This window comes from Panthera tigris, chromosome A2 (genome assembly GCF_018350195.1).
Source record: "Panthera tigris isolate Pti1 chromosome A2, P.tigris_Pti1_mat1.1, whole genome shotgun sequence".
NCBI classification, from domain to species: Eukaryota; Metazoa; Chordata; class Mammalia; order Carnivora; family Felidae; genus Panthera; species Panthera tigris.
Genome location: NC_056661.1, coordinates 136,186,409 through 137,338,164, shown reverse-complemented (window position 1 = coordinate 137,338,164; position 1,151,756 = coordinate 136,186,409). Strand labels below are relative to the sequence as shown.

Genomic DNA, 1,151,756 nt, shown 5'->3' with positions numbered 1-1,151,756 from the left:
CGGGGCCACCGTGGCGCGCCGTCAGCCCCGCGGCAGAGACAGTGGGCTTCCCCCCGTTGGGACGCGCGTCTCCCGCTGCCCTGGAAATGTGGCTGCCTACCCGCAGCCTGCAGAATTTTAAATGCTCATTTGGTGTTTGACCCCCCTGTGTCATCTCTTTTCCTTAATATAGAATTGGAAAAACAAATAGCCCTTCATTGACTGACGACCAAGGTCGAGGGTGAGGCGAAAAGCGACCTCCGTGCATGAATTGTTAGGATCTTCACTCGAGGGAATGGTGGTCACTCTTATGGGGGCTAGGAGGGTCCAGAGTACCATCTGGACCTCAGAACTGGAAAGCCTGTGAATGCACCAGAAAAACTTGGAAGTCATCTTTCTGCTTTGGTACCTAACTCCTATCACTTGTTATTGCTCCTTTCCTGGACTAATGACTAAGTCTTTCAAAGGCTAATTGCCTGATAATTTCGCCCCTATAATAAGTGGATAGTAGCAGGTAATTTTGCCCTGCGGAAAGAGATACACGGCAGGCTTTGTCCAAATTCAACTCAATATAATACTATACACACCGCCACAAGGACGCTCCTAGTAGGGCAGTTCTGCAAACACCAACTACTTTTGCAGAGTCAGCTGAAGGGAAGCCAAGGAGAAACGCAATCTGTCCAGTGCTCGTTGCTCAGCCCTTCCAGCTCTAGCCCTGGATACTCAGGGCTAGCTCAAGTCATTCTTCAAAGGCTCTGAACCTAAGTAGGTTTTGTAACTTGTTTCTAACCCAAACTCTTTCTTAAGGGCTGAGGTTCTTCTGTGAGGCCACACTTTTGAAATGATCCCTTCTGTCAAGCTCCAGTCACTTATATTTTGTGAGGCGGAGCGCCCCCTAGGGGTGCCCTGCTATTATAGACCCAGAGAAAGGGGCATCCATGGTTCCTCGCTGAGAAGAAACTGCTTTAAAACCTTTATGAAACAGATTAAAGCGTTATAGAATTCAGTATTCACACTAAGCTAGATTTAACCCAATGATTTAGAGTTCTTAATCCCATGACAAATGAAGAAGTAGAGAAACATGAAGTGGCACTTGACTTTTAGAAGCCAAGAGTATTTTAAGAGAAACGGCTAAATAATCATGTTGGAAGGTATAGTTTTAGTGGATTCAATGTGATTTGAGAGATACTAGGAATTATGAGATCTTTACATTGCAAGTGTTCCTGTGCTGATGAGATCAAATGAGATAAAGTTCTTTACTAGGAGAAAAGGAAGGGGATATACATTTCTATCAAGACAAAAAGTCGGAAAAACTGAGTTTGAGGAATCTGGAGGGTCATTTTTATGCATCATTAAATTGTTGAGTACAAGAGAAAGCATAAATCGAGATGCTAAAATCATAGTGCCTTTGGGCTGGGAAAAGTGAAAGACAACAGCACAGATCATTTTATAGCTAGACTTTAAATAACAAGAATCAGAAAGAAAGTGGAAAATTAATGTTCTGGAAGTGATACCGTAGGTGGCTTGAAAGACCCCAGTTCCCTGTTTGAACCACTGAGTCTGAGAAGCAGGAGAAGATGGCAAAAAAAAAAAAAAAAAAAAAAAGTCCATCTGCAGAAGTGAGAAAAAGGATAGGGTGGAAAGGTGGAAGGACAAGGTGGAAAAGAAGGTACAGCAGGAGTAACCACCAAACAGACTGAGGGGGTCCATAGACGACATCGGATATTAGAGTTAACCCAGTCTGGATAGTATCATGCTGCTGCCTCTTAACTGTCTTTAAACAAGTGATTTGTGAAATGGGAGTACTAATGCCTCTTTTGAAGTGTATGACAGATGACACAATGTATGGAAAGCACCGAAGCATTCTGTGTACCCATGTTGAAAGAACGCAGGCTGAATGCATGTCTGTTATGTTCTGGATGCTGAGGCCGAGCTCAGTCTGGAGTGGAGTCAGGCATGCGAACAGATAAATTATCAAATAACGGACCCCTTGGAACACAGCAGCCCCAAAAGCAAATATGAGCACTTAGTATGTTCTTTTTCCTTTATTCTGTGAGATGGAGGCTGGTGGCAGATGCTGGTTTGGGAGAATGAGATCAAGAGTGGGCTGGGCGTGAGCAGTAGGTGGAGACAACAAGCAGCGGGTATTCATGCCCCAGTTTTGATGGAAGGCTAAGTAGGAGCCTGTGTTGGAGTCTGAAGGCGTCAGAACAGGAACAATGAAGACAGAGTAAGCTGCTTCGGTGAGCAGAGTAGGCGGGTGACACGCTGCCTGACTGCGTGCCTGTGGGTTCTGGCAGTGTTTCAGACTGAATGCTTTTGTGCATATAATTTCATAAAGTATCCCTTCCACCAAATTATTTCAGTCTTCAAGGGCCTGTATCTAAGCAGCATCAACCTGGGACAAGGGGGCAACAGTCCTTTTAGAATTCTAGAATTTCAAGGGTGGGCAGAACAGAACAATCTTCTGCCTCACACCTCTCTAACACAAAATATACTCCTCCGTCATACATACGTTTCGTTTTGGGTTTTTGGTAATGAGTAGGGGGTGAAGGGAGGTGGTGAATTTATTAACCGTTTGAAGAAGGTATTTTAAAAATTATTTTATTGTTCAAACTAGACTCAAGTTCTAGATGAATCAACAGTCCAGACAGACCAAATCCTCCAAACTAAAAGCTTTATTTACATTTTATTTTATTTTTTTAAGTTTATTTATTTTGAGAGAGAGAGGGCAAGTGGGGCAGGAGCAGAGAGAGAGAGAGAGAGAGACAATCCCAAGCAGGCTCCGTGCTGTCAGCACAGAGCCTGATACAGGGCTTGATCTCCTGAACTATGAAATCATGACCTGAGCCAGTCAAATCGGACGCTTAACCGACTGACCCACCCAGGCACCCCAACGCTTTTCATTTTAAATTGTCCACTAGACTAGCATTTCTGAGCATGCAAATCACCTAGAGATTCCATATAATAACGCTTGGTGCTGCCTTTTTATTTTTATTTTTTTTTCCAATATATGAAATTTATTGTCAAATTGGTTTCCTTACAACACCCAGTGCTCATCCCAAAAGGTGCCCTCCTCAATACCCATCCCCCACCCTCCTCTCCCTCCCACCCCCCATCAACCCTTAGTTTGTTCTCAGTTTTGGTGCTGCCTTTTTAAAATGGGACATACGTTCTCCAACTCTCCATAGTTCTCAACTAGTTGCTTTACTTCTTTTTCACAACTTTCCTCCTATATAAGCACTTTGGACTTGCTTGCACCAGAACCAAAATTACTTTTGTCATAGTCTGTGCTGTATTTTAGTGATTAGTGTAATTTTATCCTTTTGCAATATAAATTGCTTTGTAACAGAAACTCTTAAATATTCTGTACTGTATTTTAGGGACTAGTATACTTGTATCTTTTTACAGTATGAACTGCTTTGTAACAGAAACTATTTTACTCACCACCATATCCTTGCAGCATCTACTACTGTCTTCTGGCAAGTGATTTAAAAATTCCTATTCGTGGAGGTCTATACATCATTGATTTAAATATTTTCCATATGATTTCCATTTTTCCCATAGGAAATATTTCACGTCTTGGTAACATGCAGCCCAGCAGGGGAAATTTTGCTCCCCAGGAGACATGTGCCAATGTCTAAAGACATTTTTAGTTGTCACAACTTCTGGGCACAAGGGGATGCTACTGACGTCGAGTGTGTGGATGCCAGTGATGCTGCTAAACATCCCACAATGCACAGAGCAGCCCTCTACAACAAAGCAACATAGGGTACAAAATGTCAGTAGTAGCTGAGGTTGGAAAATGGAAGCTTAATCAAATAGTTATAGCATAATTTTTACAGGTGGCTGCCTGATCGTTACTTAAGTCAGAATAGTGTATACCTGAGCAGCTTGTGGCAATGACATTGGGATTTTAACCACTTCCTAAATGTGTAATTATACCACTTCCCCAAATAAATGCAACTTTGCCCATATAATTTCTTTTAAGCCTCTCTAATTTGTTTTGAAGATTTGCATCCTCTAAAAGACCATATATTCATGTATGTAGATATATGTGCACACACACACACACACACACACACACACACACATACATATTTATGCACACAGTCTAGAAAAAAGAAAAAAGAACGAACGCATGATAGGAAGGGAGGGAGGGGGAGAGGGAGGAAGGAAGAGAGGATCATTTCAATCAGTGAGTACACAGGTAGACTGGCAAACATTTAATCCAATGAATTACACTATTTGTTTTACTTTCTTTAGGGCACAAATTTACACCGTGGCATGCAGCCAGTATTCCTAAGTTTTTATCTATCATTCTATAAAACAACAATTTTAGCTTTTGTTTTTTGTAACATAGTATCAAATTATGTTCTTTAACTCAGTTAGAAATCTCATCTGTATTCTCTGTAAACCTGCAATATAATATTACCTGGAAACCATAATACATTCAAAAAATTGTCTCAAGATAGTGACATAGTGTTTCTTTTTTAAAATGCAATTACAATTTAATCATTCATTCTTATTTTCAGAAAATAAAAGGTATTTTGAAATTTTTTAGAGCATCAAACTTACTACCTAAAAAACTGATGTGTGATAGGGGATGGACACGAGGTAGGTTTTATCTTATCACTCCAGTGAAGAATGGCAAGCATTTAGCTACTCTGAGCGGGTAAGGACACATTCTTTGATAGAGCATGGTTCTTGGGTCACATGTATACCACATAAATTCAAAAGATTACTCCTATATGTAAACCATATGATCACTAATATATAAGCTTATTTTTTTGTTTTCAACAGATAACTGGATTCTTTCAAACATTTATAAATGATAAGCACTGGTGAAGTGAAGACATCTTTTGGCACACTTGTGAAACCCATTCAAAAAAATAGTCACTTCTCATACTAAAGATAAATATAAAAGGTGCTGCAAGGATATATGAACATAAATTTTGAAAAGTTCTAATGAGAACTACTGGGGAGGTCAGACTAAAACTTTCTACTAATTAGTCATAATATTGGTAAAATCAGTTACACTAAAACTTTCTATTGACTAGTCATAGCATTAGTTATAATATTAGTAAAATTTGAATGAACTCATATTTATGTTCAGGATTATTCAGAAATATTTCTGGCTGGCCTCTTATATACTACATGTAACCTGAGCAGCTTTGTAAAGTAACTTAGTACCTATTACAACTGTTCTTGTTTTAATGTATTAGCATGAAGGGTCCCTCTACTGGATTAGATTAAACAACGCAAGAAGAATTCAAATATGACCACTGTTGTTCCCTACCACTGATGTTACACTTGTGAATGTTTCAAAGTACTTCACCATTAAAGACTAGCAGTTATAACTTTCCTAAGGAACACTATTCTTATTCATTAACACAGGTAAGTAGAAATGGAGGCCGGGAATAAGCAACACACACATAAGCATAATACATTCCGGACCCTCATTTCCCAAATTGGCTTCTGAGTTCTTAATAAGCAGCGGAAAAGTGAAGGATTATAATAGTCTCCTTTGCCAGAAACAAAGAAAGTAAAAGGTGGTTCTGGATTTACCAAAAACTGAATTACGTTGTTCTGAAGAATTTATTAAGAAATTATTATTAAAAAAAAAAAAAAAGAAATTATTAAATTTTTTCCAAATAAACATTTTAATATGCCTAATAATTTATTAGTTAAATACTGACTTGTAAAGTATATATACTTACTACTTTAAAATGGAAAGGGCCAAGAAGGGGTATACCTCTTTTTTTATATCAAGCTGAAATCAAAAAAGAAAACAATTCTGAAGTCAGTTCATCTTTAAGTCACTTTAAACTTTATTTCTCTGGAGCAGATTCAAATCATGAATATTAAGATCCTGGGTTGGAAATTACAGTCTTGAGTAATGTAGATTTTATCATCTGAGGAAAACAAAAATCTTCACTAGCAATTCTCATTTGTAGTTTCAAAAACTAGGGGAAAAGATTCTTTAGAATTTTTTTTTTTTTTAGCAATTTCCAAGTCATAGGCTACTTGTGTCATCCCTACATTAAAATAAGAAAAGTGCTATAATTTCATTAAATTGCTAAAATAAGAATGTATTTAGACAACAATATGTAAATGCCACCACTACCCTCATTAAACAAACAATTCTAGGACATTGTGTAAAATGCTTGTTTCAACTGTTGCTCAGTTTTCTGGCTTTATTCTCTGACCCTCCACCTCCCTTCCCGACGTCCACTCTGCCCAGACTATTTTTAAGTTTCGGGAGTGTAGTGGCCCTTGAACGGTTCCTTTTGCCATGAAAACCTTCGCTTACGTCATCTGTCTTTAGCAATCAGTTCAAATGAAACCTCCTGTGTTTAAGTCCCCCGGTTTCCCACAATGCTTTGTGCGTCCATCGCAGCACCCATCAAAGTGCAGCAGTTGTTCCCTGTTAACACACTCGTCCTTCCCACACCCACACCCGGATACCTTCATCTGTGTGTTCTCAATATCTAAGTGCTCGATGTGTGTAAAATTATAAAAATAAACGTTTTTGAGGCTATTCGTTTCCTCTTAAACCCATCTGCTAAAGATTTCTTTTAAAAATGTGAGTTGAAGGAAAACACTGCAATGTCTACACAGAGTATCTCACCTCTCACAACCCACGTGTATTAGACATTTGTTTTTCTAACATTAGTATAATTAATTAGATCAAGAAGCCCATTTCTGAGATCTAAGGACAAAGGGCTCTAACACTGCTCAAACCAAATACGGTTAAAAATCTGAAATATGTGGAATTTGCTTTAAAGTAGAAAAGAGCAAAGAAAAAAAAAACATGAACTGCCTTTGAAAGAATGATGGTATATGTATGTTTATCAAACACTCAGCTTCATTTAGGCATTTAATTAAGCCGTTTATTGCTTCAAATGTGTCACCATGAACATTTTAATGTACACTTCATAGCAGTAAGGCCTCAATTTTCACCACCTATAAAATGTGAACCCACATTTGGATTCTTTGTGTCACCAATTATTACATGAGTTTTGTACAACAAAGATTCTGAATGTGTATTTTGTAATAGCAAAAATGCTTATCACACCTCTTGGCCTAAGCGTCTCAAAGTATATTAATAGTTGGCCACATTTTTTTTTTTTTTTTTTTTTTTTTGGAGGAGGTAGTTCCACGTTTGGCCCATTTATTCATATACATATATAAAATATCTTAGATACTAACTGGTTCCACCAATTGCTAAATAACCGAACAAAATTTTCATTTGCTTCTTTATAGATGCTTCATAAAATATTCAATGTTTGAGGTTAAGTTTTGTCAAAATGTTTTCTAAATGATTTGGTAACTAGTGGAATTCACACACTGAAAGGGGTTGCAGCAGCTGGAAATGGGGGATGTTCCTGACTCCGACAAGGAACCTTCTCTTAAAATAAGGCTGTACATAAGGCTTTTTCCTTTGACCAATTCCCGGAAAATGAGTAACTTGGAAAAATCATTATATAGAATTAGGAGATTGAACAATACCACAGAGCATCTCCAGGCAACATGCTAATAAGCTAACTGAATGCTACGTTAATATATTATTTCTTAAAGGTTTATAATATCTCCATGAAAATACTGAGTGTTACGAAATCATGATACTTATGATATCGTGAAATCATGAATACCCACAAATGAACCTACTTTGTTTTAGGGGCTTTCCAGCTATAAAATCACTCTGCAACAGCTCAGAGTTGCTCAGAGTTGAGGATTCGTGAAGCTAAAAGAGACCTTTGAAATCCCCTATCTAATCCATACCCTTTGGGTAGCATTGCATAGATTTTAGAGACTTCTGAAAAAGTTCTAAGAGGCTCATAAGTGGTTTTGATTAAAGCAGAAATCTAATGGACCCATAAGTTTCAACATAAAAGAAATACGATGTAATAAGTACTTTTAAAGTTTTAAGGATTTTTCTACCAACCAGACTTGATATTATACCTGAAATAAAACCTCCACTATGCAAAATTTATAATTTAAATAGCACCTATAGAATAAAACCTTAGGAGTGCTTTACAGACATCCTGCAGCCAGCATCACCCTGGTTTAATAAGGCCCAGAGTGATTCAAAATTTGAATGAACTGTCATACCAATATGTGGTAGTATCCGAAATAGAACTGAATTTTAAGCTCTAATCCAGGAGGTCTCTTTATTTAAATTGGCCACACTGCCTAAAGTCAAAACATCTATAACCATTATTTCTATTTTATCTACTATAATTAGACTGTTTTCATGTCCCTTAGACTGAAGGAAAAGCCAGAGAGATGTTCTAGAAAAATACATTTGCATTTCAAATTTACATTAAAAATGTCTTTCCCTTATTTTTACGTCCCGAATTCCAAGCATTGTTTAAGAAATCACAGATTACATAGCATTCTGTGTCCTGGGCCTCTGTCCTTTTTAGATTAGGAAAACTGGAAGTTAACTGGAATTAAGAAATTTTCCTTATTGAGTGTGTAAAGTATAAATACAAGTAATTTTTTAAAAACTTTATTTTAACACCTAATACAATTCCAATTTTAAGGATTACTTGCACAAAAAAATAAACACATTTGGTATAAAAATGTATCACTTTAACACCCTTTGCCCTTCAGCCCCTCCCCCGCCCCCCCCCCCCCCCCCCATGAACTGCACTCTATCTGGATGCAGAAACATATAAAGACTAATGGCACAGATTCGTTTTTACCTACAGGAGTTTCTGTTTATGTACCCAGGTACTCTAGAGGACACCAGCCCACTTTATCACATGAACCATTTCCTTCAGCCTGCTGAATTTAGTTTCACAAAGAAACAAAGCTTATTATAAAGGCGTTTTAAAAACCATTATCTTAAATTCTTTTTAGAAGCACTGACTTTTTTTTTTTTTTTTTTTTTTGCAACCATTATATACAGTGTTACATAACAGCTCTGGAGTACAGTACATGCAGCAGAACATACCTGTTGAATATAAAATGCTTTTCTTAAAATCTTCATCGTTGGAATTCTCTGAAGTCTAAATTATAGAATGCCCATTACTTTGAGAAACTGGTTGAGGAGTACAAATGTCTGCATATGTTGGCCACTGAAAGAATCCAAGGCTAACTGGAATAATATTCGTAGCACACCAGGAGTGCATAAATAATTTACTTACATTATTAAAATACAACCCATAAAATTCAAGTTCAAGATCTTACAGGATTGTCTATGTAAATCCTTGAAGTGGTTGCCTGGAAATGCATTGTTTCTCTTTTCTCTTTTCTTCTGTTTTAAAGTCCCATATAAAACATTTAGTTGAAGTTTTTCCTTGCTCACATGAAATGACCACCTTTATTTGTGCCGACTGCCTCTCCTCTTCATAGCGGCGGTGCACTGCGGACAGTACCACTTTCCTTTTGGAGCTTCTGTCAACCCAACGCACCCATAATGGAACCACTCTATAGGGCACTGGAAGGCAAAATTGCAGAGAAATGGTTCAGACCTCTAAAGATTACAGAATACGCTGACATATGCCCACTAGACTGCGTATTATTAGATTCATGGAAACGGAACTTTTAGATCAAGGAGCCGATTTACAGATCATTGAATCCAACTGGTTAAGTTTCAGAGATGAGGAAATGGAGGCACAGAAAAAGCACGCATCTTTGTTAACTCGGAGGTTCATATAATCCCTTTTCATAATCCCAAGTAACGAACAAAAATTCACTAATTCTCGTTAAACTGGAGGATACCAACTTTCAAGGACAAGAAGTGAGATGGGTCCCAAAAAAGGCAAATATATTTTACGGATTTTATTTAATATTCAGCATTATTCACTGCCTTATAAAGTAGAATAAGCTGGTTGCAATGCAAAACATGAAGGGATACCCTGGATTTCCTCTCTGGGTAGATCTATGCCTAGACATGCAGAGGAGAAGTATTCTACTCTGCAGCACATTAAGCACTTGCACACGGGCACAGGAGATCTGAGCACTCGAAGGGCACGCCTGGGAGTGAGGGATCAGAGAGTACAACGGGGCGGTCATGGAAATGCATCATCTTCACTAAGTGCCCCAGGACTTCACAACGCTGTTCTTGAAATGATCGGGCAATACTGTTCTACAATAATCACAAACAGCCCACAAGTGATTCTACAGAGGGAAGGAGGACAGTCTGTCTCCATCTATGTGAACATGCTGTTGGACCCTATCATGTCAGGAAAGTACAAACTTTAATGCACACCAAGCCAACCCTGTTCAATCTTCAGATTGTGTAAACTGTTGATTAACCTCAGGATTCTGACATTATGCATTAGTACTTCTTTAGAATTCAGAGTTCTGTTACCCCTCTGCAGGAAAAGATAAATGGAGGGGGACTGGAAGTTTGAGACAGTAAGGAGGGAATAAAATTACTAGAAGAAATATTCTCAGCATCCAATAAAAACAGATCTCTAACCAGAATTAAGCTTCCTAAAAAAGAAATAGGAATTCTTTTCTTTCAAACCTGCTTTACTTTTTATACCAGAAGTGGCTCTTATCAGCTGACAGCTGCAGAGTACAACAGGAAGTACTCTACTGACAGGAGGAAAATATCTTCACATCACAGCCTCAACATTTGCACCCCAACCCCTGGCCGCGGGCTTCCCGACAGAATGCACTGTTTTAAAATTCTAGTTCTTCACCGCAATAGGTGAACTGGATTCTAGTAAACACTGTATTATTTAGCAAAGGGGGTGGAGAGTGTTTCTAATTTTCATACAATATAATACTTTTTTAGAATTATAATCTGCACATGAAACCATAAAACTAGCTTTAAAAAAACTTAAATTGGGAACACATTAAGGGACATTACCTGTTTTGCAGAGAAATATTCTAGCATTAATATGTAATTAACATAACTGCAAACCTGTGTTCTTAAACTCAGTGACACAGTAAATAAGAAAAATAGTCAAGTAATAATAATTTATTTTTTTCATTCCCAAACAGAAAAAATTTAATACTTACATCTTGGTTATCACAGCCCACCATCTCACCATAGGATACCTAGTTCAAATAAAAGTAAATATTTTTTATTATGACTTATGACAAGCGTCTAAATCCAAATTAATGGTTTGTGATACTGTTAGGAAATAGACGGAAATATACCACATACTCAATTGCACTAAAAAATAGGGTATATAACTTTTTTAATAAAGATTTTATACAATTTAGAGCCTTTTACTAAAAGATTTTGGGGGGCAGGGGGACAGAGAGAAATACACAGAAATTACGTGCTCTTGGAAAGTATGAAAGAATCTTGACAGACTATCTTTGTGAGTGCTTTCTTTTATAAAGAGTTTACATTACTTTCTTGGTTACTTAAGGTTTTTACTTTTCCTTGGGTCACTAGGTCATTTATATTTTTGCAGTCAATAGCTGAAACTTCTAAACTTAGTATAAATTTACTATCTGCCCTTTCTCATTTTTCTTTTTGCTGCTCATCACCAGCACTTTATAATTTCCTAATTCTTGAATTAACTTATGTTCTCAATGGACCAAAACATTTTTTCAGACAGGGTTATAACTAGAGGGTATACTATCTGATTCTCTGCACTAGTGAGAGTATCTGTATATGGTTGTATGCACATGAATGACTTCTCTGGGTAACAATTTTGGGGGGGCACCCAGATTTTTCCCTTAGAGCTCTACAGATATATTGCATCAACTTAACTAGTTTCCAGTGTTACAGATAGGCAATCTAGGGTGAATCTGATTTTGTTCTTTTGTAGGTAAGCTACTTTAACTGACAGGATTTTTACACAATTTTCTTTTTTTAATCACTGATATTAAAAAACATTCGGGGTGCCTGGGTGACTCAGTCAGTTAAGAGTCTGACTCTTGATTTTGGCTCAGGTCATGATCTCACGGTTTCGTGAGTTCAAGCCCCACATCAGGCTCTGCACTGACAGTGTGGAGCCTGCTTGGGATTCTGTCTCCCTCTCTCTCTACCCCTCCCCTACTTGTGCTGTCTCTGTCTCTCTCAAAATTAATAAATAAACTTAAAAAAAAAGTTTGTCAGGTGACAGTACAAAAACTAACAGACTAATGGCAAATTCTCAAAAATTAGATTGCCACTCACACCATTAAACACAATAAATTGTACATAGATTAAAGATTTTAAATGTGAAGAAACTAAAGTATATCAAGAGCTAGACAAAGCCATTTGCAAATAAGAAAAAATGAAAGACACGTTTATAAGGGGAAAAAAAGCAAAAAGGCCTCCTAAGCATATAACCCATGGCTGACTTCATAAAGACTGAGTCATTACTACATAAAATTGGAATTTCAAAACTAAAAAAATAAATACATAAAAATAAAAAAAATAAACCGCAAAGCATTCTTAATGTACAAGACAAAACTGATAGAAAAATCGGCCAACACCTTTAAGAGTCAATTCATAAAAGAAGAAATAAAAATGGCCAAAAAGGGTCCAATTTTACTACTAACGTAAATTGAAATGATTGTGTGATATAAAACTATCAAATTGGTACATGGTTTTCAAGACAGAATAATATCCAGTGTTGGACAGGGTTAAGGAGACAGGCACGCTCACCAATTTTTGGTAATGAATTCCAAAAGATAATTTGGTAGTCTATAACAAATATATTAACTTAACTTTATTTCTAAAAGATTATCTTAGAAATACCTGTATAAAATGGATAACATTTAAAAAATGTCTACCATAACGTTATTTGTAACTTCAAAAGAATTAAAGCCACTAAAAGACGTATAGCTAACTATTGGTTTAAAAAGTTACACACAGCCTAACAGATAACTGTGAGAAAATTAAAAAAATTACTTAAAAACGATGCTCAGTACATATGACTTAGTGAAACAGTGTTACATAAAGAATATACTGTGACTCCAACTGTCAAATTCACACACATATATACACATACACACAAACATATACATGCACATGCGTATCTGCACATCTGTGTGTACATATGTGTATGAGACTGAATGTTTGTGCCTCTCCCCTAAATTCTTGTGTTGTATCCCTTCCCCTCAACTGTATTTGGAGATAGGGTCTGTGAGGCAATGAAGGTAAAAATGAGGCCATATGCGTGGAATCTTAATCCAGTAGGGCTGGTGCCCTTATAGAAGAGGAAGAGACACCAGCGCTGTCTTCACCATGTGAGGCTACAACACGAAGGTGGCCCTTGGCAAGCGAGGAAAAGAGCCCTCACCAGGAATGGAATCGGTCAGCACTTTGACACTGGCCCAGCCCCCAGCACTGTGAGAAGATAGGGTTCTGCTGTTTAAACCGCCCCATCTGTGGTATTTTGTCACGGCAGCCTGAGCAGACTAAGACAACATGCATGTGGGGTGTATGGCAGTGATAAATCAAAATGTCTAATTACAGGCTGTATCCGGGGGCTGAGATTATGGGTGACTTACACATTCTATTACATTCCTTATACAAGAAAGCAAAAGTGTTTTAACTGGAGGAAAAAAAGAGCACTTAAAAAATTGAAATAGCTCCCTTTCTTCTATTTGATTCAGATTATGCTTTTACCTGATTACAAATGCAGTATCGTGGTTCATTTGGGTCGTAAGTCCAATCAACCTGACTGTTTGAATCGGATTCTGGTACCACTGTTGTCTGTTGAGACATCTCTTGGACGACGGCTGATGAAGAAGAACACGATGACAGAGAGGAGGAGGAGGAGGAGGAGGAGGACTGCTGATTTGAAGACTTGTTGTTGTTTCTGAAAGAACAGTATCAGATCTATTTGCTCAGCATCCAAAAGAAGTTACGTGAGAGTAACTCCTAAGTGAGTGGTATGACATGAAATAACATCAAATGTATAAATTAACATTTAACGCAAAGTTAAACTAACCTGATAAACATATTTGAAAGCATAATTGTTGAGAGCAACAAAGAGCAATTATCTTTCATAACCGTTTTCTTTTTTTATATATTTTTTTTGTTTTCTGGAGAATAAAGATATTAAAAAAACTCAGCATATCTTGGTTTTTAAAATAATTTTTTAATCAGTTACTACGTAGCATTGACTTAAATTATAGGTAATAGTTTTAAGAATTAATATTAGTTATGGCTACCTTAGAGACATTCTTTGTATTTTTTTAAAATTTTTTTTTTAACGTTTATTTATTTTTGAGACAGAGAGAGATAGAGCATGAACGGGGGAGGGGCAGAGAGAGAGGGAGACACAGAATCTGAAACAGGCTCCAGGCTCTGAGCTGTCAGCACAGAGCCCGACGCAGGGCTCAAACTCATGGACCGTGAGATCATGACCTGAGCCGAAGCCGGTCGCTTAACCAACTGAGCCACCCAGGCGCCCCATTCTTTGTATTTTTAAGCCAAGTGAATACTGTTCATCAAAATCTAAAATACAAATACACATCCCAAAAAGTGTCCTTCTTAATGCCCATCACCTGTCTAACTGCCCCCCCTCCTCCCCTCCAGCAATCTCGTTTGCTCTCACTTTTTGGGATGAGCACTGGGTGGCATATGTAAGAGATGAATCACTGGGTTCCACTCCTGAAGCCAGACTGCACTGTATGTTAACTAACTTGAATTTAAATAAAAAAATATATATACAAATACACAAAAGCATTTGATGAAAATGATCATGACCATCTGTCAATATGTGAATACTTACCTGTGTTAGATAGGAAACAGAGTGTTAAAATTCACAAGCAATTTACTATTATTTATATGCTAAAATTAAATTTTAAAAATAGGGAAATTTATCATCGGCAGTTATTAAGATGAATTATTTTTTAGGATATCTAGCACTTTTGTGTTGATTCTACATTGATCATTCTTTTAGAGATTTACCCACAGAAGATAGAATACATTTTAAAATAAATTATAATGCAATTACTAGGTAACCTATTCTTCTGGCCTACCATTCAGAACTTCCATGATGGCGGAACACCTACCAAACGCAGACACCTGGGACAGGTGGCGCCGAATGCTGTGAAGTTGTCATATTTAAAATTCAGACAATCTTCCTTAGAGTCTCATACACTCAATCTAGAGATATTTTCATAATTTCAGTTTTGGGGGCATAAGACCAAGAATGAAGGAAGATAATTTACTTTTAATAAAAGTGAATAATTTTATTCAAAAAAATTCCCAGGATAAAATTTGTGTCTTATGCATTAATTTACATTGAAACAATGATAAAATAAGGGATGATAGCTGAAAAAAGTTCCATAAAATGGTTTATCCTAGGGAACGAAAGAAAGTAAACAGAAGTCATTTATACCCAATGTAAGACTTTAGAAAGATTAAAGACACTTAATGTCTTCTAAAGACTTTACTCCTCCAAAGTAGGGCAGTGTGAATGAAAATGTCATGTCTCCCTGCTTCCCTAAAGGTCACCCTGATCCTTTATATGCTACCTGTGTTTAATATACGGAAGCCCAGCTGGGTACCAAGTAGCCTGCATACTTAGTAAAGGCATGGGGCTACTGTAATGATCAAACTTACTTGCTCTTTCTCCCGCTCCGTGAGTCGGCTGCTGATGAACCGGCGTTCTGTGTTAATGTAGTCATGAGTGCTGAAGATGATGAATAGCCAGCTGTTTCTCTGGGCATTGAAAATTCTTTTCCCAGCTGAAAGTCATTATTCTTAAACGCTTCATAACTGGCTTTTAGACTTGATGTTCTTCGTCCCTCTTTCATCTTAAATAGACATTCATGGAGAATATTAATAAACATAAGTATGCAGACTTTCTTTTTCAGTCCTACTAGTTATAATACTATGTTGGTTATCCAGTATTATTTTGTTTAAGCCATTATTTTCATCACTGTAATTTAAGCTACTTTATGTAAAGATTTAAAATCAGTTTTTACACAGTTAGGAGGTGACTATAGAGTGGGCAACTTAATTTGGAATATATTAATTTGGCAATCTAAGTCCTGAGGCTATTGAAGAATCCCCGAAACCAGCAGAGAGAACAGAGTGCTCTCCTAGCAGGTGCTGTGGCTCACTGTCAAGACTATGCACATCATGAGCAATTACTGGGTGAAGGGCTCTGCATGAGATTGCACAAAACTATTTTTCACTTTTCATTATCAATCAGGTAAATTAATGCATATTCATTTCATTAAATATTCATATCAGATACCATAAAACCATGATTTAAAAATGGAACTACACAACGTAAAAAAACTCTTTGTGTTCACATCTAGTTGTTTCTATTCAAGTTTGTCAATGATTCAGACAAAATGTACCCATTTCCAAACCCCTTCCTTTTTACCTGAGCTGTGGCTTGAACGGCTTGAGCTGCGGCCATGGTAATTGCCCCTGCACCAGTTCCTGAAGATAATGAGCCAATGTTATAGGATGCCAGAGGTTGGGAGGAATTCACGTTGTAAGCATTGTTGGAAGAGGCTGTAGAATTGTTATTTCGACACCCTATGTAGAATTAAAGAAGAAATAAGAATGGTTGGAGAGAACATAATGTTAGTGAGCTTAAAATACATTATTTCCCAGTACAGATATAATCGTTAAATTTAACATTTTCACGCCACTATAAAATTTTCATGTTCCATTTTCCCTTTTTCTTCTTTTCCCACATGTGGACTTTAACCAAGTAAAAAATCTGTAAGCTTCGTTAATCCCGAACACTTTAATTTCCCCTTATTTTAACAGAAACAAAAAGCAAAATTCATATTTAAGATAATAAACTTACCTAATGTATTTTCCTTAGATGCATCTGATGTAAGGGTAGATAGAAGAGCTTCAGATTTAAACTTCTTTTCAGGAATATGATCTGTTGTTGTATGGTGAGAAGTCAGATTATATTTCCTTTCTGAATATAAAGAAAGAATCTGTGTGTTTTTAAACTTTAAAGAACTATGGACAAGGCATAATACTTCCATCCAGTTATAAACAAGTACAGCTATGTTCTGAGTTCTTCACAGAATACAGAACAGTCTGTTTTCTTAGAGGACAGGATAAGAAGAACTCTCTGTGTCACCTATTTCATTAAGAGTAGACTTCTCACAAAAAAAAAAAAAAAAAAAGAGGAGACCTCTCACACAAATCACAAAAAAAACCCACAAAACTTCAGTAGCAAAGTACTGCAGATAACCCACGATTCACCATGGTTTCACATATAACATGAGAGGAACTTTGTTTTCAAAACTCTACAATTTTTGAACAGTTTTCAGTCAACCCTTCTTTCATTCAAATTGATCTGTCACAAAATGCACCGATACAGTCTTCTAGCAAGCTAACATCCAACCAAGCATTCATTTACTCACTAGCCCACCAATCATTTGAGACCTTCTTATATGCCAAAGTAGGCTAAGCACTGGACAAGCAAGGATGAAAAACAAAACAAAACACCAAAAACAAAGAGCCTACCATCAAGTAGTTATCATTTGCCTTGGGTTTTAACACTCTCTAGAGAGAGTCAGGTGTCTGCATATGGAAGTGTATACTGCTATTAATACCATACATTTGTCCTCCAAGTATTCCAGGAAAAGCAAACTCTCTACTCCCAAATCAAATACACTTTTTTCCCAAATGAAGAAGGTAAGTCCACCAGGAACTATAATGAAAAAGTAGATCTCACAAAAGAAAAGGAAGGGAATTTTTTCCCCCCTCAATTGATGGCATCGAGCCAGTTAAAAAGAATATACAGGTAATATAATGAGTTTTTAGTTTTAGCTGCCCTAAACCAAACTTACTTTCCACTGGAGTATGTGAATGAGCATGGTGATTGTTCACTGGCTGTGAGGGAGTATCTAATTCCAAAGATCCTAAAAAAAAGGCACAGAGATACAACTCCATTAAATGTCAACACAAAAATTTACAGGTCAATCAACTAAAGGCACTATGTACCCTTACCCAGCAAAGGACTGGCAAGTTCTATGCATACGCCTGTATCATTTTAGTTAAGCACATTAGAGAATCACCACTTCCAGTTGCACCCTGAGCCAATTTCATCCTCCCTCTAAACAATACATAATCCACTTCTTAATATTCACCTTAAGTACAAAACAGCTCAAGGCATGCTAATGTCTAATTGGGGAATTCAGGACAGTGGGTACCACATAAGTGGATGAATGGATATCATAAGTCCATTACCGATAAGATCTGAAAAACTCAAACTAATTATACTGGATTGAAGAAGACCTTTCAATGGGAGATCCTACAGTATTAGGTGATGGGGCATTAGTACATGAAAGAAAATTCTTTGATCATTAAAATGACACATGATAGTAAAGACTTCCTGAAAGAAGTTAGGCACAGAATCTCTACTGCCAAGCATTAACATGCTTTTAAAGAAATATTCTGGGTTTATCTTGATCCCTTGAGATGAAATTATGGCAGGGCACAGGGTGGAGCAGATTTTAGAACTTGATCTGGTTTAGTTCCATATGTCTGTGTCCTTACAGAGGATGCATAATTAACCTTCCTGCAGTACTGAATAGGCATGAATTACTGTTATTCACAGCTACTGTCAGCATTTCAAAAAAAAAATTAGAGCAGTTATATTTTATTTTGTCTCAAAATACTATTCTCAAATAGGATTTCCTTGGAATAAAAGTATCACAAATAAATCAGACGATCATCTAAAGTGATAGATCTACTTTTGAATACAAAAATGCACTACGGATACCAAGTTGGATTCATGACTGGTTGTTTCCCTATTCTAGGGAGCATGTGTATGAAAGAGAGAGTGAGAGTGTGTGTGTGTGTGTGTGTGTGTGTGTAATATATATACATACATACATGTATACATACATACATATATAAACACATCACCTAATACCATAAATAAATTTTTCATCAGTGTGTAGAAACAGGTACTTGTTCTTGCTGTTGAAATGAACCAAGAAAAAAAAAAGTAATCAACAGGTAAATTATAGCAGGAGATCAAGTCGAACCTTGCAAAGAAATATTAAAATGACTTCTCATGAATAAGAAAAAGTTTAAGAAGGACTTACTTGAGAAAGAGAGGAAGTGTTTTGGAACTAATTAAAATCTTTCTTACTGAGGGAAAAAACCTTAAGGCAGTTCTTAGGAAGAAAAAAGAAAAACTTTCCTCAAAGTTAAAGTGTATCCAATAGGCAGGGCAAAGTCAATACATTTAAAGACAGATGGTTAACCTGTTTCTAGATGGCTCTATTTCTTTAAATCTTTGTTCTTACCACTCAATTTACTAATATATATATGCATATTAAAAAATGGAATGACTTAATATGTGATTTTAATAAAGAGAGAGTGTATGATATCCTGTATCCTCTCTCTCAGCATCCATAACCCAAATGTTCTAACTGCTAGAGTCCACGCTTGTCCGACCCAGGTGCCACCATCCACAGAAGCGCGGGATCTGAGAAGTCCCCATGGGATAAGTGTCTCCCTAGTGATTCGCACATGGACTGTCCGACATTGATGGAAAACTGTAAATTTTACTTACGCCTCTCTAATATTTCTGTAATTCCAGCATTATCAGCTTCCAGCTCCATCTTAAACTTAGCCAGTTCCTGATCCAGCTTTCTCAAGTGTCGATCTACCTGTTTCAAAGAAGATCAAAGATAACCACCAAAATTTGGGACACTATTAAAGTGTCACTTTAATGAGGAAAACTAAACCTTTCTTCTTTTAGTGAATCCGCTTAATATCCTTGAGCAAGTCAATTAACCTACACCTCAGCTTTTTAATCTATGAAATGAGGGTGTTAGACAAAATAATCTCTCAAGTCTCCCTTAATAATTTGAAGTTTTAAGAAACTAAAATCACAATTTGTTAGAAAACATTCAGAAGAGGTGGGATATGAAACTAAAGCAAAACTGGTATTTGGGACTTGAGGGGAGAGGAAGTGCAGGAGGGTTGGTAACTTTTTATAGTATCCCCTGGGATTACTTTCAACCTAATCCCCTACTTATAATAAGGTCATCCACACTGCCATCCTATAATAACTGTTATTTACAATGAAGAATGAAAGATCCTTGTCTATAAACAAAGAGGCTCCTATATTCTATACATACATTTCTCGAAGGCAGAAAATTAAACCATTATACTTGTAAACATTGATGTAAAGGGTTGAAACAAAGGGAGTTTTTAGCCAGAAAACTCTATTCCCCAAAGAGCCTGGTTAAAATGGTTTTATTGTAATACTACTGTCCTTGTTAAGGTAGCAAATTTTTTCATTCACCTAGAGATCTTTTGACTGATTTCAGAAAACTATATGATACCTCCAACTAGCAGCAAGTCTTAATTTCTTAAGGTTAATATTAAAAATTTTTTCAATGCTGTTTCAAATTCACTACTTTGAAGTGAAACAAAGAAAACACAAATTTTTTGAAAAATGCTGTTATATTCTTGACAACACCTTTTTTCAAACTCCAGATTCCCAATGGATCATTGTTAAATAATTTAAGAGTGACTTTCTGACAAGTATCAAGAGGTCTATGATACATCATGAGGGCAAAAAAAAATGAAATAAGAACGAAATAACGTGTACCTAAAATGAAGGAGATGGGGAGAAAAGTAGCAAAAGATAATTTGTTTGTGTCAGATGCCACATAACGTGCTTGGTGCATCAGATGCTCTTCTGTCTTTTCTAGCCCTTGCTCTGATCTTCTGACATAGGTTTTTACTGTCTCCATTTCATAAGGGAAGAAACTAATAAGGCTTAGAGGGTTTAAGTAAGATAGCCAAAGGCAACAGTTAATGCCTTATGGAAAAGGAACTTAACTCTGATCTATTTGTAATAAATTGTACTTCACCATCTATACCTAACATTGCCCTCTGAACTTCTGTATGCAGCACCCAACTGTTTATTAACTCAGAATAAGAGAATTCAAATAGAAAAATAAGAATATCTCATTATTTATATTTTGTATATTAGCAGCACCCATTGGGGTATTGGTTAGTGACTTTTCAATATTTTAAAACCCAATTTTTCCCTCCATCTTCACACGCAAGTCATTTTTCAGAGCCTGGTAGAGACTGTCCTCGCAATATTTAAAATCCTATAGAGTCACATATTACAGACAGTTGCTCCTATTCAAAGAACATGCAGGTAATTGAGCATTCTTTAATGGAACCTCCCATCCAATAATAATGTGTGAACACAGACCTCAGTTATTCAAGAATACATCTTACACTGTCAAAATGTAATCTCAAGGGAAGTCAGAAAAAATACTCATATTTAAATTCCAAGAACACTCAATGCAATGAAAATACTCCACCAACTTTATTACCTACAATCATACTACTAATAAATACTGCATTCCTATTATGTGCTTAGTTAGCACTGGGTTAAATGGCAGACACATGAAAAATGAGAGAGAATCCCTGCCTTCATAGGAATTACAATTTAGCTGACAAATCAAGATTTCTGTAAGATGTTTAACCTAATGTTTTAAAATATATATCTCCTAGATGTAGCAAATAAGCAAAAGCTGGAAAAGGATCAGAAGAAATACATTAAAAAAAATATATATATATATATATATAAAACACTGGGCTGTGGTAGACATAAAGGAGGTATAAATGAGTTAGAGGGTGAAGAATGTATCATCTTTGAAGGGATGGAAAGAATGAATAGACACAGAAAGACAAAGGATTCTAAGAAAAAAAATAAAAAGTAAAGAACATTGTGGCCTGTAACAGGTGTGTACAGTACAGACAGGTAGAATATTAGAATCTTGGCTGGGAAGATGGCGCCAGAGTGAGATGGCGACGCCATGGACCCTCCCCTAACTCCTTCCACCCCTGCATCTAATAACTGTTTCGATGCATTAAAGATAGTACTGATAAGGGTTATCATACATGAGAACATGGAAAATGATGGAATTTTCCAGTACTAGCAGCTCAGAAAAAGCAGCAGAATCCCACGATTTCATAATTCTAAAAACCAAATACATAATTAAAATAAACAAACACAGAAAAGCCTAAACCACATTGTAGTAGGCAGGCAGCTTTGGAAAATAACTTCCAATCATTCCTACCACCTGAAAGGTAAGAAAAAGATTATGAACAGATGAGTATTATAAGCAATCAGTAGGCAATGAGAATTAATTTGTCTCAGATTCACCGCTGATGTACTAAATCGAATTAAAGTTAGAAAGTTGACCACAGATTTAACTTAAGCTATAAAGCACCAGAGTACTTAAATGGTATTAAACAGCCACAGAAAGAACACTGAACTTGACTGAAAGCTGTGGACTGCATGTCCTCTACCCTCACGATTCTGCATGGGTAGAGCACCTGTTCTGGCAGATCACCATAATGGCCCCATACGTATCAGGCAAAGCAAGAACCTAAATTACCCCACTCCTCCACACACATCTGACCTCATAAGATTGATTTATAGTAGTAAAGAGGGTCCTACGCCAACTGAGAGACATTTTCCATTAACCACAGCTTTCTAACACAAGGCTGACCATGGAGTCTAATTATTTGATTTGCTCCCCATTTAATGTCAATAAATAACAGCAGCAAAATCTTCCTTACTCTATAGCCCCAAATCATATCTGATAACCCCAAATGTAATTCCTTTAATTTTAAATCAATTTCTGACTTCTTGAGAGCCAAAGGAAATTCTGTCAACATTATTTGTTAACATATTGATGATCACAAAGATATTTAAGTCACACTTGGCCCCTCTGCATGAAACAAAAAAAATCCTCATACTTGAACATTTTTGCATAGAACTGTAATTATTTATTCTTTCTCTTTTGACTCCCAGTTTTCCAATATTCAAATTTTAAGATGTGTCACTGGTGGACCCAAACTGAACGAAATACAGCATTTTAAAAAGTTTCTGCGTGATTTATGGCTTCTAATACCATGCCATTCTAAAATTTAAATGTCTAGCTTGCCCTTTTAGAAAGAGCACAAGTTAGTATATAAAGTTCTAAGTTGAAATTCATGACAATGAGAGATAAATTTCTAACTGTGAAAAGATCTGGTAACAGTGAATAAAGAGGGTAAATTGGAGAAGAAAAAGGAGTCGTGATGGCAAATTATTTCTCTGACAAGTCATGAAAATGATTCTCCACATCTCTGAATTTTATTTAAAATAGGTGAAAATTTGACCCATCTTTAGGCTGAATCAAATATTTGAGGCCTAAGCACATAAACTACATCTAATCTTCCTTAAAGACAATGAGGATAGGAGACAAATCAAAAGGTCAAACTTACACAATATATTTCCTTAATTAGAGTATCAGATGAAGAATTCTCAAATTTATAGGTAAAATGTAGACCTGAAATATAATCATCTCAGGAACAGGCCAGGATATAAAAAAGAAGCAAGTTCAAGGGTACTGAGCAATGTAAGAGACTGCTAAAATCATTCAAGCATTAACTAAAAGCTCAAATTCTATCAGAGTGTACACAAATCAACTTTATTAGGTATTGTAATGTAATACAGCCTTATGACAGTGACATCTGACTGAGAAACACAAATAAGTGTTTAATGACTATGAGCATCAGGATTCTAGAAGGAAATTATTTTAATAGGACAGCTTTTTGTTGTTGTTCATTTCACTAAGACAACTACTGAAATAAATTTTCAGTTTGTTCTACAGAACCTCTAATTCCACCAATCTCTTCATTTGTGGATATTTATGCAGTCTCGTTTCTTTTCTTCATAAATGAAAGTAACAGTATAAGGCTACTTCTAGGTATTAAAAGTTTACTACTGACGTTAGAAGTAAATAAAGTATCTCAAAAATTAATAATACAATCAAATACCATGCTATATAAAACACTGAGGGGCAAATCAAATACAATTATATACTAAATTATTGTACATTAAAATCTGTAAATATACGCTTACTTGAAATTACCACAATAACACAATGTTTAAGCAAAGGCATGCAGACAATCTCCTCTAAGGTATACTTCACTCCTGTTTAAGGTGGCCTCCTGCTGCTTTCAGAAGAAAAAACACACAGCTTGCATTGGCTTACAGGAGGACCTTGCCTGTGGTGGCTCCTGCCTGCCTCCTCTGAATACCTTTCTTACATACACCAACTACACTGGCCTCTTTCTCATTGGACCGGCCAAGCCCTTTTCCCCCTCAGACTTGACGCGTGGTACATCATCTACATCATCTGCCCGACATGTGCTTTCTGAAGCCCTTCCCATGGCTGGCTCCTTCTCGTTTTCCAAGTACTACCTCAAATGTCACCTACTAAGACTACACTCATCCTGGCGACATTCTTAACAGCCTCCCCTAGTAATTCATTCTTCATCCCTCTTTCCACAATGTTTATTTCCTTCACAGCACTTACCAAAATCTAATCTTTATTTGATACTATGCCTATATTCATTGCTTGTCTGTCATTACTGCCCACTATACCAATGACTGCTCATAGCTGGAGCTCTACAAATATTTGCTGAATGAATGAAAGTTACTCTCTCCCACTATGCAGAAGTGTATAGAGGTACCTCTGTTTATTGGATAAATGATCTATGAATGAAAACTGCTGTAAGTTTACATTTATACTATGCCCTATCCACTCACCTTTGAAGTATTTAGCTCCCTAAGCTCTCAAGTGGTAATAGTTATAGGAATTTAATTCCTCTTTCCTTTTTTTTTTTTTTTCCCTCTTTCCTATTTATAAAGACTTTCACCTGGATACTTACTGTTGCTATTTTGGGGAATATAACCAATTTAAGATAGTAAATTCATTTAATAACTTCCCTATGAACAAGGCAATAATTCCCTTACGTTCAACTGCAATTACCTGCAAAAGTACACTTACCCTCAAGTGTAAAGTGCTCAAATTCCACACGCCACTCTGGCAAAGTGGTGCAGCAACACGGAGCACAAGTATTCCAAGGAGGCTATTGTTTTTTAACATTTTATAATGACTTATTTGTGATAAGTGATACTCATTTTTTCACTTACATTAATAATATCAGATTACCAAATAAATTTTCCTCTTACATAAATTTCATTTTAAAATTTACTTAGTAAATGGATGTACAGATGATATGAACACTCTAAAAGCCTGGAGGGTAGGATGCGAATATTAAGGTCTGGGAAACACTGGATTAGATCACCTCCAAAGTCTTTGTCCTTGTGCTCACCATTCAACGAATCTGTTGTGCCAGGCTCTGAGGGTAGAGAATGACTACAAACCTATGTACCCTCAAGGGCCCTGGCTAGGAGATCTACTATTTTTTATTTTACGAAAATAATATTGTCATAATTTTGAACTGTCAAGGCCTAATAGTGTTTAATAAACGTTTTCATACTTTAAAAGGAATCTCTTTAAAAGCAAAGGTACTGAAAATAGTCAAAAATTATTAATGTACAACTATAAAGTGAAAGGTATTTAAATAAAACATGTACCTCATAATAAGTTTTTTATATTTTTAAAAAAATGCCCCTTTTGCTGAAGGCGTACCTATAAATCCTGTTTTAGAACTTTCAAAATGAGCTTATGTATCAGAGATAGAAATCTATCTAAACTGAAGACACTAAAAAAATTGAGAGCAATTTAAAGAGAGGGATGCCAAAAAGATGTGAGCAAAGACATAGATCATGAGATTGAATGTGTGGTCTCCTAAAGCGATTCTATAAAGGAAACTAAACTCACTTGAATTATATTACTTTCATTTCTCTTGGTTTAAAGCCATACTTTGACAAGAGGTGGCTATTTGCCTACCCGTGTTTGGCACAGCAGCCTGTGTTTGTCCGTCAAAACCAAGCCAAACTTAGCATACTAAAATGTGACTCTGTTACCTTCTGAGAAAATGTCACTCAACTGCCATATCTGATGCAACAAACGGAACACCACTAAACTCTAGCCACTAAACTCATAATGTGGGAGTCCCGTTAGTGCCTTTTCGTCTCCATTAAATAATTTAGGCGATCTTGTTCAACAAATGTTTACTGAGAAATAACTACGCTAGAGTCTGAAAACACTAAAAGATTTTTTAAAGACATAGTTCTTGACATTTATAGTAGGGAAGACACACATACAAGTAAAAGGTAAATAAATAATTATCATTTAATTCAAGTAATAATAAAATCATGGGAATAACAATATTTAGAGGTCAGTATGATTCTGTTGAGGGTAAGGTAAGGCCCAAACTGCTAATTACCTACTCAATAGCCTCCTTCCTTACTGATAGAACCCCAACTGTACTCCAAGGGTCGCAATGTACCCTGTTAAGCAACATTTCTCAGCCTCTCTTGCAGCTAGAAGGAGTCAAGAAGATAAGCAGGAATCAGTAGGTAAGATTTCCAGGCTCCTTTAAAGGAGCTGACTGAATTGCAAAATACGCCCTTTTGAGTAACCCCCACAGCAATTCTTCTACCTGTCCAGAAAAGAGGAGGAACAGATCAGAAGCAGCCTGGGACAACAAAGATGTCGGGGTTGCCACACAGCCCCTGGCCTGCCTCCTCCAACAGTTATTTTACATGAGAGGAAAATAAATCTTTTGTTTAAATCACTCTTGTTGTGGGGTGCCTGGGTGGCTCAGTCAGTTGAGCGTCCGACTTCGGCTCAGGTCATGATCTCACGGTTCATGAGTTTGGGCCCTGCATCAGGCTCTGTGCTGCCCTCTCCGAGCCTGGAGCCTGCTTCGGATTCTGTGTCTCCCTCTCTCTCTGCTCCTCCCTCACACGCACTCTGTCTCTCTCTGCCTCTCAAAAATAAAGAAAACTGATTAAAAAAAAATTTTTTTTAATCACTCTTGTTGACTTTCCTAAGTGGTCAAATCTCGTCTCCTAGATATAAATGACACAAATATCAATATTAAGGCGATTTTAATAAAGAGACTGCATGTGGAGGATTATGAAAGATGGAGAAAGTTTCCTAAGCAAAGATGAAAGGAAAAGCATGCCAGTCATTTGTTGTTGTTAAAGTTCTTGAATGACGGCAGGCTGTAGAATTGGAGAGGAAGGGGTAATGAGAGATGCTTAGAAAATAAAAACGAACACGACATAGTGATCCACTAAATGTGGGGAGGCCAGGGACGAGGAGGAGGCTGGGATAACTTTCGGTATTCCAATGTGAATAACTGGAAGATCAGTGGTTCTTCTGAGAGAAGCTGAAGGGGAGACTAAGAGTTAAGACTGAATACACTGAGCTCCAGGGCCTGGAATTCTCAGGTAAGATGAATAGGCTCAGAAGACAAGTCTGAGTTTGGGGAATCATTCATGTATAATTGCTAAAACTAAGAGAACACACAGAAAATTAATGGAGAGATTTCTCAACTTGGGTTGTGTGTGGCACAGGGGATAAAACTGGCATTTGAGAGATCAGTTCTTCACCATGTGTCATTTGGTCTTTCTGGCCTCTGGAGTTGGGCAGAAGAAGGGAAGAGAGTTACCTCTACGTGAGAACTACTTGAACACAGTAAGAAAGAATGCAGGTCAAGGACAGAGTCCTGAGGAACAGTAACCATTATGAGTGACACCCATGGAGACTGAGGAAGGTCAGAAAGATGGAAGGATGATAATAGACAATTAAGTCTCAAAGAAGAATGGATTTTTATTTTAGAGATGTCACAATAGCCTGAAACAGCAATTTAATATGGAGTGCTAAAATAGGAAGGAAGCAAAAGGGGGAGAGGAAAAGAAAAGTCACAAAAAGGAAAGGCATAAGGAGGACAGAGAAAGGAAGGGGAGAGGAAGGAAAGAAAGAAGAAAAGACAAGACAAAAGGCAGTTCTGGAAATATTGGGAGACTGGAGAAAAACCAGGTGCAACTTGGCAGAGCTGAAAGGGAAACAGTGGCTCCAAGAAAGTGCACAATTCCAGTTTGAGGAATAAGATGGAGTGAATCTTTAAAGAAGTGAGCGCCTACTATCTGCCCAGCTAACAGCATTTATATACATATGTGCAAATCTATCTGTAAGGCACAAATTAAGACTGCTATTTTACAGATCAGGAAACCAAGGTTCTGGGATTAAATACTTTTTCCAAAGTCCCACTGTCAGTGAAGTGGCTGAACTCACGTCTGTATGGATCCATTATGGGCACTTGCTTTTTATTACATTTTGTTCAGTTTATCACATCACCTTCAATTACCTCACTCCCTACCCTAAATAATCTATCCCCCTCAAAGAATTTACTAGGTTTTATTTTCATTCTTTGTTTATCCATTATCTCTGAGTGAAATGCTTTCCCCTCAATGCCACACCTAATCCAGGCCCCTCAGCCTCTGAATAAATTCTGTTCAACACTCATCTCATAACCTCTAAGAAATTAACAATAACTCTACTGTGAGTTAGTTCAGTCCTTTATCAGATATTTATCTTTAACTGCATTAATCTTTATTTGTTACACTGTTTCTATACAGGCTCTTCACTTTAGTTTGTGGGCACATCTTCCCAACTAGTTTACCAACACCTTGAGGACACAAGCCATTTATAGTATTTACTTTTTACTCCTTCGTTATAACTCCAGGTAAAACTCCATTATACGAAGCACAAGAGTACATAAACAGCGTGGTTCATAAATAATATATAAATACATACACAGAAAAACACACATATTTAAAAAGAACATATTTATATTATACATATTTTTCTAAGTGTATGAAGTATTTTTTAAACATACAGAAAGTACTAAAATAACAAAATATAAACCAAGAATACAGCCAAAGATCTATATGATTTAAAAAGAAGGTAGTCTCTAAATAAAGACTGACACATATAATCATTAAATATGAGGACGATGTTACTAAACAACTTCCTCTTGGATTCAAATATACATGTCTTTTTCTATGTCTATATATATAATTCAAGACCGAAACAATTAAGAACTTTTTTTTTTTCAATTCCACAGTAAATCAAGCTACCATTTGTTCTACCTTCCTTTAGGCAGTACATCTTTCATGAAATTATTTTCAGAATTATTTTCAGAACTGTATGAACAAAAGAGCCTAGGTTATTTACACCAGTAAAACTTTCTACTATATGAGAACAACAAAACATTTTCTATAGCTTCACAGGACAAATGTTTGCTAGTTTTGCATAAACATTTACAATGTGCACCATGTGTGGTATGTACCTTTTATCTCGTGTCTTGCTCACCAACAACATTGATGTTTACATATACTTGTTCAGTAATAAGATGGCATCCAGGTAAGATGACAAAAATACGATGTGAAATCTATACGCTAAAGTAGACCATAAGTGACCACTTATTTCTTTTTAGCTTTAATTTGCTTGGAGGCAGAAGCAGAAATGAGTATTTCCTAAAGGATGTATTTTAGAAGCTGCTTAACATAAAAGAGAGCACCATAATTATACCAGTTTGAGAAATACTGCTTCTGTCTTCTTAGTGATTTCAATCTTTCACAAGTGCTGCTACTGCAAAAAAGAACCTTTTTTTAAAGTTTAATTGAGTGTTTCCCATTTCTGCCACCTGAGCCAGTCGTTGAGTGCTATCTATTGACATCACTTAATAGATAGTTGAGTACTATCTGTTAACACTGACTTCAAATGATTCTCTTCTTCATTTAATCAGGCTACCAAAAAGTCTTGTCAGCACAGTAGTCTGACATGTATTTTACCACAGAAACAATCTCAAGAGGATGTACAGGGAAGTAAATACACTACCTTAAAATAAGGATTAGTAAAATAAATTTAAACATCAATTCTTGTTGAAAAAAAAAAAAAAACAAGTTTAACATCGGATAAAACCTTATAGCAAAGTAAATTCGGCTAAAATGTAAGGTTCTAGACCTGTTAACTAAAACTGCAGACTCTCTTTTCTGCATAGAAACCAAAAATGGACACTAAAATCTCAAATTAAATGGGATCAAGAAAACAATACCTCAAATTTAGTCTGCTCTTCCTATTAACATTCAAGCTGATGAAACTTAAAACATAATCCATAATGTAAATACTATAGCACAGCATTCACATTAATTTTACTTACCAAGTCATATATCTGGTTTGCCAACTGTACCTTCTCATCTGCATCTTCCAAAGCTTTATAGTAATCCTGAATAAAAACATTTTCATTTTAAGAACAAATTAATAACTTAAAAATATGTGCAGTTAGGACATAAAACTGCATTTTCATTATCATACCCTGTATTCAATGTCAGTCAACCTACATCAGCAATAAAAACCCAGTTAAGGATAGGATGGGGATGGGGTAGGATTAGAAATTTTATACAATGGTCAAGAATCAAAGGAAGATGTGAAGCATTCCTAAAAAAGATATAAGTAAAATTAAATACTATTCCAAGTCTAGCCTCTAAACTAGTAAAAAGTTATGTGAACTAATGAATACTCTTTTTCTTTCAAAGAAAACGTTACAATTTATCTAATTTATACTCTCCATTTTTAATTTTTTTAAATAAAAGTATAAATATTGAAAATATTCTGACCTGCATGTCTCTATTTTCCAATTGTTCTGGAACTCTCAGGGTTTTTTTTTGTTTGTTTTTAATTTGAGAGAGACAGTGAGAGCGCAAGAGTGGGGGAGAAGGGCAGAGGAAGAAAGAGAGACAATCTTAAGCAGCTCAGTGAGGAGCCTGACAAGGGGCTTGATCCCACGACCCTGGGATAATGACCTGAGCAGAAATAGAGAATAGGACACTTAACCAACTGAGCCACCCAGGTGTCTCAGAACTCTCTTAAGCTAAGTATTAATTCCTATAATTCATACAATGCCAATCTATACTTTAGATTTCTCCTCATATAAAGCAAATCATTTAAAAACATAGAAACCATGGACTTTTAGACTTTTAAGGGTATATCCAAGCTGCAGTGCACCAAAAACTTAATAGGTTAAAGGAATAATAACTGACTTGGTGTTGCCCATTTGACCCTTGAACATGGCGGGGGTTGGGATGCCAACCCCCCTGCAGTTGAGAATCCACATAGAACTTCTGACTCCCCAAAAGCTTACCTACTAACAGTCAACTGTTGACTGGAAGCATTTACTGATAACATAAACAGGAGATTAATGCATGTTTTGCACAAGCATTATATTCTGTATTCCTATAATAAAGTAAACTAGAGGAAAAAATGTTATTCAGAATATACTTTTACGGTACTGTTCTGTATTTGTCAAAAAAAAAAAAAAATCCAGGTATAAAGTGGACCCATCGATACAAACCCATGTTGTTCAAGGGTCAACTGTATATGTGATGTCTATACTCATACACACCTGGGTCTCCAGGTATCCTCCCAGTCAGGACCAATTCTGTTACAGATTCTAATTTTTTTTCTCCTAACAGAAATAATCTTCCTCCCATGTGGCAAAATAAATAACACAATACACGAAATTTGTAGCTTTCAGATTTCTTTCTCAGTTGATCTTTGATCAATTCTCTGAAGGATGGGGATGAAGGAGCCATTATTATCAGAGATATTAAAGAACCTGTCCAATGTCACACAGCTAAACGGAGGTCACGACAAAACGTGGGTCTTTTATGTAGTTCTTCCAATGTATCCCAAATACACTAGGTCATACATTTAAAGCAAACCTTGGGAGGAGATCTGATACTCATTCTAATCTGGAAGAGACCTGAGAGTACTATAAAATTAACAAAAACTCAAGGAATTCTGTATTTCTAGGCCCAATTCATATAGAGTTTTAAATAAAAGATTTTTAAAGGATCTTCTCAACTCTTAAAATTCTGTTCTTCTGTGATTCCACCAAGTCAGGTACCTAGCAATATGTAAAATATGCTTCAAGGTGTGCTATTTTTCATACCAGTTTGGGGCCAAAATTAGAAGACAGTATTTTCATCTCTAAAGACAAAGTAACTTTAACTACCTGTAACCAGAATAAAACAAATTAAAAGAAAAAAACTGTACTTTTTATGATTCTGTAACTCTCTAAAAAAAGTTGCTAATTTTTATTGCCAAAAAGTTATTAAAAATTCTTACACCTAGGGGTGCCTGGGTGGCTCAGTCGGTTAAAGCATCTGACTTCGGCTCAGGTCATAATCTCACAGTCCATGAGTTGGAGCCCCGTGTCGGGCTCTGTGCTGACAGCTCAGAGCCTGGAGCCTGCTTCGGATTCTGTGTCTCCCGCTCTCTCTGCCCCTCCCCTGCTCATGCTCTGTCTCTCTCTGTCTCAAAAATAAATTAAAAAATTAAAAAAAAAATTCATACACCTAAAGCTCTAAACCACAACAAAATATTTAAATTTTAAAGAGCCACTGGTAACTTTCCCTCATTCTGAGATCCAGAAAACTATTTCATTTTAAAATATCTTTCTCAGAGAGTCCCAATATTTACTGATAAATCATCCAGAGTGTTGAACATACTTTTTTGATGGATGCCATTTGTTCTTCTCTCCACTCCGGTTTATTTTTCTTTGCATTCATAAAGAATTCACTGACTCTTTGTTCTAGTTGATCCATTGCATCTATGACATAATAAAAACATTTCATATTTAGATGACCAAATTCATATACTGAATATACATGCTTTGATTTGGGGAAAGAAAAAAATATCTGACAACATACACTCTTTCACTTGGCCAATAACTTAAATATGTCATGCTTTGATTATGTAAATGCTTTACTTTAGAAAAAAATAACAATTTTCTCTACTGACAATTTATTTTTGTTATTTCAAAAATTTTCCAGTCATCAAAGGAGTCGACTACATAGATAAGTTCTGTACGACAGTATTTCAATAGTACAGCCTTTGGATCAAAAGCTAATGGCATTAAATCAGCCAAATGTGCCAAAACACAATTTCTCATCGAAAGTACCACTAGAGGGGTGCTGGGTGGGTCAGTCGGTTAACCGTCTGCCTTTGCCTCAGGTCACAACCTCACAGGTTTTTGGGTTGGAGCCTTGAGTCAGGCTCAGTGAGACAGCTCAGAGCCTGGAGCCTGTTTCAGGTTCTGTGTCTCCCTCTCTCTGCCCCTCTCCTGCCAGCACTCTCTCTCTCTCAAAAATAAATAAACATTAAAAAGTTTTTTTAAAAAGCACCAGCAGATAATCCTCCCGTTTCCTTCTTTCTTTTTAAGTTTATTTATTTTGAGAGAGAGCAAGTGTGTTGGGGGGGGGGGGGAAGGGCAGAGAAAGAAAGAAAGAAAAAGAGAGAGAGAGAGAGAGAGAGAGAGAGAGAGAGTGTCTCAAGCAGGCCCCACACTGTCAGTGTGGAGCCCGACCAAAGTGGGGCTCGAACTCACAAACTGTGAGATCATAACCTGAGCCGAAACCAAGAGTTGGAGGCTTAACCAACTGAGCTCCCCAGGCACCCCTACATTTCTTTTCATAAGAAAAAGTAATAAAAAGATTTTAAATTCTCACTATATGCATTAAGCACCCGATTGTCTCACATCATGACTGAAATAGAGGGTACAATCATTTATTCACTTCATACACTATATTATTTATTCTAGATGTTTTTCTCTAAGCGTATGCCAAGAATGGTCATCTCATTCCATGTCTGCTAAAAAAGGAAAAGTTAAAAAAAAAAAAAAAAAAGGGAGGGGTGGAATCTGTTGCTATGTAAGTTGAGGAAAACCTTTTGGAGATTTTCAGGGCATAATAGGTTTTTAAAGATTCTAAGAAGTCTTGCAGTTAATTTTTTAAAAGAATTTTCCTTTGTCTAAGTAAGCATTTTCTAACTTCAAGTTAAAATGAATTTTGTGAGCAAGCCAAAGAAAGACACAATTCAGACTTCTACACTACAATCCACCAAATAAAAGAAAGCTTCCATATCTTATCACCTTGTATTAAGTGCAGCCACATGAAACTGACAAGAGGCTGAGAAAAGTATATTCATGAACAATGGTGCGGAAGGTGGAGAGGGGCAGAGAAACAAGTGAGGAAAAGTACAGGTCCTTAGCTACCTCAAGGAATGGTTGGTTCTCTGATCTCTTTCCACAATACCCCTTTTCTCCCAATCATATCCCAAAACCCAGGTCTTCCTTCACCTCTACTTTTAAAAAAACAAAAAACATGGGCAGCATGAGAAACATTTCATGTGTATAGCCTAAACATCACTGGAATAAATGGGATCAAGAAACCTATTTTTTGAGGATACACCCCATGAAGGCCAGCCGGCCATTATTATCACTTATACAATTTAATTAAGGAATAGCTGAATTTCTCCAAAGCGGGAGTAACATCCAGCTATAAAGGTACACCGAACTATATACTTTAATTAAGTAACATATAATTCATTTCGCATTCTTAATTTGTAACATAGTATGTCTACAAGATAGTTAGAACAGCTATATTATACGCATTTCATAAAAGGGGAAAGTTCATGAGGTTCATTCAGAGCATGGTGGACATAAATTTGTACTTAAGTGTAATGTTGCTCTAAGTATTTACCTTATCTCCAAAGACACTGATTCTTTACTTGGTTTGAATTGTAAACCCTTTTTTAGAAACTCCACAGAAAAAAAAAATGATCATATAAACCACATACTGCTCTGTGAAAGAACAAGGTTAATTTTGGGAAAAAGTAACCAGACTACCAAGCTACCACTGATAGAAAAAAAGTCAATATTTTTATTACAGCAGATAAGAAGCTTTACAGTAAAATCTTATTTCCTTCACTTTGAGAAAATATCATCCTGTTGACAATTGAGAATGTATCCTATAATGTGTAACTTTCCAAAATTTGACATTCCAAGTTCACCAGGGTCACTAAAGAACCACATATCACCTATGCTTCTGTTTTCCGCTCTTGAAAATTTTTGAATAGAACGAACTTTAACAAAAGTATAAATGCTGAAATCTATGTTCCATACATAAGGGCTCAAGTCAAAATCTTCTCAACATTTACACCGATGTGCATTAAAACAGGTATCTACGTCCTCACTGAAGGTACAGAAGCTTTTATTGCAGAGTCTCGAATTCGAGAAGAAACAGATACACGTGCCCTAATGCCTCCTTCTCTTGTAAAAGCAAGGAGAAAAGTAGCGTGGAAAGCAAGAGGCAAGATTAGGCACTGCCTTTTCTTTTTCACAACTCCTTATCCACTAGCCAGTGAGCCGGAGGAGAGTCAAATAGCGGAGGCGATGAAGTCGATGGCAGGGAAGTCTGGACTGAACGCGCGCGGCGAAGAAGGGCAAACGCGCCGACTTACTCTGCACCTGCAGGTCCATCTCGCGCATCTCAGTGAAGCGGTCCCGCAGGTCCATTGGAAGCTGTTCAATCACTGTCAAAGGGAGAGTCCGTCAGAGGGGCGGGGCCAACGGCGAAAGTACGCGCTTACGTCGCTGCGTGCGTGCGTGCGTGCGGGGGGGGGTCGAAGGAGCCGGCAGCCCACAGCGAGGCTGCCAGTTACCGTGAGAAAGAAACATCCCCCGCCTCCCCCTCCCTCCCGCCATCCCGCCTGCCCGTCCACTCGCGCTCTTGCCCGCCCGCAGGTCCCACAGACGGCCCCTGCCAGCGCCGCCCACTCACTTTCCAGATAGTCCTCTAGGTACAACATCGCGGCCCTTAGAGCTGGGGGAACGAGGGGGTCCAGGGGTTTATTTGTGTCACTCGCTGTCGCCGGAGTTTTGTCCCTTCCAATATGGCGCCTCCGCTAGCAGCACCCGCTCAGCTTCGGCGGAAAAAAAAAAAAAAAAAAAAAAAAAAAAAACCACTTTGGCGCCTGACGGCGCTTGCCTCACTGCCGCCCGGAGCTGTCATTGGTTGGCTGAAGCAATGACGTAAGCCGACCGGAGCCCGCCCCCGTGCCATTGTGGGAAGTGTAGTTTCATTCCCTCCCAGCAGTTATTAACGTGCTGGCAGTTCCTCATGTAGAAACTACAAAAACCAGGCGTCCTTGCGAATGGAGCGCAACAGAATCTGAAATGCGGTGCCTATGTTTATTTGTTGATTTTTTGCACAGGGGATGACGGGAGTTGTATGCGCCTGCAGAACACAACTAGGAACAACTTTTCACCTGTTCTTTACTGCTATGATTCCATACCCTAGCGTTTGTGAGTCATAGATTTCAGATAGTGCTAGGCAAATAGAAAATGTTCCAACGCTAGAATAATCAGCAAAGTTCGGGCGACTTGGATTGTTTAAAACAGAACTCTCTGTTGGAATTTATCCTTAATATCCACTGCTAAAAATATAAATGGGACTTCTGGTTGGCTTCCATGTAACTAAAATAGTGTACACTAAGAATATGGGGTGAATATGAATTTCCCATATTAAAAGATGCAAAAATAGCCCTTTATAGTCTCCTACACATTTTATTTTGCGGTCTGTCTCACTGTCATGGTAATGTAATTGAACTATACATAGAACCTGCACCCACAAAAAAGAAGAAATAGTGAACAGGTAGAAATAACGGATGAAAACAATATCTAAGGGGCTGTTCTAATAATCACTTTAGATTACGTTGAGTAAACAGCCTGTATTAGATGTCTATAGTCCTGGGCGGTGTCTATTTCTACCTTTTGACTCCTCCCCGCACATGCTCCACCGTGATGTATTTAGTCTTTCACTGCTCAGTTTTCTTTTTCTTAAAAACGTTCGCACTCAATAAAGGTTGGATTTTGTTCTTTTCCACCTGTCTTAGCTCTATCTGTTTTTGAGGGAAATTTGTCTTTAGTTCATAATTTAATGTTCTATTTAAATATTTTTCAGATTGGAGTTGAAACATTTTATGCATTTAAGTTTCCTGCTTTCCCCCTCCTTTACATTTTCTTATACTCAAGATTTTCACCGCTCTTAATCAGGATACTTACCTGTCATTTTGATGAATGTCAAAGGAAACTTACCTCAGTTCTAATAATTAACTAGTTTACTTTCTGTACTTTTATCTAAAATCTGGTGCTTTCAGTCTTCCTCCCTCCCACATTCCTTCCCTTCCTTCCTTCCTTCCTTCCTTCCTTCCTTCCTTCCTTCCTTCCTTCCTTCCTTCCGACTGCTTTTAAGATCTCTTAGATATTTTTGCAGATATTTTTGCAGTTTCTCAGGGGTGAATCTAGGTTTGTAGCTTCTTTCTTTCTTTCTTTCTTTCTTTCTTTCTTTCTTTCTTTCTTTCTTTTCTTCTTACCGTTCAAAAAAATTTTAAGCCATGCTTGGATTTGAAAGGATTGCTGAATCTCAAGATTAATGTCCTGTAATGATTGTAGAAAATTGTCAACCATTTTCTCTTATGTGTTGCTTGTTTTCCATGTTCTCCATTATCTTTTAGAACATCTATGAGACACCTCTAAGACTTTCTCACTTTATCCTCCATTTTTTGGTCTTTATTTTATATGGTCCATCTCAATATTTTCAGATAACTTTTAATTTTTACAAATTCTATTTGATTCTTTTTGAGCCATTTTCTAATTTCTTATACATATTAAACATCACATGAACATCAAACAATCTATATTCTGTATCTGTTACATCCCAAACTGGACGTTTTATGGATCTTTTGTGCTGTTTCTTCTAGCTTTTGCTCATGGTGCCTATTTCTTTGTGGATTGTGATTTTGGATTCTGCACTCATGTTTCTGGGGTTGTAACTGTCAGAATTATCAGAGGCCAGAGTTAAAATTGAGTTTTCCTAGACAATATTGGAATTTGCTTCTGCAAAAACCTAGGACCAGATTAAACTTTTCACTTAAAGTGTATTGGACTGCACAGATAGATTTCATTTGGCCTCAGATCCAAATGGCTTGGATTTGATTCTCAGAGGACATTCCCAGAAGAGATTTTGTTTTTCTTTCCTAGATTCCAAGGTCAAGTCAGCCATCAGATTTCTGACAAGTCAGAAATCTGACTTATGCATCAGATTTCTTCCTCATTCACCCTTACACTGGGAATGTAGTCCTTTAGGGCTTCAGATATTTGCCCCTGTTAGATTCCTTCTTTTAGATGGGTTCTTGGCTTTATTTCCTGACATTGGCATGCTGCACAGCTATAAAAGCAGGAGCTAAGGGCGCCTGGGTGGCGCAGTCGGTTGAGCGTCCGACTTCAGCCAGGTCACGATCTCGCGGTCCGTGAGTTCGAGCCCCGCGTCAGGCTCTGGGCTGATGGCTCGGAGCCTGGAGCCTGTTTCCGATTCTGTGTCTCCCTCTCTCTCTGCCCCTCCCCCGTTCATGCTCTGTCTCTCTCTGTCCCAAAAATAAATTAAAAACGTTGAAAAAAAAAAAATTTAAAAGCAGGAGCTGTAGGTGTCCAGAATTTGACAGATAATCTCTTGACAAAATCCCACTTTGGCCCTCACTTATTTTTCAGGATACTCTCATTTTTCTTCTTTTTTTTCTTTTGTTCCTTTCTGAGTATTCCTTCATTTCCTACCCGTTCATCGATGTATTTGATATTTTTTTTTAACCTAGCAGTTTTCAGCAGGTGTTTTTTCAGAATAGCTAAAATAGCATGCTATGAAAAACAAGAGAAATAGAAACTGAAGTCTTTCATTTTAGTGAAAACTGAGCTTCTTCAGGGAGTTTTCCATTTTAGGGAAAAATGAAATAATAGGAGGATCCCAGTTCATTCAATATACATATATACTTCAGAAAAACCAAAACATAATAAAACTTACATGCTATGTATTTTAGTTAACGAATGTAATCCTCATTTATGGACCATGTATCACATGCAGAAAATTATACATGTACACACATATGATAGTTTCTTACATCATTAGACTGTATAGTAGGTGCTACTTGGGGTGCCTGCCCACTCACAACCACTACCGTGTTTTTTGGCAGTGCTCCTTATATACAGGGGTGATGGTATCAGGACTACATTATTGTGCTCTCTGATCCTTGCTCATTAATTTACCAGGGATGGACCAAAGCTGGGCCTATTAGATGCACTCTCTTGGGATCTGAAATTGGGAATGAAGAGACTTGGAGACTGAAGGCATCGTGGCAGATCTGCAGCACAATAAATACATGGTCCACAAGCTTCTGCTGCTTCTCCTTGCTTTCACCCCCCCCCCCTTTCTCTGTCACTTTCTCACTAGTCACTAGTTGTATGACCTTGGGAAAGTTATTTTAACACTCTGTCTCCAATTCCTCATTTGTAAATGGAAATAGCAATAGTAGCTAGTGTTAGAGAGAAATAATACTGTCTATGCAAAGCACTTAGGTTGATGCCCAGTGAATGGTATGATGCAATAAATTTCAGCTTCCATTACCGTCCTCAATGAGTCCCCACCTAAGTTTCTCAGGTTGTAGATGCTCCTTTGTGCTTCTCTGAACTTTGCCTCGTGCCCCTGTTTATTTTGTGGCTGGGCACCACCTAGAACTCCAGGATTGTCCCACCTCCAACTGTTGTAATGTCACTGTCATGTGAAATTCAAAGAAGTGATGTGGGGAGGGTTATATCAGAGTACTACTTAAAAATGGATGCAAAATACGACTGTTACCGAGTCTATGAGAAAGGAAAGTTTAAAGCCTTCATATAGCATGTTTTCAGGCAGACCTTTGCCTTACGTCTTAAGATTCTGCTGCTTCTGTATCTTATAAAGAAAACTCGATCCTCAAATCTTCATAGTAAAACTTTGAAATAAAATATTTTCTTAGCTTTGGGCCAAGTAGTGTATCCTCTCTGACAGACTTCTGTAATATGGGAGGAAAGCAACTAAAATTCTGTCTTTACATGAATGACTCTAATTTTACATCTTTTAAAATCCATTGAGTCACTCACTGGATCAGTTATAAGCAGCAGGATAATAGCCTTCACTTTGAGTATCTCTGGATGTTTCCAGCCTTTCCTACTCAAAATACCCACTAAAAAAACTTCTAGGGAAGGTTCTAGTTTCCTGACCTTGTTTGTGGGTGTTTGCAATAGAGAATCTGGAGAAGAAGGGAGAAGGGAAGAAGACAACAGGGGATTAATGGGAGAGTGGGGGTTCAATGGATGGGAGAAGGAAGATATCGAACAGGGTGATGGAGAGATAGATATGAAGCTGTTATAAAACCATTCCCTCCAAACAAAGGGAAATTTGAGATAAAAAATAAGAAAAAGCTTGAAACTAAGAGAATGAAATCCTCAGGTGCCAGAAGTGAAAAGTAAACTCAAAGTCGCAGTAGTGAACAGGAGTTGGAGCTGAAGGAGTAGAGGGTTTATAGGCCTTAACTGTTGGGTCTTGGGTTCTGACTATAGCAGAATGAAGACACTGCAAATTTTGAAATGAACTTCTAGACCCAGGGTGGAGCTGGGGTGCCGTGTTAGCAAACTGAAACTCAGATGATAATTGTCACATCCCTGTAAATGTTGCTCTTGATCAGAAATGCATTATCTTCCAATCAGCCAATCCCCAGATGCCAAGTTAATTCTAGGCTTTATACTTACTTTCTTATTCTTTCTCATGTGAAGGAAGGTTGACTCCTTCCTTCCTGAAGGAAGGTGTGGCTCCAGCTACTCAGATATTTTTATTGTTTTCTTCTTTATTCTTTATTCTTTATCCTATAAAATCTTCCTGCTTTCTACCCCATTTTGCAGTTCTCTGAAAGGAGACTGTCGACTTTGTTGAAGTGTTACAGTTTTTTTGCTTTTTGATTTTTGTTTTGTATCATCTAAATTACCTTCTTTAATCTTTTTGTAAACACAAGCCTGGGGTCATATACTTGTAGGGAAACTAAAGATAACCATCTTGCAAAAAGCCAGCAATCTCAACAGACTGCTTCAGCGAAACTGACTGGGGAAACATCAAAGAAGCCACCCACCCATCTAAAATCAAGGGAGAGAAGGCAGCCCAGAGAAATTTAGACCTCAGACCTGCACCGTGCCTGAATGTCGAGTCCGAATTCATACTCCTCACAAGGTACAGAGACCCTTTACCAAGATAGTAAACATCGGTCTGGCCCATTTGAACCATGAAGGGGCCCATATAGGAGACAAATACAATACCCATTAGGATTGTGCCTCAAGCTAGGACACAAAGAACAACAACTTGTGTTGGAAATAAGCACACGTTCAAATATTACAAACCACTTAGGAAACAAAGACTCTGAGAGACTTCAGCAGCTAGAATAAACAGGGAATTCTAAATGAAAGTATCAGAAGTTATCATTGATGAAATCAATCCGGAAAGTAGAACAAACGAGCAAAGAGAAAATCAAAAAGATATAAAAATTGGAGGGTCAATCTTGAAGTTCCAATATCTGATTAATAGGAATTCCTGAAAGAGAGAACAGAAAAAAAAAATGGAGACACTAAAGACTATATGCTCTATCATGATATTGAGATGAAGTTTCTGATTAGATAAAACTAATCCATGGTGATAGAGGAGAGTGGCCACCTCTGGGGAAATCGGGTGCTTGACTAATCTCAGAACCCTTAACTGACAAGAACTGTTTCTTATGCACTGCTCTATTGATAGCTTGCAGAAGGCCCTCAATTCGTACTTGTTGCATGAATAAATAGAAGCAGGACTGGCTGGATGAAGCCTTTCAAATCAGACAAACCTGAGTTTGAACACAGTCTCTGTTGTTTGTTCATGTGACCTGAACCAAGTTACTTAATGTCCCTAACATAGTTTCCTCATCCGTGAAATGAGAGTAAGGAAGGGTAACTGGCACTGTCAGAATATGGGGAGGCTCAAAGAAAATAATGAATAAGAGTATCTAGCACCGTGACCTGTGCAGAAATGTAATCATGAAACAATGTTATTTGTAGAAGTGACAGCACCATTAGGTAAATGGTCTAGTAAGTACTGGTCCAAGGGCATCGCGATGGGAATGTTTGCCCCAGAGCAGACAAATAAGGGAAATCGTTGTCTTTGGGATTTAAAAACAATAATAAAACTGACTTTTACAGTCTGCTTTTATTTTTACTATGTGCCAGCAATTCTAAATAATGTCAGTGATAAAATATTTCTCCCTGAAAAAAAATATTTTGTTGGTTTAAGTTCTAAACTATCTCTGAAGTTATGGTTGAAGTTAATAAGTGGCACTACATATTCCTGTTAAATAATGGCTTGGACAGAAACGTTGAAAGCACAGTGATTATAAAGACAAAGACATGGAACTTGAGTTATTTCAATTATAGAATACTATATGATCACTTGTTGGAGTTTTTCTTTGTATTTAAATTTTAAAACAGTAAAACGGACTATAAACTACCAAGTATGATATTTTTGCTCATCACATGCAAATTTTAGTTCATACATGAAACATATTACTGAATTTAATATCTTGAAAATACAAAATGTATTATTTTCAAATTGTTATTCTTGTTTAACTGGTACTTAATTGCTATTATATTTTAATGTTATTAGTGCAACAAGCCCGTATGTTTTTCCTTTTTCAAAAAAATGCTTGAATATAATTAAAAGGAATTAATCTATTACTTTTTTCCTTTTCACTGTAAAATTAATTAATTAATTATTCATTGTAAGCATGATTATGTAATGAAGTTTAACAAAAGAAATTTTATACTGTCTGAGTTTCTTTTCTGGCCATTATCATCATTTATTTCATGTAATGATTATTTTTGAAAATAACTTTCTTGTTAAGGAAAGGGGTATATTGGGGCACCTGGGTGAGTCAGTCGGTCGATTAACCCACTCGACTTCAGCTCAGGTCATGATCTTACGGGTTCGTGAGTTCGAGCCCCATGTCATGTTCTGGGCTGACAGCTAGGAGCCTGGAGCCTGCTTCAGATTCTCTGTCTCACCCTCTCTATGCCCCTCCCCCACTCGCATTCTGTCTCTTTCTCTCTCTCAAATAAACATCAAAAAAATTTTTTTAGAAGAGAAAAATTTAGAAAGAAGAAAAGGGGTATATTAGGGAAATGATTTGCTTCATGTGTCAGATATGTTAGGTATGCTTATTAAAGGCTTCTCACAGAAAGCAAGTGTAAGTTTATTTGTACACAATGGTATCATTGTAACTATTTCCTGTGTTTGATATTGAAAGCCTTAGGCTCACTAACATTCATTTTCATGAGATTAGTAATTAAAGATAAATTATCTTTAAATAAAAAGATGAAAAACTTAAAGATATCTTCGTTTTATGACACGGTATGAAAATATTTCAGTGAGTGGGAGGAATTTTAACATTGCTGGAAAACATTTAAAGATTCTTCTTTTCTTTTTCTTTTGTCCTTTAATCAGTCAGGTGCTTGATGATATTGACAAGAAGTGGTATTTGGAAAATTCAAGCTTTTAAAAATTTTTATTTAAAACTTCATTTTTAATAAATCCAAATCATTAAGGGCCGAGGAAGCTTTATTTTGCTAGTAGAGGTACAGTGCTTTTCTAAACTTAGTTGAGGACATAAGAGTGTGAGAATATGACAATACAAGGCATTTTTACACTCTGTGTATAAATATCTTATGAGACTTACTACACTGTAGAATAGAACCTGCCTCCCCCATTAATTTGGAATTCTTCAAAGGTAGAGACTATGTTTTATTTATCTGTTGATCCACAGATCTGGCAGGTAATATGAGTTCAATAAAGATATAATGAATTATTGAATGAACGAATGCATGAACATCAAGCACAAGTTCCTAAGTTTCCAAGTTCAGATCAGAGGGGGCAAGATGAAGTTATCCTGATTGTTAACTACTGAGCTCTGTGAATAAAATAGGTTTCCAGTGGTCATTCAAACAACTGGACTGGAATGCTGAGAAGAATTTTCTAAACAGAAGCCTTTGAAAAACTCTAAAATTCAGGAGTAGATTGACTTCCAAAGTGGTTTTTAATTAGGCTTGCCTAGAGGAGGAAGCAGAGGGAAAATGAAAGTAATATGATAATTCATGGTAGTTTATATTTTAAAAAACCCTTTGAAAGCTAGATGTTAATCGAGGCCAATACATAGGCTCCTAGGGGACATGAGTAAGAATATTACTACAGTTCATTTCAGTAAACATTTATTGAACAGGACCTACCACCATTTCAAACATGAGCAAGACACAGTCCCTGTTCTTGCAGGATGCACAGCTTGGTAAGAGAAGCAGACGTTAGGGATATTATTCAAATACAATGTAGTACGTGCTATATAAGATGATCAAATCTTATATAGGAAGATTATATCTTATATAAGATCAAATCTTATATAGGAAGATTATATCTTATATAAGATCAAATTATATCTTATATAAGATCAAATCTTATATAGGAAGGGACTAAGAGGAATTTACATAAACTTAATGAAGAAATGATGATTTCTTGGGGTGCCTGGGTGGGTCAATCAGCGGAGTGTCCAACTTCGCTCAGGTCATGATCTCACAGCTCATGAGTCTGACCCCACGTAGGGCTCTGTGCTGACAGCTCAGACCCTGGAGCCTGCTTCAGATTCTGTGTCTCCTTCTCTCTCTGCCCCTCCCCTGCTGGCACTCTTTCTTTCTCTCAAAAATAAATAAACATTAAAAAAAAAAAAAAAGAAATGATGATTTCTTTGATGAAGAGCTAACTACAGATTAAACAAATATATAAAGTGCTGGAGACCAATATAAAGATGCAGTGGATAAAATATCCACATATGTAAGTACTTTGAAGCCATTAAATATTAGATTTTTGATGACTATCTGAGTAGATATTAAAGTACAACATATTCAGGAATTCTAAGCAGCTGACTTTCACTGATACAACCCTAATTGGTTATTTAAAAATTTAGATAATGTAGATAAAAATTTAGATATTTAAAAATTCGGATAAAATTTAGACACCTTATGTCATCAGGAAGCATGGAAATTGAAAGGAGATACCACTACCTACCTAACAGAATGGCCACAATCTGGAACACTGAGAACACCAAATGCTGGCTGGGACGTGGAACAAGAACTCTCACTCGTTGTTGGTAATGCAGAACAATACAACCACTGTGGACAATGGAATATTACTCGGTGCTAAAAAGAAATGAACTATGAAGGCATAAAAAGACATGGAGGAACTTTAAATGCATATTACTAAGTGAAAGAAGCCGATCTGAAAAGACCGCATAGTTAACTCCAACTACATGTCGTTCTGGAAAAGCCAAAACTGTGGAGGCGATAACAAGACCAGTGGTTGCCAGGGGTGGGGAGGGGGATTGGAGGTATTTTAGAGCAGTGAGACTACTCTGTATGATGTTATAATGGTGGGTTCATGTCATTGTATATTAGTCCAAACCCACAGAGTGTACAACACCAAACACGAACCATATTTTAACTATGGAGTTAGGGTGATTATGGTGTATCAACGTAAGTTCATCAACTGTGACAAAAGTACCTATCGGTGGAGGGTACTGATAGTGGGAGAGGCTGTGCATGTGTGGAGGCAGGGATTATGGGGAATCTCTGATCTTCCCCCTCAATTTTACTTAACTGCTCTAAAAAATAAAGTCTTAATAAAAAAAATAAATAAAACAAAAACTGAGATATGTCCACTCGTTGGTATATAGAAGCTTCTCTGAGTAACCAGAGCGTCTCATACCACCCTGGCTTCCTTGGTCCTTTCTATGGGATTATCTGGGGCTCTTCCATTATGTAACTACTATGGAGTTGAGACATAGCACCAGGACCCTGCTCCAGTCATGTCAGCCTCTGGGTTATTAGTTATTTTAAATATCGCTCCTGTATCCATTATAAAGTAAAAGAAAAAAAAAAAAGATTACAAATACTGTGTGGAACATGATAGCACTTTGTAAAAAAAATGTGTATGTGGATAGATACTTATTTACATACAGATACATTTCTACTTAGACTGGAATCTATGTAGAAAGTTAACCATAGTTACTTCTGAACGATCACAGAATTATAGGTGACTATTTTTTCTTTACAAATTTCTATCTTTTCCAAGCTTCAAAATTATTTTATAATCAGAAATATATATGTGGAAACACAGAGAGAGAAAGAGAGACAGAGAATGAGAAATGAAAGCAATGATATTGGTAACCTATGTAGTGAGTTATGTCAGTTCCCCCAAACTGTACCAAGTTCTATAAAACTGGGCAAATATGTCGTAACTCTTCTTAGAATAATCAATTTTGTTCTCAAAAGTGTTTCATGCTGAGCTAATATTGCTGTCAGGATCAAAGTGGTGTCCAACTTTCAAAATACCAAGCCAAGTCATTAAGCAAAATAAGCATTCAGGATTCTAAGTCTCATTATCTAGTCCCATTACCGGCTGTGGGTCAGACACATAAAGGTCAGGATCTGGGGGAAGCAGATACACAAATAGGAAATGAGGTTAAGAACACAAGGAGGAAAGGATTATTTGCCAAGTTAAATCTCAGAACACAGGACAACATACAAAATGCTAAGTTGAGGTCAGCTGAGGTAGTAGAAATGACATGATTTGCATTTTTGGAGCTAAGTAATAAAAAGAGTCTGTTCTGAATGGCAACTTAAGTCCTGCTTCTGCACCTATTTTCACTGTGCTGATGGCTGGAGGGGAAGATACCAAGAGGAAAAGTACCATCAGCGTCATTGGGTTGCTTTCTCATCTAGCTCAACATGTGAGTGTGTTTTTAGGACGGAAATGATGGAGTAAACAAGTACGTCTATATGCCATCCAGACACAGGTTATAAGTGGATCCTTGAGAACAGGTAACATTCATCGTTCTGTACCTCGGGCCTTCATTCCTAATCAGACCACATTACAGACATGATTGCTAACCTATGCACCAGTGGTTCTCAACCAGGAGCGATTTTTGCCCCCTTGGGGATATTTGGAAATAACTGGAGACATTTTTAGTAGTCACGACTTGAATACGTACTACTGGCATCTAGTGGATAGAAGCCAGGGCTGCCTTTAAACATCCTGAGATACTCAGGACAGCCCCCTGCAGCAAATAGTTATTGGGTCCAAAATGTCAATAATGCCAAGGTTGAGAACACCTGCTGCAGACCGACGTTGTGGTTGAAGATACCCCAACATTCTTGGGTCAGTGTTCCATGCCTGCTGGTGACATTATCCCCCCTTAACGAAGTAGTGTTGGCCTAAGAAAATTGTACAGCAGAGGGCAGTGATAGACACATTTTTAGGTTATATTATCATTTGTCCTCCAATGGTTTTCTTTCTTTTTCTACTTCTCTAATCCTGAAAACAAAAATAATAATAGAAGCAGAATGAAACCAAAGAAAATAAGTGTATTTTTTGAGAAAAAAAATCACCACATTTTATGCAAAGATGTACTAGAAATTTCAAAATAGAAGTTCCACAGATACAAGAACCATGACTTTTAAATTTTCTTAGTGTATATCCTGAGCACTGAATCTGCAACTTTTACTCATTTAAAAAAATTACAGAGGCACCTGGGTGGCTCAGCCTGCTGAACATCTGACTCTTGATTTCTGCTCAGGTCACGACCCGCTCATGTCACAGTCCTGAGAGCGAGCTCCGCCCAGCATGGATTGTCTCCCCCCACCCCCTCCCCTTCCCCAATCACGTTTGTGCTCTCTTTCTCTCAGTCTGAAAAATAATTAGCGAACGCATCTAAATATTAGTAAATAAAACATATCACCGAATACCATCGTATAATTGATTGTACTTTTTTTTGGTAGACTATTCTATTATTTAATAACTCTTATTTTGTTGAACTACTAAACCAGTGCTCTTTACTATAAATATATGTTCTCTTACAGTTAATTTAATGAAACTCAGAGACATTTACTGTCCTTACATCAAACTCTACCTGCTCAAGAAACTTTCAAAATATATGCTTAGCTTTTTTCCAAACTAAATAAATAATCATGGGGATATAATGTACAGCATGTTGGCCATAGTTAATACTGCATTGCATATTTGAAAGTTGCTAAGAGTAGATCTCAAAAGTTCTCATCACAAGAAAAAAAAATCTGTAACTATGTGTGGTGACAAATGTTCACTACATTTATCATGATGACCATTTAGTAATACAAATATTGAATCATTATGTTGTACACCTGAAACTAATATAAGGCTATATGTCAATTATACTTCAGTAAGGAAAAAAGAAAAAGAAAACTACAGACCAATAAAACTCATGAACATAGACACTAAGAGCCCTTAAAATATTAGTAAATCAAATCTACCAATATATAAAAATTATTACTATAGTATAACCAGGTGAGGTTTATATCAGGAATGTAAAATTACTTTAATCTTCAAAAATTAATCAGTGGAATTCACCATTTATCAGAATACAGGAAAAAAATCATACCTAATACCACAGGTTTAAATAAAACCTGCATAATAAATAAAATAAAATAAATATAAATAAATAAATAAAATAATATAAAATCTGCAAAATTCAACACCAATTCAGGATTTTGAAAAACAACCTTCAACAAACTTGAATAAATAAAAGGGATCTTTCTCAATTGGATAAATGCTATTTTCAACAGTCTTATAGCTGTCATCATATTTAATGATGAACTATTGAACACTTTCTCCCTAGGGCTAGGAATAAAACTGGAAAAATTTCCTTACTACCACTTTTCAACATTATTTTAGAGGTTCTACCCAGTGTAATTGGATACAAAATAGAAAAGAAGCGGTAAAATTGTCCATTTCAGTTTGCTAGGGCTTCTGTAACATAGCTCCACAGCAGAGAGGCTTAAACAATAGCTCTAGCCTTTTTTTTCTTTTAATGTTTATTTATTTTTGAGAGAGAGAAAAAGACAGAGACAGAGCCCAAGCTGGGGAGGGGCAGAGACGGAGGGAGGCACAGAATGGAAAGCAGGCTCCAGGCTCTGAGCTGTTAGCACAGAGCCCAATGTGGGGTTCAAACTCAGGGACCTGAGCTTAAGTCAGACGCTTAACTGAATGAGCCACGAGGGCTCCCTGCTTTAGCTTTTGATTTAGCATTTTGGATGTTTTTCTGCTGACATATCAAATATAAGACATAATGTTTCCTATGAGTACTCCCAGCTAAATTTTCTGCATGGAAGAAACTGCTTTCTAGGTTGTCATGAGGATTTTCTCTCTCCCATTCACAACGCCTTCTACTTTAAAGCCATGTAGTGTCATCTGGTAGAAAGAGTTCATGATGATCTATGTGTGTCCACAATGTTTAGAGCTATCTTTTCCTAGTTTATCTGTCATGACTTTGTTATTATTGTCAATATAATAAGTATTAGTATTATTACCAAGGGGAAGAATAATAGCACTGAATCTTGAAAAATGGCTCATCTCAAACTCTCTGACTTTTTTTATGTTGTTTTGGATTTTTGTTGACTTCTTACTTGACTGCCTTGTGGTCACATAATGTGTTCTGTGTTGTTTCTGTATTTTAGAATTTATTGAATTTTTGTGGCTTACTAGGTGATAAATTTTTGTAAGTGCTTACAGGGATTTTTAAAAAGTTGTTTTTGTTTTCGAGGATATTGAATTCAATATCTGTCTATAGGTTCTGAGGTATTGTTATTTAGGGCCTTATAGTCTTACTTGTTTTTCTATCTACTTGATCTATCATGTGCTGACTTAGGTATTGTTGTTTTTCTATGTCTACTTGTATTTTCTGCAGCTTTGGTTTTTTGAATTTAGAGCTGTTATTTGGTGCATAAAAATCCTCGAGAGATATGATGAATTGCATTCTTAATTGTTTGAAAGTGTTCATTTTTTAACACCTTTTGCTTTGCCTTAATAGTTTTCTAGTTCTAATATTGCAAATCCTACTTTTTCCAACATGATTTGTATTTGTTTGCTCTTTTGCTTTCAACCTTCCTGTCTTTTTATTTCAAATAAGTTTTTCACATCTGGTTGGTTGTTATTTTACAGCCAATCTAATAGATTAATGTACTCTATTACACTTAGAATTTGTTAGAAAAAGAGTTCATGATGATCTATATGTGTCCCTAATTTTTAGAGCTATCTCTTCCTAGTTGTCTGTTTTTTTTAAGAGTCACTTGCTTAAATGAATCTTCCCTCCCATTCTTTTATTTATTTAAAATTTTTAAAATTGTTTATTTGTTTTTAAGAGAGAGAGAGAGAGGTGAGGAAAGGCAGAGAGAGAGAGAGAAACACAGAATCTGAAGCGGGCCCCAGGCTCTGAGCTGTTGATGTGGGGCTTGAACTCATGAACCGTGACTTTATGACCTCAGCCATAGTCAGCTGCTTAACCAACTGAGCCACCCAGGCTCCCACCTCCCACTCTTGTAAAGCTCCGAGCTTAAAGTCAAGGTTTATTGAATTATTTAGGAAAATCTTCACTTCTCTTAAGTCTTACCGCTTACATAAACTTACCTCTAATGGGGACTGTGACTCTTTTTTTCTCTCCCCACATTCCCTTTCCAGTCTATGGTATAAACACACACTCATACACAACTTGGTTTTTAGGATTATGCAATCATACCTTCTTCCCTCAACAGTAAGCGTGAGTGTTATCCATCTTCATTATAAACTCTTAGAGATAGCGATGATAATAAATACTGAATACATAGTGCTGTACCACAAACATGTCATTCTTGTGAAAAAGTATTTTCTTTAAATTATTTGTATATTTTCAACTGAAGGAATAAATTTGGGGTGGGAACTTATCTATTTTAAGATCAAGATGATTAATTACTTGACTTATCAACAGGAAAATGGAATTTCCGTATATCTTCAAACTTGACTTTTAGCCCAGATTTGGACAAATACATACCTTCTCTTTTTAGTTCATTTCATTTACAGCTGAATTAGTCACAGCTTCCTCACAGTCTGCAAAAACATCAGCAGCTATTAACCATTTTATTTCCATTTTGTCAAAAATTTGTTTGAATTAATTTATGTCCTCATTACCTATTCCTCTGTCAGCACGAAGATCTCACATCTTTCAAAGTGATTAATCCTTAGACAAATGAAAGTTAAAAAATCTACTTTAACTTAACATTTTATTTGTGTGTGAAGTAAAAACTACAAGTTCTGAAGACCCATCTTTGTAATTGTTTTATATAAATTAAGACATACTAGAATTTCGAAAGGTTGCTTTTTGATCATTAAAACGGTGAAATATCTCTAAGACTGACTCTTATTCAAAGTGGTAGATTAGAGATGGTTTATTGCTTTTAATGCTACAGCAATATTAGAACATTTGTCAACATTAGTCAAAAATACATTTTGACTTTAATTTTTCTTAAACTTTTTATATTGCATTGTCTTAAAAATATACTGTGCTTTTCAAAAATTAATTGTTAATGTATTGATTAGTAGCATGCGTTTAAGAGTTGGACAGAATGGAATTAAATGCCTTCTTTATAACTCACTGCCTGTTACTTAAACTTTCCTTACCTTAGTTTACTTTATAAAATGAGGATAATAACACTTCCTACTTCATAAGGTTGTTGTAAAGATTAAAAGAGTAAATACATGTAAAGTTCTTAAACGAAGGCCTGACATTTATAAGCACTACAATAATGTTAGCTATATTTTTTCCCAACATATAGTTTAGTAATTAAAATCATGGGCACCGGAGCTGGGAAAACCTGGGGACCAATCCCAGTTTTACCACATGTCAGCATGACACTTATTTGTCTCTCTTTCAAGCTTGCATCTTGAGGGTAATAACTTACCCTCAAGTAAGGGTTACCTTGCTACAGTAGAAGAAAGTGTAAGCATAATGCCTACCATGAGTTCAGCACTCAATTAATGGCCCAGAAATTCCCAATATGTGTTAGAAAGTCTTTTACATTTTTTTTTTTTTCTGACAGAAACCAAAGAGCATCTTTTAATGTTAAGGTAAAGAGAGGCCAAAAGAACAAAAAGAAAAAGATCAGGGAGGAAGAGAGAAAAGAAAAGAAAAAAGACAGGAAAGGAAAAGAATGGAAAGGAAAGGAAAGAGAAAAGAAAATAATAGAAACTTATATTCCATGCTATTTTTAGGTGTATAGAGAATATTATTCCCTTAGCTGCCAGTCTGTGGAAGCAGACAGAATGACAATCCCTTTGACTCTAGTGAACATAACTCTGTGTTCCTCTTTCCTTATTCCAAAGCCCATTTAGCCTATGTCCTCGTTTATCCACATACAAATTCCGTGCTGATCCTGAGTTTTTGCAGGATTAACAAATGTCTATGTGGGGATGTGCAACATCCCCAAGGTAGTTTTTCAACAGACAAGCCACCATTGAAAGTATTGTTCTTTATAAAAATGCCTATTCTTTGGGAATTGTCCTAAAGGATTCTATTTTGTGAAATGGCTTACTTACTATCTTTTACAGCTAAGTGAGGAGTAGGGCACTATAGAATAAAGTTTGAATGAGGTACATGATGAAGACTATTTTAAAAATCCAGTTGATTTTCTGGAGGGTATGATCTGTTTAGCAGACCCTTAGAAGTTCAGAAAGTAACCACCTTTGAAGAATATTAGATGTAATTTTCTTTAAGTCTAAAATACAAAATAAAAATTATTGTTTTTGTAAATGCCTCTGTTTTGTAAGCACAGAAGAAACTCAATTAAACACTCCTTTAGAATTTTTGTAAATTTTTGTTAATTTATTGATCAAGAAATCATAACTTTAAAATAGTTCTCATTTTACAATGGCTAAAAATAAACTCTTGGGGAAAAAAGCCCAAATTCAGGACTAGAGGTCAGTACAAATAGGACCATGACTCACAGAAATCACATTAATGTTCCATCTGAAAAACAGGAGGAATAATTTGTATTTATATTTATACTATGCACATATTAGATATAGTAAGACTAATTCAGAGCATTAGATTTCTTCTCTCTCCAAAATTGGGCCACTTGTTTTTCAATCGTAGAGTCCCTTTGCTGTAGTGCCTTAGTTGGAGTGCAGTCTATGTGGGATGTATTTAGGCATTTCTTTCTCAAAGGACTCGCTGTTAATCAAACTCTGACACTACTAAGCCACGGATCTGAGTCACTGTCATGGCAACCCTTGTGCTTTGAATATTGAATGTTCCTGATTTATTGTTATTGTTCTGCCTGCCTCTTTACTGTCTTAATAATGATTGCAGTATGAATTATATATCTGTTGTGTCACAACAAATTAAAACTTAGTGACTTAAAACACCAATAAACTTTTATCATCTCTCATAGTTTCCATGTTGGAATTTGGGAGCTGCATGGCTGGGCAGCAATCCTGACTCAAGGTCTCACAAAAGGATGTAGTCAAAATGCCTGCCAGGACTACAGTCATCTGAAGGATTGACTGGGACCAGAATATCTGCTTCCCAGGTGGCTCTTTCATGAGGATGGTAAATCGGCACCAGCTTTTAGCAGCAAGCCTCCACTCCTCTCCACATAGATCTTTCCATAAACCTGCTTGAGTGTCCACACTGCACAGTGGCTAGCTTCCCTCAGCACAAGTAATCCAAGAGCAAAACAGAAGCCACAGGGCCTTTTATGACCCAACATCAGTCTTCACAATTCAGCTGATCTAGGACCCAAGAAATCCAAGTCCTACTAGATACACACTTCTCAAAATTAAATTATCCAGGCATTAGTAACCATTTTCACTCCCATTGAACCAGTAGCCAATAAACCCTGGGTATCTTTTCCCTTCTCGGGCTTAATAGCATTATACTAAGCAGGCTAAACCTTTTTTTCTTTTGTCAGCTGGAGTTTTACACAATTTCCTTCTCTTGAATAAAGTATGTATGGAAATAGTAGAAAGAATATTAACTTCATTGAAGCATGCATTGTCTGGCTAACCGTAAATATGGAACTTTTTGTTTTTCCTAACTGTACCACTGCACTTGTTTTCCTGAAAATTATTATTTGTTTGGATCATAGGTTGTGACTCTCTATCCCAAGTTTACTCTAGAGAATAAGAATTTCATGGAGGAAGTTATTGCTTGCTTTTATTAAATTTAAGTTTTCTAGTACCCATTGATTCAAATATAAGTTTTCTTGATAAGAAACAATTTTACCTAACACTAGAATGATTAATGACATATAGCTCTGCAAATCAAGGCCCTTATACAAGAATGTAGCAAAATGATAATCCTATAGCTGATTTAATCAGAGTGCCGTTATTACTGACAGAATTCTATAAGCCTAGAATTCTATAAAAGCAAAGATATTTATACAGAGAATTTGATAACTCATACACTACCATTAGAACAAAACATTGCTTTATTTTGTTTAATTCTCTAAAATAAGAATTACAATGCAATGCAAGTTATGTAAACTAATTATATTGGATTTAGATTTACAGATTTATTGAGCAGATATTAAATTTTCAAACCTGATGAAAGAGTAATCAATGGCCTAAATTTTTTCTAAATGTATATTTTGGAATAAATGTGTGATAGCTAGTATAAGTTAATTGATTCTTATTATTAATTTTATTTACTGTAATTTCAACTAAAATTTATTACTACACATTATAATGTAGCAAAACAAATTTCTTTAGGAAGTAGTTCCTTGCTTTCAAGTTGGAATCCTTAGAAGATATTATTAAACTATATATCAGTGACACAGTGAAATTCACAGGAGACAGCATTTCCCATTAAAAATTCCTGAAACAGCTCATTGAGCAAGCTATAGGAGTTAACTTCTGGTAATTTTTAGAAAGTATTCTTGAAGCTCATAGAATTAAAAATTGAAAATACTGGGGGAAAGGAACTGAAATACTTTCCCCTTCACTTCCACTAGTCCTAAGCTTTCAGTTTGCATCCTGCTGATCTTTTACCCATTTACCCTTTACAGTTAGGAAGGGATAAACAACAACAACAACAAAATCATATGAAAAGGTGAACAATAAAAGGAAGTGAAGAAGGAGAAGGCAAGAGGCTCTCTTAGAGTAATTAGGACTTGCTTAGAAGCTGTGCTATGGATTGAATGTTTGTGCCCCTCAAAATTCATATGTTGACACTTTATTCCCCAATGTGATATTTGGAGGTGAGGCTTTGGGGTGGTACTCAGGTTTAGATGAGGTAATGAGAGTGGGACCCCATGATAGGATTAATACCTGTATAAGAAGAGGAGACCAGAGGCTCCTAGATGGCTCAGTTGGTTGAGCATCTAATTTTGGCTCAGGTCATGATCTCACGGTTTGTGGGTTGGAGCCCTGGGTCGGGGCTCTCTGCTGTCAGCACAGAGACTGCTTCAGATCCTCTGTCTTCCTCTCTCTCTTCCCCTCCCCAACTCATGCTTGCTCTCTCTCTCTCTCTCTCTCTCTCTCTCTCAAAAATAAACATTAAAAAAAATACTTATATATATAAAAAAAGAAGAGACAAGAGCCTTGTTTCTCCACCATATGTGGACACAGTGAGAAAGTAACCATCTGCATATTAATAACAAAACTCTCACCAGACGCAGAATCTGTAGACACTGACCTCAGACCTCCTAGGCTCCAGAACTGTGAGAAAAAAATGTTTGTTGTTTAAGATTTCCAGTCTATGGTATTTTTGATATAGTAGCCTAAACTGACTGATATAGGCAGATATCTCGAGGAAGAATGTTCTAGGCAGAGGGAACAAATAGTAAAAATCCCTGAGGGAAGAGCATGCCTGTTGTGTTACAGAAACAGAAAGGAGCCTGGTATGAATATAACAGGGTAGAAAAAAGGAGGATACATCAACCAATAAGATATCCTTAAACTTAATCAACCAAAGCGGCATCATTTAATCTATTAAGCCTATTGGCTTAGCATAAACCTATAACCAAGCAAGGATGTGGCTGTCACTCTGGCAGTAGGAGATTTGGGGATTATCAGGAAAACTCTATCCACACCATTCCAAGACACTTTCCCTAGAGGACATTATATCTTAATAACAACCGCAGTAATTTTAACCTTAGAAGTTACTCTGTTTGTGTCATGTCCTACTCATTCTGAGACTCAACCTCCCCTCTTTTCTCTAGAAGAAGAAATCAATCTCCATAATAGTCCAAACAACATACCATGTATGTAGTTATGAGCTCAACAAACTAATAATATCCGTGTGCTTTACTTTCCCTGGACACACATACTGCGGCCACTTTAAAATACACTATCAGCACTCATTGGTATTCCTTTAAATAACTCCAAGTTGGCCAACCCATCACAAGTTAGCATAAATGCCATGATCGGTTTGCTTTGTGACTTGATGCACCTAAAGTAAATCTCTTGATTGCTTCTTGAACATAACCTGCACATCTAGCAAGTCCCATTAGGGAAGTGAGGTTTGTAGAGAGTCTAGTTGAACTTGTGCGTGTCTCTCTCATTCTTGCATCCTTGTCAGTGACAAAGTCCAACTGTAAAATTTGAGTCTGTCATCTTATTTTCCCTGATAATTTGGTGAAGACTTGGGAGGATCATCAGATCCTGAGAGGAGCAGAGGAAACCTTAGGTCGAGGATCAGTGTGAAAAGTAAAACTCCCTGCTTTTTCACTTCCATTTCTACCTCCTAGCTTCCCCTTTACTACCCTGGGCTGTTGAAGCTATTTCCATCCAAGATCTGTTTCTTATTCGATTTAAAGTTTCTGAGCCAAAGCAGGTAAAGAAAAATGACAGAGAAGGAAACGCTCTTTTTTTAAATTATCAGATTTTTAAATATAATTTTATTTAAATCCAAGTTAGTTAACATACAGTGTAATAATAGTTTCAGGAGTAGAATTTCGTGATTCATCACTTACATATAACACCCAGAACTCATCCCAACAAATGGCCTCCTTAATGCCCATCACCCATTTTAGCCCATTGCCTCACCCAACACCCCTCCAGCAACACTCTAGATTTTGTTAAAAGTTTACTTATTTATTTTGAGAGAGAGAGAGAGAGAGTATGCACATGCACATGCAAGTGGGGGAGGGGCAGAGACAGAAGGAGAGAGAATCCTGAGCTGTCTTTGTGCTGCCAGCAGGGCTCAATCTTAAGAACTGTGAGATCATGACCTGAGCCAAAATCAAGAGTTGGAGGCTTAACCGACTGGGGTTAACCCAGGCACCCCTAGATTTTATTTTTTTAATGTTTATTTATTTATTTGAGGGGGAGAGGCAGAGGGACAGGGAGAGAGAGAATCCCAAGCAGGCTCCATGTTGTCAGCATGAGATCATGACCTTAGCCAAAATCAAGAGCTGACACTTAACTGACTGAGCCACCCAAGCATCCAAGGAGGAAAAACTCTTTTGTTTTGTTTTGTTTGTTTGTTTATTAAATTTACACCCATGTTAGTTAGCATATAGTGCAATAATGATTTCAGGAGTAGAATCCAGTGATTCATCCCCTATGTTTGGATTTCTACTCTAATCTTTATTATTTCTCATCTTATGCTGGTTTTAGGTTTTATTTCCTGTTCTTTTTCCAGCTCTTTTAGGCTTAAGATTAGGTTGTATAACTGAGACCTTTCTTCCTTCTTTAGGAAGGCCTGGATTGCTATATACTTCCCTCTTATGACCACCTTAGCTGCGTCCCAGATTTTGGGCTGTGGCGTTATTATTTTCATTGGCTTCCATGTACTTTCTAATTTCCTCTTTAACTTCTTGGTTAACCCATTCATTCTTTAGTAGGATGTTCTTGTTGTCTTTCCAAATTTTTTCTTGTGGTTGATTTTGAGTTTCATAGTGTTGTGGTCTGAAAGTATGCACAGTATGATCTTGATTTTTTTGTAGCTGTTGAGGGCTGATATGTGTCCCAGTATGTGGCCCCTTACATTCAAACTGAAAGTGTCTTTAGATCTAAAATGGGTCTCTTGTAAACAGTATATGGATGGATCTTGTTTTTTTATCCATTCTGTTACCCTATGTCTTTTGATTGGTGCTTTTAGTCCACTGACATTTAGAGTGAGTACTGAAAGATATGAACTTACTGCCATTGTGTTGCCTGTAGAGTTGGAGTTTCTGGTGGTGTTCTCTGGTCCTTCCTAGTATTTGCTGCTTTTGGGTTTTTTTTGTTTTGTTTTGTCTTTTCTCCCCTCAGAGAGACCGCTTAAAATTTTTTGCAGGACTGGTTTGGTGGTTATAAACTCCTTTAGTTTTTGTTTGCCTGGGAAATTCTTTATCTCTCCTTCTCTTTTGAATGACAGCCTTGCTGGATAAAGAATTCTTGGCTGCATATTCTTCCAGTTCAGCACATTGAATATATGCTGCCACTCCTTTCTGGCCTGCCAGGTTTCTGTGGATAGGTCTGCTGTGAACCTGAACTGTCCTCCCTTGTAGGTTAAGGACTCTTTTTCCCTTGCTGGTTTTGTAATTCTTTCCTTGTCTGTGTATTTTGTGAATTTGACTTTGATATGCCTGTTGATGGTCATTTTTTGTTGACTCTAATGGGAGTTTTCTGTTCTTCCTGGATTTTGATGTCTGTGTCTTTCTCCGGGTTAGGAAAGTTTTCTACTATGATTTGCTCATATAAACATTCTACTCCTTTTTCTCTCTTTTCTTCTGGGTCCCTTATGATTCAGATATTATTCTTTTTTAATGAGTCCCTGAGTTCTCTAATTCTTATATTGTGATCTTTTGCCTTAGTTTCCCTCTTTTGTCTACTTTGTTATTCTCCATAAGTTTGTCTCTATACTGCTGAATCGCTGCTCTGCTTCACCCACCCTTGCCACCATGGCATCATTTGAGATTGCATCTCGGTTATAGCATTTTTAATTTTGTCCCGACTAGATTTTACTTCTTTTATCTATGTAGAAAGGGATTCTATGCTTTTTCCAACCCCAGATAGTATTCTTATTATCATGATCCTAAATTCTGGTTCAGACATCTTGCTTGTATCTGTGTTGATTAAGTCCCTGGCTGTTATTACTTTCTGTTCTTTCTTTTGGGGTGAATTCCTTCATTTCATCATTTTGGAGGAAGAAAAACAATTAATAAAAAAATAAAATTAAAAAAATAATCAAATAAAGGAAGCTAGACTCTAGGTGTGTTTTGGTCTGGTTGTTTGAAGAAGCTTGATAGAATACAGAAAAAAGGAAAAGAAAAGAAAACTTAAAAAAGGAAACAAAAGTAGGAAAATGTTAAAAATTTTAAAAGATGTATACAATAAAACAGAATAAAACAAAATGAAGAAACTAAAATAGACCTAAAATTTACAAAAAATAAATAGTAGAAAAAATTAAAGAAAATTTTTTTTATAAAAAGGGAAGATAAAAATAAATTTTTTCTTTGGGTACCTGGGTGGCTCAGTTGATTAAGTGTCCAACATTGGCTCAGGTCATGATCTCATGGTTTGTGAGTTCAAGCCCCGTGTTGGGCTCTGTGCTGACAGCTCAGAGCCTGGAGCCTGCTTCAGAATCTGTGTCTCCCCCTCTCTCTGTCCCTCCAATGCTCATGCTCTGTTTCTCTCTCTCAATAATAAATAAACGTTAAAAAAATAAAAAATAATATATTTTTTTCTCTTTTTGTATCCAAGAATAAGAAAAGGAAAAAAAAAATGAATAGATGGACCAGTGAGCAGAATGAAATCTGAACATTACATCCAGTTTCCCCTAGAAGTCAAACTAGGAAGCACTTTATAGTACAAAAACTAAGCACTTTATAGTCTGTAAACTAAGAGACTTGTCATGGTCCTCCAGGACTTGATTAGTGTAGTTGGATGGGGCTTGGTGTAATGGCTCTGTTATTTACTAGGTGGTGCTGCTTAGCTTACTGGGGTGGATTGTTGTGGTTCGTGAACACATGTATGTGCATGTGTGGGAGAGGTGAAAATGGTGTCACCCAGCTTCCCAGTCTCTAGCATCAGAGCTCTGCACTCTCGCCCAGCGCAATCAAGCGCCTCTCCTTTGTCTCTGGCTCTGTCCACTCCCTGCTTCTATACTGTCAGTGATCCAGGCTGTCAGCCTGCCGAGCGGCACCTCTCTCCTGAATTTTATCTCAGATGGGCCTGTGTTTCCAAATCCCTCACATCTTATTTTTTTTAAGTGCACTTTTTTTTTTTTGAGACAGAGAGAGAGAGAGACAGAGCTCAAGTGGGGGGAGGGCAGAGAGAGGGAGACACAGAATCCAGAGTAGGCTCCAGGCTCTGAACTGTCCGCACAGAGCCCAACACGGAGCTTGAACTCATGAACTGCGAGATCATGACCTGAGCTGAAGTTGGATGTCTAACCAAATGAGCCACCCAGGCTCCCCGAAATCCCTCACTTCTGAGGGCCTTGTGGCTTGGACCTGCTCCAATCCTCTGGGGGAAAGTTTTGCAGAGCAACGGCAGGGTGCTGCCCGCCCCAGGGGATGCCCATGCTACCACACTACTGCAGAGGCCCAGAGACTGTGGCCAGGTGCCAGTTTGCCCCAGAAAAATTTTGAGTGATCGTGTAGCAGCAGTGGTTCAAGGACTATGATAAATTACAACATGCATCTGGTGCCTTAGCGTCCTTATTCCAACACTAGCAAACGTAGCTGTAATCTGGGGTCCACTGGGACCTCTGCCTTTGGGGAGGTTTCACAGCCTCTACCCAATGTCCTCCCAGAAAGGGAACTACTTTTCCCTGTGTGGCCCGAGGACCCCTCAGATCCTGCTGTCTGCTCCTGGGGATTCAGCCTTCCCACCAGAGCACTGCCAGGTTTCAACTCTGCAGAGTTTCCGACTCTGCATTCCCCTGTTTATAGAGTCTTAATGGTACTGAAACCCTCTCCTTTCTCCTTTCTCTTTTCTCCCTTTCTTGTTCAGTTCCATGTGGGTGTTTCCACTATTTCTCTTTCTCTTCAGCTGATTCTGGGGTGGACTGGTTTTCCCTCCTGTCTCCATCCTCTCTCCACAAAAAAATACAGCTTCCTACCCTCTGTGGCTTCTCTTTCCCTCAGGTAACCTCTCTGCGGTGTGTACCTGCTGAGTTCTGTGGCTCAAGTTATGCAGATTATTGTGTTAGTCCTCAGATAAATTTTCTAGGTGTTGAAAATGGTTTGGTGCTGATCTAGCTGCAATTCAAGAATGAGAGAAGCAGTGAACTTCCATGCCGCTCTGCCATCTTGGCCCCACCTCAGGAGGAAAAACTCTTAAGTAGACTAGCAACTATTAAATGTTGAAATAATGATGGAGTTTTAATGTAACTATTTGGCCACAATCAGTTCAGGCAAGAATCATCAAGTGGGTACAAGTGTAATGAGAACTAAGATACAGTATTTACATAGTCTCAAAATATCTCCCCCATAGTACTTATTAGTTAAAAGGGAAATATATAATTTTACAATGGAAAAATCTTGCAGATATTACCTAAACACAAGTGATTAATGCTAATATCAACAGAAATGAGGCAAACCAATATCACGTGTCTCCTGACCTGATGCTTTGTAAGAACTCAACATTAATTTTGTAGTATTCTTGCAAAAAATGTAGAACCTGAATCTAATCATGGAGGAATATCAGACAAGTCCAAATTAAGAATATTCTACAAAATAACTGGCCTGTAGTCTTCAAAAATTGTCTAGATCATGCCAGACAGAAGAAAAATAGCACAGACATTGTTCCATATTAAAAAAGACTAATACATAACAGCTACACAAAACATATGATCCTTGATTACGTTTTTGACTGGAATTTTTTCCTTACAGATGTTATTAGGACAACTGGGAAAAATGAAAAGGATCTTTTGATAATGTTATTGAATCATTGTTAATTTTCTGATTTTCATAATTGTACTGTAGACATGTAAGAGTGATGTTTTTTTTTCCGGAAAATAAAGATATCCTGAAGTATTTGGGGCAGAGGGATTCATATCTGTAACTACTTTTAAATTGTTCAAAAAGTATATATATGTATGGTAAGATGTTATCAAATATTAACAATTAGGAAGTCTGAGTGAAGGATAAACTTGAAATATTTCAAAACATAAAGTTATACACAAAAAGTTTGGCTGTCCTATTTTTATTCAAGGCAGAGGAAATTTATTGTCTTGTGGGACCTCTTCGAAGGCCCCAGAAAAGGCTCTTGTGCTGAAATGGTGTGCCATAACAAATTACCAAAATCTTGGTGACTTAAAACCAGAGAAATTTATTGTCTCACCGTCCTGGAGGCCAGAAGTCTGAAATCGAGGTGTTGGCAGGGCCACACTCCCTCTGGAGCCTCTCGGGGAGAATGCTTCCTGCCTCTCTGGCTGCCGGTGGATGTCAGCGTCCTCTGCGGCTGCATCCTTCCAGTCTCTGCCTCTCTCTTCACATCGTTTTCTTCTCTGTGTCTGGGTCTTCTCTACTCTTAGAAAGATGCTTGTCAGTTGTTTTAGGGCCCACCAGAGTAATCCAGGATGATCTCATCTCGAGATCCTTAATTACATCTGCAAAGACTCTTTTCCCCAGATGAGGTCATATTCACAAGTTTGGGGTTTAGGACACAGCTATATTTTTGGGGAGCCACTAGATGTGGTTACACATTATTTAATAAAATTTGCAAAAAAAAAAAGTTGTTTCAAATGCACTTGGTTAAGACTTATGTCTCTTCCATTTCAGTGTTTGTCATATTTTTTCACGTGTTAGGTGGCTTTGGAGTTGTAAGCAATTCAAGGATCTGATGGGAATTTGAGCTGGACATATATTTAATGTGAATCTAGGAGGATATATTTATGTATTTTGTCACTTTTTAAAAGTTTTTTTATAATTTTTTTAATGTTTTAGTTTATTTTTGAGAGTGAGAGAGACAAAGGGCAAGTGGGGGAGGGGCAGAGAGGAGAGACACAGGACCCGAAGCAGGCTCCAGGCCCCAGAGCTGTCAGCACAGAGCCAGAAGCGCAGTTTGAACTCACAGACCCTGAGATCATGACCCGAGCTAAAGTCAGATGCTTAACCCGCTGAGCCACCCAGGAGCCCCCTTTTGTCACTTGTAAGTACAGTTAAGTTATTGCAAGCATCCAGGTGTAGGGATGGCTTGTGGGAATTCTTTTGTGCCCACTATAGTGACTCACATAGCGTCATGGTACCAAGGTGCAGGGCCATAAGTATGTCACATATGAATGTGTCCGAGAGCAACCAGCACTGGAAGTATGTAAGTCAAGTAAAAGAGGTGGAGTCTTAAATTTGCGAAACAAGAAGTTAATATGTGGAAACTCCTTCCAATCATTGTAGGCAAAAGATTAAGCTCTCATCAAGGCCTTGTCAAAAAAATTTTTTTATTATCAGGAATATACTTAATAATGCAAAGTTCAGAATTATAAATGCACAATGTATATTTTTCAACATGGATATTAAGCTTTTACTTATCAGAATGCCTCTGTATTTAGAGCACCCAATTTTAGTAGCACTATATGTGAAGTTACCCATTTTATACTTTCCAACATATTAGATTGTGTTAAGTCACATTAAGTAAATGTGTGCAGTATTAGAGTAATTTGATTACATATTATATAGCTCTGTACGTGGCAAGTTTAAAATATGCATTTCATTTAATTTCAGGTTAATTTTTTTTCCAGATTTATTGATTCCAGCAAAATTCAAATATGATTGTCAGGAAGTATTCTAGTTGAAGCAAAAAATATAAATAAATAAATGTAAATTTAAACAAAGAAGAATACAAGTTTCAAAATGCTAAAAACTCTTTTATTGTCTTACAGTAAGAATCCTGATGGTAAATAAAGGGGATTAAGATTAAGAGCACACTTATCTTGATGAGCACTGAGAAATTAACAGAATTGTTGAATCATTATCCGGTATACCTGAAATTAATACAACACTGTACATTAATTAACTGAAATTAAAAAAATCCTAATGTTTGAAATCACAAAGATAAGGAAAAGAATCAGAAAAATCTTAGAAAATATGGAAAATGAATAACATTGAAAAGACAAATGATGAGAAACAGTAAATGTTTAAATAGGAACTTAAAACATTGATTTGAGGAATAATGAAAAAGCAATTTGTATAAACATTAGTGACAAACTGGTTAATGAGTATTGTCAATATAAATAGCATTTAAGATTAGGAACTACACAGGAAAACATGAACTTCCCTAAAATCATCAGCTCATTTATGAAATTATAAGCTTGACAGAGGTTTTCTCAAATTTTACAAAAATCCTAAACATTTATATGACATTAGAAATAAAGTGAAGCTATAAGATGTCTATCCATATTAATATTTAAAAAAATAAATTTTGATCAACTTTTGAGAAGAGAAGAAATTATCTTCCTCTTCTTTCTATGGAAACAATATTATAAAATTATCATCGTATAAAAAGTCAATTAGAACCATATGCAGCCAAAGATATAGAGAATAAAGAATAATTCAAAGACAGGTCAGACTAATCAATAGAACACATTAGCCCATCTTTTTGGATTTTGTAATATTTGTGATATTTGTCACTTTTTTAAGAATGTAAACTTAAGACTCTTTATTATGAATAAATACTGATTTTTGTATTGAATTTTTATATTTCTATTATTTTTCTTAATGAAGGCCTCCAAACTGTATATACCAGCCCAACTGCTCTCAGGGGTATTGAATAGCCACTGACATTTGAAGACGTATAAATGTTAGCGATTCCGGTTTAACACATAAAGTTATCTTTATTTTATAGATGCAGGACTTAATCTCTCAAAAGAGCACTCATACAGTATGATTCTTTTTTTTTTAATTTATTTTTTAATGTTTATTTTTGAGAGAGAGAGAGAGAGAGAGAAACATGAGCAACGGAGGTGCAGAGAGAGAGAGGGAGACACAGTATCCAAAGCAGACTCCAGGCTCTGAGTTGTCAGCACAGACCGCTCGATCATGACATGGCTCGAATTCACAGACCGCAAGATCATGACATGGGCCAAAGTCAGCTGCTTAACTGACTGAACAACCCAGGAGCCCCCTGCACAGTATGATTCTTAAACCATATTTTTAACATTAAAATGTTGTTCAGAAATTTCGATTTCTCTAATTGTAATTAATTGAAAATGTGCCCTCCAATCAAGCAATTAAAAAGTACTTGATGTTTGGGATGCACGGGAGACTTAGTCAGTTAAGCGCCCAACTCTTCATTTCAGCTGCGGTCATGATCTCACTGTGGTGGGATTAAGCCCTGTGTCCAATCTGTGCTGGGCTTGGGGCCTGCTTGACATTCTCTCTCTCTCTCTCTCCCTCTCCCACTGCCCCTTCCCCAAGCATGTGCACAGGCACAGGCATGTGCTCTCTCTCTCTCAAAAAAAAAAAAAAGTACTTGATTTTTTATTTATTTTTTATTTTTTATTTTTTTTAAAAAAAATTTTTTTTTCCAACGTTTTTTATTTATTTTTGGGACAGAGAGAGACAGAGCATGAACGGGGGAGGGGCAGAGAGAGAGAGGGAGACACAGAATCGGAAACAGGCTCCGAGCCATCAGCCCAGAGCCTGACGCGGGGCTCGAACTCACGGACCGCGAGATCGTGACCTGGCTGAAGTCGGACGCTTAACCGACTGCGCCACCCAGGCGCCCCAAGTACTTGATTTTTTAAAATGAAACACCTACTAGTAAAAATATAAAAAACTTGACTTTGAATTATTTTTCCTAAATGAGCACATGTATACATTTATATGTAGTTAAAATATATATGAATTAAACAGTTTTGATTAAGAACCATATTTTCCAGCATAGTCTTAGCCTCAAAAATAAGATTTAATTTTTGGTTTGATTAAGAACAGGCCACAGGCTAAAGAATAAATGAGTAGCTTAATTATCACAAGTTTTTTTAATCCAAGTATTTTTTTAAAGATGGCAGTTTTAAATCTTGCCTAATAGCAAAAGCTTTGTATATAAAACAGTAAAAATTACGGGCAGGAGGTTATTCAAACCAACCTTACACCCTTCTTTCCGGCTCCTCTTTATTTTACATAACATTTTGGATGCACCTAATGCTCCTAAATTGTACCCTTAAAAATGGTTAAAACAGTAAATTTCGGGTTATGGATATTTACCATAAAAATGCATGGTTAGTATGTAAATACTTCATTTTAAAAAGCTTAAGAGGTTTCTCCAAGTTTTTTATATGTTTGGAAAAATCTTTTCATAAGTCAGTATCAAAGATGGTGCCATGATCAACATGCTTTATGACATAAAATCCATCATCTTTTTGGTGGATATAAATCATAATCCCTAGGAAAGCCAGTCAAAGAACCTCACTTTATGGCTGCCTCCTTATTCCTTCCTACTTGTAGCTGTAGTAAATGGCAAGGTCTTTTTTGAAATCTTACTGTGTGTGATTTCATTCTCCCTAATGTTTTGTTCCCATTACTTCTGTTACATGGATGTCTGCTTGTATTTTTTTTTTTTTTTTTTTTTTTTTACTAACTGCAGCCTCTTTGTTGCATTCACATTCTCAAAAAGGGAGTCATATGATCACAGTTAGTCTCTTTCCAAATCACAGCTTCTCTAATTAGTACCGTTCTTAGAATTTGCTGGGCCACATGTCTCCTTTGGGTCAGGAAATGATCTATTCACCATCCAAAATGCTTTGAGCAGGTTTCCAGGCACATTTGACACATGCTATATGACTGAGCATTAAACAACAATTTTGGAAGGTTAGTGTAGTAGTATACATTGGATACACAGATACATTGCATGTACTGAACATTTGTATCAGCCACATTAAAATTAAGGCTATCACTAGACACATGCTTAGGCACACATTGTGAAATAATGCACTAACTGAAATAGTCAATCAAAATCCGGTGGGTTGGAAGACAGAGCAGTCTATGATATTGGCTAATATCATATGGCTATGATATTAGATTAGATTCCTAATCCAACTAAAGGCTTGAAGAACGGTGGCAAATTGTGGCCTATCGCATATTTGTGGGATCTCATCTGTCATAATGACTATATCTTATTCTTAATATATTTCATCACCATCAGTTGGAGTCATACTTTATCTAAAATGACCAGATAATATCACCACTACCAAGACCCTGGACCATAGCCAGTCTTCTGGCGTTTCAGTGATCCTTGATGCAACCCAACACCACTGTGAACGGGATGTTGAAGCAGCTGTTACAGTAAAGCTGAAAGGGGGTATTTGCAATCATTGAGCAGAAAAAACACACAGCAAATTGTACAAAGCAAGTTCAAGTAATGCAATAATGCCTTGAACAAAACATAATCTTCTTGGTTAAGAGTTAGCTTGTATAAGCTAAAGCAGAGTTGGAAATATAGTAGTCATTCCCCAATAAAAGTTCCTCCCTTGGTAAAATTAGAGAATTTGTTAATTTATGTATGTATACGTTTGTGTCAAAAAGTACCCAACTCAGGATTTTAGCGCATGTGCTTTCTCAAAACACTCCTGTCGATTAAAGAAGAAAGAACTAAGTTTAGGAGTAGAAAAGGAAAGTAAATCAAGCAAGAGGGAGACTACTTTTCTTTCTCGGTTAAGGCTTGGAAAGATAAAGAATGTTAAAAGTAGGAAAACCTCATCCTTAGAAGAGGACTGAGTGAGCTGGGTCATGTACAAAATAAAGCTGATGGAGATGAACTGGGAAGATGAGGCATGAAAGCAGGGGGAGGGGTTGGCATGCAGATGTCAGCATCTATAAGTCATTAAATCAGAAAGGCGTTAAGCAAAAAATGTCTTCTGGATGTGAGATGGCAAATTTATTAAACACTGAATGGTGCTGGCCTTTCTCCTCCCCCTGATATACTAAAATAAATTCTGGCTTCATCTCGTCAGTTCCTCGCACCCCCACCCCCTATCCCCACTGATCTCCAAAAAAGGTCCTGTCTTGTTCCACTTGTCTTGGGGCTTTTGTGATGAACTATTAGATGAAGGAATGTGGACTGAATTTGAGTATAAAATGGTTTGAGGATTAAAACTTTCATGGAAGTTTTTCAGAGGAATTTTGAAGAGAGTAGCCCAGAATATGAGAGGAGCTGATGAGTGAGGAAAGAGTTCTAAATATTACATTAGAAATACGCCTCCCTCATGGACTTTAAGAAATACATGTGAAGGACTTAAATTTTTAAAAATTATCTCTTTGGTTGCATTCTGACGATATCGTGGATCTGAGCCTGGACCTCATGGTCTATGACTCTAGAAACGTCCAACAGCTGTGTATATGTCTTGTTAAGTCTGCAGCGAAGAGAAGGAGCCTCTATAGTGACTTAGGTGGTAAATCAAAAATAATAGTAGAGAACAAATTATTAATTGCTTTCATGAGTCAATATTGATCTTATCTTTAACGATAAGAGTTTATTTTCTGCTTTGTGTAGTGAACATAAAGGTGTAACAACTTTAATTGGTTAATTCCTGACTTCAGTTATTTTATTTTTCTCAACTAAATTCTCCCCCACAGGAGTTTTCAAAGACATGACCTCTACAGTTAGAGAGCTACTCTTATAGTTTCAAACCTTTCATTTTTTATACGTTTTATTGCTTACCCAACCATATAGCTTTGTCTCTCCTTCCACGCATAAATTTCAGATATACCATCAACATACAAATAGGTATGTATATAGATGTGCCTTCATGCCCCAGTCTCTCCCTTTCCCCCCACCACCATCTCTGTTTTTCTCTCTCTCTTACACACACACACTTCACTTATTTGTTGGCACAGTTAAAAAGGTGGAAATAAGAAAGGATTAATAATGCATGTCCCTTGGCCAAAGTCAAATAATTGATGACAGTCTGTAAGCCTCATAATTTTAGCCATTATAAAAAGCCTCCTGTGGTTTAAAATATAGTTAGTGAAGGCCTAGATGTCCTGGCAAGATGTGACTTGAATATTGCTGTAATCTGAGTTAAGTAAGTTTGACGAGACACCTAGCTATAGCTAAAGAGCCTAGCTTCCAATGCTCTATTTATGGCTACATGGATCTCAAATATATAAAGACGATGAATGCCATAAAATGCTGCCAGGGAACCACAGCATTGAGTTAGCATTGGCTGAGCCCTGCCAGAGAAGCAACCTTTTGGAGGAGCCTGATCAGGTTCGACCCAGAGTTATTTACAAATTCTGTTCTACAATATCAACGTCTAGTGTAAAACAGCCTTCTCATTAACTAGGTGGTCTTTCCAGAGGTAGGATTGTCAAGGAAAAACCAGACTTGGACAATACTTACAGCAGTGAAAGCAGATTTTATTCAGAAAAATTGTTGCAATAGGGGAAAGACCTCAGTATAGAACTAGGCTCTATTCTGAGTGTAACAAGAGAAAGCGAGAATTTTTACCCAAGGAGCCAGGCTGAGGGTTGATGCATGGATAATTACCAAAGGAAAGTATCAGGAGTAAGAGAGAATTCGGGCTAAACTGACCTAGTAGGGCTGTTGGTGAAGGCAGACCAGGGTGATCAGATGTCACTTGTGGAGTGGGTATCAGAGAATAAGGAAACTGATTAGATATTGAAGTCACATGATCAGATATCAAGGATGGGGGGTTCTGGCTAAAACAACTTAACAGAAATCTTGCTAAAATTGGACAATGCAGAGATGAACACAAAAACCCAAAAGTCAAGGATGTGTTGAAAAAGGACTCAGAAGAGCCTGACTGAGGTTTAGACAAGGGCAGAATCTTTCATCGGGATGAACTGGTTGGGTCGTCTGTATCTGCACCCGTGTTCTGTGACTCAAGGGTTCAGAAAGGGTCAATATCAAGGGCAGCTTCAGAGCTTGCCCTTTCCATGGTCCCAGACATAATGTCAACCTCTATGAAGTTTTTTTTTTTTTTTTAGCTTTTGATAATAGATATAAAATTTTACTCGTATTCTACCTCTAATATATTTATGAACATATAATTTGCTATTTTGAATTGTTGTTTCTTCAATCCTCTAATGAAACAGAACCTAACTGAAGATGGTGAGTCTAATTGATTTTCACTATGAGAAGTACCAGGAAAACCTATTCCCCTCAAGTTTTTGTTTTTCTACAAGTGTAAACTAGTCAACTAAGATGAACTCTTTACTCTCCCTGACTATAGTCTTTCTTTACACTCAAATTCCTGCTTCTCCCTGGGAAGTCCTGCAGTAGCCTCCATCAGTGAGCCTCCCCGAGGAAACGCTACAAGTTCAGTTCAATTTTACTCTTCACACACCTTCAAAAATACAATCTTTCGCCTCAGCCTTATTTGTAATGAAAAATCACTTCCAGTAAGGGACATCTGGGTGGCTCAGTCAGTTGAGCGTCTGACCCTTGGTTTCAGCTCAGGTCATGATCTCACAGGTTCATGGGTTCCAGCTCCCCATGGGGCTCTGTCCTGACAGCATGGAACCTGCCTGGGATTCCCTCTCTCTGGCCCTCTCGCACTGGTGCTCTCTCCTCTCTCAAAATAAATGAATAAATACATTAAAAAATCACTTTGAGGAGGATGATATTCTATCTTGAGAATTAAGGACTAGTGGAATCACTTTAGACAGAGGTCTAGTTTTCCAGCCTCGGGCGGAGACACAGGACTGACCCCTGTAATGTGCTTGAAGCACCACTCCAGCACTGCCACAGCTTTGAAACCTTTGATGAGGAAGTGATATAGTATCACCAAGGCTCCTTTCCTTCCCTCCTAAGAGTACACAGTTCAAACCCTAGAGGCTTTCGTTTCTCCCAAAAAACCACTTGTTGCATTGTGTGCACCTTTGTCTAGCTAAACTAGAAGCATAATCTCTGATTCTTTGGTCATTTCTCTAAGAATGTGCGTGTGTCTGGCTTCCCTTCTGAAGGCCACTCCAGCTTTCCATCAGCCTTCTCATTTCCTTCTGTATGTGATATTTCTAGGAAGAAAAAGTAAATGCCACCGTGACATTTAACTGTGATTCCCATACCTCCATCCATTAGGGAGCCATGCCACTCAGAGGTTCATAGTGTTATCTTACACTGAATTTTGCTGGCCCGCATCGGTATTCTCCAACTCTTGCAAGGATGCAAGGCCATGATATTCTACTTAAGTGGAGTGGGGCTGAAGTATGAGGGCTAAATCTGATGCATGTGTGTATCTTCCCTGCACCTCTTGCGTTGAGGCAAAGGCCTTCAGACTTTCTCTGCTGTATTAGGACTCCCAAACACTGAGAGACTGAGACATTCCATAGATCTTATCTCCTCAAGTGAGCCAGGAATTACTCAGGCCTAAATTTCAGTCACCACTGAGTAAGAGACTGTCTTTTCTGTGATTAACATGGCGTTGATGAGTCACTTACATATATCCTGTTTTCACTACCGTTGTTAAAACAGTTGCGCAGAAAAGAATATCTGGATCAGCACATTCTCCACAGTCTCCTTAAGAATCATTTCTTAATATTTGACATACCATCCTGTCTTCTCTGCAAAGATTGTTACTAAACAAAGATAACTGAATGTAGGCTCAAAAAGTCCAAAAATGAGAATTAACATTCTTTACAAATTTTTTTAGAGAAAATGAAAATCTCATGAAGTAACTCAATTTATATAAGACATTTTGTTTTATCACATAGGCTAGGGTTTGGTGCAGTTCCCTTGCAATCAACGTGCTAATGGACAAACATTCATAATAATTTAACTTGATCTATATTTATTTGAAATGGAATGTAAAATTTTTGAAAAATCACAATCAGAAAAAATAAATAAATAAATAAATAAATAAATAAAACTGCATGCCAGCAATATTTTATTTCATTTACCAAGTTAACTCATTGGTAAATTTTTTAAGAACATACACAGAAAAAAAAAAGATAAATGCATGCCTACGTGAATATCACTATGAGAAGTCATTAAAGTATTTTTAAGGGTTCTTTGCTAGAAAAAAACTATGCAGGATAGAATTTGTTATTAACTGCTCTATATTTGTAAGGATCGAGGCCCTGGCTAGCAAGGGATCACACAATCAGTTTAAGAAGGAGAGTAACTAGTCAAAAATTCCAGAAATCTAATGAATGTCTATTCTTGATAGCCTCCTTCTATGTTATCTCTTTTTTCTACAGTAATCCTTATATTTTCTTAACAGATTCATCGAACTGGTGCCTTTTATGTATATATCTTTTGCATTGTGTAGCAATTATTTGTATTTTATAATAATTTCTCCTGAAAGATTTATTTTTATGTCACTAAAATTGACATATATACTTATTTTGAAAACAATTTTTAATTAATTCCCTTATTTTAAAAACCATGACACAACTTATCTTGGTCTTTCTAGTTTCAAAAATATCACTTAAACTAATTATTTAATGGGGTGCCTGGGTGGCTCAATTGGTTAAGCAGCCAACTTTGGTTCAGGTCATGATCTCATAGTTCGTGAGTTTGAACCCCGTGTCAGGCTCTGTGCTGACAGCTCGGAGCCTGGAGCCTGCTTCGGATTCTCTGTCTCTCTCTGCCCCTCCCCACTCATGCTCTGTCTGTCTCTCTCTCTCTGAAAAATAAACATTAAAAAAATAATAATTATTTAATAAAACTGAAAACTTTTTGCTTCTTCTGACAAAAGAATAGATTTATTTCCCATGTACATCAAATAATGAAAACGGCACAAATGCTAACAGCTGCAAAGCCATTAACTTTCTGCTTATGCCACACAAAACATACATTTTTAAAGAGGCAGACATGTGTATATATAGGCATTTGTGAATTAAATGCCAAAGGAAGTTCTGTGCCAAACTATAGTCATCTCTTTCACCTCAGGGAAATCCATAGAAGTTAATGCATCAGGTTTTGTCAGCTATATATTTCTTTTAACCATAGTATGTTTGTAGTTACTAGAAAATATGTTCCTTTTTGTTAGCGGTGGTGTTTTTAAATTGATGTATAGTTTACATAGAATGCAAGTCATTCTTTCTGTATTTTGAAAAATGCACCACAATCAAGGTATAGTACAATTTCATTGATTCTCCCAAATTTACTTATGTCTCTTTTGTCATTATCCTTACTCCTACTCATTATCATACTCAGTCCCTGACATACAAAACCCCTGACTGCATTGTTTCCCATCCTTATAGTTTGCCACTTTCACAAAGTCACACAAACAGAACTGGACACAATGTAACTCTTTGAGTTGGCTGAGCAAATTCTTTTTACTCAGCATAATGCATTTGAGATTCACCAGTGTTGCTGTGTGTTATCAGCAGTGTATTCCTTTGAATGGTTAAGTAGTATTCCACTGATGGATGTACAACTGAAGGTCATGTAACTTGTTCCAATTTTTGGCAATTAGATAAAACTGCTAAAAATAAAATTTTTATTTTATTCTTACTGTATTCTTAAATCCCATTTAAAGTGAGGATAAATTCATGGCAATGAATTGCTTATGGAATGGTGTAACAATTCATTCCTATCAAAGCATTAAATATATTTTGGGGGAGATATTTTCCAGACAAAGCAATATATTACCTTGGATCAAGGTATAGGTAAGCATTTCTTTGTCATCTAGGAATTTTTTACCACTGAGGTTTAGGCCTAGAGTGTAATCCTCATCCATTTCGGACTCTGTTGTCCTCAGATTACGTGTATATAAATTACTAAAACGTGAAGTAGTGTATCTTCCTTTATCTTTGTGTAATTTTTGCTTCAGTCAGTTGCTATCATTAGCATGTGTTAGTGTTCTAATTTATAGACATTTATCAAAATTAAGATCTTAAATTGTTCTCTGGGGAAATATCAGCTTACTTATCCCTGCATCTATAGCTCTTCTCCCTGCAGCAAATTCATGATTAATCAGGCAAATGTTCTTAATAACTGTCTGCCTTTGATAACTTAAGGATCCCCCCTACCTAAAGACATGGAATGAACTAGATGTCCTCTCATGTTCTTTTTGACTCTGTGCATATACTTATGTTCATATATTTATTCATCCATATTAAATTATATAAAACTGTGTGACACATTTTAGCCCCCAAAGTTGTTCTCCCATATAACTCTTTCTTTGTAGCAATAGAGAATATTTTACAATGGAATCAAGTGAATGACAGATTTTCAAGATGTTTCAATTAGAAAAGTCTTATGAACTCATTTATGCACAAATTGAGAATCCTTCATATGTATATGTATGCATATATGTTCAAATATCAGAAATATATATATACAATTGATGTAGAGATAAAGATGATGTAAGAAAATCACATTTTACCATCTTAAAATGCAGTTACCATTTTAAAGCAATATTGTTTGCTAATCTAGCAAACCATATTTATAACTATTCAATTGCTCTTTGATCTTATCCTTCTGTTCTTTCGGTTATTACATGTAATATTTCCTTTCTACCTCAGAACTTCTAAAGGATTCTAAGCAGCCTCTTTACACTAAAAAATTAATGCTGAGGAAATTAATGGGTTGAGTAATGAATGTCTTCTCTTTCTTTCCTCCTCAGAATGGAATGAGAACAGAAGGCACTAGAGATAATTTTCCATAGCAGTTTTAATTAACTTAAATATGGAATGAAATTAAAATATACAAAGAAAACTAGAGTTGTGTTCTTCTCTTCTCCATTGTACCAGGTGACCATAGCTATACAACAACAACAAAAATCTAGCATATCTTTCAACCATTTTCCCTTCCAAAACTGAGTTTGGAGAGGCAAGGATCAAATCTCTGTATTTCATAAATATTCCTAGTATACTGTCTTCTATACAACCATATTCAATAATCCAATAAATATGAGTTAAAATACCTCCTTGTAAATGTTTTCTGTAAATAATCCAAGAGTTTAATAAACGAATAATTGCTACTTGAGCCCCGAATGACAAAGAGAAAACAAAAGCACCCCCCTCTTCTTCCATTCTTTGATTTCCAGGAAATTTACTGAAACACATATTCTCTATATGTGATATTTTTATATGTACATGTGGGCAATCCATTCATTATGGAGGAATGTGGGATGTGGTCAGTTATTTAGTAGGGATTGAAGGATGGAGCTTGGCATATAAGAAATCAACATAGAACAATCCTGCTAATATACCTCTATAACCACACGACTTAGTAAATTACAGAATGACTTTATGGGCAACACCAATATTGTGATATGGGTACTAGGAATTGGTTAAGGGTATGGACTTTGCAGTCAAACTTCTTGGGCACCTGTCCTGCTCCACTCATTAGTAGCTAGGGATGTTGATGAGTTAGTTCCTCTAAACTCAGCTTTATCATTCTTGATTGCAGTGTCTACTTCATAGGATCATGAAGATTACATAAAGCTTTGCTTGCCAAATGCTTGGCAAAGTGCCTGGCACATAGTCAGTAGTCTATATATGTTAATAATATTATTTTCTGGGCCATTTCTTGCATTCACGGAACCAGAAAAAGTATTTTCTTTGTATATTTCTGTTATGCTTTCATTTTCCAGGTACTGCAGTAAATTAAAAAACAAACAAATAAACAAAAACATTCAATATAGACCAAGATAAGATAAACAGAAATGTAGCTATTCACAGACCAAGTAAGCCAAGGGAAATTGTGACACTGAAGTAAATGTAATGGAAAATACTCTTTGGAACTGCCATGGATCCTGGAAAGTACTTAAAAGTAACAGCATCAGAGGAAGACAATCCAGAGAAGACTACCTTTGCAGCTTCTGGAGGACAAAAATAGCAATTTCAGGTGATCTAACCAATCTTTAAATTCTTTCTTGAGGGGTGCCAGGGTGGCTCAGTAAGTTGAGTGTCTGACTCTTGATTTCGGCTCAGCTCATGACCCCAGGGTCAAGGGATCAAGCCCTGCGTGGGGCTCCATGCTGAGCCTGGAGCCTGCTTGAGACTCTCTCTCTCTCTCTCTCTCTCTCTCTCTCTCTCTCTCTTTCTCTCTCTATCTCTCTCTTTCTCTCTGTCTCTCTGCCCCTCTCCCCTGTGCATGTGCTCTCTTTGTCTAAAATAAGAAAAAAAGTTCTCTTTCTTGATATTACCACTATGAGGAGTGTGGAAATTTTTATAAAATATATGTATATATTTTTACTTCTGCCTGTAATAGCTGGTTGCTGTGACCCAGGGAAAGAGGCAGGAGAGGTGAAAAGATAATAGGAAAGGATGGAAGGGATGAGGAGAAAACTATTACCTTTATATTATTGTAAGCTTATGATAGCATGTTCACTTTTTAAAAAGTGGACAAGATTAGAGCAAAAGATAAGGAAAAGAACTAGCATTTATGAATCAACTGATATGTGCTAAGCACTCAGCTAGGTGTCTTATTTATATGATTTTACTTAATCCTTTCATTAATTTCGCAGGGATATTCCATCAGAACAGGCAACAACTGTGGTAACAACTCTCAGTGCTTAAAACAGCAAGATTTTATTTCTTTATTTTTTTAATGCTTATTTATTTTTGAGAGAGAGACAGAACATGAGTGGGGGAAGGCAGAGAGAAAGAGAGAGACACAGAATCTGAAGCAGGCTCCAGGCTCTGAGCTGTCAGCACAGATATGGGGCCCGAACTTACCAACCATGAGATCATGACCTGAGCTGAAGCCAGATGCTTAACTGACTGAGCCACCCAGGTGCCCCCCCTCCCCCAAACAGCAAGATTTTAGATTTAACTAATTCTCAAAGGCAGCTCTTCTCCATGTGGTGGCTCAGACTTGCAACTCCATATCATATCCATACATATTTCTAAAATTGTCCCAGAAAAGAAATATACTTCTGTAAAGTCTCAGAATGTCAAACAATACTTTTTCCCAGAAATGACATATTACTTCCCCTCATATTTCTTTGGCCAAAGCAAGTTACAGCACCATGCATAATAACCTCAATGGGCGAGAGAATACAACTCCCTCTTGTGCCCCACAAAATTAGAGCCAGAAATTCTGGTGAGGAGCATTGATGTCTATCAAAAAAGAAGTCTTCTTATTTTGAAGATGAGGAATTTGAGGTTCAGAGAGATTAACAACTTTGGCAAAATCACTCTGTTCTTCTAATGGAGTATTAGAATGTAAGACTCTTAAATCTATATTCTTTCAACTGCATGATGTTGCTTCACATATATTCACATTCATATTTACATTAATATGACACACAGAACATATTTTCCACTTAAATCAATGTAGAAGTGAGCATTGTAAGTTATTAGATAGCCAGCTACATGCTAATTACTGCATCTATTATTATAAACTACTAATACCATAATCATGTACTTCGGAGTGAGTTATTTTTACCCACTGATAATGAAATAAAATAGTTTCAATTTTGCAGCGTTGGTATATTTTTTAGTTGTTTTGTTTTTTTGTTTTCTAAAGTATTTTAGCACTCATGTGTCCTGAGGAAACCTCTGTTGTGCACTTACAGCATAATAAAATCCATGGCACGCAGTTCAAAGAAAGTGCACCAATTAGACTAAGAACATTTTCCAGATTCAAGGAAGCCTTCTCCACATTTGAGCATGGTCTATGGATCAGTGAAGATATTAGTTCAAAGGCGCTAGTCAGTTTAGTAAAATAAGTACCTTGGTTACCCATTAAATTTGCCTTTGTAAATAAAGTACAGCGAGTTTCCCTTTGATCTAATGAAGATAGTTCAGCGAGCTATACATAGCACAGACATGAAAGTAGACAAACCTGCTTTAAATGAAATATGCCACTGAGTGATATAAAGCTTTCAAACTCTTTTGAGCAGAAGCAGAAGTAACCCTGTAAGTAATGTCCTTTCTTTGCAATATTTTCTGAGGGCATTTGGCACTAATTTCAGGTTATTTTTGATAAATATGAATCAACAATAGGCACTGCATGGAAAATGTTACAAAACATTAGGCATAACTATGATCAATGATTTATGATAGACTCTAGGTATCTGTTTCCATTTCTTGAAAATTACATCTACCTCTCATATTATTTCATCAAGAATCCCTTGTCACTGTCCTCTCTGGCCAGAACATCAAATGTTTTAAATTTAATAAAAATGCCTCTATAACCTTATATTTTATTTTCCCCTGGCTGGTTGGTATGACTTGTCATTATTGATACAGGATGATGCATTTAAAAAATAGACAATCGGAAAAGTTAGATTGTTGTATTTTCCATTTCAATGAGCCATTCCTAGTTTCTAGTGGAGTTCTGATGCACTTCCTCTTCAAATGTCAAGTTTTACCCTAGTTTTTAACAAGCTGAGGCCAAGATTTTCACCAATATTTAGCTTATATTCTGAGAGCTGGCATTATAATAGAGGACTTGAACCCAAAGGAATAAATCCTTCCTGGAAGAATTTTCAGTAAAGGTCATACATGAGGTGCAAAAAGAGGCCTGAATAGCGTGCAGTAAATGGCTCCCACTGGGATTCTTTTTTAATTTAATTTAATTTTTTATTTTTTTAAGAGATCTCTACACCTAATGTGGGGCTTGCACTCACAGCTCAGAGATCAAGAGTCATGAGCTCTACAGACTGAGCCAGCCAGGTTCCCCTCCCACTGACATTCTTGACACCTGTTTGGGAAGCTGACCCTGGTTGATATATATATATATATATATATATATATATATATATATATATATGAGATGATTCCTACTCCTGCTTTGTGGCAGTCTGATTTTATAATCTTTTTAAAAACTTGTTGAAGATACCTTATGTTTTGAAACCCTAAATTATTTATAAGGTTTGGGCTTTCAGTATTTACACGACTGCATTTTTATTTGACAATTTATAAATGTACCTATTTTTCAACTGAATCATTATCATAAACAATGTTTTCCAGTTTTTGTTCAGAAGTTATTTTCAATAAATTAAAATTACATTCATATTTGACAATGTGTTTTTTGAAGATTGAAATGAATTTTCCTCTGTATTTTTTAGAGAAAAATTACATATAGACAAACACAGATTTGTATTTTTGTATCTTTAAGCCAGACATAGTAGGCGGAATAATAGCCACCCCAAGATGTTTCTGTCCTAATTCTTAGAACCTCTGAACATATTATCTTACATGAATAAAGAGACTTTGAAGATATGGTTAATCTTAAAGACTTTGAAATGGGGAAATTAACCTAATCATATGAGTCCTTAAAAGAACCTTCCCAGCGGAGGAGAGAATCAGAAGGAAGAATGGATAGAGAGATAGAAGAAGGGGGCCTTAAGCCTACAAGTATGGATGGCCTCTAGAAGCTGTGAAAGACAAACACACCATCCCCTAGAGGCTCTGGAAAGGAAGCAGTCCTGCAAGCCTCTTGATTTGAACCTAGGGAGACCCATGCTGGACTTATGAGCTTCAGAACTGTGACAAATGTGTGCCGTTTTAAGTTGCTTCATTTGTGGCAATTTGTTACAGCAGCAATAGAAAAATAATGCTGATTTTGGTACCAGCAGTAAGGTTTGAACCCATGTGGCGCACAGTATACTAGTACCACCTTTCCATTAATTAGAGAAAAATAAGTGCGTAGAAATGCAATTGAATAACGAGTTCAAAACACAAAGCTACATATACAATTTCATTTAATAACTTCTTGTGTGCAGCAGTTCTGTTTCTTTTTGGTTTTCAATGAAAATAGCTTTATTGATTTTTCTAATTACATTCATAGCATAAGAACATTAATGCCGAAAAAAAAAAAAACCCTCAAACACAAACTAACCAAAATAATCTGAAATCTCATTATCTTGAGAAATCTTCCATTAACATTTTTATGATTGTCATTTCACACGTCTCTATTTTTATACCATACATACACACGCATAAAATTTTACATAAATAGAATCATTACACTTGCCATTTTTTATCATGGATGAATTATTTTTTTCTTTGAAATGTATCACTTGTATACAAACATATGAAGACACATAATTAATGTATATGTGGTAATAATAAACACCTGTGTCCTCACTACTCAGATTAAGGAATAGAATATTCATAGTACTTAGAAAGGCCCTGTGCTCCTTCCCAATTGCATTTCCCTTCCTCTCTTCCCAGTAGGAACTTCACTTTTTACTTTTATACTAAGCTTCCCTTGCTGAAAAAATAGATTCAGCATCTATGTATTCATTCTTAAGCAATTATTTGTTAGTTTTGAAAAACTGAGCAGCAAACCAGACGTATCCGTAAAAAGAAATCAATTACTGCCATTAAGTGAAGGTTCCCGGGAGGATGTAAACAGAAGAACATCTCTCCATCTCACAGAGTAGTGTTAGCTCCACAGAATCTATTATGACTTTCCTGGGGACTGGGTCATCTTTCACGAATTTGGAACAGAGAGAATTAAGATTGAGGAATAATGGATCATGGCACAGACATGCAAAGAGTGTTTAGAAAGGCAGAATAGCTTCCAGGCCCATGGAACTTGACATCAACCTGATTTAATACGTTAACAGAATTTTTAAAAAACCACACACACACACACACACACACACGCACGCGCATACCACACCTACCCGCAAATGAGAAAAAGGATTGATCTGCAATGGAACCAGAGGGAGATGAGCATTCCAGGAGCAGATCCTGGCAGTGCCTTTCTTGTCTCCAACAGGGGCTGAAGCGGTCCTGGTCCACGTACGCAAACAACCCTTTCCTGGCACTGTGGCACATCAGATCTCTCCTTCCTGCAGAGATGGTTATCACCAAGGCTCAGGGAGCATTCATTCCCCGGTCTTTATGTGGAAGGATTCCCTAAGGGAAACACTCCTGGCCTCTCTTTCCCCAGTTTACCCCTTTTGGCAGAAGAGATGTCTTATCTAATAAGTGAAATGTGGAAGAGAGAGATGGCACTCTCTCAATCTCTCCCCTCTTTGGAAACCAGTCTTCCCACAGGATGCATGCATTTTGGTCTCTCTCCTTCCCTGTAGTCAGGGGTCTGTCTGTAAGGGTAACTGGGATTGAGCAGTTGTACTTGTGACAAAGTCAGTTGGTCTAATTCAGTGAAGAAATAGCGCCAAGCGCACTTAGTTGTGTAGCTAAAGCTGTGTCTCTAGCCTTCATTAGTAATAAAGCTGACATTTTGAGCTGTATCTGTTTGACTCCATATTTGCTTTTTAGTTAGTACCAAACTTCTGGGGCAGGAAAGGATGCTATCTATTACGCTCCTTCAAACCCTGGTAGGTAGAGATTATGTCATGCTGATGTTGTTAATTATCCAAGTCATATTTTTAATTTCTCTTATTCTGATTCATATTCACCAGGCAATCTTCAGGTAATAACTCACCTCTTTATGAGCCTTGATTAAAGGAAGATAATGTGTGCACCAGAAGATATTAAGGGCCTGGCTTCCTTACCAATCCTACTTCTCCTTGTAATTAACACATTGGCATTTTGTTTTGATAATTTACTTTTGTGAGCCTGGTTAGTGTGCATCTGCCCTTAAAAGATGGGTCTGTCAACAGAGTGATGTTAGAAGTTGTGAGCAAAATTGTCAGACAAAGCTCCAAGACATTTCAGAATTCAATCCAATACGGTTTTAATACCAGGAAGAGTTGGGTAGTTTGATTAGTGTGAGAAAATTCAGGACCTCCTTACATTCAAATGTCTTTATACCTAGATGTGAATATATTTACTTGTCTTAAGAACTAAGGAAAGCAAAATCCAATTAAGAGGCATGGCCACCTGGGTAGGACTCTAACCTGACTTGAAAATTAGATAATGATGTGATTCATTTCTAATGGTTATGAGCCCCATGAAGTTTTCTTCTTTCACTTAAAGTCCTTATTATTGTCAGCTATATTCTAAAGGGTTCAGTATGTTCCATCCCTGTCAAAGACAGGATCCAGTCTTATCAGGGGACTGGTCTCAATTCATTGAGAAGCTAAGAAGGCAGTTTCAAAAGTTGTATAGTGATATAACCCCTAAAATTTTGTGAGATGGTATATGTTTCCTTCGTGGAAAAGAATGTTACACATCTAGGAAGATTTAGAATTAATCGTAGAAATGTTTTAGAGATCCAGAAGCTATTATTAATCTTTTTACATTAATTAATGTATGCATACTTGCTTTATTAAATATTTTTAAAGTAGGGGCACCAGGTTGGCTCAGGTGGTTAAGTGGTAGACTCTTGATTTTGGCTCAGGTCATGATCTCATGGGTTCATGAGTTCCAGCTCTGCATTGGGTTCCTTGCACTGACAGTGTGGAGACTTCTTGGGATTCTCTCTCTCTCTCTCTTTCTCGAATTCTTTCTGCCCCTCCCATGCAATACTGTCTCAAAACAAATAAACTTTAAAAAAAATCTGTAATGGGGGCACCTGGGTGGCTCAGTCGGTTAAGCATCCCACTTCGGCTCGGGTCACGATCTCGCGGTTTGTGAGTTCGAGCCCCGCGTCGGGCTCTGTGCTGACAGCTCAGAGCCTGGAGCCTGCTTCTGATTCTGTGTCTCCCTCTCTCTGACCCTCCCCTGTTCATGCTCTGTCTCTCCCTGTCTCAAAAATAAATAAAACATTAAAAAAAATCTGTAATGTATAGGACACTTTTACACCATTTTAAAATGGCTAATTAAAAACTGATTTGTATATGTGCATCTAGACTGAATATAATTAATTTCATATACAGTATTTGAGCATTTAAGAAAACTTAAAGGAAACCATTTTCAAAGTTTTATTTGTTAATTTTCTAAGTATTGCTTAAATACTTGAAAAGTGTGTTAGATAATTTATGTATGTGTTGAAAGAATTTGAGTGTGCTAAACGTATTAATGCAGTTTACAATGTTAAAAGTAGTTTAATTAACAAGGTTTATAACCCCTTTTAGATAGTAATTAAAGGCCTCTTTTAAAGTGTGAAAATTTGCTAGCCCTGTACATGGGATAATAAGGTTTATAAAGTGAACTGACAACTGTAAAGATGAACTAATCTTTTTTTTCCTTATAATGATAATAAATTGAATATTTAAAAAACTAACAACCTATTAATAATTTTTTTCCCCGTGTAAAAACCAGTCTGGAGGAATAAAAACTCTCATTTAACAGAAATAACTTCTAGTATCAGACACAAATCAACCTCCTGATATCAAAAAGTTAAAGCCAGTGCCTCAGTTAGGCCATGGTAAATTCACTAGAGAAGGCCAACCTCAGATGTCCCTTTGGGAGATGGGCAACTGACCTCTCCCATATGGCATTCTGACCACATTATTGGTAATTCCTTTCCTTTTTTGAAACTTCAACTTTTGTAGTGCTTTATTAAAGTGAGTTATTTCTTTAGAATAACGAATATCTTTTTATATATTTTTAATTTTTTAAATGTTTTATTGATTTTTGAGAGAGGGAGCACAAGCAGGGGAAGGGCAGAGAGACAGGGGGACAAAGGATCCAAAGTGGGCTCCACGTTGACAGCAGTGGCCCAATGTGGGGCTCAAGCCCACAAACTGTGAAATCATGACCTGAGCCAAAGTCAGATGCTCAACCAACTGAGCCACCCAGATGCCCCTAGAATATGAATATTTAAAATACAATGTATCATTGAGATTAAAGCACACACTTTAAAGTAATCACAGGTTCTTGTGGTTCTCAAGCAAGTCAGCTCTTATAATAAGGAGGATAGGCTTGTAATTTTAATAATAGAATTTACCTAACTTCTTAATGGTTTTTCATGACTTTTCACCTCAAAAGAGCTTTTGTTCTCTCTCCAGGTCCTCTCGTGATGCATGAATAGATCACTAGTTTTTAATGGAAAGAGGGTTTGGGAACCAGACAAATCTTGGTTTGAAATCAGTTAAGCCTTCCACTAGTTCTGAAAAATTGAGCAGATATTCAACCTCTAAGTTCTCATCTGTCCATTGGGAATAGTAATACCTACCTTAGAGGATTGTCGTGAAGCTTAGAGACATTACATGGGAAGAGTTGGCACACAACTGGCCCTCAATGAGTAAGACATGATTCTTATGGGTAGTGTGAAGTCAGGGTATGAATGTATTATTAGGTGAGAAAGGGTTAATTTCTGCAGTGGGTTGAGTGTGTGTGTGTGTGTGTGTGTGTGTGTGTGTGTGTGTCTACACAGAGGACCAGCTGCCTCAAAAACATGCTGCTGCAGTGAATCATGGCTGGCTGCCAGAGGCTCCAAAGACCCTTGTACAATGTTAGGCAATGATCTTCTTAGTGTAAATGATACCCTGCAGGAACTCTAACTTCAGACTTCATGGGGTTGAAACTCTGGCCTCATACAATCTCCCAGAGATCACATATCCTATATCCATTGGAGTGAGAAGAATCCCTAGGCCCAACAATTACCATACACTAGATTTGGGGCTGCCTACTTAAGTCCTTAAGGTCTCCTTCATTCACCAGCCAAATACCCTGGTGTTAGTTTTGTTCATCTAACCAATGGATGCTTGAGTTCTTCTTCTTCTTTTTTTAACCATGATTATTTGCTGCAAAATATGAGACTTTGAAACTCTTGTGGAAACTGTAAAAAATGGTTGTTGTCAACATACTGTTGTGGTTGATGAAATTCTGAAAGTGTCATTTTATATCAGGCACCAACGCTAAACAACATTAAAAGAATCAAATACAATAATCTAGGATTCAGAGAGAGAGAGCTTGCAATGATGTTGACAATACTTGGATAACAAAAAGTGAGACTTTTTTAGAGAGCTGTATGAAAGGGAAACAATCCCCTCTATTTTAGCCTTTGCTGAAATTCATTATTCTTCAATGAAGTCTTTGTACATCTAAAGACACCTTCTAAATGGAATAACAGAGATGAGATCTAGTGAATTACAGAAGAAAACTGAGGACCAACTCCGTGAACTAAAGAACATTGAAATTAAATACTTTGCCATCATCTGAATACACTTTGTTGACATTTTCTCTTTGGTGTGCCAAGAGCCAAAATTTTCCAACTGATAAACTGTATCCTTAAACCCTTCCCAGTCTGGTCCAGAGGAAACTGAATCTTTTAGGCATTGAAATATATGTTGATTGACTAACTTTAAATTGCCTTCAAGAGTTAATTATCATGTAGATTTTGATTGGGTGAAACTATTTTTATTATACTATTTTAAAGATGTTCATTAATTTAATTTGAAAAAAAATGTTGACAAAATCCCTACAGACAATTTTTAGACACTGAGGAGATGAACGAGAGAGACTGCCTTTAAGGAGGTTACAATCTAGTGGAGAACATAGACTAACAGGTAATTACGACACACAAGTTATGTGTTAAAAGAAGTTTCACAGGGTGTTATGGAAGCGTCAATGAGGGGCACTTAATTCAGCCTGGAGCTGTCAACAAGTTCAGTTTTAGGTGTATGTTGTTGAAAATGCCAGAGTTGTCAATAGAAGATGGACGTGCGATGTTGCAATTTTGGAGCAAGTAAAGGTTATAGGTGGAACTCTTGGGACCATTCACAATTATAAAAACAATCAAAGGACTCTAAGAAGCACTTGTATGTAAACGCTATGCTATTCCTTATGATTACTTCCAAGTGTACGTGAATATGCCTTTCAGCTGTAAGTATTTAGAATGGCTTAAGAATTAAAAGAGAAAGACATTTGATGATAGATTTGGTCAGGAAAATACAGGAAGGAAGCAAAGTCTTAAAAAATTATAATTTCTCATTTCAACTGCAAAGAATCTTTTGACCAATCTGTACAATACAATTTATAAAATTAATAAAAATTAATGAAGTCATAAAATTATGAAAGTAATGAAAATTTGGTCACAAAGTTAATATAAACAGGTCAGATGTTTCAGTTTAATTTAGTTTACTTAAAATCTATATTTTAGTTATATCCAGACCTATTTAAAGCTTTATGATGATTTTCTGATTATAACAGGTATATGTTATTAGCAGGAAATTTGGGACAATGTAGAAATAGAAAATTATGAAGAAAATTAAGTAATCACAATTTCACCTCTCTGTTACTCCCTTCTTAACATCTCTTAACGTTTTGATATTTTCTACAATATATGTATACACACACACACACACACACACACACACACACACACGTGACTTTCCTGGTCCATTTTAATTTGGGAGCCATAAAAAGGAGTCACTACTCCTTTAAATACAGAGTAACAGTATAACTTAGTAAAAAGAACCCAAATTTGAACTAGCTAGATCCAATTTGTAGTTATATGAAATTGAATAAATTGTTGAACCTTGAGCTGGTTCACCTGGCTTAAAATTCTAATGCTATCCTTCACTGCCATGTAAACTTGGGCAAATTTATTTACCATCAGAGACTTCAGTTTTCTTATTTGTAACAATAGGACAAGAATTCCTACTGTTTATGGAGAATGAATTGAGAGCAAATATTAATGTGACAAAGGCTGACAAAGTAGTTCAGTTGAGAGCTTGCCATTTTCTTGACTAGTCTGTTGGCGATGGAGACAGAGAATAAGATGGATTTGAGGTATATTTTGCAATAGAATTAATAGAACTTTCCATCAGAGTGAATTCAATATACGGATAAGAGAGAAATTTGAATCAAGGATAAAATTTAGGTCTCTGGTTGAAAAATGAATGAATGGTGATTCCACTAATACTTATTGAGAAGTGGTATGGTGTTCCATCACTGGGAGCTCCATTTTGCACACATGAAGCTTGAGATATTCTGCAGCTGGTTGAATACTGGCATCTGGAGTTCCCAGTAGAGACAGTCTGGGCTAGGGAGGTACTTTTAGGTGTCATCAAGGTATAAATGTAATTTAAAGCTTGAGAACTAATTGAGATTGTATATGGGAAGGGAGAGACTGTGGAGGGCAAGAAAAGGCAGAAAAATAACTAGAAGGGACAGAATGGCTCAGGAAATGCAGCTGCTTCTCATTCCATCATCTCCCAGTGCCCTGCAGGGAGAAAGAGCTCTTGAAATGAATCCCACTGTCTCTTTCTCGGGTTAATTTGGCTGGGTAGGGAGGGGACAGTAAAGACATATATGAAAGTCTTAACTAGAAGCAGCTGTTGACTTTTCTGGGTAGTAATTTGATGACTATTTATTTAGCTTCAGTGAAATAATTTTGTTGGGTAGATAAAACAGTTTAAAATATTCTTATGCTGATTGTATATACCTATATGTCTTACCAATTTTTTAATTGCACCAGTAGATTTACAGCAGGACATTCAGATGTTTTTAAGGTGCAAAAAACTTAGATATGCCGTATGTTAAGTTTGAGTTGGCTGAATGAACAACATTTTTGCTAAAACTCTAAAGTACTACTTATCTGTTAATGAATGCTCATTTTTAGTTTTGCCTTCCACATTGTAATTACATAAAATGAAAATATATTGGCAATTTACAAATACTGTGTTGGTGATAGTAAGTGATTTTGGGTTCATATTTAATGAAAACTAGTAATTTAATAAGCCAAAGAGAGTTTAAAATTATTATTTTATGAACTAAGAAACTTTTCTTCATTGAACTTGTAAAACTGGGGACTTTTTCCTCCCCCTTTCTTTTTTTTTCCCCCTGAGGAATGAAAGAGATGAAAATCTAAAGCATCCCTGTTATGGTTCACACCGAAGTTATTCAGGTAAAAAACAAGTTCAGCAAGTTTTAAAGAAAAGACCTGTTAGTTAAGTAGAAGGCAAATATTTTCATTAGTGCTGAGCGGAAAAGAGAAAGTTTCATGTGACACGTCCAATGTTCGATCACTTCTCACCTGAAGCCCTTTTAACTCTGAGAAAAGGCAGAAAACAAAATAATGAAGTTGAAACGAGGAGAGTTTACGTCAGCAAAATATTTTCTTCTCACAAAATGCAGAAAGAAGAGATGGTGCTCTTTTATTTAGCAATTCTGTAGTTTTTCACGTGAAATAGAAACACCCAATTATTTTGGATATGTCTTTGACTAGCATGGAACAATTAAAGATAATAACTAAAAAGAAGATGTTAAATGTAGTAAGGAAGATTGGGAAAGGAAGGACATTCTTATAGCCCACTGTGTGTGTGTGTGTGTGTGTGTGTGTGTGGTGAAGATGGAGACAACATTTTATCTCACGAACCTCATCTCACACCAATGTGGCGCCCAGAAGGTTTCATTTACCTCCTGGAAGAGATGTGAAGTCTGGACATGCCAGGGCTGAAATAAGACTTTTGGGATGAGCCTCTAGAGCAGAGAAGGATTTCTCTCAACAGTGGTCCTAGTCCTGGGGAGCTCAATTTGAAAAAGAGAAAAGTAAAGGTGTTTCATTTTAGACCTGCGAATGTAATTATTAGTGAGAAGAGTTGATTTCTTTTGGTTGTGGTACCCACAACCCAGCTCCAAAGGAAGCTTGCCCCACAAAGATAAATCAAGAACTCGCATAAAAAATTTGTACAGGAAAAGCCTGGGGTCCCAAACAACTGTGATCATGAACCTATTAAAAGATCTGTTATGCTGGCTGGAGAAAGACTAGCTCACTCCTCCACATACATATCCTTTTCCTCCTTCACCCAAGAGGGGAGTGGAAAAGACTGTGGGAAGAAAGGAGACACAATGGCAATGCAGTCATGCCATGATTTGCCTACATCTCTAGGGTAGAAATGGGTACTGAAATGGAGATCAACATTGGCAATGGAAGTTGAGCCACTGTATTGGCACCTGTGTCTGTAGAATAAAGTTCTAATGATATCCACAGACTGGGTGAAATAGGCTGGACCATTTCAAAGGAGAGAAGCGTATACAAGCTTACAGTTTAAAAACACAGTAAAAAAAAAACAAAACAAAACCCTATGGTAATTATATTACTCCTTCCCCCTGAAAACTTAATTCTCTCATTAGACAAAAACTGGCAACACACATTCCATTCAGAGGTTATATATAAAATATCGAATACCATTATGGTTCAGATACAAACAAAGTAGCATGGATGTTGTATAGCCTTGAGACAGAACCTAGAGAGCACATGCTTCCCCAACCTTAATGCTGTATTTTCTAGACAGTGCAAAGATAATGAGAGAGTGGACAGGGTGGTTGGGGAGTCAAAGGCTCAGAGCTGCAGCTATTTACCAAGTAGTTCAGAGCTTTTAATATGTTAATGACCAGTATGGCCATATCAATGCTTTCCAGATGAATATAAGCTGATGAAATTAAATAACGGTTCTCAAAAGCTTCTCTCCTCTTAAAAACTTGAATCAATGGTATACAGCATATTTTTTTGTTTTATTTCAGTGAATGAATCTGAGCATGCTTTCTTAATTATTCATCAAGTATTTATTCTAGTAAACATCAATTTTGATGATAGAAAAGATTTTAGAGCCACTTATTCTGAAACTTTCCTTATACATCAGATCTATAATCAAAGCTGAGTATTACCAGATGGCTTTTATAGGCCCAAATCAAGATTTCACTCATGTATTGAAACGTTTTAATGTATACATGCATTTGAAATATCTCAGGACCATTACACATAAAGATTTGGGAAGAACTCATTTAGCACAGTCTTTCCAAGCATGGTTTTTAAAAATTTAATCAGCATAGTAAACAAGCTTTACTGATCATAAATTATAAAAGAAATTACTAGTAGGAAAGATGATTTTTTTTCTTCCACTGATACAAATAGGGGAAGAAACTGACTTGGATACAACTCAATCCTGCCAGCATGTCTAGGTGGAGTGCTGCCTTGCCTATCCACAAAGAGGCATGCACATTAGGTTGCTTTCCATCACTGAACTGAAGTTTGTTCCTATTGTCTTAGGAGCTCTCTGTTGATTAAGGGGGCAGCAAGAACTTGTGATCCTAAGAATCAAGACTGACTTGGTCCATTTAAGTGGCTGAAAGTTTTTTGGTTATGGAAGAAATGGAAAAATGTTATTAGGGAACTTGGAGAATTTTCTTTTTTGGAGAATCATAGGCAGAATGTAGTCTTCTCTTCATATGCTTTTTCCCAGAGAAAGAAGGATTTTTTTTTTAAACCATTGCCAAGTAGAGATAGATAGATAGATAGATAGATAGATAGATAGATGATAGATAGATAGATGATAGATGATAGGTAGGTAGATAGATAGATAGATAGATAGACAGACAGGTAATTTTTAAAAATCACAATGTGATCACCAATGAGTGATGAGTTCAGTCTTTGTCTTCTTGCTTCTATTTCAGCCACCTCGTTAACTCTCCCTTTTCTGGATCATCCTTCCTTCTTTATTTCTAACTTCTCCTTCCCTCCCCTTTCCTGGTCTTCCTTCCTTTGTCAAAATCTCTCCTCCATCTTATCCCTTCCCTTTCCTGCTTTCTCCCCCACTTCATTCTTTCTGCTCCAACTCTAGCCACACAATGCTTCCTTAATCCTTCCCCTCCTCCTGTAGCCCTTCAGCACAAATAACCAAGCACAATGTTGGAAATTTGTCTGAGGAAGTTTTGTGGAGTGTACAAGAAACATTTTATGATGTGCATATTGTAAAAAGTTTAAAGTGGTAGGGTATTCAGCTTTTCTGTAGTTAAGATCCTTGGAACAAAGTATATAAAAAGGATACAGATTAAACTAAATGTGCCTTAGTGCTGCTAACTAATTAAACTAAGTGAATACTCATGATTTGTTTTATCATTTTTGCATTAAGAAAATTTCTCAAATGGAGGATAATTACAGCAAGAGCCTAATTAGATGCTAACAGACCATACTCTTCTGTTCTGATGCATTAATGATTTCTTTTGTGTTATAATTGTTGCATTCATCAGGGCGAGTGAAGTGTTTCTTTTTCAGTATTCATGTAGAGGATGCCTGGTGCAAAGTGGGGAGTCTGACTTCAGAACAAGCCAGTTATATGAAATGAGTTTGATATTTCTAGTCCAATTCACTGCAGTTTTATTATCTGCATTGCAAAAATTTCTAAAACACTTGGCACTACTGTTAGTTTTAGCAGAAAACATGTCTTTTGAAAACCACCTTTCCCCCCATTCTATTCAATTGAGAATCTCAACTGTACTTGTACTGAGCTATCACTGATTACTAATGTACTAATTATTTTGTGATGACTGTCAAGTCATAAAAATTATATCACATTGTCATTTTTATCCTATAAATGAAAGAATGGTAGGTTAAATGCATCATGATTTAAGGTCTTGAATCTGAATTAACAGAGGAAATTAGTAGCTACCAATTAACACAGATTTATAAAGTACAATTATGTCTACTATGAATGTCCAATGAACAAAACATTACAGGACTAAGTATGAATGTGGATACATAATACAACTGTATGGTTCAATCACAGCCATCTTCCAAGTTGAAAGACAAAAGAAGAATAAGAAAGAAAGCAAATTTAACATCCTTAAAGCCTAAATACACCTAGAGGAGACGTGAGTATTTGGTTTATATAACACAAAGACTGTTTCTAAAGATCTCTTACAAACAGGAGATTATTTCTGTTTTTTTTTTAATTAAAAATAGTATGTAAACTAATATCGTAAACCTAACTTTGAACCTTAACAACTAGGATGCGATTTGTCATAATAATATCAAATTGCTCAACAATTGTTATCAATAGAATTGAGGGACATCCACCCATATCAGCACTTAGTGTTTAGATTTAAGAAAGGGATGTAAGGTCATGAATGTTTTGCCTCTAAAAAATTTACTATTTTTAGAGGGTAGTAACTTTTGTAAGAAGTAGGAAGGACAGAAATGTGGTTGAATTGTTCAAAGTTGGAACTATGACATTAAAATTAACTAGGTTAAATTTTTTTTTTATCTCTCTAGATGGAGAACCATTAAACAACTCTAGGTTTCCTGGCTCAGGAAGAATCTGGATTTGAACCTCAGTCTTCTACTTCCCAGTTCAGTGGTCATTTCACTCACTACATAAGTGTGTAGTAAGCTCAGATACAAAATTAGACTCAGAAATATTGTAATCTGCTAAAAGTAAAATTCCCTTCACATATTTTCCCAGAGTCTTTTTTTTCCCAAAAAGTTAATGTAGTAGTAATCTCATGACCAGAAGCCACTGATCTTAGAACCTTAACTGTACAGAACACAGATGAGTAAAAACATGAAAATACACAACCATACATACAATGCTTGCATTAAATCCTCATGCAAACACAGACATCACAAAATCCTTACACTTAAGCTCTCAGGGACTTTTCTAGAGTCTCATTGGAGTATATTTCCTCTGATTCTGAGTTCGGTTGCATCATTTTGGTTCTTCTGATTTTCTGCCCAGAGTAAATTAGAAAATTTGTTCCTTTGCTTTTGGTAAGAAAGAGAGCAGGGGATGGGCGGGAGGGAGGGAGGGCTATGCAGCTTGTTGCAGGCACACATTGACTAGCAAAAAATAACAAAGGAACCAGCAAAAACCAGTCTGACAGTGAGGCGACAGGAAGTTATGTTATAAACTCACCTAGCAGAGAAGCTAATAACCTGCTTATTTACATAAGCTGTGACATCAGCGCTGAGGACACTTTAGTGCATTCACTGTTAAAAGTCAAAGGTGTTTAGGCAAAACAAATACAGACACAAAAACCATAGCAATCCCTACAGGCCAGTATAGGAAAGGGCTGAGACAGTGCCCCAGCTCTTGGACTTGAGGTACATGTCTGAAGGGTCAGGCAGGAAACTTGCTTCCTGCTGGTTTTTGTAACTAAGAAGCTCCAACATCTTGTGTGTGTGTGTGTGTGTGTGTGTGTGTATGTGTATAAGTATGGAGGGGGGGGGCTGATGGTGCACAACATCAAGAAAACCCCAAGTTAAGCAGGATGTAACACTGTGATGGTTTAAGGGTCCGATCCCAACAGGTCCCAGAAAAGTAAGAAAGCAAATGAAACATAGGGAGCAAGATCTAGCCTCTGGAAGGAGAGGTTAAGAAAAGTACTGAGGCCTAACCAAGAAGATGGGGTTTGGGGAAGGATTTCTGATTCTAAATATAATTCTAAATTGCAATGTCAGGTAGGAAACGCAGAAACCGGAACCCGTAGTTAGTACTGGAGCAATAGAGCCAATAAGGATAGGCTGCAACTGGGGGACAGAGGGACTCTTGGAAGCCCTGGCAGCAAATAGGCTCTCCTGTCTTGTTACGGCATCTGGATCGCAATATCGGGGTTGTCTCTGCACCGGACTGGGGTTGAGCCTGCAGAAGAGGGGCATCAGGCATATAGCGAGCATCTGCTAAAGAAGATAGGAGTTGGCATCATTATCTTTGATGAGGCAGATGGGGAATTCTCTTCTCCCTCTCTCCTTCCCCCCCTTCCCTCCCTCCCTCCTTCCTTCCTTCCTTCCTTCCTTCCTTCCTTCCTTCCTTCCTTCTTTCCTTCCCTCCTCCCTTTCTTTCTTTCTCTTCCTTTTTCTATTTTATATAATTATTACTTTATCACCTATAGTCATTTTCTGTAGCCCATTATAACTTTGCTCCTACCCACCTCCTTTGTGCTGTCATTGACCAGTATATTACAATTATATGACATTTCTGTGTGTTCTAGGCCCAACAATACACTTTACACACATATAATTATACATACTGAATGATTTTATATATATACATACATACATATAACTGTTTATATAAAATGCTCTTATAAATATAAATTGTGTTATTAGGTCTAGCACATACAGCAACATTGGGTTATTTTTTATAATTTGGATCTTTTTACTCATATTATCTATGTGATGTGATACTGCCATCATGCCTTCCTTTTCTTTTTCGGTCATCTTTCTTTGGTGCTGTGAACATATTTATAAGGTCTACTTTGAACTCTTTTTCTGTGAGATCCGGCATCAGGTCACTGTCACAGGCTGCTGCTGTTGTCTGCTTTTTTTTTCTGGTATGTGAGTCATACCTTCCGGTTTCTTCCGGTTTCTTTTCAGGCCTCAATTTTTTTGGTCGGAAACCAGACATTTTAGATAATATATTGGAGCAACTCTAGGTACCGGCTGCTCCCTCCCACTTTGGGGCATGTTATTGTTATTCGGTTGTTTATTTGTTTAGTGATCGGCTGGATTATTTTGGTGAAATCCCATTTCCCCCACTTGGTGTTAAGCCTCCGATATTATTCCTCAAGGAGGCACAGTGTGGGGTGTGCCACAGCCACCCTGGGGTGACTGTGGCACTGGTAGAGTTGTCTTCTACCCTCCCTGACCGCAGCCAGCTGGTAAATTCCACTAAGTGCCTGCCAGTTCTGGTATTGTTTTCAACAATGTCCCTGGGCATATATTCCTCTACAAAGTCATCCAATCAAAATGTGATTTCTTGAAAGGAATAGTTTCTGAGGTCAGTGTTTGATATTTGTTCCGATCCCAAAATGACTCCCCAAAACTGTCATCATCCCAGGTTCTCTTCTGAAAACTAGCTGTCCACAGTCCACTGTATCTTCATTAGATCCATGAATCTCTTCACACTTGCCTCACACCAGAATGTCGCTCAGGGAGAGAATTGTGTGAAAGCTGAGACATCTGGGGCATAGTTTCAAAGTCGACTGTAAAACAAAATAGATAGCTTTGTCGTCTGCATGAGAAGTTACCAGGAATTTGAGGCTGGAGTATAAGCAGTGAGAGAGAAGAACAGGTAAGAGGAGTATCAGTCAACGTGAAAACTTCAGAGAAAGGCAACAAGGAACAAATAAGTGGTTCTAGAGTAACCAGACAATTGCTAATATTTGTTTTTGAGTTGTACGTGGTGCTCCTACAGAAATCCCTTCCCACTCTCTGAGATTTCAGTCAAAGGCAACTACGAGTGTAGACTTATGCTGGCCATACTTTGAGAGGGAAGCAATCTTTTCTTGAAGGCTGCCGTCCTTCAGAGAAAAGAATAGCATGCATGGGATGACGAGATGATCCATAAATTGATCCAGAACTCTAGAAGAAGTGTGTCCCCTTCTTTTTCATCCAAATAATCCTCAGAGGGATTGCACGAGGAGAACAAGTTTATCCACTGCATGTGGGAAGGAGGCTCAACCTATTCTATGTAAACATCAAAGGACAGTGTGACCCCCGCTAAATTTAGGTCACTCACACCTTACATAATGCTCATGACCATTTTAAGAGGAAGGTACACAGATAAGGAAACTGAGACTTATGGAGGTAAGGACATCTGCTCATTATCACATTACCAGCATACGGTGAAGGGAGCATTCAAATCCAGGGCTGACTTCAAAACCCCTGAGGTAGGTTCCTTCTGTTCTTCTGCCCATATCAAAATCCTTTTGTGGCTGTCATTGCTTCCGAATTAAGTGCAAACTCCTCTGCCCAGCATTTAGGATCTTCCTTAATCTGGAAACCACAAACTTTTCTAATCTTAACATGATGACTCTTCAAACTAGGGACTAGAGGCATTTCTCTGGGACTGTGGTTCTTGCTCTCGAATCTTGCATTTCTAAGAACTGCATTCATCGGCCTGGACCAGCCTCCCTGCCGGGGCCTTGGCAGAGAAGGATTAAATCACCTTGACAGGGAGGGCAGCTTTCCTTGATTTTGTGAAGCTTTCCATGCTGTTTTGCTGCCCAACTCCTGTGCCCCTGACTTCCGTTTGTCTGCCAGGGCACCTGCCTCTTCCCATTTGCTGGGCTTCTCCGATGCTGCCATCTGTATTCCTGCTAGATTTCCACCTCGAGCTTGCCAGCACATTCCCCTCATACTTAGTTCCGCTCGGCTGCCTGAATTTACATTGCCTTTTGATGGGTCTTCACTCCAGTTCCAGTCACACCCTAATTGATTGCTCTAGTTTTTAGGTTCTGGCCATCCCTGCCCACTCCCATAACTGAATGAGGCACGTTTGTAAGACTGTGGATGTGTAACAAACATGATCAGTTCATGGGATAGCTGGCAACACTAGCCTGAATAGGGAGGTTGTGGAAGGGAGGGAAGAGGGGACGTGATTTATGATGCTGCTGGTATATGTGCAAGTTGGGAACAGTAAAAGAAAGTAAAGATCAAGAAACAGAGCACACCTAAGTAATGTAAGGTTTTGGCTGCTATGGGCTCAGCTTTTACGTCTGATCCAAGGAATGGCTGTTGGGACCTAGTTAATTAAGTTAACATATGGTCACCCTTGCAGCCTACGTTGGCTGCTGCTATGTTTTAGGCCACCTTCCCTGGAGAGGGAACCAACTTGTCTCCACGTTGGCAGGCCTAGAAAGAGTCTTCCCCATGACCCAGTGTTAATGTGATGGTGGATCATAAAACACCATCAATGTAAAACTTACACCAAAAAACCCCATATAATTTCCTGCAAGTCATTTGGGAAAATACATCTAAGTTTGCTAAATCAAACATATTATCTTCCGAATCTTTTTTTTTAAGTCAGTTGTGATGATAGACTAAGAAAGGCATTAAAATGATAGAGATGCTTGTATGTTTAAAAAACTAACTGTATATGTTATACATGGATGTTTTATGTCTCTGACATGGTATCTCTTCCTTTATTATTACCATGAATAGAAATCACTTAATACTGCTTCTTAAGAAAGAATACTGACAATGCAAATATAATAAAACATAATGGCAATTGTCAGTTCTTTGCAATGAACAAAATGGATCATCATCGAAGCAGAGACATTAGTTTGTTTTTATTATTCATTGGTCAATCCTCTATGCGTTCATGCTATTAAATATGAAATGAAAAATTACTACATCTCTAGTGTGCCATATACAGTTATACCCAATACACATACATACAAATAATAACATAGGAATAGAAAGTCCTAGTTGCAATGTAAACCTTTTGTAAAAGCTGAATTCTAACCACAAAATCACATTTTTTTTTTTTTTTTTGGTTACATAAAATGGTTGGTCTATACATGGTAGGATGAGGTCATTAGTGAGTTTGGATTAGCTCATTATTTTAGAAAATAATTTCTAAAATTAAACATTTTTACCTAGTGTAAATAAATAAAGGTTTTATTAATGCACTTTTGGGCAAACCTGAAAGTTTTAAAGCACTGCCAGTGGATTAGAAGGGGCAGCAGATGAAGACAAATGTCTAATATTCATGGTAACTATCTTCCTCCTAGTCGTTACATTGTGGGCATTGCCAGGAGCTAATGTGGAATAATAGAATATTTCTTGGGGGATCTTTGTAAGAAAGGTAGGCTTTAGCAGCTGTTTGTAAATGGAACCTGTACAGCGTGTTTCAAAGAACTGTGAATTAAGACTTTTTGCAAAGGGAAAGAGTTCTTAAATTGTATAAATTCTGCTTTCTGAACAGGAAGTATGCTAATGAAGTTGTAAATTCTTTGAGAGTCAAAATTACATTAGAACTCCCATCAGAGTTCTGAGTTTGCAGTAACAATTCAATAAATATTTATCGAATAGGAATGGATTCTTTGCACCAATGCTGGCTGGTGAAATGTATCCAAATCTCTGAACTTTGTACAGAGGCTGGGTTTGGATAAACTTTCAGAGGAAAGTCTTCTAGGGGTTTTTATGAGGGTTCTGACTGAGGCAATCCTTTAATCAATAGTGTGGTGTACGAAGGCAAGTATGGGTGCAGGATGTAAGATTTCGTCATGAGATGGAAATGATGCGATGGAGTTTTCTTAAGATCCTTTGCCGTTGCCGATATGTTCCTGCTTCGGTGGTTCTCTCAGTAACCAAGGGCTTTGCCGAGTAGTGCCAAGAAACAGTTGGCTGACAGCTGGGTTGTTTTAGTACTGAACAGGAAAGAAGATGGTAGCATCCATTCTTTTCTCCACTCAAAGTTCAGGCAGAAATCTGCCTCTGTTCAGTTATCTGTCCTCTGTTTGGCCATGTGCTTCCGAGAAGAGTTGCCCCAGACACAGGGAGTGCATTGCGACTGCTTTAAATCAGCCACAGCAGATTCATAGACCTTGCCAATAATTGATGCATACATGAGTATGACACGGGGTTCTAGGCAATGAATCACCAGGGATGACCTCCTACAAAATTTTTGGGAGAGGATTTCTTGATCCTAAGGGAGACCCATGGAAGGGAATAGTTTCTTCCTCCTCTAGAAGAAGTAGTAACTGAATACAATGCCTGGATTTGCACAGCCATCTTGCAATCATGAGAAAAGGAAGCCAAAGGACAGGAGCTCACACCTTGCGTGGATCAGAAGAGCAAGGTGGAAAAAGAATTTATTCTTTGATATCATTGTCGAGTGGACAATGCTACTTTTGGTCTTATTGTTACGTGAAATAATGAATTTACTTATATCCTTACTCTTGTGGCACTTTTGGTTGAATTTTCTAGCTTGCAGAGGGTTGCCAGTTAGCAAATAAAAATGTACCTTGCAGAGTTAAGTTTGAATTTCAGATAAATGATGAATAATTTTTCAGTATATATATGCTTAATGTGGTATTTGTCCCATGCAATATTTGGGACATCCTTTGTCATGATTTGTTGTTTATCTGAAATTCTGATCTAACTGGACACCTTGTATTTTATTTGTCAACATTAAACTTGTTGCTGAGAGCAGTTTACCTGGTTCGGTGATGAAAGGCTTTCCTCGGGTCCTATTGGCTATGCTCTATCAGAGGTAAAAATGTGAAATAGAGTGACGAGTTATACTTTGAGTATACATATTTGGAATTCAGGCTCATATTCTCTAGAACTGGTAAAAATGTCTAAAATACTTTTTTCTTGAGTCTTGTCAATGAAACCTTACCATGATTTGAAATATTATTTTAATGCAGATTAACTGTAGAAAGAGATCCTAAAGTCTCCATTTCTTTACTTACCACCTATTTGGGGCGATAGAAATCTACCACCTGAGTCTCAGTATTTCAGTATGTAGTTATGAAGAATTAATATACATTTTGAGAAGCACCATTCATGTCAGGTACATATTACTTCAAACATATTAACTCTCTTTCTTGTATTGATTGCTAAGAACTCTCTTAGGTGCACTTGTAAGAATATTATACTAAGAAGCAATAGAAACTCATTCATCCAAACAAGTACGGATGCTGCTTCTTCCCTCTGCACAAACCTGAGCAGAGTGAGTGCAGTAAGATGTGGACAAATGAGATGCTTTGTGGTGTGAGAACCTTGTACTGCATTACTGTATAGGTGAGTGGTTTTCTTCAATATACTTTTTAAAAATTTTAATGTTTATTTTTGAGACAGAGAGAGACAGACAGACAGACAGAATGTGAGCAGGGGAGGGACAGAGGGAGAAGGAGACACAGAATCCGAAGCAGACTGCAAGCTCTGAGCTGTCAGCATAGAGCCCAATGCGGGGCTTGAACCCACACATCCTGATATCATGACCTGAGCCAAAGTCGGACGCTTAACTGACTGAGCTACCCAGGCGCTGTTAAAATTCTTTTTAAATACTTGTTTTTTTGAGAGAGAGAGAGAGAGAGAGAGCGCGAGCACACGCGCGCGCGCACACACACACACACACACACACACACACACGCAGGGATGCGCACAACTGGGAGAGGGGCAAAGAAAGAGGGAAACAGAGGATCTGAAGCAGGCTTTGTGCTGACAGCAGAGAGCCCAATGTGAGGCTCTAACTAACGCACCGTGAAATCATAACCTGGGCCGAAGTTGAAAGTCAGATGCTTAACAGACTGAGCCACCCAGCTGCCCCTAGCTGAGTTTTACTCCTGACTCTGAAACTGGCACATATTAGATTGTTCATAAATTATAGCTGTTGTTAGTACCTAAACTAAGAAGAATAATTTTGCCTTTCCTTGGAGGATAGAGACCCATCTCTTTTTTAGTATCTTCAGCATGTGGCACAGTGCATTCCACACACCCACAAGGTATACAATGAGCATAAATGGCCACGGAATTGGGTTCCTACCTCATGGGCAATGCATAGACCATACAATCTTTCTAATGGGTTATTCTGTATTCAAGTCGTCATGCCATTTTGATACTTTTTCTATCTTCCTTTTCGTGTGCAAAAGAAGTTATTCTCACAGAGAAAAATATAGAGCCCACAGAATGGCAGCTGTGATGTCAAGTCTTACCGTGCTCCTATAATCCTGATGAAGAAAATATTTGGAGAAGGAGGGAAGAGCCGCTGCCCTTAAGAAGCTGACGGCTGCCAGATGGGAGGACTGCTCATGCTGTGGACACTACAAAGCAGAACTAAAGTTGAGGGATATAAGATAAAGGGAGGTGGGGTCAGGTTTAAACAGTCAGATCTGCCTAGTACCGCAATGCCTCAAAGGTATTGAGGACTCCTCTCCTGAAGTATTGACTCCCAGACTGATGGCCATTTACCAGGAATATTATAGCAGCTCTGTTTTCTACCTAACATGAAAAATGGGGATATTAACCCCAATTTATCAGCTCACAGATGAGGGATTTGGTCCAACGAAACCTGAAGAGACTCCTTTGCTGGTTTTCAGGCATCTGTAAATCACTAGTCGCAATGGTTTTCAAACTTGACTGCAGAGTAAAATTAACTTGGGAACTTTGAAAAGTCTAGATGCTTAGGCCACATCTGCAGAGATTCTGATTTAATTGGTATGGGGTAAGGCTTAAGCATTAAGGATTTTTTCAAAGCTCTCCAACTGATTCAAAGGTACAGCACTTTTGAGAATCACTGAACTAGCGTGCTCAAAAATTATGATTGTGGATTGTAGTTTGGAATTTGATTTAGCCTGAGGTGTAACACTAAGCAGCTTCCTTAACTTCTCTTGGTTCCATATTCCTTATTTATCAAAAGGAGGTGGGGTGTATATACTTCTAAGGCACTGTCCTCCAAAATTTTATTATTCTAGGGCCCTTAAAAGTTTATGAATTATGAAAAGGCAACCTTACTGCTTTCTCAAAATAGAGGGGGAGCTGTGCTCAGTGACATGGGAATTCTTTGCACTCCTTTTTGTTAGTTATAATGGCACTCATAGACGCCCTCAACATGGGGATGGTTCTGCCTCTCACAGCAACGTGTGACACCAACAGTGTTCGGATGGCAAGATTCTCAGTAGTCCCCTGCTGAGGACTGGGGTCCATCCTAATTTGCACAGAAACTGCTAGAGGATAAAAAAATAGGTTTCTTTCCTCTTATCCACGATTCCAGGAGATACTTTATTGCCAGAGTAGAGTCATCTGATGGACTACTGCATGTTTTTCTTGGTCTTTTGTGTGGATGGCTATTTTGTGCTCTTTTGGGCTTGCTACCTTACATTTGGCTTAGTGACTTGCTTACCAAGAATTTTCCTGACCCTAACCTGGAACTCTCAGCTTCTCTTTTAGTCTTGGTTTTACTTCTACCCAAATGAGAGCGTGTGTCTCGTCACTCTGGTCATGCGGCTACTGACTCCAGACAGGAGATGATAGACACAGCACTGCAAACTTCTTCTTTTTCCCCTAAAGAAATTTAAGAGGACTTCCATTATGAGGTTTTCCCCAAAGATGTTGCTTATGTTTCATGGAGTTTGTATTTGTTAGTCTAGTTTTATTTGCCACACAATGTGCACAAAAGTAATCATAGAAATGTGAACTATCATGGGGCACAAAACATCAACGTTTTATATGGAACTATGATTGAGTGATTTTTTTTTTTAAGTGTGAAACTTCTTACTTCCCAAAGGAAAGGTACTTTGGAAAGACAGTCTCCTATTATTACTTTAATACTTCCTGAATTTCTAGTTTAAAAACAAATTTAAAGACCCGTTACTCTGCACACAATTCAAGATAAATCACCCAGGGGCTCCTGGGTGGCTCCGTGGGTTAAGCATCCCACTTCAGCTCAGGTCATGATCTCACAGTCCATGGGTTCAAGCCCTGCATCCGGCTCTGTGCTGACAGCTCTGAGCCTGGATCCTGCTTCAGATTCTGTGTTTCCCTCTCTCTCTGCCCCTCCCCTGCTCATGCTCTGTTTCTCTCTGTCTCAAAAATAAATAAAAACATTAAAAAAGTAAATAAAAAGATAAAACACCCAGTTAAAACTCAGACAATCTTATTGGGAGAAAATTTTGGAACCTTTGGGTTACTTGTGAAAGAGTTAAAAATGTTCTTTCTTTCTATTCTGGATATCAGATCCGGACACGTTTACTCTGGTGTTTACATAAATGCTGTCAGTGCACCATGGAAGTTGGAAAGAACTCTTTTTATTTTTGTCAATTTTATTTTTATTTTTATTTTTTAAATTTTAAATCAGGAGGGCAACAAAGCAATAAAAAGGATCATAGGGCACCATGCTAGTGACAAATCACAGGAGGTGGTTCCAGAAAGGTTGTGAAAACTAGTTTCTCATTGCAGGAATTGGGTTGGGCCACTCCTTCGCCCCCCCTTCTCAAACACAAATATTTTCATATAATAAAAGCCTGTTTCCCTATGGTTATAACCCAGCCTCCCCTCCTCGGACACCACCATTTTAAAGGGGGTTACTGCGCGGACTTCCCCGCAGTGCATAGGTTTTCTCTCTTTCTGGGCCGCGTCTCATAGAGGTGAGGCGTCCCTTCGAGGGGCTCACGCCGGTGAAGGGACAAGAAACACCCACTCGGATCCAACCCGGGCAGCCAGCGGCCGGAGCATGCGCTGAGAGTTTGTGCAGCTGGCCCTGGCTGCCGCCGCTGCCTCGTCCGGACTTGGCGAGGACTTGGGAGGGACAGAGGCGCTGGGAGGTGGCTTAACAGAGACTTTCCAGCAACTGCTGCCCAGGACTCTTTTTTTTTTTTTTTTTCTTTTTCCCAGGAGGCGGCGACGGCGGCGGCGGGGGAGAGGAAGAGAAGGAAGCGTCTCCTCCTTGAGCCAATGCAGCCCTCTGGCTCTCCGGGAGGAGCGTCCCTGCCCCGATGAGCCCCCGCAGTGCGTCCGCGACCGTACCCCGGCGGGAGTGGGGCGCGGAGCCCAGCGCCGACGGTGAGTGGCCGCACGTCTCCCGTCTCCCCAGCCGGCCGTCCCGCCAGCCCGCCGGCGGCTGTCCCCGGCGCTGTGTGCTAAACTACTTAGAGGCTGGCGGTGGGGCTCCCCCGCCGCCGGCGCTCCCCCCCCCCCCCCCACTCACCGCGCCCTGCCGGGGGCGCGCGGACGCGGTGGCGGGGCGGGGGACCGCTCTCTGCTTTGTGCTGCTCCGGCGGCGCGGGGTCGCGGCCGCGGCCGGGGAGGGGGCCGTGAGTGACTAACCCGGCGTCTGCACAGCTGCACCGGCCCTAATTCCCCCGCGCCCCTCCCCGCCCCCGCCCCCGGCTAATCCATCATTCCGGGCCGGAGCACCATTTCTCACGTTCTCCCCGAGAAACCCTAGTCGCGGGGCGGAATCCCAGCTCAGCGCCTCGCCCCCCCCCCCCCCAGTGCCCCCTGTTCACACTCGCGCGGCGGGGTGGGGTGGGGGGTGCGGAGAGCTGGGGGGCCCGGGAGCTGTCCTAATGCGGGGGACGCTCGCACCCGCGGACTCGCCGGCGGCGCCGGTGACGTCTCCCAGGGGTAGTGCGGTTTCCAACCTTCGGGACGGTTCCGAGCTGAGCTGTCCCCCCCGGGGGGGGGGGGCGTGGACTGAGGGACGTTTTCCAGAGCGTCTCATCAGAATGCAGAGGACACCGCCGCGCGTCCCCCGAGAACGGGAGTTTACTGTGTGCCTTCATTCATCCGGGAGTCAATCTTTTCTCTTCTCAGCAGGTGTTATCTGAAGCCGGTTTGGAACTTTAGGGGAGTTGAGGTTACAGTTACAACTTTAACAAATGATTTTCGATGAAGCGATGTCTCAAATGACCTAGGCTTCGGGCCGGACTCGGGACCCAGCTGAGAGCTGCAGAGGAGGGGTGGGCTGCGGGGCGGGGGGGGGGGGCGGGGGCGAGGAGCGCGGTGATGAGAAGTGCCCTGTTCTCCCCGCCCCCTGCAGACCGCAGCTACTTTGCCGGTGAGAGTAGGATGTGGTGAAAGGATGGGGCTTCTCCCATACGGGGCTCACAATGGCCAGAGAAGATTCCGTGAAGTGCCTGCGCTGCCTTCTCTATGCCCTCAATCTGCTCTTTTGGGTAAGTCGAACAGTTCCACTGCACCAACAGGTGGGGACGGCTGGACTCGGTCTCCTCCAGCCACACTTAATGCGCCAAAGGGCATGGCTAAACATTAATTAATTACAGAGGATCACACCCTCTATTTTTCAGAGAAGTCCATTTTGACCTTAAAATGCCTTTGATCTAGCTGAAGTGCCATTTGTAATTAGAAAAAAGAAATCGACGCCTGGATACTGGTGGCAGTAAAATTAGACTTGAAGTTAAGCTGGGGATATAAATAAATGCACGTGCTTGTGCTTGTAGATAAGAAAATTATGGCACACTACTTAGGGAACTGCTTGTTTTCAGGAATTTCAGATAACTGTCCAAGCCATAAATTGTTTCCTTACGTCATCCTAGCCTATAAAATCTGGTTGGCGTAAAGCAGTCTATGTTTTCGTGAGAATTCATACATAGATAGCCTATCGAAAGACTGGGTAGATTTTTCTACCGGTAGAGATTCCATCCAGGCTGCAAAGGTGGTTTTCATGTAACTATTTCTAAGTTGGCAAAGTTTTAAGGAATTTTGTGTATGCTTTTGGAAAATCCCATAACCATTTAAGGAAATAAAATACATAAAATTTAACAAGCTCATGGAAATCTTTATGCTGTATGAGCTAGTGACTTTCTATGGTTTGCGCCCAGGCATAAATTTTCATTAAGTGTTATTAATAAATCACATTATTATTTATAAAATTTATGAGGAAAATATAAAAATTAAAACTTTTAATGTTGCTTCAAGAAGTTGTCATCCTTAAGCAAGTAAATTTTTGCCAATTTTGTATTCTATTAATAACTTATATTCAAAATTTTCTGTTAAAATTTTAATGTGTGGTTTATTTATCTGGCCAACTGGCTGGCATTGACCAGCCTCCTTTCATAAGGCTGGTGCAAGTGGTCTCTAGAGGATGACATTTTGGTTTCAACTAGTCCCTATGGGTGGCTCCATTTTGAAGTGACAAATTAAGCCTTCCTTCCGTGAGTAATCTGAAAAGATATCTAAATTGGCAACTTTTTTTTTTCTACATGAGAATTAGAAATCATTGCATAGTTAAATTCACCACTTGGAAATGTAAAATCACTAATTGATCTCATTGCAGATGTTAATTCTAAATATGTACGTTTTTTCAATGGATCATTAAATCACCTACTTAGCTATAAAGTTACTAAGGTTTTGAACTTTGTGGTTTTTTTTTTTTTTAATGTGTGGTAATTATCACTTCAATTTACTGGTTTTTCACTTTTCTACTTTATGCTTTTTAATTATAGAATCATCATACTTTTATAACTAAAAAGGAATTTAAAGATGACTTGGTTGAACTTCCTTACTTTGTGAATGAGAAAACTAAGGGTAGGTTAGTGACTGGTCAGAGGTCAGATGGCCTGATGGTGACAGTTCCTGTAGCAGAACTCAGCTTTCTCGCTCCCAGAGAGTGCCTTTACGTGAATGATTACTGTGTTCTCAGTCTTGAAATTACTAGGACTTTTGTTGTTGTCCAAAGAACAATGATTTGGAAATTTTCTTAATAATCTGTATTATGTGGGAGGAAAGAAACCTCAATCATTGAACAAAAATATTGCTCTTCCGACTACTGAATTTGCTTCAAAAAACCTATTTCTTAAATTCCTCCAGGGCTCTTTCTAGCGCCCCAAAATGTAAAATGTCATGTCTTTGCTGTTATCCTGTACCTCAGCCTTCTCATTTTCTGTGGGTGTATTTTATTTATTTATTGAGATCCCTTCCCCCTTTCTCCAGCCCTCTTCGTCTGCCAACTTCCCCTCCAACAAAATAATCCGTGTTAACCTCTGTATCTTTTAAAATTGTGTACAAAGATGTATTTACTCATACCTGTCCGCATATACCCATTCGTGTACATTTATATGTATATTCACAATATATTTTTGTTAAAATGGTTTTTTTCTCATGTGGGTTCAAGTGGCAGGAGTGGGATTGCTTTGTGGGAGGATATGTGATACAGACGACAACAAAAGAGCTAGTCTTTATACAGTTCTTCTTCCGTTTGCCAGTCACATTTAGTGCTTCAGTCTCCTAGCCTGTGAAATAGGAATGATAGTTCCTCTTTTCTAGCGTTGTCCTGAGGATTAGAGTTAATGTACACAAGGGGTTTGAACAGTGGTGCCTAAATGTGCTATGTGGTGGCAGTAACAGTAGGTAGTAGTACTTGTGTTTGTTACCGCTGTTGCTACAGTAATGACGCTCAAGTAGATTATCAGGAGGTGGAGTGCTCACTCAAAGGAACCCCCGTGGTGGTAATAGCAGCAATTGTTATTCCTGGGATTAATACTGCTACCACTGCTACATTTCCTTGACCCAGAAATCCCGCCCGGGGAATTTGTTCCCTAGAAAGAAGAACACCGATACACCCCATTATATGCACACAAATATTTCTTGCCATCTTGTTGGTGTTAGGGCACTTTGAAATTTTTGTCAGTTTGAAAGGTTTAAAGTGTTATTTTACTGTTGCTTTGTTTTTTATTTCCTCTCTTCTCCAATGAACATGAGCATCATTTTCTTTAGACACGTATATATTTCATATATGTTATTTCATTTTATAATTCATATTCAGTAAGTATGTCATATTTACCATTTACATTTGTCTTATTGTTTGTCCATTGATTTCATTTATGCTGTTACTATACAACAGTTCAACAAATTTTTATAGGCTGTTTTAAATAAGAGTTTATATACTCTTTCTTCTGTTCTTTCTGTTCTTATGTACTCTTTCTTCTGTTCTTCTGTTCTTTCAAAGCACCTGCCTTTCTTGTTTTAGTCACGGTTCTTTTTCCCAGTGGACTTTAAGCTTATTTGATATAATTAAAATTATCTGTTGGGATTTTTGTTGGAATTGTATGCGGTGTATATCAACTTTGGGAGAATCGGCATTATTCTTTCAGTGCTAAAACAATGTTTGCAGACCTTGTGTTTTCTTACTGAGTCAGATGTAGTTTTCAGCCTTGTGCTGGGCACATTCCTGGGCATTCTTGCACTACTGTCTCATCTAATTCTCACAACGGCCTTGGAAAATTGTTTGTTTCTTTTTTTTGGGTAGAGAGAGGTTGTTCAGAGAAGTTCAATAACTTGCTAGTGAGTGGCAGAACAGGGACTCAAAGTTCAAACTTCTTCTCCAAGTGTGATAGAAGTTGTAGGACTGGAAATGGGGGTGAATGTATTTGCAGTGGAGAGGTAAACACCCTCAGTAGGAAGGGATAAGCTACCCAACTCCTAACAAGTCCTCCAGAGCAGCATTTCTCACCTGCGTGTGCCTACGAATCCCCCCCCCCCCCCCACCACCGGCGTCTTGTTAGAATACAGAGTCTGATTGAGTGTGGCAGGGCTTCACGTATTGAGGAGCAAGGCTTTAGTCCTTGTGTTCAGCTCTCATTGAGATTAGAAGCAGAACAAACCAGTGTAGCGTATGAGCCCAACTTCTTACATCACACTTCACATCCTGAGTATGGAGAGGGGATTATTCTTGCCTCTAGTTTTGCAGGATTGAGAAACCTGCCCTCTTTACCTCTGGGCTCAAAGCTGAAGCCTTTTACTCCTCATTTTGCATTTTAAATAGTCCCCCCACGCCCCACCTTCCCTATTTCTACTATGTTGCTACCATCTTTCCTTCTGTATCCAGAAGGATTTTAGGGAAAAGAAAACTAAAATCTTAACTGAGGACGTATCGAATTTTGCTTTGCTGTTCTGAGAGTTGGAAATCAGAGTGCTTTGTGTGTGTGTGTTTTAAAGTACATCCTGAGTATTTTTCTAAATGTGAGGCAGAGATATGTCTAAGAGGAAACAATTCAAGATCACAAATGCACTGCTTCTCTCCCTTGCCATGGATCCAGTCACTTTGATGTGTCATCTGTTGAGTGGCCCTTCCACATTCTGAAGAAGCGCAATCCAGGTATAGCTGTAGGGGAGCTGGCACACAGATATTGGACCTTCTAGGTTTGTCATGAGTGTTGTGGGTTTGTAATGGGAGAGGTCACATGGGACACGGTGCACGTGGGTGAACTGCCCCAAGAGCTCTTTTGTAACCATGATTCACATTCTGGCCACAAAGGAGCAAGGAAATGAGCTATTTTCACTTCAGTTTTATCCCACTTTTACTATTTAAATGGCATATTATTTGAGTAAATGAAAGCTTTCCTCCATTTTAAAGACAACTTCTGTGGCTTTATGATATGAATGCTTGCCATTCATAGATGATAATTTTCTGCTATTACAACTATGGATAAATATGGTTGTCTTTGGAAGTTCTTGAAGTTGGAGAGCACTTAACATTTATCAAATTTGTTTGCTTATTATTTTCTAAAAATATAATTTCCCATCTGTAGTTTTTAAGCCCCATTCTCACTGGCAGATAAGAGCCATTGTTTTTCACCTACCATTACTAAAGATAGTAGCAACAGAGAGGAACTACTCTAGTGAACTAAGAAAAGAAACTTATAAAAGAAAACCTTAAAAGTGGACAGGGAATCCAGTTCATACTTTTGGGATATATGCAGGGCAAATGAAATAACAGAAGGTTAATGTCCTGTTTCTTTTTCCTTGGCCATATGTAGTGAACCTTAGGTGTTTGACCCGTGGCAGACCCTACAGAGATTCTTGGCAAGTAGACATTTGTATTCACATGGCATTTATGTAGTCATATAAAAATACAACTTTTTAAATTGTTACCCCTAACTTTATACTCTGAAAGTCCTTGAAGTTTTCTTTAATTCTAGTGACTAGGGGAGAGCTTTCCGACAAACGTTAGTTCTTTTTAAAAATAAATATTAAATAAGCTTTGGTCTCAGGGGCAAAGCTGGTACATGTTTTTCATACAGTGTGGCCCCAACTGAGCAAAAATGAGCCATCGCATGGTTCATAAGGACCACACTTTGGAGAGGGGTGTGGGGGATTTTTCGGGACATGTCCTTGTGGCAGAGCAGAATAGTACTGACCTTGGCCTGCCAGCCTCCAAATAATCAAGACTTGATTTAACTTCATGTTTCAGTAAATAACTATTTCAAACCTTTTTTTAAGACTAAGGCAATTAAAAAAAAATTTAGTGTTTATTTATGTTTGAGAGAGAGAGAGAGAGAGACAGAGTGCAAGCAGGTGAGGGGCAGAGGGAAAGGAGACACAGAATCCGAAGCAGGCCCCAGGCTCCGAGCTGTCAGCACAGAGCCCAACGCGGAACTTGAACCCACAAACTGTGAGATCATGACCTGAGCTGAAGTTGGACACTTAACCCACCGGCTGAGCCACCCAGATGCCCCAAGACAAAGGGAATTTTAAAAGCACCTAGTTCAATTCTCCATTTTCAGGATAAACAAAGGTTCCAGAAGTTTGAATTACTTGTCCAAGTTCTCTGCAGAGATAGAACTGTAACTAAATTCCCCATCTCTCTCCTGCATTCTGCTCTTTGCTACCAGATTTGACATAAAAAGTAAAGTTAAGGTAGATGGTTTTAAACATCTGTCAGCCTTAAACTTCTGCAAGAGAGCCTTGAACCGCTCTCTTGTATGAGACTATAGATTATGGATGGCAGACAGTTGAAGGAATTAGTCTGTCTTATGACTAGGCCCTTATTATTTGGTGGAAACCAAAGGCACACATTTCATAATAAGTTTAGGGACTCTGCATACATGTAAAATTCTGATTGAGAAAACAACTTGATTCAATACTTATTTTTACATAATTAGATTTGAACAAACCCAGAATATATCTCCAGCAATAGCAAATTTCATATGTACAAGTATTTGTTGAGAGCTAGCATTTTCTAAATGTTTTTCAAGACAGAATGTGGCAAATGTCCTGCTAAGTAGTAGATCAAGCATATTTCTCTAGAGTAATATTTGGGTTATTTTCTAAGCATTTTCTTCAACTACAAATGATATTTTGCAATATTGGAGAAAATGTAAGGAGCTATATGCCTAGTTACATATGATAATTATAGTGCTCCTAGGAATTTAATCATAATGAATGACAGTTGAAGAATTATTTTATTTTTATTTGGAAACCTAGTGGAAAATGCTGTTTTTAGGAAGGGGTCCTGAATTGCTCGCACTATTTGTGCTTGTAGATTTAATAGCACGATTTGTATTGAGGTGACCTCATCTCCTTTTAGCTTTGTTCCTTGCTACAGCATGCACTCTATGTTGTTCACTGCTATGATTTTCTCAACCCCAGTGAGTAAAATCACTCTTTGAGAATGAAACTGTTTCCAGACATTTAATGCAGCTAGAAATAATGTCATAATAAAAAGCAGTTTTATTCTCAGAGTTGCTTGTTCGCCATAAGATAGGGCTTTGTATTGATATTATTTATTTTGACTAATGTTCTGGGCACAGCTGCAATGCTTGGGTAACTACTGTGCAAAAGAACAGTAGAGTCAAGTAGAAGCTTGTAGTTTAAAGGACGCTTGAGAACACTTAAACCAGCTTCTGACCTGATATATAAATCTTTGATCTTGTAATTCAGCAGGCATCTCTCTACTGGAAAACTTCCAGTGGTAGAAAGCTTAGTTCTTCTTGAAGCATCTCCTAATTTTGCTTAGCTCATCTAGCAAGTTGAAATTGCCTCCCTTTAGTTTAATCATTGTCGCATTCATTTCATCTAATATCTGTTGGGCCTCACTGTTGGGCCTGGTACTCTGCTGTGTGGTTGGGCTGTAGTCAGTGGTCTGTGGAATGAGATGGGTGGGTGAAAATAGGAAACAATAGATAATTGCTCTGTGAAGTCTGTCCCAGAGGGTAAGGAGGGAGTTGGGAGAACATCTTTATATGCTAGCTGTTTGAGCTGGTCTCAAAGGGTAAGGTTGAGTTGCTCTGCTGGGGAGGTTGGGAAGACTGGGGCAGGGTGCATTGAGAGGGAACTTCATGGGCAAAGACATAGAGGCTTGGGGGGATCTGCATGGTGCATTGCTGGAGAAGTACAGGCAGCTTTTTGTATCTGAGTACAGAATGTGTGTGGGAAGGAGCAGGCAGAGAACGGATTGAAGAGATCCTTTAAAGGTGACTGAAGAGGGCCTCTGTGCCCTGCTGAAGCGTTTAAACTTGACTCTCCAGGAAAGAGTTGGGGGTAGTGGAAGCCAGAGCTGGGAAGGCCCCCCTCAGGGCAGCTGTGGGAGCTGTATAAGCAGAAGAACTCAATCTGTGTTTCCTAAAGCTAACTGAAGGATGAGTATGAGGTGGACTCTGTGAGCTGGAAAGTTCATTAGAAGGCGATTGTAATTACCTGGCAAGAGAATGAGGCCCTGAGCTAGCCAGAAGTGGCAGGAAGGGGGGAGGAATTCACCAGCCGTGGTGCAGGAACTATCTGTAGGACTTGAAAATAATTAGATGGAGAACTGAGGAGGAGGGAGAGGTTCAGGCTGTCTGCCCAGTTGCCAGTTTATGTGATTGAAGCGTTGATTATACCATTTACTGAGATAGGAAACACAGTGGGAGGGACACGCAGGTTTCGAGAGGAATGGAAATGAGTACCTTCTCAGAGGTGTCAAAACTGGGAATGGCCATGCAATGCAATAGATAGCTATATCACAGAGCTTTCTTCCTTATCCGTGTGCCAGACCTTCAAATATCTGAAGATTCCATTTCTGAACTAATCTAGGCAGTTGCCTTTTCTCTTAAGCTGACTGAGAAAGATTAAGAGAAAGCCCTGAGGTCAAAAGTGACTTGAGATAGTAGTAGGTAATATATATAAGAATCCTAGTCTGTCTTTTCATTGCATAAATCCTCTGTGAAGTCGGTCTTATTTTCCTAACAGTTTGTGTGTGAGGAAATAGGCTTAGGAAAGATTCAGGAACACCCAAAGTCTTATAACTGAAAAGGAGCACAGGTGGAATTCAAACCAAAGCTTTTTGATTCAATGGCTTCTTATAGCCATTATGGCCAAGACTATATGCCTTAAATGGCCTCTGAGACCATGTGTTCTGGTCCCTGCTTGGCTTTCCATTCTTACCACATGCCAGTTTCCCTTCCTTGAACATGTCATGCAGCCTTCCATCCTGGGATCTTCGCTGTTCCTTCTGGCTGGAATGTACTTTCCAACTGCTCTTTCTGTAATGAACTTGTGTAATTCTCCTTCAGATCTCAGCTTTCTTAGACAAGTCCCTTTGACTCCACGGGATAGGTCAGGCACTACAAATAGGATTCTTATAGGAACCAGTATTATTCCTTCCCAGAATTTATTACAGTTTGCAGCTACACATTTATGTCTTTGATGGGTTGATTAAGGTGTGTTCTCTTAGTAAATTTCACCACAGAATAGAGATGATGGCTTTTCCTGCCCATCCATGTGTCTCTACCACATCACAAAGGACCTGGCCAAGAGCAGTTGATCAATATGTATTTTTGAATGGAAGAATTACTTCAAAACCCATGCATTTAACCAAATCTACCCTGTTAGAAATGTTTTGGAATATGCCACTTAAAAGATATACACATTTTTTGTTATAAATGGAAGAATGTGTATGATGACAACCACTGATGATACACTATACCAAAATGAAGAATCTGATAATTTATTGACACCTGTCTCAGAGCTTAGATACTGAAAATTGGCTAAACAAGCCAGTAAGAAATTCGAAGATGGGGAAACCAAGATCAGTTATTACTTTAAAGAATGATAAAGAGAGGAGAGAATTATTTGTAATTGCACAAGAATTTGATGTAAATAAACTATCACATTAATAGAATTTTCTGGCTCCCGTGAAACTTACAAGGTATTTAAAAGGCCACATACAAGTCAAGTAGAGGAAGAGCATGCAGCCTTAGATATAATCAAGTAGTCCATGGTGCCCTGCTAGCCCTGTGTGTTTTAATAGGTTCTATTATTATTTAGCTATGGAGAAGTCAAAAGATCAGATGACTAGCACTGAAAAGATAGTTTATTATACTTACAGATCCTGAGAGAGAGAGTACATGCCTCATCACGAGGGCCAAGGGGGAAGTACTGGGGTCCATCACAAGGCAGAGAGAAAGGGACTGGGCAAGTACTTTCATTGTGGCTACATCAAGAAGAAATGGACAAGACAAAGTAAGTAGGGTCTGGATTGGCTACTTTAATTTCAGCAGCCTCTGGAGTATAGGGGCTGTCTCTGGTTGTCTGGCACCTGGACCTTGGCATGTTTATGGCAGGTGTAGAGTGGCCCAGAGTGAGAGAGAGAGCAATAAAAGAGGTGTTTGGGGTGTGGGGTCTGGAATGGTTGGTTTTTATTTGAAAATGACAAGTGTGAACCTGGGAGAAGACCTCTTCTCAAGGGTGGTGGAGGGCAGGAGGCCGAGGCAAGGTGGCTCAGGCACATTATCAGTTTGTTCCGACCAAGGTGTGTCTGGCTTGAACACGTAGAACAGATGTTAAAGCATCAAATTCACAGAAGCTAGAAGCATGATTAATAAACTGTGGCTGACCCATGGGGTAACTTTTATTAGTTTTTACTTTTACAGTCTTTTTATTCCTAACAGAAAAGAGGATAGTAATAACTAGCCTCATTCTTTGCTGAGCTGTGGTCCCAGGGTTCATAATCTGTTTTAGGCCATGACTCCTGAGACTCTATTCCCCAAAGGATATAGTTAAGACATTCAGACTTAGCCTGGCAAGTACAGACTGACCCCCATGTTATCCCTCCCTTTAAAAAAAAAGATCCCTGCATGCTGTGCAGGCTAGTCTCCTCACTGTGGAAATAGATACATTCATTTTTAAATGTTTATTTATTTTTGAGAGAGAGAGAGAGAGAGAGAGACAGAGAGAGTGAGCGCACACATGTGCACACACACCAGTAAGGAAGGGGCAGAGAGAGAGAAGGAGACAGAGAATCTGAAGCAGCCTCGGGCTGGAACTCAAGAACCGTGAGATCATGACCCGAGCCTGTTGGACGCTGAACCCACTGAGCCACCCGGGTGCCCTGATATGGTCATTTCTAAATTTGGAAGGCAGTTGGTGACTAAGCCTTAAGTTCCAAAGACCAATGGCCTGAATTTGAATCTTGGTTCTGCCACTGAGAACCTGTAAGACCTTGAACGGATTACTTCATTTTTCTGTGCTTCATGGTACTCTTTATAGTCTGTAATTATCTGCTTTATCTGTTTATTCCTTGTGTCCCACAAGAAGCTTCACAAAGGCTGGGATCTCGCATCTCTTATTTATTGTGGGGTCTCTAAATCTAGCACAAATAGTATGAGGCAGATAGTAGGTGTTGAGTCAGTGTTCAGTCACTGAATGTATTCAGTCACTGAATGAAGAATGAGCAAATTCATTACCTGATTTTCTGAGCAGGCAGCCATACTTCCCTGTACCAGAGGTCATAGAGCTCTACATGTTCTGTTTGCCTTTGAGCCTTTATCCAGAAAGCATTTTTCATGACCACTGCTTGACTCAGTCAGTACAGACTCATTCCTGTCTTGTATATTCATTATTTAATGAATTTAAAGCTAAATCTATGATGTATAATGGTAATCGATGTTCACTAAGATGACAGAAATTATTAAAAATCAAATTAAGTTAATTTTCACTATATGGTGCTTAAGAACATAAGTAGAAGGCACACTTTAGAAAAAGAAATCCATCTAAATAGGAGAGGGTTAGGGGTTAACCTTCAACTTTTTGAAAAGTTGAAGACTTTTCCTAGGAAGACTCGTTTTGAACATGTTTTATATAGTTGCTTTAAAAAAAAAACCTGTGGGCAATTTAAAATATAGACAAAAGTCGAAAACACAATATAAGTAATCCTTAATTACCTATTACCCAATTGTCAACATAATCTCCACTTCCCAACTAAATCCTATGCATTATGATTATTTATTTAACCATTCAGCATATATCTCTAAAAGATAAGGATCCTTTAAAAAATCTTCATACCACTGTCATATCTAAAACAATAATTTCTTAACATTTTCAAATATCCAGTCAGTGAAAATATCCCCAGCCATCTCATGAATGTCTCTCTGTGATTGTTTTGTTTGAATCAGGATCAGGTCAACATATTGCATTGGGTAATCCCTTAAATTTCTTTCAATTTATAATAGTTTCTCCTTCCTTCTTTTTTTCCACTTGGCCGGTTTTTTTTAATTGAAGAAATTGGATCATTTGTCCTGTGAAATTTCTCATATTCTCAATTTTGCTGATTGCATCCCCATGGTGGTGTTTAACAAATTTAAATCTAGTCCCTGTATTTCCTATAAACTGATAATTAGAGCTGGAGGCTGGGTTAGATTCAGGTTGACTTTTCGGTAAAAATACTTCAAAGTCATCTCTGTGTGCTTCCGATCGTATCACATTGGGGGACACATTGTCTTTTCTTTATGACACTAAAACTAAGCAGTGGGGTATGGCATTTTTTTCTTCCACTTGATTTCTCCTTTCTAGAAGCTAGCCTTTCACGTGTCACAGTTTGCACTCCTAACTACATATTAGAACGTTTGTGGAACCTTAACACATTTCTCGTGCCTCCGCCCCACTTTCAAGAATTTTTCCAGGGTGGTTCTGGGCTCAGTACTTTTTTTTTTTTTTTTAAGAGTCTTAAGTGATTTTGATGTACAGACAGGACTGAGAACTACTAACCTGATAATTTGGGCAGTTGCTGAGGATCTTTGCCTGGAGATCCATTATTTCAGTGAGGTTGTTAAATAGTGATACTCTATTATGCTTTCTGCATGTATTAGCAGAAATTCTTCTATAAGAACTTTCATGAAGTCTTCAGTTCTTTCCTTTGTACAGGAAAGGTAGGATAAATGTTTAATTCTTACCAGTTTTCTGAATAATGAGTATCCACCATCTTTACAAAGGTGACAGGTGAGTTTTAAGTATTATATGAATTCATAGATTTTAGCATGTGATATTTCAAAGCATTGCATTTATCATTATTATTATTATTATATTATTATTATTATTATTATTATTATTTTGGTGCTCAAATTGTTCGACTTTAGCTAATGGAAGCCCTTTCAAGTTAGCTCCTGTGACTTTCTTGGCAATATCGGTCATATGGATTTCATTGCTTCCTTGCTATTGCATATGACGTGTTTTAGGCTCATCTTGTACATCTGATAGTTTAGTCATTCAGTGGCCTCTTCATCCTGTGCAAATCCTGTCTTGAACCCAGAAATCAGCCATGTAGGGAAAAAAGCATAATGGTTATGTAACAAAAAATCCTTAATTTTTAAAATTGTTAATCTTGCAGAGAATGTTGCATAAATCCTTGGTAACCAATTTGGTTTTTTTTTCTTTCCAGTTAATGTCCATCAGTGTGTTGGCAGTTTCTGCTTGGATGAGGGACTACCTAAATAATGTTCTGACGTTAACTGCAGAAACAAGGTAAGCTTTATAATTAATGATTGATTTCTTTCATCAGGTTTTCTTAGACCCTAGTTTCTAAGTAACTTTGCCCCTGTTTAGACGGTAGTACTCTTCCACAATCAATAACCTTTGTTACATCTTCTAGCATTCTCATTAAGGTATGCCACTTGTCCCAGAGAAAACTTCTGGGTATGCTAATATCAGTTTGCTGTCCTCTGGAGAGTGGGTCAGCTGTGTCGCATTTGCATGAAAAGGACAGCATAGCTATTTTTCTGTAGGAAAATCACTGCCAACATCTTCCTACCTTCATATCCCTCAGCTAAGGAAAACCAAACTCAGCATTGCCATTGTCTTCTCAAATTTCAAAAGGTTGATCCAGTAACATCACAAAAAGCAAGTTACTTAACCTCTCCCAGTCTCCATTTCTTCATCTCTGAATGGGGACTGTCGCGTATACCACTCTGAAATGTCAGAAGGATTAACTGAGATAGATTTTGTGAAGTCCTAAACAAAGTGGAGCTTAGTATACAGTAATGTCTAATTTTTTGTTATTATTACTCTTACTAGTATGGTTCTAGTTAATGATTTTTTTCATAGCAATAAAGTTTTCTACCAAAATCATCTTCCTTCCTCTTTCTTTTAATATAGATTAATTTCCTTTTACGTAGCAGTGTTTCACATTGGGGGGAAAGATTAGTTGCCGAGCAGAGAAAGTGCTGCATGTGGATTTCCAGATCAGAGAAGAGGAGGGAGATCCTTCTCAGTGGGGCCTGTGTGTTTTGCTCAGGCTAAAGCTTCAGAGCAAATAATAGATTGACTTCTTATTGGGGACCTCTTTTTTTTTTTTTTTTTTTTTTTTTTTTTTTTTTTTTTAAGTAGGCTTCATGCCCACTATAGAACCCAGTGCAAGACTTGAACTCATTACCCTGAGATCAAGACCTGAGCTGAGATTAAGAGTCAGATGCTTAACTGGCTGAGCCAACCAAGTGCCCCTGGGGACCCCTATCTTATATTTTAAATGAGTGGAGGTAGAAGTGCTACCACTTGTATAAAAAACTAAACAAAACATAACAAAAATAAGACAAGCAAGCAAGTCAGTGGTAGTGCAGTGATTTTGAAAATAGCGATACAGTCATCAGCTTTGAGACATGATGATTTAAAGGATTATTAACACGAATCTCAGTTGTGTCTTGTACTATGTCTTGGGTGCATTTTGGTTCTATTTTATGTATAACGTGACATTATCGTTCTTCTTTCAGGGTAGAGGAGGCTGTCATCTTGACTTATTTTCCTGTGGTTCATCCAGTCATGATTGCTGTTTGCTGTTTCCTTATCATTGTGGGGATGTTAGGATACTGTGGAACAGTGAAAAGAAATCTGTTGCTTCTTGCATGGGTATGGTGTTTATATCTTCTCTTTATTATGGGTAAAAAGACCAACCAGGACTGCATTATTTTTTCATCAGTGTACAAGATTACGTGCTTAGGGAACCGTGATAGCAGTACTCTAATCTGTGGTAATTGTTCAACATCCTGTGAGAAAGGAAGCGTTCTTTCCATGGGGGATGACTTCAGCACAAGTATTTGTTGTCCTCAAATGATGAGGTATGGAAATTTGGATGCTATTTAATTATTTCTCTCAGGCTAGGTGTTGACATTTTCATTTGAAAGTACGAGCTTTTTTTCTTGTGTCATGAGCCTTATTACCACCCAAACAGGCTCCTTGGGACTAGAATGAAGAAGACATGACAAAACTTTGTTTCTCTCTCTCTTCCTTTTTTAAAAACAAACCTGTCAAAAAACCTATGTGGAAATGCAGGTGATGAAGTAGCAGACAGATATTAAAATCCCAGCACCGCCTTTACAGAGGTTAGTGGATAAAAATGAGTCTTCATTTCCATAATCTTAGTGGCTTTTGTTTTGTTTTGTTTTGATTCTGAAAGAGTTGGACTAGGCGACTTCTCAAATTCCCTTCAGCACGCAAAATCTATGATTCTAAAATCTATGATTAGACTTTTAATTCAAAAAGTTAGTCAACTCTCTTTTAACATTAAAAATTTGAGTCAGTTTAAACTATAGCACACACACACACACACACACACACACACAGCTTTTTTTTGAAGCACGTTGCATGTATAAAATATTGCTTGTTAGTGGCACTAGGTAGTGAGGCTGCTAACATGTAATTGCAGACATCTCAGATTTTGGAAGAATTAATTCATTGGATATATGCCCTTCTTTGCAGTAGGATTCAGTATTAGCTGTGCATTGATTTCTTGTAGGGAACTTAAAAAAAAAAGTTTTAATGGTGTGTTGATACGCCAGATATCTGAGGAGAAAAAAGTCCTGATTTGTAGCATTTGAAGATCTCCATGGGTTGAATACTTGCAGCATCGTGGATTTCAGGCCACCAGAGTGGTGTCCCTGAATGCAGAGAGGGGAGAGATGAGCACAAGTGGCTGTCAGGAGCCACTCCCGCACGCCAGGGCTCGACCGGATCCCATCCCAAGCCAATTAAAACAGAATCTTAGTGCAAAACTGAACTAAAGCTTTGAATTTCACAGGAACAACCTGTGTTGATGTATTAGATAACTCTTGGCTTCATGGATTCTTCAGGTCCATGATTGGAAAAGAGAAAACGCTGCAGAAAATAAATTACACTCAGAGAAGGGAAACATGCCCATTACCTTACTTTTCTCCCCTTTCGTATATAGTGAGGAGAATGGTAGAAGGGTTTGGAATCTAACTTTGTCACTTAAGACATTTGGACAATAGTTTAAACATAAATTCAAGGACTTACTTTATATGAAACTCATAGCTTAAAGGACGGAGGAGGTATTTTGAACTTAAAAAAAAATCTCAGAATCCTTTTTTAAAACCACAATCTTAGAATGATGTCCCATTACACAACAATTTAAGAATGACTAGTCTTCCCCCTGTCTCCAACTTGTGTGACTCTGGGTGGTCCCTGGACTGTGTGTTTGGGGAGGGTGGGATAGCATATTTCATGGAACCTCAAAGACTTTTAGGAACCCATTTTGAAAACCATTTATGCATTCCATTAGGCTGTTTGAGTGCTCATAAAGCAAGTTGACAAAGAACCAAGTAATTTGGTCGCTACTTGAGGCAGGATGAGTCACAGAGAATTGTGATGAGAGGCTGGAAAGAACCTTATGATGCAAAGGTGACACGGAGGACTGGAATCATAATAATGACAAAGATGCTGATGTTAAAGTAGTTAACATTTCTCAGGTGCTTACAGATGTTGTAGAGGTTTACGTGAATTTTTTTTACATGAAGAGTTTTACATGAATTAATCAATGTCGTCCTCTCCACAATTCTAATGAAATGGATACTGTTATTTCTATAATATGGATGAGGAAATGAGGCACAGATTGGCTGATTTGTCTAGGTTTGCTAGTAAATGGAGAATCTGCTGTATTCAGACCATAGCTGTCCAGTACGACATATATGTGACAACTTCACTATATTACTCTGCTGCCTTTTCCTAAGTGCTTATAAATGTTTCTCACATTCTATAAAATACTTTCTCTATGATCTTTCACTTCTTCAACTTGACAACAATCGTCTAAGGTAGAGAATTATAAATGAGGTTCAGAGTCCAAAGTCACTCAACAATAATGGGTGTTGCTTTGATTCAAACCTCAATATTTCTGGCTGCCAAGCCCATTCTCATTGGGTCTTTACTGATGTCTCTAGTAGATGTGTCTCAACCTTTGAAGCCCGGCACATTTACCTTATTATAAATTTCCTTGTTTTATAACCAGCCCAAACTACCAGACTACAAACAGCTTGATAATATGAACTGTTCACTTTGCCTATAGCTTCAGTAAATGTTTATCAAATTGAATAATGGACAGGACATTAGAACAGCGCAAGTAGGAGTGGTCAGCACCTCAGAAGGAAGATGGAACCAGGAAGGCAATGAGGAGAGTGAGATTTTAAAGGAGGAGTCTGACCCACTAAACTGTAATGATGCTGGAATTGAATCAAAGCAGATCTTCATTTGGGGGCAGCAAATAAACTGCCATCCTCGCCACCTTATCTTTGGATGTTATTTGAACATTGGGGTTGATTCCAAGCAGGTTTATTGCTTAAACTTATATTGTGAAATTGTTAAAGCGCCGTATAAAATGATCATCTTTAAAAAACAATAATAAAATAAGATAAAATAAAGAAGGAGCCTATTAGATAGGATTCTACTACAAGGGGAATGGCTTCTTAAAGGAGGGGAGGGGTACTAATGCAAAATAGGACAGGATGTTAGGTCTTTGGCAAATATTTGCAAGGCAACTCTCATGTTTTCTTCCTTTGTGCCCTTTAGCTTTTTATCCTAATTAGTATTTAAAGAAGTGGAACACATTCAACCCAACTCATTCATTTCCCTGTATTCAAAATCTTGTTTCACTTTTAAGAACTGTAAATGAGATTAGTAGGAAGAGGCTTTTTGTTTTTATTTATTTATTATTTATTTATTTTAAGACAACCAGTATCTCTGAGAGCTGCCATATCTTTTGAATGATTATCAAAAGAGAAACAAAAAAACAAAAACCAAAAAGAGCTGGCAACTGGGCTACGGTGCTGTTAAGCAAAAGTCAGAATGCCATTACTTATCAGACTGATCAAGAAAAAACGGGAGACTCTCAAAACAGGTCTTTATAACCAACCTGCCCTCTCCTTACACCACCCCCCTAAAATACCAACAACTGGGCAGGCTAAGAGGCCACCCATAGGAAAACATTTCTGGTGAACTTTGGTCATGAATTTCACCCTTCTATTGAGTTATAGATACGAGTTGTTAAAATACCCTAATTTAGGGTTCCTGTATAAAGTGTAGGATAGCTAAGTAAATTTGGATTTCAGATAAGCAACAAATAATATTTTAGTATAAGTATGTCCCATGCAATATTTGGGATATACATCCACAAAGCATTATTCATTGTTTATTTGGAACTCAGATTTAAATGGGCATCCTGTAATTTCATTTGCTAAATCTGGCAACCCTACTCTAACTAGATTTGTTCTTAATACATGTGAGATTGTCATAGAACAGAAACTTTTATATCTTTGTAAGAATATATTTTGTATATTTATAAAAATAAATTCTAATTATGTTAGGAAAACAAACCAAAAACGACTAGGAAAATAAACTTGCATATGCCATGACTTTCAAAGTGATTTTAGTAACAGAAATTCCTTCTCGTTTTTAAAGAGATATTGCAGCTACATGGAAATCGGTTTTAAGCCTTAGATGGGTACTCCCAAGGCTTTTAGTTGTAGACTAAATGAAATTCATTTGTTATTGCAATTCTACCTTGCTATTAACACAGGCATTAGGAAAGCTGTGCCCGCTCAGGGGAATGTAAACAGATTGAGCGGACATGTTTACAGTATCGACAACAGCTGAATGTCACCATCAGGAGATGGTCACTTGTCAGAGCATGATGCTAATATACATCCAACCACCAGCAAATCACAAGCAGTCAGGCACTGGTCAGAACTGAAGTTGGATGCACCTAACAAGTTCAAGACCAAGTACCTTGTGTTTCAAATGGAAGGTTTTCTTTTTTTTTTTTTTTTTCCATTTTTATTACTCCAGAGAATTTGCATAAAGCTAGTGATTATATGGAAGCGCTTGTAAAGCTTTCTTAAAATATACAGTGATTGAACCGGATTTTTAATGATGCTCTTAATGGAAATCAAGTAAATTTCAATGGCCACAAGGACATTAACCATCCTTGAGTATTTTGTTGGTTGAAATCATAATGCAAAACCAGAATATCTTAAATGGTAATTTTCTACAGACTCTCTGTTTAAGGCCTGCTTTCAAGCAGTTATAAATTTTATAATTATATAGCTAGTCATAAGCCATTAAGTTAAAATTAAACTATTGAGTTAAATATCTTTATTATTTTCTGTTTATGATTTTGGTTGGTAGCCTAGCATCTATGTTTCTCAATTAAGGTCCATCATATTATTGACCACGTATTCAGCATCTGCCCAGTGTTTTACTTTGTTTCCTCAGAAAATACAGCAAATTTTTGTGGTTTGATTTATTGTACAGATGAGGGAAGGAAGGGTGCCCAAAGATTCAGGGCTGCTAGTTGCCATCATTAGCCTTCAAATAGAGTCCTTGCTCAAGCCCATGCCGGGTTCACTAACTACACCACACTACTGTTAAAATACATTAATAAATTATTGGCATTATTTCTCTAAGACTTAAATGTGCTTCATTTATAATTCCAAGGCATTCAGTGGTCATTTAGCCTTTAAAAATATACTCTTTTAATATCCTTATCATAAAAGTTCTACCATAGTTCCCTCTTCTTTTATCACAGAATCCAGCCATTTATCCTTTCCTCTTTCCTCCTTTCCTTCCCACTCCCTGTTTCTTTCCTTTTTCCCTCTTTAGACAGATGTCCTTTGGCCAGCGTGTGGTAGACACTTGAGATACAAAGATGAAAGGGGGGAATAGAAAGAAAATAACAAAATTTAATACAATATTAAAGTTAGAAGTAAATAAGTGTGGGAACACAGAATAAGGAGCGACTGGAGACTTATGACAGGTTTCGAAGGAGGGTCTTTATTTGAGCTATTGAAAAGATATTGAATGCATCAGAGTTTTCTGGTGGAGAAGGGGAGGGAGGGGCTCTAGAACAACATGAAAAGTGTGCAAAGACACAGAGGAGTAACTTAGAAATTTTGTGTGGCTGTAGTGTCACTGCACTGAGAAAAACACCTGAAGTAGCCCAGTTGTGAAGGTCTTTGTAGGAGAGAGTCTGATGTTGTCCCTTGGGCTATGAAGAGCCAGTGGATTTTTCTAGTACTTAGGGTTGGAGGCATTGGGAAGCCCCATTAGTGATCACACAGTAGTCTTCAAAGCCATGGCTGGGGTCAGAACTAAGACTTTGGGGATGGGAGGTAGATGAATTCAGTAGACCTTGCTGAAGTGGAATTATGAATAAAGAATTGTACATGACCGTACAATTTGTATTACTTGACATCAGGAAGTAGGTATTATTCTACACTGATGCACTTTTCATATGATCAAAACACATCTCTGCAATACAGGCATATTATTGTGACCTTTCAACTAGAACTCTTTAAAAGCTATAGTTTTCAAACTTAGTTGTTAAACTCACAAAGGGTCTCAGGTCTTTGGAGGAAACTGAAGATGATGTAGGCATTTCTGGATTCAGAGGCTCTCAGTTTGCACAACTTGCTTTTGTATGCACAAAAGCCCAGCACAGAGTTCCGTGACCTCTTCTGTTTCTTAAGTCATGTTGGTTTGACTACCTCTGATTATGCCCCAGAAAAGCACATAAGCAGATGTCTTTAAAAGTAAATGTGTCCAAGACAGGGGCTTGGGACAATTGTGTAATATTCATGCCCTTAGTGTTGGGTCTTTGTGACGGGATTTTGAGTGCTCATTGGACTTTCTGCTTACTTTGGGGTTTGAAGTGCGAATAGTTTTTATATTTCTGACCTTTGCATAATTTAGGTGTACTCTATCATAGTAAACATTTTAAGCTTTATTGTGTGTTGTTTCTTAATATATACGATGAGATAGCTTTGACTAAATATAAGCCATGTAAATCTATATCCATTAATTTGGTGAACGTCTTTAGTCTGCGTAGCATTTAAAGCCAGGTATTTCTCTGCCAGCATGTTCCATTGAAAGGTTCGTTCCAGCTGTGAATGCTGGTTACCGGTTCAGCAAATGCTCCCTTGAGGTCAGTTCAGCAATTGTGCTGTGGTTTTGCTTTGTCCTCTGCTTCCACATTGCCAGTCTGTTGGCTTCCTTTGGCAAATGTAAAACAGTAGGCATTTATGTAAAATCATATAGCTGTAAGACTGACTCAGGAATCAGTGTCCCTAGAGTACAGAGTTCAAGCAAGAGGGCAAATGACACACGTAAAAGGTGAGAGAATTAAGTCATTTCAACCATTGAGGAAATAGCTTTCAGATAAACTTTTTAGAAAATGATGTTTAATATTTACTCTCTATGCAGTGTCTCATGAAGTTAATGATGAAATAATAGCTTATTAATTAAATTTAAGTTTTTTCCCTTGAAATTTCATAAATTCAAAACCCTTTGTGATCCATAGAATTTTCCCTTTTTTCAGATAAAGGGTGATAACGGGTCCTGGTTATGTGCTCAGATTAAGATGAATCTTCTCAGTTCACATGACAAACACTGCTTTAAATTTTGTTTGAAATGTATAAGCATTGTTATATCACTATTTCTGTTGAGCAATATATTTGGGTTATTCTAAAATAAGTGGTTATCCCTGAATTTTCTTTAGATTACCATTCTTTTAGTTTTAGAACTTTAAAATTTTGAAACTACACATTTCATCAAAGTGATCACAGCTATAAAGACATTGTAGAAATATTGTCCTTAAGAAGATAGCATTTATGAAATGATATTTGCCAGTGTAACAGTTACTTCTCATTAAGTACAAAGATGATTTTTTTCAGCGTCTCTTCGAGGAAACTAGCATTGAAAATATTTTTGGATTTCATGTTCTGTGCAGGCTTTACAAACTGAGTTGAAGGCATGGGCTGACGTTTGTCTTTTATAATTAGAATATTTTATTTCTGTACGTTTTCTCTTTGTGTTATTAAAGTACTTTTCTAAAAGAGCTCTAAGGAACAATAACCTTGTTCTGTTGAGACTGTTTAATACACGTTTAATACATGGACAGGAAAAGGTGATGATGGGAGAATCGGGGGCAGAGGTAGGGGGTGGCTTACAGAAAGGTCCTTGCTGAGGGGGAAGGTACTCTGGAGGAACTGAAAGGCTGGTGGATAGAGCAATTGTAGTAAAACATTTGGAAGCTCCTGGTGTGTGTGGAGAAAGGCATGTGTCAGTCATATGGGAAATGTGGGCCAGATATGCAGGGTAGAGAGGTGGCTCTGTGAGCTTTCAAGCCACATTATGGAGAGTCTTGATGTGTGCTTACTCTGCAGTTGGAAGTTCTGTGAGCCTAAGAGTCATGTGATCTATCTTTTGCAGTGTCCTTTCCTGCTTGCCCTGGGCTTTCTGCTCATTTACCCGGGAGAAAATAGTACCTGGTTTTGCCACTCTGGGATAAGGGGGCTTCACATTTTTAAATGATGAGCCTTCTTTAATGATACAAGAGAGAATGGAAGACAAACTTTATTCTAACAATGTGCCTTTACTGATGAAGAAATGAAGGTACTGAGGTGGGGAAGTCTAATGTCTTAGAATTTTCTTTTCAGATGTACATTATAAAAAAATTATGTGAATCTGGGTGTGTTTAGTTCAGGTGTCACAGCAAAAATATGGTTATCAGGTTAAAGTAGTAACCAGGAAACTGGGTGCAGGGCTAAGGTGTTCTTAGGGAGACAAGCCAGGTTCAAGGACTCTTGTGGAAGGGTCAGAACAGTAGTTCTTTGAAGTGCTGCAGCAATTTTCCAGCTTCAGGGGGAAAAAAAAGCAGTTCCATAAATAACTAACTGGTGTCAGAGGATTATTGTAGAACTGCTTAACTTGTTGGAGAATAAACTTTCCAAGCGTGTTAGAAGCATTTACCCATAGATAATGGATATACTCCATTCAAATGATTGTTGGTCTGTTGATAAAAGCAGGTCTTGGAGGATTTCTACTTTTCAACGTTGGTGTAGCTCAAATATTTGTTGTGACAAGGGTGCATTTCTTTAAAATAGTTCTGTAATTCATGCTGTTTAAATTTTTTTTTTAACGTTTATTTTTGAGACAGAGAGAGACAGAGCATGAATGGGGGGAGGGTCAGAGAGAGAGGGAGACACAGAATCTGAAACAGGCTCCAGGATCTGAGCCATCAGCACAGGGCCTGATGTGGGGCTCGAACTCACGGACCTCGAGATCACGACCTCAGCCGAAGTCGGACGCTTAACCAACTGAGCCACCCAGGCGCCCCTCATGCTGTTTAATTTACACGATTCCTTCTATCACTTAGGCTGAAATATTGATGTTTGAACAACTTTGGTGAGAATTTGATGATTTTTCTCTCCCTGAACATTAAGCATGACTTTCTTCTTTTAAGGAAGAAAGTATATTTTTGGCTTAGGAAGAATGTTTTTTTGCTTGAATAGATTTATCAAAACAAGAAAGAAAGAAAGAAAAAGAAAGAAAGAAAGAAAGAAAACAACCCTCTGTACTTATTATAAATATTTGTAGGTGTAGATGTGTACAATTGAAGGAAACATTTTATTATAATACTCTTTTTAACAAATAGGGTTTGTGGTGTTCTGGAGAATATACAAAAATAAGTTAAAGTGCATATATCTTGTCTCAAAATAAGCGTCAAATAATTAAAATAATGTGATTTAGAAGAAGATAACTTTCGCAGACATAGAGATACAAATAGGTTCAAAAGTTACTGACTGAGGTTAGAGTGTAAGTTCTCTTCCTGCCCAATAAAACATCTTTTAAAATTTCCAGTTTCTTAACCTGTTGTCTCATAAAAGATGCTGTCATAAAAGTGCCTGTGATAATGAACTCCTGCCCCTCGTATGTTCGGGAGGGATCTGACCACCTTTGGATGGGTCTATGTGAGAGGAGCAGTCTGGATACGAAGCAGGTCTGGCTTCGTATTTTGGCTATTGTTGCTTAGAATATTTCTAAAGCTCCTTCCTGTTTGCACTTTTCTGCCCGGGGTCTGGTAATGGGAACCCCTGTCTCAAATTCTGAGAAACGGCCCAATTATATGTAAAGATAGCCTCTTCAGAGACCAGTAACACCCTGTAAATCTTTGGAGATAGGGCTGAGCAGGCAGACTTTAGCTGACCTAGCTTACAAAGCAACAGAAGCTATATATGTGGTAACCTGTCTAGCATGTCCAGCTGCTTTATTGCCTCACCCTTAATGGTTTACTTCTCATGATATAGATCATTGACCCTGAGAACTCGTAGCCCTTGGCTAAGTCCCTCAGATTCTGGTGTAACACATTTCTCAAATAGTTTGAACAGCACATGAAGCAAACACGTACTAATTTGAACTTCACCAACATCCTTGATAAAGAAATCAGCCCAGCAGTTACTGGAGAAGATAAAATTGAAAGGGAACATGAATTTAGATGTGCTATTAGAAATATTCCTCTATATTTATTTGAACATTAGCATGAACAAAGGACCGTATCATGCCCATATTTTCTTACCTTACCCTGAACTTTTGTACGGGCTCAGGAGTTACAAGATTATGTTTCTTCAAAAATTGGTTTATAGTTCTGGTTTTTTCCTAAATTAGACTGATCTCACTCCATTTGTGATTCTTAAAGGATATTTAACGTTGCCTTTTCTTTGAAGAATTTGTAGAGAGACATAGAATGTGGTGAATAATTAGCCATCAGAAAGTACCAAGCCTATGACATCGTTTTGAGACTAGGCTAACACAGAGGCTTTGTCTGGGTGTATATTTTAAGCAGCAAGTACTCTTGGACTGTTAGTAGTTTAGTCCCAGTGGATTCTTAACAAAATGTCGGCTGTTCCATTATCTTGTACAAATATTTGGCACTGGAATTCTCTTATTTACTAACTATAAGTAATATAATATTTTTAAACCTCCAATCACCAGGAAAGGAAAAATAAACAACTGACATAGAGATACTTAGCACTGAAAGCTTGCAGAGTTTAGTATTTGACAGGGTAGAGACTGGAGTTTATCATTTATCATTTCATGAATGTAGGCTTTTAATCAAACTTTTTGTTTGTTATAAGTGCTGGATATGTAGTGTGTAGATAGGAGTCAGAAGGCACCGTGTTTTAAAAATATTAAGATGTCCAGTAAAGTATGTTATATTTTGAAATTGTTTTCATTTGCAGGGAGGTGAATCTCAGGTTGTACTAATTTTCCAAGATAAGCGAAGCTGACTTTTCTGGTTTTCAATATTTTGAATGTTTCTTAAGATAAAACGGCCTGAGTTTTTAGTTATAATTTTTTTTAGCTATAAATTAAGAGCGTAGCAGGTTAAAATAATTTTTACAGTGTCTATAATTTTTACTTTTCTCTCAGTGAAATATATTCTTACTGAAAGTGTTCTGTGATACTTGGCTGATTATCCTCTTGCTTGCACAGAGAAACTTATATGACAGTGTTCAAGGAAAACATTAGAATTTTGTTTTAATGTAAAAGTTATTTTCTAGTTGGTATTTATGTAGAAAAACAGTTTGGAAAATAAGTGCCTGGTTTATTTGTGGTAGGTTGGATCTAGGGCTTTTGGTTTCCTTTAGATACTGTATATCTCAGAGTCTTCTCTCTAAAGGTGGAAGGAATGAAGATAGAAGTTTTGCAGTAATAGAATATATTTTCTATAAGATGCTCTTAGTAATCAAAAATATTTTTTCCTCTATTTCTCACTGCTTATAAAACTTAAAACTCCCCAGGGGTGCCTGGGTGGCTCAGTTGGTTGAGCGCCGACTTTGTCTCAGGTCATGATCTCGAGGTCTGTGAGTTGGAGACCCGCGTCGGGCTCTGTGCTGACAGCTCAGAGCCTGGATGGAGGCTGCTTCGGATTTTGTGTCTCCCTCTCTCTCTGCCCCTCCCCCACTCATGCTCTGTCTCTCTCTGTCTCTCAAAAATAAATAAACGTTAGAATAAAATAAAATAAAATAAAATGTAATACTCTTCACATTTAAACACTCAATACATTGATTGCTTTTATGTTTTCATTAGACTGATCAAAGCTGGAAATGAAAATTTAAACATTACTCTCTTTTCCCAAAAGTGAAAATTATTTGGTATTTTATACAAAAATAAATACTACTTTCTTAGAAATTTTATTATTATTGATTGTTAACAGTAAAGAATTAAAGGTACAAAAATCACTTTCATTTATTAGTGCTTTCATAAAAGTTCCATTTAATGAACAGTTAAGCACTCATTGCCTACATGACTCGAGACTTCATTATAAAATTGTAAAATGTGAATAAGAATAAAAATTAATTTTACTATTGGAAAGAAGCTGATCTGACTGACTTAATAGAAGTTCAAAACATAAAAATAAGAGATGGAATTTCTGATATAACTTGTCAAGGATTTTACATAGCCAGTAAAACAGCATTTGTACCTTTAACTAGCCATTATAGATGGACAAAAAAAGGACATTTTTTTTTTTTTGCCATCTTTAAAATTTTGAAATTATTGGCAGTCTTTTTTTTTTCCAGCTGGGAAAGGTCAAAGATGGGAACATAAGGTTTTTAGGTCATTCCCCATCAGTTCAAAGGTAAGAAAAGTTTTATATAAACATATGTGAACATGTCCCTGTGTGCATGTATGTTCATAAGTTGGGGGTCTATTAAATGGTAGATTGTGAGATATCGCTAACACCACCACCAATATCCCTAATATAATAACATGCTATGTGCCAGCCAGTATTGTATGTAAATTCTCCTAACCATACCATGAGGCTTCACTATTGTTATCTGCATTTTACAGATGAGGACATTGAGATCTAGAAAAGTGATTTGCCCAACTATTAAGTAGTAAAGCTGGGATCTGAATCTAGGATGTTTGACTTCAGAACCTGGGCTCTGAAAAACTTAGTGTTCTATTGCCTCTCACTTATGTGAGAATGTGCCTAGCTCCATTTTCTCTTTTTAAAAATAGCGTAATGATGCTCTTGCAATATTTTTTGAGAAGTAAATTATATAGTATAGCATTATATAATTGTATATTACATATTATATAATTATATAAATTATATAGCATGTAAATCTCTGGCACAGTAAATTATTTATGCATGCATATGTGTGTGTGTATGCACTCACATACACATATTTGCATAGCTATATTAGTATACTTGATTTTTTTACACACATTTAATATACTTTTGTGCACTTACAATGTTATATACTCATGTGACTTGAGTATACAAATATATCTCTCTCTCCAGCAAGTTAACTAAAACCAGGCCCCTCTCATTGAATGAAATTGCCCACAAAATAGAATTCTAAGCTTCATAATTTTTTGACTGAAATGAAATATCATGGAAAATAATCCAACTCACACTAATCTGAGAAGACTGTATGTGTGGTTTTAGTGAGCAATGTTCCAGGAGAGATCCGAATTGCCAAACAGGATCTAGTAATACAGAGAGACCCCTGGGTTGGGTCTATAAATCACATTTAAGTATACACTTTTGTATTTTGTTGTAGCACTCCTATTTTAAGCTACTGAAGGTTCATTTAGCAAAAAGATGACAGCACCTGAGCATGAAGTTTCCATTTGCCACCCACCGCCTTTAGTTCCAGTAACCGTGAAGTATAATTGGGCCACTTAAAATTCGCCGCCTGTTTGAAAAACGTTTTCTATGTAGAACATAGAAAATCCTGTCTCCAAGCTTCTTCTCTTTGGTGTCAGGGCTTCAGGGGGACTATTGTTTGTTTTAATTTTGCTTTTATTTGTATCAGAGTGCTTCATGCACATAACTTACAGTTAATTTCATTCTCAAGGCCTTATTACAAGAAATAGTAGTCTTACGCCATCTTCCACTAAGTGGCAGCTGCTCTCAATTTTGTTTTCACAGATTCCCTTGGAATTTACTTCCCCATCTCTAAATCTCATATTTATGTAAATTCTCATTTTTAAAAATTTTTAGCTGTAAGCACTACCCACTGACTTCTTATGCTCAAGAACTTATTAAGATGGAGAACTGGTGCCCTTTCCTGCCCTCATGCCCCAACCTTTCATGCATACTTCCTATCATATCTCAACACGGACGTGTCATAACTCTGGATAGATCAGTGCTTAGGATTAGGACTATGTAAATACTATTCACAGCTGGGCCAGGAAAGTACTGGGCTTAATTTTTCTTTCTGGAATAATACTTTGTTTTTCTTGGAATTAATAACTCTATTTTCTATGTATTTCTGTGTAATTCAACTCTAAACTCCCTCTGGTATAACTGTTCTCTTTATATGTCCAAATATTTGGGGCATTCTATCAATTTTTTTTTTTTTTAAGAAATCTCTCTCAGAACATTCTAGACATGCTCCAGTCTAGGCCCACTGAAGCTTTTGCATCATGGGCTATCCCTTTACTACCATTCTGGGATTTACTTTGTCTCTCTCTTATTTTAGATCCCTGTTTTTTGGATTCCAAGTCATTGCCATTTTCTGTTCAGTCTCTCATTTTAGGAAGCACATCTTTCAGTTGTTTGCTGAAGAGGAGACAATTTTTTGAAGCCTATACGGCTAAAAATGGCTTTATTTGCCTTTTCATGATAATTTTGATTGCTATGGAATTATAGGTTAGAAATCATTTTTTCCCTAGAATGTTGAGGACATTCCTCCACTGCCCTTTTGCTTCCGGTATTCTACTGAGAAAGCCAATGCTTATTTTGGTTCGACTGGAGTTTTGAACCTTTGTGGAAAAGGTGTGTAAATTTGAACTTCAATTCTTTTTTTTAGTACGGTACTTTATCCTCTACTGTATCCAGTGTCCCTAGTCCTGACACTCTGTTTTACTGTCTCCAGACATGAATGAATATCCCCAACTTCCGTATGGGTGGGGTTGGGTAGTCACCCAGCTACCTGGTGTGGGGAAAGGGACCTGAGGGGTCTCACTTCTTCCTAAACAGGTTTGCAACAAGTCATTCTTTAGCTCTACCTTCATCCACTTTCAGTGGTATCCCAGCTGCCAATATCTGAGCATTTGGGGGACCCTGTTGTTTTCAAATTTCTCCACTAGGTTACGACTCAGCTTTTGGGGGACTGTTGATAAATTTGTACATTTCCAAACTATGCTTGTTGCTATCTCCTTTTCCTTTACCTCTGGGAATATACCTTTTTTAAAAAAAATGCCCCTCCCCCTTTTTTTTAGTGAAATTTCAGGAGGGAGAAGGGATAGGGACATGTATTTATTAATCTGCTTTCTTTAGGGGGAAATCCTGGGGTGGATGGTATCAGGGAACCAAATCATTTTTATAAATAAATGTTTTTTTAGGAAAGGACTTCCTTGAGATTTTACTATTTTGTCTGTATACATATAATGAGATGAAATAACCTTTAATAGGGAGGAATAACTCTCCTTTGTTTCTCTTGGGGGATGCATTTACCCACAAGTCACCAAGGGCTTAAATAGGAAGGTGGGATTTGATGTCCTTCTCTTCCTCCTCAAATATTTCCAGTGGACAAAGGGAGTGGTTAACCCTATGCCATTCTTCCCATATTGTGGATATTGTGGCCAATCTTAGTTTAAAATAACAACTTGATTTCAGTCCTTTTTAAAGAGAAGTTGGGTTCCCCACCCACTACTTCCTCCTTGGCTTCCTAATAGAGATGTTTGGAAAAATACCAGCTATATTCGCATTAGATAGGGATTTCAGTAAAGATTTTGTCAAATAGCTTGTAGGATTAGACATCCTTTAGTGGGAGTGCCGCTGATAAAAGGAAATGAATCATGTTATTCACCATCCTCCTCTGATCCTAGCACATCTACTCAAGAAATAGGCCTTGAGTACGTGCACTATCCCAGTCAGTATGTTAAGTATTTAAGCCAGAATGATACGTCTTGTCCTCATTGAGTTTATACTCTACTAGGTGCTATGGTACGGTTACTAATAGCTGCTATTTAGGGAGTGTTTACAACCCAAGAACACTTTACCTGATTGAATCCTTAGCACAACACCGCAAGGTTATTTTTAACATTCTCATTTTACAAATGAGGAAACTGAGGCTTAGTGGTTTGCCCACATTCATCCAATTGATACGTACATGAGCCAGAATCTGGAGGCCAAGTCTATTTTATTTCAGATCCCATGTTCTTCTCATTTGTCTCGTTTAGAAAGAGTCAACAAAGCAACTTCACATACAGTGTTTTATTTGATCTTCTTTTATCTAACCTAGGGAGGGCTCTCAGTTCTTAGCTGACAGTAATTACCCTCAGCCTGAGAGATTTGGTTAAAAAAAGTCACTAATTAATTGCATATTTTGGGGTGTGTGTCCTATTGCCCGCTTGCCTTATTTGATGCAGTTTTCTTTTTTTCATGAACATATGCTGAGAGATAAAGCTTATCCATAGAACACAAATTTTGGTTGAGTTACAGTAGATGAACTTAGCTATTTTAAGGAACTCTGTATTGGATCAGGTTTAAAGCAAATAAAATAGTTTGTCATGCAAATGATCGCATTCTGAATTTTTTTTTTTTTTTTGTATAAACACACAGCTTCACATTCTTCATTTGTCGAAAATGTTCAGTTGTTGGTAGCTGAGGAAAGCTCCTCTCATTTAGCTTCATTAAATCGTCCCAATTGTTTAAAGGCACACCGGATTATCATATAGTAACCCACAAAAAAAGACCATAGTAAAACAGAAAGGCAACATTTAAAATTTCTTTAAATGTGTAAGCAGAAGTCAAGGGGAGTCAAACGTCAACAGGAAACAGTTCGAATTAGAGAATCTCAAGGAAATCTGAAATTGGTCTTTTTCATTGGTAAACTATTATTCCCACCAAACATTTATTGACTAGTTGCTGTGTGACAGGTACTGCTCAGGTACGGGGCATAAGATAATGTTTAAGAACAAGATCCCTGCCAGGGGCACTTGGCTGACTCTGTCCATTAAGCGTCCAACGCTTGGTTTCTGCTCAGGTAATGATCTGAGGGTTCGTGGGTTCGAGCCCCATGTTGGGCTCCTTGCTGACAGTGCGGGGCCTGCTTGAGATTCTCTCTTTCCCTCTCTCTCTGTCCCTCACCTGCTTGTGCTCTATCTCTCTCTCTCAAAATAAACTTAAAAAAAAAAAAAAAAGAACTAGATCCCTGCCAGGCAGAACCAATAATCAAATAGTTAATGAACACTGTGTCTTACGTGTGAAGCACCTCACTGGTTTAAAAGCCAAAGCCTCTGAGGCCTGATGTACCACAGTGGGAACCCTGCCATACATGGAGGGAAGGAGAAAAGCAAAGTGGTAAAGAATGAGAGAGGAAATGCTGGAGAACCATAATGAGGAAAAAAACGGGTCACGTTGTAGGTAATGCACTTCCTCTACGGCAAGGAAGGACAAGTCAATATTGGATTGCATTTCACACACTGGTTCAGAATAACATTTGTATAATGTTTTGCAAATTTAAAATTAAAACATTTTTCAAACCACCCTCCCATCAACCTTGATGATAATAGCAAAGAAGGCTTTATTTCATCTTGACCATACAGATGAGCAAACTGAAGTCAGGCCAGTTTAATGATTTGCCAGAGGTCACAGAGTGTGTTCAGATCTGGGTTTGAACTTCAGTCTTCCGACTCCAAATTCTGAGCTCTTCTCAAGTTTCAGGAAGGAGATGAGAGTAGCTGGTTGGTCTGCAAACTAGATTGGCGCAGACCACCTCACCCAGGCGTGTGCAGGGGGATGGTAGATGTAGACGTTCAGGAGAGACACAGGCTAACGCCGTCAGGGGAGATATGCACATGTTCCCAATACTGTCGAGGACAATGGAGGGCTTTTTAGTGAAATGTGACACGTATGTGCACTTCATACCATAGCAAAGGTCAGCAGGAGCCATTGCTTTATTCTTTGCTACCTTTGTTCTGTTGAAATTATGGATTAGCAGATGCCTCACTCAGGTCCAGCCCTTAAACAAAATACTGGCAGAGGGATTCTCTGGTCAATAGTCAATCTGAGGATGACCATCTAAGACTCAGAGCTCACCGAAAAAGAAAAAGTAGGAGTAAATGGGGTTGATCTCTCTTTGTTGTGTTCACAATGGATTTGGCATTTAACATTTTCCTTGGAATTAGAAGACTAGATGTGTGAGGCCAATACAATGACAACAAAGCAAAGGCATCTGACCATGAGGCTGCAACGTTGTTTGTAAAAAAAAACAACAACAACATATATATGTATAATTTGAATTAAATTTTAGATTTAATTTAGTTCAAGGAGGTTTTACAATGTTGATGAAATGTGCGTTTTCAATCTGAAGCTGAAATAAATCTTTGCTCCCGAGTATAAGTAGAATAAAGACAGAAGTATTGTTTTATATGAAAGAACTTGCATCCAGTGACATCATCGGAAATCTGAAAAGATAAAATAATTTTAGAGTTTTCCCAGAGTTAAAGCAGTGTCCAACTTATGTGGACTTCTTCTTTCTCATGATAGATAATCTCAGTTTTGAGTTTTTAATAAGCGATTGTTTTAGTTATATAGGCTTTATTTATGTATTCCTGGAGATGCTTAGGTCATCATGTTGCTAGCCCATTGTAATGCTCACCATAAGAAATCAGAGGTGCTGGCGTGTGAGTAGTTACTACACTGTTTGGATCCGTAGGCTTGGCACAGTTACCCAGGTATTACAAGTATTGCTTACATCTGGGCACTTTGCCCTGGGTTCTGTGCTTGGGGCCCTTCTGCTGGCCCTTCACTGGCCAGTGACTCCAGGAGGCAAGAAACAAGAGAAGCGACTCAAGTGGAATTTAAAAGGATATAAAATCAATCCAGAAATCTGCCTGGTGATCTGCAAGGCAAAGTAAGGTTATCTCCTGACAAGCAACAGTGTCCATGTCTATGTTTTATTTTAGAGATGTCTTGCTTTTCAGGGCTGCTTTGGTCTTCATTGTAACCTAACATCAATTTTGAAAAGAGTTTAGATTACGGATTTGAGAAAACAAGAATATCCCATGGTATAATTTTTCTCTAGAGTCTTACTCTCTTGCAGGGTCTTCTAAAAAGTAGAAAAAATTGATCTAGTATACAATTATTGAATATTTGCTCTTTGTAACATAAGGGGAAAATGTAGTATTGTTTGTGTCTAGAAATCTCTTAAGTAAGCCATGAAAGAGAGTTTACAGAAAAACTGACTTAGAGTACTGTGTTCACAAACTTTCTTCTGATCATCATTGTAAGGCTAAAATCTTTAAAGTAAGGCAATGAGATTTGAGTAGATTGATGCTGACCAGGAGTACTGCATATATTGAAAACAAAAGTGCTAAAATGGAATACCTGAACAAATATCACTTTATCTTTTGAACCAATTTTTATTTTCAAACCATGTTATGATCTACGAGATTATGCAGCTACATATTCTTTATTTTTTTATATGAAAGAAGCAAATTAAAACTAGTAGCAGTGACTGATGTCTTTAAATAACAGGGATATATCCTGGAAGTAGTAGAAAATCAGCTCAGTTTTCGAGATTTCTTATTTCCTCCTCCCCTTTCTTGGCAAAAGTGATGAGCAAAGAAGCTCAGTGCTCAAGTGTTGATGGCTCACAATCCTGTATCAGCCCATCCCTGCTACCATGCTAGCTCAGCAATTGTTTTATTTAGCAATTTTTTTTGTTATCACACCTTTGCTTTCCTGCAGGTCGTTTTTTACAAAACAGCCAGAATTATGTTTTTATAATGTACGTCAGATCTTGTCACATGCCGCTGGATTTTGATTACACTTTGAATAAAAGCCAAAATCCTTTTTACTGCCCATGAAGATCTGGCTCTTTATGCTCCTCATCGTGGTCTACTTACACTCCCTGCACCCACCCTGCCTCCTTCTGTACTCCAGTTACCAGGGAATTTTTAACGAAGTAGCGTGCTCAGATAGGTGACCTTGCACTTAATAGTTCCCCTTCCTGGATTGCTTTTCCACGAATCTTATCAGCATTGCCTTCTTGTCATTACTGACTCTTCCTAAAAATCACCTTCCTAGAGATCACCCAGTCCAAGGCAGCTCCCAGTCTCTTACAGTGATATCACTCTGCTTTGTTTTCATTTCTTCTATTATATAACAAATCTTTATTGAGCACCTGCTTTGTAACAAGGGACACAGTAAAGTTCCTGCCCGTAAGGGAAATGTCATTCCAGTAACGGGGGTTAATCACTAATCATCACTACCGGGGACCCCCCACCCTGACCCAGTGACGTAAGATGCAGAAAGCGCTGGTATTGTTTTATTTCTGCTGGAATTTAGTGAAGGGAGCTTTTAGACAGCCCTTTCTTTCTCACACTTTTACCTCCTATTTCTGCAACGGTACCTCCACAATGGGAGAGGTGTCAAGGTATGGCTTAAGGGACACAACTGCGAGGGTCTTAGCCCTCCAGAATTCGCTGTACACATTCTTGAGCAAATCGCACTGCCTACTTTCTGCATTATTTTCTCACTTACAAAATGAGGTAGTCCTATCCATTTCACAAGGTGTTTGAGTGAATTCATCATGAAAGTACTTGATAAAATAGAGCACCAGCCAAACGGCCCATGTACGTGAGTTGTTGGACGTTGTCTGCAGATTTCTCTAAATTTGCTGACACGTCTCCCATCTACTCCCAAGGGAGCTTCTTGACTATATGCCTCTGTTTTCTTGTCCACTGGATAAACAATGCTGAATAATATTTAGCTTGTGTCTAATGACTGCATCTCGTTTTGATTCTATCCTAACAGCATTAACTGTTTGTTCTCCTACAGTACTTTGGAAGTTTGCTCGTCATTTTCTGTGTGGAACTGGCTTGCGGTGTTTGGACGTATGAACAGGAGATTATGGTGAGTTCAAAGTGGGATACAGTTACAATCTGGACAATCTCTAGTGCAGACTTCTAAATCACATACTTTGGAGTTATTTAGGCACATGATTATTAATTTGAATGTTTATACTATATGATAACAATGATGGTCCCAATACCTCTGAAAATTAACATTTTCTTGTCTGTGTCTAAAGCATAGTTCCAAATCATAATTTGTAATGTTTTATTTGCTGTACTATATGTCTTTAATTCCACAGGTTGCTTAAACATGGATACAACAGACTACAAATAATAGGTGTCCTAAAATAATTGTGCCAACTTCTGAGTGTGTAATAGGAAAGATTTGTGTTTGCAACAGGATCTGGGAGAGCTTGGAAATCTACATGTAAGCCTCAGAAAATGCCCACTGCAGCTGTATGCTGATGAATAGGAAGCATGCAGCTTCTATTCGCAACAAGCTGAGCCATCTTCTACTTTAAGAATTATATTTGAAGAGTTGCTGTGTGTTTACTTCAGCCTAGAAACACTCTGCTAGTTTGAGACTTGGCTACCTGAAAACCGCTCTGAAGCATTTTTTTTCTTTCATTTTATCAACTGAAAAACTTTTATAGCTATGAATGAGAGAAGGAACAAGGGTCAGAGTCTCTGTCTTCAGATTTTACCAGTCTTGCTTGGTTAATCACTTGCTCCTCACCCTTGCACAACACTAGGCATTATTACTTTTTTAACGTTTGCCCACGTCATTGATGAAAATTGGTGCGTTTATCGCCAATGAGGTTGAACATCTCTGCATATTTGATTGCTGGCTGTTTTCATGGTGGCAGGCCAGATTTTTCCACTGCGAGCATCTTGGAGTAATTCTGTTTCAGGAAGATGATGTTTTTCAACAAGTAGTCCTTGGACTGTCTACAGCAGGAGTCACCCAGGGCAGTCTTTAAAATGCACATTATAGGGCACTAGGCCAGAATAGAGGGGAAAGCAGAGGAAGAAACGGCAGCACCAGGCATCCACATTTGTGACAAGTTCCCCAGGTGAATCCTCAACATTTTAACATTTAAGAGCTTTTAAAAAGAGAGAGGTTATTTTGTATTTATTTCAGAGAGGCATTTCAGCAGTTGTGTAATAAAATAGACGTGTTTTGGTACCGATACAGTTGTTGAAGATTCTGTGGTGAATCTGTTACTGTCCTGTGAGACTGTTTTGAATCCTAAGCGGTAATTAGAGACTAATGGGTCCTTTGCATATGCTAATTTGCATGTAAACGATGCTTTGGCACAACCGCCTCTCTGAACCCCTCCGAAAACAGTAGTGCTTCCCCTGTCTGACAGCTCTTAGTAAGAAGAGAGAATTTACGATGATTTTTTTTTTTCTGTTAAAAATTGAAAAGTCAGGGCAGGTTCTAACTAATTTTAAGAAAGTTAAAAACTTTCTTTAAAACGAAATCTCCTATTAAAATAGGAATGTTCTTGCTGTCTTTGAGAATCACGTTTTCACTCCATCCCTAGAAACATTGTATATTTAGGGGAGTGAAAGAGTAGTTCTTCCAGACTCAGTTTCTATGCTTTATTGATAAAGAGATGTTCTCTTCCAATTTTTTTCTTTCTTCCCAAGATACATATATCTTCTTGACATTCAAGCAATAGATAGTAGTTGTATAATTAACCTTTGATCCCGTCAGCTCAGCTTTTGATCATGTTCTTTTTGATAATTAAAGGTTTTTAGAAATAAGTTTGCTCTCTATGGATTTTAAAATGGTTTGTATAGTTCTTATGTCATACTAATATTTGATAAATCTCCCAAGTTATAACAAATATGAAATGAATTAATTTAAGGTATGTGAAAGTAACTGTTTTGATTCTAATATAATCTAATTCTAGAAGATACTTTCTTCTGTTGTGTTAAGGGACAATCGCCACATACCTTCTTGGTGTCATAGTGGTACTATATGGATGCACACCGCCATTTCAGTTGAGTGCGTACATCACTGTTTGCTTATTCAAATCTTCCCCACTAAGTCATCAGGATAGAGCAGGGGTTGTTTGGGCTGTTTAAAAGAGAAACGTGGAAAATGGTTCTTTGGAAAAAAAGTTTGTCAGAATTTTTTTTATTGCTTTTGCTCTAATAGCAGTGTGAAAGAAAAGTGCCATTAAAGTTTATTAGCTGCCAAATTTTGCAGAACCCAGCCTTTGCATAGAATGGGCTTTGTGCTCTTAGCTGTTCCATGCAAGGAGCCAATAACTGTGTGTTTTCCTTTATGGCCAAATCACAGTATGTTGTGCCAGAACCTCAGTGATCTCTGTTTCTTGCCATATTTGGTCTCAGATTGATTGTGGTCACAAGAGGGAAACAACTTATATTTATTTTGTAAAATAAAATTTAAAATAAGACTATCCTGATAACCAAATCAAGAGATTTGACGTCAGTCTGTTTCCCTGTTATTTCTGTTGCTTATACATAGTTACCTCCTATTCGTTCTTTCTCTAGAAAAATCAATAATATTAACTGTTTCAGATTACAAATTTCTAGAGAATTTATTTCCTTTCTATGTATATTATGTTCAAAAGCATATGAAATAATAACTTATAGTGAGTAGCCTGAGTTTTGGTTTAGTTACCTGAAATATGTCGAAACCGTGCGAACATGGAGTATACCTGGTCAGACCATTTTTCGGGGGGAACAGAGTTGTGTGCCCCAGTGTTGGCATGTTTCCTTTTATATGCACATTTCCAAGTATGAAAAAAGAAAAGTAACAAAGGAAAACAATGAAGAATTTCTGTGGTCAGGAATTTTGAAACTACTTCTATTGGTATTACTGTCTTTTAAAAATAAGATTTCAAAACAGTCCTAATCTTGAGTTAGCGTCAAGCTCGTTTGGCTAAATTTGGCCTGTATTACCCGATAGATCGGATATGGATATCTGTCCAGTTTCCCAGTTACGTATTGTAAACCTAATACCACATGTGTGGTGAGGCTATGATGTGTATGCATCAGTTTCTCCCCTGGCATTGTAGATAAAGCACTGCATGATATGCTGACTAGGTTTCTGGCCAACTGTTGGGTTGTGTACCTGAAGCTGTCATGATTAAACACTCTGTTAAGGGAGACTGTGCTAGGTGACTGGGGGCAAGAAGCACAAAAAGCGCTTTAATCTGAGAGGTTTTCTTTCTAAAATTCTAGCATGCACCCGAAACCCAATGTTTGGAAAGATAGTTACACACTTAATCCATAGTGAAGCTTGACTTGAGCTGAATTCTTTTCCTTCTTAATTCTTATCCCATTATTTTAGTGCTATAACCTGCAGTCACTTCAAAGACCAACTCCATAGCATTCTGAAATCAAATCAGAGGACTTTTCTGGGCAAAGATCATTTGTTATGAGGAGCTCTTTAGCTGGATCTGTAGGATCTACAGTAAACTGCTTGTTTTGTGACTTTCTAATGCTTGATATTAGCATTAAATGATTTTGCTTTTCTTTCCCTTGCTTGATGTAAAGAACTTCCTCATTTACTGCAAACATCTACACATAGAGATTGTTTAATACGTAGCTAATAACCTTGAGCTTAATTTAGGCCACAAATATAAGTTTAAAATAGCATCTGTTAATTGCAGTACATTCCAAGTATGTGTATGAGTCTGTGAGTGATTGTATTTATGAATATGTGAACGTTTGTGTTCCTGTATGTGTGTGTTTGTGTGTTCCAGCTGTTGATATTTTGTTTGTTATCTCCAGGTTCCAGTACAGTGGTCAGACATGGTCACTTTGAAAGCCAGAATGACAAATTATGGCTTACCTAGATACCGGTGGCTTACCCACGCTTGGAATTTTTTCCAGAGAGAGGTAAGTGCTACAGTGTCTGAGGCAGAGGGTATGGAATAAATGGCACACTTTCAAAACAAATGTTCAAAGCTTTGGCTTTGGTCATTTTCTCTGTGCTGAAAAGTGAAGCCTATGATTCAGTTACCCTGGGTGGAATTCTTTACTGAGAAATACCTTAAGTAACTCCATGCCCTTCTTTTCTTCCTGTGTGTACCATTTTTCCCTTCATTTCACATGCTTCACATATATTTTAAGAATTTCTTAAGAGCCATGTTGCTAACCTACTGTGAAGTTTTATGAGAGTTTCTTGATATATATCCAAGTTTTATTTGAATACATAATTTTTCACGACCTTTAGGGCTGTCTTTATTTTTAAACAGTTAATTTTTTAAAAAATAATGGTTCTTATTGGGGAATTAAGCATCAGTATATCATTGAGAACATAAGCTTTGGGGCACCTGGGTGGCTCAGCCGGTTAATCGAACGTCTCTTGATTTCAGCTCAGGTCATGATGTTGCAGTTCATGGGAAGGAGCCCTGTGTCAGGCTGTGTGCTGACAGCATGGAGTCTGCTTGGGATTCTCTCTCTCTCTCTCTCTCTCTCTCTCTCTTTCCCCCTGCCTCATGCTCTCTCTCTCTCAAAATAAAGAAATAAACAATTTTTTTAAGAAGCATGAGCTTTCTAGTCAGATCTTGGTTCAGATTCTGGCTCTGCTCCTTAATATTACATGAGCTTCTCTCATTTACTTAACTTCTTTAGCCTCAGTCTCCTCACCTGTAAAATAGGGATAATAAAATGACCTGCCTCCTTGGATTGTTGAGAAGAATAAATGGGATCTTAAGCTTGATCTCATTTAGCTCAAGGTTATTAACTATAGCATTACAAAGCACAGACACTTTCAGCTTTTCTTACCTAACTTCCATAAAGCCCCATAGATATCATCTTCTCAAACACAGACTATATTTAGATGCTTAAAATTCGGTGACTTGAAGTTAACCGCTGATCTTGCTTCAAACCAAGCTCTCTGCCCACGCAGTTTTCTTGTGATTGGAGATGCTGGGGTGACCAAGTATACCTGTTTCCTTTCATTTCCTTTAGAGCTGGGCCACAACTCATGTGAGAGGCAGCGTCTTCCATGATAGATATCCAGCTTTCTGCTCAGTTCCTCTGTCTGGAATATGGGCAGAGGTTCAAGTACAGGATAATCTCCAAATTTGGCTCCTTGTGTCACAGTTGTCGAGATGGTGAAAATTATCATAGTGACACAGATTTCCTATTTATTTAAATGCTTCCTGACTTTGTTTGTTTACTGTTCATTTGTACTAAAGGCAACGTGAAGGGAAAAAAGGTGAGGCCTTAGGGAATTTATGTTAAGATGTGTTCAGCTACTGCCCTGGGTGGAAGCTGTCCAGAGCTCCTTATGTTCTGGGATTTCTGATGTAGACCAAGATAAAACAGGCTAGAAAGCAAGGTGAGTTTTTTCCCAGTGGCACAAAGAGGGGCTTTACTTAGGTAGACGAAGTAATGATAGTACATGTTTTTAGCTTTGTTGCCTGGTAAGTTCCCTCCTCTGTATCATAGGCCCAGTTCACCCGAAAGGAGATGGCAAAGATCTCTGGGCACCCCGAAAGAGTCTTTTAAAGCCCCTATGTGTTAGTTTGCTAGGGCTATGGCCATAATAAGTTACCACTGGGGGCTTGAATAACAGAAATGCGTCATCTCACCGTTTGGAAGGCTGGAAGTCTGAGATCGAGGGGTGCAGGGGTGACTTCTTCTGAGGCCTCTCTCCCAGGCTTGTAGACAGCAGTCTTTTCCCTGTGTCTTCACGTCGTCTTCCTTTTGTATGTATCTGTGTTCAGATTTCCCCTTCTTATATGGATGTAAGTCATATGGGAGTAGATCCCACCTTTATGACCTTCTTTTAATTTAATTACACCTGTAAAGGTCCTATCTCCAAATGTGGTCACATTTTGGGGTGAATTTTGGGAAGGGAGAACACATTTCAGCCCATAACACCCCTCTCCCAAAATAAATTGTAGAGCTAAAAGTGACCTGGTGGGGCCCCAGTTTTTCTGACCCTCATTCAGTGCAGTTCTATGCATGTACCTCATTTTAGTGGACTCTCACTCAAGCCTTAGTGATCTTTATTTCATATATTTTTTAAAAACTCATTTTTAAAGGTGTATTTACTTATTTATTTTAACTTAATGGTTGGAGTACAGGCTTTGGAATAAATAGGCTCCTGCCACATACTGGTCTCTGCAAGTTACTTGGCCCGTCGGAACCTTTCTTTATATGTAAAGTGGTGGTGGTATTTTCCAGTTTCACAGGATGCTAGCAAGAGTGGCCCTCTCTCAATGATGCGGTTTTAAAGGTGGTGAGAAAACCGTGAGAAGAGGTAGACCAGTCGTGCCTAGTGTCGTGGAGGGACCACTTAGGGGAGTTCTCAGGGAAAATTTCATTACCGATTTAGTATCTCCTGTTGACAAAGAAAAACAACTATGTAAAAAGAAAAAAAAATGACTCAGTGACTTATTAATATTAAAAAATATATCTGGCACTGAACATGGTATGCTTCAGTTATTTGGAAAAGTCATTTCTGTGGAGCACCTCATTTCCTGACCAGGCCAGATAAATGGGCTGTTCTATTGTGGACGGAGCTTGAGTTCCAAGAACTGTACTTGTGTCGTCAACATAGAAAAACACATGTCCTTAGGAAACGAGAGAAGTGGGTTTTCTCTGAGTGCAAGAATTGAAAAAGCCTGCCTTGGAAATATAGTAGTTTATGATTTTTAGAAAGTGAAGTCTTTTTACTACGTATGTTTTTTATGGATACTCAAGGCCTTTTGTAAAATATATGATGTCAAATTATGTTTGACTTAATTTATGATGTTTATGGTATATCTGTAGCTTTTAGAACAAGTTTATAAAAGGAAAGTACTAAAAATATAAAAAATGTTTCTCAGAAAATTTTAGTATTACTCGTGGCATCAGTAATTCATCATTTACAATAGTCTGAAGATTTTTTTTTAATTAGTTACTTAGGCAAAAGGAAAAGTGTAAAATGGTTTTTAGTATTTTCCTTGTTTCATTTTACATGAGAAGTTCAGAATTCCTCATAGATGATTTTAGTTGGATTTTGAATGCTGGATTGTGCTAGTTTATGATACGGTGTTAATCCTGCACACAGATTGGTCTGTTGGGCTACATAATTTGCAGAGCCAGTCACTCTTGGCAAAGTTCTTTTCAGTGATTGTCAGGAGTCCTTGTTTTTGACCGTAGGGAAGAGTAACTCCCTCTATCCAAGGGCAGAAAATTATCATAGTTAATTATTCTGAATCTAATCTACATATATCCTTAAGCAGTGTTTCTAAACTTTCACCAGAAAAAGTTTTTGCTAATCCTTGGTGAAATCAGATAAAAAGAAACAAAAGATAACAGTAATTTTCCTTCAATCCAATTTTATTCAAGCTAAAGGCATATCATTTCTTCTGAGATCATGGTGCTAGAATATGATACTTTATTTCAAGATTCTCATTCAGTTAAATAAAAATTTGTTGTCCAAACCTGTGTTTATGTTTTGAAAAATTTTTGAAAATTTAGTGGTTAATCAGTCCAAGTTGGGTAATCTTTGTGATGTGGACTTTTGGTCAACAACTCTTTCTACAGAGATAATGGAAACTTGTAATTTAATGTCTGAAAATATTAAGCAGTTATATTAGTTAAACCAGGTGATATGCAAATAGATGGATCAACTGTTCTTTAGTAGCTAAAGTTTTAATGGTAAACATAGGATTCTTGCTAATGATTTTGTTACTGTGAATGTTCAGTCTGCTGCTGAATGATCACTTATGGAGGGCCATACAGTTGTGGAGAGATTCAGCCATGCCTGATCTGTCTGCATGTGTTATGAGCATTATTGTTCGAAGCGTTCCATTATAGGGTCCTTGGCCGCATTTTTGTCGTCAACATAGAATGTACACACATCGTTAGGTAATGAGAGAGGTGAGTTTGGCTCTGGGTACAAAAATTTAAGAAATCTAACGTTTAATCTTCTGTAAGTTAAGAAAATATTTTTGCAGTTGCTGAGCCTGACCAGTCATTCTTTTGCAGTTTAAATGCTGTGGGGTGGTGTACTTCACCGACTGGCTGGAAATGACAGAGATGGACTGGCCCCCAGATTCCTGTTGTGTTAGGGAATTCCCAGGATGTTCCAAACAGGCCCACCAGGAAGATCTCAGTGACCTTTATCAAGAGGTAAGGCCATATGTTGTGAACTTATCATGCATACAAGATTTCTTATAATGACTTTTAGGTAAAGAATCAACAATTTGCCAATGAAATTTTCCTCTTCTATCTAAATATAAAGGCCCTTAAAATTATTCTCTAATTTGTGGAGAAACAGGATAGCACTAAAAATCAGTATAAAATCATCATGTGTTAACAAAGGAAATCGGTGGGGGGTAGGGGGTGCCTGGGTGGCTCAATCAGTTAAGCGTCCAACTTCGGCTTAGATCATGATCTCGTGGTTTGTGAATTCAAGCCCTGCACCAGGCTCTGCGTTGACAGCTCAGAGCCTGGACCCAGCTTCAGATTCTGTGTCTTCCTCTCTCTCTGCCCCTCCCCTGCTCACACTCTGTCTCTCTCAAAAATAAATAAACATTAAAAAAGAAGTTAAACAAAAAAGGAATTGGGGAAGACTAGATTTAGAATCAATTGGATTTTAAACCGTATTGTCTAGAACCAAGTTCTCTTGCCTCCTAGGGATCCTTTGGAAACAGGTGCATGCGGAGTGTATAAAGAACTCTGAATATTTCAGAAGACAAAGTTCGGAGTTCTTGAACAGACTATGTATTTTAGGTCCTCCACAGAGATGAAAACATATGTAGGGAAAAAAAATCCCACTCTCCAGGGAAAACGTTGTCCTCTACTCTTCAGTTCCCCCTACTGGCTAATGATCAGCGATATTAGTTTTAGTTAGCTGATTTAAAGAAATTAGATGCTCACTGGGTTTAAAATCAATCCTCACATGCCCAAGAAAGTTGCCTATCTGCGTTTTCTGGGAAAAATTTTCAGAATAACCAGTTATTCCTTTGTTAGCAGAAGCTTTCCTATTCCTTCCTTTGTAGTGGTGATTTTCAAACTTTGTTAGCAGTAGAATCTTAATTCAAATTAAAATCTAGAACTATACCATCCAGTACAGTCACCAATAGCTACATGTGGCTATTAAAATTAAAATTAAATTAAATTAAAATTTCATTTCGTTAGTTCAAATAGCTACATTTCAAATGCTTAAAAGCCACTTGAGACTTGCAGCTTCAGTATTAGACAATGCAGATATAAGACATTTCCACATTATGGAAAATTTTATTGCAGCCTTGATCTAGAGTGGAAACTCAAAATGTAAATCAGATGGCAGGGAGGGTGCTCAGGCTGAGGGGCTGGGATTATTTCCCAATAACATCTCCAGTCAAGCATCTGGGTATCCAAAAGCACCATTGAAAACCTCCGGCTTACCATAAAGCATGGTGATAAAGAGCAAAACTTTTTTTAAAACAGAACATCCAGATTTATATATATATTTATGTATTTCAAAACAGTAATCTTAAGAGGCTATATGTCTTTCCCTAAAAATCCTATTGTTCAAAACATCTTTTAGGCTGCCAAAGTCAATTGTAGAGATGCACAAAAATCAGTTTCATTAGTTTATGGTGTAAATTAACTTATTTGAGAAAAATGGCGGATTACCTCCACAAATGATCCATTGTATTTATAGCTTACGTATAAGTAGCTTTTGGCTGTTAAACAATTCATCTCAGAGGACAAAACTATGCCACATTAAGCATATCCAAAATAAAGTGCTTTGGGCCCTAAAGTGCCACAAAGAAGTGTGCCAAGGATTTTTTAAGGGATTTAGAATTGTATTTGTTTCCTAGGGCTGCTGTAATAAAGTACCTCAAAGTGAGTGGCTTAAACAGGAGATACTTATTGTTTCATGGTTCTGAAAGCTAGAAAGCTTGAGATCAAAGTGTCAGGAAGGTTGGTTCCTTCTGAGGGGTGTGAGGAAGAATCTGTTCTATGTCCTTCCCTCAGCTTCCGGCAGTTGGATGACAATCTTTCGTGTTCCTTGGTTGTAGAAGCATCACCCCAATCCCTGCCTTCATATTCACATGGAACTTTCCCTGTTTGTGTAGGTTTCCAGATTTCACCTTGTTCATAAAGACACAAGTCATGTTGGAGTAGGGGCCCATCCTCTTTCAGTATGACTTCATCTTAACTAATTACATCGGCAATGACTCTATTTCAAAATAACACCACATTTGAGGTTCTGGGGATTAGGACCTCAACATATGCTTTTGTGGGGAACACAACTCAACTCATAACAAGAATTGTTGAAACCACTGAATTACCTAGGTTGCCTGTTTTAAAAGATAATCAAAGAATCATTTGCTCAGTGTCTCTGAGTTCTTTAGTGATTATGCTACATCTTTTTTTTCCAGGTGAAAGTCTGAAATAAGGATGGCCAGCTAACAAGTTCAATAGTTAAGGTCCTGTTCGTGCCATAGAACAAAAACAATGCTTAATATTTCTAAGATATTATTAAATGCAAACATAACTGTGGATATTCAGATACATTATAACTTACCACTAGGTTTTAAAAACACAGATGATTACAGTATAGGTATTAAGTGTATATGTGAGTTGAAACCTATCAACTTTCCTAGTGTGAACTTAATCCATTTGTTAGCTTTTAGGAGTGGCAAGTCAGTATGGGAAAATATTGGGCTACAACACTATATATAATCTCTACCCTTTTTAGTGATTAATACTGATAATATGATTATAACCAATGTTGATCATAAGAATGACAAAACACAAATCAATTTGCCAGATCTTCCCATAAAGTCTGAATATGGACAGATTCACTTCACTTGTGCTTTGTTTAGTTGAAAAGCTTTCAATTAAACATTTGATAAGTTTTGTTGGGTTTTTTCTTCTGCTGTAAGAATGCCATTCATTTTTACTAGTTTATCTTAGATTATTTCCGCTGGTAGTATTTATAATGGAATACCTTACATTCAGGCTGTCTATAATTACTTATTCTATGGATTTTGAGATTGATAGAAGCCATATTATTGTGCATGTGCAAGTTGAGAAGCCAGATTATTTTAAAAGCTTTTTCATATTTTCATCAAAAGATTTTCAGTAGCAAGCCGACATTGCCAGTGACAAGATATTCTTTAGATAGACTTCCAGCAGAGATGGAGGTTCATTATATCAGAGTAGCTCTGCTTTTCCACTTTATAATTAATAACAGATGCTGGTATTGGTAATGATACAGTGCATAATTATATGCATAGTTGACTTACAAAAGTGGATCACTTAGTAGCTTTATGGTACAAGTACAATTAAACCCATCATTAAAAATAAGACTCAATTCCACTTTGCCCTGGAGAACATGTTTCCTAATTGAAGAGTGCCCAGAGACCATCCACCTGGAAGACGGAGGGGTCTAACAGGGAGGAACAAGTGAGGGACAGCTGGAGGTATTTATGTTACTTATTCTGAAGTAGCAGATACTAAGGGGGAGATATTTTAGATGTCTTCAAATATTTCAAAGTTCATCATTCAGAACAGGAACTAGACTTGCTCATTGTTGCTCCAAGGGCCAGACATTACAGGAAGGAAATTTTGAATCAATAGAAGGAAGACCTTGCTCATCAAAATCCGTCCAGTTGTGACACAGGTTCTCTTATAAAATAATGAGTGGCTCATCACTAAAAATATTAAAGTCAAGGTCAGATAACCATGTCATTGGCAGATAGAATGGGTTTTTAAATTAAGAGTGGATCTGGACTAGATGAACTTCAAGGTCCCTTTTATCTTTCATATTCTGTAAGCTCAGAGATAAGAACTGGCTTTCTTCCTGCAATCTTTCTTCAGGAGTCTGAAATCAAGGAAATAAATCATTCTCAACCATCTGGTGGCCTGCATGGTCCCTGACCCAATAATGTTTTATGACACGTTTGAAACCTGTGAAAAATGACAGAGAAGAAATAAAGCAACAATTGCACATTTTAGAAACATTCCCATCAGAAGTATTGTTGGATTTGGCACACAGCTCCTCCAATACCTGTAATGAGCTACGCACTTGTATACAAGTACAGATGCAAAAATCACAGATGAAAATGTTTCTGACCATCAACCTGGTTCCATCACATTCATCAACTCACAATGTTTCGTGAGTGCCAGGTGCTATTGGAAATGCTGAGGATATAACAGAGAAAGTTGCAGACAAAATCTCTCCTCCTGTGTAACTTACATTCTAGTTAGGTGTATAGACATTTAGCAAGAAAAAAGCAACAATAAAAATCATCTCAGGTAACGGTAGCATTTTGAAGACTCTTAAGTAGGGTTGTGTGCTGGAGAATGGCTTTATTGGTGAGGGAGCTACTTAGGATGGTTAGGAACCCACTCTTTTAGGAAGTGACATTTGAATGATGAGCAGTCGGTGAGAAGGCTGCAGCCACGCAAAGATCCACCGAAGGGGCACCTGGGTGGCTCAGTCACTTAAGCATCCGACTCCTGATTTAGGCTCAAGTCATGATCTCGCAATTCATGAGTTCGAGCCCCACATCAGGCTCCATGCTGACAGTGTGCACCTCGGGCTCTGTGTTGACAGTGCAGTGCCTGCTTGGGATTCTCTCTCTCTGCCCCTACCCCATGCATGGAACACCCGTTCCCCGCCCCAAATAAATAAATAAACTTAGAAAAAACAAAAAGATCCACTGGGACACCTGGATGGCTCAGTCGGTTGAGTGTCTGACTTCAGCTCCGGTCATTATCTCATGGTTCGTGGGTTGAAGCCCCGCGTCGGGCTCTGTGCTGACAGCTCAGAACCTGGAGCCTGTTGCAGATTCCGTCTCCCTCTCTCTCTGCCCCGACCCCACTTGTGCTCTGTATCTCTGTCTCTAAAATAAATAAACATTAAGAAAAAAAAAAAAAAGATCCACTGAAGAATTTTTTTTAGCCTGTGAAACTGTGAGTGCAAAAACTCACCCAGAGGTAGACTAGTCAGTGATTACTGACTGCTTACTACCCTGTTCTTTGGGATTATTTGTGTAACCACACTCTCTAAATACCAGGTGTTAGACTTGGCCTCAGCAGAACATCAGACTCAGGGTGTATGTCGGTAGAATACAGGACTGAAATGTCTCTTCCTTCTCTCATCTGCTGAGTTTTCCACCATGTCGTTACTAAAGTTCTCTGTCTAGACTTGATCTGGAGAAGAAAAACAGAAAGACTGAGAAAGAAAGCTAGCAGAGAAAAGTGGGGACTGTCAACCTCTTGCCCATGGACCTGTGCTCTTCTTGGATGGGCTTCAAGGGAAAGGTGATAGTGCTGAAATTTTTTTCAATATTTTATATGCATTTTTTTCAATGACTAGTATTCTTAGCTTTCATCAGCTTTTCTTGGGGTTTCATACCAAAAAGTGTGAAGAACCACAGTTGTAGAGATAGTTGCAGTGTTTGCTACCCCTGTTAGGAAATGAAGAATAAACATCTTTTCAGAGGGATTGGAATGCAATTTTCTTCCTCCGTATGCCGCCTCAAGAAAAATGAATGCAAGTAAACAAGTTCACAACAGGCCCTCCTTCAAATGGACCAACTCAAAATGTAAAACAAAGAGGAACAGAGAGTAAAGTAAAATGTACCTCCAAAGATACATGCCTTCGTTTTGTGGTTGGGAGAAAGACCACTGTTAAAAGATATTGTTGGCTTCTTCGGAAAAGTAGTATTCACAGCAGTTTATGTGAGGGCTGGATAGAGAGATGGTTTCCGCACAGCTGGGTGCCTTTGAAACACTTTCCCTCTATTTTACTTATCTTATTTATTTTTAATTTTTTTATGTTTATTTATTTTTGAGAGAGAGAGACAGAGTGAGAGCAGGTGAAGGGCAGAGAGAGAGAGGGAGACACAGAATCCTAAGCAAGCTCCAGGCTCTGAGCTGACAGTACAGAGCCTGATGCGAGCCTGACCCACAAGCCATGAGATCATGACCTGAGCTGAATTCAGATGCTTAACCAACTGAGCTACTCAGGCACCCTTATTTTATTTTATTTTTTTAAGTTTATTTATTTATTTTGAAAGAGAGAGAGCAAGTAGGGGAGGGGCAGAGAGAGAGAGAGAGAGAGAGAGAGAGAGAATCCCAGGTAGGCCCCACACTGTTGGTGTAGAATCTGATGTGGGGCTCGAACTCACAAACCATGAGATCATGAGCTGAGCCAAAGTCAGATGCTTAACCGACTGAGCCACCCAGGTGCCCCTGGAATACTTTCCCTTTAGACCCTTAGTCTTTATATGTTCCATGTGATGTTGGGTTTGAATAGCAAATATTCTTTATAATTCCCCAAGGAATTTTGCCCCAAACCACTTCTGCCTCTGAGTAACAGAAAACTTGTACGGATAGGGTGATAGGGAAGGCCAGGAAGCATGGAAGTGAAGGGATGTGATCTCTCTGAGCCTCCATTTACAGCACGAAGAACCCAGATGGTGACAAGCATCTAGAGGTCCATGGTACTCCCAGAAGGTACATGGACATATTAGGGATGCTCCCCCAGGTTAAAGGTGGGCCAGCTCATGATGAACCCATGTGGGATGGTTCGTTCTAAGTTTTTGTTCTCTCTGTTGTGTGTTCTCTTCCGTGTGAGCTGAGTCATGAACTCATGCTGTCGTCCCTCACAGATTGGAGGTCCTGTTCCTCCTTATCTCCTTTGTACCCTGTCGTGGTCAGCAAATGGTATTTGCTTCATAATCTGTGCATATGTACTTTTCTGGGCAGCATCTTAGCCTTCAACACCTTTGACGCACACTCTTCTATTAACAGTTAGAAAAGTGAGTCAACTCTGTATATAGTCTGCTTTGACTAATAGAAACAACTTTGATTTTATAATTTTCAGACACAACATCCTAAACACAGAAATATTTCCTTAGCAATTCTTTGTGGTGGAGACACGACATACATTGTAGATCCAAGAGGAGATGGTAGGGAATAGGGGTATGGCTTTCTGGCAAGTTCTACATAGTTATGAGATTGATTATTTTTCTCCCAGGTAACCCTGCTCTTAAATTACTAGTAGTAGGATTCTACTTAGGACCAAGTACATCACCACACACAAAAAACAACATGAGGGGCTAATGTTGAAAGATAAGTGTAAGACCAGAAGCCCGAGGTAACAGTTTAGACCCCTGGCTAGGGACTGGCCAGTTGCATTAACATGAAGTTAACCAAGTCTGCATAGTAATGATCCTCATACCAGTGGTTATAATAAGAGATAGGAATTAGTGACTTTAAACTGGAGCATAAGAAGGATCCAGACATGGGTAGGTAATCTTTAATTACCATTTTGTTTATATTTGTGAGATATGCATCGGGAACACAGAGGGGCTAGTCTTTCCCTGAGATAAGCAGGTGTTAGCCACGTGGAGAAAATATTTGGGTGGCACAGCCGGAAAGGGGCAAGCAAAGAGGCAATCGTGCCAAGTTAGAGCTGGAGCCTGGGGCGAGAGGGCCTTCCTGGCTTGCTGGCCAGGGCAGGCGCTGGATTACACTGGATTACGAAGAGCCCCATAAATCCTGCTACCGCATGAATTTTATGCTAAAGTCTGTGAGTAGTTGCCAAGCAGAAAGGCAAGCACATTCACAAATTTGAGGCATTATTATGACAGGAAAGCTTAACGCTGAGTAGTCATGGGATTCTGATTTATTAATAATGAAGCTCCATTCTCAGATAAACACACACAGAACCTCCTGCACAGATAGTAATCGGTAGGCAGCTTTCAGGCTCAGTGGTTATTTAGATGGAATATCCCCAAGAAGTTCCATTCACAGCGTTCTTTTATATGAAGTCAAAGACACTCCCTCCTGCCTCTCTGCTGACTTCATTATCTCCTCAGCAACTGCCCGCAGGGGTCAGGTTTACTCTGACTTGGGTGATACCTGTTTTATCATTCAGAGCCCTGCAGGACCAGTTTGTGCTTGGTGGGGGGAACATCCCTTTTATCTTCAGGCTTTGCTTTATCTAATGGGGCCTTGAACTGTTCTGCTGATTTTGCCTAAGGTATACAAATGCGTTCTTCTTTTCTTTCCCTCTCTTTCTGGCACAGTTCACTTGTAGGTTTCCCGTTACCTAGTCACCGTTCAAATGACTTTTCTTCTTTTGCTTTGTTAATGAAGACTTGCAAGGTTTACCTTTACAATTTACTCATAAGAAAGCCATTTTAATATTTTGACCTGAAAGAAGTACTTCACAAAGTAACAATTTTAGATTTGTGCCTTGAAATTATTGTGTCGCCCTTGTGAAGAGGAGTGGAGCTAAGGACTAGGCCTTGAGGCCTGGAAGAGAGGTAGGAAACTGTTGCAGGTGATTCATGTGAGTGATGATAAGGGCTGGGATTCGGGTTGTGCCATTGAGGACAGAGGGAAGGGATGAATGTGAGTGATTTGAGGGGGAATAAACAAAATGATGAATTGGTTGTGCAGAGCGAATGACAGGGAAGCTGTAAGGACACTAGCCTTGGACTCGGATCCTGGTTGGATAAAGAAGCCATTTACTGAGGAGATAGGTTGGATTTGATTGGGTCCTTCTTGGAAATGCTGGGTTTAAGGTTCCTGTCAGGTACTTGGTGTGCAGAAACCAGTAGAAAATATAAAGCTCAGTAGACCTAATTCAGTCAGAGATGTGGATTTTGTGCGGACCGATCAGGGAAAGAGCTAATTCCATATGCAATGAGTTGAATAAGGTGGGAGTCTATTTTTCTCCCATTGGGCCAGACTGCCAGACAGCTCTGCTGCCTTCATCCAGGGACCCAGGATAGTGAGACAATTCCACCTTTTTTTAATACCTGCCTTCCAAACTTGCTCCTGTTTTTCTCCAATTCCGGTCAGAGGGAAGGAAGACATGGGAAGGAGAACATCCAGTGTGTGCAGCTCTACACTCATCACCTCTGCTCACATTCCATTGGCAAGGGCTCACTTGGCCCTGCTTAGTTGCAAGGGAGGCTGGGAAATGTGGCCTCTGGCTAGGAGACTGCATTCCCATAGACAACACTGATTACTATGAAGAAGTAGAAAACAGCCTGGAGCAGGTGGGGGGGACTAACAGTTTACAGGTGTTATCAGTGTAGATGAGGCAATGAATGCATGGGGAGGAGATCAGGTCCCACAAAGAGATGGTGTGACATATGCGACAGAGGACAAAATTTAGGGAGTGGCACCACTTGGGCAGAGGAGGAGCCCCACCTATTGTAGGCAGAGGAGAAATGGAAAGCGGTGTCCTGGAAGTCAAGGAAGGAGAGGGTTTTAGGAATGAGTTTTCTTGAGTCAGGAAGCATGGCTCAGAGGTGAAGATCAGGCTCTGAAGTCAGACTCTTGAGGTTAAGTCTTCACTCTGCGCCTTAACTAGCTGTGTGATCGCGAGCAAGGTGTTCCTGTCTCTGTGTTTCATTCTTTTCGCCTGCAAAATGAGGATAACCAAAGTACCCATCTCAGGGTTGTCTGGAGAGTGAATGAACATATTAAAGCCATTAGAACAGTGCCTGTTTGTAGTAAATCCTACCAGTCATAGCTGAGAGTTAAGGTAAATTAGGGATTGGAAAGTCCACCTAGGAATTTTTAAATAAGACACACATTTATATAGCTCTGTAAACATGCATTACCTCATTAAAGCCCTAAAATAGTTCCATTAAGGTGCGGTATTATTACCTCCATTTTACAGATGAGAAAAGTGAGACACAAAGAGGCTAAGTGACGTAGTCCTGTGTCATAGCTAGTCAGTGACTGAGCTTAGATCTATTTGATTCCAAAGCCCAGATTTTAGACACTAAAATTTTGAGATATGGAATACATGGTGAGGAATAAGCTGAATGTTTGTAGATTTTTTTTCACTTGTAAACCTCAATGACTTAATTTTTATAATGAGATAATAATACTACCTACCTCACTCTTGTATTACAAAGATAAATCAAGCTTTGTAATGAGAAACCCTTAGCAAACCACTTGGCGTATAATAAACACAAATCTCCAATGCATGGCGGTAGCAAATGACAGTAATGACAATAATAGCTGTTAATTATTAACATTTATTAAAGTAAATAGAATAATTAACGATCTATAATTAGATCTTTAGCTAGCCAAATTGCACCCGGTTTTGCTAGTTAAAGACAGGAAGGGTAAGCATTTTCTGGTTCTATATATCTGTGCTGGCTGAAGGTAGATTTTGAGGTCAAGATTTTGGGGCCTTCATGTGGTTTCTGACTTCACTGGTTTTAACACCTCCCCTCTTCTTATAGATGAAATTTAGGCGGCCAAAGGGCCCAATGAGAGATAACGTTTGAATGAGCAGCTCGTAAATGTGCTTCTGCTCAGTCAATCAGGGAGTGCCTGCTGCAGGAGCCGGCCTCACAAGGGAGAACAGCACTGTCTGGGTTTTCTGACTCTATCGTCTCTTTACAACCACATCTTTCTGTAAAAATTGAAAAATATTCAGTAGATGCAGTCTTTTAAATTTGGGGATTCTGTCTGTCCAATGGGGATATTGTGAGAATTAATAGAGATACCAGGGACCGTCATTAAGAAATAGGAAGACTTTTTCTACTGCATTTCCGATGCACGGGTTTGGTTAGCCTTACCCTTAACGAGAACAGAAAGTCCTATGGTGAATTTTATTACTTGCTATTTAATTTTTTTAAAGGAAGGATTCATTTCCCTGCAGCACTTATGATTATCAGTGGAGAACATTTGGTCCAACCTGTGTAAAGTTCACAGACTCACGAAGCACGTTCACTTTTTTAATTTTAGAAGAAATAAGGCTGAAGATTATATATTTGTACGTGATAATTAACACAGTCATTTCAAACTTGAGAGCCACGTTTATTACCAAACATCAATTAGAAAAATATCAATACTGGCATGTATTGGCACCTAGACTTAATTCATACTTTATCTTCATAAGCTGATTAGAAGTCTGCCTAATTTTTTTCTCTGTTGCTTGTGAATATTGAATAACAAAAAGCCATGGGGTGCTTCCAGTTTTAGAAAATCATTTTGGAGATAGATCAGAGCATAATTTCAAGTGTATCATTTCCTCAAGTAAAATGAGGCATCCTGACATGCCTTCCAATAGATTCTAGGAAACGTAGGGATTAGTGATTTTTTTCTCTACTAAAAAGTTAGTGTTATTATTTATAGTTAATAGTTGACCAGGATTTTAATACTGCAGCAAGTAAAGTAGGTTAGACCACATGCGTATTCATACCTTTGAGTTTTCTGAAGTTATTAATGTAGGACTAACATAGCTTTATGTAGGAAGAAAACACATTCAAGGTGAATCAACTTAGAGTATTTTATTTTGAGAAAAGCAAATAAGTGTAATTGAGTTCTTTCCAATTCTGAATAAAACACCCTTTGTGAAATGGAATGCGGTTTTGAACTCTAACATTTCTGTTTCCTCTTTGACTCACTCAACAGAAATGTTTGTTTATGCAACTAAATCTCTGTGAATAGTACAATAGAGTGTATAGAGACACATCTGTATTTTTTTTTCTTCTCTAGACTTGGTGTCTTGGTTTTCAGCAAAAGTGTCCAAGTTTGCACTGAAAAGTGTAAACCTTATGCATGATTATCTGACTGAAAATAAGCTCACAACTTGTGTTCAGACTGATTTTATTCAATGGCACGGAATGGAAGAGAGTGGCTAAGGAGGACAATGCTTATATAGAAATCCAGAAAAATATTGTCCTCAAGAAGAGGACTATTCTTTTGGAAAATTAATCCTTAACTTTAAGTAATTGTGTAAATGATTCACAAATATTCAGCACGATGCCTGATATACTGCAAATTTCTACCATGCCCTCTGAATCATCAAAAAAATATCAAATTGTGTGCAGTATGGAGAGATTTGTATTTAATGAATTCTAATGACAAACTTAAGTATTAAAATTCTGTCTTGTTTGAGGGGTTATCTGTATGCCTTATAAACTAAATGAGGTAGTGATAAGGCTGACCTATTGTTACATAAATTGAGGAATCTAAGACCTTTGCCTTGAATAAACAGCTGTTGCCCACCTTGACGTGGAAATAATCTTTAGCGTCCCCAAGATCCAGAAGGAGGCCAGGTCCTTACTGTGTGTCATATGATACGATCCCATGTCCACACTTCTGGGGAACCTGACAAAGCTTTTTGCCCAGGATCCAAACTCATTCAAACAGTCTTGGTTGTCCTAATGTAGTAGTGAGTCACAGAGTCGGGACACCAAGGTTTTTCTTTCCAGGAAGCTGCTTTGTTCGTGTCAGCACGGGCTCAGAGGGCTAAGACCCAAAAGGCTGAGCCCTGGGCGCAGTAGGGGGTTGCCTCTTGTACAATTTTTGCTCCTTTGTCTCCCATATATGGTGACATACAGTCTGAATGTGCAGTCTGTGTTACAGAGCCATGAGGAATGTCATGCATGCACACATAGCCAGGTTGCCTTCCCATGTCTTGAGATGTTCACCACATTCCTTAGGGAGGTGTTCTGGCACACTAATATTTTACTGCATTTTCTAGTTTTTAAAGTTAAAAATCAGTGTTATTTTCAAAGAAACATGGACCAAATCAGCACAATCCAAAAAGAGCTCAGTAGGCTGACGACATGTATATATCTGGAAAACTTGAGGGAATTGGGAATATTTAGTTTGGAGAAGAGAATAGTTCAAGGGAAAGTGATGGCTCTTCAAATATGACTCTCTACCTTATAGAAGAGTTTGAGAGCAGACCCAGGACCAATGCATCTTATTAAGAAGATAGGTTCCAATAAGGAAAAGCTTAAGTATTAATGTTGCTCAAGCGTGGACAAAACTGTCTAGTGGGGCAATGAATTCCTCTCATTCGAAGTGCATTTTCGTTGAAGACTTTTTTTTGTTTGTATGGGAGTCATTCTTTCCTGTATCTTTGCGCACCTTGTAATTTTTGTTATTGTTGTTGAGAACTGGACATTGTAAATAATATAATGGGCAACTCTGGAAATCAGATTCTCCTCCCTCCCCAGAGTTTGTTGTTGCTTGTTTATTCATTAGTGACCTTCCTGAATCAATTCTGTAAAATCTGTATTCTTTGTCATGTGTGGCCACTAAAGTCTGCCCTGTTAACTTAGGGACAGTTAATGAATGATCAGAGATTTCCTTAAGATGCCTGGAACCAATAAGCCTCCCGGTCTTTGTCAAGGGTGCGCAGAGCCTCAAAGTTAGCCAGAGGTAAGATTGCAGGGCCTTCTTAGGTCTTCCCTTAGCATGCACATGGCCCTGAACATAAGCACTGCCCTGTTCTTGTGTGTAACTTTGGAAAGTTCCACAAGTATCCCAGAGCTTTGCCAAGGCCCCTGTGGACTTCTCATTCCCCCAGATTTTCTTTTTAAGCTTTTTGACCAGCTCATTGTGTGCAGTTATTATGCACTGCCTCAGGCAGCCTCAGTGTTCCTCTGGGTGCTTTTGACAAATACCCCCAGGGAAAAGGCTGTTGCCCGGTTGAGCTCCAACTCAGGTTCAAATAAAAACAACCTTGCAAATGAGGTCTTCCAGGGTACCGCAAGATAGGACAAATAATGACAGTTATCTGAGACTGGGGCTTTGAAGGAGCTCCAGTCATATTCTGTTGCCTCTGGCTTCCAGGCCACTGGTTTTCACCATAATTATGGGCTGTTGATTTTCAAGGCTGCTGCAGAGCTGGGGAGAGGGGATGGGAGAGCGCTAATTACAATGTGACAGAGCTTGCTGTTCTTACTGAGACTCAGGTACTTCTGAATAATGCTCCTCAGGTGGCTACAAGCTTTGGTTAATTTTCAGAGTTCTAAAAAAGTTGATTGTGACAATTTTTGCTAATGCTTTCATTACTTATGTGGAAGAGAAACTATATAGAGGTCCTTTCTCTGCCAGTTTTGTTGATGTTGTTCTGGAAGTGGTTTTTAGCCATATTTTTAAAGGTTAAAACTTGAACTTATTAACTTACAAGGTCTCCTCCCACTCTAGAACATTCAGTGTTAGCTAGTATATCACATCCCCCAAGCCATCCCAGAGGATATAGTTTACTATACCTTTTTTTACAAATGTGGTTGTTTAAAATATAATTAGGACAGACTTTCCCCAAAGCCAAAATATGAAACACAATAGACTGTAGTTTGGTTATCAGTCTCTGCTTGATTTTACTCACTGATTTAAACAAGAAACGTTACCTTTCCTGCACAGTTTTTCAAGTTAGAATGAGTTAGTCAAAAGGGGTGGGAGATCTTATGACAATAAGAACTATATATCATGATAATGCTACCCCATTCATAACATGGTGCCACAAAAGAAGAAGAAGAAGAAGAAGAAGAACTACACAGGTAAAATTTAAGTACCAGTGACAACTGAAAAAGTAAAACTCAAATGATAATTGACTTATGGTATTTCACAGGATTGAATCATTAGCATATGTATTTCTTGAATGGTTTACATTTAATTCTGAAGTTTATTTTAATTATTATTACCAAATTATTGATTTATCTATTCTAACTGATCCTTTATTTACTTATTAAACATCCATTTTTATTCTAAGTACTGATGAATATAGGTAAGGAATTAACTAAACATAATCCGCTGCCATTTTATATCCATTTCCTTTTTCTAAAGATGGATGTGGTGATCTGGTACTGCCTTACTTAGCAATGATGTTAAATAATGTAGCTATATAAATTAATTTCCGGTTGTTTGAAGCTAAAGTTTTTAAATTTAACTATCTTTAATGTGACCCTTTCCAAACTATATAAAATGGCTTTTGGGGCGCCTGGGTGGCTCAGTTGGTTAAGCTTCCGACTCTCGATTTCAGCTCAGGTCATGATCTCATGGTTCGCGGTTCGTGGGTTTGCGCCCCACGTCGGGCTGTGCTGATGGTGCAGATCCTGCTTGGGATTCTCTCTGTTCCTTCTCCACTTGTGCATGCTCTCTCTCTCTCAAAAGAAATAAATAAACCAAAAAGAAATTAATACTTCTCTGCTCCATGAGAAGGCTAGTGATCTAATGTATCAGTGGCAAATAATCATTTTAGATAGTTACTTCACTGCCCTGAAAAACAGCATCAGCCACTTTGGCTCCTGTGAGCAAGGGCTGTTGCATCAATACTCAGAGATGGCACAATGGTGTGATTTGGTATTTTCATTCTCTTTTAAAAAATGTACCTTCCTTGTACCTGTTTATTCATACTTGCTTTTTATAGATTTTCTATCATTTTATTTTTTGATTTTTAATTAAATTTTAATTAAATTAAATTTATTTTTATTTTTACTTATTTATTTATTTATTTATTTATTTTTTTGAGAAAGAGAGAGTGCCATTGGGGGAGTGCACAGAGAGAGGGAGACACAGAATTCTAAGCAGGCTCCAGGATCAAAGCTGTAAGCACAGAGCCCAACATGGGACTCCAACTCCCCAAACCAAGATCACGACCTGAGAAATGCTTAACTGACTGAGCCACCCAGGTGCCCTAATTTTTTATCTATTTTAATTTGAGCTTTCTAATCCTTAGTGGGCCTGGTGTGGGAAACAAAGACAGAAGGAAATGGCAGATAGAATTTAATTTCCTTATAACCTGCAGCCCATTGACAAATACTTGAGGCTGGCAGAGTAAAGTGTTTCTCCAGGAACTCCCTGCTGTCTTAATGTTAATGCTTTGCTAGAGGGAAAAACAACCTTAGCTTGACAATAGCTAGGCCTCCAGTATCCTGGGAGTCTTCTTTAGCATAGGAAAATCTCACTGGAAACTTCCTCTGGACTTTACTTCCCCCAACCCCATAGTATAAACCAGTCTCTCCTCATGGTCCCGGGTAGCTTTTTCTGCCCACCAGTCCTGTCCCCGTGCTTTAATAAAATCACCCTTTTGCACTGAAGACATCTTCAAGAATTCTTTCTTGGCCATTGGCTCCAGACCCCCCACAATCACCCCAAAAAACCTCATCAGGTTAGATGAGAAAACTGAAGCACAGAGAGATTAAGTAACTTGTCTAAAGTCACATAGCTTGTAAGTGGAGCAGGGATATGAAACTCAGAATTCTGGCTCTGCGGTTCATGGTCTTAACTATTATTCTATACTGTGTCATGCAAGGATACTTGTTAGAATTACACATAAACATAAGGGTGAGAGGGCTCTGATGAACTAGCTCAATGAAATTCTTTGAAAAGTATTTGAACTTCGGTGAATTTTCTCTGTGACAGCTATTTTGGTTTCCCACAGACTGTGTGTGCATGTGTGTGCATACATGCATTTTGTGTGTGTATTAAAAAGGTAAGATGGCCAAAGAAGTGATTTTATTAAACCCATGTTAAGTAGTATTAAATTATAAATATTTTAAGTTCATTTTTGGTGAAATTGATGAAGTTTAGCTAATCTTTGGCTGTTAATTTGCATTACATGATTTACCAGAAAAAGTTCTTGAAGCATGTCTAGGACTCGTTTTACATGATTTTGTATTCCTTTGAACATAATGACTTATTGAAGTAAAGTTACTAATCAATGCCTTTGGAAATCTAAGAATTATGTATTGTTCATTCTTCTTCTCCAACATAATGCACAGATTCACAACTGATTCAGTAGTCTTGCTTCCCTTGATTTAGTTGAGTTCTTTGTGAAATCTAGAGAAGAAAACAAGGAGGCAATTTTTTAAAAAGTTTTTGTTTTGTTTATTTTTGAGAGAGAGAAACAACACGAGCAGGGGAGGGACAGAGAGAGAGAGAGGGAGACACAGAATCCGAAGCAGGCTCCAGGTTCTGAGCTGTCAGCACAGAGCCCGATGTGGGGCTCAAACTCATGAACCATGAGATCATGACCCGAGCTGAAGTTGGACGCTTATCCAACTTATCCCCAAGGAGGAAATTTTCAATGTAATTATCAATTTCTTTTTATTCAAGTAGCTGCCTCAATAGGGTAAGCAGAATGAATCACTGCACAAACTCAGAACAAAAGTTTTGAAAAGTCAAGTTCTTCTTGTTGGGAGATAATTTCACATGGGTCTCTTGCATTTCTTCATGTCTTGTATGCAGAAGCAATGGATGCCTTTGTTCTGGACTATCTTTTCAAGGGCTTTTGCACAGAAACAGCCTTGAAGATAGAGATGGTGTCTCCCTTCAAAGGAAAGGGCAGGTTTATTTACTGTCCAGTATAATAAAGATGATATCTTTCTCCGATGCAAAGGACATTTATACTTACTGCCCATTATGAAAGATTAGGGTTCCCTAAACTTCAGGTTTCTCTTTCATAATGCAGTCCACTGTGTGCAGGCATTATCTGGTTGTCTCCATGTTGCACTTGGATCTCGAGGAACTGGCACATACTCTGGCTGTTGCTATTGCTATGAGTAATAAAGTCCTTGGCCTCTGTCTTCTGCCAAAGTCCATGAAACTGTGGCAGGCAAATTTGTTCTCTTCCAAGTAGAGCAAAGACTCAGAATCTTCCAAGTCCTTGAAATTTATTATTATAAAATTCTTTCCTAGATTTTCACCTTCATTTAGAATCAGCTTCCCTTTGGAAGAGGGAATTATCATTTCTTTGTCGTGGATTCAATAGAGACTTGGCAGGTTCGCTCTGCTTTGTTCACTGGAGAAGTGACTCGGACAATTGTTAGTTGCATTCTCCCTCCTTTCCTTTGCGCCTCCTGCCCCCGCCATTATCTTTAGTCATAGTTTTTCTTTCCCTTTTTTCCCTCTTCTCTTTTTCTTTCGGAATTCTCTTCTGTCTACCACAAGCACTCCTTAGCCTTTTATACTTTAAATACAAAAGAAACTTTGCTAATCCTTTTAAGTCAGGTGTCTTTAGCGTGTAGGGAAACTAAAGATACTTTTCAAACCCTTCCTTGGGGCACCTGGGTGGGTCAGTTAGTTAAGCGTCCAACTCTTGATTTTGGGTCAGATCAAGATCTCAAAATTGTGAGATTGAGGCCTGTGTCCGGCTCCATGCTGGGTGTGGAGCCTGCTTAAGATTCCTTCTCTCCCTCTCCATCTTCCCCTCCCTGGTTTGCTCACATATGCACTCTCTCTGTCTATATACAAATAAATAAATAAATCCAACTAAGACTCGATGCCATGCCAGGAACACCCCCCCCCCTCCATTTTGTATTTCTTCTCAGACAGTGGACAAAAGTGTGTGATGGTAGGTGAAAGGGAATAGATTAATTTCCACCTATCAGCAAGTTTCAGCAGCAGATTGGGCAAACGTTCCTGATCCTTGGGAAAAGTCTCTGACCAAATGAGCTGCCGGAGTCCAGCTCCAGCAGGTCCACGGGTTCCCGAAGGATGAACGGCGTCGGCGAAAAAGTGAAAATAAAACAAAACAAAAATAAAAATGGACACAGACAACAGCAGTGTGCTGAACTGGCCGATTTATTGCAGTAAACGTGTCATTATATATGCTAGTGATTTCCTTGTAACATACGTCATCTATGTTTTTCTAACATTATCTAATTTTGAAAACGTTCCTTTGTATAATTACCCCATAAGGAATAACATGATTGTTTTGTCATAACGTTCCCTCCTGCCCTTTGCTTATTGATTAATTTCTTTTATTGTTTTTATTATGTATCTATGTTTATAATCTATAAAGTGCTTTGCTGTTTTCACGAAAGGTCATTTATCTCTCACCTCAAGTGGAACAGTTACAGGGACATGACCTATTAGTTGTTTCCCTGAACCATTCGTGGTTTTGAAGAACAAAAGTGTTCGCCTGTGTCCGAGGTGCCAGGAAGGGGGCCAAGAGGGCCTTAGAAACCCACGCCTTATACATTCTCAGACAATGCACCTAGGAACCAATGAACCATTCTGTACTTTAACCGACTAGGTTCAATCATCATCTGGAATGCCTCCGGGGGGCCAGGTGGGCCTAGGGGTCAGAGTGACCTGTGTCCATAGATACACTCCTTAGTTACCGGAGTGGGGCTTTCGGATCCATATGTCTCTCCTTCGTTGGCCGCCTTTGCTGGCAACTGCACGAGGCTATCCTTCCTGCAAGTAGGGGAGTCTCCATAGGGAATGGCAAGGGCTAAACGTAAGGCCGCACAATTTCTTGCGGAACCTTATCTTCTTCCCTAATGGTTCTTTTCCCAGGGGGCCTGCCGAGGGCAATTCCCCAACAGACAATACCCCAGGTACTTTCAAGGCCGAATTACCTAAAAGCGGGAGGACAAGAAGCTTCACTGTCGGCGGGCCACCCTGCAGTCACCAGTCCGTCCACAGCCGGGGCTCTGCCACTCAGGCTGGGTAGCTGGGCTTCCAGCAATGAGCTATAATCTAACAGTGAATACCAACAATAATAAGGAAACATTTTTGCAAAATCTGGATCAGTCTATATCAGCGGTCAGCAATCTATGGCCTGTGCCCCAAATGTGGCCTACTGCTTTTTTGGTTCATGAGGTTTCACTGGAAGGCAGCCAGCCATATGCATTCATTTCCATATTGTCTATGGTGGCTTGCTTGTTACAGTGGCAGAGATGAGTGATTGCAATAGAGACCATATGGCCGGCAAAGATTTGCTTCAAGATTTACTATCTGACCCTTTACAAACAAAGACACAAACAAAAGGTTACCAACCCTGCTCTAGTTGTGTTTTGTGCTGGTGATTCTCAATGTCAGGTGGTGAGGAAGACAGAAAAAGGAGTAAGCTCATCAGAATCACCTGGGCAGGCTTTTCAAAAAGTGCTCCTCTCCATCTCCCCTCCAGTTTCTCATAGGCGTTCCCTGCTGAGAGTCACTGTGTTCAACTGTTAAGATTCAAGTTGTTTGGTTCCATTAACTGGCACAGATTGTTTGTTTTCACTATTTGACCCTCCGTGACATACCCAAAGTAATACTGACTGTGTTATTTCTTTTACAGGGTTGTGGGAAGAAAATGTATTCCTTTTTGAGGGGAACCAAACAACTGCAGGTGCTAAGGTTTCTGGGGATCTCCATTGGAGTGACACAGATCCTGGCCATGATTCTCACCATTACTCTGCTCTGGGCTCTCTATTATGATCGAAGGGAGCCTGGGACAGACCAAATGATGTCCCTGAAGAATGACACGACTCAGCACCTGTCATGTCACTCAGTAGAACTGTTGAAACCAAGCCTGTCGAGGATCTTTGAACACACATCTATGGCAAACAGCTTTACTACACACTTCGAGATGGAGGAATTATAGAGGATGTCAAAGAAGGAAACTACAAATTTATTTTATTGGACTCGTGCATTCTTGAGCACACACTTATCTGTTTCAGAAATGGGTAGAAATAAAAATGTTGCCATAAGGAATGCCGGAGCATGTAATTTTCTACCCTTTAAAGTGAAGAGGGAAAAATTCCATTTTGTCAGTCACCACCTGGACAACGGTTGATGCCCTTTATAATGCTGAGGACAGATCCAATACCCACTTTATAGCCTGTGTAAGATTTTTACTGAACACAGTTATTCTTTGAGGCTCATGCTTTGGCCTAGTTTGACCAGCATTTCCGCATCCATGTAAACAAGCCATGCTCTGGTGGCATTGGAGCCACAGTAAAGTTTGATTTACTTTCATAAGCTTGCTCGTATATCAAGTACCAATGAACTGCTAACACAGGAAGTTAGGCAGTATTAATGAATTGTATTACTTGGTGACATAGTTTTTGGAGAGTGGGTTGATTATACATCAGAAAACTCTGAAGATTGGTGACTATCTAAATGTGATTTTTTTTCTGGTTACTAAAATATTCTTGTTACTTAACAAGAGCAAATTAACACATTGTCTTAAACTGATCAGGGATCTATGTGTATATAAGAGTCTGTGGTAAGTCTGTATAATTCAGTAGATTTCAGTTCTTACAATGTTAAGAATAACAATTGTGAGTGGAAAGGATAAATTTGTCCTGTATAGCACCATTATTGTTAACCTTTTCTGTAATAGAGCTTTAAAAATCCGTCTTGGGCTTATATTACGTACGTAACTGTTAATTTAAATACTTAACCACTAATTTTGAAAGATTGCCAGTGTGATGCATAGGAATCATTTTAAGTCAGAATGTCGTCTGGTCTCTAGGAAATATTCCAAGGAAGTTTGCACATAACGGTAGTTCATTTAGCAAAATCTTGGATGCTGCCTTTCTCCCAAACTAAGGCTCTTTTTGACACTCAACACTTTTTAAAGCCTTTGTCTTCTCCCAACAATAGGCAATAGTCCACAAGTTTGAATACAGCTCCACAGAGAATACTGTTCCTTCTCTCCAGCAAAATGCCAAGAGAATCGTTAAAATAAGTGACAATTTAGAGATTTTCTTCGCTTTGTTTCACTGATTGAGATACTGTGGTGAATTACACAGATTATTAAATTTTTTACAAGAGTAAAATATATTTATTTGAAATGGGGAGAGTGCATTTTACTGTATTTTGTGTATAATGTTTATTTCTCAGAAAATGAAAAGAAAATTAAAATGTGTCAATAAATATTTTCTAGAGAGTAATAATTTGTGTCTAATTTTTATACACGATGAACACTTTTACCTCTCACGATGATTGGCAAGGGGAGAGAAATATAAGAAGAAATGATTCAGTAAAGTAACAATAATGATTGCCAAACTCTGGAACTAATCTATAAGAGGATGTATCCTCAGTGAGAAAAGACAAAAAGAGGCCCACTTACTTTTCGGGTTCGTTTTTGAGCTAAATGATAAATAATGTAGTTGTTTGCTAGAACCTAAAAATATGCACATTCACGCTGATTCATCTTCTCAATGTTTTCACATCCCAGTTTCTTCAAGTAACTTTTAGAAGCAAATGAGTCTAAGAAATGCAACATTTGAAATTAACTGCCAGATTTTATCTCTCCCATAGATCCAAATAAAAACTGAGTAAATTCCTTGCTCAGTCAGAACCAAAAGTGTCCTTTTTTATAATTTCCTCAACATCCAGCTCCCCATAACTTCACCTAAAATGCCCATGGAATTGAGACAGCTATGACTATTATTTGAATTATTTGGATAATGGTCAAATTATCTAAATGGCTGCTTTTTGGTTGATGTGTCTCAGTCACAGGAAGAACAAGTACATATTGTGTTGACCTCAGTTGAAAATCTGCAAATTTTAAATAAAAGCCAATTTCCACATTTTTAGACTTTAGATTTTTTGATATATTACCTGACTTAGTAGTCCAGAAGACTCAACATAAATTTAGACAGACATCTTATATATACTACACTTGCTTAATGGGAACAAATGACATTTATAGCCGTGGCCTCCACGGGCCTCTTACGGTGGCAGTGCACCTGGAAAAATAAACTGCAAGAGACTTTAAAAAGAGTACTTATGGTAGAGCTGAGGGAGTTCACTGTTTGGGTGTACTGCAAAAAAAAAAAAAAAAAAAAAAAAAAATTGCTATTTCTTTGGAAGTTTTTAAAAGGTTTTCTTTTATAAAAAAATCGCCACTTTTGGTGAAAATTTAAGATTATTTTCAGCCTAGTTAATAGTCCATTCGAAGTGCCCTGGAGATTCAGAAATGACAGTAGGAGATAGAGTCTGTCCTCAAGCACTGTAAAATGTGGTGGAGAGACCCTTGTGCTAGCCACAGATAAAACTCTTAGGAGAACATGCAGTGAGTGGGTTCATGCCGAGGAATGAGAGACTAAGGAGAGTGGAATTGAGGCAGCTACGCCAAAAAAAAAGGCCTTCAAGCTGAGTCAGGAAGGAAAGTAGAGTTCAGCTAACTCATGGAGAACATTCCGTGACTCTGAAGTTAATAAGTATGTATTATTTTGGGGGCAGAGCATGTCCTTTGATGTGGTTAGAGCACAGGATGCTTGAAGAGATACCATGAGAAAGGAAATGAGTGAAATTTAGGTTTTGAAATTCATTTTGTAAGCTAAATGGGAAGTCATTGAAGTACTCTCAGAAAGGATTTGCCTCTCAGAAACTTAACTGGATTAGCCAGTGAGCAGTGAGACAGGTATAGTTACTACACATCCCTGTGGGGCGGCCATTCTTTACCTCGTGTAGCTACCAGGTGTCCAGAGTTCTAGAACACCGGAGACTCTGACTCTGGAGGGGGGCTGGGTAGATTGCTGTTGCTGTGGTCCTGGAGAGGGAAGGAGCCTCACTAGGGCAATGGAAGTAAATAATAATAATAATAACAAATAAGGAAAGCATCAAACAGATTACAACAGGGTGAATCCACAAAAATGGGCAGCAAATTGAGTGTGGGTTGAGAAGCAAAAGACCTGAAATGTCTAGAGTTTGTAGCTAGTAAATTGGCAATGGCATTAGCCTAAAGACTGGAGGGGGAGCCGGTGTGTGGGAGGGTAATCAATTTGGTTTGGGACATACCAAGTGGGCCAGGCCTGAAGGACGTGCAGACGGAGATGTCTACAGGCAGCTGTAAACTCCAGTCTGGAGCTCAGAGAGTTCACTGGGAGCCTGAGAATTTTTATGCATTGCTTTCCCATCTCAGGAGGCCTGACAGAAAATGGGCTGAGAACCAAATCTAATATGAGGAGAATCTTAAGTAGGATGCTACAAGAGCTTCCTTTTGTCTGAACTCCCACTCCTGTGGATGAGTCAAGCGAGGTAAAGAAAGGAGAAACGAATAAACCACTGAATCTTCTGTGGCAAAAGGAGCCACCCCTTTTAAAACAATACTGCCAAGAGCTATGTTGCTCATCCAACCCCACTTCCTGTTATCATCCTGTGATTTACAAGCAGATTCCTCTTTCCTATTAACCGAATTATTTCCTCGCCTCCACGCACCTCCTAGAAACATGTTGGGGAGAGTCTCTCGTGCCATTTGATAGTCATTTATTTTCTCTTAGAATGTTACTGCAATCACTCATCTCGTGCATTCGTGGGTGCCCATGAGGTGCCAGGCCACAGGGTGCGAGGTATATTACACATATTTTCTCTGCTTTCTACAACCGTTTTGCAATCCATAGGCATCATGATCCCTGTGATACAAATGAAGGAGAGAGACCCGGAGATATTGAAGAAATACATCTAACTAGGTAAAGTGGCAGTGCTCTACCCTCCCTGCCTCACCACTTTGTGACACGGTGTCTTCATCAGCCTGTGGTGAAGTGCAGCTGTTGCCTTACACAGAAAAGTCAAGTCCTCCTCCATGGCCATCAGTATCTCTAGGCCCAATTTGCCTCCAAATTCTGTTACTTCTTCCTTCAAAATGAGCCTCTTTTCTGATTTCATTCGTCCTACAATTTCCCAGAACAAGTTCAAATTATCTAAAACTTCGATTGAAGTGCTACATTTCTCTCTTCTCTCTTCTCCCATCTCTGGTCTCCTTCCACTGATCTATCTTGCACATATACACAGCCAAATTAATTTCTTTAATCAACTTTATTGAGGTGGTAAACTATATATATTTGTATTAGTTTTGACAAATCTATAGACTCATGTAACTACAACCACAATCAAGATACGGAACGTTTCATCATCTCAAAAAGTTCCGCTACATGCCTTTGGTGTAAATCCCTTACAATCCCCACTCCTAGCCCCAGGTGACACTGTTTACGTCACTCAATTTTTATAAAACACAATTCCTGTCATGTCATTTCTTCATTCAAACCCTCCCAGGAGTTCTTGGCTTTGATTAAGACAGAGGTGGGGGCACCTGGGTGGCTCAGTGGGTTAAGCGTCCGACTTCGGCTCAGGTCATGATCTCGCGGTCCGTGAGTTCGAGCCCCGCATCGGGCTCTGTGCTGACAGCTCAGAGCCTGGAGCCTGTTTCAGATTCTGTGTCTCCCTCTCTCTGACCCTCCCCCGTTCATGCTCTGTCTCTCTCTGTCTCAAAAATAAATAAACGTTAAAAAAAAAAATTAAAAAAAGACAGAGGTGTCCAGCTCATCTGTGTATATGGCAATTATGTGGCGCGTTGGGATAAATGAAGCCAGAGGGGACTGGCCATCCTAGGTTTGCCCTAATAAGTGAGGGCTACAGGAAAGTGATAGCTCAGCACGTAGGTCTGGCTGCAGTCCAGTGCTTTAAACAAAATGGAAGTGATTTTATATTTCATAAAATGTACCTGTGTGAGTAGCCCAAGGTACAGTTGCCTGAAGGAGTCAGGGACTCAAGCCCTTTTCTCCTGCCGCTCTGCTGCGTTAAGGCATTTCCCACGCTCACATGGCCCCAAATGGCACACTCTACTCTCACATATATGGCAGCAGGAGGGAGAAAGTGGAAAGTGGATGGGAGGAGACGTGCTTCTTCCCTTTCAGGGCGTACCCAGAAACACACATAGCTTCCATTCACGTCTCACAACTATAAGGAGGCTGGGGGAACTGTCTTTATTCCAGGCACCCATGTATCCAGTTGAACCAGGAAGTTCTATGACCATAGAAAGAGGGGAAACTGGTATAGGCGTCACTTAGCAATCTCTGCCACATTCCTCAGTACTTGCAGACTAAGATCTTCCGCATGAATTTATTTTTCCAAACCCGTCCACTTGCACTTTCCCACAGGTCAATACACACGAGCCACACAGGCCAACCAGGGTCTACTAGTTGCCGCTAACATTGTGGGATATATCTGAGGCCTCCTTGATTTTGCTCACATCAGGGTGTTCCTCTAACATGCCTTCATGTCCACCAGCTCACCCTGCGCTCAGCCTTTAGGTCCCAGCTCAGCAGCTACTTCCTATGTGCAGCTTCCTCTGACAACTCCAGCCCACAGAAAAGCTTCCCTCTGTGAGCTCAGCATTTGTTGCCATGATATCTAGTTTGATCCTTGTGTTTTCTGTTTTATAACACTATTTTTCTTTTTTTTTTTTTTTTTAATTTTTTTAACGTTTATTTTTATTTTTGAGACAGAGAGAGACAGAGCATGAACGGGGGAGGGTCAGAGAGAGAATGAGACACAGAATCTGAAACAGGCTCCAGGCTCTGAGCTGTCAGCACACAGCCCGACGCAGGGCTCGAACCCACGGACCATGAGATCATGACCTGAGCCAAAGTCGGACGCTTAACCAACTGAGCCACCCAGGCTCCCCAACACTATTTTTCATTTATATTATTATTTTCTCTTTGTATGTCTGGTGTCTCTTGAGAACAAATATGCTCTTTTCTATCCCACTCAACACTGCCTAGGACTGGGTAGTGTTTCTTAGGTATCAGTGCATATCTCTTCACTATGTGTATGAATTAATACATTCATGAATTATGAGTTAGTTTAATGAATCAAAAGCTATTATCCAAAATGATTTCAATAAGGAGAAAGTACTCTAAAGGAGGCCATCTGTTCTTGACTGGGGTTTACACTGGGTTCTCATGGGCTAAGTACTCATTTAGCTGTAAGTGGATGTAGATTAGATCTGTAGAATGCGGTTAGAGCTCAGTCAAAGTCTTATGAATGTCTGAGTGAACTATCAAGTTGTATTTGTGGTCTAATACAATAATAGAGTCTCACATTTATAAAATGCTTTTATGCCTACCTGCAAACCCTTTAACTTTTGAATCTACACTTGTTAAACTAGAAGTGTACACAGTAAAATCTGAGTTCACATACAGCACTGAGAAAAATCTCTGGAGAATTAATGATTATAGTAGATCACCACTAATTTTGCAATTTTCATGCAATTCTAGAAAGCAACTTAAAAAAAATGTGTGGTGGGGGCATCTGGGCAGCTCAAATGGTTAAGCGTCTGACTCTTGATTTTGGCTCAGATCATGATCTCACAGTTCCTAAGATTGAGCCCAGAGTCGGGCTCTACACTAACAGTGCCTGCTTGAGATTCTATCTTTCTCTTTTTCTTTCTCTTTCTCTTTTTCTCTCTCTCTCTCTCTGCCCCTCCCTTGCTTGTGCATGAGTGCACCCTCTCTACCTCTCTCTCAAAGTAAATAAACAAACATTTAAATAATACATGGCATCCAAAAGTTCTGTGCTGAGTGCCTCAAATACAGTTTTCTATTTACTCTTCTCATAATACCAATGATGTAGGTTTTATAATAAAGAAAAAGGTACCTATGGATCAGAGATCTTAAGGAACATACCCCAAATTACACAGTAAGTGTGATTTTAACCAGGTTTGTCTAAATTCAAAGTCTTTGCTCTTAACTACTTTACAAGAGAGCTAGTATATTAACAGATTTCCTAGATTATTCTTAATTTCTTGGTCATGACATATTATTTTAATATATTGCTGAATTTTGCTAATTAATGTTTCTTTAGGAATTTTTTTATATATTCACAAGTTATATTCATTTATTTTGTTGTTAACTCATTTATCTTTGATAGATATTATATCAAGGACAAGCTAGAGCCTTATAAATGTATTTATTTTAAATTTCATTTTAGTCTAAGAATTTGGAAGGTATAAGTACTGTATTTAATTTGTGAGATAAAATTTTGTTTAATATATCTATTATCAACATTAAGAATGCAAAATGAGACTTCCACTTCCAGCCAAGATGGAATAATGGGGATCAAATGTATCTTTATGCCTGAAATATAACAATAAGAAAAAAATGTTTGAAACAATGATTTTTGTTTAAGATACTGGATATTAGGCAGTAAAGACCATGATGTGTAAGAGGCTGGTAACAAATGAGGTGAGTCCAGTGGTTTCTCCAACTTCCTTAAGAGAGCTTCCAGTATGTGGTGAAGGAGGGAGAATCTAAGTAGAGCCTGGATTTCATATTTAGAGGAGATTAAGCTCAGAATACAGGGAGACCAAGGCAGTTGAGTTTGAGAGTGATGGAGAAAAGAAATGCATGGATCAAGAGCTCAGCAGATATGTAGAATGGGTATTCAGAAGAGTATCGATCAGCACATTCAAAAGGACTAGAGAAAATGGTACCTAGTGTCCCTAGAGGGCTGGCAATAGTGCTATTCTCTCCAGCCAGACCAGAAAACCCATAATTCATAGGGCGGTGAGTGGAGTACAGAAAGTCCCACCTCAGTAGTGAGAAATAATTAATCTTTGAATAAATAGGGCTCTACTGGCACCAAACAAATCATAAAAGCAAGACCATAGATTATTATACTTCTTCCATGTAATATAACTGAATCCAGTACAAAACTGAAGAATATTTAATGATATAAAGAAATAACCAACCCTCAACAAGGGAAAATTTACAATGTTTGACAACCAATCAAAGATTATCAGTTATGCTAAAAAGCAAGAAAACATGACCCATAACGAGGAAAACATCAGTTGAAATAGATCCAGAACTGGCACAGATACATTAGCAGGCAAAGAATTAAAAGAGCAATTACCTTGGTATTCATGTGTTAGAAAAATTAAATGGAGATAGGGAAGAAATTTTGAAAACAATCAAATTGAAATTTGAGAGATAAAAACTTCAAAGCTTGACATGAAAAATATGCTGCTTGTAACTAACAGCAAGTAAGCCATTGTGGAAGAAAAGATTAACAAGTTTCAAGACATAGCAATATCAATTATACAAAAGAAACCTGAAACAGAAAAATAAATTAGAACCAGTGAAAAATACATCACTGAACTGTGACAATGTCAAGTGGTCTAATACACATGTAATTAGAGTCCTCAAGCAAGAGCAGCAAAAGAAAGATTTGAATAAGTAATGCTAGAAAATTTTCCAAGCTTGATTTTCAAACGTCCAGGAATATAAAAGGACCCCAACCACAAAAAACTTGAAGAAAATGACACCAAGTCACAGTATAATCACTTTAGTTAAAACCAGCAATATATAGGAAATCTTTAAAGCAGCCAGAGCGGGGTAGGGGGGAAAGTCATGTTATACAAACAAGCATCAAGATAACCACTGGAAATGGTTACTGGAAAAAGTAATGCATGCAAGATGACAGTGGGATAATATCTTGAACTGAAAGAAAAAAATTGTCAAATTAGGATTTTCTACCCAGTGAAAATATCTTTTCAATGAAGGTAACATGAAGACTTTTCAAACATACAAAAGCTGAAAAGCACTCCTTGCCAGCAGACTACACTACAGGAAATGTTAAAGGAAAATGGAGGGTCTGCTATGTGGTTAAATATATAAGGCTTTTTTTCCCCCTCATCATATAAGGCAGGGAAAAGAAATAAAAGGCATCCAGTCTGTCTGCCTGTCTTTTTTGCAGAAAGTCCAGTAGAATTTACAAAAGTACTACTAGAACTAGTAAGTGATTTTAGTAAAAATGAAAAATACAAAGTCAGTATGAAAAAACAAATTGTTTTCTAGCAAAGAACAATCAGAAATTGAAATTACACAGCACCATTTACAATTACATTAAAAATACTAAATACTGAAGGATGTATCCAAGGGGAAAAAAGATGTGCAAGACCTATACATTGAAAATTATAAAATATGGCTGAGAGAGATTAAAGAATACATAAGTAAATGAAGACTTACAGCGTGTTCATGGATCAGAATGCTTAATATTGTTAAGATGATAATTCACCCCAAACTGACTTTTGGGTTCAAATTCCAATCAAAATCCCAGCAGAAGTTTTTGTTGAAATTGGCAAGCTAATTCTAAAATTCATATGAAAATGCAAAAAACCTCTGGTAGTTTTAAAAAGCTGAAAAATAAGAACAAAGTCAGAGGGCTAACAATACTACTGGGTTTTAAGACCGTGTGGTACTGATTCAATAGAATAGAGAGTCCAGAAATAAACCAACATATATGGACAACTGATTTCTGACAAAGATGCAAAGACAATGCAGTGGTAAAAGGATAGTCTTTTCATCAAATAGTACTGGAACAATAAGATATCTATATGCAAAACCAAAAAAACAAAACAAAATAAAACCCCAAAACTTGTTCTATATTTTGCACCATTAAGTAAATGGTACAAGACAATTACATGAAGATAAAATGGTGTAATCCAAAGTGAATCACAGGCCTAAAGGTGGAACTAAAATAAACTTCTAGAAAAAAAAAAAAAAGAAAATCTTGGGTTGCCTGGGTGGCTCAGTTGGTTAAGCATCTGACTTCAGCTCAGGTCATGATCTCATGGTTGGTGAGTTTGAGCCTCGTGTAGGGCTCTGTGCTGACAGCTCAGAGCCTGAAACCTGCTTCGGATTCTGTGTCTTCCTCACTCTATGTCCCTCCCCTGCTCGTGCTCTGTCTCTCTCTGTCTCTCAAAAATAAATAAACGGTGAAAAAAAAACCCCCAGAAAATCTTTACGACCTCAGATTAAACAAAGATTTCTTAGATATGATAGCAAAACATAATCTTCAAAATAATAAATTAATAAATTGGAATGGTCAAAATTAAAAACACAGCTCATTGAAAGACACCATTAGCAGAATAAAAAGACAAAGAACTGACTGGGAGAAAATATTTACAAAACATATATATGATAAAGATCTTGTATCCTGAATATATAAAAACTCTGAAAACTTAGTAATATGAAAACAAACTCCATTTAAAATGGGTAAAATATTCGAACATTAACTTCACAAAGAACATTTGCAGATGGAGAATAAGCATATGAAAAAAATACTAAATCACATTATTCATTAGGAAACTGTTAGTTAAAACCACAATGTATCACTTGCGAGAAAGGCTAAAATGAAAAGTTTGACAATACTAAGTGTTGTTGAAGATGTGGAGGAACTAGATCTCTCATACATTGAAGGTACAAATGTAAAATGGCAGAATCACAATAGAAAACAGTTTGACATGGGGCACCTGAGTGGCTCAGTCAGTTGAGCTCCTGACTCTTGCTTTTGACTCAGGTCATGATTCCAGGGTCATGGAATCAAGACTCCTGTTGGACTCTGCGTTGAGCATGGAGCCTACTTAATATTCTTTCTCTTTCCCTCTGCCTCTCTCCCCTGTTTGCTTGCTCTCTCTGTCTCTCTCTTAAAAAACAAAAACAAAAACAAAAACAAAAAAACACACATTAGTAAACAGTTTGACAGTTTCTTAAATTGCTAAACATACACTTAGTATATGACTTAGCTGTTCCTTTCCTAGGTACTTATTTATTGAAGAGAGAACAAAGCATATTTCTATACAAAGACTCACACATGAATGTTTATGGCAGCTTTATCAGCAATAGCCCCAAACTGGAAACAAGCCGAATGTCCATGAGCAGGTGAATGGACAAATTGCATTAAACCCATATAATGGAATATCACTCAATAATAATATAAAAAGAATGGTCTATTGATACCTGCAACAACATAGGTAAATCACAAAGTAATTATGCTTAGAGAAGGGAGCTTAGCAAAAAAAAAAAAAAAAAAAAAAAAAAGGAATGACCTATTGATATATACAACAACATGGGTAAAAATCAAAAGAAATGTGCTGAGTGAGAGAAGCCAAACAATAAATAATGCATATTACATGATTCCATTTATATAAAACTCTAGAAAATTCAAATTAATTGACAATGACGAAAGCAGATCGGTGGTTGCCTCAAGAAAGAAAGGGAGGGAGAAAAAATTAAAATAGTCATGGAGATGATAAGTAATTGAAGATGTGTCCCAACCTCTGAGCATGTAGAGGATTGGTTAGGTCCCTACTTGCCTATTGGGGCTTTCGTCACCTCTGACCTTTCTCTTGCTTGAACTGGAGTTCTCAGGCCTGGCCTGAGCTTTGCTGATATCCATTCTTCACTAACCATTTGGGCAATTTATAAATTTAGTGTTTAGTAGCTGATACTTTATGAGGATGTGGCTAAATTTCTCCTGTTTAGTGTAAGAAAATTTCACCTGGACAGAGATGAACACATTGAGTATTGAGCCTGCTCTTAAAAATGATCCTTTAGAGCCTTGTAACGATTCAGCAAGATAGGCAGTCAGATACAGCATCTCTTCCATTTCTCAGGGACTTCATTCTACTCCAACGCAGGGTATCGCTACTCTGCTTCCAGGACATATTTTTTTCCTATTCTTAAAAGAAGTTTTAACAAAATAGGCCTATAAATAATGACCTTTGATTGATCTAGCAACAAAGATGGAAGGCATCTGTAACTGAGGCAGGAGAGACTTCCCTTTGTTTTATAATTTGTAGTTCAAATGCTTGTCAAAGGGCAGGTTCCTGAAGCTAGAACAGTTAAACAGGGAAAAAAGTTGCATTTTCCAGAATTAAAAACCACACCTCAGACTATTACCTCTTATGGAGAAAGCGTGTGAGAATTTAACTGCCCTTGTGTTGTTAAGTTCTTCACACATGCAAAACTTAAAAATCTATTCCCCTCTGGAAAGCTGTGCTCTGGCAAAATTGGAGAAGAAAATTGCTGTGACGAAGGTATAAAGTGCTATATGATTCTGCTTATGGTTCAATATGAACCAATCTGACAATCGGATTTCTAATGATGGCTCCTAATTCCCTTCTATTCTCTCTTAGTTTTCCTTGGAATTCATCTTATTTTCTCTTGCCAAGTTTGAGACCAATTCAATTCAACTTAGTAAGATTCATTGAACATCTGCTATGTAGAATAGGTTGGGCTGGACACTGTGAAGAGCAGCAAATAAATAAATAAGTAAATAAACTAAACTATAATCCCGGCCTCAAGAAACTCATAGTGTAATTGGAGAGATCAGGCAAGTGGACATGGAACAGTTAACCAGTGCCTGGTACAGTTTCTGGCAACTGAAGGTACTCATTAATGTGTGAATTGAATCAACAATACTGAGAATTTGTACAAGGCTGAATGCAAAAGTATGTGGTACAGATATGGATTTCAGAGAAAGCAAGACATCAAAGCGGGCTGGAGTTTTGGCACATCATGGGAAAATTATACTTGTGGTGGGGCAGATTTTAATGAGAAAAAAATGAGAAGCGTATTTCAGGTTAGGGTCATTATAAATAAGCCAAAGAGACAGGCGTTAGCCGGGTGTGTGTTCACAGCAGGAAGGAGCCCGTTATGGTTGGAGAAGGTAGGACAGGGTCAGATAGAGGAGGGCTTTCTATGAATTTTGGACTTTATTCTGAGGCTATGGAGAGCCCCACGTGGGTTTTTATCAGCAGGGCCTATTTCTGAAGTCTACATTTGCATAGCATGGAGAAGAGGCTGAACAATGAAAATACTTGAAGACAGAACTGAACATAGCAATATGAAGAACCGGATCACGACAACTTGAAGTACTATGTTTGCAGCATTGTTGGGAAGAAAGAAACCAAGCATGGAAGGTAAAAAAAACAATGAGGTTCACAGATTACAAAGAGGAAATAAAATCTGACTCCCTGATTTCTAAGTCAGAAAGACCATTAAGAATACAGTGCCAGAGACAGAAGAGAAAACTAGAAAGGAGAACTGTTGTAAAGAAGATTTTGTTTTGGATTCAAGTTTGACATTATCATGGCAAATTCAGGATGCTATAAGTTTTTAAAGGAAAAGCTCAGGTTCAAGACAGTTGTTTGAAAACAGTTGGATTGTTTTCAGTCAACTCAGCAGTATTTTGTATCCTCACTGTCCTATGTTACTTAGGAAAAGAGTCCTCAGAATTTCCTTCTTATATGGTTTCAGGGTAGGTCATTCCATTGAGAGCCACTTTCATATGTTCAGAAGGCTCAGTCCTCACTTCTTCCTGTAGCAGCTGTCATCTGGCTTCTCATTGGTGGCCTCACAACTGGGAGAAATCACTTGTAGATTTCTGGCCATCTCCCAGACTTCCTTCTGATTCTTCCAGCTCTACGGATGTGTATGCTTGTAATTACCTATATTTCAAAATTTCTACACTGGAGACCTCTTTCCTCATGAATCATAACACAAAAGCGTATTCTGGGTACAGAGATTATGGGCAATGACTTGACTGAGCTTTATTTGTGTGTGTGTTGAAGAAATAGAGTCAGTGAAAGACACAGAGAAGGAATGGTCAGAAAACTAAGAAAAAAAATGAGCACACCTTGTAAGAGAGGCTACATAAGGGAAAATTGAGACATGATTTTTTTTATCAGGTAAAGGGGCAAAACAAAGACAGTGAGATTGCACAAAGAGAAAAAGGTGTAACGTTTGTCAAGGTGAGGGGTGACATGCAGAAATTCAGCTTCAGTGTAATAGTATTCCCACACATTTCATTCCAGGGTCAGCTGGAACTGTGCTACCAAAATAGTGGGCCAGCGTGATGTTTGGTGGGTTGGTAAGATGATGAAGATCCCTAGAACTTGGTTACCACAAGAGCCAGAGTCTTCAAAGCACAGGGTTAATACAGGGCATCTATAGTACTGCCCCTGCAACAGAAAAGTAAATTGTTTGCTAGTTGGTCCAGAGGAGAAAGTTTTGCCAGATTTAATGATGGCATACTATTAACCACAGCTTGAACAACCATGCAAGTGGCAATGCTACCTGATTACATTTATGATAATCCACATAAATCTACAAACCCATCTGTCCTTGGCATAGACTACATAGGTGAATTAATTGGGAGAGGTGACAGAAACACCCACCCCCCATCTTTGAAATTTGATAGCGGCACAAATTTCTGAAGTATTATTGGTGATTTTCTATTTTTGAAGGGAGGGAGTATTCCAGCCATTTTCATTTGATCCTTCCTGCCTTATTGTCTTTACTACATAGATAAAAGAGCCGAAGTAGGTAAACTTCCTGTTGTTGAATGTATGATTTGTATTCAGAAACTATGTGTTAAGCACAAGTGAGTTGATAGACCCACTCAGTCCACTGTGAGATGGACTCTGATTTTCATTCCTTCCTCTGCATTATAAGAAAGAATTTCTGGCTTCTCAACTCCATTTAATGTAGGTCACTGACTTCTTGTGTCCTTATTCTGACTACCGGGCCACTGACTTAGAGAATTTCCCTGAATTTGTGTTAGCTCCTAGTCAGTCCAATAGTCTCTGAAAAGTCTAAATATTTCACTATCTCCACTACACAGCCACACTAGTAAATGATTGCTGGTGCCTTTGGGCAACTCAAGAAGATTTACACAACCTCTAATGGTACTGTGGCAGAAACATGCTAGCTAAACTGGAAGGAATCTGGTCCTTTCATTTAAGGAGCTCGTGTTTACAAACTGGCTCAAGAATGGGGGTTATGTGACACATTGTGGCTCCATTGAGTTAATTAAAGTCAAGACTGTTCATAAGAATTAAAGATTAATGTGTTTTCCTTAGAGTGTAGCCCGTGCAAATATATTTCTTTGAGGAGTACCATAATCAATTAGCTACTACCGAAGATCTCCTTAGTTTAAACTCTTTTGATTACAGCTCTAATCCTGCCGTCCATGTTGACAATCACCTCCAGCTGTGCCAAAGGACCCCAGCATCAGGGAGCTCATTTCAGAGGGAGCATCTCTCAACATCATTACGGGCTTGAAGTACCTTGAGCTTTTTAGGACGTAGGTCCTAAATGTAGGTCCATTCTTTACAAGTGTATTTTTCAATGTAAAAGTGAAGGTAGTGTATTCTGGGTAATTCTTTAAGACAGAGTTCGTGGGTGGGTGAGTGGTTCACACATGATAAAACCATTCCAAATTCCTGTCTCCCAGCCTTTGAATCCATTCATCTATAATAAACCAAAGACATTCTGGTATCTGAACTTTATTGACTTATTCTGCATACTCACATATATAGAACAATGATTAAAACACAAATGAACACTGTAAGGTTTAAATAAATCTCAGGGTAAGGTTTGTGTATGGAAAAGCAAGGGTGGAATTGGAATCTGGAAAGTTTTACCTGTTATTTTAATTCTTCATTTTCAAAAATAGTAGAAATATCTGAAACAAACAAGTCAAAATATGAACATTTGTTGGATCTTAGTGGTGAGAATGTAGTGTTTGTTTATTTTTCCTACTTTTCAGTATTTTCAAAATATTTCATATTAAAAATATTTTAACATCTGAAACACTTGAGATGAAGCCAAAAGTGGCAAGCAAACATGTTGTAGTATAGATTGCATTGCAAAACATTTGCTAAAGTTCAGAAAAGTGATTCTTAAAATAAAGGCCCTTAAAAAGAATTGATCACAAAAAAATTAACTTCTAAGAAGACAAAGACAAAAATAGATGAAATTTACGTTCTAATCTGAAATTTTTTTATGAAGAGATGCTAATTCTGCATGTTTCTTTGACTGGTTAGGTAGATCAAACTTGTCATTAGGATGGTTTTCTTCATTCACTCCTAGAGACCAGAAGTTTTCCCTAGGAATGCCTTCTCCTTTATATTAAAGGCTAGGAAAGGCTAAAGCTAAAATAATAGTAATAACAATAAGTCTGATGCCACAGTTCCCTGAAGAACCAACTAGGAGCACATATATTTTGTTTATACACATTTCATCTGTGATGATTTTTCAGAGTGTAGGTTTTATTTATAAATGAACTTTCATATGATTATCTGCTTACATTCAACTGCCATGATTAGTGTGATTCTCTTTAATGATTTCAACTCAGAGAAATAAGTGTAGAAAATTGATGCTAAAAACGCCAGCTAATCCACAGCTATTCCCTGAGATTTTCTGTCTTTAATCTAGATAAAATAGCTCGTAAAGAATAATCAAAAAGGAGAAGGAATAAGCTCCTAATGATCACTTACAGAGGTAAAACAGGAGAATAGCTGAATAGAGTGTATAGGGTTATCTAGGGATACTCAGGTAGAATTGTGTGCTTTGGAGTAAAATGTGCTGAGCTCATACAACATATGAACAATTTGAGAGGAACATTCAGGGTCACCTGAATGTATTCTATCCTCAAACAAACCATTGTCCTCTATCCAGCTATTCCTATCCACATACCAATAGCAGAGGGAGTAGACAGGGATGGCCTGTGTGATCAACCTAAAACCTTGTCATTTAAAAAGTCTTTTCACACATATTATTTTATTTAACTCTTCATCCGTCTGTGAAGTGGGCAGAACTTCGTTTCAGAGATGCAGACATGAGGCTCAAAAGGCTGGATACATTTCCAAAGCCCACAGCCAGGTGTGGGGAGAGCCTGGCCTTCTGTTCTTTCCTTTAGATCTCACTGACTCTTCATTCTCCTTACTCTCTGTATGTGGTCTTGACCTTTCAATTTCAGGGTGATTGGGGAGGGTTTAAAGTAATTCCTGTTGGGAATACTTTACAAAACCCATAGCATGTTGACACCAACCTCTAGAGATTGTGTTTCATTACCAGGAATACTATTGGAGGTAGACAATTCTTTGACCCAAATAGATGAATATGGAAGATGTTAACCAGATGGGAGTCCATGCCACATGTTCTCACTTCTTTGTGGAGAAAAGATGATATCGACTCTGGTCTCTCCAAACACATTTAACATGTTTGATTTCTTTTTTTTCCCCCTTAGGAGTAAAGTAACAAAACTATTGTAGGGGAAGCTTATTATTCATAGCTATATAGCATTTGTTGTCTCCATTATGCTGATGAATTAATTATCTATTGCTTCTTAACATTTTACCCCAAAACTTGGTGGTTTAAAACAACAGACAATTATTATCTCATAGTTTTCGAGAGCTGCTCTTCCGGGTGGTTCTGGCTCAGGGTCTCTCGTGAAGGCATGAGATGAGGCTTCGGTCATCTGAAGCCTCAGATGTGGAGGCTACATCCAGATGTGGAGGTGTGACTGGCAACACAGGATCTGCTTCCCAGTTGGTTCTCTCACATGCCTGGCAAGTTGATACTAGCTTTTGACTGGAGTCTCAGTTCTTCTCTGGGCCACTTCGCAATGTGGTAGCCAGCTTGCCTCAGCAGCCGGTGATCCAAGAGAAAGTGAGAAAAAGCAAGAGAGAGCACCCAAGATTAAAGCTGCAATCTTTTTATAATCTCATCTTGAAGTGATAGCCCATCACCATCACGAATTCAATTAATTAGAAGTGAGTCATTAAATGCAGCCCACACACAAGGGGAGGGAAAGTCAGCCCCACTTTTTAGAGAGAGAAGTATCAAAGAACTCATGGACACATCTTCAAACACCACTGCAATGCCTCACTCTAATTCTTAGCTTTGCAGAAGAAAGCACATAAAATAGATTTATTTTTTTCAGCTGGTTCACATGCTGGTAAAACTGATATAAAACTCTCTTGCTATTTCTGACCCTTCAATGATAGTCTCTTCTATTTTCTTTGCTGCCCCTCATCCTCTGCCTGAAAATGTTGGCGAGTCTCAGCTGTTCACGTCTTCTTCATGTATGTGCTTACCTGCTAAGTACCATGGTGTATGAAGCACATTTGTCTGCAGCCTTGACCTCTCTCTGCAATTCCAGGGATGCTCCTCGACATCTCCACATGGCTCACAGGCATTCAATATACCGTGGCTAAGAGAATTTTGATTCCCTGCTTTACTCCTGGGCTTCTCTTTCTTAGTAAGTCCACCCAGTTGTCCCAGCTCTTCCTTGTCTTATGTCTAGTCCACCAGCCGGTCCTGTTGCACTTTCTTCATGATCTTTCCTGCACCTACGAAATTTTCTTCATCCCCTTGGTTAATCATCTAGGTCAGGCTATGTGTCTTCCCATCTGGACTGCTCCAATAGCTATTAATGGGTTTTCTTACCTTTTCTCTGCCCTTGAGAGTATTCTCTGCAGTACAGAGAATATATGGTGGCACTGTGAAAATGAAATCAGTTCCTGTCACTCCTCTGTTTAAAACTCACTGTGGCTTTCTATTTCATTTAGAATAATAAACCCAAACTCTTTGCTCTAATTTTTTACAGATTTCTGCCCCTGCCCACTAGCCAGGCACACTGATTACACACACACACTCACACACACTCACACACACACACATACACTCAAACACACTCACTCACATGTAATATATGATTTGGTTAAAAAAGCATGTAACTGGAAATTCTACCTTATTTCAATTGTAACTAAAAATAACACATGGTTTGAGTAGTAATTATGGGAAAGAATTGAACGAAATAACACAAAGTCAGGAGTATCACTATAAAAGTGAAAGAGATTTTCTATTTGTGCATGTTATATCAAAAAACCCAAAACCAAACAGAAACAAAAGAACCCTCCCCTCCCCAAGAAAAAAACCATGAGGAGGAAGATTGGGATCAGTAAGCTGGGCATACCAGTAGGAAGCTCTAATTCAGTGAACGATAAGCTGATCAAGATGGTAATATAAGGGTTATTAATAAAGGTATATTCCATGTTAAAAATACACAGTACTTAGGTATATTAACACACATTGTATGCACATGTGTAGATACATTTTGAACGTGTGTGTGTATGTGCATGCTGTGTGGGTGTGTATAATGTACATGTGTCTCAATGTGTTACTGTATTTGACTATATGCACATGTGTGTCTGTGTGTGCAGGCTTGTATGTGTATCTTGGTATATCTCTGTGTAAGCAGGGACACCCTGATTGATAGGTAGATTGGGTAAAAGAGCGTTTTTGAGAATACTCAGGGGCCACAGATATTGTCTCTCTCAATATGGATGTTTCTCCAGAGATTCATTAAGTTGAAGTGAGCTCTTTGCAATTGCAAATATCCTGGGAGTTGCATCTGTCATCTGTATCTTCCTACAAGTTATTGCAATTAGACTGTGTTCCTCCTAGCATAGACTGACAATAATCAGAGGTAGGAAGGAGTGCAAGGGGCTCCAAAAAGGAAACCCAGGGGGCACTTTGCTGTGTACACAGAGTTGTGTACAGCCGTATCTAACTGTATGCTTAAAGACCAACGTGAGAGGTCCCTGGATGTTGAGGTATCAGGCTTTGGAGTCAATACCTGGAGATCAATCCCAATTTTGCAACTTGTTGAGTGACCCTATGTACGTTATGTAACATTTCTGTGCCTCTGCTTCTTTATAAACTGGAGAAGCTGAGTATATATTTTATAGGGTTTTCCTGATGATAAATGAAGTAATACATTTAAAGCACTTAAAAGCTATGTCTGGCATATAGTCGGCATTTAATCAATATTTGCTAATTCTTCATATTGTTGTTATTTTCCCTCTCCTCTGGGATGATTCATGGACATGTTCAAGCAGAACATCTGATCTCCTTGGCAAATGACACTTTCCTCCACTCACCTTGTATCAGAAATTGACAGCTTTCCTAGAATTTTCTCATGCTGCTATCAATCATTATCGAGTCTCCTAGACTTTAACTCTATGTTCTTTAGGTCATCCAGTCCTTTCAGGTGCCTCTCTCACTCAGCCATACCTTGTTGCTCACTTGAGTTACTGAAAAGGTTCCCTACTTGTTCTCCCAGCTTCCTTTTGTGCTTTTTTTCCAACTCATTCTTCAGCCTAAAGCAACTAGAGTGATTTTTTTAAAAGTTTATTTACTTATTTTGAGAGAGAGAGAGAGAGAGAGAGAGAGAGAGAATCCCAAGCAGGCTCTGTGCTTTCCACGCACAGCCCGACATGGAGCTCAATCACAAATTGTGAGATCATGACCTGAGCTGAACTCAAGAGTCAGGTGCTTAACTGACTGAGCCACACAGGCGTCCCTTAAGTAGGGTGATCTTTAAAAAAAATTTTAATGTTTATTATTGAGAGACAGAGAGAGACAGACTGTGAGCAGGGGAGGGGCAGAGAGAGAGGGAGACACAGAATCCGAAGCAGGCTCCAGGCTCTGAGCTGTCAGCACAGAGCCCGAGGCAGGGCTCAAACCCACAAACTGAGAGATCATGACCTGAGCCAAAGTCGGACGCTTAACCGACTTAGCCACATAGGCGCCCCAAGTAGGGTGATCTTTAAAAAGTGTAAATTTCAGGGCACCTGGGTGGCTCAGTTGGTTGGGCGGCCGACTTCGGCTCAGGTCATGATCTCACGGTCTGTGAGTTCGAGCCCCGCGTCAGGCTCTGTGCTGACAGCTCAGAACCTGGAGCCTGTTTCAGATTCTGTGTCTCCCTCTCTCTGACCCTCCCCTGTTCATGCTCTGTCTCTCCCTGTCTTAAAAATAAAATGTTAAAAAAAATTTTTTTAAAAACTTGTAAATTTGATCATGTCACTCCTCTGCTCAAAATTCCTCATGGTTTCTCGTACTGAGGACAAAATCCAAAGCCCTTAAGTAGAAGGGTCTCTGAATTCATCCATATCTGCCACATCCACCTTCCCTCTGCAGTCACCCCACCACTCACTCACCAGGGCTCAACCACTCAGGCCTCACAGGTTTCCAAAAGCTGCAAGAGCTGTTTTATATTGTGGGATGCAATTTTGCTTCTAGGAATGTTTTTCTCCCCTTTGTAGATAATTCCCACTTCTCTGTTGGGCCCCCATAAATGTCACTTCCTCAAAGAGAACTTTGCTGAATTTTGAATCTTGACTGAGGACCTCTCTGTTAGCCCGTTTTTAGTGCCCCATTATTTCCCGTTGCGGCACTAATTTCAATGATACCTTATCTGTGTGTTTATTTGCTTAATGGTAGTCTTATCAACTAGATGCAAACACTGTAATGACAGGGATCATATTTGTCATCTCAGTGATGAAAACACAATAACACAAATGTAAGCAAGTCACAAGATGTTCCTAGACTTCTTACCTCGAAATCCAGAGTTGCATGCTATGCTCAGATTTAGTACTATTCAATATTATTGTTAACAAATGGGAGATTCTGTTGGGCTAAATGCCCAGGCTTTGCAGTCAAACGTGGGTCTGAATTCCATCTTAATCGTTTACCAGTCCTGTGGCCTTGGGCAAGTTGCTTAACTTCCCTTGACCTACGTTTCCTCACTTGGAAAGTGGTTATCTTAACAACTCTAAAGTTGTTACAGAGAAATTGAAAGGAAGTGAATGGCTCAGCTTGTGTTGATTGCTTAATGAGTAAACGTTAGCGGTCATTTTCACAACAAGATGTTTATTCTGGCACTCAATTATGAAAGGGAAAGGAATAGGAATTAATAGTGATAAACTGTTAATTTCTTTAAAATATCCAGAAAAATGTGGCCCCAAATCATATAGAGACCTGAGATAACAGACACTAGAAGGGAAAAATTAAAACCCATGAAGTTTCCTGAAATCCAACTGATTGGCTCTTTACATTCCCAGGGCAAATGTACATGTGCTTCCCAGCCTGGAATGCTCTTCAAATTACTCTTCCTTCTACAGGGTCACACATGTCTTTTCCTACAGACTCTTCCTTTACCATCATATTGAGCATTTCCCCTGCTCACCTCCTCTATCATCACCGTGTCTTTGCTGATCTGAACCCTGTATATTTTTTCCTAGAATACATGTCACTATGAACTTCATATGCTTAATTATATTTCTACCTGTTTTGGAGTCCAAGTCAACAAGTAGACTATGAACACTGAAGGGTAGCAGAGCCCATCTCCCCAAAATACAGCGGTAGGAGTTCAGGACCCCCCAAATATGCCACTTTGGTATTTTGATTACTTTGAGCTGTAGGTATGTGAACAATAGCAAATGCAGAGAGCCTTCCTCTGATTTCCCCTTATGTGCCTAGAACATCCAGGCAAACTTTGTCACAAATGATACTTTCTATCTATTCTTCTTTCCTCAATATCATTTACTGTCTGCTAAGAGACCTATATCACCTTTCTTTTTTCCTATAAGGTGGTTGTTTAGTCCTGAATTCTAGGCCACCTCGGATGGTTATTCACTTTCCCTGGTATCTCTCGCGTATATTTGAGGTATACATGTGAACGAACATGTTTGCTTTTCTCTTCGTAATCTGTTTTTGTTACAGGGGGTCTCAGACAAGAACTCAGAAGAATAGAAAATGTTTCTTTCCTCCCTTACAGGACCACCAAGGGCAGGATTTTGTTTTCAGTTTGTCCCCAGCACCCAGCATTATATGCCTAGAGCATATAATGTGCTCACAAAGAAAATGAATGAGAAGAACGGCCATCTCCACAGCCCGAGTTTCATTATGCCCCTTTGCAGTCCTGTTTTCATCATAGGCGAGGTATAATGCAAAATCATTCCTTAAAAATGTCTCTTATTAGAAGCTTTTTTGAAATTTGTGTAATCTTAAACTCTGGGCAGGTTGCCTGGGTGGCTCAGTCGGTTGAGCGTCCGACTTTGGCTCAGGTCATGATCTTGCAGATTGTGAGTTCAAGCCCCACGTCGGGCTCTGTGCTGACAGCTCAGAGCCTGGAGCCTGCTTTGGATTCTGTGTCTCCCTCTCTCTCTGCCCCTCTCCTGCTTGTGTTCTGTCTCTCTCTCAAAAATATATAAACATCAAAACCTAACAAACTGTGGACATTATTATACAGTCCATTAAGGGAGCTTCAAACAACTTTCTGGAATTGCAACACACTGTTTAATATTCAGGATGCATTAACATCCCCCTTGAATGAGAGAACTTGCTTCCTTCCTCTTGGTGTCCCCAGTTCTCCACAGAGCGTCACATACAATGATTAACGTGACCCAGAGAACATGGGCATATGTATACTCTGTGATCCTTACAATTTACGGAATCCAGAGAAAGTGGTTTAGCCGCTTAAAATGTAGGAGGAGACAGAGTAGAAGTTCACAGATACATCTTGAAAGCAAGAATTTCAAACTCTTGGTGTCCTTTCTAATGTCATGGCAATAAAATATGGTAGTTTTCCATAATTCCACTATTGGATATAATGACCTTCAAATTTAAAACAACTTTAGCCAAGAAATGGGTTAAATTTTAAGGAAACCTGTGTATTGTTTACTTAAAAGTCACCTAAAAGGCACAGATCCTTCCTCCATACATTTGCAAATTTCACGGGTGCTCTCCAGCTCACCCCTAACTTATTTCTTCCCTGTGCTAACTAACGCAGGTTCAGGCAATCACATTAAACTTTAAACAAAAGGTAATGCTGTTTGGTAATCCTAAGAATGCTGGTTTTTTTTGTTTTTTTTTTTTTTAAAGCTTATTTATTGACGTTGAGAGACAGAGAATGTGTGAGCACATGTGAGGAAGGGGCAGAGAGAGAGATTGAGAGAGAGAGAGAGAATCTCAAGCTGACTTTGTGCCCGGTGCAGAGCCTGATGAGGGCCCCAAGCAAACAAATTGTGAGATCACGTCCTGAGCCAAATCAAGAGTTGGAGGCTTAACCAACTGAGCCACCTGGACACCCCCTAAAAATGCTATTTTTGATCCATCTTTTCAGAAAAATTTATTTAAAAAACTAGATGGCTACATTATAATTTTCTACAGAGGAAGAAAAACAGGCCCCAGAAGATACAATGTTACTGGCAAGAAAGTGTCCTTTAAGAAGTTCCTCTGTTTCATTAGGTAGTGACATAAATGGGACTCCACATTCCGCCTGTTTCCCTGGGTGTGTACCCCACCCTCCAACATTTTTCTTCTGAGTTTTATCTGAGACATAAAAGACATTTCATAATAGAACCATTACATAAATTATAGAGTAATCTATGATTAAACACAGAAATGTACATACAAGACATTTTTAAGAAATATTTCTATTTTATAGTAACATTTTATATTACTTACATGTTTCTATTATGAAGAATGCATTGGACGCTTACATTCACTTATTTCTTTGGCTTTCTCTCTCTCTTTTAAATGTATTTATTTTTATTTTTTAGAGAGACAGAGAAAGAGAGAGACAGCATGAACAGGGGAGGAGAGTAGAGGGTGGGAGAGGGAGAGAACCTTAAGCAGGCTCCACATTTGGCACAGAGCCAAAACAGGCTCGCCCATGCCCCTGGGGTCATGACTTGAGCCCAAGTCAAGAGTTTGATGCTCAACGGGCAACTGACTGAGTCACCCAGGAGCCCATTGTTTGACTCTCTCTGATATTGTAAAAGCCATTTGTTGAGGCTATGCTATAACACATTTTGGACATCAAGTATTTTTTTCTGCTATAGGAAGGGAAATGCAACTATTTAAAAACAAACAATAGTACTTTTAAAGATCATCTGTATTTAAATTTTGACTAGAGTAAGGAATTGTTATAGAAATATATTTAATTAGAATCAGAGATACTCGGACACATAAACTGAGGCATTTATACCCTCACTTTTTGACTGATGGCCTTAACCTTATTCTCCTAAATTGAGTTTATTATAATCATTTTAGCATTCAGTCTAAACGTATGTTGAGATACTTATAATTGGAGGCTCTAAGTGATGGGGGAAATGACTTGAATTAATTTCAGATAATCCTAGAAAATTCATAATCTATGTCTTATTAGACAGTAAATAACTGCGGTGTAATCGAACTAAATTCTCAGGATCTTTGCCAGGGAACCGAAGAGTAGGTATGATAGCCAGAGAAACAGAGATGCTGTTAAATTTGGTTTTCAAACTCTGTATCTTCCAAACTCTGTATCAGGTTTCTCTGGTCACAAATGGATCCATTTCTTTTAGTCTCTCATTAATGGGCCCATATATCCTTGGATGAATAAAATATTTTGTTTTGGACACTAGTTGAGCCATCTGATATTATATATATGTCTCTTTTTCAAAATATACTGTGATTTTTTTTTTTTTTTATATTAGGGTTTACCTGATGTATATTCCTACTTTGGAAAAAAAACAGACATGCGAATTTTTACCCTTCATTATCATCTTCAGTAGGATTTGACCATGATTAACCATATGTAATATTAATTTTTCATTACATTTCTTTTTAATCTTAATTTTGACCTAAGTTTTCATGGAAAAGAATGGGCACAATGTTAATACTTATGATGACTAACACATTTACCTATGGAGAAGTAGGAAAGGAAAGAGTGAGATGGACGGTAAAGAGATATTATTAATAGCCCAATGTTATTTTGGAACATAAAACAAGCAAACGATGAAGCCCAAAGAAGAAGTTTTATGACAAGTAGTTATATCCCAAGTACCATTTTAAAAGGTACATTAAATTTTCTACAGTTCTATATAAATCAAATGTCTGTGTTTACACCTTTATTGAAGCTCTGTATTTTATTAGGAGCAAATAAAAACTATCAACGACCTGCAGAAAAATTTTGGAATTCTTTGTGAAGATGTGAAACTCCAAGGATATTTTAAGTTATATCATCTTAATTTGGGATACTGAATTATACAGTTATGTTGCCAATCCAAATCTCTCTGCACCTTATTTCACATGCCAATGGGCACTTCATAGCCATCCTCTGGGATTTTTGCCTACAAGAATCTGAGGAAAATATAAAAGATAATGAAAGATGGGAACTGTGGTTATTGACCTGAATTCCAAAACATTTCTGTTCCATTATTATATGCCTCCAGGAGATGAGTTATGAGCCAATGAGATGCCACAGTCATCACCCCAGCCCTGATCAACAACTTTGAATATTTTGGCAGGCCTTGTTCAAAAAGGGAAGCAAGTGAGAGATAATGGATGTCCTAACACATCATTATTTTTGTTACTGGAAAATTATCTCAGTGTGTATGACACGCTATGGGGTTGTTGGAAAAATCTTTGTCAACTAGGACACTGGTATATTTCCCAGCTAGGTTTCATTTTTATTTTAATTCACCAATAGTCAATCAGGAATAGCTATTAGTAGCATGCTTTTCAAGATAAGAGAAATTTAGAACAATGAAAATGGGAAGAAACAGTGATTGTCTTTGATAATGACATTGCAACCAACACAGCATGGTTATAACCAGGCTTCTTCCTGCCCCCATTTTCTTTAAGTTCTATTTTACACTAGAAAAACAAATGTCATCTATATTTCTACAAAAGGGAACTTTATCCAGAAATACATCATTTAATTCAAAAATTTATATTATCTGAATAGGAATTTTCAGAGCCATCATTTTTCAGTGTTAAAGTTTTCTCAACAGAAATTCGGATAATATAATTACTTAATGGACTGATACATATAAAGTCATGAGCATAGTGCCTGGTATATATTTAGAACACAGTAGAAGTTCACAGTCATTATTACTGTTGTTATCTTTTCATGGTGGCTATAATCATAATTGTTTACTGTTCACTGTGAACTTACAGAAGAAAGAAACTGTGTATTAGAAAGGGCAGCTTCAGGTTTAACTTCTGTGGCTTGTCCATTGGTTCCTTACCAGGTGGCTGGGAATAAAAATAATGCTCATGAAGTCCAGATAAGTCGTATGGAAACATGTGATGAGCATGACATTTTTACTTTTTAAAATTTTATATCCAGTGCCTCTGATTCGGAAATTTAACAGATTCATCTTGCCAAGGTCAAGGTTCATGCTTTGGCTCTTTCAAATCTCTTTCCCATTTCTCAGTACCAGTTCTATATTCTGCTCTTTTAGGGTTTTGTTCTCTGTTGTACAGGGAGCCCAGGAGATCTCTGAGCAATTTGTCTATGCCTGAATAGTAAAAACTGATAATAGATTAAGATAATACCTTTTGGTGTTACGATTTGTAGCTCTAACAAAGCTCTAACTTGATTAAAGTCAAAAAGGCTTTGAATTTAGAATCAAAGCCCAAAGATGCCTCTCTACCACCTTGTAGCCCATGTCAACACCCACATCTTTGTTCTAGGGTTCCTCTAAATCTCTTTCCACATCTTTGATACTCTTCCTTCAATACCCTTCTTCAGCCCGGCTCATTCCTTGGAACTGACACAGACCACCTGGGCCCACCTTTTTGGTGAGTGCTGCTAATTACAAACTCACCTTCCTTTCTAGACCTGCTGCTCTTATTGTCAGAGTGTCTCTCAGATATTTCAAGGGGATTAAGCAGATGAATGAATTTGGGGAGGGGCAGTAGGATTCACAGCAGTGTTATGTGAGACTCTTCCTGCAAAGCTATTGCAATAGTTTTCTTTATAATCTGGGGCGCTGGTAGGAAGGGCAGAGTACAAACTTACGGAAGTCTGGTTTTTTACCATGCTCACATCATAAATGTGAAGTTGGGCCTCTTTTCTTGTTTTGTTTTGCCTTGCCTTGCCTTGTTTTCTAATCTCTCTCCAAGCAGGCAGGTGGGGATTCATGTGCCCTTTCCTGCATCCCCATAGAAAGAGGACCATGGCCCACACAAAGATTTTAATCATATGATGGGAGGGTTTTAGAAAGTATTTTCAAGAACATTATCTCAATGTAGCCTCCTTCGAAGACATGTTTTCAGCAGATTGAAGCAGAAAAAATTATTATGGCAGAAAGAAAAATACTTGCAGTATAAGACTATGCCTAGCAGCGTAAAGCAGAGAGCATGTTAAGCTGTTTTCCAGTATATAACTCCTTGAGGAGAGGATTTGGTTTGGATTTTTAATCTCTATTTCCCCAACACCTATCACAATGTCTGACCCATGTGATGCACTCAAGAATTTGAATTATATATAGAATGGGCAGTAGTTACCTAGTGGATTTCCATAGAAAAAAAACAGGGGAAAATGATTAGGGGAAGGGAGAGAATAATCTAGTAAAAGAATGGCTTGAAGAGAAAGGAGGGAAAAGGTAAAGTGGACAGTAAAGAACAAAGAATTAGAAGATAGTGATGTAATATTTCCACTGAAAACTTTTGCAATAAATACATTTTATAATTCTCTTAAGCAAATACGCTGTTGTTGAAAAGTAATAATTCCTCACATGTAAAATATCTTATTCTTTTGAGAATGTTTTGCTATCTAAACACAACCAGCTGATGTATATCCAACTTAAGCTCTTATTTTTTTTAGAGTACAGTGTGCCTATGCAATTGTGCTGAAAATTCTGATGAAATTTACACAGTGCAGAGCAATCATTTTTGTACCTGTGAGTTAATAAAACAAACACCTAATAACACTCCAGGGAAGAGGAGATGCCTTTCTTATGAAACTCTGAGGAGTCATGTATTTGATATGAAGAACCCTTTTTATTCTTTTGAGTAATGGTGCCGGCAGCCACTGATATAACTCCCTGGAGGCTATTTCCAAGCCAACACTGTAACTCAGTTGAAGGAATAGGGAGGTGTGTTAAACCTTTTTAACGCAGGATTGGGATCTCAATAAATCAAAGACTATAAAAGAAAAGAATTAACAGGAACAAAAAGAGACTATCCACCAAGAGCATCACTAGTTATCACTATTCAGAATCACTGTCTGTGATTTACTCTGAATTTTCCCCTCTTCTGATAATCTCTTAAAATTTCCTTGTTTTTTGTTTCCTCCTGAAGAGAAACCGTCAGATGTGCATTAAAAAAAAAGGAATAAAAATCTATGTGTAGGTATATGAATAAATACATATAAATATACATATACACACACATATAGCTAGACAAATATAACACTTTCCTAAATTGAAAAGAGTCTTTGGCTGGGAATCTGATTGAGTTCTCACCAATGTCATCAACTCAGAGCTTCACTTTGTTTAAGTAGTGGTAGTCAAGAAGTATGTAAGGTTCAGGCACCAGCCTTACTTCTCTGTGGACCACGCTGTCCAAGAGGCATGTGGGATGTAGGGTACTGGCTAATAAACTGGGTCATACATTGCAGAAAGCATTCTAAAAATATCACATATACAAAAACAACTGATTTTAAACATACTACCCTTTTTTGGTAATGACCAACAAAACCTTGTAATATACTTAAATTAGTAGCTATGGAGTTGTACTTGCCAACATATTTCCAAAAACTATCATCTAAAGCAGTGACACTCTTTAGGTGATATTAACTTTTTTGTTTCTTAAAGTCTCTTCCTCAATTCCCATTGTTGGCAGAAATCTACTATCTCCACTGTTCAGATTTAAGTGTTACTCACAATTGACGGGTTCTTTGAGTTTGTACATGTTACAAGGTTCCCCCAAATATGAGTATGATGTAGCCTAGATTTTGGAAAGGGAGGGAGTGTAAGAAAAAAGAGCAACAGTCAACCATGTTGTCCTGTTCAAGCATGCACATGTTTTATTTAAGTATTCTCCAAAGGTCTATTTTTTTCCAGCATAATGCAGGTATTATGCTATCCTTTGAAATAAGATATATGAATTTCAAACAAAATTGCCAAAAACAATGACCTTGGTTACTCCATATGGTACACAGAAATAATTACATTTCACTTACGATACAGATGCACTTAACACAGTCATCAATAGTCATTCACCACCAACACAGTAGATTTTTAAATCACCTAAAACACCAAAAAATTTTTTTTCTTTTCCAAAAATCTAAAGAAATTAATAGTTTGGGATAAACGATAAGTTGAAAAGGAGGCAGAATTGTCAACTGAAATCATCTAACTTCGTTTTTTTTAAATGTAGTATTAAGAACATGAAAATAGAACTTTTCATTGGGAATCAAAAGACCTAAGTATTCCTGATTGTGGTTTCCTTAGTCTACTTTTTAGGAAGTTTTTCAACCACTGCCATCAAAGAAGTTTCACTATATATTTTCTCTAGAAGCATAAAGTGACATGAGGCAGGTGTTAATATAATTGTTAATATTCACGCTCCAGGAAGATTAGTAACTTTTTTAAAAGACATACTAGGTATAAAGCCAGTTCTTCCCGAGAGATAGTAGAGTTTGCCTTACTTTTATGAAGCAAATGTTTATTAATATCTACTGTGTGCACAGCACTGTTCTAGAAGCTATTCTAGAAATGGGAAGCAAGAATTTCTGGCTTTACTCGAAAATGGTTGGATTAAGTCTTTTTTATGATAAATTATGATAAGCATTTTAAAATCTCTATAGTAGAGGGATAATTATTAATTCTTTCCATGTACAGAAGCTAAACTTTATTTCTTAGAGTGGTGGTTTGGAATGAACGAAACTTTTTATTTGACATACAACTTTTTTACACTGTCACGTGCAGACATGTCTGCTGATATAGTTTAAAGGTGAAAAGGTATAAAGACTTTTCACTTCAATGTACATAGAGATCAACTTTGCATCGTCAAACTCCTATCCTCCTGATTTAGTGGAGAAAATTGCTCCTTGCAGTCTACAGGAGCCTTTCTCAGATAAATTTGTGCTGCCTTCTCCAACGGCATAGAAAGCGTGCTTTCAACAAATATTGCTACATAAAGCACTCTAGTTTATCTCTGCATTTCAATTCACATTAGTTATTCTCAAAATGTATTCGAGATCTAAAGTAAAATAAATAATACATCAAGTGAGACTCTGGGATCACCGATTTTGTGATATTCATCCCAGCCTACTCTTTGCCTGAAACACAGAACGATATATCCAGTGTCTGGGCTTTTCCCTAACAGCAAAGAAGTTAGAGATCATTCATAGATGTCAACTCCTTTTTCCTAATTTTTGACAAGGGGATTGATGATGGTAATCTACTTACAAGCTAATATGTGGGGGAATACAAAAGTAGGAAAGTCATTTGAGCTACAAAACGTTAGTCCAGTTGATGACGATAAACCCACGAAAAGGTGCTATAGAAATACAAGAACAGATAATGCACTGTCACACGAATACAGAGGACCAAAGAATATTACTGAAAAACATTTATGGCACAATAGTTTTGGATTAAAAAGTTATCTAAAATCTGGCCACACCAGAAGTTTCTCTATGTATGTGGCTCTTACTGTATCTATGAGGATCTGGAAAGTACAACAACAACAAAAATCCTGATTCCTGATACAACAGGTGTACAATGAATTATTGCAGTTGTAACAGTATCTAGGTGCAAGGTAAAATGATAATTAATACTGAACTATCCGAACGCTTTAGATTTACTAATGAGCATCCCCATGAGAAATACCGCAGCTCTGAAAGGAGTTAATTTGCACAGCCCACCATGGAACATGAGCAATCAGCTTGCTGTAAGTGCACAGAAAGTCCCCCTTTCTACAATTATAATTTATCATGCCTATTCTGAAGACAACATAAGGACACTGAGATCACTGCTCCAAAGAATTCTAGCATGCATTATGATGGTTTCCTTCAGTCAATACAAATGTGTTGTATGAGTTTTTTTTTTTTTAATATGTAATAATCTTCATCATAGCCAATGTTCATGGTTTTAACAGGAAAAATTTTTATCAAAATGTTTTCCATATTTTTTTGTTTTGCATTCAACTGGAACATTATGTTCAAAGATTTATTTTATTTATTTTATTAAAAAAGAGTTCAGATCATAAGAAGCATCGCTAGGCGGCATTTCATTGTGCTCAATCACAAAGTCAAAGGGTCACAGACTACTTCTCTGTAGAACAGGTCAGACTCTGTCTAGAAATGCCATTTGGTGGTTTTATTTCCATCCTCAAGTTTGGAAGCTTTGTTTTTATTTCACTGCCAACCTTCTTGCCTTGCTGTTTTCATCTGCAAAAGGTTTATTGTTTCTTCTTTCTTCCACATTGGAATTCTTTCCACAGCCAGAGCTCAAATTCTCTTAGACCTGGTTCCAATTGTCTTACAAAGCAGATACTCTGACAATATTTCCTCCTGAGTACTCAGGAGATTCTGGCCTGTCATCTCCTTCGGGGGTGGTTACTGGAGGTGTTGGGATGCTTATTATTGCTGTAGTCACATAAGGTTGTTCACAGTTTAGTTTAACACACTCTTCCATTTTGGCATTTAAACTGGATCGGCTGATGAGGAGAAAATAGATTTAAAAAAGTAAGTTGTTTACTTAAAAAAATTTCCCTGCAACTGAGGAATGTATTTTGTCAGTAACATTTCAAATATCTAATTACAGTCACCATGATTTTTAAAACATGAAGCCCTAAACCTTAATATATGTTGAAATGAACATTGGTCAGGTCATTAATATTAAATGAGTGTCTAACACCCAGCTCAATTTGGCTCAGGCAGTGTTTATCAAAGTGTTTCCTATGAAAATGCAAGAAAGAGACTCAGGCCAGTTTTGGAAAGCCAGGGTCAGGCAAAGTAAAATCGTTTTCTTTAAGACAGGACCTCTGAGAGCTTTGAGATGCTCCAATGAAAGGGATGTACCTCAATTACCTGTGAATGTGTCTCAATTCTTTTGACCACAGAATCATTTTACTATCTTGTCTCTTTGGGAAAGACGATGCCCTTTAAGCTCTCAAGTTACTGACAGCCAATGTTAAGAACCCTAAAATGTTAGCCATTGCCAATAATTCAAGATTTTCCTAAGTAGTATTCTTGCATGACTTTTATACTCTACGTGGATAGAGGGAAAAGGAGAAAGGAACAAGAAGGGTATACATGATATACTTAAATCTAATTATTTTCATGGAAATCTTACTTAAAATGTTTATGTCCTAAAATTTTCTTTCTAAGTACTTCTCTGCTTGCTACTTAATTTTGCAACGCAGAGGTGGAACATTTAGAGACAGAAATCTTTCATTGTTCTAAAATTTAATATTCTGGTCCCAGAGACATCTGATTTATGTAAATCAACACAGCCTGAATTCAGAATCTCATCCAGGTTTTTCACAAAGATTGTTGAATGAGAACAAAGAAGCAGTGCTGAATTAATGGATTGTTAATATAAAAACATAGCTATTTAATCTGAAGAACAAAGCAAAATTATTTTGGCAGGAATTGATCATTTTAATGAGTTGTAGAGTTTAAATGGATTACTTTGTGTTGCACTTACATGTTTGTGGGAAAAACAGAAAGCAAATAAAGACAAGCAAAGGAAAATACCATCAGAAAAATTTCACTGAAGTTGTCCATTAACTAACCACAGGTGAACAATTGTAGCATATCACTTATCTTTTTTTGTGTGTTGGATTGATTTTTGTGCTTCTGGCAACTCAAAATATCTTTATGATCAAAATTATATATTGGTTCAAGAGACTTGTATAGGCATAGTTTTATTTTTCACTGTTACGTTGAAGGTGTTGATTTATTTTAGGTGCTGCTGAGTACTTTCCAATGATACCAGTGTCAATCTAATTGGTCTCCTTTAGTAAGTGTTGAACATCTATCATTTAAGGCTATTTGCATTCACATAAGGGGCTCTTGAGTATAAAGGTGTCTGCCGAAATAAGAAAAAGTTGTGGAGGTAAGGAGGGAGAAGTACACTTGTTTGTGCCTGACCATCTTGTCTTCTTTCTACTTTTCACACTGTACAACTGCTACTTTTGACTCAAATGAATATTACAGCATACTTATTACGGCATTAGTTTGTCTCATACTAAACCCTAGGAACTAGGATTTAGATGCCACAGGACTTCTAAGGTGTATTTATTAAAAATAAGTAAATAAAAATTATTTGCTCCCCCACCGCGCCCGCCCCAATACCAAAAAATGCCAAATACACCAAGATAGCGACATGCCTGCAGGTGGAGATACGCTCTGGGAACAGGCACAGGTGTGTGCACCCACACAGATTAACCTCGGGTACCTGTTAGACAGCGGGGTTCTCTCCACACATCTGATCTGGATCGTACTGAGTTCCTGCACACTGCCTCGGTGGCTTCCTGATACATTGGCATTAGGGATGCGGAAGGTTTTTTTGTGTCGTCGTGAACAGCAAGTGCTGGTGACTCCTTGTTGTGACGAGAGAGAAGGGCTGTGACTTGAAGGACGGTTTCCAGTCGCAACTTCCATGCAGCTTTCTTCAAAGACTTGCTCATCCACAAACTCGTGATTCTGTTCCGTAGTCATGAGAACATGCGAAAAAGGCAACAAACACATTGTGATTTTAAGAAAGGAAATGAATGGCTTTATTTTTAAAACCCAAATAGGCCCATACACTTAGACTATCCAATGGGCAACTAGCCGCTTTCATAAATACTGGAATATCAAAGCCAACTCACGCTGGCATTTGTGTGAAAATAAAATCTCCCTGTTAGACTTTGAGATGGACAACTGCAGGCTGATTTAGTGTCTCTTTATGGACTAACCTTATCCTGAAATATCATTTATTAATTTAAGCATCATTTCTGGAAGTTCAGAGGCAAAGAAAAAAATGGTTGAAAATGCATGTAAAATAGTACCCACAGTGAATGTGTAAATTCACACTGACTTTTACTTTTTAAACAGTTTGGAATTAAGAGGCTATTAAGAGGCTATTTTAATAGAATGTCCCAAATTATATTGTCTGTTTTCCATTAGCAAATATTTTCACATGAGATTGAAAACATTTTTTAATTAGAAAATGAGATACTTAAAACATTTTCTATTTCTTTTTTCTCTTTTCTTTTCCTTTCTTTCTTTTTTCTTTTTCTTTTTCTTTCTTTCCTTCTTTCTTTGTCTTTCTTTCTTTCTTTCTTTCTTTCTTTCTTTCTTTCTTTCTTTCTTTCTTTCTTTCTTTCTTTCTTTCTTTCTTTCTTTCTTTTTCTTTCTTTCTTTAAGAGAGAGAGTGCCAGCAGAGGAGAGGGGCAGAGGGAGAGGGAGGCAGAGAATCTTAAACAGGCTCCACATTCAGTGCAGAGCCTGATGTGGCGCTCAACTCGGGGCTTCACCTTATGACCCTGAGATCATGACCTGAACCAAAATCAAGAGTTAGACTCTTAACCAACTGAGCCACCCAGGTGCCTCTATACTTTCTATTTCTTCAGATGTTCCTCTAAAATTTCCAAGTATAGAAAATGACCCATTAGTTAAATAAATAAAATACTGCAAAATGTGCCACTTTATGTTTGATTCAGAAGAGGTTAGCACTGAACTCTGAGGTCTCCTTTCTTACTTTTGTGATGCATCACTGGCTGTACTCCTCTTAGCTCTGCTTGTATTCATGGTTCTTCTGGCCAAGAGGCAAACAGTGATGGGCATCATTTTGTATGCCGCATTTTAGACAAAACACAGTGCAAATTTTGTGTTTATAGTATTTAATAAAGAATCGCTTCCTAAAATGCCTATGTAAGATTTTACCTCATAAATGTAAGAGAAAAAATTTTGGTCCGAACTGCTGGAGAATGACTTCAATTACTATTTTTTTTCATTGTGTAGGTGGGAATAATCTTATAATGGAAGGCTTTGCACATGCCAAGTTCCACATAACCATCTCTCATCCTAAAATATTAGTGAAACGATTGAAGCAATTCACTGGCCAATAGCAAATAGATTGTTTTAGTTACTCATTTTGTTATTTCTTTGCTGAGACAAGCATTTTGAGGTAACTGAAATTTAAGAATCTACTGTTTAAAGTCCAGAGAATAATATGACCAGATAAGATGGAATTTCATTAAGAAGTGAATTTCGATGTCAAATTTTATAGAAAAAATATAGCTCACGAAGGATTCACAATCTGTTTTTTTCTTTTACCATGCACAATTCTCACACAAAATACAAGTATATAATGCATGAGATTCTAATTTTTCACATCAGTGATTGGAAGTGAAGAAGTCATTCTGTTGCTGGTTATTTTTGTAGGTAGCTCGATTTAAACTATGTTAATTGGCGCTAGACAATTTTTATTTGAAAGGTAAAATAGTAAAAATAAAAGGTAAGATAGTAAAAAATGAAAATAAAAGAGAAGAGCATGGGGATAAATAGATTTGATTATTAATGTTACCATTTACCTTTGAAAGAGTATCCTAACAGTTATAGACCTTATCCTGTAAGTTATGGATCTTCAGTTAAAAACGCAAATATAGGGGTGCCTAGGTGGCTCAGTAGGTTGAGCAGCTGACTTCAGCTCAGGTCATGATTTCATGCTTCTTTGGATTCTCTATCTTCCTCTGTCTCTGTCCCTTCCCCTCTCGCTTACTCTCTTGCATATATATATGCAAATATAATCATGTAACTACCCTGTTTAAAGTCCTCAAGCAATTTTTCATTTATTATGAGATAAAGATCAAAATTACTCACATGCCTCCAAAGCCTCCATTATCTAGACTTTCTCTGTCTCTGCTTGAGTCTCTGTATGCTCTATCTTCTGATCACCCTCAAGTTCTTTCAGTTCCTCTTAGGCCAACTTCCAGCCGCCACCCCCCACCCTGCCCCCGGGTGCTCACATCACCCCTTAGCTCCTTCATTTCTTTGCCTAACTAGCTCCTAGGCATCCTGTGGGTCTCAATGCAAGTTCTTCCAGGAAAGCCCCTAGCGACTCCGCCCTCTGTGGCACTGCACTGTGGCCTCGTTTTTCCTCTGCAACTCATGACCCTTCTTCCGGTAACATCTGTGTTTTATCCCATATGTGGAAGCTTGATGGAGGCAGAAGCCACACCTGACTTCATGGTGTATCCAGGGTCTGGCTCACTGTCTGCCACATGATAGCCAAGTAATACAAATTTGTTGAATGACTGCATAAGGAAGTGAATAAATGCATGGGGAATATGTTGGAAATGAGAATACAAGTATGTACCTCTGGGGAGTGAGGGAGTAGACTTGATTCAAATATGGTGAAAGTTTTGTTTTGCCTTGTGGTCAAAGACTGTGACCCCTTTTGACAAGCCAGCTAGGGAAAGGGTACATTTGCTAAAGTGGAGATCCGAATGAAAGCTTCTAAGCGAAGAAGTGCTGGCTCAATCGTCAGTTCCAACGGGCTTCAGCGATTAAATGTGTCATTTTTCTTATGGGAACACATAGTTTTTATTACCCATCTTGTTTATTACAACTTGTTTTTGGAAAGATGCTTATATTCAGTTACTCTCTTTTTTTGTTGTTGTTATTGCTATTGTTTTTCCCTTTACCTAGATGTCAGTAATACATGAACTACATTGTTTTTTGTTTAATTAACATTTTAATGATCCGAGGAAAAATAATATTTTACAGGACCTGCAGTCAGCTGTTGGGAAACGACTTTCCATTGGCATTAAACTGATATTTTAGACTAGAGTTAAGATAATCCCTGAAGATAAAAACATTTTAAATAATTCTCTAAAATAGTTTTCAAGTTGAAATGTCACTAGAGTCTTTCAAAGCAATTTCAAATATTGTGGGTTTCTTTCTTTCTTTTTTCATTTTTAGTATATTTTCCAGCAATGTAGACAGTGAAATCATACTTGGAAACGCTCAGTATCCACAAAAGCAAATGGTATTACTGTCTCCGTACAGGGGCGGACAGTCATGCCTTTTCCTTACCGTGGTTTTTTCCAGACAGTGAAGCAGGTGGTGGTGCTGGGTTTCAAAGCTGGAGCCGGATTTGCTCATGAAGGTCTGCTCATCCTCTGAGGACTGTTAACACACAGAAGACAGAAGTACTTTCTATTTCATTTGCAAACAATGAGAACCTCAGCTACACATTTCCAGAGAGAGAGCTAGCCTATTTCCCGAGATTAAATGGCAGCATTTTAATTTTCTTTTAACCAAAAAGGGACAAATGTGCAGTTGCTTTTAATTTTGGTAATCAGCATTTATATTTCTGTCAAATTAGCGGTCTGAGCTTTTAGACTTGCCTCCCTGAATTGAAAATTTAAATCGGTTTTACTCATTCAACTACCAGCTACCTTTGAAAGCCTGGGAGCTATTCTTTTTGGATAATAAATTTTAATCTAGTACTTAGATAATCCTGAAATCATGATCGTGCTCACCTACATAAAAGCTATTTTGATTGCAAGATGATTGGAATCCTAAATATTAAAGGAAAGTTTTGAGGTAAAAGTGAAGTTTCTCTTGTATTTGCTACTAGTGAGCTTTAGAACACTGAATGGTGTTCCCCTCCATTAAGAAGTAAAACAAGACATCATAACCCCACACAAATGAATGTTAAGGAACATAAATAATTTTGAAATAAAAATAGGTACTTGAGTCGTTGAGAATTTTTTACCTTTCCCATGTTTCAATAAGGCAGTGAAGAAATATTGCCCAATCGTGAATGGGAGTCATGATTCACTGGCAATATTTCATAGCCCAGGTTCTAATCTGCTACATACAGCCAATGAGACTGTCCAGGGCAAGGTTATTTAAAAATGACACTTTTGTTGTTTCAGTAGCCATTTTCATAATTGCCCACAATAAAATTATATGGTTAAATAGAACTAAATCAATATTACACTAATAAATCGAACATTAAAAAAAGTGAAATGCTTGACTGTACCTGTAGTTGATTACTGAGTAAGCCATTCCGTTTGCTCTGCATGTAAGCATTGGCACTTCCGCTTTTGGCTGCCCGGATCCTGGCGAGTCTGGCTTTCTATAAGCCAGAAGAGAAATAAATGTTAATACTCATGAGTTGTTTTCTTAAAACAGCGAAGGCACTCTGGTGTAATGCTAATGTCAGCATATATATTTTTTTCGTGAACTTTTCCAGTAAGATCAATTAACTACTTTGGAGTCGGTGCATTTAAGATTTGTAATTAAGTCGTTTTAGTAAGATCAAGTTATTTCATTGTTGTTTCTGTCAACTGTGTTAAGAGAAAAATGACAGTATTCCTTTATTTATATTTTCACTGATCTCAATCTGAGTAACTTAATGAAATCAAGACTTAACATACGACCTTCCAAGTCATTTTCATTTAAACTAATGTCTTTATAAATATTAGTAAATATATTCCAGGAATCAATTGCCTGCTTGCCTCTCTTCCTTTGTTTTTTCTCCTTCTCTCCTTCTTTCCTTCCTTACTTTTTAAAGTTTTTTTTTTAAAGGTTTTTATAAAAATGTATTTTAAAAATACATTTATGCTTTGAATTAAACAATGGAGGGTAAATAATAATGCAGTGTATCTGCATTCTCAAATATCAAAAAGCATTTTTTGGAATTATTTTGTTAATTGGGCAATGTAGACCCCATGCCGAATAACATGTAGTCTCAAAAAAAATCCCTAATTCATCCACTTTTTCTATTGACACTGGCCCCTACTGCAGCATGCTTACCTGATTTCTATTTCTCTCTGGAATTTGTTGAGATGAGAACATAATGAGTCCCTCCAAGGAGCTTTATAAAATTATTTTTTAATTTTAAAACATTTATGTGTAGAGAATGTTCTCCAGTTTAGAGACTGAGGGTGGTTACTTCAATTGTTCACAGTTACAGTGAGATCACCAAAGTACATTACTAAGCAAACTATTTAGCCGGATATCTGGTATTCCATTCTACTTTAGAACTGATGCTTGTGTATGGAATGAGTCATGGAATGAGTCTGGTTTTCACTTCCTGGAGGGCACTTTTTGATGAACATTCTGTTTGTAAGATGTGTATCTAGCAAGTGTATATAAGAAAGCAACTGGGATGGCTTCCTCAAGTTCTTATAAAATTACCCCATAAAGACTCCTTCTTTTCCCTTTCTAAACAACCCAGATGAATACTATCTGTAGTCTTGAACCCTGAGATTTTTTTAAAATAAAAATTTAAAAATTATCTAGCTTTTTAAAAATGAAAAATGATGGGGCGCCTGGGTGGCTCAGTCGGTTAAGCGGCCGACTTTGGCTCAGGTCATGATCTCACGGTCCGTGAGTTTGAGCCCCGCGTCAGGCTCTGTGCTGACAGCTCAGAGCCTGGAGCCCGTTTCAGATTCTGTGTCTCCCTCTCTCTCTGACCCTCCCCTGCTCATGCTCTGTCTCTCTCTGTCTCAAAAATAAATAAATGTTAAAAAAAATTTTTAAAAAAAATGAAAAATGAGTACATACATATGACAAAGATTTTATTAATACAAAAGTACATCAAAAACAAGTTAAGTCTCTCTGGACCCTGGAGCTACCCTACTGCTATGCTTCAGAGGCAACCACTGGCAATATTTCTAGTGAGTCTTGCCAGAAATTTTCTAGGGAGATAAAAGCGTGTATGTGTGTGTGTGTGTGTGTGTGTGTATTCATACATTTATACACACATATTTTTACTCATTTGGGACAATACGCCTCACACTCCTTTGCACTCAGCTGTTTCCATTTATTACATACTGGAACTCCTTCCATATCTACATGTATAGATCCACCTCATTCATTATAAATATATAATATACCAGTGAATAAAGCACCATTTATTTAACCAGCCAACTACTATTAATTTTTTAAAGCATCTTTTGCTACTACAAGCAATGGGTCCTGCCTTGAACATCATGATGTGCTTTTCGGCAAGACAGTTTCTAGAAGCAGAAGTATTCCTAGATCAAAGGGTGTCTGTGTGTGTGTGTGTTTTACCAAACTTCCCTCCAAAGTTGTACCAAGATGCCCTTTCACTCACAGCATTTAAGAGTAGCACTGAGACATCTGAAGCTCTCAAAATAGCATTAAGATATCATCTGGCTTCAACTCTACCCCTTCTCTCTTCCTCTCTGAATTTATTCTTCCTGTTTGTTGATTCCAACTTAAAATAATACTTTGTACAAAGATCATATTTATAAATGATGGGAAAAATAGACACATTTCACTCTTTGTTGGCAGCATACTGTTTAGATCACTCAAAGCACTAGAGAATGAAGTGGGAAGGTAGGAAATTTTTAACTTCAAAAGCTGTGCTGCCCAGACAGGATTTCAGGCCAGAGTTGATAAAACAATGGGAAATGACAAGCATATTTGGAAATGACTTTGAATAGATGTAATAATTCAGAAATAACTAATTTAAATATACATTTGGTTTCCAGAAAGGGATTATTGTGGAAATTTAAGTCCTAAAGTCTTCTTGGTCTCCTGAAACAGTCAATGCCTTTTTTTGGGGGGGGGGGTCTCCCTCTCCCCCCACCTTTTCTCTCTCCCTCCTCCTTCCCTCCCTCCTCCTTCCCCCCTCCCTTCTTTCTTACACCTCTCCTTCCTTCCCTCCTTCCTTCTGCAATTAATGCATGCAATTACATTGCTTGTATCTTAGTTCCTAGTCTCACATATGTTATTCTCCAAGCATTCAGCAGCAGTATTAGAAAACATTTTTTTTTCACAAATGAGACATTTATTTACATTAGCCAAAAATACTGTCCAGCAAAGGAAAATGACACATATTTTCCACATTGGGAAAGCCTACATACGGTGGCATCCACTACTACAGAAGTAGTTCTAAGCTTAGGGGAAAAGAAGCAGTTGTTGCAGGGACAGAATGGCCATTTTGCTAGGCCGCGTACTATGTTAGAAAAAGCCTCCCGTCTCAAATTTCAATCACGACTTGTCTTTCATTTTACAACAATAGTATATGAGTTAATTGGTTTAATCGGTCTTGTGGAGCACCACACCAAATGCCTGTTGAATAATGCCAGCTTTTATGATCTGTGATTACATCTTTGCTTTCAGTAGGTAATTGAGGAAATTTCTTTTATGAAGATATTTTAGAAAATCACTTTACTTCTGACCCACTCAGTATGACGATCTTGGCAACTGTGGCTTTGTAGATGAGAGGTTAAAAGAAAATCACCGGCTAGTAAGAGGAAATGTATTCCTTGCAGCCCCCACCCCTATTTTGTAGGAAATACAACTTCTTGGCACAGTCAAGTACCAGCAAATACTATGGCGTGAAAGTAAAGTCTCACTAAATACTGTAGCCTATTTGGAAAATAGGAGGAGGCTTTCAGATTTTTAATTAAACAAAAAGCTTATATTGTCTATGTAAAAACAAACAAACATAGCTTTGAAGTTATTTTCAAATTCTTGAGAAACACCGATGGTGTCGGTAAAAATAAATTGTCTCATAAACACATTTCCCCCCAAGCATCTCAATTCTTCATAAATTCAGTTTTCATCTAAATTCTCTAAATTCAGCAGGATTTCTCAAAGTTGGGGTCCAAGGAACTAGTAAGTGTTATGGGTAAAATCCAAACCAACCAAATGAACAAACAACAGGTTCTGTGGTCAAGAGAAGTTTGGAAATGCCCAGAAGTCAAATAGGTTTCTTTGCTGTTGGATTCCTTACAACATATTGTGGATGTTCACTGTGAAGTCAAAAGGGGGATATGGTATATAATTTTTCTCAAACTAATTTGACATGGAACCCTTTTATTGTAGAGTTTTCAGAGGCTAGAATGCAGTGGTTTTTAGCAAGTGGATTGTTTTTTAATTGTACCAAATGACATTATATAAACTTTACAATGTATTCCCTGAAACAGCAGGGGACCCAATCAGAGATGGTATAAGCCAAAAACCACTGAGATAGCAATTTTCTTACATGCGATCTATCTTCTAAATGAAGTGGGAGGTAGATTGTGAGGAGTTATTGGACCATGTTGTTGTCAAATCACAAAATGTTTTCAATACCTTTGAAAAATAAAGGTATCCTAGGTAGCTTTACAAGTCAGGTAGAGAAGACCTTTCTCCTTTGTAATGTGAGGCAATTCCTTACTCTTCAAATACCAGCCCGCATGCTGCATGTACCTTTTATTCTGGAAATTTTACTTAGACTTGTTTCTTTCATTTAAGATTTAGTAAAATGCCTCATGTGGAGGTAGCAGAGTAAGCGTTAACACCTTTTACAGATTTAAGGATTTATTGGAACCTTTCCATTTGTTAAGGTAAATAGCTCCCCTAGAAATGAGACAAGTTAGTGCCAAATACTAATAAAAATAGAGAGAGAAGAAATCAGTTGAAGATAGTGCAAAACTGTCAGCTCTAGAGCTTGGTTAATCCTAGTAATTGCAGGACTGGGCAGAAACAATGCCGGCAATTGGGTCAGTAGAAGGGACCCTGAAAGAAAGGGTCAGTGAAAGAGAGGGCCACGAGAGTTCTCTAGGTGGGAAGAGATAAGAACTGAAAGAAGATGTGGGAGGGTACCAAAGACAAAACTCATGCTTCCCAATATTGTTTTCAACTGGTCCTAGGACTGTCCACCCAACCTTAGGAATGGAGGACACTGTCAAGGTGAACAAGAGTTCACTGTTCATTCTTTCACTCATTTCACTAATTGTTAAGTGCCTATTTTACGCTGGGCACCACACTCAGACAAATGGAGGAGAGGGAGAATATGTATAATACATGATTGTAGAGTCCGCGTAATGTTGTAGAAGGGAAGGTGGAGCAATTAATGGTGTCCACATCATTTAGAGAAATCTTCATAAAATGGGTAATATTTGAGCTGAGTATTGCACCCCAAGTAGGGGTTTGCCAGGTGGTATGAAGATGGAATGGAGACTTAAGAGCAGAACTCAGTAATTCAATAAGACTGAAACATAGAGTGGATATCAAGAAGTATATAACCTCCAGACTCTTACATGTGTTGATAATGGGGGTTCTTAAACTATAGATAAACATCTAGTTATCCACAGAGATGTGGGGTAGGGCCTGAGTGATACTTTTTAATATTGGATAATCTAAGAGAGATCATACTCAGGCTGTATTTAGTGTTATTTATTGTATTTATTCTAGAATTGTATAAAAATTATTTGATTTGGACATTAATTAATGTACTAGACAATCGTTCTCAAAGTATGGTTTCCAGACCAACAGTATCGCCATCACTTAGGAAATTTTCAGACTGTAATCCCACACTATTGAATCAAATGCTACAGGGGTGGGTCTAACAATCTATATTTTATATTCTATTTCAGATGATTCCAATGAATCTAAAGTTTGGCAACCACCAGAGTAAAGTATGATAAAAGACTGAGTATTGGTAACTTCTTTCTGTATCAGTGCCAACATTTTTATGTGACAAGTAAAAAATTGTACTTACATTGTCCATTGGCTGTACATGGGCTCATTGATTCAAAACTTCTCATTGTATTTAGAATTATCTATAGGAAAATCCCTAAAATACATAACTCTAATGATGCCAGAATTTCTTTGTCTTAGACTTTAATCAGTAGGTGTGCATGCATAAGACAGTCATCTGTAAAATGGAAATAATAACACTTCTGTGTGAGTTGATTGTGAAAATAAAAATAACAGTTATAAAGAACCTGGGATATACTAGAAACTCTGGAGAGGGTTGTTGTTTTTGCTATTAGTACTATTAAATTATAATTATAATTATGATTACTATTATACATGAAAATTACTTACAATTAGCCTTGTAATCACACCTTGATTGACTGGTGTGATTTGTATCTTAAAGCAAGGTAGGCTCCCTACTTCAAAATATCAACCCTACCATCTGTCATTGTATCAATTTAGCTTTATTTTGGCAACTACTTTCTTTTTAAACAATTTTTATGTGTATTTATTATTTTGAGGGGGAGAGAGAGAGAGAAAGAGCTCATGCAGGAGAACAGGGGAGGGGCAGACAGAGAGGGAGAGAGAGAGAATCTCAAGCAGGCTCCATGTTGTCAGTGCAGAGCCCAACAGAGGGCTCAAACTCAGTAACCTCACGAACCATGAGATCATGACCTGAGCGGCAATCAAGAGACTGATGCTAACCGACTGAGCCACCCAGATGCCCTGGCAAATATTTTCTAATCAATAAATACCACTGGATAACTGAAATACTATTGAATAAATACATCTATTAAAATACAATTACTAGTGGTGGGGGTGAAAGGAGACATGCTCCAGTTTAAGTCTATATTGACCCACAGGTCGGTGTTTAGTTAAGAAATGATCAAGGATGGAGTGCCTGGGTGGCTCAGTCGGTTAAGTGACCAACTTTTCATTTTGGCTTAGGTCATGATCTCATTGTTCATGAGTTCAAGCCCTGAGTTGGGCTCCTCGCTGACAGTACAGAGCCTGCTTGGGATTCTTCTGTCCCCCTCTCTCTTTACCCCTCGTCCGTACTCTCTCTCTCTCAAAATAAATAAACTTAAAAAAAATGATCAAGGGTGGCTAGAAATGTGCATTTCTTTTAAGAGTGGAGATAGGTAGTGAAAGCAGGAAGAGTACTTGCTGGGGGGAAGAGCCTAGAAGAAGGAAAGTATCCTTATGTGCCAAGGAGAGTGTTCTTAAATGTATATTAAAAATTTTTTTAATGTTTATTTATTTCTAAGAGAGAGAGAGAGAGACAGTGTGAGCAAGGAGGGGCGGAGAGAGAAGGAGACAGAGAATCTGAAGCAGGCTCCAAGATCTGAGTTCTCAGCACAGAGCCTGATGTGGGGCCTGAACTCATGAATTGTGAGATCATGACCTGAGCTGAAGTCGGATGCTTAACTGATGGAGCCACCCAGGCACCCCTCAGATGCATATTGGATATATTTCACACTTTTGCTTGAGCTTAGAGTTGAGAAAAGGACCAAACGCCGAAAAACAGGGACTAAAAAAGTGTTTTGTAATATTTCTTATTATTCAGCTTGACTGACGTTTTTACTAAATGGACTGTTTGCTTGACTGAATTAGTGGCTAATTTTTCACAACTTCGATACTTGTCAAATCACCTCATTCCAGATAAACCTAAACTTTCTTTAACTAAGGAATAAATTCTATATTTATTTATGCAAAAAGGCTTCTAAATTATTCTAAGACTTTCTTTACTGATCTGATTGTTGCAGATGACAAAGTTTGAAGAAAATACAGATATTTTGGTGTTCAATTTATCTGAAAATCAGATTTGTACTTCCTACGTTTTCCATATAGGTAGTCCCCCCCCACCCCAACCTCCTCCACTGGGAAAATGAATTATAGGTAGCTCTTATGCTCTTATATCAAGGAAGGGATTTCTAGAATGAAGATGGATGGGTCCTGGGCATCTAAGATTTTTGTAGGATTTTTGTCCTTTTAAACAATGTACATGTGTGCCCAGTTAGAAGGATTGTAACGTGTGGGCAGAGCCACAGTTGTGAGCATGAAAGTCCTGGGGAAGGGGCCAACGGTGGTCACAATTTCTCCATCTCCAAAGATATACCTTACGTGAGACTACAAAACTGCTCAGAAGGTGCCTTTTGCTAGCCTCTGTTTATTGAATTATCAGTTCCAAAGTTCATATTAATTGGACTACTCTATTCTTTACAATAATTAAAGGCTAGGTACCTGTCCAAACTTGGGGGAGTCTATAAAGCAAGAAAGGACAAGGCTGAAAAAGTGACTCTTTGCAAAAGGCAGAGGATCTGTGATGTTAGACTTGAACATGTTCTTTGGACAGTATGCTCTGTGACCACACTGATTACCCTGAACTTTCCCGAGAGTTACTTTTTGAGATTTTATACTCGACTAAAAGACCAACATTGTTCAAAAGCATACTTAAAATCCTGTTCTGGAATTAGCTACAAAGCCAGTAGCTTTGAACTGCACCCAAATGTCTCATGATAGTTTAGAGTTATACTACCTTACCGGCATTGTGGATCCATTTTAGTCATGGTTGTGGATATTAAAAACTGTCTATCCATAAAGGACAATGATGGAGTATCCATGAGGAATACTGGAAATCTAGTGCCATGGTCTTAAAGAAACTACACAAGAGATTTCCAAAATTCTTTCTTTTTTTTTTTTAATGTTTTTATTTATTTTTGAGACAGAGAGAGACAGAGCATGAGCAGGGGAGGGGCCAGAGAGAGAGAGGGAGACACAGAATCTGAAGCAGGCTCCAGGCTCTGAGCTGTCAGCACAGAGCCCGACGTGGGGCTCGAACCCATGGACTGTGAGATCATGACCTGAGCTGAAGTCGGACGCTCAACTGACTGAGCCACCCAGGCGCCCCTCCAAAATTGTTTCTAAGCAGCAAGGGCCCTGACTCTAAAGGTGACTATTTTGACAAAAATTGGAGAAGGGAAGTGTGTTAACATTTAGTCGGGTTTTCTGAGAGGCAGTCTACCATAATGTTTATGTGTATGAACCTGGGTGTCAGGTTGGCTTAGATTGAATTTCTCAATTTCTGCGTACTTTAGGATCCTTATCTAAAAAATAGGAATAATAATGTTGACTCACTCCTAGACTCATGAAAACAATATGAATTATTTAAAAAAAACACCAAACCAGTACCCGGCACATAGTAAAGCCAGAAATAAATGTTAAATATTGTTACTATTATGATATACTCATATAGATTTATATAAATTTTTGAGGTAGGTACATTTTCCCCATCTTACAGTTGTGTATACACCCTTACTCTTAGAGGGATTAATAACTGGCACGAAGTTCAGAGAAACAGTAAACTGGGCCAGGAATAAAACTCAGCTATTAATGATCAGATTTCTCCTACTTCCTGGGTCAACTATTTAAAATATCTGAGACATATCTTAGTTCCTTTTAATAGTCCTTGCTTACTGGAACCAGCTTGATCCCTGATGGGCAAAGACGAAATGAATTAGATCTAGAAATCTGATTCTGATAAAATTTGCCAAGAATCTATCTTTGATTTTACTACTATCATTAGTGCTGTTTACTAGATAATTCTTTCTCTCTGCCTCTGATTGCACAGTAGGATTATATTCCCCTGCCCACTTTGAAGTTACACACGGCTATGTGACTTACTTTGGCTAGTGCAATAGAAATGGAAGTGACCTGGCCCACTTCCAGGAGGAGGTTTTAGGAGTCAGTGTGATTCATCATGTCCTGTTACCCCGGCTTGAATGATTGCAGAATACCTTGTCAAGATGGAGTTTCTATCACTGGACCAGTAATGGACCCGCAGCATGACTGAGAAATATTCCTTGTTGTTTTAAGCCACTGAGATATTAAGGTTCCTTTTTTACTGTAGTATAACCTAGCCTGTGCTGACTTATGCAACTATTGACCAAAACTGGAACACTGAATAGCCAGTAAGGGATTTTTAAAGCTCACTATAAAAAGGGGGAGATGTTAAATCATGATTGCACAGAGCTGAATACACACCTTCTGTGCTCTCCGTTTGTCTGCTCGTTGATTTTGGTGGTAGATCCGACTGAAGTTAGATACGATCACTGGAACAGGTAGAGCAATGACCAAGACCCCACTCAGTGAACAGATGGAACCAAATATCTTCCCTGCTATGGTTTTTGGTACCATGTCACCATACCTGGGTTAGAGAAAAAAACATGGTTTTAAGTCACAGAAATTTATTTTCACCTGCTACAAATAGCTTTTTACCCGAAGTCAAATGATTTTTTAGACCAATCTATCTCTACTTCATGACTACCATACACATGGGTTAAGACCTTAATAAACCAGAAATTATGAATATCTGAATATGAAAAAATTATCTTTCAATATTGCAGGAACTGATTCCAATATTTAGATATCTCTTTGATTGGAAAATGTTCTAAGCCAGATGATGTAATGATAGCTCTTCAGTTTGTCCTTTATATAATATGGCAAAATTCTTCACATTTATTTAAAAAAAATTTTTTTAACATTTATTTATTTTTGAAACAGAGAGAGACAGAGCATGAATGTGGGAGGGTCAGAGAGAGAGAGAGGTAGACACAGAATCCAAAGCAGGCTCCAGGCTCTGAGCTGTCAGCACAGAGCCCAAAGTGGGGCTCGAACTCAGGGACCGTGAGATCATGAACTGAACCAAAGTCAGATGCTTAACGGACTGAGTCACCCAGGCGCCCCTCTTTACATTTATTTATAGTTAGTATTTCCATGCTGAATTTCATAGTCTAGATAACATCTCTTTCCACTTAATTTTTTCAGCATTAGATTGGTTATGAAATTTAAGTAGAAAAAGTGTTATATCACATTCTTTTTATCAGATATAATCACTTAAAAAAAGCTTTCCAAGGTCTCATTAACTTCCACTTGTTAAATACAATGGTTATTTCTTCATGGTCATCTTATTCAATCTCTCATTTGTACTTGATTAGTTTTCTCTCTTCTTGGAACACTTTCCATTGGCTTCAGTATTAGAAAATTCCCTTCGCGGTCCTCCTAACTCAATGGCTGTTCCTCTATCTTCTTTTCTGGCTCCCCGCTGCCCCTTATCTGATTTTTAAATCTTGGAGTAATTTAGCTCTCAGACTCTTACTGTCTCCATATAAACCCTTTCCTATGTGATATCATCCAATCTCATAGCTTGCAGTTGTTGCTGATACCCTAATTTATGTTGACAACCCTGATGTCTACCTAGAAAATCAGACTCATGTCTTCAGTGGTCTCGTCTGATTTTTCCTACCCCTGGATTTTTAAGAACCAATTAAGAGCCAATTAAAACAAATTAGGCAATAAGGAACTTTTATTTCCCTAGCTTCCTCTGCCACCCTCAAATCTGTTCCTCCCAGTCTATCACCTCCAATTCCATGGAACTGCAAACCACTCAATTGCTCGCATCAAAATTGAAAGAGTTACCTCAATTCTCAGTCACGCATCTCATTTTTGAGCTAGTCTTGTTATCTCTGACCAAACTGAATTATGTCCTATTATGGTCTCTTTCCTCAACCTCCATTTTATCACAACAACCCAAGCAATCATCATTTCTTGCCAGAGTGATGGATAGATATAGCTTCTTACCCTAACTCTCTCCTCCATATTTACCACTTTACAATTCATGCCAACATAGCAGTTGGAGTTATGGTTTTAGAATGGAGAGTGCACTGGTGCCACTTCGCTTAAACCTTCTAATAGACTTGGAACTAAAATAGATCCAAACTCTTCAGTTTTATCTCCAAGGGCCTATATCATTTAATTACCACCTGTATCTCATACCACCTTGCACCAAGTCCACTGTCTTCCAGCTATGCTGGCCATCTGGCTTTTTGTCCACAATGTGCAGCCCCCAGATCATCATTATTCAGGTTGAGACTTAAATGTCTCCATTCCAGAAGTTATTTTCTGGCCACCTTATCCATAGTGGTCTTATTCTCTCCCCTAGTCATTCTCTTTAACATTTTCCCATTTAATGACCTTCACAGTACTATTAACACATGATATTTTATAACTTATTAACATATTTATGTTTTGACCACCCACCTACCCTGCTGACATTAGAATATAACCTTGACAAAGCAAGATCTGCTCTATTTAGTCCGACTAGCACAAAGCTGCCTCAATAAATATTAGTCAAAGAATCCATTTTCTCTACCTTATTCTAAGAATTCATTTCTGGAGAGGGGGCAAGAAGGATGTCTTTTGATCGTATTACTGCAGAGGCTGCCCGGCTGTGCCTGTAGAGCCCCAACCTCTCCATGTTCACTTGAGGGGTCTGGGGTGCTCAGCACTCTGAGAGGAGCTCAGGTTTTGGAATCCAGACTCAAGGAGGTTTAGGAGGACATGGGGATGCATTACATCTTGAAGGGTGGCCCAGGAAACGATCACTCTGATTTTGTTTTGTGGGAAAACATTTGTGTGTCAATGTGGGAGAGGGAAGTTGCAGGGTAATTGGCCCAGGAAAGGCTGGTGGTGACAGCCTATTCGATAACCCATTCCAGGCTCTGGTCCCAGTTACTCATTCTTGTCAGTGTTTGTGGGTGATCAGCTGTTGAGCTAATTCACTGTAACTAAAATTCCCACAGGTTTTGGCATCAGAATGGCGGTATTAATTAATAGTGAGACAAACAGACAGACAAAAGAATAGAATAAATCCAGGAACTGGAATGCTGTGTCCATATGAAACAGGGTATTTTTCTGTAGTCCATCAGGGAAGTTAAGTTATAATCTGAAGTTTATGTTAGTAAGGAAACAGTCACACATAGAAGAATTTATAAGGTGAACGATCAAGTCTTGAGGACTTTTGTCCTATAGGGATCTGTCAGTGGAATTGGAAGATCAATGTTTTATACAATGCTGTGTACACATGAGCCGATTTCTATGTTTGCCACAGTTTACATTGAGTGCCCAGCCATATTTTAAAGACATCTTTTTTCTCTTTGCACTGATTGTACAGTAGGTCCTGGATAAGTCTGAAACACACAAGCAGCTTTTCAAAAAAAAAAAAAAAAAAAAACGGTGAGGGGTTGATTTTAATGTCTACCAATCAGGATCTAGAAAGATTTTCTAAAAGGGGAAAATAAATAAAGCTCAACTATGTTTGTTGTGGCCAGAATAGATAAGCATTGAGTCCATGCAAATAAAATAAACCTTGTAAGATATAAATACATAAAATAAAATAAGTAAAATAGCTAAATGAACACAAAATAAAGTTTTTCCTGTCTTTCTCTAAGAGATTTTTAAAAATTAGTATTTATCAGCTATTTTTGTATCCTAGGCTCACTATATAATAGAGTAGGCAAGGCTAGCACTCTTGTAATTATTAGAGGAACTTAAGGGCTAAACTGTGTGGTATGGACCCAAAGCTCAGTAAGACTTTAAGAAGACAGAAGGTTTGTAAGTTCAAGTAGCAGGCTGTGGTGGTGGTAGGGATGGAGGCTAATCATATGTTCAGAAAGACCTTACCTCAGAGAAGAGGAGAGAAAATAGACTCTGAGGGACTCAGTCAAAGGAATTCTGAGCCAATTGATAAAGCACGTTTTCCTGGGAAAGCGATTTTTGACAAAGTGCCCAGGATTCAACTAGAGAAATAATCACTGCAAATCCTTTTTGAATATAAACAGAGATTATAATATAAATAAATACATAAAGCAGAAAGTGAACTTGGTACTCAGAGGGGAAAAAATGGGCAAAGTGAAATTTCTTGTACAGTTTGTAACAAAAGGGTAGAAAGTAAAGATATGAGCCAGCTTGCTGAAAGGCAGAAAATTCATAGTCTAGAAGGATCCATAAGAAAAAAGAGATAACAGATAGAATAGGGGTACTTTAATGTCATGAAACTGTGCTAATCTGCATCAAATGCAATTACATTTATTATTTACCTCCACCGTATTTTTTTTACAATCCAAATTTTCTTCTCAATCAAAAGCAAAGGTGACCCTTGAGGTGACTGGCCAGGACTGCAGTGATCACGACGGGAAGCAGAAGGGACAACAAAGTGTTTGTTGGAGGGGGCATCTTCTCCATCTTTTACTCTTGAGTCAAAGGACAGATCTTTCTCAAGATACAGAAAATGAGGATGGGCCCCAAGTCTCCGCTGTTGTGAAACTAGGGTAGAGGGAGATGGGAGGAGGGCACAGGGAGCAGAGAGGGCAGGGTGCTGCCGTTGGGGCCTGGGGGAGGTGCAGGCTGCCCCTGATTGCTTGCTAGGACACCCTCAGGCTGATTTGCCAAGAAGCACCTGCCATCTCCTTCCACAATCCCCTTGGAACTGTATCGATTGCCCTTTCTGCTCTTCTTCCTGTTCCCCACTTCTTTTCAAGATTGGACTGCTGTTGATATTTGCAATATTTTAAGCATATTTCACTTGTTTGAATATGCTGGAGAATCACCACAAATACACAGTGTGATTTGTATCTATTCTTACATTGTCCGTTGTGTCTCTCTTCTTACTTAGGATAACCTTGAGAATGGAAGTTTTATCTGCAAACTTATAATTGGGCACAGAATCTACTGGGGATAGGAAATAGCTCGCTGGCAAAACCATCTGCTTTCCTTTGTTTAACAAAAGATCTTTTAACTAGTATTCATACTTGTAGTAAGAAGCAAAATAGCATTATACACCTCAGGAATCATACCTCAAACTCGGTGGAGGAAAGGCTTAGAATAGAAAGCTTCATAATGAGAGGTGACACTCTAGCTAACTGATCATGTAGTTTAAGTATTGCCTACAATACTGCCATCTTTTAATGATTATTTCTATCCAAGGCAAGTTGTTTACTGGTTGGTATTTTATTCTTTTTGTTCCATATAAAAGCACGCCTCATTTTTCCTGACTCCCTACTCTTAAATTTATGCTAAGCCCAGCAATATTATATATTCTAGTCTTTCTGTTTTTCTTCAGAATTTAATATTATTTCTCCAGTCTTCAAAAATCCATTTCCCAAGAAGATTTACACTAAAACTTTATGTAGATGTGGTTTTGTTTTCATAGAGACATTTTTTCCTATATTTAAATAAAATTTATTAAAAGATTATAAGGGGCTTCTAAGGTCTGCTAAGATAAATATTGAATTCCTAAAAGATAGAAGAAAACAGGGGAGAAGATAGCATGATATAAAAGGAATCACTCTCCAAAAGTTTTGCATAATAAAAATAAGTAGACTTGACCTCTGTTCATTGAAAGGAAGCTTTCCCCATCTTTCTACTTTCTTCCATTTCTCACTTCCTTCCACTTTTTCCTACATTTACCATGTAGAGCCAGTCCTGTTTCATTCTGCTTTTTTTTTTTTTTTACCCTGGACATCTGCCAAACCTGATATTTACTGCTCCTTTCCCTCCTCATATCAGTTAAAAAGGTACAACATGGAATTGTTATTCACGTAAAAATATTAATTCTAAATTTTCACATACTGCCCCAAATACTTGTTTAAAATTATATCATTTGTCATGTGTTAAAGACCATATTGAATGGAAGACCAATTCCCCAGAAAAGATTCAGTTATTGGTTCTTGAACATTTTACTCTTAAATATCATTGAAAAGTTTCTGCAAAGTACTTAAATTGTGCCATGCACTCAATGATAGAGAAGGGGCTAAATTAGGTTAATTCAGACAAACAGGTAGAATGCATATATCTTCCATCCATCCATCCATCCATCCATCCATCCATCCATCCATCCATCCACCCATCCATCCATCTATGTATATTTAAACATAATATATTGCAAAGCAAATTTTATTAATTTCCACACAATTTTTCCCTTTTTGGCATTTGTCCAGAAATCCTATGACTAAAGTATGCTTGTCTTTAGATCTCAAATGGAGAAATAGTTTCTGGAATTTTCTTATGCAGTGTTCAAACACAATACTGTTAGCTTCCTAGTCCTATTCATATAGTTTCTATTTTTTCTTCTCTTTTTATTTGAAGAGTATAAATGTAGGCTCATTTTATAAAAGAGAAATGTTATATAAGCAAACCTCCCCAGCTAAGGAATGACTTTTCATCTGTTAAGCTATTTCCCATGGATACTAAGAAAGAAAACAAAAGCTGTGTGTTTTATAAACACTCATGAAGGTAGGAAAGATCTTCAAATAACAGGAAGGAAATACTTATTTAAATATAAACCTCAATGCTTACTGTAACTCAATCTCTCACTCTCCCTCTTTCTTTTTCACAATGAAAAGGTCTTAAATTGCTAGGTATAAGGACTCGAGTGAATGGATCCTATGCAGCTGCACAGAACTCTGGGAGCACCCTGTACATTGTGTAGGACAGGTGCTGGTTCAATGAAGCTGTGCTTCAACTACTACATTAGGGGGAAAAAAATCCCACAGCTTCATAGGGGACATGAATCTGTATTTGGAAATGTAAGTATTCGAAAAATAGGTATCTGCTATTATATGTCTGAATGTGTCTCCCCCAGATTCATACCTTGACATCCTAATGCTTAATATGATGGTATTAGGAGGTGGGGGTTTGGGGAGGTGATTAGATCATGAAAGCAGAGCCCAAACAAATGGCATTCTTATAAAAAGAGGCCCTGCAGAGCTATCTATCCCCTTTTACTGTGAGTTCACAGCAAGAAGGGCAGTCTATGAACCAGGAAACAACACCTCACCACCACACTGAATCTGTTGGTGACATAATCTTGAACTTCTCAGCCTCCAGAGCTGTGAGAAATACATGTCTGCTCTTTATAAAGTACCAAGTCTGTGGTATTTTGTTACAGCAGCCTGAATGGACTAAGACAGTATCCTTAAGAAATTAGATGAAAGTGATATGTATAATAATAACCTGGTAAAAGCTATGAACTGTCCGTGTGTGTGTGTGTGTGTGTGTGTGCGTGTGTGTGAGTGAGTGTGTGTGTGTGTGTGTGTGTGTGTGTGTATTTTACCTACTGATTTTGTGTTTGAATTTTCTCCTAGACATGACCACTGGTCAGAGAAGTCTGTGAACTCTTTTCTTCTGACCTGAAATCTGGATCACTTCTCAACTAATCATTCTATCCTTTAGGGTCTTAGTGGCTAGTTATTTATGGATTTTCTGATATCAGTTTGGCATCCTAGAAGGATCATAGTTTGATGGCTAATTTTTTTATAGTAGCTGCAATGTTTGCAAATAGCAAATGACTTTTCTTTAAGTGTTGCTGTATAACACCTGCTTGTGGTATGCAAACTGTTTGCCAGAGAGGCCCTCATATTACTTTAACAATAGACAGATTTCTCTTTGACATTTAAAAAATCAATATTTGCCTGAAAAGCTGCTTTGATTTTGTTTCCACCTCCCTTGCCTGTAGGATTAATCCTACACTATCCTAGCTGCGTTGAAAACTTGAGAAGCTTTTGGATTATCTCAGGTATCTAGTTATTTAAGATACTCTGTGTTCTCTCCTATTTCTTTAAGTCTAAGCCAAATTTTTAGCTACTGTTCTTTTAAAAATGTATGTTTCCTTTTCCTGTTGTTCAAAACGTTAACAATTTTAGCATCTACTAAAAAAAGGGGGCAGCTAGAGGACACCTCAGCTTCATTAGAGGTTCTTAACCAGGAATCAATGGACTCTTAAGGAATTCATGGATAAAATTCAAGTGGTTAGAGAACTCCATGACAGTGTGTCTTCATAGGCATTTTCCTAAAAGTTTTCAGAGCTTTTATTAAATTATCAAAAGTTTATGGCTCAAATAATGTTAGTCAATGTCCTTATCAGTCAATGTCCTATATTGTTGAGATAAATGTTTGAACACATATGGCACAAAGGAAATGCTGTAAAAATATTATTTTACAACTGCATAAATCCCAAATACCCACTAGAGGGCATAAAAACCTAAATGAAAGTTGGGAAGCCAACCAGGATCTTTTTTGGTTTTCCTAAGCTGAGAGAAAAGTATTTCCAGTAAATTGCCTGTACCAATTCCTTATCTTTGCCTACACACATCCAATATTTAGGATATATTTTGGGCATCTTATACCTCTGGAAATAGTTTAACAGGACAAAACCTCACCAATTTCATAGATTATCTATTTTCATGGTGTTTCCAAAAAGATGCAAAATAATTCTGACAGCTTTTTCTACTTCTTTCAGAGAGACAGGGACATTTCTGTAATGTGAGATATCACTAAAGCGTAATTTTAAACACGGAGCCCTTTAACCAAGACCCTCAGTGTGAAAATTAGGGTAAATTAAAGGATTGAGTTTGCATGTAGAAAAGGGGAAAATTGAGGAAAGGGCCAAAATGCTTTTAGCACATCTATGCACATTTATACTCTGAGCTCTCTCAACGTTAGATTTCAGTCGGGCTTGCTAACTGTGTGCCTCTGGCTTGTGCCTTTTTCTAAAGCAAATTCTTTTCTGACTCCTGATTTTTGTCTTTGCTTTTAGCCTACTATATGATCACATGAGGCTTTAAAGGTTATAAATGAAACATATGATTATGACCGAATATCCTAATAAAGTGCTTTTTACCAAATGAATTATCATCAGTAAAAGTCTTTATAGCCTCCTTTAAAGAGTGTTTTCTTATTTTCAAAGCATGCTAATCAGAGCCTAGATTTGTAACATTTACTTTATTCTTCATTTTTAACAAAGCTATAAAAATGCATGTACGACTGATTACTGTGAGGCACACATTATAGAAACACTGGGGGTTGGCTTCCCCAGCTGTAGGACCACCGGAAATGTATTCTCCCGCTTTGGGTTTCGAGTCTTTGTTGCCTGGAGCTATCCTGTCACCCTCACAGAGCTCAGAGTCTGATCCTGTCATTCTCTCTCATGAAAGCCTTCATTGTTGCTCTATCACCTGCAGGAAAAAGCTCCAGCTTTTTAGCATGACACACACAGCTCCTCATGACTTGCCCATCCCATCCTCCACTGCTCACCCACACACACCCTATGTTCCAGTTGGAACAAATCACTTCCAATTACTGGCATGACTTTCCATTCCTGTGTCTTTGTATATGTTGTTCTTTCTAGAATATTCCCCCCTCTCATAAATCCTTTGGGTAAACTCCTAACTTACAGTGATAAAACTCAAGGATCAGTTCTTATTTGGAGAACTTCTTGACTACGTTACCTCTGTCCAACCAGAGTAATGTTTTCCCTCTCCAGTGCCTCCAATGCTGCCTGCAACTAATGGAGTACAATTAGTTTCGTACAAGTCTGTTTGCTCCTGCTAAACTAGGAGGTCCAGGAGGTCAAGGATCATGTCATCATTATAAACCCAAGTCTAGCACAGACCTTGTCCAGAGCTGAGCAAACAGTTGAAGCACAATAAATGTTTATTGCTTAAATAAATCCTCCAGGGAGAGGTCTGATGGTAAACAATAAATATGGGAAGGAGTGAAGGGGAATACACATCCACTGCTCTTTTTCTTTTAACCAGAGTTCCTTTCTTTCTCCAAGCCTGGCACCATCTCATTTCCTCAATATGTCTAAATTCCTCTTTGGATATTTAGATGATATGCCCAGAATAACCTAGTTCTACACTGTCAATTAATCTCACTTTTTATACCCAGAGAAATCATTTTTAACCTACATGATTTTAAATGAACAGAAAAGCCGAGAGAACTGACAGTTTTCTAATGCCTACTTGTTTTTCATTGTCACATGCTTAGCCAACACGTACCCTGCTAGAATTTCAAACTACAAATTCTCCCAAATTTGACAGATTTTGCAATCCTCAGATGCCCAGCAACTTGAAGGAACAGGACTTGTGGTTCTCTGAATCTCACATATCATTCTGGGAAATGGCTGGGTCTTCCCATTTCTCTCTAATCTGCTCGAAGATGATGCTAATCTTAGATAGTGAACACTAGCAATTCTCTGAAAATTCCATTGTTTGGTTTCCATTTTCTTAACAAGATCCTTTCTGGTTATGCCTTGGGAGTGTATTGGAGGAGGTATGCTTGTCTTCCCTCAAATGAAAGTTAATTCATCAAGCATATCAAGGTCCCAGCAAATGTCTGGCCATGTTGGCTTTGGGCTGATTGCACCAGCTTCCAGAGGATGCCTATCTTGGTTTCACATCCCAGGGGTTTCCTCTTCATCACTATCAGAGCTGCTCTCACACCGGGGGCTTTCTTTAGTTAGCTGCTGCTGTTGCTTCCTCTCTTCCTGTCCTTTGAAAAGTAACTGTTGGAGGAAGCTCCCCACCGTGTGTGAGTCCGGGTCACTGCTTCTGCACTACAGGCGGTCACACAAGGAGCCAAATCCCAGTGCCATTTAGACAGTTCTGTTTATAAGTTTGTTTTTTTATAACCAGCCACCCAGCTCACTTGCTGATACCACCAAAATTATTCATTGCCTACGACCCATTCAAAGACTCTTAAGTGCCTTTGCCATGGGAAGAAGGGGGAGCTGGTCCCAAGGGTTACGCTTGCAGGGCCAGTCTTATGGGAGAATTCAGCTTGCAGCCGACAAGCATGAAGTGGAGATGTTTATCCTGAAAGTTTTCATTTCTTTCCACCTGAGTTTACACAGTCTCAAACCTATTAGCTATTATAGGCCTCATGACACCCTTAAGATGTCTTTAAGTATTTACCTATTTTATTTTGGACTGCACTTTTAAAGTTACTTATAGATTATCTAGTAATGACCTAAGATATCTCTTGTTTCTAATTCTGCTCAGGAAGGCCTGATAATTTTGCCACCTCTTGTCTACTTGAGCTTTACTGAAAAGAATGCACAAAATTCTAACTGTACTGGAGGTTAACACTTGACTCTCTATTAGGGCAGGGAATATGGCTCTGTTTTGATAGTGGCAGTGTCTGACTGAGACTCAAAAGCAGGTTGTGTCCCTCCTGCAGATCTGGAGATTGGGAAGTCCAAGGTTAAGGCATTGATAGAGTTAGCGTCTGATGAGAAGTTACTTCCTAGTTCATACAGGGTTGTCTTTTCACTGCATTCGCACATGGTGGCAAGGGGAGGAAGCTCTCCAGACATTAATCCCACTCATGAGGCCTCCACCTCATGACCTGATCTCCCCCAAAGGCCCCATTTCCAAATATGATCACATTGAGTGTTAGGATTTAACGTAAGAATTTAGGGGAGATACAAACATTCAGTCTGTAGCATGATCTAATGGCATGAATGTCCCATGAATGTCCTAACACCCTTCACTCAACTGACCACCCTGGGCAGAACCTGGACTTTTCCTGTCTTGTGGTGGAGGTGAGGATCTGGTCTGTAACTCATCATCAAGGGCAGTTTCTCACAAGTCATACAGCCAGGTGGTAGACCTACCTTGTTCCTTCCTCATCTATGCATGGTTCTGCCCAGTCACTGACTAGGGACTTCTTTCCTGCTGAAAGTTCCAAAATTCTTTAGGCATAAATAATTTAATATGATTATCTTCATGTAAAGAATCACAGCTGTTTAAATACAAAAGGAAGGGAGAGCAGAGAAGCTGTGATTTAACTTCCCAAAGACAGCCAGGTATTTCTACTAAAATTCAAGTCTTCAATTTAACCTAGGAAGTTTCTATATCCTTAAACAAACTTTGTTTTTGATGAGAATTCAAGGGACTGTATTTACAGTAGAGATGCTTTTGGAGAACAATTCTATTTTGTTCAATGTGAGACAAAGTTATTTCCTAAAATTAAATGAAGGTATTATATGCATTTTATATTTAGATTCTTTTGCCTTTTCTTAGGCAATTAAAACATTGATTGAATGGTCATTCTTTCTATGAACTATGTAAATTAGGGTATATCCCAAATAAGCATAAATGAAGAGGGTCTTAAATGAATTCATATCTCTACCTCTATAGCTCTAACTGGCCAGATTTCTATATGAAAATGCTCCTGTGGTTGCATTCTGATTGTATCTAATTAAAATATAGTAATAATAAAATAAAATAAATTAAATGAAATAAAAAAGTCCACCTGGTTAAACATAAATGAACTGGGGCACCTGGGTGACTCAGTCAGTTAAGCGTCCAACTTTGGCGCAGGTCACGATCTCATGGTTCGTGAGTTCGAGCCCTGCATTAGGCTCTGTGCTAACAGCTCAGAGCCTGGGGCCTGCTTCAGATTCTGTCGCCTCTCTCTCTGCCCATCTCCAGTTTGTGCTGTGTCTCTCTCTCTCAAATATAACTAAACATTAAAAAAAATAAACATAAATGAATTAAAAAGAACCTGCTATAAAAAATTATTTTGGGGGTGTCTGGCTGGCTCAGCCAGTAGACCATATGATTCTCGATCTCCAGGTTGTAAGTTTGAGCCTCACGTTGAGTGTAGAGATTATTTAAAAATTAAATTTTTTAAAAAACATTATTTTCCTGATGTATCATTTTAAGGAAAAAGAGGAAACATAGTACTTGAAAACAAGTTGAAAATTAGAAATTAAATTTAGAAAATTGCAGAATATATCCCACACTCCAAGCACATAAAATACATAATTTCTTACCTCTCTCTCTATGTTCCTATCTACCTGTAATTTTTCTGGAAGTGAGATTAGATTATAGAAACAATACCTCACTTTTAAAATAGTATTGTCTGAATTCAGGGTCTAAGCAGGAAAACAGAAAGCACCCCAATTATTTACAGCAGCATGAATTTAATGAAAGGAATGAAGGGGGCTTGGTGTGGTAATGGAGTTGCTGAGAAACCATCACAAGGCTAGAGATGAAGCAGGAGACAGTAGCCCCCACAACCACTGTGGGGCTGGAGAGGCAAAGGAGGAGACAGCTTTCTGAGCCCAAGGCAGAGTTCCAGGTAGAATCTGGATCTTTACCAGATCTTTAGGGAAGGAACTAGAGCCATCGAAGAGGGTCAGCTGCTGCCTTAGAAGATGCAAAGAAGGACAAATACCCTGGCTACTCCTTCCCACCCCTATCCTCCAATTTCCTGCCAATGATTCCATTGTCCAAACTGGCAGAAAATCAGATGACAGGCCAGCCTGGGAAACGCAGCCCATAACCAAACTGGGACCCAGGGATTTCCCCCCAAAGCTGGGCTCTAACTACCTCACTGTAGTTCATTGCTAAGATACGTTCTGGCCTAGGATGTTATGACCTAGATTCAGAGCTGTTATTTTGTTGACTGACTCCAGTCCTCCCCCTAAAAGCAGAAAATTACATTTGATCAGAATTAGAATCCCAGTAGTGAGACTGATGGGTCCTCTCTGGGTGGTTGCACCGTGTGTCACGTCACCCTGTATTTTGAAACATCACAAGCATATCAACCTTCCTACCTTAAGGATGGAAGGAAAGTTGGATCTTCTTCTAGGGCAGGCTCAAGGCTTTTCAGTTTCTGTGCATTTCAATCCATTGTTCATTGAAAATAAGTTAAAGAACTAAAATATCGGTTTTGTCAGAGTGAGGGAAAAATGCTAAATATGAAGCTACATTATAAAGATGTCCAATTAGATTCGATGATTGTAAAATGTTCCACTTGTATGAAATGGGCACAGAGTGTAATAAAAGCTGGTCCCTGGGGCTTCTAAGCCTCGTGGTAACTAAGTGCTAGCGAGAGGCTCTTAATTAGAATAAATCATTTCAGAGTTGTATCCTTCAACAGATCATTGAGAATACCATTAGTAATAAATTAAAGCATATTTTAAGGGCAGGTGAGTATATGTAAAACCAAGTTGCCTTTAAAAATGAACATGGCTCCACAATCAGTGCAGTTGCTCATGACCCTCTAGTTGCAGGAGTTTTTCTTTGTTTCTGTTTTTTGTTGTTGTTTTGTTCTTTGTTTTTTTATTACAGTAATGAAAGTCTATAGCTAAACATGTCGGAGCCTGGCTGCTAGTTATAAATTTAAATAGAGAAAAAAATTCTTATGTTTAAAGGGGAATATAAGATGGCAGATGAGGATTTGGCAATAAAATGAAAATATACAATGTGTGCTTTGAATTAAACACAAGAAAGAACATAGTCGTACCATTATGGATGTCATTAACATGGATAGTTAGACTACTCTTTTAAAATTTGTTTGACAACTTGATGTCCCTAGCACTAACGAGAGCTTATGATAATGGTGTATTTACAGTTGTAGGGTAAAGCCTTCACAACACAGTGTCTTACCCTCTGAGAGCAGTCACTATGGGATCAATGGGGGTTGGTTTTCATTATGAGAAACAAGGCTTAGACGTGAAAGAGCTGAAGAAACGTTCCTTGAAATATCCCTCAAAACATTTGCTGGTTTCATAAATACAAATAAAATTGTCTGCAGGAATAAAGGTAAAGTCAATGACAAAAGCTGAAAGCAAAAATTAGTCTTAAATATATTTTCCTTTCTTCTCGTCTCCATTCCTTCTTTCTTTCCTCAAAATTTTATCTAGTTCTTCTATTGAGTGAGGTGGTTTCACACTGGGAATAGATTTAATACTTGGTTCTTTTTTCCTCCAAAAAGATCTCACAGTTAAGGAAGGAAGTTAGAGTAATAAAGAAATAACTGAACTCTCAGGATCTCAGGTTTCTATATATTTATGTATTTTTCCCCCTATTTTCAAGATGCCTAAGGTTATCGCTTGTATTGTGCTTTATCTGATCTAACTGCTAGTATAAATAAGTGTTAATTCTCTTGGTCACACCTGTGCTATTCACACTAAGGAGGAACACACCAATGGCTTACTCTCTTCAACCATAAGTGAATATCCTTTCCTCAGGCCTAATTCTTTCTGAACTATGTCCTAAATTATTTTAAATTTATATACTTTTGAGAGAGAAAGAGAGAGTGTGTGCGTGACAGAGAGCAAGCAGGGAAAGGGGCAGAGAGAGGGAGAGAGAGAATCCCAAGCAGGGTTTGTATTGTCAGCATGGAGGCAGAAGCAAGACCTAAACCCATGAACTGAGAGATCACGGCCCGAGATGAAACCAAGAATCTAATGCTCAACTGTCTGAGCCACCCACACGCCCCTCTGAACTATTTTTTTAAGGAGATATAAACAATGTCATTGGGTTACTTTGTTCCTAAAATGCTCATTTAGAGCACTCTTTTTTTTAAATTTTTAAATCTTTATTTATTTTTGAGAGACTGAGAGAGACCGAGCATGGACAGGGAGGAGGCAGAGAGAGAGGGAGTCAGAATCCAAAGCAGACTACAGGCTCTGAGCTGTCAGCACAGAGCACCTACACAAGGCTCCAACTCAAAAACCTCGAGATCATGACTCAAGCCCAAGTCGGATGCTTAACCAACTGAGCCACCCAGATGCCCCCCCCCTTTTAACATTTATTTATTTTGAGAGAGAGAGAACATGAGCAAGGGAGGGGCAGAGAGAGAGGGAGAGAGAGAATCCCAGGCACTGACAGCACAGAGCTGGATGCAGGGCTCAATCCCAGGAACTGTGAGATCATGACCTGAGCTGAAATCAGAAGTTGGATGATTAACTGAGTGAGCCACCCAGGCGCCCCTAGAGCATTCTTTTTATAAAAGGCAAGATGGTAATATTTTAGGCTTTGCAGGACATATGGCTTCTGGTACAACCACTCGACTTCGTTGTTGTAGTGAAAAAACAGCCCTAGATAATCCAAAATGAATAAAATGACTATAATCCCACAAAAATTCAGTGTTCATAAATAAATAAAAATTATTTATGGACACTGAAATTTGAATTTCATAGAATGTTATTTGTTGAGAAACATTCTTATTTTTTTTTCCTAACCATTTGAACATGTAAATATTCTTTTAAGATCTCAAAAAATATACAAACAGGAGATGCTGTATTTGACCTGTGGGTAATAGTGTGCCAGAGACCATTCAGAGGGACCATTCTTTGTGTAATCAACTCACAGTGTTAACCATTGTTTCCCTGTGGAAGAGTTTGAAGCCATTACCAACACTTTAAAAACAAAACATTACCTCAATACCGTTAAACGTATTTCATCACACATTTTGTACTTCTTGACTGTGGGAAATGTACATCCTGGGAAAAAGAGAAGAGGGGAACCTCTGTATCCCAGCTCATCTACCTCTATTTCACTACTGTCCTCTCCACCATTACCAGTTGCCTGGTGTCAGTGGGCATCTAATAGATGGAAGGGGGAGTGAGCTGATTGCCCTGGTTATTGTCTACTATTTACATAATTTTGGAACAGGGGGTGGGGGAAGGATGTATAACATGCCAAACACTGTGCTAAATGTGGGAAGGCAGAGATTAAAGGCAGCGGTCCTTGCTCTTAGTGACTTCTAGGAGGGAGAGAGAAAACACAGGACATAACAATGAAGTGTTATAACTACCATGATAGATACGATTGTGGGATTCCTCGAGAGTTGAGTGTACTTGAGAAATAGTTCCAAAAGGAGGCAAGATTTGAACTGAATCTAGGAGATTAAAAAGGAGTTCGCCAAACAATAAAGAGAAAGAATGTGTTGTGAGGAAGCTTTCAGGCAACTCCCAGCACAGGAGTGTTCTTACGAGTAGGTGGGGCCAAGTCCCTGTCTATGATGATATTGGAATAACATTCTGATAAATGTCTCTCATGCTCTTTGAATGACTTAAATCCCACAATTAGAGGCTAATTCCGCCTAAGAATTCTTGTCTTTGCTAAAATACAACTATTCTTGAGAGTGATAACACATTAAGCCTTTGAACTCATGAGTATCTCTTTGGGATTGAATTTATACATCAAATTATTTTCTTGAAGGCAGGTTTTAATGGGGAGAGGTTGGCAAAGTCACATTCAAAGCAGGGAAGAGGGCCCAGAAATGAAGCCTGCAGCACTGAAATGCAAACTTGGACCGTTTAAAAGTTTTACTCAGGGCTAGGTTGTGCCTAGAAAAAGCTTTCCTCGTGAACTGACTTTTAAAAGGGCATTTGTTTGTCTAGCAAGAGTGAATGGAGCCAGCCATTATGCCTTAGAGACCCTGTATTGATCTTCACAGACAAGCCACTAAATAGGACTTGACTGCTACACCATGGAGGATTAATTCTCTTTTCCACATAAGCCTACAGTGGGCATGTCAATGCGCATTTATGAAACCTTCCTCTGTGTGGAGAAGGGAGCACAGAATCTAATAAGCAAATTAATGTAGGGAAGTCAAAAGGGGAATGTGACCAACAGGTTTTGTTTTTCTTACATTAAACTCTATTAAATGAAGTCAGAAGAAAAACAAGTTTTTATACAACTTTCTAACTTTATTCATGTTTTTATTTACTGTGTATGCATAGTATGTTGCTAATTATTTTATATTTTAGAAAGAATAAAACGTAAAAAAAAAACACTTTTTTTTTGCCTGCGTGAACTTTCTTGTTGAAACAACTCAAAAGATTCTAGATTTGAAATGAGTGAATCATTTCAAATGTGAGCTCTCTCTATCCTAGAAACATGTTAATTTTGAGTGGAAATTTGCTTAGTCTTACTAAAGTGAGAAAGTAAGAAATTTCTCTTAGCTAATTATTTTTCTGAATGAACACAAACAAATTTCACATTTAAAAAAAAGTAGAGCTTTTTTTTTTTTTAAAACTAGACTGAACTGATTAGGTATGAATACAAGTTTAGCTCCCTAATTATTAATTAATGACAAAAGTCAAATGAATCTACAAGTGGTTTTTAGGAAAGATAGCAAGTAGAGAACATAGAAAGTTACTTGTTGAGGGTGCCTGGGTGGCTCAGTTGGTTAAGCGTCTGACTTCAGCTCAGGTCATGATCCACGGTTCCTGAGTTCGAGCCTTGCGTGGGGTTCTGTGCTGACCCCTCAGAGCCTGGAGCCTGCTTCGGATTCTGTGTCTCCCTCTCTCTCTACCCCTCCCCCACTTGCACTCTCTCTCTCAAAAATAAATAAACATTAAAAAAAGAAAGTTACATGTTGAATTTAATATAAAGTCAGAATATTTTGGTTGCTATGAAGCACTGTCACTCTACACCTACTGAAATATGGTGCCATTAATGAAAGAGGATTTTAAGTCCTATCATCAGGGCACCTGGGTGGCTCAGTTGGTTAAGCGTTGACTTCGGCTCAGGTCATGATCTTGCGGTCCGTGAGTTTGAGCCCCGCGTCAGGCTCTGTGCAGACAGCTCAGAGCCTGGAGCTTGTTTCAGATTCTGTGTCTCCCTCTCTCTCTGCCCCTCCCCTGCTCATGCTCTGTCTCTCTCTCTGTCTCAGAAATAAATAAACGCTAAAAAATTAAAAAAAAAAGTCCTATGATAATTATCATGATGTGTGCTGTGCTGTTTTAATTTGTTTTCCTTCTCAAAAGCAAAAGTAATCTTGCACTGTAATTATAAATCTAGGGTACTAACATTGTAAGTAAGTGACTTTGAGGATAATTTAAGAAAGTTTGTTTTCGCTGTTTTGCACCTTTGTATATAGAACATCCATCCTTCACCTGGCAATGTCTTCTACTGATAGCAGGAACATCTCACTCTCACAGAGTAAGGGATTCAGATAAGAAATGCAGCCAGCAGTTAAGGTTATTAACTGGAAGCAAAGACAGAAGTATAGAAATATTTTCTATGCTTTCATAACTTAGGTATGTAAAGTCTGAGTAGTTTTAAAGAAGCAAAATCACTCTTCAACAAGTTTGCCCGTTATACAATTATCAGTTTTCTTTTTTTTTTTTTTTCAAAACTAATCTTAACATCTCTAAAACAGAATAAAACAAAACAAACCTTGGGGACATCAGAGATGATCTTATTTTAGGCACCCTGCCAAATCCCTGCCATGTGCAAGCCAAGAGATGTGTGTCACCCACAGCAACCCCTCTACCAACAAAGATCCTTTTTAATAAGTCAAGTTTGATCACCAATGATAGTGTCCTATCTCCAATGCCTCAGAGGATGAATGCCAAGGAAAGGCAGGGAAATGTATGGAAGTATATTGGGTATATTTGGTCTGCACTATCTTCAGGCTCTAAACTCTTGGTTCACAATGATCAATTGCTAGTATCTCAATAAGTCTCTGATTATCTTAAGGGCTATTTACTATTTCCAAAAAGCTTTTTCATGATCTAATTTATATTTAATTCACTTGAAAAGTATGTATGTGTGTGTGTGTGTATATATATATATATATATATATATATATATATATATGGAATTCTCCTCTCTAATTAAAAATGTGTGCATGTTATAAAATCAAAACATGAAGAGAAGGACGTCTCAATTCCCAAAGGCTAGGGATGGCTACTGTAATGAGATTTTCCATTCTTATGCTCTATTTCATTATGCCGTATTGCCCCCCATGGGAAGGTAAATGTCATAAATATTAAATATGAGGAAACAGGATGATACAGAAAGAACAGACAAAATGTATCTGAACATTGCTAAATTCTTATGATACCAGATTAATATACAATTCTGGGAACAAGAGTTCAAAGATCAGAAATAACAACTTGTAAACGACACCCACGTGATCAGTTGTATCTACGGATAGTTATTTGCAAGCACAATGTTGGCTCATCCTGTGTTGTAGTACAAACAAATCTATGAATTCTAGGCGAACACTTTTTATATGTTAATTACACTGCGTTCTATAACCAACATGTTTTTACTTACATAATCAGATAAAAACAGTAATTTATTTTCTTTGTCAGAACTTCCTTATCACCTAAAGAAAGCTTTATCTTATCAACTTAAATGGTAAATTAAAATTCTCAATGATTGAACATGTTAGTACCATTCTCAATGGGAGCATGTATGGGAGGAAATGACTTTTTTTAAGGATGAGAACAAGTGAGCTTGTTTAGGGAAACTGAAGGACCATAGGGCTCAGAATTACATATTAAATGTTTCATTTTCTTGTGTTAATTACATATCTATTACCATTAGAGATTAAATAATAATTGATGTGCTCAAGAGAACAGTATAACAGATGTACCACCCCCCCCCCCCAAATATGAGCAAAAACCTCTTTTTATTCTATAGCTTTCCCGGAATAAGCTACTGCACAGACAGAAATGCTTGCCATCGAGCCACTATTATTACTGGTATGTCAGAATTTGCTTCTGATTTTCCCAAAACACTAAACCAAACCCAAACAAGAATAGTATGTAACACAATCCAGACCTTCCGAAGTCCTTATCCTCACATTTAAAACTGTGCAGTTCAGATAATTAATAGCATGACAGCAAAACCTCCCAATGACAATGAGGTCTGCAAATCCCCGTGGCACATTAGTGGGTTTCAGAAAAAAAAATTGATGCAACTAAATTTCCGATTAGCAAGAGATGACAGGATCATTTGAATGAGGGCTTTATGTGGAGGCACTTGTCACGACTCACGTCCATCTTTGATGGCACATTTGCCCAGATTTGTGACCTGCTTAAATAAAAAAAGGCTACTGTTAGTGATTGTCAAATGCTAATGTATTATACCCCTTGTTACTGTTTGCTGGTTGATGGCATAATATCTGCATCAACATGATTGTGAGTTATTTCATTTTAATCTTGGCAAGACATGAAGTCAGAACACCTGCCGTCAAGTTCAGCTCTATGTCCTACCAGCCTTGTGATGTTGAGTAAAGAATCTAACCTGAGACTGTTTACTTATGTATCAAATATGGGATGAGCATAGCCATTCTTTCTACTTCCCAGTTTACCAGGGAGGTTTTTACTCCTAATTGTCTTATTCAGGTGGACTCCTTGCTGTTGAGATGAGTTGGTGCCTGGAGTCCCCATAGACTCCCAAGGAACTTCCCTTACAAGGGTCTGAGTGTCCATGAGCCTGGTCATTTCTAGTCTACCTTGGCTAAAATAGTAAATTCATTTACTAGACACTATTGTAAGAAACTCATATGGAAAAACACACTTATAGTGAGCTCATAACCCCACAATGAGGTAGATACCGTGACCCCATCTATTTTACAAATAGGAGAAAGGAGTCTTCATGGGACTAAGTGCCTGGAAGGACAATCACAGGAGAGGCAAGAAGGGCTAGGTGGGCCGAACCTCACATTCTTCAAAGGGTTCACACGTAGTCAAAAGATTTACAAATGATACTGTACAGACAGATGCTGTGCATGATTAACGTCAGAGCCAAAATCTGAGCCCAGGCATTCAGGGCCTTGCAGATGAAATACAAGTCTTCCAAAGAACAAACAGGGATCAATCCTCAATCTTTTCAGGAAATTTAGGTTCAGCCCTCACTTCAGGGACCTGTAGCTGGTTTTTGAACTTCCAATTTAAGATGACTATTTCTTTTAGTTTTCTTCTGTTTTAAAATCAAATTAAATTTATTTTCTTAGATGGAAATGCTTTCCTCTTTTCATTATGGACTTCTGTTAGCTATCCTTACCTAATACTTCTTTTATTCATTTATATTCTTCTTAGACTATAAAGCTAGGTTAAAAAATTCAGAAATCAAAAATTCAAAAGGAAACCACAAAACTGAAGCGTTAAAAAAAATAAAAAGGCTCCATGGATACAAGTACAAATTAGCCCTACCAGACCAAAAAGATACAGTTTTCTTATCTCATTTGTTTTAAGGTCCATGTTGACAAGGAGGAGAGCCAAGAAGCATCAGCTGAGCCTGTTCACATCAACTTTTAATCTTTTAAATTGGAAGTATCTGAGACATCAACTATCACTCAGAGCATAGATACTCAGTCTTCTTAATTTTCCTTAACATTATTTAGAGTCTCTGTTACACAATAAGGTCTTTTACTGTCCACTTGTGTATTTTGATTTGTTCATTTATTGAGTTGCCTCATTATAACCTGGAACTTAAAGAGAATTATGATCCTAACCATAAATACAGACTTTGATGTACCCTCATATTAACATGAACCCAAATAAAAAATAATCTCACTCCTACAAATCTGTACCAAGCTGCTTTTGCTGAGAAACCAAAGCCTCAAGGAATAAAACTAGCATATTCTCTGCGCTAACTTTGAACAGAATTTGTACAAAACATAAACACCATTTGAAATCTTTTACTTATTCCAGAAATACAAAGAATTCATGTCAAATCCTCAGTGACAAGAACGGCTATTTCCTTGGGGCACCTGGGTGGCTCCGTCAGTTAAGTGTCTGACTTTGGCTCAGGTTATGATTTCACAGGTCATGAGTTTGAGCCCCATATTGGACTCTGCTGTCAGCACAGAGCTCACTTCATTTTGGATCCTCTGTCCCCCTCTCGCTGGCCTCCCCTTTCTCTTTCAAAATAAATAAATAAACTTAAAAAAAAAAGGATGGCTATTTCCTTAATGTGGTCTAACTTAGGGAACCCTACTGGGCTCCTTTTCACGGCATGACCCTCTCTCCACAGCCTATCTGGCTCTGGTTGTTTTCATAAGAGAACATGATTTCCTTCAGTGCAGGTGTTTGATGCCTTTCAAGTTATGTTTGACAAAGAACATCTTCATAACCATCAGACATTGAACTGTTTTACACATCCCAGTAAAGCGAATGTAAGTCCTTCAAATACAATGTTGAATTCACTGCTTTGCGTATACTAACCTTTGATTATATCGAGTAAGTAGTAAATGTTATACAGAATGTGGAACATAAACTTAGAGATCTAAATGTACCTTTGGCAATATAATGATGAGATCATTGTCTTTGAGTCTTTAATCAAATGCCAAAATCAGTATTTTCTTTTCTTTTTTTTGTTTTTTTAAAAAAAGTTTATTTATTTTGAGAGAGAGAGACAACACGCATGAGCTAGCAGGGGAGGGGCAGAGAGAGAAGGAGAAAATCCCAAGCAGGGTGGGCACTGTTAGCATGCAGCCTGACGTGGGGCTCGATCTCACAAACCCTTGAGATCATGACCTGAGCTGAAATCAAGAGTCAGATGTTATAAGACTGAGCCACCCAGAAGTCCCTAAAATCAGTATTTTCGGTGAGAGGGTATGATATCTCTCACACAATTAAGGACTCTACTTTGTCATTTACATTGAATCATTTGTAAATCATATGTAATATATATTAATGCATATAAAATGTGATATATATTCTACATTTTAATATATTTTTGTATCACATATATGAATGACTAAGGAAAAAGTTTAGTACAAAATTTTCGAATTGTAGTGAGATTTAAGGAGATATGCTGTGTATTTATATCTTCAGATAAATAGTGGCAGAAATGTTTAAAAAATGTGCGAGAAACAGTGTAGACAGACAAAAATGTGTACCTCAGGGCATAAGAACGTAACAAAGCTAAGTGATGAATGTAAATGTAAACAGTCAGACAGAGTGGGGGAAAAGGATACAATAGCTCTAGTTCAGGAGAAGCACACAGGTATTATCATCCCGGTATCTCTGATTTTAGTGAGCTTTCTGAGAATGAATGGGCTAAGAACGCATGCTCTGCTAGCCCTGGGTACAGATTCTAATGCTGCCATTTACTAGCTGTGTCAATTACTCGACTTTTCTGAGACTACATTTTCTCATCTGCTGAACAGATCAGATAACCTCAGTTTGTTAATTTTCTTGATACAGTCTGAGTAATGGCTCCTTAATCCAGGGCAGTCTCAAGTCATGATGGCAAATATGAAAAACTGTCTTTGGTAGGGTTGCTAGAGCACATGGGCTCAGAGCTAGGGTTCATGGCAGGGAAAACTGGGGAAAAATGCAAAATCAGCCCAGACACAAAGAACTGTGAGGATGGTTGACCTTGTCTGTAATTGGCTCTCTCTTCAACAAGTGCTAAAGAGTACCATGTCCTCCTGGCTCAAATACTTGCAATTGCATTATTGTATCATTTAACTTTTATTCAATTTTAATAATGAAACAGAGGAGAAAATATTGCTGCACTAAATTACCTGCTCCCTGCTCAGATTTGAATATTTAATAGCTCAGTCAATGGCAAGGCAATTATAAATGTCTGCAAATAAAAATAATTCCTTATTCCTGGTGTGCAAGCATATGTATCTGCCTCCTTTACTAGTTACAACAGAAGTCTGAAAAAAGACTTGGGAGCTATTTGTCATCCTTCGTTGTCCTCACAGTGTACTGAAATCAGGTATCTTTATCTTATTATTATATGTTTCATTGCTGTGAATTTGGAGTTTGTACATGGCACCATCAGGTACAGAGCGGTGACACACAGTACATTAAGACAGTATACAGGGCAGCCTCATCGGAGTGTGACCTGTGCAGCAGCACAAGGCCAAGTGCTCACCGGGGCCCCTTGCCTGTTTTAACGCTCTGCTACTTAAGTTCTTAATAATTCTGTCTTCGATTTTTGTTTTGCAAGTGGAATCCTGTGGGACAATGGTGCACGTGTGTGAGCGGAGGAGACGCACACAACATTTGGGTCAGCTGTTCCTTGCTGCTGCATTTGCATATGGCGCTCCACATGTCATCCGCACACAGAATTCTGGGGGCTTCTCCATACGCGAGAATTCTGTATACAAGGTGAATGTTCATATTTGAATATAAGGCTGTTACTACACCATATAAAGATAACAGTAAAATTCATGGTAATAATTTAAAGTTTCAAGTTTTCTTTACTTAGAATCACATTCGGTAGCAAATAAAAATTATGTCAAGTGAAAGGGAGCTGTGGAAGAAAGGCTAAAGCTTTACAGTTTAATACCATTAATGACACTTCTCTACTGCTTTTTTAATAAGGGATTGCATTAAAAAATTGTTTGAGAAAGAGAGAGAGACCGAGTGAGAGGGGTAGAGGGAGAGGGAGGATCTCAAGCAGGCTCCCAGCTCAGCACAGAGCCCCATGTGGGGCTTGATCTCACTATGTTGAGATCAGTACCTGAGCCGAAATCAAGAGTCGGATGCTTAACTGACTGAGCCACCTACACCTAGGTGTCCCAGGGCTTGCATTTTAATTTTGCATTGAGCCCTGAAAATAATGCAGCCTGGCTGGCTGGATAGGGTAACGCATTGGTTCATTCCGAAGGCTTTGAAGGTCCTGAGAGCTTGATTGGAATCATATTCTGCTTCTTAGCCATGGCTCCACTTTTCTCATCATTTGGTTATGTAGTCAACTTACATTCACTGAGCCCACTGAGTATACTCTGAGGAACACAACAGACTCTCTGCACCATCATGGACCTTACATGGTAAAGTGGAAGATGGAAAGTAAACCAATAAACAAAAAATAATTGCACGATTCCACATTATGATAAGTGCTGTGAAGAAAGTCCAGGATATTTGGGGAAAAAAAAGTTGGGGAGGGTGTTGAGACAATGTATTTTGGGTGGTGAAATATTTAAGTTGAGACACAGAAGATGAGTAGGAGATAACTGGGAAGAGAATCGGGAACGGGAAGAAGTGAAAATACCTACCTCACAAGAAGTCTGTGAAGCCTACGTGATCCATATGGAAAACAGCACAGTCCTGGCTAATAATGAATGCGTGAGCAGCTTATGTCATTACTAGAAGGCTGATATTAGTCAGTCGTAAAGTGAATTTTAGCCTTATCCTCACCATTGTTTCATATTAGGCAATGTGTGTGTAAATATTTTTCTAGAAGTTTCATTAGCAACATAATCACTCATTTAATGGTATTAGCAACAAAATCACTCATTTAATGATATTTAGCTGACCTTTAAGTACCTAATACAACTGCATTCTGTTAGTTCTCTTTCCTTGGAAGAGGTCCTTCGTGGACACATACATCAGTTTCTAATAAATTTACCTAGGAAGCCTGTAGTTCATGGTGTGAATGTATATGTTGTCAGACTCAGTCTTATTTCAGTGTATTGTGATTGCACACTTCCCCTTCCTTGGGCATAATAGCATTTCACTTAAAAAAGCTAATGAAGGTCTTTGCTTCTCATCTTTAGTTTTTTCTTACTTGTCATTGATTTTTAACAACTGTTATGAAAATGAAAAAAAAATGTCTTTCTTCTCTATGAGTTGTCACTTTCGTCTCTCCCTTTCTGCCAGTCATGGAATTGGTGTCTCCCATAGGCCTCTTTTCTCTGAAAACAGCCTCTTTTGTCATCTTAACTGATGGAATCCCAGGCCTCAGGTCAAGTTAACTAGTTTCTTGCTAGAGCAGAGGCATGTGGGAGATGCTAGCAAATGTAAATCGACCCCTGGGGAAAGTACTGTAATCAGTGAAGTTGGTCTTTGCTGTAACTTCATCTACCTCGTCACGAGCTTTCTTACAGCCTTCTTTCCTTGAACACCCAGACCCCTTAAGGTGACTGAATAGTGTCCTTCTACATCAGCCTGGCTTGTTTTCTCCCAGTAGCATCCAAATGCTTGATAATCCCTTGTTTATCCTAACAAAGCATCAACTTCAGGCGCTGAGAGGATGTCTGCTAATGTGTTCACAGAGTCATGCATATATATGTTTAATTCTCCAAAGTAAGGTATTGTAACCAGCCCAGATTAATGCTGCTGTCTCTTTCCATTTCAACTTTCTCTCTTTCATACACACACACACACACACACACACACACACACACACACACAATTCCATTCATCAGTGGACACTTGTGCCGCTTCTTTATCTTGGCTATTGTAAATATTGCTGCTATAAACATCAGGGTGCATGTATCTTTTTGAATTAGTGTTTTTGTATTTTTGAGTAAATACCCAGTAGTGTGATTACTGGATCATAGGGTATTCTGGATTTAGTTCTATTTTTAACTTAAAATTTTTTTAATGTTTATTTATTTTTGAGACAGAGAGAGAGAGAGCACAAGTGAGGGAGGGGCAGAGTGATAGGGAGACAGAAGCCGAAACAGGCTCCAGGCTCTGAGCTGTCAGCACAGAGCCTGACATGGGGCTCGAACCCACAAGCTGTGAGATCATGACTTGAGCTGAAGTCAGATGCTTAACCGACTGAGCCCCCCAGGCGCCACTATTTTTAACTTTTTGAGGAACCACCATACTGTTTTTCACAGTGGCTGCACAAAGTTTGCATTCCCACCAACAGTGCAAGAGGGTTCCTTTTTCTCCACATCCTTGCCAATACTTGTTGTTTCTTGTAAATAATTATTATTGTTATAGCTTTCCTGGTGTAGGGACTATTTCCAAGAATACACCTATCACCCTCTGTGCCTGTCTCCCTGTACCTGACACAAAGGCACAAGGTTAGAATCTGTATCGATATATAAATGTGTTGGAAATCACCTGGCACTGGAGGTAGGTAGGTTTCTCCCAGACTAGTCAGAAGCTCGTCTGAGGAAAATTCTTGCAATCCTTATCTGTGTAAACTAGTAAGCAAAAAACTTCAGTTCTAATTAATGCCAGGTCAAAAGACAAATTCTCTCCTATCAGGGATAGAATTGATAATTCAGGGTTCACTGCATCATTCACTTTTAATAGAAAATTTAAAGTAGAATTAAACTTAAATACATTCTAGAAAGACAGAATACTTTGTCTTTTAGGAAACAAACCTGTAATTGCACAACAAAAAAATATGTCTGTTATATGCATCTCAACTATCAATGAGATAAAACCAAATTTCGGTCAACCTTGCAATAGGAAAACTGTTTACATTGTCTCTGAAGAAATGTTCCAAATGTTATTACACAAAGAAGTGATATAAGTAAGTATGCAACCTAAATATGTAGGGAAAAAGTACTAGATATGTGTGATAAGAAATGAATTCATAGAAATATCTTCTGAACTTTGTGACATCTTTGTTACTGTTCAACTTCCTTAAAGTGTATAATTTGTTGTACTTTCTTTTCTAATTCTAAAAAAATTACTTTTCGATACAATTTTGCATTCATAGCTTTGCTTTTTTGTCTTAAAGACAGGCCTCATAATGATATTGGCTTCAGGATCCATAAAAGCTATACCCATCCCCAGCTCTAGCTCCGTACATCTTATCAGCAGAAAACAAATGTTAGGGTGGCAATAAGCATTTATGTTGTCCTTTGTGCTAGTGCTACATTGGGGTACTAGCCTCTGCTATGTACCCATTCCAAAGGGTCTTCCTACAACCTAACTCTGTGAAGTGGACAGGGGACTACATGTCTCCACCCTCTGGTTGTAGCACCTCTCCCAGAGCTGAAAGCGAAGTAGAAGTTAGTAAATCAGGGACCCCGTGTGGGGATGAGAGACATGGGGATGAGAGACAGGGACCCCGTGTGGGGAAGTTCCAGGCAGCTGTGAGCATTAAAGCTGGAAAGAGAAAAATGATCTCCCAGAAGAATATACATCACATGAGCAGAGGGAACTTTATTTCTGTTTGATTCCCACTTCCACACCTTCTGTCTTGAGATCCATGGAACGATCTATAACCTTGTAACCCCATGATTTACATCTTCCATTTATTGGGATTTGAGTGACTCTCTATTCATGGCAATCAAAAATGTCCTGAAAAGTCAACATTCCCAATGATGTTGCATTTTACTGGAGGATTCTGGAAAATAGCTATGATTAATTGAATGCTGGCCAAATTACCTGAATAGCTACACCATCTCTAATCTTTACAACATTGCCAGCAGGTAGCTAACATCAACATTTTGTAAGTGAGAAGACAGCCTCAGTGAAGGTGAGTGGCTTACTAAAGGTCATATAACTGGAAAACCAACCTGGATTGGAATTCAGTTTTGTCTGATTCCAAAATGTGCATTGTTTCTATTATACCATACTGCCTGCCAATGTCTAAAACCAAAGGAATTAATTTCTGCTGATGGAACTTTATACATGATTTTGAACACATGGTTGTTGGATGTTAGAAGCCGTACAGATAATCTAATCTAATCCCTCAGTTTTGCCTTAAAGTCACTAAGGTTTTATATGCGATGTCGTCCAAGGTTCCAGAGTTAAGTGTCCAAGCTGAACCAAGAACAGGAATCTTGTGGATTCCTTCCATTAAAATTGACCTATTCCAAAAATGAATGAGAATAGTCTAATACTATTTCTGCTTGAATAAAACTATTTGCCTTTGGTAGATTCACACCTAATAATTTACATTTTTTTATTTCAAAAAAGAACCCTAATAGGCAATATTAAAGGAACTGAAATACTAATTCCTTTAAAAAGGGTTTAAGTTTTATTCCACATGTTTATTCATATTGAAGGCTTTACTCTATATGTCATCTAGTTTATTTAAAAACTAGAACAATGGCAATAATATTTGCTATCTATAGCACCTGCTGTATCAATACCTCATAGTGTAGTATTGTAATAAACTTAGATAAATTAACTAATACAGGGCCACCCAAATGGTAAGAGGCAAAAGAGGATTTAACCCAGGTCTTAGTTGACTACAAATAACAAATATTTTACCGATTTGTTAAAGTTTAACATATATAAAATTAAAAATATGGGCATTTGGACATGGCTTATAGTATGCCCTTATTATTTTGTGTTTCTTTTCTTACTATCTGTGAAATGATTATGGCTTGGCATTGAAATCAACGATCTGGTCAATGGCTTTTAAATATTCCTACCACAGAAACCTTGGTGCATAAATATTCAGGGCTGTGAATTTTCTCATTGAGCAGGAATAGCCTTTGCAAAAAAAGATACTTTATAAGAAAAATAACTCACCTGACCAGGGTTTTAAGATTTAAGAATCATTTCTATATTTTAAACTGAAGTTCAAGGATTTAGAAGATTTACTTAAGCCCCTTGAAAAAAATGTGTTGGGAATTCTACTGTCCTGCATAATGCAGCCTCCCAAAATAAATCAGAATTTATTATGAAATTCTGATATTTTAGAAATGCCTCTTCTAAAATTTGCTTCTTGGGTATGTTATGGGTGATTACACTGATATTGATTTTTGTTTTTCTTGAATAAACAAATAGAGGTTATGAAAGGTAATATTCCTTATGTAGACATTTTCACTCAGGATTCTATTAGAAGGAAAGGAGATAGAACTGGATAGTATTCGGCCAATAGCCATTATAATGTGAGATGAAATGAAAATAAATTTAGCATAGTGCCTGGCATACAGTAAAAGCTCAATAAGTGCTAGCTATTGCTATTTTTATTATTGGCTATAGAAAGATGCCAGGGAAACCATCAGAGATGTGGATGACTTCCTAAAACGAACATAGCATTTTGTCAAATGTTTCATGAGACATCTGAGTGTGCTAGGCTAGTGGTGAAATAAAGGGCTTTATGTAGCTACAAGATGGGATTTGGTTTGTACCTGGCTTTGTGCCAGCCACGTCAGAGCCCTTGTTGATTACTGTGGAAGTTTGACCTGACCTGCTGATGTGACATTGCTGACACCACAGTGCGGCCAGTGCCACCTGCAATGTATCAGCAATTTTCCTCCAGAAAGTGCCACAGACCTCTAATAAATATCCAATTTCCCAATTGGATATATTTCCCAAAAATTCCAATCTGCCTCTTCTTGAACTGAGGGCCCCCATTTCGGTTCTAACATGACAACTGTTCTGAATGTTACAGCAGATGAGCAGGCTCGTGTCATTTTCCACATGTAGTTATATCAAAGGAGAAACTGGCAGCCAAATACACTCTGTCAACATAGCTCACAATTGCTCTCAACTGCTTTAACTGTGAAGGGTGAAAAAATCAGTTCAACATCCAGGTAATTACTCACTACTAGGATTCACAACCTTTGACAAGCAGTTTGCCAAAGGTCTTGAGTATCACCATCTGGAGGGTGATGGCTAAATGCTGACTCCTGTCATGAGAAGTAAGAATGGATGAGCACTGACCTTGGATAATTCCTGAAGGAAGTTGCTAATGAAGGGTAGGGGAAGCTGTGATTTTGTTGTTAATTTAATAGGCAGTTAGTTGCAGCGACGTATCCAGTTGTAGTTGGATCCAGTTAACATGCCAGTGAAAATTGGCATGAGTGAAAATTTGACTCATGTTCGGATACCTTCTGTCTTTTGACAGCAGCCATTTAAGTGTTCCTCAATAATGCCAATTTAGCCCCCCATATCACTAGACAGATTAGGACATCTAGAGTATATATTCCACATTTGAGGCTAAGTTTTCTACTCTTTTCATGGACATATTGGAATTGTATAAATGGAGCGAAGACATTGAACAATCACGAAGTGAACTAATGCAACTTCCTAGGCAGCTGATTTAGGAAGATGAACAGTCCTTTCAGTCCCTTAGGACATGACCAATAAGTCATCCTAGTTTCCATCCTAAATTCATCTAGAACCTATTTCACTTCTTTTTCCATTCCCTACCAGGCAGAAAGGGAGCTTGGGAAACTTTAAATCTTCATGGTGAATGGAACCCTGTGGCGGAAATTGCTACCATATCTCATAAATTGCTATATACTTGATATAGCGAATATATGTTTTCCTTAGGCTAGAACTAGAACCCTAATTTTTAGCTAAACATTGCAGTCATCCATCTAGGTATTAATTCAGCTAGGTATTACCATGTGACTAAGATCTGGCCAGTGAAATATACACAGAAATGTTGGAAAGAACTTTGGGAACTTTCCTTAAAAAGGAAAGGTAACATCTTTATTTCCCCCCTTTCTACCATCCATTGCCTGGAACATAAATGTAGTAGGTGGGAGGAACTCTGTCAGCCTTCTTTGTCATGAGGAGAAGGGCCACATTCTAAGGATAGGAGAGCAATGATCTGGAAGGAGTCTAGGTCCCTCAACACTTTGTGAAATGTTCATATTTTAGAGAGAGAGCACGAGCAGGGGAGAAGGGCAGAGGGAGAGAGAGACAGAATCTTAAGCAAGGTCCACGTTCAGTGCAGAGCCTGACGCAGGGCTGGATCCCATGACTCTGGGATCATAACCTGATCTGAAATCAAGAGTTGGACACTCAACTGACTAAACCACCCAGGAACCCCTGTTGTCTTAACTTTTAAAACAAAAATTTTTCTATTTTAAGTGCTCAAAAGTTTGCATGTTGACAGGGATCATAATGTGTTAATTATGATTTATATCATGGTAGTAAGATCACATCTAAATGGAATAGTGACTTGATGTGAAGAAAAAAAACAAGAAACAGCTTATTTATCATGTCATAGTTTCATCTGATGGCCACAAATAAAAATGTGGCTTTGTAAATTGAATAGGCTATCACTCATTTTGAGATAATGTCTCATATAGCTTCAGTAAGGCACAGTGATACTAGGTGGAAACTTAATATGGATACAGGTAACATTGCAGGTGTTCTTTTCTAAAGTGTAATTTGCCTTATATGAATTAGCCATTTATTTTATTTTTTTAAATTTACTTATTTAGGGCCACATGGGTGGCTCAATCGGTTAAGCGTCCAACTTTGGCTCAGGTCATGACCTCACGGTTGGTGGGGTTGGTGGGTTTGAGCCCTGCGTCCGTGCTGTCCGGACAGCTCAGAGCCTGGAGCCTGATTGGGATTCTGAGTCTCCCTCTCTCTCTGCACCTCCTCCTCCCCCGCCGTGTCTCTCTGTCTCTCTCTTTCAAGAATAAATAACATTAAAAAATTAAAAGAGAAGTGTACTTATTTATTTTAAAAGAGAGAGGAAATGTGAGTGTGGGAGAGGAAAAGAGAGGGGAGAGAGAGGGAATCTCTGCACTGTCATTGCAGAGCCCAAATGTCACGCTCAAACTCACCAACCACAAGATCATGACCTGAGCTGAAATCAAGAGTCGGATGCTTCTATCCGGGTGCCCCAAAGTTTCTCCCTATCTACTGGCTCATTATCTGCAGGAAATATACATGATTAAATTATTTTCATTAAAAAATGACCCTCTTGTTATTAGTCAATATCTATCTATTTTACTGTCCTATTTATCTCCTTTTCTTTAGAGATAAACTTCAGCAAAGATTAGTCTAAACTCACTCTATATTCTCACTTTCATGAAGCTTTTCTGATCTGTTTTTTCTTGACCAACCTTTGGCATTTGCCACTGTTTCACACATCATCACTGAAACTGTCTTGATTCTCAGCTTCCATGGGATTTCTTGTCCTGAATCTCCCAGTTTAGTAGCCACCCCTCATTCTCATTCACTTGTGTCTTTTCTTCCACGATGCCTAAAATATTGGTTTTTTGTTTTCTGTTTTTTTTAGGATTCTATCTTGAGTTTCTTTCTTTCTCACTTCAAATACCACCTATTTTCTGATGACTCATGAGTGTACGTTTTATTTCCTGAAATTTAGAGTTGTATTTCTGTAATTGTTAAAAAGAAATCCACAAATCCAAGACTGAATTCACCCACCTTAAATGTCAAGCTGTTGCCTCCACCTTCTCATCCAACAGTATTTTCTTTTGGGTGATGGCATCATCGTTTTCCTTGTCTATCTCTCTTTGCCTTGGAAAGGCTCATTCATCTTTTAAGATTAATTTCAAGTCTCATCTCTGCTTGGAAATGTCCCCGACCTTAATGAGAGTTTTTCCTCTTTTGTGCTCCTGCTCTTTGTCCCTGTAACACCAAGGTCTTGCTTCTGTTTAATATTTTCACCCTGAGTTGTCATTTTTTTAAAAAATAATTTAATGTTTATTTATTTTTGAGAGAGAGACAGAGCGTGAGCAGGGGAGGGGCAGAGAGAGAAGAAGACACAGCATCCAAAGCAGGCTCCAGGCTCTGAGCTGTCCACACAGAGACCGATGTGGAGCTTGAACTCATGAGCCATGAGATCATAATGTGAGCAAAGTCGGATGCTTAACCGACTGAGCCACCCAGGTGCCCCTGAGTTGTCATTTTTAAATTACTTATAAATCAACCTCACTTCACTGTTAGCTCCTTTTGAGCTGAGCTTTGAGTTGTTTATCTCTGTGTCTTTAGGATCTACTATAGTGATTCATAAACGAGCTCAAAAAATCCTTTTAAATAAATAAATGAATGTTTCCTCAACCTTTGCAAGTAGAGCCATAATTTGGATCTGTTATTCACTGATTTCATCCCATTTTTCATTTGTGAGACTTTAACCATCTCTCATCCCAACTAGTCTTCTTTTTATTTTTTATAAATTAAGTCCTATTAATTTACAGACATTTTTACATAAAAAAAAAACCTACGTGTGTAGGAAAGAACTGCAAAAGGATGGTAGTTGATTTTTTTTTTGCTTCCTCATCTTTTGAACCCAGAGAACACGGCCATTTTCTTGGTCGTAAGGGAGAAATACATGTCAGATTCCAATCCCAAATTCCTTCTACAGGGTAATAATTGTGATTAGAAACCTGGCCTACTGGTGGGGTCTGACATTGGGATTTACTCTAAACTCTTGTCAATCTATAGCTTGGTACTCACTAATATTTGTTGAATGATTTTATGCACAAATAACTTTATCCACTTTTCAAGTTGAGATATGATATGCACATGGGCTCATACCTCATGTTGATCACGAAAATTTGACGTTTATTGAGAACACAATATGTGCCAGGCACTCTTTCTTACGTTTTTTTTTAATGTACTATCTCATTTAATCCTCATAACTGCCTTATTAGATAGATTTATTATTATTTTATCCTTTAATAAATTGGGAGAGTGAGCTACAGAAAGGTTTAGTAAATTGTTTAGAATATTACCAACAACAAATGGTGGAATTGAAACTAAGCCCAGCAGTGTGGTTGGTTCCAGCTTGCATGCTCTTAAGTATTCTGTAATAGCTGTTCTGCAATAGACAAAGGGGCTCCAAATATATATTTAAAGTAAATTTATATAGCCAGATATGCTTCCCTAAAATATGAGGATTATGGATAATCTGCATAATTATTCCTTGACATTTTTTCAGGGTATAAATATAACGATATTTAAAAATCCACAACCACAATTGGGTGAACAATAAATAAAGGCTCCTTATTATTTTCTAAAATGTCCAGTAATTTTATTTGAGAGCAGCTGATGTAGGATGTTAAAAATATTTCTTCCATCTGAGGCCCTGCTGAGTGTATTTCATTGTTTAGTGGCAGGCTACTTTCACTTTAACTGTATTTCACAGCTTTGTTGATTGTTCTTGCCATTATCCTGTCATTAGCCTCTCAGCTTCTAGTTTTCACTCTCTTACAGTTGGTCCACTGGGGTAAATCTACTGCTTCCTCACTCTTTTGAATTTTACATGCTCTCACGTTTTTATGAAACCTCTCTGAAGGATAATCTGTATATCCCTGCATGCATGACTTACATATTAGAATATACAGAAAAATTTATACTCTGCAAAAGCTCTTAAAACCTGTTTAGCATATCAGACTGGGGACTCTTTATTATGAGGTATCTTGGTGTTCTTTTCAAATATCCTCAAGCTCTTCTTTAGCTTCAAAAACAAATAATTATAATAAAAAATTCCTCTCACATCCAGATAAATCTAAAAGGGAATTATTTTACCCATCTAAGCAGAAAAAATATTAACTTTTTAGGGGTTGGCATTCTAAAAATCAACACTAGAAAGATGCTTGGTTAAGTAATGCGAAAATTATCAGCTGCAGTATAAAAAGTTATCCACTGATTACTTTACCTCTTACTAATCTCATTTGAAAGGAGAAAACACATAAACCATATCTGTAATTAGAATGCTAACTCACTCATTTATCAGTGTTTAGGGAAGACTGATCCCCACAATACACTCTCTTCTTATGTGAAAATGGTAACACTTTCACTGACTTAGCAGTTCAAAGCTGTATAAAATAGAATGTATTCAAGATTTTAAAAAGGATAATGTTATTATTTTCAAATGTATGTAACTCTTAGTTTTTCAAACATTTAAGTAATTACATTTGCTTGATAATCTGTAAGGATTTTACTTATTTGGTCAAACAAGGTAATTTAGGGTTTAGGTTCAATTCACACAGTGTTGTAATATGACCACTTAAATACGGAAAGATGACCCAAGAGGTCACAATATACTTCCATCGAAGTAATACATTTTGGGTGGGGTCCTAGCAGGCCACTCCTAATTAGTGATGGGAATGGCTAAATTAAACTTGGCTCTGGCATTCTTACAAAATGCCAACGTGGCCTTCAGTTCAGCAAAAATGTTTCTCAGTTAAGAAAAAAATATATATAGTGAAATGATTTCCTTTTACCCATTCAGTACCAACAAAGAATATCTGTAACCTATATGTAAAATAACTTCATATTGGATTGTCCAGGAAAATAAAACCAGATTTTTCTCAAAGTAAATTACAATTGGAGTTAGGTAGCTTTACGCAACAGAAATGTTGCTTGGGATAATGACATTTCTGGCTGGTTGCCTTGTGTGATGCTCCCAGAAGTGGTTTCCATTGAGACTATTAAATAAAAGGATTGATGTGATATGGAACTCCAGTCAGTGGTGCCCCTTGTATGAGGATTAGTTGACTCTTTGATTTATTTTGGCATTTCATTTTACACCTCTTTTTGAAATCAACTCATGGCAGTGTGGCCAATCAATCAACTTCCATCTGCAAACTACTCAGTGTACTTCTACTTTGAGATACTTTATATGTATTCTGATTAGTCTTATATCATCTCAAACTTTACTAAAAATAAATGAATCAAGGGTTCTAAATGCAGAGGGGAAAAAGTGGAGGGCTGTGTGGGTAAGTAGAGGAAAATGAAATTTCCATTTCTACTGTTGTCATCATCATCATCATCAATAAATATATTTATTAAGTTCACACATGCACTTGCCATTTTCTGTTTTTTCTTCATTATAGTTTCACTTGAAGGCATACACATTTGAGAATTATTAAAACATGTTAACTTAGAGAGTGTCATCAATAAATGGCACTGGGAAAATTGGATATTCACATGCAGAAGAATGAAACAAGACCTCTATCTTTTACCACTCAACAAAAATTAACTCAAAAATTAACTCAAATGTAAAATTTAACTCAAATGTAGAAAAAAACCTTAACAAGCATCTTGGCAGTGATCTTTTTGGATACGACACCTAAAGCATAAGTCACAAAATTAAAAAAAAAAAAGAAACCAAAACAAGTGGGAGTACATAACATTGAAAGCTTCTGCACAGAAAAATAAATAATGGGCAAAATAAAGAGGCAACCTATGGAATGAGAGAAAATATTTGCAAACTACACATCTGATAAGGGATTAATATCCAGAATATATAAGGAACTTACAACTCAATAGCTCAAAAACAAATAATGCAATTAAAAATGGGCAAAGGACCCGAATAGACATTTTTTTCCAAAAATGACAGTCAAATGGCTACCAGGTATATAAAAAGATGCTCAACATCACTAATCACTAAGGACATATAAATCAAAGCCACAAGCTATCACTTCATAACTGTTAGAATGGTTATCATCAAAAAGACAAGATAACAAGTGTTGGTGAAGATGGAGAAGAGGAAACTCCTGTGCTGTGTTGGTTAGAAGGTAGATTGGTACAGCCATGATGGAAAATGGTATAGACGTTCCTCAAAGAACTCAAAATAGAACTATCATATGATCCATCAATTCCACTTCCGAGTGTATGGCCAAAGAAAAGTGAACTCACTATGTCCAAGAGATATCTGCACCCTCATGTTCACTATAGCATTATTTACAATAGCCAGGGTATGGAAATAACTTAAGTGTCCATTTATGGATAAATGGATAAAGAAAATTATATATATATATATATATATATATATATATATATAGGGTTTAGGGTTTAGGTTCAATTCACGCAGTGTTGTAATATGACCACTTAAATACAGAAAGATGACCCAAGAGGTCACAATATACTTCCATCGAAGTAATACATTTTGGGTGGGGTCCTAGCAGGCCACTCCTAATTATATATACACACATATATACATATGTGTATATATATATATATACACACACACACATATGTATATATATATATACACACACACACACATATACACATATATATAACAAATATTATATTTATTTTATATAATATTATAATATACAATGTTACTCATATCTATAGTTGAGTACTGTTCAGCCATAATAAAGAAGGAAATCCTGCCATTTGTGACAACATGGATGAAACGTGAGGGAATTATGCAAAATTAAACAAGTCAGAGAAAGACAAATATTGTATGATCTCATTACATGTGGAATCTAAAAAAACCCAAAACTCTTAGAAGCAGAGATCATATTGGTGGTTGCAAGAATCAGGGTATGTGGGTTGGGGATTTGGTTCCAGTTATAAGATAATTTCAGGGATATATTGTACTGCATGATGATTATAGTTAACAATACTGTATTATATCTTTGAAAGTTACTAAGAGTAGATCTTAAAAGCTCTTATCACAAGGGAAACTTTTGGTAACTATGTGAGATGATGGATGTTAACTAAACATCGTGGTAATCATTTCACAATATATACCTATTATCAAATCATTATATTGTACACCTTAAATGTACACAAGTTCATATGTCAATTATACATCAAGAACTCTAGAAAAAGAATTGTTCTTTTTATTACAAATAACTTTAAATGTAAGTATTCAAGAGTATTGTATTTTACCCCTTCCCAGTTATTTCTACCTATAAATGAATATGTACTATCTTCACCACTTTTTATCACTCTGATATCACCAACTTTGAGAGATTTGGATTTCTAGGCAACAAATTTTAATTAAACAATCTTCACCAGAAAAGAATGTGCTAATTTAAATCTAGCCTGATTTCTCTCCTAGTTAAGAAGTAGCAGATAGTGTGGTAGACGACACTGTCACTCTCTCATAAAAGATGTGACATAAAGTGGGAAATCTCATTGTCTCATCAACAAAGAAAATAAAAAAAAACATTAAATTTAGCATGTTTTCTATTGTCAAATGTTCTTGTCTTTATAATTAGAGTGGAACATACTTTTTCTGCATATGCTTGCTGTTTCTTGAAATCAAAGTAAACCAATAAGGCAGAAAACTTCTAGGATATGTATGGTTTGAACTGATCTTTTTTTTTCCTGTTTTTATTGCTATAAAACAAAATTATGCTTTATCATGTGTTCAGCATCATGGCACTCAATAATAGGTTAGGACTAAATCCCTGAGGAATTTGTAAACACTGTTGAGAAGCAAGAATCTGGTCATCAACCCAGTTTACAATAAATGCTAAGATGTGTTGGGGAGACCAAAAGTGTTATAGAAAATTAGTGGAAAGAAATCAGATTTAGAGTAGGCCTTGAAGGTTAAGTAGGGTTTGAGAATGATGACAGAGATCCTAAATGGTATTCTATCCTGGAGGAAAATCTTGAACAAAGGTAGAGAAACACAGTGGAACACAGGCCAGTTGGTATAATTGCAGAAACAGGTGGTTTCGGAGCATTGGTAATCTAGGTCATATATTAAAGCTGTATTTTGTAGAGACTTTCTTACTTGGAACAGTAAGTTATGTGACTTCAGAGCATGCCCAATACTGAGGATTAACTATATGTCATCAATTAACCAGCACAGGGCAAGGGCAAACATCTCAGAGCATTGTAGCCATCACAGTGGATAGTAATACCAACATGAAATAGAATTGCAGTGGTACATTTAACTCAGTTTAGATTTAATACTTTTTATAATTGGAGGCTGCACAACATGGTTAAGGAAAAATTACCCATAGTTCCATGGGAGCAGAGGGCAGCTGAATTTGAACTTGTCATTGTTTGAAAGAATTTGTCATTCTTGAGATAGTTGTCCTTGAGATAGTTGTCCTCCAACTTAAGTATGTATCTGGCCATTTCCAGTAGAAGAAAGGATTTCAAAGTCATACTTAGTTACTTCTAGATTGTGCCTGACTTAACTAACCACAAACACCAGACTGTGTAGCCCATATGAACATGACAATGCTTTGTAAAGGTCACTTGTGAGTAATAGATGTTCAACGTGAAGGGCTGTTCCCGAAAATAACAAGCTGGGATGGGCCTGCCCCACAAATGTGTAGAGATGGGAAATGGAGACGTTTTTAAAGAAATGTAGACAATAACTGCATCAAGCTGGAGGCACTAGCACAAATGGGCTTGGGAAAGGAAGCGTCAACATGGGTGGCAAGAGTTGGTTCTGAGTCTACATCCTAGAAAGAAAAATATTTTTCTTCTATTTTAAAATGTTTATATTTTTCATCTTCTTTCAGGCCTTTCTCCACCATAATTGCTACTCCTATTGTCCCAGCATAGTAGGAGGGAAAGGTACAGATACACTGGATATTCAGACGGGATGATGTTCTAGCTGCCATTTGCCAGTTGTATGACCTTAACCTCTCTGAGTGTCATTTGTTTCTTCTGTAAAATAGGAATGATAATACTTAGTTTTTTGGTGAGGATTAATTGAAACAGCAAATATGAAATAGCTAACACAGAGATAGACAGGACATAATCACATACTGGAAGTTATTTTAGTTCCCTACTTCTCTCCTTCATTCCCTCTTCCATTTTCTCTCCTTCTCCCCATCCCTCCTTTTTTGCCTCCTTCCTCTCATTCTTTAGTGAATATTTATTGAAAATATTTTAACCACTTTCCATTTGCTAAATATTATGTATGACACTGAGGATAAGTTGGAAAACAATCCCTGTTCTCATCAGCTTACAATCTAATAAGAGAGACAAACATTAATCAAAGTAGGACATAGTGAATATAAAAAAATATAACTGTATAAAACAGAAGTATATGGCGCTATGAGAGTGAATAATTGTAATGTTAATATCTTTTCCTTTTCCCTTTCTACTAGGGGAGATTGGAACACAGAAAATGAATAGCTAATATAAACATCTAGATGTTGATGGATTGATTTTGAAAATGTATGACTGTTGGTACTTCTGTATTTTGATATTCTGGAATAAGGAAGGTAAATAAGAGAGAGCACAACCTAAAATATTTCTATTTCATGTTTGCATCTTATGCTTCTTTTGTTCTTTTTATTTTTGGATGAGTAGTTGTTTTAGTGAACTTCCATAGGTTTATTCTTCCTTTGATTAAATGAGTAGGAATTCCTTTGTTCTTAGGGAGAAAAATGAACTTTGGAATTCAAAACAGTGGGTTTCTCCAAAACTCTATGTTCAATCACATTACAACCACTCAATAGAAAAAAAAGCTTCTTTCCTCATAGGAGTTTGATCATAATGAATAGAGCTGAGACAGCTTCACAGTATGGAATGCCCTGTAGGGCTAAAGCCTCTCCCAAGCCCTGTGGCTTGGACAGAATAGAGAACTCAAAGTCCCCATCTACGTAAGAACTCTTGCCATGAAGAGACAAAAGTCAGCAGTCACAAACAGCAAGATACTCTCTTATTGGATAATAATTCTTTTTCTTGTTAATCCTAGAAGGGATGGGTTCTTTGCAGGGGGCCTTGGAGTCTGGGATAAAATTAACTTTTTATTAAAGGACTTTGCCTGGGAAATCTCCTTTCTTCTCTTGTCCTGCCTGTCAAGGCGGCAGGATTTGGGCCCTGTCAGTGTGTTTATGTCATATAAATATAATCTAGTGTAACATTTCCTGTCATTATAGTAAGTGACTATTTTATGGACAAAACTAGAAGAGAAAAATAGAAGATAGTTACCAACAGTCTGTAATAGAGAATTTGGAGTTAAATGATCCATGAAGTACCATAGTCAAGGACTGTCATTTCAGAAGTGCCAATCAGCGATGGTGATTGTTGCACTTGGAGATGGCCTTCATGTAATGTACTACACCACCTGCATGCGCATGCACATGCATGTGCACACACACACACACACACACACACACACACACACTTGTTATTTCTCCTCCCACTACGCATCACCAAATAAATAAAAACTTTTGATTCCACTTCCTTCTCCAGCTACCTCCTCATTTCTTTCCTCTTCACAGCAACATTCCTCAAAAGAATTGCCATCTTGATCACCTTTCATTGTGTCTCTATCATGTTCCAATTGGAAACTTCACCAAAACTGCTCCTTTGAAGGGCCTCTAAATTGCTATATCTGAAGGTCAATTCACGGTGTTTATGTTACTTGGCCCATTTGACATATCCGACAACAAGCTCCTCTTTTACACATTTTCTTCACTTGGCTTTAGGATCCTGCCTTCCTTGGTGTTCCTCCTACCTAATTGGCCTCTGCTTCTTACTCTCCAGGCTACATCATCCCCTTTGCACTGGAGCCACCCAGTTCTCACTCCCTTGGTGATCATATTCAGTGACTGGCTTTCTAACATTTATACTCAGGTCACACCCAGATGTGTCGCTCCAGGCTAGATCTTTGCCTTGGATTTCAAATTCACATATCCAACTTCCCATGGGTCATGTCCATTCAATGTCTAGTAAGCATCTCAGCATTAACATCACCCAAACTCCACTCCTAATCCTCCCCTCCAGCTCTGTTGCCCCCTACCTCCCTGCAGTTTATTTAAGGGTTCATCATTCCTCAAGTTGTTCAGGCCAAAAACCTCTGAGCCATTGTAGACTTCTTTCTCTTACATTCTCTGCCCAATCTGTCAGAAAACTGTGTCAGCTCAACATCTGAGATATACTGTCTGTCCAATCTCTTGTCTACATTTCCTCTGCCAACACCATGGGTCCAGCCACAATCTTCTCCTCCTGGATTACTGTAATGGCTTTCTGATTCATCTCTCTGCTTGTCTTTGTCCCTCACAGACCCATTTAGTCTAGTAAGAGATCCTAATAAAGCAGACATTAGAAATGTGGTATAGTTGTTACTTCTTTGCTTAATATCCTGCGTTGGCTTCTAATATGACTGTGGATAAAACCATAGTCACTGAAGTGGTCCACAAGGTCATGCACTATCTGATACCCAGCTAACTCCCTCACCTCATTCCATACTAGCACCAATCACAGGCCTCCTTGGTGCCCCTCACAGACCCCAGACATGCTCCTGCCTCTGTGCTTTTGTACTTGCCTGGAGTTCTCTTTCCCAAGAAATTTCCCAAGACCTGTAGGTCTTCATTTAAATGTCATCTTCTCAGTGTGGAATTTCCTGATGCCACTACTTAACATTTCAACATCCACACTTCCTTCCAACACTCTTCATATTCATTCGTTTTCTTTTTCTCTATAGCCTGCATCATCCTTTAACATGCCTCATATTTTACTTATTTATTTTGCCTAGATCTGCCTTCACCACCCCCTCCTCCTACTAAAATGTAAGTTCCATGAAGGCAAAGGATTTTGTTTCTTTTATTCACTGCTGTATTCTCATTGCTCATAACAGTGCTTGACCAATACAAGTAGTCAACAAATATTTCTTAATTGGACAAATGTGATTGTCAGAAATAGGATTTATTATTTATGACTCTAACATTCATCATCACCCTGTTTAATGTATTTGTACTTTCCTATACTTATCTACTTCTCATGCACTGTTTCAATGACCGCACCCTCACTGGCTAGATGGGTAGGCAAAAGTGATGGTGTGAATGATGCAAACAGGATTATGTCACTGTATGGGGTAGTAGATCTGGTGTCTCTGCATGTCTGTGCAAGCACATGGTTCTCTCTACTACCCTGAGGCCACCTTTTCAATGATACCTGGAAACAATAAATGTTATGTGTCACAAATTCGAAAAGATACATGCATCCTTAGATTATTGGATCATTATTTACAACAGCCAAGATATGAAAGCAATCTGTGTCCATCAATAGATGAATGATAAGGAAAGTGTGAGACGCACACACACACACACACACACACACACACACACACACACTAGAATATTATACAGCATTAAAAAGATGAGACCATGTCGTTTGAGACAACATGGATGGACCTAGAGGGTATTATGCTAAGTGAAATAAGTCAGATTGAGAAACACAAATACCATCTGATTTCACTTATATGTGGAGCTAAAAAAAAGAACATGAATAAACAAACAAAAAGCAGAATCAGACCTATACAGGCCGAGAACAAATTCCTGGTTGCCAGAGGGGAGGGGGTTGAGGAGATGGGAAAAATAGGTGAAGGGGAGAGAGAGATACAGACTTTTAGTTATGGAGTGAATAAATTAGGGCAGTAAAAGGCACAGCATAAGGAATACAGTCAATGATACCTTAATAGTGATGTAATGGGATAGATGGTAGCTGTATTGTGGTGAACATAACATAGTGTATAAACTTGTCAAATCACTAAGCTATACACCTGAAACTAATGTGACATTGTGTGTCAACTATACTCAAATAGAAACAAACAAATAAATAAATGCTGAGTGTCAAGATCTCTCAAAGTTATTTGTGGATTTTTTTCCATTACAATAAGTACTACATGCAAAGGTAATAGAACTATCTTTGTGAGTCTACATGATTTATTTTTACTTTTTATTATTCATTTTTTGAAAGAGAGAGAGAGAGAGAGAGAGAGAGTGCTAGTGGAGGAGGGGCAGAGAGAGAGGGAGACACAGAATCCAAAGCAGTCTCCAGGCTCTGAGCTTTCAGCACAGAGCCCGATGTGGGACTAAACCCATGAACCATGAGATCATGACCGGAATTGAAGTCAGATGCTTAACCAAGTAAAAAAAGAATAAAAGGAATTTATTCTTTTTAACAAATTTTTTTTAACGTTTATTTATTTTTGGGACAGAGAGAGACAGAGCATGAACGGGGGAGGGGCAGAGAGAGAGGGAGACACAGAATTGGAAGCAGGCTCCAGGCTCTGAGCCATCAGCCCAGAGCCCGACGCGGGGCTGGAACTCACGAACCGCGAGATCGTGACCTGAGCCGAAGTTGGTCGCTCAACCGACTGAGCCACCCAGGCGCCCCAAATTTATTCTTTTTAAAAAAGAATAAATCATCTTTCAAAGTCATTTTATTTAAAAAAGAATAAAAAATCTTTCAAAGTCATTTTAAAGAAGGTCCATGCCTTATACCTGCATAATATATTAGCTCTTCATGGGCAAGTTCCAAGGCACATATTTGTTTATTGAATATCTATCACTGACATCATATTTCCATTTTTTACTGAAAAATTATCATTGGAAAAAGAAACCTTTTCTAATGCCAGAATCACATAGAAAGATTTGTGGTATAATTTATAAGGTGCCAAAGAGAAGATGAGGAAGTATCGAGCAGTATTGTTGGTTTGATTAGAACTACACACCCCATGGCAGATGGTTAAAAGGGTTTAAGAGATGAGTACTCATAAATACCCTCTCAGCTCTCCCACTTTCCTCCACTGCTGCAGAGGCCCAATAACCCTGCTGGTAACCAGAGGATGCTCTGGGGTGTTATGTAATGGAGAATATTCCCAAGACACAAAGTTTTTTAGTCTCCTACCCTCATTTTATTTATTTGTCTCTGAGGAGAAAAAAATAGAATTGCAAAATGAAGTCGACCTACACAAACTCCATGCTACAAAGAAGGACATTATTGCAATTTTCAAGTGTATTATGCAAGTAGTTTTTGAAAGAAGCCTAGGGATGATTTATGACCAAGTTTTTATATAAATCATAATTACTAAAACAGAATATTGATCCAAAAATAAAATGAGGGACAATGTGCATCATAAATTTTATGATTTTGGATTTATTATATATATTTCAAGTAAATATTAGGTCCAAATGATACAGATGGTGACTTTAACTCACTTTTTTTTTTAAACTTACTCTTTATAAACAAAAATCTAGCAAACTACGAAATTGGATTACTGAGCTGGAAACATTTCAGTTCAAAGAAAAAATTAAACCCCTATTTCAATGTATGTATCTGAAGCATAAACATTTAAAAAATTATTTGCAGTATTATTCACTGTGACTCAAAATTGGTGACAAGAAAAAAGCAAAGAATGCCAATGTTTCCTGGTATTCTGAATGGTGCTTGTTCAGTATTTTACTTTTGTGTCCTGTGTTGTATTTTTCTCTCCCAGAAAGTGAAAATTCAGTGTGATATTGCAAGTTAGGCCATGAGTTAGGCCCACTACTGTGCATTTTTCAACCCATGGTATTATTTTTCATAAAACTGCAATATAGTGACACTATGTATGTATTGTAAGTATGTTAAGGTTCTCTAAAACATCTCGAGGGATGGTGAAACAGAGGGGGGCACCAGTTGGAAGAGAGGATTGATTACGTGGAGTCTGCTTTTGGATACATTACTGAGTTATCCCATCTGCAAAAAAAAAAAAAAACAAAAAAAACTTCTTTTCCCCTTCATATTCAGAAGCTAGCTATTGGCATACAGGAGGCAAGACTTCCCTTCCTTGTGTTCAGTCATATATAAAAGATCTTTTTTGAGAGCAGTAACACTGGGAAATAGGGACAAAAGTATTTTCAGAGCAGTGCAGGTAGCTTTATTTTTAAAACCATAACAGGCCTGAGTCTTAGTCTTTAATTTTTTTTTCTTCAAGGATTATGTTCCAGAATCAAGATGGAGTCTTGAAACAAAGAATGAGGAAGAAAAACATGGTTTTCAGAAGCTCAAAGATGAGGACAATGAATTATTCATTGCTGTGTGTAGCATCTTCAGGATCTAGGAAGACCTCCATCTATACAGCAAGGTTGGGCAAATTGCAGCCCATGGGCAAATTTGGTCTGCCTCATGTTCTTGCCTAGCTTGGAAGCTAAGAATAACTCTTAAAATTTTAAATGGCTGAAAAAATCAAAAGGATATTTTATGACACATAAAAATGGTATGAAATTCAAATTTCAGTACCTATAAAGAAAGTTTTATTGGAACTCACACATGTTCGTTTGTTTGTATATTTTCTGTGATTGCTTTCACATTACAACAGCAGAGCTGAATAGACAGACAGCCCGTGGACTGCAAAGCTGGAAATATTTACCCTCTGGTGCTTTACAGAAAAAGGCTTGTGGACTTCTGGTACAAGTTATACAACTCTTCCCTAAACTGACATGTAGATCATTTGCAATTTTTTACATTAGATATAAACTCAGGGATAAATATATCTGTTACATAGTATATAGCTTTAGTTTTTGCAGTCCTAACTGTTAAGAAAGCCACATTCATCCACATACTTGATTGAATCTGAGATCCAGGAACGTGTTCTCCAGATTACAGTAGGGCTTCAGACGCATAGTCCAGACTAGATGCCGAATGTGTTCCATACTTGCAATATTGCCTTGTCTACCCTTGTCTTCCTATTAAAAGTACAATGAAATAGCTGAACCTCAATAACAAAAGAGATACTTTTGAAAGAAATGAGCTTTTTAAAAGGTAGAATGTTTTAAAAGGCAAATTTCAATCCCTATTTCACTAACTGTAAGGATTATGTATTTATGCACCCTTAATCTCATAGGAAACCTTGATTAGAATATGGCTAATTGTGATTCACTATTTAATCTTAATTTAGAATCAAGATATTCCTAAGTGGGGCTCCAGAAATGCAAGCAAGTTTGATGTAAAGATCCTCCATATATCCCTCAGGGACCAATGTCCTGACATCTTCTAGAGTTTTCTAATTGCTTTCTGCTTAATGTACAGAAGAGCATGTGGAGAGAAGGGGAATGATTAATCTTTTCAGTCTCTTGAATATGCTCCCTGAGACCTAGGAATTCTTGCTTCTTTTCCCTATAAAAGATTCAGTGGAGAAGCAGAAACAGATTCTAGTAAAACAACTCCTGATCACCAGGGGAGTGGGGGGAAGCACGAGGTTTTCGTCTCATCGGAATGCTATCAGTTTTTACTTTTTCTTAGTGAGAGAGACTTCTTTAAAAACTGCCTTGACCAGAATGTTCCTTCGAAACTGCTTTTTCAAAGAGCTTTCTCTCTTATGCAGAACAAAACCTACTTTATCAGGATTCAAATAAAGCTGTAGCATAGAAATTTAACTGCTTTTGTGACAGCAGATATGGAGTTGACACTGAAATGCTGAATGGAAACTAGATTCTGCAATGACAAACGGCTCATAGAACAGGTGTTGGCTATGCTTGAATTCGGGTATTTCTGTCTTCAGCTGTGTGATCCTGCATTTATCTCAGAATTCCAAATTCTGCCAACCGACACCGTGGCATCTGATATCATCCTATCAACTTGCTAGTAGCACCGTGTTCCTCACACATTGTCAGATGGTTGTCCCTATACAGGTATTCTGATGGGAAAGAAGTATTTGTGAGAACCTGGGCGGATTCCTGGGCCACGACAGGTCTAACAACTCTGTAGAATCCTTGGAGTTTATATGACCTGGGTGCTTAGATAACTACCAAGTCTGTAGGGGGAATCCTCTTTCTCCTAGTCTTGGTGGAGACACACACGGAGACACTACCTTTATGCACTCATCGACGTCGCCACCTCTGGGCCTTGCTGTAAACTTCTTCTGACTCTGAAGGTCTGCCATGTTGTCTATAGGAGTCTACCCAGGGTAATTGCCCTGGGGCACTTGGTCTAACCAGGGTGTGTAACTTCCTTTGTATCTGAAAAAATAGTCTTGGAGTGCAGACTGACTTAAAATACAAGCTGGGGAGAATAAGATGAACAATATTAACCAATCTGCCATAGTCCTTATTATCTAAGAAGAAATTCACATACCCTATTATCATATTCCAGGAGTGCTTCTTGTAATTTTTTTTATTATTAGTCTTGCCTCCTTGAAAATAACTTCTACTTACATGGAGTTGCTTAAGCCATGAGGCCCGAGGCATTGAAATGCACTGTGCTAACTTGAACTTCATGAAATGTATTTTAGCAAAGAATGAACTTGCTATTTTTGAAGGCCCCAGGTGTAAGGCTACTCCACGCTAGCATGCACACAGAGTTCAATCCTTTGTACAAAATTAGGCCTTGTCTTGGGAGAGGCTTTCTAGTTGATGAGCAGCATCCCTTTTGCTTTTAGGTGATGATGAAGTACTCCATTTTCTTATTACAACTATTTTACTACATAAAGGCTCTATTTGGAGATGGCCCCTATTATCCCAATGGCTCATGTAGGAAGCCAGAAAAACATTAAAAAGAGAGAGAGAGAGCGAGAGAGAGCGAGAGAGAACAAGATGATTTTATACAAGCTTCAGTGGAATCATCTGTGTTTACTCCACCATACCTACCATTACTCTATCCGTATTTAGGCTCTCAGACCTCAAGTCTTCTGAGTCTCTGAAGCACTATTTCCACTTCTGATTTATTTTTCTTCTTAAGGAAACATGAAAGGGATTTAACTTTTTGATTATTTAGAATTCTCTTCCTCTATTTTACTTAAGTTTCTGAGCTAGAACTTGCTTTTGTCATAACTATGCCAATCTGATCTGGTCATTGATTCTAGTGCTGTTTTCATTCTCCCTGATTTTCTTTTCTTCCTGAGCATGAAATGTCCTAATTGTGTTACAATATTCAAGTTGTACATATATTAAATGCTAGTGTAATATTATTTTAATAATTATTCCTTTTGCTAAATATCTTAGAGAATAGAACTTTCACATTTGTTTTGGGTGTTTGCTTCTTGCACTGACTATAAAGATGTGACCAATATCTTTCCAATTAGTTCTTTTGATGTTATCCTTTTTCACAGAGGATAAAGCATTTCTGAGTTTCACTGACAACTTCCAACACTGTACCCTACAGAGTCTCCAGGAAACTCATTATTAGTGTGTCCTCTTTCTGACTTGTTTAAGAAATGTCAACCAGTACGTCACTGTGGACTAAAGTTCCTCCTCCATCTCTCCTCACAGTGTCACCATCAGAGAAAGCAAATCAATAATTGTAGGACTTCTTCATTTATTCATCAAACATGCACTGAATGACAGGCACCATGCTTGGTGCTTGGCATAGAGGTTGGCTCCGATGGCTAGGAGGAAGAAATAATTAACTCTGGATGGCTTCTCTACTATCAGGATTGGTAAAAAGTCAGGATTTAACCAGATTGTTTTGGTGAAAAATTGCACTCCTATTAAATTTTGGGCGTAGTTATTGGTGTTTTCTTTTCCCACAGTCATACTCCTTTCTTCTTTCCTAAAAGAAGTCCAATTTTGCTCAGGTGTGGGCTAGTGTTTTCCTCTGAAAAAAATAAGATCCACCCAGTGTTTTGTGAGATAAACCATATGTTGTCCAAGTCCATCATGGCAATCCCATTTGTCTTTGCCAAGGGTTGGTTTGACAACAACTGGACATAATGAAGCAGTTTTTGCCAACAGGCCAGTTGCGTAGTCTGCAGGAAGTCCCTGACACAAGGGAAAGCTGACACTCCTTTATTCATTTGGAAGTCGTTCTGTGAAGATATGATACAGCTGCCGTAGTCATCCTAAAGCCCAAAGTGGGGATACTACCAACACACCAAATGAAGACAGAGCAGAAAAAATGGAACAAACATTATTAAGCTACTGAATCAACCATGAAACTGCCTAACTCCAGATTTCTTGTTAAGAGAGATAATAAATGACTATTTCTTAAAGTACTTTTAGCTGAGCATTGTGTTATATATAGCTAAAGAATCTTAACTGATATATGTTACCACCATGTTTAGCATTCAAATAATCCCGAGTCATTGCTTCCTTTCTGAAGCCTTCCCTCAGCTTTAGCTGTGTAATGCTGTTATAATAGAGACAGTGCTGTCTTTCAACAATAATTAGAATGGCTGATCAGTAGGATGGGTTTTTAATACTGTTAGTGAAGCCCTGGGGTAATTTTTGGCCTGTTCCATGGAGTCTTTGTGCTTTTTGGATATATTGGTGTCTTATGGAAAGAATAGCGCACCATATGAATCTTAACTCATTTTACATTCTATTTTAATTCACAGTCCTAGACTTTAATTTACTCTGTATTCTATCAATTAGGAAAAGTGACCATTACTGAAAATGTATTGAAAAGATTGTTGATTTTAATTTTTAAATATTCCAATAATATAATTTATTGTGTGCATCAACAGATGTATTATTGCTCTAATATTTGTTAATATTATCTTTTATTCCTCCACATATCTCTGAGGGAAATAACTGATATAATGAAAACAACCTTCACTTAGAGAAAACATACAGAAATTTTGTGAAATTGTGTTTATGTCCTTAATGTGGAAAAAGGAAAACCAGGAAAGGTTACTATTGCATTGATGAAATGAATTGCTTGAAGTTATGATAACTTATGTTCTAGCAGAGTTTGAGGTTGTGTTTTTGAAAATGAGACGATAAACTACAATTAAAGTTAATTTATATTCATTACATTATGTTGGATTTTATCATTTGCTTTTAAGCAGAGTCTTTTCTATTGCACTATTATCTACTTAAAGTTTAACTGTGCCTTTTTGGGAGTTTCATTTAATTATCTCTAAGTCAGTATTAGCTGCTTAGTTATTCTAATTATGTTATTATGTGATAAATAAAATGCTTGTATATGGACATTCAGCATAGGATATTTCTATGTATGCTATTAAAAATAACTCTCAATCTTTGATATGAAACCAGCATTCACATACTCTGTTTTTTCTTAGAAATATTGCTGACAAGTAGGCTTCTTGATATTCAACAATGAAAATATGAATAATTATGACCAAAAGATAGAGGGAAATTATGAAGCCCAAAACTCATTTACGTAGGCACTCTAGTTTGAATGCAAGTAAATGGAAAGAAGGTTTGTAGCTTTCTACCAAAATCATAATGCTTACTCCTTCATTTTATAGAGATGGATATAGAAATTATTTGTTACTGATGCATTTTAAATATTTCTAACAGAAATGTCACCAGATGTCAGCGCAGGTGAAGAATGATGCTTGCAGAATGAATGTGTTTAGTTAGAACATGTTCGTCTTATTTTTTCCTTCATCTTCCCCATTCCTCTCACTACCAAAACCTTCCTCACTGACGATCATAGAATCTGGAAGCATTACAGCTGGAAGGGATTTTATAATCCATGTACACCACCTCTATACCCCCCATACCTCTATCCAGGGAGGAAGAAACTGAGACACATAAATCCAAGGCTCCTAAATTATTTGGTAGCAGCAGAGGTCCTGAACTCCTAATTTCAGTCCAGTTCTCTGAAATAAATATTCTTGGGCAGTCCTAACTCCTTAGGGGCCACGTATCCCATCCAAATGCCAGTGTGAAATGTCTTCTTTGGATAATTGCTTGTTTATACAGCTTGAGACGCACTACGTATGAATAACTTGTTCAAAATAACTCAGTGCTTGGATATGAACTATGGGATATCACCTGAAAACACTAGTTAGCATGGTATTACTGACAGTCCAATAGCTACACCAACATGTAGGACCACATTAGCCTGTCAGTCAGGGCCCTCAGGACCATAGGAGACTTGCCCCTTTTGATCTGGTGTTGGGTGTTTATTAACTCTACCTGGATGACTTGTCAGTGCCTAAATCCTTTTTATCTAAAATTAAAGTCGTTACCATTTCCTACAACTGTGTTTCTTCATTTCTTTATTCAACAAGTATTTATTGAGTACTTCTTTGTGTTAGGTAGTGCTCTAAAATGAAGGATTTTCACAGCACTGAATAAAATAAACAAATTCCCTTTTCCTTCTTCTAGGGAGCTTACCTAATATTGGATTAGACTAAAAATAAATCAATATTTAATATAATAAAAGGTAGCAATAAAAACTTTGCCCATGAAGAAGTGTGAGTGGTCAGACAGGTGGTGGGCTAGGGAAAAATATGCACTGGGTGGCCAGAGAAGGCCTCTCTAGTATGACAGTTAATTGAAGATCCTATGTATGTGGCACTTGGCATGTGTTGTTTTGCCTTGTAATTTGTTTTATCCCTTCATTATTAGGTACCTTTTTGTTGTGAGGCGAGCTGCCTGGTATTACACTGGATGAAACAGTCACAGGTTGTTGAACTCACAGGGATCACACTCTAGAATCAGAGATATCACATGTGTACACAGGAATAGCTAAAACAGGGAAGATAATGGTAACCGAAGGAGATAAATATTGGTAAAGTGCCAGGGGGTTCAGAAGATGGAAAGAAAATGGAGAGAGTGCTTATTTGTATTAATCTTGTCTTCCCAAACACACATTAAGGAGGTGGGCATGATACATTTTTCTTCTTTTTACTTCACCTTCCTAGCACAGTACCTTCCCCGTTTGTGCTTTGTTTGGACTATAGAAGTTTGTTGTAGGTGATGAGTATTGTTTTAGTGGCTGCTCTCATTTAAATTGTCCTATAGGAGGCAAGTATTCACATGTAAATGAATCATGTCTAAAACGAAAGGCAGCTTTTTCTTCTAACTCTCTTATCTGAGTCTACTCAAATTTAAACCATCTCCTGACTTCTTCCTCTGTCTTAACCTATCAGTAGGTGCAGTGTGAAGAGACTTCTCTGTGTCCTGTCAATCTACGCAGGTATTAGGGGCACATGCGCAACACATGCATAAGTGAATAAATGAAAGGACTTCTTTTTGGGAATTGAGTTCGGCATTATTCAAATAACTTATAAAATGGACTTTTTATGACTGAAGGGAACAGAGAAATGGAGAAAATTTTAAGTCTAAAAAGAAGCTCTTAAAGGCGATACACAACTTGGACTCCATGGTTATTTTTATTGGAGCAATAGACATCCGCTTCTAGTGTTTGATTAGGTCACCATTTTTTAAGCAGGTAAAATCATAATAATAATTAAAAGAACATAAGTAAGTATATGCATAAAATATGCTGCCTGTGCATTTAAAGACAGCAGGACTGTCTCTTTTGTGATCTCTTTCGAATCCCAAGTGTCTCATTTTAAGAAGAATCATTTTAGTTCCTTTTTCAGTCAAAAAATTAAACCGTTTTAATTTTCTGAGGGAAGAAGCCCCCAAAGCCACATAGAAGTTTTTAATCCTGCCCTAATATAAGCTGAATTCTCCAAAATGCCTGCCTGTGAGGTAAACAGAATCCATTAAAAAGTAGTTATTAAGCCCTGTGAACAGAAAACAATATTAGAAGCCTAAAAATGATAGCTTTGGGGCAATGAAACTCATTGGAAGCAGAGTACAAAGGCAGGAACAGGAAAGGGAGAGGGATCCTTCAGTATAAAAAAAGATTATGATGAAAAATATAACTAATTTGCATTTTCATTGTTTCTTTCAATAAAAATCTCAAGAAACTTTACAGGACAAGTAGGGTGATAAAATGAAGCCTCAGGGTAGGCTACCAGATGGAATAATATAGACAGGAGGGAAATGTATACAAATCTGGAAACTTCACTGCTTATGTAAGCTATGTAACTGCTTAAGCATGTTTTCTGTCTATATTCCCTAGCACATTTAGTGCTTTTAAAGGGCTACTGTTTAACAACAATATACATATTTTAGAAAGAACTGTTACCTTAGAAGTGTAACTCAAAAGTCAAGTACAATTGGGTCAAGTTTCTATGTTGTGAACTAAAACTTACACACATACCAAAAGCTGGACTTTTGTTTCAGAGTATGTCCTTGTTGAGAGAAAATATAAATATATATAAAATATATAAAATAAGTATGAGAAAATGAAATATATGTATTATACAAACACATACACATGTGTGTGTGTCTTAAGAGTTCTAGGAAATAATATATATATGTACACACATATATATATACACACACATATATATACACACACACATATATATATACACACATATATATACACACATATATACACATATATATACACACATATATATATACACACACACACATATATATATATATACACACACACACATATATATATACACACACATATATACACTTTTTTGTGTGTGTGTGTGTGGTACTAAGTCCTATGCAATTGAATACAATACAGAATCAGAAATTCACAATTCTTATTTAGCTTCTGGTATAAATGTAGGTGATGTTCTTGCTAAGGTTAGATTCCCCTAACTGTCTTACAGTTAATATTCAGAAATCATAATGAAGTTAAATGTAACCCATGCTAACACAGTGCATGTGTTCTGTTCAGATAAGGCTTATTTTCAATAAATGGCATAAAGGATCAGCCTCAGTCTCAATTCATTAAAGCCCTCTATTGCACTGACAATTCAACAAAAATGGCTCATAAATTAATGATTATATTTCCAATAAAATATATAGATGGAACACAGATTAAGCTATATGGACTACTGATTAGTTTCATGAACCCTAAAATAACACTTGCTATACATATTCTTACTGACCCAGAAAATAAGCTTTAATCTCCTTTTAAAACATAAGCCAAACTTAGTCAACTTAGAAATTAAAGAACTCATTCATATTGCAATCTTTTTCTACTGAAACTAGTCTTTGGAGTATCTTAGCATTTAGAAAGCAAAAATGAAAGTACTAACATCACATCTAACAATAGGAGATGATGTTCCAAGGACTAAAGAACCTCATCTAATTTATGCTCTTAATGTCTCTGAAAGTAAGTGTTCCAACATCCTATCTTCTAGATATTAAAATTTTTGTTACATTTAGATCAGCATTGGATCTTTTATATATACTTGGTGTTCTCACCACCAATGATAGATGGTCATGGAAGTTCAACTCAATAGCAGACCCACCTCTGTCCTTAACTATTTCACAAAAATTAGCTGAATAGGGAGTTTGGGGGGACTGGCAAATGGTCTCTCTCATCTTATTTTCATCAGTCTTTCCTAGATCTTACGAGTTTCTTGGCTTATTGGCTTACTCTTCCCTGGAACTAATTCATTCCAAGGTGACTGACTACCCACAGGCACTCTGATGTCACTCATGTAAATGTTGTATATTCCCATTTACTCATAGTATCTTTATGGTAGCTCTGTCTCTATTGCCATCAATTCTTTAAAAAGGAATAGGCCCATTACCTATAATTTCTGCCTTTAGTCAGTTTCAAGGGCTTTGTTATAGTCATCCTCTGATCCTGACAGTCTGATCGCTGCCAGGGTCTCCAAGATATGAATAACAGTTTTCACCTTACTATGATCATGCACTTGTTTGATTTTTCCATAGTGATTGGCCACTGAATCAACAGAATGCTTATTTAATCAGAACCGAACTGCACTATTTATGATATTATGATCTCAGGTTTCTGTCTTTCAACAACAGAGCAAATTTGATTGCTTCACGTAAGTCTTTTTAAAAAGATACTATTCTTAGTTCTTATGTAGACTGTAGTCACCCAGATTTCTTTTCTCCTTTCTATCCTGAATCATCAAACAATTGGATTTGTATGCATTTTAGTCATTGAATTTTGAAACAGCCAGAGACACAGGGGAAGAAATATTGTAAGAAAACTGGAAAATAAGTCTGGTACCATGGTAAATATATGTACAGTATTTCTCAAGAGAGATGTAAATCATTGATCAGGATTTTTGCTCACTTCTTAACTCATCTTTGTTATCTTGAAGTATATCTATCTTCAAATGAATCAGATTATAGTATTCAATGCATTATTAAAGAAATATGAGTTTGTGACCAATATAGAATTCCTGTATTCTAAAATACATGAATGTAGTGGTAAACCAGAGACGGAAAATATTCCAGGTAATGCTACAACCCATACAATTTAAAGTCATCCAGAAACTAAAATTAGTGCAGTTAAATTCAATGATGCAGAGCTGATCATAGTAGGACTACATGATGCCTAAACTGCAATTCAACAAAGTGAAATTCATTAAAAATGCATTTTCAGTTAATGATAAAATTCTCTTTAACTGCAAAAAAGAAAGGGAAGCATTTTTAAAAAGACCACACACACACACACACACACACACACACACACACACACACACACAATCGTAGAAAATCCTTTCAACATTGGCAATTGAAATCTATCTAGCCAAAACAATTCAATACAACAACCATTTATTGAGCATCTCTAAGAGCTAGTGCTTTGGTGCTGGGAATAAAAAAAAATGAGTCAGTGGATACAAAGTAGCCAAGGGGTCCACAGCCATATAGCTCATTATTATACTATGATAAGTGAGATCATTGAGGAATAAGCAAAGTGTCATGAGAGCATAATAACATTTGGGGTCATTCTCATTCCTGACATCCACGTTCTAGCTGAATGCATATAGGCCTGAGATGGAAATAGGTATGTGGCAGATGGGTAGTCTCTCTACGATTCATTCTTATACATATTCCAGAAACTCAGACATATGCTGCACATAAGCATGCATTCACCATATAAAAACAGGGGAAACTCAATAAAGAATCATAAAGTTAAAAACCCACAGAGTTACTAAACTTCAGTCGTGTGAACAGAGTTCAACAATTTGTATTGATTCTAAATAACTAGATAGATGAATAAGTTGTCATTTGATGAAAGGCTTATAGGAAGAACAGGTAAATAAAGCCATATTTCCGAAAAAAAAGCTTCAGATAAGAAAAGTTTGTTTTGTTGTTTTTTTTAACTTTTTTTAAAACAAATTTTATTTTTTTAAGTATTTTTAAAATATTTATTTATTTTTGAGAGAGACACAGAGTGCGAGCAGGGGAGAGGCAGAGAGAGAGGGAGACACAGAATCTGAAGCAGGCTCTAGGCTCTGAGCTGTCAGCACAGAACCCAACATGGGGCTTGAACCCACAAATAGTGAGATCGTGACCTGAGCCAAAGTCAGATGCTTAACCGACTGAGCCACCCAGGCACCCTGTTTTTTTTAACTTTTAATCAAGGCTGGGATAAGATGAAGTTTCAGTAAACGGTCATCATAAAAATTCTGTAAAAATCAAGGAATTACTTTATAAAGCAATGTACACTGAAGGTATATTTATTTTGAAATCAGTTTTGTTTTAAAGGCATACTTTACTATTTAACTTTTTTTGAGAAAAGAACACTCCCCCAACACATATACTCTGGGTGAAATACAAGTAGAATGCAGCAATATTAATTTGAGGGCCTTGGGCCTTATGGGCATATGTGGTTGACCATGAAGCCAGAAGGTTTAGGAAACTGTAGAACTGGGAAGACATACCAATAAATTACTTTTAGAATGTGGCTCTAATTTTTTAATTGGAGAAGGGAAAATTTAATAACTGGAAGGATTAGGGTATTTATCTGAAAATATTTATCTACAAAAATTCTCAGACACATAGAATATAACCGGGTCTACTAATGGCTTTCCCTCAGGAAATTCTAGATACAATTTAACATGTCTAAACCTACACTCATTCCTCAATTTATTCTTCCATCAATTTACATTTATTGAACTCATATAAGACCCTTAGGATGCAAAGACAAGGCTTTTCAAAGACGTTAAATCTAATGCCTTAGATCCATAGGTAAAGCATCTATTATTGGACTAATGTATATAAAATGCTGTTGGGACTCATTAGAGGTGCACGTAGATTAGGCTGGCCTGCAGTAGGCCATTTAAGTAAGGCTTTTTACAAGGGTCATCTGTGCTGACTTTTGAAAAAAAAATAGAGTTAGGTAGGTGAAGAAGGGACAAAGGCATGGAAGGAGGAGCAGTTAACATGCAAACACTCCATGTTGTTTAGGAAGTCTGGAGTGCAGACTAGGGAGGCCAGTGACACTGATGTGTCCCTAGGTCATGGAGGGCATTTTACGCCATAATGAGAACTTGGATTTTATTTTGTAGGCTATGAGGAAGCATCAGAAGATTTATAGCAAGGTCACGACGTAATAAGATTTGCATATTGGTAAGCTCATTCTGGCTGCAGTGCAAAGGATTGATTAGAGCAGGGCAAGACCAGACAGGAGACCAGTTAAGAGTCTGCTGAAGCATTTAAGTGAAAAATAACGGCATGGATAAGGAGGATGGGCTTGACATCTGTAGGATTAACATGATCTGGTAACTGAATAGGAATGGTGGTGAAGAAACTGAATGTACCAAAGAAGACTCCCAGATTTCTGGTTCAGCAACTGGTTAGATGTAGATGCCTACCATCAGTGTGGGACTAAAAGAAGAGAAGCAGATTTTGAGAGAGATAAAGTGAATTTAATTTTAAACATGTTAGGTTTGGGGAAGTTATGAAGCATACAGTTTGAGATAACTAGAATGCTGTTATATTTATGGATCTGGAGCTGAAGAGAAGAATCTTGTACTAGTTTGCTAGGGTTACCATAACAAAATGCCACAGAGTGGATAATTTAAAGAACACAAATTTGTTTCTCGTAGTTCTGGAGGCTAGAAGTCCAAGATCAAGGGGTTGACAGATTTGGTTTCTTCTGAGGCCAATTCAGCCCATAACAGATCTGATCTACAGATAGATTTGAGACTCACTGACAATTGCTGCTAATTTAAGAACCATAACAATAGATGGATCACCCAGGGAGAATGTAAAAATTATATTTGGCTCTCAGGATTGACCTGGAAGATGAAGTCCAGGGAACTCTATATACAGATCATGAAAAATGATACAATAGTCTGTATGGAAGAGCAAATTGGAAATTTTTACGTCAAAATGCAATTTTATCTATGACTTTCAAAGCTCCAGAGGCCTATGGCTCTACAGAAATCCTTATATACCATTAACCTATCTTCATTTTTATAGACAGTAGAGTCATCTTTTGAAACAAATTTCATTGAGAGTGTATGTGAACTTTTTCCTTCATATTTCATTATCGTTGCTGTTATTACATGTGTTAGTGTATATGAGACTGGTTACTATGGAAAAACAGATGATTAAAAGGAGACTTAGTATGGGATAAGTATGGGATAAGATCTGAAAGGTTTCTCTTAGCTTCTTATCAGTGCTGTAGACTTCTTAACTCATGCAAGCCACTGGTGAAAAGACTTAGCTTCTGGCAGTTGCCATTTCTATATTCTAGTTAAGAGAGGCTCAGGGTTTGGGAAATTGTGGAATTTTTTTTGTCCTTTTCAAGTTGGAGACAGCAGTCCTAGACAGCGTTCCAGTGGGGTGTCTCATGGTATCTCTTTACCTATGCAGAAGCCTAGTAACCAAGATGGGGTCAAATTGCTTGTTTTCCTTTAGCAGGAGTTCTAAGTTAGCAAACTGTAGAAACAGTGTTTCATCATATCCATTATTTTCTCTTCTAGTTCTCTGAATTTATCTAAAGTCCATTGGCAATGACATTCTAGGAGGTTAGGAAAAAAATCACAGAGTTACTTCAGAAGCCAAATAAATGTAAGTTCTATACTCCTGTTTGTATGATACTTTGGGTGACCTTGGAAAAGGACATGGTTGAAACTCAAGAGATTTGTTTGTACCCTATATAGAATACTACTCTTGGATAATTTGTTGCTATTTGGACCTCAGTTTTACACATGGGAGATAATGAGGCTAGACCATCATTATTTTTTTCCTCATGGAAATAAAACTCTGTTTATTAAATCCTGTTCACTTGGTTCTGCTAAGATCCATTTTCAACGTCTTAATATTTTACAATTATTATGGCTTCCCTAAAAGGAAAGAGATTTACCAATCCATTTATGCACTGAATTAGGAAGAATGGACTGTTAAAGTTCCCTGAGAACAGCTGTTTAGAAACAAGATCATCATAAAATACTTTTAGAAGAAACCAATCAAATTTGCAACTGGCCCTGGATAACAAAGAAAAACGTCAATGTAGTGAAAGATAAAAATGAAATGATTTGGTACCTCTATCATCATAAATATCAATGAGCACTGTAATTTTATGTTGCTGAAATTGGCACTAGGGCATTATTGATTTTCTGTATCATCTAATGGTTTCCTGCAAATATCTTTTATAAAAGTGCATTATATGTCTTCTTAATAATCTTTTCTTGAGTCATATACTATCAAATCTTGCAGAATACTATTCATTCAGCAGTAAGTTAAAGCCATCAAACACATTTCTATTAACATTTTATTAGACTTGAACTAATACCCTGAAACTGATACAATGTAATTTTACTATTCATCCAGCCATCTTGATTATTTTATGTAAGAAACATTTTAAAAATCAGAAACACTTTTTAAAAGGACTATTCAAATTTATTATAATTTTACTTTTTGGCATTTTTAGTGCAGGGATAATTATTTTAAAGGCCTATTATGACACCTTTCCTTTCTCAGGAAAGCCCTCTTCTCTTCCCCCACCGCCCCCAGGGCTTTCACTTGGGCAAAAAAGATATTCTCAGATCATGACCAAAGTGAAATGTATGTGTTAATTTTGTTCAATCCCCTGCTTTATATCTTGACATAGAAGAATCACTGCATCACACAATGTTAGAAATATAGAAGATAGAAGATAATTACTGAACTTTATGTTACCATTGATGTGTGAAATTTTTCAAGGAAGAAAATCCATTCATTTGGATAACAGGCACACTGGTTAAATGCACAACTTTCTCCCATGAAAAATTTATTCTTAACACTTTTTTTTTTCTCTAGTAAGCCATTGTTTGAGAGTGCTTCAGTGAATTTTGATTTCATTTGGAGGATATGAGACACTCATATTTTAATACGTATATTTTTTCGGTCTCTCAGAAATGGTAATAAACTTTTTAGTTGCCGAAGTATTTAAAGGTGCCTTGTGCTTCTATTTGGGGCAGTCAGTGTGCAATCAGTTTACTCTGGTCTTACATGTCGTCTTTACCTTCTTACTCTTGGGAAGAGGATTTGTGTTACTTGTGAGGGAAAGAAGCTGAGGTCAAGTGGAGGGATGTGTCTGGCCCAGTTGTCTCTTTCTTCACTTTTTCTTTCTTTCTCCTTTTTCTGAAGTTCAAGAAAGAGACAAGTTTGGGTATATTCACGTCTGCTGAGTGGAGACAGAAATTGGATTACTAAGAGGAGGTTAGATATATTTAGTTGAAGAACTCTAATATTTTTAGATAAAATGAGAATCATGAGGTATTTCTCATGCTCTCCAGTTTTTCTTAAGACCACTCAGAAACTGAATTTGGGGCTGCAGTCCCATTAATCTCATCCATTGTGTAGTTTCTTCCATTCTTATTACATACATGAGTTACTCTGGCCCAGAATATGTTGCTTCTTAGTTTTTGATCTACATACAGCATACAGTTCATATTTTTCTTCGTCATTACTATAATTAACTAGCAATGCAACTAAGACAATGTGTTAACCCAAACTTGGATTTATGGATGGCTGCATGGATTCTGGGACCACCTCGAAGTTGTATGCAAACGATTTTGTATGCATGCACATCCACACTTTTCTGGGGGGAGGTACAGAGCCTTTACTAGAATTTTAAATGTCTCCCAAAATTAAGAATCTTTGTAAATGGATCACACTGCTCTAACTAAAAGCCATGCCAGGTTTCCCTTATCAAATTTAAAATGAGAAATCATAGCCTATTCTCTTTGCTATAGTAAGTCTTGCTCTACTAGGGAGAAAAGAGTCTAAGTTTATAGTCTGCTGCTTTCTGCCTAAACCATAGATTGTAGATTGATGTCCAGTTTGCGATATATTTTCTTTTATACAGTCTTTTGTAGGACTTACATAGTCTTCTCTCTTTTTCTCTATTTCTTTCTGTTTTTTCCTCCCTCTCCTCCCACTCTTCCCTCACTTGTCCTTTGTCTCTTCTTCTGTGTAGCAGAAAAGGACAAATTAGAGAACTGAGACCTAGTGTGTAAAAATTTGGCCCTAAAATTTCTTTACTGCTAATGTCTTAAGTGTTGAGGGATTCCCCTCACCCCCTTGAATTGCCTAGAGAACTACCTGTCAGTGGTAGGTAAAAAGGGACAGGTTGAAGCATTATCCTTTGCTGCAGTTTGGTTTTGGGTGTAGTGGAGGAACCTAGTGGTTAAGGCTAGGCTATCTGTGGTGACTTAGCTTAGCAAACTCTGGGGTGGGTCCAGATGGTATGCATTGGAGATGCTTCTACAAGAACTTACACATATCTCACAATTGGACAAAAAACAAGAAAATGGGGACATTCTCACTTGCACATATGTTAATTTATCCTTGAATAAATACGGATGCAAAACTCCAATCTGAATTTCCTAAGAGTAACCTACGATAACACGTACATTTCATGGCCTGGTTTTATCAGAATTGCACTATTCTAGTGTGTACTAGATTGTACATTCTTTAAGTCAAATAACTTCATCTTTTACAGTAGTATTTTTAGAAACTAGTTGGCGTGGGCACCTGGGTGGCTCAGTTTTTTAAGCATCCAACTCCTGATTTGTGCTCAGGTCATGATCTCGTGGTTCCTGAGTTTGAACCCCGCTGATCTCCCAGTTCATGACTTTGAGCCCCACATTGGGTTCTGCACTGACAGTGCAGAGCCTGCTTGGGATTCTCTTTCTTCTTTTCTCTCTGCCCCTCCCCCGCTTGCATGCATGTGTTCCCTCTCTCTCTATCTCTCTCTTTCTCAAAAATAAATAAATAAACTTAAAAAAGAAAAAAAACAAAAAGAAACTATTTGCATACCTGGCACATATTAGGTATTAAAACCTGACTACTTTCTTTTTTGTTTTTATTTTTTTATTAACATTTATTTATTTTTTTGAGAGTCAGAGAGAGACAGAGCACAAGCAGGGGAGGTGCAGAGAGAGGGAGACAGAATCGGAAGCAGGCTCCAGGCTCTGAGCTGTCAGCACAGAGCCCGATGCGGGGCTTGAACCCACAAGCCATGAGATCATGACCCAAGCCGAAGTCGGTCACCCAACGGACTGAGCCACCCAGGTGCCCCTACATTTCTTAATCCTATGTGGTAGGAATTCACTTTTTCTCCTTGCTGATTATGGTTTTTCTGTTCATTCCTGATTTTCAAGGTCATGAATCACAACGTTCTTTAAATCTCATTTGTCCCTCCCCTTTCCCCAAAACTGTTATACTTAGAACAATGGCTGACAATTTATCAGATTGTTCCAATTAGAAATATTTTACAATATAATGTGGGATGGCATGATGAACTCACGTGTGAATACTTATCAAACCTGCTTGAGTTTTTATTTTTATTTTTTTAATGTTTATCTTTGAGAGAGAGAGAGAGAGAGAGAGAGAGAGAGCACGAATAGGGGAGGGGCAGAGAGAGAGGGAGACACGGAATCTGAAGCAGGCTCCAGGCTCTGAACTGTCAGCACAGAGCCCCTACATGGGGCTCCAACTCATAAACTGAGATCATGACTTAAGCTGAAGTTGGATGCTTAACTGACTGAGCCACCCAGGCACCCCAAACCTGCTTGAATTTTTAAAATAAAATCCTTTCAAATTTCTGGAAGACTTGTACTCAATCATAGTTTTCTTAATAATTCTGTTCTCCCCTCCGATATTATCTTCTGATTGATTTGAAATTCTGTCCAATCAAGAGCTTAACATTTAGTATGTTCAGGTATTCACAAAAATATGGACCATAATTGAAATACTACCTGTAATTACTAATGGAGCAATTGTAGATTTATCCTTGATTGGGTGTGCATGCTTATGGATAACTTTCCCATTTGTTATCTGAATAACTGTACTTGTAAAAGAAAAGATACAACCACAGAAAGATCCAATCTAGTTTGATCATTGCAAAACTATTTGAAGAAAAAGAGATGGGTTGTGTGAGTCAATTATCGTAAAGAGAATGGAAAGTAAATGACTCCAGCGATTTCTTTTAGATTAGTAAAAGCAGTACAGAAAGCCTCCCAATTCCCCGTCTTCCTCCTTAACTAATTTTATGTTGGCTTTATTGCTAGCTAGTCCACAGGCATACACAACACCTCTCCTCCATACCCTGAAGGAATTAAAGCTGTTGACAATATTTGGAAGAAAACAGAGAACTTGAATCTCTTTTGGTGCTATACAGGCATGCGACTCAGTAAAATAAAACTAGCTAATGAGGAATTAACTCAATTTAAGATAATGAAAAGTGCACTGATCTATCAAGGAAAGGTGTGCATGTAAAACACATTGAGCTTGGGATTGCCTAAGAGAGAAGTAGATGTGTCTTATTCAACTTAAATATCCGGTGTGGTTTTTAAATGTAGAGCTACAAAAAGACATGAATGATTATCAACTCGTCAACCAACTAACTCATAAAATCAGATTATTTCAGCAATTTCTCAATAGTTTGTTTTATAATGATGTTACACAACGATTATTTCCCTCCACCTATCATCCCCTTACATATCTACTTGTTTGCATTATAACCAAGTGGCAATAAGTAATTAAGTTTATAAACTGGAGTGCCACTGCCATCCACACAAAACTCAACTTTTCTGGAAATATTATCAGTATTTGAGTCCCTGGGTTTTAAAATATGGATAATTAAAACAAACATGGCTTCATGGATCTTGTAAAATAAAAAGTAATAATCCAGAACAAATTACATGAAATAGTATATTCAGTTTCTCTGTAGACAGATACCCTTTTATTTTTCTGGGTATGAGGCCTGGGACTGTAAGACGAAAATTTGGTAAATATTCTGATACTATTTGGTTTGAAAGTTATGGCAGAGTTTACCTATTTCCAAATACCCTTTATGGATATCAGATTCTAGTGTTGCTACTTATCTTTGAGGTTTTGTTTTCTATGTGTAAATCAACTTGATTCTGAATTCTAGTTTCCTTGGGTACAAATCTCCAAACTTCCAATTTTTTATGACTTTTGACTCGGAATAACTAAGAAAAAAAATTGTCCTTTTCCCGAAGTCCTGCAAACTTACTGTGAATGACTTGATATAAACATCAGAGAAATTGCCACAATAACTCATGTTTAGACAATCTTCATGCCTGTTGCTATGTGGGCTACTCAGAGAATTTGCCTGAATCTTGATGATATTATCAGAGACATTCAAACCACAAAAGATGCTTCAACCCTGATATATAGAAATCTTCACTGGCTGCTCCCTGGGCTCAAAAACTAATTTATGATTTGTTCCAATAATTAACCATCCTTTCCTTCTGTTTTTGTAGAAATGCTTTATTAAATACTTGACTTCTTGTACAATAGAAGCCTAACTTGAAAGGCCAGGTTCATCACCACCTCCTAAAATAAGACACAACTCTTAACTGAACTGACCTATTTTCAAGACTAGCGACTAATCAGTGAAATAATGGAGCAATCTACCAGCTCAGGTTTTACTATATGAAACTTCCAGGGAAGTTTCAAAGAAGGGAACTGATGGGGTTCAGAGAAGGCTGCCCCATTGCCTGACACTTTGGCATGTGGATTATTTTGAGCTGAAGATAATCAAGGCCAGAAAGACCCAGGAAGAGCTTTTCAGCTCCCCTTTAAGTGCCTAAAAGAATTTAGGTAAAGGGCCTGATCTTGGAAGAGAGCTATCACCAGAGACAGCTACAAACAGTAGGGGCTAGGTGTGGTAAGCTGGGGGAGTTCAGCCTATTTATTCAAATTCCTCTCTGTGTCCAGTTGTCTCTGCATGGCATGCCAAACATTTGCTTACCAAACATTTGGTCTTCCCATCTTCCTGTGATTTATCCTCCTTCCTTTTGATGTCCCAGATTCCTACCTTCTTCTTAGCTCAAGATGGCATACACACTTCAATTGCCTGACTCAAATTTGCTTTTCTTTGGTTAATCCGTCCTATGTCAGTTTAATTAATAGACTAGCCAAAAGAACCTAAAAAGGTAGAGAAAACTTTTTTTCTCCCCTAATATGTAAACATATTTTTGTGAGCATAGAAAAAAGTGAGGAAATATAAATAATACATAGATTAGTATCAGTTACATCAGGGAAATGAAACTGGAGAATGTTAGGGGTAAATGATTACACTGTTTTCTTTATTCTTTATTGTAATTTTATTGTTATAGCTAGCTGTTTTGCTCTTAGAATAAAAAAACTGAATAAGAAAGTAAAAGTTTATAAAAATTTGCAGTCATTCTTAAAGTTTCATTCATCATAAATTAGCAAAATCATTATGAAATTGGAAGACTATCATGGAGTTGTCATCTTTTAAACTGTCCCATTATTTCATAAAATAAAAACATTTAAATATCAAGCATGTAGGGAAGGCATAAAATCACTTAATCAAAAATCACATTTTTATTTTGCATTTCTTATTGCTGATTGATGAAATCTGATCAAAAACTGACCTCGTTTGTATCCTCTCCTTTTTGTTAAAATGGTCAATGTGGACTGAAAGTGGATTCCAATATTAAGAAAAGTGATGTTATTATTTCCCTAAGACAAGTAGTTAGAAAGTTCTCTAAGAAATTAGAAGAGGAAATTAAATTACTTTCAACATACCGTGTACCATCATATGTACAAATTTATCTTCCCCAGTCATTTTACATATTAGGTATCCTCTAGAGGAACCTGCTCTTTCACAAACTGAGGTTCGGCCCAGATTGGAGCACTCCAAAGGATTTCTGATTACACTAAAATAGTTCTAGTTATATACCTGGGTAGTCATCCTTATAAACAAACAAAGCTGGGCCACATGTTAAAAGTTCTTCCTAGCCTAAAAGCATTCGGATAAATCAGTCAAGGTGTTGGCAGTCACTGCAAGCTAAAAGTCTTTGGAATCCATTGATGAAAATGAATAGGTGTCAGAAATCAGGATCAGGTTCAGATCTTTATTGTACCCTTATCTTCTGGTCTCATATCTTTTCTTGTGGGTCTTTTGTTTTAGTGGGTCATCTGGTGCATAGGTGCATTTTATTTAGATGGTTGAGTTATTTGGAGCAGGAAGGTTAAGAGAATTTGAAGGATAATTTCGTCTTCATTTAAGAACAAAATAAAAGAACACAGGGTGTCTGGGTGGCTCAGTTGGTTAAGCGTCCAACTCTTCATTTCAGCTCAGGTCATGATCTCATGGTTCATAAGATAGAGCTCTGTGCTAACACCATCTCTGAATTTTAGATTTTCCTAGAGCTCTCTCTCTGCCCTTTCCCTGCTTGTGCTCTCTCTCTCTCTCTCTCTTTGTCTCTCTACCTCAAATTTCTCAAAATAAGAAATAAACATTTTTTAAAAAAGAGAACAAAAGAACAAATATTTCTATTTTATATGTCAGCTCAGTTTGCCTCCACTGACATGTTATAAATAGCATCCTTTTTTTGTAAAGCAATAGAAAAAGCCAACAACAGTAAGAGAGAGAGAGAGAGAGAGAGAGAGAGAGAAAGAGAGAGAGAGAGAGAGAGAGAGAGAGAGAGAGAGAAAGCCATTACAAATTGTATTGTAAGGAAAGCAATATAATCAGATCACTGAATCATTCTTTGGGAGGTATGCTGGCATATAGATATAGCTTAGTTATACAGAATTTTCTGATACCCCAAATAATAATTGTTATAACAAGACTTTTACATGACTAAAAGCAACACTCTTTAAAATGCTTAAAGATATTTAGAAGATTATAATGCTTATTCGATTAAATTTAATGAAAACAATGTATGAAGTACCCACCAATTCTGTCTAGAGCAAACACTGTAGTAACACAGAATGAACACTCTATAGAAAGTGTCCAAACAACAGGCAAAAGCTTAAAGCCCAGTCATGGGATAGGTTGGCATTAAGAAGCCTTTCATCACATTATTTTACTTTCTCAGGTATCATTCATTATAATAATTGGAAGCGCCATCCACCAACAGCTTGTGTAGATCCATAGACCCTGCTTCCCTCTTTTCTTTTACTTTTACTGCTTTGTGTTCTTCACTCCAAGCCTCAGCCCCCTGTGCCCATGAGTATCACTACTAATGGCACCTTAGAATATTGTGTGTTTAAAAGAATAACAAACTGCTTCTTGACAGCAAATGTTTAGACACAAGAGAGGTTTATGCCTCGGCTTCTAGAAACAGCACAGATGACTCATTTTGGGGTTTAGGAGAGTCAGTCCCTCCCCAGTCTTACCATTCAGGTTCAGGTATTTTGAGCCCACTTGTGTTTATAAACTATATTAAGGTTAAAAAGCCTTATCTAAATATCATTTGAGAAAGTTTCCATATAAAATAGGATTTACAGAAAATGATACTCAACCCTCTCAGTTTCTAGGAAAAAGGCTTGTGGGATGGTTCCTTTTTAAATGCTGGGTGGAAAAAAGCTATATGATATGAATACATTTTTTTTTATAAATACATCATTAAATCAAACTCAAGAGCACTCTAAGTTCTTCATTGGAACTACAAGCCTGTTACAACATACTCTTCCTAAAAATCTTTAATGACTATACTAATACCATTGACACTTTGGTATGCAAGCAAGCCTTAGTTCATATTATAACGATCTGTGTTTGCACATTTGCATATAATGGTTTTCCAAGGCCATGCTGGCAGTCTTATTCTAATCAATAATAATGGCACAGTTTGTGTTTTCATAGCAAATTAAGGTTAAACAAACTTAACATAACAGTTATTTCCATTGAAATCCAACCAACTGGAAAGAAATAGGAGGTCATGATGTATAGGGAAAATAAATGATCCGTTCTTAATTGAAGATTCCTTTTTACATTTACTTTTGTTTTATTTCAGGAAAAGACATTTTTCTTGATTAGGAGCTTTCTTCACATGACCAGTGATTGTTTCCCCTTTGAAAATTAAAAAAAGAAAGGATGTATACATTTTACTCAGAAGACTGAATGTACAATGGTCAGTGCTTTTAATTGGAAGAAAGACTTCGGAACTGATATCAAAACTTGCTTTCCTCTTGCATACCAGTTACCAAGTTTTTAAAAAGTTAATTGAATCTGAATAATATAAGTAAAGTTATGACATACTCATATGTTGCAGTAGGGGTAAGTATCTATAACAACAGGTTATATTCCTTATAACAGACCAAGAATGACCACCCATAATATCTCACTCACATGTAAACCTACAGAATTCTGAAGGGTGGTAATTTTTCCTTGTGATCTCTGAAGGAACTAGAAAATCTCAAAGTAATCTTTCTTGCTATATTTGCCTTGTGGAAATTAGTTTTCTGTTTAAATATAAATGACTCATTGGATTGACGTGTAAGGACAGTTGCAAATTTACTTACTATTTTCTCCTCATGGTATGCAATCAAAACTACAACATCTTAATCAAAGAAAAGTTTCACAATTGCAATTTAAATATATGAGGCAACCATGCATTTGCCAGTCATTTTCCACCATTGTATATATAGAATTTGAATATGTCACATAATCCCGCACACAAATACTTCTTTGCAGGTGGTGTCTTTGATATTATTGCCATGTGCGTTGGACTAAGGTCTCTGATCAAGGAAACCACGTGGTTATGTCATCTATATCAGTAGTTGTGACTCAGATTCAAGGTAGTATAGAGTTTTTAAGAGGGAGTTGGCTCGTATCAGCTCTAGTGTAGGATATATGGTAGTTCAGATCCACTCATGCTAGAGCTATAGTCCAATGATATACCGTCTACATACCTTTGCACAGATGAAGACATGACAAATTCAGAGTGAAACTGTGAAATCTCTAAAATTTGAATGATCATTTTTCTGTGCTCCCCTTTCCTCCAGGTGGCATATTTTTTTCTCCCTTTCCACAATCTAAATTCACCATCTCTGAATTTTAGGTCTTCCTAGGGTTTTCCTGTTTTATAAAAATCCAATCCTGGTAAGAACTATTGCAAGAGAATGAATGTTTATGTCCGCCCAAAATTCATATGTGGAAACCTAATACCCCATGTGATGGATGGTATTTGGAAGTGGGGCCTGGATGGGGTGATTAGGTTATAAGGGTAAAATCCTCATGAATGGGATTAGTGTTATGACAGAAGACACCCCAGAGAGCTCCCCAGTCTCTTCTGCCATATATGGCAACAGGAAAAGATGGCCATCTATGAAAGAGGAAGGAGCTCTCAGCAGACACCAAATCTGCTGGTGCCTTGATCTTGGACTTCTCAGCCTCCAGAACTGCAAGAAATAAATTTCTATTGTTTAGAAGCCATCCAATTTACTGTATTTTTATTATAGCAGCCTAAATGGACTAAGACACTACTCATTCTGTTAGTCACGCATGTAGGATTTTTTCATACAAAGTCAGGAAGGTTTCAATCCATGCATATATTTTAACTCTCTTACTGGTATTTAGTTTGAAGGAAGGGTTCAGTTGTATTCATCTTTGTATTTTTCTAATACTCGACACATTCTTGCTGGGTCTTATAGACCCATCCCACAATGCCTATCAAGTGCTCTACGACTGTGGAAGGAATGTGTATAAGAAGCATACCTTAAGTTAAAGCATTTTAGTGAGTAGTTGGACAGGATTTTAATGTGAAGCAGTAAAAAGATTATAATAATGATGAAAAAGAGTGAATACCAGAGCAAAGTCCCTGGGGCTAGGACCCTGTCAAGTAACCACTCTCTGTTTGGAGGTAAGAAATCAGGACTTTTTCTTTTAAAATTTGAATATTGGGATGCATGATGGTGCTACTGATATGGATAAGGGCATCTTTTTTATACCATATTAGGAAATAAAGCCAAAGTTGAAAAACTCCCCAAAACAGGTCAAAATGAGGGGAAGAATAACACCAAGAAAAAAAACCTGAGATGCTTGTTGAAAATAATGCTAATTTCAATCACATACGTGATGAACTGTTTATTACTTATGCCTATCAGCCTGCAGACATTATGCATATGGTAAGTATTGGACAGATTAAATTTGTTTGAATAAAATAATAACATCACTTTTACGATGAGCACTGGGTGTTATATGTAAGTGATGAATCATTAAATTCTACTCCTGAAACCAATATTATACTACATGTTAACTAACTAGAATCTAAATAATAATTTGAAACAAACAAACGCACAAAATAATGAAGTCACTCATATGGCTTCATGTTTTGGGGACCATTCTGCATAGTGGTTGCATCTAAACCATGAAAGAGTACAAATACAGGAAATATTCTAGATGTTGGGAATATAGCAGGAACAGAACAGACTCAATTTCTGGCCTGTTTGGAGCTTACACATATCACTACTGATAACTCTTCCTCTTGAAAAAAATTTGTCCCTGTCTAAAATATCAAGAACACATGTGCAATTTCTTTGAGGTTGATTAGGGAGATTGATCCCATTCTGATGGAAATATGGATTAGGTATGAGGTTAACCAGTGTCCAGGCCAGTTATCTTTCTTAGTTCTATAACAAGCTTAAGCATGAATATTAGTAAAATCCTTCAGAATGTGTTTTACTGCTTAGGAGTAAACCCAAGTAACATAAGCCTACATAAATCTGTCCACTACTGAAAATCAGCCACAAGGCAAACACATGCCTGAAGAACATAAATTAAGAATAAAATCTTCCTACCTACCAAGTCAGCTATAGACTCAAATGAGGGACACTATCATAATAGCAGAGAAAATTTGATATATGTGTTTATCAACACCTGTTTGGTATCTGTTATGGGTAGAAACAATCTAATAACATAAGCTCAAATTATTTACTCTTTTTGATGGCAGCTTACTCAATTTTTTCAATGGCGTTTGTATATCAGAATTGGACAATCTTCCCAGAATTAGCACTAAGAATACATGGAATTGAACTCCATCCCTAAGCATATTTGGTCCAGAAAAAATAACTCTCTTGTCACATGGCTATAGCTGCTTATTTCTCTGACATGACAAACTCCCGGAAAACACAATGTTATTTCCCTCTGTGCAAGCTCTGTTAAAGAGCTATTTCCCTCTGCCTTTTTGGCAGAAAGTTTTCTCGGGATGTGAGTTTGCTGCATTTGCATGTGTGGCCCAGAGGTCCCATACAGTCTCAGCTGGATAGGTCCCTTGGAAAGGGAAATAGCTAACATATCACATTTTATGATGAGGCTGCCAGATTGTTGTTCCTCTGTATACACCTCCTAGTTGTTCTGCACGAGAGACTCCCTAGGGTGGATGGGAGAGATAAATGAGGTGTTGAGGGGAATAATAATTTTGCACAAGGTGAAAGGATAAAGGAAAAGTGAAAAACATTCCTGCTTAGCCACAGGATAAGTCATATTAATTAGTCTGCATAGGACACAACTCTACAAGTGGAAATGAAATTTATGAAAAGAGAACTATTAAATGGATACACCTCATAGATAAATATCACTTGAATGTTACACTTCACAGCTTTTCCACATTGTGTAAAATTACTTCATTATTCATGACCTTATTAAAACACATTATAGATACACTTGGATATGAATTCTAAATACTTAATCTCAGTATGCTCTGTGTATTTAAAAATATAATAAACGATCCATTTCTACCATTTCAGATTTAGACATTCGCTTTACAGTGACAAATTATGAAAGGAAATAGTTTTCTATGGTTCATTTGGTTAAATACCTATGAGTCAAGTCTAGTCCACAGTAATGTAAAGAGTCAGTGATGTGCATAATCTAAAAAGCACGAACACACATTTGCCTCTAGAATATACCCTTAAGTACTTTCTGCATGTTCACCTTCTGAATTTTGTTTGGCTTAGAATATTACTAAAATCTGTGTTTATAAATGTACCTCAACTGATGACCAGGAGAGCCAGACCATGAAAAGAGATACAGGTGAGTATGGAATGCCATTTAGTATTAAATACATGATACAGATAATCCATAAGAATATTAAAAGTTCTCTTTCTTTATTAGCAAAAGCATGAACTAAATATAATTTTAAACAGAAAACCAAGAAAGTTTCTGGTTTTTAAAAATTTTTTTAATGTTCTTATTTATTTTTTTGGGGGGGAGAGTGAACATGAGGGGGCAGAGAGAGACGGAGACACAGAATCTGAAGCAGGCTCCAGCCTCTGAGCTTCAGCACAGAGCCTGACTCGGGGTTTGATCCCAAGGACCTGTAAGATCATGACCTGAGCTGAAGTCCAACACGTAACTGAAGGAGTCACCAGGCAACCAGGAAAGTTTCAGATTTTAAGTATATGCATCAAGACATAGCCTTGCTTCGTTAATATTGTTTTGTATAATAATATTGATTAGATTAGATTGACATACCTTTATAGATAACCCCAATTGTAATTGTAGGCAAATAATAATGCTTATGTTTTCAACTTTTTGTAAGTAGAATGTAGATAATTATTCACATTAAAGAGGCAGATTTTTCCTTGCCTTTTTCTTTCTCCTAACCCTCCATTAGTTATTTTTTTAATATTGTGGTTAAAAAACTAACACAAAATTTACTATCTTAATCATTTTTAAGTGTATAGTTCAGTAGTGTCTTCTCCACCAGTTTGTAAGGAATGTTTGTAAGAAAGCTGATAGGTCATTAACAACCTAGAATTTATTATTAAATTGACTTTATTTATCCACATTTTTCTAGAAATACTTGAGGACAAGTTTACTGGAGATCTGAACGCTCCTTTAAGAGATGTGTTTGGCTATTAATATATTCCCCTTAAAATATTGTATATAAATAAATTTTTCAACAGACTAAAGTTATATTTCTTTAAGATGTGCCTATATCAGCATTGTTTCTCTTGTATGATGAAAGGAGTAATCACTATCGTATAATAATTATCTTTTTTTTCCAAGCAGTAATTAGGAATGCAACCCTGAATAAGTAATGGTGTGTAAATTACTGCTGGTGTCCCAAGGATACAGTAGCTCACACATTCTTCTTTTCAGAAGTTTTTTCTTTGATTATTATGCCTCATTTATGCTATTAAATATAGGATTCATCCCTTTTTTTATAGCTGACGCTGCTTGTTTTGGAGTAAAGTAATTGAAGTTTATTGACTTCCTGGGGGGGAAAAGTAATTTAAAGATTTTAAAAAATATTCTCCCTCCAGAAAAAATTCAAACTTTCCTCTACATAAATATAAAAGTGGATTAACAAGTATAACTCTTGTGAATTTACAGCAAAAATTTCCAACATGACAGTTATTACAAACATGGTTTGAAGACCTTCTGTGTTTGAGGCATTTTTGTTAACTCATTTAATGCATTTTTAAAAATTGAGGGACAGCTGATGTACAATGTTCTCTTAATTTTCAGGTGTACAACATAGTGACTCAACAATTCTATACACTACACTATGCTCACCACAATTAAGTGTAGCTACCATCTGTCACCACATAACATCATCACAATACAATTAACTATGTTCCCTATGTTGTACTTCTCATCCCTGCGATCTATTTATTTTACAAATGGAAGTTTGTACTTCTTAATCCCCTTCACTTATTTTGCCCAGCCCTGCAACCCCCTCCCCTCTAGCAAGAACCGGTTTATTTTCTGTATTTATGAATGTTTCTGTTCGTTTGTTCATTGGCTTGTTTTATTTTTTAGATTTCACATATAAGTGAAATCAAAGGATATTTGTCTTTCTCTAACTTGTTTTACTTAGCATAATACTGTTGGGTACTTTGGTTGCTTCCATATCTTAGATATTGTAAATAATGCTGCAATAACATAGGGTTGCATGTATCTTTCCAAATTAGAGTTTTTATTTTCTTTGAGTAAATACTCAAAAATGGAATTATTGGGTTGTATGGTACTTATATTTTTAATGTTTTGAGGAAACTCCATACTGTTTTCCACAATGGTTGCACCAATCTACGTTCTCACCAACAGTGCATGAGGGTTCGCTTTTCTCTACATCCTCACCAACACTTGTTGTTTCTTGCCTTTTTGATACTAGCCATTATGACAAGTGTAAGGTGATATCTCATTGGGGTTTTGATTTACTTTTCCCTGATGGTTAGTGATGTTGAGCATCTTTTCATGTGTCTTTGGCTTGTTTAGTATATTTTTAATAGGAATCCCACATAATATCATGTTCAAAAAGGACAAAGGTGTATGTAATAATAAGTGGATATTTCTATTTCACCTCTTTCCCCTGTAACCATTGTGACTATTTCTTGTATATCCTCTTAGGGATATTCATACACAAGATTATATAAATGTATGTGTGTGTATCCATATCCACATCCGAAGCTACATTTATATTTACAACCATAAGCCTACCTCTTTTTATACTAATGACTTTATACTACACTTGCAATAGGGAACGTGGCAGTTTTGCTTATTATATTAGTATATATTGTGCTGTCTCTTTCTTTTTAACCATTGCATAGTATTCCTTTGTATAAAACTGTTTGAATATATATTACATACAATACCTGAAATTATCTAATAATTCATTAACCCAGTCCCTACTTTGTTGAACATTTATGTGGTTTCTGATCTTTTGCTATTATAGCCACTACAGTAAATATCCCTTTACATATGTCACTTCATAAATGGTCAATATGTCTGCAGAAAACATTCCTAGAATTAGTGTTGTTGAAATATAAACCATGATTGCTATTTTTAAATCACTCTCCATATTAATTGTACCATTTAACATACCAACCAGCAAAGAATAGGAGTGTCTAATACTCCTCACATTCACTAACAGAGTGTTTTATGCTGGAAGTACAACAAATACCTTCTTAATTCGACATGAATATGATGTTTTGCATTCTGTAAAAAAACTTCTTTCTTATTAAAAATATCAAATATCTTGAATTCTTGGGGTGATCCCAGGATATGGAAGAAACAATCAAGCACAACTTACTATTGAACCCAACTAAAGAGTCATGTGACAGATTTCAACCACCCCTGCCTTCTCTGTAATACAACAATATAATTCAATGTAATGGAAAAGGAAATTAAAATAATTTTTAATAATAAACATCTGTTGAGCACTAACCATACAAGAAGTACTGTAAACAGAACGCAGACTTGGACATGATCTACATACACTTAAGCCACAATTTAAAGATGGTAGAGAGAATGTATACAAAAACACGTCTTTTGTTTGTTTGCTTGCTTCAAGCTTTTATGTAAATTCCAGTTAGTTAACATGCAGTGTAAGATTAGTTTCAGGTGTAGAATTTAGTTTTTGAACACTTACATGTGATACTCGGTGCTCATCACAACAAGTGCTCCCCTTAATCTTCCTCATCTATTTCCCCCATGTCCTACCCACCTCCCCTCTGGGAACCATCAATTTGTTCTCTATAGCTAAGAGTCTGTTTCTTGGTTCTCCTCTCTCTCTTTTTTTTTTACCCCCTACAAAAACATGTCTTTTTAAAGTCTATTGCTGGGGCGCCTGGGTGGCTCAGTCGGTTAAGCGTCCGACTTCAGCTCAGGTCACGATCTCACGGTCCGTGAATTCGAGCCCAGCGTCGGGCTCTGGGCTGATGGCTCGGAGCCTGGAGCCTGCTTCCAATTCTGTGTCTCCCTCTCTCTCTGCCTCTCTCCCGTTCATGCTCTGTCTCTCTCTGTTTCAAAAATAAATAAAAACGTTAAAAAAAAAATTTAAAGTCTATTGCTTGTTAACTTTCCTCAAGCAAAGTTAATGGCTTCTTCATCTATATTCTGATTGTGTTGTATTTATATGGCTCCTCTTCTCACTGTGTATTGATTGTATTTGTCCATTGACTTCTCAGCACCCTTTCTGGACTCTGAGACATTAAGGTCAGGAATGTGAGTTTTTGTGTATCCTCAATATTTTGCGTAACAGTTGGTACATAGCAGGCCTCTAACTATGGTTTGTTTTATGACTACATAGACACTGAGCAACATCTTTTTATTCTCACAATAAATCTATGATATAAATAATATTCTTGTTTTAGACGAGCTATTTGACATCTATAAAGAATAGCTTGTTCTATGTTACATATTAGGTAGTTGCAAAGGCAGAACCCATGTCTTAAGACTTTCCGATACTAAATTCAGACTTTGGATGAAAGGTGAGATACAGCCTGCTCGGGAACAAATGAATTAATGAAGGCATCTCTTGGGCCAAATTTAGATCACTAAGTGGCCTGTTATTTAGGTTTTACAAAGTCACTGAGATTTGGTCTCAAATCTTTCCTCTAATGAGCTTTGGCTATTCCACTGTCCCTGGGGGTTCTTTTCTATGAAGGAGGATTGTAGAGAAAGTGAGTTTCTCCAGCCATCTCTGTTCTTGCTATCATCAAAAATATATCCTCTATATACTAAAAGTTTTCCTGCTTATCACCAAGAGATAAAAGATGGGGTAAACAACATAATAACAAAATGAAGAAATTATGAAAGATCTGAAAACTTTAAAAGTTACTTTTCTTTTATGGTATCTAGATATCTCAGGTTCTTTTTTTCTCCAAACTCAACCCATGGCAGATTTCCTCTCTCCAACAGAAAGAACCAAAGTTAGAGCTATGATGGACAAAGGTTTTAAAGAGGTGAGCCTTCCAAGCATCAACTTAAGAGGTAGCTCATGGAACAACAGAGAGAAAGTTCATCTCCATTTACTGCCACCGTAATCCATTTAAGATCATTTTTCAGAAGTCTTCATAGTTTTCAAGGGCCATACTCCCAGACTACACAAGGAAACCTGAGCTTCTGATCAGTCATGTCCACTCTCACAGTCTCCGCGTTAAAGTTAATTATGGGTCCCTCCATTATTTTTTAGTTTTTATTTTTTTTAATCACTGAAACATACAGACAGCTGAAGTCAAGAAGCATGAAGACATCTAAAGCAGAATCACATTCTTTCTTTTTTCATATTTTTTAAAATGTTTATTTGTTTTTGAGAGAGAGAGAAAGAGGGTGCGAGTGGGGGAGGGGCAGAGTGAGATGGAGACACAGACTCTGAAGCAGGCTCCAGGCTCTGAGCTGTCAGCACAGAGCTAGATGTGGGGCTCGAACCCACAGCAGTGAGATCATGACTTGAACTGAAGTCGGATGCTTAACTGACTGAAACACCTAGGTGCCCCACATTGTCTTTCTACTCTTTTAGTTCTTCTTTTTTCTACTCTGACCCATGTCCCATTACATTTATTGTACTATCTGCGATAGAGGGCTTTTGGATAATTTGGGTGCAGCCAGGCAATTCCCCTTACACTAAAATGAACAGATTTCCATTAGCTTTGACAAGCTGGATTGAAACATATTATTCACCAAAAATAGGTAGAATTGTTAGTATATTGATAAAGTCAGAAATGTGTAAGGTGTTCGTGGGGGACTAAATGCTTTCCTTTTGGGAAGACAAACAAAGATATGCTTGTTTATTTTAAGGTGGAGGATAATGTGCTTTGAATAATTATCTTAAAATGATTTATGAACTCAAATTTAAAATTTAGAAAAAGGAAATGGGATAACAATGAGAAGAAGAATGATGTAAATTTATCACTCATTAATTCAACAAGAACTTTTTAAATACCTATAATGTGCCCAGCAGTTTGGTGGAGATATAGAAGTAATCAAATCAGACAAAAATTCCTGTCATCTTGGGATATATTTTCTTGAGGATGAAAGAAGATCTAAGCTAGGAATTAGGTTAACTGGATTCTAATCATAACTTCAAGACAGACTCACTATATGAATTTAAGCAAATCACTTCACCTATGTCTAACCTAATTTTAAAACCTGAGATTTATTCTACTTGTCTCACACATTATTGTATAAAAATAGATAGTGAATGTGAAAGCACCATATAAAGCCTATCAAGCTATACCAAAGTAACTGAATGATACTTATTTTGTATTATTCATTATAGGCCTGTACATCACAACACTATGAGATATTTGAATCAACTACTGATTTGGAATTCTTACCCACATTGGTAATCCATTTTGATCAAAATGTCTAGTTGAGTGACCATCAAAATAATCAAGAAGCCAGATCCACTATGAAATGGTGGTTTTCATCACTCTTTGTAAAATTCATACTCAATGTATGAAACCTTAGGTGTAGTTCTGGTGATCTATTTCTATTTGATTTTTACGAACTCATAAACATGAGACTTAATTCAATCTAAGTCCAGTGTTAATTAATTTCCTTTATTTCTCAATAAAATATTCTTGCCCTGTGGAGAAAAGATAGTTTATTAGGTCTCTCTCTCTCTTTCTCTCCCTGTCTCATTGTCTCTGTCTCTCTCCTCCTGCCACTTCTTTCTAACTATTTACTTAAAGCAGACATTCTTTAAATATGCTAGTTTTCATCCATGGAACATTATTGTTTTACTTATCTTAGACGATTCTTTTTTCTTCTCTGTAATGAATTTCAATTTTTCACTATCTCCATATTATAAAAATATGCCGTAGGATTAAAAAAATTCTATCAGTGCTAATGTGCAAGTAATGATGCATTTCTTAGATAATAATATAGACCTACATGAAAAAAAAAAACCCACAAGACTACAGATCTGGATTATAACTGGGAAAAGAACTGTTATTTTGAATTCTTGTCCATAATTCTGCCACTAATTACTTATATGTCCTTGGGAGAGTCCCTTAACAATTGTAGGCTCACATTCCTCAACATTTAGATGAGAGATTAGGATTAGTCTATCTTTAAGATCTTTACTTCCAGTGTCAACCAGTCTATGAAATGACTTGTTTTTATAATAGGTGCATTTCAATTTGCTAAGCAAAACCTTCATTAATGTGATTAGATGGCTTATGAGTTTTTAATTACATTAATGTCATATAATAAAAATTGACTTCTGAGAAATCAGAATATAATTTGCAGTGACTTTGTAGTATTACTAAGAGTTATAAGTTATAAGAACCACAGTAACCATTTACAAGAAATGCTATTCCATTTGGAATACACGGAGTGAGTTATGTTTTGGGGGTTCCATAGTAGACTGTATATACAGTCTGCATGGAAGTCTAATTCTTCAGGGTTTTCAAGTGTCTTGTTTTGTTTGTTTGTTTGTTTTTGAGGGGGGGGGTGGGGAGCGCTAGTGGAGGAGAGGCAGAAGGAGAGGGAGAGAGAGAATCTTGAGGCTCCACACTCAGCACTGAGCCTGATTCAGGGCTCAATTCCACACCAGTGAGATCACAACCTGAGCAGAAATCAAGAATCGGACACTCAAGTGACTGAGCCATCCAGGGGCCCCAGGGTTATCAAGTCTTCTAATCTACATGGATTATTATTTTAAAAAGCTTAAGGAAAATTTAAATTTGAAATTCAAAATCAACCAAAATTCATTAATGCATATGGAGGCACAGAGCTAATACAGTGGTCCAGCTCACCTCCTCTTGCATTGAGATGTTCCTTCCATTTTCCCACTGTTCAGATCCCTCCCTGCCTATGTCTGCTAACCTGTGCTGCTGGGCCTTACCTGCTCTTTTCAGGATCCCTCTTCTTTCTCTCACATCTCGCTACAACTGTGCTCTTCCTTTTTACCTCCTTGTCTATCTTCTCATACTGTTCTTCTCTAGTTTGATGTCTTTATATTAACATATATTCCTTCATTTTATTCTCTTTTTCTTCCATTTGCTTACTCTGCATTTACTTTTCACTTCCATTTCTATGACACCCCAGAGTTGGGCCCCTATTTTCCTATTACTATCTTTTAAAAAAATTTTTTTTTTAAGATTTATTTATTTTGAGAGAGAGACAGAGTGTGAGCAGGGGAAGAGCTGAGGGGAGAGAGACACAGAATCCGAAGCAGGCTCCATGCCCTGAGCTGTCAGCACAGAGCCCGACATGGGGCTCGAACCCACAAACTGTGAGATCATGACCTGAGCTGAAGTCAGACGCTTAACCAACTGAGCCACCCAGGCGCCCCCATTACTATCTTTTTTTTAATTCTTCTTCTGTCTTCTACTTTTTTTTAATTTGCACTATATAAAACTCATTCATCCCAATCTGTGATTATCATTACCTTTACTTATTCATTCGTTTACAAAATTTTTTTAATTTTAATTTTTTTTTTAATTTTGTGAGACAGAGAGCGCAAGAGCAGAGAAAGAGTCTCAAGCAGGCTCCACACTGTGGAGCCCAGAGCAGAGCTTCATCTCATGACTGAGATCATGACCTGAGCGGAAACCAAGAGTCGGACACTTAACTGAGGCACCACCGAGATGCTACCCAGGCACCCCTACTTACTCATTCTTTTAATCAAATACTTACTGGGTCTCTGCTATGTGCCGTTAGGCTTTTATGTCTCTCTCCATAGGACTAAATATTAGAGAATAAGACAAGTATTTGTGAGGAAAAAAAAGAGATTAAAAAAATCATATCCTTTGTTATAAGTATGAAACCATTCATCCACTAACTCATTCAATAAAAAATAAAAAGCAATTTCCATTGCTAATATTAAAGCTGAATATTCAAACAAGCGTGGATGTGACTTCATAAGCAAGGCAATACTTTTGTAAGCACCTATATATAAACACACACAAAAGAACCATATCCATATCTATGTGCATAGCTAAGTCTATAAATATGCCATATATGCAACAATAAAATCTATATTTTCTGATCAATGTTATCACTAAATTTATTAAAAGTTGTGAGTATATTTCCACATTAAGTGAGCATACAACTATGAATACCATATAGTGTACATGCATACACATACACAAATAAACAAACATGAATGTCAAAACTAATGAAAACTTACAACAAAGTTAATCTGACAGATATTTAATGAAGTACATTAATGTATTATACTAAACAACAATTAGACGTAAATGGTAAGCTATTCACGTAAACGAAATGGTTATCTTTCTGGGGCGCCTGAGTGGCTCAGTCGGTTAAGCAGCCGACTCTGGCTTATGTCATGATCTCACAGTTCATGAGTTGGAGCCTGCATTGGGTTCTGTGCTGCCAGTTCAGAGCCTGGAACCTACTTTGGATTCTGTGTCTCCAGCTTTCTCTGCCCATCTCCTTCTCATGTTATGTCTGTCTCTCTCTCAAAAATAAACATTAAAAAAATTAAAAAGAAATAAAATGATTATCTTTTTTCCCATACCCAAATCTGTCAACAGTTCTTGCCTTCTTAACTTGACTAGAAACAAAAAAAGTATATTTTCAAAGTGGCAATAAAATAATTACTTTCCTAAAACAATTAATGTGTTTATACAGGAAGAGAGGAAGATGAGAAGAATCTCAGAGTGTAGGATACACAGAAGACAAACGGTTTTATCAGCCATGAAATAAAAATAATGGCATGTGGTCACTGAGTTGCTGCAGAATAGTAGCATAGACAGGGGATGTCCATGGTGATGTATCCTCTACCTCTGCTAAAAGCCATGGCAGCTGTGACTTAACTCTTTGAAGGTACTATCCCCTTACCTCACCAGCCACAGACAGCTGTGTTTAAGGGCAGTCAGGCAGCCTGGGGCTGATCCAGTGAAAGTAAAGTCTATGCTCTGAAGGTTGATATGATGTTTAATGTAAGGCAAATGATGATCACAAGTCTTTGATTCTGGAAATATTTGATCACTGGGGAGAGTCACTGTACACAAGGGTAGAGCTGAAAACAGAAGAAACTTAAATCACACTGGAAGCCAAGTTCAAGTTGCAGTAGTATAGAGACTATTACTTCATAATGTTTCAGATGAAATAAATACTCTTAACCTAACATCTTTTTCAGTGAACACTTTATCATTTAGGCTGTCTCTTAAAACTTCGTGTATCTGAGAAAAGGAACTGAAACTTTAAGAAAAATATGGCCTTTTGAGTCGTTTTTCCGTAAGATCAAACACACGAGTAAATGCAATCACAAGGAAATGCTCAAAACCCAAAGTGAGGCTTGTATTTTGGTTAACAGAAAGTGTATATTTCTTATCGCTGCCTTTTTAAAGGAATGCGAGTAGCCCTAATTCAGTATTGAATCTCTTTGCTAAGATGAAAACAAAATTACTTAATTCTTTTCCCACTGGTAAGATATCTGTAAATTCCCCTGCATTTTGCTTAAAATAGCTTCTTTGTTTAGAAACTGAGCTCTAGGGTTTTTTTCCCTTTTTGCCCTCCCACCTCCCATAAAATGAAAGCTCTGTGGCTCTTTATATAATCTCGGAACGGGAAAGGTCTTTCACTGCATGTTGGTTTGGGCAGAAATCAGAAAGAAGGCATCTGAGACATCTGACTACCTACAAAACAAAGGTAAAGATGAGAGTTGAGACAGAAAACAAATCACAAATAACAAGACTGCAAGACAGATATCTAATTTTAGATAAATAACTATCAACAAAATCACTAACAGAATTTCTGTTTTTCAATGTCTTTGGGCATGATTATATCTAAGAGTAGAACAAGTCCAAGCTGTGGGAAAGGGAATAGAGGGAGCCATCATCACTGGAAGGAGAGGAATAGACAGGAAACAGGCCCAGGGGAGATCAAGAATGCCAAGGCTGTAGCATGGCTTTCGGGAATGCTTTTCAAGTTTTTTCTCATTGCTCATTCAGAAGGAGTGAGCCACTTCCTGGCCTGTGTTAAATGCATCACATATGGTTGGAGGAAGAAAACCTTGGGTCAGATCATCAGAGGGAAATGTCTGAATTGCAAAATAATTCCAGCAGATCTCAGTTTTTAATTTCCTAGTGTCACATTGTCATCCTTCTTAAGTGATCTCATGGTCCAGATCTGCACAAAACATAACAGAGCTACATCCTGGTGGTGGATGCTTACACGATGGTATCTATTTTCTCACCTCACTAAATGTGAAGGCTTCCAATTCTCCCTAAAAGAGAGGGAAAATGGAACTTCATGGCTTTATACAAATGAATCTTAAGATGTCTGGCCATTGGACACATAATCCTAGATTAGCATGCCATTTATCATGTGGCCATCCACTGGAAAGGTAACCCTCTGTAACGTGCCATTTATCTCGTGGCCAGCTGATAGGCAGACTTTTATAGCAATGGAGCCCAAGGCTACAGTTCTGTACAATCTCTTCATTTAGTTGTGAGGACTAGAACTATTTCTAAACTTGTATCTGTTTTACTAAACCAATTTCCTGAGTCATTTAACAACGTATAACAAATGCCCTACTGAATGGGGATCATTGCAGTAGGCACAAAGAAAGATTAAAGGCAGATAAAAGGAAACATACAAAGTTTGCAGAAAGGCAGAACTTCACAGGAAAAAACCCCAGCAACACATTAAAAATAGAATATTTATTCATTGTCTATTACAGTTCAGATACTGTTAGCAACCATCAGTAAAACATGGCCAAAATACAGTCTGATTCTAGCCTATACACTTAGACAGGATCAAATCCCAACCAGAAAACACAACTATGAGAGTTTAGAAGAATTACTAAGAAAGATTATTTTGAGTTCAGAAGATATTAGGAGAAGGGATAAATATTATACACATACATAATTTCTGTAGAAGGCCTTGCTCTTAAGTAAAAGTGTTCTTAATTAACTTCCAAAGAGAGGACCCGGCTTCTGATAGTGTTGAGCATTCACCAATAAACAGAACTTAAAGTTATCATGAAATTATTAAGTGAATTTTTGTGATGTGCACTTCCTTATCTTTGTGGAAAAGACAGACATTTTCTACCCACGAGGAACATTTAATCTAGTTGAGATGAAACTGGATGCTGTCATCTTGACCAGAAATGAAATCTTTGCTAATGATTTCTTTGCTTTGATATATTTTATGCTAACATTATTTAGTATTATAGAAATTAAATATGGCCATTTCCTGGTACTCATTCTTTTCTAGAGGTTTGGAAATTGATTTTTAAATCATTTATCCTAGCAGTTTCCTTGGTGGAGTTAACAGGTCTATCATTTATAGTGTTTACCTCTCTAGAATCATCAGATTTTATTTGGTAATATTGTCTGGCTGGAATCTCTAGGCCTCAGAAATGGAACTAGGTTCAAGTATGTGGCTAATATATTTTCCAGTAGACTTGAAAATAGGAATGTCCCTGAAATGGATGGCTCTCCCAAATATAATGATTATTATTTGACACTCTTCTATTTTCTTTCTCTTTATGGAATATTCTGAAATTCCTGTCCTAGTCTTTCTTTAAATATTACCCTAAATTCTCAACTGTGGGAGGTTGCATCCCAATAGAGATTTCATTCAGTTTCTTAAGAACTAGGATGTTAACCTTTAAGCATATTTCACTTTAAAAACATATATACTTTCACCAAAGTTCATTTTGAGAAGGTTTTTTAGTGAGATAGCATGAGGAAATAAGTCTAGATTACTTGTAGTTTTTGGATGATCTGCCTTAAAATAGCTAATAATGAAATAACATATAAAGCTAATAACATTATATTAAAAACCATACAATTATTTTATTATAAATATCAAAATAAATTTTTTAAAAAAGATTATTATGATCCTTATTTGCCAGTCTCCAAGCAAAATTGGTCTTTAAAAGGACACTGGCTTCCAAAGTATTGAAATGATTTCCCCAAAGTCTGAAATAGCGTTGAGTCATTTATTTTCCTAGAACCCCCCATGAAAATTAAAAATGAAACACTATATAGTTTGAGATATAAATATCTATAATTGTGATCAAATCATATGCACTTGGGGCACAGAATATGCTTTTACAATTGAGTATTATATATTTCTAAGTGAATGGTTTTGAGAAATATATGGAAGTTTCAATAGTGAGTGATTAAGTTAACTTCACAAATTAGAGTATTTCTTATTCTATGTTGACCCTCAACAACTGCAGCCTATCACAGGAAGTCTGCTTTTACATTTTATTCTTATTATGCTAATGTGACTCAAAAGATTAAAACTGCATTTCCCTCGGCTAATACTCTTATTTCTTGACTTAAGCCAAAAAAAATATTTATATGTGGAATAAAGAATGGCTTTAGAAGATAGAACCTTACTCCATCAGAGATTTCATTATATGCTGCTCTGAATTTGTCATTCATTTAATTAGTGAACACTTTTTCATGTGTACTATGTGCAAAGCTAGGTGTAGTTGCATCTGGAAGAATTTTTGCGATCGATTTTATAGAATAACATGCTTTGGAAGTTGGAGAGTGCCGTGTAATGGAAAGTATTATCATTGCAGAGTTGAAACTTTTTTTAGAGAAATTCTGATCCATACTGTAGAAAAAAGCATGGGACTTTGGTATGACAACATGATTAAAATCCTAGTTATTTTGTTTTCTAGACCTGTAATCTTAGCAAATAGCGTGAAGTACTACTTTTTAAATCTACAATGACTAGTTCAGAGACAATGTTAGATTTAAATAGACAAAGTATGTGAAAATGTTTTGTAATCTCTGATGTAGTTTATAAATGTTCATTAATATGATAAAACATAGTTCTTGCCATAAAGAAGTGGACTTTCTACCGAAAGAGAAAAAAAGTCTGTTAAACTACACTGAAGCATCCTTATTTTTCTTTAAAGTATTTCATTATAGCTATGAGGTATATTTTATATAATAAGAAATGTATATAAAAGACACTTTATATATCGAGTAGATAGTAAAAATTTGTGTAACATTATATTTTTTATTATATAAAAAGGCAGATCTGGATATGGATTTCTCTTTGAGGGCAAGGTCAATATCTTTGATCCTGCGATGTATTTGTGATATAAATAGGGAAAAGATAAAAAAAAAATGTGGCGATAGCTCTCATAAGGACATAGAGAAAATGAAGCACCTTACAAAGAGAATCTCAATAGCAAACATCCAGAAATATTTTAATTATATTCTGATTCAATAATATTTTTATTGTCTAAACTTAAACTAGGTATCAAAATCCCAGCAACCGTGAGGTCAAAGGTGCTTATCTCATCAGGAAATGACAATGGCTGGTTTTTCAGGCTACTTGTTAGTAGGTGGGTATGAGAGTGCTGTGCTTTTCTTTCTTTTTCATTATCTTTTATCTTTATGCTCCATAACACAGAATACTGGTTACTATTCCCAGGAACTTTTTATGATTGGATTTTTAAGTATCAAATATGAAAAAAAGGAAACTGCTCAGAAAAGTTTTAATAAGATTCTCACTTTAAAAGGAATATCCAATTGAGTGATGTAATAATGACATTAATAATGTCTTATTTCATTTCATGTCATTGCATGGATATTAAGCAGAGACACTTTGAAGTTTTATCCATCAGCCCATTGCATCTGGGGGGCATTTCTCCTGGGGTGCCCACGTAGAAGTCCAATTAAAGCCAGTGGGAGTCAGGTACCCAGAGGAAAAGAGAGGCAGGCACTTGGAGAAAATGTCCATTATCAGTGTGATTTACACAAGGTCATGGATTATTTTGGTCTCTAAAAGCATGGCAGTGGGGGGAAAGCTTGGCTGGAAATCTTCTTGCCTGCCTGTCTCCAGGGAATCTGGAGGGCACAGGGTGTTTTTGAGTAGCCATTCCAGAAAGACTATCTCGTTTCATTTTCCCCATGTGTTCTTCTTAGGTTCAACATTACAGGATTAGCTGGGGGCTGCCCAAATGACAGCCCCTGAATGAGCTGATGCCCCATCTACACGGAGTCTAGGTAATTGGAACTGCTGGGTTAACTAAGTAGCTAGCCTAGATGAAGCCCCGAGGACTTCAATCAGATTCCATTTTAATTCTCTGGATAATTAGACAGCCCACACTGGTTTTGGAAATAGCATTCCTCAGCTATCTCTCTTTCCCTTGTCTTCCTTCGGTAATCCTCCTATGAGAAATGTATCCCATGTAGCAAAAAATGCAAATCGTATCACCAACTTGGTCCTCAGCTAGATTTCTCCAACAGTTGAACAATAACTTTTGGGGCAAAAAACCAAATGAAGGATTTACACCACGAGCTATTGGTAATAACCAAATTCACAGAACAACTAACATAAAAATTTTCCTCTTATAAGACATTTTTGAAGAATTTGCATTATGATATTAGGCTGTTCTCAATGGAAATATACATTTATACAAATATAGATCATTTAAATATATGGAACTACATAATGCTGATAAACGAGATTTACAATGCCTCTTATGTTTAGGATGTATTTTTATGCAACACAACCATTTAATGGAAGGGTTCAAAAAGCCTATTGACATTTACTTTTCTTCTTACCATATATTTATTAAGCCTGAATATAACATTCACATTAACATCAAACACACGTAAAATATGAAATTGCTGGAGAGGAATGATGACATATTTTAGCACTTTGATGGTGGTGCCAACATTTCATTTAGGATATTTATATGTGTCATCTAAAAAGGACAATAAATTTCAGTGAAGGCTCAATATATTACAAGACTTTTCATCAACACACGCCACAGGGTAGGCTAAAACCACAGAGGGAAAGAAGAAATACTGCTGAATAATCAATCTTTGAAAGCATTCAATGTTATTAAAAAAGCTACATTTAAACTATCCATAAGTCTAAAAAATGGATGTGTCGGAAGTAGTGTGATGCATGTGTGTGGATGTGAGGGTTGTAGGGAGCACCTACCTTCCTTTCTATTTTTCAGTATTAAGATTATTGGGTAAACGAAAATATTTTTTTTTAATAAATGGGATATTGGTGATGCTAAGGCTTTGACACAAACCCCACCCTTGGGGGGTAGAAGAAATCTCTTTGTGTGAAGTGTTTGTCAGTTTCCAGCACCACCTGCGCTTCCTAGCTGGCACAGAACGATTCCCCACATGACCCAAACGCGTAACAAAACAAGGCCGACAAACTTCTCACTTTTAAGAACGGATGAGTTGGATCAGATACATTCATTACTTATATGTGCTGCCTACATTTTCTGTATCCTAAATTTGCACTGACTTTGTGGCTAATATCCCAGTATGATAGGCAAGTACTGACAGGAATCCATAAAAATCCACTATGCCCATGCTGCGGTATGTGACCAACAGCAATGGGAAGAATGGGAGAAATACAGCTTTTCTCCCCAGGGGTGGAGTTACACTGTTCCCTGCTGGAACTGGGAGTATCATATTTTAAAGTGAAGAAGAGGCCCGTGGGTGTGCCCCTCGTATCCTTTGGAAGGAATCATTTTACTCACTATAAAAAGACCAGCTTTACTGTTTCCTAGGCTTTATTCTCTGGTGCTTACAAATCTATCATATTGAAAGGAGAAATTCCCTAAAATCCCACAGCAAAGAAGACCTGATTTCTGTTCTCTTCTGGAGTTATTCTTTTTCACTTGTATTTGCTCTGTGAATAAAGTCTCAAAAGTTGATAAGATTTTCCCTCTTCTAATGCCAAGAAGATCTCTTCCCCATGATCTCTCCAATACTATCAAAGCCGTTGTGGTATGTCCTTCTCCAGGCTTTAGTCAGTAACACCAAAGTGTGTGTGCCTGCTAGCATCTGAAGCTCTCTCGGGCATATGTGAAGCACCAAAGGAAGACCATCCCAAAAGTCACTGAAGAGGAACCTGGCAAAGGGACAACCTACAAATTTTTGTTTTTCACTTTTATAAGCCTCTCCCCCTCCACACGCACCCGTGCACATACAGACACACACACACACACGCACACACACACACACACACGCCCTCTCTCTCAATGATAGTATGATTTTAAATAATTTATGCATCTTCAACACTTTTAATGGTCTCTTTCATGTCTATACAAGCCCAAAGCATGTATGAAGCACCTGCTGGGTACAAACACACTTTTGTGATTTCCAGAGAGAACTTTCCATTTTGAAGTAGAGGGAGGTATGTAAGCTTTCTCAGTATGACAGCACTATTTACAAATAGGACTTTTTATTCTCAAAATCTTAAAAAGGAAATTATTTGTCATCAAACTGAGAACCATACATATATCATTTCTACTCCTCTCCTACAGGGTAATATCATATTCTATTCAGAGGACTCTTTTAGGATGAAATTTAATACTCAAGAAAATAAACTTAAGAGTTGGTAAATATCTAGTTATTAATTAGGTAGGGTATCTAAATCCCTCCCCAAAATCATCTCTTTTGCAACTTAGTTTTCTATGACATCTATTATGGTACTGGCTACATCCCTAGAGGTGCCCTTAGGGGTTCTCTTAAATTTATGATACTGAATATGTCTGTCCTTCAGTCAGATTGTGGTTCAATGTGTCTTACAGATGCCAAATCTCTTGAAGAGTGCTAGTCATGGAAAGCCCACACCGAAGATGTTTTACAACTCTCCATTACTTTGTATTGGGCTTCACACTGGGAAAGATAAAAACAGCTCATGAGCATGAAGGAAATAGCTTCTTTAGCAGCACACAGCTAAGAAATTCTGAGGGAAGACCCTAATCCAAATTTACCTGCTAAACTTTTTGCTCTGACCTTGAATTGACTGCAGCCACTTTCTTTCTCTTCTACTGTGTGAGCCAACACAATCTACCATCTCAATTTTAATGCATTTCTTTGGTTTATCTTTAATGTTTCCCATATCAGTTGTGTTTGTGTCTTTGAAGAATGATTATCTTCCAGTGTCTGCTTTTTATACTTTATTTTAGCTCTGAAGCAGACATTCCGCTGGGTCTTCATTTTCAAACTCTCAGCAAAAGCTACCCAGGAGCTAATCTCTTCGAACTGGGTCCGAGAACTCTGTGATGGCTATCGGACTCTTCAGACTATTGATAGGGATAAAACACTTCAAGCACTGCAATCATCTTAAGAAATTTGGAGAATATATTTCCCAACTCTGACTTCATAAAAATTCACCATAGATAGATTTCTTTTGCACCTAAACAGTGATTAAATCAAGTTAAGCTCCTTATCCACATACAAAATAAGCACTGGAATGGTGAGAGAAATTGTGGCCTTAGGTTAATGCTTATATCAGAAACGGAGAGAAATCGGATCTTCTCTGTGCTTATAGACTATTGTTGATGCTCAATTAAAGTATTACACTACTGTTGTTTCTTATTCCTTAAGTGGACAATTACCCTGAATACACGAGAGATGCAAAACTTTTGAAGAAAAAATTAAGAAAGAATAGTACTTTCTCAAGCCATTACCTATTTTGAGTCTAAGCACAACCTTTTGCCCTGGCAGGACAGGTATTATTATAATCCACGTAATCGGGACTCAAAGTTTTGGATTTATCCGGCAAGTAAGAAGCAGAGGATAAACGTGGTCTTCAGACTTAATGCTGGGATTCTTTTTCTTATGTTCACCAATTTATTTAATACTACTTTTCTTTAGAAGTCTATGAAAAAAAGCTAGATTCCAAGTTCTAGAGATCCAATTAGAGAACTCCTGAGACTCAAAATTTGGCAAACATTTATTGGCATTTATTACGTATTTTGAAATGTGATGTAACTATGACTCAAAATTAGTTACTCACTTAGTCTAGACTGTATGTTCCTCAAGGGCAGACACCACTTCTTACTCATCTTTGGCTCAGAGAGTAAAGTGCTGGCACAGAATGATACACAATGAATGGCTATTGAATGAAATTACACAGTGGACCTTGTGTTCGGATGAACTGCCTTCTCTCTCGGGTTGGTTTCCATGATGGAGCCACAAAGATGGACTTTGTAAGTGCCAGTTTTCCTGCTTAGAGTTCTGCAAGTCCCTAACTGTAGAGTATTTGCTTGTCGATTTGTCAGAGGGGAGATAGGCATAGGGTAGAAGGACTGAGCTACGATAGATTTGGTGGGTGGTGGAAAAAGAAGTTGCCAATTTAGGGATCCTGCAAAATGCTTATTCTTCTGCGTGTGTTTTTAAACCTAAACGACAGTCTTAATAGTTTACTTCACAAGTCTTCATAGCCAGCTCCTCAGCACGTGCTTTCATGTCACCAAGACATTTTGTTAAGACTCATCTCATTATATTATTATATGCGCGAAACTTCAGATATGAAGGGAGCTCCATTTCTTCATGGTGAAAAGAATGCAACTTCATTTAGTAAGGAGAATATTGGCAAACACAGAAAAAATCCTAGTTAATCACAAATTTTAACCACTATCTAGTTGACATGTGCCTGCTGTGCTAATTGCTTCATTACTTAATTATGCAAAAAATAATAACATCCACAGCAAATACAGTCCATGAAGCATTATTAAAATACAAAGAAACATGCTCTAGACTCTTTAGTGCAAACATAAATATTTTATAATAAGGAAGAGTGCTTATATAACAGTAATAGGAAATTTGAAGCTAATTTGAGTTCTTCCTTTCAGTAAACCTGAAATACTCTTATGCATTATGACTTCTGCTGTTTGTGGTTATAATTTTGGATCTTGCTTTGACTCCAACCTCACAAGGTAAAATTTTTTTTGACACTGTTAAATATTCCTTCTCTAACACATAATTTCTGATCACTGTGTATTTGTTAAATAAAAGAATAAATGAATACACAAGTGCATCAGTCAGCGAACAAATAAACCAATCAATCAAGAGAATAGCTGTGGAATTAGAGCTGAAGCCCAGGAAGCACTTAACTCAGACACAAGGTAGTAGTTTCTAGAGTAGGAAGGCCTCAGCTGTGTTTTAGAGTTTAGCAATAGTGTTCTTGGTCTAGGGATTGTTTAAAAAAAAAAAAAAAGCTAATTAATGTTGTCATTTAAGATCTCCCTAATCCATTGCTTTAAATGTTTTGGAAATTCTGGGGCTTCTGGGTGGCTCAGTCAGTTGAGTGTCTGACTTCAGCTCAGGTCATGATTTCGTGGTTTGTGAGTTTGAGCCCCATGTCGGGCTCTGTGCTGACAGCTCAGAGCCTGGAGCCTGCTTCGGATTCTGTGTCTCCCCCTTTCTCTGCCCCTCCCATGTTCATGTTCTGTCTCTCTCTGTCTCTCAATAATAAATAAAAAAAGTTAACAAAAATGTAAATGTTTTGGAAATTCTTTAAGAATTTTTTCCTAGAGAGCTTAAAACTCACCCAAGAAATTTGGTTTCATTATTTTTCTACTTTCTCCCCTCAAACTCTACAACAATATTTTTTCCCTGAAATGATCCTTACCATATGTAGCTTTTAAATTTGGATGGCTTAAGAATTCAAAATTCAAAGGTACACTTGAAAGTCAAACATTTGCAATTGGTGAAGGCATTCCAAATAAGTTTTATGACCCTGAATATAATTTTTAGGAAAGGATTATCACATATCATAAAGCACAGAGCACCCCCAGAATAAATATATGTGCTGCAAGGAGTCTGTTCTGAAGGAAGTAACAAACATTCATCTGATGACCTCTGTTGTATTTTCAATCTTCTACATTTTAGTAAACAAATTTCAGTCCTTCCCTTATAACTACTAACATTTGTGTAGTTCTTACCATGTTTTCATCATTTTTACTAGGTCTCCAGGTGGAAAAAAGGTAGTAAGGTATTGTCCCTGCTCTCAAACTTTATACGAAACACTAAAATATTTGACAAGTTACAGTAGCAACCACAGCCAATGCTTAGTTCTACCAAGAGGTCTCAAGATGAAATAGATTCCTATCCTAGTCAACTGAATGGTCAGTACTGTTATTTTATTCATTCACTCACCAGTCACATCAGACAATTTTTGAACATCCATATATGTATGATGACCTGTTATAGATTCTAGGACTACAGCTGTGAAAAGGACAGACAAACTTCTAATATAAGAAACTGAAGTGTCATGACTGTTTTCAGAAGGAAAGTGAAAGGCATTAGATTCTCAGCAACAGGGCGATGGAACTTGGTGAGAAGAACTGGGAAAGACCTTTTTAAGGAAGTGGTGTCGACAAGTAGATTTTGAGGATCAACAGGAATCACCCAAGGGAAGAAGGGCTAAAAATACTTCAGAAAAAAGGGAGCAGCATGTGATTGTGATATGAAGAAGAGATGGTATGAGATAGTTCCTCAGCAATTTCAAAATTGCTGATGTCTAGTCCTGTAAAGTAGGAGATAGGAGAGTAGCCTGAGACGAGGATGGAGTAGAGGGAGGCAGAGTCACGCAGCACTTGGGCATTACCTTAAGGCTAATGAGAAGAAATTACGGGATCTTGGGTAGGGAGGTAACACAGCCACGTCTATAATTCTACAACTTTGGCCCCAGAGTGGAGAATAAAGAAGTGGTGGGCAAGAGAAAGTGGGATGGGTCCTTCAGAAGTTACTGCAAGTGCCAGGTGAGAGATGACAGTGGCAGTAGTCATGGCAAGAAATGGGTGGCTTTGAGAGCTAACTGGGGTATAATTAACAGACCCGGTGATGGCCAGGATATGGCAGGTGAGTTGAGGGAGGTCACAAGTCTAACACCCAGGATTCTGGATTGAATATTGAGTGCATAGTAGCACCAATTCTTTTGCTAGGCAACACGGTGAATGGACCTAGCATTGGTCTTATTAAATATGAGACATATGCATGGAGACCACAGGGAGCAGGATCTGGAGTTGTCAAATGATACTATCCGATCCTTGGATAGAATTTTAATGTGCTCACAGCACGTTTTCTCACTTAAAACTATAAACCAAATGTTGATGTCAGAAGGTATTATATTAATTATCATTATTAAATTAATATTTGTTGCCTGTTGAATATCCCCGTTTTATGAATAAAGCGATTGAAGCTCAGAGAATTGCAAAGTATTTCTTGGCCAAGTTTGGGATACAAGCTTAGACTTTGTAGCTTCAAATTTTATAGACTATTAGATCAATATTACACTGTCTAAAATGAAAAGATTTTACAAATGCAAGGATCAGGGTGATATTAGATAGTACTCAGCTGACTTTACTTTTATAACCATAGTTTTCATACATTTAACACAATTTGTTTTCTTGAACTCAAATAGCTTCAAAATACCTCCAAGATGTTCATATTTGAAATCCTTGCTATTTTATTGAATTTAAAACCTGATGTATTCGCTAAATGACATAAGGTCAGGCTTATGTATTTAGTTAAGTATAATGCAAAGGTTGCCATTTTGTGATAAGAAACTACTAATCTTTCTCATTTTATACCACGTGATGAATTCAGAGTGGCAAAATAGTTGAGAACATGGCTATGAAAATGAATTCTCTGAGTTCTCATGTTTGGTCCACAATTTGCAAATAATTTTGATAAAGCTCCTAAACTTTCTTAACTCTAGCTTTCTCATCTGTAATATGGGAAATAAGAACACTCATGAGCCTTTTTTTTTTAAGGAGAATTAAATGAAATAATCTTGATAAACATGTGTTTACTTAAGTTTGGCTCTCATTACAATCGGGATGGGTCAGCATTGCCATAGGAAATGTTCTCTTTCTTCCAAATGTATTGTTCTTTCTTAACCATCCATCAAATTCCAGCATTAGGCTTGATTTCTCTCTCTGCAATTCTATTGTAGATTCAGTTCATGCCTCAATATTGTGATCCACATTTGAAAAGTGATTTTCTCTGTATTGATAAATAGCTACCCCAAATGGACTAATCTCTTTGGACTCACCTGCTAAGCTTGCCCTAATGGAAACTTTATAACCAGTAGCACTGTTCTTCTTTAAACAGTTCTAGTGAAACGTAACCAGTTGTAAAAGCAACATTGAACAAATAGACAATTAATTTAAAATGAAAGGCAGACATTGTTAACCCTACCTCCTCTCAATTCCTCTTTCCTCTGAGAAGGAAAAGAGACCTTTCTCTCAAGGTTCTATTTGTGTGTTTTACAATGGTTAATAAAACCTAGAACTGCGCTGTTACCAATGGAATTATTTTAGTTTGACTACCAGTGTGAGAATTGTTGCAGGGTTTAAAGTCTCTACTTATGCTAAGATTGGAGATTCCACCCTAATCTAGGTTCTTGCTGTCTCTTTGCAAATAGGCTATAGACAGTCAGGTAGATGTTGGCCTAGATAACAGTGAGTCCTAAGTTCAAAGCTATCTCTAATGGTAGCAGAGCAGGGTATTAACCCCAGCTCTTCGCTCTTCACTCTGGGGGCAGGCTGCTTCACCTCTCCAGGCCCATTTTCTCACCTGTGAAATGGTAAAGAACACCTCGTGATGTTTTAAGGATGTTGGGTTAATAATCTATGTAGTGTGTACAGCATTTAGTAAAACTCATGGTTATTATTTAGTAAAATCACATGAATAAAATAAAACAAATATAGTATGAGAAATTGTGGTCAAGTATGTTTTTTCTCATTTTGTAATGAAAAGGAAAGACCTCCATATATCAGTAGCAAAAGATATATTCCGAATGCTCTTCTCACAAGTCAAATAATTCCAGAGAGAGCCCTTCTCTTTTTCTGTATGCTGTGTACTACTCTTCTCCAAAGAAAGTAAACTGTCATTTACAGGTTGTAGTCTCTGGCTTTAAAAATTCTTTTCTTTTAACTACTTCCAATTTCTTAGATGTAAGGTGTATACAAATGTAAGACAGAATTACTTATTTTTTGGAAGCATGCCCTTGTTTTCCACTGTTCAGCATGTGTGCATATATACTGCTGAAATTACATCCTAATGATAGCAAATTGCAGAATTATGAGATATTCTGTACCATCTTTTTTTTAGAAATAGAAAATTGAGAGACTTTAATAGAAGATGCTGTATTATGAATACAATTTACTGGAATTGCTCTTCTCTAATCATATAGAAACCATGTTATGTCCCAGAGAGGTTATAAAAATATACAGATATCCATTTATCCTCCAAGAAATTGGGGTCTTAGTTAGAGTAATGACAAGAACCTGAAATCGAGTTGGGAGCCCTGACATCATGAATTGAGACAGTGTCCTAATGATTTTATTCTGTGAAGCTACAACATACTGAATACATAAATAAAATAAGGACAATTCTTGCTACATAGGATATCGATCATTTTAATCTTTGTCTGTTGTTCTTTAGTAAGAATTTCTCCAACTAGAGTTTGTGCATTTGTACAATGAAGAGCTTATAATCCCCATTTCTAGGCTAAATTGAGAATAATGAAGTACTTGATGCTCTTATGGGCTGATAAAATAAATTATGCATACATAAAATTACTTTCCCATATTTTCTATTTATAGAAATAAAATCCAATCTATGCAATGTAATATGTGGCCCAAACAATACTCATTCCTTTCCTATATTGTACAACATTCTAACTCCATAAACTAGTTAAATATGCTGTTTTAGAAAGCATTGCATCAAGTAAACTATGCAATTTTATTCCCTATCAGAGGAAAACTCTAACACTGATTTCTGTTTATCCTCCTAAAGAGTAAAAAATACCCATATAAAGCTTGATTTTTAATGTTGTCTTTTACATTATTTAATGTTGTCTTTTACATTATTTTAAGTCTTTATTTTAAGCAAAGTAGTAACTTTTAATAACTTTGGACATGTTTTGATTTTAAAAATCACTGAGTCTCAAATAGAAACGCTGTTACTATCTGAATACTGGGATGCTTCATATGGCATATTCACTTTTTTTTAAATTTCTAGACAAATACAGAAGCATCTCAGAAAAAAAGAGTTGTATAGGTAATGCCTTAATAGGTAAAGACTGTAAGAATATCATCTATACTTGCAAAACCTGTATTTCATGAAACCCTATGTTTCATTTAATGCTATATAAATTAAAAACGGATCAAAATATTACCTTGATAAAATTTTCAGACATTTCTCAAGATAATAGGCATTCATTTCCTTTTCTATCAACAGCTTTGGAAGCAGTTGTTAGAAATACATCTAAGCTCTTAAACTGCACTTCCTTAAGGCTGATGTGATCACTAAACCAATGATTTTCTAATTTACAGATTTACTTAGCAGATGTAGTTAGCACTATTCTCATAACATTAGCAAGCATATATACCTAATTTCAATTTCTTCCTTAAAATATTGTTGTAGTCTGCTTCTGGCAAAAATAATTTTCATATTAGCACAACAACAAATGAAAATGCAAAACTTTAACTAGGATGTTTTAAAACTGAAGTGATTTATCCTAGAAAACCATACTGTGAAAAGTACATATGACTTAATAGCCTTTAAGTGAGATGCCACAGTTATTCTTCTAGTAGCTCGGGAATTCCCTAAATGACATAAACAATAAAAAGAGATTTTGTTAGTATTGGATGAGTATTTTTATTTGCCATGTTTTCCTAACAGTTCATTTATAAAAATATTTATAAGTTGCTATGAACTAAAAAGATCTGAGCTTTTGTTATAACAGTTCCTACCATTCATGTCTGAAAGAATGGACTTGATGAGATCATGGCTAGATATTTCTATAAGTAGAATAATGGAAATTGACACCTAAAATTTTGGGTAGTTTGGAAAAAAAACCTTTCTGCACATTACAGAAATGCAATGGCAACTGTGACAATTTGGATCACTGTCTATGCACTAACATTTTGTCTCACATGTCTTTTTTTTTTTAAGATATCAGAGTGCCTTGATCATTTCCAAAATGTTAATGAATTTGTACTGGTCAGAGAGTAACTGTCTCAGTGTATTGAGGTCAATAATGCATGGGTTTGCCACATCCTAATGAAAGCGACTTGCTAATTGCCTATCTATGAATGGTTCAATGCTGAGCGCTGCAAGAAAACTAGTTTACTGTCTCTTGAGTTCTTCCCCCTAATGAGAGAAATGCCAAGACTGTCTGCTCATCTTCTTTATTTTCCTTAAATGTCAGTGCTGGGACTTCTTTCCTTTGGCATATTCACTCTTAGGTCTTTAATTATGATATCTATACTAATGACTCCCAAATTTATAATGCCGGCCTCAACTTCTCCCCTAAACTCCAGTCTTGTATATATATCTGCCTACTTAATATTTCCATTTAGATACTCCACTGGCATCTCAAACTTTGACCTCATTTGCTTCATGTCTTCTCCTTTAACTCAATTCATCCTGTTTTCCTTGCTTTCCCTCCACCAACCACCTGAAACTTCTTTCTGATACTTCTTGCCTCAGAGATCCTTAAACTTATTTTTCTGCCTTGACAATTCTTTTCACAGATATGCACATGGTTCTTTCTTTAGTTTATTTAAACTATTTCTGAAATGACACCTTATCAGGCAACTCTTCCATAAGCTCCTGTATAACTCACTTCCTTACCCTGCCCATTTTTCTTAATAGCTTCATCAAATTATTCATCACATACTTGTTGTCTTCATCCTCTGATTAGAATATAAGCCCCTGAGTTCTGGATCTTTCTGTTTTCATAGTGGTTTCATCAGCACATAATAACGGCACAAAGCACAAAAGTAGGAATGCAATAAAAATTTATTGAATTAATTCAGAAAAGCTGCATGAAGTGATGCTGAGAAGAATGTGGTAAATATGGATTTAATTATAGAAGTTTCCTGGAGTGCTATCCATTTATGTAGTGGTTGGAACTGGGCACTTGGGCTTAAAGGATATACTCTTTCTATAGCCTTTAGAATTCCTAGGCACATAAGAGAAAAAAATGTTTTCCCCCTAGAGGCACGGTTAGTGCTGTTTCATTAATGTATTTTTATTCATGACAGATCTCTGCCAAGGGAAATGGCATTCTTAGCCCGTTCAGTTTACAGACCTGCAGGTGTACTTTGTCTCCAAATTTGACTTATTCACCTGAAGAAACTATCATTAAAATCTCCTCAGAGGAGATTTCCTGTGGGACAGTCACAGTCATTGGCAGCATCATAGTTAGCATTGCCTCAGTGTCTGGTAATGTACACATTCCTTTGATATTCGGACTGTGGAAAATTTACACTGCTTTGCTCACTCTGTGCTTGATGCGGTAACTCTAAGAGTACCTGGGCTCCACCTCTCAGGTGACCTTATTGCTGAGAAAATAGCGTAGATTTTGATTGGCAGATTTGTTTGGTTTGACACCTTTAGTTTTTTTTCATCATAGTTTATCATGGTTCCTTATGAAAGGAAACAATCCAGTCATCTTAATTATTTGGGGTCTTTATTTATTTCTTTATAATGAATCAATACCTTATAATCTGGCTTTTCTCCTTCCAATTATCTTGGTGCATTTGCTGCCTTCAGTTCTTCTTAGATTAAAAAAAAAATATGCTCCCGTATTTCCTCAGTGCCAAAGATTCCTGGAACCACCTTGTGCATTTTTTATGTCAAACTTCCTGTGCTAGCTTACTTTTTTAATTTCTTAAATTACTAATTATTACAGATTAATTGAAATCTTAACTTTGGATTCTTTAAGGACTCCCTAGCAAAGGCAATAAAAACAGCATTTATTATGTGTTTGCAAATAATTAGATGCTTGCCCTACCTGTTTATAATAAATTAATATATAGTTTTTAATATCATATGTAATCTATTATAAATGTATCTGCACAGCGACTATGTACAATTCTATAAGCATGAAAATCTTTGATTAAACTATATCAGCAAGGCTGTAATCTTCCCACTTTAAATGGTGAAATAGTCCAAAACATCACTTAAATTCAATAGAAGGGGTTAGCTCACCAAGAATATTATAAATTTCACTACTAGTAGGACATTGACAAGAAAGTCAAATTATAGAACAATCCCTTTAGAACTGAAACAAACTATAGTGGGTAACATTTAGGATGAACTTTACTTTTCAAAATAGGTATTTATTTGAAAAATTGACATAAATCAACATTATGAATTGTATTGTAACTTCTTAAGTCAAATAACCTCATTCCTAAAGTAAATAAAAATGTCTCAGTTATCCATTTTTAAACAATCATATTGAAAGTAGGATGGCTATTATATGTTCATTTGTCTTTCTCTTCAACTAGATGAAACTCCCTGGAAGGTTAGGAACTGTCTTCTCTCTGTTCCAGTGATGAGCACTATGCTGGACACATTGAAGATGCTTAATAAGGGTTTGTGGAAAAGTAAATTCATTTCCAGTTCCATCTAGGTTGCTGCTGTACTGGATACTTGAAGTTATATTGGAATATAATGGCCTTGTCGTGTGTGATGAAAATCGTACTGTGCACAAATGGGAGTCAATGTTGACCAACTCTAGATAAAATATTACACAAACTCAATGAGACTGAGACTTTGGTGCGTGTCACAGCGCTGGAAGGGAACATGGGGATCATGAAAAAACAAGCATGATTTTCTTCAGGAGTTTCTTTGTAGCAATATTTCTTTAGTGTACTATGCTTTTCAGAGCATATTTTCTGTGAGCTTTATTTGAACTTCCAAATAACATTATGAGTTGCACTGGGCAGAACCAAAATCTCCTTTTTAGAAAATAGGAAGAAAATCTTGCAAACAGAAAGGCGGTGATTTGCCCACCTGAATCAGCTTTCAAATCTTGAATACAATTGCGTCTTAATGTATAGTGCAGGCTACTGTAACATTTATTTTCAGATAAGTTCCAGTATTCCAGAAAAGATTGGTACCATTAATTATGGACTGACTTAAGCATGTGCTATATATTTTTTTGTTACTACTGGTGGAATCAAATAGCATTGATCGATGATGGACTTAAACTACAACCACCCATCATGTATTCTATGCAAAACATTAACCTCAGGAATCACCTTGGTCAGCACCACCAATGATTACTCTTTTAACTCACATTTCATTAGAAATATATACACTAATTTACACAATGATAATTGGCATCTACTTTTATAAATCCTTGCTATATCTCAAATTGATTATATGATACTTGAAAAAAGAGGCCATGCCCTTTCCTTTACATATCCTCCACTATAATGCTTAATAGCAAAATGTGTTTTCAATAAATTTTTATTACATGTCTAGAACATTAACTTACTCTTCTTAGAGTCCAGTTTTCTATGTAGAAACAAAAATGAATCAGGCAAATTTATAAACTATTTATTTATGAAGCAATAAAACAGAAAATGCAAGAAAAGTAAGTGATTAAATATTAATGCAGATGACACATTCTTAGTACTGATATTAAATTTAAAATAAAAACTATAAGGAGTATAAACAGTGTTAAAACAACTGAAAATAGGTTCTCGTTTTGGATTGTAAGATGTCACAAATTTTAGAGCACCTTATCTATATATGAAGAATTATATTCTCCCAGAGCTATATTATACAGGCAATTTAAAACTTCTCTTTTTCAACTTGCAAAGTTAGGACAAAATATTGATGATTTTATCATAATCAGTGATAGTAAACTGTAAAACTGGAATCACTAATGAATCCAAAAAGTTTTGTCTGAGACCATAATTCCCTCAACTTTTCCATAAGAAAGTTATTCTCGTGAATTTCTCATTCAGATTTCACAATTTGAAAAACTGACGTATGCTTCTGAATATGCTTTATTACAATAATCTTTGGAGTTCTTCATGATTCCTATTGAGTCTCCCACAAGTAAAATAGGTTCTTCTACCTTATATATAGTATGAATTAATGGACCCTTACCTGAGGACTTTTCTTTCTGAATTAAATAAATTACTTTACCTCAGTTTAGAAGAGAGAGGGGAAACAAGAAATCAATCAAAATACTGATATTGGACATGGAATAAGACAACCTAAGTATGAAACCTATAGTAAAGTTCTAAAACATATTTCTATTTTACATTTGAATTACAGTTACAATTATGTGATAGTAGATAATATTTTTGCAAAGCCAAGAGAAAAATTCAGAGATGTGAAAACTGAAATGGAGACTGCACGCAATGTCTTTAATGAGATCATTACATTTTTCTCTTAATGGCAGTTGCCTTGCTTTGCTATTTTACTATGGTTTTTCTTTTTTCCTGCCAATTACTTACTCTGCTTCATTGGTTCTAAGTGATACAACACACTAAATCACTTGATCTTAGACATCACTTATGAGGGCCACTCCTCAGTTAATTTTATGGCAGCCGTATACTATAGTTAGATGTTAATACCATCCAAGATGGGCCAAGTCTCATTCTATTCCCCACCCCTCCCACCCCCCCGGAAATGAATCACATAATAGGCAAAATTACAATTAGATGCTTTCAGATATACATTAGTGAGTGATTTTCTCAGCTGTGAACTTCAGAGATTTGATCAAAACTTGTGTTGATTCTTTTACAATATAATCAAAATTGCTTTCCAAAAACATGACTGTTGGCTCCTTCAATCATTAAATGTATTATTAGATAATTGCATATTCTATTTTTGTATTTTAATTTTTAGGAAGGATAAATGATTGGCCTACTTCTTCCCTCATGGGTTATTAATAATTTCATGCATTAACTGTTTAATAGCAATATTACTAAATATGGGGAAATAATGACAATACACACTAAATGCGAGTCTCCCAATAGAATGCAATAAGTTATTTTTGTGGTTTTTTTCTTTCTGGTGGTAAAGTTGCTAGAGATCTCAAAAGTCTGGAGATGCTCAAATTCAGGAAAGCTGCACCATAATTAATGTGTTGTATTGGTAGAAGAATCCACGAAGCAAATTTATCTTGAGACCAAAATATACTCCTGTCTAACTGCTTTCAGGCTTAGTTAGAATATGATTTGACATAGCCACAGGAATAATATGTATGTTTGTTTTATATTTGATGTCAAATTAAAATCTTGGAAGCTTAACTGAATACACGGCCAGAAGCTAAAGTTAAGAGCTTATTGCGCCTCCCACCTTCTCTTCACCATCAACCACTTTACACGCCACCACCCAGGATAACTTTCCTAAAACCAGAGTGACCACTTTGCAGATTGCTCAGAAATTCTATGTTTGTTCGTTGCTTGTTAGACACACATATGCATCAACCAACATTTTCTAACTTACTTAAGTCTTATGCTTTGGACACACCAGTTGTACTAATCCCTGAATATTCCTTATGTTTTGCTCTTTCCACAATTTGCCTCATGTTCTTCTACAAGTCTAGAATTGTTTGTCATCCACTCTGACCATTCACATCTTTGTAATTCTTCAGGACCTGAGTAAATTCTCACTTGTTCCCTAAAGTTTTCTGTAATTCCTTCCTCTGAACGCCTTAAAAAATGTTTGCTTTTGTATTTAATTTGACACTCTATGTGTTTCATGTTACCTTTTAAGCTCAAAAGATATTATTGAATGTATAAATGCTGTAGGGCCTTGATCAGAGGAACCAAAAGCATTGTTGAAAATGCAGAATCTGAGAACCCTGCCTAGACCTTCTAAGGCAGGACTGAAACACTATGTAACGAGATCTCCAGGCAATTAAAGGTGGAAAAGCACTGCTGGGGAGGATACACACAGGAGCAAATCATAATACTTGCCCTCGTACAGTTTACTAATAGCACAACATTAAATAATCAGGGCAGAGTGAAAGTAAGGGTCAGGGGAGAAGCATAAACAAGGTTTCCAGAGCAGGGCAATACTGTAGGGAGAAAAGATCACAACCAAATACAATTATAACTATTAATGCCATGAAGTACTATTAATAATAATTAATACTTATTTGCTGACTCTAGGGTCCAATGCTAGGCTTTTAACATCCTCTGCTTCTCATCATAGTGATGATGTTACAGATGTTCTCATTTCACATCTAAACAAAGCGTTCAAGAGGTGTTATGCTAGCCAACTACTGTCTTGGTCAGTATTCCGATCCACCTCTATTTTCTCCATTCTTTTGGGTGTTTTTTTTTGACATTTCCCTGCTTACACTTATTTATATCATTACACATATTTTGCCTTTCAACTGAATATGTGTTATTTCCCACAGAATTGATTGCAAAGACTTTTAAGTCTTTGTTTATTTATTTATTTTGAGAGAGAGCACAAGCAGGTGAGGTCCAGAGAGAGAGGGACAGAGGATCTGAAGCCAGCTCCATGCTGACAGCAGAGAGCCCAATGAGGGGCTCGAATTCATGAACTGTGAGATCATGACCTGAGCCAAAGTGGACACTTAAATGACTGAGACACCCTGACACCCTTGAGTCTTCCTTATGCTTCTTTGCTTCTATATAGTGATTAAAGGTACTGAATAAATATTTCATTGATATCTGAAAATAATTCTCGTAAGGAAAATTTTTTTCAGTTTTGGTAATATAGGGTATATACTGGAATGGTTTGCCCAAACGTGTCTAGATGTAAAGGAAGGAGGTCTACAGTGTGTGTGTGTGTGTGTGTGTTAGGAAAAGGACGAGTTATTTTAAAGCCTGAGGGAATAAAATGGCAGTTGTGTGAGTGTCCCAACATTCTGTAAGTCCCAGAATATGGTGGGAATTTAGGATATGTTTTATATATTTACTTACTTAAGTAAGTTAATATATTTACTTACTTAAGTAAGTAATGTATTTACTTACTTAAGTAAGTATCATTGCTTACTTACTTAAGTAAGCAATGATAAGACTGTATATGTAATAATTTTGTGTGGATTATTTTATTATTAATTAATTTTTTAAGTTACCTAACAACCTTGGTAAATAATCTTTGGGTAAAAGCTCCCCTTCCCTGACTCATAGAGAACCTGACATACCTATTTTGAAGTAGCATCAGGCTCGCTTTCTTAAAAAAGAATCCTATAAACACAAATATATTGGTCTTCATGCATCTCTAAACTTTGACGTTGATGTCTTAATAATTAAACCATTCTTCTAAGAAAGCTTAACATATGTTGAGCTTTCTTAAAACAAACTCAGACACATCAGTTCTAGGTTATTTAAAATCCAATATAACATGACAATAAGCCATTTGTGTAACTGGAGGATTATTTATTTTTGAGTGAGTGACATTTTTCTTTTGCTTATAATCCAGTATAACATATATAGTGTGTTGTAAGACTTTTAGCGATCATTTCATTGGTTAAGTCATAATAAGTTAATGAAAAAAAAAAAAGAACCTTGGAGAAAAGATTCATTGTTTCATTCCACACCCCAAAAAAGATATCCCTTCATTTTTAATATACTTGAATGCCATTCTTCACAGAAGTATCAAGAGTAGCTGAACTCTTTCAGAAATGATGCACAAAAGAGGAAAAACCCTATTCATACCACTCCTAGACTTTGTGCCTTCATCAGTCAATAGTGGTTGAAAATAAAGATACTGAAATCTACTCTTTTAATCTTGTTTTCTTCTTGCATTAGGCCATGCAGTGTTTTCCATTTTCTTCTTTTCATTCAGTCACAGAATGTGTTTTTCTATTACCAACTGTCTACCTGTTTTGAATTATTTGTACTTGGTGGCAGCAAAGTTTAGCAACTTCATTTTGTTATTAGGAAAAACAGCCTCACATTTAATATCACCAATATTTTATAAAAGAGATAACATTTTGTAATAAGGAGATCTTAAAATTAAAAAAAACCATCTTAATGAAAAGCTCACTTCACCGTCTGTATCGTTTAATTTTGTCCCTGTGATAATTAAAGCAGTTACCATAGACTTCAGAATATATTGACCTGTATTTGGGAGTCTCTGAGTTAAATGATACAGGCAGGTGCATTGTCCCCAGAGTCACTGCAAAAATCAGCACCTCATCCTACAATGTGTTTAACAGAAACACAAATGAAAGGTTAAGGGATAACTTGGAAGAACGGGAGAAAGGCCCAAGGTGACAAGATACCTTCAAGGTATGTTAAAAATCATTTTTTAAAAAATTTTACCCAGGATGAGTCTGGGTTTTCCCAGGATCCAGACCTTTACACATTATGGTTTTTACTTGCCCAGTATCATCTAACTTATTTGGATCAAGACCTTACAACTTAGCAAATCAATTCTTGGTCTTCCTATCAGCAGGAAGAAGTAGATTAATTCTTAAAATTATGAGTTTTTACAAACTCCTGAACAATAAGTTGATAAAAATTCACTTAGTTTCCCCAAGAAATCCAAAGTCCTTTGTATTAGGACATTACAGGAAAAAAAAATGCCTGGTAGAACTGTTCCCATGCATTAAAAAGACAAATGACTTTATCATGTTTAGTTTTCCTGAATTTAGTTTTGTTCCTTCATTTATTCAAAATATAGGAACAAAACATATTAACTCCACTCCCCCTACTAGTCCTATCACTAGGTATTGTGCTACAGATACAACAGTGAATAAGATTAACATGTTCCCTGCCCTCCACATTTACTCTGACTCCAAAGTCTACTCTTTCATGGACCACACGTTATGGATGTAAATGAATAAATGACGGAGGGCCCCTTAAGAGTAAGAGAGTTTTTCTGCAGTTAGAATTCTGTCAGTTTTCATATGAGAGAGTGAATGACAGCATTTAAATGAAAATCTCATGATATTAATTTTTAAGTACTGCTTAATTGAGATTATTTATATTTTATAATTAACAAACCTATTCTGTATTTATGAAATCATTCTTAAGAACCTCATCATTTGAGTCAATGTAAATAGTTTTTCATAAGTAATTTTTCATGTAATAAGATAGAAAATGTTCATTTCTGAGACATTAGAAGGGTACTCATATTGCCTGAATATTACCTATATGAATCAAGCTCCCACTTGATTAAATTTATTCACAAAACAAATCCTTTTCAGCTTCCTCTTTACCACATACTATCTTGAATAGGGCAGATATAAATCCTGCCTTTGTCCTTCTGTTTCACAAATTCATAACTTGATGTTCAGTTTTCAAAAGATCAATAATAGGCCAAGAATAGTCATGACAATAAGAAAAATAAAATTAAGGCTTCCTGACTGGTGGGCTAATGCTTTTCAAGGAACCATATCATAAGACTATCTTCTGATTGTTTACTTTCAGTTGCCATTGTTACAAATTCTATTTCATGATTGTAAATTATATTTTCTAAGTTTGCATGCATAAAATACTATTTATTACACCAGTGGTTGTTTTTCTGGTTTCTTAAATTCATGCATAAACTGCTAGCTGTTTCATCTCAACTATTCACATTATATATATGAAGTTATGCATCTTAAACATTTATATTTTGAAGCTTGTTAAAGATGTTTACCTTCATGAAAGATCCATATATATCTAGTCAACAGGCCAGGTAAATTAGAGTAAAAAGCCAACTTATGTTTTTGTTTCGTAATATGATAATTATTTCATTCCTCAGTAATTCAACAAATATTTAAGATAAGAGAAAGTAAATAATGACTTTCAACTTCTGCAATTCCCTTGGCAAATCTTCCTAAAGTCTCTAATGTGAGAACAGAGGACATCATAAAGACATACTTTGTTTATGTGTTTTTTTTAACTGATATGTCTAGCCATATGTCCATATGTCTAACTATATTAATTATTGATAAACTTCTATAATAAATAAGACATTTATAATTAGAGACCATAAAGTTAATGCAATTGTAATTCAGTTTAGAGACTCACTTAGAAACTCTCCATTTTAAAGAGACACTATTTGAGGAAGAAGACAATTAGATCAAATATCATTGAGCAGAGAATTTTGATAATTGTCTACATCATCTACAGATTTTGAGGCTTATGTGAATATAATCTTTGGTTTTTAAAATTCAAATAGAAAATGTTTTAAAGGCAGGATGAAATTATCTTTTATACAAGAGTCACTTGACTCATGCAGGACCTATATTCTGATTCTGGTTTTAAGGTAAGAAAATGGATACGTTGGCTTAAAGCAGTTTCATTATGGAAATCTGGAACACACATTTATTATAATTTCAGTATAAGACATCATGTGATAGCACAAAGTCTGGCATGGAATTGGTACTTTGGATATTTTCCAGAAGAATGTAATTACTAGAAGCACTTGGCTCTACCTGTTTCATGTATAACATGCTCCAGGTCATAGCCAAAGGGCAGTATGACAACGAAACTCTGGGATATAAGTCATCCACATGGCACATCTGGAATTCAGATGCATACATCTTGTCTTCTGAACGTGACATTTATGTTGCTGGTGGGGTTAATATGCAATGATTAATGTGATCATCAGAGTTACTTAGTTCATTTTTTTAATGATTAACCCTGTGGTCTGTTGCATGTGCAAACATTGCTGTTGTGCCCAAATGTTTGGGAAACCAAGCAGACAAGGTAGAATTAAAACCAGAAAGGGCTGAGAATCAAAGACACTGGGTAGAACTAAAAACGGGAAGGGCTAAGGAGACAACGAGGCATTAGGTTCTGAAGGATGCTCAAGTGTGACCCATCTTGAGAAAGGTAAGTTACAGTATAACCTAACACACATGTATGCACGAAATAAAGTTTCACAAAACTTCTACCTTTAATAACCCTAATTAAATGAGATGCAAGGTGTATTCAATTTTCTATTTTGTTCTATTCTTTTTCATTAAAAAATATTACCATTCCCTACAAAACTAAGTAGATTTCACTTCACTAATAATGAGTTGTGATGTGTAGCTGGAGGGAAAAGTGACTAATTTTAGTGAATGGTTCTTAATATGCTGTACATGGATAGGTTTCAAGAGCTTACTTATTAAAGACATAAAATTATTTGAGGCGAGAGTCCATTTCCATCAAATTCTCAAATGGATTCATGATATCCTCTCAAGATAATAAATAAAAGCTAAAATATATAGAGCTATTTATAGTTCAAATAGTACATAATACACAAATATTATACTAACACCTTTGTATGTGTTATTTGGTCCTTACAAACAGCCTTTTAAACATTTTTGTTTTGTTCTGTATTTTGTTTTTGTTTTTGTTTTTGTTTTTGTTTTTTTTTGAGAGAGAGAGAGAGAGAGAGAGAGAGAGAGAGCATGGGCATGGGAGAGGCAGAGAGAGAGGGAGAGAGAGAATCTTAGGCAGGCTCCACACTCAGTGTGGAGCCCAATGTGGGGCTCCATCCCATGACCATAGGATCCTGACCTGAGCCGAAATCAAGAGCCAGATGCTTAACCAACTGAGCCACCCAGGCACCCCAAAAACAGCCTTTTTATATTGGTACAAATTTGTATCCAGATTTTCTAGTTGAGGAAATTAATGCTTAATGGGAGAAAATAATTTTCCTTACATTATTAGTAAATGTCAAAGAGGACTTTAATACCATTACCATCAATTTGACTCCAGATCGTATTTTTAAGCCTGTGAAATCCAGTAAATTTTCCTTCCTTCCTCCTACCCTTCTTTCCCTCCTCCCTCCCTTCTTCTCTCCTCTCCTCTTCTCTTCTCTTCTCTTCTCTTCTCTTCTCTTCTCTTCTCTTCTCTTCTCCTCTCCTCTCCTCTCCTCTTCTCTTCTTTCTCTCCTCTCCTCTCCTCTCCTCTCCTCTCCTCTCCTCTCCTCTCCTCTCCTCTCCCCTCCCCTCCTCTTCCTTCTTTCCTTCCTTCCTTCCTTCCTTCCTTCCTTCCTTCCTTCCTTCCAACAAAAAGATTTATTTATGACTTGCTCTGTACCATACACCGAGAACATATAAGTAGTTGACTTCCCTGATACCCCTTATAGTCAAGTGAAAGATAAACAGAAGTCAAGTCTGAGGGACATTTTACACCTACAGTAAGAGACAGAAAAGCAGAAATAGACACAGGTTGACCATGAGATGAAGGCAATTTTTTCTTTAGACAAGAAGTTTTTTGTAAACTTCATGATAGAGCAGGAAATAAGGCTAGATTTGTCAGTTTCAAAATATGCAATCTATGAACCTGCCACATTTTTCTTATCTCAAAATTTTTGGTATTAGGCTGTACATGGCATACTGGGTCACTCTGGACTGTCCTTGGTTGGGACTAAGGTTCATTCCTTGAGCATTCACATGTTCATTCTAGAGTTACTGTTTGCAGTTGTTGCAACCCATGCTGAAAACTGAACGAACAGTCACTGGTAGTTATCTTAGTTGTGGGGAAAGGGCTCAGGTGGTGAACTGCTGCAATTCTTTACGATGGAACTAGTTCTAACAAAGGTCAAGTTCTCCAGGTCTGAATGTAGCTTGTGAAATTCATAATGTGCCTGCTGACTTCTCTGACAATATGTTTAATATAGTTTCATAATTATGGAAAAACAGAACTCTACACAGAGTCATTCAAGGCTAAATTGCTTATTACAATGGACAAGAAAACTCAACCTATTAGCTAAAGACTTATCTTCCATTATCCATTTCCCATAAATTTAAATGGAAACATTTTTGCAGTAGACGGTGGTTAACACTGGTGGTAACTGTTAGGAACACATGGAATGTAGGTAAAGAATCTCACAGTAATTGATTCAAATTGGTGTTATCTGTTGAACATTTGGTGTGATTTTAAAGTTTTAAGATGGTAAGAAAATGTCCAACGTGAAAAATGTCCAATGTAGAAATCAAGAGTCAATTTGGGAAGCTACAACTAGTTTCAATCATTCTGTAATTATTCTTTAAGGATTATTTTTTTAGCCAGTGATGAGTCATATGGGAAAATACATCTACTTGGTTTATAGTCCCTCTGTAACCTTTGTCTAATTTTGATCCTCAATAAAATCACTATAGTTTGCTTACTGAAAATTTGGTTAGTTATGAAAAATAATTAATCTTCAGGGAAGAAAACTTTTCATCATTTAAAAATATCCTATAAACTCTGGAAGGTAATTCCAAGAGAAGTTTCCAAAAGCACTGTCAATAAAGCTAGCATTTCTGGAGAAAATATGCAGTCTCCTAAGGGGATTGTTTTGAATGGAAAAAGCACTTGTTTGGACATGTAAGTTCTGATAATGTTGATAAAATTTCTGCTATGAAAACATTACAGTGTAAAAACACTTAACAGTAACAGTAACTTAAAGGAAAGAAAGAAACCTTCATACCCCTTGGGATATATTCCTAATACTTCTGTACTGTTCATTTTCGCAGAGTTGATATGACATTTAAAATAGTATCTAAACGTCCAGTGGGCCCCCAGGTGTGAACACTTCTGTCACACCAAACAGAGAAACAGAGAGAATTGTTTGGGTGAAGGTTTGGATGACTGTCTACCAACTCTGAGATTGGGATGGGATCTCTTAGCCCCTTGGTCATCACATGAGTGATGATGCTTCTCATACTATGGGTATCTTCAGACACCTCAAATTTGATATGGGCAAAGCATAATCTTAAACTTATCTTTCCCATTCTTTTTCTTTTCAGTAAGTATACCCAGTTGCTGAAGCCAGAAATCTGAGATTACTCCCTTTTTCTAACCATAGAACTCTGAATTGTCAGAAATTTCTCTATAAAATATAATCTTAAATCCAGCAATTTCTTTCCATGTCTATTTTTAGCAGCCTACATCAGATCATACATCAGTTACCTCCTAGCCATTTCTCCTTTTCCCTCTCCTTTCCACAAACCATTCTTTACACAGCAAAAAGATCCTCTTAACAGACAAATCTAAGCATGGGGTTCTCTTTCTGCTGAAGTTTATTTCACTCAGAACAAACTCTGGTCTTTGTCATGCCTTATATAGCTGTGAATGATTCTCTCCAACCCTCTCATCCCATTCTTGTTTTTCTCTCCACATCATTTGAGTCCCAATTGCACTGGTCTTCTCCGAGTTCTTTGAACAAGCAATGCTTCTTGATCCTTTGAATGTGCTCTTTTCATTGGTTGTGTTGAGATTCCCACTCTTCACATTAGCTGAAATACCAACTTCTTAGAAAGCCCATTCTTTACCAACCTATTGAAGGTATATTCTCCTAGGTTACCCTGTATCCTGTTTGTTTATTTTCTTTCCAGCATTTATTAGATTTTCTTTGTTATATATTCTTCAGGAGCAGAAAGTAAACTTCATTAGGACAAGCATCATACGAGTCTATTTTATCATGCTATACCCCAAACACAGAATCTGACATGATATCAGATTGGATACCAGTTGGATATGAAAATTGGATATTGAATGAATATCATTGTTTCTTGGTGATATTATTGTAGTGGCTAAATGTCCCCCTCTTCTGTGCTACTGCAACCCCTCCACCCTTTTCCTGTCACCAGGCTCATCTTCATGAAGCCGACTAGAGAGTATTACAACTTTGTTTTCTCCAAAATATTTATGGTTCTCCTAACTTATAGAATAAAATCAGAGGTACTTAGATGAGAGTGACATTCAAGATTCTCCAAAATTCCCTGGGACTGTCTCCATTATATTGTATCTCCTCAACAATCATGCATCTTGTGTTCCAGCCCTACTGACCTACCTAACTCACTTGTTATCCAGTATAATAATAATGTCCCAGATATTTCTCACCAGTAACCCTGAATGTGTGTTTATTTCAACTCAGTGGAAAATACAACCTACCTGATTGACGTAGAACCAAATTCTGTGAAATAAGAACTCCCTGAATTTTTCAAGTCAGTGTGATGCCAGTCATTCTAATATGTCATCACCGAACATCAAGTAGCTCCAAGGCAAAGCATTCAGTCTTGAAAGCGGGAGATGTTCCTTCAGAAAAGGAGCCCATACAGTTTGATGCAGTTCCAGATCATGTGTTGAAACTATAATATGAGGAAACCCAAGCCCTGGAGAAGCAATTATTTGTTACATTTTACTCTCCTATTTTCTAGTACAAATAGCAGGCAGTTAAAACAGTGATTTATATAGAACTAAATTCTGGTAACCACAGGCAGGATTTACAGGAGAAATGCTGAAGGAAACAGCAATAAACAACATGGAAGAGATCTTGACTATGGGGAAGAAACAGCAGCACTTTAACATCTTGTCACTCTGAGACAGGGTTGCCCCTTGTCAAATAAGAATGCACCCAGGAAAGCTACAACAAGTGTCAGCCTCCAGGAAGACAATGGGCACATTACCTTGGAAGGGAGCATGTCTCGTTATTTATTTGTCCTTTAAAAGAGTAACACATTGGACCTCTACACTAATATTACCTTCCCAGGATAGGCTAGCCAATTCTCTCCGCATAAGAACATCTTATAATGAGACCATTTGGCCTTCAGAAACTGAGCCCCTCTCAGTGGGGTTTGTAACCTTTCTGCCAACTCAAATTTTGTTCGTAAATAATCTTGGAGCCAGGCTCCAGGCGATGATTATCAATGGCAATGCCACTTTCTATCAATATTGTTGATTCTGGTAAGTCCTCCTTCTGTTTATAGATTTTTGAAGCAGAATCAAAGAACAATGAACATGTCCAAGTTTTTAGGGCCTCCAATTCTTCATGTGCACATTAAGTCTTATTTACATATCACACACGTTCTTTCTTGTTCTGAATTCTATGAGTCTATGGTCAAGCATCTAAATTTTTAGTGTGTGCCGTTTGAAAAGAAAAAGTCAAGGTATAGCATGATGAACCTAACACTTATTAAAGGTTTCTACTCTGTTTTCTCCTAGACAGAGAATGGTAAATATCTCCCTCTGAAAATTTCTTTGAAGTCCCTTGTTTCATCCTAAAAGTTATGCAACATTGTATTCTACTCCTACCTTATCCTTGTTCATTTTAATACAAAGTAATAAATATAAGTAGGAAAACATCAGGACAAAAACATTTGCACCATGCCTGTCTTGTGACATTGACTATCCCCTTGGCACACATCAGGTGAGCAAATGAAGTTTCAATCCAATGTTCATCACATTTTAATTGAGTTTAGCTGGGGAACACATAAATATAAGTGGGAAAGGAAGATGTGTGTATGGGGAGAGAGTGTTGGGAGGTGAAATCCAGATTTTTGGCAAAGGAATTGAATGAAGCAGTGTACTTCTACAAATGCAGATAAAACTGGAAGAGGTAAATTTTTAGGTCTATAGACTTTATTACACATGAAGGGGCCCTGAGGTTCAAATCAAGCAAACATCAAAATGATTCCCTATTGGAGCACTTTGTGCTGACTGTTTTCAGCACTGAGCTCTGCGTGTAATCATTTCAAATGATTCCAACAAAGGTTAAAATGCTTTATTAGAGATTTGTCTAAAGGGCATTTTATATACAAATGATATTTAGACTCCAACAACAACAAAAAAAGTAGCATACCTCTTATAGTTTAAATGTACTAGGATGTGAAATGTGGAATTCAATTTTGGTTAGTTTCTTGATAGGGATGTAGGAGGTGACTTTTAGGAATTTTAACCATCAAGAAAATATAGTGAGGGCTGTAATTCTAGCCCTGAAAATGACAAAGGACCTCATAAGGAAAATGAAGGACCTCCTTCCTCAGCCAGAATTTCCCTTCCACATCAGGGATAAATTACACCATGGTATAATTCAAGGAACAATTCAAGGAACAGGAATTTGTTCATTGTGGAGGAGAAAAAGAAACAAATGCTGAATCATAACTGTCTTTAATTATGTAAATGGTTGCCATCTTTTTTCTTGAGGTTTTTAGTGGTCCAGCTGTCTGCAGGCACAGAGTTAGATCAATTGACCTTTTGAGTGTCTGTAGTATGCTGTTTTTCTGAATCACTGTATAATAGCTGGTAGATGTCCCCCAAGCCCAGCCCATTCCAGAAAAAAAAGGAACATCCAGTTTTCTACTGTACAGAGTGCTGAATACCTCTCTCTACTTTTGTGGCTATCTTTGCACCTTTCCTAAATTCATATGCATACTATTCTATAATAAAGTTTATTTGAAAAAGTTTTTACTTTATAATTTGAATTTATAAAATGATTTATGATACAAGGTCTGAGAACAACATGCCATCCTTTTCAATAAATCAATTGGAATTCAGTTATTTTAATATCTTTCTTCAAATGCTTAAAAGAGTAACTGAATGACACCCATGTAATGGTAATACTCATGAGTTTATCAAACTTGTTATATATAAGAAAGGATAAGGGCTAGTTACTAGAATAATTAAGGATACAAGAAGAAGAGCCTCATTCTTTTCAAAATTAACCTATAGGATCAAAATGCATGTTCTTTAGGTTTATAGATCACCCATGAACTACGGATGACTGGAATCTTGGTGAGTCCATACAGTAAATATTCTGAGTATTCAGAGCCACACTATAAAAAGGGCCAAACTTAGTTATTTGAAAAATAATGTGAAAGAATGTAAAAGAAATATGCATGTCTCCCATGAAATGCAGCAAAACAGACGTGGCTGTATTACTTTTCAACATATTCCACCATAATTTATTTAGTACCTTAGCAGCACACCTTATGTGTTATTACCTCCACTGCTGAATAATTCTTAATCACTTTATTTAATGGGAAACACTACTTTACACAAAATAAGTGTTGTGAGGGGACGTAGCTATGGAACCAAAGTGCAACATTAGCACTTTATTTCGTGAACTAGAAGTTTAAGTGTTTGGGCAGAGGGGATTTGAAAGACGAGTTACATTTTTTTTTCAGATACAGTTGCTTGTTCAAATTAAGCCTGAGATGTTTATCAATGCTTTATATACAAATTCAGGGACAAATTAGCAACTGTGCAACAGCTCTCTATCTGCTCATTAGTAGTAAACAATTCACGAAAGACACATCTCGGGTAGAGAGAGCTGTTGGCTAAATGTGCTGTCGAGTGGATGGGGAAAGCCATAAGAACCAAGTTTCTGCATTCGCTGTGAATAAGGCACATTTAAGAGTTTAGAGAACCCGCATTGGTTGTGCATAAACATACTTTTGCTGGTAAAAGAAAATTGCACAGAGCTATTACTGCACAGCTCTACCTATGGAGTCTACAACCATGGGCCAAAGACTTCTTCCTATAAAACATCCTTTTTCTCTTCTAATCTCTTTTAATGGTCTTTCCCAAGGAAGCACAGGCAGCAGTCCTGTGATGATCCCAGGGTTTTGTGACCTTTGATGAAATTTTAATATGATTACAAGGATGTCCAGAAAGGTCATTTGATCAGGAGACTTGCCTTGGAACAGAGTCTGTTTTGCTTTTTGTTGTGGAGAACAGGAAACGAAATCTTTTTAGATTGGTATCTCTCAGGTTTTAGTCTCCACCTCCTTACTCATCTGTTTCTTTCTAATCGCACCAGCTCAGTTAGGGTTTTCTGGACAGAGTAGAGCCGTAAGAACAATTCTCTCCCACTGCCCCTTTAACATCCTTTACCCCAACTCTAATCAAATTAATATCACAAAACCCACTTAGCTCCTTTCATCAAAAGTTCATTTCTGTGCTAACCTACACCCCCAGAAAACAGGGGGCACCAAATCACAAATCTTCTATGGCTGGGCCAGAGGAAGTCTACAGCCTGCTGCGAGTTACCAGTGAGAGGTCATGTCCAATTATTGTAGCTTTCTTTAGGATTCTATTTCTTAATACAAACTTTTGCATTTATAACAGAACTGCTTTCAGCTTCACATTTTAGGAAAGCACAAGATATGATGACAAACGACGTATATAATAATTAAGCACTATCTGCAAACTGTCCAGAGTTTGCTAAATAACAGCAGAGAGGAACCAGGCATTAGTCATCAGGGCGGTCTCGTCTATTACTAACTTTTATTTAATGGCCTGGTTCAGTACTTGTAGAGGGCTGCTGTAGGCTGTAGGACATTGTATTTAGTAAGCAATTATCCTCCCTTAATGATGGAAGAAAGACTTAGATCATTTGTGACTTCTTTGGGGTAGCAAGATGGGCGTTTTCAGAACTGATGTGAGGGATGACTTTTGATAGATGCGAGGGTGGAGTTGTTCTAAGAACAACAGCTGAGTGGGTGAAGAGACTAAAAGGGCAGAGTAGTTCGTAATCCTGAAAATACACATTTGCCCACATAACGGAGGGATAAAACAAGGTCAGCAGATGAGCAGCACGCTGTTAATGTTCCTCTTCAGTATGAAGGTACACATTTTTTTAAGAAGAGAGAATGCACCTTCTTTAAAGATGATATAACCGTGGAATGACTATACAAAGCTCTGAAAGTAATTAGTTTCCTCATGAATAGTGATTACATAGTGTATCTATGCTGTGTTTATTTCAGGCAGGTGATTGAATGTTTCCTCTAGAGCCTTGCTTCTCAAGCATGGTCTGCAGACCCTCAGTACAGGCGCCTCTCGAAACCTTGTTTGGAAATTCAGAATCTCTAGTCTTAACACACAGTGGAATCAGATTCTGCATTTTATTGAGCTCCTCAGTGATTCATGTGCATGTTAGAGTAGGACAAACACTCATTCAGGAGATTCTTTACTTCTCCTTCACTTGGGGATGGAGGTGGTTAAACCCAGCTGCCCTGCATAAAACACTTGGCTCCAAGACTGTGAGCTTTTCAGTTATTGTGGAGGGATCTGGCTTCTTGCTTTTAAAATGTTTCAAAGATGGTTCTGTAATCCTCAGGGAGCCCAAGAAGTGCAGCTGGTTCACCTAAGAGGTGGCTACTGAAGCCTGCCTCACTTACTTTCAATATTTCTGTACCTTCAAGTTAAAGGCATTACAGTTAGACCTCTGTAGTTTAATCACACATGCCATTGAGTATTTGGGGGTTTTATAAGGAGTAAATACGATAACATATCTGAAAGCACTCAGCACCTAGTAGGCACTGCAATAGATATGTGTTATTTGTGGGATAATACTGTATTCTTTCCAAATTACTGCCAAATAGAATTGCATACTTAAATACTCAGTGTTTCTGCTTATATGAGCAGGATGTGAACTTCATTAAGTCCAAGAAGGATGACGTTCATACTGTTCTTCATTTATAGTTATTGAAAGAAGAGCGGCTCTCTGGAGGTGGGACCTGTGCACCTGTGCAGGGCCCTGTGCTTAGAAAAGCCCCACATGTCTTCTGCCCATTTCTTCACTGCATTATTTGTTTTTCAGGTGTGAAGTTTGGTGGGATCTTTATAGATTTTGGATACTAGCCCTTTGTCAGATATGTCATTTGCAAATATCTTTTCCCATTCCGTCGGTTGTCTTTTAGTTTTGTTGATTGTTTCCTTTGCAGTGCAGAAGCTTTTTATCTTCATGAGGTCCCAATAGTTCATTTTTGCTTTTACTTCCTTTGCCTTTGGAGATGTGTCAAGTAAGAAACTGCTGCAGCTGAGGTCAGAGAGGTTTTTTCCTGCTTTCTCCTCTAGGGTTTTGATGGTTTCCTGTCTCACATTCAGGTCCTTTATCCATTTTGAGTTTGTTTTTGTGAATGGTGTAAGAAAGTGGTCTAGTTTCATTCTTCTGTATGTTACTGTCCAGTTTTCCCAGCACCATTTGTTAAAGAGACTGTCTTTTTTCCATTGGATATTCTTTCCTGCTTTGTCAAAGATGAGTTGGCCATACTTTTGTGGGTCCAATTCTGGAGTCTCTGTTCTATTCCATTGGTCTATGTGTCTGTTTTTGTGCCAATACCATGCTGTCTTGAATAGACACTTCTCTAAAGAAGACATCCAGATGGCCAACAGGCACATGAAAAGATGCTCAACATCACTCCTCATCAGGGAAATACAAATCAAAACCACACTGAGATATCACCTCACACTCAGAGTGACTAAAATGAACAAATCAGGAAACTATAGATGCTGGAGAGGATGTGGAGAAATGGGAACCCTCTTGCACTATTGGTGGGAATGCAAACTGGTGCAGCTGCTCTGGAAAACAGTGTGGAAGTTCCTCAAAAAATTAAAAATAGATCTACCCTATGACCCAGCAATAGCACTGCTAGGAACTTACCCAAGGGAAACAGGAGTGCTGATGCATAGGGGCACTTGTACCCCAATGTTTATAGCAACACTTTCAACAATAGCCAAGTTATGGAAAGAGCCTACATGTCCATCAACTGATGAATGGACAAAGAAGTTGTGGTTTATATATACAATGGAATACTACGTGGCAATGAGAAAGAATGAAATATGGCCTTTTGTAGCAACGTGGATGCAACTGGAGAGCGTTATGCTAAGTGAAATAAGTCATACAGAGAAAGACAGATGCCATATGTTTTCACTCTTATGTGGATCCTGAGAAACTTAACAGAAGACTATGGGGGAGGGGAAGGGGAAAAATGTTACAGAGAGGGAAGGAGCCAAACCATAAGAGACTCTTAAATACTGAGAATAAACGGAGGATTGATGGAGGGTGGGAGAGAGGGGAAAGTGGGTGATGGGCATTGAGGAGGGTACCTGTTGGGATGACCACTGGGTGTTGTATGGAAACCAATTTGACAATAAATTTCGTACTAAACAAAAGAAAAAGAAAAGCCCCACAGTTGGTTTAAAGCTCAACTGTAGGGGTGCCTGGGTGGCTTAGTCGGTTGAGTGTCTGACTTTGGCTCAGGTCATGATCTCACGGCTCGTGAGTTCAAGCCCCGCGTAGGGCTCTGTGCTGCCAGCTCAGAGCCTGGAGCCTACTTTGGACTCCATATCTGCCTCTCTCTCTGCCCCTCCCCCACTCCCCACTCTCCTCTCTCTCTCTCTCTCTCTCTCTCTCTCTCTTTCTCTTTAAAATAAACAAACATTAAAAAAAATTAAGACTCAACTGTGGCGACCTTGAAATTTTCAAATAATTTTTGTAAAATGGGAACTGCATTTTCATTTTGAAAACTATGCAGCTAGACTTGTGTGGAAGAGAGCTAGTGGTAAGCAGAGCCAGCTTCTAAAATTCAAACCACATATTCTGTCCTTAAATTCTCTCGCTGCAAACACTTTAGATGGGAGCATTCTTCAAAAATGGTTTTTGTCCTACAAAATCAGCATCACCTTTAAGTTTCAAAAGTTCACAAAACTCAAACACAAAATGTTTTTTGCTTTCCATGACAATTGTAGGCAAATAGTGGGTAAGGTCAAAATATCCATACTACTGCTGACCTTGAACAATATGGATTTAAACTGTGTGGATCCACATAGATGCAGATTTGTTCAATAAATACAGTACTGTAATGTATTTTCTCTTATGATTTTCTTTTCTCTGACTTATTTATAAGAAGATAGTATGCAATCCATATAATGTGCAGGATATGTGTTAATTGGTTGTTTTTATGTTGTTGGTAAGGCTTCTAGTTAACAGTAGGCTATTGGTAGTTAAGTTTTGGGGGATTCAAAAGTTATCTGTGGGTTTTTCACTGCATGGTGGGTTGGTGGCCCTCACCTCCACATTGTTCAAGGGTCAGCTGTATATGCACGCGTCTCTAATTCACCATATATTGATGCATACACAGCAATGGGTCAGTTTCTGGCCAAGTCTCAGTAACTCTTATTGCTAAGAAATATTTAGTCAGTGCCCAGGACTGCTTCAAACTAGTGTGAACAGTTATGTCAGAGTTGACAGAGTGCTATGCCACCCTCTCCCTCTCATCAACGAAGTGAAAAATGTTGGTTAGCAATTTCAGCCAATCTATGTTCTAAGATATCACAGGGGAAATGGAAGCTTTTTTAATTACACGATCTTAGTCTCCCTCAACTTAATAGGCTATGGACATTATCAAAGTTCTCAAGACAGTGATTTAGTAGCTGCTGCAGTATTGCATTCTTAACTGTGCAAGAAAAAAGTCCAGAATATTATGAACGGCCTGACACTACCAGTGCTGTGAAAGATGATTCACCTACTGAAAACCAAGGTCATATCTCAGCCTAAGTAGGAAACATATCCCACAAAGACCCAGATGTTCTTTGTGTAACAGGCAACTGAGCCGTGTAAGTGTGACTCCTTAGAAGGCACCACATCTAAATGGTCAGTTACTTTTTTTTTTTTTTTCCTTTTTGAAAGGAGGCAATTTAATCAAGAAAGCCAACCGGGCCTTTGGAAGTCTGGCAGATTGTGCTGTATCAGCCACTAGTTCAAACTGGGAAGGATTTTCTCAACTTCAGGTGTTTTGAGGAATTGGTGGCCATATTTAACTTTAACTGTTAAAGATTACTAGTCCTCCCGATGCTGTGGTAGAGTGAATAAGGTACTGGAAGTCATGTAATTCTGGAGACCTGAGAGTAAAGAATAGATGACTGTGGGAAGCTCAAACAGGTGAAGTGAGACGACAGAGGAAAACAAAGAAAAAGGACTTTGAAGACTACAGTGGAGCTCAACTTTGAACTTCTGGAAACAGAACAAGGAGAGGCAAATTAGTCCACTGTGCTGGGATTAGAGGTATTAGAAGTTAGGCTTTAAAACCAGAAGGCACCATAACCAAGGACTCTGTGAATAAATAACATGGTAACACCATTAATAACCCTTTTATATACTTGCAAATGGAAGACATAGCTGGATACTTTTATGTCTGCCATGGTATCCTATTGCCTGGGACTTTCACTTGTGCTCGCACATGCAATATATGATTACTGGTGCTAAGAACCTCTGAAAAGCAAATAAATCTAAAACAAAAAAAGTCATAAAATAATCAGAAGGCTCATGCCTCCATCCCTTCTTCATCCTGCATTCCATGCTATTGCTATTTTGGATTTCAATGTATAATTCTCCATCTTTTTTATACTGCTATCTTTTACCCTGATGCTGGATTGCATTGATCACAGTATATCCTTCAACTACATTTCTCAAATATTTATATGAAAATTAATTTTTCTGGAGTATAGGTCTAATCATGGGATCTTCAACAATTCTATGCCTCCTGCAGAAAAAAAAAAAAACATACCCACACTCATTAGACTGGCATTAAATGTACTCTTTAGTCTAGGCTTAATCTTTATGTAACCATTATTTGTCACTACTCTTTCAAGACAGTTACAGCAGAACAGACTTACTTCCCCCTTCCTTGTTAGAACTAGAGTTTTCTTCATATCCATGCCATTGTTTCTACTGTTTCCTCTGCCTGAAGCTCTCTTCCTCCGTTTTGCATATTCCCAATCCTACTCATGCTTTTTCCAAAACAAATGGGCCCAGACTCTGTGTAGCCTCTCACACTTAAGGAGAGCAATTATTCTCTAAAAATAGAGCAATATTCCTTTATTCTTTTTTTTGAAAATTCATTATCTGTCTCTTTTTTTGTATATATCATGTTTAACATGTATTTTAGTTACACACATGTCTTACTTTATCCCCTTGGGAATAATTTGTATTTGTTAATTTTGTATCCACTGAAAAGTTTATCACTGTGCCTTAAGCTTAGAAGGCACTGCATAAATATTTGAAGCAGTGAATATAATGAATGACTATTTGGCTGGGATAAAGGGATAAACAGAGGCAAATAGTAATATGAGAATAGATAGCACCAGAAAATAAAATTGAGAGCGTGTAGGTTCCTTTCCCTACAAATGTGTTAAACTGAATATTCAGGAGCATTCAGCGTCATCCTTAAGACTGCTTTAATGGACTGACGTCAGTGGAATGGCAAAGTAGGACCTCTGAAACCTTATCTCCTTAAAAGCAACAATTACACTGATACAAACTGTCAAAATACATTTTTCAAAAGTCTGGAAATTAAGCAAAGGCTTGCAACAACCTAGGAAGCATTTATTACAAAAATATGACTGAATCTCCATAAGAAAAGTGAGCTTTGTCATATTTTAACCAGCCCTATTCTCATTTCCTTCTTCCTGGCTCCATAGGACTCTTTAATTTTTTTTTTTTTCAACGTTTTTTATTTATTTTTGGGACAGAGAGAGACAGAGCATGAACGGGGGAGGGGCAGAGAGAGAGGGAGACACAGAATCGGAAACAGGCTCCAGGCTCCGAGCCATCAGCCCAGAGCCTGACGCGGGGCTCGAACTCACGGACCGCGAGATCGTGACCTGGCTGAAGTCGGACGCTTAACCGACTGCGCCACCCAGGCGCCCCCATAGGACTCTTTAAAACCATTAGCTCTATAACCACAATGAAAGCTAACAGCCTGACAGAAATACAGGGTCAGTTTAATATCTGAAAACCAATCACTATAACACAATATTAATAAATAAGGGATAAAAACACACAATCATCTCAATATACGCAGAAAAACTTTTGACAAAATCCGACACTATTTCATGGTAAAAACACTCACCAAACCAGGAATAATAGAAGGGAATTTGCTCAGCTTAATAAAGGGAACTTATGAAAAACCCACAGCTCACATCATCCTTAACAGTGGAATATTGAAAGCTTCCTCCTAAGGTCAGGAAGAAGACATTTTACTGGAGTTTCTAGCCAGGGCAATTAGATAGGAAAAAGAAATAAAAGACATCCAAGGTTGGAAAGGAAGAAGCAAAGCTATCTCTATGTGCAGATGACATAATTCTACATATGGAAAACCCTAAGTAATACACACACACACACACACACACACACACACACACACACACAATTAAAGCCAATAAAAAGCTCAGTATGATCACAAAAAACAAAATCAATAGACAAAAATCAATTATATTCCTATATAATAACAGTAAATAATCCAAAACCAAAATTAAGAAAGCAATCTCATTTACAATAGCTTCAAAAAGAATAAAATGCTTAGGAATAAATTTAACAAAAGAAGTGCAAGCCTTGTATACTGAAAACTACAAAACATCATAGAAAGAAATTAAATACCTATGTGAATGGAAAAACCTCCTGTGTTTGAATAGCTATGGCCATACTCCCCAAATCTATAGATTCAACAAACTCTCTCTCAAAATCCCCACTGTCTTCTTTGCAGAAACTGACAAGATACCCTAAATTTCACTTGGAAATTCAAGAGACCTGGAATAGCCAAAAGAGTCTTGAAAATGAAAAACAAAGTAGTAGGACTCACACTTTCTGATTTCAAAGCTTACTACAAATCTACACTAATCAAGACAGTTTGATGCTGGCATAAAGATAAATATACGTAGATCAATGGAATAGAATTAAGAGTTCAGAAATAAACCCTCACATTTACAGTCAATTGATTTTCTATAAGAACACCACATGGCAATTCAACTGAAAAACAATAGTTTTTTTCAATGAATAGTACTACTTTTCAAATAGTAGTAATAGGACAACTATGTATCCTATGCAAAGGTGGACCCTGTGCACATTACATACAAAACTTAACTCAATATGCATAATATCTAAATGTAAGAGTTAGAAGTACAAAATTCACAGAAAAAAGATTTAAGTGTAGATCTTCATGATCTTAGATTAAGTAAAAGATTTTTCTAGATACAACACCAAAAGCACAGGCAATAACAACAATAGATAAATTAGATTTCATCAAAGTTAAAATTTTTGTGCTTCACTGTCAAGAAAGTGAAAATATAGCTATGTAATGGGAGAAAAAAATTACAAGTCATATATCTGAACAGGAACGTGTGTCTAGAATATATGAAGAACTCTTACAATCCAATATAAGACAGATAACTCAATTGACAATACACAAAGGATGTGTATAGACATTTCTTTAAGAAAGACACACAAATGGCCAGTAAGTATGTAAAAAAGATGCTCAACATCATTAACCATAGGAAAATGAAAATCAAAACCACAACACTACTTCACATCTACTAGGATGAGTATAATAAAAAAGATAAATAAGTGTTAGAGAGGTTTCGTGGATTTGGAACTCTTACACATTGCTAGTAAAAATGTAAAATATTGCAGCCAGTTTGAAAAATAATTTGGCAGTCCCTCAAAAAGCTTAACATTAAGTTACCATATGACACATCAATTCTACTCCTAGTTAAATACCCAAGAGAACTGAAAAGATATGTTCACACAAAACCTTATATGTGAATATTAGTTAGTAGCAGAATTAATCATAAAAGCCAAAATGTGGAAACAAGCCAAATGTCTATCAACTGATGAATGGATAAACAGAATGTAGTATATCCACATAATAGAATATTATTCAGCCACAAAGCTGACTGATACATTAATATATGCTAAAATATGGATAAACCTTGAAAACATTATGCTGGTTGAAAGATGCTGGATACAAAAGGCCACATATGGTATGACTCCATTAACATGAAATGTCCAGGATAGGAAAATTCACAGAGACAGAAAGTAGAAGATTAGTTGCCAGGAACTTGGGGAAGGGAAGAGTAAGGAGTGACTGCTAATGCATATGGGGTTTCTTTTTGGGGTGATGAAGATGTTCTGGAACTAGATAGTGTCACGGTTGTGTAACTGTTCCAGACACTGCCAAATATAGCGTGTGGGTCAAATTTGCCCTACTGAGAACCACTGAACAGACCTATACATATTGATGTGGAAAGATGTCAGAGTTGTGTTATTAGATAATTATAATAATAACAAATGTAAAACAACAAAAGACTGTATTAATGTTCATTTCAAAGTTAGATCGCACTTCAGGAAAGAAGCAAATTTCAACTGGATAGGATAGGGGTAATGTGAAAAATAATTTTCTTATATATATATATAATAGGTAGTAATATTCTGACCACATCAAAGGTATGCCATAATGATTAAGATGTCACATGTATGAGTATTTTTCTTTTTATAATTGTCAGATGAAAGATGATTGCATCATAAAAAATATTTTTTCTTGTTACATTCTGTACTTAACACAGTTTTGCAAAATATTCAGTCTGTTTTCCACAATGATTAAAGTATAATTATATAAAGAAAAATAAATCAAGCATTTGCATATTTGAGACAAGAGAATGCAAGGAGCACCTGTTTTCAACTTTAATTGCCAGAGAGAACATTGACTCTAAATTGGCTTCTCTAAAAGAAGAGACATCACCTTAGTTTAAAAATACTAAGGCAAAAAGAGAGAAAACCCAGAGCTTCTTTATCAAAGTTGACCTAATAAGAATAATAATAGAGAATATAGGAATCACTAACACTGAATAGTGCAGAATAATAGTAATCATCTACATTTTAGAATTCATTGGAGGGCTTTGATCATGTACTGCTTATATTAAATTACATTTAATTTCATGATCCTATTAAGTATGGCTCAAGGGATCATTCCCATTTTATAGCTAAGGACACTGAGGTTTATAAGATTCAGGACACACAGGCAACAAGTGGCGAGACTGGGTCTTGAATTTCAAAGCCCCTATATTATACCAACCTCCCATTATTTTTTTAAAAAGATGTTCTTAAATCTTATGAAGAATTATTGAAGGGGATTGACAGTACACTTATCATGATGAGCACTGAGTAATTATAGAATTGTTGAATCACTATATTGTTTAACCAACCGAGCCACCCAGGCGCCCCTTGAATCACTATATTGTACACCTGAAACTAATATAACACTGTAGACTATACTGGAAGAAGAAGAAGAAGAAGAAGAAGAAGAAGAAGAAGAAGAAGAAGAAGAAGAAGAAGAAGAAGAAGAAGAAGAAGAAAAGAAGAAGCAGAAGAAGCAGGAGGAGGAGGAGGAGGAGGAGGAGGAGGAGGAGGAGGAGGAGGAGGAGGAGAAGGAGAAGAAGAATCATTAGTATAGGAAAAAGTATATAACTTATACTGCATTCTTATTACATAGAGCTGAATTTTCATGCTACCTTTGCCAGTAGAGATAAAAATCACTATGGTAAGCATCTTGCAAATATATTTTCATGAAACAAGGACCAAAGACAATTTCAACACAGGAATTGTGGTGGGCCCAGAGAAGCTCAGGATATGATAGCTGGCTTAATTCAAAGAGTCAGAGCAGGAAGTCAAAGCCAGAGATGCTTAATAAGTGTGGGGCCGAGATTGAAACCTAGGTCTTTCTCACTACTGACCTTGTGCTCTTTCTCTAGCACCATGCTGCTTCCCATAATCCCGCAAAGCAGATAATACACATCAAACACAGGGCTCGGCACCAGCCCCAGACCCCAACTGTGCACACAGAGTACAGGCAGAGAACTCAGCACCGCATTTACCCACTGCTCAGAAAAGCTGAAAGCCTCGCTCCAGGAAATGATCTGGTCTGGGGCCCTGATACACGTGCAGCCCACTTGGGACACTTGAGAAGTTACTCTTTGGAAGGAGGAATCATAGATTCCTTCTAGGTGGAGGAGCTATACACGGTGTGTCTATATTTATTATTATATTTGAGCTTTACACCAACCCATTAAACAGTAATCAAGAGTCTATTATGGTTTTATTTTATATATGAAGGGATGGAGAGTCAGAGAATTTAAGTGACTTCTAGTAGGTCACATGTCAATGAATGGGGAAACATGCATCTTTTCATTCCATAGGTAGTGTTCTTTTTATTACACCAGGCTCCTTATGTAGTCCTCATAATTTTTTCCTAGAACATGTTTTGCTCGAATAAAGTATACCAGTCTAGGCTAATAATATGTGCATCCTTCACACAATTTGTGTTGAGTTCCTTCTTGTCTTTCTCTTAGGAGTAGAAAGGAACATTTCAATAGATTTCTAAAAGCAATATTTACTCTCACAAACTGCTTCTGAATTGGAGTCTTTATTTCTGTCTGCTCTACTCTATTTCGAGAATTCCTTTAAAATGTTTCCATAGAAACACCTGGAGAAGAAAATGATGAGCTATATAACATTCTCAGTGGATGTCTTTCTGAATTTGGACATTCATTCCTCAAGAGAGTTGAGGTGGGTTTTTTTGACACAAAATACATTTCTAAAGGGGATTCTCTTCACATGTCTCCTGAACACTTTAGGTTATAGACTCATACTCTATCATTTTAATGAAGTATTCTAAAAGTTGAGAAACATTCAAGTTTTATTAGGGTAGCTGAAGGAGGTGACCTCACCCATGTTACCTGCATTAATGACTCTCTGCTTAGCATCTCCACAACTCCCTAACGACCCTTCCTAACAACCTTAGGGTTGGGTCATGGAGCACTGCAAAGCACGTAGCTCTGCCCAGGCCTATTGGACAGATGACTGCGGGAAGCCTATGCGGCTGAGCTGGATGACAAAGAAGAAAACAAACAAGAAAAATGTGCACTAGAGCTCAGTGGTGTACTTGTAGAAGAAAAGAAGAAACAGACAGATTAATCTTGATACTGGGAATTTTGCCACACTTACAAATCCTTGAGACCCAACATTTTCCTTTAATAACACATTTAACACCCAATGAATTCTCTAAAATGAGGAAATCCGATAAATGTAGAGGATTTGAAATTTCACTTATTGCTGTTTACATGACTTTATTATTTACATCTGTACCACAAAAGGCTTGAAGTGGAGGTCATAATTCTGTCAGTAGGTATGGAACTCTCAGCTTTTGTTCAGCGTATAGGGAAGAGCAATAACTAATGCTGTCTACTGCTGCATGTCCTAAATTATATGCTCTTATCTTCACTGGACAGTTTTATATTTGAAGATTTCCCTTATCCCCCTCTCGAGCTGATCAAATTGCAAAAATCACTGAATGGAATTCTATGTTGGCCTCTCACATGACTAGACAGACCTATAAATTAGCTAAGTGAGAAGGGGTTATGTATTCCAAGGGATACTATAGCTCGCTGCTGGTGAGAAGCTTTAACGCTTTTAGTCGTGGACTCTTACAGGGACTGTTTGTGAAGAAAGGTAAAAGGACTGAACAGGGTGGTTTTGCAGCACAAAGGACTGTTCTACAACTCTTGAACTGCACGTTACTAGCTTAACATGTTGCATGCTATACAACATAATGCAGAGTTAGATTTCTTTAGCTGTTACGTGTATTTCCTACAGAGAAATGGATCCTAAGCAAGACAGCTAAATCTCTGTTCCCTGTCCTTAGATTACCTCTTATTAACAAGAGCCAGTTTCTGCAACCATTGTACTACATGGTAGAGTCATCTGTCTCTTGGAAACCACTTTATCTAGCACCAGGGCACCTTTGCTTATGCTGTTCTGCTTTGAACTCTTTCTCCGTCCCTTCCTCTTCCCCTCCCCCTCTCCCTTCCTCCCTCCCTCCTTCCCTCCGTTCCATCCTCCTTCCCTCTATTCCTTCCTTCCTTCCTTCCTTCCTTCCTTCCTTCCTTCCTTCCTTCCTTCCTCTTTCTTTCTATGTGATTCAGTTCAAATGTCATCTCCTTAAACAGACTGCTCTAGGAAGAACTGGTCAGTGGATCCTCTGTGCCCCTTCCACATTTTTTTTAGAGTTTTACTACTGCAGTATCAGGCATGTAAATGCATCTTATGTGGCAAACATTGTTTTAACACAATGGCCACAAATATGAGTAAATACAATGTATTCCTACTCTGGGATTCATAAGATTTGCATACTAGCTATGCATCTGATTCACCCAGTAGAAAAGCATATAAACTGGAGAAGGTAGACATTGTGTTTCATTGATGTTTGCAATCTCAGCACCTCACACAAGGATTTGCACAGGAAAAAAAAATGTTTAAACTGCTTATTGACTGAATTTATAGTACCAAAAACATATATTTTATCAGATAAAAGGTGAATCTTAATAAAAATGTACAAATACAAAAACTTAAATAAAATTGGACCAAAATTAGGGAATTATACATGACAGACTATTTAAATTTTTAGTGAAAAATAATACATGACTCATTGATCCATTGATTCATTCAGTTGTTCAGTTAACTTTCATTGAGATAATACACAAACCGCATTAAGATATTTTCCCATTTCTGCATATTATATTGAATTTGAAAATCACATAGTAAGTTTTTTAGAATTAGGAATAAAGAGAATTTTGAAAATCACATAGTAAGTTTTTTAGAATTAGGAATAAAGAGAATTTAGAATCAATTTTCCCAAATGTCTAATAAATAATGGAAAATAATGTCTTAATATAAGCAATGGCACTTATCTGGTTATTAGACATATTATTATTGTTAGTCCCTTCTATTTTGAAAAATTAGTTTACAATTTACTTTCATAGTCTGTTGGTTTTCTTTTGAATGAACACTTAGTGGATTATATGAAATTAAAAGCTGATGAACTTTGAGCTCCACTTGCAAATGTTGGCATTATTAAGTAGCTACCACTCTGTCCACAGAAGAACTCAGTAGAAGTGCCAATGGCCTGGGGTTGATGCATTCTTTCTGGAGGAAAATTAGCTTGTTGTTCGGGATGGGGCAGGGTGGGGCTAAATATTTTTGTGGAGGCAGTTTTTAGCATCTGTAAACAAATCTCCCACACCAAGTGCAGATGGTCCTCTGGACTAAAAGAAGAGTCCTCTAGAGACAGAGGCTGATACTTTCTTACTTAAATCACAGTTTATGGCAATTTAGCACAGACTGTCTTCTAAGACAAAAAGGCAACTCATGAAACAAGAATGACTAGGCACTGACTCTCATGAAATTTAAAAGTATTTACATTTCCCAAATAGCCTTCTTCAGCATGTAAATGTAAAAGAAATAGAATGTTTAGCTTTGGGGATACTCTCCCAGGATCTTTAGGACAGAAATTGTTTATGTTGTCTCACTTTCCCAGAAGACGGTTCCCAGGTCTTTGTCAGTCAGGGTGTAATGAAAACTGCAAAGCTCTTTAAGGTCGAGAATGTGCTGCACCCCCAAGAGTGTAAGACCCCAGTAAGGAATGGACTTGACTGTGAGATGTGGTTTAATTAAGGGACACTAAACAACACGTGAGTCTTTTCATACATGATAAATAGCATTTTTATCAGCTGACTTTCCGCCATGAATATTTTTTGAGTCATTTTTATTCCTAAGTCTTAACTGATTAGAAACCTTATTACACCTATGAAATCTCTTCCTTAAACTCAACATGTCAAAACTTAAACCCATTTCTCCTCCTCACAAATCTCTCTCGATTCTATATTTTCTACTTTTGTTAAAGATATATATCATTCTTCTCTTCATCTGGGCCAGAGCCCTTGATCTTTGACCCCTCCTTGTATCTTATCAACACTCCTCCTGCCTCCTCTACCTCTGATCAGGCATCAAGTGCCCTCATTTCTCTCTATCAAGTATCTCCTGTGTACTTCCTTCCCAATTCCCCTGCTGCCATGCTAGTTCAGGTCCTTAACATCTTTCATGTGGATTACTGCAGTGACCTAACTGATCTCTCTTATTCCAGTCTCTCCTTCACTTTCTAACCTGAGAAAAATATAGAATAGTAATTAAATGTAAGAGTGCCAGAAATAGACTGCCTGATTTGAACTTCATTCCTGGATAAGTTACTTTGTGTCTCTAAGCTTCCACTTTTAGGGTTTCCTGTGAGGCTGACATATAATTGGTGCAGTTGCTAGACACAGGTTAACTATGATTATTTACCTCCTTTTCAGGTCTTAACACAAAATAGCATGATCGCTTGTGCACTGTTTTACCCTTCCGTGGAGGCCATGAACTTCTTTAGGGTGGACGTCAGATCCTACTGGGTTTTGATTAAGCAACAATTGCATGTGAGCTAACACACAGTAAACATAGTAGGATGGATTTTATTTATCAGGCATATGAAAATCCTGATCCAGATTATAATAATATTTACCTGAAAAGAATGTAAGCTTTGATGTCAAACACACTGAGTTCAAAATCTGACAACATACAGAGACTTCTTGAAGATTCAGGACCTTTCTGTGCCTCCTTCTTTACGAGAAAAAAAAAATGGCATGACATTCTCTGCAACATAGCTTTTTGTCATTTTTACTAACGTAAAATGTTATTTTCTCTCTTAATATATAAATCCCTACTACAAATATGCATATAAATCCCTAATATTTTAGGAACCAATGCATTTCTGCTTTATTACTCTCTAAGCATATATTGGTTGGTATCATCATTTCCATACATGAACAGCAATCTGGCAATAGTTTGGCTAAATGCTTAATTCATTAAAAAGTCCAAAAATTAACATAATTATAAAAGAGTTCTCCAGGGAAAGGTGGATGGATACATCTTGCCTTGCATTCTTGAGAAATACAGCAAATCCAAGTAAATAAAATAGAGACATTGTTATACCTATGAAAAAAGAGACTATCTGGAAAAATTCACTGAACATCATAATAATGAAGAGGGTAAAATATTTTACCTTCTCATTTCATAAAGGTTAGCAAAGGCAAATATATATGTTAACAAAAGCCATTCATTCATTCATTCATTCATTCATTCATTCATTCATTTATACACTGACTTAACTTATTCCCTCTGTCCCTCAGTCCCTCCAACTCCCTGCCTCCTTTCTTTCCTTCCTTCCAGATTACATGATTTGAGTGCCTTTTATGTGTTAAAAATGCTATAAATACAAAGCTTTACCTTTTAAGGAACTCAGACTGTAGTTTTAAGGGAAACTTACTTGATCATTTTAAGTAACCTCTACACCCAACATTGGTTCCAACTTAAGACTCCAAGATCAAGAGTTGCATACTCTACTGGCTGAGCCAGTCTGATGCCCCTACATTTGATCATTTTAAAATTCAGTTCTTTTTACACTGTGGCCTCTCAAAAGTGGGATAAAGAAGTATCATTAATACTGCTTTTACTTAGCTATTTCTAAGATCAAATGTATTCTTTGAGATATTGGCAATGACAGGACAATTTCTTTAAGAGGGATTCTTTTAAGCACTGATTTCTATTATGGGTTTTAGTGGGGATTGAAGAGGGACTGTTACAGTTGGAATACAGGAGACTCAGGCAACATCTCTCTGAAGAGGGACACTGTATACTTCTGACATATGACCTCCTGTCTGTTACTGAATGTTAAAGGACCTCTTTAACTGTCTCTCTATGTTCGAAGCAATGAAGTAGGTGTTCTACCACAGAAAGAGAAGGACTGTGGTGTAAACTCTGATTTCTAATTGCTAATCTGTGTATTAGGGTTCTATATCTGCCTAGGAAGTAATTCAATAACTATTTTTTGCACCTTTACTATATGCTTTTATTGTGGGGAACTTCTTGAAAGTACAGATTTCATGAGATCTACTCCTAGAACTTCACATCAGGTTGGTCAGAGATGATACCTCCAGGTAGGGTTTACCAGATAATTCTGATGTTCCATGAGGTTTGGGACTCCCTGAGAGGGTTTGTGGGTTCCACATAACTTTATGGACCAGAGCTGCCCGGTGTGGGCAGCCGGTTCAGAGGCAGCAGGCAATGGTGCCCAATGGAACATTCAAGTAAGGGGGCTGCACTGCTCTAATGATATGTGAGAAAATGTTCCCTTCTCTCTCCTTGAGGAATATTTGGTTTGAGAGGCAAGACTACAGGCAGGGTTTCATTTCCTTCCAATGAACTAGGCAAGGGATCAGAGAACCAACATTTGGTTTCTGTTGGTGTCACATTTTTCCTTTGGGTGTGGCTAATGGTCTGGTTACACCTTTGCTAACTTATGTCTGGTCATTTGTATATATTTCAGCATTCTTTTCTATTACTTTTCTATTACTATAACTCTATTGCTACAGAATACCATTAACATGGCCCATAAGAGAAAGATCTTTTGCTCCCAAAATTGTTTGGATGAATTTTTCCTACCTGGTTGTTGGTGAGGATATTTGTGACTAGGAAGTGGCTTTCCTATCACAATCAACTGCTTGGTCTGGTTGTGATAACAGTGGGAAGTGACAGGGAGTTTATATTTGAAAAGATTCTGTGACATTCTGCTCAGTATATAAAAGGACAGTGCCTATGGACCTCATTTGGCAGAGAAATTTACTTAGCTCCTTGCTTGTGCATTTTAAGTTAATTCTGTTTGGAGAATCAATCAGAAGGTTGTTCTATCCCAAATCAAGTATTCCTTAGGAACAATGAAGAGATAAATTAGTATGTGAGTGGATCAGCTGTCAGGTATTACATCTTATGTGGGTTCCAGTGCGTGCTCTGGGAAGGAATATTTGAGAAGTTTGAGTTCTTCTTTCATTTCATCTTAGTACTAAACTAAACAAGGTTTTCACAGGATTTTTTGAAACAATGTTATGTTTGTTCTTACACTGTCAAACTGTTTTTGCTGGTATTTGCGATGGTGAATTTTCTGTGAACATTTGAACAAAAATTGTTTGCTTGTAATGTTTGATATTTCTCGGTGCATACTGGCAACAAATAACTTCACTCTCCCAGAGAATATGAGCATCAAGAGCGTTTATCAGGATCACGTTGTAATCCAAGCAGACATTTCCTTCTCCTTTTAAAATGCATAAATATACAGCATACATTGATAGGACATGGACTCTAGTGAATAAATTTTGAGTAGCCCTTCAAGGAGTCTAATGATTTTGCATCTTAATTTTCTTCAGATCAGATTGAACTTATTTTTATTAGACTCACTAATATTTTCTAGTCATTGCAATTTGTATAATTGTTTCCAATTAGATTTAATGTATAATAAAGGGATTGTGGGCAAAGGCTGTGGCGCACCTACTGAATCGGATGTTACCAACATGTCCTTGTGATTTTCCAAGGAAATTTGGTCACTCTCTGAAATTGTGTATGCAACTAAAACTGTAACACAGCATTCTGTTCCGTTTGCTTCTGTAGGTAAGGAGGGGACTCTGGCTCTGTTTCTGCAGGGCTGTGTTTTGTCAGAGTTGTATACAGCTGGACTATGTGTTTGGGGACTGAACACACCTGACGGCACAATCATGTTAGCAGCTGCCTCATTAAAGTCCCTCCACTGTACCCATTGCCATTAAACTAAAATTGGGTGACTGGGATACTCTGAACAGCAATTGTTAAATTAAAACTTTTTCCATTACATTTTAGTGCCTAAAATCTCATTAATTATTGTTTATAAAATCTCCTCAGTCACCAATTGCTGTAATAGGGAACAATTTACACATATATATCTTAGCTTAATAAAACGGCTTGAAATTTCATTTTGTAATGCCTACTAACTAAGGACAAAGCAAAGGAATTACATGTTAATAACAAGGGCTAATGTCTATTGAATTTCACATATAGAGGCAAATACTGAACTAAAGGGTTTTACTGGTATTATCTCATTTATTCCTTTTGACAACCTGCGAGAAGCCTGAGGGACAAGCACACCCCAAAACTTGCCCAAGATCATGCAACGAATAGGTGGTGAAGGCAGACTAAATAATAGACTAAATAAATTTATGACTTGAAAACTTTATAGCCACAGGTTCAAAGTACAAGGTTGAGCATGGCTCCGACTCTATTAAGCAGGGTAGTTGGGGAAATCGACTTTTTCGTTCTCTTTCTCTTTCACTCTCACTTCTCTCTCTGTGATCAGGGCTCCCTCCCCATCAGCAGCACCTGCAGCTCTTTTCTCCCCCAAATCGTCTCTCTGCATTTCCTACCTTCCAGCTCTTTTCTTCCCCAAATCAACTCCTGCAACTCCTACCTTCCATCGTATGACCATTTTTCTATCTCTACATGTGCAGTTTGTTCTCTCAGTCCTCAATTCGATTTCTTGGGTGTTCAGAGTGATTTGACATTTATCTAGCTGTGTTCGAGGGATGAGGCAAGCCTATGGTTCCCCTACTCTTCTGCCATCTTAACTCCTCTTATCTAAGTCAACTTTTTCAAAGTGTGGGTTTTGTCAATACTTTGTATTTCTATACCATTTTCCACTGTACTATTTACCCTAGCACCCCAATATTATGAGGTATATAGGTATAGTAGTATTGTCTCCTACTTATGGAAAGGACTTCTGCCTGAAGCTGCTGAGTGTGGACTAGAATCAATCTTCTAACTCCATGAGTTGGGGAGGGGAGGGGCACTTTCTATTGAATCATATTGTCTCCCTCTGTAGGCCAATCCAGTCTTTTGCTAACTATGATATTCAGTGGGCAATAATTCAGAAAAAAGCAAGCTACCAAGAGTACATTTTAATACCGCTACATGTTAACCCCAAATTTCCAAATATCTCATAAGCGTTCACTAAATTTGTAAAGAAATGTCTTATTTGTAATCATAACCAAATGGGTGGACATTTGAGATGTAACCTTTTAAAATTATTTTTTAATGTTTATTTCTTTATTTTTAGGGAGAGGGGGAGAGAGAGGGAATCCCAAGCAGGCCTGACATGTGGATGGGTGGAGTGGTGGTGGGGGGAACCCTCGAGATCATGTCATGAGCTGAAATCAAGAGTTGCACGCTTAACCAACTGAGTCGCCCGGGCGTTTGAGATGTAACTTTACTGAAAGACACTGAACATGAGTGGTGGTATACACTGGGAAAAGTATGTTCTGTTTTTACTGTTTCAAATAAAATATGTGAGAAACCCAGATAAAGCAAAACCATCATAGCAAAACACTCAATCCATAGTAAAATTTTCTATGTATATGAATTGTATATGAATTGCAGTATAGATATTCTAGCAGTCCAAAGAAAAAACGTTTACCTGTCTATAAGGTAAACACAACCCTTCAGAACTTTTCATGACACTAAGGTATAAGTAAAATTTATTTTGTCAAGTCCTCACAACAAGACTATTGTAAAACGTATTGTAAAGGTAGTGCTAGACAATGACCTACGAAAGAAACCAGATGGCAATGAAATGGTGCCAAAACTTCATTCAGTAAAAAATTCTACCACAAGGAACGCCGCTACGGTTCCCATATACAATTTTACGAAGGCCTGAATTGATCTGAATATTAGAAGACTCAGAAAATCGCACCACAAATGTGTCTGTGGGGCCACCTATACTTTTGAGAATCAGATGATTGGAAGTTCTCTCTCCTAAAACAGACACAAAATTACAGCTGCAATATATTTAATGAAAAAAAATTACATGTAGAACTAAACACTTAGTGGCATTCTTTATTCCCAGAAACCCATTCCTCACATCCCTCCAATAAATAAATGGAGAGTTTAATGTCCCATTAATATTTGCCACAAGCAGGCTTTTGGTAAGAATTAATAAGGATTTGAGGGCTGAAATCTGACAAAACTCTGTATTTTTTTGGTGACTGATCAAAGGAAGATAGAATCCACTGTGAAGGGGACGAAGTTAAGAGCCTTTATGAAAATTAAGGAGCACAACCAACACATGAACTTTGGGCCTCTCTCAGACTACAGGTGTATGAAATGGCAGTAATAAGAAGAACAATAATACCATTATTGAACACTTAGATGCTCCCAACTCAGGTTTCCATTCAACTTCATAACATTAATTATTAGCTACTAACATATTCATTCTACATAGAAATAAACTGGAGAACAGTGAGGGCAAGTAACTCGCCCAAGGTCTGACTCCAGATATGATACCTGAATTAACACAATTCATTTTGAAAGATTTCAGATCTACATTTAACAAAATGTGGTATTTATTCTCCCTAGAGAATAAATTGTTTTAAAACAGATTGAACTCATAAAAGACAAACTTTTGTATTAAAATGGATGTCAAAATAAAAAAGTAACAATCATAAAATTTATTTTACTGCCTGCTGCCTTGTCCTACTACTCAAGGATTTTTAGGCTCAGTGAGCTGGAAAGCACTTCAATAGTGACTCTGTCCCCTTGCAAATGCTTTGACTTAGAGTAAATGGTTGTCAAACGTTCTTGGTCCCATGGTTTTAAAAAATCTATAGCCTTATCTCACAAAACAGTCTACCAAGTTCTTCAATATATTTATGTATATTGTATATTATATGTACATTTTGGTGACAGTGGTAATTAAAATTTAAAGTCTAAGTTTCTATTTATTCATGTGCTATGCATATTCATCATTCATGTCAGATACTTATTTTGTGCCATGAATTTATCATATCCTAGTGAGTATTTATTCCAGTATGTACTTATGATTCTATGATTCATTATTTATGTTAAATAATTAAATTCTAATCTCAGAAAGAAGATTCTCTAACTATTGTGTGACTGAGTTCAGCTTTGTTCAAATAAGCATTGCCTGCACACCTGTGCTAGCTCCTAATTTTAGGGTTCAATACTATGTGTCAGTTTGGGCCTGTGTCCTCAGAAGAATGCTTCCGGGCTGGCTTATGAGAAGGTGTCTTTTGATGAATGTTTTATTGCCTTGCTTTATGATAGCACACATTTTGTTTTTCTTTAAGATAGCACACATTTCAATTTTGGTTTTTCAAACTTAGCACAAGAGATAATGCTCTGAAACCCGAGGCATTGCTATGTGAAGCATTATTGAGTAAAATACTGCCAGACAGGCAGGTGGATAATTATGTCCCAAACCCAAAGAAATTAAATAAGGAAAATGTTAAAATATACATTAGGCAACGGTATAAAATTAATTCAGCCCTCTTCCTGTTCCTGTCTCTTTTGTCACTCCTTCTTCCACCCCCTTATAAAGTTTTCATTGTAATTGGGGAGTGAGTGCAGTTTTCTTCACAAGCTTGCGTTCCTGTGGCCCATGTTGTCAGGAGGAGGTGGGAGCAGATGCAGCTGTGAAACAGAATCAAGTCCCATCTTCCCCGATAAATAGTGGGGTGAACAGTGCTCTGCTTTCTATAAGCAGCTTCCTTTTAGATTCAGTTTTAAGATAATGGGCCCAAACCAAGTTTCGATCCTGGATTCTAGTCTGAGAGACACGCTGAGGAGAAAGACGCTCATCATTGTTGCCACAAGGGCCCTGGGTATAAATCCTGGGGCATCCAAGAACTAAACTAGCCCCTGAGGACCTTCGCCTCTAGATGTAGAATCCAGTCCCTTGCCATACAGGCTTCATCTGGACCACTTTAGGTTTTTTTCATTTTTATTTTTCTTAATTTTTTTAAATTTATTTTTTTGAGAGACGAAGCCACAGCATGAGCGGGAATGGGGCGGAGAGAGACACAGAATGGACCACTTTGTTTTTCACATACTGACAGATCAGGAATCAGAGGGCGCCATTCCCAACAACCCTGCTGTGTCCCCTCCTGGTCGTCTCCATCCATCCAAGGAAAATAACTGCCTGATTCCTAATCTCAAACATTCAAACCTGAAGTTAAAAAAAAGTTTTTGAAACACATACATCAAGAAATCTGCATTTCTGCCATCTTTTGAGAATCAACTAGGGCAACTCTGAACACTGGGTGTGTGTTCTCTGGAGGCAGCAGCCGCTAAAGGTGGGGAGGCTGTCCCTTGGAGAGGCCTGGACTCTCCTGGTCCACCTGCTCCACACCCTTATGTTGTCACCTGCCCGGCCCACTGGTAGAACATCTCCCAACATTTGCCTTTTTCCATCTTTCAATCCCAATTTCAATGTCTTTGTAGTTTTGGCCACTCTGAGCCTTCTGTACAAAAGGTGGTATTAGATAAATAAATAAGGAAATCAAAAAGAAGAAAAATATAACACACACACACACACACTTGCATAGTTATTTCCCTTTATTTTTATTCCTAGATGCAATAAAAATAAACTATCACTGTATATGTCCTTCAAAGGGATGCAATTCATTCATAACATTTTAATTCTGGTATTTAGGATTACAAAATGTGAGTTATAATGAGACAGGGACTTTTAAATTACCTTTCATACACCTGTTAGAATATAATGAAATAATAGTAACATCACTTAAAGTCAGAAATGCCACTAATTTCTCACTTTACTTGGGTAAAAGTCTAATTTTAATGTGAATTTTTATTACATAAAGAGCATAGGATCATGTAAATCATAACTGTATAAACATTCAGCTGAGGAGAGGGGAGCGTTGATAAATAAAAATAGATAGTTCTGCTATTTACTGGGCAAAGAGGTGGAGAGGTTGTCCTTTCTCTGACTGACATTTTTGTACTCATAAATGAACAGAAGTACAAACATACATTGTAAAAGTATATGCCACATACCCTTAGCTTCTAAACACAGGTCTTGGCCTTCAGGATCTATCACAAAATCTATAGGAGGTATCTATAGATTAGCGTTTGTGAATCTTACTAAATTATTTTTCCTATTATTTGAAACACTAAAAAATTAAAGTGACAAGAATAAATGGGACCTGTAGTTTGGACCACACGCATAATTATAAAGGCAGGGTTATGCTTCATGAAAAGGGGGCTTTGTGAAGATAGAAGCTTTATAAAACTGAAAGTGGTTGTTTTTCATCATTACATAGCAAGCACAGAGTGACTGATGTTACAAAAAGAAATGTTGAAAGAGAAAGGTTATGTCATCTCTGATTCACTTAATTTTCTTCCTTTCTCTCTTTCTTTCTTTCTCTTTCCTTATTTCCTTTTCTTCCTTCCTTCCTTCCTTCCTTCCTTCCTTCCTTCCTTCCTTCCTCCTTCCTTTCCATTCCTTTCCTTTCCTTTCCTTTCCTTTCCTTTCCTTTCCTTTCCTTTCGATTCCTTTCCTTTCCTTTCCTTTCCTTTCCTTTCCTTTCCTTTCCTTTCCTTTCCTTTCCTTTCCTTTCCTTTCCTTTCTTTTTCTTTCTTTCATCCAAAAGACAGATATGTCTGTTAAGAAATCTGTTCACCTGGAAAAAAATCCTGTAAGTCATTAGAATATGCATTTCCTTGTCACTTATAACCACATGAATAAACCATTGTTACTGATCGTGAAACAGATCAAGAAGAATAGTATATAGCTGCCTTCAGGCTAAAATTTTGAAAAATTATGACACCTTTGAAAAAAATTAGTATTCTTGGTGTCTACTTGGCTAGGTTAGAAATGGAATCTGGGAAAGATTTCTATTTCCGGTTTTCCCTTTCTGAATCTCTGACTCAATATATTTCCCAGCTAGATTTGGTGCATTTTAAAGAAATATCTGTGGCCTGAATTAGAGGTCTTGGAAACTTTAAGAAAAATACCATACTCATCACTAGTCTTTTAAAAGATGTTTGACTAAAATTGCAAAAATAGATGCCGGCTTCCTGTTTGCCCTTGTAGAAAATGTTTACAGCAGTCAGGCATCAAACATGCTTAATTTATAGAACTAAAATAGTGGATATATTATATATATGTATGCAGATAATATCCCCTTATCTCCTGAAAAAAACTATTAATAATCCATGTTTGTATTTCAAGTAGAAATGTAAAGTTAATTTAATAATGTGGTATAATATTGGATCTATTCCAAAAACAAAGAAATCATCTATATTTAGTTACTTTGGGGGCCTGCTTAGGAAGTTGTGCCTGCTTCTTTAATGAAAACAGAGTGTTATTTCACCATGATAAAGATCTTGAAGAAACTTGAAAAGTAAGGGTAGGCCTAGTCTAAATGAAACCATTCAAGCAGGGCTATGAATGTGCCTTTGGCAGAGATTTATAACATCTACTTAAAATGCTACCCTGGTAGGAAATGAGAAGAAAAAGAAGAAAAAAAAAATCCTCTGAAAGTCAGGAAACCATTGAGAAAGCACTGAAAATCTTAACAATAAAATACTGCAAATCACTAATAATTTATCTTTAGCTGTTTGACAGTTGGTCTGCAAAATGCACAATTGTGTAGACTTTTACAGAGTAGAAAAGAGAGAATTATTAAAAGTAACGGAGTAATTTTATGCCTTACAATTTCTGATATTGGTTCAGTTTATAGTAATTTTGATAATAACACTATATCTTACAAGTTCAATTGTGGATAAGGATTTTGGTGAATGTCAAGTGTAACTAAAAATCTCTTTTTTCCTTTGACAAAAACAAAGTCCAAAAAAAAATAATGGTGAGAATTTCAGGATTTAAATAGAAAAAAATGAGAATTGAAAAGCCTTCAGTAAAAAATAATGAGGGTCTGTATCACTAGTTTAACTTCAGAATATTTTTCTTTTAAAAAAAATTTTACGTGAGTATGGCTGACACAGAGATATTATATTCGTTTCAGGTATACAGCATAGTGATTCAACATCTTGATACATTAAGCTATGCTTACAAGTGTAGTTATCTACATATGTGTGATTTTCATAGGAAATGAGTACAATGTCTTTATTTTGTAATTACCTGGATTTTATGCACGTGCACATACATGTTTGTATGTACTTGTTTATAGGCAGTGTAGGTTTTGTATTGTATGATATATAAAATATTTAGGATTCTGATAGTATAATACTTACAATGGAAAAATAAATTCATATAGACATCAAAAAGAATAGTCCTGGCATTTTTCTTAAGAAAGGATTATAAGAGTGAGTTCAGAATTTATAGACTCAGCTGGACTGAGCCATATGACTATTAAAAGATCAATCTTAAAACACTACCAATTCAACCCAGTGAAACCTGAGTAATTTTCTCATTAATGTGGAAGAAATGAATAGACAGTGATGGCTCATAGACAACAGGAAAGATGATCTATTTTACCAGAGATGAATTTACAAGAGATTAAGACACATTCCTATTGCTTTCAAACATCACTTTTGGTACATGGGTCCAAATATAGCTTCATGTATCACTGACTATGTTTTGTCTATAGTCCCCTGATCCAGCTTCTTCATTCCCTGCCTTACTTCCGGTAATTCATTCTTTATCTACTTGTAAGGATGGCACCTGCCCTCTATTTGTTTCCTACCTTCCACTCTCCTCTTAGTCCCTAGTGTGTGATTTCTTCTCTCCTTAATATATGGTGCAAACAAATCCTCCTCCAGTCTACCTGAATTTCAGGCCTTGGCTTCCTCTACAAAGTCCTGACATGGTATATTTCTCTGCATTCTTTCCTCTATTTATTCTGTCTGCCCAAGGCGTGCCTGCCAAGTGAACGAACTCACAAACTTCCACTTTCACATGTTTTAAGAGTTTCAGGGGTGCCTGGGTGACTCAGATGGTTAAGCATCCAACTCTTGGTTTTGGAGCAGGTCCTGATCTCATGGTCATGAGATCCAGCCCTGAGGCAGGCTCCACACTGGGCATAGAACCTGCTTAACATTCTTTCTCTCCCCCCTTCCACTCTGGCGCCCCTCTCCCTGTTGCTCCCTCTCTCTCTCAAAATAAATTCAAATTGGACCACATTAACCCCCGTGTTAACTATGATGCCTTTCTTTACCTTTCACCTGTTGTCCCCCCTTCTCTGCCTGTGCTCTTCCATCAGTGTTTCCCTGTGAATCCAAGGGACAGATAGGTGAATTTTATACTACCATACTATTTCCCAGCATGTTTTCTTTTTTATGTCCCCACACTTCACGTACACAAAAAGCAAGCATTAGTAATGTCACTATTATACTTGACCATTCCCAAGAAGGAGAGGTACACCATGTAGGTATCAGGAACTCAGAAGTAAATTTATAGTTTGACAAAGCCCTGTCTAACACAAATTTTCTCACTTGCTGTCATCCGAAAGAGGGTATGCTCACCTAGGTGAAAAAAGTCATTGCTCTCATTCATACAAATATACAAAAAAAAATCCTGTCTCCGTATAATTTCCTTCTCTTTCTACCATTGAATTTTTTTCATTTCAGTGATGAGCATTACAATAAGTGTTTTTAACAAGCCCAATACAAATGCACGTTTTCAGCTTTTTGTTTGTTCATCTCTTGTAGCTAATATTTCATCTTTTACCCAAAGTGTGCATGTGCATGTGCATGTTAAACACGGAGATGTGCAAAAAAGTGAGTCCATGTACTTAGGATTCCCAGTAAGGGTTAGAATTGCTGAGAGTCATATTGTGTTTCTGTGATTTGGGGAAAACTGGGGGAGTGTCTTTCCAACACAAGGATGTTTTGCAGGCAGCTAATGTCTAAATGGGTCCCTTTATATTGCTCCCAATATACTTGTTTCAAATACTAACATGTTCAGTTTTTTTCACTGATAGTTTAGAATGGCACCGAACATAAAATCCGTCTTAGTGGAGTGAATGCTTTTCTTCTTACTGTTAAGAGAGTCGGTTTGGAAAATTACAACATGAGTCATCTAAGAAATAACAGCAGGGATACCAGCAAGGAAACTTTAAAATGTGCTGAAAGAGCCACCAAAATGTGAGACTAAAAATGATCAGTAAAAGTCATGACCGAACACAATCAATAAATGACCCAGGTCCAGGGACAGTTTTGGGAAATGGATCTGCATGGAATGCTAAACTAGTGATACACAAGGGCAGCATATGTGCTATGAGGTAATTCAAAACATAACTTATGCTCCCGAAGAGGATAGAAAGCTTATTTATATTATTAAAGCATGCACTCCATATGTCTCTGTCGATTGTGCATTCCAGATATTTACCTCAGTTTCACAAGAATTTCTCAAGGGAATAAAAATTGATATGATTAACACCTTCTGAAATTCTACTGGGTATATTAGCTGCTTCCTTTTCCTTCCCAAGACAGTGTTGGATCCAACGACCTCCCTGATGTCCTGTGGTTTCTTCCCAGTTGAATTCTTCAGACATTAGCCTGAATGGTTAACTAAATTTTTGCATGGTTCTTTTTCTTCTGCAAAGCTTAATGTATTCCTATAGTTTCTTGTCTTTAAGAAGGTATTTTTTCATGGGGGGGGGGGCGCCTGGGTGGCTCAGTTGTTTAAGTGTCTGTCTTTGGCTCCCAGGTAATGATCTCCCAGTTCATGGGTTTGAGCCCCGCGTCGGTTGCTGTGCTGACAGCTCAGAGCCTGGATGGAGCCTGCTTCGGATTCTGTGTCTCCCTCTCTCTCTCTGCCCCTCCCCCATTCATGGTCTGTGTCTCTCTGTCTCTCAAAAATGAATAAACATTAAAAAAAATGTTAAGGTATTTTTTTTACTTGATTTTCTTTCACCACACACACACACACACACACACACACACACACACACACACACACGGTGATTATGGACTGAACTCTATTCTCAGTATTTCAGAATGTGACCATTCGGAGACAGGGTCTATAAAAAAGTAATTCATTTAAAATGAAGCAGTTATGGTGGGCCCTAATCCAATATGACTGTTGTCCTTATAAGAAGAAATCTGGACACAGTGAGGTACAGAAGGAAGACCATTTGAAAACATAGGAAGAAGACAGTTACCTACAAGCCAAGGACAGAGACGTCAGAAAAAATTAACACTGCCAACACCTTGACCTTGGACTTCTAACCTCCAGAATTGTGAGAAAATAAATTTCTGGTGTTCAAGCCATTCAGTCTCTAGTACTTTGTTATGGTACAACTAGCAAAATTATACAATATATAACACACACATGTAACTGTGTGTGGGTTTGCTCCAAATCAAAGATCTGTAGTTCAGTTTCAAAAATTAAATAACATTATTACATACTATAAAACTCAGAAGGAAAAATATTTTTATTACATCTGTGGGAAATTTGTGAAAATAATCAAGAAGAAGGGAAAATGTTGGTGAACATGGAAAGGATTCTGCATTGTGGAGCATATTGGTCAGAGTAGGGTCTGAAATAAGGCAGGAAAATGTACACTATATTCCTTTATCCATGCTCCTAACATGGATTGAGTTCTTATCAATTACCATCATGATTACTAGTATCTATTCAACAGTGACTATGGGTAAGTCACTCTTCTGGGTCTATAGGTTGTACTGCAAATATGTTATATGTTTTCTGCCTTGCAGCAGTATACAGTGAAGCTAGGAAGAAGATATGCACATGTTACACACGCACACAGATACAGAGAGAGCTCCAGCGATGGAAACCAGGTAAGAGAGATTAGAGTTAAAAGCTAAGAAAACTATAGGAAGCCATTTGAAAGTTCCCTGGGTTATATACCGGCTGAAAGCGAACTTGGAAAGGAAGGAAAGAAAATGAACACTATAGAGAACAAAACACCTGCCAGGCCAGCACTGAGGCCAAAGATAAGACAAAAGTTGGCCAAAAGATGAAGAGACGTTTTCAGGGAAAAATTATTTACTTACATATATTTTTATTATTCTTTAAAGATTTGCCGGCCCATCAATTTAATCCTTGGGAGTCTGGAAGTGGATAGGATCTCTGAGGACGAAGGTGAAAGGGAAAAAATGAGGACAAAAGTAAAGGTCTTTAGGGAAAAGCACACTTTATGAATGGGTAGGTAGAGAAATACTCATGAAAGACACAGAGGAGAAGCAGTCTGAAAGCCTAGAAGAGAATCAAGACCTTGGATGTGACAGCGGAGCCTGGGTGGCTCAGTCGATTGAGCATCTGACTTTGGTTGAAGTTGTGAACTCACAGTATATGAGTTCAAGCCCCATATCTGTTCATGAGTTTGAGCCCCTTATCGGTTTGTGAGTTCAATCCCTGTATCAGGCTCTTGTTGTCAGTGCAGAGCCCACTTTAGATCCTCTCTCCTCCCCTCGCCCATCTCTCTCTCTCTCAAAAAACAAACAAACAAACCATAAACATTAAGGAAAAAAAAGACCTTGGATGTGACAGAATCTAAGGCATGGGAGAAGCCAGGAGTGGCTAAGAATAGAAAATGCAGTCAAAAGTGAAGGAAACCACAGACTACTTTAAGGAGCAGGTGATCGCTTTAAGAGCAGGTGATCATTTGTGACTTTAAGACAATATTAATACAGGATGAGGACAGAAACATAACTGCAGAATATCAGAATGTGGGGGTCAATGTGATAGTAAAAAACCAAAAGTTTAGGTCTGCTAGAATTAAAAAATGGAAGAGGAGCTGTTAGGAGAAGGGTCACATGATTTTTTTTATCACGATGGAGAGGTGTTTGGATCTCTGAGGGGGTAGCCAGGAGGAAGTGACGAACACAGTCGCAGTACCGGGGCTAGAAGAGGTCATGGACAAAGGCTTCGAAAAATCCAATGAGAAAAGGTCAGGAGCAATGACACTGCATTTTCCAGATGAAGAGTGATGTACATTATCCTTAAATATTAAGAGGGCCAAGGGCTTCTCTTCTTTTTCTGTTACATTTTGGTAAGTTGTAAAGATCTACCAATTTTGGATTCCAGGCCAATAGTGTGCTGCTTCTCCATCTTACCCACTCTCTGTTTCAGCAGAATACTAAAGCTACAGGCCACATTTTTCTTCTGTGAGGAAAAAAATGTAGGTGGAGGATTGCTTCTCTCCACACAGAAAGGAACTGAATTGCTACTATTTCTGGTCCTTATTGTATTTTATTCGTCTTTCACGGTCTAATTAGATCTCCATCAGGATACATTTTTTACTCCTCAGCACAAAATAAGACATTTCAAGGTAGGATTGGATAAGGACTTTCTGTCTTAGGCTCTTCAATTCAATCCATACCCTTCTGTGTAGTACCTACTGGGTGCAAGGCACTGTCTGTGTTAAGGGCTGACTATGATAGAACTTTCCAAGAGCCAGAAATTAAGTATTTTCTATGGGGCTTCTATAGGCAAGTGAGAAACAAACTAGAAACTTGCTTTTAGAAAAAGGAACATTATACTGGCTCTAAAAAGTACAATCTGCTGACGCTGCCACTAACTTAGAAATCTGGTCAGAACAGAATGGATAAGTGAGTATTCCTTACTATTTCATTTTCTAATTAAGCATTACATTAGGAATCATTTAATCTTGAGTTCCCAGAAGTTTCAGTTTCAAATTCCAGTTCAGCAGACTTATATATTTTATTTATGTCATCTCAATAATTTGGGAAATAGTTGTCATATATGAATTCTTAGAGTCGAAATGCAATGTAGACATTATTTCATCCAGTCTTTTACTGAATTTAGGAATCCATGCTCAACCATCCTCACATGAAGGTCAATTCGCCTTTTATGTGTGTGTGTGCGTTTAGAGATGGGGAGCTCACTACCTTTTCAGGTTGATCATTGTGTCAGAATAAAAACAAGCCCACATACTAGAGTGATACAAGTTATTTTGGGCTGCATATTACAAAGCAGAGAGTATAAGATATTAAAGTACTTTGTCAGACATAAAAAAATGGCTTCCTATTAGTTGACCATGTCTTTCTCATTAGTAGAACACAAGTTGTAAGAAAAGGTGAATTTTGTAAACGCGTTCAAGAATCAAAAGAAACCATTAGACATTTGAAACAGGGGTAGGTGTTCATCAACAACACAGGACGGTCTGCATAACTATCATTTTGGGGATTCAGTGTCCTAATTCTGATTAGTGGGTTCTGCTAGGTCCCAATTTTGGGTCTGTTTTGCTGACTACATGGGGATCAGAAGGAGGGCGGGGGGAGGGGAAGGGGTAAAAAGGGTGACGATGAGAAGGGACAGTTCATCTGTCTTCTGTATCATCTCACCCTCTCTTCCTCTTCTCTTTAGGTTTGCCTTGCCCTACTGAGAGGGGTTAAGCTCTATTGAAACGCAAACCCTGATGGAGATAGTAGGACTGCCTAGTATCTGTGAGAAGTGGGATTTTCATGTGAAATGTTATCCATGGGCATGACTATAATCAAGGGAACACTGGCATATCTAAGACTCAGTCCTAAACCACATACTTCTCAGTATCCAAGATGGAGCCAGGGTGTCCAGCCTTCGGTCACCTTGCTGGCATAGCGCATATGTAGGTCCTCTCCTCCATTCTCTCAGTGATTAACTTGTCTTCAGCTTTAGCGTACTTAGCCACAGGGAAACTTGCCCAGTTTTACACTATACTCTTTCTATAGTTTATTTTTGGTATATAATGGTTAAAACAAATGCTTTTTATTTAACTTGAAGTAAAATTAGAAATATATGAACACTGTACATCTTTGGAAAAACATCTTTATTAAAGTGCTCATTTAGGAGTGGATCTCTAGGGGTAGTTTTCATTTTATAAGAAGAATAAATGTAGACTTTATAAACTTTATTTCTTGAGTGGTATATCTTATTGCTCACCTTGTTCAGGATAGAAAATAATTATGAAGCAATTATTGGCTAACAGTAGGCCTGTGGGGCTACCATAAGTGATAAGATTTAATGTGTTAGATTATCATTTTTTATGGCAATATAAAACGTGTTGAATTTTAAGTTGGTGCTTCGTTGCTTTGCAAGAGGATATTTTTTGAATGAATAAAATTTTAACTGGATTGTTTTTTTCTTAAAAATACCAATTTTTTTTAAGTCCAGGAAGGCATAGTTAACTTAGTGTTGCTTAACACAGGCTGTAATGGCGGGCAAGTGGGTCTCCATTCTTATTTCTGCAGCCATGAGAAAGTCACTTAACGGAATTGTAGAAATGATGTATGTTCCAGGGAAGACATATTTCACAATTGGCACTTTCATAATAACTTATGAACAAAAAACTTGTATAAATCAAAAGGGAAAAATCTGATGACCTTCCAGCTTTACTATTTCTGCTCTTTTTTACCTTCTCAGGTTTATCATCCGGTTTTTCTTAAACTGCGAAATTGATCATTTAAGATCTCCAAATGTTAAAATAAAAAAAAAAACATTCTTTTGTTTATTCTTCATAAGTATATTGGGACCAAAGCCCTTTAAGAAATAGTAAGACATTATGCCATAAGCACATCTTTATTTGGCTGTAAACATCTGTGGTTTCTTCACAGCTTCTACTGCTGGCCTGACTGGAGGAGACTATTTCTTGGGAGAATGAAGAAAACAGGTTTAGAAGTAAATCTTTCATTCATGTATACAATTGAACAAAAAAGTGATACCATTTTAGTGAGGGTGTGGCACCTAAGGCTCTTTTGCGTGCTGTTAGAGGAAGTTTAAATATATTAAAAAAAAAAACCCACAACCTGAAAACTAGTTTGGCAATATGAACAAAGAACTCCAAAATATTCATACTCTTTGAACTCACAAACCCAAAACTCTAGCCCAAGGAAATAGTTAGAGGTAATTAAAGGCACACAGTTGTTTCTTATAACATTATTTATGGCTACAAAAGCACTGAAAGCACCTGAAATGTTTAAAAGTAGGGTAAGAACTAAGTAAATTTATAAGATGGAACATTTTGCATTTGTTAAAATATAGTATTGTAAAGTTGCAGGGTACTGGAAAATATTTTTGTTATAACTATTAAAGAAGAAAGAAGTCCTCAAAATATTTGATTGTTAGTGGTAAGATTATTTTTGATTTCTCAATTTCAGTCAATTTTTTAATGCAACCTTATATTATGAATATTAATTTTTGTACCTACAACTATATACACACACAATCTAGATAATTCTTTGAGAAATGATTGGACACTCCTCATCAGGGAAATACAAATTAAAACCACACTCAGATATCACCTCACGCCAGTCAGAGTGGCCAAAATGAACAAATCAGGAGACTATAGATGCTGGAGAGGATGTGGAGAAACGGGAACCCTCTTGCACTGTTGGTAGGAATGCAAACTGGTGCAGCCGCTCTGGAAAACAGTGTGGAGGTTCCTCAAAAAATTAAAAATATATCTATCCTATGACCCAGCAATAGCACTGCTAGGAATTTCCCCAAGGGATACAGGAGTACTGAAGCATAGGGGCACTTGTACCCCAATGTTTATAGCAGCACTCTCAACAATAGCCAAATCATGGAAAGAGCCTAAATGTCCATCCACTGATGAATGGATAAAGAAATTGTGGTTTATATACACAATGGAGTACTACGTGGCAATGAGAAAGAATGAAATATGGCCCTTTGTAGCAACGTGGGTGGAACTGGACAGTGTGATGCTAAGTGAAATAAGCCATACAGAGAAAGACAGATACCATATGTGTTCACTCTTATGTGGATCCTGAGAAACTTAACAGAAACCCATGGAGGAGGGGAAGGAAAAAAAAAAAAAAAAGAGGTTAGAGTGGGAGAGAGCCAAAGCATAAGAGACTCTTAAAAACTGAGAACAAACTGAGGATTGATGGGGGGGTGGGAGGGAGGGGAGAGTAGGTGATGGGCATTGAAGAGGGCATCTTTTGGGATGAGCACTGGGTGTTGTATGGAAACTAATTTGACAACAAATTTCATATAATAAAAAAAAGAAAAATGATTGGAAAAGAGTATGCTAAAATGTTGGTGGTGAAACAAAAGACATCGTTGACTTTTTCAATAACTTTTTCTATTCTCCACAATGAGAATGATGTGTTCACCATCAGCCAAAGATGTGAAAAGAAAATGGAATGGACAATCTGAGCATTGTTAAAAACATTAATTCTGACTTTGTCAAAGCTCATTTATTTTAGAGATGAGAAACCTGAAGTAAGAGAAGAAAACATTCTTCCAAGGGCATGTGAATTAGAAGTGCACTTGCCCATTTAGTGATGCCAGGGTCACCAGCTTGCTTCTGGTCCCACCAAACACAGCTTGAGAATCAGGGCTGAATAAAAGCAGCTTCTCCTGGTTTGTAAGCCTCCAAAACTCTCAGCACCAGAGCCAGGTGTACAGACTCGAGGTAGCCAGAACAGTTTTGTAAGGAAACTATTATATGAGTAGTTGTTTATTCATTTGTTTTTTATGTTTATTATTTTTATTTTTTGAGAGAGAGAGACAGGAGTGTGAGTGGGAGAGTGGCAGAGACAGAGGGAGACACAGAACCCCAAGCAGAATCCAGGCTCCGGGCTGTCAGCACAGAGCCCGACGCGGGGCTCAAATTCACAAACCGTGAGATCATGACCTGAGCCAAAGTCAGATGCTTAAGTGACTGAGCCACCCAGGCGTCCCTCCTTTGTTTAATACATCTCTTTGTAAAGAGCGGAGAGTGGAATTCATGTTCATAGTATGGGTCGGCTTTATTTATGGGTAAGGAAATTCTGGACACTTCAGAGGAAACAGCTACAGAAAACCATCATATAGTTCCCCCAAAGGCCAAACTACTGCTCTTTGTTTTGTTGAAGTCGCAATAGAACAGTCCAATAAGAACAATCTCTGAGAGTAGAACTCAGGCACTGGTATTTGTTATTTTTTTAATGCTCCCCAGGTGATTTTAAATTTCAGCCAAGTTTGAGAACCACCAGTCTAGTAGCTTCTGACAATGTCTTTCAATTCTTTGATACTTTGTCTTTTGCAGCAATAGCCTCTCACTAAACACCCAGGTTCTCTCTTTTAAACGTTTGGGTCCTTTGTCAGATAGTGTAACCAAGGGCACATTTACTACTATTTTTACTTTCATTTCTTTCTCCTCAAGTATTGTCATTGCTGTTTTTAATCATTTTTTATTTTTATTTTCACATATGACATGTGGAACTTGACTAGTGGCAAGAATTTCTGTTCGTATGCATGGTCACAAGACTCTCGGCAGTGACTGAGTTCAAGCTACCCCGGTCAATTTATACCTAAAATCAACGCCTTTTGGAGGCAATTAAAAGGATGTCCTTCAGCTTTTCAAACTGAGTACATTTAACCACATTATTATAACTAACTGTCAGCAGTGTCATTTCTATTCACATTCCGGATTAAACTCTGTGATGGAAAAATACAAATACTATCTTCTTTTTTTTTGTGTGTGTGTGAAAGGGCAAAAACAGAGATCTTACACCTTAATGTTTCCTAGGATTCACTTAAGTTCATTCTATTATTTCTTCATTCTAAAAAGATCTTTAACTTAACCTCTCTTCAAGTAACTAATACTAGCACAAGAATAAAAGAGCAGAGATTTTTAAGTGTTAAACAACATACATATATTTGTAATGCCCAAATTTAAGTTCTTTGAAGATGAGAACGGTTTACAGAACAGTGGAGATAGACAGGAATTGCTACAGGATTCTAAATGCCAACTGATGATGCATTTTCCATTCCCTTTATTTCTTAGGAAAAATGTCGTTAGGTGCCTTGGAGTAGTAGGAGAAGCAGTCCACACATGGTGAGGAGAAGACAATAATTGTGAAATAAGCTGAAGGGGGAGAAAAGCAAGTTGCAGAACAATTGTTCCAGGAAAAACCTCGCTTCAGTTTGTAGTGCTGTGGTAACTTCAGATGGGCTAAATTTGGAACTGTGTTTCCGCATTTCTGGTAGAGATGTTCAACATTTTAGTCAAACCTTGAGGGCAATAATTGCTGATAGCTTCCAGTGTGCTCTGTACAATTGCATCTGAAGTCTGACTGATAATGTGTAATGAAGAACAAAAAAAAAAAATGGAAAAAAGCGAAGCATTACAACATGTGTTACAGTTATTTTTCTCATATATGCAATGTAAGTGTTGTGAGAGATTAAAGCACTCCAGTTTTGCTGCTCTAGTAGAAATTTTTTTTAACTTAAAATTTTTCTTAGCGTTTATTCATTTTTGAGAGACAGAGCATGAGTGGGGGAGGGATATAGAGAAAAGAGAGGGAGACACAGAATTTGAAGCAGGCTCCAGGCTCTGAACTGTCAGCACAGAGCCTGACGAGGGGCTCAAACTCACTGTGAGATCATGACCTGAGCTGGTCGGACACTTAACCAACTGAGCCACCCAGAAGCCCCTTAATTTTTTTTAATGTTTATTTATTTTTGAGAGAGAGAGAGAGAGAGAGAGAGAGAGAGAGAGAGAGAGAGAGAATGAGTGGGGGAGGGGCAGAGAGAGAGGGAGACACAGAAGCCCAAGCAGGCTCCAGGATCTGATTTGTCAGCACAGAGCCCGACTCGGGGCTTGAACCCATGAGCCATGATATCATGACCTGAGCTGAAGTCAGATGCTTAACCAACTGAGCCACCCAGGTGCCTCTCTAGTAGAGTTTTTAAAGGTAAAAGATAAAATTTAAAGAACTATAACTGAGAAGAAAATACCATAATATTTCAGATAGAATATTTTGAGGGATGCATAATCTGAAAAGAATTCTTACAGTCTAATAAATCGTTTCGCATCAAAACCTGGAAGTATTTCATGTTAAACATGTAAATGTTTTATAAATCAAAAGGATAATAGTATTTTAAAAAACAAAAGACCTCGTGTGTTTGGTGTTTGTGTTTATGTGTGTGTGTATGTGAATGTGTATATGTTATATAATTGTTAATCTATGTCTCCTTAGTTCTCATTTGAGACTATTTTATTAGACTGGTTGCATAGATTATGTTCACATTTTCCTAAACTGCCAAACTGTAATAAACCATCTCAAAATGTCATACTGATTGACGCAATGTATTACCTGATATATATATAAAGCATTTGAGTAAGGAATAAACCATATAGAAATTATATATGTAGACAAATTATGGAAAATTATATATATTATAATATTATATATATAGAAAATTATATTCGGAGTACATGTATCTAACTTTGAGGAAGACCAGGCAGGTGAACCATATTATTGGCAAATCCTGGTTTAGTTTTTAATAGTATAATGGGTTTCATTTAGCCAGATGTTTAGTGATGTATATTGTACAAGGTGGTTCATTGAGAAAGACTTACATAGTTTTTAAAGGGAAGACAGATGTTGAACATGTGAAGGGACCCTCAGGAGTAATTTCTTGCCATGATGTTTTAGCAAACCTAAATTGTTTCCTGCACATTTTTTAAGGACATAGTGAGAGAGGCATGAATATCTAGTCTATCCTCAGTCCAGGAACCGATTCCAAGAATAGCCAGGCTGTCTTACTTTTCACTGTTTTCTTTCTCTCCTTCCCTCCTTCCCTTCCACAAACCCACTATATAGAATAACTTTTGTGCAATACTTAGAGCTTAAAGACTGTGCCCAAGTTAGGCCAAGATTCTTGGCATATTACTTTTTCTGATTTAAGTTTTAATTCATTTATTAAACCTAATAAGGTTTTCCTTATAAATCCTTTTCTCTCTCTCTTTTTTAAGTAGGCTTCATGCCAAGTGCATATTTCATTGTGGAGGCTTGAACTCACGACCCTGAGATCAAGACCTGAGCTGAGATCAAGATAGACGCTTAACCCACTGAGGCACCCAAGTGCCCCTATCCTTTTTCCTCTTTTATTCATATTTCAGCTTCTCTCTTTAATTCAAAGCTATAAAGCTAGCTACATATATTAATCACAAATAAAGGCTAAATATAGTAAATGCTGAGCTAGGAAAAAGATGGTTGGGGACACATAGTCCATATATCAACTATGTCATAAATACCTGAATGTGGGTAGCCTCGGAGAAGAACTCAGAAGCTCTGTTTTGGTGAATGGTGGGGTGCAGGCAGTGGTTATAAACACAGGAAAGGAAAAGAGGTAAAGATATGAAGAGTATGGCCAAAGTCCTGTGAATTGACAAAATTGCAGTGGTATTTGTATCCTGGTGACACTTTTTATTTTTCAGACCTTCTTAACATGACCAATTTAGGACATATGTAAGAAATAACAACTGTTTATACCACTTCAGATATTAGCCGGGAAAGGAAAAACCACACTTAGTTTTAAGAACAAGACTGGTGTTTTTATATTTGTGAAAGAAATACTGCTTTGTGATTGGAATTTTAAGAAATGTGAAGATGAAGGTAACACTGGAAGAAAACTGTAATAGAAATAAAACTAAAATAAAAGAATGGTCAAATCCTTCATGATAAGCATCGTTAGTGAGAAAGGTAGTATTTATACACGGATATAGCAGAGAATAGCCAGAGAGTTAGTAAAAATTAACTGTTTTTGAGAGAACAAAAGAGAAAAATGCAAGGTTTACACAAAGATTATCTGAAATAGAAAAATTAAAAAAAAGGGGAATCTCAAATATCACTAGAATTCAATTGTTAATTTCCAAGAATCTAATTTCCTTATAGTATGCAGATATTCTGAAATAATGTTCTAACAAACACAAATTATTTACAAAACGTTAAGAGGTAAGAGGAACATCATTTAAAACAAGTAGTATTTACACAAACAGATTGACACTTCTGTAAATACCCTTAATGCATTACCTAACAGGGACAAGGCTCGGACCATTTCAGGTATCTTTTTTCAACCATCATTAGCATTTGTCAAATAAAAATCAATCCCCATCTGAAAGGTCCCCTGTCACTATTACAGCTCAATCAACCTGTCACTCCTGTGGCCCTGTGAAGGCTGCTCTCCAATAACAAATCAACCTCAACTGTCCTCTATCTTAGAATCTCAATTTATAAACAAGGCTTCACAGAATCATCTTACAGAGATATTATACTATGTTTTACAGAAAAAATAATTTAAGCTAAAAATTATTTTTCTATTTTCCAAACTAGATTTTCTTTAAGCAACACCTGCTAAGTATATAGTTGGCAAACATAGGGAAACTTTCCCTTATGACAATGTTTTATATTTATTGATGCAAAGTCAGTTTTGTTTTTTTAGAATATTGATTGGATTTCTTTTTGGTGATGCAAGAGCATTATGTGTGGGGGTGAGCGGGAAGGTGGCAGACTGGCTTGTAATACAATAAGCAGAAGACCAAAGGCTTTTTTACTCCAGTCTGAGTTCTTAATTTTGTTCTTATTGAAGTATAGTTGACATGCAATAATATATTAACTTCAGGCATACAATATAGTGAGTCAGCATTTATATAAATAATGAAATATTCACAATAAGTCTTGTTATCACCTGTCACCATACAAAGTTATTCCAATATTATTGACTACATTCTCTAGTGCTGTATTTTACATCCCTATGACTTATTTTACAATTGGAAATTTGCACATTTTAATTCCTTTCACCTATTTTGCCCAGCCCCCAGCCCCCTCTGGCAACCACCTGTTTTTGTATTCATGAACCTCCCTTTTATTTTGTCTGTTCATTTGTTTTGTTTCTTAGATTCCACACATAAGTGAAATCAAAGGGTATTTGTCTTTCTCTTTCTGACTTATTTCATTTAGCATAATACCCTCTGGGGCCATCCATATTGTCACAAATAGGAAGATCTCATTCATTTTCAATAGCTGGTTAATATTCTATTGTATATATATGTACATACATACATACATATATATACATAGAATGCATATATATTCTATTGTATATATATATGCATATATATATATATCATATTTTTATCTATTGATGGACATTTAGGTTGCTTCCATATCTTGGCCATTGTAAATAACACTGCAGTGAACATCATAAGGTGCAGATATCTTTTCAAGTTAGTGTTCTTGTTTTCTTCAGGCAAATATCCAGAAGTGGAATTACTGGGTAGTATGGTATTTTAATTTTTAATTTTTTGAGGAATCTCCATACTGTTTTCCACAGTGGTTGCACCCATCAACCGTGCATGATGGTTCTCTTTCTGTCACATCCTTGTTAACACTAGTTATTTCTTGTCTTTTTCACACTAGCCATCTGACAAGTGTAAGATAATATCTCATGGCGGTTTTGATTTGTATTTTTCTGATGATTAGTGTTAAGCATCTTTTCATGTGTCTGTGGCCCTCTGTATGTTTTCTTTGGAAAAATGTCTATTTGGGTTCTTTGCCCATTTTTAAATCAAGTTGTTGTTGTTGTTGTTGTTGTTGAGTCTTAAGAGTTTTTTATAAATTTTGGATATTAACCCCTTATTAGATTTATCATTTGCAAGTATCTTCTCCCATTCAGTAAGCTGACTTTTGACTTTGTTGATGGTTTCCTTAGCTGATGGCAAATAAAAAAAAAAGTAGTCCAGTTTCAGTCTTTCTACATGTTTTTCCAATTTTTCTAACAACCATTTATTGAAGATACTGTCTTCCCCCCATTGTATATTCTTGTGTCCTTTGCTGTAGATTAATTGACCATATGAACTGTGAGTTTATTTCTGGGCTCACTGTTCCATTAATCTATGTGTCTGTTTTTGTAATTTGTACTAATAATAATATGCCCCAAAGTTAAATAAATAATTTGGGATATTAAGTTTTATTTATAAATAAGGGGTTGCAATCAGGAAATAATTAGGTAAAGAATTCTCAGAGTTAACAATTAACAGTTAAAAATTGTGCTGTTAGGGATATAGCACTTGGAGAGTATTTTGATTCTCTTATCATTAATTGAGGAATGAGATTAATCAAGGAATTAAGTCTGGACTTAGAGCATTCACTTATTGGTAAAGATTCTTTTGTAATGCTGTGGTTAAAAAGATACTACCTAGGACATACATACAGTATGGTACCTCAGAAATATCTTTATGTGGATGGGATGAGCACAGCATCAGTAAATTGAAAAATAAATGTACGTATTAATGCAATCTTCCTTCTGGTTCAACTTGAAATCAGAACTACGCCCAAAGTTAACATTTTATTTGTTATACTACTCCTATGTGCTCTCCCTTTCCATCTGCTGGTGGTGCTAGTGAGAAATAGGGTGACTGCAAGTGAAAGGATCTTCTACTTACTCAGCCAAAGCTATTAAGCATTGATCTAGAAAGTGTGAGGGAAAACAATTTTAAAAATCAGATAGGTCCCACCCACGGATAGATGAATGCTCAATTCCAAAATACCAAATAATTCATAGTGATCCTTATCATCTTTATCATAGCCAACACTTTCACAGCCTGTACTAAATTAACTCATTTGGTCCTCATAAAAACCCTAAGAAGTGGATCCTCTTACTATCTTCATTTTCCTGATTAGAGAACTGACGATACAGAGAGGTTTAGTAACAGTGCTGAGGGTAACAAAGAAATGTTAGAGACCAAGCAGTCTGGCCCAGAATCCATGCGCTAATTTCTCTCTCAATACCAAGTGTAATCCTGATTGTTCTAATCCTGATCGTTAATTGCACTTCAAAATCATATTTCAATGATTGGAACATTTGCCACATAATCTTAAGGAACTCTTTTGAAAGTCCTGGGGTTTCATTTTAATAAAATCTTTGCCCTAGAGTAAGGCAGAAATGTGTTTTGAAAAGAAGTGTAATCCCTTAATTTTTCATTCATTTACAGTCATTTGAGTTATTTGAAGTTCAGTAAGCCTTTTTCTTTGATTAGTATTTTATCCCAATCCTGGGAATGTACATTTTGGTAACAATAAATAGGAATCTGTTAGAAACTTGTTAGAAATCTTGTTAGAAACTCACTAGCTCTAGAGTCAAATGATTTTTAATTCATCACAAAATATTTACAGAGATTTAGACCTGAGATTTTTAGTTTAATATATAGCAGTCTTATGCAACCCCACTGAATTTTCTACATTAATCTTCAGGGTTAGAAAAGGGTTTATTTGCTGCCTGCCTCAAAGTCATTAAACTTAGTTCCTCCACTTATGTTGAGAAAAAGACTTATGTAAATGCTCCTGGATATTTTTGCAATGCTTTAAATTGAAAACTGATTTGTGTCAACCATTTTTCTTGTAGGTCTATTACCAAAAACATACATAAGAAAGTGCTAAATTAATCCTTTATGCATATATTGGCTAAATTCAAAAGTACTCCACGCATCATTGATGCAACATACACATAACTACAAAGGTACCAAAAAAAAAAAAAAAAGCGCTTACCTAGTTTAGTGCTACAGATTGTGATCTTATCTACAAATATTTACTTTTATTCCTTAAACCTTGGTTTTCTTTACTAGCACAATGGCATGTATGATGTTGGGGTGCAAGGTTTAAAATCTGCGGATTTTCTGCAGGCAGAAATATAAATCTTAATGAAAATGTTATACTGCATAAATATCATGTTGGGAAGCAATTATAAGCCAGGCTTTATATTGGGAAGAGAAAGGCATTTATTCATGTAGGATATTTGTGTTTCTCTGAAACTGTTTGCATATAAAAAAAAAGTGATTGCAGAAGTTTATGAGATGTTCTCACCTTGGGAGCTGAAATTCTGCAAGTTCTCCACCATATTGCTCTCTGAAATAGAGAATTGGAGCTCAAGATTCCTAGGTATACCCGAGTGAGAATTAGCTTCTGAGTTCTAAAGCATGGCAGATGTATTTTCTTCTCAGATCCTGGGCTATTTTCAGATGACAGATACATGGATTTCAAAACAATGAATATACCTGAGGCAGTGATGTGTATCAAGTGGAGGGAATAATATAACAAATATAAACTGAATAACATTTGTATTGCAATTTTGGATTACCAGGGAATTATATTAAGTATACACAATTATATATGGCTGTTCATGAATTGAGTAGCTAGAGCAGAGCACAGTTATATTTATTATAGAATTTTTCAAAAGGAGAACATTCATATTGTATGCAAAATGTGGCAATCATTGCAGTTACTGAAGAGATAATAAAAGGGTTGATTCCTAGGTTTTTGAACCTAGTTCAGTACAACCGGAGCAAGAACATGGGGATTCTTTTGTAGGATATTTTCCTCATAGAAATAAGTCTGAAATGGGTGTTCTGATGAAAGATAATTTCTTATTTCTAAAATGCAAAGCAGGTTTATATACGAACAAAATGGTATTCTTCAATGCTCTCTTTAGTAAGCATAATCATAAACTTGGTAAGTGAGCCAGCAACTTAGCTTATTGCTTAAGATTTAGGTATGAATGTAAATATATTTAAATTTATTTGGGGTGCCTGGGTGGCTGAGTTGGGCATTCCACCCTTGGTTTTGGCTGTCATGATCTTGCAGTTCATGAGTTTGAGCCTGGTGTCAGGTTCTGCACGGACAGTACAGAGCCTGCTTGGGCTCTGTACTTCTCTCTCTGCCCCTCCCATGCTCCTGCTCTCGTGCTCTCTCTCTCAAGACAAAATGAAATGAAATTAAATTAAAAAAATTTTTAAATAAATATTAAATAAATTTATTTCTATAAGGTTCTCTATGAAAATCATGTATGAAGAAAGATATAAACATTAAGAATAGGCACTGTCTTAATATATGTATATAAATATATGTATGTATATATATATATGTATATATATATATACATATATATATATACATATTCTGCTGTTATGCTGATTTTTTGGACTTCTATGAGCCTCATTATGTCTGATAAAATAGTAAATGGAAATTCTTGCTAAGGAGGTAACAAATAGTTTAAAGATATATTAATATCTAGACTATTTTACCTCAAGTTTCCCCTAGTTTTTCTCCTTTACCCTAATCTATGCATTGCTCTGCTCTTTCAGCATGGAAAAATACAAATGCGAAAGTGGCTCTTTCAACATGCATGTCAGTAAGAAAAAACATGGTAAGTTCCTGAGCAAGAGCAACTTTTAATAGGACCAGAAATTCTCAGGGTCTCTTCCTATCCACGACAACCATCTGTCATCCCCTGTGGATAGCTGTTATGGTCTGTGCGCCCTCAATAGTAGGTCCCTTAAGTTTGCTTTGATGAATAGGATGACGTGTACACTCAGGAATTAGAGAATAATTGTGTAATCTTTGTGTTAGATCACTGGGAAATAGACTAATCATTCTCACTTTGACGGAACTTCTGAAAGTTAAAATATTTGTCAACAATGCAGACTTTGATTTCCTAACTAAGACAGATGCAGAGTCTTGCAAATCTCCTCTCAGGTATTCTACAAGGATAGACAGCTATAATTTTATCTCTCAAAGAAGAAACACCGTAGGAAGAGAATCCCAAACCTCTTTTTCCTGACATAACAGACCTATACTTCATTTTAAAAATCATGGAATCTCAGGAACCCTCATTCTTATCCAGAGAACCCTCTGTCACATCACACCTGTGCAGAAAAATTTTTACAAACATAATTCCCTAAACCAACGGTGTTAGGACTTACTGGATGTGTAATGCAGCGGTACTTTTGAAAATATCCTATATTTCCTCCTGAAATTCCAATTAGCAACCACTCTCAGATGTAAAAAAATTGCTTCTGTAAATTAAAATGATTTAATATGCAAGAGAATGTCATAGCCTTCCATCTGGAAAGCATTTGGAGCAGTGTTTAGTACAGGTTCCTTGCCCCAATATGGACCTCGATGTCTACAACCATTAGATATCCTGTCTGAGGTCACAGAAGTGGCAGGACAGATCTCCTCAAGTCCACTGCAGATCTCTGCTCTCCATTTTCCAATATAATGCCAGTAATAAAAAATAGCCACACAGAAACAATATTATCTTTGTCTATTATGTGGGTACCTATTCATAATATATAGAGTCCTATTTAGAACGTAAGAGAAATATATTATTTATATTATTGTACTTGAGTATGAGTGAATACAAGATTTGAAAATGAGACTCACCCCCATTACAAACGTCTACAAATGTTACTTCACGTGAACAGACATGTTCAGTAATCTATTAAATATGATTTAAAAATACAGTATCTTTTGTAAGAAAATAAGAACGAAGACAGGCACATTTCGTAGAGAGGATTCTAAAGAGTGAACTGATTAAAACCTGTATCAGAATCATTTGAGGTTCTCATTAAAATGCAAATTCCTCAGCCCTGAACTAGAGTACTGAATCAGAATTTCCGGCAGTGGGAACATTAATTATATATTTTATTATCAGTCTTAGGTGAGAATTAGGCTCAGAAAAATTGCGAATCAGATGTTTAAGGCTTGTATGACTACATAAGGATTATGAGACAATTCTTGACATTTCTCATGCTTCACAGAAAACAAATTTGTTCCCTTGATTTTCATATATTTTTCTCGAGTGTATGTAAAACCCTCCAAGTTAAAACTTCTAACCCACTGTAATTCTATGGAGAAAACCCCAAAGAGTTAATTAATTCTCATGGTTTTGAGGTTAAGTCTGATTTTATTACACTCTTTTAAGAACAGTATTGCAGAAGTATATGCATTTATATCCTTGTTGAGTAATGTCTTTATTAACCAAACAGCTGTAATTTATTGAAGCAAATGCTTAGTAACCAGTCATTAATTCGTGGGCTACTATTGTGGTTTTCTCCAGGGAATCCTTTGACTGATAGACTGCCAAAATGTGGATGGGAGAGCCCAGATCTGCAGTATGGAGTTCTGCACAAGAAGAATAGAGCCGGATCAGGCTGCTTGAAAAGCGGCTGTATCTATGGCACCATTTCACAAGGAATCATGAACAAGAACAAAAACTACAACAATATAACATATATTATATATTTGCATCATTATTAATAGGTTCTAGCTTGCTTATCCCTTTTGATCTTTTCAGTAATCCTCTGCTTTTATGCATGACAAAAATAGAGTATCACAGAAAGTTGTTTATCCAAATGTTTTGTGTATTATACACAAAGGTAAGGTTTTCCCCCATTCGTTTATTCATTTATTTTTTTTCCTGCTAGGTAACACACCTAACGTAAGGAAAGACACACTCTTGATCCTTAAGCAGCTTCAAATAGGAACATAGAGGCAATGTCAGTGTAGTCTTATAAATGTTCAGATGTGGTAAGTATAGGCTGTAATGTGTGCATATGATAGATACCTAACTCATCTTCGGGGCACTGCAGGGGGAGGCCTGAAGGAGAAGATACCTATGTAGACAAATTAAAGAGTAACAACCCGGTAAAAAAGTGGGAAAAACAAAGTTAGGGTATTCCAGGTGGAGGGAACACTGTATGTTCACTACAGCCTGGACGTAGTGGTGGAGAAAACCATGAGTCAGATCATTAAGGATCATGCAGATCAGGTTGAGATATTTGGACTTCAATCTGCTGGTGAGCACAAGACATTGAAGATATTAGATTTACATTTTGGAATGATCCCTGTGAAATGTGGAAAAGGGACTGGGAAGGAGCAGAATTGAAAGCAATGTGACCAGTTTGAGGGCTTAAAAAATAACTCAAATCTAGGTAAGGACAGTGGGGCTACAGGTGACAAATAGGTTTAACATATAGAAAGGGAGTAGAATTGAAAGGGCTTAGTGATAGATGTGGGTGACAGGGAAATAAAGAGTACAGAAAGGTATCTCATATGCTGGGTGATTAAATGAACAGTTTTGCAATCTGAGATAGGAAATACAAAAGGCAAGGCTTTCATGGTAAGAATAAAGTCCTTCACTACTTCAATATTTTTCTTCTAAATTATTCTTGAACTTTGTATGTGCATATTCTTCCTAACTGGGGAAAAAGGTGGAAAGATTAATTCCATTTCTAAGGGTGATCTGACTGTAACATGTTATAGCATTCTTCAGCCAGCTCTTGATTGAACGCATCGAACCAGACAAGCACTCCTTTTATTTCTTTATCACAACACATATATCCTTAAAGAATAATGTTCAACTTTTAAGAGATTGCATTTTCTTACAAAGGAGAGTGGTGTAACATCCTTTGGTTACTAGGGAAAATAGTTATATTGAGCCTTCTAATAGATACGCCAGGATTCTATTTTAGAAGAAACACTAATTACAACCTCTAATTATGGTAAACAATAAATGGTTTGATCGGGATCTAAGATAAACCAAGGATATAAAAATTTCATATTGTTTGACATTTGAAATTCAAATTTGTTTGTATCACAGACAGTTGAAGGTTTTTCCTGAACATTATCATAGCTTTCAAATAACTCTACACAGATCTACTTTATCTCATAGAATTTATTAATGGCATATAGTATCTTTCATTACTATACATATTTGCTCATTACTGATGTACATATTTGCTCATTACTGGTGTTTAGAGTGAAGTGTAGTTCATGGTATTAAGTACATTTACTATAATACATCTGAGTTTTATTTTATGCAATTATCTTAGTTTGCAGCACATTTTTTTATGTCTCAAATGATGGCAAAGTCGTCTTTTCAAAAACAATTTCATTTTGGGAAAGTAGCTCACCCTTTCTGGGTCTGTTTCCTCATCTGTCAAATAAAGATGGGACTAGTTCTACTTTATAGTGTTGGTTTGAGGGTAAATTTTTATAAATGCTTAGAACAGTGCCTGACATGGTATATATCAGTGATTATTCATCTTCACCCTCTCCACCTTCTCTTGCGTGCCTTAAATCCAATCTTGCAATTTTATTAATTGTGTTTCCTATTCACCCTTCCTTTTGTCCATCTTCGTGTCTACTGCTATCCCTGAGAACAAGGACATAGTGGCTTTTACTTCTTTCCTTGCAGTGCCCTACCCATAGTAGGCTCTCAGTCACTATTAAGTAATAACTAAGGCAATGCATCTACGTTGCAAAATCTGACTCTGAACCAGGGGCCCCAAAACTCTTTTTGTCAATCACTGGACTGTTGGTAGATCCTCTTAAAGTAATTGCTTAGAAAGATTGATCATTTGGACATAAGCACATTGGCGTATTTGTTAATAGTCCTGCCGTTTGTAAAACTGCTACGATGTCACAGTACTAATGGCCAGTTCACCGGCTAATCAACATTTAGGGTAGCAACTGAACATTTTGCTCCCTATTTCTGTGGCATTGGGCAAGTCACATACAGCTTCTCTTGAGTTCCATTTTCTTTTCCTCTAAAATTAGTAGTTGGACTAGAATTATCTTCATGATCCTTTAACATTTATGATTTCAGTGGATTTGAGCAATTATTCAACATTTGAAATATAAGACACTGAGAAAAACACATCATGTAGAACATTTCAGGCAGGGGGATATTAAACTAATGACCTTGATTTCTCAGCCTGTTGCTCAGTTCAACGAGACAGGCTGGTAGACAGGATTTTCTAAAAGACAGTTTTTAAATTTAATTCTGCAAGATCTCCCCTGTCTTAGCATTCATTTACATCTCTTTCAAACACCAAACCCTTCTCTCCAAAAAGTGCAAAAGATTTTAGCTTAAGCTGGTTACCACATTAAAGTTTTGACCTTGAGTCCAGAAAGGGCTCTATAGAAACTGAATCCCTATCATTTAAGATTATATTGGCTCTTAAAAATGACTAGTTCCAATATTTTATTGTCACTTTTCTCCTCGATTATTTGATTAGAGGTTTTTCAAAAGACAAAATATTTTAAATCAAATTCGATTCATCATTCCACTTCAAGGAGCAAGTCTTAAATGTAGTCTTTAAAAACTACCGAATACCTAAAATTTCTTCTGCTGATTAATGTATGGGAAGCTTTCTGTGTAGGAAAAATGGACTGCAAAAATGGTTTCTGGGACCTGGGAAAAAGATTTTCCTAGGGAAACCAGCAGTGTTTATATCAATGTTGAATTATTTATGAGTCAGTAATATTAATGCTAAATTTTAACTGAGAACAACCCAACAATTTTGGCCCACATGCACTGTTTGCTTAAAATTGTTATTTTATGAAAGGCAGTCATGTTACGATTTCAGTAGAGAAATAAGAAAGTCATTCCAATTCTATCATGGTCCATAGAAAGTTGTTTTGAATGCACCATTAAATCACTAATTTTACGTGAGTGTTGTCCTTCATCTGACAACGTTCTGCTCCAAAGGACTGTGGATATTTCACAATGCATCCTGAGGAGATCAGCGTTACTATTTATTAAGGCCTTGATTAATCATCTGATGGCTATCATTAGGAAATTAATTCGTGAACTCATATTTTGATGTGAAAGATGAACATATCAAGTTTCATAAGCACACTTAACTAGAGCCCGATGCTGATGTAGGGCAGCTCAGCTGCATCATGGACCAGATTGAATGGCATACTCTAAAACACAAGCTATATCACAGGGATAACTTTCCAACAGAGTCTCAAGTTCAAACATACTGCCCTGCTTTCTCCTGAATATACTTTTTTGTTCCTATCAGACTGTTTGCCTAAATGTTTTCATTTAGAAAATGTTGCCATAACTAGATAGATAATAATAAAATGGTAACCTCTAGAGTAAATCTTTAAGGGTGGTGGCTAATATTTAGCCCTGTGTCCCTGGTCTTCCCCTTTCTACTTTGATGATCTTGAGAAGATTCTGTTGTCTGCCTAAGCCTTTGTGCCCTCACTGTAAAATGGGAGAACTTGATTACTCTTCATTACTGCTTACCATTTGGGATTGTTTGTCAGATCAAATGTGAGAAGGTATGTGCAGGATGCCTGGCAAGTAAAAAGTAGGCAGATAATTCTAGTTAATATCATTAGTAGTAGTACTACTATGGTTATTATCATGAAATTGAATTTAAAAATATCAGAAAATATGTAATTTTGTTAATGGTAGCACTATGGCTATCATTTAATCAAGGACTAAAGTTATGCAATTAAGGTTAATGATGTTCTCATAAAAGGTGACTCGATTTCTGAGGAATATATTAACATTTACAGTTTTAAACCAATATTTATGTCTACATGTCAGTAATGCAAAAAAAATGTGTTTACTCTGTGAACTCTGGCTATCTCACTTATCAATCATTCATCTACTCAGAGAATTTATAAACCAAAGGGTCTTGGCATGATGTTTTGGACTACCTACCTCCTTCTGTCCTATTGTGCCCTGTTGGATATAATGATTTTCTAGATATTTGCATTTGTTTCTTGCCAGACTAGGCTGAGTCTACATAGACAAAAGGAATAGATATTTTGAGGGAACAGACAATTATAAAAAAAATAGGAATTTAAGATCCAAATTATCCTGCAAATAAAGGATAAATTCATCCGCTCATCACTTGAAAAGCTCAGGGAACAGCTGACTCAATCTGTTTCACCATAGGACACAGACCATTATTTTCAATGAAAGAATCATTCAAGTGAAGATATTATAAGAAACGGGGTGGCTAATTAGTTGTTCACATATATCCTACAGATCCCATTTAGTTCTTCCCAGAATCCCAAGCTATGCACAGATAAAATTAATTTAATTCTGAGCTGAAAAGAAGGTGTTAATGTCCCCCCTCTATCTCTGAGGGTGAGCAGTTAGGGGGAGGGTGTGTCTGTGTGGGGGAGGAATAGGTTTCCAGAGCTGTTAATGTCACCAAGTAAGCTATAATTTAAGGGTGTGATGGTTGTCCTTCTCTGACTGTCTTATCCCAATACCTCTGATTGCAATGCCCCTCCTTTTGTGATTCATCAGGGCCATTTATATTCTCTCCCTTATACAGTTTTCTAGCTACTTTTATTATTTAAGTCTGGAATAAAATCTTCCCTTATGAGAATCAGATCATAATTTTTTAGAGGTGTACCCTTTTGTTGAGTTCTAAACTATATGGAAACATAATTAAATATGCTTTGAAAATCTATGTGATAATTTTCTAAAGGCCTCTGGATATTTTGTAGAGTTACGAAAAGAAAATTAATAATAAAGGCATCAGGGGGAAACATTAGTAAAATTTTAAGAGGCCTATATTGTTAATTTTCTCAGCCAGTTCACAGGAAGTTAGCCAATTAAGGCAATTGTGAATATTCAAATCTTCTATTTCTTCAGTAGTTTGGTACTTGAAAACCACAATACAAGAATGATTCTTTTTTAATTGCTCATTATTTCTTAGGTGTCTCTACAACTGCCACAAAACTAGGATTAAGCTGGGCATTGATATGAAATTTAATACAAACGATTTTTACTGAGCACTTATTAAGTGTATTAATATTCATTAAGTGAAATTCAGGAACAATAAAAAACAAAATCCTGAACTTCTATGCAAACCAACTAAAATATGGATATGTTTTAGTAGGAAACCTGGAAGTATGTTATTAGTATACTAAGTGGGTTATTAGTCATAAAAATGTAGAAAAATTATAGAAAAAATGTAGGTGTTGAGGAGTTAGGAAGCACTACTTGGAAAAGGTGGGCTTTGTACTGGAAGAGGGAAATAAAGGGGTATTTCAGGTGGGCCCAGCAGCATGATTAAAGTCATGGAAGAGAATCTGAGATATTACTTATACAAATTGTTTTCCACCATCATTTATTATGTTTTCAAGATATGTGTATACAATCTTTTTAAGGTGACACAAAATATTCTGGAAAGTATTTCTCATTGGTAGGAGCAAGTGCTATGTTATCTCACATAGGCAAAAGGAAACGCCAGCAGCTAGATGTCAAGATTCAGAAATGAAAGTCTGGATTACAAACCTCAAGAGGTGGGACCCCTTACAGATTAACACACTTGTTTTAACAACGTGCATGGTAACACCTGTAAAATGTTAGTGCAAAATGTCCACCTAGGATGAAGGTAATAGAGAGATTCCCTACCCATGATAACTCTGCGCTATGCAATGTTAATATGTCACAAATTCCTTAGAGTGATTTATATTACATGTCTATTATACAGGTAAATCTGTTTTATTAATATTGTAAGTCTAGGTCGTTTGCCAGCACATATTTTTTTTCAGGTAATACTGTTTCTCTGTGCATGTGTGCAATAAATCTTCTCTCTTCCAAATCTGGGCTTTAGTAGCAAGTCCTCATTCTGCATCCCAATAAAATGAAATGTCATAGTGAATAAAGTACTATAGCTACATTTCTGATGAGATCCTAAAAGAACCTGCCAGAAAAAGACTTTGAAATAGTGATAAAAAAAAAAAAAAGCAAATTCCTAGCTAGCGATCTGTCTGTTCTAAGGGGAGAGGCTTCAATGTGGAAACAGTGTCCACACAGTGGGACCTTGTGCTCTCCTTGAGCAGACTTCTGTGCTTCTTGAAGAGAGTATCCTCATTCTATTGTCTTCTTCTTTCTAGTAATACATACAGAATAGCTGGGTCACCTTAATCTGTTTGAAATCAGAGGCTTTCTGTATATGCACTCTGGGCAGTTAGGCTTGCAGTTGATTTAAAGATTATTCACTGTGAAGAAGATTCCTTCTCAATGGCTCACCAGAAGAATTTATCCATTTTAGTGTTCTTTATATCCTTCACTTTTGAAGCATTGAGGGATAGAAAGACAACAGTGTTGGAGGTTTTTGGGATTTTTTTGTCATTGTTTTTCACTTAATATCAATCTTTTTTTTTTCTTTTAATGTTTTAAATGTTTATTTGAGAGAGACAGAGAGACAGAGAGAGAGAGAGAGAAAACGAGCTGGGGAGGGACAGAGAGAGAAGGAGACACAGAATTCTGAAGCAGGCTCCAGGCTCTGAGCTGTCAGCACAGAGCCCGACATGGGGCTCATACGCATGAACTGCGAGATCATGAGCTGAGCCGAATTCGGACACTTAAACGACTGAGTCACCCAGGTGCCCCTATCAATCTCTTTGGAGGCAGCTTCAAGATGATGGTGTAAAAGAGTTTGTATAAGTAATCAATACTCTACTGTATCTCATGCATGCTAATTCAAGTTTGCCTTTAATTCACAAATTGCTGAAGAGCCAGTAATTTCTAATACTGTTCTCAGTTTTAAACTCCCCCTTGTTTAAACATCAAGAACTACAATCCTTTAATACAAACAATATAGTATGTTTAATGTATTTTAATCTATTTTCTTTGAATCATTTTGGTCCGTAAGGAAAAGCATCTCTGAATTTTGTTTATGGATATACTGATTTAGCAACTACATACTGTACTAAAGCCAGAAAGTTTTCTGGTGGATCTGCTTATATTCAGGGACACTGAGCAACTCAATTGGAAACTTAATCTGACTTAAATGTTCCCTGAAATAACTGTCATTACCTTCGCATTTGATTTACACTGTATACCTGTTTAAATATATCTTTAAATTACAATTCTTTGGAACCACAGACAGCCTCCTTTACACCCAGATTTTAATCTCTACAGTTATATGACACTAAATCCTGGGCAAACAGCTGGATTTGGTAGGGAGCTCTCTGTCCTAAATTTGTAAGAAGTTGGCCTGATAGATCTGATTTTCATGGAGAAGACTTTGCCAATCATTTTACTTTTTTCCAAGAAAGTACAAAAGAGGAAAAAAAATTGTATGTCTATGTTTGCCCCCCAATTTGAAAATGATGGTCAGTATGATGAATTATTCATTATTACCATCTCTCCAACCCTAAATCCTCCCTTAGTTTACGGTTTGTAAAAATCGACATAGGAGTAGGGGATGGCATCTCGAGCCACTAGGGGTCAGCAGACACCAGGAATGTGTGGCATCATTGTCACTGTGAGGGAATCAGAAGATAAAGGACCTACAGATTTCTCGGTGGGGGTACAGCCATGTCCTTCCCTGGCACACACTTTAATTTTAATTCAGATAGATATAATGAAAGAAAGGTACCACACATCTTAATGTGGGATCTATCAGAACTTTATAGATTCTCAATGTTCCATCCTTAGATTCACTGCCTTTGATTATGTAAATGAATAAATGGAGGAAGAAGATTAGAAGAAATCAAGAATACCAGGCAAGTGCAAAAAAAGAAAGGTGGAACCTGCTATATTGGAAGCACAGCTAGCTACGTTTCATTCTGCGCCTAACTCCAAAGATCTATGGGATCTTCTTTTGTAATCCAGAGGATCTCAATGTGTGGTACCAGGACCTGAAGCATCAGTATCTCCTGGATAGGTAAGAAATGTAAATTCTTGGCATCACCCCAAAAGTACTAAGCCAGAGACTGGGGGACTAAATACTGGCAATCTGTGATGAATGAGACCTCCAAGTGATTCTGTTGCCAGTTAATGTTCGAGAACCACGACTCAAATTTATAAGTTGAGATGATATGAAACTGGCCAGGAGTAGCAGGAAGGACATATTGTATTTACTTTAAAAGATCTAATTGAGTTGATTCTTTTAACTACTATGTGAGTGACTGCTTCTTGGGTCCTAAGTGACTCTTTACTATTTGATATGCATTTGTGGCCAAGATGGATATATGAATTATTTCCAGTTCAGCTGGAAAGTCGGCTAACCCTGTTGGGAGTAGTAACAAAATACTAGTCATTCCCACATGAAGCACATTAAATGTAAAGGCCTATGGGGATGTGAGCTGCTTATCAAGGTCAGTAAGTCACAGAATGAGATGGTCCCAGAAGACCTCCAGCTTTTGCCTAAGCAGTCTGCTTAATAATTTTTTTTTTTTCTTGAGGGAAGAGCAGAAAAATTAGCAATGCCCAGGATGGGAGCCTCAAGGATAGCAAGCCCAGGATGGTTCACACCTGTTCTGAACCACGTGACGCAAGTCCAAAAAGCTGCCAGACTCTTGTTTTCTCCTGTACTTAATTCCAGCCCATCTCTTTAAAATCTCACTCTGGCCAATATGCCCAGTGATCTAATCTCTGTGCTCGCAGGTTGGCCTAAAATCATCCCGAACAGATGCAGACCGTTTCTCTATTTAGAGATGGATCAAGATGATAATTTATCAACCTTATCATTAGCAGCTGTAGCAGCAGGAATGGCATACTGAATACCCAGTATGCAGAATATTTTGTATGAGTGCAGGAGCCAAAAAATTTAGGGACCTACTACGGAGTTGTAAAAGCAAAGCAGCACTTAAAAAAATTTACAGACAGCAGTGTAATGTGTTCAAAGGAATGGTAAATGGCAGGAATAGGTGGCATCAACTTGTAAAAAGTGTGGATTTTAACAATTTTCTCCCACCATGAGTTACTCCTTCACAGCCAATACATAAACAAACTGCCCATTCTCTTAATCCAATAGAAAGTAACTTCTGTGAATTCTTTTGGTCCAGTATAATTGGAATTTTAATACACTCGGATCTCACTGTAATTTACATACATGCTATTATAAGAAAACATTCCATTCTAGGATTTGCATATCCTTATAGGAAACTTTAATTTCTCTTGCGAGGGGACAGTTACCGCAATCTATAGTCTTAGAGTCTATATGCCATTTGGTTTCTGGTATCCTGTGTCTCAATCCCTGAAGAAGGTAGATGGCAATGCATTATAACCAGTACTAGCATTCTGTCTCTGGCTATCCATTATCTTCCAGGAAGTGCTATAACTCGAGAGGCTACTTGAGCACAAGGTTTTTGTCTCATTCACCTTCATTTTTTCAGTACCTGAGAACACAGTGAGTGTCTGGCTCATAGTAATCCATGAATATTAGATGAATGAATGGATCCACAGATTATGCACAATGGCTATCATACATTGCTATCTTTTTTAGAGTAGACACAGTGTGATAGGAGGAAAAGTAAGAATGCCTTTAAAAATCTGGATTTCTTACAGTTTAGCTAATGAGGAATCATGTGGCTTTTACAAGAATATTCTGCAGCAAATTTTTTTAAGTGTGAAAGCAAGCTAACTTTCAATAAAACAAATGTGATGGCATGTCCTTCTGTGCACTGAGAAGATGTGATGAGCTCTCTCCAGTGAAAAACCTGACTCACAGGTACAATGTTATCACCAGATAGAAATGCAATTTCACCTTGCATCATTCCACTTTCTATCTCCAACACCGAGTACTGTGCCTGGCACAGGAAGGTACATAATAACTATTGATGAATGAGTAAATATATATGAACAAATAAAGGAAACTCAGGAGGTATGTGCCCATGTGTTGAATATTTTTACTACTAGGGGCTCTCAGGGATCTGCCTTTAATAGATAAGAATGATTTATAATTATGTCGTAATTTATTTTAGTGGATTTTTTATATGCTTACAGACAGTGGGAATAATTTTTTTTCTTAAATTGTTCCAATATTTCCAAGTAACAATCTGTTCCCTTTCTTTCTTAGAGTCCATCTTTTAAAAATAGTATGAAGAAGAACTCTATTAGAGTCCTAAAAGTTTATTAAAAATTCTGAATGAATATAAGAGACACTTAGGAGCTTTCATTGTACTTAAATGTTGATTGACATTTTTCAATTTTCGGTTCTCTACAATAAAGAATTGCAAAGTCTCTTTATTCTTTGCTCCTCTTTCCTTGTGGGTTTCCAACATAACACAATCCTCCTCTGGGGCTGGCCGACCCCGTGCTGATCATGATGCCCCAATTTAATCTTTTTAAATGAGGTATTTCCATTTGAGAACTGCAATGTAAAGTTTGCTCCGCCACCTCCATTCATATGTTTATTTGACTGTAAAGTCCATAAGAAGATGACTTATTACTTTGCCTCTTTCCTCAAAATTTGTTCTCTCTCAAACTGATAGGAAGATTCCACAAACATCAAGGTAAATCGTTCTTACTCTAGAGGCAGGGAGTTAAGGCATGTTTTATCCTCAAAGGGCTCCCTGGAGACCTTGAAGAGCATGTGTGAATACAAACAGCACGAGCTTCCTGTGGTTGACTACAAAGTGCTTGGTGGCGAAACCATTTCCTGTTTCTTAACATAAAATGGAATCAAGTACAGTCAAGTACCATTTGGAAATTCTGCAGATACATCAGCCCACAGTGAGATTTGGTCAACTGAATATTATTTACTCTGTGTCTTTAGTTTGGCCACATCTTGCGGGTCTCCCAGTTTTAAGTAAAATATGAAATAGACTGATGGGGCAATTCTAACTGTTTAATTCTGATCACTGGGCTATGACATAACAATCTCTGGTCAACGTGTCATTGAATCTTGTGTTACCTCATTTTTTTTTCCATTTGTAAAACGGGAATAATAATCCTATTAGTTGTATGTCTTCACTAAATCATCTTGATAACATACTTTACTTTTTAGAGGTATTTAAATTTTAAAGAAGAGAAAAAATTAACTCCAATTTTAACACATCCCCACCCAAAGGCAATAGAGCAAGCAGAAGCTGTGAGCGCTGTGTCTGGGGGGCGCCGAGCAGACCTCAATTCCCTGCGCAGAGGCATCTTCTGACTCCAGCTATGTGTGAGATTGGCTCTCACTCAGGGGAGATTGCTAAATTATCCATGCTTTGATCTATTCCTCCCAACTATCCTTTATTGTCTTTATGCCCTTTATTATAATCGCTTTGGATATGGCTAGCTTCATTTTGTTTTGCCAATACGATATGGAAAAAAACCCCAAACCTGACAGTACGACAAATGATGTGACACTTAGAATAGCTGAGGTCAAGAAAAGAATTCTCTCTGAAAGAAAATATTTCCCCCAAAAGCAGCCCGAGAAGATGATATTCGCACTACTTCATGGAGTACTTGTTCAGGCAACTCCCATTAATGATAATGGGAGCTAATCGGTGAGAGAATAAACACCTTATAACACATTACATTTAAAACTCAGCATGAACCGAAAAACAGCTATTTTACTCAGTTAGCAGGATGGATGCTTTTAGAGTAAAGGGAAAACCTGCTGTTGAGTTCACAATTCCTCTAGGTATCCAGGAAAGAAATTATTTTAAATGTTATTTGTATCTGTAACCCACAACAGCGCTCCAGCTATAATTTGCAGCAACACGTCAGTTAAGTAATAACAGATACACTATAACGCTGTTAATCAACACGCAAACACCAAATGTGCCAAGGCTGACGCCGCGGCAGGGGCACACCATTCCTGAGAGAAAACGACTCTATTCTCCATCTCTTTGCTTTCTCTTACGCCCTCTCCCCATTTAACTTTTCTCCACATCTCGCTGTGTCCTCAATAGAAGACGGCTAATTTCTGCAAATCGTGACTGATCTGTAGAAGAGACAGGCATGTTTTATTCAATGACCTAGCAGGATAGAGGTTCCCTTTAAAATGGCATGCCTTCTGATTTCCACCCTTTCCCAATTACGGTGTAGTATGAAGATGCCCTCCCTTCTGGATCTCCATGTCTAAAGTTGATGTGCTGCTTCTGATTCCACTTCAAAAGGACCACCCTTTGCTCTCTGGCTTTTTTGACCTCTTAATGGATGTCAGATCAGTTTTTCCTGAGATACTAACCTTGTTAAAGTTCAATGCCTGCAATTGAAGTACGTCTTTTGAGTCTAAAATCTAGTGAAAAGATCACATAAGAATGCCCCAACCGAACAAAAATGGTCACTGAAACAAAATGTTGCCCTAGGGTCCATGAACTCAAAGCCCTTTTGGGGCAGAGCTCTGCGGTGGATCCCTCACTTACCCTCCTGTCCTGTGCTCAACACTTCCCTTGCCAGCTTTTCTGGTTCCCCCTTTTTACAGTCTTCATCAGCAACATGTAGCCATGGAACTGGTACTGATATAATCCCCTGCTTCTTCCCCAACTCACTGCACCATAACCTCTGTACCAGAGCACCTCCATCAGGCTCTGCTTCCTTCCTGAGGGAAAGCTACAAGAGCCCCATTCTTTCTTTTTAATTCATTCACTCAACACATATTTAATGAGCATGCACTGCTAAGGTACTGTTGTGGAACCTTCCTTACACACTAAGAGCTTTATGGAGGCAAGACCTCCCTTGTTTGATTGAGAAAAAAAAAAAAAAAAGAGTCTCTTGGAGGGATATGGGCTTGCCAAGAGGAGAAAGAATCTGGAAGGGAAGCAATTTTAGAGGAAATAGGGCTTTCACATTCTCCTAGTTCAACCCGCACAGACACTGAAGACACCATTTTAAACTAAGGAAAAATCCTGTTTACTGTCCTAGTAAAATAAAGGAAGCAGGGTTCAGCAGTACTTTTAATTAGTTCATTTAGTTATAGATAAAATTACCTCCTCCCTCCATTCCTTCTTCTCCACCTAACACTGATTTGGGCTGGTTTCATTCTGACACAATATAAGGCAGACTATGAAGACTTTACAAATGAGGCAGACTTCAACAAAAGTGAGAGCTTGGCTGTTCTGAATGAGTCTCCAGACTCCTCCTATGGTTCCTGAAGTGGGTCTTGATTACCCAGGTAAATGCGTGCTCTGTTGGAAAACCTACCAGCTACTTCTTTCAGACAATTCTCTGGAGCACCCAGTTCCTAGCTAGGGAAACACTTTTTTTTTCTTTATAGCACTGAGGGAACTACAAAATGCTTTAAGGTCATATAGTAGGAAAAACTGTTTCAATATACAAATGTGGAAACTGAGTCCCCAAGAGTTTAGATCTCTTAGTTGCTGTCACCTAACTTATTTGTGACAGAGTCTGAGGCCAAAGCTCTGTCTGAAATACTATTGCTTCCCTTCATCCTGGATAAGGCTGAATCTAAAAATCTCTAGGGCACATAAAGGTGAACAAAGCTGACTGCCTCACATTCTCAGTATATTACTCAAGTCCGAAGTCAGTATTAATGTAGCATCAATCATGTGATGATACTCTACACCACTGACAATGCAAACAGCATTCAGGAAGCACCTGTTAGTCCTCTTTGCACTTAAAATTAAACATAGAAGAACAGCATAATTCTTAGTTGCCTAGAGTTATTTTAAGTAAAGTACTTTTTTAAGATGAGTGAATAATTTATTCACATCCTCAGGCTGACTGTGAAATCCATATCACCCCTAGATGTACTGGACCCTTTAATAGTAACAACAGAGAGAGCAGAGGTAACTGTGAGTTCTAATAGCTTCTACAGAACTGCAACAAACATACCCTTGAGTCTCTGCTTGTCATTTTGCCAGAGCAATAGGGGAAGAAAAAATTCTTTTGCAGTAAGAAATGAAAAGAAAATGGAGGCTCAGGGACAACATGACCCACAAAAATCCACTTCCCTAGAAAGGGAAATTGGAGGCAAAACTTCTTCAGTTACCATTAGAAATAGAGAATGATTTCAGTCACTGGGCTCTTATTGAAGGTCATGATGCAAGCTCAAGGGATTTGGGCCAAGTAATTCCAAGGCTGGCCAGACTTGAGTCATTCACAATTTGCCTGTCTTGGACATTCTAATAGTCATTTTAATTGAACAGAATGAAGACTCGAATATAAGTAACTAGTGGGGACTCAAGTGAATTTCTTGTAACTCTGTGTATACTATGTACTTTATTTTCAATTAATTGTTTTGATAATAGTGCCAGTGCTTATAGTTTATAGTTGGTAAAGGACAGTGATTCTAAGATGGTTGTTAACATTTCTGATTTTGATCACAAAATCTAGATTTCATGAGAAGAATGAGTTAGAGGATACAGATGGAAAAATATAAATATTATTTTATTTTGACTGAGAATCCATAACATGAAGGTGTGAACAATTAAAGCATGATATTTACACTTAAGAGTACATCATAGATTGCATGAAATACATATTATACGAGATTCTAATGTACAGAAGGGATAATTTCTCTTAAGTGGTAAATATAGCTTAAAATCTGTATTGCATTCCTAGCCACATAGACAATTACTTTTTGAGCATTCAACGAATTATTTATCGTTCAAGAGTTATCAACCCAACTCTCCCACTCATAATTTGGATTCATTTGTGGAAGATGTTTTCTAGGAAGCAGAATAATTTAAAACAAAAGGCCATTAACTTACAGTCAGAAGTTCTGGTGGATTCTAGCTTTGCTTCTCTGACTTAATAGTCATATGATTTGGAGAAAATCATTCGAACGTTGTGAGTTTTGGAATTATAATTTTAAAAACAGTAATAGATAGATCTTCTTTCTCTTAACTCACAGGGTCATTAGGAGGACTATGTAAAATAATAGGATATAAACCACTTTGAAAATTGCATGTAACATGATTTCTCTCAAATGGCTATGTAGATCCCTTCTCTGAAATTGAAAGAAAGATGAATGTTATTGTTGATGTCCTTATTCTACGTATCTTCTCCTTTTCAACCCACACACACTGTTGCATTGAAAGGGCTAGAACTGTATTCAATAAACAAGTATTGAGACCCACCAATAAATTTGATTTTCAAAATAGAGAAGATAATTACTTTCCTGAGTTATTGGGCCCCATTGGGCCAGAGACAGAGGTCAGATGATCACCATTTGATGTTTATCTCGCCAAAATATTGGGAGGAAAATCAAACATTTACATTTATTGTGCATAAGCTATTATATATTTTTAGCTTTGCATGTTTTCCTTTAAATTTCTTAAGCAATCTCTCCTTGTAGACTATGATCTTCCCCCTTTGTTTTAGTATATTTCTTAGTATATGGTCAACTCGAAGTCAAGAAGCTAACCCTGGATTTGAATTCCATGATCTTTGAGCTCTAACAGCTTGCTAAGAAAGGTTTATTTCAAATTTGACTTTTACTTATTTTTTGTTTTTTTGATAAAAAGAGTTCCTGAATGAGAGGTTAGAACGTGTTCATCATTTATTTTCAGGATGATATTTTTCTGTAACTCTGAGTATTTTTTTAAAACTGCTTTGACAACAATTATTTCTATCTTGTTTTCAAAGTCATGCTTGCTAAACCCTACATTTCATTTCATAGTGTATCAGTCCTATATTGGCTGTTGATCTATTATTTGCAAACTGCAGGTACAAAGAGACTCTACACAGCTTATACCTGAAGTTTAAATTAGATCAACGAGAAAAATTAAAAACAGAAAAACAAATTTCTGCCTAAAAGGTTAATTTATCATAGAAATTGTTCTGATTCTTTCCTTTAATAACTTTCAAAGATGACTTGGTAAATAGTAGAGTAAAGCTTTATGGAATCAGGAAAGGATGTTTTGCTCATGTAATTTACATAACTAAAGTCTTTCTGCAGGTATTTACTCCCCATTTTCTTATTTATGTAACACCTGTAAGACATAATTTAGTACTAAATGTGCAAATAATCTTATATTAATCCACTTTTTTCTATGAGACCTGGTTTATCTTCAGTGAAGGTAGATTAGGAAAATGGACATCTGCCTTGTTATTTGATTGTACTCATTCTCAGTGCCTAACTACTGCAGTGGTAGAAATGCAGAGACGTATGGGTGGGAAGTAGAAGTAATTTCCACATATAATGACAACATGAATCAAGTTACACTTGCAAGACATTTTTCCTTTCAAAGATGTGTCTAGGACTAGAATCTAAATATTTAGTTTACACCTATGGCAATGTTTGGTTTGATATACATGGGAGGGAAGGAGGGAATACGTTTATAGAAATATGAAAAGATCTCTAAAATAGGTTGCAAAGCCATGAAAGGACTACTAGTATTGACTATTTTAGGAGGCTTTCTCTTAAGTAGGAGTTATCTAGATTTTCTTACATTCAGGCTTGTTCTTATTTTCAAGGTAACTTATGGAATTCTCAGCAAACTTAGACCCAGTTGCTCTTATCTCTTATCACCTAACTTCCCAAGATAACTAGATGATTTTGAACTCCTACTTTGCTTAATGAATTAGCTTTAGCAGTCATTGAGGAATTAAGCGAAGGTCATTAAAAATGACTTTTTTGTGGGTACAGGTATAATTCTTATTAAGGACAGAAATGCAGAAGAACAAAAATCTCTCCTGAGGATCTGATCCTGCTATTGTTGAATTGATGTTTGCAGGTGCAGCCATGATTCCTAGATTTTTTTTTTTTTTGTAAGGATCAACCAATGGCAAAGCTAAAGTCAAGATACCACTGCTAACTTTAGGTTGATTATAATCTTTCATGACATTGTTTCCAGAATCTTGTGAATGGTAACAAATTTTAAAATGTTTCCTTAGATAAATTTTACTTCGGGATAAAACAAATAAGATATTTTAATGATGATCCTACTTTTTATAATTCTATCATTAAGAAAAATATTAAAGCATACATGTAAATTAAATTACATCATTGCTCTCAATTGTGCATGAGATAAGGTTTGTGCCTATATTATACAACAGAATCCAAGCATGAACCGTTTCTTAGAATTCCTGCTAATCCTCCCAGCTGTATCCTGCTTTGTTTCCTACTGCTCATAACCTATTATAATTTGCCTTAACATAGAACATTATTCCTTTCATGAAATTGATTTTCCACAATATACTCTTGCCTCAATTAAAACCTACCTTTTTTGGGAGTAGCCAGTTCAGGGAGGAATAAACATTTCCATATGAATTCTAATCTTTTGTAATTGTCAAACCCATAATTCAAATTTGTCATGGATAGAAGCATGCTTTCTTGGGAGTCATGTGATCATCGCTTCCTTGTTTATACTTTGTCAGTTTCTCTGAATGACTGGTAAGTGTGGTGGTCTATTCCAACTACACATTATAACCAGGAAGCTCCTATAAAGTGACACTTTTTTAAGGAGATTATAGTTGCCTAAAATGCAGGCGTCCATCAGAAATGGATAAGAGTTGGCTGCATTCAATATTATCTATCATTCAGAGGGCAGATTGGCTGAGAAAAAAAATTCCAAGCTTCTTTGCAAATTAGATGTTCAGATGGGCAATGCAACATTTGCTTAAAAAGAAAGATAAAATACAAGGGATAGATAGATTTTTGAGAATCAATAGGAGTTTCAAATAAAAAGACACATCCTGTATGTAAGACAACTATCTTTGACTCTTAAATTTCACTGATTTAGATGTAATTTCTACCACAATAAGATGATGTTACATAGTGGGAAAAAACACATAATTAAAAAAAATTAACCACTTTATTCAAATGCTTATTAAAATACCCACTAATACTACTAAAATGGTTAGTAGTATTTTAACACATACTTAGTAGTATTTTAACTACATAAGCACCTGAACAAGCTACCTCACCTATCAGAACCTCATTTTTAACTTCATTTTTCTTATCTGTGATATGGCAATGTGACAAAGAATTTTAGAAGAGAAGAGTTTGCATCCTCTCCTTCTTCTCCTATCTTTGAAGCAGAAAGTTGCCAGTCCTTTGTTGAATTGGAAAGGGATAGGAAAGGCTTGCTCTCCTCGGGAAAACTGAGGAAATCCTGGAGGGTATGAAAGTGGACTGAGGAGGAGATGGTGGAAGCAGCCAGAGAGGGTAGTGGACAGAACAGAGCAAAGCCAGAGGGACTGATGCTGGAAAAATAAAGAAAGAGCCTGGAAGTTTTGGAGATAAAATTGGTTAGATTTTTTTAGAAGAATTTTTGTGACACAGTGCATTGGAAATATCTATAATCTGCACAAAAACTATAATAAACATCTACACTATTTTTCAATACTTTTAGAGACCAGGATGAGTGGTGTGCATGTTTGTGTGTGTGTGTGTGTGTGTGTGTGTGTGTGTGTGTGCGCGCGCGCGCGCGCAAGTGTGGGTATATTATCTTTCATCAGATGCAAAATTGTCAAAGTTGACTTTGTGAAGTGCAAGTAGGATCAAACGGTCAGTTAACAGGGATAACCCTTCCCTTGCAGGACTGTTATAACAACTAGAATTATTTATTACATTGCCTGACACAATGCAAGTGAGCAATAAATAGTAGCTATTTACTGCAACCTAATGCAAAGAGTTGTTACAACAGACATCATTTCAATATTAGTCATGCTTCCCAAGCCATGTGCTCAGGCTTCCAAATTGTATAGGATGCTATCAATAGATTATCAGAAAGGTCAAGACGTCACTCCTCTTACTTAGGAATACATTCCACTGGGTTTTGGAGGGGTCAGACACTTACAGGATGTATTTCATTAAACAACAACAACAAAAAAGGAAAGATGCTGAAGTGAAAAGAATAGAACATGGAGGAAATGGTTAGGGCATTTCAACTAGAACGATGTTAGCATTAGGTCTGATTCACTAAATGCTGTTGCTGTGCTGGAAGTTGGGACTCTCATCAGGGTAATTTTATTATTTTCCTCATACTATGCAGAAGCAGTACATTAGAAATCCTGTGTTATTTGGGAAGAAATAAAATGAGTAAATTTCTTTTAAAACCGTGTTATCCTAATAACACAACATGATCATTAGCCAAGTGAACAGTGTCAAGTGCTGTGACTGTTTCTCCCAAAGCCAGTTATAAAACTGATTTTAAAACAATTAAAAGGTGTTGACCTTTGAAAATGAAATAAAATTACCCAGTGTATGGTAAGTGCTTACTGTAATGAATTTGAGTCTAATCCAATATATTGATATTGTTGTTTGATGGCTGAGACTGACACGGTTTTTGATTTATTTATTACCTTTCAAACTGGAGAGCGGAGTCTTGAGGATTTGAAATTTTGGGATCTATTTCTAGCTCCATTAATTCACCAAGTTGTATTAAGCAAATAATTACCCACGTTCCTGATACTAAAGCATTAAAAAAGTATTTAATAAATAGGTCATGGAAACATTACATTGAACAAATAAATGATTGTAAAATGGTATATGTGTTTAAGGACAACTTTATAATGATCTATTTCTTCATCATAAAGAAAGATGCTAAAAAAAAGACCTAATGTGACATTGATTATTAAATATTTTCTGGGGCACCTGGGTGGCTCAGTCGGTTAAGCGGCCGACTCCGGCTCAGGTCATGATCTCGCGGTCCGTGAGTTCGAGCCCTGTGTCGGGCTCTGTGCTGACAGCTTGGAGCCTGGAGCCTGTTTCGGATTCTGTGTCTCCCTCTCTCTCTGACCCTCCCCCGTTCATGCTCTGTCTCTCTCTGTCTCAAAAATAAATAAACGTTAAAAAAAATTAAAATAAAAATAAATAAATATTTTCTAAAGAATTTCTCTGGATGCATGTGGATTTATTTTCAATTATACACATGTACATAAAATTTTCATGATTAATGATATAATATGGTTCATTTCTCTTTCTTCCTGACCAGAAGAATTATTACAAAATGTTTATGCAGCCCACTAAGGCCAAGATCCTCCTCCTGCTCTCATATCATCTCGTTCTTCCAGGCTTGTGGCCAAAGACAGCTGGAAAGTAAGCGGACAACGACCTGTCTTGGTGACCGCCAAATGAAAGGATTTATATGCTTAGATGATGCAAGTCTCATTCATGAGTGCAGAAAAAACTCTTCCAGACTGAGGATTCTGGAATTTGGACTTTTGAGCTCTGTGATCTTCCTATACTTCAAGAGGTATTAATTGCATCTACTTTTGGTGTGGGTAGATGCATTCCCCACCCTAGTCTATAAGGGAAATTATTCCAATCTCTTCTACCTTCTGAATAAATTTTCTCAGTCAGAATATCTCTTTCTTAGAAAGCTTCCCAGTGGTGATTCTGCTGTTCGGCCAGATTTGAGAACAATGAATCTACTCTCTATCAGTGGTACTCAAAGGAGCTAGGGTTCTCCCCTTCTCTTCCATTTAAGTTGAGAAAAGGATAGAAATGGAGATACAGGTTTAAACATTTAATAGCACTTTGATGAATGCTTTTATGATTATTGAATCTAATAATTGGTAGCATTCTAGATGTCTTTGTTTATTTTTCTAGTAATTTTTTCACTACGTTTAAAAACGTATTGGGGGAAAATACTGAAATAGAGCATACGCCAGGGTAGAGAGAAGTTAAATGAACAATATTGTTGTAAGTTCTGTCATCCCAAATTATTTTAATAAAAAATAATTTTCAATAAATTGGACATGTTACAAAGGAATAGTCAGACCAATTTGAAACTATCAAGTTGGTAAATTAACCATTTTTCTCCTACAGAATATTTTTGAGCTATGTGGACAGAGACTAACCCATTCAGCCATTCATCAGTGAAAGCTGTTAATGTTTCTTTTCTGGTGAAGCAGAACCAATCCCATTGAGGGAAATCATTCAAGAAACTCAACATATTCTTTTGATGACTTTGATCATTATTTTGACTGACTTATCTACTACAGTAGTTGAGAACCACTTGTGTAGATAAGTCATCCTCCTAGAAGGCAGCTTTACTGGGTATAACTTCTTCTGTAGTTGTCCTACGTGCGTGAAATTTGAGCATTACTCTGTATATGAGTATTTACCTAAGTCTTTGGCATCATTCAAATGTCTGAGACTCTAATTAAGAAAAATTGTGGGGCTCCTGGCTGGCTCAGTCAGTTAAGTGTCCGACTTTGGCTCAGGTCTATGATCTCAGAGCTTGTGGGTTCGAGCCCCACATTGGGCTCTGTACTGACAGCTCAGAGCTTAGATCCCGCTTCAGATTCTGTGTCTCCCTCTCGCTCTCTGTGCCTCCCACACTCATTCTCTCTTTCTCTCTCTCTCTCTCAAATAAACATGTTAAAAAATTTAAAAAATAAAAATTGTAATGTCACTCTTAAATTTTGACATGTTTTAAAACACAGTCAGAACTAGTGTTATCAACAAGGTATGACAAAAAGTTTCTATATATGGCTCTTTTCAAACCAGATAGAGAATATTTAAGTAACTATATTAGGACATGATACTAAGCCTATATGAAAAATACATCATAAATTTGTAGATCTATCAAGGTCTGTAAACTCATATTAAAATTTTGATAAAAATTTATACCGAAAGCCTTAAAGAGACTGACGATTTTGTATCACAAGGTAAGGTTAAATAGCATTTTACTTGTTACAGAACATCTACTACCTACTGCTAAAACATTTTAAAAGCACATCTTATTTTATTTGATGTCTTAGCTGTTTCATTTTCTAATTCTCATACTATCGGGTTCACCATGGTGAAGGCTTGCCCTTCTTGTAGAAGAAAATTTTCTTCAAGAAAGAAGCAACCTTTTCTTATTTTCATCTCTGTAGTGCTACATATCATTGCAGTTGTGATACTAAGACTTCAGAGTTAAAGGGATGTCTAGCTGCTTTAGATATTATCTCAGGTTAAGACATAACACCCAAAGCTGGTTTCTATGTCTCCATCAGTGGGCTCCATTTTGGGTGATGCTTCAGTCATATCCTCAGGAAATACATGGGGGATACCGCTTAGTGTCTCTAAGAGCCTCTTTTTCCAATCTTCCTTCCATGGTTCTGCTGCCCTGTGCTCACTGTTCGTTAGCAAACTCAGAGTGAGCACTCTGCTTTTTTTATCAAATGCACTGCAGACATTGATACCCCTGTGAGGAATCAGCAAACTGATCATAAGTCCCAAAGCTTTCTTCAGAGCTTTCTCTTCAGTGACTTCGGTTCCATGACTTTGAAAGCTTTTGGCAACCAAATCCAGAGAGTTGTCATAAATGTCCCTGAACTCCTAAGGCAAATATGCAAATTAACTGAAACAGACAGTGATGCTAGGATTTAATTGCTTCTGAGGAAGACTAAAGATAAAAGTATATGTATATGCATCTGTAATATATATCAATTGATAATCTGTTTATTTTACTTTTTGGTAATAATCTCCCCTTTTGTTCTTGCCTATAAGATATATTATGTATTGATTTATATACCTATAATATATAACTAATATATATTATATTAATATATTAATATACAATGCATAATTAATATATATAATTATTTTCTGTTAAAAAATAATTTAAATGGATGACTACTTAACTAGTGACCACATTACCTGGAGGTTTCTAGCACAAAAATGAATAAAAGACAAGAATTCATAGACTATATTTTCTTTTCGATTATCTTTCAGCTGTGCCACACATACACACACACACACACACACACACACACACATTCACCCACACATAAGTAATTCAGCACTACAGACCATGCTGAAGGGCCTTGTGGGGATCATGGACTATCCTCCAGTTGGATCCCTTTATCCTGCTACAGATAGTACATTAATTTCCTTCTTACTATCATCTACAAATGATACAGTATAATTTTAAGATGGTTGCTCCATTTGTCAAAACATTAACACCAAATATTCTGTTGGAAATTATGAGAGTTAGAAATCCAAATAATTTTTCTGAAATCCAAAACATTGGGAAAATAATTCTTGTAAACACTACTTTGTGAGAAGTGTGTTAGATTAGTCAGAGTCAGGTGCCCAGGACCTGCTTTGCAATTAATGTGTGCTCTTACGTAAATGATTTAACTCTCTCTGCTTCAGTTTCTTCCTTTGAAGAATGAAGATTTTGTAGCAAGTGAAGTCTACATTACCTTCCAGCTCCAAAATAAACTTCACTAGTAATAAAATGTCCTCATCTAGTTGTTGCACAAAACACTCATTAAATAAAAGTCTGTACGATAGTCTACAATAGTTTTTTTTTTAAAAAAGAAATCAGAAACTGTAATGTAACAGTACAGAGGAAGATAATATTAAACAGTTGATGACTAAAAGTGTACAAATCAACAGAAGCAAACTTGCATTGTTGATCTGTGTACATCAAATGAGAAAAGCCCACAGAATGTGTATATATTGTTATTTGTGAAAGAGAATAATAACAGAAGTAAGTCATACTTTAGCTACAGCAGAATGAAGACATCCAAAGGATATAGAATAGCCCATAATTCTCCAGAAGATTACTATAATAGTAAGGTTTTACTGAGATTCATCCACTTTCCCTCTTATTTATTGAGACATGTATTTCAACTGTATTTGTAGCAGTTACAGCTCTTTAAAACCAAAGACTATACATAAAACACAATCTTGCTGGAATGATAGAATGACTTTCTAGAATACATTCTTCTTTAACCAGCACACTGTTCATTTAAAGAATATTACATATCAAAGATCAAAAATTATTTCTTTTGCCACTCTATTTGATGTGGTATGTGGAGTATTTTTTATAAATGTTAAAATATTATTTTATACTGGACAGTATAAGAGACCTTTTAAATTTAAATAACTCTTAGATTTTGATTTAAAATAGATTTAGATTTATAGAAAGTTGCAATGATAGCACAGAGTTCCTATCTACCCCTTACCCAGTGTCTACTGTTGTTAACACCCTACATTACTATAGTACGTTGTCACAATTAAGAAACCAACCTTCGTGCATCGCTAGTAACTAAAATCCACACCTTGTTCAGATATAATCAGTTTTCCCCTAATGTCTGTTTTATGTTCCAGAATATACCACCTCACACGTAGTCATCATGTATCCTTAGGCTCCTCCAGGCAGGAGCACGTGCTCAGATTTTCCTTGTTTGGATGACCTTGACAGTTTTGAGGAATATTAACTGAGTATTTAGTAGAGTGCCCCTCAATTTGGGTTTGTCTGTTGTTTTTCTTGTGGTTAGACTGAAGTTAGGGTTTTTGGGAATAAGACCACTGAGGTAAAATGCCATCCTTATCTCATCATAAAATGGCACAGGCTATCGGTAGGACCTATATTGATGATGTTAACCTTGATCACATAGCCGAAGCAGTGTTTTTCAGGTTTCTCCGAATGTAGTTATTCCCTGCTTCTTCTGCTCCTTCCACAGTCTAGGCCAGATAATAGCTCATCAAACACAGCTACACTCAAGGAGTGGGAGTTATATTTCACTTTTTGTGTAGAGAGTGTCTACATAAATTATTTGGTCATCTTCTGTACAGGAGATTCACACAATAGACATTTATAATATCCATTTTCCAGACTACCATGAAATGCTATAAAACAAAACAAAGATTTATTTTCAAAATCCTTGAGCTATGGTTAACATAGTGAATCAGGGAGTTGGAGAATTTTTCTTGGTCTTATCATTCCACTTTTATTACTGGGGAACTGTCAATTCTTTAAACTGGTCACTTTCATTGCTTATTCTGTACCAATTATTATTCATCCAGAGTCATATTATGTAATTGATATTCAAGGTATTAACTCCCTTTACTTACTGTGGCTAAAAGAGCACAAAGAGAGGTCTGTGAAAACATTTATATGTCAAGATGGAGGGAACCATGGACAGATCTTGGCAAGATGAAGTAGGAGTGGGATATTGTAGATCCAGTTATCCAATTCATATGAGCTATGCTAATTTTCCCACTAACCAACATATTTCTCATTAATCTGAGATTAAACATATACATGACTTAGTCGAACAGAAATTATTTTCAAATATTAGTAATGGATTTATATTAGTTCATATATATGCCATCATTACTAAGAGCAATACCAAAATTTGTTAAGGACCTTTGTAGGTAGAGCTCTGAGTTAGATGCAGGTATTTTCCATTTTTAAAACCATAGCTCTTATACTTAGGAAAAAAAATTACTGAAATTAAAAACTAGGCCAGAAATACTTTGTCAAAGTGTGAGATGACCGATACAGAAAGTGCGATGAGAATCTATGGAAAGAGAAATCTCCAAAAGGTAGGCTGATTTCAAAGACCTCCTGGAGGAAATAAGATGTGAGCAGGACCCTGAGGGCTTTGGCTAAAGGTAAGAATGTGCACAGTGCCTAAATATCAGAAGGTAGACCTCTTTGGTTGGAATAGTTTTAAGAAAACAGAGAGGGCAGAAAAATGATTGAAAAGTTGGTAAGTGGAATAGACTTCAGAATTTTTTAAATTCAAGGTGAAATAAATTGTAAAAGGGTTGAGACTAAAGGTTGTAAAGATAACTGGTGATTTATTTAAATAATATATTGACATTAACTTTTGCTGATATTAAAATCAAGAATACTGACTGAAAAAAATATAAAAGATGGAGAAGCATGGAGAAGAGAGTAAAATCACTTGTCAACTTTCCATCACAGAACTACTGAAAACATTTACCTTATATCTTCCCAGGGGAGTGTGTGTGTATGCTGTGTGTGTTTACATATGCATATATTCGTAACACATTGTAATGTGACTATATAGTACTTTATCCTATGTCTTCGTTTTATATTGCCCTGTGAGCATTTTCCTCTGTCATGACTCCTTATAATTAAAGTTATTTTGTCTTAAATAAGACTTGTGTAAAAGGTATATATTTTCAGTTGGGCATTTTATTCTATTTGTTTATTTCATAGCTGATATAGTCCATTTTACTTTGTCGTCTTGTTTTTTCCTATCCTACTGCATCTCTGTATCATTCCTCCATTAAGCTTTAGTACTTTTACTTACCTTTTGTTTTGCAGTGTATTAAGAGGAACATATGATTTTTTTTTTTTTTTTTTTTTATTTCAGGCTGGGGATACTTTCATTTTCTGTAGTTAGGACTTAATCCTGATTTTCTCAAATCGTGTATGTCACAATTAACTTTGTGAGTATCTTTTAAACTAAAATACAGGATTTTAGAATCAGGATATAACAATTTTAATACTATATCATTTATTTTATTAGAATATTAAAAACAACTATTTACCTTAGGTTTAAGTAATTTTGAGGTTTACTGCCTATACTTTAAAACTCGTTTAGCTGTGAACTTATTTATTGATTTACTTCTCTGTAGCCTTGTCACATGTTCACAGGTATTGATACTTGATATTTTTAAAGAATATTGGCATAGATTTAATTTTTAACTTAAAAGAAATAATGATGATGGATTCAAATCACAGGGAAAATTTCAGCATATAATCGATATGGTATAACCACTGCATACATTTAACAAGAGTCAACTTTTTCTTTGATTTGGTTTTTAAAAATCAAATTTAAAATTATGACTTAATCCCCACACATCATACATACATCAAGAGTTCTGTTTGATATGCCTACTGGACAGCAGAGCAGAAGTCAGAGGAGAATTTGAAGCTGGAGGCCTGAACATTTATGCAATATTTAAAGCCATAAGACTGGATAAGATCACCTACAGAGTAAGTGTAGATTAAAGAGAGATGAGGACCAAGGTCATACAGCTGCAGAACTCCAACATTTCTTGGAAATAGGAAAAAAAAGAACCAAGAAACAAGATTAAAAGAGAAGCTATTCAAATAGAATGAAAACCGGAAAGGTGTTGTGGCATGGAAGCCATGTATAAAAAGTCTTCTGTAAAGAAGGTGGTAATTAACTGTGTCAAAAGGAGCCATCAAGTAAAATGGAGCCTGAGATTTGGCCTTGATGTCACTGGTGACCCAGAGAAGAGACCTTTCAAGAGGATAGTGGGTTTGAAAGCCTGATTGTAAAAAACTGTCAAGAAAGAACGTGACAGAAACAACTCTTTTGACAAGTTTTTTTCCATAAAGGGTGACAGCTGGAGAGGAATATAGAAAAAAGAGGTTTTTTTTTTCTAAGGTGGGGATAGTACAGAAAGTGTATATGCTGATGGGAATGATCAATCAGCACAGAAGAAAGATAAAATTAATTACAAGAGCAAGGGCTGAGTGCATGAGAAAGGGTGGGATGCCATTTAAGTGACAATTAAATCAAGACAGCTCATCCATTGAAACAGGAGTAAAAAGAAGTATACGGGTAAAGGTAAAGTGGGTTGGTAGATTTGGTGGTGAAAGAATTAGAAAGTTATCATCTGATTTTTTTAAAAATCAAGGTAATCAGCTGAGAGAGTTAGGATGGGGGAGGAAACACTTCAAGTTTGAGGACATAAGAGAAGGTATCAAATAGTTATTTGAGTATGAGAGCATGAGTTGACCACAGAATTCCAGTAGGATTTCTGGGCAATGCGGAGTCAAAAATCTGTGGCCATAAATGTAACATCAGTCAGTATGACCGTTAGTTTCCTCCAACTTGGTCAGGGTTAGATGTAGGCTGGTAGTAGGAGGAGAGCTCGATTTGTAATCAAAGCTGGGGTCTGACAAGTGAGTTTGATAAGGGAAAAACAGGCAAAGAACATGAAGAAGTATGCAAAGGAGTGATAATTATAATGATGAATCATGTAATCCAAGTTATGTAAAAGGGCAGTGACTGAGGTGAAATGGGGTGAGGGGTAGTAAAAAAATTGGTAGCATCCATGAATTGCAGGACCTGTGGAATCAAATAATATTTGAAATTGGGCTAGTGGAAGTGAGGTGGTGGGGTAAATAGGTGGTGATCAGACAATGGAATATTTGAAACTGAGATCTTAGAGATGTTGGCTCTGATGACAGGTATTGACCAAGTCTGGGGAGACCCTGGGAATGGGTGTAGAATGTGGGATGGAAGACAAGTTAGTTACAAGAGATGACTTAGTATCTAAGCATTAGATGGAAGACCTTCATGGACTCACCAAGCATGATGAAAAAGTAGAGCAGCTATTAGCTTTTCAAAGAGCTGCCTTTGTAGGTGGAAACTATGTCACCTAGCTACCACACACCAGGGTGGGGGGTGTAGTCATCAGCCACCACATGCTTGGAATAATCTGCTTCAGAAGAGAAAGGCATGCATTTCTGAGTGAAGCCGAAGTAATCAAGGATGTATGACATGGTAGATTTAGTCCTGATCACTTGTTAGGAATAGTCTCCTTTTTGAGGCTAGTCTCCAGCAGTTCATAGTGCTGAATACAGTAGTGTTGGTCATACTGGAAGCAGAAGGAATCTGCTCCTTAACGGCTGCTGTGAACTGTGCCCGGTCCAAGGAGACAGGCGGGTCATTTAAACTGAGTTTCAATTTGAATTAAACACTGAACGCCTATGCACAAGAAAATGACTGTATTCATTAAAACTGACTATGAAATAATCCTGGTGGTAGGGTGTCTCTTCTCATATTGGGGGTGAGCAGTCTATTTATTTAGGAAAGGCACTTTTGCTACTAGCTTGATTTGCTCTTTGGGATTTTACTGACATAGTTGAAATTTAGCCAAGGTAATAGAGCATTTCAAATTCAACTGGAAGAAAAGCAGCTGGAGGGCTGCCATGAAAAGCTTTCTAGAATAGAAGAGGGTGAAGGTGAAATGGCCCAAGTTATATCTGAAATCCTGGCATCTTTTACATTCTAATAATCCAGATACTTAGTTTCATCGCTGAAAAAGCCACTAGGAGAGTATCTTTCTCATTTAAACTTAGACACTTGCATAATGTCAAACCTTAATACAACTGGCATTATGGGAAACTAAGAGGGACAGGGAAGAAAGGAAACAGGACCTTGGTTTCAAAATGGGTCCACTTCTCCCAGATAAGCATTCACCACACACATTTGCTGTATGCTACCTTCACTAGAGTTCCTTAGTAGTGAAAGATACCAACAACCACAGAGGAAAAATATAAAGCAGAAAAGTTTTCCAAATGTTGTTTTTAGGAGACATCAACTCATAATATCTACCTTTCCTATATTGAATCCTGTATTAGTTGCTAGTAGAAAAAAATTATAGGAAGTAATTAGTTATAGAGGTTTATAAACAGGTTTGTTAATTTGGAAGTTCCCCAAATGCCACGGCTTTAGTGCCCCATAGGTCAATGCATTGGAGTTAAGAGACAGTGAAGCTGAGAACAGTGGTCAAATTGACTGGTGGTATGACTAGGAAAGAGTTAACTTCAGGATGGAGTTGAAAATTATTTTTTTAATTTCTAAAAATTTATGTATTTATTTTGATAGAGACAGCAAGTGGGGGAGGAGCAGATAGAGAGGGAGAGAGAGAATTACACTAAGAGTGTGGAACCTGACGCAGGGATCAAACTCAGAACTGTGAGATCGTGAACTGAGCTGAAACCAAGAGTCGGACGCTTAACCGACTGAGCCACCCAGGTACCCCTGGAGTTGAGAAAATATTGTGATACTATAACCATGGTTATAAAGAGTGTAATCGTTGCAGTGAAGTTTGTCTCACCTTTGTGTTTCATTTACTTATTGTGGGTTATTTCTGTAAGTTAGTCAATTTCTGTCCCATGATCTGGAAGGTGCTGGCCAGTCTGTGTATATTAAGATGGAGAGAGTCCAAAACTATGGAAAATATTTTACTGCTGTCTTCATTTAGTTTACTTTAAATGATATATAATACCTTACATAACCATGAATTAACATTTTGTCTAAATTGTATATTTAATTAGATTGATTCAAGAACCTCAAACTAGAATAGCTCATTGCAAAGTGACCTTCTAAAATGTCATCAATTTAGTTTTTTTTTTTTAATAATGAATCACTTTCAAAACCTCTTCTACACATGTAACAACTTCTCCTTTGCAATCTAACCTCTAAATCATTCCCCACAGCAAGAAAAACTGAAAATTTAATTTTATATTGCAATTGAGAGTCTAAATTCTATGACTGCTGTCATTTTTAAAGAAGCTTTCTTGATCCAATTTAAAAAGCAGTGTTTGTATAAACTACTGTGAAAATCATTCTTCTTTCCCTGAGGGTCTGAGAGTATCAGAACAATGTTTGTCTTAGTAGCAGAAAAGTAATAAAATCACAGGGAAAAAGTTAGTATATCAGAATTGTTGTAATACATTATTGTGTAGCACAATAACAAAAATCACAGCTACATTTAAAAAATGTATTTATCACTTTCCACAATTAGGTCACAGAAACTCTTTGTGATCAAAACAGGTGGATAAGTATCCCTACTCTACAACCTGTCTGCCCTTCATCCATTAATTCACTTAATACATATTTCCTTATACTTCCTGTGTGCATATATTTCCATATAAAGATGGATTAGTCATTGTCCTGATCTTTAATTAAACAAGGGTTCAGTGTGGGGAAAAGACACATTATAAACAATGCAGGCTACAATAAATGCTGTGTAGAAGTTTAAGCAAAGAACTATGGGAACACAAAGGAAAAAGTAAATATGACCTGGAGGAATATTAAAAAGTACCTTAGCGGCAGGTGACTGGCTTCCTAAACTGGGTCTTAAAGGATGCATAGAATCCTTTAAATTTTTATAGCTTATATTGATTATAAAGGTAATACAAGCTACCGGTTCAAGATGGCTGATTGAACATCTTTCCTTTCAAAATCTCTGAAGCGGCAGAAGAAATATAAAAGTAAGTCCATAGAAGAACTGTTATGGTTTATCTTTGTTATGTTGGCTAATTTTTTCTTAATTTCTGTTAGGATGGGGAAGATGTGCTTTCAACAAGGGAGTCTGTGAGGGATTTCTGGAAGACACCATACCGGTGGGAAGAAATGGACTACTAAGTTCATCAGAGTTAAGAAACCTGCAGCTCCATACAGAGGAAAATCAAGACTCTCAACATTTTGAGTTCCCTTGAAGAAACTGAAGTTCATTGCCTGGAGGAGGGGGTTGGGCGCCGTTGACAGAAAAAGAAAGTGAATGGACTATGGGCTTTTTAAATGTGTTAAAATACTGAAGTAGGCTAATGCCAAGACAACCTCATTGCATACACGAAAAATGTCTGTTAAAAAATGTAAACTTAGGATAATCTATACTAGGGAATTATAGATAAATTATGTACCATCTTGGGATTTAAAAAAATAATGAAACCATTCACCAAAAACAGTGGTTAAATACACTAGTGTATTCATTCTAGGCCACAAAATGGAACTTTCATAAGAATGTGGTCTATATATCATTAAATTAAAAAGACCCATCAGAATAATAAGTATAATAGAATCCCAGAAAATGGTGAATACATATGTGGTGGCAAAGAATATGTATACATTCTCTCTCTACATAAGTCAACAGACATATTTCTAGAAGAACACATAATAAACTGTAAACAGTAATTACCTGAGAGGGTAGAGTTGAAAAAGGAGGTTGGGGGAGCGTGGGAGCAGTGAAGACATTACATTTGAGTTTTTGCTTTGCTTAAAATGTGCATGAATTTATTTTGTAATGGCAATTAGAAACATACAGTTGTTTTAGAAATTGATAAAATACATAAATGTTTATTATTTAGGGAACACAAAAGGTTTCCAGAGTTTGACCACTCCGCATGCATTTCCTACCAATGATATGTTAAATTCACATCACTGGCTGTAAAGCTTTCTCAGGACCAAGTTAATATATAGGGCTAATGCATACGGAGCAACCTCATTAGAAATGTGATGTCCCTGAAGTCAGGAGTCTTCAGGTGTTTGGCAGTTTTAGGGATGCCCTTGAGCCGAGTCCAACTAACATGCAAGAAGTTATAAAAAATATGACCCTTCAAATGTTTTATTGATTTCCAGGAATGAGGTCCCTAATCACCACTATACTTCGCTTGCAACATGTTTTATAGATGTTTTTATTAAAGTTGATTTAATTTCCCTCAGTTCACGTGTTCTTGCTAATTGAATCATTTCCCTCAGTTCCCAGAAGACCATAAAATAGAGAATTTATTATATACTGTTCAACAGTATACATTAGGGTAAATATATCGATGTGACTCCACAGCCAGCACATTGTACCGATCTGATAAAGTGCCACCATAATTACTCCGTGAATCTGATGTACTTCATTATATTATCATGAGCTCTATTGGTTGCAAAAGTTAAAATGATCCATTGTTGTTATTATTGAATTCAAGTCAAATATTTCATGTGCTCTCAGGTACAGGAAAGACATATTATCCTCTTCTCAAAATTGATCCTGGGTGCTTATTTGGGGGTTCAGCTTATGGTCCTTCAGATAATGAATAAAATATCAATAGAAATTGCAAGATTGAAAAACATCAGAATTCTCTATATTGAAAACAGGTATATCCAGTATGAATATCCTGACATTTAAAAAATAAGTATTAGAACAATTACAAATTTTAGATCAATGTTTTATATAATGGGTAATTACCAAACCTTGATATTTAAGGATCAAATTAATTTCTCCCCATAAGTTTCATTTATCAGTTATTTTGTTGGATTATTAGACACTTGATATGTGTCAAAAATGAACAAATCAACAAAATATCAGGCTCCAACGAATGCAGTCTGTTTTCTTTGGGGGTACATGGGTTACTGAGTACTATCTTTGAAGTTTTGGCTAGGTACAACTGGAACAAAAAAAGGTAATAAACTTCCTTAAGACATGTATTGTAAGTAGCACTTACATCCTTACATTTTTACCTTCAAGTATAATCTTACTTCTCAATATGAGGAGACAACCTCAGGAAAGTTTAATGGAATTATTTCCCCCTAAAGCCACATAAATTTTCATACTTGGGTTTCATCCCAAACCGTTTGATTTAAGATCCATTTCTCCTTCTACACTCTACCATCTTTCCAAAATGTTCAATTGATATCGATTAGTTAAATTCTGAATTGAGTCAGGATCAAAAAGTAATGTCTGATGAATTGTACATAAAAATTCATAAAAGAGAATGTGCAGAACACTCTCCTATGTCAGCATGGTAAAAGAATGTGATTGGCAAGAATGCTTTGCATCAAAGTAAAAGGCAGTGACTTCCATCCTCCTGTAGAGAAGATTTTAGAGAAGGAGGGAAATCCCATGATTATGGAGGGAAATTATCATTTGTTAAAGGAAAAGAGAAACATGCTTGGCCAGGCTGTGAGCATTAGAGATACACATTAAACATTTAGGCTACAATGTGGTTATTACTATGGGGAAATTGAATATATTTCTAAAGGAGAATTCAGACAGGATTGTGTGCATAGTAACAAATACAAGAAGTCCCAGTTCGGCCTTGCTGAGGTAGTGTGAGTCAACTGGGCATTTATGATAGGTTTTCTTTTTTCACTCATTAATTTTGCAAATGATTACTGAATGAATAAATAGCATTACAGAGGCATATGGTATTCCCTTGCATTGCTGAGTAAAAGACTGTATAATGTTAAATTTTGGAAAGTTATATGAAGGGTGTAGAAAGATTTGTGAGTCCTTTCCATTCTTGTAAAGGCATGAATTCACCAAGTATGTAGCCACCTGGGGAAAGACTGGGATTTCCTGCTAGATACTTTAATTGTGCCCTCAGAATAGTAAGCAGGAAGTCTGAATTTATTTCACTTACACCCGCTTCTATTATGCTGATTTAAGACTATACAGTCATAGCATTCTGAATATAAGTTAGTGCCCCAAAATAAAATAAAAACATTCCCAGAAAGCAGTAATGTAAGTATTCAGAAACTAAAATTCCAGAGACTCAGAGGGGGTACATTTCATGCCTCAGTACATTTTATGACTCAGGTTCAGAATCTAAAAATCTCAGTCTTCATTCTGGAGCTCTAAATTTTAAAACTTCCTCAAATCATCGTTTGTAGATATAAGTAAAAAAAATTTTTTTCCAAGTGGTTGACACCTTGAATTTGTACAGAATAGAAAAGCAACATTTGGGGAAAGAATGAGTGGACACCACAGACTCTGGGAATCTATCCTGAAACTAACAGTAATAATAACAGTAACTAATATAAGATAGAAGCCGTTTAGCCTAAAGCATAGTTCAAGATCAATTATAATACTTCATTAACTTGGAATGACTAAAGAAAGGAATCAGGAATAAATGAAGATTGTTAAGTATTTAAAAAGGAATACAACGTTCAAGTCACACTGTACAGGTAGAGCGCACAACAGCTTTGCTATCCTAATGTTGAATACACTCCCAAGAAAGTAAACCTTATTAATTATCCCTTAGGATAATTTGGTATTCTAAACTAGCTAACCCAAGCAATTTGTTGGCAAAAAAGCATCTCTTGTGAGTATTTTAAGTTTCACAGAATATGCATTAGGATATTGACTAGTCCCAGCATTATCAGAATAATTAAGAGCTAAACTAAAATTGTCAAAATACATGAATAAAGTACATCCTGAGATAAAATATCCGTGACTTTTATTGTATTTGTTCACATACTTAGTAATTTGCAAAATTCAGCAATTGTCTCCCTGTCATTAGCGTGAATTAACAAAGCCCTACCGTAATAGCAGTTAGGATGGTAATTATGGAAAATGAAATTACATTTCTAAACAAATGAAGGTTATGTTCATATTTAGTACTGCCTGAAGACTAAGTGCCAAAGGAAAAGCATTTTAGGTTATATTTTAAAAGCTAGCATGAAATTAAAGCAAAAACTTTAAAAAGCAATGTAATAGTTGCACATTTTATTTTACTCTCAGGCTCTATTCCTATTTCTCAGCCCCTATTCCCTTCTTATTCTTAATACAAGTCATTAGTTCTTTCTGACTCTGGCCTTTTTAGGACATTAGCTGACTCTCAGGTTTGTAATTCAAGAAGTATTGATTGTCAGAAATTCTCTCATGAAATGTCTATACTTCTGATATTTCACTTCTCTTGATTCAGCAGTTTTTGTTTTGTTTTGTTTTGTTTGTTTGGCTTGCCAAGAATTGCAATATTTCTACTTCTCATTGAGATATTACAAAATGCTGAATTGGTACATTCTGGCTTATGATTACTTTTGTGTACAAATCATGTCAACCAAAAAAAAATTTGTTTTAATGTTTATTTACTTTTGAGAGAGACAGAGTGTGTGCGGGTGAAAGGGGCAGACAGAGAGGGAGACACAGAATCTGAAGCAGGCTCCAGGCTCTGAGTTGTCAGAGGGGCTGGAACTCAAGAACCATGAGATCACGACCTGAGCCTCAGTCAGACGCTTAACCAACTGAGCCACCCAGGCACCCCGTATCACGTCAGCGTTAAAAAGAAATCCATGTAAACCCTAAGTTGCTTGTCCATGTAAAGACATATAAACATACACAGACTGCTACACATAAATAAAATCGTAAGCAGTGTAAATATTCATTTACTTTATAAAATGATAAAACTAAAAACTGAGAACTGAGGGTTGATGGGGGTGGGAGGGAGGGGTGGGTGGATGATGGGTATTGAGGAGGGCACCTGTTGGGATGGGCACCTGGGTGTTGTATGGAAACCAATTTGACAATAAATTTCATATTAAAAAATAAAATAAAATAAAATAAAACAAAATGATAAAACTAACTTGTTCTGCAATGTCTGGAAGTTTGCTTCATTATTTAGGGCACACATAGATTTTTGTCTCCATGGATTTTTATACAACACCTTTTCATGCCAGGAAGCACAGTTAGAATAGAGTGGTCATGTTAAAGAACATATAGCTTCCAGTAATCGAAGGTAGAACCTAAATGGGGATAGTAGAAACAACACAATCACAATACTGTTTACCACACCTGAAATGTGAAGGTGCTCTACCACATGCTTTACCAACTGAGCCAGGCAGGTGCCCCACATTGCTTGTCTTTTAATTATTAAACATTATTGGTGAGTCAAGATATAAAAGTCATGCATTGGTCACTTTTTTTAAATTTTTGTTGCTTTTGGTTTTGTTTGTATTTTGTTTTGTTTTGTTTTGTTTTTTGGTCACTTTGAAAACAGAAAATTTGAAGCCAGATTTGATGCCATATAATTTTATGTTCTGGTTCTGTGTTCAGACCAGAATGTAATGTTTGGGCTCAGTTTGGATTAGTTACTCTTCCAAAATAATTCTTTCACTGAACACCTTAATTAGTTATATACTTACAATAAACCAAATACTTTTTTGAGAAAAAAAAAATGATCAGAACCTGCACATAATCCTGCAGGGCTGAGGTTTTCTTTCTCTGAATGTTGAAGAAAGGATTATGGAGAACTGCTCTTTCGGCTGAGATTTGGGCAGAGTTTTAGACATGAAGGAAATTGTCACACTTGTGGGTACTTCAAATAATTTAGCCTGGCTAATTTAGCTCAGTGTGGGTAGGAGGGCCTGATGGAAAGTGAGGCTGGAAACTGAGGCAATGGTCAAATCATGACAAGTCTGTGTAAGTGTAAAAACTATACATTCCAGTTTGCCTAGGACAATAGCTGTCTATGCCTATTGTCACAAAAGTAATTAGCAACAGTGCCTTACTTTACTCTAAAGGGTAAGATAATTACTCTGTCCTCTCTACTTAGTAGCTGTAGACTTGGTTGTTATCCTATATAGAGTAGGAAGCAAAATTCTGGTTTCTGAGTCAGAGATGAATAAATCATAACACTGAACTTTTAGAACCTTGTACACCAGTGGAAGATTAGATACATACACAATAACTGTAACAGGAAATGGGAAGTCGGTTGTTTCATAGGAGAATTATAGCAGTTCTAAGCAAGCCATTTCTTCCCCTGGATGAATCAGGGACATCTTTATTCGAGATCTGGCATTTGAGGTGATCTTCAATGAGAGCTAGGGGGTTAGACCTACAGTCTCTTTGTACCCAGGGGTGCAGCCAGGTCAAATTTACATATAGGGCTAACTTACTAATCCTCTTGGTTGCTTATTATAAACGTTTAAATATCAGTATAAAACTAGAAGGCATAGAGTGAATTAGTATCCTGAAAGATTTAAGAGCTGAAAATAAAGAAGACTTTAAAGCTGTACTTTAACCATAGTATCCTTGATTAGACAGTCAGATCTGTGAAATCCACACATACCCAAATCACTTTCAGTGTCAAGACTTAGAAAAGTGCAGCTGTGTAGGCAGGGGAAGTAAATTAGCATAAATGATTAGGTTTATGATCCCCCCCCAACCTAGCTGATGAAGAGGGGAGAAACAGATAGTAGCAAACCTTCTGAACTGTGTATCTGTTGCAAGATTTACAAGTGTTCTTGACATCCCCAAGGTAATGAGGGGTTGTTCTCCACCCTTTGTACTGTCCCTGCCAATAAATTATGTTTTCATAGTCCAGTCTGATATTGTATGTGAAAATGTTCCAGGTTTAGCTGATGGTTTGTAGCACCATGACTCTAAGGCTTGCCAGATCACGGTAGGGACAATTTGGCTTCCCTCAGCTTTGCATGTGGCTTTATGTTTTAAATTCATTTATGCACACAGCCTGCATTTAGAAAGCGTTTCCTCATACTACAGAATCTGATGGATTGAAGACACTGTTACCTCTTCCTCTGTTTCATTCATATACTCAGGCTCTGGGTTTGCTATCTCTGGTGCTACAATTTAGGAAGAATCCAGTGGAAAAAAAAGTCTATGAATTCAAAATAAGAGTAAAAAAGACAGGTATGTCTAAGTAAAGAGGGAGGAAGCATTATGGAAATTGGCAGAATACAAGGATTCCCTATGTTATTTAGTATTTCCATAAAATGAGCACTTTACAGAGATTTGCTTTATTATTCATGAAACCAGCACTAAATTTATCAGCTTTTGGAGACACAGACCCTGAGACCTGTCACATTGTGATTTTCCTAACATTATTAAAAAACTCTATCAAATTGAGTATTTAAAACATAAAGAATCTAAATATTCACAACTTTTATTTACCCTTTCTGGTCTATCTGGGATGATTCTTAGTATTGTTGTTATAACATGCTGAAGGATCCTTTTTCCAGGATTTGTAGCAGTATTTGAAAGTGAACAACTCACCTGGTGATCATAACAAAGCGTATTAGAATGGCTCATTTCTAAAAGCAAGGAGAGAATGTGAAGAGTCTTGTTTACCCTTCTGCTTCCTTCCAAAGACCACTTTGCATATATTATCCCATTGATCTTTCAATATCTCTATCTTGGAGTGAGTAACTAATGTAATTCCCTTAGCTAAAGCCTGATGAGATTAAGCGCTTCACTCAGGGTCACGCCATAAGTCCTTGGTTGAGAAGTCAGTCTTTGTGTATCCTGTTTTAATGCTGTACTCTGTGTCCAACTGGGTAGATTAACTTAGATTTTTGAATAGTGCTTACACAAGGTCTTTTCTAGAAGCCCAAATGAAAGCTAACATGGAGAACCACAGCAAAAAAAAAATAATTTCACTTCTCAACAAAAGGCTGAGGACAAGAAAGGCAAATGTAGGTATACAAGAGAATGATTAGGAAGAGACGCAGGGAACATAAATGGAGGTGCAGAACCAAGGCTGAAGAAATAGAAGCTGAGACTAGAAAGGGTGAGTTGCAGCGTTGTGTGTGAAATGCAATTCCCTATCATTTTGATTGTACTTTTACACCAAATAATAGAGGTTGATGGCACCCTGAGAGATCACCAGGTGCAATACTTGCCTTTAGGCAACTACACAGCTGATGATACAGAACAGAGGGATGTCAAGACTCAGAAAAAAAAAGGCCTTTCTTCCAATTTACCTAATAGATTCTTCTGCTAGTTTTCATTATAGGTACTTTTGGTATGCCTGTGGTGTGTTTGTGTATGTATACAACATTTGGTTAGATCAGGAATACACACACACACACACACACACACACACACACACACACACACACCAACACAGATGGATGACAGATAGATATTGTATTTACAAAGCATTTTCTAAGTAAACCCTCTGCCCAGTGTGGGGTTCGAACTCATGACCCTGAGATCAAGAGTCACATGCTCTACTGACTCAGGCTGCCAGGTGTCCCTGAAGTATTTTTAATGTCCTAACAACTCGCATATCTTTTCCTTCATTTGAATCTTGCAACAAAAACCCTATGAGATAAGTAAGGTGTATATTATTATTATGCTCAGTTTAGAAGTTGGAGAATAAATTCCCCCCAAGTGTTAACTGAATATACTTAAAAATTCAATTTTATCTATTCCTTTGCTAAATGTTACCCAGTATCCAGATTTAAATATTGTCAATGTTTAATCAAAACCAATGCATTGATGTTTTTGAAAGTCCAGAGATGATAAAAATATTCTACATATTTAAGATGATCTGATTATGCTTATAAAATAAATCTGATACGGTAAAAGATGCTTGCTCAATTGATTTAGAAATGACTCCCTTGATTTGTAATTTAGAGTTCCAAGTCAAAATTAAAAGAAACATTTGAGGGGCACCTGGGTGGCTCAGTCAGTTTAAGTGTCTGACTCTTGATTTTGGCTCAGGTCATGATCTCACAGTTCATGAGATTGAGCCCTGCAGTGGGCTCTGTGCTGGTGGTACAGAACTGCTTTGGATTCTCTCTCTCTCTCTCTCTCTCTCTCTCTGCCCTTGCCCTGCTCTCTCTCTCTCTCTCAAAATAAATAAATAAACCTTAAAAAAACATAAGTGACTATCCATTGTTTGGAAATGACCGGTTGACCATCCTCAATAAGAAGGTGGTGTAAGTTACCTTTGTTCAGTAAATTTTTCACCAATTTATATAGGTAAATTCAGAAAACCCCAAAACTAAATTTTGTCACAATTTTGAAAGGGCCACACCTCTTAAGGTTATATTCACAGTAACTAACATATATTATACATATATATGTATATATACAATCAGAGTACTAACAGTAGCTTACATGATAAACTGCCAAACTAACAGTTGAGAGCCAGCATATTCATATTTTTATAGCCATTACATTTTCTTCCTATAAACCTAGTCACTTCAAAAGTTAACTTGGAATCAAAAGGTTTATTGAAAGAACATGAAAAGTAACAACTTGTTAATTCAAATATTTAATGGATTAGACTAAGGTAACCTGATGAACCCAATTATGCAACAATGCTAACCCTACCAGTGAAGTCCATTAGTACCTCATTTGCCATATTGTACTAGGAATTTGATTTTTATATAAAGGAGCTTTTGTTTTTATGTGTGAGTTAATTTATAGTAAAACTTTCCTTCCCTTATCCACTCATTCATTCATTCATCCAAAAATATTTATTAAATTCCTATTAAATTACCTGTTTAATATTTATCCAAAAATATAAATAAATATATATAATAATATATATAAATAAATTTATAAATAAACAAATTTATATAAATAATTTATATAAATATATAAATAAATATATAAATAAATTTAATATTTATCCAAAAATATTTATTAAATTCCTATTAAATCACCTGTGTTAGGAATTTAATACTTATTAAATTCCTAACACAGGTAACAAAGACAGAGCTGTCTTCCCAAGGTTTGCAATACATTAATTATCATGTTAATCAAATAATCACAAACATGAAAGTATAATTACAGACTGATTTAAATAAGTGCCCCTAAGGAATGAGCATTATGTGAGTGAACATCCAACACAGTAGATCCTGAACTATAACAAAGGTGTCAAGCTGCCATCTGAAGGATAACTGGGTCCTAACGTGACAGATGCAGCAGTGATGCAGAGAGAACAGCGAGAGCAACAGCATGCCATGTTCGGGACACTGATCGAAGGACGATGAAGCTGAAGAAAAGAGAGTGAGAATGTGAGAGCCCTGAAAAGCAGCTAGAAAGTCTGGTGGGGTATGTAGGTCATGCCCAACCTTGTTAGCCAAGTTAAGAATTTTATCCTCTAACCTCAGAGCTAAATAGAGCTATTAGAAGGTTTAAGCAAGGCAATGTGGGCAGATCTCCTACTGAAATCCGTCATTCTGACCACAGTGGGATGTGAGGAATGGACTGGAGGGAAAGGGGGTGACTGTTGCTGTCGTGCAGAAGAGAACTGAAGCAGCTTGGATGACCGCTGGTAAAATGAACTGCAGAGAATGGATCTCTTAGTGATTTCTATGAGCACAATCTCAAAGGCGAGTGCTTTCTTCCTCACTTTCAAGGTTTTTTTTGTTTGTTTGTTTTTTATATTTTACTGTGAGCATAACGCAACACCTATTCCTGTCCAAGTTTAGACTCCATCAAGTTACTGAATTACGTGAGTTGAAAGACTATAATAAAAAAAATTTTTTAAATGTTTATTATTTTTGAGAGAGAGAGAGAGAGAGAGAGAGAGAGAGAGAGAGAGAAAGAGAAACAGAGAGCAAGCAGGGGAGGGGCAGAGAGAGAGGGAGGTACAGAATCCGAAGCAGGCTCCAGGCTCTGGGCTGTCAGCACAGTGCCCGACTCGAGGCTTGAACTCAAGAACCGTGAGATCATGACCTGAGCCAAAGTCAGACACTTAACTGACTGAGCCACCCAGGCACCCCAAAAGATGGCAATCAGACTTAAAGGGTTTAAGAAATAGTCATGATGATGAGATATTTATTTTTAATGCGTCTCAAATAAAATCATACAAATTATATAACTACAAATTATTTGAAGACACAAACAGAAGAGCAATCACCATAATTCCAATATTCAAAAGAACTATTAATATGTGTATATATTCTCTTCCTTTTCAAATCTTAAATATTTAAAATAATTATAACCTTAATAAACTGTACTTTTATATATTTTCACTAAGATCATAATCTTATGAGTTGCTATATACTCCCAACAATCTTTTATGTAGGTGCATTATATTTTCTTGAGTCTGTATCCCAGGACTTGGGTAAGCATTTCCCTATTGTCTAGTTTATTTCAGTATTTTGTTACCATAAATGACACTGCAATGAATATCCTTATGCATAAGTTCTTCATATTCAGAAGTGTTTCATTCAAGTAGGTTCTCAGAATTAGGATTATTGAAATAACAATGTTCATTACGTACCACATCCTCTGCTAATTCATATTATGCATAAATAACAGACAAAACTATTTAAAACAGGACATTTTCCACCCATATTTTAATTATTTTTATTCTTATATGGTAATTATTATTTATTCATTAGAAAGAACTATTATTAATATATTCATTGTGGAAGTGTGCTCACTAAATTAATGAGAACAACCATTAGTTTTGAAAAAATAGTTTCACCATGCAAATATTGTGATCTTAAATAATTATGATAATTTGTAATTTATATTCATGGCTTACCTGATAAAATCATTATATGTCTTAACATTAACTTTGATTGCATAAATATTACATTAACTTCAATCACATAAGAATTTTACAAACTATTTTAAATAAGTATGAAGGTAACGAGTCAGGCTTGAGTGTAAAAACCCTAACTATGCAAGAGTAGATTTTTTTTTTTAAGTTTTATTTTGCCTGATGATTTTGTTAATGAAGTAACACTTTCATATGAAAGAGAACTGAGGAAAGATACATACTCGTTTTCTATTGATTCCATTGTAAATTAGCACCAATTAAGTGGCTTAAAATAGCATAAATGTATTATTTCAGTATTCTAGCTCAGAAGTCCCCATAGAAGTTGCTGGTTTCTCTGCTCCTGGTCTCACAAAATTGAAATCAGAGTGTCAGTTGGTGGAGGTTCTTATGTGGGATCATGAAGTAAAATTCTCGAGAAGAAACCATTTCCAAGCTTATCCAGGTAATTGGCTCAATTTAATTCCTGGTTGCAGGGCTGAGGTCCCTCCTTCCTTGCTGGCTGTCGGCCAAGAGCCACACTCAGTTCCTTAAGGCCACCTGTATTCCTTGTCACCTTTTTTTTGAGTATACGTGCTACTGAAACAAACACTGTTTGTCACCTTATCTCTATTTTCAAACTAGCATGTCCAGCCCTGGTCAGGCTTCAAATTTCTAAGACACTCTCTTCTGTGGCATTTCTTCTTCCAGTCAGAGAACGTTCTTTGCTTTAAAATGGTCATGTGATTAAACTGGAACTACATGGAAAATCCATGATATTTAATACTCCTACTCTTAATGACATCTGCAAAATCCCTTTTGCCAGGTTAAGAAATGTATTTACAAGTTCCAGGGATTAGAGCGCTGACATCTTTGGGAACCATTACCCATTCTATGGCAAAACGCTATCATATTGAAACAAATTGTTGTTTCAGTGCTTCAGTTCTCATCTATTTACTAATTTAGCTCAGATTCCATATTTCTTACCTATATAACAAATATAATGAAATTTAGATTCATTCCAAAAATATTTTCTACATCATATCCACATGTTTATAGAATGAATTAATATAATCTGTGTATATGTCTTCATTTTTAAACTTTATTCTAGCAGATGGTTTAGTGTATTGATGAGTTTTAGGGATAAAATTGGATTCCAGTGAAGTTAAGAATTGTGATGGGGTGCCTGGGTGGCTTAGTCGGTTAAGCGTCTGACTTTGGCTCGAGTCATTATCTTGCAGTCTGTGAATTCGAGCTCTGTGTCGGCCTCTGTGCTAACAGCTCAGGTTCTGCTTCAGATTCTGTGTCTCCCTCCCTCTCTCTGCCCCTTTCCCTCTTGCACTCTGTCTTTCTCTCTCTCAAAAATAAGTAAACATTAAGAAAATTTGAGAAGAATTGTGATAATTTTCCAGATGACTCAAAGGGAAAAATCGTAAGAAGTTACTTGTTGATTTAACATATTATCCTTTGTCTGATACCTAAGATATTTGCTTCATTTTGTTCCTTAGTTTATTTTTTTATGTTTATATATTCATTTTGAGAGAGAGATAGAGAGAGCGTGCACAAGTAGGGGAGGGGCAGAGAGAGAGAATCCTAACCAGGCTCTGCACTGTCAGTGTGGAGCCAGATGGGGGGCTTGAACTCATGAGCCACGTGATTATGACCTGAGCTGAAATCGAACGCTTAATTGACTGAGCCACCCAGGCGCCCCAGTTCTTTAGGTTATTTTAAAGTAGTGAACATTTGTCTCAACGTCTCAACTGAATTTTTTAAAAAATGTTTTTATAATGAAAACCATTGAGAGTCGACACTATATACTCAAATTTCTTTTGCTAGGAAAGACTCCTTAGATAGACAGAATAAGGATAGATTTGCCTTAGAAAAATGTTACAGCAGAATCTTTCTGACTATGAGGTCACACATAAAGGGTCAAGTATGTTACACAGGTGCAATTTCCCATCCATTTTTTTAAAATTTCCAGACCTGATGCTTCTTTTTTATAGAAACAAAACCACAGATCCCTATTTAACACATCTTTCTTCAGGCACAGATGACTGTATAGTCTCTAGCCATGAAGAAGCTATAGCATATGCTGCTAATACATGGCTGAAATTAGTATACCCCAGAGAAGAACTGTATAGGAGATGCAGGGGACAAAATGGTTTCTTGCGTCTTTTAAGAAGGCCTGTGGCAACAGTAGTGTAAAAAATTTAAATCTGTGCTATTTAACTAGCACAAGAGGTTTTAGATTAAGAGTAGTATGAGATTGAAAACTGGTTATGATATGCAAGAGGATTTCTATTTAAATGACTCCTGAAATGAACATACTTATAAGTTATTCACATTACATATATATCTAAGACAGATAGAAATGATTAAACTTGACAGGCATAGTGTATTCATAATAACTACCCTTCACTGAAGGTATGTGCTAAGCATTTGACCTCTTAGTTTTTTAATAGACATAACAAATTTAAGAGGTGGATATTAGTCTCCTAATTTTGTATATTGACAGGTTTGGATAAGTTAAATAATTTGTCTAAGGTTACATAGCTAGTATGTTAAGGAGACTGTAATCTTTAACCCAAATCCTGTGCTTTTTTACTGTTAGGCTACACTGCTTCTTTTAGAAATCAGACACTAAATAATGACTGTGGTGACACTTCACAGCTTACTGATATTAATTATAACTTGAACTTCAGCTACGGATAGTATTAATAAGCAACAGTTACAAAAATAGTTACAGAAGATGCGATTCTGACTCAACAACTATACTGAGAATAACATTCTCCCTACTTTCTTCAAAAAGGATATTGAATACATCATTAACAAAGTCTAACTCTCATCAGTTTTAACTATGATTGTGCCTCATGCAATACAGATCAATTCACACACCAAAAATCATTACTTGTAAAATTGTGTGCAAATCCAATTTTGATAAGTGGAATTGCTTTTTAAATATGCAGTGGGGTTACTTTAATAAAAGCAATCGTGTTGTCAATAACTTGTAAAATGAATAATCAATTCCTAGTTTACCTCTGTTTCATTGATTAGAACCTGACATGCTATACATAAAATTATTTCACTGGAACAAATGATTTCCTTTGGAGCAAATGAAATTTTGACAACAAGTTATAATGCTGATTTCATACTTTTCAGAAAAATCTCTAGAGTTTTATTTAGAATTCTAGGCAACACTGTTTAGGGCCTATCCAAATTAGTTGTTGGAGAAAGACCACACTGTGAAACCTTTCCATCCATTAAAAAGTCTTCCTATAGCTCTGAAATGTAGCAAAAAAGGCCCTCCCTGTTTGAATCTATACATGTGTATTCTGTATGTATGGCTATGTATTTGTGGGTCCCATCTTCTGTCAAGCTAAACACAGGCTATTTATATTAATGAAGTTCAGCTGATTCACCCTCATGAGCTCAACTTACAGCACTTGGAGAGTCAGGCAGTACATACACTGGCTTGTGCCAGTAAATCACTTCTGGATGTGAGCAGCATAAAGATCTTCATCCTGAACCTCAGTTTCTTCCCCAGCTTTTGCTTGCACTGGCCTACACAACTGCTTCCTTCAGGGGGCTCAGCTTTGGAATACCATCAGGGGCTCTTTTCTGGGATTCTGTTCTCACTTCCCCTTAGTGAAGAAAAGGGTAAACCTGGCTAAGAAATAATAAATCTTTAAAAAATTGAAGCAAAATTTGCATAATTATATAGACTACTAAAAGATTAATTTTAACAACACTCTTCTGTGTGTATTTGTTTGGATACATGTGTTATCATAAGCATACTCAATAAAATCCCAGAAAAATTATTTGAAGTGTCAAGTAAAAGAGAAACTAATTTTCTAATGATCTTCTTTGATAATAAAATATTCAGTCCTTATAATTGAAAAGGAAAGGGCTTTGATTTGGGGGAACTTATATATTCATTTATTCAACAATATTAATTGAAATTTGGATCACATGAATCATATCCAGAGATTATTCTCAAGGATCGTAGAGACTGATAGAAGATAATACAGAACACTACATTAGAAGGAAGAAAATGCTAAGTACCTGAAAAAGGCTTAATTAAAATACTAAGGTGCTGGTTATTAAGTTATCATCTCTCAGCGTCGCACGCACCCTTCTATGGTGTTTTGCGATGCTGGAGTTGGCTTCTCTTCCGCCATCTGGCTCCCTCTTAGTTTTTGCCCACCAAAAGAGTAGGCGGTTGAAGGGGAGAGAAGGCATGTGCCCCTCTACCGTTCTGCTTCTTGCTCCTATCAATGTCACCCCAGCAATGGACTCTTCACCTTCACGTCATCAGTTAGTTCCATCTGCCATTTCCCTCGCGGTCCCTGAAGCAGATAATAGCCCCAGAGAGCCGGGATGCCTCATTCTCAGAATTCCAAGTCCCCATTCTGTGGGGGGACCTCCTCTGGGTTCCTGCAGCAGCAGCACAGCGATGGGACATGTTCCTTTCTAGACGTGGAAATCCCAGCCCCACAGGGACCTTTCTCAGAGCTTCTAGGTTCTTATAATCCCAACCTCTTTCCTGGCTGTTCTCCCAGCCCTAGAGATAATATCTCCTTCCATGTGATTATTGTCTTCTTATAACCTCAAGGTTCCCCTCTCCTTTTGCCCTAATATACCTGTTTAATTCTTAATTAAATTCTCTCCGGTAAGCAAGTGGCATGCGTTGTTACTCTGACTGGATCCGGAGTGACACGGCCATAATAACTCAGAAAGGAGGGGCGCCTGGGTGGCTCAGTCGGTTGAGCGGCCGACTTCGGCTCTGGTCATGATCTCGCGGTCTGTGAGTTCAAGCCCCGCGTCGGGCTCTGTGCTGACAGCTCAGAGCCTAGAGCCTTGTTTCGGATTCTGTGTCTCCCTCTCTCTCTGCCCCTCCCCCGTTCATGCTCTGTCTCTCTCTGTCTCAAAAATAAATAAACATTAAACAACAGAAATTTGTTAAAAAAAAAAAAACAGAAAGGAATGCACACTTCGGGATGCAGTGATCAGGAAAGGCTTTACAAAATATCTGCATTTCCACTGGGCTGTGACAGATAACTGATGTTTGCAGTGAGATTGAAGGTCAGGAAAATAGAAGAGGAGATGGCAGAGGCAGGAAAGCAGGAGTGCACAGAGGGACGATGAGCAGGTCAACCGGGCTGCGGGGAGGGTACATGAACAGGAAGAGTAAGAACAATTCAGAACTACTTGTGGTTTTTGGTGTGCAAATAACACAAAGTACAGGTTGGAGACCTTTTCATCTTATAAAATAATACGAATAGGTTTAAAAATGGAATAAAATAAAAAAGGAATTTAAGTAGGAGTGAACTTCCTGATTTCCAAATTCATTCGGAAGTACACATTCCCTATCTAATTTGTTGCAATAAAAAAAAAAACAACAAAAAACACTGTATAAACAAGAACAAAACAAAACAAAAAAAAGAAAGCAAAAAAGAAAAAAACCCACAATTTTACGTGATTGCATACTGGAATGTCCTGTTTAAATATACTTTATAAGCATTTATATTAGATAAGGATATACATTGTAATTGAATAAATGTGATGTTTGATTTAATCCATAAGAACTAGATATGAATCCTCTGGGCATAGTGTGACATATATTTGTAGGGTGCTTATAACATGGGCGTTTGCAATTTATATACTGTCTTTGAAAAAACTGAACCATGACTTCTGCTTCACAACTGATTTCATGTTCTTTTGACAGTTTTTTCATATTTTTGACAGTTACAAAGCATTCTTTGCCTTCTGGGTTTTTGGTGTGGACAGGTAAGAATATGAGCAGGTCATTGGTCGTGAGCTAAACCTTCAATCATACCAGTTTTTTAATGTGAGAATCAGATTTAACTTATATCATTTATATTTGCAACATCTTTTCCAGGAAACTGTAGGTATGAGTACACTGTAGATTAAAAAATAAATCATTATGTCAATTGCCTAGTCCTTCCAGTGTATGTTTCATTGACCTAAATGGAAGCAACATGTACACATCCAAGGCCAGAATTTGGGCCATTACTGTTAACAAATTCACATTTAAATGCTCATTAGTATGTTTAAATTCTTATTAATAACACATTGAATGTTAGTCTGTGTGTTTTGTTAAACATGGTTTAAATCACACTGTCTTCAAAACAATTATTCAAGTATACAGTAATTTTAAGACCTTTGGTTGGATATTTTAAATCACATTATTAGTTTCTTAAAATAAATCTTTTCACATTAAATGTGATCTTTATTGTAATGATATATTTTGCTACACTTACATATGCAAACAGATAAACAAATGATTGGCAATTAGGAAAAAAAAATAACACCAAGTGTTACAACTATTTAAAATAGAACAAGGTTCGGGGCGCCTGGGTGGCTCAGTCAGTTGAGCGGCCGACTTCGGCTCAGGTAACAATCTCGCACTCCGTGAGTTTGAGCCCTGCGTCGGGCTCTGTGCTGACAGCTCGGAGCCTGGAGCCTGTTTCGGATTCTGTGTCTCCCCCTCTCTCTGACCCTCCCCTGTTCATGCTCTCTCTCTGTCTCAAAAATAAACGTTAAAAAAAAAATTTAAAATAGAACAAGGTTTTTCTGTATCTTTATCCGCATCTATTTACATGTATCTATCTAAACCAAAGCAACTGGTTAATTCCATTAATTTAATATAATGAGAAGATCACTTCAGTGAAAAATATCAGTCCAATAATTTGTCTTTAAAAATGGAGTACCTTAGTCAATGAAAATGTTAACCTCACACAGATACAACCTAAATCTGTATCATAAGTAGCAAAGAGAATTTAAAAGCTAAATGAATAGATAATAAAAAACAATTTTTTTGTGAAAAGAAAAGAAAAATAGTGATGTAACGTGACTATTGATTGCCTATACTGGTTGGCCTCAAAGTCTTAAGAGGTTAAACCTTACAAATGTACATTTCTCAAAACATGCTTCAGAATGTGTGTGCATAGTCATTAGAAATTTGTGAGTTGCTCAGGTTAATAGATTAAGATATCTCCATTGGGTTTCATTAGAAAATTGCTCTATTTATCCATTTTGAAGAAACTTCAAGCACATCTCAAAATTGCAATTCTTAGTTGTTTTAGAAAGTCTCTATCTTTCCTCCCTTTATAAAAAAGGACAAAAAAACCCCCTCTAATTTGTTATAATTGATCCTAACATGCATGTATTATATACAAATAACCTCATCAACATTCAGAAAGGACTATCTAAATGAACCTGTCTACATATTGCTCCTTATAATGAGACCCCACAAGACTAATGACTTATTAGTGTCATGGGCAATGAATGATTAATTAGTTGATTCTAAAAATATATCTAAAATTAGTTGATACTCTAAACAATTAGCGAATTGTTAAGAGTATAATTGCTACCTTTTCTTAATTTCTGAAGGTTAGAAGAAATTAATGTGATGCTAATAATATAGCCCAATAGATTCAACGAAATTTTTTATCAGCAAACTCAAAAAATGATTTGAAAAACCCCAATATAATAAGAACTTTAATATTTATATTGAATTAATATTAATTAATAATGTTCAATATCTAGTATTTATTAAAAATAAAGTATATATTCAAAATATTTCTTACTACTGTATCAGTTATTTCTTTTTAATATATATTTTTCATCAATATCATTAACAATTTTCAATGTAGATGTATTTTTGTACTTGCATTGTATTTTTTGAAATGGATTAATTCTTCTTTATTCTTTTGAAGGTTGGCAAATTCTGTGCTTTGAAAAGTGAATTGAACCACGGATTGTTGATCTTCCTAAACACAATCAACTCTCAATTATTCAATGTCAATGAAGGGAAGCATTGGTATGAATAAATAATACAGGTTGGTAATTCACAAAATCTGGACTCAAGCAAAGGCAATTTATCTCAGGTTGCTCGAATCATCTGAGTGAAACAGAAGCGTAACTGGAGAAACTCCATTTGTGCCAGGTTTGGGAAGTGGTAGACGGGGGGGTTGTTATCATATAATACAAATGGGCTGGTCTGGGATCCTATTCTGTCAGGGGCATGCATGCTCTCAGTGATGAAAGTTGTATATTAGCCTGACATTTCCTATAACTTTAATTTAATATCTTCAAGGTATTGCTCTTCACCGAAATCTGCAAGATATGTGTTATCATCCCCACGTTACAGTTGAGAACACAATCTCAAAAGGTAAAGAAAAAAAAACACAACAAAACCCTCACACATAGTCCCACAGATAAAAAAAAATGACACTATCAGAATTTAAAGCCAACTGCTTCTGCAGTGCACAAAATGAGATAGTAACAATTTACTGCATTCAAACAATGTAGAAATCTTTCTTGGGATGAATAAATTACCAAGGAAGAAAGGAAATATTATTGATAAATGTATCCCAGTACACACTGCATCCCACTACACACTTCATAAGTTATACAACACTTTTTAGATTCACTTATTCATTCAACAAATACCTATTGAATGCCTGTACTGAACCAAGTGCTAGAAATACGCATTAAACAAAACTAGTCTCTGCCCTCAAGAAGATCACATACTTGGGGAACAGGACAAAGAAAAATTAAAGTACTAAGAGCATAATAATTTCAAATGGTGATATGTTTTTTGGGGGGAAACAAAGCATGGTAACAAGGGTTTGTGTTTATAGGGTCAAGGAAGATCGGTGGAGGTATCCTTGATTAGGTGATTTTTTCAGAAGAGGTGTGGAAAAAGTGAGAATGAACCATTGGAGCGCTCTAGGTGAAAGCATGCTCCAGAGAGACTAACTGTAATGCTCTGAGTTGGAGTGTTCTTGACATGTTCATGGAATAGTAAGGAGACTACAGTAGGTGGGAACGAGTGTACAAGGGAGTCAGTAGTTAGAAAAGAATTCAGTGCTCATTAGGTATTTTCAAAACCTATGGAGGACTGTTAAAAGACACATGTCAAATAATTCCCACCCCCTAGACAATCTTCAGGAAACTGGAATCTAGAAAAATTGTACACATTTATTAATGAATAACTTGAGACGCAGTGCCGTGAGGACTTCTGGCTAAAGGTGGGCTGGAACTTAAGTCTTCAAGTTCCCCAAGCAACGCTTTCCTTGATATGTTCACACATGGACAAGCTTCTGGGAGGCAATGTGTGATGAGAATTTGGATCCACACTACCTGGATTCAAAACCTGGCCCCAACACTTAGTCGGTTATCTTGGACAAGTGAATTAAAATTCTGGCCTCAGTTTCCTCTTCTTTACAATCAAGTTAATAACGATGCTAGCCTCAGAGGGTTTGTTAAACATGAACTTTAATACTCGTAAAGTACTTATAACCTTAGCTGGATGCCTCTGACAACTAGAAAATGCTGTATTTCATATGCTGCCATCAACCTGTTTCAGTGACAAGCGGTCTTTGAGGTTAGCCTGAAAATTAGTGCTGGCGATGCATGCACTAGGAAATTTGTGTCACGTAGGAAAAGCATAAACATTACTTTGAATACTAAAGCTCAAAACTCATAGGGTGAAAGGGACTGATTTCCCATAGGATTTAATGATTCAATGGTTCAACACAGGAGAGAGTATTTTCACTGCACCAGTTACCATAAAGCTCCTGTTATTTGGCAAGTGTTTGGCTAGAAAGAAGAAGCAAAACTTACCCTACATCAAATCAAAACATTGAGTCCTAAGTATTTTATATCTTACTGATGGAATTGTGGGACTTATTTTCTTAATTAGAGGTAAAATCCATTCCAAGTATACGACCGTAAGTTGGCAAATATTTTTGCAACTAGATTGCTTTATGTCGCATTGAAATAAACAATAAAATTATTGCCATTGTAGCGACCTGTCAGTACGTTAGGGTGCACTCTCCATTCCATGAACAGATAGAACATGAAAACATCAAGATGCCGTTTGACTGTTAACAAGCTACCCGGTTCTTCTAGCACGTTGCCAAACGAGGTAGAAAGCTTGATCTTTGCGAAGCTTGTGAACTGAAGTGACCATTCCAACCCTGGATAAGAGATTATTTATGAATATTTAACTCTGGGTAACAAATGTTAACGTATTTTTTTAAATGTACTTTTCATTGTGGAACTGTTTTAAATCTCCAGAAAAACTTTAGAGACCATAGAATTCCCAAATACCCCATGCTCAATTTCCCCTGTTATTAATATCTTACATTAGTGTGGCACATTTGTTATAATTAATGAAGCAATATTGATACATTATTAACTAAAGTCCATCATTTATTCAGATTTCCGTAGTTTTTATTTAATGTCCTTTTTCTGTTCCAGGATCCCATTTAGGATACCACATTATATTTGGTAGTCATTTTTTCTTAGACTCTTCTTGGCTGTGACAGTTACCATAATATTTTTACATTAAAAATATAATTACCAGTAAAATAAAAATCTTAATTGATACATTCCGTATGCTGATTTGAAAACTTCTTGGCAGAAATATCGCTTCCCTGTTTGCCAGTTTATGTCACATGCATATTCACAAATGTGTTTTGTTTCTAATATTTTATCAGTGGGTTGTATTTCATCAGTATCCCGTATTTCATTTACGATTTAATCTGTGCCAGTCTCTGGAAACAGTGGGGCTGGGGGCAAAGCCAGGGGAACTACTGAAGGAAAAAATAAACCATAAAAGGCAATTTCTAAACTGAGAGTGTGTACTTGGAGGAGGGTAAAAGTAGATTCACCTATTTTGCTTTGGTGATAGATAACATAAGTGGATGCCATAAGGTCGGCAGAAAAGATACATAATTCCTCTGACAGAATAGGATTTCTATCATTCAGAACAATGGTATGTACTGTTGGGGCCAATTTTTAAGGTGATTAATAGAATCTAGGGAACAGCGAAAATATGCATTTTTGAAACTTGCATTTGTGTTTTTTTTCACATTGATTTGACTTTGGCTTCCTTTTAGACCGTTAGTGAAAGACCATTAGAAAAGGATTACTAGAGCAATCATTTTGGAAGACATAATTTAATTTTTAAAATAGCACTTGCTTTCTTTACACCTTGCTGTGAATAAGTAGTGTATTGTAGCCAGAGGGTAGAATGAGTGGATGAATCATATTCACAGCTACCTTCCTTGAAACCATTTTCCTAACCACTTCCTTTGAGCATGGAATCTTCAAAATCTCTCAGTTCATTTTAGACGTTATAAACAATAATAGAGTTCTTGTTTAGAGTTTCAAATAATGTTTAAATACTCTTTTCTGACTGAAATTCTCAGACCCCCAGATAACAGAAATATACTAAATTTTTTTAACAGTCCAGCTTTCTATGTAAAACTGGATATCAGCAGAGGACATGATAGTCATAACAGAGAAAGTGATTTTTAGATTATAAATAACAATTTTTGATTTGTTCTAAAAATATTAAGAAATCAATTTTAAACAAAGGAAAAAAAACCCAACCAATTCTTCCTGTTTATGTTTTTTTTAATGTTTATTTATTTTTTGGAGACAGAATCCGAAGCAGGCTCCAGGCTCCAACCTGTCAGCACAGAGCCGGACACAGGGCTCGAACCCATGAAGCACGGGATCACAACCTGGGCTGAAGTCAGACACTCAACCAACTGAGCCACCCAAGTGCCCCAGATAATTTTTGTTTTTTAATAAAAGATCAATTAAAATTTTGTAAATGTGCCTTAGTTTGAAATGGTGGCTAATAATGAACAAAACTCCAAATTTCATTCAAACGATCAAAGTGGCAATATAGACTCCTGATACCTCTTAACAACTCTAAAGAGAACAAGCTTATCATTAAACTAAGGACAATATAGTTTCAAAATAAACTTTCAAATATTTCACATTTACCACCAGTGGGCTTATTTTTATGAAATGTTACCATGAAAATCAATTTACAGATATATAATCCTAATACCATGTCGTATCAAATGTGCTTTTTTATATGTTGCTTAAGTATAATTTGGAATGAACATTAAAAGAATCTTAAAAAAAAAACAGTGACTTATGTAAGATAAAAGCACATTTCTTTTTTATCAGAAAGTCCACAATTAAGTAGTGTAGGGCTGATAGGAGTCCCAGGGTCTAAGGGACCCAGACACATTCTATCCTGATATTCCATAACACCTAGTCTCCCCTTCTCAAGGTCACTTCATATTTCAAGACAACTCATGAAGTGTTAGTCATCAGGTATGCATTCCAACCTACAGGGAAGAGGAAGGAGAATGAACATGCCCTCTCCTATAAGGGAAATTTCATATAAAATGCACATTCAAGCATTCTTACATCTCATTGGCCAGACTTCATCTTTTGGTCACACTTAACTGCGAGAAAGGTTGAAAGACATAGTCTTTATCGTATGTGATCATATACCCAGCAAAAAATTAGGGCAATAGCAGTAATGAAGAAGGAAAGGACAGATATCCTGAGGATAACTAGAAATCTCTGCTACATCTGTTAGTACAGAGAGATCAACAAATACCCCCATTCTCAACAAATTTGATAAGTGACCATAAATCCTGTTCATAAAAGATCTGTTATAGATACAACATCTCCATGCTGCTATCCTTTTCAAGTCCCTGTTCTTGAAGAACAAAACCAAGAAAAACTATTTTTCTAAAATGTTTAATATAATTGATTAAAAGATGAAGGCAATGGTCTATGATCACATATGTGCTTACTAAATAATGTAAAATAACTAGTTTGGGGGCGCCTGGCTGGCTCAGTCAGTTGAGCGTCCAACTTCGGCTCAGGTCATGATCGCAAAGGTCCTGAGTTCGAGCCCTGCGTCAGGCTCTGTGCTGACAGCTCAGAGCCTGGAGCCTGCTTCGGATTCTGTGTCTCCCTTTCTCTCTGCCCCTAACCCACCTGTATTCTGTCTCTGTCTCTCTCAAAAATAAATAAACATTAAAAAAAAATTTTAAGTAACCGGTTTGTTTAACTGAACCAATTAAATCAACTGGTTAATTTATCATTATAAAACAATGCGTGTGCCATATATATTATAGATATAAATACATAAACACAGCTTACGATATTTAGTCGGAAATGCGATCCTTAGTTTCTTATTGTTTATTTCCCCAGAAAATGAATAAATAAAACGATGATTATGAATCTGACACCAATTAAAGGCTTATGCAAATAACATAGATAGTAATTAAATAAGAAACTTAAAGAGGACTTAACTGATAATTTTACGGTGGGAAATTCTGTCTACAGATAGTTCAGCTGCCACCAAGGAATCTCTCTACTGCACAAATTATCTTTGTATATTTGTGTCTTTTATTCTAAATCTAAATTCTATATTTAGAGCATGATTTCTAATAAATGCATTAGGGACTTTATTAAATTTCCTTACTCTATTAAAATCATTTTACAATTTTAAATATTTTCCACATTACTGAATTAATCAGCAATTTTGTTTTCAATGAGTTTCATAGGCTTAATACAAATAAACTTTTTGAATGTTTGAATGGTCTTATGAAATACAGTCTCAAAAACCTTTTCCATTATCTTCCACTGAGTTTTTGTACTCTATAGATCTTTGCTGTATGCTCGTTCAAATTCCTTTTGGCAAGAGATAGAGTACAAACGCACAAACCCATGAAAGTATCTAATCTGTATGCAATCTATGGCTATAGAACAAAGACGAACTAATTGGTCCATAAGTGGAATCTATGATCTTGGCATCATTTAGTATGCTGCTCTAATCCAATTAACCAGGCACTGCCCTTGTCTATATGCAGCTCAAGGGTATGAATCATATTATTTTTGTGTACCCAGCATCTAGCACATCTCTTGGCACAAGAAGTGAAACTCAGTATTTATTAAATAAAACTGTAATGCCATACTATCCACTTTAAAAACTGTCTGCTGTTTTCACGTATTTCTTCTTATTTCCAAATTTTAGGGGGGAGGAAATTAAAAAACAGAAAGAGAAGGCAAGATTGCCATTTTTCCTTGTGAGGGCATCAAATCAACAATTAGCTCACATTACTGAATGCAAATATAATGTAGAAATGACTTTTAAAATTCTCTTATTAATATCAAAGAATGAAAATATCAAAAATATTTTATTTGCTTTCCTTGATAGGAAGATAAATTCGAATGTCAGATGTGCTTTTTTTCATTACAAGGTCAAACAAGGAGTTAGAGGTATGGGCAAGTAGCACCTAAATACTGAACGGTGGGTAAAATCAGATGGGAGTAAGTAGGTCTGGTCCTTGTGACCCTACTGTTCTTTATCAGTTCTTTTGTCTCCTTTATCTTTTGTATGGACTCTGAGTGGAGAATTTTTCCCACTGCACTAGCTATTTGTGCATCATTCTAATTTCTTTCTGGGTTTAGGTAAGCCCAGGGAGAGCCGCCAAAGCTAGAAAGTGTGTAAGCTGACATAGGTCCAGGGGCAAGAGACTTCACTGAAAGTGAGATTTTTGATTGACTTGATAAAATTTGATTTTAGAAAAAAAATACTGTTTTATTTGGTTATTTTACTATAAACATGCAGCTTCTCTGTATTTTCCTAATTTTTACACCATAAGAATATTGGTCTGGGGGTGCCTGAGTAGCTCAGTCACTTAAGCCTCTGACTTTGGCTCAGGTCATGATCTCCCAGTCCGTGAGTTAGAGCCCCACATCAGGCTCTGTGCGGACAGCTCAGAGCCTGGAGCCTGCTTCAGATTCTGTGTCTCCCCCTCTGTCTCTCTAACCCTCCCCCAGGCTCAATCTCTCTCTCTCTCTCTCTCAAAAATAAATAAACATTAAGAAAAAAGAATATTGCTTTGCCATAACACTAAAATAAAAACAATTGATTTTGTTTTTTAGAGTTGTATTTGCAGCTGAAAGCTTTACTTTAGCAGATACAAAGTTCCATTTTTGTCTTGGTTTGTTTCTTTTGCTCTCTGCCCTGAGATTTGTTTTTGAAGATTCCTAAGATAGATGTCAAAGGGAAGAAGGAGAGAGAAGACAGGTCTTTATTTCAAAAGGGTGCATAGTTTTTTTTGTTTTTGTTTTTGTTTTCTCTTTTGCCAGTTCACGCTCATCTTTGCTTGACATATTTTTACTGAATTTCAAAAATAAAAGAATAAAAATAAGATAATGCTTAATGATGTTACTCAGTGGTAGCTAGCAGAGCAGTTGTTTTATATTCTGTAAGAATGAATTTATGACTCTAAATACTGCCCAAGCATTTTTTATTATTTTTTAAATTGGGTAAAATGTTATCTTTAAGTGAAGAAAATATTAACCAGAATTTGGGCCCTTTATTTTAAAAGCTAAAGTGCTTTATATTGTGTAATAGGACAATATTTCTTAGCGTCTCATCCAATATCCAGATGCTAACAATATTTACCCACCAACTCACCTGCTAATAAAGAGTATATCAATATTAATGAGTGATCTAGAATTCTACCAGCAGAAGAAGCATTCATCAAAGTCCTACCACAGGTACACAAAGTATACCTGTGTATTGTAATGATATTTAGAAATTAAGCCTTTGGCTGAACTCAAACTTTAGTAATACTTTGCAGAGCCTTCCATAATTTATACAACTACCACCCATCCTTAATTCAAACGTGTATACCAATATTTTTCTAATTTTAATGACAATTGTACCACATGGTCTTTCAGTATGGCAGGCTGCCTAGAAACTGTTTCAGTAAATTACACACCAAGATGATCTACTCTTTGGATTGTCTCCAGAACAAAGACTATGATGTATAATGAAAACCAACTAACAATTAACTGTCATTAAAGATAACATGAGGGACAAGCATTATAAATTTAGTTATTTACAATAAGAACAAACATAAAGCCTTTCAATGAATGATAAAAGTAGATCCATATTCTTGAAGTTACAATTTTAAGGTTTATATAAAATAATAATGAAACAATAGAAAGCTAGCGTTCCACATTTCATTGTGTTGAAGTAATTTTGTTAGCATAATAAGGAACTGTCTAAGAACTCAAAAATTATTCTATTTATTGCATGTTTTGAACTAAAGCATTATTTTAAGAGACATAGTAATATTACTTTGGCATCATTATTAGTTATATAAGTGCGAGGATGGTGAATGAGCCAAAATTCTGTTTTTGTACACTATAATATATCTGTGCATACCAAAAAGAGTTACTTAATTACTGTGATGTAGCTTTTATATTTAACACCCACTTAAGAATCAGATCTTGAAGATCTGAACTAACAAGCTTCTTTCATTATTTATTCTTATATAACCTAGGGGAAAGACATAGAGAAGCAGCTCTCTAATTATGACTGTTTTAGAAAGATAGAAGAGAGGAGTAAAACATTTTTCAAAGCTTTTTATATGTGGATGCAGAGGCGGATTTGCTGGGGAGCTCATGAAGCTTCAGTGCCCCTGTCTTGCAAGGGTCCCTTCCAAGGTCTTGAACTTAATTTTATATTCATTAATTCGTATTCTATTTCTATTGCTTAACATGTCTTCCTCCCCTGCACCACACTCTTCAAGTTGTATAAGGCTGCAGGCTTCATACCAAGTGGACCCACCAGCATGTATGCATGAACATCTGAAGGTCTTTTGCAGTCTTGAATCATTGGGGACCTCAGGATTGAGAAGGGACTAAATACAGAAAATACTGAAGAATTAGGAGAATTGTCAGCAGGTTTTCATTGTTGTCAGAAAAAATAAAGAAGAGGAACAAAGGAAAGAATGCAGGAAGTTGAAGGAAATGGAAGGAATGGTGGAGGAAAGGAAAGAGTAAGAGAGAGGATTTTCTGCAGAAAGAGCAGAAAATCTGACACACATATGTGAGTCTTAGGGACTAAGAGTCCCCAGTCTCACATGTAGTTCTTGTCCACAGCTTCCAGCTCTCTCACTTAAGACATGAATTTGTAATCTCCAGCTTTAAATCATAACCTTTGTACTATTTTTACATGGGTTATTGTTACTTTTATCCTGGATATGCCATTTGATTTTATTTCATAAATAAAATATGAATTGATGAGAAATCACACATTATGCAGTCAACATCTGACCCTCATCTTCCTCCTCCTTCTTTTTCTCTTTAAATTTCATCCATTTGAGGATGCTTGCAAAAAAACTAAGTGACTGAAAAGAAGTAGATTAGAGGAACTTTAACAAGATGTTAAAATAGAGTTCAGCCTAGACCCTAAAGCAATAGGTAGCAGATAAGTAAGGGGGTATATACCCTGTAAGAATTTCAAAAAAATCAGCAGAACCTGAAAAACCAGCTTTGCCTTGCCTACTTCGAGCCTGCAATTTGGTTGGGAAAGTAGATAGGAAATGTGAGATTTGCACAGTAGATTTCCTTTTATTTATTTTTTTAATTTATTTACTTATGAGAGAGAGAGAGCATGCGCGCGCAAGTGGAGGAGGGGCAGAGAAAGGGAGAGAAAGAATCCCAACAGGCTCTGAGCTGTCAGTACAAAGCCCAGCACAGGCCTTGATCCCAAGAGCTGGGAGATCACGACCTAAGCCTAAATCAAGAGTCAGATACTCAACTGACTGAGCCACCCAGGCACCCCAGCAGAGCAGATTTCTTGGAGACAGCTCTGCTGGGAGCCTTCCCGTTTCCACCTAGAGGGAAGGGATTGTGTTTCTACTGTACTGCATGTTGGGAGACAACATTTAATGGGACCACTTGGAAAACCTTTATACATTTCCCTGCTTTGGGAGACCCAGAGAACCAGAGTCCAACTTCTACTCAGGAAACCTAACAGGAAAGAAGCTTGCTGTTTTGGTGCTGAACTGAAGGAGAGTGGCTGCTCTGTTGGGATTAGCTTGCATTCAAGAAAAAGAACAGAGTCCTGATTGATAAGGCCACCTGAGGGGGCAATGGACACTCAGCAGACCAAAACTGGAAGGGGACTGGTGAATTTCTAGTTCTGCTGAAGCAGTTAGCAGCCAGCTAGGGTAAAGAAACTTTCATCCAGACTGAGGGAATTTTAGGTGACAGACCCTCATTAAGTGGCCCATGAGAGAGCTTAACTATCTGCTAGGCTCAGGGAAGGCAAAGCCATCCTAGCAGTTGGCGCTCCTTACTGTTTTCTCCGTGTGCCTCTCTCCATCTTTCTGCAAGTATTTGGGGTCGGAAATCTTAGTTCACATGATGATGGAAGAGGGGGTAAAAGCTTGGGACAGGGTAAAGAGATAGGAAAGGCAATACCCAAATTATCTGAGTTAGTAGCCAGCCTTTTGCAAGCCCCAGCTCTGGAAGCCTTGGAAGCTTTGAAGGTGAAAAAATTGACCCTTAAATCAGAGTTTTGATTGTTATATGGAACGGAATGTTACATGGGACTGTTTGCTACTAAACAAGGTAGCAGCTATGGTCTTCCTACATTTTTAACCCTTGGCTAGAGAACTACCACCCCCCATGAGGAAATTTTAAATGGGTTGTAGGGACAAAAATAAAAATGTTTTTGGATTACATCACATTTGTCCAGCTTATTTGGAGTATGGCTTACACTTTATAGTTTTACAGATTGTTTTCTGTGAATATGCTTTCCTTAATTTCCTTGATAGAAACATTTTTAAAGTATATGTTCCTGAAAAACTTTAACTTTGTCAAGACATTCTACTTCTAGCCACCCAAAAGCAAATGTTTAATGGCAAATTAAATCTTAAAAGTGATTTTTTTTTAAAAATCTGAAACACCTCAGGAAATACAGAAAGTCATGGAAGGAAATATATGGTCTCATGAACCAACAGTCGGGATTCTCTAAAGCAGAATTGTTAGTATAGGCTGAATTTCTTATGTTTGTGTGTCTACATAGGTCTGCAATTCCCAGACTGGAAATATATCAGAGAATGTGTTCAGTTTAGAATCTCAATAATTCAAGTAGATCTTTATTTAAATATATTCTTCACCTTTTCAATAATTACTTTCCTTCAAAATCATATATATATGTATATGTATTTTTACATATATATAAATATGTATATCTATCTATATACGTATGTATGTATGTATGTATGTATGTATGTATTTATTTATTTGCAAAGGTAATCCTCTGAAAAAGCAGAGGATATTTCCTTCAGTGGCATTTGTTTCTATTGCATGGGCAAATGCGCAGGTTTTAGCCTGGGCATGAAAGAAATATGATAATTAAGTTCATTGCTCAAGAACCTGAATCACAACTCGTTTCTTTTCTGTAGGCAGTTATTCTCTCCTACAATGTACAAAACCTTAAGGGACCTGTCATATAAATATTTCTAAAGATCAGTCAATACCTGCAGCATTGTCATCCATCATTGCTGAACAAGTTCTGTTTTACACAGTAATCACATAAATCGAGTTATAAGAGATTATAATTCTTTAAGACACACCTCTTGGTCCTTGGCAAGGTCATTACTGTGCTGTGGGTCTGTTCCCCAATATGACATATGTCAAAGTATATACAATGGTGCAACTAAGAAACAAAGAGTATGAATTAACAGATTCTAGAATCAGTAATCTACTTACAAAAAAAACAAAAACAAAAACAAAAACAAAAACCAAAAAAACTCAAAACATGGCTTTAGGGTTTAAGCTAACACTCAATGAGTTCTTATAAAACCTAGTGAATTTAGCATTGCACAGCTCACACAAAAAGAACAAACTCTAGCCAGAAGTCAAATACAAGATTTAACCATCATTTGTGGTACAACAGAATGGAAAGTGAATCAAAAGTCATATTATTTATTCTCAGGCTTTGGCATTTGGCATTATAGGTAGAAAAATTATCAATAATGATACCTAAACCCATATCAATCATAACTGTGGAGGTATACGTGTTTTAGAAAAGCAACGTTTAGGGTGCTTGGGTGGTCCAGTCATCTCACCTAATTTTGGCTCAGGTTATGATCCTAGGGTTGTGGGATCGAGCCTGTATTAGGCTCTGCCCTGAGTGTGGAGCCTGCCAAAGTTTTTCCCCCATCTCTCTCCCTTTGCTCCCTCCCCCTTCTCACACACTCTCCCTCTCTAAAATAAATTTATAAAAAGAAAGAAAGAAAAGAAAAGTTTATCCTTGAAACAAGGGAAATATCAAGTTATGTAACTGGATGAAATTTTGCTTCCCTTTGGAAAGTTGCATAACATAAATAGTTTCAGGTTATTTTGCTGTTGTTATTGTTTGTTGGATTGGATGGTTTTGTTGGTGGTATTTATTTATTTTGGGGTTGAATTACCCCCCAGATATTGCAGTTTTAAACACCTTGTCCTGAAAGTGTTTATTTGGAAGAATTTCAAAAATGTATAAGTACCTGGGACTCTGTAACATGGAGATTGTGAAGACCCTCACAAATTTTGTAAGAACGCTTCAATAGTGAGCGCTCAAGTTAGATGGCCTCAGGATACACGATGCACTTTATTATCAGATAGGAGAGAAAGTAGTAAGCACTATTAAAATAGTTATGGAAATCCAAAATGCTTAGGGGACAAGAAGCATTCACTTATGTTTAAGATGACTGGTGAAGACGATGGGGACCGCACCTATCTGGGCCCTTCTGTGTGGGGGTTTAGTAAACCATAGAATTATCAGTCACTTCTCATCTCCGGATTGTGCCGTTGGTCCAAATAACATCTTCTTGACTCACACCAGAAGCTGCCAAAAATTCAAGTTAGAGACCTTTTCCGATCTCTGAGAGCAGTTTCTAATTTAGTAAAATGATTATAAGTGAACATAGTGCAAATCGGCTCTTTGGAACTAAGAAAGACCACTTACAAAACATAATGTTATGAATATGCCAACATAATCTAGGATGTCTTTAAATGTTGCTCTCTTTTGTATCCATCACTTTTGCATTTTTTGAAGGTTCACTATGTGTTGGGTACCCTGTGCTACATGGGGGCCGTGGTGGTACGAAAATTAATCAGATGGGGGTTTGTGCTCAACAAGTAAGTCATCTAGTGCTGGAAATAAGATGAAGGCAAAGTACTGTGACAAAACAGTATGAGCTGTATGGTATCAGATAATTACATGTGTAACGGAAAAGAGGAAGCCTTGGCTTCCAGATGGGGACAGCACCAAACATTTCCGTGACCACGTGTAAGCTGGGTCTTGAAAGTTAAGTAAAATTTGCTCTAAAAGAAGCATATGTGATGGGGAGGATACATGGGCAGAGGGGAGTGGAGCAAATTGATGAACCTTCTAGATAAAAAGAACAATACAATTAAAAGCACCACACCATTTATAAGATTTTCTGTGATGAAAATTATTTTGTTTAATGGTTTTAAGTTCCTGGAAAGTAAGGCTGTACCTCTTTTAATGTGCTTTGTATAGATTCCAAATACAGCCTACAAAAATCAGAAACAAAATGTCTTTTTGCTACCAATGATGAAAATAAGGAAATATGTGTAGTTTTTCCTTTATTTTGGAAATTTAAATATAAAATAAATGGGCTGATAAAGATTATTTTGTATTTGTTTTTTTAGTTGTTATAACTTATTTACAATAAAATACACAAACATATTTTGAACACTCATTAATTTCCATAAGCCTGTAGAAGCTGGCTTTGTAAAATTTCCCTTATCAGAGAATCCATTTAAATACAGCTCAGTATATAATGAGGTTTTCTTCCCTTTGCTTCAGCTGAATATTTAGCAGTATAGAAACTTGACAGGTTAGGCAATTAGAATATAATTTATGATATAAGGCTCATGCGGATGAACTGTTTCCTGCCTATAATTTTGAATGCAAGGCAAATCACAGATTTCTTATGTTAGTCTCAAAGAAAAATTTTCCTATGAACTGAATTGTATAATATATTAATAGTTTTACTTATATCTTAAGTGACTATGCTGGAACAGTATCTAGTGCAATTCATTTGGCTTCTTTAAAAGAAATAAAAAAAAAAAGATAAAAAATGTACACTAAGCCTCAGGCTAAGCCTCATGGACAACATTTATTTCCCATGGGTAGAGCTAATATGCTCAGGTTTCTATGGTGCTTTTTAATATCTTGTTCTCACTTGGTTTATCAAATGCTGTTCCAACAGCCCTTGTGAGCTACTGTGCCTTATGATGTGCCTATCTCGATGAAAGTGACATCTGATACTTAAAAATTGTTGGTAAATGGGGATCTGTTTGAAGAGAGATTAAATAAGGACCACTATGGCAAATTGGAAAAATTATTAAGACCTTGTTTCTTCCTCTACTCTTGTTTCATTAATTTATTTCTCTAAATACCTCCATGGTGATCTGTATTGTTTTGTAGCAGAGGCTCATAGGTGTTTTCTAGTACCTATAATCCTCTTTATCTACCATAGAAAAACATCTGAGTTTTACCCGAGTACATATACTCATCTGAAGTAAAACTATTCTCCCAGGCTCTTTTAAGACTATGTGAGTAATTTAGGTCAATAAAATCCAACTCGAAATGTCCTATGCCTCTGGGCTTCTGGAACACTTCTTAAAACACACTAGTGCTCTAACCTTTGCCATTTTTTCCATCATCGTGGATCTTGAATGTAATAGCTCCATTTGCCATCTTGGATCATGAGACCAATGGCTACATCCTTGGATGGTTGGAAGGTACCTGGGTCTCTGAGGACTTGTGAAGCAGAGCCACACTTACTTATGACATGAAGGAAATATAAATCTTTTTAAAAAAAAAAAACTATTAACATAATCCTAATTTAAATAACATGTAAACCTAATCTTATAAATTACCACTCTCTCTTATCTTTTTAAGCATTCTGAGAACTCACTTCCTTCAAAGGGTTTTCCAAGATTAAGGAAATTCACATACATGCCCTTATGAATATTTCACTTTCCATGTGGCTATACTGATTCTCCAAAGGATCTGTAAGGGCAAGATGAGCTCTTAAAATATATGTCACATGAAGGGGATCTGGGATCTTTCTGGCAACTGATAATAATACAATTAAAGAGCTCTTGGTAGCATTGGATGCTGTTACATGCTTGTTATTTTTATCTCTAAATGTTAGCAGCATCCTTTATTTTTCAGTCTAGTTAACAAAGAGAATGATTAATCAGTATTTTTACATGCTACACATAACACTTAGTAGAGAAAGGATATTATTATAGTCTCAGATATATGACAGTTCTTGTAAATTATCTTTATCTTAAAAAGAACCTAGACAAATTCAAATGCCATCATCATCATCATTAAGCCAGATTAATATCTTTTCATGGGGTTGGGTAATAAAATTTGTTCAGCTCAACAAGTGATTGTACTAGGGAGTACATGGTTTGTATACAAATTACCCATAAATCCAACTCTTAGGGAGGTTAGTCTCTTATAGGAAAAGTAAGACAAAAATAATTATTACACGAAGTACAGCATGATACCTGCTGTAAATTACAACAGAGATCTGTAAAAGAGAAAGGTCACAGCGAAAGAACAGGGATTAGGAAAAGCATCAAGAAGCAGGTGGCAGTAACACATTGTGCAACTAGCTGCATGTCCATTTACAATACAATACATGGCCTTCTCATCTGACATTAACTGTGGCCTCAACCAAAACCAACAGTGACACAAAAGGGCTACAGAAAGAGGTTAGAATCCACCAAGTCAGTCTGAGGCCTGGAGATCTAAGTTCTCCAACCTCAGAGTCTATCAAGGCAACTTCCTCAGGTGGACTGATATAGGTTCATGGGACAGCTTTTGCCCAAGGAGATTTCAGAGCTAGAGCAGATCCCTTTTCCTGTTCTTAAACTTTTTCTTCAAACAGCCACTGGTCTTGTCCCTTTGATTTCCATAACTTTTAATCATTAATTTTGAAGCTACCCGTCTACATCAACCTGTTTTTTATTTGATTTTGCCTGTTTCTTGTATTAATTCAACCTCCTTCTAGCATTTCTTGGCTATGTCACATGCCTGCTGCCTGCCACTGATATGCTTCCTGTTACCAATATGGTAAATGAATATTTTACTTTTCCAGAGCCTAAGAAATATTTATCCTTCTTTTTGCTTTAAAGACACAATTATTGTTGGAGCACGTGGGTTGCTCAGTTAAGTGTCCAACTTTTCATTTTGGCTCAGGTCATGATCTCATGGTTCCTGGGATCTAGTGCCACATCAGCCTCTGTGCTGACAGCGTGGAGCCTGCTTGGATTCTCTCTCTCCCTCTCTCTCTGCTCCTCCCCCACTCGTGCTCACTCTCTCTCTCTCTCTCTCTCTCTCTCTTCCTCTCTCAAAATAAATAAATAAACTTAAAAAAAAAAGGCAGAGTTACCATTTTAACACATTGCATTTGCCTAAACTCAGAGATTAGCCCTAAGGTGTGCAGAATAGAGCATAGGTAGAATACTTTAATTGTTGTCTTCACTTTTCTTTCTAGTAATCCACTTTTCAGTCTTGACCTCCACCAGAATAAGTGAATGTAGTTTCTCTATAAATGACTTTTAGCGTATGAAATTTAGGAAAAAAGAATCTCAACTGAAGGTCTACATTTTCTTTGTTTTCTGGGTATGGGGAAAAGTTAATGGCATTAAAATGCATTAAGTTGATTGGCCATTATGCTAATACACAATCTGCATAGTTCTGGGTCAATAACACTACAGCTCCAACTATCCTGATTGAAAGGGACACAGTGACCTGGGCAAGTTGGTTTGACAGGCTTGTTTCTTATCACACAATGATAAAGTAGGTCTCATTGAAGAGCTGAATCAATTGAACTGGGTTCAAAAAAAAAAAAAGTTGTCATTCTCTCCTGCTTTAAAATATCAAAGAGTGGGCTGCTGATATCTTTGGTTCTTTTTAATGAAATGTTTGATCTCATTAATCTTCAAAACAACACTAACACTGTGCTTAAAAACAACCCACATTATCTACTGCTTGTAGAATAGCTTTGAATGTTAGCTTTTATAAAGCATAAACATGAAGGGTTTCCAGGTTAGTATGCTAGTGAGAAAAAATAAATAAAAAAAACTAACATGTTTCAAAGATTTGATTATATTTCCAAAGCACCTATTTATTTCAGCAGCTTTATTATTACTAATGCACATGATTTCAGGGGAGTAGAAAGAAGCTGAATTTAAATAACTACTTGTGGCAACACAGCACCAATTATACACTCCATGGCTATTTATGTCCTCTGGTGATCAACTAGCAGTGGGAAATAAAATTGACAACACACTGTTACAATCACAATTATGGGTCAAACTTCAACAAGCCTGTTTAAATGGTTCCATTAGGTCCTACTTGAAATACTGATTTACATATATTTTGACAATTTTCAGACATGTTATCCACTTTAACATGCAGTGATATAATCATTTCCTATAAGGATGCATTCGTCTAGAGCCCTGGAAAATAAAATAGCATGTCATGCACACAAATTTCTGTAGAACTTAAATTGTATTAGAATACATCCCCAACCATAGTTTAGAAGATTAAAATATCATTTGGATTCCACAGCAGGCCTATTTAGTAGGGGATTCGGATATTCTTAGAATTGTTTAAATGGGCTTTTTCTTAGAGCACAAATGTATTTCTAAGGTAAACAAAAACTGTCCAAAAGACAGGAGATGTCTTCTTATGAAGACACATGACTTACCTAATTTTTATTATCTTTTACATTAGTCTGATGTAAACATAGCTCTTCAAAGTGATTTTTTCCTCCATTACAAATGCAACTTCTCTGCAATGCTTTCTAAATATTGCTTTTTTATTTTTATTTATTTTTCTAAATGCCTGTTTATTTATTTTAAGAGAAAGAGAGAGTGCACGTGCAAGCAGGGAAGGGGCAGAGAGACGGGGAGAGAGAATTCGCAAGGAGGTTCCGTGCTGTCAGCGAAAACCCCGATGCGGGACTCGAACCCAGGAACTGTGAGATCATGACCTGAGCCCAAATCAAGAGCCGGATACTCAACTGACTGAGCCATCCAGGCGCCCCTTAATAGTGCTCTTTTAGAAACACGTTTTAATGTACCACAGATATCTTGCTTATTTCCTTTTACATACAATGCCATAATATATAGAAAAAAATACTGTTTTACATATGTACATTTGTATGTAATGCATACAAAATTTTACGCATAGAAAACTATAGGGAAAATGATGAAAGGTACAAAGTAAAATCCATTAATTAACTTCTTATCTAGATATTACTGCTATTGAAACTATCTGATTGCTCCTTCTGGATTCCAACTTTATTATTATTTTTTAAATGTTTATTTATTTCTGAGAAGGAGAGAGGCAGAGCATTAGTTGGGAAGGGGCAGAGAGAGAGGGAGACACAGAATCCAAAGCAGGCTCCAGGGTCTGGGCTGTCAGCTCAAAGCCCAACATGGGGTTTGAACTCAAGAACTGCAAGATCATGACCTGAGCTGAAGTCAGACACTTAACCGACTGAACCACCCAGGTGCCCCTGGATGCCATCTTCCATGTTACTCCACTCCCAAAAGAAACGTGCTAAGCTTTTCCTTATGATTTTATTTCTTTAAAATATAGTTTGTACCCCACATACATGTTTTCCTAATAGTATATTTTTCAGTTTGGCGATTTTAAAATTTTCTAAAAATGATATTGTTCTATATAGAGTCAAATGACATTTTTTGCTTATTTACATTTTTACTATTTTATGATTCATTCATTTTGAATGTAATTACTTGTGGGTCAGTAATTTTTACTGCTTACTTAATATTCCAATGTATTAACACATCATGATTTATTTACCAATTGGATATTTGAGATATTTCCAGTTTAACACTATTCTGGGTTGTGCTCCTGTGAACACTCTGAATCATTTCTCATGATACAAACATGCAAGAATTTTAAAAGTGCTCGTATCAATATCTACTCCCATGAGGAATATATGAATTTGCATTGTTTCACATCTTCACCAACACTTGGACTTGTTAAAATTCTTAATTTTTGCAAATATAGTGGGTGTGAAATGTTATCCTGTTACAGTTTTAATTTGTATTCTTATTACTTATAATATTGAGAATATTTTTATTATTTCTGGTGTTTTTGTGTTTGCTTTGCTCTGAAAAGGAAATGCCTGTTTATATCCTTTATCAATTTTCTATTTGGCCATTTGCTTTTTTCTTTTGTATTTGCAAGAATTCTTTATGAAACCATACATTGTTTCTTCAGATGTGTGTGTCCATCGATTAAACTTAAAATCCTGGAGGGGAAGGACTGCACCTTCTTTATTCTTATCTCTCCAGGGATCAGCATTGTGATTCAATTAGGTAGTTTGGTCTTTTGCAGATAGTAACATGGTACTTTTGCTAAAAAATTCTTCTTAAATCATTAAGAAAAGAAGGAAAGTATTAATCATTGGTCTATAAGATACTTCTGAGATGATAGAATAGGACAGAGTTGTAGGAAGGAAACACAAGTTTCATACACACACACACACACACACACACACACACACACACACAAAATGATTCAGTGGAACGATAGCATCAAATGTTGGTGTAATAAAAAAGCTTGTCTACAAAGTGACTTCAAGAAATCCACCTACCTTAAGACTTTCTTTATATATCACACATTTTGTTACAGTTTTAGGTTACAGATTTTTTTGTGTGTGTGCATCTTTTACTTTTTACTAGATTCTCATTCCACAAGAATGACTAGAGATGGGAATTGAAGTCTTCCAAGATCTAGGAAAATAAATTACTTCTTATTTGATTGATAGCTATGAAATAGTGTGGTCAGGAAAATTCTAATGTCTGGAATAAATTTATGAAGGCATAAAAAAGATATTTTTTCACTTGAAAACATGAAATTGTAACTGCTATTTTGCACAGTATTAATAAAACGTGTGATTAGACATGATTTAAATGGCCAAAGATTTAAATTAAAATTTCTACTGTTACATGAAATCTTTCAACGTTATAGATATTTTATTAAAAGATAACAAATCATAATTGCTAGGTTGCAATTATTTACATTAATTACATAATTGCACTAATCACACAAATGGGTAGTAGTAGCACTTTCAAGCAGCCCCTAATTGCTTCTAAAATTTCAAATGCATGAAATGAGATTTAAAGCTAAAATGAAAATGAAGAGATGGAAGAATTCTGAGAATTTATTTTTTTAAAAAGTAAGTTGATGTGTTTTCAGTACTTAAAACAAATCCACACATATTTTGCTAAGATCGCTATTATTCCTACGTCATTAACCCTGAAAGACATGCCTATTTCCTAGGGATCTCTGCACAGAACTTGCTCTGCTATATACTAGGAATCTAGACTCCTATTCCCACCTGTCTTGGGTCAGACTTTTTACCATAGTTCCAAGAAACTTGAAAAATAGTTACCTTTAATTATCAGTGATATGCTACCAAATATGTTAGGAAGGAAAGCCTTCCTATAGGAAGCCTTCAGTAGGAAGGAAAGCCTCTTTATACTATTAGAAAACCCTTCCTCGTGATTCCAGAATAATCATACATCTGTTCTGTTGCTGTAGGAATGACACAGCACCTCATCCATAGTGGGCACCCGGTAATGACTTGTCTCATTATTAACTGATATACGTATATTTCAGGGAACATAGTCTTACCCAATAAAAAATTTTCTTTCTCCTCTGTGGTATCTTCAACCCAGCGAACTCAACACAACGTACATGTTCATGTTTCTTAAATGCGATTTAGAATCTGATTGTGATAAAGCTGTATCATAAAAATTATCTGCTTATTTTTGAGTGTTGGGAGGTACTGCATCACTCCTGTATTAGAAGTGCAAATGGTAGTCTTCTTTCCTACGTCTTATCAACGTGAAAGCCCAGGACAGGTTGCTTAGTCATTTGGTCTCTAGCATCCATTAAGCATTCACTAAGTCCCTCCTCTTGGCTTGTTTGTAAGTGTGGCCTGTGGGGCAGGTACTTTATCCAACCATCCTCTGAATTTCAGTATCATTTCAGCAATGAGATGACAGATTTACTTGCTTGAGCAGAAATTTTATACCAGATGGTGATGACTAATGCTGAATATGGAGAAAAATATTATTTTCCGAGCTATCCATATTTTTTTGGTGAAGAATTCTTTTGTTCACTCACTCCAAATCCCTTTGTGACTATTTAGCACTTTTGCAATGTCCCAGGGAGTGCTTGAATATAGACGAGAGCCACGCAGGCATGGCATAAAGATCACTCTACACCTTAGACTTGTAGTATGATGCCACTGCTTAACCTGTACTCCGCATCCTGATCATTCTTAGCGATTTATGCGTCGTGAGCTCCTTTGGCATTTTGGTGAAATATATGGATTCCTTTTCTGAATAGATTTCTAAAATGCATGAAATGAAATGTATAAGATTAAAATAAAAACCATTAACACTAAAGTTCAGTTAGAAATTTATTAAAAACCCAAATGATGATATCCTTTTTATCAAGAAATCATATAAAATAATAGCTAGGATTGAGTCTAATAACTACTTAGATCACAAAGCTATGATGAGTTGAAATGTATATGAGAGCAACTACTATAACACAATAAGATACCACGACAGGATAGTGATATTACTTACTGGGTCTATTTCTTATATTCATCACTAAGAGAAAAGCTAAATAAATACCAGTGAGATTTGGGGGAAAATTAGGTTGCAATTTTGTTTCCTCCCAAGTTCACAGACACTAGATATTATTGAAATCTCGGATTCTTGTGAGTAATATGCTTCAGGCCAGTCAGATTGCCCTCTGTCCAAGTGAGCTGAGGAAACAGTCATTCCCCTTGGTATTCACCCCCAGGATTTTTAGTCTTCCAAGTCACCCTGGGAAAGCCTACATTTTACACCTAGTTTAACTTAAGTGCTTCTTTGTTTAGAGTGACATGACTCTCCTGGTTCTCCCTTTTCTCTTTGTTCATCTGGCTGACCCACCTGTGGGGGTGGGTTATGGACTGAGTTACCATCTGAAGTGTTTTCAGATAGCCTCTGTATTTCTGCCAAAATTATCATAGAGCACTCATAATAGATATGTAGGTAATCTTTACTAATTTCTTAAATTTACAGGATCCACAGTATTTACTACTTCAGATCTCAGATGGTCCTTCTATGTCCCTTTGGGATGGGACATGAAGCCTAGTGCTTTCTTTAAGTACATAAAATGCCACTGCAAGATTAACACTGCTTCTGATAAGGCTGTGACTGAGTGAATAGTAGCAATTGAAATGAAAGCATTTTCATCTCTGTTGGAATCACTGTGAATGTAACATGGAAAAATAACTGTAGAATATGCTTCCGTCAGCATGTTGAATGATCCATCAGGGAGAGAGGGAGAGGAACTTTGTAATGGATGTGTAATTCTTGTGAAAATTATTTATTTGGAGAGTATTATGATGACTTTTCTTTCAGTTGGAGGTTTGTAGCTTAAGTTGCATAACTGCGTCAATTGAATGGATGTTTACCTTTCACCAGGAAAAAAGAGAAATTCGCTAATCAAATAATAGAACTAATTTTCTATTAAAGTTACTTATATTTAATTTCTATACTATATATGTAAAATATGTACATTTATATCTGTACCTGACTCATTCACATACAGTTGAATAGAACTAACTTGCACAGAGTTATCATAATAACAGAATGATCTATAGATACATAGGTCATTTATACATGAATTAATTACTACTTATGCTAAATGTTTTAGATATGATGTATTAGTTACACAAATATAAACTATTCTAGATGGAAATATAGGATTATTTTGGCTTATGTTTAATATACAGAATATGAATATATACGTATAAAGATTGAATTTATTTCTAGCAGGGTGGTAATTTTAATCAGGATACTTGTTAACATTTAGCTATAATTGTCAATTTATCTGACTGATCTAACATTCTATACTTTCAAATGGTAGAGGAAAATTGGACAGATTATTTAGAGGAGCTTATTGAATATGTGCTTATTTTTTTAAGTCTGGAAAATATACTTGCATTTAATTAGCATGCTAGATACTCAAAATAAATCACAATTCATTATGTTGGTTTTCCTATGTATATATTACTTCTATTTAAAGGATAATAATAAGGTTTTTAAAAATTTGTTTGCAAGTACAGATAAATGGACCAAGATGACAATTCATAAAAGGTGATACAAAATTCATGAATGAACATCAAATAAATTAAATAAAAACAATGAGAGTAACATTTTTTCCAAGTAAAAAAATTTATTTTACATTAACAAATGTTATTTTAATTTTTAAATAATATAAGTAAATGATAAAATATACTCTTAAAACTTCTCAGAAAATAAAGCCACTGGTATATTACTTTCCTGATTCCCCCTCCTTTTTCAATTGCATATCATTTGCATGGGGTTCCCAAAATCAATAATTTCCAACCTGTTTTTTACATCTTGTGTAAAATCTTGAGATTCTTTCTATATTATTTGAAATAAGGTCTTACATAAGGTGAAGTGTAGGCATTTGAGGTGAGGTGTGGTTCCAATATTTCATTGTTATGCCCTTCCAAGAAGTGATAGTGATGCTGTCCAAACATGGAGTCTTTCTACACAACCCCAAGGAAGGGGAGAGTTTGGAGAGACCACACACAGCGCTGCAATTGGGCCTCTTGTGTAAGTTCTTTGTAATTCACTGACTTTGGGGATAGTTGATGACATTCTTTTTTTTTTCCTCTCTCTTTTCTGTATTCTGCCTCATTGTTTCCACTTCCTTCATTTTCCCCAATATTCCATATTTTAAGTAGTGTTCAATTTCCTCTACCTTGGACTTCGGAGTGTAATTGTACCTAGAAGAGTGTCTTAGCTGTTTCTGATACTGAGAGCTAAATTGTTGCTTGCTCTAGTATTAAGGGCATCTTTTTTTTCTCCCCCTTTACTTAAAGAACATGCCTTATTTCTAGTAAAAGCTGTAAGCCTATTTGGCGAGAAAGCCAAACCTGTTGAAATTTAATTTATAGAATTGTGATGCCAGGCGTTGGTGGGAGCCAGACTGGATCACTGGAGTGCTCCTGTGCTGTGCTTCTCACATTGGCTTCCAGTAGCTTAGCATATTGATTTTACAATTTATGGCTTTCAAAGCCATTTGCAGTCTTGATCCTTCTCATAGTTCCAATTTGCTTATGTCAGTCAAGAACACTGAAATTGTTCCGTGGCAGCATGTTTCCTTTGTAGCTCTGATTTTTTAATAGTTCAATTCATTTAAATTGGGATTGAAAGTTAACATTGATTTTCTTTTTTAATGTCTAGCATTCCTCAAGTTCTTGTCCCATATATTTCGGGCTTATTATATATATGCTTAAAAGGACAGCATTTGTAGGTAGTAGTACTTTACAAATTCCCTTTGCATTGTCTCAATTACTATAACTGACTCAGATAATTGATGAGCTACACAAACCAGGATAAGGACAAAAAATAAATGAGCCAGACACAGGAAGAATCCCGGACTTTCTTACCATTCAGCATGGAAATTTTCACTCATTCTTTTTGTTTGAATTTTGATGCACTACCTGCATCCAGAATCCATGAATCCACATATGAGTTTTCTGGTTTTTTGTTTTAGTTTTTGTTTTATTTTGTTTTAAGTAGGCTTCATACCCAATGTAGGGCTTGGACTCACGATCTTGAGATCAAGAATCACATTCTCTACCAACTGAGGCAGCCAGGTGCCCCTCCATACTGCTTTTCTTATTCTACTTTTGTAGAAAGCAAACCTCTGGCCCTTTCTTCATACCTTGGTTGGCTGGCTAACCACTCCCTATCTTAACCTGCTATCAATCTCCCTTACCTTCCCCCTTCACCTTCAGAAAAATTTCGTCCCTGCAATTCCTAAGTGTTTCTAGAGTTCTGCAGCATTAATTACCATACATCCTCTTGGCTTCTATACCTTACAGGCTCAAGTTCCATTCTTTTCTGGTCTGCTAAGTCAATTACCACTCCTCCATGTGTTCTTGGTTTCCAAAATTTCTATGATATTCCTCATTCAGCATTTTTCCTATCACTAAAACTAATTTGAAAGGATATAGGTGCTTTTATATTTATTGCAGAATTATTTATAATAAGCCAGATATGGAATCAACCTAAGTGTCCATCAATAATAGATGAACAGATAAAGATGTGTAGCACATCTATAAAATGGAATATTACTCAGCCATAAAAAAGAATGAGATCTTTCCGTTTACAACAACATGGATAGAGTCAAGAGGATATTATGCTAAATGAAATAAGTCAGATAGAGAAAGACAAATATTGTGTGTTTTCACATTTATGTGGAAAAAAAATGAGCAAGCAAACAAAAAAACAGAAATAGACGCATAAATACTAAGAACTGGTGGTTGCCACAGGGAAGGGGGTGGGAAATTGACAAAATATAGGTGAAGGGGATTAAGAGGTACAAATTTCCAGTTATAAAATAAAATCCACAGAGATGGAAAGTACAACATAAGGAATATAATCAATATTGCAATAATGTCATACAGTGAACATTAAGTAATGTATAGAATTGTTGAATCACTATGTTGTACACATGAAACTAACATAACATTGTATGTCAACTATACTCCAATTTTTAAAAATACATTAATTCTTGAGTGAATGAGTTCTAATAGCTCAGTTCTGTTCATTAATTAATTTATGCATTAAAAATTATATATTGGACACATATACACATTAGGTGCTCATCATACATACAGGAACACCAACAAGCTCCTTTTTCTCACATAGCTTACTTTCTAGAAAAGGGAGATAGAAAATACAAAAACAAAAAAAGTACGTGTGGTGTTAACAAATGCTAGGAAAAATAATAAAACATTGTAAAGGGTCTGCAAGTTATTCTTTTTTAAAAAAAATTTTAGGGACCCCTGGGTGGCTCAGTCAGTTAAGCATCCAACTCTTGGTTTCAGCTTAGGTCATGATCTCACGGTTCATGGGTTCAAGCCCCACATCGAGCCCCACATTGGGCCCTGCACTGACAGTGAGTCCCTGCTTGGGATTCTCTCTCTCCCTCTCTCTCTGCCCATTCCCTGCTTGAGCTCTAAATAAATAAGTAAGTAAGTAAGTAAGTAAATAAATAAATAAATAAATATTATTGAGAAGTGGGCAGAGAGAACAGGGGAGAGAGAATCCCAAGCAGGCTCCGTGCTGCCAGTGCAGAGCCCAACACAGGGCTCAAACTTACAAACTGTGAGATCATGACCTGAACCAAAATCAAGTCAAACGTTTAACCAACTTAAACACCTAGGCACCCCTGCAAATTACTCTTTTAGAAAGAATGGTCAGGGCAGCCTCTTGGAGGAGGTAGCAATTGTTCTGAATTTTCTTTTATATTTCCTGTTTCATACAAAAAAATTCTCTAGTGTCTTTCACACATATAGTACATGGTTTTATCCATAGAGAATCCAGTGGATGTAGGACTTCTGTGAAACATCTCAAGGTCAATCTTTTTTTGAGCAAATCGAGGACTTCTGTTATCCTCTTTTGTGTTTTTCAAAAAGCTATGGTCATATCTTTGTCCTTTTTCTTGGGCAGGCACTGTATTTCCATTCCCACACTTTGATATTTCATGTTGCCATGGAGTCAAGTCCTTCTTGCCATTATTTGAGGGGACAATAGAGATTTTCTTACCCTTGGATAATAAACTATTGGCATTTTAAGATTTGATATTTAGATGAGAGCTTTATAAGCTGAAGAAATAATGTCTAAAATACAACCTCGGTAATTTCATCATTAATATAATACCAACATACCAGTTAATGTTAATGGTTGTATTACATTAAATAAAAGATTACATTCTAGTTCAACCTAAGTTAAAAATAAGAACATTGACAAATTAGAAGTTTTCACAATATTGATTAAAATGCTAGTAAAACTTATGAAAAGATCCTCAATATCACTCATCATCAGGGAAATACAGATCAAAACCACAATGAGATACCACCTCATACCTCAGAATGGCTAAAATTAACAACTCAGGCAACAACAAATGTTGGCAAGGATGTGGAGAAAGAGTACTGCTTTTGCACTGCTGGTGGGAATGCAAACTGGTTCAGCCATTCTCGAATAAGGTATAGAGGTTCCTCAAAAAGTTAAAAATAGAACTTCTCTGTAACCCAGCAATTGCAGTACTAGGTATTTATCCAAAGGATACAAAAATGCTGATTTGAAGGGGCATATGTTTATAGCAGCACTATCAACAATAGCCAAAGTATGGAAAGAGCCCAAATGTCCATCGACTGATGAATGGATAAAGAAGATGTGGTATGTATGTGTATACACACACACACACACACACACACACACACACACACACACTCAATGGAATACTACTCAGAGATCAAAAAGAATGAAATCTTGCCATTTGTAACAATATGGATGGAACTAGAGTGTATTATGCTAGGCAAGTAAGTCAGTCGGAGAAAGACAAATATCGTATGATTTCACTCATATGTGGAATTTCAGAAACAAAACAGATGAACATAGGGGAAGGTAAGCAAAAATAAGATAAAAACAGAGAGGAAGACAAACCATAAGACCCTCTTAAATACAGAAAACGGGCCCTGTGTTTCTGGTGGGGTGTTGAGTCTGGGGATAGGCTAATTGGGTGATGGGCATTAAGGAGCGCACTTGTTGGGATGAACACTTGGTGTTATATGTAAATGATGAATCACGAAATTCTATTCCTGAAATTATTGTTACACTATATGTTAACTAACTTGGATTTAAATTAAAAAAAAATGTTAGTAAAACTTATTTTAATTTTTTGCATATATAAAAATGTGTATGATATATTGTATAAACATATGTGTGTGTGTATATAATGCATATAAGCCTAGATCTTAGAAATAGGGTATGTATATGTGTGTGTATAATTTATTTTATTACAAAGAAAAAAAACAAAGTTATAAAGCCCTCATCTTGGCAGATTTTTTTTGTTGAACACTAAAAACTTGATAAATTTTTAAAATAAAATGAAGGGTTTCATAAATGGTAGATTCCATCTCTTAATTGGAGGTTCTGCAAGAACTTTGTATTATATATTTGATAGGTTACATAAATAGCAGTTAACAAAAATAAAAATACTCAGAATAGAAACAGTATTAAAAGGTATAATAAGCAAGTTTAAGTGGGAATGTCGAAAACAACCCTTTTAATCTTAGGAAAAAAATGTATTTGTTAAAATGTATTTCAGTGTTTGTTGAAATACATTCCACATGAGAAATTTGTTGCTTTTTGGAAATGGATATTCCTCCTCTTATCTGTGTAATGAAATAAATTCCATAGCTGCATAACAGAAAGTAGATGTAATGCCTTTATATAATTACAGAAAATAACTCCAAAATGGGAGACATCAAGAATCAAGAAGACAAGACACCTGTCCACCACCCTGAAATCTTGCGTTAGCTATTTCTGAAGCCCTTTCTAAACCGGGAAGAAGAAATGAAGGATTAGGTGACAGTAACAATAGCTACTCAATAGGAAATAGATTTGTTAGGGTCACATCAATGTGTCCTTCACACTTACTTACCCTGCTTCATTTCCTGTCTCCAAGGCAGTATTTCCTTCCCATTTCTAAAACTCATCTCTCCTAATGTTTACTAAAAGGTTTTCTTTTCCTATGTCTCTCTCCTAGGATCTTATTCTCATGAATCTCTTATTTGTCTTTATCTTCACATTCCTTTTTTTTTTTTTTTTTTTGCGTAGTTTTATTTCTCTTCTGCTATCACATACTCAAGTTTTGCCACGTTAAATTTTATGAAGCGAAGCAAAACAACAACAAAAGAATCTTCTCTGATTCTTCCCACTCAGGTACCTGCACATACCCATTCCCCCCTCCCCTGTCAAACTTCTAGAAACAATATTTTATACTCGGTGTGTCTAATTCTTCATCTCATATTTACTTATAAATCTAACACAGCCAGTCTTTCATTATGTTAGTTGTCTGAAATTGCTTTCTTCAGGGTTAGCATCCCTTTCTAATTTTCAATTTCTGGATCCTTGCCCTATCAAATATATCTGTAACATTTTTCTACTACTGCTTCTTTCTTCCGTTTCTAACCGTTGCTTGCCTTAACACTGCAGGCTCCTGGTTTTCCTCTCTCACTGGGATGAATCTTCTCAATTACCACTGCTACATTCTTTATTTCCCCCTCTCACTAAATGCAGATATTTTCAAGAATCCTTCACTGGTCTTATTTTTTAGCTTCCCATTTCTCTTTTCAGATAATATCACCTATTTCTGTTTTACCTATCACTTCCATGCAAATAACTTGCAAATCTCTGTGTCTAGTTCTGCCTTTTTAAAAAGCTGAAGGATCCAGACCTGTGTTCCAGTTGTCTGTTGAGTATGTCCTCCTGGTTATCATAAGGCCTCTCAAACACAATACTGCAAATTCTAAATCATCATATTTGCTTTTCTTGTGTTTCTCTCCTCAACACTCCCTTTGTTGAAAACCACACACCTTTTAAGACATGGTACTAACACTACATTCTTCTTAAACTCTCTGATAATGTCGGTAAAAAAGGCTAATTAAGTATTTTTTTAATCAATCCTTAAGGTATACGGCCTTACAGCCCAGTGGTTAAGAATCTAAGCTTTCATATTAGGCAATCCTAGGCTTGCATCTCAGGTCTACGTGAACTTTCTCAAGCCACTTAACCTTACCAACCCTTGTTGTTTTGTTGTTTTTCACCTATTAAATGAAGATAACAAATATTCAATAAATGCCAACAAATATTATTATTATAAATAAAGTATAATTCTTATAGTATAGTATATGATCCTTGATGGCAGTTGGAGCTGGAAGCATCTGGTCTATCTTCTAAGCAGCAGGAAAAGAATAAAGAGAAGAGCACCCTCTCTCTCTTTAAAAATACTTTCTGGATGTTGCCTAACTTTTGTTTCTCAAAACACAGCTGCAAGGGAGTCTGTGAAAGGTATTCTTTACTTGGGTATAAGGCCATTGTGAATAAGGTAAGGAGAAAGAATGGATTTTCAAGTAGGCAACTAAGCTTGACTGCCCCAAGGACTATGGTAGTTTCAAGTTTAGCAAGATTAACTGATTAGACTTAATTATACTAGCTGTATAGCATAATTAATGCAATTAATTTATCCAGTGATTACTTCTGGGAGAAGAGCAGTTACAGGTAAGTTTTTAGATAAACACGAAAAATATGATGAGAGTCTGATTTCAAGGCTCCCTAGACTCACATTTGAACTAATTTGAGTAGAGTATGGACTGCAAGTTTAGATGCTGTGAGGAATGGGAAATGTATGTGAATGTGAAAAAAAACATCAATTTGGCCTTTAAAAGTAAGAAGAAAAGATTTTCACCTTATAGATTTCTAAGAGCTTTCAAGACAATTTTTCAGGCATCTAAAAAATGTCACAAAAAGTTTATTTTAATGACCAGAAAGAACGCAAGACATATTTTCCTCATATAATTCTGGAGCTAGTAATATTAGAAATAGCACAGAGATAAGAGAATTAAATCTGATGTAAAATATGACAAATGCTTGTATGTTATCAATTTATGAATTTTAATGGCAACTTAAAATATATCTTCTCAAAAAACTTTATTATGAAAAAAAACTAAACATAGAAATGGAGAGAGAAAAATAAACCAAACCCTCTTAAAATCATCAAATTCAACAGTTTTTATGATTTTGCCCCATTTGCTTTAACCACTCTCTCCCAATTTTTCTTAAGTATTTTATAGTAACCACTTAGATTTTTTTTTCTATAATGATTATTTATTTTTGAGAGAGGGAGAGAAAGAGTGCACATTCACGCATGCGTGCAAGTTGGGGAGGGGCACAGAGAGATGGAGACCAAGACTCCAAAGCTGGCTCCCACAGACAACAGACAGCAGACAGCAGGATGTGATGCGGGGCTCAAACTGAGGAGCTGAACTATGAGATCATGACCTGAGCTGGACCAATTGAGCCACCCAGGCGCCCCTGAAGTATTTTAAAACAAATTCCTAGATCATGTCATTTTACCAAAAGCTATCTTTTAAAAGAGCTATTCAATCATTATTCAATCATTCATTGACAAACAATGTGTTTCTAACCTATGACTCTTAGAAGTTTGGCAACTTATGTCCAAAGTTCTCAAATGATGCCTTTATCAGAAAGGTAGAACATTTTGCATTTACAAATGCTTTGTAATCTCTATTATGTAGCTTTTCCTGTATTGCAGTTATCCACAGATCATGGTATTAAAATACTATTCCTTCTGGACAGTGGAAGAAGAGAATTTAGCATATGCACAGACGCAGTTACAGTCAATATTCAACTTATTCTAATTGCCATATGAAAGCTGATCTATATGGTCAAAGAAGAGTCTAATAGAAGATGTGCTAATTGTATCATTTTAAACCTTAAAGTCTTTTTTATGAATAAAACTCTTGATCACTGAACACAGAAGTTAATGTTTTTAAAAAGTTTTTTTTTTCAATGTTTATTTCTTTTTGAGAGAAAGAGAGAGAGACAGCATGAGCAGGGGAGGGGTAGAGAGGGAGTGGGCACAGAATCCAAAGCAGGCTCCAGGCTCTGAGCTGTCAGCACACAGCCCAACCTGGCGCTCAAACCCACGAACTGGGAGATCATGACCTGAGCTGAAGTCGGACGCTTAACCAACTGAGCCACCCAGGCACCCCAGAAGTTTATGCTTTGAGCAGGTATCAGCCTTCATCACCATTCTGTCACTACCATGTAATAGTGGGATACATCCCTTCTATATTTGAGTATTCTGATTCTTTCTCCCTTTAGAGAAGTATTTAAACATATCAGACAGAAAATACATGCTGTGAATTACCAGAATAAACATTTTAGAAATTTCTGGAAAAACACCAGAATGTATTTTTTCAATATTTCTTGAAATTCTTCTCCCATAAAAAGAAACTACTGTTGAAAATAATGATATATATTTTGAAGTTCATTACAGGTTCATTTTAAGGACTACAATGTGGTTATAAACATTTCTTCTAGTCCTTTTGTAACTCCAAATGCTTACACTCCTTTCTTGTCTTTTCAGTTCACAAGTTAGTAAAAGTAAAAAGTATTTCAAAGTCAAGCTTTAAAACATAGTTTTTTCATTAGCTGATACAACAGAGATTTGGATGTCTGATAACATACCTCTTTTTAAAATATTAGGTTAGTCTTATTATACAAGAGAGCTGATATTTTATGAATACCCAGTATAATTTTTGCCTTACCCTTATTGTTATACAGATGATTATGATCAAAATATTCTATTCAAATACATATGTTGGTAAAATTTGAGTAGATCAACTAAATCTATATTTAAAATTGAAGTATTACTTTATTTCACATGAGTATGTTCTGTGTTTGAAATGAAAGCAAACAGGGATCTGTCATACATATCTTTCTCATAAACAAACACCAATATAGCTTCACATTGGATGTAGCTTAAGCTTCTTAGAAAAAAAGTTATGAGGTCTTGCTTTTCTTTTGTTTCTCCTTGATGAAACTGTATGCAAGAAACCTCATGACACATCTGCAACACTACAACCTTGAATTTTAAGTTGATATTGCCTGTAGTCAAGTGTGAGTCATGAATTTCAATACATTTGTTTCAATTGTTCCCTACAGCTAAGATGCAGAAAATACTTATTTCCCTGGTTAGTATCAAATTCAAATGAATTTTATCATTTGAACCATGGAGAAGACTCTAAGGTACTATCCTTCTTACAAAAAAATGCATAATGAGAAAGAAAAATATTAATGGTTTAATACATTATTAAATTAGAGAGGATCAAGTTTCCTTCTATTTTACTTGGATATAATTATAAAATCTCCAGTATGGTTATTTTCCCCGCTCGTCTGAGAAAGAGATAAAAGATTCTGTCTCTCGAGTCTGATAGAAAACATGATAGCCAGAGGCCAGTACAAGAAATTGTTATTGAGTCAGAAATATGAATTGTTAGTAAAGCTTTTTTAATTCAGTTATTTTCTTACAGCTACAATTATACTATTCAAAAACATTTAAACCAATCTTCACCGAGATCATTAGAGAGTTAAATTTTTTTAGCAGTTCTTTATTTTTCATATTACATCAGGAAAGTATATTTTTTCATGATTCATTATCTCAGTTGAGGATAAATTAATTTCCACTCTTTCCATGGGCCTCTGGCATAAAGAAAAAATGAAGACAGTAGCAGAACTTCGTTCTAGTGACAACCTTATTGTAAAGTGAAAATGTTACTTCACTTATTGGTAAGTTTTTTTTTCCCCCTGAAAAATCATCAGAACTTATTGATATCAATGGGGGCTTGCTAGTGTGTCCCAGTGAGAATTTATGAGTGATGTAAGATCATTTAAATGTGTAACAGAGTGAAAATCCATGAGTGACAAGAGCACAGTTAAGAAGTGCCATATGGGCAAGCCCCAAGATGGAGGGCAGCTTCCGCCTTGCTGCTCAGGGCCCGCACCTGCTGACCCGGAAGCTGTTGACTTCCCTGCCACCCCGCTCTGCCTCTACCGCAGGAAGACTGTTAATCATTATGAAAATCCTAGAAATGTAGGGACTCTTGACAAGACATAAAAAATGTTGGCACTGGATTGGTGGGGGCTCCAGCTTGGGGTGACGTAATGAAATGCCGGGTTCAAGTGGATGGAAAGGAGAAGACTGTGGTTGCCAGGTTTAAAACATTTTTTTTTTTTTTTTTTTTATGATTTGCCCAAAGTCATATGGGCTTTTTTTTTTTTTAAAGTTTATTTATTTTTGAGACAGAGAGAGACAGAGCATGAACGGGGGAGGGGCAGAGAGAGAGGGAGACACAGAATCGGAAGCAGGCTCCAGGCTCTGAGCCATCAGCCCAGAGCCCGACGCGGGGCTTGAACTCACGGACCGCGAGATCGTGACCTGAGCTGAAGTCGGATGCTTAACCGACTGAGCCACCCAGGCGCCCCTAAAACATTTGGCTGTGGTTCTGCAAGTGCCTCTAGCTTGTTAGCCACTGGGACAACCATGGAGGAAACCCTGACCATCAAGAATACACATATCGCCAAGGAAATTTGCCTCCTCCACCCCCGTGAAACTGCACTGCTCCATGCTGACTGAAGATGCAATCAAGGCCGCCCTGGCTGATTACAAACTGAAACAAGAACCCAAGAAAGAAGTAGGGAAGAAGACATGAAGCCTCTGCCAAGCGTCCAGCAGGCCGTATCACTGTTTGCTCACTCGCCATCCAATCACCATAGATGTTTATTTAGAAGCTCCTCACACTACAATAAAAGAACTCTGAGACAAGCAGCTTTTGTTGGTCACGTTGCGGCTCTAATGCAAGCAAAATACAATTTACTTGTTCCAAATCCCGTCCTTTCTTTCAGCCCACTTTTATCACCTTAACCCAGTTGGTGTGTATGTTGAATTGTGTGCATGGCCTCCAGACTGAAATCAATAACGAAGTCTCAAGTGTGGTAGTCCACAAAGTGCACAAATATTTACTTTCACCTAATTCTATTTTGGGGAAGATTACAAGTAGAAAGCCCTGCTATGATTACTTGACAGAAGCAATTATTATATCATAAATAAAAGATAGGAAGACCAAAAAAAAAAAAAAAGCTATATATAATAGGACTGTATCTTTTATGTTTGTAGCATGCTTTTTTTAATTTTAAAATTTTTATATTCTTAGAACATTTTTTAAAGTAATCTCTACACCCAACATGGTCCTCAAACTCACCATCCAGGGGTCAAGAATCACATGGGCTACTTACTAAAACAGCCAGGCACCCCTGTAGCATCCTTTAAGTAGTACAAGTGCTTTAGGACATATTTTCCATTTGGGCTACATTTAAGGGTGATCCTAAGAGTTAGCATAAAGATTATAATGTAATTGACTTTATAAGGTCAGTTTCTTATTAATTTTTGCTACAAATTGTTGACAAATTAATGTGATGCATGATGAATGAGTGATTAAAAGATTATTATTATTATTATTATTATTATTATTATTATATTGTTAGCATATAAAAGAGAGTCTACTCTGAGTACTTGAAAGGAAAAGCTGGTGATGTGAGATAAAATTGAGAGCTTTGTGGCCTATATTTTGAAAAAGAAAGCAACTCATTAGTTTTAGCTCCAATTTGTGGGTCTTGTAATAATTATAGGTGTTCATGCTGATCTTAAAATATGGAATCCAAACATCCACCAACTGTTGCTGAATTATTCCGTTGGCCCTATATGACTCTAATTTACTCAACTCCATATAAACCCCCAATTTGTCTAGCATGCTTGACTACAATGCCTTACTCAGACCACCTGCCTTAGCAGACAGTTCTGTGCAATTCTATGCTTCCTCTTAAAATTATATATTTCAGTGCTTCACTGTTCAAAATGCCCATCTCAGATTCTTAGTACATAGTAAGATTGTCAGCATATACTAAGCTAGGTAGCTTACAGTAAAGCGGCTATATATAATAAGAGCTCTTCTAAACATATTTAAGCTATTCTGTTGCTGCTGTTACATCTGTGTCTTAACTTCAGATACTTGATGCTAAGCCAGAGGGAGAAATATGCTAGGGTCATGGAACAATCTAACTACTTCTCAAAAATGTCCTGTGGTGATAGCTACCTAATTTAACACTTCAGTCATGAGATGAGGCCAGCCCTGCTGGTTGGCATTCGGAAAGGTTAAGGGCTGTGCAAAAATGTAGAGCCCCTTGTGATGCTCAAACCCAGCAATTACTCTTATGGTTTAGATATTGCTTTCTTTTCCTTTTATTGGTTGTAACTTTCTATTTCTATTTTATTAGGTTGTATTGTCCTCTAACAAGTCAGCACATACCTCTTTTGAAAAGAGAGACGGTATAATGGATTTTTTGAAAGGCGTAAATATAAAATTAGTGAGGTCATGTACAAAAGCACTATTTCCTACCTACCCCCTCTCTTTCTTCCCACACAGACACACATGCAAACACACCATATAGCAGAAAAACACAATTTAATATGAATAAGGACAGCTCAAGCCTAAAGTATTAATTGAGTTAGAGGGCTTATTAGATGAATAGAGTGAGGTGGGCTGGTTGGCTTCATGTTGTCTAGTTTGCTTATTTGGTTAAATAGTAAGTATTCAATTAGTTGACATGTATTTGAAAGTAGCTTTCTAGGTCAAGGGATGATATAGACTCTGGAATTATAATAGTGAAGAAAACAGACAAGAATCTCTTGTTTCAGGAGCTTACACTCTAGTAATGCTTGGAAATTTCTTGCTCCGTACCAGACACTGGGTAAGTTGGCTTATGTGTTTTAAGCCTCACAACAACCCCATCAGATAGGAACGATTTACACAGTGAGAAAACTGAGGTACTGAAGGTTAAGTGGCTTGCCTGTGGTCATGCAAGTGGGAAATGGTACTGGGATTTGAACTGGGTTACTATCTCCCCAGGGTCTGTGCAGTCATAGCCAAGGCCTCATGGAAGCTTTAAAAGGTTACCATTAATAAAGCAACTGTTTCCTCAAAATGAATACATTCTTCTCTAATGGAATGAAGAAGCATTTCTTAGGATTGTTTACAATGATGAGCATTCACCTTTGAAACCTGGTGCACTTTCCATCTTCCCATTACCATTTTCTGGCAATTTTCAGTATATGATTTGAGGCACCGCGGTTTGATTTAGCGGGAACTTTATCATATTTTGCCTCTTTGTCCTTAATTTTAACCAAATTTAACTGAATCAGCCAGATTTCTGTTAACATAGCATTCAGCATTGTCACAGCTTACACAATTTACTGTAATGCTATGTGGCCATATGATCATTGTTAACATGAGGAAACCCGGAAGAGTAGAGCATAGTGACATTTCCTCCATGCATGTTATTTGTCCCTTCACCATGCTTTTTTATTTGACCCTGTAGCCAGTCATTTGAGCTCTGGGAACTTCAGTTTCCACCTCTAAAATAGTTACTAATGACCTTCCTCCACAACAACAGGGCTGGTATGATGATCTGATATAGAAAATGTAAATAAAAAGGCTTTGTAATTTTGAAAAATTATGCAAATTTTAAGTTGCAAATAATATGAAGGAAAAGGATACAGCATTTAGCCTTCTGCATAGCAAGCATTATGCAAGATCATTACGAAGATCCTTATTTAAGGGAGGAGGAAATAAAATGATAAAGAGAAGTACTTTGCACATAGCAGTCACTCCACAACTGTTAGTTGACTTTATCTTTTCCCTTGATATAAACTGGAACATATTCCTATATATTTATCTATCCCAACTTTAAGAGCTAAATTAAAGGAGAAAAACTGAATTACCTCCAGCTTCTTGAGGGTATAATGTTTAAAAATATTAAATCCCCTTTTTCTCCTTTGCCTTTCTGAATGTAAGAGTTTCCTGAACAAAAATGTCTAAAAGGGATTGGCATTTATTATAGCAACAGTTCCCCTGAAGTGCAACGCACAATACTCAGTTTTGATATCTAAATCTAGGTCCTCAGTGGTCAAAAACAAGTCTTGAGGAGAACAGATAGATGATTGAGGTCCTGCTTCTCAAAGACTAGAATGAGAATATGGTGAGAAACACATGCCCTCAACATCCTCTACCCTCCTTTCCTGGAGAAACTAGATGAAGATCATGGGTGTTGAGGTGGGGAGATCGTGGTCAGGGCGGTAGGAAAGCTGAGGAAAGCAGCAAGGACAGAGAACGCTCCTGTTTCTATTCCTCATCAAGGATTCTGAAAAGAAGTCACCATTCATGATCCCACGTGCACCTCTGATGTCTTCCCATGAACTTGGCAGAGCAGAATGGCCAGGCACTGGGGAACTTGAGTTCCCATGTGGATGGAGTCCATGACCCCCATCTAGAAGCTGTGGCTAGGGAATTTCTGAGAGGTGGTCACTACAGAAAAGAGTTGGGGTAGGTGGCTTTGTAAAAAGGATTGTGCATTGCTCAAGCTGACAAGAAAATGTGGCAATCATGGAGTGACACAGGATTAAGGCCACATCACAAGTTATATGACTTCAGATTTCAGTCAAGAAGGACAACGGGACAAGTAGCAACTGGTTGGATAAACAGTACTACCCTATACTCCCAAGGGGGCAGAGGACACCTCCCAGGGATCCTGAATCTCCCTTCTCAGCAAAAGGTTGCACAGCCTCTTCCCTCCCCCAATATACTAGGTGACTAACGTAGGGAGGGAAAGAAGATGAGAGGAAAATAGCTGAGAGAGTACACATTTCATCCATGGAAGCTAAATATTCCTCCACACTGTTAAAATTATTAAATTAAAAAAAAAACACTTTTGATTGAATTAAAAGTTTTCATTTTTTCTTGTTAACCAGTGCACAGAGTGTACACGAAGGAGGCTGGGCTAATTATAGACATAATAAAGAAGTTATTTTACCTCCAAGCATGAGTTGGTGTTTGAGTGACATGTGCTGTCCTGATACAAACATAACAGGGCAGAAGAAAGTAGAAGTACTGGATGGGTGATGGGAGGAGGCCTTTTTGAAGACATGGTACTTGAGCGGCATTCTCAACAATTAGAAAGACTCAGCCAAATGATCACAGTGGAAAGTCTTTCAGTTGGAAAATGTGCAGAGCCCCTGAGTGATGAAACCTGACCTGGATGCCTTCCCATAATGATGCTTTCTGTTGCTGTCACCAGACACTTTAGAGTGGCCATGTGCATTGAAGTTAAGTCCTTTAAATTAAGTATAACCCATGGTTGCCCTGGATCACATTCCATCAACCACCAGTGTGACCACAAGCTCCATACCCAGCTCTCTCACATGGACCTCAGAACCAGGGACACTTCCATCTCTGGGTACTGCAGCTGATCCTCAGCATTTCCTCCACACCTAACGCTGTGGCTGTGTGCTGGCCCTGTGCAGGCTCCCAGGGCTGGTCATGACCAGAAGACTCCATATTCTGGGATTAGTCTGCAGCCATCCTGGCTATTAGTACACTCCTAACCATCATTGTCCATCACAGCTGGATTTCATGTTGGTTTTGTTTCTGAATCCTGATTTATTAACTATTCACAACTCTTTGTCATCTCTTACCAACCTTTTTGTGGTTTTCAGCTTTGTGCAGATTCCCAGGTCCATGGCTACAGCTGTTCCTAAATATCTTCCCAAGTGTCACCACTTGTCCTTACAAATCTACCATTATTGTCAGTTTTTCCCCATTGTTCACAGCATTCTGTATCTGAGTAATTTCTGTTTTAAGAGTCTAGTTCAGTAAGTCTAATTATGGCCACTCCAAAGCTTGAACTTTTCACAAGACTGCAGGTTCCCTCTATAAAGTTAAAAAACCAACTAACTAACCAATCAACCAATCTACCAACTAAAATAACCCCAAACAAATTGTGTGTGTGTGTGTGTGTGTGTGTGTGTGTGTGTGTGTGCATGTGTTTGTAATTCAAGCCTCACAACAATCTTAGGAAAACAATATTGCATCACTATTTTACATGAACTTGAGGGTAGGTAAATTGCCATAATCATGAGCTGATGACAAGGATTTGGTACTAACACAATGTTATTCTAAAGCCCATGCGCTTTCCACTGTGGTACAATAAAGGTTTCTACTCCAGCTACTCTTCCAGCATTTTCTTAGTTTGCTGTTCACTCATTCCAGAGTTTACACTATCTTGGCATATTCCTTGTAGTAAGCCCCCCCATGCCCTCATCACTTGGTAGCAATATAACCTCAGATAAATTGCATCATTTTCTTGAATTTTGTTTACCTTATATCTAATATGGAGATAATAACAGCAATAGTTATAGTGAGGTAATACTAGGCACATTAACAATGTTTACTTTTATAGTCTAGTTGTTGTTTTATCATTGGGCACATGTTCTTTGAAGATTTTACCATCCATGATGCCCCTACATCTCTAAAGGTATGTGATTCCTTTCCCTATTTGCTTTATTGAATGTTACCTTATTATTACAGTTCACTCCAACACTTTATGCTACTCAATAAGTACTGCAAAGAACAGTGGATGTTCACTCTGATATTTTGTAACTGAGGGTAGAATTGAGTGTCCTGTCCAACAGGGTTAATTTTCAAAGGAATAATGTTGTCTTGTCATCATCAGTCTCCTCATAACATAGATCCTGATGGCGGTGATTGTGAGGTGATAGCAAATTAAAGTGTTAGATTAAATAGCTTGACTATGAGTGAAGCAGATAGATAGTGACAGTAAAGAGGTCAAGTTTCTGGACACCCATTATGGGAATGCTACTCAAGTCAATAAAGGTATACTTTGCAGTATCAAATGTGAGTGATTCCAGATCCATGGTGTCAACATTTCATCATGTATTTTCTATTTAGAGATAATTTGGACATATTTGTAAAATAATCTTTTCTTCAATTACACATTTGGAGGAATGTATAATTCTAGTCAAAATAACCATAAATTGCTACTATTTATACATCTGTCACAATTAATTATCTTTGTTTAAGGATTTATAATATGAAACCATTAATGACATCTTTAATTTGAGGACACATAGGCAATAAAGATAGTGACTTTACATTTGATTCTCAAGAAGTAATACTAATAAAGAAGAAATGTAATCTATTCTGTCATATTAAAGCACAGTAGCCGACTCAAAAACATCCTTATTAACATTTTATATAATGGTTAGGTATGGTTTGCATATAATTTGGTGTGATGGCTGATTACATGGAATCTCAATCAACACATTAACTCCAGTATCTTCCATGTCTATTAATGGTTCACTTATAATTTCTAGTGGTTTTAATATTACACACATACAAACACATTTTTTTCTTTTTTCTTATTTAAGTTAATGGGATGTATATGGGGAATTATTAAGCTCTATGACCAATTCACACACTGGCTTAACTGTGGAGCCCTACCAAGAACATCATTCAATAAATGGATATTGGATGCATTTGCTGATATTTTCTTATTACATATATAATGTCAAATAATAATGCATGTATAATATTATGACAAATGTATTGAATTACAGGGGGTATTTATCTAGTCCTCTCTATTCCCCTTTGTCTACTACGATAGTGTCCATTCTACGCCTTTCTAGACTGGTTTTAATTCTTACAGAATTATAAACTCTTTAAGCTTTGAAAGGGAAGTTAAAGGTCACCTAGTTCCTTCTCATTTAAATTTATCATTTTTTTCCTGAAAACAAAACCAACCAAATAACAACAGCAACAAAAGCATATCCTCTAGCTAAAAGTTTATGGAAATTGGATGAGGAATTGGGGGAGGGGGAGTCTATGAAGGGAACAATAGTCTTTGCATGGTTACCTTTGAAAAATGTTATTAAGGTTTGTGATCTGGGACATAAAGCATCTGATCTGCATAAAAAAAAAGAGGTTGACATTAGCTGACCTAGAGAAGAGATAAATAGGCAGGGCACATATAATCACTTATGTTAAAGTGCTTGATGGTAGAGTGGAAGATGAAGTAGGAGTCTGCAGAAATACATGTCCCAGACTTATGGACATTACTAGTTGGAAAATAACAGTGCACAATTCATTTAACAAAGTGAGTACGTTTCATCCCTTTCTTCTGAACAGATACAGCTCATGGCTTTAGTCGTGGTGCCTGGTGTTCTGTAAAACTTGAACTTTCTTAATTTGTTATATCATCAGTGTTTCTTAGGAAGAGAGGTACTCTGTGTACTGATTTTCATACACAAATTTGGAAGAAATGTTAATATTGTTATTATTAAAAGGAAAACAATTTTAGATCTTATGCCACTCTAGAATTCTATGCTTAATATTAAGTAAGAATACGAAATGAAATTCTACTATATACCCCTACTATCAAAGGTAAATTACTAGCCATAATCTCAAATATCAAAATATAACTCAAACAATATTCTTAATTTGTGTAAGGAGCCAATAAACCAAGTGTGACATTTTATGCTACTAATAGGACTTTAAAATTCAGTCTTCTTATTTTTTTTCCTTATGAACCAAAAGATAGATTTTGAGTCCCTAATTTGAGTAACACCAATGCTAGTATCACGTAATTAGTTGGGTAGTTTTCAACTGAGCAGACTCATATCAGATTTATAATTATTTCAATCAGAAAAACACTCACAATTGGTGTAACAGAAAAGATGGGGGAAATTTGTGCTGATCTGTATTTCACCCCTGTTCATGGCCACAGTCCAGGGCTGCTAATTTGGCTTTTCACTCTGTCATATTCCACTTGAACCTTTCTGAGGGAATATCCTATGCATCTGGCAGATAAAAACAGACAGGGACGAAACTAGGACTTGAACTCCCAGTTCTCCACTACTGAAACAGAGCATTGGCTGATAATGACTTTCTAACAATATTAGTGTTGTTAGACTCTCCTGCATCCTTTTGTTGAAGTTTTCTGGCACCAGGGAGCTAAGAATGAACACACAGGACACATTTAATGCTAAAAAGCTATGCCTCCACTAAAGATATTTAAAATTCCAAATTGGAATTATATGTTGCACTTCACTGTGAAACAGAATTTAAATATGCCACTCATGGACAAAATCATGAATTCCATTTTACTTTCAAATACACATCTTTATAAAATTACATTCGGCTAATAACTAAACCTCTTCCATTACAGAGGTATGAAAAAGATGAAGTGCTGGGCTTCACAAATGAGAGGATCCAATTCATCTATGTTTTGTGAATTACTCATGCTTGACATTTGAGGAATTTATACCAATAAAATGCATAATGGATCAAAAGTTAGTAAGTTTTCAATTTAATTTTTAAATACAGGGGTTTTAAAGTGGGGAGTGGCACTTTGAGGATGAGAGGCATTCTGTGTGTGTGTGTGTGTGTGTGTGTGTGTGTGTGTGTGTGTGTGTATTATATCCATAAAGATCTTTCTAGAATCTGCTATTATTATCCAGGACCATGCTCCCTTAGTAAGTTCTAACATGGAAACAAGTGGGATTTCACGGTCAGAAGCATCCCTGTTTTCAGTCAGGGATCAATGAAGAATAAGCCTGAAGCTGGGCCTATATCCTGGGCAATCTCATTATGACATGTTTCTAGGAAATCAATCTGTCTGCTGTTTATTGCACATTTCTCAGATAGATCACATTGAAATTCAGCCCTAAAGTTCTTCAACCCTCATTCCATAGAAAACAGCAACACTGGAACCAATTCCCTGTTAAAAAAATACATAAATATGTAAATAAAACTGTAGCATATAGATAGGCTTGTTGTTGCTATGGATTCTAAAATATCCATAGAAGAATTCAATTTTCTAAAAATATGTTATAGAAAATTAAGTTCCTAACTAGAAGTCACTTTATTTTTTTCCAAAAAAGAATGTTACAAGTATAAATTTGGCAGGTTTTGTGCAAATTATCAGCAGAAAGAACCATTACTGCAGTACTGTCTGAAGGATGCCACAGATCTGTACTGTGGATAACATAATGACATTAAGGACACTCCTTACGACAGTGTTCAGACAAAGCCATCCTCATTTCCCTATCTGCTTTAGAGAAAATCATATTACAGCAAAGGGACTCCAATTGTTATTTACTTTAAAGCTGCAAATAAATACTAATGCTCTATCTCTTATTCATATGTCTGTGAAACGAGAATGCAAGAGAGAGTTAAGTAAAGTACTTAGTTAATATTTACGAGGGATTTAAATGGAAAACAAAGAGAAAAGTCCTAATATATGAATGCTGTTTTCTGCACTTAAAATACTTAAAAATGTGGAATTAAAAATTTTCACATCCCATTTACTAAACCAGCTGCATGCATTCTCCCAGATACGGATTACTTTAGGGTATGCTTTTTCTTTAACAGAGGCCTGAAGCTTCTAGAGCCTACCTTGATGAATGCAAGTTTGTATATATATGCATAATTGTCATTTATCAACACTAATGTTAACAGTGAACTTCGTAAGTGGCCATTAAAAATTCTCAGTAAGGCCTGATTTTTCATTGCAAAAATACTACCAAAGTACCTTTATGGATTTATGTTCCAGATGGTAGTACCATCTGGGAGCTAACTTTCATTGTCTAATAGTTTCTTGCTACATTTACATGTATTAGGCATCAACACCCACTTCTGGTTACAATTGTTTTCTTTCCTGAATCAGAGCTTAGTAGAATGTATTGTGTATAGCTTATTATGCACTGATCTCAGATGACAAAAAGAAGTAAACAGACTGGAAATTTCATATTGCTAATAATAAAATGCACAGCAATAAAGCGACCTCCATTGACCATTTCCAGACTTGAGATCAGTAGCATTTGTGCCTCACATATTTGCATGAAATGTGTATCCTAAGCAGGTTGGGTCTGCCACTCTGTTCCCTTGTGAATGTAGGCTTGCCAGATGGTTCTGGTGAAACTTTATTTTCTTGAGAGGCTGCATTTAAAGAACACCTGATGGCCTCCAAATGTACCAGAAATTAAACTGCTAGATTTTCTAGTAGATTGATAAAAACGAGAATAAAATGGAGTGAACAGGAACTACCACAGTGCATTACCCTTTTCTTAGGAACACTGACCCTATTCTAGTTCAGTCTCGAGAATTAAGGAACTGATGGGTAGGCCTAGCTCTCTTATTCCACGTATCATGACTAAAGTTTGACTTATTTTTAGTCAAAATGTCTATTAGATGTAATTTTTCCCCCCGGTCCAATGGATCTAACTTCCATAATTCTCATCATATTGTCATAGTCTGCCTTTTACAATACTATGGTAGCCACCAACCCCCCTCCCCCAAGAGATGTCCACATTGCATTCCTTGGAACCTCTTTTTTATGTTTATTTACTTATTTTGAGAGAGAGAGGGAGAGCGTGTGTGTGCTAGTGGGGGAGGGGCAGAGAGAGAGAGAGAGAGAGAGAGAGAGAGAGAGAGAGAGAGAATGAATCCCAAGCAGGCTCTATACTGTCAGCACAAAGCTGGACACAGGGCTCCACGCCACAAACTGTGTGAGTGAGATCATGACCTGAGCCAAAATCAAGTGTCAGACACTTAACTGACTGAGTCACTTAGGTGCCCCTCCTTGGTACCTCTTCATTTGTTACGTTATATGGCAAACAGGAATTTGGAGATGTGATAGAGTAATCACAATGGTCATTCTAAGATGAAGACAAAAAAGTCAAAGTCATGAAAAGGAAACAGGATGATGGAAGCTGAAGTTGGAGCTGTGTGCTTTAAAGATGGACAAGGGACCACGAGCCAAGGGGTGTGGGCAGACTCAAGAAGTTGGAAATGACAAGGGGATGGATTCTCTCCCGGAGCCTCAGAAGGAAAACAGTACTGCAGGCAGCTTGATTCCAGATACTTAAGAATCATTTGGGACTTCTGGCCTCTAGAACTGTGAGGCAGTAAGTTTGTGTTATTTTAAGCCCAAAGTTTGGGGTAATTTGTCACAACGGCAACAGGAAAGTAAGGCACATAACCTTAGAGTCTGTGGGCTTGAGCACTGTTTTCACAGAATTATTGAATCATTTTACTATAGGAATACTCTCTAGAGAGGGACAATTTGTTACTGAGGGAGAGTAAAGGGAACATTGCCAGAATAATAATCTTGGGAAAGTAAGAACGGCTGGAAGCCAGGACACAAGTGGGAGGACTGTATTCAGCTAGGAACAGAGACAGTTGGCTTCATTTTTTTTTATCTCTAATGATAAGAATATCATAGACTGTGATATCATTGGCTGACAAGCTCTCTTAGTTTTCTTCCAAGCCCTGAGAATGGTACTACTCTCCATCTTTTTCCTAGGTTCATTTTCCTCCATCTTTGAATGTTTCCTATTCCCAATGATCCCATCAACAGACTGCTTCTCCTTCCTCATTAGATGTCTCAATACTCAGTCTTACCCTCTTCTAATTGCAGTTACCTTTGTTGATTGCTTAATTAAAATGAACACCTTCTACAGCAGTGGTTCTCCACTGGGGACGATTCTGCTCTGCAGAAGGCATTGGGCAATGCTTGGAGACATTCTGGTTGTCACAGCTTGTAGGGGGTGGGGGGGAGTGGGGGGGTGGGGGGTGGAAAGGAGGTGTGCTGCTGGCATCCAGTGGGTAGGACTCAGGGATGGCTGCTAAATATCTTATAATGCACAGAACAGTCCTCCAAGCAAAGAATTATCCAGGCCCGAATGCTAATCATGCCACGGTTGGCTGTTGCAAAACCCTGTTTTAGACAATACACTATTCTTTATGCTATAGCATGGATTTTCCTTTAAGTCAAGCTTCTGGAAAGGGTAGACTCCACCCATACTGTCTGCTCTCCTTACTTCCTATTGTCCCTTTACTATACCACACTGATTTCAACTGCTATATCCTTATGCTCTCATTTGGGATGACTTTTTCAAGCTCATGAGTTTAAAATATATTGCCAATATGCAAATTATGCTCACATCTTCTTATTTGTTCCAGTGTAACCTCCAAACCTTAGACAAATGGGTCTGTCTGACTGCTAGGCACCCCTACTTCTTTGTTTCAAACACCCTGATGAACGTATACAAACTGATCTCATCAGTTATCACTGAAACTTATTCTTCCTCCTGCATTTGCCACTTTCTTCCCCTCTAAATTTGATAGTGTTTTTCTTTTTGTGCTCCACTCATTGCCCCATTCAGTCACTTGCCAAATATGCTTATTCTTTAAAATTCTGTTCAAGTTTCTTTGTGTAAACCCCTCCTGACCTCTCCAATTACTAAGAGCTGAATCAGATATCTCTTCCTCTGCTCCTTCTTTATGGTCTTGTAGCATCCTCCTGTGATACATCATCTACACAATTTGCCATATGGTATTAGCAATTAGCCACACAGAAATAAAAAGTCTATGAAATTGCATAATATTTCCCCATAAGAACCCAAATTGGATATCTCTTGCTTGTTTTGATACAACCATGTGGGACTTCCCCAACTTCCTTCACAATGTGACCTAAACTTTAATGCCTCACTGTCTCTGTAACTTTATCTCCAAAATACTGAGGTTCAACCTTAGCTCTGTTAAAAACATAAAACAAAAAACAAAACAAAACAAAACAAAAAACCTCCTTAAGTGTACTGTGTAAAATTCCAAAGAGACCCCTATGACCTTTGCTCCCTGGTGTTACTCCTGTGATTATGTTACCTTACTTAGCAAAAGGGATTTTGCAGTTGCAGTTAAGATTACTAATTAGTTAATTTTAAAATAAAAAGATTACCTAAGTAGACTTAATCTAATCATGTGAGCTCTTAAAAAGTGCCAAGTTTTCTCTGGCTGATAGCAGGAGATGTCAGAGACGAAGCATGAGGGCTTCAAGTGCCATTGATGAAGGAGTGAGGAGGGACCAAGAGAAAGAAGGCAGGTGGCCTCTAAGAGAAGACAGCGGCCCCCAGCCCCCAAGGAAACTGGGACCTCAGACCTATGGCCACAAAGAACTGGATTCTGCGAAGGACCTGGATGAGTGTGAAAGATTCTTCCCCAGAGCCTCTAGACAAGACCTGAACTTTGCTGACATCTTGATTTCAGCCTTGAGTGACCCAGTCAAATTCAGACTTCTGATCTAGAGAACTGTGAGATAATAAATGGTTGTTGCTGTAAATTGCTAATTTTGTGGTAATTTGATAGGGAGCACTAAAAAAAAAAAAAAACAAGGAAGGCCCGTCTCCCTCCTCCTCAGCAAACGAATCAGTTCTTTTTCTATACTGTCGTTCAAATAGCTATTATGATTTTGACACAGACTTCTTTAACCTCTAGCTTTTAAGTCCCCTAAAGGTAGGCAGTGTGTATTATTTACATAACATCTAAGGAATAAGTAAACAAATGAGATTAAAAGAATTCATGTGACAAATAATTAGTCATACTTTGGTTTGGCTCTCTGGATATAAATGTTTTATAACCTTTAGCAGTCAAATCAAACTATCCAACTAGCCTGCAAGAATGGACTCAGCCAGAGGCAGGACCCCTGACAACCTACTTTGATATAACAGTATAGTCTAATTGGCAGCTAGGGGAAAACCAGGCAGTTCTATAATATGCCATGGGGTACATGCTCTTCTTGAAAGAAAAAAATCTCAACTACAAGAGAAAGATGAGAAATGTTTGCCTTATCTAAAGCATTCAGTCAGGACATTCTACTGCAATATATGTACCAGAATTCTTATCCTTCAAGAATGGACTGTATTGTTTTCTATATGCGAAGATTTTGCTTGTGTGGTAAAGAGCCCAATCCATGATCAGCAGTCCACTTCTAAGAGTAATATAATTTGCAGTGTCCCCTTCAGTTTTGATACCCCAGGATATAAATTGTAAAAGATGTAGGAATCAAAGATGCCACCTTTATTTCTTTCTGCGTATCAAATACTCTGGCTACTAGTCAATTCAACCTGTAATTTACAACTCAATAGTGAAAACAAAAGACTAACAGCTGAATGATTTTGTTTTAACTACACAGATTCAGCACATTAAAGAATCTCTCATTCTACAGTAGGTCATAGCAAAATGTGAAAGAACCAGATGGAGTGACCCAAGTGTACAGAAGAATTCTGCTGGACACAGTGTATTACTTGCAATTCTTTATAATACAACGTGATTTGCAAAATAAAAATAAAAGCTTAATGTTCGGTTACACACCTATGTGTCTGACTCTATAGCTTACAAATGTGAAAAACCAAACTTGTTAAAATAACTTTAAAGGAAAGCACTTTAAGAATAGCATTGATTGCACTTACTTTGAGAGATCTAATTATTATATTCTTCCAAATTATATGAGTAAAGTTGAAAGAGAAAGGCATAATTCCTCTGTCTTGAAGGGTACGATATATGTGCCAAAGTTTAAAGTTAACTCATGATTTAATTACCTTAGCCTATGTAAGAGGAAGATTACGTTAAAAAAAAAGTAGATATCACAACAAACCAGGAAGTTATATGCTTCCTTTACCAATCTCCACAGGATTTCACAAGAGCATAAATAAGCTTATGTTGTGCTAAGCTTTGAGATTTGGTGATTTGTTACTTGTAGCAGCATGCTTGATCTAAAGATGGTTGAGAAAGTAATCATGAGTAAACAAGTAAATGAAAAAGATGAAAGCAGAACAACAAACTAGTGCTCTCACTATTGCTCTTGTTTTTTGTATTTGGTATTTGTGTACCCCATTGAAAATATGAAAATCAATGGCAGTGCTATGGTTTTGTCTCCTGGTTCTTATTTGAAAAGTTCATTTCTTCATCTCTGGTGCCTTTCTAGTAGCTATATTCTTGTTTTATTTCTTTACGTAGAAAGGGGATGTACCTCTTCTGATGAAATACTTAACAAATGACAAAGTAACAAAGTAGATGATTATTTTGGCTCAGGGCAGAGTGTGTACATTTTCTTTAAAGGCATATCTTCAAAACCATTTTAAGGGTTTATATACTTGTAAGTATTATTCTATTAAAAGAACATTATTTGAAATAGTAATATTTCTTCCTGGCCAGAGACCCATTACCATTTGGTCTTCACTCTTTAAAATACTCACTTACCTGCAAATTGAATCTCAACAAGGCAAAGCTAAATGAATCTCAGAATCTAGAATTTAAACAAGAGAGTGGCAAATAAACCTTCTTTTAAATCTTCTTTTAAAAGGTTGATACTCTATTTGTATTAGTTTTCTCAAGTTTAATAACCTTGTTTATTGGATGCTATTTCAGATATCGAGTTGTAAGTATCTGTGGAAGGCCCTAACTCTTTAGACTCTTTAGAAGGCATACCACCACCACCAACAACAAAAATCCATTTTTTTTCCTTGGGTTGCTTTGGACAATACATTTTGAAGTCCGCTAAGGAAACAACAATAAAATTACTTACATAGAGAGCAATCAATACTAAAAATCTTATACATCCTATGGTATTGTGAAAATAATTTAACCTGATCATTCTTTCTGACATACCTTATATCTAAGTGACTTAATTCCCATTCAGATCGATGAAAATGATTGTCTTTTTGGTTATTTTTAAAGACGACACATGTTAAGGATTCAACTTTCTCGAGTATATTTTAAAATTCCTTGAATTTACTAAGCGTACCCACTGATTTGTTAGATCTGCAATGGAAAGCTACAAGTACAGGAGTGGGCAGATTATGATTTTAGAAAGGTGACAAAAGCAGAATTAAATGAGGGCAGAAATCTGTTTTTTTTTAAAGCAAAAATAGCATTATATATTGCAAAAATAACACAATTTCCATTAATCTACATACATATTTATAGTCTTCTTTGAAAAAGCATGCTGCACACACCTCTTAGAAAACTCTGACAGCAGAAGACTGTCAATTATGTAATTTCAAATAGCAGCTCAAATATTTTGCAACCTAAAGCCATATGCATGGTGAAAAGAATAACATGAATGAAAAGGAAACTAGAAAACAGAGCCATGTAGGTTTGAACAGGGCAGTGATGTAAGAATCTGTGGATCTTCAAATAAAATTGGAGAGGGGGGCAAAATATGTGAAATAGCAGTTGTATCCACCTGCTTGAAGACACAGTAGTGATGGAAGAAATGTTTTGTTGATATGGGGAAGAAAAAAAAAGTAATTATAATTTGCTCTAGGAACCCTAGTGAAAACGTGCCTGCTTTTGTGAATATTTTCTATGAAGAGGACAGAAGCAGAGTGACCTCAGTGGCAGCCCTGACAAGTCACCAAGGCTAATTAGCTGCTATCCTGTCAATAGGTACAAATCATAGCAGGAGCTGGGGGCTACAATAGAAAGTTCCTTCAGCCAGGGTGCCTGGGGCAGAAGGTGCTAATGACACCATAACCACATCCAAGGAGGCCTTCAAACAGCACATGGTCTCATGAGAATTTTGGCATCCAGGAACAAGGAAGGTGCTGGGTGACAGCAGAATAAAAATTACACAGTAGGTTTAACAATAAAGCATGAAGTAGAAACAAGGGACACATTTTCCCTTTTGTGCAAGTCATATATCAAAGAAGCAGGAAAAAAAAGGCTTTCTTAACTATCTGGAAGGTATTCATTTTTTCTAATAGTCTATACAAAGAATTACTTATCTTGGTTGAATTTGTAAAGAAGAGTGTCAAGCCTCTTAAATTTCTTTTGTCTTCTATGTGCTTCATTTTGTTTAGATTGAAAGAAAGTGGTCTTTCTTTGAAAGAGGCAATCACCCTAATTTGAGGGTTCAGCCTGCCCCTAGTTTCTCTTTAGCCTGTAAAATATAATCAGCATCAGCATGTAGATGTCCCTGATACTCCCACAGACTTTTTAGATTGTTTTGTAACTTACCTCCTTATATGTGTTCAGAGTGGATAATATTTCTATGGTTTATATTCTAGATTCAAATTTCAAATGTTAAAAAAAGGGGGAGGGGTCTTGGTGATGACACATTCTCTCAAGTTTTTTAGCAACTTAAGGAGCCTTAGGTGGCTGAGAACAAAACTGCAATGATGAAAGAGGAGACAGGATGCATGAAGAGGTATTTGCAATCAGGATGTAAGGAAGTGGAAGGAGAACCATTTTCAGAGTCAGGCCAATGTGAGTTTGGATATAAGTTCCTCCCCTAGACAGCTGAGTTTGGGCACATTGCCTATTTTTGTCCAGCTTCCATTTTCCAAACTGTAATGTGGGGTTAATAATTTAGATCTCTAATATTGTTTTTTGAATAAAATTACACTACAGCTTTGCAAGCCCCTAAAGAGTGTCTGGACTACCGTACTTATTTGATAAAATTCTCTAAAGGGATCTCCACTTACTCTACAAAAGAGATAATAATGTTATGCTTAGTTATGGAGGAAGTTGGTGACCTAGGACACAGTTAAGAAAAGAATTTTCTTCTTCCCAAGTTTGAAAAGGGAAAAATTCCCTCCTAATTGGGAGCATTTATGTTTCTGCCTAGATTAAATTCTAAGATGAGACTCATTAGCAGAAAGAAGCAAAAGGAAGAAAGCATTGAGAAAGAAACACGTAGAAGATGCAGTTCAAGTTATTAAGATGCTCTTTCCTTGTTCTTTTTAGAGGACAAGAAAAACGTCTTTATGCTGGCATTTATTTGGGGGAGAAGGAGGATTCCTGGACTGTATTCACAAGAGTGATGATGAAAATAGGATGCTGAAATAATAGATTCTAAAATTAAATTACTAGGAAAATAAATTCTGAGGCACAAGGCGAAAAAGTAAGAAAGAAAAAGAAATCTCTATGTGTTTCTATCCTTCAGTTGGGGTTTTTATTCAAACATTTATTTTACAAAAATTTATTGAGTGTTTACTATATGCCAGGAACTGCTGTTTTAGGCACTGTGGATACAGCACTAACCAGAGAGATAAAAATTCTTGCTCAGATGGAGCTTACATCCTCAGGGAAGAGAGATACAAACAATGAATAAAATAAATAAACAAATGATATAAAATATCAGATAGTGATAACCGCTCTGAAAAAAATGTAAAGCAAGGAAGGGATGGGGAATGCCATGCTGGGGGTGGGAGCAATCATTGAAATTTTTAATAGAATGATCAGAGAAGGGTTCACCAATAAGGTATGGTTGAGTAAAGACTAAAGGAGGTGAAGGAACATGCTATGCAGATCATTTATGGGTGAACTTTCTAGGCAGGGGGAACAGACAACAAATTAAGATCAAGTACTGTAGACAGAAACACATCTCCTATGCTGGAAGAACAGACAAGAGGGAAGCTGTGGTCAGAGCAGTCAATGAAGAAGGAAGTGGCCAGAGCAGTAGTGATGGAGGCGGAAGGCCAGGACTTGTTGGGCTTTTAGGTCACTCTAAGTAGTTGGGCTTTTTTGTTGTTATTTTGTTTTGTTTTGTTTCTGTGAGTAATTTAGAACTATTGGAAGGTTCTGAGACACATGCTCTGACTTCCATTTTAATTGGTTCATATTGGCTGCTTTGTTTTGCAGACAGTAGGAATTAGGAAGTAGTAATAATGATGATGACGATGATGATGATACTTTACTAGATACAAACTGAAGAAGAGTCAACAGGATTTGCTGGTGGATCAGGTAGAGTTGTGAGAGAAAGAGAAGAGTCAACAAAATCCAAGGATTTTCTCTGTAGGAAGAACATTCGATTCATTATCTTCATTTAAAGTTAATAACTAGACAGTTCTCAAATAATTATGGTATATATTTCATCCTCTCAATTTTATGTTCCCATACCTCCTATTACACAATTTCAAAATTTCATTTAACCATTACCCTAACTAGGCTTTGTTCTTCTTGAAAACAAAGAATGTGAATTATTCATTTTCATTTTCTTGGGACCTGATACACACTGTGTGGTTATGGTAGACATAGAATCAATAACACTTTTATTCATTTTGCCCATCCACCATCTGAATCCATTTTTAGGTTGTTGGAACACTCTCATCTAATGAGTCCTGGTTGACGTCAGAGACTGTCTGACTTACAGAAGGTAGAAATGTTAAATATTTGTTTCCACAAACTCCCTTGTGTCTTGGGCCCAGACTCTTGTTCTGGGGTCCTCCTTACAGAGGTATCCACAAAGAGCATATCCCGGAGAGTCAGTGCACAAATGCAGGGAACGTTGGAATTTTCTTCTCTCAGCTGCCCTTTATCAGATTAATGGTGAGGTATGGTTTCAGGTGTAATTTTGGCTGCCTAGGCCAATGCTTGGTTCTCTAAAATTGTCAACTGTTCTGTGAATTACCTAATATCCTTTTATGAACTTCCTTTTTGCCTAAATAAGCCATACGTAGCTTTGTTACTTGGAATAAAGAACCGTCACCAATGCAATGCTCAATAATCATTTAATGAAAGCATGAATATTACAATCTACTTTAAGAAATGCATTACCTTACCCTGAGATAGAACAGAATAAAGGGGCTGCAATCCCTACTTCTTTCTTCCTGTTTGTCATTTGCAAAATATGGAGGAATATACTGAAGAATAAAAACAGGTCAGGTGAGATTTGATAGGAAGCAGATGAGAGGTAATAGAAACAGTTTCTGATTTTTGGGTCACTGACAATTGAGAACCTGCTAAATAGTATGGATTCTTTCCATATGAAATTGCACATAAGCAAAAACTCAGACATTTTTCATGAAATTTTAATGAGATCAAATGCTTTGGCATCTTCTCTCTGTGATACAATTTTATATAGTTGCCAATAACACATTCCAAAAGGTGATATACTACACTAAATCTATTCTTAATGTGCTACTTTACACATGTTATTAACATGACTATAATTTCAAATTTGTAGCAAATACAATAATCAGTTTCATAATAATGAAATTGCCTTTACATATTGTGATATTCCTAGAGAGAAAGTAAGCCAGGAAAACAGAAACAGCTGAATTTCTCTGGGTACTATATGGATACAAAGATATTAATATTGTAAAGACCCAAAGATAAGCACAAAGTTTGAAGTGCTAAAGTAAGGCCAAATAATTAATACCAATTAAAAATGGATTTTAAGAATTATACAGATTATTAAAGATCATCCAAACTGATGTCATTATTTTATACAAATGGGTTTCAGAGAACTTAGGTAGATTGCCCAATGTCATCCACCTAGTCATTACTTACAGAGGAATATCCTTTCATCACATCAGTTGTTTTAAACCAGAAAGCATCATATTACTCGTTCAAAATGAAATGTTTCAGCCAAACCCATGCCAATCTTCTCTAAGAGGAGCATGGCTTGAAGCAGTCTTTTGTTATTAATCTGCAATAATAGATTTAACATTTTTTAATTTTATTTTTTGAGAGGGACAGAGTACAAGCAGGGGAGGGGCAGAGAGAGAGGAAGATACAGGATCCAAAGTAGGCTCCAGGCTCTGAGCTGTCAGCACAGAACCTGACGTGGAGCTTGAAGTCACAAACCTTGAGATCATGACCTGAGCTGAAGTCAGTGCTTAACCAACTGAGCCACCCAGGTGCCCCTGCAATAATAGATTTAAAAAATAGTCTCTATGTGTTCAGGTCTAAGTGTTTTCAGATACCTTTTCCCACTCAATCTTTCCATCGAGCCCCTGCCGAAAGTACTACTGATTAACTCTATTTTACAAAGGGACAAATCAAGGAGTGGAGCTGTAAGTAACTTGCACAAGAAAATAGAATGGCAGAGCCAGAACTTGAACCCAGAGATTTTTGACAACAAAGCTTGTGGTCTATTCTATTTTCATATTTTTCTTGCCTCTTTTCTATAAAATGAGCTCTTAGATAAGAAGAAAGTGATTGAATTAAAAAGCCTTTTGTCAGTAAAACATCTTTTACTGACTTCTGTTATAGTTTGGTTAATCACAGACATAAACACTATGCAAACAGTTCACAAAACAGAAAAACTACTCAAGATGGCTCTCTTGACTTATCAGTACACATGGGCTTAGCCTGTGACTGGCTATTTAGAAAATTCATCTAAGCTACTGAGATTTCTAGAATTTTAAGTGACATGGAAGCATAGCAAATCAAGAGTTTAGATCCTTCTGGGGTTATGCTGGCATCAGAATGGTGAATAGACTTCATTTCTCTGGGTCAATGCAGATTGATTGGTTGTGATTGTGTTGTGCTTGATTAGCAAAGTCTAAAATGGGCACAGAAGGGGAGGTGACATCACTAGAGTCATGTGTTTACTATTATGTTTAAACCTTGTGTCAGTCATTTGGGCTTTACCCGTCTACAGCAAAACTGTAGTCCTTATGCGGTAATAGGAACTTGTCAATCTGTAGTTTGAAGGTGTTTGAAATAATTGGTGTGATAAGTGTATATAGCACATGGTACAGTACCTGACCTATAATAATATATTCGATGAATACCTATTATTATTTTCATTATTTTAATTTTTTAAGAAACATTTAAGTAAGCTATAAAACTATCGATTTCTAACTTTTTAATTGATTTCTTACTTTTTTATTGATTTCTTATTTCTACACTTCTTATCTAACAAAAGTGTCTGCCATTCAGATTCCCCACTCTGTCCACAGAGGAGTACTAAATGTATTTTTTTTCGTGAGAACTGATGCTCCCCAGAATCTAGTGATTTATGGGACATTAAAGTAAGCCAAGCAGTTGACCAGTTTCCTCCTATAGATTCCAACCAATTGCAAGCAGACACAGAGCACCACATAACAATCTAGATACAGTATTGACTTTTTATTGGTACATGCAACAATGGAAAACTTGAACCTCCTACCTCCATCCCCAAATGGACTACTGCAATGGGAAAGTTCTGTCTGAGCCACAGGCAGACAGGGAGCAAAGGGAGAGGCAATGCTTTGAGGAAGATGCAAGAGAGAGCAGGAAAGAGGGAATGAGAAAAGAGAGGGAATTAGAATGAGAATTACAGAGGACCACTTTTTTACTTTTAGTCAAAGGAAATTCCACTGATTTTTGGGGCCCAGCCCAGTGGTTGCCAGCTTCCTCCATATCGCCAACAAGTAGTAAATCCCTCTATCTCTCCTTCAGGGAATGCTAAGTAGTAGAACAGTAGTAGAAGTAGAAGTAGTAGTAGTAGTAGAACTGGACAGTGGATGAAATGTCTCCTTCCCTTATGGAAATATGAGATGAAGGAAATGTGCTCTATCCCATAGCCCACAGCCTACAACTTTAGATATCTGTATACTTACCCTAAGCCAAATCCTATTTCCTTAGTGTCTTCTCTTAATACCTCTAAATCAAATCACATGGCACAGACTACAGAATGCACACTGCAGCTGACCGAGAGTTCCAGTCTGTGTTCATGCGTCACTGCTGACTCCGCTTCCCATAAATCCACAAAGAGCTTTTCACCACTGTCTTTGGGAGCCTAGTCCTCCTGTTGCTGTTTTTGCCTTTATTACTCTATCCCCTCTCCTTATGCACCACCCCCTCCTCAAGCATTCAAATCACCGAACTTTTATGGCACTCCCCATTACACACTTGGGTGGAGAATGGGTACTTTTCTTTACTTGAGTCAAACACGTGTATTTAAATAACATATGTAATAAGATCTTCAGAGGACATTAGAGGATGTCTCCCTGTAGGAATTCTTACTAATTTGGATGTTTTTTCGCAAAATTTTATATTATAGAGGGTGACTGTAGTGACATAGCTAAACCTCTGAGTTTTGCTCAATGGTTTTATTTACAGAAGGCTGAAACTGGCACTTTGTCATTACAGATTCACATTTGAAATAGGCTGAGCAAGCTGTAGTGTTATGTGCTTTGACGTCACAGTTGTCAATGCACTGCAGGTAAATTATAGAGTGAATGGCAGGCTTAACTAAAAACTTTCTTTTTTTTTTTTTTTTTTTTTTTTTGCTTTCTCCCCAGGAAGTGATAGTCTTATCTTAATGGTTCAGAAATTATTTATTTGCTCCTAATAATGTAAATAAATCTACGTCTTCATTTCCTAGTTTATCACAATGAAATTAAAACTCAGCTTTTTAAAATTTTTTTTTAACATTTATTTATTTTTGAGACAGAGACAGAGCATGAACAGGGGAGAGGCAGAGAGAGAGGGAGACACAGAATCCGAAACAGGTTCCAGGCTCTGAGCTGTCAGCACAGAGCCCCCACAGGGCTCGAACTCACGGACTGTGAGATCATGACCTGAGCCGAAGTCGGACGCTTAACCGACCAAGCCACCCAGGCGCCCCAAAACTCAGCTTTTAATAAAAACCAAAACTCTTAGCTTTAAATGAAGAGCATTTTTCCAATATTAAAAATGCTCAGTGACTAATGAACCAATGTTTTATTAAAACAAAACAAAAAAATAAAACAAACTGGGAACATATACTCTCTTACATAGAATCTAAAATCTCCTTAAAGGGTGGTTAATTCTTATCTTCAGTCTGATGAGGGAAAAGCTAGTAGGACAATGTGGGCAAGTATGGTGCTGTTTGAAAACCAGATTTTTAAATTTGGAGGAAAGATTTACATTTTCTCATGTATGATTGTTTAGGTGAGAGGGGGGCTGGTGAAATCTGTATGACAGACATACTGACATACTAACACAAGTTTAAGTTTAATTTAAATATAAAACCGGTGGGGCATCTAGGTGGCTCAGTGTCCTTTAAGCCTCTGATTCTTGATTTCCACTCAGGTCGTGATCTCATGGTTTGTGAGTTCAAGCTCCATGTCAGGCTTTGTGCTAAGAGTGTGAGACTGCTTGGGACCCTCTCTCTCTCTCTCTCTCTCTCTCTCTCTCTCTCTCTCTCTCTCTCTCTGCCCCTGCCCTGCTCGTGCTCTCTTTCTCTCTCTCTCCCTCAAAATAAATAAATAAACTTTAAAAAAATACAAAAAAGGGAATAAAATGGAAATGTACTTTCATTTGCCTGATTATTATATAAGAATGTCAAATAATTCAAATGGATCTATATTTTTAAAAATAAGGTTTTCTTTGTCAAATCTGCCAATGCAATTTATAACATATGCTGCAACTAACAATTCATGAATCAAAGTGGTGATCTAATCTAATAATTAGTGATGCTTATAAATATTCAAGGGGAACACGAATTTTGCTAATTGGAAGAAGCAAAAGGTTATATTTTATGACAAGATATAAGAGTTGACTAAGTTTTAGAAATTTATATTTTAGAAATTTTAGAAATTTATAAATATAAATTTATATTTTATATAAAAATAATTTATATTTTTATAAACTGAGAAATTTATATATCAAAACCTATATATATATTTTATATATAGGTTTTGAGCTATAGGTAACAATATCCAACAAAAAAGCTTAAGCAATAAAGATTATTATTCTCGAATAAAAAAAATGCATATAAAAGGAGGTACAGGGTCAGTCCAGAAGCTTAAAAATACACATCCTCTAAATAGTTTTTTCTGTAATTCTTTTGACTTTTTTTTCTTTTTTCAGTTGCGGCTACAGAAGCTCCAAGCATCACATCCTCACATATCAATATCTAAAATTAGGGACAGAACTGGGCCTCTTTTAATGCATCTTTCTATTTTTCCCCCCAGGGTACAAAATTAAAGACCCAGAATGCATTTCTGCTACTCCTGTTGGCCAGATCTAGACTGCGTCCTCCATCCTTTCCTTCAAGGAAACCAGGAAAACAACTGTTATGCAAACAGGCTCTCAGAAAGGAAATGGGTGTCAGGTTTATGCAAACTATGGGGTCCACCAGAGGTAAGCTATGGTAGTTATGAATGTAGTCTGGTCAGACTTCCTGGGTTTGAATCTGGCTCATCCATTTCTAACCTGTGTGATCTTGAGTAATTATTTAACTTCCTGGAATTTCAATTTCCTCACCTATATAAAATGGGGATAAAATATTGTCTCTTTCAATTAATGTGAACTATTACTTACAAAATATTTGGTGATAATTTATGTAGTAAAATCTACTCTACTAAAATTTTGAATCTCTTTAAGTGACTCTTTAGAGAATTAGAAAACGAAGTACACTAATTTTTTAGAAATGCAAAATACATTAAAATAGCAAGTGAAATTATATTGGCTGGTAGTTAATGGTCTCCATAACTGATTAATAGCTGTGTTAGACTCAGGAAACTCCAAGGCATTTGCTCTGTCATCCCCCACCCCTTATAACAACAGAATCTGGATATAGGACCAACTGACTTAGTCTCCATTTGGCCTATGAGTACAAAGAAAATACATACTCATTCAGTGTCCCTGAGTCAGAAGCTAGAATCCTGCCCCAATTTCCCAACTTCATATGATGTGTGTGTGTGTGTGTGTGTGTGTGTGTGTGTGACATACAACATGCAATATTACAGATCTTTCTTCCTTTAACATTGAAATAATTCCACTCCAACACTGGAACAAAAAGCAAACAATTAAAGTAGAGAGATTAATTCAGCAGGGGAAGAATCCTAGTGTGGGTGTTGGTAGTTATCAAATAATAATTATTTGTTGAGGACCAACTGTGAGATGTTACAAAGAAGTATAAATTGACTTCTGCCCCCAAATTGCACCTGGTCTAGTTGAAGATTCAAATTTGATATGCAATTAAATCAATGTAGTGCTAAATTCTATTGTGCTGAATCTGGTTGCAGGAAGTTCGAGGAGGCAGAGATTAGGGTGAACTAGAAGCGCTGTACAGGAGGAGGTGAGGGAGCTCCAACTCTTTCTCAGATGGGAAAGACGAAAAGATCAAAGCCCCCAGAGCATGGTTAAGCATGGTTGGGTTCATTGGCTAGGTGGAGAAATAAAGTGGAATGTTTATTTTGAGAAAGGCTGGATTGAATTAATTTTTACTGAGTGCCTACTATGTGCCAAGACAGTGTTAGGTAATAAAGATGAAGGATCCAGTTGGAAATGGTCCCTCCTATCCTCAAGCAGGTAGACTGAATGGCTGTGTTGGAGTAAAGGAGGAGGGAGGAGGTAGATAAAAACATTTCATGGGGATTAGTGAGTAAGTCCTATCATTGCTTATTTATTGGTATTTATGAATTAAGAGTCCTCTAAAATAGTTATAGAACATATGTGTTACATTTATATACTTTCCCCTAATATACAGTAAAATAGACTAATCAGAGCAAATATACTTTGAAAGAGCATCATAATAAAACCCACGTGATAATTGGCTTAGTTTATGTTTATTTTCCATTAGAATATCTATCATATTAATAATAAATGTCAATATGCTAATGAACATTTTTTTGTACATCACCATGTGCTAAGCACTCTCAAAAGTGATTTAGGGGTACCTGGGTGGTTCAGTGGGTTAAGCGTCCGACTTCAGCTCAGGCCATGACCTCATGGTTCATGAGTTCGAGCCCCACATGTACAGAGCCTGCTTGGGATTCTCTTTCTCCCTCTCTCTCTGCCCCTCCCCACTTGTGTTACATGTTCTCTCTCTCTCTCTCTCTCTCTCTCTCTCTCAAAATAAATAAATAAACTTACAAAAAAGTGATCTAAACTTATTATTTTAACTTTGCAAGAATTTTATGGAGTAGGAATTCCAGTACTTTTAATTAATCGATAAGGAAACTGAGGTTCGGCAATGTTCTATAACTCACCTAAGGTGACAGAGCTGGTAAACAGTAGAACCAGTGTGTGAACAGTCTGGTTCCAGAGACTGTCCTTTTAACCACTACTCTGTTTTTGAGCTATAAAATTTATTTTTTCAAGTTCATTTACTTATTTAAGTAATCTCTACATGGAACATGAAGCTTGAACTATGACCCTGAGATCAAGAGTTGCATGCTCCTCCTATTGAGCCAGCCATGTGTCCCGGATCTATAAATTTAAAATGAACACACAATCCAAGTATTGCATCTTTTCCGATATATAGTTCATCCTGAAATTTTAGAGAACACAGTTAATACATGACTGTTTTTCAATAATGTTTTTTTCATTTGTTTAACTAAAATTTGTTTTTTTTAATTTCACATTTTAAGATGTTTTATAAGTATGTCTATAACTTGTGTCCAAAATCTTATTTTCAAAGTGAGTATATATCAAAGTATATTGCAGTTTTTGCCTTCATTGGGTGATATCAAGGATAACAGAATCAATTTTACTGTAAATACAATGTGTGAAGAAAGATGTTCAACATCAATGCTCTAGTCATTCAGCCTGACATTTCTTTGTGAAGTGGGCAGAAAATTAAATTGCCTCAAATTAGAGAAGAAAATCACACACCATGAAGAGTAACATGTCCAATGACAGTTGAGGTCATGCTTCCACTGAAGTGTGTGTGAATTTTACCATATGAGTTTCATTGATGGTAATGGGAATTGTGCAATTGCCCTTCTTAATGTGCTCTGAATCATTACCCCTTAACATCCCCAAAATATCAAAAATTTCCTGGCATTTTATGTTGGTTTTATAGTATGACATTGTTATTATATATTTGTTTGAAAAACTGAAGTTGACCTCTTAAGTTTCTTTAGTTTTAATTTTTAAGCTATTCTCATCTAACCACCCCTACCCCCAAGCAATGTTCTGATATTCTACATCTTGACTCTTTTGAACTCCTCTAGGTTTTAAAGTGAGCACTAAACATTGGAATACATTAGTCATTATTTTCACTATACAAATTTTCACAGTAAATATTTTTTGAGACCTATTTGAGACCCCAGTGTACTCTGCTGGGGTACTTAGTAAAAAAGAAGATAAATTAGATGCCTTGACTTTAAGCAGTTACTAGTCTAGTATACAAGGTAAGAAATGTATGGCAAGTCTAGGCAATAACTAAGTCAATATATTGCCTTCATGAAAATTAATAAAAGGGCTTGTACTTGAGATAGAAATAGGTGAATGCTCAAGGTCTAATAAGATTAGAGAATTTAGATTTCACCTCTAACTTGTCCTTTGGTGGGAGGAAGAGGGAAAAGGTAAATAAAGGTAGCCTTTGCAAATTCAGTAAGTTTCAATACCACTCACTATGAGCAAGGAAGCACAACGTTAACTGGAAAAAATACACGTAAAGCAAGTAACAAGACTGCCTGGCATGTGGTAGGCGCTTGATTATGAATTGCCTTGCGAATTTAGGAGGAAGGGGAAATCTCTTTGAACCAGAGATAGAGGTAATTTCATTAAGGCATCATAAGTTAGGGTATTAAGATATGAGGGAAAGACATTTCAAGTCAAGGAAGCAGAGTAATAAGGAATGAAGGCAGGAAAACAAGTAAAGTTCAAGAACAGATCTTGAACAGGAATACAGTATTACCACTGGGGGTTTAGAAATGGGTGCGGGCATTTTTGGTTGTCACAATGATGGAGAGGTGCCATTGGAGTTTTCTGTGCTAAAGTCAAGGATTCTATAATCAGTGTCATCACACGGAAAAATGTCACCCCTCCAAAAATGCTAAAAGCACTCTAGTTGAGAAAAAACTGGAGGATATAGTTTACAAAAGGAAGCAGTGATAAAGGAAGTTGGAAAAGTGGGCTCCAATATCACACTGGACATCAAATGCCATGCAAATAAATGTGTCTTAATAGGCAATGGGAAGTCTTTGAAAATTTTGGAATTGAAGAATGATATGATCAATCTTTGACAGTGTTGAGAATGAGTATTATGATTCAACAAAATAAATTCAGTATTCCTTGGCAAGGTGATTGAGTTGGGGGAAAACTGGCAATGGGGAGGGAGGGAGACCAGTCAGGAGGACTTTATAGACAGAACGGATAGGAGAGAAATGATGGCAATGTCAATTTCTCCATGGAAGGAGGCTGAGACTCCAATACTTTCTTTATATTCTTTTCTTCTGGAGGACAACTGTTTTCTCTTTTCCTTGGAAATCATTAGCTAGTGAAACTTTCAAGTTTTTCTGAGGGTTTAGTGCCTGGGAAGAGTAGAAAATTCTATCTAATCTTTCAAAGCCAGAATTTCTTCTACCCCAGTCTTCAGTCTGTCACAGTAACATTGCCTTGGGGGAGATAGTGGGAAAGCAAGCATCAGATATGCAATTTCAGCAGCACACCTCACCCTGATTATCAGTAAAAAGCAAGCACACTGAACTGCTTCTCTGGGTCTACCTACCTGAGGTTGACCGTCAAAACTGACAACAATCCAGTTCATGATTATGAGCCGCTAGCCCAGAAATACTAGGAAGTGATAGAATGGCAAGCACACACACACACACACACACACACACACACACACACACACACACACACACACACATATGCAAACATGCATGTACCCACACACCTACTCTTGTTACACCTGTTTTCCCCTAGAGCAAAATATAGGGAGGTAGCCAATTTATGATCTTGAGAACATTCATAGATCTTATATTTCTTCTTTTATTTATCTTTAGGTAAAAACCCAAATAGATGAAGACTGTTTTTTTTTTTCCTGAGCTTGCTTTAAAACAAGAGCTGGAAATGATGGACACACATGGGCAACCACACTGGCCAGCTCTGTATAGAGGACACTGATGGCTATGCAGAGAGCATGCTGTCAGAACCAGTCACATAGCCATTTCGTGTTCTTGAAAATGCTGTTGTGTAACTTCTCAGATGGGTGTCTATAAAAATCACTTGATGTGTGTCATGTTAAACACACTCAGCAATTAATTGCTGTCCAACTATGTAAATCACAATGTTCAATAGGTTAATTACACATTGTTTCAAAAAGGATTTGCTATTTTCTCTTTTCACTCTGCTAACTTTTAGGTCCCCACTTACTTTTGTGTGGCCTTTTGTCCTTTATAGAATTCTGTAGTCTCTACTTATTATTTTCCTCCTCAATTAAAGAAAGGCTGTTCTACATCAAAAGTTGCAGACTCAAATCAACAAACTTAAGATAACAGGTCACAGAGGAGGCTGTAGTATACTAGGCAGAGCATGCCTAACTAAAAATATTCACAATTTAACAGTCTCCATTCTGGACACACACCACGTATGTGCTGACTGTACTGGGCCCACAGATTGCAAGCTTCAGATCCCAGACCATAATGCTTCCTTCAGTCCGTTACTCTTAGGGAGACTCTCCACAGCACAGTCAATGGAGGGTTCTCTTTGTTGGTTATACATAGTGCCCCCTGATGCTGGAATTTCTAAACTTGTTTTGTAAATTGTGGGGGTGATATGGTTCTTGTTTCAATAGGAAGGAAGCATATGCCGGTGTCCGTGGTACTTTTTACCAAGAACTGGGCTTTGTTCTGGATTCTGAATGGGCTTCCTTGTCTGTCAGATAACCAAAGGGAAAGAAAGGATAAGGAATAGAGACTGGGGAAACTTCTTGGATATCAGCTGGCTGTCAACTTGCTGGCAGCTTACACAAACCCACAACAATAGCCAATGTGCTAGAAAGAAATTTACAGCCATGGGCAGAGTATGGTAACCATAATCTTGAGCACATACATTATTTTCTGATAAACTTATTCCCTGAAGCACAGTGATATTTCCCTTAATTAATTTTAGTTCCATATCTGGCCATTTGTTAAACTCATTCTGCAATTAGTTGTTGGTGTAGGAAAATCTTCTACAGGTTAATTACGTGTTGTATAAAAGAGGATTTTCTATGTCCCATTTTCTCTGGGTTGCCTGTTAGATACCCATTTATTTTACCAGTCATTTATTATTTTATAAACTATTATTAAGTGCATACTCATTCTTTACATAAAGAAAAAGTAAATAAAACCCACCCTGCCACTCATTCCCAGTATTAAGAATAATCTCTGACTTTGATAAACGAGGCTCAAAACCAAAGAGCTGTTTACTAAAGAGTAATAAGAATAGGATTGTGCCCACTTGCTGCTGCACCACCTAAAGAAAATATATATTAAAATCTTACCATGTGCCAGGTACTCCTATATCTCTCATAAACTGCATAGTAATTCTCTTAACTTTTAGGCATATTTTCTTAATACAGGTGAACAAAATCTGTAACAGAGAAGTTACATAACTTCTGCAATTTCACAAAACTGCAAAGAAAAGACTCAAGACTAAAACACAGATCCCTCTGGTTCTACAGAACACTATTCAATTTCAAAATATCCATAAATTATGGATTCTCTCATTAACTAGTTTTGTCTTTCCAAAGCCAGGCAACTGGTCTGATCTACTTTGTCTTCCATGAAATTGCTGGTTGTAGTGTTATGACAGGTGCTCTTGTATTATTTTATTTCCATGTACCCATGTCATCAGCGTGGGTAACTGGAAATGGAATCAACAGCAAGAAGGCTCTGACTGCTTCTCACTCAACTGAAGGATCGCTAAACACACAGAAAATGGTACCCTCAAAATTTGAGCATTTTGGGTTACTTGCTTATTGAAAAACAACCTTGGTATTAAAGACATTCTTTATGCAAGAATAGAATAATTGAAGATACATTCAGAGATGAGCAATCCTGGAAAGATAAAACCTAAGAATACACAAAAGCTCACCAAGATCAGAAACCCTGGGATTCAGAGCATCTGTATGGGCGCACTGCAGGAGGAGGCATATATAAGTACAATTCAGTGTGTCAGAGGCTGGTTCAGGTAGGGAGCTGCTTATGCACAGAAGTTCTGGAAGTGCCTCTCTGGGAGGGAAATGCATGGAATAAATGAGATACAGAAGTTCTAAGTACACATTTTTGGTCAACTACTCTTCTTTTAAAACAATTTGTTAGTATCTCATTACCTGACTTCATTCCCTCAGACAATTTCTGAACAGTGAAGTGAATTCACAAACTTAAAATAACTGAAGAAAATCTTGCTTTATATCTACATGAATAAAATGAAATAAATTCTTGCATTCTTGAAAACTGTTCATCATCCTTCATCTGAAAACGTTAGCCATCTGCTTTAATTTTGTAAACAACCTCATCTAAAAGTCAAAGATTAAATTATATTTCATTCCTGTTACTTTTCCTTCCCTAGAACATGAATATAAAATACAATATTTGTTTTCAACAATTCTTTAAGGAGAGCTAACTGAGATCACGGAGCTAGCTTAAGAATTTCTTTACTGGGTCCTGATTAATATAATTCTATAATAAAAGTAAACACAATTCAAGCAATCCTAGACTTCACTTATAATCTAGTAGGGCTTATTTGATGATACATCAAATGTAATTAGTTACTATCTAATATCACTATATCTACAGGAGATTGAAAAATAATGTTTTGTAATGATGAAGTCATCACTATAAAATCCTCTGTGCCTTCTGAATCTTCAAACATTGGATTATATTTAAAATAGCTTGAATTGTGACTGTTATTTATGACTTTCTAGCTTCTGGTTTTAGCAGAGATTCTAAGAGGTAAATACAAGCATCTGACACGTATACAGGCAGCCATACCAGAGAACAGGAAAGAGGTTACTTAGGAACTAGGTACATTCGAATCTTACGACCAATTTTGTATTTTCTCTAAAACTCTATAATGTAGAAAATGCCTAATGAACCAATGATTCAGACAAATTTTTATGGTATAATTTCAGGAGAGAGATTGTGTGAAATACAGGCGCATATATAAACCAAAATTATAAATTCTGAAGAGAGGCCTTGTCATTTCAGTTTACTGCTGTACCCAGGCTTAATACCCTGAATGACACAGAATAAGGATTCAGTTAATATTTAGTATTTAGTGGTGATGAATACATGATTTAACTGATGCTGGAGAATGGGAATCCAAGTACTTCTCAGAGTTTTGGATTCATGCTTTTTAGAGAGACAAGATGCCTCTGTGTTTAGAGCTCAATTATTCCTTCCAACACTACTATTTTGATTAAATATTTCAAAACAAAGTGCTAAGAGAAGATCCTTTGACCTAAAACCCATTTAAACTCTATTCTAATTGGTAGGCTCTAGAATCTGGAAAAAAATCCATTTCAATTATTTTCTTAAACATGGCACCTGCAACATATATTTGAAACACAGTGTACCCTAATTTCTCCTAAAATGTAGTTCAAAGTTCAATTTATTTAAAAATATAATGTCTGCTTTCTTAATAAAGTGGAGGCTTGATTCTCCCAGTCTGATATTTCATTTATCGAGTAAAGGAACATCAGGCATGATATTCACTATTAACCTTCCCTAACTAAGACCTAGCCAAAATGAACAAGAATACAGTTTCTAGAACAAGGTTCTGGTTCTGGCATGAAGAAGAAGGTTGATATATAACTGTCAATTGAGGAGTACATGAATAGTATAGGAAAAAGCTGTTTAAAACAATATAATGTGGCTTATAATTTCAATAACTATACATAAAATATATAATATATATATGAATTACAAATGAATAAAAGCAAGCTATGAGTCCAGCTGAATGAACACAATATCTGATTTACTTAGGGCTACAAGAATCAAAGCCGACAGAGAGATATTCTGGAAGACCACTTCCCATTCTCACTATATGTTTTTTAATGTTTGACTTTAGGATTTCAGATCATTTTAGATTTAATTGGACCATAGGAATTCTCTTTATGCATACTATATGGTTTTATTACTCTTATTATCATGAAGTAACTACAATAAAAACAAACCGGCTTTAGTGCCTATAAATGTCCTTCATAAATATCTATATGCATCCATATATCTATCTCTTTCTCTACCTAATTATTGTTGTTATGTTTGGAATACATTAAATTGACCTATATGAAATGATTCCATTTAAGGCTGAATGAAGTAAACACAATACTATAAAGTGGCTACACCAAGAATCTTACCAATGAGTATAAGATGTTCCAGGAGAGCAGCAGGAAATTATTCTATCACTGTGACCAACTCCTGATAACATCTGGATTGAATTTTTCTCAATTACTACTTTATCTATGAAGTGAGATTCTGGATACCAAATTAAGCACTTGATCAAATGCTGTTGCACATCCAAAATTGTTTTCTGGAGAAATGAGGCTGCCTACTGACACCCTTGTTTTGAGGTGGACTAGTCCTCTATAAAGTGTTTCAGTTTCATGCTTGCCAAGCATGGCAGTTGCTCATCTGGTTTCCAAAGCATGTACCTTATCTTCTATGAGCAAAATGAAGGCCAAACCTTCTAGACTTTCATTATGTAGTACAATCCAGAATCTCTGCTCTTCAATTTCTAATTCTTCAAGTCAGAGAAGTGATTTTTAGGGAGCATTATCTAAGAGGCACACAGTCCCAGAAGCACTCAAAAATTTATTATCAGATAAAGTTGGATCACATTTGCTTAGCCATTCAGAATTTAACTACATAGAGCTGCATTCTAATGTGATAGCTTCAGTTTGTTTCCAATGGTTACTACAAGAAAAAAAAAAGTTTCAAATCTAGAAATGTATTTGCTATAATTACTCAGTATCTGATATGGAAATAGGTAAAATAAATATATCACTATATTGTTACTATCATATATATAAGTACGTAATATAGGATTAATTAATTTTATTCGATAACTTGAAAATTATCTCTAGGAGGTTAGTATATTATTATATTACCAATGTGAATTCTGTGAGTAGTATTTTTTTTTAATCTTATGCCTCTTCCCCTAACTCAGATGGTTAGAATGTTCCATACTCATTGTATCAAGTAGTTACCGACATTAGAAATAAGATTTAGCTATTAGATTTTGAGTTTCAAAACCCAAAACATATGGAAGATTGCACAATGAGTAAAAGAAATTGTTCTTCCTATCTCAGCTCCCTCTCCAGGGCAAAATTTCAAAGGGCTAGGAAGAGAAAGAAAAGTGGACACAAAAAAGATGAATCTAAATGTTTTTGACATCATTGAGAAAGGGTGCTTGCTTTACGGATGCCCACAGAACAAGCCCCATTGTTGGGAGAGAATGACAAAATTTTCAGATGAATTGAGGATCTCTAAAAGCAAGATCTGATGGGGCATGTGGGCTGAGAGCAGCTCACAGAGTTCTCCTTAGCCTAGAGCAGTACAGGGGAAGCAAAATTCCTCCAGTGAAAAATTCACAGAGAGCCTGCAGGCTTAATGCGTCCTTGCCATGAGGACAAGGAGGCTGCAGTGACAGCCTGCAGGGACCAGTGACCACAGACCAGACAGAAAGAAGGAAGTCTCTGTGGGTACCGGCAGGGATAGCTGATGACACTAAGGGCCAGATGGCCCCCCCCCGGCATTTTGTAGACATAGTCCTGGAGGAGAGTCAGTTAGGGCTGATTGAGATTGAGTTTCTGCCACTTGATGGAACTGGGGCTCCAAATACAAATTAAATTCAGCTAGAGAAAAATGCAGAAAACTGGGTTTCTTGCATACTTGAATACCTGTGCTTATACACTGAGATTTCTCTCTGCTGTGTATCTACAAATGACATATAGGACAATTCCTATTGATCAAATATTGCGTTCTAACTACTGTATTTACATAATATACCTAATTATTTTATTTACCTACTACTCTCTGTTTCTTAACTAAACTACACATCACAATTACTTTATTCATAGATTACCTTTCATTCCACAATCATGGTATATATTAAAATCTACTATGAGAATATTTGTCTACTCTATCCTGTGTTTCCTTTCTGTTTTTTTTTTTTTTTTTTTCTTATCCTCCCCTTAAGCTTGTCAACAACGATGGCGAATTTTTACTGGAAATAATGTATTCTTTTTCTATATGATAACAGTAGTGTATCAATCTCAAAAGTATATTCAGTTAATGGCTTTCCCTTCTCTTACTGTTCGTGTGTCTCTTTATTTTGGTTTTAGTCACTATAATTCTCAAGTCTGTAGTTATATTGTAATTGATTCTGATCAACATTTCAGCCTTCCCAATCCACTCTTAGACCTATTTCTTAACATTTTTTATCTGATTAGACCAGATACCACATGGCAGCAGATTCTAAATTCTGAACCCTAATTTTCCTTAATATAGTGCAGAGTACCTTAATGGTGCAGCCAACTCTGCTGGGGGCAGGGGGGCGGGCCTAAGAAAACATATCCATTGCCCAAATACTCAAACAAACATATGGCAGTGGAAAGGAAAGAGGGGAAGAGCAGAGGATGGGCTGCAATGAGGCTGGCTATTCATACATACAATGGTTATATATGCCAGAAGAAATTATAGTTCAGTTTAGTGGTTTAGATCCATTTTAAAATTATATAACAATAATAATTATTATTATCATTATAAATTATTATTAATGTTCAAGCTGAGTTTTGATTAGTCCTAAATTGTATGAATGCATACTTAATTTTTAAGTAAGTTTCTTCATTTATTATAACCATCATTACATTATGCATTATACTATTTGCTATAAAAATGATGAGATAATTTCCTTACTTTGTATCTAGTTACTTTTAAATTTTAAGAAACATTGGCTTTCTAAAGCATAATGCAAACGAGAAGGAATGAGAGGGTTAGCTAGTCTAAAATTTATTTTTTCTATTCTACACATAAATTTTAATATTTGCAAGATAAATTATTCATGTTTCCCCCTACAGATTAGATGTGAATAGTTTTCTACCATGCAAATATATCACATTCCTTTAAAAAAAAAATAGTCTGTCAGTCCTGTGAGTCTTGAATAGAAGACAATGTGTCCTCTGACATCTACTAATGGACAATGATCACAGACTAGTGCAGGTGGGAAATGCTATTTCAGGGTAATAGCTCACACCTGGAAAGGTCTATTTTTTCTCTAAGATCTTTTTACACAGCAGTGAAAATAAACTAATTAGGTCAAAGCGTCACATTGGGACCCATGAGCTTTCATGGTCTCTCTCTGTTGTATCCCCACAAGAGGCAACTGTCCAAAGGCAAATAAGCAATAAATTCCAGCCAGAATAGGAGCTCTTGATTCAACCATTTCTCCTTTTAGTGTAGCCGCCACTGTGTTTCATTGCATTTGAATTCATGCATTTTTCACAAGGGAGAGAATAGGTATAGAGGAATAAAGAAGATGAGAGAAAGAAAAGAGAAATCAGGAAGCAATAGTGATTTCTACAACTATAGCCTCTGTTCAGAATCAAGGACCATGAGACCCTGCTTAGGAGAGAAGGTTTTCACAACCAGGGCTCAGGAGCTAGATTCTTTGGCTGCCCCAGGCATCTATGGAAACTATGCTCAAGGCAATGGGAAGTCCAGATGAGGACACACCTGCTTTTATTCCTTTGTTAATTTCACCCACAGAACAAAAGGGAGGAAAAAAAAAAAAAAAAAAAGACTAGCAAGGACTTATCATCTTTCCTCTGGTAGATCCTTTCTGTGGTTTAGTCAGACTCTCCCTGGAGGCTCGGCCTCACAACCACCTACCCTTAGAATAGAGCTGGGGGATCTGAGAGAGTTAAGACATCCAATAGTATTGGACTAATTTTTACATGTTTCACCAGTGCTTCTTAATGCAATGAAGCAAGTTAGGCTTTGATTCATTGAGGTCCCTTAACAAAATATTTTCTGACTATTATTTCCCATACTTATAATTTAGGCACTTAAATTTTCCATTCACTTAATAGATGGGTTATTGATCATATATGGCACACATACACTGTATAAAATGTAAGGAGATGCAAGATTGTAAGATGATTGATTGTAAGATGTAAGATTGTAAATGTAAGATTTAAGACATTCTATGCCCTCAACAGTGAGTAAATAGTAGGACACACACTTACTCCACATTTAACACAGGCTTAAAAATACATTTCTTTAAAAAATATTAAGTTAATAAAACATAATTTTAAAATTAGATAGTCAATCTCATCACTCACCCTAACATGTCTTATATTCATGCTTTACATATTTTACCTGTTTACAAAAACTATGCTCTTATATTTTAAACTTGTTACACTGTATAATTTCACATTTGCTGATGTGCTTAATACTGACCTTATTTTTGATGATTGTAAAAGTGCCATCATTCTTCTATTGTTTAGAAGTAGGTTAACTGTTTTTTATTATTCATCATTTCATTCAATAGTCATTTATTGATCACTTAGTACATGTCAGGCAATAGTGCTGATTGTCAGGGATACATTGTGGTTTCTACTCCTAAGGAATAATCTAAGTACGAGACAGACTTATAAACAAAGGATTAAGTACAGTGAGATGTGTGCTCATAGATCTACAAGTAAACCACAAGGAGTTTACTTAGCACTAAAAAGACCAAATAATAGCCTATTTGATATAGTTCAAACCAGTATAATGTATATGGAGCCCCTGATGATAGGAGACAGGCAGGGCTTGAGAGAAGACATAATATTTGGGCAGAATTCTGAAAGAAGCTTTGGATTCATACAGTACATGGGCAAGGAGGGCAGTACTGCTCCATCTTTGTCTATTTTACTTCAACTAGAGTCATGATATCCTCTCAGCATTAACAATGACTCATCCCTGTAATCACACTCAATAAGTGGTCCCCACTCCCAATGAGGAAATGTGAACATCTCTAGGAAGGGGGAGGAAAACATTTTAATTTGAAGAAGCCTCTAGATGATAGTGATCACTATCCCCTCCTCTTCCTACCCAAATCCCCTTTCTACTATCTCTGAAAAGTCACAGCTAGAGGTGGGAGACCTACTCATCCAGTGTGATTGAAGCCCGGAGCAGCAACATGGGGAGTGGTAGGAGACTGAAGTGGAAACACAGGTAGGATCCAGGCTGGGAAGGGCAATGAGAGTCAGGTTAGGAGGTTTGGCCTTGCAATTGATGGGGGACCATAAAAGGTTTTGAAGTGGCACAGTGCAATGATTACATTTGTACTCAGAAGAGGACTGACAAGGAAGGGATTGCATATGAGACAAATAACTCTCCAACAGAGAGACAATGATGTTCAAGCTAAGGCAAGCGTAGAGGTGTTTTCCTTTGTTAAAATGATCAGGAATGGTGTTGCTTGGAAAAAAGTTATGACTATTTTCATTTCTCTTAAAATATATTTTCAATTTACTTCAAGTTCTGTGAGTATAACACACATATACGTATGCGTACAATACACACATATAAAAGGTATGAATAGTACTCCATTTTATGACACGCCTCTCTAAAACTGAGTATTACCCATGCCATACTAGCCAAATAAGCCCACTGATATGATATATACACTGACAGGACGCTTTCTCAGGTTATCAAGAAAAATGTAGTGTCTATGTCAATAGTTCTAATGTACATATATAGTTGCAAACACATCTGAAAATGCAGTATGCAATTCTTGGTGGTCTTTATAGAGTCATTAGTATACCAGGATATATCTAGAGAGGAGCTATCAGGATGAGTGAAGTATGAAAATACCTTCTCACCTGGGAACTGCTTGGAAAAAATCCTGGTATTTATACTGGGGGACAAAATACTAAAGGAACAAGTATAGACTATCTTCAAATATTTGAGGGTCTGTCAGAGTGAAAATGTTAATGTTTGGTTGATTCATAAGACATATATAGGATGAATGAGCATACGTTTATTGCAGTTAAATGTAGATTCATACTGAGGCCATGTATTTTAGGAATTAGAACTGAGCAACAGAGATTTATTCTGTTGTATGAAGTAATAACCCTCTTAACACTGCATATATCTAAGCTCTCGGGAACAGTTGGGAACAGAAGACTCTGTGTGTGTGTGTGTGTGTGTGTGTGTGTGTGTGTGTGTGTGTGTGTGTGAGAGAGAGAGAGAGAGAGAGAGAGAGAGGGAGAGATTGTTAAAGTAAATTATCTTTGATATCTATCAACAGACATAATTCAAATGCAGTGCCAGATAACATCAAAGTACAAGTCCTGGTTATTTATGGTAAATATGAAACTTAGGGTTATGGGCAACAAAAATAATGATGAGGCAAAATAAGCCAGAAGGTTTCCTTCCCCCAAAGTCACTGGAGGACTCTTCTTTCTCATCTGAGATAAGGACTGGAAAATGATCCATTCCCTGATTTTGAAAAGGCAGAAAAGCTTCCTGTTCTTGCACTCATTCCTTGCCCACTGCAGTCCACGGACTACGTTCAACAAGTTCACCATAAGCAACCTCCTTGATGGAAGGGAGTACCTTTCTGTCCTTACCTAATTGAATCCTCTGCAGTCACTGACACTTACCACTCCCTTCTAAAAACTAGTTTCCCTGGATTTTCAAAAAAAGTTGTTTTTCCACTCTCTTCCACTGGACTCTAAGCTCAGTGAAGGCATGGGTCACGTTTATTTCGTTTATTTCTGTGTACCTAGCTTTCAGCATAGCATGGAACAAAAAGTAGGCTTTCCTTGTCATTCTCCTTTGTCAGTCCATCCTTCTCTATCTGGCCTATAAATACAGGTTTTCCTAAGGCTTGCTTCTTTTTTTTTTCTCTTAAATCAGATAGTGATTTCTTCTTATTTGTTCTTTGACTTTGATGAATCATCTTCAGGATGAACACATATCCACATATCCAATAATATATCCACATATCTAAACACATATCCAATATCCAAGCTGATATTCTAAAGCTTTAGATGTTAAACTTTTTGCTCTTTATAACCTTTTGGACACTTAAATGAATGAGGAACAAAGAGTTTTTATTTATGTGTGTTGTATTTATTAATACTTAGTATATTAGCTATTAAGCCAGAAATTTTTTAATTCCTTAAAAATAATAGTAAAAAATGTAATTGGTAATTGCCTATTTAAAAATGTTTTTATGATAAATATCTTAGAAAATAAAAAATTAGTGTAAGGTTGTGGTACATTTTTGTACATTGTTGTACATATTTGTAAATGTGTGGCTTAATAGAAGACAGTTGGATACTCATACCCGCATTCAACCTCTTATGATATGCTGTTTTGGTTGAAGTATATTAAGGAAATAGATGGGAAAGGGATTAATATTTCAATAACCTTAGTATGAATTATGGATACTTGTCTTTGATATTACACTAAAATTTGGCAGGCAGTAGAAGACTAAAAGTTGATTTCAACGTGAAATCTGAAAACAGATTGTTATGGACTGAATTGTATCCTCCAAAATTCATATGTTGAAGCTCTAACCCTAACCCCCAATGGGACTGCCTTTGGAAACAGAGCTTTGAAAAGGCAATTAAGATTGAATGACTCACAAGGGCGCAGCCCTAATCTAACATGATTGGTGTCTTTATAAGAACAGGAAAGATACCAGGGTTGTATATGCACACAGAGAAAAGGCTGTGTGAAGACACAGTGGCTAACTGTAAGCCAGGGAAAGACGACTCAGGAGAAATCCTATCTGCCGGAACCTTGATCTTAAACTTCCAGCCTTTGGTTCTATGAGAAGATAAATTTCTGTTGTTTAAGCCATACAGCCTGTGGCATTTTTGCTTTGACAGCACTATCAAACTAATACATAGGTCAATGAAATTTTAGAACTCTGTAATGTTAAAACCCTTTCTATCTTTCTCTTTGAGTGGATCATATATCCATGCATAATTTTGAAAAATCCCCCACAAGTCATTTGGAAAATACTGACTGAGATACAGATTTTCCAAATTTTGACATAATTCTTTATACTAAATCAAAAGTCATATTTTTTTAAATTATCATTATAATCTCATGAAGACTGTCTTTATTGGATATCAAGCTTACAGTGGCAGATGCTAGTTTTCCAACCTTTTTACACTTACCTGAAAACTTGAATTTTATTATTGTCCACAAATGCTGTCAGTGGTTTTCCTTGAAGTGAGGGACTGATTGTATTCAATTTCAACATGTCAGCCAGATAACGAGCAATCATGATTTGTCTAGTGGTTGTTCTCTCAGATAAAAATGGTGCACCTTGAAAAAATTGGCTACTTCAGCTTGCAACTGAGACAATCACATAAGTATTTTTGTTTTCTTTTTTCCTGAATACAGTCTGTATGTGTGGCAAGTTCTTTTTGTGTACTTCCCATTTGCTCACAAGATTATTAAAAAGATAAGTACCCAAGGATTGACATTTGACATTTGATAAAACTAGTATTTTATTGGCTTTTAAAAGTTTTGTTTTGTTTTGTTTTTCTTTTTGTAAGTGAAGAATATAATGACAACTGACTACGGCTAAACTGCCAAGAGTCGTCGCTGGCATGGCGTGTGCACTGTGAGCAAAAAGACCAATGCAGTGGAAAACAGAAAATAACACCTTAGTAACGTTATGAAATTAGAGTTGATCGTGTAGATTCTCAGAAACATTCCGGGAGCCTTAGAGGTCTGTGGACCACACCTTGAGTTTGGTTCTTCCACAGCAATCTCACATTCAAAAGATCCAACATTGAGCTAATTTTCTTCCCACTTAGGTCTGAGCCTCTTTCTTATTCTCACCTTGTTGGTAGGTACTGCCACGTACCTATTTACTTAAGACTGCAATCTAGCATCGTCTCAATTCCCTATTCTTGGGTTTTGTGATGGGGAATCAGGATAAACAGAGGGTAACAACAGTAGAGGCAAATCAGAGGATTTTTATTTAACTCCACCTAACTGTTCATTCTTTGTCATTTTCACATATACATCAAACTTTACGATAAAGCAAAATAAATATTCACTTTCTTAAGTATGCTATTCTTTCTCTTTAGACTCCTAGTCAATGCTTATGTTATCCTCTCTGAGTGAAGCATTCTTTTCTCCTGATATTCATTTCCCACTCCTGCCCTTTTCATGCTATGGTCTCACCATAGGTAACACTTCATCATTGTCTGATTCTGCTCCCATAGCATCTTTTATCACAGAATTTATTACAGTATATTGGAATTGACTGTTCCATTGTATGTGGCCTCTGTTGTATCTTAAGCAATATGAGGACAAGTACTGTTAGAAGTTGTCACACAATCACCTAAGGCAGTTAGCTGTTGGTGTGGTTTTATAGAATTTTAATTGTAGAATAGATTTGTAAAACCTGAGTTGATATACATAATATAAAATGTCAAGTTGAGGATGATAAATATGCTTTGTTTTAATGCCCTTTGTTCAAGTGTTTATAGTATTCAAATTGAAAATATAGCTCTGCGAATTTAATAGGAGTTGTTTTATAATTACACTGTTTCCATTCCCTAAACTTTCAAATAAGATATAAACCAATTAAAATACCTAGAGCTTGTCAGATTTACCTTATAATGTAGCTCATTGTTATACAAAATAGAAACAGGAACAATTTTATGATCATACAAAAGGATACCATTGCCACAGAAATGTATAGTCTTGAAAGACTTTCAGACATGTCAAGGAGTGAAAGGAGAGCTAGATATAGGGATCTTTCTCAATTATTAGATAACTGTGTTATCTCTGTTGAGAAAACAGTAGAAGCAGCAATGGAGTAAAAGAATACTCTAGTAGCAAACAACAGGTGGATTTTTTAATTAAAATACATCAATATTATCTTTTTACTAGAGATAAGCAATTACTTGATATAAACTTTCTTATAAATATGGATAAACATTTCTCACATTTTTTGTATTCTTAGATTTTAATTTTTGTTTCTCATATAAAAATATACATTTGCTTTCAGCTTTCAATACTCCAGTCACAATTTGCTGCACTTGATACCAGAGCTTTGGCATTGCCATAGTAGTAGGTGAGTCCTACTACTATGTCCTTCCCATTTGTAATGGTTAATGGTCTGAAGAGCTTTCTCATGTGGAGACCAAACGTGGTTAGTCCAAAGCTCAGGCTAAACTTCATCAAGAGGTCCTGGTGGGCTGAATTATACTTGAGTGTGCAGTGTGGTCCAAGGGGCAGACTGACGTGGCTCTGCTCACACAAGGACATTTCTGAACATGGCAGGGGCTGTGAGAGAAGGGGTGGAGAAATGAATCATGTCCCATGCGTTAGGAACTCTGGATCCACATGGGGTTTAAATTTGTATGAAATATTGACAGATGCTGGTTGATGACCAAAACAGTAAAATGACACTGACTTAGGAAAAGGAAACAGGAAAGAAACTATTAGAAATACACTTGGGGATTTGCCCCAAGACCATTCTCTATGGCAAAGAGAGACTCTGAAGACTTGAAAAAAACACGATGAGCTTAATATACCAATCTGGGCTTTTTCCGTATCCTTTAGGTGCACTTGACAATGAAGACAATTCCTTTGAAGATTTTGTCACTGGCAGAAGTAATATGTAATAAAAATGCAAGGAAGACTTGCAAACAAAGAGTACACCACCCCTTACAATATTCTCTAAAGGGAGTCAGTCATGCATTCTAAAATGGCAGGAAATATGATGAAAGCATTTTAATTTAGCTTTGTTACTTTTTAAGAGTCAAACCCAAAACTGACCATCAGAATTTTAAACCATATTCCAATGTTATGTAAGTCTCTTAAAATACGGAGAAATCCTAAATTGTTTCTTCCATCTGATCTGTGTGAAATGAACATCTCTGTCTTTTAAACATAAGAGAATGTTATGAAAATTAAATTTGGACAGTATTTTATATTTTTGAGAGTTAAAATTTAAAAAAATACATTAAGTTTAAGGAAAGATATGTCTAGGCAACAGAATTTAATTTTTATTTCTTCCTTTTATTTAGTGAAGCATTATCATTGCACACAAATTTAAATATGTGCTCTCCTCCTTTCAGATGTAGGAGGTATCTTCTTATTCATTTTTTTAAATATGGTCGATTTCTTTTCACCATATCTAAGGATTTATTGTTGCTTATAGTTCAGAAGATCACATGCAAAACAAAGTTCTAATAAGAACTGCACAGATTGGTCTGCAAGTAAAATATGATTTACACAAACAAAACCCACAAAAAACACACACAGCTGGCTGTCCCAGAGAGGTGCAGAGATGGGACAGAGGCTGCAGGCTGCCATGGTTTCTGAAAAGAAGTAGGAGGAGGGCCCAGGTGGTGACTAAACCACAGACTTGTAACAAGCAGTTCAAGAGTGCCTCCAATATGATGCAGGGAGACCTGCAGGGTCGGGTGGTCCCTGTCCTCCTCCAGGATGCTCCAGGTATCCTTAAACTTACTGGTCAAGAGCAGGAACTGACCCAGCAAGTCGCCGGACATCAAACTTGCCGAGTTTCCAAAACTCATGATACACTTGCTGCACGCTGACCCCAGGCCATCTCCGGACACTGAAGAGGAGGACGAAAGGTTGGATCCTGGGGTAATCTGGACCAGAAAAGTTAATGTTAGGGACCCGGGCTTGGATAAGATTCACCTGGTTCACACAGGGAGCCAGCTCATGGATACAGCAGAAAGGAGACCTCAGTCATGGCACGAGCACCCTGCACCCTCCATAAGAGCAAGTGTGTCGCTTTCAAAAGAACTGATGCAAATCTATCAGTCACAGCCTTACAGGGGTACTCAGTCTCAGTGTACAAGTTTCACACTTGCTTGCATGAATAATCACCGACCCAAAATTTTTGGTAGGATTCAAGTCATTGTTTAGGACTTCATAAACTTATAAAAGATTTGACACCCTTGGGAAATTCACTTCCTTCCAGATATCCTTTGTCACATTGTCCATGTCGATGAGAACAGGTTGTGGATATTCAGCTTGAATTGATCACGATGTGGTTTCCTCACTTTTTCCACTATTATTCCTGGGTTTCTCAGTCCTGTCCAGATGTCAGGGATGGCCTGCCTCAGCACCAGCTGGACCTCAAATGCCTGGAAGCCAGAAATACCGGGGAGAGTCATCCAGTCGCCCTCCTCCACCAGGTCCAGCCACCATGTCACCTCATCAATCACCACCTTGATCCAGTCTTTATCCAGAGAACTGCAAACTCTCCAGTTCCCAATCAGGATGTCGTGTTTAATGTTCTTCTCCTGTTCTTCATTCATATAAGGGATCCCATTTTTGAGAAACTTGTAGTCGAAGCCATACTGATTTATATATAACAGTTATATATAAACAAAGAAGTTCACAAGTATTATTTTTAGGACATTCCCTTACTTCTAAAAGAAAATTGACAAGTTCTAAAATACACTAAGAGGACAGGAATGGAGAATGTAGAAGAGAGAGGAAAGTAGAAGTTGTTGAAATTTAGAGGAAATTTTTTAAAATTTTTAAAAAAGAAAAGTATCAGTTGAACTGATTGAGAAGATAAATCTGCCTATTCCCCCACAAACCAGGTATAAACATAATCTGGCATGGCACCAGGGCCAGGATTAATGTGCTTCCTGTATGTCTATGAAAAGAATAATGTAACTTTGGTGAGGATATAGTCTAGAAAGCATTCCCATTCTGGGATTTTGTAGCGCGCTCCTGGCACAGTGTTGTTATGCTAAACAACAATGGGAAAAGTTGAATAGAATTGCGTTACAGAGGAAAACCCATGACAGAGCATCAGAATGGAAAATTGGCTCAGTATGAAGGTAGCTGGATGGACATCAGTGGTAGCTGCCTATTATATAGATGATGTTGGCACTGGAGTCACCATGAAGGCAGGATTCATGTGTTTATTTCAAATACTTCATCACTGAATGTCACATTCCTTAACATATTAATTCCTCAAAAATAGTTACTGATTGAATAATGTTGAGAAACACTGTCTCAGCCAAGCATCACATAATCTGTGGCTGTGGCAAGGTGTGTGTGTGTGTGTGTGTGTGTGTGTTATATCTTGTGTATTCATTCCAATATCCCTTTGCTAAGTGGCAAGATGTTCTGTATAATGGGAGTGAGTAGGGCGAGACATACTTCTAGTAACCTAGACAGAGGGGGCGAGCTAAGAAATTACTGTTTATTACTGCATTTTTTACTCCATTATATGCTCAGTTTGCACCTGTTATATAAATATAAAGATAGCAGAGAAGAACATAAATAAGAGGAAAAGGTATATACAGATTTGCAATACAAAAAAAACTAATTATGTAAACCTTTAAAAAACAACAGGGAGAGAGAAATGATTCTGAAGTTTCACTATAAAGATGGAATCAATTTGTTCCCCTTTTTAGTCAACTCTGCCTTGAAATATTTTTTTCAGGCCAAATCTGTGATAGCAGCAGATATTAACTGTGGAAATAAACTAGCAAAATGCATGTTGCACTAAAGGACAAATATAGCTTGCTCTGTCTCAAAGCTGTGGAGAAAAAATGTCCTTCACTAATTTGTCTCTAGATTAAGGGGTAGATTAAACTTGATTTCACATCTATTGTCAAGTAAGTTAGCAATTTAGTTGTAACTTCATTTATTTTTATGCCTTTTCTTATTTTCCCAAGTAGCTAGGTTCAGATTTTTTACATGGGGCTGATTTGTGGACTGTGTCCATTAAGTAGAAGATGAGGTCAAATCCATCTGTAGGAAGACGTTATTTATTAGAAAGGGGATCTATTTCAGGAGACATTGTAGGAAACTGTATAGCTCCAGATTAAATATATCTTTCTTTCTATGGAGTCTCTTCTTGGCTTCCAGAACTTGGCTGATAGCCATTAATGGAAATGAATGTGACCAAAATACCTCACCACTTTAATTTGTTGTGATTGATCTGTATGGCAGTGCTGATAACACCATCTTAATTAGTTGCAGCAAATTGTATCTGACAAACCATTAGATAACATATTCATTCTTTCCATAGAGGTCTTATGCTGAACCAGATTCTTTACATTCTTTATCTCATGTATTCTTCATTCAGTTTTGCCAAGTAGTAAATATTATCTGCAATGTGTGGATGATAACCTTAGAGAAATTATTGACATGCATGGGATCACAATCCCAGCAGTGGCAGTGTTGGGACTTGAATTCCAAGGATCTTTCTGAAGCTCCTCTTCTTAGCCACCAAGCTACAGATAGTCAAGTGTATGTTGAAATAATACCAACTTGTCATCAATATTAGCATAAGCTGTCACAGTTTCTCACATCATAACTAGAGCCAGAATTTAGAGGAAATAGAGTAATTAACCATTTGCTGAGTAGTCTATAACATAACATAGCTTTTCAGTATTTTTTTCAAGTGAGAAGAATTGGGGAAATGTTTTATAGTTAAGCCTAATACGAGCAGGCAAACTGGATTTAAAAGGTTGTGAGAATTTATATATCTAAAATTGTTATATCTTATTTTGTTCAAGTTGGGTTAAAATGCTCTGGTAGGAATGAAGAGTAAAATCACTAAAAGAAGCAGTTTGGTTTTGATAGAAAGTCAAATTTTAAAATGCCAGCAATATGTACCAGAACAGGAAGGGTTAGTAAACAAGGCAATAAAATGTATCATTTTGTTAAAAGAGCCAGTAATGCTGCCTGAGTGTAATGGGTTCTTCCAGAGAGAGAAATATTCCCTGCCTGTCATGGAGGGTAAAGGAAGACAAGTTAGCCCAGTTTCAACTGTGTCCCATCTTAAATAGGGTGATTCTTGTGTTCAGACCATGTGAAAAATCTACAAGCAGCATTATGGGAGAAATACAAACAAACAAACCCAGGCATCAATTTCACTGTGATCTATGAGATTGATCTTTAGGAGGGCAGTATGTTCTTATTTTTGCGGTAAAGCTGAAGGTTTGGTCTGACAATCTACATCTGACATCTCCAAAGAACTGCCTACCCCAGGGCCTTGCATGAAATCCAATTTAAAAGGAAAACCTTTTAGATAGTACTGAGCCAATGAGTAAATCCTATTCACCTGCAACCCTCCCAATGGTATGCCCCCACATTAGAAAGAAGCACTCATAGGATAGTTGGAGGGGCCAATGAGACTGATAGGGAGAATTTTCTAAGACAGGAAGGTAAGTAAATGACTACCCTTCTGGTGGAGGGGAAGTACTTGGGGGCAGAGCAAGTCAGAAGTCAGACATCAAGGTCTCCATTTAGAATCAAAACAATAAGGTGGTGAAAACTGACCAGATGAGTTTGGGAAAGTCTCACTGCAAGGGATTTGTTTCTTTCTTCTCCTCTGGGTGTAACCCATAATCACTGCAAGTTGCTGAGGGAAGTCCCATATTCAGCAGGGCTCTGACATTACGTGGCAGCAGTTTAGAAATGGGTGAGGAAAGTTATCAATGCAGAATGGAGGCTGGGACAAAGACTGCCTTTCAGAGTGCTCCTTTGCAAACATGGAACATTCTGAGCAGAAGGAAAATAGCAATTAGGTGAATTTACTCTGATATTCTATCTTGACTCCTGACATAGAAGACATCCTCCAAATCTTGCAGAGTCCCAATAGGTATGGGGGAAAAGCTGTGTTGAGAGCCAGAGGACAGCCTTGGAGCTACCTTCAAAACAAACAGAGCAATGAAGTAGCCAAGACTATGAGCTAGAAAGCCCAAAGCAGGGGCCAAACAGAAGAAGGGTCTCAGCCTTAGGTTTTGCCTCATCTGTAAAAGAAGAGGTGAAATACAGAGAACTGGCTAGGAAGGATGGGAACATAATGATTCTCCCCTTGGTTAGTTTCAGCATTAGGGGCTGCAAACACAGAGTGTTCAAGAACCAAAGCAGGGTCAAAAATGCATTAGCAGTTACCAACAGATGCCTACAGAAGAGATGAGACCCGCTGTACCACATGAGGGTGGGGCAGCATAAACCTAGGAGATAGCCCAAGCCAAATGGATCCTTCTCCAATCTCAAAGAATAATTGCATAAATGAAGGAGGGAGAACATGGGAAAATAGTTCTGAGGGTGACTTGGGATTTGAATTGATTGCCTATTGTCTCGGGACTGTTTTGACGGGTTTTGAAGAAGAGTAACAAAGGTTTTAAATAAGAAAAGTTTGAAAACCTTATATTCGTTTTCTACCAGCCAGAATGGTAAGGCTCATGAGGATATTTAGATCACTTATAGAACATAAAGAGAGTACAGATTTTGGCTTATCTGCATTAGAGTGCAAAATTTCAACCATGCTACATATGTCAGACCCAGATGAGAGGATCCACCCCTTCACTCTTTTTCCACATTTAGCATTTCATAAACTTAGTAATTTTCCTAAAGATTTTGTAAGGAAGATGCACTAAACAGCCTTCTGCTATTCTGCCATCCTGCTGGATCTCTACAGTAAATCTCTCAGCAGCCACGCCTCTGACATGGTGGCCCCCCAACCATGCACAACTTTCGAAAAAGTGACCACCAGTCCACCAGCTCCCACTGCTTTTCCTGAGGGGAGCAGTTTTGTCAGTCTAGCTGGTACCAAGATTGTGGATAGAAGGGTTCTATCTTGCTATCTAAGCTTTAAGTACAATAGCCTACCATTTTGAAACTTGATACCTCGATAAAAGGACACAGCCTGAAATGATAACTTACTATTTGTACAGCTGTCACTAAAAATGGAATGCTGTATGAACTGAGGTATAGGAATACAGGAGGTTGACTGGTTCGGGACAGATTCACATCAAATAGTGTTTCCAAATGATGAGCTTTCAATGTGGCTGAAAATTAACAATCGCCCATGGATCTTTGGAAAAAACATTCCTAATGCCATCATAGAAACCTGGTCCAAAAACATAGTAAAAGGTTTATAACACTTGCACATTGTTTTTCTCACAAAATAGCACTGGATGAACATGCTGAGGTCTCCATTATTCAAAACAGAAACTTGAGTTTCGACGAGGTTGTCATGTGTGCAGGTAGGTCACTTGACTGGAAATGCTGATGTATCCCAGCCACAGACAAGGGCTTTGTTCTGTACTTTTATTTCTAGGTAAATAGTCTAACCTTTCTGAGCCACAATTTTATCATCTCTAGGATAGAGGTAATTATCTACATTTAGAATTACCATGACAATAGTGATAACAGTGCTCAATTCACATATAAAGGACATTGACATTATTGTTGTTGTTGAGGGATGATCATCACCTCTCAGCCATATCTGACATTAATGAAAATGGCAGGTACTTGAATTGCATAAGCTACAATTAGGATATCTAACAATGTCAAGTATAATCTCATAACTTAAAATGTATTTCGGTGACATATTCATTACTGTTATTGATAGTTTTCTGATAGGTTTGAATACCTGTCACATTATTAGTGATCATAATTATAATTGTAATTGTAACAATTATAATACACTGTTATTGTTATAGCAATATCATCCAGCACTCCAATTTGTTCTCATGTTTCTGCTTTTACATAGCTCATGATTTTATGTATGCCAAATGATACAGTAAATCCTTGATTCCTATGTTTTTAGTTTTCAGAGGTGTATATTTGCAGCAATCAGCTGGAACATGTTTTTCTCTTCCTTTGATTTTTATAGTTTTTTTTTTCAATTTGAATTCAATTTTTCCCCTCTTACCTATACTCAGGCAATGAAAATTTATCTGGTCTCCTTAGTCATCAAGAGACAAGGTGACAACATTATGGATTTTGCTTCACTGTCTACTGTGAAGGTTGATCAGATACCTCTTTGAGATACTACCCCTCTCTCCCTCTTCATTACAGGTGGATATGTACCTCCTTTGCTCATATTGTAAGCATGCAGTGTCTCCCTGTTGTTCTGAGGTATGACTGTCTCCCAACTAGTTATCTGAAGCCAAACCCATAAAGTATCCTGGAAACTGCTGTTTCAAGAGGCACCACTGTCCACCTCTTCCTCTTTCCCCTCTTTAATTTCTCATTAATTCTGCAAATAATTGTTGAGCACCCACAACCTACCAGGCAATGTTATATTGACTGTCTTCTATTTACCCACTAACTATAGGAGGTAGTAGGTTCTTGTTTATGAATTCTTTGTTTCTCTCCGTTTTCTATAAGTTTTAATTTCTGAATAGATATAAAAATAAGATAGCTATAATATCTACTAATAAAAATATCTTTCTTGCAGTGCAGTATTAATCATTACTAATTACAGAGTAATTATTCTAAACTATGTACTAACTAAAGGCTTTGCATGAATTGATCATATATAGTTCTCCTAACAACACTAATACATATCTTTTGTCATAATTTTTAGAAAAGAACCAGATTTAGAGAAATTAGTTAATTCCTTAAGGTCAAACTGTAAGAACCCAGTAAAAAACAGAAATCAAATTCAGAGAACTGGACTTTTAACTATTATGCAAAACTGATGGCTCTTCAGTTCTTGATGCTCTTCCCAGAGTTCAATTAGTAGCACTCAGGGAGAAGCAAAAAATAAAATTAAAAAAAAAAAAATAATAATGATAATGATAATAATAAAATTTAAAAAGCATGCTTTCATTTTTTTTCCCACAAGCAGTGAGGGGCACTGGGACTGAAGTTTATTTAAGCCAACAAAGTTTATTTTTCCCAATTCAGTTTCAAAAGCCTGATAATTAGTGAAATTAATTCTTAGGTTCTGACCATAGGTTGCAAACATCAGTTTTTGATGGTGTTTTTGGTTTTAACTTTTTCTGTGTCCTAATGGGAGAGGATCTATTGGGTTAGATAGACAGAAATACAGTCACAGGTATACACACATAATTCTATGCCTATATATGTGTATGTGCGTTCCCAGGCACATGAGCACACAGAATTGGCATAGGAGAGCATCTTCATCACTGCGGAGTTTTCCAAGTCCCACTCCTAGATATCATTAAAATGCCACCTGATGACTAATGTACACATGGAATTCCAGGCCTGTGTGTAGGTGTATTATATATACTCATAAATCTCCCCCTACAGCCATTCCCCACATTGTCAGTTAAGGTGCTCCAATAGTTATGGACCCATTGTGGATTGGCTTCCAGAGCGGCTTCATATTGGATCCTCCTGCTAGTCAGCTGGATTCAAGGGAGATTCCTTTGTACATACAAATGCCTGTAACACGTTGCCAAGACAAATGGGATTTGTCTATATTCTAAATATACTTAAATCTCACAGAAATCATTTATAAAGGGTTTTCTTTTCTTTGACCATTTAAATTTTATTTCCTAAAAATTGCAGAAACCATGGGAGATTCACAGAGGCCCCTTCAGCAATGCATAGCAGATGGGAATCAGAAGCTTTAATAGATGCAGGAGGATAAAGTTGCCCCTCCCTAGTAGTAGACCTTTTATTTCAGGATAGACAGTGATCCAGGTTTAAAAATGACTTGTGGGTGATATATATAGGAAGTACAATATGTTCCAATTTGACAACAGGAACAGTACTTTTTTAGAAGAAAATATAATGCAGGGATTCACTCATATTCAATTATATATTTTTAAAAAGGCAGAGGGATTCAGTGGTACAGTGATGAATTATTTCACCAACGGAGGATTTGGGGAAGGGCTATCTGACTGAATATTCAGGAGAGAACAAGTGTCAATGTAGCCAAGCAAGTGATTTAACTCATGACTTTTTTCCCACTGAATTTCCTGCCTGCTGGAATAAATTAATGCCTTATTTTAGCAATGGGTAGGATATTAAATCAATGGGATCTGTTTAATGGAACAATTAAGTGAAAAAAAGAGTACAATCGCTGGTGGGGGGTGTGGGTGAGAGGCCAGATGGCATTCTCAGTTAAGTTTCAGATTCTCTAGGCCACTGCTTTTACCTGAGTGCCCGTCCTCACTTAATTGATACAGTGGTGAGGTGGGGTCAAGTATCTAGCCAGGCTAAATATAAGCCTGGTTAAATGTAAGCATAGACTGGGGAACTAATAAAAAATACCCATGTCAGGGCCCATTCTGAGACCAATTTCAGCAGAAACTCAGTGGGGAGCAGGTGATGAATGGGTATTTCTAAAAGCCACTCTGTCCAGGGTGATGCTAATAAGTAGCATGGGTTGAGATCTGTTGGTGTGCTGGATGTGAAGGTGGACCTTGGTTGCTCAAAGTTGTCTGTTCTTAAGCTACATTTTTCTAAATCACAGGATAATCTCTCCTTAGCTTTTCTCATTTATCAGGTTGCAAAAATAATAACACGTGCTTATAAATCTTACCAAACACTCCATTTTGTGAAGTCATGGCAATTAATGTATGAGCCCCTTTCTTCATTATCACAATGAAGATATAACCTTCTGAAAGGCATCCTTGTTTATATCTAGACAAATGCTTGCTGAGATCTTGGCATTAAGATGATAAAGTTAAGCTTCTACTCTCTCTTAATAGGATTTAGAAAGAAATAGATTAATATCACAACTGAGATAGAAAGTAGAATTGACCTTTTGTATTAAATGAAGGGTAATCTGAAAAAGTTGTTCTATCTTAAAACAAGTAAAATACTTCATAATCCAACCAAAATAATTTCTTAGATCAGTTTTTACCAAGTGGCTTTTTAGTGGTTTCTTTGAAGTGAATATTTTATCATATTTCTGAAATTTGTGAAAGGCCATTAAAAGAAGTCTAGAATGCCCAGTGTTAAATCTACACAGCAGGACCTAGATACCTGGTTCAAAGAAATTAAGTTTATATCCACCATAAGCCAGATCTTTTTCTCTCTTTGAACTTTGGATTCTGTGTTGTGCTATTCCCACTGACACCGTAAATTAAAGGATAAAATGGTGACTTTTCACTCTGCTTCCCATAATGATGTATTCTTAGCTGAGCTTAGGTGAGAAATTTGAATGTTTCAGAAAACCAGATTGCTTTCTTTCCTGCCTCAGGGACCAAACTGGCACAACACAGGATCATATATCATTCCAAAAAATTTATACTTGCTTACAGTATTAGATTTTGTTTTAGCCTTTTATTTCTTCTCAACAGATTTTTCACAGCCACAATACTGGAGGCTGTTTCTGAAAACTGCTAATTTTTAAAAATAGACCAGTCAACCAAATTAGCAGGATGACTGAGGGAGAACTTTATTAGGGAGTGAACAGCCGTAAGGTTTCAATAAATCTTTTCAGTCATCTGAAAAAATGAAAAGCTTGGAGGGAGGAGGGGGGTGGGGCATGATTAGCTCAGATTTATTTAAACAACCAAGAAAGTAAATGCATGATTTGGTATAAGTCCCTTTGAAATTTCATTTCCATAGACTATTTCTTGCCTGAGGGGCACAATCATTTTATGTGATACTATAGATTTAGCAAGTAGATGTCCTATCTATTAGGGATTATTTATTTTAAAATACTTATCAGGCTCACTCAACCTTTCCCTCATCTGCAAGCTTTCTAAACACCTGCATTATATATAGCTCATTGCGTTATAGTTTTTTAAAAGTTTTAAAAGTTTTCCTTGCTAGTTGAGTCCCTCCAGTACAGGGCTTATGTCTTTCCTTTATGCCTGGCATATGGTAGGGACTTGAAAAAACATTCACTCAATTGAAATAAGGGCTGCGTTACTCTTTGAAAGTACAATTTCGCTTATTTTTTTAATGTGGATGACTTCCCTGATTGTGAGATTTTCAAGAGCATAGACTGAGTCTAGCATTATAGTAGGCACTCAGTAGATGCTTATTTCTCACGAAATTGTATCATTATTTTGATATATACTTAGAATTGTTAAACCAGCTTTTATGGGAAACATTTATAGGGTATTGTAAATTTATAGTATACTTCCAAAGTCAATTGCAGGAGACTAATCTTATTTGGAGTGTCAAGGGAGATTTCTTTGAAGAAGTGATATTTGAGCCAAGATCATAAAAACAGATCAGCAAGAGTGGTGGAGAGGGATGTATGTGTGTTGGAGGTGAGGAAGCACAGATGAAATAGAGGCAAGAGTATGTGCAAAGGTCCTGACGTAAATAGAAGGTTGATACATTAAAGAAACTGATAAAAGACAGTGTTGCTGGAGCACAAAGTAGGGAAGGATGGTTTTAAGCAAAAAAAGGTTAATAATAATACTTGCCTTTCCAACTCCGTTATATATACAAAGAGAGAGCCCTAAGAAAAGATGTGGCCAGATAGGACACTACTGAAGCAGTCCAGGCAAGAGAAAATGGTGGCTTTAACTTGGGTGTGATAATGGTGGTGATGTTGAGAAATGCAGTGCCTCAAACACAGTCGAAGGTAAAATCACTAAGGCTTGCTAACGAATTGCATTAAGCGTGAAAAGAAAGAAGATGGTCAGGATGTCTCCTCTTTCTGGCTTTGTAAACAGATGGATGGTTGTACTTTTCATTAAGGAATGAAACACAAGAAAAGGCAGGAGTGCAATATTGTGAAACTCGGTACATATTGACATTGACATGCTTCTGAACTTCAGGTGGTAATATCTGGAAGACAAATGATGTACTTCTCCAGAGATGAGTAGAGAACTGGGCTAGAAATATAATCAGAGTCATTGGCATGAATGACTGGTTTTGAGCTGAAGCCATACACTGGGCTGAATGGCCTGGGATGAAGTATAGGATGGAAAGGAAAGGGGAGGCCTTTCAATGAGCCTGCACTACCCCAACACTTACCAGAAAGAGAAAAATGGGCAAGCAAAGAAAATTGAGAAGGTGGGTGCAGAGACGGAGGAGGAAAGTGATAAAAAAAATTATGATGGTATAGGCAAAAGAACACTACAGTGCTGCAAGAAGGAAGGTGTGGTCAGCTAAGCAGAAGACCCAAAAACTTCAACTATATTTAATAACATGCTGGGATAGAGTGGATGGTGCTGATGAGAAAGTCACTATTGAATAGGTCCCTATACCTGTTCACTTCTCTGTATCCCATATCAAATAGAAAACTTACACGTAAGAGGATTTTGTTTTATCTTGCTTAGGTTAGGTTGTGTATGGGGAATAAATGGAGGAAGAGGGAAGCTGGGGTTTCATAGAGAATAGAGAAGGCTTGAAATAATCTTTTCAGAGGGTGGGAGACACAAAATGTGGTGGCAATGATAGTCTAGCTGAGGTTAATAAATATATAATAATTACAGTGGTACTAATTTTATGTGCATTGTTATTGTGTCTAGCTGAGCCCAGCTGCACACATGCAGGCCAGATAAAGCAAATAGTTGGCTTCATCAGTGGTTGATGATTTTCATGATCAAAAAGTCAAAGCCTTTGGGGCAAGGGAATTTTGGATATTGACATAAACTTATTGACATAATGATCCATCCAATTTAAGCTGGTTAGAAGAAGATAAAAACAGAAGGAAAGAGCAGGAGCAGCTAATGAATAAGGTGAAGCCTATGATAGTGATATGAAGTTGCCTGATATCATGAGAGTATGGCAGAATGATCTTATGGGGAAACTTCAAACATCAATCTGATGAATAAAGAGAGGCCAATAATAGAGGTATCAAGGAAATGGAGGTCACAATGAAGTAGAAAAATAATCATATAGGGAATACTTCAACAATAAAAGTTAAACTCTTCAAAGTATGATGCTTAATTAGTGATTTCTGGAGGAGACAGATTTTGGGGGGATACCTGTAGAGCATGGCTGTGCAACTGGTTGCCCAAAGTGTAGCAAAGAATGTTATGGGACGTGAGGAGGTCAAAATGAACACTAAGCTCTAGTAACTAGAGTATTGTAAGGGTCATCATATGAACGTGTGCCAATGAACATGGTAGGAAGGAGACTGCAGATGAAAACTGAAATAAGTACACTCAACACATTTTTTTAAACATTTTTTTAACGTTTATTTATTTTTGAGAGAGAGAGAGAGAGAGAGAGAGAGAGAGAGAGAGAGACAGAGCTTGAACAGGGGAGGGTCAGAGAGAGAGGGAGACACAGAATCTGAAACAGGCTCTGGGCTCTGAGCTGTCAGCACAGAGCCCGACGCGGGGCTCGAACTCACGGACCGCAAGATCATGACCTGAGCTGAAGTCAGACACTTAACCGACTGAGCCACCCAGGCACCCCAACACATCTTAATTAAATGATCCATGATAGCAAAATAGTCAGGGTAAGGGTAATTGAAAAATTGGTAATTATTTTTTTAATATTCACTGGAGACTTTCTGGAATAATCCCAAATGGCTTTTCATCTAGGTGAACACAGAATCATATGTTTAAACTATTAAAAAACATAATATCTTAAGTTCTCTGTCTCTGGAACCAAATTTTCTATATAAATTAGCTATTAAAGGGATTCTTTGTTATTATTATTTTTGAAAGCATAGTACAATTCTCAATATAAAATTTTAAAACATACCAGTAATGATAGAGGATGAGAAGTTTTCCTAATAGAGGCTTTTATTCTGTATTGTCTATTTCTTCTCTGGCAGAAAAGAATTATAACCTCATCATCAGATTTAGCACAAGAGGGAAAAATTGAACTTCAGTCTAATAGATTAACTTACTGTACATGTTCTAAAAAAAAAAAGGAAATTGCTTTAGGAGATATCTGAAACATAATAAATCAGTTTGAGGAATAAAACAGTACTATATATTGTAATGCCAAAAAAACATCCTAGAAACATTGATTTGTCTAAGTCTTCCATAGTAAAAAGAAAAAGAAAAAGTAGCTAGCCAATGTCAATCACCTAACATGAAACATTTATTTAATATACTCAGATAGGAAATATCAACTAACAGACAGTAACATGAATTTCTTTTCCTATCAACTTGAAGAAATTTTTTGGTATTTTATTATAAACCATCGTACAATGCTACTTCAGAATTCCAAGGATAACTTACATTAAACAGGATCAATTGCTACTAATATATAATTTTGATATGTTGTACATGACAGTTTGAAATTATTCTTTCTCTAGATGTGTGTGTGTGTGTGTGTGTGTGTGTGTGTGTGTGTGTGTGTGTGTGTATGTTAGTGCTATATAGATATTTTGGAAAACTGAATTAGTGATGACATTATATATCAAAGAAATGTCAAAAAGTAAGCACACATTCTTTTTCTTTCTTTCTTCTATGAGAGAGAGAGAGAAAGAGAGAGAGAGTTGGGGAGAGGGGCAGAGGGACAGAGGGAGAAAATCCCAACCAAGCTCCATGCTTATCACAGAGCCCCACGCAAAGCTCCATCCCACGACCCTGGGATCAAGACCTGAGCTGAAATCAAGAGTTGGTCGCTCAACCAACAGAGCCATCCAGACACCCCACACATTTTTTTTCTAAAATAATATGCAAGGGGCACCTGGGTGGCTCAGTCAGTTAAGCTTCTGACTTCGGCTCAGATCATGATCTCCTGGTTTGTGAGTTCGAGCCCCGAATCAGATTCTCCATTTTCAGTGCAGAGCCCACTTGGGATCCTTTCTCCCTCTCTCTCTGCCCTCCCCCGCCTCCACTCTCTCTCTAAAAAACAAACATTAAAAATATGCAAATGTAGACATATTTTTATAGACAAATTAACCCAGAAAAAATGATGGTTTATTTAGTACCTGGTAACTCTTTTGCTATTTGCTATTTTCCAATAGAAAAAATAATTTATCTAGGGATACCAGGGTGGCTCAATCAGTTAAGGGTGTGACTCTTGATTTCAGCTCAGGTCATGATCTCACAATTTGTGGGATCCAGCCCTACACCAGGCTCTGTGCTGATGGCACAGAACCTGCTTAGGATTTTCTCTCCCTCTCTATACACCTCCCCGGCTTGTGCCTATGCTCATGCTCGCTCTCTCTCAAAATTAATAAATATTAAAAAAATAATAATAATTTAGGGGTGTCTGGGTGGCTCAGTTGGTTGGGCGTCCAACTTCAGCTCAGGTCATGATCTCACAATTGGTGGGTTTGAGCCCTGCGTCGGGCTCTGTGCTGACAGCTCAGAGCCTGAAGCCTGCTTCAGATTCTGTGCCTCCTCCTCTCTCTGTCCCTCACATGCTCATGCTCTGTCTCACTGTGTCTCTTGATAATAAAATAAACGTAAAAAAATTAAAAAATAATAATTTATCTAAATAAAATATTAATGTTTGATGCTGTAGATAGCTTAACCAGAGTTAACCATATATATCGTTTCAGTAATTCTTGAAAATTTTATTATGCTCAAATAGTACTTTACCATTTCATTGGATTGTTCAGCAGATTGCTCTTAATTACCCACTATCAACTACATCAATGTTGTGAATGTTGAATCTTCCATTAAATATCTTACATTTTAAATAAATATTCTTCATAATTATAGTAATGGGAGGTTGGTGCTAGTAATCACAATTCCTACTCTACCTGTATCACATCAAATTTCTTCCACAGGCATTTTCATGCTTTTTCATTGGCTGAGATTTCATGGAACTAACAAAAAGCAGGGAATTTATGTTTAACATATGAATGCAGAACACATGATCTGGTGTAAAGACATACTGGCAAATCTTCTGGAGAAGTTGTAGATTTCAAAGGGCTGCTGTTTTAGTGTGACCTAAAGAATCTTAAGACAGAAGCATTAGGAGGTTGGGCTGACATTCCACGATATTATTTTCTGCCAGGAAGCTAAACTGATGGAGTTTTCTGAGAACACTCATTGTGTGTAGAAAGCACAATGAAATATATTTCAAACACTACAGCTTCAGTGAATGCATTGTTTTAGAGAAGACTAGCAACACAAAAAGGTTTGGTGAACACACAGGTGGAGACAGGGTGCAGAGCTCAGGGATAGAGCAACATGAGCCATATAATTATTTTAAGGCATAAAGGAGAAAACCAGAAACTATAGAGAAGGAAACTATGTAAGAGACAAGAGGGGTGGTGCAGGGCATATATCATATGTAAATTTTTTTAAAGGAGCAAGAAAAGATGAGAGACCCAAGGTGAATCCAAATAAGAAAGTAAAGCCTTGGTAACAGATTAACTGCAAACTATATAGTGGGATTCATAAGCTCTATGCCACACATATGAAAAGGAAATGGTACACTAAGACTTTAAAAACAAACAAAAAAACAAAAAAAAAACAGCAAGAGCAGAACTGGGAATAACCCAGTCAAAAAACAACTATTATTTATTTCCAAGAGAAAGAGATCCAGTATTAAAACTAAGCTCTTATTGGGGCGCCTGGGTGGCTCAGTCCTTTAAGTGTCCGACTTCAGCTCAAGTCATGATTGCATGGTTCATGAATTCGAGCCCTGCATTGGGCTCTGTGCTGTCAGCTCAAAGCCTGGAGCCTGCTGCAGATTCTGTGTCTTCCTCTCTCTCTCTGCCCCTCCCCTGCTCATGCTTGCTCTCTCTGTCTCCCTCTCAAAAATAAATAAACATTAAACAAATTTAAAACTAAGCTCTTGTCAATTCAAGAATTCTGGATTTAATCATTTATTTGTTGAGCTAAATGTGTAACTTCTTAGTGATTCAATAATAAAGTTTAGCCATAATGAGATTAAGTATTCATAAGTCAATACATTTTCACTTGTCTCATGATTGAGCAATCTTACTGAAACATTCCTGCGAAGATCCTTGAGGACCACATAGAGCAAAATAAAAATAAAATATAGTATAATATTGTTAGAAGTAAAACACATTAATCCAGGTTTACCAAATAACTGTTTGGCTACTACACAGTACTCAGGCAGGGATAATTATGTCTATGTATATCTGTTCAAAGATGCAATTAGTTACATGATTTCAAAAAGCCTATCTAGGTAACTTAGGAGGCAACCAGTAAATGAAAAAGAGATAGGAGTCACAAGGCCCAAGCAATGATACATCTTTTGCTACTTACTATTTCCATAACATTGGGAGAGATACTATATTTCTAATCCTCAATTTCTTCATCTTTAAAATAATAATTAATATAACCTGTCCAATACATAATACAAAAATATTTAAAGACAAATATTAAATGTAATTTTCTTGCCAGTATATTTTCAAATACTGCCTAGATGTCTTGATTCTCTTCTTTATTTTTCTACAGGGACTTTTCTTTCTGTATACTTCACCCAACTTTTTTTTCTCACACATATACAGAGTCATACCCCAAAAGTGGATCTGATGAGGCTCTCATTGCCTACTTTCCAATTTATTTTCCAAACTTGATAGAGAACTGTACTGATAACAGAAAGCTTTCTTATTTTTAACTTCTTTTAGTATTGTTAAATTTGAACTATAAAGCATGTGTTAAAGTCACCAATATCTGTGTCTGAGGAAAAGTTAGGAAAAGTTCTTGAAAACAGTGATGGCAAAAAGACAGGTTAAGCTAGTCAACAAATACCCAGGTTTCAAGTAAAACAAAAACTAAGAGATATGTGCTTTTCCCTATGGATATTGTCTTGACAGTCTTCAAGGATAATGGGCAACTAGAAATCTGAATTTAAAAATGCCACATAGAGGAGCCAAAATGGTGGAACACCATGGAAGTTTTTTTGTGTGTGTTTCATGTCCATGAAATAAATGCAGCCAGATCAACACTAAACCATCCTGCACACCTAGAAAACTGATTTGAGGATGGACACAACAATCTGCACAACCTAAACCACAGAACTCAGCAGGTACATGGCGCGGAGAGGTGAACTGAAGGAGAGAGAAACTGCAGAGGACAGGCAGCTGCTTTATCTTGGAGAGAGAGGATGGAGACAGGGGGAGAATTCAGGAAAACACCCCCCCCCCCGCCACCAAAAGCAGATGGAAAGAAAGTGGAAAAGTGGAAACAGCTACAGGGACTGAATGAAAAAGGGAGAAAGTAAAAAGATGGGTTCAAATTCCACTAAGACTCTATAAACGGGGAGAGCACAGAGTCTGAAACTCTGCAGCTTGATACCTGGTGGTGCTCTGGTGGGAAGAGTGTATCCCCAGGAGCAAAGTGAGGTCTGGAGGTCCAAGGGCCACAGGAGAGAGGTGGTTCCCTGCTGGGAGGACATTTGGTAGCGGCCCTGTGGCCCCCCAACAGGCAAAGGTGCCAGCAGACACCAGAGAATAACCATATTCGCTGGTGCTGGAACAACATAATTAAGGGTGAAGCCTGGAACCAGATGTGTGTTGAGATTTTCCATAATCCCTGAAACACTGCTGCTACATGATCGCATGAACTTTTTCTGGGTTGGGCTGGCACCCAGCTGCAGTCTCTGGTCATCAGCAGCAGCACGGTCCTGTGAACATTCCTGGGTGCGGCCAGGACCTGGCCATGACTCAGTGAGGACTTCTCCAGGAGGATGTGAGCAGGAAAAAGTCACAGTCTCTCAGAAGTGAGGGGTCTGGAAACACAGCCACATCGGAGATAAAACTCAGGAGGAAGGTACCGCCTGGCAACCTGATGGCTTGGTCACAGACAGTGTAAAAGAGGAGAGTAGACGAAGCTGGAGACAAAAGACAGGTGCGTGATTGCTCATTGGGGAGAACAGAGTCCCAATACTAGAGACTGGTAGGTGGGAGACACTGTTTTCACCCCTCCAGCAAATGTGCATACACACCTACAAGCGCCACGTCAATCCACCCCAGTAAGCTAAGCAGCGCCATTGAGCGGCAAATAAAGCCATTATAGTAAGCCCTGCCCAGCTGGGCAAACCTCACTCTTCAGGAACACAAATCCTCCATCTGCTTAGTTTATGGACTATAAAGTGCTTCACAGTTTGACTTTTAGAGGAAAATGATGTAATTTCAATCATATTTCAGTCTGTACACTGGTCAAACTATTCAATATTCTTTTTTTTCCCTCTTTTTCTTGAATACAAAAAGAGGAAAAATGTTATTTTTATTTTTAATTTTTATTAAAAATATTTAATTTTTCAATACTGTATTATTTACTTTTTTGTGCATCTGTCAAATTCTATTTTACTTCCTTCATTTCATTTTATTCTATTTCATTGTATTCATATTTTCAACTTTTCAAACATTTTCTTTTTCCCTTTTTTTCTCTAATCTATCAAGATCCTTTCAACAACCAGACCAAAACACACCTAGCATCTAGCAACATTTATTTGATTCTTTTGTGTGTGTGTATGTTTATTTAATTCTTTAATTTTAATTTTTTTACCTTATTAGTTCCTTTTCTTCCTTCAAAATGACAAAACGAAGGAATTCACCCCAAAAGAAAAAGCAGGAAGAAATGAAAGCCAGGGACTTAATCAATACAGATACAAGCAAGATTTCTGAACCAGAATTTAGAATCACAATAATAAGAATACTAGCTGGGGCCGAAAATAGATTAGAATCCCTCTCTGCAGAGATAAAAGAGGTAAAACCTAGTCAGGATGAAATAAAAAATGCTATAACTAAGCTGCAATCTCAAATGGAGACCACACCAGCAAGGATGGATGAGGTAGAGCAGTCAACCAGCAATACAGAAGACAAACGTATGGAGAATAATTAAGCAGAGAAAAAGAGGGACACTAAAGCAAAAGAGCACGATTTAAGAATTAGAGAAATCAGTGACTCATTAAAAAGGAACAACATCAAAATCATAGGGGTCCCAGAGGATGAAGAGAGAGAAAAGGGGTAGAAGGGTTATATGAGCAAATCATACCAGAAAACTTTCCTAACCCGGGGAAAGACACAGACATCAAAATCCAGGAAGCACAGAGGACTCCCATTAGTTTCAATAAAAAACAGCCATCAACAAAGCATATCATAGTCTAATTCACATAATGCTTAGGCAAGTAGAGAATCATGAAAGCAACAAGGGAAAAAAAGTCCTTAACCTACAAGGGAAGACAAGACAGATCATGTTTGCAGCAGACATATCCACAGAAACTTGGCAGGCAGAAGGGAGTGGCAGGATATATCCAATGTGCTGAATTGGAAAAATATGCAGCCAACAATTCTTTATCCAGCAAGGCTGTCATTCAAAAAGGAGAGATTAAAAGATTCTCAGAACAAAAATTAAAGGAGTTCGTGACCACCAAACCAGCCCTGCAAGAAATATTAAGGGGGACTCTCTGAGGAGAGAAAAAACAAAAACAAACAAACAAAAGCAACAAAGACTAGAAAGGACCAGAGAACACCACCAGAAATTCCAACTCCACAAGAAACAATGCCAATAAATTCATACCTTTCAGTACTTACTCTAACCATCAATGGACTCAATGCTTGAATCAAAAGACATAGGGTAACAGAATGGATAAGAAAACAAGATGCATCTATAAGCTGTTTACAAGAGACCCACGTTAGACCTAAAGACACCTTCAGATTGAAGGTAATGGGATGGAGAACCATCTATCATGCTAATGGTCAACAAAAGAAAGCTGGAGTAGCCATACTTATATCAGACAATCTAGACTTTAAAATAAAGACTGTATCAAGAGATGAAGAAGGGCATTATATCATAATTAAGGGGTCTATCCACCAGGAAGACCTAACAATTGTAAACATTTATGTGCCAAATGTGAAAGCATCCAAATATATAAATCAATTAATCACAAACATAAAGAAACTCATTGATACTAATACCATAATAGTAGGAGACTTTAACACCCCACTGACAGCAATGGACAGATCATCTAATCAAAAAATCAACAAGGAAACAATGGATTTGAATGACACACTGGACCAGATGGATTCAACAGATATATTCAGAACATTTCATCCTAAAGCAGTAGAATCTTCATTCTTCTCCAGTGCACATAGAATATTCTCCAGATAGACCACATACTGGGACACAAATCAGCTCTCAGCAAGTACAAAAAGATCAAGATGATATCATGCATATTTTCAGACGACAATGCTATGAAACTTGAAATCAGCCACAAGAAAAAATTTAGAAAGGTGAGAAATACTTGGAGAATAAAGAACATCCTTCTAAAGAATGAATGGGCTAACCAAGCAGTTAAAGAGGAAATTAAAAAGTATATGGAAGTCAATGAAAAATGATAACACCACAACCCCAAACCTCTGGGACAGAGCAAAGGCAGTCATAAGAGGAAAGTACATAGCCATCCAGGCCTTCCTAAAGAAGGAAAAAAGATCTCAGATACACAATCTAACCTAATGGCTTAAAGAGTTAGAAAAAGAATAGCAAATAAAACCCAAAGCCAGCAGAAGACAGGAAATAATAAAGATTAGAGCAGAAATTAATGCTATCAAAACCAAAAAAAAATGGTAGAACAGATCAATGAAACCAGAAGTTGGTTCTTTGAAAGAATTAACAAAATTGATAAACCACTAGCCAGTTTGATAAAAAAAAAAAAAGGAAAGGACCCAAATAAATAAAATCAAGAATGAAAGAGGAGAGATCACAACCAACACAACAGAAATAAAAACAAAAATAAGAGAATATTATGAGCAATTAGATGCCAATAAAAAGGACAATCTGGAAGAAATGGACAAATTCCTAAAAACATATACACTACCAAAACTGAAACAAGAAAAAATAGAACATTTGAACAGACCCATAACCAGTAAAGAAATCAAAATAGTAATCAAAAATCTCCCAAAAAACAAGAGTCCAGGGCCATATGGCTTTCCAGGGAAAATTCTACCAAACATTTAAGGAAGAGTTAACACCTATTATCTTAAAGCTGTTTGAAAAAATAGATATGGAAGGAAAACTTCCAAATTCTTTCTATGAGGCCAGCATTACCTTGATTCCAAAACCAGACAGAGACCCCACTAAAAAGGAGAACTAGAGACCAATTTCCCTGATGAACATGGGTGCAAATATCCTCAACAAGATATTAGCCGACCAGATCCAACAATACATTAAAAAAATTATTCACCACGACCAAGTCGGATTTATACGTGGGATGCAGGACTGGTTCAATATCCACAGAACAATTAACATGACTTATCACATCAATAAAAGAAAGGACAAGAACCATATGATCCTCTCAATAGATGCAGAGAAAGCATTTGACAAAATACAACATCCTTTCTTGAAAAAACCCCTCAAGAAAGTAGGGACAGAAGGATCATACCTCAAGATCATAAAAGCCATATATGAACAACCCAAAGTTAATAACATCCTCAATGGGGAAAAAACTGAGAGCTTTCCCCCTAAGGTCAGGAACAAGACAGGGATGACCACTCTTGCCACTGTTATTCAACATAGTATTGGAAGTTTTAGCCTCTGAAATCAGACAACACAAAGAAATAAAAGGCAAACAAATTGTCCAGGAGGAGGCCAAATTTTCACTCTTTGCAGATGACATGATACTCTATATGGAAAACCTGAAAGTTCCACCAAAAAACTGCTGGAACTGATTCATGAATTCAGCAAAGCTGCAGGATATAAAATCAATGCACAGCAATTGGTTGCATTCCTATTCACCAACAATGAAGCAACAGAAAGAGAAATCAAGGAATTGATCCCACTTACAATTGCACCAAAACCCATAAAATACTTAAGAATAAATCTAACCAAAGAGGTGAAAAATCTGTACACTGGAAACTATAGAAAGCTTATGAAAGAAATGGAAGAGGACACAAAAAAATGGAAAAAGATTCCATGCTCCTGGATAGGAAGAACAAATATTGTTGAAATGTCAATACTACCCAAAGCAATCTACATATTCAATGCAATCCCTATCAAAGTAACACCAGCATTCTTCACAGAGCTAGAACAAATAATCCTAAAATTTGTATGGAACCAGAAAAGACCCCAAATAGCCAAAGCAATCTTGAAAAAGAAAACCAAAGCAGGAGGCATCACAATCCCGGACTTCAAGCTATACTACAAAGCTGTAATCAAGACAGTATGGTACTAGCACGAAAACAGGCAGATCAATGGGACAGAATAAAGAACCCAGAAATAGACCCACAAATGTATGGCCAACTAATCTTTGACAAAGCAGGAAAGAATATCCAATGGAATAAAGACAGTCTCTTCAGCAAGTGGTGCTGGGAAATCTGGACAGCGACATGCAGAAGAATGAACCTGGACCACTTTCTTACATCATACACAAACATAAACTCAAAATGCATTAAAGACCTCCATGTAAGACAGGAAGCCATCAAAATCCTCGAGGAGAAAGCAGGCAAAAACCTCTTTGATCTTGGCCGCAGCAACTTCTTACTCAACATGTCTCTGGAGGCAAGGGAAACAAAAGCAAAAATGAACTACTGGGACCTCATCAAAATAAAGAGCTCTGCACAGCGAAGGAAACAATCAGCAAAACTAAAAGGCAACCGACAGAATGGGAGAAGATATTTCCAAATGATATATAAGACAAAGGATTAATATCCAAAATCTATAAAGAACTTATCAAACTCAACACCCAAAAAACAAATAATCCAGTGAGGAATGGGCAAAAGATATGAATAGACACACTTCTCCAAAGAAGACATCCAGATGGCCAACCGACACATGAGAAAATGCTAACATCACTCATCATCAGGGAAATACAAATCAATACCACAATGAAATACCACCTTACACCTGTCAGAACGGCTAACATTAACAGCTCAGGCAACAACAGATGTCAGCCAGGATGTGGAGAAAGAGGACCTCTTTTGCATTGTTGGTGGCAATGCAAGCTGGTGCAGCTACTCTGGAAAACAGTATGGAGGTTCCTCAAAAAATTAAAAATAGAACTACCCTATGGCCCAGCAATTGCACTATTAGGTATTTATCCAAGGGATACAGGTGTGCTGTTTTGAAGGGACACATGTACCCCCATGTTTATAGCAGCACTATCAACAATAGCCAAAGTATGGAAAGAGCCCAAATGTCCATTGATGGATGAATGGATAAAGCAGATGTGGTATACATATATACAATGGAGTATTACTCGGCAATCAAAAAGAAGGAAATCTTGCCATTTGCAACTATGTGGATGCAACTATTGGTTATTATGCTATGTGAGATTAGTCAGAGAAAGACAAATATATGAATTCATTCATATGAGGACTTTAAGATACAAAAGAGATGAACATAAGGGAAGGGAAGCAAAAATAATATAAAAACAGGGAGGGGGAGAAAATATAAGAGACTCTTTAAAAAAATTTTTTTTAAACGTTTATTTATTTTTGAGACAGAAAGAGACAGAGCATAAATGGGGGACGGTCAAAGAGAGAGGGAGACACAGAATCCAAAACAGGCTCCAGGCCCTGAGCTGTCAGCACAGAGCCCAACCTGGGGCTCGAACTCACAGACTGTGAGATCATGACCTGAGCCGAAGTCGGACACTCAACTGACTGAGCCACCCAGGAGCCCCCATAAGAGACTCTTAAATGTGGAGGACAAATAGTGGGTTACTGTAGGAATTGTGGGGGGGGGGATGGGATAAACGGTAAGGGGCATTAAGGAATCTACTCCTGAAATCACTGTTGCACTATATGCTAACTAACTTGGATATAAATTAAAAAAAAAACTTAATTAAAAAAATGCCATATATGGTAGCCTCTAAAACATTAAATGCATAAGAATAAACTTATCAAAATATGCTCAAGATATTTACATTGAAAAATATAGAATATTGCCAAGAGAAAGTAAAAATGACATAAATAAGTGTTGGGGTATACCATGTTCATGGACTGGAAAACATAGTATTGTGAAGATGCCAATATTCCCTAAATTGATCTATATAATTAATGCAATATCAAAACTTCAGAAGAAATTTTCATGAAAAGTGACAAACTTAATCTAAAATTTACATGGAAATACAAAGTGCCTATAATAGGCAAAATAGTTTTCGTGAACATTTTGAAAGAATTATATTATTTCATTTAAAAATATAACATAATGCTATAGTATGAAAAACAGCATAATGATGACATAAATACAGGCATATACATTAATGGAACAGAATAGGGAGTCTAAAAATGGACTGATAAACATTGGTCCAATGATTTTCAACAAAGAGCAAAAAAGATAATTCAATGAGAAAGGGTGGTATTTCCAACAAACAACACTATAACAGCCAGATATCCATATTCAAATAAATAAATAAATAAACCTTGACTATTTACCTCATGCTATATAAAAATAACTAGAAATGGGGGCACCTGGGTGGCTCAGTTGGTTAAGCATCTGACTCATGATTTAGGCTGAGGTCATGATCTCAGGGTTCATGAGATCGAACCCCACGTCAGACTCAGTGCTGACAACACAGTGTTTGCTTGGAGTTCCCTCTCCCTCTCTCTCAGCCCTTTTCCCCCCATGCTCTCTCTCTCAAAATAAATAAATAAACTTCAAAGAAAACTATAAATGGATATTAAACATAAGAGCCAAAAGCATAAAATTTCTAGAAAAATATATGATATCTATGAGACTTCATGTTAGGCAACTATTTCTAAAATAGGACAAAAGCAAAAGTTTTTATTTAAATTTTTTTTTAATTTTTAAAAAGTTTTTATTTATTTTTGAGAGAGAGAGAGAGAGAAGGAGAGAGCACAAGCTGGAGAGGGGAAGAAAGAAAAAGGGAGACACAGAATCCAAAGTAGGCTCCAAACTGCAAGCTGTTAGCATAGAGCCTGATGAACTGTGGGATCACGACCTGAGCTGAAGTTGGACACTCAAGTGACTGAGCCACCCAGGTGCCCCCAAAAGTAAAAGTTTTTAAAGAAAAAAAATGATAAACTGTAGTTGATCAATATCTTAAAACTTTGTTCTTAGAAAGATTATTAAGAAGATAAAAAGGCAAGCACAGACTGAGAGAAAATATTTGCATACCATATATATGGTGAAAAAACAAGAAAACAAAACACAACAAAAAAACTTGTTTCTAGATTGTATAAAGAGCTCTTACAACTGAATAACTCGAAGACAAACGACCCAGTCAAATTAATGGGTAAAGATCAGAATGTCATTTCAACAAAATACAATATACATAGCTAACAAAAAAACAGAAACCAAACAAACTGTGATAAGATGCTTAAAATGGTGAGTCTTTACAGGGATGAAAATTAAAGCCACAGTGAAACACTACTTCACACCCATTAAAAAGAATAAAATCACAAAGGTTGGCAATGCCAAGTTTGGTTAAGGGTAACTATGTTATAACAACTGGATCTTAATACACTGTTGGTAAATATGCAAAATGACAAAAAAATTGGAAAAGCAGTTTGACAGCTTCTTATGCAGTTAAACATAAATTTATCATATCCAACAATCCTAAACTTAGATATTTTCTGAATGGAAGTGAAAACATGTGTTCACAAAAAATGTGTTTACACATGTTCATAGCAGTACAGTACGTTAGTATTGACAATCCAATGACTATCAGCTGGTGAATGGATAAACAAATTGTGGCATATCCATTCAATGGGAACAAACTATTGACACAACAGCATGAATATGTGTTAAAAACATTATTCTAAATTAGAGAAGCCAAACACAGATGATTACATACTGTATGATTCCATTTATATTAAATTCCAGAAAATTCTATAATGATAGAAAGCCAATCAGTGGTCACCTGGGTGTGGGTTTGGTGGAAGGAACACAAAGGAACTCTGGAAGATTATACAAATACTCTCTATCATGACTGCGGTAGTAGTTAAAAGACTATATACATTTGTCAAATCTCAACAAAGTTTATCCCTAAAATGAATGAATTTTACTGTTTGTACCTCAGTAAAGTTGATTTCTTTCAAATCTACATAGCAGGATATAGAGCAGGAGGACTAATTATAAAAAGTTCTAGTGTTAGTCACCAGAAGAACTCCAGGTTAGTAGTTGCTCTAAAAATTTCAAAATTAAACATAATTGGAAATTACATTTATTGAACACCTACTCAAAACTGGTAGTGTATAACTATTTAAGTTACCATAAATTAAAAAAAAATTATTCCTTTGATTTTAGCTTTTTTATGTTGTGGCACTGATAGGGAATAATATTTTATGTTCCAATAGGGTAAATGGATAAGACTACTAAAACTAATTGTAACAGGTTTGTGGACTATAGACCGCCTAGTCCCCACATGGATTAGCCCTAAAGCTTGGGAGTTCCTACCTCAGCATACCTATACCAATGACTACCACATACTATTGGGACAAGAATTACTTAATATAAGTCATCATAAGTTGGTTTTGTTTTTGATTTTTTTTAATGTTTATTTATTTTTGAGAGTGAGCGAGAGAGACAGTACAAGTAGGGGAGTGACAGAGAAAGAGGGAGACACAGAATCTGAAACAGGCTCCAGGCTCTGAGCTGTCAGCACAGAGCCTGACATGGGATTCAAACTCAGGAATGGCAAGATCATGACCTGAGCTGAAGTCGGATGCTTAACCAACTGAGCCACCCAGGCGTCCCCATCATGGGTTTTTTTAAGTGCTTTACCTATACTGTTTTATCATCCATATTATCCCATGAGGTAGCTTTTATTTTGTAAGATATTTCATATGAGAAAACAGAGACTCATAGAGGTTAAATATCTTGTTTCAAGTTCCTTCCCAAGAATGAGGCCATACTATAAATACAACTTAGACCTATCTAAACCCAACATTTCATTCCACTTTGTCACAGTACTTCCCAGCAGTAATATGTCTTCTAAATTGGAGTAAGTCATGTATATTGCCTCAGTCTTGATTAAAATATGTAGCAATGATTCTCAGACATATGTAAAAAAAGGGAGCAGATGTATTTGCTCTTAGCATGGTTTTCCAGGCTTTTCCCTCTCAGGAAACATGTATAAGGTAGGTCTGACATATCATTATCTTTTTTTCTTCCCCTAACACTTTCTTGCTCTTGTGTTTTTGGGCTCAGTTCATGTGATTTAAAGAATCCACTTAGTGTACATTAAAGGCAATGTGTTTTATGGACAGCAATCTTCAAATATGTATTAGGGAATTATTTGGGAAAAGAAACCCATAAAATAATGTCAGTAAGAGAAAAATAGAGCACTCTATACATGATTGTGCTTCTCAGTGAACAAGGACACCTAAGTTCCTATGTGTGTGCAGGCTAGGGGCAATGGTCACAACTAACTTGTGGAGAAATGAGAAAGTCCCATTTTGAGCAGAACAATGATAGGGTATGTACAACAATTTCTTTCTTTTTTTTTAATGTTTTTATTTTTGAAAGAGAGACAGAGCATGAGCAGGGAAGGGCAAAGTGAGAGGGAGACACAGAATCCAAAGCAGGCTCCAGGCTCTGAGCTGTCAGCACAGAGCCGGACACGTGGCTTGAACCCACTAACCGCGAGATCGTGACCTGAGCCGAAGTCGGACACTTAACCAACTGAGCCACCCAGGTGTCCCTGTATAACAATTTCTAATAACACATTTGGATAATGCTAATTTTGATATCTTTCTGTTGTATATTCATTATTTTCCCCAGATTATGTCCTTGGTGGTCCTCTGTTTTCACTATAAGGTCTGTGTAAGTGTTCTCATCATTCCTCATGTCTTTGCATGCTATGTTGTTACATAGCAGTGAGTTTCAAACCTTTACCTCTAGATCAGATCTCTCTTCTGGGTTCCAGATATATGTTTAAGTATCTTTTAGATATATCACTCTGTATGTACCTTTGGGATCCCAAACCCCAAACCACCACAGTTTGATTTCACTATTTGTCTTCTTGCACTATTCCTACCCCTTCCCCATTTTGCCCTTCCTTTTGTTCCCTAAATTGATTAGTGATGTTACTTTTCTCTCAGTTTCCATAGCTACATACTCAACATCCATTCTCAACTCCTTTTTATCACTTCAATCATCAAGAATTGAGGATTATATTTCTTTTTTTGTTTATTTTTGAGAGAGAGAGAGAGAGAGAGAGAGAGGGAGGGTGCACACAAGTAGGGGAGGGGCAGAGAGAGAGGAAGACACAGAATCTGAAGTAGGCTCTATTCTCTGAGCAGTCAGCACAGAGCCCGACCTGGGGCTCAAACCCACAGGCCACGAGATCATGACCTGAGCTGAAGTCAGAGGCTTATCCGACTGAGCCACCCAGGCACCCCAAGGATTATATTTCTTAAATATTTTTGAGGTAGACCTTTTTTGTCCATTTCTGCTGCCACTGCCTTGGTTCAGGCCCCCATTTCTTAAATGACAGATTATAGGAGTCTCTTGGATTGTCACTGGGATGACCTTTCAAAAATATAAATCTGAATATGACAACTTTCTTCCTGTAATTCCTGTAACCTTTCCTTGGCCTCCCATCACCTACACAATAAAAAATATGCACACACTGAAAAGTCTTCAGTATGACTCTCTAGCTTCATCTTTTATCTCTTACACCTTCATATAGTGTGCTTCAATAACATCAAATCACTTAAGCTTCTAGAATACACGAAGGTGTTTCATATACCTGTGCCTCTATCAGGCCTTCCCGGAAGGCCTTAGCCCTTATGCTTCTTTCTTTACCTTTCACTTCACGAACTTCTGCCTTTCCTTTCAAAGGTAGCTTGGACATCACTACTCTGTTAATGCTCTTACTTTATATGCTAACTATGAATATTTACATAGGACTTAATATGTACCAAGTACTCCCAAAATGCTTTATATACATTAGCACTTAATCTTAATCTTAGCTAGCTGAAGTTGGTTATTACTTTCTCCATTTTATGGATGAAAACATTTAGCTACAGGACGAGCAAGTACTTTATCCAAGGACACATAACTGGTTAGTAGTGAATCCAGAATTCAAAGCCTAAAGATTCAAATCCAAAGTCCATGTGCATAAACTCTACAGTCTTACTTTTGCATAATCTTATTATTGCATTCATCTGAAGGATGTTACACTAATTTTTGGATTTGTTTATGAATACACTCTGAGCTCTGTGAAGACAATGTCTATTTGTACTTTATCTCTACATCCTTATGCTTCAAGCTAGTGTTGGTATACAGTAGAGTTGAATAAACTTTCAGTTAATCAAACATTTGTTTCCTTCCTATTCAACAGCAATCAACACTGGTGTTTCCTAAATTTTGTTCCATGTACATTTATGCTGTAGGATGCTCCACAGAACAAGTATTTCATAATCAAATGAACCTGGGGGCTCATCTAGCCTATATCCTCCCCTTGGGACTTCACAATGCATATTAATAGATTAAGGGCTCTATGAAGGCCTAGTATAAGGAAATTTGTTTGCTTTTTTTAAATTAAGAATTTACCAAATATACTGAATTTCCAAATTTCACTCCTATCTTTACCCACCCCCAGGTATAGCTATCACATCTGCTGGAACTTTTTGAAGTTTTGAAGACTGGGTTCTGGGAAATACTGCTTTTAAAGAATAAAGTCAAAATCACTTAGCCAGACATTCAAAAGCCATTATACCCTGACTCTAAGCTGATCTAGTCAATCTACTCCCTACATATACCCTTCATATATCCATACTCACTCTTATCTAAGAAATCATTCTACTTTCTTATCTCTCCACCTTAGCTTTGGGCATTTCTTGAGCCTAGAATGACTCTCTGGCCCTAACTCCAGCCTTCATTACTTGGCTCAGTTCTAATCTTTGGATAATATGTAGCTCATCTCTGCAGTGAAGTAATCTCCTATATACTCTTTTAGCAATTATTCCCTAACCCATTAATTTTGCTATTAATCATGCACTACTTTGTCACATATTTCTATTTTTGATTAGAAAGTTATTTAAATTTTTAGCATGCATATGTTTTGGCTTCAAAATAAAATCTATAAACTCTAACCCATCCCTGAATTCTCTCCCTGTTCACTCAGTGCGGTACATATAAGCAGGCACATCATAAATGGTTGATCTTTTGCTACTGCTTCCAAACCAGCAGAAAAGATTGACTAAAATCATGTTTTATCATATGTTAATGCAGTGAAAGAGAACCTCAAATGATGGGGGTTTACATATTTTACATTGTACAAACTAAGTTGATTTTGAGATTCCTAGAAGAAATAATGTATATCTTAAAGATATCACTTTGAATTTTATTTGAAATGATTATCCTTTACCAGGAAAATAGAACTGTATTTAAGAAGTAAGAGTAAATTTCATCTATTATGATTAACTATTGATGCAATAGTTAATTCAGCAGATACCTTAAACCTCTCTGATTCACTGGAGAGAAAACAAATTACATTACAATATTTTGTCTGTGATTAGAACTGAATTCTAACGTAGCTCCTTTCTACCTCCTCCACAAGACAAATGTACCTACTAGAAAGCACATAGCTGAAAAATTAAAGCTACAAACAAATTTTCCTTCATTTTTATCACTGACCAATACCTACCATACCATGACAGAAACCAATAAACACTCAATGCAATTGATAGTCTCAACTAGCATATGGTATTTTCCCAGGAACTTTCTGAATGTCTAAACCACTACCGTGAAAAATATCGACTACTCCTACTTCTATTCTACATTTAATATGTGTCATGATTCTGCCTTTAGGAAGACAAATTAGTCATATGATGACAAGTAGTTCAGTAACTACCTGACAAATCAGATGGCTTTTTAAAAAATTTTTTCTCTTAATTTTGATTCTGAGGTGACATTTAATGTTAGGAATCTGGCAGATATAACTTTATAAATGCATGCGTGCATTTTGGTGCTTATTTTTTTATTTGAAATATTTATGTAAATATTATGGAAATGTGTTATTTCTTTAATCTCACATAAAATTATGCTGTATTTTTGGTAAGTCAACAGAATAAGATGCCATCTTTAAGTGAGATGTATTTTCCATCACTCTCTCTTATTTCTAAACCTTAGTTATATCTGTATCAATCCACACCACTCCGTAAATCTGGACCTGCCCAGTGATCAGTCACTCTTGAGGAAATGTCAGGAGAAGACATTAGGGACTCACCTGGGATTCACCACGCTAGATATCTAGAGTGACAGGCTTTGTAAAGTTGGCTTGAGGTAGCGCATGGGAAATGTTAACTTCAAAATTGAAAATAACAAATGATATACTGGACTCACTTTTACACAATTTTATTACTTGCTTTGGCCTTTAAAATACAAAAGCTTTACTAGGTATTTTTATTTCCGGTCTTTTTGAAAAATGTGGATGCTTTGCTTTCTCAAGACGATTTATGAAATTTAGAGAGGTATTTAAATTCGAAAGCCAGCAGCTCTTCTTCAAAAGCTTTTTTAAGTGCATCTTTTTAACTGAAACTAAACAACATTCAGATTTTGTTAAATTCTTTCCCAAGGGGGTTTTCTATACAATCAAATATGTATTGGGGGTGAGTGAGTTCACTTACATAGAGTTACAATATTATCTCATCTTTACACATAGAGAATGAAATTCCTGATTGTATCTGCAGTTCCTATCACTATGCTTGGCATTTGTTAGTTGCTCATTCAATGTTTTTGAGTAAGAAGGAAGGGAGGGAAGAGGGAAAAAAAGGAGGGGGATACAAGAGAGGAAACATTCAAAAAGGGTTCTGAGAAAATCAATGCTAATAAAAAAAGAATCCTAGAATTCTTTTCCTATACCACACATGTCAAAAATGAAACTAAGAAAGGTTAAGAGTAACACAAATTCTTATTGGCTGCGCTGTCTAGAACCCCAGCCTGAGTCACAGGTTCTTTCCCTTCCTCATCAGATATTGCTTCCCTAGGATATAAGGTTGACAGGGAACAAGTACTTCTTCCCATTCAATGTATTAGCATACTTTTCTTTCTTTTTTTTCCCCCTACAAAGTCCATGAATTTTTCTCATTTTCCTTGCTTTACACTATTACCTCATCTTTAAAACATGTTTAGAAAATTTTACAAGCTATAAACAATTTTTTTTATTAAGAGATGAGACAAATGTAGAGATATTCAATGTGTGCTGTATTCTACCAGCAATGCTGTAAAGGTTAGAAAACTGACATGTACTAATAAGACCCGTGGCACTAATGAGAGGCTCTGGTGCCATCTAGTATCTTAAAATCCTCCCCAGGGTTCATTACTATGCCATGTTGATCATGTCATTTTTAGTAAATTCAAGAGTGACTCATTCCTGGCTGACAGGTAAGTGCAGATACTGTTATGCTACCTCTGAAGCCCTGTCAGTGAACCTGTCAGAAAATAAAGCAGAGCATACTTATTAGAAAAACATAAAGGTCCCAACTTTCTAGTTTTTTGTCTTAATATACTGAAATTTCCTGTATGCTCTGCTGAAATAAGTAATAATCAGGGTCTGAACAAGCAAGCTTTACAGAAAAAAAAATCATCTTTGTAGCTTCACACAAAGGTTATATTATCTTTTTTGTTTATCTTGGAAATAGATATTTTTACTTTAGTTTCAATGATATGCAAAAACATCTTAGAGACTCTTGTAAAAAGATACTGATGTTTTCATTTATTTATTTGTAGAAGAAAAATTAAATTTTCTATTTTCCTAGACAGAAAACAATCATTGTTTATATCTGCACAAAAGTATCCTAAAATGTCCCTTTGGTAAATAAAATCTGCAATGTAAGCATTGCCATGTAATTATTAAGCATAAGTTGATATGTAAAAGATGGCATTATTTTATGTTGCTTTCAGAAAATTAAAATTCTGCATATGGCATTGTTTTCTATCACAAATCTTACTTAAAAAAATAATTTATTCCATGTTAGTGACTAGATTATTTGGGTAAATTTCTGAACCAATCCGTGGCTGTAATCTCTTGAGGCATCTACTTACCTAGAAGCTAGAAGTATCCTCCACACACCCATGGCTACAAATCTCTCTCGCAGGGATGTGAAATTGGGATTCAGATATGATAGTTCAGTTTGGGTTAATCTCTGGAAGGAAAAGCTTGTAAACTCTTGGGTGTTTGGCCCAGCCATCTTGCCATATGGACAATGCATTAGACAAAGCCAATGGGTAGATAGAAAGAAACATGGAAAATGTGAAAGAGACAGAGATGAAAGAAGGGTGCACACCATGCCCTGAGCTCTGAGGTCCTGGCCACTTCCCAGTTCCTGCAAACAATCACAATGCCATTCTGTATGCCTTGCTTTTCTGAGACAGTTTATTTCTAATCAAAATTACTACCCCCCCTCTTTTTTTTTTGCTTTGCCTTGCTTTTCTACTTCAGCATTCTTGAATTAGTTTCTCTTACTTATAAATAGAGTCTTATTGGGTATTCAGGTCTCAATTGTTATTGTTGGTGGTAAGGTGTGTGTTTACATGTGAAATAAGAATCAGTACCGATTAAGTTTTTGTTGTTATTGTTGTTTTTAAACAAATTTGACTGTCAGAAATGAGGGTCCAATAGAATGGGACAGACTACAGATTAGCAGATTAGATTAGCAGATCCAACAGGTTAGGCTTATCAGGGAAGATGTCTCCAGATGTCAGTGGATAAAATCCTGCCATGTAGAATATTTATTCAGGGAGTTTTACACACAGCTGGCTCATGAAAAGAGAGGAGGAAGAGAGGATATTCTGCAATATCATAGCAGTGATCCTACCATGGTGATTAAGATCTAGAGAAAATATAGTATTTAAATTTGGGGCTTCTCTGAGGTAATTTTTGGATACAATTACAGGTATTCTAATAGGGGCCGTCAAAGTAAATCAAGCTACTCAAAGTCGGTTATAAAACAGAGTCTTAGTTTCAAGAAAAAAGTTAAGGGGCGCCTGGGTGGCTCAGTCAGTTAAGCGTCCGACTTCAGCTCAGGTCACGATCTCATGGTCCGTGAGTTCGAGCCCCGCATCGGGCTCTGTGCTGACTGCTCAGAGCCTGGAGCCTGCTTCCGACTCTGTGTCTCCCTCTCTCTCTGCCCCTCCCCGTTCATGCTCTGTCTCTCTCTGTCTCAAAAATAAGTAAAAACGTTAAAAAAAAGTTAAGTTCTCATGTACCGTAACCCAGTGTTCCCGACCAGAAGTGAATTTGCCCCACTGGAAACCATTTGGCAATATCTGAAAACTTTGGAGAATCTGAAAACAGTTCAATTGGAGTAGGGGTTTGTTAATGACATCCAGTGGGCAGAGGCCATGGATACTTCTAAACATCCCAAACTTCACAGGATAGCCCCCTACGATAAAGAAAAATTTGGTCCTAATGTCAATAATGCCAAGGTTGAGAATCTCTGCTTAATCAGTAAATACGCTCAAAGAATTTTTAGATACGCCATAGTGAATCTCCAAACTCCATGGATCTCATCCATGGAATTAAATTAGTTTCAGATTAATGAATACAGGTTGTGGAAAGAGGAGCTTATCTCTGATTGAGTCAAGGTCAACGTTCCAACTGGCACATTCATTCACTGTAGTTATTTTTATAAACTATATTCTTAGCATGCATCTAGCCTACATATGTGGCATCCAACCTAACTGTACTTCAGTAGCCTCAGAAGCTTTTCAGGACTGTGCTTCTTGAAGGCTTGAAGCAATTTTACCATGACATACTAAGCCAAAATACAGGCTAGGCACCATGATCTGTGTAACTGTATGGCAGAGCGGAAGGACTAAGATAGGAGCACCATATATACATTATAACAAGAATATTGCAGTAAAAGCAAAAGCTTGTAGGACTTCTAATTTGTTATCTAATAACATGTGAGGAGTGAATATAAACTGAAATAAGCGAATGGATCTATATCATTTCGCTTTTAAAAGGAAATGCAGGAAAACATTGCTATGTCAGTATAGAAGTATTTTATCTACCCTATCTCTGCATTAGGCCTCAGACTGGGTAGCTATTTATACTTCCCAACAATTATGAATGATGCAAAGTTACAGAGAAGCACGCTTCCACACATTCACCCACATACGGGAATTCAGCAATGTTGTTTGACTGACTTTCTATGAAACATTCTAAGAATGCCTCTCTTTGACTCTAGTATTAACTGTTTCAGTTTCCTATTGCTGCTGTAGCAAATCACCAAAACATAGCTTAAAAAAACACCAATTTATCACCTCATACTTCTGAGAGTCAGAAATCTGAAATGAGTCTCACTGGGCTGCATTCCTTCCTGGGGCTCCAGGGAGAACCTGTTGTCTTTCACTTTCCAGATTCTAGAGGCTTCTCATAATCCATGACCCTCTTCTATTACCCAAACCAACAATGATGTGAGTCTTTCTCAGGATGCTATCTCTCTGTTTCTGATTCTTCTGCCTCCTCTTTCCCATGTAAGGACCATTGGTCCAACAGGATAATACATATAATCTCCTTATCTTAAGATCTTCTCTTTTCCATGTAACAGAGCATACTCACAGATTTTGGAGATTGGAATATAGACATCTTTAGGGAACATTATTCTTTCCACTACACTCTCTAAAAGAGCATTTTACAAATAAGTAGATACAGCTTATTAAGCTGTATTAGTCACAGAATTGAGATATGGCATTTGAAAGGGAATAATTACATTAGACATTTAAACAAAGATTGTAAGCAAAAACTTGAGGCTTTAGAAGAGTTTCATGAATCTTGTATAAGATTCATTTATTAATAGAATCTATCTCCTAGAATATTCACAAAACAATCGAAATTGTAATTTAGAAATGAAGGAATCTCAAGATAACATTACAGTATCAAATAGCTATTAATTTTATTGTTATCATAAGATTAAGTATGGGATTTCTAATTTTATTAATCTTTGGTATGTCACAAAATGCTCCCTACACTCCAGCTTGCCACTCTTAAGAATGCAATTCTCTATCAAAAGCTGCAAAAGGTAAAAATACTCCTTCCTACATTGGGAACAAAATCAAAGCGAGGGCTCTAAAGGAGAGGGTGAATACTGTGATACTGTAGGTGATCCTTCATATTGGCAATGAAGAATTCTGAGATTACATTTCAAAGATACGGACAAACTCAGGATCATCAATATCAATAATAAAGATGATCATTTTATAAATTGAAGTTACCCCTTGGAAGAAGCATGCCTTCGCCTTTGACCCACATATTAATTTAGTAGTAATTTAGCAGAAAGTGCATAAAAAAAGCACCTAACTGCTTCACACATATTTAGGAGAAAAAATAAAAAATGACCTAAGAGTAGGTCAGTAATGCATTTTTTCCAGGAAACCAAGGGATTTCCATCACATCCATTCTATATTGACATTTTCATTTTGAGAATATCACAAACACTGATGCACATAACGATGCCTCTGAATAGATTAAAAACACACTCAATTTATTTCTTTTAAGAAGTCAGAGAAATAAACTGCATATAAAAATGCTTATATCCTAAAATAACAAAATGATAATTAGGAATACAATGCATCTTTTATCCCTGAAAAGGATTTTCTTTTATTCACAGTACCTAGTTATTTTAGAGAACAAATATCAAACAAACAAAAACAAGCGAACAAATCTTCTCTGAGGTACAAAGAGCTCATGAATTTAAATAACAATTTAAAGCTACAGAACAGGCGATATTATATGGTATAAATAATTGTAAACTCAATTGTTAAAAAATAGGGAATGTGAGATGTGCATTATTGAAAAATAAATGCAATATATCTTATCTATGTATCCATGTATATATAGGTGTCCTGTGTGTGTGTGTGTGTGTGTGTGTGTGTGTGTGTGTGTGTGTGTATTCCTGATCTAACCAAATGTACTTTGAGGTTTTGGAAGGCTAAGAGCATATCTACATTTCTTACATCCGTCACAATGCCCCAACAGTTACTTGATCTTTATAGTAAGCAACATGGTTTTCTGTTTACTGCATTCCCTAGTACTGAATATTGACATTATCAGATGTAACAAAGTGATGAAAGGACAAAGAACTCTAACACAAATTTTTTAAACTACAAATCTACTCTTATCTGAGTTAGGCATATTCTATATTTCAAGTAATGCTTCCCAACTTTATTTACCACATTCATCTAATTAAACACTGTGGGCCTAGAGGAGTGAGCACTGATTCCCTAACTCAACAATCATATCCTAAGAAGATTTTACAAAGCACTTCAATGAGATTAAACCTCATCCACTGCAAGCTCGTTAGTCTAATAATTTAAAATATGTACATTATATAAATAAACTCCTTGACGAAAGATAAAGTACATAAAATTTTTTAAACTGCAGGTACATTTTGAGTTCCTGGGAGCATTAAAAAAAAATGCTGAGATTTATTTATCGAAGTTTCCCTTTTAAGCAACAAAATGAATCATCTTTGGTTGAAAATGAACAATTTCACTCTCAGGTACAGTAGCATGTGACTAATAGCTTTAAAATAGCAACCAGCTTTGCAATAACCAAAGAAAGAAATTACTGCAGTATTAATTCACATAACGTAGCTGATTTGATATTGCCTTCTCCAATCTCTCACATCTTAACATAAAATCCACCATACCCTGTTACAATTGAGGCAAAAAGAAACTAGTAATAAAACGAACCCTCAGTACATAGAAAATAAACATTCATGGTTCTTGAAAGCTGGACTGCATTAGGTTGCTAAGATCACCAGGCTGTCCTAGCTATTCCTTGCTTCCTGTGTTCTAGCAGCATCCATTTTGTGGGGATGGGATGCACTCGGGAAGCTTCTTTAATTTAGTTCCTTTCATCTGAAGATTTCAAAAGGTTTGCTGATGGCTATTATTTACAGTCGCTGAATAAATGGGAGCACTGAGCCAATGGGAGGCTATAACCATTCTATAAATGAATTACAAAGCAGTAGAATCTTGTTAAAACAAGTCAGGATGTAAAACATCTTGGGCGTTCTGCTCTATTCTGAACCCATCGTCCATTTTTTAAGGCAACTTTCTCAATTTTTTTTAACTTTTCTCTTACATCCTTAGATGAATAATGACCTTGCTTGCTTATTCAGACAGAGTCACAGGACCCTAATTATTTAAAAAATCTAGGCCTGCTGGTGTGCAACCTATGTGGGTATAGAGAAAAAGGTGGGAGGGATGTGTATGACACTATGACATGCAATTTGAATATGTGGTAGGGTATAAATTGTACAAAGGGGAAAAAAGAGAAGAGAAAAATAAGTCTTTAGACTGAAAACTGACAGAAAGGGGAATAAAGGAAATCATTATAGTTAGAAAGTTAGACTATCTAAAGCAGCAAGTCTGTAACAAAATAATTCTGGACAGAAGGCTACTAAGAGACAGATGAGGAGAGATGTGTGCAAGAGGCAGAAACGTGTGGTTAAAGATGGGAACTGGGGAATATGGCTCCTTATAAATACAGTAACATTTTTCATTAATGAAATATCTATGAAGGCTTTTCTTTTTTATTTATTTATTTATTTATTTATTTATTTTTTTTTTTTTCCTCTAAATTTTTATTGAAAACTGAACAGTTGCATTTTTGGCTTTCCTCTCTCTATTTGTGTCTTAGTACACAAATCTAAAAGATGCTTCAACATTTTTTCTTTTTTTTTTTTTTTTTTTTTAATATATGAAATTTACTGTCAAATTGGTTTCCATACAACACCCAGTGCTCATCCCAAAAGGTGCCCTCCTCAATACCCATCACCCACCCTGCCCTCCCTCCCACCCTACCCTCCCTCCCACCCCCCATCAACCCTCAGTTTGTTCTCAGTTTTTAACAGTCTCTTATGCTTTGGCTCTCTCCCACTCTAACCTCTTTTTTTTTTTTTTTTTCTTTCCTTCCCCTCCCCCATGGGTTTCTGTTATGTTTCTCAGGATCCACATAAGAGTGAAACCATATGGTATCTGTCTTTCTCTGTATGGCTTATTTCACTTAGCATCACACTCTCCAGTTCCATCCATGTTGCTACAAAAGGCCATATTTCATTTTTTCTCATTGCCACGTAGTATTCCATTGTGTATATAAACCACAATTTATTTATCCATTCATCAGTTGATGGACATTTAGGCTCTTTCCATAATTTGGCTATTGTTGAGAGTGCCGCTATAAACATTGGGGTACAGGTGCCCCTATGCATCAGTACTCCTGTATCCCTTGGATAAATTCCTAGCAGTGCTATTGCTGGGTCATAGGGTAGGTCTATTTTTAATTTTTTGAGGAACCTCCACACTGTTTTCCAGAGTGGCTGCACCAGTCTGCATTCCCACCAACAGTGCAAGAGGGTTCCCGTTTCTCCACATCCTCTCCAGCATCTATAGTCTCCTGATTTCTTCATTTTGGCCACCCTGACTGGCGTGAGGTGGTATCTGAGTGTGGTTTTGATTTGTATTTCCCTGATAAGGAGCGACGTTGAGCATCTTTATGAAGGCTTTTCAAAGTCATGGCTCCCATAACCAGGCCAATCATTTACATCCCCTAAAGAGCATTCATAAATCAACTCCCATTGTGTGCTTCCTCAGATACTGATTTATTCCATCTGGCTTTAATCAATCTGAACAATATTTTTCAAAGATTCTGTGCTGAATCTGAAAGTATAAATGCTTTAGAAGATCTAAACTTCCACCATGGCCAGTACCTAAAGAAGCAAATCCACTCTGGGAACAGAACATACTTTACTAGTTCCCATCCACTGACACTGAGAAAGTTAACTTTTTTTTTAAGTTTATTTATTTATTTTGAGAGAGAAAGAGAGAAAGTGCACATGCATGCAAGAGAGCACATAAGAGAGAGAGAGGGGGAGAGAGAGAATCCTATGCAGGCTCTGCACTCAGCACAGAGCCTGATGTGGGGCTCAAACTCATGAACTGCTAGATCATGACCTGAGCAGAAATCAAGAGTCAGATGCTTAACCAACTGAGCACAAAGGCGCCCTGAGAAGGTCAACTTAAAATAGGAATTGAGGAAGCAAAGGGTCTGTCCAGGTATCTGAAGTCACATTCAAGACTGTTTCTGCTGTCAGTGTGCCTGCATGGTCTGTATGTTGAGATGCCATTCCGTTACCGGCCTAGATTTTGCCCCCTGCTTTTTTCTTGGTTTGAACTCTTGGATAGTGAACCTAGTGCAGCCCAGCTGGAACCCTGCATCCTTTATCTGTATCCTTAGGTTGTCCCATAGTCTACCCACATTGCCAAGTTTGTCCTTCTATTAATATTGACCTCACGACTCTAACAGGCACAGAATCCGAAGAAGTTTGAGTAAAGCTTTCACCAGTATGTCTCAGGCTTTCTCTTACAGAGCCTCCCTCCTCATTCACTCTGGCTCTGTCAATTCAGAACCAGTGAACAAAGGTTAGTGATTTTGCTGAAGTTTACATCAATCAAGAAGAATTCTTAATAACATTGATGACATTCTATTCATGTTTTTAAAGAATTATCTTTGCCCCTGAATCAGAAACACTGATGTCCTTGTTAAGACGCACATTCTCAGGTTGCATAACTTATTGAGTTAGAATCTATGTGTGTAGTAGTAGTAAGGGATCTGCATTTTAAAACTAAGTTCTGGAAGGTAATTATTATGCACATTCAAGTTTGAAAGTCATTGAAAAACACAGGGGCCATTTAATTAAATAATTATTTACTTAATTAATTGATTCCATAAACAGTTTATCACCTTACATGTACTAGATACTCAATAGGCTCTGGGAGCATAGAGATAGTTTGAAAAAAATTATCTCATTCTATTTTTTTAATGTTTATTTATTTTGAGAGACAGAACAGGAGAAGGAGAGAGGCAGAGCCAGAGAGAGAGGGAGAAAGAATTCCAAGCAGGGTCTGCACTCAAAGTGCAGAGTTGGATGCAGGGCTCAATCCCATGAACCATGAGATCACAACCTGAGCCTGAAACCAAGAGTAGGACACTCCACCGACTGAGCCACCCAGGTGCCCCAAGAATGTATTTCATTCTGATAGGAAAGACAGACAAGTCAGAAGATGATTGCAATAAAGCCTGATAGGTGCTATGATAAATAAACACAGGGGTCTCTAAACTCATGGAAGGGTTGCCCCACTTGGTTGTGGTGAATCTGGAAAGTTGTTGTTTGACAGCTGTGTGCTTGGATGACACAAGTTTGCTTTATTGAAGTGTCAGTTGCTTGCTGTGTGTTTTATAAAATGTTTCTTAAACACGGCCTTATTAAATTTTTAATTTATGTAATTACCTAGGGATAAATTACCCTAGTGGCAAAATACACACAAAAATTATTATGTGAAGAATAAGAGGAATTATAAAAACCAAATCTTTGAACTATATATACACTGTTTGTTGCTAAGTTTTTCCAGATGTTGAGTTACATAAGGTTTTAGCAAATATGGGCTATTTTAATACAATACATACAACATTATACAAAGAGTTAAGTTTTATGTCATATCACATAAGTGACAAGACATCTAATATTTAAAGAGTAAAAGTAAAACCCAAGTTTTTTTTCAAGCGTCAGAAGCCCATAGTCATTGATTCAAATAATATATACATTTTTCCCTAATGTAAACACTATGAATATACCATAGACTCTGCCCTGAATCCACTGTGTTATAAGGGAGACAATATGGTGTGATAAGTGCTTGATAGTTACCACTGAACCAAATGTGCTATTAAAATATCAAATATCATGTGATATATAAATATTTAAAATATTGTGCTTGGGGCACATGGGGTGCTCAAAGTGTCAGATCTTGATTTTGGCTCAGGTCATGATCTCACATTCTGTGGGTCTGAGCCCCAAGTCAGGCTCTGAGCTGAACTGTATAGAGCCTGCTTGGGATTTTTCTCCCTTTATCTCTCTCTCTCTCTCTCTCTCTCTCTCTCTCTCTCTCTCTGCCCCTCCCTCATGTGCTCTCTCTCTCTCTCTCTCTGCCCCTCCCTCATGTGCTCTCTCTCTCTCTCTCAAAATAAACAAATGAACCTAAAAAAAGTTTAAAATATTGTGCTTATACTACTGCATATAATGCAGTATAGCCAACACTCAAGGGAATACAAGATGAATACCCCTATGTTGAGGAAGCTGGATGAGACAAAGGCATTTGCATTATAATTTTGGTTAAAGTAAGGTAGATATCAAAAGGAAGTACAAACAAAGAGCTCAAAATCCAAAGACAATCCAAAGACTCACTTTGGATAGAGTCATAAGTGAAGGCATCATGGAGGGGAGGAGACTGAGATGACTTTATCACTGCCATTTATTAAATGTAACCATAATAACAACAATCTTCATTACTGCTATCACTTACTGAGTGCCTTCTATTAAGCAGCCATTTTACTAACCGCTGGGATAAGTTCTTATTTAATATCCCCGTATTTGAACTAGATGTTACTCTTCCTGTTTTACAAGTGAAGAAACTGAAGTTAAAAAAGTTTAAACAATTTCGCCAATTTTGCCACGTATTTTCTGCCATATTGCCCTGCAGCCCTGCCCTAAGGACTGGACCTCAGTACAGACAAATCTGTGAAAATAAAAAGCATATTCAGATAGATTATGGTTTTCAGATATTTGGTGTTATAATCTACTAAAAGGATCTAATGAAAGCATGTAGTCTTTCTCCCTGGAAAAGTGCTTATAAACATTATCGGCTTATAGTTTTAAAAATTATCCAGGAATCTGAGATGACAATCTGCTGAAAACTATAGATCCTCATCTCTGAATTGTTGTCCATGAAATCAGGGCATTCATGGGTTCTCTGAGGTCTCTGGAATCTTTTTACCTCAGGATTGGGGTCTCAGCAGAGGATAGGACACTAGACACATAAAATCAATTGGGAAAGGAGGTTATTCTGTGATGTTTCTTTGCAACCTCAGACCTTTACCCTCCTCCTACCTCTTGAAGCAGCACATCCAGTGGACATGATTGTGCTCCTTTCCACGTCCACTGCCACTAAGACTTGGCTGCTATCACGTGGCATATTTCGTTGTTTTCTTTCCACCAGTTTCTCTTTCACTCTGCTCCATACTCTACTCTGCCATAAAAGTATTTTTCTTACATAAGCAGTTTGCCGCTCCTTTATTTAAAAACCTCTTCTGGGGTGCCTGGGTGGCTCAGTGGGTTGAGCGTCTGACTTCGGCTCAGGTCATGATCTCACGGTTCTTGAGCTCGAGCCCCGTGTGGGCTTTGTGGAACCTGCTTTGGATTCTGTGTCTCCCTCTCCCTCTGCCCCTTCCCTGCTCATGCTCTGTCTTTCTCTCTCTCAAAAATAAAGAAACATTAAAAAAATGTTTTAATTAAAAATCTGTTTGATTTTTACACTAATTTCCAGCACTTCTTAACAAGGTATGGGTTCACTTCACATTCCATAAGATGGACCTCAACCTCACTTCTCTTTCACTTAAAAAACAAATAAGCAAACACCTGTTCATTGTCTTCATTATATAAATTTGTATTGGTTTATTTTTATTTCTTCCCTCACTTTTCTATAAACTCCTGCTCATACTACTAGAGCTAGCTCAAGTATGATCTTCTCTGTGAAGCTCCACCAACTTCTCCACTGACTAACTTGTATAACACTTTGTTTAGGCATCTCTGGCAGTGACATTTGACAGAAATGGACCTGCTTTATGGAAGTATGTTCTGCACAGGTGCAAGGCTGAGGCCATGGCTCACTGACCCTTGTATCCCAGTCATCCAACACAGTGTCTCAGTAAACAGATTTTTACAAATGTGAATGACTGATGAATGAATGATCATAGAAGTTTCATATTACTTCTAGAACAGTTTTCACTGTATATGTTTTCTACTTTGCTTTTACAAAAATTTATTAGTGTTCACTTTCAATAATCACTTCCATCATGTTACTGCAATTATTTTATTGTTAAAGGAATACACACACACATACACACGCACACACACATACACACAGTGTGTGGATATATATGTATATATACATACATATGTATATGTATATATGTGTATAAGCTGTTCAACCTCTTGGAAGCAGCAGTTCAGTTTTTAGAAATTTGTCCATCATGAATAATTGTATTTAATTATTCAGCTCTAATATTGTTTAGTACAGCAATTTTTAAATAGATAAAGACTTAAGATATCTATAATTTCTAACCAGCATGACAATATAGAATACTTAATCATATGGGGAAATGTTAATTACACATGGTTAAGTGAACACTGAATTACAAAACAATATAGACACGAGGAATGACAGATATTTGACTAATATACACATTGTAAAGTCTAGGAAGACAGTCAAAAGGAAGTAACACTGGGGAAAAAATTAGAAAAATAAAAGAAAAATGAAGGAAATCTTTTAAAATTAAAATATATCACATAATTAAAACTGGTGTTAGATATCATTCATATATTTGATAATAAAATCAATTTAACATCACTTTAAGTAGATATTTTAAGGATACACAGAAGTGTAAACACTAATATAAGATTTCCACTACATATAAAGCTCTTAGAAATCATGTCATGCTTCATGTTTTCCCTGATCTCAGCTGAATAATTTAATAATTTTAAAAAAATGAAGGGTAAAAGTATCATTTTATTCCTTCCCATGTATCATATTTTAAGGTGAAAATATACCTAACAGCTTATAATGCAAGGACTGTCCGCAAATATTTAAGAATCATTAAAATGTGTAGTAAGTACTGGAAAGATATAAAGGTGGCCCCTATGCTTGCCAAAATAGTTTCCTTTATATGTTCCAAAGCAAATTATGTTTTTTAATGTTAGAGATTTAAAACTGGCTATTATTTTCCCAAGCACAGTATATAAAATGTGTGTCTGTGTGTGAAAGTTTAATGAAAACATGCCCCACATGCTAACATGCTATAAAATAATTATCAACGTATGATAAATGTTGATTTTTATGAGAGCTCCCAGGTAACTTCAATTACTAATAAAAACACATTAATACCATTTTATTCATTCATTCTTCCATTTATTCATTCAGTAATGTGTGAATAAGGGCCTAATGTGTGTCAATAATGTGCTAAGCTTGCTAGCGGCCAAGATACTTTCACTACCCTAAGGATCCCAAATTGTAGCTGGTAAGCAGTGCCAAAGAAAATATAATCATATATATTTATAAGGTATTAAGGAAACTTATGTGGGTGGGAGGATGAGTTAGAGAACTTGAAATGAACTGGACCTTAAATTTTGAATTAGGCTGAGCTGATGGAGAAGAAAACAAGTGGACCCAAAATAGGGAGCAAGAGCAGAGGCGGTAGATGCCAAGTAAATAGATCAACAGAAGTGATGACTTAGCTGTTGATGAGCACATTTTAAAGAAACTGAAGAGCGCTGTTAAACTTGGCAAAATATAGAAACTACTTGCAATACTAGAGTTGAGAGCTTCAAAGTCCTTAATTTGGACAGGACCATTATAGAGGAGAAAGAGACACATCCTTCGGGATTTCTAATTTTTATTCTGTATTTTGTAGTTATGGTCCAAATACCTTAAATACATCAGTGGAACAGGGAAGAAATACCGACTACTGACCGAGTAAATGGAGAGTATGTTGAAAACACGTAGTCAAATCTACCAGGGACAGTAATAATATTCTTGGATCTATTTTGCATCTTATTAAAATGACATTTTCTACTTTGGTGAATAAGTTTAATAATAAAACTACAAATTCAACTTGACTTTGCCAATATTAGCTGTTAAATGGGCACTCATATTGGCTAAGGCGTATTCTCTCTCATGCTAGTGCAGAGTTAAGGTGATACTTTGTTTTTTCTTCTATGGAGAATTAAATGTACATGTAGATATAAGGCCTTCATTCCTAGGAACATGTAGATAAACTAAGAAAGAAAATCAGATAAGCAATGCAGGAACAACTCAGGAAGATTAACTTAAAGGAAATTGAAAATAATTAAATGTCGATAGCTTGGTTTTCCAAGCGCCTGGAGGGACATGCTAAATTCTGATAAAATAAGACAGTAAAGTCATTTAGCAAGACAAGTTACTCAGAAAAATAACAGCAACAATAGCCACTCATTTCTGATCTGCTGTATAATATGATCATGACATTCTATGGTATGTCAGACATGAACTTAGAGGGTTCTTGTGTTACCATTCTGCCTCCCTATGTATGACCAATGGCTCACATTTATTAAACATAAAGAAATCATTTAAAGAGTTCTATCAGGGGACACACACACACACATGCGCGCATACACACACACATTAACTTAAACTACTAAACACTGAGTAGTATTAACTGAGTTGGCTGTAAGTCACAAGTTTCCTGATGTTAACAAGAACTCACAAATGATAATCAACCTAACTAGTTAAAAACACAAATGCAGTGAAAAATATAAACTCAACTCAGTTGACTAATGTTCTATTTAAATGAAATCATAGAATAAAGTCTTATTATTAATGTTTACATATAACTATTACATCCAGTCCAAAAGAGTAAATCGTTTTGAGTTGTTCCAAGCCAAGTTAGTAGGGTGCCACGAGCATTAAATCTAAAATATGCTTCTTGACCCTGAGGATAAAAATCAGTAAACTGTTAGTTAAGGCACACCAGTTGATTCTGTGAAGCTTCACAGTCTCACATAATGTCCTCAACAATTAGGAGGAAAAAGCAATTGATCTTATGATTAATTTGAGCAACACAGAATGCACATTTAGGTTAAAGAGTGAATACTGGGTTTGACATTGACCAATTTAGCTATCTACATGGATCAAATTAAACAAGTAATTGCCAGCATGTGGATATCTCAGACTGTGGGCTTCTATCTATTAATCTGACTTTATTTGGAAGTTCAGCAATTAAATTTCAGGAAAATATCTATTTTCCATTTTCCTCAATATATGGATAAAATTGTAGGATTTGCTTTGCTGGAAGTCCTAAGTGAACATAAAAGGTAGCTCAAAGTAAAAGGCAATTTACTTATATAGAGAGTGTGGTGAAGAAGGAAAAAGTGCAATTTCTATGTCATTGGAAAAATTGCTTATTCAATACTCCAAGTCAATGTCAATGTTTCTACCTTGAAAATGAAATAAAGAGTCAAAGAACTGGAACCATTTTACTAGTTAACATTTACTTACATTGAGTTGTATTGAGTTTGAAATTAAATATTAGAATAGTTACAGAAAACTGCCTCAAATATATTTACTATGTACAATGTAAAATTGTAACTAAAGAACATGGGGTAATCTTTTACACTACATTAAAGATTTTTAAAGAATACAGAGTCATATTCTTTCAGAGATAATGTCTCCCTCATTGATATGTGAAACAAGACGTCTCCAAGAATAAACTCATCAGTAGCCAAATATGTAACATATAAAGATTTGAGGAGTTGTCCTAAAAGAGTTTCAACAACAAGGAATCTACACTTAGCATCGTTAATTTGAATAGCAAAGAATAGCACCTTTCTGACAACCAAATACCCAAAGAAGGATCTATCTGCTTCCAGCAAAATTAAAAGAAACTCCTTTTCTTCTCATTCAGCCAAAGGCAGGTAAAAGCAACATTAATCTTTGAACATATATGACCATTTATTTGATTTCGGTGGTTTAAATGGTGATTTGACCGCAGGAAGTTCAGATAATCACAAGTTCCTTCCATTTCAGATTATTTTTCCTAATATAAATTCATTATAGCATAAACTTAGAATAATTATTTATGCTCTAAAAATATAATGGATGATCTACCTATGTTAACTTATTACTTACTCTATCTTACGAAGTCATATTTTTTCAGTAGTTTAAAAAAAGTTGCTTCCCTTCCAAAAATGTCACCACTTTGAAGTGTAGAGTGATTAGAGAATTTTATATCTTTGGTTATTAAACATAAGAGAATTGCAAGAAATTTCTCAGAACAAATTTCAAAAAAATGTAAAAATAGAAAGTAATTGCCCTTAATTCAGCCAGGTTGCTTAATGGCTTTATCTGGAGATGTTTCAATGAGGTGCTGAGAAAATCATCACATGAAACAATTTGTAAGTAACCTAAGCACCAAAACAAAGTAATTGGCCTGAAATTTCTAAATCTTAAAACTTTATACATTTTCATAATCAAATATCATAGGATGTATGATGTTTAAACAAACTACAGTTTATTAAGAATACATTGGTACATGATAAAGAGGGAAGAAAGTACACAAAACATTGCAGACAGCATGTAAAACTTTTTAACAATACATTTGTGCATTTTGCCTGCTTAAAAAGGAATGAAAAGTCAATGCATTGCTAGAAGATACTAAGAAATTCTCTTTCTGAAGGTATCTAAGACTAAGAGTTGAAGGTAAAGAATTTTGAATGACTTTTTGATGCCAATTAGATAGAAGAAACTAATACAGTGTTTCCTCTGAGCCTGGCACTATGCTAGGCAATTAATAAATTGGTATCTGGTAAATAAATTTAGTTATGTCCCAATATACAAAGTCAATGTACAGAAATCCACTGCATTCTTATACACTAATAATGAAGCAAGAGAAAGAAAAATTAAGAAAGCAATCCCATTTACAACTGCATCAAAAATAATAAAGTACCCAGGAATGAACTTAACGAAGGAGGTGAAAGACCCCTACTCTGAAAACTATAAAACACTGATGAAAGAAATTTAAAACAACACACACAAAGGGAAAAATATCCCATGCTCATGGACTGGAAGAACAAATATTGTTAAAATGTCCATACTACCCAAAACAACCTACAGATTTAATGCAAACCCTATCAAAACACCAAAAGCATTCTTCACAGAACTAGTACAAATAATTCTAAAATTTGTATGGAACCACAAAAGACCCTGAAGAGCCAAAACAATCTTGAAAAAGAAAAACAAAGCTGGAGATATCACAATTCCACATTTCAAGTTATATTACAAACTATAGTAATCAAAACAGTATGGTACTGGCTCAAAAACAGATACACTGATCAATAGAACAGTATAGAAAGCTCAGGAACAAACTCAAGATTATATGGTCAATTAAAAGAGACAAGAATATGCAATGGGGAAAAAAAAACAGTCTCTTTAACAAATGGTATTGGGAAAATTGAACGGTTCCATGCAAAAGAAGGAAACTGGACCACTTTCTTATGTCATACACAAAAAGAAACTCAAAACAGATTAAGGGCCTAAATGTGAGAACTGAAATCATAAAAAAACTAAAAGAGAGATATAGACAGTCATTTCCCTGACACTGGCTAAAGCAACATTTTTCTATATATGTCTCCTGGGCAAGAGAAATAAAAGCAAAAATAAACTATTGGGATTACATGAAAATAAAAAGCTTCTACACAACAAAGGAACCAATCAACAAAACTAAAAGACAACCTACTGAATTGGAGAAGATATCTGCCCATGATATATACAATAATGGATTGGTATCCAAAATATAAGAACAACTTGTAAAACACACAAACAAAAACAAATAATCCAGTTAAAAAATGGGCAGATGACATGAACAGATATTTCTCCAAAGAACACAGATAGATGGCCAAGAGACACATGAAAAGATGTTCAACTTCACTCATCATCAGGAAGATGCAAATCAAAACTACAATGAGATATCACCCCATACCTGTCTGAATGGCTAAAATCCAAAACACAAAACACACCAAGTGTTGGCAAGAATATGGACAAAAAGGAAAGCTTGTGCACTGTTGGTGGGAATACAAACTGGTGCAGCCACTGTGGAAGGCAGTATGGAGGCTCCTCAGAAAATTAAAAATAAAAGTACCTTGTCATCTAGTAATTGCACCACTGGGTATTTACCCAAAGAATATGAAAACACTAATCCAAAAGGATATATACACCCCTATGTTTATTGCAGCATTATTTATAATAGCCAGATTATGCAAGTACTCCAAGTGTCCACTGATAGCTGAATGGATAAAGAAGAAGAGATATATGCATAATGGAATATTATTCAACCATAAAAAAGAATGAAATCTTGCCATTTGCAACACCATGGATGGAGCTAGAGAATATAATCCTAAGTAAAATAAGTCAGTCAAAGAGAGACCATATGATTTCACTCATATGTAGAATCTAAGAAACAAACAAAAATGAACAAAGTAAAAAAAAAAAAAAAAGACACAAACTGAAAAGCAGACTCTTAAACTATAAGGAACAAATTTGTGGTACCAGAGGGGAGGTAAGTGGGGGTATGGGTGAAATAGGTGAGGGGATAAAGAGTCCACTTTTGATGAGCACTGAGTAATATATAGAATTGTTGACTCACTATATTATACACCTGAAACTAATATAATGCTGCACGTTAACAATACTGGAATTAAAATAAAAAGTTTAATAAAAAGTTTTAATAAATAACATGTTTTTTTTCTGATTTATTTCTCCCAACAAGTTTTATAGTTGTATGCCATTATCCTGGTTTCTTAAATATATGTAGACTAAAGCTTATAGAAATTAAATATGGTGCAAGGGCACATAGTTAATAAATGCCATTAGGTGGGATAAGAACTCATTAATTCAAAAGGTCTATATATTTTGGGCAGTTCAGAAAACAAAGGAAGAGAAAATGAAGCTATCAAATTTATATCAACTTTTATTTTTCATATTGAGTGTCAAACATCCCCTTTACACTATTTGAGGAAAAAAAAAACAGTGAAAGCAATATAGTATGGCAATATGTAATTTTATATGATAAGTGTTTGCTTTAAACATACATTCTGACCACTGGACTTTATATAGAACAAGAAAGTCTGTACGGCAAATAGTTTAGGATTAATAAGGTCTTGCTAAATTTTATGATATTGATACTTATCATTTTAGTATCCTAATACCACAGTTATGTTAAATAAAGACAATCTGCTCTGTGCCTATGAATTAACTGCTTGTAACACAAACACCACAAGAGCAAAAATGATGTTATGATAGTTCAGGTAGAGCCATTCTGGAATAGTGGAAGAACCACCTCAGTGAAGAAACAGTTTTGTAAGTTATTAATGTGGGCTTTGGTGAAAAATAACTTTTTACATAAAATAACCAAAGAAAAAGTTAGCAAATACAAGGACAAAATTACTCATAACATTCAAATAATGAATCTGGAACCTAACTATTAATAGGTCTGACTTTGAGGAGATTTCCTCTTTTAAAATATTGTTTGTCATAACCAAGGTTTTCATATTTGATATTTTGGATATTTCATATTTGGATGCATTTGGTGAAAAGGGAAGGAAAACAAACCAACATCTTTCACTTCTAATCGACACAAATTTTGAATTTGGATTATCCAGGGAGTGATGAATGATATATAGATATTGTGCTTGTCTATTGTTGAATACTTTTTAAAAATTAACAAAGATATACTTATGTATTGATAAAATGAAGAAAACTAAAAATCATAATTATCTCTTGTGGTAACATTATTTAATACTATATCTTAAGCATAAATATACTTTAATCTAATTTTTTAAACAATGAACTCTTTTTTATTTGCGAGAGTGTGTGCGCAAGCAGGGTTGGGGCAGAGGGAGAGGGAAAGAGAATCTTAGGCAGGCTCCATGCTGATAGATCAGGCATCTACACAGGGAGGGATCCCACAATCCTGGGATCAAAAACTGAGCCGAAATTTAGAATCATACACTCAACTGACTGAGCCACCCAGAGGCCCTAATCTAACTTTTGAGGAGAAGAATACAGTACAGGAATTAAATGGAATCCGCATCCAGTTCCACTGTGCAAGAACTGTGTGACCTTAGAAGACTCCATTTACTTGAATACTCAGTTTACTTATCTGTGAAACAGGAATAATAAGCAAACCTCTCTCATAGGGCTACTGTGAGGGTCAAGTCGGATAACATGTGAGTGCCAACCACATACCACACGCCATATGACTGGCATGTGTCAAGTTCTATGTAAGTGACAGAAATCATCATTATCATCATGATTAGAATCATCATCCCAAAATTGATCCCCATAATCAGGGAGTGTGTCATTTTTAAACTAATTGAGTCTTATGCATTTTTATATTTCCATTAGTAGTTAATGTAACATCTTATATTTAGGAAACCAAGTAAAAGAAAAGCAACTCAGAAAGTATTTGGTTTAAGAAATTACTAAAAATATGTGCTTATTTCCCCCTCATTAGTTAATGTAACCTTAAAGATTCTAATAGAAAATAATAATTTCCACAAATTATCCAATAAGGACCATGAACATGAATTTATAATGAGATAAAAAGTCCCAACTAGCTCTCTTTCCTTAATAGCTGACCAAGGGAATTTCTCATGATTCCACTTCTTGAACTTGAGAAATGCCCAGAGCTCTAAATAAAGGTTTGAAAAGAGCTCTACATAAAGGCTTCAACAACCCAGAACAGGCTTGACTTATTTCTATATTGTATAACTGTATTTAAACATAAACATAAACATATGTTAAACACTCCTCGTGCTTACAATTGTGATAAACCTAAAGTAACTAAAATGCTACAGTTTAAATGCAACAAAACTATAAAACCAATAAAATCAGTTTAACATTCTAAATTAAATTAATATAAAGAATGATTTCTAAATGAAATAATCTTTAACAATTTAAAATGTGAGTAATTGCTAAATGATGACCTTTGGAATTCAGCAAGCCCATCCTAACAAATATGCTAAATGAAGATGATTCTCCCACTACACTCCCTACTGGGCAACGTAAAATCTTTCAATGGTGTGGCTTAAAGAAATCTGGCATCTCTTTAGAGAAGATGCATTATTTGTGTATTGTGTACTTCTCTCTTTTCTCAGTAGCCCTAGACAATTAAATACAACAACATGGCGCCAAAATGTTTATACATACAAATTCCAAAGCAAGAAGTAAAATCTTGCAGCAGAATATATACATACACAAAAAAGAGGCTTATATTAACTTATTTCAGATGATCAGCAAAGATATCACTCATTGCAAAACAAAATTATTGTAGCGAATACACATCTATGAGAATATACGCATGGAAAGCCCATACATATAGGTTTGTTCTAGTTCATCTGGACTGGTTTCCATAGAAAAACCTTCACTGGGGTAGGAGTCTTGCTTTCAGTTCGTTCTCATTGCTTTAAAGCTTTCTACTTGTCCTTTTATTTCCAAACTTCCTTGTTTGGGACTCTAGCTCTGGTTCCCTTTGGTCTCCTTCCTAAAACTACAAACCAGTATCATCCACACCCTTATTACACCCTCTTTGATCCCAGTGTGAGTCAGAAACCCAGGCCTCTGGCTGGCTGAGCAGAGACTTATGCACACGTTATTCATTCAGCATACACTTACTGGGAATCTACTTTGTACAGAACCACATGCTGGTGCTGGGGGAAGGCCAATGGATTACGCAGATACTGCTGGGCCCAAAGGTCTCCTACTAAACTCTCATTTGCATCAGCAGGTATATTTCCCCAATTACAGAGAACTCTACACAGTTGAATTTAAAAGTTGGCTTTTATTCAATTATAGAAAAATACTTCCCTGAGGGAAGAGGTTAATTTCTAAATCACCATAAAATTTTCTACATCGCCAATAATTTAAAATAGATATCAGACACATTAAATTTCCATTTTTCCCAGAAATAATTAGTAAACACCCAAACTGTAACCCACTTAATGAAAATATTAAGTTGGGGCGCCTGGGTGGCTCAGTCAGTTGAGCGTCCGACTTCAGCTCAGGTCATGATCTCACAGTCCGTGAGTTTGAGCCCTACTCAGGATCTGTGCTGACAGCTCAGAGCTGGAGGCTGCTTCGGATTCTGTCTCCTTCTCTCTCTGCCCCTCCCCTGCTCATGCGCTCTCTCTGTCTCAAAAATAAATTCATGCTCTCTCTCTGTCTCAAAAATAAATTTAAAAAAATTAAATATATCACAACTTTAAAAATTTAAACACATTTATGATAATCTATTTTTGTGGAAAACAGACAACAGTTAATACGTATACATCAGAATTCCATGAATATATGTTGGTGACTGATATTCATTTGTAATGATGACCAAGAGACACTGTAAAATTCATATTAATGTAAAAATAATAACCTTTTATCACCAGCATTTTATTAAGAAGGGGTACAGCACTAATTCAGAAGATGTTTAGTTTTGCACCGTAAAACTAAAACAAATAGAAGTTTCACTACTACTGAAAAAGTAAATCCTCAATTGTAAAAGAAAAACAGTTAAGAGAGAATATCCATTTAGTCCAACTGTCTGATGATCCAGGTTTTCCTATCTCTGTCATTCACAAAAAGACATTTGAAGAATTATTTTCCTAATCAATTAATAAAATACAATTTGGATTTCATGCTGCTTTCTTAATAGCTTCCATAATGAGAAGACACAGGAGTATAGCTATAAGGAGTACCATGTGCTTAGAAATTCACTGCAAAAGTCTCTATTTGGTTTATGGAATGACATATAGGCAATAATACAGCCACTCAAATGCAAAAAATGATTTAAAAAATACTCTTCATAAAACCATTTATTAGAATAGAAAAACAATTATAACTTTTGCCATTTGGGGCAATTTTTCCAAGTCATCATCTTTACTTCTTTTAACAGACAAAATGAAGTAACATAAACTTCAATTTATAACAAAATATTTTGACAATAATTGAGAAAATCTCATTAATAACATGACATATTAAACAAATATCACATGTATATTCATTCACTATGTCATTTAACTGTTTGTTTAACACATTTATTAAGAGTCTGCTATGTGGCAGACATAATTTTACCACCTGCTGAGAATTCAGTAGTCATCAAAACAGATTAAAGTTCCTATCTTCAAGGAGCTTACATTCGAATGGGGAAAGACAAATGATAGAGGAGACAACAAAAAAAAGTACATAGTATGTTAGACAGTGAAAAATACCCAGAAGAAAAATAAAGCAAGTGATGATGGACATGGTGATTTAGTTAACTTAGTTAGAATGGCCTTAGTGGAAACACAGCACTGAATAAAGAAATGAAGTTGATGAGGACAGAAACATCCTTTAATTATTGTCATAATTTGATTGTAGATGCTTATTAAAATCATGTATCAAAAAGTAATTCTTCAATATTTTCCCCTCCATTTCCTTCAAAACAAGACTTCTGGAGAGTAGTGTAACATAAAGAATGTTAAGACAACATTGATAATATTAAGACAGGTCTCTTTATGAGGGGTGAAGAACAATCAAATGTTTCATGGAACAGTGAAATATGTGCAACTGTCAGAAATTGCTGGTACAATATAAATGTAAATGGTTTTCAGTTTTTACATTAAAAAGCTAAGAATGACATGATCCCATAAAGATTTCTAGTATAGAAGAATTTCTAAATATAGAAGAAAGGGATGTCAATTCTGACTCTTTGGGCTTTTGAAGAATTGCTAAATGATTACCAAAGAATATTGAGGGGCCCGAATGGCTCAGTCAGTTAGGCATCCCACTGTGGCTTAGGTTATGATCTCACTGTCTGTGAGTTCAAGCCCCGTGGCGGGCTCTGGGCTGACAGTTCAGAACCTGGAGCTTGCTTCGGATTCTGTGTCTGTCTCTCTCTCTCTCTCTCTCTCTCTCTCTCTCTCTCTGCCCCTCCCCCATTCGGCCTCTGTCTCTCTCTTTTTCTCTCTCAAAAATAAATAAACATTAAAAAAAACAACAACTCTATTTAACACTTTGTTTTGGCCATTCTCATGGACCCCTTCAGGGCTACTTCCTGTGGTTCCCATCCAGCACTGAAATACCTACTGACTTTCAACACAACCCTGTGTTTGAAAAGCCACTGAGGAGGAGGCAAGGAGATGGAAAACAGAGGAGAAAAGTGTGGGCAAAAGAAACTATTAACTTTGTGATGCATCAATTACACATGATCATGTAAAACTGGTCTCACAAATGGATATGGAATAAACATAAAAATAAATAAGCTTTTTATTCTTGCGAAGTGTTTCCATACCCTGAAATATTCTGTCTTCTTCCAAGCTAAAATCGGAGTGGAGTGACTCCTGAGGTAAGCCCTGTACAAGTGCTTCTGACTTTGTCCAACCATCAAACCTACATTTTAATGGCTGTGTCATTCTGACAGACTCCTGAGGCTAGACAGAAAAGGTGAGGCTTGCACTGAATTCTTAGTATCAATACAAAGGAGTGTCAAACCAAAAATAATGTGTGCTCAGTCTTAGAATACAAAGAAGGCTAGATGGAATCAGTATCATCAGGTGGGCACTGAACTCATTTCCAGTTGAGACTGAAAATAACTATGTGCTGGAATGAAAATAGCTCAATGCAGAATGACTGGAAACCAGTGTATATGCCAACTGAGCTATAATTGTGAAGAAAAGGAGAAACATATGAAAACACTGGTATACGACTGATAAAACTGTGTATATCAAGAACATTTTTCTTTCCTCAAAATCTTTAATGTTGCCTTTGGCTAGGCATAGCTCACAGTTCAGCTATTTCTAGAACATTAATGAGTCTACAAATGAAAACATCATATCCTTTGGAACCATGCATTTTTTTTGCTGCATAAATTATTGGCTTTGGTGGCTGTTCCTTAACTGACTAAGAATTTGGAAGAACTGAGTAATCTTTCCTGTGCCAAATAAGAAGTTAAAGTTGCCCCTCTCAGTATTCATCTATTTGCTAATTCTCCTTGCTCTAGAGGTAAATATGATTGGTGATGACTTGGATATTTCAAAAGTTGGAAAATCTGTCCTATTAACATTTACTAAGTACCTACTTTTTTTTTGGCCAGGCACTGATCCCAGTATGGGATATTCAGAGACACATTAGGGGATTCTCAGGTTGAAGAAACTCATTATTAACAAAATGGTAAGATTCCTGCTTTAAGTAAAGTTGTGTACAAATGGCTTTGTTTACACAAAGAAAAGAGTAAACAGTCTGGGAAGGTATGAGAGGCGACTAGTTTTTCCTAAATATCCTTTCTTTCTTTCGTAAAAATCAGAGTTTGGGCTATACGTAAGTCCCCACACTTAAGGTACATTACCCACCATCTCTGCAGCGAGCTATGGCCACTCTGGCCATGTGATTAAATTCTGACTACCTGATTGTGATCCAGTCCTAAATTTTGCTCTCAAAACGGCCGAGAGTGTTATTTTCAAGCTAAGATTCACTGAGCCTGTTACCTATATCCTTTCTAATATCTTCCAGGCAGAAAAAGAAAAGATTTTGTGTGTCTCTGTAAAAGTGATTTAGATTAAGTCATCTAGCGGATGTAGGTTCCAGTGGTACGTAGTATTCGGCGTACCTGAACCAGTCTACCAGTACATGAGTGCACCATCTTGGATGTGGCCTCTTCAGCCCCCAAGGGGAGATACCCCAGCTGGTGTAGCATGGAGTGGACCAGCTACACCTGCTGAATCCTGCCCGAACTGTAAATCAATGAACAAAAGGAAGTGATTGTTGTTTTGAGCTATGAAGTTTTGGGGCAGTTTGTTATGTAGCAATAGACAACTGATAGACATGCCCAGTTTAAAAAACAACAGTCCCATAAAAATTAATTTAAAAACTTTAAAATGTATTATTCAGCCATATTCAGGAGTTTATAAAATGAAGGGTGAAGTGTACTTCATCTTAATAATTAAATATTATTTAATACTGTCAGAAATGTCCTTTTTATGAAGTTTTACATTACAGTGTTTTTCTTATGAGTTGAGATATACAGGGGTAATATGGCACATAAAGCAATGTGTGTGGGTGCATGTGTACACATACACGCATATATACAAGTAATGTATTTTATACACCACACACCAAATGTGGGGTCAAATGCTGCTTATCTATTTTTATATATTCAATAATGTACTGAAGTCAAGTCCTGTCACTTATTTTACCATTGTATATGAACAGGACTTGACGTTATATAAGATGTATATTGTTTGTATTTTTTATAGTTTGATACATATATTTGAATTTATGTATATATTATAGTTGATATATAGATAGATATTTGAATTTTAGAGCATATCAGTGCTAAACTTTATGAGTGGACTATGCATTTTCTCATACTTTTTTAAAGGCTCCCAACAGTTTACATAATTACTATTTGCTAACCAAAAAGAAGAAAAACTTAACTTTAATATTATTCACAATGTTTATTTTCTTTAATTAAGTAAACTATTCAGGTAAATTAATGACCATAATGTGCTGCCACGATAGTAAGACAGTAAAGAATTAATGCAAGTATAGAAGCAATCTTTGTAGCTTGGATTCTGTTGGCTGATACAGAAGTAGACAAGACAGAAAGGAAATCTGGCTAGAGGGTAAAAAGAAAAGGAAGAAAGGAAAAGATAGAGAGGCAGTAGCTTAAATAATACATTGAGAATCCAAGGGAAAGTGACTTTATTGAAAGAACAGTGGTTAGATACCATTCAAAATTAATTTCAGAACAATTCTGTAATATCTAAACATTTAAACTCACTTAAAACATTTTCTTCAAGAGAAACAATAAAGTCAAATATATGCCTTAGAATCATGTGAGTCCCAGGTCAAAGTTGCAAACTTAGATGTGACTAAGGGTTCAAAGGGTTCAATGTCATGTAAGATAATAGGAATGGTGTGCTCAGCAAACACATCTATTGAGTGACACCATTGATTTTTAAACTCTGAACAGGAATAAAGAAGAAAGATCATGGGTAACATGCACTGCTTATCAAAACCAAAATATATTCTTTAATAACACAGAAAGATGATCTAAAACATAAAGAGTAATCCTTAGCATTTCTCCTTAGGATTTCTTTCCAGGAAGGAGCCCCAAAGTCTTCGTAATATTGCAATAGAATTCAATTTGACTATTACTTAGCTGAAGCTACTTTTTAGTTACATGAAAGTTAGAATTCATAGATGAGAAAAATATACCCGTGGACAGACACTTAAATTAATCTTTGCATGTTAATGCTGATCATTGACTCAGAGTAGCAAAACGTAAGAAGTTAATAGGAGTAATGAACACACGTTTCTGTTCCAAAGTGAAATTTCAGCAACATGTTGCAGTGGGACTTAAAAAACAATCACCAAGTCATTACCTTTGTATTTGAATTCTAATAAGGGTAAACATTATTAGTTCATTTGGGACCAAAAACATATGCATCATAATTGTTTGAAGTTGAATAGAATGCTTTTCTGTTTGCACTCTTCCAGTAGCTTAACAAAATTTACCATGTTCATGTTCCCAGCATGGAAATCTATGCTATATAAATTTTTCATTTGTGCTTTTAAATGCCCTAATCAATATTTGACTAATTAGGATTTCCATCTTATATTCAGTCTTTAAACAATGAGAAGATTATGTGTGGAGAGTAAAAGAAATCCTATTTCAGATTCTGAACATTTCTCGGCTTTCTTGACTTAAAAAAGAAACGAAAAAACAATATACTTTTTCTACTAGTTGGAATATGTCTACGGCCATACCACCCTGAACGCGTCCGATCTTGTCTGATCTCGGAAGCTAAGCAGGGTCAGGCCTGGTTAGTACTTGGATGGAATATGCTTCATAATCAGCCACATATTCTTTGAACTCCTCAAGGAAAGATAAAAATATGTTCTGCATGACAAGGTTGACTGAACTCTAAATTACCTATAAAATCAAGTAAATAAATCACATAAAACTACAAACTATCCTAACTCTTAAATCTATAAATACAAAATTATTTGTCAAATGCATTTGACTTTTAAGTTTTATCATTGTTTGGTTAAACAGTTTTCTGTTTAACCTAATGAGAAATTACCAGTTCCCTTCTTTCTCTTTCTAAAAATTAAATGGCATAGTCATGTTTAAATATAAATTCTTTTTGCATACCTAAAAATACTTTTCACCAGAAATAAAAGTTTAATCTAATTAAACCTTACAATAATACATCACAGAAACTTTTCACTCACAGTTTTGGCATACTTTGTTTCTTCATAATTTTTACCGTTTTTTTTTTTTTTTTTTGCTAATATTTGGGAAGATCCTATCTCTGAGGATAATTGAATCTTCCTCAGTTATACCTGAAATTATTAACAACATTTCTATGTATTATTCTATCCCATTAATTTACAACTTATTTTTCCATGTAGCACTAGAAAGGCTTTCTTTCATCCCTCTCATTAGATGAAATTAAAAAGATAATGAAGAATTTGGCAGAATGTAGCAACAGATAAATCTGTCATGTTTTATTTTCGTTGTATATCATATTATTATCAATAAAACTTGAAATCACTTCCCTTAAGCAAAAAACAATTATAATATATAATTACCTTTTACAAAATAAGATTTTTATTATGTGTAATATATTGTTATCTGATTTCTTTAACAATATACTGTAAAAATATTTCCTACCTGTAAGCTTTGTGTAAATAACACCTTGGAATTTTTGATGTGTTTGACACTCCTTAAGAAATCATTTTGTGAATTTAAAATAATTTATTTAACTCACAGTTGTTGGTAAGTTGTCACTGCTCTTGGGATAAATACATCTAAAATAATTTTTAAGAACATATAAATATGTATACTTAAATTCTGCAAAACTGATAATATAGCAGGATTCTGTCTCAGTTTAGGTTTGGGGAACGGGCTTATATCTATCTTTCTTTATCAGTGTTCTATATATTGTGGCCCATGATTTGTCCCTAAAATAGTCAATGCTTGCATAACGACTGGATAGTTTGCTTACAAAAATATTTAATGTGGTGTCATTAGTAAGTTGGTAGCTCTAAAATTTGTTCATAACAAAACCACAAAAAACAGTAAAATTTATTAAAGATCATCCATCTAATGATGATTTAGATTTGAAAATCTATTGACTATTTCAATTTCTATGTATTGTCCTTAACTTTTATTTTTGTTATTTCCCAAAGTCATGCTACTTAGGAATTTGTGCTACGTCAGAAGCCATTGTAGGTCCTGAGCCGTCAAGCTCCAATTCATCATCCACACACTCCCTGACCTAGACCCTACTTACTTCACAACAAATGCAGTGCTTTATAAATGGAAGAGGAAAGACACAGATGAATGGACAAAGACAATGCCATCCTACAACACACAGTCACATAAATGCAGTCCTGATTGGGTCTTTTTCTAGGATTATTAATGATGATATTGGTAAAACAATACTGGAAAGGTTTTATACTATTCCCATAAAAATACTTATGACCACAAATGTCCTTTTCTTTGTGCAGTAGGTACTTCTGAAAGTTTTCTACAATTTGAACTGGCACTATGATGTTTGCAATACTTCTATTTTCTATAAATTCATATTTTTGCATACTAGATACATTTAATGCAGTCATAGGTCCTTCAGGGAAAAAAAAGAAAAAAGAAACAAAGATATACATCAGGACAGAATAGGTTATGTTATGCTGCCAAGCCCCAAAGTTCAGTATCATATAATAACATTAGAATTAGTATCAATGAGAATTTAAACTTCATTGACATATAAAGTATTTTAGTGTCTGTAATACTCCAAGGCAGATACTGTGCATATGATACCCTCAGTGATCCAAGCCAACATGAATTTGTGTCTCTATCATCTGGACATGCATCTCAGTTTGCAGCTACAGGGCAGAGAGAAACTGAATAACTAAGGTTATCTCCTTGACTCTGCCCACATGTCACACGTACTTCCCCAAATCACGTTTGAATACTGAAATCACATTTCAACATAATGTAGTCTGATTAACTCAAGACATTTGGAAAGTCTCCTTTCATGTGTACTCAACAAAGACTACTAATGTTTTAGAAAAAATTCTTTTAGAACAATTTCCAGGCCACAGACAGAAATAGGCAGTGCAGGCATTTTAAGAATGACTTTACGAAAGGCAAATTTGAAATTTCCCTGGAAGTCACCCACAGACATTTGTGTATATTTCATTAAAATAAACAATGTTCAACATATCATTTCTCAAAGTAGTATAGTCAACAGGCAAGAAAAGTAGGGTCATGAAATTTAAGATGAAATTAATCAGCTGTGACCTTAAAGCATGACACATTATCTAATTTTTTTTGTGCCACCATTCCATCAACCAAAGTTTAGTAATAATAATTCAGTAATCATTTCTATTTCCCTGACATATGTTATTACATATGGATGAGGAACTTCTTCCATGGCTGCATGCCAATAACCAAAATATTATCAGTGGTATTTTCAAACTCAACTACATTACCAAGATTGGAAATTCCATGGTTCGTAGAAGAACCATGGAAACTGTCTTAGTTTCCTGGCTTATGCTATACGTCAGAATCATTTTATTCCATTCTTAAGAAAGAGTTAACCTTGAAGAAAAAACACACTGAACATTTTTTATATAAAAAACTTGCATGGGTAAAGATCTGTCTGCTTTTAAATAACTATTAAAATTTTCTGGCCGCTTATTCCAGTTTTATTGTATTTTCAGTTACAAATGAGTTCTCCTCTTAAACATGCATATAAATTCCCAGCATAGATTAAAGTAGAAGACACGAGCCATTTGCTACTGAGAAAAGTAATATTACAACTAAGATTTTTATCACCCTCTCAGTCCCTAGAATAGTTCTATATATGAGGTTCTATATTTTTAAAAAGTAAGAGTCTTAAACAAAAAAGCAAATTATTCAAGGAAACTTTCTATTTCTTGATACATTTTTGAGATGTTGGCAGTTTTGAGCTATTACTTAACAAGGACCTCTTAAAATTATGTTGAAAGCAGAAATTATCCCTAAAAGATTTATATGGATAGGTAATCCAGTACAAAAAAAAAAAAAATCACATTCTTGTGAGCCTGCTTTGCATGTAGCTTTGGCCTAAGAATATCTATTATTCTAGATCTTATAGAGCTAAAAAAAAGGGCTTATATTTTATATAATTATTATATTATATCATATTATATTCTGTTAAATTACTATACGCACTTAAAACTCTAGGTATTATGTGTCACTAGAGAAAATACATGGAAACTAAAGGAGTTCTTTAGCTTATTCTTAATTCCCACAAAATATTCCATGGAAAAAAACCTTCCCTCCACTTTGCTTGGGTGAGTTTGCAGAAGAGATCTGCAAACCTTGCGACTACTGGTCTAAAGTCTGTACTCTAAACGTCTTTGCCAAGATTTATACCGATTGAAATAAAGCAATAGTTTAATTCTTAGATTTTGATGTATTTTTGCACTTTTAATGAGTCAACTTTTTATCCCTTGAAATGTTAATTATGGCATGTGGCAATCATATGGTAAATTTTTAAATACTGCATATGCAAATACCTTAAAAATCATTTTAAAAGGATTATATACTTATATATCATATACAATTTTATATGTACATAATTTTAACCACAGATACACAGCATATATATAAACTGCTCACGTATATGTTTTTTCCTTTTTTTTAATAATATATTTTTTTTGTTTTTATTTTAGAGAGAGTCTGTGCACAAGGAGGGGAGAGGTAGAGGGAGAGACAGAGAGAATCTCAAGCTGGCTCTAAGCTCTGCATGGAGCCCAAGATGGGGCTCCATCCAATGACGCTGGGATCGTGACCTGAGCCAAAGTCAAGAGTCTGAGGCCTAACCGTCTGAGCCACTCAGGTGCCCCTGCTTTTTCTTTTTTTTAACAAAAGGGGAAAGAAAAGACAAAAGAACATTTTTGCTTGCCTTAAATGTTAGGCTTAGGTGTTTTCTATATTCATTCATTCACTAAGTAGGAAGCTAGTACTTGCTATGCATCACTCTCTTTCTTCTAAAAGCATGCCATCTAGTTGGGAAAGGATTAGCAAACAAAAAGCTGTAAATAATTTAATTGCTTCATTGGGAGTTACATTACAGATGTAGTGTAAACATATGAAGGGGGACACTTAAGCTGGTTGACTGTATCACAGAAGACATTATTAATGATATCCTACATCCCATGATAAAACTGAAAGGATGTACTGAAGTTTTCTAGGTGGATAGATTGCATAAGAGTATTCCAGGCCCAAAGGACAGCATGTGCAAAGCCATGGAAATATAATAAAACAACCTAAGTTCCTAGAATATTTGCCATAGTAAGGGACAGTACAAAATAAATATACTGGCTCCCACTCTTACAAAAAAGGCAGGGTTTAAGAATCTAAGTGACAAGGCTAAATATAAATTTATGTCTGTCCAACCCCTTAAACGACTGCCTTGACACTATATCTTTTTTTTATTAGGTTAAGGGGGTAGAGAATGACACATAAACAAAATTGGAATCTTTAAAAACTCTGTCATATTGAGGAAAACTACTACCACATTACTCATAGATTTTAAAAATAGAATATGCTTAAGAAAATTAGTCAATGGGGTGAGAGAATCAAATTTTAATAACCCTAGCATAAACTCTTTCTGGATTTGAGGGCTTGAGCCCACTACACTTCTAGTTGCTTGCCTTCTCTGCATGTAGTTTTCATGAAAATGCCTTAAATTAAGAAGTAAACTCTAATATCCTGAGGCAAATGCTTCACCTATATATTATAATTTGCTTTTATTTTTTATTTTTACTTTTAAACATTTTTAGAGAGAAAGAGCATGCATGCAAGTGGGGGGAGAGGGGCCAAAGGGGAGAGACAGAGAGAGACAGAGAGAGACAGAGAGACAGAGAAAGACAGAGAGAGAGACAGAGAGAGAGAGAGAGAGAGAGAGAGAGAGAGAGAGAGAGAGAGAATTTTAAGTAGGCTCCAGGCTTAGCATGGAGCCAGACACAGGGCTCAATCCCACAACCCCAGGATCATGACCTGAGCCAAAATCAAGAGTCTGACACTCAACCGACTGAGCCACCGATGCAACCCCAAAATTTGCTTTTAAAATTAAATCTGTATCCTATAGTTCTCTGATCCCTCTAAAAAATTATCAGAGGGACCTAAGAATCAATAGTATTACTTTCAGTGGTAGGAAGACAAAGTTAACTTTTATAAGAGTTAAGTAACCTGTCTAAAATCATGCAGCTGTTATATGGCTGAGCCAGAACTTGAACCCAATTTTTCAGATTTCCATATCAGCACTTTCTTCAATACCACATCTAATGTTAAACCAAAAATCCAATTCTTATTTGAAAATGTCCTATCTTCATTTGAGTCAAAACATTAGGAGACATTGTGTGAATAAAAGACCTACACAAAAAGCCTATCTCCTATGTGAGAGGAAAAACCCGAGCCATAGTTTCTGTCAATACAATATCAGAACAGCTGATCAAAAACAAATATTGGTGAGTCATATACATGCCTTACAAGAGATAATAAACATGTAGAAATTTGAAAAAGAAAAGAAAGCTCCGTATGGATAAAATTTTAATGCTGTCATTTTATTTTAAGTTTTATTTACTTATTTTGAGAAACAGAGAGGAAGGAGCAGAGGGAGAGAGAGAATTTTGAAGCACACCCACAATGTGCAGTTGGAGCCCTACACAGGGCTCAATCTCAGTAACCTGAGATCATGACCTGAACCAAAATTAAAAGTTGGACCCTTAACCAACTGAGCCACCCAAGTGCCCCAATGCTGTCATTTTAATATCCAGTTGAGCCTAACTTTTTTATGATTCTTGAAAGGTAGAACTGACTGACGCGCTGAAATACAAGGAGTCAATGAGCAATGGCTAACTCAATATCATCATTCAGTTCAATACTTCAAAGAGGTAAGTTCAGGTCTAGGGATTCTAATAAAATGCACATATATATATACACACATGATAATATTTTATATTTGTATTCATATTAAAAATTATTTTATATTTACATTTTATATTTAAATAAATTTATATGTTTTTATATAAAATAAAAATAAGAAAAAATCTTTAAAAATAAAAGTAGGGGGATATCAATTACTGTTAAGTGAACATATGTAAGGTCTTTCAATAACTTTATAATAAGGCACAAAAAAATCTGGAATTAGTTCTTTGAAACTTGCTTAAAGGTTTTTGCAAGGATTATCTATTCGTAACTGGGTTATTGGCTCACAGTGTAAATGTGGTCTCCCCCCACTCAACAGCACCCTTCTTATGATAACTGGAATTCATCTAAAATTTAACAGAATTTTAGGAAAGGGACTAGAGTACAGATTAAAAGTCACTGGGAGTTTTTGATTTCCCTTTTTTTTAGTTTGTCATTTGAGAAACAAGGAAGACGTATCAAATACTAATGTACTTCTACTAAAAGTAGAAATATACTAAGGGTGTGGTAGGGTCTGTGCTTGCTTGGGACTGGATAATTAAAAAATAAATAAATAGATAAGTAAGTAAATAAATAAATAAAATTTTAAGCCAAATATACAACTTGGATTCCAATAAGACATGTTTGATATGATAAATAATTTTCCTTACAGAATTATTTTTCCCCTTAAAGCCCTACATATCTTACTTTGATTAAATGAATATGACTGTGTCTTTTTGTAGGTCGTGCTAGCCTTAAATGGGGGCAGAATGGGGTTATTTTAAAATGTTGAGAAATCATGTCATGATCATTACAACACCCACACAAACAGACTTAATTCATTTATAAACTTGAGCTTCATCAGGAAAACACTACATTAACTGGCTTTTCAAATGCCAGAGAACGGTTCATTAGCTTTAACTGTAATATTATGATGACAATTCATGTAATATAATGGGGAACCACATCTTTTTATCTACATAAAAAAATGTAGTCTCTGATGAATTTAGGATTTCTGACAGTTCAGCCATCAAGCCTTGATATACATTCATGTAGCATATTGAAAAGGCATATTTCCACTGTTATGCTACATTTAAACTGACAAGGAATAGAACTGAACAATGATTCTTTGATTTAAAAGACTATTTATGGTATATAATAAGCATCAGGCCATGCAGCATTTACATATAGGAGACTGAAAGGAATCTAAATTTCCAAGTATATTCTGATTAGAAGTGACATGGACAGAAGTTCTCAGTTAATAACTTTTTAAATAAGCTGTTATTTTTAATAATGGTTCATGAAGAAAAGGGTAGGTATTTCACTTATTCTTTTAAAAATGTATGTTCCTCTGGAAACAAAACATATCTACACAAATCATAAACACCAGAGTCTAAGAGATTGCAGCGATTTAAAATCAGCTGTTGTGGAATACTCATTAAACGACTACAACAAAGTAAAAAAAAAAAGAGAGAGAAACAAAAACAAAACCACGTATTCTGTATCTAATAGGTTCCCGGCACGATGCAGACTGTAGGGCAGGAGGCTTCTCTTCTAAGCAAGCTCAGGTTCCAATGTGAGAGATGATTACAAGGCAGAGATACCGGTGAGTTCCTTTTCAAGGAAGGCTCAAGAGATGCGTAAACACTGGAAAGAGAAGTATTTTGGCTTGAAGAGATGAACAGTGGTGAAGTTTATCAGAACAAATATGATCAGATTTACATCTTAAAGGACTATTAGTATAACAGGGAGGGTAGATGGTGAGATGCTCTAGTAGGCAAAAGTAAAGGTATGGATATGCCAAAGGGCAAAGTGTATTTGGGAAAAGTACTTTAGTAATTTACAACAAGCCCTACAGGCTTTGAGGATGGAAGAAAAGGTGGGGCCCTATAAGAAAGGACTAGAATTGATCATTAAAGATTCTACATTTTTATCTCGAAAACAATGTGCAATCTTTAAAGAAAGTCTCTTAATTAAGATCAAAGTATATATTAAGAAGCTTAACTTGTTGGCAGTTTGGGAGATGGAATTGACATAGGACAAGGCAGAGAGAGACCTATATGGAGGAATTTACAGCCATTCAACTAATACTTATTTTAAAACAGGCATAGCAAATATAATTGATTCAGCTAACCTTTAGCTCACACCTACCTGCTGTTTTGCCTCCTGTAATAAACTGGATTATAGAGAGATGTAGGCCAATTAAGAATTGTAAAATGTTCATTTAAAATCCTTATCTTTGAGTGATTACCAATAAATACCTTTTAGTTCCCTTCAAATTTTTTAAAAATATTTTTTTACTTGCATATCTACTAAGGGGTAAACCTTGTTAAAAAGAAAACTACAGGTCCAATACGGCCTCAGGCCAACTCATCCAACTGTACCCAATACCTTACTGATATACAGTTCCAACCTACTCCAGAAATGTAGTCTTAATTGGTCAGTCAGAATTTTTCCAAGAAGCATCTATGAAGTAATCTGTCACAAGGGCCCTCTCCATTCCCTAAAGAAAAATGAGGTAATCTGAGTAAGATCCCCTGTGCTTCGCTAAAAGGGAAGGTGATCCTACCTGAAACAACCCTTTCTTTTCTTTTGCTAATAACTTCTTGCCCTAGTTACCTTCCTGTAAGAACCTTCCATTTGCTACAGCACCTTGGAGCTGCCCTCTACTTGCTAGATGGGATGCTGCCTGATTCATGAATACCTTCCTAAAGCCAACTGGATTTTCAAATTTACTCCTTTGAACTTTTGTTTTTTAATAGCATTGTAGTGGGGCGCCTGGGTGGCTCAGTCAGTTAAACATACAACTTTGGCTCAGGTCATGATCTCGCAGTTCTTGAGTTCGAGCCTCCATTGGGCTCTGTGCTGATAGCCTGGCGCCTGCTTCGGATTCTGTACTTCCCTCTCGCTATGACCCTCCCCTGCTCTCTCTCTCTCTCTCTCTCTCTCTCAAAAATTAAAAAATAAAAAAGAATTTAACAGCATTGTAGTAAGGATGAACATATGTAAAGGTTAAACAATTCCACGATAATCATGTGGATTAAATGCTAAAAATCACCTTTAATCAAAATATGAGTAATCCAAATCTGGATTAAAATAAAGAAGCTTCTTTTTAGGATAGATGAAATAAGGTAAAACTTATTGGAAAAAGGCAATCTTACACAATATTTTTAAGTATTTTCAATTTATACTTTAAAAAAATTATGCTAACTATAAAACCAACTTTTTCAAACAGAAATAAACTAGTAGTAGGATCAAATATTTCAATTGTTTAAATTTCTGGGTTTATTAACTAGCCAGAAAACATAGAATTATAGAAAATGAAATTACTGTCTATATTTAATTTTCATGTGACTTCAAATCTTACTGAAAAAATCAGTATGGAGGGGCACCTGGGTAGTTCAGTTGGTTAAGCATACAACTCTTGATTTCGCTCAGATAGTGATCATGTGGAGGTGAGATCAAGTCCCATGCAGAGCCTGCTTAGGATTCTTTCTCTCCCTCTCTCTCTCTGCCTCTCCCCCACTTGAGTGCAAGCTCTCTCTCCCTCTCTCTCTCTTTCAAAATAAATAAACTTTAAAAAAATCAAAATGGAGATAGAAAAACTTCAGAGTTGTTTAATTTAAATGACACTGCCTTAGTTCTTCAGCAGTGGATAGGAAAACTTGTCAGCAAATTTCCTGTGGTATTTTTCACAGCTCAAACATGATATTGAAGGGGAGCAGAATTTTCCACCCCGAATATTTCTCTTTGGAAGGATTATTGTGAACTGATTATTTTTAAGAAAGCAGATACAGGAGAAGCTCTGAAAACCCAGCAGAAGTTACCCTCCTGTAAGACACATTTACATTTATAAAAGAAATCTCCACTTGTAAGGGTCTTTTCTGCTTTGTCAGGAAGAGTAAGAAAACTAGATCCCTAGAAAGTATTTTCTTTTTTTTATTTTTTTTTAATTTTTTTTTTTTAACGTTTATTTATTTTTGAGACAGAGAGAGACAGAGCATGAATGGGGGAGGGTCAGAGAGAGGGAGACACAGAATCTGAAACAGGCTCCAGGCTCTGAGCTGTCAGCACAGAGCCCGACGCAGGGCTGGAACTCACGGACCGCGAGATCATGACCTGAGCCGAAGTCTGCCGCTTAACCCACTGAGCCACCCAAGCGCCCCTAGAAAGTATTTTCAATTAAAGGACACAGACTTAAATCTGCATAACAACCTTACCTTTGTTTACTCTGGTTTGCCTGATAACCTTCCATAACTGCCCCACCCTCACACATCTATTGTCTTTAGCTGGAGAAGGTATTTAAGGTTATGGTTTGAGCCACTTCAGGGAGTTGCTCATTTTTCCTGGATATCTCAGGTATACAGGAGGCACACATGCTACTAAACTTTTGTTTTTCTCCTGTTAACCTGTCTTTTATTACCTGAGTGGCTCAGCCAAGAACCTAGAAGGGTAGAAGAAAAAGTTGAAGAAGGAAATAGATGGTTAAGCTGGCCAAATAAATTTTGATAACAAATAGACTTTAATTTTGTCTACTGCCTAATTTATCCATAGATCTAAATGTTGAAATGTTAAGTGTTTACATTCATGACCACTTTCTTCCCTGTGTGGAGACGGTTTTTTTACAAATTCCTAAAACTATGGAAGGTCCCTCCTTACAGTAGCACAGATATGCCAGAAGAACAAGTTCATCATTACTTTCAAAAATGAAAAAGCAACTCAAATCTGAGTCAATTCTAAGGAAGAGGCAAAGAGCTTTTCAGATTTGCATATGAATCACGTCTTATAAAAGAGTTTCCTGCTTTCTAAGGTGACATGATAAATGACACCAGTTATTCTGGATTGAAATGTGCCAGTTAATACAGGTTAGAGATAAGGTGGGGCTTAGGTGCAGGTTCTGGTCCTCAACCCAAAAAGACCAGTTATTGTATTTTTCTACTTTCTTCATGGGAGAAAAAGGAAGTAAGTCAATGTCATAATTAAAACTCTAGTACTAGATCAGAGGAAAGCAAAAATAAGATGAAAACCTGCCAGTATAGAAATAATCTCTACAAAAATTAAATAAATTACACCCAGAATTTTATCATTAGTTAGATACGGAAGGAAGAAAGTACTAGAGCATTGGCAACTAATATAAAAATTCTGATAGGACTCAGGCAGAAGTCACTGAAAGGTATCATTTTCCAGAGAATATTCTAGTGAAGTTACAGGAACCCTGAGGGGAAATGAAGCTAAGGGCACCTATCTGAAGTAAAACTTTATAAAGGGAATTCAATTGACAGACTTCTAACTTGGGTCCAAAAAGTCCGGGTTCATAAAGACTTGTAGTTGAAAGGCTGGTGGTAGGTATTCCATTTTGGAGACTGAGCAGAGAGCTTTGATCCTGGAGTATTTGACAGTGCTAAACTTAGTCTTGTTCCCCTATGGAAAAAGACACCTATCAGGAAAGAAGTTTATTAGTAAAATAAAAAGACAAATTTCTATTCATAGTTTTGACTATTTGGGCGGAAGTTCTAGGATTACAATTTCAAAAAAGGAAAAGAAATGAGACTTGTTATAAAATAAGCCTACATTTCAATAAGATGGTTTTTCCCTTGTGAAAAATTGAAACTCATTTCAAATTTTGTGATTTTGTGTGTGTGTGACATACAAAAGTACGTGTTTTCATCTTAAAACAAAATGAAACCAAAAAAATAGTTCACATATATATTGAAGTAAATTATTTTGCAAAAATAAAATCAATTCAGATTTTAAACACTGGCCTTTATGGTATAATGGAATAACAACAGTAATGTTAAATTTTGAAAGCAACTATTCCTGACAGAATTCCATATTTTTCCCCTTTCAGATCAAATGATTTATAGCAAATTAAGATATACATGAAAGTCATTGGGGGGACATGTAATTTAAACATAAATTAGATCCAATACTTTGGACACTGGAGAATCTTTAGCAAAGCGAGTACTTCAAGAAATAAATGGGGTAAACTACTCTCATAAAAGTATCATAAAATTATTTTAAATCTCAAGAAAATTTCTACTATACAGCTCATAACTCATAGCTAAAACAAAACTAGAGCCTCCTTGAGGAGTGAACTAAACAAAACAAACAAAACTACATATTTTCTGACATATAAAAAAAGTCTCTTTTATGACATGCAAAACTTGCCACTTTCCACCAAACAGCCCATTCCTAGGAAGGCCTTGGAAAAAAATCATTTCCATTGATCCAATTTATCCATTTATAAAGATTTTCTAGAGTGAAGCAAAAAGAGCCAAAATTAAAGTATTAGAGTCACTGACATATACCACTTGCTTTCAGGACAACCTTGATTAAATGAAGTCAGCTGGTTTTGAGGTAGCTGTTCATTCATTCATTCACTCACTTATTCATTCTGTGAGTTTTGACTGCTTTTCTTTCTTTCTTTTTCTTTCTTTCTTTCTTTCTTTCTTTCTTTCTTTCTTTCTTTCTTTCTTTCTTTCTTTCTTTCTTTCTTTCTTTCTTTTATATTCTATTTTTTAGGTCATCTCTACATCCAACATGAGGTTGAACTCACAAACCCGAGATCAAGAGTGACATGCTCTGCTGACTGAGCCAGCTAGGAACTCCTCGACTGCTTTCTATTTGCCAAACACTATGGTGAGTAGTAAAGAGAAAATGCTTAGAATACGCAGCCCTTGTTTTCAATTCTATGGGAGAAATGTACAAAGTGATACAACTTTACATATGTCCTCTAATAAAAGCAGAAAGGTATAATAGTGAAATAATAGTTTACTTAGGTCCTACCAATTCTCCCCTTCATGAGATACATACAGCTAGCTGAAGTTCAGATTACCCACCAATATTATAGAGTATGGCACTTTATTTTCCTTCAGAAGAAATGGGTTTCATGGAATGTTAGAATGCATTTGCTAAGAAAAATTCAGAGGAACACCCCTCCCCTTCATCTCCCCCCACTGGGCCCCAGTCAGAAAACCTATCAATCAAAATTTTGAAGGGTTCTCTGTCTTGGTACTGGGTGAGATAGTGTAAGCCATCTCCCAACTCAAGGAATGAATCAGCTATGCTGTGTGTTGCTTTATCTATAGGTGGTTCCAACCCAGGAAAATGCCAACAGATTAGCACCTGCAAAGTATGTAAGCATGAATGTAGTGTCATTGTGGTGGATTAGAATCTACTCACAATTTCATGTTCTTCTCTATATGTGTATACCATGGCTGTGTTAAACAACAGTGGTCACATGACTTGCTTTGGCCAATTAAAGGTACACGGAGGCAATGTGTGTCTCTACTCAATAGAAGATTTAAGAGGCAGCCTATGGCTTGGCATATTCTCTTTCTCATTTATGATACAGACATGCCCCAGATAATGGTTGCTCCATTGGCCTGAGTTCCAGAACGAAGACAGTATGAAGTGACGTGCAGTTGGCTCTTGAGAGACTTGTGACACCAGGGAGAAATGAACCTTTGTCGACAGACTGTGGTCACTCTCCCAGCATAAACGTAAGATATTACTATCTGAGGTAATATAATCATTCCCCTTCAGCACTGCCAACATTTCCCATATTTATTATGTTTTCCTTATGAAGAAGTAAGAGAAGATTTATTTTAAAATAAGAGGTATCAGTTACTCTTTCTTATTTTGGATTTTTCCTATAAATAATTTTGCTTCACTGTATGAACTTTTCAGGTTATGAGCACATACTCTGAAATGCCCCAAATTAAATTCCACTCTGTCCCTTACAGCTGTGTGATCTTGGGCAAAGAACTTCATTTTCTGTGCCTCATATTCCTCTTCCATAAAATGGAAAAAGTAATAGTTTACCGCCGAGAGGATGTTGTAAGGATTACCTGAGTTAGCACAGGCAAAACAGAGAAGTATCTGGCACATGGCAATGCTTTGGTTATTAATATCTACTATGAGTATTACTATTATTTGCCATAAATATTATCTGACAAGATATTTATGGTTTCCATAGGTAATACGTGCAGTTTTAAATTTTACATCTTTCTGAACTCAATTCTAATCCATTAAAAAATCCGGTTGACTCTACATTCAAAATGTATCCAGAGTCTAAATAAACCAAACGATATCACTTCTGCACTCAAAATTTGCAGTGGCTTCCCAATATTCCCAGAGTAAACTGAGTCCTAACAACAGCCAATTATGCCCTCCAAGTTTTGCATAAGGCCAAAAGCCTCTGACCCATCTCTAATCTCATCTCCTGCAGCTACCTCTTCACTCAATCTACTCCAGACAACTGTCCTTCCCCTCTTCCTTAACACTCCAGGAAATGCTTTTGCTCTTGAGTATTTGCTCTAGTACCTTCCTCTGCCTGGAACGCTCTTCTTCCAAGCATCTGCACCACCAAGTTCCTCACCTTCTCCACAGCTTTGTCCAAATGTCACCTTCTTAATAAGGCAAACAGATCATCGTTTTGAAATTGTTAACTCTCCTCCCCACGCCCCAACACACTTGACACTTGTGACTCCCCTTAATCTTGTCTACATTTTCTCTTTTTATTTTTGCTAAGGCACTTATCACCTTCTGTCATACCATGTGATTTGCTTATGATACACATTTACAATTAATATCTTTTATTTCTATAAAAATGTAAGCTTCATTGGGTAGAGTCTGTAGGGGAGCAAAATTTGCCACCCCAAAATAGGTCTCTTTGGCGTGTGAATTATTGTAGGCCAATTATTTTTAAGAAACAGAAAACTCAAGAAGTTTTTCCTTTTGCTTCCCCACTAACTGCCTAAAAGAATTTAGACAGAGGATCTGTTCCAGGATAGGAGCTATCATCATAGATAACTACAGTATAAAAGGAACTACCTGTGGTAGACAGAGAGAAACCTAGCAAAGTCCTCCCTCTGTGGCATTGTCTCCTTATGGCCCAGCACACATTTGTTTACCAAACATTTGCTCTTTTCATATTCCTATGAATTGCCTTCCCCCTTTTTGAAGTCTCTGACTTCATCCTCTTCTGCCTAGCTCTAGAGAGCATAGAAGCCTCAGCTGCCTGTGGGCCTCCTATTCTTCTGGAGTACCTGCATGTACATAATTAAATCCGATTTTCTCCTGTTAATCTGTCACATGTCATTTAATTCTTAGACCAGCCAAAAGAATCTTAAAGGCTGAATGAAAATCTTTCCTCTCCAACAGGTCCTTTGTTTTATTCACTGATTTCAAGCAATTAGAGTAGTGCCTGGCACATGATAGATGGTAAATAAATATTGTTAGTTGAGTGAACCCACAAGTTGAGCAAATGTGTAAATTTCCTTTTTGCAAACAAAATGTTTATTTAGCAGTTAACTATGCCATCATAAAAAGTTAACTTCTAAGAAATTATGCCTATTAAGAGAGATAAAGTGCTAACAAGTAAATAAAGCCCAAATGATGAGGTGTAGAGACAGAATGAGCGATTTTGTATTCATGCAAATTCTACATTAGGATTGAAGAAGGTCAGTTATTTTAGGCTAATAAGGAAATCATGCGCTCAGAAGCCCTGAGACTGTAGCACTGTTTAGATCTGTACTTTAATATTTAATTTCATATATTTCCTGAAGGAAACTGATTAATAATTGCAGCCAGTGAAGCATATACTTTAAAAGATTGACCCCCGCAAGCTGTTGTTTTTTGAAGATTAAAATAGTACCTTTTTTCTTATAAAACAAGTCACTGATGTGACATCTTTCTAACTTCACAGAGCTGAAAATAAACGAAGGAAAATATGAAAGATAGCTAATTAGCCACATGCTTTGCAGGATTTTTTGTTTTTATTTTTGTTTTGAGACAACAACAAAGTGGATTGGTGCACATTTGGAAACTTTGAGTTGATCCTTATAAATATTAATGTGAAATTATTATGCTTTTCAAAATTCCTTTCTATTCTAACCAATTTGCCTCAACCCCAAGAACATTGTTAACTCTCAAACTCTAGCTCATATACATTTATCAAAGAAGAAGGATCGAGGATAATAAAACCAGCACCAAATATGGTTTCTACTGCACAGCCCATCAGCATCCTCATATGTGTGTCCAATCAGTGGCTCCAGCTTAGTTTAGGAAATGAACAGCTGGAGGCTATCCACAGAAAGTAGAATCTTTTAAGGACGATGAATAAATGAAATCTGATGCAGTAAATTGTTTGAGGAGAAACACAGTGGTTCTATTTCTCCTCAGTGCCCTTTTAATTTAAGCTTGTCCTTCATCTTCCATGAAAGCCTTCTGTGTCTTCGTTATAGCCCTCTTCCCTCTTCAATTTTTAAATTCTTAATGGAAACCAATAATTACTTCCAAGAGATTTGGCTTATAGTCAAATTTCCTATAAACACCTTCATATTATTAATCAAACTGCAAACGATAAAAGAGAATTAGTAGATATGAATGCTTCTGAAAAGTTAAATGGAATGTACAGAGGGCTTATGCACTTTGGGTTAGCTACATTTGTACGCTTTATTAGAAATTAAAATGCTGTCAAATATTCTTAAACTTATAATCAGATTTCTACTAGCAGGCAGAATTAACTGTTAGAATAAAAGAAAAAAGATAACTGGTCTTTTCCATGCTTACTGAGGGACACTTCAAATAGAATTTTAAAAATTTATATTAAGGATACTGAATTGTTTTCTTTCAATGTAGTAGTTTGGCTTCCACACAAAAAATACTCAAACTGTCCAAAAAAAAAAAAATACCCTGAAACCCAAGAAACTTACACTGAAAATAAAAACTCTCTACCCTATTGACAACTTGCAATTAGCAGTTTCATCATTAATGAGAAAAAATGTCTCTGGATCTGCAAGAAGAATCGGAAGAGGAATATGATAGAATTATCAAAGGTTAAGGAATTCTCAGGCTTTACATCAGGAAATTTCTTTCATTGGAGCCAGTGAGAGGTAAAATCTAGAGTTGAAATGCTTTGGATCAAATGAACCTTGACATAGTACTATAATCTGAGACCAATCACAGTAGAAGATGAACAGTGCGTTCACACATTTAGATGTGACACTCCTGGTTATGGCTTGCCCAGCTGAATTAGTATCAAATAAAACAACTATCCCAGGCCTTTTTACACTCTGGCAACAAAGATCCCAAAGGAACTTAAAGCTTTAAAGCAGATATTTGTCAGGGTTGATGCAGCCCTTCCCTAGTCACCTTGCTAGGACAATGAAAAAGAAAAAATTAGCTATTAACAGCTGTGTCCTCATTGCTACTTTTTCCTTTTGAAACAATTATGAATTGGGCACTATTTTCTGAAATTAATTGATACTACAGACTGAGTCTCCAGGCTTTCTTTTGAGAAGCAAACCCATAGCTATGTAGTAATTAGAATGACAGTTCTAAAATTTTGCAAGGAAATCCCTCTATCCCCCCATCCCCATTTTTAGTGCTTTAAATCACAGAATAGTTCTCACTGGGAGGAAGCCTGTTTAAAATAATCTGTGGGGCTTTTAAAAATTATGCATGTCCTGAAATTCCCCATATAGGTGCTTCCTCCTCAACACCTACTTTTTAACAATTATTAGAACTTCAGAATCCTAGTATGAGCTGTTACAGTGATGCAAATATTACAATGGAAAAGAAACACCATTCTCGAAATTATCTCCCAGGTCTACCCCACAGAAGTAGCTATTCAGACCCTTTCTTCAAAGGGAACATAAGAGTAGCCATTATATTCACTCAAAACAGAACAGGAAAATCCAGCTGCCTTACCCTTTTGGTTCACCTCATGGATCTGATTCTCTTAAAGCCACAGGATATAAGCTTGACAGAATGGCATCAGGCAGGCCTGGGTTTGAATCCTAAATTCTGCTATTTAAGTTGTGACCTTTAACGTATCCCTTTACTTCCATGAATCCCAGGTTTCTCATCTGTAGCAAAGGTCTGACAACCACCTTGTCGGTTTACTATGTGTATGTGAGGCGACATATTAAAAACACACAGCACCATGCTTGGTGCAGAATGTGCATTCAATACCTGTTAACCTATACTCCCTTGGAAATTGAAATAATACCTCGCAGTTATATGCCACATTTTGAATTCCTGAAGTGTTTTCACAAGTGTTATCTCATTCACTTCTTAGAAGAAAGAAAGAAAGGAAGGAGGGAGTGATGGGTGAGGTTAACAACTATTATCCCACTTAAAGAAACAGTACGGAAAAGTTGGTAGGGTACCCAAGGTCACACAGGACTGACAATGTTTCAGATTCTGGAAATAATTTGGCTCAACCTATTCTTTTAACAAATGAATGGATACAAGTTCAGAGAACTTCAGGAGAAAGTTAAAACCAAACTGTTCTGTTTTCTAGTACAGTTGTCTTCTAACTATACCCCTTTGTTTCCTCACATGTTGGGTTCCAGCCAGACAGCAAGGTTGGTAGGAGAAGACAGTGCATCTATTTCCCCCAGAGCTTGGGAGAAAAAAAGTATTTACACTATTCTAGAATAGTCAGGAACTTCTCCCAAAATCCTGACCCTTGGCTACTTTCCATATCCACATCTGGGGTAGTATTATCAGCCTGAAAAATCAAAAAAGCAATTATATGAGTAAGCCCACATGTATGATTATGTTTTGTAATTCTATATTCTAAAATAGTACTAAGCCCTAAAATAAAATAAGGCTAAGAAGACCACACAGTTAGAACTTTCCCCATGTTGACACTTTTAACATTTGCAAATTTAAAATGCAAAATTAATTTAATATATATTGTTTAATAATCTCTGCTTTCCTGGTGTTCTAATCACTGGTGCCCAGTTGGCCAACTGGATAATCCAGCACTTTCTATACATTTGTCTTCAGCTCCTGAACACCCTGACTAGGGCTGAGTCCCTTCTCCAATCCTTTTTCTCTCCTTAGTCCCACTATTTGTTCCATGTATACTTTCTGCCTCGGATTCCATAGAGATAAGGACTCCCTGCCTTACCAGCCCCAAGGCTAAATCCGGACTGATGAATTTGCTGTATCACTGAAAGAGGATTTTAAAAGATAATATCTTGATGGTATAAAGTTATCTATGGTGCATCAAAATACTGCAGCTGGAGGTAAACATTACATTGTAAATCCTCAGTCATAGAATTTAACTTTGGGACAGCAAGTGGCCTCTTGGTTTTGGAAGTCTGGATTCAGTGCAGAAAAATTACACGAGAAAGGAATATAAAAGCTAGTTAGATGGAGATAAATTTAATAGGTCATCATCCCTTTGCTTCCACCCCTCAAAAGTTGTAATGCAATCTAAATAAAAACCTCCTTGCTTCCTGGCCTGATGTTCCTCATACACATTACCCTGCCTGTGTTTGGTCATCAAACTCATAGATTTCTCATCTATCAAGATGAAGCTTACTTTTCCACTGGACTATCTGATTCACCATGATGCCCTCTGCTAACTGCAATCATTTCCACTTGTATTCATAATTATCTATAATTGCTTACAAGTAAGGGTGCAGCCATTGGCCTCCTACAAGCCTTCCTTCTCTGAGCATTTTAAATTAATTTGGGGATAATAATTTTAAACTTCTATTAAACATTCTTAATTTATTCTTATTTAAATTAGCACAGAGTTCTACCCCTTATATTTTTAATCATATTTACAAGTTATTTTTAACATGATATATGATTCTTTACCTAAATATCCATTTTTCATATTTCTGATTATTTACATTGATACTATAAATACAGTTCTATTTAGAACATGTGTGTCCTGTTCGAAAAATCTCGTGTATCTTTTCTTACAGGTCCATTTTCCATTTCTTCCTTTTCTGTAGCCCTAACCATGTGCGTCAAAAAGTATTAAGTAATTGCACAATTGACATGCTGGTATTTTTCTCATCTCTGTGTTCATTCCCCACAGGCCCAGCACCTCTGCCCTCACCTTAATCAGGAGAAGGCTGGATTGTTTAGGGCACTGACTAAATCTCGGCTGCAATAAAGGCAAATACATCTCTGTCTTGAGTAAACACTGAAAAAGGAAATTGGAGCTCCAACAGAGACACCGACCTTTTGCCTAACTTGTGCCTGGACTTTCAGTCTCTCTAATCCTGCAGGTCGTCACCCCATATGCAACCTGCTGGATGGCTACTGTCTGACATAACGCCCAGTCTTGTCTCCTCTACCCAGCCTTGAACTTTTGCTGCCCATATCTAAGAGTGATTGCTTGGCTCAAAACACATTTCCAAAGCAGACTTTTTCAATTAGTACTCCTGAATTCCTTCCTTCCTTCCTTCCTTCCTTCCTTCCTTCCTTCCTTCCTTCCTTCCTTCCCTCCCTCCCTCCCTCCCTCCCTTTGTTTCCTTTTTTTCCATCCTATCTCAAAGCAAAATATAAAGAGATAAGTAACAGCTGTGAACTTTACCTTGACTATGTCATAACATCACCATCTTATTATATTTTTAAATGCTTCTTTGTAGACCTTTTTCTACAATATCAATTTCATATTCCAATATATTATTTTTGCCATTTATAACTCTTCGTTTTGATTCTTACAGTCTTTGTTCTCCTCCTGTCATCATCTTAGTTTATCTTGTCCTTAAGGCATGTCTCCTAGTCTGTGGATGGTTTTGCTTTGAAAGGTGACCTACTCACTTCACTGTTTTTCTCCAAAGAAACCTGGGTATCAAAAATGCCTCCATTTACTACACCAGGCTTTCTTCTGAAGAACACTTAGTACAGAGCTGTTGATAGCACATAGAACAATGGTAAGGTCCTCCTAAGAGTACTTGGCAAAATGAAATACAAAGCTGACGTCAGGGCTGAATTTATAAACTAGGCACACTATGAATGCGATTAGCAACTGAGCAAGCAAGACAAATCCCAGTGGGAGAAATATATCATCTAAGATTAATACAGTTGACTCTTGAACAACATGAGGGTTAGGGGCACCAATTCCCATACAGTTGAAATCTGCATATAATTTTTGACTTCCCCAAAACCTAGCTAGCCTAAAACACTAGTAGCCTACTGGAAGTCTTGTCAATAACATAAACAGTTCATTACCACATATTTTGTATGTTAGATGTGCTATATATTATGTTCTTATAAAGAAGTAAGCTAGAGTAAAAAATGTTAATAAGAAAATCATAAAGAAGAGAAAATATATTTGCAGTGCTGTACTGTATTTATTGAAAACAATGCATATAAGTGAAACTGTGCAGTTCAAATCCTTATTGTTCAAGGGCCAACTGTACATTCAGCAAATATTTACTGAACAGATGTTCAGTATGTGCTAGGCACTGTTCTAGATGCTTGGGATGCATCAGTGAACAAAACAGACAAAGGTACAGGATTCAATAACATGGTAAGGCAAAAACCGGAAAAGGTGATGCAGTTAGCCAACTGGATATCTAGAAAAAAAGTGTTCCAAGTAAAGAAAAAAAAAAAAAGGCAGTAAGAAGGAAGGTGGGGCTGGAGTGGAATGAGCAACACAAATGGTGCTGGGGATATATCAGAGGAGCTGAAAGGTAAGGAGATGTCAGAGAAGAGTGTCAGGATGGGAAATCATAGAGGGCCATGTTGACTATTATAAAAACTTGGGGTTTCATTCTGTTTCAAATTCTAAACTATTGCACAACTCTGTGCAGAGAAGTAACACAACCAAACTCAGGTTTGGGCAGGATAACTCTGGCCACTGAAATGGCGCAAGGATCAAGCAGGGATTCTGGTTAAGCAGCTGGTACCATGATGCAGGTGAGCGATGACAATGGCTTTGACCAGTGTGGCAGCAATGAGAAGTGGTTGCCCTCTGACTACTTTTTGAACATAAAGTCATAGATTACAGGTATGGGAGAAAGAGACTGAAATCAAGGATGACTCCAAGATGTTTCATCTGGAAACTGGAAGAATGTGCTTTTCATCATCTGAGCGAGTTAAGATATCTGAGACAGCCTAGAGGAGAGTGTGTGGGGAAGATAAGAAGTTTAATTTTGGGCATATGGACTTTGAAACTTTATTAGACATCCAAGAATTTAGACCATAGTCATCCTAAAAGACAAATCTCTCTCTTCTCCCCTTTAAGTCCTCCTTTTCCCAGTTACTGTTCCTCTTTAGGTCCAAGTTAGTAATTTCCTACAGAAAATACTCTGCTTGGAGCTTCCTGGTTTTGTTCATCCTTGGTCCAACCTATAGTCATGTTCAATAGAAAGGCAGGATATATTGTATGATTTCCAAGATAAAACATATTTCATTGTTGAACTGATTTTGATAGTAAGCCATAATATATAGTCTATGTCATGGAATTATAGGCTTTTAGGAATCTCAGGAGGAATCTACAGGAAGCTCCTTTTTTTACACTGAACGAAGCTAAAGTCTGGCAAGGATAAATGACTTTGAAAGGGTCATTCATATAGTTATTACAGAGCTAGAGGTAGAACCCAGGAATCATGCAATCTACTTGAGCATATGGCCCCTCAGTTGATCATATGCTTTTGCTGTTATGCATATGCTACAATATTCACATTCTATCTCCATGTTTTTATTTGGAAATATAATTAAGTACTAGACTGTTAGCATAAGGTTACCACTTTCCTGGCCTTGAAAACCAAACTTTTTTCTTTTCCTTCCTTTTCTAACTAAATGCATTTTGAGATCTTTGGTTAACCTCAAGATGAATAGAAGTATAGATTGTAAAACGTCAAGTAGATAAATGATCTGCCCCAATAAGATGGTCTGGGATTTAAACCAGAGAAAATGTAACTTCTAACTTTTAAAGACATTTAAATGAGTAGAGCTGGGCTATATAAAAACCATGACATTACAATAGTTCCGAAAAATCATTTATGGAAACAGTGCCGGACTATTGCAATTTTGAAAAAGAATTTACAGCAGCATTTTTTTTTTCTACTACACATCTAGTTATAATTTCAGACTGAAAAGTTTGGGGTCAAATGAGAACAAATAATAGATTAAATCCCACCCAGTTAGGTAATACTGAATAGCTTTCATTATAACCGTCTATAGTTACATGAAATGGAAGATTATTGGTTTGGTTATCATTTTTAAGCTCTACTTTCTATATCTTCTTCAGGAAATCCTCATAAGGCCATGATGTTTATTGGACTCACAAAGAAGGCATTAGATTTATCGAGAACTGCAAATCCTTCTATTTAGCTCTGACAGTATAGAAATAGCCTAGACTTCTTTACAGTGATTAGTCAGCTGCACAATAATCTTTAAATAGAATTATAACTTACTTTGGAACTTCCTCTCAACCAGGTTCTCTCATTACATTAATGAGCCAAATAGGGATTAATGGCGATTATAGCAAATCAGTACGTGAAATTGTTGAAGCTGTGTTTTTAAGCACTTCCGCTTTTGCCTTTCTGCTTCTCAATCTTCAGTCGTGGCTCTCTCCTTTGCATGCAACATGTTCAACATGCAACTCACTCACCAAGCCGTGTTGTTGCTCATTTTTCTCGCCTGCCCTGAACACCTCAAATCACAATTCTCCATCCTCAAATCAATGACTTTTACAAATTATCCTTTTCAGCTCAGGAAAGTGATTTATTAAAAATTTAATGTAGGTAGGGGCACCTGGGTGGTGCAGTCGGTTAGGCGTCCGACTTCAGCCAGGTCACGATCTCGCGGTCTGTGAGTTCGAGCCCCGCGTCAGGCATCTGGGCTGATGGCTCAGAGCCTGGAGCCTGTTTCCGATTCTGTGTCTCCCTCTCTCTGCCCCTCCCCCGTTCATGCTCTGTCTCTCTCTGTCCCAAAAATAAATTAAAAAACGTTGAAAAAAAAATTAAAAAAAAAATTTAATGTAGGCAGATAATCTACTGAGAAATTAATTTGTTTTATTTCAAAGTTGTAGTCATTAAGGAAAAAAAAGAGGGAAAATTGTGTCTCTAAGACTACAACAAAAAATTATTCCTAAAGACTGAGCTCTGCTTAGAGCAAGAAGTGGGAAACAGAATTTTTGCGTGTGTTTCAGAACCAGCAAGGAGAATTTTTAGGCTGGGATGGGCTAAAGGCAATTCATTAAGCAGCCCTTGGTTTCAAGGCTTAGGTCATTGTATACTTGGGTCACATAGTAACTTGCAGCTTGCAGAAATAGAGGCTTTTGACAGTCAAAACAGAAGGGCCACTTCTGAGATTATGTAATCACCATCCAACTTGTGTGTAGGCAGAGAGAGGGGTTCTCTTGCAACAACAAATGACCAATACTGAAAGTCCTGCCATATGTGTGTCTGTAGGGAAAGGATGGGTGTTTGAGCTGAACTTAATTTGATTTAAACAAAGATATATGTTAGTGCCTGCACCAATGTTTTAAAAGAATCCTACTTGTTGCTTACAGATAATAGGCCCATAAATAACACAAAGTAGAAAAAGAAAAAACGAAAAATGATCACATCATTTTAAGTCTTTGATGAAGTAAAATGAGTCCAACACCATTTCCATTTTTTGAGCTTTGTGAATTTCTTAAAGGGTTCCACTGTTTTCTTGTATCTAAAATTTTATTTTTGTTTAAATTGAAATGTATGTGATAGTGGATCAAGATTTAGAGGTAAAAACCAAATCACATTTCTATTAATAAAGAAAGGCTATAGAAAAAAGTGTCTGTGACAGGGAAAAATAAAATGTCACTGTGTCCCCAACCATCTAAACCAAATGCTTAATTAAAAACTTAGTTGGAGCCACTCAGTCCACTCATTCTACTTTCCAAAGTGAATGTTATAGAGCCAAACAATATTGATACAAAGGCATCATCTTTGTACAGAATTTATATATATTTTGTTAAATTTTTGCAGCTTTTAAACTTGATAGTTTTCCAAAGCTTGCAGATCAAAGGCTGGAGTGTGATATGATGTATTAAGCATATTGCACATGCAATAAGATGAAGGGTAGCAGAGAGAGTTTTGATAAGCTTTATCAATCACGGAGGGCTTTGGAAATATTTGATCAGAAAAGTTACTAGGCCAAAAGATAACTCTATACAGCTACTTGAGATGAACACATGTACCTCTTTGCCCTCTCCCTGCAAAATATATCAGTCTTGGTACATAATAAAGGTCTAAAAATCTGTTGTACTGAATTATAGTGAAAATGAGTTGAAGTAATCATCAGCATCATTCTCAGTAGCCTAACTGCAATTCTGCATGAAGAGTTATCCTGTCCCCAAAGGAAAAGGCCATATTTATATAATTTCCACACCTGTTAATTTTCTGGTTAAGAAGATACAGAAACTTGTTACCACATTAAAGCAATTTTCATTATCAAGGAGAAGTTTCTAAAGTCCACCTGCCTTGTTTATAATTGACCATTCCTTTTTGGAAAAGATAAGGGAACAAGGAGGAACAGAATTTATCTTATCATTTATAAAAAGTAGACATAACTTTTTGTTTATTTCATTTTAGTTGTAGGTATACTAAACATCGTGAAGACACCTGAGATCTTAAAATATCACGAGGTTTCATAGTATCTGAAATGCTTAGAGGTCTAGCATTCTGTGGCCTATAAAAGTGTTGGTACAAACCATGGTATGTTCAAAAGGTCACCAGAGAGGCAAATATAAGACAGTTTCCCTTCCTTCCACATATTACCTTAATAATTTTTAATGTACAGAATGTGTCTTGTTATAGAGAGAAGGAATACCTTCACTGGCAGAACATTCAAGAAAATGTTTAAGCACATGACATAAGTTCTTTCCCAAAGTTGCCATTTATAAGCAGGCTTCAGAGAGAGCTCAATCTGTTGCCATTAAAGGAAGCACTGAAAACCATAACCTGACTTATTCCAATCTGTAAAGTACCACTACTACTAGTCCCTCGTGAAGAACAGGAAGGATTAAACACTCAGGATCAATGAATGCCTCCTATGGCTTGTGAGGGTCTTTCTTTTTCTCTCTTTTAAAATATCTGGGGGTGCCTAGGTGGCTCAGTCAGTTAAGCATCCGACTTCAGCTCAGGTTATGATCTCATAGTTGGTGGGTTCGGGCCCCTCATCAGGCTCTGCGCTGATAGCTCAGAGCCTGGAGCCTGCTTCAGATTCTGTGTCTCCCTCTCTCTGTGTCTCCCCTACTTGTGTGTGCACGCTCTCTCGCTCTCTGTCTCCCTCTCTCAAAAATAAATAAACATTAAAATAAAATAAAATAAAATAAAATAAAATAAAATAAAATAAAATAAATATAAAATAAAATAAAATAAGATTAAAATAAAATAAAATAAAATAAATATCTGATCTATATGCTGCAGAATCGTCCCTGTTATTATAGTCAACAAAAGTTTACAATGTATCTATCATAATCCCACAATGCAATGTAGGAAGTAGCAAATAAAATCCCTAGCTTTAATCATGAAGACAAAATTTATCTGCACAATATCCAAAGATCTATGAAAGCATATAATCAAATCCTTTACTGAAGAGTATAGTTTATAATTTAGGTTAGTAAATTTACAGATAACAAACCTCAAGGAAGACTGACCCCTATAGAAACTAAACTTGAAGGTAGACTTTCCAAAACAATTAATGAAGAAGAGTTGGGTAGAGCACTTCAGACAAGATAAATCCATGAACAAATGCATAAGACTTTACATGTAGACTTACATACAGGGTCTTACATTAGGGATACTGCTGATATTGAGCTAGTAGAAATGGGTTAGGCCAGGAGAAAGGATGAGATAAGGTTGGATAGGCAAAATATAACAAACTGAAGGCATTAAATCACTAAAATGAAAAGTCTGAACGCAATGCAACAGACCATGGCAACTGTTTACCTCATGTACCAGCAAGAGATTATTTTAGTTTTTATCAATCTGATTAAAATTTATCTTTGATTTTCAAGCCAACACAACACTTTTAAGTCTCTGTTAGATTCTGTTGTGGATAAAGAAGGAGGGAGGGAAAAATTTCTAACTTCAAGGACTATCCTAATACCAACTTTGAGAGAATTTTTGAAAGCATCACCATTTGTAGTAACACAACTTGCCAACCTGTTATATACACCAGTTACACACACCTTGCTAATTCCTATACAAGTACCTTTGCTCTTAGAGTTAGTTTCCATCATAAGAAATACTTTCTCTTGTGTCAAATTTTTTTCCAGATTACAGTCATCCATGAAGTTCTAGTTTACATCTCTTTTTCTCCAGCATATGTGTTAGAATCACTTCCAGCTATACTATACTCAACTCTCAAATTTATAACACCTACAGTAACTTTTTTTTTTTACCTCACTGGAAATAATTGTCATATTTGCTGTCTATTATGCACTGAACTATGTCCTCCCAAAATTCATGTTGTAGCCCTTTACCCTGCGTGACTATATTTAGAAACAGGATCTTTAAAAGGTAACTGATGTTAAATGAGATCAAAAGGGTAAGGCCTTAATCCACAGCAGTGGTGTCCTCACATTGAGGCAAAGAAACACCAGGAGTACAAGCAAAGAGAAAAGCCCATGTGAGGACACAGCAAGAAGGAAGCTATCTGTAAGTCAAGGAGAGAAGCCTCAAAAGAAACCCACCTGCACACACCCTGATCTTGGACTTCAGCCTCAATTACTATGAGGAATAATTTCTGTTGTTTAAGGCACCCAGTTTGTGGTATTTTTTTGTGGGAGCTCTGAAAAACTAATATACCACCTGTATTTAATTAATACCTATCTCCCTGTGTTGACTGACATGGAGGACAGGAAATAAAATTATCTAATTAAAAAAAATCTCTCATAATGCTTGATATACTTATTTGTCACAATAATATTATAAGATTATGTACCTGCATACATAAAGGAGTGAATTTCAGATTCTTACAGAGGAAAATACTTTTTAGGAAGATTTAAAATACTACAAGGATAGAAAAGTGAAAACACACTTAAGAATCCCAGGATAAAACAGGAAAAGCACATTGGAATGGAAATGATTTTGACTTGGGAGTCATAAAACCCTGACTTTGAATCCTGGCTCCTCAGTTAATAACTGTGCAGGCTGGTTTTCAGTTTTTACTGAAATTGGATAATAATAATACTTTTTTTTTTACAAATTGGATAATAATAATACTTAATTTCCAGTAATATTAGAATTAGAAGAAACTGCTAGGCCTGGACTCTAATTTCTGACACTTGCTTAACAAATGTTGGCTGTTTTGACAATTTTACATAGTACAATTAGAAAGGATATAGATTAGGGAAAGAATAAATCTGGGAAAAGGGGTAAATGTATTACAAGAGCCATGAGAGGCGGTGGTGAAGCACAGAGAAGAGGAAAAGAAAAAGCTTACTTGAGGGCAGAACAGCACTGCCAAGTGCAGTGCAGTCTAAAACCCTAACTTTTTAAACATATCTATCCACAGGGTCATGCACTTTTTTCCAGCAATGCTAACTAGCCTGGAAATAACAAAAGAAGAGAATGGTTGGACTTACACTGAGTTTGAGATTAGTCTGCAGAATAAGACCAAAATCAAAGAATGTATAGAAAGGATGAGAGTCCTATGAAATATTAGATACTTAGTCCATGTTGGATAAGGAAATATGGCAAGACAAGAAGGACATAGCAAGAGACAGCATGGACAGGGAAGTCGTAACTCTTCCTGTTCCCATTTCAGTTGTTTCTGACTTCACTATGGCTTTTCAAAACTCCACACTTGATTACACCCAAACAGTGAATCAAACCAGGGTCCTCTACTCTGATCAATTATTTTCACAGCAATGGGATTTTGACTTTATGATCATCTCATTTCTTACCTATTGTCATGATACACAACTGTGAGACCTGTGGTCCTTCAAAATATTCATTTACGATTTAAAATTCCCATTAAAATATCTTTAGATTTTATGTGTATAAAGACAAAGCCTACTAATTGCTCTTATCCTTAAAGTAGCTATATTCTCAGCAGTGTAGAGTTTATATGATGTTAAATGCATATGTAGGAAAGCACACATTATGTCATGACATTGTGAAAAATGTTCTAATTACACAATCACCAAGGATGGCATTCCGTCTTCTCAGGGAGCATATAACATCCCAGTAGTTTTCCATTATAGCATCACTGATATGGGGTTGGCATAAAGAATTAGGTGCCCTCCCTTGGTTCAAGGTTAACACATAGGAATCACAGAATTCATACTCCCATTGAGACTGGTTTGTCCTTTCTCATAACTTTTCCTCATCTAAATGAGTTATTTGATACCCTAGGAGCTCTTACCTTTAAATTATGACACCTTAAATATCCCTTTCTATAAGAATTTAGAAAAAACAGAAATACAATCAATGTTCTCTGTGTATCTAGGTAGAAGTTAATTATGCGGATTTGCTCAAGTGATTAGAGAGATTTTGATTTATAAGAAATTTTCATGGAGGATTTAGAAACACTAAGTAAAAGTTCCACAGAAATGATAAATAATGATAAAAAATGATGAATATGTGATTTCTGCTGCATGAATTTTCTACTAGAAGCATGTTCGCTAGCTAGTGAGGTTCAATAAAAAAGCAAGCAAGGGAGAGAAGGTCACTTCTTGCTTCTTTAGACTGATAACAGCTTAAGAAAGAAAAATGATGTTTACCAGGATATTGACTTGATGACTACCTCATTCCTTGCAAAAACATGTGCCTTAATATTATTCAATTGAACATATTTTTTGGATACTTAACAAAACTGAAGAATATTATAATTTACATAATGAATATCTCACATGTAAAATGTTTGTGAAATTTTCTTTAGAGAATTTCTAACTGAACTTGCTAAAGTAAAATAAATAATCCCTCAAAGCATCTTTGCCTGTATCAAGTAAGGGTCTCCTTAGTCACATGATTCTTTATGTGCATGTATCCATTTATGCAATGGATGTCTCATATCAAAGACCACAAGATTAGTTAAAATAAACCTCAATGAATGCCAAATGGCTGAGACTTTTCCCTAGAACTGAGGCTGAAGCCACTTCCACATCAACTAATATAGTTTAATTTTTTAATTTAAACTTTTTATTAATTACTTTAAAAAGAACAATATTAAACTCATTACTTGTTCACATAAATAACATCTTTATCATGAAAAATAACTATGTTTTCTAAAATAAATTAGAAAAGTGGCTTTTTTTGCATTTTAAAAAATCCCTCTAATGATTGGCTTGATAGAAGAGAGTGGGATTTTCATATCTGCTACTGTATTCATCTGTTGAGATATGCTATTTTGGCTGAAATATATGAAGACAATCATGACTCACACAGATAAATATTTGGGAAGGAATGGTATATTTTAATAGCATTTTCAGATAACTGTGGATATTCTATTTTGATACTATACCAAATCTTGACAAGTGGCAGTTTCTAAAAGATTAGTTACAAGGTGGAATCTGAAACCATATCAATGAATTTTTCACTTTCTCTTACATTAATTGGGTTGAATGGGTTTTTTACCCATGCATAATTTTATAACCTCCTGCATTGGACATCTACACAATATTAGTTACCTGAGTTATATTCAATTTTCAAATGTTGATAGATTTCTACATGGCAGTACCATATTATATATATAAACATATGTACATATGACACATACATAAAAAATGTTTCAACACCACCACTAATCATATCAGAAAATTCTTCAAGTATTGGGAAGTTGTTAAACTCATAGTAGTGGTTATGACAGGCTCAGTTAATGAATTTTTGAGAAAACGTCTGCCAAACACCTGAATAACCACAGTTGGCATGTCAGTTGTTCTTTCAAAAAAAAAAAAAAAAGTATTGTATGAAAAAAGTGGCTACTTTAGTTCGCCACTTGAATAAGTGTACAAGTGTTTCTTCTTGAGACAGCCAGAGTGTTTTGTTTAAAGAAATGCATATGCATGTTTAGCATTTCATCACACAACATATTTAAATATTAAAAATTTCAAAAGTTCAGAGCTAATGAAATTAATAGCTTTTCACTGCTTCCACATTATTAAGAGAAACTTATTTTTAATTTTATTTTTTTAAATTTTTTTAATGTTTGTTTTTTAGAGAGAGAGAGAGAGAGAGGGAGAGCGCGCACCAGTGGGGGAGGGGAAGAGAGAGAGGGAAACACAGAATCTGAAGCAGGCTCCAGATTTTGAGTTGTCAGCATAGAGCCTGATGCGGGGATCAAACCCACTACCTGTGAGATCATGACCTGAGCCGAAATCAGATGCTTAACCGACTGAGCCACCCAGACGCCCCACAGTTTTTAATTTTAAACACCAAAATGTGGCAATGAGGAATATGACAATCTGGTGCCACTGCCTTCATTTGTGCTAAGGTACCTTTACTCACTGCTTTGGCAGCATCAGTGCAAATATCAATACAGTGAAAAAGGCAAATAATATCCTAGAATATTATTTAAATAGTTTGACTCTCTGAATTCCCCCAAAACATTTCAAAAACTCCCAGGGGTCTGTGGAGCACAATTTGAGTAGCTCTGTAATGAAAACTCTGTCGTGAGGTCTAGACCCAAATGTTCAATGGTCTAGCAGATGTCCTATAGGCACTGCTATTTCAAGAATCTTAATTTATGAACGGTCATATGATCATTGTCATTCCTCTTACCCCAAGCTGTTCTTCTTTCACTTCCTATCTTAGGTAGCATCTTTATACAAGTCATTGAAGTTGGAAATCTAGGAGTCACTCTTGATTTTTCTTTCTCCTCAAACCCTTGCATCCAATTAGTCACTATGTTCAATCTCTTACATATATTCATTTCTGTCCAACACTATTACGATTGGGTTAGTTCAAGCTTTCAGCGCCTCAAAAAAATTGTCCTGTATTTAGTTTTCTTTGCTCAATCTCCTTCTCCTCCTACTCATACTTCACTCATTTCTAAAGTTAGCTTTTGAAAAAGCAAATTTAAATGATGCAATATTGAGAGATGAGGCTTTTGTCACACAGCACTGGCCTCAATTCCTTACTCTCTCACTTCCCAGCTGGGCAACGTTAGCAGTTACTCAGGCTCTGTGTGTTATACTGCGTGCCTTTATAAGAAAAAAAAAAGGTAAAGATATTTATCATATATGGTTGCAAAGGTAGAGATAATTCCTATAAAGCATTATCTAGGTGAATACACAGAAAGTATTATCACATACGCTGATGTCTGCAAGTTGTTGATAAATGTTAACAATTATTGTCTGTTCTTTCCTTAAAATTCTTCTCACTTTGTTGTAAAAATTATCTGATTATGCTTTTCCCGCTCCTGGACTATGTCCTCCTTTAAATTGGAAACTTAACTTCTCCTCACTTTATGCCTAGGGCATGGCACATCATTTGAAACATAATTGGTACTTTTTAAATATCAATTAATGAATCTAAGTTTTCTCTGAATTATCTACAATGTGGACTTAGTTTATTACTATTTGAAGTTTTTAAGTCTCAATTCTTTAAGATTCTACCTAATTACTAGAGGAAAATATATTGCAATATGTAAACACACACAGTAGCTAAATTATATACTAGGATTAATCTGCCAACATATTACCCCGATTGGCAAAGTCCTGAGCCATTTTTAAACACGTGTCTTCCAAAGACTCGGAAGGACAAAAGTCAACTTGTCCAAGGGTTGGCTGGAAGATACATGAATATTCTGTATACATTTGGTGGGGGGAAGAATGTCTATTGCTTTCTTCATATTCTCAAAAGAGGTCTGTGACCCAGACAAGGCTAATAACCGTTGTTGTAGAAGATGGCAGAGAATATAATACCAGGAGTTGGCAGAGTCCATGACAAACTGATGTGTATGTTTTAGCATGCAAACATTTTGGAACATGTCAAATCACAAAGTGAAGACAATTGCCTACTAGGTCTATATTTATTTGAACTTTGAAAATAAATCAAAGGAAGTCCACAACCCTGAACCCAAGTACCTGACTGCTGAACAAGAGCCACTAAATAATATCATTAAATCACCATGCCAGTTTTATTGCACACTTCTTTACAGTGTGTTTTGTATTTGTTGCCAACACTGCTGGGGGCTTGGAGAGACCCTGTGCTGATTATAACCTTGATTTTTTGTTTGTGTATATTCTCTTGGATTTTATAAGTGACCCGATATAAACAAGTAAATTGAAAAACATATATATGATACATAATATATAACATAGAATAGGTACTATGAATATACCTTACAATAAAACAACATATATAATATAAAATGTGAACTATAATACACAATATGAAGTATATGTGATATATAATGCATAATACATAACAATGCTTTCAATAATTAAAGTCCATTATTTTTCTTATTATACTTAAATATCTTTACAACAACATTTAATAGGGATATATCAGCTAAAGGTCTATTTTTCTTTGGACTCATTTTTGTGTTATTACAGTTTATATGTGATTTATTGTTTAAATACACAAAGTGGACCTGAGTGTACATTGCTTAAATCAGTATTTATCAAAATACAAGTATGATTGGTACCATAATTTAGAACTTGGTAATTAATTTTACTTGCAGTATATGTTAAAAGGTGTTCAATAACAGGCAATCATGTGAATAGAAATCGGCCCCTAAGTTCAATTTTTTTAGGTAGAAATAATATGGATATGTTATAAGTATTAACATCCTGAATCAAACACACTGATTAAAAATTCACAGGATTGCCTCTAAATTCACTAATGAAATAGTCATCATACTGAAATAATCATTATCAACTTTTCCACCTTTATTATCTGTGCTTGTCTGCTTCATAAAAATTAGAAAATTAAATGCAAAATCTTTCCATTAGTGCACTGTTAAAGCTGTAAATTTAAAAACAAATCAGAGAATATGAAAGTTAAGATCCTCTTAGTAACATTAACTTGTCCAACACTGATTATATATAATTCCTGAATTGCTGGTTAGTGTTCTAAATGTACACTTTATTACAAGGCATAAGAAATGTAAGGAAATTGATGTTGTTATGAAAACTCTAACTTTTTGCTTTCTTGAGTTATGAAGGTTAAAATTTGCAATCCTAACATTGTATTAGCATGGGATTCTGTGATTTAATAAAATAAACTGGTTGAAAAAATGAACTATGCTCACTCAATAAAAATGATGTCTGTTTTCGTGAATGGAACACTCACAGCACCTGCATTTAAAGGCAATGGATGAAAAGTTTAATAATTTACTACTTTTTATAAACACTGATAAAGTTACTTCATAAAATGGTATTATTTTATATGCCTGCAAAATCCGCAAAACTTTATTTATGCAATGTTTTATAAAATTATCAAAATTCTTAACCACTAATGTAGACAAATTCATAGAGTGTATATACATATGAAATATGTATATTGCATTGTATCTTCATAGTATCTTCGTAGTATAGTATAGTATCTTCATAGTATCTTGCATAGTATCTTCAATAATATAAAAATTGGAAGCTTCCGTTTTAATTGATAGGTTCCCTGGAAAAGATTTAGCAGCATATGGCATACCTGAGGAACCAGCATAGGAGCTACACACTCCAGGAGGTTAGGGTGGGGGGAAGAAAAGCCAATCAAATATGTCTACAATGATCCACCTACAGATATTATTGGAGACTTGTGGCTGTACATCAGGCCATTTTACTCAAGCTTATCTCACTAGGTTAAACAGCAAAGACAGATGCATTAATTCCAGAAAGACAGTATTAAAATGTCCACATTCCCTGGGAAAACATTGTGTGTGTGTGTATGCGCATGCTCGCACACTTGGGGTTGGGGGTGTAGCTTAGACGTGGAAGAGATGGTCATGGTGATGGCCTTATGCTTCTCATACAACCTCAGATGTCCATCTAATTAGCCCCATGAGAGGCATCAGGAAAGCACGGTAGATCTTCCTGAATTGGGTGTAGGAGAACAAGAGTAAATTTCTCTGGACAATTGAGAAAGAGACTATGACAAAAATGGGAGACATAGTGAGATATTAAAGAAGTGGAATGATACCCATTCTTGTATGGGTCAACTAAAATTATTCTTCAAAACTTATAGCGCAGATACATGTGCCAACATGTTCCTTCACATATTCAACAAATAGTTATTGAGTATTAGGCAGGCTATTTATGTTCAAATCCTGCTGAGGGATATGCTGAGGAGGAAGGCATGACACTCTTCTTCCAAGCACATTATAATAATAAACTATAAGAACTAAGTAGTAACAGTAAAACAAGTATGTGTGTGTGTATATATATATATATATATATATATATATATATATATATTTAGAAGTACACAATCTTCTTATATTTCTAAAAAGCAGAGATATGAATAATCCCTAAATGTATCTTTGATAATGGCTAAAGCAGCATTTCCTAAGGTGCAGCAGGATAAAACCTGTCTTTTTGGTCTCTCATGTCACTTGTTAGAGAAAATGCCTCACCTGAGAAAATGCACTTATTCACAGTAAGATTGTACGTATGTCTCATGGAGGATAGAGCAGGCTGGCTCCTCTGATCTCGGTTCGTATCAGAGGAACTGCGTCTTAGCTACCTTGCAGGTACAAAATTAGTTAGTGCTAAACTCCTGCTTTGATAAGATCTGGGCTTTATCAAGGTATATATTATCTTGGCACATGGGCCACCTTTGTTTGGTTCTAAATCAACTGCCTTTTCAATCTTTAAATATCGTTTGAACAATAACATAATTATGAGAGGCTTTAATAACATGATCAGAAATGGCTTCTTAACGTTCTGCCAGAGAAAGGCCACCAAAGAAAGTCAGTGTCCCCAGAAGCCATGCCTCTATTAACCTTCTTAGGCAGATGTCTTAGTCTGTTTGGGCTTCTATAACAAAATACCATAGATTGGGTGGCTGATGATAACAAAATGTATTTCTCACAGTACTGGAGCCTGGGAAGCCCAAGATCAAGGCATAGCACATTCAGGGGCTGGTGAGGGCCTGCTTTCTGGTTCTCAGACGGCACCTTCCAGCTGTAATCTCGTACAGCAAAAGTGAGCCAGCTCCCTGGGGCCTTTTTTCACAAGGTCACTAATCTTGCGGACTATTGATGGAGATATAAAATGATGCAGCTGCTATAGAAAATAGTAAATCATTCCTCAAAAAATTAAACATAGAATTACCATATGATCCAGCAATTCCACTTCTGGGAATATATATGCAAAAGAATTGAGAGCAGTGTCTCTAAGGGATATTAAGGGATATTTGTATCCTCGTGTTCCTAGAAACATTATTCACAATAATTAAAAGGTGGAAATGTCCATCAATGGATGAACAGTTAAATAAAAGGTGGTATATACATACAATAGAACATTATTTGGCCTTAAAAAGGAAGGAAATTCTGACACATGCTAAAACATACATAAACCAGGAACACATTATGTTAAGTTAAATAAGGCAATCACAAAAAGACCATCACTGTACGACTGCACTTATGTAAGAGATCTATAGTAGTTAAATTCATAGAAACAGAAAATACAATGGTGGTTGCCAGGGGATGGAAGGAGGGGGAAATGAGGATTTGTTTAATGGGTATCAAGTTTCAGCTTTGCAAGATGACAAATTTCTGGAGATTGGCTGAACAAAAATATAAACATATTTAGCAATACTGAACTATATATGTAAAATGGTTAAGAGAGTAAATTTTGTTGTGTGTATTTTGCCACAATTAAAAACAATCCAGACTTTGGTTTATAAAAAAAATGAGATGTCTTCATCCTACTAGTTATGCTGTGGAAAAGCATACCACCAGGTGAAAAATTATTGATAATAATACGATCAATTATTTTCAAATAGGGTTGAAGCAATCAGCCAACAACTCATTCCTCAAATTTTAGCACTTTTCATCCAGACGGTTCTAAATTTTAGGCATCTGAACTATATTGTTTTGGTTCTTCAAAGAAATTCTCTCTCAGATATCTGCATAAAACTATGCATTGCAGTTTTTTTTTTTTTTGAGATAAGAGAAAGTTCTGCTCATTTGTCTTTTAATCTTGACCTATTCATACTTTCAGATCAATTCAACATTTCTCCCCCTGTGAGGTCTTCTCTCTTTGACTGTGCTGACACTCTTTCCTTTGGGCTACCATTATGTCTTGCAAGTGACTCATTTATTGCATTTACTGCCCAATTAGATTTATACTAGCTGTGAGCTCCTTAAGGGTAAGGATGCTTCATATTCATCTGTGTGTCCCAAGAACTCAGCAGAGAGCCAAGCAAGAAATAGAAGTTCAGTATTTATTTATAGGTTGCTGCTGAAGCCATCTCTTGTAAAAACTGCCTTATTAAATAACTGTGAAATAAGTTCCTCTTAGAGATCAGGACTATGGGAGAATAAAAGCCCACCTGCTCTTTTTCACTAAATAATATATTATTTTAGCAAATAATATAATATAGCTCTGTTTTTCTTTTTTGACTTGGGTGCCAGGAAGCTAAATGCCAAACGTTTGTCCTAAATTAAAGTTTACCCCTAGCATTAGTAATCTAGTATGAGTAATCTGGTTTTATTCCACCACTACCCCGTCTTGTCTTGTCCTTACGTCTATGCTCTCGTAACATTATCTTGTTATAAACTGCCTCAAGTCTATTTTGGAAGAAAGTGAGATATGATTAAAATATGTAAAATATGCAATATGAGGCTAAATATGAAGGTGCTGTTTTAAAGCTGTTCTCTTTAGTTTCCTTTCTTTGTTCCATGAATAATGTTTCCTACATTTCAGTATAATCCTAAACAGCTGTGCTCTCATTACTGCAATATCTGTTCTTATACACTTTATGTTGTCTGGTTCAGTTCTGAGTAGGTGGTATAGTCTGTTCTCCACAATTTGTTTTCCAATGTATATCCACTTGTGTGTCATATTAGTTATTCTATTTTTCCTTAAACTATGGCTAAATTAAGCTCCTTTTCAAAGTAATAAGACAATCTAGTCAAGACCCTTTCTATGTAAAAAATGCATGCTTTAGTTGCTATAATTAAGAGAATAGGAAATATGATTTCCTTCATAGCAATCTTAAACCACAAAATTTATTAGACCTGTATCTAGATGTAGACTTAGGGTAACTGTGGCTCCTTAGAAAAGTCGTTTGACTACTTAGGATTAGAATACCTCAAAAGTTCTTTCAAACCCTAAAATCTCATGGGTCTATCAGTAATGTCCAGAATGACAGTTGAAGGGCTAAACCCTTACCTAGCACTAAGCATAAATACTCTTTTGCTTGTGCACATGCATATGTTTATACATTGCTCTCTGTAAAAAGAAGCTACCCTGAATATAACATAAGAATATTTCTCCAGATTAATATAAAATAAAAAAGTCAAATTGTAGATCTCAATGTTATACTTGAGTTTGTTATAAACCTCTTACGTAAATACACTGTCAACATCCTGTTTCTTATGGTTTAAAATAACATGGCAGCAAATGTAGCTTCTAAATAATCACACAGTCCCCATCTTGGTATCCACTATAGACTTCAGTATTGTCCAACTTATCTATCTTATCTATATATGAGAGTTTCTTATGCCTTAGTAATTAATGCCAATTCCCCACTCAGCCTAATTTCACCATTGAAATGTATTGCAAGTTCATTCCTACCCTCACTGCTATTCACTCCCTGAAAAACATATTCACCCAAATTTCCCATCTTGCAAGGCATACCATACCACAATAGTTTATCCCTCCTGTGAAATATCACCTGCCTATCTAGTACCCAGATAGCTTAAAATGATCCATCCATTTTCTACATTTTTATAATACCACAGAGTTCATACTTTGACAACTAGGAGTACATCAGCTCTAGAATAAACCAAATAGTTCATATATAAGCACTTCTTCTCCTTGGTGCACATTTAGACTGCATTTCCCAGGCTCTTTGCATCTGGGTGTATCATTTGACTGGTTCTGGCCAGTGGCAAGTAGGCAAACATAATGTTCACCATCCTGAGGCTGACCTATAAAATGTTTTAAGTGCTTCATGCACTCTCCTTCTTTGTACTCTTCTACTGGCCACATGAAGAGGATTCAACAAGGACTACAAGATTCTAGGGAATGGCAGAGCTCCTGGGTGCCTCAATGACTGCATGGATGAAGCTTCACCCTCCACCCCTTGTTTTTCTTGGGTCATTTTTCACTTCCCTCATTGATCGTAAAGACTAGAAATATATCTCATGCTTTTTAAAATTCTCTATACAACCAACTACAATTATTTAATAACACTCATTCAACATCAGTATATTTTTAATAGAAAATACATACTGTCTTCCAACTTGTCACAGTATCATTCAATTATATGCATTTCAATACTCATAAAATATTCTAACCATTATTTAATATACGTATATGCTATCCAATGATAATGCTAATTATATATCTGCATAATTTTAAAATGTAAAACAAAAAAATTAATGCTTGCTTAGTATTCACTAAAAAGAACATGATAATGTCCAGATTTTCTTCTTTTGACTGTTGTTCCCACTGGTGTTATAATAAGTAATATAAAGCCAGAAATTGAGAAAAAGAAACTAAAAGTCCACAAGCACATTCTCAAGTCACTGAAATAACACACATTTGGTGTATGAATGAGTTCATGAATCATTTATCATTGGTGATAGAAATAGACATTATTTACCTCAGAAGTCTTTGTTACAGTACCCTGTAAAGATGTTCAATATTTGAATCTCTCTTTTAAGGGAGGGAACTAACATTCATTGGATGCTTATTCTATGCCAGGTGCTTTACATAAATCATTGTTCTTAGTCCTCACAACAACTGTGAAGTACTGTTTTCTCCCCATTGCAGAGATGAAACAGCTTAATGAAGAAGTCAGCTCATAAATGGCAGAGCAGTGAGTGGAACCCAACACCTGTCTTATTCTTTCATGTTTTTTTTCTTTCTAACACACAACTCTCTCTAGCATTGCTCATTACATATGTTTTTGTGACACTTTTGTTTGAAGCACTTTGCTTCTCTATTTTAAATATCAACACTTAAGTCAATTAGCTATTATTATTTCATGAGTTTCTACATTATGTTAGCCATACTAAATTTTTAAAAACCACATAAGAGACTGCCTTTTATCAAAGTGGTCACATTAAAAGGTGGCTGCTTCCATTCTTATGATTATTTCTATACTATTTTTCTTCCCTGTTCCCTATAAATTCTAGCTTTTACTCTACTGGAATCAGATTATATTGTTCATTACCTTCATTGTTGCAGTCACTGGATGATCCTTCATGTTTCTCAAGTATTTTAGCTCCTGTCTCTCTTTCCAACATGACTCTTGATTTAATGATAGACAATTTCAATATATGATCTTCCTTGAAATTTGGCCTTTTGATCGCTGCTCTTTTTTCCCCTAAATACCTTGTCCTCCATGTTATTTCAACCAATCAATGCCCTGGTCATTTCTAGACCTATTCATTACAAGCAATGCCCAAACTTTCATAATCTCTGTTTCATGCATCCAGTTCTCTGACCATCATCTGCTATATTTTCAGCTCATTTGTTCTAGTGTCTCAACTCTAACAATCATTTGATCCCACTGGGACCTGTCATCAATTAAACTTAATAAACACCTCAGTGCCCTTCAACAACCTTTTCTAGACCAAATTACAATCCTACTTAAATCTAACTCTTCGCCTCTTCAACACCTGCACTTGTGCAGCTAAATATGCGTGCAGAAATAAATAGCTCTGAAAGATCTCACTTTAAATTCAACTTGACAAACTGTTGGAGGACCCTTAAGGCTGCCGACAATCAACAATATTTCACTAGTTCATGTACTTTCTACTATCCTGGAGAACTATTTCATATCTTCTCCTTTCTTCGTGAATTTCTAACACCTCCATCCTAATACTCCAATTTGATGACTTTGCTTTTGTTTTTCACTGAGAAAATTAAAGCAACTAGAAATTAATGCCACATATGTAAACCCACAACTGAACCCGTATCTCAAATGCTCTCTCTCAAATTTCTGGAAATAAATGATACTTACTTCTTTCTAAAACCTACCTTTGTGCACTAAATACAATTCCCTATCACCTATCCAAGAACCATATAATGTAATTTATTCCCCTTTATCTGCATTATTGTTTTCTTATGTAGTAGGGATAAACACCACTAGCAAAAAAATGTTGTTTTTATTCCATCTTAAAAGTAATCCTCATTTAAGCCTCATTTCACCTAAAAACTATAACTGATTATCTTTTCCCTTTTTCAGCAAAACATCTCACGATATTTGACTATACTCAGTAATACTGAATTCGATTTCTCCTATTCTTCTTTAATCCTTGCCAATTAGATTTTCTCCTGATTATTACACCAGAAATGTTCCTGTCAAGACCACCAATTATATCCAAACTCCTAAATTCAGTGGTCACTTTTCAGTTGTTATCACACTTGACTTATCAACAGCAAGTGTACTGCCTGTGATATATTTTCTTTACTTGGCTTCCATTACCACATTGTTGTTTCTCTTGTAACAACATTTTTGTTCCATCTCAATCTCCTTTGTTGGTTTCTCTTCCTCTTCCAGACCTCTTAACGTTGGGGTTTCCTAGATCTCAGTTCTTTATCCTTTCCTCCCTTTTAGTTGCTTAGGCAAAATTCTTGACTTCATTCCAGATTTTTCTATTCTCACATTCATGTCCAATTTGTTGGGACTCCTGTTATAGTATCTTAAAATATAGCCAGAACTCAGTCCTCAAAATTTCCATTGCTTTACCTTGATACTAAGCCATCGTTACTACTCCAATGATCACTATAATTATTTCTTGACTGGTTCTTACTTCAATCTATGTGTAAACTTTTGCAACACAACAGCCAGACTGACATTTGTAAAATCCAAATCAGATCAAATCTTTCCTCTACTTCAAACTGTCTACTAGTCCCTCTTTTCAGAGTAAAACTCAAGTCACAACAAGCCACTACAGTGACTTCAAGATCAGGCTCCTCTTCCTTTCAGATCTAACCATTGACTCATTCATTCACCTCCAACCACCTGACTTTACTATCCAGTGAACAGAGTTGGCATATGTATGCTTTATAGGCTTGTGCAAGTATAACTCCTTCTTTAAATATTGTCCTGTGGATATATGATTATTCTCTTGAAGTATTTCAAGTCTTTGCCAGATGCTATGTTCTCAATGAAGCCAAATTGACCGCCTAAGTAAAAAATGCAACCTGATTCCCTTTTCTTTTCCTCTGTTCTACATTTTCATTAGCACTTATAACCTTCTGCTGCCTAAGTAATTTGTGTGTATATGTTCCCCTAATGTAACCCTAGTACCTAGAACAGTGCCAGACACATGGTATTTTCCCAATAAATATATAAAATAATAAATGTATAAAATAATATAGTGTAATCTTGGTCAAACCCACACACACGTGTGTGTGTGTGTGTGTGTGTGTGTGTGTGTGTGCGTGCACACGCACACAGCTCTAAAAAGAACTGGAAATTTGTCCTTGATAAGTGAAATATGATGATCCACATCTAAGGGATAATTAATAATTTTGTCTATAAAACAATAGACTCTCAAAACTGTGAAGAATTTTAAAGGTTATATAATTCAGTCATGTGTGTAATGTTTATTTCTTCTACATGTTTTCCCATACTAATTTTCTAGTCTATTCTTGAATACTGCAGTAACAGGGGGCCTTTTACATGGTCTGCAGTGAGAAAATTGGAAAGTCAAGATTATTTAATGTTGCCCAAGATTACACAGCAATTAAAGAAAATAGCAATGTTAGAATCAGAAACCAGTTCTTTTGCCTGCTAGACTAGTACCCGTCACCATATTCTATTGGGTACACAAAACCTTTAATGCATTTAAATATGTCTGCTGAATAAACCAATTGACTATTTTAATCACTGATGATTTAAAAATATTAATACAACTAAAGTCAAATTTAAAACTTTATTAAGAGTTTGTATATGTAGACAAACCTCAAAAGAACTTGAAAAACATTCACTCATTTTGAAATTTAAGTTCTTTTGGAAGTTTTGTCATGATAAATCAATGATACTGATAAAATAGTACCAGCAAGAGATGCTATGCCTGAAGAAAGATAATTCATGAAAAATATGAGGTAGAGAATTCCACCGGTAAGTTCAAAACACTATTATGCTATGCTCTAGTAAATCCACCTCACGTTGGAAAGATGAAAACAAGAATAAAAGAATGGACATAATTTAGGTGAAATAAAGACTTTGAAAAGTTTCCCTCCCCAAATAATTTAGGCAAAGACTGATTATGTCACTTAGAGAAATCACCGTACTTTCTACTACTAGAGGAGTTGAAAGAGGTACTAAGAAGAAAGAAAAGCTAAACACCATGTCTGAATTACGAACATGTTTCACATTTTAATTATGTTCTGTATTTCTGCTCAGTGTAGCACACTGTGATTCAAATAAATTTAAAAGAAACTATAAAATTATAAGAGACAATGAAATATTCATAATTAGGATGCCTAAATACAACCCAGAAATAAATAACAACTTGAAGTACTCAGTGATATCATTAAACTCTTCGAATTTCTAAAGATCTTCATACCAGAATTCTCTTGTGTAAAGATGTTATATTTAATGGATTAAAGGACAATTTTTATTACTGTGAAACTCTGAAATGTAAAACAGCTTGACATTTTTGATTCACCATGTCAGCTTATCATGTTCAAATAGACTTTATTCTGTGCAGCTCAATAAAAACTTTTAAAGCTTCAAAAGAACAAAGTGTCTTAGAATCATTTCTCAGAAGGAGCAAGTTCTTGACACCATGTCAGAAAATAGAAAAACTTTGTTTTCAAAACAACAAATACACCTCATTAAAATTTCTGTAAACTGATTCTCATGAGTACTTTTCCTCCAAAGACTTCCTAAACTTGCGTTCTCGTTTTATCATTATATATATACTTTACGTGCATATGTTTGATTGAATGTATTTTTATACACACATGCATATTAGCTTCTTGAAAAACGCAAGTTATGTAAATACAACTTAAGAATGGGAGGGAGGGCAGACTTCAAGGTATATTACAAAACTCTAATCATCAAGACAGTATGGTACTGGCACAAAAACAGACACTCAGACCAATGGAACAGAATAGAGAACCCAGAAATGAACCCACAAACGTATGGCCAACTAATCTCTGACAAAGCAGGAAAGAATATCCAATGAAATAAGAACAGTCTCTTCAGCAAGTGGTGCTGGGAAAACTGGACAGCGACATGCAGAAGAATGAACCTGGACCATTTTCTTACACCATACACAAACATAAACTCAAAATGGATGAAAGACCTCAATGTAAGACAGGAAGCCGTCAAAATCCTCGAGGAGAGAGTAGGCCAAAACCTCTTTGATCTTGCCTGCAGCAACTTCTTACTCAACACATCTCCAGAAGCAAGGGAAACAAAAGCAAAAATGAACTACTGGGACCTCATCAAAATAAAAAGCTTCTGCACAGTGAAGGAAACGATCAGCAAAACTAAAAGGCAACCGACAGAATGGGAGAAGATAGTTGCAAACGACATATCAGTATCCAAAATCTATAAAGAACTGATCAAACTCAACACCCAAAAAAACAATAATTCAGTGAAGAAATGGGCAAAAGACATGAATAGACACTTCTCCAAAGACGACATCCAGATGGCCAACTGACACATGAAAAAATGCTCAGCTTCACTCATCATCAGGGATATACAAATCAAAACCACAATGAGATACCACCTCACACCTGTCAGAATGGTTAACATTAACAACTCAGGCAACAACAGATGTTGGCGAGGATGTGGAGAAAGAGGATCTCTTTTGCACTGTTGGTGGGAATGCAAACTAGTGCTGCCACTCTGGAAAACAGCATGGAGGTTCCTCAAAAATTAAAAAATAGAACTACCTTTGACCCAGCAATTGCACTACTAGGTATTTATCCAAGGGATACAGGTATGCTGTTTTGAAGGGACACATGAGCCCCAATGTTTATAGCAGTACTATCAACAATAGACAAAGTATGGAAAGAGCCCAAATGTCCATCAATGGATGAATGGATAAAGATGTGGAATATATATACAATGGAGTATTACTCGGCAATCAAAAAGAATGAAATCTTGCCATTTGCAACTATGTGAATGGAACTGGAGGGAATTATGCTAAGCAAAATTAGTCAGAGAAAGACAAGTATCATATGGCTTCATTCATATGAGGACTTTAAGATATGAAACAGAAGAATGAACATAAGGGAAAGGAAGCAAAAATAATATAAAAACAGGGAGGGGGACAAAACATAAGAGACTCTTAAATATGGAGAACAAACAGAGGGTTACTGGAGGCGTTGTGGAGCGGGGGGATGGGCTAAATGGGTAAGGGGCATTAAAGAATCTACTCCTGAAATCATTGTTGTACTATATGCTAACTAACTTGTATGTAAATTAAAAAAAAAAAAAAAAAAGAATGGGAGGTAGGGGTACATGAGTGGCTCAGTCAGTTAAGCCTCGTACTTCAGCTCATGAGGTCATGGTCTCATGGTTCCTGAGTTCAAGCCCTGTGTAGGGCTCTGTGTTGACAGCTCATAGCCTGGGGCCTACTTCCTATTCTGTGTCTTCCTCTCTCTCTGCCCCTCCCCCACTCACGCTCTGTCTCTCTGTTTCTCTCTCTCAAAAATAAGTAAACATTAAAAAAAAGAAGAATAGGAAGTGAATTTACCAGAAATCTATTCAAACCTCCTAATTTTACTGATGGAGGAACAAAAATGAAAGATATTTAAAAAACCACTTCTCAACAGAATTCAGGTCTGCTTCATCTTACTGCAGTGTTCTTTCTAGTATTCCACATTGCTTCACTGTATACACTAAGCTGATAGTCTTGCTACAGAGTCTTTGCTAGACTCTGATATTTTATGTCATATACACATTAAGTTTGATAACCTCTGTTTGAATAGATTTAAAAATGACATCAACTTCAAGTGCAAAAATTGCTACCTGGACAAAAATTCATTCACAATATCCTTCATGTTTTAAGTTACCTGTACGCAAAAGCTAAATAAATGAAAGAACTGCAGCTGTTTTTCCAGGAGAAGGAATATTATATAGTTATTCTTGTTTCAAAACTAAAAAAACAATATTTCAAAGATATGGATCACATCATGCAGTGTGATAAATATAAATATGTGTAAAGTGTAAATGGACATGTATTATTTTTCTGTTGTCCATACATAAGTTCCACCAAGACAAAAAGGGAGCTCAAACCAAATGCTTACTAAACAGTTGCAATGCATAGTCAATCTTCTCATTTCAAGTGGGAACACAGAGTTTAGGGATGTTAACAAATCATCACTGGAGAGAAAAGAACTTCTTGAACTAGTGTTTATTTTAATTTTAATGACCCTTTGAAAATATATAGAACCTTTCAAAAAGACCTCAATATAATAAAGGCCATATATGAAAAACTCACAGCTAACATCATAATCATAGCAATCAAAGAAGAAAAAGGAAAAAAAGATATCCAATTTGGTAAGGAAGGAGTAAAACTTTCACTATTTGCAGATGATGTAATACTATATATAGAAAACACTAAGATTCCACCAAAAAACTACTAAAACTGATAAATGAATTTAGCAAAGTGCTGGTTATAAAATTCATAGACAGAAATCTGCTGCATGTCTGTACACTAATAATGAAGTTACAGAAAGAGAAATTTAAAAAACAATTCCATTTAAAATTGCACCAAACATAATAAAATACCTAGGAAAAAACTCCATGAAGGAGGTGAAAGAGTTGTAGTCTGAAAACTATAAAACATTGGTGACACAAATTAGAAATGACACAAAGAAATGGGAAAAAATGTCAAACTCATGGGTTTGAAGAACCAATATTGTTAAAAATGTCCATACCAGGGGCACCTGGATGGCTCAGTTGGTTAAACATCTGACTCTTGGTTTCAGATCAAGTTGTGATGCCACAGTTCTTGAGTTTGAGCCCTGCATTCACCTCTGTGCTGGCAGCACAGAACTTGCTTAGGATTCTGTCTCTCTCCCTCTCTCTCCCCCTCCCCTGCTTGCACATTTACTCTTTTTCTCTCTCAAAAATAAATAAACAATTTTATTAAATGTCCACACTACTCAAAGAAATCTACAAATTTAATGTAATTCCTATCAAAATATCAACAGCATTTTTCACAGAACCAGAATAATCTTAAAATGTGTATGCAAATGCAAATGACCTCCAAAAGTGAAAGTAATCTTGAGCTGGAGTTATCACAATCCCAAATTTCAAGACACACTACAAATCCGTAGTAATCAAAAGAGTCTGGAACTGGCACAAACATAGACACATAGATCAACGGAACAGAATAGAAAGCCCAGAAATAAAGCCACAATTGTATGATCAATTAATCTTCCACAAAGGAGGCAAAACCTTCCCACCACTATACTGTAGCAGACACAATTCTGATTAAAACTCATTTATATAAAATTAAAATGATTGTATTTACATGACATTTTAAAATGAAAAAATTTTAAACATACTAACACGTTGTTAAGACCTGAAATGCCAACCGATGTTTGGAAAATATTTTGGAGGGGCCCCTGGGTGGCTCAATCCGTTAAAGTGTGCAACTCTTGATTTTGGCTCAGGTCATGATCTCACCGTTCGTGGGTCTGAGCCTCACATCAGGCTCTGCGCTGACAGTATGGAGCCTATTTGGGATTCCCTCTCCCTCTCTCTCTGCCCCTCCCCCACCTTTTGCGCGTGCACACACGAGCATTCTCCCACTCTCTCAAATTAAATAAAAAACAATTTCTAAAAGTACTTAAAGTAGGGGCACCTGGGTGGCTCAGTCGGTTGAACATCAGACTTCGGCTCAGGTCATGATCTCCCAGTCCATGAGTTTTAGCCCCCCATTGGGCTCTGTGCTGATAGCTCAGAGCCTGGAGCCTGCTTTGGATTCTGTTGTCTCCCTCTCTCTGCCCCTCTCCCACTCATGCTCTGTATCTCTCTCTCTCTCTCTCTCTCTCAATCTCTCTCTCTCTCTCTCTGTCAAAAATAGACATTAAAAAAAATCTTTTAAAAAAGTACTTAAAATATATTTTGGAAAATGGCCCTCAGAAATTGTCTAGAAATGCATGAAATGAAATAGTAGTTTGGCAACAGTAATTCATTTTTATTAATGCTAATAGCTAATTCTACTGAATCTAGTACCAGTATTATTATGGATGAAATGGCTAGAGTATCTGTGTTGATCTAAATAAAAGAATTATAATATGATCAGCTAAAATTCAGAGAGCAAAAATTTGTATAATCAGTGGACTGTATTTTGGAAAAAAATAATATTTAGATTCTTCCCACAAATTTTTTTCTTGTATTTTTCTTACCCTTCAAACTGCGCCATATGGCAAAGGTCCTAAAATGCTTTCTTGGAAACTGTCTGTTGGTTTAAGATTTGGGTTGCTTTTCAATAAATGGGGTAGAATTTCTAAGAATCTGTCTATGTTTTATCATGCATTTCTTCCAGGATTAACAGCAACCATCTTCAAGTGTAGAAAGAAACCAACCTTTCATGGGACCCAGCCAAGCAGTGAAGTCTCATTTGAATACAATTACATCAATTAATCTGTAGTTATAATCTTTTGTTTGTTTGGAAACAAAAAATATTTCATTTATTACTTGCAATAAACCTATGAAAAAGTCAAGGAATAAATTATTAATCTCTTTTCCAGATAACTGAATCCTCTCCAGCCTCAATTTTCTTACCACATCAGAATTAACTTACATAAGGGACTCAAACAGAATCAGACCCAGTTCTCTATTCTTCTAGCCCCATGCACCTCCAATGGACAGAGGATACTGTATGGAATGCTTGTCATAGAGATTAATTTCAGAAGATATGGAAAACACTAAAGACTGTTCATAGCAACTGTGGATGAGTATATTGATTTACATAATTTAAAACAGTATGTGAAGTAAAGCAATTTTGAGTGTGTTAAAAAAGCTGTCTTTATTATCTTGGCTAAATTTTTGTTTGCTTAATTTCAAAAGACTGTGTACTTCTCTTTTTACTTAATAAAATGATTTTATGTGAACCTTTACATAAAATTTTCAACTATTTAGCCTCTATAACCTAAAGTAGGTCAGTGATTAATCCCATTTTTTTCTTGTAAAAAAGAAAGAGGGAAAGAGAAATTTTAAGCAACCAAGTAACAGTAAGCTTTTATAATTTGTTTCTCTTTTGTACAACTCTCCATGTGGTCCTCTACAGCGGGTTTCTGTCCCAAGTTTTATGAAAGACCCCTTTAAAGGAAGCTCCAAACTGGGATGCCAGAGTATTAAACATTCAGCGAAGCATTTAAGAAAAGTACGGGATAAAATGACTTCAATAGCCATTCATCTGTACTGGAAACACGACTTGATTAAACGAAAACCTAACTGCATTCGGATTTCTTATTTTTAATAAAGAACCTTCCAAGAAATGTCAGCCACATGTACCTACTTTTTCTTACTTGACATAATTAGTACCCTCAATCCTGTTTCATAATGTTATCATTGATTTATAAGCACAGATAAAATACATGTGACATATTGCTTTATGCCTTATATTTGACAATGTTGAAAATAAGCTTTAATATGCCACAATCGGAGCTGATAATTGGCTTAAAGTTAGGAGCATTTTATTTTACTATTTATATATTTTTATTTTTTAATGTTTATTTATGTTTGAAAGACAGAGAGACAGAGTGCAAGCAGAGGAGGGGCAGAGAAGAGGGAGACACAGAATCCAAAGCAGGATCCAGACGCCGAGCTGTCAGCACAGAGACTGATGTGGGGCTTGAACGCATGAACTGTGAGATCATGACCTGAGCCGAAATCAGATGCTTAACTGAGCCATCCAGGCGCCCCAAAGTTAGGAGCATTTTGAAGATGATTCCACAAGTCGCTATCTGGTCTTGAGGAGTAACTATTTTATTATTGTTTCAATTAGGTGGAAGATGAAGATCTGCTTCTGATGTTTGCTTGCTTACTTTACATTCTACTAATAATCACTGCTGTGGATGTTGGAGATAATCAGTCATACCAACTTAAATTCAATGGGGCTACAGGTGGAGGAGGTGCTGGCATTTAAAATGTTAAAAGCAACAGAAAGATCAGGTAAGATGAGCATACAGAAGGCCTTCACAATATCCCTGCTTCCAAAGAGGACATGATTAATGGGATAAAAGAACTGAAAGCAAAGAAGAATGGGACACAAGTGAGATTTTAAAAGGAGACACAAAAAGGTGGGAGGGGGGCCTCTGGCTAGAGAGAATGGGGTAAAATAAAGGATATCTTACAATCTTAGAACTGAGATCCTTGGCTAACCAGTCAGTAGAGCATGCAACTCTTGATCTTGGGGTTGTGAGTTCAAGCCCCACACTGGATGTAGAGTTTACTTAAAAGAGAGAGAGAGAGAGAGAGAGAGAGAGAGAGAGAATCTTAGAATATTGTACTTAAATGCACAGCCAAAACATCAGGGTGACTTTTGAGAGTCCTTTGGATTCTTTCACTTACTTCAGAAGAGCTACAAGATAACTTATTATGGCTGTATTTTTCTTTTAATGACAAATACTTATATGTTGTTTCAGAAGATAAATTTAAGCATAGTTACTATGTCATATTCATTGTTAATTTCTTCAGTTACTTGTGGTATTATGAAAGCTAAAACAAAGCAAAAACACTTACCTGATTATTTCTATAAGTTAAATGCCAGTAAAATGCCTTTCTACACACATCTTCCTCTCTCTCAACTTCTTTCTTCCTTTCTTTTCCTCCTTCCCCATCTCCTTCCTTCCTTTCTTTTCCCTCTCCTTCCTCATTCCCACTCTCCTTTTCCTCATTGTGTTCTCTCTCTCTCTCTCTCTCTGTCTCTCTCTTTCCCTCTTTCTGTCTTATGAAAATCACTCCCAGGATCCCAGGTCAAGGAACAAATAATTTTGAAAATGACCAAAAGTTTATAACCATTAAAAACATAATATTTTTAAAGAATAAAAAAAATGATCCTTTTTCATTACAAATTACAATCATTAAAAGATTAAATTATAATTAAATATATTAATTTATTGAATATTACTCTTTATTTCTACTAATAAAACTGAGGAAGTTCAATAAGACATATGATTAAAATTTAAATCTGGAAAAATATAGTTTCCTTAAATGTTTCATGCTATTATGGCTGTTAAATTCTAATAGTGTAAAAAGCTAAAACAGGAAAATAACACTGTTTAGAAATCTTAAAAAAAATGATAAAGAACAGAAAAGTCACAACGTGATTTTTGTTAGAAGGTTATTTTCAACTTAATTTTATCTTCAGATCAGTTGTAACCTGTTTCTTCCCTCATTTCAATTTCGGTTACATTAGTATGTGGATTTTATATAGTTACATTGATGCTTTATACTTTATTTTTAAAATCCTTTCTGAGGTGTTGAAAGCATCATGCTTTATTTAGAAACAGTAGCATAAAAATAATGAAATACCCAAATATCTACATTTATTAATTTCCCTGCACCTGCACGATTGTTCTATCATTTTTCACATTCTAAAATGGAACTCATCCATCACTTTGATATAAGTGCACAAGTACAGCTTCTTGTGCCTTTTTCTAATTTCATCAGCTTTTGTGTTGGAGCTTGATAAAAAGAATTACTGGCTTTTTTTTTTTTCTTAATGTGCCAGGCACTTTTCTAAGTATTTAAAATAAATAGACTCGTTTTGTCCTTAAAACATCCATCTACAGTAAGTATTTTATGATCTTAATTTTACAGAGGAAGAAACTGACACATAAAAAGTTTAAGTAGGGACACCTGGGTGGCTCAGCTGGTTAAGCATCTGACTCTTGATTTTGGCTCAGGTCATGATCTCACAGTTCATGGAATCAAACTCCCCCACCCCTCCACTATCATCACAAAGCCTGCTTGGATTCTCACTCTCCCTCTCTGCCCCTCCCCTACTTGCACTCATGCCTTCTCTCAAAAGAAACAAATAAACTAAAAAAAAAAAAAAAAAGTTTAAGCAAACTTGCCCAAGGTTTACATATCTAGTGAATGTGAAGCTGGGTTCTAACCCAGGCCGTATAGTTCTAGAGACAGAATCAATACGCTCCCTCTATAGATCTTGTTTTATTTAGAGCAAAACAAAATACAGATGAAAAATACTCCTAAATGGTGAATATTAATGGAGCATTCTATTAATCTACAGATATTCTACAGAAATACAATAAATTATAGTATACGCTACTTTTAAAATTATGAATAAACAGTGTGGGGCCCGGAAAAATCTGCAGCATAATCAGCAAGCATTTTCCCCATTTTTATAAAATCAGAAATTCATTGGACTCTGTAAAACTCTTAATTGTGTGGATAATAGCAGAAGTAACTTCCTCCACTGCCTACACAGAATCAGTTATTTAACATATAGAAAGCTCAGTTTAAGGACAGTTTGGAAGATTTTTATCAAATCACTGCAAATACCAGAGCTCAGAATAGAGTTCATTCATTGTCAAAAAGGACTTGAGAAAGGCATGCTAGCATTCAGAAAAGACAAAATGACCAGAAAAAGGTATGTGTCCTCATTTTATTGGCCAAGAATCCTCCATTTTCAATGCAGAAAAGCAAGAATTCTCTCATTTAAAATTCATTCAATTTTGTATTTTCATGAAAACAGCATCTGAATAAATTCTTGGGAGATGTAACTTAATTTTGAAATGGCAAGGAAAATTCATATTAAGGTTCTGAATCAGAAACTATGCATGGGCAGAAAACCATAATAAGGTAGTTATATTTTCATTATCTTGTAGTGTCATCTTACCACATGATAATATTTTATTTCCATGAGAGTACATATCAGTAGCTGCCCATTAGCTTGGTTAAGGGGATCCATAACTGAATTAAGGCAGGCCAAATAAGTAACCAATTGAACAATTTATAGTTAGATATTTTTATGGCATTTCCCAGATGACTTTAGTGAGATATAAACATAATACGTTAAAAAGTACTGAAAGCTGAGTTTTCACAAGTATTAAATATATAAGTATTAAAATATCATCTGCTAACTAATATAATTTATATGATAAAGAACCTATCATTGAAACAAATTTGAATGTATATTAGACTCCTCATACTTCAGGGAAAATAAAGGCTATAGTACGCCTATGCTTCTCATACACAAGCTCAAAAAAATATTTGCTATTTTGAAGCTAAGAACCAAAATGTAAAAATCAAAGGTAAGCAACCTATGGATCAGAAAATATTCCCCATTTCATGATACTACTTTCCTGACTTTCTGTACTTTTGAGATATATTTTATGTACTAATTCACCCTCTCATTCATTCATTCATTCATTAAGATAAAATATCTCCTCTTGAGGCTGTAATTCCACATATCTGTCTATTCATAGCACAGACCTTAAGCATGCTTACACTGGAAACAGATAATCCTGGTTAGATTCTAAGCTTTACTATTTACCAGCTATATTGTCTATTGCCAAATTACTTTAGAACCACCAAGGTCTTCACTTAGAAAGTGAGAATAATACTACCTACCCAGCAGGGTGGTTCTAAAAATTAAATGAGGTAAGGCAGAGAGTCTACTATGAAGTTAATACTCAATAAGGATTATCGGGGGCACCTGGGTGGCTCAGTTGGTTAAGCGCCTGACTTCAGCTCAGGTCATGATCTCATGGTTTCGTGGGTTCGAGCCCCACGTTCAGGCTCTGTGCTGACAGCTCAGAGCCTGGAGCCTGCTTCAGATTCTGTGTCCCCCTCTGTCTCTGCCCCACCCCTGCTTGTGCTCTGTCTCTCTGTCTTTCAAAAATGAGTAAACATTAAAAAAAAAACATTCAATAAGTATTATCGGATATTGAGTAAAAAGAATTAATAATGAATTTGACTCACTGAAATCGGGAACAACACCATATCTGTAGACTCAGGGATACAATTGTAGTGGCACACTTTCAAACTCAACCAAAGAAGAAAGCACTCAGTGGGATATTAATCATATTATGTAACAGGTATTTTCACAAAGTTTTTTATGTAACTCAATTAAAAAATAAATTCCAAAAACTTTCAAATGATCTTGGGCAGTTTGTTTTTTAAAAGAAGTTATGTTTAGGGGCACATGGGTGGCTCAGTCGGTTAGGCATCTGAGTCTTGGTCTGTTCGGGTCTTCATCTCACATCTTGTGGGTTAGATCCCAGTGTTGGGCTCTATGCTGACAGAGCAGATTCTGCTTAGGATTCTCTCCCTCCTCTCTCTGCCCCTCTCCCACTCATGCACTCTCAAGATAAACAAACAAAACTTTAAAAAAATTGAAAAGGTTATGTTTATAACTGTCTAAAGGAAGTCACTTTCTACAGAGGGAGTGATTATCTCTGTGCTTCTTTCAAAAATCTGAGTTTGCATTTTTTTCCATTCCTTCATGATGAAACAGGATCGAGTAAATACAACAAAAACTACAAAGGTGTCAAACAGTATATTATGGGTCTTATATTAGAACTTATTATTTTCTATAATTTTATTAATTTATAAGTTTCTTTAGTTGCTGAAATTGGGATTGATTCTAGCAAACAAAATTTTGTCTACAGTCTTGTGATGGTGAATCCTCCTATTTAACTTTTCAGGAGAGTAACTCTTGATTCAGGAGGAGAGGGAGATAAAATTCTAAACATTCACTAGTTTATATGAGAAATGTTTTAGATAAATGTGGAAATGAAAACATTTACAAACACATTCTGAAGTTAGTGATCATTAAGGTTTCCTCCTAGAGCTGTGTCTGACAACGCATGTTGGGACATCTACATCTTAAGGGTTTAATGGAGCTCCTGCGTAATACTACCTATAATCTCTAAAGGCCTTTTACGCTAATAGGTCACCATAAGTAACTATATACAAGTTCACACCCTTAATTCTGGAATATAAACTGCCAGGAATTCTTAGGCTACATTTTCTTTACCTTCCTCCTTTTGAGCTTAAACTTAAGTCATTTGGTGATCTTTATAGACTGCATATTTTATTGCAATGTGGAAGATTGATTACCAACCAAGAGTAACATTTTCACATCTGAAAAAAAATGTCATTGTTTTCCTACCTATCATGGTGCACAATTGTTATTAAATATTTATTGATGTAAGTATTTGATTTTTTATCCTACCCTCACCCTCTCAGCTAGACATTAAGATAGCAGGCTACACTTATTTTGGTCAACAGCATATATCTAACACACAGTTCAGTAATTGGCATTCATTCATTCATCAATGTTTATTGAATGCCTATAACTGTGTAGGCATAGCTCATAGTGCAGGGTATAAGGCAGTAATCAAGGCAGGCCATGTCACAGCTTTCTTGCAGTTTATATTCTTGTGGGTAAGAGAGAAGATTAACAAATAGGCTCTCTATACATATTTGCAAAACATGTGCAAGAACGAATTGAATAAATATTTGATATATTGTTTTATATCTCTATTCTGGTAGGATTTGATTATCTATGACTTCCTTGAAGAGTTCTTGTAATTCTCCAATTTGAAGGCAAAATAAATTTCTGCTACAATAGTAGGCTACCATTTATTCTTCATTTTAGTTCCATATCCATAAATATACATCGATGTTTATGCACATTTATGCTTATTATTGTAATTGAACAAGTCATTTAAAAGGTAGATTAATGCAAATATTATATGCAATCACTTTTCCTTTTGAAGCTTTTGGAGGTAAGTCAGAAATTTCCACTTTTTTTTTTTTTTTTTTGGCCAGATGTCCATGATTAAAGTATAAAACAAATGTCATTTTTCTTTTCCACTCTGTCATAGGGTAATTAAACATTTATCATTGAGCTATATTAAAAAGGTTACATTCAATTTATGAGAGTGCTCTTCTCAGGCAACTCCAAAGAAAAGTAAGCAACATCAGTGTATACTGTTCTGTATCAGTCTTTCCCAATCAAGGAATTACACATTCAATACATTAATTGACAGCCATGTATTTACTCAACATAAATATTGAAATTTATATACAAATGATAGTCTAATAATATATTAACTTAAGAAAACAGAATTTGCCCAGAGATGCTTTCATTTATAAGTTTTCATGTGAGCCCAACCACATGTCATTTATCAAACTCGTGTTTTTAAAGAAATCAGTTTGTACAATTAAGAAAAACTAAAAACCAGGCTTCCTAATTTCACTGGTAATTGAACTATTATTCTCTTGCTTTCTTTTTGATGTCAGCTTTCTTTTCCTACTGTGAGTACTGGGAACCTTTATGACCAAAGGTCGACCACACGTGGAAGCACCTGTCAGCACCACTGCATCAATATTAACCTCCAATGATCTCACAGCAAGCCGATAGTGTTATTTTCCAATGGCTGATTCTACTTGGAAATACTAACAAGTTTTCTTCCAGGTCATTATTTTAACCTATTAATGAAAGCCAATAGACTGATACATGACCTTGTTTAAGAACTGTTTTATTTTTTTATTACATATCCGAAATTTACCTTTATAGTAAAGGATTACTTTTGGTAATATCTAGAGTTTAGTTTAAAATTTTCAGTTTAATGGCCCTAGGGAAAAAAAGGCCATGTATTTATTGATCTAACACCTAAAAGCCATTTATGGGAACAAATTATCTGTTACCAAAAGACAAAGCTATTATGTGTCTTGCCAATAACGCTACTTTTACTCGTCATAGAAAATATTAATAATGAATGAGCTAACAAAGAGAGGATGCCATCTTTTACTCTCACAGTGACCTAATACCCAGGTAACAGGATATGAAAATTTTCTAAATGTTAGATGTCAGTGGCAAAATTAAAATATGTATTTCTTTCCTTAAATGGATAGATTGTCTGAATATACATAATATCTTATTTAACCTACGCAAGACTAGAATAACAATCTCAAGGCAAGTTATGTTATAATAATTAAAAATCATTTTGTTTGCTTTATGAACTGTTTCCTTTAAAAACCTTTCAAGTTGGGGCACCTGGGTGGCTCAATTAAGTGCCCAACTCTTGTCTTTGGCTCAGGTCATGATCTCACTGTTTGTGAGTTCGAGACCCATGTAGGGCTCTGCACTGACAGTGCGGAGCTTGCCTGGGATTCTGTCCCCTTCTCTCTGCCCCTCCCTAGCTTGTTCTCTATCTCTCTCTCAAAATAAATAAAAAAACTAACTAACTAAAATAAATTAAAGTCTAACATATGACATACATATCAATGCTGCATAACAGAAAGAAATATGGACAAGGGCAGGGAGTTGGATTTTGTCCCTACCTCATAGGAAGCATTTAATATCCTTGGATCTCAGTTTCCTCATCTGCAAAATAAGGAATCTAGAACAACTGAGCATTAAATTTCCTTACATTTCTAAAACTTATAAGCCCATTAAATAAAAATAGCTTCTGATTGACATAAAATGTATTATGAATTAGACAATTTTATGTACTGAATTGATAGCAATTTTTTGTTTGTTTGTTTGTTTGTAAACTCTATCCCCAATATGGGTCTTGAACTCATGACCCCAATTCATGAGTTTCATGCTCCACCAACCGAGCTGGCCCGGTGCTGGTATGTCAATTTTTTAAAGTAATTTTTTCACAGAAATACTAATTTATTTCACCAGAAATTACATTTTTTAACTTAGTAAAAAAAGTTAAACAAAGGCAAAATGGAGGTTTTAGACTGTTTCTCATGCAGGTTTGTTTACAATAAAACCTGAAGTTGGTTCTCAGAGAAGTAAAGCTTTTTTGTCAAATTACTACATTGAAAAATGTAAGAATGACCAAATAAATAATATAGGGACAATTAATCTGAGCTATCAACTTTAATCATGAACCTCCTCCTCCTGCTTCTAATTCCCTTTCAAGTAAATTATGACTTCACAGATACACTGGATGTTTCACGATAGCTTCTCTTTAGGACCTTATAGAAACTTCATGTAATGGAGTGGGTTCCAAAACCTTTAGAGTGTGGATTAAATCATTCCGTCAGTGTTTTCTTTTTTTGTTTTGTTTTATTATTCAAATTGCCTTTTTCCCACTACTTAATCACTCACCCTATACTTGTAGCTTAGTCAGTTCAACAGATATTCTTAAAAGGTTTCTTATACTCATTTGTTCAAAATCATCTTGTCATTTACATTTCTGAAAAAAATGTATCTCACAAGAAGCATATTTGGCATGCCCCAAATGAAAATATAAAACTCCACAATTGTTTGTGCTGCTTGATGAATATTTGTTTTTTGCTTTGTTTTACTTTTACTCATTAATTCTTAGATCTATAGGCAGTGTGCACTTTACTAATCCCAGTATGTTTTCTAGTTTTAAAACATACATTTCAGTGACCACATCTACTTTAATTCATCTTCCACATTATTTAACACGCTGCTAGTAATTATCTTTCAATAATACTGATAACAATGAAAGACAAACAAACAAACATGGTTGTTAAAATAGAATTACTGACTTCTGGAGATAAATTAATCTCCCCATTCCTCTTTAGCAGATGTCCTAGTCTCAATACTCAATAATCATTTTCCACGAACACAGATAAGTACTAACCCGTCCCAATTCAGAATACTTTCCATAAAAGTTCTTCTTATCAAATACCCTGTATGCCTCCCTGTAAAACATACATATTCAAGGTGCATTTTTTTGAAACTACACACAAGCACGTGTACACACACCACACATGAATAAAATAGAGGTTAATAATTCCATTAAGCACTAAAATAACTATGTGCTAATATGTTCATTATCTCTTCTCTTCAGTTCATCATGTCTTATATGAAAAGAGGCAACTTTTTTTTAATGTTTATTTATTTTGAGAGAGAGAGATAGAAAAAAAAACAGAGAAAGAATGCTCTGCATGTGCAAGTGGAGGAAGGGCAGAGGGAGGGAGAGAGAATTCCAAGTAGGCTCTGTGCTGTCCACCCCACAGGGGACACCTTCTCATAAACCATGAGATCATGACCTGAGCAGAAATCAAGAGTTGGAGGCTTACCCGACTGAGCCACCACCTCCCAGGTGCCCCAAAAAGTGGCACCCTTTAAAACTGTGTGCCCGTATCATTCTGTTTAAAATAATTGGCATCTCTGAATGTCTAACAAATAAACAAAACAAAAACAAAAACAAAATCCTTAAATTTCTTGCTATGACACAACAAACCCTTCACCATGCGACATGGTCACCTTTCTCAGCCTACATGACCTTTCTTCTATGTGTGCAGTTCTCTGGCCACACAGAACCATCTACTGCCTCCAATATACTTACCACTTTATGCCTATGAGTCTTTGAACTTCTTCTCTCTGCTTGTAATATTGTTACCCACCTTTAATGGGCATTTTTGAGCAATTTCATGCTCATATTTTCTCATTACTATAAATGTCACCTCTTCTGAGTTTCTGTAATGCACTTAAGGCATATTTTATGTACCTCAGCATCTCCTGAATATTATAGCTTTGGGTACTCAATAAATGCTTATTGTGTAAATGATTAATAATGATAGGGATTGATGAGGACAGAAATAAATCCTAAATTTGGTTTCCTTCTCTCAAAGACTTGATGACGTATGGAACAGTGAGTGTGTTGGATATAACTAGACCATTAGACAACAGATGTGAGGGGGCTAGAAAGGAAAGTAAAAAACATGGAAAACAACGTGTTGATTGCATATTCTCTGCTAGGCACAAAGTGATGTACTTTCACATATGTAATCTCCATTTCTGAGATATTTTTCAATTTAAAGTATAACCACATTATTATAGTTTTAATAATGGACTACAAACAACAAATACCATTTAAATAGAAAATGTGAAGGACAATAAAATTTTCAAAATGGACTACAAGCAACAAATAACATTTAAATAGAAAATGTGAAGGACAAAATTTTCAATAAGCAAAGATTATTAATATCACAAAAATAAACACCTTAGACAAACTGTGGTTAAAATCATTCGTTTTCTAACAGACAAATATTCCAGTGATGTACACAGGAAAAGCATAGACAGAAATACAACTATGTAATAATTATCTAAATGTTTGTCCTAATAGTTACATAAATGCAAGTTAAACAATAAACTCCTGGTTTTGAATGCAGTCAATCTGCACTTACCACACAGTACTCTGATTGGTAGTTTACTTGTTAGTATTCTCTACTAAGTTAAAATAGTGGAGGGGCACCTAGGTGGCTCAGTGAATCAGTCAGCTGAGCCTCTGACTCTTGATTTTGGCTCAGGTCATGATCCCAGGGTCATAGAATGGAGACCCACACTGGGCTCCACTCTGAGTGTGGACTCTCTCTCTCCCTCTATCCCTCTCCTCCTGCCTCTCTCTCAAATAAATAAATAAAATAGTGGAATGTTGGTTTGTGGTCTTTAATGATGCATCCTTGTGCCTACCTAGCAAAATCTACAAACATCTGCCGAATGAATTTACTAACGAATGCACGAATACATGAATGGAAATGATAGCACTGAAAGCTAGGAAGGTATCATGGATTGAGTACTCTGAAACAACGTACTTTGAACATGGATTCCAAGCATAGCAACATAGGCACACTGAACAATCCTTCGTTCATTCATAAAGTATTTTGTTGTAGGTTCCAAACATCTCCACTCCACCTATATTAAGGTACTTTAGCCTTAATACAAAACAAAAAGGAACTCCTTTTCTTTAACAAAACTGCTGTTCTTGCATTCTCTGTCTTGTTCTACCCTGAGTCTATCAACCAGGTTAGAGAGAGCAATCACCTTCCTCCTGCCAACTCCCATTTTCAATAAGTCACTCCATCCTTTTGCTTCTACTTTCTAAAGGTGGCATCTCTCTCCTTTACTACATCTTCATTCGCATTGTCTTCCTTTTAAGCCATTACAATAAACTCTTAATTGGCTTTTCTACTTTCAATTTCAAACCACTTCAATCAATTTTCCAAAGTGCAGCCACATTGTTGCTTCTTGACTTGAAATTCCTTAGCCTGTCCCTGTCTTTGACAGGATAAAGTAAAGGTCCTTTTGTAGAATGACAGGCATTTCCTTAATTTGCCACCCATGTGGCTATGCGCGGGCTGAATGATAAACTTCACATTCACACTGAACCACAAAGACATACCAAATTCTCACACTTACAGGTTTTGCATCTGTTAGTCCCTGGACACTTTCCAATCTTGAACACCTGGCAGTGTCATATCCATTCTATCAGGGACCCTTCTTTTGTGAATGTTTCTTTAATTCCCCTCTGCAGATATGATCACTCTTTCCCTTATAACACCCCTGTGCCACCATATAATTCATTATTACACTTCCTGTGGGTAGATGTCAACTATTCAAGTTGTGGGTATCTCTAGTGCCTGGCACATACACACAGTTCTAAAACACTCAATGTTTATTATCATTTAAGTGGTACCAACTGACGAAGGAGCTCGAGGTGGGTCAGAATCACTTAGACAGTCTGACTCAAGGGTTTTTAATTTCAGTATATTTAAAACATGATTTTCTTACTTTTGTATTTGCATAGCCTAAACTAATACATGTACTTTAATATTTAATGCTATGATATTGTGATATATAAGAAAAATATATTTGATAATTCAGATGACCAAAATATATTTCTCATACATATTTGGTCTTTGTCCTTGTTTCCAGACTCACTGCTCCCAAAACCTTAGGAATTTCCTAAGTGTTAAGAATAAGAAAGTTAGTTTTTGCTATGTTAATGAGGTGACTTTTGGAAAGCACCCAAGGATTGGGGCTGGTTGCCAGGAGAATTGACCATGTGATTGGAGGATTGGAACTTTTGGTTCGACCCCGCCCCTGATCTCCAGGGAGAGGGGAGGGGCTGGAGATTGAGTTCAATCATCAGGGGTCAATGATTTAATCAACCATTCCTTTATATTGAAGCCACCATAAAAAAAAAAAAAAAAAGATGGGGCTCAGAGAGCTTCCATGTTGGTGAACACATGCAGATATGGGGAGAAGGCATGCCAGGAGAGGGCATGGATGCTTTGTGCCCTTTCCACAGACTCTGCCCTGTGCCTCTCTTCCACCTCGCTGTTCATGAGTTATATACTTTTATAATAAAACTATGATCTAGTAAGTTAAATGTTTCTCTAGGTTCTGTGAGCCTCTCTAACAACTTAATCAAACCTAAGGAGGGAGTCATGGAAACCTCTGATTTCTAGTCAGTCAGTCAAAATTACAGGTGACAACCTAAGCTGGCAACTGGCATCTAAAGTGGCGAGGGAGAGGCAGGTGGGGTGGAGGAGAAATCTTGTAGGACCAAGCTCTTAACCTGTATACAGTGTCAAAGTGAGTTGAAGTGTAGGACAAACGTCGGTATCTGAGGCATTTCTTGTTGTATGTGTGGCAAAATCCCCCCTCTCCACATACTGGCATTGGTGTCAACCTTTTAAATGCCAACCAGCTAATAGCTGCATGCTAAGAAAATACTTCATGGCTTACAACATAGTATGATATAATTAGTATATGCAGAAACATGAAGGGTAACATTGATTCTACTGGCTTCTATTACCTTAAATGGAGAGCAAAAATGTTTCTATAGTAAGACTTCACATAATCAAGATATAATTATATTAAATCTTATCTCTAGCTCTTGAAATACATATTGACTTGGCAACATAATTATCTAAAGGATATTTCTTATTTCTATCTTTTTTTTATTTTGAGAAAGAGATAGATAAAGCTGGAAAGAGGGGAAGAGGGAGGGACAGAGAGAATCTTAAGCAGGCTCCATGCTCAGTGCACAGCCCTACTCAGGGCTCAATCCCATGACATTGGGATCATGACCTGAGCCAAAAGTCAAGAGGCAGACGCCAACCGAGTCATCCAGGCGCCGTTGAAGGATATTTTTTAAAATGAATCCAAAATGATTTGGACATGATTTTTCTGTTTCAATGTCTCAATGCATGAAGAAGACATAAAAACATGACACATTTTAGACTAATTAACTATAGCATTATTTATTGTGACCTACCTTTAGAAGCAAGAAAGAATTTGATTCTATATTCCATTTTCCTTCTATTTCACAGCTCTGTTGATAAGCTTATCTACCTTATGAGGAAATTTAAATGCCCAGAACCTATGCCTAATGTTAGTAAAAAAGTCTATTGTAATATATGAAGTATATGGAATAGAATAGTGAATGTAAGATCTGTGTCTTATTTTGGGGTTAGAGTTTTGTTTAAGAAAAGAGTAATTTGGTACAGTGTATTACTATTCTACAATTTCTCCTTTAAAAATAAAAAGCTCTACAGCTACTTCCCTGTTACTTCATGGCAATTTTGGAGGAATGCCTGAGATTATATTTAGAGCCCCGTAAGAAATAGGGAAAAAAATGAATAGCAAACTTAGGGTTCATTCAGAAGAAAGGTATTAGAATCATCTCTAATAACGAGGTTAATGGAAGGGAACCACGGCTCAGAAAATATAAAACTAAATGCTCTAATGCTTCCATGCAGTAATGCTATAAGGAAGCAGAGGGTGAAAACAGTAGGGGAAAGGGAAACTGCTCATCTATTGAACAGTGATGATAACAATAGCATAAATTGTCATAAATTACAAGTGAATAATTTAAAATGCAAATAATCTTTCTTTTATATGAAATTTATTGTCAGATTGGTTTCCATACAACACCCAGTGCTCATCCCAACAGATGCCCTCCTCAATGCCCATCACCCACTTTCCCCTCCCTCCCAGCCCCCATCAACCCTCAGTTTATTCTCAGTTTTTAAGAGTCTCTTATGGTTTGGCTCCTTCCCTCTCTATAACATTTTTTCCCCCTTCTCCCTCCCCCATGGTCTTCTGTTAAGTTTCTCAGGATCCACATAAGAGTGAAAACATATGGTATCTGTCTTTCTCTGTAGGACTTATTTCACTTAGCACAACACTCTCCAGTTCCATCCACGTTGCTACAAAAGACCATATTTCATTCTTTCTCATTGCCACGTGGTATTCCATTGTATACATAAACCACAACTTCTTTACCCATTCATCAGTTAATGGACATTTAGGCCCTTTCCATAATTTGGCTATTGTTGAAAGTGTTGCTGTAACATTGGGGTACAAGTGCCCCTATGCATCAGCACTCCATTTATCCCTTGGTAAATTCCTAGCAGTGCTATTGCGGGGTCATAGGGTAGACCTATTTTTAATTTTTTGAGGAAACTCCACACTGTTTTCCAGAGTGGCTGCACCAATTTGCATTCCCACCAACAGTGCAAGAGGGTTCCCATTTCTCCACACCCTCTCCAGCATCTATAGTCTCCTGATTTGTTCTAAAATGCAAATCATCTTTAAAAATTTGAAGTCCACTATATGCTGACATAGGGTTAGTTTGTTTAGTTTCTAGAATCCTATGAGATATATCAATGATCCTTTGTTTATTTATTTATAAATGCTTAAGGCATTGTCTCAGAGCAATACAAATTTGTTGAAAGCCATCTTTTGAATCTGGTATGCTAGCATTATCAGTGAATTTTATTTGTTTAGATTGACAAAATGTGTTTCCTCGTTCTTCATGATGTGAAGCCTGGAAGAGAGTCTTCAAGTGCTAAAAATGTTACATGTGCCATTGAAGGAAGAACTTTCTCATCAGCTTTTGTTTGGTTCCCAACCTCTGGATTTAATCACGAAGGAGTTATTTCAAGGTTTGTTCAAGGCCATATGAGCTTAGTAAGCATTACCATTAGAGCAAACAGATATATTGCATATACATATAAAAGCTGTGTTGATGTTATGATTAAATGTAAAGTATTGTAAAAAGTATTAATTAATTCAGCACATGTTTTCAGTCATTATGAATGACCTTAATCAACAGAGAATTCATCTTTCATATGGAATCAGTAAAAGTGATTGACATTATTTCTGAAAAAGCTGATGACTATGATCTAGATATAACAATGAGATCAAATTTTATATTTAATCATTCCTTGACTTTCCTTCCTATAGCATCACTGTGAACTTGTACGGTTACACTTTCCTATCTTTAGGCAACTCAACACGTACACTGAGCTCTTAGGTTCACTCATTTTAATTGTGTTTTTTCTTGTGTGTTCTAATTCGAGTACTGATGCTAATTTTAGATGTGAGAACTTAAATCATTCGTATTTTCTAGGTCTCAACAATAAGTAGGAAAATTGGACCAAGATCTACTCTAAAGTTCTTTCCAAATCTAACATCCCATAACTCCCCTACACCTTAGAGTACATGGTGGCAAATACACAGCAGGTGCTTAATGAATGCTTGTTTAATTAATATGGGATAGCTTTTATTACTTCATACATCTAGGCCGACTGCAGGAATATTGTTTCTTAAAGTTTTTCACAAAACTAATGGTTGGAACATCTCAGAACCCTCTGCAACTGATTGATTTGAAATCATTGGGTTTATATTCTTCCCATAAAACTGCAGGTTTTTACAGCTTTATAGACAATAATGAGTACACTTAATTACATATGCACAGTAGCAATAATCTCCAAAGACAATTTAATTTCTGAAGCCCTGTACTGTAATCTCAGCCAAATCACAGATTCACACAAATCAAACTGGGATGAAGTTTAAGAATGAAAACAATCTGTCTCACTAAACCTTTCTTTAAATCTTTGGTAACTTGTAACTTGTGACTCATATTAGGACCAACATGAGTATTTTTAATTAGAGTAAGATATTCTCAGGAAAAGACACATAACTCACACAATGCACAGCCGCATTAAGAAAGCATAGCTTTTATGAGAGAAGAAAGTAATTATAGAAAGGACACAAACTTGGGGTGCCTGGGTGGCTCAGTTGGCTGGGCGACCAACTTCGGCTCAGGTCATGATCTCACAGTTTGTGAGTTCAAGCCCCGTGTCGGGCTCTGTGCTGACAGCTCGGAGCCTGGAGCCTGCTTCGGATTCTGTGTCTCCCTCTCTCCCTGCCTGCCCCTCCTCTGCTCCTGCTCTGTCTCTCTCTGTCTCAAAAATAAATAAAACATTAAAAAGAAATTTTAAAAAAAAGGACACAAACTTACTAAGTGTTAGATACATATGACCTATGTACATTGTGGTTGAAATATCTTAAAAAATTAATGAAATATATTAATATAAAAACTATCTAGGGGTGCCTGGATAGTTCAGTCGGCTAAGGAGCCAACTCTTGGTTTTGGCTCAGGTCGTGATCTCATGGTTCATGGGATCATGCCCCACATCAGTCTTCATACTGACAGTGTAGAGCCTGCTTGGGATTCTCTCTGTCCCTTTCTCTCTGCCCCTCCCCCACTCACGCCCTTTGTCTTTCTCTCAAAATAAATAAATAAACTTTATCTAATTATCTAATCTGAATTATATAAATTATCTAATTTAAAATTAATGCATCATTTAGAGGATCTGATGCCATGTTTTGATGGTTTTATTTTTTCTAAGACCATTTATCATTCAGCATAACAGATTGGTATACAAAGTGTTCCTAATAGTTTCTTAAAGAAGTCTGAAATATATTTCTGTTCAATAAAGCACTGAATACATAAATGATTTACAAAAAATGATCTGCAATTAATGTCATATTCTGATTTTTAAAAATCCTGAATATCAAATATAATAAATGAGTACAATAAAAAGCTATACCATTTCATTGTCAAATGAAAAGCGTTAGCCTTAGGCTGGTTTTGTTTTGTTTTGTTTTGTTTTAGCAACACTTAACGTGAAAGTTACCATCTTAACAAAACTTTTAAGTGTACATTAAAATTTTGTTAACTTTAGGCACCATGTTATAAAGCAGATCTCCAGGAAATACTTACCTCATATGAGTGAAACTTTGCTGTTTTGATGTTTGCTCAGTAACAGAACAAGTAGCCAATATGTCAACATGGCTTTAAAATAGCCTGTTAAATATAAATCTAAAATTTACATTAATAACTTTAGCTGTAGCTTAATAAACCCATTGGAATAAAAAGAAAATCTTTGCACCAAACTTCAATACGTAGAAACAGGAACGCTACACAAGTGTGATGTTGAAAGCTTCAAAAGTCTAAGAGAAATAAGTTATTTCAAAAATGAGTTTTGATTTAAATGTAAGCTTGAGGTAGTTATGAAAAACATTAGGGGAAATTGGAAAGACCTTGTTAAAATAATTGAGCTTACAGCAGCAGTGATAAGAATGCAAATCTGAAAATTGCCTCTGCCTCACATTGCTAGCTAAATAATCCTAGAAGTGGAATCATTTTTCTTTCTCTCAAAGCAAAATTGGAACTTTAATAGGTGCAAAGAAAAGTGGTATGGAAACCAGAAGCATCTGGATTTCCACCTCTTGTAAGACAGGGTAAAGCAGATGAAAAATGGTTTTACCTTTTTAATTTCTAAAACTGGAGATACTTTTAGTTTTCTCTAATAATGTATTATGACTTTACAACCACAGATATATTTAAATTTTGGGAATAAATAAAAAATATTTCCAACTTTTCCCCCTTGGAACTACATAAACTCTTTGTTGATATATTTATGCATTTTTTTTCCTTCCTTATGTTTCAAGGTGTGCCTACTTCTTTCAGATGGCTGGAATTTGGATGCACCTACAAAAACTCCACTTTGGCAATGCCATCTAGTGATTTAATCATATACAATTTTCATCGGTCAGCAATAGATAAGTTTCTTCTTAGTGCGATGCTAAACAATTGATTGGACAGCCTGGTTCACCAACTATAATAATTGTGACAGCAATGGAAGAAGTGACACAAAAATATCAGTAAGGCTATGTGACATCTGCTAGGTTTCTTTGAATGCGGAAAGCCAACATAAACATTAAGTATTGCTCATAGGAGCTAGGTGAAAGCACTTAAGAAAAATAAACAGAGAGTAGTTGCTTAGAGTAGTTGATTAGAAAAGGACTCATGTCATCAAACATGCATGCATCATGCATGAAATAAATGACTACTAGTCTTAGAGGGGGGACCAGAATTCTGGACAGTTCTAGAAAAAAATGTGTTATTATTTTTCCCAAATCATTCTAGGAGGTGACATTAGCAGATTCTGTGCTATGTATTTGGTCTTCCCACTTCCTATGATGAACCTGCTCAGAACTGAGTGAGCACCACACATTCTCTTCTGACTAATACTTTGCCAAGAGGTCTTACTGCTGCGGAGATCTGTTGGCATTCTTCATCCCATTACCTTTGATTTGGCAGTCCTAGATCTTAATATTTCAGGTCTTGTTGAACCTATCTTAATTTGCAGTATGTTGAGGAAAACTCTCAAAATCCATGCTAAATATGGCAAAATCCCAACATCTGCTAATCTGCCATCCCTCCAGAACTCTACATTAATATGTACAGTCTAGCAAGCACTGCCGCCAGAATTCCCCTGAGGGAAACACCCACACCCCTCACCCCAGAGCTATATACAATTTTTAAGCATGAAATTAATTCACATAGTTCATTTTCTCCAACTATGAGTGATCAAAAGTCCATCTTTGCTATGGTCACGTCTCAGCAATGAATTGCTAGGTAGTTCTGTCCAAATAAAAAGTAACAATGTCTTGAGCTCCGTCTCACTTTTTGTAATCTTAAACTACTTCTTACAACATCAAAAGCCAAAAATAGATTAAAATTGTTGCCATTGTAAAAAGTCCAATGACGTAGCATTAAGAGAAAGTAAATTTATCTTGCGTTTTACTTTTATTTATTTTTTACAGTTTGTTTGTTTATTTAGAGGCAGAGAGAGAATCCCACACAGGCTCCATGCTGTCAGAGCCGAGCCCAATGCAGCACTCGAACTCATGAACAGTGAGATCATGACCTGGGCTGAAATTAAGAGGTGGACACTTAACCGACAGAGCCATCTAGGCACCCATCTTGTGTTTTAAAACCGTAGATGTCCTGACAACTTCTTTTTCCTAGTGGTTTGATTTTTACTTTTAGGGAAAGGAGTCATAGCTAAGAATATGTATCAATATTATCTATCCACATACTCATTTTTCTTAGATATGAAAGCCCAGACAACAGTACCTAAGTTAGAATTCTGAAAATATTTTTCTTCCAATTAATTAGGGAGAAAGTATCATGAAATTTATTGGTCACAGGAATTCCAATAAAATGAAATTACTTTAACTATAGCTCTTCACCAAAATTTGTTGTTTCTCAGTCACCTACAAATTAGAATAGGCTATGTTGGTGGTTATGAATGCCACTTAGTAATAGGGAAAAACTTTAAGAAGATGTAAGAATTCTCAGAGAGTCTGGAGACTAAAAAACTAGTTTTGATTTATAATTCCATTTGTTTTCCAGCTGCATACTATATCACACAGATAAAAATTATAAACTTATTGCTATACTTTCCAAATTGTGGAGTGTTACATAGTCCACACGCTACTTATGATTAAAAAAACCTAAGAATTATTATTTTGAAAGAAAGTTGAGGTTTTATTCATTCTTTTAATGACTATTGAAACAATTTTTAAGCATTCACTGAAGAGATCATTTTAACTTGGAAATTCACCCAAAATATTTTAAATTTGTTTTTTACCTAAAATACTTAATAAGATAATAATTATCTAATTTTTAAGGTGAATATAGGTATAATTTTAAATTTTAACTAATATATAATATGACAATATATACCTAACAAGGTAATTTTTGTGAACATGTAAGGGTAAAAGGGAATTATAATTATTAAATATAGTCACTGCCATTTAAAATATTAAAATTATATATTATTGGATCTTCACAACTAGAAATACTTCTAGAGTTAAATACGATATGTGTAAAAAGTACATAACACATAAACAGAAGCCATTGGTTCAACACAAATTCAACATCTATGAGATGCCAAAGACTCATGGTTTATTGCATATGTTTTCCTTTAATTTAAAGATCTGTGCATTCTAAAATATACAGCATCATTGCATTTCAGTTATCTGCTTACTCTCAAGTTGAAGCTAGTCATTAACCCATAAAATTATTAAGTAGTAGAAAGAAAAAAAAAAAGAAAAAACAGCACTCATGGAAAACCACAAGGCACTGCATGACTTGAGCTGCATGTTGCACTGCATGACTTTCCTTACCTTTTGCAACATGGGTTTAGGACAATGAAATTTACAACATGGTGATATAGGGAACATTATCAAAGCCAGAGTAACTCTTATATTGTGAGGCTTCAGGGACTATTCCATAAGAGTGCTGCCAGATTGTCAAATATTTCATTGACATTAAATATGTGATTTTCTATGTCTAGCAAAGGAATTGATGCTGAGAATCAGCATCCTACCTATTGTAGGAATAGATAATTTCAGGTATCATTTTGCTTCTGAGTCTTCCACTTCACTGCAGAAAACTCAGGTCCCACAGGCATCCCATGTTTCTGGTTCTGCCACGTCACCCTAAAATAACCTAGCAAGGTTGAAACTCCTAGAGACCCTGAGAGGCATCTACACTATGTATCCACAGGACTTTTCAGATTAAAGGATAATTGTTAACTCAATTGCGTTTCCTGTGAATGCACCAATTTCTACAGGAAATTCTGGGTCTGCTCAAACTCTGCTTTTGTGAGTGGGAGTCAAGGGTATATATGTGGTGGTGGTGGGGATGGCGGGAAGCAGCAGAGGCCGTAATGAAATACTGAGCAAGGTTCATTCTTTCAAGGTTGCACGGATACGAAATAAATCATATTAATAGGCGCTTTTTCCCCCTCCCTTCACAAAGCAATTTACACTGTACTAAGCTTTAATCAATTGGTAAATTGATAATTTACTTCAATATATCTTTCAATAATTGTACTTTTCATATTCACAGATTATGTGTATCAGTACATGTATATTTGTATTTGTGTGTGTGTGTTCCATTAAAAGTCTCAGTGTGATAACTTTCTTCAGCAAAGAAAAACCTCTATGACTTAATCTTCCAATGTAGCTAATGGGCATATGCTATTTAACACAACTGACATTTTATAATATGTCATTATTTTTTATATTTAATGTAGATTTCCCTGCTTGTATTCTATGTAGAGATTATTATGAATTTCAAGCCACATAACATATATCTTGGTTATTGGTTATAATTACATACTGGTTTGCATTGTAATATATACAGGCAACAAATTTGTAATTATTCAGGCATTCTTTATGACCCATTGCTTATGCCAGTCCTGATACGTATTAGATGAATGAATGACCAGTCAAGCCTCTAAAGTCTGTTTCACTATGCATAAAATGGGATTTATAATTTCTTCTTTATGGTACTGAGGGATAGTCAGAATAAAATATATGAAATGCCAAAGAATTACTAAGGACTAATTTGATTATGCAATTTATTCCTCCATATCGCTTATAAATTATCTATTTTACCGATTAGTCTCTTAAACCAAGAGTTAGAGAAAAAGAAGTCCATATGGCCTTTGTCTTACTTGCTTGACCTTAAAGAATCAAATGAAACAACAAATGCATTTGGAAAATAAATACATACATGTCCCACATTACCTATAATCTGCTTTCACAAAAGTAATTTCAAAAAATATTAAGTTCACTCAATCTGAATAGTTCTCTTTCCACCTGCATTTGTTCTTTTTTAAATCCTCATATAGGGGTCTTTTTGAAGTGAGAAGAAGATCAAACTGTGTTTTGTTTTTTTTTTTGTTTTTTTTTTTTTTTTGTATTTATACAGAAGAAATAAGAGTGTCCTACTGGAGGCTTAAAATAGAGATTTAAATTCCCAAGATTACTTATTATTCAGCTTCCTGGACAGGGATGAGTAAACTGTTGGCTTATGTCTCACAGTATAATATCACAGGATTCTAGAAATATTGCATGTTTCTAAAGAAGGACACTTCTCTTTAAAATTACAAAAAAAAAAAAAAATCTTTGTAGACCTCTTGAGCAGAGTTTCTAAAATACAACAAAGCTTATGCACTCCACCAGCAAGGGGAGTCCTAGAAGCAATCTGAAAGCTACCAGCAGGGCATGCTATGGGCATTCAACAAAGACCCAGCTGCTTACCACTTCGCAGTCTTCCTATCTTTGCCATCTACATCTTGTAATTACTAATGAAAGGAAAAACAGAAGGGACAGAAAATGTCCAGCTAGAGCTATGCTTTATCTATTTAATACTATTGCATTGTGCTTTTAAACTTTTAGTAATATCATTTCTTTTCACAAGAAAACGTTTACTAACAAATGCTTTCCATCCCTCAAAGTCCTCACCTTAACAATGAAACAGGCTGCCCACTATCTATTTAATTTTTATATATAAATTTATATGTGTACAATAGAAATAATGTATCTGTTAGGATATTAGCATGAACAACTGTCTTTATTCAATTCATTTGCTTAAGATAATTTTCTCTAGTTAGCAGTAATAGAAGCTAAATTTCTATTCTACAAGCATCTCTATGTATCCTTCAATTCAACCTTCTACTGAATCAGATAAAGAATATTTCTGATGAAATTTTCATGAGATCACAAATTAAAGTGGAAGTATATAAGTAAGTAGACAGTTCTGGCCCTATGGATGCAGAAATAATTAATAAAGTTCTAAATGGACCAACAAACTGTCATAAGTAAATTTCCTTTTTCAAACTTCGGCAATGGAAAAGTCTTCAGAAGATCTTTAACACCCTGTGTCATATTAGGTGCTTCCAGACCAGACGTACTATCAGAGCTGAAAGCCTAAGGTTTGTGTGGACATGTTGGAAAGGATCTAATCAGACTTAAAAAAATAATAGTAAAAAAATAAAACAAAACAAAACCAAAACTCCTTTCTGATTCTCTTGAAAAATTAGCAGAGAACTATCCATTCATACATCCATTTCCTCAACTTTATTCTGTGGTTATTATCCTTTTATCAATTGTCACTATTATCACCATATCTATTTATTTGAGGATTTTTTTTCTATAATCCCAATAATCATAATGCTTCCTCATGCTTATCCATTAAAAACTACGCTAGAAATATCATTGAATGAGTTAGGCAGAGAACAACACCCGGGGAAATTAGTTAAGAGTTTAAGTAGTCCTTTTGAGGCTGGACATGTGGGTGTTTACTGCCATAGCCATGAAAGCAAGTTTTTGAATACCCACAACTGAATCAAGGATCTTCTACACAATCACTTTCTAGCTGCATGAACTTAGTAAGTACTTACACAATTTCACATCAGTTTACTTACCCCCAAAAAAATGTGCATAAAAGCATTATCTGTAGCTTAGTGTTCTAAGAATATGAGGAGATAGTCCATTCAGGATAGTTACTGAAATACTGTAGGTGCTCAATAAATATTAGCCCTTGCTATTACTAAAAGCAGTTTAGAAACTTTGGCTTTATTCCCAAGTCTTCCTCAAATTAAAATGTCACATTCTATCCCAATTGCCTATACAATTAAAGTCTTCACTATCATTGGAATGGAAAAGTCTAGCAAATATTTAAAATATTTATATTGTAGTCTCTGATTTTATCTTATAACAAAGGGCATTTGAATAATTATCTACAAAATCCTTCAAAAAAATCTTTAAAATATGCATTCTTATTAAGATACCACTCAGCTTCTTGAGACTTCTATCAAGAAGTATGGGTAAGGGTGCCTGGGTGGCTCAGTTGGTTGAGCGTCTGACTTCGGCTCAGGTCACGATCTCACGGTTCCTGAGTTCGAGCCCCATGTCGGGCTCTGTGCTGACAGCTCGGGGCCTGGAGCCTGCCTCGGATTCTGTGTCACCCTCTCTGTTCCTCCCCTGCTCACTCTCTGTCTCTCTCTCTCAAAAATAAATAAAGATTAAAAAAAAAATAAAAAGAAGTATGGGTATGTCAGCAAAAATTACCAAAGAGCATAGTTTTGCTTACAAGAGGATGTGGCACATGTCTATGCTCTATTTGTCAGAAACCTAAATAAAAAAGTGGGGGGAAATTTGTACGTGCTGTGAAAGAATATAATGAGGCTAAGGTACCCACCAACTCAATGAAATATAAACTACAATATATATTTTAACTTCTTATAATATACATTAGCATTTCTTTAGTCACATTATTTAAACACTATTTTATTTACTAGTAATTCTATAGCAGAAAATAAAGGCACAGAAACAGACTCAATCCTCTGTGTCATTCTGCATATCTTAAGCCAGAAACTGATGTGAGCTCTTTGTAAATAATAGTTGACAGGTGTTAATTATCTATGGATAAGAAAAACGTTTCTTTTAAAGAAAAACATAATGCAGGATAAATCAAGTTAAATTGTTCTTCATTGTTCCTTAAAAACTGTAAATACTATGTACCATGCTACTAAACTGAAAGAAAATTACAAGTACCATAAATTTATTTGTTGAGATTACAAAATATATATAATTTTTAAAATTTTAGCTTAACACAAGTGACTTAGTTTCTGATAAGTCATTTATTCTTTATTTACACATTTTAAAGCTCTTCTTAATCCTAAAATTAACATTGTGTGTTATTAATGGAACACTCTCTTTTTCTCCTTTCCCCTTCCTCTCCCCATACTATAATAGAAGAATGTTCCATGAGCTCTGCAAACATGGGGAGAAACCAAGACAGTGGTTCCTCTTGGGAAGAAAGTCAGGAAAGGAGTCACAGGAGAAGTAACAATTGAAATAAGATTTGAAGAAACAGTAGAAAGTCTTCAAATACACAAGACTTTAAAGAAAGAAAGACAGAAGGGGTACATGTGTGAAGGCAAATACGTGTGAGGGGATTTTTTGCTGGTTGCAAAAATTTCCCATGCCTGGTGTTCAGGCAACAAAGAGTCATTCTCGTATGCCAAAATAGAAAAGTTTGAATTTTTGTGTATAGAGAGTTGTTACTGAACTGTTTTAATCTAGAGAGTGAGAAGATCAGAGATTGGACTAAAGGGACAAGGGGAATCTGAAGGTAGGAGACCAATCAGTAACACCACCTCACATGGCCCTACCAGGAAGTCCATGAGCTACTATTTGTGAAGTAGTTGGAACAGAGCCTCGCGCACAATGATCTATGTAAGAGTTAAATACTTCATATTTCATTCTAACTAGTCACTCCAGAAATTCTCCCATTCTTAAGGACATTACTGTCTTCTTCCTCTAGGGATGTATCCAGTTACATATAAAATAGTATGTCAACCTTCTGTAAACACTCTTATTTTTAATATGATGCCTCACCTCTATTCTCTGTTGTACAAAGCTTCCCTTTCTTCAAAGGCTTTCTGGTTGAATTTCATGAAGGATAAATATCTTATTTATTTATTTTTTTTTTTGCCAGGGTCAGGAGAGTAGTTCTTTGGATATACAGAGTGAAACACTGGGACTGAGTTCTAATCATTCTCCATTAAAAACATTGAGCTCATTCTCCACCCATATCTTCCAAAGCACCGAGTACTTCCACTTCCTGAGCCTTTATGGTTTCCTCCTGCACATACTGGCTTGTTTTCTGTTGGTGTTCCCTGTAGAAAACACTTAGGTCTTAGCCTATTTAATTTATTGAGTCATTTACCCCATCCACATATTTCCCATCTCTTAAACACTTATGAGAAACACTCATTTGTTATCACCTAGCTTTTGCTTTCAATTCAATGAGGTCTCAGAAAAGACTAGAGATAAATGTATCCAAGTTTATTTGTAAACTAGAAACTCCGGTTTGATTTACTCAGGTAAGGAAACAGAGTCTCTCAGTCACATAACTTACCATTTACACAAGGCAACTTTCTCCTACCTCCTATTTCTTAGAACAAAACAAATATGATTTCTTGATAAGGAAACCAAAATTACCATATCCAAGACATGTTTAGTAATCCGCAACAACTGAAAACAATACTTCAACCAACAAGTCGTATCGACCAATATTAATTTGAGGTAATTGTGACGATAAACCTACAGCTCCAGTGCCCCTTGAAACCTTAATTCTATTATTTTACCTTTACTTGAGTTTTTGTTCACTTAGTGTTAAAAAAATAATTGTAAATTTTGCTAAGCCCTGAAAGGACAAACAGAAAGAGCTCTCTTGCTGATAGCAGGAAGAATGGTAATGTATCATCTCGGCGTGGTACTGCTTGGAACTATTTCAGTAAACAGGATAAAGCTATGTTGGACTAGAAAAGCTGGTGCCCTCCTATCACCTTTACAGGCGCCACACAGTGATTATGAGAAGTATGGACATAAAACCACCTTTATAATCATAAAAGGTTTTACATCATTTTTAGCTGGACTATGGATAAGGCTAAAGGATCTTTTTTTCCCCCTCTCTTTAGTAAAGCCCTTCAGCAAGTGATATTCTAGGAAAAAGTACCAGAAGAAGTTCTGGGTTTAAGGTAGTTGCTTTTCAGCAGCTGCGATGTTAAACTGGTAACTGTTCACATAAACAACTCAAATATATCTGTTTACTTTACATGTGCTCATGGAAAAAGAAAAAAAAAAGGCTTGCATCATAAAATTCTAAAACCCACAAGTTTTAGCTCTTCTGTCACATCTCAGTGCATTTAATATCCTTCTGCCGTATTATTTACGACTTCACAAAGAAAGTAGTTATTTCCTATTATCTGTTCAATAAATAAGTAGAGAAATGCAGGCTGTAGAGATACAATTTGTTAATGAAATAGCCCAGAGAATCTTCACGGTGTCTAGTCTCAGAAGCTTGCGCAGCATCTATTAAAGCTTGCTTCGGTTTTAAAGAGTAACTGCAATTTTTACACATTGATATGTTCCGCTCAGATGGCTGAGGCATGCTTTCTCAGTAGATTATGCAACATGAGTAATGCATGCTGTGATACAACATATATCTGACCACACAGGCATGTTTAAATACTTTTCCCTACTTGTTCAACCTTTTTCTATTACTGGGAAGGCTGTCTCATTTCAGAAACAAGGTGGATGTAGAATTTCCAGTCTTGGAACGATCTTCAAGAGACAGAAGTCTTGCTTGTTGTAGTTCATACCCCAGTATCATGGCACTATGAATGCTCTATGTTAAAGAGACAATACAAGTTACTGGAAGCCTATAAGGTAGGCATAGAGTACATAGGTACATCACTATTCCATTATTTGTAAACTTTACCACCTTGTGAAACAACAAAAATTCTCAAATGTTTCTAAAAGCATTCAACTTGTGGTGATAATCCCCTTTGATGAAAGAGGAAATAAAGACTAGGGAAAGAAAAAAAATCTAGAGGAAAGAAACATAAAAGACACGAAAACTTCTAATCTTAAACACAACATGGATTTTAAAGGCAAACTTAAGAAAAATAGACTTTGATTTTAATCAAAACCTTAGAGTGACCAAACATTGCTTAGGTCTGATACTCTTTCTTTTTCACTATTTAAAGTACAGCTTAATTTTGCCTAAGAATAAATATCTTTTGCTAGGGCTGGGGTAGAGTAGTGGCTCACCTTCACAATTTGCATGACAGACTACAGTGAAAACCTCTGGAGACATTCAGTACAAACACGTGTCACTAATCTTGATACTGAATATTATTTGTGAACTAATAATATTCCCTTGGAATTAATTTTTTTAATGTTTTTATTTTTTAATGTTTTTTAATGTTTTATTTTTAATGTTTTAATGTATTTATTTAATGTTATTAATGTTTTAATGCATTTTATTTTAATATTTTTATTGAATGTTTTGATGTATTTATTTAAATTTTTTTTTAATGTTAAGAGAGACAGAGCATGAGCGGGGGAGGGGTAGAGGGAGAGAGAGAGAGGGACACAGAAGCTGGCTCCAGAAGCTGGCTCCAGAGCCTGACGCAGGCCTCGAACACAGAGCCTGATGCAGGGCTCGAACCCACGAACAGCGAGATCATGACCTGAGCCAAAGTCGGATGCTTAACCTACTGAGCCACCTAGGCGTCCCTCCCTTGGATTTAAAACAAATACTCAATTGTATTAATATGTAGTTAGGTAATGTCCAAACCCCTAAAACAATTTTTCATCAATTATATAAGAAATACATACTTTATTTTAATGGCAGTAAACATACACTTCAGCAATTGTGAAAATACATATTTCTTATCAGTGGATATATGATAATAGCCATTAACATAAAGATTGCCTTGACTAAGACTTTCATTAAGAGTGGTCATTAATATTTTTGTATAGTTTCTGTCCTAGAAATAGTAACATTTTACGTAACTTACTTTGAAATTCAGCTACTGATACACCTAATGATTTCGTATAGAATGGCTTATATATTACAACATGTTATTTTATGTTCTTCAGAGAGTCCCCAATTTATATTTAAATAATTGAGTTAAACACGATTAAATTCCCTTAATTCATTTTAAAAAGCATTTTTGAAACTTCCTTCACAAAATTCTCTTCTCTTTCAGATACTACCTCAGATAGCTAGAAATAACAAGAGCCATAAGTTCTTAGTTTGAAATAGAAATACCTGCAGGCTATTCCATGCCCAAGAATCACCGGGAACTTCTCCACTGTGCACTTATTTGGGAGGAAGATTTGTGTTTTTCATTGTGAGAGTTTGGTCTTCCCTATTTACTGGAGTTATTATCAATTTGACAGGAAAGACTAAGTTTCTAAAATATGATTGCTTAAAAAATACACACACATAGATACACACACATATATGTATATCCCTGATTTTAATAGTTGCTACTCATATATGACTTGTGATTTAATATTTTTATCAGTCTCTGTGCAATTCTCACTTTCTAGTCACTTTTATTAATATGTAGAATACTCTATGATAATACAATGCCCTGGAAGGTAAAGCATTCAGTTATCAATCTAAAGAGTGGTGTAAATATTCTCTATTTCTCTGCTTTATCCCATTCTTAGATTTATCTCTCCTTTTCTTTCCCCTGTCTCTAGCTATACCTGGAGATTTTTCATGGCTTGCCATACTTTTGAGTTACTGGAAATAAAACATATTTGGGCTGAAGGAGAGAAGAAATATGCAGAAGCTGTAGAAGTCAATATTTGAAAAAGTTCTATATGTGCTACATACACAAACCACCCCCACCACACACAAACACACACATAAACATGCAGTTTTACAGAGAAGGTTTTTAAGGAAACTGGCAATTATTAGGTGATGAAGAACATGGCCTCATAAAGTGAGAGAAAGTTTTTGCAAAAAAAATCTGTTTTCTACAATGGTAGGAAGAAACATAACTAATGACTGTATGTTAAATATTGTTTATAGCACAGTGGGACAAGAAATTTTCTGTAGTATTTCAACTTGTCTTACAGTCTCTTAAATTTTATTGAATTTTTAAAATTTAAAACTAAATTCACCAAAGATTATTGAATATTTTTTATAAACAGGATATAAAGAGCTCAAAAACAATAACTAAACAACTGTTCAAAAATATTAATTTTTAACATAAAATCATGGATAGATTTAAGAAAAGAACATAATGGACTACCAATAAGTCATAAAAGATCTGTAAATTTTGTGAGACCATGTCTAAGTGGTGTTTTATGGAGGAGGAGACATTGAAGACAGACCATAAAGCAACACGAGGTTTCCAATGCTAAGGGAAGGGCCATAAAATTCTTGGAGGAACAAGTCTGGGCCCACTATCTGCTAGCCACTTTGCGTATACCATTGCAACAAATCCTCAAAACCTCTACCCTAAAGGCATTTTTGTCCACATATTAAGTTTAGTAGCATCCTTACAGATGTTAAGAACCTTGCCAAAAGTGAAAGCCAGGTATATTTGAAGATTCTCACAAACTGCAGTGGTTGGGCCATTAAAACAAAACAAAACAAAACCTTCAAATTCAGAATTTAAAACATTGCTCATGAAGTCAAAATTAAATTAGCAGTAGAAAAAAGAGCTTATACTAAGAGCTATTACTAAGAGCTTATAATTCCTTTAACTCCACAGAAGGGTCCCAGAAAACCGGGTAGACTTGGGGCAGACAAGTTTGGCTTCATTTAGGGAGTAGTGGAGTTTAAAGATAGAAATACAGGGAGGAAATATTTCAAGGGGTGAACCTGTAGATCTGCAAAGTCACTGAGGATTTTGAGTTGGAAAATGCAAGTGGAACTGTGTCTTGAGAAAAATGAGTTCATGGTTAAAGGAAACTAACTAAAGACAGAAGCAGAAAACCAGGAAAGGCTTTATCGTGACTTTATTAAGATTTAAGAAAAAGTCTCTTACTGTCTCTGGATTGAAGGTATGTCACCTACTTAATTTCCTTTATTGCAGGTTGTCTACTTTTTTAACTTTACCTTAAATCTAGTCATCTCCTCCTAAAGCCTTCAGGGTGAGATAAAATGTCATAGCACCATAGTAACGGCCACAGGGGGGAAAAAGAAGGAAGGAAGGAAGGAAGGAAGGAAGGAAGGAAGGAAGGAAGGAAGGAAGGAGAGAAAGAAAGAAAGAAAGAAAGAAAGAAAGAAAGAAAGAAAGAGAAAGAAAGAAAGAAAGAAAGAAAGAAAAAGAAAGAAAGAAAGAAAGAAAGAAAGAAAGAAAGAAAGAAAGAAAAAGAAAGAAAGAAAGTGAGTTTATGTCTGGCTTAACTTGGACACATTTTCAACTGAATAGTTTGAACCTACAGCCTCATAATTTTCATGCTCTTGAAAAAGACACTTGTAAAATTATTTTCTTGCTACTTTTCAAAGCTGTGGTTCAGAAAATTACTACCCTTTTGATGTGAAAGCTGATGTAACTAATTATAGCTAGGAAGACACAATTCCTCCTTTAATAATAAAGAAACAGCAATCTTTCACCTAGAATATAACACAGTGTCTGGATTTGAAGCATGAAAGATTAAATCAGTAAGCTTTGAAATTCTATTATATTCAAAGAGGCAATGTCTCCAAGGACAATAATATTGACAATAGGAGGAGGTTTCTCAAGAGCATTTCAGCCTATTAGCAGACTGCCGTGCAGCAGAAAGAATGCCGGGCTAAAGGCGAAGGAGACATGCATTCCTGTTCAGGCTCATCTAATAGTCAGTGAGTATTTAGGTCAAATTAGTCAACTTCTGTAGTTTAACAATAATGCAATGACCAGCTTCAACCACCAATTCCTAGCAGGAGGTAAGGAGGAACAGAAAGGGAAGGATGAAGAGAGAAAGAGGGATAAGGAAGGAGAGAAAAAGAGATGGTGCAAAAGAGAAGGGAGACCCAAAGACAGGCAGTGAAGGAAGAAGAGAGCGAGAGAGGTCAAGTTATGTATTAGTGGTTCTTAACTGTAACTGGCAACAGAATAAGTTGGAAGGCCCAGATTAATGGGCCCAACCCCAGAGCTTTTGATGCAGCCTAGGAGGGTGGGAGTAGGGGTGGGATGTGAGTTAGCATCTGTAAATTCCCAGGTGAGGCCGGGGCTGCTGGTGTGGGAGCCACACTTTCGGAATACTATGATAACTCTCCATCTATATGGAGTCGTGCCTAGAAAAAAACAGGTGTAGTTCAGTTCTTAAAATTTAAGAAACCTGTTCCAATTGCCACCTTTGTAAAAGTCATTATCATTTGTATAAGCTGTGTTATTTTGTTTCAAGACACTGAACTTCTCCTACCTAGGCATATGATAGAATCTTTACTTCTTATATTTGTGCTATGATTAAATGGATTTTATATTTCACTACATATCAGAGATGGGAGAAAAAACCCAAGGTAACAGTACACATTTATGCCGATGGGGTAGTGAGAGATCAAATGGGCGTTCTCATTCACTGTTGGTGCAAGTATAATTTGGCCTACTTGTTTCAGATTATCTTCTGGTGCCATGTGAAAAAAGCCTTATTAACTCAACAGCTAAAGGCACCACTGCAACCACCATTAATAACAACAGTAATTGAACATTACTCTGTGCTAGGCATCTGGTTAGTGCTTTACATGTGTTAACGACTGATATTTAACCCTCCCAAGAACCCTAAGGGGGAAAAATAAAAAAGAATCCCAGTACGTTTTTCTTAGATCAGTATTTTAGTTATTCATCAGTGCAGGCATGATTTTAAAAGTGACACTGACACAGAAAAAAATGGAGGTGTACACATAGTAAGAATGAGGGTAGAAAGGTACGTTCTCTATTTCACCCATCTAAGGATGCTCAGGAGGGCAGGAACTAAACTTATTTTCTCCTGCTCTGGATGAATATCCATGAACATAGTTCTCATTCTTGGAATGTCTAAAGTGATGTCAGAGTTGTAAGAGGGATTCCCCTAATCTGGCCCAAATCAAAACTTTGTCCCTGGCAGAACACTGAGCTGAAAAGAAAGGAAATTCATGTTTAAAACTTTACTCTGCATGCTAAAAATGACTTAAGATGATGCATTTAAGAAAAAGCACATATGCTATATCATGCCTTTTCTGAGTCTGCAAGGACAAGTATTTATCTTATTGTTAACATCTTAAACCTCCTATTCCAAAAAAAGGAAATAATAGATCTGTTTGCAAATGTACTTCTCTACTTCTTTGGGAAAAGATCACCAATTTTGTTGTTTCATAATCTATAGACATAAGACTAGCTGTGTTTTTCACAATTATAGGTGACTTTGATCATAGATCTCCAGGAATAAACCTCATTATCTACTCTTTCTTGAAAACTGCAGTATCTCTCTTCATAAAGTAATTGTCTCATCTCTCCCTGCTGTAATCTATGAAAACTTTATTGCCAATTTTATTGACTTGACAGTTTTCAAGTCATTTTGACTTGTAATATCCATCTCCCATCTTTTCTTTATAACAAGTGTCTGCCAAAGTAAAACATATTAGCAATAGAACTTTGAATTGTATAACATGGAGCACAGGTAACAACGTGTATTATAAAGGATGGGAAAGAGGACTGAGGATCTAATATCTTGTTTTTACTTCTACTCCCTCTCTGCCTCTATGTAGCTGCATGACCTTGTAAAGATCACTTCACCTTTATGCCTCTCATTTCTCTCGTATATAAAATGAGTGCATTAGACTAGGTAACTTTAAATTCAACTCAAGCTCTCCAAATTTATAATTTATTCTGATAAACAGTAGTCCTGAGATGGTTACAGGTTAAAAGACGTTATGGATAACAAATAAAGTTCTTAGTTCAGAAATAGGCTTTTAAATAGTTTTGTCCATGAGTTCTAACAAGAAGACATTATATTCTCTGATAAAAATGAAATTAATAAGCCCTTTTTATACTACTCTTTTAGATTCAAACATTCAGCCATACATAAAACATTTTTAGGACTCCTTTTATTTTTTAAATATTTTTTAATTTTTTTAATGTTTATTATTTATTTTTGAGAGAGAGAAAGACAGACGGTCTTTCTGCGAGTGGGGGAGGGTTAGAGAGAGAGGAAGACACAGATTTCAAAGCAGGCCCCAAGACTCTGAGCTGTCAGCACAGAGCCCGATGCAGGGCTTGAACTCACACACCGTGAGATCATAACCTGAGCTGAAGTCGGATGCTCAAACGACTGAGCCACCCAGGTACCCCTAGGACTCCTTTTAAATAGTACCTTAGGGTACTGATTAATATTACTTAAAATACAGGGGCGCCGAGGTTGCTCAGTAGGTTGAGGGTCCGACTTTGGCTCAGGTCATGATCTCATGAGCCCCCACATGGGGCTCTGTGCTGACAGCTCAGAGCCTGGAGCCTGCTTCAGATTCTGTGTCTCCCTCTCTCTCTGCCCCTCTCCCACTTGTGCTCTGTCTCTGTCTGTCTCCCAAAAATAAATAAATTTAAAAAAAAATTTTTATATTACCTAAAGCACATAGTATATACAATAATTCACCCATTCGATCACAGTAAAAAATGCAGCCAGTTAGAGAACTGGTTTGAATTTTTAGGGAGTCTTCACTAGTGATATCGGTTATTGCGGATGAATCAGCTAGGTAAATTGTTCTCTGTATCAGACATATTGTATATATAAATACATTAGATACACAGAATCTTATGGCAACATATGAAAATAGTAACATGTGTGGCTTGGTGTTCTAATTTCTAACAAGTAAACGAAAGCTATGTATCTAGACATGAAACACATGATGCAGAGATGTTGATATCAAACCTATGATTCTAGCAAAATGGGTGTTGGTAAAAAAAAAAAAAAGTCATCTCGTTACCTACTTTAATTCTCTATGTTTTCTTCTTCAAGTAAGCATTATGGCTATGCAGCTATAGCCATGGCAATCCGATGGCAGCACATGTTTTTTATTATTTTTGTTAATTAATTAAAGATATATTCAATTTATGTTCTCTATTTTAACCTTAACTTACAGAAATGCTACCTTTACGTACATAACTCTAAGTGCATACCATAAGCATGTACCTCTAAAATGTTTACATTGAAAAACTTACATACTATTTCCAGCCAAGATAACATCGGCATAATAAAATTTCAGAGGTGGCCATATTTCATTCCTCTGAAGAACTGTGCTGCCATCGGATTGGACCCAACGTGGTGGCAATTTTCATAGTACTCGTTACGAAGAAAGTTGGCGATTCCACAACCTAATAAATTGGCAGAAATCATTCTTGCATTCCATTAAGCTTAGAAAAAACATCAGCGACAAAAAATCCTGTAAAGCTTGTTAAAGCTTTTGGATGGCAATCCCCCCAAAATAAGATATCTGGTAAGTGTGGCCGCAGAAATTCAACATCACCCGATTCTAATTCCGCTGAGGAGATAATGATCTAGCGCCTGCCGCGTTTTCATGTTTACTGCTCAGAAGCAGGTATTTCCATGATCTGGCCTGGAAGTGGAAGATGGAAGAGATTCCCTAAGAGGGGAAGGATGATAATACTAATAATACTCGCCTCTGAAGTTTGTTGCAAGAATTAAATTAGTTAATTTGTACAAAACACTAATGACAGCATTTGCTCCACAGGTACTAATATAGAAGTTTCCGGTACTGTTTGCTATACGATATTGTTTGATTATAACATGTATTCAACATGCCAAATGGAGGTATTTGTTCAGATTCTTCTTTGGATATTCAGGGGTATACTACAAATTCTGTGGGCTCCAGAGACTTTTGCCATTGTGGGCCTCTTCCTCCCCCCCCCCCCCAAATTTTAAATTACATTTTATAACTGTGTTGGTGCAAATATAAATATATTAATAATAAATATTCATACACAATTATGAAGTTTACTTTTACTTCTTATTTTAAAAGTAAATAAGCCATTTTCATGGGTCCCCTAGAAGTAATGTGGGTCACAGGCACCGTGCCTACTGTGCTTCATACGAAGTTGGCCTACATATCAGAATCTTAGTGAACTTGAGAGTGTGTGGAGGAAAATAGTTGTTAGTTAATTTTTCAGATGATAATAAAGGCTTTCACTCAACTGCAATTATGTTTTTTTGGTTAAATTTATGAGAATATTTTATAATGCATCAGTAACTCCACAAATAACCTCATCAAAAAAGAAAATACAATTTTCGCACATATTCACTACTCAGTGTTGTTTCCTGAGTAGTATCCACGTTCATTATATATTTTAAAGATAAACAATATGCTTCAGATGGTTCTGAAATGAAAACAACACATACCAGTATTCTTAAATAGCAATCTAAATGCTCTTAGTTGATTCTCTAAGTCTTTCTGCCAAGTCAGCAATCAGAATGCAAATCCAGTAGTCAAGGACATCATATGAATTTATGATTTATTCTTGTGGAAACACCATTTAGTTCTTTCATCTATTTCTTGCAAGGAGTTCGCTATGAGTTTTTAGTTTTATCGCCTGCCTCTTTTCTGGACACGACACAATGGATTTATAAAATTATAAATAAATTTCCTATGGACATGAATTACTACATTCTTAGTTAAGTCAATCTAGTGAAGTGAGTCTTTTCCAAATTATTCTGTAAGAAGAGTTTGTCCTTGGGACACCTGGTTGAGCGTCTGACTCTTAATTTCATCTCAGGCCGTGATCCCAGGATTGTGGGATCAAGCCCCGTGTAGTACTCTGTGCTCAGCATGTAGCCTTCTTGGGATTCTCTCCCTCTCTCTCCCTCTCTCCCTCTCTCCCTCTCTCTCCCTCTCTCCCTCTGCCCCTTTCTGCTGCTCATGCACATGCTCTTTCTAAAAAAAAAAATTAGTTAAAAAAATAAAAGAATAGTTTGTCCTTTATCAGGTATATTTTTTGATTAGGGCCTGGCCTCATTGTTTCCATCTATGGGACCAACCTTTTTACACTGGATATTTCTTAATGCTAACTTTGCTACAACCCAGCACATATATTCTTGGCCAGTTCTGTAGTTTTATTTGCAGAGCTTTGTATATATCATAAATAGTTCTAATATATGCCAGATAATAGTCTATTTCTACAGTAAGCCAGGAAAGTCATTCTAGTTCAACATTATTCTCCAAAAGGAAACATTACTGGGACCTAAATATTTCATCTCTTCTATCAAAAAACCCCTGGATCAGCTACCTTACAGGGAGGCATGACCATATTCAGACTTATGAACAAAAATTTTCACATAGAAACTACCCAGAAATCTCTTCAGAGACATGTAGCATAAGGATTTGCCCCTTTCTTTCCTTTTCTTCTCACTCTCCAGAATGCAGATGTGATATCTAAACCTCAATTAACTGTATTGATCATAAGGTAGAAGCTATGTGTTTAATTTGGTGGAGAACTTGATAGAAGAAGTCTGAATCTCTGATGCAGAATTAGTGAAAACAGCTTTGGAATACTGATGTTATTTATTTGAGAAATAAAGACATTGTTCTCTTGTTTAAGCCATTTTAATTTCAAGTTTTCCCTTATTTATAGCTGAATCTAAGTCTAAACTTCATGTATGTGGCATTTGAAAATGCGTACTAGTTGGGACGCCTGGGTGGCTCAGTTGCTTAAGTGTCTGATGCTTGGTTTCACCTCAGGTCATGATCTCATGGTTCATGAGCTCAAGCCCCACATCAGGCTCTGTGCTGACAGTGTGGAATTAGTCCACACTGGAATTAGAGCCTACTTGGGATTCTCTCTCTCCCTCTCTCTCTGCCCCTTCCTTGCTCACTCTTTCTCTTTCTCTCTCAAAATAAATAAATTAATTAAAATAATTAAAAATGAGTATTAGTTAAATAGTAAGATAGTGAAAAACTCAGACATCCAGGAGATTTTGACATGCAAAAGCTCATTTCCCGGCCCGCCCCCAACACACACACACAGAATGTGGAACTGTGATAGCTATGACCAGTTCCCTCCTTATCAAGATCCTTGTGACTCATGTATTTAATGGCATTTGGTTTTTTCTTTTACCTATAGTACAAAATACCACTAAGAAAACAAGACAAAACAGAACCATCAGTAATAAAGTGAGGCTAAATGATATATCTTGCATTGACTAGCAAATGTGTCCTCCACTCTTTCACTTGCATGGGTAATTCATCAAGAGCCAATGGTTATATCAGATATAGCTTAAGAGCTACACTTTCTAACAATGGTGCTCAATCATTATTAACTTGTACAAGCAGAATAAAAATGGATCTTAATTCTGTGTGTGTTTTTTTCCAAGATTAGGCATTAAGAGGTACATTTCCTACTTCGCTTCCTACATATTGTTTTGAATTCATTAAAGCAGAAACTAAAACCAAGGCTTACATCAACATCCTAATCTCAGAAAACCTTTTTGTGACTAGTTCTCAACACTTATTTTTAGAGCTTATTAGCAGGAGTACCAGAAATGTATGGCTGAATAGGAAGTGCTCTCAATCATCCATCGTCCAGATCATACTTAATATTCAATTTTAATCAGGAACTCATCAATCACTAAACAGCCAGACTGAAGAGGTATTAAGTGGCCAGAAAATTTTAGTCAGTGGCCTGGTATATTTCATATTTCTGGTTGTTCTGAATGTAAAAACATTTTAATTTTTTTTTAAACATTTTAATTTTTAATAGCACCATAGCACAATGACATGGCTGGGGTATTCTAGTTGAATGAGTTCCGTTTTTTGGTGATTGTTCCAATTTTACAATGAAATTACCTGGGGACAGGATAGCCCACGTAGAAGCCTCCAATATGTATGTATATGGAGACCTTTCTTACAATTGCACACATGTTGAAGTTACTATCCCAATGATGCATCTTTAGAAATACAGAACTTCACTAGCCACACAGTTAAAATACATTAACTGCCACTGCTCTATCCAACAAGGTAGCTGCTAGCTGCATGTGACTATATAAATATTAAATAATTAATATTAAATGATATTAGAAGTTAAATTTCCTCATCACCCTGGCCATATTACAAGTGCTCAACATCCACAGGTAGCCAGTGGCCACTGTATTAAACATAACAGATACAGAACATTTCTATCATCACAGAATGTTCAATGGGATAATGCTGAACTAGAATTTCATGTATCAACACACTTTGAAAGAGTATTAACTTAAAACTGAAAAGTTAATGTGTTCACAGTGACTTTTACTCAAATGAACAAACTAAAATACCAAAACAGTCTCCAAGAGATTTAAGTTAGAGGCCAGGAGGCTTGAAACTCCATGAGAAATGACAGCTATTCATAAAACAGCCAAGAGTAGAAATGTTTAAAAAAGAGTTTCTAAAAAATAACAATGATACAGAGAAGCTATTTAAAAATAATCTGATTTAAAAGAGGCATCATGGAAATATAAATGCCAAGTAAGAGCTTTCAACTAATAAAAAGGACAATGGAATCATGTCTCCTTATCATATCAAAATTGCAATTCTTAAAAACCAATAGCTTAAAAAATTCTTAGAAAATAATTGCTAAACTGGATAAAAGGTTTATTGTTTGGGTATTCTAATTGTTCTTTCTTGGCTCCTTTTATTGATGTCTCATTTCCAAGTCTGGCTCTGGTTTCTTTCACCCTAGCCAACAAATCCAAAGACTATTTCAAATGTTTGATTCTTCATTTCTCTAAGTATTAGAAAACTGCTTCTCTCAGTAACTATGTATAGTACAGCAGTGCATTTAAATTATTCTTCCAAATTTATGTAATGAGCACCACCCAGATAATTACAATAGCTATAAAGAATTCATTCATAGTCTATTTTACTATGGACTAAAAGAGGCTTTTTCAAATAAACAATTAGTATTCCCGTATGATCACACTATAGGCACATCTTGAGTTCTGGTTTTGTAAAAATGAAGGATAATATGAAGCTAATTATTAGCACTAAGTCTTTCTCAGGAGAATTATTTGAAATAGGAAATTCACTTTAAGAGATTAAATTGAAATAGAGATTTCCTCTCTCCATGGTCCTAGGAATTAAACTTAATGAGATCCAGCACTTTGAATCCTTTTGAAAATTTGTGGGACAACAGTCACAATTAGAAGCATGACCTCAAACACTTCTTCAGTTGGAAGAACTGGTGTGTAAAACACAGCTTTCTAGAACTCGAAAAAAATGTCATCCTCAAATGCAACACTTACACTTTTTATATTGTACATGAATGCAATCCTGACCCTACCAAAATGAGACTGAATGACTATATATAAATCCTCCATCACTAGCAAGATATATGCCAACCTTTTCAATGTGTGAAAACAGAATTAAATCTTTAGTACTATACATTAGAGAAAAAAAATTGCTTAAGGTTCTCCTTGAGTATTCAGTGTTTACCTCAAAAATCTCCATGAACCCTTGCTATGGGGTTCCAATCCAATTGTTGTGAATCTTTCCTTGGGGAATAGTTTATAGCTGCTCTAAATTATTGGGAATATCCCAACCCCAAATTCAAGAGTGTATAGGAAAGCTTAATAGCAGGGATTCTGGAGTCAGAGGCCTGCATCTGAATCCATGCTTTCCTACAATTGGACTCTGAGTTTGCATTACATCATCTGCAAAGCAGTGATAAAAGTTGCACTTATCTACAAAGTTGTTGTAAGGCAAAAACAAGAGAATCCATGTCAAACCATCATCACACTTGCTAGTCCAAAGTAAATATTAAATACATAATACCTAATATTTGTATTGTTGCTAAAATATCCCACTTATCCCTTTGTTTTTATTATTCCCTCAATCTGTAATGACCTTCCCAATCTCCATCCCAATATTTTTTGATAGCCCATATGCATTCTTAAATATTTCATTCAAGACTCACCCTCAGCAAGCCTTCTATGAGATTCCCAGCTATATTAGGTGTGTCTCTTTAGGGATTCCATAATTCCCTGGTATAACCTTATTACTATACTCTTTGTACTTTAAGGTAGAATTTTGTGTGTTTGTGTAAGTGTGTATGAGTGTGTATGTACATGTGCATAGGTGTATGTAAGACTACACTATGGCCATTGCCTTCAAGGCAGAAAGTATGTCTCATTAATTTGTATCCTTAACACTTAGCAAGAGCATGCCCAGAGAAGGTACTCAAATATTTGCTGAATAAATGAAAGAAAAGAATCTTGATATTTTCTAATAGCTCCTGAAACAGAACATTATAATATTCTTGCAGCCAAAGCTGAACTAAACTGATGTTTTATTGAGTTTGCTTCCTTGCCATCAATATGAATTCTTAGTGCTACATATTGAAAATCATTATCTCCAAGCCAATTTCCCTTTATAAATAGAATACTGCATATTTTTATCAAGACCAACATAACCGTCAGCAAAATAATATATTCAATGCCCAGAGTATTAGATCAAATTAAGTTAGATACAGGTCTTGACCTCCAAGAATTCATAATAGGAGAAAGAGAGTATGAAATGAATAAATATAGATATTTTCCAAATATATTTTGTATGTATTTGTGTGTATATATATCTACAAACCTATCTATGATATGTATATAATAGAAACTTAGATAATTAAATGTACAATAGGCCTGAGTGTTTACTTAAGAAGCATATCTTTCTTGCAATTTGCCACGTTAATGTTAAAATATTATTTCATAAAAATAAAATTAAAATAAAACATTATTTCATTATAGGAATGACTTTTAGTCAAGTCCTAATTAATTTTAAGTAAATTCTGACACCATTCTAAGATGCTTATTATATCCTATATATATGTCTTCTCTAAATTTTAAGTTAGATGAAAATGTCTTTAGAAGTATGTATTTTGTAATCACATCTTTTTATTTTCTAGGGCATTAATTATAATAAGTTTTTGTAAATTAGAGATAATGCAAATAAATAAAATTACTTCCAGGAAGAAAAATGAAATTACGATTGTTAAAAATATTGCTTGTCTGTATATCAAGCTGACATCATTTTCTGACTTAATATATGCCCATTATTGCTGACCTGGCTTAAGTCAGATAAGGGTTCACAACTAACTTCTCCTTGTGTTCAATACAAACCTTATTTCTAAAGTTGTGACCTAATCAATCCTCTCTGCTATAATGAATGCATATTTGATCTGGTCATGTATTATTTCAAATATGCTGGGATGATGACTTCAGTTAGAAGATGATAGAAAACATGTTAGAGAATTTATTCCTCCTGCATCAAGATAGCTCCACCACCTACCTACTTTTGACTAAACTATTTTAGAATGGCTGTGTTGAGGACTGGGTTTCATCTTGAGTGACCTCAATTAGGAAACCCACAAATCACAAACCAACACATGCCCAGAATACTCTATTATCACAGTCTTGGTAAATATACTTTGAGAGTAGAAAATTTAGTTTTGTCATTGCTGGTCCTGACACACTTTGAACCAAGCCTTTTCTATAGCACTTCTACCTCCAGTCGGACAGTTACATTCCTACTGCTATTTATTTAACATAACTTATGAGCCTACATGTTTCTGTGGACAATGCACATGTTTCAGAGACAGAATTGACATCAATTCTAAGTCACATTTTGCTTACCTATGAAGTAAAAGCAATGTCTTATGTTGTAGAATCACATGTGATAAGAGATAATGTATGTAAAGCATAGCTGAGCAGAGTGCCTGACCCAGGGTAATTACTCATTAAATGAGAGCTTCTGTCATGATGATGATGATGACTGCCATTTCATCCCTTGGAATGAATTTGATCAAATAAAAGGGAACAGGAAAGCTGCATGTGTCTGACCCTTTTCCTCTATCCATCCCAGTTGTCTTAATAGGCTCATTATTGATGATCCTCCTAGGGACTGAAGGGAAAAATCATCAGAAACCTGAATGAACCTCAGCCTCTGGTCAGACAGAATCAGAATATCCCATGGGTCCCTGAACAATTCAGTTAGGATTTTTAATATGCTCTTTCTTTCTCTTCTCCCTCACCTACTGGATTTTAAATGTCTAGATAGATGCACTCAGGTACAATGATCTAGATAAACACCTCCATTGATGAAAGGACTCCTTTATAGCTTTTCCAGAAGAACATCATCTGTTATGTGTTCTGTTTCATTTTTATAACACAATTAAACAGACTCATAGAGAAGTTTGAGCCATGTAGCTAGGTAACACTCAAACAATGCATTTTTATTAGCTCATAGAATGAAATTTAACAAAGATTTTAAAAATCTGACAGAATTTATCCTTAAGTAGTAAATAGTATAAGTAAAGAGAAGAAAGAAAAGGTTTTATAGTATTTCAAGTAAAAATAAAAGACCTGTTATTTTACCACAAGATCGATAAAAGTCATTGCATTTAGGCCCTATTCAGAGATACATAGTGTTAGTGTCATGGCAGGTCATGATCTCAATGTACTTTCTTCCAGTAGGATCAACTTCAGAGGATTTGAGATCAAGGCAATGAGGGGGGTCCAGAAAACACATTACATGGCAAAGTTTAAATGACTTAGGAAAGTTCACCCCAGAAGAGAAAAGCCTAAGGAGGGACATGATAGCTCTCTTCAAGTACAGTTCTAGAAAGGATGTGAAAAAGAAAATATATTGTGTTCAATCTCTAAAGCCTAATTTGGATAAATGGGTGATAGAGGAAGGTGTACATGTCAGCACAATCTTTAAAAAACTTCATAAAAATTTGATTCTTGCTGCAAAGAAATGGACTGCCTTAAACTTCCAATTACACAACATTCAAAAAGTTCATAGAAGGCCATATAAATATAGAGAATATACTAGAGTCTTTCAACTGGTAGAAGATTGAACTAGGTGACCTACGGGAAAACTGTTACTTTCAGGATTCTATGGTTGTAAGAATAGAAAGAACTACGGTTTGAAAAACCCCACCTAAATGTCTGTATCTATGAACATGCTGCTGAATTTATTTAAGTATCATGGTTATGATGGCATAAATGACCAAAACGAAATCAAAAGGGATTTGGATACCATTGCAAATGAGTGAAAATTGGGACACAGGGAGCAAAAGCACTAAGAAAATTGAGAAATAATATTTAATTTCTTTCTTGTCATAGAAATGTGTCTTTAAAAAAAACAACTAGAATAGGGAAGCCTGGCTGGCTCTGTCCACGGAGCATGTGACTCTTGACCTCAGGGTTGTAAATTTGAGCCCCATATTAGGTGTAGAGATAACTTAAAAATAAAATCTTTTTTTTAATGTTTATTTGTTTATTTTGAGAGAGAGAGAGAGAGAGTGCATGTGCAAGAGGGGGAGGGACAGAGAGAGAGGGAGAGGAAGAATCCCAAGCAGGCCAGGCACTGTCAGCATAGAGTCCCACATGGGGCTTGATCTCAACAAACCTTGAGACCATGAACTGAGCCGAAATCAAGAGTCGGATGCTTAACCAACTGAGCCACCCAGGAGCCCGTAAAAATACAATCTTAAAAAAACAAACAAAAACCAAAATATACCTAGAACATTTACAATAAAGACTTGTTTCATGTGTTTCAATGTAATTATCTCTGAAACAACATATTTCTATTAGAGAGCAAATATAACATCCTCAATAGTAACACTGCATCATTTATCCATTTGCTGTGCATCATTTAAAACTACAGTAGATATAGATGCTCTCAAACTATTTGGAAAAAAGCAAATATCAATTATGTTTAACCAACAAAAAATAAGAGAAAAACAACTGGTATAGTAATCAGCTCAAAAGTTAGCTTACATGCATGAATTTAAATAAAAACTTAAAAACAAAATAAATAAAAATTCATAATTAAAGGATAAAATAAAAGCTTACATGCATCCTAGCCATTTTTTCCTATTTACTAGGATGGGCCTAAAAGGAGGAAAGGAGGTACTGAAAGGACAAAAACCATGTTCAAATATCCTGGCAATTTCATATGCTCCATGGACTCTAACTTCACTACAAGAATTGATGGCTGACTTTTGTTCCTTCCAACTCAGGCAAACGATCGCTCATTTCAGAGCATTAAAAAGTTCCTCACACATTTTATATCATACAAACACAAATATATTTTTAAACTGCCTCCAGGCTCTGCAGAGTCAGCCAGTGAGAAGAGCCAGGATTTAAAATCCCAGCTTTGCACAGAACATACTCTCTCATACTTATATCGTTTCTTCATAGTGCCAAGTATATTTTCTGGCACATAGGAACAGTCAATAAGTTGAGTTAAATGAAATCTGGATTCTGTGTTTACTTGCTAGGTTTGTATATGACTGTGCATTTGTTTTTCTGTGTTTCTGGGCATCACATTTGTTTCTGTTAAACAACAGTGTTCTGGTATGTTAGACTGTGTGCAACACCTAATGTACATCAATTTCATAGATTATTACTAAATACCAATCTTAAGGTGACGGTGAGAGATAGTTACAGAGAACCTTATTATAGTGAGGTAAAGTAGGTAAATCTGTCATGTCACAGATTATTTGGGGGTCTCAAGTGTTAAGACCATAAAACAAGATTCAAATGTCATCTAAGTCAATCTCTTCTCCATCCTCCTGCTAAAATTATTTCTCCCATTTCATAAATATGAATCAAATTTTTATGTGCTCAGAAAGACATTTGTAATTTATTACTTCATGCATTCCATGGATAATTATTGATCACTTATGAAAGTAAAAACACATTAGTAAGGTGAAAGCACAAATACGAGTACAAATATAATTGTTAAGTGCAGAGATCATTATTTATGTTATAATGATTACTTTCAAATCCACTCATAGCAGACTTTATTAAGATTTAAAAAGTGACAAGTGACCCCAATTTTTGTTCGGTCAACATTCAACAGACATTTTAGTGCCAAAGTAATCTACACACTGTGCCCAGAATATGCCCTTAATTTTTTTTTGCCACTGAGACTTTGCTTATGTCAGGTAAGGAAACTCTCCTCTATCCCCTACTATGACTGTCATCACTAATTGGTCATGGCACCCATTACTGGTGACCCTGGACATGCCTGAGAATTTTTCTCATCAGTCGCACAGGAAACATCCAAATTCTAACAGAGTTAGCATATAAGAAAAACTTCTAATATTTATATTTTCATAGTTCTTAATAATATGGGATAGTGAGTAATGTGCCAGCTAGACAATACTCTATGTCTAATGGTTTTGCATTAGATTTAGAAATATTCTCTATATGGCCATTACTTATGCTGATTGTCCATAAAAACTAAGGGCATAATATTTCCTGACGGCATAAATCAGGAAATTATTGTCTGAAGCTCAGAAGCATGGCCCAGGGTAGATATGTATAGCTATGAGCCAACAGCATAGAGGTGAAAGAAACAGCACAGAAATTTAGGGGTTTCTTTTAATGGTTAAGGAAAATGAATAAGGATTTGGAAAACAGTTTTATAGAGGAACCAATTAGCATATTTTGAAAAGTGTCTATGAATAAAAAATAAAAAAGTATCAAAACTCTAATAGTTTATTTCACATATCATTTTTTTTAAATGTATGTTTGAGCTGAAGACTTTGCACTTGTGGAAATTTTACTTCTGTATGCAGATACTGTTGTGTCCAAGGATGTGTAATTGAGAGAGAAGTAGCTAGAAAGTACAGGTGACTCTTGAACAACATGGCTTTGAACTTTGAAGGTCCACTTACACATGGATTTTCTTTGATAAAAACAGTAGAGTATCTTAAATGCATTTTTTCTTCCTTATGATTTTCTTAAAAACATTTTCTTTTCTCTAGCTTACTTTATTATAAGAATATAGTATATAATACATACAACATACAAAATATGTGTTCACGGACTGTCCATGTGTTCATAGACTGCTCAAGTTACTGGTAAGGCTTTCAGTCAACAGTAGGCTATTAGTAGTAGTTAAGTTTTAGAGGAGTCAAAAGTTATATGCAGATATTCAACTGTGCATGAGGGGGGCATCGGCACCCCTAAACCCCACATGGGCTTCAACGGTCAACTGTATTATGAATGATGTAAGTTCCCAAGATGAATTGGACCTTTAACTCTACAGTAAAAAGAAAAAAAAATAAAATAAATCTTTATTCAGCATCTGTGATCTACAAAGCAATGTTCTAGATATTGTTATAAACCTGTGGGGGAGAATTCAGCTCAAGTCTGACCTTCTTCGAAGAGAACTTTTGTCAGCAGGCATATTGAGGCACTTTAAACACAAGTCTACAGGTAGAGCATTATAGATCCATGGATTTCTTTTTTTCCTTATTTGGCTCCTAGAGATACTATAAATAAACAGAAATGCGATGCAAGCTATGCCTAGCTCTTCAGTAAAACCAATTCCTCTTAACTAAAATACAGATGAACGGGAATTATAGATCCAACTAAAATGTATCTTGGATTGAAAGTGAAAACAAAACAAAGCATTTGTTTCCATTATTCCAGATTCCACTAGCAGGTCACAACTTGCAAGCATGGTATGTGTGGCATTTGGCTGATGTTTAAGTCTGGCCTGAGGTGCAGGGAAGGGACAGCTAGTGCTGTCGGCCAATCCACTGATCTTTTCTGCAGGAAGATAAGAGAACTTATTTATTTTGTGGCTCAAGGCTCAAATCTTTGGTAGAAGCATAAAGTTGTTTTACTGGGATACCTGATCAGGGACATTAATTTTCTGCTGAATCTTTTCTGATATTCTCCCAGAAGAACTTCATATATCAAAATTCACACTTGTTTCTCAGAACATGTTCTATTATGTTTGGCTCTAGCTTTTTATTTTAGCTAAAAGGGTTTGCCTGATTTTTAAAAGTTACTTCTAGCTGTTTGAACTTAAACATGTTTTTACTAGAGTAGTCCAATTTTGGTGTCATGTCTTCCATTTTATTGGGTAATTATTTAGCATATTTTCATTTATCTCTTGCCAGTAGGAATCAAAATGTGGTAAAGCAAGGGAGACAGTTGATGCATGGTATGAAAAATAATACTGTTTGTGTCTAAACATATGGTGTCTACCACAGAGTACGGGCCCCCTTCCTTGCTCCATTGTAACAGATTATCTCCTTACACATCTTTCTCCATTTCCCTCTCCGTCTCCATGAATATTCTGTTCAGGAAGAGGCATTACAGAAGGATTGTAAGACTTTCCCTCCTATTTATCTGATTTGGGATAAACATGCATCATCTAAATTATCTCACTGCAAACCAAAATTTCAAAATGTCATCTCAGACCTTCTTACCTTAATACTAAGCAACATCTGAATTTGCATGACATTATATTTATCAGAACTTTATAACTGAATTACAACTTTTGACTCTAGTTTTCTTCTTTTTACGAATGATGATGACCAGAAATCCTGTAACCATAGCTAATCAGATGGCATCCTCCAAGGCAAAAAGTGAATTTCAATTCCTGGCCATATTAATCTTCAATCAGCCTTTCACAAGGTAGTTCTCTCTGCACCTAGGTTGTGTGAGAAAAGGCTTATTGCATACTTTCCTAGATCTATCAGGAAATAACAGAAAGTAGTTTTGGTCAGGCTAACATCATGAAGAGTCAATTAAAAAGCTCAACATCAAATCAGCCATTCAGTAGGTTTTTACATAAAACCTCCCTCTATGCTCCATTATGATCTAAGAATCCACCAGTAATTTGATTTCTATCTTTTTTAAAAATGTTTATTTATATATTCTGTGAGAAAGAGAGAGAGAATATGCACAGGTGGGGATGGGGGCAGGGTGGGAATGCCAAGCAGGGCTTGAACTCACCAACTTTGAGATCATGATCAAGGGCTGGATGCTTAGCCCACTAAGCCACTCAGGTGCCCCTATTTTCTATCTTTAGACCCTCCAGGTTGAAATTTTTAGCATGTGATTAAAAATTATCCTCTTTGGAAAGAAAATCCTTGCAAATCAACTTTATGGTTATATATAAGGCAAAAGAGAAAAAAAAGGGAGAAAAAAGAACTTAACTGAAGAAAATTCTCATCTCATGAGATTTAGATTATCTTTATGAATGGTGTTGTTTTGTTCCTCATAAGCTCTTCCCTTCTTCTGAGTCTCTGATCCAAGACACCACATACTTTACTTTCATTATGATCAATTGGTCAGTTAACTTGGGCCTCCACTCATCCCTGCCAGTTAAGAAATCAATAACTTTAAAAGGTTACAACTTTAAATTCCCCAAAGGAAGCAGTGTCTTCTTTATTCCAGTTGTTCTCCAGAATACTAGTACTAATGGTTATTATCCATGAAACCTTACTTCTTAGCACAAAATAGAACAGGGCTTTTGCAAAAAATAGTTTATCACCTATATTGAAGATTATTGAATTTCTATCTATGTTTCTCTCTATATATGTCTATTAAGTAATACAGAAAACCATCACTTTAGCTACTTTGTCTGGAACATTATTTTACATGGTTTGTTTTTTTACCTTATTTGAAAATTCTAACTCAACGTCAGTAATATTCCAGGATGATAACAGTAGAGATAGGCTCAAGATACATTCTTCCAGATCAGTGGTTCTTAAAATTTGATGTGAGAAGCAAAAATGCAGTTGTCATGGTTCCCATCTCCAGAGATGATTTGTTTTAGGTGAATGCGAAGAATATGCATTTTTAATAAGTGACTGAGTTGATCCTAATTCTGGTGGCCTTTGGTCCACAGTAAGAAACATCACTCAAAATTTGCTGAACTCTACATATGAATCTTGTTATGTGGAATTTATATACATTTTGATCATGTCATTTATATTTCCTATGGAAATGCCTTTATCTCCTTACAATATTATGTACTTTTCATAAAAAGGCCAAATCAAAAATAGTTCTAAATATTTTGTGAAAATATTGGTGCAGACACTGTTCACTAGGTTGGTAAATAACCAGCTTACAAGGATCCACATGACTGGATTATCTTAGACTCTACCTCTTCTAAAAAAATAAAAACAAAAACAAAAAACCTCATCAGAAAGTAAGATACTTTCTTTTCTTGGATAAACAGAGCTGTGAAACATGCTACACTTTCCCTCTTTTCTTTGGCTGCCAGGAAATTCAGAGCTGATTTTATGCTCACTAATGCTTTATTTAACATAATTATTTTTCCCCATCATTTCCGCTTCATCTTTAATACTTGGCACTTATTTAATCTTTTGGTTCATTTGACAGTAAATTGTTGCATACCCTCTCTGAATATTGGCAGATATAAAAAAATAATAAAGGAATGATTAAGCATATAATTTTAAAACAAGTTTGCCAGAGATGTAAAATTTTTATCATTTGGTAACCCAAACTCATTAACTATTGAATTTTCAACAGCAACAAAAAGTTTTATAGGATGACTCAGAATTCCAGTTTCTAAATAGGAAATACCTCTTCACTTAAGGTGTATGTTCAATCAGTATCTCTTCATTTTCAAAAATCTTCTCCTGCCTAATTGTCCATTGAGTGATCCACTAGGAACTTTTTTCCCTTCTATTCTTAGTTTCCTCCCTCTCTTCCTTCCTTCTTTCCTTCCTTCCTTCCAAGCTGTACATACCTAATGTCTACAATTTGAGGAGTTTGGGGATAATTATACACCCATGAAACTATCACCACCATCAAGGCCACAGACATATCCATCACCTCCCAAAGTTTCTTCCTACTCCCTTACTACTTTGTCTTATGCAAAAAGAAAAAAAAAGTACTACATTTAATATTATTAATATCATGTATTTAATAATAACAATGTAATAGTAATCCTTCATATAGAACCTATGTAGAAGGTACTGTTCTAAGAAGTTTGCATATTTACATTTAATTTCCATTGACGTCCTATGAGATAGGTATTGCTAATCTATTTTTAAAAATAGGGAATCTCAAGTAAACAGAATTTAAGTAATTTAACCAATATCATGGAGCTTGTATTTAAATCCAGGCCATTTCTAATATATTACCATCTATATTTAAGACCTTCTTGCGTGAATCATCAAAAGGGTTATTGTAGGAGAAGAGACCTAATTTTAAGTAACATCTGGTAAGATTTTTATATAGAAAATATATGAAGGGAAAGGCCTCAAATGTCACCAGAGAGTCTTTTTCCAACAGAAGTTCTGCAGGCTATTGGAAAGAAAAAAAATACAAAAAGTTACAAAATGAAGTATAAAATTGTTCCCCCACTTCATAAAAGTATTATCACCAATAATTCATTTTGTGTCCTCCCAGAAAAATAAAAGGAAAGAGTATGTGTGTATCAACTTATGTACGTGTATGTAATATTTATTTACATATTCATACATTTTGTAATCACGTATGTTTGTGCCTTTAAAAAGTATATCTGAAAAAAAAGTATATCTGAGTATATATTATACATTAACACATTTTTTAGTAATATTTAAAATAACAAATATAGATCCAGTAACTGGACACTGTCGAATTGTGGAAAATAATGAAGAGACAGAAGTAAAATAATGTGATTTATGTGAAGTGACTTTTTAGTTTATTCAATGTTTGGCTTCAATTAGTATATTTCAGAACACATTGCTAAAATTTGCTACCTGACTAAAAACCAACTCTGTTTAATTTTGAAATAAAATAATCTTACTTTTCATTTAGGTGAGTATGAAGGTATTTGGGCCCTTCACATGAAAATAATAAAGTTCTCTGTGAAATCAATAGGCACTTTAGTTTTTACTGCTCTAAAACCATGCCAATCCTGAATAAAGTGCCTTTTTCCATAGAAAAGAGTTTATAGCCATTTTGTAAATTACATTCTTTTCTTTTTTATGAGAATATTTACTATTATCTTCTGACATTTTATATCAACTTCATGTAATTTTTAAAGCCAAAAGCACAAATACTATATTTTTAAAAATAAATGGATCAACATATATACACTGTAAGTTATCTATGCATTTTCAAAACACTTGCCTTCTATCGCAAACAAAAAAATGCAAGGTCATCCATGAAGAACTGGAAATAATACTCATTTTAATTTCCATAATTAAGAATTTCCTGAAATGGAGGTAATTTCCTCTTGACATTTATTCATACATCCTGTTTCACAGTAATGTATCTCCTTCTAAATGTCTATGAGATGCCTTGAAATTAGCACAATATTTTCTAACTGCAGTAATATTGTGATAAATTAGACAATATCAATGGAGAGATGTGAATAGTTTCTTGATTGTACACACTTGTAGAAAGTTATATGTAACATTTTATAAGATGCTATAAAGTGTCAGAAAACCAACTGAATATCAATTTCAATCCTCATTCTTAATTTCAGATGAAAGAGTAAACCAAGCTTTGCAAGATATTTTCAGGTCTGATGTTTTCATAATATTGGCCTTGAGTTCAAACACAAAGTTGAAGTTAACCAAATTGTTTCACCTTGTGAAACTATAAATGCAGTGTTGACCAAAGTAACTCTTTTTGGGTTGAAAGAAAAAGAAAAATCCAAGTACAAACCATGGAGTTAAATACAGTACAAGTTAGGATTGCTACAATTATATTACCTTCTCATTTCAAAGAGATCAAGGTAAAAATAGTGCCAATATAAAAACCATTCTTAATTTCTTCACAGTGACTTATATCTAACCATATGCACTTCCTCTTCCCATTACATCCCACTGCCTCATAGAAATCTTTTTTGAAATTCTCTGTATTTATTTTCAGCTAATGGAAGCAACTTTGGGAAAACTGGCTATATCTCCAAAGTGGAACATTCACACCTATGACCCACCAATTTCATTCCAGGTTATATATGCAAGAGAGACATTTGCACATGCCAACAATTTGCATATAAGCACTCTTCAAAAAAATCTAGAACCAACTTGAAAGTCATCATCAAGAGAGTGGCTGAATAAACTGTAGAATAATCACATAATGGAATGAGATATTATGTAGCAGCCAAAAAATAAATTACAATGCATAGAAACCTTGATGATGTATTACATGAAAGAACCCAAAAGGCTGTGTACACCATGATATACTTTCATAAGGTTAACAAAATCTCCCAATTAAATTTTTTTTAACGTTTTATTTATTTTTGAGACAGAGAGAGACAGAGCATGAACGGGGGAGGGGCAGAGAGAGAGGGAGACACAGAATCGGAAGCAGGCTCCAGGCTCTGAGCCATCAGCCCAGAGCCCGACGCGGGGCTCGAACTCACAGACCGCGAGATCGTGACCTGAGCTGAAGTCAGACGTTTAACCGACTGAGCCACCCAGGTGCCCCAAATCTCCCAATTAAAAGTATCATTTTAAGAATGATAAATATAGGATACAGGATGATGGTTATCTCCAGCAGAGAAAGACAGCGGGACACAACGGAAAAAGAGGTGCTAATGGTTAGCAACCACTGTAAGTCAATACCAATGATATTGTAGTTTGGGGATAAGTTCACTTGTCCATATTACATTACTAAAATGTATTAAATAAAATGATAGAGGACTATGAATGAATCAATGATAGAAGTGTATTATGAAAAAGGATAATAATTAATTAAATTCTATGTATGTGGAATTAAACAAAAGCAACTTGGTTTACCTCTTTAAGCTCACAGTATCAAAGGCTTAGCTCTTTTAAATACACTCTATTGAAATGTAAGGTATTTTCTTATGATTTATCAATTAGGCTTCATCTTGAAGATTTCTCCTAAAGTACTGGAGGTATCTGCTTATTACCTAATTTTTTCAGAATATTAACTTGTTCAAAAATTCAAAGGAATTAAAGAAGGAATTGTTTTCCCTATAGTAATTCCAGGGATATAAAAATGACATATAAATGTATATAAAAATGACATTTTATATGTTTTTCAAATTGGAAATGTATTATTGAAGCAAGCTTGAGACAATCTCCTCAAAATATATTCTTTATTATGGTGTTTAAATGAAAAATATTTTAAGATATTCTTTCATTTGAACCTTAACATGTCTTTTCATTTAATGAAGAAAACATAACATGATCTTTTGGGATCAAATTAGGAACACATCTGATATTCCAAAATTTGAATTGCAACTTTTCAGACAAATGATTTGACACTGATTTCACACCCTGCTTTCAACACCGCTGATAATAAAATTAACAAATCATAGCTTTAGATAATTGTCTAAAACTCAGAGTTGAGGGGTGCCTAGGTGGCTCCGTTGGTTGTGTCTGACTCTCGATCTGGGTTCGGATCATGAACTCATGGCTCCTTAGTTCGAACCCCACATCAAGCCCTGCACTGACAGCATGGAGCCTGCTTGGGATTCTCTTTCGCTTTGTCTCTCTGCCCCTCCCTGACTTGTGTGTCCTCTCTCTCTTTCAAAACAAACAAATAAACATTTTAAATAAATAAATAATAAAATAAAATTCAGAGTTGAAACTTCAATTTAATAAGTAATTCTCTTTAGTTTGAACAAGATTTAATAAGTAGCAGATGACCTAGGGAAAAATGACAGGATAAGATTGTATGAATTTATTAATCTGCATTACTAGCTCAAAGTCTCCATTAGACAATAAGTTTTATGTATATAATTTATTGTCTAATGGGGATATATATATATATATATATAACTTTATATAACTTATTGTCTAATGGGGATATATATATATATATATATATATATATATATATATGGAGGACTACGACCTAGTCATATATACGTGTATGTGCACTAGTTTTACTACTTTATTTTGTTTAATGATGAAAATAGGTTATACAATAAAGAAAGAAATATGGAGAAAAAAAGACTTCCAGTGAATTGTGCTCTAAAGAGCATTAGACTTCAAAAGATCCCCCAGAAATCAAGCTTTGTTTTTCCACTAACTAGCTCTGTGATTTTGTTTCCTAGCATTTTCCAAGCATAAATTGATAAGTTTCCACAAGATGATTTCTAAAGATTCTTGCAAATCAAAATTCCATGATTTTAATACCTTTAGACTGAAACAAAAAATCAAGTATTAGTGAAATCCATAAGATACATTCTTTTCTGATCCAGTAGTGTCCAATGTGAATTACTAAGTTGATCTAAGTTAAGAAGAATACAAATACATGTGTTTGCTTTTCATTCCCAAACACCACATTTGAGAAGAATTGGAAACAAAAGTTCCACAGTGTGATCTAAAACAATATGCATAAGGATTTCCCTTTTCCAAAATGTATTAGAATGGTGTAGGGTTATAATAGTTCCAACTTCCACAATGAGATGAAAACAAACTAGCTCCCCATTCAAAAAAAAAAAAAAAAAAGTCTAGTAGTTTGACAATGTAATTGTCATTATCAACTTCACGTGCAAAGAACAGGGAATACCAGTACTTTTTCCTTTGTTATGACCCTCATGAATCCCAGCTTACAACCCTCCGAAGTCAAGTCTCCAGATAGAAGTACTGGTCGGGATGCAGAATGATGTGTAGGACAGATGTTTTAATGGAAGCAGAATGCCACAGTGAGATGGCATGTTGAGTGCCCTTAGAGTCAGGTACTATTTCCATAAGTTGCTTGTCTAGGAAACACACTTTTTTTTTTTTAATTTTTATGTTGGCAATCCAACTCTTGTTCTTCCAAACCCAAGTTCTCTCCATGATTATGCTTTATCTCCAGCATGGTGATTCTTACCAAAGCACTGAAACTCTATTAAGTTTCATTACGTATACACATCTGCTACATGCATGGTTCCAATTTGATTTGGGCTTAAAAATACATATCCTCTGGCAATTTTTAAGACATGTAAACTATTTTTTCTTTCAAACTCACAACAAAACCCCTGAACATGGACACATGTACCTACCGCAAAGTGAGAAAAAAAGAAATGGAAATATTCTTGTAGTATCAATGCAGATATGATATTCTTGAAAATTAACATTAGAACTGATAACTGTAAGCCGGAAAATCTATATTCAAAATAAATAATAATCCCTAGTCACTTCCTAGATAGCTCCACATCTATTGAGAAACACTTTTGTCCTTTCAGCTCAAGTGTGGAATTCATTTTCTCATTTGAACTAGTTTTATTTTTGTCTGTTGGGAATACTTTAATCATGCATTCTTATAAAATACTGCATTTTTTCTGGAAAATCTCATGAGTAACTGGATATAAATTTTAACTTAAGGTAAGTATAATGAGTCTAACTAAGGATGAGGATTTATACATGTGAAGAAATTAATGTTAAAATGACCACTTAAAAAAATGTTAAATGTTTCGGAGCTTGTGCACATTTTAATACAAAAATCATATCCTATCTTTACCATGCTCATAGTTCTCTAATGTGTCCCCATTATGTCTTGAATAAAACCAGAAGTCTTTACTATGGTCTACAATGTCCTGAGCTATCTTGTCCCTACTACTTTTCAGACAGCCTTTGCTACCAAGCCCCTCCTTCCCTTTGTTTTAATTACCGTGGCCTTAGGTGGAATACAACAAGTCTCCTCCCTCCTTGAGGTCTTTTTACTTATTGCCTCTCTTCACCAAAAGCTCTTTATCCAGATATTCACAGAACTCACTCCATCCTTCCAGTTAGCCATTCCCTTTACAAAGGTCTGTGTCTCAAATATTCCCTTTACAAAGGTCTTTGTCTCTTATCCAGAACAATACATTTCTTACCCCATGCTTATTTTATTTGTAGCACCCACCAGTACTTGGTGTGGTTTTCTTTCTGCCTTTGTCACTAGAAAACACAATTCTTAAGGTTAGGAAATTGGCAGTTATGTTTACTGCTGTGGCCAGTGACAAGTAGTAAGTGATCAACAAAAGTCTATTAAATTGAAACCAACTCTATGAGTCATATTTTGATTTCCTGAGAGATATGCTACTGGTAAAACTTTGGGTTTCCAAAAGCACTATTATTGTTATTCTTAAAAGCAAAGGGAATGAGGAAGATGGCAGAATCATGCCCACATGAGAGCAAAAAGACAAGACCTTTCACTTTTTAGAACAAAACCTTCCCATTCTATTTGACATTATTTCAACAGTCATCCTACTCTTTCAATGTTATTTTTTCTCATTAGTGACTTCTGATAATTCACTGCCTATTCTCCCCACACTTTTTATAATTCAGATCTTCTTTACATAACAGACATGTCAAAATTCCCAATGCAAAATGCAGCCCACCATGCCAGAATGTGGATCCACATATATGTGTACATTTTACATACCTGCCTTTTAACCGCTTCAAATAGGAACTTCTCTCTGATAGACTACATTTATCGTGTATTGTGTATGTCATTTATAAATAACACTTCACTATTTTTAAACATTTCCATTTTATGCATTGATGAGTGGGCTTAGATAAAGAAAAAAAAGGGCCAGCTCATGTTTACTGGGGGAACTGAGGTTGAAAGAGAAGGCAGTAAGTACATTTCTGTACTGATTCATTTGCATTATAAGATATCTCCATATGCTTCCCAGAGGATTTTCAATTTACCAGCCTTCACCAGAAAGCACACTGATTAAGGAAATAACCATCGACAGCCATTAATTCTAACTTTTGAAGAAAATCAGTTACAGATCAAAGAGTGGAAGAGTCTCATAGCCCTCCCAAGTCCAAAAAGAAAAATAAAAAAGGCAGATTGTAGTACAAAGACAAAATGTTCAAATAATAAATTCCAGTTTTCCCTAACATTGAACAAAGCGAAAGATTACATTAGTAGATGATGGCTGATGTCAAGATGGCACTGTTCCAAAACGAAGGAGCTCTCCATGGTGTGCAGGTATCACCTCACACCATGATTTTGCAAAGCCTTAATGTAGATTTTTCTACATTTAGACACTGCACTAATAGGTAATAAGTCCCCAAAAGGTATGGCCCCATACTAAAAGCCTTTCAATCTGGTTAGGAAGGCAAGAAGTAGAACTGTAACATATATAAAATAACATTACTAATGTCAAATGTAATTCCAACTATAGATGGTATAAGCATGGGAGGTCGAGAAGGCTTCATGGAGAAAATCACTGTAAAGACTGGTTCTCAAAGGAGAAAACTAAAGGGTAAAAATTCCGATGGAATCTACTGAAGCAAGAAGCAGTGTCAGTGTGCACAGAAATGTGGAGATGCTATTGCAGTACTGGGTTTCTTTTCAATACCACACTATATCCCACATTGCCAAAACTAGCTGCTGAAGCCAGTGGTAGAACAATGGTGATACACACACACACACACACACACACACACACACACACACACGTAATCAGAAAACAGTATAAGACATATGGAGAATGGGGGGGAGGGAGTAAAATCATTATTATAGCTCTGAAGGATAAATAATACTTCCTTCTCAGTGAATATTCTTTTTACCATTCCTGCTCTTTCAATGAAATAGAAGTTAAATTGTATAGTTTTAACAACTTGCAGGCCAACTCTTTTTAGGTAATTCAAGCAAAATAATTGATTTATTTTCTTCTTTATTAGGCCAGGTAAAATACTTACCACCATATAGTTTGCTTCCAAATAGCCTAAGAGTTCACTGAACAGGAACACATGGTTTTGTTATGTCAACTGGGCACCATCATGCTAAAACCCAGTACTATGTAAATAAATGCAGGACTAACAGTGATGCTGAGAAATGTACTGTGAGTCACAGAGAGCAGAACTAGCAGAGAAATAGAGAGAAAGTTTATTCCTTTTCTTACTCTGTAGTATCAGCAGTAATCTCCAGATAGCTATTATTACATATTCCTAGATAATGTTTTATGGTCTTGAGAGGAAAAAAAAAAAAAAGAGTGAAAAATGAAATAACAAAAATGCTGCTGCTAATTGTGTAACTATCAGTAAGCCCCCAAAAGTCTTACATGTAGAAAATGATGGACTGTAAATGAGTAACAGCTAAGTTTCTTTCCACCAGAAGTTTAGAAATTAGGTAATAAGACATTTGAAGTTCATTAACTCATTTTCAAAGATGAGTATTGGGACATGACATCAGAATTAAATGAAGTAACTCTACAAATAAAATAAGACCAAGCTAATCTGTAGTCTAAAGGGAAATCCTGAAAGGATAAAAAGTATCCGTATCATAACAGACCCACTGAAAATTAGAACACAATCCCACTCTAGTTATGCTGTGCTGATAGAACACATATTATCTCTTCCTGACATACCTCTGTTTGGCAACCAAGTAAATACTTGTAAAAAAGAAAAGGAAAAATGCTAGGTAAATACACACGTTTAAAAGATACATCTGTATGTCATGTCAAATACTGTCTATATTTAAATGATGACTAAAACAAAATAAAGATAGTTAAAGTTTGGTTACCTTAATGCTAAAAGAAGAATACATATTACATGTCTACATTTCTTTAAAAGTTCATTTTCAACTCCCAACAATTAACACACTCTATAAAGAATTTAATAAAAATATATATCATGGTATGCTAAAATAAAAATGGATGTTACTCATAGTATGGCTCTTTCATCTGAAAGAGAAATATTTGGTACTTCCCACCTTGTAAAGATGTATTTGATTAACATGCTAGCAATATTTTGGGCAGAAGCTGGTGCAGGGGAAAATAATTCTACCCATTTTTAGTAATAACTGCGTAAATGAAAAGTTTCTATTTATTTAAATGATTCTGCAAGATATACTCCCAACATTCCCCAAAGCTATGTAGTCAGGATAGTGATGGCTAGCAGGAAAATATTTAAAAGCCCCTTCTTTTTAATCATGTATACTTAACAACATATATGTGTTATGTAAGGTATATGTTCTATATTATATGATATATAAAATGTAATACTTTAATATATTTATATATTGTATTTGACATATATAACACATTTGTATGCACATAAAGTATAACATATGTGGCATATTTCTATATATAATCCCTCTCCAATCATGCCACTCCAAAAAGAGGATACACAGATACTGACACAGTGTTAGGAAAACTGCAGTGAAAAAAACTATTTTGCTTCTTTGTTTCACAAAACAGCAATTTAGTAAACCTATTAAAATTGAAATATTATAGTGCTAGTTTTTTTAGAGTTATAAATGGACAACTACACTAAGTTTTCTGGGAGCACAGATGTAATTCTACCATATTTGTCTCTGATGACAGCACCCTTCTTGTTTTCCCAGATTGGTTCAGAAATCAGAATATAATTTCTGTAGTTAAAATCATAAAGCTGCATGTTAAACAAAAACTTTACAGAAATGCCATGTAGTAGCTTTCTTTCCCAAGTGAAAACTTTGATAAAAGCAACTTTGTTTTAAAATTAAAGAAGTGGTGGACCACAGAAATTAAGAAATAAGAAATTTCTCAAGTTCTTAAGTTTTATGTCATGAGTAATACAATGTTTGTTTTTTTTTTATTAAATGTATTTATTATTTGAGAGAGAGCGAGCGAGAGAACGCGTGCACACGCAGGGGGAGGGCAGGAGGAGAGAGGGAGAAAGAGAATCCCAAGCAGCCTCCCCCAACGCGGGGCTGGATCTCGCTGAGATCATACCCTGAGCTAAAATCAAGTCACACGTTTAACTGACTGAGCCACCCAGGTGCCCCACAATCTGTTTAAAAACAAGGGTCTAAGTGGTTAGTGATCGTGACCAAAAATGCAGGTGTTGCTACCATACAAGCTCCTCAGATTATTTAATGTGCCACCTGGTACCACTTCTAACTCACAAGTCACAAACCTGAGGTACGATAAATGGTAAACTGATGCTGGACCTTGTTAAATATTGTTTTTACAAAATCTTTTTTGATCACTGATAAACATTTGAAAAATTCCTAAACTTGGTACCATTTGAGTACTACCACCTGGAAGAAACACCACTACTGCATGCTATCTGCCAAGGGTCATTAGGACAAAAGAGGAGTTCCAGGTTCTTTTTCTCCCAAGGCTGTTTAAGGCAGCAATTAGAGTTTACATTATGGAAAGGAGGGAGGTGGGGGGAGTAAAAGGGCACTGAGGGCCAGTGAAGGCCTATGAATATGCTCCGAAGGAAAAGATGAAGTGAAAAAACAGATACACTTGACCACTCAATCTAAACACTTTTCTAAAAATTCTTTCTGATACTCTTTCTGTCACTGATTTTTTTAAATTGTGCTTTTAAGGTTTCTTACTTTAATAGGAAATGGGTAGGCTTAAAATTACACTTCAAAGCATTAATTTTAGCAGCAAATAATTGGTTATATAAAAGCATGGTTAAGTTATGGTATAGTGATATATTTGAGATTTCAGGGAGCATAAGAATGAATGATTCGATGAACACACAACAGTTGTAAGACAGACCCACTCATTTCTTCAGCCCAAAACCGAACTGAAATTGTTTCAAAGGACCCGAGAAGTAGATAATTCTGTCAGTCCTAAATTACAAAGGTCTTGCCTTTACTTCTCATGTAGATAATGTTTATATGAGCTAGGTTTTCGATAACCACTGTTTAGGATTCCGTTTTCACTTCTATTATCATTAATTGATGAATATTAGCTCCATCAAAAATAACAGCCAAGTAAAAAGAGTTCAGAAAATGTACGGGGAAATTCTTGGTCATCTATCAGACACAGCTTGATCTTAACTCAGACTATTGCATATTTTCCAGAAAGTTTATACCTAACACTTCAGCCTGTAAGTATAAAACTAGAGTGAAAAAATAAATTCAGACAATGGCTTTTGCTGAATATTTTCTGTTCTTAAATAAAGCTGTTGAATCACAGTGCAACCAAAGACACCAAACAGGCAGGATTTAAAACAAAATCTATTTCTCCAGGAAAATAAAATACATTATAAATATGTTTTGATGAGGAAACTGAAGACATCTTTCTAAGAAACTTTCTATATCATAAAGCATATACTTTCTTAAATGTTCATATACATTTTTCAATACATGGATTGTATTTTGATTGCATCCACATTTCTACATCTTAAAAGTATGACTGCTATATTTCATCAGGATCATTAATTAACTTAATTTCTTGAAAATTAAAATTTTCAACTTCAGTGAAACTTACGTCTTAAAAGTAACTTCCATTTTGTTTCCAAGTTTTGAGAAAGTATATATAATTAATTCTTCTAATCTACTTACATACAGAACATATGAACTAATAAATCCATGTCATAGATTTGACTCAGGCATTATGATTCAGTTTCTTAAATGATTTCAAAAATATGCTTATAAGTATTTTGTTTATATAATAAAGAAAATGTCATTAATGGTTAAAACTTCCTCTTTTTTTCCCTGAATTTAATAAAAATAAACTTCAAAAAAAAGTCATTTCAGGAAACAAATTTTAAAATAATAGTAACTTCTCATGTCTAGAACTTATAGCCAGATGAAATTAGCATCTCATCAATATTCATTATAATAATACCGATATTCAACCATATAGACAGTATATGGTATTAAAATGATTCACTGATTCTTCATGAAAAACACTACCATAGACACCAAGTTTTATATGTAAATGCATATACATGTATATATATATGTGTGTGTGTATATATATATATATATATATATATATATGTAACCTTTTAATGTTTCTTTTATTTCCTCTTAAAACAGAATTCTCTTTTTATTCATACACATTTCTGATTTGACGTCCTGATAGTGATTTGCACTATCCAATTGTCCTTAACAAAGATTTCAAATGATAAAAAGACAATAAGCCCCCAAACCACACACATATATATAATTCTCTTTGATAAGAAATAAGCACCTTCACTGCTAAGGTATTCTGTTATCACCTTCAAAATTTGTCACAAAACTACCAACACGATAAAAAGCACATAGAAGCAGTAGGATATGGATTTTCACTGATTCATTTTTCTAGTGCACCAGTAGGTCTTAAAAAATACGTGAGACAAAATCAAAATCATACTATGGTATTTTAGCTTAGTATAAATTCTTAATTAACTTCACCAGAAATTCTTCACATATACGATATTCCATTAGCTGGCCATATGACAACATGAGACTTTCTGCTGAACACAATATGGCTAATAAAATTAAGTTGACTTTAACCACATGGTCATTTAAAGAAGACAATTAGATTAGCCAGACACAAAACTTAAAAAAGCAGCCTTGGGAATAACTTTTTTCCTACAGCCATTACCAAAGCCTTATTGAACTGATTAACTATGCAAGAAAAGCAGCAAAGAAAAGCTGAAGAAAGGGCACTAACATCACTCACTACTTGGCTTACCTAAGAACTCATAAAAGTAAAAGACACTAACCATTTTATTTTATTAGATCCTATAATATGTAAATTCTGCTACTTTTCTGCAGCTTGATTAACATTAATCATTTCATACTTTTCCTTTTTTGTACCATCTAAAGAAACCTTAATTCTAGCTTCATATTTATTAAAAAAAAAAAAACACATTAATTTGGAATATGCCCATTGGGTTGCAAAACACCATTATCCCCAAATAAAAGAACACACAGAAGAATTCTAGAAGGAAATTACAATGCACAAAATTCTATAATACGATCAGCCCCTGATGACCATCAATCTCACCAGATAGTGTTCTACCTTCTAAGTATATTTAATGGTCATAGGCCCATTGCCTGATGGGATCTGTAGTTTCTAAAAACTGTGTGAGTGATAGTTACTGACTTTTTTCTAAAACTATGAACTTATAGTGTAAGATATGTTGCAAATATCATTCTACTTCATTTTGTAGGGTTGATCAGTTTCAGCCCTGATATTCTAAAACCGCATAACCTATCATCCAAAATGAAAATGCATGTATATGAATATGTATATACATATTACAAAATCCTTGGGTAATGATACGTATAATCTGTGTTTTATAATGTTGTAAAATAAGAATTATGGTTCTTAGGAGGAAAATGCATGCCACAAGTATCTATTTACATGAAAATAATACTTCAAATATACATGAAAACTTTTCATTTGAATACACTGGAACTCTCTCTAGGCACTTCAATACATATTATGCATATTCATACCTTTACTGGGCACCAATTTTGTGTTTTTCACTGTCATATCTTTATGTATTGATATATATATAATATTATCCTTCCCTATATTCAGGAATTCTAAAATTTCTTTGTGTGTTTGTCACCTTCAGGCATCCATACTCAACACCGGCCAGCAAATCCCTAAATGACTTCAATCTCTGTATCATACCCATTTCGTGGATAAGGAGTTACTCAGAGCCACTTGGATAATGCTTTCCTAAACCCACTTAGAAAAGAGAAAAAAGCATTTCCTCTGAACTGTAGAACCTTATTGGGTCCACGGTCACCTCACAGATATCCAACCTCCACCCCATTTCCCTTGACGGCACCTACCCTAGTGTTGTCATGGTGACGATGGTGTACCAGAAGGCAGCAGGGATGCTGGTGAACTTGCTGGCCGAAGACCCCTTCTCTGCGTAGAACATGACTGTAGCAAAAATGATGATAGCCATGGTGAGCGAGAAGAGCAAGAAGCCCAATTCTGAGGCACAGCTCTTCAGAGTGTACCCCAGGATGCGCAGGCCTTGAGAGTGGCGGGAAAACTTAAAGATCCGGAAGACCCGGAAGACCCGGAGCGTGACAAAGGCTCCGCTGACATCCTCATTGTCTGTCATCACCAGCCCAATGTAGTAAGGCAGGATGGCCACCACGTCGATGATGCTCATGACACTACGCACAAAACGGTAACGACTGGGTGCCGCGGCCAGGCGAAGCAAGTACTCAACTGTGAAGATCATGACGCAGGCTGTATCCAAGCAAAAGAAGGCCACCGCATACCGCTCCCCACAAGGCAGTTCTTTAATGTGCCCGGGACTGGAGCCGCAGGGCACTGTCTCTACCACGTTAGCGATGACTGAGACGGCAATGAAGAAGCCTGTCACGTAGTAGAACACCAGGGCCATCGTGCTGGTGTGGGGGTTCTCAAACGCCCGCCACACCCTCTGCCGGGCGGTCATGGTGGGCAGCGCGCTCTCTCCCGTGTTGTCGGTATCGGCGTCGTCCTGCAGACGCTCCGCGTTCTCCCGCCTGCGATCCTTGTACTCCTCGTAACAGCAGTCCCCGATAATCTCTGGGATGAGGCCAAAGAAGGCCAGTTCCTCATCATACGCAGAGATGCACTCGTGGCGAGGGTAGTGCAGCTTCCCGGTGCGGTAGAAATTCAAGATATGGCGGAAGATGTCTGGGTCACGGTCAAAAAAGTACTGCTGAGTTTCCGGGTGGTAGAAAAAGTCCCTCTCCGAACTGCCCAGCAGAGTGTCCGGGTAGCGTTCCAGGGTGTCCTGCCACGTCTGGAAACGAGTGCCACTCACATTGAGCACAATCAGGGCATCTTGGGTCCTTTTTCTCTCCTGCCTTGGGGGAGCCGGCATGGGCCCCGAGGCCACGGGCATCCAGCCAATGGCTGCTGCCCTAGCAAAGGGCAGCCACGCGGCCACACCCGCCGCCATGGTTCCTCGAAGCCGAGGCACGAAGGGCGATCAGGCTTCTACAGCGGGTCACAGTCGCCACACTCACTCGCTTCCGGCCGTCGAACCCAATACTGAGAGCTGCGGTCTGGAGGTATCACTCTTACTCCAAGGCGGGGCTCCTGGTGAAGTCACAGTTCTCGGAAAGGTAAGTTTCCCTCCAACGCAGGGATTTGTAAAAAGAAAAAATGTGTGTATATATACAACGTCCTTACAATCACACCCAGCAGAACCTCACCAGATCTCTTCCAGCAGCTGGGCCAGGCCACTCCTGGCACGAATAAGTACACAGGTGACTTTAGGCGCAGCAATTTCTTCAGACAGGTGTCTGATTTCTCCCCTGACACAGTCCGGATAATGTAGGGCCAGTACGCGTCGTGTAGGACAGAGAAAACGAGGGACAGTCATTCAGTGGTGTTCTTCTGATGAATTCGAGAACCCTACCACCTTCCCTTGCAGCTCTTCCAAACCTCCCCTTTCCAAGTGGCCCTTCCCGCCAAAGGAGTCTCAGAAAGGCGACCTGTTGTTGTAGCTTCCGAGATGCGGTCACAGCCGCTGCCCCATATCTCTTTGGGAGTCCGGTGGCCGCCTCCACTCCTCGGGCCGTATTTGCAGAGATGGAGGTGCTGTGGCGGTGGGCACGGTGGGGGGCGTGAAGACAGATCCGCCTCCCCCTCGTCTGCAAGCACCCCTTGTATCTGCCAAAAGCGTTCGCCCAATGGCCCCTTCACTCTCTTTTCAAGTTCAGCCCAGGTGCAGTGTGACAGTCACAGAAGCCGGGAGCTGGCAGCAGCCGCCGCCGCCGCGGCGGCAGCAGCAGCAGCAGCAGCAGCAGCACCTGCCTCCGCGCAGAACGCGCCTCGCTCGCGGTACATACCTGGCAAAGTGCGCGCCGGGGCTGAGTTGCATAGAGACTTTCTCCTCGCCGTGCACCCGGAAAGGGAAAAGCCGAGAAAGCAGCTCCCGAGCAGCCGAATCCGATGCGCCCAGAGGGCATAAATAAAGCTCAAGCGAGCTCTTCTTCCCCTTCCCCCATTCCTCTGTGCTTCCCTCCTCCTTTTCACCTTCCAAAAGCCAGGCGCAGGCGAGCCGAGCAGCAGCAACAAGTTCAAAAGGTGCGGGGGAGGCGAGAACGGAGGGGACTCGCTCCTGCCAACTTACTGCGCCGCCGCGGTCGCCGGGGCCCGAGCGGGGCGGTGCGGGGCTGCGAGGCTGAGGGGCTGCGGGGCGGCCGGGCGGGCGGCGGCGGCGGCGGCGGCGCAGCGGGGCCGGAGCCGGAGCCGGGGCCGGGGCCGGGGCCGGCGAGGGCAATCGCCGGAGCGCAGAGGCAGGAGGCGCTCGGCAGCGCGGGGGCGCGGGAGGGCGGCTGGCTGCTTCCCCGCCAGTGGGTGGTCCTGCATCTCCCCCGGCTCCCCGCGCCGCTCTGCTCGTGCGATCAATAAATAAGGAGAAAATAAATAAATAACCGCGCGCACGCCCCGCCACGCAGGTTATGAAAGGCGTCTCCTGCCTTTCCCTCGGCTTGACCTTTCTCCGCCCCCGCCCCCTCCGGCTCCTCTCGCTCCACCCCAGCCACCCACCAGCCCCGGCGCAAAATGTCACCGAGGGAGAGCATCCAGGTGGATCTGCCGGGGAGGAGAGCAGCCTGGATGAACAAAGGGAAGCTTCACGCGCTCGGCTGCGGTGGTTTGGTTGAGGAGAGGAGGAAGGGGACCGGTGCCTTGCTTCTGCCTCCCTGGGACTCGGTTCACGGCGAGCGTGGGAAAAAAAGGAAAAAAAAAGAGAGAGAGAGAGAGAGAGAGAGAGAGAGAGAGAGAGAAGGTGGGAAGGAGGGTGAGCGGAGCGGAACGCGCAGGAATTGGTTGTCTTCTGGGGGCTACTGGGTAGCAAGACCTGCAGAGCCCCGCGGCGGAATTTTTTAAGTGTTTTTCCCTCTTTCTTTCTCTTTTTATTTGTTCAAACCAGATGTGAACGTTGCAGGAGCTAATATGTCATCTGTCCAACTTGCTGAAAAGTCAGACAGTCTCCTCGCTCTAGGTCTTGCCACAACTCCTTTTCCCGTCCTTTGAGAATGACAGGAAGGATTTAGAATCCTTTTCTAAATGTCAGCGTCAAGGGGCGTGAGGCTCTGTGAGTGTGCGTCCCCTTCCTTCTCTCTGCGCATCTCTGCGCATCTCAAAAATGGTTAAAGCAGTTAAAGGTGTCCGTGTGATGGCTAAATGATGGGGTGAGAGACTAGGAAATTGTCGCGGCCAACCGTTTTGTTTTTCGTGTACTCCGCCCCCCCCCCCCACCCCGCGTCATTAGGAATATTTCTTAAAACCAAACCTATACCACTTAAAACCACTAGATGGCGAGAATGGAGAGAAGTTAAATCTACACCTAAGGTTCAGATGCTTTGTAAAGGTAAAGGATCAAAATGAAGTGACCCAGCAGAAGAGCAGTTCACAAAAACATCCTCAATCCCCCACTCTCCATCCACCTTTTTTAGTATTTATATGAGATATACTACTGAGGTTTGAGTCTGCATTTCCATGGCTATGGGAAGATGTGGAGAGTCCCCTGTTGAAATACCTTTGAAAATTAAACTTAGATTACTGAATAACAGTGATTAAATAAAGGCCCTTAGAAATAGTGAGGTTTTATCTATACTGATTAGGGGAGAAGTCTAATTTTTACCTAAAAGTTACATTTTCAAGGCTTGCTTTGTTCCTAGTTTGTAAAGTAAGAGGACTGTGATGTATAGTCTTGAATTGACTTTAAAGACTTAGAGTTCTTAGGGATGATGTGTTAACCTTAAAAATCTGAAATGGAATACCTCAAAGAAAAGATATTAACAAGAAATAGAGGATACAGAAACTTACCAGAGAAGGAGAAAAACAAACCTTCTAATGTGCAGGGGGTTTTGTTTGTTTGTTTGTTTGTTTGTTTTTTGTAGAGATGGAAAGGTATTTTTGTTTACTTATTTACTGGTATAGAGGTTTAGGGAATCCCATGTTAGTAGTTAATGAAATCAGAGCCAACGCACCATGAAAGTTTGGAAACACAGAACTGAAAACACCTGCTGTTTATCTGTTTGTATTAGTTGCAGTGAAAGATGCTTGTTAACAAATCTGTATAGCCTGCATACCTGAAAAAAATGTTAACTGGAAAATAAAAAGGAGGGCACTACTTAACAATTACTATAAGAAAATTAACCCCGTTCTAATCCTGACAATAAGGTACAAGCATGACAGGTGTCTCTAGAGAATGAAGAGCCACGAATATTCAATTGATGCCAAACTGGCATGACCTCCCATAGAGATGGGGCAGGTGAACTAAACAGAGCCTTTAAAACTTCCCAGCAGGAAAGTGAACACTTACAAATATAAACATAGATGTATAACTTTACAAAAAGCCCTTAATAAGTAAGAATATAAAACCTGCAACTTCTTTTTTTTTTTTTTAAACGTAGTTTTCATGCCCAGCATGGAGCCAAAGCCAGGGCTTCAGCTCATGACCTGGAGACCAAGATCCAAGCAGAGATTAAGAGAAACTTAACAAACTGAGCCACCCAGGTGCCCCTAATATCTACAATTTTTAAGAAGACTTTGAGATCTACTCTCCCCCACTCTCCACAAGCTTCTTGATACAGTAGAAAGAATGTGGCCTTAGAAGATAAACACATGGGGCGCCTGGGTGGCTCAGTCGGGTTGAGCGGTCCAGCTTCAGCTCAGGTCATGATCTCGCGGTCTGTGAGTTCGAGCCCCGCGTTGGGCTCTGTGCTGACAGCTCAGAGACTGGAGCCTGTTTTGGATTCTGTGTCTGCCTATCTCTCTCTGCTCCTCCCCCACTCGTGCTCTGTCTCTCTCTCTCTCAAAAATAAAAACATTAAAAAAAAAAAAAGAAGATAAACACATCTTGGGCGCCTGGGTGGCTCATTTGGGTAAGCATCCAACTTCCACTTAGGTCATGGTCTCATGGTTCGTGGGTTTGGGCCCACATGGGGCTTTGCACTGACAGCTCAGAGCCTGTAGCCAACTTCAGATTCTGTGCCCCCTCCTCTCTCTGCCCCTCCTCCACTCACACTCTGTTTCTCTCTCTCTCTCTCTCCCTCAATCAAAAATAAACATTAAAAAAATTAAGAAAAAAAGAAGATAAACACATCTAGAATCAAATTGTAGCCCAAGAAATTACTCATAGGCTGTTTCATCTCGCAAATTACTTAACTTCTGTTCAGAAATTGCAGATAACAGGGGCACCTGGGTGGCTCAGTTGATTAAGCATCTGACTTTGACTCAGGTCATGTCTCATGGTTCGTGGGTTTGGGGCCTGCATCGGGTTCTGTGCTGGCATCTCAGAGCCTGGAGCCTGCTTTGGATACTGTGTGTGTCTCTCTCTCTACCCCTCCCCTGCTCACGCTCTGTTTCTCTGTCTCTCTCTCTCGAAAACAAATAAACATTAAGAAGAATTAGAAATTGCAGATAAAATTTAACTTTTTAGGGCTATTGTGAGGATTACATGGGATAATACTTCTGAACACCAATGTAGAACTTAGTACACACAAATGGTACTCAGTATCAATTCCTTTTTGCTTTAATGTCTAATGGAAATGCAAATTATTTTATGCCTCCTGTATCTGATATTCTCACAGATAGTTTTGCTATGTTTACTCTTGCTTCTGAGTTCAAAAATTCCCTTGTTGTGATATACTGGTGACTCTGATATTTTAGTCTTCATTCATGTACTGAAACACTATGTGAGGAGTATAATATACAAAATCCAGCTGAACATTCTCACTCTAAGGTTCTCTTACCCAGGGATTCCTGTTCTTCCTTTTTGTATTCTCATTTTATATACTCTGCCTGGTTGATGGAAAACAAACTCAGTAAGATCAAAATTGAATTCACCACCTCTTTTCTTCTTTACTCAGGTAGAAACCTCATGGTCATTCACAGACCCTGTCCTGTTCTTCACTACTTCCCCTACCCCCCCAAAACACACACACTCATCCAGTGATCCAATAAGCTGGTATAGTCTACCCTCATTTCCCATCTATCTTTATACTGCACCTACAGTGATTTTTTTAATTTTTTTATGTTTTATTTATTTTTGAGAGGCAGAATATGAATGCGGGGAGGGACAGAGAGAGAGACACACAGAATCCAAAGAAGGCTCCAGGCTCTGAGCTGCCAGCACACAGCCTGACGTGGAGCTCGAACTCACAAACCGCAAGATCATGACCTGAGCTGAAGTCAGATGCTTAACAGACTGAGCTACCCAGGCACCCCATTTACAGTGATTTTTTTAAAAACTATTTTAAGATAATTATTGATTCATGGGGCGCCTGGGTGGCTCAGCCAGTTAAGCATCTGACTTCGGCTCAGGTCATGATCTCACGGTTTGTGACTTCGAGCCCCGCGTTGGGCTCTGTGCTGACAGCTTGGAGCCTGCTTCAGATTCTGTGTCTCCCTCTTTCTCTGTCCTTCCCCTACTCACACTCTGTCCCTCTCTCTCTCTCTCTCTCTCTCTCAAAAATAAACATTAAAAAAAAGATAATTATTGATTCACATGCAATTGTGAGAAATAAGAGATCCCTTATACTAATCACCTAGTTTCCCCCAGACGTAACATTTTTCATATTACAGTACAATATCACAACCAGGAAGTTGACATTGATGCAATCCACTGACATTATTCGGATTTCACCAGTTTACATACACTAATTTTTGCATGTTTATATTTTGTTCTAATTTTATCACACATACAGATTTGTGCGACCACCATCACAGTAAACACATAGAAGATTTCCATCATAAGAGTCCTCTTTTATAGACACAACTGTCCTCCTCCCTCTTCCTTCCCTATTCCTTGTCAACCATCGATCTCTTCTCCTCTATAGTTTATCAATTCAAGAATATTGTGTAGAAGGAATCATGCAATATCAATTTTTGAGACCGTCTTATTTTACTCAGTAGAATTAGTTGAGATCCATCCACATTGTTGCATGTATCAACAATTCTTTTTTTTAATTGCTGACTAATACCACACTTTGATTAAGCATTCACCCCCTGAAGGACATTTGGAGAGGTTCCAGTTTTGGTCTTTTATTAATAAAGCTACTATAAGCATTCATGTACTGATTATTGTGTGAACATACATTTTCATTTCTTTGAGATAAATACCTAAGAGTGCAATTGGTAGGTTATATGATAAGTGTATGTTTAGTTTTATGAGAAGCTGCAGTAATCTTTTCCAGAATGGCTATATATCCCACCAGTAAACTATATGTTATCTGGTTTCTCGGCATTTGTCATTATCGTTTTTTTTTTATTCTGTTTTAGCCTTCCTGATAGTGTGTTGTGACTTCTCACGGTGGCTTTAATTAGTATTTCCCTAATGGCTACTTTTGTTGAACATATCTTTATGCACATATTTACCATCTGTATATTCTTCAGCAAAATACGTGTTCCTATCTTTGATCATTTTTTAATTGAACTTGAGTTGTTTGTTTTTTCTTTACTGTTGACTTTTGAGAGCTCTTTATATATTCTAAATAATGGTCCTTTGTCAGATATGTCCATTGCAAATATTTTTTCCAAGTTTATAGCTTGTCTTTTCATCCTCCTCACAGGATTTTTTTTTGCAAAGTCAAAGTGTTTCATTCTGATGAGGTTCAATTTGTCAATTCTTCCTTTTATGGATCATGGTGTGGGTGTCAGCTATAACAACTCTGCCTAGCTCTTTGTCCCAAAGATTTCACCTGTTTTTTTTTTCCTAAATGTTTTATAGTTTTACATTTTAAATATAAGTCCACGATCTATTTTAAGTTACTTTTTGTATAAGGTATGAGGCTTAGGTCAAAGTCCATTTTATATATATTTTTTGGCCTATGATATCCAGTTGCTTTAGCACCATTTGTTGAAAAGCCTAGCCCAGTTGTATTGAATTGCTTTGGCATCATTGTCAAAAATCAGTCGGGTATATTTTGGCGGTCTGTTTTTAAGTTCTTTATTTTTTGTTTCAATAAAACCATAGTTTCTTGATTGCTGACGTTGTATAGTAACACTTAACATCAACTAAAGTTATTCCTTCCACTTCATTATTCTTTTTCAAAACCGATTTAGCTATTCTAGGTCCTTGTCTTTCTATATACATTTTAGAATAAGCATATCCATGTCTACAAAAAATCCTGCTGGGGTTTAAATAGACATTGCATTATACCTGCAAATCAGTTTGGGGGGAATGGACATGTTTACTATGCAGAGTCTTTGAATCCATGATCACGTGATGGATCACGTGATGGTCTCTCCATCTACTTAGCTCTTTTTTAAAAATTTATTTCATCAGCATTTTGCAATTTTCAGGATACAGATCCCATGCATGTTTTGTTAGATGTATACTAAGTATTTCATTTTCTTTGGGGAAATTGTAAATATATAGTATTTTGTGTTTTTCTAAAATCTCAGTTTCCATATGTTCATATTCAAAATACAGGAATACAATTGGCTTTTGTGTATTGATCATGTACCTGCAATTTTGTTGAATCTCCTTATTAGTTCTTAGATTTTTCTATGCAGACAATCATGTCACTCAAAGATAGGACCGGTTTTATTTCTTCCTTTGAAATCTGTATGCCTTTTATTTAGAGTATGTTTTTAAAAAATGCACTTAAAATCATATCACTACCCCTTTCGATAGTCTTACATCTTTTTCAGAAATCAGTCCTCAGCAGACCTTTCAGGATCTCAGTTTCCTCTACCCTTTAAGCCTCATCTCATGCTGTCTTGATATTAGCTTACTTCACTGTCTTATTCAACTAATTTTAGTTTGCAGAATTTGGTGTGTTTTATCTTGATTCAGGATCTTGGTTCACACACTTCTTTCTCAGAGCTCTCAGGCACTCAGCTTGAGTCCCAATCACTAGGAAGCACTGCCTAACCTCTTCTAAATTACGTCCATATCCCATGCTCCATCAGAAACCAGAATAGCTCAGAAGAGATGTGTGTGTTTTCATTTTCTTAGGCAATAGACTATAACCTCTTTGAAGAGAAGGCAATGGTCTTTTATCTGTATATCCTTGGGATCTACCATTGTAATTGGCATATAGTAGAAATAAAGTGAATATTTGTTAAAGGTCTGGATGCTCCTATTAGATAGTTCATATGCACTTTTTCCCCATTATAGATTACTATTGCAACTCCAAAAGATTCACAGAGAATCAAGCTGATTTTTCTACCAAGATGTACAAGGGAAAACAAATTACCTTAACAATAAGACAAATGATCCACATTTGTATAGCTGTGGAAAAATGCTTTCTCAATATACCTGCTATAGTTGGCTCTCATTTTACCCAAAAAAAGAACAAAATTTAAGAAGGTTAAAAGATTTCCCAAGATTATATCATATAACTAAGTTGCAGACAGATGCATCCCCTGTGGCACATCTCTGAGAGGTCTCTGGCCAGCACAGGAAATCAGTCTGTGTCATACAGAAGGGGAGTACCTCATCTGTTCACCCCATATTTTAACCAATTATGCTAACTTCCCAGAATGATAAACAAATTTTAATATCTCAATTATATATTTCATATAAGAGAAGTTTAGTATTTCTAACTACATTCTTAGAACCTCTTCTAAGACACTTCTTTCTAAAAGTCTGTATTAGGTTATTTCATTTTATTTTTATCTATTTTTTAATTTAGATATAATTGACATATAACACTGTATTAGTTTAGGTGTATAGATTAATGACTTGATGTATGTGTACATTGCTAATTGATTACTACAATAAATTTAGTTAAAGCCCATCACCACACATAATGACACATTTTTTTCTTGTGATGAGAACTTTTAAGATCTACATTCTTAATAATTCAGTATTGTATATTTGAAAGTTGCTACTGCTAGGAATTTACCCAAGGGATACAGGAGTGCTGATGCATAGGGGCACTTGTACCCCAATGTTTATAGCAGCACTTTCAACAATAGCCAAATTATGGAAAGAGCCTAAATGTCCATCAACTGATGAATGGATAAAAAAATTGTGGTTTAGGGGCGCCTGGGTGGCTCAGTTGGTTGAGCGACCGACTTCGGCTCAGGTCACGATCTCGCGGTCCGTGAGTTCGAGCCCCGCGTTGGGCTCTGTGCTGACAGCTCAGAGCCTGGAGCCTGTTTCGGATTCTGTGTCTCCCTCTCTCTGACCCTCCCCCGTTCATGCTCTGTCTCTCTGTGTCTCAAAAATAAATAAACATTAAAAAAAATTGTGGTTTATATAAACAATGGAGTACTACGTGGCAATGAGAAAGAATGAAATATGGCCCTTTGTAGCAACATGGATGGAACTGGAGAGTGTTATGCTAAGTGAAATAAGCCATACAGAGAAAGACAGATACCATATGGTTTCACTCTTATGTGGATCCTGAGAAACTTAACAGAAACCCATGGGGGAGGGGAAGGAAAAAAAAAGGGGGGTGGGGGGTTAGAGCGGAAGAGGGCCAAAGCATAAGAGACTCTTGAAAACTGAGAACAAACTGAGGGCTGATGGGGGGTGGGAGGGAGGGGAGGGTGGGTGATGGGTATTGAGGAGGGCACCTTTTGGGATGAGCACTGGGTGTTGTATGGAAACCAATTTGACAATAAACTTCATATATTGGAAAAAAAAGAAAGTTGCTAACTATAATCATCATATTGTGCATTACATCCCCATAATTAGTATACCTCATAACTGGAAGTTTGTATCTTTTGAACACTTCAACCTATTTCCTAATAACTCTTTATTATGTTTTTTAAAACACAGTATCTTCTTTATTAAAGAAAAAAATTCCTACATTAAGAAAGAATTTAATCAATTTGTGAAATGAACAAAAGTTTTATCCAGTAATTGAAATTAGATGTATTAAATCTTGATTTAGCAACTTCAATTTTTTTTTGTAAAGTAACATATTTGCTTATGCTGTTAAATATTCAGAAAAAAGATCAACATTTTTACCCTAGAATATTTGATCAAATTTCTGATCAATTTCAAATTATAAACAAAGAAGTATATAGTTTATTTTTATTCACTTTCTAGGTTCCATATTATTTGAGTTTAGCAAATGTACTTTATCCAAAGGTAATTTTGGTTTGGTTTTGATTCTCTATTCATTAGAAAAAGTACACAAGCTGTCCCATTTTTATTTATTTTGTTCCCCAGGGAAATAAAAATAAAACCTGATATACTAGTTAAGATATGGAGGACGTTAGAAAGTCATAGCATAGGTAAGGCTAGATAAATGCTTAAAACATACTTGAGATTTCAAATACCTCACAGTATCCCTAGAATATGGTCATCAGGGAAAGGGCAATGACCTGTGTCTTTTTTTGGACTACTATTAAAAAGATAGGTTGGCAACCTGCGCTTAACTTTTTTCTAACTTCTTTTTCTTCCTTTTATTAATACTGCAAAGTCCTTTTCAAAGTCCTCTTCAAAGGATCTTCCCTTTTTAAAGTTTCAGACCTTGAACATCTCCTATTAAAAATAACCCATTTTCAGGGACTTTATTCCTCATATCCAGAACATCTTAAATATATTTTATACAATGAAATGAACTTGACTTTCTAAGTTCCCACAATGCTGTTCTGAGCCCCTGTCCAATTCTGTGTGATTGGAACTCTGTCAGCTAAACACATTTTGTAAATAAACGTACAAAATCTAACCATCACGTTACAACTCCAATCTTGCCTCATGGCATGGCTATCATTACCAAGAAGCAGAGTGGTTATTTTTAATATAAATAATATATTTTTGTTGTAAAAATTTTCATGAAATTACAGATGGTAATGCACATGTTGTTCCTATGATCTAACAAGGCAGGGGACAAATTAGAGGGAAAAATCAGTTTTGAACACATTGTTATTATCAACCACCTACAACATGCAAAGCATGAAGTTAGACATTAGCATGACCCAAGTTATTGAAGAACAGCGGCCCTCAGGAAGTTTGACACCGGGGATGAAAATAAGAAAGAGCATGGTAATCTCTTTTAATCCAAAAGCAACCTTGCTTGTGAGTTTCACTTCAGAGTATCTTCCCTAAGTGTTTTGTCCTGAGAAACCATTTATTCGTTAGAAATGGAAAAAAGAGGGAAGATAAGAGGGAACATATAAATTTGCTTCTTGGACTCATTATCATATTTATAACTTTGGGATTAATTGCCGTGGAATAATTCCAGTGCCATAAACGGAGAATTGTAACCACAAACAGGAAAGCAGCAGCAAGAGTTCCAAAGAAATAAAATCCTGCTTTTTCTAAAATTGGAGAAAAGTAAATTCTTGCATATGTTACTGATGTTGGCAAAAAAGATAAATTACCCCAAATGGTTTATGGTCATTGAAAATCTTGAAGAAGTCTATAAAGTTTTCATCATTTAAAAAGCCACATTCTGTGAGAAAATTGGCAATTAATTTGCTTGTTTACTTTCTTTAAAACTGCTTGATATGCTCTAGCAAGCCACTTTGATACACAAGTATATTTGCGTCATTACTTCTATACATAATTATGTAGTTGACTTTAATAAATCACTCAAAATAGTGGAGTATACAGAAAAGCAGCATAATACAATACTTTAAAATATTTGGTTCATAGAAGATCCCTGCATTACCCCACTTTTAGAAATTGATACTATGTAAATCTTGCTTGTTTACAATTTAACCTGCATTGGATTTTAATTTAAATAAAGAAAATTATTTAATAGAGGGTTATTAAACAGGTTTTACATTGCAGCTGTTCCAGTCCCTCAGGTAAATACTTATTGAGAGAGCTTAATAAAGTTTGTTCTACTTATTTATGTTTAAATTATTTTTCTTCTCCTCTCATGTGAAACCTTTGTGGGCCAGAACTCCCACTGATTTTAAAATGAGTCCTGTGCATATAGATTTGGGAAGAGTAACATGCTTGGAATGCTTACCAAGTGACTGCATTTGATGTTTTAGTCTATATGTGTCTAATTTTCTACATCATTTCTTTTTGGGAAACAGGAATTGTATTATGAATAAAGAAATTTGGAAATCTCAGCTTTTCTACCCTAGCAAAGAATTCACAGTAAGAAGGGGGAATAAAGAATTATATAAACATTTTAAACATACTTAAAACATTTTATAACATTTAATTATTTGTTTATTTATTCATTCATTCATTCATTCATTCATTCATTTATGGGATGAGTGGGTGAAGGGCAGAGGGAGACGGAGAGAAAGAACCTTTTTTAGTAGGCCCCACACCCAGCATGGAGCCTGACGCAGAGCTCGATCTCACAACCGTGAGATCACGACCTGAGCCAAAATCAATAGTGGGATGCTTAACTGACTGAGCCACCCAGGCATCCCTATAACATATAAACATTTAAAATATCTGAAATATGAAAAGACAAGTTTAGACAATGTGTGATATGAGGTGAAGCTACCCTAGGTGGAGCAGCTATTGTATGTATAGAAAAATAAATTGTGAAGGTATAGGGGAAAGAAGTTGGAAACGGTACTCTAACACTGCTCTTACTCCCTCTCTATAACTGACTTAAAGAGGAAATAACAAATATGCTTTGTTTTGTGATAGCCATGTGTAGGAGAAAGCTAAAAGAGAAGAAACTGACAGCAAAACAAAGGTTACTCCAAATAAAGGGTATAATAAAAAAGCAAATGAAGGATGGACATAATAAGACAGCTTTTGAGGAAAAAAAAAACAAAATTAGTATGTGTTATTATTTGACAGGGAAGTCTAAGGGGAAAAAAAAGGCGACACCAATTTTGAGCCCAGTGACTGAGAGTACGGATAAAAAACAGAAAAATCAAAGGAAACATTTAGAGAAAGAAGATGCTACCTTCCATACTGGCATGTTAAGATAGAGGTTATAGTAAGTTTTATATGCAGGAGATAGAATGGTTTATTGGAATACCTGAGTTTACAGTTCCCCATCATCTGGAAATTTTTTTTTGATATTAAACTTTTGGATATTAGTATCTTGTTCCCAATCTGCAATTTCACTTCTAGTTCTCTTACATACAATAAATTAATCTTGAAAGGGTGAAAATGAAAACCTTTGAGAACTTGTTAGAGATCAAGAGAAATAATGCCTTTCACTGGTGCTCATATTCTATTTACTTAATAACTTTTCTCTTCCTAATGAAGGAATATATTTTTATCAAAATAACCAATGGACTATTTGGTTAGAGTATTTAAAATTGTTTACAATTCTCTTATATATTAGGGCCACTAAGAATAGCAACATATATGTAGCCTACTAAATTGTAAATATCTAATTTAAATATTTATGCAAATATCTATCTACCTATCTATCTTTCTATGTCGGTTTGTGTTTCTGTTTTCCTGTCTGTCTCTCTAAGAACCATGAGTTTCCCCTGTTACTCCCAACCCAACCTTATTATCTTCCTTTCCATAGTTGTAGTACCCTTCTGACAGTGAAAGTCCTGTTTCTAATTATCCTACACAAGTTCACTTAGTTTATTGATCCTCTTTTATCAACCAATCTCCCATGGCTGCCTCCAATACTTTCTGCAGGACACTGTCCACCACTGTGTGGTCACCCCACCTCCCTTCCCCAAGATCCAAAATCCTGCCTTGGGCCTTTCCCTGTGTGGCTTCCCCCATTACCCTCTAGGCTCTGACACAACATGCTGGGTTGTCTTCCCATAGGGATGCCTTCCTCATCATACTTGGCCTTCAACATCTTGTGCTATTCTACTCCTACCCTGTGCAGTTCTATTCCTACTTCCTTATCTCACATAGCTCTGAGACCCTGCCTTGGTCCACCACAACTCAACCTGCTTCCTTTCCACCTCATATATGAACACATACTTTGCTCTGCCTTATTTAATGATATTATGAATACATTGCTCAGGAAAGAAGAGATGGGAAAAGGGGTGAACTATATAGATTTTAAACCTTAAAGAAAAGGGACTTGATTCATTATTTAACTTTTTACAAGCTTTTTCTAAGTGCCTACTATTTTTCAAGTTTTCTTTCTTTCTTTCTCTCTTTCTTTCTTTGTTTTTGGTGCAAAAAGGTGATTTTTTTAAAGCATGGGGACAGGACCCATGGGCAGGAAGAGCTGCACTGGGGTCCTGATGGGTAACTCATTTTTTTAAAATATAATTTATTGCCAAGTTGGCTAACATACAGTGTATCCAAGTTTCATGTAAAAAATAATCAGGAGTAATATGGGAGAGAAGCTAAATATACTGGTAATGGTACTCCAAAGTAGAAAGTACTATGAGATATATAGGCATGGGGTCACTGAAGATCAGTAGCTACCACTCCAGGAATCAAGAGACAGAATCCTTAGGGGGCTGCTTTTTGTGCAGGGGGAAAAAAAAATTACCATAGCAGGCCTGAGACTGCTATCTATAGAAGGACCTGCTTGAACCATTGGCCCTTGGCTTGCATCTGGAAACTTGGCCCCCAATACATAGTTAACTGATGAAGGTTCACTATGCCTAGACTGTGCAACCAATAAGCTTTATGCTAAACGCCTTCTTCCCTTCTCGAAGTCTGGAATTCATACATGCTAGGCAGAGGGTCCTGCATCATCTGCTCCCGGCTAGGTCCCTAATGGGCTTCCCTGGGCAGGAATGTTGCACACAGGTCACTGCATTTCATTACTGAAAGAACAGGACACCCTATGTGACACCTCATGGGATGGAGAGAGCATAAGAAAACCACCACATAAATTCTTCCAGACACTGCACCTCTTTTGCATATGATCCAGCCATGTGTCCTCATGACATCACTGTATAAGTCTTTGTGGTGAGTACACCTATGTGCTGACTCCTATGAGTTTTTCTAGCCTGTCTCTGAAAGTGGGAGTGGTCCTGGGGACATCAAACACACTCCTGAACTGAGTTTTAAGTCCACTGAACCAACTTTGTAAAGTGAAATGGCAATTTAGGGCATTTCTGGACAGAAGAAACACCTTAAACAAACCATAAGTGGGAATCAACACGTCATTGAGCAGAGGGGGATCCATAACTAATTCATTGTTACCTCAGCAATAAAGTTCAAGGAAAGCCTTGTCCAAAAATATAAGAGAAGGCAGATCTCAAAAGCTCTTCTATTAAATGTTACATCTTAATAGTTTAGGAAGTATTCAGAATGGGGAATAACTAAAATTGAGTGTTTTTTTTTTTTATAATTTTTTTAACGTTTATTTATTTTTGAGACAGAGAGACAGAGCATGAATGGGGCAGGGTCAGAGAGAGGGAGACACAGAATCTGAAACAGGCTCCAGGCTCTGAGCTGTCAGCACAGAGCCCTACGCGGGGCTTGAACCCACGGTCCGCGAGATCATGACCTGAGCCGAAGCCGGACGCCCAACCGACTGAGCCACCCAGGCGCCCCTAAAATTGAGTGTTTCAATGGATATCTTGGACAGAAAAAGAATGATAGGTTTTTATCCTTATTATTCACACCTTTGAGTAAAAATCTATGTGCTATTATCAGTAAATTATTAATACTCTGAAAAATTATTAACCAATTAGCTATTTGGTATTTTATATTTTCAAAGACAGAATCACATAGAAGTTCTCTTCAACTTAATAACTTTCTTGCAATAGACTATGATACATTTTTCCCTTATTCATAAATTCTGATAAATATCGGAAGAGGCAATAAATTTGACATTCTTTACTCAGTGATATTACCATTTTGTTTTATATGTTTTGGGGTGTTTGTCAGTTTTAGAACCACCTTATAAGTTTCAAAATATAATACATCTACAAAATGAAATTTATCACTTATGTATTGTATGCAATATGAAATACTCTGTCAACAACTTAAAATACAGTGTCTGTAAAATATAGTGTCTGTATGGATGAGGCTGTTAAATGTTTGCCTTTGAAAAACAAGGCTGTTCATCTTCATTCTTTGCTAGACCACCTTGAGAAAAAACATTGAGAGCAGACGGTTGGATCTAAATACATTTGTGGTAGGTTTTGGTGTTGTTATTTTATTTAATTATTCTTAGTTTTTTTTTTTTTTTTTTCATTTCAAGAATTTCTCATAGGAGATAATTTCAGAGTGAAACCGGACTAACTGCAATTTCACATTAACCATAGAGTATTTCTGGTTTTAAAAACACAGATCTGTCTTTTAATAGACTTTAAGGTATTTACTGCATTAGATAATTATTTGAATAAAATAAAACACAAAATATTATTTTAATGAAATTTTATATTATTTCATAAATATTTCTTTTTGTTTGACATAGCATTTCCATAAATAGGCCAGTATTATCATTTTTAATGTTTATTTATTTTTTAGAGAGAGAGAGAAAACATGTAGGGGAGGGGCAGAGAGAGACAGGGAGAGAGAGAGAGAGTCCCAAGCAGGCTCTACACTGTTAGCACAGAGCCCGATGTGGGGCTCAAACTCACAAACCATGAGATCGTGACCTGAGCTAAAATCAAGAGTTGAATGCTTGACCGACTGAGCCACTCAGGTGCCCCAATAGGGAATATTCTGATAATTTAATAAATTTAAGTTTAAAAAAATTTAAATTACAGTTGAATTTACTGAGCCACTGATTATAAACGACAATAATCAATGGATGGTTTTGCTATTTTTTAGAACATATTTGAATATCTTTGTGGGAGGCTACTCAGATTCATCTTAGATAATTTTCTAGTACAGAAATAAAAAATGGCTAATAGTATCATATTCAGTGACTTTTTATCCCATAATTTTTCTCACACTGATTTTTATGTGCCTCTGCCTATTTAATGTTCCTCCTTGTCAATCACACTTGGAATGAGCTCTGCATCACAATGCAGAGTAAATAATAAAACATGTTTCTTAGTTATGGAATCTTTCCCCAAAGCCTTATGCATTGCTGAGAGAGAATATGCTTTGCTTCAAGTCGATAAGATGGAAAACACATGGCTGAATCTGAATCTCTGGATTGATATTGTCTGCAGGGACCTTTTCATCTAGGAGAAAACATTAAGACATGCCTAGTTTGCAGCCTACATTATAAATGAAGAAATCAGAAGGATCGTTGCTTTGGGGGAGATAACATAGCACATTTTAAATCAAAATTTCATGATATTTGAAAGAACACATAAAAATACATTTTTGAGATATTTAAATCAATTCCTATATCTCAGGAACTAGTAAATAAATAAACCAAATACAGACTATTAAATCAAAACTTGGTATGTAAAACTCAGCAATATTGTTGAGGGTCAACATAAGTAATATATATTTGAAATGAAACATGAACTGAATGTGACATAATGGTATGCATTATATTTTGAGAGTCTCATAGCTTTAAATGTACAAAAATGGTTTTTGCTAATTCTTATGTATACTAACATTTTCATCAATTTGGGTAACGTTCTGAAAAATTTTAATTTGCAAGCACTTCTGATTGCATAAGTTTTTCAAAAGCTTTTATTATCGTGTATATATATATATATATATATATATATATATCATTATAAATTCATCATTACTTTATGTACTGAATACTATGGGCCACCCCCTGTACTAAGGACCAAAAAGACAGAAGCGAACCAAACAGCAGTGCTGCTGTTCTGGAGGTCACATTTGCATTATAAAGAAATACTCTATAATGCAAAATATATCTCTTATTAATGCTTTGTTTACTTTCGTTCAGGTTACTATTGCCTTTTACCAAACCACCTTGGGGTGCCTGGGTGGCTTAGTTGGTTAAGTGTCTGACTCTTGGTTTCGGCTCAGGTCATGATCTCATGGTTCATGATCAAGCCCCTTGTTCTGTGGTCTGTGCTAACAGTGCAGAGCCTGCCTGGGATTCTCTCTCTCCCTCCATCTCTCTCTGCCCCTGCCCTGCTCGCTCTCTGTCTCTCTCTCAAAATAAATAACAACCTTAAAAAAATACACCTCAATACCACGAGGGCTCAAACAACAATCATTTCATTTTGCTTGTAAATGTGTAATACGGTTAAGGTTTGGCAGGGAAGGCTCACCTTTAAACTCACATAGCTGACAATTGGCGATAGTTGTTGGATGGAGGCTCAGACAGAACTGAGGGCATGTGGCCACAGTTCCTTTCTATGTAGAGCTCTCCACGTGGCCAAGGCTTCCTCACAGCATGATGGCATTCAGAGTGAGAGCAAGACAGCTCTACCACTTACATGACTAACCTCAGTCATCACAGAGTGCCACTTCTACTTCCTTATTGCCCCAAGAGGCCCACCCAAGATCAAGAGGAGTGGACGCAGACTCCGCCCTGTGATGGAGGAGAGGCAAGACTCTAGAAGATCACATAGGACTAGAAATATTGTAGGCATTTTTTAAAAGTACACTCTATCACAACTACAATGAATGGGAAAATATTACCATGTATCTGAAGTATAAACTATCATATTTATGAAATAATGAATGACACATGTTAGAGACTTGATTTTTTTTTAAATAAAGGTCTCAAATTAAAATAGCCTTTATAATCAAGGTATAGTTACAGTAAGTTCTCAGAACTCCATACTCAAAGCCTTATTGATAAACTATGGTACAATTAGGTATATACTTTTTTTCTAGTGTTCTGTCATTGACATGATGTTGTTTAAATGTAGTAATACTCTATATGACCAATAGTTTGCTCTTAGTAGCAATGATGACTTGAGTAAGTCAGGTTAAACGTTAGATATGATAAAACTCTTCATAATCAAAATTATAATAAAGTAAATATGAAAGACTTTACATGAAGATATTTGAGAACAAGAGAGAATTCTCACATTGATGGATGGGACTTAAAGGCATGATTATTTTTTGTATACAGATATGATTAAAGATGAATAAAAATCATAGACTAGGGATTCTGTGTTAGATTGTATCACAGATAAAACCTGGCGACTTCTTATCACTTGGAAATAACATTATGAAAATAGGTTGAGTATGAATCAATTATTATTCTTTTCAGTAATATTTATCAAGTATTTATGATAAAAGATCTGTCACAGATTGTCAAACATCTCAGGGTCCCTACCCTTAAGGATCCTTTAAGATAGTAAATATAGCAAAGAAAACAAAAGCTAGAATAGAAGGTGTAGGCAATATGGAACACGGGCGCAAAGAAGGAAAATAAATAAATTCTGACCTGGGTGGAATGATGAAGAGAATCAGAATGATGTATTAGGATATGTAAGTGATTTAACAATATGAGTCATTTTTGGATAATGAGGTAGAAAGTTTGGATGAGGAAAAAAAAAGTGGGACTTCTTCCCAAAGTAACAGTGTGACCCTTGGCTGTATAAGAAAAGTTTGATTGAATAGGGTAAAATAAGAATTTGAATTGAAATACTTGGAACATTTTCTGTGTTGAGTCAACAAAAAGTTTACAAACTACTTTTGTAAGTAAAGGCAAAGTGCTTTTAAAAAGATATAGGGGCACCTGGGTGGCTCAGTCTGTTAAACATCTGACTCTTGATTTCAGCTCAGGTCATGATCTCATGGTTTGTGGCTTTGAGCCCTGCATCTGTCTCTGTGCTGTCAGTGTGGAGCCTGCTTAGGATTCTCTCTCTCTCTACCTCTCTCTCTGCTCCTCCCCCACTTATACTGCCTCTGTCTCTCTCAAAATAAATAAATAAACTTAAAAAAAAAGGTACAAAGTTACTCTCAAATCTGCCCATTCCTTTTCATTCCCATTCCTTCTATAAACTCTCTTCCATGTGGCTTATGACCATAATCTCCTAACTAGCCTCCTGCAACAGGTTCTCTTTCTACCCAGGCAAGATCTACAGTGCAGAGTGATAGATTAGAAATTAAAAATTACACAAAAGAAAAACAGATTCACTTCATTCCTCTGCTGAATCTTGAAGAGCTTATAATTATCTGGAGCATAAAGTTACCATGCTCTCTGCAATGACCCCATTTCATTTCCTGCAATCTGCTCATCTCCCTCCCCTCCTCATACCCCTGAAATGGTTACCAACACATGCATACTGTAATATAGCCATGTCAGAATACTTGTAAATTTCAAGATTTTTCTATTTATGTCTTTTTGCATGTTGTGTCTGTATCCTCTGATTTAAATGCTATTTCTCCCCTTCTCTATCTGGCAACTTCTTACTCAAATACATCTTGCTCTTTAAAATTTTTCTTCAAAGCCGTAAGTTGCATGCTTCCTCCTCTTTACTCCTATAGAACTTATGTCTGTATAATGATATCTATCATGTTTTAAATTCTGCATGGATGGAATGGTATTCAATTATCTTCACATCTTGCTTGGTAAACCCATAGTTGGTGCTATCTTCTGACCCTAAATACAGTGATTTTTTTTTTTTTTTACGTTCCATTACACATTACTTCTTGAGAAAAGGAAACCATGAGAAGCATTTACCAAGTTACTAAACATAATTTAAAACACACTAAGTTATGAAAAGGTAACAGAACACCACCTTAAAAGAACTTTGACTCTATCCATCATTTTAGAGGCATGTTTATAGGCAGAGATATTAATGAGAGATTGCAGAATTGATTGAAGGAACTAAATAGCACCATAAAAATATTTACCAGTATAAATTTAAAGCTAACATTGCTTGTATATGGATTTCTGCTATATAATTACCATATTACTTGGAACTGGTATTAGGATTTAGGTACATGGTGACACTATATTTTTCCAAATTCATTAAACTACATGTACCTCTCCTTCCTCAATGCTTTGGTGGCATTAATCCTATCAGTGAATAGAGTATTGTTAGTAGATTGCCACTTATAGTCAAGAAATGTATTTTATGAAAGAAAAATAAAATTTGACTTCAAGTCACAAGCTGCAAAGTGTCTAGACTCTACACAGATCTATTCTCTCATCAATTTCAGTTTACAAAACGTGCTCATTGTTGAATTTTTATGTCTAGGCAAACTTTTATAATCTTTAGAAGGATTACATTAAGCTGTTGAGCCTATTCATATGTATAGTCAATAGGGATATCTCCATCCACATGCGAGTTTATACTGATTCGAACAAAATAAAAAATCTGCAGGCAATTTATAATGTCCAAACGGCCATGTTAGAGTCTGAATAATTTAACACATATTATATGAGTCATAATGTAGATTTAAAAAATATGTGACAAGAAAATCATGATTAATGCTCAATTTATCAAAGATTTTTGAATTGGATATATAAACAGACACAGCAGATTACAAGCCAGCCAGTCCAACATGGTCAATTTAAGGTGTGCATCATTAAGCTGGGCATCACAAATAAACCGTCTGGATAACATATGAAAGAGTGAAGGTAGCCAGCACCACACACAATGTGGTTCTCACTTTTATCGGATGAAAAGCTGGATATGTTCTGCTTTCATTCCTGAATTATTTTCTGATGGAGTATCAGTGAAACATATCTGCATTTTGACTTTTACAATAATGTGAAAACACTTCTAATAAGAACAAACATGAGCATTAAAAAATACTATGGTGTCTTTAAATTGGTGGAATTAAGGTAAAAGTTATCGTATTCTATTGGAAATTGAATAATAATTATATGACTTGTCTAGTCTAGACTCTGTGGCCATAGTTACTGCCTCATGATTAATTCCATGTTTATGGACCCAGCAAAGGAGGTAATTTCTGGAAACAGAAAGAAGCAGGGTGGAGGGTGGGGAACATTTGGAAGTAATTCAAATTTAAACATATTTCTGATAGAATTTGCTTAAAAATCTCCATAAATCCCTTTAAAAATGTATTTCAGGTTGGACAGAATATAATCACTGATTACTTGTGGAGTTCTAAGCATTACCATTTTTTAAAAATATTCAAACAGATAATTATCATTTGAAATATAGTATAATGCATGAATAGCTTAAACAAAGTATACATTTTAAGTACAAACTTTAATATCATTAAATTTATTTCCAGAGGAGAAATGACAGCAGGATTATGGATATATGTACATAGATTTTTCCTCCACTAAGTTTGAGGTGTCCATTGTGAGGTATCTTGGAATCTTGGTAGAGACAAGGATATTGCTTAAGAATGTTGGCTCAGATCTTCAGGGCTCACCTAGGTGAATTCACACCATAGAATATAAAAAGATGTGGTAATTTGGACATGATTAGTTGATTTCAATTAAGATCATATGCAAAAAACAACACCTGAGATAAATGTGACATTGAATGTCACCTATATTTCAATTAAAAAACAAAAAACAAAAAAAACCTCTGAGGGGTGCCTGGGTGGTTCCATCGGTTAAGCATCCAACTTGGGCTCAGGTCATGATCTCATGGTTGGTAGGTTTCAGCCCCACATCATGCTCTCTGCTGTCAGCGCAGAGCACACATTGGGATCCTCTGTCTCCCTCTCTCTGCCCCTCCCTTGCACTCTTTCTCAAAATTAAATATTAAAAAAATTTCCCTGAAAATTTTTCAAATAAAGTTCAGTTTGATTTACATACAATATAATGTCTCATTTAAATACACCTTATGAGTAGTGTATATTTTATTATTGTTTAAAGTTTATTTATTTATTTATTTTGAGAGAGAGAAAGAAAGAGCACACGTGAAGGAGGGGCAGAGAGAGAGGGAGACAGAGAATCCCAAGCAGGCTCCATGCTGTGTACTCAGAGCCTGATGTGGGGCTTAATCCCACAAACGGTGAGATCATGACATGAGCCAAATCAAGAGTTGGATGTTCAGCCAACTGAGCCACCCACCACCTTGAGTTAGTGTATATTTTAAATTTTTATTTTTGAGAGAGAGAGGGAGAGAGAGAGAGAGAATGAACGAGGGGGCAGAGAGAGAAGGGGACAGAGGATCTGAACCAGGCTCTGCGTTGTCAGCACAGAGCCTGATGCGGGGCTCGAATCCACAAACCATAAGATCATGACCAGAGCTGAAGTTGGACGCTTAACCTACTGAGCCACCTAGGTGCCCCGAGTAGTGTGTATTTTAATGAGTAGTCAAAAGCAAACTGGAATACCAGTATCACCCAAAAATATGCCCAATGTCCCTTCCCAGTCAATTTAAGCCCCTGCAATCAACCCCAGGCAATCACTCCTCAGTTTGTTTGTTTTCATTATGAATTTAGATTTCTCCCTTCTAGAGTTTCATATAAAAGCAATCATAGAATATATCCCTTATGTCTGCAAAAAGGTCCTAGAAAGATTTGTTTACAAGTCTTTCTGGGACATATACAATGCTTTCATTTCCCTAAGTAAAATATATATATATATATATATATATATATAGTTATATAGTTATATAGTTATATAGTTATATAGTTATATAGTTATATAGTTATATATATATATAGTTATTTAATAAACAGCTAAAAAAGTTTTGGAAGGTGGTTGTAGAATTTATATTACCCTCAGCAAGGAATCTCACCAATAGTCGGCATGGTCAATCATTACAAATTTAGCTATTTTAATACCATGTGTGTAGCGATATCTAATTGTGAATTTACTTTCCATTTCCCTGATAAGATATGTTGAGTATTTTCATATACATTTTGTTCACTTATAAAACTTTTTTATAAGCCATCTGTTTAAATCTCTTGGCTATTTTGTATTAGGTTATTTACTTATTTTTGAGTCATAACTTTTTAAAAAATATTCATCACACAAATTCAAAGTTTGATACATGTAATGTGAATATTTTCTCTTGGTCAATGGCTTGCTTTTACATTTAATTATAGATTCTGTTGAATTTTAAATTTAGGTCTGTGACTCATTTTGAGTCAACCTGTACCTATGACAAGAGCTAAGGGTTGAAGTTGTTGGTTTTTTTCCCCCATATGAATAGGTAGATTTTTCCTAGGACCATTTTATTGAAAAACTTTTTTCTCCCATTGAAGCACCTTGGTAACTTTTGAAAAGTAATTGACTGTACAAATGCAGGTGTATCCCTAGATTCTGTGTTCTGCTCCACTCATCCATAGCTGTATTTTTGGACTACAGTAGTAGCTTTATACTGGGTGACTTCATACGTTTTGAAAGCAGCTAGTCTACGTCCTCCTACTGTGTTCACATTTTCAAAATTGTTTTGCTTATGCCAGACCTGTTGTATATCTATATAAACTGCAGAATCATTTTCTTAATTTCTACATAAAAAGCCTATGGAAGTTTTGTTGGAGCTGCAATAAATGTATAGATCAGTTGGTGATAATTGTCAATTTATGATGAGTGATGAGTAAAGATAGTATAGTCCTCCATTTATTTAGTTCTTTAATTTCACTCAGCAGTGTTTTTTTAATTGGCAGAGGATTTTGTGAATTCATACCTAATTACTTTGTATTTTTGAATGCTATTGTAAAGTATTTTTAAAGATTTTCCATTTCCAACTGTTCCTACCGAGGATATAGAAACACAATCATATTGGTATTGATCTTGTATCATGCAAACTTACTGACAAATCTAGTAGTTTTTTTTGTAGCTTGTTTGCTTGCTTTTTTCAGCGCACATGGGCCACAGTCTACATATAAAGATAATATTAATTCTTTACAATTTATAAAACTTTGACTTATTTTTCAGGGGCTTGGGTCTCTAACACAATGTTTAATTGAAGTGGTGACAATGGGCATTCTTGCCATGTGGCTGATCTTAGAGAAAAAGCATTCAGTCTTTTATCCTTATGTACGATGTTAGTGGTATAGTTTTTCTAGATTACCATTACAAGGTTGAGGAAATTCCCTTTTATTCTTAATATGTTGAGCATTTAAAAAAATTATTTAATGTTTATTTATTTTTGATGGGGATGGGGGGGCAGAGCCTGAGTGGGGGAGGGGCAGAAAGAGAGGGAGACAGAATCCGAAGCAGGCGCCAGGCTCTGAACTGTCAGCGCAGAGCCTGATGCAGGGCTCGAACTTATGAGTTGTGAGATCATGACCTGAGCTGAAGTTGGTCGCCCAACCCACTGAGCCACCCAGGCACCCCAATATGTTGAGCATTTTAATCATGAATGGGTATTCAATTTGTGAAATTATTTTTCTGCATCTTTGAAATATTAAGATGTTTTCTTCTTTATACTCATAATATGGCAAAATACACTTTGATTTTTTAACATACCATGCCCAAATAAACTTGATGGTTTTCCTTTTTACATGATGCTGGATTAGACTTGCTAATATTAGATTTGCTAATAAGGATTTATGCATCCATGGCCAAAAAAAAAATGGTCTTCAGCTTTCTTATAACTGTCTGGTTTTACTATCAAAGTAAACCTGGCCTAATAAAAATGAGGTTCCTCTTCATTTGTTTTCTATAAGAGTTGAATAAATTGATGAAGAAATAAATATTAAGATAACTTTTCTAAGGGGTGCCTGGCTGGCTCAGTGGGTTAAGCATCTGACTTTAGCTCAGGTCATGATCTCGTGGTTCGTGGGTTCTGAGCCCCACATTGAGCTCTGTGCTGACAGCTCAGAGCCTGGAGCCTGCTTCAGATTCTGTCTGTCTGTCTGTCTGTCTCTCTCTCTCTCTGCCCCTCCCTCCCCTGCTGACACACTGACTCTCTCTCTCTCAAATAAATAAATAAATAAACATTTAAAAACATGAAAAAAAAAGATAATTTTTCTAAGATTATACAATTTGTAAGTAGGTGGCAAAGCTGGATTGTTAAACCAGGAAGTCTGGCTCCAGAACCTATATTCTTCTTTTGTAGTCTACCCTAAACCTTAAGAGAGCTAGAAATACAATTCCATGTGAGTTCAGAAGAGACAAACTGGCTTCTGTGCTGACCTTAGAAGCAAAGGTCAAGACTTGCCAGAGACAATTAGGAAAGAATAGAGGCAGGGGAAATTATCCATTTGTCATTTTACTGACATATAACTTAGGAGCTGAAAAGAAACTTAGTTGTTATCTAGTGCAAGACACTCTTTTAAATTAAGAACATGGGACATAGGAATGATAATTGATTCTAAAAAGGTCACCCAGCTAATTAGAGAGAAGTCTGGGAATAGAACCTAGGTTTCCTGACTTCTGGTTCAGAGCTCTTTCTACAAAACCTCCTACTTTGCCTACATAGTGAACACATTGTTCTAATATGTGCTATTTGCACAAGTCTTTCTTTTTTAACAGGGATATTCATCATTCTGAGGGCAGGGGCTACAGCATATAGAGCCTAGTTCCAAGCACAAATATAAATGATACCCAACAAAAACACAAGGAAATATTACCTTCATATATATATTTATATATATATGTTATATATATATAACATATATATTACATATATATGTTACATATATGTTATAACATATATAACATATAACATATATGTTATATATATAATTATATATATTATATATATATAATTATATATATGTTATATATATAATTATATGTTATATATATAATTATATATATATGTTATATATATAATTATATATATATGTTATATATATATTTTATATATATAATTATATATACTAACATGTATGGTACGATCACTTAAATTAATGAAATGTAATGTATTTTCAATAATATTTTAGTAAGTACATAGTATTTTTTGGCAAGGTGATGGAAATATAAACTGTGAAAAGATAATTAAATATACAATTGATTAAACATATCATCCTACCTCATTGTTTGATGAGTTTGCTTGGAATGCTCTCCCCCATAATATCCATACCATTGCAAATGTTTTCTCCTCCAAGCCATTCTTAACTCCAAGACCCAGTTGGGTAGAGTTTAAAATTATACCCTTTGTATCCTCTACCCACTTTGTCCCCACCTCTATTACACCACTTAGCACACCATATCACATTCTGTTGTGTAAAATGTCGTTCCTATGAGACTTGGAAGACTTGGAAGTCACATTCTAATTTCCTTATTCACATTTGTATCCTCATTCCAACAAAATCTGACCAAACTCCAACACAATAATTGACACATGGTAGGAACTATATAAACTAGACAATGTTGAATAAATAGTAATCTGCTTTTGCCTTAAAGATAGATGGGCTTAATAATCAATTTGGAGAAAGTGTTTTCTAAAGTCCATATGAATTAAATCAACGATAATAAAAAGCTGACCATTTATTCACTTGGTTCTTATATCTCCTTCCACTTTCAGATATCAATAAATTATAATATTTACATAGATTAAATTAATAGAAACTGGTTTTACCTTAATTTAAGTTTGAAACATTTCCAACATTCACTTCTGAAATTGATCATTAGGTGTGCAAGATCTCTCACTTGGATAATACAACACAAATTTATTGAATGCTCTCATATTTACTGATCTGGGATTTCAGTGACACACAGATGACCCAGAATAGAGTTACTAAGAAAGCCAAGAAAGTGAAAATCCTGAGAGATAATTTAAAGGAAGAAATAGTAAGACTGATTGGCATATTGCATGAAGCAAAAAGATGAAGGAAACAGGAAAAATCTATGTCTAACCTCAGCAATAAGAATGCTTGTTTCTTAAAGGAAAATTGAGGGGTAGAGAAAAAATACATATCCTGGGGAGGAAAGGAGATTTTATGTATGGACATATTTATTTTGAAAAGAAGAGAGGAAAAAATGGTCAACGAGATACTTTTTTTTAAAGTCCTAAAACTAAAGGAAATGTTGCCAAACAGAAAGGTTGTAAATACTCAGCGCCTAACAAGACAGATGAAACAAACTGAGGAAGACAAATCATTAAAAAAATTAAGTAAACAGGAAATCAAGAGAAAATTATACAAGTTTTCAAAGAGAGAAAAGCATAAAACACAGACACAAAGTCTCAATGAAGTCTGGCTTCGGACATCTAGACAACACCGTTAGAATTTAGAAGGCAATAAAAGAAATGTCCTTAAAATTCAGAAGGGTAATTCTTCCCAACTAGAATTCTATTTCAGCCATGTGTGAAGTTAGGATATGTGAAGAAAGATCTAAGAGACCCTAATTGAAGAGAGGCAAGAAAAATACTCACAGTGTTGGTAAATGGAGATCCCAGAACATTACTACACATCAGGAGCAGATGACATGCCTGGAACAGGTCAGAAGGCTCAGGGAGGGTTACCCCAGGAAGATAAAATCTATGAAAGTCACATGCTTCTGAATGTCTTGATAGGATATTTTACAGGTTTTTTTGGTTTTCTTTTTTATTTATTTTGAGAGTGAGTGTGTGTGTGTGTGTGTGTGTGTGTGTGTGTGAGCAGGGGAGGGGCAGAGAGAGAGAGAGAGAGAGAGAGGTGGAGAGAGGGGAGAAGGGAGAGAGAGAGAAAGAGAGAGAGAGAGAGAGAGACAGAGAGAGAGAATCCTAAGCAGGCTCCATGCTGCCAGAGCACAGCCCAACACGGGGCTCGAACCCATGAACTGTGAGATCATGACCTGAACTGAAACCAAGAGTCAGACCCTTAAATGACTGAGCCACCCAGGTGCTCGGATAGGATATTTTTTTAAAATAGTAAACAGTTTGGGGTTAAAAAAATATAATTGCATAGAAAACTAAGCAAAAACAATAGTTTTGCTAACTCTAGGGAAAGTGAAAAAATTTTCAGGATAAAGTGAAAGTAAATTTAGCACTCACTATGAATTGGTTTACATATGGTTGATAATGTGAACATTAAATATTGACTTAAGCATAGTAACTATAATGAATACATGAGAAGATGGAAAGCATGCTTGTGTGGTGCTACTGGGTAAATTACAAATAGCCTTTTATATCACCTTTCTAGTAAGATGTCAATAGACAATACCTGTTTAGGGCTGGAATTGAGTCCCCTCAAAGTTCATATGTTGAAGTCTTAATCTCTAGTACCTCAGAATGAGGCTATATCTGAGATTTGGCTTATAAAGAGGCAATTGGGGGCAGCTGGATGGCTCAGTCGGTTAAGCATCTGACTTTGGCTCAAGGTCATGATCTCATGGCTTTGTGGGTTCAAGCCCCACATCGGGCTCTGTGCTGATAGCTTGGAGCCTGCTTCAGATTCTGTGTCTCCCTCTCTCCACTACTCCCCTGCTTGTGCTCTCTCTCTCAAAAATAAACAGTAAAATAAAAAATACAAAAAACATAGTAATAAAGAGGCAATTGGTAGAATGCGGTAACGTGGGTGGACCCTAACCCAATATGGCTGATAAGGTCACGATCTCATGGCTTGTGGATTCAAGCCCTGCTTCGGGTTCTGTGCTGATAGCTCAGAGCCTGCTTCGGATTCTGTGTCTCCCTCTCTCCACCACTCCCCTGCTCATGCTCTCTCTCTCTCTCAAAAATAAACAGTAAAAAAACATTTTAAAAAATAATAAAGAGGCAATTGGTAGAATGGGGTAATTTGGGTGGACCCTAACCCAATATGGCTGATGTCCTTATGAGAAGAGGAGATGAGGACACAGACACACATGGCCTGAGAGGCAACCATGTGAGGACATGGTGAGAAGCTGGTTATGTGCAGGCCACGGAGAGAATCCCTAGAGGAAACCAAACCTAAAAACACCTTGGTCTTAGACTTGTAGCCTTCAGCCTTCAGCCTTTCTATGAGAAAATAAATTTGTGTTGTTGAAGCTACCTGGTCTGTGATATTTTGTTATGGCAGCCCTAGCACACTAATAAATACCTGAAACTGAACAATCAAGAAGTCACAATACAAGAATGTTATGAGCAAAAAAGATCAATTAATGCTAAAAGAGAGAGATAACCAAGGAGAGTAGAGGCGTGAACTATTATTTTCCACAACAAACCTTATATAACTGACTTGTTAAAACAGAAACATGAATAATTTTGACAGCAATTAAAACTAAACCTTGAAACTATGCACTTTTCTTGACTGGTTAAATAAATGCATCATGTAGAGCAAACATTTTTTTTTCTCTGACTTTACTTTTAAAAATCTAGAAGGCTTTGAATTAGTGAGCCCCCAGAAAGCTAAACCACTCTGGATACCATGTCACATTGAAGCAGATGAAAACACCATAAAAAACTAGTATGAACACTATAAAAAAAACACATGTAAATTGACCAAAGATCTACCCAAATGTAAACTGCTACTCTTATTGTTATTATTATTATATTTTTATATTCAAGTTGGACAAAAAGGCCTCCAATTATGTGGAATGTTTTCCTTTTGTCCCTCCAGGTACACGTTTCATCTTTTCGCTGGCCCTGTGCCCTGACAAACTGAACATATAGAATATGTCTATGAGCATCCATGCCTTCTCTATCAGATTGGATTTTGAAAATGGGCAACCACTCTAAGAAATCAGATGGAAGGAGGAGAGTGAGGTCAGGGTATTTTATGTGGCTTTACTCCTGCTAGGATGCCTTGGTTTGCCTACACCTCTCAAGTGAAGATTACTGTTCATCCCAAGGCTTTTGATTCTCCAGGACTCTCTTCTCCCAGATTCTAGCGACGAATCTTTGTCCTTCTCCCTCTGATCCCCAGCTCACTAACTCCAGGTGACTGCACTATCCAAGGTTCCTCTACTCCTGGTCCATAAACAGTCCTTGAAGTATACCCTATTTTGAGTGTGCTAATGGATTTCTGTTGGGAATCTGACCGGTATAGTAAAATATGATTAAATATATCAGACATTAAACAACCACTTCCTTACCTTCTCATTTTATGGCTTATTATTTTTTTTATGAAGTTTATTTATATTTTGAGAGAGAGCAAGTGAGAGAGAGCACTGGGGAGGGTCAGGGAAGAGAGAGAGGGAGACAGAGAATCCCAAGGAGGCTTGGGACTGTCAGCACAGAGCCCAACACAGGGCTCGATCTCAAGAACTATGAGATAGTGACCTGAGCTGAACTCGAGAATCAGCAGCTGAACTGACTGAGTCACCCAGGCACCCCTTTATGGCTTATTTTAATACGGATAGTAATTTCAAAGCTACTTTGAACTTTAATGTGGTTATTCAAAGAACAAATACTATTTATTAGTATATCAAGATTTTCAACTAAACAATAAGCAAAGAAAGTGTAATAATTAATTTCATGTAAGTCATGAGGTAAAGCAGGAAATGATCGGGCACTGTGACGAAGCTACTACAAAGTATCATTGCATAAAAAGCGGATGTATATAATTATCATGCATCATGTCCAATGCTTTCCCTTCCTCCCTCCCTCCCTCCCTCCCTCTCTCCCTCTCTCTCTCTCTCTCTCTCTCTCTTTCTCTCTTTCTTTCTGCCAATTGTTATAGAACCCAAGGGAATAGCTTTGTTTTTAACATAGCTGTATCACTTGGGTAAAATACAAAAGAAAGGCAAAAACTAAAGTGGCTAAGTAATGTATCGCCTGATTTAAGTCCTTATTTCTTATTATATACCCTGGTGTTGCTTTTAACTTCTTAATTGAGAAAAAAATGCGACAAATACTCATTTCCGCTCTATTGGTAAACTAACACAGAAGGATTGGGAGGAGATTGAAGGAAGCAACATCAAGCCTTAGAAGCAATTTCTGCTTAAATTTGACCTAGTGTACTCGTGTGTAATTTGCAAATCCTAATGGGCTCCCCCCCTCCTTTTTCAAGCAAATTTTATTCCCTGGAGAACAACTTTGCTAGCATTCATTTAGGAGGAATATTATTTACTTCAATTCACCTAGAGATTATAGAAATAATGCTCAAAAAAGAAACAACATTTCAAAAAATGCCTTTAAAATGTACACAGGAGATCTTGGGTAGGGCTTTACATCATTTAACTTGCGGTTTTCTTTTTTGCATTCTTTCTTGCTTACTTTTCCTTATTTTTGTCTTACTATAGCTCTTGTTTTCAGATTTAAAAATTATAAGATTGTATGAAAAATATGGAAAAGTATAAAAGAGAAATAAAATGCACACTAAATTGTATCATATTCTGGTTAATATCCAGTGATTATGTGTTTATAAATGAGGCCATGCTATACAGTATATATATATATATATATATATATTTACATAATTTTATATAGCGATATTCATCTCATGCTATTATGAACTTTAAAAAACAAAATGCAAAATGTATTCATTTTTAATAATGGCAGAGATCAAACCTATTCATAAATTATATGCACATTTAGTATTAACTAATCAGAACTTGATTACTTTTTTCAACCTCAGTACATAATTTGGAAGGAAAGGTAATGGGATGAGAATGGAAGAGTGGTAGTGCTAGAATGTGATGTCTAAGGAGATCAAGACCAATCCAGCTAAATATGGTGGATAGCCCATTGGACTAAACACCAAACATCATGTGTTACAGATCTGATGCTACAACGTACTAACCACAATTGGGTAAATCAGTCAACAACAACAAAAATTTAAATAGTTGCATGCTCACGCATCATGTATTTATTACATAGTTTGTATAATTTATTCCCTTATGATGGATATTTGGTTGATTTCAGTTTGTTAATGTTAAAAAAAATATGTGAATGTTGTTGTATACAAATGAGACCCTAAAGTGCATTCTTGACCACCTATTCCTGAGAGACTATTTTTGCTGTTCTTCCTGTTTGTTCAGCCCTTTGATATAGGTGCAAATATGAAAAGGTAGTGAATCTCAGTGGAAAGAAAAATGGTAAGTCAACAAGATCAAGATTGAAATTCTTAGTCTTCTTTCAAGGTATTTCGACATTGGAGATTTATTTAATTTTTCCTCAAAATAATTAAGAAAGCATTTGATGAGATTACAAATAGGTTTTTCACTCCTCTTCCTGGACATATGCACTGTTCCTGGACATATATATTCTACCCCCGGAGGATACAGCATGTTAAGAGCTGCTGGGAGTTGTGGTATCTGGCAAGATCACGGGCTTCAATGATCATGTGGCTCTTACTGCACCCCTTTGCTATATAATGGTTTCTTAGTCCAAAACAATGACAATGGTAAAAACAACGTCATGCTGGGTCTATCACATGATTAAATACTTTCAAAGTTTTTAAACAGTGGTGCAGAAAAGGCAAACATATACCTCAAATATGAGTTCTTTCTGTTCAAAGTTAACTATTGACCGTTTCAGGGTAGAGGGAGTCAAATGTAATCAATGTGCCACCAAGTGGCTGATTTGTTTTCTTTAGGTAGGGTGCCATATCAGGACTGAAATGCTGATATTTATGGCTGGGAAGCTGGATGTTTCGCAACAGCAGTGGCTAAATCAGCTTTGTTGAGTGGGAGCTCATTTCCCATGTACATCTTCCATCCTTACTGCTATTGAGTCTTCCTGAATCTATTATGCCTGCAGTGGGGTGGACAATGACAGAAGCCAGCTGATCAAGTCAGAATTATTGGTCAAGTAATTCTATCTTCTCGGCTGTTTAGTGTATTTTTGTAGTGGATGCTTTTTGGTGAGGGTTAATAAGAAATACCAAGACCCTCATCCTTAGTGCCCATTTTGATAATGCTATCAGCATGCCTTTTTGTTGTACTTTCTTATCCCTGATCTTCAGAGTTTTCTCTTTCCAGGCCTGGACCAATTAGCCAAGCCAACTGACCCTACATGTGTCTTTAAATATTCTTACCTTGGGCACTTCTCTTTTTACATAAAGCAAGACTGAGCATGCCACCTGAAGCTTTGCTCACTGAAATAATTCCCCTTATTGTTCTCTTCAGTGGGACAGAAGTACAGCAGTGGACCATTTCATCCTACATTCACAGAGCCAAACTATCTCTGAACAAAGTTTTCTATTTTTCTTCCTCTGGCATCTAGTGATAAAAGACTGCATTCCATCCCATGTGGCCATAGGTGAAAGGCAGAGAAAGGCATTAGTGAAACTGTAAATGCAGCAGGGATCTGGGCCACATGCTTCTGATGTGGTATTGCAGGTTTACTCCATCTAAGTACCAGCTATCTCCTTTAGTCAATGGGATCAGGGTCTGGAAATAGGCTCAGATCCATAACCTTGGTGCAGGATCATGACTGAGACAGTGGGCTTCCATTTCCTGATAATTCTCTCCCTTTTCTCTCCTTGTTCCTTCTTTGCCCCCTCCTCTTCCTCTCTTCCTCTTCCCTTCTCTCTCCCTTCTACTCCTCCTCACCCCTTGGTTGTGCAAACTGAACAATGAGGTCATTGGCTGACAACTGTCTTGACCCTAGAGATGCGGGGTTCTATTAACTATATCCATACCTCTTTGCAATCAAGCTTTCTTGGCTTTCATGATAACCTTGTCTCTTACTAGGATTATTGTAACTCTACTTGCTTCTGACAATGAAATGCTTCTACTTGGCCTCTATTCTGGGGATAGGGGGAATGTGCAATCTCCATTGCTATCAGTGAGCTTAATTATAAAAAAGTACCTATTATCATCAGCCCCTGTTTTAGAGGACAGTGACCATTGAGGTTTACTGTAATATCAGTGTTCCTCTCATTAGTGTATTCTGTACCATTTTGGGGTGCTCTTCATTGAGGTCCTTCTGCAGAACATAGCTAACTAGCAGATTTTTCAGTCTTACATAGTATATCCACCCTAAACTACTTCTCTGAGCCTTTTGATCTTTTCTTTAGGCATCTGCCATGGGTGTTTCTATTTAACATAGCATGGACCATTACTTTCTCCATATTTCCAAGAGCAGCACGTTAATATTGTTTCCTGAGATCCTTGCCAGAGTGTTATATCCTGTATCATAAGAGAATGCCCAGAACTTCCCTGGGCATATTGTGACTTGGCTTTAGTAACTGGTGGTTGGCAATGAGGGCAGGTATGGGTTGATCCCAAAGGGTATACATGTTTCTTGAAAGGCAGAAGCTTCTGCTATAGCTTTTAGAAAGCTATAAAGGTAAGGTAGCCTTATCCTCTAAGAGTAAGGAATGGGCCACATCTGCAGGTCCACAGAGAGTTCAGTGGAGTCTGGAGTCCCAAGGTTTTTGAGTGCAGCGGAACAGATATCCTCAAGCCAGGTATCGATATCCCACTCTTTTCAACCATGCTTGGCACAGCACATGTGGAACATGTAGAGGGAGCTAAGAATTAACCTTCTGTCAACTTTGCTACTCATATAATTAGGTCCTGGTCCAATTCATTAGATTTCTCTTTCCTCTCTCCCCTGGAAATCTACTACTCTTTCTAATTAAGTCACAGACTTCTTCCTTAGGTTTTTCTGCCCTCTGGCTGTAGGAGATGAGTCTCTTTTTATGCTGCCAAGGAAGACTTCTTCCTTAGACACTTACTTTCATTCAGTGATTAATCACCTTCTACTTTTAATGTCTTTCTCCAGTACATAAATGGCACCTAGCAAGAGTTATCAGAATACAATTGTTCTTATAATTTGCACTTCTAAGGAACTTTAAAAAATATTATAACACCAGTGCATATTTATCTTATCTCAAACATATTAACTATTGGCAAAATTTCACAGTTGCAATGCAACTGCCTGCAACCAATGGGGTCTCATTTTGCACCTGGGTGTTACGTGGTCCAGTTCCAAAACCCTGTTTTAGAGTCTGCTTCCTTGGACCATTCCTGTAACAACAGTTTTATAATTGTTTGACTGGGAAAGAGATTATGAGGCAGAGATTTTTATGCCAAAAATTTATAAGGGACTACCCTCAGGGTCAACATCTGTAGAAGAATAAAGGAAAGAAGATTGGACAGACAGAAGAACCAAACTATATATGTATTTGCACCAAAGGTCTCAGTCAATCTAATGGGGACTCTAGAGATGGGATAATGCTTTGGGATTGCTCCAGTTTGAGGCAAGAGTACCAAGTGTTTATATCTCAGTATCAGCTACTCATTGAATGCATGCTGACCTCCACGAAGATGTGACCTCAGACAAGGATATTCTTTTCAGCCAAAGACAATTTCCTGAGAGGGAATCAGCAAAGAGCTATTCGTAGCCAACACTCCCAGCAGCTGGGGAAAGGTGAGTCTCAATCTAGGAGGGGAATCTAAGTGGCACATGCCACCACTCCAGTAAATAAACATATATTTTAAGTCAGATTAATATAAATAAGATTTGTTTCACATACTTTGTCAATCTTTCTAGTACATATTGCTAGTATTAGTATAAAATGTCACTAACAACAAGTGAATGCACCATTGTACATGGATACACACACACACACACACACACATATAGCCATCATAAATTAGATGAGCCTTATACATTTATTTGTTTCAAATAGCCTAGAAATATACAGATAATTATGACAAACTGTTCTATTAAGTCATTAGTGTGATCCTATAAAAATCCGAGTATGGTTCTATTTTCTATTATAATAAAAAACTGATATTGAAAGTAGAAAAAAAAGAAGGAAAGAAGAAACAACAAAGATATGTTGTATTATTTGTAGTTTTCAGTACAAGGGGGAGAAAAGCAGAAATAATTCATGGTAGCCAAAGGGTTTGAAGAGAATAGAATTTTACAAATACTTTGGAGAAAAGGGAGCATAAGATGTAAGGAAGGGGCATTAATAAATAAAGACTAGTAAGTTAATGATGATTCTGAAGGGTCTGAGCTATTGAGCTCATTTTTAAAAATTCATACTGGAAAGAAATAAAGGAATGGAAAGCTTTGGATTATTTAGCAATAATCAGATAGACCTTGGAGAATTATGGAATGAAAAGAATATATGGTTTACAGAAGAAATTAGTGTTAACTTAAATAAAAATATTAATAACTGGCCTTAGGTTTCTCTCTTTCACTCTCTTAGTTTAAATAATTTATAAATTGATAGCCTCTACCTCTCATTTCCTCATTCTTTGGTCCTCGATTTTGATCCTTAGGCTGTTTCTTCTCAGCAGTGATTTCCACTCCTCTGCACTGGAGGGTACACTATTCTCCCCAGACGAGTGACTTCTTTCCTGTGGTAGGCAGTATAGCAGTTGACTCTTCCATTACAAAAATGTCAGAGATCCTCTCTCTCTCCAGTGACGTGTGTTTGTCCAGCCCTGGCACAGTCTTCAGACAGAGGTTGCAGGCAAATATAACACTAAGCTCTCTAGAACTATGACATGATATATATGTAAACAAAATAATCTTGATCTAGTAATTTTCTTTCCAGTAATCTTACCTGTTTGCCAGAGCTCTACATTTTATAAAGTAAATATCATCGCTGTAAGAGTTCAGTGTATTTTCCACTCTGAATTTGAAATGAAAGTAAAACAAATCCTTGCCTGAGGAAAAGGTGAAATAGTCATACTATCCTCAACTAATATTCTCAAGTGCACAGAATAAGTTCTTTCAGCTCTCCCTCACATCCTGGGTAGAATGACCAGTGCCTGCTTTAACATATATTACTGCTACCAATGTTGAATATCACTGAGATATTTTACTATAAGATCTATTTTTTAATTATTTTAAACCTATTTTTTATTAAAGAATATGACATGAACAAATTTCATTCATGACCATTCTTATTTGCTCACTCTCATTTGTCCAAGAAGTGCCCACTAGAGTTTTCCTTTACCAGAGTGACTCCGGGGCCATTTTTATACACATCACAATAAAGAGTAACAAGCAAAAGTTGTGAGACCAGCACACTGGAAAGAGTAGAGAGCCTCTAAAAAGAACAGAGAGCATCTAGTAAATGGTAGCTACAGGACCAGTAAAGGTATTAAGGGCTGACTTGTGTCCCTTCCAAATTCAGATGTTGAATTCCTAACCCCTGTACCTTAGAATGTGACCATATTTGGAGCTAGGGCCTTTAAGGAGGCAATTAAATTAAAATGAGATAATTAGGGTTGTTCCTAATCCCCCAAGACTATCCAGAAAGTGGAGATTAGGATGTAGACACATACAGAGGAAATACCAAGTAAAGAAAGGTAGTAGACAGCCAACTCCAAGCCAGAAAAGAGGCCTCAGAAGAAACCAACACCTTGACTGATATTAGACTTCCAGCCTCCAGAATTGCGAGACGATAAACTTTTGCTGTTTAGGCTGCCCAGTTTGTGGTCCTTTGCTATAGTAGCTCTAGCAAACTAATACAAAAGGAAAAATTCAAGATGGCTTAATATAGGCTGTGTTCTGAGAGACAGACTGTGGTAGTCTAGAAGGAGGAAGAACTGAAACTTTAGAGACAGCTGCCTTGTGGTTTAGAGTTTAGGACAGGGTTTACAAATGAAGACTGTAAAGCAATTTGACAGGTACTAGCTATGTGATCCCTACTGGACTCTTTTTTTTTTTTTTTTTTTGAGAGGTTATAGCAAAACATACTTTCAAATTATTTTAATTTGCTTTTGTATATTGAATAAATTTGTTCTTTGAATTGGCAGAGTTTTAAAAAGCCACCAAGTGCTTGATTTTGTACGTATTACTAACCCTGATTAGCTATCGGGTACCCAGTATGTGGCAAAGCTTTAAATACATTACTACCTCTAGTCATCACAAAAAAATGTTTCTAGGCCAATAGATGTGAAACAATTTGTCCAAATTAACCCAGAAATTATACTCGAGAGCTAGAATTTAACCTAGATTAATCCTATTGTAACAATCAAGGTCTTGCTAAATTATACTGCACGGTTTCTCAAAACTCTTTTATGTAGGTTTTGGAAGCAAGTTGGTGGTTGTGGTAGGCTGTTGTTGCCTTACCAAGATCCCTTTACTGGTCTGAGGTCACCCATCTCCCAGTTTCTGAGAGTGGTGGCTGCTAAAAGCTGAGTTCCATTCCTCCTTATAATTACCCTCAGGGTATGGGAGATAATTTGCTTCAGGGTAGGATGGCTCTGTGGACATTCCTGTGCAAGAACTCCCCATGGGATCAGACTGAAGCTGGAGTTTTATCTATACACACAGGTTTACAAACCTTCCCCTCACCTATTTTTCCCCCTTATATGTTTCATCTGAGAATAGCACCTTAATAACTCACCGGCTCAAGAATCCCCATCCAGAAACTAAGCTTCTAGAGAATCTAAGACAAGGTTGTAATAACTAGCTAAATAGCGATATGATTCAAGTTCATTACAGGTTAACAACAACAAACAAACAAACAAACATCGTTTTCGACATATAAGTATGTATGTGTCACATCTCAGTGAAATGATAAATGAAAAGACACAATCTGGAAAAATTGCTTAGTAGGGTCTATAATACCATAAAGAAATTAAAGGCATTATTTTTTAGCATAGACCAGTGCAGTTTTTGCCAAAATATATTGCATAGTACATAAATTTCACAGGTTTTTATGTGTCAGGACTATTTTGGATGACCAGTGATACAATTTCAATTCAAATTAACTTAGTCCAAAAGAAAATTCATTGTCCTTTGTGTCTGTGGAACTCAAGGGTAAGTTTCCTTTATAGTTGGACCTAAGGGTTTCAGTTACTGTCTCCATCCTTCAAATTTATTTAACTTTATTCTTCATACATATAAAGATGCTTCTGTAAAGGTAAGTTTTCTTTCCTATTTCCCAGGAAAGATTCTAAGGAGCCATGCCCATAATTTTGAAATAATTTTGAATTTTTTTATTTTGAAATAATTACTGGGTCCTACAGTATGTGGGACTCTCATTGAACAACCAGGGTAGTGCATCTACCATTGCAATGGGAAAAGGCAGATACATAATTGATAATTACTGTGGCCATACACAGCAGGGAGTCCCCAGTGAAGCCATGAAAAGGGAAAAGTGAATGCCTAGTAGGCAGACAAAAAATACTTTTACAATAGTCTTCTAGCAATAGTGTATTAGTGGAACATGAAAAAGATAGTGAGGTCCAATAAGTTTGGAAAATGCTGGAGTAATCATGTTGGAATGCATTTATTACTATACAACTGTTAAGTTCCCTAAAATGCTACTGGGAACTTTGAATTTCTACGATAGATATATATTTCTACATTATTTTCAAAACTTATTTGACCTTGGGACCTATTTTTCATGATGTATTTTATGGAATCCAGGCTTGGGTTCAAAAATAGATGGCTCTATTTATTAGCTATATAGCTTTGGAAAATTAGTTAAATTCTCTGGGCCTCAGTTTCTTCAGCTGTAAAACTGGAATAACTGAATGTGCTTAAGAAGTTTATTATGAGCATTAGGGAATATGCATTACAAATGCTTGACTTTATAAAATTGGTTTGTATTGGACCAGCTAGTATCAATTTAGAGACCTTGAATGACTCCCAAAAGTATTAAAATATTCTCTTAAAATTAAATTAAGTACTTTTTGTTTTTGTTTTTCAAAAGCTGCTGACCAGAGAAGACGGTGTTTATGAGGATTAATTTATGGATTGGGTGTAGTTTGGATTGGATTTGGGGTGACAAGAAAGAAAGGAGCCACCAGAGATATGGAGGACAGTCAAGAGGTTATTGTAATAAATTCTGAATTGATGGGTACCTGAACCAAGGGAACATCAGGCAATACTGTACAACTATTAAGAATAAACCATAAAAATGATTAGAAGACTTTCAGAATGACCCAATTCAGCAGTTTACCGTGAGAATTTTATTTTTCAAATAGTCTATTTAATTTAATAATGATGGGTGCTAAAAGATATGCAAGGTGTCCCCTTCTCTCCAGGTTAATAAAATAATACCCTGTGAAACACAATAAAATTTCAGAAACTTAATCATCATCAGTAAAATCTTCCTTTATACACAATTACTTATTTTGTATAGCCCACATTTCTGTTAATAGAGTAAGATACAAGATAGGGATTTTACTTCATATGGTGATCATTTAAGAATAGTCCTATTTTAAAGTATGTACTTAGATAAAATGCCATATGCAATAATGATATTTGAGATAATGCTGTAAAATTAAGTAGTCTATTTTCAAATATGTTAGCTGAGTAATAACCATACAAAAACTCAAGCTTCCTCAAACATAGGAATGCAGTTCTAATCTAAGCAGTAGAAATTAAGAAAAGAAAAAAATTGAATTAAATATCTGAAAAACACTGCACTGATTTATTTAATAGGCTTTACAAAATTTAATTTGACCTGCATTTGGATCATTTCTAATTGTTTTAAAAATACACTAGAAATTGGGCCCCTGGGTGGCTCAGTTGGTTGAATGCCTGGCTTGGGCTCAGGTCATGATCTCGTGGCTCGTGGGTTCAAGCCCCGTGTGGGGCTCTGTGCTGATAGCTCAGAGCCTGGAGCCTGCTTCAAATTCTGTGTCTCCCTCACTCTGCCCCTTCCTCCTTCTCTCCCCAAAAATAAATAAATGTTAAAATTAAAAAAAAAAATACACTAGAAACAAATAAAGAGTTTGTATTGCTTTCATAAATAGATTTTTAAGTTACTGCTCTCTTAAGTAAGATATTGTTGGTTTCAAAAGAGGAAAACCAAAAGTTTGAGTTAACTTAAGCAATAAAAGAGAATGTCATGGAATCAAAGGAAATATCAAAAAATAAAGGTTTCATAATGGACAGAAAATGGGACAGTTTTATAGTTTATAGTGGCTATACTATCAATATGACAGCTTCCAGATATAACTTGCTGTACCTGGTTTTTACATGTGCAAAGTAATGAAACTAGCCCAACTTGGGTTAGATGCCAGTCTATTCAATTGGCTGTGGCCAAGAGTCTTGGTTCTGTCATCAAGGGATCCATGTGCCCTTCTCAACAAAGAGCTACTGAAGCTAGTGCAGAATTCCAGCAGGTTAAAAGGACATTTGCTAATGTCTCATCTAATCAATGAGTTTATAATTTTATCTTTAAACAAGGTTAACAGAGAAAAGATATGCATAAATTGTTAGCTTAAAAACATCCTGACCTCGAGGTGCCTCATTGGCTCATTTGGTGAAGCGTCCGGCTCTTGATTTTGACTCAGTCATGATCTCATTTAATTTAATAGTGATGGGTGCTAAAAGATATGTGAAGTGCCCTCTTCTCTCCAGGTCCAAGGCATAGGGCCTTCCTATGGGACTGTGCTGACAGAGTGGGGCCTGCTTGGGATTCTCTCCCTCTCTCTCTGCCCCTCCCCCACTCGAGCGTGCTTTCCCTCTCTCTCCAAATAAATAAATAAGCATTTAAAAATAAAACTGCTGAACTTATAATTGCTGTGTTTTTAAAGGCAAATTTAGAGCTGCCCCTTAGTGCAGCCAGCTGTTCATTAATCTTATTATCTAAAGGTCTTGAGTTCCAGGATGGTTGATGAGTATACTTTGTACCTAGGAATCACTGTTTGTAGTCTCTGTTTGGAAAAAAACAAAACATAGTACTATATTTTGTACTGAAAACCTATTGTTACTGTTGTTTAGTTATTGGAACTAATTTTAAAATTGTTTTTTATTATTTAAAAAATTTTTTTAGTGTTTATTTTTGGGAGAGAGAGAGAGACAGACAGAACACAAATGGGGGAAGGGCAGAGAGAGAGGGAGACACAGAATCTGAAGCAGGCTTCAGGCTCCAAACTGTCAGCACAGAGCCCTATGTGCGGCCTGAACTCATGAACCATGAGATCATGACCTGAGTCAAAGTCAGATGCTCAACTGACTGAGGCACCAAGGCACCCCAAAATTTTTCAAATGTAATCTTAACATCAAATCCCAATTTCAATATCAATAAAAATGGGGTTGTTTTGAGGCAATAGCGTGGCTCAGTTGGTTAAGTATCTGACTCTTGATTTTAGCTCAGGTCATCATTTCCTGGCAGTGGGATGGAACCCTATGTCGGGCTCAGTGCTGACAGGGTGGAGCCTGTTTGGGATTCTCTCTCTCCCTCCCTCTCTCCCTCTCTTTCTCTCTCTCTCTCTCTCTCTGCCCTAACCGTGTGTGCACAGGCTCATGCATCCTCTCTTTCTCTCTCTAAAAAATAAATAAACATTTAAAAGATAGTGTTGCTTTGACTGAAGTAAGAGGAGACATTGGATATTGGATATTGGATATTGGCATTCCTACTTGATTCTATGCTTTCCCCTATAGTAATCCCAAAATTCATTTCCAGAGACCCATATCATTGCAAAATACAATCTGAAAATCACTATTGTAGTTTTAAAAAGAAAAGTAAAGAAAGAAATAAAATGAGAAAACAAAGATATAAGATTTTGAATCATAGGATTGAAGTTTTATAAAATGCTGATTCTGGCACATATTACTTGAAGACAGACTAAATCACTTAAAATCTGCAAATCTTCATTTCTTCAGCTGTTAACTGTAAGTAATACCTGTGCTATATAACTAACACCTGAATGAGACGTCACCCACAGGAAACCATGCAATGCTCTACACCGTTGTACTTGACATTGATTTCCCTATATTCTGAGATAAGAATCCAGACTGCTAGTTCTTCTAAGGGTTTCCCTAGTCCCATTGACCACTACTCACAATTTCAACAGTTTCTTCTCCTTTTAAGTAATTATACTGGTTTCCAAGGATATACTACTCAGTGACATGTATATCCTAAGAGAACATCAATTATTCAATTATTTTGATATCATGTAGCTCCCTCCAAAATTTGCTACTGGTTATTTCTCTTCTTCTGTGGTCCTAGAAAAGTGGGAAGAATAAGCATGAACAGAGAGAAGGCTGCTGAGTCATTGATTGGACCCCATCCCTGGAGCTCATGCAATCCAAATGTGAATAGCAAACTCAGTCACCCTCTAAGGTTCCTCTGGGGATTGTTCACAGGGATACAGAAAAGTACCTAGGGGAAATGGAGCCTGAGGAGATAAAAGTACCTTCTTAATAATATTCACTTGAGAATGATTCTAAACCAGGAGATGAGTGACAGACAAAAACTGCTTGAGTTGAGGCATACATTTTCACTCTATTTTGGATTCTGGTACTCTGACAATGTATTTTGAGCTCAGCATTTTTTTTTTTTTAATTCTCATTCAGCTGTGTGAAAGCCATTCTTCTCAAGACCGAAGCTTTTCTGTAGTAATGTTGTCTGTTCATATTTGAAGTCACTAGGGCCCTGGCACATATGGCAAGAATACTCTATTTTTAAAGATATATTGTGTCTGTTAATACAAAGGTCATGATGTAGATTTTTGCACTTAGAATCAGCATGAGAAAGTGGGACTGTTCTTGCAGATCTTGGCTCCATCAGCAAATAAATTAAAATAAACTGGAGGCTTGAAATAGAAATAATCCTCCTTCCAAGTGTTTCATTTAGAGAATGACATCCTGTTTTCTTCAGAATATCATGGCAATTCTGCATATGAATGAATTTGGGAATAGAAAAGGCCCAGCAAATGAAGTACACGCAAAATAACTTTTAGAATTTCAGGCTCCAGTAATAAAAATAAGTGATGATGCTTTTCCGTTCAAAGTGTGAAGGGAAAAAGGAAACCTGAAACTTACGTAAGTTTTAGAATTTTATACCAACTTGTGATTGCATGGTAAGCTCAATTCTCCCTATAAGAGAATAGAGTGCATCTTTAGTACAATTAACCATTTATCTTGTAAGGAAAATTTTGACACAGTTGCTTATTAACTTCTAATTAAAGAAGTCAGCTTTCTGATTATAGTCATAACTGGAAAAGGTATATTTCAAAAATGACTGGACTCAAGCATCATTCACCTGAAAATACCTTGATTAGGCTCCCAACTGAGTCTGGAAGAGCTTTAACTGAAGTCCAAAATAACTATTGTCGAAGTTGTAGAAAACCTTAGTTGTCAATGAAACCTCATCACTATAAAAAAAAAAGTATTGTGACAAAATACATTAAATTAAGAAATAAATTTGAATTTGTAACCTTAAATACACATGTCTTCAATTATGTCACTACTAAAACTGACCCAGCAGTTGTAGCAACCTTGGCCCATGTCTATACCTCATGCCTTTATGTTTGATTTTATTACTATTCTCCATTTAAAAGGATAGGGAGATGAATTCCTGTCTTGAGTAAAGAAAAAGATTAAGAGGGTTATTTTATATGTTTTCATTGCCTAGAATCAAACATGACATCTTTTCAAAAAATAGTATTAAAGCTTACACTGGAAATGGCATGGCAAGTTTTGTATCAGGATGATACTGATAATGATAAACAATAATTCTGTGGAAAAAGCTGAGTCTGTAAAACCCATGAGCTTATGTGAAATTTATGTAAAATGTTGGGCAGATGCTCACTAAACTTTTCCCCTTCTTGTGAGTGTAGTTAAACAGTTTTCTCATCCCTTTGATTATAGTTGGATTTATATGACTGGTTGATACCAATGATATGTCACTTCTGGTATAAGGCAGTTAGAAGCTGCTTCGCAATCTCTTTTTACCCTCTTCTATTGAATGAATTAATTTGAAGCCATGTATTAGAGATGGCCAAGCTTTCATTATACTGGTGTTCTGAATTTCTCCACATAGAAGAACTTTTTCTCCCCATTCTTGGGGACCATGCTGTACTTTGACATGAATGAACAATAAACGTTTATATTGTTAATCCTCCGAGATTTGAGAGTTGTTTATTACTCAGCTAACATTATTTACCCTGACTGGTATCCTCAAAATCGAAAGAGATAATAAAAGGAAATCAAAAGTTATTGGGATACAAAAGTTGGGTATAAAAAAAGTAGGATGTAGGCAGGAATTAGTAAGCATGAAGAACAAACAATAATGTCAGGTATTTCAGAAGCAATCACACTTGTTACAGGGAAAGGAAGAACATGATAAGTAATGGTAATATCAGTTAGATAAGACAGATTATCCTGGGGCCCAACAGTTAATCAGCATTACTTGTCACAAACAATGAGCAAAGAGGGACATCTGGGTGGCTCAGTTGGTTGGGTGTCCAACTCTTGATTTTGGCGTAGGTCATGATCTCATGGTTCATGAGATGAAGCTGACAGCATGGAGCCTGCTCAGGATTCTCTCTCTCTCTTTCTCTCTCTCTGCCCATCTCTGCTTGTGCGTATGTGTGCACATGCAAGCATTTTCTCCCTCTCTCAAAATAAATAAACATTAAAAAAGCAATGAGCAAAGAGAAACAAAAAGTTTAAATTTTGTGATTGAAGTGTTTTCTTGGCCAAATGTGTCAAAAAAAGAATTGGTAGGGAAGACACAAGTCCTCATCTCCTAGGAGACACATTTTCTAAATGATACTATTAATTATAAAATACTAATGAGGCATGTATATTTATTTATTTATTTATTTATTTCATACATTTTTAATAGTGCTGGCAGGACAGGTCAAGATATCATGATATTAAGGTAATGGATTTCATATTACTGGTAAAACAAAATTTCAAATGGATGGTATATGTTTTGAAACTCAAAGTAGGCTTTGAAAATAAAACTTCTATAAATCATTAAGCAAAAAGTGCCAATTAACAAATTAATACATTTAACAAATATGTGCTTGTTAATTGAGCACTCACTACTTTTCAGATTCTGCTCTCCAAGTTTGGGATATGGGTACCTACACCCTACATTTTAATAAGTTTAACTGTTAAACGCTAAACTCAGCCTGATGGTGAGTATCTCATGTTCGAATCTCCAAAGGAAAATAATCCTAATCCTGTATTCAGACGAGAATCAGTAGAGGGATAACTCAAATCCCTAGCTAGTTTGATTTGGTATTCTTTTACCTTCACTTCTAGAATAATGTAAACTTCTTATAAAGTATCAAAGGTATATTACAAGAAGAATCATAAGGGATATCAAGCAATTAAAGCTGTAAGCAAAGTTATAAACAAAATATTAGATATAATGAACACATATACTTCCCATGATGGTTATATGTTAAGTGATATAATATTTTAAGTTTTTAATATTAGTTGTTTTTGAAATTGTTTACCTGCTGTTTAGGATGTTCAAAGGTACTGTAATGAAAAATTATATTCACTTTAAATTTAATCAATACAACCAATAGGTAATCTGTAAAATCTGTAGGTAATGCTTAAAGAGTTAAGGAAATTTGGTTTTCGCTGTTTCATTCATTTGGTCTGAACTCCAGGGAGATCTGGTTATATGATTCTGGATTTGCCTTCTTAAATTTTTTTAATTTTTTTTTTTTTTTTGAGAGAGACAGAGAACGAGTCAGGGAGGGGCAGAGAAAGAGAGGGAGACACAGAATCTGAAGCAGGTTCCAGGCTCTGAGCTTCCGCACAGAGGCTGACACAGGGCTAAACTCACCAACCGTGAGATCATGACCTAAGCTGAAGTCAGAAGCTTAACTGGCAGAGCCACCCAGGCGTCCCTGGATTTGCCTTCTTACAACTCTGCCTTCTGAAGAGTACTGAGTTAAGATAATGTGGAACGTTGATTAGTTCATGCTGTATCAAGTAGCTTGTATTCAGGTATCAGAAGTGTTCATTGTTAAACCTCTGATTCGTGGGTTCGGCTGTACTCAAGTGGCACATTCTCCAAGAAGTGTAACTTGCAATAATGCAAAAGTTATTTGATGAATGATAGAGGCTCATAAACTGAAGTGGTCCATACATGCTTCAGTTTCATCTCTTGCAATAGAATGCCTCTTCTGAGGCAGAGGGCCTAGAATCTGCACCTGAGATGTTGCAACAACTCTTGATACAATTGCTGTTTGTCTGAATGCTATATCACCTTGTTTGTGTATTTTGAATTTAAATAAACTGGGTATGTTTTGTGTCCTGTGAATCTTCTAATTCCTAAAGCAAGGCAAGTTGAAATGGAGTCAATGACTGTATATCACACAGAGTTTACATTTAATGTATTTAACAAAGTAAAAATAATGCATGTATGAGTATATTATATATATCTATGAGTATATAATACATATATACTCATATATAATATGAGTATTTCCTGTGGAAAATAATCATTGGCCATAACCAAATCCATGTATAACTGTATGCTGTTTTCCCAATTAAAAGTAATCCCAAGGTTTCTACTATACATGAGGTTAGCAATAAGAAACAAAGATAACTTATTCCTACTAACCCCTAGCCCATGACTGATTGTGGAAGCTGTGGTCTATGATGTTTGCACCTAACATTATACTCTCCCTCTCCCTTCCCCTTTCTTTCTCTCCTTTTTGTCTCCTTCACCTTCTCCCTCTCACCTGTCTCCCTCAATCTGTCTTTCTTTTGTTTTCTCTTCTGTTTCTATCCAGGCCACCAGAAATAAAGGATTTAGCTGGACTCTTTTATCAAAGGCAAACTATTATATACCACCCCCTACTCATATATAGATTCCTGGTAAATATTAACTGGACTACATTTCACTCTACAAAGAAATGCTAGTTCTATGGAATAGGAAAGTCCACCTCAGTAGTTTACACATAGTCCTCTAAATTAATTTTATCATGTAAATTCTTTCTGCTTCAACAATAGGGTTTGAGTTAACTTGAACTTCTATCATTGCAATAATAAAATGTAAAATATGTGAAAGGGAAAGATCACATAAGGATTCTAGACGAATATGGTTTAAAATGAATATCTTTTTTCCCACATATCAAACTGAAAAAAGGATATAATCCTATTGCGTGTTAAAGGAAGTATATATCCTTTTGTCGAGAGAGAAAAAAAATTGCTGCTATTCAATTATTGAAGAATCATGCATATCATTACATAAGGGCATGCCTATGCAATCTTCTTTATTACCCATTTCTTCTACTGAGCTATATAAGTATTGAAATATAGAAAAATGTCAGAGTGTTAAAATAATATGGTTCAGTTAGGAAGATAAAAACAGGAATAAAACTTAGGGAAGATAGAATAATATGTACTTATCCTGTTTTTTATCTTTCTCAAATAATGATGATTTGAGTCAGTTTTTCACAAGAGCTGCTTATAGCACACTCAAAATTGGTGTCTTGGCTAATAATAATATTCTGAATGAATATTATTCATTATACATTATTTTGATTTTCTATTTTACAATAATCCAATGAAATAAAACAGCTTATTAGCCCCTTTTGTAAAAATCAAGGTATTGAGACACAGCGCAGTTATGCAATTTGCCCAAAGTAACATAAACATGAAGGGGCAAAGCTGAGATTTGGTCTCAGGTAGTCTGACTCTAGCACTTTCACCTCAGATTACTGTGCTATCATGAACCATTAGGACCTGGGTAAGGGCATGTTCTGGTTACTGGTAGGTGATCCTGTGCTTTCACAGAACCACTATAAATTAAGTCATAAAAGAGTAAGCCAGCATCTGCTTCCCAGAATTGCCATCACCTCTCAATCTGAAGAACTATTTCTAAGGAGGCCATAGGCTAGGCCAAAGCTGTCCTAAAAGGTATCTTTATATTTACTCAAATAATGGGCTGAAGCCCTCAATTTCAATGTCATAGATTGAAGAGATAATTTAGTATTTAAAATTTTAAAGTTAGGTATTAGACATTAGACGCTTTAATTGAAATAGAAATTATTAAGCCTATCAACATAGGGCCTGTCACGAAATGTTAGCTATAAAGAGTTCCACCCCCATTCCTAGGTTATTAAATAATTGACCTGTCTGAATGAAATTATTTAGCATACTCTTTTCCAAGACTGCAGTCAAAATTATTATGTGGAGTTTTGGTACAAGTGATAATGCTAGGCTATTTTTCCATTATTAATTTTCTTGTCAAGCAATTACGTTAACCAATTATTAAACTATCAGTAATCGGCGCACAACCGAACAGAAATGGCTTTACTTTCTCCAATCACTGCCTTGTACTACGCTGGTGAATTTCCTTTTTTTTTTTTTTTTCTTTTGTCGTTCCTAAATGATACCTCTGGAAAATCCAAAGATTTTAATCTCTTTTTCATAAACTTCAGTCTAGTCTATTTTTAAGTGGTTTTTAAAAATTGTTTGTTTGTTTTTCAGAAAGAGAGAGGGAAAGCCGGGGAGGGACAGAGAAAGAAGCAGAGAGAAATCCCAAACAGGCTCCACACTGTCAGCACAGAGCCCAACACAGGACTTTGTGTGATGTTGACCGGAGCTGAAACCAAGAGTCAGATGCTTAACGGAGCCACCCAGGCACCCCTAGTCTAGTCTATTTAAAAGTTCCAATTCCATACCCAGTTTAAAGCTTTGTGACCTCTTCCTTTCTCATCCACACTAGTTTAGACTTATGCTCAAATGACCCGGAATGCAAAAAAGTCCTCCTGAAATAGTTTAATGCCTTCTCTCCTTCCTCTTCTCGTAGTCTACTGCTCTAGCAGGCTGGGGTGAAGAAGGGGAATGGCAGAGAACATTATACTAACAATGGCTGTCTGACAACAGACTCTGTGGGGCAGCTTTCCAACTACTGAGCCGTATATATGATTGTTATGGGAGCACAGCAGGGAACCTGCAACTGAACAATTCATTGTCCTTGAACATTATCTGTGATCAAACTTCTTCACCCTAAACTCCATACCCATCTCCCACTACTGCAGTTGCCTACACTTCACGCACAGGAAACTTGTATGTACTTGTCTTACCAGTGGGGGTACGGTAGACTGTTCTGTGGATGCCTCACTAACCCATTTTTCTCCCAGTCTCTTCAGACTTTGTTCAAATGAGTACAGAAGGCAAAGCACAATTTACTATATAAAAAGATGTCCAGCTATCAACTAAGATGGCACATTCCCTTTCATGTTCGCACCCCCCACTCACTCCCCACCCATCAGTCCCTATGAGTGGTTCTCTTGGATTCTCTTTATTTTCCTTGAAAGGAGCCCCTTTACTTGACTCATGTTTAGAAAGGGAAAAGATATTAGTCATCCTCTTCCTTAGTTAACATCTTCTTAGAGTCATGCACACATATATCAAAGGGAAGATAAAAAGGAGAAGGTTAGAAGAGTAATTTGAATTCATATCCTTGTAAATTCTGTAAAACATGTTTGACCCTCTTGTCTGCATTTACTACCCTGAATTAATTGGTATTTGATATTTTGACCTCATGGTATAGAAATGTAACTTATTTTTCTATGTTGATTTTTTTACCCTGCAACTTTACTGAATTCATGTAGTAGTTCTAACAATTTGTTTTTGTGGAGTCTTTATGGTTATATATGTATATTATATATAATATACTTATATATATTATATGTATAATCATGTTATCTGCAAACAGAGACAAGTTTACTTCTTCCTTTGTATAGATATCAATTTGGATATCTTTATTTATTTATTTTTTCCTAATTGCTCTGGCTAGGACTTCCAGTACTATGTTGAATACAAAAGGTGAAAGTAGCATCCTTCTCTTTTTCCTGATCTTAGAGAAAAAGCTTTCAGCTTTTCACCACTACAAATGATGAGAGCTGTGGTCCTGTCATATATGGCCTTTATTATATTGAGATGCATTCCATTTGTATCTAATTTGTTGAGTTTTATCATAAAAAGATGTTGTATTTGTCAAATGCTTTTTCTGCATCTATTGAGATGAGCATATAATTCTTATCCTTCATTTTGTTAGCATGGTGTGTGATATTTATTCATTTATGAATGTTGAACCATCTTTGCATTCCAGGAATAAATCTCACTTAATTCTGGTGTACAATTCTTTCAATATGCTGTTAAATTCAGCTTGCTAATAGTTTGTTCAGGATTTTTGCATCTAAATTCATCAAGGATATTCTTATAGTGTTCTTGTCTGGTTTTCGTATGAGGATAATGCTGGGCTAGTAAAATGTGTTTGGATGTGTTCCCTATTCTTAAAATTGTCAGAAGAGTTTGAGAAGGAATGACATTAATTTTTCTTTAAATATTTGATAGAATTCACTAACAAAGCCATCTGGTCCTGGATTTTTCTTTGTTGGGAGTTTTTTGATGATTCAGTAGCCTTAGTCATAATTGGTCTTTTCATATTTTCTATTTCTTTATGACTTAGTCCTGGTAGGTTGTATAGTTCCAGAGATTTATTCTTCTTCTTCCTGAGAAATACCTATAATTTTTTACTTAGAAGTGTTTTTGTTGGTTTTTTTGTTTTGTTTTGTTTTTGACATATCTATCCCCTACAATCCTTGCATTGTATCTTCTTTTTCATTTTCCTTTTCATGCTACAGAAATCCACAAATTTGTTATCCATCATATTGATTAAAGCATCTCCCCATTCAATTAAATTTTTTGTTATTTACCTATCAATATCATTTACTTACAATGCAGATTTCAGACATAGTGTATAAAATAGCACATTGTGTGCAAATGTGTAGGAATGCACATATTTGTGTATGTGTGTGCATATTTCAAATGGATGGCTATCTTTTATTCTAGCCAACATAGAGCTCTCTAGTCTAATATTAATCCAAACTAAAGATCATCACCCAGTTTTATGTTGATATAGAATTTGAATCTTGATAGCAGCAGCAGTCAGCAAGGAAGAACACTCATATATCCTTTTTGATAGCTACTTGACCATAGTAAGGTTTGTTCCTATGGTATTTTATGTTCCCTCTAAATTATCTATGAAGATTTAGCAAAAAGTCAAAGCACTCAGAATTAAAGATTAAATTCCAAACTACTGCCAGATTTTCAACAAAATTGCCATCTCATGTAATTGACATGGGAATTGCAATCTGGAGCTAATGTAGACTCATGTTAACTCCAAAAATATTGATTGCTAGCCAGACATCATATAAAACTGGAATCTGCTCAGCCTTCTGTTGCTCTAATGTTATACAATAGTAGTACACACATATCCTGTACAATTTCTTCTCTCTTGTACTCATTAAGATACACCATGCAGGGATACCAGGGCCTAAATAGCAAATCAAATTGCTTATAGAAAGGTCCCCAGAAAAGAAAATCACTGTACTGTCTTCTTTATCACAAGCGTCCAAAATGTGGTGGGCTGTACAAAGGGCCAGGATGAAGTACAACCTAGAGGTGATAGATGGTTAGGCTCTTTCCTGAGTCTATTAACAATTAAGATGATAAAAACCATGTAAGCAGCATTAAGGATGTTATTTTACATTATGGCAGGAGGGCAAACGTCCAGCACATTTAAAATATGTATATTAATTTAATTGCTTGGTAAAATAAGGCAAAGTGATAATTTAGCCCTAAATTACACAATTTGAAATTGGAATTTCATTTATCAGGAACTATTTTCTCTTTATTCTTATGTTGAAACAACACCAGAATACTGTATATAAAGGTAAGTCAATAACTTGATGTGTGAGTCATCTTATTTAACTAATAGATGTTCTTGGCCATTTAATCAAATGCTGTGACACTTAGATCGATAAATTATATATAACCTATATTTACAAATACTTAACTATATATACATAGAGTAGGGTAAAAGTTGTATATAAAGCTTTTTAACTCTCAATCTAAGAAACGGGATTTGTGGAATATCCTTGAGAAGAAAATAAAGCACAGTGTGTTGAATAAATATTAAACAACCTAAAGTGTCTACATTTTATTTATTTTTGTTTTATATATTTTATTTTATTTATTTTATTTACTTCAATCATGATAAGTGTACTCTTTAATTCCCATCCCTTATTTCCCCCATCCTCCCCACCCAGTACCTCCTCTTGTTTCTTGGTTGCTTCTCTCTTTTTTGTTTGTTTGTTTAATTCCACATATAAGTGAGATGGTATGGTATTTGTCTTTCTCTGATTGACTTATTTTGCTCGGCATTATACACCTAGCTCTATTTATGTTGTTGCAATTGGAAATATTTCATTCTTTTCTTTATGACTGAATAACATTCCAATGTATATATATGCCAAATCTTTATCCACTCATCAATGGATGGACAATTGATCTGCTTCAATAGTTTGGCTATTGTAAATAATGGTGCAATAAACATAGGAGTGCATGTATCACTTCGAATTAGTGTTGGCTTTTTTTTTTTTTTTTTGTAAATGCCCAGTAATGTGATTCCTGGGTCACAGGATAGTTCTATTTTTAATTTTGGGGGGAACATCCATAGTGTGTTCCACACTGGCTGCATGAATTTGCACTCCTAAGAGTGCACCAACAGTGCAGGAGGATTCCTTTTTCTCTGCATCCTTGCCAATACCTCTTGTTCTCGTGTTTTTGATTTTAGCCGTTCTAACAGGTGTGAGGTGATATCTCATTTTAGTTTTGGTTTACATTTTCCTGATAATGAATGATGTTGAATATCTTTTCATGTGTCTGTTGACCATCTGGATATCTTCTTGAAGAAATGTCTGTTAATGTCTTCTACCTATTTTTTAATTGATTATTTGGGGGAGGGGTATTGAGTTGTATAAAACCCTCTGCAAAGTAGACCTAGAGGGAACACATCTCAATATAATAAAGGCTTTATATGAAAAACCCACAGCCAATATCATACTCAATATTGAAAAGCTGGGAGCTTTTTCCCTAAGGTCAGGGACAACACAAGGATGTACACTCTCACTACCTCTATCCAACACAGTACTGAAATCCTAGCCATAGCAATTAGACAACATAAAGAAATAAAACACATCCAAATTGGTAAGGGGGAGGTAAAACTGTCCCTATATGCAGATGACATGTTACTATAAAGTGTCTACATTTTAGAGAAATAGGGAGATGCTTCTCTTGATAACTCTTCAAACAACTCTTTCATATTGATTCTAGAGTTACTGTAACTGAATGTTTAAGATTTAAACAAATTTGGGTCATATTTAAAAGTTGATTTTATACGTGTATTTTATTGCTTAGGGTTACAAAATTACAATTAGATGTTTCCAAAGGAACACTTTAGGAAAATAATTCTGGGTCTTTAAACAGAGATATCTTCATCAGTGGAAAATTTTGCTCCTCCAATTCCTTTCTCTATATTAATTATATATTATTGTATTAATTATATATCAATTGATTCAATTGCCTTTCCATGGTTTCAACTGTACTAATTATATTTGTATTAGTACAAACATACAGCTACAAATATATTCTATTAATTATACATTGATATTAACTATAAAATTAATACACAATATCACAGCCAAAAATTCTTTACTTTAAAAAAATTTTTTAACGTTTATTTATTTTTGAGAGACAGAAAAAGACAGAGCATGAGTGGGGAAGGGGCAGAAAGACGGGGAGACAGAGAATCTGAAGCAGGCTCCGGGCTCTGAGCTGTCAGCACAGAGCCTGACGTGGGGCTTGAACCGACGAACCATGAGATCATGACCTGAGCCAAGTGGGCCGCTTAACATACTGACCCACACAGGCGCCCCTCAGCCAAAATTTCTTTTATGAAATCCAGTTTATTCTTGCTAAGTTACACATAAGATATTTAACATTAATAAAGTATCCTCTGACTTGGAGTCTACTTGCTGACATTTCCTGATTTTTAATAAATGGCCTATAAATATTTTAAGAAGAAATGTCCAGTATTAACAGTCATCTTAGGAAGGAAGGGGCAAGAGTTCCAGATGCTTAGCCATGGGGTAAAGAAAGCCAAATTCATCCTGTCTTAATTCTATTCATGTAGTTAGTGAGGAAGCCTTTCTTGAAAGTAACCTTAGAGTAGAGTGACTGTTGACACTGAGTGCACATGTGCTTCCTTTTTGCCTTCTTAATGATCCTACCTACTCATATAAACTTACACTAAAGGAGGAAAGAATACTGATAATTAAAGTAAATGTTTAAGGTGAGGTTTCACTTTTAATGACATAAAAGCAAATTTTTCATTTTGGAGATATAAAGTGACTAATATTTGAACAGTCAACTGCAATAATTTCATGACTAATAATACTGAATTAGGAGTGAAATAAGTTTTCAAATACTCTTATGATTTGCTTTATTAACGCAGTGATATTTTAGATTTAAGGACAAAGGTTTGGAGAAGATGCAAGAGATTGTTATTACAATGTTGTTGCAAAGGCCATCGAAATGCATAAAGACTAAACAAGTTGAAATGATAGCACATGAGTATAGTTCGATATATTTTGCCCCAAATTTATGAGCATTGTTTTCTGTATGTCTCTTGGGTGGATTTCTTTCCTTTATAACACATAGATTAGAGAACTGAAAACACTCTCATCTGCAGAGGGGAGAATGGCACATCAACTCTATGTAAGGAGTCCATGGAGGTTGTATTTTGTACTGAGAATTCTAGGTATTACCTGTGTCTTCAGTGCATTAGAGGAGAACTTTCATTTTTTTCCCAAGAAAAAAAAATGTAAAACATTTATTGTACAAATATAATTTTTGCCATCATATATTCTATGACACTTTCTGTAGTTTTCCAATTGTACTTTAACTTATTTAAATTTAGATTGAAGATGTTTCTTTTTTCAGTCACTACTAATACAGTATCTTAAACTTATATAAAACACATAAAAATAATTAAAATATAATCTGTGAAAAAATTTAGGTTATAAGGTAACATTGGTGACATAGAAATGAATTATTTGGAATGGCATACTGTAAAGATGTGGGATAGATATCTCATCTCTCCTTTTTTGTTTGTCTTCTAAAGTATCCCAAGACTAGAGTAATTGGTCCAATAGTAAATCTAACAGGAATGGTTTTATAGATTGTGAAATTGAGGTCCAACAATGTCAAGACAAAAGGTCATAGAACAAATCAATGGATCAGAAAGGACAAGAACTTGGTAATTTCTCTAACTCTCACTATTACTCAATGAAAACATGTTGAAAAATGAGGTTAAAAGCTGAAAGTTGTTTGATGAGTTAAGATTGTGCAGATGGTCAATATACAAAATTTTGGACATGCAGTACTTCCATCTTTTTGGTTTTTTAATTTGGCAGTTTCTCTTGATTATATATTTATATTTGGTTTCTATTTGACAATTTCCCATTTTTCTCAATTGTTTAAAAAAGCCTTAGGCTCACACATCTCTTTGAGTTGGACTTATCAAAAACAGAAATAAATAATAGGCAGAGGCAATTACAATGAAGCAGGAAAACAGGCCAATAAACAGAACTCAGTACCATGTTTGTTGCAATTAGCTCGAATTACTGGCATTTTATGTTTTAAAGAGAAAGAGTAAACTATTTCATGCTAAGTAATCACGTATCTCTTCAAAGAGTATAATAAAGAATCCTTTAGCTACCAAAGATACACACACACACACACACACACACACACACACACACACACTTTCCATGTGCATGTATATATTTATATGAATCTCCATATTTGTGTTTTGTTTCTATATTTCATTTCCCAGTACAGTTATAAAAAGTTAAACTTTGACACCATAAAAATGGGGGAAGTAATTGAAATCCCAGGTCTTCTTGCAAAGATTTCTACTTCTGAATGATTTGTTTCACCCTTTTACCTTAAAGCTTCTGGACACTCTCAGAACAAGATCAACTAATGAAATTGCCTACTCTTTAGTGAAGTCCATCCTGATACAACAAGTACACATCCAAACTTGGAATCAGAATGGAAAGCAATATTGGGTTCTAGAAGACAATGGAGTCATGACTTCAAGTTTCTGAAAGCATTTAATTTTCAACCTTGGATAGTAAATTGGAGACAGACAAAATTGACGATAAAGTATACTAAATAAATTCAACTTAACACAGTATTTTAGAAGTATGCTAACAATATGAAAAAAAAAAGATGGCTTGAATTTAAAAATGGAGCCCAAAGTACAGAGAGTAGGAAAAAAACCAAACAGGATTATAAGGTATTAAGAAAAAGAATGTTCTGTTTCTCCACAAAGATTTTAAAGAGATACATAGTAAAACAAAACAAAACAAAACAAAAACAAACAAACAAAAAACTGTTGAAGCATGAAAAATAGAGCCCAAACCTCAGTTCACTTGGTATATTATAATGGCATTATGTGTAAGCAGTCTGATTTGGGGCGGGGGAGAAGTGAGCAGATCTGTGGCTCTACCCTGAGAAAGATATTGGGTGGAAAGTTAGGTGAGGTCAAAAGGTGGATCAAAATAATTAGTTGTACAGTTAAATCCCAGCTTGTACTTTTGGGAACTTCTGGGTACTGTAGACCTTTTGTTTCTCTCATGGCATGGAGGATGATGAGCCTCTCTACATTGCTTTGTCTGCTACCTGTCTGTATTCCTTCAAGGACAGGACTTATGTGGGAAGGCATTAGGTTTCTTGCCTTTGGCGGTACTTGTCAGCTGAATCAAGACTATAGCTCTCAACAGCCCACTGTTCCCTATGGCCTCTTTTTTTTTTTTTTATTAATTTTTTTTTTAACGTTTACTTATTTTTCAGACAGAGAGAGACACAGCATGAACGGGGGAGGGGCAGAGAGAGAAGGAAACACAGAAACGGAAGCAGCCTCCAGGCTCTGGGCCATCAGCCCAGAGCCCGACACGGGGCTCGAACCCGCGCACCGCGAGATCGTGACCTGAGCCGAAGTCGGACGCTTAACCGACTGCGCCACCCAGGCGCCCTTCCCTATGGCCTCTGAAGAGGGAGAAAACCCACTGATTGTGGGGAGATAGATATCTATGGTTGGACAAATTCACTCAAATGAGAGGATACAATATAACATTTTTAAACACGCAAGGAATCAGAAAATAGTAATTCTTTTGTAATCCTTTTTAGAAGAGACTGGAGAATATGTTAAGGAAGAAACATAAAAAGAGATGACATTTGGGGCATCTGGGTGGCTCAGTCGGTTAAGCATCGGACTCTTCATTTCGGCTCAGGTCATGATCTCACAGTTCATGAATTCCAGCCCCACATTGGGCTCTGCGCTGACGGTGTGGAGCCTGCTTGGGATTCTTTCTCTCTCCCTTACTCTCTGCCTCTCCCCCACTTGTGCTCTTTTCCTCTCTCCCTCTCTCCAAATAAATAAATAACATAAATAGATAAACTTAAAAAAAAGAGAGATGACATTCATGAAACAATAGATTCCCAAATGTGATGATGGAAGGCATTCCCAGTAACAGCTGCACAGTCAAAATTAGCATAGGAAGATAGCTATGGAAGGGTGATGTGCAAGGAAAAAAAAGGAACCTGATGGCCTAGGCATTTAGAACAATTGTTGTGCTTTGATAGATCTGTTAGAGAAAATTAAAAATTCACTACAGATAACCAAAATAAGTAATTAATAAATCCAGGGGAAAGAGTTTTACAAGAATGGAAACTTAATCCTAGCACATTACACAGTTAATAGTAATGCAACCATCCAACAATTTCAATATTGATGCAATGGGTAGAGTAGGGGGTTTGAGATTCAAGATGGAGCAAAAGGTTTGAGAGAGCTAAATAACTCATAATAGGATATCAATCTTTGAAAGTATGTGCTTATCTTATTAAACAAAATAATTTTTTAAAGTAAAACATGAATGATCTATATATCTTAAGGATGCATTTATTTCACAGTGCTTTCTTGTCCATCCTCAATTCTAGTAACTCAGTTATTAGTTCATAAGGTTTGGCAGCGTGTATCTCTTATCCAGTTTTCAGATAGGAGTCTGAGCCTCGAAGAGGCTCAAATAAATAACTTGCCTAGGGTTACATTTTCATAAATGGTACAAGAAAAACCTGAGCCTTCAGAGTTAGTGTTGTATTGACATACACTGCTGCTAAGATGTCGGTTGCTAGTTTAATGTGGTTTCTACACAGGGATATATTTTATTGGAAATGTCTATATACAATGTTTTATCTCCACTGTGAAGTACTTGTATAATATGATATGTCAAAACAGATGAAAAAATTTATCCACTTAGCAATTCTTATTTAAATTGTCAAAAACACAGGGACTTTTGAGTGGGTCTAATCAAGTTTAATAAATTTATAAGTACTCTATATCAATTTTTAGCTGCGGAGAACTTAATCTTGATTTTTTAAAACATTGAGTTCTAGGAAAAATGTGTTTTATGGCAAGTTAGAAAACAAAAGAAAACAAAAGAAAATGAGCTGTCCCTGTGGAGATGTGTACTGTGTACAAGGATAGATCTCTCTTGTCCTGTGGTGTTAACATCAAGGATGCTCTAGACACCTACTATATGTACTATCAACTGTGCTCAGCAGCTCCTAGAATTCAGTGTTTTCGAATTCAGTGAAGTTATGGAAACGAGTGGGCTTAACAAAAGACAATTTAGGTTCTTGGATCATATATCTGATTATGTCACAGTCCTTTTGTTCAAGCTTGATTTAAAGTGATAAATTGTGGGATGCAGAGCTGAGAGCTACTGCATATGTTCAATATATGAATGGAAGAGGGGATTTTTCTTTTTTACAGAAGAGAAAAACCAAGGAAATAAAAAGCACACACAGTAGATTTAGCTGATCTCTTCTCCCTGTTTTTGGGGTTGCGAGTTTTATTTTCTCTTGCCTGATGAGAAAACAGTTTTACCCACTACAGAGAGATGTGTTATGAAAGACACATTATTTAAAAAAAACTAAGTATAAATATCAAGACAAAAAAATATATAACATATAGATATATCTAAAGGTGGAGTTGTGAAATTAATTACCAAACTAAGGGCATTAGGGATATTCTTTAATAAGCCAGTTCCAAATCAGTTCACATTTTTCCAGGTAGATACTTGAATAACAGTAATATCATGACTACAAAGAATTCTGTACTTTGCACTTGTTTAAAGTTAAGATATTAATATGCAGAAACTTTATCAACTTATATTGGAATAGTTTTATTTTTCCATTCTTACTGTTATTGAGATTTTGGAGGTACTGGAAACATGACTTCTATCTAAGTGCAGATACTTCTGGTAATAACTTCTCTTGTAACTGAGATGGGGCAATCTCAGAATTATTGTCTCAAATCATACATCCCATTCTTACCTTGCCACTTTGGCAAGTATTCTTTCAAGAGGCAGTAGCTGTGAGTAAAAATGATGGAGTTTAGTTCTTTACCCATTTCATCACATTTATATGTTTTTTTGTATACATAAGAGAAAAGGTCAGTGACATAGGACCCATATTTGCTCCAAATGTTTTGCCAAAATTTTATTAAGACTTTCTACTAGTCAGCTTTTCTATACATATATTCTGAGTTTCAATGATGAATTCTGCCCACGCTTTGTTAAAGAATTTCTCCCCAAAACATAGGAACACTTAGAATATGCTGTTTTGAATGCTTGGGTTTAGCTATATAGGTGGGGGAAGAGCAGTCAAATGAGGCAATAGGCAAAATCAATTTAAAAATTGTGATTGGGAATTATTTTCGTTGTGATTTTGAGGAAATACAAATTCTAAAGTATCCTCTAAATTATTAAAAGATATTTATTTTCAGTAGCACTGTGACAAGCAAATTGTAACTTCTTTGTTAATTGACTTTTTCTTAGTTTCCTAGGATTGTCTACAAAATATTACAAATTTGGTGGCTTAAAATAACAGATATTTACCCTTTTAAGTTCTGGAGGCTAGAAGTCTGAAATCAAAACGTCAGAAGGGCCATGTTTCTTCTGAGTGTTGTAGGGAAAAATGGCTCCCTGCCTGTCCTGGCTTCTAGTGGTTGCTGGCAATCCTCAGATGCCTTGGCTTGTTGCTGCAACATTTCAGTCTCTTCCTCTGTTTCCATATGGTCTTCTTCCCTGTATGTGCACCTATGTCTCTGTGTCTTCACATGACCTTTGCATAAGGGCATTAGTCATTGTATTTAAGGCCAACTCTAATCCATATGAACTCATCTTAACTAATTATATCAGCAATAACTCTATTTCCAAACAAGGTCACATTCTGAAGTTCTGGGTGGACATGGATTTTTGTAGGAAACTATTCAATCCACTACATTATTTGTAGCTTAGAATACTAAATAGATGCTTCGTGTTAGTAGAAATTATCATTTATTAGAACAAGAAAAAGCTTTGAAATTAAAGACATGGGTTGAAATTCCTTCCTTCCCATTTGACCTTGGGCCAGTTCTTTGTAAAATCTGGATAAGAGGTATCTCAGATGATTTCAGATAAACTAATTTATTTAAAGCCAAGATGGCGCCAAGTAGATGTCCTCTCCTCCCTCCCTGTATCTGCATTTCCAAAGGAAGAGAGAATATAACAAATCTATCCAGAGATAAAGAAGTGATTCTTGTGCCAAATTGGGGAAGGTAATGCAGAAGTTAATTGGACTGAGTCCATACATTAAGAGAATGTAAATTTTTAATAGGGTAAATCATATTTAAGGAAATCCCTTACCTTTAAAGTGGGAGAATAATCGCTATGCAGAAAAGGCTTGTTCTCCTAAGCATTGGCCTAAGACCTGAAGTTGTCAGGACTCTGCTAAAAATCCCCCTTGCTGAGACTTTGACCTCATCCTCCAGAGATGAATCAAGCATCAATAATGCAGTTAATATTCATTTTTTATTTGTCTGGAATGAGGACATGATGTAATATAGACAGGGATTTTTAGGGAAACTTCAAGTAACTTGCTAATGGACGACTCACCATTGCTTGTATGTCTCCTTGCAGTAATATCCTAGTGGACTTAACCTTATGTTGCTCTAAGTTATTACCCCATCCACTTTCTTTGACTTTTTTTTTTTAGCACTTCTTACCCCAAATGCCCCTGTCAATCCAGTCAGCCCCATCATACCAGATTGATGAGGATTCTCTGCCTATGCCCCTTCTCATCAGTTTAACCAATGATAAGAGCTGAGTTATCTGATTTATACTTTTATTTCTGTATGCAACTTTTAAAATAACATTTTGTTTGACTTAATAGAAAAACTTTCTTCAATATTATCTTTACCTTTTAAAAAATTCCTATAACTTGACTTTATTGCCTAAGTTCTTTTTTTTCAAAAGTCCAGTAAGATACACATATTCACTGTCATCTGGGACAACATAAAGGGTGGGGGGAAGGGGCAAGAGTATGAATCTACCTTTTCTAATTCCTAAATTCCTTTCCTGGGGTGAGGGTGGGCTATAATACGTGAAAATTTTAAAAAATATTTAATGTCTTTTATTAAACTGGTCTTTTTTGCAAATATTTATATACATGGGAAATAAACTATCACTAGGATATTCTATTTACCAAAATATATAATCAAATAAGCATTCATACCAAGAAATTATATTTTTGGTAGGAAATTCAGGAGTTATAGCTTACATATTCATAGTCAACTTTTTATTTGAAAAAGAGATCCTCATTTTTATATTTTTATATTTGTGTTTTCAGACTTGATGATTTTGGTATCTGTAAGCAAGTAAAATACAACCCTTTACAAGAACTCATGCCTCAGTAATGCTACAACTCTTTCATATGGTGCTTTCAGTAATAAAACTCTTGAAAGCCATAAAAATATAATGCCAAATATACAAGTTTTGTATATTATGCCAGAACTAGTTTGGCCATGCTGCGGTCCCAATGTATGCATAATGAATATAAAATATATCTTCTTGAAATACTAGAAATGCATCCTAGTAAGGAGCACTTAAATGTGACATGATCAAGGTGAGAAGAGTTGCATAGAAAAATCATACAATTTCATTTTTGTCATACACGATGTATTTGTGGCCCATGTGTTATTTTATTAATTGCTTTTTCTACTCATTCATGAAAGATGAATAAATGGAAAGCAGAAGCAGATCATCTACCATAACTTAGTTTCAGTTTATTGTTGGAATATCATTGTTTTTGGTGAGAATATTTAATTAAAAAGGTGAAGTTATATAATCATTGTTATAAAACCACTTTCATGTAAATAGTAAGTCATACTGTGTAAAATTAAAATATGGCATCTTTATTCTTTGCTCACATTACACTACTTGAAAATGATGTATTTAGATTACGTTAACTGTTTTACAGGGCCCTCAAATAGCAATGTCTATCATTTTTAACTACTTGGTGTAAGAAAATGTTCATGAAAAAGGATGCTTTTGCAATTTGTTTTAAACTCCCAATCAGATGGGATGTTTTAAACTCCCAATTAAGATGGTACCTTAAATGTTTTTTCTATGATAGCTTATATTTAAAAAAAAAATTATAGGAACATCATGTTTAATACTGGAAGGAGCTTACTAGAAATAAAACATTTATCTCATCTGGTCTGCTTTTCTTTGCTAATTAATATTATATAATCTTTTATATTGTTCATTTTGCCTTGGCTGCCAAGAACCTCAGAAGAGTCACAGGAGTAGAATGATTAATTGTAAGAATTATTTTATCTTGGCTCTAATATAGTTACTGTATTTGTTATTGTTTTTTAATTTTTTAAATGTTTATTTATTTTTGAGAGAGAAAGAGCATGAGCAGGGAAGGGGCAGGGAGAGAGGCAGACACAGAATCTGAAGCAGGCTCCAGCTCCAAACTGTCAGCACAGAGCCTGACACAGAGCTTGAAGCTTGAACCACAAGCTCATGACCTGAGCTGAATTTGAACCAAATGAACCACCCAGGCACCCCTGTATTTTTTTAACTTAAATTATCATTTAATTACCCAGGTTGAATGTGTAAAAAATATATTTTAATGAAAAAAAATTACAGACAAAATATTATCCACAAAGCCTACACTAATCTCACATGGTGACCAAAGTTGTATCTTTAAGTTATCTTTCTCGAACTTACCTCTTGTTTCATTTGTACTAGTGTTTCTTTAATTTAGATTCTGAGATATGGAATCAAATATTTTAAATGCCAATAACTGCTTCCAAATTGCCTTCAGAGTAACTGCAACAATATATATGGCAATATCCATGCATCTGCTAATTCATTCAAATATATATATATATATATATATATATGTATATATATATGTATATATATATGTATATATATATATATACATATATATATACATATATATATACATATATATATACATATATATATATATATATATATATATATATTCCTGTATTCTTCAGTGCTATACCAGTTATAACATCTTTTTTTGCTTTCCAGATACATCATATCTTTTGTGCCCTGTTCTCCGCTCCAGGAGGATCATCTATTTAACTGTAGGAATGGGCTTCTTTACTCTCTGGCCTCAAATTGGGTTCAGCCTCAAAGATGTGACAAAAAAAGGCAGAAGGAGGGAGGAAAGTAAAGTTAAGGCTCCCTTTCTGTTTGGCTTCCTTGAGATGAGTATGGCTCTTGTCTTGTAAGGAATATACAGCTTCTCTCTTCCAAATTTCAGTAATCACTCTATTCTGTTTGATACTTTGGGTATGAATGTTAGCGCCACTAGACCTAGGCACTGAGATATTCCTTAGGATCCCCTCCTCTACCTTATCACACCTATTTTCCCTTCATTAAACATTCCTTGAATTATATTAGCCTAAATAGAGTATGCCATCTATTTCATGCTGGGACTCTAACTGATCCAAGAACATTTTAATTACAAAAGTCTACTTTAACTGCTGGAAATATAGTGGAGCATGGGGGTTGGGGGATGGTGCATACACACACCCACACAGAATACATTCTCCCTCAAAGAACATCCCAGGGCCCATGGTGTCACTGGTGAATTCTACCAAATATTTAAAAATGAAAAAAAGAGAAAATATGAAAGACAAAGGTAGACAAGTAGAGAGATCATTTTATAGATAACAGATGGTTTAAAAATAATTTATTTCATTTACAATTCTGAGTAAACTATTTGTGCTAGGCTCTGATGGGTGCTTTTTTTGGTCTTGGCTGAGCTCGCACATGTATTTTCAGTCAGCAACTGGCTGACTGAACTTGGGCTAGTCTCTGATGGGCTCAAGTGGGAAAGATCACTCTTTTCCATGTGGTGTCTCAATCCCCAACAGGCTAGCATGGACCCGTTTACATAGCAACCAGGAAAGATTACATACAAGTTTCCCAGATCCATGAGGTTGGAAATGGCAGGTCATAATTATTCTACATTCTCCTGGCCAACGGAAGTCACAATACCAGCCCCTCTCAATGGGAGAAATTGTAAAGTCATATTGTACCAGTTGGCTCTCTGGTTGTTCTGGGTATGATACTCTATTGGGATCTCAGAGACAGTTGCTGATGTCAACATACTGGATGCTTAGGAGTGGTTGTATCCAGTTCAAACATGGTGAGAATTCCATGTTAAACTGAAGTATAAACGGTAATTGTTATCATAGCTATTTGTTCATAAACCTATTGATCAACGTTGGTGTACCTGAATAAAAAAAAACGGCTGATTGATATGAAGTGGATCATACTGTCCACATGAGACTCTTATTCAGAAGATTTGGTGAGTTTTAAATGAGACACAGCATTTCTTGCAATATGAGCAATTTCCTTGCCTCTAATCCTTCAGTCATATTTCTTTCAATTTATGAACACCTGACCAACCTCTTAGCTATTGCCCATGAATTCATGCTTCTCTTTTTCTGGACTAAGTAGATTGTGAGGTAAACAAGTTGAATTTGTAACTATTGGTAGGATTTTCATTCTGCCCTACTCTTGAATAAAGTTGCCTAACTGCAGGACTATCAATCCAGGTGATCTAAGCATATTGCCAAGAACCTTTTGTCAAGCAAGATCCTATTTTTTTCCTCCTTAATAACTTGGATATTGTAATAAGCAATACTCATGAGGCTGTATGTGTGATTTGAGGACAGTGTGGCAGGATAGCATGAATAAGTATACAGGAAGTATACAAATACAACTGTGTTTTTTGGTGGAGGGTGGTAAATGTCAGGATTTGTCATCCTATAAAATGATGTTATAAATAAAACATGTGAGATAGAATGCATTGGTTTGGGCATACTTACAAAGTATACATGACACACCAAGAAACCCTGGGAATTCACTTTTAGTTCAGGCTAACCATTGAGCCTATATACCAACCAACTAACAAAACCAGAAATTACATCACGCACTTTTTTGAATTCAGAATCCCTGGCACATGTATCCAGACTAATAAATTTAGCCCTCCGGTCTATAATCTTAGAATACATTCCCACGCATTCCAAGGTTTTTCTCAATATTAATTAGCATATCTTGAGATGTGAGTTCATACCTTCTTGGGCTTAAACTTATATCTTCCTTTGGGGAATACTGGACTCTGACTCTAGAATTCTAGAAGGGTGTTTGCAAGTAAGTGATGAAAAAAAATTGTGTTTCCCTTTGCCAATAAATACCTTAGAGACATCATAATAGTATCTTCTGGGAAGCTATCGAGACCCTCATAAAATAGGAGAAGGAAAACTTTTCCTGTTTCCAGTGGAGACCCTGATTTCTCTGTTATGCCTCCCCCTCAATTCATAGGCACTTTTCTTTTCACAGATGAGTCTGGTCATGACTCTGAATTTAGTTGATGTTGTAGTTTAGTAAACTATAGATTAAATGTTACGGCTACAATAAATTCTTTTACAAAATCAGAGAAACTTCATTTGTGCTGGTTAGATTTTGAGCTGAGAATTTTGGATTTTAAGTTTAAAATTCACTTGCTTTAAAAAATGTCAGTGTAGCTAGAGACAATCAGCCCACTAACTTTTTCTTGAATTACTCATTGCCATACATCAAAAAAATTTTTTTTCAATGTTTATTTTTGAGAGACAGAGAGAGACAGAGCATGAGTGGGGAAGGGGCAGAGAGAGAAGGAGACACAGAATCCAAAGCAGGCTCCAGGCTCTGAGCCATCAGCACAGAGCCTGATGCTGGCCTCAAACCCACAAACCGCAAAATCGTGACCTGAGCTGAAGTTGGATGCCCAACCGACTGAGCCACCCAGGTGCCCCTGTCACACATTTTTAAAAATATTGGCTTATTGGTCCTTCAAAGACTTGCTTTCAATAATCTCTTCATTCCAGATGACCAAAGGTTATTTCTTACAATGCAGAGATGTAATGGAGGTCACATTCTCATTGTTAAAAACCAATAAACACATTTTACTATGAGGCAGGAATACATTAGATTTTGAGTTCAAAAGTAAGTAACTTGATTTAATTTTTAGTATGCTCATTCTAGACATTCTGCTAAGACTAGATTGTAGGAATAAAGATAAAAGCAGAGAAGCCTGTAAGACATCTATTAGAATGATACACTGACAGTTAATCGTGAATTGTACAAGCTACAGTAGAGATAGATAAATTTGAAGGTAGAGTGAACAGGATTTGATGAGTAATTGTGGATGGGATATGAGAGAGAAGAGTCAACGGAAAGGATATTGTTGCTATTTATTAATATGGAGAAGACTGGATGAGCAGCAAGATGAGAAAGGAGTAGGGGGATGGGAAGTTCCACTCTGACACATTAAGTTTGAGATATCTATCAGATATTCAAATTTAGATGTCAAGGAAGTGGTTGAATATTTGAGTCTAGAATCCAGGATGCGGTTTAGGCTGGATATACTTCTAAAAACTGACAGGATATAGATGCTGTCAATTCATTTCGTCATTCATTCTTGATAAAATCATATGGGATCCCCTAAGAAATCACATAGACAAAGAACTTTAAGCACTAAATCTAGGAGCACTACAACCTTTATAGCTGCTAGCACGGGAAAGATTAATTGAAATGTTAAAAACTTGCAGGCCATAAAGGCAAAGAAAAATGGAAAGACATTGATGTCCTCTGAGAGGAAAGTAAGTCTTGCCAGGAGGAGGGTAATCTGAGTGTCAAATGCTAAAGATAAAGAAAATAAGATGCAGGCTGAGAAATGATCACTGGGTATGGTAACATGGAGTTCAGAAAAGCAGTTTCTGGAGAGCAGGATGAAGGACTGACTGTATCAAGATTAGGAGAGAAACACAGAGAGCGAACATAGCCATTCACAGTTTTGCTCTAAATGGGTATCAGAGATGTTGAAGTCATTCCTTTTTCTTTTTAAAACTCTGTTTCTTTTTTTAATAGTTAAGGTATTATTTGTATAATAGTTCTATTAAAATATTTCTATGCTAATTTATTATTATTATTAACTCCCTGCTAGGAAAGATGAAATTATTTGCACTATAACTTTCACTGCAATGATTCCCTTCCTACAAATTCCGAGTTTTTAAAATAGATTTAATTAGTCAGAGTTTGTAGTAGTCACATTTCTGGTGTGTATCTACAATTCTCCTTATTTTGAAATCTTAGTTTTATATTTATAGGATTTCAATATACACCATCAGTCCTTCTAAATGGCATCTTCATTTCCAAAGTGTGTATTTTGACTATCGGTTAGCGAAATTTCAGTTCTTCCAAATAGTTTTTCCAAAAAGTACTAGTGAATGCTTCTTCTTTGAGGTTTTTCATAATTGAGTCTATCTTCCTTTTGTGTTTATACTTGAATGAAAATTAGGCTAAATATAATTTTCTTGGTAATAATATTTCCTCAGTCTTTTAAAATTTTGCTGAACTATTCTTGGTTTTGTGAATAAGTCTGAGTTCAGCTCAATTTTCCCTCTGCAGGTGACTCTCATATTCTACCTGGATGAACCAAGTACACTTTAAAGCGAGTCAACCTTTACAACATTCAGCATATAACTCAATGCTGATTTTTATCTTTTAATTCATTTTTGTATAATTGGCATAATTTAATCTACTTATGCAATTTTTCACTTCAGGGAAATTTTGCTGTGTCATTTCTCTGAATACATTTTTAAGGTTTCAATTGATGCATTCTCCATTTTAGGAAACTACTGTGAGGTCATCAGTCTCTTTGTACCTATTATCTCATTCTTATCACTTTAGTCTCTTTGTCCTTTTCCTCTGTGTCTTTCTTCCTTGCTGTTTCTAATTTATTAGATAAGCTATTGTACTGTTTCAGTGTGTAACTTGTTTCCTTTGCTCTGTAATCTTTTTCCATCACTGTTAAGCAAACAACACATATGCACCAATGGGTTTGCATTTCTGTACACGCTTGTGAAATTTTTAATATCAAAGTGGTTTTCTGAGAGCGTTTGTATCATAAGAGACTTTTTCCCTTTTAATCTAGTTGTGTGCCTTTCATCACTCAGTTTTGCTTTTTTCTTTACAAAAAAAGAAAAATGTCAGAAAAATCAGGTTAAGTTATTTTAGTCAATATGTAGATTGACATTAGAACCTGAGTCTCCTGGGGCACCTGGGTGGCTCAGTCGTTTGGACATCTGACTTCGGCTCAGGTCATGATCTCGTGGTCCATGAGTTGGAGCCCTGTGTGGGGGCTCTGTACTGACAGCTTGGACCCTAGAGTCTGGTTCAGATTCTGTGTCTCCTTCTCTCTGCCCCTCCCCTGCTTGTGCTCTCTCTCTCTCTCAAAAATAAAACATTTTAATTTAAAAAAAAAAAAGAAACACAGTCTCCTTCTTTTCCTAGTCTAGGTATTATTCTATGATTTTTATGCTCCTTTTTTAAATTTTTTTATTTTTTAATTTAATTTAATTTATTTTTTTAATTTTTTTATGCTCCTTTTTTTAAAAAAAACTAATCTCTAAGCCCAACATGGGGCTCAAACTCACAACCCCAACATCAACCTTGGTGCACCTATTATTTTATGTTCTTTTTAAAAAAATGTGTGCGTGTGTGTGTGTGTGTATAACACACGCACACATTTTTTTTTTTTTTTTTGAAAGAGAGAGAGAGTGAGAGAGAGAAAGAGAAAGAAGGAGGAGGGGAGGAGCAGAGAGAGAGAATCCCAAGCAGGCTCTGCACTGACAGCATGGAGCCTCACTCCGGGGATCTCAGGAACCGTGAGATCATGACTTGAGCCGAAATCAAAAGTTGGGTGCTCAACCGGTTGAATCACCCAGGCGCCCCTATCTTATGTTCTTATCAGAGCTTGGATCATTCAAAATGTATAAACTTTCAAAAATTATACCATTCCTCAAGTTTTGTCATTGTAGTCTGTGAAAAATAGCTAGATAGGCTAGGTAGGTTCAGCAGGTTACTACTTCTGTTTGAGGTATATGAGTTAAAGTTTCTTCTTTCTTCTTTTTGACCTGGTCTTCTCTATCGTGTTTCAGAAGTCAAAGCGACTACAAGCCATGGGAAGTACATTTAAATAAGCATTATCTGAACTCGGGTATTTCCTTACATATTCTGACAAATTTATGATTAATCTGCCTAATTTCCATCTGCAGCATCTCCTAAGGGCTACTTCACGGAACATGGATGGATGGATGAAAAATACATGTGGGAAGGAGGAATGAGGCCGGGGCAACAGAGATGGGTCAACTAGGAAGCTAGAGAAACTTACATTGCAGGGCCCCTAGTTTGGCTGGATCTCTGCAGAAACAACAAAACAACAACAACAACAACAACAAAACCCCCATGTTTCATTTTTGTAACAACAGGAGTTCTAGCAATGTTTTCTTGGATTAGCTCCTTTTGTCAAGTTTTTAACTAGAAGATATGTGATCCTTAGTCTCCTCTCCACCACTTACCAGTCTGGGTTCCCCTTAAGACTCCCTCTTGTCAAATGGCATCACAGTGGCTGCTGAGATTTTTGGGGATGTGAGTTGGGGATATGTTTAGTTTGGATGTACATGAGATTTGTGATTGCATCTGTTTTTGCTAGGAAAAAACAATGATACTACTTATCTGCAACAATTTTATTAACTTTGAAGCTTCCACCCTAATGTGCTCACAGCCTGGTGTGGACTCAAGGCTTCATTTCCAGATCTTAGCCTCTCTTTGGCATTTGACCCAAGGTGAAGCAATTGTTTGCATTGATTAAACCAATCAATGCAGCTTATATTTTGCTTATTTATTTTGTTCCTCCTGGTGTTTATTTTTTCCCATAACCCAGAAATGCTATAAGAGGTATGCTTGTAGAAATTCAAAGCTATTAGCATTGTATATAGTCTTTAAGAATCAGAAATCTCTTAGCATTTGATATTTTGCACACATATTTTAACCTATGTTGTCCAAGTATGTATAAAATTAATCAGTATCTATATTCTATGTCTCAGAAAAACAAACAACTAACACCTTTTTATTGTCTTAGATATCTTCAGTCAAACTGGTCAAGGATAGAGTGCCATTTCCTTATCATCATCAGTGTTCACTTCTCCTAATGATTTTCTCTGGCAATTTATTTCCAGATTTATTAATTTTTTTCCATTTGTATGTACTTATACGTATGACATTTAGCATTTTGCTTTACAAATTTCATTGCTCCTACTATCTTCCTGAAACCTAATTCTTGGATTAAAGAACTGTTTACTCTAGAAATTCTTCCACTGGGAATTCACAGGTGATATACTCTCTTGAGAATTTTCATGTTTGAATAATTTTTACCTCAACATCCTACCTGCTTAGGTATAGAATCTGATAATTCTCCTTTGAAAATGCTATTCACTGTTACCTAGATTCTATTTTGATGAGAAGTCTGATGTCTGTTTGATTCTGGTTTAGTATAATTAATAATGTGAGATTTTTTTGTTAATGTTATAAGTTTTGCCAGATATATATTTATTTATGTGTTTATTTTATTGATTGTATCTTATTATCTTATTTAATTTTTTCCCCTGTACCGTCATGTCTTTTTAATTTGTGTATGCCTCTCCTCAGTTTTGGAGGCTATTTCTCCTTTTTTCTTTAAAGAGAACCTTTTTTCCCAATCTCTCTTTTCTCCTTCATTCTCCATTAGATTTAGAATGTCTGCTTCAATTTCCTATTTCTCTTGTCTTTCTTTTCCATATTTTGCATTATCAACCCCTTTGTGCTGCATTTTGGAAAGATTCCATCGCTAGATCTTTTAGAAAAGTAATATTTTATTCAGCTTTAAAAAATAAACCCAGCCTAACTACTCTTTTACTATTTAACATTTAAGTATTTTAAAACAATTTCAACAACCACTTAAAGTTTTCAACTGTATTTATCTATCTTTTCTTTGACGAGCTGTCTTGTTGATTTTATTTGTTTGCACTTAATTTAAAATTGCGTTCATTTTAGAATCCCATAGGTACTTCTCTTTCAGGCTTTAAAGTTACAAACAGTTATTTATTACAAATCAAAATTTATCAGGGTACCTGGTTGCCTCAGTTGGTTAAGCATCCAACTTCAACTTAATTCATGATCTCACGAGTTGTGGGTGTGAGCCCCCCATTGGACTCTGTGCTGACACCTCAGGGCCTGGAGCCTGCTTCAGATTCTGTGTCTTCCTCTCTCTCTGCCCCTCTCCTACTTGTGCTCGGTTCTGTCTCTCAAAAATAAATAAACGTTAAAAAAATTTTATTTTAATCAAAATTTATCTAAGCCCCTGGAGAGACAAAGTAAACGCATGAATGCATTATTTTCTGGCCCTACTCTGGAAGTCAAACATATACATAGTATGAAAAAATAATAAAAGTGAAGGAAAGTTCTAACATAGGGTCAACATAGAAGATCTAAATTGAAACTTTGAGATTATAATATGTAGGGGTTGATTTAACTGTTTCCTCATGTTAGATTTTTATACTAGTTTATGCAATTGTAATTACTTTCATTTGTCACTATTGGCCTTTTATGTTATTGGCTTTCCTCATATGTTTGTTGAGTCTCGATTGTACTTTCTTTGTATCTGAATTTTCTGTTCTATATGCTTTTGTGTCTGTTTCCACAGTTTATCTGTTTGGATAGTGCTACAAGTTATTGATGCTTTTTTTCTGCCTATCTTTCATGAAGAGAAGGGTAGGAAGTTATGCAGAGAGGCAAGATCTGCAGGTAACTTCTGGATGGGGTCTTCCTATTCCTCTTGTAAATTACCAGTCACTTGAGACACTGTTTTGGCTTGTTATTTGTAGGTGCATCCTGTACAGGAGGGAAGTGCTTCCAGACAGAAGCTCCATGATGCCAAAAGGAATGAACAGCAGCATAAGTGACAAATATGTAAGCAAATATGAAAAGTATTCTGAATAGGCAAAAAGAAAAAAAATTAACTATGGTGTGTGAGTTTTAAAACAATTAAGTAAAACCTATAATAATAGCACAAAGTTGAGGAATGGGGTAGACAGCATTGAACTGTTGTAAGGTTCTCAAGTTGTTTGAGACATGTTAAGAGTGCTTATTTAAGGTAGACTATAGCAGCAAAAGTTGCATATTTTAATCTCTACATTACTAACTAACGAGTAAAAGAGTAACACAAAATAGCATAAATAATGTGTTCATAAAGGAGATAGAACCAAATAATAAAAGATAATTATTCAAACGGAGGCTAAAAAAGAATAAAGAAATAAATCATACATGGAATAATTATCAAATAAATAGCAAGATGGTGATTTAAATCTCCCTGTATCAGTGGTTAAATTAAACATGAAAAAAATACCCCTTCTAATTAAATTACAAAGATTTTCAGAAAGGATTAAAAACAAAAGACCCGATTATTTTATTACAAAAGTCACACTGTAGATGAGAACATAAATAGATTTGAAGGAATGGTGACTGAAAAAAAGGATACTGTGAAATATGCAAATCTAACCAGAAAAATCATTCGATATAACTAATAATAATATAAAATACTTTAATGTAGGAAATATTATTAGGGGCAAGGAAAAACATTGTATCTGGGAAAATTGTCCTTATAAAAATGGAGGTATAACAATCCTAAGTCTGTTTCAAAATGCAAAAAGCCAAAATTTGAAGATATAAGAAAAATAGGTAAATTTATAATACAAATGAATATCTGAACACAAATGTTAGTAACTATTAGAAAAAACTGACATGAGGGAGCCTGCATGGCTCAGTCAATTAAGCCTCCAACTTCAGTTCAGGTCATGATCTTGTGGTTGGTGAGTTCCAGAGCCGTGTCAGGCTCTGTGCTGGCAGCTCAGAGCCTGGAGCCTGCTTCAGATTCTGTGTCTCCCTCTCTCTCTGCCCCTCCCCCAGTCGTGCTCTGTCTCTCTCCCTCTCTCTCTCTCACTATAATTAAACAATATATTTTTTTTTTAATTTTAAGAAAAAGCTGACACAAATTTTAAAAATATATAATGTTTGAACAACACATTTATCCAACTTGTCCTATTTGACATTTATATAACCCTACACTCAAAGAGAAGTAGAATGCATATCATTTGTGATAAAGATGTGACAATTCTCAAAATAAGTTCTAGACACTTAAGTATAAAGAAATTTCAAATGATTAAAATAATACATAAGACTTTTGATTAAAGTGGAATTAAATTGGAATTTATTCAGTGTAATAATAGAATAGTTATGAAATCCTCCAAAGGTTAGCCATTAACCATAAACTTCAAAACAACCCATGGGTCAAAAAAGAAATTGCAATGGCAATGATAAAATACTTGGAACTGAGAAACAAATAATATGGCTTATCAAAACTTGTGAGATGCAGCTGAAGCAGAGCATATGGAGACAATTACAGGTTTAAATGCATATGTTGGAAAAAGAAGAAAGAATTAAACATTTCAAGAAGATACAAGTTGAATAGTCATGAAATTTCCTGTGTTCCAGTCTCATTCCACATACAGAATAGTTACTCTCAGCAAGGATCATAGTTTTGTTTATAATTTATATATTTTCTATTGTCACAATGATTTCAACTGTCTTAAAATGAAAAAAATCTATACACACAGCAAGGAAAGTTAATCACTATTATGATAAGCGTGTGATATGTATATAATATTAAAACTACATAAAAATTCATTTTTTTTTTCAGTGAAGATTATTTATCTATTGTTTGTCAGCTCTAAATTAAACCTTCTCTAGTCTAGTCTGCTTGAGTTTCTTGGCGTTCATTTTGCTGTGAGCTGGCTTCAATTTAGGTTAGATAGTAGGCACTAGAGAAATCCTGGGAAGTAGGAATTGTGGAGAAGGTATTTACTTCCTGTTTCCCGTTTTTAGCTGTTGCCCTAGAAGCAGTAGCAGGCAAATCTCCATATTTCCATTATTTGTCATTTTCAGAGCCAACCTGACTGTGTTCCCCATAGGTTACAGAAGCATTGAGAAGTATCCCCTCCATAAAGGCTTGAAAATCAGCTCTACTGGGTCCCTTCCTCAGTGCTACTAGGTTCTTATAACTCGACCTCCTCCTTTTTTCCCTTAGACTTAGAAGTGGTAGCTGCTTCCTACAATTGTTAATTTTTATTTTCTCTTAATCCCTTTTTCAACTCTTTATGTCGTGCAACAAGCATGTAACCAATATTCCTTTTTAGAACGACAAGAGTGGTTTCCAATTTATTAATGGATCTTGACTGATTCAATTCCTGTTAAAAGAGGAAAATGAAGACTAATCTAAAATCTTCCCTAGAAATTTACAGAATTAATGCTAATATTTGCTGATGTCCATAAGTTTGCTACAGAGCAAAAAGTAAGTATTCTCATCATATCTGATGGTATTAAATAATGCCCACAGATGGGATGAATGAAAAAAAAAAAGTCTGTAATTTGAGCTGGTGAAAGTTATAGCAAAATGGTGACAACACCGAAGGCAGATGCACAAGAGCAAATAACTAGGTGATTCTTCAGGTAACAGAGTTCTCTGAAAATATTTTGTGAACTGAGTTACAAAATATTAAGATGGCATCCTATGCCATGAGTTTTTATTCAACAATAACACATAAACTATAATGATTAATTTAAAATATTGTTTATTAATATGATATACAATGTAGGTAAATAGAAAATGAATAAAGTGAATGGTTTTTGGATTGGATACTGTATGAAATCATGTCCAGAAAAGGCATCTGTTTTAACACTTTTTAAAAAATAAAGATAATGCAATTTATCCCAAGTAAAAGGAATTTACTATAATGATTAACATGCATCAACTCTCCTCCACCCCCCCCCCCCCCACACACACACACAAGTCAAATAACAGGACTTGGGAAGAGTAGAAAACATAGGCTGGAATTTTGCTATAGCTTTGATAATCACTGGACACGGGCATGACTCCATTGCTCTATGGTGATTTCTTCCTATCCTGTCACCACTGGTTTATTCTCTGCTCTAATATCTTTTCTCAGTTTCATAACAGTATATGCACATTTTCTGATTTGTGTTTTCACAAAACTTAGTTGAAAGAGAATACATTATGTCTGTCAACTTTTTCTCTATATTGTGATTTTGCGGTTTTGTTTTGTTTATTTTAAAATTTATTTTGAGAGACAGAGAGAGAGAGAGAGAGAGAGAGAGAGAGAGAGAATATCCCAAACAGGCTCTGCTCTGTCAGCACAGAACCCAACGCTGGGCTCCATCTCACAAACAATGAGATCAGGACCTGAGCTGAAATCAAGAGTCGGATGCTTACCCGACTGAGCCATCCAGGCGCCCCCTGACTCTGTAGTTTTTGATCCTACTTGTACCTACTCACTCTTTTTGTGTTTTCTAGTTCCCATTATTAAGAGAATGATGTTTACTTTTTTTTTTCTTAGATTACATTTCAGTCCACAATATTGGTTATCATTGGTGTTAATTCAGGTACCCAACATCATTTCAATTAACAATGACTAGGGTGGGGGTTAGTTTTCAGTAGCTATTGGAGAATAAAGTTTTAGACTCCAAGATGGATAATATTTAGCAAAAGTTTGTTTGAGATAATATTTAACAAAAGCTCTATTTAAAAAAAAAGTTTGATTCTAAACTTATAACAGTGTCTCCTAGGTAAGGTTCATGGATATTTGAGTCAGAATATTCTGTGGCTCTTGTTGAAGATACATATACTGGATTCTACTCCAGATCAATTTTATCTGTATTTTTGTGGCTAGAGTTGGAAAAGCATTTTTACCATTTCTATAGCAAAATTTAAGTACTAAAACACTCAGAAACACTTCCAAAAAAATAGTTAACAAAATGCTATTCTAGACCATTTTGAGTGCAATGTGTAACACCCACTCCAAATACTCTAAAAGTCACCCCAATGAAAGATCTGTGTTTGGGTTCTTTTTGGGATAAAAACTGCACACCTAGTACTACAGATTCTTAAATATTTGAAATATAAACACAAATGTCAGACTGGCATCAAAGTAACAGTTTTCTTGGGGCACCTCACTGGCCCGGTCAGTGAAGCATGCCGTTCTTGATCTTGGGGTTGTGAATTCCAGCCCCACGTTGGATGTACAGATTACTTAAAAATAAAATCTTAAAAAAAAGTTTTAGTTATGGGAAAGACTAGATTAGATTAAAAGCTGCAAAAATAAAGATTTCTGCCACCTTTCCCAAAATCCAGATCTGTGACCCATGCATAAGGAAATTTGTCTGCAGTTGGGAAATTTACTCAGGCAGCCTAAGATAAATCACTCTTTTATACTCCTCTTGTCCTGAGAGTGGGGATGAAGTAGGCTGCAATTCAAACTTGCTTCTAAAAGGCAGACCCTAGACTTGTACCCAGATGTGCATATTTCATGAAACCTACATTCAGTGAAGAATGATCTATTGCCATAAGCTAGCCTAAAAGTGAAAAGAGAAAACAACATTAAAACAGTCATCTTTAACACCTCTGCCCTTCATAATAGAGAAAGGGATCCCATACTTGTGAGATTCTTGTCATTCTACAAATCAGAGAAATCACTCCACCTGAGTAACAATAATCACAAGGGTTAAAGGAGAGGAAGAAATAGCTTTCCTGACAATCCCCGAAGGGAGGAAGTTTCCATTATAATAATCCAAAGAGTTTGAAAGAAAATTATTCACAGCCCAACCCTCCAAGTTGTCTACCCGGACGATATACTTTTGGAAACCTTCAAATTTGTTTTACTTAACTATATTTAAATATTATTTTTTTGACTATATAGAAGGATATATAAGAAATGACCAAAGAGATTCGTTATGATATTAATTACAAAGACATTGTTGAGAAAGTTGCTCAGTGTGTCATAACTGTCTTAAAGAAGACCCATGGGGGAAAGTTCACTCTTTCCTTAGTTCCAGAAATCATTGTATTTCTCCCAAGCAGCCTCCAACCCCATTTGTCCAAAATGTAACTCACTTCTCCTTCTTCCAAACATACTCCTCCCACCTGTTTATTAATCTTGGAGAATGGTGCAATCAACTAAAGATGCGGATGCGGTACTATCCTTTCTTGGTTCCTCTTCTTTCTTCATATTCCATAAACAAGCAATGACTAAATTTTATAAATTCTACCTTTTTTATATCTTTCTCTTCCCACTGCAACTCCTCAGTTGCCTGGATCACTTTGACAGCATTCCAACATGTTTCACTGCTTCCTATCTTGAACTATGATAGGCCACATGTTTAAGCAATTTATCACAATATTTAGACAGTGGATTGAAATTGTCTCCATATTTGTCCAACAGATTAGATTGTAAGTACTAAGAAGGTAGGTATTATGTCATAGACCCTTTAATTAATATAATTATTGTCCCTTCTTATGGTAGACATTTGTGAACTCATCCTAATCTGTGTCAATTCTAACAATGATGGAAGACCTCATGTATTATTTTAAGTAATAACATCTCCATAGATGTACCATATTTTGTCAACTTCTGGGTATAAGCTAAGCTATTTACTCAATTATTCCTCTTGAATGTATTTTAAGTTCAAATCACTTTTGGAATTATGCAGGATATAAATAAATTAAATACTTTAACATTAATTCAGCCGAGACACCTGGGCTGGCAGACAACCTGTGATGTCCTTGGGGACCACCAGTCTCCTGTAAATCACATTTGGAGAACTATAAATCCTGTCCAGTACATGTCTGTGAGCTTCTATGTCCTTCTTACCAGTAGTCTCACTGATAACATGCTTCAATCCAGCTCTGCTCCTAACTGTAAGGTATTAATACATGTAGCCATAGAATGCTATATTACTTCATGCTTCACATGCTCTATGTTTTTGACCTTTTAAACATTATTAAAAAATGTCACAACTCTGTTTGACCTCATCCTCTTTAAGAGACACTTCTAAAAGCACTGCTGAGAGGCATAATATTGAACAAAAGAATTGGAAAAAAATGCTGCTGATGACCGATAGGCATACAAAACAATGAAAAGTAGTTTCTCAATTCTGTTACCCAGAATCTTTGGATTATTTGGAGATATTTTGGGGGCTACTGTGAGAGAGGAAAGAGCAGATAATTGGCTAGTAGGGTATTTCTCCTTTCCTTGAGTTCCTGCTTCAGTCATAGTATTCCACTCTCTGGAAATTGGTGGTGGGGAGTTTTTTTAAAAAAAAATGTTTTAAAAAGGACTAAAAATTTCAGATCTATTTGATTTTTAAAAGCATTTTTTGTTCATTTAACAATTTTACTGTTTTTATTTATTTTCCAAGTAAACATGCAACCTAAATTCATCTTCATAATGCTAACACAATGAAACAAAAGCATTTTTACTTAATCAGGACTTCTCCCTCTTGGTTTTTCCTTAGAAATCTTACCCACATATACCCAACTCACTGACTGTAGTCTTTATTATTTTCATCTCCTCCCCAAGGCCCTCATTCAAAGTATGCTTATGTTTTAGTTAATCACAAATGGGCCTCAGCTTTTACTTAGTGTGTAGTAGGATGAATCACTCCATTCAAAAACATATCCATCATCTATATACCTGCAGAAGGGCTAGAATCTTGATATATAATTCTTTGAAAAAGCTATGGGTTGGTCTTATATCACTGATTTTATATATGTTGAAGAGAATCACATCATATTAAAGCAAAGTTAAAGAGGGGAAATATTAAGTACACAAGAATTTGAAAAAGAAGGCATGAAAATAAACATTTTTTAGCAGTTAACTCTAATTCAATCTGTGTTGCAGATCAATCTGGAACTGAGAGGAGTATAAATTGCATTCTAAGTGCTTTTGATTCACTTAATCAGGAAAACTTCAAAAAGCAAATATCTCAGGATAAATTGCACTGGAGAACAGTTGTTACCAAGCATCTGGCAAAATACCTAAAGAGGATTATTCTCATTAACAAGATTTTTTTAATCTACATTTTAAGACCATTAAACGAACTTAATCTTAAACTGCATGATCACTACTACTCCATTATCTATTTAAGAAGATAAAATACAAGAACTAGTGTTTCCTAGATGAACCAGAACATTTCCAGAATGATGAAAAGTATTCCAGCCCACTGAGTATAAAATTAGATTGCTGAATGACTGTGGCTGGCTCAGATTCTGAGGTCATGATGACTCTTCCTTATGCTAAGCAGATGAAATGTCAGAATAAAATCATAGCCTGGCTTTAGTTATGAATCTTAAATTAAGTGAGATAAAAAACCTTTTGAAGTGTCATGTACTATGATTAAGTTTTATCTCTTGATTCTTATCCAGGGTATGGGAAACCTTATTATGTACCATGAAGACAACTTGCTAGCTAAAATGACTTTAAATGAGCTTGTACTCACCTTCTGAGACTAAGGCAGCATCTTCTCAGTGCAGTTAGTTTACAATCAAATGCATGCTACTAGATTCATATCTTGTTTTACTTTCTTTGTTAATATCACAATTGGTAGGCAGCAAAACATTCAAAACCCAGAACATCATGTGGTACATAATCAACTACAGTTTTATTTCCTCCTTCCTGTCTCCCCCAGTGGCAATATACATTAAAGTACACTTTGCTTTTGTTTTAGGCACTCTTTGTTGGCCAAGAGTCTCTAAACGTTTTAGTCAAGGCTACCCCCATTATACCCTCATTGTATTTGGATATAAGAAATTATTACTATCATAGAATCTCTAGTGTTGGTAAGATTTTCATAGATTGGTGTCCCACTGACATCTGTTACTCAGGCTTCTGAAACTTGCATATTAATATTTTAGCAGTACCGAACTTTCATTTAAAATTTTCCCTTATCCATGTCAACATTTGGGGACAAGTAGCACTCTCTGTAGGACTAAGAATTTCAGAGCTAAAAACAGGAACAGTGCCCTCCAGGTTTATCTCTTCCATTAAGCTTTGCCTGGAAGAAAATAAAAAACTAGGCTTTTCAAGCACATAGCTTCATAACTTTCTCTTTTCTCTCTTTCTGCTTGTCTCTGCAAATATTATATCCTTTTCCCCTGATGGAAAAGTATGTATGTCAACATATAACTACAATATATGTGCACATACACATATATAGTACTTAAAACAATAAACAAAATTTATATCAAATATGAAGTTCAGTTTTGAGGTTTATTTCATCAAACACTCCAGGGTTCTACTCATATGTTTAGTGTTGTATTATATAGAGACAGATCAAGTGTACTCTGGGATCTGAATTAATTGTCTTTAAATTTTCTTTTTAGCTTATTTATTTTGAGAGAGCACAAGCATGGGAGCAGCAGAGAGAGAGGGAGAGAGAATCCCAGACAGGCTTAGCACTGTCATCACAAAGCCTGATGTGGGGCTCAATCTCACAAAGTGTGAGCTGAAATCAAGAGTCAGATGTTCAACTGACTGAGCTACCCAGGTGCCCCTGAATTAATTTTTATATTAATAGGATATTAAGAATATTAGCAAATAGAATATTAAGCAACTTTACTTTATATATCAAATTTTTTAACCCCCTAATTATATCTTCCTAATTAATTTTCATCATTTTTTACTATAGAATTCTAAATGTACTTGTGGGTATTCCCTTCATGAATTGAATGGGTTGCTTCTATCATTTTAAATAAATTGATTAATACTTTCATGTATCATCTTTTGAAAGTCTTTCTAGAATTTTAACAGATACCTTGATTCCAGTCAAATGTGACCCAATATGCGACCTTAAGCCTGAGACAAATTGATGATAACCATAAGTTTGATTATAGTAGTCTATGGGACCAAATTATTAAAGAAATATAAAAAAATAGATCATAGTAACTGTTGTAAAATAAGTTAAGCTGTATGTTAGACATTAAAAGTATAAAACAGAGAGTAATGAATTGATAGCACCTCTCAAAAATAACGTTTATTTTCTAGAATATTAGTTTCCATAACCTGGTTGCACAACAGAATCACCAAGGGCAGTTTATAACAATACTGGTGTCTAGATCACAACATTTCTGAAAGGGAATCTCTAGAAATTTGTTTTTCTAAGAAGCTTCCTAAATGGTATTTTCATAGTCATTCTGATTTTAAAAAAATGTAAAAAGCTAGGCCTTTGGAAACCACTAGTTAAGAATTTTATGCTTAAAAGCACTTAGTTACACTTTGAGGTTCATTTCTTAATTTAAAGAACTTAAAAGTCATCACATCATCCTTACAATAAGAACAAGATGGAAAAGTGAAAGTCAGCAATCCAGGACAGATCAGAGAATTGAGGGTACAGAGTTTCAAATCTGTAGAAACAGATGCAACCTGTCTAGCCAAGAGGTCTATTTACCTGAAGTAAGTGGCATGGGAACCATAAACTGGCAGGAATTACTTACCGTGTAATTTCAATGCATTGTGAATGTGCACTAGTGCGAGAGGGAGAAAGTCCTCAGGACCACAGGCTTACCTCTAAAAAATCTCATTAATTTCTCACTGTGAGGATCCAAGAAAGATACCTTTATGTCTCTGGTAGAGAGAAGGAAAGAGTATCGGTATACAATATATTCAGAGCCTTCACCATAATAAAGGCATACTCTCAAGGAAAGAACTTAAGTACAGTTCTGACCCTAATCTTAGCCCCATACAGCCTTCCTGTTTTAACTGAAGAGAGAAAAACAGAACCCGGAGGGCTCTAGAACACTGTAGCTAGAGAAAGAAATAGGTGGCTGGGGGATTGGTTGTGGGTGTGGTGGGGGCTATATCACTGAAGAAACAGATGTGAAGGTCATAGTTCTAAGAAATAAGCTCTTAAAATAATGAGATTTACGGGGCCCCTGGGGGGTTCAGTTGGTTAAGTGTCTGACCTCAACTCGGGTCATGATCTCACGGTTCACACGTTCAAGCCCTGTGTCAGGGTCTGACAGCTCGGAGTCTGGAGTCTGTTTCAGATTCTGTGTTTCCCTCTCTCTCTGCCCCTCCCCTGCTCATACTCTGTCTCTCAAAAATAAATAAAACATTAACAATTTTTTTAAATAAAGAGATTTAATTGGAAGACTATTCTCACCCTCCTCACACCTCATTAACCTACTGAAATGAAATACAAAGACAAAAAAAAAAGAATGAGGAAAGATAGAACAGAGTAAGAACTTCAGGACAATTTCAAAAGTATAAAATATGTGTAATGAATGACAGGAGAGAAAAGGGAGAAAGAATCAGGATTAAAAAAAAAGTATTTGAAGTAGCAATGGTTAAGAAGTAGCCATTGATCCAAAAGTCCTGACAGATATGAAACAACAGAACCAGGAAGCTCAGACAACAGCAAACAGAATGAATATTAAGACCAACATAAACAAACAAATAATAGCAGAGTCTAAACTAAAACAAATAAACCTGCTAGAGCTAAATATATCATATTCCAATGGAAGACAAGACAAAGAGAAATTATAAAAGAAGCCAGATGAAGGGTGCCTGGCTGGCTCAGTCAGTAGAGCATATGACATGTGACTCTTGATCTCAAGTTCGAGCCCACAGTGGGTGTAGAGATTACTTATAAAATAAAATACAATAGGGGCGCCTGGGTGGCTCAGTCGGTTAAGCATCCGACTTTGGCTCAGGTCATGATCTCGCGGTCCGTGAGTTTGAGCCCCGCGTCGGGCTCTGTGCTGACCGATCAGAGCCTGGAGCCTGTTTCAGATTCTGTGTCTCCCTCTCTCTCTGCCCCTCCCCCGTTCATGCTCTGTCTCTCTCTGTCTCAAAAATAAACGTTAAAAAAAAAATTAAAAAAAAAAAAAAAATAATAATAAAATAGAATAAGCCAGATGAAAAAAATCACCTTACTCACTGAGGAACAAATATAAAATTGCAGTGGACTTCTCATAAGAAACCTTTGAAGAAAGAAGGTGAAATATTTAATAATATTTATATACATATTCAGACCTTGAAAAAAGAATGTATGTCTATTGAAACTATCCTTCAAAAGTGAAGGAAAAATAAAGATTTTTCTCATGAAAAACAAACTGAGGGATTCATTGCTAAACAGACTTGCCCTGCAACTCTTAAAATGTATGCTAAACACAGAAAGAAAAATGTATAGGCCAGAAACTTGAATCAATGTAAAGAGAAAGAACACGAAGAAAGGGTAAATGAAGGTGAAATACCTTATTTTAAAATTATTAATCTTAGAGGCAATTGCTTGCTTTAATATAGTAGCAATGTTTTGGGGATTATATCATATGGATAAGTAAAATGAATGACAGTGACATTACAAGGAGTGAGAGAAAAAATTAGGAATTCTCTATTTTAAGTACTTGTACTACTTGCAAAGCAGTATACTGTTATTTGAAGGTAGATTTAGAGTAGTTAAATGGGTTATTGAATATTCTAGAGAAAAAAAGAAATTTCTAGAGCAACAAATAAATTTTTTAAAAAAGCAGTATAATTGATGTGCTAAGAGAGATAATCTTATAAAATGTTCAAATAAAAAACAAACAAAAAAAGAAGGGGTGTGTGGGTAGCTCAGTCAGTTAAGTGTCTGATTTTTTATTTTTGCTCAAGTCATGATCTCATGGTTGTGAGATTGAGCCCCGTGTCAGGCTTCACACTGGGTATGGAACCTGCTTAGGATTCTCTCTCTCCCTCTCTCTCTCTCTCTCTCTGCCCCACCCCCCTCTTTCTACCTCAAAAACAAAACACAGTAAATGTAAAGAGGGGGAAATGAAACAAAGAACAAATGCAAAAAATAGTTATAAATATGGTATATGGTATATATTTATTAAATTATATCAATAATTAAATATAAATTATATTAAATACATCAATTAAAAGATAAATTGTCAGAATTGATAAAAAACAAGCTCCTATGTTGTCTAAAAGTAACTCATATCTTATTTTGTTTTATTTTATTTTATTTTAGAGAGCAAGAAGGAGAACATGAGCAGGAGACAGGGGTAGAGGGAGAAATAGAGAGAGAGAGAGAGAAAGAAAGAGAATGAGAGAGAGAATCTTAAGCAGGCATGGAGCCTGACAAGGGGCTCGATCCCAGAACCCTGGGACTATGACCTGATCCAAAATCAAGAGTCAGATGCTCTACTGACTGAGCACCCAGGCACCCCTAAAAGTAACTCATTTTAAATATGAAGAAACAGATATAAGGACAGCAAAGAGATGGAGAAAAATATTTTATGCTAACACTAATCAAAATAAATCTGAATTAGCTATATCAATTACAGACAAAGCAGACATGAGCAAGGACAACTATCAAGGATAAAGAGGTGCATTGAATAATGATAAAAGGGCAATCCTCCGAGAAAATAAAACCCCCCAAATAACATAAACCCAACAGTAGAGTGTCAAAACACATGAGAAAACAAACAAACAAACAAACAAATAAACAAGACGGATAGAACTAAAAGTAAAATAGGGGCACCTGGGTTGCTAAGTTGGTGAAGTGCCCAACTTTGGCTCAGGTTATGATCTTACGGCCAATGAGTTCACGCCCCACTTTGGGCTCTGTGCTGACAGCTCAGAGCCTGGAGCCTGCTTCAGATTCTGTGTCTCCCTCTCTCTCTGCACCTCCCCCCCCACCCCGTGCTCTAGCTGTCAAAAATATACAAAACATTTAAAAATTTTTTTTAAAAAGAACTAAAAATAAAATAGATAAATTCACTATTTTAGTTGGAGGCTTTGGCACTATTTATTCAGTAAGTGACAAGTCAAACAAAAAGAATATCAGTAGGATATAGTTGACCAAAACATCAATATAAATATACTGTTCTAAGCAGCATTTATAGAATGCTCAATCTAACCACAGCAGAATATACAATATTTGCATCATTCTCAAGTTATATAAAATACTAACCAAGATTTACCACCTTTGGGGCCATAAAACGTACTTTCATAAATTTAAAAACAGAAAGTATACAACTTTTATACAAATTATACAAATTGGAAATTATTCCAATCTGTTTGTTCTCAGAACAAAGTGGAATTAAACTAGACTCAAAAACAGAGATAACTAGAAAACCTCCAAATAATTAGTAATTAATGAGTCAGAGAAAAATTTCTAATACAAATTAAAATATTTTGACATAAGTGAATATAAAAATGCATTGTATAAAAATCCATGGTATGCAAGAGCAGTGGTTAAAAGAAAATTTATAGCATGAAACAAATATATTGGAAAAGAAGGTTGATCTAAAATTAGAAACCTAAGCTTTCACCTTAGGAAACCAGAGAAATAAGAATAATTTAAGCCTAAAACAAGTGGAAGAAAAGAAACATAAAAAAATAGCATATAAATCAATTAAATTTAAAACAAAAAAAATAAGAAAAAGAAATTTAACAAAGCCAAAAGCTAGTTGTCTGAAAATTACAATAAAATTGATAAAGTAGCTAGGCTAACAAAAGTAATTTTCATCTAGAAAAGATTAATTTTAGAATATATTTAGATTTACAGAAAATTTGTGAAGATATTACAGTTTCCATATGCGCAAGCCATTTCCTCTATTACCAATATCTTACATTAGTAATATAAATTTATCAAAATTAATAACTAAAGTTCATACTTAACATTAATATTTTCTTAGTTTTTCCCTAAGACCTTTTGTTATTCCAGGATCCACTCCAGAATTCCACATTCATTTAACAAAAGCAATTAGGAACTATGTGATTGTTCTATCTCTGAAATTCACTGTCAACCTCAATTTTGATTAACAAACTTAGATTTTCTCATGTATACTTGTTTTAATGTTTTTTCTATACCATTTACTTAAAGAGCTTTCTTAGTTTATACTCTATTGTTAGTTTTAGATATTTTAAGCATATACGTTTATTTTATTAAAAATTGCACTTGAGGGGCGCCTGGGTGGCGCAGTCGGTTAAGCGTCCGACTTCAGCCAGGTCACGATCTCGCGGTCCGTGAGTTCGAGCCCCGCGTCAGGCTCTGGGCTGATGGCTCAGAGCCTGGAGCCTGTTTCAGATTCTGTGTCTCCCTCTCTCTCTGCCCCTCCCCCGTTCATGCTCTGTCTCTCTCTGTCCCAAAAATAAAAAACGTTGAAAAAAAATTAAAAATTGCACTTGAATTTATAATTCAATTTCTTTTGATTAAGGCACTTACAATTATAAACTTAATTTAGGGGGCGCCTGGGTGGCTCAGTCAGTTAAGTGCCTGATTCTGGATTTTGGCTCAGGTTATGATCTCACAGTTCATGAGTTTGAGGCCCATGTCGGGGATCCCTACTTGGGATCCTCTCTCTCACCCTCTCTCTCTGCCCCTAACCTGCTCACTCACTCTCTAAATAAATAAACTTAAAAAGAAACAAAACTTAATTTAGCACAGAGATTGTCCTTAGACATGACACTATAAGCTCCTTGTTTTAGAGATAGTAAGATTGAATGCATACTAAGTGAACTGCCTTGCACGGATAACAGACCGAGTAGTGGCAGAGACCAGACTAACACACAGATATCTGAACTCACTTCTGTGCTTTTTCCTCTTTCCAATATCGCTAATTTTCCATCTTCATTTCTGGCCTTGTTCTTCCAGCCTCAGATATAAATTAGGACAATCCCTCCAGTTTTGTTCCCATATAACGGAATAAATTAGAAAAGCATCTGAGTAATCTCTAAATATATATATATATATATATATATATATATATATATATATATATATATATCTTTCTAAAAAATTTATGGCTGCAAAATATTTTTTGAAATATAATACTTTAAAAATGTTTGGAGATTAAATTTTTTTCAAACATCTCACAAGTGATTTCTTCTTGAAAATGTATGCATTTTATTTTTATGGCATCTTTTATAGTAAATCATTGCAGTGCCAGCTTGATATTTTTATCTTTGAGATATTAAAAGCCATTTTAACCAAGAGATGGCCCATACTTACACCTGTACTGACCTAATAGACAGTAATGACTCATTTGTAAGTTTTATAACCTAAGGGTTTAATATTTCACTGGAAAGACTCTAATAGGCTTTGGCAAGAGAAAAATCTATGGGGGAGTCAGATGACTCTTCATAGATTATTAAGTAAATAACAGTAATTTGAAACAATATACACTTCAGTACCAGGAGATTATGTAAATGTTACAGAGATCTTTTTCTTTTTTTTTTTTCTAACCAACTGCTTAAATTTCTACTACATTTAAAGTTTTCTATCACAGTTTTCGTTTATAAGAGGTGGATATGCATATTATAAATGATTGTGGAGCGCATTCGCTTAAGAGAAGGAACACTGAGATCATTTAAGCCCCGTTACATCATCACTGTCTCTATTTCATTTAAATTACATTCATTATAACAAATGTTTCATTACAAAACATAAAGTGGTGATTTCAAATATTGGTTTTTATAATTAGCATATAATAAAGTGTGTGCTTAATTCGAGTAATTTTTTTCTAATTACTTATTCTGCCGCCCTACAGTTTATCAACACATTTTATTGAACTTTTATTTTATACACTTAGCCCATAGTTACACTATTTATTCACAAATTTTTTGAAATATTTTTACTTTAAGATGTTTTTTAGAAAATTATTCCTATTAATGTCAAGCAATTTTTATGTAAGTGGCCCCACCTGACAAAACTCTATGAAAGATCTGACTAACCACGGCATATTGACCTACTTATCATTGTGGATGTCAGACAATCCTGTAGAACCAACAGGATCCGCCATACTCCAAAGAGAGGAGTATTCTCTGAAAAACCCATCATATCTTATTTGAGACAACAGATACATGTGCATGGTCTGGAATGATTCCATTTGATTTTAAAAGATTCTAAAGATAAGCAAGAGAGATAATGTTTATTGAGGAATTATATACATAAGCAATTTTGAGGGAATCAATCTCTCAATGAGGCGAGGAGGTAGGGGTGATGAAAGAGACAACAGAGTGAATAGCCATATAGTTGCTGATCTTCGTTGGTTCAAAGGAAGCAGAGAATAAAACAACTCACTCAACTCATTCCTACAGGAAATTCTTGCTTTCTCAACATGACATTTATGGAAAGCTCCAACCAACAACAGCAAAGAACACATTATTCTCAAGTTCATATGGAATATTCACCATGATAGACCACATTCTGCACCATAAAACATAGTTCAATGAATTTAAAAGAAATGATACAAAGTATATTCTCAGAACACACTGGATTAAACTATAAATCAATAACAGAAAGATCACTGGAAAATTCCATAATATTTGGAGATTAACCAACATATTTCTAATAGAATACACGATTCAATGAAAAGTTCTCATAAAAATAAAGTATTTTGAATGTATTAAACATGTAAAGGTAACTTATAAACTTTTGTGCAATGCAGCAAAAGCAGTGCTTAGAGGGAATTTTATATCATTGAATGTATATATGAAAAAAAAAGAAAGATCCAAAATCAATAACCTAAACCTTCCCCCTCAGGAAATTAGAGCAAAAGAGCAATTTTAAATCTAAAGCAAACAGAAGGAAAGACATAATAAAAATCATAGAAGTAATACATAAAATTGAAAACAAGATAATGAGGAAAATCAACAAAACCAAAGCTAGCTCTTTGAAAAGATTAATAAAATTGAAAAACCCATAGTCAATCTAACAAAGGTGAAGGAGAGAAGACATAAATCACAAATATCAGAAGTGAGAGTGTCACCACTTCTGATCTCATGGATCTTAAAAGGATTATAATAAACTAATACTAATAGCTCCATGACCTTAAATTTAATAATGTAGATGAAATAGAATAATTGAAAAGCACAAACTACCAAAACTCAAATAAGGAGAAATCAATGATATGAATGGACCTATATGTATTAAATAATTTGATGAATAATTAATAACCAGAGTAGATAAATACATTACAAAGAAGAAAAACTACAGGTCAATATCTTTCTTTAATATAGATGTAGAAGCTCTCAATAAAATATTATCAAATAAAATCCAATAAATGTTAAAGAATAATACTCTACAACTGAGTAGGACAGTCTCGTTATGGAAGGCAGGTTTAATATTCAAAAATCAATTAATGTAACATACCATGATAGGCTAAAGATAAAAAATCACATCGTGATATCAATAGGTAAAAAAAAAAAAACTTTTTACAGTTACATGTAAATCTACAGTTGTCTTAACTACAAAACTACAAAACAAAAAAGACAAAAAATGGTATCCTGGGATACAAATTACATAAAAAATTTGAAAAACACGCCATGATTTTTGGTCAACTCCTTAACATCCTAAACAGTTTAATTTTTCATAAGTTTAGATATAAATTATATATAAGTTTTCTGTGGCTCAATAAAATACCAAAAAGCAATTTTTGGACTTAGAAACACACATATGGATATATATGTCAAGCCATTAAATAAACTTCAAAAAAAGAAGAGATTATGTGGCTTATCAGAGTTCAACATAAAATAGTAATGCCATTAAAATATGTTTAGAAGTATTTTATTGGTAAATAAATAGAGTAGAAAGGCCAAAAAAATGCCACAGTTTTGAATTTAGTGTATTATGTCAGCGGAGAAATACTTGATAAATAATGTTGGGACAACATGAGTGTCATCATAAAAAGCAAAGTTCCATCCTCTTCTGTCACCTGATACATTTCAAATTTCCAAATTGATCTAAAATTTAAATATGAGAAATTAAACCAGAAAAGTTCCAAAAATATGGGATAATTTTATAATATTGGAGTAAATAAGTCTGACACAATATCTAGGCATCATAAAATAAAAGTGATACCTCCATATACTTTTTGAAGATCTGCATGAAGAAAGAAAGTGCATAAAAACGACAAGAGGAAAGATGAGAATATATTTGTAATTCATATCACGTAAAAAGGGCTAAATTCTCTCATTGTTAAATGCATTTGAAAGGTGAACATGATATATCCATGAACACAATAAAAAACACAAAGGATATGAACAGAGAATTCAATTAAAAGCCAATACAAATAGCTTTCAAATATATAGAAGTGTTTGATCTTACTCATAATAAAAAAAAATCAAAATCGCATTATGCCACTGCTCACAGTTTCATTAGGTATAATCATATTTTGATAACATACTTAGAGAAAGTAAGACGATAGGCACTGTTGTACTTGGATGTTTGGAATACAACTATAATGCAGTTAGAAATATTTATCAAAATTAATTTTGCATACCCTCTGATATAGTAATTGCATCATCTGACCTGTATTATTGTAAGATGTGACGATATTTAACCCTGATACAGCTATACACAGGTGTACATATTTATGCCTACAAGTGTAGCTGTTAAAAAGTATATAGAAGCTGCATACATATTTGTACAAAAATTTCAACATATATCAGTTATTAATAAATCAATGTATAGACTACTGTGTAGAGTGGGCTATATTTTGGTGTATAAATGTGCCTATGTGTATAAATGTTTGTGCATATATGGCTATATGGACCTAAAATAATTTGAAACCATCTTTGAAAGCACTACCAAGGACAGATAACAGTGGCTGCCTCTGGGAGAATAATAAAAAAAAGAACTAGGGGCAGTGTTAAGACAGAATTTTGTTTTTCTATATTGCATGTATTACCGTTGCCAATGGAAAAATAAATAAAATATTAAAAGAATTATACCCTTTGTTTGCTATCATTAGTAGAAAATCTATTTTATTTACTTTCAAATACAGTATTGCTGCTTTACTTTGGTTATCTCCTCCTAAACACAAAATGTATCTCTTTTTTAAGTTTACTTCTTTAAGAGAGAGAGAGAGAGACCATGCACACACATGAGCAGGGGAGGGGCAGAGAGAGAGAGAGAGGGAGAGAGAGAATCCCAAGCAGGTTCCATGCCATCAGCACAGAGCCTGATGCGGGGCTCCATTGAACGGTGAAGCCAAGAGTCAGACGCTTAACTGACTAAGCCACGTGGTGACCCAAAATATATCTTAAAGGAGTTTCCTCTGTTTTATACTCTAGAAGTACTATTTATTTATTTATTTATTTATTTATTTATTTGAGAGAGCTTGTGAGCATGAGTGGGGAGGGGAAAAGGAGAGAGAGAGGGAGAGAGAGAGAAAGATAGGGAGGGAAAGAGAATCCCATGCTCAGCACAACACAAAGCCTGATGCAGGGCTAGATCCCACAATGGTGAGATCATGACCTGAGCCAAAATCAAGAGTCAGAAGATTAACCAACAGAATCACCAAGGTGCCCCGAGAAATACGTCTTTGAACTAACTACCTTTGTCCTGATTGTTCTTTCCTATTTCCATGTTAGCAGATTTAAATTTCACATTATTATGTAGCTATGAATTCATATGGTCTACTTTTATTCTTTTTCCTATTCTATATAAACATTTAGAAAATACAGCTGTAATTATTTCTGAAAGTTGGCAATGTGATTTCCTGGACTCATTTACCTTTTGAACTTGCTTTCCTGAGAACATTTCTATTTATTATCATTAGTAAAAATCAATCTCTTGAAGCTCGCTTCTTTAACGAAGTAATTTCCCCCGTTCTGTTTATATTTAGAGGGTCTTCATTCAAACTTGCCTCTCTCCACCCTTGAATAATGCCTTATATGCCTTTAATTAATCCTGTGTTATATATACAACTTCTACTCTATAGCTAATGTTTTTATCCTTATTTGATTCGAAAGAAATGGGTATCACTAGCCATTTCTAAACAATTTCTTTATTATTTATTATTCATCTAAAAAGTCAGGAGTGTATAAAGACATTGGCTTAGTAGTAAGGAAACAATTTGTTCTGTTTGAAGGCTTTTTTTTTTTTTTTTCATCTGCCTCCTTGATAGCTGGAGGAAGATTTAGTTATATAAGCATAACACTCGATTCATAATTCTAAACTGAAAAGCAGGTATTTTCAAAGGACTAATTAAAAAATCCTCTTTTTTAAAAATGGGGTGTCACCCTTATTGTGTTTCATTCCCATTATTTCTCAAGTTACCTTTCATATCTTGCATTTTTTACATATTTACCATAAAATAATTGGTTTCTTGAACATTCTTTTTGACTTCTTTGAAATACTAGGATAGAGGCTACTGAATGGATAGTTTTTCTTTCTCATTATTAAATATAGTTCCTAACTGATATAGAAAATTATCATCCTAACTAATACAGAAAGTGGCTTTTTGAAGCAGGATTCTGCCTTAGCAAAACCCAAAAATATGTGGCATTGACTTAACAGCTGCATGGTAAAAAGTGAGAAAACTAATATTGGAGATTTTAAAAAGAGTAATCCATGTTTGTAACAGCAAAAGATTTACTTAATCATCATCTGCGATAAGGAAGGAAAAAAAAAAAAAAAACATTTGCTAGGTCAGCTGCTCCAGGGGAGAAGCTAGAAACGGGACTTAGAATACCAAACCTTGTTAGGTTGTGTTGACTTCCTGTGGGCTGGATTTAAAACACTTGTCATTAGAGATGGGTTAACACATGAACAAACTGGCCAGTTGGCAGTCAGAGGTGAAGGGATAAAGGGTCTTTCAAGCTGAAGCCACTGGTTCTAACTCCAAACAAAGGGATAGGAAAACCAAAGTTTTGGTAAAATATCTCTATTGAACAATGTGTAAGAAAGAGAAGAGAGGCAGAGAGCACAAGGGAGTGCTCAAATTTGAGAAATTAGTTGAAGATGGGGCGCATAGAAGCAAAGTGGCAGAAAATAATGCAGATTTGAGACCTACGATTTTGAAAACCTTGGTGGGTGGTTAGTGACGAATGTGATACTAGTAAATCTGTAAGGGATATCATTAGTAAAATAACCATAATGTTGAACTAAAAACACCACTGAATTTTAGAATCATTTAGATCCCCAGTCGTCCATGAGTAGTAGGTTTTAAAGAGGGTACAGTAGGGGCACCTGGGTGGCTCAGTCGGTTAATCGGCCGACTTCGGCTCAGGTCACGATCTCGCGGTCCGTGGGTTCGAGCCCCGCATCGGGCTCTGTGCTGACAGCTCAGAGCCTGGAGCCTGTTTCAGATTCTGTGTCTCCCTCTCTCTGACCCTCCCCCGTTCATGCTCTGTCTCTCTCTGTCTCAAAAATAAATAAACGTTAAAAAAAAAAATTTAAAGAGGGTACAGTAACAAGGATGGAGTGCCCCCAAATATTCATTCATGTCCACTGTGGTCAAAGAGCATAATGGATAAGGAGGAGTTTCTCAAAGTGTAGAGCCAGGGCTCATGACAAACAATGGGCAAGACAGTTCCACCCAGAGAAAAGATTCAGGGTTTAATAAATGCTGGTGTTGATCTTTATTGTTACAGCCCAGTATGGGCTCTTGTTAGAAACCTGAGTTTTAATTATGGTCAAATTAAAAAACAGTTGACTTGATTCACTTAAATTTGAGAAGGGAAGTCATTTCAAAAATGAACCCAAAGGCCCATATCACTGTTATTTCTTTATCATTTGTACTCTAATAGAGCCTGGATTGTCTACACAAGGCATACCTTTCTCCCTCTCTTTTACTAATATGAATATGTTGACAAACTCACACATGCACATACCCATACATATTCATATTTAATTCTCTAAGAATATAGCTACAAATATAAGTGTTGAGGATTGTAACCTGTATGTGTACAAATACATACTGGTCTCCTTTGCATAAGGTAGTACCAGAATATTGTGTCTACTCCACATAGGCAGTGCTAACTATGAAAAGAAAATTACTTTTAAGAATAAATAAGACTTTGGGAAACAATATTGGTGATTACACAGGGATGATATGGGGATTTCTCAGTGAGGTGGAAATAAACATTTATATGATACTTATTATGTACTAGATACTCTGTTTTGTGTTAAGAAATTGTACTCCCAACTACTAAATGAGATATTATTATCCACATTTAAATAAGGAAATAAGGCACAAATGAATTTTTTCACTTTTCACAACTAATAGGTAACAGTTTGAGATTTATATCTAATATTTTATAAGTGAAAGAGGAACTGAATTGTCCCAATTTAAGGATGACACAAGAACAAAATCACCTTCAGGAAAATCAGTTTTCTCAAAATGGATACAGAAGTTATTTAGGGGTCATTTTACAAAAAAGAGTTGAAACAAGTAGGGAAGCTAAAGGGACTCCATTTTAGAAAGGCCCCATCTCTGCTGTTTTTCTGCAAGGCTTCATTGACTCTTGTTCCATATTTTGCCTCTGAATAAGCCAAAGAAGCTATGTTCCTACTTCAAAAGTGAAGCAAGAAAGCTGATGATTCTGTGAGTTGTCTTAGCCTCCCAATACCTGACAACACCTAACAAGAGTCAGATCCCAAACATGTTCCAGGACATCAGCTTCAAGCAAACCTTGGCTGACACTGGCATCAACACCCTTACCTTAGATTATTTGTGGAAGAACGCCTGTTGTCACTTGAGGCTTGCCTCGATTGGACCCTACCCTGGATTCCTGGAGGAACACATACCCTCTCCTAATATAAACCCCTAGCCGCAAGCAACGATGAGGCTCATTCTCCTTTCCTTTCTGAGTCTTCCAGACACAGCATCCAATGTTCTCTACCTGTCACTTAACACTATTCAATAACCTCTGTTTTCAGTTTCTCTGGCTCGTGTTTGATTTTTATCCTCAGTGAAGTCAAGGACCCTCTTGTTGGATTTTCCCCCAGGTTCTTGGACTCAGCTGGCCTGCATCAAAACTATTACTATATTCTCTTCTCCTTATTACCAACTTTGTGTGTGTGTGTGTGTGTGTGTGTGTGTGTGTGTGTGTTTGTGTGTGTGTGTGTGTGTGTCGCCTGAAATTTAGATCAAAATACTGCATATTAGTACAAATACATTCATTTTTGAAATAAATTTACCTTTTAATCATCATAGAAATGATGATTTAGTATACAATGTTTTATTTGTTTGGAAAGTTATCGATGCATATAACTGATTGCAGTAGCTTTTAAAACCCTGTAATTTAAACCCTGCCTAAAATCTGGACATTAGACAAATTATTGAAGGAATCTTTTATAGACAATGACTGATTTTGTGAATGATTTTGTAATCTATTAGTCCAAACTCTTTTAGACAGTGACTGCTAAAACATTGTCTCTAGGTAAATTATTGATGTGTATCTTTAATGAGAATGTTATATGCAATTCAGACACCAGCTCATTTAGCAGAAATTATTTTTTTAAATTGGCTCAACCAATGATTGAAACCGACAATTATTTTTTCCTTTCAAGAATCTAAACTGAGGGGTGCCTGGATGGCTCAGTTGGTTAAGCATCAGACTTAATATTGGCTAAGGTTGTGATCTTGCAGTCATGAGATCGAGCCCCATGTCAGGCTCCACTCTGAGCACGAAGCCTGCTTGAGATTCTCTCTCCCTCTCTCTCTGCCCCTCCCCTGCTAGTGCTCTATCTCAAAATAAATAAATAAACATTAAAAAAATAATCTAGGGGTGCCTGGGTGGCTCAGTCGGTTAAGCGCCTGACTTTGGCCCAGGTCATGATCTCACAGTTCGTGAGTACGAGCCCCGCATCAGGCTCTGTGCTGACAGCTTGGAGCCTGCTTCGGATTCTGTGTCTCCCTCTCTCTCTCTGCACCTCCCCAGCTTGTGCTCGCACTCTGTCTCTGTCAAAAGTAAATAAACTTAAAAAAAAATTAAAAAAGAATCTAGAGTGAAATCCCAGACATATCCATTAGGCAAATAGTACTTAAAAAATATGTACTAATCTATTTGAGGATTCTAAAATATAGGCAGCAATGTAATACAAAATTATAAAAAGGTAAACATTTAGATGGATTACAGATACAGCCATTTCATTATACTGTACAATATTATCGTAGAAAAAAATATTTGTTTTCAAGATATTTTAATAACAAAATATTTCTGGCAAGAAAAGTGAAATTTTAATTATCTATATCTGCCATGCCATATATGTATAATAACTGACCTTGAAGCACAATGAGTTACAGCAACAAATGTTTGTTAATCACTCACAGATCTATGCATGTTTGGCTGCTTACTGTGATTTGCTGAGATTATTTCTGCTAGATTTGTCTGTGATCGGCCACAGACTCAGTGTTAGGATTAGTCTGTGCCACATGTCTCCCCATTTTAGGACACAAATCGAAGGAGCCTGTCTCCTCTGGGACATGGAGTTTCATGAGAGAGGAAGAATGCAAGAGAAGTAAATAGAAACATGCAATGCCTTTTAATGTCTCTGCTCACAATTCGCATAGATCACCTCAGCTCGAGAAACCTCCTTGCCCTCATTCAGGAATTCATTGGGAGCATTTCTACCCTGAAGTTATTTCAGATTACAGTTTTATCAACTGTTGTTCCACTATTATACATGGGTTGAATATTTTCTGTCTACAATGGCTGACTACCGTGTACCTCCAATGCCAATGTCACACAGCTAAGGTTTTGTTACGGCGACATTCTACATCTGGTGTCCCCTTCTGTATTAGTATGGTTTTGTTATAATTATGCACAACATTCTACTGACAACTCTGATGTTTACAATGCCCTGAATTTATGTCTTACTTCAGTGTCTGAGAGTTTATTGTGACTGTTCAGAACTCTTCGGGGTTTATCTTTGGTGGACGTGGATGCAGAATGCAAGTTGGGTGAAACACTGCTCCATGTGTCTCCTTGCTTTGGGAACCATCTTTTTTTTTTTTTTTTAACGTTTATTCATTTTTTGAGAGACAGAGAGAGACAGAGTGTGAGTGATGGAGGGGCAGAGAGAGAGGGAGACACAGAATCCGAAGCAGGCTTCAGGCTCGGAGCTGTCAGCACAGAGCCTGACATGGGGCTCGAACTCACAGACCGTGAGACCAAGACCTGAGCCAAAGTTGGATACTTAACCGACTGAGCCACCCAGGCACCCCACTTTGGGAACCATCTTACGTGAGATGTGTTATCATGTGGAAGAGAGAAAAACCAGAGTGGTGAATGAAACACACAGTGTCTCTAAAAATCTCTGCTCTCCACTGATCAAAAATAAAATCACCTGGCCAAGGCAAAAGTTAGTGGGAAAATAGATTTTTTTCCTACCCTAAACCATGGCAAAAGTGAGAAAGAGAGAAAGTATCATAAATAAATAATACAATCTACACATAGAGTAAACTAGATAAACCTTTGCATTTTTATATCCTATTAGGTCTACTTTATTTCAGAAATAAGTACCATTGAAAAAGTATTTCATGAAGTTCGATAAAACCATTATGAAGTTGATTCATTTGACTTTCTGTTTTGTAAAATTAATGTTATAGTCTTGGATACAAATTATCCATTTTAAATATATAGTTTTCAGGGCACCTGGGTGGCTCAGTTGGTTAAGACTTCAGCTCAGGTCATGCGTGAGTTCAAGCCCCATGTCTGGCTCTGTGCTGACAGCTCAGAGCCTGAAGCATCTTCGGATTTTGTGTCTCCCTCTCTCTCTGCCCTACCCCCGCTCGTGCTCTGTCTCTGTCTCTCTACCTCTCAAAAAACAAATAAATAAAAACATTTAAAAAATAAAAAAATAAAAATATAGTTTTCAATCTCTATATAATAGAAGCTTGATATTTCTGAAACAAAAGACTAAGACAATTACTATTAATTTATTATAATTATACTGGTAAATATTTAAAGTGTAAACGTTTCCTAACTATGTTGTGTGTTTGGATAACCAATTTCTCCGACGATATGTTAGGATGTGTTGGAAGATAAAATTACTGATATTTTCAGCTCTCTAAGGGGTTGGAATAGAAGGGGGTTTGAGGATTCTTTGTTTGTTATATTATTAAATTACACATAAGCTTACTGAAAATAAATGAAGGTGTCCTTGCCTACATGCTCAGCTTCATGAATTTTATCACCCAGGAAGAATGTGTACAATGATTGCTATTTCTATATTTCAGCTTTGACAAATTCTAGCCATGTTATAACTTAAAATGAGTCTGTAATAATTTTGAAATGAATCTATGCTCAAGCAGTTAGACATGACTACATGAGACATCTTGCTTCTAAACTTCTTTGAATGTGACAAGTTACTAATCGCTTTACATTAATATTTTATGAAAACATGTCATAAACTAGATTTAATTTATATATTGGAAACTAAGTTCCTTGTTCATAAGACTAGTCAACGTTTGTTAAGAAACACAGTGGGAATGAATACTACACATATTGCCTTTTAAACTTATGCCAATCTCAAGAATTCTAACATTACATGAAACTTTTTAAACCTATTAGTAACTAAGCCCTAATCATTTGCTTATGGAACAGTGAGTGGTCCCCCAAAATGTGTCTTTCCTTCTTTCTGGTAACATGGTAATAGTTTACTTCCCACTTCCTTGCAGTGAGGTGTGTCTATGTAAGTGATTATCAATGGAATGTGAACAGAAGTGATGTTTTCCACTTCTGTGTTTAGTCTTCAAGATAGTGGCCTTATTCTTTCCATTGACAGAACAGTCAGGACCCACAGTGATTCAGCTTTGAGAAAATGGAAATGCTTTATGGGATGTGGCTGCACCATGATGTGGAAGATATTCAAGTTTTTGAATGTTCATGCAGAGCAAAACTGTCTTGTAAACACTGACTATTAATTTAGAACTATTACATAAAATGAAATAAACTTGTCTGTTTTTTCAAACACTGTAATTATGAGGCTTTTATAAACACCAAGGAACTCATTATGGTCATTTCATTTAGAAACAAAGCATAGTAATTTTAATACTACCTTCTTATATAGCACATGCACAAAGAGATGTTAAGATCGAATCCTCTCATCAAATATAGAGTCTCTCTCTTTTTTTTTCACTTCTTCCTCACATGGTTTAATTAGTAATATGGTTTTGATAATGAAAAGCATAGATCTCATTTTACATTATTTGGCTAAATCACACAAAATAAATATGCCAAACATCAAAATAAATATGCCAATTATATGTATGTAACTTAGCAGTTACATACATATAAAAGCATATCAGTTTTGGTATTTCCCATTTAAAAAAAAATTTTAATGTTTATTTTATTTTTGAGAGAGAGAGACAGACAGAGCGTGAGTTGGGGAGGGGCAGAGAGAGAGGGAGACAGAATCCAAAACAGGCTCCAGGCTCTGAGCTGTCAGCACAGAGCCTGATGCAGGGCTCCAACTTATGAACTATGAGATCATGATCTGAGCTAAAGTCGGACGCTTAACCGACTGAGCCACCCATGTGCCCTTTGATATTTCTCATTTAAAGTTAAAGTAAGTTATTTCAAATTTCTTTTCAACTTCATTTTTAAAATTTATCTTTTCAAAATGGGGTGTTTTAAAATGGAATGTAGTAGAAAATTCACTAGAAAACAAGTAATATTCCAACTGACATTTGGAAGTGTAAGGATTATACACAAAGTCTAAAAATTCTTATTGATAATATACAAAGAATTTCGTTCTTCTATGTTTTACCTACTTGTCTTGAAGTGTAGTTCTTTAAGCTCTAGGGAAGATAATTGTTAAACATGAAATGAGATGATCTATGCTGTACAAAGGTTGGGTTCTTTTCTACAACTTAAATCTAGAAGGGTACTTAGGAGCAGCAGGGAGGTAGGCACTGACATAAAGCACAAGGATGAATACACACTTCTGCACAAAACATATTTGAAATCTATTAGTACTTTTAAAGTATTGACCCAGTTACTTTAATGAATAATTTTAATGGCTCCCAAATTTGTCTTTTTTCCCTAATGCTGATGCATAACAAAATAAATAAAGTTAATTTTTATGGGCTTGGTCATTACCTTTAATATGATGAAATAATAAGCATTGATTGCCCAGAGGAAATATCATCATCGATGACTTTTAAGTCTCCATAGTTTGGGTTCTCCAAAGTGTAGTCCTGAGAAGCACAGGCAAAGAAGTGGGGAAAGTAGGACAGAGAAAAAGCTAACAGAGTGTATTAATGAGGAAGTTGCTCCTAAGAGCAACTATGGCTCAATCCTGCCTGGGTGCAGGGCCCTCTGAGAAACATTGTGGAATCAACCTCAGGACTGTCTTACCAGAAGGCAGACAGGTTCTAGCACTTGTCTACTCACTCCCATCCTGCTTTGCTGGAGCATTGCCCTCAAGGGGAAGCACAGGATAGAATTGCATCAGATGGTGGGGAGTAAGCTCTCAAGCAGAGAAGGGAAACAGACGCAGGGCATCTAAGTTAAGAAGCATTTAGCAAGTTGGAAACTTGGTGACCTCAGATAGCCCAAGACAAATGTCCTGGTTCATCAATAGCATCTGCCACTCTCTATTATTATTACCTTGTATTTGTTTATTCATCCAATATTTATGGAACACCTTTTATTGGGAAAGAGATGTTCTAACTGCTCAGGAAACAACAGTCAACAAAACAAAATCCCCACCCATGTGGAAATCACATTCCAGTGGGGAAGACAGAATTTAGAAAAAAATGAATATATAATTAAGTGGCATAGACAGAATTGTTAAGATTTTTTTTTAATTTTTAAAACATTTTATTTTTGAGAGAGACAGAGCACAAGCAGGGCGGGGGCAGAGAGAGGGGGACAGAGGATCCAAAGTGGGCTCTGCACTGACAGCAGAGAGGCCAATGTGGGGATCAAACTCATGAACTGTGAGATCATGACCTGAGCCAAAGTTGGTTGCTTAACTGACTGAGTCACTCAGGTGCCCCTAGAATTGTTAAGATTTAGATAGTAAAACTATCTATATACTCTTCCCCCACTCCTCCAAGCACCTGAGAATGACACCCAGCAGGTTTGGGTTCATTACAAGTAAATATCTTGCTCTGCAGGTACCCGAAAACAATGAAACAGACTGCCTCTTGAATGAATTTTTATTCATTAAAGGTAACGTAGAACAATTACTAGATTATATGAGATGTTTGATTACATGATAAACTCTTTTATATCTTTGAGAGAAATAGTGATTTAATTTTAAAATTTGTTTAGATAATTGATTTAACCTGCAAAAATTCTTACTATGTTTTACAGTTAAAGAATGATATTTGAAATAGTTCATGTTACCAAAGAATATGCTTTGATTCAAGTTGGATACACCTTTTCTTGTAGGAAATCTCCTTAACTCTGTCCAGAGCATAGACATTTATTATTAAATTTCCATCTCCCAGTATAGCACCTGACATGTAATACATGCTACATTATCTGTCCAAAGTACATATGCATGGACTTATTTTAAGCATCAATGTAAGTATCTTGAAATTATTATTATATAAGCATTTTAATTTCCATATTTGTTATCAAGCTATCTCTGCATACATTTTTCTTCCACATATATTTAAATTTTGAAAGTTAGCAGCAAGAGTTGAAAGAGAAAAAAAATTATCCTAAAATTTAATTGAGAGTGTTCTGCAATAGAAACTGTTCAAGTAAAGTTTTCATTACAGTGATATTTAATTTCTTTTGAAACTGGTGGTTGATAGTGAAAAGCATACCCCAAATACATAGTTCCTAAAATTTCCTATATAAAGTGAGTTTTATATGTAAATACCAGAAACTTTAGGAGAAGATTAGATTTATGAGATGCATATATAATAAGTTAAAGAAGTTGCTGTCTTCTTTTGATTGTTTTTCTATGAACCAGAAAATAATATTAAAAAATCATAAGCCTCTAAATAAATAGTGGAGATTCTTGCCTCCAGGAATAGTTTTAATAAAACAATAGTGCTATATAAATATAGCCTCTCTTGTTTCTTCTTCTTTGAAAAATATGGTGTAGATTACCTTAAGTAAACATTTTAAACAACTGAGAAGGCACATATATTATAATGCTAATAAAGCTTCAGACATTCCAAGATACTTACTATGTATACTACATATATACCCACATACACACATATGCACACATACACACACATTTACACACATGATGCAGAGGTGTTAAGTTCTCCAGTAGTTAACAAAGTTTGTATAAAAGCACTATAATTCAATACTTTCAAATTAAGTTTTTCAAAAGATTTACATATATATTATAATTGATATAATAAACTGACAAACAATTTCAAAATATGGTCATGGAAACATTAATTACTTTCCAGAAATCATTTCTATTAAATATAAAACTTTATAATAGTATTTGTCAAGCTACATTTTTTAGATTTGCATAAACCTTTGATATGTATGTTCTAAAAATTTATCTACATATATATTATATCATACATTATAAAAGAGAATTATTATAAAATTAGAGATTATACATATCTTAATCTACATTCAGAAGGTATTCTTCGTGTTTAATTGAGGATTCCTTTGGATCTCCAATATAGCTCTGTGTAGATTTGTTTTTAATGACTTGAGATTCTGTGAATGGCCTTCCTTACGATGACATTTTCATTCCAGATTCCTAAAATAGAAGCCTGGAAGCAAGTCACATTTCTGCTACACAAATGGGTAGTGTCATGCTATTGGGCAATGGTGGCTTGGTGTTGAATAAGCGTTATGATGAATATGAGAAACCGTGCATTATGAGGAAAAAAGTCTAATTCTAAATAGAAGTGTGATGCTTACTGAACATATGTTAATACTTACCTACTTGTCTTAAACATATCCTCAACCAAGTTTGCAATAATTTATCAAGAAAGTGAAAAAGGACCTTATGCCCATTCTCAAATATCTAGTTATTTTAATAATTTTACTTTACTTAGATCATATCTACAAAGGTGATGTAATCTGGTACATTTAATATAACAATAAAGCCAAAACATGCGATCCATTCATTATATCCCAATCTGGTCAAATGTTTATATTAAATTATCTTTTCTTTCATTTAGCTTGGGTTTAATACGTACACAGTTCCTAGAATTGTGTCAAATACTGAAAAGGACATGGGATAAGTAAATGAAACAAATAATTCTTCCCTTCTAGTAGTTAATAACAGCTTAACATGTTTTATCTGAGGATAGCCACCATGGCAATAAACCTTATTTTGTATTGATGGATACTTGGTAGGACACAGTTTATTTGGGTTTGAGATAAAGAAAGTCACTAGAAGAAGTGTTTCCTTCCTCCACCTTTTTTTCATTATCTTTGTATTCTTCCTCTTCCTGCCCACCGCCCCCCAACATGTTTTCAGCTTTCCCCTTCTTGTCTCCTTCCTTGCTCACCTCCTTCCCTCCTTTTCTCCCTTGCCTAATTGCGTTCTATTATGGTCAGGAAAACAAATAAGAAAACCCTGCTATTTTTCTCTACACATTATGATCTATCACTTTCAATTTCACTAGCTCTGTCTTTGCTGTCTTTCCCACCAATGTGTTCTACAAAGGATAAAGCAGTTGATGGGCTCAAAGAGATTAGGCTTCAGTCCATCATCCACTGGCAATTTGTTTTTCATTTATAATTCCAAAATAACATTTGGTTAACTCACTTCTGAATACATGGTGCTTATGCCATATTGTTTCTTAGAGAGAAATTATCTTCTTCAACTTTTGCCACATGATACTTAAATGTTTTGAAACTCAGGCTCGAATTCACTCTGTAACACAGACTGTATGAAGACAGAGGACAGGGGGAGAGACGTGCTTGCAAGCACACATACACAGAACAGGGAATATGTGGTCGCTGTATTAATATGTGAATTCCTGTCTGCCAAGTGCTGAAATTGAACTGAAAACACAGATGGAACAGAAGTGAAGGATATTAAATATTCCATAAGTTGTTATTAAACACTGAATACATATTATTGAGTCCTAAAGTGTATAAAAGAATGCCACAAATTATTTAATTCTCCCTTAACTGAGAGTTGGAGTGTATTCTTATTCCTTTGAATCTGGGCTGGCTCAAAACCATTTTGACCAACAAAGGTGACAGTCTGTGTGTAAGCTCTAAAATATGCAGCAACTTCTAAGCCTTTTGGAATCTGAGTTACCATGAAAGATATCCAATTGCTTAGGTGGAGACATCATTTGGAAAGGCCCTTAACCTATATGGAAGAAGGGTCCAGCTGAGCTCAGCCTTCAGTCTTTCGCTCCCAAGGTGCCAGACAGATGAATGAAGCCACCTTGAACCATCTAGATCAGTCTGCCAGCAAAATACTATCCCTGGGGCATTGCTGCCACATGAAAAAGGAAAATCACCCCATATTTATACCTTACAAAACAGTGAAGCATATTAAAGTGGTTGTTGTTTAAAGCATTTAGTAGTCTATGGCTCATCAATAAATATAAAGATCATGCCCTATGAACATGAGAGATATCTACTTAGGCTTCTTTTAGTTATTTATATGACTACTGCGTATCTTTCACATTATCAATAACATTTCATATCTATATATTGTAGTTGTGACTTGGACTGGGTATGAGTTGAGGAAAGAGGAGGGGATAGCACTGAATGGTTTCTTCCATCAAAAACCTTGATATATTCCCTTGTTCCCTTCCTTTGAGATTCCAGAAAAGGAACAGGCCTAGGGCAGGAGTGCACATGTAAAAATAGGACAACCTTAGAAGAAAGGGTCAAAAGCTAGCAAGTTGTTGTCAACTACCTTTAGCACAGAACTAAAGGCTAGACACTTCCTCAACTAGGGTTCGAAGGTGTGTTTTAGTGAATGTATCACTGCTCATAACTCTCCCAAGAAGTTACTGGAGAAGTCATGATCCATTCAGGCAGCTCACCATAAGTCTGAAAACATTTTCTATGTTTCAACAACTCCCAGCTCTGTGACACAGTTTCAAATTTTGCTTCAGTTTTCCTTTGAAGCTTTTTTTTTCTTTCTTTCTTTTTTGCCTAGTCTGCTGCTTATAAAGACCCTCTTTCAGCTTTTAAAAAAGATAAAAGGATTGCATGAAAGTCAATTATTTTCAAAAGAGTGATATGGAAAACAATAATAGGAAGAGGGAAGTTGGGTGAGACGCAATTTTGTGACCTACTTAAAACAGGTCAAAACATTTGAGACTTCTTGATGTCAACTGTTCAAAAAGAGTTTAATAACATGTAGTCTCCTAGTCCGTGTACCATATAGAATTCTGTTCTGTAGTTACATTGCACTGGGAAAACATCACCGAAATAAAACACATTCTGTGGATATTCACATCATTATCTGTCGGCTTATGCTGGCTTACTACTGACTCATAACTATAGAGGACTGCTCCCCTGAACAGTGTGACAAAACGATATTTCAAAAATATCTTCTGTACTGTGATCAAATAATTTGAAAACATATGGAAAGATTAGTTGGTTTATTTTGTGATCATGAAAAATAAAAAGTAAAAATCAGAATTTAAGATGTCACTAGACATTGCACTACCCAGTTTTCACAAAATATTTCAAATTCCTGAGAAAATACTAAAGAGCACCCCAAATTTCTTCCTTTGTAAGAAAGGCAAACAGTCAATCTATTGCCAAAACCTTAGATGATTTTCTACTTTCTATTGGTTTGATAAAATATACAACAAAAATAAAGAAATTCTACTACAATTTGATATAATGACTTCTAGGAAGGGCTATTCAGTTCCAACTGAAATACCCATGAGAACACAGATAGAGATACAACACTGTAAAACTACTAAAAACTGAATCACTTGTCAAGAATTTTCCAGGTCCTAAAGAAACTGTCACTAATTATAGCACAAGTAAGGACCCTAATACAAAAATGAAAAATATTGATAAGATGATGGCAGATTTCCATCCAATCACAGAGAAACAAATCTTCCAAGACTAGAAAGGAAAAAAAAAATCTAATCCTTTTTCTAGCTGAAACATACATGTATATAACTGACAGGAGTAGCCTTTGTTTGTTTGTTTATTTGTTTGTTTGTTTGTTTGTTTTCCCCAAGAATGTGTACCGCATTGGATGCTCTAGTTCTCATCCACTTCCGTTTCAGAGCTGAGGTGAACATTCAATGACCTGTTGCAGTCTAGGATGTGAAATCCACCACAGGGAGGGCAAACATGGAAAAACCTGGAGTGTTCGTATGTGAGGGGTTACAGTGGCTCATGTACTGTTTCTGAAAAGGAAAGAACTGTAGCCTACTTCAAATATTACAATAATAAATCCCTGTCATTGAAAAAAGGAAAGCCCTTTCATTTCAATAGAATGTTAGTTGAGGACACATTTTACAATCCAGATTCTTTTCTGACTCAAAGAATTAGAAAAGCAGAAACAATTTACCCGTTCTGTTTATGTCAAAACCTAAGCCAAGTCGGAGCTCTCTCCATTTAATAGTTGAGAAACAAAGAACTCCTGAATTCCTTACTAAAATCAATGAAAAAAACCAGCATAAAAACTGAAATAGCAACAAAGGTAAATATGAAAAATATAATTGAGTACTCTTAAAAATTCAACAAAACGCTAACTATCTAAAATAGATAAAAGATGAGATGATAACAATTAATTCAAATGAAAAAGGTAAGTAATAGAAACAAAGCCCAGGGGAGTGGATAGGGAGAAAGGGTGGGAGAATATCACTGGGATATGAAAATATTATATGAGAAATTTTTAAGTTAATAAAACTTGACCTATTTTTGAATGAAAACATCAAATTTAATGAGTGATGCAGATGAGAATCGCAAGGATGTCCTTTTAGTCCGGAGAATAAAGACACATAATTAGAATGGGAGAACATTAGTATATTAAGTATGGGGTGCTGATCATGCAACAATAACTAACACATAAAGGACAGGGAATAACATGCAACTAAAGGATAACATGGATCCTTGAAAATAAAAGAAAAAATGATATAAGTAATATAAACATGGATATGAGTAAGAAATATAGCAAAAATAATTCCTGACAGGGCACAAACATAATAAAAGTATTCAATAACAATAATCTGGCTATAAAAGCTATCATTTTTATCAATAGAGTCAAACAGAAAGTAGAATCAAATGTATATATGTTAAAGTATTCCTAATAAAAACTCCAATGGTGATTTAAATTTGAAAGAATGAGGAAGAATAAATGAATAAGGATATCTAAGAACACATTTAAAAAAAAGACCATATGAGTACATTTTACACCAAAGATTAATATGTATTATAAAAATATAATAAATAACCTGATTTGAGTGAATGAAATAAAATAGGGGGTAACTGGATAAAAATCAGAATTTATCACTTAATTCCTGCTAGGCACTATCCTTAGTGTTTTACACAAATAAACTCATTTAGCATGCATGATAATTTTTTCATGTATGCACTTGTGTTAGTCTTCTGTTGCTGCCATTTGGGGGAGCAAGAATTCCTGCCCCTTCAAAAGTCTTCCTACTGGACTGAGCATCAAATTGACATGAGACAGATTAATAGGAGAAAATCAAATTTAACAGGTGTACTTACAGGGAGTCCACACAGACATGGAAATACCAAAGACAATTAGGCAAAATGAGGTATATGTCATTCTGAATTAAGGAGAAGGGGAAAAGGGTCTGAGATTTCAGAGAGAGGAATACATTTCACAGGGTGATAAGAAGAACAGATGGCTGGTAATTAGATGTTTGCCCTACCATACAGATGGGTTACTCAGATAAAATTTATCTCTGTTAATAACCCTTATTCTAGGAAAGACCCCCAATTTAGATTCTTTTGTGCGGTTAAGGGAGGGACAGAAGTTTCTCTTGAGCCCACAGGGCCTCAAGTGCCTTCAACTCAAAATGATCTACATGCCAAAGCAGCACATTGGCAGGCGGGCAGGGGAGCTTTCTTTAAACCCTTCACTGCCATGACAAATTACCTCAAATTTGGGGACTTAAAACAACAAACTTACTATTCATAGTTTCTGGAGGTTATTCATTCATAGTTTCTCGAGATGTTCAACAAGATTTCTGCCAGTCTAAAATCAAGGTGTTTCAGGGCTGTGTTCCTTATTGGTGGCTCTGGGGAAGAATCGACCTCCAAACTCATTTAGATTGATGTCTGAATTAACTTCCTGTGGTTGTAGAACTGAGGTCCCCATTTCCTTTCTAGCTCTCAGCCAAGTACCACTTCCAGCTTTTATTTTATTTATTTTATTTTATTATTTAATTTTAACTTTAACTTTAATTTTATTAGAGTGAGCAAGTAAGGGGGAGGGAGAGAGGGAAAGGGAGGGAGAATCTTAAGCAGGCTCTAGGTGGAGCCTGATGCAGAGCTCGATCTCATGACCATGAGATCATGACCTGAGCTGAAATCAAGAGTTGGATGCTTAACCAACTGAGCCACTCAGGTGCCCCACATTTTCAGCTTTTAGAGGTTACCCACATTCCTTGACATGTTCAGAGCCAGCAACTGTGGGATGAGTCTTTCTTATATATGGAATCCCTCTCCTGCTTTCTACTTTAGCCAATATCTCTGGCTGTGTTCTTCTTTCCTCTTATGAATTGAAGGGCTTATGCAATTACATTGAGCCCACCTGGATAATTCAAGATACTTTCTCTATTTCATCTGCAAAGCCCTATGACAGTAGTACCTAGGTTTGCATTTGATGGAATAACCAGAAGGTGAGACTCTTGAGGGAACATCATTACAATATTTCCTGCCATAGTACTATTTTTACCTCAATTTTACAGATGAGTAAACTAGGCACTAAGTGGTTAAATATCCATCAAGGACATAGAGCCAAAGGTAGAGAAGCTGGATCCTGAACCTGAGTATTCTGTCTCTGGAGTCTGTGATATCTGTCATTATATCATAAAGAATTGTGCCAAGGAACAAATCCTAGCATAACACCATGTTAGTGATAATTCTAATGACATCACAAATGAGGACAATTACTGGAGCCCTGTGACAAGGCATTCACTAACATTAATTCCAGAGGCATTAAATATTTAAGTATAAAAGATAATATTCCAAAAGTACTAGAAAAAAAGTGCCAGTGAATTTGTAGGTCATCTTGAAATGAAAAAAAATGCATACATAACTAAAAGAAAAAGAACACACAGAATAAAACATTGATATCTTTGACTATATTAAATTTGTATTACATTTCCAAACCTATAACAAAGGGAGAAATTCAATCTCTAGGGAAAAGCTTTTAATAAAATAAAAACATAAAGGCATTGCCTGTTTCTATAGAATCCTCCTAAAAATCTTACATCAGATTTCATACTTAAAGGTGAGATACTAGTAACATTCTCTTTTAAGTCAGGCAGAAGGAAAGAATGCCTTTCATTACTGTATATACTGAACATTGTAAAGGAGGTTCTAGTGGGCACAGAAAGTAAAGAAGAAAAAGATAAAGATTAATCAGAAACAAAACTTTCATAATTTGCTGGAAAAATAATTGCTTATATACAAAGCCAAGCAGACTTTACAAAAAAAAAAAAAAAAAAACAAAACCACATTATAATAAAAAAAAGGAGTTCCACAAGTTTTCTGGAATAATACAAAAATCAATTTACAAAAATTATTTGTATTCCTAAACACCAGCATAAACAATTAGAAAAAGTTACAGATGAAAAAGGAATTTTCCTGTTGTCCATAAATTTTGTCTACGACACAAGACAGAGGACAGCAATGTGCACCCATTGAACAAGATGGCCTTAACCTTCCCCTAGGCACAACTAAACTTTAGACAGGCTTCTTCCTGACTGGAGGCCCTGACCTCCCTTGGTTTAGAACATTTACTTTAGAAAAAAGTGTACTTGTAAATTCTTTCTCAGCCCTGTTGACATGTAAATCTTTTTAAAAGCCTCTTGCCAGTTTTACAACCTAAAATGTTATTCTAGAGGACCTGAGAGCCATCCTTTGAAATGTACTCATCAAGGAAGACAGAGCACCTATCAGGAACCAAACTTTGGTGGGAGCCTTGCTCCAAGTTGTAAAACTACTTCCTTCTGTGAAGAAAGAGAATGTCTACTTTTCCTATGGGCAAAGCCAATTAGCAAACATAGATGGCCTAAGACCCACCCACTCCAGCTCTTAAAAACTCTCCAATCCTTTACTGAGCTCTGGCCACTCTGCCCTACTGCAACAGTCTTGAATAAATACTCCTTTCCTGTTCAACTTTGCTCACTGCCATCTTTTCTTTCACATCACACTTACATCAGAGAAGGAAGGGGAACCCAGAAGTTGTTGACTGGCTGGGGAAGGAATGAGGAAGGAAGAAAGAAGTTTCTACTCCAGGCATCCTGGGCTTAAGTTAGCCCTGAACCAGGGAAAGGGAAAATCTATGAACTTGACTGGACATTTAAATTTTTAATTGGATTCTACACTGGAGCCATCATTTTAATACCTCAAAGTGAGTTATAATTACGGAGATAAAATTTGTTTCTATAACTAAAAGTGTTCCTGAAAGTGATGGCTTCTATCTTAGCAGTCATTTATGGCAGGGAAGAAAGATTAAACAATTTATTTAAAGGCAGTTGTTAGATAAAAACAGAGATATTTCTTGAAGTACGTTTCTAATTTCAGTGAATTTAATCAGATATTTAAATTCCTTTTGAAAAAGTACACCATTTCCAGTATTAACACAGGAAATTAAGGACCTATAATAACTCTAGCAAAATATGTATAGGACTTTATTGGAAACAAAAAGGAAACTAAAATAAATGGAAAAAGTATACTCTAATTCATTATTAGAAGACAAAGTAAACTACAAACAAAAAAAGATAGTATGTGAATTCTCTCCAAATACATCTTTTATTTTTAAAATTCAAATTAGACTGCTCATGTTTTTCTACCTTTTACAATTTTTACTCCAAAATAATGCAATCCACATGGATTAATGAATTATATATAAAAAGTAAAATTTATAGGGGCACCTGGGTGTCTCAGTGGGTTAAGTGTCTGGCTCTTGGTTTTGGCTCAGGTCATGACCTCACAGTTCACTGAGTTTGAGCCTTATGTCAGGCTCTGCACTGTTAGTGCAGAGCCTGCTTGGGGTTCTCTCTCTCTCTCTCTCTCTCTCTCTCTCTCTCTCTCTCCCCTGTGTACTTTCTCTCTCTCTCTCTCTCAAAATAAATAAATAAACTTTTAAAGAAAGTAAAATTTATAGAATAAAATATGAGGATTTATTTTAATCATTTCAAGTAAGGGAAGACTTGTTTCTTGTTTTTTTGGTTTTTAAGTAAGCTCCATGTCCAATGTGTGCCTTGAGATTGAGAGTGAAGAATTGCATGCTCTACCGACTGAGCCTGCCAGGTGCCCTGAGAGAAGACTTTTTAATGAAAGATATGAAAACTACAAAGCCTGTGGGAAAAAAACTGGTGAAACTGACTATATCAAAAACTAGAATATTTGTTTAAGAAGTGTATGAAGTAGGTAAAACACGGATACATTTTATATGCTAGGAAAATGGCAGTGAAAAAGACAGGTCTAGTCTGTGTGCTGGGGAACGTCAACATTGATGGAGCCTGGATTCAAGACTGTCTTCTTTAACACCAAGCTCATGTTTCTTCACTACACCAAAGTAAACATTTGTACTTTATTTTTTTCCTTATAGGTCTCTGTTTGTCCTCTTATAAAGTAGTTCACCAAAATCTCCACCTTGCAAAAGAAACTCAAACTTCATATACTTTGCTAATAATCCAATTAAAATCTAAATTATCTGCATGAAATACTTCTCTTCTACGTATCAGTTAGCTGATGGACACCTGTTTACACTGTACTTAGAAAGGTGCCAAACAAATCTATCCTTTCCACTTGGTAATAGGAAACAATTTCCAGGCCATCACCGTCCACATTATGTTTTATCTTGGCATTAATTTTAATGAAATAATAATGTACTTGGCACCAGTATATCATCTACCATCCAAGGATCTCCAAGTATGTAACAAACATTAATTAAGTAGCACAATAGCTCTGTAAGAGAAAACATCATTATCACAATCCTGGAATTGAATAGATTGTTGAACAGGGAAATAACGATGGGGAACCCATTTTGAACTAATCAGAAGGGGGCACATTGCCAATTTGAATACTTTCAGTTCATTACCTTACTCAAAGAAATAGAAAAAAGGTTGGGGATGAGTGGGGCTGAGTTCATAAGAAAGGAAACCCAATTCTGACACTGAGGTTCCTCACATCTCACTCCTTCTCTTAGTTAAGTATATGAATATCATGTAATAATTAATTTAAAAAGATATTCGGTTAACAATTTAAGAAACCTAAAAATTTTATGTTTAAAATCACAAGAAGCCCCTAATTGAAACCTAGTCCTTAAAAGACGGTTTGTAACTGAGGTAACTAGTTGAAAGCCAGGCTTATACAAATCAATTAGTTTAAAAAAAGTCATTAAGGCTGATGAAAAGGACTCAAAATTCAGTCTTCTGAGATGAATTAAGAGATATTTGCTTAGGAAATACAACATATGTTTAAAACTAATGTATAAAGTTAACACTATTGTCAAGGGAAGACACTTATCTTAAATGAAAAACGTTAAGTTGAAGGGCTTTTTTAATAAAAATGTTCTATGTTATATGAGGCTTTTAATTGCTGGGTAAAGAAATCATTTTGATCATTTTCCATTTGTCATGGTAACATGTGATTCCTCTGTATCCAAAGGCCAAAGATAGTCCCTATCCCAGAAGAAAGGGTCAAATAAGAATGTCACTAACATGTTATCTGCACCCAATAGATTTACTTATAAGAAAAGATGTCTCATTCTCTTTATCAAGCAGCTTTGTTGCATTTAACTCTATCTAACTTTAATGTTTGCTGGATTTGGGGGCACATCCACTATAAAAAGATTTCACACATTTGGCTGATTTGTAATTGGTAGTACCTCTCAAAGGAAAAGCTGTGAATATCAGAGTTAAGGGGCTCATGTTTTGCTCAGGTAATATATTACATTTGCATTCCCTGTAGCTCTTGTAATTTGCAGAGGTGTTTTGTGTTTGTATGAAAGATGATCTTAGAATTACTTTCATCCTTTTAAGCACAAGGACTTGAAAAATGCTGAATGAAGATGAGATTGGTCATTAAGCTATGGAATATGCAGATGATGTTCGAATGCATTTCTGCATTTGGATTATGTCATCCATAAAAAAGTTTCTCAGTTATTTTGATTGCCTTTTCAAAAAATACTTGACAGCTGCATGCTGTTAATATATGAGTTCTTGGGAATATGTATGTTTGCTTAGTTATAATGTAATAAAGTTAAGATCACTCTATAAAATACTAATTAAATAGCTTATTGGGAATTCTAAACTGCTTAATATGAGTTAATTTAATCTCCTAAAAAGAGAACTGTTAATGTTTTAAGTGTCGCACTTAAAAACAGAAAGGTATGGCACAAGAACAGACACTCAGATCGATGGAACAGAGAACCCGGAAATGGACCCCCAAACGTATGGCCAACTAATCTTTGACAAACAGGAAAGAATATCCAATGGAATAAAGACAGTCTCTTCAGCAAGTAGTGCTGGGAAAACTGGACAGTGACATGCAGAAGAATGAATCTGAACCACTTTCTTACACCATACACAAAAACAAACTCAAAATAGATGAAAGACCTAAATGTAAGACAGGAAGCTATCAAAATCCTACAGGAGAAAGCAGCGAAAACTTCTTTGACCTTGGCCACAGCAAATTCTTACTCAACATGTCTCTGGAGGTGAAGGCAACAAAAGCAAAAATGAACTACTGGGACCTCATCAAAATAAAAAGCTTCTGCACAGCGAAGGAGACAATCAGCAAAACTAAAAGGCAACCGACAGAATGGGAGAAGATATTTGCAAATGACATATCAGATAAAGGGTTAGTATCCAAAATCTATAAAGAACTTATCAAACTCAATATCCAAAAACCAAATAATCCAGTGAAGAAATGGGCAAAAGACATGAATAGACATTTCTGCAAAGAAGACATCCAGATGGCCAACCGACACATGAAAATATGCTCCACATCACTCATCATCAGGGAAATACAAATCAAAACCACAGTGAGATACGACCTTACACCTGTCAGAATGGCTAACATTAACAACTCAGACAACAACAGATGTTGGCAAGGATGCAGAGAAAGAGGATCTCTTTTGCACTGCTGGTGGGAATGCAAACTTGTGCAGCCCCTCTGGAAAACAGTATGGAGGTTCCTCAAAAAATTAAAAATAGAACTACCCTACGACCCAGCAATTGCACTACTAGGCACTTACCCACGGGATACAGGTGTGCTGTTTCAAAGGGGCACATGCACCCCCATGTTTATAGCAGCACTATCAACAATAGCCAAAGTATGGAAAGAGCCCAAATGTCCATCGATGGATGAATGGATAAAGAAGATGTGATATATATATACAATGGAGTATTACTCGGCAATCAAAAAGAATGAAATCTTGCCATTTGCAACTATGTGGATGGAACTGGAGGGTATTATGCTAAGTGAAATTAGTCAATCAGAGAAAGACAAGTATCATATGACTTCACTCATATGAGGACTTTAAGAGACAAAACAGATGAACATAAGGGAAGGGAAACAAAAAAAATATAAAAACAGGGAGGGGGACAAAACAGAAGAGCCTCTTAAATATAGAGAACAAACTGAGGGTTACTAGAGGAGTTGTGGGAGGGGGGATGGGCTAAATGGTTAAGGGGCACTAAGGAATATACTCCTGAAATCATTGTTGCACTATATGCTAACTAATTTGGCTGTAAATTTTAAAAAATAAAAAAATAAAATTAAAAAAATAAAATAAAAAATAAAAATAGAAAGGTAAATTGATTCTTAAGAGTTAAATTACTGGGATGCCTGGGTGGCTCAGTCAGTTGAGCATCCAACTTCGGCTCAGGTTGTGATCTCACAGGTCATGAGTTTGCACCCCACGTCAGGCTTTGTGTTGCCGGCTCAGAGCCTGGAACCTACTTCCAGTTCTGTGTCTCCCTCTCTCTCTGCCCCTTCCCCGCTCAGACTCTGTCTCTCTCTCAGATATAAACATTCAAAAAATTCAAAAAAAATTTTTAAAAGAGTTACATTATTTAAAATACATCATAAAACTGCTTTTTGAAATCTTCTACCTGAAATTTACCTTACTATATTTATTCTTATTTCATCATCCTTAATTTAGCTAGAACAGTACACATATAAGCCTATTACTTTAAGAGACTATTACTTAGGAATCAGGAGTTTTGTGGAAAGAATATTGGGAAAAAGGAATTAATTTTTTTTGCTTAAAATATTAGTCATAATATGTAATGCCTATTAAACAAGCTTTTATTAGGCATGTGGCGAATGGTTTTTAAGCATTTGCTCATTTAGTCCTTATAGAATCTTGTAACATAAGCATTATACTATAGTTAACATTGTTTTACATATGTATTTGGGTACCAGGCACAAAGTAGTGATGTAATTTACCCACAGCTACAACAAGTGGCAGATCTATACTTTGAGCACAATACTGTGTGTGTCTTGCTAAGTAAATGGGATCCACAGGGGATTTCAGCCACCTGTAGGATAGATTAGGGAGCATGGGTGGTTCTAGTTTCCTGAGATTTACGGATTGAAGTAGTGACACAGGACTTTGGTTTTCAAAATTCGGTAAGAAAATCTTAAGTCTAGATTTTAAGACACCAGTGATAGTGTCTATATCTGAAAAGGGCTGGTAAGTGTTGAAAACATTATGACTGGTATGTATTAGTAATTATATTTTCCAATGTTATTTATACATTATTAAGCCAAGTATCTCTTTCTGTTTCTATGTTCCCGGGAAGGAACATTTTCCAGAATTAGAGCATGAACTCTCTTTCTGCCTCTTATAGATGATCACATATGTCTTCTATAAGCAGACCTGGATAAATGGATCCCTGTGACTGCTTGCGCTGAAATAACTGTAACTAGTAATCTCAACTACAAATTATGGTCACAATGACAATCTGCACAGTGTGAGGTAAAAAATTCTAGGCTACTGATGCTAAGTTTCAAGTATATTGCAACTCACTTTCAGGTTATAGTTATAATTCAATAGTCAAACGCCATGCAATACTTATGAACCTTACAGGAAAACTCTAGAGCATTTAAACTAGTAATAAATGCTTCCACAGAATAGTATTATAAACTAGAGCAACATTGTGACAATCAGGGCAAATTGCACAACTTGCCTGTGTGTCAGCATATTGAGCAGAACGACTCTGCTATGATTGGTGCCCAAAGCTAGTGCATTCTGGTTGCAACGAAGTCCTTTAGTAGTTGCACACATCTTGTCACACATAATATTTGCTGGTTAGTATTTAGAGCGGCTTTTCTTGTTTGGGGCCTAACTCCCCCCCCCCCATTTTTCCTTTCTTTTATTTGAAAAAAAATGTTTTGCAAGTAGTATCTACAGGTTTGATTCATGTAGAGCAGATAGACATTTATTGGAAAAAATCTAAATTGCACAAAGCAAAATGTTGCTTGGCAATATAGTTTTCTTAATTTAATTGAGATACTGTCATTAAATATAATTAATATTTTTCAACATTGCTGCATTTGAAAGAGAGTAAGGACATAATTATGATAAAAAATCTTGGTCCTAGATTTTAGTTTCTATTGTTCATGTACCCAGCAGACAGGGCAGCTTTTTAAAAAGAATACAATCATGGTATTTAAAATTTGCCATATACAACCACTACTCAAGAGTGTAATCTAACAAAATAATATTGCATTAATTAACACATCAGTAAAGTTCTTATTTCACTGGTCAGTTTATTTCATAATTTCATAAATCATGTTCTGTTAATGCTTCCCACAATAAACAATGGTAATTACGCACAGCATTTCCTAAAATTAGGAAAATGGAAAAGCAAATAGGAGGATGAGGAGGTCAAGGAGAGGAATATTTTGTGATGTATTCTATATGAGATAGTTGCACAGAGAGGTATGTAATCACACAGGTAGTGGAACTGAGATCTGAACCCCCATGATCTGGCTTCAGGACGTATGTTCTTAACTACTATATTACACCACCCTTTCTATAACTTTGGAAAATGCTGTTTCCCTAACACTATGTAGTTCTGTGAACTGTTTTTGGACACAGGAATCTACTGATTCAGAGATGGAATATTTGTTCTAAGTTATTTTTTTTAATTATAGTGATGGAATCACATTGTCCATTCACATGCTTGTAATCACTTATGGTGAAAACATATACTAGCAAGATAATCTATGGTATCCCATAGCCTTGACTATATTTATAAGTACATATATATTTATATATATAATCTATATATAGACATACACACACACATATACATACACACATATTATGCTTGGCCCACTAAGATAAACAACATAGGAAACACCTCATTTTAGAATCAATCAGAATAACTTTAACTCTGAGCCCTATAGATTTTCTGAAATTAGCATTAGAAATGCTAAGGTTAAAATAAATTGCTTCAAGTATTTATATGTGAATGACTGCCTATAGTAAGGGTTGGATAATATATGCTATACATTGAAAAAAATATATATATATATTATTTTTTTCATCTGATAACTATTTTACTGGCAGCTACTGTTGCCACAGACTGTGTTCTGTTCTAAGCAATGCATTGCAGATACTCCTCTCTTTGTCCTCAGGGAGTTTACAATTTAATAGGGGAAGTCAATCATTTAACAGATCACTGTAAGTGTAGTGTCTATCTAAATGGTAAAGTACAGATTGCTAAGGGAGCAATCTCTACTTGGGAGAGCTAATTCAGTCTAGGACGCTCAGAAATCAAGAGCATTGAGATCTGAAGAGCACAATTATCAACTCAAAAGATTTGAGGGGATGGTAGGGGTAGAAAAAGGAGGAGAATGGTCCAAACAAGTGATGCAATACTTTAAGGAATTGCAAAACAGAACAGCATGGAAGGAAGATTCTTCAAAATGTATGAGGATTCTTGAATGATAATCCAGGACTAGATGGTTAAGGGCTTGAGGGACTCCAACTGCTGTCAGTCAGAAGTCTTTGTGTTTCATTCACACTTTTGCAAAGGATAGAGAAGCTTTTGCAGCAGGCCCTAAAGAAGGCCATAGTTGTAAGAGGGCAGAATTCTTCTTGCCTGTTTTACTCCGCCTTGGGCTCCAAACTCGTCAACAGAATTTCATTGTCCCAACTATTTGCCCTCATAAAGCACACCCTTTTTCATAAGAGGGGAGAGCTGCCAGAGCTGTGCCCACTTCTTACAGTACAAGTGACTTCCTCCTTCCCACTGCCACATCTCCCACTCATAGGCACTCTCTGCCTCCATGTCTTTCCTTGGATGATGTAGCAGAGATGACTGTTCAAGGTAAAATCAAACCAGTACCTGGGGTCAGAAAGATTAGCTTTCAATTTCTTCTTTTTCTTCCAGTACAGAATCATTTTCTGTATGTGTGTGTGTGTGTGTGTGTGTGTGTGTGTGTGTGTCTGCGTCTGTGTCTATGTCTTTGTGTGTGTAAGAGAGCCATACGGCTGTGCTCTGCCTAGGTTATGTTGTAGAGTATTCTAAAAAGAAGGAACAGATCATGTTTATGAGGAAACCAGTATCTTAAAATATTTAAGATCCTTGGACATAAAGAAAACAAACTTGAATCTAGAAATTAGTAATGCACACTGGCTTGCATGGTAAAAGCTACAAGCTATCTACCAAAATGTTTTTTCTTGTTTTTCACCTGGGCAACATTTATTGCTGTCAGATATGGCTATAAAATTCAGCTATAATTGAAGTGATGTGAAGGGAGTGATACGTGCTAACTCTAGCACAGACCCTTAAATTTTTCTATGTTCATTCCTCCATGATCTTCTCCCTTTTGTTGCCTAGAATTAGAGAAACTATATATTGAAGATGGAAGAGTTCCTATTGGTCTGGGATTCTGAATGAATGCTTGGAGCAAGATTTCCCCACTCCTTGCTACTTCCCTCATCGCCACACACACACACACACACACACACACACACACTATTCTCACTGACTTGGAATACCAGTACTACACTATTAAGATTAGAGAGAAATATGTTTTTCTTTCTGTGAGTCTTTAACATTTTATATATTAGCTTCTGTAACTTAGCCTACCCTAACAGACACAGAATCTCTAAGTTCTCATTCTACATTTGTGAAGCATTTTATGTTGCAGATAAATAAAACTTTATAGCCTATTAATATGATTCACTTAACCTCTTTATCAATTAAACTCCTTTGATAATATAAAAAATAGTTCTTTGTACATTTACTTTACTTTTACAGCTAATATTTTAAATTCATACAAGCAAAACCTAGAAAAGAACATTCTTCACCCAAGAAAAATATTTTAAAGGAAAGTTCTTTTATAGGACACTTTTTGTTTGAAGTGTCCTACTACTCTTAATCACGTATTCCAAATATATGAAATTGAGTTCTTATAATGTTTCTCTATAATCATCAAAATAATGATTCTAAATGATAAAGCTTTACTTTGGACCTGAAATTTTCTCTCTTATATGTCAACACATATCATATAAGTGTGATGGACTTTAGTGTGTTCTTCTGAAGCACAGTTATCAAAGTTTTTTTACATAAAAATTTAAACATTTTAAAAATGTAAAACCTATTAATAAGCCATAGTGCTGTATATTATTAAAATATCTTTGCACCTAATTGGAAAATTATTAATACTGGTCATGATTCTAAAGTTGCTAAAATTTCCCAAGATGTTCCAGAGGAGCTCTGATTTATCAAGCTGTACATATTATGCCATGAACATTGAAGGTCAAGGTCCCTGGCAGCCCTTGGTCTACAGCTATGCATATGAAGGAGTCCCGTGGGCTTCCATCATATATGCCAAGGCAAATTTCTTCCCATTGCATTTATCTTACTTTTTGTACAGATAAGCAAAAACAAAACAAAGCAAAAAACCAAAAAGCAAAATAACACAAACAAACTCACAAAAATCCCTTCTTTGGGTAGTCATGATCCAACTAAAATACCTACAAAGATCTTTTACCAGGACTTTCATTAAGGCTCAGTTTCCTGGGGTAGGGGGTGGGGGGGGAGAGACTTGTGCATTATTTAGCTTGAAATAAAATTTAAAAATTGGAACTTGGCTTTCATATTGAGTAAATTCATTGTTTCTTTTTTTCTCTTAAATCAGAGATTTCTTGTTTGTTTAGTGTTAACTTGTTATAACTTAGCTAAGTTGACTTTAATGCCATCTAGACAAGTTACCAGTTTCCTCTTGTATCCTGAACTGAAATTAGGAGAAGAAGTTTGTTGCTTATATATTCTTTCTGGGAGCCTGAAAAAAAGACTAAAGCAACTTTAAAATATATAATTGTATGAAAGAGATGAGAAAGAAAATTAAAGATTTTTCTTATCCCAATAAACTGTAGGAGACTATTTTGATATATAAGTGCCTGAGAATGAGCAGTTAATTGCTGGTTCTTCCAACTTGGCCACTCATTGGAATTACTTGGAAGTTTTATAGAAACTATGGATGCCTGGGTCCCATTTTCAGAGGGCAATTGGACGAGGGTATCACCTGGGCATCAGGAGTGTTGAATGCCTCACAGGTAAGGAACCAACAATTTGAGGAACCAACAATTAATCATTCTTGGTTGAGATGAAGCCAGAGGAATGAAACTCGCTTACTTAAACAAAGATGGCTTTAGAAGCACTTGATGTATTTCAGATTGCTGAATAGATGCTGTTGACATAGATAAATGAGTTAACACACAAACCGTTAAAAGGTGGGTGTGAGGATCCATCTTTTAATGCTGCTTAACTAAATGATATGAGATTTGCTAAAGAAGCTACATTTCTTAGAATGAATGAAGATGACCACTTCTCCTCAATCAATAGATTTGTTCTCATTCTGTCTTAGCTCTCTCTTGTATTATCTTCTCTGACACAAAGATATTTATAGGGATATTAACTAAAACAGAGTATATGACTTTTTAGACACTTCTTCCAGATACACTGTTCTGAATCTCGTATCAGGACTGAAGTATGAAAATGGAACAGAAGAATACTTTCTGACCATGTCTGAAATGGTCCTCTGGTAACCAACCTCACACTAACATCCAAATATGACAGAGTTCTGGCTGATGGTTGGGCATTCTCCCCAGAAACGCTATTAAGAAACAGTCCTCCAACTCCAGGGACCAGTTAACAATGAAGAGATACGTAGAAAAGCATGTTTGATGACCAACTCTTAATCTTCTCCAAGGGATGGGGGCTGATTCCAATTACTGAGCCAGAATGAGCCCTATTTTCGCTTGTTCTCTAGCCAACATTTCTGTGTACCCAATCACAATGATTTATACCCATGATGGAAGGACTAAACTCACAGGGGTAAGATAATCTTATCATGTGAAAGCCAAATGCAGATAAGCTGATTATCATGGAGGGTTTGAAGCAAGAGAAACTGGATACAGAGCTCTAAACATTTCTTATTATCAGCAAATGTGCACAGCAGCTGCTGGTAATCACCAATCACAACAAGCAGATAAACAGAAAAGGGGAAAATATTGTGGATGCACCCAAATTCCAAATCTTGGCACCTAACTGAATTTAGCACAGAGCATCAGCATGAATTCAAATATGTGTGAATCACAGTAATCATGTGAAGTGCTAAATCATACATTTCATGATTTATCCAAGCTATCAAAAACATTATATTCCATGTACCACGTTCTAAGCTTTTAAGGGTCAAACTTCCAGAGTCACATCAAATTCACACACACACACACACACACACACACACACACACACACACACTTTACAACATGATTTGTTATAGTATTATATAGAAATTATTACACAAAAAGCAAACATTTGGACATATAAAACAGAAATACTGACAAAAACTGTAATCAAAATTAACTTAACAAAATACCAATTCAGAGAACTATATATGCATATATATGTATACATACATATGTCTATCTATCCATCTATTCACATACACACACACAGACATACACGTGTGTGTGTGTATGATCAGAAAATTTACTATTGAATATTGATTAAACTTACCAATTGGCCATATAAACTCATGGAGTTTATTATACAGGGAAAGTTAACAATAAAGGTCAAACTGAGAAATCCTTGCAGCAATAGGATTGTTCTGTTTTTCGCTCGGATGGCGTTACACAAACTTACTTGTGTTAAAATTGCATAAAACTAAATACACACACACACATACAAAGTTCACATAAGTCTGAGTAGATCTAGGTAAGATCCTTAGATTATATCAATGTCAATATCCTGGTTAGGATACTGTGCTTTTACAAGATATTGCCACAGGTGGAAACTGGATAAAGGGTACATGGGATATCTCTGTACTATCTCTTTCCACTGCATATGACTCTACAATGATCTGAAAACAAAAAGTTTAATTACAACTGAAATGCAAAGTGATAAGTGCAAAGACAAAAGAAAGCATGAGTTGTTACAGGGCACATAGTAGGGCTATAATAATCAAGATTGACAGGTTAAAGAGTTTGAGTAGAAAGAAATTAGCCAATTAGCAAGTAAAATTAAAGCAGTCCAGGCTTAAAGATCAGTTTATGCAAATAATGTAGTTTAGTCTAGAACATACTATTTCTGAGTATTGTTAAGTCATTTTGAATATCCTCTAGGCAAGAAAAAAGATTCTGTTGGAGAAAGAGTTACTGGCCAATTCCTTAAGTAATATTAATTCCACTCATGCTTATGGATCCAAACTTTAAAGGATATATGAAGCCCTTTAAAATTCGTATCTAGATGCTGGAGAGGATGTGGAGAAATGGAACCCTCTTGCACTGTTGGTGGGAATGCAAACTGGTGCAGCCACTCTGGAAAAGAGTGTGGAGGTTCCTCAAAAAATTAAAAATAGATCTACTTTATGACCCAGCAATAGCACTGTTAGGAATTTACCCAAGGGATAAATGGAGTGCTGCTGATGCATAGGGGCACTTGTACCCCAATGTTTATAGCAGCGCTTTCAACAATACCCAAATTATGTAAAGAGCCTAAATGTCCATCAACTGACAAATGGATAAAGACGATGTGGTTTATATACACAATGGAATACTACTTGGCAATGAGAAAGAATAAAATCTGGCCTTTTGTAGCAACGTGGATGGAACTGGAGAGCGTTATGCTAAGTGAAATGAATCATACAGAGAAAGACAGATACCATATGTTTTCACTCTTACGTGGATCCTGAGAGACTTGACAGAAGACCATGGGGGAGGGTAAGGGGAAAAAAAAGTTAGAGAGGGGGGAGCCAAACCATAAAAGACACTTAAAAACTGAGAATAAACTGAAGGTTGATGGGGGGTGGGAGGGAGGGTAGGGTAGGTGATGGGCATTGAGGAGGGCACCTGTTGGGATGAGCACTGAGTGTTGTATGGAAACCAACTCGACAATAAATTTCATATTAAAAAAATTTGTATCTAGAGACGTTAAGATGATCTAATGGCTGTATAGCGAATGTCATGGATGAGGCTAATAAGATGGAGGCATGAGCAACATAAAATTGCAAAAATCCAGGTGAAATTCAAAACATAGTGCCTATCATAAACTGGGAACTGTACAAATATTTGCTAAATGAAAAGGAGACAGTGGTTGTAGAGATGGTAAGAAGGGGATGCATAGCCTTGCATATCCAAAGTAATCAAGATAACTCTGAGATTTCTCCTTGGGATAATTCAGAAGGAAATGATTCCAGGGTTACAGATATGCATCATAAGTGTTTAATCATACCCTTTACCTCCATATAAACACAAGTTTTACCTCGTAACTCCTTTTCTCCTTTCTTTCTCCTTTCTCTAACAAAATGTTGTGATTCACCTTGTGTTGGACAAATTGAGTGGACATCAAAGATTACAAGGCAACAAGATAAGCAATTTAGTTCTTTGTGTTTAGAGTATCTCAAACCATGCTAAGCCCTCCAAACACGTAAGGTTGCATTACATTTTTCATTTCACTTTGGAAAGAAGTGTATACTACACGTTTTGTTCCAAGTATTCGAATGATATGTTCCTCCTGGAAATCAAAAGTGTAACAGTCACCTGGACTATATAAGCAATGACCCTCAATAATTTGAAATGCTTTGAAAACTGCCAAATAAGTGGCAAAAACACTTATTTTAACTTCAAGATAACATATTGTATTTCTTTTATGATATCCCTGCAGTGGTGAAAATGGAAATTATTGACTCTGGGAACCAGGCCTACAGTGCTGTTAATCACTATATTGCTATTAATTGATTTCTTTAGGATTAAGGCAGACCCAGGACATTACTTACTAGACCTCTCTCCCACTCATAATACAGCGATTTTGATATCGCTTACAGAGTTTTTAGAGGAAAATATTTGGTTTCCAGAGCAGAGATGCCTTTGTATGAAACAAATAAGAACCAATCAATTTAAACTACACAGTAATGGGTTGACTCTTTGAATGAGACTTGAATTGTTCTTTCCTCTTTTTCAGTGTTATCACAAGTAAACCATTTGAGAGTATGCATTCAATTCAGTTACCTTGCATGTGTGTGCACAAACCTCAAGACCTTTTGTTATTTTGAAATAACATCTGGGGACCTTGCTACTTTGTCCAATGTATCTAGAGAAATCATTCCATTTTGTCAAACAAAGCACCCAAATTTCCAAAAGCTAGCAGCTAAAAGCCACTGCTTTATTTCTTTTTTTTTTCCAAAATATGTAACTGGCAATGGAAAGCATGAGATTAGATATAAACAAAACTATAATTCATAAGAATATATGATAGTATATTCAAAATAATAGAACGCCTATGCTAACATGAATATATTTATGGATGTATTTAAATAATGAACATATGTCTATCTTTACTGGGCAAAATGGGAGGACTATTATCCAACACATTAGAAAGTTTGATTGATTGATCATTTTGCCCTTATTCTTAATAGACTATTACAGTAGTAGACAAAGGAAGAAATAAAGTGCCCAGCCAATTGATCTGTATCATATTGGAAAGGTCAAAATCGAATTGTACATTATGACTGTCAGAAATACATAAAACATTAACATTTCCATACTATATTCTCATCACAGACATTATAATGGGGACTGAAAAAGACACAATATCTCTCCATTCCTATGATCAAAATAGCTATTAAGTTGAAAATAGAATGGCATAAATCTAATGACAAGAAAGGTGCTGACTAGAAGAAAATACTATGGATTCATTCCTTTCTGAGATCTCATGCAAGCCATCCTACATGAACTTCGATATCTTTCCTACAAGAAACACGCAAATTGACACATGTGTAATCATGACCTCCAAAGTAACATCTCTGTTAGAATTAGTCCCAGGCATGGGGCACCTGGGTGGCTTAGTCGGTTAAGCATCTGACTCCTGGTTTCAACTCAAGTCATGATCTCATGGTTTGTGTGTTGAGCCCCATGTCAGGCTCTGCGCTGATAGCACAGAGCCTTCTTGGATTCTTTTAGTGCCCATCCCCTGCTTGTGTGCTCATGCTCTCTCTCTCTTTCTCTGAAAATAAATAAACAAAAATAAAAAAAAATAGGCCAAAGCATAACAAAATGCTAATAATAAATATAATAAATATGACAAAAAGAAATGTAATTAAATACGTCTGCTAAGAATTACATTTTGCATCTTAAAATGATGAAGTATAGGACCCTGAAAAGAACTATACATAAATGTAAATATTCTATAAATAGCTTCAAATCTAATAATGACATTTTAAAACATTCTTTGTAATTGTTAGCTACATAGTTGTGTTATCCACAAAGGACTGTATAAAATACAGTATTTCTTATTAAAATCTGTATCAACACAACATAGACTTTGTATTGTATTATGTGGGATTTCTTAAAAATAAGAGTGTCAGCATGAGTTGTACGCACATACATGCATACATCAAACCATGAATTACATTACTTATTTAATATGCCTAGCAGGACAAAACCATTGGATTCACAGAGCATATTTTTTTAGAGATATGAATTCTAGGAAGTATTGAAAACTTGAGGTCCTTCTTACCTTGAAGGCAATTTGTATTCTTTTTCTGCCTCCTGGCAATTCAGTTTAAGCTGAAATTTATGTAGGAAACACCTTATCATAATTCCTACCTCTGAAGAAACTCAGTAATGATACCTGCACTGGAGGCCTCATTGTTATTTTAAAATACCCTTACTTTGAAAAAAAAAAATAGACATTACATTCTGGGTAATTGCTGAAGACACAATATTTATGAAAATGAAAACTTCCAGCAAAGGTTTTGTTTTAGAAAAAAAATTAACTTGAATATAAATATAAATCAGTAAATATTTGAATGCCTAGAAAGTACAGCACTAATGTATTATGAAATACACACATGATAAAAAATGGGGGGGGGGGATGTTCCCAAGGAGTTTATAATCTAGTACAGATAAAATAAAAAGGCTGAATACCATCAATGCTACAAAAGACATTAAAATATACAGAAGGGAAAGTTTGAGGAAAAGAAGGTAATATGGGTGAATATATCAGAAAATGCTTCATGAAGGAAGTGAATAGGGCTTAACAAGCAGAAATGTCAGAGGAGAAAGCTTGAGGTAAAGAAAATGAAGAAATAAGAAAGTGTGCAAAATAAATGGGGCTAGTGTACGAAGTAACTGTGAGCAATGCAGGTACATTAGACGATGGCTTAAGCATCTAAAGAGGTACTGGAATATGGAAGCTGAAAAGTATGGTTGAGTCATATTGCTAATATCTTGAAAGTCAAGCTAAATGTGCCAGGTTTTACTTGATAGGGAATGGAGAAACTAAAACTGTTCAAATAAGGATAGGAAGAAGAAAGTTTAACACAGTAATTGTGTACAGAATGAATTGCATGAGCCATTTGTCCAAGTCATTTATCTTTCAAAGGCTTTTATGTAGATTAAAGAATAATTCTCCCATATAGGAAAATGTATTCCTAAATCTGAGTTCATCATTTTACTCTTTCCATATCTATATATGCCTCATATGACACCTTGATGCACTTATTTACAGATTTTGGTATAGCCTTTCACATCCAAAATAAATGCAAAACAGTGTTTGCTAATGATTGAGAATAAATTGTATAGAAATGATTAAAGTTGTTTGAAGACCACTATAATTCTCTAAACAACTAAAAATTAAGGCATGATGGAGAAAAGAGAACCCTCTTACACCGTTGGTGGGAGTGCAAACTCATGCTGTTCCTCAAAAAGTTAAAAACAGACCTACCCTACCATCCAGCAATTGCACTACTGGTATTTACTCAAAAGGTACAAAAATACTAATTTGAAGGGACACGTGCACCCTGATGTTTATAGCAGCACTATCAACAACAGCCAAATTATGGAAAGAGTCCAAATGTCCTTAGAGTGATGAGTGAATAAAGAAGATTTGGTATATATATAAAATGGAATATTACTCATACATAAAAAAGAATGAAATATTGCCATTTACAATGACATGGATGGAGCTAAAGAGTATTTTGCTATGTGAAATAAGTCAGAGAATGACAAATACCATATTATTCCACTCATACATGGAATTGAAGAAAGAAAACAAACAACAAACCTGGGGGCAGGGGGAAGAGAGGAAAAGCAAGAAATAGACTCTTACCTATAGAGAACAATCTGATGGTTACCAGAGGGACGGTGGGTGGGGTAATGGGTTAAATAGGTGATGAGGATTAAGAAGGGCACTTGTGATGAGTTGTGTGTTAGTGATAAATCACTAAATTCTACACCTGAAACTAATATTACACTGTATGTTAACTAACTGGAATTTAAATTTAAAGCTTGGGAAAAAAAAGAAATTAAGGCATGAAATAGGATAGGGAAGTGGTAATAAATACAAATACTGAAATTTAAGATAAAAAAAGGAAATCAAAGGTTTGATCCCAAGGATTTGATCAGGAGGACTTAAAAGAATGGAAAACAAGTCATCAAAATACAAACTAAAACACTGTAAGAACAGTAGAGTCATTGGTGTTTCAGAACCTGCTAAATTCCAACTACACAGGAAAGACTGAGGGGAAGCTAAGTAGGATAAAGTTGTAATCAAAAGACAGGGTTTCTGGAAAAGGAAATTTCTAGAAGTGAAGTTTTATTGATAGTCTACACTACAGAAATGATTGAAACAATGGAAGTAAATGCTACTCAAAGGATAGAAACTATAAAAAAGAAATTCAAAGATGTTACTGCTTAGAATGCCTAGTTTAAATGAAAGGGGGTAAGCAAAAGAAAGAAGTCAGGCTGAAGAACAAAAATATTGGACTGGTGATGCACAGAACTTAGATGATATTGCTGACAATGAAGATGGAGATCACATTACATGCTAACCATGGTGCCAGTTATTTCTTTTAGTGCCAATCATTTTTAAAGCTTTTTCAGATTTAACTCCCAGAACATATCTATGAGGTCTAGATTATTATTTTTCCTTTTTCTTTCTAAGTATTAAGGAAGTGATGTCCAGAGAGTTTAATGGAAGAAACAGCCTTAGGATTTACAATAAAGGGTATTTTTGAACATAAGGACCTTAGATCTTAACCTTAAAAATATTTCCTTTATGGGCACCTGGGTGGCACAGTTGGTTAAGCATCTGACTCTTGATTTCACCTCAGGTCATGATCTCAGAGTTTTGGGATTGAGCCCCGTATTGGGCTCTGTGCTGACAGTATGGAGCCTGCTTGGGATTCTCTCTCTCTCTCTCTCTCTCTCTCTCTCTCTCTCTCTCTCTCTCTCTCTCTCCCTGCCGCTAGGGAGAGTGCACAGGTGCACATGCTCTCTCTCTTCCAAAATAAATAAATAAACACTTAAAATATTTCCTTTAATAGTAAGAAAATCAAAAAAAGGAAAAAACAACAACAATAAACCTAAGGCTATACCATCACAAAATCAATCCTCAATGAAAGTAGGATAAACCTGCAAGCCCAGCACATAGTATTTAAATACATGAGACAGAAAAATGCATAATAAATGACTTAGGAAAGAGGAAGAAGTCATACCTAATTGCTTTCAAGTTGGGGTAGAGGAGAAAAATCTAGCATAACCTTTGGAGAGCTTCAGGAACTGATGTATCAAGTGCTGTGAGAGTATGGGCAGCAGTACAGAAAATGAGAGCATGATGGGAAGTTGGTTAAACCAAAAAAGGCAGTTGAATTTTGTCTCCTATGTCCTATATGTGACATAGGTGCACAATATGGAAGTCTGCTTTTTGCATTAGGTCAGTCTCTGCCTATCCACTCTTTTTCCTAAGCATATCCAGAAAAACAGCAGCCAGATTTATACCACACATGCAGGAGGTCTGACGGCCTTACAGTAAATTCAGTGCACATAGAGCTTCCAATCAATTTTTAGTGCCTCATTGGTAAATATAAATGGGCTGCCAACATTTAAGGATGAATGATCCAGACAGAAGCAAGCAAAGAGGAAAAATGGTGACAATGATGGAAGGGAAAAATATATTAGTGATATCTTCAGAGCTAGCGGAGAAGATACAGCAGCTATTAAACAATATTTTAAAAATCATTCCAAGAAAAAGAAAAGAAACTTTGGAAATTTCAAATAGCTGTAAAATTGTAAAATGGTTGGAAGAAAAGTCAAATCTTACCTCTCAGGGAAAGAAAAAAGATGATGATTTTCAGTAAGAGAAAATAGAAAAGGAAATTGGTATAGAAATTGAAGTGATCCAAAATCTGGCTAACAGAACTTCAACAAAAGGAGAAAAGTGAAACTAAAGGAAAGGAACTCTTGAAAGCAATCATTAAAGCAAACAAACTTGGAAGCAGGGGCAGGGGATTCCACAGTGACAGGGTCCAAAACATGCTCAGCGCAGAGGTATTTAAATAAATACCTTATTTAAAGTGTATTATCATGCACTTACAGAACACAAAAAGTAAGGGGAAGGTCGCACATAGTGGAGAAGTCCTAAAATAAATAACATTTGCTTCCTTGACATTTGGTAGAACTGGGGTTGCCTCGAATGTCCTACAGTGCAAGTCCCTTCTCACCCCATTCTGCTGCTATACCCTTAACAAAGGGAGCAGGCACAACTCCTGCGTATTCTTGAGTAGTGGGTTTCAGTTCATGGATTATTTAGGCCCATGGTGTTATTCAAACAAGATAATCACGTCCTTCTATAGGAATGAAGGGAACACTAACCTCCTGGTCCTGAAAAGCCTGCCTCCCACAGCTTCTTGTCTTTACTCTGTTCCAAAATGTACCCCTTTGTGGCCCTGCAGTACCCTCCTCCCCCTGCACTGTAAGCACATGTGCCTTATAAAATGCTGTGAATCTCCTCTGCTTACTGTCAGGTGCCACAAGTTCAGACATCCCTGTAAACACAGAGTGAGTCCTCCCCTCACTAATGGGGTGAAGAAGGTGAACAACTGAAACACTAAAATATTTCAAAGAACAGAAAAGTCAAATAAAGGGGTGCCTGGATGGCTCAGTTGCTTATGTGACTGACTCTTGATTTCGGCTCAGGTCGGATCTCACAGTTCATGAAATTGAGCCCTGCAATCAGGCTTTGTGCTGACAGTGTGGGGCCTGCTTGGGATTCTCTCTCTCTCCCTCTGTCTCTTTGCCCCTCCCCAACTTGTGCACGTACATGCCTGCACACACTCTCTCTCTCTCAAAATAACTGAATAAAAACTTTAAAACAGTCAAATAAAAATGATGATAAATCAGAATATCAGATTTTTCAGATGCAGCAGTACCAACAGGAAGAAGTTTGAGCCAGTTTTCCAAATTCTGAGGCAAAATATATTTACAACCTAAAATTCTTTTTCCATTAGATATTCTAACACATATCAGAGAATAAAAGTCCTTGAGACTTTCCAAGTATAGAACATTTGACTCTCTGTACCTTTTTAAAGGAAGCTATGTGAGGATGATTTCTGCCAAAGCAAGAAAATAAACCAACATAGAATTGTGATCCAGGGAACAGGGGACTCAACACAGTAGAGAGATGAAAAAAATTCCCGAGATCATAGCAAAAAGGAAGTATCCATGTGGTGGTGGTAGAGTAGGAGAAGAGTGCACAGGGTCATATTTTAGCAGGAAGTCAGACGTCTCCATTAGGCATGTGTTCAGCAAAATAAAGTATGCTTGAAAATGAGATGAAAGCTGTGACCATATGGAAAATTTTATAATGAGGCATTTTACAGACCTTTGGAGTGTTTGGAGTGACTTATTCATAAGTTCAAAGAAAACCAAATCAAAGCAGGGTGGGGGTTGTCAATTTTTAACTTCTGTAACAAAATCAATGTAGAGGAAGAAAATGTAATCAGAACACATTTCTTGTTCACAGTGAACAATATCTGAAAAGCCATCATGGAAATACAATGTTTTTAAGAAAAATTAAGGTATACTTATATTGAGAGGAAAATAGAAGGTATAAGTGAGACAAAGACCTAATAAAATCTTACAATAAGAAACTGTCAGGTAACATTTAGATTGATTAAACAAGACATAGATAGCAGTATATTCATATTCTTTAGAGCTACGGCGATATTACCAAAGAAAATAGCTCAGTATTTTTTTTTTAATGTTTACTTGTTTTTCAGAGAGCTTGAGCAGGGGTGGGGGTGGGCAGAGAGAGAAGGGGACAGAGGATCTGAAGCAGGTTCTACACTGACAACAGTGAGCCTGATGTGGGGCTCAAGCTCACAAATCATGATATCATGACCTGAGCTGAAGTCAGACATTCAACTAAGCCACCCAGGTGCCCCCCAAATAGTTCAGTATTAAATGTGTTTGCCTTTGAGGTATAGGAGAGGTCTTAAAGAGTCAAGGAAACTTTTGGGGATAGTAATCATTTTGGGGATAGTTAATTATTTTTTTAAGTTTTTTTTTCAAAGTTTATTTATTTATTTTGGGAAAGAGAGAAAGCATGAGTGGGGGAGGAGCAGAGAAAGAGAGGGAGAGAATCCCAAGCAGGCTCAGATCTGTCAGTGCACAGCCCAATACCAGGTTCGATCCCACGAACCTTGAGACCATGGTCTGAGCTGAAATCAAGAGGTGGACACTCAACCAACTGAGCCACCCAGGGGCCCTGGGGATAGTTTACTTTAAACCCGTTTTATCTAATACATTTGTTGAAAATAAATTAATTTTTAAAACCAATCTGGCTTTTATTTCTGATTATTGAAAATGTGCCCCATAGTTATACCCACTGACAGATGACTTGGTGTTTTCCACTATTTTTTCTGGTGAAAATATAAGTGTAATTGCCTTCACCAAGACAATTTTTGTTATGTTAATTCTCCTTCTTCCCTCCCTTCTTTTCTTCCTTCCTTCCTTGTAGTGCTTCAATTTATTCCTTTGTAGCCCACATGGTAAATTAACTGGAATCTTCTTAAGAATCATTACAATGCTCTCATTAAGATTACCCTTTTGGGGGGTTCCTGGGTGGCTCAGTTGGTTAAGTTTCTGACTTCAGCTCAGGTCATGTTCTCATGGTTCGTGGTTCAAGCCCGCGTCTAGCTCTGTGCTGACAGCTCAGAGCCTGGAGACTGCTTCAGGTTCTGTGTCTCCCTCTCTCTCTGCCCCTCCACCGCTCATGCTCTGTCTCACTCTCTCCCTCAAAAATAAACATTAAAAAAAATTAAGATTACCCTTTTGGGATCAAATTGTGTTTAAAATAAAATGATTCTTGAGTTTTATTTTATCTCTAGTTTATGACAATTGGGAACCGAATTTATCTAATGATTATCACCCTGAATTGCTAGGCCATGTGTGGCAATGAGTGCCTAATCAGTTTTTAGGATATTTTATTTCCGAAGATTCTAGTTGTAACTTGAGATATAAAAAAACAAGTTGATGATTCATTAAAAATATATAGCCAAGTTACATTTAAAAGCTACTCTTACAGAAAGCCTTTTATTATTTTTTGAGGTATAACTGACATACAACAATATATTATTTCAAGTGTAAAACAATGAATCCATATTGTATATACTGCAAAATGATCACCCTGCTGTCTAGTTAATATTCTTTACCACATATGGTTGCTTATTTTTTCTTATGAAAAATTGTAAGATTTACTTTATTAGGAACTTTCAAATATGCACTACAGAATTATTAATTATAGTTGCCATGCTGTACCTTATATCCCCATGACTTATTTTATAACTGGACATTTGTACCTTTTGACCACCTTCACCCATTTTGCCCACCCCCGACCCTCTGCCTTTGGCAACCCCCAATCTGTTCTCTGTAACTATGAGTTTGTGTTTTTGTTTGTTTAAATTCCACATATAAATGAAATCACATGGTACTTGTCTTTCTCTGACTTATTTCACTAGCATAATGTCCATTAAATTCCACTGCAGAAAGCTTTTTAAATGTCTGATAATTCACTTCAAGTCTAAGTGATAAAGTGATATAATGATATAATGAGAGGCCATTATTAGACTTGAGTCTGTAAGTCTACATTTAGAAACTAAACATTACCTAGGTATTACCCTGGATCCTAATGTGCATCCAAAAATTATATTCAAACCCTTTTTTTTTTGGCTATTCAAAGATAATACTAATATTAAATATGGATTTACTTGTCAAAAAAATCATCCTTATATTTTAAGAACATGTATATGCTGTTTGGTTCTAAAGTGATGGTCACATGAAGATCTACATAGAAGTGAGTTTAGTTATTGTGGTTACATTTAATAGAAATCTGCAATTTTCCACTGTGGTTAAGGAATGAGGGGGTCTCTATCTAACAGCACCTATACTCATAACTGTTGGTGGAAATATAAGCCATGAGAAACTCCAGAGAGCTGTACCCCACTTGAGAGTATAACAGAAAGAGGATACACTTCTTTAAGTGTATCAAGGGGTATGAAATAGGATTGCACACTTGAGGTGAGGCCAGGCCAGGGTAATGAACATGTCAAAAATGAATCCTTAAATTCATGTCTTATTTTATGCAGAACACTTTTTAATCTAATTTTTAAAAATTATCTTGTGAATTTAGATAAATCTAAAATATTTTATAATTTGAGAAAACTAACAATTTAGTAGTGAACACTTACATGTGAACTATAGAACAATTATTTGATTTTGAAATTAATATTTGCTAAGCTAAATGGATTGAATTTTTCTTTTACACTCACAAAATAGGCTATAGATAAAATATCAGATCTGAGAGGAACCTCCAGTAAAGTAAATTACATGAGTAAAACAAATACCTTAAATATTTAAGGTATTTGTTTCAGACTCATTTTACCCTTCAAATAAGACAAACATCTAAAAAACAATGCCTGGATGGCTCAGTAGGTAGAGCATGTGACTCTTGGTCTCAGAGTTGTGAGTTTAAGCCCTACGTTGGGCCTAGAGCTTACTTAGAAAAAAAAAAAGTAGCTTAAAAAAGGGGTCGGGGGCACCTGGGTGGCCCAGTCAGTTCAGCATCCAACCTTTCGTTCCAGCTCAGGTCATGATCTCACAGTTTTGTGAGTTCCAGCCCCACGTCGGGATCTGCGCTGATAGTGAAGAACCTGCTTGGGATTCTCTCTCTTCTCTCTCTCTTTCTCTGCCCCTCCCCTGCTCATGCTGTCTCTCTCTCAAAATAAAGAAATAAACTTAAAAAAAAAAAAGGTAAAATAAATAAATAAACAGGATAAAAAAACAATTCTAGTGCTACCTCATATACCAAACCAACTTACAGAAAAAATTGAAAAAAGTCATATGGATGCATACAATAACTTACATACATGTATGTAAGTAAATATTTATCTTGTATAATTGAATTAGGATTCTAATGAAATATCAAAAAATACTACAATATCATATCAAGTACCAACAGAATAAAATACACATCAAATGATTCCAATTCCAAAATAGCCAATTAAAACTGACAAGGTATGGCAAAGAAATAGCACATGTATTTTACAGCTATTTCAAATTATTCCAAGATCTATAGGACCCAATAAACTAGTTTCAGGGGCTTCTGTAATCTAAATGGCAATTCTCATCACTTCAAATAAGATATCTAGGCGCATAAATTTGGTTTTATAAACGGCTAGGAATATTTTTCTTAAAACCTAGTCATAATTATACGAATCATTATTTCTGATTTTTCCTTGTTTAGCTTCATCTCTACTGAAGGTTTACTAAATTCTGACAAGCTATAGCACAAAATAATTGGCACTTTGTCATAACACACAGAAATAATATATACAGGGAAGACTGGTAATTTAAAACTGACAGCTGAAATCTGAAGTTAATATAGGAATCATCATAAAACCTATTGACTCTCAATCAAGGAATCTGATAGGAGTAATATCTCCTTTATGTTATCACGCCTATACTTCTGCAATGTGTGAACTGCCCAAGGACAGTGTCTCAGGGCATGGGAGTGTCCAAGTATAAGGAAGAGTCAAGTCTTCCTGATAAAGAAAAAACAAATAAACAAAGCATACATATGGCATACAATGCTATATGTAACCAGAAAAAATTAAGTGAAAAGTTGCAGTCTCTATCCAGATAACTTATTGATACTTATCATTGGAAACTGATAAAAGCACAAGTAGCAGTCATGCTGCTTCTAGTGGTCCTCTGCTTTTTATTTGGGTTCTGGTGAGGCTTTAGAAAGTGAATTTTAACCCTCACATGTACAGGACTATGACTAACAGATGATGTGTCCCTTCCTTCAAAAAAAAAAAAAACAAAAAAACAAACATACAAAAAAACCGAGCTCATTCTTTATTTCTAAAGCTGTAAAACTCCTTTCTCTGCTAGGGCTCAGGCCCACACTGGCTGTCATCTCACTGCAGGAAGAGGCCTGTTCGTCCCTGCCTGGAGGGATGAATAGAATACCTTGGTTTGTCCTTCTGATACATCAGTCACTATCACTCAGAAAACACAATAGCAAATTGACACATACTGGCATTGTGACACTCTGTCTTACACTAAAGCTTTCCCTCTGAAATTAAATATTAATTTTTTGTAGATGGGAAATTGTCTGCAAAATAATAATGTCTTGAATTATCATTCCATGAACAGATATGGAGTTTATTCATAGTTTCAATTGATGTGGTCTGAGAGGTTTTGCAAAATGAATAATAAAGGCCAAGGGTAGTGAGAGGACATTTCAGCATAACTCACAGAGTTGCCATGTTCATTTCAGACAAAGAGTCCATAGAAGTGGATTTCTGAAGACAGTGGTGGCTGGGCCCTTATGGAACACCTGACTGTCCCTAGACAGGCAAGATTTTGAGCCTAATGACATCCTCATAATGATGTGACTATTTTGTTTTACAATCGACTGCTACCAAAGAAGCTTTGACACTCTTCAGAAAACACTGGAGAGATGCCAAAAACAAGAAGAAGGGGAAACTTATGAGTTAATGCGGGTTGGGGAGGGGCGGTAAACATAACCCAAAACCTGACATTCATCTTCAAGAAAATTTCGTCATACCTATGCATTAAAATGTGTATAAACAACAGTTTTCCTTATAGTACAAAATCTCATTGTGCAACTATACTGAAAATTACTATGAGCTAAATTACTCTGTATTGTGTGTTACTAATTTAATAAGCACTTCAAGAGTAAAATTCTATCTTGGTAATGAATTGTATTAAATTAGTAGAGCTAAAGATGTAATCTATCCTTTTCCTAGTGATTCATGCTATCATTTTCTTGGGGAACCAAACCTAGAAGATTTATCTTATTGCTCAAAAATATGTAAATGTTCAGACCCCAAAGGGAATTTAAATATATTTAACTGAAATTTCTAATTTCTCAAATGAGGTAATTATAGCCCATATGGATGATGCTCATGCTCAATGGCATGGAACAAACCACTAACATCAAACTTCCTACTCGTACCTGACACTCTGTTCTGCTGTATCACATGTTGCCGGTGCTTGTGTGAAGCTGAGAAAATGTCTAATGTGGTGTCATGTGATCTCATAATACTGGTTAATGAGCATTATGAAAGCTCAGTCCCATATTTAATTTCTTTTCTTCCTTTTTTTTTTGAGAGAGAGAGAGAGAAAGAGAGAGAGAGAGTATGTGTGTGCATGCACACACACACAGGGGAGGGGCAGAGGGGGAGAAAGAGAGAGAATCCCAAGCAGGCTCCATGCTCATTGTGGAGCCCCACATGGGGCTCAATCCCATGACCGTAGGATCATGACCTGAGGCGAAATCAAGAGTCAGACACTCAACCAACTGAGCCACCCAGGGGTCCCAGTTCCATATTTCATGTTGTCTGAATATCTGATGCTGGATACCTTTAAGTTTTTCCAAAGCAGAAATTAGTTCTTTATCAAATATGATATTCCTATTCTCATCCTAGTGATTTTGTTTACATGAAATGTTTGAGTGAAGAAGATAAAAAGGCCACCATTTCAAAACAGTACAGTAGGGAATTGTGATAAATAGCTTTTCAAAGACATGCTGACAGATGCCATTAAAAACCACAAGCTATTAAACCTAGAGTCTCATGTATGCTTTGTTCTTGATTTCTAAATTTATCCCAGGTTGTTTTCAGAACTTAAAACACAGTCATGGGAGGTTGGTGATTAGAGAAACTATTTGAAGTTTCACAATCAGAACAGCTGGTCCAGAGATGACAGAAGATGATGCTGAGTTGTATGAAGCAAATGCAAAATAGTAAGTGGAGGATGTTTTGGCAAGTAATGAGAGAAACCATCAGAGACTTATTGCAGGTGTCAAATCGCATTTAGGTTATATGTGTTTTCCAGACCTAGTGTTTCCATTGGCCCTCTTACCTCTAAGTGAAAAAGCTCTATGATGATTTGAGAAATATAAAAGGAATAGAGTTTTGATTTCAAAAAAGCATAAAACAAATATATGGCATTAGTATTAAAAGGGCAAGTCACAAGTTCTAAGGGCATAAAATTGTCATCATCTCTCACCTAAACTACTATAATTACTCCCTAACTGGCTTCCCTAAATAAATCTTCCTCCCTTAGTCTACATAGACAATACAGAGTGGCCAATTTTTGATTCAGGCCATCTAATTATTCTACCCCAAATCTCCCAAGGCCTTTCATCACATTTAGGATAAAATTCAAATCCTTTCCCTTTGCCTGCATAGCCCTGAGATGTACATGTATTTTGTTACATCTATTTGTTTTTTACATGTATTTTGTTATGCATCTATTTGTTTCATGTACTCATTATCTGTCTTGTGAACTTGAATGTAAACTCCATTAGATCAGATTATTGTCCGTTTCATTTATCTTATATCCTTAGTGCCCCAAACAATGCCTTGCACACAACAGCATTCAATAAATATCCAAAGTAGTAAAAATGAATAAAGACACTTTTATATTATATAAGGTTTCCAATGTATTCCATATGCTTCTAAAGTAGTTAAAGCTCAACTTAACCCAAATATAACAAGACTTTTAAAGGCTTGGGGAGGAGTCCCATTTTATTCCTCTTAGTATCATGATAGACTATACTTATGGCCTAGGATTTATCTTCTGACTTGGATGTGGCTTTGATATATTCATACTAATGTCTGTTATTAATGTCTTCTTTTGGACTATTACTTATTATCTTGGTATACCATTTGAAATTATATTCATTTCCCAGTGTTTCTTGTGGAAAATGATAGATTTCCAGTTGCCTCTCAAACATCATCTGTTTCAACAAGCAAAATATATACACTAGTCCTCCTTTCCCCAAAGCTTTCTCCTAATTTTTGTCCACACCACACCAGCCCTGCACCCTGATTTGGATAAAATCTTCAACTCTGACTGGTAAAGCAGAACTACCCCCAGTGGGATCACATCTCTGATTACATCAGAAACAGGGCTATACACTTCTAAGATATGCTCTAAAAAGCAGGAAATTATATTATTGTCATAATGTTTAATTTATTTAAAGTGACAACATGTATTACTACTTAGCAGTTAAAACATTTCTTACTCTCTTAAACCAATTTGTATGCTATCTCAAATTCATTGCATATTCTAAACAACATAATACTCAAATCAAAATTGATGAAGTCTATATGACACTTCTTTAAAAAGGAAGGCAGCTGCTACCATTCTGGCAGATATAGGCGGTTCCTATAGCTGCAGGAAGAAAGTTAGCCTGAGGATAACAATTGCCTCTCCCTGGGCATTTATGTTGCAAGATCTTGATCGGAGGTCATATTTTTGTTATCACATTGTGTTTCCTCAGGGTAAGTAGGAAAGTATGCTTAAATGGCCTAATTGAGTGTAAATCTATTTCACTAAGAGGTTAAGATATTTCTAAAGGTGGTTTGCCAAAAGGGCTGAATACAATTGAAAATATCAATGTTTTGTATCTGGTTCAGTATCATCAATGTCCTCACTATCCTCTCTTTTGCTGAGGCGCTGGAATGCTCTCTCAAAGATGAAGAATTATTATATAGGCCAGTCAATTCTGAGGCTTAGTATTAATGCCAAAACCCATTTTCCATGTTTGTATCTTTCTTCATCATATGTGAGCTACATTTATTTTGCCTGTCCTTCCAGATACATCTTCACTCTTCCCCTATTCTGCTTTATGCCCTGGGAGATTGACCTCTATGGATTTCACTAATGGGATCCTTTGCGCTACCGTTAAGACTGGAGAATAAAGAGTACTAGTAGAAATACCAGAAGAGTTAGGAGAATAAGGTAAATCCTGGTTCTCTTCTGTGGGGTCTGCTTTGGCTGGCTATATCTCATGACTGACTCTCTCTCTCTCTCTCTCTCTCTCTCTCTCTCTCTCTCTCTCTCTCTCTCTGCATTATTCTGCGAATCCCTCTGCTCACCACTTAGGCTTCAGTCTGTTGTTGGTGGACTACTGCTAGCACAAGGACAGTCCATTACCACTTGCATTTTCCTTATTTGGCTTCTTGCCCATATTTTGATAAAATAGTATATTTATTAAACTCTCTTGCAATTACTCAATATGAGGGTCATGTTGGAAACCTGACATCATCATCCAAGGCTAGTCATGGGGAAAAGTAAAAGACAAATCCTCTGCCTGCTGCAGAGCCTTAAAGAACCATTTCTGCAGGGCACCTGGGTGGCTCAGTTGGTTAGGCATCTGACTTTGGCTCAGGTCATGATCTCACGGCTTGGGCGTTCGAGCCCCGCATCAGTCTCTGTGCTGACAGCTCAGAGCATAGATCCTGCTTCAGATTCTGTGTCTCCCAGTCTCTCTGCCCCTCCCCTGCTCATACTCTGTCTCTGTCTCTCTCTCTCAAAAATAAATAAACATTAAAAAGAAATAAAAAAAGAACGATTTCTGATCATAACTTTCCCCTAGGAGTCCACACTTGACTCTGAAGCAGGAATGTTTTCACATATATATCACAAATAAAAATCAGGCTTATGGAAGTACAGATGAGTAACAAAGTTATTAAAATACTCTTTGGTGAGATATGTCCTTTGACTAATTTTAGCCAGTTTAATTTTCAATCATCTTTTGAGATTCTATTGCCTTGCTAATTTCAAGCAAGTCTGGGAAAGTGACCTTAAACATAGTAACTTTAAGGTATACCCCTCCTCTTCCCTCTCTTCTTTAGGACATTGAGTTTAAGACGATTTGTTATATGAATTGTGTGAAAAAAAATCAGAGTACTTGGGATGTATAGATTAGTCTGGAAATGACAAAGTTTGCTGTTTTAAAAATATTTTTTTAAAGATTTTATTTTTTAAGCGATCTCTATATCCAACATGGGGCTCAAACCAACAACCTGAGACCAAAAGTCAGATGCTCCACTGACTAAGTCAGCCAGGAGCTCCTAAAAATATTTTTATTCACTGATTCAAATAAGCTATAATCTGCTCAGCTATGATAAACTCATATATGTATTTTTCAAAAATAATGTTTTTATATTTAGTAAAATTATTTTGTTATTTAAAACTTCTTCTTTGGTGTGTTTTAATTTTAAACTTTTTAAAAACTATTTCAATTTTGCTATTAAAAACAATGCAACAAGCATATATGTATAAATATCCTCATACATTTTGATCAATATAAACTTTGGCAGACTTAGTAATTCACTCTTCACAGATGTATTAGGACTTCTGTATGTATAATGTTTTGAATATTTAGCTTTTTAGATAAATAGATAGACATAGATATCCATATCCATATCCATATAGATATACATATCCATATGTTATCTCTGGTATTTCTCATTGCCTTTTATGATATATCATCACTTGACTGCTTTCAATTTATGAAAGAGAAGGCATCAAACTTACTAATATTCACACTTACCCCTGTGTGGAAACCAGTCTACCTCTATTCATTGCATTGAAATATGAGATTTAATTATTTATTTTAATTCATTTTTTTAAGAAAGAGAGAGAGCGAGCTAGGGAGGAGCAGAGAGAGAGGGAGGGAGGGAATACCAAGCAGGCTCCACACTGTCAACGCAGAGCCCGATGTGGGGCTTGAGCCCATGAACTGTGAGATCATGATCTGAGTTAAAACCAAGAATTGGACCCTTAAGCGACTGAGTCACCCAGGCACCCCAGCATTGAAACAAGAGATTTCAGGTTAACAAAACCATGTCTACATCATGGCTATTTTTTTCGTGTGTGTGTGACAACAGAGTTCTTCATAAGAACTCATAATGATCTGTTTCCAATTATAAACTTTTTTCCTGAGAATTCTCAGATTTCAACACATTCTTATATAAGAGAATGAAAATAAATATTCTTAGGAATTTCTTCATAGTTTTAAAGAATGGTCAAATACCCCTGAGTCATCCCCCAAAATGCTGAATTTAAAAATGAAAGACGTTCTTCAAATTTCAGCATCTGTCTCCATATTCTTTATACTGTAGGTACAGGATGAAAGGAATCCTTGGTCTCCCTCCCATTTCAGGGCTCTTGTTTATTTAATTCTGCTCTCCCCAGTGGCATGTTTCCTCAGGCTCACCTCAGATTATGTTCCTGTTCTGCCCGTAACCGTTTGCACTCTCTCCTTTCTCTCAGAAAAGACCACTTTTTCTTTGATGGATATTATGACAGTAATTTTTATTTTTGTGGAAATTTATGTTTTTGTTGGGGACTTATAATTTATCAGAAGCTTATTACAAACAGTAGAGTATTTAGTTCATATTCTTTATTTACAGAGGGGGAAATTTAAGTTTAGTGAAGTTGAGTAACTTTGTCCAGTGTCCCTATAGCCTCTCTTTTAATCACAAATTCCAACCCACAAATGACCCACTGCCATGTATTAACAGTGGGTGGTAAGACAGAAGGCCTCTAAGTTCAGTTCTAGAGATTCTTAGAGGCACCACTCTCACTTGACTCCCTGGAAGTGGTCAATTATGGGCAACTATGCTGTTTCCTGAAGATTCTCTGTTTCTGTTTGGAGAACAAAGAAACTCTTAATTTTCAATCCCAGATGGTGATAGTAAATTGTCTCTGCTCACAGCAAAGGAACTAATTCCATATGTAGACCTGTGTGAGGAACAAGATGAGCCCCATGTTTCAGTCTCCATTTGTCTGGATGAGCTAGTTTTGAGGAAAATGTAATTCATGAAGTATATGTTTTCCCTGAAATACAATAACTATTTCTTTATGCATGCCATGCAAATTAAGCATATATACATATGCGTGTGTGTCCATATATAGGCTTTGTAAATATAAATACGTTGACAGGTAGATAAAACCATAGATATAGATAATGGGAATGGGCTTAGATAGTACAGAACAATAGTTCAGCATGGCGTCTGAGTCAGACTGCTTGGTTTTGAATCTCAACTCTCTAACATGTTTCGTACTTTTGAATTGAGTTGATAACCCATCTGAAGTACAGTCTAAAGGCAGAAATAAACAATACAATGCAATACAACAAAACAAACAAACAAACAAACAAACAAAAAAGGAGAGAAAACAAAACTTTGAAGGCTAATAGCCTGGATTCAGATCAGAGTCCCACTACTTACCAGAAATAAGATATTGGATAACTTTTTTCACTTCTTTGTTCTTCACTTTTTGAATCTGTAAAGAAAGAATAAAATTCCAGTCACCTCAACTAGCTCTGAGGAATGAATAAGAGTATAATTTAGAAGTTTACCTGGTACATTATAAGAGCATTAGAAATGTTAGCTATTAATTGCCATCAATCTATTCAGAAACCAGGAGACAGAAAGAGCTACTGTTCATTGAGGGCTTCAGGTTTAGCATATGCTTTGCAAAAAACACAGTCTCCACTGGAAGTGTTTTCTACTTGAGTATGAATGAATATGCAAGGAGGGCTTAAACTGAAGGTCTTTGACAATGACAAGGCTAAAATTCTAGTAGTGAACAGTGATACAAGTACTCATAAAACAAAAACAAAAGAAGATGTGATTGAATTATAATACCAGCTGAAAACACAAGAACTAGGTTATACGACTGACAAACTAAAGTTGAGTTTCTGCAAGATAGTGGAGTCAAATACTAAAAGCGGATGGGAGTTTATATCCACCTCTTGGACCAACTAGGCTGGCTTTGAAAATTAAGGTTAGTTCAAGATCCTAGACAGTCCCACTCTCTCAAACGTGATATCCTATGGAAGCAGTAATATGGGTTCCACTTGGTAAGTTGTTGTCAGAAATAAATGTTATCTGGTAAAAATGTGATTATCAGACATGACCTAAGAGCATCTGGTTTTATCTAAGTGATTACCTTGGAACTCCAGTCAGCTACCACTGATAAGAATTCATAGCAAACTCTAACATTTATAAGAATTTGTAGTAAATTATAACAACTTTTTAATCATTTCCCCCAAAGTGATCAATTCAAAATAAACTTTTAAAATTTTATATCTTCACAGCATAAAAATTGTAAGGACATGATATAATTTTACAAAGAAATATCTAATAAAAGTAACTCAATACTGTTATTTCCGCGTCACTGAAATTTTTAAAAATATAACTTTATATAAATGTTTAATCCAAATAAAATTGCTATCCTAAAATAAATTAGGGGATAATTTTGATGTCAACCTTTAATATTTTGTTTCTTTCAGAAGTAAAACAATGTAAGCAAACTAACAGTACATCAATGTATTCTGATTTAATTCTCTCAACACCCTATAGGTGACAATTATAAAAAATATGATATGAATGTGCAAAATATTTTTGTACATTTGCTTATATGTGTAGACACAAGTGTATATATTTGTTTTTAATACATTTGGGATGACATATACTTTCTTATATGTAACTTTGCAACTTGCTATATTACTTTTAAAAAAATCTTGCATCCTAAGCATACTTTTAGATCTCTTTGCTCCTGGTAATTATATTTAATGATTTTATAATTTTCTCTTATATGAATAATTCACAGTTTATTTAAACATTCCCTACTAAGTGGATATGGATGTCATTATATTATATTGTAATATGTGGCCATTATAAACAATGTTACAGTGAACATTCATATATATGCAAAAATTTTGAATATTTCTGTAGGAATCAACTTTTCAGATAAAATATCACCCTAATATCAATACTTCCGTGTATTAACAATCTTATATTTTCAAATATACTAACATATGGAAAATTTAAACTTTTAATTTTCACTAATATTTGGTAGTTTTGTTGGGCATCTCTGTTGACAAATTATAGTTTATTTCTTTAAATCAACTGCTTATATCTTTCCTTTGTCCTGCTAATTTTCTGTACTTCTGGAAATCTTTATATATTGATATTTTGCCTTCTATATTTTTTGTGAATATTTTCCCCCTAAATGTTGCTTGTCTATTAGCCATATTTAAATACAGAGAATATCTTCATGTTTATGTAAGCAAATCTGTTGGCCTTTTTGTTGATAGTTTCTGACTTTCATTTTGGCTTTCCTAACCAAAATAAAATTGAGCAGCAAGAACTCTGGCTGAAAAACTCAATGGTGAACACTTTCATAAAGCAACTATAAATTAGTAAGTGGGATTATAATTTTTGTAACATTAGTATTATACCAAAGGCATATTAGCTAGGAACGATGTGTAGGCTGAGAGTGTGTTCTCACTGCTGATCAGACACTGCCATTTGAAGATATGTCTACACAGATCTCACAAGGGCTCTACTTTACCATTTTAGACTAATAATTAGCATATGCTTTATATACAAATCTTGTTCTTTCACATTTAAACCAATTCACCTTTTGATGTGCTAATGTTTGCCAGAACTACAATCAAACTCTAATAAGAACATATCTTAGTATATTTTTTTCTTAGCGATATCTATTCACAAAATATTATAATTTTCAGACCAAATTTATGCATGCTCCTGGTTAATTATTCCTACACTGTGCCATCTCTATGTCTGTCTTTTTGAAGGAAAACAAAAATGGATCTGATGATGCTAAATTAGTATAAGGTGCTATCTTAGCCCAGTTGGGCTACTATAACAAAAGACTGGGTGGTTTACACATGGAAATTTCTTACAGTCTGAAGGCTGGGAAATCCAAGATTAAGGTACCAGCAGATTTAGTGCCTGGTGAGAACCTACTTTGGATGGTTTTCTTCTTGCTGTGCCCTCACAGAGCACAAAGGGTAAGATAGTTCTCTGGGGTCTCTTTTATAAGGGTAATAATTCCATTCACAAAGACTCTACCTTCATGGCCTAATTACCTTCCAAAGGTCCCACTCCAAATATCATCACAGTGGGGATTAGGTTTCAATATAAGAATTGGGAAGGGGGTGGTGAGCACAAACATTCAGTCTATGGAAAGTGCTAGGAAACTCATTTATCTCTTCTTTAGTGTGTTGCTAATGTTTACTTGATGATCACAGGAAGAAATATGAACTATATCCTTTAAATATTTGCAAATGGAGAAAATGAACTCAAATCCAGGTTATCTTATTCATGGTCAGGTATTTTTATTTATTTTGCTTTTTTCCCCACTGTATAAAAGAAGTTCATAAATTACCAACATAATTTGAACACTGATTCTGTGAAGGCAAAAAATTACACTGGACAAAGTTAGTCAGGCAAGGAAGATTTTAAAGGCTATCGTGATGGGGGAAGAGAGGGTGGAACTGAGTCTAAACTTAATTCCTGTGAAGTAGAGGGAGGGAGTATTCCTTAGGGCTGGAGTGAGCTTGTGGAAATTTATGGGAGAATGTTATAGGTCATCTGCGTTTGCTCAATTGGCTTATCCAGAGGAAAAATAAGCTTGTCATATCTTTACAACAGAAGGTAGTTTCACAACTTGGAGCAAGGTACCTGCAGAAGTTAGGTCCCCATTCTCTCACAAAACTGAGAGATAAGAGTACTGTCACCTTTGATGATCACATTTCAAATAAATGCATCTCACTTCCTTGAGAAAACCATTCCTGGGGTGTAAAACTTGCAAGAGGCTTTTAAAAAGACTTACATCTCAACATGGCTGAGAAAGAATTTACAATTACAAGTTTCCTAAAGTAAATGCTCTATGAAAGGGGAGGTCAGGGGCCTAGAATCAGGAAGAAGCTTTCATTAAAGTGTAGTGATGATGACCGGGACCATTAAAGGCATCTTGATTGATACAAACTGAAAATCTCAAACAAAAAGATCTTCCAGATGATGCCCCTTGTAACCTCAGCATGAGATTCAAACCCCTCTCACTGAGGGATGTTTAAGTATCAGCTGCATTCAGAGATATGCATATCGACTTTCAGTCATTGGAAAGGTGTAGATTTTTGTTTTTTTGATTGAGTGAACGTGTGTGGTTGCAATTCATCTTTCACAGAGTGTAGAACTAAATAGTAAAAAACAATTTATCCTTCTAAATTAAATAATTTATTCTTCTAATTTAATAATTTAGATAAACAATTCATTCTAAATTTTTTTATTCTTTACTAAACATTAAAAATTATAGTTCACTAAGGCTTTTGATATTTTAAATGACGCAAGCTGTGTCATTTGTATTTACTTCGAAAAACCAGGTGGCTGTGGTATTATTGTACTTTTAATCATCTTAGTCGTTTTTTTCCCCTCAAAATTGCTTTTCAACCAAGTAAAATTATTTGGTTTTATCTTGAGATGTTTTACAGCCACAAATGTTAATATCTAACTCTCCACATTTTTTACTAGATTGTAACTTAGATATATGACTTGTAATGATAATTTTTCAATTGATTATGGATGATTTAATAAACAATAACTAGAAATATATATTAAATTATAAATTTGGCATTTGCTGGAAAATGTCTAAGAGATGTGGTATCAAAAATAATGTGTTAGAAATGACACCTCTCTAGGGCACTGTGTAACAATAGACTGAAATTTCGCAGCATTCATTGCAGCAATTATCACACTTGCTATGCCTTTAAATGTGTCTTCACTTATAAATCTTGGGCAATTAATGTAAACAACACCGACATATTTTCTCCTATCAAACACCCCCACATTTTTCTAAGCTATTATAAAATTCAAGCACCTTACAGTGAAAAAAATTACACATTAAAACTAGAAAGAAAGAACAATAAGTGGATATATTTATATTCTGTAATGTAAAAGAGACAGAGGTAGTTAAAGGATTAAAAACATTAACAACTAATATTTGTCAAGGAAGCCAAGAATATTCCATGAAGAAATGACAATAATTAGGGCTGGGAAAATTGAAACAGGATCCCTATCTTATTCCATTAAAAAAAAAATTAACTCAGTGACGCCTGGCTGGCTGCTAGTGGAGTGTGTAACTCTTGATATTGGGGTTGTGGGTTTGAGCCCCACGTTGGGTGTAGAGATTACTTAAAAATAAAATCTTTAAAATAAATAAAAATAATATAAATCTTTTTAAAAAATCTTAAAAAAGGTTAACTCAGAACAAAGACTAAAATATAAGAAGTGAAACCAGAGAGATCCTAGAAGAAACACAGGGAAAAATCTTTTTGACATGGGTTCTGACAATGATTTTGTTTTTGATATGACATCTAAAACACAAGCAACCAAATTAAAAATTAAAAAATGGAACTATCAGACTAAAAAAGCTTTTGAACAGCAAAACAGATGATTAATAAAATGAAAAACAATAAAATGGGAAAAATATTTGCAAACCATACATCTGATAAGGAGTTTAAAAAAAAAACAAGAAAATGATTTGGTCAAATAATGGGCAAAAGACCTAAAGAGACATTTTTCCAAAGAAGATATTCAAATGGCCAACAGGGAGTTAAGGAGTATGCTCAACATCACCAATTATTAGGAAATGTATATCAAAACCACAATGAGATATCACTTCACACCTGTTAGAATGGTTATCATCAAAAAGAGAAAAGATAACAAATGCTGGTGAGGATATAGATTCTGGTTATGCACAAGTTCTGAGATCACTCTCTGTAACCCAAAGTATGACCTATAACCTAGTAGTTTTCCTACAGATTCTAAGAAAACACAGCAAATATGATCCCATATTCCTAAAAGTGTTTAAGTTGAAAGGCATATTTAAAGAAAATTAATGGCTTTCAAAACATGGTTTACTGATGTTACAAAGACAAAAGAAATTTAGAACAAAGTAAACTTCCTTACTACTTAGCCCATTGACAAGTACTTGGGACAGAGTGACCTTCTTCAAGAAGCTCAACTTCCTCAATGTTGATATTTTGCTACAGGCAAAAAGAAACTCTAGCTTGACATTGGCCTGATCTCCAGATCCTATAACTCTTTTTTAACATACAAAAATTCCTTTGGAGACTTCCTTTATCTGTACCCCCCAATATATATGTTAGCAATCATCCCCCAAACATATGACCCACTGATATACATCCGAAGGGTCTCATAAGTAAGAGGTCATTACTACTAGACAGTAGTAAATAACCTTATCCTAACAACAGCTAGTCCCTCAAAGTCCTGGAAAACTGGCTTACAAATTCTTTGGAGACATATATGATACCTAACCCCATCACAACTTGAAAGTGTATAATTAGTCACTCCTCACAATCCCAGTGCAATTCTTTCTGCCCACAAGTCCTGCCTCTGTGCTTTAATAAAACTACCCTTTTGCACCAAAGATGTCTCAAGAAATCTTGACCATTTGCTGCTGAACCCCAACGTTTCACATCATTTATTAGATGAAGAAGTTACTGTACAATTTAAAATATCAGCAAATTTGAAAATGTGTCCTTATTCCTGAACTTTTTAAAGTAGAGTGTAAATTAGATTCCTAATTAGACAGATGAAATTCTGAATCTTCTGATACAGATAATATTAATAGGTAATAAAGAAAATACTAAAAGAAGCACCAACCTTGTACTAACACTGTACTAACCATTTAGAATGTATCACATATTAAATATGTAAAAATATGCATTAAATAAAACTATCATACAAATAAGGTAATGTTGATATATGATAGGATAAAAGAATACTAGAGTACATATTATTGCTTTAAAGATCTTGGCCAACATTTGAGCTGAACAGTAATGTAAAAATGGCAGAACTTGGAGGAGGGGCCAAGATGGTGGAACACGATGGAACGTTTTTTTTGCATCTCTCATCCCTGAAATACAGCCAGATCAACACTTAATCAGCCTGCACATCTAGAAAACTCATTTGAGCATTAACACAACAATCTGCACAACCTGAACCAGAGAACTCAGCAGGTACTTGGTGTGGAGAGGTGAACTGGGGAAGAAAGTTGAGGAGAACAGGGAACTGTTTTTGCTTTCAGAGAGAGGACAGAGACAGGGGAAGAGTACAGAAAGCATCCCCCATTCCCCCTCCCAAAAGCAGCTGGAGAGAAAAGAAAGAGTACACAAGGGACTGAACAAAAAAGGGAGGAAGGAGAAAGAAGAGGGTTTAAATTCCATTAAGACTCTAAACAGGGGAGTGCAGAGTCTGAAACTCCGCAGCTCGATACCTGGCATGCTCTGGTAGAAAGGGCAAATCTTTAGGAGCAGAGAGTGAGGTCTGTAGGACACATGGGAGAGGGGGTTCTCCTGCTGGGAGGACATTTGGTAGATACAGGCTGTGCGGCCTCCCCACAGGCAAAGGTCCCAGTGGACCCTGGAGAACAATCACATTCACTGGTGCTGGACAAGGTCCTTAAGGGTGAAGCCTGGCACCAGAAGTGTGTTGTGATTTTCCATATCCCTGAAACGCTGCTGCTACACTATCATGGGAACTTTTTCTGTAGCGGCCTGGGATCCAGCCACAGTCTCTGGACATTGGCAGCAGTGTGGTCTCCCGATCGTTCCTGGGGGTGGGCGGCATCTGGCCATTGCTCAGTGAAACCCTCCCCCAGAAGGTCCCAGTGGGTCAAAGTCACGGTCCTTCAGAAGTGAGGGGTTGGGAAACACAGCCATATCTGAGATAAAACTCAGGAGGGAGGTGCTGCCTGGCAAATTGATGGCTTGGTCATGGACAATGTAAAAACAAGGAGTGGACAGAAGCCAGAGACAAAAAGGGTGTGCAACTGCTGGTCAGGGAGAACATAGAGTTCTGATACTAGAGACTGGGTAGCTGGGTGATGCCATTTTCACCCCTCCTGTGCATGCGCATACACAACTACAGGTGCCACAACAATCCATCTCAGTAAGCTAAGCAGCACCATCTAGTGGTGAATGCAGTCGTTACACTAAGCCCCACCCAACTGGGCCAACCTCGCTCTTCAGGAACAACATAAATGTCTCTGCCTGCTTAGTTTATGGACTATAAAGTGCATCACAGTTCGACTTCTAGGAGAAACTGAGGTAATTTCAATCGTACTTCAGACTGCTAGTGCGATTCAATTTTTTTTCTTTTCTTAGTCTTAACTACAGAAAGAGAAAAAATTATTTTTATTTTCCATTACTATTAAAATATTTTTCTTTAAAATTTTTTTCTACTATACTTACTACTTTTGGTAAATTTTTCAAATTCTACTTTTTGCTCCCATCATTTAATTTTATTCTATTTCATTCATTGTATTCATTTTTTCAAATTTCCGAACATTTTCCTTTTTTATTTCCTTATCTTTCCCTTTTTTCTCTAATCTATCAAGTTCCTTTCAACACCCAGACCATAACACGCCTAGGATCTAGCATCCTTTATTTGATTTTTTTGTGTTGTTTTACATTTTTTAATTTTAATTTTTTCTTTTATCTTATTAGTTCCTTTTCTTCCTTAAAATGGCAAAAAGAAGGAATTCACGCCAAGAAAAAAAAACAGGAAGAAATGACAGTCAGGGACTTAATCAACACAGCTATAAGCAAGATGTCTGAACGAGAATTTAGAATCACAATGATAAGAATACTAGCTGGGGTTGAAAACAGATTAAAATTCTTTTCTGCGGAGATAAAATCTAGTCACGATGAAATAAAAAATGGTATAATTGAGCTGCAATCTTGAATAGATGCCACAGTGGCAAGAATGGATGAAGCAGAACAGTGAATCAGCAATATACATGACAAACTTAAGGAGAACAATGAAGCAGAAAAAAAGAGGAAGACTAAGGCAAAAGAGAACAATTTAAGAATTAGAGAAATCAGTGACTCATTATAAAGGAACATATCAGAATCATAGGGGTCTCAGAAGATGAAGAGAGAGAGAAAAGGGGTAGAAAGGTTATGTGAGTAAATCATAGCAGAAAACTTTCCTAACCTGGGGAAAGACACAGACATCAAAATCAGGAAACACAGAAGACTCCCATTAGATTCAACAAACGCCAACCATCAACAAGGCATGTCATAGTCAAATTCACAAAATACTCAGGCAAGAAAAGAATCATGAAAGCTGCAAGGGAAAAACAGTCCTTAACCTACAAGGGAAAACAGATCAGGTTTGCAGCAGACCTATCCCACAAACTTGGCAGACCAGAAAGGAGTGGCAGGATATATTCAATGTGCTGAACTGGAAAAATATACAGCCAAGAATTCTTTATCCAGCAAGGCTATCATTCAAAAAGAAGGAGAGATTAAAGGTTTCCCACACAAAAATCAAAGGAGTTCATGACCACTAAACCAGCCCTGCAAGAAATTTTAAGGAGGACTCTCTGAGGGGAGAAAAGACACACACACACACACACACACACACACACACACACAAAACACCTAAAGCAACAAAGACTATAAAGGACCAGAGAATACCACCAGAAACTCCTACTCTACAGGCAACATAATGGCAATAAATTCATATCTTTCAGTACTCACTCTAAACATCAATGGACTAAATGCTCCAATCAAAAGACATAGGGTAACAGAATGGATAAGAAAACAAGATGCATCCCTTCAGATTCAATGTAAGGGGATGGAGAACCATCTATCATGTTAATGGTGGACAAAAGAAAGCTGGAGTAGCCATACATATATCAGACAATCTAGACATTAAAATAAAGACTATAACAAGAAATGAAGAGGGCATTATATCATAATTAAGGGGTCTATCCACCAAGAAAACCAATAATTGTAAACATTTATGCTCCAAATGTGGAAGAATTCAAATATATAAATCAATTAATCACAAACATAAAGAAACTCATTATTAATAATACTGTAATAGTAGGGAACTTCAACAGCCCACGTACAACAATGGACAGATCATCTAAACAGAAAATTAACAAGGACACAATGGCTTTGAATGACACACTGGACCAGATGGACTTAACAGATATATTCAGAACATTTCATCCTAAAGCAGCAGAATACACATTTAACCAAGAAGTTAAAGAAGAAATTACAAAGTACATAGTAGTCAATTAAAATGATAACACCACAGCCCAAAACCTCTGGGATGCAGCAAAGGCAGTCATAAGAGGGAAGTATATAGCAATCCAGGTCTTCCTAAAGAAAGAAAAAAGGTCACAGATATACAACCTCCTTACACCTTAAAGAGCTGGAAAAAGAACAGCAAATAAAACCCCAAACCAGCAGAAGTCAGTAAATAATAAAGATTAGAGCAGAAATCAATGCTATCGAAACAACAACAACAACAACAACAAAACTGTAGAAGAGACCAATGAAACCAGAAGCTGGTTTTTTGAAAGAATTAACAAAACTGACAAACCCCTAGCCAGTTGAATCAAAAAGAAAAAGGAAAGATCCCAAATAAACAAAATCAAGAATGAAGGAGAAGATATCACAACCAACACAGCAGAAATACAAACAATAAGAGAATATTATGAACAATTATACACCAATAAAATGGGCAATCTGGAAGAAATGGACAAATTCCTAGAAATGTATAAACTACCAAAATTGAAACAGGAAGAAACAGAAATTTGAACAGATCCATAACCAGTAAATAAATTGAATTAGTAATCTAAAATCTCCCAAAAAACAAGAGTCCAGAGTCAGATGGCTCTCCAGGGGAATTCTACCAAACATTTGAAGAAGAGTTAACACCTATTCTCTTGAAACTATTCCAAAAAATAGAAATGGAAGGAAAACTTCCAAAATCTTCCTATGAAGCCAGCATTACCTTGATTCCAAAACCAGACAAAGACCCCACTAAAAAGGAGAACTAGAGACCAATTTCCCTGATGAAGATGGAAGTAAAAATCCTCAACAAGATACTAGCCAACCAATCCAACAATATATTACAAACATTATTCACCATGACCAAGTGGGATTTATACCTGGGATGCAGGGCTGGTTCAATATCCGTAAAACAATTAACGTGATTATCACATCAATAAAAGAAAGGACAAGAACCACATGATCCCCTCAATAAATGCAGAGAAACCATTTGACAAAATACAGCATCCTTTCTTGATAAAAACTCTCAAGAATAGGGATAAAAGGATCATACCTTGAGATCACAAAAGCCATATACAAGAAAACCACCACTAATATCATCCTCAATCGGGAAAAACTGAGTGCTTTTCCCCTAAGTTCAGGAATAAGACAGGGATGTCCACTCTCACCACTGTTATTCAACATAGGATTGGAAGTCTTAGCCTCAGCAATCAGACAACACAATGACATAAAAGGCATCCAAATCGGCCAGGAGGAGGTCAAACTTTCATTCTTAGCAGACGACATAATACTCTGTATGGAAAACCCAAAAGATTCCACTAAAAAAAACTGCTAGAACTGATTCATGAATTCAGCAAAGTTGCAGGATATAAAATCAATGCACAGAAGTTGGTTGCATTCCTATACACCAATAATGAAGCAACAGAAAGAGAAATCAAGGAATTGATCCCACGTACAATTGCATCAAAAACCATAAAACACTTAGGAATAAATCTAACCCAAAGAGGTGAAAAATCTATACACTGAAAACTATAGAAAGCTTAAGAAAGAAACTGAAGAAGACACACGCAAAAAATGGAAAAATATTCCATGCTCCTGGATATGAAAAACAGTTGTTAAAATGTCAATACTACCCAAAGCAATCTACATATTCAATGTAACACCTACCAAATAACACCAGCATTCTTCACAGAGATAGAACAATCCTAAAATCCGTATGGAACCAGAAAAGACCTCGAATAGCCAAAGCAATCTTAAAAAAGTAAACCCAAGCTGGAGGCATCACAATCCCAGACTTCAAGCTGTATTACAAAGCTGTAATCATCAAGACAGCATGGGACTAGCACAAAAACAGGCAGATCAATGGGACAGAATAGAGAACCCAGAAATGGACCTGCAAATGTATGGCCAACTAATCTTTGACAAAGCAGGAAAGAATATCCAATGGAATAAAGACAGTCTCTTCAGCAAGTGGTGCTGGGAAAACTGGACAGCGACATGTAGAAACATGAACCTGAACCATTTTCTTATACCATACACAAAAATAAACTCAAAATGGATGAAAGACCACAATGTAAGACAGGAAGCCATCAAAATCCAGAGAAGAAAGCTGGCAAAAACCTCTTTGACCTCGGCCACAGCAACCTTTTACTCAACACGTCTCTGGAGGCAAGGGAAACAAAAGCAAAAATAAACTATTGGGTCCTCATCAAAATAAAAAAGCTTCTGCACAGTGAAGGAAACAATCAGCAAAACTAAAAGGCAACCAACAGAATGGGAGAAGATAGTTGCAAATGACACATCAGATAAAGGATTAGTATCCAATATTTATAAAGAACTTATCAAACTCAACACCCAAAAAACAAATAATCCAGTGAAGAAATGGGCAAAAGACATGAATAGACGCTTCTCCAAAGAAGATATACAGATAGCCAACCGACACTTGAAAAAATGCTCAACATCACTCATCATCAGGGAAATACAAATCAAAACTACAATGAGATACCACCTCACACCTGTCAGGATGGCTACCATTAACAACTCAGGCAACAACAGATGTTGGTGAGGATTTCTTTTGCACTGCTGGCGGGAATGCAAGCTGGTGCAGCCACTCTGGAAAACAGTATGGAGGTTCCTCAAAAAATTTAAAAATAGAACTACCCTATGACCCAGCAATTGCACTACTAGGTATATTTATCCAAGGGATACAGGTATGCTTCAAACGGGCACATGCACTCCAATGTTTATAGCAGCACTATCAACAATAGCCAAAGTATGGAAAGAGCCCAAATGTCCATCGATGGATGAATGGATAAAGAAGAAGTGGTATAAATATACAATGGAGTATTACTTGGCAATCAAAAAGAATGAAATCTTGCCATTTGCAACTACGTGGATGGAACTGGAGAGTATTATGCTATGTGAAATTAGTCAGAGAAAGACAAATATTATATGTCTTCATTCACATGAGGACTTTAAGATACAAAACAAATGAATATAAGGGAAGGGAAGCAAAAATAATATAAAAATAGGGAGAGGAACAAAACATAAGAGCCTCTTAAATATAGGGAAGAAACAGAGGGTTGCTGGAGGGATGGTTGGAGGGGGCATGGGCTAAATGGGTAAGGGGCTTAAGGAAATTATTCCCGAAATCATTGTGCACCATGTGCTAAGTTGGATGTAAATTATAAAAAATAAACAAATTATAGAAAACAATGGAAGAACTCAACTGCAACACTCATTTTCTTTAAAGATTAAAATAAACATTATAAATATAAAACTTAAAAATGGCTGCTAACAAATTAACATGATTCTAGAAACTAGAAAAACTGCCAACAGTATTGGCAGTCACAATTATTGAAGCCTACAAACCCAGGGGAACACAGCATAGGCAAACAGAGGCCAGGGAATTCTTAATATTAGCTTCAAATATAAAGAATAAAAATCTGAAGTTTGTCATCTTACATTTATTAAGAATGTTTAGTTCCAGAAAAGCCTGGCTACATAAGTAAATACCTGTTCACATTGGTATTTCTAGTACTTCTCTGAGGACAGCAGATGTATGTCTTACCCAGTAGCAGGCTCAATCCTATGTCTTGCTTAAACTAATAAAATATGAATGAATGCAGTGTGCCAATTCCAGAATTCCAGTTTTATGTAGCATTGCGTGAGTTTGCTTATTCAATTTGAAGTGTGAATTTCAAAGTACATAATGAATAGAAGAAACATCGTGTAGCAGAAGGGTAATAAACACCCAATTATGTGACAGGTATTCTTGTCTAAGATAGTTATTCTTTGTTTTATTTAATAATCATTTGTTGAGACCTACAGTGTGCCAATATGGCAGGCACTGAGGACATAGCGTGTGAGCATTAAGCATCATGACAGAAACCAAAGCATACCCTGGGTTTTCTAACAACACTTGCATACTGCTTCACTCAAGCTTTTTCCTTTACCTGTCATGCTTTCAGGCTATAGAAATGTGGTTAAAACAGAAAATTACTTGGTATTCAACAGTAACAAAGTAGGAAAAACAAGCAACATGGTTATGGTGAGAACATTGTCAAAACAGGTCAAGGAGCAAAGAAAAGATCTGGACAAAGTTACCCAAGTGGGAAAAAAGTGACAAATACGGAACAGTAGCAGTGCCAACCAATATATGCACATGAAACAAAGGATTTTATCATGTACAATGCATATTAGTTTATGCTGACACAGAAGACAAATTTTCCATAAATGATATGAACACTGTAAATAGTGTAATAATATATCCAATAAAACAGTACCTCTACAACAGAATTTACAGAGGGAAAAAGATGGGATTTAAATGTAACTTGCAGGTTAAAAAAAAGTCAAAGACAAAAATAACATCTGAAAAAATAAAATTAATTAAAAATATCAAGAAACAGAAGGGACAAGGCAACTAGCATAATCACATAGACTCTTTATGTCCTTTATATTATAAAGAAACATTACAGAAATTCAAGTTTGAGGAAAAAATTATTGTAGCTACCAGATAGGGGAAAATACTTGCATAAAGGGGAACAATTCAACATAGCCTGAAACTTCTAACACCAGACACTGCACTGATGAAAACCTTGAGTGCAACCTAGGAATACTGTACTCTTTAAAGAATGAAGAATATGCAAACCTTAAGTCTGCATCTTATCAGGTATTTTCAAAAATATGTTGACATTATTTGTGTCTAATAATTAGACTGTATTATATGAAATACCAGGCCCTTTTCAAGTTGAAATATTTCTTTTTTTTTCAAGTTGAAATATTTCCAACCATACTTAGCTGATACTTAAATAATACTACCTTAACCAGTTAATGAAAGCGTGGTTGTATAATATCAATTGATTGACAGGGTAATGTTCCTGCAAATGGCTGTCTTGCCCTAGGTAGTTCTCAGTTCATAAAATTATGTAGTCTATTTGTTATAGGTCACAATTATTTTTATTTATGGAAAAAAATCAACTCAAGGTTTGTAAATCCTGATGTATAAAAAATTATAGAAAATGAATATATGCATCATCAGGGAGAGGACTACTGACACAGATCAAACCAAGAAACTAACCATTTTGTTAAATTTTTTCTCTTCCTTTTCTTCTTTTCTATTCCTCTCTTTTTTTTTTTTTGTTTTTTTAACATTTATTTATTTTTGAGACAGAGAGAGACAGAGCATGAATGGGGGAGGGTCAGAGAGAGAGGGAGACACAGAATCTGAAACAGGCTCCAGGCTCTGAGCAGTCAGCACAGAGCCCGACGCGGGGCTCGAACTCACATACCGCGAGATCCTGACCTGAGCCGAAGTCGGACGCTTAACCGACTGAGCCACCCAGGTGCCCCTCTATTCTCTCTTAAACATACACACACAAAACTTACAACTTCAATGGTCCCTCTTTCTCTGCCACATACATGCACATCCACCCACTCATTTCAAGTTTTAACATTTTCTTGTAGTTCAGAAACAGAATGATTGAATCTTGTAGATTAAAACAGTATTCAAGAACCCCTAATATAACATCTTCTACCACTCCACTAAAATATCTATTAAAAAAAGTGAGGAAAACCCACAAATGTAAATACCAGAATAAACAGCAGCATACAATTCCAGAATCTTGTTATATGAGTCCATATCCGAACCCTAGCAATTTCATCATGAAGAATTTACCTAGCTTCCCTTCATTACATAGGATGTTTCTTTTGTTTCTTTTGTTACTTCTCTGTCTCCCTCTCTCTGCCCACGTCTTTTCCTCTCACCCTTTCTCTTTCTCTCACTCTCATTAAACAGCAGCTGCCTGGAAAATGATAGAAGATGCTTTAAATTTTTCTTATGGCCTATCTACCACATCAAAGAATCAGTCTTTGATGACATGAAAACTGAGCAGCTAAATATATTTTGGCTGTTTGCTGATTCTTTTCCTAGACAAAGTATTGACCTTTCAGTTACCTACCATTTTTCACGTGCATTCAAAGGTAGTGATTCTCAGGATAGAAAAGAAATCACAGAGGATAAAAGAAGAGTGTGTGTGTGTTTGAGGGGGTGGTGGTGCTAACGATGGCATTTTAAATTCTCAGCTATACAGTACCCACAAATAAAGCTCTAGAAAAGAGGAGTTGACAGAAAAAAACAGTTCATGCTTGTTTTGAAAAATCTTTCTCATGTCAAGAGTTACAGATGATCAGATAGTAGGGTCACAAGAGGGTGCTGCCTCATTCAAGGAGAGATGTACAAGGTGAGATTTTTGAGGGAAATTACGGATTGTACTTGGAGCTCTCGATGATAAATTGTCCTTTAAAATGAAACCAAAAAGGGAAATGTACAAGTGGGTAGAAAGCAAAGTGCAATAATGACTACTCATGTAGTAATAATTATTATAACTATTATAATAACAGCAACCACTAAAGTTACTAAATATTCCTCAATTCTAAAGCATTGTTTTAAGTACTTTGAACATATTATTTAATTCTCAAAATAATCAAGAAGCACTGATTATTACTAACCTCATTTTATAGATCAGGAAACAGACACACAGCGTTCAATCAATTCACTAGAGTCACACCACTGGTAAACAAGCAGAGACCTTGAACTACAGGACAATTCTAGATTACTGATAGAAGGTGTGATTTTAACAACAACAAAATACCCACTGTATAAAATTTAAATACAATCTTTATTAGGAATAATAAATACTATATAGCCATGTATTGTTTGGATATGAACTATATTCCAACCTTGAAAACTGCAGAAATTTGTTTCATTCTTTCATTCTTTTTCGAATTCTGTATTCTTTTCTTAATATTTTATTTTAACTGTTCTAAGAAATTGTCTAATTCTTTGCAATCCCAGGTCTTAATTTATTTCATCTTTAAATACAGAACTGTTAATGAGCCTTTTTTCCCTTGAGAGCTCTCTAACCGGAAACCCAAGAATACCATAACCTTTTTGAAAGTGTTTCTAATTGATTAGCAATTACAAGTAATTCAATTAAATGAGCTCATTTTTATTTTTAATGAAGTTGTTACTGTAATAATTATTTTATGAGCACTGTACTTCAAGAATCTAAACATACTTCTTCTATTTGCCCTTGTGAAATTTAAAACAATGCCTCTTTCAATCCTTAATCTTTCCCTCAATAAATAATCCTTTTGGTAACCACAACATTCAGACAGTCATGATATTTTCAGATAAAAACAACTGTTACATGGCTTTATTAAATTATATAAAAATAGAATATTTAAACAGGGGTGTGGAGAATCACATGGCTGCTATTTTTTTCCAGTATTGAAAGATTGTCTGTAATGATAACTCTTGCCATAGACAGAAGATCTGCAGAGCAATTGAAGTGTTAATTGTATACTTGTTTCCTATATTAAATGTAATTAAGGACTAAAGGAAGAAAGAAAACATGCCTTTAGTAGTAGTAGTAGTAGTAGTAGTAATAATAATAATAGGAAGCAAGGGAAAAAGACTAGAAAATTTTAAAAATGAGAATACTTCCAAGTTGCAAATGTACGGTTAATAATTTAATTTACATGTCTTTTCTGAGAGGGGTTGATTTCTAATAAAGGGGAAGGAATGAAACACATCTGAGAGTTAGAACAGAGCTTAGAGAAATTAGGTTATGTGTAATCTTTTCTACATGTATCTGTATCTCTAAAATATAATCATATGGAACACAAATACACTTAGCAATGCATGCTAGTACATAGAGGCTCAGTATGAAGAGAATCCAGAAGACACTGTATGAACTAAGAGAGGCTAAAGAAATGAATGATACGCTTATCCCAGACCAAAGATATGTTGTATAAGAGGTGTAGGCATTTCCAGGGGCTGTAAGATGAACTGGTGATTTGGGTGACTGAAACAAGGTCAATTTCCTCCATTTGTTGAACCAGGTAGACAAGGGATAGTGATTAATGAACTAACTTTTGCAGACACAGGCAACTGAGAAATGGTATTGATGGGACAAGGGATGGAAGGTGATTAACTCAGTTTCCTCAGCTTATTTTTTTAGGGGATGAAGACAGAGCAGTTATCATTCAAGAAAGGGCACTAATATCAGAAGCAAAAGAAAAACATTTTCTGACCCTTTAACTCCTTCAGAAGAAATTAATTTCCTAGAACTTTTTGTACAAAGAGAAATAGTTCAGTGAAGTGTACATTATTATGGAAATTTATTCAGCACATTGGGTGTGTCTGATAATGTAAGATTGGATGATAGCAAAAAGATGGAATATTTCCTTCTTTGAATATTTTCCTAAACTATGAATGACAAAATACTTCACTGAAACATTCTCAATACTTTAGTTTACTCCAAATGTGAAGGCAACTCCTGTAAAAAGGGAAAGATTTGTGATTAATTATTGGAGTAAAGCCATATTGCATCTTGAGAACAAGAAAGGAAAGTCTTTATGGCGTACAAAAGATCTCCAAACAAAAATAGAAAAGAAATGTGTGTGTGTGTGTGTGTGTGTGTGTGTGTGTGTGTGTGTGTGTGTGAGCGCGTGCGTGCGCACGCATGTGTTTATAGATAACCTTCAAGGATTAGATTGGCTACAATGGAATAACAGTCTGTCTTTCATTAGAAAAATAAATGTACTTTGCTAACTCTCAGGGGATAAGTGCATTCCAGAAAGAAAATTAAAAAGCATCAGAGAATAAAGCAATGAGCTACAGGGAGAACAGGTAAGCAAGTAAATCAGTTAAGTATATTGCTAATCCATATAGCTATATTTTTAAACATGGCAATTAGAATAATCCAACTTGATGTTTTTAAGAGCTAGCTGGAATTAGAAATTTAGATATTGATCATATAGAAATTAGCAAAGAGAAACTTGAAAATTAAAGTAAGCTTTTAATTTATGGATATATACATATTGATATATATGTATTTTTTGGTTAAAATTTAAAGAAAAAAAAACCCTGAAAGTATATGTAGAGGTATATACTATCCAAACCAATAAATTAAGAAAAATGAAAGTTAAATCTAATAAGTGTTAGAGAAATCAAGAAAGGTGAATGAAGCAACCAAAAGAAAATTTTAAATACAAAACACAAAATAGTATATTTCAAGTGATCCCACATAAATCAGCAACTATAATAATTATGCATAGATTAAATGTTCCTTTAAAAAGCAGAGGCTCCTTTTGGATTAAAAAACTATCAAGTAACTCCAAATAAATCAGTAATCATAAAAAATGAAAATGTTATAGACCTCTCAATAAGCACAGGTCCCTTCTGATTAAAACCTCACAAATGTCTTAGTCAAATGGTTTAAAACGAATAGAGATACTTTGACTAGAAAGGCAGAAATTAGAGAAAATGAGTATAATCAACTTCTTCAAAGGAGATTTGCTGCAAATACGAAACACAGTAGCTGGTGGGAAAAGCGGGGATAAGAACAGTACTTTTTAAAGGACTGTGTGTTTGTTTATGGAAATGATCCAATAAAAAGGGGGAAAAATTGAGGATGGAGGGAAAAATGTAGATAATTGTGTTTGCTCATGGAAATAATCCAATAAAAAGTGAAAAAAAAAATAAGGATGGAGAAAAAAATGTAGATAATTCCTGGAGCAATTTTACATTTATACAGGCAACAGTGTCTACTAACAGTCTATAAATTAAGAAATCAAGCTTTAATATAAGATTTAAATCATAAAAATAACCCTTATAAGAGGAAATAAAAAAATCCTCATAAAAAATACCCTCAGTGATATATATGGGCAGAGTAAGGAATAACAGTTAAGATGCAACTGTTCTAATTCATGATGGCACATCAATAAATACTCTTACGGAATAATAAATTATAAAATAGGCTCAAGATAGGCAAAATATTGTACATACATATGCACATATAATATACACATATATACATATATACAGAGATTAGAAGAGCTAAAAACAACTTTTAGCACTGGTTGCCTTTGTGAGTGAGAAAGATGAAAGGTACTTTTATTTTGAATTCTATATTCTTCTGGGCCACTTGAAAATTATTACCATTTGTATACATCATCACTATGTTGGAAAAAATAAGTTATTTTTATGCTAATGAATTATAATGCATTTTATCAATGGGATGTAAAGATGCAATTACATAGAATAAATCTATATATGTTGATCAAGAAAGATATTCCAATATATTATCATGTGAAAAAATTCCAGTTGCAGAAAAATATGTATTAAATTCTAAATACATACATTTATTTGAGTACAGGATTGAACTGGGCAGGGGAAATCTACTTTGAAGTTGGATTTTTTAAAAACCATGAGCATGGATTACTTAATTATGCTTTTAACTCATAAGGCTTAGTAACTAATACAAATTCTAGAAATCAGGAGTTTATGAGAAATATTTGAATCCTAGTGTAAGGATATATATATATATCCTTATATATATATATATATATATATATATGTATATGTATATGTATATATATATATGTATAAATATATATGTGTATATATATACATATATACGTATATACATATGTATATACATACATATATATATGTATATACACATATATATATATATATGTATATGTATATATACACACACACACACACACACACACACACACACACACACCATTTTGGAGTATAAAACACTTTCTTCCTTTGAAAGAATAAGGGATAAGGTCATGAAGACTCCATTAACTTATATAAATTTGATCACTTTTAGTGACATCAATTACTGACCACTGAGAAATGAGAACCTATCTTTCATTCTGAATTACTAAAGAGATGAGAACAGGTCAGAGCTATCTTTTCTGCCTTGACTCTCTATAACCTTGAATCCCTACATGTAAATTATGAGAATAATTTCAATTATTTCACAGGGCCATCAGATGTTTTTAAATTACATTTGTTTGTAAATTAAACACAAACTGAACATTTTTATTATACAAGGTAAATGTTTTAGACATACTAAATTAAGGTTGTATTAATCATTGCAATGTTATAAAGTTGTTCCATCTATGTTTTGAAGCTAAGTCTAGCTGTATATTTCAGAGTTTAAATTTATAGACTGATAAGCCAGAGAGTACCTAAAATCAAATCTTCTTGGTTCTAATATTTATCAGCTGTGTGATTTGTTAAAGCAAACAAACGATGAAACACCACTAACACATCTGTGTGCTTCGGTTTCCTCATCTATAAATAAGAATTAAAAGAAAAACAATTTATAACACTGTATTGAAAATCATATTAGTATTTGTAAAAGTACTAGGAAAAGAGCTTGGCAGGTAGTACATGCTATATGAAGTGCTTGTTAAATCTATTAAAATATAAATTAATAGGAAAAGGATTAAAGTCTGGCAATGTAATATGCTGTATCAGACATGGTCCAAATTTTTCTCTAGTCCATTTCCAGTTATAAATTTCAAATTTTTGAGAAATTAAGTTTTTGAAAGTAGATATTAAATGAATGGACACACACCATGTATACAGTATTATGTATTTACTTCCTTGTATTTTTATAAATTAAACAGCCATCATATTATCTCATGTTAGAACAATAGTGACGAAGTTATGCTGCAAGGCAATTTCTGCCAAATGAGAAAAGAAATCTAGTATATTAAAAATATCAAAGGCATCTCTGAATAAACCAAAGAATCATGTTAACTGGTTAAGAGTTGGCTTCAAAATGTGTTCCAAACCTAGATAGTCACAGGGATCACATGAGCAATTTTAAAAACGGATATTCAGACTCTGCCACAGATACATGATCCAGAATCTCTAGATGTCTAGGGCCAGGACTACAGCTTCCTTCTTTAAAAAAAGCAAAATAAAACAAAATCTTCTCCAGGTATAATTATAAGCACCTATGGGAACCTCTGGTTAAAACAAAAACAAAAACAAAAATAAAAACAGAACACATTTCTTAAAGAATTCTTTCAAATATTTACTTCTATCATTGTTTTATGTAAGACTGTGAGTCTGTGTATGACCTAACCTCCAAGTACTAGTTTAGGGCCAAAAACCTTAAGTTATGCTTTCCTTGTTTTATCTGTGCTGCTCATTCCACCCTTAATGATCCAAACACCACCAAGTTCAAATCAACATACGCACCTGCCATCAGTTCCCATGTGCTCCATTTGTATGGTATGGGCAATATGACTCACACGGAAACAGGGGGCTCATGAAGGTAAATAAAAGACTCTTCATTGTTGTTAAAAACTAAAAGTATATCGGGGTGCCCGGGTGGCTCAGTTGATTAAGCGTCCGACTTCGGCTCAGGTCATGATCTCACAGTCCGTGGGTTCGAGCCCCCCATCAGACTCTGTGCTGACAGCTCAGAGCCTGGAGCCTGCTTCGGATTCTGTGTCTCCCTCTCTCTCTGACCTTCCCCCGTTCATGCTCTGTCTCTCTCTGTCTCAAAAATAAATAAACATTGAAAACAAACAAAAAACCCTAAAAGTATAGGTGCTACTGAAATAGGATCTTGCATTCAAAAATCACCATCAGATGATTAGGTCATTACCCAGTGATTCACTGAACTTGAATATAGCAACTATAGAATATTTAATTTTTTGTTTAAGGACATGGGTAGGGGAGATTGCCATTCTAGTTCAGAATGGGTCCGCTGACAAAGCTCAAATGTATTTGGGGATCATGCAGGGAAAAGTGGAAAAGAATATAGACTTTTACATGATTTGGCAAATCATGATGTCATAGTGCGGTGCTATTTATTTTCCAGATAAAGAAGACTTAGCTACATCGTTAATAAAAATAGGGTATGTGACTATCAAGAGATGATTTGTTTAAGAAATATTAGGTACAAGATCTCAGTAGGCAGATCACATAAATTCTCTTGCTTTTTGTACCATTTTGGTACAAGTTGCTGGTAATGGGACTCAAGTAAATTGTAAGCAGATGGTTTATTGGGAGAAGTTCACACTGAAGTGTTGACAAACATTCCAAAAAGACTGTAAGGGGTTCCTTTTCATAGTCAAATTGGCTATAATTGTCTATCTTTCATTAACCTCTAATAAGGAGATGCATTTTAATAAGGTATAATTGGTTTCAGATTTCCATGCCATTCATCTCTTTTCCATAAAGGTTCTGGAAGTATCCTGGAAAGGTACAGATAATTCCTTCTTTCCTTTGGTCTTCATTCAGTGATATTTAACATTAACTCTACTGCAATTGGTTTCTATGGGAATACTGTTTTTGCTAAGATGAGGGAATATACAGAAGGACTTAAGAGTCTTTCATCTGCTGTCCTAACATGTTTGACAAGCACAATGAATTGCTGTTTCTACCTGCATGGCATTTTACCAGTACTTCCTTCTGTGGCTCAGTATTTTTCCCCATTAGGATTCCCCAAATTTTATTTTTGTTCAGTTCTGTGATTTCCTTGCCTTCCATTTAACTTTTATATTAAGAAAATATATTTTTTAAGTCAAAGTGCTGCTCATTTTATGTTTTCTTTTCCGAAATCACCAAGAGTAAGCAATAAGAATAAGAAAATCAAAGAGATTCAAGCTAGTCTTTCCAGACTGGATCAAAAAAGTGATGTGATTAGGTTCACACCTCACATTGTTGGTCTGTCTCTGTCTCTGTCTCTGTCTCTCTCTCTCTATATATATGGAATCGCAAAGGCACAATTTATTTATTTATTTATTTTACAAAGGCAAAAATTATATGGACATTTTATGCTGTCAGACCCCATTTCACTTGTTTTGATATGTAGGTTTGAAACTGCCTTTTTCATAGGACAGCAGGGAAAATAGTGCTATTCTAAATCCTCCAGTAAGCACCCTGCCGGGTTTATTTAACCTTGCTCAGGCTAAATAAGTCTGGTAGTCTCAACTAGGCAGATAGGGATCTGGTGCCACTAGGCTCTCAGAAATCATTCTTTTTATTTCACTTTGATTCTTTTGAAGTAATCTCTACGTACAATGTGGGGCTTGCACTTGAGATCAAGAGTGCATGCTCCAATAACTAAGCAAGCCAGGTGTCCCTCAAAAATCACTCTCATAAAATTTTATTTTTATTAATAAACATTCAATTTCCTAAAGGTTTAAATAGTAAAATGTTAGAAGATAATGGAGAGCCATTATGACTGTCGCATGTCTTCTTTAGCAGAAGGCATGTATCTGTTCCAATACTGACGGACTGTGAACTGTGGACATACCTCTTATAAAATCAAGAAATGGTAAGTATATAATTCATGAGAGAACAAACTTGACATGATTCTATACCTGTTGTAATGAGTAAAGAAGCCATTCAGGCAAACCTTAGGCAATCCTATTCTTTGAAAGGCCCTGTTATTTGAGCACCAGACCGTTCATGAAATCTCTATTTTATAAAAGGAATTTAGAGAAAATACTTTGCAAAATGTTTTCATTCTGAATTAACTAGTAGCTTTGGTAAATCAAATGACCAATAATTTATACAAGATTTCAGTAATATAAAAGTACTTTACAATTACATAATTTAATTGTGATCATATATATGTCAGTAATATAATAATACCATCTCCTATTAAATTTTCTACCTGCAGTCTTCCATTCTTTCCTTTCCTTCCTTCCTCTCTCTCTTCTTTCTTTCTTTCTTTCATTCATTTTTGGGTCTTTGATGATTTGCCAAAAGTGGATTAGTGTGTAAAAACTATATAATTGTTTGTAATTGTGTTGTTAGCTGTTCATGCTTTTTAAAATTCCTGTGATGATAAAGTCTCCCTGGCAAGTACATTCTATGTTATACACATGAGAAGAGAAACCATACTGTAGAACACTATAAATTATACCAGCTGAGCTTTAAGTGCTATACAAATGTAGCTGATGAGTAGGTTGAACTCCCACCTGCTGTATGAGCACAATACTAGATATGAAAACTGTTCTCGAATTCTAAAGATGAACAAACATGGAAAGAATATAGAACACCAGCTAAAAAAGAACTGAAGGAAGCACATCTCCCTTTTTCCCAAAATAGTTTAAATGCAATTATTCAGTGGCATCTATGATGATGAATACATAAATAGTTTAATAAGAAGAACAATAAAAATCCAATTAATTATTTTATATAACTAAATACATTTTTTCTCATAAAAATGGCTACTTTCCTGGAAACTATCAATTTCAATCTAGTATTTCTTGATATTTACTATGATTTAAAATGTCCTAAAGATATAATTTTAGTCCACAATATAAATGAGAGCCATATTCCAAAGTAAAACATACACAGATAAAAAAGTAAATAAGAATGCTAAGAATAGACAATAAACTGAATGTTATGAAAACCTAATGATTTACAATCAGTAACATCAGTACTTATCAGTCAGTGTCTGAAAACAGACATTTCATCTCAACAAAGGAAAACATACATTATTTTTGAAAAGGAATAAGGTATCTAGAATATGGGAAGAGTAGGTGGCAAAGCAGCATGATGTATATTTTGGTACTATGGATAGAAGAAAACTGAAAATTCAGTAGCAGATAGGTATAGTTTCTTCATCTTGGCCTAAATCCCTAGAAATAAGTAAAAGTTGTAAAAAAAATAAGACATATTCATAAGAAGAGATACTTGGACTTGAATGAAGGAGGAAACCACAATTCCAAATGAGCAGGAGCATTTATCTAACGCAAAAGATAAAAGACATGATTTGCTAGTCACCAGAGTCAACATTTGAGTCAACCTTTGGAGTGTTGCTGTAGAATCTGCCAAGCAAATAAACATTTTGTTAATAATGTCGAATAGGATAGCAGAGATATTGACCCCCAACCAGGATCAGTGAGTGTGAGAACCAGGGAAAGAGGCAGAGCTGGCTGAACAGCTGATGAATCCAGGAGTATGGAAAAGCCTTCTAAGTCAGAGAACAGGTATTGCCACAGAGGACCTAGCAATAGGAGCTAAAAATTGCAAAGCAAGAAAGACTAAAGAAAAAAAATTAGTAAGCCCAGGAATTCATTTAAGTTATAGTGTGCATTATGTGACTGTTGCTTTGAAACTATTACTCATACCCTCTGTTTCTTGTGATAACATCTTCATTTTCTTTTGAAAATCTACCCCTCCTTCACTCTCAGTTCCTGAGTCTCATGAGGTCTGGAGTTGCTCCTGCTGTCCTCTTAGAGAACACAAGGAGAAATATTTTCTGAAAACAAAGGCAACAGTCTGAAAAGCTTAGCTAAGAGACATGAAGAACCAAGTTATGCGACTTTGAAAGTGCATCAGGTCCATTTGTAGTCAATATTACTCTTGACTTTCCATTTAGATGAGCTTATGAATTCCTTTTCAGATTGAAGAAGTTTAAGTGATTATTTGCCATGTGCAACAGACAGACTCTAATATGTAGTATAAAAGTCAATAGATGAAAAGAAAGAAAAGTTCAAGAGATTGGGGCATTGATGTGGAGGTACAAAATTTCTAACTTGCTTTCTCATAGGAACTCTTGGAAAATACAGTTTTTAAAGTGATAATAGAGAAAATCAAAATTGGCAAAATGCAGGGAAAAAAATCAGGGTCAACTAAGCGCTAAGCAGGATGAATAAATGAAGACACATCTAGATGTTTCACAATGATAGTTTAAACTGGCTAGAATTTAAAAATTCCAAATTTCCAAATGTAGAAATGTGCTTGCTCTGCCTAACTCCATTCAAACCTACCATTCTCTCTGAGGATACAGTTGTTGGGCTTCTGAACCCAATGCAACACCTATCATAACCCTCTTCTAAAATTCTTTAAAGTTTTTGTTTGATGTCCTGTTTGAGAATCTTCTCTTCATGTGCATCACCTTGCCTCATATATTTGTGAAATCAGGATTCAAGTTCTAAATATCTTTCCAGTTTAATCTACTTGTTTAGATTAACAAACTCAGTCTACACATTTGATTTCCATCTGCCACCTTCCAGTTTCAGACCCTTACTGCTTTGGGTAAACTCTGCATTCCATTCAAATTTCTTAGCCCAGGCTATCGGAGCTATATTGTGGTCAGTGCATTCTCTAGATGTGGACAATTTCATTTTCTAAGAGATTCACATTGTTTTGTGATTTAAACATTTTGATCTACTGGAGCATATAACAACTGGCTTCTGAATATCAGAGTAATGAAAAGTTATTGCAGTTCCTTAGTTTACTAGCAACATGTACATCAAATGTACTTATAAGCATTTTAAGAAATTTTAAAGTTATATTCTGCAAGAAAACTCTAGGAATTCTGCCAAATACTCCATGATTTGGCTGATATTCAAGAAGAGCTTTATGGGACACACTTTTATTACCCCATTCTACATGACATTGATTTGCCTTTAAACTCAACTGAAGTCCGTTACTCCATAACTTAAGTTAATGGGTATATGTATAGGAAATTTCCTTACCACAGCAGTATGTCTCTCAATATTTTTTATTTATTTAATTTACTGAATGCTCAAACTCCATCAATGTCTAGTTGAAGTCAAAGTACAATAAAGTATGATACTGAAATGTGTACATCACTGAAAGCCTACTATAAAATAGAGTACCAGAGGAGTTTTCCATATAATGTAGATCACAGTTTTTTTTTATCTTGTTTGTCTGGTTGCACAATTTTTAATTACCTAATATTATATTTTGTTCAAAATATTCAATAATTTCAAAATAAAGTAATGACAGATAACTGGTCTATAAGTGGTTGAATGCCCTAGGGTTCATAATCATATACATTCATTTGTAATTTTGGCTATTTTATGATGCACCAACTTTTCAATGAACTATCTAAAAGCAATACATTTAACAAAGGAGATTTAATCCTAGACCTGAGTAATGCTAATAATAATTGAGAGCTTTAAAATGGCTCCTTTAATATCCATTTGTGAATGGCCACTAATGAAAGCACAGATTCTGAGAATGAACTGCATTACATAAGACAATCAGAGCTGATATCCCAAAGGATCTGCAAACTGTCCTCTAAGGCCAACTGATCAACTTCCAGATAATGTGCCTGATGTCCAAATGCTCTATAAGAAATCTAAATTGCATTTTGTTCTATACTGCACAAAACATTAAATTTTAGCTAACAGAAGAAGTTGGAGGAAGAGAAGAAAGAGGAGATCCATTTTCATAGTTGAACACATTCATATAATCATCCTTTACATTAATAAATAGAATATTCCTGGGGTTCCTGGCTGGCTCAGTTGGAGGAGCATGCAACTCTTGATCTCTGGGTTGTAAGTTTGAGCCCCGCATCAGGTGTAGAGGTTACTTAAAAATAAAATCTTTAAACAGAACATAAACAGAACATCCCCATCACTCAAGAAAAACCTTCTTGAGTGCTTCCTTCCCTCACTACCACCTCCAAGGGTAACCGCTTTGCTGACTTCATACAGAACTGAATAGTTTTAACACTGTGTTGCACCTGGCTTCTTTCACTCAACGTTATTCTTATGAGATTCAACTCTATTGCCACACATAGATGTTTCATTCTATTTGCTATATATCATTCTATTGTGTGAATTTGCTAGAGTTTAATTTCATTCTACAGTTGATAGCCTTTTTGATTTCTACAGGTGGTGTTGCTACAAAGATTGTTCTATTTTACCTGACTATTCTATTTTTATTTTGGTATTTCCTTTGAGTATATACCTACAATGGAATTCTAAGTCATAGAGTATGTATATGTTCAATTCTACCTGATATTGACTAACACTTATACAAACTGTTTATATTCCTACCAGCAATATATGAAAACTTAGGTTGTTCTCTATCATAAGCAACATTTAGATTTTACTATTTTTTAATATTTTAAATTAATTAATTTATTTTGAGAGAGAGAGAGAGAGAGAGAGAGAGAGAGAGAGAGAGAGAGAATGTGAGCAGAGGAAGAGCAGAGAGAGAGGGAGAGAAAATACCCCAAGCAGATTCTACATCATCAGTGCAGATCCTAACATGGGCTCAGACTCATAAATTGTGAGATCATACTTGAGCCAAAATCAAGAGTGGGATGCTTAACTAAACCATCCAGGTGCACCTAGATTTTACTATTTTTAAATTTGGCAATTTTGGTGGGTATGTAGTGGTATCACCATAAAGTTTTAATTTGCATTTTTTTCACAACTATATGAGGTGGAACATCTTTTCATGCTATTTGGTCTCTTGAATATCCTTTTGTATGAAAAGCTTTTAAACCATATTCTTTGCACATTATTTCTAGTAGGTATACTCTTTGACTTGTTGATCTGAGGGAGTTTAAGATACATTATAAATACTAGTTATATGTTAGATACATTATTAATGTATCTTTCCCACACTGTTCTTGTATTTCATTCTTAATGCTATTATTTGATGAACATAAGTTCTTAACATTAATTTGTTTCAGACCCATCTATATGCTGTTTACAAGAGACCCACTTTAGACCTAAAAACACCTACAGATTGAAAATAAGGTGATGGAGAATCATCTATCATGCTAATGGTCAACAAAAGAAAGCTGGAGTAGCCATATTTATATCAGACAATCTAGACGTTAAAATAAAGAGTTTAAAATATCAAAATCAAGGGGTCTATAGACCAAGAAGACCTAACAATTGTAAACATTTATGTGCCAAATGTGGCAGCACCCAAATATATAAATCAATTAACCACAAACATCAAGAAACTCATCGATAGTAATACCATAGTGTAGGAGACTTCAACACCCCACTCACAGCAATGGACAGATCATCCAATAAAAAAATCAACAAGGAAACAATGGCTTTGAATGACACATTGAACCAGATGGACTCAATAGATATATTCAGAACATTTCATCCTAAAGCAGGAGAATATACATTCTTCTCCAGTGCACATGTAACATTCTCCAGAATAGACCATATACTGGGACACAAATCAGCCCTAAGTAAATACAAAAAGATCAAGATCATACTGTGCATATTTTCAGACAACAATACTATGAAACTCAAAATCAACCCCAAGAAAAAATTTGGAAAGGTAACAAATACTTGGAGACTGAAGAACATCCTACTAAAGAATGAATGGGCTAACCAAGCAGTTAAAGAAGAATTTAAAAAGTATACGGAAGTCCATGAAAATGATAGCACCACAACCCAAAACCTCTGGGACGCAGCACAGGCGGTCATAGGAGGAAAGTATATAGCAATCCAGGCCTTCCTAAAGAAGGAAGAAAGATCTCAGATACACAACCTAACCTTCTGCCTTAAGGAGCTGGAAAAAGAACAGTAAATAAAACCCAAAACCAGCAGAAGACAGGAAATAATAAAGATTAGAGCAAAAATTAATGCTATTGAAACCAGAAAAACAGTAGAACAGATCAATGAAACCAGAAGCTGGTTCTTTGAAAGAATTAACAAAATTGATAAACCACTAGCCAGTTTGATCAAGAATAAAAAAGAAAGGACCCAAATAAGTAAAATCAAGAATGAAAGAGAGACATCACAACCAACACAACAGAAATAAAAATAATAATAAGAGAATATTATGAGCAATTATATGCCAATAAAATGGGCACTCTGGAGGAAATGGACAAATTCCTAGAAACATATACACTACCAAAACTGAAACAGGAAGAAATGGAAAATTTGAACAGACCCATAACCAGTAAGGAAATGGAATTAGTAATAAAAAACCTGCCAAAAAAAATGAGTCCAAGGCCAGATGTCTCTCCAGGGGAATTCTACCAAACATTTAAGGAAGGGTTAACACCTATTCTCTTGAAACTGTTCCAAAAAATAGAAACGGAAGGAAAACTTCCAAACTCTTTCTATGAAGCCAGCATTACACTGATTCCAAAACCAGAGACCCCACTAAAAAGGAGAACTATAGACCAATTTTCCTGAAGAACATGGATGCAAAAATCCTCAACAAGATACTAGCCAACTGGATCCAACAACACATTAAAAAAATTATTCACCACGACCAAGTGGGATTTATACCTGGGATGCAGGGCTGGGTCAATATCCGCAAAACAATTAACATGATTCATCACATCAATAAAAGGAAGGACAAGAACCATATGATCCTCTCAATAGATGCAGAGAAAGCATTTGACAAAAAACAGCATCCTTACTTGATACAAACCCTCAAGAAAGTAGGGATAGAAGGAGCATACCGTGAGATGATAAAAGCCATATATGAGTGCCCCAACGCTAATATCATCCTCTATTGGGAAAAACTGAGAGCTTTCCCCCTAAGGTCAGGAACAAGACGGGGATGTCCACTCTTGCCACTGTTATTCAACATAGGATTGGAAGTCTTAGCCTCTGCAATCAGACAACACAAAGAAATAAAAGGCATCCAAATCGGCCAGGAGGAGTTCAAACTTTCATTCTTCACAGATGACATGATACTCTATATGGAAAACTCAAAAGATTCCACCAAAAAACTGCTAGAACTGATTCATGAATTCAGCAAAGTTGCAGGATATAAAATCAATGCACAGAAATCGGTTGCATTCCTACACACCAACAATGAAGTGACAGAAAAAGAAATCAAGGAATTGATCCCATTTACAGTTGCACCAAAAACCATAAAATACCTAGGAATAAATCTAACCAAAGAAGTGAAAAATATATACACTGAAAACTATAGAAAGCTGATGAAAGAAATTGAAGAAGACACAAAGAAATGGAAAAAGATTCCATGCTCCTGGATAGGAAGAACAAATATTGTTAAAATGTTGATACTACCCAAAGCAATCTGTATATTCAATGTGATCCCTATCAAAGTAACACCAGCATTCTTCACAGAGCTAGAACAAATAATCCTAAAATTTGTATGGAACCAGAAAAGACCCCGAATAGCCAAAGCAATCTTGAAAAAGAAAACCAAAGTAGGAGGCATCACAATCCCAGACTTTATCCTCTACTACAAAGCTGTAATTATCAAGACAGCATGGTACTGGCACAAGAATAGACACTCAGATCAATGGAACAGAATAGAGAACCCAGAAATGGACCCACAAACGTATGGCCAACTAATCTTTGACAAATCAGGAAAGAATATCTACTGGAATAAAGACAGTCTCTTCAGCAAGTGGTGCTGGGAAAACTGGACAGCGACATGCAGAAGAATGAACCTGGACCACTTTCTTACACCATACACAAAAATAAACTCAAAGTATATGAAAGACCTCAATGTAAGACAGGAAGCCATCAAAATCCTCGAGGAGAAAGCAGGCAAAAACCTCTTTGATCTTGCCCGCAACAGTTTCTTACTCAACATGTCTCTGGAGGCAAGGAAAACAAAAGCAAAAATGAACTACTGGGTCCCCATCAAAATAAAAAGCTTCTGCACAGCAAAGGAAACAATCAGCAAAACTAAAAGGCAACCGACAGAATGGGAGAAGATATTTGCAAATGACATATCAGATAAAGGGTTAGTATCCAAAATCTACAAAGAACTTATCAAACTCAACACCCAAAAAACAAATAATCCAGTGAAGAAATGGGCAAAAGACATGAATAGACACTTCTCCAAAGAAGACATCCAGATGGCCAACTGACACATGAAAAAATGCTCAACACCACTCATCATCAGGGAAATACAAATCAAAACCACAATGAGATACCACCTTACACCTGTCAGAATGGCTAACATTAACAACTCAGGCAACAGCAGATGTCGGCGAGGATGCGGAGAAAGAGGATCTCTTTTGCATTGTTGGTGGGAATGCAAGTTGGTGCAGCCACTCTGGAAAACAGTATGGAGATTTCTCAAAAAAACTAAAAATAGAACTACCCTACGACCCAGCAATTGCACTACTAGGTATTTATCCAAGGGATACAGGTGTGCTGTTTCTAAGGGGCACATGCACCCCCATGTTTATAGCAGCACTATCAACAATAGCCAAAGTATGGAAAGAGCCCAAATGTCCATCGATGGGTGACTGGATGAAGAAGATGTGGTATATACATACAATGGAGTATTACTCAGCAATCAAAAAGAATGAAATCTTGTCATTTGCAATCACGTGGATGGAACTGGAGGGTATTATGCTAAGTGAAATTAGTCAGTCAGAGAAAGACAAAAATCATATGGCTTCACTTATATGAGGACTTTAAAAGACAAAACAGAAGAACATAAGGGAAGGGAAACAAAAATAATATAAAAACAGGGAGGGGGAACAAAACAAGAGACTCATAAATATGGAGAACAAACAGTTGCTGGAGGGGTTGTGGGAGGGGGGATGGGCTAAATGGGTAAGGGGCATTAAGGAATCTACTGAAATCATTGCTTCACTATATACTAATTTGGATGTAAATTTTAAAAAATAAAAAATAAAGTTAAATAAAAAAAAGGTTGTATTCCTGAAACTAATATTACATTTATATGTTAATTATACTTTAATAAAAAATAAAGAGCTTTAAAAAAAACAAAAACAAAAAAAACAATATTAATTTGTTTCAACACTTTTTCTTTTATACTTAGCACCCTGTCTTGTTTAAGAAGCCTATTTCTATCTGAGGTCATGAAGGCAAATTCATTGTTTTTTTCTGTAAATGTTTTGTTTATATTTAATATTTAGGTATTAAATCTACCTATAATTTATTTTTTAGAATGTGTGAATAGTAAAAAATGTGAATAGTGTAGGGGCCAGGATTCATTTTTATCCCATTGGTATTTCCAATTGACATAGCGTCTTTGTTGAAAAGAACCTTTTTATACCTACTACGCTGATGTGCTTCCTTTGTTACAAATTATTGCAATATGCAATAATGCAGATTATTGCAAATGTGTTTGTTTCCTGACTCTCTATTCTGTTCTACCCTTGTGAAAATATTTTTATAGCTTAGGCTAGATATCTGGTAATGTAATCCTCCAACTTTGGTATTTTCCCTCAAATTACCTAGGCTATTTCTGGCCCTTGTGAAATGAATTCCTATATGAATTTTACAAATAGCATTTGCCAACTTCACCCCATCCCCCTCCCCCCCAAAAAAACCTGCTGAGATTTTGAGAATGTGTTAAATATTTTAAATCGGAGATAATTTAGCATGTATGTCTACTTGAGTTTTTCAATCCATGAATATGGTGTATCTATTCATCCATTGTTTTCAATCTCACTCATCAATATTTTGCAGTTTTTAAGGAAGAAATTTTGCATATATGTCCTTAATTTTTTTAAGAATTATTTTTAAACAATCTCTACATCCAATGTGGGACTCAAACTCAAAACCCCAAGATCAGGAATCTCATGCTTTACTGATGGAGACAGCCAGGTACCCTCCCATATTTATTAGATATTTGATAATGTATTTTTGTTTCTTGTTTGATGACACTGTATATGGTATTTTTGCCCATATGTTTTTGCTGGTATATAGAAATGCAATTTTTTATACCAATTTTGTGTGCAGTGACTGTGCTAAATTGACTATTATTCCTACTAGTTTATATTTGATGGCATAACCACAGGAAAAGATTCTGAATGTTATTATTCATTAGAGACATGCAATTTCTTACCATAACGGCATGCCACTATACACCCACTAGAAAACTAAAATGAAACTGTACCAAATATTGGTAAAGATTTAGAGCAACTGGAACTCTCAAACTTCTGGTGAGAATGTAAAAATATAGTTCATTGGGAAAACAGTTTGGAGGTTCCTTAAAAAGTGAGACATAAACCTACACTACTACTCAGCCATATCACTCCCACATATTACCCAACAGATATGTACACATACGCAGAAGTAAAATATATGATGACAATGACACAAGCAACAAATAAGGGGAAAAGGAAATATATATTTGTATACTTACTCCCTATGTGAAGTGGCACATATTATCTAAACACTGAATATGTCTGTCTTCTATCACTGTGAATAATGCATCGATGATGTAATACACATTAAAACTAAGTCTGTATTTTGTGTTTATTGCTGAGTGGTATTTTATTCTATGGGTGTAGTATTATTATCATTTAGAGGACATTTTGATTGTTTCCATTCCCAAATGGAATGGAAAGGTTATATATAAAAATACTAAACAACTGCAAACAGGTTTTTTGATAAGCATGTTTTAAATCCTCCTCTGTAACTAGCTAGTGGTGAGATTGCTGGGTCAAATGAGAAGTGTATGTTTAACTTGATAAGAACCTGCTAAATTTTCCAAAGTGCATCAGTTTGTGCTCCCATCAATCATACATGATTATTTCAATTACTTCACATCTCCATCATAACTGGTACTTGCAAGAATTTTTTTTTTTATTTCTAATAGCTATGTAGTGATATCACTTTGTAATTGAATCTGCATATCCTTAAGAATTAATGTTGTTATTTTTTAAATGTGCTGCTTTGCTATAACAATAGTTTCCTGGTAAATTGAATATTCAAGTGTTTTGATTATTATTAGTGATAGTGATTTGATTATGATTAGTATTAGTGATTCATCACTTATATATAACAACTAGTGCTGATCACAACAAATGTCTCCTTTATACTCATCACCATTGGGTGATATGCCATTGAATTTAGCCCATCCCACCTCTTCTCAAGCAGTGCTGAGTTTGTTCTCGATAGTTAAGAGTCTCTTTTATGGTTTTCCTCTTCTCTTCTGTCTTTTTTTTCCTTTTCCCTATGTTCATCTGTTTTATTTCTTTAATTCCACATGAGTGAAATCAGATGGCATTTGTCTTTCTCTGACTTATTTTGCTTAGCCTAATGCACTCTAGATCCATCCATATCATTGCAAAAGGCAAGATTTCATTCTTTTTGATGGCTGAGTAATATTCATATATATATATATATATATATATATATATATATATATATATATAATGTCACATCTTCTTTATTCATCAGATGATGGAAATTTGGACTCTTTCCATAATTTATCTATCGTTGATAATCTGCTATAAACGTTGGGGTGCATATGCCCCTTTAAATGTGTATTTTTGTATCCTTTGGGAAAATACCTAGTAGCACAATTGCTGGGTCTTAGGGTAATTCTATTTTTAACTTTTTGAGGAACCTCCATACTGTTTTCCAGATTGGCTGCACCAGTTTGCATTCCCACCAACAGTGTAAGAGGGTTTCTCTTTCTCTGCATCCTCATCAACATCTATTGTTTCTATTGTGTTGTTAATTTTAGCCATTCTGACAGGTATGAGGTCATATCTCATTGTACTTTTGATTTTTATTTCCCTGAAGATGAATGATGCTGAGCATCTTTTCATGTGTATGTTAGCCATCTGGAGATGTTCTCTGGAAAAATGTCAGTTCATGTATTCTGCCTGTTTCTTAACTGGTTCATTTGTTTTTTGGGTATTGAGTTTGATATGTTATTTATAGATTTTGGATAACCCTTTGTTGGATATGCCATTTGCAAATATCTTCTCCCCTTCTGTAGGCTGCCTCTTAGTTTTGTTGATTGGTTCCTTTGCTGTGCAGAAGCTTTTAATTTTGATCAAATCCCAGTAGTTCATTTTTGCTTTTATTTCACTTGCCTCCAGAGACATGTCTAGTGAGAAGTTGCTATGGCCAATGTCAAAGAGAGCCTGTGTTCTCCTCTAGGATTTTGATGCTTTTTTATCTCACATTTAGGTCTTTTATCCATTTTGAGTTTGTGTGTGTGTGTGTGTGTGTGTGGAAGTGGCCCAATTTCATTCTTCTGCATGTTGCTGTCCAGTTTTCCCAACATCATTTGCTGAAGTGACTGTTTTTTTCCCATTGGATATTCTTTCCTCCTTTGTTGAAAATTAGTCGACCATCTAGTTGTAGGTCTATTTCTGGGATTTTTATTCTATTTCATTGACATGCATCTGGTTCTGTGCCAGTTCTGTACTATCTTGATGATAACAAGATAAACTTGATGTCCAGAACTGTGATGCCTCCAGCTTTGCTTTTCTCCTTCTAGGTTTCTTTGGCTATTTGGGGTCTTTTGTGGTTCCCTTTGTTCTAGCTCTGTGAAAAGTGCTAGCCATATTTTTATAGGGACTGCATTAAATGTGTAGATTGCTTTGGGCAGTATACACGTTTTTAAAAATATTTATTCTTCAAATCCACAAGCATGGAATGTTTTTCCATTTCTTTGTGTCCTCTTTCAATTTCTTTCATAAGTATTCTATAGTTTTCAGAGTACAAATCTTCTACTTCTGTGGTTAGGTTTAGTCTGAGGTATCTTATGACTTTTGGTGCAATTGTAAATGGGGCCAATTCCTTGATTTCTCCTTCTGCTGCTTCATTATTGGTGTACAGAAATGCAACAAATCTCTATATGTTGATTTTGTATCCTGCAACTTCACTGAATCCGTGTATCAGTTCTAACAGTGTTTTTAGTGAGTCTTTCAGGTTTTCTACATAGAGTATCATGCCATCTACGATAAAGTTCAACTTCTTCCTCTCCAATTTGGCTGTCTTTTATTTCTTTCTGTTGTCTGATTGCTGAGGCTAGGACTTCCAGTACTATGTTAAATAACAATGGTGAGAGCGAACATCACTGTCTTGTTCCTGACTGCAGAGGAAAAGCTCTCAGTTTTTCCCCATTGAGGAAGATATTAGCTGTGGGTCTTTCACATATGGCCTCTATGATGTTGAGGGATTTTTCCCTCTATCCCTATTTAGTTGAGGGCTTTTAACAAGAATGGGTGATGTACTTTGTCAAATGCTTTTTCTGCATCAATTGAGAGGATCATATGGTTTTTATCCTTTCTTTAGTTGATGTGGTGTATCAGGTTGATTTGAAAATACTGAACCACCCACTGAAGCCCAGGAATAAATCCCACTTGATCATGGTGAATGATTCTTTTAATGTACTGTTGGATTCAGTTTAATCGTATTTTGTTCAGAATTTTTGCATTCATTTTCATCAGGGATGTTGGCCTGTAATTCTCCTTTGGTGGGGTCTTTGGTTTTTTTTTTTAATATTTTTTAACGTTTATTTATTTTTGAGACAGAGAGAGACAGAGCATGAATGGGGGAGGGTCAGAGAGAGAGGGAGACACAGAATCCAAAACAGGCTCCAGGCTCTGAGCGGTCAGCACAGAGCCCGACGCGGGGTTCGAACTCACTGACTGCGAGATCATGACCTAAGCTGAAGTCGGAGGCTTAACCGACTGAGCCACCCAGGTGCCCCAGGGGGTCTTTGTTTTTTGAATCAAGGTAATGCTGGTCTCATAAAATGAGTTTGAAAGTTTTCCTTCCATTTCTATTTTTTGGAATAGTTTGAAGGGAATAGTTATTAACTATTCTCTAAATGTCTGGTAGAATTGCCCTAGGAAGCCATCTGGCCTTGGACTTGTGTTTGTTGAGAGATTTTGGATTACTGATATAATTTCTTTGCTGGTTATCATCTGTTCAAATTTTATATTTCTTCCTGGTTCAGATTTGGTAGAGTGTGTGTGTGTGTGTGTGTGTGTGTGTGTGTGTGTGTGTGTGTATTCTATGTTTTTAGGAATTTATCCATTTCTTCCAGATTGCCCAATTTGTTGGCATATAATTTTTCATAATATTCTCTTATAATTGTTTGAAATTCTGTAGTGTTAGTTGTGATCTCTCCACTTTCACTCATGATTTTACTTATTTGGGCTCTTTCTCTTTGCTTTGTGATAAGTCTGGCTAGGGGTTTACCAATTTTATTAATTCTTTCAAAGAACCAGCTCCTAGTTTCATTAATCTGTTCTATAGGTTTTGTTTGCTTCTATCCTTTATTTCTCCTCTACTCTTTCCCTTCTTATGCTGGCTTTAGGCTTCATTTGTTGTTCTTTTTCTAGCTCCTTTAGGTATAAAGTTAGGTTGCATATTTGAAATGTTTCTTGTCTTTTTTTTTTTTTTTTTTGAGATTTTTCTTGATTCTTGAGGTAGGCCTGTATTGCCATATACTTACCTCTTCTGACTGCTTTTGTTACACCTCAAACGTTTTTGACAATCGTGTTTTCATTTTCATTTGTTTGCATATTTTTAAAATCCCTTCTTTAACTTCCTGGTTAACCCATAATTCTTTAGCAGGATGTTCTTTAACCTTCATGTATTTGTTCTCTTTCCAAGTTTTTTCTTGTGGATGACTTCAAGTTTCATAGAATTGTGGTCAGAAAATATGCATGGTAGGATCTCAATCTTTATTTGAGACCTAAATCATGATCCAATATATGATCTATTCTGGAGAACATCCCACGTGCACTTGAAGAGAATTTATTCTGCTGCTTTAGGATAAAATGTTCTAAATATATCTGGTAAGTCCATCTGGTCCAGGGTGTCATTGTATCCTTGTTGTACTTCTGCTTAGATGATCTTTCCATTACTGTAAGTGGAGTGTTAAGCTCCCTACTATTAATGTATTATTATCAATGAGTTCCTTTATGTTTATTAGTTTATATATTTGGGTGCTTCCAAGTTGTGATCATAAATATTTATGGTTGTTAGATTTTCTTGTTGGATAGACCCTTTTATTATGATATAGTTCCCTTCTTCATCTCTTGTTATGGTCTTTTGTTTAAAAGCTCATTTGTCTGATATAAGTATGGCTACTCCAGCTTTCTTTGAAGTCCATTAGATTGATAGATGGTTCTCCATCCCCTCACTTTCAATCTGCAGGTGTCTTTAGGTCTAAATGGGTCTCTTGTAGGCAGCATATAGATGGGTCTTGTTTTTTAACCCCATGTCTTTTGATTGGAACATTCAGTCCTTTTACATTCAGAGTTATTATCGATAAATAAGAATTTAGTGCCATGGCATTACCTGTTAAGTTGTTGTTTCTGGAGACTTTCTATTCTTTGTTGTTTGTGGCCTTTCCCATTCACAGAATTCTCTTTAATATTTCTTGCATAGCTAGTTTAGTTGTCATGACCTCCTATAGTTTTTATTTGTCTGGGAAATTCTTTCTCTCTCCTTCTATTCTGAATGATACTCTTGCTGGATGAATTATCTTTGGTTGTATATTTTTCCCATTTAGCACGTTGACTATATAATGGCACTCCCTTCTGTCCTGATAAATTTCTGTGGAGAATTCTGCTGCTAACTTATTTGTCTTCCCTTGAAAGTTAGGGACTTCTTCTCCCTTGCTGCTTTTAGGATTCTTGTTCCCTATCTCTGTATTTTGCAAATTTTGCTATGGTATGTCTTGGTGTTGGCCTCCCATTGTTGATTTTGATGGCAGTTCTCTGTGCCTCCTGGATTTGGATGTCTGTTTCTTTCCCCAGATTAGGGAAGTGTTCAGCTATAATTAGCTCAAATAAACCTTCTGCCTCTTTAACCCTCTCTTCTTCTGGGACTCCTATGATACAAATGTTATTATGCTTTATGGAGTCACTGAGTTCCCTAAGTCTATATTCATGATCCAATATTTTTCTTTCCCTCTTCTTTTCAGTTTCATTATTTTCCACAATTTTATCTTCTGTATCACCTATTAATTCCTCTGCTTTTTCTGTCCTTATGGTCATTACATCCAGTCAGTTTTCCATCTCAGTTATAGCATTTTATAGTTTGTCTTGATTACCTTTAGGCCTTTTATCTCTGTGGTAAGGGACTCCCTGGTGCCTTCTATGATTTTCTCAAGTCTAACTGGTATCTTTATCATTGTTGTTTTAAATTCTGGATCAGGCTTATTATTTATATCTGTTGTGATTAGATCTTTGGCCATGATTTTTTTATTTTTTATTTTTTGGATTTCTTCTTTTGGGATGAATTCTTTTGTCTTGGCCTTTTGTCTAGGTCTCTGTCTTCTTCTCTGTGTTAGGAAAGCCTGTTATGTTTCCTGCTCCTGAAAGTAATAGCTTTACTAAGAAGAGGTCATATACGGCTGGTCTTTCCCTCAGGCTAGGCCTCTGTAGTTTCTCACTTGCAATGGGGAATCTTTTGACCTTGGCCAGAGTGTGGTGAGTTTTAACTAGGTGTGCTCTGGTCTGCTTGTTAAAAGAGGTCTGGCCCAATTTCCACTAGAACTGAAGCTTTGCAGCACTCTATGATCAATAGACTTGGTGCATGTGAGGGAGGGGGGTTGTGCTTTTCTTTTTGGGGAAGGGCCTGCTGCTCTGGTTCCCAGGTACTTGTCCTACTAAAGAACTACCTGCAGAGCACATGTGGGTGGAGTTTGCTGTAAGTAGCTCAGGCCTCCACTGTTGGAACTGTGGTGCCCACTGAAGTCTCTCTGTGCTGATGGGTGGGGGAGAAAAATGGTGCTAGCCCTCTCCCTCTTCTCTGGAGAGGGGAATTCACATCTGCTGCTGACTGGAAAGGCCTCAAAGAAGAGCAAACAATCCCCCCCATGTGTCCCGGGTGCCCCTCAGATTGCTGTCTTCACCCTGTCTGCATCAGGGCTGTCGGCCCACCCAGCAGCACAGCATACCTGTGTTTTTTCTCAGGCACACTGGCTGAATTTCAAAACTCCAAACTTTAGGGACCCAGAGTGTTGTGGACCTTCACTGGTCCTCTGGCAGAGGGTCTTGCCACACTGGTGCTATTGCCGGTCTGTCCTAAAAAGGCAGTCGCACCAATGTGCAGGAGCTTGGAGTTTAGAATCAAGCACAGCAAAAAGCCTGAATCCAGGTTAGCCACACTCAGTAAGTGTCTCTGACCCTCTGTTTAGGGGTAGGAGAGCTTAATGGTGCCTGCTGGCTTCTTTTGTGCCCTGGGAGGCAATGCCCAGATGTGTTCCAAGAAGGGAAACGTCTCTCCCAGTGTGTCCCAGGGGATCCTCAAATCATGTCCTCAGCTCCAGGCTTCTGGTCTCCTTCTCCACAGAAGCACCACAGCATCTGCCTGGACTCCACACTGGCCACAGGACAGACTTCTAAAACTCCAGTCTTTGAGTTCCATTGGTTATAAAAACTTACAATACTCAGCCCCTCTCATTTTCCTAGTCAATGGTTTTGGGGAAGTGTTTTCCCTGTGTGATCCCCTGTGCACTGCTCTCTCTCCTCTCTCCCTGACCAGGGCTCTCTCCCCTCTGCAGCACCTGTGATCCTTTTCTCTCCCAAATCAAATCTCTGCACCTCCTACCTTCCATGATGTGGCCTCTTCTCTCCCTCTAATTGTGAAGTTTGTTCTCTCAGTCATCAGATCGATTTCTTGGGTGTTCAGAATAACTTGATTATTTATGTAGCTGTGTTCGAGGAACGAGACAGGCATAAGGTCCTCCTACTTCTCTGCCATCTTAACTCCCTGATTCTTGCCCATATATTTTAAAATTATTTTCTTACTACTGACCTTGAAAGTTCTCTATATAATCTAGATGCAAATATTTTATCGAATATGTTTTTGAAATATTTTCTCCTAATCTGTGTCCAGTCTTTTAATTATCCTAACATTGCCTCTTGAAGAACAGGCATTAAAAAAAGTATTTAATATTTCTAAGATAGGTAGTAACGCCTTCTCACAGATATTCATTATCTGTGATTTTTCTTTGTATCTCTTTTATTATTAATCAGTCTGAAAAGTAGAAACATTCTTATCAATCCACTGATTATGTCATTTTTAAACAAAATCATGCTCTTAAGCACAAAACCTTTGGTACCTTTTCTCTAGCTAGGACCATGCATAAACGGAAAGAAACTTCTCCATAAGAATTAAGTGTATCTAATGACGAATAATTTCAGTGACTACTGAAAATTTTTATAAATGTTGAAGCTTACAGTCCTGTGCAAAGTCACCAAAAATTTCTCTTATTCTATTCAAAAGCCCGACTGCTGTTATATCTGAGATTCAGTATTATTTGCTTCAGGTTGTTGGGCTTTGTAAATGAACAACCACTAGCTTTCCGGGATCTCATAAATAATTCCCTTTGCTCTATTGCTATTCTTACAGCCCCCTCAGCCAAACTGTGTTCCTTCAACACATTCCAAAATATATCTCAGTGAGTCTGTAAACACACTCCTCTCCATCACTTAAATTATCACACTTGGGTGGTTTATATCCTCCACTTCACTCCTTATTTTTTCTTTCATTCCCAGCCAGTAATCCAAAAGATCTGTGTGGTCCAAAATGGTCTGGCATCATCTGATAAGAATCTGGTGTGTTAAATACTTTGGAAACACTGGCCAAATTATACTTGGGCATTGAGATTGAGCAAGACTAGGGACTATTTCTTTTGATAATTTCAAATGTCTGCATCTGAATGATGCAAAATTTAGATGGTATTCTTCAAAATAGGAGGAGTTTATACTTTGGAGAGCTGTATTGTTCCTACAAAGTGAAGCTAAGAGCAGTTAGGAATGCAGAAGGATCACAGCAAAAATGAGAAAAAAACTTGAAGTATTCTCATTAAATATAAAAATAGAGGTAATAAAGCCTATTACTGTTGCCATCATTTAATTTTTTATAGAAGTTATTAAAAGTTAAATGATTCATATAAAAGAAGACTATTATAGAAGGAGGGAAAAAATAAAGTACAAGGAATTTGATAAATATAAATGAATAAAATTAACATCTTTCCTTATACTAGCAATAATAAACTAGAGAAAATATTTGGGGTACCATTTTTTTAAAAGGAACAAAAATGTGGCTAGTTTACACATAAAAAAGGTATTGAGAAATTTAAAAATATGTATTTTAGTAATTTAGAGATGCAAACCATGTCTCTTACTTACACATATCAATTTATATGTTTCATCATTCCCAAGATAACTTAATATGATTTTTTAAGTCAAATTAGCCATTCTCAGAAACACCTACAAAAACATTCAGGTTTTAATAAAATTCAAAATGTTAATTGTGATAAATGTAGGATATGATTGATGGATATAAAAATACTCAAAACTATATTACTTAAACTTGAACACAGCATCAAGAGTCAGAATAATGAAAAAGACGTGTGTATATTAGATTATTCCACAAAAAATTAGCAAAAAAGTTCCATTCCCTATGCTTATGCTAATAATTGAGTTTTCTCACATACTTAATTATGTAGTCCTATCAATTCTAAACCTCAAAAAGGTCTTCAGTCTTTCAATTCCTTCCCATCTATACTGTCTCTACTCCAATGAAAACAATCATCATGTATAACAAATTATTACAATAGCCTTGCAAAAATCTTAAATGCAAAAGAGTGATCATGAGTCTTGGTAAGTCAAATAAAATAAAGATTCAAGCATAACAGGACACACAGTAAGCTTTAAGAGACAGTTAATATTCTCACATTAAAAGTCTGTTAAAAAAATAAGTCTGTTTTAGACTAGATTTAAAAAAAACACACCAATTTTTGCAACTCTCCTTATCAATGCAAAATGGAGAGCTAAAAAACCTAAAACATTTAAGGCAATGGAATAGAGAGGAAGAGGAACATCTAAGGTAGTAGCATTGATGATAAGCAAACTAAGAATAAACTAAATGACCACTCAACCATATTCTAGACTTCATATTTTAGCTTAATAAACCAGCATTTAGCTATCCTTTTTAGAAATGGACTATACTTTCTTGTCCCTGCAACCATTAAAAACAAAGTGATGTGTTAAATATACACCTTAAGGGTATACTCAAAATAAAATAAGACAAATTTTATATTAAAAATGAATCTTTCATAGGATGACCTTAGAAAGATCTTTGCTTTTTAAAGTTTCTCATTGAAGAATAAAAAAAGGTGCACATAAGAAAGTAGAAAGGAAGATTGGATGAGCAGTATGTCTTCTTTTTGCCTTCCGTTATCTTCTTCCTCAGTTTTAAACTTGTATCACTATAATAAAATGTTATCACTTTAATTCATGCCTCAAGTTCTGTTTCCTAGAGGACCAGAACTAAGAAAATAACCTTTCTGAAAGTATAATGAAGATAAAACAAGAACATTTATTCTTGTGTTCTGTAACCCAAGATTGCTTAATTCAACCTGAAAGCTGGTAGGGTTGGACAAGACCAATTCCAGAAACCGAGACTGTATTATTAAAAGACAAGTCTGGGCAGGTTATAAGATAACAATATGAAAGAAGATGGATTTTCCTGCACTTTTTTAATGCAGCTCCTTCCATAAGCTCCCTAACACTGTCAGAGAGATGCAGCCTGTACTCCTTTATAACCCAGCAGGCCATTATTTCGAATTTCCCAAGACAGAGGTTAAAATGGATATAGAGAACAAGAAGGAGCCAGTGATGTAAATGGAAACTATAACGTGAATACTAATAGGATAAACAGGGCATAGAAGACTGTTGATTAGAGAGAGAACTTTGTAGACAAAGAATTAGATCTAAGGAGTATAAGTAAATAAGATCTTCGACATTGCTTAATAGCAATGGATGTCAATCGAAATAAACCAAGAAGGTGATAAACAGACACAGACACACACACAAAACCAAAACTAACAACAAAAAAACACTTTTAAAATCTAAGGAAATTGTTATTCTGCAGACTGGTATACAAAATATCTGTACCAGCAAAACCCTTAGGCTACTATGTCTGCCCACCTAACCATTCTTAGAAGATACTGGCTCCTAAGAATCACACTTTGCAGAATGGAAGGCCATCTGTATGTTTATGTTAGATATGTTCAAGATGGATCAGAAAAGGAGAGTACAAATGTAAAATGCAGATGATGTAAAACACACACACACACACACACACACACGCACACACACACACACACACACACCAAAATAACAGCAACAATAACAAAACTTAGGTCATTGCCAGTTTAGGAAGTCCTTTTTATTTTATATTTTAGGATATATGTGCTATGAATTAGTAACAACGATGTCATGTTTTCTATCCTCTCTTCTCAAAAAGTTATCTTTTTCTCCAAGATGTTTACTACATATTGTGGCTGATTAAGTAACTTAATTATAGGTTATCAAATATTGATGATTTATAATCTGAGCTTAACATCACTCAAAAATCCTGGATCTGAAGCTAGATGTTATGACTAGATAAGATTATTATAAGTGCTTTTAGAACCATGAATATATGATATACATACATGTACACCTATTATATATGTGAATGCGGTCAGTCAAAAGTATGAAACTCTACATACTTCATTGTTAAAACTTTTGTATTTATCGGTTGCATTGAGGAATATAAAATGCAGGGTATCTTGAAGAATCTGAGTGTACAGCCAATTGAACAGAAGTGTCAAAGAATCAGGAAAACTGGTGTCAGGTATTTGAGCAAAGAACTCAGCTCTACTTGAACTAATATTATCTCTAGATTTCTTAGGTAAGGAAGGTAATGAATTCTGTTATTGATCTAACTAGTGTGAACTGGATGTGTTGCCACTAGCAAGCAGAGAGATATTAGTAACAACAACAACAAAAACAATAAAAAAACAAACAGAAAAGAGCAAGGAAAATGATTTGGTACATCAGTTTATTTGTGTTGTTGGTGATTAATCTCTTTAGTCACTGAGACTTCTAAAGAGGCGTGTATATTGCAATATTCTAGAAATAACCTCATTTAACTTGTGGCCTCACTCATCACTTCAATAGTAAATAAACATACACCATGACTCCTCAAAATATATAATACATAAATTTTCAATGATATTGTAAAAATCACAAAGATGTTTTGCTCTCCTCTTATTACATAGAATTAATACTCTAGGAGGACAAATTATATTTTTTTCTTTAACTTTCACAGGGGACTTATGATAATGACGTATTTAAATATTCAATATATTCAGGTGATTAACTTTTATACTAGAACAGAAGGCTCTGTTGAATAGATGCTGTTGAAGCCCCCCCCCCCAAAAAAAAAAGTGGAAAAAAAAACTATTTCAGATGTGCTTGTTATAATTGTGTCCACTTCAGCCAGGTAATGGCTATGGCTAAAACTGTAATGCTTACCTTCAAACTTACTGGCTTTCGATTTGTTTTACAGTGAATGGAGTTTCAATATCTTTGTGTTTACAATAAACAACTTGCAATACATTCTATAATTTGGGAATTATCCTTGGTCCATGAGCCAGAAATACTATACTTTTTGGCAGTCCACTAGCCCCCGGGACTTCAGTTAAATAAGAAACAGTTTGAGAGAATATAGAATTCTAGGGTGAGAAAGCCCAAGAATTTAAATGATTTGGTTGTTGCAAATGTCTTCTCTGGGAAAGCTGGAAGAATGCAAATTTGATTTTTGTTTTTTGAGCACTGACATTGCATTTGCTATCACACACAAGCACACGCACCAGACTGTTTTACAAGAATTTATCACTTTAATGGCTTCACTCAAACTCATCTCAGGATGTATTGTGGAGACCTTATTTTATTTGATTGAACCTTAGACATCATTCTGTTTATGAACTAAGGGCAAAGTTGCTATAATCAACTAGAAAATCTGGCCAGGCAGTACGTAATAAGTATGGAAGAAGTAAAGGTTCTACACTGGCAATTAGTTCAGAAATTCAATGGGCAGGAGGTCAAGAACTATCGATTATCATCTCATATTTGAAGACTTTTGTTCCAAAGCAAAAGAAACACATAGGGACTTATCTGATAAATAGACAAATATCTGTATGCTATTTTGGTTATAGCTGTTCTTTAAGTCAGGGGGAGACACTCAGGACTGCCAGAGCAAACAGTATATTTGACTGTTTTTACTCTACTGCAAAATAGCTATTTCTTCCCAAAATTAACTTATCAGATATCTAATGGATTCTATATTTCCTCATAAAATTAGCTATGTATAGATAGTTAAATAAAGCTTCATGTTGAGAAATATCTACAAAGACATGACACAGTAATACATGATCCGGGTGAAATTTATTAGAATTTATGTTAAAAAACCCTGAAATTCTGGGGCACCTGGGTGGCCCAGTAAGTTGAGCATCCGGCTCTTGATTTTGGCTGGGGTCATATCCCAGGGTCGTGGGATTGAGCCCCACGTTGGGTTCTGAACTGAGCATGGAGCCTGCTTGGGATTCTTTCTCTCTCTCCCTCTGCCCATCTCCCCTGCTCAGGCTTTCTCTCTCTGTCTCTCATTCTCCTAAAAAAAGAAAAAAAGGCTAACCTTCAAAGCTGATGTACATTTTTAAAAAATCTGAAATTCTACGGTTATAAGTTTTATAAATGATTTAAATTTTTTTAAATAGTGAAATTTCTAACATTAACAATAAATATATCTGTGATTCCCTTAATTAAATAAAATGAGATGTGTACACATATGAACTGGGCTCTCATCTTGAATGACAAATTGATTTTTTAAATATCATCTGAAAAGACAGATTTTTAAAATTTATATAAATATTTCCAAATGTAGTTTTGAATGTAAATGATTTTCAACATGATATTAACTACACACACACATACACAGATACATATATACATAAGCATGACAAGCAAAGTGGTGAATGAGTTAGCCATTAGCTTAAAAATTTTTGGTCAAGTGCATCTATTTTTAACTAGGCCATGAAACTCTGTCTGCATAATAATAGGAAGCTTTCTTAAGTCTCTTATTTATCAAGTGTGGTCATATATTTAGTTTTTCTTCTGTGCCTTCACAATTATATATCAACCTATGTCACAAATGTTTGAATAGTCATTTTAGCATTATTAAAGTTCAACATTCAAATATAATCAAAATAATTAATATTTATATGAATCACATTTATAATTAATTTGGGCTGAGGGGGGGATTGGGGATGCTAGCAGCCATATTTAAGAAAACTTGCCTCTGACTTACTAGATTTTTAGCCATGGCAAGCTATTTAACCTCTCTAATCCTCAGTTTCCTTACTTGTAAATCTGGACTTAAAAATGGTCATCCCTACCTCTTCAAATTTTATGTATAGCTTGCATGAAACCATGAAAGTATACTTTATAAACTGAAAATATATAAAAGTGAGGTGCTAACCTAGAGGCAGAATACTATATTAGGCAGTAAGTACTAGCCATTAGTAAGCCCTCAGAACACTTTTGCTAATTAATTAGATTATACTTCACAGACTGAAATAGAAATATTAAAATTGGGAGTATTTTCCTTCCTTCCTTCCTTCCTTCCTTCCTTCCTTCCTTCCTTCCTTCCTTCCTTCCTCCTTTCCCTTCCCTTCCCTTCCCTTCCATTCTCTTCCCTCCCCTCTCCTTCCTTCCTTCCTTCCTTCCTTCCTTCCTTCCTTCCTTCCTTCCTTCCTCACTTTCCCCTTCCTTTCTAGCTGGTACCCTTAAATGAAAGGGATGGTCTTTTTTTCCTAAGGCAAACCATGAGGAGTCCACAAACATTTTCCATAGATTTTGAGGATGCCTACAAAGTTTCAGGCATAAGTGATAAGGATAGATTTCAGCAAATCTTTTCCATCCTGTCTTAAAGAATAAAAAAAATACAATCTAATAATTTAAGAGCTCTTAAAGTATTTAAACAAGGAGGCCACTGGAATGAATGGCTCTATATAATGCCTTGGGAGCCTATGCAAGCAAACCAAAACCTAAGCCAGAGTCAATGCACTTGAATCCAAACAATGAAACTTAAGAAAACCGAGGAAAAAACAACCAACTAGTTTTCCCAAATAAGGCAATTGTTTAAGCCATAGCCAACTGAATAACTTTTTTGCTTTACTTCCAGGTCTTCTTTATAAAACTCCCTCCCATAGCTCCAATCTATGGAAGGTCCCTAATCATCTCCAGTTTGGCAGTGCCAGACTGGAATGGATGTATACACTAATAAACCTTGGAGATTTTAATGTGCCTCAGTTTACATTTTCATAGCATATCTCTAAATATAGATATGTATTTCAAAAAGACCTGTTTAAAACTTCAAAAAGTTTTAAATTTTAAAACTGTCATATTTTCTAGAAATCTTAAACTCTAAATCTGGAATATTTACATGTTAATTTTATGAATACAAGTTTTCAAGTACAACATGCTTTTACATTATAAAAAACTAATTCAATAAAGTAACTTCTTTATATATATGTAATGTTATGTGAAGCAGCTATATATTTACTATCATGCACATATCAGTATTATTTTCTGTTCAGAAATTATATTTTTAACACGTGGCATTTTGCCAAGATTCTTACTCATTTGTCATATCTAATCATGATTGAATTTATATCTATAAAATTGTTTTTCTTTCACGTTATGGATTATATTCAAATGTTATTATGAATTAAAATATTAATGATAATAGACATTAGTGGAGGGCCTATCACTCATATCAAAATAAAATATTTTGGTCCTGCCATATCAGCATTGAATCTTATTCAAAACCATTATCCTTTTTTTCTCCTATTAAAATTGATTACTTTGAAATTGAACATTTGAAGTCATGAAAGGAAGGACAGTAACATTCTTGATTATGTCTCAGGGTCAGGGGTACAATCCTGAAGGAAAATACTGAGGTTACTCTATAAGGTAATGTTCCACAGTGAAAAGTGAAAGCACTTGAATTTTTTGGAACAGAACACAAAGATATACAATACATTTGGCAAAGATATAAGCAGAACTTATTGCAAGGTTGGGTTCATTGATAGTAGTCACATTAATTTCTGCTGCAGAAAATAAAAGAGTGTCTTGAGAGCAAGGGCAAATTTGCTTCATAAGGAATTTTCCTTTTATTGTGTGAAAACTGCTTCAATACTCAAAGCTTAAGGGCATTTTACCCTGGCATCACTTGCAAAATGCCTCCTTCTGCTTCAGTTACCAGAGGAAGCCTAAGCTGATCTCAAAAGTGTTTATAGACATTGTTTTTATGTTCACAATCTATCAAATGCTCCTGGTGCATTATTACAGATCTAGGCATTCTCTTGGCATAAAATACCATGGAATTTCTCTTTACTGAAGCTAAATTTTCAGTTTCATTATTTCTATTTAATGTTTGCATAACAAAAAACATTTACAAAATAAACCATGAAGTGACCTAATTGATCATTTAAATTAGTATGTCAGAGTTTATAGATTCAAATGGAGATCATGATTTTGCCAATAACTTACAAAAAAATTTTGCAGTGGCCTTCAAATCATATTGAATATCCTTTTGCCTATCTTCAACAGAGATAAATATATAACTTTGCTTTCTGTAAACAGTTGAGCTTAATTTGGAGTCAAACTAGTAAATGAGGGATCAATGAAACTAATCATATTTCAGTGATAAAATGAAATGGACTAGAAGCTAAAACTTGCTTCTCTCCTTTTAATACAAACCTTTTTTTAAAAGTTTATTTATTTTTGAGAGAGAGAGAGAGAGACACAGAGCACGAGTGGGGGAAGGAGCAGAGAGAGAGGGAGACACAGAATCCAGGGCAGGCTCCAGGCTCTGAGCTGTCAGCACAGAGCCCAACGCTGGGCTCAGACTCACAGACCATGAGATCATGACCCGAGCCCAAGTCAGATGCTCAACCGACTGAGCCACCCAGGCACCCCCAAAACTTTCTTCTCTTTATTAGTTGTATGCCCTGTGATAGGCAGAATAAGAAAAAATTAAACAATCCTGGATCATACAGCTCAACTGTGTCAAAAGAAGAATATGTCCTCTGGAACTTGGTGGTCTAAATCACAACACAAATGAGACCTGGCTCCTCCAAGAGCTAAAAAAAAGGAGTAGCCTATGTTGGTTTGCCAAGTCATTTGTCAAACTCATAGAAAATATACTAAGTAGTTGTTGTACTGAAATAAATTGGACTGAGATGAAACAGAGGGTTTTCTCTCCAGAGAGGGTATTAGTTGGTATTTGATTAAATTTCTCCTTTATTTCCTATTAACAAATTTATAGGCAAATAGGATGAACTATCTCTTCTACTTCTGAAATACTTAAAACTCACCACCTATGTGAATACTAAGGGAATAGTTAAGAATTGGTTATTCTTAATCTCTAGGTTTCCATGGTTTTCAGCTGGGTATATTCATTAGTTTTATTAGAGGACAATTTTTGTTTTCACTAAAAGTCCATATACTAAATGACGCTTAGAGGTTCTGTAAAGAACACCACAAGATGGCAGTATTTCAGAAATTAATCCTTGGAGAGAACATTTCTATATAGTACCTAAAATAATATAATATATTTGGGCTGTATTTTTAGTAACTAAAAATATTTGAAGTCATCACTACAAGTGATTAAGAATTAATGACACTAGGATATCTGTTTAGTAGTAAACAAGTTGTTTCCTTTAAATAATATAACTGTCAGTTTGATTGTTCCAAAACATTAGTGAGCTTCATCAACATATAAATGAGTTGATGGTAAAGGATTGTCAGTGGATTCATAAATCTCATAATTGCTTACATATTGGTCTATAACTATAAACATATTTTAAAAATTGTTTGAAAAAATAAGATTCTAATAAGACATCAATTATATTTTATTTCTCCATGATTGTTTAATAACCAGTTTTAGAACAATAAATTGAAATTAGCAATTATACATATTAAACACATCATTTATATTTTTCAAAACTGTTCAGGATTGGGGATCAGCAAGTTTTTATTGTAACTACTCTCATAAAAGTCTAAATTACTGCCTGTAAAAAAAATATACGGTTTTAACAAAAAAAGCAGCCTAAAAAAACAATGTGGAATATTTTATCATAGAAATTGTATTCTTGCACTGTCACTTTTCTTATACAGGGGACTGCTCTTCCTGTTATCATCTTTACAGGAATCACATATAACTTCTGTCCTTTAATCCATTGTTTAACTATATTAAATGGACCTAATTCCCTCACTTTCCCTCCCCACCCCAACTTTTAAGGTGGAGTCATCCCAGAAAGATATGGGGACTAGCCATCAATTAAAGAAGGTAAATTTATCCTTTTTTGTTTTCTTAATTATTCAACTGAAATCTGGCAGTACTTAATACCAATTTTCCATTAATTCATTTTGAAGCTATGTGTATTTTTCTTTTTATCTGTTTTTAATAGTCCACTCCACTTCTCTACTCTTTGAGTTAGAGGTTTGTACAAGTTCCATATAATATTGACATGGAAATGTTGGGGTTCCAACCTGAGAACCAAGAAAGAATTCTTCAGATGTTTTTGGTACAAAAAGCTGGTTTTATGAAAGTACAAGGACAGGGCCCATGGGCAGAAAGAGCTGCACTGGGGTTATGATGGGTGACAGATTATATACTTTCAGGTTGGGGGGAGTTAGGGATAATATAAGTCTCTAAGGTATTTTGGAAACAAGGTTTCCAGGACCTTGAGGGGGCTAGCTATTGTTAGAAAAAGGTAATTTATCACTGTTTAGTAAAACCTCAGTCATGAGACCCTTCAGTTATATATCATTGGGCCAGAAGTTTGGAGTATGATTGCAAACATATACCTTGGGAAGGAGAGGTAGAGATAAAGGAAGTTTCCAAAGGAATTCTTATATGTTAAAGTAGATGTACTGGATCCTGGAGGTTGGGATGTTAAGCTAGGATTGCCTTTTGCCCTGAGTAAAGTGTCCACATCAAGACAGCTGAGCTTCTAGAGGAATGTCAATCACGCTGTCTGTCTCAAGGACTTGTCAATGGGCTGTAAATTGTAAGGAAATTTTTTTCTTTTGCCTTTGTTTCCCACATCAATATTATTTCTGCTACTTCAATTCTGAAATACTTAGCTGTGAAATAAATTCCTGGATCTGACTCAGTGATTGGAGATCTTCAATTTCATCCAATGATGACTTCCAAATTATTAATTCCTTTAATGTTGATTCTGCATCCTTCATAGAGAGTAGGTAGAGCATCCCTACTGAGAACATGTCCACTTTACTTATTGTTTTCTTTTAGATTTTGGTGATATTCCTTGTTGTGTTTTTAATATTAATCCTATTCATTTTAACCTGAACATACACATAAGGTGCTCTGTATCAGAGACAATACCATGGTTATCCTTATAAAAAGCAAATAATGACAATGTGTTTCTCTATATCCCTATTCTTAACATTAGGTTGACAAAATGAAAACCAAGTCAAATATCTTACTGATACAAAGTCTGTAATATAGGCAACAAATAGGAAAATGGGTTTTCTGTGCTTACATACAAAAGAAAGAGATAGCTGCCTCCCACTACCCGCCTGAAATGAGAAAAACTTTTGTTCCTTGGAGACAAAATGGATAAGATCCTGAGTTCTCACTCTAATCCTCAAGAAAAGAAATACATCTCTCCAAGGGGTAGATAAACCTGGGCATATCCAATCTGTAAGACTTAAGTTTTTCTTGGCAGAAGCTGGAAGATGGCGGCGTAGGAGGACGCGGGGCTCACAGCGCGTCCTGCCGATCACTTAGATTCTACCTACACCTGCCTAAAGAACCCAGAAAACCGCCAGAGGATTAGCAGAAGGGAGTCTCAGGAGTCAAGCGCAGACTAGAGGCCCACGGAAGAGGGTAGGAAGGGCGGCGAGGCGGTGCGCGCTCCACGGACTGGCGGGAGGGAGCCGGGGCGGAGGGGCGGCTCGCCGGCCAAGCGGAGCCCCCGAGTCTGGCTGGCAAAAGCGGAGGGGCCGGACGGACTGTGTTCCGACAGCAAGCGCGACTTAGTGTCTGGAGGGTCATAAGTTAACAGCTCTGCTCGGAAAGCGGGAAGGCTGGAGGACAAAGGGAGGGAGAGCTGCTGAGCCCCCGGACGGCAGAGCTCAGCTTGGCGGGGAACAAAGGCGCCAGCGCCATCTCCCCCGCCCATCCCCCAGCCAAAATCCCAAAGGGAACCAGTTCCTGCCAGGGAACTTGCTCGCTCCGCGCAAACACCCAACTCTGTGCTTCTGCGGAGCCAAACCTCCGGCAGCGGATCTGACTCCCTCCCGCTGCCACAGGGCTCCTCCTGAAGTGGATCACCTAAGGAGAAGCGAGCTAAGCCTGCCCCTCCAGCCCCCGTGCACCTTGCCTACCCACCCCAGCTAATACGCCAGATCCCCAGCAACACAAGCCTGGCAGTGTGCAAGTAGCCCAGACGGGACACGCCACCCCACAGTGAATCCCGCCCCTAGGAGAGGGGAAGAGAAGGCACACACCAGTCTGACTGTGGCCCCAGCAGTGGGCTGGGGGCAGACATCGGGTCGGACTGCGGCCCCGCCCACTAACTCCAGTTATACACCACAGCACAGGGGAAGTGCACTGCAGGTCCTCACCACGCCAGGGACTCTCCAAAATGACCAAACGGAAGAATTCCCCTCAGAAGAATCTCCAGGAAATAACAACAGCTAATGAACTGATCAAAAAGGATTTAAATAATATAACAGAAAGTGAATTTAGAATAATAGTCATAAAATTAATCGCTGGGCTTGAAAACAGTATACAGGACAGCAGAGAATCTCTTGCCATAAAGATCGAGGGACTAAGGAACAGTCACGAGGAGTTGAAAAACGCTTTAAACGAAATGCAAAACAAAATGGAAACCACAATGGCTCGGCTTGAAGAGGCAGAGGAGAGAATAGGTGAACTAGAAGATAAAGTTATGGAGAAAGAGGAAGCTGAAAGAAAGAGAGATAAAAAAATCCAGGAGTATGAGGGGAAAATTAGAGAACTAAGTGATACACTAAAAAAAAATAATATACGCATAATTGGTATCCCAGAGGAGGAAGAGAGAGGGAAGGGTGCTGAAGGGGTACTTGAACAAATTATAGCTGAGAACTTCCCTGAACTGGGGAAGGAAAAAGGCATTGAAATCCAAGAGGCACAGAGAACTCCCTTCAGACGTAACTTGAATCGATCTTCTGCAGGACATATCATAGTGAAACTGGCAAAATACAAGGATAAAGAGAAAATTCTGAAAGCAGCAAGGGATAAACGTGCCCTCACATATAAAGGGAGACCTATAAGACTCGTGACTGATCTCTCCTTTGAAACTTGGCAGGCCAGAAAGGCTTGGCACGATATCTTCAGTGTGCTAAACAGAAAAAATATGCAGCCGAGAATCCTTTATCCAGCAAGTCTGTCATTTAGAATAGAAGGAGAGATAAAGGTCTTCCCAAACAAACAAAAACTGAAGGAATTTGTCACCACGAAACCAGCCCTACAAGAGATCCTAAGGGGGATCCTGTGAGACAAAGTACCAGAGACATCACTACAAGCATAAAACATACAGACATCACAATGACTCTAAACCCATATCTTTCTATAATAACACTGAATGTAAATGGATTAAATGCGCCAACTAAAAGACATAGGGTATCAGAATGGATAAAAAAACAAGACCCATCTATTTGCTGTCTACAAGAGACTCATTTTAGATCTGAGGACACCTTTAGATTGAGAGTGAGGGGATGGAGAACTATTTATCATGCTACTGGAAGCCAAAAGAAAGCTGGAGTAGCCATACTTATATCAGACAAACTAGACTTTAAATTAAAGGCTGTAACAAGAGATGAAGAAGGGCATTATATAATAATCACAGGGTCTATCCACCAGGAAGAGCTAACTATTATAAATGTCTATGCGCCAAATACCCGAGCCCCCAGATATATAAAACAATTACTCATAAACATAAGCAACCTTATTGATAAGAATGTGGTCATTGCAGGGGACTTTAACACCCCACTTACAGAAATGGATAGATCATCTAGACACACAGTCAATAAAGAAACAAGGGCCCTGAATGATACATTGGATCAGATGGACTTGACAGATATATTTAGAACTCTGCATCCCAAAGCAACAGAATATACTTTCTTCTCGAGTGCACATGGAACATTCTCCAAGATAGATCATATACTGGGTCACAAAACAGCCCTTCATAAGTTTACAAGAATTGAAATTATACCATGCATACTTTCAGACCACAATGCTATGAAGCTTGAAATCAACCACAGGAAAAAGTCTGGAAAACCTCCAAAAGCATGGAGGTTAAAGAACACCCTACTAACGAATGAGTGGGTCAACCAGGCAATTAGAGAAGAAATTAAAAAATATATGGAAACAAACGAAAATGAAAATACAACAATCCAAATGCTTTGGGACGCAGCGAAGGCAGTCCTGAGAGGAAAATACATTGCAATCCAGGCCTATCTCAAGAAACAAGAAAAATCCCAAATACAAAACCTAACAGCACACCTAAAGGAAATAGAAGCAGAACAGCAAAGGCAGCCTAAACCCAGCAGAAGAAGAGAAATAATAAAGATCAGAGCAGAAATAAACAATATAGAATCTAAAAAAACTGTAGAGCAGATCAACGAAACCAAGAGTTGGTTTTTTGAAAAAATAAACAAAATTGACAAACCTCTAGCCAGGCTTCTCAAAAAGAAAAGGGAGATGACCCAAATAGATAAAATCATGAATGAAAATGGAATGATTACAACCAATCCCTCAGAGATACAAACAATTATCAGGGAATACTATGAAAAATTATATGCCAGCAAATTGGACAACCTGGAAGAAATGGACAAATTTCTAAACACCCACACTCTTCCAAAACTCAATCAGGAGGAAATAGAAAGCTTGAACAGACCCATAACCAGCGAAGAAATTGAATCGGTTATCAAAAATCTCCCAACAAATAAGAGTCCAGGACCAGATGGCTTCCCAGGGGAGTTCTACCAGACATTTAAAGCAGAGATAATACCTATCCTTCTCAAGCTATTCCAAGAAATAGAAAGGGAAGGAAAACTTCCAGACTCATTCTATGAAGCCAGTATTACTTTTATTCCTAAACCAGACAGAGACCCAGTAAAAAAAGAGAACTACAGGCCAATATCCCTGATGAATATGGATGCAAAAATTCTTGATAAGATACTAGCAAATCGAATTCAACAGCATATAAAAAGAATTATTCACCATGATCAAGTGGGATTCATTCCTGGGATGCAGGGCTGGTTCAACATTCGCAAATCGATCAACGTGATACATCACATTAACAAAAAAAAAGAGAAGAACCATATGATCCTGTCAATCGATGCAGAAAAGGCCTTTGACAAAATCCAGCACCCTTTCTTAATAAAAACCCTTGAGAAAGTCGGGATAGAAGGAACATACTTAAAGATCATAAAGGCCATTTATGAAAAGCCCACAGCTAACATCATCCTCAACGGGGAAAAACTGAGAGCTTTTTCCCTGAGATCAGGAACACGACAGGGATGCCCACTGTCACCACTGTTGTTCAATATAGTGCTGGAAGTTCTAGCATCAGCAATCAGACAACAAAAGGAAATCAAAGGCATCAAAATTGGCAAAGATGAAGTCAAGCTCTCGCTTTTTGCAGATGACATGATATTATACATGGAAAATCCGATAGACTCCACCAAAAGTCTGCTAGAACTGATACATGAATTCAGCAAAGTTGCAGGATACAAAATCAATGTACAGAAATCAGTTGCATTCTTATACACTAACAATGAAGCAACAGAAAGACAAATGAAGAAACTGATCCCATTCACAATTGCACCAAGAAGCATAAAATACCTAGGAATAAATCTAACCAAAGATGTAAAAGATCTGTATGCTGAAAACTATAGAAAGCTTATGCAGGTAATTGAAGAAGATATAAAGAAATGGAAAGACATTCCATGCTCATGGATTGGAAGAATAAATATTGTCAAAATGTCAATACTACCCAAAGCTATCTACACATTCAATGCAATCCCAATCAAAATTGCACCAGCATTCTTCTTGAAACTAGAACAAGCAATCCTAAAATTCATATGGAACCACAAAAGGCCCCGAATAGCCAAAGTAATTTTGAAGAAGAAGACCAAAGCAGGAGGCATCACAATCCCAGACTTTAGCCTCTACTACAAAGCTGTCATCATCAAGACAGCATGGTATTGGCATAAAAACAGACACATAGACCAATGGAATAGAATAGAAACCCCAGAACTAGACCCACAAACGTATGGCCAACTCATCTTTGACAAAGCAGGAAAGAACATCCAATGGAAAAAAGACAGTCTCTTTAACAAATGGTGCTGGGAGAACTGGACAGCAACATGCAGAAGGTTGAAACTAAACCACTTTCTCACACCATTCACAAAAATAAACTCAAAATGGATAAAGGACCTGAATGTGAGACAGGAAACCATCAAAACCTTAGAGGAGAAAGCAGGAAAAGACCTCTCTGACCTCAGCCGTAGCAATCTCTTACTCGGCACATCCCCAAAGGCAAGGGAATTAAAAGCAAAAGTGAATTACTGGGACCTTATGAAGATAAAAAGCTTCTGCACAGCAAAGGAAACAACCAACAAAACTAAAAGGCAGCCAACGGAATGGGAAAAGATATTTGCAAATGACACATCGGACAAAGGGCTAGTATCCAAAATCTATAAAGAGCTCATCAAACTCCACACCCGAAAAACAAATAACCCAGTGAAGAAATGGGCAGAAAACATGAATAGACACTTCTCTAAAGAAGACATCCGGATGGCCAAGAGGCACATGAAAAGATGCTCAACGTCGCTCCTTATCAGGGAAATACAAATCAAAACCACACTCAGATACCACCTCACGCCACGCCAGAGTCAGAGCCAGGCCAAAATGAAGAAATCAGGAGACTATAGATGCTGGAGAGGATGTGGAGAAACAGGAACCCTCTTGCACTGTTGGTGGGAATGCAAATTGGTGCAGCCGCTCTGGAAAGCAGTGTGGAGGTTCCTCAGAAAATTAAAAATAGACCTACCCTATGACCCAGCAATAGCACTGCTAGGAATTTATCCAAGGGATACAGGAGTACTGATGCATAGGGGCACCTGTACCCCAATGTTTATAGCGGCACTCTCAACAATAGCCAAATTATGGAAAGAGCCTAAATGTCCATCAACTGATGAATGGATAAATAAATTGTGGTTTATATACACAATGGAATACTACGTGGCAATGAGAAAAAATGAAATATGGCCTTTTGTAGCAACATGGATGGAACTGGAGAGTGTGATGCTAAGTGAAATAAGCCATACAGAGAAAGACAGATACCATATGGTTTCACTCTTATGTGGATCCTGAGAAACATAACAGAAACCCATGGGGGAGGGGAAGGAAAGAAAAAAAAAAAAAAAAAAGAGGTTAGAGTGGGAGAGAGCCAAAGCATAAGAGACTGTTAAAAACTGAGAACAAACTGAGGGTTGATGGGGGGTGGGAGGGAGGGCAGGGTGGGTGATGGGTATTGAGGAGTGCACCTTTTGGGATGAGCACTGGGTGTTGTATGGAAACCAATTTGACAGTAAATTTCATATATTAAAAAAAAAAAAAAAAAAAAAAAAAAAAAAAAAAAAAAAGAAGTTTTTCTTGGTCCTGCCCTCATTTTCCCTTGAAATGGAAACATACACATCTGGAGTTAAGTAAACCTCCCCAATTCTCCATGTAGTTGTAAATTAATTTGTCAAGATTTGATCTTAAGAATTTAATCATATTTTGTATCAACTATATGTGTATTTGTACTATACATTTTCTATGTTGCATCCAGGAAATTATCATCTCTTTATTTCTCAATTACCAATTACTTATCCCCCGGCCATGATGATATTATCAAAACAGTCTATTATTGATCCATGGGAGGGCAGAATTTGCCATCCCGGAATAAATCTTTTTGGCATAAGAATTACTCCAGGCTGATTATTTTTAAAAGACAGAGGAAAAGCTCCTAAAACAAAGTAGAAGTTGCCTTACTGTAAGAAATATTTACATGTGCAAGGAAAATCACCATTTGTAAGGGTGTCTCCCTCCTTTATTAGGAAGAAAATTCTCTAGAAACTGATCCCTGGAGAAGGCAACAGCTTCCATTTGTACAACAACCTTATCCTTGTTCAGTGTATTATTTCCTGATAGCCCCCCTGAACTGGCTACCCCTTCCAACATCTTTTTGTTTTTCTTTTTGTTTTTTTCTTTTTGTTGTTGTTGTTGTTGTTGTTGTTGTTTTGTTTTGTTTTGTTTTTATCTGGAGATAATATTTAAGGTGGTGGCTTGTGCCTTTTGGGGGAGTTGCTCAGTTTTACTGGGCTTCTCCCATGTATACAAGAACTATACATGTTACTAAGCTTATGTTTTTCTCCTGTTAATCTGGCTTTTTATTACAAAAGGTTATCAGCCAAGAACCTAGAAGGGTGGAAGAAACATTTTTTTCCCCCTAGAACTTCTTTTAAATTCTGACTTAAATTCTGTTTATATAGCTTGTTATTACCAAACTATGCACCCTTTTGTTCATCTAGTAATTGTATATAGGGCCCCTTTCCTTGTGAAAACAAAGTGGGCATAATTCCCTTATGCTACTAGTATTGCAAAATTTACATTGTTTAAATGTATAATTGACATGCATTTTTCGGGGCTGTTTGAAATCTGATCTTCTAATTATCCTTTGTTGTGAAGTAAGCCTGTTATTTCAGTGACATTTTCTTTTTTTTTAATTTTTTTTTTTAACGTTTATTTATTTTTGAGACAGAGAGAGACAGAGCATGAACGGGGGAGGGGCAGAGAGAGAGGGAGACACAGAACTGGAAGCAGGCTCCAGGCTCTGAGCCATCAGCCCAGAGCCTGACGCGGGTCTCCAACTCACGGTACGTGAGATCGTGACCTGAGCTGAAGTCGGACGCTCAACCGACTGAGCCACCCAGGCGCCCCAACATTTTCTACTTAACACCTGAAGTCTCCTTTCTCCCCATTTGAACCATGAAGTTTCCAATAATTTTTGCCCCCCATCCCTGACTTTTTTGGGGGTTTGTTAAAATTTAGAGGAAATAAAAGAAAAAAATTCTAAGAAAAATGGAAAAACCAAAACTCCTCTATTTCCCAAAGGTTTTCTTTACTAGCCAAATGGAAAAGTATATGGACAATTGTTTAATCAGAAATTTTTCTAAAACACTATATCTTCCAATCCTCCTGACATTATATTGATGAGTATTTATAGTTTGGTCTGATCTTAGGTGGTCAAGATAGCATTTAGTTTTATCTATTTTATGTGCTGTTATGTTTTGTTTCTAATTTTCCTGAGTTTTTTTTTTCCTTCCCCAAATAGTATCCCTCCCTATTATACACCCATAAATTAGTGATTTTACAACTTAATATTTTCTTAATAGCCATCCTGAAAACAATCTCCATTGTTCCATCTCTTGTCATTTGGTCACTGCTCTTCAGGAAACTGCATTTTTACCTCTTTTCTCTCCCAATGACTAACTTGTTCTTTGAGTTACTTTGAGTCTTTGAGTCTTACTTTGAGTAAGTTACTTTGAGTCTTATCTACCAATCATATTGATTTTTTTATCATTTTTTTTTACCCCTGTGTTTTTGTTTTGTTATTTAATCTACACCTTGGTTTTAATACAAGACCCTTGTTTTTCTAACAGGGCTTTCACAACCTTTTCTGACTGTCTGGATTATACTAGTGTTTATATATTATTAGCATAAAATATTTTCAGTTAATGGCATTTTCTTGTTTTCATTCCCCCCTTTTGTCCACTAAATTACTGTTTTTTGTTATATACATTCTTTCATGCTATCCATAGGTAAAATACATTTTGTCTTTAGGGATACTCCTATTATGAATTTCAAGATTTTTTTTCTTGACATTCATAGATAATGGCTGAACATACACGTGCAAGCACATTTGTGTATGTGTATATATGCATAAACATTGTTTTCTTTTTATATTTAATTTTTAAAGTATATTTATATTGTGCATTTATTCACTCATTAAGGCATCCACCCATCCTTCAACTTTTGTTTTCTATAGCAGCTATAATAATACTACTTTAGTTTTGCTCTGTTGGCGATACAGATCTCATTATTATCTTTCTAATTTGTGCTGTTCCATCTACATTCAGAGGTCAGTCCTCTATACCTCTCCAGTTTGTATTAGTATATCCATTTGATTATTCCATAATGGTTACTAATTCAATGACCTGTTAAGGTTTCTGCTGACTTTATTCAGTTCGGACTATTTATATTTCCATTCTTTGAACGCCCACTTCAGCTGAGACTTGACAGTGTTTTAATGCACGGTTATTGCTTTTAACTTTTTGTTGTATCTGTCACCTGTAGATTTACCTTTTTTTACATTGGAGTATAGTTGACACACAGCATTACATTAGTTTCAGTTGTATGCCGTAGTGATTCGACAGCTCTATATGTTACACTATGCTCATTGCAAGTGGAGCTACCACGTGTAGCACCAGCATTGCATGGTGACAGATCTAGCTTTACTTCTCGATCTGCCATTAAAACCAGTGTCTTTTCTTTAAATAAGTAGAAGCCGTGGAGCTTTTGATTTTCCTGACTCATAGCGGAATCCTTTCTTCATATTTTGTAGCTCTACCCTGATGTAAGAAACAAAGGTAAATAAAAAAATAAATTTCCTTACTGCCTACAGCCCATTGACAAGTCCTTGCAACAGGGACAGTGACGATCTTCCAGAAGCTCAGCTGCCTCGATGATGACACTTTGCTCAGGGCCAAAGGCAATCTTAACATTGTCCCAACCTCCAGAATCTTGTAAGTCTACTTTAACATATAAAAATTCCATTGGAAACTTCCTTTATGCCTACCCCACCCCCCCATCAAGGTATATGTGGGCAATCATACTCCAAGCTTATGGTCCACTGATACACGTCTGAAGGGTTTCATGGCTGAGGTTTTACTAACCAGTAATAAATCACCTTTTCCTAACAATACCTAGCCCTTCAAGGTTCTGGAAACCTTGTTCCCAAAATACCTTAGAGACTTACACTATCCCTAACCCCTGGCAACCTGAAGGTATAAAATTTCTCACCTGTCATAACCCCAGTGCAGCTCTTTCTGCCCATGGGTCCTGACCCCTGTGCTTTAATAAAACCACCTTTTTGCACCAAAGGCATCTCAAGAATTCTTTCTCTGCCCTCGGCTCCAAACCCCAAAACTTCAAACCACATCATTTGGTGCCTTACCATGGGGCTGAGCCTTCTCACGTGGACTTTGAGCTTTGGTACAAATTTGGTGAGTAATTTCTCTTCCCTTCCTTTCATTTCAGGGGCTTTTCAAAGAGAACGGTCTTACTGGAAACTTTCATGTTGATTGCTCAGGCTGTAATTCTCTAGCCTTTGGCTACTCTATGAGAAGGAGAAAGCCTGCCTTTTGGCTGGAAGTTAGTACCATAGCTGGAATGGTAATAAGACCCAGGACCGTTTTGCCCTCTCTATATTCTTGTCCTTATACCAAGTTATCTCTCTTGGGCCATGGACAGCCACCTAAGTCACCAGGATAACTGTCAATCTTAAGACTCTTGTGTGAAGCTTCTTCCTTATTGGTCTAATGTGATCCCTTTCACATCTCTGGTCTAGCTGCTTCTGGCCATGAGAACTCTGCTTGGAGCAGACCAAAACAAGTACCCGACTGAAATAAAACACAACCGGGACAATTTCCTACAGAAGTTGGCTGTAAAGACTACATGTGTTGGAAATTTGCTTCTAGTTTTACTGTTTCCCATTAATGTCCTCTACTAACTACTTTAACTACAGAACTGGGTAATTTCCCCTTGTAAACTTTTCTACTGTTTTGCACGGGTTAAAAAAAGCAGCACAACCTTCCGAGCAAGGTAACAGCGGGGCTTTTGCAGGAATGCTTAGACATGGTAGGTATGGTATTTCAGTCCATTCACTAGGCTCCCATCTTTAGACCCACCTTTAGAGTTATCAGCATTACATATGAAATTGTTATTCTACCAAGGTTTACTAAAGGTCAAATAAGCTCACGTTATCTCTGTTGCAATTTGTCAGCAAAAAGATGACTTAAAATGATGGTTAATTTTGTCTGTCTCAAAGTTTTCATGTGTAATTAAGATGGCTCTCAAAGCCTTTGGTAACCTGAAACATCATGGGGTGCCTGGGTGGCTCAGCTGGTTAAGCATCTGACTCTTGATATCAGTTCAGGTCATAATCTCATGGTTCATGAGATCGAGCCCCACATCAGGCTCAGTGCTGACAGCATGGAGCCTGCTTGGGATTCTCTCTCTCGCTCTCACTGCCTCTTCCCTGATCACATGCATGGTCTCTGTCACTCAAAAAAAAAAAAAAAAAAAAAGTAATTTTGTCTGTCTCAAAGTTCTCATGGATAATTAAGATAGTTCTCAAAGTCTTTGGAAGCCTGAAACTTTACAATTTTGCTTGGCCAATAAATTAGATTGAGTTTGTTGGACATCTAGGTCTTTTCCAAATAGGATAAAATATTACAGCACTGAATACTAAATATAAGGTTTATCTGCTTTTGATTTCTTATTGCAGAGAAACTAAGGATATATGGGTCTGTTGGAAAACATGATGCTTTGTGCTTGATTCATGAATTTGCCATCTAAAGAATTCTGGTGTAACAGTTTACAGTTGGTTACTACTTAGTTTCCACTGTAGACTGTTTCTAAGAGTTAAGACTGACAGAAATAAGGGATACAACTCTGTATGTAGAAAAGTAGGAAATGTGTAAGAAAGATATAAGGAATGGAAATACATTGTTTGAAGGTAAAAGAAAGTAATTTTGTTCTAAGTGAGACTGGTTGCTTGGGGAAAAATGGCTTGGAACAAAATGTGAATGTACAGGAAAGTTGTAGAAGGTTTGTGACGAGAGATCCTTGGAAAGGATGTGTGGTCAGGACGGACTAAAGTTGAAATGAATGGATTTTTAAAAGTGCACTGGTACTCTGTTTTCTCTCTTTTAAAAAGACAAAGTCTCTTGAATTGTTGGCCTGCTCCTGATAAGAAATGTAAACAAAGTTGTTTTCTCTTTGCCTGCCCAGAAAAAAACAGTTTCTAGGTTTTGTCTTTATCCTTTGGTGAGCTGTAATCCTATTTAGGCACACTCTTTAAAGCTTTCTAAGGTTTTAACAAACATCCCCAAGATTTAAATTGTAAATGAAGTCTTTTTGACTAATTAGGCCTGTTTACTTGGTACATTACATTCTGCTATAAAGTCATTACTCAGTATTCTTATTACTGAAGTGTTCTGTGTCACAGAAATAACTGAATTTCCTTGTCAACTGCATCCTAATAACCTATCATATCAGATCATTAACAATGTCCATTTCTGAATTTTTTTGTCATTTATGATTGTTCTTATGCTCTTACAAAACATGTTTCATCTTCAAGGAGATTCATAAAAAGGACTTTTAGGACAAATACAAGTATTCAGTATCTTTAAGATCATAAACTAAAATGGGTAAGAATTTCCAGAACTAACTAAAAAGCTGCATTCAAACTCAACAAGAATTAGTAATATGGGACTAAATGAACTGAAAAAAGATTATTATAGTTTTTGTGACTCTTGTTTGAAACACTGCTGGTTCTCTAATGTTTGCTCTTCCAGAGTAAAGAAACTTTCTCCTACTATATCTGTATCTTACAAGAATGTGATAAATTATTTGTTTGTGAATAAACTGAAGCATTTAACTTTTCTCTCTACCTGAACCCTCTGAAATTCAAAAGTCTTAGTGAGTATTCTTCCTTCCATAGCAATCATAATTATTTGCATAAGTTCAATAAGAATTTGTTCTCCTTGTAGTGAGACACCACTGGGAACATTGGTTATTTTACCAACGCTTTCACTGGAAATGTCATATTTGAGAAAGACACGCATAGACTCAGATATGACCAGACAGCCTTAAGGAACGAAGATTGACTTTAAAGCCCCTTGGAAATGTTGGCTTGATACCCTGCTTACAGAGTTCCCAGCAGCCTTCCCAGGTGAGGAAAGAATGTCACTTCTTGGCACATGCTGGAACCTCAGGATACTTTGGGGACCTCGTGAAGAGGAATTCATCCAAAGCTACAGGTACTGCAGCTATGACTGATGGCAAGTACTTGGCTTGGCTTCTGGCCTAGAGAGGCTACTAAAAGTTCAATCTAGATTCCTTATAAAATTCCAGCAAAGCAGACTTTAAAAAATCTATATGGCCAATTGCTATTCTTGCTAAACTTATGTGAACAAGTTTGTTAAAATTGGACTTGTTTTACAAGTGAATTAGTCTTAATTCGGCTATCTCTGGAAATAAGGGTAATTATAGAGAGAAAAATTATGTTTCAATAACATATCTTTGTGGATGTTAAATTGTAGTTCTGATTGTCTTTGAATGTTTGTTGTTTGAGTAAGCTAGACAACTTGAGGTAAACTTCAGAGAAATTACTGCAATAGTTCATGTATAGACAATCTTCGTGATTGTTATTCTGTGGGGATAATAACAGGCCCCATGGATATACGATTATGTGAACAGCTGGAAAATGGGATGAATTCCACAACAATTGTATAACTCAAATATCACCCTGACCAATTCTGTGTGACTGATGACAAAATCGCTTCTTAAAAGTTGGAGCACATCCCACTCCATCAGGTTACCTATGGGCTTGTGGAGATAACGACAACCCCACTTTCCTTTTGATTGTATGGGATGATGCACTCAGGGTTCCCCTTATCTCCTAAGACAAGTCTTCTCCTATTTGCCAGTGATTCTTCATAATTAGGATATTGTCAAGGCTAGACCTCAAACAAAGAGGGCTTCTTGATGTTTTTCTCCTTTAGCCATATTTGTCTCAGGAACTACCTCTATGGATGTACAATTGCAGATAGAGGCTTTAGCCAAGCGTGTAACAGTCCTCCTGGTAGAAGAAGCCTCAACACTTACTATGGGACAGTTTCTGACAGTAATGACTCCACATCAGGGCCAGAGTGTTTCAGAGAACAGAGACCATAAATGTATAATGGGAGGCCAAATTATTCAATACCAGGCTATGCTTATAGATACACCTGAAATAATACTTAACACCTGTCAAACTTTAAAGCAAGCCATGAAAAACTTTAAAGCTTATGCCTGGGCCTGACCATTGTACTTGCATGTTAGACTATGACTGCTCAGATTATTGATCTTTGTTCTAGCCAACCAGACTTAAAAGATTCCCCTACTGAAAATGCAGATGACAGCTGGTTTAGTGATGGCAGTTATTTCATGGAAAAGGGGGTAAGAAAGGTTGGGTACACTATGGTGAGTCTAATGCAGACTGTTGAGGCCAAAGCCCTCCCAGCAGATATGTCTGCCCCAAAAAATCAATTAATGGAACTCATTCATGCTTTACAATTGGCAAAGGTCCTCAAAATTAATATCTATTCTGACTCTAAATAGGCCTTCCTAGTCCTAGGTGCCCATGGAGCAATTTGGAAGAAAAGGGATTATAATCAAGCCATAAGTTCCCAGCCCAAATATGGGTTCAAAATCATTACTCTTCTTGAGGCTGTACACCTACCTAAGGAGGTAGCTGTAACTTACCTCAAAATACATCAAAAGGATATGATCTTAGACTCTAAAGGAATCAATTTGGCAGATTGCACAGCCATGCAGACAGCACAAAAATAAACAAATACTGTCTTACACCAACCAGTCTTAAATAAAATCTCTAATCCAGTCTATTCGGACCAAGAAATTCACATAGCCCAGTAATGAGAATATTCAAAAAATGCACAGGACTAGCTTGTTAATAATGAGGGAAAAAACTTTATATTCTCCCCCCTCCAAAAACAACAACAACAACAACAACAACAACAACAACAACAACAACAACAACAATGTAAGGTAATATAGGGTTTACACAAGGCTACTTATTTGAGTAAAAAGCCCCTGAGCTCAAGCCTTAAAAATTACTATTTACATTCAGCCTGGCATCCACATTCCTCTGGAAAGGTGGCCCTCCAGTACCAAATGGCCCTTGATATCCTGACTGCAGTTCAAAGAGGCTGAGAATTAGTTAGACTGGAAACAGCTCTAACTTGTAGCCATAGCTTCCCCAGACTAGATAGGCTGCTGTAGTCTGGGTTTTGCCTGGATGCATTATTAAAACCATCATCATCAATCCAGCCAATCTTCCAAATTTAAAACAACAATGGACATGTTCTGTGTTTCACTAGCATGACCATCTCATGTTCATCTTTGTTCCCTATTTAGGACTGGAGGATATTGTTTGGAACATGGAAACTCTTAATAAGTACATGCCAAAGCCATAAATGAAACTCAAAATGGCATTTTCCTATTAAATACTGAACACAAATGCATAAAGCAGTTTTACCAAATAGAATGGCACTGGATGTTTTAACTGCTGCACAAGGCGAACCATGTGCTATCTTAAAAACAGAATGTTGTGTATACATTCCAATTACCACAAAAATATTTCTGTGTTTCTAATTGACACAAATATTAAAATTAACACTTTAAATGATAATTTTCTTCCTTTAATAATTGGCTAAATTCCTAGACTGGAAGATGACTTTTGTCAACTATCAAAGGATGCTTACTTGGGCTTCTTTTTCTTTCTGTTCTAATCACATTTTCCTGTTTTCTCCACTGTTTTTCCACCTGGTGCAGAAACTCCTTCACTGCCATAACTTCCAGCTGACAGATGATCCTTTCCAGTCAAAAAGATCCATACATGTGGTCTCCCTTAGATTCAACTGCCTCTGCCTTTTGTAACTCCTATATATATAAGCCTCCAAATGACCAATGTTGACCCATAGGTAGGGACATCTTTATGCCCCTCATTCAGCAGGAAGAAGTTACAGTGATGAGACCATCCACTGCTAGCAACCTTAAAGATTTAAGGGTCAAATTGTTCAGGGGGTAATGATGTGGGAAACGAAGGCAAATGAGAAATTAAATTTCCTTACTGCCTACAACCCATTGACAAGTCCTTGAAACAGGCAGAGTGATATTCTTCTAGGAGCTCAGCTGCCTTGATGATGACACTTTGCTCAGGGCAAAAGGCAATCTTACCTTAACATTATCCCAACCTCCAGGATCCTCCTGTAAGTCTACTCTAACATATAAAAACTCCTTTGGAAACTTCCTTTATTTCTAGCCCCCCAAGGTATATATGGGCAATCATGCTCCAAGCTTATGGTCCACTGATACACATCTGAAGGGTCTCATTGATGACCTTTTTCTAACAATAGCTATCCCCTCAAGGTCCTGGAAACCTTGTTTCCAAAATACCTTAGAGACTTACACTATCCCTAACCCCTGGCAACCTGAAGATATAAAATCCGTCACCTTCCATAATCTCAGTGCAGCTCTTTCTGCCCATGGGTCCTGTCCTTGTGCTTTAATAAAACCACCTTTTTTCACCATGGAAGTCTCAAGAATTCTTTCTTGGCCACCAGCTCCAAACCCCAACACTTCAAACCCCATCATGCCCTAATGCATGCTCTGGTTTCTAGGACTTCTGTCTTTGGCATTCCTTCTGCTTAGGATCTTTTCTTTAAAATCATTGCTCTAGCTGGTAGGAGCCAACCATCATCATCCTTTATCCCAGGCAGACAATCAATAGAACTAGGACCATATGACTATCATTGGGTAGACAGTTGAGCTTTTACATTTTAGTCTCATATTCTGCCTTTCTGTCTCTCACTACTGCATGGGGTCTCTAGCCTTAAGTTTAGGACATGAAAAGGTAGATGATATGGAGAGACATCACTGATGACAAATACACACTTGTTTAATGTAACATTTACATTTTTGTTCAACCAGCTGAGGTAGTAAACCAAAAGGAGGAAGGACAATAGGGACACACTATGTTATCAGAAATGGTCAGACTTTCATTGCCTTTCAGTCCCAGTCACTTTGAATCCCAACTCTGCTAGCAAGATTTTCTTTTTTTGGCCTGAAAAAGACACCGGAATTGCTTCCCAGTTAGCATGTCACCATCTGCAGAACATCTGATTCTCCATGAGAGACACGGGGAGATTAATGTTTGAAGCTTGAAGCACAATGGTGGTATGACCATAACATTAAAACTTTTACTAAGGGACTCTGGGGGATTGTAGCAGCCAGGCACTGTAGCATAAATTCTTATTACTGTTTCCCTGTGCTTTCTTTCCAAATACAAACATCTTGTTTATATTACACACTCTTCAGGTAAAACACTCTTCAGTGTTTTCCACTATTTAACTTTTCTCAAACAATGTGTTCAGAAAAAAGTTTTCAATAAACATGTTTACCACATTTTCTAAGAACATGTTTCCATTTTGCAAAGTAAGGTGAAAACACTGCCATTTCAAATAAGCTCACATTTTATGGGACAGGAGATGAACCATCCTTTACTCATTTTCATGCAAATTATACACATTACATATAAGCCTATATTATTTATGTTACATAACTAGTTTAAAATTTTAATTTTAGTGGGATTTTAATAAAATTTTAATAAAATGTTTAATAATTTTTAATAATAATAAAATTTTAATAACATTTTAATTTTATGTTAAAGTTAGTGGGATGTATTTTAGATTTTTTTTTATATCCCAAAAAGAAAGGCAGTTGTTTAAGAAATCAAAGCTAATGTAAAAATATTAATCAACCTATTGTAAAACATGGTCTCTATTCTTAGTCTCTACTTAACTATCAGCAATTCTCCAATACTGAAATTCAAGTTGCATGATAAGTGTAATTACCTCATGGTTCTGGATTTTGGAACACAGAATTTACCCCTACAAAACAAAAAAAAATCATATTATTGCTTATTTTAAGTCCCAATCATTTATTTTTTGATATACTTCCCTTACTTTACTTCAAATAATTGGAATTGGTGTCCATTGTATTATGTTAGTTTAAAATACATTTGCTTCTGGGGATGCCTGGCTGGCTCAGTTGGTGGCACATACAACTCTTGATCTTGGGGTTGTGAGTTCAAGCCCCATGAGGAGTGTGGAGATTGCATGAAAGTAAAATCTTTTAAAAAAGTGTGCCGGGGCGCCTGGGTGGCTCAGTCGGTTAAGCGGCCAACTTCGGCTTAGGTCATGATCTCGCGGTCCGTGAGTTCAAGCCCCGCGTCAGGCTCTGGGCCGATGGCTCAGAGCCTGGAGCCTGCTAACGATTCTGTGTCTCCCTCTCTCTCTGACCCTCCCCCGTTCATGCTCTGTCTCTCTCTGTCTCAAAAATAAATAAACGTTAAAAAAATAAAAAATAAAAAAGTGTGCCTATTTTTTTTAAACTTTCTATTTATTTATTTATTTATTTATTTATTTATTTATTTATTTATAGAGAAAGAGAGATTGAGTGAGTAAGGGGTAGGGTAAAAGGGACAGAGAAAAAGAATTCCAAGCCGGCTTCACACTTAGCACAGGGTTTGAGTCCACAACCTTGAGATCATAACCTGAGCTAAAATTAAGAGCTGAATGTTCAACCCACTGAGCCACCCAGGTGCCACCAAAATGTTTGCTTCTTTAAAATAGTTCCTAACGGGGCGCCTGGGTGGCTTAGTCGGCTTAGCGGCTGACTTCGGCTCACGTCATGATCTCAGGGTCCGTGAGTTCGAGCCCCGTGTCGGGCTCTGTGCTGACAGCTCACAGCCTGGAGCCTTTTTCAGATTCTGTGTCTCCCTCTCTCTGATCCTCCCCTGTTCATGCTCTGTCTCTCTCTGTCTCAAAAATAAATAAACGTTAAAACAAATTAAAAAAAATAAAAATAAAATAGTTCTTATTAAAAGAGTCCAATAAAGTTATATATTTATTTTGTATAGTAACTATTTTGTTGGTGGTATTATAACAGGTAAGTTTAGATTAACCTAACTTCATAGAGAAGCATGAATACTATTTAAACTGTGGTCCTTTCTCTACTTCACAGTCCATTTCATATTGACACTTATGGGTAATTTCATTTATTAGAATAATTTAATTTAGAGACTAAAGACATTTAAGATTCAGGCTAAATTCAAATCCCATTTTCCTCACGTGTTATAGGCAAGTTACATAAACTTTAATCTTGAAAATAAAGGTAGTTATAAAGGTAATATTTATCTTTTTGCTCTGTTCCAAGGAATAAATGGGGAAGTATGTGATAAAATACATACTTAAAACATTATTTTCTGTCATTTTCAGATGCAGAACAAAGACTCAGGATTCAAGTGACTTTCCCAAGTCCATCCAAATAAGTGGTAAAATAAAAATCAAGTTTTGTGTTAAATACTGAACATTTAGACAAAATGACCATATTGGTAAAAAAAAGAAAAAATATTGCATGCTTTTATTAATAAATTTTGGGATGGGATAAATTATTTCTACCTCTCTCTCTCTCTCTTAGGGTATCTCAGAAAAGCTCACTCTTATTCATTTTTATCTACACAATTTGTTAACATGACTAAAGAATTTCTGATCTCAGAAAAAAATAGTGGAGCTAGTATTTCAATGTAAAAAACAAATACTGACTTTCAATACTAAATTGTTTCCAATACATCACTAGGTTGTGTGTTATATACTAGAACAATTTAGCAATGTACCCAATAGGGTTACTGCTTATAAATGGACAAGTTTATTTAGGAAAAAGAGATAAACAAAATAAAAATTAATGTGCAGATGTTATAAATGACATCTGAAGACAGTATGAAAGCTCACAAAACAGGATGGGGTTAGTTGACAAGTGAATGGTATAGACAATGGACATGGCATGAATCTAAATGAGGAGAAAACTTCTCTGTCATGGTCTTCAGAATTCAGCTAACAGTTGAAGTGACAGGTTGGACAGGCTCACACCAGTTCTCTATCTAGGCTTTATTTCATATCAGCCATTAACTTCAACCTTTCCCTTTGACAATTTTTCCTGTGCTTCTAAGAAGAAAGTTAAATGAACTGTTTTGGATTTCAACTTTGATTATGTGCTATGCAGTGGATGTAGTATATATTTTCATACATATGCTCTGCCAATGTTCATTCCTTTTCCTATCAGAAACATTCCCTGGCAGAAATGTAGTCCTTGATTGGCTGAACTGTGTGCATGATCTTGTACATTCAGAATTGCATTGATTGGTATCATAATATTCTTTGATACTAGGATCAGACTAATACATCAATAATGAACTATCAGAAAGATAAATTAAGAAATAACCCCATTTACAATGGCAACACAAATAAAATACCAAGGAATAAATTTAAACACAGAAAGAAAAGACCTGTACATTGGAAATTATAAGACACTGATAAAAAAAAATTGAGGACGACACACATAAGTGAAAAGATATTCTGTGTTCATAGACTGGAAGTATTGTTAAAATGCCCATATTACCCAAAGGAACCTACAGACTCAATGCAATCTCCATCAAAATTCCACTGGCATTTATCACAGAAATGGAACGAACAATCCTAAAATTTGTATGGAACCATACAATGTAAAGACACAAAGTAACCAAAGCAATATTGAGAAAGAAGAAACAATCATATCCCCCAATTTCAAACCAAATTACAAAGCTATAGTAATCAAAATAATGAGTACTAACACATAGATCAATGAGGCACAGACACATAGATCAATGGAACAGAATGGAGTGCTCAGAAATAACCCCCTGCACATGTGGTCAATTAATTTATAACAAAGTAGCAAAGAATATACAATGGAGAAAGGACAGTCTCTTCAACAAATGGTGCTGGAAAAAACTGGAAAGTTACATGCAAAATAATAAAATTGGACCACTATCTTATAGCATACACAAAGATTGATTTAAATAGGTTCAAGACTTCAATATATGACCTGAAACCATAAAACTCCTTGAAGAAAACATAGGTGGTAAGTTCCTTGACATTTGTCTTGGTGATGATTTTTGAAACTGACTCCAAAAGCAAAGACAATACAAGCAAAAATAAACTAGTGGGGCTACATCAAACTAACAAGCTTCTCCACAGCAAAGAAAATCAATAAGGAAATGAACAGACTACCTACTAAATGGGAGAAAATATTGGCAAATCATATATCTGATAAGGTGTTAATATCCAAAGTATGTATGTATATATACATATACACATACACATATAAACTCATACAACTGAACTGAAAAAACAAAAACACAACAAAATCCAGTTAAAGAATGGGCAAAAGACATGGATGGACAGTTTCCAAAGGAGACATACAGAGGACCAATGGGCACATAAAAAAGATGCTCACCATTACTGATCATCAAGTAGATGCGAATCAAAACCACAGTAATGTATCACCTCATCCCTGTAAGAAAGGTTACTCCAAAAACAAAATAAAAACAAAGCCAAATAACAAGAAATAACAAGTGTTGGCAAGGATGTGGGGAAAAGGGAACCCTCCTTCACTGCTGATAGAAATGTAAATTGGTACAGCCACTATGGAAAAATAGTATGGAGGTTACATACATACATAAATGCATGCATATATACATACATACATAAAATAGAACTACTGTATGATCTAGCAATTCAATTTCTGGATATTTATCTGAAGAAAATGAAAATACCAATATGAAAAGATATCTGCACTACCATATTCAGCGCAGCATTACTTACAAGAGCCAAGAGGGAAACAACCTGAACGTTCATCAACAGATCAATGGATAAAGAAATTGTGGTGTATAGAAACAATGGAATATTATTCAGCCATAAGAAGAAGGGGATCTTGCCATTTGTGGCAACATGGATAGACTTTGTGGATATTATGCTAACTGAAATAAATCAGAGAAAGATACCATATGGTCTTATGTATATGTAGACTCTAAGAAAAAGTTTATACATACAGATTATAGAATTTATAAGCACATAGAGAACAGATTGGAGGTTACCAGGAGCAGAAGGTAGGGGGGTGGGTGAATTCAGCAAAGCGTATCAAAAGGTACAAATTTTTAATTATAAAATAAATAAGTCCCGGGATGTAATGTAATATTTGCATTGCATATTTGAAAGTTGAGAGTAAATCTTAAAAGACCCCATCACAAGAAATAATTTTTGTAACCATCTATGATGACAGATGTTTACTAGACTTACTGTGGTCATCATTTTGTGACATATGCAAATATTGAATCATGCTGTATACCTGATACCAGTACAATGTAATATGTCAATTTTACCTCCATAAAAACAAAGGGACATCCAAAAAAGTGTTTATTAGACTAGATTTTATAAGTATATAGTACTTATAAGGCATTCATAAAATGTACATTATGGATGGATGGGTAACTTCTGTCTGGGCATAAATTTGGACAGAAAGCATAGGAATATGCTTAAATACAAGGATTCTACTATCAAGGAAAACATGAGGACATCTGAGGAGAGACTGAGTTATGTTGTGGTAATAGACTCAATCCAATTAGTGTACTTAATCATTTGCATGTCTAGCATGGATCAGCAGAAGAGTTTTGCTCATCATGGTCTTTCAGACACCCAGACTGACGACTACTAACTCATACACTACTGATCACAATGCTAGAGGAAAGAAAGAGAGCTCAGGAAGGTAGGGCATTGGAATTTATTGCTCCACCTTGAAAGTGACACATAATAATTCAGCTTACAAAGGATAGATCAGAATTAGTCACGTGCACCAGCCACCAGGGTGCTAGAGAAAGAAGCAGGGAGATAGAACTTATCTGTATCAACACTTCAACTAGAAGAGTGGCTTTGCCCAACCCATACCTTTCCCAAGACTGATCACATCTAGAGACTAGAAGAGCTAGAAAGGCCTGGCCACCTCAGATCAGCATGAGGCAACTCCACCAAGCAATACTCTCCAGGTCTTCCCTAAGTTGGGCAAAGCTCTGACAAATTTATGTAATAGATTGACTTTATCCTCTGATCAATTCTGCTTCTTTCCCCTTCCCTTCAGAGATATTGATCCCTAATAAAGGTCTCGTACTCTAAACTTCAGCAGCTGCTTCTGGTGGACCCAACATGTAATAGTGTGAAATTGGTTCAGACTTTGTGAATACAGCCAGTTTACTTTGTGGAAGATTTTTTTTCTTTATTATACTAATTGTCTTTAAAAAAACCATTTTTTTCTTTTTAATTAACACTTGCCTTTTCTAGGGGCAAGGAAATACATATGCCTATTATGTTTTCTGTGAAAATAAAAACAAATTGTATTTTATTTGCTGAAGGTCAAAGTTTGGTTTTACCATTTTTCTAACAAATGTTTTATAAAGTTAATTTAATTAAAACATAATTCTATGTTTTATATTCTTTTTTAGTATAGAGGCTGGCAATTAGGACTATTCCTTAATATCCATTATGTTCATGTATGTGAGAGAAACTAGGGATTTTGTCCCCTAAAATCTTTTATTCCTTTCTTCTACAGTAAAGGAGCCTTTAAATTTATCAGTTTTTACACTCAGAATAGATTACATTTCCCATCATTCCTTACTATACACGGGACAGAGATCATTTTATAGCCAATAAAGTATGCAGGAATGTGATATTACAACTTGCAGGACAGAAAAGGAAGAAGATACAGCCCTTATCTTCATTCTGATCCAGTTTCTTAAAAAATGGAAACAATGGCTGACATTTGGCTATTGTGGACAATGAGGGCAATCTATGAATAATGAAAGGAAATAATGAAATTGCTGGATTCTGGGCAGTGCAGAGAAAATGCATCATCCTTCAACGCTGAGATTTGGACTTGTTGAAGAGGACTTGTTTCAGCCACTATTAATTTGAACATACTCTTGTATGTAGCCAAACCTAATTCTTACAGATAGTTTGTTAAATGTTTTACATGGAGGTATCACTGATTCATGAAAAATTATTCAACTAAATCAATATATTCACATAGAACATGGCATAATGATTTAAAGGTTAACTTTCTGATTCACTCTGCAGGGGTTCAAGTCCTAATTCCAGCATCTACTGGTTTCTGGCCTTAGACAAGTTACTAGGACCTTCAAATCCCCACTTTTTCAGTTTGTAAATTAGTTTCAGCAATAATCCTTGCCTTTCAGAGTTTTTTGGGTATACTGAATGCAGTACTAATATGTCAAATACTGAGCACTAGGCATGGGACATATTAAAAGCTATGGTTAGTTGTTACAGATTTTCTTATTATATACTTCTGTAACAATAAACTATCCTCAAAATAACCAATAGCCCATTTCTGGGTATAGGCAAAAGATATAAAGAAATAAACATATATACTGAAGGAAATAGCCATAAGGCTATTTAGTACCCATGCTTTTAAATCATGTAGGAACAAATGATTTATATGCTTAAATGGAGACTATACAGTTCATGATTTTTAAAAATCTTCTGCTTTCTCTAGCTATGATGGATTTTTTTTAATACTATATTCATAGAGGTAGTGTATCTTCTTTAGTACTCATAAAAATAGGGCACTTGCTATGGGCAAGAAAAAAAGGAGTTGACTCCATTGAAACACAAAAGCCTTTTAAAGATTTCCTGATACATCTTCTCACTTATTTAAATATCCATGAATACGTGCAATCAGGATTCACTTCTTTGTGTAATTGAAAGGACTAAATTTAAAGTAATCAATCCTGTTCTCTGAATGCTTAGCTCCTTGTCTGTTGTTCTGGGAGAATGATCTTCAGATTGTCCACATTCTTTATCAGTAATAGAGATTTAATAATTTTTTATCATATTTCTTTAGAGATAGGACTCCCTCTTGGCCCTAGATCACAAATTATATATATATTATATTATATATATATACACACTAATATATATATATATATATATATATATACACACACACTCTAGTATATATATTAAATATATATATATACATATATATATATATATATATATATATATATATATATATATATACACATATATATATATATATCTGAAGGGGGCAGAGAAAAGGGAATTAGAATTTTGATTTCAGTGTTAACATTTGTTGCATGGCTACGGGTCATTTCTTAAGATTGGTTCCAGTTGTCTCATGAAAATAAAACATGTTCATAGACTATTGTAGATCCAACACTATCTAGAATTGGACCACATTATCAGAAATATGTGCAATTCTGGGGCACCTGGGTGGCTCAGTCGGTTGAGCGACCGACTTTGGCTCAGGTCATGATCTCACAGTTTGTGAGTTCAAGCCCCACGTCGGGCTCTTCACTGACGGCTCAGAGCCTGGAGTCTGCTTCAGATTCTATGTCTCATTCTCTCTCTGCCCCTCCCCCACTTGTGCTGTGTCTCTCTCTGTCTCTTAAAAATAAGTAAATGAAAAAAAAATTTAAAAAGAAATAAGTGCAATTCATAAACCTAGCACTAAATTACATGGGTTTACTTAGAAACCTACACTTCTAGTTCAATTAATATTTTTGATAGAAAATCACAAGGAAACTTTGTGATACATACAAATATACTTGATAGGCACTAAAATTTTAAAGTTGATATATATATATATATAAATTTATTATAAAAATGTGGTATTCTCTTTGAATAGTTCAGTGATTTTGAAAAACCTGTGATTACTGCAACACCAAAGCAGCTCAGCTCAGAATAAATGAGTTCATTCTCTCATTACCTCCTGCTGTGACCTTGTATCCAGCAGGAGAATTATTATTTGCATATCATTGGACATTTCAGCTATTTTATTTTTTCTGCTAAAGCTTCAATATCCTAAATGTCGGATATCTTGCCTTATATTTTTTTTAGAATTCTTACATCAATGTGAATTCATGAATTAGGTTTTAAATTCTTGGATTCCAAAAATATTCTGATAAAAAATAATAAATCTTTTCAACACTTTGTTAAAACAAAGCTATGTGACAGCATTAACATGAAATCAGTTTCGACCTTGTACTATTATTGCCAAAAAATGCATTTCTTTGAGAATAGGAAGGTAAAGATATCAACAACTAACTTCGGTTGGTCAAATCATGCAATTTGATTTGCACAGTTTATATGAAAAGTATATTAAGACATAAGGCAATGCAAACTGGACAAATCACACGTATTACTTTATCTGATGAACTACTGAAATCTTTTTCTACCTTTCATGCTGTTGTCCTAGACCTAAAAAAATACGTTTTTGCTTTTTTGTTTGTTTTTTATTTAGACCAAGTTTATACATCTCTCACTGGAATGTTACTAGGACTTATTAGGTCATGCATGTTAACACGAAAAGTCGAAGTAGATGATTGGAGGATAAGAATGTATTTATAATATTTGCTTTAAAAATCCCTTTCTGAGGGCACCTCGGTGGCTCAGTTGGGCAAGCATCCGGCTTCAGGTCAGGTCATGATCTCATGGTTTGCGAGTTCAAGCCCCATGTCAGGCTCTGTGCTGACAGCTCAGAGCCTGGAACCTGCTTCAGACTCTATCTCCCTCTCTCACTGCCCCTTCCCTACTCATTCTCTCTCTCTCTCTCTTTCTCTCTTTCTCAAAAATAAATAAACAGTAAAAAAAATCCTTTTCTGCTATATACTATGTTTAGTTTTTCTCCATATGTTTCCATTTATTATTTATGGGTCAAAATTGCTGACTTTTTCACTTCTCTAGTAAAATTTAATTGTGAGTTAGACACTATATATGAGTCTGGATTGTGTGGTCTTCATTTAGATACTAAATTTTTTTCTGGTAGGAAGATAATTTTTACTTTTCTGATTGCCATCCAACATATACACACATCAACATATACACACATATTTTTTTCTATGTTAATCAAGGTCTATTTCCATTTTTTCCTCCCACTGCATAGTCCTAGGACATGTTCCTTACTCTAGACTTTGGTCTTTCATCATTTGGCATGGCAATTCTGGGATTTCAACTCTGTGAACAAGATGAACAGCTCCTGGGGCACCTGGGTGGCTCAGTTGGTTAAGCGTTGACTTCTGCTCAGGTCATGATCTCACGGGTTGTGAGTTCGAGCCCCGCGTCGGGCTCTGTGCTGACAGCTCAGAGCCTGGAGCCTCCTTCGGATTCTGTGTCTCCTCCTCTCTCTACCCCTCCCATGCTCATGCTCTGTCTCTGTCTCTCAATAATAAATAAACGCTAAGAAAAAACAGATGAACAGCTCTTTTGTTTTAGCGTGCTTCCTCATAATCTCCTTACCAACGGCCCTAAACCTTAATCTCTGCCTTCTCAACCCAGTGAGACCATCATACCATTCCGGTTACCTGCAACATCTTCTGGTTCCTTTATCCCATACTTTGTTTTTGAAACAAAAACAAATTTTGTTGTTTGAAACAAATGTTTCAAAAAACATTTTTGAAATGTGTCATAGGCACATAACTGGGTGAACATGGGGCTCATTTTACTTTGTCTTCTCTTGAAGTTAACAGTTGTCCAATGACTAAAAAGGGTTTCCTTATATATAATCATCACTTAAGACAGAAAGGTAAATATGCTTCCAATTATACTGTCATTGCCATTTATAAAACCATTTTGCCTGTTTTTGAGATTTAAGAGCTTATATTTAGTCTTTCAGCATTTGGATATAATTTATTGGTTACAGAAGTTAACTTACCTTAATTATTCAAAATCTGGCTGCATTTTGGGTAGCTGCTGAGGGAGGAAAATCCTCAGATATTAAAATATGTGGCATTACACAGTCTGTAAGAATGTGACAAAAAAGGCTAAATTGGAGGTAATCCCTTTTGGCTCTGACAATGTATTTGGTACAGTGTCATCTGTGATTTCTTTGAACTTCTTCTTGAGCATGTATCTCTAGTGCAAGTATTTGGAAAAAAAAGTAAAAGAAAAAAAAAAAAGGGAAATCTCATGAGTGTTGCCTGCTCTCCAAGAAAGAATTTGCCAAAGTTCTAAGTAGATATGCAAAAAAAATTAGTCTACATAATTGCATTGCTTTTAGTTCCTTAAAACAGACAGAAATATTATTTAAAATGTCTATGCAACCATAGCCAATTAAGACTATTTAGTTGAGCAGAGTTATTCTGCAAGGCAAAGATCAAAATACTAATAAAGCTTTCCCACCAAAATTATTTTTAGATTATGTAGAGAGAAGCACATTTAAAAGGAAATAGAGAAATTTGGGAGTAACAATAAATTAAGTATGAGGACAATGTTATTGTAACATGGTCTTCACAGAAGCCAAGTAGGTCAGAAGCCTACATTTTTATCACATTACTAAATTTTATAACATTAAAAACAAAAGCTAAGTCTTTGAACCTTAAAACCACTCTTGGGTGTCTAAATCTGAACAAGCAATAAGTGTGACATAAAGGGTAATAAGGTATTAAGGAAGGAATTTGAAGAAATTATAGTATTCCAACATGCTATAATTACAAAGAAAAATAAAACAGGAAATTTTTTCCCCACATACTTTCCTTCATGGCAATCTTATTTAGAATATAGCAACCATTAGCTCATACTTTTCTTTAACCTTCCTGCTTTCTTCTTATACTCTAAAGTCAAAAATCAACGTCTCGAAATGCCTACAAGGCCCAATATCCTCTAACTGTAGCCACCTTTTACTGTTGTTCCAACTTCTTGGCTCCTTACTGTTGTTCAAACATTCCAGACATATTTCTGAACCAGACTCTTGACATTGGCTGTTATCTCTACCTGGGATAGTTTTCCAGATATTATGTGAGCTGCAGGGAAATTGTGAGCAAAGGATTAACAAAGCTTCTTTTCCATTTTGTGAGAATGTGAACTTCAGTTAAATTGTACCATTATAAAGGTGTTCCTGTGGGCAAAATTATTAGGCAATGTTGCTTTTAATAAAAAATGATCCCTGATTGGGCAATTTTATTTGCAATGGGAAGAAACATACGGACTAAAATATCTGAGGAGGACAATGATTTAGAATTGTCTACATGCAGCAACTTTCAGTGACTCCTGTAAATGAGTAAGTCCATTGCAGAGTCCCTAGACACAACGTATTTAGAAGTTAAAAAGAATAAGTTTTTGGCTCTTGGGGAACATAAAACTTTCAGGTGAAGCAGCCCCTGTCCATAGATCGTTTCTCCATGTACCATGTGCTGTACGGACCGCTGCAGGAGATATTCACTCATGGGGAAGGCCACTCTGTGGCTGCTAATCTATACCTGAGAAGACTGGTGCCAAATGTGGCCTAAGAGAATCTAATAAGTCTTAATGTTCAGAGGAACCAAAGATGACCTCCTTGGTGGTTAATGTCATGGTGGTTATGTACCATCTACAGCTTTCCAGTGAAGCCAAAATAATTCTCAGACAAAATCTACTTTCTGTAAATCTTCCATACTTATAGGTATTACTCATGCCATAAGGGTGCTTAGGCCAAGTCACTGTTACTTCTGGGTCATGTTCATCCAAAGACTAGCTTTTGACAATGCCCGTTTTCATCTGCCTCCGCCAAATTGGTATCTGCATGGATGATTTTGATTTTGCCAGTCTCAAACACAAAGCATTTAAACTTCATTTCACTTGCCTGGAACTCTGTTGCAAATGGTAATTTAACAGCCTACTCCTTAAATTTATGCATATTTGTGTTAATTTTTTTTTTTTTTACCTTGTTACAGACTCAGACACACCAACAGACATAGACCTCATATGCTGTCTACTTCACATCTAAGGTCTCTGAGTGGTAAAACTGTTTCAATCTCTGACTTCCTAGCGCCATGAAGGCCTGGCTTACTGTGATGGTTTTTGTGTACCAACTTGACTGGGGCATAGGGCACTCAGATATTTGGTTAAACACTGCCTGGGTTTTATTTGAGGGTGCGTTTGGAAAGATTAACATTTAAATAGGTAGAGTGAATAAAGACTGCTCTCCCTAATATGGTGACCTCGTCCAATCAGCTGAAGGTCTGAATAAATCAAAAGGACTGATACTCCTATCACCTTCGCCTTACTGCTTTAGAATGAAGAAATCAGGTTTTTGTGCCTTCCAACTGACCTATCTGTTCCCTCTGAATCTCATGTAAGTAAACTGGCTTTTATGTTGAAACTATACCATCATCTCTTCTGGGTCTCCAGCTTGCTGATTCACCCTGCAGACCTTGGGACTTTATATGTGTTTATATTTTATATAAATTGTATATATTATGTAAATATGTAAATACTCCACCAAAACTGTTAGAATAAATTCAGTAAAGTAGCAAGACAGAAAAATTTATTGCATTTCTATACAAACTATCAGAAAGAGAAATTAAAACAATCCCATTTACAACTGCATTAACATAAAAAAATACATTGGAATACATTTAAACAAAGAGAGAAAAGACCTGTGCGATGGAAATTATAAGACACCAATGGAAAAAAAATGAAGACACACATAAATGGAAAGATATTCTGTACTCATGGATTGGAAGAATGTTAAAATGTCCATACTAGCCAAAGGAACCTACAGATTCCATGCAATCTCTATCAAAATTCCAATGGCATTTTTTACAAAAATAGAACAGTTTTATTATTTATATGGAACCACAAAAGACCCCAACAGCCAAAGTAATCTTGAGAAGAAACAAGATGGAGGCATCACACTTTCTAATTTCAAACCAAATTACGATGCTATGACAATCAAAACAGTATGGTATTAGTATAAAAATAGACATATCTGTCAATGGAATCGAATCAAGAGCCCAGAAATAAACCCATGTATATATGGCCAATTAATTTATGACAAAGCAGCCAAGAATATACTCTGGGGAAAGGACAGCTCTTCAATAAATGATTGTGGGAAAACTGAACAGCCACATGCAAAAGAATGAATCTGGACCACTATTTAATACTAAAAGAACTCAAAAAACAATTCAAAAGAAGCACTTCAATGTAAGACCTGAATCATAGAATCCTGGAAGAAAACATAGCTGGTAAGCTCCTGGACATCAACCTCAGTGAGGATTTTTTGGATTGGACATCAAAAGCAAAAGTAAAAATAAATAAGCGGGACTATACTAAAAAGCCTCTTCACAGCAAAGAAAATCATTAACAAAACGAACAGGCAACCTAGTGAATGGGTGAAATTATTTGCAAATCACATATCTGATAAGGGATTAATATCCAAACTACCTGAAGAAATCCTATAACTCAACAGTCAAAAAAAACACCCAATTACAAAATGGGCAAAGACCCTGAACAGTCATTTTCCCAAAGAAGATATACACCTAGCAAAAGGCATATTAAAAGGAGTTTAACATCACTATTCATCCAGGAAATGCAAGTCAAAACCATGAGATATCATCTCTCACTTAGTACAATGCCTATTATCAAAAACACTAGAGATACCAAGTATTGACAAGAATATGGAGAAAAGAAACCTTTGCACATTCATGGCTTGTGGAAATATGAATTGGGGCAGCCACTGTGGGAAAATGGTATGGAGGTTACTCAAAAAATTAAACACAGAACTACCATACAATCTAACAATTTCATCTCTGGGTCTTTACCCCCCAAGACCCCAAAACACTAATTTGAAAAGATATCTGCACGCCCATATTCATTACAGTATTTATAATAGCCAAGACCTGGAAATTAAGTGTCCATTGATGGATGAATGGATGAAGAAATTGTAATGTGTGTATAAACACACACACACACACACACACACACACACACACACACACACACACAAGAATACTTTTCAACCATTAAAAAAAAAGGAAATCCTGCTATTTGTAAGAACATGGGTGAACCTAGAGGATATTATGTTACGTAAAACAAGCCAGACATTAAAAGGACAAACATTGCATGATATCATTTTATGTGGAATCTAAAGAAGTTGAACTCCTAGAATCAGAGAAAAGAACAATATTTTCCAGGGGCTGGGAGGTAGGGGAGATGGGAGATACTGATCCAAGTGTACAAACTTCCAAGTTGTAAAATGACGAAATTCTGGGTATCTAATGCACAGCATGGGGACTATAGTTAAAAATGCTGTATTGTGAAATTTGCTTGAAATTTGCTAGGGGAGTAGATCTTAAGTGTTCTTACCATACACACACACACACACACACACACACACACACACACACGCTGGTAACAATGTGAGGTGATGGATATGTTAAATAACATCATAGGTCACAAAATAAACATTGAGTCATTATGGTGTACATTGTAAGGAAACAATTTTTGCTTGTCAGTTATGACTTGATAAAACAAAGATGAGTTGAATGTTGAAAATTAAAAAGAGAATTCCATATAAACTGCTACATAAAAAAGATTACACTAAACACAGTTTCCCACATGTGTCCCAACTGTACAATGCATCCTGAAACTTCTTTTCCTTCCAGTCTCCTGCATGATAAAACTCCACGAGAACATGAGAAAAACACACACGAATATGTGATATTACTTTATAATATAGCCGACGCCAGGCATTTTACATGAATTCCTGTATGAGCCTTGGCTTCTGTTAACTTTCAGCCAGCAGCTTTTTTCTTTTTTGTTACCAGATACAAAAAAAATAAATAAATAAGGATAACTTCTACACCTAAATAATTTTCCTCATGAATAATTGCTCTGCAAATGCCAGGAAAGACACATAAAAAATGTGTCTCTGTGTGTATGCATGTGTGTTGTATAGATGTGTTATAAATTCTCCAGAGCATAGTTTTTATGGGTAAAGAAGCTACTTGCAGATAGCAGGTAAAGAAAATAGGGTATATTGTTATATTCATTGAATTAGAGCATCCTTCTTTCAAAGAGTAAATAATAGTTTCTTTGTTCTGTTCATACCAAGGTTGTTAATTCCCAAGTGAACTAGAGTGAAGGGTTTGGGCATCAAGCCAGCAACTACTGTCTGATCTTTTCATTCTTTCAAGGTAGAAAAGAAGCAGGTGGTGTTTCAGCTTTTATTGAATAGGTAGGGAAACTGAAACAGAAAATATAACCTTGTTCTTGTTTCTCAAAGGTCATACAACTAGCCAGCAGTGCCAAATATTATAAAGTCTGTTTATTGAGTGTCTATTTTATCAGAGGCACTTTGTAGCTATTGTACATTTTAATATACATTTTTAAAAAATTTAATGTTTTTTTATTTTCGAGAGTGAAAGAGCATGAGTGGGGAGGGGGTGGTGGTGGGCAGAGAGAGAGGGAGACACAGAATCTGAAGCTGGCTCCAGGCTCTGAGCTGTCAGCACAGAGCCTGACTCAGGGCTTGAACTCACAAATCGTGAGATCATGACCTGAGCCTAAGTTGGTTGCTCAACTGACTGAGCCACCCAGGCGCCAAAAAACACCTTTTGATTACACTATTTATGGTACTAAGAGCACACATTTATAAGACAGCAGAGAACAGAAAACTGCAAAATTTGGCAATAGAACAGCTTTAAGAATGACAAACTATTACTCAGGCTTCATGAGTTCTATACCCAGGGCGACAGAGTACAAATTTAACATTGTTCTGCCTATGGAGAAAAAATTTAAGAAAAAATTCCAGAAAATTCTGAGAGAAAAAAGTTTGCTTTGGGGCTGATGAAACTTTAAAACATAATTAATTGCCACAGGAATGCTTTGCAAAGTGGCCACGGGAGTTTTGTTTTCTACTTGTAATTTTGCCATGCATGTTTAACATGCATAAAGTCCTTGAGAATTTGGTAGTTATTTTAGCTCAACCTCCCTTCTGTGCCAAATGTCTATAAATAATTTTCAAGTCCTAGGGGCGCCTGGGTGGCTCAGTCGGTTAAGTGGCCGACTTCAGCTCAGGTCATGATCTCGCAGTCCGTGAGTTCAAGCCCCGCATCGGGCTCTGTGCAGACAGCTCAGACCCTGGAGCCTGTTTCGGATTCTGTGTCTCCCTCTCTCTCTGGCCCTCCCCTGTTCATGCTCTGTCTCTCTCTGTCTCAAAAATAAATAAATGTTAAAAAAAATTAAAAAAAAAATAATTTTCAAGTCCTAGATGAAAAGATCTACCTACTATGATTACTCCCGCTGGAAGTAATCTACACCAATTACTCCCAACTTGTATAAAATTTGTTTGTACCACTCCACAACAGATCATAGGCCACTCTAAGTTGTCTCCTTAACTCCCCTATAGATACTATATTTTAATTTTTTAATGTTTTATTTATTTTTAAGAGAGAGACAGAGTGTAGGTGGAGGAGCAGCAGAGACAGAGGGAGAAACAGAATCGGAAGCAGGCTCCAGGCTCTGAGCTGTCAGCACAGAGCCCAACGCGGGGCTCAAACCCACGAACCATGAGATCATGACCTGAGCCGAAGTCGGATGCTCAACCGACTGAGCCACCCAGGAGCCCCAATATACATTTTAAACCTTTACCTGCTATTTTTCTTTAATAAAAATTATGAAATGGAGGCTCAGAGACTCAATAACTTGCCTCAAGTTATTTTGTATTGCCTCACACTGGTAGTAAGTGGCAAAGTTTGGAGTTTCACAAATAACTATGCCCCCAAAACTTTATAATTCCCACCTCCCAAATAAATGGGCTATATTGCCATTGAGAGTTCAACTATATTGTGAATGCTAACGAAAACATTGTAGAGGCTAGTGATAGGAGATACTATTATAGTGGATCTTCACACGATTTTTAAAGAAAAGGCAATTTTAACATTTTCAAGTTACACAGATGCTTTTTATTACTGGGGCTACTATTGAAGCCTGGGTAATTTGGCTAATAATAATAAAAATCATATTATGTTTTTCAAATACTCCAAAGTGCACGTTTGGGAGTAGCTTGTCTTTCTAGGTGTGGTAAAGATGACTGCCATTACTCTATTTACAAGTTTATTTTTGTATTTTAATGTTTATTTTTGAGACAGAGAGAGAAAGCACAGAAGAGGTGCAGAGAGAGAGGGAGACATAGAATCCAAAGCAGGTTCCAGACTCTGAGCTGTCAGCACAGAGCCCCGACATAGGGCTCAAACTCCTGGACAGTGAGATCATGACCTGAGCCGAAGTTGGATGGATGCCTAACTGACTGAGCCACCCAGGCACCCCATATTTTTGTATTTTAAAATAATGAAAAAGGTACATATTTTACCAATCTTCAGATCACATCAGAGTTCTACCTACTGAGTAAGAATTAATGGAATTTCTCTTTCCTGTTTCCTTAACTAGTGTCTTATTTCCTAACATACCACAATTATTTGGATGAGAAGGGATTTCTTCTGCAATATGAAACAGGTAGAAAAACTGCTTTTTAAGTATCCCATAGGTTACAAATAATAGCTGCTTTATGAGCGGAAAAGAAGGTTTAAAATGTTTAATAACCATTGAATATTTACATAATAATAATAATGATATTTTGCATTTATATTGAACTTTTTAGCCAGAACAATTTTCAGAGACTGCATTCAGTAAATGAAAGGCAGTATGAATTTTTCTCTGTAATATACCAAAGTAAGGACCATAAGTGTGTCCTTCAAGTAGAAATTTTAATAAGCAGGAATAACTGGCAACTGAAATAAAGTTAAATAGCATATAAAGGTGAGCAGCAGAGGGATTACTTCCTAATTCTGTCCAAAGGAATATTTGCTAGAGAAAAGGGACTGTATAGTAGAAAGGAAACAACATTGCATTTGGATTCATAAATCTTAACTATGAGCTCTACCAGCTGTAAGACCTGATGCAGAGCACTTAACCTCTGTTCTTAATTCTAAAAGGAGAACAGACATTCTTGACCAACTTACCCTCGTGGTTAATATGAAGTCAAATGTATTAGTATGTAACAACACAATTTAAATGATAGAACTATAAAACATAAGATATTCTTCTGTTCATTGCTACACTGACTGTTAAGCTGGTTCTCATGGTCAACCACTTAGGCAATTTGTGAAACTACTAAAGTATTATTTAATCCTAGTATCATTTCAGCAAACTCCTGTAATTCACTATATTCAAAATGAGTCTATGTGCCAGCCGTAAGCAGCTACCATGAATTTGCATTACCAAGATTCATACAAAACAAACAAACAAATGAACAAACAAAAAAACAAGGTTCTGGCAATACACCACTGGCTTTGTTAGGAACAAATACACAACTCTTTGGTTGGAACACAAAAGTCCTGAAATTAACATGTATTTGATATTGACTGAGATGCCTTCTTATTTATAAAAAGGATTATTCTCATTCTTAATGTTGATTTTCTGTAATTATGGACAGAATTATGCACCCTACAATTGGTTCACAATATCCAATAATAGAAAGGTGCACCTTTTCCTGCAAAATAGGTCTAAAATACTCTTAAAATCATTGAGGCTTTTGGGCACCTTGGTGACTTGGTTGGTTAAGTGTCCAACTCTTGATTTAAGCTCAGGTCATGATCTCACAGTCATGGGATCAAGCCCCACATTGCGCTCTGTGCTGAGCATGCAGCCTACTTAAGATTCTCTCTCCCTCTCTCTCTGCCCCCCCTCCCCTGCTAGCATTCTCCCTCTTTTTCAAAATAAATAAATATTAAAAAAATAATTGAGACTTTTGTCTCTTTAATTTATATAGATGAGCAATGCAAGAATTATGATAATGAACTGTACAACAACACTTTACTTTGGGTCTATATGCTACTGAGTCAAACTCTTTTCATAATGCTAGATGTTTCTTCAGTGACCTCATCAACATAATACTTGAGCAGGTATTGCCAATAAAATGCCATTTAATCAAATTTGCTCTATGGTTGTCTTAAGAAGTAAGTCATAGAAACAGATTTTTAGTTCCTAACTTAGAGAAACCATGTTCTTACTAGAATTCTTTTATTTTTTATTTTTTTTTAATTTTTTTAACGTTTATTTATTTTTGAGACAGAGAGAGACAGAGCATGAATGGGGGAGGGGCAGAGAGAGAGGGAGACACAGAAGCGGAAGCAGGCTCCAGGCTCCGAGCCATCAGCCGAGAGCCCCACACGGGGCTCGAACTCATGGACCGTGAGATCGTGACCTGAGCTGAAGTCGGATGCTTAACCGACTGAGCCACCCAGGTGCCCCAAGAATCCTTAAATATCTTTCCTTTACTGTGATTCCCTATATGCTGTGACAGAGAACAATAGTTAATTTTTAATATATTCATAATTTTCATTAATTTAAAATATTTTTACTAAAGGTATATTATCATTGCTGAAAATAAGTTATTCACTGAGTCAAAAGAAAAATGTAAAGGATGAACAAGAATTTTGCTTTCATCCAGGGAAGTAAAACCTGGTAGAACACTGTTCAAAATTTATGAAAGTTTTCAAAACACAGACTCTAGGCAGTGAGGCTAATATCTGAAAGCGATATTGGGGTGAGCCCACAATCACAATTCCATGATTTGAGACAACTTCCCAATGTGACATAGAGAAATTAAATCCAAGTAGAACACAGTTGTCCCACAAAGCTGAAGATGCAAAAATCAGAATTTGGTGTCACAGTAAACACGTATCTTTAAATCTTAGTATCTAGGCATCCTAGGGATAAGCACCATGATTCAGACCTGCTCTCACAAGGCCTAACAAAGCATTGACAAAAGCTCACAATGGGATTAAGTCCAGTAAAGGTAGAAGAGATTGGAAATCTAAGTACAAGAATAACACAAGTTCAAACTGATTATCCATTATTTCAACTGCCTGCCATACAAAGGATAAGATTTTTCAGAAGAAAGTGGTAAAAGTCAGAGCTTGTGCCAAAAACTATCAGAACTCTCCAATATTGCATCAAAAATTAATAACTTGTGGGGCGCCTGGGTGGCTCAGTCGGTTGAACGGCCGACTTCGGCTCAGGTCATGATATCGCGGTCCGTGAGTTCGAGCCCTGCGTCCGGCTCTGTGCTGACCGCTCCGAGCCTGGAGCCTGTTGCAGATTCTGTGTCTCCTTCTCTCTCTGACCCTCCCCTGTTCATGCTCTGTCTCTCCCTGTCTCAAAAATAAATAAAAACGTTTAAAAAAATATTAAAAAAAAATTAATAACTTGTGAAGGAACAAAACAAGGACTCATAATCAATTAAATTAAAAAAGAGACACCTGGCTGGGTCAGTTTGCAGAGCATGTAACTCTTGATCTCAGGTTTGGGAGTTTGAGCCCCATGTTGCAGGTAGAGATTACTAAAAAAAAAAATTAAGCTTAAAAAAATAACATCTACCTTTAAAACGACGACGACAACAACAACAACAACAACAACAACAACAACAACAACAACAACAGGGGTGTCTGGGTGGCTAAGTTGGTTAAGCATCCCACTTTGGCTCAGATCATGATCTTGCCATTACCATGTTTGAGCCCTGTATCAGGCCCTGTGCTGACAGCCCAGAGCCTGGAGTCTGTTTCAGATTTTGCGTCTCCCTCTCTCTCTCTCTGCTCCTTCTCCACTCGCACCCTGTGTCTCTCTCTCTCTCTAAATAAACATTAAAAAAAATTTTTTTGAACAGGCAACAGAAACTGAATCCAAGATGGACTAGATAGAGATATAACAGGTAAAGATTTTATTTATTTTTTTAAAAAAAATTTAGCAGGTAAATATTTTAAAGTATCTGTTATATTTTTAATTACATAAAATATATTAAAAATAATAGATTCTTAATGAGTAAAGAGAGAAAGGATCTCTGCAAAGTAATGAAAATTGTAAAAAATATAAAAGTAATTTAGATCTAAAAGATACAATATCAAAAATGAAAAAACTGATGAATGGGTTTACCATCAGACTGCAAATGGTGAATGTTGCTGTTGTTTTAAGAGAACTGAACAGTCTTTGTAAACTGTGGGACAAACGGGAGTGCCAGAATGAGAACAGTTAAGAGAATTCTTTTTTTTTTAATGTTTATTTATTATCGAGAGACAGAGAGACAGAACATGAGCATGGGAGGGGCAGAGACAGGAGAAGACACAGAATCCGAAGCAGGCTCCAGGCCTGCCAGCACAGAGCCTGACGCGGGGCTTGAACCCACAAACTGTGAGGTCATGACCTGAGCCAAAGTTGGACACTCAACCAACTGAGCCAGCCAGGCGCCCCAAGAATTCTTTTAAGATACAATGACGTATATGACTTCCAAAAGCTTAAGACTATCAGTGATTTACATATTCAAGCAGATAAATTTATAAACAGAATAATACCTAGACATAGAATCATACAGCTGAACACCAAATATAAAGAAAAAAATGTAAGCAGTCAGAAATAAGATACATGATCTATCAGCAAACAAGGATAAACAATGATAGCTGTCTTCCCATGAGAAAGCAATGGAATAAGATTTTTAAAACAGCTGAAAGAAAAAAGCTATGGTTGCAATATCATGTCAATATTAAACCTTTTTTAAAAATGACATGACACATAACCAATTAAGAGAATCTACTGTAAGCACAAATAACACACTATAATAAAATCTAAAGGATGCCTTTAGTTTGAAAGCAAATGACAGCATACAGCAAATTTCACCTTGGAAAAGAATTAACAATGATAAATGTACAAGCAATTACAAAATAATATAGTTTCTCTTTTATACTTTTCTTGAAAGAAAAATCAAGTATTTGAAGCAAAACAATCCAAAGTGGAAGTCAAATATACTTTATAAAAGACACACAAGGGATATAGGCCATGTAAATGGAATTATAGAGTTCAATGGTTATTACATTTGTACAGTGGCAAACTGGAAGCAGGAAATGGAAAGTGGAGGTGGGAAATAGAAAAACAATCTACTGTAAACTGAGAAGGCTGAAATGTCAGATGTAGAGTATAAGGTATGAAACTTTCAGTTCAGGTGATGCTCTCATGGTTGTGGGTTCGAGTTCTGTGTTGGGTTCTGCACTGACAGTGGAGCCTGCTTGGGATTCTATCTTTCTCTCTCTCTGCCCTTTTCCCACTCACACGCTTTATCTCAAAATAAATAAACTTAAAAAAAAAAGAAAAAGAAAAAAATACCTAACTGTAAGTGGACTAACCATCCTAATCTACAGTCTGAAATACAATTAAAAAATAAATGCGATTTACACAATATAAATTTTAAATAAAAAGACACAGACACGTTGAAAATAATTGAACAGAATATGAAACACCTAGTAACCAACAAGCATAAAAGAACTGGCCTGGCTATTTTAATATGACACATAGTAAACTTCAGAGCAACTTCAGAGTATTGTAAGACATGTGTACAACACATGTATAACATATATATACATATATAAATTATATATTATATTTAAACCCTATATGTTATAGAAATAATTATAATTATACTATGTTATATAATAGATCAACTTACTAGAATAGAATATCTATTTAAACATCAAAAATCCTGAAGCATAAATTTTCAGAACTAAAGACAAATTTACAATAATGTTGAAGGTTTTCAGTCTTTCTCCAAAATTAATTCATTAATTTTTTTCCTGACAAAAAATTCGGAACTATATAGAAAATCTAAAACAAATACATGAACAAACCGTATCAGTCCCATGAACATTATCAACCACTACATTCAACAACTGTTGAATACAGGTGTATTAATTTTGGAAGAACAACTGGAATGTTTAATAAGATGGACTATTTCAGGAGTATAAATCTCAATAGGTTTCAAAAGAGTATCTCACAAGGATGTAATTAGAATTAACAGCAGTTAATTTGTTGTATAAAAACAACAACAACAACAACAAATCCCTGCATATATGAAATTCCCATACTTGTGGGAAATAATTCATCTAAAGAAACAGGAGTCAAGGAAGGATTATAAGAGAAGTTTTGAAATGATTTTAAATAAATTATTTCAAAAGAAAATTTGAATATGGCTAAAGCAGCAACTAGTGAAAAAGTAATAGAAATAAATGTCAATACTGCAAAGGATGAAAATCTTAAAATGACTGATCTAAGTGTCCAACTTTTCACCTAGGAAAACTAACCCTAAAGTAAGTTGAAGAACAGAAAAAAAAATTATGATAGTTCAAAATTTTTTAAAAAGTGACAAATAGGAAAATGCAAAGCTAACTGGTTATCTGAAAAGAGTAAGAAAATTGATAAAGCCCCAGAAATACTAAAAGAAAACCAATAACAACAACATTTTGGTCTTCTCAGGCTGCCACGACAAAACAGTACAGACTAGGGGGCTTAAACCAATGTGGAAATGTTGGGATTCAGAGCTGATGGCCAAGAAAGAATTCTTGAGACACCTTGAGTGCAAAAAGATGGTTATATTAAAGCACAGGGACAGGATCTGTGGGCAGAAAGAGCTGCCCTGGGATTGTGCAGAGTGATTGATTATATATTTGGGTGTTGGGGGAAGTAAAAGCAAGGTGACTTGGGGTGCCTCTGTGTGTAGCTCAGTCAGGTAAGCCTCCAATGCTTGATTCCTTCTCAGGTCACGACTGAGCCCTTCATCAGGCTCTGCACTGGCAGCGAGGAACCTGCTTGGGATTCGCTCTGTCCCTTCCCAATTTACTCTCCTCTCCCCTCTCCCTCTCTCAAAATAAATAAATTAACATTAAAAAAAAAAAGGCAAGGGGAAATTTCCAAAAGGATTTTCATATGTTAAAGACAACCAGCAGGATCCTGGAGGTCTAGCTATCATCAAGCTAAGGTTGTTTTTCCCTCTAGAAAAGCATTAAGACAGAAGTTCCTGGAGGAATATATTGCTCTGCCTGCCTTAAGTAGCTGTCAAAGGGCTGCAGGTTATAAGGAAATTTTATCTACCATTTCCTTCTGCCTTTTTCCCCCCTACATCAAAATAACAGAAATTTCTGTTTTGGAGGAAGTCCAAGATCCGGGTGCCAGTATGGTTGGGTTCCATCAAAAGCCCTTTTCCTGGCTTGCAGATGGCTATCTTCTTATGGTGTCCTCACATAGCTGAGGGTGTGAGCTCTGATATTTCTTCCTCTTCTTATGAAGGCACTAACCCTATCATAGGAATTTCACCCTTAAGATCTTATCTTGACCTAATTACCTCCCAAAGGCCCCAGCTCCTAATATTATAGTAAGGGTTAGGGCTTTACATATGAATTTTGGGGGTACATATTCAGTTGATACCAGAAACAAAATACAAATGAACAATATTTGAAATGAAAGTAGGGTTATCATGGAAAGTCTCACAGACATTAAAAGAATAAGGGAATATTATGAAATTTCATGACAATAAATTCAACAAACAGATGAAATGGAAAACTTCCCTAAAAGGCACAACTTTCTGAAACTGACACAGAATGACTAAAAATATAAATAGTATTATATGTGTTAAAGATTAAATTTAAAAAATCCCTAACATTTCTAGGACTGGAGTGTTTCAGTAGTCAATTCTCATAATAATTAAAAGAGGAATTAATGCCAATGCTATATAAAATTTTTGACAAAGAGAACATTTCCTAATTTGCTTTAATTTTATAAGGCTAGAGTAATTATAATATTAAAATCTGACACAGAAATTACAAGAAAAAAGTTATCAGGAGCACACACAAATATCCTTCAACAAAATTTTCAAATCAAATCCTAAAGGAGATAAAAATATAGTACTTCTTGATCAAGTGAAGTTCGTCTCAGGGTAGAATGTTTGTTCAAAATTAGTAAGTTACCAAAGTAGTTCTCAAGAAGAAAAATTATAACATAGATTCAGTAACTAGATACACTAAAAGCCTTTGACAAAATTTAACATACTCATTCAAGTTAAAAATTCACTGAAAATTAAATTTAGAAGTGTGGCAGTCAGACCAAAAAGGTGATTCCCAATAATCTCTATGTCCTGCTATTGTGAAAGCTCCTTCTCTTGAGTGTAGGTAGAACCTGTGACCGGTTTTTAACCAGGAGAATATGGTAGTGACAATGGATTGTCACTCCCATGATTATGTTATATTCTACAGAAATTTTGCTAGCTGACTGGCTAGAAATGGTCATTGCTAGTTTGATGAGGAGACCATGTTAAGAAAGTCAACACGTGTAAGAATGCATGTGGCTTCTAGAAACTGTCAGCAAGAAGCTACTGCCCTAGGTCTTATAGCTACCAGAAAATAAATTCTGCCAACAAACAGTACACTTGGATGTAGATTCTTACCCAGTCAAACCTCCAAATGAGAACATAACCCAAGTGAAAACTTAACTGCAGCTTTGTGAAATCCCCAAGCAGAGGACCCACCTATGTGGAGCATGGACCCAACTCTCAGAAACTGTGAAGTGTGTACTGTTACAAGCCACTACGCTGGAGGTAATTTGTTAAGTATCAATAGAAAACTAATGTAAAGTTTGATACCAGGATGTGGGGTTGCTGCTGTAACAAATAACTAAAATGTAGAAGTAGTTTTAGAACCATGCAGAGGATAGAGGCTGGTGCAAATTTTTTTCTGATTAATTTGGTAATAAAACCACTTTAAATTCCTGTTCCCAACCTTTTACACAGACATAATATGTCATACTTGATACAGCTTTTCTATGTTATTGTTTTGCTTAGGGCTTTAAAAAATATATATATTTATTTTGAGAGAAAGCAAGCAAGCGTGCAAGAGAGCACATTCAAGTACGAAAGGGGCAGAAAGAGAGGGAGAGAATCCAGGCAGGATCCACACTGCCAGTGCAAAGCCTGATGCAGGGCTTGAATCCATGAACCATGGATCATGACCTTGGATCATGGATCCATGGATCATGACCAAATAGGCAGCAGAAACCAAGGGTCAGAGGTTTAACCAACGGAGAGACCTAGGTGCCCCTTGCTTAGGGCTTTTAACATCAATACTTCATGAGGAAAACTGACCTATACTTTCTGATATATTGGTTGAATTTTATTTTCTAATTAGTCCTCCCCAATAGAATGAAATAACTGTTCCTCCTGTTTCTGTTATTTGGAAAAATTTGGGTCAAATTGCAATGAACTGTTTCTTGAAAGATCACTATTTGAAGGCAGTCATTATGCCTTTCTCATCTTTAATACTTCCAGCTTTTAACTAAGACTTAACAGAAGTAGGTAGTCAATAAATAGCTATAAACTGACTGGATATAAGACCCTTTCAGTTGCTCAAGAAACCTCTTAGTGGGGAAGGGTACTGGACTTCACTTAATTGATAAATAGTACATAATACTGGGAATACAAGTAAATGCCTCACACATATTTTACAATAAGGAGCTGTGATATTTTCATAAAATAAGCATAGAAGCAATCAACAGGATTTATAAAAACTGTTTGATATTTTATATAAGATATAAAGGATTCAAAGTCTTTATGAAATGTGGTACGGTTAAGTGGACAGAGAAGGAAAATATCTTGGGTAATTGTAAATTAAGTTAAAGACAAACGAACTTGGCATAATGAAACATGTGTTTAAATTTCAGTTGCATTTCTTAAGAGCCATGTGATTTTAGGAAGAATTAAGTTCTCTGAATCTCTGATATTCTTTACCTGAAAACGGCACAATTATTTACGTAACAAGGATTTAATTAGGTTGTGTATTTTAGGCACCTGTGAACTATAAAGCACTATATAAATATAGAGTGTTATTAGAGCTGATTAGGTGTAAACTGAAACATGGTAGTTGAAAAGATTTTAATGAGAATATCACATGAGATTCTAAAATCATTGAAAGAACATTTTTTCATGTATAAAAAACAGAGTTAGCTAGATAATTACTGAGGCACTGCTTAGAAATGAAAAAGAGGAGACAAGCTAAATGAGTATTTTAAGACTATGGTACAAGTATTTTTCTAATGGATTACCCACATGCAATTATTTACTACTTGGTTGGAGACAATGCATGGCTTATTGGACAATATTCAGTATAATTAAGTAGTATCCACTGAGAGGATACTGGAGGATTTCAGTGATGAAAGGTGGGGAGATGTATCTCTAAATAGGCAGCCTAAAATTAATCATGTCGTAGGTAGAATGGTCTCTAAAGATGTCTCCTGGAATCTGTGAATGTTATGTTGCAAGTACAGATATATTTAATGCTAAAGACCTTAAAATAGGGAGAGTTGCCCGGATTATCCAGGTGGACCAAGTTTAATGCATGACCCTTAAAAAACAGAAAACGGTCTCCAGCTGGAAGCAGAAGAGAGCTGTAGAAGGAGCCAAACCTGAAAAATATCTATTGCGTGACTGCTGCTCTGAGATGTAGGATCTTAGGTTCAATGACCAAAAACAGGCCTCTGGGGATTAAATGCACCATTCAACTATTAGCTAGAAAGAGAATGAAGATCACAGCCCTAAAACCCCAAAGAACTGAACTTTATGAACAATTTAAATGAGCCTGGAAATGGATTCTTCACAGAACCTCTCAACAATCGTAAAGCAGGGCAACGTCATGATTTGGCCCCGAGAAAAGAAACTAGTTGATCTCATCTGGCTGGAGTCTACAGAAATCTGAGCTATTAACCTTTGGTTAATTATGGCAGCAATAGAAAATTAACACAAGCCATGAAGAAAGATATGAAGAGAATCAACTACAAGGACAGTAGATTGAGTGGTTAAAAATGTTTCTCAGGGAACACCTGGGTAGCTCAGTCAGTTGGGAGTCTTGATTTCGGCTTGGGTCATGATTTTACAGTTTGTGCGATCCAGCCCTGTGTTGGGGGCTTTGCTCTGACAGCACCGACCCTGCTTGGGATTCTCTCTCCCTAGTGTGTGCACACACGCATTCTCTCTCTCTTTCTCTCAAAATAAATAAACATTAAAAAAAAAGGTGTCTCCAGAGGCACCCAAGTGGCCCAGTCAGTTAACATTGGCTCAGGTCACAATCTCAAAGTTTGTGAGTTTGAGCCCCACGTGAGGCTCTGTGCTGACAGCTCAGAGCCTGGAGCCTGCTTTGGATTCTGTCTCTCCCTCTCTCTCCTCACCTCCCCGCTTGTGCTCTGTCTCTCAAAAAAATGAATAAATGTTAAAAAAAAAAAAAGTGTCTCTGGATTTTATGCATAGTCCTAGAGACTCAAGGAATAAAACATCCACAATAATCACCTTTATTATGGAAAAGATTTGTTGTGCCTAATAAGTATTAGAAACATTAAGAAATTATGTTATACCGATTATTTAGTTTTGGAGAGGGAGGTAAGAAATTCTGGCTTTTAGGGAAGTCTTTGAAAAGGTCCTAAATGACTATTATCAATTACAATTTTAAATCACTGTACTTGTATGGGTTTCTTTTTATCATAATAAACACTTAAATATTAAACTGTCCATAAACTTAAGCCATAATAATTAACAAAGGGAGAAAAGTAAATTACACATCACTTACACTTACAAGAATAGCACGAAATTATATCTCCCCATATGCAATGAAGTATCCGAAACGTTATAGTGAGCTACAGTGTACCGAAGGAAGTGGAAGGAGACGGTATGGAATACAAGCCAGGCCAAGTGGTAACAAAAAGAAAAAAAATCATTGCTATGTGAGTTTTATTCTGAGTGGGAAAACACTAAGGAAAACTCTGAATCCTGGTGAGTGAGAGAATACGTTTCAAGGAACTAAAAAAAAAAGAAGAAAAGAAAGGTCCGAAGGGGAATCTAAGGAAGACCATGGTCACAGTGAAGAGAGAGACTTCTTTGAAGAGGGAGGTGGCAAAGACAAACAAAACAAGAAGCAGCACTTAAAGTTCCACAAAAACAAAGGAGTATCTCGAAATTAGAAAACAATATTCACTTTCTCAAAAAAATATATGCCACCCATTAGAGAAGTTGCATTTGTATCAACAGAAAATCACAATATTGATTTAAGAAACCTGAGGAAGCCACTGGAATTCTTCAATACTGCTCACATAGAAATGCCTTTTATTTATGTTTCAGGAAAGTACTAGAATTTAAAAATAAGAAAAAAATTGGCAATATCATAAAATGATCCTAAAGGAAGAAAATAGAAAATGATAAAGTATTAGAGATGATGAAAAAAATTCCCTCAAATCATCAGCGCTGTAACAAACACCTCAACGTTAAATATTCCTAAGTATTGAGTGATATTAAGATTTCAAAACAGATTTTACTCTGTATTTAAACAGATTCTAAACAGGAAATAACTATGGAAGGGGTTACTGAAGCAAGTAAAGAACATAACAATACCAGAGATACTTACGTCAGTAGTGAATGGTTAAATGGTAAGATGTGTGAGGGAGATTCAATTTAACTCAATAAGAAATAGTGAGAGAAATAAAACAAAGACAAATAAAAAAATCAAAAGAAAAAATAGAGGGGCACCGGGCTGGCCCAGTCGGTAGAGCATGTGACTCTTAATATTGGGGTTGTGGGTTGGTGGCACACGTTGGGTGTAGATATTACTTAAAAATAAAATGTTTTAAAAATAGGGGAAAAATGAGTAGATAACATATGATAAAAAGCATAATTATTATAGAAGACAGGCAAATATCCAAAATTCAGGATACTGAGGAACTGAGGATCGAGGAACTGAGGAACCACAAGGTGATGAGTTCTCTGGATTTTCTTGTTGCCTCCTAAATCCCCGAATTCCTGGCCAGAGTGACTCAGAACCCTACAGGTGGGTTGTATTTTTCTTTTGCTCATGGTGGATAAAAGCGACTCCCATCCCAAAAACCTGTTCTCTCCAGCCAAAGGACCATAGTAAGACTGAAAACTTAAAAAATAACCACTAAACTCCACCCTAACCCTGGAAGGAAAATAAATCCCTATCTCTACCCACTCCAGCAAAGGCAGGTATTATGCTGTATTGGGAGTCTCTAGAAAAACACAATCAAAAGAATGTTTATCTCTCTGTCAAGAGAGTTATTTTAAAGAATCGGCTCACATGATCATGGAGGCTTGGCAAATCCAAAATCTGATGGAGTAGGCTGGTGGACTGGAGACTCCGAGAAGAGTTGCAGTCCAAAGGCAGTCCGCTGGCAGAATCCCTCCCTGCTCACTGGAATGAAGTCAGCCTTTATTTAAATAAGGCTTCACCTGACTGGCTGAGGCTCTCTCACACTATCGAGGGCAATGAGTTTTACTCACAGTCCATCTATTGAAAGGTTAACCTCATTAAAAACAAAGAAACAGCAAAAATAAAACCACCTTCATAGAAACCTCCAGAACAATGTTTAACCAAATATCTGGTATCATGGCCCAGGCAAGTTGATACATAAAATTAACCATCAAAGACGCCTAGACTTCCACTTTGGCCAGGCTATACCGAGGTGCACCAATCACCTCCCTGACGTAGCTTCGAAGAGGCTAAGTAGCTGGGACTTTCATCCTAGGTGGTCAAAAGATGCATATTTACTAAAGTATGTTGTACAGACACAGAAGTGTGCAAATTAGGTGTCAACATCTAAATGAATTTTAGCAGACCACAAGAAGAAATTGTACCTCTACCCCTAGCTGGCAGTAAGGAAACATCTCCCCTCCACCACACTGGGTGGGTGCCAGAGGAGGCCTCGTGAAGAGTAAGTCTCATTGGAGTCCTAATGGGAGCTGGAATGGTCATATCCACTCAGGAATAATGAGGAGCTCTCCTCTCTCATTGGAGGCCCAATGGGGAAACTTCCACCTTCCCAGCCAGTGTGGTGTCAAAACAAACCAGCTAAAACAACAACAACAACAACAACAACAACAACAACCAGCTAAAACAATGTTTACATAAGATGTAGCATCTCATAGCATAATACCCAAAATGTCCATATTCCACTTGAAAATCAGTCATCATACCAAGAACCAGAAAAATATCAAATGACAATGAGAATATTAAGATACTGAACTTAGCTAATAGTGAGGGGAATTTATATTAAAACAAATGAGATTTAATTTCACACCAGATAGAGGCTTCATATTAATGTCAAAACTGTAATTAGTATCATACTCACCTGCCATTTATTAAAGTCAGGTCAATGTGCTGAAAATAATCTGACCAATAACAATTCCCTGAAGGCTCTCTCAGTCTAATTATTTTACTGAACTCAAATCATCATAGAGAAAACTTGCCTTTTTCTTAATTTTTCAAATACTATACATTCACCAAATTGATCAAAATCTTGTTTCTCTGAATGTCTTAAGATTCAGTTAAAAATGTTAAGTGTATTGCTGTGAACTATAATTTCTATGCATTTAAAATTTTAAGTGCTGAGCACATCACAATTAATTTTTAAAAATAGTTTATGGTTTATGTTTTCCAACACATTTTCAATCCGTTTTACAATTTTTCCCATTTTCTTAGTGCTTGAGTTTGCATTCTTCAATGGGAGAAAATGGGGAGAAGATATAAGTAATGCAAAGAATTCTGGAAACACTTTGCAAAAATAATATAGATAATTCACAACTTAGAACAAAATAAAAATGTGTTTCATATTGCATAATTTCTTCGGAAGCTGGGACACATCTTTATACCTTCCCAAGATCCCTTAAACCAGCTGGGACTTAATGCCTTTCTTTATCTGGTGAAAACATCCTCACCTGGATATAAGCCACATCTATTTTATAGTTCCTGATTCCTATAGTTCCTGAATTCCTCCCTATTCTTTCCTTGTATGTCTTATCCAACAGGTAATTTATATACCTTTGGGGTCAGAAACTAGATCTTCTATCACTTTGCATCATTACCTACTCGTTTTTTTTTCAATAAAAAAATAAAGGCTCCATAGTTTCTGCTTTAGTTAACTTTTAGTATTTAACATTTGGAACAGAAATTTAGATTTCAGAAACACTTTTTAAAAAGTCTTGTCTGCAAGACAATTATCTTAAAGTTTTATCTATTTAAGAGGCTGCAGTTACCTGACTCCAAGTATGTATGTCCTGCCTCTCAAATCCGTGAATGTAGAAAATTATCAATTCTTCCTAAATGGTAGAGGAAGAGAAAAGAGTACACAACTTTTCAAAAAGATCAGTCTTAGTATGTCAAAATATTACTCTTTACAAAATTATTTGAACAAATAATGCACCTTTACCTTGGCACATGCAAAACCTGAATGTCACTTTCTCGTATCTCTATTGCTACCGTAAGAAATGATTATCAACACCAGTGAAATCCTTGTGGTAGCACAGAGCCTGGCTGCTACTCAGTAAGATAGTAAGGACACAGTTACAAACACAGAACATAGTGCAAAGTAAAATAGAGGATCTAAAATTTAAAAAGTGCAGTTTTTGTCCTCCATGAGTTCATAAACTAATGCAAGAAATACACCTATGTCTAAATACCAAACATACTGCAAGTTCTTTGATGGAAGTAGAAACACAATACTATGTTAGATACCAATTTCAAGTGGTGCAATTTGGAAAGAATACTGAGAATTGAGTAATACTTAATTGGGTTCTAAGAGAAACAGAATATTATCTCCAGGCTCAAGTGAACATTAAAGAAATAGATAATTTAGGATTAATGTAGGAAAAAATATGTTGAGCAGAATGGGAACCAGTCTCAAGAATGTACTGGATGATAAAGTAAGATTGTTAAAATTCCAGTACAAGTAGCGTAGTGTGTGTGTGTGTGTGTGTGTGTGTGTGTGTGCATGCTATATGGTTAATTTCAATTGAAATTGACTACCAAGATACAAAATACACATTTCCCTCATGTAACATATCAACTTTAACAAAGATTGGTTAAACCTAACTTGAAAACAGCTGTTCAATGTACTTGTCACAGACTTTATATTCAATTTTAAAAAACGTATAGTGACATAATGCATTCTACTAACACATCCCTCCTATCTACTTCTTCCTACTCTCCTCCTCTCTCTCCTCTTTCTCCCTTAGCTCTTTCCTCCTCTCTTCCCCACCGTTTCTCTCCCATTTCTCTCCCCCCCCAACATCTCTCTCTCCCCCTTTCCTTCTCCTTCTATTCCTCTCTGCTTCTCTCTCTTTCTCTGTTTCTCTCCCTCTTATTTCAAATACATCATCCATTGGAGAAAATTAACAGACTACCTCTGACCCACCATCCAAATTTGTTAACTTTAACCTTTAGTCCTATATATGCCTGATTTTTAATGCAATGTTTATGCCTTACAGCGATATATATTAAGAGCCCTGTTTACATTTCCTCATCCTCTTGTCAAAATATATCAATTTATCCAAATTTGAATTTTAGTATTCCAAAACATTTTATACCATACTATATATATATATATATATATATATATATATATATATACACACACACACCCATAAAATATACATATTGTATTGTAGGGTTGCCATCATTCTGAAATTTGTTTCATGGACAACTGATTTTTGTGTTTTTGTTTCTTAGATTTTTAAACTGTATTTATTTTGAGAGAGAGAGATAGAGAGAATTGGGGGGAGGGGCAGAGAGAGGAAGAGAGAAAATCCCAAGCATGCTCCCCACTATTCAATCAGCACAGAGCTCAAAGCAGGGCTCAATCCCAGGAACCATGAGATGAAGACATGAGTTGAAATCAAGAATCAAATGCTTAACCAACTGAACCACCGAGGCACCTCTGACAACTGATTTTTGATCGGTTTATCCATGTCGATACATGTATGTAGCTCAAGTTCATTCATATTTACTGCTGCACATCATTTCATTGTAAAAGCCACAAAATATCTGATAAATATCTCAATTGTTTCCAAGTTACTGCTTTTATAACTAATAGTGTAATAAATATTCTTGTAATATTTTCTTTTTTATTTGCATGACATACCTATAGGTGGAATTTTAGGATAATACATGATTTTTATCATTGATAAGATCACTCTCAAAAGTGGCTCTATCAAATTACATTTCTTCCACCACTATGTGACGTTTCCATTGTTTGACATCTAAGTCACATTTGCTATCATTATGTTTTCAAATTTTTGTAAATTATTTTTGATTTGAAATTTATTTTTGTATTTCATGGATTATAAGAAGACTGTGAGCCTCTTTTTGTAGATTTAAAAAAAATTTTAATTTTCCTTCTTCTGTGAATTGTTAATTCACATTCTTCACTTTTCTGTTGGGTAATAATATATTTTCCTTATTTATTTGTATGAGATGTTGAAGTACTAGTTATAATTCCTTGTTAATTATTTATTGAAAATCAACTTCTTATGGAAGTATTTTGCATGGTTTGTGTATGGTTTATGGTGAGATTTTTAATAAAGTTAATGTAGGTAAATTTATCAACCCTTCTTTATGTGTATTTTGTCCTGCTTTTAAATGTTTGGGTCATAACAATATTCTACATACTTTTCTACAAAAATGCTAAACTTTTGTTTTTTTGAAATTTAGAATTATACACCAACCAAAAATACTTTCTATGTGCAGTGTTATATCAGAATTCATTTCATATGGAAACAATTGACTTAGAACACTTTATTGGAAAGTCTATGTATTCTCCACTGGTCTCTGTCATACAAATTTTATCATGAAAGTAGTTTTCATCTAGATTAGAAGTATTTGTTGATCTATGAGCCAATATCACAATGGCTTAATTATTACAGCTTTATTATTTATGTATATATAACTTATATTAAATCTTGCTTTGAGGAACAGCATGTGCTATTCTTTTTTCAAATAGTTATTCTTTCTTAAAACAGCATTGGTGATTGTTAGCTTATGTGCCATACAAGTAAATTTCTCAGTTTCCACAGAAAAAGTGTTTTAAAAAATTCTATTAAAAATGTGAGCTTAGATTTGGGAAAATAATTAATATACTAACAAAGTTCAACTTTACAGAGAAACTCCTACCTTATAAAGTGGTATTATTTTACACACTAATGTTAATGTTGAAGAGTTTCAATGGCTGTACATACACACTTGCAAAAATTGTGTGTATCAGGCTATTTAATTTTACGGATAGTTTTAGTTTTTAAAAGTTTATTTATTTTGAGAGAGAGAGAGAGAGAGAGAGAGAGAGAGAGAGAGAGAAAGTGGGGCAGAGAGAGGGAGAGAAAGAATCCCAAGCAGGATCTCCTCTGTCAGTGCAGAGCCCAGTGCAGGGCTCAATCCCATGAACCATGAGATTGTGACATCAGCTGAAATCAAGAGTTGGATGCTTAACCAACTGAGTCACCCAGGCTCCCCAATGGATATTTTTAATTCTGAGGGGGTATATGGTGGGTTTAATGGGTTTTTTTTTAAACTTCTAATGGTTTTATTTTTAATTTCTCTATTATCTAGTACTACACACAATTTTCTCTGTTTATTGGCCATTTTCATATCTTCCTTCCTGTTCAGGTTGTTTGGTAATGTGAAGATTGTCTTATAGTTATAAATTTATAAAAGTTGTTTATGTATTCAGAGCACAATTTCTTTTTCATATCCATATACTTTTACCTATTATAAACACATATGCAAACATGTATTATAAACATATAAATTATGAATATTATCAATATTCATAAAATATTTTCTCCAAGTCCATGCCTTATTATTTCCTTATTTACTCTCTTAATGGTGTCTTTGATGAATAGAAAATAGTTTTAATGGATATTTTTGCTGAATATAGACAATTTTCAATTTATTCTGTTTGATCTTTTATTCTTTCAGCATTTTAAAACATTAAATTTTATGTTGGCTTCTATTGTTTCTAGTAAAAAAGAAATCAGTCACCATCATCATTATTGTTACCTTTTGTAATGGGATTTTTCTCTAGGTGTATTTATCTTTAACTCTGGTTTTCAGCTATTTGCACATGATGTGCCTGGATATCTTTTACTTTGTATTTATACAACTTTAAATATGTAGAGCTCCTTAGATATCTTGGTTGATATTTTGCATCAAATTTTAAAAATTCATGGCCATGGGGTGCCTGGGTGGCTCAGTCAGTTGAACATCCAAGTCTTGATTTTGACTCTGATCATGATCCCAGAGTTGTAGGATGGAGAACTGCATCGGGCTCGCCGCTGGGTGCAGAGCCTGCTTAAGAATCTCTCTCTCTCTCTCTCTCTCTCTCTCTCTCTCTTTCCCCCTCTGCCCCACTCCCCCACTCATGCTCTCTCTATATAAAAAAAAAACCAAAAAAACCCCACGGTCATTATTTTTCAATAGCTTCTCTACTCCGTAATCTCACTCTTCTGCTCTTGGAATTAAATTAAATTTTGTTAAACTAATCTTTCTTTTTCTGTGTTCAGTATGTTGTTAAACCAATTGTCATTTCCTTCTTATTTAGAACTTTTATTCCTTTCCTCAAATCTCCATATCTTTATTTATTATTCCCTCTTTTCCTTTATTTTCCATATTTATAATAGATGTATCAAAATATTTGCTAATTGTGGTAAGTTCATAAGTAAAGTTTGTGTATTAAGTCAGTTCCTATTGTCAGTGTTTGTACTGATCAAGGTTACCTTTTTCATGCTCCTTTACATATTTTTTTATATTTTCATAGTTTTCTCCAAGATATTGGTTATAAAATAGTAGGGAATTATAATTGTTGTTTTGTTTTGTTAATTTCCTTAGGATTGGAAGTCTTTCCATTTTATGGTGATAGACCAGAAGGTCTAATTATTCAGATTCTTCCTGGAGTTGTATGAAGCAGATGATGACCTGGAGCTATAATTAGATTGAGTTCACCTGTGATTAGACCAACTTTCAAAATCCTGTGCCCTCAACAGCTTTTTGACCTTGTAAGTAAGTATTTGAACAGGGAGATCAGTGAGCTGCAATATTACATATTTTTAGTGCATATATAGATGCAAGTCCAGCAAGATGCTAGGATTCAAGAATGGAAAAAGAAATATATATATATATAATATATATATATATTATATATATACAGGATCTTACAATTTCTTTCTGTTTTCTTTTCCCTTGTATAGGTAGATTATTTAGGACTAGTTGCTTGTTTTTTGTTTTTTTTTTTTAATTTTTTTTTTAATGTTTATTTATTTTTGAGACAGAGAGAGACAGAGCATGAATGGGGGAGGGTCAGAGAGAGGGAGACACAGAATCTGAAACAGGCTCCAGGCTCTGAGCTGTCAGCACAGAGCCAGACGCGGGGCTCGAACTCACAGACCGCGAGATCATGACCTGAGCCGAAGTCGGCCGCCCAACCGACCAAGCCACCTAGGCGCCCCTAGTTGCTTGTTTTTATATTTGATACCCTTCCATGTCTTGATAAACCATGCTACCATTAACGTTTTTGCTGGTTTCTCCATTTCTGTGAACATTCCCACTAGCTTGGCCAGGCTGTTCCTTTGTATGCTGTATATAACAAGCCAGGCATACATCCTTGAATGGAAGTTGCTACCAAATATAAATTGTTTATTTATCTCTGGAATTGACTTAGTAAGGCCTCTTTGTATCCACTGTTCTTTGTTAGGTCATAAAATATTTTGACTTCTTAAGATATTCTTGTGATTACCATAGATGCAAAGGTTTTCCGGATTCTTCTATATCCTGCTCATAATCAAAATCTCTACTGTCTAGTTTTAAATTATTTTACCCGGGATGATACTGAGAATGCTAGTTATAAAATTAGTGATTTACTGGTTTGTATCATAGTTGAGTGTAGCTGCTGCCTTTTGCCTTCATTTACCTATTGCTTGCTGTCAGCATTCAAATCAAGATATTATTTTTTAGGAGAAACAAATCTGAATATCCTTGACTACTTTCTTTGTCCTTCTTAGTAGCTTAACAAGGAAGCATGTTTGAGTATCATTTCAAAACAAACTGATATGAATGTAACTACTCTGGAGGTCCCATTTTCTAACCAGGTCATTATTAAATAAGGAATCTCCCTTCCCCTGAAGTCTGCTGACAATTATAGGTATAGGATTAGTTTTCCATGGAACATAATTCATATTGTGTAAAATTTAGTTATGGCCTGATGCAGCATACATCTCTATGTAATCAACGAGCTCCCCCTTTATCTTGCATGTTATGCAATACTTCCACTTCTTTTTATTTTTTAATTTTTTTCCCTTCTATTTTCATAGGGAGAGAGAGAGAGGATGAGTAGGGGAGACAGATAATCTTAAGCAGAGCATGGAGCCCAACGCAGCCCTGAGATCATGACCTGAGCCAAAATCAAGAGTCTGATGCTCAACCGACTGAGCCACCTAGGCGCTCCACAATACTTTCACTTCTAAGTTTTATCCAATAAGCTCTTTTTAAGATTGAAATATAAAATAGTTCACCCAGTACTGGGTGTGTGCATGTCTCTTTTGTAGGACAGATGTTATTTTGTGACCTTCATATAGGACCAGGGGTCAACTTCACTTCTGAATTTCAAGCAATAACTTTGACATTAGCCTATCATTCTGCATGAATCATCTTAGGACCCTTCATGATCGACCACCAATATCCTTCATGATTCAAAATCCTGATTATCATTTTTTTGCTTCCAAGTATGACCCAGTGTGCCTTTGGCTATAGTCCTACATCACCATTTTGCACTTATTGTCCTTTCTGTCTCCTCACTCCCAGAAAATGTTTAATTTGTTTTTAAATGAAACAAAAAATAAAGAGCATGAAATCTAGATACAGACTATCTTAGAACTGAATTCCCCCACCACTATTAGCTGCATGATATGAGATAAATTAAATAATAAATATCAAAAATACCTAACTTATAAGATATCATGGGAATTAAATAAAATATGTATATGTTCAGAGAATACCTGACACATTTTAATCATTATCAACAATAATCATTTTTATATTATAACACCTTCTATCATTAAATGTTTGGAGTGGAGGGGGATTAACAAAAAGTTTTTTTTTTTTTGGTGTTGCATCTATCTTCCTCTATTCTCCCCTCTTTCTTCTATTCTTTAATTTTTTATATGTAAACACACACACACACACACGTCCAAAAACCAACCAAACAACAACAACAAATATGTACATATAAAACCATATCATTAGTTCTAAAAATCTACCCAAAATAGTCAAGAAAAGATTATCACTCCACGGGTGTACTAGATATTCTGGGAGCCCTCCTATTAAACTACATTTAATATTTTGGTGCATTCTTATATTTATTAGTAAGCAATAAAATTTCCAAAAGCCAAAAAAGTTAAAAAAGAAAGAAAGAAAGAAAGAAAGAAAGAAAGAAAGAAAGAAAGAAAGAAAGAAAGAAAAATAGGAAGGAAGGCAAGGCAGGAAACATTGAATTAAGTAGGTGAAATCTATGCAGGAAGCAGGAAGCAGTTACAAAGAAAGCAAGATAAAAAATAACAAGCAAAGTTAACCTCACGGTGAAAGTCTGTATCAGAATGGACTAAGCATTTGTCCCAAAGGAGATGGGGAAGGGATGCTTGAAAAAAAACTAAAATGGCTCTTAACAGAAGCAAATGAAATGCTTCTCTGAATAAAAGTATCTTAATATAGGCCTTTAGTATACTCACGATCAATAAAATATGAATTCATACTAAATTAGAAATCACAAGAATCTGAACTCTGTGAATAAGAGTGACCAGAAACAGCAAGCAGGAGCTGTAAGCATCCATAGACTCTAGATATGTCATGACCAAAAATAATACATAATGCTAAATATATCATTCCACATTTGAAAACCTATTGGATGGTTTGCACAGTAACTTAGATACAATGGCAAAACCACTCAGAATATAGCACAGAGAGACAGAGAACGAAAATGTGAAAGAGAAGTTAAGTGACCAAGAGGATAAAAACCAAAATCAATATGCAAATTGTTTGAGGTCCAGAAAGCAAATACAGACTATGGAGGAGAGGCAATGAATGAAAACATAACACTAGCAATCTTCCAATACTATTCGAAAGTATAAATTTATAGTTATAGAAATTAACTTTAATATTAACAATGTAAAATTGCTCAAAATTCAGGTATCAAATACATATTTTAACATTCAGTAATAAGGACAGATCATGTACCAAATAGAAACAATTAGGCTGATAATACGACCGCTGTTATTATGTTGAAAATAAGAAGATGATTTTAAGAAATTCCAATTAATCTAAAATTGTGGACTGACAAAGGTGAAACAAATATTTTCAGGTGAGTAAAAATTGGTAGATTTGTTTCATATATTATCCTATGTTTAGATTATCACATTATACCTTGTTTCCAAAAATTCTCTCTTTATAAATACGTTTTTAAGTGGTATATATTGTTTACTCTTTTTGCTGTTACATTCTAAGCATTTTGACTAATGCTCAATATCTTCTATTCCCCATTACAGTCTTATACAAAATGGTTTCACTGCACCAAATTCCCTGTCTTAACCTATGCAATGCTCCCCAACACAACTCCTGGAAACTACTGATCTTTAGCAGTCATCTGTAATATTTACCTTTCTCAAAATACTACATAATTGAAATCATAAAGTATCCAGGTTTTTCAGACTGGTGTTTTTCACACAGCAACATGCATTTAAGATTAATTAGTCTTTTTTAAGGCTTGGTAATTTATTTTCTTATTGAAGAATACTATTCTATTGCGTGTTGCCACAATTGGTTTATATGTTATCCACTATCCAACCCATTGAAGGAAATCTTGGTTGTTTCAGATTTCAGTAATTATGCATACAGATGCTATGAATATCCATGTGCAGTAATTAGTTGGGTAAATACCTAGGAGCAGGATAACTTGATTGTAAGAAAGATTATGCTTAGTTTTTAAAACTGCCAAACTGCCCAGCCAATTTCACAGTTTTGAGTTCCAGCACCAAATAATATATATATATATATGTATATAATAAATTTAGCAAATAAACTTTAAAAAATATATTTTCCCCAATCTATGGCTTGTCTTTGTATTCTTTTAACAGTGTCTCTCAGAGAACAGAAAATTTTTATTTTAATAATGTCAGACATCGTTTTTTGTTTTTTTTTTCTTTTAGGGATTGCATTATTGGTGTTGTATTTAAAAACCCATCACCAAACTCAAGTTCATATAAATTTTTCTCCCCTCTTTCTTTCAAGAGTTTTTACAAATTTTATATTTTACATTTCAGTATAAGATCTATTTTAGTTAATATATCTGTAATCAATAAAGTTTATGTATATTTTTCATATAGTCAATTGTTTCAATACTGTTTCTTTAAATGACTACTCTTTTTCCATTGAATCATTATTTTTCTTTCATTATCATTTGACTATATTTATGTGGATCTATTTCTGAGCTCTTTAATATATTCCATGGATAAGTCTAGTTTCCTGACCATGCCTTTTGTCTATACTTTCACTAATAACACACTATCTTCTTTAATGTAGACATATGTATGTCTAAAAATTGGGTAGTGTGTGTTTTCCATCCATGTTCTTCACCTTCAATACTGTGTTAGCTATTCTATATCTTTTGCCTTTCTATACAAACTCTAGAATTGGTTTGTTGATATCTAGAAAATCTCTTTCTAGGGTTTTGTTTGAGATTGCTTTGAGTCTACTGATGAAATTCAGAATTGACATCTTAATGATACTGAATCTCCCAGACCAGAAACACAGTACATCTTTCTACTTATTTAAATTTTAATTGATTTTTTTAAATGTGTGATTTTTTAAAATGTGATTTAAAAAATGCGTTTTGTAATTTCCCACATATAAATCCTTTAGACGTTTTGTTAGGTTTCATTTTTGCAGTTACTATAAATATTATTTAATTATTTTCAAATTCCAAGTCTTACTGTTGGTATATTGGAAAGCATAGAATTTTTATGTTAAACATGTATCCTATAATGTTGCTATAATTACTTATTAGTCTCAGGAATTTTTTTTTAACTCTTTGGGATTTTACACAGACAATCATGTCATCTCTGAGCAAAGACAGTTTTATTTTTTTTCCTGTTCTGTCTGTATACTTTTAATCAATTTATTTTACTGTTCTTGTAGATTTTCTACATAATGTCATCTGAGAACAAAGAATTTATATATACATATACCTTTATTTCCTTATCTTGAAAGGAAATAGGTTGGAACATTATTTCCCTGTACCTGATCTTAGTGGGAAGGCTTTGAGTTTCTCCCCATTAAGTATGCTGCTGGCTTTTTTTTTTTTTTTTTTTTTTTGTAGATAGTCTTTATTAACTTGTGGAAGTTTTCTCCATTTGTGGTTTACAGAGAACTCTTAAAATCATAAATGATACCGGATTTTTATCAAACGTCTTTTTTGTATCTATCGATGTGATAGATTATAAGAATTGATTTTTTAAAATTTTTAATGTTTATTTATTTGTTTTGAGAGAGAGGGAAAGAGAGGGGAGAGAGAAAGACAGTAAGTGGGGGAAGGGAAGAGAGAGAGAGAGAGAGAGAGAGAGAGAGAGAGATGGAGAGAGAGAATACCAAGTAGGCTCCATGCTGTCAGCACAGAACCCAGTGTGGGGCTTAAACTCATGAACTGTGGGATCATGACCTGAGCTGATATCAGGAGTTGGACGCTTAAGTGACCGAGGCACCCAGGCACCCCCCAAAATTTATTTTTTTTTATGTTGTATCAACCTTGCATATTTGGGATAAATCCCACTTACTCACGGTGTATAATTCTTTTTACACATTGTTGGATTCAACTTTATGATATTTTGTTGAGGATTTTTATATCTATATTCATGAGAGATAGTGGCTCATAGTTTTCTTGTGGTGTTCTGTCTGGTTTTGGCATTAGGGTAAAGCTGACATCATAGAATGAATAAGGAAATATTCTCTCTGCTTCTATCTTCTGAAATAAATTGTAGAGAATTGGTATAATTTCTTCTTTAAATGTTTCAGCCATTATTGTCTCAAATATTCCTTCTGTTTCATTCTCTCATTCTTCCCCTGCTGGTATTTCAAATACACATATGTTACATCTTTTAAAATGATCTGACAGTTTTTGGATTTTATGTTCTGTTTATTTTTTCTCTCTTTGCATTTCTATTTGTGAAATTTCTCTTGACAATATATTAAAGCCCTCTATTTTGTTTTCTTGGCCATGTTAAGTCTACTAGTGAGCTTATTAACAGCATTCTTGCTAACAGTGTTTTTCATTTCTAACATTTCCTTCTAATTATTTAAAAAAAATTTCTGTGTCTTGTTGCATGTTGTTAATTTTTCCTACTAGAGCCTTTAACATATTGTTTGTTTTAAATTCCCAGTCTACCAATACCAATATCTATATCATATTTAAGTCTTGTTTTGATGCTTGCTTTTCTTTACCAACTTTGTCTTTTGTTACCTTTTGGCAAGCCTTGTAATTTGTTGTTGAAAGCCAAGCACTTTTTTTTTTTTTTTTGAGTGATAGTGATTGATGTAAAGGAGGCTTCTGTCAATCCATCTAGGATTTAGGCATTGTTTAATATTTGCAGTAGCTGTATATTCCAGAGACTTTACATTGCTCTATAGTTCTTGTCTCATCAATTCTTTTGAGTTTGAACTTCCCTAAGTACTCTTTGTAAGGGAGAGTCTGTGTTTTGCAGCTCCTTCAACTAAAATTCACTATTACGTTGGAGCTCCGTTGGTGTTGGTAAGATGCACAGAGAAGCATTCTATAGTCTTACAATTAAATCTAAGTTTTTTTATTGATTAGTGCCTCTGGCCCATGACATTTACATGTTTTCTTTGTGTGTAGCCTCCCTCTCTGTCAAGGCAAGACAAGAAGGCGAGAGTGAACGAGAGTGAAAATAATGCCCTTCCTCCACTGCTCTAGGACAAGGCTCTGATAACAGTTTTCCCCTGGAAAATAAGTCTGCATTTACTGAGAAGGTTCTAGGAGTGTTTCTCCTGCTAGAGCTACCAGGGGATATTTATCAACTTTTTGCCACAAGAACCTGGTAGAATTCCTGGTGGTAAAGCCCAGGAAAGTGTCAGGGAACTTTTTCTGCTCTCATACTAGCAATTCAGTGTCTGGCAATTTGTCAAAGCCACCATTTAAGTATACCTATCAGTTTAAGGTTCTAGCTCTCGCAGCTTTTGCTTAGGTTTCAGCTCTGACTTTCTGGATTTGCCTCTGGGAACTTCTTTCTCTGACTGGTCAAAGAAGAGTCATTGATTTTCAGTTTGTCCAGCTTTTCTTTGTTGTAAGGAAGGGAGTAATAACTCCAAGCTCTTTATATGTCAGACCTGAGAACTGAAAATCCCAAATCGTTTTTTAAATTTAATAATAAAAATTTAAGGAAAACTTATATAGAAGAGAAAATCTTTATAAATAACTTTTGTCTAATTCCCATGTTATATCTGCTTAGTTTTAAGTCCCTGTATCTATGGGTCAACACTGTGGTTAGTTGTATTTTCATGCTGACTTAATAAAACCATGAGAGCAGAAGAAAAATTGGACTCAAATGACTTTGTAATTGAAATTCTGTAATTAATAATTTATGTTCTCCTTGTGTGGATAGCCAAGGAACTAAATCCTGGATTAATCTTGCTGCCAGTTACATTTCAAAGAACATTTGGGGGAAAATATGGCCAAAACTTAAAAATTAAAGAACGTTTTTCCCTTTTATTTTCTCATTTGTAACATTCTATTTCTCTAGTTTATTTATTCAGTATGTTCACATTTATAATCACATGTGAGTGGTGTTTCTATTTTGGCCTATTCTTTGCATGAGCTTAAATCAAGATAATACAAAACAACTGGTAACTCAGATTTTCTAAATTCTCTTTTGAAGTGTAGAAGAATAATAAACCCCAGGAACACCATGCTGCATTTTTAAGGCAAAGTATTAGACCAGCAGTAGACTTTGTCCTAATTTTCTGCCTCTGGCATTCTAGGGTACGTTTTTTTAGTCTGTGATCCCTATCATTAAAAGGTTGGAACTGATATAGAGCCAGTTCCACCCACTGCACAGATGCAGGAAATTATGGGAGAAAATGAGGCTGAAAATAAGTACCTGTGATTTCAAGGAAATACAGTTGTCTTAAAGACAATGCATCAAGGCGGTGTGAAGGCAAAGTATGATACAAGTGCAGTATGTTAGAACACCAAAATGATTTAGTTTGCTACACATCGTGATCAAAATTGTCTACCCATTAGTTTCCAGAAGAAAAACAATGATTAAGAATGAAGTACTCATTTTGAAAATATATCCTTATTGTTTACATATTATTTGAAAATGCTTTTCTGTTGATCAAAGCCCATATTTTAACATTAAAAGAGGGAGGCAGTGCTGGATTTTGAATATTTTCTAACAGGAAGGAGTCTTGGGTAAGTTGCATGTGTTGTCTTCCTGCTTTCTTTGTATAAAAATAGATATTAATTGGGACTGTGCAAAGCTTTGGGGATTGGGACTGGAAAATGATTTGACTGCTTTTAGGAGTGTGGGTTTTCAAAGATACATGTTTTGTTGTGGTATTCTGTTGAGCCTTTTGACCTCACTTACAGTCTGTGCTATTGAAACTTAAGATCAATCTACAGAAAGAATCACTAAAACAATTTCAAAAGCTTCCCCTTCTGTTACTCAGAAATAAGCATCTCCGCATGAAAATTCTTAGTAACATTATTTCCCTTTACTATGTGTTTACTGTTGTCAGGAACTAATTAACAAAGAAAAATTGCCCCAAGGGGCAAAAGTTTTGCCTCCCAACTGTACAATTTTGGCATCTTCACACAGCGTTCTCCAGAACATTGCTAGTCTCCTAAGCATTTCTGTGAAGGTAGATCACTGGCGCCTCAGGATAATGAAGGCACTGATTCCATTAGGAAGAAGCAAAGCTTCTCCCAAAGTGACTATTGAGCTGCTTGACAATGAGATAAATTTTCATGGAAAAGATTAATGAAGTTCAGAAAGAAGTACTGAGTTCAGTTCTTCTTGGCTTAATGTTGTAAAGCCTTTTCTTCTTCCAAAGACAAAAGCATTCAGTTCCCTGTTGCCACCCCTTTTCAGCTTCAATAGCCACTTCATTAAGTGAAACAATGCTGTCACCATCCATCATGTGCCAGGCTTTAATTCCCAGTACAGTCTGGTATTCTGCAATCCCAGCATACAGGTCACAGTTTCCATCTGGATTTGCATTTTCATCTATGAATTCATAATTTCCATGAGTTTTCTAAGAATATTAAAAACTCTGGAGTGAAAAGGAACAAGTACGTTTCTTTTTGAAATTCAGTTTCTAACACAGTGAGAAATGCTCTTCATATTTATTTATTTATTTTGGAAAGAGGTCTTTTATCTTTTTTGTTAACTGATCTACTCCATTCTCTGAAAGCATTTCTTGGCACATAGTAAGCCCCTGACATACATGTTGCATTCACTGGAATAAAAATCCTATACTTGGAAAACACTGATACACACAAGGTGTTTATACAACAGTTCCATAATTTTAGTTTATTTAGTGCAAATTTAGTACTATTTAATAAAATAATGAGACTATTGACAATATATAAAACATATAAAACACAGATAAATGAATCCAAACTGAAAAGACTTGGAAGAACTATAATAAATAACTTAAACAACAAAAATACTTCATAAAATGTAGATGACTATGCACAACCTAATGGATGTTAGCAGTTTCTCTCTTTGCTTTCTGCTCTCCTTGTCCTAAGAGGCAATTCTCTTATTTCAAGTTGAAAGCTTACAGTTATTCTTAAACATATATTGTTTTTTTTTCCCCTTTATGATTAGACTCACGGTCAATTGTTTCCCTGGGATATTTGAAATTACAAAATAAGTAAATAAATTTACAACAAAGATCTGACTTGAGCTATAAAGCCAAAATATTCTCTTCTTTGTCCCCACTCTACTTACACAAATAACTGAATATTTGAGTAGAGAACTATCAGCTTATTCAACAAAATGATTAAGACGATGCTTCTAAATGCTTGCAAGAGGGAAGATATGGTGCTACAATGTCCTTATATTTTATTTGAGGATAAATGAGAATTCAGGATCAATTTTTCTACTGATTTTTTACTCTGTTCTCAGTGGTCAATCTTTATCATAGAAAATCCATTCCTTTTTGAACCTGATTCTGAGTCACCTGTTAGTCATTTCTCTTACAGATTGCATAGTCATAGCTATCTTAACCTTTCTCTGGGCAGCTCCACATCTGTTTTGACGGAGACCTTAACTAATACCTATGTCATAAAACTACTTATGAGGAAGAATACATGCATGCATTCAGCATATTAGAGTTTCATGGAGCCCATTGGAAAGGACAGCACGTGACTAAGGACAATCCTTCAAAGGCCGGAGATACTGCCCACTTGTGAAACAGAAGGAAAAAGAATACTAACTTTGTATCCTAGCACTGCTATAAAGAAATGTCACAGACTGAGTGGCTTAAACAGAATTCCTAACAGTTCTGGAGTCTAGAAGTTCAATATCAAGCGTCCACAGGGTTGATTCCTTCTGAGGGTTTTAAGGGAAGGCTCTGTTCCAGGCTCTGTCCTCTGCTTGTTGATGGCTGTCTTCTTCCTAGGTCTCTTCACATTGCCATCCTTCTACCTGTGTCTCTGTGTCCAAATCTCTCCTTTTTATAAGGATACCAGTGTTATGGGATTAGGGCCCACCCTAATAATCTCATTTTAGTTTGATTATGTCTGCAAAAACATCTCTCCAAATAGGTCACATCTGACACACTGGGAATTAGGATTCCAACGTATGAATTTTTATGCCACACAATTCAACTCATAATTAATGTTATGAAACTACATTTGATGTAGGCTTGTGAAATTCTGTGAACTCGGGATAGTATTCTGTGGCATCTTGCATGACAGCAGATAGTTCTTTTCCTCCTTCCTTCCTTTCTTCTTTCCTTTCTCCCTCCCTTCCTTCCTCCCCTTTTTCTTTCTTTCTTTCTTTCTTTCTTTCTTTCTTTCTTTCTTTCTTTCTTTCTTTCTTTCTTTCTTTCTCTTCTTTCTTTCTTTCTTTCTTTCTTTCTTTCTTTCTTTCTTTTGTCTTCTCTTTTTTTAATGAAAGACAGTAAAAATAAATATGATAATTAACATTTAGCCTATGTGGTATTCTTTTTAGTGTTTTCTGCTACTGTTTATGTTATTGCTACATGTAAGTTGCCATACTCCTAACCCGAGGCTTTGTCTGAACCTTCTTAATATGTCATGCCAATGGCACATCACAACTCCTTGATAAAAGGAGGGATAAATAGAAACATCTCCTACTCTGTCCTCTTGACATCCTACTCTTTTTCATGAAGGAACAGGAAGTAGTTTGCTCCTTTCACACAGAAAGAGAATTTAAATCTTTGTTACTGATTTACAACCAAAGTTTTTATATATTTGTGAGCTGTACATCCCAAGACTCGGCAGCAGCATGACATCCCCTTCTCTTATAATCAAAATTATTAAACACTAAAGACTTTAAAAATGGGAATATTTAAGAAATTGGAAATGTGATGAGCATAATGCAAAAACCATGTCTCTCGGAGAGCACCTTTATTCTCTACTTTTTCATTCCTGGTCTGGACGAGACTGTATGTCTTCCAAAAATTCCTTCCTGGAGTTAGTGGTATTTATTTTTCCCTAACCTTGAATTTACAGTCATTTTTTTCCTACGTTTTGAGGTGGCATCTCTCATTATCTATAAATATGTATGTACACGTGTTGTTACGAGAGGATGTCAAAAGTTTAACAGCCCTTTATTTGGCATCCACCGTGGACTGGGGTCATGATATAGGGCTAAGGATAGTGGTTCCTGACACCTTTAACAATGGGTCCTTAAGAGCTTTGATGGTCACAAAACTGTGGATCTCTTTAACTGCATTTTGTATGCTGCTTCAAGTCACTGGAATGGAGTGCTTCTTCCTGGAACCTTAATAAATTGATGGTGATATCTGCATTGTTTGGATCATAGACAACAGTGGAATCTTGCCTGCTCCCACATTTTCTTGACTGTATCACAAACACTAGGATGAACCTGTGTCTAGAATATATTTCCATATTCTGTTTCAGACTGCTAAGGCTAGGATGTAGTTTTCAAAACATCCAATCAATCCATGAAAACTCGTGACATGGGTAAAAATAGTTGGGGATATTAACCTAGATTCAAATTCCTTCAAGAAGTTAAAATACATATATATATTTTGCCCTACCCAAACTTAAAAAAACACCTCTCCCTACCCCCAGTCTCTCCTTAAATCATGCTAACAGGGTCTCTATAATGATGCTTCTAAAATGCAAATGTGAGTCTATTACTTCTCTGCTTCAATTCCTTTGAGTCTCCTCAAAGCCTTTTGATAAAGTCCCAATTCTTTGGCATTTAAGATCTTTCAAGATCTGAGCTCATTTCTTAAAAGCATTGTCCTTGCATTCTGCGATGTAGCTATCTCAAATGACTAGAAAGATTCTAAATTATTCACTTTCTTTTTTTTCCCCATGTCTTTCTGTATGCTGATTTTTCTGCCTCAACTAAAATGTTAGCATATTTTTTATGACTTCCAAGCCAGTTTAAATTGGTGTATTCAACAATTCAAACTGAGATATAATGTGCTATACATTCTTGAACTTGGCTGAAAAAATAAAAGGCTGTAAATATTTTCCATAACTCACTTTAAAAGAGTCATCACAAGATTATAATTATTTGAAAGCATTTTCTGGCAACTGAAAGGGTTAAAGGTGTTCTATTCTTCCTTAAAGACTTAACCAAAATTTGAATCAAGTTAATTACTACTACAACCTTGACAAATTTATTAAAACTATAAGGAGTTATTCTAGTTTATTCAATGTTCTATATATCCTTACCGGTATTTCCTGAATTTTTTTTGTCTCCAGTGATTATGTTCTGATCACAGCCTTTAAATTATTATTAACTGGGGCATCTGGGTGGCTCAGTTGGTTAAGTGTATGACTTTGGCTCAGGTCATGATCTTGTGGTTTGTGGGTTTGAGCCCCTGCATCAGTCTCTGAGCTTACACCTTAGAGCCTGGAGCCTGCTGCAGATTCTGTGTTTCCCTCTCTCTGCCCTTCCCCTGCTCATGCTCTTTCTCTCTCTCAAAAATAAACATTAAAAAATTTTTAAAAAATATATTATTAATTGAACCATGGTTATAAAAATTCAGTGTGTATTCCACCAAGGCCAAGCTAAATCTTTTTTGTATAATACTAAAATGAAAAGAAAAATATATTCATATAACATTATAGTTAAAATGCTTGAGCATTCCTTTTTATTACTCTGCAAAATAATATATTAAATAAAAGTATTTTTTCATTAATGTACACCCAATAGGACCTGTACTTAGCCTTACTTCGTTAGCAATTAATCTATTACTATATGTTATTAAGTGAAAAATGATTTTATCTTCTCTAAATAATTAATAATTTGTAGCTTTCATTTCCCCTGCCCCCTTACTCACTTGCATACAGAAGACAAATATTAATTTTTCAAAGCACAATGATATGCTAAAGCACTGAGGAAAGCAGCAACTGATTCATAAATTTTCAGGAACACGGAGCTAGTTGTGCTGCTGAATATAAAAAAAGTTTCTGGTCACCACCTGTAGTTGGGACTGAAGAAATGTCAGCACATTATGCCATTCCTTGTTATAGGATGTAGGGTACTAATGTACTGAAATTGTTGCAAGAAACAAGCCCAGGAGAGACAGATTGTCAAGAACCAAGGTCAGTATTTATGATAAAGGAGTAAGTATTAAAATGTCCTGATACCATTTGTGCTCAAAATGTTTCTATTTCACATGTCTACTGATTCTGATCATGGCTTTACATTTATTATTATACAGAGTTTTTACAGTATTTGACAGATTAATTTAAGATGGTAGTTTCTTGATCTACTAATTACTTGAATTACTAACTACTAATAAACTTGAAGTCTAAGTTTACTAACATAGATGCATAAGAATAATAGTCAAAAATAAAATAGAGACACAAATAGAAAAATACAAAGTGCTGGTGGGATTCACAGTTCAAAGACATAAATATAAATGTGCTTCTAATTACACCAGGCAAAGGTATTATGCTATATAGAACATAGCGGTTCAGCCAACATGACTGCAGTATCTTCATTTCCCACAGAAGATTCTCTTTCTTATGCATGTTATTTGGTACATTCGGTGAGTGTCAGTGATATGAATTCTAACCTGAATCAGTGTAAGAAGAATGTCTGCTGTTGTCTCTATTTGTTGTGGTTAATTTAGTAGAAAATTGCTAACCCCTTAGGGTGTGTCATGAATTATACCTATTTGTTATTGTCCAATGTTTGAAGGAATGCACAAGGCAAAAATAATTCAGAAACTGAGAAAAACGATGCCCAGGTACTGTCTCTGTAATAGTGTCAACTTAATTCAATTTCTTATTTCCCTGTGCTATAAATTTTCATTTTTCCCCAGTAAAGAAATGTATACATTTTTTTCCTTAAACATATAGCACTTGTTAAGACAATATTTGCACTGGCTATTTAAAATTGCAATTATTATTTAACTATCATTCATTTTGTATTATATTTTCACATTACAAGAGGAGGAGTTGATAAATAAAACACTCTTCATTGGCACTGGATGTTCAGGATAGTCAAAACACACTGAGTGGGACCGATACTTTGATTTTAGGGTCAAAATTCCACAGTTTGACACTGACAGAGGAAGACAAGGCCATTCCATAATGGGACCCACAGGATTTGAAAGATCGTAGGTTCGGTGATAGCAATTGTGAACTCTGTGGAGGCCATCAATGAGTCTCAGGGTAGATTAAAAATGAAAGAGTTTTATCTGATCACACACACACACACACAAACAAAAACAAAGGGAAACAAAGAAACTTTAGGAGGTATTGGACATATCTCTTACCTTGACTATGGTGATGGTATCATAGGTGTTTGCATATATCCAAACTCATTAACTTGTACACTTACACATAAGCTGTTCTTTGTATATCCATTATACCTCAATAAAGCTGTTTTTTTTTTTAAGGTTAGTAAAGAAAGTAGAGCTAAGAACCATGAATTTGTAGGAAAAGCTGCAAGAAAATTTAAATTCTTGCTTTGGTTCATCTGAGTTCAGTGAATTAGTTACTATAGGGGAATGTTTTCTGCCAGGATTGCTCTGATTGGACACAGCGGGAACGCTGGTTAGGGAGTGAGAAACAGATTCTCAAAATGTGCATATGGGTATCTTGTAGCAGAAGAGAACTAGTCTCTTTATTTAGTCTCTATAGTCACTATTAGTCGCTGTATTAGTTTCCTAAGGCTGCCATAACAAAATACCACATGCTGGGCGGATGAACACAACAAATTTATTCTCTCACAGTTCTGGAGGGTAGAAGTTTGACATCAAAAGTGTTGGCAGGGTCACTCTTCCTTCCAATTCTCTAGGGAAGGTTCCTTCTGTCCATCTCATAGCTTCCAGTGGGTTCTGGCCATCCTTGGTGTGCCCTGGCTTATAGCTGCATCAGTCCAATTTCTGCTCTGTCTTCACATCACCATCTCTCTTCTGAGTTTGTATATTTGCAATCCTCCCTCTCCCTACTAAAGCGCCTTCTTCGGATTCATGCCGGCCGCAGTCTGGTGTGACCTCACCTTGACTATGTCTGCAAAGACTCTATTTCCACATAGGATCTCATTCACAGGCACCTGGGGTTGGCTTTTCAACATATATTTTCAAGGGACATAAATTCAACCCACAGCAGTCCCTTTATAACAATTAAATCAGGAATGTAGAGTAGATAGTTACTTGGGAGAAATAATTTGGGAGCAGAAAGAATAGACTAGAACAAGAAAAGGTATCCCACAGTATGCATTTATGAAAATGAGAAAAATGTTTTTAAAAACACAGAATATTCAAATAATAATGATGACTATATTAACCTAATGAAAATGTAGCTTATAGTAAAACTTTTGTTCACATATATTTATGTGTCACATATACTTCTATAGGATAGACTCCTAAAGGGGAATTACTGTGTAAAGTAATTACTCTGTAAAGGTAAAGGTATTATATACAATATATATATATATTATATATATATATATATATATATATATATATATATATATTCTTTTTAAATGAAGAATTTCTCTTACAAGAAAAAAAGAATTTTTTTCAAAGCCCAGAAAAAACAACTACAACAACAAAAGAAAAAACTCCTTGTGTAGAAAGTTGAATAAAATATATTCTAGAGTATTTACACAAAGTTTAGCTGACCACAGAATATATTTTATGGGAACACTACTCAAAGGGATAATTATCTTCTTGATAGTTTGATCTCCATTTTACTAGTCCACTGGCAGAGTTAAATAAAAGACAGAAAAACAAACTGAGTTCACAATATTGCACTTTAATTCCACCTTTCTGAGATTATATTGTATTTCATGTCTCAGTACTTAATAATTTTTCAACCACTACTTTGGTACAGTGGACCCACAATTCATAGTTCAAGCTCTTTGTTGCCATTTTATTTAAAAGCAAGCTGACCTCATATCTTCTCGGATTTAATCATTTTTTTACAGTTTACAAAAAGAAGCAAAATAAAAAAGTACTCACTGATTCCAAATGAAAACAAAAACAAAATTTTTGGTCACAATATGAGACTTACTTTCCTTAATGGCAAAATAAGGAATACCTAAGATTGTTGTAATGATTAAATCATGAAAATAGTGTAGAAATATTAGCCCCAACTTGGCACATGGTAGGTACATAAACATAGGCTGAATCTGAATCTGCAAAGTAAAGGTGGATTATGCAATCGTCCAGAATATGGAATCAAAAACAGAAAATTAAAAACACTTGCAAAATAAGTAAGTAAAAATATTAAAAAAAATAAAAACACTGGCATCAATTAAAGTATCTGGAATTGTCAGTTGAAAGGTTTTTTTGCTGCTAAACTATTTAAATGAGAACTAGAATGCTACTTTCTTTTTGGGAAACATTTTTATCATCAGGCCTGGTGGATGAAAATTGAAAGGTAAGAAAATATCAGTATCACAAATTCATACAACAACCTGTTTCAATCTTTTTAAGTGTGCTTTTTCTACGGGCACCTGGGTGGCTCAGTCTGTTAAGCATCTGACTTCAGCTCAGGTCATGATCTCAGCTCGAGTTCGAGCCCCGCGTTGGGCTCTGTGCTGATAGCTCAGAGCCTGGAGCCTGCCTCTGATTCTGTGTCCTCCTCCCTCTCTGCCCCTCCCCTGCTTGTGCTCTGTCTCTCTGTCTCTGTCTTTCTCTCAAAAATAAATAAAAAAGAAAAGTGTGTTTTTTCTTACATTAAAAAAATCTGGACTTTCCTCCAATCACTTCTTTCCATTCATCTTTATAGTATCTGATGCTAGCAACATGTTAATAATATTTTCATGAAAATGCATATATAACATAGTTTTTATGTAACAAAAAGAAACATTTTGAAAAAAACAAGCAAAAGAAAGAAGGGATAAACCAGAAATGTGATTGTCAACAAATGGGTAGGTGGAAATGGGGAATGGATTCTAGGTTAATTTCCAAAATTTAAATCTGTGCCATAAATCATATACTAATAATGATATGGTTAAATTTCCAGGTGTGATAGTTATATTGTGGTTATGGAGATTGATCTTTTTTTTTTGGAGATAAACACTAAGTATTTGCAGGTGATGTGTCATGATGTGGGTAACTTGCTCCACATGCTTCAGTGTGAGTGTGAAAGGAGGGGGGAAAGAAGAAAAAGGTCAGAAGAAGGTGAAAGAAAGAGGATGAGAGGATGAGAGAGAGAGAGAGAGAGAGAGAGAGAATAACAATTGGTAAATCTAGGTGAAAGTCATATATTTGATTTTTTTTTAAATAAAAAGCTGGGGTAGAAGCATTCTCTTTGGACTTACATTCAGAATCAGTTTTATTCTAGCTTTATTAGTTCTAGGGAAATATTTCTGTAAAGAGAAGTCTGTGCAGTCATCACTAGACAAAGTTCACACAAAGAAACATAAAATGTATCTTGGCCATTCTAATGTAAATGTTAGAGGAAAAATACAAAAAAAAAAAAAAAAAAAAAAAAAAAAAGAAACAATGTAAGCACAGAGGCCTCCCTGCTTTTATAATTGGAATTTAACTGTGAAGAATATGATTCCTCTGAATTATCTGTCACAGAATAAGTGAATAACTGAAAGATCTGCTGAGAAATAGCTTAAGAGAAGTTAAATATCTTGGTTTCTTCAAAAACAAAATGCAATCTTGGATTTAATATGAAGGGGGGAGAAATGAGAATAATCTGGAATGGTGCATTTCCAAAATTATACATATTTTTGTCTCTAGATTGTCACCAAAGAGAGACTGAAGGATACCGTAAGGAGAAAAACCTCACTCATCTAGGGTGATGGAATTAGATGAGGCAGTAAGGTTTTTTTTTTCTCTCATTTCCACAATTCTTTAATTCATTTCCATGCATTTTATAATCTTTCATTATTCAAGCCAGAACCAAAACGAAACATAAAGGAAGTATCTAATGCAGTGTAATTTACATTTTATAACATACCAACTTTAATAGCTATAATAGAGAATAGTAGAAATGTTGAAATGAGAAAGTTTAGAAGTAGACAGAAATGGCCAACAAGGCAAATTGATTTGAGTCAGTCCTAAGGGATTTGCTTCCTTTCAGCTGCAACTAAAATTGTTTCATAGTTTATGGGCAGACTCTAGCAGATCTGGTATACAATCTAGTATACCTAATCTATTAAAGACAGTCTTCAGGAACATGATTGTGCTGGCCTTTTAGAGATCGACATAGACCCTTCTCTTGGATAAAATGAGGCTAGCGATTAGACAGTTCTCTATACTGTTTCACAGCATTTTAGGAGAATGAAGTAAAGTTGTTGCTTTTTTTTTTTTTAATCAGGTCAATGCTATTAAGTGTAAAAAGTGGTCTAACTCAAAAGACTATGTTTCTTATTTTTCAACATAAATTCTTTGTGTGAGTGAACAGAGTATACATTATGAATAAATGAAGTATATAATCTCATTGATTAAACTTTTTCTATGAACATGGAAGTAAGTAACAACACCTAACAATAAATTGCATTTTGTCTGAATCTCCTAATTCCTGTAACGAATCCTGCAACCCCATTTTCCCATAACAGATTACCGGCTGCTCATCACACTGGATATTCAGAGTTAGTAGGGTGAATATACCTCCTGGTTTGCCTGGGACCATTTATACCTGCTTCCTGGTACCTTATTCAATTAATAGCTCCTTTTCACTCTCATAATTATCCAATTTAGACAATGATTTATATTATGACATTACTAATATGTCATTGTACCCAATGCTACTGGTTGAGTTACATAATTAGAAAAAAAAGTTATTGGGGTGCCTGGGTGGCTCAGTCAGTTAAGACTCTGACACTAGGTCTCTACACAGGTTGTGATCTCAGAGTTAGTAAGTTCTTCGAGCCCCATGATGAGCCCCATATAGGGTTCTGCCCTGACACTGTGGAGCCTGCTTGGGATTCAATCTGTCTCTCTGCTTCCCCAGCTTATGCTTACTCTCTAAATACATACATAAATAAATAAATAGGAACATTATTTTTTTCATGTCAAGAAATTTATGCTAGCTATACTCAATATTGCACTCAGGTACTTAAAGAACACATAGACTGATAAATATAAATAGAGAAAACAAAATTCTTATTTTAATAAAAACTGAGTTGAATCATTTGTAAGACCTAATTTTTTTTTATTATTGCTATCCAGTTAAGTATGGTCAAAAAGTATAAAATATATTTTTAATTTTTTATATTGATTACAATGTCTAGGTCAGATGGGGATAACTTTCTAAAAATATTTTTTAGGTTTAAAAATATTTAAGTTATAGGTATGTATTATTTCCTACTGGAACATAATTTTCAAGTTAACTGGCCAGTTTTTAGTCAGTTAATCAGAGTCCTACTCTATTCACAATTGCTATTATTAGCATATTTTTAAAAATATTAAATATAATTCTTCTTTAAATGAATGCAAACAGCAAGTTATAGCTTGGTCCCTTTTCACTATTTCAATTATCATTCTTCAGTAACAAGGTAATCTTTCTCTTTCTTCCTCTTTTTCCTTTTCTTCTATCAAAAATAAATTTTAACACCTTGCTTCCTTATAAGACTGTAAGTATTGAAAATCTGTGGGGCTGGTGTAACACTACCTTTTGCTGTCTTATTTGGGAGTCTTTTGATAGCGTAGAATTTTTGTGCTCCTTCAATGTGCTCAGCTTTTCCTAGTTACCCAGTCTCAATTTCTCAGCACAGAAGAAAAATTGTCTTCTAGTTCCACACATCTTGGCTTACAGGGAAAGAAAAAAATATTGCCAGCCACATTGTATTTGCACCTCCTGTCAATATGCAGTAAGTGTGATACTCCTAAAGGAGAAAAAAAAATTCTGCCTCCATTAATACACCAAATTAAACTAAAGTATCAGCATCAATATATCAAACTAAAGTACCTTTAGTTTATTTATGGAATGCTGCCTATAACTGACATATTTCAGACCCAAATTATATCTAATAAATTTAAAATACAAATCATGATTTTCTCCTATAAACAGTAAGACATCTTAGAAAATAAAACAATTCTAAGTGAGTGACTTCTCAGTTGAGCAAAATTGTGTAAAATGGTTAAAAAGATCAAATAGCAAGCATTATCCCCGATTTTACTATCAATTAATTGGGAATGTGCTCAGCTCTAAGCAAAAGAAAAAAAAAGAAAAAGAAGAAAAAAGCAAAGAAAAACGAACCTTCACGACTTTGCTACATTTGATTTCATTTTCTTCACTTTCAAGTCTGAAGAGGGTAATTGCTGATGTTGGATCAGCTGTTCAATGATGCTGTTAGAGACTGAAGCTCTTTAAAAACTGAAGTTTTTGGTTCCATCTCATGACCATTTGTGATCTCAGTGTCACAAGATGCTCTTATAGTTCCAATTATCATATCCCATTTAAAAATTTTTTAATGCTTATTCCTATCTTTGAGAGAGAGAGAAAGAGAGAGAGCATGAGGAAGGCAGGGGCAGAGAGAGAGGGAGACACAGAATCTGAAGCAGGCTCTAGGCTCTGAGCTGTTAGCATAGAGCCTGACACGGGGCTCAAAATAAGGAACCATGAGATCATGACCTGGGCCCAATAGGACGCTTAACCAACTGAGCCACCCAGGCGCCCCACTGTATCCCATTTTAAGGCAATAAAAATGGACAGTCAAAATGATGACCTTAGCTTCATCTCTACCTTTTTGTTGGGACAGAAAACTTTCCCCAGAACTTTTCACAGAAGCTATTCATTTATAATCTTCCCTTAGACGTAGAAGAGACCTGAAAAACTGCATACTTAAAGTTCCACTTTTAAGTAGGGAAAACAAAAAAATAAAACAAGCAAACAAATAAACAAAACAAAAAAACAAAAAAGGAGGGAAAGAGTCTGAAATTAATGTTGGGTGATCCAACCCAAGGGCTATGTCACAAAAGCTACACAAAGTCTTGACCCAACTACAACACAGGAAAGACAAAATATAATTTGCCCCATCACTATGAACAAAGCACTTCTTATCTCCGTGACATTCTTTAAAGGCAGTTCTTTAAAAATGGACTGTTATCACTGAACCATGAAGAATTCACAGTATCTGTATGAAGTAAATGTCTGTGTTATTCTTTACTGTTTTAACTCCCATTGTCACACAACTGGCACATACCAGTCACTGAGAACATCTTTGATGAATAGGAGAATAAGTACCCCCATTAAAAGATGTAACAGGATGTAACTATTAGAGGTTAGAGGTGTTGTTAAATTGAGACGTCTTTCTTAAATGTAGATACATCCATTTACTAATTCAAGAAAGACTTTCAGTAGCTAATATATAAAAGTTATTTTGATAGATGTGAGAGAGGAACAAATAGATGAACCTAGTTTCAATCGTGAAGGCATGTGTTTTTCTTTTTTTTTCTCTAAATGTTTATTTATTTTTGGGGGGGGAGGGGCAGAGAGAGAGAGAGGGAGACACAGAATCCGAAACAGGCTCCAGGCTCTGAACTGTCAGCACAGAGCCCAACAGGGGGCTCGAACCCACGAACCACGAGATAATGACCTGAGCTGAAGTCAGAGGCTTAATTGACTGAACCACCCAGGCACCCAGGCATGTATTTTTCAACTGAACTAAAAATAAAGGAACTTCGGGGCGCCTGGGTGGCGCAGTCGGTTAAGCGTCCGACTTCAGCCAGGTCACGATCTCACGGTCCGTGAGTTCGAGCCCCGCGTCAGGCTCTGGGCTGATGGCTCGGAGCCTGGAGCCTGTTTCCGATTCTGTGTCTCCCTCTCTCTCTGCCCCTCCCCCGTTCATGCTCTGTCTCTCTCTGTCCCAAAAATAAATTAAAATTAAAAAAAAAAAAAAAAACGTTGGAAAAAAAAAATAAAGGAACTTCTCATATATATTCTATACTTAGTTACAATTATTGAATAAACAGTTAAAATTAAAAACAAAAAAAAGAACACACAAATAGGTTTTATTCAAGACAGAAAAATGAGAACATGAGAGTTTGGAAGGCTATATGACTCATGATTCAGAGGGGGGATCAGGAAAAACTTTATGGAAATTGTAACTCCTAGATCATTTCAGAGCAGTTAATACAAGTGTATATCCCTCTCTGTGATCATGAAAAAATTGGCAACTCTTTATTCATTCTTTCCAGGAGATACTGTGGTTGTGATTTTATATTGTTGTAAGATCCAAAGACACAAAGGGAGGCTAAGGGAATCAGAATTTATGGTGTGAGATTGTAGAGAGCAGGAATGTGTATGTTCACTTAAATGAATTGCCTCTATCAAAAGAGCTTACGCTGGTAACAGTTTAAACAATGAAAATAAACATTATGCATGACCATAAAGATTAAAAGCCATATGTAATAATAATTGATTGCTAATTAGAACATGGAAGGTAAGAGAACAGAATTAGTATTTGGTGCAGGATTATCAAAACTCCAGGAGCTGTGTCAGGAGGTCATCAGCCCTCCCCTTAACAGGAGCACTCACAATAAACTGAGACAGAATGAGCAATTGAACTATATCTATAGCTATGTGAAAGTGAATGCTATAGAAAGCAAATAACTATTTAAATGAGCAATATTTCAGGTTTTAAAATATGGAAATGGGTCCTTGTTTTCAAACTTTCATGAAAATCATTGGTTACAAATATTATAATCCTAAAATGTACATGAAATTTATGTGAATCAAATTTTCCCCCATTGATTTACAATCTCTTTATGCTCTAAAGTCAATGATTCTGTTATTGTGCTTTTAAAGTGCTTTATCTTTATTGCACAAACTTCTTAAGTCTAATTCCTGCCAACATTTTTTTCTTTCCCTTCTAGTCACATACCAAATATGTATACGTATTTAGCACCCATTTTGGCCAGGCATAATTCTAAGCATCGGCTTCATATTCATTTGCCATTTTGTCCACTTTATTTACAGGCAGTGAATATTTGGATGAAATTGTATAGCACACACCTAAGATAGTAAAAGTCTTAAGTGATGACTGTTGAAATGCAGAAGACACAGAAAGAACTTAACAGTTGATATGATGGCAGGAAAATGAGATAGAAGTAGTGAGATGAAGAAACCAGATTCTTCTCAATGTGGAGAGGCATATCTTGGAGTACTAATCTAGTTTATCTTCGTATTTTCCTGTCCCCTTTATTTTTTGCTCCCATGTGTAATTCAGGGATTTTTCTGTCCTATACCTTATACAACAGCAGGAAAAAAACAATTATTCAAAGAAACTATTTCCTTTTCAAAATATCTAATGCATCAATCAACTGTATGTGAGGTTCTCAGCTAATGGAGCCATTTATACTTTTTCTATGTATGCAAGAAAATGTGGACTCAGAAAGGAGTAAAAATGATTTAGAAAAATAGCCATTTGATCTAAATAAAATGTAAGGCTTCAGAGTTACATATAGTTGAAACTTCTGAAAATGTCTGTGTTAAATTGTCTTCTTAAAATGAGTACAAACATAAAATAAATAGTGATACTTTTCAGGAAGATTTGTAACATGTGGATTTCATGAATAAATGGATGTCCTCTGTGTCCATGTAGAATGGTAAATATCAATAGGTGCCATCATCAAACTTTTTAATTTTTGAATTTGGTATTTAAATTTCTATTAAATCTGACTTTCATATTTTTGAAGTAATTGTTGTAAGAAAATTACTGCAAAGTAAAAGTGTTTAAAAGTAACAACACAAACAGTAGACTTACTCTACATAAAACCACTATATCATTGTAGTAAGTACATCAAGACAACTACCAATTTATTTCCTGAAATTATTTCATAGATGTCTAATGTATAATTTATCATGTTTCCTATTGACCTTACCAACTGACTGAAGCTTTAGTTGGCTAACCACGACAGGATACAAGTGGTTGAAACTCCAAGTGACAAGGAAAAAAAGCAATATCAAATAGTTCTCCTGCCACCATCTAAGACTGGAAACAGCTATCTCCAGCCATTTGGATCCAAGATTACTCATTTTCTCAGCAAGTACTCTGCATGTTGAACCTGAAAAGTAATTATCAATAACTCTGTGGCTTAAGAAGGAAAAAAAAGCCCTGGCTATTTGCTGGCCTTCTTTCAGATTTAAACACAAGTTAAAGTAAGAATTCTTTCACTGCTAGCTTCACTATTAAAAGAGACCATGGAGAGGAGAGGATTTTATTTTAATGTAGTATTAATAGAATAATGATGATAAAATTTTAATAAATGCTAGGTTGAGACCTTTCTTTCTTTCTTTCTTTCTGTTTTGTTTTTTTTTTTTTTTTTTTTACTATTTTAAGTATTCTCTACACCCAACATGGGGCTCAGATTTACAACCCCGAGATCAAGAGACACATGCAGGGAAAATATTTCTAAACTATTGCTTAAATTTCTTTAATTTTTATTTATTTTTGAGAGAGAGAGAGAGAGAGGGAGAGAGAGTGGGAACAGAGAAAGAGGGAGACACAGAATCGAAGCAGGCGCCAGGCTCCAAGCTGTCAATACAGAGCCCCACGTGGGGCTCAAACTCTTGGACTACAAGATCATGACCTGAGCTGAAGTCAGATGCTCAACTGACTGAGCCACCCACGCTCCCCACTAAACTATTGTTTAAATCTACAAATGTGTTCACCCTATGTATGCCTGGTTAAAGACTGTTAAATATTTACTTAATACTATTATTACTTTTTTTTTCCTGCAAGGGTAGCCTCTCAACTAAAATAGGTTTAATATTTTTCCTAAAGAAGTTGAGGTGAAAAGCACATATATATCCTCAAAAGCCAGACTCAAATTAAATTATGCATTTAGAAGAAATGGTATTAAAATATTTTCATTGGGTGGCAATAATTAGCAGTCATGCTTCAGGCTCTGAGAATTACATAAAGGATTGCTATCGGTATTGATGGTCCATGGGTGTGACTGGAAGTACAAGCAGAGGAACAGGCAGATGGCGTGTCCTGCTCCGGAGAGCCTGCTTTCAGCTTGGCTAATGCGAGGACTATGCTTTCTTTATCTTTGTAATACTGTCTGACAGTTTATGCCCTAAATACGTATTTGTTGAATGGAACTGAATTGAATTTAAAGAAGGAATATATGATTTCAATCATGTGTGACTGCAACAGTCAGAGACAGGCCAGGAAAACAGAAATCGCACTGGGATCCATATGCAGGAAACTGGGTACCAAAGTGTTGAAAAGCTGAGAGAGCAAATGGAATCCCAGGGTGAACCTAAAGAGATAATAGCTCCAGGAGGCAGCGAGCCCTAATGGGGGGTGGAGAACGATGGGAAAGTGGTGGGGCTTAGCAGAACCTAGAGCTTTAATGAAGGGCCACACAAAGCTTAGTAACATTGGTTCTCCCACATCCCTGTGACCATTGCGAGTATAAACTAAGACACTCATAAACTAAATGTATTTAAATGCCTCCCAGTGCCAGGTCTGAGCGTGTGCCCATTGTTTCTGTTATTTTATCATCATTAGCATGATCATCATGAAGACCACCCAGTACAATGTGCAGCGTCCGGTAGGGAGTAAAATCCCACTCAATATTAGTATTTTTAACCTTTCTGGAATGAAGTAGAGAATGTAAAAATACACTGTAGAACAACGCAGGTACTGCGTCCCAGTACCGCGTGATAAAGCTCCGTCGCTTTAATTTAGGATGATGCCTCGTGTCATAATTCAAAATCCGATGCTCATTCTCATCTTTAGTTATTAGATTTTGTCATTTTAACTCTTCCAATGTGGAGAATATTTAAATATGATCCCCCAGAACATGTAATGCAAGACTGAACCTCTGGGGAATGGAAACACGCCTCCCCCCCTTCTGTACTTTCCAGTATATTCACTGGTGCATGCTGTTTCTGTTTTTTACAAGGACAATCAATCTTAGGTTTTTCAATGTGTCTATTTCTCATGTTACGGACTCCTGCAGCAGTAAACTCACACTTTATATCGATATAAAATTCACTTACACTGTAAACAAGAGGGTTGTTGAGAAGATCATACAAACAGGTATATGTCTTTTCAGCACAGATGGTGTTTTCATTTCATTCAGTCAGCTCTTGTCAGCACTACAACAGTTGCATTTTTAGTTATGGTGTAGATAAACCTGCTCACTTCATCAGTGTACAATGTCACTTTTTGCTATTCCTTAATTAAATGACTAAAAATACACTGCTGGAGTCTAAGTGCTATGAGGTAAAACCCAGAATTTATCAATGTTAATGCAGCAATATATTTCCCTGGAATGGCGGCATTTGGCAAAACTATTTATATATTGTCAACCAATAAACAAACCTAGACTAAAAAGAAACACAACAAAACAAAAAACAAACGAAATAAAAAAATAAAAAAAAACAACCCCTCCAAACTAGTGGATATAAAGTCAGTGATTATAGACACATTTTGAAACTCTTTCCCTTTCTTCATTCATCTATAGACCCCTTTCTCACACATTTTCATTTTTTTAAATCTATCATCTAGAAAGCTCACATTTTGTTAATGTTTAATAGGAAGCCTTAAATAGTAAGATGCTTTCTATTTGAGTAAGTGCATAGTCATTAAAATTCACTTTCACAGTTTTGGGTTTTCTTTTTTCTTTTCTTTTCTTTCTTTCTTTTTTTTTTTGAGAAAGAGAGAGATAGCACAAGTGAGTGAGGGGTAGACAGAGAGAGGGAGGGCGAGAGAGAGAGAGGCAGGCTCACCTTAAGTGGGGCTCGAACTCACTAACAGTGAGATCACGATGTGAGCTGAAGTCAAATGCTTAATAACTGAGTCACCCAGGTGCCCCAAATTCACCTGAACAATTTTTTAAAAAGTAAAAATAACTAACCCACATATTTTTTTATATTGTCATGCAGTTGTTTAATAAGTGTCTTAAATATATTCATTATATTTTAATTCTCAAATGAAACTTGGTAGGTAGATATTAAAATTTGCTTTATTTCATATAATTGGAATCAAGGGCAGTACCCAAGAGTCCTATAACTATCCACTAATTCAGTGATTTGCTGGAAGGAATCACCCAGCTTAGTATATGGGTATAACCAAGGCTCAAACTTATTACAACAAAGAATACAGTGCAGGAAAGGCAGGGCAAAAATATACATATGCTGAAGCTAGACAGGTCAAAAGGGAGCCTTCCTATCTTCCTCCATAAGGATTATATAGATGTGTCTTCTTCTCCAGCTGCAATCTATGGGGCAATGTGTAAGATGTCTTCTCTCAAGAAATTCCACTTGAGTCTTGGAGTCAAAAGCCAAGCCATGGTGTCAACTTCCAAATCTTACGTTCACATAATGAATCTTCATGTTTTGCTTTAAACATGCTAATGACCTGATTTATCTTGACCCAGTGCTCTGGTCATGTAGAAAATCACATCATTACTAAGTAATGATGAGAACATTCCAGTAGTTTAGTTTTCAGTGTTTAAGCAAGGACCATCACAATGATAACACAGATGAGCAAGAACAGTGAGAGAAACTGACCTATTGTGTTGTTTCCTCTCAAGGGCACACAATGACTGAGTAACTTACCTAAGGTTACACACCTATAAATGTCAGAGCCAAGTTCCATATTCAAATAACATGTTTTTATTGTTTACACTCTTAATCATTAAAACAATGTCTAGGGGAGCCTGGGTGGCTCAGTCGGTTGAGCGTCTGACTTCGGCTCAGGTCATGATTTCACGGTCCGTGAGTTCGAGCCCCGTGTCGGGCTCTGTGCTGACAGCTCAGAGCCTGGAGCCTGCTTGGGATTCTCTCTCTCCCTCTCTCTCTGCCCCTCCCCAGCTCATGTTCTGTCTCTCTCTCTGTCAAAAAATAAATAAACATTAAAAAAATTAAAAAAAAAATTCCTTTTTTTTTTTTTTTAATTTTTTTTTAACGTTTATTTATTTTTGAGACAGAGAGAGACAGCATGTGAACAGGGGAGGGGCAGAGAGAGAGGGAGACAGAGAATCCGAAACAGGCTCCAGGCTCTGAGCTGTCAGCACAGAGCCCGATGCGAGGCTCGAACTCACAGACCGCGAGATCATGACCTGAGCCGAAGTCAGACACTTAACCGACCGAGCCACCAAGGCACCCCCAAAAAAAAATTTCTAATATTACATGCTGTAAATGACAAAGCATATGTTTGAAGATTATTCAGTGGCTCAATGATCTCATCAAAGACCCAGGCAGTTTCCCTTTTTCTGCCCTGCCATTCTCACTGTGCCAGTGACTCTCTCTCTCTTTTAATGTTTATTTATTTTTTACAGAGAGAGAAAGAGAGAGAAAGAGAGACAGAGACAGAGACATGGGGGGGGGGCAGAGAGAGGGAAACACAGAATCCAAAGCAGGCTCTAGGCTCTGAGCTGTCAGCACAGAGCCTGATGTGGGGCTTGAACACACAAACTGTGAGATCAGGACCTGAGCTGAAGTCAGACACTTAACCAACTGAGACACCCAGGTGCCCCAACCAGTGATTCTCTTGTCATGGTCACAAGAGAGTTATAGCTGCTCCAGAATTATGTCCTTACTCAGTAACATCCAAAAGCGGGAAAGGAAGGGCACTACCATCCTGTACAGTATCTGGCCCTCTTATTATCAAAATTAAAAAAAAAATGCTTACCCCAAAACACACCATCATGTTTCCCCCTTTAAAATTTATAGAACTACCTTATGACCCAGCAATTGCACTACTAGGTATTTATCCAAAGGATACAACAATACTAATTCAAAGGGTCACATGCAGGGGTGCCTGGGTGGCTCAGTTAGATAAGCATCCAACTTCAGCTCAGGTCATGATTTCATCGTCCATGAGTTCAAGCCTGTGTCAGGCTCCATGCTGACAGCTTAGAGCCTGGAGCCTGCTTCAGATTCTGTGTCTCCCTCTTTCTTTGCCCTTCCCCCTGCTCACACTCTGTCTCTCTCTCTCTAAATAAAATAAAGACATAAAAAAACTAAAAAGAAACAATGGGGCACATGCACCCCAATGTTTATAGCAGTACTATTAACAATAGCCAAAGTATGGAAAAGAGCCCAAATGTCCATCAGCTGATGAATGGGTAAAGAAAATGTGGTATACATATACAATGGAATGTTACTCCACCATGAAAAAGAATAAAGTCTTGCCATTTGCAACTATGTGGATGGACTAGAGTGTATTATGCTAAGCAAAGTAAGTCAGAGAAAGAAAGACAAATACCATATGATTTCACTCAAATGTGGAATTTAAGAAACACAACAGATGAACATAAGGGAAGGGAAGGAAAAATAAGATAAAAACAGAGAGGGAGAAAAACCATAAGAGACTGTTAAATACACATAACAAACTAAGGGTTGATGGAGAAGGGTTGGGGGGGGATGGGCTAAACGGGTGATGGGCATTAAGGGGGACATTTTTGAAGAGTCCTGGGTGTTATATGTAACTGATAAATCACTAAATTCTACTCCTGAAACCAATACTACACTATATGTTAACTAACTTGAATTTAAATAAAAACTTGGAAGAAAAAAAAATAAAGACGATAAATAAAAAAAAAAATCTGGATCCGTTAAATCACTGATAATTAGGTATATGCTATTACAATGACTGGCTCATAGTAAACACAATGTACCCTGTGCTTGTGTTCACCTTTTGCAAGCCTTTTCCACAGGGTATCTGAATCAAACAATGGTTCTGAGAGTAAAGACACTGGTGTTAGAAATGGGGACTGGGAGGAGAGGAGGATAATTACTATTAGAAAACCATTGTGGCTGCATCAACATTTATCTGATGAACCTCAAGGAATCAACCATATTTATAATTGTGAATCTCCAGCTACTTTAAGTAATTGATCCAGGCAGTCAGTATCAAATCACATGGAAAAGGTGTTCAAAATATGGGCTCACAACAGTTGAATTTACCAACTTAATCTTCCACTGCTCTTTTTCTTAATTTTACATCTTCCTGACTTTACCCTTAACAAAAACATCATGCTTGCTCACATTTCCATGTCTTTTCACAAGTTATTTCCATATTTTCTTAGGAAAATATGAAAGTCTGGTGTCAATAATATATACACTGGCCAATTACAGTGAATCCCTTTCTGTTTACCCATATCATCACAAATCCTTGAAAATGCCATCTAAATGTCACTTTCCTTTACATTATATAAATCTATCCATTTTATTGTACCTGGTTATTTTATCATTAGTTTTTTACTATGCTATAAATACCTTTTTGGTGAGACCCTAATTAAATTGAAGTATTTATAAATGCTCGAGGAAATTATATTCTCCCATGAAAATGGAACTAAATAGTTGAGTAACATGTTTCCAACATTATCAACAGTAAGAACTATTTATTATTCTTTCCTTCACACCTATGCAATTAAATCCATATTTTGAGAATGTTTTAAATCTATTAGTTCAACTTTATTTACATAGATCAGAATTAGCCACAAGAAAAAGTAACACAAGTAAATATAGTCTAATATTTATGTTTATCTGCCATTTGCTTACATTATAGATAATTAGAGAGCCAAATTTCTCAGGTTTAGAAGCCACTCTTTGCTTCTTCAAACCCTTCCACTTACTGGATCTGGCTGTGAGCAGGTCAGAACATCTATGTAGATGTTTACTGCCTTGTACATAAAACATGGATGAAAATACTTTGCCCATCAAAAGCCTACAGATGAAACAAGATCATCTTTTGGCTATGACTGTCAATCTACTGAATTCAAATATCATTTGAAACACCTTATTTAAGTATTGATCTGTTGGATTCCATTCTAGTTGAATCTTCTTGTTGAGTTTTTGAATCCATACCTATTTTTTTTTTTTGGTACCTTTGTAGAGTGTAAGAATCTATATATTATGGGCTGAATTGTGCCCTTACCCTAAATTCATATGTGGAAGTCCTAACTCTCAGTATCTCAGAATTGGACTGTATTTGGAGAATGGACATTTAAAGAGAGAATTTAAGTTAAAACCAGGGCATTACCGTTACCTTAATCCAATCTGATTGGGATCTTTATTAGAAGAGGAAATGAGGACACACAGAGAGACACCAGAGAAAAACTATGTGAGTATACAGTGAGAATGTAGTCATCTGCAAGTCAAGGATGGAAACCTGGTAAAAAAAAAAACAAACAAACAAACTTGCTGGCACCTTGATCTTGGATGTCTAGCCTCCAGAACTGTGAGAAAATAAATTTCTGTGGTTTAAGTTACCAAGTCTGTAGTATTTTGTTATGACAGCCCTAGAAAACTGATATAATTACCATGTCCCAGATTAAATTTGAGAATTACCCCTGTTTATTCTCAGCCCTCTAATTAAAATGCAAAGCCAAATTAATGACGTTTATCAACTTTCTTCAAAACCAATAATCTGTTTTTCTTGACCCATCTACATCATGTATAACTGGAACCAAAACAGGTATTTTGACATGAGATTTGTATTCTTCAATAAAATATTCAGTAAATTAAAAAAAAAAGCAAAAATGATGGCAAACTGGGTTGATAGTATTTTTTGTATTTTTGCAAATAAGCATTTAGCTTAGAAATACATATTCTCAAGAGCAGTACCAAAAAATTCAAAGGATTTACGGGAAAAAATATGTTGTTTTATAACACCTCCTTTATTACCTCACTTTATGATGTTACCAAAAATAACTGTTTTATCTACAGCCATTTTCAACTTGCTGTATTTTGTTATTGTATTAATAAATTGTTGTCATGATGTCTTTACAGTATCTTGGGAAAATGTGAAAGTTAGGTGTCAACAGTTTATACATTGACCAATTATAATAAATCCCATTATATCACTCATGTTAAGTATTTCGTTATCAATCCAGCTTTTGTATTAACTCAACAGAGAAGTTACTTTTAATGAGCTTTGTAGCATCATAATTTTGAGATACTCATCACTCCATTGCAATTATTAATTGATGTGATTTAAAGGAAAAAAAAAAACCTCACCATTTTCTAAATAGAGAACAAATCTGTAAAGAAAAAATAATTGGACTTTTACAAGACACCAAAATATCCCTGAGGACTCCACATGTCTGACTTCCATTTGATTTCTTCAATTGCTTTTCTCCTTAAGGATCCTCAACAAAGTCAGTTGCAAACATTGCCATTTCAGGGTCATTCAGTTCATATTTCTAAGTAAGAAACAGTTTCAACAAATCAAATTTTACAACATGTTAAAAGAAAAGAGAAAAAAACCAAAAAAAAACCAAAGGAAGATATTTTCATACGATATTTAATATATGACCTAAGAGAATACACTCTTGATAAATGGGGGGGGGGGGGAGAGCATTACCAAAACAGGGAAACATACAAAAATTGGAATTTGTTTTATCATTTTGATATTTATAAGCTATTGCTTATTCTGTTACTTTCTAGGGCCACTTTAACAGAATACCAGAGACTACATAGCTTAAACCACAGAAATGTTTTGTCTCACAGTTCTAGAGGCCGGAAGTCCAAGATCAACATGGTAGTGAGACTGGTTCCTTTGGAGGGGTGTGAAAGAAAGACCAGTCTCAGTCTCTCATTGGCTTTAAATGGTTGTCTTCTCCCTATGTCTGTTCGACTATCTTCCATATATTCATATCTCACTGTCCAAATTTCCCCTTTTAATGAGGACATCAGTCAAATTGGATTAAGACCCACCCTAACAACTTAATTTTAACTGGATTTCCTCTGTAAAGACCCTAAGTCTGAATATGGTCACATCCTGGAATACAGGGTTTAGAACTTCAACATATAAATTTAGGAGGGGAGGGGACAAATTCAGCCCATAACACTTACTATGACTCATTAAAATTTTGAAATGGCTCCCTCAAAAAAACAAACCCATTTCTGAACTTAAAATTATGAATTAAGATCTTTTCATATGTTCAACTACAGTCTAAGTAGTTAGAAATTATGAGATGAGAAACATCCACTAATTCCAAAGAGTTTACAAAATACTTTCAGGAAAGAAAAGCCCTTAGAACTTAGATAGTAGATAAAAATATACTAAATGAGGGACATAGACATTTTGGTTCTCATCTGTACATGCCAACTCCCTGAAGTATAAATACTTGGCAAATCAAATGATATCTCTCTGTTAGGTAATTCTTAATCTTTTCTTTGCAATCATTTTCTACAAGTCCTTTCTTTCCATATGCTGTATTATCTATATTATCTAATTGCTTGTATATTGATCTTTTCCAGATTTCATGTTTATCTGCCCTCTTTCCTGCTTTGCCATTTATTCATTCATGCAGGCATTCATGTTAATTGAATGCCCACTATGTTCTAGATGTTGTGCTGGACCTGGGATAGCACTGATGAATAACACAGCACTTTCTATTCTTAAGAAGTCCAGGTCTAATGGATGAAAACGAGAAGCAGGCTAATGATGATGATACTTGGCGTAAGTGCTAAATAAAATGTAGGCTCAGAAAGCAGATAAACAATTCTTGCTTGAGGCCCCTAAGAAAGGTTTCATTTAAATCAAATCTAAAAGGAGAATTGAGGTTTCATTTGGCAAAGAAGAGTACGAATATGAAAGGGAAGCATGTGTGTGTGGGGTTTGGGGAATGATATGGGTTAGAATTGGGGAACAGAACAGGGAAATAGAATAATATTCAAGTTGGAAAGAATGGCATGCAAGAATGATTGATTGCCTGGGTATTTTGAAGGAGCAGAAGGGAATTTAGACTGGAAGGAGAATAGGACATACATGGGAAAATTTGAGTGGTGGGGCTGGAAAGAAAGAGTATAGTCAGAGCTTTATGGTCCTTCTGAATTCTTTAGCTCCAAATATTAGCTTCACCCAATTGCAAAAGATATGGTCTACAAAATGATGTTTCATATCAAAGTTTATTTTAGATTCCTAGAGGATTAAAAAATACATGAAACAAGAGAAGGCAAAAATATTTTTTTCTCAAAGCTTCTCATTTTATATTTCTGACATTGTTTCTACTTTTTTGTTCTCAAAAAATTATTTCATCGACATATATATATATATATTTATATATTCATATATTTATATATTTAAAGTAAGCTCTGTGCCCAATGTGGGACTTGAACTCACATCCCCAAGATCAAGAGTAACACGCCTTACCAACTGAGCCAGTCGGAAATCCCCAACTTATGTATTTTACATTTACGTAAAATGACAACTTAAAAGCACAAAACTGATGTAAAATCATATTTAAAAGCCAAATCAAAATTTATATCATATATTTTTTATTCTAATATTATTCATCTTGGGTATATTGTACAATTGGGTTTTGTTCTAGATTTTCAAATATCTAACCCTATATATATATAGCAATTATACATATATATATGATTAATTAATTTTGTAGAACATGTGCCAAATCTGTTTGGCTTAAATAGAGTATTGTGGGGGGCCGGGCCCCAGTGCCAGGCTGAGACCGGGTCAAGCAATGTTCCCTGTTGACTCAGCCAACCCGGTGGTTCCCCCTCCCATTCATGTGGGAGGCCGGGCCCCGACACCAGGCTGAGACCCAGTCGAGCAATGTTCCCTGTTGACTTAGCCAACCCGGTGGTTCCCCCTCCTATTCCCCCACTTTCTTTTATTTATTTATTTATTTATTTATTTATTTATTTATTTATTGTTCAATATATGAAATTTATTGTCAAATTGGTTTCCATACAACACCCAGTGCTCATCCCAAAAGGTGCCCTCCTCAATACCCATCACCCATCCTCCCCTCCCTCCCACCCCCCATCAACCCTCAGTTTGTTCTCAGTTTTTAACAGTCTCTTATGCTTTGGCTCTCTCCCACTCTAACCTCTTTTTTTTCTTTTTTCCTTCCTCTCCCCCATGGAATTCTGTTAAGTTTCTCAGGATCCACATAAGAGTGAAAACATATGGTATCTGTCTTTCTCTGCCTTACTTATTTCACTTAGCATCACACTCTCCAGTTCCATCCACGTTGCTACAAAAGGCCATATTTCGTTCTTTCTCATTGCCATGTAGTACTCCATTGTGTATATAAACCACAATTTCTTTATCCATTCATCAGTTGATGGACATTTAGGCTCTTTCCACAATTTGGCTATTGTTGAGAGTGCTGCTATAAACATTGGGGTACAAGTGCCCCTATGCATCAGTACTCCTGTATCCCTTGGGTAAATTCCTAGCAGTGCTATTGCTGGGGTCATAGGGTAGGTCTATTTTTAATTTTCTGAGGAACCTCCACACTGTTTTCCAGAGTGGCTGCACCAGTTTGCATTCCCACCAACAGTGCAAGAGGGTTCCCATTTCTCCACATCCTCGCCAGCATCTATAGTCTCCTGATTTGTTCATTTTGGCCACTCTGACTGGCGTGAGGTGATATCTGAGTGTGGTTTTGATTTGTATTTCCCTGATGAGGAGCAACGTTGAGCATCTTTTCATGTGCCTGTTGGCCATCCGGATGTCTTCTTTAGAGAAGAGTCTATTCATGTTTTCTGCCCATTTCTTCACTGGGTTATTTGCTTTTCGGGTGTGGAGTTTGGTGAGCTCTTTATTGATTTTGGATACTAGCCCTTTGTCCGATATGTCATTTGCAAATATCTTTTCCCATTCCGTTGGTTGCCTTTTAGTTTTGTTGGTTGTTTCCTTTGCTGTGCAGAAGCTTTTTATCTTCATAAGGTCCCAGTAGTTCATTTTTGCTTTTAATTCCCTTGCCTTTGGGGATGTGTCGAGTAAGAGATTGCTACGGCTGAGGTCAGAGAGGTCTTTTCCTGCTTTCTCCTCTAGGGTTTTGATGGTTTCCTATCTCACATTTAGGTCCTTTATCCATTTTGAGTTTATTTTTGTGAATGGTGTGAGAAAGTGGTCTAGTTCCAACCTTCTGCATGTTGCTGTCCAGTTCTCCCAGCACCATTTGTTAAAGAGACTGTCTTTTTTCCATTGGATGTTCTTTCCTGCTTTGTCAAAGATGAGTTGGCCATATGTTTGTGGGTCTAGTTCTGGGGTTTCTATTCTATTCCATTGGTCTGTGTGTCTGTTTTTGTGCCAATACCATGCTGTCTTGATGATTATAGCTTTGTAGTAGAGGCCAAAGTCTGCGACTGTGATGCCTCCTGCTTTGGTCTTCTTCTTCAAAATTACTTTGGCTATTCGGGGCCTTTTGTGTTTCCATATGAATTTTAGAATTGCTTGTTCAGGCTTCGAGAAGAATGCTGGTGCAATTTTGATTGGGATTGCATTGAATGTGTAGATAGCTTTGGGTAGTATTGACATTTTGACAATATTTATTCTTCCAATCCATGAGCAGGGAATGTCTTTCCATTTCTTTATATCTTCTTCAATTTCCTTCATAAGCTTTCTATACTTTTCAGCATACAGATCTTTTACATCTTTGGTTAGATTTATTCCTAGGTATTTTATGCTTCTTGGTGCAATTGTGAATGGGATCAGTTTCTTTATTTGTCTTTCTGTTGCTTCATTGTTAGTGTATAAGAATGCAACTGATTTCTGTACATTGATTTTGTATCCTGCGACTTTGCTGAATTCATGTATCAGTTCTAGCAGACTTTTGGTGGAGTCTATCGGACTTTCCATGTATAATATCATGTCATCTGCAAAAAGCGAAAGCTTGACTTCATCTTTGCCAATTTTGATGCCTTTGATTTCCTTTTGTTGTCTGATTGCTGATGCTAGAAATTCCAACACTATGTTAAACAGTGGTGAGAGTGGGCATCCCTGTCGTGTTCCTGATCTCAGGGAAAAAGCTCTCAGTTTTTCCCCATTGAGGATGATGTGAGCTGTGGGCTTTTCATAAATGGCTTTTATGATGTTTAAGTTCCTTCTATCCCGACTTTCTCAAGGGTTTTTATTAAGAAAGGGTGTTGGATTTTGTCAACTGCCTTTTCTGCATCGATTGACAGGATCATGTGGTTCTTATCTTTTCTTTTATTAATGTGATGTATCACGTTGATTGATTTGCGAATGTTGAACCAGCCCTGCATCCCAGGAATGAATCCCACTTGATCATGGTGAATAATTCTTTTTATATGCTGTTGAATTCGATTTGCTAGTATCTTACTGAGAATGTTTGCATCCATATTCATCAGGGATATTGGCCTGTAGTTCCCTTTTTTTACTGGGTCTCTGTCTGGTTTAGGAATCAAAGTAATACTAGCTTCATAGAATGAGTCTGGAAGTTTTCCTTCCCTTTCTATTTCTTGGAATAGCTTGAGAAGGATAGGTATTATCTCTGCTTTAAACGTCTGGTAGAACTCCTCTGGGAAGCCATCTGGTCCTGGACTCTTATTTGTTGGGAGATTTTTGATAGCCGATTCAATTTCTTCGCTGGTTATGGGTCTGTTCAAGCTTTCTATTTCCTCCTGATTGAGTTTTGGAAGAGTGTGGGTGTTTAGGAATTTGTCCATTTCTTCCAGGTTTTCCAATTTGTTGGCATATAATTTTTCATAGTATTCCCTGATAATTGTTTGTATCTCTGAGGGATTGGTTGTAATAATCCCATTTTCATTCATGATTTTATCTATTTGGGTCATCTCCCTTTTCTTTTTGAGAAGCCTGGCTAGAGGTTTGTCAATTTTGTTTATTTTTTCAAAAAACCAACTCTTGGTTTCGTTGATCTGCTCTACAGTTTTTTTAGATTCTATATTGTTTATTTCTGCTCTGATCTTTATGATTTCTCTTCTTCTGCTGGGTTTAGGCTGCCTTTGCTGTTCTGCTTCTATTTCCTTTAGGTGCTGTTAGATTTTGTATTTGGGATTTTTCTTGTTTCTTGAGAGGCCTGGATTGTAATGTATTTTCCTCTCAGGACTGCCTTCGCTGCGTCCCAAAGCATTTGGATTGTTGTATTTTCATTTTCGTTTGTTTCCATATATTTTTAAATTTCTTCTCTAATTGCCTGGTTGACCTTCTCATTCTTTAGTAGGGTGTTCTTTAACCTCCATGCTTTTGGAGGTTTTCCAGACTTTTTCCTGTGGTTGATTTCAAGCTTCATGGCATTGTGGTCTGAAAGTATGCATGGTATAATTTCAATTCTTGTATACTTATGAGGGGCTGTTTTGTGACCCAGTATATGAACTATCTTGGAGAATGTTCCATGTGCACTCGAGAAGAAAGTATATTCTGTTGCTTTGGGATGCAGAGTTCTAAATATATCTGTCAAGTCCATCTGATCCAATGTATCATTCAGGGCCCTTGTTTCTTTATTGACCGTTTGTCTAGATGATCTATCCATTTCTGTAAGTGGAGTGTTAAAGTCCCCTGCAATTACCACATTCTTATCAATAAGGTTGCTTATGTTTGTGAGTAATTGTTTTATATATTTGGGGGCTCCGGTATTCGGAGCATAGACATTTATAATTGTTACCTCTTCCTGGTGGATAGACCCTGTAATTATTATATAATGCCCTTCTTCATCTCTTGTTACAGCCTTTAATCTAAAGTCTAGTTTGTCTGATATAAGTATGGCTACTCCAGCTTTCTTTTGGCTTCCAGTAGCATGATAAATAGTTCTCCATCCCCTCACTCTCAATCTAAAGATGTCCTCAGATCTAAAATGAGTCTCTTGTAGACAGCAAATAGATGTTTTTTTTTTTTTTTGTTTTTTTTTTTTTTTTTTTTTTTTTATCCATCCTGATACCCTATGTCTTTTGGTTGGCGCATTTAATCCATTTACATTCAGTGTTATTACAGAAAGATATGGGTTTAGAGTCATTGTGATGTCTGTATGTTTTATGCTTGTAGAGATGTCTTTGGTACTTTGTCTCACAGCATCCCCCTTAGGATCTCTTGTAGGGCTGGTTTAGTGGTGACAAATTCCTTCAGTTTTTGTTTGTTTGGGAAGACCTTTATCTCTCCTTCTATTCTAAATGACAGACTTGCTGGATAAAGGATTCTTGGCTGCATATTTTTTTTCTGTTCAATACATTGAAGATCTCGTGCCAATCCTTTCTGGCCTGCCAAGTTTCAAAAGAGGGATCAGTCACGAGTCTTACAGGTCTCCCTTTATAAGTTAGGGCACGTTTATCCTTTGCTGCTTTCAGAATTTTCTCTTTATCCTTGTATTTTGCCAGTTTGACTATGATATGTCATGCAGAAGATCGATTCAAGTTACGTCTGAAGGGAGTTCTCTCTGCGTCTTGGATTTCAATGCCTTTTTCCTTCCCCAGTTCAGGGAAGTTCTCAGCTATTATTTCTTCAAGTACCCCTTCAGCACCTTTCCCTCTCTCTTCCTCCTCTGGGATACCAATTATGCATATATTATTTCTTTTTAGTGTGTCACTTAGTTCTCTAATTTTCCCCTCATACTCCTGGATTTTTTTATCTCTCTTTTTCTCAGCTTCCTCTTTTTGCATAACTTTATCTTCTAGTTCACCTATTCTCTCCTCTGCCTCTTCAATCCGAGCCGTCGTTGTTTCCGTTTTGTTTTGCATTTCGTTTAAAGCGTTTTTCAGCTCCTCCTGACTGTTCCTTAGTCCCTTGATCTCTGTAGCAAGAGATTCTCTGCTGTCCTCTATACTGTTTTCAAGCCCAGCGATTAATTTTATGACTATTATTCTAAATTCACTTTCTGTTATATTATTTAAATCCTTTTTGATCAGTTCATTAGCTGTTGTTATTTCCTGGAGATTCTTCTGAGGGGAATTCTTCCATTTGGCCATTTTGGATAGTCCCTGGAGTGGTTGGGACCTGCAGGGCACTTCCCCTGTGCTGTGGTGTATAACTGGAGTTATACACTGTGGCGGGGCCACAGTCAGACCTGATGTCTGCCCCCAGCCCACCGCTGGGGCCACAGTCAGACTGGTGTGTGCCTTCTCTTCCCCTCTCCTAGGGGTGGGATTCACTGTGGGGTGGCGTGGCCCGTCTGGGCTACTTGCACACTGCCAGGCTTGTGGAGCTGGGGATCTGGCGTATTAGCTGGGGTGGGTAGGCAAGGTGCACGGGGGCAGGAGGGGCAGGCTTAGCTCGCTTCTCCTTAGGTGATCCACTTCAGGAGGGGCCCTGTGGCAGCGGGAGGGAGTCAGACCCGCTGCTGGAGGGGTGGCTCCGCAGAAGCACAGAGTTGGGTGTTTGCACAGAGCAAGCAAGTTCCCTGGCAGGGACTGGTTCCCTTTGGGATTTTGGCTGGGGGATGGACGAGGGAGATGGTGCTGGTGAGTGCCTTTGTTCCCCGCCAAACTGAGCTCTGTTGTCCCGGGGCTCAGCAACTCTCCCTCCCTTAGTCCTCCAGCCTTCCCGCTTTCCTAGCAGAGCTGTTAACTTATGACCTCCCAGATGCTAAGCAAGTCCCGCTTGCTGTTGGATCACACTCTGTCTGGCCCCTCCGCTTTTGCGAGCCAGACTCGGGGTCTCTGCTTGGCCGGCGGGCCACCCCTCCGCCCTGGCTCCCTCCCGCCAGTCCGTGGAGCGCGCACCGCCTCTCCACCCTTCCTACCCTCTTCCGTGGGCCTCTTGTCTGCGCTTGGCTCCAGAGACTCCGTTCTGCTAGTCTTCTGGTGATTTTCTTGGGGTAGTTAGGCAGGTGTAGGTGGAATCTAAGTGATCAGCAGGATGCGCGGTGAGCCCAGCATCCTCCTAAGCCGCCATCTTCCGGTTCCTCTCCCATTCCCCCACTTTCAAGGGCATAGGAAAGCCTTGTCAAGGCTGAGAAAGTTAATTCCTGAAGCCTGTGGTCTGCAGGTGTTGGCAGTAATGCTACCTCCCTTTTTCTACCCCGAGTCAGATAGAAACAAACATGGGAACTGTGTTTTGCTAGCAATCTATCAACAAGGTCTTGTGACCCTTTCAGAAAGTTCACATGGTACACAGAACTAAATGTTTTGGCTGGCAGTGATCATGTGAAACCTGTTTATTCTTAGAATGACCTGATCCATAAGAGTCTTATATTATAAAAGATTGTGTATAGCAACAATAAAGCCATCACTTAGGCCATCAGCCCAGGGGACCCTCCTGTTCCCAAACTTTCTTCTCTCTCTTTTTTCTTGCATTCCCCTACCCTCAGGACCCTGATCTCAGTGTTGTTGCGCCGGTCGTGACAGAGTATTCAACTGTAATCATCTGGAGTCTTGAAAACTGTCTCCTAAAAGGTCTATATTAAGTAATACAAATTCATTCAATAAGTATGTATTGAACAAATTATATGTAGCATTGTTACCAGACATTGAGGATATAAACACAATTATGATAACAATGCTGCTTTCTAAGAGGATTTTATAATCTGCTAAGGAAAACAGACACATAAATATATTATTGTAAAACAGTGAATTAGGTCCATAAAGAATCTGTGCAATCATATTATTTATAAACTATTTTTTATTACTTATCTCCACATTTTATTTTTTAAAGATTATTTATTTATTTTGAGAGAGAGAGAGTGAGAGAGCAAAAGCAGTGGAGGGGCAGAGAGAGAGAGAAAATCTCAAGCAGGCTGTGGGGCTTGAACTCAGGAACTGTGAGATCATGAACTGAGCTGAAACCAAGAGTCAGACTCTTAACCAACTGAGCCACCCAGGTGTTCCTATCTCTACCTTATAGCCTTTGTTCTGTCCTGTCCTTATACGTATATTCTTGTTTATCCTTTTTTGTTTCTTTCCATTAACAGCTATGGGGAGTGTTGCAGTGTACTTAAAAATGAAGAGCATCATCTGGGCATAATGAAAATGAAATAAAAACATACCGGAAAAGGTAAATTACAACAAATTATTCTTCAAAGTTAAAACATTATATAATGTATGTTAAAAACCTCCTCCATTATTATATGTCCACTTCCTTTCGTATCACCTTTTCCTCAGTGACCATCGGCTCTAATGATGACACAGCATGAGTGGTGTCAAGGGATGTGAAGACTCTAGCAGTCAAACACCTCAGTGATAGAGATAGCTGTGGTAGCCCTGGCCCACATCACCTGACTCTTTTATTTTTAACCCAACGTAGGACTTGAACTTATGACCACGAGATCAAGGGTTGCGTGTTGCACCAACTGAGCCAGCCAGGTGCCCCACTCAGATTCCTTTCACCAACTTTGGCAAAATATTGAGCTCTTCTTCCAAATTCCAAAGAAATAAAATCATACCAAAGCTATCCTCTTTTTTATTTTTTGGTCATTTTTCAAAAAATCTATGGGTCCACATAGAGAAATAATGGTTAACAGGAAATCCTCTGGGTAAATCCTCATTAATTATCTTTCTTCTTGGGCTCTCTTCAAGTTCCTCCAGCTACAGAGTTTGTTCTCGCCCAGCCCTCCCTAGGCAAAGATTCAGTTCCCTTTTCTCTCTTCTCCCTCTTTTTAAATTAGTCTTTCCCTGAATATTATTAAGAAACAGAACAAAATAAAAAAGAGTACATTAATGTAGTAAAAATGCAAATGGTAGAAAAGATTCCATTTCATTGATGTCTCTCTAATATTCCATGGAAAAGTAATTCACCATCTACCCCAGATCCTTGGGGAAGTAATCATCATGATCACACCACATGTCAATTATGAATTGGCCAAATATAAGCAACCATTTATATGAACACATAATACATTAACATATGTAAACAGAAGCTCAGAGTATACATTATTCTGTACTCTTATAATTCTAAATGTAGATACACAGGAGTTCTTCCTATATCAACTTACATAATAAACCTAGTCACTTTAATAGTTTCTTGGTGTTCTATTGTATAGCTGTAATACTATTTTGTTAATTAGTCCCCTTTTAAATGAACAGTAAGAACATTTAGTCATTCACTACTTATTTGAGTGCCAGATTCTCAACTGGTTTAAATTCATGAATCACAAAAACACTCACAAATCACTTTTTCCATGAAGTCAATGTCCTTCTAAAATCAACTATAATATTTACTATATAATTTTATTCCATATTTTTTAAAAAAAAGTATCTTTAATTTTGATGGAGAGAGATTGGGAAGAAATATATTTTTCTGAATCAAAATGGCAACAAGCTAGAAAGTTTAAACACATTGCTTTTTATCTGCACCGAAGCCAACTTACATTTGTTGCCTGGTGGCCTAGAATTTATGTTTGCAGATGTTGTTAGAATTCCCTGCCTCTTACTAATATAACTCGAAACAGATTTCAGCCCTTTATTCCCAACAGTCATTCATCACTTGATTTGAATTCATAGCCCACAAACTGGATTAAAAATATAATAAAGAAAATAAAAATAAATGATGTCTTTTGTATATTTGTATTTTTCACATAATAAAACTTATATACATACAAAAATACTAAATGTTTTAATAGACACATCAAAAATTTTAATGTTTGCTTCAAATTTCAAATGCAAATGCAAATATATTCTTTGATCCTATAATTGCTTCCATGGCAATCAAACCCAGGCCAGGCCTACCATGTATAGTTCCATTTGGCTTCCCAATTAACAGAGTATTGGTTAACTGAAGTATGATCAAAAGAAAAGCTGCTGGATTACTGATAGACTTAAAAACATAAAGTAAAACAGAACAGACTTATGAAATGGTGCTCTTTAGATTTCAGGAAAAAAAATGATTAATGATGTATAACTATTTTTAAGTATTTGCATATGGCCAGAACCCATGTTTTTGTATCGACTCTTTTTTCTATTGGAATGCCATTTCCCACCATTTTCATATGATTTCTCATTCTTAACAGAGTATAAAGCCTCCTTTCTATCCTTCATTAACTCTTTTTAGGTAGATGCCACTGTTTTCCTGTCCTATCTATGTATACCTCTAATGTAGTAAGTACTTAGTCTATTGTGTTTTAAAACATTTTTTTAATGTTTATTTCTGAGAGAGAGAGAGACAGACAGACAGAGCACAAGTGGGGGAGGGACAGGGAGAGAGGAAGACACTGAATCTGAAGCAGGCTCCAGGCTCCGAGCTGTCAGCACAGAGCCCAACGTGGGGCTTGAACCCACAGACCATGAAATTATGACCTTGAGCCAAAGCTGGACTCTTAACCGACTGAGTCACCCAGTGGCCCCCAGTCTATTGTGTTTTAATGACTGGTGTTCATATCTGTTCCCCGCATTCATTAGACAATTTAGAATATGGATTTCATCATTCACATTCGTGTAATCTGGTTGGCATTTAATAAATATTTATGTATCAAATTAAGTAGAAAAAAGTTAAAATTTGTCCTGCGGGACCTAAGGCAGTTAAATGACATTGGATAGAAACAACAACAACAAAAAGCATTTTGATTTAATATAAGACAGTACTTGTGACAATAGTAGCTGATAAAGAAGAGACTGTTTTGGAGGATGAGTTCAAAATTCCTATAGATATCCCATGTAAGAATAAAGATCAGTAAGTGGCAGAGAAGATTTATTCATCAGGCAGAAGTCTGAAATTGATGCCTTCAATAATTCTTCCTTCTCAAAGGGTCTATCTCTCAAAATTGCTACAACCAATACATACTTATTTAATGCTTTCAAATAAATCACCTTATATTAATTGCACAAACAAGGTGCCAGTTAAATTGAAAGTGAATTCACTCCATTTTCTTGACAATGCGCCTGAGGCATTAGCTGTCTAAATGACATATTGAATCTCAAAAAAGTATTGGGGCAGAATGGTCCTGAAAGAAAGATCACTGGATTCAAAGAACAGTATCCTTTCTATTAGGCCACGGTCATTCAGCTGAAAGGATATAGAGATGACTGCACTCATGGGTGGTAGGTCATTCAAAGTCCTTGCAACACAGGACAGCTCTCTTGGCACTAAGATGAACATGCTGAGTCCTCACAGGGACAGATGGATTCAGTGACAGCAATACTGCATAAAGGCTTTTATTAATAGCCTTTATTTTTAGCCTAGCATATGCTATTCTTGTATAAATGTTTAATCGTTTTGGAAACTTACTAAGTATTTGATCTCTTATAATATCCTGTTGGAAAAAATTCCAGTTTAATTATATATTACTCTATAAAAGATCACAATGGTATAGTGACCTCTGAGTGTCCCAGATGAAAGAGTGCTAGCTTGTATGTCAGCCTGAGTTTTCCTAATCCTATTATAGAAATCGTGGCTTATAAAAGAGGATGAGACAGTAAAATGGAAATGAAATCTGTAAATTTATCAATGTAATGAATATAAGATTAAATTATATTTAACACACACACATAAATGTGTGTATATATATGTATATATATATATATATACATATATATATACACACACACATATATACACATACTACTAAACTTCAGAATACCAGTTATAATCATGATATTGATGGAAAAAGACATGGAACCTCTTCATAACTGTTTACAATACTTTATGGAAGTCCATGATATAAAAATTCTAGATCATGGAGAATATAATAATTATGATATATAAAGTAAAATGAAGTATAAATAACCACAGATAACCAATTATTTCATTCTTTGTATCTTATCTAAGCTTTCATTTATCCTCTTTGGAATGCCTCTTCGACTGTTTTCCCAAGCAAGTTAAATCTCAGAATAACCCAGATGTTATTTTTAAATGCATCAATATTATCCAGTGTGTTAGTTTCTAATTCTAGTTCAAGAAAATTAACTCTATATTTTTTATAAGTCTCTTTTGTTCTTTTTTGTATAATTTAGGGTTTGAAATAGATGATTCTAGTGTTTGTCATCTTTAAAAATTCTGTAAATATATGAATCTACATATAATTGCTTCTATTAATATCCAGAAAAAAATAAAATGATTAAAATGCTGTTTATAACTTGCAAAATTCATGCAGGCAAAGGTTTCATTATATAAATTACATATCATTTCAAAAATGCTTTCAAATAAACTTTTATTAAAGAATCACTTATATGGATAATATGTACAAATCTTAATTATACAGCTTGGTGAATATTTACAAAGATTGAAAGAATATCCCCTATGTAACAATCCTCCAGATAAAGAAATAGAACATTATCACTGTCAGAGAAGACTTCCTTGTGCCAAATTATAGTCATTTATCCCTATAATAATAGGTTGAAAATAAATTTCCCTTAAATAGATTTTAAAATATAGGAGAAAGGACAACATGAAATTCTCTTGTACTAAAATACTAAGTATTAGGATAAATTAATAATCCCAATTAAGAAAGTGAAATGTTGACTTACAGTTTAAATGTGCATGGTTTGTATTGTCATGAATTCAGTTCAGTTGTTGATATTAGCATACTTTTATATCAGCAATATTTATAAAAACAAATACAGTGTAAATAAATAAACCAAAACGGAAGACAGAGAAGAAGAAATAATATTTTAAATATAATAAAAGCAGGCGCCCGTGTAACTCAGTCAGTTAAGGTCTGACTTCAGCTCAGGTCATGACCTCACAGTTTGTGAGTTCGAGCCCCATGTAGGGCTCTGTGCTGACAGCTCAGAGCCTGAAACCTACTTGGAATTCTGTGTCTCCCTCTCTCTCTGCCCCTCCCCCACTCTCACTGTGTGTGTCTCTCTCTCAAAAATAAATAAACATTAAAAAACAAATAAATATAATAAAAGCAAAAACAAAACTGTCGTAGTCCTGAGGACTTGACCATTAAGTGGCTACTCTCCAGGATCTTGGGACCAAGGAAAAATGATTGTACACTGAAGTTAAAAACTGGGAAATGTTTTAGTCTGCTCTGACTGCTATAACAAAATACCAGAGACTAAGTGGCTTATAAATAAGAAAAATGTATTTCTTACAGTTCTGGGGACCCTGGTCATCCCAGATTAGGGTGCCAGCAAGGGAGGGTGAGGGCCCACTTTTGGGTTGCAGCCTTCCCCCGTATCCTTGCATGGAGGAAGGGACAAGGTAGCTCTCTAGGGTCTCTCTCTCTCTCTCTCTCTCTCTCTCTCTCTTAAACCCTTATTTATTTTTGAGAGAGTGTCTACAAACTATATCATACATAGCTCTGCTCATGTTCCTGCTTTCTCTTTTTTTTAATTTGTTTTTAATGTTTATTTATTTTAGAGAGAACAAGTGCAAGCAGGGGAAGGGCAGAGAGAAAGAGGGAAACACAGAATCTGAAGGAGAACCCAGGCTCTGAGTTGCCAGCTCAGAGCCTGACATGGAGTTCGAACTCACAGACCGTGAGATCATAACCCGAGCTGAAGTCAGATGCTTAACCGACTAAGTCACCCAGGTGCCCATCTGAGCTTTCTTTTATAAGGATCATTCATGAGGGCTCCATTCTTCTGAACTAGTTACATCCCAAAGGTCCCACCTCCTAATACCATCACATTGAAGATTAGTATTTCAATGTCTGAATTTGGGGAGGACACAAACATTTAGTCTATTGATAGAAATATGCCTTACAGAACTTGAATGACCCAAGCTAAGGCTATCAACACTTTAAGAATTTTACCAAATGATATGTGTTTATGTATGTGTATATCACATTGTATGTGTACATATTGGGGGAGGCAAGGGAGTACTTAACAATGTGTATGAAAAGAGGAATTTACAAAGGCACATTATAGGTCTTTCATAACATTACAATGTTATGAATCAATATAAACCAAAATAAAAATCAATATGAATCAATATAAGCAAAACTCTCATCATTTAATTTCCCATCATTTAGTTTACCCCTCCTATAAGGAGAAACTTGCTGGGCCAGTCAAGTGATCTGTCGGGTAAGCCTCCCACTCTTGATTTCGGCTCACGTCATGATCTCACGTTTTGTGGGATTGAATCCCCATCTGACTCTGCACTGAGCACAGAGCCTGCTTGGGAATCTCTCTTGCCATCTCTTTGCCCCTCTTCCTCCCTCAAATAAATAAATAAACTTAAAAAAAAAGAAACTGGAAAATAATTGCTGCATTCCACTCGAATTATCAAAATTTCTTTATAATTTGTAATCATTAATGCTTTGAGGTAATAAACTTAAGGTAATAATTTAAGGTAATAACTGGTAATAAAAAAAATCAGAGTCTTTGAAACATCTATCAACTGGAAAGAGGGATACAAGGGAAAGAAGTATATTTTTACCTTTAGTCAATTTTTTTTAATGGAGGTTTTCTCTTTTCTTTTTTCCCTTAAGCCTCCCTTCCAAGTCCTGAGACTTTTAACTTGTTCTTCTAACTACTATCCTATGTGTTCCTATTATCCTTACATATTTTCTAATACTTTTGGGACTGTGGATGCTTGAGAGTGCTTTAAAATTTTATAGTATATTGGAAGTTGTTCACTATCATTATTATTGTAGACATTCAGAGTTAGGTTGTTCAAATAAAGTTTCAGTTAAATAGTCACACTCACAGAATCAGTAGAATGGTGGTTTCCAGGGGCTGGAGGGAGGAGGACAGGGGATGCGATGCAATGCTTAAAGGGTACGAAGTTTCAGTCGGCAAGATAGATAAATTTTAGAGATCCACTGTATACCATAGTGCCTAGAGCTAACAATATTTTATAGCATATTTAAACTTTGCTAAAGGTAGATCTTATGTTAAATGTTCTTAACACACAAAGATAATAAAGGGAACAGGAAGAAAGCTTTAGAGGTAATCGCTATGTTTATGGTTTTGACGGTGGCAATAGTTTTCACATGTACACACTTAACTCCAGATTCATCAAGCTTCGTACATTACACACATACAGGTTTTGACACACCGATTATACCTTAATAAAGTAGCTAAAAAAAAATAATGTACTTCACTCATTCTCTGAGCTAAAAGTCTGCTTTCAACTTTTGCAGTGGCTTCTTGGATCTAATAACTTTCTCTGTAAATGGAGATGCCAGATCCAGACATTCTTCCCTGTTATTCTGGGATCTGATGTACCTTACACATATGCTTTAATTGCTTCATGTGAACAGATTACAGTTATCCATCAAGAGTCACAGATGTGTTGTACGATTCCTGAGACTCAATTTTGATACTATAAACATGGTAGAAGAATTAGCTAGACTAAGTTAACATGTATTTTCTGAAGGAGGAAAAACAATCAGAATTCCAGCTGAAGAAACATAATTCTAGTGCCTGGTATTATATGCGAATGTGAAGTACTAGGGAGGGTAGCTAACTTACCACATAAGAACTGGAGGGCACCTGGTTGGCTCAGTTGGTTAAGCATTCAACTCTTGATTTCAGCTTAGGTCATGATCTCGAGGTTTGTGGGATCAAGCCCCATGTCAGGCTCTGCACTAAGAGCATGGAGCATGCTTGGGATTCTCTCTCTCCCTCTACTCTCTGCCCCTCCTCTGCTCTCTCTTTTTCAAAACAAATAAATATTTAGAAAAACAACTGAACAAAATATAAAACTTGCATTTAACACTGCACTCAAGGGATTTATAATCTAATCACATATGCACACAAACATATATATGCACACAGGTGACCCTGCAATGTTGGATGTGTTAGGGGCACTGACCCTCACTGCTATCCCGTGCAGTCAGAAATCTGTGCATAACTTGACTCCCCAGAACTCAACTACTAATAGCCTATTGACCAGAAGCCTTACCAATACACACTTGATTAATACATATTTTGTATGTTATATATGTTTCATATACTGCATTCTTACAATAAAGTAAACTAGGAATAGGTTCCTTAACCTATTAAGGAAATCATAAAGTGGGACACCTGGCTGGTTCAGTTGGTAGAGCAGGTGACTCTTGATCTCAGGGCTGTGAGTCTGAGCCTATATTTATAATACTGTACTGTATTTATTGGGAAAAAATCTGTGTATAAGTGGACCTGCATAGTTCAAACCTGTGGTTGTTCAAGGGTCAACAACCACATATACTTTATACAAATGATCATATAATAATAAGTAATAATAAAACATTATAACCATATAGCGTCAACTATAACATAAAAGAAATGATCGTAAAAAATTCCATTTAGTACAGTAATTAGGGTAGAGAAAATCCTAACAAAATGATTATTATCTTATACAATTGCCGTATTCTATTGCATGGGTTTTCTTATATACTTTCTTATTCTAATTGGACTCTTGAGGTAAGTTTTAAAACCTGCATTTTTTAAGCTTATTTATTTGAGAGAGAGAGAGAGAGAAAGAGAGAGTGGAGGAGGGGCAGAGAGAGAGGGAGAGAGAGATCCTAGCCTGCACTAGGGTAGAGCTTTACATGGGCTTGATCTCGTGAACCATGAGATCATGACCTGAGCTGAAATCAAGTCGGACGCTTAACCTACTGAGCAACCCAGGCGTCCCCAAAAACCTGCATGTTTTTGTTAAGTTGTCTGCTTAAGAACCTATTCAACTGTCTTATATATGTATGAAAAACATATATATTTAAATGACAATTTTAAGAAATCTTTGGCCTTCTAGAACTATGCTTAGATATCATATGTTGTCATTAGATATCACTACAATTATTTACAAAAATCTGTAGAACAGAAATAATCTTGATACTATTTTCTTCTTTGTATTAATTGTATGTGGGAGATTGATTTCTTTACAGAACTAAATGAACTATCTGAATTTCTCTATAATTCAGAATTGTAAACACAATGACAACTAAAGCATTTCAATATACATTTAGCATCATATATAAAAATTATACATAAACATATATATGCATTTTAATGAGATGATTAAGTAGAATATAAATACATCCACCCATTCAAATATAAACATTAGAAAAGAAGGAAATCAAATGGCATTTGATTCATCAATAGCAGAATGATTTAAAAGGAAAAGGGAAATAAAGAAAAGTAATAAAGAGCCTTTGATGTATTTAAGCAAAAAGGGATAATACTCTCTCATAATTAGGCCCAATATTTCCATACACTGGAGATATTCAATTCTTAGGAAGAGGCTGTCAATTTAAAGCTTTAATATGAGGGATAATGACAGTGCTACATTCACATTTCTATATACTTATCATGGTTTCGGTTCCTCTTCATAGTTTTTTAGTTAATAGGAGTATTCAACTTAAATGTAGAAATACTTTATGTACAGAAATATATTGCTGACATACAATTTTGCAGGGTGATTACAGAATATGAGACAACATGACAGGCTGGAACTAACACTAATTCTGAGAAGAAAAAGACAAACTGAAATCTTGTATCTGATATTTATTAACTGAGTGAAACTACCTAAACCCCTAATCTTTCAGAGTGCTAGTACTGCCATCTAGAAATGTAAACAATATATTCCTGCCTCAATAACAGATAGTGATTATTAAAATAAAATAAATTGTTTGCATTGAAAACAACACATTAATACAAAACACTAAATAGGATTTTGCTAGTAGTTTAAAGATGTTTTCTCTCTCTCTCTCTCTCTCTCTCTCTGTCTCTCTCTCTCTCTCACACACACACACACACACACACACACACACACACACCTAAAAAAGCTACAGTATGTCTTTGGTAAATTATTTTAAATTTAATAATAAAAGTGTCGATTTTAATTTTCTTGTGAGTACCGGGGTTAGAGACGATCCCTAATAATTAATTCAACTGCTCCACACACATCCTTTCCTTAGGAACATAAAGCCTTCCCCAGGAAAATGCTCCTTGGTTTCCAAGTGTTTACTTCCTTACATCCTTTAGGTCTTTATTCAAATGCCAACTTCCTTGTGAGGCCATTATGGACTTTTTATCTAAAGTTGTAACAAATGTATATAATTTTTAGCATTTGTCCCTTTTAACATTGCCTATCACCATCCAACATATTATTTATTTTACTAATTTTTATGTTCATTTTCTGTCCCTTTTCCTCTTCCTAAATGTAAGTTTTATTGTAGCAGGGATGTCACTTGATTTTTTTCCCTGCTTTTTTCCAGCATCTACAGCAGCATGTTACATGGATAGGTGTTAAGTAAATATGTGCTGAATGAATAAATAATACACTGAGCCAAAAAATGGCAATTCAGAGGATATTTTAAAGACTAGTGACTCATCTGATTCTAAAAGATAAATTTTATCACTTTTATAATTAAGATGTTTCAGATACATATATAAATTGACAGAGATAAGAAAGGTAGAGACTTAGAGATGTATAAAAAGTATCCCAACCTTCACTTCTGAACAAGATGGATTTACAGGGTTTGGATTGACTCTCCTTCCCGAAACAGCCATAAAACAGATGAATTAAGTGAAACAATGGTTTGCAAGGCACTGGACATCAGGCAGTGAAGGACAGTGATCCCTGAGAGACGGGAAATAAATGAGGGAAGTCATCCAATTGCCTGAGTGAATTGCCTCATGAGCTATTTCAGGTCCCAGCACAAATGGGGCAAGCCCAGGCAGAGCCCAGCACACAATCTGACTTTAGAAGGCAGGGCTGAGGGTGCAGGGTGACGAAGGCTGGTAGGACATGCAGGAACGAGCACAAACACGGCTGCATGGAGCACCTGTGGGGAGAAGTGCAGGCAAATCCCTAGTAGTCAGCTAAGTATCCATCAGTTCATGAGTGTACAGAAACTACCTGGGGAAACAACAGTATGAATTCTCATGAAGCAAACTAATGAAAACTAAAGGGACAAATCCAAAATTTGGAGATTTTAATTTATCTTCTTTCAATAAATGGCATGACGGGAAATCAGAAATGAGATCCTGAAATCAACTAACTTGCCCTGACGTATTTATAGAACACTCTGTCCAACAACAGAATGCACATTTTTCGACAATATTTAGAAATCTCTAGTCACACTGATCTGAAAAAAAAATCCATGGCAATGGCAATACAAATGTCGGGAGAAAGTATACAGTTGTGAGATTCTTCTATACAGAGTGGTATAATTTCACATGAAGGTAGATGGTAATGACGTTGAAATGTTGGGCTTCAGTGTGAAGGTCAAAAAAGAATTCTTGAGATGTCTTTGATGCAAAAAGGCAGTTTTATTAAAGCACAGGGACAGGACCCATGGGCAGAAAAGGCTGCGTTGGGGTTGTAAGGGGTGGCTGATTACATACTTTCAAGTTGGGAAGGGGTTAGGGATAGTGTGAGTCTCTAAGGAATTTTGGAAATAAGGTTTCCAGGGCCTTGAGGGGGCTAGCTATTGTTAGGAAAAAGGGCATTTATTAGGTACAACCTTGGTCATGAGACCCTTCAGATGTATATCAGTGGGCCATATGCTTGGAGGATGATGGGGCTAGAGATAAAGAAAATTTCCAAAGGAATTTTTTCATGTTAAAGGAGACTTACAGGATCCTGGAGGTCAGGATAATGTTAAGCTAAGATTGTCTTTTGCCCTTAGCAAAGTATTAGCATTAAGGCAGCTGAGTTCCTAAGGGAAGGTCACTCTGCTTTTCAATGGGCTGTAAGTTGTAGGGAAATTTAATTTTTTTTCTTTTGCCTTTGTTCCCCACATCAGTATTGCATTAAAGATACATACAATAAACCCTTAAGCAACAATGTGACAGGAAGAAACATTAGGAGTTACTTTTCCTGATTATGATGTATACATATGTCAAAATATATCAAATCATTTAATTCAATTATACTCACTATTGTATGTTGCTACACCTCAAGAAAGATTTCTGTTTATTTTAGTGCACTTCTCAGGAACTTATGTGTGCACTGGTATAATAAAACTTATGTATTCTTCTTGTTATAAAGTTAGTTTAACCGAAGATTCTTCCTCTACTCTTTGGGCTCTGAATAAATTGTTAAACTTAAAGATACGCCAACCAACTAGATTCTAGTTATTTTCACTTCCGATAAGATACTTTCCTGGATGTATTCCCAAAGGTCTTTAGAAAAAAAAGAAAAAGTAGCTTTCATGCTGTGAATGAATTTGGAATTTACAACATCTCAGGCATCAAACTAAAAGAAAAGGGGACATAAAAACAGGTCAGCTTTCCATTCTGTGTAACAGAAATTTAAATTTGGAAGTTTGTACTGTAGAATTTCCTTTAGTAAGTGACATTATACTTACTGAGGAGAGTTATGAACCGTAATTATATTTTCAAAGAGAAATTTATGTGTCAATTAGTTACTGCCACAGAATCAATTTACATACATATGCATATATATAATTATATATAATAATGCATGTAGCATACATATATGTAAACATTAGTAGTATATATATTTTGTTTTTATACCTACACATCGGCTTATGCACACATGTATACGTATCTCATGGAGTGAGGAGGTGAGTGTCCCGCTTCCCTTTCCAGGAGGCACTCAGGGATGAACAACAGTGGCAACAGTGACTGGTGTGATGAGACATTCATTGCTCCAGCTCTTGGGAGTGTTGTACACTGTGATGGGTTATAACTAAGTCCTTCTCCAAGAATTATTCTCAGAGTTCCCCAAGGTTTTACTCTCTGGGGTAGCCTACATGAAATGATTGGTTGATGTGACAATCCTGGACACCTTGACTCAATCAGGTACTCCTCTGAAGGCCAACTTAGCCTCAAAATTTATGGGAACCTCTGATCCTCTCATCATTGACAAGTGCTGATTTTGAGATTACTTCCCAGCAAAGTTCTTATAGGCAAATTTCCATCTCACCCTATGTTTGTCAGGACCAACTTAAGAAAATGCTCTGACTCTGAGGTGCTTGGTGGCTCAGTCAGTTACGCATCTGACTTTGGCTCAGGTCATGATTTCATGGTTTGTGAGTTTGAGCCCCGCTTTGGAGGCTCTGCGCTGACAGCCCAGAGCCTGGAACCTGCTTGGGATTCTGTGTCTCCCTCTCTCTCTACCCATCCTCTGTTCATGTTCTGTCTCTCTTTGTCTCTCAAAAATAAATAAACATTAAAAAAGAAATTTAAAAAATGCTGCGACTCATTATTTCTTTAGTTGTATCTCAGAGGCTGTAAATTTTAACGATTATAATTTTAATGTCTAACAGATATTTTTAATGTGTCTGGTCACTATTTGTCATTATTATTATTATTATTATTATTATATATTTTAGATTTTCAATTTTTACTTGTATTTGACAATTCAGATTTCTGGAACGTGGAAGCATTCTTAATTACACCAAGAAAGAGGTGAAGTCCAGTCTGTAAAGATTTAGACTTTCTTTCTTTTTATCTAAACAAGTCCTGCCAGAAAGCTGGGTGACTTTTTTTGGGGGGGGGGGTTGGTTTCTCCCTAACCTATTCCAGTGTGATTATAATCTTAGGATTCTGGTTTTAAACGATAGCTTCGACACAGAACACCAAACTGTGTTCTTACAAGGCCTGTCCTGATGGTTTAAAATAGAGTTTTATGTGTTTATTTAAAAAAAAAATTAAGTTTATTTTTGAGAGATACAGAGAGAGCATGAGTGAGGGAGGGGCAGAGAGAGAGGGAGACACAGAATCCCAAGCAGGCTCCAGGCTCTGAGCTGTCAGCACAGAGTCCAATGTGGGGCTCGAACCCACGAGCTGTGAGATCATAACCTGAGCCGAAGTCAGATGCTTAACCGACTGAGCCACCCAGGCACCCCTCTGTGCTTATTTTTTGATGCTTCAGGCATATCAGTGGCTTCAGAGTTCCATGGCAGTCTCATCACTATCTTTCTCATTTTCACCCAACCTCACCCTACATGTTTCTTTATATTCCTTCAGCCATAGCTGAGCATGAAAAATGAATGTTTGCCAAGTGGTATCCAACATATTTTGGTGTTAGCTAAAAAGGGTTTTATTTGTTCTGAGATATTGCCAAAAAAAATCTTTAAAACATGTTTAATGGAGACTAATGATTTTTAAGACATACATGAGAAAACTGTATTTAATTACTATGGTGCTAAAGAGATAGATAATGACACATTTTTACCTATAACTACATATTTGCATGAGCAAATATTGATTTAATGAAATGTTTATCCTTTAATAATGACAACGAATGTATGAAATCTAATTTTTTTAAGTAATATTCTTGGGGTGCCTGGGTGGCTCAGTCAGTTGAGTGTCTGAATTCGGTTGAGTGTCATGAGTTGAGCCCCACATCAGGCTTGCTGCTGTCAGCCTGTCAGCACAGAGCCTGCTTTGGTTCCTCTGTCCCCCTCTCTCTCTGCCTTCCCTCGCTTGTGTAGTTTCTCTCAAAAAATAAATAAAACATTAAAAAATATAAATAATAAAAGTAATATTTTTTAAAAAATAATTACTTTGCAGCAACTGACTGGCTCAGTCGGCGAAACATGGGAATCTTGATCTTGGGATTGTGAGTTTGAGACCCATGTTGGGTGTAGAGATTACTTAAAAATAAAATCTTAAAAAAAATTATCTTTTTTTTACTGTCAGATTTTCAAATAACTCTTAGCTCTTGAAAACAATTAAATTGTGGCATTGTTTCTTATTTTGTTTAATTCAACTGTTTCAGTATCCTTCATTACTTCCTTTGATTATATTATAATTGTAAATATTGGGTCAAAGTGTACAAATTTGATTGAGGGGCTAGAATAATGTAGTATTCTCTGGCTCTAAAATCTCACCGAGCTGGGTTTGAATCTCCACTTTGTCAAGAGTTGTGTGAATGTAGACTTCTTAAACCTTCAGTTGGTTAATCAACAAAACATGGATAATAACAGAGTCTATGTAATAGAATTCCTACTGTGTGGAATAATGCAAGTAAGCGTTTAGCAGGGTAAAAATGCAGTGCACATTGTTACCAGTACCGTGATTTGTTCTTTTGGTGGGTGGATGCATAAGAAGCAGTGGAAAGGTTATAATAAGACTTTTATAGTGATGATTTTTAAGATGTCCACATTAAAAACTTATTTGGAGAATCTTAATTAGTTGTTTCCATTTATGCCTATAATCTACATTCCCAGAACTCTGCCATTCAATTTTAAAGATTTAACTATCACATATTTTTAATTTTATTAAAGATGGATACTTCATCTGTTCTTATTTGTGTTTATGGAGGTCACCATTATTCAACTTCCTTTCCATTCCTCTATTTAGTCTGTATTCACCAGTTGTCAGGAAGTGTAGGAAATACATTGAATATTCGAAGCAGCAGCATTCAGTCACTTTCTGTTGATAGTCATGGAAGAACAAACTTATTCTAATGTGGATCAGTAGAAAACTGTCCTTGGTCCAGCAGCCACAAGTATAAGCCTTGTTAAACCTTTTACCAAGTCACATATTGTCCTGAGAGTAATCAAGCTAATTGATTCCTGTAAAACATTTGTGAGTTACTTGTCACTTCATACATTTATATGACAGATTTATTTTCCTAATGTTCTCAGTTGAAAAACAATTAGGTTGCATATATAAATATTAAAACAGCACCTTTTAATAATGCCAAGGAGGTAACACATATCAAACAATGGCAGAGGTTCATCATGAAGCATTTTGAGTGATGGGAGTAATATGTTACTAATGAAACTAGTGGCACAGGGGAAAGAAATTAGCTAGGCTTAGCCAAAGCAGTTGATTAATAGACATGAATTAATAACATGAATAATGCCTTTGATACCCATGAGGCCTAATGGATATCATTATATGAATGATTGACTTGTTATTAGCCACAAGCATTAATGTTCTCCAAATCGTGATAAAGGTCAAAAGGCATCATTTAGTTTGATTCATTTTATTAACCAAAAGGTTTTGTGTTTTATAAAGGTCTCCCCATCTGATATTATTCTTGTGATATTTGATACAAATATAACATTTGAAAATTAAAAGTGCCTCAAACATGCGTTTATCCAGAATTCTTGGCCTTAGGGACATGTCTATTCCATAAGGAGTAGGTCTATTTTCTCAATTTGAAGTCATCTAAGAATTATGAAATTATATAAAAAAATTATCAAATACTATGCAAAAGTCCTAATGAATAAAGATAATTCAAGAATAGATTTCCTTTTACTTTATAGCTTGAAAATTTTTCCAATACAGATTAAATGTTTTGTTTGGAAGTTTTAATTAACTTTAGTTTTTATTATAAAATAGTTCAAACCTAAATAAATTTATAGAACTAAATAAGATACCCATCTATGAACCTCAAAAGTGCTAAATAGAGAATATATGCAATTATGTAGTGGACAAATATTTTAGTAGACAAGAGACCCTCTTTATCAGTGAATTCCTTCATTATTCATAGCAATAGACACATAGAAGTCATTCATATAATGACCAATCAGTTGATTTGGTAAGGAGTAGCTCTATTTTGAAAAGATTACTTGAAGAACTAGAGAAGTTAATTATAAGGGGTTAGTCTTTGGAAAAGAATATACATCTATTAGGAATATACATATACTAGGGAGAGGGGTTAAGATGGTGGAGGAGAAGAGCAACCCTAAGCTTTCTTCCTCTCTAGAACACAAGTAGATAAATATCAAATCATTCTGAACACCCGATAAATCAATCTGAAGAGTGAGAGAACAAAGCTGCACATCTAGACACAGAAAAAACGACCCCCTGTGGAATGTAGAAGCTGTGTAGAGTTGATTTTGGGGAAAAAAGACCTGTGTGTGCTGTGAAGGGGAGGGAGCCCTGTTGTGAAGAGTGGAGTGAAAAAGAAAGATAAAGAGTGAAAAAAGAGTGAAAACAAATGCAGGAGATTGCATGAGGAAACTCTTCCCCAAAACCATTGAGTACGAAAAGGAGTGGGTTTAAACACTGCAAGATTTTTTATAAACAGCTGAGTTCAGAGTCTGAAGTTTCAGAAGTCAGTTCCTCTCCAGGGTCACACCTGGCAACATCAGCGGTGCTCTAGTGAGGAAGGAGGGTGACCCAGGAGTAGGCAACATGGTCTAAGGATCCTCTGGGTCACACTGGGAGTAACAGTTCTCCTACTTGGAGTGCATTTGGTGGAGATAATACAGCCTTTCTGGAGGCAAAAGACCCTGTGGGGGACATTGAGCTGCCCTATTTACCAGCATAGGAACAAGGAATCTAGCTGAGGGCAGCAAACCCTGGCACCAGATTTGTGCTGTGATTTAACATAAACTCTGAACTGTTATGAGGTCCTGTGACCGTTTTCTAGGACAAGATGGCATTGGCTGCAGCACAGTGAGACTCTCCCCCAGAAAATCAGTGCAGGTCTGGACCATGGTTGTCTCTGAAGTTTAGAGTTTTGAAACACAGTCAAGCCTGAGATAAAACACAGGAATGCTGTAACACCTGGCAGGCTGGCAGCTCAGACAAAGACAGAGTGAAGACAGGGATCTGACAGTAGCAAAAGACACAGAAGGGATGATTGTTTGCCAATCTGTGAGGGCTGAGGAGTGGCAGGCACCAGCCCCTTGCTCCAGAGATGAGAGAACAAGGTAAAGCCATTTCACCCCCCCTCCCCACCCACCAGCACTGACCAATCTCAGTGAGAAAAACAGCACAACCAAGTGGAAGCTGGAGCCACTTACACCAAGCTCCACCCCACTGCGTCCTAGGAGGCAACTCCACTAAGGCAAGTCCGCCTGAGAATCAGAACAACAGACCCCTCCCCAGAAGATCAGAACAAACCTGGGGCACACATTTACCAAGTCTACTAATCACAGAGTGCTGCAAAGCTTCAGTTCTAGAGGAAACAGGATTTCGCTTTCTTTGTTTTTTTTCTTTTGTCTTTGTTTTTGATCAAGTTTCTTTTAACAAGGAGACCATAACACACACCTAGAATCTAGCTTGCTTGCTTGCTTGCTTTCTTTCATTTTAAAGTAATCAATTAATTAACTAATTTTTTGATCTCCAAAATGATAAGATGGAGGAATCAGCCCCAAAAGAATGAACAGGAAGAAGTGACCAGGGATTTAATCAATACATGTATAAGTAAGATATCTGAACTAGAATTTAAAACAACAACTATAAGGATAATAGTTGGATTTGAAAGAGCCTAGAAGACAGTAGAGAATCGCTTACTGCAAAGATAAGAGAACTGAAAACTAGTCAGGCCAAAATTTAAAATGCTTTAACTGAGATGCAAACCTCATGCCAAGACAATGAGGATGGATGAAGCAGAGAATGAATCAGTGATATATAAGATAAAATTATGGAAAATAATGATGCTGAAAAGAATATGGAAAGAAAGACATTGGATCTCAAAGGTAGACTTAGGGAATTCATTGACTCCTTAAATAACATTTGAGTCATAGGAGTCCCAGAAGATGAAGAGAGATAATAAGGGGCAGAAGGTTTATCTGAGCAAATTATAGCTAAAAACTTCCCTAATCTGGGGAAGAAAACAGACATTAAAATCCAGGAATCACAAAAAAACCCCATTAAATTCAACAAAAGTTGGCATCACCAAGAAATATCATAGTCAAATTCACAAAATACACAAACAAGGAAAGAATCCTAAAAGCAGTATGGGGGGAAAAAAAGTCCTTAACCTTCAAGGGATGATAGATCAGGTTCACAGCAGATCTCTCCACAGAAACTTGGCACACCAGAATGGAATGGCATGATATATTCAATGTGCTAGGTACAAAAAAATATACTGTACAAGAATAGTTTGTCCACCAAGACTGCCATTTGTAATAGAAGGAGAGATAAAGAGCTTCTTAAAGAAGCAAAAACTAAAGAAGTGTGTGACCACTAAACCATCCCTGCAAAATGTATTAAAGTAGCAAAGTAGGGGGAAAAAGACTCTGAGTAGGGGGAAAAAAGACCAAAAGCATCAAAGATTAGAAAGGAGCAGGGAATATCACCAGAAACACCAAGCCTACAGGTAACACAATAGCATTAAATTCATATTTATCAGTTGTCTCTCTGAATGTAAATGGACTAAACGTTCCAATCAAAAGATATAGGGTATCAGTATGGATAAAACAAAAACAGAAACAAAACAAAACAAAATTCCCATCTATTTGCCATCTACAAGAGACTCATTTTATACCTAAAGACACCTGCAGATTGAAAGTGAGAGAATGGAGAAACATTTATCATACTAATGGACGTCAAAAAAAAGCCAGAGTAGCCATAGTGATATCAGACAAACTAGATTTTAAAATAAATACTGTAACAAGAGATGAAGAAGAGCATTACATCACAGTTAAGGGGACTATCCAAGAAGAAGATCTAACAAGTATAAATATTTATGCCCCCGAATTGGAAGTACACAAATATATACATCAATTAATAATAAACATAAAAAAACTCTGACAATAAGATAACAGTAGGGGACTTTAACACTTCACTTACAGCAATGAACAGATGGTTTAAGCAGAATATCAAAAAGGAAACCAAGGCTTTGAATGACAGACTGGCCCAGATGGACTTAACAGATATAATTCAGAACATTTCACCCTAAAGCAGGAGAATACACATTCCTTTGAGTGCACATGAACATTCTTTATAATAGATCACATACAGGGCCATAAATCAGCCCTCAACAAGTACAAAAATTTGAGATCATACCATGCATGTTTTCAAACCACAGGGGTAGGAAACTTGAAGTCAACCACAAGAAAACACATTTGGAAAGACCACAAATACGTGGATGGTAAAGAACATCCTACTAAAGAATGAATGGTTTAACCAGGAAATTAAAGAGGAAATTAAAAAGTACATGGAAGCAAATGAAAACACAGTCCAAAGCCTTTGGGAAGTGGCAAAGGCAATACAAAGAGGGAAGTATATTGCTATACAGGCCTACTCAAGAAGCAAAAAAATCTCAAATGCACAACCTAATCGCACACCTACAGGAGCTAGAAAAGCAAAGCAAATAAAGCCTAAAGCCACCAGCAGAAGGGAAATAATAAATTAGAGAATAAATACATGGTATAGAAACAAACAAACAAAAAATAGTAGAATAAATCAACTAAACTAAGAGCTGTTTCTTTGAAAGAATTAATAAAATTGATAGCCCCCTAGCCAGACTTATCAAAAAGAAAAGAGAAAGGACCCAAATAAAACCATGAATGAAAGAGGAAGGGATCACAAGCAACACCACAGAAATAAAAACAGCTATAAGAAATACTAAGAAAAATTATATGCCAACAAACTGGGCAGTCTGGCTGCAATGGACAAATTCCTTAAAAAACATACAAATTACTAAAACTAAGGAAAAAATAGAAAATTTGAACAAACCCATAACCAGCAAATAATTTAATCAGCAATCACAAATCTCCTGCGGCACCTGGGTGGCTCTGTTGCTTAAGTGTCTGATTCTTGATTTTTGGCTCAGATCATGATCTCATGGTTGTGAGATTGAGCCCTGTATTGGGCTCTGTGCTGGGCATGAAGCCTGCTTAAGAGTCTCATCTCCCTCTCTCTGCCCTCCCCCATCTCTCTCTTTCTGTCTCTCTTGAAAAATATAACTAAACTTAAAAAAGAAAAAAGTACAATGAGATACCACCTCACACTTGTCAAAAATGCTAAAATTAAGAACACAAGAAACAGCAGGTATTGATGAGGATGTGGAGAAAGGGGAACCCTTTTGCAGTGTTGGTGGAAAGGCAAATTGATGCAGTAACTCTGGAAAGCAGTATGGAGGTTCCTGAAAAAGTTAAAAAGAGAACTACCTTATGATCCAGCAACTGCACTACTAAGTATTTACCCAAAGGATACAAAAATACAGATTTGAAGGGATATATGAACCATGATGTTTATAGCAGCATTATGAATGATAGCCTAACTATGGAAAGAGCCCAAATGTCCATAGGATGATGAATGGATGAAGAAGATATGGTATATATACACAATGGAATATTACTCAGCCATAAAAAGAATGAACCTTCCAATTTGCAATGATGTGGATGGAGCTAGAGTGTATTGTGCTAAGTGAAATAAGTCAGAGAAAAACAAATATTATATGATTTCACTCATATGTGGAATTTAACAAACAAAACAGGTGAACATATGGGGGGGAGAGTGAAAAATAAACTATAAGAGATTTGTAATGATAGAAAACAAACTGAGAGCTGATGGAAGGAGGTGGGTGGGGAATAGGTTAGATGGATTATAGCATTAAGTAGGCACTTGTTATGAGGAGCACTGGGTGTTGTATGTAAGTGAGTAATCACTGAATTCTATTCCTGAAACCAATATTGTGCCATATGCTAACTAGAATAAAACAAAATGAACAGAATATACATATACAGAAAATAGTACAGTTTGCTGCTCCTTCCCCTCCCTCCTCCTCCTCTGCTTCTCCTTCTTCTCCTTTCTTCTTCCTCCTCCCCATTCCTCCTTCTTAGTTTTTCTTTATTCCATTTTTTGTTTCCTCCTTCCTTTCTTTTCTCCTCTTCTTGGCAAAATTTTTTTAAAGCCAATACATTAATATCAATTATTATCAATATACTGATTTTGATCATTACATCATGTTAATGTATGATTAACATTTGAGAATGCAGGATGATAAGCATATAGGAACTCCACTATTTTTGCAATTAAAATTATTAAAAAAACATGAAGTTTTAATGAAGGTTTAAAAAAGAATTTTAAATACATGATAATAACCAGAAAACCTATTCTACCTCCCTGAGATTAGATTCAGGAGTAAGAAACAATAAGCAGAGAGAGAAGTTGAGCAATTTTAAAGGAAAAATATATAAAGTGTCTTTGTGAACACATCCAACTATAACAGAATCTTTTATTTTTTTGTAATCTCTACGCCCAACATAGGCCTGACCCTGAGATCAAGAGTTACATGGTCTTGCTGATTAAGCCGGCCAAGTACCCCAAGACAGAATCTTTAATGAATAATTACAGAGATAAATAAATAAACTATTACAAAATTGGTTGGTGAATAATAACGAGCACAAATAAAACACACTATTGGAAATTAGGAAAAGCATTTATAGGTATCTTGACTCATCAGTGCCAAGGGCTTAGGGCCCACATTTTTGCTCTGTTTCTTTTCTCTCCCTCTGTCTTATATCTACATATATAGATATGTAGATATAGATATATAGATTTTATTTTATCCATTCTGCTAATCTCTGACTCTTGATTACAGTGTTTAAACCATTTACATTTAATGCAATTCCTGACAAAGTAAACATCTCTGACATTTTTCCATACTATTTATTTCTCTGTCTCTCAAAGCCTTTTAACTTCTGTTCCTTCAATGGTGGCTGCTTTTCTGTTAGATAGGCATTTTGTAGGGGTCATTCTAATCTCCCCTTTTTTTAATTATAATTTTTGTTAATCTCTCAGTGGTTTCATTGTGACTTCCATTAGCATCTTAATTTAAAACAACCTAGTTTGGATAAATACTAACTTTATTTCAGTAGTATAAAGAAATTTTCCTTCAACATACCATCAGCACAGTTTTAGAGTCATTACTTTATTCAGGATATCTGTTTCCTATGGCTACTGTAACAAATACCAACAAACAAGATGGCTTAAAAGAAAAGAAACTTATTCTATCACAGCTATTAAATCTCGAAGTTCAAATCAATGTATTGGCAGAATGATATTCCCTCTGAAGTCTACAAAGAATACTTTTTGCCTCTCCTTGCATCTGGTGGCTCTCATAAATTCTTGGCCCCCCTTTGCAGCTGCATCATTCCAATTTCTGCCTTCATCTGCACATGGACTTACTAAACAATATGGACCTCTAACATCTGTACTGTGGGCCCTCTGGTGCAGCAGCAAGCTACCCAGCACTCTTGTTATTATGGGTTTTCAGGCACTTTGAGTATGCTGTGTGCTGAGAGCACTCGGAGACAATCAAGACAGAAATCAGTCTCTCAGGCAGTCCTCTGAGAAGCCAGAATGTTGAAAGCTCATTTCTTAACAAGAAACTCAGAGGTGGGTTTTCTCCTAGTTGTTCCACATTGTTGGAGGAAGGAACTAAGGCAAGGGAGGAATGCTAGTCCAAATCTTCACCTTTGTTCTTAGCAGCTCTCAATCTGGCACCCTTTCCTGCCACTGAGTTATTTCAGTCAAGACAATAACTAGTCCCTCATGCAGCCCCTCTACATGTCTTCACAATGGACTTATGTTTCAGTCTTCTCTTTTCCTTCTGAGAGAGAAGCTGGAGATGGGAGTACCCTCCCCATGTACCATGCAACATTTAGCCAGGTGGAGGGACTATGGCAAATAGATGCCACAATTTTTCCTACCAGCTTCAAAATGGCCGGGTTTGTGCTTAGCTGGTGTGCAGAAGACGCTTAACTGTTTTAGGGATTTTTCACAAAGAATTGGTCTATGTATTGTTGTTGCATCAATATTTCCATGGGTGTGTGAGGTGAGGAAAAGGCCTAAGGCTTCCCGTTCTGCCATCTTGTTGATGTCTTAGAAAATAATATAAGCTCCAGATTGTTTACATATGACAGAGAATCCATTCTTGTAAGATAACCTTATTTTTTTCCTTTGTGGCGTTCATTTATCTGACACTTGAAATTTAGGGATGTAACAGCTGACCCTCAAAGCCCCCAAACAAATCGTGTGTGTGTGTGTGTGTGTGTGTGTGTGTGTGTTTAATATTATCTGTGAGCATCAGGGTGATGGAGATTGCAGCTTAATTACATTTCCATATGCTCCTGGGCTAGCTGAAATTTTCTTTGGTTAAATAAAAATGAAAGAAAAATTCAGCTATGGTCTGATATCCCTATGCTCTTACTGTTCATGTTCAAAAGTTCCAAAGGCTAATTTTAAGACAGGATAAAAGTGGGAAAGGAAAAGTACCAAATAAAAATGGGAAATCCTTCAAAATTATGAAAATACAGTGCAGATTTTCAATGGTCTGAAGACAGCAGATATTTTCTGAATATCTGAAGAATGCCAGATGGATAAGAACCAAGTTGCCTTTTTTCACACCATTTGAAATGGTTATTTCATGTATTTATTTAAGGGGTGCAGGATATGACACCCAAAATGTGCCACTCTGGCATAAAGATTTTGAGTTAAAAGTAATAAAAACCCAATAGATGCAGGAAAGGCTCTCTGCCTCCCCCCATAACTGCCTAAATTTACATTGGAAAGGACAGCCTCCAACAGGAGGAGAAGTATTAGCAGAGGCTCCCCTTTACCAAAGGAATTCATCTGCATAACAGAGCAATCTTGTTTTTCCAAACACCTCCTATCACCTTGTTGCTAATGAATTTTCTCCCTTTTGTGTCCTCAGGCTCTACTCCTCTCCATAGCTCATCTAAGATTTGTGTTGCCTCATTGTCTGTTGGAATTTTCTGTGTGGATTCCCCCTATGTACTTTTAATTTGGATTTCCTCCTGCTAATCTGCCTCATGTCAATTTGATTCTAAGTCTGGCTAGAAGGACCATAGGCAGAGAAAGATCTTCCTACTGTATATTATTTTTATTAAAGTTTCCTAACTAGGTTCTTTATTTTACCTTAGCCTTCACATAGGGCCTGACTATGAATTTAAAATTCTACTCTTTATTTATTTATGTATTTATGTATTCAGGGATTTTTCCCTAAATACATGTTTATTTATTTCTTTAGAGACTGAGCAGGCGAGGGGCAAAGAGAGAGTGAGTGAGAGAGAATCCCAAGCAGGCTGAGCCTGATGCGGGGCTCGAATTCAGGAACCCAGGAGATCATGACCTGAGCCAAAACCAAGAGTTGGATGCTTAACCAACTGAACCACCTAGGTGCTCCTGAATTTGACATATATTGAACTTCTTATAATTGATAATAGTATGCTATGCTGGGATAGATTTGTTCATTGAAGAGCTAGACTATGTCTGATTTCTATATTCATGTTTTATGATAAATAGATCAAAATGACACTTCTGTGTTGGATCCATTTCTAAGTTATTGGCTAATTGCTTACTATAGGAAATAAAAAACCCTCTAAGCATTTTATGTCCATTCAAATAAAGAGGGTTGAATTCTAGATTTAGTCAACTGAAGCAATATAATAGGTTATAACTCTGCTGTCTCCTGACATATTTATGGACCATTCCCTACTTGATTCTTTTTTTAAAATTTAAAGCTCTACTCCCAATGTGGGGCTTGAACTCATGAACTCACAACCCCAAGATCAAGAGTCCCAAACTCTGCTGACGGAGTCAGCCAGACACCCCTCCCTTACTTAATGCTCAAGGAACTGTTCAACTAAAAATCCTTAAAGGAACTGAGGCAGATATTGGATTACATAAACAAATACAGAGAAAAATGGAAACTATTAGACTCTCAAAGCCCACTTTGGGGTAAAAATTACAGAGAATATGTATCTGAAGGCTTCCATAGCAGTGTGTCTTTTTAAGTACATTGTACAAATAATGAGGCTTTATAACCATTCTACTGTGTTTTTTACAACCTATGAAATGTGTGGATGTTTATATTAACTTATGCAATTAGTTATCATTTAGTTTGTCACCCTGGAAACTCATTAACGGTTTGTTATTGCACCCAATATCATTTCTTTACTTTCTGGAAGAAAGGAAAAGAAGAAAATCCTTATTAATGTTTAAATAGTCCATAAATAATTTAAGTTATACCTTAATAAGGTAAATTAAGTGGATAAGAAGTTAAATCAATAGTATTTGCTATGGTTTTTTGTTCCTCCTTCAAGCAAACTTGTGCCAAATTAAATGAATTTCACTCAGAAGATTTTTATTGCTCTATTTTCCTGGTTTAGTAAGATTGGGGGCGGGTTATTAAAAAACCTAATGTTAAATTCTTAATATTAATAAAAGCTTGTACAAAGCCTCCTAGATTGTGGTACATTTCCTTGTTCTTTATGCTGAGTAATAGAGCATTTGATATAGATTGATTCTAGTCACCTAATACAAACAAGTCTCAGTCTAATCATGGCTTGTGGCTGTTTCTTCACATCAATTCTGGAGAGTTACAAAATTTCCAATTGCTTCCTTCTGTCCTGGAATTGAGTAATAAGAATAATTTAGTCATTTTTATCATGTTTGAGGAAACATTCATGAGTTACTACTTCTAATACATTTCAAGTAACATGGTGTAATCTCCAGGAAAAAAAAATAGGTGGAGGCTGCAAGAATTTTAAGAATTAACATATTGCCTAAAGTCTGATTTAGGTTTCTGTGATCTCTTTGGAACATTAGGAATTAGTAATAAAGGTCCATGCATTTCATTCATGATATAGTCCAAATGCAGTCCTTTAAATGATTGTCCTTCCAGCATCTTTTTTTAATAGGTTTTATGTGACAAAAGTTATTTTTTCAAAGTCTATATTGACTAAAAAAATTATATTCCTGTTTGATAAATGCTTTGAGGTATGGAATGCACTTTAAATTATTTCAGTGTTGGAGTGCCTGGGTGGCTCAGTTGGTTAAGCCTCTGACTTTGGCTCAGGTCATGATCTCACAATTCATGGGTTTGAGCCCCGCGTTGGGCTCTGTGCTGACAGCTCAGGGCCTGGATCCTGTTTTGGATTCTGTGTCCACCCACTCTTCTCTCTGCCCCTCCCCCTCCCCCGGAATAAATAAAAACATTAAAAAACAAATTATTTCAGCATAGGCAATGTGGTATTATGTACTCATTAGTTAATTTCAGTTGCATTTCAGGATTACTTAACCAGAAATGTATACCTAAGAGGTACTTAGTTAGCATTCTAATTAGAAAGCTCAGACTGCAATAGTGGCTTCCAAAAGGGCTTCATTTTCTTTATATCAGACCAGCATCAGCAACTTTTTGACTAGAATAATGGAAATTAGAATTTTTGTTTTTTTATATGTGTATGCTTTACTTAAGTGGAGTTCAAGAGCGTGGATTTTCTAACACACCATTAAGATAGTCTTATTGTGAAAAAAAATGGTATAAAAATCCGCAAAACTATGCAGATTACAATCTTAGGGATAATACCTAGACTTGTTTCTTAAAGTTCCTGGGTTATTTTGAATTACAGGATTATGATTCTGGTTGACTAAAGCCAATAAGGTTACCTGAGCTTGCCTCCAGTATATGGACTTGCTTACATCAAATGAATTATTCACGGGAAAATGTGGTCTGAATAGTTAAAAAAAAAGAAAAAGGCAGATAGAACTTCGTCCAGATTTTACAACAATTTAAATAATTGTTCTCATGCTTGCTTGATAACCAATGTTTAGATATGTTAGAATTCAACCTGATAAGACATACTTTTGTTTAAACTGGTAGCTAGACCTTTAGGTAGTAGCTCATCATTGCCAACAGTGACAGACTATTCACATTTTGCCAAACGTGATCGAGTAGCTGTACATGATAAAAATTCCAATATATTCACTTTGCAACAATAGGAGTTTGTTTTATGCAATGCTCAAAATATGGTTTGAGCATTTTGAGGTTCCATGTATTTTTGTTGTATGTATTTGCTCCATAAGAATCTTAGTCATATTTTGTAAGGCCTAAAGTCTCCTACTTTATAATTAATGATATTTTCTTTCTCATAGGAAACAAATAAAACATTAGAAAATGTTAAAATATTGTGATTGTTAAATACATTACCAAGCTTTATGTGCCTCTTTCCTAGAAAAATAAAACTTACATGATTTCAACAAATTCAATATGTGGAATATGCAATGTTTCTATGAGAACTCTGCTCCCAAATCATGCCACCTTCCTCTATAATATTATTATTAAATAAGAATGATATCTTGCTGTTTGCAACAACATGATAGACCCCAGAAGTTATTATGTTAAGTGAAATAAGTCAGAGAAAGTCAAATACCATATGATTTCACTTATATGTGGAATCTAAAATACAAAGCAGTTGAATAAACAAACAAGTGCAGTAACTGACTCATAAATACACAGAACAAATTGGTAGTTGCCAGAGGGGAAGGAGGTGGAGGATGGGCAAAATGGGTGAAGGGGAGAGGGAGGTACAGGCTACTAGCTATGGAATGAAAAATTATGGGGGTGAAAGGTACAGCATAGGAATAAATGAATGGTATTGTAATTGTATTGGATGATGACAAACAGTTGCTATGATTTTGGTGAGCCTAGCATAAGAATTATTGCATCACTATGTTGCACACCTGAATATAATGTAATCAAATTGTATGTCAACTATATTATCATTATTAAAAAAAGATTCATATTGTACCCCTCCAAAAGATGAAATAGCTTTGTGAAGATATGAGTGGATCTCCATGTAGCTAAGTATTTTTAACCCCACACTATAATAGTGAGCCAGTACACAAAACTGAGATTGCATATTGGGATTAATGTAATCTACTTTTTTTTTTTTTTTAATTCAAGTAGGCTCCATGCCAAATGTGGGGCTTGACTCATGACCCTGTGATCAGGAGTCACATGCTCTACTGGCTGAGCCAGCCAGGTGCTCCACTTCATATTTAAAAGTTTGCAGGGGCTCCTGGGTGGCTCAGTCAGCTGAGCATCCAACTCTTGATTTTGGTTCAGGTCATGATCCCAGGGTTATGGGATCGAGCCCAGGTGTAAAGCTCCAAACTGAGTATGGAGTCTGCTTAAGATTCTCTCTCTGTCCCTCTCTCTCTCTCTCTCTCTGTCCCTCTTCCCAGCTTGTGTGTGTGCTCTCTCTCTCTAAAAACAACAACAACAACAACAACAACACCAACAACAACACCAAAAACCTGTTTACCATTTACTATGGGGCAGGCCTTGAGGGATGATGAGACCCAGAATGGTTTCAAAGGGTTTTCTGCGTGAGTAAAATCTTAAAAAGATGACAGATGTATTTATACATTACAGAACAGTAATAATATTGTACTTAAAAAATGTAAGCACTAGACATAAAAAAATGTAATACAATGGCTTTGTAAGTAAAATATAAGTATAATATAAGTATATGTATATATATATAAATAAAATATAAAATATAAGTAGAAACATAAGCAAAAGTATAAGTAGAACAAAATATAAGTAAAATATATAAGGAAGCAAAATATAAGTAAAAATATAAGTAAAATGTAAGTAAATATAAATATAAAATATAAGTAAAAACAACCAGTGGCAAGGATGTGGAGACAAGAATGTCTTGTGCACTACTGGTGGGAATATAAATTGGTGCAGCCACTGTGGAAGACATTATAAAGACTTCACCCAATATTAAAAATAGAACTACTATATGATCTACCAATTCTACTTCTGGGTATTTATCCAAAGAAAATAAAAATTGTTAACTCGGAAAGGTATATGCACTCCCATGTTCATTGCAGCATTGTTTATAACAGCTGATGTATAAAAACAGTTTAAGTGTCTAATGACAGATGAATGGATAAAGGAAATGAGATATACATACATATGTATATCACATGGAATATTATTTAGCTGTAAAATGGAATGATATTTTGCCATTTTCAACAATGTAGATGGAACTTGAGGGCATTATGCTAAGTGAAATAAGTCAGAGAAAGACAAATACCATGTAATTTCACTTATATGTGAGATGTAAAAAAACAAAACAAAACAAAAAAAACAAAGCCAACTAAGCAACAAACCAACCAACCAACTAAACAAGCTCACAGAGATAGAAAACAGATTGGTGGTTGCCAGAGGTTGGGATTGGGGGATGGGTAAAATGGGTGAAGAGTCAATAAGTACAAACTTCCAATTATAAAATAAATAAGTCATGGGAATGTAATATACAGCATGGAGACTTCAGTTAATAATGCTGTATTGCATATTTGAAAGTTGCTAAGAGAGTAAATCTGAAAAGTCCTCATTACAAGAAAAAAAATTCTGTAATGATGTATGGTGATGGATGTTAACGAATTATCATGAGAATATTTTGCAATATATTTGTATATCAAATCATTATGTTGTGTACCTAAAATAAATATAAGGTATTTAAATTTAATTTAATTTAAAAATTCAATGTAATACAACCTAAGTGGACAAAATTTCTTTTACTTTTTGGCCTAGAAGTAAATTTAGAAAGAAAATTACAGACAATAACCAGATGATGAGGTGATACAATGACAATATGATACCAATATAAAATTTAAAAAAAAAAAAGTAATTTCTACACCCACTGTGGGACTTGAACTCACAACACCAAGATCAAGAGTAACATGTGTCACTGACTGAGACATTTAGGAGCCCCCGGTGATACCAATATCTTTGATAAACTGCAAGAAATGGAAAAATGCTTTGAAAAACAATTTACCAAAATTGATACCAGAAGAAATATATCTGAATATCTCTATATCTGTTTAGAAATTAAGTTTGTCATAAACTTCCCATATGAAAATGGACCCAGTAATCTTAAACAATCTTACATATTTTCCATGAAATATATAAAAAATACATAGTTTTAGACTATTTTATGAGTCTACTAGGACCAAATATCCAAACCTATAAAGGACATTATAAGAAATCCAATATCACAAATGACTCTCACTCATAAGCCTGAACACAAAATTCCTTTTAAAAAATTAGCACAGAGGAGGTGAGGGGCCAACATGATGGAGAAGTAGGGGGAATCCATACTTCCCACGTCTCTCAAAGAAAGAAGTGAGCAAGCCAAAGAACTTTGAACACCAGAGCCTGGGAGGAAAAGAGACTGAATCCATTAAGAAGACAATGGGAAAGCTGGAAAAAAGATAGGTGGGTAACTGAACTGGGGGAGATAAAAAAGCCCGCATGGGCACGAGGGGAGGGACCCCCTTCTGCAGAGAGACAAAGGGAAGAGAAAGAGCAGCTAGGGAAGGGGAGGACCATATCTGGCCAGGAGAAGGTCCACAGACTGAGACTGAGAGGGATCCCATCTCTAACTGCAGGGCTTTCTTTGGACTGGGGCCAGCTCTCTGTTCACACACCTGGGGAGGAGGGGAGCCAGCTCTGGGTGCGGTGTTAGGTCAGAGACTCAGTCCACAGCTGGAGAAAGTGGTTCCTTCCCTGGAGGGCTACGAGATAGTACAGAACCTGCCTGCATCTGCCACCCCCAGGTGAGTGGCTGAGCTGAGGGCGCAGTTTGGAGGAAAAGGACGCAGTTTCCCTTAAGTGCTGTGGGAAAAGACAAAGGCTGCCTGCATCTGCCACCCAAGGGCTCATGGCAAGGGCAGTGGCTCAGTCTGCAGAAGGAGAAAGCAGTCCTCCGTGAAGTGCTGTGGCACAGACAAACCCAGCTGGGACCACCTATTGCCGCACTGAGAGGCGTATCTTCAGTGCCAGAGCTCAGGAAGCCGAACTTTGAATCCTAGACAAACCCAGGGTCAGGGGAATTGGCGGAGTGAGAAGGACCACCCCATCTGCACCCCAGCACAGTGAGGACCACTCCAACTAAGTCCACCTGGTCCAGCTCCATGGAGAGGAGACTGGGGAATCACCATTCCCTCCCACCCCTCCATCCGGCCACCACCAAAGCAGGGTCTCAGGGATCACTCCCCAGCCCCTAGTGGAGGTGGGTCCAGAAAACACCAAACCACACCCCTTTGCACTGGGTAACTACCTATCCACCTGAGCGGCACAGACCCTGCGGACAGCTACTACCTACAAGCAATGCAGCATTGCCTGGATTAATTCTAGGTCAATTCTGGATATATAGATATATTCTCTCTCCTGCCCCCCATTTCTCCTTCATATCTCTTCCCTCCCCTAGGCTGGTTACTCTGGTTATTGGTCTGTCTAAACAGACATATTTAATACATTGTCTTGATACATGTTCTACACCTCCTTCTTGACATTCCTTTCTCTCTCTCTCTGGAATAATCAAGCCATATAGTTTCTCTGTCTGGGTAACTTTATCTTCCTTTTGTTTTCCCTGCCTCCTTCTTTATTTTCCTCTCTCTCTCTCTCTCTGGATTAAACCTTTTAGTCTCTCTGCCTAATCAATGTTTATTTCCCCACTCCTGTCATTTCTCTCTTTGTATATGCTCAGCACCGCTTCCACCCTCTTCTTTACTTGTAGTTGGTGTTTTTGGGTTTTTTGCTTTTAGTCTATAGGTTTTTGTTTTTGTTTATTTGTTTGTTTGTGTTATTTGTTTGTGTGTTTGCGTGTTTTTGTCTCCTGTTTGTCTATCTGTTTTCCTTTACAGGGCTACTCTAAGGAACAAATCAAAGCACACCTGGTGGAAGGTCCAAAATATTACTACGAGTAGGGTAATAAAATAACCAAAGTCACAACAACAGAGAGCAAGTAACAATCCCTGAAAAAACACCTCCTGAAGGGCCAGGCCCTGGACAGAGTATGACCCTCGATTAATAAAGCAGTGCTCACAGGTACAGAGCACACAACAAGCTTTTAAAATGCATAAGGGAAAGAAAACTAGTCAAAATGACAAAATGGAAGAATTCTCAAAAGAAATTCCAGGAAGTAGCAACAGCTAATGAATTGATCAAAACCGATTTAAGCATATAAGGGAACAAGAATTTAGAATAAATAGTGATAAAATTAATCACTGGGCTTGAGAAAAGCATACAGGACAGCAGAGAATCTATAGCTACAGAGATCAAGGGACTACAAAAAGTCATGATGAATTAAAAAGTGCTATAAATGAGGATCAAAATAAAATGGAAGCGGCTACAGCACTGATTGAAGAGGTAGAGGAGAGAATAGGTGACTTAGAAGATAAAATTATGGAAAAAGAGGAAGCTGAGAAAAAGAGAGATAAAAAAATCTAGGAGTATGAGGGGAGAATTAGAGAACTAAGTGATGCAATCAAATGGAAAAATATCCATATCTAGAATTCCAGAAGAGAGAGAGAAGGGGGCTGAAGGTGTACTTGAAAAACTCATAGCTGAGAGCTTCCCTGATCTGGGGAAGGAAACGGGCATTGAAATCCAAGAGGCACAGAGAACTCCCTTCAGATGTAACTTGAATCGATCTTCAGCACCACATATAGTGAAACTGGCAAAATACAAGGATAAAGAGAGAATTCTGAAAGCAGCTAGGGATAAACAGGTCTTACCATACAAAGGTAGACACATAAGGGTAGTAGCAGACCTATCTACTGAAAATTGGCAGGCCAGAAAGGAATGGCAGGAAATCTTTAACGTGATGAACAGAAAAAATATGCACCAAGAATCCTTTACCCAGCAAGTCTGTCATTCAGAACAGAAGGAGAGATAAAGGTTTCCCAAACAAAAACTAAAGGAATTCATCACCACTAAACCAGCCCTACAAGAGATCCTAAGGACTCTGTGAGTGAAATGTTGCAAGGACCACAAAGTCTACCAGAGACATCACTACAAGCATGAAACCTGCAGACATTACAATGACTCTAAACCCATATCTGTCAATAATAACACTGAATGTAAATGGACTAAATGCTCCAACCAAAAGACATAGGGTATCAGAATGGATAAAAAGAACAAGACCCATCTATTTGTTGTCTACAAGAGACTCATTTTAGACCTGAGGACACCTTCAGATTGAAAGTGAGGGGATGGAGAACTATCTATCATGCTACTGGAAGTCAAAAGAAAGCTGGAGTACCCATACCTATATCAGACAAACTAGACTTTAAATTAAAGGTTGTAACAAGAGATGAAGAAGGGCATTATATAATAATTACAGGGTCTATCCACCAGGAAGAGGTAACAATTATGAATGTCTATGCGCTGAATACAGGAGCCCCCAAATACATAAAACAATTAATCACAAACATAAGCAACCTTATTGATAAGAATGTGGTAATTTCAGGGGACTTTAACACTCCACTTACAACAATGGATGGATCATCTAGACACAGGATCAATAAAGAAACAAGGGCCCTGAATGATACATTGGATCAGATGGATCTGACAGATATATTTAGAGCTCTGCATCCCAAAGCGGCAGAATATACTTTCTTCTCGAGTGCATATGGAACATTCTCCAAGATAGATCACATACTCGGTCACAAAACAGCCCTTCATAAGTATAAAATAATCGAGATCATACCATGTACACTTTCAGACCACAATGCTATGAAACTTGAAATCAACCACAGTAAAAAGTCTGGAAAACCTCCAAAAGCATGGAGGTTAAAAAACACCCTACTAAAGAATAAATGGGTCAACCAGGCAATTAGAGAAGAAATTAAAAAAAAATATGAAAACAAATGAAAATGAAAATACAATAATCCAAATGCTTTGGGATGCAGCGAAGGCAGTCCTGAGAGGAAAATACATTGCAATCCAGGCCTATCTCCAGAAACAAAAAAATCCCAAATACAAAATCTCACAGCACACCTAAAGGAAATAGAAGGAGAACAGCAAAGACACTTCAAACCCAGCATAAGAAGAGAAATAATAAAGATCAGAGCAGAAATAAACAATACAGAATCTAAAAAAAAAGTAGAGCAGATCAATGAAACCAAGAATTGGTTTTTTGAAAAAATAAATAAAATTGATAAATCTCTAGCCAGGCTTCTCAAAAAGAAAAGGGAGATGAATCAAATAGATAAAATCATGAATTAAAGTGGAATGATTACAACCAATATCTCAGAAATGCAAGCAAATATCAGGGAATACAATGAAAAATTATATGCCAACCAACTGGACAACCTGGAAGAAATGGACAAATTCCTAAGCACTCACACACTTCCAAAACTCAAATAAAAAGAAATAGAAAATTTGAATAGACCCATAACCAACAAAGAAATTGAATCAGTTATCAAAAATTTCCCAACAAATAAGAGTCCAGGACCTAATGGTTTATCTGAGGAATTCTACCAGACATTTAAAGCAGAGATAATACTTATCCTTCTTAAGCTGTTCCAAAAAATAGAAAGGGAAAGAAAACTTCCAGACTCATTCTATGAGGCCAGCATTACTTTGATTCCCAAACCAGACAGAGACCCAGCAAAAAAGAGAACCACAGGTCAATACCCTGATGAATATGGATGCAAAAATTCTCAACAAGATACTAGCAAATCGAATTCAACAGCATAGAAAAAGAATTATTCACCATGATCAAGTGGAATTCATTCCTGGGCTGCAGGGCTATTTCAATATTCACAAATCAATCAATGTGATACATCACATTAATAAAAGAAAAGATAAGAACCACATGATCTTGTCAATCGATGCAGAAAAAGCATTTGATAAAATTCAGCATCCTTTCTTTTTTTTTTTTTTTTTTTTTTTATTTATTTTTGGGACAGAGAGAGAGACAGAGCATGAACGGGGGAGGGGCAGAGAGAGAGGGAGACACAGAATCGGAAACAGGCTCCAGGCTCCGAGCCATCAGCCCAGAGCCTGACGCGGGGCTCGAACTCACGGACCGCGAGATCGTGACCTGGCTGAAGTCGGACGCTCAACCGACTGCGCCACCCAGGCGCCCCTCAGCATCCTTTCTTAATAAAAACCCTGGAGAAAGTCGGGAGAAGGAACATACTTAAACATCATAAAAGCCATTTATGAAAAGCACAGAGATAATATTATCCTCAATGGGGAAAAACTGAGAGCTTTCCCCCTGAGATCAGGAACATGACAGGGATGCCCACTCTCACCACTGTTGTTTAACATAGTGTTGGAAGTGCTAGCATCAGCAATCAAGCAACAAAAGGAAATCAAAAGCATCAAAATTGGCAAAGATGAAGTCAAGCTTTCTTTTTTGCAGATGACAAGATATTATACATGGACAATCCAATAGACTCCACCAAAAGTCTGCTAGAACTGATACATGAATTCAGCAAAGTCACAGGATACAAAATCAATGTACAGAAATCAGTTGCATTCTTATACATTAATAATGAAGCAACAGAAAGACAAATAAAGAAAGCGATCCCATTCACAACTGCACCAAGAAGCATAAAATACCTAGGAAGAAACCTAACCAAAGATGTAAAAGATCTGTATGCTGAAAACTATAGAAAGCTTATGATGGAAATTGAAGATGATACAAAGAAATGGAAAAACATTCCATGCTCATGGATTGGAAGAATAAATATTGTTAAAATGTCAATACTACCCAAAGCACTCTACATATTCAATGCAATCTCAATCAAAATTGCACCAGCATTCTTTTTGAAGCTAGAACAAGCAATCCTAAAACTTGTATGGAACCACAAAAGACCCCAAATAGCCAAAGTAATTTTGAAGAAGAAGACCAAAGCAGGAGGCATCACAATCCCAGACTTTAGCCTCTACTACAAAGCTGTAATTATCAAGACAGCATGGTATTGGCACAAAAACAGACACATAGACCAACGGAATAGAATAGATACTCCAGAATTGGACCCACAAATGTATGGCCAACTAATCTTTGACAAAACAGGAAAGAATATCCAATGGAAAAGACAGTCTTTTTAACAAATGGTGCTGGGAAAACTGGACAGGAACATGCAGAAGAATGAAACTAGACCACTTTCTTACACCATTAACAAAGATAAACTCAAAATGGATGAAGGACCTGAATGTGAGACAGGAAACCATCAAAACCCTAGAGGAGAAAGCAGGAAAAAACCTCTCTGACCTCAGCTGCAGCAATTTCTTACTTGACACATCTCCAAAGGTAAGGGAATTGAAAGCAAAAATGAACTACTGGGACCTCATGAAGATAAAAAGCTTCTGCACTGCAAAGGAAACAATCAACAAAACTAAAAGGCAACCGACGGAATGGGAAAAGATATTTGCAAATGACATATTGGATAAAAGGCTAGTATCCAAAATCTATAAAGAACTCACCAAACTCCACACCTGAAAAACAAATAATTCAGTGAAGAAATGGGCAGAAGACATGAATAGACACTTTTCTAAAGAAGACATCCAGGGCCTACAGGCACATGAAAAGATGCTCAACTTCACTCCTCATCAGAGAAATACAAATCAAAACCACACTGAGATATTACCTCATGCCAGTCAGAGTGGCTAAAATCAACGAATCAGGAGACTATAGATGCTGGAGAAGATGTGGAGAAACAGGAACCCTCTTATACTGTTGGTTTGAATGCAAACTGATGCAGCCACTCTGGAAAACAGTGTGGAGGTTCCTCAAAGAATTAAAAATAGATCTACCCTATGACCCAGCAATAGCACTGCTAGGAATTTACCCAAGGGATACAGGAGTGCTGATGCATAGGGGCACTTGTACCCCAATGTTTATAGCAGCACTTTCAACAATAGCCAAATTATGGAAAGAGCCTAAATGTCCATCAACTGATGAACGGATAAAGAAATTGTGGTTTGTATATACAATGGAGTACTACTTGGCAATAAGAAAGAATGAAATATGGCCCTTTGTAGCAATGTGGATGGAATTGAAGAGTGTTATGCTAAGTGAAATAAGTAAGGCAGAGAAAGACAGATACCATATGTTTTCACTCATATGTGGATCCCGAGAAACTCAACAGAAGACCGGGGCGGGGAGGGGAAGGGAGAAAAAAAAAGTTACAGAGAGGGAAGGAGGCAAACGAAAACAGACTCTTAAATATTGAGAACAAACTGAGGGTTGATGGGGGGTAGGGAGGGGAGGGGAGAGTGGGTGGTGGGCATTGAGGAGGGCACCTGTTGGGATGAGCACTGGGTGTTGTATGGAAACCAATTTGACAATAAATTTCATATAAAAATTAGCATAGAAATTAAAAGAAAAAAAAAACAATGGTCAAGTGAATTTATCTCAGGAAATCTGTGAAAAGCACTACAGTACACTACAGGAGAACAGATAAACAATTTGGTACATTCATCTGTAAAAATATTAGTGTGCAAAGATAAAGAATAAATCTCAGTTGCCTTGTTAATGTCCCATCTCCAAGTACAGTCACATTGAGAGTTAGGGTTTCAACATGAATTCTGGCAGTGGAGCACAATTCCTCAGATTGGACGTGGAATATCAACAGTGTTGTTGTTAGGGAAAAATCTGTTATAAGATGGCCAACAAAACTGATAAGGGAATTCTAGTCCTTGTCAGAAGACTCTCCTTCCGGGATTTCCTTCCTACCCTGCTTGCCACAGGCACCAAATTACTCCTAATGAGGGATGCAGAAGTTACAGACCATAAATTGTCCCCTCTGTTGATGCCCTGGGCTCAGATCTCTGGCGAATGACCTCCTCTGGGCCCACCAGCGTAAAATAAACCTCCTTACTTCCAAGATCTCCGAGTGTTGCTTGGTTCTTCTGCTGGGTGATCCAGACCAGTTTTCTGTAACATTGTGATCTAAGAGTCACGGACATAGTTGCCTAGACTCTACCCTAAGACTGTGGAAATTCCATTAGGAGACTAGTCACTGATTCCTCACTGCAACCATGATTAGGAAACTTCAATAGGAGTTCAAGTGGGAGACTTCCTCAGGAAGGGCATGGCTCTGCTTAAATGATTCATCTTTCAAATGAGGTGAAAGAGGTGACGAAGAGTAAGTAGCCTGAGCCACTTAGTATTTTGACCTCCTTCTGCATATAGGCTGTCTCCTGGAAGAGTGAATTCTTTTGTTGGTGCTATTGTATGCAAAAAATAAACTGAACTATCACCATGGATATACTCATTGTAAGAGAAATGGTAGAGTGTCTTTCTTTATATGTTAATTCAAGAGGAATTTTAGGCTTTAAGTAAGTTTTGGCTTCAATTTCTTTGGAAATTTAATATTAGATTTTTCATTTTCCTATGTATACGACAATGAGATACAACTTACATTCATATTTCAAGTATCCACATTACATTTTTTGAAGTATCCTAACATTTTTATTTATTTTCATTGCACAATTTCTTTTTCTTCTTAAGTTTAGTTATTTATTTTGAGAGAAGATACTTGTGGCTGCAGACTACAATCCAAAATGTTTCATTTAGGTTGTCTTTCCTATTTTATTTCAGCTAAACTCTTCTAGGGCTCAGAAGCTAAGGCTAATGTTATGTTTAGCTTGTTTTTATACCAAAGATTGATGTATAAACAGAGGCAGAAATGCTGTTTCTCCTCTCTTCCCACCATATCGTATCTATTTAGGACACCAATACCTTTTATGAATATCAATCAACCAGTTAAAATGGATGGCATTCTAAAGTCCAAGGAAAGTCTTTTAGGTAGAACTGTAATGCATAGATCTTGCATTTAACATAAAAAAACAATCCAGTTTCTGTTCTGTGCATTTTGCATTCCTCTCTGTAACTACAGTTTGTGAGTTTACACTTCAAATAAAAAACAAGCAGACTGAAAAGTGTAACTGTGCCTTTTCGACTTACTTCCAATGTGAGAGGAATACTAATATTTCATTCCCTTCAAACAGTGTGAAAAATTGGTCATTGAAAACCCTGAGTATGTTGGTGGTGCATTCGCTGGGTCCAATGCTTCATTCATCCTTACTTTGCTTTAAATTGAATTTCAACTCACAGAGAGGGGAAAAAATAGGAAACGAAGAGAAAAAAAGAATCAGTGAAAGCAATAAAAAGTGTAGAGTACATAAATATAAATCTGCCTCTTCTCATTCTGTTACAAAATATCAGAAATCAGCTTGATTTTTTTTTCCTGAAGTTAAGCATTTGTGGGGAAAAATCAATCCACGCTTTTGTTTGTTTGTTTGCAAACTAGACTGTCTTCTTGATTAAAAATATGTGTACGTAAGAATTGATTTCTTTTCCCAGAATTCTTTTGGGGGCAGTTTTGAAAATACTGAGAGGGGCACGTGGGTGGCTTAGTTGGTTAAGTGCCTGACTCTCAGTTTCAGCTCATGTCATGTTCTCACGGTTTCATAAGTTGGAGCCCCACACTGGGCTCTGAGTAGGCAGCATAGGGCCTGCTTGGGATTTTCTCTCTCTCCTGCTCTCTCTGCCCCTCCCCTCACTCACCCTTTCTCGCTCTCTGTCAAAATAAACAAACTTTAAAAAAGGAAAAATTAAATGCTGAGAACTTAAAGTACTTTAGGTCAATGCTCAAAAGAAGTTTTATTTTCTTGAGAAACATAAATGAATATATTGATGTTATTTGATTATACGACCATATGGTTACACATTTTGACCACTCTCACATTCTAAAAAGCACTGTCTTCTCTTGATTCTCATTCTACTACACTCAATGGATTGTCTTTTCTTTCCTCTTCATTAGCTTATATTTCTACATGAACCTTGCATAGTTCACGTCCTTGACATACAATAGATAGTTATTCCCCAGGACTCTACCTTGTGTCTTTGAATACTCTCACTTTCTGTAGTCTCTAGGCATCTCAACCACTTTATTTACTGGCTTTACTTACTGATAACATCCAAATGTGTATCTACCAATTAGATATGCCTCTCAATATACTGACTGCTACTGGACATCTCCTCTGGAATGTGTCACGTCAACTTCATCCAAATCCAAGCTTATCAACATACTTCTCCTGTATAACTTCTGAAAGTGTTGAATGCCCATGCTAGAGTTCACAATTATATAATCTCCCATTTATTCAACCTCATCCTCCTTCCTCATAATCAATAAACAGATACTAGTGATCCTATTTTCTAATTGTCTTTTTTGTTTCTAAATCTCTTTACTTTTCACAATATCCACCCTAGTTAGTATCACTGATGAGCTTATGACTAAGAGCCTTCTAACTGTTGGCTTCAGATGAAGCTGTATTTCTAAAGTACAATCCTTAAGTCATCTTAAGACTTTCTGTCTTCCCATTGCTACTAGGTTAAGTTTCAAACATTCACATCAGGCCCCTCTTACCTCTCCAGTCTCTGTTCTCATTCCTTCTATAGTATAGTTTGTATCCTTACCACAGGTGACTTTCAAATTGGGCATTGCCACCTCCAAAATGCTCTTTGTGATCTCTCCCATCTAGCTGGATTAGTTACCTCCCACAGATAGCTCTAATTCTCTATCCAATGACATTCCTTATCACATTTATAGTAAATAATTGTCTTCCCTCCATAACAACTTTTCATTGCAGAAAGAACTAGCCTATCTTATTTACTGTTGTGCCTATATTAAAAACAATGAAGGATGCCTGGGTGGCTCAGTCAGTTAAGCAACCAACTTGATTTAGGCTCAGGTCATGATTTGTGGTTCTTGAGTTTGAGCCCCACGATGGGCTTCACGCAGACAGTGCAAAGCCTGCTTGGAATTCCCTCTCTCTCCCTCTCTTTCTGTTGTCTCCCACTTGTTCTCTCTCTCAAACTAAATAAATAAACTTAAAAAATATTTTAAAAAATGAATGATATATTTTTTTCAAAATATGGTATCCCTGGGGGAGAGTAAGGAAGGGTCAATAGGGCTACTTCAATAAAGTTCCACTGACCAGGTGACTTAAAACAACAGAAATGTATTCCCTTGCAGTTCTGAAAGCTGCAAGATCAAAATCGAGGTGTCAGCCCACCATGCTTCCTCTGACGCTAGGCTGAATCCTTCCTTGCTGCTTGCTAGCTTGCCATTTGTATAAAATTCTAGATAACACAAACCAAACTATAGTGACAAAAAGGAAGCCAGTGGTTGCCTGAGACTGGAGTGGAGGAAAACTGATATAACTGAATGCAAGATAACTTTGGACGTGATATAGATATTTGTTATCTTGATGGTAGTAATGGTTTCCTGGGAGTATATATACATAACAAAGCTCATTAAAGTGTATAATTTAAATATGTGCAGGGTTGTTTTACATCAACTCGACTTACAAGTTACAGTAAAGCTGTAAATACATGGAAGTAAAATACAGGCACTTCTAGAATAGCAGATAATTCACTGCCAAGTTTCTGCTGCATTAAAAAATATTGCAATGATTTCTTGGTACATAAGAAATTGATCCCAACTGGAAACACAGAAATGAAAGAAATAAAAACCTATATAAGGGTAGAAATGTAGGTATATAAAATCAATACTGAATTTAAAAACAACAAGAATAATGTCATTTGGAGCATTAAGTAAATTAGGAACAAATATATGCAACAACAATACAACAGCCAGTTAACAAATGGAGGTAAATTATGTAAGGTACGAAATATTGTCTGTCAAGAGGCAGAATTATTAACTTATACTGAATTGTAATAAGTGAGGGAAACATTTTATTCTTTAGGAGAGTCACTAAATAAATAGTAAAAAATAATAAATTAAATACTCCCAAAGAAGGTAATTGAGGAGACATAACATGAAGAGGTGAGAGAAACAAACTAACAAAAATCAGAGTAAGATAGTGACTATAAACCCAGATATAATTACATTAAATGAAAATGGATTAAATAGAGTAATATTCGGTTAATTTTAGAACATTTTTTTCTCACAAACTTGTATAACTTAATGTTAAATTATGTTCATAAACTGGAGAAAGTAATTGCCGTATGAGACTACACTTACTAGTAACTTTTTGTTTTGTTTTGTTTTTTAGACAGAAATGGAATACAAGCAGGGAAAAGGGGCATAGGGAGAGAGAGAGAGAATCTTTTTTTTTTTTTTTTTTTGGGAGAGAGAGAGAATCTTAAACAGGTTCCATGCTCAGCGTGAAGCTTGACTTGAGACTGGATATCACAACCCTGGAATTATGACCTGAGCCAAAATCAAGCATTGGATGCTCAACCAACTGAGCCACCCAGGTGCCCCTAGTTTAGTAACTTCTTATTCAAATATACACATAGAAAAGTATATAAATTATAAATAAAAAGCATAATAAATTTACACAAATTAATGCCCATATGATAAGAACACAGATCAAGGAACAGAACATTACTATGACTATAGAAGCTATAAGTTTAATATGTATAAAATAATTAATTCAAAATTTTTTTTATCATTTCCATTGTTAAATTTTAATTTGATTTTTGAATTATATGAGTGGATTTTTTTATTGTGTAACAGGAGGTTTATTTTATGTATATTTACTATCTATGTCTAATTTAATTTATTCCTGGTCAAAGAACAACTTCTGAATGATTACAAACCTTTTTATTTTTTGAGACTTTCATCAAAAAGTTATCAGCCAGCATGTTGTGGACTTTGGTAAACAATCCCCACAGACTTGGAAAGAGCATGAATTCTGTAATCATTGAATTCTATATCCATAAATTAAGTCAGGCTTACCAATTGTGTTAATCAGATCTTTTATGATCTTACTTTTGTTGTTACTGTTTCTGTTGAGACTGGTGCATTAATATCTTATATTATCATTGTAGAATATTTTATTTTTCCTTTTAGTTCTACCAAGTTATGATTCATATATTTTGCAGCTATTGGTTGTGAACATAATAGATTTAAGATCATGATTATCTTCTTGCTGAATTTTGGCTCTCTGTTATGAAATGTCCATTTTTCTCTATTAAGATTCTTCCCTTAAAATTTACTGTGTCTACATTTGTCTTAGTCTTTTTATAAGACTGTTAGTCAGTCTACATATATTTTAATTACCTACATAGTTGTGTTAATAGCTATCATTTTCCTACTTTTGTTTTCTTTGTAACTCATCTGTTTTATGTTTCTCTTTTGTCCTGTCATATATTTTTAATCATATATTATATTATCACATTTTTTGCAGTCTATTTGTTATTGTTGAATTATTATAATTTAGTGGTTACCCTAGAGTACCTTTGTAGTCTTGGAATTGTTGATATTTTGGTCCAAATTATTCTTTGTTGAGGAGATCCCTTTGTGTTTTACACAGTTTAGCAGCATCCCGGGTTCTATTCACTAGATGCCTATTGCACCCCTTTTACCAGTGGTGACATCCAAACTAAAATCACCAAATATTGCTAAATATTCCCTTGGAGGCAAAACTACTTCCTCACTGATAGTCTCAAAACATACAACATGCATTCTGGAATATTATAGTGAATAAAAATCGGTCATGTTACCAGTTCTACAAGAGAGTTGAACCTTGAAATATTTGAAATTCATTTACCCCTTTCAACTTTGCATCATTTTCATGCAGTTTAGTACTACATAAATTTTAAATTCTATATGTTGCAACTGATTTGGTACAGTAATTTAGCCATGCCTATTTTTTGTTGTTATTGTTTTCTTGCTTTGGTTTTTGATAGGTACACCAACTTGTATTTACACTATAATTAGACCTTCCCTCTCAGAAATCTTTTTTTATTGAGGTATAATAGATATATAACATTATAATGATTTCAGGTATACTACATAATGATTTAGCATTTGCATATATTGCAAAATAATCACCACAATTAATCTAGTTAACATCCATCACCATACAAAGTTACAATTTTTCTTCTTATGATAAGAACTTTTAAGATCTACTTTCAGCAACTTTCGAATACGCAATATTTGAAACTATCATTAACTATAGTCACCATGCTGTATATTACCAAAATTATAAGGATGCAATTTGAGCACAGACTTATACATCACAGTGACAGAAAACAAAATTAGACATGTACCTGCTATCGCAAAAAATGTTCTGACAAAAAACTCTTCCTCTTATGATGGGAGAGAGTATGAGTTGATTTTGTCTCAGGTTTTAATCTCATACCCACTGGTCAAAGCTCATTGGAAAGAGATATAAAAATCAGAGAAGTAGTCACTTAGCATGTTGTTGATATATGGGAGGTTTTGTTTTGTTTTGTTCTTTACCATGCTGTTCAAAGATCATTTCATCACTGGAGTAAGAGTATATGTATGAAAGAGAGGATAACAACATAAACACCCTAAGGGTCACAGACATGCAGGTCCAATCATGATAAACTGGGGTACAATGGCTTAGAATATTTTGCTTGGTGGCCTAAAATTGTCATTTACCCTCAAGCCCATTAAAATTGATTTATTAAATGGACATAGATAAGGAAATGTTACTCTCCTATATTGATCATCCCATTATTTGTTTCTAAATCGAGTTTCACTGCATTCACTAAGAGTATAATAATCTAATCACAATTGATTCCTAGCAGGTTTCTTGATATGAATATAACCTTTCTTCAGCTGAAAACTTACTTTGAAGTGAATTATGGGAAAATAAAATATGTTTTACTTTTATTTCTTTCTTTTTCCTCTAGGATTGGAATACATGGTATTTTTTTCAAGTTTTAATTTGAATTCCATTTACTTTACATATAGTGTAGTATTAGTTTCAGGAGTAGAATTCAGTGATTGACCACTTACATACAACCCAGGGCTTATCATAACAAGTGCCCTGCATAATCCTCATCACCTATTTAACCCACTCTCCTCCTACCTCCCTCTAGCAACTCTTGGTTTATTCTGTATAGTACAGAATCTGTGGAATACATGGAATTTAACATTGATCTCACTCTTGCCACATTTGGTTATGTTTTTTAATCCCATATCTAAAGTTTTGAAAAACTTCAGATATGTCCTTATTTAAAATTTATTTAACGGTATCTGGTAATTTTATACTTATCACTTATAACATAAGGTATATTATAGATTGTCAGGAAACAATACTCACATATCCTTCCCTTATTCTTAGATCCTTCTCTATCCTGACCCCCCATTTACAATATTCAGTTGAAACAGGACACAAATAACTTTAAATGAAATTTAGTTATAAAATATGAAGAAGAAGAAGAATGAAAAAGGAATTTAATTTAAAGAAAAATGACGACAAAGAGGCATGAGTGAGGGTGAAGTAGAGGCAGAATACATGGAAGGAGGAAGAAAAGATCCCTGGGGTAAGTTGAGGAGAGTGGGGTGGCAGATTTGGGCAGGTGGTAAGCAAGCAGAACTATTTGTGACTTTGCAAGACCTGTGAATGGATAATCAGGGGATAGAAAAATGCCATAATTATATAAATGATAGCTCTAAAATGATAGCATGACAAATGGAATTTATAAGGTTAATTACTTCCAAAAATAAGGAAAATAACTTTCTGGTCATTAGGCTTACACTTTGCAGGATCTTCTAATACCATTATAAAAGTACTGTATGTTGCACCCTGTGAATTTTGTTTTGACTTATGTGTGATTATAGAGTTACTGCCAGTAATACAGCAGGGAATGATTAAACACTCTTTGACATATAAGATTATGAAGCATTTTGAATACATGTGTAATACCCTTAATTAATAAATTTAGGGACACAATCAGTGTAAGGGAAAGTGGAGTAGAATAGAAAAAAAAAAAAAGAAAGAAAAGAAAAAAGGAAATTAAAGACAGTGTGAACCAATCATTTAACATACAGTCTATCCAAGTTCCAATTAAAATATCAAGGCTATGTTAAATCAGTTTTCAACATACAAGAACTTAGAGATTTTTGCACCTATCAGCTTTTCTTGAGAAATTTACCACATCAGAGGATATCAGACTTTTTCTGTTAATGGCCAGATGGGAAATAATTTTCACTTTGTTGGCTATATGATCTATGCTGCAGTTCCTCAACTTTTGCACTTTAATGTGAAAGTAGATATAGACAATATGTAAACAAGTGGGTATGACCCTGTTCCAGTCAACTTTATTCATAAAAAAATGTGGCGGGCCATATATGGCCCATGAAATGTAGTTTGCCAGCCCCTATACTGTATGATAAGCTTCATTTAGTCAAATGATGACTGGGAAAAATCAGTATGAAGACTGATATGGGACATTTAAAAATATATGAATGTACATATAAAACTTAGGTGAGGATGATAGTGATATATTAATGTGCAAATGTTGTATATTGTGTCACAGTACAAATAATTCAATGGAAACATTAGAAGAAAAGGAACAAGAAAGAGAAAATAGAAAAAAAGCCATTTTTTGTACAGAAAAATGTAGATATGAAACGATAATCAGTACAAGTGGTAAACCAAATAATAAAAAAGAAAATAAGAGAAAAGAGATGAAGTGTATTAAAAAGTGCAAGTATGGGGCGCCTGGGTGGCTCAGTCGGTTGGGCGTCCGACTTCGGCTCAGGTCACGATCTCACGGTCCGTGAGTTCGAGCCCCGCGTCGGGCTCTGTGCTGACAGCTCAGAGCCTGGAGCCTGTTTCAGATTCTATGTCTCCCTCTTCCTATGACCCTCCCCTGTTCATGCTCTCTCTCTCTGTCTGTCTCAAAGATAAATAAATGTTAAAAAAAAAATTAAAAAAAAAAAAAAGTGCAAGTATGAAAATTTCACTAGAACAAAAATACAAACCTTAAATTATTTTTAGGAGCAAAAAGTTACATACCTCATCAATTAAGAAACGTAGCTTATCTAACAAAACACACATCATAAAATATTTCGATAGAGGAATGGCTGGCTGGTTCAATAGGTAGAACATGCAACTCTTGATCTCAAGGGCGTAGGTTTGAGCTTCACATCGGGCATAGAGTTTACTTAAAAAAATCTTAAAAAAATATTTTCATTGAGTGAAGACAAAACATAATAGTAATAACAATAAATGTGAAGGAAATAAATTACTTATTAATAGAAAATCATTTCATTTTGCCCCACAATATAAAACTCATCTGTATGTTGTACATTAGAGATGCATGTAAAATAAAGTCATTGAAAAAGGTTTACTATAAAGAATAAGGCAAAAATACACAAATAAAAACTACAGATAGCAGGTAAAGTGATCCTAGTATTTGAGTTCAAGACTACAAGTATTAAAGATACCAAAGAAGAACATGATTTTTTTTTTATTTAAAAATTTTTTTTAACGTATATTTATTTTTGAGACAGAGAGAGACAGAGCATGAATGGGGGAGGGTCAGAGAGAGAGGGAGACACAGAATCTGAAACAGGCTCCAGGCTCTGAGCTGTCAGCACAGAGCTCGACGCGGGGCTCGAACTCACGGACCGCGAGATCATGACCTGAGCCGAAGTCGGATGCTTAACCGACCCAGCCACCCAGGCGCCCCAAGAAGAACATGATTTAATGTTAAAATCTATAATCCTCGGTGACAACACAGGAATAACATATGGATACTTAGGAATATTTATGCATCAAATAACACAACAATGACTCTTAGGAAATTAAAACTGCAGGTATTTCAAAGAGACTACAAAGACAGCCACTAATAAGGAAACTATTACCAGCTCTTTTAATTAGAAGATAGATCAAGTGGACAAAAATAAGTAAGAGGGTAGAGTATATAAATAAATAATCTATGGGATTGACGTTAAGATGTCTTACAGATTTGCTTTATGGATCATAAACGTTAAAAACATTTTCGTTTTATTTCTGGGGGGAAAATGTCATACCAAGACACATTTGTCAAAGGAGATGAGAATAAAGGTTTAGCCAAGATTGTGTCCGCTTTCATTTACAATTGAATGACTTTACCCCCACTTCTCACACATTACATTCTGCATTTATTGCTTGCTCAACTGCATACTCTCTAGAGACTTGATCTTTCATTCTCTGGAAAGGCAGAGGAAGTTATTTTTTCTTTATAAAAAACAACCAAAATTTACATGAGAAAACAGCATAAATAAAGTCAAAAGATAATTAACAAACTGGGAGAAAATATTTAAGACATATATTTCAAACTGCTAACATCCCTAATATATAAAGAACTAAAAAGAAAAAAAAAATTGAAGGAGCCAGGACCAAAGTCTTAGTAGGAAAGTATATATTTTTAACCTTCTTGCACTTGTAATTGTCTTAGCCTTCCATTTCTGGTGGGGAAAAATGCTTTTTCGTCACTAAAGTGTGTTTCAATTTTGAATAAAAATGGGAAATGAATTTGGCAAGAAACTAGCTTTTTACAGAAATAAAGCCACATAATTATATCGACATTAATTACAAATCACAGTAGCTTAAAGAAAAGAAGTCAGCAGTGCTTTTAGAGACAGAAGGTGACCAGATGAGTTGTTTGGGAAACCAGAGTGCAAATGTAACATAGAAAATCAATGTGCTCATGTGCATGTGCATGTGTGTATGAGTGAAATTACTACATATGACAGCTTTTTTAGGTGTACATCATATATGCCTTCTAATAGAGATACTAAGTATGAGTTTATTAAGCTAGGAGAAAGGAGTCAATTGTAGGCAGAATTTAGAATAGGCAGTGAATTTTTGATGCCATTAATAGTCCCTTAATCCCATCTTTGAAATCTAATTCTCTCCTTCCTACTTTTTAAAATCTATTGTAATATCTCTTCACACACACTAAGTATTACCTGACTGATCACGGCTTAGAGGGCTATCTGAAGGGCATTTGCATTTTGCAAGTACTTGAAGTGTGAATGCCATGGGTCGGATATCAGAGAGACAATATAAAGGCCATCAGACCTTTCCAGAATTCTTGAAACCATGTTATGCTTACTCTGAGTAAAGCTGCCCTGTGCACATTTAGTTTAACCTAAAGCATGGCTACACATATCAATTGCTCTATCTCCTGGACTGCTTGAAGAGTGAACAGTTACTAAATCATCCTTCCTGTAACCATTTTTCTCTAATTTAATTCAAAAACTCAAATTCTCCCTATTGTTTGTAGTTTTTTTTATTTAGACTAAACAATATCCACTTATCCATTTTTAATACAAATAAATTTAGACAAATGTCAGAAAAGGTTCCACATCATAAGTGAAATAAATTTAATTCTTTGAACTTTCTATGCCAATTTGCTTCCTAATAAGCTCGTCCATGTAAATTGCCCTAGCCATCTATGTCTGACTAATTCTGTCAGCTGCAGGGGAGATTATCTCTAAAATCTCATTACAATAATGACATTTAAAGATTATTTTTAAAATAAAAAGACCATTATTTAATGTTATAATAAAGAAAAATGTATCAATTTTCTTTCTTTACAGCATATATATTTTTGGTTATTGAAGTTTGGTAGGGATGACAAGTATATAAAGAGGAACTACACATACTTCCGATTCCATAGAACTCATTCACATTAGCAGAATTAAGAAAAAATGACTATGGCTTCTATTAATTGATCATTCTCAGAATTGAAGCAAATTTAAAGACATTAGGTTTAAAAATTCCCCAGCTATTGGGACCAATATGGGGTTACTCTTTGAAGGACATAGCACATAAATATAATGAAAGCTCATATTGCTTTTGATTAAGAATATAATCTTTATTCACAGTTTACTGTCTGGTGGATAAGAAATATTACAAAGAGCAATGGATATTCCTTTTTTTTCCCCTGGTTTACATTTTTTTATTGTGGTAAGAACACAACATGAAATTGTTGAAATTTTAAACATACAATATAGTATTGTTGCCTGTAGGCACAATGTTGTACAGCAAGTATCTCAAACTTACTCATCTTGCATAACTAAAACTATACTCTTGAGATTTGTTGGATAAAAGAAAGGTTTCTGGGATTTTCCATTGCTCTGTGTAAGAGTGCATGTTCATATATATAAGGAAAAAGGATGATAGCTTTTGCATAATATAGTAAACTGGAAAGAGCCGTGAGATTAACTGAATCATTTCTGAGTTTGTAAATATTGCTACTTATAAAATGTCTAACTTTGGGATTCTTTTTTATAAAATCTTTAAAACAGACATCATAGCAACTGACTCTCAGAATTATGAGAAGAAGGAACATAAACAATGTACAGGTTTTGTTTTGTTTTTAATTGCAGAGTACTAACATACATAAGCTCATGTATTTTTATCAGAACTAATCTGATGTCTTATTGATGTACAATATTCTTTAGGGTATCCTATTAGAAAATTACAATTTGGCACTAAAAGATTGCTTTTCCTGGTGCTGTGGTAGTATTGCTGTTGTTTCAGAGAACAAGTAAGAATTGATACAGATATAGAGATTCAAACCAATGTCATTTTCTTAAAAGTTATTACCTGTTACACGAACATTCACAGATTATACATTAGACACATACATCTCTTGATATATCAGGAAACCTTATTTTCTTTCTCAGTTATGTTAGTAATTTGGACTATCATTGGGCCTCAATTTTCCACAGATGGAAAATATCCAGAGAAGATCTTAATTTTATTCATACTGGACAAGATAGTGACCAATGGAGGGTCGGGGAGAGCCAAAATTATGATGTGAAGTTAGACTTTGGAAAGTGCTGCCTACCTTACTTCAGGCAATACAGCTCTACGCTTATCTTCTCCAGTTTCGTGAAAGATTTACTATACAAAAACAGTTCCATACATGAAAATGAAAAGATCTTTGTGGCTCTAATCTCCTGTGATTAAAAAAAAAAAAAAAAAAACAACAAACTTCTAGCAACCCTCAGTTTGTTTTAAAACCCTGGTATGGAAAATTGAAAATCCTCCCATGTATAAGACAAATGTAGTGATTATAATACTTTCAGCCAGAAGAAGATAAAACAGTAGTTTCTATGATTTAATCCCATAGTATGATGAACGCATATTCACACATAATATCATGCATATCTCTCCTCATTTGCTATACTTTTACAGTGATGGTGATGGGACAGAACTAACCAGGAAAGGACTGTAAAATTTTGCAGGTAAGGCAGTCAAAAGAGGCTGGAAGAAACTGAAATATCAATCAAGAAAAGAGGAATGGGTAAATAATACTACCATAGAACAATCTGGAATAGTCAAGCATCATAGGTTTATATCAACAGGATCAAACAGATATAGTGTAGAAGAGATTTCAGAATCTCTCTAGCATGGAATCCAGTTGTAGCAGCTGTGATCTCTGAGAGGTAGAAAAAAAGTGATGTCTGGGAAAAAGTGGCAGAAGTGTGATCTTTGTTGGTGAATATGCTTTCTCTTTTATATTTACATGTTTCAATTGGCTCTGTTAAGGACTACTGTTTAAGTATGAACTAATATCTAAAGAGATTTATTTCAGCAAAAATGCCTTGAAAGTGGAAAGCATTTGGGATGTACCATAGAAGTAGTTAAAAAGAAGTATGATGCATCTAGAATGACACAGATTTTCACAGAGAAACATGAAGGGAAAAACAGATAAATAGTAAATTTTCAAAGTTTTTTATATTGTTTATATTTAATTTGAATGTGTTTTATGCATTTAAATGAGACAAAATTATTTCTTTTTTTAAATGTTTATTTTTGAGAGAGAAAGCACATGAAAGCACATGTGAGAAGGGGAGGGGCAGAGAGAGAGGGGATCAGAGAATCCTAAGTGGGCTCCATGCTGACAGCAAAGAGCCTTATATGGGGCTCGAACTCATGAACCCTGAGATCGTGACATGAGCCGAAGTCAGATGCTTAACTGACTGAGCCACCCAGGTTCCCCAAGACAAAATTATTTCTATAGTACCCAATGAAAATTTTGTAAGTGAAGAGGGCACAAAAAGACCCTAGTAAAATTTGACAATTTGTTCTGTTCATTTTTCCATCAAGAAGTACCTATGACATGCTAAACTCTGGACCATGATCACAATGATGAATAAAACAGCTGACTTGCTTTTGAAACAACATAGATTGTACAGGATATAAAAAGAAAGTAAATGGAATATAATATGGTAAACTCCACAATAAAAAAAAAATAACAAAATGCTGTGTTAGCATAAATGAGAAATCCTTTTCCCAGTATTCATCTGACATACTTAAATTTTTATGGGTCAGAGGACTTATACTTTAACTCTTCATATTCAAATATGGCCAAGATAACAGCTGTACAGTCCAAAGTGAAAAATCAATTGGGTCTAAATAAATGCCTTGCCATTCACTGCTCTCAAAAGCATAGTGTATGTTATGTTGGATAAAAGCCAACTTGAGGTTTTAAGATAACAGCATGTTGCAGTTTGGCAGGGGTGAATCAATTGTCCTATCTTTAAAGCAGCATTGTATAATTTGATATTGGAATTCATTATTTAAAAATAATCATACAGAGAATAAACTGGTTTTAGTATAAATTAGAAATTATTTTAACTAATAAGACATATTCCTTGTATCACTCTTTTTCTTTTGAGCAATAGGTTGAATTTTTATTCATGATTATTCTTTTTTTAAAGAAAGTCGTCTTTATTAAAAGTAGCATTGTATTAGTAAAAATAAATTTGCTTTAAATATTTAAAAAATATATAAAAAATAACATAAAATTTCTAGAAAATTAAAGTTATAAGCTTTCAACTCTAATTCTTTACTTCATATGCCAGGGTATCATCCTTCATTAGCAGAATTAGAAAAGCTTGATGGACTACACTTTGCCAATTAGGAAAACTACTAAATTCCAATGCACAGACTACTGTTCCCTAGTGCTTTTTTTCAGAATACAGCAATAAACTTTACAATATAATTGTAAACTAAGGTCTAAATCAAATGATAATGTTTCCCAACTGTGCTGATTATGACTGTCTTCTTACCCTAATTAGTGTCACAGCATTAAGAGGACTTAATAGGACATCAGTGATGCTCAGAATGAGACATGATTGAAAGTCTGGTTTGATTACACTATTCTTGGATGCTACTGAAATTTTATATGGTCTTCCTACCTTCCTTTCTGTAGCAACAGACCAATAAAACACACACACACACACACACACACACACACACACACACACACACACAAATGTAAAGCCTATAGAAATGGATAATCATCTTTAGTTTTGTTTCTATATGTAGTTATAATGAAATGATAATTGTATATTTTTTTCTTCCTTGATCCTCACAGATTGGAGAATTGGAGTAAGTTTATTTAGTTTATATAGTTAATTTCTTAAATTTTGACTTAGAGATGATAAATAATTAATTTCCTACTTTCTTCATTTGTAATATATAGATGCAACAATTTCTAGATTTCAAATTAGAACACTTTTCTTAAAAGTATTCACAATCCTATAGACACTAATGTTTTCTAAAACAGAGAAGTTGTAACTACTTTCCATGAGGTAAAAATAACCCTTTCCTCTTTTTCAGTATGGTCTTCATATGATTCTGTTGTGTTTCAGATAGTATCTTGAATCTGATTATGGAATTCAGTATTTTAAAGAGCTCTCTGTTCATGCAAATAAAACACAGAACCACACAAAACTTTTCAAAATACTAGATTCACTGGCCACCACTACATGAAAAGAATTAAAATGGAACTAGGCCTGCATACATGTAGAAAATGCACATTATTTTAGCAGAATCTTAAGTGAATTAATTACTTAATCAGCACTCTAATGACATTTATGGTATCAGGATATACGTCATTAGGCTTGTTCTGCATGGTAATACTAATTAGCATAATCATTTTGGAAAGAATGTCAAGTCCATCTCTATCACTGAGGGAACTCAACCTTGCTGGCCTTCATCAACTTCTATAATCAGTATTTTAATTTAAGAAAATATATTGTAACTGTAAATTCAGTGACAACCTTAACTGTCCTACTACAGAGTTGTAAAGGAAAGCTTATCATTTCAGAGAGCAGGTATATTTTTATTTCTCCTTTCAATATTTCATTTTTTGCATATATGACTAATATATGAAATTACATTAAAATACATTAAAACTTAAAAGAAAGAATAATAACTATAGTATTTATAATCACATCACTTGACACATGCAGGTTTTTAAAAACTTTTTTCTCCTGCTAATTTTATACAATTTTGTGCAATAGCATTAGGAACACAGTTGTAATTTCAAATTTTTTAAATTAACATTTTGTCATTACTAATTCTTCTTATAATTTCCAAAGTAATCATAATAAACATAATAATACTTATTCAAAAGGAGTACATCATATCTTCAAAGTAATGGGCTAAAGTTAATTAAATATTTATACTTTTATGATGTTTATGTTATATATTATTGATAAAGTGGCAATGGATATCTTCATATATATTTTCCATTATTTCTTTTGTATAAATTCTTTTTTTTTTTACGTAAGCTCTGTACCCAATGTGGGGCTCGAACTCACAACCTTAGATCTATTCACATGCAACCCTGACTAAGCCAGCTAGACACTTCACTTTTGCATAAATTCTTATGAAGAAATTGGGGTCAGCCATTTCTGTGGCTGAAAATCATTTTATCATGCTGATTTTCAAAACATTTTAATTTACACTACTACTACAGATTTATGAATTTACCATTTCAACAATGAACTTGCCAACATTAGTTGTCATAATCTTTAGTCACAAATTAATATGTACTAAATGGTTACTCTTTAGAGTTTAAATTTAATTAGATGTGTTTGGCTTGTTAAATTATCTTTGTTCATTTTATGTGAATATTGTAAGATATATGTTACTATGGAAAGACAAATGTAAAGCAGAAAGCAACATATGGAAGGAACTTTGAAAAGAAAGCTATTAAATCAAGAGAGTAGAGAAGAGGTTGAAAGGTAGTACACAAAACATCATGTCATAATTTTGGTTTGGCTTGTAGAAAGCCAATGATCAAGAACTGCTTAATCAATCAGAACACCAACAAGAGTACAGAGGAAAATAATGTTCTTGGTGGCAGTGTGAGATTTATTTGCTTCTTCCTAAAAATTCCATAATATGAACATATGCATTTTCAAAGAGAAAGAAAGATTCCTGATAATTTGATGTCCAGACAGCTTAATTAAACTGATCAATATTGTGACTGTCTAGTCACAAGCAGAGTCAGGAATTGAACCTAGCTAAGTACTCTTTCTTCTATATCTGACTGCTCTCCTCCGACCACCCACCCTGCACAGGTGGCGATGTGTGCTTGTCACTTCAAGAACTTTAGAAATGGTTAAATGTAAGGTACAATTTGAGAGTATATATCTCCCAGCAAGGATCATCATTAACAGAATCTGAAACTTCCACTGCTAATTATCACTTTGGTTAAAGCATTCAAAGCTATTATTAGAATTAAAATAATACTGGGAAATTTGGATCAAAATTTAGGTTGTTGTTAGTTAGCACATGTAGTTTTCCATTTTATTCAGTCTTTTAAAGAAATGGACCACTAAACATATTGGTTTTGATGCCATAAACAACCAGAATCAATGTACTTTTTAGAGGGAAATGCTGACAGAATGCCTTGATGATTCTCCTATAAGCTGAAACAGCAGGAGGAATACAGTACATTTTCAAGTGAAAGATGGCAGGGTGCTACTGAACCTAAAATGGGCGATAAAGATGGCTAGTTGGTCAGGCACAGCAACAAGCTTTCATATATTAAAATATTGCTTATAGGTGAATCAAATAGTAGAAACACATGGGCATATACGGGCATATACACAAATCTATGTAGACAAAACTATAAACATAATTGTTTTAAAATACTTAAATTATTTAAATATCTATCAAAATATCACTAAAAACCCCACTAAATCTCATAAGCACCACACTATTTGTCTTTCCAGATATGTTTGGCCCTTTACCATTAACGCCAATTCAGTTGATACCTTGCTACTCTCCCATAATTCTTGTGCAAATTTCTAAGACAGCATTTATCACCTTTTGGTAATTCATTTACTTACACCGCTATCTTTGTCATTAGACCAGTAGATTCTAGAAGGCAAATAAATTACTTATTTGATGTTGTATTCCATGTTCGTACCTCAGTTCTTGGCACATAGCAGGAAAGAATAAATGTTTTTCATGTATGAATGAAAAACATCTATAAATGATAATGATGACATTATTGGAATATAAAGACATTTTTATCTCATTTTAAATTTTAGTGGGCAGGAACAATGTTGGTAAATAGTATATTTCAGGAACTCTATCATGTCTTTGTTCAGCAGTAAAGCACTACATTTCCTTTTTTCTCTATTTTATAGCTTTTTACTTGACATTGACTAATGGTAGACATAGCTTGAGCCCTGAAGAGAAAATCTATGTCCTTGATAGATACTAGTGACTCTGCGTTTCCTCTAAGAAGTAGATCTTATGGTCTGTAAGACAAATACCAATGAGAATAAATTTAACCCAACACTAATAAGCATTTATCAGATCACAGGGGAGTGATTTGGTACTATATAATTTATTTGCTTTTAGAGAAATGCTCATAATACCTGGAATTGATATAGTGTTAATGAGAGGTATTTACAGAATTTCTAGAGAAGGAATATTGTTGTAGAAGAATAAAGTCAGAAGTATATTGTATTTAGATTTTGATGTGCACTGAATTCTGAATAACAAACTTAGCAGATGAAATGCAGTAGACATGGGAAGGCTTTTTGTTTTTTGTTTTTTGCTTTGTTTCATGTTTTTGTTTGTTAATTTTCTCTGAAGACCGTATTTCAATATGCTGCTGTGGCCAAGATGGCTGACAAACCCCTTTGTCATAAAGAGTGTTAAAAAAACAAAAAACCTCAAACAAACAACAACCAAAAAACCCAAAACAACAACAAAAAACCCTGCATATTTACTTTTGTAAACCATGTGCTTGTTCTGCTGGAATACTGTATGCAGTGAGATTTTGGTTGCTGTACATCAAGAATAAAAATGAGAAACATTCTAAAGAAAAAGCAGTATGAGAAGCTTCTGTTTGTGGGAAGGAGAGACCTGTATGTAAAGGTGGTGAAAATATCCCCCTTTCGTGCATCAGTAGCAACTGGTATTGTTTATAATTGTTTACTATAACATACATCAGAGTCCCAAAGATACCATCAATTTTGTTTCAACCATATATAATTTGAGTCATGGATTGTTTATTTTATTGTTTCATTTTCTTTTGTAGAGGTGGTGTTTTGTTTTGTTTTGGGAGAGAACTGGGCTTTTTTAGTTGAAATATTGTGATGAGAAAAAAATCTGCTGAGGAACTTCTTATTCCTGGCTGTAGACAATAATCTTGATTCTGACCAACTGACAGCTGTGAAAGGTGGTAAAAAGTATTGGAATAAATTTCATCAGTATGTGGGTTCGAACAGATATTATATATTATATATATAATGTGTATATATAATATACACATACATACATACATACTATCAGGGTAAAGTTTTTTAAAAGTGTTTTTCTTTTAATGAAGGCTATTGCATGAGTGGCATGTGATACATTCCCCTCTGCTCTAGAAATAAAGGATTTAGTAAACAACTCATATGTCATGGGGTGCCTAGGCAGCACAGTTGGTTAAGCTCAGACTTCAGCTCAGGTCATGATCTTAAGGTTCGTAAGTTTGAGCACTGCATCAGGCTCTCTGCTCTCAGTGCAAAGCCCACTTTGAATACTCTGTCTCCTTCTCTCTCTGCCCCTCCCCCACTTGTTCTCTCTTTCCCACTCCCTCTCTCTCTCTCTCAAAAATAAATAAACATTAAAAAACCTAACTCAGATGTCATAATTTTCTATACGTTAGAGCTACTTTTATCTGTGAATATTAGAGCTATTTTTATCATGAACTACACATGCCTTGTAGGCTAAATATCTATATCCTTTGTTCTTACTCATTCTGTACAAATATTATGCACTATAATAGACTATGCAGTATGGGAGACGCTACCCTGAAGAATAGTATCGTATATGATGGAGAATGTATATACAAAAGTTTATAATAAAAGGTTAAAAGTGAGTCAAAAATGTGGTATAAAATTGTAAAGTCCTGTGATACATAAAAGGACTACATGGCTGTTGCCCTTATACATGGGGATAATTTATGAAATAAGATTATGTTTGATTTGAGTCTGATCGCATGGAGATAATCTGAAAATGAGATGTAGTGGGAGTGACAATATTTGAGAATCTGGATGTACAAGGTATAAGAAATTACATGGACAAATCCTCATGCAGACACAGGTTTGGTGTGTGTAAAAATTAGCTGGTAATTCATTTGAGAAATAAAGGTAGGCAAAATACTAGGAAATAAGATTTAAATATAAGAACATTTAATAAAGGAATTCTAAATACATTTTATCACCATGAAAAAATGGAGATGAACAGATTTTATAATGTCATGGATAATTTAATCATAAAGCTGTAAAGCAAGTACAGCCTAAGCAAAAGAAGTGGGCAATATATTGGCCAAACCTGAAATACTGTCTTCCAGAGAAAATGTCTACCTCAAGGGATGAAATTATACAGTTTTGCTGTTTTGTATTGTAGGATGGGAGAAAAACAATTTTCAAAATTTTAAATGGGGATTTAAGTATGAGCAATTTTCCCCAGAGGACTTACATATCTTAAGGACTCTTTCTTTGACCTGTAGTAATACTGAAATATTTCAGACTGGGACCCTATCCAATTTCTGGGTCAATAATGTACAAAGCACCTGTATTATGCTGAAGAAATATGAGAATCCATAAGCACATTTGAATCATAGCTATTTCAGGACAAAGCTTATAATAAGGACAATATATTCCACTCAAGTTACAAGTAAAATATGGTTACAGAATCTCTAACCCTGTTGCTTATCTGAGTGAGGGTTATTTGATTTTTCCAAGAATGTATAATTTTTACATTTACAAATTCAAACAATAATTGGTTAATAGTTCTCAAAGTCTGTTGTATCATTTGAAATGTATGAAAATAAATATTTAAGACTTAGTAATGAAAAGATATCTGTATATATTAATTTAAAAATTATATACATATATATAGTCATTAATTGAAAAGTAATCAACAAGAAAGCATCTACAAAATGTGTTCATTTTTAGAGAAATTCCATAAAATCTAGGGATGGCCCATTCATGACAGATGTAAGGCATTTTACAAAGCAGTACTGAATGTTTTAGTCAAAAGTATTTATTCTATGCTGGAGATTTTATATAATGTGTTAAAATTGATTGTAATTATTTGTTTTATTCAGACTTGTTATGTTTTATTTACTTGTTTGATTATTTCAAACCTGTTACAGCAGAAATCCTTGTTTTGTGGTGGACTCTGGAGTAGTCATCTCTATAGTGAAGACTACCTCTAACTAAAGTTCTTAGTTTCTACATGTATCTGTCCTTTTGGCAAAATGTAATTAGTCATCTGTGATTAAGAACTTTTATTGAAATATGTTTATTTCTAACTTGACTTGTCATACATAGCTATAACAATAGATTGGGGCCGTAAAGTCCAATGTGATTATAATGAGATTTAATAACATATAGAATAATTAAATATATACAAATAGATTTTAAATAGCTCTGAAATTACCCATAATTTAAAATATCACATAGATATCTATAAATGGCATAAATTGTAAACCTTTAGCTAATAGAATACTTAATGGAAGTGCAATACTCCTGTATCTGGCAGAAATAAAAAACTATTAATATACATAAACAAATAAATAAGCACACACACCATATATATACATATTATATATATATACATATATATATACATATATGTCCTTTTTATGAGCTGACATAAAGCCAATTTATACATATATATAATACATATTATGCTCATTATTATTATTACACATCACATTATATATATATATATATATATATAATTTATGTCAGTTATATCAATTCATATAATAGATATACTGTGTAACAGAAAAATGGAATAACCCTTACTCAAATAAGCAACAGGGTTAGAGATTCTTTATAATCTAATTTATATCCATATTTACTTGATTTGAATGGAAAATACTGTCCTCATTATAAGATTTACCCTAAAATGAATTGGTTTATGTGAATTTCAGGTCTCACTATAGAGAACTCTGAAATCCATAGAGCATACTGTCAGAAAGGGCAAATTGGAAACTGTACAGAACTGGATAATGTAGTCCATGAACTGAATATTTTCTTCCTCTAGGAATCCTCAATTCTGCTCTGAAGTTCTTTGAACTGATTGTATCAGGCCCACTTAGGTTATGGAGGATAATCTCATTTATTTAAAGTCAACTGATTCTAGATGTTAATGATAGGTACATAATAGCTTCACAACAATACCTAGATTATTGTCTGATTGAATAGCTGGGGTCTATATCTTGCCATGTTGAAACATAAAACTACTGCACACCACAAAGTTTGGGAAGAAAGCAAGGATATCCTCCCTGAACACTCCCTTGCAATATTTTATTGGAAATCCTAGCTAGTGCAATAGGGAAAGGAAGAAAAAAGTTATACATGTCGCAAGGGGAACAATAAAACTATCTGTACTCACAGTTGACCTATTTTTGAGAAATTCTGAAAGAAGCTACCAAGAAAACCCTTCTAGAACAAATAAGTTTATCAAGGTCAATAAGCAGTATCAATTGCTTTCCTTTACATGAGTAATGAATATTTGAAAGATGAAATTAAAAATTAATACTATTTACAATAGCATCTCCTCTCCTCCGCAAAAAAGTACTTAGGTATAAATCTAATAGTTGTGAAGGATGTATATTTAGAATAATACAAACACTGATGAAAGAAACCAAAAAAGATGGTGAGATGTTCTATGATCATGGATGAAAGGAGCAATATTGTTAAGCTGCCCGGTGTTCCCAATTTGATCTCTAGATTCAATGCACTCCCAACCAAAACTCCATCAAGGATTTTATAGACATTAACTCTAAAATTTATATGAAAAGGCAACAGAATGGCAAAAATAATTCTGAAAAAAAAATAGGAACAAAGTTAAAAGACTAATTTTACCCAACTTTAGTTATCAAGGCATTGTTGTAATTGTAGAAGGATTGACACATAGATTATAAACCTTCAGTTGTCAAGACATTATGTTAATGGCAAAAGTATAGGAAATAGACCAATGGAACAGAAGACAGAGCACAGAAACAGACCCTATGAGCAAAAAAATAAACAAAAACCAAACACACAAAAAAAAGCTTCGTCAACTTATGTCTCACAAAGTATACACAAAAATGTTTCACAAAGTACACACAAAAATCAACCCAAAACAAATCTTTTACCTAAGTTTAAAACACAAAACTTCAAAACTTCAACAAGTAAATATCTACATAACCTTGACTTGATGAGATTTTAGATTCAACATTAAAAACAATATCAATGAGAGAAAAGAAAAATGATGAATTTTTATCATTATCAAAATTAAAGACTTCTTCCCTGTGAAAGAAAGAGAAGCTACAACTTTGGACAGAGTATTTGCAAATCATATACCTAACAAATAACCTTTATCCAGGATGCCTATATATATACTCATATGACTCAAAAATAACAAATGACTTAACAAAAAAGATATACAGATGTCAAATAAACATATGAAAAGATGGCCATTGCATCATTTGTCATTAAGAAAATGCAAATTACAAGATCATTTCCTGTCATAACTCCACAATGTAAATTTTGCTCTAATGTTTTGTATCCTTTATCTTTCTGATATTTCCACTTCCTTTGGGTCTTCTGACTCTTAATTCTCAGAGCTCTGTTCCTTCAAACACACCCGTCCTCTAGCAACTTCACTTGTGGCTTCTTTCTGAAAAAAACGTGATTATATTTTCCTAGTTCATACTTCTATCACCTCCCTGATAGAAAACCTTTCTAATCCTTTTTGCATTCTTTTGCATTCTATCCATTTTTGCATCCTTATATCTTTTTTGATTGTTTATTTATTTTTGAGAGAGCGAGAGGGAAGGGACAGAGAGAGGGAGAGAGAATCCCAAGCAGGCTCCATGCTGTCAGTGCAAAGCCTGAGATGGGCATTCAACTCACGAACTGTGATATCGTGACCTGAGCCAAAATCAAGAGTCAGGCGCCTAAGAGACTGAGCCACCCAGGCGCCCCAGCATTATTACATCTTAATTTATCTGGAACAAGTTTCAATCTCAAACTGTACCTTATTTTAAGCATTTTAATTGTTATCACTCAGTAAGTAGTGCAATTTTATTAAACTTGAATTATTTAAAGTTCATTTGGATATTATGCAGAATTTTAGACATATGCTAGTTAAATAATGTAAGATACATAGAAATATATATTTTGTACACTACTTAGTTATCAAAAAACCTATAAATACATTTTCCTTCTTTCTGTCTCATTAACTTAATATATATTTCATACATTTTCTTTTAAAATGCATAATAAAAGGCATACTTAGGCAATAAAAATTAAGAATACAGGTTTATTTTCCCCTCAGAAAGTACTTTTTAGTCAAATTTGAGTTCACAAAGTGTTAGAAAATAAGTCTATCTAAGCCTCAGCAGATCAAATTCACTTTCCAATTTCCTTCCCTACAAGTGAATAAAATCAGTATAAATTCTGGATCTTGTCAGGGCTTGAGACAAATTCAGAATTTACTAATAAAAACTGAAGTGGAAAGATGCCTGGTAACAAATTTCAGAAGTCATTCTCTTACCTCAAACTAAATAAATAAAAATGAAGTCACACTACTTACAGGATATTGGGAGTTGCTAGATCAGAAAAAAAAAGTGAATTCTCCGTAATAACACTCCTTAAGATGATTAAAAAAAGCTTCCTGATTTATTATTTACAATGAAAGTGGCATACATGGTAACTCTGTTTCTCATACCCATAACACTAAATATTCCCATTTATTTAAATTTAAGCATTGTATTTTTCATTGTCACACAACAATGTATCTGTTACTATAACTAAAAAAAATGGATCACTCTAAAGTATAAGGAAAATAACCAAATATACATGTGCAATTTTGTATGAAAATACAAAGCTTTATTCACTTTTTAAAGTTTATTTATTTATGTTGAGAGAGAGAGAGAGAGAGAGAGAGAGAGAACAGGCACTTGAGCAAGGGTGGGGCAGAGAGAGAGGGAGACAGAGAATCCCAAGCAGGCTCCTAGCTGTCAGCACAGAGCCCCATGAGGGGCTCAAACTCACAAAAGCATGAGATCATGACCTGAGTGGAAATCAAGAGTCAGACACTAAACTGACTGAGCCATCCAGGCGCCCAGAAATAAAAAGTTTTAAATGTGCTAAGACTTACTTAGGAAATCTCTGAAATATATCTGAATGAGTATTAACAATAATTTTTATGCTATGGTTGCATGTGTTTGGGAAGGGAGGAGGTTGTATGGATACCACATAACTAGATATTGATATTTTTAGGGTCTGTATTTTCCATTATAATTAATAGTTATACTATCAAGAGTCAATTATGCACTGACTCTTTATAATTATAATTACCCAAAACATAAGCCCTAAAATAAAAAAGAAGACAATTTCTGTATTGCACATTTGCACACACATTTTAGGCCTATAAAGGTGCACATAATTCTGTGGGTTTTAAAAGAAGCCTACAGATAATCCCTCCAATGGCCGCCATGAGTGACTTCATTGTCTGTGTCACCACTAGGAAGTGCCTACGAAACCACAAACTGTAAGACTAAACATAAAATTTAGTTATCTTTCTCCAAAGAACAAGAGAACTAATTTTATCATGCATTTTGTCACTGTTTATCTCAATCAACACTGGAATCTTACATTTCTGACTTTATCTCAAAACATCATTCCCCTTTCTAAGTCTAAGCCTTTTTTGTCTTTTTTTTTTTTTTTTTTTTTTTTTTTTTTTTAAGTATTTTAACCTTCTCCCTGCTGAGGACCTTTATATTTGTAATGTGTGCCTCTAGGGCTCTTCTCCATCTTTGTTTGATTCTTTCTCATGACTTTGGTCTCTCATCACATGCCAACACTCCAAAGAGACTTCACCAGATCATCAAATCTAAAATATAGCCCACTCATACCCTCTCTCCATACTTCTTCCTTTCTGATCTCTTTGTAGAGTATTCCTCACTGTCTGGAATTATATTAATTTTATTAGTTAACATTTTTATTGCCATCTTCTTCCACTAGTTTGTGAACTCCTTAAGGCAGAAACTTTGTCATTTTAACAGAAGGAATAAAATCTCTGATATAAAATGTAAGTAAAGTAGCAGACATCATAAAACAGTTTTTATCTCTCTACATATTTTGAACATAGCAAATAGGAAATAAGGTTGTATTAGAAATAATTATAAAGAAATTATTATATAACATGAAGCTATGATGGCAAATAAGATATTATTTGGAACATGCTTAAAAATGAAAATCAATATAATCACATTGGATTTGCATTTGCTTTACACAGATATAAAATATATACTTTATTGGGATGCTAAAATTTACACCTTGGGGAAAATGTGAAAATATAAATTCTGGTCATTTAAATGAAGATGGTAAGTGTTCAATGTGATAAAATCATGAACTGAGTTGAGTTTAATGTGAAATCATTTACTAGAAGAAAGTAGCACAGAGATCAATAGTTGCTCGGGGAAACAAACACATTCTGCTCAAAAGCATATAAATATTTCGCAGCATTTTTAGTGCAGAAAAGTTTTAGTCACCTGGATTATATTTGATTTTATCTTTTTGTTCTGCAGATCTAAAGTATGCATTGTGAATTTGTCATTTACATTAATCTTGTGAATGATTGATAACTATTGGAAACACAAATGTTCACATACATAATTTAAACTGATGTATATTATATATTCTGTAAGCTAAATGAGAAGAACAAAAATCAATTTATCAATATTAACATTTGTGCAAAAGACCTCTTAAATTAATATTGACATAACTCTTTAAGACTAGTTGATGTTTCCTTTGAGGAAGCCAGACATTTTGCCTTGCAGCCTGTAAGTATTGACAAGGAATTGTGTAGGAAATAGACATATTATTTAACTGCATGTAGTCTAAAAAATATTATTTTATATAGAATATGGAAGAATAAAGATGATGATTTAGTGTGTTTCTTCTTTTGGTGATATTAATTCCTTTTTGGACATATTAGTTTTCTGTTGCTACTGTAACAAATCACCACAAATTGAGCAACTAAAAACAATACCAATTTATTAGCTTACAGTCAATAGGTGAGAAATTGAACACTGAGCATAGTGTACTGAGGTTTTCTGCCCAGGGTCTTACAAGGTAGAAATCAAGGTGCTGTAGACACTGTCTCACCTGGAGTTAGGGTCTTCCAAGCTTATTCAGATTGTTGGGCAGAATTCAGCTCCTGGATGCTATTTCTCCATGGGCTGACAGACTGTCTCTTTCATCTTCAAATAAGATGAAATTTCTTTATATTGTTGAATCCCCGTCATGCTTTGAATCTTTGACTTCCGCTGTCTCTGACCTCTAGATCCATATTTGAAGGGCTCATATAATTAGGTCAGGCTTGCCTAAATAATTCCCCTTTCTTAAAGTACACTTTTACATATAACATATCTCTATCATCCAGTAAAATCCATCAAATTCAGTGCTTCTGGAATTATTCAGGGCAGGCACGCCAGGGGACATGATCCTGAGAGGCTATCTTAACATTCTGCCTGGTATCTGAGTAATGCAACCTGTCTAAAACACTTGCTCTTTTTTCTACATGAAAAAAATCAATTACATTCAAGCTAAATGTTTATTAAGAACATTTACTCTATTAAGAACTTTACTAGGATCTTTAGGGTGTGATATAGATAGATAGATATCACATATATATATATATATAATTATATATAACATATATTTATTATATAATTATATGTATTTATATTTAAATATTATATATAATATATATTTTATCTCTAATAAATATATATTTATACATAAGCATTTTATATATAAATATACATTTTTAAACATATATAAATATAAAATAATTCTGCCCTAGAGAAACTTTTTGGGATTTTTTTAATAAGTGAAGAGAGGAGGTAGAATGGAAGTTATAAGATAAATGTGCCTCTCTAATATAAGTATGTAAGAAATATCATTTCTTTTTCATGAAAATGTTCACATTAATTCCCTGTGCACTCTTGCTGTCACACATGACGTTCTCTCTGTGTTGTTTAATAATTCCAAATACAGTTAAAATATACACTTGCATCAAGATAACTTCTCAACCACCAAAAAACTGCTAGAATTGATTCATGAATTCAGCAAAGTTTCAGGATATAAAATCAACACACAGAAATCGGTTGCATTCCTATACACCAACAATGAGCTACAGAAAGAGAAGCCAAGGAATCGGTCCCATTTACAGTTGCACCAAAACCCATAAAATACCTAGGAATAAATCTAACCAAAGAGGTGAAAAATCTATACATTGAAAACTATAGAAAGCTTATGAGAGAAATTGAAGAAGATACAAAAAAATGGTAAAAGATTCCATGCTCCTGGATAGGAAGAACAAATATTGTTAAAATGTTGATACTACCCAAAGCAATCTACATATTCAATGCAATCCCTATCAAAATAACACCAGCATTCTTCACAGAGCTAAAACAAATCATCCTAAAATTTGTATGGAACCAGAAAAGACCCCAAATAGCCAAAGCAATCTTGAAAAAGAAAACCAAAGCAGGAGGCATCACAATCCCAGACTTCAAGCTATATTACAAAGCTGTAATCATCAAGACAGCATGGTACTGGCATAAGAACAGACACTCAGATCAATGGAACAGAATAGAGAACCCAGAAATGGACCCACAAATGTATGGCCAACTAATCTTTGACAAAGCAGGAAAGAATATCCAATGGAATAAAGACAGTCTCTTCAGCAAATGGTGCTGGGAAAACTGGACAGCAACATGCAGAAGAATGAACCTGGACCACTTTCTTACACCATACACAAAAATAAACTCAAAATGGATGAAAGACCTCAATGTAAAACAGGAAGCCATCAAAATCCTCAAGGAGAAAGCAGGCAAACCTCTCTGATCTTGCCCGCAGCAGTTTCTTACTCAGCATGTCTCTGGAGGCAAGGGAAACAAAAGCAAAAATGAACTACTGGGACCTCATCAAAATAAAAAGCTTCTGCACAGTGAAGGAAACAATCAGCAAAACTAAAAGGCAACCGACAGAATGGGAGAAGATATTTGTAAATGACATATCAGATAAAGGGTTAGTATCCAAAATCTACAAAGAACTTATCAAACTTGGGGCGCCTGGGTGGCTTAGTCGGTTGAGCGTCTGACTTCGGCTCAGGTCATGATCTCACGATTCATGGGTTCGAGCCCCATGTCAGGCTCTGTGCTGACTGCTTGCTTAGAACCTGGAGACTGCTTCAGATTCTGTATCTCCTTCTCTCTCTGCCTCTCCCCTGCTCATTTTGTCTCACTCTGTTTCTCAAAAATAAATAAATGTAGGGGCGCCTGGGTGGCGCAGTCGGTTAAGCGGCCGACTTCAGCCAGGTCACGATCTCGCGGTCCGTGAGTTCGAGCCCCGCGTCAGGCTCTGGGCTGATGGCTCGGAGCCTGGAGCCTATTTCCGATTCTCTGTCTCCCTCTCTCTCTGCCCCTCCCCCGTTCATGCTCTGTCTCTCTCTGTCCCAAAAATAAATAAAAAAAAAACGTTGAAAAAATAAATAAATGTAAAAAAAAATAAAATAAAAAAGAACTTATCAAACTCAACAGCCAAAAAACAAATAATCCAGTGAAGAAATGGGCAAAAGACATGAATAGACACTTCTCCAAAGACATCCAGATGGCCAACGGACACATGAAAAAATGCTCCACATCACTCATCATCAGGAAAATGCAAATCAAAAGATACCACAAAGAGATACCACCTTACACCTGTCAGAATGGCTACCATTAACAACTCAGGCAACAACAGATGTTGGCAAGGATGTGGACAACGAGGATCTCTTTTGCACTGTTGGTGGGAATGCAAGCTGGTGCAGCCACTCTGGATAACAGTATGGAGGTTTCTCAAAAAACTAAAAATAGAACTACCCTACAACCCGGCAATTGCACTACTAGTAATTTACCCATGGGATACAGGTGTACTGTTTCGAAGGGACACATGCACCCCCATGTTTATAGCAGCACTATCAACAATAGCCAACGTATGGAAAGAGCCCAAATGTCCATCCATGGATGAATATATAAAGAAGATGTGGTATATATATATACAATGGAGTATTACTCGGCAGTCAAAAAGAATGAAATCTTGCCATTTGCAACTACGTGGATGGAACTGGAGGGTATTATGCTAAATGAGTCAGCCAGAGAAAGATAAAAATCATATGATTTCACTCATATGAGGACTTTAAGAAGTAAAACAGATGAACATAAGGGAAGGGAAACAAAAATAATATAAAAACAGGGAGGGGGACAAAATAGAGGAGACTCATAACTATGGAGAACAAACTGAGGGTTACAGGAGGGGTTATGGGAGGGGGGATGGGCTAAATGGGTAAGGGGCACTAAGGAATCTACTCCTGAAATCATTGTTGCACTATATGCTAACTAATTTGGATGTATATTAAAAAAAATAAAAAGTAAAATTAAAAAAAGAAAAAGAAAAAAAGGTAACTTCTCCAAAAAAGCATACACCATGTTGTGAACATGATGTATTATATTTTTTTCTAACCATTCTAAAATTAGGCAGCTTGTATTTCTATGTATATACCATATACTTCCTATATTCTGAAAAGAACAACCTTCCTCTAACCATTTCTTTTTATTTCAATAATGTGCTCAGAAGTCATCCTCAAAATTCTTCGGGGGTAAGATTAAAATGACCATTTTTTTTTTTTTTTTTTGTAGCTTCTCCTATTAGAAGGTGGATACCATTTCTCTCTTCACTGACTTTGGGATTTGCTTTGACCAATAGAATTCACAGAAATGAATTTTGTGTGAATTCTGAAAAAGGGCTCAAGAAACCTTCCATCTTCTGTTTCCATTTTCCTGATGCTCTGTAACTACTATGTAAAATCAGATTGGCATGTACATTCTAGGAGAGAAGACCACATGGAAAGAAAGGTCTCCTGAGAACTACCTAAGACCACCCAGTATTTTCAGTTGCCAGCTAACCAAATAATTAACTGAAGCTAACCTGCAACCATGTGTTGAATTTTATTAAATAATTTGAATTAATTATGTTCACATTAAATTATATTTTGTTGGCTTCCTGGTAAAATGAACTTTGTATTTTGTGTTATATTAGTCAAAACCATGGTGTGTGTGTGTGTGTGTGTATATATATATATATATACACACACACACACGTATACATATACACACATATATAAATAATAATAATTTGTAAGAATAATTTACTGAATATATAAAGAAGTATTTGTATTCCTTATCAGTAAGTCAGTCAAATTTCCATGAACAATGTTTTAACAACGGAACACAGCAGGATATTAACAGCATGAGATATCAAGATCACAGCCCTTGTTTGGAATTTTGGCTTGGACATGTACTACCTCTAGAAACTTGAGTAAGTTATTTAGGCTATATTTCTTTTTCCTTTTTTAAAAAAATTATTTATTTATTTTGAAAGAGACAGAGAAAGAATGAGCGGGGGAAGGGCAGAGAGAGAGGGAGAGAGAAAATCCTAAGCAGGCTCCACGCTGCCAGCTGTTGGAACCCAATGTGGGGTATCGTCAAACAAACAAACTATGATGCCATGACCTGAGCTGAAACCAAGAGTCCATTGCTTAACCGACTGAGCCACCCAGGCACCCCAGTTATTTAGGCTATCTTATCCTTAGTTTTCTCATCGGTAAAATATAGGTGACTGACGCATTGGAAATTTGGTGAAGTAAATGTGTATGAACTATGTAACAGGTTTATACTGCTGTGTAACAAATTATTACATGCCTCACTTAAAACAACACATGTTATCATCTCACACTTTCCGTGGGTCAGTCTGTTCATGGCTTAGCTCAGTTCTCTGCTTCAGGTTCTCATCAGGCAGCAATCTAGGTGTCAGCTAGTGCTGTGGTCTTATCAGGGGCTTGATTAGAGAAAAAGCCTTTTCTAAACTCTGTCAAATCATTAGTTGCATTCATTTCTTTTTTGGCTGCAGGACTGAGGGTTTTAGTTTTGGTGATGCCCATGCTCAGCAACTAGAAACCTCCTCCAGTTCCTTGGCATGTAGACTTCTCCAACATGGTCACTTCATTCATTACAATTTGCTTCTTCAAAGTCAGAAATAGAGAGCAAGCAAATTTAATAACAAGATGGAATCTTACGTAATATTCCATAATTACAGTAGTGAAATGTCATCATCTTTGCCACATTCTACTGGTTACAAGTAAGTGACAGGTCTCATCCACACTAAAAGGGAGAGGATTACCCAAGGGTATAGATAAAATAAAGCAGGAATCATCATGGGTTATTAGGATCTCTCCACCAAAAGCCCAGGATGTGGAACAGAATAAGTACATAAACGTTAGCTGTCTAACAACTGTTCTAAAATGCACAGTGTAAAACAACAAAAATCTGACCAAAATAGTCATGAGTTATACATTTTTATCTTGTGATTCTTAAGCTCATCTACAAACAGAAATATTAATTGGTAATCGATTTAAAATATTCAAATGGGGGGTGTTTCTGGCTCAGTCAGTTAAGTATCCAACTCTTGATTTTTGGCTCAAGTCATGATCTCATGGGTTTGCTATCAGCACACAGCCTGCTAGGAATTCTGTCTTTTCTCTCTCTTTGCCCATCCCACCCCCATCTCAATAAATAAATAAATAAATAAATAAATAAATAAATAAATAAGCATTAAAAAATATTCAAATGGAAAGACGACTGGAGCAGACACACTTAAAGATACGTGATTGGAACTACTTGTCACTGATAAATGAGCAGCTAACATACTTCAGATTGTGGGGTTTACTCATTTCGGCAAAGTCTTGAGTACAGTACAGAATTTGCAAAAATTGAGCCTAAGGCAATATATTTGTTTGGAACTGAAATCCATTGGTAGTTCTGATAAGGTTTAAGATAATCTATTATTCCACTTGTTATTGCCAAAATAAGTATTTAATTACAGGGGGTTATCTTTTTTTTTTTTTTTTTTTTTTAATTTCTTTTTCCAGAATGGCTCCTGAGAGCTTTACCAACTTTAGGTTTTGGTAGACCTTGTATGAGAATGATTTGCATTTAGTTACTTTTTTGGGCAAGATTGAAAAACAATGCTCAGTTTATTTCCATGTAAAAGACATCATTTTTCCTCATTTGCATGCGGTTTTGTATTTAAATAATCAGACTTTTTGTTATTGCTGCTTTCTTATTAACCTTTTAATTCATGATTAATATCTTTCTTATTAAGTAAATTTTAAAATGGGAAAAAATCTCCAGGCAATTTAATATGAAATACAAAGGACAAAATTATCTGCACCATCCACAGCAGTGAAATCGGCACCACTGGAAGTGCGGAGTAAAAATCTGTTAAATAAGATCATTTTTCTTCCCAGTTATATTTCCCAGGGCTGAGAACATTAGAAATTTATATATACTTCTGCACACTGGTTATTTCTTATAGCATCAAATGAAGCCACAGTAGTAAGTATATCTATATTTTCCATGGACTACCTGATTCACTTTGATGATACAGAACTTCCACAGTGAGAGATGTGTGGCGACAAGGGTATTACCATTTCTCTCAAATGGCGAACAAAAAAAAACTGTCTTAAAGCACCATTTTCTGTATAATATGAATGCTCTGCTTATTACAGAAACGTAGGTCGCCAACATTTTAACAAATCAGTGATGTGAATTTTTAAATTTTATTTTTAAACCCGATATAACATTATGTCAACAAATCATTAGGGACTGTCCATAAGAATTTTATTTCAGAGGATTGTACGTATAACTTCAAGAGGTAGTGAGAAAATGATGCTATGAAATCACAACCCCCATGCTCTCAACAAATATTTATAATAAGGGAAATTAATAAAACATAATTTTATGTTTTAATAAAACATAAATGCAGGGATTTAATAAAACATAAATGCAGGAGGTTACTGAAAACTTCTAATTTACATGTTAAGAATATTAGAAACATGTAAAAAGCTGTAATTTTGCATAATATCTGCTTTATGCACACAGTTTGGTTTAGCACCTATGAAGTAATTTTGACTTCAATAAAACTGGATTTCTGAGACTATAGTAATTTGACATAAAGTGGGTGTCTGAATATAGTTTAGTATCTGAATTAGGTAAGTAGAAGAAAAATATTAAAAAAAAACTTTTATAAAAAATGAAAAAAATCTAAAATATAATCATGAAAATGTCTTTTAAATCCACGCATTTCTTCACTTTTATAGTTTTGTGATAACAGACATTTAACACGATATTTCAGTGTAATAATTTTGGAGAGCGATGACCTTGATCATGTAATATCATTCCCACATTCAAATTAGCTGGAAAGTGGTAGGTGCATATGCCAGCTCACAGTAAAATTCACAAAGCTTCTCTCTTTTTATTAAATAAAATCATGTCAACTCTCTCAAAGGAAAGGTTTGAGGAAGTAAGTTAATTAGCACATATGGTCAAAATCCTTAATTCCTTATTAAGTACAAATTAGCTCTGCTGTAGGAAAAACACTCATAACTTGCTTCGGAATACATGAATTTATACATACATGCACAGCACACACTTCTACAGGGACAGTCTCACTGAGAATTTCCACATTGTCCTTCGGTGAGGGAGACACAATAAAGATCCCTACAGCGTGACCATCACTGTTAATTCTAGACATATGGATAGGGTAGGTACATTGTAAAGTTTTCTAAAACACTCATAATCAGAAATAGACACTACAGGATGATGAATAGGGTATTTTGAAAGGTAAGAATTCACTTATGTAATGAATAGGGGTTAACTGTAACAGATGGAAGATAATAAAGAGTAATGATAGCATAGATGAAACTAGACCTCAAACATTGAACAAGCTAATTTACAAAGGAGAGAAACTCAAGAAAACCAATGGCTCATTTGAACTGGAACTTACAGACAATTCAGAAAATAACTGGATCATCATAATAACTGGCTAATCATTCTTAGTCCTCTGACGATTCTGACCAAAATAACTGTAATATTAATATGAATTATCTCTTCTCTGTATGTTTTCTGCTTTTCCTTCCATTATCAATTATCTCCTAATATCCCATATTCAAATTCTCAAATATTTGAGGAAAGTTTTTAGACAACACAATCTCATATTTGCAGAGCTCCCTATAGGTCAAGTTCCTGCCCCAGTCTATTTTGCACATCTGTTTTCTTCATCATTGGTAATCCTCCCTCCCTCACTTTCTCTAACAGTATCACTTATCATTAGTTGTGACCATTTAAGAGCTTCTGTATGATGCAAGTGTGCCACTCACTCATGAATTCCTTATTGTTTCAATAAAAGGTGATCTTGTGAAATTTTCCAAGGAACATAGTCATCTGATAGGTCTTTGGATCTTTTAAAATAGAATGTGCATTTCATTCCTTCCTCAAAATCCGCCAAGGTAGTTCTAACATTTCCACCTTATACATTGTGGGCCATCGTTTTTTGCAAGTGTTTCAAGTTCCATTGCAGCATTGCATTAAGACAGGCTCCAGGGGCATTTAAACACCGATATAGGAGTTGTCTCCCTCTCAACAAACTTTCCCTTATTCATATTTATACTCTATTTTTCCTGGCCCAGGATTTCAAGATGATTCCCAGTCATACTTTACATGATCTTACTGGTTACTGGTATATCTTATCTAGGTTTTGCTGTTTCTTTCATGAAAGATCCATTTCCTTTCCTGGCAGAACCTGCACTCCCCCTTTTGAACCATGCTCAGACCCTTTGTTATTTCTTGGTTAGTGGCCAAGGTAGAAGTGGGAAAAAATCTTGAAAAGGACAAGTACTATGCTACAAGGTATAGAGACCGCATCAAAGAGGAGCCTACCATCTTTTCACATTAGGGATGGGAACGGGGAATTCAGTATTTTCAAGCTTATCTACCCATATGCTATGCCCCCATCACAAATTTCAGAATCAAACCTTCTTTTTTTAATGTGAGAGGCCAGTTTTGGTTAGAAATTTACTGAAGCTGTGAATACAGGCTTTTCTGAAATTCTGATATCCCTTAATCAAGTTGTTTCCCTAATCTTCAGCTGTCCTTCAACTATAGAAGTTGAAGGTGTCTACAGTGATTACTGTAGATTATTTTTCCGTCCATTAAAGTGGTAAATTTCTGACCTATGCCTCTATATATCTGTATTCAATATATAGTGAAAAAACACATTTTTTTCATTTTTTATAATTTTTTTTCATTTTTTTATTCGAGAGAGAGAGAGTATGTGCATGAGTAGGGGAGTAGGAGAGAAGGACAGAGGAAGAGGGAAAAAATCTTAAGCAGAGTTCATGCTCAGTGCAGAGCCAGATGCTGGGCTTGATCCTATGATCCTGGGATCATGACCTGAGCTGAAATCAGGAGTTGGACATTCAACCAACTGAGCCACCCACATGCCCTATTTTTTGTTCTTATAATTTTTATTTTCCGTGTATCTCTCAAATATTATAGATATTACATAATCCAGTGCTATTAAAAAGTTGTTTTTGGGTCGCCTGGGTGGCTCAGTAGGTTGAGCCTCTGACTTCGGCTCAGGTCATGATCTCACAGTCCATGAGTTCGAGCCCTGCATTGGGCTCTATGCTGGCAGCTCAGAGCCCAGAGCCTGCTTCAGATTCTGTGTCTCCCTCTCTTTCTGCCCCTCCCCTGCTTATGCTCTGTCTCTCTCTGTCTCAAAAATAAAAACATTTAAAAAAAATTTTTTTTAAGTTTTTTAATGTTTGTTTATTTTTGAGGAGGGGGGTGCGGGGAGGGGCAGAGAGAGAGGGAGACAGAACCCTAAACAGGTTCCAGGCTCTGAGCTGTCAGCACAGAGCCCGACTTGGGGCTCGAACTCACAAACCTAGAGATCATGAGCTGAGCCAACGTTGGACGCTCAAGCGACTGAGCCACCCATGCACCCCTATACTTGTTCATTTTGAATCTATTGTAGTTAGACAGCCTGAAACTATGAAAGAATGATTTGAAACATTATCCTACTTGTATAATATGCATTACCATGTTACACACATACACACAGAGAATTGGTTCCTTGTGTCAGAAACAGACTTTCGATTTACAAATTACTTTGTGCCAGTTCCCATTCTCCAAATCACCACAGGGTGAGGGGTGAAAGCATATGATGTCAACTCTATGTATTGCAGGGTATGTATCACAGGAGGGTAACCCCAAAACTATGAAACTGGGAGCTTATATAAGGTGGTTGGCACATCTATCTCTCCAGAGATGGAAAGAAATTGATGTTTGCTCTAGAATATAAATACATACTCTCTGGAAGGAGAAGGTCTCTAGGTTTACAACCCCTGGAATGTAAACAAATGGCTCCAGGGAAGACTGTCTATAAATTTCTCAGAAACGTCCAAGGCATGCTTTTTTCCCTTCCATCATCCTTTACACAGATTGTCAGTAATCTTTGCTCAGTAAGCCCTGAATGTGAGAAAACATGAAAATATTTATGGAGCATTGTTTCCTGACATCTGCAACAAATATATTCATATATTTTTTTCCTTGTGCATTGACTTTTTTTCCCCTAAGTTTCATACATATAAGCAAACAAAAATAGGTTACTTTCAACAAAATAAAATCAAACTAGGAACATATTTATTCCTTCAAAATGTCAATTACAAAGAAGATAATTGAGAGTTTTTATAATAATTCTTGGGAGAATTGCCATGACTCTAGACTCCTTTATGCATCCAAACTCTCAGTCACATGTTAAAAGCATAAGAAAAATCAGAAATATTTAAAAATATGTTTCGATCTGAAACTGTCTCCTCAGAAATACTAAATGGAGTAACTCTTTATGAATAGGTAACTTTTGTTTTTCCAGCTTATATATACATTTTTTAAAAATAAATTATTCTCCATAATTGGTAGAGAGGTGAAAATAGTATATATTCCTTACATTTTATATGTATAGTTTATCTAGCTTAAAAAGTTATATAGCATTTTAAAAATACTTTTATATTAAGTAAATGGAAAATAGGGACCTACTGTTTTTGGTATTACAATATATAGAAAGGACATGAGAATTTCATTTTTTAAATGAGACCACGAATTAAAGTAGGACGATAAACAATAAAACAATAAAAATTGTTTTTTATTTAGCATATACAACCTGATGGTGTGTTATTTAATATATGTATATATTGTGAAATGATGACCACAATCAAGCTAATTAACACATCCATCACCTCACACCATTTTTTTTCCTTGCTGTTCTGAGAACACTTGAGATCTATTCTCTTAGCAAATTTCAAGTATACAATATAGTATTATTAATTATAGTCACCGTGTTGTACATTATATTCTCAGAACTCATTCATCTTATAAGTGAAAGCCTATACCCCTTGGCCAACATTTCCTCATTTTTCCACACCCCTAACCACCATTTACTCTCTGGTTCTGAGTTTGACAATTTATGAGTCTACATATAAGTGATATCATACAGTATTTGTCTTTCTCTATCTGGTTTATTTCACTTGGCATCATAAGCTCCAGTTTTGGGGCACCTGGGTGGCTCAGTCAGTTAAGCGTCCAACTTAGGCTTTGGTCATGATCTCGCAGTTCGTGGGTTCAAGCCCCACGTCGGGCTCTCTGCTTTGGATTCTGTGTCTACCTCTCTCCCTCATGCTGTCTCTCTCTCGCTCTCTCAAAAATAAATAAACATTTAAAAATTTTAAAAAGTAAGCTCAGTTTCACCAACGTTGTTGCAAATATCAAAATTTCTTCCTTTCTTTTTTTTAATGGCTGAATAATATGCACAATAAGGAAGCAATCATAAAATAAAAGGCAACATATAGAATGGGAGAAAATATTTACAAACCACATCTCTGATGAGGGGTTAATATCCAAAATATATTAGGAACTCATACAACTCAAAAGAAAACATAATTACTGGATTACAAAAAAAATAAAGGGCAGAGGGCCTGAAGAGACATTTTTCCAAAGAAAACATACAAAGGCACGTACAAAGGTATTGAACATCACTAATGATCAGGGAAATGAAAATTAAACCACAATGAGACATTACCTCACACCTGTTAGGATACTTATTATCTTAATAAACTCTTTACTCTTCAAACCACATAGAGTTTGTTTAAATGTGTTTACATCATAATAAAGAACTAGGATAATTTGTGTAGCAATAAGTTATATTTCCAAAAGTTGCTGGTGTTTATTATACAATAAATGCTAGAAAATAAAGAGAGGAGATTTTTCAACAGTCAGAAGTATCAAATATAGTTTTTATCTAATATGTGGAAATCATATATTCTTTATTGCTTATATTTTTATTGACACCTTTCTTCTTAATAGCACTTGCACAGATATATGTGGTTAAGTGTAGCTTCCTCATTAAAAGACACATATGAGCACCCTTTCGCTTTGGTGTATAAAAAGGACACATCAGGTAGAAACCAGCATTTTTGTTACAGATTAGATTAGATTGCAAAGAATTACATGATCTATATTAGTGAGGGGACACTGTAGTGAATAAACTATTAAGGGTAATTCACCACAGGACAAAATACAGATGTATTAACTAAAAAAGTTTTTGCCCTTGTGGACTATTATGAGTGGAATTGTGTGCCCTACCCCTCATATGTTGAAATCCTAGCTCTTAGTACCTCAAAATGTCTCCCTATTTGGAAGTAGGGTCATTGCAGATATTATTAAGGTGAGATCAGACTGGAGTAGGACAGGTCCCTAATCCAACATGACTGGTGTACATATACAAAGGGGAGATTTGGACACGGCCACAGACATAATGAGAATGGCACGTGAACATGAAGATAGAGATTGAGGTGATGCAAAAAGTAATGCCAAAGATGGCCAGCAAACTACCAGTAGCTAGGACAGAGTCATGGAATGGATTCTCCCCACGGCCCTTAGAAAAAACCAACACTGCCAACACCCTGACCTCGGACTTCTAGCCTACAAAACTGTGAGACAATACGTTTTTGTATTTTAAACCACCTAAATTGTGGTACTTTCTTATGGCAGCCCCAGCAAACTAATACATGCCCTTTGTATCCTTCCTTTCTACAAAGAATCAATGGCAGTCATATTCATTCACATATTCATTCACCTTAGGAAAGAGAAAGGGCACATATTCATTCACCTTAGGAAAGAGAAGATTAAAGGGTCCAGAAAGTATAAAGAAGTCAACTGATCTAATCAGATGTTTGGAATCTTAATATAGAATAGAACTTTGAAATCAAAGGTGTTGATTTATAGAGATCTGGGAGACTGAGATTAATGTCATTCTTCTTCTTCTTTTTTTTTTTTTTTCTATTCCAAAGCCTGAGTATGATAAAACAAAACCTGATACTTGAACAGAGAGAATTTAAAAATTTCATCTTCACCCTCAGGACTTGGGAAAAGTCATATATTTGAGAGAGGGTTTCCCAGGTTTGAAAGCAAGACTTAGTCTGCTTGTAGGATAGCTGAAAATTAGGACAGTAGTTTAGTGGACGTCCCCTTCTGTGCATGGTTATTTTGAAAGGGCTCTGCTTTCTACCTTACTAGAAAATTTAGGAAATTCGCCAAACCAAGGAATAAAATGGGGTGACCTAAGGAAGTGCAACACTCCATATAGCATCATACCAGTATCAGAGACTGGCAATCACTAAATAAGCTGTCTAGCTAAGTGCCTGAGAGCAGCTTAGCAGAATTCTGAGCTGCCCACATGATTACAGCCAAATGACACTTCTCTAGAGTATAGTGCAGAAGTAACTGAGAGAAAACAAATAGAATATATATATGCCTTGGGTTTGCATCAAAATACGGATAATGAGGAATTACTAGGAGGCAAGGTTATCACAGAATATGCTAGAAGATAAGAATGCTAAAGGCTATTCAAAGATTGTTCATTTCAGCAGAAGCCTGAGTGGACAGATGCTAATGTATGAGAACCAGATTCCTCCCTTGTATCTAGGGAGATGATGAAAACAGAAATGTGAAAACTAAAATTGCTTTGCATGCAAAAAGACAGTGGGAAAACAGATAAACAAACATAGAAATTAATGGGCACAGGTGAAGGGAATAAGGTAAATATATTAAAGATACGTATAATATGCATGTATTATATATACATTATCATATTATGCATAATGTATATAATTTATACATATGTATAATATAGGTATCTATGTTATATATTATACATATAAAATGTGCCTAAATATATGTATATGTTATACATATATAATATGTATAGAATATATATTATACATCATAGTACACATATGTGTACAATATATATATAATGTATGTATAGACTGTTAAGATCACAACATACATGATATAATTAGATCATATAGCACATTTTATATATATATATATATATATATATATATATATATATACCTTTATTATATATTGTGCATTATATACCTCTACTTGCTGATCTCATTTGATTTTTGACAACTTATTATCTGATTCTAGTGATCAAGGAAGGTCAGATATGGCTACCTTCATCATATAGCTAAAAACACTAAAAGCTCTGAGAGATTAAGAATATTATTCAATATATATGTAATAAATCACAGGGATGGAACTAGTTACTTTACTTTCCATACAGTGCCATAAAATGATTAGGGTGCATTAAGCATTCTACTCTCTAGGTTGCACTTAGCCCCTGTTTTATCTTCCAAAAGAGAAACCTGATGTTCCTCTAAATATAGTGGATCTGTTTTCTTTTTCCAAATATTGTTGCATCAGATTCAGAGCTAATATTATATGCTTCACCCTTTCTATAAAAAAGAAATTACAGTTTTCCCAGTTAAATTGAAATCCTATGGGAAATAATGAGCATTCTGCATATTCTTTGCCCTGTTATTCAGGTTATGCAAGTTCTTACACTGATCTCTAAAGTTTCTTATAAATGCAATTGTTATCTGATGGCATTAGGCCCAGTACACATGAAGCCATTATGTTAGTCAGCCCTAAACAGCAGTCTCTCAATATGCTAAGTAGCATATAGGGAGAGGAATAACTTGATCCTAAAGTAATACAAAATGGAACCAATGTTTATATTTAACTCAACTTGATTAGAAGATATGAAGAAACTTTTCTGGGCAAGTTACTCTTTGTGATTATACAGTGGAGTAAAAAATGAACAAGTCACTCAGTAATAACGATGGTGCAAAAGGCATGATGAATAATGGCAGCTAAATTTTTAGAGGATAAAAATGCGCCATGTACTATGCTAAAGTTTCACATGCATTGTGTAACTTAAATGTCATGACACTCCTATGAGATTTTTATCTTTATTATCATACATAGATAGATACATGAGTCAACACAGTTAAGTAACATCTTCAAGTGCTACAGGCCTATTCATTCTTGGACCCAGATTTAAACTTTTGTCTGTCTGACCTCAGGTTCCAAGCTCTTAACTGGCAAAAATCAGTAATTGCATCATCAGTATCACAAATTACTATTTGAAGACATCCCTTTTATTTTTTTCCCCCCAACCATCCAAACATGACTCTCAAGTAATATATTGTCACAAAATTGTATGTTTGATTTGGCCCTTTGTCAAAAGGTAGCTGCCCCACATTAAAAAAAAAAAAAGAAAAAGAAAAAAAAGAGAGGAAAAATTAGCAGTGTCTCTCAAGCCTATTAGTACTGCAAACTTCTTCCTATTAGCTAACATATGAGCCAGCCCTTAAGTTAATATTTATTTTTACTTTATATCTCAACTTATGAAAATATTTCTGAGCTCTATCCTGTAATAGAAAAATGCAACAGGGGCGCCTGGCTGGCTCAGTGGGTAGAGCACACAGCTCTTGATCTTGGAGTTGTGAGTTCGAGCCCCATGTTGGGTGTAGAGATTATTTAAAAATAAAAAAATCTTTACAGAAAAAAAAAGGAAAAAAAGAGAAAATGTTACAAAAACTAAGTACTCTAAGTATTCTATTGTAATGAGAAACTCCATCTTACAGACCTTAAGTATTAAAGTTCTGAATAGGATAGAAGACAGTACTGAACACTTAATCCTTAACAAACTCTACATTACAAACTCCCTACAGCATCACCCTTACTCATGTGAGGGACCCCTACAAACCAAAGAACTCTGTATCTGTTCCTGGAGGATTGGAAAAAGGCCATTATAAATTTGACAACACTTAAAAGAAGACAACAGACCCTAGACCTGAAAAGGGAAAATCAAAAGCCTGTCAGCACAAATTATTCAGAACTCCTCAAATCCTAGCAGAGTGAGTTGGTCTCTGGAGAATCTAAATCCTGAAATTATTTTTAGCTCAAAACCACCACTCAGAATTCTACTCCAATCCCAACAGAAAGGTGTCCTAGCAGATAAAGCATAGGTAGTAGTCTCTCCTTCTAGCGATTGGAGCAAACAGAGAAGTGTGCGATCTCTGTGTGTTTCTAGACACTGATCCATAACCTTGAAGCATTAGGTTTTAATGCACAAAGACATCTGTCTATTTTCAGTGACATAGGGCTATCTTCCCTAATATTGATTTAAATACCTTTTTCAATGAAAAGAATAATTTATTCCCAAGCCCCTCCCAAGAACATTTCTCATCTGAAGTGACCCATATTTTAAAAGGACTTAAACATCTATTCTTTTAGAAACATCATTTTTCTCTCTTCTTTCCCTTTCTTTTCTTCTTCCTTCCTTTCTTCTCACTTCCTTCCCTCACTTCCTCACTTCCTTCCTTCCTCCCTTCTTTTCTTCCTTTCTTCCTCCATTCCTCCCTCCCCCTTTCTTTCCTTCTCTCCCTTTCTCCCTACTTCTTTTTTTTTTTTTTTTTTTTTTCTGGAGAATAGTTTATCTCATTTATGTTACATGAGGAAGGTGGCTACTAAATATATACTTTTTGTCATGAAAATGAGAACAGCAAATTGTATGGTTTTAAATAAATATGAGTTCATTGAGAAGATACACTCATTTCCTGCTAATTTCAGTGAGACTAGTAGGAGGTCAGCCTAATTCTCGTGGCCATCTGTGGACTCCTGTGATGTGCTGTGAACAGTCCATTCCATTCATACTGACATTGATATACTTTCCATTCTATGGCTGGCAGTGAAATGAATTTCAAAACGTAAGTGTCTGTTTTCTAAAATATATCATCTTAAAATGCACAACTGCTATGACTTCTGCTTTCATATTGTAAGAAAATCTAATTTAAACTTTTAAAGAATGACCATTAACTCCAAACCTAATGAAAAAAAAGAAAGAATGAAAAGAAAACTATAAGAATTGTTTTATCCCTTAGTATATAATTGTAATTGATGTTAACAATAGTTATTAAAACATTGCAAGAGAAATATTTATGAATAGTTTGTGAAAATAAAAATTATTTTTAGTATGATTTCATATTAGACTTGCTTATATTTCCTATTTTCTTAAATTGGTTATTTCTAAATTAATCAGAACATACTGATTCCCAGTCACTTTGTACAAACGAATGTTTACTATAACCATGTGTTCTGTGAAGTATGCATTTCCACAAAGACTGTATTTTTATGGTTTTATAGATAATATAATATAAATAAGTAAGCTCTCAATAAATGCATAATGACTTACAAATAGCCTCAGAAGATTTTGCTCAAAATTTTGCTCAATTTTGAAGGAAATTTTAATTACAGGAGTGTACTAAAAGCATTCAGATAATTACTGTTGGAAAATATTCCTTTTCCAAAACTAAATAATTCTTACTGGTATTGCCTGAAATTTTACTTTTTTCTAAATATTTTGTTATATGGTTGTTTTTCCTATAGTTTTACCTAACCCCTTAGGTAATACATGTGATTAAAAAATAATAGTAAGTAAAGCACTGTATAAATGCTTATCTGTTTTTTGTACTATTTTGGAAGGACATTTCTTTTTCTTTTTTTAAAGGATTTTTACTTTTTTTTAAAAGTAATCTCTACACCCAACGTGGGGCTTGAACTTATAACCTAAAGATCAAGAGTCGCATGCTCTCCCAATTGAGCCAGCCAGGTGCCCCTGGAAGAATATTTCTGAGGAGTTTGTACTTATAAAGCCACAGCATTATTTACTTTGTATATTGTTCTAAAGAAAATTGACAAAGAAAATCTATCTTTGATCTCAGCGGGAAGCCACCTGACCATTCATAGTGATTAAAGTGTCCTCTTCAGACTTCCATAGGCAGCAGAAAATGCCCAGAGAGAAGGTCATGGGCAGAGATTCTGGCAAATGAACTGACCTCACCTGCCACAATGAACACACAATTGCATAATCCTAGTATTTACACAAACCCTTCTTGTTCTTTGCATAAACTAGTGTTATATTTTTGTGTTCAGTAGCTGTGAATTTGGGCAACTGGTTCTACTAATCTTTCCACAATAGCTTCAGCACTCCCTCTTGTTTCTAATATTATTTTGTTTTTAATTTTTTGTGACCATATTGTTATTGTTAAGTGATCTGGTTTCAGTCCAATTGAAAAGGGAAAGACAAATACAACTATCTGGTACTTTTGAAGCCAGTAGATGTATATCCCTGCTTGATTTAATGATGCTATAAACTTGGAAGAGTATAGGCACTAGAGATAGGCTCAAATTTTTCCCTACTGTCAAGGAAAGTAGTTATAAGCACACAAAATTTTTGTGCAAAAATAGTCAATAAAATTCCCACCTGTATTATTTTCTTTTCAGAAATTAATAACCATAAGTGAACTCAAAATTATAGAAGGGTATTTTTCATACATGCAGATTAACAGACACAGAATTGCATCATATTAATTACTTTGTTATGCGCAATTATAGTAACCACACCATATATTTAATCTGAGTGACATTTTAGCACTGCTTATAGTACAATACCTATAAAAATTATTAAAATGTTTTCTTGGTGGTTAAGCTGTTTAAGAGTCCTCTGATCAATGATCAGATCTATTATGGCCTATTATTATGCCTATTATGATCTAATAAGGCTAGAAGTGGAAGTTTAAAAAAGGGTGTGTTTTATTGAAGAAAACATTCTTTTAATTTTGGTATATATGTATACATATACACAGATGTATACATATATATTCAAAAGTAAAACATTAATATATTACCAAATATATATTATATATTAGTGTAAAATATATATTTAGTAAAAATATTAGTATATATATATATATATATAGAGAGAGAGAGTGTGTATATGTGTATATATGTATGTGTGCGTGTGTATGTGTGTTTATATACATACACATATATAGGGAGAGAGAGAGAATTTGTGAGGGCTTTGTTTGTTTACCTGTGCATGATTAAGAGAGGAAAGGGACAGGGGTAGGAATGATAAATGATAATGGAGGCTTAATATAATTATTGGTAGTCTTAAAGTTTGTTTTATTAATTGTTAAATCTCAGATGAAAATTCAGAAATACTCAGAGCAGCCCATCAAGTTGATGATCTAACCTAGCCCCACTCCAGCAATACATGAAAGGCTACATTTTTACCTACTGTAGTTCTTTGACATATTCAGCAAGAAGAGTAATGTATTGATCCTTTTTATTGTGTCATGTTTTGTTATAAATTATAAATAATTTGTCAATTTACTCCTATTTAGACTTTTTTTTTTCTTTAGGATTTCACTCCATTGAATTTTCAAGACAAAGAAAAACCTGTACCAGTCCCCTTTCCTTTTAACCAAATCTAATATGTCTGAATGCATTAGTACTCTCTGTTTCCTCCAAAGATAATTGGCAGACATTGATGTCTTTCCTTTTAAGTAACTGCCAAAGAGTACACTAAAAAGCTCTAGGGAATCTAGTAAGCCATTTGTAATGATGTCAATAGGTTCAAATATCACACTAACAATGAATCACTCTTCCATTAACAAAATTATTTCTAAAATTGCCATCATCATTATTTCAATAAATGAACATGTTATATCATTACTGAGGTAGGCTTTTTGATTTCTTTGCAAACATTAATATAAAATGTGATTTTCCCTATAAACCATGTCCATATAAACTGAGAAAACATTACTAACAATAAATGTAATTGATGCTAAATAATCTACCAAAGCATTTGGAAACAATTTATAAATTTTTTTCTTCTTCTTCTCAGACTAGGGAGGGGAAAGCAAGTAACATTAAGTTGTAGTTATTTTAAAGGACTTTTCTATATCTTTTTCACTTTTAATGAATAATCATATTTAAAGTTCATATATCATAATTTAATCATGCTGGTATTTAAAATAAGTATATAATTATATAAATATATTTGAAAGCTTTAATCCACACAAATGTATCTAATACATTAGATTGCCTACATAATTAAAATAACTTTTCTTAAGATAGAATGTTTATTCCCTATATCGAGATGATAAACTCCATAATTATATAAAATTATTATTTAGGTCTTCACAAAGTAAGATTATTAGAGTTCTTGCTAAACAAAAGTTTGATAGTGTGGGCACTGATTAGATACAAGAATAGATTCATTTGTGAAAACAGAGTTGTTTGTATTGGATGCTAGAAAACAGAATACATAGGTCTCAGAAAGTAGAAAATAGAACAAATCCCTTCTCCTTTCCCCTGTCTTTGTTCTTAAGAGTATATTGAAGCTCACCTTCTAAGTTTTTTAAGTTTTTTTGAAAGTTATTTTGAAAGAGAGAGAGAGAGCAAGCAGGGAAGGGGCAGAGAGAGAGAGGGAGCATCCCAAACAGACTCCACACCACCAGTGCAGAGTCCGATGCGGGGCTTGAACTCACAAACTGCAAACCTTGAGATCATGCCCTGAGCTGAAATCAAGAGTCGGACGCTTAACCGACTGAGTCACCCAGGCGCCCCAAGCTCACATTCTAATTCTTAGGAAGAAAAGACTGTAAACTGAGATAATAGTCAAAAAGCATTAAAAGAGACAGGAAATCATCCAAGTAGAGAAAATGCTCAGACTACATATTAAACAAACTTGTACCAGATCAACTGTAATTTCCACTGGACTTCATTCTTATATTCAAGACATTTCAGTTTTCACATACGTTTTTATGAGCACATTACACATGAATTGTTTAGATTAAAGAACCATAAGGCACCCCAAGGACACAGTCTGAGGCAAACTTAGTAGGGACACAACAGGTACTTGATGACTAAATACTAAATACATGACTTATTATCTAAAATGTTCTGTGATAAACAAAGGATTGATGTTTTAAATGGCAAGACAAAACAAAAACACAAAAAGAAAAACCAAATAAAAAAACAATGTAAAAATATAAAGAATTTTAAAAAAAATTTAAAAAATGGGTACATGCTATTTAAAATGTGTATTTTCGAAAACAGTTGTGAGAGTATCTCTGTCCTGTTAGTTTCTTCACTTATAAAATTAAAAACAAATGGCAATTGTTATTTCATCATAGGGATGTTGTGAGGATTAAATTAGCTTATATGTATGAAGTATTTAGTCCAATGATGGAATATGGTAGGAGATCTACTTTGTATTGTTGTTGTTGTTATTATTATTATTATTCTCTGATACCCATTCTGTGTCCTGAGTCAGCATTTCAAGACTAGTAGAACCCGAGTGTATGAAGGCAGAACCTTTATTTCACGTGACAACACTTCAATTCTCCCTTATGAAACAAGCCTGCTAATTAATTTCCGCTTGTGTGACCTCGCCAGCATCTAAACCTCCAAAACATAAGAAAGCAGCCCATCACTTATGAAGGGTCATAAAATAGAGAGGACAGAAGAATGTTTTTCCAAATGGCTAAGATACAAAAATGTGCATTACTACTTCAATTGTTATAAGCAATGACATGAATCCCACAGATTTTCACTTTTAGCATGAGTAACTGACTATTAATCTATTAAGATAATTATTAGCATTATAGACATTTGATATTCATTTCCTAAAGAAAAAAGAAAAGAAAAGAAAAGCAAATAACAGAAAGTTACATTAAAGATTTTATTCAGCATTCTGCTAAGACCAGCTGTCACCACAATGCTTGGCAATGTTACAAAGCTCCTATCTGCATGCGCATTCACACAAATATTAAGAGTCTCTCTGCATTTTATGATGCATGTTGCATTTTTTAGTGCAGCATCTGTGTTGTCTTTAGTGTGTTATGACTTTTAATCCTTGAGTTAATATATTTATAAATATGTTGTTCTGATTTGGATTTATTGATTATTTTGTTTCCAGATAAATGTTGCATCTTTAAATATTTTATTAAATTGTTGCCAATGTGATTTCCACAGGAAAATGCATGGACTTAATTTTTACTATGATCTGTTTAAATTTATTTTAAAAAATCAGTAAAAAAGAATACTAGTACATTTCCAGTTGTGATTGTCATAATTAAAGATCAACTGATACTTTTTTAATAATAGAAATATTTGACACAATATGTAATGATTATTCATAATTCTATGAAATTCCAAAACAATGCTAAGAAAATAATCCTTTTGAAGTTCACATATTCAATCAATATTTTTTTTTAAATTAATTTTTAATTTTTATTTTTGAGAGAGACAGGGAGAGAGAGAGCGCAAACAGGTAGAGAGAGAGGGAGACACAGAATCTGAAGCAGGCTCCAGGCTCTGAGCTGTCAGCACAGAACCCTATGCGGAGCTTGAACTCATGAACCATGCGATTATGACCTGAGCCAAAGTCGGATGCTCAACCGGCTGAGCCACCCAGGCATCCCATTTTTTTCTTAATTTAAAATAAAGTTAGTTAACACACAGTTTAATAATGGTTTCGGGATCCAGTAAGTCTTATTTAATTATTCAACTGCTGAAAACCTCTGAAATATCTGACATATCTTTGAAAGAGCACTGCAATTACAATCCCAGCTGTGTAGGGGGGCCTGGGTGGCTCAGTTGGTTAAGAGTCCAACTTAGGCTCAGGTCATGATCTCGCGGTCTGTGAGTTTGAGCCCCGAGTCGGGCTCTGTGGTGGCAGCTCAGAGCCTGGAGCCTGCTTCGGTTTCTGTGTCTCCTTCTCGTTCTGCCCCACCCATTTGAGCTGTCTCCCTCTTGCTCTCTCTCAAATATAAATAAACATTAAAAAATACAAAAATAAAAAAGCAATTCCAGCTGTGTAAGATTTTGCAGGTTAATTTGGTTTTCTTTCTGTATTAACTTTTTTATTTGCCTTTTAACTTTAATTTTGGAAATAATCAATACCCAAAGAAGTTGTAAAGATAATACAGAGAAGACTCTTACTCTTCACCCAGTTTCCCCTACTGGTTACATCTTACATAATTATAATACAATATCAAAAATAGAAATTTTGACATTGGAACGATGTATGTGTATAATTCCGTGTCATTTTGTCACAAATGTAGATTTGTGTAATCAATAGCACAGTGTAGATACAGGACTATTCCATGCCCCAGTAATTTCCCTCATGGTTCTTTTTTTTTTTAATTTTTTTTTAACATTTATTTATTATTGAGAGAGAGACACAGAGCATGAGCAGGGGAGGGGCCGAGAGACAGACACAGAATCGGAAGCAGTCTCCAGGCTCTGAGCTGTCAGCACAGAGCCCGACGCAGGGCTCGAACTCACAAACCGCGAGATCATGACTTGAGCCGAAGTCGGACGCTTAACCGACTGAGCCACCCAGGCACCCCCCTTATGGTTCTTTTTTAATAATCAAACCTGCGCCCAGTTGACCACTTCTAACAGCTGGCAAGACCTAATGTATTTTTCATCTCTATAATTTTGTCATTTCAAGAATGCTATATAAATGGAATCATACGTCGTGCAACTAAGTTTTTCCATTCAACATGTCTTTGAGATCCATACAATTTGTTGCATGTTACTGACAAATAAACACTTATTATTTATCAGTAGTATTTCATGGTATGGATGTACAACAGAGAGACATTTTTATGTTTCCACTTCTTGGCTATTGCAAATAAAACTGTTATAAACAATTATGTACAAGTATCTGTGTGGACGTAGGTTTTCATTTTTCTGAGATAAACTGTAGGAGACCATTTGATAAACGCATATGGGTCATATGGTAAATGCATGTTTAGCTTTAAACAAATTGTGAAAATATTTTCTAGAGTAGCTGTACCACTGAACATGCATCCCACCTGCAATGCATAAGATCTAGTTTATCTGCATCTCATCGCCATTTAATACCGCCACTGTTTCATTTTATTCTGTTAGCTGTTCTAATAGGTTTGTAGTGATGTCTCAACACTGACTTAATTTGCATTTTTGATGGCTAATGATGTTGAAAAGTTTATCATGTGTTTATTAGCCATGCACATGTACTTATCAATGAAATATTCCTTCGTGTTGCTCTTTGCCACATCTACTGTGAGAATGAAGACCATTCTCAGCAATCAGACTGCTGACATTTCAGAAAATGATGACATCATTCTAAAGGGATGCACTGTTATTGTGAAGGGCCCCAGAGGAACCCTGCAAAGGGACTTCCATCACATCAATGTAGAACTCAATCTCCTTGGAAAGAAACAGAAGAGGCTCCAAGGTGACAAATGGTGGAAGATGGAAAACAACTGGCTAGTATTGATGCTTTCTGTGGTCACGTACAGAACACGGTCAAGGGCATTACACTGTGCTTCTGTTACAAGATGAGGCCTGTGTATGCTCACTTCCCCATCAATGTTGTTATTCAGGAGAATGGTTCTCTTATTGAAATCCAGAATTTCTTGGGTGAAAAATACATCTGCAGGGTTCAGCTGAGGCCAGGTGTTGCTTGTTCAGTATTTCAAGCCCAGAAAGAGGAATTAATTCTTGAAGGAAATGACACTGAACTTGTATCAAACTCAGCTGCTTTGATTCAGCAAGCCACAACAGCTAAAAACAAGGATGTAGAAAATTTTTGGAAAATCTATGTTTCTGCAAAGGGAACAGTTCAGCAGGCTGATGAATAGATGTAAGTTGTCCAGCTACAGAAACAGCAAGATGCCGGATAACTTTTCAGACTTATTTGTGGTATTTTAAAGATATAATAATCTCTGCTGATTGGGGCTTTTCTTAAACCAATAATCCTTTCCAACTATTTGGCAAATAAACCACTCAAAAGTAAATTGTAGTGTGTTAAGAACAATAACAGAAGGAATAGGAGTTTTTCTAGCAAAACTTCATAGGAGGAAAAAAAAAATATTCCTTCATGTCTCTTGCACATTTTCTATTTGGACTTGTTTGACTTTCGTACTGTTGGGATACGTACTGTTGGATACGTTTGACTTTCGTATATATACGTGTATATATACACACAAATATGTAAATATATATCAGTCATATATATATATAATATATAGTTATATATATCATATATATGTTTCCTTTGTTGCTTATGTGGTTTGCAATTGTTTTGTCCCAGTCTATATCTTGTCTTTTAATCTCTTTCACTGGGTTTTCTGCACAGTAAAATTTTTATTTTGATGAAGCCCTGTTTATCAGTTATTATTTTTTATTGATTGTGATTTTAATGTTATGTATAAAAACTCTTCATCAAGTCTAGATCATCAATTTTTACTACTTTATCTTCTAGAATTTTTTACTGACTTTGCCCGGTTTTGAAGTCAGATAATACTGGATTTACAGATTTAGTAAGCAAAGAGGTTTTCTTTTTTTTTTTCTTTTCTATTTTCTGGAAGAAATGATATGGAATTGGTTTTTAATTCTTTTAAAATATTTTGTAGAATTCTCCAGGGAATCACCAGAGCCAGATTTCTTTTTAGGGAGTTCTAAAAATTATGGTTTCTATGTGTTAATAGTTATAAGGCCATGAAATTATCTATTTCATGTTGGATGAATTCTGTTAGTTGCACTTTTCAAGGAATTGGCCCATTTCATCTACATTGTCGAATCTGGATATGTAGAGATACTATTATTCCCTTATTATCCTTTTGATGCCTGTGTTGTCTGTAGTGTCCTTGTCATTGTTTCCTCTCTCTTTCTGTTTTTGTTTTGTTTTGTTTTTATTTGTTTTCTGATCAGACTTCCTAAAGACTTATCACTCTTACTGATCTTTTCGAAGAGGTTTTCCTTCATGTTTATGTGTGTGTGTTTTAATAATCTTTATTTATTTATAGTGATTTTCATAGACCATACTGTAATGCCATCCTAGCAACAACATTTTGTGGGACTGGATGAATACCTCTAATGCTATCAACAATTATTATCCTGTGTAATGCATCACAGCTAGATGTATTATACCACATTCTATATCATAATAATGAAGGTCTATATTTTTCTTAATTATTCTGTCACATTTTTAAGTCACAGTAAAAATAAAATATTATATCAATAAATGGGACTTTTTCACACAGCAGAAAACATGATAAAAAATTTTTATACAACTCTCTCAGTATATTTAACTAATGTTTTGATTTATAAAATTACAAGTTTCTTTCAGCTATTTGCTGCCCTTGTTTGTAAAGATCTCAAGTATTTCTGATGAATAGTAATTCTACCAGTGTCTACCTTATGTCCTTTTAAATATATGTTAAGGGTATAATATTGTGCAGAATATCATTTTTAAGATTACTATTAATAATCATAGTGATTATAATGATTTAAAACTTAGTTACATAGAATTGCAATTGAGACTGAATTTAAATGAGAGAAATATCAATGTTATAATATTAACCTGTTTCATTTTCTGTGACAATAAAATATGGATCTTTGAAAAATTTGTATTAATTTATATATCCTCTGTACTATTTGTTTCAAAAAATAACCCATTTAATTCCTTTTTAGAAAACAAATTAAATACAGGCTGGCAACTTTATGTGCTATTTTGTTCTTATGTGAATTCAAACCATTGAGTCATAAACTCTTGAAAAACTGTGCCTATAATAGAATGCTGCCAGCAAGATCTGCTATATTTAAGCTTTAAATAATAATGATAAAGTTAAATAATAGGTTGCGTGTGCATCTTGAGTTTAAAAGAACTCTTAACTTTCAGTGCTAGATGATGAACATTTCCATTATTCTCAATGAGTTGGAGAAATAAGAAATCTTGTAGCAATCACATTGTAAAACCTTTAGATTTTTGTCCATGTGTTGAAAGCTTTAAGTTTCACATAAATAATTACATGTATAGCCTCTAAGTCATAATCTTATTGGGTGGTAATAGTCATTGATGCTGTTTCTAAAAAAAAAAATCAAAAGCTCAAAAGCTCGTTTGTTTTCTCTCTAGAGCAGACGTTTTCATTATCAAATTTCTGTGACAATTTAAAACACCAGTACATTTTAGGTTTCAAACCACAAAGTGGAATAGGAAGATAAAGCAGCTAGCTAATTCAATCAAGACTTTTCCCATTGAGATCTGTTTAAGATTCTATTTTTTTCCCCACTTTAACTGAGTGTGAGAAATTTTCCAGAGCTATTTGCATTATAATAGAAGTTTGGATAAATGCTTAATTCTCTGCTTAGTTTGTATTTGGAGAAAGAAGCTTGAGGATCATAAGGCCACTAACTAAAATGTAGGACCAGCTGTGACTTACAAGGACACCTGCTAGGAACCACAGATATACTTAAACTGGGGAGATTGGATTTGTAGGTGGCTTTGCCCAAGTGGAGTGAGGGAGATACTCTGGTATTACAGATCCAGCAAATTATATTGATTCTATGACAAATCACTGGCATTAGGATTAACACAACAAAACACAAGAAAATACAATTTTAAAAAGATAAACAAGAACCATGTTAAGTATCACTCTTCACAAAGAAAATTATTTAGCAAAATTGCTAAATACAGTATCTACCCATAACATCAGGCTTTTTATTTCTATATACTAGCAATGCACTAGAAATTAAAATAAAAGTTACCATTGATAATAGCATCAACATATAAAATCATTAGGGTTAAATCTGACAAAATATCTTCAAATTTTATAGGCTAAAATCAAAAGGTTGACGAAGATATCAAGAAATAGAGGGGTGTACTGGATCATGTGTTGAGTAGAATCCATTTTCTTAAGATGCTAGTTTTCCAAAAGTATTCCATCAAAAATGCAGTCCCACTCATAGTATGTTTTTTTCATATCTAGCTTCACATCCATCTCCACTATGTACTTGTATTTTATCCACACTGACTTTCTTTTAGTCCTGCAAAATTGCCATGATTCTTATACTTGGGCTTTTTCCACCCCTGCATGTCATATCCTTGCCTGTTAACTTGTAATCCTTATTATCTCTACTAAAAATATAATTTACTCATCGCAGTTTTTGCTACTCCTTCATGCTAGTCATGCATTCTATTACAGACTTTCATGAAATTCTGTATATTTTCTTCATTGCACTTCTAATTCTTGTTATTTTACATCTAAGTTAATATTCCTCTCTTCCTCTAGACTGTAAGTTCTATTAGTAGAAGACATTTTTTTTTTTGGCCATTGTATTCTCATATAGTATACAGTCAAACTCAACATAAGGATTCCAAAAATATAGCTGAAGTAAGAACTGAGTAGATCAAACTTGCCCTCTATTAGAGATATACATATGCACATATACACAAATAACGTGCACACATGTATACATACATAAATACACCCGCATGGGATCTGATGTAAAATTTGCCTTATATCTGTAGCAATGTAACAAATTAAGGTATCTGGTAGGAACCTGTATTCTACAGTTGCAGTGTTATAGGTGAAGGTTTTGTTTTATATCCTTTATTATAACATTTTTACTGACCTAGATAAAAGTAAATTAGAAAATAACTTGGAATAATAATAAATTATTTTCAAATACATATTAACTATGCAAAAGAAAACACTTCATACAAAATCTATTAGTGTATTCCTTTGGCAGAATTTGTATGTTTTTTCTGGCCTCGCTAAGGACACTTAAATGTGAATCCATTCGAATTTGGACTGGTGATAGTGCCCATCGCCCCTGATAAATTGTTTTATGTGACAAGAATAAGAATTCTTTGTGAATCCAAGGAACTTTAGAAGCCCTTATAATCTAAGTTAACTATCTGTTTGTTTTATTTTGTTCTCTGATTCAAAAGTCTTACAATGGCAAACTCAATGAGGGGGTTAGTTTCAGTAGAAATAACTCCCAAGAGCTATTTTTTTTCTGCCTTCTTTTCTTCCTGTTCCCACTACTTGTCTTCTAACACTATTATTTTTTCCCTTTCTTAAATATTCCCTTATTATTTTTATCCTTTATTTCTGTTTCTTACACACTTTGATTTCAATATCCTTTTCAATATTAAGTTGTGAACAAGATTACAACCATTTAACAAAATTTAGAGAATAAAATTCTTGTTGTGTTGGACTTACATCATCAGTAAGTTGTGGTGAGGCTTGTTACAGAGTTCCAGGCCAATTTTTTTAAACTGTCTGTTGTAAATAAAAGCCATTCTAAAAAGTTAGCTTAATATTTCAGTGACCAGCTTTTTAAGCTTCACTAACAAGTCTTTAAAACATTTATTAAATGTTGTTCTCAGTCTATTGATCAGTGCTGTTTCCCTTGTTGATTAATCTGGACAGGCTTTAAAAAGCTCTTTGAAGAAAAATAGACTTGGGGGACAAAATGAGCTTGATTCACAAGTTGATACTGTTGGGGGATATAAAAACAATCTTTAAGTCAGGATACTGTTTGTGAAGATTCAGTGATGATCTGAGATATGGTTCTAAACCAATTTTGTTTTAGAATAATGGTTATTTCAGTAATACCTGTATGATACCTGGAACAAAATGAATATAATATCTTCACATTCTCAAATTCATTATATTGGAAATGTGACTTGATGTTTTTATTTGATTTAATTCTCAAATGTTCTAAAATACACAGCACAAAAAATATGAGCAATCATTTCAATTGCTCTCACTTGTTGCATCTATCTGCAATAATGGAAGCAACTTAATCATTCATTTTCCCTATTTAGACAAACACGGATTTTATTTTATTTTATTTCATTTATTTTTTTGGCTTATAGTATCTTGCAAAGATTTGTTTGTGAAATTAAAAAAATAAAATAAATATCAATCTTGTACTTTACGTTAGGTTCTATTATACATTCTTCGCATATATCATTTCACTTACTCATCATAGCAAACTCAGTACATGTTCTCCAATATTTCTCCATGTGAAAGTTGACAAAATGAAGACAAACAATGTACTGGTTACTGTCAAAAGTCACACAACCTGAAAGTGGCAGATCAAGGAGTCATATCAAACAATTTGAATCTAATAAGATTGGATTCTCTTAAGTGCTATACTGTAATGCCTCTCCCCAAAATGTTACTATATCTTTGATGATAAACATCAGTTAGGAATAAATGGAAACCTTTCTAATTAATATTTTCAGTTACACTTTTAAGGGAAAAAGAATGGTGAATCTGTACTGCTACATAAATATTTCCCTGAATAATAAGGATAAACTAATCCTTTACTGAAGCTGAAAATATCTTTCTTCAATGTCTCATCAAACTTGAGATTTTTTAAAAAAAGTTTAACCTTTATTTATTTTTGAGAGAGAGAGAGAGAGACTATGAGCAGGGAAGGGGCAGAGAGAGAGAGGAAGACACAGAATCCGAAGCAGGCTCCAGGCTTTGAGCTGTCAGCACAGAGCCCGACGCGGGGCCAAACCCACAGACGGTGAAATTATGACCTGAGCCGAAGTCAGACACCCAACTGACTGAGCCATCCAGGTGCCCCACAAACTTGAGATTTTTAACAATTTAAAAAGTAGATGATGTTTTTGCTGATCATTGTACCTGGTTTAGAAGAATATGGATTTACGTTATCTGATCATGGTCTCACAACATCACATTTTTCCATATTGTCTACCAACCCATCAACTTTTTCTTACTAGAATTCACTGAATGGAACAATTAATATTCATTTCCTCTCAACATTTTCCACTTCCTTTAATGATCTGCCTTGACATCTATTTATCTTTACTGCTTCAGTTCAATGTTAATGACTTTTATAGGTATATTTGTTAACTTGATGTTCTATATATCAAACTTAATTTTACATACAGAGCAAAACTGTGAAAATTTTAAAACTAAAAACCAAACAAATGCGAAACACAGCTCAAAAAGAATAGCATTCTCTCATAATGGCTCTAGAATAAACTCAATGGAGATGCCCCCTAATGTACTTCCATATCCTTCAGTTTGATAAGACATCAGTTCTTATCTCTTCTGTCATAGTTACTAGGTTCTAATAGGAATTTTGTTTACTATAGAGTTAATATTTATACCAAAATGAGAACTGCCATCATAATTCATAGGTCATGTGTAAATTATTTACACTGAATTTAGATAATGATAAAAGAAAGCAATATATGAGAACTAGAGAGAAAGATACAGCCGCTCATTTAGTCATTCATTAAACATTTTTTAAAAATAAGCATACAAGTTTAGAACTTTTGACCATTTATAGTTTTTGATTTTTGTTTTCTTATTGTTGACTTTTAAGCATTTTGTATATTTTGTATACAAATATTTTTATCAGCTAATGTGAGATTGGTCACAGTTCTAAATTCTGAACTTTGTAGAGATAAATAGTAAGAGAGAAAAGGAGTGAGTGAGTGAGAAAGGGAGAGAGAAGAGTGAACACAAATAATTAAAATACATATCAAAAACACTAAAATTGGGGCACCTAACTGGCTCAGTTGGTGGAGCTTGTGAGTTTTGATCTTGGAGTCATGAGTTCAAGCCCCGTGTGGGGCATAGAGATTACTTAGAAAAAATAAAATAAAATTAAATTAAATAAAAACAGACTTTGAGTTAAAATATATATTTTAACTCAATAATAAAAAATATAAAATATATAAACTTATATGAACTAGATATATTAATAGAAATGTGTAAGTTCACAAAATGGCATAAAAAGAAATATAAAAAATAGATGAATATTAAGAAATTGAAGTGAAATTCAGGAGTTTTTCTCTCTAAAAAAACTAGCCCCAAAGAATTCTTTTGATTAAGTTCTATAAACCTTCAAGTAGTAAGTAGTTAATTTCTACCCCATATTTTTTTCCAGAATTAAAAAAAAGAAAGTTATGCAGAAAATTTTATGAGGCAAGAGTAATATTAAATCTAAAACCAGGTATGAGCCTAAAAGAAGAGACTAGCATAATCCAATTTCATTTATAAATTATAAATAAACTTATCAAAAGTGAATGAAATATTAGTGAATCAGATCCTATTAACTTAAAAAAAGCACAGTCAAATAAATTTTAGTTATTGTTAGGGACTGCACAGTGTTCTTTCACAATTCATATGTTTGAAGTGATGGTATTTGGAGATAGGGCCTTTAGGAAGGTAGTTAAGATTAAATGACATCATAAGGGTGAAGCCCTAATCCCTTAAGATTGTTGTCCTTATAACAGGAGGACACATCAAGGAACTTTCTTTAAGCATATACAGGCAAACGGCCACATGAGGACACAGTGAGAAAATGGTTCTTCAAGCCAGAAAGAGAAGTGTCATCAGAAGTCACATTTGCTGGCACCTTGATAATAGACTTTTAGTCCCAGAACTATAAGAAAAAAAAATGTCTGTTGTTTAAGACATTCAGTCTGTATTTTCTCACACAGCCTGAACTGACCAATGCAGCTTGGAATGCAAGAATGGTTCAATGCTAGAAAATATATACAAATAAATCCCCACATCAACAGAAAAAAGCAATCAATAAAGAATAAAAAGCTTCCGAAGATTCATAACTTATTTACAATAATAAATATTAGGCAACTAGGAATAAAGGATATTTCTTTAATGTGTGAGAATTTATATACCACAAACTTCTGACAAAGGTATCTTTAATGGAGAAGAAAATTAAACAATGTCTTTAAGTTTGGGAAAGAGACAGGATACTCACTATCACTGCCGTGCACTAACAGAGGAAGGGATGACTTAGCCAATGCAATAAATCAAAAACAAAACAAACAATACACAAAACAAAACAAAATACAGGCCATAAGAATTAAAGGAATCTGAATGAAAGAGGTAAAACTCTCATTTTGGGCAGGTGACACCATCATTTACTTTGAAAAGCCACCAGCATCAGTAAATTATTAAAATAAATAAGATAAGTCAGGAAGGTTGAGAAATAACAGAATATAAAAGTCAATAGCATTTCTCTAAAAATAGGTAAATGCAATTCATGGAGTGATAAATACCAGGCAGTGGTATTTAAAATATTTAAAAATAAGAAACCATGCATAATAGTTTCTTACTTAACAATAAGAAACCATTCATAATAGTATAAAAATTATGAAATATCTAGGAATTAATCTAGTAAAAAATGCACAAGAGGTTTAAAGAAATTTAAAACTCAAGTAATATAAAAAATATTGATAAATATGTAGATATTCCAAGTTGGAATGATTTAATATATATATACCTGTTCTCTCCAAATTAATATATTAAGAATCAAATTAATAAACAAGGTTGGGCTTTTGTATGGAAATAAAGAAATTTAAAAATTAATATGAAAGAAAAAGCTTTGTATATCACAATACAGCCTACTCCATTAATAAAACACTCATAATTCTTTGAGGATAAAACTCCCCATGTTGAACATCTTTAGACTAAGACCTTTCAGACTCTTAGAAATCCTCTAGCATTTAAGAAGGGGTGCAAGGTACCACTTCAAATTTTTCAAAGGTCCCATCCTAGGGTCTTCTAGATACATGCCTAATATGATCTTTGGTGCCAGACCTGGTTTGTTTTGAGAATCATTTCCTGGCTAGTAAGACTGAAAGAGAAACACTTTTGTTTTTATTTTTCAATCTAGTAACTGTAGGACCTTTGATATTCTCTCTCAATTCTGTTTACAAACTGAAAAGATTGTAAGTTGTAAGTAAAGAACTTAGCGTTTCTCAGCCAGGAGTGATTTCCCCTTTTGGAGATACTTGGCAATGTCTGGAGACATTGTTGGTGTCACAACTGGGGGTGGGGTGTGACTGACACCTAGTGGGTAGAAACCAGGGATCCTGCTAAATATGAACAGGACAATCCCCTACAACACACACTTATCTTCCCAAAATGTCAATGGTGCTGATGTCAAAAAAATCTGATTTCAACTCATCTTTCTCTTCCTGTACCTTAACATAGACAGCAGAAAGAATTCAACTGACATTTTCACATTTTGCATAGATATCCAATATCTAAGTTCCATTAGTTCATTAGGTACCTTTTCTAATTTCCAAGTTATTGCATGCAGGTGTTAGATTTAATTACTCTGCTACTATATATCATGGATTGCCACATTTTCAAACTACTTTATCAGTTTCCTTATGACATTTTTTTCTGCCCATGTTTTAGGCTTTCCTTACAGCAATACTCTACTTTCAGGTACCCATTTCTATATCAGTTATCCTACATTGCATTAAAATCAAAACAATTGGGACATCTGGGTGGCTTAGCCGGTTAAGCATCTGACTCTTGGTTTCTGTGCAGGTCATGATCTCATGGTTCATGAGATCTCATGATCTCATGGTTCATCTCATGATCTCATGTTTCTCATTGAGGCCCCTACTGGGCTCTCTGTTGACAGTGTGGAGCCTGCTTGGGATTCTCTCTCTCTCTCTCTCTCTCTCTCTCTCTCTCCCTCTCTCTCTACCCGCCCCCTGCTCATGCTCACTCTCTCTCTCTCTCTCTCTCTCTCTCTGTCTCTCAAAATAAATAAATAAACATTGAAAAACATAAAACAAAAACAATAAAAACACCCCAATAATGACTCAAAACAGCAACTTAATTTCATTCGTAATTGAACTTAATTAAGTTGGGCATCTCCTTGGGCAATCTCAGCTGGGTCTACTCATGTATCTGCAACACCTTGCATGTCATTTATTCTGGTTCTGCTTCTGTGAGTTGGCTTGCTGCCATTTGGGGTGATTCTGGTGACTAGACTATATATCCCTCATAATTCATAAGGCTAGTTTAGGCTTGCTCATATGGCAAAGTATCCAAAACTTCAATAGAACAAGCCATAATGCACAAATGCTTTAATAGCCTTAGCTTGCATCACATTTGTTATTGTCCCGTTGACCAAAGCAAGTCACCAGGCTAGCACAAATACAAGGGTTAGAGGATACCAGGTATTTACAAAGCATGGGTAAAGCAAGGGGAAGCATCTGTAGCCATTTTTGAATTTACCACATTTTTTTTATCCACAAATATTTGCAAGAACTATGTCACAGATATCCATGATGGGACCTATATGTTGGTATGTAATGAATTGTAATTATAGTAACGAGAGGTTAAAGGATTGTGGAGTTCCCACCTTTAATGGAGCACATATATAAAATATTTGAAATACATGTCATATGTGATGAGTACCATGCGGTAGCTGAAGCAGTGATGAGATGTACATATAACAATATTGATCATTTTTAAAAACAGAGTGCTGAGTGAAAAACAAAAAGTGAGAAACAGAAATCTGTTATGATAGATCTACGTAAGTCAGTAATCAATACTTACTTTACAGGCATGCACACACACACAAAAGGTACATCTTAGACCCAATGGAATCTTTGACCGTGGTCTGGACTACAGGGAACAGAATAAGAACACAGAGAAAGGGCAGGTTTAGGAGTTCGTACGTAAGGTCCTGCATAGTGCATGGCCCGGCTTCTTTCTGCCCCCCCAGCTTCACTTCACATCTTTCTTGATTTCTTGAAACTTTACAAGTTTCTTCCTTGAAATTGCATTTTAACCACACTGGCTTTCAAAAGAGCCATGTTCCTTAAACCCCTTGGTTCTTTCACTTGATAGACACCTCTTTTTCTAGTTGACTTCCACTTATTCTTCAGTCTTCTTCAGATCTCAACACAAATACCACTTCCTCCGGGAAGCCACTTCCTCTGGGAAAATGAGGCCAGGAATCCTCTTATAGACACAGATTCCCGAGTATGTATGACATCTGGTATAAAGCCAAAGTGACACTTATGCAAATGTTTCAATTTGAGCTTTCCTTAATAGAACTCTTTGCCTAGTTAACTACTATCCATGTCTTTTTCTTTTTTAATGTTTAATGTTTGTTTATTTATTTATTTTGAGGGAGAGAGAGCATGAGTGGGGAGAGGGGCAGAGAGAGAGGGAGAGAGAACTTAAGCAGGCTCCATGAGCATGGAGCCTGATGTGGGCCTTGATCCTTCGACCATGAGATCATGACCTGAGCCAAAATCAAGAGTGGATGATTAACCAACTGAGCCACCCGGCACCCCACTATTCATGTCTCCTTTTGCTTTCCAGCTTAAATGATATTCCCTCAAGAAACTAAACTAGATCTTCAGATCTCTATGTTATGTTTTCTTATATTTCTCCTTTTTATCACACATCACAAGTGTAATTAAATATGTCTAGATATACCTATGAGATCTTTTATTTACTACATATGAATAATATGTTATATATAAAGTTGTACATACAAACACGCAAATTATACACACACACACACACACACACGCACGCACACAAAGAATTGTTATTTGAAGGCTGTTGGCATTTGATTATTTGGCCATTCATTTATATGTTCCAGATCCCATGTTAAGAGATAATTTCTAGTGCTGCAATGGTTTAGAGAGATTCACAGTAATAAGCTCTCATTCTGCACAATTATAAGGCCTTACCCATTCATTGTTTTTGAAGAAAACATGAGGGTCACTTAAATTTGAATGTGTCCTCTTTAATACTATTATTGATTTTGTGTCCTCCTTAATATTATTATAAGGCTGTGCTCTCACCCCCTCTGAGATCTGTAAGAACGAGAAATGACTTTCTCAGAAGGAGACTTGAGAAAAATTGCATGTGTAATGATGGGGTTATTTGAGAAATGTACTGTGCTCTATTTATTATTTGATCTGGGGCATGGTGCTTATCCTAGCTGTGATTTGGGGCTATTAAAGTTAATTACACAGAGACTGGAAGTGAATGTGAGGCTAACCTTACTAGGAACATATTTAGAAAGTGCTTAAATGTTTCGCTGCCCATCACTCTGAGGAACTTCCATGGGTTTGGGACAAAGACCGGAACCCACATGTGCTGACTCAGTCTGGAGGTAATAGTTGTAGAGAGTTTTATGCTTATGTAGATTCAGGGATTCAGTGTAAATGGTTTGTATGTGTTACATGAGAACATGGGCAGACACTTCAAATCTATCTATACTTAGACATCTTTTAGAGATGGAAAATGATATCATAGAGCATTTTTATTATTCTCTATCTGGGTCATAAACTTCTTAAAATTTCTTTCTCAGTATAAGCTTTTTATGTTTCTATTCAATCCTGAGATAAATTTCTTCAAAGATTAAGGGAAATATATTCAGCTGTTTTAAAGCTAAGTAAATGTTAAAACTTTGTATGTATGTGTATATACACATATATATATATACACACACACATATATATAAAATTATATGCATATAATATATGTGCCATCATAAGAAAAGCAATCTATTGTAATCACTTTCTCAGTAAATCTCAAAAATGCTTCTTCTGAAAAGTTTGATCTGAATACAAATGATACTTTAAAAATTATCTTGTTTGGATATGAGGGAGCAAATTTTCTCCATATTTCTTTACAAAAAATATTCCATTGTTTGGAAAACTCCTGAGAGTTAGGATAATTAATCAGTAAGTGACTTACTTAAATCGATATTTTGCATTACTATTTTTTTTTTTTTTGCATTACTACTCCCACAAATAAATACACAGGATCCTTTAGCCATCACATTAGGGGGACTAGTAGCATTACCAAGTGATACAAGAAATGTGAAAAATGGAAACAAATGGCATCACACTTAAATTAAAATTTCAGGTTGGAAAAAAATCTCAGTGATTTCAAGTTTTAGTTTGCCCTCAATGTTGATCATCAGGTGAAGTGCCTGGAGGTCACAGTGCCCTTTAGAGAACATTGTGAATTACTGAAGTAGTACATCTATGTGGTAATTATGGATATAATTTTTGCAAGTCGCATACTATTATATCTAACAATTTAAAAAAGAAGAGGGGTGCCAGGGTGGCCCAGCTGGTTAAGCGGCTGACTCTCGATTTTGGTTCAGGTTATGATCTCACATTTCATGGGATTGAGTCTCCCACCAGCCCCTGTGCTGACAGTGCCTGAAGAGAATCCTCCCTTTCTCTCTGCCCCTCTCTCACTCGTGCTCTTTCTCTCTCAAAATAAATAAAAATAAAATAGAAGAACTCAGTGTTAAGTTCTAAAGACAAACATTTTGAGAGAAAAAATAAATTGAGTGCATTTTATTAGCATAATTCATTTGTAAATAAAACAAAACAAACAAAAATCATTTGAATCAAGTGTCCTTTAGTTCAACTAAAGGAATAAAACTTCTATTAAAATGAGTTTTAAAACCACTGCTAATAATATTTTAGTTTCAGATTTTCTACATGAGAAAGCCAAAATTCAATCAGAATAAGAAAATTATAGGATCATATTCCAGGTTTCATGGCTCTTCTGTGCTATAATCCTCAAATAATTAAAATATGTAGAGGTCATGGTCCTCTTTTATAGTCACATGTACTTCACCAGTCTTACTCTCACAAAAACCAGACAGATTATGACAGATATGAAGTTGAACTATGAAACATTTTGCTAAGGAACCTAAAGATGGGGAATAAAAACCACAAATTCCAGGGTGTCTGGGTGGCTCAGTAAGTTAAGCATCCAACTGTTGCTTTCAGCTCAGGTCATGATATCACCTGGAATATCAAGCCTCACATCAGGTTCTGTGCTGACAGCTCAGAGCTGGCCTGGGATTATCTCTCTCACTCTCTTCTGCCCCTCCCCTACTTGTTCTCTCTCTTTGTCGCTCTCTCAAAATAAATAAACTTAAAAAAAAAAAAACAACACACAAGTTCCCAGAATTAATCTAATTTAATGAGATGAGCACTATCATTCCTATTTCTACCCCTTGGTTATCAGGCCCATATATAATACCTATTGGGAACATGGATAGCACCACATATTTGGCATTAGTACAAGGACTAATTACAACCTGAAGAATTCACTAAGCTAGCATCAACTCTGCATCTTTGAAAGGCCAGTTGATCACTATTAACTGGTAGCTTCCAGATGATATATGGTAGGACAAATGTATCCTTGGTATGTGTCCACCTCTGCACCATGGCTGATATATTGACTAACGACGTTTAGAGACATTTATTTGGAGTTACCCACTACTATAGACAAAACTTGACCTTAACACTGATACTGAGAACTAAAACAAAGATAATAAAAAAAAAGCAAAGAGGTAAAAACCAAGCTTTAAAATTATACTGTTAAATGTCTGCATTATTTTCATTTTTCATTTGGTTCACATACCTCAAACCTCTATTTAGCCTTGGATGCAATTATTCATTAATACCCCTCTCAGGACAAATATTGCAAGATCACTGGGTTTTGATATTAATGGTGAATTGGAGATGGTGGAGATGTTTTGGCATTATTTTTTGGAAGTATTATTTCGCGTTATTCTTTTAAATTATTTTTAAGGCCACTGCTCTCTGATATTACAAGTAGGAATTTATAAACATGCATAATTTGCTACTTATAATTCTCACTTTGCAGACACCACTCAGTTGCACACACCATGGAAAACATATCATAGGTACTTCACTTGCATAAAGCAGTGGTTTCTAGCCTATTAAAGTTTAGGGACGTGTTTTGGGTAAGCTTTTGATTGACTTGCATAAGGAATAATTTTGCTTTCAGCAACTGTATATTGAAAAAAGTACATTATAGAAAATATAGTTGTAACAAAGTAATGTTAAATTAATTGCATATTCTCAAAATAACATTTATATAGTTTGAAAACCCCACATGCATGTAAATTTTTATTCAAGCATTCTATAAAAGATGACTGATAAATGTTTGGACTTATACATCATTTGTAGTGAGTTAATGGCTGTCTACATATCAGACGCCCACATGTTGGAAACCATTGATATAATGGATTTTTTTTTGTCCTCTTCATCTCTGCCTTTCACCATCCCCCAATTCTTCTTTTTCTACTTCTACTTAATTATAAATAAAGCTGTTTTGGCAGTATATCTAAAATCAAGGGTATGATTTTTGTCAAAACTGGTTTAATAAAAACTTATAAAGCCATTGAGCCAAACACAAAATCTGAGCAGCCCACCCACAAAATCACACCTAGTGAAGTAGTTAACAAAGGTCAATAGACAACATCTGTTACCTAAAGAAGGCGTAGGAATTAAAGCATCATAAATGTTTACCAGTAATGTGTGAAAACAAAATCATCCATAAAAAAGCTTTTCTACTTAGATGAATATGTGCTACCCATAAATGAGCTCAGAACCTGACAGCTGGATAATTTTAATTTCTGAGTAGCTTATACCTTAGGGAAAACAGAATAAAACATTTTAAGAGTTTTAATCAGTTGAAGGTTTCCTGTGTTTGTGGTCTTCTTTTGAAAGTTAATTGTCTCATTTAAATGTGATGATTGAACTAAACTATACAAGACATATACATCATTGTGAACATTATACATATATATTATGAACATTTCAGTGATTCAAAAGTTCTTTGCATATATACAATGTATTTCACTCAAATGCTATTAATCTAGCAGAGGAGCTCAGAAACAGGTAGAAATAACCATAACAAAGGATATAGAACAGTGATTCCACAAAGTATGTACATATAAAATATTACATTCAAAGAAGGAAAAATTACCACCAACTTTAGCAGTTATAAATACTTTTTAAAATTTTACTTCTTTTTAAAATTTTTAAAAAATTTTTATTTTTGAGAGAGAGAGAGAGAGAGAGAAAGAAAGAAAGAGCATGAATGGGGGGAGGGGCAGAGAGAGAAGGAGACCCAGAATCCCAAGCAGGCTCCAGGCTCTGAGCTGTCAGCATGGAGCTCGACGCCGGACTAGAACCCACAAACTGTGAGATCATGACCCGAGCTGAAGTCGGATGCTTAACTGACTGAGCCACCCAGGTGCCCCTAAAAAATCTACTTCTAAAGAGATATAAAATTAGATGTCATGTGTCCAACAGTGTGCTTAATATTGGTGGAACAATTATAATTAAGAAACTGTCCAAAAAGAAGATATCAGCGTCAAGTCTGATATTGAATCAAACCGTATTGTCTTACTTGCAAATAGATATAATTAAAGCAGAAGCAAGTTACAAATGCAAACTATAAATGGAACTCAGACAATAGAGTAAATGATACCATCAGTGGTTGGGATGGTTAGAAGTTTTCGTGGAAGCGGTATATAAATCGAGAACTTGAATGATGTATGGGAGTTCACCAAACAGAAAGAAGTAAGAAGAACATAATCAGAATTACATGTAGAGGGAAGAGTACGAATAGAACCATAAACGTAGTTGTAATATGTCTTATTTTAGAAGAAGTAGAGAGAAGGTTAGGCCTAAGTTCATCTTTATCAGTTAAAGTTCAATTAGAGATGCAGAAACAGTATTACAGTAATAGACCTTTCTCAATTGCAGGAAAAAAAAAAGCTGATGAAGTAAGAATCAAGAAGGGAGATTTGAAGAATCATTGTAAAGTCACTAACTAGCCCACCAGAAACACTGGCATTTGTGGATATGTCAGAGCTTACAGGCCAATCTGAGAAGACAACCACGTCCACTAGGACCATGAAATGAGGCTGGTGGAGAGATATAGAAGGCTTTCACATCTGGATAGCTACTGGCTGCTATTGTTCAGCAGGAGTGGCAATCACAAAAGAGAGCTGTTCTCGGAATGGAGTAGAATAAGGACAGAAGAAGGACAGTACTTCTATATTTGCATGTCAGCTTATCTAACCTGATAATCTTCAGAGAGGTTTGCCTGCTTCTTCACTTCCTGCTTTCTTTCTGCCTTCCAAAGTCTGCTCAAAATTAACTTGTGATCTACTTTAACATACAGAGAACCATACAGTGAAGGGGGATTCTGGGAAACAGGATTCAATATGAGCAAGTGACAGAGCACAATTCAGCACACTGTCCTCAGGACTGTTGACTTTACAGTCAGTGGAGAGTCTCAGAGATACTGAGAAAGGGGAGTGACAAGATAATAGATTTTGTTTTCAGAAAAGCAATTTGAGTCAGAGAAATAGAATTGATTATAAGTAAGATAAACTGGAAGTAGGGAAAATTTTGCCAAGATTTTTCAGCCCTCCAGACAAGGAGTGGTTCTGTACTGAACTAGGACAATGAAAATAGGCATGAGTAGGAAAGAACCCATTTGAGATTTTAAGGGGCTAAATTGACTGGACCAGTGTTGACTGGTTATTGGAGATAAGTAACAGATGAATCTGGCCCAGTATTTAGTTTGGATCCTTGCAAGTACGGGAAGAAATGTCAAAGAAAAATTGCATCAGATGGATTAAAAAGGCAAGGATAACTTTATTTAAAATATTGCAGTTAAGGAGACAGATTAAAATCAATTCCATAGTTACAAAAGGTGAGAGAATTTTGAAGAGCTGTGGTGAGCTAGTGGAAATGTAGTCGAGACCATTGGAAGGGGGAGTTGGTCCATATGCTTAGGCCATCTGTGTTTGCTAATGGGCACTTAATGTAGTTTGACTCCTATTTTTCTGCAGAGACTGGAAAACAGGGACAGTTCTTGATGGTTACATTTCAAAGGGATGGGCCTCAATGTTCTTGAGAGAAGATTTACATCTCAAATGGGTAGAGAATATATTTACTATTGCAAACTCTCTAAAATAAATGCTCTGAGAAAAGAGAGGTCAGAGGTCTAGAGTTTGGAAGAAACCTATCTAAACTTTAATCAAGTTGAGGGGAATGCTAAGGCCATGTTGGTCAAAAATTGAATGCAGTTGCCTATTTTGCAAAGATAATTTTGTTAGTCATAGTGCGTTTGAACTTTCTGAAGAGTTTGAATTTGCAACATAAAAGTAAGTGACCACTGTTAAACTGACTGATGAGGTTTTGGGGTGATAGTGGGGCTCATGGGGCCAAGAAAGAATTTTTGAAGATGTCTTTGTTGAAAAAAGGTCATTTTATTAAAGCATGGGGACAGGACCCATGGGTAGAAAGAGCTGCACTTGGGTTGTGAAGAGTGGTTCCATATATATATATATATATATACACATATGTGTATGTATATATATATATATATATATATATATACATACACATATGTATACACACACACACAGACACACACACACACACACACACACACACACACACACACACACACACACACACTATGGGGCTGGGGGAGGTAAAGTCAAAAGGGAAGTTTCCAAAGAGATTTTCATATGCTGAAAATTCACAGATCACTGAAAGCCTAGCTATTGTCAAGCTAAGGTGGTTTTTCTCTCTAACAAAACATTAACATTAAGACACTAGGGAGTTCTTGGAGAAAGGTCACACTCTGTATTTCCCTCAAGTATTTGTCACTGGGCTTCAGGTTGTAAGGAAATTTAATTTTACCAGCCATTTCTTCTTGCCTTTGTTCCCCACATGACTATGGAGTGAAGGGTGATGTTGGGGCTCCAGAAAACTGAGTTTATAGGTTTCTGGAGATTAGGCTATTAATAAGATTGCCTTTTCTTATAATTTACTAAGACATTTGTAAACTGAAGGAGACCCTATCAGTTTAACCATTTGTTTTCTGTCATTTTCTTTGTCCTTGGGCATCCAGGAATGCCTGAGCAAGGTCACACATATCCCACCGGGGTGGCGGGGGCGGGGGGCGGCGAGGAACGGGTGCTGTTAGCTTGTACTTTGCCTTCAGCTTGTCCCATGCTCTCTCATCACTGACTATAGTGCCTTGAGTGGTGCACACCTCTCTCTCTCAAAAAAAAAAGACATTCTGATACCCAAACTCCCAGAATCTATGAAAGTGATTGATCTTATTTAGAAAAGGAGTCTTTGCAGTAACTTAAGTTAAGAATATTGAGATGAAATCACCCTAAGTTATCTGGGTGAATCCTAACTCAGTAACAATCATTCTTTGAAGAGACACACAAAGGCAAGGCCATGATAGGATGGAGGCAGAGATTACAGTGATATAGCTGGAAGCCCAGGTATGCCAAGGTCCACCACAATCTGGAAGAAACAAGGAATGAAATATCTTTTAGAGCCTCAAAGGAAGTAGAGCTCTGAGGACACCTTGCTTTGGGACTTCTGACCACTAAAACTGTAGAGAATAAACTGTTGTTTCAATACACTAAGTCTGTGAGTAATCTGTTATATCATCCTTAGAAAACTCATACATTGACAAAATCAATTCACTGATTTTTTTTCATGTGGTTTAAATGTAACTATATCAATAAAGTATATTCTCACATTCTATTGGAGGCATATATACAGACTGTTTAAATAAATTTATATTAAACTAGTACATTCAAGCTCTGACCAATTCATAGGCAGCAGTGTGGCCATGAATTGAGTCCAGTCCATGAGATTTCACCTTCACAATTAAAAGAGAGGGAGAGAGACAGAGAAAGAGACAGAATCATATGAACTACTTCTATCCTAATAAGGATACTTAAAAAAAAATGTTATATTTAGAGAGGGTATGAGTGGGGGAGAGGGACAAAGTGAAAGAATGTCTACACTGAGCTCTGTCCCACTACATGGGGATCATGACCTGAGCTGAAACCAAGAGTTGGACGCTCAACTGACTGAGCCACCCAGACACCCCAATGAGTAAACTTTATTAGAGCTCTTATAACACTGAAGTTTTGTTATCAATTAGTTTTCTTTTTCTTAAGTAACAATTTTTATAGAATTCTGATTTATAATGTTTATTTATTTTTGAGAGACAGAGAGGCAGCATGAGCTGGGGAGGAGCAGAGAGAGAGGGAGACACAGAATCTAAAGCAGGATCCAGGCTCCGAGCTGTAAGCACAGAGCCTGAAGCAGAGCTCAATCACGAGCCACGAGATCATGACCTGAGTCAAAAGTTGGACGCTTAACCGACTGAGCCATGCACGTGCCCCTAGAATTTTGATTTATAGATGTAAGAAAATTTAGCATGATTTTGACTTATTAACCAAATAATTACAGCTTTGGAGTGTCTTTTTCTTTTCCATTTCATAGAGAGATAACTTAATAGCTAGTAACCAAAAAAGATCTTAGGGCTCAACTACTAATCACTACAGGATTACATTGTGCCCACCCAGATAATCCAGAATAATCTACCTTTCTCAAAATCCTTAATTTAATCATTCTTGCAAAATCCCTTTTCCCATGTAAAGTAACATATACACAGGGTTTGGGGATGAGGGCACAAACATTTTTGGGTGTCCATTATTCTCCCTACCACATTAACTATTTCAGATATCATATTGAAATCTTTTTTGGGTTTTCCAGTACAGCATATGCCCATGAAGTGTAGGGAGGAATTCAATGCAAAAGACATGTGTTCTAAACCTGTATATTTGAATGTAAGGAGATAGCTTAAACTTGACTCAAACCACAAAGGAGCACAAAGGCTCATTTTTAATGAAAATCCATGTTACATTTAACATCATACACACAGACAAAGTTTAAGAAATGCCATAAAACTGGAGTAGCTATTATGGTTCTATAATAGACGTCAGAATAAATTTTATTTTAAATGTGGGGCAAGGCAGAATAAGCTACTTAGGCTGTGAGGGACTTAGAAAGAAGTAACAGCAGAAGAGGATAATTGTGTTCCAATAATTATAGATCATCTACAGAGAGACCTAGTCTAGGGATTGACAATAAAAATTATAAACATATTTGAATAATAACCAACTGTTTTGCTTTACAACCCTACCTCTCTCTTATCCAAAACTCACTTACAATCTAACTAAGAATACACTGGATGAGATTTAGTGATCAATATAAATGATTCCAATATTTTCCACCACATCTCAAGAATTAATAAATGATTCTAATCAAAGGGAGGAGTCTATTCTTAAAGTACTATGCTTAAAAATAAAATTTCACAGTCTCTTTTTACCCTTTTCTTCCTGATGTAGTAAAATTGTATCTGTGCTTCAACCCATCAATTTATGCTAAGAAGAAATGCACATGGGCAAATCTGAGATAGCAAATCCTTTCTCTGTGTTAATAGGTATATTTTTCTCTACAAAAGTAATATATGCTGTTACACTTGACACTCTTCTTCACCGTTTAGCAGTCAAGATAAAAAGAGCTCATGATTTTGCATACAACTTGTAATGGTTCATTTAATTTTGGTTTTCATTCTAAGACAATTTCCTATTAAAAATATTCAGAGTAATGAGGGTTTCAAAGGATGTCTGTTACTACTGAAATTCAAATGACTTCATTTCAAAAATTTTAATTTAAATAAATATAACTGCTTTATACTCCTTGGCAAATATTTTCATGCATAATACTTTTGATAAAGATGAAAATATACACATAAGAACAGAAGGATAAAACTAAGTCCTAATTAAAACTTGCCAGTATGATTGACTCTTTTGGATAATACTCAGATTTTTACAATTAACCCCAGTAGTCTCATTGAAGAATGTTCTAACAGAATTGTTCCAACAGAAGTACAGGTGTTTGGGCTTTATGTAGGAGGTGGGAGATTAGTGAGTATAAACCACCTAGAATGGCTTAAGTAAAAATATACTTAGGCATTATGGTACGTGCGTGTGTGTGTGAGTGTGTGTGTAGATTTTATGCCTGGAAATGGATTGTGGAGTGCTTCCCTAGATCACTTTAAACTAGTACTTCCCTAGATTACTGTTTTGCTGTGCAAAGCAGCACCTGAGTTTTACCCCTATTTAAGCTCCAAGTAGATAGGGGCCATTTGTACTATATCTTATTGCTCAAATGGACTACATTTAGCAAAAGTGCAAGAACAACATATCTACAGAATTCTCTTAACTCACATAAAGGTTAATTTCAATAGAACGTCATTGATGAGTACTATTGATTTTTAAATAATGTTTGTCAGAAAAGTAGAAAGTGGGAGCCAGTTTGCCTATCCTTGATGTCAACCAGTGAAGGGTGTGTGAATCAAAAGAATATAACAATTTTATCAAAATTATATCTTTGGCTCTAATACAGACATATGGGAGTAGAGGATTGAGCCAAACTAATCCGTCTCAGTTTCCCTATGTATAAAATAATGATGTTGCAAAGGATGAGGATAAAAATCATAGCTGGAGTGGTATGTTGACTATGAATAGAATAATTTTCATACTTCTTTGTCATCATTAAAATAGCTGCAGGGGTTAATTATTAATACTTAAATAATTTTAATTCATAGAATAAACTATATTTAATATTTCTGTTGTTCTCATGAAAGCCAAAACACAAATTAATGTCCCTAACATTGCCATCACAACTGGCAGATGCAAGCATGCAGTGGTGACAGTGTACTTTGCTTTCACATTTACATTGTTACAACATTTGAGTTGTAAAAACAAGTAATGACAAGAGCAGTTCATTAATATATTCCATCTTCATGTGATAATGCAACACTTAACATTCTGTTCTGAATGTCTACAGAATGTCAAAATAAATAAATTGCCCCTAGTTAGCATAGTCATGTTATATTTATCACTGAAACAAGAGGAAGGACGTTGAATGCTATGACACTCTGCAAAGTAAAGTTATTTATTTATCTTGGAATGGCTCTACTGTCTAAGATATAATTGGAGGTTTATGACTGGACAATAGAATTGTCCAATCCATTGCCTGTGCTGACATAGAAAACCTTTTTTAAAGTCTCATTTTTATTTTTTACCTCATTTCAGTTCTCGAAAAGAAAGAAAAAGTCTCCTTCTAACTATCTCAGAGATTAATAAGGATGGGACACTGCTAAATTGTCTGCAATATGGCAAAACAGGCTGTGACAGAGGGATATGGAAAGTTGAATGAAATACACGAAGGAGTGGTCAGTCTTACATGGGGAAGAGTGATATGTGATGGGTTTCCAAGGAAAGATGCTCAACCCAGATCTTGAATTCTGAGTGGAAGTCTCCAGATAGCCTGATGAGCAAAACCACTTTGAATGAGTGTGGCACTTATACAAAGAAAGTTGCCAGATGATGTTTACCAAAAAAAAGCTGAGATGAAATAAAGAAAAAAAAATGAATGCAATTTAGTAGTGCCAAAAAAATAAATCATACTCTTACATATACATATCTTATGTAAAAATATATAATATGATATATATGTGTATATATATGTGTGCTTATACATATATATATATATACATATACATGTATATATACATACATATAACTGTTTTGAAAGACTAGTTTCATGTGATTAGAGCTCAATATATATGTATACCTAGGGGAAAAAGGAGGTAGGAGATTAATCTGGAAGATGACAAAATTAGATTCAAGTTTGAAATTTTTATTGCCTTGAAGAAGATAACACTGGCTGGTGGCATATTTATTTTATAATGTTTCTTTCATTTTTCTATATTTGAATTTATAGTTTTATTACTGTCATTGATTTCTTATGCATTTTACTCATATTATTGTATTAAAGTTTATTTCTTTATATAATTCTATTATTTAGTGCATGCTATTTCAAGAGGATTTTACATATGAGTAAAATGAGGGCCAGAGAGGTTATATAACTTATCTATGTACAGGTGCTCTACCTACAACAACTAAAATTAGAACCAAAATGATTACCCACTTTTCTAGAAATCTGTACTACTTCGCACTGGTGGTAGTTTAAAACAAACAAACAAACAAACAAACAAACAAACAAACAGTAAGCCTACTCACCTTCTTGTACACATTTTTAATCAATTTTACCATTATTTACATAATTACCTAAGTCACAAATCTGGGAGGCATATTTCATCACTCACTTTCCTATATCACCTCCATCACCAATCCAAGCAACATATTATAAATTATCAAATTCTGGCTCATATATAGAGAAGATATCTCAATATTCCCTCTCCATTCCATTATGCTCACGTGCATTCAATACTTCTATTGATACCATAATATCTTTTTTAATCTCTGTACTTCTAGATTCACTTCCCCTCTGTGCAACATACTTTCGTCAGAATGATCTTTTATAATGATAATCTAGTTGTGAAGTACCCGTATGTTGGTCAGCATTACTATAAGCATCAATATTGGATTATATATATGTGTTCCTCAATATAACCTTATTAAGCCTTTGTATCTTGGAATAAACAAACAATTCTGCTCAGAACACTGGGGCACCTTAAACCCTTTGATGACTATCTGGACATATCCTCGCTTGCATTTATTGATTTTAAGGAATAAAAACTAACTAGTGATGGCTTAATAAAATCATTTTCTTATTTCATATAGCAAGGAAACTAAAGGAATATCTTTACAGGTTTGGCGTTGCAACGGAACAATGTCAGCAGGGGCCCAGACACCTTAAATTTTACTACCTCACTATCTTCAACAGATTGCCTTTTCATTCTCAACTTTAGCCTCAAATTCACAAATTGGCTGCATTAAATCCAAGCATCACATTCTCTCACCAATATTCCTAGTGGAAGAAGGAAACAGGGGCAAAAAGCTTTTTTGCCACAAGAGGCATGGAGCGAAATACTGTCAAGTATCCCTGCAGTGTTGCTTTTCCAGTGGCCATACCTTCTTAGAGCCATGGACATGGATACTACAGAATTACTTGGACATAAAATCTGGAAAAGGGAATGGGGATGTCATAACTAGCTGAAACAAATGATTAATCTCTTACTGTAGTATACATTGATATTTGAATAAAAGGAAGATGTATGAACATTAAAGAAGGGAAACAGGAAGAGACTGTAAGATGCTTATGAGATTTGAAATTGCATTCTTGTAAGTGGATGTGAGAGAGAAAAGAGAACATTAACTATAAAGAAATAATATCCCAGATTTTTCCAATACAGTAAAATCTTGGTTTGTGAGCATAATTCATTCAGGAAACATGCTTATAATCCAAAGCGCCTGTATGTCAAAGCAAATTTCAAGAACCATTGGTTCACTTGTGACCATTGTGACATTTGGCATCATGTACTACTCATATTTGAAGACATCACTCGTTTATCAAGTTAAAATTTATTAGAAATGTTTGCTTGTCTTGGGGAACCCTTGCAGAGCAAGTTACAACTGTGAGTAATTGATACACAGCATCAAATCCATAGATTCAGCAATATAGCTGGCTATCAACTGAAGCTGAATAAATAAATACATACACCTAGGCACACAGTAAAACCGTCTAAAATCTAACACCAAAAATTTCAATTAAAAGCAGACCGAGAATAAAAACCACATTACATTAGAAGTAACAACAATACTGAAAACTGACTTATAAAGAGAGAAATCACAGAAAAATGTCATACCTTAAGATGTTGAAATAAAAAAAAACTACTAGTCTTCCATTATGTACCTTCAAAATAATCCTTTAAACTTAAGATAAATAAAAGTATTTCTACAAAATTAGTATGATATAATTCATCATAACTCTCTTTTGAAGCAAAATAAATACAAAATAGAGTTCTTTAAACAAAAGGAAATGATTCCAGACTGAGGAAGAGAATGGAAGGAGGAAAAATGGGAAAAAATGTGGATCAAGATGAATAATTATTGACTTAAAAATGCAGTAAAAATATATTTTAGAACTTCAATTACATGTAGACCTAAAATACATGGCAAGAATAGCAAAAATGGAGAGAAGGTGAGAGACACGAATAAGTATTATTCTTTTAACTGGAAAGTGGTAAAAGTAACAATACATATTAGGTGGCCACAATATCAAGGATAAATGAATGTATTATTATTTAGGATAACAACTTAAGAGGAAAAAAACACATTAACAAGCCAATAGAGGATGAAGATTGAAATAATAAAAAATGTATACAATTAATCCAAATAATATAAGAAATGAGGAAACAAAGAAACAAGACATTAAAACAGAACATAAATAATTGCATAGTTAATCTAAATATTAATATGTAAGTAATTACATTAAAAGTAAATAAAAAATACTTCAATTTAAGGATTATGTCTCAGAGTCTTTACACATGTAGGTTTACTAAATTTCACTTCTCTTACAAATCTCAGCCTTTACATTCCCTACATACACTATTACGGGCATGTGTTGAAGTCCTAACTCCCAATACCTCAGATATGACTGTAATTGGAGATGAGACCTGTAAGGAATTAAGGTTAAAAAAGATCACTTTGGCGGGCTTTAATCCAATCTAACTGGCATCCTTGTAAGCAGAAGAAATTTGGACATAACAATGAGACACCAAGAAAGTGCATAGACAGAGGAAAGACCAAGTGGAAGGCACTGTGAGAAGACCTTAAGGGGAGAGGCCACAGAAGAAATCAAACCATGCTGTCACCTGATATTGGACTTCTAGACTCCTGAATTGTGAGAAATACATTTGTATTGTTAAGTCATCCAATTTATGGTATTTTGTTATGTCAGTCTTATAGCACTAATCTAAGTACCCAAGAAGAACTCTCTCTCTCTCTTTTTCCTTTAACCTCCAAAAATGGATTCTCTGCCATTCTTTTATGAATTGCATACTTTTTCCTTTACACAATAGTTTTTGTTGTTGTTGTTGTTTTAAATTTAGGTCCCTTTTTCATGAATCACATAGTAAATATGTATTTTAGAACAACGTATTTACATGATTATTACATATTTATTTATCAATATATTCTTTACCTGATTCTTGAATATCACTTTATCAATGCTACATGTATGATAAAAGCTCAATATTTGCTAAATGAATTAATGTATCCCCATGCTTCAGTATTAACAGCAGAATTTTAAAACCTGAATAGAGTAAAAACAGTTAACATTACTACAATATTGAATATTAAACAGGGTTTGAGACACAACCTATAATTTTTTTGGTAGTTACAGAAGTTTAAATGTTATTTATTAGAGATGTTAGTCAATAATGATTTTTAATTGTTACACAGTACCATAAATCACATTGTACAGTCCTGTATCTTCATTATCAATAATCTTGGCCAATGTTGGTATCATCCTTTAAAAAACTCAAAGATCTTGCAGGTATGGCTCTCACAATAGTCTTATGAAAAACACAGAGACCTGACTCTCTCCATTTTGAGATTAGGAAAAAAAAAACTGCAAATAAGAAAGGTTTGGAGTCTTGATCAATGTCAAAGAGCTAAGTGGTGACATAATTGTCCCAAGAATACTGATCATCTGATTACTAATGTCTTCCATCCTCACTTTTCTTTAATCAATTTCTCATGCTGGAAAATAAGAACTAAAGTTGAATTAATTGGAAGGGAATGCTAAATTTTCCAAATGATATTTCCATTACAATATTTTGCTTTGCCAATAAATAACTGAGATGCTGGGGACTTGGATGCTTTCTCCTTCTTAGGATGCAATCCTAAATTCAAGCAATGTATTTCTCTGACTCAACCTGTTGGAATATCACTTAAGTTACCTATATTTGTATTTGATAAAGTCTGCATATACTATTTGCGGATACTATTTTTGATAATAAAATTTAACATAAATTCTGAATGCAGATATTGGCTTCTAGTTACCTGCCCCCCAAATACCTTCTCTGAGCTGAGCCTCTGCATTTAGGCACTCACTACACAGAGAAATGAGTCTATTGTTTATGACACTTATTTTAGTCATTTTTACTTTTTAAATAGTTTTAATTACAATTTGCTTATATATTTCTCACAGAAATAATCCCAAAGCTTTTTTTTAAATAACTTTTTTTGGGTTCTAACGTTGTGAAAGAGTTAATTAATTTATAGGGATATTACAGTGACTTTATGGATTCTTTTTTCCTGTGTAGATTAATAGACCATGTCTGTTAAGATTCTAAAAGGGCCAATTTTTGGTGAGAGAAAACAATGTAAATGTAATTTAAATTTTACAGAAGTTTAAGAAATGGTATCTCCACCAACACTGCACTTATATCTTGTTTAGGGACAGGATGCTTATTTACATTTTGGTTTGTCTTCATATTTGCTAACTGATTATATTTTGTCTTAAGGAACGGAAATTTTAGAAACCGAGAAATACTATAATTTTAGTTACTGTAGCAGTCTTCAGTAGGAAGAAGTATGCAGTATTGGCAATAGTTTAAATGGTTTTTAAAAAAATGTTTTATAGAGGGGCATATATGAGAAATCAGATTTCAGCTAGAAACCTAGGTTTCGGCATATACAACTAACTAGAGCCTGTCATGCAAACATTGATTTAAATAATTGCTGACCCATTGCCACATCTTTAATATGAAGGGGAATGACACAAGAAGAGCTACGTAGTGGCATATTGTCAATCTGTCATCAGAGCAGTCTAAACTCCTAGAATGTTGCTACTTTGAGGTGCATTGATATCATGTAGATCCCCATCTATACTCACCCGTCATGCATATAGAAAAAAAGAAGCCATTAGCTAAGTCGTTGATTTGTTCCAACAGCTAAAATAGCAGCAGTGTCTAATCTCAAAGCCACATCTCTATGCCTATTGATTTCCATTTCATCTCATTATACTCTAATGACTCCCAATAACTTGGCATTAGTTTGTTCTTAGTCTAACATCTTAGAAAACATTAAAATACTTGCATTTTATGTCTTAAGTTATCACCTCATTTAAAGTATTATAATCTAAATCAATCTTGGGATATAGTGTTCTTGATCATGGTTTCCTGGCAAAGGCAGAAAAAGCAGAGGTCACACAGTCAGAAGGTGGGAAAGTGGCACCTTTGGGCAATGCCAGATCACCTCTGCTTTGATCACATGGGTGGTCTACAGGGTTATAAGGAAGCTGAGGGAAAAAACAAAACAAAACAAAACAAAGCCAAAAAAAAAAAAAAACAGGCATAGGGAACAATTTATCTTTTCACTTGGTTTGAATGAGTCCCTGCATGGAAAGGGTTTTTAATCACCACGTCTGAATGAATAGTGAAGGTAGCATCTGTGTTAAAGCTGAACAAAAAATATACTGGGAACATGAATGGCTCTTTTTTCTCATGCAGCTAGGTTTAGATTTATTTTTACTGGAATTTCCCCTCCCCCATCTAGTTAATATCCTCAATCATTGCTTAGTTCATTGATCTATTTGGTAGAAAGTAGAGGCAGAAGACAGTATTCAGTCTGATTCAAAGAACAGAGCCCATGTAGTGATATCTGAAAATCATATTACACTCAGTAGCTCCACATCTTTCAAAATAGCCTTTTAAAAGAAAGTTAAGAAAATCAGGAACTAACACTTTTTCCAATGTTCACTAGATGTTAACATTTTCAATTTGCCACCTTTTTCACAGAATTCCTTTTCAGAGAACAACACCATTGCCCCAGCAGTAGAAGAGGACTTGCCATTTTAAAGACTAAACACTATTATGGGTCATTTCAAATTTTTTGATATATAACCTCTTTGTGTGTAACAGGAAGACCACCAGGGTGGTGTTATGTCTATTTCTCTGTTCTGTAAACAGTACTACAATTCAAAATGCAATTATTTAGGCAACATAAAAATTCTTACACAAATGATTACTTTATTTTTCATAGTAACTCTGGGGGTAGGTGGGGAGGAAATCTAACCTCTACACAGAAATACAGAAAGACAGAAGAGTTTACTGATTTTCTCCAGGATAAGATATTGAGTCTAATGTCTCCAAGTACATTGTTTTTGGCTAAAATTACAAGTGTCATTATGGCCTGATAATTCTCTGAACTCCTCTCCCTTCTTTCTAATCCTCTCCCTATATTGCTCCTGCTCTCACTATTAAGAGTTGACTTTCATGGGGCTCCTGGGTGGCTCAGTCAGTCAAGTGTCCAACTTGGCTCAAGTCATGATCTTGCAGTTCATGAGTTTGAGCCCCGCGTCGGGCTCTGTGCTGACAGCTCAGAGCCTGGAGCCTGCTTCTGGTTCTGTGTCTCCCTCTCTCTCTGCCCCTCCCCCTCTTGTGCTCTCTCTCTCTCTCTCTCTCTCAAAAAATAAAATAAATAAAATAAATAAAAAGATTAAAGTCAGCTTCCTTAGAGTAAAGAAATGCATTTTACAGAAGCTTTTATGGACCAACATTTGAATAAAAGAGGTATGTTACTTTTATGGGAAAGCAATCCCGTATTTTTATAAACTTTTTGCCCTAAGTTTCCTTTTAATCTATGATAAAAATGGCATTCTTCTTCTCAGGTAGGAGACCTATACTTCCTGACTCTATATATTCCCTCCTGTGTCTGGGGGGTAGGGGGACAGTCTGGATATGTGTTTTAATATCACAATGCCTTCAAGCTTGAATTTTCATGATTTCTTTATCTCCTTTTCTGATTAGCTACGAAACTCTAAATACTTACTCTGCATAATGCTAGCTTAGTTTGTGAAATAAGCTGTTTTACACACAGTTAAAGCAACTTAATTTCAGCATTACTGACTTACAGAAGTACCGTTATTCCAAGTAAATATAATTTTTAATTTCTATTCTTCACAAGGTACTACCAGTTACAACAGTTTACAACTCACAGTCTCATGGAATTTGTCAGTTTTCTTTCTAATAGGGCTGGCCAAAACAAGATCGGCCCATGTCCATATGTAATGTATTTCAACCGTTGCATTTTTCTCCAACAAAGACATTTATACCTGCTTTATTGCTGAAAATAAAATTAAATGTCACTCAATTTCCAAAGACACAGTGGTAATTTGTAAATGAAAAACAGCAGCATTTTTGTGAATTTATTCTGAAATATTTGCTAAATATCTAAAAAAAATAGATCGAATATCCTATACATTGGAAATTTGATTTTAGCTATGTCATGAGATTTCTCACAATTGCTTTCAGCATTTTTTATAGTCAGTGAATGTTTGAAGTTGTGTACCCCCAGTAGTTTAAGCTACGTTAGGTCATTGGTGGTCATGGGTAAGCGCTTGCTCCACAAATAAAATACACCATCTCTTCATGTCTTCATCCTCATATCTGCATTTTTTTGTCCCAAACATGAAAACCATCTTACTTAATAACCTTAATACAGATCGATTTAGACTTACAAATACCTGTTCCTACAAATACAGTACCATCATAATCGTAACATAAAATTCTATTAGTAGAGTCAAGCTGACAAAAACCTCAATGTTTTTCCATTAAGAGCAGGTTTGGAAGTACCAGTTATGTAAGTTTGGATGAGATACTTCCTCAAAACACTCAGTGAAACTAGTTTCTAGACTAGCAAGGAACATTTTGCCTATACTATTACATAAATCCTGTGGAAGTTCACAAGATCCCAGAGATATCATTCTCAGATCTGTAATGAAGAAACCAGCTTAATCAACATTTACAAATATGTAAATATTTTGAAAATTGATACAAATTATCATTTTAATGAGTAACAATTTTCCCTCAAGCATTGATGGAAAATTCTCTTTGTTATGAAATGAAATTGCTCCTAACCTACATAGTAATACCTAATAACAGACCAGGGGTTTTCATTGTAATGTATGGATGACCTCCATACTTCCTACTGAATAATTAATTTACTGTAACAGATAAATTTCTAGCAACTGGATTCACTGAATTTTTATAGTTTCCTGTAACTGCAAAAAAAGCTTTGATAACACTTCATTAAAATTCGCAATATTAGAGCAAAATATGCTATTCTTAAATGCCCTGTACATGGGTGGCCAATGGAGGTAAAGAAGTAAGCCTCAGAAACCTGTTTATACTACTTTATACATCTTTTTTCTTCTGTGGGCAATAGATTGCATGCATATGCAATACAGTCTATAACTCTATAGATCATATAAACCATTTTAATCTTGGTTCTATGCTAATTTTAGACAGTTAATATTTTTAAATCACATTTTATTTTTATACTGTTTTTATTTTATTTTATTTTTTAAGTAATCTCTATCCCTAATGTGGGGCTCAAACTCATGACCCCAAGATCAACAGTTGCATGCTCTACCGACTGAGCCAATCTGGCACCCCTAAATCACATTTTAGAATTATACTGTCCTAAATTATTATTGGTGCTTCTGAGAGTGAGCATATCAACTCTGTAAGGTTTACAGACTCTTCTATATTCTGACTAGCATAGAGTAGCCCATCAACTTTAATGGACAAAAGTATCCTAAGGCAGCAAAATTTGTATATGTATCCAAAAGATTTTTTAATTTAATTTAAATTTCACTTTAATTTATTTTAATATCCTGAAAACAGTACAAATACAAAGATATATTCAAATGGATAGCATACACTCACTGGCTAAAATCAATTTTAAAATGTCCTCACCACAGCATTCTGCTTTTTCCCTCTTTTTCATTTTTTAAATTTAGGTCTAACAAAGAGAAAATAAAATGCAGTTCTTAAATGACCTATTTTATGAGGTTTGAAAACTGAATGTACCATTCTCCCCTCCTGTTATGTTATGAATTAGGCCCCCTCCCTCAAATCATAGTGTCAAGTCCTAATTCACAGTTTGAGTGTATTTGGAAATAGGGCCTTGCAGAAGGTAATTAAGATTGGATGAGGTCAGAAGGGTGGAGCTCTAATCCAATAGGATGGGGTCTTCATAAAGAGAAGAGACACCAGGGACACACAAGAGAAAAAGTAGATATGAGGACTCAGCAAGAGGGTGGCCATCTGCAAGCTAAGGAGAGAGGCCTCAGGACAAAGTGAAACTGTTGGCACCTTGATCTCAGACTTCCAACCTCCAGCAACACGGAGAAATTTTAATTGTGGTGTTTAAGTCATCTCATGTGTGTTGTTTTGCTATGGCCCAAACAGACTACAAAGACACTTCATAGAACATTTCATATACCCAGAAAGTTACCTTCTTGCTCTTTCAGGGAGTATTTCCCTCTCCCTGCTTCCCCTCTTCCCCCTCACCAAATGCCATATATTTCCATTGCCATAACTTCTTTTTAACTACATAGTATTTGTATTCCATAGGAATCCTCAGTTTGTACATTCTTTTGTCTGGATTTTTAATTTCTGTTTGTTTCCTTAAAATAATGCTTTGACATTCATCGATTTTGCTGTGTGCAGTAGTACTTTGTTCCTCTGTTACCATACTGCCTCTTTAAATCTAAATTGATATAATACATTTGGTATCTAATGTTTTAGATCTATAAAATAAGGAGGTAGAACCAGATGTCTTTTGAACATTAAAATTCTGAATTTTTAGCTTTGAAAATGTATTGCCATTATCCACTTTGCTTCCTTTTGCTTTTGATATCATCAATCATTGAAGAGGTTGACATACTTTGAAAAGATATAAGGATCTGGAGGGCTAGAAGAGTGCTTTCAGAAAAGGTAAGGCACTTGGGGAGATACAATGTAAAATTCAGTTTAGGGTTTATAAGTGAAATAAGGAGCAGAACTTAAAATTAGACTTAAGGCAGAAATAAATGGGTAAATGTTAAATTATTTACTATGACTCATTAATGAATTTACCCATGCTATCTATGACTTTGAGAAGAAAATAGTATGTTAACTATACAGTAGAACTGAAAAATATACTTCTATTAAAATAATGCTAAGGTAAAAATTAATGTTAAGGCAACAAAAAAAATTGATGTGACACAAATTCTACATTAAAAAAAAGAGATTCTACATTTATTCTTTGTCAACCATAGTCCATAGGAACATAAATTATCAATATAAGAATACATTAAATATAATTGCCATGATAATAGAAAGAAAATAATTCAATTCTATCTGGAGCCATCAGGATCACTGCTAGCATATAATTTCTTTAAAAATTGTTTTAATGTTTATGTTTTGAGAGAGAGAGACAGAGTGCAAGCGGGAGAGGGACAGAGAGGGCGACACAGAATTGGAAGCAGACTGCAGGCTCTGAGCTGTCAGCACACTTAACCGCCTAAGCCACTCAGGCACCCCTAGCATACAATTTCCTATACATGTTTTAACGTATAACAATTTGGATGATTCCTCAAAATATTTGCACTTATATACTAACAAGATTTATTAGTGATTATAAGTAGATAAATAGATGGAAAAGATATACGGGCAGAGAGAAAGATGAATAGAGAGTAATACTAACAAGTAAGGATTTTAATAAAATTATATACCTTACTATGTTTATAATATAAATCTTGATAATATACGTGGAGATGAAAAGACTTATAATATTGAAGAAATAAAGATAAAGAGAACTTACTCTCATAAAATAAAATCATATTAGTTTTCATGGCATCTAAAATATTTTAATGGGTCTCAACATGTTTTTCACATGTATCTGTAGTTATTATTTATTTTTACCATTAAAACATTATTAAGTCCACACTTTATGTTATTGAATTGCATTTTCTTAATATAAAGCATTAGGAACAAAAATTTTAAAGAAAAAATCTACAATAAATTTTTTTCCTGTATAATTGTCTCACATTAACATTTTCCCATATGTTCATATCTTTGTTCCTTAATATAATCCAGAAATTCTGCATCTGGAAAATGATAATTCCCAGATCCACATTTCAAAGCAAAGGAAATTAAGGTGCTAATTGCAGAAATCTAATTTCAGGGAGTACAGTTATCACCATACATTTAGAAATGCAAACATCACATAAAGAGGAAATATCACTAGATTTCATTTAGGAATAAAACCATTCTGTATAGAAATCTTTTTTTGTTTGTTTTTCGTTTTCCTTCCATTTGCCTTGAGATTCCCTAAAAAAAATATTATTGGGCAGTGTTTTTGTACTTTTAATTCACTAAGTGGGCATCAATGATGGACAAGTGAAATCGAGTATGGAAGGAGGGCATTACATGGATTCATTATTGATATGAACATATCGAAATTTATCTGATGGCTTGATCTGGAGGTATTGTACTTTAAGAAGCCACAGACATTCCTTACCAAGACAATCCTACAAAGCAAAGAAGGAGGAAATATTTATTCGCCTGCCTATTTCTTCCATTGTTCAAAACTTTTCCCTATAGGGATAACTCCCCTGGACTTGCGTATTGTGCATGTGCGAGTACGTGCTGAGACTTACTGTAGTAATGCCAGCAGGGAGGGTTAGGGACATGATGTGAGGGGAAGACATGTCACACATGTGTTAGGTTGGCACAGCACACACAGAATTGGCTGCTATAATGACCCAGAGACACTGCTGCTACCAAAGACAAAGGTGGCCCCGAGGATCTGAGACGGTGCCTACGAGGGGTCTGATAAACTAAGTGATTAAAAAAAAATTCTGGTTGTTTCCTCAAAGTATAATGGGTGTATTTTACAGGAACAATCTTGATTGCAAGAAATTTGAGTAAAGTTATAATTTTATTAACAAAGCAGGATAGCATAAAAATTTCATAATGTATTAAATCCAAATGTTAGAAACCTTTAGCTTTTGCTTTGACATATAAAGAGTTTGGAAGTTCTCACTCCCATCCCCATAACAAACAAACAAGCAAGCAAACAAAGCTGAACACATTGAAAATCAACAACTTTTTTTTAGATCTATCAGAGAATTGAGGTCACCGAGCAAACTACTATCTTGAAAACTGGGAGACAGATAAAACAATCACAGCTTACTGGGAGTAGAAACTCAGGAGCAAAAATCCACTCCTATATCCAGTACTAGCAGGTACACTTAACCCATAATTGACAAATTTTGGATTCTCAGTGTAGGTTAGTTTGAGAATTAAAAACTCTAAGGGGCCGTCTTAGAGGAAGCCCCACACTCTCATTAATGCCACCACTAAGAGCCCTATCAGGTTCTCATAATAAAGACTGGAGAACAATTCCCTCATGCTTGCCATAGGGAGTGGGAAAAGGTAACCATTTTTTGAGGTTTTATTTTTAAATTATCTCTACACCCAATATGGGGCTCAAACTCACTACCCAAGATCAAGAGTCACATGTTCCACTGACTAACCCAGCCAGACACCCCAGTAACCATTTTGAAATAATCATGGAGCTTTCTGTTTTACAGCTGCCTTCAAAGGAAACTACTTTGCCAAAGCCTAACTAAGGTAGAGAAAAGGAAATACATAAGTCTATCCCCCTCTAGTCTTCCTGTATCACCTACATTGAAGATGGGGACTTATGAAGGTCATAGCCCAGGAATACAGGCCCATTAAAAGATTGAGGCCAAATTACAGGAACACAGAACACTTCCCTTTCATCACCTCTCACCAAAATACCATCAAGCATCCTGGAAAGTAACAGAGGACTGAAGATGGAAGAACTGCAAGGCTCAGATTATACTTAAGAAGGAATTTCTAGTAAAAGCTAAAGACTATTGGGATAACAACAACAAAAGAACACTAGAAGAAATTGAAGCCTCGAACATATACAGCTAGAGAAAACAGTAAACACAGTGTACCTCCTAGGCAAATTTCCATAAATTCTCATACTGAAGACCTATTTACTTTAGTTCCTCTGACCAAATACATACTTTCTGGCCTTCAAAATAATAATAACTGTGATGACAACAACAACAAGGCATTCTAGAATGCAAAAAAATCTCTGAAGACACAAAGCAAGCAACAAAACTAGATTCAGATACAACATAGATTTTGGAATGACTACAGCAGTGATTTAAAATAACAATATATAATATACTAAAAACATTTAACAGAAAATGTGGACAACATATGAGAACATATGGGCAATATAAACTGGCAGATTGAAACTCTAAGAAAGAATCAAAAGGAAATGCTAAAAATATAAATAAAAATAAACAAGGTAAAGGAAATGAAGAATGTCTTTGATAGGCTCACCAACAGAATAAGCATGTCAGAGAAAAGAATCAGTGACTTGAAAGATATGTCAATGGACAAATCCCAAACTAAAATGCAAAGAGAAAAAATAAAACACAAAACAAACAAAATACCACCAAAGGAGAGGGGCAAAAAGCAGAAGAAATATTTCAAGTAATAATGGCTGAGAGTTTTCCAAAATTAATGACAGATACGAAACCACAAATCATAGAACCACAGATAAGCACAGATTAATTGAAACACAGTCATTTTTAAAAAGCTACATATAGACATATGAAATTTGCAGAAAATCAAAGAAAAAAAGTAAATGTTGAAAGAAGCCAGAGAGTAAAAAAGCAAAGCAAAACAGAACAAAACATAAGTATCTAACCTACAAAGAAACAAAAGAATTTCATCGATTTCTGTCAGAAATTCTGTAAGCAGGAAGAGAGTAGAATTAAGTATCTAAATTGTTGAAAGCAAAATCTAAAAACCTAGAATTCTAAATTCAGTGAAACAGTCTTCCAAAGTGAAGAAGACAAGAATACTCTGCTATGGAAGGAACTGTATTCCTCCAAATTTAGTATGTTGAAACCTTAATCTCTAATGTGATGATATTTGGGGATGGGGCCCTTGACATGCAATTTGGTTTAAATAAGGTCATGTGGAAAAGGCTTTAATGATGGGATTAGCCCTTGTAAAAAGAAACACAAGAGTGCTTGCTTCCCCTCTTTCTCTCGCTCCATTCATATGCACCCAGGAAAGGGAATGTGAGGACAAAGCTGGAAATAGACGTCTGCAACCTGAGGAGAAAGTCTTCACCAGATGCCAATCCTCCTGCTACCTTGATCTTGGACTGCTTACCTCCATATTACATTTATAGTAGTAAATTCTGCATCCAATGTGGGGCTCATACTCATGACCCTGAGATCAAGAGTCGTTTGCTCTACCAATTGAGCCAGGCAGGCACCACCCGCCCTACATTGAGTATTTTTTAACAGTTCTATGCTCATATTTTGATAATTTAGATGAAATGAATTGACCTCTTGAAAAACAATGTATCAAAACTCAAGTGATCAGAAATGGATACTCTGAATAGTCCCATATATATTTAAGAAAATTTTCAACCACATGATTAGATGGTTTCTAAGGCTAACTCTATCTAACATTTAATGAAGAATTTACAACAATATTTTCTGGAAAACAGAAAGACTACTTCCTAACTCATTCTATTAAGCCACCATTGCTCCTATATAAATACCAGATAAAGAAACTAGCAGAAAGGAAAACTACAGATCAATATATTTCATAAACATAGATTTGAAAATCTTCAATAAAATTTAGCAAATTTAATATATTTGAATATATTAAAACAATTACACACCAAGACCAAAATGAATTCATCCTACTTTGGTGTTTGACATTCAAAAGTTAACATTCAAAAATCAGTGAAATACTGGTAAGCCTAGCCAGAGCAATTGGGCAAGAAAAAGAAATCCAAGATATCCAAATTGGAAAGGAGAAGGGAAAATTAACTCTATTCAGAGATGGCATGTTCTTATATATAGAAAGCCCTAAAGACTCCACAAAGAAAACAAAACAAAAATCCTGCGAGTATAACCCAGTTTAATAAAATTAGAGGATATAAAATGAACATTAAAAAATCAGTTTCACTTCTATATATCACCAACAAAATATCTGAGAAGGAATTCCAGAAAATAATTCTTTTCACAATATTATTTAGACAAATAATAATATACTTGTGAATAAATGTAACCAAGGAGGTGAAAGAGTTATACAGAGAAAACAAACAAACTATAAGATGTTGAAAGAAAGAACTTTTTTTAATGTTTATTTATTCTTGAAGGGCAGAGAGAGTTTGAGTGGGGGAGGGGCAGAGAGAGAGGAAGACACAGAATTCAAAGCAAGCTCCAGGCTCTGAGCCATCAGCACAGAGTCTGGTGCAGGGCTCAAACTCATGAACTGTGAGATCACGACCTGAGTGAAGTCAGATGCCCAACTGACTGAGCCACCCAGGTGCCCCTGAAAGAATAAAGATACAATTAAATGGAAAGGGATCCCATGTTCATGGATTAGGTGACTTGATACCATTAAAATGTCTATACTACCAAAAATGACTTACAGGTTCAATGCAATCCATATCATATCTCAATGGCATTTTTTTTACAGAAATATAAAGACATTCTAAAATCCATATGGAACTACAAAAGACTACAATTTTCTTGATTTTAAAATAAATCACAAAGCTACAGTAATCAAAACCCTATGGCACTGATATATACATAGACATATAGACTAATGCAACAGAACAGATAGCACAGAAATAAATCCATACACAATATGGTAAAATAACATTTGATAAGGGTGCCAAGAAAAACACAATGGACAAAGAATAGTCACTTCAACACATAATGTTGGGAAAACCAGTTATCCACATCAAAAGTATGGAACTGTATTTCTGTCTTAGCAAATACATGAAAAAATAGTTCAGAATGAATTAGTGACTTAAATGCAAGATTGTAAACTATAAAACTCCTCATTGAAGGTTCAGGAAGAACAAAACTTATTGACATTTATCTTAGCAATAATTTCTTGGACTCAACACCAAAAACACAGGAAACAAAAGCAAAAAAAATCGATAAAAGGATTTGTATCAAACTAAAAAGCTTCTCTATGGCAAAGGAAACAATCAACAAAATGAAAAGACAACTATGGAATAGGAGAAAATATTTGTAAACTGTATATATATATATATATATATATATATATATATATATATATATATATATATATACAGAACTCCTATAATTCAATAGAAGAAGAAGAAGAAGAAGAAGAAGAAGCAGAAGCAGGAGGAAGAGGAGGATGAGGAGAGAGGAAGGAAGGAAGGAAGGAAACAACCTGATTACAAAAATAAATAGACTTTTCTTCAGAAAATAAAATAGACTTTTCTGCAAAGAATACATACAAATGTCCAACAGGTATATGAAAATGTGCTCAACATCACCAAGCTTCAAGGAAATGCAAATCAAAACCATGGTGAGATGTCACATCACACCTATTAGGATGACTATTATGAAAACAAAACAAAACAAAACAAAACAAAACAACAAAAGGCAAGTATTTGGAGAAAATAGCAACCTCATGCATTGTTAGTAGAAACAAAATGGTGCAACCACTATGGAAAGCAGTGGGTAGTTCTCTCAAAAAATTAAAAAATGAACTATCATAAAATCCAGCATTTCTACATCTAGGTATATATCCAAAAGAACTAAAACTGGGATCTCAAGGAAAGATCTACACTATCATGTTCATTGCAGAATTTTCACAATAACCAAGGTATGGAAGTAACCTAAATGTCTATCAACAGGGAATGGATAAAGAATGGTATATACACAATGAAATATCATTCAGCCTTAAGAAAAAGAGAAATCCTTACATTTGCAACAACATGGGTCAGCCTGAAGGGTCTTATGTGAAATAAGCCAGACACAGAAAAGCAAAAACTACATACTATTATTTATATGATGAATCTGAAATAGACTAATATATGAAGAGAGTAGAATGTGGGTTCCCAAGAGTTAGGGAAAGGTGAAATATGGAAGTATTAATCATATAGTACAAAGTTTCAATTAGTCAAGATGATTAAAATCTAGAGATCCACTGTATAGCATAGCATACATAATTAATATTGTATTATATTCTTTTTTAAAATTTATTTATTTATTTATTTACTTATTTAGAGAGAAGGGGAGAGGTAGAGAGAGAGGGAGAGGAAGAAAATTCCAATTAGGCTCTGTACTACTAGTACAGAGCCCAATGTGGGACTCAAACTCATGAACCATGAGATAATTACCCGAACTGAAACCAAGAGCCGGATGCTAAACTGACTGAGCCACCCAGGACCCCCTGTACTGTACTCTTAAAAATTGGCTAAGAAGGTTGATTGTACATTAAACATTACTGTTACTCAAACACACAAAATATAATGAATAAAGAGGGCAGAGGAAACTTTTGGAGGTGATGGATAGGTTTATGGCATAGATAGTGATGAAGGCTTCACAGATGTATGCTTAAACATTTAATTTTATACATCAAGTATGTATAGCTCTTGCTATGACAGTCATACCTCAAAAAAGTGGTTTTAAAAGAAAAAGAAAATCAAGGGAGCCTGGGTGGCTCAGTCAGTTAAGTGTCCGACTTCAGCTCAGGTCATGATCTTGCGGTTTGTGGGTTCAGGCCCCGCGTTGGGCTCTGTGCTGATATCTCAGAGCCTGGAGCCTGCTTCAGATTCTGTGTCTCCCCTTCTCTCTCTGCCCCTCCCATGCTCATGCTCTGTCTCTCTCTGTTTCTCAATGATAAATAAACGTTAAAAAAAAAAAAGTTAAAAAAAAAGAAAAAGAAAATCAATTAGTCCATCTCACAACAGGTTAAAGAAGAAAAATCATCATCTTAATTGCTGCAGAAAAAAACATTACCAATTACCTCTCATGACAAAAACACAGCAAAGTAGGAATAGAGAGGCAAACTTCCTCAGCTCAAGGATATTTACCAAATTCCCAAAAGACATTAAATTTAATAGTGAGAAACTGGTTGATTTCTTCTTAAGACTGGGGACAGACAAGAATTTCTTCCCAAAAAACAAAACAAAACAAAACAAAACAAAACAAAACACAAAAAACCCATGAATTTCTTCTCCTGCTCCCCCTATTGAACATTATAGTGGAAATCCTAGCTAGTAAAATAAGGAAATAAAAGGAATACAGATTATAAGGAAGAAATAAAACTGCATTCAAAGTTGACATGATTGTCTATATGGGATTATAGAATTATAATCCAAAGTTAGAAATAAAACTGGAATTCATATTAATATAAATAAATGATTGAAAAAATTAAAATGAAAAAGAAGAGACAAATCTCACATATTGGAGACACCCAATAAATTGTATAGATACTCTACCCTAAAAGAAAAGAACCATAAGTCCCCACTCATTGAGTATGTACTGTGCATGGGAACTTCTTTTCATAGAATTCAGTTTGGAAAGAGGAGGAAATAAAAAACCGTGTAACATCATTATGGAGAAACTTGGTAAAAACTACTTCAACCACATGATCTAGGTCAACATCAATCATCTTAAAACATGTAGATAGTATTTATCCTTATTACAAAATGATGAAAAAAGCAGTTTATCTGTGTGATCTTTCTCCTAAAACCCTATAAGACCAATCTAATCATGAGAAAGAGCTCATACAATAGTAACAAATTTAATTAACTTCATTAAATATTTTAATATTTTATTATTTTTATTAAAGAGTATGATAAAGTATATTAAAAAGTCTAAAACTAAGGAGAACACGTTATGGTTAATGACGAGCTAAATATAGTATTTTGTGATATTCAATTTAACTATTTTCACTTAAATTCAGTAGCAGAACTCTAAACTGAATCTAATCCAGTGTGTGACATTTATTCCAATTCATTTATAAATAGAAAACATTAAATTGATTGAAATCAGGTAAAACAATTTTGACAGGTCTTGATGAAGTTTTTGTCAGCTTTCATTCCAATGCATTTAAACTTAGAATATCAAAAGAAACTGTAAATCTAAGTGAAATCATAATTGGTGTGAATACCAACAGGAAGAAAATGGTAAATTTAATTCATGCCCAAATGAAACCATTTCAGAGCACCCAACATGCACCACACAGTATGAGATTGAGTAAAAAGTCTTTGAAATTCAGACTATTACATAGTAAATTATTTAAAATATCTTCATTAAGAATTTCTGTTTTTATAAAGAAATTGTGGTTTATATACACAATGGAATACTACGTGGCAATGAGAAAAAATGAAATATGGCCTTTTGTAGCAACATGGATGGAACTGGAGAGTGTGATGCTAAGTGAAATAAGCCATACAGAGAAAGACAGATACCATATGGTTTCACTCTTATGTGGATCCTGAGAAACATAACAGAAACCCATGGGGGAGGGGAAGGGAAAAAAAAAAAAAAAAAAAAAGAGGTTAGAGTGGGAGAGAGCCAAAGCATTAGAGACTGTTAAAAACTGAGAACAAACTGAGGGTTGATGGGGGGTGGGAGGGAGGGCAGGGTGGGTGATGGGTATTGAGGAGGGCACCTTTTGGGATGAGCACTGGGTGTTGTATGGAAACCAATTTGACAGTAAATTTCATATATTAAAAAATTAAAAAAAAAAAAAAAGAATTTCTGTTTTTAAATGCTCTATTTAAACACACTTCAGGTAGAGTTTTTGTTTTGTTTTGTTTCTTTTTAAAAAGAGTAAAGTTAATTTCTTAAAATTTTTTAACATTTATTTATTTTTGAGAGAGAGAGAGAGAGGAGAGAGAGAGATAGAGAGAGAGAACAAGCATGGGTGGGGGGCAGAGAGAGTGGGAGACAGAATCCGAAGCTGTCAGCACAGAGCCCTATGTAGGGCTCGAACTCCTGAGCTGTGAGATCATGACCTGAACCAAAGTTGGATGCTTAACCAACTGACTGAGCCACCCAGGCATCACCACGTTTTAAAATTTTTTTTGAGCCAAGTTAATTTCTTTAGATTAAAAAGGAAAATAAATTGAAAAAAGGTGATAAGGAGATTCTTTACATTGCTTAAGGGAACTATAATCAGCAATTATAAGAGCACCTGCTTAGTACAAGCCTTTCAACACAAATATTAGAGTAATAAAGAAATTTAATCAGGTATAATCATTCCTCTTTTTTAATCCTTATTTAAAACCATGGTATTCTCCATGTGTAAATTAAGAAAGATAGGTTTTTGGGGAGCAAAAATGTGTGATTTCCTTTTTATTTATTTATTTTTTAAAATTGTTTTAGTGTTCTTATTTATTTTTGAAGGAGAGAGAGAGACAGAGCATGAGCGGGGGAGGGGCAGAGAGAGAGAGAGACACAGAATCTGAAGCAGGCTCCAGGCTCTGAGCTGTCAGCACAGAGCCCAACATGGGGCTTGAATTCACAAACTGTGAGATCATGACCTGAGCCGAAGCCGGACGCTCAACCGACTGAGCCACCCAGGCACCCCATGTGATTTCCTTCTTAAACAGAGGCTATGGATAAACAAAATCCAAATTCCAAAATCTAGCTCAACTTGAGCAAGAAATTAGTGGAGGGAGGGAAAGGAGACGACAATGATAAACTTCAGGACTAAAAGAGGGAGCACCTCTACATTTCCTGTAGATACTAATAGAATAATAAGATTACATTATGAATAATTTTATGCCAATAAATTCAACAGTTAAAATGCTGTTAGGCTGAAAAATTAATGTTAAAATACCAACCCCCTAGCACCTGAGATGTGACCTGATTTGAGAATAGGGCAATTGTAAACACAATTAGTAAAGAGGAAGTTACATTGTAGTGATGCAGGCCCTTAGTCCAATATAACCGGTTTCCGATATAAAAAGAATGTCACGTGAGAAGAAAGAGACATGTACAAAGGAAAGATGATGTAAAAATACAGGGAGAAGTTCCACACTAGTAGTGATTATCTACAGGACAGGAAGAGCTTGGAATAGATCCTCTCCAAGAACCCTCAGAAGGAATGAACACTGCCAGCACTTTTAACTGGGACCTGTAGTCCTCAGAACTGTAAAATAACAAATGTCTATTGTCTAAACCACCCAGATATGGTGCTTTGTTGTAGCAGCCCTAGCAAATTAATACAGATGAAATGAACACAATCCTTCAAAGGTACAAGTTACCAAGACTGGCACAAGAAAATATGCAAAAAAAAAAAAAATGCAATAACAATTAAATTTTTAAATTCAGAATTAAGACATTTATACAAAGACTCAAAGACCAAGAGCAGATGATTCCTGGTGAAGCCTATTATTTAAGGAAAAAAGTATATCAAAGCTGTATATTCTTTTTCAGAAAACAGAGAAGGTTAATGCATTCCCCAACTCATGTTGAAAGAGTGCTACAGAAAGAAAGAAAGTTATACTGATGTCAAAATCAGAATAGAAGGTCATTGGAAAAAAAATATGGGGAAATGTCTCATGCAAATGAAACAAAAATCCTTGACAAAATTTAAAAAATGAAGTCCAACAATACAACAAAAGATGTTGAATCATTATGGGAATTTAATGGTGGTTTAATGTCTGAAATGAACAACTTTAAAGAAAAAAAAATACACAAACAAATTTATAAAAGAAGAAAAAACTGCAATAAGGGAAATCAGGCAAAAGCAGGTTCTTTGAAAGGGATGACATCTTGGGGCCCCTGGGTGGCTCAGTCGGTTGAGTGTCTGACTTCGGCTCAGGTCATGATCTCACAGCTTGTGGGTTCGAGCCCCGCCTTGGGCTCTGTGCTGACAGCTCAGAGCCTGGAGCCTGTTCCAAATTCTGTGTCTCCCTCTATCTCTGTCCCTGTCCCACTCATGCCCTGTCTCTCTCTCTCTCTCTGTCAAAAGTAAATAAACATTAAAAAAAAAAGGGATGACATCTTTAAAAGTATACAAAATTGATAAAGTATTAGCAAAACTTACAAAGAAAAATTTTAAAAAAGAGACATTACCAATATTAAAAATAAAATATTGGACTTCACTACAAACATTACAAGAATATTAAATACATATTATAAATAATTTTGGAATAATATTTTTAAAAAGTTAGATGATTTGAACCACTTATTTGATATAATCTCAATTAAATCACAACACAAGTAGAATATTACAAATATAATTCTATATCTTTTAAATAAATATGATAAATATGAATATTGGAAAGAAAGAAAACTTGCTCTTTTTAAGGTGGCATGGTTGCATAACTAGAAAATACAAAAGAAGGTACAAAATATTCACAAAATACTGAAAAATATGAAATATGGCTAAGATTTTCTTATACCAGAATACAGTATTTTTATTGAAATCTCCCAAGCAACTCCTATTTAAGTTTGTGTGTACATATATGTTCTTTCTTTGTGTGTGTATATAAATCAATAAACTATGACTATATATGAAAATGCAAAGGCAAAGCACAGCCAAGATTATCTTAAGAAGAATAAATTTGGAGTATTTTACCACTAAATTTTTAACGCTATTCTATATAGCAGTCATTAGTAATGAGCTATTAGCCCAAGGACAGGCAAACATATTGATCACCAGAAGAGAGGTATAGAAATGAATTCTCATATGACAAAGTACTTAATTTTTAACAGCTTATTGAGGCATACTTGATATATACAAAATATTGCACATATTTAATCTATACAATTTGATGTTTGCCTGTGAAACCATCATTTGCAATCAACTAATAAATATATCCAATACCTCCAAAAGTTTCCTTCTGATCCTGTGTGTATGTGTGTGTGTGTGTTAAAGACAATTAACATGAGATGTATTTCAACAAAATTTTAAGTCTACAGTACTTAAACTGTATGCACTATGCTGTACAGAGATCTCTAGAACTTACTCATCTTGCATAACTGAAACTTTATACAATTGTGCAACAACTCCCCATTTTCCCTTCTCCCTGACTCTGGAATCTCCATTCTGTAGTCTGCTTCTATAAGGTTGACAATTTTAGAGCCCTCATGTAAGAGGAATCATGAAGTATTTGCCCTTTTGTGACTCATTTCACTTAGCATAATGTCTACCAGGTCCTTTGCAAATGGTATGATTTCCTTCCCTTTTAAAGCTTACTGGTATTCTATTCTATAGAACATTTTCTTTATCTGTTCATCTGTAGATAGACATTTCATTTGTGTCTATATCTTGACTACTGTTAATGCTGCAATGAACGTGCAGTTGCAGCTATCATTTTAAGATTCTGATTTTGACGATTTTCAATATATACCCAGATGTGGGGATGCTGATTATAAGGTAGTTGTAATTTTAATTTTTGAGGGACTTCCAAACTGTTTTCCATAATAGCTGCACCAGTTTACATCCCCAACAACAGTGGGAAAGAGTTCAATTTCTCCATATTCTCACTGACACTTTTCTGTTGTTTGTTGAGAGTAGTCATCTGAACAGATGTGATGTGACATCTCATTGTGGTTTTGATTTGCATGTCCTTGATGATTAGTGACATTGAGCACTTCTTTATACACCCGTTGGACATTTGTATATCTTTGAAGAAATGTCTACCTGTGCCTTTGCCCATTTTGTAATGCGGTTATTTGCCTGTGTGTGTGTGTGTGTGTGTGTGTGTGTGTGTGTGTGTGTGTGATAATTGAATTTAACTCTTTAACAGATATATGAATACCAAAAGCATAGGCAACAAAAACAAAAATAGACAAGAGGGACTTCCTTAAACTAAAAAACAAACAAATCAAAATAAAACAAAATAAGAAAATTTCTTCATAGCAAAGGAAACAATCAACAGAATGCAACAGCATCTTGCAGATTAGGAAAAAGAAATATTTGCAAACCATGTATTTGACAAAGGATTAACATCCAAAACATATAAAGTTAACTACATGTATTACAAAGGCATACTGTAATTCATGAGGGATAAAGGAATGGTTTCAAAAAGTGATGATAATGACCCAATCTTCTCTGCTTGCAAGATTGTCCTGTGTCATAATTTTTCTATCTCTACAAAGTGCTTTCCAGCTTCTTCATGACTACATTAACAACTGAATGCTCATTTAAATTTTCTTCTTATTCTTTCTCTCCTTTTGTTCTTTCCCATTATCTTTCTTTTGCATCTTTATGTATACTTTTCTCTATTGTTTATATTTTAATTTTTATATGCTTTTAATTTTTAGGGAAATATGCTCAATTGGTAGTCTACTCTCAGTTATAAGCATTTATTGGATCTACTGGTATTTTTTCTGGGAGCTAGAAATTACCCATCCTACTATAAAATCACTTCTAAAGCAGTAATTTTGACCATGATGATCCAAAATCATTGCATCTCATTAAACATCTACATAAAATTTATAGAACCACTGCCCAAGTGCCTTAAAAATCTGAATTAAGGTGTATGTATGAATGCTGAAAACAATCACATGACTTTATCTGTTGATGTCAGTAATATAGATTTAAGTTGAAATAACAATACTTTGTTGCATCATGTTTCTCAGTCAACAATTCTTTTGCAATCCACACTATATTCTTCTATTTTTCCTGCATGGGAAAAATAGGCAATATATATGTAAGTGGCATTTGCTATCATTACCTGTTAATATAGTTTATACTGTATCCTTAGACTTGAGAAGTCACTTTTAAAGTCTGAGCCTTTAAGCTTTGATACAAGCAAAATTTTAAGTAACACACATAAAATTATATAATTCATATAATTATATATTATAAAACAAATTATTATTTTATTACATATTTATTATTGTTATTTTCCCAGTAATCATTTTAATTAATAAGTGAAAATAGGTCTTATTTTTAAATTTGCATATTTTTAAGGTAAAAAAGGTAAAGAATATGCATGGTAAAAGTTACACATGTGCATATATGACCTTTCTGTTCTATTAAACACTTTAAAGGAAATTTGAAATAGTCTTTGAACATTGCTACATTTTTGGAGGGGAATATTCTTGGATGAGTAAAAATTTAAGTCCCTTTTACTATTCAACTCCAACTTCATGTTAGGACATCTTGCTTTTCAAAGAAAATAGGCACAATCCATCTTAATCACCACAATTTTTCATATTTGTCTGTATTCAAAGGCAAAAAGTGCTACACTATATTTTGTTTAAACTTAGAAGCAGCTGTTCTAACATATGTTTCATCATTTTGAAGATGCCCTGTATATTTTTATCAGAGAAAACAAACACCATGATGTTATTATCAGCCAGTAACATTATGCCTATCAAATATATGCAGAATATATATATATATATATATATATATATATATATATATATATATATATATATGGTGTGTGTGTGTGTGTATATATATATATATATATATATATGTATAAATTTGTTCACTAGACTTAAAGTAGATATTGCAGAAGATGGTATCAAAATTCCTTTCCAGCTCCAATACGTTATATTTCCATTGAAATGTCATACTCAATTTATACTCTGGTTTTCCCTGTCACATATGTCTCATCTCACTGTTGCTTTTAAGCATTTACTCTCCTAACTTGTGCAAATATTCTGCTCATTTTCCTTTAATCCACTTAAACTCAATCTTTCTGAGTAAACTATTCTTTCTCATTAGTGACAACTCAGGGAACTGAGTTAGTCTCTCAAAATCTTTGATGATTTAGCATTTAGACCATATTCAGTGCATTATCATGGATATATTAAAAGTCCACATGGATGCCCTATTGGACACTATGGCCTTGCAGTTACTTCACATCTTCATCTTCAATGATCACTGTTCACATACCATTTTAGCCATCTACATCCGGGGCCAACTGTCAACCTTGAAATTCCCTGCAAATGTTTTCATTCTATCCTTCAGTTTCTCACTGGCAATATCGTCTATTTTCTCAGGTTACAGAGTTTCTATTCCAGACACAGCAACTAACCCTAGGCACATTGTTTTTCAACACTGAAACTCATCTATATTCTATTTTTCAGATTTATCATCAATTTGGGTTGAAAATGTTGTGTCTTTTATCACAAAAGCAACTCAAAAATGGGCTAATAGACAAAGTTCTGAAGGGAACTTCAAACTTTCTACCATCCATAGCATCTCCTGGTTTTGAGTGGTAGAATGGCTTCTCAAAAATTAATTGAAAATGATTTCTGAACCAACCTTCCTCTCCTCTTGCTCTACACCTAAGGCAGTTTGGTCACTGACTGAGCTGTCACCAGAAAGGGATTAACTTCTCACAGCCACTTCCCAAATAATAATTAGGAAAAGGGGTTGGGTATTACGTTGCCCCATTTAAAAAATCAAAATTCCACCTGACCCTTCCTGGCTATGGTGTTTATTTCCCTTAACAGCCTGGTTGTTATAACAAATGTGCTGTAGCTTAGCCAATGAAAGCTTGGGAGTTTCATACTTAATTCTGGATTAGCTACCTATATTCTTTTGTTGGATTGTCACGTGAAAAGGATAATGAGCATTTGGTTAAGAATCCTGATCACAAAGCTCCACTATAGTGTTTTACATGGTCCAATGTGAAGTACATCATATGTCTTTGTAAGTTTTATAAAAATGTACTGGCCTTTTTGCAGTTGACCCTTTTACACAAAAACTATGAAAGTAGCAATAACTGAGAAAAAGGTAAAGTTATAGCCAGTTAACCAGACACATTGGTTTCGCAAAAGTGGAAAAAGGACAAGAATCCATTCACCTGGGAAGGAGATATCATAGCCCCCTGAAAATATAAGAGAGGGAAAAACACTGATCTTTTGTCATTCAAGGTCATTCCGGGAGCCTGCATTAGGAGGAAAGCACTGCAGTAGTATCTTCCAAATTATCGCAAATACCCAAGTATAATTCTTGGGTCTGCTATTTCAGCAGGGTGGTTCTGACATGATTTGTTAGCCACTGTCCTTAACATTACTCAGAAGCCTATCAGAAAGAGCACAATACAACCCCACCTCTGGCATCTCTTACGAAAAACACCATTCTATACCTCCAATAAGTTTTCCTACTCTTTTTTTTGTCAGCATCGCTCACTCATTCTATAGGGCAATTGGATGCTGACAAATGTTAGTGTGGGTAAATAATTCAGATTTGACTGCCTGTGCTTAGGCCATCTCTGTAACAGGAAACAATAGACTCAACAATTTCAACTGAACCAGGATGTTGAGAGCCTATCAGGCTGACTAGAGGCCACATTGGAGGCACTGTCAACCTCTATTTCTGAGAAAATAGTCCTTTTGCAATAATTGTAACCAATACATTACTTCCAAGGTTGCTATGTGTACCCTGAGAATTGTGCTTCTTATGTAAAAATAAGGCATTAACTTGGCTCCCTCCCCAAAACATAATGACTTACATATTATGAGTACTTAAAAGAGACCTTCAGGTATTTACAAAAATACCACTTCCACTATGGAAGACATTTGGGTCAGCCTCTACCCATTGGTCAAGTTTATGGGTAGTAAAACTGCTCTACACTTCCTCCTTGAAGGATAAGGTAGAGTTTGTGATTTTCTTTTCATCTGGTTGGGTATAGGAACTTAGGGAACACGTTTGAGGCTCCCTGAGTTTGGCAGGCTAGCCTTATTTTATTCTTGGAGTCCTGCTAATAGTAGCCTGAATTAAATGCTGTCTGAGACAAGTGAAGTGATTTTGTCCCAAATTCTGGCATTCTGATTTAAAATAGGTGATAAAATAGCATATTCATGGGACAATTTTTACCAGAAACCAAAATACAGTAGAAAGGAGAGATGAATATTGTTGGAAATAATTCTCCCTGGATGTCTCATCTTCTTGCATATCTTTAAACAGAGGCATTGATGGCTTTTGTTCTGCACTACTTTTTTTTTTCAATAATATACCCAAAGAATTCTTAGATGATAGACTTTGCTTCCTTCCAGAGCTGAAGTCAGGGTTGTTTACTATTCAGTATATGAAAGATAATGTCTCTTTCTGGGGAAAAGGTCAGGCAGGTTTGCTCATGGCCCATTACAAAAGATGCTGCATAGGCTTAGGGCCATTCTGCATGACCCCTGTGGGAATTGAGAGACAAGGGAAACTGGTGTGGACATGAAGATTGTGCAGCCTCCCGTGTCATGAGTAATAAAGTTCTTTGATTCTGACCCAGCAGTCAGAATCCTCCACCAGCATTCATGAACCTACACAAGCTTGTGAGCAAGTAAAATTTCAGACTTTCCACAGTTCTTGACATTAACTTTATATATTCAATCTCAATATATATGGAGAAAATTCACTGTCTCTTCACAAACATTTGTGGTGAAATATATGCAGAGCCAAATGAAAGCTGATAATACAATCTGAAATTTGATTCCCTTTTCCTATGTCTTCAAATTTATTTTATAGCACATTTTCATGCAAGAAAAAGTCATGTTAATTTTGCTTTACTCTGCATATAAATTTGCATTTGTTTTTATATAAAAATGACACATCACATTACCCTTCACATTGTTTACCAACTGAACTACTTAACTTGCTCTCTGAGCCTCCCAAATTCATGAGATATTGATGAACTTGAATGTTCACTGGCATAAGCCTCTTTATCTAGTGAGCATAAGTCATTAATTCCCTGACGGTTGGTTTGGCTAAGATTTTAAATGGTTGCTACAGGGTGGTTGTGATATTCATCATCTCAATACCAGATTTTCTGATTCTCTGGAGTCATGTTAAAATCTAGTAATTTCATTTTGAGGAATGAATGCCTTGCACAGTATTTTTTTTTTTCTCTTTGCCTGATTGCTAATTTTTCAAAGCTCCCAGTGGTACACTTAAAGATGGTCTGCCCCCATCACATGCCCTGGGAATCATGAAATAATGACTTCTTGGAGATTCTAACACCTTTATTAGCCTGTTTGTAAACATATAAATGGCTGGCAGCCTTCACATAAGGCAATCACCTGACTCTTCCCTTCTTTACATCTGGATGTTTCCATTTTTAATGGATGCTAAGTTGGAATTTAATTTTCATTAATATTAAGACTATTATCCTAGATACAAAATGTCAAGATATATAGAAATTAGAATTTTATAAATGTATGAATTTTAAACTTTCTTAATTGATGCATTTTTTTTTATTTTGCAAACCTATTCACTATCATCAGCCATATGGGATAAGCGAGTAGCAAAAAAGATCACTTTCTTCACACTCAGAAGTGCTCCTGGGAATGGAGAAAATGTGACGGCATTTAGAAGATTTGATCATCCCCTTGGTATTTACTACCCAGAGTAAATGCATGGGTAATCACAGATTTATATTAAGAATTTGGAATCAAATACTATGAACCTCTCAAAATAGTTGACATAATTAAGTTCACCCCAGATATTAAAGTAAGCAAATCCAATGAATAACTGATAGAGCTTTAGAATGTGTTGAAAATTCTATCCATGTAGAAATATATTTAATACTACGTGGTTATATTTTAAAGTGGAACAATGAAGAAACCATCATTTTTATTCATTATCAATCTAAACATAATTTCCAAAATGATTTATAACTTTATTGTTTTAAGTCAAGTCATCCCTTTTATGGTGTTTGTTTCTGAGGCAAAAATAAAACATGGGAAAAACTTTCTATAAATTATGTTATTATGAAAAATATGTTAATGTGTTCTGGAGTATCCACAAGACTAAAATTCATTTTAATAGAAGCGAAATTTAATAGAAATGGCCAGTGAGTTATTTTAAGTTTCTCTGTTCAGTACAATTATTTAGAATATGCTCTTACTAAAATATCATCCTAGAGTATCTGGAATCAGTGTAAATACATATAAAATAAGATATTTGACCTTCAATATGTTATGGATTAATACTTGATAAGTGGTCATTGGGACACAATAATATATACTGACATTTGAGAGAGAGAAACAAAGATATATAGGGAAGTTTAAAGAATAGAACCAAGGCGTGATTGATGAAGGAGAAGGCATTTAAGATAAACCCTCACGTGTAAGACTTTGAAACCTAGAAATTAAGAAAGTATGTTTCTCTAGAAGAGAATAATTCTAAATATTAGAATATTTCAGCTCTTAACATATAATTCTTAATTGTCAAGAATATAAAAAATAAAGTAAAACATAGACCCTCTCGATGACAATTGATCTTTAAGGAATTATTTTGGGAAGAATATAGAAGACTGAAAAATTCCTTACTCCTGATACAATTGAAGGCAACAGGCACAATATGGGGATGAGAAACAAGCATAAGGTAAGAAGACAAGAATTAGGCACCAGCTTGAAGGTGATGTACTGGAAAGTAATTTTAGTCTATTGGTGTTTTGTGCTACTCAGGAGATTCCTTTAAGCCAACTGTTTCTGCTCAGGAGATGTTGCCTTGTGAGTTAGAACATAGGGCGAAGATTATTCTATTTTCCTTTCATTTGATCAGGTACTTCTTTTAAAGGCTGCCTATAAAAAGATGGGGTGCCATTTTCATGTCTAATTTTAGGTAAATAAAAATGTGAGTGTTTAGTAGAGTGTCTATCATATTCAGTAAATTAATAACCCATATTTTCTTTATCTACTTGAGTAAACTTTGTGGGGAGTAATAGATATGCCCTGGATCTGAAAATGCTACCACCACAGGGCCATCTGGCTAATCAGATGTCAGTTTTCCCTTTTTGTCAGAAAATTAATTTTTCTGGTAGAAAGGGAGCATTGCTAGAAAACTTTCAGAGATAAGATAACCAAACTCTTATCAGAATTCTTGTGTAATAATGCTGTAAAATGTAAAAATTCCGTCAGTTTCATAATTCCTTTTCATTTAGAGTACTTGAAGGTGAATTAAAAGTATGTCTGACTTAACAAAAAAGAAATCATGATTTTAAAAATATATGGTATAGGGAAATATTAAAATTACTCATGGATATAATTATAAGCTTTGCCACTTGAAACCCATGACATTGAACGGAACTGCCTCTTCTTTTTTTTTTTTAAATTTCAGTTTCCACATACATAAATCATATCAGCCTTACAAAAAGTCATAAGATAAGATAATATATTTCAATCTTCTAGTGCAGTATGAAGCATTCTTCAGAGACCTCCTTGCCAGCCAGGTGGGTTTTACAGAAGCACATCTTAGCCTGCAAATTTCATGAAGGTAGGAATCTTCATCTTAATACTAGCTCTTGGTTACATAGTACACATAGCAGGGGCTCCATAAATATTCATACAAGGAATAAATGAATAATGCAATGACCCAAATTCAATTTTAAATTTAGAAAGCGTTTATATTAATTTCTCTGAGTTAAATTCTGAAATCCATTTATTAAAATTGATTGGGGATTTTCTATTTTGATATTTCAGAGATATGGAATCACAGTAGAAAATACATCTGCATCCCTTACTTCTAGTTTCTGGGTGAGGAATGCACACAGGAAAGTCTCTATAAATAGATGCGAGATGATTAATGCTATCATTCAATTTAGTTCTAAATTAGGAAGGCTTATGTTTTAATTCTAGTGAGTTCAGTTTTGATATTCCAGAAACTTGGTTATTAAGTGTGATATGTAGTCTTCCAAGTATTTTCTCCTCCTCCTCCTCCTCCTCCTCCTCCTCCTCCTCCTTCTTTTCCTTCTCCTTCTCCTCTTCTTCTTCACCACATTTTGATTTTGTACCAATGTTATATTGTGTCAAACCTTATATAATACCTATCGTTGCTTTTCTAGTATAATCAAGAATTGGGTCTGGAAAATAGAAAGTGAAAAATTGTATTCAATAGAAACATGCTGAACTTGTATAAATCCTGCCAACGACATATTTCACAGTACACATGCAATGTGATGTGTATCAACATATATTTTGAAACCTTGTCGAGATAAAATGCATACAAATGTTCGTGATAAAGATTAAGGAAATTCACTCTGTTGTATCTAATAATTGATGTATTTTACGTGTAGTTTTAGAAACTGTCTCCTTTTATCCATTGCCATTGTTTCTATCTTAGCTAAGGCATGTCTTGTCTAGATTACATCAGCAACCTACTGATTGGATCATCACCTCCAGTGCTGCCTGCCAATAATGCATTATCCATACTCTTGCCAAAGTAATCATTCCAAGACATACAATAAATCTAAGTCTCCTACTTGTATTATTCAAAAATATCCTTCAGGCAAAAAATCTAAATCTTCACTTTGTAATGCAGAGTCATTTATAATTTGGCTTCTGATTAACACTCCAATGTCATCTTATAACAGTCTTTCTGCACATAGAGACACATTGGCATGTCTGCTCATATGAATATATCACAGTGCCTTGAGCACTCCATGATTCTTCATCCCTCCATGCCTTGGCATCCATTGTTCCTTCTGTTTAGAAAACATTCTCTTTCCTCTACCTTTCACTCTCAGGCCTACAATCATTTACCTTCCAACATGCAACAGAAACATCATCATTAAGGTTTCACAGAAATTCAGAGACAGTCTTACTTGCTTCCATTTTGTTTTATTTTTAAAAATTTTTAATGTTTATTTATTTTTGAGAGAAAGAGAGAGAGCTCAAATGGGGGAGGGACAGAGAGAGTGAGACACAGAATCCGAAGCAGGCTTGAGGTTCTGAGCTGTCAGCACAGAGCTCGACGCAGGGCTCGAACCACAAACCATGAGATCATGACCTAAGCTGAAGTCAGACACTTAACCGACTGAGCCACCCAGGTGCCCTCTATTTTACTTTCTGATAGCACTCTCTCTCTATATATATATATGATTCTTGAGCACTTTAAATTTGGCTAATAAGACTGAAGAAGAAAACTTATAATTTTACTCAGTTTATATTAATTCAAATTTAAATAGATATATCTGGATAGTGATCATTCTATTAGACACCACAGAATTAGAAGAGAGGCTTAATTTCGTGGTTATGCTACTAACTTACATATATTAGCTTAGGCAAGTCATTTAACATTTCTGAATATCACTTACTTTAATAATAAAGTGTACATTTTAACATTAATATTATTCACAAAGTTTAGAGATGTCAAAATTAGAAAATATATTATTAATAATAGTAATTCATTATTATTAAAACACATTATTCATAGCAATGCATTATGAAGTGTTAGTTATGATGACTGAAAGACCATGAGAAATAACTTTAAAAAATATACTCTTCTATCAATGCCTAAATCTACACTTAGTTATTAGTTTTCTTTATTTAATGCTCAAGTAATTGACAAATTGGTGAACAACCTATTGATTTAGTAATAGCTAATTAATATTCCCTACATAAAGTCATTGTACTATGCTGCCAGTGCATAATTCAATACCACACATTGTTGGAGATATACTGAATATAAAGGCAATATATAAATAGGAAATCCAATTTCTCTCATTAACATGATTTTCCCCTCACTGAACAGTCCCATGTTTTTCACGCTGTATTGGGTTTTAAATAAAATCAAATTTGAAAAATATGTAAATAAAACAGAATTTTCAAGTCACTTAGTTTTATCATTTACATCATTTCATGTTTCTCAATTTTTAATGGCCACTTGAGAAAAACCATATGATATTAAATTTAAATCTATTCTTCAGCAGAAAATATTTTATTAAAACTATTACACTGTTGAATAACTGTTGGCTATATCTATCTATATTGATGTCTATGTATCTATATATGTATCTGTCTATATTTTAAGAGATATATATCTTAAAGAAGGTGATTTTTTTAAGTTTATTTATTTAATTTGAGACATAGAGAGAGACACAGCAGGAGAGGAGCAGAGAGGGAGGGAAAGAGAGAATACCAAACAGGGTGCATGCTGTCAGCACACAGCCTGATGTGGGGCTCTCCCATGAACCATGAGATCATGACCTGAGCTGAAACCAAGAGTCAGACACTTAATCAACTGAGCCACCCAGGTGCCCTTTAAAGGAAATGAGTTTTAAAAGGTTTTCATTTTTAGCACACTAAATTTGGTAACTTGGAAATACCTTTCTAAAACCTTTCTGCAGATAATGTCTGCGGCACTATAAAGTAGGGTGCTTTTCACTCAATGTGAATTGCTATTGGACAGAAATATTAAAGTTGTTGCACAATTTTTATCTTACTATATTAGTGATGAACTTATGAATTCATAATATTTTGAAAGCCATATGTTTGTCATGTAACTTAAAAACACTTATTATTATTAACAGAAGGGACAATATAGACAACTCTGTTAGACCAGATCATTGTCCATGCAGGTATGACTGTATTTGGTAATATTCAGTTAAGTGAGAACATCATGTTAGGATTTGAATTGTACAGTTTTTTGTTTTACCTTCATGCCACTGTTTTTAATCATGCAACACTCTAGAATTCTTTTTTATTTAGAATATTGAATGTACAAGCTAAGGTTCACCCCATTGAAGAAAGAAAGAAATTTCAGGTGGATATAAACATTCAGCTGCCAAATTTACAGTGATTATTTCATTACTTTAAAAATTGAATAAAAAAGCTGGGACATTTATTCAATTTACTTAGATATACAAATTACACTCTATGAAAATAAGATCAGTTATAATTTGCATTTTCTGGCCATGATGAAGTAACTGATACTAGAAAATATATGGAAATATATGGAAAATATATGGAAAATATATGGAAAAAACTATTTTTAGAAATTGGAAAACAGAAAAAATGAGATTATTATTCCTAAGAGTTCTTATGCTAATCCAGGTGATCTACCTGGTAGCAGTCTCTAAACACAAAGCAAAGAAGGGGTAGGTGTAACAACACTTTTTTTGAGGGGAGTGGGGAGATGGTGGGTCATGAATAAAGGTGCTTAGAGCTTGGTATTTTCAGTGAATACAGACAGAAACAAGGGCTACTTAATGAAAAAAATATATCTATATAATTTATATCATCTATATCTGTATCTATCATCTAGGTCTATCTATCTTTAGGGATACCTTTGAGTCTTTGGCTGTACAAGGACATTGTACACAATTAGATTGAGGTTAGACAATGATAGGCAAACAACTATTAAGGAACAGTTAGCTTGAGTACAACCAGAGTTTATAAAGTCCTGGGAGGTGTTGGTTGGAGTCTCAATTAGCCAGAGTGAGGAGACATTGTTGAAAATCTGAATATAGCTAAAATAATCTTAGAGTAATAACTATCCTTACTGCCAGAGTTTATAAAGTCCTGGGAGGTGTTGGTTGGAGTCTCAATTAGCCAGAGTGAGGAGACATTGTTGAAAATCTGAATATAGCTAAAATAATCTTAGAGTAATAACTATCCTTACTGCTCTCTAAAAAGTTTAAAAAGGAAGGCTTGCATGATTCAAGTTGATGCACAAAGTAAATCAACTGCTTGCAAAATACTTTTTAAAATAAAACTACATAAACTCACAAATGCACTCACATGTGCACACACACAAGCACACACGCCAAAACATGCAGTATACAATACAAGTTAATAGAAAGTCAGAGAAGCACAAGGTGTAACACACAACTATGGTAAAAAAATAGAAACCGAACTAAAACTAAAAAGTAACAGGATTATCAGTCAAGGAATTTAAAACATATATTATAAATGTGTTTAAGAATTTAAGGTAAAAAGAACATCATGAATATAGAAATGGATGATATGAAAACAACAACCAGGCAACAAAACACAGCATTTACGGATCTCAAAAAGCAACAGCTGAAATAATAATAATAATAGTAAAAAAGAAAATTCTGGACAGGTTTAACATAAAACTGGATAACACAGAAGAAAAGATTTTTAAACTGAAAAAAAAAGGGGGGGGTAATATAGTTTTCCAAATTTAAGTATCAAGGTAGGTGGGGAAGGCTGAAAAAACAACAAAAAAACCTAAAGAGACATTCGTTACCTGTGGGAAAATATAAACTAATTTAATTCATCTATACTAGGAATCTTGCCAGTAGAAGAGGAGGGGCAGAAAGAATATTTGAATAAATAATATTCAAAAAAATTTCCAGACTTAAGGAAGAAAATCAACCCATAGATCAAATAAACTTAGTGACAAATAGCAAGATAAACACAAGAAGTACACATGAAACACAGTGAAATAAAATTATGAAAAATCATGGATAAAAAAATCTCAATGTAGCTGGAAAGATAAATGATAACATTACATATAGAGAAAGAAAAGAATAAGCAATAGAACTTACCAAAAGTATGCAAACAAAAAAGTAATAAAATTATCATTTTAAAGTGCTAAAAAAATCCTGTCAACATACAATTATATGTTCTGGTATCAATTGCCTATTGCTGATGTCCATAACATAATTTGGATTTAATAGGATAATTTGTTGAGTTGCCTTAAATTCCAAAGCTTTTTTGCTACTTTAGCAAAAGAAGCAGTAATATAAAACACAATGGGATAAATTTACACATTTATCAACCATTTGAAAAGTCTCTTCTGCAGTGTTTGTTCAAATTTTTTCCATTATTCACTAGGTTGCATGTATACTTCTTACCAATTTTTATGGTATATTTTATTATATACTGGGTATAATGAATATACGAACTGAGAATAACTTCTATTCAGTGCATTGTCTTTCATTCTCTTAATTGTATACTGGATAAACACAAGTTCTCTGTTCTGTTCTTTTTGTTCATTTATTTATTTTTGGACAATATTACATTGTCTTATTCATTGTAACATTGAAATGGATATTAATCTGGAAACATTCAAATCAGTTTTTCTTCAACATTGCCTTTGTATATTTTTTAATGAATTTTAGAAATATCTTTTCAATTTCCATAAAAATAACCTTAAGGAACTTTTATTGGAATTACATTGAATTTATATATTACCTTGTGAAAACTGACATTTTGGGCCAATCTATGAATGATTGTTTTTCTTCCTGTATCTTTTGCCAAATGATTTCTAAAAGTTAAACTACCTCTCTATTCCTGAAATAAACCCAAGTTGTGATATATTATGATTTTTACATACCCCTGATTTCAATCTGCTATTTTTTAAGATTTTAAATTATTGATCATGAAAATGTTTTTTTTTTTCTTCAAAAACATTTTTATTAGATTTCAGTAGTAGGTTGAGTGCCAATTTGTAGTGTTTCTTTACCTTTTCATACAGGTGTAAGTTCGGCACTCCACTGGACACTGTTAAAACCAGAGAAGATTAGAGAGAGAAGTGGAATGCCAAATAGTCCCACTTCTGACCACCTCGTTCTGACCTGCTGAGGCTCTATAGGCATGTAGACTCAGCTCTTACTGGACATTACTGACACCAAGGGACAAAGTAAGCCTAGCCCTATCTAAGGAATAGCCCTCTCATTGCTTCATCAGGTAACCCAATTGCTGAGTGGAGGTGGAAGGTGATGATGACGGAATACTGATTATCTCTGATTGATGGAAATTAATTACTCTCTGGTTAATACATAAGAAATAAAGAGATAAGGAACCAAGATATACATTTTCACTCTGATTTATGATGACTTCATTGATTTACTATTAATATTTATACATATATTTTAAGTTTGTAAAATATATCTGAAATTTCAACAGAGCAGAAGTATATGCCAGTCACTTTAAACATGTTCTAACAACAGTAGTTCCCTTTTTTTTAAAGATAATATACTGTAGAAATAGGGAAAAAAGCACAAGAAAATTAATATAAATGTTAGCAAAATAAAAAGTATGTTCATAAAACTCCAGTAATTTTGATAGCATTCAGCGAGTCTGGGGAAAAAAAATGTATTTTTCAGGCTTTTAAGTCACAAGGGAAAATTCAGCTCAGGTTCAGAAGGGAGATATCTGAAGTGACTTCAATGTTTTGCCACTAATCATTTTGAGCTCAACGAGTTTTCAAGATTGACTTAGAAAATGAATAGCTATTACTTAGTCACTGAAAATTAATGGGGGAAAAAAGAAAACAAAGACGATTCTACTTGTTTGAAAAGATTTGGGATTTCTGCAATATCTCCTTAGACCTAATGTCTACACAAAGCATCTGGATTGCTATTATTTTTCTTAAATCATGTTTGGTAACATACATAATGCCACGGACAAACATATTATTGGCTTCTATATTTAAAGAAAAACACTTTTTCTAAGACCTTTACCTCACACCTAAGCAAAAAGCAAAATATAAAGCTTCACAACACATGACACTTTAGCCTGAATGACCTTAAAACTGCACATGTCAACGTGTCAAATAGAAGATGCAGACATTTAGCTAGTATCATCAAATTCCTTTTCTATAAAAAATGCAATTAAAATGAGAATGAATTTATTAGCAGCAAGATTTCTAATAAATGGCATATGATGTAACTTTATTAGCTAAGATTCTTTTTCAAGAATAATTCCTACAGAGTATTAGATGTTAACATATATGAAAGCCTTGTATTTTTCTGAAGCAAGTCATGCTGATAAGTCTTTGCCTACAGTTTTGAAAATAATGCAGGTGAAACTATAGCAAATTGTTTTATTGGCATTACAGTGTGTCATCCAATGAGATCAGATTTGAACACATCAAATGTTTATTATTAACAAAAGGATCAAATTAATACTATGTTTTATTGTTTACATTCAAAAGATAAGTAGACTAAGACAAATATGATTTGGCTATATTTTCTTTATTTTTTTCCACATTTATTCACTTTGAGAGACAGAGACAGAGGGTGAGCTGGGGAGGGACAGAGAGAGAGGGAGATACAGAATCAGAAGCAGGCTCCAGGCTCTGAGCTGTCAGCACAGAGACAGTAGCGGGGCTTGAATCCATGAACCGTGAGACCGTGACCTGAGGTGAAGTCGGACACTTAACCAACTGAGCCACCCAGGTGCCCCTGGCTATATTTTCTTTAATAAGAATGTTTATATAATTGTGGGAAGATGGTACAGTTTGAGTGGCACTTGTAGTAATGGTTTCAAATGAAAAAAATAAGTAAAACCTATATTATGTCCAATACACAATGTGAGGCATTTAGTTAGGCATCAGCAAGGAGAGATAAGGTAGATTCTGGCCACACTCTGGGAGCCACCCTGAGGGTTAACAGCCACCTTCAGAGCCACCCAAAATGGCAACCAGAATAGGAAAGGCCTACTTAGAGCTGGCTCAAAAGCCACAAAGGGACTTCTCTGAGAAGCTAAGCATGCCTCAAAAGGTGCAACTTGCCCTAAGGTCACAGCAAAAGCTCATTAGAAATTCATAAATATACAATACATACATAAATACAATTATAACAGAATGCATCATTGGTAGATACATGCACAGTAGCCAAAATGTCATATAACCACTGTCTGTCAATCAAAGCCAAATTTACATATTCAGAAAGCAGGCTTAAAAGGATGTAGCGAGAGCTTCTTGGGCCATTGCCACTCTTGCTTTGGGAGTGGCCAGCTTTCTCACTTGAAAGCATACTATACTTACTTACTCCATAAACTCCCCATTTGGGTCTCAGGTCTTCAATTCTTTGGTGCATCTGGGACAAGAACCAAGCGACTAGGTAACAATAATACACATAAATGTTTTGAGGGAATGAATGTTGTATAGTGAAATTTGGTATAGCCTTCACACTTTTTTATTTCTCCTACTTTCGACTATTCCTACTTAGGGGCATATATGGTTTCTTTTTTCTTTTTTTTTTAACGTTTATTTATTTTTGAGACAGAGAGAGACAGAGCATGAACGGGGGAGGGGCAGAAAGAGAGGGAGACACAGAATCAGAAGCAGGCTCCAGGCTCCGGGTCATCAGCCCAGAGCCTGACGCGGGGCTTGAACTCACGGACCGTGAGATCGTGACCTGAGCTGAAGTCGGACGGTTAACCGACTGAGCCACCCAGGCGCCCCTGGTTTCTTTTTTCAATGATTTTTTTTCTATGATGACTTTACTCAGAAATGTATACTCATCTGCCTCTTACTCTATACATATCTACTATTTATGGTGTCAATGACAATTACATTGGTAGACAAATAAAGAGATAGGCAGAAACACAGATAAATTGATTCCATATACATGCATCAACTATGAACTGTATTTATGGTTGTCTCTTAGAAAGATCCTTTAAGCACCTCAAAATTGAAGGAAAAATGTGCTAATATTTTGTCATGTGGTAAAAGCTATAAAGGTATCATTTGATCATTGCCCATCTACATATTAATTATACATATCTTAAGATAATTCAATTTATTTGAACGTAAAAGAATTTGATTTTAGTATAATTTTTAAAGGTTGTTTTTATATATTTTATTTATTTTGAGAGAGAGAGAGAAAGTGACTGAGCAGGGGAAGGGCAGAGAGAGAGGGAAAGAGAGAATCCCAAGCAGGCTCTGCACTGTCAGTGCAAAGCCCAATGTGGGGCTCGGACCTACAAACCTCAGATCATGACCTGAGCTGAAATTAAGAGTCAGACACTTAACTAGCTAAGCCATCCAGGTGCCACCGAATGCCAAAACATTTTAGGGATTAATAATTTTTTTTAAATAATAGGATTAATATTTTCATATTTTCATTGAATTCATGGGCTTATCTTAAATTATTAGAGAAAAATATCGGAGAAAAACTGAGAATAAGTTTTGCACTTTTTTGGAAATACATGCTATTAATTCAACTTACATCAAAAATAGAATAAATAAAAAGACAAACATAATTTTGATCTTGAGCTTATTTTCAGAGAGTTTACTGCTGCCACGGTAAACAAAATTATCTTCTTATTGAAAGAACTGAGTAAAAGACTAGATAAAGAAAGTCAGCCTATTATAAAAATAGCCATAAAGCCCACCGGCTTCTTTTTTAGTTAAAAGCTTAAATTCAGAAAAAAAATTTAAACATTCCAAGCACAAGATATAAAAAAAATGCTGTGTAACAATTTCTTCTTTTCTTAATTCTAGTGTTAGCCTTTGTTCATCTTCTAAACAGGACAACCTTACAAATCATTTGTGAATCCTGTTGTCCTCTCAATGAGTTTTCAGTGCAAATACCACCTAATTTGCCTCTCATCTCTGATTCTAAAATATGGGTCTGATGTAATGATGTAGCAAATGAAGCCACCCAGAAGGTATCTGATGGAGAATTTGTTGTTGCAGCAGATATTTTTGCAGGGGGACTTATATGAAGCCCTGGAAATCATTGTGTGGTTTGTCTCAAGTAGTAAAACTTCATTAGTCACCACAGCCTCATGGCTATATCCTCTGGAGAAAACTTATAAAAATAGACTGTATAAAGAAAATAAAGCAACTGTTTCATGAAGGACTTTGTGAAACACAAGTTTCATTTCATTTCTTTCCTTCTTTCTCTCCCTTTCTTTCTTTCTTTCTTTCTTTCTTTCTTTCTTTCTTTCTTTCTTTCTTTTCTTCTGTGTGTGTGTGTGTGTGTGTGTGTGTGTGTGTGTGTGTGTGTGTTTGTGTGTGTCGAGGTAACAGTGTGAGAAAGAGGAGGAGGAAGAAGAGTTTCTATAGGCAACAAGACATTGCTTGGCAACCTTGACATATCAGGGAACAGAAGGACTTTATCAGAGTCCTTTGTTGAAATAGAAGATTATGACAGAAGTAGCTAAATGCCATCTCAAGTGGCTTCTGAGACAGGAGAAGTCAATGAGGAAAACTGGAGCAGAAGCACACAGATTATTTGTGTGACATATTCTTGAGACACCAAAAAATACTTTGAAGTAAGGAAACTAAAGGAATCTGATATTCTACATTATGCAGATAGGGAAATGGTTGAGTGAAATTTGTCGGGTTACTCTTGATGTGATATTTATACTTATATATAGAAAACAAGAGATCACATAAGTAATTAAAATTATACTTATTAGAAGACATTTAAATCATTAAAGTACTTTCTTCCTTAGTTACTCTTAAACCAAGTAAGATACTAAATGCATTCACAATAATGGGAATCACCCCATTTTTGCCACCTAATATCCTGAGTGTGGATACCTAATTGTGTCTTTACTCTTTTTTCACATCAATAAAGTAAAAATGACCACACTGACTCCAATTCATGCCATGAAAGCACACTGGAGACAGGTTATTTTGTGAATCTATTAATTTAAATCTTCTATGCTACTTTGGTTTTCACAATTTAATGTAAATTTACATCACTCATTCATTCATTACCTCATTCATTACTAATTGTGAGCTGTTTGACGACTGTACATCATTATAAACATCCTTTTTTACACTGACAAAACATTGCTACTTGTGTTGTATTCTCTGTAATGATAAATTAAGGGTAAATACACAATAACATTTTGTGTTAATGAGTACCAACAAATAACCATTATTATAATACCATCTGCCCTTGCCATTACACCATCACTGAAGTACTGGCAGTTATTAGGGATGATCCTTTCCATTATTTGAGATCCAGATCTATAGAGAAGATTTCACAGTCAATGTAGCTGAGTCAAATAAAAAAGATAGGTTATTTCTGCAATTGGGAAAATAGAACATAGAATTTTATAGTAATTAGATAATGTACAAAATGGATCAGATTCTGAAAACATTTTAAGTCTATTCTAGATGTTCTAATTATGTTTTGATTCATTCATTTATCCATTAAAATATTTATTAAATTATCATTAAGTACAAGCTTTGAGTCATAAAAAAATACCACAAGATAAGAAGGTAGCAAAGTTGAAACAAAATATGGCAGTTAGCATTTTTGCAAAAATTATAAAGCAAAAATACTTATAAAATAAAAATGCCTTTCCAAAATTCTCAAGGATGAAATATAAACGGGTGCAAAGTATTATAAATTTTATTAAATCAGGATCTATTGTTTGAGGATGTTTTCCTACTATATTTCATCTTTGAAAACCAACTATTCATATTAAGAGATATTAGAAAAAACCAACTACTTGCATTTAAGGAAGAAAAATCTGCTCAATACTTTGTTTCCTCTTTGAAAGAACTCCAACAGACATCAACTACCTAAAAGAAAAAAATAAACTGAATTCATGGAAGCAGCATTACCAATTATGAAGGGGAAAATTATCAGTAAAGGACTATTTTGAGAACACTTCATTGTTCAAACATTCAGCTCTGAGAAACCTCTGAGAGAACAGTAATAGTCTTTTAGTATAGCGACAGAAATGAGGAACAATTACAATCCAGCCACTATGCCAGATGGACCAGTGAGCAGGTCTCTCAATCCTATAAAGACCCTGAGCTCCTACATCTTGTCATATGGTTCAGAGAATTAGGAGCACAAAGGCGGAAGAGCCTCCCTCTGCTCCCCAACAAAATGACAGAAGGGCATGTGATTTAATCAGCCAAACTTGGTTGGTGAGACTTTCAGAAATACTACTAGCCAATCAAAAAGAATGAAATCTTGCCATTAGAAACAATGTGAATGAACTAGAATGTATTATGCCAAGCAAAATAAGTCAGTCAGAGAAAGACCAATATAACATGATTTCACTCATATGTGGAATTTGAGAAACACAACAGACAAACATAGGGGGAGGGAAGGAAAAATAAGATAAAAACAGACAGGGAGGAAAACCATAAGACCCTCTTAAAGACAGAGAACAGACTGAGGGTTGCTGGAGGGGAGTTGCATGCGGCGATGGGTTAAATGGATGATGGGCATTAAGGAGGGTACTTGTTGGGATAAGCACAGGATATTATATGTAAGAGATGAATCACCGCTTCTGAAACCAATATTACACTGTATGTTAACTAACTTGAGTTTAAATAAATAATTAAACAAAAAGAAATACTACCTAAATTATATCTCACAACCACTATAAACTGAGAAGAAATTGGAGCTTATATTTATGGCTACTTCTAAAAATGTAAAACCAGAATAACAGTAACTGTATTTATTTAGTTTTTGGTACTATCCTAGGTGCATTATGACTGTTACTTCATTTAAATCACATATTAATCAGAAAAGTAAGCATTTTTACTTCCATTTTGACGAATGAGGAAACTGATGCTCTGAAATACTCCATATCTTGAATTATTCATAATTTTGGCTCCAATAGTCATCCTACTTCACAAACACAAACTTTCACCATATGAAAGATTCAGAAGATGGATGTTTAAAGGGAATTGAAATACATGAGGACAGAAGACAATAACCCTCCTAAATAGGGGAGACTTGAAGACTGATGGTGGCCTCTTGATTCAATAATATCCCTCATTGTTTGGATACTTTGCAAAACATGATATCATCCCTTCCCTTCAATTATTTAATTGAAATACAGAAATACTTGGCTAAGGGCTGTATTCAAGATTAAATTCCAATTAAAGATATGGCAGTTCATGTGAATATTCCAAATTGTACCACTTTCAAATAGAGTGTAAAATTCCTGAGGACAGGAAGAATACTTTTTTTCTCATATGTAGCTTCATAATCCCTATTCTGGCATTATGGGAATACAAGACTCTTCAGTTGATTTGTTTAAACCATTTTTTTCTGTATTGATTTCAGAATCCTAAAGAAAGGAGTTAGGCTTAATTCTCACAAGCACCTTTGAGGGAGCCACTGGAATGGATTATTACCTCAGTGCTCTGCCTGCTATTAAAACATTTTATAGAGGAATACAGTATATTTTAGTGGCCCAGAAAACTGTCTTCTGCATCTGACTCCCTTCGTTAACATTCTAGTTCTAGCCATACTAAATCTGCCTTGGCAAATTATATAACTTCTCAAAGTCTCTGTTTTGACATCTATAAAGTGGGGATGATAACCATATTTATATATAAATAATGTGATTGTAAATTTATGCATACAATTTATTTGGCATACTGCTTAGCACATAGTAATAAGTTAGGAATTGTTCATATTATGTTGTCCTCAGTCATCAAGAGTATCCTAGAATTTTTCAATTCGGTGTGCCTATATCTTTCCTACTACTGTTGTACCAAATTACCACAAATAGTGGCCTAAGATAAAACAAGTATATTATTCTATAGCTTCAGAGATCAGAAGTATGAAGTAGGTTTCATTGAGCTTAAATCAACTTGTGGATATAGGTGCATTATTTCTGGAGACTCTACAGAGAATCTCTTTTCTTCCTTTTTTCTAGCTTCTGGAGTCCTCCACATGCATTGGCTCATTGCCCTTTGTTCCATCACCAAAGTCAAAAGCATAGGGTCTTCAACTCTCTCTGACCCTCCTGCTTCCTTCATTCATCCATAAGGACTCTTGTGATTATATCGGGCTCATTGTGGTAACCCAAGATAATCTCTTCATTTCAGGATTCATTCATTCATTCATTCATTCATTCATTCATTCATTATCTATTGGAGAGAAAGAGAGAGAGAGAGAGAGAGAGCACAAGCAGGGGAGGGGCAGAGAGACAGAGGGAGACACAGAATCCAAAGCAGACTCCAGGTTCCAAGCTGTCAGCACAGAGCCTGATGAGAGGCTCAAACTAATGAGCCATGAGATCATGACCTGAGCTGAGGTAGGACACTTAACCAACTGAGCCACCCAGGCACCCATCTATTTCAGGATTCTTAATTATATCTGCAAAGACCCTTTTTTCCAGGTAAGGTAACATATTCAAATGTTTGGGGGATTTGAAAGCAAATATTTTTGGGGGCAAGGAGGTGATTATACCACAGTGCCTTGGTGCATTCACTATGGACTTTATCCCTTCCATTAGACTCAATATGATACATATATGTCGGTAATGATGAGACGTACTAAGTTCATTACTTCAACACAGTAATCATGAGACCTAGTTTGGGTATATTTTAAATAATTACTAAATTCTATTCAGGATATTTTATTTAAATGTAGACTATTTGGTATAACATATATACCATTTTACATTTTATAATTTATAGTTTCCTTAAAGCAACACAACTGCTAAAGGTAAGCAAAAATTGATTAAGTGCACAAGCATAAACTCTTAATGACATCTCATTGATACCCACTTAATTGTTCCTGTATCCTGGGGATGTCTCTATGAGTGTTATTCCATTATTCAATAGGGGAAGGTACTTTGTGAATGCTATCAAAATCAATTACTGTTTGTCCATTTTGGGGGGCCAATGAGGCAGAGAATTAACCTCCAACTAATTTCCAAAGTCATTTACGATCTAATGGTTAAATCATTTACTGCCACAGGCACAAGACCTGTGGAACATTTGCAAAAATGCAAGTCGCAGGGTGCAAGAAATAGATCAGCTGTGTCACGACAGCATTTAAAATATATTTGCCCATTTATTTTAAGCTCTTAGAATCTCCTGAAAAACATTTTAATGTTTTAATTAAAATTTTTTTTAACATTTATTTATTATTGAGAGACAGACACAGAGCATGAGCAGGGGAGGGGTAGAGAGAGGGGGAGGCATAGAATCTGAAGTAGGCTCCAGGCTCTGAGCTGTCAGCACAGAGCCCGATGTGGGGCTCGAACTCACAAACTGCGAGATCGTGACCTGAGTCAAAGTCGGTCGCTTAACCAACTGAGCCACCCAGGCACCCCTAAATATTTTAATTTTATTATAAAATGAGTTTCTAAAGCCAATAAGAGATTTCTGTGTTCTCTAAAGAAAACTAAAATCCTCCAGCCACCTGGTTAAATCATTCCAAAATTTATATTAATGCTAAAATTAAATGTTAATGTCAAAATCTGAATCTAGATTTAATATAACCTTAAATTCCCTTGATGATAATCATGAAACACTCTTGTGAATTCTGGCTTCTATAGATGATGGATTACTAAGAAGAAATTATTTGCTTAAAATGAAGAAAAATGCATTTCATAATGTCCTAATAGATTTAATGCTCCAACCTTTTAAGTTCTAAGATGCTGAAACAGATAATTAATGCTCCAACCTTTTAAGTTCTAAGATGTTGAAACAGATAATATAAATATATAAAAGTTCTACTTCAGTAAATCATTCTGTGGATTTTATAATTTGTTTTAAAATTTAGAATATTAAAAGAGAAAAACTTAGTGTTTTCTCATTTGCCATGTAATAAGCATGGAAGTCATCACTTACATTTTTACAATAACAAAAACAATAACAACAACAACTGAACAAACCAAAAATCAACAACTCTTCTTCAATCCATCAGAGAATTGAGGTCACAGGGCAAACTTCTACCCTCAAAACAGAAGAGAGAAAGCCAAATATCTGACCACAACTTACCAGGAGTAGAATCCCACCCAGGAGCAGAATCCTGCAGCTGGAGCCAATATTGGCAAGACGACTTTAAATTATAATTGACAAATGGCTGGAGTCTCAGTACAGACTACCTTGAAAAGTATTCATAGGACTATAGAATGCCCCCTCACACATACACTTTATCCCCACATCAATGGCATTTAGGATGACAAGGGATTACAGCTAAAAAACCCCACAAGGCCCAGACCCTATTTAACGAGTCTAGAAAAATTCAATGACAACGTGAAATAAGCAAGTGCAATAGAGAAGTTTTTAGCTTCTAACAGCATAGGTACAGCAAATAGTAAAAAGAATAACAAAAGTTTAACTTCTGGCCAGATAAACATAAAACCTTATTCTAAAGGTCAATATACCTCAGTTCTTCAGTTCCTTTTATGGGATACATCACTTCTAGTTTTCAAGAAAAGTTGAATTCTAAGGAATGCTAAAAGACAAAGAACAGAATCTGAAAAGACAAAGCAAACCTCAGATCCAGAATCGACATAGCAGAAATTTTGGAATTACCAGAACATTTACAATAGTTGCAATTTATATGCTAAGGAATCTAATGCAAAAGTGGACAGCATGGATAATATAAGCAGAAAGATGAAAACTATATGACAGGATCAAAAGGAAATTCTGGAAATCAAAACACTGTAACAGAAATTAAAAATACACTTGATGAGCTCATCAGTGGACTGGATGTGACCAAGGAAGGGATCAGTGAGCTAGAAGATGTAGCAATAATAGACACTTCCAAAACTGAAATGCAAACAGAAAAAAGAATGTACAAAACGGTGTTCTATCCCCAAGAACAGGGGAGGATTTCCAAAAGGTGTAATATATGTGTAATGGCAATACCAGACAGAGAAGAGAGAAAGAGATATAAATATGTGATGTAATAACGGCTGAACTTTTTGTAAAAATCAATGACAGACATCAGACAACAGACCCAGGAAATTCTGAAAATAGTTAGTTAATTTTCTAGCTATTTAAATTCTCATGTAGTTCTCTTAAATATCCCATGAAGTAATTATTACTATCGCTATCTCAAAGAGGACTCGGGGAAGTAATGAACACCTACAAGGGAACTACAACATGGGGAGCTTGTTACTTTCAGCCTCACAGTTATATTTTACATTAATTTTACTTACTGCTGGTCAATACTTTTCTGTCTGGTCCTTCCATTTTTCCAAAATGACCTAAAACTGGCTAGCCATTTAAGACTTCTAATGATTAAAAATTATCCTAATTGCTATTTAATTCCGTCAAGAAATCATTTTATAGAGACACAAATCAGAAACATATCTACAATGGAATATTAAAGAGAGCTACATTGCTGTTTATCACTAGAGAGTGAAAAAGTGCATAAACTTACTTTTGGGTGCCTAACCTGTGGGAGCAAAGAGAAGAAATATTTGAAAATAAATTTAACCTGACTGCATGTAGGTAATTTAAGAACAAAAGGTGCAGTCTGTTTGAATGTCTCTGTAAAATTTAGAAAATTCTGTTTCTTCTATAAAAGGACGTATTTCTACTTCAGTATAGGGTAATAAATATTTACTTACATAAAAATGCTCACTGAGTAAAAATAGGCTAGTGATAAAAATACTAAAAAGATGTCTGGCAGTTCAGGATTTTAAAAAATAAGAGAGTTTAACAGTGGGATCATTATCAATATTTCTATGAAATCTTCTTTATGCATTCTGGCAGACTGCTAAATTGATCAACATCAGCCAGAAAAAGAAGATAAACTAATGAGGATACAAGTGAAAGGAAAATGATTATCAGGTCAGAGGAGAAAAAAAAAAAGAATAAATGAAGCATTTGTTGGAATGTATTTAGACTACTCTTGCCATAATTGGGTGATCAAATGAGACTTTAAATATCTACATTTTCAAAAGACTGAAGATAATAGGGTTTTTCTACATAAATTACCAGATACAATGTTTTCTAATACCACCTAGTGAATTTTTATGTAATTGATTTAGAAATTTAGTTACTTATTATCTGAGGCTTTTCTTGCTTAAAGTTATCATATTGTTCATGGAGAAAGAACTCTTAAGATAGTTACTACATCAGGTAAATGTATTTAGAGGGATCACTAGTAAAATTGGAAATGCTAAATACAAACATAGAGGAGATGACCAGAATGGGTTCCTCAAATATGTTACAACACTTGAAATGCTTACTGTTAAAATCAATAGCATATTACTGAATAAAGTTTGAGACTGAACTCTGGGTGTCTATGACAAAGCTGCACTCATAATTCCCGAAAACTCTCAGCAATTGGGGGGGGCATAGGGAGCAGGGATGTTATGCTGGAACAGGGAGTTCAGAAGTTGGAATGCTAAGATGCTATAAAGCTCAGGTTTTTCCTAAAATGGAAGAGAGTGAGGAGATAAATGTATGTCTCATAAACACTGTGCCAAAAACAGCTTTTTCAATTTTTTTTTTTTTCCTGAACCAATCCATGGGGATTTTAATATAATAGTCACCAATACAAAAACTAACATTCATCACAAAACTAACATTCACCAAAAACTTAGGGGCGCCTGGGTGGCTCCGTCGGTTGAGTGTCTGACTTCAGCTCAGGTCATGATCTCACAGCTGATGAGTTCGAGCTCTGCGTCAGGCTCGGTGCTGACAGTTCAGAGCCTGGAGCCTGCTTCAGTTTCTGTGTCTCCCTCTCTCTCTGCCCCTAACCCACTTGCATTCTGTCTCCGTCTCTCTCAAAAATAAATAAACATTTAAAAAATTTAAAAAAAAACTTAATGTAATAAGTTTAGTAATTATGGTATATCAAACATACTAATGAGAAAATTTTAAAAATGGCTTAACTTTTCATACAATCAAGGTACTTTTAGATTTTTGTGGGCTGCTTTGGCCAATGACACCCTCCTCCCCCAACACACATACCTACACATCCCATCAATATAGTTTATTATTCTTCAACTAGAGAGTTACTTCATAAAAAAATAAAAATGTGCAAATCATTTACAAGTGAATCTCTAGAGTAGTAATTTAGTACATTTTAAGAGGAAATTTGTCTTGTGATATTTAAATTATGTATTCCAATATATACACTGAAACCATGCTGTCATTAAATGATGTACCTACTAAAAAGCATATATGCTTAAGATAACATGAAAAATAGTTCAAATATTAAAAAATAAGTAAATTAAGTAGCTATTGAACATATTCAAATCCATTCCATTTGATGGTAATATCATCTTGAATTTGATCCTATAAAGTGAAACAGATGGCAAAAATAAATCGCTTACACCAACACATATCATGTGCAAAAGGTTAATTGAATTGCCCTATCATCAACTCAGAAAACAAATATGCAATGCTAGTCTCAAAACATTAGACATAAGCCAAGGTTCTTTTTCTTTCTAGTTCAGCTCAACTAGTGTGGTGGCTACATTAATTATAATTATTTTAGCTCTATTAGAAACGAAGATTTAAAAGATTAATTTATTTTAAAAATTAAATGTTCTTGGACCTCTTAAAGGAGCATGTTATGCACATGACATTGCAAATGAGATTCAGATATGCTTACAATCCTTTAATATGATTGATGAGACACCCTTAGCTAATGACAGTGGCAATCTGTTGATCTGTTCCATGTGCAAAAGCCAATAAAAAAATTTTTAGGCCTGGGAAGCTCTCTTAGGCACAATTTAACCTGGAAAGGACACTGAAGCCATTAAAAATTATGTGAAGTAGATAATGATAATGTTGGCTCACAAAGATAAGAAAAAAAAATAGTAAGGAAATCCAACCCTGGGTCACAAATTTCAACTCCATAGTCAGACATTTCACTTGTTAAATTATCACACTTTCTTTCTCTTTTAATAATTTTTCTCCACTTATTTTTCCTTTATGTTTCATTTTTATAATTTTAATTAGCGCTACAAATAGAAATACTCTATTAAATTCTCACCTTTATGTGTAGGATTTGAAATAGGTATATTATTTTAGTGTGTGCATATGTGTGGATATACATGTGCATGTGTGAGTCTTTAAGCTTGAAGGCTGTCTTCAAGTTCTTTATTAAAAGGTTCCTTATCACACTCATATTTATATCTTCAGTACCTGTGATAGTGACTGACATCTGGTAGTTGGTTTAAATGATTTTCCAATGAATACATTAATATTTAAGTTTTTAATGTGCACCAATTTCTAGAATACTCAGCAGTACCGGAGGGTATAATATATGACCATCTTAATTAAATTGGCTTCACAATATCTTTTCCAAGGCCCATATTCATATTTTGGAATTGCTAATGGACATTACATGAATGACCCAGTTGAACTTCAAACTTAAATTATCTAAAACATACTACTCCCCCAGCCCCCCACATATGCTGTATTCATCAGTGTCCTACTGTTAAATCCAGTCACTGAACTCGCCTTTGACTACAGCTCTATGAGTTTCTCAACTACTGCCTAAATGTGACTACAAACTAAATTGGTTTGGTCCATTCTACTGCCTAAAGATGTTGATTTGGCTTCTACAATTTGTCTTAGCTTAACTGGAACCACACTTTCTTTTTCTCACGTATTTCTACTTCCAGTCTCCATCATTTTTTGTAACATGTTCTGCAGTCTTCTACTCGCAAACTTTTCCTCAGTGTTCCTTCTCCTTACCTCTATACCTTCCATTTACATTCGTATCACTTTTTCAATCTCCATCTAAAATGCCATGGTCTCAGTTGGCCATTCAGCCATTGATCTATTTTTTCTCTAAGATCCTACTGCCCAAGTGGTTAGCATGTGACAGGCGCTGTGTACTCCACTTTGAAAGTCATGCTCTTGCTCTGCAAAATCTTACAGCTCATAAATAAGATATGTATGGAAATAAAACTGAATGGACTTATGTACTGAGTCTAATTAGAAAGACTTATTAACTAGATCCCAAACTTTTCATTAACTTCAGTAATCCCTGACATATTATAAGGTTGTCTGCCAAAAATAGCAAACTTATAGATAACTGTATATACTTTGTTCTGAATTTCACAGGTATTGTTTCAGGGGATACTTTTTTTTAGGGAGGCCATCAGTAGCAACAGCAAAATATAAAGCATACCTGAGAAATCTGTAATTAGAAGTATTATTTCTAACGCATTCCAGTACATATATATATATGTATATATACACACATACAAATACAGGAAATGATATTTCATAAAATTGAAAAAATTATTATTTTTAGGAAGCCTACATAGTCTTTTCAGTTGGAATGTATTTCTCTTTCCCTCATATTACCAATTTGCTGTCCTATAAAATTACCTTGCCTCTCTTTCCTCTTTTAACAAAAAACTCCTAGAAAGAATAACTGGTCACCACTATTTCATGGTAACAGCTCTTATCAAGTTATCCAATCACACATCTCTCTTCTCTGTCATCATTTTATTTCATCCTTTAAGGGGCAATTGCTATAGTAAAATAAATACTGCTTCTTTTGGCACTGTTGTTTCTTGTCTTTACTGGAAATAGTTTTCCTGGTGTTTTTTTTTTTTTTCTTCTTCATTGCCTGGTTCATTATTTTTAACTGCACAATGTTTAATAGTTTTAATTGTGTAGAACTCCATCTTGTTCTTTGCTTTTTCTTGCTTTCTCTTTCTCCCTCCCTCCTTCCCTATATATTAGGTCATTTTCTTATGGACTTTCACGTATTCTTATGGCTGATGACTCACAAACTAATAACATTTTCTGATATTTACATTTAATACGCAATTATATTTGATGTCTAACAAAAATCTCATCATTTACCTGGCGAAAGAACTTTTCTCCCCCAAATATAGTCTCAAAACTTCATTCTGTACCATCTCATCAAATGGAATCATGATCCACCCACCCAGTTTTTCATGTATTCAATATAAGATTTTTTTTCCTTGCTTTCCTCATATTTTCTATCCTTTTCCCACTCCCTGTGTCCAATTCATGAAAAATGGGTGTCAACTCTCACCAAAATTTAATTTCCAAAATATACCTTCTTTGTCATATATCTAACATTTTAGCTTTGTTATCATCATTTCTCATGTGTATGAATCAACTGCATCTTCACAATCTTCTTGCCTCTATGTTGCTTCTCTCCAATGGAATTGAATTCTCTCAATTATTCTTTGAATAGCACAACTTACTTTGATAGCACAAGTTACTATCAGTATAAATTAAAATATATCTAGTCCTTTTTAACATAATTCCCTTCAGTGGCTTCTCAGTGCAACCAGAACAACAACAAAAGAATCCAAGTCATTTCCATGAACTACAAATTATTGAATAATTTGTCCTCATCCAAGCATTTTCCTTCTCTTTTGTGCCAGTTCATCACTGCGCATCTTTAAGATATTAATAGCTAATTTACTCTGTACCCTCCTTTCAAGAATGTTTGCATAGCAGACAGCTTTGGGTAGCAAACATAGAGGTACCTCCCTCCCTAGAGCAAATCTGCATGATATTGCAGAGTAATATAGATAATGTTCCCTGCAGAGGATAGGGAGGGATGTGTTTGCCAGCTGTCCCTACATAATCTTGAAGTTTCTAATATCAAGATTCCTTTTCCGTAGCACACCCCACTCAGTGTACACATAACATCTGCCCCTCATCACACTGCTCTGTGGAACTGACACTATGCCATTCTGGCTCCTGCTATTGCTATGAATAATAAAACTGACCCAGGAGTCTTACGTCTTTTATTGATACCTATACAATCTTGACAGACTAACTTGTTGGCTTACAAGTAAGCTAAAATTTCATGTTTTCACACTTCCTGACTTGATAATTACATCTTCATCACAATATCTAACTTTCAGTTTCCCAAATAGTAATCTTCTTTCCTATGTCAATTTCTGCACATAGTTTTCTTCCAGCTAGAATGCTATTTTTCCCTTTGTATGACATGTTTAATTCTATGAAAGTATCCACTTCGATAGCACATCTCTAACAATACCACCTAAAATATGTATTCTTCTAGTCCCTCTATTTCAACCCATGTCCATACACTATAATTTGCATTTGTCTTCCTGTTTTTCTCTTTCTGTATTAGCAACTAGCATGAGAAGCAAACAATATCAGTAGGCTACTTTGGCTTCTTCAACAACTATTCCCTAAACGTTGCCTTGACATTCACAAGGCAACCCAATCCTGTGTAGGATGACATAAATTACTGTAAGTAGTCAATATATATTTATCTATTCTATGTCAATTCCAATTGAATCCAAAGTATATAGTACTCATAAATTTAACAAAAATACCTAGAGAAGAAAAATTGTAAAATAAGTCAACTGGTTGGATTTTACATAATATATGCAATAGTTGGTATATTTCTAAAATGTTAGTGATAAACTTATTTCCTTCAGCTAGATATTGAATGGCTTTGTTAGTTTTATAGGGATTTTATAAAAAAAATTACAATGTGAAGAGTCAAGTTTTTATGTGCTAATATAATTTAATATTTCATTTGTCATCCATATTTTCTTTAAAGATAATTAGAATAGCTTACTTACGGTGAAACACATTGTTCATGCAACAATTTTTGAAGCGGATTGAAAAAAATTGTGAGTGAGTGTGTGTATAATTACTTAATACATGGATACTAATACAGATAATACTGGGACAATAGAATCAAACTTATATTCTTAGTAATAAAATAAAACTCATTGATAGATGATGCATGTACTTTTAAAATAAACATTAATATGGTAACTGAAGAACTTATTTTAATTTGACTCTTTCCTATTTAAGAGTGTAAGATAAATACTATAATTAGCTTAGTTCAAGAAAAGGCAGAAGAAATACAGCAAAAAATTCTCAGGTGAATATTTATTCACTTATCTTGAGAGTGAAAATTGTGAGCTTACACCTGTCAATTATGGGCTCAGATCTGCAATAGAACTAAAAGTGGAAAGAAACTTTGTCTTTATGTTGTTTACTTAATCATTCTCTAGCATGAAATAATTTAATTTCTTCTCAGTTAAGTAAACCTTAGAGAACATTTAGATATTAATCTAGAGAAAGTTTTATTTTATGTATTTTTAACGGACATTTAAAAACTTTTATCTTAATCATCGAAACATTTATTTATTTATGTATTTATGTATTTATGTATTTATTTAATTTATTGTTAAGTAATCTCTACACCCAACCTGAGGCTTGAACTCAGGATCCTGAGACCCAGAGTCACATACTCTGCTGACTGAGCCAGCCAGGCACCCTTGAAATATTTGTTTATTAATATCTGGCATTTTAAGACCTCTTAATTTTGGGGGTAGCAGCTTTTTGTTTGTTTAAGACTCCTTCCTCTAACCAAAATGAGTTTCATATTTAAATAATTTAACATAACATTATTTATAATATAAAATATAAATGTGTGTATTATGTCATTGCAAGCACAGATACATAATGAACTCCTAATAATTAAGATAACAATTCCTGTGTTATTATAAAAGTAAGTTCTTAGAAAGTTTAGTAGAGCTTCTGATTTTCAAAAAGGCTAAAATTTATTAAAAAAATATTTTCTAGTAGTCTTTTTTTAGATTAGACTAGTGACAATATAGTTAGTATTTCTTCCACTCTTTCAGTATACATGAAATGTTTTTTCTCATTTTTAAAAGATCCTTTTGGCTGTTCTATCATCCTAAGAAAACGTCAAAACAATCATTTATCAAAATTCCCTTGAAGTAAAGTTTTCTTGAGGATAAATATCTTCATCAGGTCTGCGATATTTTAATATCATATTCTTCCTGTTATAACAGTACACTCAGTTCTACACGGAGGACATAGAAAAGGCATATCTTAATAAGTGAAATTAAGATATCCTGATTTTCTATCCTGCCAACCCATCACTATGTTAACATAATAACTTAATTTAGTTTTAATACATGTGGCATATATTTAAATTATTAGTCATAGTTAATATTTATATAGGGCTTACTGTGTGTCCGGCATTGTTAAGTACCTTTTCATTTATATTTAACAAAATCCCTATATATGGTCTCTGTTGAACACACTGGGAAATTAAGATTTATAAAAGCTGTGTGTAAAATATCGATGGCCGTAAGGCCGTTTGGACTTGGTTATCACAGGTGACCTAATTATGGAGATACTGCCAAATGGAGGAGGAAAGGATTAGCAATGCCAGACATCACACACAAAAAAGTGTAGCTAGTAAGCCTTCAAAGTAAATACCTACCCCTACTGTCTTAGAGATGTAGAAAAGCTCTAACCCTACTGTTAAAAGAGATGTAAATTCAAAATGACCTATTAGCAGCTGCTCATCATATCACTACTCAAGAATCTGCCTTTCCTAGTTTCTGCGCAGCTATTAAACACAGCCATGCCCTCAGCTAAATTATAGTTGTCAGACTAGCTCATTTTCATTTAAGGCAGGAGTTTTTTTGTTTTGTTTTTTAACCTCAATCCAGGAACCAATTCTCCTTTAAGTCTATCCTCCTTTAAGTCTATCCAAGGATACGGTTCCTTGGTTTTGGTCACTGTACTCCTGCACTATTCCCCATATCAAAGACTAATATCCTTGTCCTCACAAGGTGTTGCCAGAAAAGATTTTCATCATGTGCCTCAGTATATAAAACCATAACTGGCTCTAATGTTGCTGGTGTTCCTTCTGGGGTCTAATAAGGGATCTATTTTAGTGACCTGTTTTGAATATTAAATCTGATAGCATCTAGGATCATAACATTACCTAGTTTTTGTGATTTATTTTATCCTGAAAGCAGAGACTTGCCTTAACCAGTTGACTACATTTTGTCTGTCAGTTAACCCTGTTGCTATATTCCCATCCCAACAAAGCTCTTGACGATGAGTAAATGCCAGTTCCTTCCTAAATCTACTGTATCATTCTATCATCTTATAAGTAAATTACATACTCAGCCTGGCCAAACTGAAAAGTTTGAGCCCTAGCCACAAAATATATTGTAGGTACTTATGTTTTAAAAGTTTCTTTTTTGGGGGGGTCATGATGTATTACTTGGAATTAAATACACCTACTCACATAAACAAATGAAAAACTGAAGAAAATGTATAAAACAATTGGTTTTAGACATTAGACAGTACAGTTCAGTAAATCTTTTTTGTTTGTTTCATGTTTTTATTAAATTCCAATACTAAATTCTAGTTAGTTAACATACAGGGTAATATTGGTTTCAGGAGTACAATTTAGTGATTCATAAATTACATATAACATGCTGTGCTCATCACAAGTGTCCTTCCTAATACTCATCACCTATTTAGCCCATCCCCCCATTTACCTCCCCTCCAGCAACCCTCGTTAAGAGTCTCTTATGGTTTGCTTCCCTCTTTTTTTTCTCCCTTCCCCTATGTTCATCTGTTTTGTTTCCTAAATTCCACATGAGTGAAATCATACAGTATTTGTCTTTCTCTGATTGACTTATTCTGCTTAGCATAATACACTCTAGTTCTATCCATATCATTGCAAATGGCAAGATTTCATTTTTAATGGCTGAATAATATTCCATTTTGTGTGTGTACACATCTTCTTTACCCATCAGTCAATGGACATTTGGACTCTTTCAGTAATTTGCCTATTGTTGATAATACTGCTATAAACATTGGGGTACATGAGCTCCTACAAATAAGTATTTTTGTATTTTTTGGGTAAACACAAGTAGTGCAATTGCTGGATCATAGTGTAATTCTATTTTTAACTTTTGAGGAACTTCCATATTGTTTTCCAGAGTGGCTGTATCAGTTTGCTTTCCCACCAACAGTGTAAGAGGGTTCCCCTTTCTCCACATCCTTGCCAACATCTGTTGTTTCCCCTGTTGTTAATTTTAGCCATTCTGATAGGTGTGAGATGGTGTATCGCGTCTTGGTTTTGATTTCCCTGATGATGAGTGATGTAGAGCATTTTTTCATGTGTCTGTTAGCCATTAGTAGAGTTCAGTAAATCTTAAAAAAAGGGAAGTATACTAGGTGAACCTCATGTTCTGACTGGCTTTTGTCTAGGAAAACTACTTATAGTAGATGATATTAATAACAATTTATTCAGAGAATAGAAAGAGAGAGAACTTTCCCAAACCCGTGGCTGAAATAACAATGTACCTTTTCTTATTTTTATGTGTTTTACACATAAAACTCAGGTAACATCCAGATGTCAATTATCCATTAGATAATACGGACATATATACAAAGCCAAGACTTTCATCTTGTAATGAAAAGCTGAATTTGTCACTGTATATTCACTACTAGATATTGCTTAATGTCTGAAAAATCATTATAAATATAAACCATAATAAATCCCAGATTGGTTAAAGCATTCATTTAAATAAGGAAGTGGAAATTGGCAATAAAAAATAAAAATAAAAATGTGGTTATAACATTGATTTGTTGAAAGCCTACAAACATTCTCCTTTACTTCACCATTGTACCCACTCCATCAAACTGTTTTGAATATTAAATCTGATTGCATATGTAAATAATTGGGGAAAAGGTCTATTATATTAGAAAACACTCATTAAAATGTATGCTTTTCTTGCTCTTGTTGACCTTTGTGTACACCCTTCATCCTCTGTCTCTCTCTCTCTCTAATAATATTAACAGGAGCCACAACAAATTCATTTTTCACCATGAATTTTGTTCTTTAGGGTCAACTTTGCCCAATATTCTTTGAGTTATATTTTCCAGAAATGATGATGGGGCCCTATACTCCACATAAAATCTTCCCTATTTCAGCTTAAATAATAGGCATGCAGTTTTTAATGACTGACTATGGTAACATTAACAGACATGTTAGATTTGAACGTATTACAGTATGTTTGAATAATATAAGGGAGGAGTCTTCAGTTGATTAGTGTTTGTATATATCAACAATTAGAGTCAAGAAAGTGAAAGAGAATTATCCCTTGTGTAACTACTGGGAATCACTAGTGAGTTATCAGGCTGGAGTTTGAAACAGAGATCAGAGCATATAAATTGTACACAGAAATTGCAAAAGAATCAGAGACAATCATTATGGATGGCTGGTCAGCTAGGGAACACTGAAGATCAGGGTGAGGGAACACTGGAATAAGTATTTGGATCTAGACTGATGGCAAACACCCAAAAACAAACAAAAAACAAAATAAAACAAAGCAAAACAGAAAGACAAAAAACAAACAAACAAACAAAAAAAACAAAAAATAAACAAAAAACAAAAAAACGACAAAAAAAACCCAGGACAAATCTGAAGGTAGGAAACTACCTAGGGTCTTTGTGTAGGTGGGTCTGTGTGTAGGTGTGTGTGCGTGCATGTGTGTGTGTGTGTGTGTGTGTGTGTGTGTGTGTGTATAGAGAGGGATTGTCTTTATGTTGAACAGGTTTTATAGTTAACCCAAGTCTGCTCAGCTCACATGCTTTGTCTTGCAAACTCAAACAACCAGATTTAAAGAGAATGATAAAAGAGGATGGAGCAGAGGTAGAGGAGGAGCAGTTAATAGTGGAAGAATGTTGGCAAAGTAAGATTTCTTGTTATATGAAACTGCTCTGTTCAGAAACAAAATAATGGACCTAATCAATGCTTAAACTGTGTAGATTATTGGTCATTAGAAGAACCTGTAGGCCAATAAGGCCTACGATAGGGGTTTACTAGATCATATTCAGCCAGTCACAAATAAAAAACGATCTAAATTATGAACAAATGAGCAGGTCCCTATCAGTCCATGGTTCCTTGTGTGTATGTGTGTGTGTAAAATACATGTATTTAAGCATGCTTATATACTATTATGCTTCTTACAATAAAATTGCAATGGTGGACATTTTGCTTTTGCTAATATTGTTCTGTATTGATGCTGTTGACAATGACACCAATATTAATCATACAATGTATGTGGAACAGCTTTAAAAAGAAAGGAATCTTTAGACAAAACTGAGTGTACTTGACTTTTGATTACTACTAACAATCTCACATTCAAAAAGCCAAAGTCTATGCCATTTTTTTTTTCTTTTTACCCTCATAGGCATTTTAGTACTTGAATTACCAGAATGTAAATTATGCATCTACTCGTAAGTACACTGCATGATTAAATTTATAAGATCTGCATCTAAAATTCACTTGGCAAAAGTATGTGAAAGTCCTCTAGTCTCATCCTATGTATTGGAATGGGACAGACATTTCAAAGTGAATGTTCTCTTGACAATCACATAGTGTGAGAGTATATTGCTTACTAGTGATACTATATATTATTTCTGAGGTCTAACAAGAACTTTTCAGGGCAGCAAAAGATTACAAAGGTAGGGTGGCTTTTGGGAATGTCTGTTTACTGAAACTCTAAAAAAATAGAAGTGTTAGCAGTGAATAATGATCAGATTCATATTAAGACTGTGTTGCTTGAAACCAAACTGCATACTTTTAATATGAAATATATTCAAAATCTTAAATTCCTCCCAGTCAGAGTAAAGAATAACAGCCTTGCTAAAGCAAGTATTTTGGCATTATTAGTGTTAGCTCACCCTAAATTCATGTCAAAAGGGAAAAATTAATCCCTGAGTATGTTTTTAGTTGTTATTATTTATATATCTGACACATAGTATTAATAGTTGTGCCTCTACTCTTGCATTTCATCAAAATAATATTATGAACATAAGCTAATATATTCAATTTCTTAAATTAAAAATTTGAAAATTTACCTGCCTCACGGTGAGAACACAACTTGGTATTGTTAAAAATATCTTAACACATATTTTTATAAGCCAAGAAAACCACATAGAGTTCACGTAAATATGGACTAAATCACCAAAAATATTTCAATATTACTGTAAGTATAACTGTGAAAAATAATTATGATGATAATAATATGCTATTTATTCAGATGTGCATCATCAGTCCCTTTCCCAGGACACATGCTTCTATCCAGCAATCTGAAGCAGATTTTATGGTCTGTATGGATAATCTAAACCCGTAATAGATGTTTCTGAGTTTCTTATCCCACCAGATTTCCTCCTAAGCAGTTGTAATTTTCTCTTCTCATTGAGGGTAACAATGAAATATCAACCATCTTTTCTACCCAATCCCCCGATAAAAATATGATTCAAGCTGATTAATTCTCAAGGTAACATGCTCTGAATATTTTAAAGGAAGTAGCGAGGCTTAACTTCAGTCCCACAATGGGACTGCTGCTACTATTTCCATCAGGCAGTCCCTTGCAGTTAGTTGCTCTTGGTAACAACCCAGCAGAGCCCTTTGTCACGCCTGGTGGTGACAGTGGCCGCTAAGTAAGCTTGGATTTGCTGTTTACATCAGCACTGGTTCTTGATGGAGGCATTTTTATCCAGAGCAGCAGTAACTCCTGGAGCTAAATGTACAGCTTTCACTATACATTCCTGAAAAGTCCCTAAATTATTTGTGCTAGAGATTGAGAGCACCTTTCTCAGCAATTCACTGTGAAGAGAGCACTCACTCAAGAGTCCCCAATTCCATGGCAGCTACTTCAAGATATATATTTATATAGTATACACATTATTTATTTGTCAAATTACATTTATACAATACACATATATGTTAATATTCAAAATTCCCAAGTGTTACATTAGAAAACAATCCCTTCATTCTCCCTCTACGTTTCTCCCAATAGTCCTCATCCATATCCAATTCCTTTCCAATTTCAGGCATACCTTCCTCCCTGCCGTGTTTATAGATGAGAAAACCATGTGTCAGCTTACCAGTGGGAGATCCATTAAGAACCAGAATATAGACCACATGTTTCAGTTTCCACTCTCTTCCTGTATTTCTCTCTTCCACTTTCTTGCCTTTTACACTGTATGAGATTAGCATCACTAGTTTATAATGCTATTATATATCAGTTGCTATATATCCCTACAAAAATGTTTTAAAATCAAGCTTCTCTGTTTGCTTGAATATAAAGGATTCAGTGACAGGCACTATCTACCAACTCATATCCACTTCCTCCTTACATTCTAGTAGTGTCTTAGTTTTATCATTTGAATAAACAGTGTGTCAGACACTGTCTGACAAAGAAAAATAAATAAATAAATAAATATAAATAGGTCATATGAGCTGTGAAACTTCTTGGAAAACTTTATGTCCCTAATTAAATAAGAAAATGATTATTAACAAGAAGAAGAAGAACATGAAAGAACAGAAAAAAATAGAGAAAAATCTCAATCTCTCTCTCTTTCTCTACCTGTCTTTAGATGTACTTTTGCATGAACACCACATTTGGAGCTGCAGCAGACATTTTATAATCATTAAGTATTAGCCTCAGCAAGAAAGTTATACCAAGAATGGGAAAAACCCACAAAGAGCTTGGGCCTTATATGACATCACTGATAACCTGAAATGATTGATCAACCAGCAATACTTCTAGTATGATGGGAGAAAAGAGTCTGGATAGTAAACTACCTTTACATATTTATTCTCTGCTTTGAAACTAATGCTTACGATAAAGAGATTAAAAATAACAGTAAATTACCCTCAAGGGAAATAACTTTTCTAAAAGAAGAGTCTGGCCATACATTTTCTAGCAAGATGTTCTAGGAGGTCATTAGTAACTGTAACACTGAGTCCTTACTTAGCCCCTGAATTATAGGCTTATACATACTTGAGGACTTTGCTACAATTTAATTTTAGCTTCTATACTATAATGACTATTTCTTAAACTATTCTTTGGGATTGAAATTAAAAACTTTTGAAAATTTACAAGTCATATAAAGCAATCCTATAAATAGTTATCATATAATTTAGAACTTATTTTTATTGTTTTCATTTATCAGTTGCTAATAGCTAAATTTAAAGTCTTTTTGTAAGGGTAAGTTCAATCATTTATTCAGTTTTGGCCACAATATTTTTGTTTATACACTATTACACATATAATAACTACCAATGACATCTCCATTAAAAGTATCTCCCCATTGAGGATTTATCTATACTTATAATAATTGTATTCTAAGAGTGAAGGAGATAGGAAGAGAAAAAAGCAAGAAAGAAGAAGAAAGAAATGTAGAGTATGAGGGAGGGAGGAAGAGAAGAAGAGATGAAGGAAAAGTGCAGTGACTTGGCACATGTTTTTGTCTGTTTTATATTTTCTGTAAAGTGAAACATGGGGCTAGATACAGAATATCTTTTTAATAGACACTTTCTGCATTATCTTTAAAAGTGCAAAAATATCCAATTGCCATTTTGATAAGTAAAGTATTAGAGCAAGATTTTTACCAAATGTAAATAAAATCTCATGGTTCAAGGTATTTTTGAATTATTGGGGAAAGAATAAACACAGATGCATGTTATTGAGGGTGACTAGCATGTGTGCGTTTGTGTGTGTGTGAATGGTTTCTACACACAGCTCTCACGAAATGGTCTTTGGAGAAAATATCTGAAAAAAAAAAAACTAAGAATTGTCTAGCAGGTATAATTCAGGACAAACATGGGTTAAAGGTTAACATATGATTCATTTGATCTCTTTCATTTCTTTGGAACAAGCTATTTTTGGTTAATTGATTTTCACAGCTCATTGAGTCATGTTCACCTGCTAAATGTCACCTTGTTTTTTTCAGTGATTGCACTTGAATGGTCTGTATCATCACTTGAAGCCTAGTTTGTATCATAGTGTTAATTGTAATTTCTATTTGAGGTGTAAATATTGTAATCTTACTATGTCTGCTTTTCTTTGAAATGTTAACACATGTCCAATTTTACTGGGTCAAGTCAGCTTTCCTGATAATGATTACTCGGAATCAACTAGAGCACAGAAAACCATCTAGAGGTACATGGTTGCTTGAAATCCAAAATGAACACAAACTTTGAAGAGAAAATTAGATTAAAAAAATTTTAATGGTTTGCATTACCTAATAATATGCTTATAGTAAAATGTTTCTCACCATCTTTGGTAACTGGTGACAGCAAAATTGCATCTATCTAGAAGGTGTGACAGACTATTTTAAAGAGTGTAATGAAAATGTATAGAAAACAATGCTAAATTGAGTAGAATATAGATTTCACAGTTTGAAATAGTATTGTCTTTTAGGAAGATGACGTCCAACATTGCATATAATATATTAGAATAATATAAATATCTTTGATAATTTTCAAATGGCTTCCACTGCTGTAAAACATCTTTGAAATTTATTGATATTTGGCTTATAAATTGAATATCTCATTTTTGAATCCTTGATTGAATATTAAGCTAATCAGTGTAAGAGATAGAGATATATAGAATTACACATTAGAAACTTAACTAAAGAATCAAATTAGAGGAAAAAATAAAGTTCTTTTATTTGCAGAAATAAAATGTGAATAGGCAGAATTGAATGATAAAAGAAAATGAGTACAAAAATAGTTTATGTATCCTCCATTGATAGATATTGCTAAAGGAATAAAGTACAGTATTTCATCAAAAATTAATAGCATATCTTGTACCTAAATTACTTTCAAAAATTGGAAATTCTAAACAATGGAAAGATTATGTGTAGGTATTCAGGAAACTACAAGTAACTGAGACATAAATGCATTTATATAAAATATTAACTATATTAATATTGAAATATATTAAATATGCAATGTGTATGGGTGTACACATTGCGAATGATATCAAGAATGGCCATGTTGTCTATGACTTGGCCACGTGAATAAAATCTTACTCCCATGATCCATATGAGCACAAGAAATCCTCTAATAGTACATGATTTTGTGAGTCCTTGCTGACCATCTTTACCTGCCCTATGTATAAGTTAGTCACTCTCCTTTTATTACTTACTAGGACTCTGAAAGATTTCTATTATAGTTTTATTCACACACACACACGAACACACAATTACAATAACAGATTTACATGTTCCTTTATTTTCTGTGAAATCTATGAAGAGTGAGACCATTTCCTATTCTTTTTTATATCTTTAACACTTGTAAAATGCCTAGTAAATTAGGGAGGGACAAGTAAATAATTGTTAGATAAATACATGAATTAAATATATCTTCCCAGAAAATATATGTATATAAAGATAAGCTGCATAAGTCAACTAATATCTATTCAGGTTCAAACTGGTCTTGTTACTACCCTGATGAGAACAAACCAGTGATCATGCCAGCCTAAATGGGTCAAATGGAGTGGTGTTTTTTTTTTTTTTTTTCATCTACCATCCAGTATCATATTAGCCATTCAATAAGTAAGCAAGTGTCAGAAACTAACAACCAAGTACATAACAAAGTTAAATGTCACTTAGCATTTCTAGTCATTTGTACTGACATAGGAAGGGTAGAATGACTGAGAGAATTGTAGAGATGTAGGTTACAAAATTTGGAGTATTTTCAAAACCTGATTCATCCTTTCCAAGCCACTGTAAACAAAAAAGTTGACTTTACATCATTGAGCTGTCTTGTATATTCTGTCTTTGGAAAAGCTTTATCTGTCCTTTACCTTTTACCATAATACAAATATTTACCTCAGTCACTCTGAATTACCAAAGGTCTTATAAGTTATGATCTGACAGTGCTGGTGAGGAATTTTCCACTATGTCTCAGTGAGGAGGTCAGCAAACCCCTTCTACAAAAACAAGCATAAAAATGGACAAAATTTACCAAAAAAAAAAAAAAATCAGCACTCTGGACATCAACCCAAGGCTTACAAATAATATGAGAAACATTTATTCTTGAGAAATAAGTTTCTGTTGTTTGTAAGCCACCTAATCTGTGTGGTACTTTGTCACAGCAGCCTGAACCAGACTGACACAGGAATACAGATGAGCAAACATCATTCTCAGCCTGAATCTACAGGTTGCAATGACCTATTGATCAGAATTAATTTGTCACTCTTGTTTTGGATGGGATTATCACTTCTTCTCAAAATCACAAAGCTGGTATCTTATCTTTCTTGACTTCAATTCTCTTTCCGAGTCATGTACACCAACAGCACAAAAATTCAATATCCAGTATGTATTTTTACAACTATCACTTCTTCTGTCTTTGTTATTCATAGCTTACTTGCCAGGCACACATTTGTATTTTACAGTAACAACCTTGTAGTCTTCTGGCCTCTAGTTATTTTTCCATTCAATACATTCTCCATTCTATAGCTGGAGTGATCTTTGTAACATGCTAATCTACTTACACTTTTCACAAGTAAATGCTCTTCTGTGGTTTCCCATTTCACTCACTACATAGTCTCATTTTCTTTTACATGGCTGAAATGCTATATATGTCTATGTGCATAAAGTTCCACCTCATAATCTATATGCCAACTAGCTTAAACCAGATTGTGCCATATTCTTGCTTGCTTCAGAGCTTTATATATGTTATTTTCTCTCCCTAAAATATCTACTTCCCTATCTCATACATATTTTCCCCTATTCCAGCTGACTTTACCTGGTTAATCTATAATCATCCATTTAGATTTAGCATAGATATAATTTTCTCTGGGAAGCCTCTTTCCTTATAGTCCTTTAAAATAAAAGCTCCTGC

General features: G+C 36.0%; 3 protein-coding genes and 2 pseudogenes across 5 annotated transcripts; 3 read left to right on the top strand and 2 right to left on the bottom strand.

Moving 5' to 3' along the window:
• Window positions 1-8,626: 8,626 nt before the first annotated feature.
• Window positions 8,627-35,482, bottom strand: ING3 (inhibitor of growth family member 3). 2 transcript variants are annotated; one of them, XM_042970737.1, is made up of 12 exons: window positions 35,313-35,482; window positions 34,993-35,064; window positions 32,202-32,302; window positions 29,852-29,917; window positions 19,410-19,506; window positions 17,674-17,745; window positions 16,671-16,751; window positions 16,236-16,393; window positions 15,464-15,657; window positions 13,517-13,709; window positions 10,963-11,001; window positions 8,627-9,427 (listed from the first exon to the last, which is right to left on the bottom strand). In XM_042970737.1, the coding sequence occupies exons 1-12, from the start codon at window positions 35,338-35,340 to the stop codon at window positions 9,311-9,313; spliced, it is 1,218 nt and encodes a 405-aa protein (XP_042826671.1). In that variant the 5' UTR covers window positions 35,341-35,482; the 3' UTR covers window positions 8,627-9,310. The 2 variants fall into 2 exon arrangements, with proteins under 2 accessions (XP_042826671.1, XP_042826665.1); XM_042970731.1 differs by having other exon boundaries at window positions 16,671-16,790; window positions 35,313-35,481.
• Window positions 35,483-101,388: 65,906 nt separating this feature from the next.
• Window positions 101,389-165,080, top strand: TSPAN12 (tetraspanin 12). 2 transcript variants are annotated; one of them, XM_042970719.1, is made up of 10 exons: window positions 101,389-101,488; window positions 101,736-101,903; window positions 102,660-102,699; window positions 102,883-103,018; window positions 115,276-115,358; window positions 116,600-116,735; window positions 136,756-136,830; window positions 140,541-140,648; window positions 144,741-144,884; window positions 164,551-165,080. In XM_042970719.1, exons 4-10 carry the CDS (start codon window positions 102,953-102,955, stop codon window positions 164,854-164,856), a joined length of 918 nt encoding a protein of 305 aa, XP_042826653.1. In that variant the 5' UTR covers window positions 101,389-101,488; window positions 101,736-101,903; window positions 102,660-102,699; window positions 102,883-102,952; the 3' UTR covers window positions 164,857-165,080. The 2 variants fall into 2 exon arrangements, with proteins under 2 accessions (XP_042826653.1, XP_042826645.1); XM_042970711.1 differs by lacking the exon at window positions 102,660-102,699 and having other exon boundaries at window positions 101,390-101,488.
• A 31,636-nt stretch (window positions 165,081-196,716) lies between these two features.
• On the bottom strand, window positions 196,717-678,455 carry KCND2 (potassium voltage-gated channel subfamily D member 2). The gene is made up of 6 exons (XM_042977411.1): window positions 677,341-678,455; window positions 212,727-212,889; window positions 203,221-203,316; window positions 202,266-202,358; window positions 198,640-198,887; window positions 196,717-196,894 (listed from the first exon to the last, which is right to left on the bottom strand). The coding sequence occupies exons 1-6, from the start codon at window positions 678,453-678,455 to the stop codon at window positions 196,717-196,719; spliced, it is 1,893 nt and encodes a 630-aa protein (XP_042833345.1).
• On the top strand, window positions 422,843-459,694 carry LOC107180262 (annotated as a pseudogene).
• Window positions 678,456-1,061,429: 382,974 nt separating the features above from the next.
• On the top strand, window positions 1,061,430-1,062,004 carry LOC102970345 (annotated as a pseudogene).
• The last annotated feature ends 89,752 nt before the right edge of the window (window positions 1,062,005-1,151,756 follow it).

Coding starts and splice junctions, on each gene's coding strand:
- ING3 (XM_042970731.1), bottom strand. CDS start 35,340: ATGTTGTACCTAGAGGACTATCTGGAAA. Junction 32,303..34,992: donor GATGGACCTGCAGGTGCAGA/GTAAGTCGGCGC, acceptor ATTATGTCATAG/ATGCAATGGATCAACTAGAA. Junction 13,710..15,463: donor CGGAGCGGGAGAAAGAGCAA/GTAAGTTTGATC, acceptor CTGTTCTTTCAG/AAACAACAACAAGTCTTCAA.
- TSPAN12 (XM_042970719.1), top strand. CDS start 102,953: ATGGCCAGAGAAGATTCCGTGAAGTGCCTGCGCTGCCTTCTCTATGCC. Junction 103,019..115,275: donor CCCTCAATCTGCTCTTTTGG/GTAAGTCGAACA, acceptor TTTTCTTTCCAG/TTAATGTCCATCAGTGTGTT. Junction 140,649..144,740: donor GGAATTTTTTCCAGAGAGAG/GTAAGTGCTACA, acceptor ATTCTTTTGCAG/TTTAAATGCTGTGGGGTGGT.
- KCND2 (XM_042977411.1), bottom strand. CDS start 678,455: ATGGCGGCGGGTGTGGCCGCGTGGCTGCCCTTTGCTAGGGCAGCAGCC. Junction 212,890..677,340: donor GTCACCATGACAACACTAGG/GTAGGTGCCGTC, acceptor TCTCTAACCCAG/GTATGGTGACATGGTACCAA. Junction 198,888..202,265: donor ACTGTCTGGAAAAAACCACG/GTAAGGAAAAGG, acceptor ACTACGGAACAG/AATCACGAGTTTGTGGATGA.